This window comes from Alligator mississippiensis, chromosome 3, assembly GCF_030867095.1.
Source record: "Alligator mississippiensis isolate rAllMis1 chromosome 3, rAllMis1, whole genome shotgun sequence".
In the NCBI taxonomy this organism is placed as follows: Eukaryota; Metazoa; Chordata; order Crocodylia; family Alligatoridae; genus Alligator; species Alligator mississippiensis.
Genome location: NC_081826.1, coordinates 130863159 through 132016591, shown reverse-complemented (window position 1 = coordinate 132016591; position 1153433 = coordinate 130863159). Strand labels below are relative to the sequence as shown.

Genomic DNA, 1153433 nt, shown 5'->3' with positions numbered 1-1153433 from the left:
CCAAGTGAGCAGAGGGCATGCCCAAGACCCCAAGCCGTGTCTAGTGACTTGAGGCAGCTGCACCCAGCACTGGGCCTGGCTGCAGGTTACCAAGCCAGCTGCCTGTACCCAAAAGTTTGTGGCATCGTAGATGGGCAGTGGAGCCCAGTGCTGGCTGAGGGGGTGGGAGCCTCCAGTTGTTCTGAACTCAATCGACCCGGCCCCAGCTCTAACCCCCTCCCCATATTCCTGCCTCCCCAGCATCGGTCAAGAGTGGGCCGGAGCTGAGCCCACAGGGTCCTGTGCTGCCACTGAGTGCCACCGAGAAGAAGCAGCGGTGGGTGCAGTTCTCCAAGGCGCAGACATGAGCTGGAGTGGCGATTCCAGCAGCAGCAGTACCTGTCTGTGTACTGACCAACTTGGGACTAAGTCACCTTGTCAGCACCCGGTGGCAGTGTAGGGCCCTGCGGGCTCAGCTCCGGCCCACTAAGTCAACATATAAAGCATTAAGGCTCTTTAAGGTGTCTGCATGTCCCTTAAGGTGCCTTAACTATTCATGCCTAAATTTGATGCCTGCTTTATACAGGTATCAAATTTAGGCATGATTAGCCTAAAATTGCCATTTTTAAGGTGTATTAAGTGCATGCACATGTAGACCTGCACCATTAATGCATCTTTAAAATGGCTAAAGCTCCTTAAAAAATGAGCACATGTAGACGGACTCTTTGTGTTCCAGCTGCAGGTAGTTCACAGTCCAAAGCTGTCCAGGAGACCACCCCTTAGAAATGCTTTCCAATTGCTACAGCTGCTTCCTATTTGGAGAAAGATATTTGGTCTCAGTGTCTTGGGAAGGATCCTCTGGGACCAGTGAGATGAGTTAGAATGAAGGAGAGCTCTTCTTTTGCTTTAGGAATGAGTGGTTTATAGTATAGGCTGTCATCAGTGTAACCTTGTGAGCAGTTCATTATTGCATACATTAGTTAGAGATGTCTTGAAGGCTGTCTTAATAAGCTAAAAGGACATTTTTAAAATGTCTTATTAAAGCCTTATTAAAATGTACACAGAAACCATGTCTGGTTTGCATCTCTGAAGAAGATATTGGCATCTGTATGTCTAATTGCTACATGCATAGGTGATGGATTACTCATTCCAGTGTTGTTTTAGGATAGAAGCAAACTAATTTTTCCTCCTTTTAACATATTTTGGATTACTGGATAATCTGACAATAGAATGTATGTAGGTGGGCCAAGGTCATAGAAAGGAGCATTTAATTGTGTGTTTTAAAATTCCATATTGTTCCCAAAATGTTTAATAATTAAAAACACCAAACACAAAAAGCACACATTCATACACTCTACAGGTATTATAACTCCCCCCATCCTCCCCTCAGCTACTCAAAATATTATCCTAACCTGAAAATGTTACCAATCAGGTCAGAGAAAACCCTGTTAAACTGAAAGATGACAAGGCTTTGCATGCCTAAGGTTCAGTCATGGAAAGAAAAGCCTTTCTTAAGATCAGTCAATTAGCTAGGCATGCTTAGTTTTCTTTGATAATAGCAGGTTTGTTTTGCCCAATAAGGTCAAATGTTAAGGTCTGTTTGATTTTTGTGGCTGTGCTCTTTAGTATGTTTTAAATCCATGACATTGCAGTGCCTTTGACCAGTGAGGCATTTCATGTTGGAAATGGGTAGAGCGGAAGATAGTTTGTAATCTTCGTATTTCCACTTTTTGTCAAATTGCCTGGTTAAAACGTACTCATTTTTCACTAGACTTCCTGCAAAAGTGACTTTATTTTCACATGCACACTTAGGCACGACCACCTTGTAGTAATTTTATGTAATCCATATTTTTCCAATTTGCTTATGAGCTAAGTGAACAACTAAATCACTTTACATTTTTTTTTTTAGTTTCCTGAAAGACAGACACTGGAAAAAATGTGTAAAGTGATCTGGTTGTACACTTAGCTAATTTTAGTAAGGCTTTTGATAAAGTCCCTCCCACGTGACCTTCTCATAAGCAAACTGGAAAAATGTGGACTACATAAAATTACTACAAGGTGGATAGGTAATTGGCTCAAACAACTACAAACAAAGGATAATTCTAAAAATGGATTGATGTCAGGATGGGAAGAGGGTTTGTGCGAGGTTCCACAGGGGTCTGTCCTGATTCCAGTGCTATTTTAATACATTAATGATTTGAACCCCTGAACTGAAAGTTTCCTCAGCACATTTGCAGATGATGCACAGCTGGGAAAAATTAAAGACATAGTGGAGGACAGCAGGGTAGAAATCAGAAAGATCTTGATAAATTGGAAAGCTGGGCTAGAGACAGCAGGATGAAGTTTAACACAGAGAAATGGGAGGTGCAATGCCAGGAAGAATAAACAAAAACACAAATAGAGAATGGAAGATAACTGGCTAGGTGACAGCATTACTGAGAAGGAGCCAGCATCATGATGCAGTTGGGGTGGGAGGGAATTGAATGCAATTATGGGCTGCATCAACAGGAGTATTAAATGTAAGACATGGGAGGTGATAGTGCCTCTCTGTTTGGCACTGCTTAAGTCTCATCTAGAGCACTAAATGCAGTTCTGGGCTTTGCATTTTAAGAAGGATGTAGAGAAATTAGAGGCGTTCAGAAGCAGGCAACAACACACAAAAGGCATTGGAAGGCAAATTATACAAGGAAGGGTTGAAAGAGCTAGACGTTCAGCTTGCAGAAAAAGTGATTGGGGAGAACATGATACAGCATTCTTCAAATATCTGAAAGGCTACTGTGAAGATGGGGGGCGGCAGGGGGAAAAACTTTTGCCTTGTGCAGAAGAGGGCAGGACTCCAAGCAATGGCTTCACATTGCAAAAAATAGATTAGATATCAGAGGAAAAAACTCTTACTGTTGAGAGCAGTGAGACAGTAGAATAGAATGCCCAGGAGACCTGTAAAACGTCCTTTCCTGGAGATTTTCAAGAAGAGGTTGGATAAGTATTAGAGAGAGCTTAGGCAGACAAGGTTCTTTGAGTGAATCTGGTATCTTTTATTAGACCAACTTAAATAGTTGGAGGAAAAAAATTTAGCAAGCTTCCAGGTTTAAAAACCCTTCATCAGGCTGAGGAAGTCTCTGCCATTGGTGTGTGCTCTTCCTGGATGGAATGAATAGTAAAGAAGGGAGGATTTAGGAGTAGCATTCATGATGCAAGTTGGACAAGAGGTTGAGGACCTTGCTAACTAGTTTATTGTAGGGGAAGGAAAACCAGTGTCAGATCCCTGCCTACCTGCTAAGGGCTTGTCAACGTAGGGAAGGTGCAGCACACTAAGATAGGGTATGAACACTATGCACTCTACACTAGCTCCCTATGTGTATATACACTGTTCACATGCAGCACATTGAAGGAAGGTAGCTTATTTGCATGCCATGCTTTGAAATGGAGTAACTGCCTGCAGATAGTACCAAACAGTGAATGAGTGCAGAGGAGCTAGTTCTCTATACACCCCACCTGGGCTTTCTGTACAATCACTTCCTCCAGGCAACAAGTCTTTAGGCACAGCAGCTCCTCAGTAACATCTCTTCTCTATGTTGCTACCCATTATTTAGTAGCCAGCACACAGAAGTAATGAAAGCATCTTCTAGCTCCTGTTTCCCTGTGCAATTGTATTAACCAGGCTGCAGTCTGACTTTTCAAAACAAACGGTGCTAAGGTTGGGCTCCTGAAACCATTTGTTCCAGTCAGTGCCAGCATGCCCTGTCAATCAGTTGCCAGTTAAAAATTAATACACAGAAAATGTTCTCTTAACCAAGAAGTGCTCAGCAGTTTTTTGATGTGGCAAAACATACCCCTTGTCCAATACTTGAAAATATGCTGAAATCCACACAGAGTAGTTAAGATAGTCATATTGTCCCCCCGCTTTTTTTACACATTTAATACTTCAACTAATGCACTCTGATTTGGGTGTATGACTTGTACTAAAACTTGCATTCCCATGGGGCCCAGAGTCTCAAAGAAGGGTGCCTGTTCATCTGTAGTAAAAAGCAAGGCAACACATCAGTCCACTGAAGCTTCATCTGTCTCTCACCCACTGACTCCTCAATTTACATCTTCACTGACTCACTTTCCTGCATGCATACCAGCCTCTGGCAGCTTTACTATTCATTTCATCCAAAAAGAGCACACACACCAACTGCAGATGCTTCCTCAGCCTGTTGAAGGGTATTATACCGGAAAGCTTACTAAGAAGCATTTTTCCAGCTATTTAGTTGGTCTAATAAAAGATATCAGATGTACGCAAAGAACCTTGTCTGCCTATGTCCGTAGACCAACATGGCTATAACCTCTACCCCTTAAAACATATCAGGAAGTTCTCTGTGTCAGAATGGAATTTCTGGTCATCCTGGGAAAGATCAATCCATGTTAGGATAGCCTGGGGTTAGGTAGCCTGGGGTTAGGAGCTGCACCTAAAGAGGTAGAAGACCCAAATTCAAACCCCTGCACTAAATCATGAGTCAGGCAGATTAGGGATTTGAATTTAGGATTTGACTTCAGAATATTCATTAGACCAGAGAGAAGGGAGCACTGGCTGTATAGACCTAGTCACCAGGCTGTTGGATGTTTAGGGTGGGCCTTGCTTTTTCAGAAGAATCTGAAAAGTGTAATTTCTCTTTGGGACGCTCACTAGCAATATTCCAGTCTTACTTTCCCTGTGTCAGCATTGCTTCATTCTATATTACCTAGCCCAGATCAAAACTCTGGCTTGCCAAATAGGAAAGACATCAAGTGAAACAGCAGGTTAGAGAAGGCAAAAATGAAAATAAGTAACCAGGCAACCAACTTTTCATAACCTAACCTTTCATATCATGCTGAAAGTTATCGTTGTTGGCAAAATTCTAACAACTTTGGGGGAGGGGGGTGAAATCAGCAGAAAAAAATGACTCCTTGGAAATGCTCATTTTACCTGAAATCTTTGTTGGGTAATCTTTTCTAGAGTACATTTTTACACATTCTTATTTTAAATTTGGGATAAACTCAGTGGGTCAGCACCTCAGCAACTGAATTGTAGTAATTCCATAAACCTGGAGCTATGCCAATTTTCTGTCAGCTGAGAAGCAGGCACTATGCATCTAATTGTTAATTGTGCATAAACTCTTATGTTTTTGAAGAAAAGATATAAGCGTATAAGATGTAGCTACCTTACGAGATCTTACCGTATATGATGTAACATGCATTCCACGTTATTTTATGGGGGGGGGGTTTCTTACTAGAACGTATTGTTTTCACCCTTTCATTGAATTGTTAGCTGTTACATAAACACATTTTGGGGGAAAGTATTGTGACAGTCCTGAAATATAAGGATACAAGATCACAATAGGTTATCTAAATGGTCTGCTCTGCTTCTGAAATCCATAACTACAGGATGTCTTTAAAAAAAATCAATGAATAATTGAACAGTTTTCTTTAAAATTGTTTGATCTTCAAGATTGCACAGAAGAGCACTGTTCTGGGATTTTAAATTGTTTCTTTCTTTTAAAAATAGCATTCACCTTCGTGTGTCATCTGGGTTCCTTTTAATTCCAAGCAACTAAAAATAGGGGCAGTGTACAGGCTCTGTGGCTGGACAGTTCAATAAAGTAGTTGCATAAGAGTGAATAATAATACGTTCTTTTTTTTCTTAATTTTAAGAAGTTGTTCTTTCACTAACTAGAAAGAATGGCACAAGAGACTAGAGAACTGTCCTCATTAGTGTGTTCTTACAACATGTTCCTACCACATGAGTTTTAAATTTTAAAATCCACAGAAATGTAGGCCTAAACCTATCTTTATAGCTCACTGAAGTCTGTGGAGGGGGAACTACTCTTGCACCACTATGCACAACTCAGTTGGACACAAATGTTGATAGTGAAAAGTTAAGTACCTGCAGAAGTCTCTACTAGATTAAGACCATAACCTTGATGTTTTGGTTCGATTTCCCATCTACAATACAGTTTGATAAAGGAATTTAAGAAGCGTTTAGGAAGCAGTACTTTGGTTGTGCATTCTAAGGTGTTACACAGATGTGTCAAAAAGCTTAAGTTCAACCTCTAGCTTCTGCCAAAACAATAATTCAAAACTTGAAATAAAATATTAATCATGTTTATAAAAAAGTGTTTTGGATTGTTTGCCTCTGTTTAGTGCAAGGAAGCTTCTTTCTGTTTATAGTCCAATCCCAAGAGAAATGTAAGAACAAATGTCATTGTCATTTTAACAATCCCTACTATGACTGCTTTTTGAACACCCACAAAACACACGCTTTAATTAGAAAAAATAATATTAGCAATGCACTAGTGATCAAAAATCGGAATATTATGACAGCTGTTTCCATCATGATTTTCTCCTATGATAAGATGAAAGGCTCTGTGGATTGAGAGCCGTGGATAATGATATACTTTGATTTTTAGCAAGGCTTTTGACACTATTGTTGGGACCGAGGGTCGGTCTAAGGCTATGGCCAGTAGCCTGGACCGTCAGGTGTGGTTTTTCCACGACAGAGTAGAGTTAGGCACGGAAGCGTATTGGTTTTATAAAGAAAGCTTTACTTATACTGCCAGTGGTCACAGTGCAGGGAGGAAACTTGCTTGAGTTGCAGTTGCAGACAGACAAACACAAGTGAGATCTCTTCCAAACCGCACCGAACCAAGATGAGTCGTCGATATACGACTCCACGAGCGCTTCTTCACATGGGGGATACGTCAAATTACACTATGACGGGGAGTGGCTAAGAGCTGATCAGGCCTCTCTGTCCTCCTCCAAGACACACGCAGAGTTTGCTAGGCTCCACAGCGCGCTCAGAGTTCTCCACGAGGTGGTTGTGGAGTCCTCCAACTTGGGCGGAAGCTGCTCTAACCTTTTATACGGCTAGCGAGCCAATTGCTAGGCGCCACGTAGGAATAATTTAGAATCAGCCAATAATGGGGTACAAATTTGCATGTGTGTGGAGGGAACTCTTTGCACCGGGGATTTCTCTCTGCAGCTGAGAAATCCACCGTGCAAAGAAAGCTCCACGTGGCGGGAAAATTCCAATGTGCCGAGGCACCAAAAATCATTGGGTTATGACATGCCCCCTTGCCGATGGCACAGCTGGAATTTTAAACCACATGCGCATCGTGTGAGTCATTATGAGCTCTCTTGGCTGGTTCATAAACCAAACGGTTAAACACAAATTCAGACAACATAATGAGTTCATCCTCTAGGGACCGAATTAGATAATAGCCAGCACTAACACACAAACACATAATTATATTCATAACAAGAAATTCAACTATCAGGACTTCAGTGGGCGTCATGGCGAAGTCACGAGTCAAGTCCTTGCTTCTCTGTCTCTTTCTCGGGACTTCCCTCCACCACGCACTCTGAGTCCTGGACCTGTAAAAGAGAATCCTCAAAACGATAAATTAACCTATATTACAATATTTACATGGAACCGCGCGTGATAGGGCAGTCAGCAAGATTTATCACCGCTCCCCGCTTCTCACAGCACACAATACAGGTGCTCGGGCACGGCTCCGCTCTGGACGATTTTTCTCTTGCACGCTTGTGGATACAACCGACGCGGAAGTGGATGGCAAACACCGTGGGGTTTTATCCACGTTCAGCAAGACGAAAACGTCGACGACAACGTCGAGGAGTCGTCATCTGGCTTGTCTGGATACTGAAAACCCAGTTCGTAGGCCAGTTGCCATTGGCCTGCGTCCCCCAGGATTCGGAGCTGTCGTTTGGTGAGCCCGGAATGGTTTATGAGGAACCCAAACATGATTCGCTCCTCGGGCGTTCTCTGCGGCAACGGTTGATCAGATTCGCTAGGGCTTGTACCCTGATCCTCGATTGGGTATATAGTAGATCGATGCTCCCAGTCGCTAGGTGTTCTCGACTTCATGAGGAGGCGCAATCGCCAAAGCTGACGCAAAAGGTTGCTTGCAGGTTGACCAACCATGGGGTTGAGGAAAACTCAGAGGACGATGTTCTTTCCCCCATAGACCTCAACACAGACTCTTACGCTGTCCAGCTTTATTGGCACCGTTTTAGGATTTCGCAGATAACGGTGAGGCCATGGCCCTCTCTGTTGGGCTGGTGTTAGTCCCAGTACACACATTTTGGGGTTCTAGGAGTAGTACGAGACTCCGACCATGGCCAGCAAAAGCTGCTCTGCGCTGGCTTTTTCCGGCCAGCCGTCATGCCATGCGTGAGATTCCTGACTGACTTGTCCTGCTGCAAGCGCCGGAAGCAGAATGGGCCAATGAGTGTTGAACGTCACTGTATTGACGTCGATGGCATGCCCTCTACTCCACGAGCCCCGCTGGATTAGGAAGCTTGCTTCTTCTAGGTTCAACAAATTGGACCCAAATTCCACAACTAGGCGTCCCATCCACACGGCTAGGGTCTCCTCAGGTCTGATCTTTGACTCCTCGTACAGTTCTTGCAGCTCAGTTTGAGTACGAGCACGATAGGTGGTGGTACAAGCTGCACTCGATGGATCAGTTGCCTGGCAGGTCGGTGTCACAGGACGAACTGCTGCTAGAGCCATTATTGATTCTGGTAGGAGGGGCGGATGCTCTCCTCCGCTTGATGTTTCTTCCCCGTGGCAAGAAGGCGGGGCCGCCGGAGGCGACGTCACTTCAGTGGGCGGGACCGCTGGACAGATTCTCACTCGTTCTTTCGAAGCTCCGCCCATATTTTCTGGCTTCTCCACGTGGCTCCCTTCTTGCTCGGCGCCATCTTGGAATGGCGTCTCAAGATCCTCTTTCACAGCCGCATCTTTAGCTGCCTGAACAGTTGCGAGCAGCTGGGCTTTTAAACTTGTGTTTTCCCGCATGAGAGTTGTCATAGCATGAACCATTGTACTCAACATCCTTCCCCTGTCGCACCTCGGGGCTGCCCCTTCAGCGGCAGCACGTCCCTCTGTCTCAAAACTCTCACGGAGATCGGACGGGAGCTCGCGGCTCCTCAATCTAGACAACACTGCTTGGGGAGTAAACTAGTCTTTCGTCTCCTGCACATATCGTAGGCAGCGGGTATACTTTGGGTCAAGGGTCGGGTCCACGGCGCCCACCGGTTTTACTCGGGCTGAGGATACGGTGCCCCCGTCCTCTCGGGATCTAAACAGGACCCATTCTCCACCCATCGCACACCCGAAAGCTCCGGGGTGAAGATGTGCTTCCTTCTCTTCTCCCTTCAGTGAAAAGTAGCCGCTGATGGGCCTTTCACCCGTTCCGCCCACCTGATGGTAAGCGAAATGCGCCTCCAATTCTTCGGCATCTGTTACATGCCGTTTTCCACTGCGCCAATGGCAGTTTCTCACTAACTCTAACTCCATCGTGTCTTCCCTGCATCCTGTTCATGACACCATGTTGGGACTGAGGGTCGGTCTAAGGCTATAGCCAGTAGCCCGGACCGTCAGGTGAGGTTTTTCCACGACAGAGTAGAGTTAGGCATGGAAGCGTATTGGTTTTATAAAGAAAGCTTTACTTACACTGCCAGTGGTCACAATGCAGGGAGGAAACTTGCTTGAGTTGCAGTTGCAGACAGACAGACACAAGTGAGATCTCTTCCGAACCGCACCGAACCGAGATGAGTCATCGATATACGACTCCACGAGCGCTTCTTCACACGGGGGATACGTCAAATTACACTATGACGGGGAGTGGCTAAGAGCTGATCAGGCCTCTCTGTCCTCCTCCAAGACACACATGGAGTTTGCTAGGCTCCACAGCATGCTCAGAGTTCTCCACGAGATGGTTGTGGAGTCCTCCAACTTGGGCGGAAGCTGCTCTAACCTTTTATACGGCTAGCGAGCCAATTGCTAGCCGCCACGTAGGAATAATTTAGAATCAGCCAATAATGGGGTACGAATTTGCATATGTGTGGCGGGAACTCTTTGCACCGGGGATTTCTCTCTGCAGCTGAGAAATCCACCGTGCAAAGAAAGCTCCATGTGGCGGGAAAATTCCAATGTGCCGAGGCACTAAAAATCATTGGGTTATGACAACTATTACCCATGATATTCTCATTAGCAACCTACGGAGATGCAGAATAGGTGGAAGTACTGTAAGATGGATACATAACTGGTTCAATCACTGTACTCAGTGAGTAATCCTCATTGGCTCAATGTCTAGTATGGAGGAAGTATCAAGTGGGATCTCCCAGGGGTCTGTCTGGGGTCCAGTATTGTTTAATATCTTCCTTAATAATTTAGATGATGGGTTCAAGTCCACACTTAGCAAATTGGCAGGTGACATCAAGTTGGGTGGAATTACAGATGTTCTAGGATCAAGAATGACCTAGGTAGCCTGGAAAAATGGTCTGCAAATCAATCAAGAAGTCAAGGTCCAGCCTCTGAGACAGAATAACCCCATGCACAGACTGGGGAAGGACTGGCAAGGCTGCAGGGCTGCAGAGAAGGACTTGGGGGTTCCAGCATACCATAAGCTAAATATGAACCAAGTGTGCTTTTGTTGTGAAAAAGGCCAGCAGCATTCTGGGTTGTATTAAAAGATGTGTCACTTGCAAATCAAGGGGAATAATTTTTCTGTGATATTCAGCACTTTTGTGGTCTTACTTGTGTACTGTGTCCAGTTTTGGGCCCCATACTTCAAGAATGATGTGGATAGTTAGGAAGGAGTCCAGTGAAGAGCAACAAAAATGATTAGAGGCCTCGGTGGCAAGACTTATAAGGAAAGGCTGAAAGGGTTATTTAGTCTGGAGAAGAGAAGGCTGAGGGGGAATTTGCAGCAGTATAAAAACACAGCTGCTGCCCAATGCTGTTGCCCCTGTCACCCCAACCTAGTTGCACTACTGGGAATTTGATAACAGTTTTCAAATATCTGAAGGACAGTTAGAGGATGCAGATGGGCTTTTCTCTGTGGCCGTAGGGGACTAGAAGCAATGAACTCAAGCTGCAGCAATGGAAGTATAGGTGAGAGATTAGGAGGAACTTTCTGACTGAGGGTGGTCAAGCACTGGAACAGGCTACCTGGAGATGTTGTGGAATCTCTGTCCCTTGAAATTTTCAAGAGCAGTCTAGACAGATTCTTAGCTGGGTTGGTTTAGTTAGGGATGTTTCTGCCTCAAGCAGGGGCCTGGACTAGATGACCTTGTGTATTCCCTTCCAGCCCTACTTTCCTACAATCCTATTTTCAGGAGAAGGAAGCACTTTTTAAAAATTATCAAGTGTTAGAAACTGTCTTTGTTTGCCCAATAAACCTTCCACAAGAAAACCTTACATAAGAAAAACTACAATGAAACACAGGCTGTGCCTACATCAAGTTTTCCTGCACTTTATGTTCTGTATCATTGCTACCACTAGTGCAGTGGCAGACAAGGCTACAGGCTTTTGTCATCCAACCCTGCTCAGGGAACAAACTGTCTCGGATGGCCAAAGCCAACTCAAGGTGATTTAATAATTGCTCGTTTGTCAGGGCGGGCTGGTGAATAGCGAGGCCGAGAGAGCTTTATGGTTGTAAAACTTTACTTACATTGCTTGCGGTTGCAACAAAAACGGTCCGGTCGTCTGAACAACTACATTAGTTGTTCCAGCTGGCAGGGCTCAGGCCAGCACGTCCGTCTACAAACCAGGCCGGCAGGGAAAAGGATACGTCTGGGATTGCGCTCGGCGACAGGGAGAAGAATTGATAGGTGATCAGTCTATCGATCAGCTCAGCCATGAGTCAGATCTGTCCAGAGGCACTCTGCAGCATGCTCCAAGTTCTCCGACTTGGGCGGAAGTCGCGCTAATTTTTAAACGGCTAGCAAGCCAAGTACTAGTCGCCACGTAGGAATAATTTAGAACTGGCCAATAACGGGACACAAATTTGCATTCGAATGGCGGGAACTCTCTTGCACCGGGGGTTTTCTGCTGCAACAGAAAACCTTTACTTTGCAAGAGGTTCTCACGTGGCGGGAAAATTCCACCGTGCCGAGGCACCAAAATCACTGGGTTGTGACACAAACAGCAACAGCCCCCAGTGCTTTGTCTCTGCAAGGGATCTGGTTCATTAGCGTGTTACTGGAGTTTCGCCAGCATCCGCTGGAATGAATGGAGCGTTGAATTACTGGTACTCTAAAGCAGTTCTACCAGTTGTTGACAGCTTTCACCCCTAAAACCCAACTTGCACAAAGCTAGAAATTGTATCTGTTATCTGGCAAATTCATGGTCTGCATGTAGTAGAAAGTGCCCTTCTGGAAAGAGGTTGATTAGCTAGGAAAAATGGGGTGAAAATCCTCACTGCATTGAAGTCACTCTCCTAGACTTCAGTAGGACCAGAATTTCACCAGTGGCTATTAAAGGGCACACATTGAAACATTGTAGATATTTCTGGTACAATGGATGCTGCTGTTTATGAGCAGAAGGAAGTATGTATTTTTTAAGCTCGGCATTGCTCCTCCAAGCAAATTAATGTTGGACACATTTGCATTTTGTGTGTCATTAACCCAGATTCCTGCCCTGGGATATAAAGCTTGTTTCAGGTGGCTAGATTAAATCTTACTGATGTGCTCTTCCTAATACACCAAAGGAATCTGGAATTCTTCTGTGTGAAGTGACTTGCTATTTTGGCTAATGGGTTATAGCAACAGCTAATAGCATTTTGTAAAGACACTTCAGCTGCTGACAGCAGATTGATATGAGGAGGGGGGACAGTTCATGTTTCCAAAAGGAACATTGTGAAACCCATTACCAGCCTCATTAGTCTGTTAATAATAAAATTAAAATATAAACAAATTGTGACAAATTGGGTTCTGGTGTCAGTTTCCTGTTAACAGGAGACTCTGAATAAAGGTCAAAACAGACTCCATTTTCTGCTGTGTTTTAATAGCAGAATCAGAGGAGGGTTTTGTAAAAGTCTGTAATTAATCTGGTGAGACTGCAGTTGTGCCCAAATGATATAGAACGAGTTTGACAAATGACATTTTTCCATGTGAGCATTTAAAGGAATTGCAACTCAAAGTGTTGTCACACAACATTTAAATGCTAATCCACTTTCACAGAAAGCCTTCAGCAGAGTAGGTACTGAATATGTACATACTGTTCTTGTGGCTACTCAGTTTGCCAGGTTTACCTGGTTTCTCTTCAAATGGCATCAGATGAAGTAAATTGTTGCCTACAAAAGGTGATGCTTCTGAACCAGTTAGCCTCTAAGGGCATTTGTAGATGTGCTGTGGCGGGGGAGGAAGTGAGCACTTTAATTAGAGCAGCTCCAAGGTCCATTGTAATTAAAGCACACAGAGCGCGGCATGTTTCACCCCCACACTGAAAAATGGCAGCAGGAGCGCTTTAGCTAAAGTGCATTCAACAAGCTTTAATTAAACTGCCCCACTGCCATTTCTCAGTGCAGGGATGCTGATACATGTGACATTGGAGTCTTCTGGTGCGTGGTAATTACCATGCTTCAGCAGACTCGGTTAATCGAGTCTGCTCCAATGCACTGTAATTACTGCATTAGAGCAGCCTCACTGCATCTGTATAGGCACCCTTAAGCAATCACCCTACTCTACCTTCTGCCTGGTTTCAGACTAACACAGATTACCACCCCTGTCTCCAGAAATGTAGCAAGAGGTAGGAAGGGGAAAGATTGTCAAGACCCGTAGTGCAGGCTCCATTGTACCAGGGAATATAGCAGCCACAGAAGTGAATTTAAGGCTGGAAATCAGCCTTGCCAGGCAAAGATCCCTGTTCTCATGCAGACTAGAACCATCCCAACAGAAGTGTTTTTGAAGATGGAAGATTTATGTAAAAAGAATCCTCCTCCTGCTCCTCAAATGTTATAAGTGTCACGCATCCTTTATATTGCCCATCTTTTATATCCTGTCTCTGTCCTGGAGAAAAGAAAAACTCATTAACACTGCTGAGCCAGACTGAGATGGATTCTGTTCCCCCCAATATCAATTCAGCATTATGTTAATGAGACTTATCTACGTTCCAGTGGGTTATGGCTGTATAATTATAAAATGTAATTTGAAGACAAAGTTGCACAGAATGGAGGAGCTAATTTGATTTTTTGCTATGGGGAATGAACAATTATTAAAAAACACAACTGGGCAAAAAAAATCTATATACATTTACACAAAGTATTTGGAAAAAGTCACCCATAAAGCTGAATAAAATGATTTTATAGAGAAACAGTGAATACAAAAAAATTGCCTTATGTAGAGGAGAAACCCATTTCTCCCAGATTTATATAAGGAGACAGGCCAGTATGTAGAAGAGCTCTGTAGCTATCTTAGGGATGTTACCCTTATATCTCAGAAAACTTGTGTTTGAAAAAATAGTGAAACTCATTTGGCAAACCAGACTAAGCAGCCTTGTGGCAAATGTATCCCTCCATGTAAAACAAGGGAAGGCCTGATCTGCCTTCATATTAAGGCTCTTTTATCATACAGAGCAGTGTAAAGCAGCCTTGATGTAAATGAGAATAGTGTAAATTGGTTTAATTGGTTCCCATTAGCCAATAATGTGCCTGGGAAACAAAGGATCCAGTTTGAGAACAGAGACTATGAAGCAGAACAAAATGCAGTTGTAAATATTTCAGAATTGTGATCATACTACAATGGAAGATACAAAAATGAGTAAGCACAGTACATCAAGGAGATGCATGAAGCCACCAGGGAAGTACACACTTGCTCTAGGCTTACACTGAAATGCATGAATTAGAAAATAAATTGTCAAATAGCATAACCAGGTATGCTGATGAAGTGGAGTTGCTGCTGATTGCTGCATGCACTGCACATGTGACCTCCCAGAGCTCCACCACAACAGCTGCCTAAGACTTTGTAGTGGGTGTTACATAAGAAGAGGTAGCTTTTAACTGCAACTCAGGATTACATGGCCCCACTCAAGGCAAGTATGACAAAAGCACTAACTGCTGGAGTCTCACACTGGTACCAGTCGTTTAACCTTTTCTCTGGTTTACTTATGTGCTTTGCCTTTTCAGTGAATACTGCTTTTCTGCCCGCACATTTTTCCCTTGGTCTCATCTCTTGACGTCTCCCTGTGTTCGAGGGGTGAGAGCCTAGACAGCTACATTATGACTAATTAAGCATGAGAACTGAAACGTGAGAGAGAGAAGTATAATATTTCTTTATATTTGGGATCTCCTTGACAAACTCCTCCTTCAGGAGAGGAGTTAGCAGGCAAACCAGTGACCACAACAATGAGGAAATACTTCCACAATCTCAGTGTTTCACAGAAAATAGGAAATTCCCAAGAGCACAAGAACACTGATTGGTTGGAAATCAGATAAATGCTTGGCTTAAGGGGCAGGAAATGAGTAGGTTGGTAATAAGCTATTGGAGTAAATAGGCATGGTAAAAGGGAAGTGGGGGTGGATCACTCTGGTAGAGATGAGGAAGGAAAGTAACAGTGTCTTGCTAACTTCAGTGTTACTTTGGCAGGGGAACAAACAATAGAAGAAGCATGGTGATGGCACACAACAATAGCCAATACGGGTCCACTACTTACCTAGTTAGGCTGCAGCCAGTGTGCTGACTATGCCATTAGCTTGAGCTCATATTTCATTTTAGGTACTTGTGGTCCAGAGATGCTGCTGTGAATCCCCTATATCATGGGTTCAGGGAGAACTAAGTCTTCTGTAGTGCACAAGATGTTCTTAAACAGACTGACAGATGGCAGAGAGATCTCAGCTCTAGGGCTGCAGGTGTGGGCTGTTGCCAGGTTTTTAATTTGAGATCTCCTGTTGCCTGTTTTCGTCCTTAAACACATGTAGGGCTGTTTGTGCTGAATTTCTATTGCTTACCTGTTACCAGAATTTACTTGCTTTCCTCTAAGTTGTTCACATCTCGTGTTGTGCCTCTCTACAATAGAGATTTTTGTGTAGGAAACAGATGGGAATTGTTCATGCAGAACAATGGGAAATCTCAGTTTGTCACCACTGCCTCTCTTGGAATAGGTCTTATATCAATAGAAATGTATCCAATTGGAAAAGACCCAAATACATTTTGACTAGGAGATAGCCCTCTGCCTCTAAAAGGCAAGTCCCAAAGCTGACCCATTTAAATGCAAACTTGCAGAATGGCTACAAAGGGAAACTGTCTAAGTGTAGTTTGACTCTAAAGCAAGGAAAAGCATAAGGCACTATACACAGAGGGAGCAGAAGGAAGCCCTAAACATCATCTTGTCTAGCTTTTCCAGATGCAGGGGGAAAACACCCAAAAAGCACTGAAAAAACTCGTAAATGTCAAGACACAAGTATCTGAAGGTACATCCCAAAGCCCTTTGAGTCTGTAGCGGAAATAACTTCTGTAAGGGATCATTGCACCCAATGCAAAGGACTCCAGCCCATGCACTGGATTAAAAGAGGGAAACACAATATTCTGTGTGTGCAGAATTGGTTATAAAAAGGGGAGTGGTATCTGTTCCTTCAGCCTCTATATATTATCACAGAAGTTGCTCAACACTGGGAGAGATTTTCCCTATATATAGACAGATACCTGTCTGAAAGGAAATTTTGATTTTAAGGAGTCATCACTGGAATTCTAAATTAAGTATTCATCTTTACTAGTAGTTATAATATCATAAAATGAATGAAAGTGGGAGCTGAGGGTTTGTTCTACACCATGCAGCTGACAGTTCATGCTAAATTCCTGGTGCATTTTATTTCCCTTTCTCTAGCTAAGGCACTAGACAGAAACCATCAAGATTACATATTTGTAATTATGTAAACCCCAAATGCCTTGTGCTATCATGGCTGTTTTGTGTGTCCCCTCTTTGCTTTTCAATTGTAAGAATTAACATATCAAATTAAAGCCTCAACCCATTTTCATTGGCAATGGTTATAAAGCCATTGAGAGTAAAGATTTGTAGTTGTAGTGCTGTGACAGTTATTGAAAATACTGCTTGGGCTATGTGGTCCTTCTGTACCGTATTGGCCAATTATTTCTGTGAAAGTGCAGTTTCATAGTTGTTAGAGTCTGGAAGGAACCTTATGGATCTTGTCCTGAGTTCCTAAGGTAGATGTATTAGAGTGTAGGACAAGGCATGGGGGTGGGGGGTGTATGGTTAGAAGAAGGACATAATGGGGTGGGATTTTCCCGTTGCCTTCTCCTCTGATTTTCTTATCCTCTGAAACAGGAGAGCTTCAACATTTACTAACTGGCACAACAGCTAACTGCCGTTTGTATAGAAATGACCCAGGTATTTCAAGGATTTTTGTGAATGATATTTTTTATTGGATCGACTGCATAGTTGGGATAAAGTTAGACAAGTTTTGAATGCAAGACATTCTTCTCCAAGTCCTGGAAAGCTTGTCTAGCTCTATCCCAACTGTGCATCTGGACCAATAAAAGATATTACCCACAAAAATCCGTGCCTCTTGCATCATTCCTGGACCCATCATGGCTACAACATCACTCTAACAGTACCACCAGCTATTTCAGAATCTTTGTTGCCTGAATATAGGACCCTGCAGCAGTGAATTCCACAGTGGTAGAGGGGTGTGTGTGTGTGTGTGTTCATTATGAATTATTTTAAGTGTGTCACCTTTTCACTGCAGCAAGGGCACTCTTCTTGTACCATGGGATGGAAGCAAGAAGTAGAAACGCATGCATGCACTGGTTTTCTCTACTGCCAGTATTTTGCATACTCCTATCAGTGTCCTATTATATTCTTTCTATATAAAGGGCCTGATCCTGTTAAAACTAACTATCAGACATGCTCCTATTGAAATAATTTATTATTTTAAAAAATTGAGATGTTTTAAAGACAAGCCTGATTTAGTCCAGTCAGTACAATAATGTCGGTAATCAGTACTTTTTCTAAGAATCCTAGCTCTCCCATTCTCCGTTTTCATAGGCAGCCATTGTTGTAAAAACATTACCCTTGACTTTTGAAATGCTTTATTTCCCTCCCACTTCTCTTGAAATGAATTTGGCCAATTAGCTATGTATCCACCAAAGCATCCACTTTTCTGCTTCTATCATTGTCTTTTTCTTTCTCCTCAGCAAGTGCTGTCTCATCAGTATCTGCCTACTTCACCCTTCTCTGAAACACCCTTGTCCATGAAGTTAATGGAAGCTGCCAGCATACAATGATGGTTTGTGATGGCAGAAATGAAGACTTTACCTTTGCTATTCAAAGCTATTGTATCCCAGTAGCTAGGAACATTGAACCTCATTAGTTCCTGTCTCTTGATACAGTGAGTTTCAAAGCAGAAACTCCTTGTTGCACTGAGCCCAGTCTGTGCTACCAGATGAATAGAACAGAAACAGAATGTCATTTTATCCATTGTCAGAAAGTGGAAATCAGAGGCCTCGTACAGATGAGTGCCACCATGCAGTATGTGGCACTACAGACACGTCTGCGGCACCACCTACTGCATGTTCTCCTGTTCTGTGTGCTGCAAGGGAGCAGCGCAGATGGGTTTGGTTTTTTTGACCCCTGGATGTCCAGGGGTCAAAAAAACCCACAGAAAAAAAGGCGGAACTGTGCATGCAGCAGCAGCATGTGCCGCTCCAAGCCAAAGTTGTGCTCTGTTGCCAGCCAGCTCCATATAGCTGCAGCCCCATGCAGACCCCAGGTAAGGCTGCTGGGGCCAGCCCAGTACTGGCCCCAGCCTCATCTCCCCCACCCAGGGTAATTCGCCGTGCTCCAAAGCACACATGGCACAGGCGTTCCCCAGAGACAACTAGCAACGGCACAAGGTGTGCCGCCACTAATTGTCCCCAGGGAACTGAATGTCCACGCACGTCTGGACACGGCCAGAGTGTCTATTTACTGTGCTAATCAGCGTTAGCTGTTTAACCATGACAGTGTCCTCAGCCCAATACAGTACTAGAGGTTAGAGTTCTAATGATGTACAATGCAGTTAGAATTTCTCTCTCTCCTATATATACACACTTTGGAAAATTAATTGCCCGTTGTAGTATAAGACTGTCCCTCTTAGATGCTTCATTCACATAGGTCTATACAGAACTAAAATTTCCTGGGAAGGATGTTGTGTGCAAGTTGATAGATTTGTATAACTGTTAAGGCTCCTTAATTTTGCAAACAAAGGAATACCAAGACTAGGTGGCTTGAAGTGGTAGCTAAACAGTTCAGACTGGCTATAAAGTAACAAAAAATTAATACTAGGGGGAGATGGGTTGGACCATTGGAACAACATGTCAAGAGATGTGATGTCATTTCCATCCGTAAGTCAAGCCTTGAATATCTTTCTAAAAAAATACTATGGTTCCAACAGAAGTTACAGGCAAAAGGAGGCCTGTGTTGTATAGGTTATAAATAGGGACCTATCAAATTCACAGCCAAAGTAGGCTGCGCTGCAGTTCCTTTAATTTTGCAGGTCCCTCCCCCTCCATTGCTGATTGGCTAAGGAGCCTTGGTGGTTCTGCTGCTTGCAGCTGACTGGCCAGGAGGCAAAACGGTGCCATTCAATTTTCACCTCCCTGCCAATCAGGAGAGAGCAGGGGACCCCATTGCCAATCAGCAGGGGGAGGTGCACAGGTGAACCTGCAAGATTAAAGGAGCTGCCATGCAGCCTACTTCTGCTGTGAATTTAGTAGGTCCCTAGTTATAAGCAGGGATCCCGTGTTTTCCATTCACCATAGAAAAACACAGTAAAACCCAGATTTTCTCTTTTTAAGGAGAAAAACACAGGGAAGGTGGATTTCCCTGTGCAGGCTGGCAGAGTTCCAGCCTGCAAGGGGCTAGGGGGAGTGGGACAAAGGCAATCAGGCAGAAGGTGCCATGTGCATGTGTCATGCACATGACAGCCAAGCAGCATAGAGAGCAGCTCCTGCAGCTCTCCTCAGATAAGTCTAGGTGGGGGTAGGGGATTGAGGCCCCCATAGGGAGGCAGGGAGGGATGGAGTTGGGCAGCAGTGGAGCTGGGGCTGGGGCTGCTACCCAGCTGGGGCAGTGCCTGGGGCTCAGGGCTGGAATGTACAGCCTCAGGGCTCAGGTGGGAGCAGTCCAGCTGCAGCAGCTGCTGCCTCTCCCAGGCAGCACCCGGGGCTCAGGCGCTACTGGTGGGGGCAGAGGGCTGCAGACCTGGGGCAGGGGGAGCTCTAATTTTCCAGGATAAAAAAACCCCAAATCAAACACCAACATTTAAAGTTATTTAGAATTTATTTTATTATAGTCATTGAGGCATTGGTAGGCTCCCAAATAGCTTTAAAATTGTAAATATATCAATAAAACATTGCATTCAACAGATACCTATATAGTGTTGTTTTGTTTTAATTGCAGAACAACGTGAATTGGGGGGGGGGGGGGGGTTAATCAGCAAATTTGCAACTTTTAATCAAAGAATTTGTAATTTTTAAACAGAGAGCTAGAATCCTTGGCTATAAGGTTCTTTCTGGTGTTAAGGTCAATAAGTCTATGAATTTAAGGAGCAACAAGTAAAAATAGAGCCTCAACGTTCCTGGGGCAAATGGTTTCTTCAGCTGATTTCTGAGCAGAAGTGTTTGATACCAAGCAGTTACTGGTTGTAAATAATGGTGTTAGATAGGTTATTTCTATTTAGAATTGCACCTTGAGACCTCAACTTAGGTTAGAGCCCCAGTATGCTAGGTGGGGGTGCAGGCACGGCTGGTGAACTCAGACAGGTGGGGCAGCCCACAGGAGCAGCGGGGGAATGTTTGCAGCGGGTGGGGAGGGGGAGGGGTTTGCAGCTGGCCAAGAGCAGGGGGTTTTGCAGCCTCCCCACTCCTGGCCAGAGTGCCTGGCTGACTGCAACCTCCTCTTGCCCCCCACCCCGCTCCCAGCCAGCTGCAAACCCCACCCCACTCTCATGTGATGCTTCATCCACCCCACCAGTCTGAGTTCACCAGCCGCTCCTGTGGGGATGTTTTATACACAAAAGGAGACAGTGTCTATCCTGAAGAGTCCAGCTCTCAACCCTGCAATGCAATGAAAGTAATGAGTTTCATCTGCTAAGCATAATGTCTTTGAAAGACTTCCTATAAAGACCTTTGCTGGGAAGGAACTAAGTCTATTTAAAGTTATAACACAGGCTTGCTTGAAGTCAAGGGAAGAGGGATAGTCAAGGGCAAATCTTTGCAGGGTCGGGGCCTAAAAATATAAGATATATAGAGAGAGATTGAGAGCGAGAGATCAGCCACCAAGTCAAATCTAATCCAAGTAGGCCAAAGGGTTTCCTTGGCTGCAGATTCTCAGAGCTCAAGGATACCAGTCACAGGCTGAGTCTTGTTAGAGAAGAATGTGTGCATTCTTTGTAAATAAGCAAGTTTACACTAGATATATATATGACTCAGAGCTCTTAATTTTTTCTTAAAAGGGTAATAACCATGGACAGCGTAAATGCTTGGGCCAAAGAGGTAATAATATTCTGGGTTGCAACTGCCAGCTCTCCCTAAGGAGGCCATACCCAATGGGATTCTCATTTTCCCTCTCCTCACTCTGATGTTCATCTGTTTCTTGTATTCAGAAGGAATGGCTAAATTGTATTTGCTACAAGATTCTATTTTCACCTGCTATTTCCTTGTATCTTCCCTAAGTAAACCTGTGTTTATGATGTTAAATGCACTTGCTACATATCAGCATCAAGAGATGCTTTTAAAAGGTAATCTTACCCCATTCCATTATTACCTGTTTGTCTGCTTGCTTTCTTTATGATTTATCTGTGGGCAAATTACTGCTGTTTTATTCTTGAGGTTCCCATGAGGACTCTTGTCAACATGAACGATACTTTTTACGAAGTTTTTTCTATACAGATTAAAAAAATAAACCCTGTATGGAAGGAAGCCTGTGCATACTCAGGGAGCTGTGGGGGGACATAACAGTAGCACATATGCTGCTTAAGCAGTCTTTACAAACTCTGCTATTCTATTCCACATAGATGGTTACACTGCAGTCATCTCTTTAGTATAGGAGTGCCTTCCAATTGGGCAGTAAGTAAAATGATTAACATCGGCCATGGGGTGCTGGTTCTCTTTTCTCTTTCCAAAGAAAGAAGCATATGCAAGGGCATATCAGCAATTTTAGAAAATATCTAACTCCACTGAAGTCTTGGTGGCCCATCAGACTCGTATGGCAAAGGCACATTAGTTTCTGTAGCTTGATCTAAAGTTCTCCACCATTTCATTTCACTTCTTCTCCACACAACCAGCTCCACCCTCTCCCTTACCTTGAGATTCCTGATTTGGTACTGGGTTGTTTGGGTTTGCTATGAAATATTTTGGTTTTGGTTTTTGTGGTGGCATTTTTGAAAAAATGCATTTCTATTAGAGAAATAATGCAAATGAATGGTACGTGGAAAGTAAGTGCACTTTCCAACCTGCCTAGTGACTGCCAGCTGCTATTTGGAGAATTTTCCCAACCTAGAAATAAAGGGTTGTGTTTTGTACAAGTTACTCACATAGATCATGTGGTAGCCCAGTTAGTAACATCTTGACTGGATCTTAGCTTTCAACCCTCACTCCCCACCAGCATCAATGCAAAGTCAGGGAATGGAAAGTTTGAACTGTCTGCAACAGCAATCTGCCTTATTTTGCTTTTTCAATTTGTGAGGGAGAGGAGAAGAGGGCCCCCTCAGCTTTCCTATTGCTCCAAATGGCCTGAAGTTGCTTACTGCTGGGCTAGGCCCAGATTCAAAAAGCCTGAGCCTGAATTGATTCAACCTTTGCAGGTTGGTCTAACCTGGCTAGGCTGAACTGGTTTGTAACTGTACAGTCATCTGAGAAATGCTGGCACGTGGCTGCAGTGGCTCAGGCAAGAAGATGGGGGTTGCTACAGCAGCCCTCCCTTCCCTTGCACAACATTGAACTAAGGGGGAGAGTGTGGCCAGGCCACAGCAGGATGCTCTGATTAGCCCAGCAGGGAATTGATAATAGTGTTTGTCAACCCATTAAGAAAACAACACAGAGACATTACCAGCTACCTGTTGATTCCACCTGTTGATTCAGCAGGGGCCATAGCCAACATGTGGTCTGGTAGCTAATACACAGACACCTCCTCAGCAAGGCAGAGGGGAGGGGGGAATTCCTGCTTACCAGGGAGTGGTGAGGGGGTAGAGGGAAGCAGCCTGCAAGTCTCTGCCAGAGCTATAGCCAAGGAGTGGAAGGGAGGGGCCAGCCCTGCTGTGGAGCAGAGAGCCCTGCCCAACCCAGAGACTATGCCATGAAGCTGGAGGTGTCTGGTTTATCTTAAACCAAGAAGGGGTCTGGGACAGACATTGCATAAACTGGTTTGACCCAAATCAGTTAAGTCTGATACTACATTCAACCAGGTTTATCTCAAACCAGTTTCAGCCATTTTCAAACTAGTTAATATGCACTGAACATCTGTTCTATTACAGGATTAAACCAATTTCTGATCACTTAAACTGGTTTATGTGTAATGTCTGTCCCTACCCTTAGAGCACATCTATTGCCTCCAGTGCTTGGTATGGAAGGAGATTTATGTACTCTTTCCTACCAAGTACTGAACACTGTGGCTCCTATCCAACACAGCACTTATGGAAGTGCTTAAACCTTAATTATACATGTACGTTTTTTCTATTATGTCTCTTTGAGTCACTGGAGTTAATGGCACTATTCACAGGCTTAATTAAAACCTGTGGAGTTTAATATCAGAAAGGACCATTTGGATTACATGATCTGACCTTTTGTCTGACAGGTTACATAGATCACTGATTCATGCTGCCTCATAATATTGTGGTTCAACTAAAACACATTTAGGAAAGGAGCCTTAAGTGCATTGGGAGAACCAAACCCAGTTTGCTCAGTGTGCTGAGGGATCAGGTCTCATTAGATTGTTTATTACTGGAAAAATGTGTGTACATTTTTGGGGGAAAAAATCACCATTTTGCCTGATTTGCCTATGGTAGGTTATTGTCAGGTGGAACTGTTTGAGGAATAGTAAAAGTGAAGGGAAGTATCTTCCACTTTGCTTGATGTCCAAGGGATAATGCAGAGGTGCCGTTGCATGCTATTCTTTGATAAAAATCAACCTTGGGTATTGTGATTTGCAGACCTTACAAATATCTTTGACAGTCAAAATAGACCACCTTTTCCTGACGGGAGAAAAAAGCTCCATTGGTCCCAATTATTTTGGTCGCTAGAAAAAAAAAAAGGCATTATAATAACCTCAGTAGGGACTGAGAGCTTTCCTTTGTGCACTTGATTCACAACCCTGAGAAAACATCAGAACCTGTAATTCATATTTTTCCTATGCTATTTAAGTCTCATTGAAGGATCTCATAATAACTGAGCTCCATGACACCAAATAGAATCAGTTTTATAGGAAGGATGTAAACAGCCAATAGCATATTAACAAATTCAGCTGGAGGAATAATTGCAGCAGTGCAAAATAGTCTGACTTGATCATAAATTCATGAATGTGCACACAATAATGGGAAAATCTGTCTCAGATATTTGTTTTATATTGGCACAAGGCAGGAAAACTTCCTTAGCCTTCTTATTGTTAGGGAAATGCCTGTACAATTTACAGGGAACAAAGACCCAAGACAGTTGCACTCCACTCATTTAGAAAAATTCCATGTCTAAGTAGAGATGTTTGAATTAGTAGCAGTAACATAGATTGTGTTCACTTAATAAAATGTGAGAACTGTCTGTCTCAGCATTAATATTCATGTTTGGACACAAGCAGAGGAGACTGCACAAACAACTGATTCCGTATTAGGGAAGTTTGGAGGAGGATTCTTTCTTGCCTACCCCCTGCTATTGTTATTTCATTATTATTATAAAGCCAAATGACCAGGGCTACCTTATGTAATGGGCTGTGCAGGCATGTACTAAAAAACAGTTCCTGCTCCAACCCAAGTCACAGGCTTAATAAAGATGGAGAGAGTGTTTGGGTGAAAGAAAGTATTGTCAACCACTTCTGTCAGGTTGGGAACTTGACTTGCAAAGAAGTTTGGCCCTAATTTTGCCAAACACTTAAGCACATGATTAACTTTCAGCATGTGAGTAATCCTGTTCCCAGTGCAAATAAAACCTTGGGCAGGACTGTTCAGAAATACCCAGTCAGCACTGGGCAGTGGCAGTACATACCAGTCCTAATAAACTGCTGAAACAAGGCAGAGGTTGAAAGAGAAGAAAGATTTCAGAAGAAATAATGATTCAGAAAGGTCAGGTTGGAAAAGATTCAGGGGAGAAAGTGCGGGTTGCCTCCCTCTGTCCAAAGAGAGACAATCTACTTCCTAGGTTCTTTTAAGTATACATTAACCCAATTGTTTCTCTGCCATTGCAATGGCAGGCAATGTAAAAGTGATGAGGTAGCCATGGTGGTCCAGAAATTGTGAGAAGAAAGCATTTCTTAGGGTGATATCTTTTATTGGACCAACTGCCCAGTTAGGATAAAGTTAAACATCTTTCACATGTAAAACATTCTTCCTCCTCCTTAAATTCAAAAACTTTATCCCAGCTACACAGTTGGTCCAATAACAGATATCTCCCTAAGAAACCCTTGCCTCTCCCATTGCAATGGCAAGGCACTGGTGATCCCTTGTTTCCCCTGCCTTTCTTTATTTATGACACGTTGCAGCCAGAATGGTGGGAGAAGTGAAGCCTGGATCAGGAGTCAGGGCTGCAGGTTACCCCATAGGAGGGTCACATGTTGCCCATGAGCTGCTAGCTGGACAGCCCTAATATAGAAGACACTTCTCTGAGAAAAAGGGTGCTTTAAAATATGCAAAGAATGCTTAATGTGTTACAGTAAAAGCATACAGGTCCCCCTATGCATCTTAAATGGCAAGTGTTATATCTTTTTTGTATTATACCATCTTTACTAATGTAAGGTAAAATACTAAAGTGAAAGCTTCAGGATTGTTTTGATTCTCCTGAGCAGAATTATGAATTAATGTAATTTAAACAGACCTTTAGGTACTAGAAATGAATAGATCCTAAAAATGTTGTCAAATATGGGAGCTTCCTAGACACTACCTGGTTGGTACCAACAGTATCAAGAGTGTTGAAGATGCATGTTGTATATTAATAGCTGACCCACTAATAATATTTTTTAAAGAGATGATTCAATTTAAACTATATTTCTGTCATGTTAGGGCTCATAGTGCATAAAATAGCTTAAAATAAAGTCATGCTTATTCTTTCTTCACTAGGTGCCTTTGGCAACCACCACTCATCTTAAAACAATTCACCGGTAAATCTGATTTGGTTTTCAGTGATAGGGCTGCAGTTGAAATGTTCAACCACACTTGGGAGGCTGGCTTACTTGTGAACTTGTCAGATGATTACAAGTGTGGCATTACAAGTCTTCAATATAAATATACTTCTCTTCTTGATTAATATAATTAAGGGCTGGATCTGCTTTTGACTTCAGTGGGCGCGTCCACACATGCAAGCACATGCACTTGCAGCAACTCAAATAGAAGTAGTGCAAATTTGAACTGGGGCTTTTTGCCTCAGCACACGTGCCTGAACATACACTTTGGTGTGGGGCAAATTGTGCCACTTTGAGCAAAATAACCTTGTCTGCCTTCTCCTGGATCTGCAGCCAGGGGAAGCTAGATCCCAATGCCAGCACCTGTGCTGTCCCCAGCAGTATAAAAAGCTGCCCAGTCCTGGCCCCATCAGTACAAAAAGCTGCCCTGTCAAGTAGGTCAGAGCTACTCCCTCTCAGGAGCTTCTGGGGCCCATCCAGTTGGTACCTGGGGACACTGCCCCTTGTGCCAGCTGGACTGCTGAAGCATCCCTGAGAGTTCCCTGCACCTTCTACCCCAGGAGTGGGCAAAACGCAGCCTGTGGGTTGGATGTGGCCTGCCAGGCCATTCTATCTGGCCTGCGGGGCCCCTAAAAATTTTAGAAAATTAATATTTATCTGCCCTTGGCTGCCTGTCATGTGGCCCTCGATGGCTTGCCAAAACTTAGTAAGCGGCCCTCCACCTGAAATAATTGCCTGCCCCTGCTCTACCCACTGCAGCAGTCTGGTAGTGGGGGCTGCTGCCTGGCTGTGACCTGCTGTGCACCCGCCAGACCTAGACAGGGACTGCACAGCCAGTAGAGGCATCTGCCCCTCTGGGCCAGCTGCCAGCAGGCTGTGGCTGCACAGTTGACCTTTGTGCAGCACTACTGCTATATGTGCCCCTGCCCAGACATCTGGGCAGGTATCACCCGGAAGATGTTCTCAGTGTGGTGGCCTGCTTTGAACTGTCAAAGTATGACCTTCTGGCCCCAATTGGTCAGGAGGTCAGCCACCTCCAGCTGGGTCCAAGGTGCCAGCTCTGAGCAGGCTCCTCTTCCTGGGTCCTGCCACTTGCCTCCCTAGCAGGAATTCTGGTGTTCCCAATTTGAAAACTGAAAAATCCTTGATAAAAAAAATCCCAAAGGCACTCTGTAAAATAGCCTGAAATCCATGTCCCTCCACAATTAAAACAAAAGACCACTATATAGAGACAGAGAAAGTGAGAGACAGAGACAGCAATCAGTTGGACAATGTTTTATTGATATGTCTACAGTGTTAAAGCAATTTGGAAGCTTACCAGTGTCCCTATCATCATAATAAAATGAATTCTAAATACCTAGATGTTTTGCTGTTTGCCTTTGGTTTTCTTATCATAGAGCAGTTAGAGCTCCCTGTGACCCCTTCACTAACTAGGATGTGGGGACAGCTGCCCCTGCAGCCACAGCTCCTGCCAGTAGATCTCATCCTGTTTGGCAGCTGGACACACAGGGTATGTGCTGGGGGGATGTGAGGTTTGCAGGATGGGAGTGGGGGGCTGTGGGGCATGTGGGTAGGTGTGGGTGGATTGTGGGGGAACTGTGCAAGGGGACTGCTCAGGAGGGGTGGGTCCCCTGCCCCCTGCAGGGTGCAGCCCCCTTGCACAGTTCACAGACTGCCCCTGACAGGCCTACAGCCCCCTCACCAGGGGCAACATGGCCCCCGCAGGGGCTACCACCCCCCTGCAGGGCCCACATGCCCCACCCCCTCTTGCTCCCCCAGCACCCTAGATTGCTGCCTTGCCTGACCCCATCTCCCGCTGGCTCCTGCAGCCCCCCCGATAACTGCCCCCTCAGCCCCACCCCCCACTTGCACACCCAGCCCCCCCAATGGCTGTCCCACCTGGCCCCACCCTTCACCCACTCCCCCAGACTCCCCAGTGGCTGCCCCCCCCCCAGCCTCCCAGCACTTAAAAAAAAAACAAACAAACCCAAAAACCAAAAAAAAGCCCTGCACTCACCGGGCCTGCCATCGGGGTCACTGGGGCCTTGTGGTACAGTTCCCCATGCAGCACAGGGTAGTGGGGGGCAGTGGGGCCCGGCCCTGGCCACCTGGCACCTACATGGCCACTGCCCCATTGTGCGGGTGTGGCTGGAGTCAGCAGGGCACTGCTCAGCTCTGCGCGGTGTCGGACAGCTGGGGCCGGTATGGCTGTCACCCGGGGCCTGTGCTGTGGGAGGCCTCTGCCACAAGGCCCCAGTGACCCCCACAGCAACTGCTACTGCCAGTGAGTGCAGGCTTATTTTAATTGCCAGGATGCTGGGGCCAGGCAGGGCAGTGATTGGGAAGGGGGGCAGGCAGGGGATGGGGCTGGGCAGGGCAGCAATTGGGGGCTCGGGGAGCAGGCAGGGGATGGGGCAGTGGTCAGGAGGGCTCGGAAGGCAGGAGGGGATGGGCAGGGCAGCGATCAGAGGGTTTGGGAGGCAGGCTGGGGCTGGGTAGGGCAGCAATGGGGGGGCTGGGGGGATGGGGCCAGGTGGGGCTGGGGGAGCAGCTGGGGCTGGTGGGGGTCCCCCCACCTTCAGCCCCCCCTCTCCCTACTTATCGGTAGGAGCCCAGGTCCAGCTTCCCGTGGCTGGCATGCTACCTGCCCTGCACAGGCAGGTAGCGTGCTTCAGCACTGGGGCAAGTGCCAGCCATAGAGATGCTCTGGCTGGCCACCAGAGTGTCTCTGTAAAAGACCGAGCCTCCGGTTGCTTCAGGTTGCTTGAGATGCTGCAAGATGTACTCTGGTTGCTTGAGATACTGCAAGATGCACGTGCTCACTCATGTGGACACACCCAGTGGGACCAGGATTTGGCCTTAAATCAATTAGTTTCGAAGGGCAGTTTGTTAAACCAGAGTGTAGAGAAAGATTAGGCAGAAAATCTATGATGGGAGGTTTTCTTGGCCTATCAGGCCATAAAGTCCCAATATCTCCTATTCATGGAATTTAACATGTTGCTGGAGAAAAAGGAAGCTCTCCCCTCCCCTCCCCCCCTTTATTTGTGCTGCATCTGCCTGTTGTCCAAAGGAGTGGCTGGGATTCCATTTATCACCACTGCAGCTGTATGTGGTGCATGCCAACTGGGCCCTATGAAAAGTGACACATCATGTTCCCCTCTCAGTGGATACTCTAGCTTTGCCCAGGTCCAAGCAATCCCATGTTTGTTTCTAAATTTCCAGATCTCTGAGCTGTTCAGATGTGCTGATGTCATCCAACTGGTCTTGCATAACTTTAAAGGGGAAAAATGCTGCAGTAGCAGTTCTTATGGAAATTTATTATTTTAATAAGATCCTCTGCTGCACTCAAACCAAACTAACAGCTGCTCTGAGACCAGCCATTTCCTCTAAATTCATTGAGTTGCTGGGTGAACATGAACATTTGGGACATAAATTTGAATACTTCCAGCACATGATCTCAAAAGCATCCAAACCAGGAAAAAATATTTTGATTAAAATGGAAACTGAGTTTAAAATCCAGGTTGCAGTTTCTCCCTCTAAGGGAGTTTTCCCCTACTTCTCTAAATTATTAGTTTCTTTCTCTGTTACTGCTGGACAGAACTGCTGTATATGTAGTGCTAGAAAACCTAATGCATCATATTTAGCACAAAGCTGCAGTAGTGAACCATAGCCCATAGTAAGAAGAGCTCTGGAATTACCCTGCTGTTGTAGGAGCTACTGATCATCAGTGTATAGTTCCAGAGATGTATGGTTTATACCAATATAAATGAAAGGAGGACCAGGCCTACAGTGTGTGATGTCTTCTGAAGTGTAAAGAACAAGGCAATGTGTTAAAGACTCCATGGCACAGGGCCATAGGAGGATCACTACTTGAAGTGGACCCTCAAAGTAGCTTAAGGACTGCCACTGTTTTGGGAGAGTAAGCAAGGGGAGAAAAGCTCAATATTAAACTGGGGAGACATAAAAAGTGGAGTGTTTCATTAATGACTTGGAGAATGGAATTGAGCATACATGTGGCAAATTTGTGGATGATATAAAACTAGATAGAAATAGTACACACTTTAGAGAGCAAGATTAGGGTTCAAAATAATCTTGGTAAACTGAAGAAAATGTTCTGAAATATATTGGGTCAAATTCAGTGAGGAAAAACACAAAATAATACATTTAAAAAGGACTAATAAATCCAAAATAGAAAATGACTGGCAGGACTGTAGAGAAGGAGCTAAGGGACATGATTCATCAATGTAATATCGTTGCAAAAAAACCCCTGCTAATCTACTGGGATGTATTGACAAGAATGTTGTAGCTGGGTCATGGAAAACTATTCTTCCACTTTATTCAGCACTGGTGTGAGGCTTCACCTGGACTAGTATGCTCAGTTTTGGGTAATTCAAGAAAGACAGACACGGAGACAGATATGGAGTCCAGAGGAGACCAACAAAATTGATGAAAGGTTTAGAAAATATGACATATGAGGCCAGGTTGGGAGAATTAGGATTATTCTGTCTGAAGAAGAGAAGACAGCCATGAGCCCCTGAGCGATTCACCATGTGGACAGCCTCTCCCCCACTGCTGCACGTGCATGGCCCCAGACTCACCCTTAGCTCACCGCAGGGTGCTGTACTGCTCTGTACTCTGAAGCAGAGGCTTATTTACTCTTTTCCAGTCTTCTGGAACCAAACCTGATGTCCTGAATTTTCTAAGATAATATCCAACTGTTCTACAATTTCTTCAGCCAATTCCTTGAGTTGTTTAGGATGACTGTCATCAGGCCATGTTGATCTGAAAGCATATATTGTATATAAGTAACCTCTTTTTCTTTCCCTACTCTAGGCTATGAATCTACACTTCTTTCCTCCTCTTGCTAGATGCTAACTGTGCTACCAGCTGATAATCAAACTTTTTTGTATGAAGCCTGAAGTAGGAAAGATCTTATGCACTTCAGCCGTCTCCGCGGTTTACATATTAGCTGCCTCTTCACTAATGGACCTACACTTTCTTTGGCCATCATCTAATGCTTTTGGAATACCTTCTGTGGAATGGCTTGGAGTGCCTTCCATGCCCCTTGCTAGCTGCATCTCAGTTTCTGCCTTGGCCATTCTGATTTAGTCCCTATACTTTAGTCCCTATGGGCACATCCACACATGCGGGCATGTGCATTACAGCAGCTCAAATAGGAGCAGCACAAAATTGAGCCACGCATTTTTTCCTCAGCACATGTGCCCAGACATGCACTTGGGTGTGGGGCAAGTTGTGCCACGTGGGGCAAAATAACCCTGCCCAGCTCCTCCCAGATCTGCAGCCAGGGAGAGCTAGAGCCTGTCCTGTCCTGGCCCTAGGAGTATAAAAAGCTGCCCTGGCAAGCAGCTCAGCACTTTTGACTCGCAGGAGCTTCTGGGGCCCAGGCAATTGCAGTCTGGCCACTTGTGGCACTAGCCACTTGTGCCAGCTGGACTGCTGAAGCAGCCCTGAAAGTTCCCTGCACCCTCTACCTACTGCAGCAGTCTGGCAGTGGGGGGCTGCTCCCTGGCTGTGACCTGCTTCCACCTGTGACAGCATGTGGCCCCAAGGCTGTGCACCTGCCAGACCCAGATGGGGACTGCATGACCACAGTAGAAGCATCTGCACCTCTGGGCCAGCTGCCAGCAGGCTGTGGCTGCACAGTTGGCCTTTGTGTGGCACTATTGTCATGTGTGCTGCCACCCTCCCTTCTGGGCAGCTATCCCCAGAAAATGTTCTCAGTGTGGTGGCCTGCTTTGAACGGTCAAATCATGTCATCCTGGCCCCAAGTGGCCAGGAGCTCAGCCACCTCCAACTGGGTCCCAGGTGCCAGCCCTGAGCAGGCTCCTCTGCCTGGGTCCTGCCACTTGCCTCACTAGCAGGAATTCTAGTGTTCCCTATTTAAAAACTACAACATCTTTGATAAAAAATCCCAGATTCACTCTTTAAAATACCCCAAAATCCATGTTCTTCCACAATTAAAGCAAAAAACCACTAGAGAGAGGGGGAGAGAGAGAGAGAGACCAGTTGAGCAATGTTTTATTGATATGTTTACACATTTAAAGCAGTTTGAAATCCTACCAGTGTCTCTCTCATCATAATGCAATCAGTTGTAAATACCTATGTTTTTTGATGTTTGCTTTTGGTTTTCTTATCATACAACAGTTAGAGCTCCCCCTGACCCCTTAACTAACTAGGATGTAGGGGGACCACTGCTGCTGCAGCCACAACTCCTGCCAGCAGGTCTCATTCTGTCTGACAGTTGGGCATGATGGGTGTGTGATGGGGGGATGTGGGGTTTGCAGGGGGGTGGGAAGCATGATAAATTTTTTGTATCCTGATGCTAAATGTTCAGTAACTTTATGTTGGGCAATGCATTTTTTCCCCAGATCTTCTAACCATTCATTGGTGAGGCACATTATCATTTGCTAAATACAGTACAATGCAATCTTTTTCTCAGTTCAGATTGGCAGACTTTTGTATGGCTTCCCACTATAGCAAACTTTTGTAAAAAGAAAATTAAGATGAGCTTACAGCATCCAAAAAAAAAGTGTGAGAAAATATTCAGATTATTTTCCCCTAATAACAGCCAAACTCTATTCCTAGATTCCCAATATTGTATAAAGCATAATCTTAGGTAGATAAAGTAAAAAAGGCATCAGTTCAGGAAAGCAATTTGGTATATGTTTAGAAGTCACCCCCATTCAGAAAAGTACTTCTATATGTGCTTAGAATTAAGCACACACTTTTGTCCTATTGATTGCAATGAATCAAAGACAAGTGTAATGTTAAACATGTGCTTCTGTGGTTTTTGGAATAGTCCTGGTTTTTGCTCTTCAGAAACAGGGAGTGGTGGGGGAGAGGCAGCATATGGATCTGCCAGTATAAAAATGCTAAGCCCAGAATCACGAGGGCAGAATTAAATATCCTCTGCATGAATACACAAAAAAGTCAGTTGCAGAGGGTTATGGAGGAGACAAAAGGAAAACTTGGGCCTTGAAAAAGAGAGAGCACAAATCTCTCAGAAGGAAAAAAAGTCTTACACTAACTGAGACATAGATTCATAGATTGTAGAGTCAGAAGGGACCACAATGGATAATTGTGTCTGACCCCCTGCCCCTGGCAGGAAAGAGGACCCCAGCCAGGTGACTGTCTAGCCTCCTCTTGAAGACCTCCAAGCTAGGTGATAGCACCACCTCTCTTGGAAGCCCATTCCAGATCCTGGCCACCCTTACTGTGAAAAATTTCTTCCTAATATATAACCTAAATCCACTCTCAACTAGTTTATACCTGTTATTCCTAGTCAGTCCCTGAGGCGCCTTAGTAAACAGCGCTTCCCCTATTCCCCGTTGACCTCCCCTAATACATTTATAGGCGGCCACAAGGTCTCTCAGCTGTCTCTTGTGAAGGCTGAAGAGATTCAGCTCTCTCAACCTCCCCCCGTAGGGTCTATCACGAAGGCCACTAATCATGCGAGTGGCCCTCCTCTGGACCCTCTCGAGATTCCCTGCATCCTTCTTGAAGTGTGGCGCCCAAAACTGGACACAGTACTCCAACTCCAGCCTGACCAGTGCCGCATAGAGGGGAGCATCACCTCCTTTGATCTACTACTCATGCACCTGCTAATGCACGACAAGGTGTGACTGGCCTTGTTGATCGCCTCATTACACTGTCGGCTCATGTTCATCTTGGAGTCAATTATGACTCCAAGATCCCTCTCTGCCTCTGAGCTGCTGAGAAGGACACTCCCCAACCTATAGGTGTGCTGGGGGTTCCTCCTTCCCAGGTGGAGTACCTTACATTTATCTTTATTAAATTGCATCCTATTTCTCTCTACTCATTAATCCAACCTGTCCAGGTCAGCTTGAATCTGCTCCCTGCCCTCCAGTGTACTAACTTTGCCCCATAACTTGGTATCATCAGTGAGCTTGGAGAGGGTGCTCTCCACACCCTCCTCCAAATTGCTGATGAAGATATTAAATAATATCGGTCCAAGGACTGAACCCTGCGGGACCCCACTGCCCACCTCCCTCCAGGCTGAGAAGGAACCATCCACCACCACTCTCTGGGTGCAGTCCCTAAGCCAGTTGGCCACCCACCTGACCATGTAGGCATCCACTCCGCAATCTGCTAGCTTCCCAGTGAGGATAGGGTGTGAAACTGTGTTGAAGGCCTTCCTAAAGTCCAGGAAGATAACATCAACCTCGGCTCCCACGTCCAGGTAGCGTGTGACCTGGTCACTGAAGGCTACAAGGTTTGTCAGGCAGGATCCACCTGTGACAAACCCGTGCTAGTTTCCCCTCAGCATTGTTTCCCCTGCCGGGCCTGCACAAATGTGTTCTTTGATTATTTTCTCTAGCATTTTCCCAGGAATAGAGGTAAGACTGACTGGCCTGAAGTTACCCGTCTCATCCCTTCTTCCTTTCTTGAAAATGGGCACCCCATTGGCCCTTCTCCAGTCCTCGGGGACCTGGCCGGAGCACCACGAGTGCTCGAACAGCTGTGCCAGCGGCTCAGCTATGACACTGGCCAATTCTTTCAGCAGCTGTGGATGGAGGTCATCTGGGCCTGCTGACTTGTACCCATCCAGCTCCTCCAGGAGCTCCTTAACTATTTCAGAACTAACCGTAGGCGGACTGGTGCCATGTGGACATCCGTCAATGATTGAGGTGGGGGAATTGGCTTTGTCGGTACATAGAAATACTGAAGCAAAGAACTCATTGAAGAGCTCTGCTTTTTTCCCCGCGTCAATCACCAACTGTCCTGATCTGTCCTGTAGGGGCCCTATGTTGCTCTGAGCTTTCCTTTTGCCCGCTATATACCTGAAGAAGGACTTTTTATTGTCCTTGATTGTTGAAGCCAGCCTGAGCTCAAGCCCCACCTTGGCCTGTCTAACTGATTCGCTGCAATAGCATGCCAGGGAGATATATTCCTCCTTGGTGGCTGCTCCCTGCTTCCATTGCCTATACATCTTTCTTTGCCCCCAGACTTTCCTGGAGTTCCCTGTTCAGCCAAGGGGCCTTTTTTGCCCCCTTACCTCCCTTCCTACGAAATGGGATAGATTCCTTTTGAGCCCCAAGGATCACTCCCTTGAGATACCTCCAACCCTCCTGGACCCCCATATGCTCTATGTTCTTGAGTTGCATCCCCTCACTAACTAGCCTTCTAAGCTTGCTAAAGTTGGCCCTTCTGAAGTCCAACACTTTAGCCCCACTAGTTACTTTACCCACCCTTTGCTGGATATTTGCAGTGCTTCCAACTGAAAAGATTATTAAGGAGGATGTGGGGTTAGGGGGACCTGCCTCAGAAGATGTTCTTCTCTTCTCGTGCATCTTGCCTGCCGCTTGGATGATAAGAAAAAAGTGTCCCTTGTCTTCACTTATTCTAGTCTGTATTCATTGTACTACAACTGGGTGTATGGTTGGATATTTAGTCCTGAAAATAATCCTGTACCCGCTGAGGTAGCTTCCAGTCCTCAAGACCAGGTCATTAGTGGCAACAGCTGGTTTTACCCTGGTACTACTCTGTGCCAGCCTGATTCCACCCACCCATGTCCCACCCTGTGCCACCTAGACACATACCTTACCCATTCAGGCCACTGACTGCTCTTAGGGAGTGTATGACTGAACAAGAAACAACTGCAAGATGACGTACTTGAAATAAGAATTCAGTTTTCAGTGGCATCGAAAGATTCTCTACAGTGTGTGTGCTTTCGAACAAGTGCTTTGGAAGCATTTAAAATTTATATTCCAAATGTTTGTGTTCACTCAGCGACTGAATGATTGCAACATTAAGTTTTTAGTCATTTTTCACGCTCGGGCAATCAGCTGGAAACTCTGGTTCCACAGATCAGAAATTAAGTTAATGAAAACAATGGAATGGGAACACCCAATCACTTATTTTAAACCACAAATTAATAGGCCTACCTCTTTAAAACTGCCAAGGTCTCAGCCTACTACTCTTACCCAAAACTCATATGGCTTTACTCTGCGGCTACTCTCATTGGCTTCAGTAGGGATGAAGGCATAAGTCAGCGTAAGTAAGGATGACATGATCAAGCCCATAGCTTAACTACCCAAATGATTGGAAAGGCTGCTGTAGATTCTCAAAAAATGCAGAGAAAGAAGAATAAACAACAAGGAAATCTTGAGGGACTGGAGGGCAAAGAGAGGAAGAGGTCACCTCAGCAGGATTAAAGGGTCAAAGGACTTGGTGCAGAAAAGCCAACCCAAATCCACACAAAGCTGTTAGCATGGGATCATCTGAAAAACAAATTTGAGAACTAATCCTTTAGCCTTTTCAGAAGAGTGCACAGACATAGAGGATGCTCACAGCACACTGTAGGAGAATGAACTGGTGAGATTCTTCTCCTCACACATCCCTCAACTTGGCAAAAATTTTCCCCCTTTGTTTCCACCTTTGATGTGACCATATGAAAGCACTGAAAGGCAAGGGAGGAACCAAAGTGGATTCTTCCATGTCTGACCAACCATAGGACAATACAACGTGATTTCTCCTTGGGTGGGAGCTGGGTACTATAAAAGCAGTTTTGCTTGACTGGCAGGCAGAGTGCTATATGGTATTAGGAAATGTAACAGGAAGGTGTTAGAATTAAATTTTAAAAATGAGATGTGTCAACGCTGAAAAGACTTTGATAACAGCCTTTTGATTGAGGGCCCTTGAAATGAAATGCTTTGCAAATTCAGGGGTACACATAATAAAGTAGCTTGTTTCAAAGCTGATGCTAGGCCATGAGGGGAGGGTTGTTGTGTGAAAACGCCTGTACTGTTCACCTCTCTACCTCACGTTCCTACTGCAGTGATAGAAATCATATTGCTCATCTAATGCAATGCTTAGGCCCTGTTTTTTCAGTCCCGCTCTATAGATTGCTTCAGTTGCTACTCTGGTGACAACACTCACATCCCAAGTTCCAACTACACATCCCCTCTTCAAGGGGTAAAATGGAAAGGATGCACAGAACTATTTCAGCAGTTTCACACTGTAGATACTCCAAGCATTGCATATTTCCAGCACCAGACATTAGCGCTCTATCCACAACTTAGTGGAAAATGATCTGGGTTATATTTCATTCCTGACAAAAGTTTTTCTTCATCATCAAAAAAATGGGCTAGGCATTTGCCACCACCTCTTTGCTTTTCTGATGAAGGGCCTGATCCAAGGTCCCTTTAAGCAATACAGTCTCTCTACAGTTATTAAGTAGTGATTATCTGGCAATCTGCAGAGGCTCTTTAGCTTCAGCAGAGTTTTCCTTTGACCCAAAGGATATTTTTTTCTAGGAAGACCTTGCTGCAGCTGGTTCTTTCCCCTCATTTGCTATCACAGGAAGGGCACGTTTAGTGAGCATGCTGATGGAGTTGTTCCAAGCTAGCCCCGCTGGAACTCCCTAAGGAAATCCATTCCATGTTCACTCCAGTTCCCGGATCCCAATACGAAACTTTAGAGCAAAGCACCACCTAGTGGCCAGATACATATATTAAAACTATAAATACATACTCCCTTTCTTTTCCTCTAAGGCAGGTGATTTCTAACTGATGATATCAGTTTGGTGGCATATGCACTTTTCCTTATTCCACAAACGAGTACTTGTTCAGCATGGGCAATAAATGCAAATTAGCAGAACTGCAGGAAAAATGACCAGAATGGATATTTGTCATAGTTTCATAGTAGGTAGGGTCAGAAGGGACCAGAGCAGATCATCAAGTCCGACCCCCTGCCATGGGCAGGAAAGAATGCTGGGGTCAAATGACCCCAGATAGGTGATTATGTAGCCTCCTTTTGAAGACAGATATACTGGAGATGAGAAATATGGTACACTTATGTGGGGTTCTCATCTGCAACGTGCCTATAGAAAGGGCTCTGTGAAATCCTGCATTTGGGGTACTTTGCTGGCAGAAATGCATTCAGTTTACAAGTACCTTCTGTTAGGTTCTTAAAAATTCCAGCTTGAATGTTCATGCTGTTAGAAAAGGCTTCTGTTCCATTTGTTCATCATCAAAATATCTGGAATCTTGTATTGAATCTTAAATGTCCTTTTAGTCTCATAAAGGAAAAAAATAGTTGAACAGATATTTCAATATTGTACGACTAAGACTCCAGGATTGTTGGCAGTTTGGGGTTGTGGGGTTTGTTTGGTTTTGGTTTTTTGTTTTTTTTTGGGGGGGGGGTAATTTTCTCCTCTCTGACCATTATTTCATATGGAATGTTGGCTCTGAACCCATAAATCCATTCAGTGTTTTGCCAGTCCTGGGTGTTTATTGCTAGTGCATGGGTCCATTGTACAGGAATTAGTACATAAATTGAAAATGGACCTTCTTCATTGTATTTCTGTCTCTACCTTCTGACTGTCTCCTTCCTTAATTATCCTGCTCTCTTCTTTCCTTTCCTTCATTTCTTTCCCTCAGATCCGTTACTTATTTCCAAAAGTAAAATAGAATAATAAAATGTTAATATTACTACTTTAACACCATGGGGTGTGTCCAGATGAGTGCACACATGCGGTTTGCAGCACATCAGAGCAGTTGGAGGCACCACAAACTGTATGTGGTACACATGCAAGTGTTCACTGCACTGTTAGTTTGCAGCACTGCCGGGGGGGGGGGTTGACACCTGGAGATCCCAAGTATAAAAAAAATGCTGCTGAAAAATATGGCGAGTCACACATGGCAGCAGTATGTGCTGCCAGAAAGGGAACCTAGCTGACCACAGCTACATTCTGGCTGGTGGCCAGGCTCTAAGCAGCCAGCTTGGCACCAGTGCTGCCCTGTGAGGCCCCCAGGACCTCAGGTAAAGCTGCTGAGGTCAGGACAGGTGCTGGTCCCAGCCTCCCCTACCCCACCCAGGTTACTTTGCAGCATGCTGAAGCACACATGCAGGGGTGTGCCTGGGGACAAATAGCAACCAGTGGCACAAATATGTGCTGCTGCTATTTGTCCTGCAGGAAATGCACACACCTTGCATATGCACACTTGTCAGGACACACCCATAATGTTTATTCCATGCTTGATACCTTTGACTAACTCTCATAAAGAGTACTTGTATCTCAAGAGGAGAAAAGGCCCACTTGTTTCTCTGTGCTTCTGGAACATAGCTCCCAGCTTGGGATATGGTCATTTTCTTAGTCTTTGTTTCTAGAGCCAAACACTGGGAGCTGCTGCAGTTGTAGGCTACAGGTTTTGGTTTATGGGGTGCTTTTTTCTTTGGCCCGTAATATTACAAATATTTCCAGAGGTCTACAAACCTACCGGAATGCTTAGAGAAAGAGGACCTTTTCTTTACATCACCTGAGCCAAGGTAATACTTATGCATGTATCTTTCCTAGGATTAGCACTGTCTCCTTAAAGACTATGACCAAGACCTCAAAAAAATGGGATCCATCCTGAAATTCACCATGAGGTTTGCTATACCCACTGGCTTTACCTGGAAGAAACTCAGATGGTGGACAGCAGCGTGAAACCCTATAATCAGATTAATGCATGTCACTTTAAAGGTACCCAAGTGAGTTGCACCTGGTTTAATAGCCAGAATTTGTGCATACCAAGGGTTGACCCTAGGCATCTACAGACCAAGCTTTCATAGCTGCTGTTATTTCTTTTCCCTGCCATTGTACCCACAGTATGCTAAGTATTGTTCATAAGGTCCCTACCTATGTTTTAGGAAATTTCCAATGTTGGGCCAAAATCCTGAAAACAAAGTGTATTAAGTATGCATATACTTAATACTAAGCCTGTGAGTAGTAATTGACTTTAAATATGTGCTTAAGCATTTTGCAGGAGGAGGGCCTAAGTAAGTATGATTTTCACAGTCTTGTGGTAAGTGTCATATTAACATTGGGCAAGTCCCATAGATAATATCCTTTCTTTTCTATTAGCATTCCAATTCTTAAAAAGTAAAAGACATGAGATGTCTTCTTCGTGCCCATATTAGGTTGCTTCCCTGAGTTCCTCAAACTCAACTCATGTTGCTAGATGAATGGAACATGTTACTGTATTATGTGGCTAAGTTATGCTCTTATATTGGCCCTCTACATGGGACCTTTTGCGTGTATATTAACAACCTTTTACACAAGCAGAATGTTGGCTGCTATGATCCCACTACTTATCTGTGGCAGGTTAAGCTGTTATATCTTGTGTTGTGTCAAGGTTGACAGTAGTTTTACTATGAGGTTAGATTATGGATGGGGCTGATCCTCCCTCAGGCAGGGGGTTGGATGAGATGGCATATGGAGGTCCCTTTCATCCCTTCTTTTCTATGATTCTGTGACAGCTTTCCATCTGTTGCTTAGAGGACATTTCACATCCAAGTAAATTCATTGTTTAGCCATATTTTTACAACTTGAACTAACACTTCCAGTTCAAGAATCTTTTACTTTAGACGGTGGAATAGCCTGTGAGAGAATCATTCCAGTTGTGGATAAGCCAACAATGCCCTTTGATTCTAACAATAAAGCAGCTGATACTGCACATATCAACAACGCTGTCTTGCTACACCTGACTTTGCTACTAAGAAATACACTATAAGTCCACTACCTCACAACACAAGTTAGCTGTGAATATTCCTGGCAGCTGAATAACAGCTTGGAAATGTACCACATTTACCTGAATACAAGGTGGGTTTTTCCCCCTAATCAGTATGGGGGGAAAAGCCCCTTGTCTTACATTTGCATACAAGGAAAACTCACTAAATATGTTATCTATCTTTGAACTGATGCTAAAAGAGCATTTCCTCAGTAATGGAAACCCATTATAAAGTTAATTAAATGTAGCCTACACTTAGCAGAATGATATGGTCCACATTGGGCAAACATGCTGATGGGAACCTACCACAGGGGGATAGGTTAGTGCAACCTATCTGAATAAGATATAGGGCAGTGCTCGTTGAGCGCAGTCTCTCTCAGAACCTACTCTTTTTCCAGTCACAACGAGCCACTACATTGCATAAATTTTTACTTCCTCTTTATTTTCACAATTGAGCTGGACCTTTATTTCCCATTTCCAGTGGTTCTTGCTTCCTCACCAGCCTTAAATGTCTGGCAAACATCACCAAATGGGGCCCCAAACAGTTCACCCAGAATCCTTCTGTCACCACCTTTCTCAGTCTGTCACATATGATTAGTGTGACCCCATCCTCCATGAGGTAAAACCAGAGCAGGTTGTCCTATGCCTCATCTATATATAACTTTTTGGAGGATCCCAGGACACGTGACAAGAACCCTGGTTCCAGTCATAAGGGGCAGCTAATTAGTACCTAAATCCTTTTTGGGTGGTATCTGGAGTACACACATACTGAGCAGTGCTAAGCCGTGGGGTCACCATAGGTTGAAGTGATGTTGACTCTGCTGGAGCCCAACGCAATGAACTATATGGCAAATCATGAGCCTTTTGATTTTGAACTAATATCATGCGTAGGTGCCTATATGCTAGTTAAATGTGTTTATGGAGTACCTGTGCTACAACTTACAGCAGTTTCAAAAAGGTAAAATGCATCAATTCTGGTAATGGAAAATCCCTGAAACTAGATATTTGGTGTGTAGATGTAAATTACTGCAGCTATGTTTATTTCAAGGTCATTTTTTCAAATGTGTCCCTTCTTTCCATATGCTCAGGGAAACCAGGGTCTGACAGTAAGGAGGTAGGGAAAGAGCTACAGGGGAAAGAAGTTGAGCAGCACAGAGGGCAAAGGGGCTACCTCACCCCCCAGATGTATTTTCCCTGCTGTAGCACTGGGAAGGGGACAAATTCAAGACAAACCTCCAGTAATTGGATTCTGTACCTGGAAAATTGTATCAAATATATACATTTTTCATATATAGAATCTAATTTGGGGTTGGGGGTTGTCTTAAAGTCAGGGTCATCCTCTATTTGAGTAAATGTGGTATATAATTAATAATGATGACCTAACTATGCATGCAACTGTCTTCTGTTGGAAAGAATGGGAACAAGAGGCCCTAACAACTACAGGTTGTCATTTAACTGACTTGCATCTCAGTCTTTGGAGATGGACTGTCTATTGATTAAGTTGCTGTGAAGTTCCATTTTGCTGTGGAGCACAACATGCTGAGAAGTGCAAAGTTCTAGATGCTGATGCTTATTATACTCACTTATACACATCGCTGTATGCACTGATGAATTGTTTCCAGTAAAATGCATGTTTCTTTTCAGCCTGGGCAATACCACTTTCTCATTAGAACGACTGTCATAACTTGCATGATCTTAAAATCTGGAAATAAACAGGATATGACTTTCTGAAAGAGATCAAGTAGGGAAAATGTTTAAACAGAATGTGTCAGAAATTCTCCGATTGCGTGGCTCACGCTCTTTTCTATATCAAAGAAGCGTGAGCTTTTTTTAGGAAAAGAAACTATAATGATTGATTAAATATGCAAAGGCATTTATCTAGAAAGAGGAAACGGGTATTTCTGCTTTTGGTTACTATTTATATTTTTTTTCCTGTGTGATGAAACCAGTTTTACTTCTAGTTATGGAAGCAAGTTAGAAATAATGCATATGCCACAGAAATGGAAGGGAAAATCTCAATTAGTTACATATCTAACTGGCTGAATTTAGCCAACTTCCTTGACTAAACAGGGAAATCCAGGGGAGCCTAAGGGCAAAAAAGAAGGCATATAAGTGGTAGAAGCAGGGGGAAGCTACCAAAGAGGAGTATACCTACTTGGCCCACACTTGGGGAGAGGCAGTTAGAAAGGCCAAAGCAACTACAGATCTGAGGCTGGCAACACAAATTAAAGACAATAAAAAGTGGTTTTTTTAGGTATGTAGGGAGTAAAAGGAAGGTGCAGGATAGCATAGGACCCCTACTGAACAAGAAGGAGCAATTAGTGACAGACAGGGATCTGGGCTTTTCCAGCTGTTCTTGAGGAACCTGATTCAAAGCCCTTTGATATAATTTAAAAAGATCCTGTTGATGTCAGCAGACTTTGGGTCTAACACCTGTCTTTCTCTACAGTTACTTCAGGCTTTGTCTATGCTCAAAGTAGCATTAGTTGCACTAGTTTAATTAAGGTTGGATTTTAATGTGCTAAAATTAAACCAATGAAAACCTGTAGACACCCTCGGCACTTTTACACATGCTCTGGCAGGGGGAGGGGGGTGGTGCTTTAATTACAGCAACTTTGAGAGAGCAGCTCAACAAGCTTTAGTTCAAGCTCCCCCACCACCATGTTTAAGTGCATGGAAGCTGATACACAAGATGCAGGAGGCAAGTGCCACGCTCCAGCGAACGTGATTAATCAAGTCTGCTCTGATGCATTGGAATTCCAGTGAATCAGAGCAGGCTCCACACTCATGTATATACAGCTCCTTAGTCCAGTTTAAACCAGGTTTATATCAATTTACTTTTACCCAGTAAAGAACTGACCAAATATAAAAATAAATTATATACTGATTTATATCAAACTAAGGGAATCCATACTGTTTTGCACTTTGCATTGGTTTTTAAATTGATTTAAAGTAGTGCACCTTTGAGCATATGTAAAGCCTACATTCATCTTGGAATAAGTGTTTCTCTGAAAAAATAAATTTGCCTGGCATAAAATTTCTTGTGTGTGTGTAATAAAAAAGGAAATTTTCAGCTTTATAAACTGATGTATGAGATTCTATTTCATGCTTTCTCTTCACACGGATCTTCAAACATTTAGCATAAAACCTATCGCAACTAAGGTAATTCTGTTGAAGTCCACTTGAAACATCCTATTTTTATATCATGACACTGGCAAGAGGGTTGCAAAATGTTTGTCTCTAGAGAACAAGACTTATGTCATTAGGAAATGATGTCAACATAAAACAAATACTGTGAGAACTAAAAGTTTTGGTAACATGGCTATAAATTGAGGAAGAGATGATTGTTGTACCTCTTGGTGTCAATTGGACTTCTGGAATAAAAAGTGGTCCTAAAGATAAGACTGAGCCAAGCAAATCCAATGAAGTTCATGCACAGAGAACTGCAAATGTCCATCACTTCCACTAAGCATTTCATCTTTAAAGATGCTGCTTGCTGTTCAATCTATAGCATATTATATTATATTCTACCCACTTGTGCCTTTAAACAATAAAATCTTCAAGAGAGGAATTCACCATGTTTTATCTCCTTCTGCTCTGTTCATCTGAAGAGGCATTTTCCAAACTGTTGGTACTACTGGTTTACTGATTCCCGAACCCAAACCAAACTTGCTTTCCAGTGGGAGAACTTACATTTGAACTTTGCTGTCCAATTAGGACAGGGTCTACCTGGTGTGGCTTTTCCCACTCATGCTACCCTTAGTTCAGCTGAACTGATATTAGCATTGCTTGGATTCCTAATGTAAACCAGGCAAGTGTGGGTTCATGCCAGGCTGGCTACAGCTATTATGAAGTTGTTTCAGTTGAGCTGGTGGTAAAAATAAATAAATAAGGGGCCAGCTTCTGCAGTGATGTCAGCGGAGTGAAAACAGCTCCTCCCCTGCTACTGAAGTAGGGAAGGGGGTTAGGGAGGAATTGGTGGAGGACAGCTGTAATGTGATTCTATCCTGGTGCTAAACTAACAGGGATACTTGAACTTTGGAAACATGCTAGCACTTTGCTGGTCTTTACAGGTAACTAATCTCTTCTTTGTGTTGGCCATGAGTAATTGCCAGAACAGTTCTGGTATCCGTGTGGGGCCATATTTCACCTCATGATGGAAGCAGATATTTTCTTACAGAATACATATACCTTCAACTAAGGAGGACAGGGGAATTGGATTTATCTATATTGTTGTTTATTTTAATTTCTCTTTCTAATACAGTATTCTGTGTCAACCGCTTGATTTGGGGCTGCAAGAAACAGCTGGAGTATGTTTTAAGGTGACTTGTTTCTACAAAGCTGCATTTACCTGGAAGAATTTGAGATACAGAGGGAAATATAAATTACAGCTGTGCAGCTGCAATCTACCCTTTTATTGAAAGAAAGATCTAAAACAAACACCAAAAGGCAGTTGCCCAAATAGGCCATTTGGACCAGCCTCCCTTAAGACTTCCATGAGACAGTGTGAGGAGATGTAGTTTAATCTTTTATAGGTTGCAGGCAACTAGCTAAGTTGTATCTAATCTAAATTGAAATGGCTTCCAATAAAGGGAAAACAGAAATATTTTATCCATTATCGTAGGTCTCATAATTCATGTTAAAAAAACTCATATGTCCTTGAGTCTGGCTAAATACTGGGTGTTTTGTAATATGTATTTGTATCTGTAACAAAGAGACTAGTGGAACTGGAGAAGCTACTTCAAAGCTCATCTAATCCTAGAGTCAGACCAGAGGTGTTTAAACAATCTAAATAGGTGCTAAATGGTGCAGTGAAAGAGCTATCCATGTAAAAGTATTTCTAAGGAAAGCCTTTGCAAATTAATTTCAGTCAGTTGTTTAGGCCCTGAGGAAACGTGCACACATGCACACACACACACACATGCACCGTAGTGAGTCTTTTGAGTCAGAATCACAAGAAGTTGGAAGAGTTCTGTAACACAAACAGAAACTCAGAACTTCAAAAAAAATCAAGCCTATTAAGTAATGAATTCTAAGAAGTGTGTCCTTCTAGTCTAAAGAGAGAATGAAGGGCTTGACCTTTCTGAACAATATAACAGAAAATGCCAAGGCTGGGCATAACTCAAATGCTTAGGAACTCTATGTCAGTGCACAGAGCTCTGGCTGATGGAGTGGTAGGATTTGTCCTGTGGGTGAGGTCTAGCTAGGGATGTGAGAGTTCCCCCTTTTGAAAATGGGGATATTAGCTCTTCTTTGACCCACAGGGTTGCTGTGAGAATAAACATATTAAATATTATGATGTGTCCAAATCACATGATGATGGGAGCTATATAATTAGTTTAGCTAGGTAATCCTCTGTAACAGCATACACACCTCTTGGAGTTGCAAAGTGGAGCTGGAGACCATACGAAAACACACACAGCTCACTTTCCCAATGTTTGCCAGAATAAGAGTCCAAGCCCATAGAAGCTGAACATAAATATCCTCTAGAAATATTTTGATATGCATGAGAATTATATGCAGTAGTTTAAAAAGTGCAACCCTATGATCAATTTATAGTGCTAAAACAATGGGATCTTGCATCTCCTAGACTACCACCATTCAAAAAATGCTCACAGCTATATGAAGTATTTTATGAATTCTTAATCCTTCTGGCACTGTATCAGTGGGTGTATTATAAGAACCTAAATAGTCCACTCTTCAGGAGTAGGGTGCAGGAAATATCTGGTTGTTGCCCACTTGATGTCTGGGATAATGGGGGACTGTGATGGGCCTTGGTCTCTTGGTTACTGTTGTCTAAAATATCCTGACACCTGAATCCAAAGTTGTGCTCGTCTCATGTCAGTGTATCTATTCTAGACCACTTGGGGCAGCCACAGCTACTCCAGTAGTTGAAAGCTAGCTCATGTACAATGGGATACAGTCATTTCCACTGCCCTACAGCCATGCTAAATCCACATGGAGAGCTTCTGCTTAACCCTTTCTAGTGCTTTACCAATTGTGGGACGAGGATCTGAAGTATATGGGCTGAAAGAATTTGTAAAGATGAATGAGGCACCTTGTTACTGGTTACTCCCACCAAAAGGTCTGTGTATTCCTCGTCTTTTACCACAGTATTTACATTTCTTATTTCCATGTGATGTTCCTTTCTTTTTATCATAGCATTGGTTTCCAAGCTAATCGTTTCCCTGACATTCCTCCTCCTTCGTTGTGAAAAAAGAAGAGAGGGAGTCATGAAGATACCTGAAGTTCTGAAACCTGAAGTCTTGAAGTTCTGAAACCTGAATCTTTGCAAGTCATCCTCCTGTTTCAGGGGACAACATTCTTAACCCCAGAAGGAATGGCCAACTATGTTCAATAAAACAAGCTTTCTTTCGCATTTGAACTTTGTGCCACTTAATTTCAACAGCAGCAATTGTGTTGGCTTTTTTAAGCAAGCTTGAAAATAATTAGTGTTACTTTAATTACAGTGGCTACTCACTGCTATTCAGATCTTCCACCAGGTATGACCCAAAGAATAATTAACTGCCATTCATTTTTTTAAAAAGGTATGGATGGCCACAAAAGTAAACACTGTTTTTAGTCTTTAGTGTGGCCTGTGCACTGGTTCGCTACCAATTTCCCAACCAGTCTTACAACTCCAGATCTCTAAAGCAGTCACACCATGGCATGACAACACCATACAGTCAAAATGAGCAGCAAGCATTGGCCCATAGTGAAATAACTATAGCATAAATCCTTATTGGTATTATAGTACATAGTCTACAGCCCTATAGAGCTTGCACAATGGGGAGTGGGGGGCATGCAGGTAGGGGTTGTGCTGTATCTAATATCAATTTGGAACATCCCAGGGATGACAGGACTAAAATGGTGGTGCTCCTCAACTTGAACTTTGGAAAATGCAGGTAACTACTAGAGATGGGAACTGGAGATGCCTTCTAGTTACCATGGCTAGAGCCTAAAACATGAGCTTCTAAGTTCTAAACCTGAAGAGACATGCAGGTTTCTGCCTCCAACTTGGAAAATCACTAATGGGGATTTGAGATGAGAAGGAAAGATTGGTTGGTAATGGAAAATCCCTGCAACTAGATATTTGGTGTGTGGAGAAAGCAGGGGTAGAGGTGTTAGGGGTACCAGTCACCAGGGGGCAATAAAAAGCAAGCTAGACAAGCAGCAGGTGAGATGTGGTCACTCACAAGAGGCCTGATTTGAGGCTTAGAGTTGATGTCTGAGTAAGGATGAAGCTCTGTGAAAGTGTGGTTGAGGAGGCATGAAGGCAAGGAAGGAGCCTAGACTCGAGCAAGGAGTGAAAGAAGTGATGGGAATGATTTTGCAGCCTTCATGTAGCTTAAAATGACATCTCAAGTCCATGAAAAATAAGTAGCTCCCTTTGGTCTCTAAACACAAAGGCACAATTTTGCAATCTCCTCTCATTGTTTCTGGTGTTTTGTATTCCTGGCACAAAATGTACAAAATGCCCCGTCAAAGTCTAGCAATGCTATGACAATTTCCAACCCAAACATCAGAACCAGAGCCTTTCTGTCTAGCTTATTTTTCTCTTCATATCTTACTGTTCCACCTGTGAATAGTGGAGGTGCTCAAGCTGAAGTTCAGTCCATATAAAGGAAAATTATCTAGAGGAAATTTGAAAAAGACCTAAAGTATAATGCTGCAAGGCCCATCTATTTACTAAAGCCTTTGGAAAGATGAGTTTAATATGAACTGGATTGATCTATTGAGTAGGTGAGAAGCTACAGTGGGACATGTGTTTCAAAGCTGCAAGTATTAAATGACTGTTCCAAATGATTAGTTCTTATTCTGCCTGTTTTGCTCTAGTCTAGCAGCATAAAACTGGTAAAGCTACTGGATACACCCTACTGCCAAACTTCCAAAGGGAATCCTGGAATGGCATGGAGCTGCCATACACTACACAGCTTACAGACAGGACAGAAGAGTGTGCAGTCTTTCTTTGTCTGTCTTAAGCAATAGCTGATGAGCTGATCCTCTGGGAGCTAAATGTAGCACAGCAATCAAGACTATTCCAAATGATGCCATGACTGGCTTAATTCCAGCCGAGTGCATGGTGAGGACTGGTATGGTACAGATATTATAGTTTGCTCCATCAGAGATGGGTTACTGTCAGTGAATTTTCAAACTTGCCCATAAATCACTGCAGATGTTTTTGGTTGCTTCAGTTTTCTTTAACTGAAGGACACCTTAATAAACCTGCACCGGTCTGACGTTTTGTGCTTTTGTTAGTCAAAGGAAAAATGTTTACGAGTCTGCATGCCATTCACACCAGCTAACAAAATACATATTAGCAAGGCATTTTGACAAAGAAGAAGAAAATATCTCACACCGATGTGAGTCATTTTGGCTGTAAATGCATTTCATGTAGAAGAAATCTCAGCAAAATCTTTTAAAAATGCTGACATAATATATCCCTTTTGAAATGATAGATCTAGAAAGTTATATATGATTTGTATTATATTAAAAAACTGATGAAAGTAGGTGCCAATTGTTAAGGTTCCAATTTGTTAAAGCCATTCATTCCCTTCCCAACTTCTAAATAATAATGAAAATAACATACATTATTTCTGTGTGTTATTTATACATTTAACATGCCCAGCAGGTTATCTGGCAAGCAACCTAGAGCTAGTTAAGCAACCGCAAGGCAAAGCGTAATGCCTTCTGCTGGTGGAGTCCTGTTAAACATTAGTAGTAGTAATCTGTATGCAGATATAGAAATACTAGTATGCCAGGAGGTACTGTCCTCGTACTGCACTGAAAAACTGATTAATATATCTCAATGAGACTTAAAAACTTCTCACTCAATGAAATGAGAGAGAGAGCAAGCTAGCAGAATCAGTATTTGCAGTGCCCCAAAGTAATTTCTCTAGTATATAAACATTGAAGAAAGCTTGGTAAAATAGACATATTTTCCTCTACTACCACCATACATTTGTCAAGAGGCAAAATTTGTTCATCTAAGCCAGTAGTGCTCAACCTGTGGCTTGGGGGCCAGATCTGACCTGCAGAGCTGTGTCATCTGGTCTGCTTGGATCTTCTTGGGTCTGGAAATTTGGCTGCAGGGGAGAGGTGGCAGCATTAAATACCATGGCTGAGCCCAAATTTCCAGATGCAGGGGGAGCCCAACAGACTGGATATTATAACTTCATATGCCAGCTCACAGGGTTGCTCTGCAGCTGGATCCAGCATGCAGGGCTATGCTGCCATCTCTGATCATATCTGCAGACCTTTGGGATCCAGTCTGTGGACCAGCCCCCTGCCACACGTCAGGCTGACTGCTAGATAGGCTAAGCACCAATGACCTACTCGAAATTATATTCAGATGCATAACTCCTCACTTAGAAGTTCATCTGATGTTAGATCCTTGTACTGTGAGACAGTGACGATAATTTTATTTATTAAAAATATAGTGGATTTTCAGACAAAAATCTGAGTCAGGATCCCAATAAAAATGTGATTTCAGAAAACAGCATCTGGGGCTTAATCCTACCTCTGTAGAAGCTGATGGCAAGACCTTGCATTGACTTTCAAGAAGAGGAGGATCCAGGTATGCCTACAATATCATGTTATGGTGCAGTGATGCTTACAGGGAAGCAAACGAGATGGACCTGTTTGGATGTAACCAAAACCAGAACACAGAAAAATTGCTGCTGCCATATCTGGGCATTAGTGATAGGACTGCAGCCACACAAGGTCTTATTTGATAGTATGTCCTGGGTGTGCTTCATGGAAGACATGAAGACCTAGTTCTTGCCCCAGAAAGTTTGCCAGCTGTATTATTAACATGAATACAATGTGAAGTGGCCATGACACTTTGGAGTGGCTTGAATGGACCAGAGCGAGCTGTCTTTAAGCCTGTCCTATAGTTTATTCCTATCAGTATGGTTTAGTGGAAGAAAAAAAAAAGGGGTGGGGGTAGGGGAACAAGACATAAAGAAACTAGCTTTTCTCTTTCTCTTTCTTTTTCTTTCAGGCCAGCAGGTTCCCAGGAGCCCTTTCATCACTAGGGAAGCTCCTACTGCCCCACAGAGCCTTCTGTGAGGCAGGCAGGCTCTCCAACTTCCTGATGCGGTTTTATACCTGTCGACTTTTCAAAAAACCAAACCAAACCCCTGGAAGCATGATCAGATCAATAACATCCAGGGGGCTTGCCCTGGACAGAGGCCAGCCCTGCCCCACCCCCAACTCCCCTTCAACAGCCAAGAAACAGCTACATTTGCCACTGAATGACAGATGGGAAACAAAGACTCCTAGCCCTGCCCTGCCCCACAGGCTGCCTGGTGCCCATCACACAGGGGCATGGGCATGTGGTATGGGATTGACTGAAGGGCAGAGGTTTTGCAACGTTTTAGCTGAAGCCACAAAAGTACTGCCTCCCCCTGTTAGTTTGTGTGGCTATAGACACGTGGGTGTGCACACACACATGTGTATGTGTGTATGTATGAGAGGCAGGCAGATATACATACCTACTTGGCTTAGTCTGTAAGATGCAAAGCTCTCCTGACCTCTGCTTTTTTTAAACGAGCAGCCTTCAGGGTCAGGGTGTTGCCTCCGTGCTGGGCGGGTGGGAGGCCAAGAACCAGCAGAGAGAGAGAGAGAAAGAGTGTGTGTGTGGGTGGGTGGAAAGGAGCAGGGGGTGTGTGTGGGGGGGGAAGGGGGGAGATCAGCAGTGTATGTGTGTTTGTGTGCAGGGAGGGGGAGTCCAGCAGTGTGTCTGCGTTCGTGTGTGGAGAGGAGCAGGGTGCATGTGTGTGTGGGGGGGGGGAACCAGCAGTGTGTGAGGTGGACACTATCAGTTTGTGTGGAGAGAAGGGTGTGAAGGGGGAACCAGCAGAGAGGGAGTGTGTGTGTGTGTGTGTGTGTGTGTGGAGAGACACTACCAGCGTGGTGTGCTTGTGGAGAGAGGGTGCGCGCGGGAGCGGAGCCCGCAGTGCAGGGCAGGGCGGGGCGGGGCGGGGCGGGGGGAAGCAGGGTGCTCGCGTGCCGGTGCGGGTGCTGGAGCGCGCCCAGGTGCGAGGCGGGCGGCGCCCCCCGGTGGCCGCGGCGCTGCTCCGTCCCGGGGATTCCCCGGCGAGACGCCCCCCTCCCCCCCCCGGTGCAGCCGGCGCCCGGCGGTGAGTCAGGCGCAGGGCCGGCCCCGGAGGGGCTATAAAGCGGCGGCGGCCGGCGCTGCCCCGCCACACGCCGCACACCCGGCCCCCGCACTGCCTGCTCCTCCTGCCTGCGCCGCGGGGCCATGGGCTGTGCTCGCCTACTCCTGTTCCTGCCGCTGCTGCTCGGCTCAGGTAGGCAGGCGCGGGGCTTTATCGCTGCACCGGCTCCGCACCGGGGAAGCCTGTTTGAGCGCTGGGCTCTTCCCTCTTTTTTCCTGCAATTTCTTCTCCGCTTGGGATCGAGGTGCAAGACCCCCGCAGCGAGCGATGGGCGCGGGCAGAGATGGAGGAGCAGGTCCCTGGGGTGTGCCATGCCCGTGCAGGATGGGGTGGGGGACGCTTGGCAGCCTGGGGACTTGTCCCTCTGCTTCGTGGGGGGATGCTGCCTATGACACAGGGATGCCTTCACCCTTTTGTTCGTCCATGCCAGCGATAGTGATGCCCAGCGCTAGCCTGAGGGACAAAATGCAGCCCTGGCTTTGAAGACATAGTCCATGCTGCTGGCGGCAATGCCCAGGGCATGTACCTTAGCAATGCCTAGCGCTAGCCTGAGGGACAAAATGCAGCCTTGGCACTGAGGACGTAGTCCATGCCAGTAGTGGTGATGCCCAGAGCATGTGCCTTGGCAATACCCAGTGCTAGCTTGAGGGACGAAATGCAGCCCCGGCACTGCAGATGTTGATTTGGGGCTTGGGGGTGGCTCTGCGCTGCCGTGATTTGGGTCTGCTTGTGCCATGGTGTCCAGCAAGGAGGTAGGCAGGCAAGGTTCTTTGGGTAGATGTGATCTCTTTTAGTAGACCAACAAAATAGTTGGAAAAAAGTGTTTTGTTACAAGCTTTTGTGCACAAACACCCTTCTGCAGGCAGAGGGAGGGTTTGCAGTTGTTTTGTGCTCTCCTGGATGGGATAGGAGCCAGTATCTATCCCACTCCTTCCCGCTGGCTTTCTGAGCAGAGCCCACAGGGGAGGCTGGCCCCCCCGGGTGTGTGTAACTCGGTGCCCAGGATTATGCCCCTGCTAACCCTCTGCTCTGTCCCTCTCTCCCCTGCAGCTGTTGGTGCTCAGCTGGGAGCTGAGAATGGGCCCTCTAGCGCCCCCTTGCCACTGCGCAGGGCCAAGCGCTGCTCCTGCTCCTCTTTGATGGATGAGGAGTGCGTCTACTTCTGCCACCTTGACATCATCTGGATCAACACGCCACAGTAAGTAGGGGAGCTGAGGCAGCACTCCCTAACCTCTCCTTCACCCGGAGCCTAATGACCCTGGTGGGAAGCCAGTTACCATAGTTACCTTTTACCCATCCTGCTGGAAGGGGGCACGGGCAGTGTCTCACGGAGGCAGTGCTGCCATCGGCTAATGCTTCAGCACAGTGAGTGAGAGGACACGGCTCCCTGGGATACAGCTGGACTGTTAACTATACCATCCAGTTAAAAGGCTCTTCAGTCCAGAAGAAAAGCCATGCAATAAACCCTAGGCTTTTTCACCCTGTGCTTTACACTCTCTGGGGGGGGGGGGGGGAGAGGATGTAAAAAGCCATGCAGTACTTCAGAGGAAGATTGAGAGGGAGTTTTAAAGAGGGGTAAGAGACTCATGATTGGGACAGCACATTTACACAGATTTCCCTGTCCTTTGGGAATATATAGCCCAATTTGGTTTGTTTCCATCAGTCCTTTCACTAGGGGAGGCTCTGTGGGGAAAGCATGTGAGATTTTACTACAGAGATGAAGCAAGTTGCTTTTAAGAGTAGGCACAGCAGCTCTAAAGCTTCCACTGTTCCTAAAGTCCTAAAGTATAACCAAATATGTGCTGTGTTTTGGTTCAGAGTGTCAATGCTATAAAATATTTTTCATTGAGAGGGACAGGACACGGCGCAGTGGCTTGATTCAGCTAATCTTTACTTGCTATGAGTAGTAATTTACTCTGTGAATCACCCCAGTAGAGGGAATACTGTACCAAAAGGATTATAATTATGCTTGGGGATAACCTCATGAGTTCTTAGTAGCAACTATTATGCATTAACACATTTTGTAGATTAGCGAGGATGTGTGCAATGCATAAAATATTTCATTTTTCACACTTTACTCACCAAGGGGCAATATAGGGCCATATCCTCAGCAGGTATAATAAACATTGGCTTTGAGGCTATGCCCACTGACACTAGTGAAAGAGCTATTCCATCTTTTTTTTTTTTTTTATTGATTCTTTTTGTGTTTGCAATTTACCAAAGTCCTAATAGGTGAGGTTTTATTGCACTCAGTTGCACACTCAGAGTTTTAATATCCTCTAGAATTATGACCAAAAAGCAATTAATCATGCAAGTAGACACTTTAATCAGCATTACTGTAGGATTGTCAAAAACGTTTACATGGAAGTTGTAACCAATTATAACCAGCCAAGATTAGACAGAACATCCTCCATTTTTGAGGCCACAAATTAAATTCTTTGGTTCTTTGATCATAGGAAAACTGTGCCATATGGACTTGGAGGTCCTTCTCGAGCCCGGCGATCTCTGAAACACGCAGTCTCCGGAAAGCTTGCAGAATCAAACAACAGATGCCGATGTGCCAACCAAAAAGACAAGAAATGTCTGAACTTCTGCCAGACAGGAAAAGAACTCTGGTATGTTATTGTATTTGTTGTTTTAATCAGCTGTGAACTGCAGTAATAATAAAGGAGCCATTCACTCAGGTGAATAGTCTCTCTGAAATCTAATCCCATGAGTTCTCACCAGTGCTAATAAGGACAGTGCATTTTAACCCAGCAGTGTCCATCTGACATTTCCTAGAAGGGGGATCATATCAAAGTGTCACGAGATAAACTGAAGGCTTTGCACTTGTATACATGCTTGTGCTACAGCACTGGGCACTTCTAACACATTAACACATGCACATAAGAGGTCTTTTAGTTCAAAAGTGCACTGCCACCACTTTCTCAGCGCTGATGCACATTTCACCATTTAAATAAATGCATGCAACAGAGGACCAGGCACATCAGCTTACATGCAGAGCAGGTTCAGTTAATCAAGTCTGTTTCGACACAGTGGTAGCAAACAAAATGTATGTGTATAAGTGCTGTTTGTTTTTAACAGCTGGTTTGTTTGTTTGTTTTTCTTTGCTGTAAACAGGGCTCAGTCCACAATAGAGAAGGGTTGGGATCATCTCAACAAAGGTGAAGGTTGTAGAGGACTGAAGTGCCTGCACAGAGAACTACTTAACAGCAGGAAAATGAGAAGGTGAGCTTCCTTATGCAGTACTGAACTGGTTGATGCCACGATGGCTCAAGTATGCAGAGAATATACATTGACTTGAGGGGAACAGAATTGTAAATTTAGCTGTTGACTTCAGCTGAGGGCAGGTTGGAGTCCTGAATCAGAAGTGAGGCTGTTGCTCATCCATATCTTGCAGAGTCAAACTTACTGAACTCTGTATAGTTTCCCACACTTGCTCTGGACTTGTAACAACTCCAGCCTGAAACAAGCTTGAGAAATTTTTAAATATTGACAGCAACAGAACTTGATGTTTTAATGTGCTCATGAATTATTTCATCTGGTAAGATGAGAAAATGAAATGCATTCAGAGTCACATTTTATGCATAAAATGCAATTTCTTGAATTTTGTGACCGTTTTACCCCAAAATGTAAATAACTTTCTATGTTCTGGACAGCAGTGTTGGCTTCCTTGTTTATCCAATATGCTTATTTAAAGTAAGGGCAAAATGTAACCATTTTAAATGATGCATGAGGAATAGGGTAGGGAGAATAAAGCCATTGGAGTTAAAGCACTCATTTGAAGGGTGGGTAGCTCATCTTTAAGTCTCTGGTCTTAGTTACGTCAAGTCAGACTCAAATTTGGATTGCCCAGATCTCAAGTGGGTGTTTTTACTATCACACTGCTCAGAGAGTGAAGGGGTTTTATTTTGACCATAAATTCCAGCTGGGGGAAAGTTTTGGTTCTGACACACTGGTTCTTTCTAATGAGAAACCGCATTGTCAAAACGTTCTGGACCAGCTCAACTTCTCTTCAGAATAGGGACATGCTGGAGCCCAGAGCAGCTGTTTGCAGCATCCCAGCTACAGCTGGTCTACAGAGCCTGGTCTGCTTGCAGCCTCCCAGCCACCTGCTGGAAGCAGCCTGGGCTCCGTGGCTGGCAGCAGCTACTTAGAGCCTGGGCTGGAGGTGGTGTGCCGAGCAATGGCCTTCTGTGCTATGCTTGGCACACATGCCGGGGGTTGCTGACCCTTGTGCTAGTCTAAATTGAGTTTTATTTAACCAAAACTCTGTTTGCACCCACACATACATACACAGTTTGTTTTAATGGTTATGATAACATTTGGTATTTTTCCTGTTTTCACAGACTAGAGGCCATTGGTAACAATATCAAAACTTCTTTCCGGATTGCAAAGCTAAAGGCTACACTCCACGAAGTGAAACAGCTGACGCATAATAGAGCACATAAAAGGCAAAACAGCTGGGAAAGTCAGAAAACATCCTAGTGGAGAGATCACCTGCCCTTTTCCTCTATCACTACAAGTTATGGACAAAGCATTGCTGAAACTCTGTTCTGCCTTTTTTAACAATCTACTCTGGCAAAGGCCCAGGATATGTCACTCCAAATATTAAAGCAGCAAAATAAAAGCTGGAAGAGAATCTAAAGAAATCTTCTATTTGGATAATAAAGATGTAGCATCTCATCTTTCTGGAATCCAAACTGATGGGTTACATGGGAGATGGAGAAGTCCTCATTAACAAACTTTTTAATTTGAGGGCTGACTTTCCAAAGGAGGAGTGGAACATCTGAATGTTGCTTCTGAAGAGAAGACATAAAAGGGATTGTTATAAATGAATGTGGCAGATTTCAGGGAGGAAAAAAAAGTATGCCAAAAGATGTTGCAAGAAATACCCAATACAGAAGAAGATAAAAAGCACGGAAATCAAGATTTGAAAGGAGAGACATTAAATTTTTTTTTTTTTTTAATTAAAATGCAAAATGAAAGACACTGTTACTTTTAATCAGGACTTCTTGCATATATACAAGTCTACCTCTCATACTTTATGTTGCACTCTGCTAAAATACTTTTACACCTTATTATTGCCTTTGCTTATCAAATTGCAACCCTTTGCCTTTTTTCAGAATCTTTGTTTGCTAGTATAAGCACAGCTATCTAAATGTCCTATGTGAGTGAAACACTGTTATATGGATAATCAGGGTTTTGGATAGCAAAAGGAATTTTCAGCATAAAACACAATGGGAAACACTACTTTGTTTAACGTATCAGGATAACGAGGTCTAATAATAGAGACTGTACTGTCTTGTATGCTGTCAGTAATCTACTGAACCTCATCTATAACAGAAACGGTTGCAAGATGAGGATTTCTTCAGTGTCTCGCTTGATAAAGTGCATAGAGACAAAGGGTTGATTTTAAAATTATGTCAAAAGGCTAATATTGGGTGAATGTTTCTAGCAGCGAATTTATTCACATTGTTGAATTTGCTAACTGGTGTCTGATTTGAATTTTATTTGCTTATATTTATATTCATGCAAATTATTCATTATATTTACCATGTTGAATATGCATTTAAGCAGGCCATATTGGTCTATGCAGGTCTTACATATTTCTGTATGAAATTGGGAAATGCTTCCTGCCTGTCAAGGTAAATATCTCTTAGAAATAAATATTTTTAACTACTGAATTGATTTTGGTTTTTTAAGGTGTCCTGATTTTTATTCCCCCCTCCCCTCGGCTGACTTGCGTAGGCTAGAGGTGACAGGTGTGTGAATAAATAGTCTATCCAAAAAGATTCAGCTTGCTCTCTCAAATTTAAAGCAAAAACTCCCCTTTGATTTTTATAATGGGACCTTGAAACAACCCTGTAGGAGTTCACAGGCAAGATGGATTAATAGTCAATACTTAGCACTTCCCAACATCTTTTGCTAAATATGATTTTACATTTGAAAGGATGCTTAGTTCAGATACTCCAGAAAATTGGGCCAAATCAAAACATGAAAATTACTTTCCATTTCTATATGGAAAGAGAAATAAAACCCATCAAAACTTTTCAAACAGAACTTTGTCTTTAAAAATAGGCCTTTGCAATGAATACATTATCCAGAAAATCTATAGTTCAAAAAACCCCAAACTTTTTGCAACACTTGCATATTCTTCTTGGGAGTTATTTGCTTGAGGTATATCTGGAGGAGAGGATCTATGCTGGAATGATAATATACTGGTACATGTTGGGTGTGCCTACACATTCATTAATGTGCCTTAGATACTGCACATTTAGTTTGGTACATGCTTAATAAAGTGCCAACTAAATGCACAGCAAGTGGAGTTACTGTGCAGTAGCGCAGTGACACATTTTGTGACACAACTGCATATTAGCCTAATAATAATCCTGCTCAGTAGCCTATTAGCATGGTTTTTAACCACTACTGCGCAGTGTTAGGCTTATGCACAGTAAGCATCTCATCGATGCATCCTGTATGTGCTAGAAGCTGTTGCCTCCTTGTTAAAGGCACAGGGCCTATTTTGCCTCTTGGTCACACAGGGAAATGTTCACTGAAGCCAACAAGGAGTGCACTGAAACAAAAGGAGAATTTGGCCAACAAAATTACAAGCTAATTACAAACCAGACTTTTCAGAGAATGCTCTGAACTCTGATAAAGGCTGCACCTTTGATCTCCTGTTTTAAATAGAATAGCCTCTCTAACTGCTTTAACATAGCGGATTTGGTGACCTTTGTCAGATGTGAGGAGACCTCATTTAAGTTCCTTCTTTTCTATCAATTGACCAAAGTTGTCAAGGAAAATAAATAAATAAATAATAGCCTGGGTTACTCTGCTTCCCAAGCTTTATGGCTTAAGTGAAATGCAAATATACAACATGTTTAGCATGGCCTTCCACAAGACCAGCATTATGCCTGGTGATATTCTAGCCAATAACGCAAAGGTCTGAACTGAGGCATATAAAATAGACTAGGATCAGTGGAAGGTATAGCCTAGCCTTCATTGCAGGATGCAGAAAGGGTAACTTGGGAAAGGAGAGAGAACAGCTAAGTCAACATTTTGGAGTAAAACAAATTTATGTAGTTTACTTGGTCTGAATTTTTGGGGGACAGGGCACACCTCTCAAATGGCAGCTACTCTGGAAACATTAAAACAGAGCAGCAGCTCCCCTAAGGTAAAGGCTGAGAGTTGCTCATTCTTTAGTAAATGACTATCCTAAATGCTCTAAAATCCTATTGCTGACCAAGATTCCTCTTCTTTCCAAATTGACCTTAGCTCCTCATGATTTATTTCAGTAAATGCCCTGTGTATGCTGGACATTTGGCAAAAGGAAAATTTCCAGAGCCATTCAGAATAAAATTAAGAGCTCTGTGTTTAATTGAGGCTAATTTACATACTAAAGAGACTGAAATACACCTGTGCAGCTTTATGTAGCTGAACTTCATGTTCATTTTGGAAAAGCACAAGGCTACATGGCAACATCTTAACACAGTTTTAAGCTTGACAGGAAGCCTCTAGCACCTGTTACATTGAGTAGGCGTGAAGGCAGCATTAGGTGGCCGCAAGAATGCTAGAAGCTGAATGGGTGCCAACAAACAGGCACCCGAAGGGTGCTAATGAGAAACCCCTGGGTCCAATTAAAGTATTAGAGGGCATATGACTGAAAGGTGGTGGAGGCCAGGGCTCTCTATAAGCCTGACTTCTGAGTTAGAGTGGATATTTGGGCTCTGGATACAGGAGAAAAAGAAGCTTTTTAAAAGCTGCTATGATGCTGTCACTGTCTGCAATGGAGAAGGAGTAAGAAGGATCTTGTGCGAGTATCCTAGAAGGGACTGGTGCTTCTGGGCTGGTGCCAAGCAGGTGAGAAACCTTAAACTAGTTGGAGAAGCGGAAAGCGTCTTGGGGAAAGGCAAACCCTAGGCTATGTGCAAAAGAGGGAAGAGCCTTAGGAAAGGGTGACCCCCAAGGTCTTGTGACGTATTGATTGGCAGTCTTGAGGCATGGGGTGGTAAGGGGTGAGCAGAGGCTGCTAGGGGTGCTGGGGTGAGGGTGCTATGTATTGCCTCTTTCTGCAGAATGTAGTAGTGCTAGAGAACCACTTGAAGTATCCAGCAGAGGGTGCTCCATCACACAGAAATTAGGGTAATGGGGTGTCTGAGCCCAGGGGTGACACTGGAGACAAGGTACGTGGGGCCAGGGGCCTGGTGAGGTGAGAAAAGGCTGATAAGGAGTGGCCCAGAGGACTGTGCAAAAAGGGGAAGAAGTACTGGAGGGGGTGTCATTCCCTGGATGATTGTGTGCGCAGAAGCCCAGAGAACTGTGCTGGCGGGGAGGCACACCCTTGAAGACTATGTTGAGGGGTAGAGAAACCTAAAGAAACTACTCCAGTTTCTAAGGGCAGTCTCTAAAACTTATCCTGATATTGAAAACTGGTTGGTGGGGGGGGAAACGGAAGGTGACAGAGGCTGGAGCCCTGTAGGGCACAGCAGGTAGACCTAACTGCCAGAGGACAGCAGGCCCTGGGGTTGGGGCCCTGATCCTGCTACACAAGGCAGCCATTATCTAGCTGTTCCTAAGATTAGATGCGCTGAAAATGACTTTCAGGTTAAATCAGATATAAAAGGCTTTGCATCCACACTGCTATTATGAACTAAGTTGCTGGAATACGCTGTAGCATATGAAAGTTCATGCTTCTCTGAACAAGTTTATCTATAAGGTGCCGCACTGCCCTACCTGCTGTCTGACTTCACACAAACATGGTTAACTCCCTGCCTCTATGCTCATGATAGGGTGATACATTCATGAACTTGCCTGAACAGGATCCCATGTTTCAACTTATGAAGGCAGTGGAACACTTTCCATCATCTTGAAGGGTTTTGGGGTCAGGCTGTTTGCTGGGCAGGAAAGCAGGATATTGCAGAAAATCTATTCAACAAGAAATTCTGATGGTTGGATATTAACTTTTTGTTAATATCAAAAATACCAACTTAGTATTTTCCTTGCCATAACATGAGGGAGAGACCAGCCCAGAATAGCCAGTAATCCAGTGGTTGGAGAACTCACCTGGGTCATGTGATACCCAGATATAGGCCCATGTCCAAGATTGGGCTTGAGCGTGGAGCTCCACATCCCCTCCGTAGCTTGACGATTTGGACACTCACAAACTCAAAAATTGCTTTCTCTTCTTTCCCTTCCACTGCCACTCCTACTCTTTCCCACTGCAAAATGTCGTCTTGTATACAAGAAACCCCCATGACAGAAATTTTGTGTTTTCTACAAGAAGTTTTGATTCTGACAAGGCAACATTTTCTGCTTGGGAAATGTTTTGTTGAAATGTGGCGCCGGTCAGGAATTTATCTTGTGTCTAGATTGCCCATGTTTCAGTATAATCAAGCTAATACATGGAATTTTGAACTTGATACATTTATGTAAACATGGAAAGCACAAATCTTTTTTTTTTTTTTTTCAGTTTCTTAAATACAAGTATAGTGGTGTGCCCCACTCTTTTTTCTACTTTCTCTAGTACCTCACTAGATAGAGAAATTCTACAGATAGGTCAGAATCCCTTCTTGGGGGGCGGGGAAATAAAGAGGGTGGGGCAGAGGGCCTTAATGTTGGTACCCTCTCTTCTGGATTGTGGGCACTGAGGTCCCCACCTTTAGCAGTATATATTACTTAAAGTAAACCAACTTGAGCAAAATTCCTTTTGAAAACAATGGCTATGCATCTTGATTTAAGGACTACAAGACAATTCCACCTTTACTGTAATTGCACTCAGCTGAAGCAGGTCAGAATTCTTTCTCTGAGCTTCTTCCTCCCCCTTTGGGAAATTACTATTTATCAGAACTTTCACTTTATTTACAGTAATCTGTTTCCCTTTCCGGGCATGAGTTTGTGTGGCCCAGAAAGGCATTGCTTCTCAAGAAAGAGATTAAACCTTTATCTCAGGTAGCCAACAGGCCATTGGTCAACAGCATTCAGTTGGGTGTGGTAGACTTGCATTCAAGTCCAAACTCTACCTTGTTCAGAGCAGGAACTAGAACAGTGGTGGGCAATTATTTCGGGTGGAGGGCCACTTCCTGAGTTTTGGCAAGCCATCAAGGGCTGCATGACAGGCAACCAGGGGCAGATAAATATGAATTTTCTAAATTTTTTTAGGGGCCCCGTGAGCCAGATAGAATAGCCTGGTGAGCCGCATCCAGCCTGCAGGCTGCATTTTGCCCACCCCTAGGCTAGAACTCGATTCTCTTGCATTCCATAGGCATGCCATGACCACAAGTGTGGGGCACTTTCCCTCCTACCTTTGACTTCTCATGATAATTTCTAAGAGTCTTTGCTTCACCCCCATGTGAGATGGAAAAATAATTGAAATATTTAAATGCTTTGCTAGTCAGGAAAACCATTTCTGCCCAGCACTGACTTGAATTAAATAATTGCTGGGCATTTAATACGATTTTTTGTTCCTTTCTGGATGACCCAATTTTATTTTCTCTGGACAAAAGTTCCTTGGAATGAAATGCTAAAATGAGCATACCAAAAAATAAAATTTCCAAATGTGACTGAAGTTACAAGTTGGGAAAATAACACAATGCTAATGAAATTCCTTCTTTCTTATCTACACCATTCTGACCTAATTCTTCCACAAATGCCTATTATGAACTGTGACACGTTATCATGACTTGCTGCACAATGAAACATCCAGTATGTCCTAATGTTACGTATAGAATTTACTCAGCAACATGCCAGTTTCTTTGTTCATGTTTCCTCACACTAGGTTAAATTTAGACTCTAAAACATGTTTCTCTATTTACAAAATACAGTGATCTGGATAACCTCTGCTTAAAAAAATATCTATGTTTGCCTTTTTTGTGGCAGATTGTTTACCATTGTGTGTATCAAACCATATCAATTCCTAGTCTGACCTCATCAGCATCATGGTACTATTAATAGGACTCTCATGTGGCCAATCTAGTTTCCATTCTTGATTGATATCTTTATTTAATTTGGAAGCCTCTCTCAATATTCCTTTGGATACAAGAGACAGAAATTAGGTTCTTTGATTAAGTGGAGGGGGAAAAAAAACATAGTGAAAAGAAAAGATCCATAGAGAGACGGAATGCTAGAGATAACATACAAAGGCACTAGTAGTATCTGTTTTCCCTGCATAAGCATTGTGTGAATGAAGCTAGAAAACTCGGCCAAAACAACGTCTCTTGTTCTTCTTTCTCTTATACCTCAAGTGAGCCAAATGTTTGATTAAAATATTACAGTGAAGCCTCCTTCTCAATATCACTAAATAAGCCACCACTATATCCTTTGTGCTTGGGATAAGTTCCTGGATGGTGCACCAGCTGAAAGAAGAGCAGATTTTGGCCCAGAAAGTCCCAGGACTTTATTGTATGACTCTGACTAGGCAAATCAGAATTGTAATCGGCATAAGATGCTAAAGCTCTCTTTTTTTTTTTTTTTTTTTTAATTCTTTAGCAGATATTTGATAATAAATGAAGTCATTAAAAAAAATCATTTTTGAAAGCAATGGGACAACTTGCCTGTGCATGCTTTGGCTCCATGAAAGTTGGAATCGGGAATGGACAAATCCAGTGGAATTTGAGGTTTTATGAACCTCTCCAAGTTTTGGGGGTTTTTTCATCTGTAAAACTGGTTTGAGTTCACTAGCTATTTTCTCCTGTAATTTAAGCCTGGTTTGTGTTAATTTTTTTCCAAAGGAGATTCAGTTTAAAAAAAAAAAAAAAAAAAAAGAGCACTTTTTTTCCCCTTAGCTAGAAAAAAATTATATTGTAAACAAGTGATAAAAGAACAGCTTCCAACATAAAGGCTGACACAATATATGCCATAACTAGGCTAAATGTACTGTCTTTACATTTTCCCATCTTCAGTAGCATATCAGGGGGAGTGAGGCAGCTGTCCTTGAAGCCATTTTGGTGTTGGAATCACCCCTAGGAGCCTTTGCTATGCAGGTTCAGCCCTGTGGCACCCAACCATACGGGAGAGGAGCAAAACAGCGGCCACCCCACAGGATTTTGGCCATGGGAGGTGCAACTCTTCTCCCTGCCCCCCCTAGGTATGCCGCTTGGCAAAAACGGGGCACCAGGGCCAGCCCCAAAGGAGCCTATGCTGTGGGGCTGCTACAACTGACATAGCACAGATTTCCAGTGGAAAGGGGGGCATTCCAGTGCCCCTCCTGCAACCAGTGTGCAGCAAGTTTTCTCCTTGGCTGTAGTAGCCCGTGTCCCTGTTACTGCGGAGAAAGCTGGGGCAGGTAAGACTATCCTCCCCACTCTCCAATGGCCAGCACTGCCCAGAGCCCTGCAACAGTGCACTATGCACTATGCCTCTACCTGTTGATACTACCAACTTTCCTATTTTCTGTAACCTAGTTCAGCCACTTATTAAGGACCCCAACTACAGTGGAAAGAAATAGTCATATGCTGATAGCTAGGCATGTGTGCAAGTGTTTTAGTGAATCCGGGTCTTTCTATTTCTTTATCGTTCTGCCTATTCTCTTCACTTCTCATTTTACACTTTCATTGGATTTCCTCCCCACCCTCCTCATTTCTTATTCCTAATCGGGACAAATTGAGTAACATTCAGGACATGCCTTCAAATTCATGATACTTTACTGAGCTATGTATTTAGGTAAAATGTGTTGCAATTGACAGTTGCTCCAACTGAGAGAAAACAAATGTGTTTCTGGTTAATCTCGGGATGTTCAGGTCTAGAAGTGCCCATGCAAACAACCATAGACTAAATCCCATGAGGTACTTCTTAGCCATTGACTTGAAGAATACTCATATTTAACAATAAACACATGCTTAAGAGCTTTGCTGAATTAGGCTGAGAGTGTTCAGCAGGATTGGGTGGATTTCTCATTTTTTATAGCTTAGCCTGAACTTGTTCATCTCCTTCAGCAGGTATGGCTGGAATACCATTGCTCGGCGTGTAAAACAAGAACAACGACAATATCCATACATGACATACCTTGCAGGATACCCCCTGGGATCTTGTCTGTTGACTGTACATGTCATCTGACACAGAGAGAGAGAGATCTTTTTCCCGTACATGGGCTACTTAACTGATGTGTTAGAGAGCTGCCTTTATGTAGCAAGGGAAAAAGGGTTCAAAGATTCTTGATGCTGGGATGAAAATGGAGCCTGTACAGTTCAAATATACTTTACTCCCTGATTTCCAAATGCTTATAATGGGATACAGCAACTGAGGAAAATTCTAAGCAGCTAATATGTGCAAACAGACTTCTTGCACCACCCTGTGCAGTTTCCATTAATTAAGAATACTTTAAATCCACAGAACACCTCCAAATAGGAAATGTTAATACAGTACTTCAGATGATAATGTTTTGTATTGTTTTTCGTAGCACATCATAACATGTATGCAGAGCACATTATTCTTTTATATAAGAAAGGAGATTCGTGAAAATCTCTTCTCATTTACATGTCTACCATCAAGCTATAGAAGGTATTATAACTCATTTATTAACTCTTTACATAATTATGTTTCTTATTGATTCTCTGAAGTATGTAAGGCAATGGCACTTGCACCCTGCTCCTAACATACCACCCAGGTGCACACATGCACATCAGAGAGGGTTCAAACTTTACCTGCCTCTGCCTCCCTTCCCCCCCCCCCCCCCTTGCCCAAGGTCCCCACTTTGTTTCCTCTATCCTCAGTTTAACAACCAATGTAGCTGCTTACACTGGGTCTAGCCTGTTGTTTCCTACAGTATCTCAGTGTGACTGCTCTTAAGAATCTGCTTCCTAGAGTAAGGAGACCTAAAACATTTATAAACTTCTGTGCCATAACTGGGCTCCACCTGATGTGGCTCCCTGGGTGAGTCGGAAATTATAGCCCTACCGAACTGTATAATGCTACACAACTGACTCCCTGTGAGGGAGTTATTGCATGATTTCATGACAACTATTTATAATTCAAGATACTTCATCCATGTGATCAATAACTTTTTTTTTTCACGTACTATTGCACTAAATACACTTTGCACGCTTCATATGGTATCATCTGCTTTACATACGTTAGTCTACTCAACCTCTTTTGTAATGCAGAGTATTAGGGTACTTGTTGTTTATACTACTACCACTTTATTCCTTAATTTGTATACGTTTTGATCCAGGATTCACTAGGTACAGAATAAACTAAACAAATTTAAAAACACATAATACATAACCAGATATAACAACTGGGATAATCTGAGAGACATTTTGAACGTGATGCCAAAGCAGTTCTCCGTTAGGGTCTGGGCTATGTTATATTTGGTCCTCTATATTCCTATAGCTAGTATAGCAGCTGGCTGTCCTAGGTGACTCCATAGTTTCCAAGAAATATGATTTTAAGCTATTAACTTACAGCTACTAGTTTTAAAGCTACTTCACTCATACAGCAGCTTCCCACTTAAATAACAGATCATTTTTTACACTTTGTTTCCAAGCAAAACTGAACCTCTTGTTTTGTTTGTTTGTTTGTTTGTTTGTTTTTTATTTAGGTTCTGCTCCTGCAATCAAATGCAACTTTTGCAGAGCCCTCCACCTATGTGAATCTCCCTCTCTGTATTTTTGGTGTGGGATATGTTGAAAGAATGCAAGGATCACAAAGCCAGCCCCTGCAGGAGTTAGATGTCAGACACAAGACCATCCTAGTGAATAAGAGAAGAATCCTGTGTCATAAAGCATACACACAAGGTAAGCAAATTCAAAGTTGCCCAGGTCTCCTTTGATTAGACATTGGCTAACTATGTGTGTGAGATAAAAAGTGTGATTTACTGTATTTGTAACCTTGAATGACTCTTCTGAGTATGAAGTGTGCTTTGGGCCTATTTTCCTTTCCATTATCAGAACATTCTGAACTCAAAGCATGTTCTGTCCTGATTTAAAACCCTATTTAACTCCACAGACAATTGGTTAGATTGGTGCAGCTAAAGTCAGTGTGCAGCTTCCCCAAAAAATGTTTTCAGTGGTGTGTCCAAACCACCACCCAGTGTTAGGTAATGCCACAAGCAATGAGGCAGAACTGTTGTGTTTTTTTCCATGGAATTTACTTCTATTCTATTTCAGTGATGGTCACAAGCCTAAAGTTCAGGTTAAACATTTCTCTGAGCCCATGTGTTCATGCAGAGTTTGTGTGAGGGTGAGAATGGCCATGAGAGAGGCTATATACAGTCTCTCATCAGCTCGGCCTCAAAAGTCTGAGTGTTTTATAGGTTCAAAAGACAAAATGGGCCCATCTTGCCTCCTTGATGCATTCCAGTTTATTTAACAACTCTGTGGGGCTCTGACAGGGGCATTGTTGAAGAGACGGATAACTCATGGCTTGGGTGACTTGAGTAGGCTAAGAAATGCCTCCTTTTCACCTTATAGGCTTACACATCAGTTCAGGTATCGGAGAAGCTGAGAAAACATCTTCAGGAGTGAAGTATGCAGCAAATGACTGCCCTGTATGTCCTACCTGGCTTTCACTACAGTAACAACTTTGGACAGGAGCTGATGCAGAACTGCCCTTCTCTCTCCACCTCACAGTTGATGAATTACCAGAACTAATTGTTGCCTTGACAGGCCTTTGATCTCTGGAAGAGCCAGTTTATAAATGATGAGTTCCCTTACATACTACTATTGATAGAGCTGTTTGAAGGAGTTTTAAAATCAATAAGCTCTACACAACAGGGAGCCCTTAGTTTATTTCCATTTATTGCAGGCATTGTGAACTATCCTTGAAAGTGCTTATTGAAGGGTGTAAGTCAGGTAGTAATACAGAAATCAAGTTTGATAAGAGAAGAGAGAGCTGAAAGATTAATACAAAATAGGAAGCTTTGTGCTTTCATTGGCTCTCCTTCCCATCCCTCCAAACCAGGCCCTAAACTGAACAAAAGTTATGGATGCTGTCCCCAGAGAGAAAGTGTGTTTCAGTATTTAAAATGGAGAATGAGAAGAGAAAGTTGTCTAGGTTCTGTGGACAGCTCTGCTACTGACCTGCCAATGTGGCCTGGGGCAGCTCAGCCCCTTGATGCGTGCAGATGGTTTATCTGCCTATAGGAATAACAACAACCAAATTTGCAGTACATCCTTTATCTAAGTACGCAGAAGTGCTCCACAAACATGAATGGCCACTCTGTCTGAATGGGTGGAATTCCATTGGTGTGAATGGGGCTGAACAGTATGGAAAACTTGGTCCTAGCCCCTTCTTTCCAGAATGTGAAATCCTGGGGAAGCTTTCAAGGGGAAGGGAAAAAATTTTCCTTCTAGGCCAGAGGTGGCCACCCTGTAGCACAAGTGGCACAGGGAGCCTCTCTGCATGGTCCATGACTGATCATGGAGGGGACAGGTAGCACAGGGCAGGAAGCAGAAGGCAAAGCAGGAGATCAATAGAGGAGGGAGATTGGAGTGGCACTTGGAGCCAATGTAAGGCTAATTCGTGACTCACCTGGGGAAAAAGGTTGGCCCCAACTGCTCTAGGCCATAAAGCAGTGTCAGTGTCATTCTGCAGCCACAGTTGTACTTCTTAGACAGCTGTATTTATGATGGCCATAATACACTTTCTACTGGAAGGAGGACAAGAAGACCTCCTAGTGCTGTCTACACTAACTGTCCATAAGAATTGACAGTTGGGCAGTAGGTTGCTAATTCTGCTATAACATGCTCCTTTATGGATGTTTCCAGGTAATGATGATTAGGGTTAGGTGTCTGTCTTGGAGTGATAGATACCTATTGCCCCTGCTACCCCTTGTTTGAAAATATACCTATACCCTCTAACTAAAATGTGATACTTCAAAAATAAAGGATCAGTTGTTCAGGGTGGTAAAAACCAGCAACAGAAGCAGAAGTTTTAAATAGATTCTGGTAATGTGGAAGAGAAAGTCAGCATGTCTGAATGAGGAGGAAATTTAGCATGCCCAAGAAGAGGAAAAATCATTTGAATTCCACGGAAAACTCCTTGCTTAAATTCCTTGTACTCCTGAAACACCTCTCACTCCCTGGATAAAATTTCCCATTGATAAGACTCCTCCCCTTCCTCTCTCCCCCTGTTCCCAGTAACAGTTGGCAAATGAGCTGGTATAGAACTTTATTATGACCCAGAAAGCAAAAGACCAAGCCAGCTGAGACTCTTTGCCTTGGGCACTGAGAAGCAAAAGGGCATTTTAGCAAATTAGTGAAATGACACACATGGTGGGTTGACAAGTTCTAGACCTGATCCTGCCACAACTTGCTCACTGTTTTCTGCCTTATTCAAGGAAATGGCTCCCTTGAATTTCTAGGGATCACTTTGGAGTCATTTTCTTCTTTCTCTTTTTTCACTTGGGGAATCAAGTTTGAAAGATTAGACTCTGCGTTGTTAGCTCTTGTCTGTTTTTGAACGTTGATCTTGGATACAATATTGTAGAGGGGAAAACTCAAAGCTAATATTAACCACTGTCAACCTTGTTCACAGTTGGAGACTTTATCTTGGTGTGTATTTGCATGCAATCTTGGCTTTGAGTACAATCACTTTTCCTGTCTCTTATTAATCCACTGAGAGTGCTCATTTAAAAATGTAGCAATACAGTGAAAGTATATTCATAAGGGTGGAACAATAGGAGGTGCTAACTGCTTCATTTGCCATCATCTTTGGAGAGCTCATGGGCAAATTCAGGAAATTTGTAATGTTGTCAATACTGTTGAAGTGGTGCTGTTTAAAGAAAGCTAAACTCGCACAGGATCCCATTTCCACAGCCATTCAAAAAGCTACATTTTCTTTAAGAACTGTTGTGTATTTAATACAAACTAGTATGGGATAATCGAGGGATCACTTTGAATAAATTACTTGCCATGCTGTCGTCCATTAAATTACCCAGGTATACAAAACTTTGTTCAAGCACACCAATTTTGGCACGCTCAACAGATGCAAAATCTAACAGATGATGTAGATGCATCTATTGGACATTTTATGATTCAAGGGCTAATTTAACAATAACTGTCTAGATCTGTAATGTGTATTGTATTATGTACATTTCATAGAGAAACAGCAGCTTAATAGTGACAGAGCACTGCTGTTACTTAGACACACACACACCCACATACCCATTCCACATAATCAGTAGAGCTGTGTGAAGCTTTGGTCAGAGATTCAGCTCAATTCAGTGGCTGAATCCCCAAATCGAATCAGGAGACCCTTTAATTTCTCCGAACTGAATTGGAACCCTCCAAATTGATTTGGAGAGATTCGGCAATTCAAACATAGACATAGCTTTATATGTTTGGGGTTTTTTCTACATGCCTCAAGGTACCACACAACTTGTAAATGCTACTCTGCTGAGACAGATGGTGTGTCCCACAGGAGCATGGGGGGGCATGTGGCATGCTCAGCAGCACACCTGGAAGTGGACCAGAAGCATTTCTGGTCCTCTGCCAGGGAGTGTGCAGGCCCCCCACGCCCCCATGGCTTGGCAATTGGTGACTCCTGGGTCTGGGGGAGCACCTGGGGTCCTCCCCATAGCCAATTGCTGAGCTGGGGGGAAGGCTCAGCATGCTCCCTGGCAGACCTGGAAGTGGACTAGAAGTACTTCCGGTCCACATGCATATTCATTGCCAAACATGCAGGAGCCCCTTCCCTGAGCTCCTGTGGGACGCTCCATCCGTCCCAGCATCGCAGCAATCTCAAGCTGTGCCTAGTATCTTGAAGTATGTAGAAAAAACATTTAAAGCTGTATCTATTGCTATTGATTCGGAGAATCAGCAACGAATCTTCAAATTTGGATTTGGCTGAATCGAATCGGGGACAGTAATCCGAATCGAATCACTGTCCCAGATTTGGGCCAAATCTGAATTGAATAGGGCCCATTTTGCGCACCCCTAATAATCGGGTACATCTCTGGGAGACCAATTTTTCCACAGTCTTGCTATCTTTGGAGGGTCTTTATGGTAATTATTAACCTGGGTGAAATGCAAGTGACCAATAATGCAGTCTTTATTCAGTGCATCAGTCATTTTCACTAAAGACAAGCCCAGGTGGTATAAGTTACTGTATTTACTCAAACATAAGTTAACACCCCCCCCCCCCCCCAGTAATTGGAACCTATATGTAAAAAATTAATAACTTTGTTATAATTTTTGGAGGTTTGCCTTGAATTTGCCCCCCTCCCACTGCTACAGCAGGGGATTTAAATCTAGGGGTTTGGGTGGCCCCCTTGCCCTCTGCCCCCACCCCCTGAGCTTCTTTCCCTTCTTCTCTGCCCACTTTACTGTCATACTCCACTGTCCCTGAGCACATGGAAGTAAAGAACAAACTTGAAAATACTGACTTACAGGAATTTGTCAATATACGAACCACTATGAGTACCCATAGACTTAGTTCATCTGGAATCAAAGCATATTATCTTTTTTTTTAAGTTACTTCCAGTTTTAGCATGGGTACTCCATAAACACACTTTTAAACAACAGTTTTGAACCTACTTCTATATAGCAAGAACTTTTGCATTTCATTTTGTTCGTTAACATATATTACACACACACACCTTTACTGTCCTGGTTCATAACTGACACCACTCACTTGACAGTCCATAACATACAGCTACAATTAACAATCGTCATCCCCCACTACAGTAACTGCAACTACATACCCACATGCACATCTCCTTTAACCTTTACAATCATACAAAGCAACTTCCATGCTCTCTACACTCCCCTCCTCTTTCCATCCCCTTGTATTTCTTTCTCCAGTCCTTAGTCTGTGTTGCATTATGTTGTCTTTGTTGCTCACCCCCTCTTCATTGCTATCATCATCCTTTTCCCCCTCATCGCCGTTGTTGGTGTTTTCTCTTAGGGGTCCCATTCTTGAACGGTCCATGCCATTCTTTCCTCTTCCATGTGTCTTTTACAATCTTCTCTCCATTTCCTTCTGTTGTCTTGTAGTACAGCTACAGCTATATTGCAAGAGGACTCCCATTCTGATGAAGTCCTTAACTGAGAGATTCATGTGCCTGTACACAAGCAGGTTCCTAGTATTCCTCAGGGCATTTCTGAAGCAGGATGTGAACTGGTCAAAGCAGGCTGTTGGGGTCCCTTGCTCCTTGCTTAGGTGTCCAAGCAGCGCTGTTTCTCTGGTCAGGATCTTGACTCCTGTCACCATCTGGAGGAATTAATTTGCTCTCCCCCACACTTCCCTGTTGTACAGACAGCTCCAGAGGAGGTGATCAATTGTTTCTTCCTGCCCTGGTAGGTTTGCCTGGAGCAGCCTGGTGAGTCTGTCTGCCCCTCTATATCTCAGTGCCCACACAGGGAGTGGAAGATTACGTGCCAGTCCAAGTCCCTGTGCTCCTTTTGCAGGTCCTTTTTAGAAGATTCATTCCCACGTGGCATTCATTCCCTGGCATCTGTTGCTGGATAGTATGTTCATAGGTGACAGTCTATCTTTTGCCCTTACCACCTCCTGCATCTTACAGTCATTTGTTGTGGTCTTTTGGACCTTGTTGCATAATTTGTATCTGTCCCAGAGGTGGCCCAGGACTCTGTAGAACCATGGCGGGTCCATGGTCCACAGGCATGTGTTGAGTAGTGTGTACACCCAACAGTATCAAAGCAGGTGCCCCGCAAAGTACTTCACGAAGCAAACTATTTTGAAATCTGCCTTGGCTGCCAAGTCACAGATCTGGCTCATGTACTTGGCCCAGAGGAACAGCAGGACATATGGCATTCCTTGGCCATCGGTCTGTTTTGTTTTGTACAGTGTGGTCCTTGCAACCTTCTCCCATCTGCAGCCACACAAGATGCACATGGATCTTTGGCTTCTATAGGTGATTTGCTCTGAGTGGGGGGGGGGGATACTAGTGCAGTGTATAGTATAGACGCACCCAATAGTACTGGTTTATAGAAGCAACAATGCCCTCATGAGTGCCATGTACACCTCTCCTCCTCTACCGATAGGCAGTGCATGTTCCACAGCCCCAGTCTCTGTCTAACTTTGGCCTCAATCCTTTTCCATGCTTTTTGTCTGTTCAGCTTTGAGTCAAATTCCACCCCAAAGCTCTGCACCTTATCATGGGGGACACAGACCCCCCCCCCCCCAGGGCCAATGACTCCCTGATTTCCCTCAGTACTAGGCAGGTGCTCTTACCCATGTTGATTTTTGGCCCCTGCCACCACTCTATACCTGGGTATGTTGTAACACTTCTCACTGGTCACAGCACCCTTGTCTCTGCCTTGCTTCCCCTGGAGATCTGTACTCTGCTGATCCCGGGATCTCACCTGAGCTGCTGGGCCAGCGGTTCCAACACGCAGATGAACAGGACTGCAGAGAGTGGGCAGTCCTACTGGACACCTGACTCCATCGTGATTGGGGTGGTCAGGAACCAATTCATCAGCACTCTGCTGCTCAAACCAGGTACTGCATCCTTATCCAGGTGACAAAGGTTTGGGGGGGGGGGGGGGGGGACTGCTATCTTCTTCAGTGTTTCAAACAGGAACTGGTGAGACATTCACTTGCAAGTCTTCTCCAGGTCAGAGTTCAACATGGTGATTTTTCTGCCCTTTCTCTTGTTGGTACAGCAGGGCTCCATGGATCTGTCACCCTGGGCCTGTGAATGACTGGTCCTCATGGATCACCATACTTATAATAGACTTAAAGCCCTCGGTAGAGACTTTGGCCATTGGTTGAAGTTCAGGAGCACCTGAGTTTCCAGTTCAACTCCTTCCTTACCCCCTTCTTGAAAAGAAGGGCTACGAGGTCCTGATCCATCCTGGCCTCAAAGTGGCCATCCTGCAGTCATTTCTTGTATACATCCAGCAGGTCTGGACCCACGTGGCCCCAGAAAGTAATGCAGAACTCCTTCTGCTCCAGAAGTCATAATGTTCTTGAAGCTCTGGAGACTTGGTGATCTCCTCCAATGGCCATTTCAACTTTTGGCTCTCATTTCCCTTCCCTTTCTCCCCCGCCCCAAAGGGCCCCAGGTCCTCTGTCCATGCCATGCACAATTCTTGGTAGAAGGCCACTGTTGTTTCCAGCATAGAATCATAGAAAATTAGGGTTGGAAGGGGCCCTAGGAGGTCATTTACTCCAAACCCCAGCTCAAAGCAGGACCATTCCCAACTAGATCATCCAGCCAAGGCTTTGTTTAGCCAGATCTTAACAACCTCTCAGGATGGAAACTCCCTAACCTCTCTGGGTAGCCTGTTCCAGTGTTTTACTACCCTCCTGCATCCCTTTATTCAACCAGTGGCTCACTCCTGCTCCATCTATCAAGCTGGTCATGGCCTCCCTCTTCAATTCGTAGACATTAGGGGCTGGAAGGAACCTTATGAGATCACTGAGTCCAGCCCCCCCGCCATAAGCAGCAAGTCAGCTGAGATCAAGTGATCCCAGCAAGAAAAATATCCAGATGTTTTTTGAAAGAGTCCAGAGTAGGTGCTTGCATCTGGGGGGAGTCTGTTCCAGACCCTGGACACTCTCACCATAAAAAACATTTTCCTTATATCTAGTCTAAATCAGCCTTCCTGGAGTTTACAGCCGTTAGACCTTGTGATCCCTTGGGGAGCTCTGGTGAATGGTTGTTCTTCCAGGTCCTGATGAACCCCTTTTGTATAACTGTAGGCTGCCACCAAGTCCCCCCCCTGAGTCTTCTTTTCCAGACTGAAGACTCCCAAATTTCTCAGTCCCTCCTTGTACATCTTGCCTCCTTGGTTTTCTTTAACCTGCTAAAGTAGGCAGATCCCTTGCCCCCCTTCCCCCCCCCCCCCCCCCCAGCCAGGAAGATCTTCCTGGTCTGTTGACTGTACCAGGTCCTGATCTAGGTCTTGACCTCCCACAATGGCCTCCCTCACATCCCAACCCCAAGTCACCTGCTTGTGTAGGCTCTGCAACCCTAGGTGCTTCCTCTGAATCCAGGCTCATCTTTTGCCTGTCTGTTAGAAGAAATCTCTTGTTTTCCCTTTAACACTGGCCTACCATTCCATATGGTTCTGGTATCTGGATCTGAGGGTCCTCCACCTTGCATAGTGCTGTATGAACTCCCACTGAATTTTTTCATCACCCAGGACGCTTATGCTACATGCTCCTGCACTTCTTGGTTCTGCTTCAATCCATGATACTAGTTTAAAGCCAAAAGGCTCATGATTTAATATTTTGTTGGGCTAGGCCCCAGCACAGTCAATGGCATTTCTAGCCATGGTGACCCTACAGCTCAGCACTGCTCAGTATGTGTGTTCAAATACCTCCTCCCCCCACATGCACAGAACCCAGGTGCTAATCAGCCCTCCATGATGAACTGGGTGTTCTCATCATGAGTCCTAGAATCCTTCAAAAACTTATATGCAGATGAGTTACAGAGCAATCTGGTCTGGTTCCACCTCACGGAGGGTGGGGCCACACTAATCATATGTAACAGGCTGAGAGAAGGGGTAACAGGGATTCTGGGCAAACTGTTTTGAGGCCCCATTTGATGATGATGTTTAAGAGACACTTATGGCCTGTAAAGAAACAGGAATAATTGGAAATAGGAAAGAAGGGCACAGCTCAGCTGTGGAAATTTAAGTGCAAGTCAAAAATGTATGCAGTGTAGTGGCTCACCATGCTTTGAAAGACTCAGTGCTGCAGGGACTGCATGCACTACCATACATCTTATTCGGATAAACTGCAGGGACCCCCCCCCCCCCCCCCGCAAAAAAAAATTCTTATCTGCATATTTACCCAATGTGGGCCATCTGTTTTATAGTCATGCTTAGTATTGGCTGCATTTAATCAACTTAGTTGGTTTCTATTACTAAGCACGCGCTGCTTTTGGCAGGAGTTTAATGGTAAACAATGTATTTAATGAGGTTTCCTTTTATGTGAATGTAAAATGAGGGGCTATTTTCCTCATGCTGATTTTGGGGGGTGGAAAATCTCATCTTGTATTTGAGCAAATATAGTAACAGATCCACTGGAGAAGGGGAATCTATTACAACTTTTTAAAGACATTTCTGCACCAGAGGTCCAAATCTCATGAGACTGGAGAAAATTTTGAGTTAAGAAAAACTGTGCAAAATTGTGACTGCATATTTAATTTTCTGGTCAAAAGATTCTGGCAAAAATTAGAATGAGCAAATGTCTATCAGCTTGACAATAGAATAAAATAAAAATAAAATGCAGTGAGACTATCATGTTCTGTTAATAAGATTAATATTCTGAGTCAGAAATTGACTCGCTGATAGTTCAGTAGTGTACAATTTATTCTTACAAGCTGTCCTTCATACCAAAGTACACCTGTGCTTCACAGCTGATCAGAATGTTTATATGCAGATACATAATCACAATAGTTAGCATTTGTACAAGTGGTAAGCAGGATTTGAAGATAATGGCATGGGTTTAGGAAGAATGATCAAGTATGGAGCTATTAGGCCATCAAGAAGAAGCTTTCATTGTTTTATTGGGGAGAAAATTAGGAGTCACTACCATGGAGAAGAGCTCTGCAATGTGATTCAAAGCGTCTGGGGCAGGGAGGTAGGGAGAAGCCAGTAAGCCAGATGCGAAGGGCCACGTGGGAGCTACAGCCTTTTCCCACTACAAAGAGATAAGTAGCAGGATTGGAGCGAAGAAAGTATTCGGTGAGAATGACATTATGATATTCTATAGTAGAGGCCAGAAATATATCTGGCCTAGTCTGCCTTCATCATTCTTTGGCTGAAAATTATCAGTATTCAGTCCTGTTAAAATTGTCAACAACAGAAAATAATGCAAAATGATGTTTTTATTTTGAGGATAATGGAGAGGTGATTACAATTTCCAAAGTATGAAAGCTAGGTAATAAATTGAAGATGCAAAGCTGTAGGCAGCATCCCATGCTATGTCTTATGCCAGGGTACCCTACTGTCTTTGAAGGGGTAGATCTGCTAATTTACAAGTGGATTGCATATATTTGGTAAAATTCAGCTCTAAAAATGCCCTCCAAAAACACACAGGGCATTTGCCCACACTTGCTTTGAGCTCAGCCAAGTGTATGGGATGTGTATCAAATCTTTTTGCCTTTCTGTCTTCTGGCAGAATATTGCTTCACTGGGATGAATTCTAGCACACTTCTGGGAGAATTGTTTACTGAGAGATTTTATACTGAGGAGGAGGGAAGGAAATATAGATAAGAGAGAATTACTTTGCTGTAACTGCTGCTATCTCTTGAGATTGTTGCTATCTATTGGGTCTGCACACTTGGGCTTGGGAGCACATGCGGGAGAGGGAGAGAATAGTAGGAATTCCCTGGAACCAGAGTTCTGAGCTACTGGAATCGGCCACAAGACGAACAACAAGCAGCTCACACCACATTTCCTGAGGTGCCTGGCCTGCTTAGTTCCTGTCCTAGCATGAGGAAGGAGTTCTTTGGAAAAGAATGTCAGCTAAGAATAAGAGATGATCGGAAAACTATAGAACACTTCGCTTGGGAATCAGAGTGGGTGACTGCTGATTTCTTAAGATAATGGTTGCAAGGGAGTAACAGTTTTTCAATAAATATTCCTTTGTCCTGAGAGATTCCCACCTTGAGAATTTTGCATTCTTAGAAATGTGTGCTTCAAGGATGTCTCTCCAAAAGAATTCACTGTGCCCAAAAGAGAGAATGATCAACATTTTTAAATGCACAGTAAAAATAAATAAATCTGAGATCTTAATTTTAATGTATTTATAAGAATCAAATGCAATCAAAAGAAGGGGAACTGAAGGGACATCTATATGTCAATAAAATTACAGAAAAGTAGATAAAGCTTTATAATTGTTAACACTAGCAAGCAGAGAAGTCCCTTCTCCTTTAAAGAATGCACTAGGTAATAATGTTTGTAACTATTTGGAGAGACTGTGTGGGTACTTCAAAACATTGGGACAGATCCATATACATAGGCTTATCTTTCCCGGCATGGGTTTGGGCATGTCTTTCAAGTTCAAAGCCAACCTGTAACAATACAGGTACTCCTCACTTAACGACCTACCTGTTTAACGACCGCGCGGACTTACGACCAGCTCTCTGAGCAGTCGATATTGTACGCTGTATGAGAACTTTGGTCGTGGAAATGGCAGCGCGGCGTCTCAAGCCAAGGCACGCAGTATCGAGGGGCGGCTCCTCACTTATCGACCAATTCGCTTAACGACCTAGTCGCAGGAACGGAACTTGGTCATTAAGTGAGGAGTGCCTGTATTGAGTCAACCAAAAAGCCATTTAGACACTGTCCTTTTCAAGATAATAGAATACACTGGAATGTGCTGGCTTAGAAAAGGGGAGAGCGGACACTTACCTCTACTCTAGATATCAGAGGACTTTATGGGAAACGGCTTCATCAACACGAGCATGTCAGCATAGGATAGTTTTGGCTGGATTAGTAGTATTTAATGGAAGCAGAGAAAGAGAGGAACTATGCTCAGGGATCAGGATCCCATTGTGCCTGGCAGTGAACAAACACAGAAGGAGGAGACAGTCCCTTCCTCAAAGAGAGCACTAACTGCCTGAAATGAAATGGTTACCGCTATAGGAAGGAGTTCAGAAGGCATCCATGGCAGAAATGTATCCTTGAAGTTGATGATTTGGGCACAGGAATTTGCAACTTCATCATCCAAAGTCACGGTTACAATAAAATAATAAAATAAATCAAGGTAAAGAAACTTCAGTTTAATTAAGATTGTGTAACGAGGAAGCTTTATAATGGGCTTCATCATTTGATGACAAAAAAAAGCCATGGAAAAATTACTCTAGGCCTAAAATATTCATAAGATGGGAAACTTTCTTTATCCTAGATTCTATGAGATGATGGAGGCAGGTTTTGATAGGGGCACATTTATACATATATAATGTGTATGTTTTTGCAGCAGGGCACCAATGTTTGCCTGCTTGTATGTCCTACTTGAGGAGTGAACAGGACTTGAGACTTCTGCTTGGCATGCTACTCTTTCAGTAGTCATGTTGACGGAGAGAGGGAATATTTGCATTCACTCACATTTTGAAAACTTAATTCTATGTATTATTTTCTACAGCACATGTAACACGTGCATCTTATTTGCTTTACCTTTTCCCACATCCTGAGCAAGTACCAGCATTGGCATGCTATGTTTGCAGTAAATCCTCAGATAATTCTACAGCTTCACAACCCATCATTGCACAGGCATTCTGATTCATCTTGCATTATCTTGTAATTAACTTAATTCACTTCTGTTTGTATTGTGGGTGCCTAGTTATGTGGTGTGTTGGAAGACATCAGCCGTGATTTATTACATATATTTTGTACAAACTAAATCATTTAGCATCAGCAGTAAACTGCACCCGGTTAGGCTAATCTAAATTGGTGGAGCATCTGCTATATGCCATAGCAGAGATGCAACTACTAGGCTACAAAGACAACTGATCTGATATTGTATGGCAATGATGTTCCATCTGCACTTTGTTTGCATCGCTGGCTTCCTATTAGTTGCTGTGGGCACTGGTCATACAGGCTAAAGGAACACTCATACTTCAAAAATATTTGGGTGGGAAGGCCAGCTTTGAAGTGGATTCATCAGACCTTTGTCCACTACTGTCTAACCTTTCCTTCATGTTTGGTGATTCACTTATTTGTTTTTCCTGCTTTGTTCTGACCTTGGTTAAGCCTGACAGTGGCTGGTTCAGCTTTGAACAAACAATATGTAATTAGCACCAAAAATTGTGCTGATGATCAATAGAGCTAAACAGGTAGCAAGGATAAATTATAGTTCTAACTACACGTACTTTAAAAAAAATGAATGACCAGAAGTTTATCAAGTTTGAATACAACAGTCTTAATGAAATAAAGGCAGAAGCCAGGGTAGGGTAGCATTTTAGGGCCTTATTATATGGGACACTTAGTACTTATTAAATTTGCATGGTATTAAAGTTAGAACATGTTCAGAGAAGTTGTGCAGTAATGCTTACTATGCTCTCTGACTTGCACAGCTCACTGATTGTTAGTGGCAGCCCTCACACTGCACTGGTGTCTTGAATTGGGTCTGGCTTGGGACCAATAATCAGCTGACTGATAATCTCAGTCCTAGCCCCAGGAACCTCTGGGGCTCTGGGCGCACAGCTTTCAAATCAATCCTGGAGGAACCTGACAAGTGAAAGATCCAGGTTCTGTCCTCCTGACATGTGGCTTTCCTCATCCCATGTGAAGGCTTTGTACAGCAGAGGAGTCATGGTGGCATGAGGTCTTCAAATTGCCCGCATGATCTCCATGGAGCAGTCCAACAATAGATGAACAGGTGTTACTTGAATACAATCTGGAGATGCTCCTCGCATGAAAAGTTGTAACTTTGCTATGAATTGAGTGGACTTGACATGTGTTTTACTGCTTAAACACACAATCACTCATGTTTTAAGTGCATTTAACATGTGCTAAGTGTAATATGCAGCAAGGCTGAGACTAAGTGGTTCAGAGAGACATATGTTTGCCTTCTGCCTGATGCTCCTTACTGAAGTCAGTGAGAGTTGAGAGGGTTTAGCACCTCATAGAGTTGGACCTCTAAAGATTTAGCTATATCAAGCATAAGTATGGCTTCATTATGACAGGTATTAGTGTGGGTTCACTGGCAGCCTGGCTTGATGGCTTGAGTCGGATGGCTCAGGCTGATTGGTGGGGACATTTCCCTTCTCCACCAATCAGGAGAAGGCAGGAGGAAGGCTTGCCCTGTCCTGACCCAGGGGCAAGGTGAAGAAGAGGACCTGAGGGGGAACTAGCCCCTCAGGATTTCCCACTGGTCTGTTTCCAATCTGGGGGCGGAGACTCCAGAAGGAATAAAAGCCTGTGTGCTCAGCACATGGGCAACTTCGATGAGGGACGATGAAGACAGGGCTGCAGAAGAGCTGACCAGCAGGGCAGAGCAGTTGCCTCAGGGGCACCCTGAAGACATCTCCGTAGAGGAGGAAGCGGCAGGTGGCTGCTCCCAGCTCTGCCATGGAAAAAGCTGCGACATTAGTGCACACAGGGTCCGGAAAGTGTATGGGACTTTGGCTCCATGAGGCAGCGCTGGTCCCCAACCTTGCATGAGGCAGGAGACCTCAGTGCACAGAGCAGTGCACAGGGCTGGCAGAGCTGAAGGGACCAGCACGGTTGCACAAGGCAGCACGGGTCCCCATCCCTGCAGGCGTCCCTTCGGCGCACAGAGCGGTTCACGGGATTGAGAGAAGGCTGATTGGCCTGGTGGCTGCACAAGACAGCTTGGGCTTTCTGGCAGCAAACAGCAACAGGACAGGTCAACCACCCTAGCAAGGAAAGAAGCGCCTGCAGCCAACCCACAGATAAGAGATGAGCCTAGCCCACCAGAGCTGCTGGAAGTTGTGAGTCACCTGGGAAGTGCATTGCAGGAGGGGAAGGGACTGGGATTTCCACAGAGGAGGAGAGGCCCTCCCCATTGGGGTGATTAAAGTGAAGCCCCATGGGACAGCACCCTTTGTGTGGAGAGAGGAGTTAAGGGCCCCATTTGTTAAGGGTGGCTTCATAGTTACGGGGCCCCTCCTAGTTGTGTGACGTAGAGGAGGGCGATTGTTTCCTTAAGGTGGTATTTCTTTCCCCTGGTGGTATTTCTTGTCTGGGCACAGTTACTGTGACACTGTTGTGTTCTGGTCCCTTGTACTGTTGGGATTTTTGCTGTAAACCTGTATCCCTACTGTTGTATTATGAGAGGATTGTAGGCTGCTTTATTTAGCCTGCTAGCGCAACCCTGACTCAGTACCAGAATTCATTGTGTTGGTTATCTGTATGCATTGTATCTTCTTTGATGTAATCTCACTTGGGTATGTTCAGTTATTGTCCCATCACTGCCAGGTTTTCATTTATTGATTTACTGCTTCACCCGTGTTTTCTTCCTTTGCTTGCCACCTGGTGGGCCCTGCTGAGGGTAGGGGCTGTACACTAACCAGAAGGCCAAAGAGGGTCAAGGCCCTTGTTAATATAGTGCCTTCATCTGCCATATCTGGCCGAGATTGCCTGAGTTTAGGGTTAATAAGAGTTACTGTCTTTAAACCTGTACCTAGTTAAGTATCACTGGGTGTCCCTGGTCTCTGATCTGCTCTGTAGGGAAAGGAGGTGAGCTGGGCTGAAGCTAGGCAGTTATGCTCCTACAACATATACACCTCTGGTGACATCCTTTCAAGTGAAGAGGGGGTACCAGCTGCGTAGCACCTGGGCTACACTAGGAAATGATAGTTCATCCTAATGCTGAGCTTAGGTTATAACTAAGAAAGTTGCAAGAAATAAAGAGCTGATGGTGAAATGGTTGCCAATAGTTGCTGCTGTTTGCTTGGTACTCATTTTAAGAAACAGCAAAAAGCTAACTGAGCAGAATTCAAGTAAGGAAGGTTTATAAATTACTCTGATGGAAACTTTTCCTCACTAGTATTACAGCTGGTGCATTTGGGAGAAATTTCCAGTGTAGAAACTGTCTATGGTCTCTCTTGAGTTGTCTACCCTAGGGCTTACAAGCATTTTCAAACCAATGTCCAAAACCATTTTCAGATATGTTTGTATCTTAATTGATACACTTATTTTGAAGTGTCTATAGTTATCTTTCTTTTTCTCTAAGTTTTGCTGCTGCTACAAGCCATGGCAAAAGCTTCTGAGTCCGCTAAGAAACCAAGCTAGATACATCTTAGATCTTAACTAGAACTCTGGGTTCCAGCATTCCTCACTTTTTTCAGTGTCTCAAACCGAGATTCAAATTCTGCAACTTCAGCCCAGAATCAGTCTCTCAGAATCAAAGCATGGCTAGAAACCTGTTGAAATACATCAGAAAGTGCAGTGGACTTTGGAACAAGCCCATAAGCAGATTCATTTGTACAGTGCACTCATTTGCATTCTATCCTTTATTTGCTAATTGTGGTCCTTCTTTGATCAAATAACTGACTACAAGGTTTAGTTTTATTTTGGTTTTATTATGTGACAAATGTTTTCTTTTCACAGCCATTAAAAGAGGGAGAGAAGTGATTAGTACACTAGTAATTCTATTGTCATTAAATGGATAGAATTATAGTAAATAAAAAGTCAAAGAAGTGAGACAATTTAGTTGGAACAACTTCAAGCATTCTTTGAAATTCCTCCATTATCTTTCCCTCAGCAGATAGTAAAGATATTTTCTCTTTTTTTGGCAAAGTTTTTAATGTGAGAACAGATGCAACTGACTCATGTTCTTCCCTAGAAAAAGAGGCTTAATTATGACCTCAGAACCTTTGTAAGAAATCCCCTAACTGGATTCTTTGCCACAGCTATTAACCATAGTAGCAAAATCTAAGGAGACAGGTAGGTTCCTGTTCCTTATTGGACCTTAGACCTTACATGCTCAACATGCTTAAAAATAATAAGTAAGGTGCATGCTGTTGGAGAATTAAAAATACTACATGCAGGCCCTAATCCCAGAGTTGTGTATCTGCTTAACTTTACCCATGTAAGTAGCCTCAAGGATTTCACCAGGAATGCTATTGAATGTGAAGCTCATTAGATGTGTAGTTTTACTTCACAGAATCGGCAATTAAGGTCCTGATCCTGAAAGCTGTGGTACTCAGTTGACCTGCTTATGTTTACAAACAGAGATCTGCTGATGTCAGTGGGTATCTACACAGACCAGCTCTCTTATCATCCACCCCAGCACATGGCCCCACGAATCCATCTCACTTTGGGGGTACCATCTCTCCTCCCATAGGGCACGCAATGAATGGCATGCTCTGTAGTACAATTTTGACTGCAGAATTCAAGTTTTACTAGAAATACCTTGAGCAAATTTATACCAAAATACTCATCAATGGCACCAGAAACCCCCTTTCTGCTAGTAGAGCTGCACCTGAGTAGAAGAAGGCTTCTGTTGTCTGCTAGCAGAGGGACTTTGTAGGCATTGGAATCATAGTGAAGTAGGGCTGGAAGGGACCTCCAGAGGTCATTTAGTCTAACCCCCTGCCTGAGGCGGGATCATCCCTATCCAAACCGTCCTATGCATTCTGTAATCTAAACTCTTTGTAAGACTACCATAAACCCTGAGACAGCACAAGCCATAACACCCTTGCTTGCCACAGGTTAAGCAGGGGAACCACAACAGCCATGTCCTGCTTCTATAAAAGGTTGTTAACATATGTTTGAGAGATCAGAATGCAAAAACTGCCACAAGCAATATGAAAATCATAGCCAGGAGCACAGAGATAACTCAGAATTGAAGGGCTCGCTTAGGTCAGCAGTGCTTAGACTCTGGTCTGTAAACCTGTAGAGCCAGCCAAGTCATCTGGCTCCACACAGGTCTGGAAATTTGGAAGTGGGGCACAGTGGCAATTAACACTGCTAACCACTTCCTTGCCACCAAATTTCCAAGCCCTATGGCAAGATGACATGGCACTGCATGCTGGATTGGGCCAGCATGCAGGGCTGAGGTAGCAGACCCAACCTAGCATATATAGGGCTGGGGCCAGTGCTTCAGCCTGATCTGGAGTGTACAGGGTCAGGATTCAGATTAGGACTGAGACGGAAGACTTGATCTGGCCTGTCCTGGGCCAGGGCCAGGGGCAATGGGCCAATGTAGAATGCACAAGGCTGGGGTTGGGCCCTGGGCATGGGCCTGATCCAGTCCACAGGGCTGGGGCCACACACCAGATCATGCCTGTGTGCTGACTCTGTTCTCGGCTGAGACCAGGGACCAAGTTGGTACCAGGTAACAGCTGGTGAGCTCAGATTGGTGGGGCAGGTGCAGCATCCCACGGGAGCAGGGAGGGAAGGTTGCAGCTGGCTGGCAGCGAAGGTGGGGGGAATTGCAGCCTCCCTGTTAGTGGCTGGACAACCCCCCCCCCCCCCCCCCAAAAAAAAAATCCCATTCCCAGCTGGCTGAAAACCACACCACTCTCTTGGCTGGCTGGAAATCCCCCTCCCCACCCCCACTCCCGTGGGATGCTCCATCCACCCCATCAGTCTGAGTTTACCAGCTGTACCTGCCTGGTACACTGGATCTGGGCCATAGACCAATCCCACACTACTCATATAGCACACAGCGCAGAAAGGTTGGGCACCACTGACTTGGGTGAATGCCTGGATCTAACATGACTAAGAATATTTTTCAGAGTACTGTACTTGATTTTAAGCAACAATAGGTTAAATGAAAAATTAAATGGCCTTGTGTTAGTATAGTGAATTCAGGTGGAACAACACTTTGTTTATAATCGGGAATAAAAACATCAACCTGACAAGAAGCAAAATCATTAAGTCATTTCCTCACTGCCCATAAGAAGTTAGTCAATAAAGTCATAATGCAAGTTTTATAAAATTAATGTGTAACCAATGTAAATTGTATCCTAGTTACTCCTACTTCTGTTTCTGTCTTTACATACTTCCATGTGCTCACTGAGAGTAGGGTCTGACAATAAGGAGATGGAAAGGGGCTGCAGGGGGAAGAGGTGTGAGGGGGAGCAGAGGGCAAGGGGGCTACTTGACCCCTCATATTTATTTTTTCTTCTGTAACAGTGGGAAAGGGACCAATTCAAGGAAAACCTCCAATAGTTAGATTGTGTACCTGGAAATTTATAACAAATTTATACTTCTTCTGTATATAAAATCTTATTATTGGGGATCATCTTACATTCAGGGTCATATTATATTTGAGTAAATATGGTAAATCAACACACCAGACAGACCATGTCCAAGATATCTCCTGTCCAGATTTTGTGATAGGTGTGATTCGAAGCATTTTTTTGTTGTTGTTGTAATTTAAAAGCAATGCTTAATAATTATATTAGTAATGACCCTTTCACAGCACTGGAATAGTGAAAAGTGACTGTACAGAGGTTCAGGATCTGGCCTTTGGTAGTTGTTTAGTTGTAGGCTTTGGTATGTGGAGTGTTTTTCCCTCACCTTATTAAGAGATTGTATGCAAAGGAAGCCATTTTCCAATGTGTAACTAGTGGCTTCATTTGTCCTACAAATCATGGCATGTGCTCTAGAGTGCCACTTGTAGCACTTAAACTATTTGCTCATACAGGGGCACGGAGCACTCTTTTAATGACACTCTCAGGGTTGGTTTGTGCTTTTTCATAGATTCATAGATGTTAGGGTCGGAAGGGACCTCAATAGATCATCGAGTCCGACCCCCTGCATAAGCAGGAAAGAGTGCTGAGTCTAGATGACCCCAGCTAGATACTCATCTAACCTCCTCTTGAAGACCCCCAGGGTAGGGGAGAGCACCACCTCCCTTGGGAGCCCGTTCCAGACCTTGGCCACTCGAACTGTGAAGAAGTTCTTCCTAATGTCCAATCTAAATCTGCTCTCTGCTAGCTTATGGCCATTATTTCTTGTAACCCCCGGGGGTGCCTTGGTGAATAAATACTCACCAATTCCCTTCTGTGCCCCCATAATGAACTTATAGGCAGCCACAAGGTCGCCTCTCAACCTTCTCTTGCGGAGGCTGAAAAGGTCCAGTTTCTCTAGTCTCTCCTCGTAGGGCTTGGTCTATAAGCCCTTAACCATGTGAGTGGCCCTTCTCTGGACCCTCTCCAGGTTATCCGCATCCTTCTTGAAGTGTCGCGCCCAGAATTGCATGCAGTATTCCAACTGCGGTCTGACCAACGCCCGATAGAGGGGAAGTATCACCTCCTTGGACCTATTCGTCATGCATCTGCTGATGCATGATAAAGTGCCATTGGCTTTTTTGATGGCTTCGTCACACTGCCGACTCATGCTCATCTTGGAGTCCACTAGGACTCCAAGATCCCTTTCCACTTCCGTGCCACCCAGCAGGTCATTTCCTGGGCTGTAGGTGTGCTGGACATTTTTCCTCCCTAGCTGCAGCACTTTGCATTTCTCCTTGTTGAACTGCATTCTGTTGTTTTCTGCCCACTTGTCCTATCTGTCCAGGTCTGCTTGCAGCTGTTCCCTGCCCTCCGGCGTGTCCACATCTCCCCATAGCTTTGTGTCATCTGCAAACTTGGACAGAGTACATTTCACTCCTTTGTCCAAGTCACTTATGAAGCATGTGTGAGTAAGGTACTGCTCTGTCAATGTGTGGGGATTGCTCTGCTGAGGTCAGGCCTTATATCAAGCAAGGGCCCCATCCCTTCCTCATGAACTGTATGTGGGCTACACGGGAAATTAAAGGCTTATACGATGTGTTCAGCAACATACTGGTTTAGTTTTGATAGGAGAGCTCAGGTTCCTGAAGCAGAGCTGTGAGGGTGCCTATAGCTGCCGTGCCCTTGGGGTGACAAAACCCCTTCATTCCCAGTGATCTCAGTGGTGGCAGATGACAGAGCAAGGAGTAATGGTCCCAAATTGTGGCAAGACAGGTTTAGGTTGGATATTAGGAAAAACTGTCTTGCTAGGAGGGTGGTGAAGCACTGAAATGGGTTACCTAGGAAGGTGGTGGAATCTCCATCCTTGGAGGTTTTTAAGGCCTGTCTTGACAAAGCCCTGGCTGGAATGATCTAGTTGAGGGTGGTCCTGCTTTGAGCAGAGGGTTGGACTAGATGACCTCCTGAGGTTCCTTCCATCCCAATTTTCTATGATTTCTACAATTCTGCCAGCAGAGCAATGTACAAAAACACATCGTGGCTGCGTAAACTTCCCCCCAAAAAACTTTACTGTAGGCTTATTGTGTTCTCAAGTATCCATGATGTGCATGCTAGGGAATAGAAAGACTTCTTGATAAGAGCTCTGAAAACGATTGTGGCTAGGTAATTTGTCATTCTTTCACTAGACCTTATTCTGCTGAATAGGGTCAACATTTTCACAAAGCTGCAAATGATTTTAGCAGTGTCTCCCAGCAGTTCTAATGAGAATTAAATAGCTAAAACCCCTTGGGATGCTTGTCAATAATAGTCTACCAATTAAAATGCTAATAATGATGCTGACTTTAATTTAAAAAAAGAAAGATGTTTTGCTCCAAACCCACAGTTTCTGTCTTCATGCTCTTACTCACAGCAGTTGCATGGGTAATCCAGATGCAACAGGGCTGACTCACAGGCAGAAATACACACTCCTGCTTTGGTCATGAATTCATACATATGCTCATGTATTTATACCACATATGATTACATTACAAAAGCCATCTAATTCAGCCAGTTCACTGAAAGAAGTCCAGTTTCAGCCAGCTTTCTCAGTCGCAGTTTAACTGCTGAGGAATCTGGAGTTGACAGAGGTAGTTACTACATTGTGTTTATTGAAGTGATCTCAGGTCCTTGGAGCGAGTTAGTCATGGTCTGTGGCTGGAATTACTCCATAATGGGTGAAACGTGAAGACAATAGGAGCTGGGTGAGCTTTCAGTAGGAACTGTTTGGGTGTGCTTTTGGTGCAAATGCAGAAGGAAGAGGTTGCAGGGGAACAAATGAGGAAAGGGTCTGAGATGGGCCCATTTTATTGTAACTGCTTTCTCATTAATGCTTGAGGAAAATGTAGCACCACCCAATTGCCACAGCAGAGGCTTTTTTGTAGGGAAAAGTATTTTCCCCTCAGCATCTTAATCTTCAGGCACAACTATATCTGAAATTATTGTTTACCATTATTGATGGTACATCAAAATGCCATTATTCTTGTCAACTGGATAAGAAACTTGAGAGAGAGAGATAATTGCTCTTGACCCTTCACTGTCCAAGAGAGAAAGGAAAATGATAATTGCATATTTATTGTGGGTTTTGCATACAAAGGCGAGAAACCTTTGCTGGGTTTTTTGGTTTGTTTTAATCCCAAGAGCTATTTACACACCTCTGTGTAAAATATGCAAATATGTGACTCCCAGGTGAGCCAAGTTTACCATGCCTTCTTCTTTAATGAGTGGCTTATCAGATTAAGATAGTGTCCTTAGGTCAATAAATGTCCAAGTTCGAGTTTCATCATCATGAGGGCACAAACAGACCAGCTATGCAATGTGAGATTCTGTTAATATAGTCTGCTCTATCTCTGCTTGCTCTTACAAAGACACAAACAGCCAAAGACAATAACAGCAACAGATGTGAGTGCACGTGTGGGTGTGCATATAGAACTCGACAGTTATACAACTGTGTTCCAGTGAAGTGCTCCAGTGATAATGACCCAGCCTGAGACCCTGGGAATTTGATGTCCAGTGAACATCAAAAGGAACAGGCCTGAACCAACTAGACATCTTGTATGTGTGTGAATGAAGCTAGAATTATTGTATTCTGTAAAGGGACAGTGGAAGTGGGGAGGCAGAGAAAGGAAGCCCTGGGGTTGCTATGAACTGTGATATCAGAGAGGTGACAAGGACTTGAAGGTGCCTGAGGTATGTTCAGTGGCGACTGAACATGTATGTTCAGCCCCCTGAGAGTGCTGGTGGTCCCCTCTTAGGTGATGGGCAGGGGGGCAGGTAGGAGCACCCGTGCCCCCCCCTATGAGTACCGGCTGGGGAGTGGGAGTGCCGGATGAAGCTCCACAGCCACTTCCGGGTGCACTGCAGCCACTTCCCTGTCAGTGCGATTGGCCACGAGAGGACCCCCCCCCCCCCCCCCCGGTTCAGCAAGATTGAATGAAGGGGGGAGAGGGGTAACGGGGGGGGGGCACATACCCCCCCCTAAGGTGGTACCAGTCGCCCATGAGTATGCTAATGGTTGTGGCCTATGGAAGTAAAGTAGCATACAGAGCAAAATAAAAATCAGGCTGAATTCTCAAAGGAAATAAAATTTCTCATGAGATTGTAAGTACTTCCTGGTTTTAAGAGCAATAGAATAGCTTTAGCTTTAGCATGTGATCAAAAACAAGAGAGGTATGGGCTTGAGTGCATACTTATGTGATTTATAGAATTGGAACCTCTATAGTGCTATATAGACTTTGCTGGGTATACCAAACTCTCTTCTGAAATCTCAAGCAACTGCACAATCACCAGTTGCACTCCTTATAATCTCTATATAGGCCGTGTCATCATTTACTTGAGTAAAACTACCATTTCTGCAATTGAAATATTTCTGCCCCTCCTCTGAATTTCTCATTCAATTTTTCTTTTGTGAGGTTAACCTCAGGACTTCAAATCGAATGTCTCCAGGGCTTCAAATCTAAGCAAAGTACAAAACTAGCTTGCAGCTTGTGGGAGTCTCCCTATTAAGACAAGAAAATGTTCTTTACCCTACTTACCATATTTCCTTCTAAACCCCAAACTCTGAACACTTTGGTTGAAAGCTTTAATTTTGGTTTCTTATTGTACTTACGTGAGTTCTTTAGTTTTATATGGCTGTATTACAACATCAGGAGGAAGCTGATGATTTTGATTAAGTTTCATTATTCATCATTTTGGATTTAGAGGGTGCAAAAATGCGGATTAAAATGAATGAATTAAATACCTTGTGTTTAGGCCTGTGAGGTGAAACTGCTGCTCTGTTTCAGGCACTTCTAATACCATCATAATAATCAGAAGTTATTATGTACATCACAGAAGTAGAAAGAAAAGAAAAAAACCTCATAAAAGGCCTTAAACTACAAAAAAGCAGAAGCTGAGGTTAACAAGGTTAAAAATACTCTCTCATGAAATAATATGGTTAAAAATATTTTCCGTTTTCAATGAGTACCGAGGTCACTTCTGGGAAGATCTGGATTCTTTTTCTCTTTATATTTTAAAATACCCATCTGTTTCCACATGGCTTGCAAAATTTACCCTTATCAGGAATGGACGTAAAAATAGATGTATTTTATTTCGTGTGTCAGCATCCACATCTTTTATAGCTCTGCATTATTCTGACTGCATTCTCTGACTTGTTAACTAAGTTTCCAGTACAAATGAGTTACAACTAAAGAACTTGATATTCAAGGTCCCTAAAATTTTGCAAGTCTGCGATAACTGAATGCACCTTCTGTTCTTCCTCAGAAGTAGCTATTTTTAAATGATATTATATATGTTTCTTTCACTGTTCTTTGAATAAGAGCCTAGATATCTATGTTTATGTCAGTGCTCCCATCCTTGTTACCAATATTAACAGTAAAACAACTCTAAGAAAATTGTTAGTGTAGCAAAGGATACTCCGCCAAATAGTTGCACTCAATATCCTATTCTATTTCTGGTTTTGGTGGGTTTGGTAAGATCTTGATTAAGCAGATCAGAGAACATTAAAGGTCCAAGTTAGTATAGCTATGCAAAACTTTATACTTTCCTCCCTACCGCAGCGATCTGTCAGGTTTGTGTGAACCTGAAGAAAATGCTCGTTTCTACCTAAGTCCTTCCTCCATCCCCAGTTACTCCCTTTCATTCAAAAAGCTGCATTTTTGCCATGTTGGAAGGAGCATAGAATCATGCCACCACTGTCTTTTGTGTTTTCAGTTTCCTCTCCTTCTAAGGAACTAGTGAAGTAAGCTTATTGTTGAATTTGGGAAATTCTTGGAGGAACAAAGGCATCTTCAACATTTTCATCACACTTACTTTCCTCTTTAATTTGCACTCATGCCTTCTCTTGCTGTTCACAGTTTAATATGAAGAACAGTTAGCTTTCCTGTCCCTGCTTATCATATACTTGGTCCTCTCTTTATTCCCTTGCCTGCTTCACCTGGCTTCTCTTGTTGCAGGAAGGGAGGGAAAGCTGGACCAGTATGCGTGTTTAGTGTTGTTGCCCCTCCTTCAGCTTTTTGTTTAATCTGTCATGACAGCCACCACTACTAATACCAGGGACAACCTGATCGCCTCCCATGTGACGGGTATAGGCAAGTCCACTGCCTCTGCTGGTACCACCATCCCCTGTGCTTTCTCAAGTGGCAAAAAGGGTTAGGGGAGGAAAAAGGACAAGGTCATTTCCCAGAAAACCTCTTCCACAGCCCCAGCCATTCATTCCTCCAATTCTGAAGAGACTGCTCCTTCAGCCCCCAGTGAAGGAGCCCAGCAAACCCTACATGATCAGTCATAGTTCCTCTGCCTACTGTTGCCACTTCAGTCTCCTGCTCCTGCCCCATCTGCAGCAGCGACAGTAGCAGCAACGAGACCTGAATGAGTTTTTGCTACTTTTCTTTTCCTGATGGTGCTGGTGGTGAAGGAAGGCAGCAAAAATGTGATAAAGCATGTAAAAAATGAATCCAGTGAATTGAAAGAACTAGAACAGTAGTCAAGGGATTTTATGCACAGCACATCCCTATATAGCTGCATCGCTTGCAGGAATGGGAGAGGAGACCCAGTTAAAATATGTGGCCTCTAGCTCTTTTTCCAGCTTCTTTGGAATATGCCATTTCCTACTCTGCTCTTTAGTTTTTCAGTTCTGACATTTTTGAATCATGTTCTTTCTGAAAGACAATACTTCTATCCCTTGATGAAGACTAAGCACTGCCCAGACCTGAATGGCCTCCTCTGACTAATCTGTCTCTCTTCCAGCTGTCTATCTCTTGGTTTTAATGAAGTGAGGCAATAACAACGTACAAACAAGGCCTGGACAGCTCAGTCATGAATTCCTTTCAGCAGCACTAATTCCTTTTGCCTTTAGGGGGTCACTGAACCAGAAACATACCTCAAATAGGTAAAATGTAAAAAACAACTCAAACAAATAAACACGGGAAACAAACTGGGAATTAAATGACCCACCTCAGTTCTTAGGAGTTGAGAAGGTTTTGTTACAGAGCCATTCACTTGATAGTGAAGTGGCCAACGCTATTCACTCTGGATGGTTTCCCTGAAAAAGCTAATATTCTCCTGTTTGATAAAATGACACATTTAAAATTTTCTGTTCTCAAACTTTTAGGATCAGATCTTTCGCTGGTATAAATCAGCATGGCTCCATTGGCTTTGGTGAACTTATGGTGAATTATAACAGCTGAGAATTTGTTCGGTGGGTGGGTGGGTGGGGATACGTGTATGGATGCATGTTTCTGTGTGTGTATGTGCCTGTGGGTGTGCGCCTGAGAGAGACAGAAAAAGAGAGAGAGGGGTTTTATTGACTTTTAAAAAACTTTAGTGTACAAATATTAAGAACAAATGGTGAAAGTGCAACAGTATGTGACCCTCCCAGGGGCCAAACATGAAATACTTGTTAGCAACAAAAAATACTGTCACTGGAGACTGAAACCACTTCCCCCATGCCAGAGAGAAAGAGGGATATACCAGAGAATCTTCTTCTGTTTTTTCCTTACTATAGAAGCTACATTACAAGGTTGTTGCATACACTAGGCTTTTTCTGCTACCATATGAATTCTGGTAGCTCCACTAAAGCAGCTCTTCTATAGGGGACAAAGTTCACAATGGGGAGACATCAGCTGCTAAAGGAACCACAGCAGCTATCAGAAGGCATGGGCATGTCTATATATGCTTTCCCTCAGCTGCCCAGAAGGCAGCAGAAGTCATCTTTCAGTTGCAGAGGTGGCATTACTCTGCCAACAAAAAGAAGGGTTCTACTGCCATAGGGTGAGGGTGGATGTACTCATAATTTGGAAGCAGTGGAGACCAGATCAAGGTTTCCTTTTTTTCAAGGAAGAGCAAACTGGTGTGTGAACCAAAAAATAAAACACAAATGGTATCTGATTTTTGCCACAAGGAATGTCAGGTCATATCAATGATATTCCTTATATGTGACTTTTATCATGAAAACTGCTAGAAGACAAAATAGAGTGGAGGATGTAGGCAGATTTCTCAAGGCAAATATACATCACATTAATTAGTAATATTAAAGAGAGAACCCTTCAGTTTCAAAGGTCAGATTTTGCGCACTAACAAGCACCCTGATAACCCAACTATTATACGTTTCATTGGAAATTTCACAGAAACAACTGCCTATGTCTTTCATGTTCAAAATCTTTAGAGAATAGCATACTTATTTTAGTTTGGGTCAAAAGATACTCAACTGTTGTAAAATATTCTCATGTGCATAACATTAAAATCTTCCCACTGCATGAATGTGTGAAGAAATAGCTGCATCTTAGGCAGAACCCAGTGTATAAAGTACTTTGGGATCACTTGGAGGAGCTGGGGGAAGGGGAAGAAAGGAGGAGTGATACTGTATGTAAATAAATTGCTGTTGTTCTCATAATTGATGGCATTTTGTCAGAGAGAGCCTGTAGCATCATGAACATACTGTAGGTTTTTTTGTTTGTTTGTTTGTTTGTTTGTTTTTTACTGTAATCAGCTGCCCTGTCCCTTATACCACATCAGCTATTCTTTGACTGGAAGCAAGGAGCAGTGCTTACTTCAACCTTCTGTTATGCATACAAAGACATCTGTAAGGAAGTGCTGCAACTAAGCTACATGTCAGATCTATGCCATAGCTACCGGGCCTTTCTAGCACCTAAATTAGACCTCTTGGGAAGAAATTGCTATGCTATCAAGAGAAAAATCCGAAGTGGTGCTCAACCTCTCAGCCCTGTGGCCTGGATCAGTGGTGTACAGCCAATTTGTGGGCCAGATCAGGTCTGTGGGCCTGATCCACTGTGCAGGACTGGGGCCCGATTAGGCAAGTGGACTGGCCCAACCGGAATCTGATTGGGTGCATGGGGCTAGATAGAGCAGTGTAATCTGACCCGCAGGGCTTGTAAGTTTGGCAGCGGGAAAGCAGTGGCAGCATTAATTGCCACTTTTCCTCCACTGTCAAGTTTCTGGACCCACGGGGAGACTCGTGAGCTGGATGGTGTGGCTCCATGGCCTGGACGTGGCCTGCTGGCTAGAGGTTGAGTACCCTGGTATGGAAATAAACAGTGAATTACTATGTGGGCCTGAGACCATCAACCCAACCAGTTGCTAGTTTAATTTTCTTCCAATCTATTTCGGCTCTGACTTAACAACCTATAAGGAAAACACTCTGGAGTCCTTTGCCCATTTTATATTCCATTCACACCGACAAGTGCCTCTTTGAAGTTATAGGACCAGATTATCTAATACACATACATGAACTCTATTCTGCAGATTTTTGGAGAATAGTGGGATGCTTTGCTGGAATTAAATTACAGTATATGATATCACATACTGTTTGTGCTGGATGATACCAAGGCAGCTGACTAATGCATACAACTGCCTAGGAATAGCTCAACTGGTGTTGTTACACTTTATGTTCGTTCCATGCTAGTGTGTGCATCACCAGAGTAAACCACGGACCACATTTAACAAAAGCATCTCATAATTTAGTGCATGCTGATCAAAATGGTGCAAGGAGGTCATGAAAGAGAATAGATGTTCTCATTCCAGAATAAAGGTGATGTTTTAGGTTTAGCTTGGGTTCACAGGAAGAAAACTGAACAAGGATACTTCTCTTGGAGTATGCATATCTGTGCAGATTTGATCTGAAATAAGAAAAGACAAATGAAAATGGATTTAGCTATTTCAGTGCCAAATTGACAAAGCCTTAAAATATAAAATTATGCATATGCTAAGATTACTTACCCTGACCTCGTGTCATACAGGGATGTATGTCTATACTGAGTGGGTGAAAAATGGCACTTTTATAACATTTTTGCAGATGTTTGGCTCAGCACATACAATTACACAATACGTGTAAGAGGCAAGGTAGTGGACAACCACACTTTTTTCTCTTCCCTGTGTCTTCAAGACACACCCAATTTATATGTTTCAAATGAATTTGGACTGGAATGTGAGACTTGGTTGAAAGCCAAAGCAGTCGCACAACCTCTGTTGTCTTCAGCAAAGTTTACAGGATTAATTGGTCATGCCAATCAATCACTTTAGGAACCTGATACCCTTCTGATAGCGAAACAAGAGACTAGAGTTCTCTGGAAGACATCTCCTTAAGGCTTACGAGGCTCAGATTGGCAAACCATCCCAGGGACGGGGGAGAGAAAGTTCTTTACTCTTCCTTCTCTGAACAGTGGCTAATCTCCCACTGTTAAATACTTGTGTTGCTAGCAGTTCACTAGAATCTAACTGCAAGTTAACAATGAAAACAAAGTGATTAATTAGCCACTTGAATGGGGCATGGGCATCAGTTTTATTTTTAAAATTTATTGCTATTTCTTATTTATATTCTTGACCAGGCACCATAACAACAAATTACAAAAGGCTAATCTAAATAGACTGGACAAACACAAGGCAGGAGCAAGGGAGTATTATTGCTATTAGTATTATTATCCCTGTTGTAGAAGATAAATGTAAAGCATATTTATTAGGAACACTTTTTTTCTCCCTCTGTCTGTCAGTGCACTTACAAAAACAGGGCTGGTCAAAGACTTCCCATTTGTTTGGTTTCTGTGGTCTAATATTTGCCAAGAGATCAACCACAATTACTTGGATTGTGCCTACAGAACTGAGATGTCCCAGGTAATTTCCCACCCAAGCACTCGCCAAGCATGAAATTGTTTAACATTCAAAATCAGATGAGATGTGATGTGTTCAATCTATCCCTGAATTTGGCCTACATTAAGACCACTGAAATATATTAACTTTCCATTTTCTAAAGATAGTCTGGATTTATTCATTTAGCGGCACAAGTGCTCTTGAAATCATCCAGAGTTCTGCCAGAATAAATGATTAAGGTCTCATTAAATAGCAAACAAGAGACTTATATTTTATTATCCTGTTACGTTCAGGAGATTTTTAAAAACCTGATTTCCCTACAGTGTAAATTAAACAAGTGTCTAAATCACAAAGTCATTTGCCTCCTATAATGAAAATATATGAAAACATTCACTACTGTTGCATGTTCCATCTTGGATTTAAACTGAAGAAAAGTAAATGGGATAGAGAGAAGGAGAGAGGGAAACTAGAGGTTCTCAAAGTGAACATAGTTTATACCCTCCCTGAGACCACTGAACAGTTTTAGTCTTGCTGCTCTTTTTCCCCTGACTTTTTGTTGCAATTTCAGCATAAAAGATCAGCCTGTGCCCTATTAATGACATTGTACAATTCTGGCTCTAGTTAAATTTCAGATTCTTCATAAGATGAATTTTGCTCACTTGCAGAAATGACAAAGTGTCATCACTAATCAAGTGTACTAACATTTGTTGAAACTTGTAATAATATCATGGCTTATCATGTGTGAAGGGCAAATCTGGAGAGCACTTGTGCACCGCTCTAATGCCTTTTTGTTATCCTTTACTGTCTTTCTCAGTAATAATTTAGTATTCAATATTGTGCTCAGATGCATGAGCACGTCTCACATGGGTTTTTGAATCTGCTTCTATTTGTTTACATACATAAAAAAGCAACAAAATCATCAAATTTTTACTCTTGTTAGAATCAAGATTTTTCAAATGTTCATTTACTCGTACAAATGATGAGACAGTTTCTTGATGTCTTCTGCTTGTAATATGAGGGCAGCGAAGGCTCCGAGATTCTTACTTGGCCCCAGGAATAGCCTACACCAATGATTCTCAAACTTTTTAGATTTGAGGGAGCCTTTGATAGACTCAAGACAACCTTGGAAAATACCAGCCCTTAGTTTTAATTGATTTTTGACCACAAAAAATAATACAGTAATTCCTGTGTTGCAAGACCACAATAGGTCATCATAAATTCTTGTTTGAAATCTGTGGATTTATCTTGTGAATCATGTTTCCACACTTGACAGTGCTCACCATGGCACCCTGGTGAAAAATCACTGGTCCCCTGTGTCCTCAGGGCTGTACCAACCTATGCCAGCTAGCAACATTCCCAAACTGACCAAAGAGTACATCCTGTTCTGGTCTTTCTCGCTTCTAGTATGTCCGTCTCCCAACATGACTCTCCTGGTCCTGACATGTCTCTATCAGATGAGCTGAAGTGGAAAGGTCTAGATGATGGCTTCATCTCCTTTCCCAATCCCAATGGATCTCCCAAGAAGTTGAGTTTCCTTTTTTATGCAGCTTGAGTGGTGGAGAGGGACAGGAGCAAGAATATCTTTTCCCACATCTGTACCTCTGGTTTCTTTCACAATGATGCGTCATGGTCACCTGATACAAGTATTATTCCATCTAGTTATTCCTGGTTTCCTATCAGATTTCTTTAGTATTACCATTTTTTGTCTAGCACAGATCAAACTTCCATTAGGTTTGCTAACCTGGGAAATACTTGTGGCTATAGCATATGACCTCAGTGAAGAGCCTTGGGGGACAGCTACAGAAGCCGTTATGCTGAAGCTCATTCAGGTGAAGAACCAGACCTCCCTTTGTGTGAGGTCTGAGGTTTAATGACTTCAAGAAGATGATAACATTGCCTTGAGAAAAAATAGAATAGCATGCTGTTTCTCTCAGGAACAACACTTTCTGTTTCCATCCAGAGTCCTTAAATCAGGTTTTACTTTTATTTTTTAATTAAAAAAATTATCTTCAATGTAATAGGAAAAGGTGACCTGATTAGTCCCATTTGATTAAGGCATGTTCAATTTCTGCCGTGTGCCAATCTTGCTGAGGTTCCAGTCCGCTGACTTTTCCTACGTTATTGCTACATCACATATACTGATAATAACTATACAGGGATTTTGCCTGCCTTTGAAATGCAGGCCTTGCTCTGGGTGCAAAGTGGAAGCTAGTTCTGCAAAGGAATAGTGAAGAGCACTTATCCAATTAGTTACCCAGAGAACTTCAATATATTGGCAAAATGCAAGTGCCCAAGTTGCAAATAGGCCAGAACGCTAAGTATAACAAGCTGGATCCTGATAAATCAGCATAGTTCCTATAGTCTTCACCCTGACTTACACCATCTGGAGATCAGGCTCAACATCACTGTCAGAAGAGTACAGGCGACTCTACTACTGAGAAGCAATGAACAGCTGTGCTGGCTTTTATTCATCTGAAATACAATTGAAAAGTGATGTGCAAGCTGTTATATGTAAGCTCATCCAGGATTCCTAGGTAGACTCTTTTAAAAAAAAAAAAAAAAAAGACCGGCCGTTTTGTGAGCTTTACTCATTTACCACCATTTATATATTAGAATTATACCCAGATAAGGCTGTTTAACATGCCTCTCAATAAGGCAGGGGTGCTCAGCCCCCAGTCCCTGGAGCAGTGTCATCCAGCCTGTGAGGCTTCTCACGGGTTCAAAAAACTAGATCATGAGGGAGCAGTTGCTGCCTCCCTGCTGTGGGATATTTCCAAACCTGTGGGGATTCTCATGGGCCTGCTCCTGGTGTGTGGGGCTGGGCAGGGGGTGATGCAGGACCTAATCCCCATATGCAGGGCCAGGTTGGGGTGATGGGGCCCAATCCTGGTGCATGGGGTCTGATCCCAGTGCACAGGGCCAGGTGGGGCCAATGAGTGGTGCCAGGATCCAGTCTCAGAATGCAGGGCTGGGTGGGGGTGGTGCAGGGATGCGAGGGTCTAATTACATCACATGGGACTTGATCATGGTGTTTGTGGCCTGTGCAGGCCTGATCTGGGCTTATGGGGGCCAGCTGAGGCTTCATGGGTCCTGATCCTGGTGTGCAGGGTCCAATTGGCCTACAGCACAGCTTTGCACTTCTCCTCGGACCTACAGGGCCCAAAGGTATTGCTATAAGGCAGCATTTCAAAATGGTCACCACTGCCAGCCACCCTTCCTCACCTCCAAGCACCTCCCAAGAATTACTATTGATAATTCTAGCTTAGTTTTAATACACTGAGGTAAAACACATATCTGGGGATAGACGCAAAGACAGCAAAGATCACCTCCCTTCTTAAGTTTCCCGGTTCTTCTCTGTCTCCATTTTTATTAGAAAGGCCAAGGAAATGAAAACATCACTTTTAATTATTAATCAGTATGTGACATCATACCTAACTCTCTGGTTATTTCTGTTTCATCTTCTGTTTGCAAGAGACTATGCTTCCTCCATCTCAACAAAGTTTCTATTTAAAACTAAAATAGTTTTCCTGATTTATCTTGACAAATGCACACAAACCACTTTACTGCCCATGAAATATATTAGTGTTTAGTGATATGCCAAGATCTCCGATTTAAAATACTATGCATAGGCATCTCTTTCTTGCCAAGTAGTTGTAGTTATAAGAAGAAAAGAAGTTGTGTTCATCATCAATCATCAAGAACCTGATTCCACTTCCTTCAATCATGCTGCTGTATTCTCTATTGAGCACCCAAGAAGCAGCAAAAAGCTGAATAATGTATAGCAGATTGAGAGTCACCTATACCTCCACAATTCCCTTCCTGATATTATGTTTTGTGGACAGTAATAGAGAAATCTAGTCTGTTAATAACATAAGCTCTGTGAGAGGGAGATTAAGCAATTCACCTAATGAGAAGAATCTTTCTTCTTTGTAAACTCTACTCCCATCCTCTACTTCCAAACTTGTTGATAAAGAGTTGGCAAATACAAAATCAAATTCATGAACTCTGTTCAGAGATGCCCAACACTATATTTATCTGGACCTACCGCTCCATCTCCAGTAATTGTTTCATGTCAATGGCTTTGGATAGACCAGGTGGGAATACATTTAAAGTCTAGAGTAGCATAAAATATCCACAGACAGGCCAGGAGACGCATTCAAGACAATGATGTCAGTAACAGAAGTGCAGTGATGGGCACGGACTCACATACTGCCCGTACTTTCTTTACTAATTTCAAAGGCTTCACACGGCCAGTTTTGGTACGGTGGCGGTAATAGCTGATTTATGGTTTATTATCCTGTCTAGTATTAGTCTAACTGCCTAGACGTGTGTCTTCATTATTGTTCTGTTGTACAGTGTCTGTCTCAGATGAGAGTGAAAGAATGCCTGCCTTTGTTAACTTGCTGTCTCTGGGTGGGGGGAGAGGTGTGGAGGATGAGGCGTGTGCTCAGTAGTTTGCTTGCTGATGTTATCGGGATTTCCTATGGTGCAGTCTGTTGAAGAGCTTCCTGTTAGATCACAACACAACAGCAAGATACTGTTTCAAGACTGTTTCAGGCCAGACAATAACTTGTGCTTGTTAGAAATGAGAAGGAACATGGTAATGATTCTCAATTAGCATACATTGGAGCTATGACAATTTATACCTGGTGAGAATCTGGTCCAGGGTATCTTTAAGTTTTCATTTTCTTCTAAAGGCTGTTCTCATTGTCGAGAATCAGAGCAGCCACCGGCAGCTGCTTTCTGACTCCCACCAGAGCAGTAAAACTTTCACCTTAACAGGCGGGTGATTACTGGATGGAGTGAAATTAACCAGGCACAGACGCGTGTTGGTTACAGGAGATTGTTCACTTACGTTGCCCAGATAGTGACGTGCGACACAGGCTGAGCCTTTGTTCCGTTACAGTTGCTTCGATTATATTCAAGCGTACGGGTTCGGGTTACAGTTCAGCAATGACGAACATGGCACCGGAACAAGCTATCAGGCCTGCAGGGCTTTACTACGTCAAGATTTACGATGACGGGGAGTCATTGACGGGTGATCAAACTGCCAAGTCACTCTGGTGATGGGCTCAGGTTTCTCCTCAGAGATTTCCCCAGAGTTCTCCGACTTGGGTGGAAGTTGCTAAACTATTTATAGACAGAGGTAACTAATGGAGGTATCCAATGATGGGCTGCTAAGTGGAATCTTTAATTTTTTGGCAAGTAGCAGTGCTTTGTGCTATCAGGTTGCAAGGTAGTGGGTCAGGTTTCTTGTCTGTTACGTATGAGAGGGGCCTAAGCTTATTTCTTGACCAATTATATACAGTTTTTGCTCAGATTTTATTTCAGCTGACCAATTACTTACAGTTCTCCACCAGGATTTTGTTTCAGGAGTTTCTGGCAAGGATTTCTTTTAACCCTTAGTTGACTACTGTGTGCAAAATGAGGATGGTCTGAATGGTATCTCTTGCTAGTGGCATGGGCACTGAATAACTGGGTTGTGACACTCATCACTTCCCTACCATACTTATTTCATCAGGTTCCTACAGACCTGAGATGTTTTTGACACATACATCATAGACAGACCATTAAACCAGATGTAGTTGGTGATCCTCTGACAAACATGCTAGTAGAAGTTGTGCTGTACATGGCTTCAAAGTGTTAGGGTAGCTTAAGAAAAATGGTAGCAAGTCCTCTCTGTTAACATGTGCAAGGTACTTCTTGACCTAATTATCTTAATGTAGATGATATTGGACGTGCTTACACATGTATTTATGTGCACCTAAACTTATGTGCCTTTACTTAAAGCACATTAAGGCGATTTAATATCATAGTTTCATAGTAGCTAGGGTCAGGAGGGACCTGAACAGATCATCTAGCCTGACCCCCTGCCACAGGCAGGAATGAATGCTGGGTTCACAAGACCCCAGACAGGTGATCATCCAACCTCCTCTTGAATTTGCCCAAGGTAGGGACAAGGACCACTTCCCTGGGAAGTTGGTTCCAGATTTTGGCCACCGTTACTGTAAAATATTGCCTTCTGATCTCCAACCTAAACCTATTCTCCATCAGCTTATTACCATTGTTCCTCGTCACCCCAGGTGGTGCTGGGGAGAAAAGGGCTCTGTCTATTTGTCGTTGATTTCCCCTGATGAGTTTGTAGGCAGCCACCAAGTCCCCCCTCAGCCTCCTCTTGCTGAGGCTGAACAGGTTCAGGTCCCTCAGTCTCTCCTCATAGGGCCTGTCCTGCTGCCCTCTCACCAAGTGGGTGGCCCTCCTCTGAACCCTTTCCAGGCTGGCCACGTCCCTCTTGAAGTGCGGTGCCCAGAACTGGACGCAGTACTCCAACTGCAGCCTGACCAAAGTCGCATAGAGGGGGAGTATCACCTCTCTGGACCGGCTTGAGACGCACCTTTGGATGCATGACAAGGTATGGCTGGCCTTGCTGGCTGCAGTCTGGCATTGACGGCTCATGTTCATCTTGGAGTCAATAATGACTCCAAGATCCCTTTCCGCCTCCGTGCTTTCAAGAAGGAAACTCCCCAGCCTGTATGTATGCTGTGGATTCCTTCTTCCAAGGTGCAGCACCCTGCATTTGTCTACATTGAATCCCATCCTATTCTTGTCTGTCCACTTTTGTAGTCTGTCTAAATCTAGTTGCAGCCTCTATCTCCCTTCAAGTGTGTCCACCTCGCCCCCCATCTTAGTGTCATCAGCAAACTTGGACAGCGTGCTTTCCACCCCCTTGTCCAAGTCGCTGATGAAGATGTTAAACAGTGTCGGCCTGAGGACCGAGCCCTGGGGTACCCCACTGCTCACATCTCGCCAGGTTGAGTACAACCCATCCACCACTAGTCTCTGGGTGTGCCCCATCAGCCAATTTTTTTACCCATCCAACTGTGGTGCACTTCTACACGTGAATGCGCTAATGTGCATTAAGGAGCATTAAATTTAGGCATGAATAGCTAAGTCGCATTAGTGCACGTGCAGATATGCTAATGCACATTAACACAGTGTGTATCCTTTGACACACACCACATTAATGCACATTAGCACGTCTACACGTGCACTAATGGAATGTAGCTATTCAAAACTAAATTTGATACCTGCTTTATGCAGGTAGCAAATTTAGGCTCAAATAACTGTAGCTCACCATTTTTAAGGCACATTAAGGGCATGCACATGTAGACACGTGCCCTTAATGTGCCTTAAAAATGGCGATTTTTTGGCTAAGTCCACTTAAGAGAGGCACATGTAGACACGTCCATTTAGTATAATTTTTAAAATTACTCTAGTTTTCTCATCAAGTCTTTATAAACTGTTATACTTAATAGCAATAATTGGAGATGATCTGCATGACTGTATTGATCCTAGATATGTGCAGATAAAACCTTATGTCACAGTGCACCAACATGCCTCCCTCATGTATAATACTTTCTGTATGCCAAGACGATAGTCATGCAGCACAGGACTTTTGACATTCTCATTAGTAAGCTAAGGAAATACAGTCTGGATGCAAGTGCTGTTAGCTGCATACGTAAGTGGTTGGATCATCATGCTCAAAGAACAGTCATCAATGGCTCAATGTCACACTGGGAAGAGATATCAACTGAGGTTCTCTAGGAATCTGCTCTGGGTCTGCTACTGTTTATTATCCTTGTAAATGACTTGAAGGATTTGATTGAGTACAGATTTAGTCAATTTGCAGATGACTTCAGATGAATAGAATTGCAGACACCTTGGAGGACAGATTAGGTCCTTCTAAACTGGAAAAATGTTTTGAAATGAATCAAATGAAATTCAATAAGGACAAGTTTAAAGGACAAGTCCTGCACTCAGGACATGCAAATCACAGGCACAAATACAAGTTGGAGAATGACCAGTTAGCTTGCAGCAGTGAAGAAAAGGACGTGTGTGTTGGGGGGGGAGGAGGGGTGTATAATTAAACTGTAAACTTAATATGAGCCAACAGATTGCTCTTGCAATCGAAAGGTCAAAAGTATACTAGGTTGTATTAACAGAAAAGTTACCTGTAAGTCAAAGGAAGTGATTCTTCCAGTCTAGTCAGCCCTGGTGAAGTCTTACCTGGAGTAATATGTGAAGTTTTGGGCTCTGCACCTCAAGAAGGATGGAAACAAATTGAAAGGAGTATAGTGGAAAGCAACAAAAAGGAATAGAAGTCTAGAAACATGTCTTTGAAGGAAAGGTTAGAAAAACGGGGATTACTTAGTCTGGAGAAGAGAAGTGAGGGCAGACTGAATAACAGTCTTCAAAAAATGAAGGGTGGTTATACAAAGGATGGCGACAGATTATTTTCTGTAGCCACAGAAGCCAGGAAAAGTAAATGTTTTAAGCTGCAACAAAGGAAATTTAGGTTAGATATTAGGTAAAACGTTTGACTATAAGGATGGGTAAGCACTGAAGTGGAGCACCTATGGAGGTTGTGGAATCTCTATTCTTCAAAGTTTTTAAGAGCAAGTTAGATAGATGCTTGGTTGGGATGGATTAGATGAGGATGATCTTGTCTTCAGCAAAGGGGCCAAGAAGTGCAGAACATGCAACAGCTCTGTTAATCCCTGTGGCTTTCTGAGTGAACAAAGTGCTGTTCACCCCACCATTACAAGCTCCTTACAGTCCAAATCTGGACTGGGGGACCAAGCAAATTTGCAAGTTTTGCTGGTACACCAATGTAAAAACTAGTGTGATTGGAAAGCCATGCAGACTGGTTCCAGCAGGCCTATATGATGCATTTTTATTGCTGGTGGGTGACTGGCTTTGCTGCAGTTGAATTTAAATCTGGTTGAAAGGAGTTATTAGTATTGTAAATGGATTGATTTGTTTATTTCATTTCTTTACATTTTAAGAAAGATTTTGTTTGAGTTTCATGCCTACGTCCACATTAAGATCTCCCATCCTTCTTAACAAACATAATCAATGCTTTGGAATTGGATTTTCAGAGAGTCTGGATGTGTTTCGTAATGAGAACGAAAATAACAAACTGGAATATGAGCAACATTTGGGGAATGCATATTTATTATAAATACAATCCTCAGAAGCTGCACTTGATGAATATGCTCAGAGAATTTCTGCCAAAAGAATTTCTCTCTCCTGATAGCAATAAAATGAATGATCTGTATCCTTCCCTTTCTGGCATTTTGTGTATTTATTTACATGAGAGGAAAGTCAACTAAATCTCAATTGCAATGTGCTCCTGGTGTATTGGACTAGGTAATACCCCAGTGCATGGAACCTCCCAGCTCTGTGTCAGAATGTTAGGCTGGCCCCACTCCTAACCAAAGAACTGGAGTTGTCTTTCTGGAAAAAAAAAAGGGTTGTCCAATGTGCAATGTACAATTGCTGTCTCCTGGTTTTTATGACCAACAGGGAATCATGGGAAGCACAGGGATAAGTTAGAGGAGGCTAATTTAACTTCCATCAGGGGAATGCCTGCCTCCTGCCCAGGGAATCACAGTGGTTGCTTAAGACCAGCGTTAATCTCTCCTTTTCTGCTTTGGACTCAGTGGAGGATTGAAGTAATGTACAATGAAGGCCAGTGAGTGTAAAATGGAATTAAAACACTGTTATTAGAGTCCTCCATTCATTTATACTGCTGTGATAGGGATTACCCTGACATTTATTTGGCACAACTGTAAATGACCATAAAAGGAGCCATCAGCAGTAGAGAATTAGACCTAGATTCAGTGAATGAAATTTTCTAACAAATAGCTGCAAAATCACTCTCAATACACATTGAACAAGCTAAAAGTGCTTGATGTGTTTTCCTTTCTCTGCATAGGAGGAAACCATCATTTGTTTTGTAATGGGATATGCTAATTGATACTTAAAACAAAGTACTGTCTTACACTTTTTACATATTGAGGGCAGCTATGTTTCCACATGGAAGGCTTCATATTTATCTTCTGAATAGCTGAGAGACAACCACACTGTTGAGTAGCACACATTTCTGAATGAGACAGGTAACGTACAGGCTTTTCATCCCACTGAAGAAAGGCATCTTCAAAGAGTCTTCATCTTTGTAACTCTGTAGGAAACTTCCTCGGCAATTGGGCTGTTAAGTCTTTAGCTTTTAGATTGTCTGCTTGAGACAAGGTCAGTGCCATACTGTTGTTAGTAGTACTCATTTGCCTTACCCTAGTCTGAAAAGGCATCTGGTGAAACAGAGCTCCATTGTGTAGAAAACTGTAGAAAAACAATGAGTAAAAGACAGTACCCATTTTCAGTCTAAATAGACAGGTAAGACAAAGGGTAGGAGAAAGGAAGTATGACTGTCCCCAGTTTACACATGGGGAGCTAAGTCACAGCAAGGTAAAGTGACCTGTTGACCTGCCAAAAGTCACATGGTCCATGTGTGGACTAATTAAGAATCTAAGCCACATCTTCTAGGGCACTGTTCAGCACTTGAATTACACTGCCACACTTTGCTGTATAGACTCAAACAGTGGACCAATAACTTACATCTTCATCCTCTTGAAATTCATATTTTTGGAAACCTGCTACTATCTATCAAGCAAAAATGACCAGAGGTCTTCACAGGTCTCAGATGCTGCCTGTTGTACCATCAGTTTCACTGCTCAGAAAGCCAGTGATGGTGAGTAAGTTGAATGGTGAGTAAAGAATGGTATGTACAGTATGTCTAACCACAGGCCCCTTTTATATCAGCCCTTCTAACTGCTACAATAGCTACAAGAAAGAAACTTGCTAATAAAAGTGATACATCTCTTTAAAGTTTTTATAGCATTTGCTAACAGACCATGTGCTTGGTTGAAAATCATGACTAGTACATTTCTTCATGGTAGAGGGAAAATTTAGGTATCCATTTTTAGTGATGTGTTCTAGGCTTGTGTGGAGCAGCAAGAATTCAATTTGGATTCAGATTCGGCTGATCTGGGGGACAGTGATTCGATTTGGCGATTCAAATCACTGTCCCAATTAGATTCGGCCAATTCGGATTTGGAGATTCGGCTGCCAAATCAGCTACTTAAGCTTCGGGCAGCCCCAACAGATAAGGATACATTCCCAGGAGTGAGTGAGGCTGGGACTAGGGAAGCGGTGGGGGGAGGGGTGCCATTCCCAGGGCTGCACTGTGCTCCACCTGTCCCCACTCACTCCAGCTCCTGGGGTGTGCTGTGGTGCAAGCAGCTGGTGTCTGCTGCTCCTGGGGCCACTGCAGCAGGGGTTGGGGGAGTGGCAGCAAGCGAAGCCCCGGGTAGCGTGGGACATGGCGCAGCTTGTCCGCACTCACCCTAGCTCCCACTGCAGCTCACTGGAGCTTACCGGAGCAACTGGTGCTAGCTGCAACGAGAGCTTTCAGTGGGTGTGGGGGGGCAAGGCATGCCTCTCGCTGCTATGCACCCCTCGGGAGGGCTGTGGGCTGGGGTGCTGTGTTGGGTTCTTCCCAGGGGTTGCGTGCCCCTGGATCTGCATGCGGGATGATAGCAGGCTGCTGCTGCAGGCTAGGGCTGGCAGCAGCATTAGGCTGACTCTTCCCAGTGCTTGGTGCACTTGCCCCGAACAGTGGGAACAGCCCAGTGCTGCCTGCAGTGGCAGCCTGCTGTTCAGATCCTGTGTCCAGATCTGGGGTCACTGGGCTGTTCCCAGCACTCAGCATGCCCGCCTGAGGCATGGGGGGATAGGCAGAGCACAGTGCAGCCCAGGGAACAGCACCCCTGCCCCCGCCCCTTCCCTAGTCCCAGCCTCACTCCCTCCTTCAACGCTCTGGGAACCTATCCCTATTTGTTACATTATAAAGTGGGTTTGCTTTATGCAAGGGAAACCTGTATAGCCTATGGCCAAATCTCCAAATTTGTCCCCAAATCTTTCCAAATCTATTTGGAGGCTTCTGATTTGATTCAGACTTCTTAGTGGGTCTCCCAATTCAATTCAGATTCAGAGATTTGGCCTTGGAATCAGGCCAAATCTCCTCCAAATTAAATTGACTACCAAAGCTTCGCACAGCCTTAATGTGTTCACAGTCTGTCCTTTTCCTTAGAATGTTTCACTGTTAGCTTTAGCCTAGATATTGATACACACAAACCACAGTTAAAAGCACAGTTTAAATACCAAAACGGGTGCTAGGCAGAAATTAATTCCATGCCTCCTTCTGTAATCCCACTGCCTCCTCTCTATCTGCTTTCTTCAGTCTGTCATTGTCACTTTCTGGCTCTGTCACTATTTTACATACTAAACTATTTCAACAAAAACATCAGTAATACTTGGTATATCCAGAGAGCTTTCTATCTGGGGAACTTAAAATGCTGTACTATTTTAGTCGCACATTATCCCTATGAAAGGGGCATCATCATTATTATTCCATTCCCATTGGCTAACCGAGACTTTATTTAAAGTCTCATGGTGCTTAGCAGAGCCCAGAATAACCTCAATCTCCTGAATCCCAGACATCTCTATTAATGATAGAACCACCCTTCCTTTTACTTTCTTCTCAGTCTCTGACCTTTGCCCAGATGACTAACTGACCTAAAATTTCTGCTTTTTCCAATGTCTCCCTTCTACTGTCAAACTGTTTCCCTATCACAGGCTATAGAACCATGCCATAATTTGTCCTTTCCTTGACCCTGACCCTAGTAAAATTCTTACTTACACTGTTCAGTCTCCATTTTTTGAATACTGTTATTTCCTTTGTTACATTTTTTTCTCAGTTTCTATTCTGAAGAAGCCCAGAATGTTGTGCCCAGACTATTGTCTTTCTTCAGGAAAAGGGAGCCTATATAACCACTACTGACTCCATCCTTCTACTTTCCTACAGCCATTTTCTTGGACTTGTTTGTTGGTGAAGCTACTTCATAAAGAAAATAATACCCTCCTATTTCCTAAAATTCTCCACTGAATCATCCTAATCTACCTCTGTGAACGCATGTCCAGTTAATTCCCCACCCACCTTCTTCCCCTTCTTACCCATGTCTCTCACTCTTCATCCATTTGGGGGATTCTTTTTTTGCATTGATTCATTCCTCTCTACAATAATGATTCACTTCCTCCCTATAAATCTCCCCATAAAACATTTGTTAACTTCTGCTTGACTCACACATGACTTAAAACTTGAAAAAGGAGCCCACAGTACCTGCATGCTTTCCTTAAGCTGTGTTTACGAAGGTAGGAATGGTGATTTTACATAGGAAAGGAATATATTGTTCAAAATATGGCCAGTCATGGGGTCCATCTCTCATGAAATGTGAGGCTAATTCTTTTTCAAACTATGGTCCAAGTCCTCAAAAGGACATTTTAAAGAGTTTTTGCTAAAATATGTCGTGAATCCTGTGATATATTAAATGCTTATATAGGGTCTGGATTTAAAAAATGTTCTGTCAGCAAATAACTCTCATTAAAAATCTGGACATCTCTTTTAGTTACCAAAATGCAAGCTAAGCTCCCTTTAAATTGCAGCTACCTTTTCTGATGTTTTCAGTGGGAGTAGACAGGTTCTGACATGCTATGAAATTCTGGGCCAAAATAATAATATGGTGAAGAATTCCAATCCTCCACCCACTGCCTCCCCCCCCAGCCCTGTTAGAATTTAACACCAGAACAAGATAATGTGTGTACTGCTTAGATTATGTAGACAGGTACTCTATCCCATCACAAATAAACTGACCAAAATTAGAAACCTCTTTCCTGAAAGGGCCCAATTACATTGGTTTTTTAACCTTGGTTTCCTGTTCTTTTCATATTTTTTACAACTAGCTCAATTTAAAAAAATCACTCAACTTGACATTTCAGTATGAAAGAATGCCTTCCCAAAATCATGCCTCCTGCCTGGCCACATGTGCATGCCACATGTCAGGTGGTATGATTTTTGTTCTGGAAATCAAATCCTATAGTACCCAGGCTTCCTCTGAACCAGCAAGTAGAAAGCTGCATGCCCACAGGTCCAGGACTGGGTCCAACAATCAGCAGACAGCTCAGGCTGGGAAACCTCACTGGGGCCTGGAAGCAGCCCCAGTGCTGTCCTCATCCGAAGCCAACAATCAGCTGATTGTTGGCCCAGCAGGGACTGCACAGGGGCTAGTTTCAGACCCTGGTGTGGTCTTCAGCTGGAGCTGACAGTTAACTGATTGTAGGCCTGGCCCAGATTGTGCTTGGGCAGTTTCAGACTCCATTGCTGTTAGGTGATTGTCAGCCCAGTCAATGTTCAATTTAAGGTACTATACAAAGCAGTCATAACATTATTTTACATTATATGTGGAACGTTTTATGGCTGGTTTGCCATTTTATGGTGCCTTAAATTGGGTACTCCTTGTTGTTTTTGCCATAATTAACAGGTTGTGACATGAATGTAATATGTCAAGGAGGCCTCAGTTTCACAGACTCTGGTATGAGCTCTAAGTAATAAGGATCAAGGGCCAGATCCAAAAGGGTATTTATACACAAATGAAGCAATTGATCCAAATCACTTTGGAAAGGCCAATTTTATTCAAATGAATAATCAGATGAACCAGAGAAATATATTATTCCAGCGCATACTAAATGTCTGTGCTACTCCATTTAAACCCTCAATAGCTGAAAATTATTGGGTAAAGCCAAGAGTAAATTAAAGAAAACAAAGGGCCAGATTTTTCATTTCTCTACAGTGGTATGTAACTTCACACTGGAGTCCTGACCTCACTGAAATCAGTGGCGGAAGTTTCATTGACTTGAATGGGACTACAGTTTCACCCCAGGTAATTTCATTGTGTTATTACTGCTTTAATAGAACAAAGAATTGGGCCCAGAATGGATTAATACTAATATAAAGCTACTGCTCTGTGTGTGTTTGAAGACACTATATTTGAATAAATGTTTTTCCTGCCAAATTCCATAAGGATCCCAAATACTTTATAGATACAGGTATCAGGACAGATAGAGAACTAAATGGGTAGGCAGTGGTTTAAGAAGTTATGTTTCAGCCTTGTTATAAGCACACCTTCCAAGGGTTGGAGACACTTCTATAAAGCATCATTTTCCAGCACACCAAATATTGTGAAGAATTTTCTCACCCTTGCATGTTCCTTCTGTTCAGTCTTAAAAATCTTTCCTGCAAGTTCCAATACATCCATGGCTACTTGTCAGGATTATGATTCTACCTCCCTACTAATATGAAAATGATTTTCAAGACCATCTCATTTGTTCCACTGTCATCTCTTCCACTGCCGATTCCATCACAGAGCCCAGCAGATCTCCAGTCTGTCTACCAGCACCAACCATAGAACTCACTCTTTTTTTTACTGTCAGAGATATCTAGGACCATATTTTGCTCCTGGCCTTTGTCTTCTTTTCTTTAACGTGCCCTAAGCACCTTCATATCATAGTAATATGTGTATAGAGATGAATGACTGGCTACTAGCTAAGCAGTACTTTTCTCAGCATCCTTATAAACATGTCAACTTCATGTCAACTCAGTCAACTTCTTTGTCACTATATCTGTCTAGTTTGAAATCACTACAGCACTACAGTTGATACAGGAGATTTTTCTGCCCTGTGGTCTTAGTTAACATATATAAAACTTATTTGTCCAGGGGTCCAGCTATGAAAGGCTATATCCTAATGGCAACAAATAGAAAATGAGGGCAAGTAGTCAAGCCAAGTGTGTAGGAAGACACATTCTGAGGAATTCAGGTCAACTCATGACTGAATTTTATTCTATCTCAGTCATAATGTAGAGTTAATTATGCCCATTTAAATAAATCTTCATTGGTCTTGCTGTAAAGGCACAAATACCCTGACCAAACACACTCTCCCACCCTGGGCTTTTTCTTTCCAAAAGATCAGGAATAAGACAGCTTAATTAAATGCTGAATTCAACAGTATGGTATCTCTACATTTTTGCCTTGTGTAGAGAGAATTCACTGTAATCCTGGTGCTGAAAGCTGCCAGGTGACTTCCTTGTTCAGTAACGCATACATTCCCATGTTCTTAAGGCCCAGCAATTGTTGGGGCCCCAAAGCCCCCGATTGCTGCAGGCTGCTGCTTCTGCCAGAGCTGCCATTTTTTTCTTTAAAGGGAAACTGTTGACAGAGTAGATGATAAGTAAAAGCATGGATGATGATGTTGGGGATGACAGATAAGATTGACTGTCCTTTTGTTCCTCACTAGGCCCTGTTTGTTCAATACAACGCTCAGTCAATTTCACTGGTGGTCATTTTATACTAATGCAGTTTCATAAAGAAAGACACGGGCTATTATAGCTCTTTCAAAATGTTGGTATTTCTCCTCTTGGGATAAGAGTAAGCTGAACTGCCAGTCACCAATACTGAAAGCCCATTGCTTTAATTTGATTTGCTTTGGGATGGAACTACAGACCCAAGCCTTTCTTCAAGCACAGTACTGAAGTGATGTGGATTTGCAGTAACATCAACTGAAGGCATTCTTCACGCATAGCAGTCTCCTTGTTTGTACAAGGAGGTAATTCCCTGCATTATTATGATATTTGACCATATATCATTCCCTAGGCACCAGGGAATTCATGAGATCATGAACTCGCATAACGTGAGACTAAAGTCTACTCTCAGTTACAGCAGGATAAATCCATGACAACTCTTTGAGTGAGGAAGTCACTGTAGACTTACATCTCTAAAACGGCTCATTAAATCTGGCCTATTTTCTTCTAGCTAATGACAAAAACAATAATTTTGGGAACAACAAACCAGCTAAATATATGACAGAATTATTACCTAGAAAGAAGACCATTGAAAGCACCAATTCATGTTTCTCATGTGAGTCACTTCATTGGTTTTGTTCACAGCTGACAAAATGAGGGGCAGCAGAAAGTCCAGAGAGGACTCAAGAGAAGTAACAGAATTTTTTTTTCATCCACCAGAATAGATTGGTGAACTTCAGCATCGTTGGTGGAATTCTTCATCATTTTACTCTTAATCCCACAAAATATACCCTTTTCTCTAATCCTCCAGGAATTATATTTTGAAATCCCCATGAAACCACTTCCTCTAATGTCTTCTTCCTACCTTTGGATTCATTGGGTTGCCCTCTGGTGGGTGTTCCTTGTCATAGGCCCTTCAGGCCACTCATTGGTTAATTTTAGCCTTAAAAGGTGTTTAAAGTGAGTTGCAATTGCACTGGAAATGACAGTGATTTAGCTGTGCCCACATTAAAGAGGCAGATATTTAGAAGTGCATTTAATAAGGATAGCGAGTCATGTTTAGAGGCAAGTGAATAATGAGAAGAACCTTCTTGGAATACACATTTGCATTTTTAATAGGATTTGCACTGACTATGCTGAGGTCCTTTTTGTGTTTTGTTTTTCACAAACATTTGATTGTTGGTTTTACTAGCTCAGGATTCACCTCGATGACCCAGATCCTGAGTTACTCTTTTTGGCAACGGGTCTAAAGTGCAACCAAGAAAATCCTGATTTCCAATATATAGCAGTGGCCATTTACACACCCACAGAGCTTCTGATGCAAGAGACAGACTTGCTAAGGGCCTTTTATGGTAGCCAGAGGCATGGGTAGATCTAGGATTTTGAAAAGGGAGATGTGGATGGAGTGGTGTATCATCACATATAAATCAACATATTTTTATCCAATGAAAAAGAAAACTAGAAGATTTACTAATATGCTAGGACCCTAGAACTATATTATTCAGTTTAAGATTGAAGCAAAAACAAATACGGCTTTATTGGAATGTGCATTAATTTGCTACATTATATATTATGTATAAAACACAACAAATTAGGCAAAAAATAATTAAAATGTGGTTTCATTCATCTTATAGTTATTAGAATGAAGTGTATATCTCTCTTTCAGCTTCAGAAAACAAAATCTAGCCTTCTTGAGTATCTTGGCAGTGCATCCAATGCTTTGCTGAAAGTTATTTCCGCAACTGAGTTAATGTTTTAATTTAATTTTATAGCAGGGCTATAAAATGCCAGTTATATTACCAGAAACTCCCCCAGACAGCAGAGTTGCAGAAGAAAGCCTATCTTGATTAGTGGAACATCAAGAGCATTACAAAGGAGCAAGGGTTGTTAACACCTGTGGAATGAAGAGTTTAAAAGGGATTAGATAAATTATAACGAGGCAGGAAGACAATTGACTCCCTCAGAGCTGCTTGACTAGAAAGGTTGCTCCTAGAGAGTTGATTTTAAACTTTGGGATGGACCAGGAATCAAAGGCATGTGGGGGGGGGGGGGGGCGCGGGGAGAGGGTGTAACTCCACCACTGCAACATCCCCAGATCTGCCCCTGGGAGAATAGTTAGGGTCTGTGACCTGGGAAACTGCAGAAGTGGAGGCTGGTGTCCTGTCACTTGTCATGATACTGATAGCAGAAAGGGTGTAGGAGGACTCATGGTCCTGGATTCCTTTCAATATAGAAGATGCCTTGTGCCCCCTCACTGCCAAAATTATGGAGTTTGAAACCACTTGCAGGGAATTGAGGGGGAACAGGCAGCAAGGGCAGATTGTTCCATCAGCATGGTGTGTAAGGTGCTATTCTATTCCACCCTGTTCAAATCCCAGATCCATTAATGCAGCAGCCTCAGCTGTACTCAACCTTTGTAGATTTGAGGCACTCCTCCATAATTGTTGTGAATTGAGCAGTGCCCCATTTCAAAATCTAATTTATTTATTACAGTGCTTACCTCCTGGCAGAGGGGCTGCACAGCAGGGACAGGGAGTGGCCAGGCAGGGAGGAGCCTGAGCCTGCGCTTATCTCCTTACATGTCATAGCACTCTTCAAAGGCGCTCACGCCACCCCAGGTTTCCTTGGGGAGATATACACCATGATCTGACTCTTGAGACAACCATTGTCGTGTTAACCTTGTGGTTTTTGTATTCGCTGATTTTTCAGGGACTTGAGCTAGGAGGAATAGAACTGCACCTAAACCCACTTACACGCCTAATTGGTGGGACATCATCTGACCTGTGTTGTCCTGGGCTCCATTAATTAGCAGCAATGTGGCTATGGCAGTGAGGGTGGGGATAAGATCTGGCAGTCCTCAGGGCTTTTCTGGGTTGTAGAGGAAGGTGCAGATTTGATCCTCAACAAAAAGGAGACACAAACCTTCTTTCCTTGGCTTCTGCACCAACTCTTGTGAATCCCTACAGAAGTGTGCCTTCTACTTACTACCAGTAGTGCAAGTCAGGTGGGATGACTGAGCAGCAGTGGTGGAGGTGGGAGGGGTAGAAAAATAACAGCCAGCACCACAGCTTCTTATGCACCACCAGATGTTACTGCTGCCCCATTGTGTCGCCATTGCCCTGGGCAGCCATCTGCCTTGTTACCCATCTGCTACCTTGTATGAATGGTCTTTTGCTGTCATATCCTCACCTTTCTCAGAGTCTTGTGAGGCATCATCATAAGCATTTGTAAAATACTGGGAACCGAGAATGAGAACTGAAATGAATATTTGATCGTGAATATGTATCATCTATAAAATCAATTATGTATAATAATGATACATGCATATACATATGCACAGTTTATGTAGGTATATTTATATATCATTTACATAAATAATTATATATGATGTTATACAAATGATTATATATGTGTAACTAACACGCATAAGTAACTTGTTCTAGTGCCTGGAAAAATATTTTGTCTTTATGAACACTCAAAATCTTTTCTTTTTGTTCTAAACATTATAGCCTTTAACTGCACTATTTACTGTTAGCAGGTATTGATAATGGGAAGCTTAAACTTACTAGGCTCAGTCAGACCTTGAAAGCAAAACCCAGCTTTCAAGACAAGGCTCCCTGAGGTAAAAACCTTTAATGTTTTACCTGCAAGCCTGGTGACCAAAACTGTCTACTTTATTTGACAAGACTGGCAGGTGTTCTAATGAGCCGCTTTCAGCTGTACTTTCAAGCCATCCTTTAGAAACATGCTTCATGGCACCCCATGAAACAGCTGGAGGACATAATTGACCCCAGGATCAAATGTCTTGGTGTGTATATGGCCATGCATATATGCATGTGTATGTATAAAATATTAATTGTGTTACCCAGAGACCTCTCACCTGCCATATGAATTTTGTTTCCATTTCTTGCTTGGGTCAGATCTTCCCAATATTAGGCATCTTCCAGTACTACATCCTTCCATATCTGGGAAGGAAGGGGTGATAAACTCCTCTGCTTCTTTCATGTGATCCATGGTGATGGGGGAGAAGGATTGCACCAACCTTTTCTGAGAGAACAACTGGTGTTGAAAAGTACAGGTTCTCTTTCCTCTGGCTTCTGTTGCTGGCTGCATTTGGGACTGTTTTTGCCTGTATGTCAGTGAGCTAAACTCTTATCTCACCTGTTATGTGGCCCCAGAGGAGAAGCAGTAGGGAATGCATAAGTTGCTGCTGTACACAGGATGGATCAGGGGACTAGAACTGCCCCCATTTTCCTCCTCTTGTGCCCCTTCCAGTGCAGGCTCAAGGGTAGGAGTGGAAGGAAGGGGATAGGATGTGTTTCTCTGTCTAAAAATTATGGGAAACTTCTATCAGTCTCAATGGGATAGCCACATAAAGAGGAACATTTGATGCTTGGAAATTATTACAAACAGGATTGGATCCAGGGAGAGCTCAATGGCACACTTGCAGCCCCCATCCACAATGACAGTCATAGCCTAGTAGCTCCATTTCCCCATGCCTGATTATCTCCTCAATGCACTCTTTAAAATCTTAAACGATCTGGGGGCATCCCAGGGTATCACAGCACTGTAGTGGAAGGTGGTGGTGCTGTGTACTTTTGCTAAAGTGCAAAGGGCTCTGGGAGCCTTGTCTTCAGTTTCAGATTCAGAAGCCAGAATTCAATGAGCAAAGAGTGCTGGAGCATCTCTCTTGGCCTCCTAATGGTTCCAGCAAGGCATGCTCTCTCTCCCTCTGACGAGCAGATGAGCAGGACAAGACTGGGACATGTAGATTCTTCTCATGTCCGTCAGAGATAGTGACAGAGTTCTGTAAAGTCCACACTGATTATTGGTTATTTCAAAGGAGTTGTGCCATTTGTAATTCTTCGGGTAATCTATCATCGTATATCCAAATCTATCTATCAAAATATAGTTATTGTTGCTTGAAAGTCCAATCACTTCTTTACTCAGTTATTGTGGAATATTCTTTATGGCTTCAAAATCTGTAAAATACAGTCTATCATAATAATTTAAGATGTACTCTGTCTTCCGAATACACGTGTGCTTAACTTTAGTACCCTGAGAAATAAACTGAATGTAGCCCTAATGAAAACTGTCAGTACTGTTGCACTACAATGCTTCTTACAAAACCAGTTCAGTACATTACTATATGAAAACCAAGTTGCTGCAAAGAAAATGACAGTATAATTATAATTATTTAAATTAGAAAGTAGGCTTAAGCTTCCCTACAGTGTATTGCCTCTGTTAGCTAAAGGCAATAATGCTTGTCTGCCTGTACTTCTTCCTCACGTGCAAAAAAGTGATGTTAAAGTAATGAAAGAGTTGTAGTGGAATTCTGTCATGATTGGAGGAAAGAAAATGAATGTTGAGCTCTCATCAAAGAAAGAAGTCAGTTGCTGGGTGCTAGGATTCAAGAATCTAGAGCTGGATCAGCATTTTTTAATATGTTTGTCAGAGTTCTGGAAAAGGGAGTGTACGGTGAGGTGGTTACTCATACAGATGGCATTGAATTCGTTAGCATTAGTCTTGCGGGATGTCTCAGCAGATAGCCAGCATTATCGGATGTGGTCTGGGCCACTGCCCAAACAATGCTTTCGGGAGTACCTGCTAATGGAAAAGTCCCTGGACGTGTAGCTTCTATGGAAGTCATGCCAGCTTTGAGTGTAGTCAGGCCTGTGGGAGCTCCAAACTGTTCCACTCGGAGACCAATCCAATCGCTCTCACAGGACAATGGAGGATAACACTTTATGTGAGAAACTGTGGCATAGCTGCCCCTCTCTGGGACTGCTGTTCTTCATAAGGGACAATTTCAGCTCACTTTTGTTAAAATTACTTTTAGGAAACTATTAGAGATTAGGGCAGTTGTGTATCTGTGCGAGTGATTAAAGAAGTAAGTTTGTCTTGGGCCCCTGGTACCTGTTACACTTAAGATGTGATTAGCCAGGGAATTCTGTCTTAAGTAGTTACCTGGCCACATGTTAACACAATTAAAGGCATGAAAAAACAAGGAATAAGCCACAAGGTTATTACACAAAATATGTGTAATAATTTTATGGCTGGTCCTATCATGTCATTAATTGAATGGCAGGTTGGGGCTATAGCCATGGGAGGGGAGCTGGGAGCTCTATCAACTGATCTGGACTCCTAGCCATGGGATGCACCATGCGCTGCTGCAGCTGGGAGCCAAGATCAGCTGATGGGGCTTCCAAACACAGAAGCTTGCTACTTAGTGCTGCAGGGGGAACCCAGGATCCTCATCCCAGGGTCCTCCTGTACCAGCAAGTAGCAAGCTCCAGCAAGTGACAAACGCCCAGGTTCCCCCTGCACTGGTTATAAGGCATGATGGACTATGATGAGCAATCTTACTGTCACAGCTACTGCCATGCATGTGTGGTATGGCAGGAAGCATGACTGAGGGGACTGTACATCAGATCCCATCATGTCTTTAATTGCATGTCTATCAGGGGTCTCAGGAAAAAGAGCAAAAGGCAACATACAAATGAAGATATCAGAACATGGGACTGGAGGCCAGAATTCCTTTTTCAACTGTATTGCTGACCTCCTGTGTAACATTTGAGATCTCTGGTGCTAGTACCCATAGAGCAAAATATGTATTTTACAGTCTTGATGCTTTCTATCTGAGGTGAAGAAAAACAACCCATACAGACCATATACTGTAGAAAGTATTTTTGATGGAAAAAGGACAATAATTTACTTTGCATTCTGCATCTGAACCCAACCACAGCCACTTCTCACAGTAGAGGAGAGGATTTGGTTCAGTGAATTAATCCCTGCAGTTCTTATTAAGTGAAGCTGCTGCTGCATAATGAGTCTGCAGAATGTAACCCCATCATTCTATGGATTTTGCTTCATCAAACATGTAAAGCTGTTGTTGGAATAAGCAGCTTAACCTGAAGCTAAGTAATACTATTTTAAAGGTGAAAGGGCTATAAAAACTGAAAAGAAAATCTCCTGTGCAAAGCTGGTTATCATTTGTTTTTTTTTATTACTGCTTGATTAATAAGTAATGCATAAACAATACATAAATAATGAATGGATATTAATTTGCATGAGTTGCCAAATATTATATTGCTAATGTAATAAAATTCTTTTTTATCTACTGTCGGGGTCAACCTTTCCTTTTTTATGTCCTTGTGAAAGGTATTTAGCAGAATTTGCAAATTCATTGTAATTGACAGAGTGCTTCTGCTATGGCCTTGAACTTGCAACAGCTGGCTATCAAGTGCACACCTTAGTGTCTGTGCTACCTCAGCCACTGCCAGGTTTGACAATGTGATTTATTAGCCACCTTTAGTAAATGGAAAAAAAGAGAGAGAGAGGGTGATCAAATGAAAAGAATCGGGGTTTGATGGAATTGCAAAAGGCAAAATATAACCCACCCAAGATCTGCTGCTGTTTTGCATGGCAAATGAGTCAAGGACCTTATTTCATGATAATCTTTTATAGATTTTTTTTTCACTTAAATGCAAAAACTAAACAAATAAAAAGAATATAAGTTCATTTAACTTCTGTTACATTTGCAATAAAAATACTGCAAGAAAAGGGCAGGGATAATGTTATCATGCATCTTTCTATGTATTCCTGTTGTTCTTCTTGTAGCTTCAAATGTATCCTGTATTCTTCAGTATTATTTAATCTTGCGCTCTTCAATATACCAGATAAAAACTCATATCTCTTCCTCTTACAGTCATGTCCCCTATTTTTGAATGCCAAGGCAAAACAAAAGGCTTTAAGGTACCCTGAAAGTTATCCTAATTAAATCAATATCCACTTTCTTATTGGTCAGTGGAAATGTTCCAGAACTTGATTCGGAAATGTTAACTAGTAGGACTGGATCATGGATTAACTACAAGTATTTCAGGAAGCAAATTGTTATCATTTCTGCTTTGCATTACAAAAGCATCAATCCATCCCATTGTATTAGACACTGTGTGTACATGTAAGAGAAAAAGTCTTCCTACAAAAAACTAAATATATATATATCAGTTTAATCTTGCTTGGTTTGGTTGTGCCTGTTTTTAAAATACAAAATTTATTTTTAATAGTAAAATGCCACATATTTTTCTCCATTAAACAGGTGTAAATTTGCTGATGTTAGTGGAGTTTTCTGGATTAAAATGTTAGTGGAGTTTTCTGGATTAAAATGAGAATATGAACAAAAATATAACAAAATTCTAGAACAGTCTCTGAAATAACAGGGATTTGGTGGGATAGCTCACATGACTGGAATACTGTCATGGATATCAAGTATTCAGGAAGGACAGGCAGAAGAAAAGAGGAAGAGGGCTTGCTCTTTATGTAAAAGAGCTCTATGATTGCTCAGACCTCCAGTATGAAACTGGAGACAGGACTGTTGAAAGTTTCTGGTTTAGGGTCAGAGGGGAGAGCAACAAGGGTGATGTTATGGTGGATATCTGCTAGAATACCAGACCAGGAGGATGGGGTGGATGAGACTTTCTTCAAACACCAGTAAAAGTTTCCAGAACACAGGCCCTAGATTTCATCAGGGTGTCTGGGTGACTTCAATCATCCCAACATCTGCTGCGGGGGGTGCACAATACCATAGTGCACAGGCAATTCACAATGTTTTTTGGGGATGTTGGGGACAATATGCTGGCTCAGGTGTTGGAAAGGCCAACTAGGGGCCATGCTCTTCTTGACTTGCTATGCACAACCAGGGAAGAATTGGTGGGGAATATAGAAGTGGATGTCAACTGGGGAAGCAGTGATCATGAGATGATTGAGTTCAGGATCCTGAGGAAAGGAAGGAAGGAGAGCAGCAGCATAAGGACCCTGGACTTCAGATAAGCAGATTTTGACTCTCTCGGGGAACTGGTGGGCAGGATCCCCTCAGAGGCCAGTCTGGAGAAAGGAATCCAGGAGAAATAGCTGTACTTTAAAGAAACCTTACTAAGGGTGCAGGAATGAACCATCTCAAAGTGCAGGAAAACAAGCAAGAATGGCAGAAGACCAGCTTGGCTTAGCAGGGAACTATTCAGTGAGCTAAAACACAAAAAGGAAGCTTACAAGAAGTAGAAACTTGGACAAATGACTAGGGAGGAATATAAGAAGCCTACAAGAAAAACAGCTGTTCAGCACACACAAACCAGTTTCAAAATGGCTAAAAGTGGTTTGAGATAAACCTGGTTGAATGTAGTATCAGAATTAACTGATTTGGGTCAAACCTTTTATGCAATGTCAGTCCCAGACCCCTTCCTGGTTTAAGCCAAACCAGAGTCCCCCAGCATCCCAGATGCTTTGCAGCCCTGGGTGGGGCTCTCTGCTCCAGCCCACTGGGCTGGCCCTGCCCCTTTGCTACCTCATGTTGAGAGGTGTCTGTGTAAGGCAGACAGGACAAAGGCAGACAGGACAGTGTCTGCTTTGGGCTTTTTGGAGCTAATCAACAGGTAGCTAGTAATGTCCCTCCATTCCTTCCTTGGAAAAAGCTGTTTACGAAGAGCTTGAACTAATGAGAGAGGCTTTTGCTTTGTTTTGATGGGGTGCTAAATGCTATCAACTCCCTGTGTAATTCCCTGCTTTGTAACTCAGTCCTGTGTAACTTCCTGCTGGCTCCCTCGCTGACATGACAGACTGTATTTAAAAAAAACAGCCTTGTAGTTTAGGATGTGCCCCTTCATAAACTCTCTGAATCATGTCCTGAAACCCACTACATTATTTTACAAAGGCCATGTTATTAATTTAAACTGATCTTTCATCTAAAGGCTGAAATGCATAAAATCCCATATGAGGTAGGTAGATGAGAAGCTAATGCTTGTCCACATAATGTGTAAACTATGATGTTGGAGAAATAGGCTGAAAAATACAGAAGCATCTAAGGAAGCAAGAAAACATTGTGCTGAATGAATTAAATCCCACATGCCAAACTCCCTCTCAAAGCAAATAAACTTGAATCTGTTCAGGAAGTTGCAAAAATAATGTAATGATGATTAAAGGTTAAAGGTCAGAGGTTTTGTTTTTGTTTTTTAAGGTGCTCATTAAATGATATCGTGTCAAATAAATTGGTAAATTTGGGAGTGACAGTATTTCTGTGTGTCATGGGTGACCAGGACTGATGGTATTTACATGTTTTGTATTTCATAACATACAGGAGAGGAATGGTGAACTCTGTTTACTTTGAGGTATCCTAGAGACCAGAAAAAGAGACTAACATGAAAGATGAATGTCTGAATTTTTCCATTCTTGTGTAACTTGCTTCTATAAGATTTAAATTGCCTACAGTCAAATTCTGGGTACAGTTATTTAGGTACAACCCTTACAGAAGCATCAGGACAACTGATATGTGCCGTAGATCTTGAAAAAATAAGATGATATAAAATGCTATGAAAATGAGGCAAAAACTGCACAGGAGTCATGTCTTTGGCAATGTAATCACAAGCTCCATAATTTTATTTTGTCCCCACAGAAGGCTGCATTATCTGTGGTCATTGATCATTGTTGTTACTATTTAAATTGGGGGGGAGGGAAAGGGGGGAGTTTATTTCTGTGTGCATAGCAAAAGACATGCCTCCTTGAGTTTAGCCTTCAAAGCTTCTTTCATGACAAAAATCAAAATAAAAGTATGCAACTGTGCAAATAATGTACTTAGAAAATGGCTCTCTCTAGATAGACAGATATCTAGATCTAGAGCTATAAATAAATAAAATGTCTTCCTTGTACAATGGAATGGATGGCTCACTTGCTCCTGCAGTCTAAAGATGTATATTTATCTGCATAGGAGGTCTCAACTTTGCATTCAGGTATAAAATTGTCCTTTACAGTGGCTATTTATAGTGTTGAGTATTAATTTCAAGTTTCAAAAGCAGTGCTTATTTATTTAACCCACATATTTGACAACTAGAAATAATAAGAGAACTCTCACAACTAGGGTTCATACAGAAGGCAATATTTTGCAGTTCGGGTGGCCAAAATCTGGAACCAACTTCCCAGGGAAGTGGTCCTCACCCCTCTACCTTGGGCAAATTCAAGAGGAGGTTGGACGATCACCTGTCTGGGGTCTTGTGAACCCAGCATTCATTCCTGCCTGTGGCAGGGGGTCAGGCTAGATGATCTGTTCAGGTCCCTCCTGACCCTAGCTACTATGAAACTATGAAGTAGTTATGGGAGGTAGTCAACATTTAAGTGGGAATGTTGTATGATGCAAGCTGTTCACATACGGCCTAATTCACTTGATTGGGTACTATTGCTAGTTAGTACTTCTCAAAATTATTTAATGTGCCCTTTAGGGTTCACTATCATAATACTAGTTTAGGAAATGCCTGGTGGACTATTCTATCTAAGGTCCTTCTTAAGAAGTTAGGTGGACATGTCTTTAGGAAAATGAATATAAAGCCAAGTGGATGGTGAGCAATACATTTACAAAGTTGGTCAGCGGACAGAATTTGTTCACTGGGGTTGGGACTCTCTCATGCTCAGTAATTTGTCTGTATGCTTATCCTGACTTTTTAAAATTGATTTATACAATATTTGTAATATTTCTTAAAAGCAACCCAGGAATGTATTTGGGCTTATAGAGATGTACATGAATATTCCAAATGTCTCCTAACATGGAAACAGTTGTTTCCTGTGTTTGAATGAGTCCAGTCATGGTATTTACATATTATATATTTGTCTTGGAGCATTTCTTGTTGGATACTGTATAGCTTCATACTAAAGCTCATGCCAGCAAATTTGCATTTTTGAGAAATGTTTTCTGTATAAATCCCTTGTTTCCAGATTGTACCTGTGTTCAATAACAAAATTCTGCCTCATCTAATTTTTGAAGGGACCTGCATTCAGCAGTTCTAACTGAACGTGATTCTTCTAACAGCTTAAAACATTACAAAGGTGCAGCTGCCAAATTATCTCCATAGTAGCTAATAAAGCTAAGCAAGTACCAAATGACTGCACAGTTACTGTGCAGTCTGGCGCACATGTAGATGCACCCACAGTTGCTATTAAATATAACTGCTGTTATAAAAGGCTAGAAAAGATCACCCTGTAAAGTAAGACCTCACCCATTTTGAGAAAGATCTGTAAACTATATACCTTGATTTGTATTATCTGTCATTTGCTTCAAGGCCCATTTCAATGCTAATCAGCAGCTAGCAAGAGGGTAGGTTAGTGGACCTGTCCAATATGTTAGCATCATTACCAGCTGGAAAATACTAAATCTTTGAGGAAAAAATAGCAAGATCAAAGTGAAATTTTAAATGATGTTTGTTTTGGGGGGAGGGGTGTGTGGAGGGGGTGTTTATTTTTCCCAAACTATTTAGTATGCCTGTTATTGGAGGTGGTGCTTCATAATTCCTCTTCAGGAACGGAGGGAATTGAAATGCCAAGTGACAGAAATGTGGTGTGTAAGAAAGGTGGGCAAGAAGAAATAGGATCCAATCTGAAGGGAATTTTTTCTGCTTTAGTAGACATCAGATCTCTGCAAATTCTGTTTCACACTTGGCAAGTCCATATGTGAGGTGAATGCAGAATATGCAGCAGAAATCAGCACTGCAGATAAGATAAATGCAGTGTGGATTGGCAAGAATTTGTTAAGCATTCAACTTTTTCTTCCAAATTCCATGTGGCGACACGAATGACGCAGTTTAAAGGGCAATTCCTTTTCAGCTGTTGTGCATGAACACTGGTGTAATTTAGTCACATTTTGTGTAGAATCACCTTGGCCAAAACTACAGATGTGTGATCTGTCTGCTTTCATCCCAGAATAGCCATTTGCTCAAGTCAAACAGGCTATTACTTATGCTGTCCCCTCCTGGAGGCAAGGCATCACTATCCCTGGATAGCTACACATCTGTCTGGTTATGATTCCAGTGTAATTTACACTGATATACTTATGGGAGTTACTTTGGTGTAAATGGGTTCTCTGTTCCAGTCCCTAATTAAAAAATAGTTAAGGGATAACTGCTAGTTCATCTTCAGATTTTTTTTTAAATTTCTCTTTCAGATGTTTTTTATTTCATAATTCCTTGAAATGCAGTTGAAGTTACTCGGCAGCCATTAATGATGTTGCCTTACAATGGCATGACGGCTCCACCTAACACTAAGGTGTGAAAGACAGGAAATGTACTCTGATTTTAGGGCAATGGATTCTTCTGATTATGGCAGAACTATTGTTTTGCAAGCATCTGCAAAAGATGAACAACAAGAGGAGGAAAGCCACATGAGCTTTAAAAGTAAAGCTCGCTGCTATTTTCAGAAAAGAAACCCACAGCGGACAGGTCTTTTTTCAGAGACCTGGAAAGAAAAGGGCATTCTATTTCACAGCAGGATCTGTTTCTTGATTTGTCTTTGAATTGTATCCAGGACAGGGAGGTACCTAGATTCTAATTATAATCTTTGGGTAGTATGGTAATATAAATTACTAATAATACTGAAAAACTATTCAACTATATGTTGTAGTCCATGGTACAGCTGAATGGAGGATGCCAACTCTACCACTGGTTGCATCTGGCTTCATTTTAAATCAGAATGTCTCTTGAAAATGTTGAGCTTCTCTGTGAAGGAGCATTTCGGAAAAATTAAACAGCACTAGTGGTGGTTAAACACCTGACATGGATTATGTAAAGAGGTTGTGGAGCTTCTGTTACTGAAATGTTTTACATGCAGATAAGACAAACAGTTGCCCTTCCGGCCCTATTCTTCTACAATTTTAAATGTTGATGTTTTATTTGAAATTTTAATGTGTAATACATAATTTAAAAAATCATTAAAACTTGTTTCAAAATTAGATGTTGATTTTTTTTTTCTTGCAAATCATAGCATAGAGCATTTCAACGTGATTGGGACTTTTGTTCTTCAAAATGAAATTTCAGCAACATCTCAATGATTTTTAATAAATTCAGTTGATTTCAATAGACTTGCATTTTTCTTTGGAAAAAAAACTTATACCTAAGTTTTTCCATTCTACTCATCAGTCCTTCTCTGTGACTATTTTGCCTTGGTTAGGCCTAAGCAGGAAAGTGTTGGGCAACAGCACAGTGCTGTAAACCATCTTGAAGTCATAGTACTTGTCAACTATGGGGTTGTGTCTGTAAACAGTAACCCTAGGGTGCAAACAAGTGTTCATGGGACCCAGCTTAGGTTTAGATAATTTAGCTTAAGCCATGCAGGCATTCATCATTTGCCAGGAGATGTGTGGGAAGCTGAAGGTAAGTTGGGGAGGTGGGGTGGAGAGGGGGAGGAGCTGGCAGGTTCACGGTCAGGGTTGCCTGGCCCAGATGGGAGGATGTGAGAGAAGGAGGGAAATGGCTTGGTCATGGTTGGGAGGGGGTAAGAACAGAACAGCCATGGGGCTGTAGTGAGAGTCTCATGGAATCAAGACTTTAGAAGCAGGGACTTCAAAAGTATTTCTGTGCAGCACAACACAGTGCAGGGAAGAGCTCTTCAAGTGAGTTCTAGATGGACTTCACCTGATGTAGACTTTGACTCAGGTAACCAAAGATGCTCAGTTAGACCTAGCTCAGGTGATAGATCTCTATGTGATACTGCATTGTGCTGTGGGAGATGCATGTTAAGAACACTGCTCTCTCTTGTCATACTTGGTAGCTTGGATTATTTGCCAGAGTCACAGTATGCCCAGGTGTGCTTGTCTCTTAATTTAGCCTGTGGGTGGTCCTAATCTTTTTTTCCACCATACAGTTGAGGGTAAGAAGAGAGTTTACACAATACTGCTACCTCCCGCAGTAGAACTATCCATCACCTATCAGAGCTTGTGCAGTAGAAAATCTAGCCATCATATATGAAAGAGGGGAGGAAGTTAACCAATAGACTTCTAATTGACAGGCCTTGTGCTTCTCTCTAGTTTTAGATTCAACTCTAGATTAACACAGCTAACTAGCTAGCTCTCTTTCTTATGTTAGGGGAAATCTACTGAAGTCAGTCTTTCTGAACTGATGTCAGGCCCCTATATCTTCATGCTTCTGCTGATTCTTATGTGAGAATATTGCACCAATTGATTCTAATTTGTCGTGAATTTTCTTTGAAAGACCAGCTTTTTCCCCTGGCCACCTTTGTTCTCTGTATTTTCATTGACTTCAGTGGAATAGTGTATTGACTGAAAAGACAATTTGGTCCACTGCATGATTGCCAAAAAGAGAAGGTGGACAGTAAACAATGCAAAGCTGTATTTGAGTTGTTACATTTTCAGTTAAGTTGCAGTTGCCAGTAAAAGCCACTCAGTTGTTCCTAAATTAAACATAACAGTTTGCTGCAGGCAGCAACTTGGCCCACAAGGCTTGGCAAGTGAGTAGTTAATAATATGACTTAAACTGTTTCAGTCATTTAAAGATTGCCAGCAGTTGCAAGTATGCCTTCTGGAAACTAACTTGTCTAATGATGCTTAGCTCCTTTGTAAAGTACTTTGAGATTTACTAATGAGAAGCACTATGTAAAACATGGGAAATCTCAAAACAATGGAAAAATGTTGTAAAATGATCCTGGGATTGACTCTGAATATTCATTTGTACTTGAAATTTCAACAGATTGCTCTGGCTACATTTGCATTGTCTTTGAGGTTGTATTTGTAACTTTTTTTATGCTCCAATTTTGTTAGTAGGAAAGTTCAAAAGATGTAAGTTTTAAACTGATTTCTATGAACATTTTCCCTGGGACCTTGACAGTAAGATCAGCCATGGGGGGACCCCAGGAGCCCCACCCCAGACCCAGGAGGCACCAGTCACTGAACTGGGGGGAGGAGGGGCACAGGGGAGCTCCCCACGTGCTCCCCGGCAGACCCAGAAGTGGACCGGAAGTGCTTCTGATCCACTTCCAGGTCTGCTGCTGAGCATGCTGTGGATTCCCCCATGCTCCTATGGGATGCTCCATCTGCCCCAGCATCACAGCATTTACGCACTGCCTGCTACCTTGAGGTATGTAGAAAAAACATTTACAGCTGTATCTATGTCCGAATTTCCAAATCTTTCCAAATCAATTTGGAGGGTTCCGATTCAATTTGGAGAGATTAAAGGGTCTCCTGATTTGATTCAGATTTGGAGATTTGGTCACCGTATTGGGCCGAATCTCTGCCAAATCGAATCAGGGACCGAAGCTTCACGCAGCCCTACTGAAAAGCCCCAGACTGAACTCCCTCTGCTCCCTTTTCCCCCACTCCCATTCTGAAAACAGCTTGAGGCTGGCAGGCAGTAGAGAAGCAAGTTACAGAAGAGGCTTTCTTTGCTTTTAAATGTCTTCATCTGAGTCAGACTTTCACCAGATCGGCCATTTTTAAAGCTGTCTGCAGCTATGCGTTTGTGGTTGGTCACTACTATAAATTGCTTTTTGTGGCCAGATCAGGCAAAAATTATCACTTCTGTCTGCACCCATTGTCTCCCAACCCACAGAACAGTACCAATGCCACACAAATTGTGATCAAGTGTTTTTAATCAGGAAGTGCTGGAAATTTGTACTTGTGTGGTTGACCTCTGTCAATCCTAGACTAGACCTCGTTGGCCCTTTTTCCTAGTTAGACAAAGCGTAAAATTGAGCTGCTAGCAGTATGTGTTCTGTGAAGTTTTTCAAGCTCTGCAAATGTAAAACTGTGATTCAAGGGCAAAGTGTTATAATTAGACTCGTATTGCAGATGCAGCAACTGTTCTGTCTGTCACTCTTTATGCAATAAAAACAGTATAAAGAAACCACAAGGGCGGGTCAGATCCTCCAAATAACTGGGTTTACTAAATCCAAACAAACATTCAACACCTAGATACATACTTCTGTTCTGACAGGTTTCTGGCAGCTTCACCAGTGGAATACTCTATATCACCCACAAATGATTTAAAGGGGAGCTACTCTAGGAATACAATGCAGAACAGTAACTAACAACTGGATTTTTAAATGCATGTTGGCATCTAACTGATATAGGCTTTAGCATGTACATTAATATAGTTTATCTCCACTTAAAACCTGCCTTTTCCCTGGCAGTGTGATGTACATGAAACTGGCTTTAGAACCAAGAAATCTGGAGCCTTATTTCAGCCCTGTCTCTACCCCTTTTCCAGCTCATCTTGCGCTATACCATGGACAGAGGGAGAAAAAATGGTCCCATCAGTTTTTAGATTGGATTAAGTAGGCTATTCAGTGTTATTACATATCTAAATACATCATTATATCATACATGTGATTCCATATTGCATCATGCCATTGCAAATATGTAATGGGTGTTCACAATCTAAAATAAATGAATAACTGCCAGCATCTTTTGCATCAAGCAACTCTCAATAGAAGTGAAAAAAAGCTATTAAAAGATGAGCAGGCCTGACCTCCACTTTTGTTTCCATCCTTATATATGTATCACACAGTGGGTGTGTCTACATGTGAAATTAATGTGACACAATAAGCTCTGGCACATATCTGACCCCAGGGGTCAGACTGCCAGCTCAGGTCTGCTTTGACCTGGCTCAGTGTGTTTTGCAGGGGCTGTCTGGGGCACGAGTTTTGCTCCAGTGCAGGGCTAGGCAGTAGGCAGCCCATGTACTGAAGCACTCTCATGCTGCAGCCAACCCCATCAGCATCACTGCACACTAAATAATGCTGTTGTAGGATAGTACTTGTGTTTACAAGTACTAACCTATGGTGGAGTTAATTAGTTTCCTGCAGCCTAAAAGGGTTGCATGTGTAGATACTGAGAATTTACTTCAGAGCTAATTAGGCAGTAACTGTCTTGTGTAGATGCATCCAGTATGTCAGGCAGCAGCATTTTTTTTTCCAGCAATCCCAGTAGAGTTCAATAAGGACCAATGTACTAGGAAAGGATTTTTTTTTTTTTAAATGAGGAGAAACTTCTTTTTAAAGAGGTATTAACACTTACTCAGTAGTTTCTGCTTCCTTGATAATCTCCAGGTGCTTTGCAGTAGTGTGATCTGCCCCTACCCCTGTTATTTCATTAGCACAGAGCCTTCTGCTTCCTCCATCAAGCTGTCTCATGTTGTAAATCTCCCCTGAAAAAAACTGGAGTAGATAATATTTGATGTGTTGTCATGGAACTAGAAACTCATTTGGGTGGATATCATCATTGCCTGTTTGAACAGATACAGAGGCATGAATGTTTCCTGGCAGCTCTTCTTTTAAGGACCTTGGCTCTTAATTTCTTTTCTGAGGCTAGTTTAGAGGTTATTCTTGCATCCTGCATCAGCCTTCATCTCATGAGTGACTGAGCTGTGTCAGGACTTAAGTAAACCAATCTTGCTCTGTGTTTTTTAGATATATAGGGAGTAAAAGGAAGGCCCAGAGAGGAATAGGACCCCTGCTAAATGGGCAGAAACAATTGGTGATGGACAGGGGGGACAAGACTGAACTCCTCAATGAGTTCTTTGCCTCAGTGTTCCTAAGTGAGGGGCAGGACAAGTCTCTCACTGGGATTGTAGAGAGGCAGCAGCAAGGCGCCAGACTACCATGCGTAGACCCTGAGATGGTGCAGAGTCACTTGGAGGAACTGGATACCTTTAAGTCGGCAGGCCCGGATGAGCTCCATCCGAGGGTGCTGAAGGCACTGGCCGACGTCATTGCACAGCCACTGGCAGGAATATTTGAACGCTCGTGGGGCACGGGCCAAGTCCTGGAGGACTGGAAAAGGACCAATGTGGTCCCCATTTTCAAGAAGGGGAGGAAGGAGGACCAGGGCAACTATAGGCCAGTCAGTCTCACCTCCATCCTTGGCAAAATCTTTGAAAAAATTATCAAGGCTCACATTTGCGAGAGCCTGGCAGGACAAATTATGCTGAGGGGAAATCAGCACAGGTTCGTAGCAGGCAGATCATGCCTGACTAATCTAGTCTCTTTTTATGACCAGGTTATGAAACCCCTGGACACAGGAGGAGGGGTGGATGTCGTATAATTGGACTTCAGGAAGGCCTTCGATACGGTATCTCACCCCATACTGGTGAACAAGTTAAGAGGCTGTGACTTGGATGACTACACAGTCCGGTGGGTGGTGAATTGGCTAGAAGGTCGCACCCAGAGAGTCGTGGTGAATGGGTCGGTTTCGACCTGGAAGGGTGTGGGCAGCGGGGTCCCGCAGGGCTCGGTTCTTGGACTGATACTCTTTAATGTCTTCATCAGTGACTTGGACGAGGGAGTGAAGTGTACTCTGTCCAAGTTTGCGGATGACACAAAACTGTGGGGAGAAGTGGACACGCCGGAGGGCAGGGAACAGCTGCAGGCAGACCTGCATAGGTTGGACAAGTGGGCAGAAAACAACAGAATGCAATTCAACAAGGAGAAGTGCAAAGTGGTGCACCTAGGGAGGAAAAATGTCCAGCATACCTACTGCCTAGGAAATGACCTGCTTGGAGGCATGGAAGCGGAACGGGATCTTGGAGTCCTAGTGGACTCCAAGATGAACATGAGTCAGCAGTGTGACGAAGCCATCAGAAAAACTAATGGCACTTTATCGTGCATCAGCAGATGCATGACGAATAGATCCAAGGAGGTGATACTTCCCCTCTATCGGGCACTGGTCAGACCGCAGTTGGAGTACTGCGTGCAATTCTGGGCGCTGCACTTCAAGCGGGACGTGGATAACCTGGAGAGGGTCCAGAGAAGGGCCACTCATATGGTTAAGGGCTTGCAGGCCAAGCCCTACGAGGAGAGACTAGAGAACCTGGACCTTTTTAGTCTCCGCAAGAGAAGGTTGAGAGGTGACCTTGTGGCTGCCTATAAGTTCATCATGGGGGCACAGAAGGGAATTGGTGAGGTTTTATTCACTAAGGCGCCCCCGGGGGTTACAAGAAATAATGGTCACAAGCTAGCAGAGAGCAGATTTAGATTGGACATTAGGAAGAACTTCTTCACAGTTAGAGTGGCCAAGGTCTGGAATGGGCTCCCAAGGGAGGTGGTGCTCTCCCCTACCCTGGGGATCTTCAAGAGGAGGTTAGATAAGCATCTATCTGGGGTCATCTAAACCCATCACTCTTTCCTGCCTATGCAGGGGGTCGGACTCAATGATCTATTGAGGTCCCTTCCGACCCTAACATCTATGAATCTATGAAACTGTGTCCCTCAGTCCATGAGACAGATTCAGAGTCTAGGGCCTATGAGTGATCAGCAAACTTTATACAGAATTCTCTTCTTCATCACAAGGGATTGCATATTCCTTTCAAGAACAGAATGAGCATGACTGCCTTGTGGACAGTAGACAATGGAATTTGGACTTTTGTTCCATTGACTTTTTTTTTAACTAGCATGGCTAGTAATAACTGTGTCATAAATTGCAGTTTATTAGGCCCCATCTACATATTACATGTAAATTGTGATTAACCAGTTAATCACATCTTAAGTGGTCACCCAGTCATATAGTCAATCAATTCATGGCATGATAAAGAAGAATAAGCTACAAAGTTAGCTCACAAAATATGTGTAATAGCATTTTAGCTGCTTCCTATCATGCCATTAATAGAAAGTGTGGCCAGGGGCCCTGTGGCTGAGAGCCCTGTCAGCTGATTGGAGCTCCCAGCTGGGGTGAGTAGGGCATGTGCACCCTTGATCTGGCTCCAAGCCCACACAGCTGGGAGCCCCATCAGCTGACAGGGTTCCCAACTATGTGGGCATGCCATGCACACTTGAGGCTGGGAGACTGCTGCTGAGATCAACTTCTACCTGCAGGGATGTTTCATGCATCCCTGTGGCTGGGAGACTGCAGCTGATGCAGGCTTCCAGGGATGGGGGTGCTTCATGATACTGTTATTTCTGATCCACGTCTGATACTCCAAGAGTCTTAAATGCATGGAGGTGGAAGGGACCTTCTTCATCATCTAGTCCAGCCTCCTGGAGTACTTGTTATCGCCAGTAAGGCAGAGAGATGAAAAAAACCTGCTAGATATAGGTGCTACTTGTTTCAGACTCTTAACAAAAGGCAGCATGCCATAATGATAGGAACCTGGGACTAGAAACCTAAGTTACTGAACTGTTGTATGGGAAGACGAGAAGGCAGGGAGGATTGGAGACAAATAGGCTAGCAAGCCACATAGGTAAATCTAGTCACACATGAACATGCATAGTTTTAATGTATGAATTCACTGATGACTGAACTAATGAATTAAATATCCAGTAGTTTGTCCAGCACATTTATTGCAGATATACTTACATGGTCCATTGATATGGCATTTCCAATGAGTTAAGGTCCAATCTAATGAGATTTGTTTGTAGAAAGGTTAAAGTCATGTTCTCTCTTTCAGAGCTTGTCTGGAGTGTCTGTAATCTTCCTTTTATCAAATTTAGCTAAAGTTCATTTATTTATAGCCATGACAAATAGCTTTCATACACATTCTTGCTGTGATTTATTGTGCAATTGTTTTGCATTCCTGAAATGTAAAATAAACCCACAAAGTAAGGCAAGATATGAAATATTTATTTTTATGAAAATACAAGCAGGATACAGAATGATTCCTTGAAACGGACAATGTCAAATGTAAATAAATAAATCAGCTGTTGGGATGGTTCAGGAAAGGTTTAAAATAGAGGAGTCACAATTCTGATGAGTTTTACATGAGCCACATAAGCCTTTTTTTATTGCTAAACAGATAAAGCTTATGCCCTTTAATCAACATGTTACTCCCCTTTCCAATAATTCCCTGGCCAATCCCAAAGCATGGGCAGCAATGAGACAGGGCAGGACATAAGATTTTCTTCCTCATTTGTCTTTGGACTTAAAATGGCCTCTCTTGAGGGTTGATCCATTTTCCACTGAAGTCCAATGGAACTGGACCAGACTCTTTTTGCTTATAATCAATTAACATGTTTGGGTATACTCTGTTTCTTCATCTTCCAGTTTCTTAACAGCAAACGCACAAGGAACATACACTTCCACCAAAGTACTATATAAAACAAAGGAATTTCAAACTCAGCTGTTTCTGTGGATTGACACCCTTGCATGTGGGGTTAATGCAAAGAAAAGCGCTCTGGGCAGGGTAAGGGAGGCTCTGGCCAGCACCTGGGCTGGCCCCAGCAGCTTTACCTGGGGTTCTGGGGGCCTCCATGGACTCCAGTTGCAACGATCTGGGCATGCAGAGCCTAGCTGGTGTGCGGGCCGGGGGCGAGCCGGGCCCGTCTTTGCGCACGCGGGCTGTGGCCAGCAGCCCGGGCATGCGGGGTCGGAGGAGACCGTGGCAGTGGCAAGGCACGCACGGGCTAGAATTAGTCACAGAGGCGTAATGGTTGATTGAAAGATTATTTACTTACACCCAAGATGGTCGAGGTGTAGGCTGGACAGTTTCCAGGTGCAGCTCCGCTTAAATCCTCGTTGGAGGACTACGACAAATTCGGTTCTTTGGCCCCGGAGTTGTTAAGGCTTCGCAGGTTTGGCAATTCTTTCCCACGGAGTTGTCGAAGCTCCATGGGCTCTGTCTGGTTCTCAGGCCCCGGAGTTATTAAGGCTCCGTGGGTTCAAAAATTGAGTATATAGGAAAGGGATACATCTAGGATTGCGCTCGGCGACGGGGAGAGGCCAGCGGCTCTTTAGACCTCTGTTGCCTGCTTAAGAAATGCGTTGGGTCCGTGAGGATCTGCAGCGCTTAGAGATCTTCATGCTCTTTAAGTGATTTCTCTCCAAGTGATTTCTCTCCAACTTGGGCGGAAGCCACCCAAGCCCTTTATATGGCTAGCAAGCCAATCGCTAGCCGTTACGTGTGCATATATTAGAGTTGGCCAATAATGTGGCACGAACTCTTATACAAATGGCGGGAAATCCTTTGCACCGTGCATCTCTGAGATGCAAAAGAAATGCACCATGCAAAGAAGCTACAAATTTGGCGGGAAATTCCCCGTTGCACCGGAGTTCTCTTCCGCAGCAGAGAACTCCACCGTGCAAGGAAGCTGCAATTTAGCGGGAGCATAATTTAGCGTTGCTGAAGCACACACAAACAAAAACTCACAACTTTGGGTTGTGACAGCTGGCAGCCAGAGTGTGGCTCTGGCTGGCCAGGCTCTGGTTTCAGGTCGTGCACGCTGCCACCACATGTGCCACCCTGCCTTTTTCTGGTGTGGGTTTTTTGACACCGGGATCTCCCGGTGTAAAAAAAAAAAAACGAAAAACCCACTGCACTGCAAATTAGCAGCATTATGAATACCTGCATGTGTGGTTTGTGGTTTTGCAGATGGGTCTGTGGAGCCACAAACCACATGTGTGTGCTTGTCTATATGCAGCCTGGAAGGGCAATCCTGTCTACTGTTACTAGTCAACACTTATTTTAAATAAAGATATGATTGATATATATAAAAATACACACACATATATATGCTTATGCACCTTGCAAATGGAGGTCGTTTCCTTGTGATAAATTGCAAAGCTGTGTTGTAATGGATTTATGATCAACATTTCACTATTTCACCTATGAATGCATACCTGATATTTGCCTACTAATCCATCTTCCCACAGTGCTGTCCTATTTCTCCAACCCCTCCACCAGCTCTCAATGGCCAGTTAGTCAGAAAGACTTTGATGGTCCTTTTATGTTGTTTTTTCTTCCCTCTGCTAAATTATTTTCTCCCACACTTCATTGAGATATCAGAGGTTGATCTTAGGAGTTATTTGGATTTGCCCAGAGTAGTGGCTTGGTGAATAGGCTTGTGGTAGGGATACTCAGTGCAAGGGATAGCATAGAAAAGTTAATTGAATGCTAGTGAGATGAAGGAGAGTGTTTAGGGTAGGATCTCTGTCAGAGCAGGAAGACATGAAGAGATATTAGGTTAGAAATGTGGACTAGCTGTGCCAATACCGGGCCATGAAAGAAAGGACAACTCAGGAATGTATTACTGTTTTGACTGGTGTGTGCTCCTTTCCAATCTGCTCTTTCAAAAGGCAAATTCCCCTCCTGTTTACTGAGAGATCTTTACCACTAAGAAGGGCTTTGCAGCTGTTCATTTCTAACCTTTCATAATATGCTACCATGTGTAGTTGCACGCTTGGTTTCCTAGAACAAAAATCAGCCTGCCTCTCAGAATACTATGGGAGTTCTAGGTCAGAGGCTGGCACAAGGTTGTACCTCATATACTATATATAAAATAAATGGTAGAAATTGATTCAAATCCCTCTCTATTTCAAATAAGAATGACCATAATAAATTGAATACATTTTTTTTTTTACCAAAACCAGGCATGTGAAAAGTTTCAAACTTTTACAATCGTACATCTGAATTTGGCCATTTAGAATTACTATAATGAACCGCACCAAAAGTCTAGACCAAACTTTGGAGGGAAGATGCCAGTTAAAATCCTTGTATCATCTCTAAGCTTAGCATTCGAATATTGGGGATAGTTTTTTTTTCCTCTTATTTATTTCTCTTTCTCTTTTTTTCTCTTTCCCTTCATGTTGATGAGTGTTATCAGAAAGTCTTTATGTACAGGTAGCTAGGAAGCAGATTTCGCATCCCCTCCTTCAGATTTTTGAGATGGCAAATTTTTACCCTCCCAATCACAATAAAAGGTCAAAATCTCAAATCGAAAATTGAAAACGGTCTACTATGAATTAGCACCACTTACAAACCATGTGCTGGCACTGATGTGCAGTAGCACCTATTACAGAGCATTAAGTTAGTACTTGTGGTTACAGGTACTCAATTTAATACACCATAATTATGATGCATTAATGAACATGTGGACATGCCCAAAGTATCTTTGAACTGGAAAAATGGAAAAATTTGCCTAAAAAATCTCCAAGCAGGTTGTTTCAACAATTTTAAAATAATACATTTATCAGAACTGATCCTTATTCACCAATAGTTTTGGTTTGGACAAATCGGTGCTTTTCAACATAGATTCGATCAAAACAACAACAACAACAAAACCCCTCCTAATCATTTTGTTTACATGAGAAACCAAATCAGTTTGCCATTCTTTGTTTTTCCTCTCCCCGTGTACAAATAAACTTAATTTGTCATGTTTATCACAGGATAAAAGGAAAAAAAATGTCAAAACCCTTTGTCAAAACATTAATAGGACTTCACTGCAACTAAGAACATAAAATGGTCCACAAGGTTCAAGACAGTCTGTGGTGTAAGCATCTAAAAAAGGAATAAGTGAAGGGAATAGCTAACATGACCGTAATCAAAGCCTTCACTTCAGTGAGAACAGAAACAATACACAGAGCTCCAACGTTACTGGAAATTTATGAAATAACCATGAGGTTTCTTGGTTGTTTTGCTCTGTTTAATACCAATTGTTTAAGGAAAAAAAACTGTCTTGAAAAAGGAAATCAAGAGCATTTCACCATCCCTACTGTTGCTGCAATAACAGGAAACAAAACTCACAAGTACAGCTCACCCGATAAGAGCTGACTTGTAGCTGCCTATGAAGAAGCCCCCTACCAAAAGCTACAAAAGAAAATTAAATTGTGAATTCAAAAGGCAAACTGTATGGTCTGTTCTAAGCTATATGAAGCTAATACTCTGCACATGTGAAGGGGAAAGGGCTTTAGACCATCTTTTTACTCCGTCAAAACTTAGATGAGCCTTAGATTTATTTCAAGAATAACACCATCACTAATACTGACATGTCCCTTGTAAAGATGGGAAAGGATGGGTGACTTGGAGCTTGCTATGCCAGGGATTTATCTATGTCAGTCAGAACGTCTGGGGTTCCTCTGTAGAGCAGCTTGGTTGAACAATGGGAGGAGATTTTAATGAACAAAGCATGAATAAGAGTAACCAGTGCAGTTTTTGTGGTGTTTATATTGGTTGTAAATTCAATTTGCATTAGGCTTTCTGGACACTTTTCAGGTTTTTGGGGTTTTTTAATGCTGTAGAATTTTGCATTGGCAACATAACTGTTTTGTAACCGTTGTCATGGGTATGATGCACATTTTTGTGGCCAGCTGAGAGGATTTGGTACCTGGAAGGCAGTATAAAGTTGAGAGAAACATGCCAGCTGGAAGAGTCAGCTAAAATTATCAGCACTTAAACTGACAAATGGTATTTAAATGGACATTTTTAGGTTTCAGGCTCAGCAGTGCAGTTATGAAAATTTCTTAGAGTTACTGTTTCAGGTTGCCTGCAGACTCAGAAAGACAGTTTATACTTGTTTCACTCACCTTTTCAAGATTGTCTTCACAGCTATCAGCACTTGGCAAAAACCTAAGTATGTTTTTTATGGCTAGATGAGGATTTCACAAACAGTTAAACAATGATGGAATACAAGAGGTCTTCATTCTACCAGAGAGTTTCCTGTTAGAGCTTTGGATCTGTCATTGCTTTTCTTTTTTATTTTCATTTTTGGTTATTATGTAAAATTTCCCTTCTGGCTTATGAGCACAGACTGCAGTTATACCCAGGGGTTTCGTCTAATCCTTTATTTTTTTGTGAAAGTGTGTGTGTGTGTGTGTGTGTGTGTGTGTGAAATTACTTTCTACAACCTCACCTATTCTGGGCAACCATCCAGCTATCATGATTAAATGTTATTCCTGGCTAGTACTGAACGATGTCCTACTTGCATGCATTATTTTAAAATATAACCTCTCGAGTCAGGTACTTGTTACCTGTTTGGTATTATACACTTATTCAACAACACTATGCATGGTTTGGAAGCTAAGAAAATAATAATGTACCAAATTTTTAAAAGGTTCTAGTGTTCAGAGTTCTAGACAGTTACACTTAAGCTAGGTACAGACATTATACTTCTACTGCTATAAGGCAGGAATCCGGGTTTTCTGTTTCCCATGGAAAAATGGAGAAAAATGCAGATTTCTCATTTTAATGGAGAAACATGCATATTTTGCATGTTTGCAAAGAGTTCTCTGCAAGCTGGCAGAGTTCCAGCTTGCAAGGGGCTGTGGCGGGGAGCGGAAGGAGGGTGATCAGGCTGGGGGTGCCATGTGCATGTATATGCACATGGCTGCGAGGCAGCCTGGAGAGCAGTTCCTGCAGGTAAGTCTGGGCAGGGAGGTGGGTAGGGATGGGCGGAGAGGGCATTGAGGCCCTCATAGGGAGTGAGTTGGGCGGGGCTGGGGCTACTGCCCAGCTGAGTGTTGCCTGGGGCCAGAATACATGGCTGCAGGGCCCTGGTGGGGACTGGGATGGAGTGGTGGGCATCTAGAGGGGTGGGGGGATTAGGGCTGGCTACCCACCACTGCATGCACTCCTGTGGGGGAGGGGGCATCCATGCCCCCCAGATTTCTGTATGGGGTGGGCACAGGGGTATGCACATGCTGCCCACTGTAGGCTCGGGCTCCCCACCCTGATGCCCTCCCCCAAGGCCTGCACAGCACAGTGGGTGGGATCTAGCCTGGCAGGGCATAACAGGGCTGGATGGGGAAGATCCTTTCTGCTGTGTACCCCACATTTCCCTGTTGACATGCCCCCTGCCTGCCCAGCAGCAGCGGGGACAGCAGCACAGGGTTGTGCCCCTCACTGGTGTGGGGCAGGCAGGGGGTGCATTGCCAGGGTAATGCAGGGCTTGCAGCAGCAAGGAGCTTCTCTGTTTGGCCCCACTCTGCCCTGCCATGCCCAGTCCCACCCACAGGGTTGTGGAAGCCCTGGGGGGACGGCATCAGGGCAGGGAGCCCAAGTCCTCAGTGTGCAGCCTGCATCTCCTCCACCCCCACAGGCTTCACCCCAGCCATGCTGCCTGTGTGGGGAGGGAATTGGGTTCCATGCTCCCCTACACTGCAGCAGCCACTGCTGCCTCCTGTGGCTAGCAGCCAGGGATTGGGTGCTACTGTGGGGGCAGGGAGCTGCAGACCCATGTCCCTAGCCCTGTAGCCCTGGCAGCTGGGGCTGGGGAAGACAGGAAGCTGTAGGTGGGGAGTCAGGGGCACCAGCAGGACCAGGGGGCTGTGGGGGGAGAATGCATTGGCAGGGCTGGGGAGCTGAAGGGAGGGTAATGAGGGGCACCAGCAGGGTTGTGGCTTGGGAGTGAGGGGCCTGGACTTACTTTCTGTGAGCTAAAGGGGTAGGGGGAGCTCTGATTTTCCATGATAAAAAACCCAAAATCAAATACCAAAATTTCTAGGTATTTAGAATTTATTTTATTATAGTGAGTAAGGTACTGGTAGGCTTCCAAACTGCTTTAAAATTTTAAATATATCAAGAAAATATTGTGTTCAATTGATACTATATATATATATATATATAATATCTTTGTATATATATAGTGGCATTTCATTTTATTGCAGATTTCAGAGGTTTTATTGGAGAATTTGCTATTTTTACCAGAGAAAACCAGGATCCCTGGTAACCAGAAACTGATCTATATCCATAACAGAACAAAATTTCAGCTCACATAGATCTTATTTCAAAATAGCAGTACCTGGTCTAAGATTTGCTTCCCCCCACCTCCCCACGCCAGGGTGAATGTGTGTTCTGTTTGCTGTGGATCTAAACTACTCCACTTATAGAAAACCATGCAGCTTAGATCGATTCTGCCTCAGGCTTTTTGAATGTCTGTACCTAGCCTCTATTCACCTCTCATGTCTTCTAACAAACGTATATCACAAAGCAAGAATTTATTTGTCATTTTGTGTACTACTGTAATACCAAGAGGACCTCAAATGGACTTTGTGCTAAGAGCTATACAGTTAGATATGAATATATGTTCCCTTCCCCAAAGTGATTACAACATTTACAGCTCACCAAGAGGCTCAGTCATGCCAGACTGGGGCATAAGGGTGTGCTGAGGATACTAATTGGGCACAGTTAAACTAATTTGAATTGTTCACATATGGCATTACAAAGCCTTTAATTTCCTTCAGGCTGGGTTGCAGTTTCTTGTGTGTGGTTCCTGATGTATCCATGTTGAGTCAGTTTTCCCATCCTTCCACAAGAACATAGGTCAACTGTGCTAAGTACAGGCAGTCAAAAAGCCCAAGGCTGAATCAATTCAGTCTTTGCAGGTTAGTCTAGGCTGTGGAGATTGAACCAATAAGTAAGTAAATAGATATTCACTTTTGATTGCAGAAATGCAGCTACATGCCTACAGTGGCTCAGGCCAGAAGCTGCGGGAAGCTAGAGCATGCCTCCCTACTCAGCTGGAGCAGACAGCTTTGGCCAAGGCTGGCCCCACCACACTGAGAGGGGGTGTTTGCAGGGGAGGTGCAAAGCATCCTGGGATGCTGGGGACTGTGAGTTAACTTGAATGTGGAGGGGATCTGGGCCAGAGGTTCAATAAACTGATTTAACCTAAATCAGTTCAGTCTGATACTACATCTATTCAGGTTTTTCTTAAACCAGTTTCAGCCATTTTGAAAGTGGTTTATGTGCACTGAACTTCTGTTGTGTTACAAATTTGAACTTGTTTCCGATCACTTATACCAATTTATGTGTAATTTCTGTCCCTAGCCCTGGAGTTGTCTGTGGGAGTCAGGGTTTCACCCTTCTATATATTGTGCTGCTGGTTAAACAACATATACACAGAAAATTTTTCTGGCTATTCTTTCTCTCTCCTCATTGCCAGTTCCTGAGACACTCTCTTTGTTTTTATTGTCCAGTTTCTTTGATGAGTACATTCCCAGTATCCTCTGTGGTTTTCCTTTCTGCTTTGGGAACACATACATACCTGTTATCTTAACAGGCTCTGATTCATACCTTTTTACCTCGTAAGGTGTGGAAGTGTACATCCCTTACGTATATCAAGATGATATTGTAATGAAGGAAATAGCAGCCCATTCATTATTGATATTATTAGTGTAATAAATCTGTGATCATTTGAAATTGACAGGTGATGCTGTACTTAATGTCTCTGGAAGTTCAGTGACAATGAAGTTAGCTCTCAGGATGGTCTCCTGCAGCATTGCAGATCCTTACATTCCCAAGTAGTATCCTCCAAAGCGGTTAGCAACAGTGGAGCTATGACCCATGGCTCAGCAGCTTTGACTCCATCATACAGAAGGGGATATGCATAACCCTAGCCATCTTATTGTGTTCTTCTTTTAAGTCACTGCAAAATGTCTTGTTCCAGGCATAACTTGCCTAGCCATAGTATTTATTTTTGTAAGTGGAAGAAATGCTTGAAACTATTTGGCATTGAGGGTGGTCATATTTGTTGTGGGAGAATGGGAGGTGAGTTCGGTAGCAATTCAGAATGCAACAACCTGCATATTGCAGGGTTATTGAAACGCATTAATAAAAAGCAGCCAATGGGAATGTAAGTACATACAAATTTTCCAGTTTCTAAATACTCAGAGCACCCAGCACAATAAAGCCAGTGGGAGCTTTTGTATGCTTCCATAATATAAATATTTTCTGTTTATGAAAACAACAACAACCCCATAATCTCTGCTCTTTTGCCACCGAACACTGTTTTTGAATGATGCCCTTTCTAATGCCATGCAATCCCCTTGCTTCTACTGGATTTGCATAGATAGAAGTGACTGCAACTTAGCAAACAATTCTGCTAATGCACAGATGAGACAGAACCACCACCAGCCACCACTGTGGTAAGAAATGTTAGCCAAAAATCCAGGTGTAGATTAAACCATAGAATGCTCACTCCCAGTAACAAGCAGCCCACTCAAAACAATTCTTTATTAACACATCATCAAAAGCTTTCATAATATACTGCATTGGGTTGACAGAGGAGTGAGGATTAAGTGAATAACAGGAAGCATACTGAAAGAATTTCCCCTAAAGCATTGAGGGCAAGCAAATAAGAAACCTGCAGACAGAATCAGCCTGCATTTTACATTTGTGGAATGCATGTATTTTGGGAGTGGTGCACACTCCTGGTTCTTGCAGGCTTCAGCGACTGTGCACAGGGGGCAGAAAAACTCAGTGCACAGGGGACAGGTGAATCATGACTTCAGTATCAATTCACAAATCATCACAGATGCACATTTCATCTTTGGTGTAAAGCCCACTGTTTTTCTATAAATATAGGGCTGATTCACTGTTGGCCAGTACCTTGGAGTCATTTTCATTAGTGTAAGTCAAATGCAAAACAGTACCAATTTAGAATGGTAGTATTGTACTCTGATTTTTGTAATAGTTTGCAGGGTAATGTTGAGTGATGGTCATACTTTCTGCAAGTGGAGGGCAAGGGGAGGCAAAGAGGTGTTTTTAATAATAAGCCCTTAGGGAGAGGGACTGTCTCTGTTATATTTGTATAGCACCTAGCATGGTGAAGCACCAAACTCTTGATGTTACCACAAAATTAACAGTAAGTAGTAAGTGAAAGGATTCCAGTTTCTACACAAGCCCACATGGTGTTGTTGAAAGTGGTAAAACATTTTTGACATATGCCTGTGTTTTCACATAGTATTAGCTTTCTAGAATGCCCTTCTCTTTCTAGGTTTACCTATGGGTTATTTTTTTTTACCTAGGGTGTACAAATGTGTGTAGAAGACAGTAGGATAATAGGGGTGGGGGACCAGGACACCACCCCACCAACTGCTGCAACTGGCCCAGTCCCTGCAGCCATCCCTGCCACTGCTGCTGATCAAGGTGCAGACCCTGGCTGTTACACCTCTAGAGGAAGGCTCAGTCTATCAAACTAGATTCTATCTGGCCCTCATCATCATTGGTGCTGGTTTTCCTTCGTTGGAGACAGACATTCAAAAATCCTGAGCCTGAATTGATTCAATCTTTGCAGGTTAGTCTAACCTGCCTAGATTGAACTGGTTTGCAAGTGTACAGACATTCCCTCTGGACTGAGGAAATGCAGGCACATGCCTGTAGTGGCTCAGGGTAGAAGCCAGGGCAGGGGGTGCTAGAGCAGCCCTCCCTTCCCTTCCAAAATGCTGAGCTGAGGGGGGCCGTGGCCATGCCCCAGCAGGAAGCTCTGATTAGGGAGGGGTTTAAACCCTCACCCTGCCTGCACAGTCCCAGGCTTTCCCCCTCTCATTGCTCAAGGGGCAAGAGTGTTGCCAGCCCCCAGCCCCTTGCTACCACTCTGAGGCAAAGAGGGGAGGGGAGGGAGGACTGCTTGTGTTCAGTGCATGCATTGATTGATGATACTGAGCTTTTCAATCTTCCTCTCCCTGCTTCTTCATGCTGTCTGCAGCAAACCTGACAAGTGAGGGAGCCAGAATTGAGCTGATAACACAGAGTTTAGCAGCCCATCAAGAAAACAAAAGCCTCTTTCATTAGTTCCAGCTTTTCTTAAACAGCTTTTTCCAAGGAAGGAAAAGAACATTACTAGCTGACCTGTTGATTAGCTCCAAAAAGCCCTAAGCAGACACTGTCCTACTAGGGAGCAGAGGGGTGGGGCCAACTCTGCTCTCTGGAGCAGACAGCCCAGCCCAATCCAGCCAAGTGCTGCAAAGCATCTAGGATGCTGGGGGACTCTGGTTTAACTTAAATCAGGAAGGGGGCTGGGACAGACATTGCATAAACTGGTTTGACCCAAATCAGTTAAACCTGGTTGAAAGTATTAGACTTATCTCAAACCAGTTTCAACTATTTTCAGACTGGTTTATGTGCACTGAACTTTATGTTCTGTTACAGGTTTAAACCAGTTTCTGATCACTTAAACCAGTTTATGTGTAAGACTGTCCCTAGCCCTTGAACCTTTTCCTTTTACCTATCTCCAGTAACCAGGCCTACCTCACACATTGCAGAGCAGCACTTGAATATGACACAAGAGTTAGTCATCGGCATTAAAAATATATAGCCTTCCTCCTACTTCTTGGAACCAGTTTACTGTTAGGCTTGTTGGCAATGGAAGGGCATCATCTCATTTTATGCAAAGCATAAAACAACAATGATAAAGAACAGATGAAGACCTGCAGGGGAGGCATATTCACCAATTGGTGACAGTTTTCTTAAAAAAACAACCTCTGAGTGACTGTGGCTCAGCAATTCAACAAATAGCAAAAATAAACTTACCAAGAAACACAGTGATCCATTAATATTACGTGTCCTTGTTTTCCACAAAGCAAGGGAACGAATGGTACCTTTAGGCCACCAAATACTGCAGAATAGATTAAAACACTTCCTCTAGATTGCTTCCCCATACATGCACATAGTTCTGTCACTGGTAAGAAGACAACCACATGTGTAAAAGGAAAAAAGCCCTCTGTGAAACTATGAATAGCGCTTTGTCTCAGGATATCAACTTGAAATTACTGTATCAAAGAAGTGTTCCACTAACTTCTTTTAATTAAAGACCATTAATCTTGTTGCCATGCAGATAATGCCAAAACAAACAAATAAGTGCATTTTTTCATTCCTGAAGAAAGAGTATTTTTCTAAGAATGAGGTAGTAGCCATGCAGAAAATCCCTATGGTACAGAAATGATCAGAATTACTCTGTTAACTTCAGGCTATAACTGACAAGTCAGTGTGGGGGGAAAAAAAAAGTTGAACACTATAGTTGTTCTTAGAGGTGGGAGTGGGGGAAAAGTGTTCTCTTCCTAGCCTCTGAGCTGCTGTGAAACCATTTAAGTCCTTTGTCCAATGTGACATAAGTATAGAAATGGTCATGCTAAGAACTGTGAAATAAACACAGGGCCCAGTTTTTGTTAAAGTACTGCTCCCTCTTTGTCAAGCAGGGGCAGGAAACACAGGGCTCTGTCTGTCTAAGGTACTTTGTCCCTGTTAATGGAGTAGCTGAGCTTGAAGTATTTATTTCCACAGTTTCCCATGAAGGAAGAGCTTTGTTATCTACATTGTATGGAGGTGGTACAATAGGACTAAGAGGGTTATCCCAAGTTAAATACTGATGAGGGAAATGAGGTAATTCTTCATCTATATTTTCACAAAATCTGCTCCTCCTGCATTTTTCACCAGCTTGGGACTGTTTTTTTGAAAAAACCAAAACCAGAGCTGCAGTGGCTGAAAAACTAAAATATGTCACTGCTAAAATACCAGTGAGGTTTCTTATGGGATTGGGTATTTGATGCGACTCATGTCATAGACCCAGTCTATAGACTGAGTTCCCTGGTTGGACTTCATGTCCCACAAGGCATCACAACCTGGCTTTCTGTAGAGGTCACACGGAGAAATGAACTCCGTCTGTGGAATCCAACCCACAGAGAGAAACGGGGAGCATTTCAGAATAGAAGTATTTTAGCTTTGAAAGAGAGAGGTTGGGTTTTGACTATAGCCAGGTTTTTCTTTTTCAGTTTTTGGTGGTTCAGTTTTTTAACAAAATACAAAATTCACCACACAGATTATTTTTAAATTAGAAATATTATTTTGTTGACCCCAGTTTCCATAGAAAATCACTTCCAACAGAAACATGTTCACTATGACAAATCAAAAAGAAAATTCCTATTTGCTGTAGTTCCAGCTCAAAAGTAAATTGGTATTAATTGAAATTTGTTCATAGGTAGCAGATAGCAAGGGGTTGCCTATCAGTTGAACATGTGCAGCTTATGGGATATTCAGCCTTAGGAGTTTGGTTTACTGGGATAAGGTTTCAGATAATCATCAAAAAGTTTAGATCTTTATCTAAACCAGATCTTTGAACTTTAAAGGATTACCCCTCACCTATGATAATCCTGTTGTGATCTCAACACCTGTACTGAAGCTCAGGGGGTTCATACCCTCAGCCCACTAGACACAGCGTTCTCTCACCCTATAATTTGTCTCTGATGGTTAAAACCAATCTGTGTCAGATCCAAGCATGGCTTTCTGGGCATGCTTATTTTAAATGACATGGTGGCAAGATAATCCCAAATTATCAGTAGGAGCACTTACTACTAGAAAAAACCATGACATTTCATTCCTATAAACCACAAAGAAGATGTGCACAATTTTATGAACATTTGCATGCATCTTTTCTTTTGTTTTGGATAGGATTTCTCTTTAGATGCATTCTTTGCTGCCTTCTTTTGCAATTACCTTGGAAATATTTTTACTTTCACAGAAAGAAAACAGTGCACTATAGAATGAAGTGATTGATCCTAAAAATAATCACCTGCAAACACTCAACACTATTTCCAGTGTATATCCCAAAAGACCAAAACTTAACTGATTTGCCTAAGTGATACAGGTAGCTGTGTCACATATTCCACAGTGACTTCAGCATGTAGGATCTAAATCTAATTGATTGCTAAGTGAATCAGGAGTTTTTGAACATTTTACCTATTATCAGTTTTGCTTAAACTTTTCCATCGTAGGTAACAGGATTTTTTGTTTGTTTTTTTCGTGTTACAGTTTATTACACTGCAAGGTAAGGAAAAAGGAGGATAAATGGTTTGGAATAGGTGGAGAGGAATACATTTAAACTTTATGCATATATTAGATGCCATTTTAACAAGGATTTCAAAATGTTTTGTCAGTATTAAGAATTTAGCCTTACCATATCCCTTCATCAGAGAAATACATTAAGTATTATTCTGGCAACAGAACTGTGTACATAATGAAATCTTTCCTATAGCATTTTGGAAAACAATTCAGTGTTCTACACTGGAAACGTCAGTCACAATTAATTAATTATAGAGAAGCACAGACTTTTCAATAGAAAGTTATTGGTTCCTAGTGGGTTCTACAAGACTTTTTCATATGAGCAAGAAAAAGATAGTAATTTGATATTTTGGTCTAACTTGTAGGAGACCATGAAAATCTCTGGAACTTGCTGTTAGCTTTCATTAATCTCTTGATGTATCTCTTGACTGGGAAAATATGATGTTTTTATCACTGGTGTACCATGCTTGGAATTAGAAGGAAGGTTTCACTCAAGAGCACCGAGTAAGATGTGTAGGAAATATATTATTAAATGCTGATCTTAAGCTAAGGCACCTTATTTCCAGAAAACAAAAGGGATGCTGTTCCTGAAAAGTTTTTGGTTAGGTATTCAAAAGGTCAGGTTAATGAATGGCTGTCTGCATAATAAGTGAATTGCTTTTATGGTGAAATCCTAACCTCATTAAAGTCTATGGGAATTTAGCAATTGACTTCAGTAGGGTCAGGATTCCACTCCTTGAGAGTTCCTGCTCAGTAAAGGACACCTTTGGTTTGTTTGTCCTGTCCTAAATTGTACAGCACATTAAACTGCTGCTCAAATACACCAGTATTTTGAGAGAGATGCACAACTGCAGTCTCTTTAACCTGACCCAACCTTCTTGTGAAAGGGGTGGACCCATTCACAGAGAGAAGGGTCAAGTGACATCCTCATTCTCTTCTCTCACAAAATCACTTTCTTCTAACCTTATTGATTCACTACCTGAAAAAAAAGATCTCTGTTAGGAATGTTTAGATGTTGTTCTTGAAAAATGATAGTCCAACATAAGGTTCACATTTTGTAAGACTTTGGACTTGCGATTGTTTTATTCAAGAATGTAATGTGGAAAATACCAATTTTACTTCTTGGGGGCATTTTCCTGATCCACAAAGATAAGTCTTTTCTGGTAAGGACCAGAAGAGCAATGACTGCATGGGGGCATCTACACAAGATGCTAAAGGTGCAGTAGACTAATTCTGCTGTGCATTAGTGTGGCTGAAAAAACCATGCTAATTGGTCTACTGCACATTAGTCGCGAAAAAAACATGCACCGGCACTACTGCGCATTAAATTACTACCTGTAATTACAGGGCACTTCTACATGTGCTCCAGGAGTGGAGGGAATGGCGCTTTAATTAGAGTGGCTCTGGCAGCCTTTGCGCTCATGTATAGGCACCCACAAGTACTAAACTTAATGCAATGTAGTTACGGAGCATTAATGAATGTGTAGATGCACATAAAAATTAAAATCAGCGTTGTGATTAGGTGATAGGACTTGAAAAAGGGGCTACCAGAAATCCTCAACAAGCTTTTTCAGCACATCTTTGCAGCTACTACTGCTGTGTTTCATCCCAGAATAACTGAATGTTAATGCCAGAGGAAGTGAGTCCAAGACTATTATTTTTAGAGTGCCTGAAGGCTTGATATAACCATACATAAAACCAATTTCAATCACATAGTCTGCGGTGGCACTAAAAAACAACTCTTCTGTGTACTAATAAGTAACCTTCTTCAGTCCTAGTACTTGGCCAGCCTTTGGAACAATGGTAAAAAATAGACCTCAGTCCAGGGCAGAAAGGACTTAAACATCCAAAGCAGAGAAAGAGGACAGAAATGCAAAGTTCACGCTTGTTCTAGGCTTCTTTAAGTTTGTGGATGTTCAGGCCTGGGGCATTAGCATAGGTCCATTTTTATTAAAATAAATTTAGGTGTGAGGTGTCACTTTTCCATGCTACAAAATTATGCTTTGGTTGACAGCAGGTCAACCTGCTGTTCCTTGAGTTGGTTGGCTATTTGTTGTAGTGGTAAGAAAGGCCTGAAAGGCCTGTGTGCTACTGGGCATGTCAATGCTGTCATGTCAGCATGCCCCAGCCAAGACCTTCCATGTCCATCTGGTCCCACTCGCATATGCTAGAACTGAAGATACCCCTGCGAAGTCACTGTAGGACACACCTTTGCAGAGGTCCCAGGCTCCACATACTTGAGAGTGACCTGTATGTTTAGCCCCAGAGTGTACTCACTGGTGTGTTGCTGAGTTTGGGGCAGGAATGGACACACGTGCATTTGGTGGGTGCTCAGAAATATCCCAGCCAGGACACACTGTGTTGCTGTGACATAGCAGATCACAGTAGGTCTGTCTATGTACAGAAATGCTGTTGAGGAGATGAAGGCCAAGGAGCATCTTAATCCCAGAGCAACCTTGCAGGAGACATCTGCAATGCTATAGCCGGCATTCACTATGCATAAGGCAGGTGAAGTGGGGGCTGATATTGCTGGTGAAACCCAAAGAAAATGTAAACATACCAATCTTGCTTTACAAGTAACTGTTAGTACTCAGAGGGTGGCACTACAAGGGGACATGTATTATCTCTTTCAAAAGGCAGGCATGGTAACCCCAGGCACTAGTCCTTGCTCCTCCACATCACCATCCCTCTCCCCCTCTTCCCCCCTACCCCTGCAGTGAACTTCTGGGTGCGAAAGCCACAACTGAGCCATAAGAGCATGCTGCCATTGGCCTAGTCTCATACCAGTGTGACCCCATTGATATCAGTGTGGTTATATTTATGCCAGTGGAAAGGAGATTGAGAACCAGACCCCAAGTCCTCCAGGTAGCAGAAAGGTGGTTTATCTAAAAATGCCATGCAAACAGTGGCTAGAGAACACATCTCTTTCCTTCTTTTAATCTTGTAAACCAAATGTTAGTGTGCATGGTAACTGTTTTTAGATTCATGGAGTGACAATAAAAGGAACATGTAATTGCTGTGGGGTTACCTGCTGTTTATTACTAGGTGAAAATTGCATAGCTGTTAATGACTCTATCAGCTAAGACTACTTGTGCAATATCTGTTGCTTTGTGTGAATTGAGTTCATTAATCTTCCTTTCAAAACTAACATTGCTTTAATTTGTTCTTTACTTGGCTTTTCCATTTTTCCCCATGAAGTGTAAGGATTGTAGATGAACCACTTTGCACTGCTGTTTCCATTGCAATGCAGTTTGCGCTGTCAATAAATCTTGACAATACTTGCAGCTTGATGGAAGTACTGTCCATTATCCATCAGAGCGCCTGAAGTTGTCATATGTGACACAGCACTCTAGACGCTTGTTCTTAACGTGTGTTCGAATATATCAGGGTTTGCAGTCCAGTCAGAAAAGTCTTAGCTCTGTTTCATTCAAGGATAAACTGTCCCATTCTAGCTTGTCTCTACCGTAAGGCAGGAGAGAGCACATGGATGGTTATCATGATACAGCTATATCCAATAAGTCTCAGCACATTGTTAGCTTGCTGTCATTTGTTGTCCTTTCTCCGTACCCAACATTTCCAAATAAGTAAGATGAAGTGAATTCCTTCAGTATCCACAAGTTTCTGGAATCTTCTATTTAGGAATCTCAAAACAGCTTGATGAAAGGAGGGTCAGGTTTTATAGATGACTGAATTGGGTCAAAGAGAGGTGCCAAAGGTTGGACTGGATGACTGCAGCAAAGCCAATAGTTAAAACCAAGGAAATGGCTCTGCATTGCCAAGCCCCTTGTGTAGTTGTTCGCAGTAGTGCAAAACACTGCCTTTCTGACTGTCTCAGCTTGCAAAGCCTGGCATGCTTGGTGGCATTTCCCCATTTGGATATAACACAACGATATTTAGCAGCTACAGCTGGTCGATTCCCAAATTTCAGGGGATGTTGTTGCCATCAGTAGAAAAGGCCACACTCTTTTTGATGAAAATCATAGAACTAGAATACAGAAGGTGGAGCCCATGGAGTCCCTGGCATGTGACAGCCACAGCCACCTCTGTAATTGTCTGTGGATCAAAATTGGTGGAGGAAGAATAGAGACTCATGGCATAGGGGGGGAAGGGAAAATGGGGTGCATTCATACTATCATAGAGAAGTTGGGCTAGAAGGGACCTCCAGAGATCATCTAGTCCAATTCCCTGCCTGCGGCAGGATTATCCCTGTCCAACCAATTGTATACAAAACCATAGTCCTAAACTCTTTGTAAAACTAACATCAACCCTAACACAACAAAAGACATAATGCCCTAACCTGCCACAGATGAAGCAGGAGAACCATGGTAGCCAATGCCTTGCTTCTATAAAAAGTTGTTAATATATGGCCAAGTGACCCCAGGGAGAAGGCCACATCCATAGCTATAGAGGAAGGCAAAAACCACCATAGTCTGACCCTGAGTAGAGGGGCAAAGCCATTTAGCCAGAACCTCTGGCATTAAGTCCCAGCAGGCTCATTGGCACACGCCAGTCAAAATCCCCAGTTTTGGCTTTAGCCATCACCCAGTGCCTCCGAGGAAGACTTAAAAACATCTTGACACATGTAGCAGAAAGGAGTGGGGGAGGGGGCAAGCAGAAAAGCCCAGAAGCATGGGAAATACCCATAGTAGAGCATAAGCATAGCTACACTCCCAACGAGTGGCTGCCCAACCTCTTACTGAATACCTCCAGTGATGGAGTCCACAGCTTCCCTAGGCAGCCTGTTCTACTGCCTCACTGTTTTAATAGTGAAGAAGTTTTTTCTGATATCCAATCTAAGTCTACTTGGCTGCAACTTCAAGCCATTGGTCTGTGTCATACTCTGTACAGAAGAGAGAAAAGGTGCTTTCCTTCTTTATGGCAGCCCTTCAAGTATTTGAAGGCAGCTTTCATTTTCCTTTGTAAGTGCCTCTTCTGCAAGCTGAACATGACTAGCTCCTTCAACCTTTCCTCATATGACTTGCCTTGCAAGCCCTTTATCATCTTTGTCATCCACCTCTTGACCCTCTCTAACTTCTCCATGTCCTTTTAAAAATGTGTAGGCCAAAACTGCACACAGTGCTCTAGATGAGGCCTGACCAGTGCTGAGTAGAGAGGCACTTTCACCTCCTGCACCTTGCACCTAATGCTTCTATTGATGAATCCCAAAAGTGCATTAGTCTTTTGTGTGGCTCCGTCACACTGCAGACTCATAGTGAGATCTACCAAGATTCCCAGATCCTTCTCTGTAGCAGTGCCATCCAGCCAGGTATTATGCATTTATTTATTTGTGTTTTTGATTATTCTTCCCAAGGTGTAGCACCTTGCATTTGTCCACACTGATCTTCATCCTATTAGCTCTAGCCCAGCCCAGTCAGTTGAGATCCTTCTGAATTGTGCTTACATCCTCCAGCACATTCACAATTCTTCCCAGTTTTGTGTCACCTGCAACCTTGCTCAAGAAGCTTTCTATGCCATTATCCAAATCATTAATAAACACATTGAACAGCACCAGGCCCAGGACAGAACCCTGTGGGCCTCTACTTAAAACCTCCTACTATTCTGACAGAGTTCTGTTAATAATTACCCTTTGCTTGCAGCTATTGATCCAGTTGTCTATCCACCTTATAGCAGTTTTGCCCAGCCCACATTTCTTCAATATGTTTATAAGAAGATGATGTGGGACCCTATCAAAAACTTTGCTGAAGTCCAGATACACTATATCTACAGTAGGTCTGTGCAAATAGGGAAGTATTTGATTTGACTTTGATTCAGATTTGGCTGATTCAGAGGATAGTGATTCAAATCGGAGATTCAGATAACTGTCCTGAATTGATTCAGCCAAATAAGCTTTGGAAAATTCAAGACTGATTCGGAGAGATTCGGTGATTCAGATTGGCCAGGGAGAGGCAGGCATAGGTGGGGGGCTGCAAGTTCTCCCATGGCTCCTTTGGCTGTGCCTGCCTGTCCCTGGGCGGGGAGAGCTGCGGGAGAAGCCCCCATGGCTGCCCTGCCTGACCCCATCCTCTGCGCAGCCCCAGCCTAGTCCTGGCACTTTAAAAAGAAAAAAAAAGCCCCGTACTCACCAGCTGAGGGAACAGTGATTGGGGCCTCTGTGCTCTCATGGCAGAACCCCCTGCACAGCATGGGGCAGTGGGGGGCAATGGGGATCACCTCCCCCACTTGGCACTCATGCAGCAGCTGCCCCATTGTGCAGGTGCAGCATGGCTCAGCAGGGCACCATGCAATGCCTGGGAGCTGGGGCCACTAGGGCTGAGCACTGCTGGGATCCAGCCACCCCAGCTCCCAGACAGAGCGTGGTGCCCAGTGACAGCTGCTGCACGTGGTGCCAAGGGGGGGGGGGAATCCCCGCTGCCCCTCACTGCTCTGCACTGCATGGGAGGGTCTCTGCCACGAGCGTCCAGAGGCCCCAGTCACCACTCCTCCATCTGAGCATTTTTTTTTTCATAAAGTGTCGGGACTAGGCTGTGGCTGGACGCAGGATGGGGCCAGGCAGGGCAGCCATGGGGGCTTCTCCCGTGGCTCTTCCAGCTGTGCCTGCCTCTGCCCTGGTGGGGGCAGCCATGGGGGCTATACCCTGCTGCTGCTTGCCCAGCCAGCACAGGGAATGGGGGCATGATGCAGGCACAGCTTGCTCCAGGCAGCAGCAGCAGCTCATAGCCCCTGCTCCCAGTGCTGCTGCACCTGCATCAGTGGTGGGAGTGGGGGCTCTGCCCTGCTGTTGCTTGCCAGCTGGCATGGGGGGGCATGGGATGTGGGTGCGGCAGCACTGCAAGCAGGGGCTATGCCCTGCTGCCACTTGCCCCCTTCTGCCTGGAGCGAGCCACACCCGCATCCCACCCACCCCCCGCCCCAGCTGAGCAAGCGGCAGCAGGGCAGATCCCCCATGCCCAGCACTGCCACACACTCATCCCATGCCCCCATGCCCCTTTCCCCAAGTAACGTGCCCTCCACCTTGGCTGGACAGCTTGTCCCAGCCCCACCCCCAATCCCTCTCTCTCCAACACCCTTTCCTTCCCTCCTCCTCTAACCCCAACAGACTTACCAGCTGGAGGCATCTGTCAGCTGCCTGTTTAGTCAATGGCTGAATCTCCAAATTGGCCGAATCTTTTCTGAATCATTTTCTGAATCGATTCGGATGCTTTGAATCAATTTGGAGCTTTTACTTGGTCTCCCGATTTGATTCAGATTTGGAGATTCCGTCCCCAAATTGGGCTAAATCTCCTCCAAGTTGAATCGGCTACTGTAGCTTTGCGCAGCCCTAATCTATACCATTCCCTTCATCCAACCATGTAGTTACTTTGTCAAGTTTGTTTGATACAATTTCTTCTTAGTTAATCCATTCTGGCTGTTCATGATCAGCCTTTCCTCCTCCATATGCTTGCAAATGGCCTTCCTTAGGATATGCTCCAGTAATTTCCTGAGTATTGAAGTGAGGCTAACTAGTCTATAGTCCCCTCGGTTGTCCTTTTTGCCTCTTTTGAAGGGGGACACTATGTTGGCCCTTTTCCAGTCCCCTCATACATAGCCCATCTGCCACAGTTTAATGAAGATTAATTTTCATCAAGGGCTCCAAGATCTCCTCTTCCAGTTCCTTCAGTGCCCTGAGATGAAGTTCATCCAGCCCTGTTGATTTGCATTCATTCAGACCAGTCAAAAGCTCTCTGACTGTCTATTTAGTTACCTTATTCTGCAGCTTGCCCTTTCCTTATCCAAATAATCCTAATTAGGTGTCTGGCAGAAGCTTAATTTTTTTTGTGAAGACTGAGGCAAAGTAGCTGTTGAGTAGCTCTGCCTTCTTTGATTCTTCTGTTAGGAGTTCCCCATGGCTTGTTAACAGCAAACCCACAGCTTTCTTGATCCTTCTTTTTTAGCCAGTGTACTTGCAGAACCTCTTTTGGTTGTCTTTAACCTCCCTCACCAGGTGCAGCTCATTCTTTCTTTGCCTTCCTGATTTTGTCCTTGCAGGTCCTTGCTATTTCCTGGTATGTTTCCTTGGTGACCTGCCCATTCTTCCATTGCTTGTATGCTTTCCTTCTGTATTGGAGGCAGCCTAGAAGCTCCTTGTGCAGCCACATTAGTCTCTTGCCATTCTTTTTGTGCTTTCATCATGTTGGAACAGTTTCTTGTTGGGCTTCCAATACTGTGCCCCTTAGAAGCTCCTGGATGCCTTTATCATTCAGTCTATCTTCCCATGGCACTTTGCCCATCCTTGAGTTGAATGAAATCTGCCTTTTTGAAATCCAACATCCTAACTTTATTGACCTTGTTCATTCCCTGTCTCAGGAACTGGAATTCTATCATATTGTGATTGCTACTTCCTAAGTTGCCCATCATCTTCACATCCTGCACCAGTTCTACCCTGTTGCTCAGGACAAGATCCAGGATAGATAATCCCCTAGTTGTATTTTCCACCTCCTGGAACAGAAAGTTGTCCTCCACACAAATTAGGGATTAGCTCAACATGTAATCTCCAATACCAGGCTTCCCCATTTTACCCTAGTTCCGGGGCTTGTGCACAATACAGCCAAACATAAAATGTCAAGCCAGTTCCTAACTTGTGTGGATCTGGTTAGTCCCTCTTTTGAGAAATATACTTCTGGCAAAAGGGAAGTTTAAGCACTAGATGGAACACCTAGGAGTCTGAGTTTCTGAGATGTACGGGATCATTGCATCTCTCCATTTTCCCAATAAGCTCCTTGGACCTTCTTGGAGGCTATGCTCATATCCCTGTGTTATTGCCTCACATTTACATATCCCTGACACTGAGAGGGCACCATTTCCCCCTGCCTACCAGAGACACAGAGCCCCTTTTCCTCTTGCTCACCCCCATGCCTGGGATTATGCGATAAGTCTATTTCTCAAAAGAGGGAGTAACCATCTCAGAGACAGACTTAGCACTTCAACAATATTTTAGTTTGGACACATCTCACCAGGATTTACCAGCAGCACAATCTTTAACAACAGTTCCCTGTGCATTGAAATAGATTGAAAACATTGGCTTGGCTTCATCTTAATTTTCAACCGTAAAGTATTGATCTGCCTGAAAGTTAGCAGCAACAGCAGCCTCTAGGAGTTGTCAATAAGTGAAGAATTGTGTTTTTATGGCTGCTACCTTGATGCTAAAGCCATGTGCTTTAAAACTCCAGGGATTACCTTTGTGTTTCACTTGCTGTTGTGAAAACAGGGGGTTTCATTGCAGGAGGAACATTTTTTTTCCAAGCAGTTACCAGAATCCTATTGTTTTTGTTGACTTTTTTGTAAAATATTCCCGGTCTTGCCACCTTCAACTCAAGTGATTTATGTTATGCCTGGATTTGAGGAGGGACTGAAATGATGCATCACAATATGAAGTTCTATTACAATGGAGTTGCTGAGAGGTAAAAATTCAAAGGGCCTCATGATCAGGACAGCCACATTTTCTCTCCTTGGATTGAAAAAAATCTCTTTAACAAAATGACAAGCTTTCACACTGGCATCATAACCTTGGTTTTAGCTGAATCACACCAACTATTAAACTGTCCTTTTTATATAGAAATGGCTATAGATATGGATATAAATAGATAGCAATATCTGTATCTCTGTCCCTAGTGTTTTGAATATGATGCCTTCAATGTCATCTTCTTATCCAGACAAGAAGGTAGAACAAGAGCAACAACTTGGGCTGCCCCCACCTTTGGCTAATGTCTTTTAACCCTGTCTGAAGGAGGAGTGTAATTCTTTCACCATTTGTTTTTAATCCACAGCTGAATCAGAATTTTTATTAGGTATAATATTTTATGATGAGTTTTGAGATGACAGTTGGTTAACATGGATTCACAGACCTACTGAGTCATAAAGGGGTTGAACTTGCTTGGTATGTAATATGCAAATAATGACCTGACAGCAGAAGTAAACTATTAACCCAGACACAGGTGTGGACAAGTATGAACTGATACTTTAAAAGCTAAATATAGTAACTAGAGAGTATGAAGTTTCTCATACTTCCCGACATCAAAGCTAGTTGTTGTTGATAGCTGACTCAAACTGAGGTAGCATTCACATGTAAAAGTATGCACCATTGTGATAAGATAACATTGTCTTTATGATGCTGTTTGCTGATTCAGTTCCTATGCATTACTTTAATTTGTCACTAATGGCTGTAAAAACTTTGTGGAATGTATATATGAAACTATGTTATCTACACCCAGCAAAGCTTACACTTTAATTTACATTGCTTATCTTCAAGGATAAACTGGTCTGAATTAAAGACTGTGCGCCACAGACTACTTATAAAAATGCCCTTGCCCCTTCAAGCCTCATTTCCATAGACTCCCATGTGCCCCAACAGATGTCTTGTCACCTATTACCAATGCAAAGCACTAGTCCATCAACAAACCCTGGGCTGGATCCAGCGTGCCAAGGGATTGTATCTGGCCCATGGTAGGTTCCTTAGGGCAGCCTGGGCCATGGTGCATGCAACTGGCACCATTGCCCCGAAGCGCAGAGTGGAACTAGGGGAGTGTTGGCTGCACTCAGCTTCCTGGAAGTCCTGGTGGTGGCAACTCTTTCTGACTGCCACTGCCAGTGTCACTGCTACTGGCCCTGCCCACTGTCCAGCTCCCACATGCCACTCTCCACCCTCCTGTGGCCCCATTCCTCTGGCCAAGCACACCCTGCTTGTAGGGGGTCCCAGGCTGGTCTCCATGGAGACCTCTCCTACTTGCCTGCTCTCTCTGTCCGGCACCCCCCAGCTGCAAGTGTGGGGCAGATGGGCCCAGGGCCAGATAGGATAAATTGGTATCTCCCCACCATCCTCCTCCCTCTCCCCCTGCCCCTGCACTGAGACCAGGTCAGCATCCCCCTCCTCTCAGCCTACAACAGCTTACCACAACTCTTAAGTGGCCCTCCAGCCAAAATAATTGCCCACTGTCCTAAGGTGATGGGAAAAGCTCTTCTGGCCCCAGGACTCTATACTATTGGCTCTAACAATGATGAAGCTGAACTTGTCTACATCATTGGGTTGACTTGCTTTTCCATGTGATTAACACAGCATAAATTACTTATTCTAATTCAAGAAGAGAGTACAGGTTTCACACAAATGATTCCCTAGGATTGTTCAACATCAAATTTGTCACTTTCCTCCATTTTCCACAGCAACATCAATACTTCTCCTCTTAGTGCAACTGGAAATGACTCACTGGCTCTCCACCTCGAGAGCATCATAAACTAGACAGAGCTGAAATATTGCTGAAACAGAACAGTGGTTTTGAACATAAAATCCAGAAGCGTAAAAATGAACCTTATTCAGAAATCCAGTTATTGTCCCGTTGCCCTTGGCTTTGCTTAACCCCACAAAGATCGTGAATGTTGCCTTACTCCAAGCTCTTGGAATGTAAGATATTCTACCGGAAAGACTTAATGTCATGCATGGAGCTATGGGTCATTCTCATGTACTGGGACATATAAATTAAATCTGTACTTGCACATGGTGCATTTCTCTGGGTCTGTTGTCCTTCTAAATCCATCCCAGTACCTGCTGACTCAGGTGATTAAAAAGGATGATCCTTCAAGTGCCTGAGCATTTCTAACCTGATCCAGTGAAATATAAGCAGAGGAGTAATCCTACTGTTTTGCTATTATCTTCAGTGGGTGGCAAGAAAGGGACTAAAACTAACGCCACATCAAACTGCAGAAGGACCCTTTGAAGGTTTCTGGACAGTGTGTCTGATCATGCAAGGGAATTTCAGTTCTTCTATTTCTGTCACTTGAGAGCTTTTTTTCATTTTGTAGGCTTTTTGTAGGCTATAGGAAAGGGGGTGACATGCAGAGACTGAGTTACTTTCAAACTACATCCCCTTAGGCATGCATAATAGCGTTAACAAGCGCTGCCTCTGCTGAGGAGAATGTTGAGTAGTCTGGCTTCAACTTGGTATTAATCATATGCCTACCTCCTCACAGTTAAACCCCTACTAAAGTATGATCTATGTCCCAACGTAGTTTTTGTGAACATAATACGTTATATAAGTACATCAAGCAAAATAAAGTTATTTTTCCATGGTCACACAAGGAGTGAGAAAAGGGAAGAAAACTAGATTTCATTTTGTTCTCTCTTCAACCTTAGACACATTAAAACTTGTGTAATGGTAAAACTTACCACTACATTGGTTTCAAAAAGAAGCTAGGAAAAAAATCAGGGATGCAACTAATGTCAGTGTATGTCAGGGGTGGGTATTTATTTTGGCTGCTGGGCCATTTAACAAGTTTTGGTGAGCTGTTGAGGGCGACACACATCAAAACTTTCAGAAGATATCATTTTAACAACTTATAGATAAAAACAAATATTATACTAAAAATCGAACATCTACTATAATATATTTTCATTTTATTTCAAAAAATAATTTTGACCTGATGTATGTGTTTTCTGAGTAGTGCATATAGAGATGATTGCATAATAGCTCAAATATAGTCTTACTCTTGTATATCGTGTGTGTATGTGTGGGCAGGTGTGGCAGGTATTTGAGAGATGGTGTGTGGGGTGTATGTGTGTGTGGGGTGGGCTGTCCACACGTCTAGGGAGCGAGTTGGGGTAGGGAGGAGGCAGGGATGCATATAGCAGAGGTATCTGCATTAGTTGCTATTACAGTGCCTGACCACTAGGTACCAGAGAAGTCAACAATAGTCTGTTTGCATTGACCAAATGCCTACCCCAGAAGAGAAGTGGGCACATGATACCTACACCAGTATAACTTATACCGGGGTGGGCAAAATAAGGCCTTCAGCCAAGATCTGGTCTGCCAACTGATTGAATCTGGCTTGCAGGTGGGTACCTACCAATTGACTAACTGGCCTGTGGCTGCCCCCACACTGCTCTGCATGGGGCTGAGCCCCACCTGCTCCCACCTGGGGCAGATGTGTTTCTGCCCACATCTGCACCTGTCCCCAGCCCTGGCTCTGGCCAACATGCACAGCTTCCTGGCGGGGCTACTCGCAATGTGGCTGCATCCGCCCAGGTACTATTTGGCTCCCCCCACCTCCAGCAGTTCCTCCTCCTCCTCCTGCTTCTACTATGCTGTTCTGGGCAGCAGGTAGCAAGGGGAAGGGCTGTGGCCATGGGGATACATACCAGGTACCACATGCCCAGCCAGGTGGAGGGGAAGCTGCAGTTGGGTGGCTCCTGCCCCAGCATGTGAGGCTCCAGCTCCAGATCCTGGCTGCCTTCCACCCCCTCCACCTGCATACAGGTGGCTGCTCATCACACTGGGTGGGTGGAAGGCAGCTGGGAGCTGGACCTGGAGCCCTGTGCAGTGGGGCAGGAGCTGCATGGTTGAAGCTTCCTTCCTGCTTGGCTGGGAGGAAGAGGAGTTGCTGCTGGAGGTAGGGTGAGCTGAGCAGTACCTGGTAGGCCTGTGTGAGTTGGCTGTGATCCAATCTGGCTTCGGATCCAGCCGCTTCGGATGGCAGCAATCCTGTCTGGAGCTCCAGACCAGTTTTCCGCCTAGATCCATCCGAGGTGACTCTGAAGCTTTGGAGCTGCCTTGGAGATCTGGCCATAGGGTATAATGGGGGAATCAATGAAATATCTATAACTTTGTTGTTTTTTGTCCAATATGGATGAAACTTCTGCTGAGAGCATGAAACTTGCCAAGTGTCAAGAAGATCAGTGCAGGGGTTTGGGAGGAACTGTACCCCAAATTCTTGTCTGTCTTGGGGTAGTTGATTGTCTGTATTGATTCTTTCCTCTCCTTAGTCTGGTTTTGTAGGTACTATTGATGGCAATTAACTAGCTACATTAGCTAGGTCCTGTGTATTGAGCTGGTCCCTGAGTGAATCATGATTGACTGGTAACTAGTAACACAGTAGCTTAGCAGCCAGGCCTGCAGTAGTGTCTCCCAGGCCCCAAGACAGACAGTCAGTCCCACAAGCACCCATGTCACAAGTTTTGCCTGTCAGCAGCTAGGGGTGCAGGGCCCCAGAACTCCCCTGCACCAAATCTCCTTGACAGCTGGCAGGCTTTGTGGCTACAGCAGGGGCCACCATCCCTGCAGCTGTCACCCCACTGCGCCTTAACACACGCAGTGTCACCCATGATATGAGTTTTGCTTGCCCACAGCTTGAGGGGCAGTTCCCCCCAAGCCCCTGCAATGATCTTCTTGAAACTTGGCAGGCTTTGTGGCCTCAGCATAGGCTACCACCCCTGCAGTTTTACCACCCCCTCCCCCCCCGTTGTAACACCTGGACGTGACATGAGTTTTGCTTTCAAGAATTTGGGGTGCAGTTCCCCCCAAAGCCCTGCACTGATCTTCATGAAACTTGGCAGGCTTCATGCTCTCTGCAGATTCTACCACCCCTGAAAATGTCATGCAAATTGGACACAAAACAACAAAGTTATAGATATTTTATTGTTTCCCCACTATACCCTATGGCCAGAGCTCTGAGGCAGCTCTGAAGGGCTTTGGAAGCTTCGAACCGCTTCAGGAAGCCTAATGTGGCCAGCGCTTCGACCCGGATGTGCTGCTTCGGACCCTGAAGCATCCAAGGCTTCTCCAGATCTGAAGCTCTGTCTGAAGCCTCGCCCAGCCCTAGCACCTGGGAGGCTACCGCTGCATTGGGAGCAGCCCCACCGGGAAGCTGTGCACACTGGCCAAGGCATGTGTGGGTAGGAGTGGTCAGGGTTCAGCCCATTGTGGAGTGCTGCAGGGGCAGCCACAGGCTAGATACAATCAATTGGCAGGTGCCTGCCCATGGGCTGGATCCAATCAGTTGGTGGGCTGGATGTGGCCCGCAGGCCATATTTTGCCCACCCCTGGTATAAGCTATATTGCTGTAGGTATCATGTGTCCACTTCTTTCCTGAGGTAGCCATTTGCTCAATGCAAACAGACTATTGTTGGCTTCCCTGGTACTTCGTGGTCAAGCACTGTAATATGGGCAACCTCTGCTGAATGCTGTTTTGCTTAGCACTGTTTTACTATCGTGCTCATTTTAAATTGATACCTGATTCCACTTAGCGCTCAGTGAGTTTCATTATAATGCTTGTGGTCACCATCCTGGGTCATTAAAGACACTTGCAGTCACCATATCAAAAACTTTTGGGTTCATTTAATGCTCATTTCACTTAACACTCAGTTTTTCAGGAACCAATTAAGGGCTCTAAGCAGGGGTTGTCTGTAGCACCTTCTGCAGCTACCCCAGGATAACTAGTCATCTGTCTACTCCTGACATTGGTGTCTGGTAACTAGTGAGAGTATATCAGCATTGGGCTGTTATGTATCTAGGCCCTTAGATTGGTTTTAAGCAAGCTCAGTACTTAGTTGTTTTGGTTAGATCTTTGAGGGAAGGACTGTTTTGTTTGGGTTTTTTTAAATTCTTATTTTGTACAATGCCTAATGCAATGAAATATTGGTCCATAACTAAGGCTCAGGGGCACTTTTACAGTATAAATAGTAAACAATGTAAAGATAAAGAAAATATTTATTGAACTGGAGATATGTCTATGATAGGCGTGTACACACCCACACACACACCCATATAAAAAATGTTGGCCTACCATAGACATATAGTACCAGCCCAGACTCCTGGGTTTAAAAACTTGAGAGCAACATTCTTCTCCAGTAAAATAAACACTGTTTATTTTCTCTCAACCTAGATAAAGTGTCGGGTGTTTTTGATAAATCCATATGGTTTGCTTACTTGCATAAGAAAGAATGAAAGACAACAATTCCCTAGATCTCCTTCCTCAGAAGTTGCATTATCAATAAATGCTTGTGGTATCAGCCGGGTTCTTAAGCCCACACATCCGGCTTGTATCTTAATTGCAATAACTTCATTTCCCAAAAAGCCAGTGCAGTGATATGTGACGGACCTGATTCCAACCCCTAACCTCCCAGAGTCCGGAAAGTCTTTCTGCATTCCTGCAAAGTTACATAAGAGACTAGATGCAGATAACATTGTATATTTGGAGTTAAAAGTGCAGAATGCTCGTGTCCCCTTGCAGAAAGGAGTGAAACAATGTCCTTTGAGAAAGCATATTGGAAGTAGATGGGTTCCTCACAAGTGAACTTTTCACAACACAAAAACATCTCAAGGGGTTTCAGGCCTGTCCAAACTTTTCCTCCCCTCCAATCAGCTTTCACAGCACTCAACAATGTGACAACTCCAAACCTATACAACAAACAGACAGATCCCCTATGATGTGTAGCATGGAGTTGTTCTACACAAAGCTGTGCCCACTCCACCTACCTCTTGGCAAACAATAAAAACATAAGGCCAAATTCCATGCTGACCTGTAGCCAGCTAAGTTTTGCTAATCTCCCTGCAGTTTTATGAGTATAAAATAACTCAATGTTCGACCCATCAGGTCTTAACGAAAAAGGCAGTGGGAAATATCATTGGCTGACAAGAAATGACAGTTTTTTAATGTAAAGCATAGGCTTGTGTTAAAGACTTTCTCTCCCAGAAATAGGAGTGTTGTTTCACTCTATTAAATTTAATTATGGCTAACTTTATGTTTTATGAGTGTTGCATATGTTAATGATATAAACTTTACAGGTAGATAAAAGTGCAAGAGTGAGATGAATGTACTCTAATTCAGTTTATAGGGAAAGTAGTTAAAAATACCATTGTGGATTTATAGAGCTAGTCCCCTCATTCCATGGGAAAACATTTGGAAGGAAACTGGAGGGGCTGGGAAATTAAAGTGATGGTGATGTTAGTTTATTGTACATTATTCCCTCAAGAGTATGAGGATCCTTAGATTTGATAGAGGAAGAAGGCGTCGTGGTCCTACTGATCCGGAAGCAATGCTGGGCTTTTACAATGTGGGAAAAATGTTGCTATTGTCTGTCATCCTGTGGATTCTTAGAGCCAACACTGAGGGGATTCAGAAAGTTATGCATGCTTCAGGGGCCTTTAGTTCTTGTAGAATATCCCCTGAGATGTCTGCAGGGTGCAGTGATACAGAAGACACTGCCTCAAAGGGCACAGAGCTGCAGGTAGGAGGATCCACAGTAGGAGTGGGAATGCCATCCTCCCCTCTCTTCCCTGCAGATGAAGGAAAATATGCCTGTCTGCTCCCTGCCACATAAGAAGAGAGGTTGCTCATGCTCATTGTTATTCCCATAAAATTTAAGGGATTTTTTTTGCTCAAGATTCAGTGAGTGTATCACTCATTTTTAAAGGTTAATTGCACTGGAAAATAAAGTTTGTGGTCAAATTCTTGCACCCCCTCCCATCTGCATTCTGAAGTCAGAAATTATTAACTAGTTTCCATCCAGATATATTTCTAGCCAGAAGAAATTCTACTCTTTGGTATTTAACCAACTGTTTTATGTTGAAATGATGAATTAATATTATAGCAAGAGACAGTCTGACACAAACTGCTGGATTCAACTACACTATGGTTTTTGAATAGGTTTGTACTGACTCCAGTTTAGTCTCTAAAGCCCATTGTTAATTATAGTAAGTTGGAGACATATTAACACTCTCCTGTTTGGGCCATTACTATTGCTGTTTTATTATAGTAAAAACCTACAGGCCTTTCCATCCCTGGGGCAGGGGAACCATTGCATGGAGGTCTGTACACACACATCCCAAAACTATTCCCTGCACAAAAGAGTTCAGAGTCATAGTGATGAACTATAGGTACAGGGGGAAAATGGGGCAAAAAAGGTGTAAGTTGCACTATGTTTATCAGAATAAGCAGCAGACTGAGCCCACCAGCTGCCAACAGTTTTCATGGTTTTTTTTAAGATTCATAGCAGAAGTAGGTTTGTGGATTGCATTAAGCAGTTTGTTTTCTACACATTTGAAAATCTAAGCCAGACATTGAGCTTTCTAGATGGAATTTGTCCTGGCACCTAGTATATAGTACATCAGGTGTGTGTGGTCTTGCCCTTGTATGAAGCTGCCCTTTTGCTCTGATTTCCCTAACTGAAAAGAACGATGCAGCTGGACATCTTTAGTTTGTTAAATGGCCCAGATTATTTCCATGGCCACTCTCCTCACTGACCTTTAACACTTTGCTTGTTATGGACTTTAAGAGGCTCTGTCTTAATCTTCTATCATCAAAGGAATAAGAGCTGCTGGAGAATGTGGCTATTTTTTTTTTGCTTTCCCTGAATTTCAAAAACCCACATTTGCAAGTCTGCCTGTAGTTGGACATTTGCTTGGTTTTATTGAACACTAGCAATAAATAGTACAAACACTTAAATTATGCACAGTTTTTTGTGTCAAGACTGATATGTTGCCTTATTTTTCCTAAGGCTGATTAAAGCAAGTATTGCCAGACAAGGTACATACACTGAGATTCCTTGAAAATTGAACTTAGGGGAAAATGGGCTGAGTGGATCTTTGTTGTTCAGGTGTTTGCTTTTCTATTCTTGTTCTGGACCAGGGAAGACTTGGGTCCTTCTGAAAGTGCTTTTTTCTGCTGGCGACATTGTTCTATTTGGGTCTAGACTGAAGCAGTGTCCTAGCATATTGTTAGTGGGTGCTGTGTCACTGACAAACCCACGTTCTGGTTGCAGTTATAGTCAAGATCCCGATACAGGCTGGTTATTAAATTTCCCGCAGCCCTTTTTTGTAAGGGCAAAAGGGCATACCCCAGTGTTCTTCTAGATTCAGTTTAAATAACTGTATTCTTCTCACCATCAAAACCATCTTTACGTTTTGCTCAGTTAAGCATTCTTTTCAAATCTTGTCCTAAATGGCTCTCTAAAGTTGTTCTCCTGGGTTAGCAGCAGAGAGGCTAACCATGGCTATTGTCATGATCCTGAGCTGATCAGAGAACTCCAGCCAGAATGGGACTTAAGCATCTTAAGGTTTAAGGCCACTTCATCCTTCTGTCATCCATCAGCCTTCTCAGTAGAGCTCTGTCAGAGCTCTTCCTGCTACTCAGCAGAGATCAGAAATCACATTTGCTTTCCACAAGGGAGGGATGGGTGGGAAAGGAGTCGGCACTCAGCAGCAGCTGCTATTCTTTTACTAAAGTTAGTACCGAGAATGACATCCCTTGGGCCACAGCCCACAGAAGGTGGCTGAGATGAAGGTCCTACTGATGTGGAGGAAGGTGATCTAGAGACTCTTAATAGTAGTAAAGGGATTTAAGAGAAGAAATTAAGTTGGACATGAAAATGAGGCCTAGTTGTAAGAAGGAAACGGGAGGATGGAGAAAAGAATGCATTGGCAGAGGGGGAAAAAAAGGAGAAATGTATGAGTGAGACCTTTCAGTTAGGAGGAGAATATTTTGACTAGAAATGGTTATAATTATTTACTGCTTTAGTGTGCACAAAAGCAGTGTGACTACATAAGCATGGTGCTAATCCACCATAAAGAAATGTCTTTTAAATGTTGGAGGCCTTTGGATGGAATGCTGCTGTTATGTTTTCTATCATGGCCAGTACTGAGGTCCTCCAGAGCTAATGGCAAAAATCTCTACAACTTGAGCTAAGGAGCCGAAATCTCAGCCTGTGTGAACTGCAACTAACTCCTAAGTTTTCCAAGTCCAGTCCAGATTTGGGATATTGAACATACAATGTGTTGCCGCAGTAGTTATCAACCTTTTTAGATTCAAGGCATCCTTTTTAGTCTCAAGGCACCCTTCAGAAAATGCCAGCTCTTATGCTCTTCTTATTTTTTGATTATGGAACAAAGAGTAATTATTCTGTTGCAAAGAACTCAGGAAGACTACAGCAGGTCAAAATGTTTTTGACATTATAGATTCTTATTTCAAATCTCTAGATTTATCCGGTGAGTCACATGGAGGTGTTTACACACTTAAGAGTGTTAATATTGCACAGCATGCTTAAAAGGCTCTCACCACACACCAGGGATACTATATATTTACCAAAGGCAGGAGGTGGAATTGGGGGGGGGGGGGGGGGGGGGGGACAACACAGCAAATTCTGAATATGATTTGCTGATTATTTTTGTATTTATATGAAGAAAACAATTGGGATTCACCACTAGCTACACTAGATAGCGTACCTTCAAGACAGACCTCTTAACTGTACACTAATTGTACTGCTTTGGTACCATGGAAACAATTTCTAGTACTGAAATATTCAGATCCCCACTTAAGTGGGGTACCTCTTGCGCATGTAGTCCTAATGGGCTTCAATGGGATTTTTTCCGTAAGTAAACACCACTTGCATCAGTGAGGGCTTGCAGATTCAAGCCTCAAGTGCCTTGTGCGTAGTATCTCTAAATTGGCAAGCCTTGACTTGGTTGTGCGACATTCCTTCATATCCTGTCCTCTATTGTTGACATTTCTTTCTTTTTTTCTGGTTGACCGACAAGCCTTTAAAACAGAAAACAACAGGATAGCATTGGATGGTGGGAGGAAACCTTGTCATCACCTTGGGATATCATTATTGAAACAGCTACAAATTATCAACAGCTTCAGAGGGGGAAAATGCTGATACTTGTTTCTGCCTCGGATACTATTCCCCATTCATTAATCGACTTCTTGACTCTGTGACCCACTTTCCTGCAATAATAATTCTATGGAAAATCCAATATTTTCTCCATCAGTTCTTATACCTCTGCCTGCATCCATGGCCTGAAGATTTTACTACAGCATGCTAGTGAATACTTCCAGCCAAGTGACATTACTGATTGTAATTAGTAAAGACCTTTCCCTCTTATCATTTTAGAAATCTTGTTCTAATCCTTTCTTTTGCTGGCTTTTGTTAGTTTCTCCCCCAGGGGCATAAGAAGGTCTAGAATGAAGTTACTGAGAATGATCTGATTTTGCTGAATTCCTAAGGGCTGTAGGGGGCAAGAGGGGACCAGATCTTTTTACCTTCAGGGATATTAAACTAATGCACATATCACCTGAGAATAGTTTGGTTGTTTCTAATCATAACTACACTCAAATTACAGAGCACCTTTTGTCTGAGAATATCAGAACTTTATAAACATGAATTAATTAATCAAACACTCCTGCCTACCAGCCGGTCTTTCACATTTCTGTTTTCACTGTTGTATTTTCATACCACAAAAGCTGTGACTGGAGTCTGATGGTACAGAGTGATTACACTAAGTGACTGCCAGACTAGGTAAAGAGTGAGTGGCAGGATTGGGAATAAGTCATGCACCTGCTATAACCAGGAGACTTACCGTCTTTTTGATTGAACCTGAGCAGTCAGTGTGCAATTAACTTAAGTCAGCTTATTTCTTCTGTTTTCATTGGGGAATGACTTCTTTCTGGAACGGTGCTAAGAGTTAAGCTAAACAAGATTCTGCCAAAACCCTGGGAAATAGCGGGAGTACAAACTATGCTTATTCTGATGAGTACTCTTGAGTTATGGGGTAAGAAGCAATGGAGGTTATACTATTATTTTTTGAAATATCAATGAGATTCTTTAATTTTTATTAAAAAGAATGGATAGAAAATAAATATCAGTAAAAATATCAGACGGATTCCACAGGAGTAGCACAAGTTCACAGGGTACTTCACGTATTCATAGACTGTATGGCCAAGAGGGACTACCATTTCATTTCGTCTATGCTGTTGTACAGGTTTCCCTTGATTTATGTGGGTTCTGTATATGTGAATTTGCTCTTATGTAATGACTCTTTTTATAGCCCAAATTTGTTATATAAGAGGTAAATTCACTCTTATGCGATCAGCTCTGAGGCTCTGTTTGTCCCCACTCACCCCAGCCCTTGGGCTGCACCATGCCATGGTACAAGCAGGTGGTGTTGGCTGCTTCTGGGGCCACTGCAGCAGGGGCTGGGGTGAGTGGGGAGAAGCGGAGGCCCGGGGCACAGCGAGGTAAGTCTGTAGGGGAAAGGGCACGAGGAGAGGTGCGGTGCAGCCCTTTGGCCGCTCCCGGGGCTGCAGCAGGGAGCAAAGCAGAGGAAAATGAGTGGGTGTGAGGCACGGGATGGAGGGAGGTGGGTGGGAAGCATGGCTCTTGTTGCTACACACACCCCAGGAGGGCTGCAGGCTAGGGGGCTGCACCAGACTCTTCCCAGGGGGCATGTGCCCCCGATCTGCATGCGGGAGGACAGCAGGCTGTTACTCTGGACTGGGGCCAGTGGCAGCACCGCACTCTTCCTGGAGCTTGGGGCAGGTCACAGTGATGGGAGGAGAGCTGCTGCTACCCCAAAATTTGCCATGTCCCCCACAACCTGCCCTCCCAGCACCACCGCTGAGCGCCGGGAAGAGCCCGGTGCCACTGCCAGCCCCAGCCTGCTGTCCTGCATGCAGATCCTGGGAAGCGCCTGGCACAGCACCCCAGCCCACAGCCCTCCTGGGATGTGCATAGCAGCAAGAGCCGCACCCCTTCCCCCCCCCCCCTCGTCCTATGATCACACCCACTCGGTTTCTTCTGCTTTGCTCCCTGCTGCAGCCCTGGAAGCAGCTTACGGGCTGCATCGCGTGCCTCCCCCCATCCTTTCCCTAGTCCCAGCCTTATTTCCTCCCTCCCTCACTGCTGAGAATGTATCCCTGTTTGTTACACTATAAACTGGGTTCCCTTTATGCAAAGTTGATTTATGCAGACTTTTCCTGGAACGCATGTACCGCATAAATCGAGGGAAACCTGTATAATTGGGACAAACAACTTTGCAGTTAGCCCTGCCTTAGCCAACAATCTAAGTTTAACTAAAGCATCTTTTCCAGAAAGGCAGCCTCTTTTGATATGAAGAATTTACTTCCTCCCTTATAGTTTCATCCAGTGTTCAATCATTACTTTCACTAAGTTAACAGTGCATCTAACAGTGTCAAAATCTAACAGTTCAGTTCTTGGGTAGTAAATGAGGATCTCTTTACTGCAATGCTGCTGCAAACAAACTCCTAAAGTTTGCTCGGGAGGGAGTATACTACACCCTCTCTCATTGTTTATTCTGCACCTTTGCCACTTTGGGCTTCTCCCACCCACAGCTTCATTCTTCTGTCCAGCTGTCCTATTAGGTTGAAACAACCTTCCACTTCTTACACTCTCGGTCATCTCTAACTCTCTGCTTGAGGCACCTTCACTTCTGCTCAACTGCGTTACCGCTATTGTTCTTCCTGTTGAAACTGGCTGTATTCCCTGACTTAAGATTTTTTGAGCCAGAACTTCCAGGCAAGGAATTACCATCGTCTTCTGTGGGAGTCCAGCAGGATGAGAGTTTTCAGAATGGGGCCTTTGAACTGAAAACTAAAAAGGGCAAAAGCATACTTCTTATGGGCTCCCTTGCAACTATATCAGAGGCACACTGACTTAGGGATGTGCTCCAAACAGCTCTGTACTTGAGCACCTCCTGCTTTCTGTACCTGAGCACCTCCAGTCTGTGGGTACATGTGTGACTAAACTCCTTCATGCAGAAGTAATACTGTCCCACTGAATAGCTTTTATGTCCAAACAGGACCTCTCATACCTTCTTTCCCATGATATGCAGATGTGAGAGACAATTTTGGAGACCATTAGTAATATTTATATTTCTGGATACATAGTAATATGTAAAATGTATGAGGATAGATCAAGGATGAAAGTCAAAAAGAAAGTGTTACTGATCTCAAGTGTATTGAGAACACTTCTTTTAGGGAAGAACTGTGGGTGGTATTAGAAATGTTTCCTTTCTGAACCCTTCAAAATTTAAAATCAATGCAAGTAGTTAAAAGAAAACTAGAAGAAATTCAAAGAGCTACTATTATGCTAAAATAATGCATAGGGATCCTGGAGGAAGAGTACTTCACCCATAGCTTTTGGAAAAAATTAGACTGAGTGGTAGTGATATAACAATAACTATATAAATAAGTTAAAGGAAATCACATCAAAGAAAGGAAGAAGATTATCTGGATTATCTAGAAAGTGGTCAAATAAGAAATAGCAGCCTAAATTAAAAATGGAAAAATATTAGGCTAGACACTGGAAAAAAAATATTAACCTCGAGTGATTAGACCTTGGAAGAGCCGATCAAAGGAGGCAGTGGAGGCAATGACTTGGCTGTACAAGAACAGATAGGATAAGACAATAGCAATAATAATGCAGGGAAATAACCTCTCTAGTGCAGGTGACTGGATTGAATGACCCAACTTTTTGTTTTTCCAGGCCCTACCCTCCCTGCACAATTGTATGAAAACACTCAACAAAGCATTGGCAAATAGATCAGTGGCTTCTAATTCAGATTGCTCTAAATGCTGGTAAGTATCTGTGCCCCACCCCACCTAGTTTACAAACTGTTTGTACAGATAGGTCTGTCTGAAGCGCAATCCAATTTGCTGTAAATCTAAATATGTAGAAGAAGGATAAAGTACCAATCCCATTCTTCTCTTCATTTTGGTCTCTGGGGTTTAAAAACCTTTAAGATGCAGAGCATCTGGGTTGGGGATATTTTGTGCTGAAATTGTTTTTATTTCCTTTTTCACTTGGTCAGTTGTTGCTCTCAATTTTTTGTATTCTTTCTCTGAGTGACATTTCTATTTCTGGCAAGGTCCTCTTAGTCTCTGCAGAGCACAGGTTGAAAGTATGATATGGGATTGAATAATATGAGACATGAATTTTGACCTCACTTTTCAATTTGACCATGAGGTTATGATTTGGTGATGGTAGGGTTGGGTGGAGAGAGAGTGGAGAATTTGTCCAAAGTGCCTACTTAGTGAAGTCTCACAGTGGGCTTCAAAAGTGGAACAGATAAAGAAAATGATGTAAAATAGAAAACTTTAGGGTCATGTTGTTTTTTTGTTGGGGATTTTTGCACTTTGAAGTATGTGTCCTAAACTAAGCTAAAATAGGAAGTCAAGTAAAAGGCAGGGTAGAGATGTACCTTAACTGAATCAGAGATGCCTACATTTTTGTGAGCAAGAGTGCATTTTACCCTGAAAGCTTAGACATCTCTGATTCAATTAAGGTTCATCTCTATACTACCCTCTGCCTTGTTTCTAGGAGTGTGCAAAGCTTTGGGTGCTGATTTGGTTCAGAGGAGTTTCAGCCCAATTTTGTGGCTGAATCTCCAAATCCTAACTGAATAAGGGGACCAATAAAAAGATCCAAATCAATTTGAAGCTTTCCAAATTTTCGGAAAAGATTCAGAGAGCTTTGTTGATTCGGCCAGTCCCTGCCCATTGCAGCAGGGAGCTGCAGCCCTACTCAGAGCTGGTAAGTATGGGATGCGGGAGGGGGGAGGGGACCATGGGGGGATCCCTGCCAGGCCCCATCCCCTGCCTGCTCCCCCAACCCCCATGGCTGCCCCGCTCGGCCCAGCTCCCAGTGCTTTAAAAAAAAGCCCCTACACCCGGGGTGCTGCCGGGCGGGGGGGAGATCCCTGCTGCCCCCCACTGCCCCTTGCTGCATGGGGGGCTGTGCATGAGCCACCTGTCCCCTGTTCCCCAGGCCCCCACCCCATGGCTGCCTCACCCACCCCAGCTCTGGCCCTTTAAGAAAAAAAAAAAAGAATAAAACTTCGGGACTCACCAGCTTCTGCAGTGGCCTCGGAGCTTCACTGGGTTCGTGGAAGAGCCGGGGGGCTCATTGTGGTGCGGGGCAGTGGGGGACAGCAGAGATCATCCCCCACAAGGGATGAACTGGTGAGTCTGGGGGTTTGAGGGAGGGGTTCTTAAAGGGCCAGAGCCATGACAGGTGGGGCAGCCACAGGGGGACTGGGGCAGTTGTTGGGGGGTCAGGGGGCTCATGCAGAGCCCCCCATGCAGCATGGGGCAGTGGGGGGAAGCAGGGATTGCCCCCTCCCAGCAGCACCTGGTGAGTAGGGGCTTTTTTCCCCCCGAGTGCCAGGAGCTGAGGCAGTCAGGGCAGCCATTGCCAAGGCTGGGAGAGCAGGCGGGGGATGGACCTGTGTGATCTGGAGATTCAGCAGCAGCCAAATCTCTGAATCAGATTCAACTGAATCGATTCGGGACAGTGATTCAAATAATCAAATCAAATCACTGTCCCCTGAATCGGCCAAATGCGAAGTGAATGCTAGCTGCTTCGCACAGGCCTACTGGTTTCATTCTGTCGTAGTGGGCTGGGGTGAGGAATAGAGGAAGGGCAGGGTGGTTGGAAATTCTCTTTCCTGAAGAGAAAAGAAGTCTAAAATGTATAACCCAATCATCCATTTTTCCCATACTTATTCAGTGAAGTACAATTCAGATTCCAGAGACATACCAAAAGGGAAGCAGCAAGTGTTTGAAGTACTACCAAATACTGTAGACTGCTCCATGCCACAAATGCCCATATAATTATTATTTTTAATATTATAACGTTTTAGTTAGGCTGTGTTATAAATTTGCAAACAGCAAGAGGCCAATCATGTTCCCACTGAAGTCAGTGGAAGTTTCAGTCCTGGTTTCTGGACATTGTCTCTCCAAAAGAGTGCTGTAGAACTAGAAATGTTTCAGAGAAGGACAAAACGGTTTGGCTTTTACAAGTTCACCTTTTCCAGTTTGTGTCATTAACAAAAATTTTCAACAGCTCTAGGCATGATCAATGGAAATCAAAAGTGGCACATTCCAACTGAATGTAAGGATGTACTTCTTTCTTTAAGGTGTAAAATTAGTGTGTGGAACTCATTGCCACATGATATCCCTGAAGCCAAGAATTTAGCGAAACTCCAGAAGAAACTGGGAGTTTGTACTGAGAACGGGAATGTCCCCAATTTATAATGAATTCCATAAAGATAAGTTTTAGAAGGGATCAATGTTCCCTCTAAGGAGCAGCGGTCCATGAGCATGCCATGAGCTGTCCGTGAGCACTCTGCCTCAGTCCATGAGCACATCGCCTCAGTCCGACATGGGACACTTACTGAAGGGGGCCTGGGGCTGGAGCCAGGAGACAGGGGCTAGGGCCAGAGGACCGGTGGCTGGAGCCGGAGGCTGGGGGCTGGAGCTGGAGCCTGGCGCCTGCTCCCTGGTTCCGGAGAAGTGCTCTACTCCCCTGCATCAGGGCTGGGGAGTGGAGCACTTCCCCGGAGCTGGAGGAGCCCGTGCCAGCTGTTTGCACCAGGCTCCATCTCTGCCTTGCCTCACCTTGCCTCACTTGGCATCCCAACAGATGCCAAGTGGGACATAGCTTTGCTTTAGCAAGAAATGCTTAATCTTTTAACGTATCTCCACTGCCACTACAATCAACACTCCCCGTAACAAAACCATCACAATCTGTGGCTCCTCCACATGCTTTTCCCAAAATGAGAAGTATCTGATCCAATGTACCAAATGCCCTTATGGCAACTATGTGGCTGAAACTAAGCAACAACTATGCACCAGAATTAACTCTCACAGGAAAAATATAAAGGCCAGACACACACAACACGCACCATTAGGAGAACATTTCTCACTGAACAACCACTCCCTCTCTGAGCTCACTGTCCTCATGCTCCAGGGAAATCTACTTAACATGTATAAAAGGTGAACTTGGGAACAAAAAATCGTAAACTGGCTGGACACTAAGAACCAAGGACTTAACACTGATATTGGTTCTATGGCACATTATAACATTTACCTAACTCCTGAATTCTTTCCACACATGAAAGGTAAGACTGACCTCCTTCCTTTTGGTGGGCTTTGAATCTCCCAGTAATCATCTTCATTTCTGCTGCTAATTGTCTCTCTGCTACCCCCGACAATTTCTCTCACAACAGTTTTTTTATTATGCTGTGCTTCACTTGTCCTGGCCAGACGGGATGAAGAATGTCTTGCATTTGGAAGCTTGTCTAACTCTATCCCAACTATACTGTTGGTCTTACACTACCATAATTTTCAGGGTTCTGAGTATGCATACCCTTTCTTGGAGAAGAGTGCACCAAAATAAAATAAAAGAAACAAATCACTGTTCCATTCACACATGGCCCCAGAGGTAATTTGTTCATCTGTCCTAGCTCTTATTGGAAGTTAGGGGAAATTAAGACTCTCAGCACCTAAACAAGACTAGGGCCTGGATTAATCAAGATGGAGGGGAAAAAAATACCCCATGCTGACCTGAAATGCCAACTCAAGAGAGGGAAGCCATGAGCATGATAAATAGTAGGAAAGGAGGGGAGATGGCTGAAGAAAGTGGGATTTAGTCAGAGGGCAACTGATAGAAAGGCTTGCAAACACCTCTTTACTTGAATAAATACACACTGAAAGTTTGGCTGAGCCAGGTCTCTATTAGTAACTTTTGCCAATCGGGTAATGTTGAGTAACAGGTAATTCAAAGATGCTTCAAAAAAAGGTGCAAAAAATCTCACATTAAGTCAGATGTGAGATAACCTACCTCCCAGTAAATGTCTCATCCTAACCCTTCCTAAATAGAGAGTGACTTTGGCACCAAGGAAGAAGTTTTCACGTCCCTTCCAAGGTTCCCTCTAAGGTGCATGCATGCACAGCCATGCATAACTAAAAGTGTGGCCATGCACAGCCTTTTCAAGGCCATGCACCAGGAGAGGCTAAAGCCAGAGCCTGGCGTGGGCTCCGCCGGCTCCAGGGAAGTGCTCTGCTCCCCCGCATCAGGGCCGGGGAATGGAGCACTTCCCCGGAGCCAGTGGAGGCCACGTCAGCCCCCAGCCCCAGCCTCCATCCATGCCTTGCCTCATCTCGGGGAGGAGCCACTGCCTTCCCCAGTGAGGCTCCACCAGCTCCAGGACACTGCTCCGCTCCCCAGCCCTGATGCCACATGCCTCCTCGCTCCCTGAGGCCATGCGGGGGAGTAGAGCAGTGTCCTGGAGCCGGCAGATCCTCACTGGGGCAGGCAGTGGCTCCTCCCCGAGATGAGGCAAGGCATGGATGGAGGCTGGGGCTGGGGGCTGGCGTGGCCTCCACTGGCTCCGGGGAAGTGCTCCATTCCCCGGCCCTGATGCGGGGGAGCAGAGCACTTCCCTGGAGCCGGCGGAGCCCACGCCAGGCTCTGGCTTTAGCCTCTCCTGGTGCATGGCCTTGAAAAGGCTGTGCATGGCCACACTTTTAGTTATGCATGGCTGTGCATGCATGCACCTTAGAGGGAACCTTGGAAGGGATGTGAAAACTTCTTCCTTGGTGCCAAAGTCACTCTCTATTTAGGAAGGGTTAGGATGAGACATTTACTGGGAGGTAGGTTATCTCACATCTGACTTAATGTGAGATTTTTTGCACCTTTTTTTGAAGCATCTTTGAATTACCTGTTACTCAACATTACCCGATTGGCAAAAGTTACTAATAGAGACCTGGCTCAGCCAAACTTTCAGTGTGTATTTATTCAAGTAAAGAGGTGTTTGCAAGCCTTTCTATCAGTTGCCCTCTGACTAAATCCCACTTTCTTCAGCCATCTCCCCTCCTTTCCTACTATTTATCATGCTCATGGCTTCCCTCTCTTGAGTTGGCATTTCAGGTCAGCATGGGGTATTTTTTTCCCCTCCATCTTGATTAATCCAGGCCCTAGTCTTGTTTAGGTGCTGAGAGTCTTAATTTCCCCTAACTTCCAATAAGAGCTAGGACAGATAAACAAATTACCTCTGGGGCCATGTGTGAATGGAACAGTGATTTGTTTCTTTTATTTTATTTTGGTGCACTCTTCTCCAAGAAAGGGTATGCATACTCAGAACCCTGAAAATTATGGTAGTGTAAGACCAACAGTATAGTTGGGATAGAGTTAGACAAGCTTCCAAATGCAAGACATTCTTCATCCCGTCTGGCCAGGACAAGTGAAGCACAGCATAATAAAAAAACTGTTGTGAGAGAAATTGTCGGGGGTAGCAGAGAGACAATTAGCAGCAGAAATGAAGATGATTACTGGGAGATTCAAAGCCCACCAAAAGGAAGGAGGTCAGTCTTACCTTTCATGTGTGGAAAGAATTCAGGAGTTAGGTAAATGTTATAATGTGCCATAGAACCAATATCAGTGTTAAGTCCTTGGTTCTTAGTGTCCAGCCAGTTTACGATTTTTTGTTCCCAAGTTCACCTTTTATACATGTTAAGTAGATTTCCCTGGAGCATGAGGACAGTGAGCTCAGAGAGGGAGTGGTTGTTCAGTGAGAAATGTTCTCCTAATGGTGCGTGTTGTGTGCGTCTGGCCTTTATATTTTTCCTGTGAGAGTTAATTCTGGTGCATAGTTGTTGCTTAGTTTCAGCCACATAGTTGCCATAAGGGCATTTGGTACATTGGATCAGATACTTCTCATTTTGGGAAAAGCATGTGGAGGAGCCACAGATTGTGATGGTTTTGTTACGGGGAGTGTTGATTGTAGTGGCAGTGGAGATACGTTAAAAGATTAAGCATTTCTTGCTAAAGCAAAGCTATGTCCCACTTGGCATCTGTTGGGTAGTGGGTTGTTTTCCTCTGATAATAAATTGGGCAAGGTTAGGGGGTTGTCTGAAAGCCAGGAGCAGAGAGGTTGGGAATATTTTACTCAAGGTCTGATCTTGTTGTATATAAGCTGCAGTTATTTGATTCTTCTGATCAGTTCCATGGTGGGTGATAGATGACCACTAGAGATGTGTGGTTATATTGGGGGTTATGCCATCTTCTACATTACTGGAAACAACTTGTGGGACAAGTATGTAGGGAATTTCTGGATTTTCCTGAATCCCTTGTTTGAGTGCATAGCGAACACAGTGCTCATGGACTGATAGGCATCTCTTGCAGCCATGCTTAAGTAGATGATTATTGTCCTTCTCTGGAAACAATACAGTTCATTACATAAATAAATGCGAGTAAGGAGACTTCTGTCTTCCAACAAAGAATGTGGGTGTGGACTAGACTCTGAATTCCAGTATAGCCCCACTGGTATAATAAAATTAACAGCACCAAGAACAATGGAAACTAGAACACATTAAAACACTCTTTGAAAAAGTCTTTTAAATGGATTTTGATATGCTGATGTGTCACCTTGCTGATATGCTGATGTGTCACCTGCTCCCTAATTTTCTTTTCTGGGTATGAATTAACATGCATGTATTTTATAAACTGCTACCTGTTATAACTCACCTGCTACAGAGTCTCCCAGACCAACCCCCCTGACTGTGGAGCTTGGGCTGAGAGTTAAGCATCTCCCAGCAGTGGCCACACAGTTGCGGAGCTGGTGTTGGGAGCTCCATGGTGGCAGAAACTGGAGAGCTTGTTCCCTGGAGCCCAGGTCTGTGAGGCTGAGGAGTTCACTGGCGAGCTCGCGGAGCTGGGTGTGGAACAAGCTTCCTAGCCCCACCCCCTGCATGGCAAGTTGGAGACAATGCCCCCCTGCCCCAGCAGCAGGGAGCTTCCAGCCCCTGCTTCCTGATCGCAATAGTGGAGCAGGAGCTGGGAGCTTGTTCCTAGTTCCTGCTCTGCAATTGTGGAACAATAAACTCCCCAGCCCCCCACTCTGCAATCACAATTGCAATTGCAAAGCAGGGGCTGGGAGGTCTTTTCTTGGGGCAAGTTCTCCACCCAGCCTGGAGCTGGCTGGGACTTGCCCCTGACTAGGACAGTTCCCAGCCAGTCCCAGCAAGCCCCAGGCTGCACATGCAGCCTGGGGATGGCTGGGGATTATCCTGTTTCAGGCAGCCCCCAACCAGATCTGAAATGCACATACAAACTTCCCTGCACAGCCCAGGGATGGCCAGGAACTGTCCCAGTTAGGGGCAGGTCCCAGTCCCATGCCTTGATTAGGTGATCAAGGCACAGAGCTTGGAAACAGCTGCAGGGGCAGGCTAGGTTCCATCCCCCTGCCCTGATCCGCCAACGGGGCACCTAGCAGCAAATTAGCTGTTATTTCTCCACCAGCAGATCCAGACAGGGGGCTGGTAACTGCTTCTCCCCTGCAGCTCTTTCCAAGCCCCATGCCTCTGATTGGGAAGCCAGGGCCAGGAACTCCCTGCTGCCAGAGCAAGGGGACATTGTCCCCACCCCAGCAGCAGGCATTCCCCTGGGGCCAAGAAACAGCTGTCTTCTGGCCCGTGCTCCCTGCCAGCCCCCGGGCTAGCTCCCCCTAGTGGCAGCAGGGGCCCACGGCAGGGTTGCAGGGAACTGGGTACAAATCTGCTCCCTAATTCTCACATGTGCAGTTGCCTGCCCCAATGCCCTTACTCCAGAGTAATTTATACCAGAGTAAATTTGGGCAGGAGTAAATGCATGTGTAGACATGCCCAGTTTGTCCACTGTTAACTAATGAGAAGATTAATTTAGGTTTGCTACATGATTAACATATGTTGTATTTAACAGAAAAAATAATGATATCTTCCCATTGAATGAGTTATAACCACAATTGTCTGCTATTAAGTGTCTGCTAAGAACAGTGCTGTAGCAACTAAGTTTGGCACCCAGGGCATCACCCCCATGCTTGCCTGGGAGTGCACACAGCAGCGGGAGCTGTCCTTCCCCTGTCCCTGCATCTCACCAAATGAGCCAATCATAGCTCCATCCCGCACCCCACCCCAGCTGGGAAGCACCTGTTGGCACCTCTTTACTTTGGTGTCTATGGCAGTTGCCCCACTCACCCCCCCCCCCACTTGCTATGGTACTGGCTGAGAATGTTGATTGGTTGGTTCTGTTTTGTGACAATTAGTTATGGCCAGGTTTGGTCTAATCCAGTGTTTCTCAAACCGAAGTGAGAGCTCAAAATGAGTTTCTAGAGGGTGTGGAAGAGAAAGAAATAGAAAAGCTGAAAAAAGAAGAGAGTAAATTTAAATGGAGAAAAAGCAAGAACTAGTCTACCTTATGTCTTGGGTTATTAGTCAAGTTGCAACGTGGTTAATAGTAACTTAAAGTGTAGTGGCATAAAGTGATGCTTTTTCATTATCCATAAGAAACAATTGTAGGAGCATCCAACAATGTGCTATATTTAAAAAGGGTACACAACCCCCACATTTGGAGAATGACTGGACTTTTTGGATGGGTATTCATTTCTCCCAAAGGTGTGCCATGCTCACTGCACAGGATTGACTTCAGTATTCTGGGGCAGCATGCAAGATGACCGTGTGAGATACAGCCCAAATGTAAATGACCAGTTTTACATAAAACTTCCTGCAGAAGTGGAGCCCAGCTGCTTTTCCTTTGTAAGATCAGCAACTGGCTTGTATTTTCAAGGCCATCTTTGTAAGAAACATAAAGGGGGAAGGAGGGAATAAAAGATGGAACATGACCTCTGAAAATAGCTGGTCAACACCAGGGGGAAAATACTCTGTTTGAGAATGTTTTTGGTATATGATCTTGATTCAGTTCGTTGTACAGTTCAAGAAATCTCATTCCAGATCAGGAAACTAACCCATTTCTCATATTTATATATAAAAAGAACTGTGCCCAGGGCAGCTGTGACTCACAGAGCAGCACTGGCTGCTGTGGTGCCAGTCAGTACTGCTGTAGCAGCTATTTTTGTGCTTCCCTGTAAATCCTGGACACAGAGGTGAGGGATAACCATTCAAAAAGCTGGAGCCTGAATTCATTCAGTCTTTTCAGGTTAGTCTAACCTGCCTAGATTGAACCAATTTGCAAGTGAATAGACATTCCCTCTGGACTGAGGAAATGCAGGCACATGCCTGTAGTGGCAGAGGCCAGGAGCTGGGGGGAGAGGGGTGCTAGAATGTGCCCCTGGTTGCAGGGCAACTCTGCTGTGGGGGTAGGGGGGGGGGCATGGTCAGCCCTGGCAGTAGCCTGAAGTGAACTGTCTAGGGAGGGGGTTTAATTCCCCCTCCCTGTCCCACCAGCACGGACCCAAGCTGCGGTTCGCCTGGTGTTCCCCACTTGCTGCCAAAGTGACAGGGGACACTAGCTGGCATGGCCCCCTGAGGCTGAGGGGGTGGCGGGGTTTATTTCTCCCTCTGCCCCCAGGGGGCCACAGCAGGGTCTGCCAGCCCCAACCACCACTGCTGCTGCTCACTCCCTGCATGGGGTGAGTGGTGGAATAAGCCCCCTCTGCCATGCCAGCTGGTGTCTGGTCATGCCCGCACCCCTGCTGCTGTGGCAATGAGGGGGGAGTGCCAAGTGAACCTTGTCTTGGGTTCATGCCAGTGGGACAGAGTGGGGAATTAAACCTCCTCCCTGGCTGGCTCACTTCAGGCTGGCCACACCCCTGCTGCTGGAGCAGTGAGCAGAGAAATGCCTGCCAGGTCTGTGCTGGTGGGACAGGTGAGGGAGAGGGGAATAAACCTCTTCCCTACCCGCTTCGCCTTAGGGGGGCCGGTGTCTGGCAATGCCCTAACCCCTGCCTGCTGGTGCTCCAGCTAGGCAGCCGAGGGGTGAGGCCAGCCCTGCTCCACCAGAGCAGAGTGCGCAGCCCAGTGCAGGACTGCAGAGCATGCCAGGATGCTGGGGGACTCTGGTTTAACTTAAACCAGGAAGGGGTCTGGGACATATGTTCCATAAACTGGTTTGCACTCAATCAGTTAAGTTTTATACTACATTTAGCCAGGTTTTCATAGATTTCATAGATGTTTAGGGTCGGAAGGGACCTTAGTAGACCATCGAGTCCCACCCCCTGCCTAGGGCAGGAAAGAGCGCTGGGATCAGGTGATACCAGCCAGGTGCTCATCCACTCTCCTTCTAAAGATCTCCAAGGTAGGGGAGAGCACCACCTCTCTTAGAAGCCCATTCCAGATTCTGGTAGCCCTTACCATAAAGAAGTTCTTTCTTATGTCTAATTTAAATTTACTCTCTGTCAGTTTGTGGCTGTTATTTCTAGTAACTCCAAAGAGTGCCCTGGCAAACTGAGCATCTCCTATTCCTTGCTCTTCTCCCTGCCCCCCCCCACCCCCAGTGAATTTGTAGACAGCTACTAGATCCCTCTCAGCCTTCTCTTGCAGAGGCTGAAGAGATCCAGGTCCCTCAATCTGTCTTCATAGGGCCTTACCTGCAGGCAGCTAACCATCCGAGTCGCCCTCCTCTGGACCCTCTCAAGGTTTTTCACATCCCTCTTGAAGCGTGGCACTCAAAACAGAACTCAGTACTTCAGCTGTAGCCTTACCAATGCCACATAGAGGAGAAATATCACCTCCCTAGACCTGTTCATGATGCACTTGCTAATGTACGATAGAGTTCAGTTAGCTTTACTGATCACTTCATCACACTGACGATTCATGTTCATCTTGGAGTCAGCTATGATTCCAAGATCACTTTCTGTTGCTGTGCTGCTTAGGAAGTTATCTTCCAGTCTGTATGTGTGTTGGTGATTATTTCTCCCTAAGTGCAGTACTTTATACTTATCTTTGTTAAACTGCATCCTATTCTGTACTGTCCACTTTTCCAAACTGTCCAAATCCACCTGAATCAATTCCCTGCCCACTAGTGTGTTTACTTTGCCCCATGCCACGAATTTAGACAGAGTGCTCTCCATACCCTCATCCAGGTCACTGATGAAGATATTGAACAGGACTGAACCTTGGGGGACCCCACTGCCTACATCTTTCCAGGTTGATACCAACCCTTAATTTTTTCAAAGGTTTTCCCAAGGATAGAGATGAGACTAACTGACCTGTAGCTACCCATATCCTTCTTCCTTTCCTTCTTGAAAATAGGGACCGCATTGGCCCTTTTCCAGTCCTCTGGGACCTGTCCTGAGTGCCACAAGTGCTCCAACAGTCATGCCAGTGGTTCTGCTATGACACCGGCCAATTGCCTCAGCACCCTTAGATGAAGATCATCTGGGCCAGCTGACTTAAACACATCTAGCCCCTCCAAGTATCCCTTCACAAGGTCAGCGCTAACTGTTGGTGGGTTGGTGTCCCTCCTGTGCCTGCCTATGGTTCAGTTGGGAGATTTGTCTCGATCCATGTTCAGGAACACATAAGCAAAAAACTCATTGAAGAGCTCAGATTTGTCCCTTTTATCTGTCACCAATGCCTCAGTCTGTCCTGTGGGGGTCCTATGTTACCGTGAGCCTTCTTTTTGCTCCCTATATACCTGAAGAAGGACTTTTTGTTGTATTCAATTTTTGTTGCCAGCTTGAGTCCCATTTCTGCTTTGGCCTTTCTAACTGACTCCCTGCAAGTATGAGCCAAGCAGGTATACTCCTCCTTGGTGGGTACCCGCTTCTTCCACTATCTATATGTCTCTTTTTTCACCCCTAGGTTTTCCTGGATTTTCCTGTTCAGCCAGGTTTTCTTGGCCCGTTTGCCCCCTTTTATATGCAATGGGATTGTCCCCTCCTGTGCCCAATGATTGTTCCCTTGAGGAACGACCACCCTTCCTAGACTCCCATCTCAGCAGTGCTCTTGTCTTTCACTGCCTTGCTAACTAATCTCCTGAGGTCATTGAAGTTAGCCTTTCTGAAGTCTAGCACTTCTGCCCTTCTGGTTATCTTTCCCACCTTTCTCCAGATAGTGAATTCTAATAATTGGTGGTCACTATCCCTGAGATATCCCTTAGGTTCCCCTGTATCTGCAGATCTCCTACCAGGTAGCAAACACCAAGTCCAGTAAGGCATTTCCCCTAGTGGGACCATATACCTCCTGCATTAGGTGAAGATCCTGTATGTAGGTTAAGAACCTATGTGAATGGTCAGATCTAGCTGACTGCTCCTCCCAGCAGATGTCAGGGTAGTTTAGGTCACCCATGACAACCATGTCCCTTGACCGTATGGCCTCTGAGAGCTGCCTTGAGAATTCCAGGACTAGCTCATCCTCCTGGTCTGGTGGTCTGTAAAAGACCCTCACTATCAAGTCCCTTTCTCCCCTGACCTCCTTGTATTCTGGCCCACAGTACTTCAATTTGTCCCTCTTCTGATCCCATCTTGATTACAGAGGACATGTATTGTTCCTTAACATAGAGAGCAATACCCCCCCTTTTCCCCACTCTGTTGCATCTGTGTAGCTTATAGCCTTCAGTGCCTACTGCCCAGTCGTGGGCAGGGTCTAACCAGGTTTCAGTTAATCCAAGCAAGTCAAAGTCTTTGTTTGCATCTCAACTCAGTTTCAGTCATTTTGAAACTAGTTTATGTGCACTGAACTTATGTTCTGTTACAGCTTTAAACCAATTTCTGATCACTTAGACCAGTTTATGTGTAACTTTGGTCCCTAGCCAGAGTGTCCAGGAACTGGTTGCTCCCAGGGGACAGTGGTGAAGCCAGCAGGCATTTCTGGGAGCAGGAGCAGGCCAGCCATTGTTACTTCTTACTGCAAATAGTTGTATATAAGTTTCTGTAATAAAGAGTTGTTCCATGTCACAAGCCTTCAGATCATCCAGCAAAGGCAGCTCCTACAGCTGCCCCAGTTTCTCTCCCTCCCCACTCCTTCCAGTTACAGTACTGTAAAGAAGGTCTTTTCAGGGGCAAAATATGCACGTCAGTTTATTAGCTGCAAAATGGTGCTAAGTTTCATTAGTAGTTGTAATAGAAAATTTAGGGCTTGAGAGGTAATCAGTCTGATAGTAACTACTTTTTCTCAGTCTGACGACTGTTTTCATTTCTAATGCTTTTACTGTTTCCTGATCATCCTCATTTCTGATCTTCAAAACTCCCTAAACCAGCAGTATGACAAATGCAGCAAAAAGGGCCTTTTTTTCTTTCCCCTTTTTCTCATAGCCTGAGGACCTGCATATTTATTTAATGCTTACATTTTAAGGCATGCAACTGGCTGACATCCTTCAAAGTTTGCGAGCATGTTTTTCTGGCACTGCAGTCCTGGAATGAAATCCACATCTTGCTTCAGGGGACACCTCTGCCTCTGAGTGACAGGCCTCAGCAGAGTAATTAATCTGCCAAACTTCTTTAGTGACTCGAAGGAATTTGGGAGAAATGCATCAACACTTGTTCTCATCAGAGAGAAGTCTTTAAACAGCAGATTCCCTTTTCTCTACTGTGTTATTCAGGTTGAAAAGGGGATTGGATTTTAAACAACGGAAAGATTCAGCCTGGTTTAGTTAGGGAAATTGTAAGGACTTGTTAGGAGCAGCTACAAATAGGTACAAGCATCTTTCCTCATAAAATACTCAAAATCCATAGGATCCTCCCTGACCTCCACACCTAGTTGCTTGACAGTTATGACATAGGCCTGAAATAATATGGAACACATTAAAGAATACATCAGATAGATTTACACTGCCATTGTTGTTTGACTTAACCAATAAAATCCTGTATAAGTTATCGATTTAATCTTTTCAAAAAAGAAGGGAAATAGTTGTTGCTTTGTTCTTCTAAAGCTGGCAATTGACTTATCACAAAGTCTTGGGTAGAAATTCCCATTAGACATTTTTGGAACAGAACTATGAGCCCACCAGTTTACATCCTGGTAGCCGTTCCATAGTAGATAATAGAGAAGATTTGAAGATTTCTATGTTTTTTCATAGATCAACAGAAACCTTATAGTCAGTTTGAAGCATTTTTCTTTTATATTAAGAGAGCAACTGAACAAGGAAGAATAGTGAAAGTCTCCTGGAGAGAGCAAAGTAGGTATGTGTTTGTGTCCAGGAGGCTGCACCTGAATGCACAAAATAACTGTGGTAGGAACAAGAAGAAAGGCTTCCCCCTAGTTAAACTAGCAAAGCACAGGAAATAAAGTAGTAGATACCAATTACTTGTTATCAATATTTATAAAGCCATCTAAGACCCCTCCCTATTCCTCCTCAAGATGCACCTTTACTTTAAGGCAGATTACTGGATTCTAAAGGGTGGGTGGGTTGGATTAGCATGATTAATGCTATACTCATTGCAATGTGCACAGTTCATAGCACCTTCTTATTACAACAAAGTACCCTATTATTTTTGTTACACTATATTCTCTCTCTCCACACCTAGTTGCTTGGCAAATTCTCCCTGTTACATCTTCTCTTATAAAGTGCATGCTCTTTGAGATAGGCACTGTCATTTAGTGTTTATCATTTGCCTAATACAACAGGAACTAACCTGGATGAGACCTCTACATCACCAACTCCCAAATGTATTGATTCCCATTTCACCTTCTTTAACAGCTCTCCTTTTTGTTAAGCCTTTGTAGGTTTAATGCTACCATTTCCAGGTTCTAGTAAACCCAAGATTGAAGGAAGCCTAAATACTTTATTTTAACTAGGGCTGGCTGTGAAACAAGAATTCCATTTTGCAAAAGCATGCCAAGATGTCAACACTTATGTAGATGTGGAACAAAACCAAAATCTTTGAAAAATGTGTTTTGTTTTGCAAAAACCCAAAATAGGATGTTGTTTCTCATCTGAGTGTCCTAACCACTGGACCATTGACCATTATGGAGTATGCTGAGACTTTTCTTTTTGAGCCTAAGAAACCTCCTCATCAAAAACTTTAATTAAAACAGATGTATTTCCACACAAAAAAAATCAGTTTTGGCTTATCAGCACTTCCCAGTGAGGAATGTTTCCACCCAAATGTTCCGAACCTAAGTATAAGGCCCTTTAAAAACATTTCAAGTTTTAGAAAGAGCATCAGAAAGAAACTTAACATACCAGTTATCATCATTTTTTAATGTTTATTGAATTGATCAAATTACAAGGGCCAGTTGCATGTCATATGTGGCCTCTTGATATATTTTTGGAATTGTGCTTTGGGACCCCTCAGTGGCTTGGCTTTTTAACTATAAATTTGAAATTCCTGATAAATCTTATCTGAGTTACTGTTGAACACTAGCCAGAACTCATCCTGCCTACCTTCTGGCAAATTGAAAGTTCAGCAAAAACACAAAACATTTGGAGCAGAAAATGAAGACAGTGCCCTTACTGAGAAGGGTACTTATGCATGTGAAAGAGAACTCAGAAGGGAGTCTTGGCTAGATTTGGGGCCTTCCTCTGGGTATCAGGCAGCTTCAGTTCAAGAATGCATCTTGCTTCTCAGCAGCTGTGTGTTCCCTCCCACGAAAGGTTTTTGGGTTCCTGCAATGATGGGCAAATTTCATCACAGATCTCCCTGAACGGGGGATGTGTGGGGGGAGGCTTCAAATTGCAGCCAAGAAGGTGCTCTGATGCTGAGGGGCCAGGTAGCTTTTCATAAGACCATGTTGCACGTTACGCTTGGGGCGAGTTAATTGCACTTAAAACGCTAGTGGCCATGCATTCAAGCAGTAAAACACATGCTAAGTTTGCTCATATTGTATCAAAATTACTGCTTTTGTGGGGGGAGTATCACCAGATCTTATTAAGTAATGTGTTCAGCTATGGTCTGAGTGCTCCCCGGAGATGATACAAGTTCACAACTCTGGTGCACTATGGAGACTGGGACTGACAATCAGCTGTTTGTCCATCCCAGCCCTACCACTGCACTGCAGCTGGTTCAAGACTCCCAGTGGCAGAGATCCTGCTTTTCCCATGGATCTAGCAACAGGAGTGGCACCCTCTTCTGCGTTCAGCTTCCTATGCCTCCCTCCACACACTGCCAGCAGCAGAGACCCAGATCACCCTGGCATGACATCCCTGGCTGGGCAGTGCTGGGCACACAGTGGGGAGGGCACAGCTTTGGGCATGGGGCAGATATGCGAGCTGCGGTGCCTGGGGCCAGGGTCTGTGTTGTGGTCAAGGAAGGGGGACAACATCTGGCTCCAGGCCTCTCCAGAGTACACTGAGATCATAGTAAGCATCATCGTGAGACTGCTTCTAATGTGGCATGGTAATGCTTGACTATGATCTAAATAAAACATGCTAAGTGTCCCATGCAACAAGACTCTTCATTAGTTTTTTTTCACCTGGCACTCCCTTGGCCTACTCACATCTCTGCAGAGAAGAAGGGAAATCCCTAACTATCCCTGCTTTCTAGGCCAGCTGCAGCTTCTGCATAGCGCTGAGTGCAAAGCAGGGGCTTCTTACATGAGGAGACTTGGGTATGATTTATCCCCTGTTGCACAGTTTGCAACTGCTTTGAACTGGCAAGTGACTTTGTAGACAAGTTGAGCTCTGACCGTATCATCTGGAACAAGGCGTGTTCTCTGCAACAGCTTGATATGTGTGACTTAGCATAAGCTGAAGTCCTAAACCAAGGAGAAAAACAGCCAGCTGAGCACTAGACACACAACACACCACTCAATAGTCATCTGTTGATATGGTTGGTGACTGTAAATCACCATTATTGAAGAGCGCAGCCAGGAAGAGATCATTCTTTTCTGAGGCACTTTCTGGCATTCTGCCATGCATGCTGTGGCAGTTCATTGGAAAATGACAGTGGATTTTTTTTGTGGGGGGGAGGGTCTTTCTAGAAAGGATTTTAAAGAGGTTTTTGAGTAACAAACTCATAGTTCACAGCTTGGCAACTGCTGCTTTAGATATTTTCACAATATAAATAATAATAGTGGTTATAAACAAAATAATACCCATACACACCAGAGGTTTAATCAGAAATGAATAGCTTTTCCACCAGTGAAATAATCAGGGGGGACAGAAGATTACAAAACGACAAAATAAACACTTCAAGGGAATGGTATGTCTCTGAAGCCCCTGACAGACATTACACTTAAGAAGTGATTAACTGGTTAATCATGCCTTAAGTAGTGACCTTGGCACACGTTCAATCAGTTAACAGTGTGCTAGAACAAGAAATAAGCCACAAAGTTAATACACAAAATATGTGTAATACTTTTGTGGCTGGTTCCTATTACACATTTAATTGAATGTATGGTCAGTGCCCAAACTTTAGAGCAGGGGTAGGCAACCCCTGACACGTGCCAGAGTGTGGAACGTGAAGGCATTTTGCTTGGCACATGCACCATGGGGCAGATGGTGAGGAAGGGGCCAGGGCTGCACCGGCCACAACAAGGATCAGGCCCCTCATGGCTCCCCTGCTGTCTGCCTCTGGTACATCAACATCTTACAAGTCAAGGTTGCCAGTGCTTTTAGCAAAAAAACATTGCCAACCCCTGCCCTAGAACACATAGGAGCCTATCAAGACTTCCCTGTGCTCCAGAGACTAAGAGCATCCCTCAGATGACTGGGGCTCCCAACTACAGGAGTTTATGGTATACTCCTCTGGCTGGGAGACAAGCTTGCTCTTGCCAGTACAGGGGGAGCCTGGGATCGGACTCTCTCTGTACAAGTATACGGTGCAAAGGAATCTCATGTGGGATCTCAAAACTATCTCATCTAGGAATTGCATCTTCTTGCCATACACATATGGCAGGAAGCATGATTGTTGGGATCCCTTATCAGATCCCATCGTGCCTTTTTGTAACTTCTGTCAGGGGCCTGAGAAGAAAACTGTCAGGAAAATACTTTTCTGCAGGGCAATAAGAAGCTTAAGAAAACCAAAGCATCTTTAAAAATAAACACGTTGCTGGAATGCTTATTAATAATAAATATAATGCTTTAGAGATTTAATCCGATGTTAGCAAAAGCTTCACCACAGAATAATGGAGGAACTGTGTCTTATAAACTGAAACCACTTCAGGAAACTGTGTGCATCTGGGAAAGGAAACTGCTAGGAAATTATTTGCATCCAAATATGAGCAGGAAGGCAGGAGAACCTAAGCATCTTTTGCTGGAAGTAAAGCAGCAACATATATATATATGTTTCAGTTAATCACAATTTTCTAACCAAAGATGATTTTGTCATGATATTCCCAATCTGCTCTGGTTTTGCATAGATCTGCCTCTTGTGGAAAGCTTATTTGCCATATTTTCTAAACTTGACCAGAAAATCATTGGTTTTTGTTTGAATGCATTATAGAGGTTACACACACACACACACACACACACACACACACACACACACACACACACAGTGTTCTCTAGAGGTTGAGAACTGTCTATATGTTTAATTTAAGATGTAATAGGAAACAGCCACAGAATTATTACACATATTTTGTGGATTAACTTTATGGCTTATTTCTTGTTTTATCATGCCATTAATTGAACAAGTATGTGTGGTCAAATTTAGAAAATCTGGCAAACAAGCTTTCCGGAAGAGGCAGATATATGCAAAGCTAGAACTGCCTGGGAATATTGTGACAACATCATCTTTGGTTTCAAAATTTTGATGAACTGAAACTTCCTACATGCAATGGGCAGTTTCAACAAAATTATTTGGGGAAGGTTTCTTATGGCTACGATGGAATTTCTGGTGAGCAAGAGTGAGCCCAGAATAGCTAACAGTGTAGTGGTTTGAGCACTCACTGGGATGAGAGAGGCCACGGGTTAAGACCCTTCTCTGCATTATATGGAGCATAGAATTTAATTCTCCCACATCCCAGATAAATAGCTGAACCAATAAATGACTCTGCAGTGTATATTTCTCGGGCTCTGTGTGTGTGTCTATATTAGACTGTGTACTGCAGAACTGCCTAACTAATTCCACAGTAAAGTCTCTGCATCTACTGCACAGCAACACACATGTAGATGGTGATGGGGCTGGCGGCGGCTGCCTGCCTGCTAACCCCACACTGAAGCACCCTCGTGCCTCAGCCAGCCCCTCTGCAGTACATTGAGCTGGACCAGAGCAGCCCTGGGCTGGTAGGCTGACCCCCAAGGCCCCCTGCTAGTCAAGGTTGCTCTGATCCAGCTCAACATGCTACAGTCCTCGGTGCATGTTCAAATTGCATGCCCAAGAGCAATAAAAGTTAGCGCAGTATGCACTGGAGTTTATTGCATCAGATTAATAGCATGTTTAAACGTGCTCTCTCAAAAATAAATAAATAAATAAATAAATAAAAAGAAGGCCTTGGTTTCATCCAAGTGTGGAGCAAGAGGTATTTTTGACATTTTTAACATTTACTAAGAACTTAAATTGAAGTTTAGGAGGATTTGAGGCTTTAACTGAGCCAGCCAGCTTACTTAAAAGTTTATATTGTTTTGTCTACTACTCTAGTATTATAGAATATTAGATAATGCCCAACACCCCTTTATGGTTTTTGTCTACCTTTATATTAAGACTGATTTTTTTTTTTCCCAAGCCAGGAATTCTATCTGCTTTTTCCTTAATTCTATGCTTTCTACTGTAAAGTGAAACAAACAAGATCTTTGGTTTTTTACCCGTTTGTACGACTGCTTCCCACCATGCTCTGCACAGAACGTGGAAGGATTTAAAACCCAGTCCTGGAGTAGCTTTATCTTTTGGATTCTAGTGTAACTTCTTATATGGAGTAGCTGTACTTGTTCTTTCTTGTTTTTGTTGCATCCACCAATGGTCATATTATGTTTGGTTGCAAGGTCTTGGATGATGGGTATATACTTTTTTGTACAGTGCCTAGAATAGAGGGAAAGGCACTAAGTTAAAATGGAGACTCCTAGACAGATGAGTAATAGTGATAATAAAAGCAATATTATAAGTTGTAGGGCCTTTCTCTGTACAGTTTAAGTGTGCATCCTCAGTTTGAAATAACCAGTCATGGGTGAATGAGGATCCTGTCATGTATCTGGGAAAAAGCAGTTATAAAATGTTTACTTCAACTGCAGTCAGTTCAGGTTCCTCAAAACTGTCTCCCTGTACAAGTGTGTTAGGAAAATTAATTTAAATGTGTGTGAATTGTTCAGGCAGAGTTGTAGCATGGAAAATATACACTTGCAGTAGTCTTCTCTCACCTTCTCCCTCCTTCCCCATCATACGTTTTGGTTTGTGGGATGCAGAAACTGTAGCAAGCAGCAGCTGGACAGTGTCATGGAGTGCATGGTATTCTGGGAATCAGTCCCAGAGGAGTTTGTTGCTGCTGCTAGTGTGCCTGGGGCAATGTTCATCTGATTGCTTTGCAACCAAAGCCAATATTCAGAGGGCAAAAAAATGGTGATGTTGGTGGCAAAAATTGGATCAATCATAGGTGATGGGTAAGTGCTGCCAGGGAGGGGGAAGAGCTTTGTGGCACTGCCGCAGTACAGGGGCACAACTCAATGCTGCTGCTGCTCCACTGCTGCTGGGCATTGGGTCCAGTTAGGCTGCAGCCCCACGCCCTGGCTTTGGCCAGGCTGCAGCCCATTGCCTCATGCCCCACTGTCTGTGCAGAAATTGGGGGGGCGGGGGGCACATGCCCCCTCATGCCCCTTCCCCCGTGTGTCACAAATAGGGTCAATCCACTTCCCAGCACCAGTGCTGCTGTGCAAAAATCTGATTCCCAGACTGCCTTGCACTTTCTGACACACATTGCCTGTGCCGAGTGCTACCTGCAGTCGGAAAGTGCAGGCAGAGCCAGGCAGGCAGGGTGAGGTGTTGCCCCCATCCTTCTGGCACCCCTCCTCTTAGGCAGTACCCAGGTCACATGCCCTGCTCACCTATCCCATATTATGCTACTGTGTTCAGGTACTGGGAAGATGGGGACAGAGAAAGAAAGAGGCTGTTGCAGAGACCAGATGCAAAGAGGTTAAACAAGTACTATAAAAAGAACTGAGGTAGCTGAATAACACTCTTTCCATTGTAAGACTTTATAACTATTCCACTCATAGGTGGAATTCATGGCCTAAGGGAGCGTATTCTTTTGTTGCTGACACCAAACTAATAGCATGAATTTCATTATTTCCAAGCTAGTTTATTTTTATTATACCTACAGTTTGCAATGATATATCCCTCCTGGAATAGCTTGATTTTGTAAGATTTTTTTTTTTTTTTTTTAAGACAGAGAAGTGCAGGTAATAAGGAGATTTTGATAGGAATGCAACAGTTTGTAAACAACGGATATTTTTCTGTCTGTTTGTGGGTGGTCAGATGATGGCTAGCAACAGTTGTGATAACAAAGTAACATCTACCAGAAATATCTAATGCCTCAGATCAGCAAAACACTTAAGTATGTATTTAATTTTGAGCACATTTGTTCCATCCGTTTTGCAGAATACTTAAGTACATAAAACTAAGAAGAGACTTAATTACCTTGTAAAAATCATAAAACTCATAAACATGAAGATTGGAAAGAACCTCCACAAAATAGTCCATGCCCCTGCTCTGAAGCTGTTCATTTATTTCTAAACTATCCCTGGCACGTGATTGTCTAACCTGTTCTTAAAAATCTTCAAGAAAGAGATTCTAAAATTTCCCTAGGAAGTCTGTTCCATTGCTTAAATACCCTTGAGCTAGAAATTTTTTCCCACTATCTCAAAGGTGAGAAAACTCATCTATTACAAATTGGGTGGATTACTTCAGTAAATGGAGTGAGCAATTGATCATGGTCATCTTCACAGTGATTTTGCTTTGCATATTAAGAGTGATGTTACACATTACACTTAGACTATACTAAACCTGTGGAATGTTAAGCAATGTTAAAATTAGAACATGTTGTGAGTAATCACACAGGGTTAATCCCATTTCTTACCTGCACAGCTCTGACTTGCTATTAGAAAGGTTGGTAAACATCTGAGTTATCCCTGCTCTGGTTCCTGGAAACAGTGCATCCTGAGGTGCTGGAGGATTTCAAATAGCTCATTTTACCTCCATGAAGCAGACTGTAGTTACCCTAACGTGAACTAGGTAGCATGGCCCAAAGTTAACCCTTGCCTGAATGGTGTAACTTTGAGATGCTCAGAGGGCATTTAGCAAGTGTTAATGAGTATTAACATGTTGAAAGTGTCCTTAGTATGGTCTAAGTGTAAAATGTAACTTCACCCTTAGAAGACTTTCAACCTTTCCTTACAGGCCAAGTTTTCTAAATTGCTTATCAAAGTTATTGCTCTCCTCTGGATTCTCTGCAATGTCTACATCTTTCTCAAGGTGTGTTGCCCAAATCTGGACATGAATCCTTGCTAGCATTGAACAGAGCAGTTATCACTCTTTCCTTACACGTGTCCCTCTGGCCAATACATCACATAGTAAGAGTTGTCTTTTTTATAACAATGTCACATTTATTTGTTTTCATTTTCAATTTTCAATTTATTATCAACCCCTTTCCCCCAACATCTTTCTGCTAAATGGCTGCCTAGCCAGTTTCCCCCTATTTTTCTTTGTGTATTTGATTTCCTCATCCTAAGGGTAATACTTCGTATTTAAATTATCTTGTTTTGATAATTTTGAATTATCATTTCAAATTTTAATCTTGGTCTCCAAAGTGTTTATAGCCCCAACCAGGTGGGAATCATTTGGACTTCTCTTAAGTGTGTACACTAGTTTATCACCCAAGGTATTAATGGAAATATAGAAGCCTGAGACAGGCTCCTGCAGGACTCTACTTGCAATGTCCTCCCAGCATTTTATAGTGAACCACTGATACCTAATTTTTCATGTGAGTTTTTAATCAGTCATTTATGGTGATTTCATCTAAACCAGAGGTTCTCAACCTTTTTTGTACCAGGACCCATTTTTAAAAATCGATGACCAGTCCTAGCCCATTGCCTGTCACCCCCTACCCACTGCCCCCCACCCTCGGGCCCCAGCCCCTCAGTGTTTGGGACATGGGGTGGATGGATGGGGCAGAGGGTTGTGGGACATGGAGGTGGAGCCCAAGCAGCCCCTTGCAATCTGGAACTTTGCCAGCCTCCAAAGGAAAAACCATGGTTTTCCATGTGTTTCTCCTTTAAAGGAGAATCCATTTTTAAAGTTTGTTTGCAACCCTTTCATATGTTGTTGTGTCCCACTTTTGGATTGCAATGCACAGGTTGAGAAACGCTGATCTAAAAAACCATCTCTACTGTTTCACCCATATTCACTAGGCCACTCGCTCTTTCAAAGAAGGAACTCAGATTGGTTTGGCATGCTCTATTCCTGACAAAATATATGCTGGCTGTTGTGGATTTTATCACCCTATCACCCCAGTAGGTACGAATTATTTAATAAATTGTTTCAATATCTTTCTAAAAATCAATGTTAAACTTATTAGTTTACGACTCTCTAGGTCCCCTTTTGTTATCTTTTTAATGAAAGGTGCTATCTTGGCCCTTCTCCAGTCTTCTAGAATCTCCTTCATCCTTCACAAGTTCTTAAAAATAATTGCTAATTTTTAAGAGATTAAAAAGTTCCTTCACCTTGTTCCTGAAGCACTGTACAAGTACAGTGAATTATATCAGGTCCAGCCAACTTGAACATATCTATCTTACCCACATATTCTTTGACCAGTTCTTTCCCTATTTTTGGCCTGTGCTCCTATCCCTTAACATTCATTCTGTTAAGTGTATGGTCACACTTAACCTTTTTTGTGAAGACTGAAACAAAAGGGCTATTGAATTCTTCAGACTTCTTTGTGTCATCTGTTATTTGCCCTCTTTCCCTCATAAGTAATGGACTGTGCTTTTTTTTTTTTCTGTTTTCCTCCTATTTTTTAACATATTTATAGAGCCTTTTCTTGATGACTTTATGTCCCTCATTTTGCTCATTTTGTGCCTTGGCCTTTCTGAGTTTATTCCCAAGTGCTTGTGCCATTTCTTTATCCCTGTGCTTGTTCATACATCCTTGCTTCAATGTTTTGTATAATTTTTAAGTCATTAAAGAGCTCCTGATGCAAATATAGTGGTCTCCAGCTATTCCTCTAACTTTCCCTCTGCATTGAGGACAGTTTTCTGTTGTGCTTTAATGTAACTGCCATTTTTTTCTTCATTCCATTTTCCCCTTCAGAAAATCTTCAAAAAGATCCTACCTACCACTTCCCAGAATTTGAGGCTCTGCAGTATTTGGAATCTGTTTTCCTCATTTGGTTGTTCTCATGTTTCCTTAGAGTCATGAATTCTGTTGTTTCAGGTTCATTCTTACCCAAACAACCTTCCACTTTCAGATTCCCAAAAGCTCCTTTTTATTAGCTGAAATTAATTTGAAAAGAGCTGCTTCTCCATTCACACTTTTCCCTCTCTGAGCCTGTCTTGCACAGCACATCCCAATAAAGTGGTGGACTTCCTATCTCCTGCCATATCACTTACCAACAGCTACTGGACAGTCAGAGTTCCACATTGCCAGTAGGATCTGTCCTTTAGTTATCTGTCATATTTGTTCAGGAAAAATATTATCCACCTCATTTTGAGCAGATGGCCTATGTCTCTCCCCTTCCTTGACATTGCTCTGGCTCTTTTCCCTTTTTAATTTCATTTGGAGAGTCAAAAATTCTTCCTCTCATATCTAAGGCCTTGCTCCTGCAAATGCTTTTTCTATGTGCATGCATTAAGAATGTCTGCAGAACAAGAGTTTTCTTGTGGACCACTAAGTTTGTGTACACACACACACACACACACACACACACACACACACGAAACAAAGAAAGAAAAGAAAATTATCCATTCACAAACATCCTGTTTCAGGGTAAATTTGTTTGGTTCAAGTTGAATGACTTGAATTAATTCATTTGTGACTTAATGCTAAGTAATTAGGAACTTGAAATAAAGCAATCACTTTGACTGCAGGTTTGAATTAATGTGCAATACATACAATAATTTTCCCTGTTTTTGGAAATCTTGCTTTATAAAAGTCAAATGTTTACATTTTAGCCACTGTAGACTAACCATTTGAATGTACATGTTACTCTGTTACTGAAAACTGTATAAAATGGTGCTGGTCTCTTCATGTCCTAAAACCTCAATCAAAACATTGTGAAAATGCAATTTTTTTCAGTCATTCAAAAATACAGAAATTTTGGGAAAATGGCAGTTGCAAAGCAAAGGCAGGTTTTTAGTGCTAGTATACCCTGAGGTAATTTCATCACTGGTGATCCTCTGTTGTTAGCAGAGTGATACCATAGGTGGATTTGATCTACTGAGTTTAAAACTAATTCTTTATTAAAAAAATGAAATATCTTCTCAGTCACTTTTGCCAAGTACTGGGGCCTTTTAGGAAAAAATAATACATGATCATGTGCAACAGGCATAATTAAAGTCTGTTGCACAGGCAGCCTTATTTCATGACCTGCCTAATTTTTGAGTGCTTGACTTAGCAACTTAATAGTTTTCCTAGCATGTGTCTTCTGTGTGTAATTTCCAAGGATTTTTTTTTTTGGGGGGGGGGGAGTTAATTCCATCATGTGGTATTACCTGTACACCCAGATTAGAATCTCTTGAGATGCTGCAAAGACCTCTGCTAGCAAGTGGAATAACCAGTGGCTATTGTAGGTTATTTACATGGGGGGATCCAGGATTTGCTACAGGGAGATGCAGCATACCTCCCCTCAGACCATATGGGGGTTGGGGCAAGACATGACTCGAACACTCGAGTTGGCAAGGGACACCAGGTCCATGAAGGGCAAAGGAACCCAGCCACCACTGCCAGTACAGCCCAGTTGACTCCAGAGCTGCTCCTGCCCTGCTTCAGCTGGTGACTGTGGGGGACAGCTGTGCAGGGAACCAGAATCTGCCAAGGAGAGTGGCAGCAGTGCACAGGGTCCTCCTTCCAGCTCCTGCTTCCTGCCTACCCTTATTTCCATGCCCATCACTGGCTGGGAGTAGGTGCTGGAAGGAAGAATGTGCACACTGCTGGTGCTGTGATCAGATGAACCTGGTTTCCTGTACACACAGATGCTCCCTGCAACTGGAGCTCTGGGGCTCCCCCTGTACTCATGTCCCCTGGGGCAGTGGCAGGGAGTGGGTTTCTCTTTCCAGTGCCTGCTTCCAGCCAGAGGGACCTAGGGATGGGGGAATGAGGTAAGGAGCAGGTGCAGGAAGAGGCAGCCTATCTCCTACTGTGGCTGTCCCCTTCCAAGCCTGGCAGCACGTGCAGCCACAACCTTTGACTGGAGTGGAGCAGGAGCAGCTCTGGGGCTCCTGCACTCAGGTCAGTCAGGAGCAGCAGTAATGGTGGCAGATGGTGGGTGCACCTGCACTGTTACACCACAGCCCCTGCATCCACCCTGGTCACCTATTATTAGTGTTGTGCCTCATTAGAGGGAGGTGGGACACTTTACCAGTGGCTTTCACAGAAATTTGCTGACAGTAGCGGGATCGGGAGACTCAAGAATCTGGTGCTTCATTTCAGATTTTGAAGGAGGGATGTGCTGTAATTGGCAAACACTCTTTTGCTTGTTGTCCCCCCACTACCACCCTCTAAGCTTAACTAGTTCTTCCATCTCCCCCTCAGTGTCTTCACAACTCTGACTCCTTGTTCCAGTCCCATTCTCCTTTAGTCTCCTCATCCCAGTTCCACTCTCCTTGCCTAGACAGTCCTAGCCTCTCCCTACCCTGCTGACTCATTGTCCAAAATCAGTTGGAATTAGAACACTCTAGCATTGCCTCACCATCATGTGTATTAAGCCCCGCATGTTTTAAAATGGCCCTGGGACTGCTTTAACTAAAGCTCATTGAATTAGCTTTAGTTAAAGCATCTCCATGGCCATTTGAAAATGCGAGGGGCCTAATACACATGACAGTGAGCTATTTTAATTAGAGTAGCTGTAGAGGAACCACTCTAATTAAAATGGCCCTTCCCATCCCTGAGCACATGTATAGGCACCAATCCACAAAAAAGGATTTAAGCACATGAAGTGGACCTTAGGCAGACTTCGGGAGCCTGACCCCTGGGCTAGGGACAGACATTCAAAAAATCTGAGCCTGAATTGATTCAGTCTTTGCAGGTTAGTCTAATGTGTCTAGGCTGAATCAGTTTGTAACTGCACAGACATCCCCCTGGACTGAAAAAATGCAGGCACATGCCTGTAGTGGCTTAGGCTAGAAGCCAGGGGAGTGGGGGTGGGTTAGAGCAGCCCTCCTTTCCCTTCCACAATGCTGAGCTGAGCGGGATATGGCCAGGCCTGGCAGGATGCTCTGACTAGGAAGCCCCACCCCCCATTCATAACAGAGCATCCTTCAGCTCTGTTATCAGCATTTATCACTCCATCAGAAAACAAAACATTTCCCATTAGTTCAGGCTCTTCTTAAACAACTGTTTCCATGAAAGGAATAGAGTGACATTACCAGCTACCTGTTGATTAGTTCCAAAAAGCTGTAAGTGTACCCTGTGCTGTGTGCCTTTGTCCCATCTGCCACAGCATGGACCATAGTCAGCATGTGGTCTGCTAGCTAATGCTGAGAGGTGTCTGTGTAAGGCAGAGGGGAGGGGTGAATCCCTGCTTAGCTGAGGGGAGTGGGGGAGCAGGGGGAAGCTAGAGAGACACCTGCAGTCTCTGCCAGAGCTCCAGCCAGGAAGCAGAGGGTAAGGGCCAGCTCTGCTGTGGAGCAGAGAGCCCAGAGAGCATGCTGGAATGCTGCGGGTTTCTGGTTTAACTTAAACAAAGAAAGGGTCTGAGACATTGCATAAATCAGTTTGACCCAAATCAGTTAAGGCTGATACTACATTCAACCAGGTTTATCTCAAACCAGTTTCAGCCATTTTCAAACTGGTTTATGTGTACTGAACATCTGTTCTGTTATATGTTTAAACCAGTTTCTGATCACTTAAACCAATTTATGTGTAATGTATGTCCCCAGCCCAATAGTGCAATTCTCAGAATGCCCATTGTGCTTTTGCTTAATCCTATAAGCACTTAAAGTCCATTGGTGCCTAGGTATTTTATATTACAGTTCCCCAGCACCTGAGTTCTGCTTCTAAACATGCCCAGAAGCATCGCTGTCTTGCTAGCACTGAATTGCTCACTGCCTACCTCATACCTAAGCCACGTCTGAAACTGCAAACTATGCATTACTCCACCCATGTCTCAGAAGAGTGCCTTAACAACAAAGCCACAGCTATTCCAGGTGTGTTGTTGTGTGGAGAAGATATTAGGAGGCACTGGACTAAAGGGAAAGAGAGTGAACATGATTTTGGATCCCAGTTATTAGAGCACTAACCTAGTTCATGTTGCTGTTCCTTGTTCTAAGGATTTCCCTTGAATAAAATAAAACTTGGGGCTGTAGATCCACTCTAGGAGCCCAGTGGTTAAGAAGTAAATCCTTTATGGGTTTTTCTTTTGTTGTCTCTGTGCCTCAGGTTCCCATGTTGTAAATGAAGTTGGTTAAGATAGCTACCTCAGACATGTAGATACATTACAGTGCTGGGGTCTATGTAAGTAACTGAGATTGACTGATGAAGGTTGTATGTATAGAGAAGCACCAGAAGGATTTGTTTAGTTAATATTTAGAAGGTTCAACTTTCATACATTGGTTTGTCCTTTATTCATATGATGACATGACCCGTACCCATTTTTAGTGTCCATTATACCACAGGAAAAAAAAACGTAGTAAATCCGAGATTGGGAACCCCATGGGAAAGGTGCTGTCATTGTGGGGTTTGCATGGTGCCCTGAACAGTGAGACCCTGATCCCTGCTTAGTCCCACAGGTATTACCCAGAAGGTATTATAGAATCACTTGAATTGAAATACAGTCTGCCCTCAGCTGTTCTGGTGTCCTAGGAGGAGAGGATGTAAGATGCCTCTTCTCTGTCTACCCACAAAGAAGGATGGAAGCCTGATATGTTTCAGATAATGATAGGAAGGGGCAGGATCCCATTGACCCATGCACCTTAGTTCTCAAATTGAGACAGTCTCCCAAATGGGTCTACCCTAATCCAGGTCACTCTTGCATTGCTGCCAGTGGCCAGCAGGGCATGTGCCTGATGCCTCTGTACTCTGTCTTTGTGTAGACCATGCTTGTAAATCCATGTGGTCTAAAGCAAGGACATCACTTTGCACATAACCTAAACATTCACCAAACAACTGGCCAAGAATTCTGTCATTTGTAGTAGCCCGTACCGCTTTCTTTCAGACTTCTTACCAGTAACTATTTAAAAATTTTTTTAAAGAATGGCTGGCACCCCAGTACTGGCAGCTCAATGTTGTTGTCCTTGTGGAACTCCTTGGAGCCCTAGCAGTGGATAGCTTTATCAGAAGTCTCCCCTCTACTGTTTAACCAGTGCCAGTGTTACAAGCCTCACTAGACTGATGATATTCACATGCAGGAAACAATGCAAGGAAAACAGGATTTGCATGGCTCCGGCTGCTCTGCCCCAAGAATTCTAGGAAGTGATTGTACTTTATGAAACCGTCTGTGTGCTGCTAGATTGTCTATAGCTTTTAAGGTCAAGTCATATCACACTGCGTTTGAAAAGCCCTTTGTAATAATGAAGACTGTTTATGAACCAGAGTACAAGCTGTATTGTTTACCCTGAGGTTTGGTTAAAAGGTGCTATATTTCAGCCTGTTTTTCAGGATGGCACAAGGAATCTATCACAGGCTTTTTTGGCATCAGCTTGGGATCAGTTCAAAGGGGGAATGTCCATCATGTCATTTGAAATATCTTGGTGCATGGAAAAAGTCACGCAGCAAGCACAGCCCCCCAGCTATGTAGCACAGATGAAAGTGAAAAGCAAAATGTTTAATACGTGTCAGGTTTGTATGATTAGTTTCCAGAAGTCACTGTAGTAGCTGAGGCGTCTCCTCTGAGAAGGATGCCCCAGTAACTGCTGCTTTCAAACCTAAGGAAAGGAGTGGTGTAAGTGTTTTACAACCCATGCTGGACAACAATGGCATCTGCCTATTAGTAAGAAAGTTCTGGGAAGCAGCCATAAATTCAAGGTCCCTTTTTTGCTAACTCCCTGATTCTTTAATAATAGCAAGAACTGCCTGGTGCCAACATGGGTCTGTGCAACTGAGCTCTAAACAATGGATTTCTAAACCTGTCGTACTCCACAAAGGTACTCAGACTTTCTAGTGCCTGGCTCAATTTAATAATACATGGGTTAATGAGCTTGGTATACAGGCTTCAGCAAGCAAGTTAGAGAGCTCGGACCTGAAAGTTGACAGAAAGAAATTTTCTTCAAGTCTCTTACATTATGTTCTACTGAAGTCCACTTATGCTTCTTAACTCAACTAAATGCTAACCCCATTTTTGCTCACATCCCTAATGACAAATGATGCTGTCTGTAAGTAGGTTGCCTATGCAACCTGTGGCTTATTCACAAAACCACAGAAAAAATGCCCCAGCATCTGTTCTGTCAAGGCAATGAAAAGGAACTCTCTCTGTAACCTATTAACTCCCATTCTGAGCAAACCTAATGGTTACAAGAAGCACATTCATGCCTAGAAAGTCTTTTGATGTAGCTGCTGGTAGGGTTGAGATGTCAAATAGATGATAGTTGATTAGCCACTGGAAGGCAAACAGTGAGATTCAAAGCAGAGGAGGTGAGAAATGGTCAGCTTGAGGAACAGAGGTTTCGATTAATGATCAGGACAAAATCAAAACTGTCAGAGCTGCTAAAAGTATGACAGAGATACAGGAAGAGCACTGCAGTCAGTAAAGATCAACAGGAATGGAGCTTACTTAGAAGGGTGACCCATAAGCGAGCATGTGTTCAATCAACCTTGAGAGAACAGTCGCAGATGACCCCAAGAATGTCACGTCAGACAAACAGTGTGAGGCTGAAGTCAGGAACTGAATTTGCATTCCAGAAGGGTTGCTTTCCATTTGAATTGGTGTTCTGCCAGGTCTGGCTGCTGTTTGTTAGTGAAGACACAAACCTGAGCAGTGAATGCACAGGCTCCTGACTCAAAGGCTAGGGACAGACATTACACGCAAACCAGTTTAAGTGATCAGAAACTGGTTTAAACCTGTAACAGAACAGACATTCAGTGCACATAAACCAGTGTGAAAATGGCTTGTCAAATGGGTTATGTCCCAGACCCCTCCCTGGTTAAGTTAAACCAGAGTCCCCCAGCATCCCAGATGCTTTGGAGCCCTGGGTGGGGATCTCTGCTCCACATCAGAGCTGGCCCCACCCCTCTGCTCTGTGGCTGGAGCCCCGGCAGAAATGGCAGGCACAGCAGGGTCTGCCTGGCTTCTCCCTGCCCCATTGCCCCCCACCCTACTTGCTGCTCAGTCAGGGATCCCTCCCTCCTCTCTCCCACAGCATGGACCATAGCCAGCATGTGGTATGCTAGCTAATGCTGAGAGGTGTCTGTGTAAGGCAGACAAGACAAAGGCAACAGGACAGTGTATGCTTAGGGCTTTGGGGGATAATGAATAGGTAGCTGGTAATGTCCCTCCATTCCTTCTTTGGCTGGTCACTGACTGGTCGCTGGGGGAGCACATGCCCCCCTGACTAAAGTGGCACCAGTCGCCCATGACTGCAGTAATACAATTAACAACATCAGCCCCCTAGAAAATCATATACTGGAAAAGGCATCTTTTTTTCTTGGCTGCTTTCCTTCATGATGGGAGTACACAACTCCAAGCATATCTTATAGGTATTCTCCTCTACACACATCTCTGACTCTATCTAACCTAGAATCAGCTTCATCCTGATTTACGCTCATCTAGGCCTCTCCCTTTATCATGTGTTGGGACAGCATCAAGAATGTGGATGCTGGTAGTTATCTTAGAGTACTACGATCTAAAGTGCCTCATAAATATCCTTACCAGCCTCCCATATGTTTTGAACTGAAATGGTGGCAGAAGTGAACCCTTGAGCTATAGAGGAGAGAATCCTTTGGAGTATACTACGTAATAGATACATTACTCCTTACCATCTTTTAGGAACACTCAAAGAACAGATAACAGAACTAATTAAAAGCTATTGCATCTGTCATTGCAAGGGCCCCTAGGCAAGTCAGCAACACCTTATGGGAAATAAGATTGTAATGGACTAGCCTAGGTTGCAGGCAGATGTAGTTGGGGAGAGAATCTGAGGGGACTGGAAAATGAAATCAAGTGTTCTTGCTGTGGTGAGACATCTGCATTAATAGAAGCAGGAGCATCTGTCTATGAAGGTTGTAGCTATGTTAAAGTTTATTGAATTTTTTTTACAGTATTTCTGATACTACAACTTAGCTTTCTTTTGAGCTATCACTTATCTACCTAGCCAAATGTTTTTTGTTTTAGTTTTATTTCACTTTTTAAAATCCTTTTTTATATATAATTGTACATATTAAAATAATTACAGTCAATCTTACAGAAATGTGTTAATTTCAATTTATAATGTGTACCACAAGAATGGTGGCTCTTCTCTCATACTATATTTCATTGTTTCATAGTTGTTAGGGCCCGGAAGGGATCTTGCAGATCATTGGGTCCAGCCCCCCCACACTTGGGCAGGAAAGACTTCTGGGGTCTGATGACCCCAGCAAGATAGGCATCAAGACACTTTTTGAAGATTGCCAGGGTGGATGACTGTACCACCTCTGGGAGAAGCCTGTTCCAAACCCTTGGCACTCAACTTGTAAAGAAGTTTTTCCTTATGTCTAGCCTGAAGCAATCTTCAATCAGGTTGTACCCATTATTTCTTGTCCTCCCCTGGGGGGGCCTTGGTGAACAGATACCCCCCCAGGCCCTGATGTACACCCTTAATATACTTATAGACTGCCACCAAGTCCCCTCTGAACAGGCTGAATAGTCCCAAGTCTTTCAGCCTCTCCTCATATGACCTGGTCTCTAGGCCTCTAATCATGTGCGTGACCCTCCGTTGGACTCTCTCAAGCTTTTCCACATTCTTCCTGAAGTGTGGCACCCAGAACTAGACACAGAACTCCAGCTGCGGTCTTGCCAAAGCCGAGTAAACAGGGAGGATGACATCCTTAGTCTTACTCAAGATGCCACAGTAGATGCATGCCAGTGTTTGATTAGCTCTGCCAGCTACAGCATTGCATTGGTCACTTTATACTACTTCCATAAATTGTGAACAATGAACATTTTGTAAACTGACTAAAATCTTGAAGTATATTGATGTTCTTCTCAACAGTAGGCTTAGATTTTGTTAAGAGCACCTCTTCCCCAGAAATTACTTTGTAATAAACATTTCTAATTTTACATTTTTTAATGAGGAATTTCACATATAATCAAAATGTAATGAAAATTAGAATTCTGTATCAATAGAATCAGAATTGTTTTCACAGTGCTCTTTTGAGAATCTGTTCATGAGCATAACAGACAGATATATTAATGTTAACATTACAAATGCTCATCATTTTATTCCAGGTCTTTTTGCATATATAGTTGGTAGGCCGGTGTGAATAGGGAAGTGTTCGATTTGGATTCAGATTTGGCCAATTTGGAGGACAGTGATTTGATTCACAGATTCAGATCATTGTCCTGAATTGATTTGGCCAAATCAGCTTTGGAAGATTTGGCACTGATTTGGAGAGATTTGGCCATAGACTATAATGGGGAATCACTGAAATACCTATAACTTTGTCATTTGGTGGCAGATTTGGATGAAAATAGCAGGGATGGTAGCCCCTTCTGAAGGCACGAGGTTCACCAAATTTCAAGGAGATAGATGCAGGGGTTTCTGGGAAACTGTACCTTAAGGTGCTGAAAGTAAAACTTGTGATATGTCTGACTGTGTGTGTGTTAAGAGACAGCAGGATGAAAACTGCAGGCAGGGTAGCCCTTTCTGAGGCCATGAAACCTGCCAGGTTTCAAGGAGATAGGTGCATGGGTTTCTGGGAAACTGCACCTCAAGGTGCTGACAAACAAAACTCATGATGTGTGACTTCGTGTGTGTGTTAAGGTGCAGCAGGGTGAAAACTGAAGGCATGGTAGCCCCTGTTCTCACGCTCACAATTCCACTGCAACCAGTAAGCCTCAGGCCTCTCAAAGATCTTCCAGGTCTGGGCTTTCCCCAGCCAGGACTGTCTGGTGGCTGGAGGTTATCAGGTGCCTCCTGCTCCTACCTGCCTTTCACCAGGGACATTCACAGTCCTGGCACTTCCTGGGGCTGCTGCGCCACTGGCAGTCCCACCCAGGCCTCCCTATCCTGGAAGGGTGCAGTTTTAGGTCATTCCCAGGATGATGTGGGGCCACCTCCTCCCCATATAGCCCCAGCCTTTATACCTCCAAGTTCTTCCTGACATGAGAGCTAAGCAGGGAGATGTTATTCCTCTGCTGGCTGTGCTGGTGAGAAACTAAACTCCCACCTCCATCTCTGAAATTGGGGCATTAAATGGCCGCTCTGTTCTGCCACATATATTGGCCCTCATGCAGGCATGAGGGAGGCCTGCCAGGTTTCAGGCAGAGTGTTGCAGGAGTTTCTGTGAAACTGCACCTCAAACTGTTGAAAGCAAAACTCATGTCACTTGTGTGTGTTAAGGGGTGTAGGTTGTAGCTATGTTGGTCTAAGGACTTAGCCCAGATGAGGTTCTTAGGGTCAATCTGATATCTTTTATTAGACCAACTGAATAGTTGGAGAAATTCTTCTATGCAAGCTTCTAGGTTTAAAAATCGTTTGTCAGGCTGAGGAAGCATCTAGTTGGAGTGTGTGTACTCTTCTTGGATGGAAAGAATAGTAAAGAAGCCAGAGGCTGGCATGCAATGCAGGCAAGAAAGCCAATCATTGAAAATGGAAATGGAGGCATCAGGGGGTGAGATACAGGCTGGTGTTGGGGGGAAGGGGGATGTAGCAGGTAAAAGTGTAGAGGTACCTGTTTCCTGGGGAGTCAGATGTCCAGCAGGTTGTAGTGTGTCATAAATCCAATGTCTATATTGAGTCCATGAGTTTCTGTACCTAGAAGGCTGATGAAGTGAAGTTCATAGGCCTGTCTGTGAAAAGTGGTTTGGAAATTCAAACAAGCACTGAACCTTGCTAACCTCAACACCAAGAGCCAATTTCCTACAGCCCAAAACACACCAAATGGACAGGACATGCAAAACCTGTCAACATATCTCCAGTACCCCCACCAACTGCACACCAGAATCTATCAAAGACAAGAATACCCAAGTACCTGTGGGGGCACATTTTTCACAAGAAAACCACTTTGCTTCCAGTCTCTCAGTCCTGATCCTCAAAGGGAATTTACAAACCACTGTTCAGGTCGTCCACGGTATCCCTGACTATGAGATGCAGCTTGTGTGGATGCCAACAAAGTGGGCATCATGGACCGCCTTGACCATATTGGCCCCATTGTTGGTGACCATGAACCCATGGGTGAGCTCACCCTGCCCAATAAGCCACCCCTGCACCATGCAGTTCATGGCTACAGTGATCTCCCTTGCCGTGTGAGACTCATCCATCACCTCCGCTTGAAGGAGAGCCCACTGACAGCCTGACTGATTGCACCAGTGCCCTGTGAGGGAGAGGTAGGTATGATCTCCACCCCGGCTGCTCCAGATGTCAGAGGTGAAGTGCAAGGCTACCTGCAGCCCTATCTTGCACAGCTCCTCCCTCAAGTACTCCCTGTGTGCCTTATGCAGGGATGGCACCACTGTCCTGCTAAAGGTGGTACGTGTGGGCACTTGGTAGGATGGGGCCATAAGTGCCATGAGCCCCCTGAACCCTGGCCACTCAACTAAGGAGAAGGGCTGGCCATCCAGAGCAAACATCTCCCCAGTGCTCTGGGTGACTTGCTCGTCCTTGCAATCATCTCCAGCCTGCTTTGTCTGTGGCTTTCCCCCACTGCTCCAGGGTGGCCTGCCTCTGCTTCGTGGGGACGGGGACTTTGGAATGAGAGGGGGACTCCCTTTGGGCATGCTCCCATTGGTGCTAGGCTGAGGAGGAACAAGGGCAAGGGGCTGCTGCCTCCTGAGATGCAGAGGCATCCCTGTGGTGGTGAAGTGTTTCACCTCCTTTTCCCAGCTGATCTGTCTTTGGCAGTGCTGGCAGACAGCATACTTGGGATCATCTTCCACCTCAAAATGATCCCACGCTACACTACCCCCTGCTTCTGGGTTGAGGGTGGGGATCCTGCTTTATCCCCCTCCTCAGCAGGCTGAGGCACAACAACAGCTGAGCCACTTGCCTCCACAACTTCAACCTCCTCTGAGGTGCTTTCCAGAAAAGGAGACCTGGCTCTAGGGGAACTTTGAGGGGTGTGGAACACAAACTCAGATTCCCCCTTGGTCCCCAGAATTTCTTTTGCTAGGGCACTCAGGTCCCCTGCTTCCAGATCCAGCTCCTCCTCTGGCACTGGGAGGCTTATGCTGGGAGATGAAATTGGGGTGGAGGAGACTCTCATGCTGGTGCTGGTAGCTATTTCTGGTGCTAGTCGAGTTGGTGCAGGTGCAGGGACAGGTACTGCTCCCACCTCCTTGCTCCTACTGGCAGCAGAAGACTCATCACTGCCAGGAAAGAGGATACATCTATTTTGTGGGGGGGGACTTGCAGCTTTCCCCCTACCCCCTCCAGCCTCTCCCCCTCCCCTGCCAGAAGACCTGGCACCTGCATCTCCAGCATGCTTCATATTAATTTTCCTGTGCTGGAAAATGTGCCTGTGTGTGTGCAGCTGTAATATCTCTTCTTCTGTTGCTCAGGCAGAAAAAGCTCACAAAAAGGGCAGAAAGGCTGCAGACAGAGGCTTATACGCTGTTCCTACATCCCTCCTCCAGAGCACTGTGATTGGAAGGAGATTCAGGGAACGATCACAGTCACTGACCAGCTACAGATGTTAGTCTTTCCCCCCGGTCTCCCTCCCTCTTCTCAGTTTCTGTTCCCCTGAAAGACTGCCTTCCGAATCTCCAAATTATTTGTGGCTGGACTCTGATGAGGGTGGGTTGCCAGGAGCACATAACTCTAGTGTTTTGAAGTCTATACCTGCTCCCAGTAACTTTCCAGGTGCAGTTCAAGGTGTTGGTTTTGACCTATACAGCCCTAAATATATAGGTCAAAACCATACCTATCCTAAGTATCATGATAAAACCATACAATACCTAAGTATCATGATAAAAACAAGCTTCCTAGAACAATTGGTCAAGGTAAAATGAAAACATCTTGGAGATGGTCTAACTTGCCATGATAAATTGAAATCTAACACAAAAAAAATCATGCACGTGTATTTCGTTATGCAACTAGCCTAGAGAAATGGCGATTTTTTTATAACATTCTGTAACATATATGTAAACAACTTGTACAAGCACCCTAAGGGACTGCATTTTCCTTTATGCCTCAGCATGATCCCTAGGGTCAGCTGAGCGTAATCTTCTACAAATATCCACAGTAAAGTAAGCCCATTAGATGAAAAAATGGGGAAGATAATTCTCCAAAGTCTCTCCTTAACTCTGGAACTCCCTCCCTCTTGGTACCTGCCAAAGTCCAAATCTTTCAGAAAACATGTAAGACCTTCCAATTTGGGTGGGCATTTAGCAGACAAAGCTAGGCTGGGATATTATATGTTTATGTTCTAGTTTCCTTTTAAGTTGTTTTGTTCTTTTCTCATTCTCCTGTTTAATAAAGTATCTTTTTCTCTTACTGTAAACTCTGTTCTCTTATTGTAAGCTTCCCCAAGCATTTGTTGGGACCAGTGGTATATAAATTGAGTGAATGAATAAATAAATAAATTGGTCTCAGCGTCTCACAAACACTCAGGAGATTCAACTATGATTTCCAATTCTGATACAAAAGCCACAGGGGCTAGTACAGGTATGAATTTTCCAATCTCTTGCTACTATTTGTGTATGCTTAACAATACAAAACCTGGCACCTCACTAACACTGGGTGTATTATCTAATTAAACCTCTGTATTACACTTCTGGGACAGCAGATAAACTCAATCTTGTGAACAGTAAAAAATAAAAAATCATTAGCCCAACCCCTTAAAAAATTATCATATTGGCTTAAAAATCATGAGGTTTAGGAAGGAAGACCCATATTTGGGTAGGGCTCTGCAAGGCTTTGGACAGAGCTTCAGATCCGGAGAAGCTTTGGATGCTTTGGGGTCCAAAGCAGCACGTCCGGGTCCAAGTGCTGGCCTCGTTAGGCTTCTCAAAGTGGTTTGGAGCTCCTGAAGTGCTTCGGAGCTGCCTCAGAGATCCGGCCATACGGTATAATGGGGAAACAATAAAATATCTATAACTTTGTTGTTCTGTGTCCAATTTGGATGAAACATTCAGGGATGGTAGACTCTGCACTGCAGAGAGGATGAAGCCTGCCAAGTTTCAAGAAGATCGGTGCAGGGGTTTGGGGGGAACAGCACCCCAAATTCTTGAAAGCAAAACTCATGTCACGTCTAGGTGTTACAACATAGCAGGGTGAAAACTGCAGGGGTGGTAGCTCTTACTGAGGCCACAAAGCCTGCCAGGTTTCAAGAAGATCAGTGCAGGGGTTTGGGGGGAACTGCTCCTCAAGCTGTGGACAAGCAAAACTCGTGCCATGGGTGCTTGTGGGACTGTCTGTCTTGGGGCGGGGCAGGGAGACACTACTGCAGGCCTGGATGCTAGGCTACTGTGTTCCCAGTTACCAGTCAATCAATCATGATTCACTTAGGGACCAGCTCAATACACAGGACCTAGCTACTACATAATGACTTAATGAGCATCAATTAGCACCTACAAAACCAGGCTAAGGAGAGGAAAGAATCAATGCAGACAATTGACTGCCCCAAGACCGAGACAGTTTTGGCACGAGTTTTGTCTGTCAGCAGCTAGGGGTGCAGGGCCCCAGAACCCTCCTGCACCGACCTCCTCAACAGCTGGAAGGCATCACAGCAGGGGCCACCATCCCTGCAGCTGTCACCCCGCTGTGCCTTAACACTCAGTGTCACCTATGGCACAAGTTTTGCTTGTCCGCAGCTTGAGGAGAAGTTTCCCCCAAACCCCTGCACCGATCTCCTTGAAACTTGGCAGGCTTTGTGGCCTCAGTAGGAGCTACCAGCCCTGCAGTTTTCACCCACTTGTGGTGTAACACACAGCTATGACATGAGTTTGGCTTTCAAGAATTTGGGGTACAGTTCCTCCCATACCTCTGCACTGATCTTCTTGAAACATGGCATATTTCATGCTCTCAGCAGAGGCTACAATCTCTGCAACTTTCATCCAAATTGGACAAAAAACAACAAAGTTATAGATATTTCATTGATTCCCCATTATACCCTATGGCCGGATCTCCGAGGCGGCTCTGAAGCTTCGTAGCTGCTTCGACCAGATCAAGGCGGAAACCCAGTCTGGAGCTCTGGATTGGATCGCGGCCATCTGAAGCGGATGGATCCAAAGCCAGATCGGATTGCTGCCGACTCGCACAGGCCTATATTTGGGGTAGTTTTCATCTGTCTTCTGAAAATTTGAACATTTCAGGTGCATTTAGGTGAGATTTTTTTCAGCTGTTTCTTTGTCACTGCAAAGATTCATAGATTTTAAGGCTGGAAGGGACCTTGGAAGATCATCAGGTCCAGCCCCTTGCACCAAGCAGGAAAGATAACTGGGGGTCAGGTGACCCCAGCAAGGTGACTGTCCAGTCTGCTCGTGAAGATTTCCAGGGTAGGCGATTGAACCACCTCTAGGGGGAGTTTATTCTACAATCTGGACACCCTAGTTGTGAAGTAGTTTTTCCTAATGTTGAGCCTGAAATGGTCTACCAGCCGTTTGTGGCCATTACTCCTGGTTTTCCCCAAGGGTGCCCTGGTGAACAGCTGTTCACTGAGCCCTTGATATACTCCCTTGATGTAGTGGTAAGCTGCTAACCAGTCCCCTCTCAGCCTTCTCTTTTTCAGGCTGAAGAGTCCCAGGTTCCTCTGCCTTGCCTCATATGGCTTGCCATGCAAGTCTGATCATATGGGAGGCTCTTCTCTGGACTCTCTCAAGCTTTACCATGTCCTTGTTAAAGTGCAGTGCCCAGAACTGGATGCAGTACTCCAGCTGCGGTCTCCCCAATGCTGAGTAGAGTGGAAGAATTACTTCCTTGCTTTTGCTGGAGATGCATCGATTGATGCATTACAAAGTATTATTTGCCTTGTTGGTAACAGCATTGCACTCATGGCTCGTGTTCATACTGTGGTCTTTTATTACCCCAAGGTTCCTTTCATTCATGCTGCTGGTCAGTTTGGCACCACCAAGCCTGTAGGTATGTAGGGGATTGTTCATCCCCAGGTGGAGCACTTTACATTTCTTGATGTTGAACTTCATCTGGTTCCAGTCTGCCCAACTTCCCATCCTGTCTAGGTCCACCTGTATCTGTAGCCTGTTACCTCTCAGCTCCATGTTCTTGGGGAACCCTGGAACAGGACGCAGCCTATCCAACTCACAAAGAACTCTCCCCCTCCCCACCTCGGCCTGAACAAGAACTGATTGGAGGAAGGACTTACAGAAGCCAAAGAAGATGCAGTGGGAGATGCACCTAAAGCCCTCCAGACAAGGGTGATAAGAGTGAAGCAACTCCCCTGGTCTCATTTGCATCTGAGATGGAACAAGATGACAACTCATTTAAATGGGAGATGGGGCAGGCATGCACCTTCATTAGCATTCAGGATGCAGAACAGAGATTCCAAGGCAAGGACCGCACTGAATTCTGGGATCAGAAAAGCAGGGGAGCATTGCATGATGGAGAATCCTTGTTTCAGATGTTAATCAACCCACGTCTACACACACCCAGCTCAGCATTTATCAGACCAATTCTAGTAATGACTCCTCTATTGGTATCCAAAATGATGAACCTTCCTGTCTGTATTGTGAACTCCCTCAGAGTAATGCCACCAATAGCCAGCAGTGATCAGTTCCTATTATCCAGCATATGAACCATTGTTTACCCCTAAACAAACCTAGTGTTCTCCCTTGAGCCATTGTTAGTTCTCTACATAAAACCCCTACCCAAGCTCAAGTGTCTGTCCTGGTGCTTGGATCCAACGCTGCACCAGTTCCACTCCTTTTCTGCCTGGAATCCCTCCATTGTTCATGCTGAGCGCTTTGCCTGTCTGCCAGCTCCAACAACCCCTGGGAACCTCGACTGGTTCAAGCTTCACTGAGTGGTGAGACCCCAACTCTCCCTGTCTCTCTCTCTCTCTCTGTGCCTCCAGGAACCTGACTTCTATTTTCTTACTCCAGGCACAGCTTTCTAAACCTGACTTTTGCTAATCAAACTTGAGCTAGACGTCCCCAAAAACCTAATCAAAACTATGTAATACTGTAACTGTTTATTTGTCTCTCTCTTGTATGGCTATTATTACTGGTATCATCATAAGTTCATATACCTGGCAATAAATAATTTTTATGGTCAAGCTGGTTGCTATACTTTCTCTCTGAACCTCACCTACTCCTTCTTCCCCTTGACCTCCCCATTTGTTCTGCAGCAACGCTTTTTTTACCTAAGCTAAAGATCCCTGTAATGCCCCAAACCACAGTGGGGTCTGCTCATCAAGGGGTTTACTACTAGGACCATTGTGACAAGAGATTGTGAAGTGCTGAGTTTTGAGGTTTTGAGGTGCATGAGGGTATCAGCTGAAAGTGCTGATCGGACCCAGCCTGTTGAGACATACTCTGTTAGTATGTGTGTATGTGTGTCTAACTGCGTTTATTATTGTCCTAATGAACTGAGTTCAAGGCACATGAGGGTGTCAGCCTATCAATTCTGAATAGTCTGGCCTGACTCAGATGTGCTCTGTTAATGTGTGTGCTTGTGTCTGGTTGCATTTTATTGTTGCCCTGATGAACTGAGTTCAAGGCATATGAGGGTGTTAACCTGTCAATGCTAAATAACCTAGCCTGGCTCAGGCATATCCTGTTGATCTGTGTGTGTATGTGCGTACATGTGTTTGACTGATTTGGTGGTTGGAGGAACCCAGCCCCAGTGAAACGGAGTCCTGCAAGATAGCTCCATTGAGGGTGAGGACTTGCAGAAGGGAGAGATACAGCTCCATATAGAAGCACAAGTAACACAATCAGCACATTGATAGAATTACAGAGACCCCCAGAAATGTACCCCTAATACATGAGCACTCTTCAAAGTGATGGGCAAATCTGGTAACAAGCTTATCTTCAGGCATGACAACGCTTCCCCATAATTTGGTGTTGTCCGCAAACTTGGCCAGTGAGCTCTTCACCCCCACATCCAAATTATTGATAAAGATGTTGAAAAGCACTGGACCAAGCACTGACCCCTGGGGGACACCAATGGCCGCTTCTTGCCAGGAATCACAGATCCTTTCATTAGAACTCTCTGGGTCCTACCCTATAGCCAACTTCCTACCCACCTAACTGTCTTGCAGTTAAGCTCACAGTCAAAGGCTTTTTGGAAGTCGAGGTATACAATGTCAACCTCCTCTCTCTTATCCAGGTGGTATGTTACCTGAACATAAAAGGAAATGAGGTTGGTAAGACAGGACCTACCCGCAACAAAGCCATGATGGTTGTTATTCAGAATCCTACCTTTTGCAAGCCTATTACACATAGACTCCTTAATGATTTTTTCCAGGATTTTCCCTGGGATAGAAATTAGGCTAAATGGCTAATAGTTACCCAAGTCCTCCCTCCTGCCCTTCTTGAAGATGGGCACAATATTGGCCATCTTCCAGTCTTCAGGGACCTCTCCAGAATACGACAAGTTTTGGAAGAGCTTCGCCAGGGGTTCCACGATGACTTCGGCTAGCTCCTTCAGGACTCCGGATGAAGTTCATTCGGTCCTGCTGACTTATATATGTCTAATTTTTTTAATTAAACACACACCTGTTCTATGGCAATAGTAGGAAGGCGGTCATTCGTACTCTGCTTACTCTCTACCCTATCTGGCATGATTTTCCCCTTGACCTGGTGAAATACTGAAGCAAAGTAGCCATTCAGGAGTTCAGTTTTCTCCTGAGTTCCGGTAACTAGCTGTCCCGAGTTGCTGAGCAATGGCCCCACACTCCCATTTGTTTTCCTCCTGTTGCCTACATACCTAAAGAAGGACTTCTTGTTGTCCTTGATTCCTGTTGCTAATTTAAGTTCAGTCACCGCTTTAGCCTTTCTAATCTGTTCCCTATGAGTGTAAGGCATTATTGAGTAGTCCTCCTTGGGGCCTGTCCCAAGCTTCCATTGTTTGTACACCTCTTTCTTAAGAGGACCATGATTTCCTTGTTTAGCCCAGAGGGCTTCCCAGCCCTTCTGCTACCTTTCATCCACATGGGAATGGACTTCCTTTGTGCCTAAAGGATTGTGTCCTTAAAGAATGACCATTCTTCATGCACTCCTTTCACCTTCAGTCCTTGGTCCTGCAGCACTTCCCCTACTAGTGAGCTGAGCTTGTTGAAATTTGCTTTTTTTGAAGTCTAAAACTTCAACCCTGCTATCTGATTTGTATGAATGCTGCATGCCTCCAGAGGCTGGGAGGGGCACAGTGACCTCCTGTAGGTGGCAATGGTGGGAGCATGTTGGTAGTGAGCGGGGAGTTTCCACAGGCAGTCACAGCAATGTCAGCAGCGGGGGTGGCGGGGTGGGGGTGGCAAACGCTAACCAGCAGTCAGCGACCATCCACAGATGCCACAAGCAGTGGGGGCAGTGGGCAGTGGCCAGCGGTGATCGGGGACCACTCGCAGACGCTGCCAGTGGTGTCAGTGGGGGGAAGGTGGGTGGTGAGCAGTGACCGCCTGCAGGTGCCGCTGGCAGCATCGGTGGCGCTTTTTGCAGGGGGTGCACCACCATCTCAGGGGGGTGCATGTGCACTCACGTGCATGCCCTACCCGTTGCCACTGCTGATTTATCTGCCTTGCGACATGGTCACTGTTGCCCAGACTACCCTCTAAGTCAGTCACCAGGTCATCTCCTTTGGCCAGGACCAAGTCTAGAAGAGCGTTACATCTGGTTGGCCCATGCACCTCCTGATCTAGGAAAAGCTCTTCAGTGCAGGTCAAGAAGGAACGTGACTGATTCGACTTGACCGAGTGCCCTCCCCCTCTCTTTTGCCGTGCCCTCCTCCCTCCCCACAGCAGTTTGACCCAGAGGGTTTCAAGCCATTCTTCTCTGGAGCTGATGTTGGCCTCCAAGGAGGTGTACTGCTCCTTCACATAGAGAACTACACCTCCACCTTTCTTCCCTTCTTGGTCCCTTCTATGCCAGTTGTAGCCCTCTATGGCTACTCACCAATTGTGTGAGGAGTCCCACCAGGTTTCTGTAATCCCTACTAGATCATAATGCTCCTGCTGCTTGTTCCTCATGCTCCTGGCATTAGTGTACAGACAGCTGAGTCCTCCTACTGAGACCTTCAACTTCCTGTCAAAGCTTTACTTTTCAATGGCAGTTGAGTCTCACAGAATCATAAGACTCCAGGACCTGTGAGTTTTAGGTAAATTATGAACTATTGGGAGACATGCAAGAAAACCATGGTTTATACCATCACAAAAAGAAATTAAATACATAAATAAATAAGCCAAGTTATAATTGAAGAACAGAGTGTAGCATTAGAGCATATATTTATATTTAGGTGGCTTTGTAAAATAGATCCTAAGCACAGGAACAGTCTGTTTATAACCCAGCAGGAGTGAAAGTGCTTTTCTTTGTCTTTTATGTGAAAAGTTTGCACAGAAGTAAAAAAAACAAACAAAAAATTACCCCCCCCTCAGACCCCAACCAACAAGTGGTTGCTAAAACAGGCATTTAAGCATCACTCCTTCAACACGAAAGATGCCTGAGGTGTGTGTGTTTTTAATGCATTTTGCCCTCTTACTCAAAATATGTGGATTATGCTAAATAGAAATCTCAAAGCTTTAAATCCTATACCACCACCAAATATCCACCAGGCTTAACAAGAAAATCCCTAAAGTACATTTGTTGACAGACTGGTAACAATGGTTGATTTAATACTGCTATTTATCCCTCTCCTTTTTCCCCCCTTGCTCACACATGTATGCTCTACTTGCCCATTGATTCATCTAAACTCTGTTTTAATCAAGAAGAACAAAGGTAAATGTGACCTGGATTTCTCTTGCAGGTATTGTTTGTTTGAAGATTAGAGAAGTTTGGGAGAAAGGGACATTTCAGGCTTGTCTCCTAGGGTGTCTTAATAAAGGATGGCAGCTTCTTATCACATATCATCACACAGCTGGCCCCTTAATTCCTGTTATTTCTCAATATACATTCTCTAAAGTTTTGCTGGTTGACACTGATATAATTTGTGACATTCCTTCTACCAGCTCCCTTCCCTTTCTGTGTCTGCTTTATCTGATTCTTTTAGCTTTCTTATTCCATGGGGAAACCAGGGAAAGTATTTTTAGGTTTCACAACATTTTAAAATGTAAATGAAAATAAAAACTAAGTCTGGATGGAGGAATAATCTTCAAATTTCAGAGCGATATACAGATTAAAGCAGAGTAAATGGGGAATATGTTTTAACGGAGAAGATGGATGGGCTTTATTTAAAGCCCCATACTCTTTGCAGTCTGTTGTAAGAAAACCTCCCTGTCACCGTGTTTGGCAGAGCTGTAGAGAACTCTTTATGATGCTGGAAATTATGTGATGATTTTAATTAAATAAAAAAATATTCTGTGACGTGTAGCTTCTAACTCCAAGCTGTGGAGGGCAGGCAACAGTAAAAGGAACAGAAGTACTGTGTTGGTGAGAGTAAGACATTATTTTGAGAGATTGGTGAATGCATTTGATAGTTTCTGTGCCAGTTTGAGTATAAAGCCCCTTAAATGTAAGTTTTTATATTGACTCCCAGGAGCTTTGGAACACATCCTACAAGGCAGCTATGCTATTATAGTATAGGGTTTAGGAGCTCTTTGTGATAAACGGTCCGTTGGTTGAAGGTGATGAACTGAAAACCCACTTGAGTCCTTCTCTGCTCATTTAAATCCTGCTGTTCTACAGGGTATTTTTTTAGGAATGGTAAATCCTGTACAGGGGGTTGGACTAGACACTCAAAGTCCCTGGCAGCCCTACGGTTGCATGCTTGGATGAAAATGTTTTGCCTAACCTGTCTTTTCATTCCCAGTTCCCCACCTCCCACACTTTAAGAATGTGCCCTACTGTTTTCTCCATTCTTCTTGAGTATTTGGAGTTTATTTGTGCTGATATTAGAAAGAATTAGGGGATGATGTCACACCGTTACTCAGAGATTCGTTACCCAGTGATTTAGGCATTTAAAAATCCATCCCCTCTGAATATTACCTGATGTTCCCATCAGCCAGCTCATACACTTGAATACAAATGGAAAAGCTTTCAGTAATAAAACTATTTGTATTACTAAAGTAAGCAGCCCCCATAACCTTTTAGACATAACAAGGAACAATTTACAATAGCCAGGACATTACAGCATCATCTGAAATTCCCTAGTTTATCAGTCGTCAGAAGGTAGGCCTGAGGAAATGTAAAGCAAAGGAATTACAGCAGCAAAAATAGACATATTGTGTAAACAAATAGACTGGCACAGAGAGCAAGTGCCTTGAGCATTGTCCATCTACACCGTCCTCATTTTTCTTGGCTTCATTGCTGTTTTTCTTCCTCTTCAGACATTGCAACTCCAGCTTTCTTCCTATTTCTACCACTGGGTCTGGAAGTTTCTACTTTTGCACTAAAAGGTCTTTTCTTCAGCAGAGTTTGATCCTGGTGGGCAGTTTCAACTTCTAAGCTTTATTTTCCCCTACTGTTCATTCAGTTGTGTTTTTCTCTTGTTTTGTTTTTTTTGTGATGGGCACAGTATAAACAGGTACCAAAAAGCATAATTACAAATTCTGGGCAAACATAATTCATTCTGCAGATTAATACTGCAAAAACATAATTTAGGAGTGGAAAAGAAAGGCTAAAGATAAGAGTAACTTGAGCTACATTAAGAAGGCATTTAAGGTAATACATTCTTTCACATCCTTTGAAATCTTGGCTTGCAGCCTTTAGACCGTTTCAGCAAGGTAGTTAAGCAAGGGACTAACTTTTAGCATATAATGGCAATTGACTCATGTGCTAAAAGTTAGTCTCTGGCTTAAGCACTGTACTGCAGGGGTTCAACCGAGGGTACTTGGAAAAGTGCTAGGGGGTATGTGCGGGTGGGCAGGGATGGAGCACTGCTACCTACCACCCCATACTGCCGCCTCCCAGGAGCAGGGCTGGAGGGGAGGGGGGCGAGGGCAGCAGCGCCCCTCTGTGGGCCACACAGGCACTGCCCAGGTGGCCAGACATAAGGGGAAGGGGAGCTTGCATGTGGCTGCCGCTGCCACCCCCTCCCCCCCCCCCCCCACTCCATGTCTGGCCGCCACCACCAGAAGGTCCTTAAAAAAGGTTGAAAACCCCTGCCATACTGAATCAGGGATGGAATGTGGGCCATGGAAACACATGAGTGGTGAGACTTGAAGGGAACTGGTTATAGAGATGTGGCAAAATATCATATTTTGCACCTCTAAAAAGTTGATTCTTGGAAAAGGCTAAAAGGAATTTTTAAATTATTCACAGGGAAGCATTCAAAAAGTCAAAATGTCAGTTTTCATATGAAGTTTTGGTCCATGGATGTTCAAAAAGTCACCTGTTAAGATTTCAAGCCCCAAGGAAGGTACAACTGCATTTTGAAGCAAGAGACTTGACCTCTATATTTAGTTTCCTAATCCTTAAAAATTACTTAACAAGCCACAAGTAGTACCTTTGACTCTACAAAGCTTAGTGATTTTAGAGTTCATAGCATTATACAAATGTAGGACTGGAAGGGACTGCAAAATTTAGTCCATGCCCCTGCTCTGAGGCAGGATCAAGTACATCTCAGCCACCCTGATGATGTCTGTTTAACTTTCCCTTAACAAACTCCAATAAGGAAATTCCAGATTATGTCTGGGTACATAAGCAGGTTTCCCCTAATTCTAACAGAAAACTTTCCTGTTGTAAATTAAGCCATTTACTACTTGTCCTTCTCCTAGTGCAATGCATAGGGGAGACATGAAAGTTTCCTGGGGGATACATGTGAATCATGGCAGCAATCATCAGTATCTTCCATATTTCAGTTGCCACCAGCACTTCCATTGCTTCCAATTGCCACTGGTGACAGGAATTGATGGCACCCCATCTACTTCAATCATGCTTGTATCCATCAAATTCAGTTGCTTCTGTTGCAGTGGCTGAAGTAGGGGAGCATGAGAGTGTTGGACTTTACTGCAGTTGGGCATAACCCACAAATTTTGGGAAATGCTGTCTTAGGGAACAAGGAAAACAACCAATGTCCTTTTTATGCAACTTTATTTACATATGGGAGGGTTGCTCTGTTCCCCTTCAGTCTTTTTTTCTCTACTAAACAAATGCAGTTCTTTCAACTTTTCCTCATGTTTTCTAAACCTCTTTTGGAGCAGGGAACTCCCCATCACCAAGTAGAATGGAATGATTATTACCTCCTGTATCATATCAATACATCATCCCATTGTTGGCTCATATTTAGTCTGTGACCCTCTGGAACACCAGGATATTTTCTGCAATACCAGCTGGTTATTTTCCACTTATTGCCAATTGTAAATATAATTGGCCACATTTTTTTGACTAAACAAGCCAAATCTCAGTGTTGTCATAGCAAGTGCCTGGAAGACTTCGTGGACATGTAAAGGAGGCATAAACCTGGGAGATGGGAGACAATATGAGGTGCCCAGTCCTATTTGTGACATTGGCATTGTTGGTGGCTGTAGGTGAGCCATACAAGCCAGATTCCTGAGGGAGACTTAGATACCTACATGCCTCTTTATGGGTCTAAAACCAAAGTTTAGATCTATGGTATTTCAAATCTCCTGGCTAACCATGTAGGTAACTAAACCTTGGAGCCAAAGTTTCCACTGTTAATGCCCCTAACTGCTGGGTGCTTATTTCACACCATGGCACCAGCGGGATTCACAAATTAGGTGTTCATCTGCTAGTCTCATTTATAGGCCTTAATCCAAAAGTTTGTGGGGGTAGGGACCCAGGTGCAAGTACACAGTCTTCCTGAGGGGATTTGAAGTCCCATCTCCCAGTGAAGAGATTAGCCAACAGGCTATTAGTTAAAAAGAGTTTGCACCCCCACCACCATCTTCTCCTCCTCTTCCTTTCAGCTAGGTCATGAATCTAGGATCCAGGATTTTGGAAAGGGGGATATGGCGGCAGCAATTGGTGTTGCACCCCTACTCCCAGGTTCCCTTCCTCCTCCCAAACCCCAACACCAGGTCAGGTAAACAGTGCTCTGGGGGCAGCTGCCATGACTTTTTTAAAGTCCCCAAATCAGGTAAGAATTTTCCATTCCTGCTGATCTCTCTCAACACGCCTCTCCTCCCCTCCCCATCTCCCCTTCCCTGCTCACAGCTGCCACTGTCCCTTACTGTCCCAGAGCAGGGGGAGGTCCACAGCCATTCCTGCCCTGGCTGTTCCAGCCAGATTGCATAGAGAGCTGGGCCTAGTGGCAGTGGCAGTAGCAGCAGACAGGTTTCTCCTTCCTGAGCTCATTCCTGGGCTAGTGGGGAATGCCCAGGAAGATTGTGCAGTAAGGAAGAACTCACCCACTGCTACTGCTGTTGCTGCTGTCCCCAGGCAAGCCTGGCTTGCTGAACAGCCTACCACTCTGTGCAGTCTGCCTGGAGCAGGGCAGAAGCAGCAGTGGAGCTCCCCCTGCTTCTGGCTTCAGCTAGGGGCAGTGTTAGTGTCAGTGGTGGGTGGGGGAGGATGGGGCATGCTGCTGAGCACAGAGAGGAAGGGAAAGAAGGGGTTCTTATCTGATTATGGGACTTAAAAATAATAATCTGAAAGGGGGAGTGCAACCATGACACTTCACCCAGTCTGGATCCACCCCTAGATGTTTGCAAAATGTTCTCCAAGTGCAAGCCACGAAGGCTAGAATTTAGGCTTTCCTAGCACCCAGCCCTGTCTTCTGTCCTTTAGAACAGGATCTTTTCAGCACCTCCCCCTCCATTTGACAAGCCTTTTAAAATCCCTATTCATTGATTATTATTCATGTTTTTTAAATAAAAAAATGGCTTTTTAAAAATGTCAGCCAGAAAGCAGGGTAGAGATGCATCTTATAAACTAAATCAGAGATGCATAAGCATTTTATGAGCCTCAGCTCACTTCATCAGGTGCTGTTCAAGTTAAGCACAAGATGTTAGAAGCAGTTTTAAAAGAGCTCTGCTTCACGGATATTTTGCAAACTCAAAGCCAGACAAAGTTAATCCAAAAATTGCCTTGTCATGACTTTCTTTCAACTCTATAAATCACACTGCAGTCAGACAGGCAGTGAAGCACACACTGTTCCCCAAATTATACCCTGTTTGTACACCTCCAACAAGGCTCATTACTGAAAGCCCATGCCCACCATTGTTTTAGTTCTAGTGAATCCATGTTTCTCATATTTTAGGTAACTGCATTTATAAAAGTGTACCTGCTGCCCTGTGCAAGTGTTTCTTCTCCCCTTCCACCCAGCATGATGACATCACTGAGGCTGTCCTCTGACTCATGCGCATATACTGTGTTCAGACATCTAAACTGTAACTGGGTTTCCCTTACACCAGCTATGCACAAAATTATTTTCACCAGAAAGTGACTGAACTTCTATGTTGCTTAAGGTTGAAATGTTAGACATTAATATAGTCCTGTGTACTGCAAGGTCACAAGTGTATCAAGCTTCTATAGCAAGAAAAGAAAGCACCTAATAGGAAAGGAAAAATCAAGCTTAAGTTTCCTTACACCAGAAGCTTGTGGTTTCAGGCTTTGCCCCTGCATTCCTGTAGCCAACGCCCACTTGATCATCGATAGGTGAAATAGGACAGGATAGAACAGCTGTCATTTTGCCTGTACAATCACAAGTATAGTTTATAAAGGTTTAAGTCAGAAACACTGCTGCTGTCAGTGTAATTAATCAGCATGTAAAATGAATGGAGATGAGATCTGAATTAGGCCTACAGTGCTAAATCTTGCACACACAGGGCACATCTGCACAAGATGTTTACTGCAGAGTTGACTAATTATCGTGCAGTAAACATTGCGTGTACACATGTGGCCCTTTTAGGCTGGAATAAACTAATTAATTCCACAGCAAGGTAGTGCTCATAAATACAAGGACTACCTTGCTGTGGAGTTGTTTATTCTGCAGCACCGCATGTGTAAATGCTTCCCCGGCTGGCTGGGGCATGAGTGTGCTTCAGTGTGGGGGCTGGTTACCAGCTAGCCCCATGTTGAAGTATCCTCGTGCTTCAGCCAGCCCCTCCACAGCATGCTGAGCTGGGGGGAGCATCCCCAGGTTGGCAGGCTGACCCCCCAGACCTCCTGCCAGCTGGTACTGCTTTGACCCAGCTCAATATGCTGTGGTCCTGAGTGCATGTTCAAATGATGTGCCCGGGAGCAATAAACTCCAGAGCAATAAGCTCCAGAATTTATAACTTCACATTAATTGCACACGTAGATTGGCCCACAGACGAGTAAAGTGAAATCAACTGTGTCATGTGCATTCAGATACAGTAGCTGTCAGACACAGAGCATTCTGGGGGCTGCATCTGTGTAGGTACATTCAGAAAAATGTAGAAAAACTTCATGAGCCATTGTTCCATACTTCAGATTTTGCCAACAATCGTGAATTTATGTGCACATGAAGTCTAGATTATTTTCTCAGCTATATTAGCATAAATCTAATTATTTAACTAACTGCAAGGAGTCATTCCAAACCTAAATTAGGATAAATGAAATAAGAATCTGATCTGCCAAGCAACTGCATTTCACATACTAAAGCATGAAGTACCCTAGTGGCGGAAAATAAATTCCTGGCCGTAACAGTGGCTAAGGTATTGGTGGCGTGCTTGCCTCTCCTATTGTCTCCCTGTGACATATTCCAGTTTGTTTTACCAGATGTTTTGTGACTGGAGTGTGAGGGGCCAGACCTGTTGTTCTCATGGACCCTTGTGGACTAATGTTGCCTGTGAATCTAGGGTCTGAACTCAATAGCTCAGTACCTCCTTCCAGTTCTATGTCCCCATATAGACCCTGATACTTGCATATGCAGTATCTTGAACAAGAAACCCATGCAGTCATTTTCAGAAGCTAGAGTCCCCCCTTTATTTAAAATACCTGGCTTCAAATGTTATTTTAGTATATATATATTTTCAAGCTAATGTATAGGTATAAAAGATATGACCATTGCTTTGTCATTTTATTATTTTATATTCCTATAGCATATGTTCCCATCTTCTTCATTTTTTTCTTTTATGCATATACAATTTTTCAAATATTTCCTCAGCTGTTTGTATTTAATATAACTTTTCATAGGCTTCTCTATTTTTGTGTATGCACAGCAGTATTTATCTTCTCTATGTATCTTGTACTCTTTCCTCCAGTCCTTTATCTTTGGAGTCTTAGAACTCATTAGTCCTGATCCAATGCACAGTGGAGTCGATGATAAGTCTCAGGGCATGCTGGATCAGGCCATAAGCTTTTCAGTGGACTGTCCCTTGAGCTAGTGTATAACACAACAGGGTCCCAATGGTGACAGATGTGGGGGTGTTTTTTGTGGTTGGATGGAAAGAACTTACAGAGTGGCTTTTTTAAGTACTGCTGCAACTTCAGCCACTGTTCTCTTTTCCAGTGGTATCGTATCAACGTTGGATAGCTCTGGGATAGGATAGTTTTTTCTGGTCCTCTAAAGGTGTTCCTATAGGTTTGGTCTAAAAGTAAATCTCTGAACAAGTCTCAGTATCTTTCCATGTAGCTGGTTAATCATTACATAATTAATTTTTCCTAACGCATCAAGCTATTATTTATTTTTTTCAAAATGTGGAGGCTTATGGTATAATACATATTTTTATTGCTTGCTTTATTTTCATAAATACTTTTCACAATTTGACTTTTTCGTTGTAACTTACAATAAGCATTTACAGTTAAAATTGAAAAGCAAGTTTTCAAGTTATTTTCCTGTTTAGTATAAATAGGTAAGTTCAGCCCTTTGATCTAAGCTATTTTTTTTAAATTGCTAAAGCATCTCTGTTGTATTTCTTATTGATGTTCTTAGTATTACCAATTCATCTTTTCTCATTATGTTTGCTAGTTGCTGGTAATGAATGCTAGAGGTATTTTTTTTCTTCCAGAAGCTGCATTTGTGAAGTGCTTTGATCTAGTTCCCAAATTTTCTGTTAAGTGAACTGTTGGTGCCCTCTAGTGACCACATTTACATTTCAGTCATAAAAACCCTGTTGAATAGTGGCAGATGGCACTGTTTTGCAGTTTTGTGGTGCAGGCTGAGCAATATTTTTTCCTTTCTATTTAATATATTAAGAGACTATAATGGAAAGGGGGAGAGGAAGGAAAGGGAAGAACTGGCTTGACAACTCTGTAATCTGGAGTCCTCTAACTACCCAGTAGGTAATCTATACAATAGCAACTCCTGAGGTAGAAGGACCACAGCTAGTATAATAGAGCAAATCATGCAGAGTAAATAATTTCCTAAGCATACATGTGTAGGGTATTTTTGTACACTGGATGTATTAATGAGCAGCTCAGTCTTCTCACAATTATTCTTTGCATTAGCCAACAGCATTTTGTGGCTCCTTGGCATGCTCCTACTTCGTGTCTCCTCAAACACTCCTTTCCTTCCCTCATTCATGTATCTGTGCCTGGCAGGTTGCAATGCTCACAGTGTTTCTAACAGTAATAATGGCTCTCTCTCCTAACAGTTAGCTCTTGTCATATGCTAAGCTTGTAAATTCTTTGGGGCTTGGGGTATGTTTTTAATACACGCCTGTTAGTATTTTGTACAGTGATGCTCTCATTCATGACTGAGTTCTGGAGGTGCTTCAGCAATATGGATAATAATGAGTATTCTTTGGGAGGTTAGGTCATTCCAATGGTGCCCCCGGGGGGTTACAAGACATAATGGCCACAAGCTAGCAGAGAGCAGATTTAGACTGGACATTAGGAAGAACTTCTTCACAGTTCGAGTGGCCAAGGTCTGGAACGGGCTCCCAAGGGGGTGGTACTCTCCCCTACCCTAGGGGTCTTCAAGAGGAGGTTGGATATGCATCTAGCTTGGGTCATCTAGACCCAGCACCCTTTCCTGCCTATGCAGGGGGTCGGACTCGATGATCTATTGAGGTCCCTTCTGACCCTAACATCTATGAATCTATTAATATATTTTTTCCCTTCTTATATTTATACCAACTAACTGTATACAAAGAGTGGCCCTAACTGGGGAGGATGGAAGCAGATTTTTCTCTAGTCAGTTTAACTGCCTCTGTGTCCAGGTTCTGGCAGGCTTTTTATAAACACTGTCCCCTTATGGGCCTGGGCTAACTGCATGGATAAAATATGCTAACTGCATTTATTGGCCAGAAGTACACAATAAAGGACAGAGTTATAGCAGCAAGGGATACATTGTTCGACCAGCTCCAGGGCAGTCCTAATATTGCTGCCAGCTTGGCATTGTAAGAACCAGCAGCAATACTCTTTGCCAACCAGGAAGCTGCTACAGAGAAATGTGGGTTAATTTTTATTGGGATAAGCAGTCAGTCAACCATCTGGGTCAGAGCAATGCAGTGATCGGGCACAGGTTGCCCAGTCAGGAGAGAGTGGAGAGGATGTCAGCCTGCTATCATATAGAGAAGCAGGATCTTCTAGAGATGACATGTTTCCAGGTTATTTTGAGGTAGATAAAGCTAATGCTAACTTCTCTGAGAAACAGTGGTTCTGGAACAAGAAGGGTCATAGGTAGTAGATCTATCTATCTATCTATCTATCTATCTATCTATCTATCTATCTATCTATCTATCTATTAACATAGATGTTAGTAGTATGAGGACATCCTCTCTATTTCTGTATGTTGCATCGTACCTCCCAGCGACAATATAAAAGACCTGCAGCAAAAGATGCAAAAGGCAGAAATGAGGCCTGCTTTTGTGTGGCAATCTTATCATTTGAATCAACTGTTAATAGAAGTTTTCTAATGTTGTATTGACATGGTAATCGACTTTTCCTATAAAACCTTTTTTAATAAATAATTTATAGGCATGCGATAAAATGCTGAGCATAATATTAACTCTTGCCTGAAATAGGTGCATGATTCATACGGTAAGCATTCCTGTTATCTCACCAATAAAAAGGGGTCAATGTACAGTTAGCAACTATGGCCCCAGCCAGAAATACAGTATGAATGTAATATAATCTCTCTGTGCTGTATACATTGCAGAGTCAAGCTGGTGTTTTACAATGGCATTCAATGATCAGTTTGGGTACCTGCCAAAATTTTTTATGCTGGGTTTTTGGTACACACACAACTGTTCAGGCTTAGGAGAAATTTAAATCAACAGATGTTGCACTCAGACTCTAGTAAATATCCATAAAATGGCTGAATTAGTCAATGTGTTCAGTGCTCTTGGCCAACACACCTTTTAGAAGAACACTGGAAGACTTCTAATTTAGCTGCAAATGTAGGTTCTCTTTCTCTGTAAGTTATGAATAAAATACCATTTTTAGCTCTCCTTCCTTGTAAATGTGGCTGTGATTTCATAGATTTCATAGACATTAGGGCTGGAAGGGACCTTGGAAGATCATCGAGTCCAGCCCCCTGCCCAAGGGGCAGGAAGTCAGCTGGGGTCATAGGATCCCAGCAAGATAAGCATCCAAATTTCTCTTGAAGGTGTTCAATGTGGGTGCTTGAACCACCTCCAATGGCAGACTATTCCAGACCTTGGGGGCTCGGATAGTAAAGAAATTCTCTCTATGTCCAGCCTGAAATGGTCTTGCTGGAGTTTGTAACCGTTCGACCTTGTCATCACTTGGGGCGCTCTAGTGAACAATTGTTCCCCCAGGTCCTGCTGAACACCCCTGATAAACTTATAGGTGGCCATCAGATTGCCCCTGAGCTGGCGCTTTTCCAGGCTAAAGAGTCCCATAGCTCTCAGCCTGTCATCATAAGGTCTGTTTCCAGGACCTCTGATCATGGGTGTGACTCTTCTCTACACTCTCTCAAGCTTCTTCACATCCTTTTTGAATTGTAGAGCCCAAAACTGGATGCAATACTCCAGCTGCGGCCTCACCAAGGCCGAGTATAATGGGAGAATGACGTCCTGGGATTTACTTGAGAAGCATCTATGGATGCAAGCCAGTATTTTGCTCGCTCTACTACCCGCAGAATCACACTGAAGGCTCATGTTCATTTTGTGGTCAATCATGACCCCCAAGTCCTTTTCATCCGTCGTGCTAGTCAGCGTAGCACTGCTGAGTCTATAAGGATGCTGAAGGTATTTCCTCCCAAGGTAGAGAACCTTGCATTTTTCAGTGTTAAACACCATCAGATTCTCCTTCAAAGATAGGGAGAAACAGGTAGAGTTTGAAAAGGCAAGCTGAGAGATGAGAGTGACTAGAATAACAAAGAAGAAATTAGAATCAAATATAGGGATCATTCTAGAAACTCTGGGAAATCGGAAAACAGAGAAAGATGGATTGGCCTTCCATAAAGACACTGGGGAAGTGTTAAAAATAACAACCATGGACAACTCTTCGCACCCATGGGGAAATCTATAGACAACCATGGCAACCTTAGGGAAAACTAGGAGTAATGGCCACAAACTCCTGGAAGACAGGTTCAGGCTCAACATTAGGAAAAGCTACCTTACAACTAGGGTGTCCAGACTGTGGAATAAGCTCCCTCCAGACGTGGTGTGTGGCAGGGCACTGTTGGTGCCTGCCACTTTAAGAGTAGAACCAAGCAGCCAGCAAGTGCTTGATTACGGAGGCCATTTTAGACCTCTGGCCACCTATAAAAAGAGAGCAGTTTGCATCTGGCAGGCCAAGCAGTAACATCGCCTGGCTGCAAGGCTGAATGCAACATCCTGGAGGTAAAGGCAGGAGCTGTAGGGGATGGCTTGGAGGCTCCTGGTCCTGGGCATGACCTAAAACTGCATCCTGCCAGGCGTGGGTGGTCTGATGGGGCTCCCAGTGGCATAGGAGCCCCCAGGAAATGCCAGGCCAGTTACTACCCCAGTTAAAGGTCAGTAGGGGTGCCTTAACCCCAGCCCTCACATTCAGGTGGGTTATGTAACATTGGAGGTAGTTGGCACCAGGCACAGCTGTGGCTGCCTTCTTCCTGTGCTGTGCAAGACCCCTAGGAATGGGAGTTGGGGTCAGGCTCGGCTGTGGCCGCCTGACCCCTATGGGGTGCCGGACCCCAAGGAGCAAGAGTGGGGGGCCAGGCATGGCTGCGGCCACCTGAGCCCACTGGGGAGGGAAGCAGAGATGTGGAGCTCCAGTGAGGGGGCAGCTGCAGTGAGGGGGTGGTGTGGAGTTTCAGTGAGGGGGCATGAGGATCCCCAGTGAGAGGGCGGCCCCAGTGAGGGGGGCAGTGTGGAGTTCCAGTGAGGGGGCAGAGATGAGGAGGAACCATATGTGAGGGGAGTAGGCCAAGGAATGTCTTTGTATGCCTGAGGCTGCAGTTTGGGCCAGAGGCTGAGTAAGGGGGCTCAGTCTGAGAGATAAGGGTGAGTCCTGACCCCGGTAAGTCCTCCACCACGGGGAGGCTGAGTGTGGGTCAAAAGTAAGACCTATAGTTGAGCACAATGACCTGCTGCTCCTGGGCGGGGGGGGGGGGGGGGGAGTGAGATTCCCTGTGAGACTCCAGAGCACCAGTCATGGTATGGGATAAGAACGCCCCGGTGATGGGTAGCCCTAGAAAGGGGGCAGAGAGGAGGGACCCAGTGGAGGGGGTGGAGAACCAGAGGGCTGGGAGCCCAGTATGACTGAGTGTACAGAGTTGCCTCGGAAAGGGCCAGAGTGAGCTTAGGCCTAGTTGAGTAATTGGCTGGCCACTATCCCAGTGAGGGTCATGGGAGAGGCCCAAAAGATACGTTTTTGGTACGTCTGCCACCCAAGGTATGAGCTAGCTAAAGCCTATGGCTGAAGGGGCCCGCTCCAAGAGGGAGCAAGGCAGTACAAGTTGTCAACATGTGAAAGAGACCTTGTGAGAGTGGGTGGAGTGTGAGAGGCCCTAGTGAGAGGAGGGCGGTATGAATGTGAGTGTGTTTGAGGCCTAAGTTTGGTCTGGATATAGGTCGGGAGCATTGTCATCTGGATGCCATCTGTGAGGCTTGGGCTGCAGTGTAGGGGAGGAACAGAGCTGCAGATAGCACCCCCTGGCATCGGGGCAAGAATGGGCAGCCTCCCATCTTAATCAACAACTTAATTAATCACCAACAAGGCATGGCAGGCGAGTCAGGTGGGTGATGTGCCCAAAGGCAAATGGGGAAATTAGCACTGGCTAGTCGGGGAGTCCCACTTTACCACATGGTGCAATTGCCTACCCTGGAAATCTGCAAAAGGAGACTGTACGATCACCTTGCTGGGGTCACCTGCCCCAGTTGTCTTTCCTGCTTGGTGCAGGGGCCTGCACCTGGTAATCTTCTGAGGTCCCTTCCAGCCTTACAATCTATGAATCTATGAGCTCGAAAGAAAATGTTGGAAAATCATGAGTTCAGATCTGTACTCTTAGCACAGATGAGGCATAGTAGAGTTTCATCCAAATGGAATCACATTGTTACTTATTTTACAAATTTCTTTACTAAAAATAAAATTAGGAGAACATCTGAACTTTTTAGAACTGTGGCTCCAAAAGTAATGATGCATTTCCACTAAAGATGGGATGAAGTGAAATCCCTGGTTTGAACACTCCAGGCTTTTAGGAGTGCTTGCAATCTGGGTTTGAATTCTGCATTTTGAATTCCTCCTATGGAAGATTGCAAAGTATGTCATTTTCATTCTAGGTGTCTTTTTATTCAGATTTACCCCATGTGACAAAGTGCTTTAGAACATAATAGAAAGTTACTTTATGTGGTTTTTAAAACAATTTACTATATAGATGTGGTCCTGGGTATGACTGTAAACTGCATCTGCCTGGGGGCCTGATAGTAACATGGTGGGGCTACTTGTGGCAGAGTAGCTCCTATAAAATACCACAATGCTGCAACCTCCAGAGTAAGGTGAGTATAGAACACCTCAAAACCCTTTCACCAACTGCCTTGTAGATATTTCTTAGTTGAAATAAGGATAAGGAACATCATCCTGACAGAAATGTACCCTTGCTCGGGCATTAGGCAGTCAGCAGCAGCTCTAATCTGTTGCTCTCTGACAGAAGCTACAACTACCAAGGCACTGTCTGGAGTCAGTCTGGCCTTTGGACTCTGTCTCAATGGTCTAAGGTGGGAATGAAAGGTCTAAGGCAGCTTCCACTCCTCCATAATCTTGCCTAGCTGTAGCGTTGAAGGTCTGGGTGTGATGGTTGCAGGACTCAATAAGGAGCAAAAGGAACCTGAGGCAGCTACCCAAGCATCCAAGCAGTCCTATTCAGGGGTGACCTGCTTGCCTGTCTTGAGGAAGTCTCTAGAAAAGGTGGGCTAAAAAAGCTATGCCCCAACCCAATCTATCCTCACCAAAATGACATAAAGCAACTCATATGTTGCAATGTTTGGACTTAGACCCCTGGATTCGATTTGGACTCTGATTTACAGAAAACAGAACTACAAAACCATAAACTGGTTAGACTCAGAATTGACATTGCTATGTTATAAGAAACTTGGTTCCTAGTTATGGGTTCTATCCAAGAGAATGATTACAACATATTCTGGGATGAGAAAGCAGCAGGAGAAAGGAGAGAGCAGGAAGTAGGCTTTGATATTAGAAACAGCTTACTATCTTCCTGTGAAAGCCCCATTGCTGTATCTGTTTAACTTGTGACATTCAGTGTGCTGGATTTAGTTTTGAGAATTGGCCTGGTATTCTAAGCAAACTCAGAATTGATAATATGAATGAAAATGGCCAGGGAAGGTTAGAATGCTGTGCAAGTCAAAATCTGTATGTTACCACCACCTACTTTACTGGGAAAATTGCAAGAAAGACATAATTGAAACATCCAAGATCATTAGCACCGATTAAATCTATTACTGACCAGGTGCAACCACTTGAAAGAAATCCTGCACGTGAGGCTTTATCACAGTGCTGACTATGACACTGACCATGCCTTAGTCTGCTGCCAAATCAGAATCAGTCCCCCAAAAAAGATCCATCACAGCAAAGCTACCAGTCATCCTCAGATTGACATCAGCTAAACTGAAGATGTAGAAAGATGCAGAATATTCAATGAAGAAGTTGTGAAAGCGAGTTTACCTAACAATTCAGTCACCAAGGCTTGAGAAAGCTTAAAAACTAACATGTACAACGCTGCTCTAACAGCATTTGACAAAAAATGCAAGAAAAATGCAGACTGGTTTCAAGAGCACTCTGAAACCCTTCTACCACTGGTTGAGAGCAACAGGACGGTGCTAACCATCTAAAAGAAATCTCCCAATACCACAATCCTGAAAAATTTGAGAAAGGCTCGAAGACAAATGCAAAAGGAGGCTAGGATGTGTGACCAGGATTTTTGGTTGAAACTTTGTCATGCTATTCAGAAAGTAGCTGATGCAGGTGGTAGCTGCAGAATGTATGAAGCTATCAAACGAGCAATTGGTCCAGTCAAGAAGAAAACAGCTCTGCTGAAAGACTTAAATGGAAATATCATCACTGATCAACAAAAACCACTCAGTGGTTGGATTGAACACTCTGGAATACTATACACCAGTGAGACTGAAATCAAGCATGGAGGCCTTGAAGGATTACCACAATTTGAAGTTATGATGGATTTGGACAGTGAAGGCTTACAGAAAGCCATTACAATGATTCCTGGGAACAAGGCATCTGACAAGGACAGCTTGCTTGCTGAAATCTACAAATATGCCAATGACAAATTACTTCTAAAGCTCCATGAAGTTATACTGCTCTGTTGGTACTGCAAGATTCCAAAGATGCTCAGTTTGTACAATTAAAAAATATATAAAACAAGGGGGATAGAAGCAACTGTGACAACAACAGAGGTATCTCCTTGTTGAGCATCATTGCAAAAGTTGTCATTGCATTATGCTCCCTAGGCTGCAGTCTCTAGGTGAAAGACTCTATCCTTAAAGTCAACGTGGTTTTCACTTGGGACACTCCACCATTGGGATGATATTTTCAATCAAGCAACTGCAAGAGAAGTGTAGAGAAAAATAAATATTACCGTATATAGCTTTCATCAATCTGATGAAGGCCTTCAATATAGTAAAAAGAAAGGGCCTTTTTATTGTTCTGAAGAAAGTGGGATGTCCCCCACAAAGGGTTGCCCCCCCCCAAACTGTTGAACATCATTCACTCACTATATCAAGATATGAAAACAACTGTAGTGTATGAAAACAAAGAATCCTTGGATGCCTTTGACATCAACAACAGGATGCAACAGAGGTGTGTCTTAAGCCCCCTTGCTCTTTAACATCTACTTTTCATTCCTGCTTCTTCATGCATTGAAGGACAGCAATCATAGCCTTTATCTTTGAACCAGACTAAATGGAGTCTTGTTCAATATCACAAGGTTTAGAGTGAAAACCAAGGTGAAAGAGCTGGTTCTGAGAAATTTCATGTTTATAGATGACATGGCCTGCAATCTTGACCTGCAGACTGAACAGAAATCAGACTAACAGAATTAGAAATCAGCTAAGAATTTTGGGCTATTACAGAAATGTGCATGGAATAACAGCAAGCTATCAACTAAGGTGAAGATGTGAATCTATGAGACTTTTCTCCCTGCTTTATGGTTCAGAAACATGGACTACATATGCTAGGCACATGAACAACTAACATATAGATGCCTGCACAAGATTCTGAAAATAAAGTGGGAAGACAAAATGCTAAACATAGAAGTGCTGGAGCACGCAGGATTGACACACTTAGAAACCACTATCAAAAAGAGGAGGTTGTGACAGCTTGGCCATGACAGGAGAATGGGAGGAGTTTGTATCTCCAAGAGTACGTTGTGCAGCAAGACTACAGATGGCTCTAGAAAGCAGGGTTGCCCTCTATGGTGATACCATGACTTATGCAAGAATGATATGAAATCGTTCAGCATCAGTGTTGATAGCTAGGACAAGTGTACAGAATCCTATCCAATCTGGATGGAACGTCTGGTACTGGGTGCAGCTCAACATGAAGCAACTTTGATACAAAAGATGGAAGCAAAGCAAGAAAGAAGGAAGCAATTTGCTGTAAACTTGGACTCCAGATTGGACCATACATGGATCTGTCAAATGTGTCACTCTCAAATTGGGCTTGTCACAAGCAGATTCATCAGGCACCTGACAAGACCTGTTATGCATACACCATGATCTAGAGGATTGGCAGTTGCCTCTATAACATGTATAGATGTGGAATGCTGTCTCTGATATAGATTTCTGTAAAAGGTTATAATCCCATATTTAAATTCGTTCATTCCCTGTTTAAATGTTACTATTTCCAATGAAAATCTGCAAGTCCACCCTTTTAAATTAAGAACCCTATAAAATTTTTACTGTGTTCAATTGGTTTTCCAAAATTAACCTTTTACATATTCTTTTAACATGCCAGGTTACAACATTTAGTCATATCCTACAGTAATTCTACAGAGTTTCTTTCTATTGTGTTGTTTGTTTCTGGTTTTTGTCTTTCTTTCCTCCAAGTGGAAATCTGCTGTTGTCTCATGCATGCACAGCTCAAAAGAACAGCTAACAGGGCTTTCCTTGAAATTGAAATTTCAAAGCAATTAATCCTTGGACAGAGACCAAGCATTAAAAATGTCAGGGTAAAAAAAGAGTGATTGAAAAAAAGTGATTAGCTGAGGAAAGAAGTTTTATTTTATAACTGAAACTATTTTGCAAGCTTATTTGGTGCTGCAGTGTTAGTTTCACTAGATAATTCACTTCTAGTAAGTGTTCCAGTACTATAGCAATCATGCAGTATAAAAGTCTAGTAGAAGAGCCTTAAATTTGTTTCTATAATACAAGCTGAACCAATGGTCATAAATATATTTCAGGGCAGCCCTAAGTGATAGGTAAAATAGTAATTTACAGTTGCACTTTAAAGACTTTTGAAACACTGTAATTTTAAAATCTGTATTTTATAGCCCCAGTCCTCAAATTCTCCACCATTTGAAACTAAAGGATGTTCCATTCTTCCAGCATTTAGAAAATGAGGCTGCCAACAGGGTTGGCTTCTGTTACCAAGACGTATGTCTGTGATACTGGCTTCCTGTATCCTTGAAGATAAGTAGAAGCAGTTTTGCAACCACCCAATATAATCATTATTTTGCAGTTATACCTGGATCCCCCGCCTTTTTTTTGTTTTTTTGACATTTATCTTGCACGTGTTGTGTTTCATACACAAAATATGTTCTGGATTTTAAGGCCATAGACACTAAATAGGAAAACTGAAAAAGGTTAGCAATCTAAAGTTTCTAGTTAAGTGAGTCAGTTAAAAAAATCCTTTATAACATGACCCCTCCAGAGATTTCATAGCCTGGCACAGCCCTTGAATAAATCATTCCTTTGTGCATTTATAAACCCATTAATTTATGGCTTAATTAAATTGATGTAACTACAAAAGCATTTTTATTACCACTGACAAAATATTAAGAAGTAGTTTACACTGCCCTCTTCTACAGGACACTAAGTACAAAAGAATAGTTCAGATGCTTTATTCTACAGCCATTAGTTCTAAAAAATAAAATGAATCCCCTCTCATGAAGTAGTCCTCTGTTACAAAATTCTCCATCTAGGACACATATTTCCCTTAGTTATTATTTACAAAATAATGTCTACGGTAAGAATATCACATATTATGTACAATACCATTTTTTCATTTTAAGCCTTCTCTTCCTAATAGCTGTTCTGAAGAATAGGTCTCATTTCTGGAAATGCGGTATGGTTACATAAAGCCTGATTGATGTGAGCTTAAGTGGGCAGAAAAAGTTATCAAAATCTGACTGCTTTGAAAGAGAAGAATGCACTTTTGTTTGAAGTAGTGGGAGGGTATAATTACCTGCTCTGAAAAGAGAAGAAATGTAAGCTCACATTGCAGAGGCAAAGAGTCAAGTCTATAGGCATTTACACCAGTCTCCCCTTCTTTTGTGAAATTCAGCTATATGTGACAATGACCCATGAGTGTTCACCTTTTAAGATATGACATGAATGGCACTTGAAAAGCATGTATGAATAATAATCAAACAACACAATGTTGGGTACCCAAGTATCCTATCTATAAACCTATGTTAACCTAATAACTTCTTTGTCAATTGCAGTGACAGGACAGTGAAAACTTCCTTGTCTTTCCCTGCTTTCTACCTATGGCATGTTGAGGGTGGCCTTTGATTCTGTTTGAATAAGTCACTTCATGTTCATGGCATGTATAAGGTGCTGGAGTGTACAGTTTTTAGGACTCTGGGTAAAAGGAGCCTATGAATGCAGGGGTCTGGACTCAATGGCTGCAAGGTCCCTTTTAGTCCTGTTTTTCTATGTTAGTATGTCATCTGCATACAAGCTCTTAGTGCCTCCTGTATTTACTATTTTGGTATTGCAGAATAATTTAGCCTGTATTTTGCAAAAAGGTACCCTTGGTAGCTTATTGGATGGACACTATGTGTGTGGTCAAGTTGTGTGATGTTGCCTTGAAACCACTAGTCAACATGGTCCTGAGCATGCATGGCTGTGGAACACAAAACAGATACATACAAGTGGAGAGGTGAAAGAGTAAGGTGGCCACATGGATCTTGTAGAGCTGTACATCCAAATGAGCATCTGAGAGGAAGAAGCTTAAGCTGGCGTCAGCTCAATGAATTTGTTTCATTTTCAGGGCACTTGCTCATGATGTGCAGAAGGGAACGCTGAAAAGAGCGTACTAAAGAACGACAGGATGGTGCTTCAGAATCTGGCTCTCAGTTAGAAATGGAGCCTGGCTTGCCTCCATCCCTACACTTAGAATATCACTCTTAAATCTGTCTCTTTAAGCACTTGGACTTCAGTGAATATTATCAGCATTTGAGTCCTCTCAGTCTATGGGGATAATATTTTCTTCAGCATTTCTGTGAACTATATGTGCTCAAATATTTCAGCAAAGCTTTGTTTTGGCCAGTGAAGTCATTGCTTTATTCTGATGACTAGCACTCTCCACATCACTTCATTATGCACAGTCTATCAACAATCCAATCTAATGGCAAACTACTTAATCAAACAACTGACCATGGTAGAGCATATGAGACTTACCTGCACAAGACATATGGAGGCAGTGATAAAGATCAGAACTGGGATGCAGATAAAGGAATCCAATAAAAGGGACTCCTCGTTAAGCATATTTTGAGACCAATGGCAACTCCTTAATGACACTTCAATTACCAGTTGCCTGCCTAATAATGAGAAGAGCCAAAACAAATCAATTATGTGTAAAAGGGTGATTTGCCATATGTGTATTTTTTTTTAAGTCTGCAATTAATATTCTCACAGAGAAAGGCAATCCATGTCTGGTGTGTATTGAAAATGTCCTAGCAGCAGTGACAGTACAGTAATGCCTCTGTTGTTGGCATGAACTCACTGGCTTGTCAATGTGGCCCCTGTTGGAATTCATCATGCACACTGAGATCTCTGAGTTCATCAGCATGTCAGTGTGGGATCTGGCCAGAGGCATCACTTTTGCACAGCTCCTGAGACTAGTGGGTGAACACCATTATTGCAGGAGTTTTCAACCTTTTTTAATAAGTGTACCCTCAGGGCTGGACACAAAGCAGGGTGGGTGGTGGTGCATGGATGGATGTGGAGCAGGTGGGGGGGATACGGACAGATGCAGAGCGGCAGCAGTGTGGAGTGGTGGATGGCGGTGGGAGCCACCGCCATGTGCAAATTCCTCTCCACCCTGCCACCGCTACCCTAGCCCCACCCCAGCCCTGCTCCTGGGAGGCAGCGATACAGGGTGGTGACTTTCTGTCCCCTCCCCCTACACATACCCCCTAGGGCCTTCCTAAATACCCCCAGGGGTATGCGTACCCCCAGTTGACAACTCCTACACCATTGCTTGGGGAAAATGGGAGGAGACAATGCTTTTCAAGGTGGATCCAGAATTTTGAAAAAGATGTGCAGGTGATGTGGTGCATCATCATATATAATGGAATGCTTACTTTTATCAAGTTAAAAAGAAACTGGAAGCTTTACTAATAAGCTAATGGCCTAGGGCTGTATTGTTCATTTTAAAATCCATGCAAAAGCAAATATAGATTTGCTATATCATATATTATGTATAAAAACACACACACAACAAAGTAGGCAAAAATATATATCATCTGTAATCATTAGAATTAAACAAACGTCTCTTTTTAAGATTTATATAAATAAATAGCCTTCTTGAGCATCTTGACAGTGTATTCAATGCTTCACGGGAAGTTACTTTCACACCTGAGAGAGTGTTTTTAGCCAGAGGTAAAAAAAAAACAACAAACCCACTGGGCTGTGAAATAGGACCTACATTACCAGGGGCAGCTAAAAGAGAGTAGAATTGCAGGTGAAAGAATAGCTTAATTAGTTTAATATCAGGACCATTAAAAAGGAGGGTTATTAACACCTGTGGAATGAAGAATTTAGGTGGAATCCAGTGGAGTATAAGAAGCCATGAAGTCAATTGTCTCTGTCATTGCTGCCTGACTAGAAATGCTGCTGCCACTGCCAGGCTGTTGGTTTTAAATGTTGGGTGGACCAGTAATCAAAGGGGGTGCAACTGTACCAGTGCACCTTCCTTAGATGTGCCCCTGGTGTTTACCCCTGGGCTCCAGAGCTGTGTAAAAGCAGTAGCTCTGGCTACAGCCAGCAGTGACATGCCAGTTTGCCCAGAGAGCTCACGGTGTATGTACTGCACACGGGTTACTATATTTCCAGTTTCAAAAAAGAGGACACCTGTTGGGGGGGTATGATTGTGGAGGGGCAGTGATATGCCCGTGCCCTACCCCTGCCCCTCACTCCCAAGCCACAGCCCCCCCAGCCCTGACACTGACCCTCAGTCCCAACCCATAGTAACCTGCCCTATAGAGCATGCTGGTGCCCCTCACTCCCAACCCATAGACCCCCCATCCCTGCTGATACCCCTTACTCCTGATCCATAGTCCCCTGCCCCCACTGGTGCCTCTCAATCCCAAGCCACAGCCCCTCCCCCAGCCCTGCCAGTGCCCCTTATTCCTGACCCACAGCTCCCTCCCCCACCAACCCTACTGGTGTCCCTCACTCCCGACCCACAGACCCCTGCTCCCCTCAGCCCTGCAGTGTTTCCTGGTTGCCCCATCCCTGTGAGCACAGGCACTGGCCCCGGTGCCATGAGCCCAGCCACACAGCTCCCTGCTGCCCCTGAAGGGCTCCCACCACCTGCTTCCCCCACTGGAGGGGCAGGTGCCTCCCCCTGCTGGAGCCCTCAGTGCTGGCAGGCACCTGCCCCCCTCACACCCACATCCCCTCCCACCCACACACACACACCCACACAGATAGTCCCCAATTCCTGGCTCTCCAGCCCGCTGTGTTATCTCAGAAGACCAAGGAGTTAAACTTACAGAACAATAAAGCTTGTTTATTCAGAAAGCCTTCTTAGCCTATTGATCTGCTGTTTCTCCTGCGATCCCCGGGGCCAATGTAACATCCTATACCTAACAGTCTTAAGGGTATCCACACATCTTCCCCCTTTACATGTAACATAGACCCATATAATATTACCATTGTCAGTTTAGTTCAACCCATGGTTAAAAGCACACTTTAACAGGTCTCTATGAGTCTCTGTGTTGGCTTTTTAGCTCTAAGCAGTCTCCTCAGTTTCTCTTCATTCTCGGTCCTTATTGGTTCAGTTCTTGTTCAGTTTCCTTGTTTACATGTCTCTACTTCTGTGTCATTTTCAATTTTCTCCGTTGTTTCTTGTTGCTTTGATGTTAGCTCTGTTTCCTTTGATGAATCTCATGATGCTGCTTCTTTTCTCCCTTTTATGAGTTGCAGGTGTCATCTGTTCCTTCTTAATACCTGACCTTCCAGTGTGGCTACTTGATAGGATCTGGGAGCTGCTTGGTAGGAAATTAGTGCTTTTTGTTTCCACATTTGTCCATCTGAAATTAGCACCATATCTTTGTTGTGCAGTTGTGGTAACTCCCTGGAACGCCTGCATAGTACTATTTTTGTTTGAGTTTGTCAAATTTTTTAAATATTTTCATATTTTGCTTTTCATTCTGATAAGCACCAAGATTTGTCAGCCTGGTTTTGAGTTTCCTGTTAAATAGCATTTCTGTTGCAGACAATCCATGTTTCATGGGTGTTGCCCCTTTAATTTAAGAGTGACAGGTAAACATCAGTGTGTGAATCTGTAACGTTTTTCAACAATTTCTTCACTATTTATACTCCATTTTCTACCACACTATTTGGGTTGTGGGTTGTGGGTATTTAGGACTTGAATTGTTGTGACGGAATCCATATTCCTTTGCAAACTCTTTAAAATCAAGAAAGTTGAGGTCCGTTGCCTATTCTCACAATTTGTGGAATCCCATGTCTAGCAAAAATCGATTTGATGTGAGTTATGACATGGTTTGCTGTTGTGCTTTTGCGCATTGCTATTTCAGGATAGTGAGAATAATAATCCAGTACTAATACATAATTTTTTCCTGCATGCATAAATAAGTCAATGCCCACTTGATACCATGGAACTATAAGCTTCTCCATGACCATCATGGGCTCTTTTCTTTCTGTTAATCAGTAGTTTAGGCACATTGTAAACAATTTTATAGCATCTTCTATGTTATTATTTATGTTGGGCCAATATAGAGCACTCCTTTATCTCTTTGCATTTTCCAATGCCTAGATGCCCCTCATGTATTCCGTTTAACATGTCTTTCTTTAATACTGCTGGGACAAGTCATGAGCCTTTGAACAAAATGCTAGCCAGTACTGACAGGTCTTCTTTGATCTGAGAGTAGGGGCTAGGTATATGTTTTCCAGGCTAAACAGCACAAATAGCTGTTATCACTTTTTGCAATGTGGTGTCCTGAGGAGTAGCTTCTGCAATTAGTGCCCATATTTTATTTGTGACAGGGATCACTCTTTTAATGAGATTAACATGTACTATGTCTGTGTCTGGAATTCTGTCATTTTCCATTGTGTCATAGGCTCTGGACAACATATTTGCAATAAGTAGATGTTTTCTTGGCGTCTACTGTATGCGTAGATCATACATTTGCAATTGAAAGAAAAGTCTCTGTAATTTGGGTGGAATGTCTGATAACTCTTTCCTTGCTATAGTTACCAACGGTTTATGAGGTTTTAAATGTTGAGGTTTCCAGTGCCCTAAATGAGATTTCCAATGCCCTAATGGAAAATATGTAGGAGAAACCAAACAACGACTGCATACCAGAATGAACACACACCAAAAATCCATCAAAGGCAAAAATATCCGATTATCTGCAGGTGCACACTTCTCACAGACAATCGCTCCCTCTCTAACCTCTCAGTTCTACTCCTCAAAGGGAACTTACAAAACACCTTTCATAGATTAGCCTATGAACTTCACTTCATAAATCTCTTGGATACAAAAAATCAGGGACTCAATATAGACATTGGATTTATGACACATTACAACCTGCCTGACATCTAATTCACCAGGTATGTGCCTGAACTTACAATTTACATTTCCCCCCTCCCCATTGCTCCCCTCCCCTCCTTCTCTACCCTTTCTTTTCCTAATTTCCAACTATTTACTTTTTTACAGACTGCCTCTTTTCTACCTTAGAGAACTCATTACTACAGCAGAGTCTCCCTTGCTTACCTTTGGCATCCCTTCACCCATTTTTCCCCCTCGTTCCTCCCCTCCCTTCCCTCCTCTACCCATTGTTTTCCTAATTTCCATCTATTTACATTCTCACTGACCTCCTATCACACTTCTTTTTAGATTGTTTCATTCCCTGGAGATCTCAGAACAACAGCAGAGTCTCCCTATTCTTTTCTAGGGGAATTTGCCAAAACCCAGAAGAGGCATCCAAAGTGGAGAAATATTTAACTTCTGCCATGTTGCCAAAAACCTCTTCCGTGGTGGGAATAGGAAAATGCTCCCTTTTGATGTATATGTTCATTTGCTTAGGATCCATGCACAATCGCAAGCATGAACAACGTGTGCCCCCCAGAGGCTAGGCAGTGCACAGCAACCACCCACAGGTGGTGGTGGTGGTGGTGGTGGCGGCGGCAGCAGGGGCATGGTGGTGGCAAGTGGGGAGCTCCCACAGGAGGATGCAGCAGTGTTGGCGGTGGGGGTGAGTGCTGATGGACAGTCGGTGACCACCCCTAGACACCACAGGCAGCATCAGTGGTGGCCAGCAGTGATTGGCGACTGCCTGCAGATGCCTCCAGTAGTGTCAGCAGTGGGGGGGAGGAGGGGGGGAGGGCAGACGTGGCAAGTGGCGACTGCCCACAGGCATCAGCAGCACTTCTTTCAGTGGGTGCACTGCCAATCTCGGGGGTGCACATGCACTCGCTACATATTGCCAATGATCTCAAGGATCCATCTTGTTTTTTTCCCCAATTATGGCCAGTGAGTTGAACCCAAGCAGTTGATTGCTTGACTTTTTCTACTATGTCCATGTTAACTAATCTATCTATTTCTTTTTTCAGTTTCTCACTTAGTAAAAGGGAAGCATTTCTTGGAGAATATATGGTGGGAGTATTTGTTTCTTTTAATTCTATCTTGTACTCAGTTGACAGTTTCCCTATGCTTTGGAGCAAGCCATAACATTATTCTTCTAGGTTCTTGCTTTCTAGTCCCTCAGTGGCATCCATTCTCATAATCAAAACTAGAGTTTTACACATTCTCAACTCAGTGATTGGCACTAGCTTTCCTGGGACTGTTACAGGCTGAACTTTTACTATATTATCCTTGTGTCTAACATTCAGCACACAAACACACTTAGTTGTAATTATGTTCCCATTATATGCGCTAAGTTTCACTTTCTTATTATCATAATACACAGGTTTAGTTTTCATTTTTTGAATAATGTATTCTAGTATTACATTAACCTGTGCCCCTGTATCTAATTTAAAAGTCACCATTTGTTCATTGGTGTCCAGGGTGATTGTCCAGTCCTCAGAAGAATGAACTTCTTGCATTGTACCAATGAGGAATTCTTCCTCTTCCTTTTTGCATAGAGTGTGTACCTGCTTTTTCTTGTGTGGTGCATCCTGCTCCTTCCTGGAATCAAAACACTTGGCAGAGGTGATATCTTTTATTAGACCTTTTCCTTTTGAACCTAGAGCAATACATCAGCAACCTGGATACCTGCTCCTTTCTACAAACTCTTGCAAAGTGATTGAATCTTTTGCATTTGTTGCAGGGCTTACCAAATGCATGGGATTGCATGGGTTTGTGGTAACCCTCACAACATCTGCAGCTGTCCATTGTTTCTTCAAGCAATTCTCTTTGGCTTCCATTTCCGTGGTTTTTAGTGAGGTCCTCCTTTCTTTATTGTTTGTGTGTTGCCTAGGTTTTTCCAGTCTTGTAATCCTGTCTAATTCAGCTTGTTCTGCTTTTTCCTCCAGCTTCTGCAGCCTGGCATTTGTTATCTCAGCCACTTGACACATTCTAGCTTCCTTTTCCAAATTAAGCTGAAGATCCTCTAACAGTCTTTTCCTGAGGCTTGTATCCCTTATACCTAATACTATTTGGTCTCTGATCATGGACTCTTTTAGGTCTCCAAAGTTGCATGTCTGGCTCAGCAGTCTGGGGTCTTTGACAAACTCTTCTATTGTCTCACATTCTTTCTGCTGTCTCATGTGGAAGTTAGAGTTTAAAGGCTTCATATTCAAAGGTTTCATTTTGTTTTCATATACAGTATTCCTCAAACTTTTTTATTACTGTGCCATAGCTTCTCTGTTCGGCTTCTGACAGTTGCAGGCTATTATAAAGAGAAAGAGCTTCTGGGCCTGCTATAGTTCAAAAAATAAGTACCTTGAATGGATCTTCCTTCTCTGTAGTTCCACTGGCCATCATATATATGGTGAAGCTCTGCTTAAATTTCTTTCTGTTTTCTGCTGCATTGCTAGACAGCTTTAACTCCTCTGGAATTCTGGAATAATTGTTTCAGTATTTTCTTCCTGAGAGAAGAAAAATATATAGTACTATTCAGAATTATCATTCTTTCCTGAAGAAAGAAACTGAAACTCCTTTTTTTTCTTTCCTCTTTTCTTCTGGAGCTTTCCAAAATGTCCATAATCTTCCAGTGGTAAAAGAATGTTAGAGAAGGTTAGTTACCTAATTTTCTTAAAGCTATGGAATATGTATGGTTTTGGTCTGCCAACTTCTGATCTCCAAGTATTCCATTTCTTGCTCTTTATCCAAGCTGCAGCTCAATGAATCACTTGTGGTTCCTAAGCAGTTTAAATTTAGCTTCTAAAGAAAGAGAACTAGTTATGCAAAAAACTTTTCTTTTTATATCTCTTCATTTATTTATTTAAAATTTCTTCTCTTCTTGCTTATTACATAGTCTAAGAAGCTATTTAGCAATAGATTGCTATTTGCACTTTGGCATCTCCACTCTTCCCTCTCCTCTGCTGTGTCAGGATTTTGCTTCACAACTAGTAGGTTTAAGAAGTTTGACCACTCCTGTCTTTGCTCCTTCCTGGCTTTTACAGGAATTATTTATTCCTTTATTAACTGCTTATATCCCATCTTTATATTTCTCTACTAAAAGACTGATATTTTAAAAAAAGCATAGCATCTCCGCCATTTTTACCAGCCATTTGTTGTGTGATGTACTTTCTTTCTAGCACTATTTTTAAGACAATAAAGATTCAACTAGAGATTAAAGCAACTAGAGACAGGCTCAAGCAACACATTTCCAATCTAGGTGCAAACTTTTTCAAATTCAGGTGCAAACCAATGTTGGGAAGAAAGCCCAGTTCCATTGTTGATAATATATTGAGATGGTATTTATAGACAGGAGGTGTGAAGTGGTTGAAAAGCAGCTGGATTTGGTCTTCTGTTTCCCCTACTATAGAGGTGGGGCAGGTCTTCAGATGTGATGCTTACTGACTTCTTCTGCCTTCCTTCTCCCCACCTTGGAGTGGGAGGCATGCTGGGAATGAAGCCAAAATGCTGCCATGCATGTCAGTTAACAGCTGCTGTGTAATCCTTTGAGGATGGTTACCAGCTGGCACACTTTAGAGCAGCCTCCTGGCCCCTCTTAACCATGCCAGAGTTTGAGATGGACTAAAGCCAATTGGAGAATCATATCTAGCTCCCCATCCAGAGCTACAGTTCTGCTCAGTACAACTGAGACTGTAGGCTGGTCCAGTCTAGGAGGCTGCTGCCACCATGGCTTTGCTGGCAGCACCTCCCAGTGGAAAGATGGCATATGGCCACAAAAGGTGCGTCCAAACAAGCCCACATGTGCCTCTTGCAGCATCTCAGGGCTAAGGCTGGAGAAGAGCAGGGGAATGAGCAAGGGGATGGAGATCAGCGGGTGGACTGGGGCAGGAGGAGCTGTAGCCCCTGGGAACAGTCCCCCCACACCTTCACACAGTAACTCACATCTCCCCCCACATCCCTCCACACCCACCCACATCCCCCCAACCCCCTTCCCATCCCCTCCTGCAAACCCCACATCCCCCCATCACATACCCACCATGTGATAAGGAAACCAAAAGCAAACATTAAAACATATAGATATTTAGGATTTATTTTACTATGATGCTAGAGACACTGGTTGCTTGCACAAATTGCTTTAACATTGTAAATATAGCAATAAAACATTGCCCATCTGATCAATACCGCTTTCTTTTGTTCTGTAAGAATGTGGATTTGGGGGTATTTTAAAAAGTGAATTTGAGATGCTGCTTCGGCAATCTAGCTGACAAAAGGGGCTTGTGTCCCCAGATACCAATTGGGTGGGCCCCAGAAGCTCCTGTCTATTTGTAACATTCAAAATAGCATGGACCCCAAGGCCCACCCAGCTAACGAATAGCCCCTATTGTACGGGGGCTAGCGGGTGAATGTTACAACAAAATACTTGGGACAACTAATGAAAAAAAAAGGATAGGAGTGTCATGTGGGTCAAAAGGTCAAAACGTGAAAATAAGTGCACCTGAGGGGGACACCAAGCAGAGCCCCCCAAACCCACCAGTCCTCAAAGGCATCCAAGGAACCAGTGGATGATGCCCACTGGTTCTCTGCCCAGAAACATGCACGCACAAGTGAGAGGAACGTGGCCACACAGTCTCCGGGCACCTTCCCAACCAGAGCTTCCTTCCTGGTCAAGTACAGGGCTCACTTGGCCAGGGCCAGGAGAAGGTTGATTAGGAGGTCCCAGGACTTGGTGGGGCCATGGATGGGGTGACCAAAAACAGAAAGGTGGGGGTGAAATTCAACCAGAACCTCAAGAGAAGGCTCTGGAGGTGGAGGTGGAGGGACTGCAGCCTGGCACACTCGAGGGTCATGTACGCCAGGGTCTCCCTCTGCCCGCAGAAGGGGCAGGAGCCCAGGGTGACTGTGAAGCTCACCACATACATGTCCATGGTATTGGCTCTATGGAGGAGCCACCAGCTGAGGTCCCCAGTGGCTCATGGGATGAGGGTGGTCCCAGAAGCTCCTGAGGGCAAGTAACCCTGAGCTGCTGGCCAGGTCAGGTTTTTATACTGCTGGGGACAGCACAGGTGCTGGCCCTGTGCATTAGGTCCCCGTGGCTGCAGATCTGGGAGGAGCCAGGCAGGGTTATTTTGCCCCAAGTGGCACAATTTGCTCCACAACAAAGTGCACGTCCGAGCACATGCGCTGATGCAAAAAGCCCCAGCTCAAATTTGCACTGCTTCTATTTGAGCTGCTACAAGCGTACGTGTTTGTATGTGTGGACTTGCCCAAAAGGGTTTTTTCTGCTCATATGATAGAAACTTGCTGGTAGAAGTTATTTTCTGTTGGCATAGTGGCATCCAGAGGTACGTTGCCTAGGTAACATGATCTCTTCCAACCCCTAATTGACAAGAGCTATGTTGGCAAATGTTTGTAATGTAGACCAAGCCTCTTGACTTGGATAGCAGGCCAGAGAAGTAAACATACAAGTTGTTATTGCTGTTAATTAAAGCACTTCAGTTTTCAGCCACAGTGACTAAGGCTTGCTAAGAGTTCTACTGAGTTTATAATAAAAGTAGTGCTTTAACAATAGGAAGCCTCAATAGAAGCAGTTGCTATGTGGGAGGATATTGAAAACACCGATTGGCGTAAATCTTTCCTCTGTTTTCTGTGATGCAAGTAACTCGAGAATTGGAGAACAACTTTTTTATTGAGGATATTTCTGTCCATCTCCCCGGTGTTTTCTTTCAGTCTTTAATGTTTTAGAATAACTTAAAATAATCACAAAGTGAATGAGGGTTTCTATTTTCCAAAACAGTTATTTCTGTTATTAGTGTTTTAAGTAGTTTAGATTTAACTGTACCTTGTGGTTAAAAACAAATAAGCGTATTCTATCCACAAACCTAGATCAGGGAAGCAAAGAGTGAGGGTTTCAGAAAGAAGGCATGGCCTCAGCCAGGTGAAATGTAATGGCAAAGCTCTGAAAAAATAATTCTGCATGAGGCTAACTCCACATATTTTCTGGTATGCAAACGGATGGACTGTAGGCAGTCTGGGGGAGTAATTAAGGCTTGGAATCCACTCCCAAAGCACCATCCAGCATAGCTTTGCTGGCACAAAGGGGGAGGTTTTGGGGACTTGTGACATGATTAGCACAGATGTATTCACCCTCACTCCAAGGGGGAGCCATGCTGTGACATGGTCAGAACATGGTTCCAGGTCCGTTTGCTGAAACCAAATCCTTGTGAGAAAACCCCATTCTTGCCCTTAGGATCTTGCCAAGCTGGGACTTGCTCCTGTTTCTACTGGTACCATTGAAAAACTCCCGTTGACCTCAGTCAGAACAGGAACGGAACCCTTGATTGAAATCTATTTCAAACTGAGCATAGTTAACTTTAGTTTCAACTAGAGTCACTTGGATGCCTATCTTGCTGGGATCATTTGACCCCTGCTGACTCCCTGCCCTTGGGGATAGGAGGGGAGTGGGTTGAAAGTTCTCCAGAAAACCTCCAGTTCCAGGAAAAAAGATACCTGAAATGTCCAAATGATCAACTTCTAAATGCTAAGCAAAAAAAGAGGCAGCTAAAGTGAATCTAAGCAAAGCAGGGAAAGAAAGAAATGGTGAAGATTGTAAGGGTAGCAGTAAGCAAACTGCAGGGTAAACTCATAAGTAGGGTTTCAAGAAGGGTTTTAGAAGCAACAAGGAATGAAATAAGGTTGCATTTTAATGGGAAGAGAAAATTCCACTCCATGACTGAATACAGCAAAAGTCTGATTGTTTCATTTCACTTGCAGTACTAGGAATCTTTAACAGTGATTGCACAGATCTATCCCTACATGACTCAAAGAGGAGACTTCTGCTTGAAATGTGGCCTGTGATTTCATAATGACTTGAAAACCACAGTGTTGCCATTTTGAAACCAATCTCCTTTTCTCTATGCAGCAGGTATAAAGAGTTCAGAGTAATGTTGTGTCACAGAATAAGAGAAAATAGGGCTGGAAAGGACTTCAGTCGGTTATCTAGTTCAACTTCAAATAGTCAGGACCATCTCTTGTCTAAACCTAGTCATACTGTTGCACTTTGAACAAAAAGTAAGTGATGGAGAAGCCCCTGCTAAAATCTTGCTAAAATAGGATAGTTTGGGATCGCATTACTACTTCAGTGATAATGATTTAAGGATATAGTTACACAAGCTCATACTAACAAGGTTAATTTTAGTCTGAGCTGTAACTCTTATTCCCTCTGATATATTGAGGTGCTGACTATAGACACTGATGTGGCTTACATACTTGTTTTAATCTCCTGGATCTCACAAAGTTTGTCTAAGGTAGACCAGTACTTATTCTTGTCACAAAATCTTTGCTTAGCTCATAAATGGCACCCTGCGATGATATCTTCTTTTGTTCTAAAGAACATGACTTTGTTTTAAAAAATAAAATAAAATCACAACTGTGAAACTCCTTCCTTTACATAATGGGAAGGTTTGGTAAGTGAGAAAACGTATTAGAAGCAATAAAATCAGTTTAGTTATGAAAGGTTTGTACAATGAGTCATTTCTCCAGTTTATCCAGGTCATTCTGGATCCTTCCTACACGCTTCAGGATGTCTACAACTCTACCCAACTCATTATCATCCACCAATTTGCTAAATATGCACTCAATGCCATCCTCCAAATCATTGTTGAAAATGTTAAACAATACTGGACAAAGAACAGACCCCCCCCACTTGATACCACCAAAGAGAGGTATACCAGCTAGACATGGAACCATTGCTGAGTACTCACTGATTACACAAATCCAACCAGGTATATACAGCACTTTCAGCTAATCTGCATTTCCATAATTTATTAGGGCAAATGTTGTGGGAGAAAGTGTCACAAGTCTTGCTAAAATTAAGGTATATAACATCCACTGCTCATCCTCCATCCACAGACGCTGTTACCATATCGTAGAAGAAAATCAAGCTGGTCAGGCATGACTTGCTCTTGGTAAACCCATGCTGGCTGTTCCTGATCACTTGGTTCTTCTTCAGGTGCTTTAAAAAGACTCCTTGGTTTCCTGCTCCATAATCTTTCCAGGTATTGAGACCAGATTTACTGATCTGTAATTCCCTAGATCCTTCTTCCCTTTCTTAAAGGTGGACAATATATTTGCCTTTTCCAGTCATCTGGGACCCCACTCAACATCCATGAGTTCCCAAATATGATAACAAGCGGCTCTGAATTACCTCAGCCTCTATGGCGTATCCTGTCTGGCCTTCCAGCCTGAAAACACCTAGCTTCTCTGAGTAATCTCTAACCTTTTCTCCCACTAATCTAGGCTGCTTGTCTCTTTCCCTGTCTTTGCTGCCAGCTGAAGCTGGCACCTGGTTGGTAGCTGACTTTATTTGAGAAGTAAAAAAAAAGGCATTAAATATTTCAGCCTTCTCTGTCTCATCCCTAACTGGGTTGCTTTCTGCATTCCACAAAGGATGTACACCTTCCTTGATTTTCTTCGCACTACTGATTATATTCATTGAATACATTTTTATTGCCTTTTGCATCTTTTACCAGTTTCATCTCCAATCCTGCTTTGGCCTTTCTTGATTTTTTTTTCCCTCACATGCAATGCCATGCTTTTATACTTTTTCCTATTAACACGACCAGGTTTCCACTTTATATAGGTTTCATTTTTGAATTTCAATTCACTGATGAAATCACTGCTTAGCCAGGCTGGTTGAACTTCTTGTGGCATCCTTTTATCTACTTACCACATGCATTTTCTAGGTGTATAAAATGCTCAGAAGCTCTCCTGTTAGTATTCTAAATGCTTCTCCAGCACCTGCTGGAAACACAGCATTTGTAGTTTATCATCCTCTGCTAAAGCCAAACCATTTTTATTCATGTAAGGGTATGACTGCTCTCTTAATCCTAGTGTCCAAGGTGCCTTCCATATTTTCATTCTGTATGATTATAGGTTTGTTTCTGCAGTTTCTTTCTTAGGCCTGCATCTTTCCCAGGAGCATTTTTGTCTTGCTATATAAGCTTTATGCAATCTCTTCATCCCTTTTGAGTGTGGCTACATGTGTGCTTTACTGCTCCATAGACTAATTTACTGTTCAGTAAAGCATCACCATCTACACATGCCTGGTAATTGGGCTGGTGTAGACTAATTTAGAGCTCTGTCAGATAGTCCTGTCAGACACAGGTACTATCCAATGATGGAGTAAATTACTATGCTTAAACGCATGTGTAAATGGTGATATTGGGATTAGTTTACTCCAGCTCAAATTGCACCAGAGTTTATTCAGTCGCATTAATTGCACATGTAGACATAGCCTTTGTCTGTCTTTCCCAAAACTTGCCATGTCTGCCTTCACTTCTTGCCACTTCACATTCTGAAATGCATTGCTCATCTCTTCTTTGTTATATCAGGCCCAGGTGAGATTCACATGTTGGCAACTCTGCCCAAAAGAGATTTTCCCCATTTTAGCAGGCTCTCAAAAAATCAGTTCCACTTTTTCTTCACTTATTTTATGCAGATGTATCTCTAGCAATCTTCTCTGGTCACCATCTATAAATGGTATTAATGTACTCTAGCATCCTCCTTCCTTTTAATTTTCATTTTTTGCCAAGCTTTAGCCCATCCATCTGTGAGCAATTTGTAATTACATACAAATGATCTAGGACACTCTCTTTGGCCTTATTCATTGCCTTTTTAGAAGCTTGCTTCCTTCACTTCTTCATACTTGTCTTTATTTGCTCCTGATGAATTAATTCTATTCTCTTTTCCCAGGTAATTACTTGTACACAAACACTCCTCTTCCTTACTTGCTTTTAAGCAGGCGTCTGCTAAATTCATGTTCTTTTCAGATGCTTCTATTCTTCTGTGGTTAATGCATACCTATCAAATTTTGTTTTCACAAACATCTCTGGCAAGCTCCCCCTTAATTTTTCATACTCTAATCTTGTTTCTTTCGAACTTATTTCCCTCCATTTTTTCAATGCTTTGCTGCAGAATTCACCACAAATGTAATAAACTGAATAATTAATAATACCAGAACCAAGAAGGACACCCCTAGGGAAATAAGGTCCACACTTCATTCCTTCACACTAATTGAATGAAGTTCACACAACTAATTAAAGGAGGTTTAAGAGAGTAGGATGAGTGTACCCATAGCCAAAGACAGAATCTGACTGGAAATCTTTCCCAAAGTTGACAGAAGTCAGTTAACAATACCACAAGAAGGCACTGCAGTTCATTTTTCTAGTGTCTAATTTGCTGCATAAGCAAAGTGCAGTTATTACAGAAATCAGATAGAGCAAAGAAAAATAAGACATTTAATTAGTTTCCACTTTTTCATATAGACAGGTAATGTCAATGAGCCGGGAAGCCTTTTCACCAAATCCTACAGACTGGAATTATGTAAGTCGAGGTAGAAGGAAGAAAAGTGGAAGTTAATATATTAAGGTTCACTGCAAATTGTTACAAGGACACAAATGGTCTAAAGGTTATTTACAAGAAAAATAGAATAATTAAACATGATTTATGTCAATTTTCATATTAATACCGAGAAGGATAGTCTTGTGATTATGTCCTTGCCTATGACTCACCCCATTTCTGTCACAGAATTTCCGTGTGATCTTAGGTAAATCACTTGGTCCCTAGTGTAGTTTCTGCTGAGTGGAACAGATATAATGATATTTCTTTTCATCTTTCAGTTGTCAGCCTCATTTATCAGATTGTATGTGCTTTGTGTGCAGGGACTGTTTCTTTGTCTGTATATGTACAGCCTGCTCTAAATAATAATAAGATAAAAATAATGAAATGGTTAGTTGTCCAATTCATGTCTGAGAAAAATATAGGGTCCAAACAGAGAGCTTTATGAATACTCTGCCTGGTCCAGGTCATGGTTATGTTGTCATCTGCCAAACCTGCTTATGGTTAGCCCTGCTTTGTCCATGAAATAGGCAAGCTTCGTTGGTTCTGAGTATGTTTGCCAATCCTCCTTGACATCCTCAGTCAATACTTCTTTGATTGCAGAGCTCAGGGAAGATTCAGAATACTGTCTTCCTCTAACATGATAGAAAAACACTTGGAGATACTCTAGCATGCCCCACACAGGCAAATTACAGACAGAGGCTGACATCCAAACACTTACTTTCTCCATATGCAGTGCATCCGGCTAGTACACTTCAACACTAAGCCTTCACTTGTTTTAAAGTTCATTATGTGGGAGAAGAGGAAGCAGGGACAGCACAACCTTGTTCAGCTGCATACATGGGTTTCTCTGGCAACCAGCGTCAAATTGCTTTACTCGTTCGCACATGGCAACTAAGTGTAGAAGTGGCTATATTTAGGCTCCAGGTTTGCCATAACTTATTTTTTAGCTTTGTTGCAGTCGATTTGCATGTATCTGCTACATCTAGACAGCTGAGGTGTGGGGTACTTCTGTCAATCATTTTAGAACGCTTCTAGTACTGGTCTGCCTAACAGGCCAACATCATCCATCTTTTGCTTTTATCTATTTTTAAATGGTTTTCATCTCTTTTAGAAAGTTTATTAGTCAGTGATGCGGTGCCTGTTTTAGCTTTGAGCTCTGTTATGGCTAGTTAAGGTCTTGGCTGTTAATGGACCTGGATCTCTTGTTAGTCCCACTCATAGCAGTAAGGCCCTCAAATGAATTTAGGTTTCCATCTCCCAGTCATCTTAATTACCCTCAAGATTATGGGTCTGACTTCTTCAGTGAATACCTAATACAGCACTAGAACAAACCGTCTGAAGTGAGAGCCTCATTAATTGCATAGTGCCAATGCTGTGCTAGGTGTTTTACAGATCAGGATGGAGACAGGACCCCTGCTTACAGCTCAGTAGATACAGTTCCAGCCTATAAATGGAAAGAGAGATATTGGTGAAATGTTCATAACTGACTAGTGATTTCGGAGTCCTGGTTTCTGAAAGTGTTGAGCACTCACCTTCTAACCTTTAGGCTGCTTTAAAGTGTCTCAACCTAGACCCCACAAAATGGGGTCTCGAGCCACTCATTCTAAAGTCACTAGTTCCTTTAAAAAAAATCTGATCTCTCTTTTGGAGAATATAAATACATTATCTAAAGTAACAATTAAGGAAGATAAACATATTTCTGAAAGATCCTGGAAGAAGCTAATTACAAGGGTTTCTTCGGGGGGGGGTCATTTAAAAAAAATGTATAATGTTTATGGCTTGGTTTATGGCTCATGAAAGCTTATGCTCTCTGATTTAGGTAGTCTAAAGTGCAAATCTACCCTGCCTTCTGCCTGACATCAGATTAACACAGATGGCTACCTCTATTGCTTCTTACAGGTGTTAAAAAAAACCAAAACCAAAGCAGCACTTTAAGCTCAGCATGCCCCCACACCATGTTCAGCACATGCCCAGAAGAGGTATTGTATTAGTTTGACCCAGGTCGCTCAACATTTGTATAGATTGGGTGCTTCAGCAGGGCTTTTTAGCCCTTTTATCTAATAGCTGATTGAATCAGCTATTAGATAAAAATGCCAAAAAGCTCCGCTGAAGTGCCCAGTCTATACAGACACTGGGGAGCTGGGTTGAACTAACATGCTTCCTCTTCCAGTAAAGTGCTGTCCCCCGTTGTTGTCCCCCCCCCACACACACATCTGTCAGCAGCCTATCTGATTTACGGATAAATCTTACCTATGCTGGAGACTTGAAAACAGTCCCCAGATGCTGATGCTGCCATTGCCACTGCTACTTCCATTCCCATTGCTCCTACAGCAGCAGCATGGTGGTGCAAAAACAATTCTGGGACTGTTTCTGCTGCCAGGATGATGACTCTGCAGGGTTAGAGGCACAAGTCTGGTGCCTTACTACATTGATACCTGGGGTTGGTGCCTTGCTTGCCTACCCCAAGTTATGCTACTGCATCTCATCTCTCAAGTTCTCTAGAGGAGGCAATTAGAGCATCAGTTCTCAAAATTGCAACAATTAAATTGCTGGAAAGCAAATTAAAAGACAAATTTTTACATTTGAGGGCAGATGGAATAATGCATACCCACTATGGGACATTATCTGAGACCATGGACAATACAGATACATGCTGTAGACATACTGCGGTGGCATTTCAAATAAAAGTGGTAGTTTGATTTCTAGTAATCAGCACATGAATTCATTTATTCACATTTTTTTTGCATGAACATAATGCTGTTAAAAAATGAAGGGATTGGCAGGATTAGCTTTTAGTCAGGTATTGTAGACAGGAGTTATGCAAACTTTCTTCCAAGGCCCAGATGATGTTATGCAGCATTCATTTTGAAATAATGCTGCTATTCTAGTGAGAAACTTGCCCTGCATAACAGACTTTGCAGTAGGGTAGCATGAGATTCCGACACTAGTTTTATTCATACTTACTGTATTTACTGAAATCCAAGGTAAGGTTTTCTCTCAGTCAATATAGGGAAGGGGTGGGGGGGGAAGCTCCTCATCTTAGATTTCAGTACAAGCGGGGGTGGGCAAGTAGTAGCTCAGGCTGAGGCTATGGCTCCAGCTTTGGCTCCAATGTTGGAGTCAAAGCGACATCCACTATCCCCCTGCTCTGCCTCTGCTTCCCATCACCCTCCCCTGCCCCCTTCCTTTCCCTCTCCCTTCTCATTTATCTTTCTGTCACAGCTCCAGGTCTGGGTGGGCCCCAGTTCTGGCTCAAGGCAGGAACACATGTTATGTCCAGCTCTCACCCAACCACGCAGTGACAGTGGTGATGGAAGCTCTGGCTCCAGATCCAGCTTCAAGATTGGGCTTAGAGTTTCCACCACAGCTGCTACTGCATGGCTGGGTGGGGGCTGGAGGCAGCATGTGGTCTGTGCCCTGGGCCAAAACAGGACCCCAGCCAGAGCGAGAGCTGAGATGGGGAGGTAAATGGCAGGGTTGGGGGAAGGTGGAACACCACGAAGGCAGCAGGGAGGGCCAGATGACAGGGATGCAGGTGCTGCGAGGCTAAGTGGTGGAAGATATAGGTGCTGGGGGTGCATATGTCATGGGGAGGGGCAGACGTCAGGAGGCACAGGCATGGTGGGGCCGGGCAGGCCAGTGACAGAGGGGGCCAAGTGGGGACGGTAAGTGCCAGGTAAGGCAAGTGGTAGGGGGCAAGGTGCTCAGCAGAGTGTAGGTACCATGGAGGGAGGCAGAAGGCAAGAAGAACAAATGGCAGGTGCACAACTGCCATAGGGTACAGGTACTGCAGCGGGGGGTAGTTGCAGGGCATGCAGACACCAGGGGAACAGGGAGCAAGGGAGGCAAGTGATGTGGGACAGGTGCAAGGGGTAGGGGTCAGGCTTCTTGACTGCTCCAGCATCTTCCCCCTTGCCACTGCTTGCCACACTGCAGAGGTAGGGGAATGAATTGAAGATCACCCTCCATGAATTAGATTCTTTACATGGAAAATCATAACAAATGTATAAATTGTCCATGTCTAGAATCTACATATCAGGGGAGGGGGTGGAGGGTGTCATCTTAAATTCAAAGGTGTGTTGGGTTCACACACATATGGTATTAGAATAACTGATTGATTTTTTTTTTTAATCAGAATTACCCCCTCCCAACTGAAAATGTACAGTATGCAATATAACTAGAAATAAAGGACTGACTAAATCCTCATCATCTTGCCACAAAACACAATCTATCATTCATTCCTTCTGAGAGATTTCTTCTATTTTCAGTTCCCTCCCATTACCCTATTTTCTTTTTCTTTTCCTTTGCAGGAGTGTAGGGGGATGCTTTCAGAGCTAAAAGGAGAATAGGAAAGCATTAGTAAGTTTGAGTTGGAGGAATTCTTGTCTCTCGATTAGATAACAGAATGAGTTAAAATTCAGATGCAGTCAAGGAATGGAAGGCTACTGGAAGTGTCTGCTAGTCTAAAGAGTTACCAGATCCCATGATGTCTGCAGGAAGATTAATTGAATCTGTTTTGCTACAGTGCCTTAATACTGGCTTGATTAACATGGAGAGATGCTATCCGGTTCCTTTGGAAATGAATTCTGACAAAATCTAACATTGAGGTTCTTACTCTAAACTTAAAATCTAACATTGAGCTTCAACATCAAGCCTACTCACAAGGTCCTTTATGGAAGTGAGAAGAAGAAAGGAAATGTACTTTGGATGTGGAGAAATTATGCTGTTATGGTAAATAGGTGGGAAATGACCAGTATTTTAAAAAAAGAAGGCAGAAGGGCATCAAGCCTGTTACCCACATGTTATATCCAGCTGAACAGAAGAGTGCATATACCCAAACGAAACAACTACAGTATATTCCAGAACAGTATTTCTGATTGATATTTATGATGGTATCATTTAATTATGTAGAAAGAACCTACAGCTTTTTTCCCTAAGCCTGAATACAATCTCATTTTCAGTGAACTGTTGCTGTTGATGAATTCCAAGTCCTTGAAAATGAGGCAAGAATAAAACATTGTGAATATAATAGTCATGCCTTGTGACAGGCTACACTTATGACCCTCTTACTAGCTGCTTCATAAAGTAGAAGGCAATTCAGTGGTGCTACAACAATGGCACTTGGAGTGTAGCAAGGCTAACCCACAGAAAAGAAAAAGTGGAGCAGGTGTCAGAAATACAGCAGAACATGCCATTGTTCAAATCAAAGGCAGTAGAACCCAGTAGGAGAAAATAGGATTGTAAATGAAACTCTTCCTTGAGAGTAACCCTTTGCTGCTGTTATGGGATTTGTGGTGGATTCTTTTTCTAGCTGTGGCATCATACTCTTTAGAATATTCAATGCACCCTTCCTCTTGCCTGCCATTTTACAGCACCACCACTTTCCAAAGACCCTTGTCAAAGAAAACTGGAGTATGTTTGGGCCACTGGAGCTTATTGTTAGACTGTTTAGGCTCTGACCCCAGGCAGAGAAAACTGAAATGTGGTGCAGGCCTTGGACAGGTAGCGTCCTAGTGAAAAAAAGAGTGAGCACCTGTCTGTAACTCCTCTGTCACTCATCATATTATTGATTTCTTTAATTGCACTATGCTAGTATTTAGAAACCAGAGTCTCTTTATGATAGGTATTGTATTAGTTACTCCATAACTGAAAGACTGTTCTTACCCAAAAGATCTTCCCTTCTAATTTAAAATGAGAGACAAAGGGGCCACTTTATACATCTCTCTAATGGACCTTTTACTTTCTAAGTGGCTCTTCCTAGAGGTGGGAAAATATGCAGACTTGTTCCTTACTGAGGTTTTATAGGTACAGGATTAAACTCGCATCCTAATTGGTTATGGAAACACACCACATATTCCAGCCATAGCTGAATTCAGATCCATGTAGTTCCACAAGGAACTCAACTCATGGGCCATAAAGAAATCTTTTGCTGACCTCTTTATCCATGGGCTGTCAGCCACCCATATCCAACCATTTTTAAATCCTCAGAAAAGTTTTAACATGGACTCTAGTTAGAAGTGGATCCACAACTGTGGCGAGAGGGGTGTGACGCCACCCCCTCTGGCAGTGCAGCTCATGTGCAGTGAGCTCTCTGAACTTGTCAGTAGTGCTTCAGCCAGAATGCCATGTGTGCCATGAGCTCTCTGAGCTCACCAGCTGACAGTGTGGGCTCTGGCCAGAGCCCCTGCTTTTACCTGGTTCGGGAGCCCAGGGGGTAAGCTCCACCGCCATTTGTCCTCCTCCTCCCTCTTTTCTCCTCTCAGCCATCCATCAACTGATCTAGCCATTTGCCTTAACCAATTTGGATGTGATTTTAAATTACCAGTGATGATCCTCAGTACAGTATGTATAATCCTGTACTGCTAAAAGCTCAGTAAAGAACAGTTCTGCATATTTTTCCAGCTCGAGAAGGAGTGGAGAGAGGAAAGGAAGGAGAGGGAAGACTGCTCTTCAGAGAGTCGGGTCAGGCCCTGAAACTCATAATAAGCAAATATCATTTTACACAGAACAGGATTGCACATGAAATCTGGATCATTGGTGCCACAGGCTGAGTTGTCTTTGTACTTATCTAGTGTTAGTCACCAACCTATTAGAAGTACATAATAGCCTAAAACAAGCTACACCCCACTAGCCAGGGGACAGTATGATCTAGGGTTAGAGATGTGTTCTTAGTGTTTTAAAGCTTCTTGTGTATGACAAAAATGGTGTCCTGTGCACTTTGGCATTTTTGTCAATTTGGGATTTCTTGGCTGACAGAAACTTACCAGGGATCACTACATGGAAGTGGCTCTTGTCAATCCCCAGTGGGCTATAGGACATTAAAGAATAAAGCTGAAAGATTTGCCAGTTTACTGGAGTCCAGCATTAACATAGCAGTACACAATATCAGGAAACACTATACGCAACGACAGCATAACAAGTTTGTATTAAACAAAAGTGTGACTCAAAGCAACAGGCAAAACATGCAAACATCTTGGAGGCAGAGTTGCAGCACTATGTTCATATTGTAGAAACAAGCATTTTGAAAAGAACAAACATCTGACTCTACAATGCTACATGCCAAGTACCAGGAACACAACAGGAGACTGTCATGTTGTTGATAGTATTTGTCATAATTATGTGCAATTTACTTAAACACATTACTTAGCACTGGTAAAAATAATGATCAGACTAGAATCTCCATTTGGCTCCACACTGAGCAGTGAGTATTTCAGCGACTCATTTTAATCTTGTGTCTACACATGTGTGACAGGCTTGAGTTTTTGTAAAGTCCGCAGTAAGACATAGGGAACTGGATTCTATATTTTTCAGGTTGCCAACCTGATTTCATGCAAGGCTTGGAGGGCCTAGTCTCCAGGGAGTTGTTAGAATTGTCTTGATATTCTTGATTGATGATAATTGTTTTGCAGGCTCTGCATTGGCAAATTTATTTGCATATATATCGTTGATGATTATTTTCCATTTATTTTTATTACAGTAAGCACTCACAGACCTCTGTTGGCATGAGGTCCCACTGCACTATACAAATATATGGGAAAAGACAGTTCCTGTCCTGAAAGCTTATTGTGTGTAGAATCTTAAGCACCCAAGAGGTTAATAACTCTTCACATTTACAAAGGTTGTTAAGCAGCCATACAATAAAGGATTCTTTCTGTGGAATGTAGCATTCATTTGCATTAATCTAGAGATGGCAAAATCTATTGCTGGAGCACTGAACATAAAAATATTCCTTACCAATCCAAGCATGCTCTCCCCCACTGGCCATTGGGTCTAATGAAGATGTGTGTCATGCTGTCTCTATTAATCCCTGCTTGGCTCACGACAGGATCTGGAGACCCCATATTCCTGGACAACAGTTAGGCTGGTTCACTGAGTTTTGTCTGAGGTTTGGGTCAGACACACAGCAATGGCCATTTGAGCAACACTTTTCTCTTATTTTTCATTCCTTATTGATGTATCAGGGGAGAAAATGTCTGTGCATGTTCTACTTAGTTTCATAGTTTCATAGTAGCTAGGGTCAGGAGGGAACTGAACAGATCATCTAGCCTGACCCCCTGTCACAGGCAGGAATGAATGCTGGGTTCACAAGACCCCAGACAGGTGATCATCCAACCTCCTCTTGAATTTGCTCAAGGTAAGGGGCGAGGACCACTTCCCTGGGAAGCTGGTTCCAGATTCTGGCCACCCTAACTGTAAAATATTGCCTTCTGATCACCAACCTAAACCTATTCTCCATCAGTTTATTACCATTGTTCCTTGTCACCCCAGGTGGTGCTGGGGAGAAAAGGGCTCTACTTATTTGCTGTTGATCTCCCCTGATGAGTTTGTTGGCAGCCACCAGGTCCCCCCTCAGCCTCCTCTTGCTGAGGCTGAACAGGTTCAGGTCCTTCAGTCTCTCCTCATACGGCCTGTCCTGCTGCCCTCTCACCAAGCAGGTGGCCCTCCTCTGAACCCTCTCCAGGCTGGCCACGTCCCTTTTGAAGTGTGTTGCCCAGTACTGGATGCAGTACTGCAACTGCGGCCTGACCAAAGTCACATAGAGGGGGAGTATCACCTCTCTGGACCGGCTTGAGATGCACCTTTGGATGCATGACAAGGTATGGCTGGCCTTGCTGGCTGCAGTCTGGCATTGGCGACTCATGTTCATCTTGGAGTCAATAATGACTCCAAGATCCCTTTCTGCCTCTGTGCTTTCAAGAAGGGAACTCCCCACCCCGTGTGTATGCTGTGGATTCCTTCTCCCAAGGTGCAGCACCCGCATTTGTCTACGTTGAACCCCATCCTATTCTTGCCTGCCCACTTTTGTAGTCTGTCTAAATCTAGTTACAGCCTCTCTCTCCCTTCAAGTGTGTCCACCTCACCCCACATCTTAGTGTCATCAGCAAACTTGGACAGCGTGCTTTCCACCCCCTCGTCCAAGTCGCTGATGAAGATGTTAAACAGTGCAGGCCTGAGGACCAAGCCCTGGGGTACCCCACTGCTCACATCTCGCCAGGTTGAGTACAACCTGTCCACCACTACTCTCTGGGTGCGCCCCATCAGCCAATTTTTTACCCATCCAACTGTGCAGGCATCAATGCCACAGTCACTCAATTTATTGATGAGGATGAGGTGAGAGACAGTGTCAAAGGCTTTTTTCAAATCTAGAAAGACTATGTCCACAGCGACACCATCATCCAAGGATTTAGTTACTTGGTCGTAAAAGGCAATCAGATTGGTCTGGCAGGACCTGCCTTTGATGAACCCATGCTGATTGCCCCTGAGAATGATCTCCCCTGCTGGCCTCCCACCGATATGCTCCTTGATGATTCTCTCCAGGATCTTCCCAAGCACTGAGGTGAGGCTTACAGGCCTATAGTTACTTGGGTCCTCCTTCCTCTCTTTCTTGAAATTCGGGACCACATTAGCTAGTTTCCAATCCTCTGGCACCTGGCCAGATGACCACAAATGCTCATACAGCTGGGCCAAGAAGTAAACAGTACTTCCTCATGTTCATCATAAAGGCATAGAGTTCATGGAAACTGTGAATGTGAATAAACTGTGAAATGGATGAAAAAGACGTAATCTGACAGTTCCTTTCTTACCTATAAACAAACTCATTGTATGTTGCTGTCCACTCAAATCAATGGGTTTTTTGCTCCGTGTAGTATAGCGTATAGTTTTGCTGTTGTAAGCATGCATCTGTAGCAGTGTAGCTCATCCAGTAAGATTTGGAGGTGAGCAAGGAAGTGTGTAAGTGCTGCTCATTTTCACAATGAGGCGTGGCTGTAGCAGACAAGGGCAAAGTCAAAAAGTGAAATGCATCCTAGCGGATATTTTTGAAGTTGGTGGCTTTGATGCTTGGAATGCCATAGTCCTGTGGAATTTACAGCAAAAAGACAACTGTGGCAGATCATCAGAGAATGGTTTGCATAAACAGAAGGACCAAGCAATTGAATCTGCAGTTGAAAAGACAAGTGAAAAACCAAAACCAATGAAGTGAAGTATTTTCTGTGAAGATAGAAGAAGAAATGTATCATGGAAGAGAAGTTAACTGACTTAGCAGAGGTTTTTGGCACCTTTAGTGTTCTGCTTCATGCCCTGGCTACTTGAAAAATGTCGATATCATACCTAGTTCAGATTCATTACAAAAATCATGCCATATTTACTCAAATATAAGACAACCCTGAATAGAAGACACCCCCTCAATAATTAGATTCTTTATACGGAAACTTTAATTTTCCAGGTGTAGAAGCTCATTGTTGGAGGGATGTCTTGAATTCCCCTCCTGCTGCTATAGCAGGGAAAATAGTGGCCAGAAGGTCAGGTACCCCCCCTTGCTCTCTGCTCCTACCCTGACTTCTCTCCCCTGCAACATCCCTGCCCCCTCCCCCTCTCACTTACTGTCAGACCCTGCTCAGGCTCTGTTCACTCCCCAAGTACAACAGGGAAGGAGGTGAGCTGTAAATGTTAGTAAGGGGGAAGGGATGACAGAGGGGAAGTCAGAAGCTGAAGAGTGGGACAGGGGACTGCTGTGGGTCTGACTCTGGCACTGACCAACACTCAGGGCCTGAATCATAACTGCAGCAGTTACCTGCCTCCTGCTTCCTCCCTTCTTAATTTGAAATGCAAGAGACCAAAAAACCCACTGACTTTGCAACAAACATACCCATAGCAACTTGCATATATGCACATTACTAGGATGAATTCATCCAAAATTGATGTATTTTAACTTATTGAAAACTTTTGTACCTACTTATACATAGTACAAACTATATATGCTTTTAGTCCAGAACCCAAAGGATCATGACTTATCACATAGTTCATTGGGCTAGGTCCCTGCAGAGTCAACAGCATTTCAAGTCATGGTGTCTCCACAGCCCAGCACTGGTCAGTATGTGTGTGTACTCTAGCTACCTCAGGAAGGACCTACAATTCTACATGCTCTATTAGCTCCCTGCTCATGACTGGAACTGTGTGTTCAAGTCACAAGTCCTAAGACCCTCCAAAAACGTATATGTAGACGAGGTACAAGGCTACCTGTTCCATCTCTACTCCATAAAAGATGGGGCCACACTAATCACATGTGACAGGCTGAGATAGGGGGAGACAGTCACTCATCTACATAGAAGTTTGGTGATGTTTGCGAGACATTTAAGGCTGGTAAAGAAACAGAAATCATTGGAAATGGGAAAGACAAGCACTGCTCAGCTGTGGGAGTGAAGAGGAAATTGAAGCATGTTTGATATAGTGGTTCACCAGTGACTTGAAAGAGTTAGCACTGAGGAGGACTGAGTACTATGGGCACTATATCTTACTTAGGTGGGCTGCACTAACCTAGCTTTGTGGTAAGCTCCCACCAGCATCTTGCCCTTTAGGCTAAGCTTAAGTTATCAGCAGAGATCCTGATCAAGGCCTTAAGGGCAGAGGAAGAGATTGATGAAGCATCAGGATTGCAGGAGTGGAGGAGGGAAACCCAAAGCCCAAAACAATGTCAGGAATGGCAGATAACCAGGAAGTGGAAAGAGAAATTAAGAGCAGAAATGAAGGTCTGGAGACAGAGGGAGAGTGGGTAAAGGTGAAAAAACACAAAGAAAAGAAGACAGCCTAGGTAGGAGCAACAGCAGAGACAGTAACAGAGGCAATGACAAAGGTGGCAGTAGTGAGAGATATGAGGCCAGAGGGACAGCAGAAGCAGAGGAGAGCAGGAGCAGCTACACAAGGACTGTCAGGAGCATGATGAAAGCTAGACCCACCAGGGTCTAGTGGCACAACAGGAAGATACAGAAGAGACACTATGGGGTGCTGATCCAGAGTGGAGACTATGGATAAGGTCAACACTAACTGGCAATGTGGTGCAGAAGGGATCAATGATTAACAGATACAATTTTGTGGAGAAGGTATTGTTTGAGATGTCGGGGCACAGGTAGAACACCTCACCAGCACAATTGCTTTCTCCAACTGAAAGACATGGCAACCAACTCACTGGAACAAAGAAGAGTGTGACAAATTTTTGAAGAAATATGTAGAGGAAGGAAGGAGGGAGAAATTAAAAGGGTTAAAGTTTGTAGCAGCAGAACAGTCAAGGGGAAGAGTGATTATTGTCCAAACATATACAGATATATTAGAGGCAGAAGACATAGAAAGGTGTCTTAAAAAATATGTGCAAAATATTCTGTGGGTAGGCGAAGTGAGGGACAAATATAGTAATTGGATGGGGTCTTGGAGGGCTTGAGCAGTATTAAAACCAAATGAGTGGGGTGCAGCATCTTTCGTCAGTGGTTCGGATAGAGCTAGATCAGGGTTTTATAATATACTATGGGCAAAGAAATGTAGCACATGCACAAAGGAAGGGCACCTGGCTGCACACTGTCCCCTCATAGTGTGTTACAGGTGTGAAGAGATGGGGTACAGAGCACCAGAGTGCCAGGAGTTCATAAAATGCACTGTGTTTTGTGTGTGTGTTGGGGGGGGGGGGATTTGTACTGTAGGTGGAATCTAGAGGGAAGTGGAATCTCTGAAACAGAGGTTGCACAAGAGAGAACTGGAGATGAAATGGAAGGAACAGCAATCAAAGGATCAAAAGACATGGAGCTGGGGAAGGGGAAGAAGGAAGAAACCTAGCAGACAACACAAGTGAAGATAAAGCAAGGAAAAGATCCAGAGAGACTGGCAGAGAAAAAAGAGGAAAGCACAGGGACTGAAAGTCAGGAAAAAGAAACTCGATAAAGAGAGAAGTGAGTCAGAGTCAGAGCTGGGGAGCAGCTTTCTGCCAATAACTCCCCTGGACTCCAGCCCTGAGTGGAGAGCAGGGGGTAGGAAGTGGTGGGAAGGTATGAAAATGGAAGCCTTCCTAGCTGCAAAAGCAATCAGGAAGCTTACAAGAACAACAGGCATGCGAAGGGGAGGGCATAGTCAACCATGATGAGTAGTGCCGTAGACAATCCTTAAAGAATCAGGTGCAATCAGTTTACACGAGCTCAACTGCATCGATTATAGCTTCAATTAAAGTCAGGAGTGTCTTAACAAGGAAAAGATGGGAACAGATCAAAGTAATGTAAATTCAAGTAAAGGCAGACATAATCTGCATATGAGAATGTGATATACTAGGAGAGATGGATTATAAACATTTCGAAAAGAGGGGAAGATGGGAACAATCTTGGCTAGAAAATGGTATTTAGAGGTTTGCTTTTGAGAATTAGCTTGTAGGTAAAGTAGATATGTATTAGAACAATCGACCATGGCAACTAGTACCTTTAGGACAAGAATTAATTGATTTCTAAAAGCCTGTTTGTGAACGTTTCTTTAAGACCCACTGCATCTGACACAGGCAAACATCAAGCAGACACACAGCCTGGGGAATTGAAGACATGTACCACACTGTTCCATAACATGAGATAAGGGACTCTGCCATGTTGGCCAGGTCAGAGTGACTAAACTTCAGGGCCCTTAGGATTTCTGGCTTTGGTAGATGGACCAAATTAGGAGGACACCAGAAAGAACCAAGTTAGGATGTGTGCATGTGATGGGTTTGTGAAAAAAGAAATATGTTCACAGGACACAGTATGATGACCACAGGGAGACCAATCAATGGTGCCCAGAGATGAATAGTCATCAGGAGGGGAAAACAATAAAAAGATGGATTTCAGAGCAGCAAAGGGTCCCCAAAGAGGGGAACCTGAGGCCACCACAGACAGAGAGCATACCACCAACCTGTCTCATCCACCCCACTGCAGGCACTGAGCTTTGACCTCTGACCTCCGGGCTGCTGACATCTGACATTGAAGAGAGAACCTCAGAGTGAAGCTCACATACTGGCCAGATGTACCTTGATACTGTGAACCCTGGGACTGGTAGATATAGAACTGTTTGCATTATTCCTATCTGTTATCATTGTTTATCAATAACATTCACCTGTTATTGAATGGAGAGGATGTGGTCAGTCTGAGAGTTTGGGTCTACCTGGAACAAGGTATCTGGGTCACAAATCCAGTGCCAACAGTGATCAGGGACAAATGAGAACAAAACAGCTGGAGTGGCAATACTATTCAAGAATCCAGAGGTGAAAGCACAGCAGGTGGAAAACACCATTGGTGGCAGACTGCAATGAATGATAATATCAGTTGAGGGAGCATAATTAGAAGTTTTCAGTGTATATGCACCACCAGAGTGGGAGGGGAGGAAGGCTTTGCTTAGAAACCTAACATTTTATGTGGCTGGAGGGAGACTGTGGATAATAGTGGGGGACTGCATAACAGAACAGGAGAAGGAGGCGGCAGAACTTTAGACAATTTATCCAGATTGTAAACAACTATAATTAAAGAAGAGTAACTAAGAGATGTGTGGGCAGGAGAGAAAGTTTTCACTAGAACTAATCTTAGTTGAAAGAATTGACTTTGTTTGTATCAAAATAAATAGAGATAAGAAAGAAAGAAAATATATGTGTAGCATTTAGTTATTACCGGATGTTGAAGGCAGAACTGAGTCTTGGTAAGAGCCCTGTAAGTACAAGTGGAGTGTGGAAGTTAAAAATGTGTGACTGTTACAAGATGAGGAGATATGTCAAGCATACCTGAGACAGTATGAGAGGGGGAGAACACTGAAGAAATATTTTAAGAGTTCCTGAGAATGATGGATGATGGAAGAAGAGAATGGGAGAATTATTCAGGAAGGAAGGTTGAAGAACTGGGGAAAAGAATTAAAGAGCTGAGAGAGATTCAAAGAAAGATGTAGGAGCTGCTAAAGGAAGCCACAGAAGGAAGACAGGTATGAGACAAGCTAGAGAGACAAGGCAAGAGGGAGCCAAGCTAGTTTAAAACAAAGACAAGAGAAAATGTTTTTAGCACAAGTACCCTGGTTGGAAGAAAATGAAGAGTGGTCCTGATACTTTTTGGCTATAGTGAAGACAGCAAAAGGAAAATTAAAAGCAGCGTGGGAAGAAGGTGGTACCCAGATGGAAAACCAGGAGGAGGGGTTAGAGGCAATGAGATTTTATGAAGAGCTATGTCAGAAGAAGAAACTAGACAGGAAGAAGATGAAGGATTTGCAGGAAAAGGTTGAAGAGAAAGTAGAGGAGAAGGAAGCAAAGAAGATGGAAGAAAAGATAGGCTTAAAGGAAGTGGAGGAGTTTTAAAAACCGTTAAAAGAGAAAAATCACCAGGAGCAGATGGACTACCTCTGGAATTTTATGAGAAGTTCTGGGTATGGGTAGGGAGGGATATAGTGGACGTTTTCAAGGAAATAGTGAAATCAGGAGCAACAGGGAAAGATTTACAAGAGGTGTGATCTTACTCTTCAAGAAAGGGGAGAAGGAACTTAATAGCCAACATGCTGGCTTTGAGGATGAGGAAAAACCTCCAGAAGATACTTCATGAAGACCAAGTATGCACAGTGCTAGGTAGAAGGATCTCCGTGACCAGAGTAATCAGAGATACACTGTCCCACATCCAAGAGAGGAAAAAAAACCCAGTTATAACAAACCTAGATTTAGAAAAATCATATGACAGAATGTATCATACTTACATATTCGAAGTGCTTGGAAACATGAGGTTCCCAACAAAATTTATATGTTGGATAAGGCTGTTGTATACAGAAGCAGAGGGTCAAGTCCAAATAAATGGGCATCTAAGTGGAGCCTTTAAAATACACACAGTAATGAGGCAAGGGTGCCCCCTGTCACCATTACTATTTGTGTGTAGCATGGAATGGTTAGCACAAAGAATAAGAAAAGACAAGATCAAAAGTGGAGTAAAGATACTGGGAGAGGGAAAGGTAAAATGCGTACTATACATGAATGATATAAATTAGGAGTGTGCAAAGTGGGCCCTATTCAATTCGGATTTGGCCTGAGTCAGGGACAGTGATTCAATTTGTTGATTCAGTTCGGCCAAATCTGAATCTGAAGATTTGATGTTGATTCGGAGAATCAGTAATTCGGGCACAGACACAGCTTTAAATTTTTTTTCTACGTACCTCGAGGTACCAATGCAGTTTGTGCACTGTGATGGTGGGGCACATGGAGCATCCCACAGGAGTGCACGGGGGGACCTTCACATGCTCGGTGACAAACCTGGAAGTGCACCAGAAGTACTTTCAGTCCACTTCCGGGTCTGCTGGGGAGTGCTCTGCCCACCCCTGCACTCCCCCACACTCCCTTGGCTCAGCGATTGGCTGCAGGGGGACCCCGGGTGCCTCCCAGGCCCAGGAGGCACCAATCGCTCAGCTGGAGTGGCATGAGGTGGAATATACAGGAATTGTATTCACACTGACATAGTGTTAGATAGCAAAATTACAAGAGGGAAATATGTGTGTTCTTCTGCAATGCCAAAGAGAAAGGTTGGCTAGATATGAACTGTACAGACTTGGGATTTTTCATCTATTCCAGGGGTTTTCAACCTTTTTTAAGGAGTGTACCTCTTCTGGTGGCAGCGGTCAGACACAAAGCGGGGGGGGGAGGGGCTTGCACACAGCAGCGCAGGGTGGTGGATGGTGGCAGAGCTCCCCTTGCCCCCCATGTCCAGCCAGCCAGGCAGCACCTGTGTGGCTCACAGAGATGATTCTGCCCTCGTGCCCCCTGGCCCTACTCCTGGGAGGCAGTGGTGTGGGGGGGGGTGGCGGCGTTCTGTCCCCACCTGCCCACACATACCCCCTAATACCTTTCCAAGTACCCCAGGGGGTACACGGACCCCCAGTTGACAACCCCCCATCTATACAAAATATGTAAGCTCAGTATGTAAGGTGGTAAGGGAGGGAGAGGGGAAAATATCACATATCACCCAATTTCATTCAGCTTCAAGTCTGAGGAAATGGGGAGCATATCAAACCTCTCCAAAGAGTTCATGGGTATAGCAATTGCCCATTTATAACATCAGGGTGGGTAGATTCATGTAGAGGTATAAAATAGGAAAGGTAGGCCTGGAGGTCCTGAAGATCATAAAAAATTAATGAAAGTGGTAAGGAAGAGAGCCCAGATGGTGCCAGTGGGAAATTTCACAGAAGGACAAGTGAAGAAGGTATGGGGAGCAGTGGCAGTTAAGCAACTAAAAGGTGAACATGCTAACCTAAGCATAGATGGCTGTAAGAAATACCTTGCAGGTGAGAGAGATGCAACACAGTGCTTGCCAGGCTAATCTAGGTGCCCAAGGAAGAAGAAACGATGGGACATGTTTGTTAGAGTGTACGTATGTAAAGGGGGCGTGGGAAAGGATCTGCTGCTTTCAGTGTCACCAAAATAAACCTGTTATTAGTGCAGGAGATCGTACTATATGGACTCATACTACTATAGGAACTATAGGAAACATTATTAAGGACTTTATTGATCAGTTTTAAAACTAGTTTATGGAAAGTAAGAAACCACTGTTTTTTTAAGGGGTTGGTTTTTACTGAAAGAGAGTGCCTGAAGTTGTGGCTGCATGAATTGAAATTCTACATAGCTCAGGACAAGGAAGAAATTGGAGAAGCAGCAGCAGAGAAGAAGTGGCGGAAAAATGACTGGACAAGCTTGTTTCACTAAACTAGAAGAAATAGAGAAGACTGATGGGGTGGGAGGAGAATTTCACGTGATTACTAAGGTAATCGTTTTTCATAGGTTTCTGTATGAAGAAAAGGAGTTCTATAAGGGGTTCTTTTGTGGGAAGTTGATGTATGTTATTTATGGGTTTGATATATGTAATTGTACAGTTCTGGCTGTATACTTGTTTTTGTGATATTTTGATAAAGCAAAATTTTGATAAAGCAAGGATATTCAATATGTGAAATCTTGTAAGTATAGGGTGATAGGTGTGTTTTAATAACATTTGTAGATATAAAAAAAGCTCCCATCAGCATCTTGGTCTTTTGGCTAAGATCGAGCATTTTTGGCACCAGGGTGTCAGGGCTGGTTCTGGCCCTCTTGGTACTGGTCTGGTATTACAGTACCTCCAGGCACAGTGCCAGTTGCCTGTGGAGGGAACACCCACCTGTTTTTCTTAAGGTCCAAAGGAATAAAAAGCTTCTCATCAGACTTTTTGGCATAACAAAGGGTGTCAGAGTTTGCTACGTCCTCTCTGAATGCCAGCCTGACCTCCAGACCACAACTGCCATTTTTTAAGGCCCCCCCCCCCCCCACACACACACACACACTCCTATCAGTGCCTTTGCCTTATGTGGGCCAGGTGTTTTAGGGGCATGCGCAGCATGGGGATTCTGCATTCAATCAACTTCACAGTTGGTTTCCATGACTGAGCACATGCTGTTTGTAGCAGCAGTTTAATGTTAGACAGGGGGTGCCTCTACACATTCATTAATGTGCTTTTGCTACTGTGCATTAAGTTTAGTACCTATAATATGAGGTACTACATAAAGGTGCATTAGACTGCCCTACTGCACAGTAGCAAAAGGGCGTGCCTTTTTAGTGCTGCTTAATGTGTAGTAGACTAATTCTACTGTGCATTAGTGTATTAGCACAGGTTTTGCCATGCCTCTTTAATGCTCCATAGGATAAGCTACTGCACATTAAAGCGCACATGTAGATGCACCCACCTTGTATGTTAATTGGGAGGGGAAGGGGAGGGTTGCTGGTACGCAAATAAGTTGAGGGACTTTTTTTCCCCATGCTTATTTGCAGTGGGGTGCGATACAATACTTACCAAAGTCTTTGAGGTTCATGTAAATGACCTGAACGAACTGTTGAAAATTATCTTGGGCTTAATTTGGTCACAGACAAGATAGCAGATGCTTAAGGCTCCTATGTGGTAAAAATTGTACTAGTGCCCTATTATTCTTTTGCAGATGCTTCACCACTGAAGGAGGGGAGTTTAGAATGCAAATCTCTTCTAATAAGCTGAAGTTATTTAGAAACTGTGAATTTCAAAATAGTGAGACAGGCAACAGTGGGAACACTTCAGAAATGTGAGGTGCCTTTTGATAAAATTAGTGTTTTGGTTACTGACAGTGCTGCCTACATGACAGATGAGAGAATGAGGTCTCCGAGCTTTGTTTCTGAACAGTGCATGTGACTTGTACAGCACATTTGCTCAACTTAATTGGTGATAGATGGAAAACAGCAAGTAACAAGCTTATTAATGCAGTGAATGGGCCTTTACTGCCTGCCCTGTCTGCAAGGAATTGTTCTATCAGAATTTCAAGGCAAAGGGAAAAGATCCTGAAATACCACCTTGCCTGGTATTCACAAAAGGTGGGTCAATTGGCTGGTAACTGCCTGCATTCAGCCCAGCAACCTCAAAGAGTATGTAGAACTATTTGAGGAAAAGCATGAGCAAAGGCTGTACTTAAGGAGGAGGGGATGTGGCCTGCTTATGTGGGCGGTGAGAAAGAAACACAGATATTTCAGCAATGGAAGCATTTGCTTCAAGAAAAATGCCCTATGATTTGGGTGATCTTGCCAGCTGGACAAACTATTCCAGACAAAAAACTTCTCAGCAGCATTTTTGCTGAAGTCATCATTTAAGCAGTGCCAAAAATGGAAACCTGCAAGCATAGAGCTGGAAAACGTTGTCAAGCTGATGCACATTTGGTCAGAGCATGGTCAGCGTTTCATCCCAAATGAGTTTAACATTTTGACCTCACATCAATAAGTGCGTTTGGTGCAATTCTTATGTCTGAAGATAGTACATTGGCAAAAGTTGAGGTTGGTAGCTTCCAACACCTCATCAAATACAGAGTTGACTTTTGGTGCACGACTGAAACGATTGCTTTCCAACAGTCACTGTTATTGCTTTGACAAGTCTGTCTGTGTCTAGTAACGGTGAAGAGTCCAGCGGGGAGCAGACTTTTTGTCAGGTGTGTCACATGTTAAGCTCTGCACGCCCCCCTGAGTGGCACTGTGATCCTCTCCCTGGCCCAAACTTCTGCTCTGCTCTTTGCTCCCTACTTGATCTGCTGCTTTGCTTCCTGCACCCTGCCCTATCTGCCACTCTACTCCCTGCCCCCTCCCTGATATGTTGAATGCCATGTACAGAGGCTGCCCAGGCCATGTGTAGCACAGGTGTTGTAAGTTGGGCTCCCTGGTGCAGCCTGGGAGAGACCATTTTCTTCTTTCTATGATGTTTTACAAGGTCACAGACATTGCATCAGGGATGCTAAACCCACTCCATGTGACTGTTTTGGAATCAAGGAAAGCTCAAATTACTAGTACAAACCACCTTTTTTTTCTTGTTAAATACGATAACACTTAAGCTCTTTAGTAATAGGTGATTTTAATTGTACCTGTTAGCATTGAGGGTGTTGATAACAGGCACTTTATTAGCTCCTGTGTGTGGTGAAGTCATGAAAACAACATAAATTGCTAATCTTTCCATGAATATTGGGTGTCCTTTCTGCACCTCTGCTGTGCAGTTTACTAAAAAGTACAATGACTAGCTCATAGCCTTATTCATCGTTGCCCTGGGGCCAGTTGCAGTAGCTAGAATGACACAATGGCAAAACAACCTACCCCACCATTTATTTTTATCCAAAGAGCCTTGCACAGCATTCTCTGGAGTCCTATTAGCCTCCTATGATTTAATCACAACCACCTTTTAAAGTCTTAAGATTCAGCACTATCCTTGTTCTGTATTCTGTTGCATATAACTCTGACAAACCTTAACTAATCCACTTGGCATTTTTCCAGGCTTGCTCTCACCCTTACACTGAAATTTCTTTTTCTTTTCTTCTTCTCCTTCTCAAACTTTGAATACAACTGGTTGAGATGTTCTTGATTTTATAATTATTCAATCATTCTTCCGTCTTTCCTCTTCAAATTTAATAAGATTATTGAAATATAGGTACCTAGAATTTTCAAAGTAGTGGTGTATTGTTGTATGTCATGTTCCTATTAGTGATATGGCATAAGCAGGGATCCTGGTTTTCTCTGATTTAAAAAAATCCCTAATTTTCAGTTGAAAAAAAAGTAACCCCAAATCCACATTGTCCCATGGTTAAAATGAAATACCGTTATACATATATCTATATATTAGTGGTGTTTCATTTAAATCACAGAAAAATGTGGATTTGGGGTTACTTTTTTAACTGAAAATTGGGGATTTTTTTTTAATCAGGGAAAACCAGGATCCCTTGTCATAAGGCTTTAATTTTGGACTTAGTAGTCATGATGATCTTGTGTTTCTTATCCTGCTTTATTGTGGTAGAACATATGAAGCTGTTAATATTTATAAAAGCCCAATGTGAACATGAGTCTTTCTATAAAAAAAATTATATTTTCTAATCCCTTACTGCTTAGTCACATGGGATATGAACTTGCAAAACATACAAACATTTCATGCCTCCTGTCTATTTGAATTTTCAGGTTATTTTTCCTTACTAGCAGAACCCAGTTAAATGGCAGAAATGTGGCTTTCCACAATGTTATAATAAGCATACATGTATATGGTAGTGTGTGAAATGCTTGATTGAAGTAGCACAGCAGTGATTGAGTCCCCTGCAGGCTCTGTGGCTCAGGGACTCAACTCAGTAATATAACGTTGCAGTAATAAGTGATTTAATATCTTTGGCATTAGAGTATGAAATTCAATTTGCTTGAAATCTAACATTAGTGGGGTCCAGTTAATAATACTATCAGATTTTATAGTCTAACCATAAAGCACATTGCTATGTATGCATGCATAGAGTAACTTGAGATACCAGCTTTCTGCTGCCAGGCACATAATTGGTTACGCTATCCAAACCATTCTTAGAATGAATACGCTTCAGTGATGCACGATACGTTCTGCCTTCTTGCTGGCTGCCACAATGGAATTGGCTCTTGTTGGCTGCTAGAACTGTAATGTAATACTGTGTTTGCTAAGGGCATGTATATAGAAATTCCAGGTCCATATAATGTATCAGACATGAACTTTCTGCAGCATCAGATTCCTTCACAGGGCCAGCAGGCAGTGCTCATGCACAGATTAGATAACTTCCCAAATTGATTCTACTTCCCTTGCAAAACCCATTCTGTCTCAAACCATTTAAAATATCTTTATCTGAAACTTGAAGGATACACTGGGTCAAACTAATCCCCCCTATAACTCTGGAATTATAAATTATATCAGGGTTAAAGTTGAACTACTGAGTTCATGGAGTGCATTTGATTTTTAGATATTTCTTAGATGCTCTTCTATTAACTCTTCCGAAGATGAGCCACATCTGTAAGGAAAAGAACTTATTTAATTTGCTGTAGTACATAAACCAATATTTACTTATAACTGGACAGTTTCTCCCACTGTCTGGGGATCTATTACACATTTATCATATGTGATAGTATTCTGCTTAGATTCCAAGTAGATAGTACTGATTTAGTGCTTAATATAAACCTTTAACTGTTAATATCTTTATCTTTGTCTTCCAGATACTCAAGGATATCAGCATTGCACAAATATTGGTAAAATAGCTGACTACACCAACATAAATGAATCTCTCCCTCTGCATTAGGCTGAATATACAGCACAGCAGGACAAGATGGTTTTATCCTGGAATATAGTTTTTTACTTCAGTGCCCAAGGTTGGGTAAATGTTTCATAAACATTTCAAACTTTTGCTTTCATTCTAGTGACATGACAGCATTTCCAGTAGCTTCAGATGTAGTGGACACCTCTTGCTAAACCCCCAAAATGGCTGAGGTGGCATGTACCTGTATAGCTGCTACTTTTCCATCCTGAAAACATGGTGAGTGCCAGAAATGGAGTATGTATTATTGGTGTTAGTAATATTTTGCATCCTTGAATTATTAGTGTGATTAGTAATATTTTGTAGTGTCCTTTTAAGAAGAAAGTCAATTACTTTCTTTCAGGTAAGGGGGAAAAATCCTTTTCAAAAGCTTTAACCTTTAGAAACAGCTTTTGCCTTGGGCACTTTTTAAATCCCAAAGAAGTCAATATGTTGACAAGGTTCTTTGGGTAAACCTGATATCTTTTATTGGACCATCTGAAATAGTTGGAAGCATTATTCTTTGCAATCTTTCAGGTACAAACACCCTTCTTCAGGCAGTTGAGTCGTATCCATTTAAATTATCCAGGGGATCCAAATGAATGAGAGAAATGTATGGAGTCAGTCATATGAGTATTTGGGCCAGGCTCTGTGCATGTGTGCGAGAGAGACCATGCTCATTTGCAATAATATCATACATGCATATTTCTCACACATCGTATGGTAAGTGCTGTCAATACAATGAACAGTATTTATCTGACACTTTCAACACACACAGAGCATATTTTAAGCCAGTGTTCTGGCCACTAACTTAGCATCTGAAGAGTTATTCAGGCATTTCAAACCTTTAAGAAGCTTCAAACATCTGCTCTTTCTTTTTAAAAAGCCCAAAAGCTACCTCAGGTTCATCCAAAAATGAAATTCCTCCTCTTCTCCCCTGAACCCTTCAACCCCAAAAATTACCCCAGTGAGGCTATAGTTAGGCCTCCACCGGTAACCAATTTAAGATCAGATACCTCACATTGCCCACTGCGACACACACTACTGCCTTTTAGTCACGGAAAGAGCTGAAATGTCAGGCTTAAAATCATTGCATTCGTGGATGCATGAAATTTACAGGAGGCCATTTTCTGGGTGATTTTATTTTTTATTCTTTTATTTAGAATTTCCTAGTTATAATTTGCTCTCTCACTGAACCTTGTAGCCTTTAAGCAATATGATCCTGTAAGATGCTTAGCATCTTGATCCATAGCTAGAAACCACTTCAGTATGTAAATGGTCCCATGAAAGCTAATCTATTCATGGTAATGGAACTGGCAGGCCTGTGGGGAACAAACAAAACATCAGAGATGGAAGTCCATCATGGTGATCTGAAAACTGAGTGTTTTGCATGCTATTTCGCCAGTTTATCTCTGTGTTATTAAGCACTAAGCATGTTGTCCAAGAAGTAATATTTTAATGAGCAGGATATATAGAATAATTATACTCTTCACTTCTGCTGCAGTAGAAGAACAAACTTATAGTTAACATTCTCATTAGAAATTATCTGACCTAGCAAGCCAATGTGTTTAACTAGTCCTTTGCAAACTGTTCTAACAAAAAATGTTTATTAATGAGAGAAGGTATTTTTTTCTGCCTAGCTTTGACCTGACTTGTGTTTATGTACCTCAGCTTGCACTTAATATTGGTTTCTTTTCACCAAAAGTTGGAAGTCCCCAGGAATCTCACATTAGCTGTTTCATTATTACAGTTTCTAGTTAAATATCTGAAAGTAATTTTCTTGGTAGCTGTAAAAGCTGCATTAACTAAGACCTTATTAATATAACCATTTCACAAGGGAGTCTTTTTTTCACTTTTAAATGTTTCACCAGTCTATCAGTTTTGATATTCTCATTTCCAAAGTAACATAGTGATGCACTTACGTACTTAACAGTATGGGGCAGTTTGCCATGTGAAGCCCTAATTAAAAGGGTTTATATAGTAACTCTAACAAAAAGTGTCACTCCATTCTGAAACTTGGATACACAGAAAGAAAGCACTTAAAAATAATAGGATTTAGTGTACTGAACATGCACTGTGTCTGGTTTTTAAATGAACAGATGGAGCTGTTTTGGCCGATCTGGTCAATAATCCACAAGCTAAGAAGAATTTACATGATAGATTGTAATGGCTTAAATCAACTTTAAAAAGGAACCCATATTGATATTTGTAAAGCCACAAAACAATGCACAATAAATTCTGGGTGCAATGGCTTCTTGCGTAAATAAGAATTTACTCCTCTAAATGAGTAGAGGCATTTAAAAATTAAATGTATGTGTTTAATAACTGAGCTTTAAAATGCCTGAACTATATATAGTATTGCTCCAAATCAAGCTACATAAGCCTGAATATTAAGTGTTACAAAAGGGACTTGATTCCAAGCTGGGAAAAGGGCGTTTCCAGCGCTAGTAGAGCAGGACAACTCTGTTCTTAGCTTACAGGTCAAAGGTGGCAAGTGAGAATGATGGAAAACGTTAGTTAGGTGAGTCCCTTCCTGCATTAGGATTCCCAGGCCAAGTCCATCCCAAGTGTTCTTGACTTCACTGGGGAACCAGGCAGCTGTACAGCACTGTTACATATTATGCTTAGCATGTGTTTAGATGGTAGCAAGCCTGCCAAACAGCTTTGTCAAGCTCCCACCCCCACTCTACATCAGAATCCCCTGACTGCATTTTCTCTATGGAGCAGTCCAATGTTAGATCATACATGTTGATCTAACAGGTACCAGTTCCTCCAGTCCGACTGGAGAACAGGTACGAGGCCCTGGCGACCCTGCAGGACATGGAAGGAGAGGAGGAAACCCATGGGCAGGAAGCAACACCACATTCTCCACATTCCGAACAGGTCAAGAGATCCAAGCAGACCCAGAGAAGGCGGCGACAAGTGCTTGTCATAGGCGACTCCATCCTGAGAGGTACGGAAGGGCCCATCTGTTGCCAGGACCCCTCAACACGAGAGGTCTACTGCCTGCCCAGAGCAAAGATTGGGGATGTGACGAAAGTAATCCAGGCCAGGATCAAGCCCACCGATTACTACCCCATGGTCCTAGTCCATGTGGGTACTAATGATGCAGCCAGGAGAACCCCCATTCACCAGATGTTGAACTACAGTGCTCTGGGCGGTATGCTGAGGGAGTTCGGTGCACAGGTGGTATTCTCTTCCATCCTACCAGTGAACAGACACGGAAGACAGCATGAGAACTGCATCAGAGAGACCAACTGGCGGCTTCGGCAATGGTGTCTCGAGGCAGGCTTCGGCTTCCTGGACAACGACCCGCACATTACGATGAGGGACATCTCTCAGTTGGGATGGGCTTCACCTGTCCCCCAAAGGTAAGCGTGTGTTTTCTTCTAGGTTGGCGGATCTCCTCCGGCAGGCTTTAAACTAGGCTTGTTGGGGGGAGGGGAAGATAAGGGCAGGGGAAGCTGTGGACCACCAAACCATGTGGCACCCACAAGGACAGCCCAGCCTGAAGAAGGAGAACATTGGGAACCTGCAAGCCATGGGGCGGCCAGCAGCACAGCACAGGTAAGCAACAAGAAGGTAAGAAATAAGGGACCCCTTGGGATTCGGAGCGGGGGGGGAGGGGCAGCAAAGGCACCAGTCGCAGGGCTCAAGTGCCTATACACTAATGCTAGGAGCATGGAGAACAAGCAGGATGAACTAGCGTTCCTGCTTGCAGAAAACACCTATGACTTAGTAGGGCTAACGGAAACCTGGTGGGATTCGTCCCACGACTGGGCGGTACATACTGAGGGTTATAGGCTGTACAGAAAGGACAAGGTGGGGAAGAAAGGGGGAGGGGTTGCGCTCTATGTCAATGAGCAATATACTTCAACCCTCATCAAGACGGAATCGAAGGATGAGGAAGTAGAAGGATTGTGGGTTAGGTTACATGGGGGCAAGGAGAAAGGGATTTGGTGGTAGGGGTCTGTTACAGACCCCCACAGCAAGGGAAAGAACTAGATTCAGGGCTCCTGAGGCAGCTCTCAGAGACCATAAAAGCTAAAGAGGCGGTAGTCATGGGGGACCTAAACTACCCAGACATCTGCCGGGAGACGCAGACGGCAAAGTCCCAGCGTTCATGCAGGTTTCTAGCCTGTGTACAGGACCTCCACCTGACACAGGAGGTACACGGTCCCACTAGGGGGAATGCCATACTGGATCTGGTATTGGCAACGGGGGATGACATGGTAGGGGACCTACAGATCGGTGGCCATCTGGGGGACAGTGATCACCAAATAATAGAATTCTTCATAAGACGTCAAGTGGGTAAGGTAACTAGTAGGGTGAAAGTGCTAGACTTTAGGAAAGCTGATTTCAATGAACTCAGGCGATTAGTCAAGGACGCACTGCAGAGTAGGAGTTTTGAAATGATGGGAGCCCAGGAAGGGTGGCTGTGCCTTAAGGAAATGATTCTTCGGGCACAAAGCGAGACAATCCCAATGCGAGGAAAAAGAGGGAAAGGAGCCAGGAGGCTTCCTTGGCTGACCAGAGAAATCCAGGGCAGCCTAAGGGCCAAAAAGGGAGCACATAAAAAGTGGAAACAGGGAGAGATCACCAAAGACGAATATACCTCCTCTGCTCACGCTTGTAGGGAGGCAGTTAGACAGGCCAAAGCTACCATGGAGCTGAGGATGGCATCCCAAGTAAAGGACAACAAGAAATTGTTTTTTAGATATATAGGGAGTGTGCGGGCCGGGTCAGACCCCGGGCCCTTTTCGTCGCTCTGCACGCGGGCTGTGGCCAGCAGCCCGGGCAGGCTGGGTCGGAGAGGGAGGTCGCCAAGCTAGAATTAGGCACAGACACGTAACGGTTGATTTTAAGATTGTTTACTTACACCGAGATGGTCGTGGTGTAGGCTGAGAACTTGCTTGAGTTGCAGTTACAACAGAAAACACGAACACATGTGGAGGTTGCAAGGCTCCACGCAGACAGAACATGAAAAATCACGTGGAGCTTGCTAGGCTCCACGCAGACAAACTCCGGATGTCCAGGACAAGCGCGCATAAAACTCGTCGTTACATCTTATAGTAGGCTCCATTCGAAGACGGGAAGAGGTGGGTGGTGGATCAGGCCGCCAAACTCCTCTGAGCAACACACAGGGTTTCTATTACCCTGCCGCGCACACCCAGAGTCCCCACAAGATGAATGCGGAGTCCTCTTCAGCTTGGGCGGAAACTGCTCAAGCCTCTTATGCGGCTAGCAGGCCAATCACTAGCCGCCATGTGTGAATAATTTAGCACTAGCCAATTGCGGGGCACGAATTTGCATACGACGAGCGGGAAATCTTTGCACCATGCATTTCTGTGTTGCAAAGGAAATGCACCCTGCAAAGATCGCTGCAAAGTGGCGGGAACTCTCCTTTGCACGCGGGTTCTCTGCGCAGCAGAACTCCTCCGTTCAATGAAGCTGTAAACCCACAGGGATAATTCGAGTGCCGAAGCACACACAAAAAAAAAAATCAGACCTTTGGGTCATGACAGGGAGTAAAAGGAAGGCCCAGGGAGGAATAGGACCCCTACTAAATGGGCAGAAGCAATTGGTGACAGACAGGGGGGACAAGACTGAACTCCTCAATGAGTTCTTTGCCTCAGTGTTCCTAAGAGAGGGGCACAACAAGTCTCTCACTGGGGTTGTAGAGAGGCAGCAGCAAGGCACCAGACTTCCATGCGTAGACCCTGAGATGGTGCAGAGTCACTTGGAAGAACTGGATGCCTTTAAGTCGGCAGGCCCGGATGAGCTCCATCCGAGGGTACTGAAGGCACTGGCTGACGTCATTGCACAGCCACTGGCGGGAATATTTGAACACTCATGGCACACGGGCCAAGTCCCGGAGGACTGGAAAAGGGCCAATGTGGTCCCCATTTTCAAGAAGGGGAGGAAGGAGGACCCTGGAAACTATAGGCCAGTCAGTCTCACCTCCATCCTTGGCAGAATCTTTGAAAAAATTATCAAGGCTCACATTTGTGAGAGCCCGGCAGGACAAATTATGCTGAGGGGAAACCAGCACGGGTTCATGGCAGGCAGATCGTGCCTGACTAATCTAGTCTCTTTTTACGACCAGGTTATGAAATGCCTGGACGCAGGAGAAGGGGTGGATGTCGTATACTTAGACTTCAGGAAGGCCTTCGATACGGTATCCCACCCCATACTGGTGAGCAAGTTAAGAGGCTGTGACTTGGATGACTACACAGTCCAGTGGGTGGCGAATTGGCTAGAGGGTCGAACCCAGAGAGTTGTGGTGGATGGGTCGGTTTTGACCTGGAAGGGTGTGGGCAGTGGCTTCCCACAGGGCTCGGTCCTTGGACCGATACTCTTTAATGTCTTCATCAGCGACTTGGACGAGGGAGTGAAGTGTACTCTGTCCAAGTCTGCAGATGACACAAAACTATGGGGAGAAGTGGACACACCAGAGGGCAGGGAACAGCTGCAAGCAGACCTGGACAGGTTGGACAAGTGGGCAGAAAACAACAGAATGCAGTTCAACAAGGAGAAATGCAAAGTGCTACACCTAGGGAGGAAAAATGTCCAGCACACCTACAGCCTAGGGAATGACCTGCTGGGTGGCACGGAAGTGGAAAGGGATCTTGGAGTCCAAGATGAACATGAGTCAGCAGTCTGACGAAGCCATCAGAAAAGCCAATGGCACTTTATCATGCATCACCAGATGCATGACGAATAGATCCAAGGAGGTGATACTTCCCCTCTATTGGGCGCTGGTCAAACCGCAGTTGGAGTACTGAGTGCAATTCTGGGCACCGCACTTCAAGAGGGATGCGGATAACCTGGAGAGGGTCCAGAGAAGGGCTACTCTTATGGTTAAGGGCTTGCAGACCAAGCCCTATGAGGAGAGACTAGAGAAACTGGACCTTTTCAGCCTCCACAAGAGAAGGTTGAGAGGCAACCTTGTGGCTGCCTATAAGTTCATCACGGGGGCACAGAAGGGAATTGGTGAGGTTTTATTCACCAAGGCGCCCCCGGGGGTTACAAGAAATAATGGCCACAAGCTAGCAGAGAGCAGATTTAGATTGGACATTAGGAAGAACTTCTTCACAGTTCGAGTGGCCAAGGTCTGGAACGGGCTCCCAAGGGAGGTGGTGCTCTCCCCTACCCTGGGGGTCTTCAAGAGGAGGTTGGATATGCATCTAGCTGGGGTCATCTAGACCCAGCACTCTTTCCTGCCTATGCAGGGGGTCGGACTCGATGATCTATTGAGGTCCCTTCCGACCCTAACATTTATGAATCTATGAATCTATGTTCCAGAGATGCTTTTTGCTGGAAAAGGGCTAAGTTGTCTACGCTGTATGTACACTTAGAACATGCTTTACTGCTTAAATACTTGCACACTAACATTGCAAGTGCAGTTAGCACATGATAAATGTAATATGCAATGATACCCATACACGTGCAACCATACAAGATCAGGGCCATGGAGGTTGCTTGTTCTTGCCAGTGGGAATTTTTAAGAACCAAGTAAATATAACCTAGGTTAAATGAGGAAAGAATAAAAATTTTGTATTATTTGGTCTCCTGTGGCTGGAGTGAGAATGCTGTAACTCCTTGGATTTAGTAGAAAGTCAATTTAATTATGAAAGCAGATAAAAGTTAATTTTCCATTTGTCAAATATGAATTGGGCTTGCTTGTTGAGAACTATTAATAAAATTAATAAAAAAAGAACCTAGTGTAAGAATGAAATTATGACTATAAAAGGGTTGACTGTAGTTTCGCTAAGAGGTTAAACAATAAATTTGTATGGGATAATTTGGATTGAGTTGATCCTGCCTTGAGCAGAGGTTTGGACTAGCTCTCTCAAGGTCCCTCCTAGCACTATTTCTCTGTGAACGCAAGACTTAATAGGTCAGGGAACTCTTTCTGCTCTGGCACAGACTTCCTAATGATATTATCCAGACTACCTAGGATTTGTTCTTTTCAGCCTTATGATGAGTAACACCTTACTCTGCAAATACTCCCACTAAATTATTTGTCAACCATAATTCAGAACTAGCTTGAACTCTTGTGCTATTGTGTAACAGGGAGCTGAGACTGTTCAGACCTTTTAAATGGATCTGAGCCTTATGTTCAGCCCCTGCTTTTTGAATACTCTCCACCACAAGCAGAGGCAGGGCTGGACACACACATGGGCAAACTGGGAAATCACCCAGGGCTTGGACAGAAAGGGATCCTGAAAATGGTAATTTTTTAATTATTATTATGTCTCGTGAACAGAGGCCCAATGCTAAAAGTTCACCTGGAGCCAGCAGGAGTCTAGGTACTTTGCTGAGCAGAGGGATAAAAAAGGTGTGTAGTTTCTACTCCCACTTGCTGAGTTGAGAAGTTGGCCAAGTGCAAGAAGAGATGACAATTGCACCTTTCCAAGGGCTGCAGTATCTTGCTTTCTCCTGTACTGCCTGGAACAGAGGTAGGCATGGAAGTAAATCTAAGATGTTAGTGTCTCCAGTTACCCCTGTACCAAGACCCAAAATTTGAATTAGATTAAAATATATCATTCTGAAAGGCATCAAACGTGATTAGAAAACTGCAAGAACTGGAGATTTCACTGTGTCCTTGGTACTTTGTTCCAGACGTTAATCACTCTTACTGTTGAAAATACGTGCCTTTTTTCTAATTTGAATTCAATTGGTTTTACTCTCCAACTACTGGCTCTTATTATGGCTTTCTTTCCTTCATTTAATACCTGGCATTTTCTCTTGGTGAAAATCTAACTCTAACCAGTATCCAAGGGCAGGTTTTAGCCCTATATATTCATCTGAGTATTGTCTTCACTACATTTAAGAATGCCATTTCAAATCTACACCCACAAGGAGTAGAGATGTGTGGGAACTGAATATGGAAGGACTTTAGGGAATATCCCAAATTAACTATTTTTCAGTTGTTCTGTGTGTCTTTTCCCCTAAAGCCATCTGAAGCTCTTTTTTATTGGCCTGTGATATATTATAATATTTACTTACATATATTCATACATACATATATACACACATGAACACACACATGCACAAAGACTGGTCTGACCCAAAGCCCAGAAAAACAAATCTGCTTGATTTCTTGGAAAAAATGTACGCAACCACTTGCTCCCGCCTCTGTGGTAGGCTGGGGAAAAAAATTAACTTGGTTTACAATTAGAGTTGGTCTAGAATTTCCCACCAAAATGAGATCCCTTATCCACTTGTGATTCTTACTTTTTTATTGAGTCACTTTTTTCCCCTAGAAAATAATAACTACTTCTCAAAAGTTTTATGTCTTTGGTTAGGTAATATTTGCTCAGACACAGTAGTGGATCTAGGAACCAGGTAATGGGGGGGAATGTCCTCCTTCTCACCTCCCCCTTTGCAACACACACACACAAACTTCATCTGTGCCATGCATGCACAGTGAGCTCTGAGTTCACTGCCCAGCTGCAGCTGGGGCTCAGTATGAGCAGTGAGCTTTGAGCTACCAGTTCATCAGGGGAGGAGGGTCAGGCCAGAGCCTCACATTTTCACATGGCTCCAGAGCCCAACAAGTGAGAGCTGCTTCTGTTCAATGTTCCCCCCCTTCCCTCACAAGTTCATCCTCCATGGAAAGGAAAGAAAAAGTAGTGGCAGTAGCAGCACTCAACCTATGGGCTTCAGAGCCACATGAAAGCAGGTACTCTGGGCAGACCTCAACACTGAGAGCTCACATGCAGCACAGCCTGTGGCGGGGTCAGGGGGTGACCACATTGCTGTCACCTTGTTGAATCCACCACTTCTCAGATTGACTTCTGTTTAGCACTGGTGTGTAGGGAGAAAACAAGATATTTATGCATATATTTGCATGGGCATACAGTGTTTTTATGCATATATTTGCATGGGCATACAGTGTTCCTGAATTGCCAAGAAAGTTTGGTGACTTCTGTATAAGACAGAAGTTTGGTTGAATTAATCTTTTATCTCTGTCTGAACAGCAGGCCAGCAAAGAGCATGCTCATTTTGTGAAAAGGTTTTAAAGTGACAATAGGCATAATATCTTTCCCCAGAAAAATGGAGAAAACATTGAAAACCAAAAGATCATGGTCCTATGGCCCTAATAGCAATGCATTTCAGCAAAAGAGCATCACTGCATGCTCAGCTTAGACCATGTACTGAAATACCAAAGGTAAACATATGCTCAGATGCTGTTCTCCATTGGGGCTGGAAGTAAAGCTGTGCTTATCACTGTCAGATTGCTGAGTACTATTTTTTGTTAATGGGTTGAGCCCAAATTAACATTTTTTTGTATTTTACATTTCAGCTCATTTTTCAGTGAACTGGAACATAAAAAAAAATAATTTCAGGTGAACAACTTTCATTTTGATTTGGAGCTTTATTTATGGTTTTAAGATAAATTAAAAGACATTTATTTATGGTTTTAAGATAAATTAAAAGACATTTCAAAGTAGCAAATGAGTTGTTTTGAATTGGAAAAAGCAAAATGTTTAATTTAAAATGTCAAAACAAAAAAGCCTTTTTTCAAAAATTTTCCAGGTTATTTTTTAAGAATATAACATTTCATAGTTTCATAGAAGTTAGGGGCTAAAAGGGAACAGATCATTGGGTCCAGCCACCCTTGCACTTGGGCAGGAAAGAGTGCTGGGGTCTGATGACCCCAGCAAGATGGGTGATCACCAGGGTGGGTGACTGTACTAGTTCTGGGGGGAGCCTAATTTAGTAAAAGCCAAAATAAATGTGTAAAATATTTCTGAGGCAAGGATTTCTTAGTGGGCCAACTTTTACTGGATCAACTGCATAGTTGGGATAGAGTTAGGCAAGCTTTTGAAGGCCAGATATTCTTCATCAGGTCTGATCAGAACAAGTCAAGCACAGAATACATTTGTAGGCAGGGGTGAGAGAAATTGCCAGGGCTAGCAGACGGACAATTAGCAGCAGGAAAGAAGCTGATTACTTGGCGATTCAAGGCTGTAAACAGGAAGGAGAATCAGTCTCACCCTTCAGGTATGGAAAGAATTCAGGAGTCAGGTACATTATACTGTGTCATAAACTAGTATCAGTATTAAATCTTTGGTTCTTAGTGTACAGTCAGTTTATGATTTTTTATTCCCAAGCTCACCTTTTAAAGGTGTGTGGTAGATTTCCCTGGAGCACAAGGATAGTAAGGCCAGACAGGAACTGGTTGTTCAGTGAGAAATGTGCTTCTAATCTTGTATGTGTGTCTCTGTCCTTTATATTTTTCCTGAGAGTTCATTCTGGTGCATAGTTGCTGTTTTGTTTCACCCATATAAATTGCCATGAGGGCATTTGCTGCATTGGATTAGATATATCACATTTTTGAAAAGGTATATGTAGGAACCCATGGGTTTTGGGCAAGGTTAGGAGGTTGTTTGAAAGCCAGGAGCTTTTAGAGATCAGACTGAGAGAGAAATATTCCCAGCCGCCTTCAAACAACCCCCTAATCTTGCCCAATTCAGCATCAGAAGCAAACTCCCCACTGCCTGACAGACATCAAAGGCATTTATATGCATACTTTTTAATCCCACGATGCACTGAAGATCTGCCACTTCAGAGAAGACTCGATTTAATCAAGTCTGCACTGCATGCGAGCTGATGCACACCAAGCTGCGCCACGTGTTGTATAAGCGGCAAAATGCGCTTCAGCGCACAGAAAATGGTGGCGGTGGACTGTTGAAATAAAGCACCTCTGATGTGTTTTAGTTCAAAAGTGCACCACCACCATTTTCTCAGCGCCGATGCGCATTTTGCTGCTTATACAACTGCAAGCATCACAGCGCCGAATGCTTTGAAAAGCTTATACAACTGCAGTGCTTGCACGTGTAAAAATGCCCCAAGTGTGACACAAGCTTGTCTTAGCAAGAAATGTTTAACCTGTCAACACATCTCCACTGCTACTACAGTCAACACCCCCATAACACACTGAACAGAATCCATCAAAATTCCTGAGTCCTTTCCACGCCTGAAAGGTGAGAATGACTGTCCTCCCTTTTGATCTCCTAGTAATCAGCTTCTTTTCTTCTGCTAGTTGTGTGTCTGCTACCCCTGGGAATTTCTCTCACCCCTCTTACAACTGTTTTTTACTATGCTGTCCTAATTTTTACTGCTCAGACCTGCAGAAGAATGGCTTGCATTCAAAAATGTTTCTAAACCTTGCCTCTTGCATAATTCCTGGACTATCACACATACAACATCACTGTAACAGTACCACAGTGTTTCTGTCATCAAATCTGCATTTTCCACTTAAAAAAGCTTTCCATTTAAAAAAATGGTGCCACTTCTGTAGCCAAGATGCCACAAGAAACTATTTTACTATTTCAACTTTGTAACCTACATTCTTGCCTGATCCTTCAGGTATCAAAGTGTATGTTTCCTACAAACCATTGCCTCTAGCTAGTGGATAACTGGCGTGTGAGAAGAGCAGTCAGATACATGATGTCAGTATATCAGTGTGCAATGGCAGCATGAGAAAGCTATTTAAATAGAGCTATTCATCATCTGACTAAATCAGTAATGGAAACAGAAATCTGGATAAGGCTAAAGATTCATTTCTGACGTATGGTAGGTTCAGCATTTTTTGACCACTAGAGACTGAACAGTGTAACCACATATGAAAGGATCCTGTCTGATGAGGGCAGCTACCGGAAGCAATAGCAAGAATATTACAAACTTCCAGAGAAACCATTGAGAGGTTTGCCATTGTGAGTTTAATGGGACCAATATTTCACTCTGCTTTTCCAAAAGAGTAACAGGGTAATTAATTTAAGATGGAGACATGAGGGGAGAGAGAACCTTTGCAGCTTGATTTAGGTAGGGTCAGAATACCTAAGAAGCATTTCCAAATGTAAGGGTTTTTTATTATTATTAATGAAATGTTTCAGCTAATATATTGTCTGTCACAGGTTTATTTTCTAGTTTCTTTCAGTCCACCCCTTCCAATATAAGAGTTCCAATATAAGAGTTCTTTATCTCTCCTGTGTTGAGGTCATAAGACTTTGGTCCTTTCCTAGACTGAATCCAAGGCTTTAACAGCCTATGGATCCACTGTGGTTCCTTAGATAATCCAAATATAGTTCTTCCCCTCCAGGAACCATGCAACTCCTCCAAGCGCAGCAGCCTTTTCTTCCTCGTCCTGCAGCCCCTGCAGGAGCTTCAAGGCAGGGGTTTTTAGGAGTGTTGAGTCACAGGGAGCCCCAGAGCTTGTTGCAACCTGGCGCTTTAAAAGAACCTTGCCCTGAAGCTCCCACACCAGCCTTCTCTGACTGCATGCCAGTTCTCCATATAGTAGCTGGCTGCTTAGGTATGCACTTGTAAGGCATGTATAGTCAATCTGCTGCTGCTGTACCTTCTCTATCAGATTTTCAATGCTGTAACATAAGAGCCAGTTTATAGCAGTCTGAGCACTGAAGATTCAAACTGTCTGATCCTCTGGAGGAGTTATAAGCAATGTTAGTGGAAGCTGTCCAACCTTAATCTTTGCAGAAATTTAATTCCCACAGGTCCACCTGCTTAATTTTCCAAAGGCTGCATTTGTTTTCAGGATGCTGGAACCAGTTTCCTTAATGATACTGAATTGATCTATTGGTATGCTGTCCAAGTAACCAGACTTATGAGGCATGAGAAGTCACTTAAATACATTTCAAGTATACTGCTGCATACTGGCTGATGGTATGCACCTCTAATTGAGCTTTGCCATTTTTCAACATCTGTACAGAATCCAGGCTTCTTTTAAAGTAGTTTGTCATATAAGGATGTTGAGGCATCTTGCCTGTGGTATGTTGGGAAGTACATCATCAACAACATTAGATTTATTCAGTAAGTCCTCCATATGCTGCTGACATAGCAACCAAATGCCAACAGGGGCAATAATCAACAACCAACCGTTACACCCCTTCACTGGCATTGATATGTCCTAAGCATGACTATGTGCAGCATTAAGTTGCACAAAGAACAGCTTTGTCATGCATGTCAGCATGCTCTAGTAGTTCATGTGCTTTGTCGTTCTGCGAGATTTCCTGATTCAATGGAGTTGGACATGAATTTCTTAACAAATCTTTTTGTAATCCTGCTGATGGACAAGGAAATCAGGGTTGTCAAGAAGTTTTGAGTGGATCATTGTCTTTCTATCTAACAGTTTTGGGATTATATAACCATTTGTGTAAAACCAAACCTGCTGGTAGCAGGCCACAAATGTGATATTTGGCTCAGTGATATGTGACAGTACAGTGTCCTGGATGTTACCCCACACTGTTCCAGCAAGTACATCATTAAAAACTGCAACACCACCAAGCAAGCAGAGGTCAGCTTTCTTGCATAACCCTGAATGAACCTGTTCACCTGTCAGCTGATATGTATTCAGCCTTCATGGAAATTTCATTATAATGATATTAACATTTGAGCTGAATTTTTCAGTGTTAGCCTTGAATGCACCATTTGATCATCTGTCCAGCAGTGCACCCATTGCATGACCCTGGTATCATTAAGGCTTTCTGCCACACAGTGACAGCTAATTAGGGGCCACTGACAAGCTCACAGATGCATGCTTGACACCTGCCTCTTATCCACTTGCCAAAAAATGTGCTTGTAATGACCAGGTTCTTCCTGATGCACAATGGCAGAAGCACAGTGAGCTATGCAAATGTGCTAAATGTGCACATGAGAAGCTAGAATTGCTTTTAGTTGAATCAGTTAATGGCTACATATCAGGAGCGGGTCCAGAGAAGGTGCAGGGTCATGGCTGCATCTTCCTTTTGGACTGGATCACACTGTGGGAGCCTTCAGGGTTTTTTTAAGTCCCTAAAGCAGGTGAAAATCCTCTCTCCCTTCCCTTTCCTGTTCAAAGAAATGCTGCCTCCCTGTCTTTTCCCCACAAACGCTGCCTTGTCTCTTCCTCCCCTACCTGCCTTTCTCCACTGTCCCAAAGGTGGGGAAACACCAGACCCATTCCTTCCTGCTGTACATGAGCTGGGCTTAACTGGGGATGGGGACAATGGCAGAAGAGATGGATGAGGTTCTCCTTCCCCACACTGTGACTGGGCGGGGTTGAGGGTGGGGGGGGCAGAAACTCTCCAAGAACTCTCCAGTTACCCTGTTGCTGCTACCCTTTCCCAGCTGAGCCTACACCTGCTCAGCCCATCTGACTCTGGAACTTCCCTGGCCCCCAACTATAAAGAATGAAGCAGGGGCAAACAGGGAAGGGGGGAGGGAGGGGGCTGTGTTTGAGCTTGAGGGGAAGGGAGGAGGTATTTTTACCTGCTTTTGGACTTCAAAACTCCCCAGAGGCTTCTGCAGTGTGGTCTGCTGGCACCAGTGGGGCAGAGAAGGCTGGGAGCTGAGCATGAAGCCACCCCTGTAGTGTGGGTTGCTGCTCTTGCACCCCCTTTTGGTAAAACTGGAATCTGCCCCTGCTGTGCATGCATAGCTTTACTTTAAGTTCACAATATAGTCCATACTTGCTAATCTGGCAGCAGTCTTTCCCACAGTTGTGGCTGTAGCCATTTTATTTCAGAATGCCTTTGGACAAATATAATGGATCTGATCACTGGCACAAGCAGAACCAATTCTTTGCTTGCCCACTACTTGATGCCAGATACAAAAATCTTTCATGATGTGTGTGTAGTGTTTCCCAATCAACAATCAGCACGCTTGATTTGGGACTGGCAGGGATGATATGGTCCAAGTCTAGGTCTTTTCCTTCTTATTTACATTTAACAGTGTGAGTACATGCACATTAATCAATGTAGTCTATTACCACTGAATGGGAGAGACAGCATGAACATCATTCTACCACTGATGCCTTCTGACCTATCACACTCAGGCCAAATAGCAAACCCACCTCCACAAGGATATATTTTCTCAACTGATGGGCCTCACCCAATAAAAATGCACATACCTTTTCCAGTGCTCAACCAGATGTCCTTTGCCCACCAGCATAGTTTTAGTCAGAGCTGTAGTATCTGTATTGTAAAGACCCAATTCCTTAGTAACATCCTTCAAGCAGGCCATTGGTGTGGCTATCTGGTCAGGTCCATGTAAAGTACAGGCCTTTATGTAAGGGACAGTGCTAAAGGACTATCATCCTATTGCAGAGAAGTGTATGCCATTGTACAAGCTCTTCAGTTACCAGTTTGTCTGTGAACTTACACGCCACTGAGATGATAATACATTGTAACCATCAGGAAGACTGTTAGCTGTCCCCAGGTGGTCAATATCATTGGTAGTTATCCCATTGGACTTTGGCGATACATTGATTGTGATATATTTAAGTGATTTTTCAGACCTCATAAGTCTGATTATCTGGACAGTGTGTGCTGATAGATCAAGTCAATATCATCGAGGAAGATGGTTCCAGTGTCTTGAAAGCAAATGCAGCCTTAGAAAAACTGAGCTGGAGGATCTGGAGACAATTAAGAATTAAGGTCTCTACAAAGATTAAGGTCTGTATGATTGTGGTTTTTATTCTTTTGCTTTATGGGTGTGAATCCTTAAGACTGTACAGGTGTCCTCCTGGCAACTGGAAGAAGTTCCATTGGTAACCCAAGAAAAATTAATTATCCAATCTTCATCCCTTTTCTTACCAATGATTCGTAATTCTTTTGAGGAAATTCTATCAGATAGATCACTACCATCCAGAGATATTGCAATGATAAGGCCTTTAGGATGTCATTCAGCAACCTCTTCCAGAGGCGGGTTGAAATGGCCCAGCTTAGGTCCAAGATGGGCCAGCACTAGGACCTGGCCACCAATACTGTTGCTTCTCTCAGCCTCCACTTCTTTCCATTGCCTAGCTGCAGCTAGCACAAAAACACAGGAAAGCTCCCTGCAGTGCAGACAAAGCCCCCACCGCTGTCAAGGTCCCTCACCAGCTCTGTGGGATGGATCCAATGGCTTTGTGGACTATACATTGCCAGCCCCTGCCTTAGGGTATGAGTGATTCAAGAGTTCTCCAGAATTGCTCAGAATGGAAGGGCATGTGAATCAGTGAATCCTGCTGTGATAGTAAAAACATGTCCTTCCCACTTGTTCTTAGTTCACACATGTGAAATACCAAAACAAATGTAATATACCTGTTGTTTAGCATAGACTCCATTGCTTTAACTCTTGAGCATGATTAATAGAGCAGTACTGAATGTGGCCAGCAATGTTCTGACAATTACTAAATTAATTTTTTTCAGCATTTAGTGCACACATAAAGGGAGCAAATGGACAGATCATATTTTCATGTGGAATAGGCGTGCCTGAAGTGAAGGAATAATGTTAATGAAACAAAACAGGACTTAAAAATAGAACGAGATTTTTCTTCTGAACAAAAGGCATCTATACATGTGCTCCGGGGTAGAACAGGGGGGAGGCACTTTAATTAGAGCAGCTCTGAGAGCTGCTCTAATTAAAGCACCCACAGAGTCATGTGTATTCAGAGTCCCATGCTTCAAAATAGTGGTTGGGGCCATTAACTAAAGCTTGTTTGATGGAAGTGCCCCCACCACCAGTTAGAAGTGTTGGGATGTTGAATAGAAATGACATGGAGGCTGCTCGAGTGTGCTAATTAGCACGCTCCAGCAGACTCAATCATGTCTGCTCCAACGTGTGCTAATTAGCATAGCCAACTGGAAGAGGGGGGGGACAGGGGGCCATGTCCCACCCTTGACAGGGCCTTCCCTGCCACCAACGCCACTGGCAGCTTCTGTGGGTGCCCCACCAGCCTCAAGCAGCACCAGTTGCCCATGCTAATTAGCACACAGAGCAGATGTCCAGCATGTGTATAGGTGCCCAACAAGAGCATGTAAAACAAAAGTGTTGTGAGATCAATACATGGGGAGGGAGAGGCAAGTGAACTATACATAACTCTCCATGGACCAAATTGTGCCTTTGGGTACTCTGATATAAATCAATGGTGTTTACATTAATGTAACTGAAGGCAACATTTGATGCATAGTTGACCTATGTATTTTTCATTTTCAGTTATGACTTTAAATCCATCCATTGTATTTTAGTATGTTCTAAGAATTACGTATTCTTTCAGTGCAAAGAAACCTGATGCTGTGTAACTGAACTCTGTTTTCTGTTTCCAGAAGCTTAAATTATGAAAGCAGTTCAAGATATCTCTTACACAGAGGAAGCAACTTTTTGTGTCAACTTTATTTACTGCTACAATTCTTCATGCTTGTTTCCTTTGTCAGACTCTTGCTTTTGATGGGGCGCAGGGGGAAGTGGATCTTTACATCACCAACTCCAATCATTTCCACTTTCCTGAATTAATAATATGGGTCATTTAGAGTGACTTGTCTCTTTGCAAAGTCAGCTAGAACACAGCTTGTTAGCATGTACGTTGGAAAGGCAAGGGAAGATAAAAACACCTTTTCTGATTAATTTCTGAAACTATTAATTTCACTAATACATATGATTATCACTATGCATTAACATCGCCAGTACATCTGATCATCAGAAAACCTTGCAATTTTTGGAGACTCTGGAGTAGGTTGCTTCAGGGCTGCCTTTGTGTGAGACTGCAGAGGAGAAGTGGTGAAGTGTCAAAACAAACAAACAAAAAATGATCTGTTACTGCTGACTCTGTATTTGGCAAACAGGTCAGAAGAAACCTGAATTGATTTGAGGTGCACTCACATGAATTGATTCATGTATCAAGGTCAAACAAACTGCTATGTTAAGTCACAGGAAGAATGCTTCAAGTGGAACTTTGAAAGAAATGAGGAAAGCAAGGTGTGCTTTTCAACAGATTTCAAGACACTGTGCCAATGATTATTAGTTGTGACTGTCAGTCCATATTTGATACTGGAAAAATCAGAGGCATGTATGACAAGATTAAGAAGACAATAGGTTCCACTGCAATGAAGTCACTCCCATAGAAGACAGCATCAGGAGAAATCATAACAGACCAAAAGCAACAGATGGAAAGATGAGTAGAACTTTAGCTTGAACTCCATTCAGTGGAAAGTGATAGCACTGACACAGCTCTTAATTTCATTGAATGTATGTTGAGGAGTTGAGGAGATTGGTGGGAGAGGCACTGGGGTTCTCGAGGGCAGGGGAACTCAGTGCCCAAGATGAGTGGTCGTTCCTTAAGGAGACGATACTCAGGGCCCAAGGGGTGATGATCCCAACAAGAAGCTAGCGGGGCAAGAGTACCCAAAAGCCTCCCTGGCTCACCAAGGACGTCCGGGAATGCCTAGTTGCCAAAAAGGCGGTGTACACCCGGTGGAAGTGGGGGCTAGCTCCAAAGAAGAGTATACCTCCACTGGTCGGGCCTGTAGGGGGGCTGTTAGGAAAGCTAAGGCGGACATAGAGCTAGGACTAGAGTGCTTCTGGAGGGGCTAGACGTGTTCAAGTCAGCAGGTCCAGATGCTCTCCACCCCAGGGTGTTGAGGGAGCTAGCAGGGGTTATTGCTGGGCCCTTGGCACGGCTTTACGAGCACTCGTGGTGCTCGGGCCAGGTGCCAGATGATTGGAAGAGAGCCAATGTGGTCCTCATCTTTAAGAAAGGGAGGAGGGAGGACCCAGGCAACTATAGGCCTGTCAGTCTTACCTCAATCCTGGGGAAACTCTTTGAGAAGATCATCAAGGAGCACATCTGTGATGGGCCGGCATCGGGGATGATGCTCAAGGAATAGCATGGTTTCATTAGGGGCAGGTCATGTCAGACCAACCTGATTGCCTTTTATGATCAGGTCACAAAAGCATTGGATGCAGGTGTCGCCATGGATGTGATCTTTCTGGACTCAGTAAGGCCTTTAACACTGTCTCCCACCCCATCCTCATTAAAAACTAGGCGACTGTGGCATCGATGCCTACACAGTCAGATGGATTGCAAATTGGCTGAAGGGTCATACTCAGAGTGTGGTGGTGGACGGGTCATATTCGACCTGGGGGGAAGTGGGCAGCAGAGTCCCCCAGGGCTCGGTCCTTGGGCCCGTGCTGTTCAATTTCTTTATCAGCAATTGGGACGGGGTGAAAAGCAACCTGTTCAAATTTGCTGTTGATACCAAAATTTGGGGTGAGGTGGGCATGCTAGGAGGGAGGGAAAGACTGCAGAATGACCTGGATAGGTTGCAGGGGTGGGCTAACAAAAACAGGATGCGTTTCAATACTGACAAGTGCAGGGTGTGCTGCACTTGGGCAGTAGTAACCAGCAGCACACTTATAAGATGGGAAACTCCCTTCTTGAGAGCACGGAGGCAGAAAGGGATCTTGGAGTCATCATTGACTCCAAAATGAACATGGGCCAACAATGCGAGGTCACAGTTGGCAGGGCCAACCGGACCTTATCGTGCATCCACAGATGCATCTCAAGTAGGGCCAGGGAGGTGATCCTCCCCCTCTACACGACACTGGTCAGGCCACAGCTGGAGTACTGTGTCCAGTTCTGGGCACCCCACTTCAAGAGGGATGTGGATAACATTAAGAGGGTCCAGAGGAGGGCCACCCACATGATCAGGGGTCAGCAGGGCAGACCCTACAATGAGAGGCTACGGGACCTGAACCTGTTCAGCCTTCACAAGAGAAGGCTGAGGGAGGACCTTGTGACTGTCTATAAACTCAGTAGGGGGGACCAGAAGGGTTTGGGGGAGACCTTGTTTCCCCTAGCACCCCCCTCCCCAGGGTAACAAGGAATAACGGCCACAAGTTTTTGGAGAGTAGGTTTAGAGTAGACATCCGTAAGAACTACTTCACAGTCAGGGCGGCTAGGATCTGGAACCGACTTCCAAGGGAAGTGGTGCTGGCTCCTACCCTGGGGGTCTTTAAGAAGTGGCTCGATGCCTACCTGGCAGGGGTCATTTGAGCCCAGTTTTCCTTCTGCCCAGGCAGGGGGTCAGACTTGAAGATCTACAAGGTCCCTTCCAACCCTACTTCTATGATTCTATGATAGGTCTGCCCTTGAAGACCTTGACAGTTTTCCAATTGTTGAGGACCTAAGTAAGGCCATAGACAATCTGACCACTGGGGAGGCCCCAGAACAGGACGGCATTCCTGCAGGAAATCGAGGGTGAGAAACCTGGGCTTCTTCCTCGCCTATATGAGCTTTTGCTCACTGCTGGATAGTAGGGACAGTGTTACAAGATATGTGAGAAGTTAATATAGTTAGTCTGTACAAGAATAAAGGCAACCACAGTGACTGTAACAACTATTGCGGCATTTCACTACTAAGCATTGTTGGAAAGCTCATTGGTTGGGTGCTGCTCAGAAGACTTCAGATCCTTGTTCACCATATTTGCCTTGAGTCACAGTGTGACTCTTGAGCTAGTAGGTCCACCATAGATATGATCTTCTCACTTTGACAAATCCCAGAAAAATGTAGGGAACAAAAGAGACCCCTCTATATCATCTTCATTAACCTACAGCCTTTGGCCTTGTCAAGAGAAAGGGGATCTTCAAATTATTGGAAAAGATGGGCTTTCCACCAAAACGTCTCAGCAAAATCCACTCTTTCCATGATTAAATGTGAGTAACAGTCAGCTATGATGGATCAATTTCTGAGGTTTTTCGGGATTTGAAGCAGAGTCAAGCAGAAGAGAAAAGAAAATCTTGCTTGTGTTCTTGCCCGGACCCTGTTTGGGATTTTCTCCTTTCCTTTCCTTTCCTTTCCTTTCTGTTCAGGATTTTATTTTCTCTTCCTCTGACATATGCTTTTGGGACTACCACCAAAGGAATTTAGCTACATACATGCTCAGAGGGAAAATTATTCAACCTCACATGCCTTAAAGCAAAAACTGAAGTGCAGGAAGTTTTGATTCATGAGCTGCTGTTTGCTGTTAATGCTGCACTGATAGCCCGCGCAGAGTGACCTTCAAAGCCTCATCAGTCACTTGGCTCGTGCCTGCCAAGACTTTGGTATTCCAGTCTGCAACAAGATGACCAATGTTATGGGCCCGAACAATGACTCACCATGAACAATCTCAATAGGTGAAAACATATTGGATGTGGTTAGTAAATTTATGTACCTTGGCTCCATTGTTACTAACCACCTCACTTGAGGCTAAACTGAGTCCCTGTATTGGCAAAGCATCAGGTATCATAAGCATACTGAATAAACAACTGTGAAACAACTCTCAGAGTCACCGATCAAGCAGGTCAGCCTAGGCCAACTGCTACTAGGGACTCTGATCATCAGGCAGGCCAGCCTGGGACAATACATCAGCAGTCACACCAACAGTAAGCCTCAGCTAATAAACTCTGCCCTGGTTTAGGAGCAGCAAGCATCCTGATTGGCTGCTGGGAGTGCTGCCTATCAATTTAGCACCAGATGGGGCTCTGGGTTTGCAAGCCAGTCAACAGTTCTGCTGTGGCAAGCCTCCTGGTTCCTGCACTCTGATTCTCCTGGTTTCTGACCCTGGTTTTCAACTTATTTCTGGACTTTGTCTTTGGATCTCCCTGTGGAAATTTCCCCTTTTTAGATTTTGCTGTGTGGATTGCCCCTCAGATTCATACTTGGCATGTGACCCCTGGATCCTGAGCCTGGACTGCATTGTGGACTACTTCTGGAGTTTCCTCTGGTTTTGGTATATGGCTCCTGCCCTTTGATCTGGCCCCAGGCCCTGCTTTCCTTTGGTAGCCTAACCAGTAGGCCAGACTGCCTACCTGACAGTCCCTTACAACAACAGCAAACTGACTCTTAGAACCAAGACCAAAGCATATCATGCTCATGTCATAAATATGCTGTTGTATGGCAGCGAATCCTGGACCACATACTTTATGCAAGAAAAGCACCTCAGCAGCTTCCACTTACATTGCCTTCATCAAATTCTAGGAATTTCCTGGCAGGGCAGATTTGCCCACACTGAGAACTAGGAATGTGCTAATATTCCAAGCATCCATTCTCTTCTTAGTCAGTGCCAACTTCAATGGCTTGGTCATATACAGAGAACGGATGATGACTGTATACCCAAGGATCTCTTGTGCGGAGAACTGTTTACAGGAAGAATGCCATGCAGACGTCTTTATCTACAGTTTAAAGATGCTTGCAAGAGAGATATGAAGGCAATGAACATAGAGCCAAATGACTGGGAGGAGATTATTGATGATCAAAGCACTTGGAAACAGTCTATTAAGCATGGAATGAAGGCTTTTGAGGAAAGAAGAACCCAACATGCAAAGGAAAGAAGAAACCTTAGGAAGAACCTCACATCACATTCAGGATTGTTTAATATGAACTTCACATGTGGTAAGTGCCGAATGGACTGTCATTCAAGAATTGGCCTCTACTGACACACTCACAGATGTTCAGCAAGCTGATGCCTCATTTGGCTCAATTCTATTGTGTTGTTAGACAGACAGATAGATGCCTACTATTGCCTACTATTAATGTTCACTAAGGGTATAGGAAGACTTAACAGCTATATCTGTATGGAATGATACTCTTATAAACTCAAATGCTGCAAATGTTTCACTCAAGTTTAAAAGTACAACAATTTAGTCCACTTATATTGCTTTAGGAGAGTGTGGATATAATAGTTACATGACAACAGCTGATGTAGAATGGCAAGCAGCAAATTCACCCTCCCCTTTTAAAGTGATTGAAAATTATATCTATCCAGTGTCCAAGGCTTGTATTTTCCAATTGGCCTAAAGGTGTTGGGTATGAAATGTGCACTGGCCTTCTATCCCTGAAATACTAATGTGTATTCCAATCCTAAACAGTCTTATATCAGACTTCAATATTCTTACTCTGGTTCAGTAAAAAAGTAATTCCATTGAAGGCCAATGAGACTTCTGATGGAGTGACATACATTCTTGTATAACTGCTACATCCACACATTTAGTGAAGAAACATTAAGTGCTTACTTCAACAGTAGTTTTAGTGATACTACTAAAGTGGCAAAGGGATCATAATCTGACCCTTTAGTATGAGACGCTTTTATGATACACGCAAGTAATTTCTAAGTATTTTTAGAATTGTTAGGCTTTCTTCACTATACTTGCAGTCCCTTTTGAGAAGCTGCATAGTGGAAAGGGTTGTTCTTATTAGGGTCTTTGTTTCTGCTATTTACAAGATAAAGTAAGCGTATCATTTTTACTCTAGAAAATTACTACAGAAAAAAATGTCTTTAATTTGTCATCCAGTATTTTTCCTGGGCTGAATAATTTAATTTCAGTGACATTTGGCCTCTAATTTAGAAAGCTCTTTCAAGAGATGCAGCTTCATTTGACCTTGCTGTGAATATATAAATCATTTATATTACATTCTGAATAAGGCAATGCTTTTTTCTTTTGCTAGTGGATTTGTTGTCTTAGACATGAAAGCTGTAAACTGAGAAGGGTGCAGTCTTGTTACAGATATCAGTTCCTTTCCTTTCATAGGATAGTCCTCCCATGTGAAATGGTGGTTCGGACCACTGGAATTCTTTTTACCATTTGAAGTCTGTTTTGGACTGTTTAGGGGTTTCCTGGTGCAGCACAGGTATAAATTCTGTGTTTTCCTGTGAGTTGGCATGTTTCATATTCCAATCCGTATGCTGTCCTTCAAAGGTGAACTTTGGGGTGTTTATACCATATTCTCTATGTACTTCCACTTGATTCAGCAAGAGAGAGGCATAATCTAAATTTTCATAATAAAGATCAAACTGCTGAGAATCTCTATGCAGCTGCAGAGTGGTCTTACAAGCATGATGATTCCATTCAATAATGTATTACTGATTCTATCATGCTTGATACTGATTCTGTCTTCTTGTCAGGCTAACATCAGGCACAATGATGGAAAGGTATCTTCGGTCCATTACTAAAATGTCTTTCTGTTAACTGTGAAACATTTTCAGAACTGTACTCAGCAAAACATATTTGAAACAACTGATAAATGCTTTATATCCTCAAGTTAAGCAATGCCTATTTAAAGGCTTCTGTGTACATCACAGTAGAACTCAGCTTATTCAAAATGCAGCTTCATGTAATCCTATTAGCACTTAACTGAGTAAGCATATTATTCCTTTCAAATTATCCTTTCATTGTGTTCCTTTTAAATTGACATCTCATTTCTGAAGTTCTTTTAGTTACCTTCCAGCTCCTTACAATTAAAATTCAGGTTATTAGCTCTGTACATCCAAACAGGATCCGTTTCTCTGATTCACCCACAGAGCCAGACCAAGTGGGCTGCATTAACTCCAGCACAGGAAAATAAGTGGCTGAGTCTCCATGATGCAAGAAAGAGATGGAAAGAAAACAGGAAATTCTGTAAATAAAAACTGGCTCAAGAAAAAGCTAAAGGCACCAAGTGCAAATATATGCCTTTCTCAAAAATCTCTGAAGGGCCCCCTACCATGAGAAGGCTTCAGATAAGTTGTTATCCTCTGAGTCCAGTTTACTACTAAGGATATATCTATATAGGTTAAATTCTGATATGGAAAGTATTAACCACAAATGCTTTTTTTTTAAATTCACCAGAAAGATTAGAGCAATACAGCAGATCGTGAGGTGTATGATGTGTCTGATTAGACTGATTTTCTGAAGTAGCATTTAACTGATTCTAATAAAATAAAAGTATAGAAGTATTCATTATTTTAAAAATGATAAATAATAGATTCTGCAATGTCTAAAATACTTCATAAAGTCAATTCCAGTCTTTGGAGCTGCTTGACTGCAGACCCTTCTAATCCTTACCATAAAAATAAAATCATTATGTGCCAGTGGTCTGAACAATCAAATCCCCATTCATTCTGTTTCAAGTGGCTTGCCTTTATCCTGCTTTTCCCCAACCACATCTCAGTATAAAGTGATTACTCAGGCAACAGGTCCACAGGTACTGATTCTTTAACAAAAAGCCATTTAAAAAAGGTTGGATGTGGTGGTTATGAGGTTTTGGTTTTATTTTCTTTTTGTTTTTGGCATTGGCAGGTAGCCAACATTTGTTTCTACATTATTCAGAACTAAACATTCTCCTTCTAAATCTAGAAAAACATATCTCAGCTTCCAAATTCTGTTATAAATCAAATGGCTCTGTACATACACGTATGAGAATTTTCATACCTTTCCAGGTATTGGTTTTTGGGGTTTTTTGTTGGTTTTGTTTGTTTGTTTGTTTGTTTGTTTTGGGGGGGATATTCTTGATCTGCTGCGAAGTGCCAGTTATGGTGAGACTATATTATAAAAAGAGAAACTGGAGATTTAATTGGCTGTTTAACTGTATTGTTGTTAGTTATTTGTTTTAGCACAGAACTCAAGCTCCCCAGTCATAGGGCAACATGCCACTGTGCAGGGATCTGTACAAAGACAACAAAAAAACAGTCTCTGCCCTGAAGAACTTACAATATAAGCATAAGATGAGACAAAAGATGGATATGAAAGAAAGGAAGGAGTACAAGAAAACGCTATGGCTAGGGACAGAAGTTACATACAAACTGGTTTAAGTAATCAGAAATGGGTTTAAACCTGTAACAGAACAGAAGTTCAGCGCACATACACCAGTTTCAAAATGGCTGAAACTGATTTAAGATAAACCTGGTTGAATGTAGCATCAGACTTAACTGATTTGGGTCAAACCAGCCTATGAAACTTCTGTCCCAGACCCCTTCCTGGTTCAAATTAAATCAGAGTCCCCCAGCATCCCAGCATGCTTTCCAGCCCTGGGCTGGGCTGTGCTGTCTCCTCCATGAGAGAAGGGTTTGGGGGAAGGGAGGGAGGGAGGGAGGCAGGCAGACAGACAAGGACTGCCCCCCAGTAAACCCTGGCTGAGGTCTGGGGCCAGGGAGTGGAATTAAACCCACCTTCCCCTAAGTACAGAGCTGCCCTGCTGCTGAACTTATTGAAACTTAGTGCTGGCTGCAGCTGTGGACTACAAATCACAGAGGCACCTGGAAGCAGGAAGAGGAAGTGATGAGCAACCCTGCAGAGTCCTGCTGCTGTGATTCTGGACTGCAAATCCCAGAGATCTCGGAGGCAGGAGGAAGAGGAAGCAAACACACAGCCCTTGCTGGCTACATGCCAGAGAGCCATGCTCTAGCATCCCCCAGCTTCTGGCCTAAGCCACTGCAGGCATGCAACTACATTTCCTGAATCAAAAGTAAGTGTGTGTCCAATTGTTTCTCAGTTTAATTTCTGCAGTTTAAGCTAAACTGCAAAGACCAAATTGATTCAGCCTCAGGATTTTTGACTGTCTGTAGTTAGCCTATTAGTCAGCAAGGCAGTGATCTCACCAGATCAGAAGCCTAATTATTGTCAAGATCTTTGTAAGCATCACAGCAAAGGATCATTTCAAGGAGGGGTTTGGAGGAATATGTTGAGAGAGCTTCCAGAGGCTTACACGAAACTCTTCCAGGTGTGAGAGTGTCCACAAGAGGGAAAAGTATGAAGTTTTTATTTGAAAAGTAGCTGTGTACTAAAAAGTGGACTGTGGACAAAATCTGATCTCTTTTGAGAATATAATTTGGCCAGGCATCTAAGTAACTGCTTAAACCAGATTTAAGTTCATTTTTGTTCAGCAGAGCAATGACAGGAAATGCGACTTTAATATGTGCTTCAGTGGTGTGTGTGTGTGTGTGTGTGTGTGTGTGTGTGTGTGTGTGTGTGTGTGTGTGTGTGTGTGTGTGTAGCAATAGTTTTAAGCTTGAACTAAATTTCATAGATTTCATAGACATTCAGGCTGGAAGAGACCCTGGATGATCATCAAGTCCAGCCCCCTGCCCCAGGGGCAGGAAGTCAGCAGGGATCATAGGATCCCAGCAAGATAAACATCCAAATGTGTCTTGAAGGCATTCAAAGTGGGTGCTTGAACCACCTCCAGCAGCAGTCTATTCCAAACCTTGGGGGCTCGGACAGTAAAGAAATTCTTCCTTATGTCCAGCCAGAATCAGTTGCGGTGGAGTTTGTGATCATTCAATCTTTATCATCCCTTGGGGCGCTCTGGTGAACAGATGTTCCCCCAGATCCTCATGAGCACCCCTGATAAACTTATAGGTGGCCAGCAGGTCGCCCCTGTACCTATGCTTTTCTAGGCTGAAGAGTCCCATGGCTCTCAACCTCTCACCATAAGGTCTGTTTTCCTGACCTCTGATCATGCACATGGCTCTCCTCTGCACTCTCTCAAGCTTCTCCACATCCTTTTTGAATTGTGGAGCCCAAGATATATGACATCAATCTCTTCCCCCTTGTCCAGGTGATAGGTCACCTGGTTGTAAAAGGAAATTAGATTGGTCAAGCAAGACCTACCATGCTGGTTATCCCTCAGGATATTGCTGTCAGCTAGTCTGTTAAGGATGGCCTCTTTGATAATCTTTTCCAAGACCTTCCCCAGGATAGAGGTCAGGCTGATGTGTCTGTAGTTTGCCAGATCTACTTTCCTCCCTTTCTTGAAGATTAGCACAACGTTGTCCTTCTTTCAATTGTCGGGCACTTCACCAGAGTGCCAGGAGTTCTCAAAGATCCGTGCCAGGGGATAAGCTATGATGCTTGCCAGCTCCTTGAGTACCCTTGGGTGTAAACCGTTGGGGCTGGCTGACTTAAAGGTATCTAGCCTGTCAAGGTGTTCCTTCACGAGGTCAGCTTCGATGGAGAGCAAGTAATCTCCCTCACCTGGGCCTCCCTGACCCACAGTGGGCAAGGGAATCCCATGGGACTGGTGAAAAACTGACAAAGTACTCATTTAGCAAGTTTGCTTTTTCATGGGCATCGGTTGTCAGTTGTCCCATCTGGTTTAGCAGGGGTCCAATGTTGCCCTTGCTTTTCCTCTGGCTCCCCACATATCTAAAAAAGAACTTTTTATAGTCCTTGATATTTGTAGCTAGCTGGAGTTCCATCACAGCCTTGGCTTTCCTGGTTTGCTCTTTGCAGGTCTGGACCAGAGCAGAGTATTCCTCCTTGGTGGTGGTTCCAGCCATCCATCCTTTGTAGGTCTTCCTTTTCAGACACAGGAGGTCTGCCAGTTGCCTGTAGAGCCAAGGGGGCTGCTGTGCCCTTTTGCTGCCTTTCCTCCAAGATGGGATGGTCTTTGCCTACACATCCAGGATTGCTCCCCTGAGGAGCAACCACTCATCCTGAACTCCCCTCCCCTTTTGGTTGTCTCCCTCTAAGGCCTCACTGACAAGCTTCCTTAGCTTGTCAAAGTCAGCTTTCCTGAAGTCAAGGACTTCTGTATTACTCACTGACTTGCCAGCTTTATGGCAGATGGTGAAGGTGATCAGCTCATGGTCAGTGTCACCCAGCTTCCCTTCGATTGTTAGGCCGTTGATTAGGTCGTCCCCGGTTGTCAGTATGAGGTTGAGCAGCACTTTACCTCTCGTTGGCCCGTAGACTTCCTGCGTCAGATAGATGTCATCCATGCACAAGAGAAAGCTTTGCGCCCGCTCAGATTTGGCTGAGTGCTCCTCCCATGAGATGTCTGGGTAGTTAAAGTCTCCCATGACAGCCATGCACCGGGAACATGTGGCCCTTCCCTGGCAAACTCCTGGTCAAGGTCTTGACCCTGTAGTAGACTCCCACCATACTATCCCCTGTGCCATGTTCCCCATGGATTTTAACCCAGAGGGTCTCAAGTTATCCACTGTGGGTGCCAATTTCGGCTTGCAGGATTGCGTAGCTTTCCTTGACATAGAGAGCTAAACCTCCGCCCCTTTTGTCCACTCAATCCCTCCTGTACAGGGTATAGCTGTCTATACCTGTGTCCCAGTCATGCGTGGAGTCCCACCAGGTCTCTGTTATCCCTATGACATCATAGTTATTTGCATTTAGCAGGATGACAATTTCCTCCTTCTTCACAGTCAGGGTATCCAAACTAGAATAAGCTCCCTCCAGAGGTGGTGCAGTCACCTACCCTGGAAATCTTCAAGAGCAGACTAGACAGTCACCTCCTGAGGTCACCTGACCCTCAGTTATCTTTCCTGCTTGGTGCAGGGGGCTGGACCTGATCATCTTCCAAGGTCTCTTCTGGCCTTACAATCTATGAATCTATGAATCCTGGACGTGTGTGGTGTCCTCCAGGACATTCTGGGAGACACTGTCCTCTGTGTCTGCAACCCCCAGGTAGTCTTGGCAGGGTCCCTAGATGGGACCCACAGTATATTTGGGCCCTAGATGGGACCCAAATACCAGTGACCTTCCCATCCCATGGAGACTAGCCCTATTATTGCCACAGGAGGTTCCACTCTGTGGTCCTGCAGGTGGTCATGGGCCACTGGGACACATTCATGGACATCAGCACCAGCTTGGTGGGCAGCATTCATGATGCCCATGTGTTCAGGAACCAGGCCCACTTTAGTTGGTGCCTGGTCTAGACCCACATCCTTGTCAAGTGTGCCTTTGGCTACCTCCAAGGTCACTGGCACTCCCTCACTGCCCTCCTTGAAATGGCCAAGAACAATCTATGGGCCATCATCACAGCTTGTGTGCTGCACAGTATCTCTGAGGCCTGCAGAGAGTTGTTCCATGAGGCCTGGGCAGAGGAGGTGAACCAGATGGAGGTGGCCTGGCAGTGGGAGCATGAGCTGCAGTGGCAGTGGCACATGAGCTTGGAGCACAGGGGCTCCCAGGAAGCTCGGACAAGGAGCTGGCCAGGCCCCACCCTCCCCACAGGGCACCTCTCTGGGGAGACACCTCAGAGCCAGCTCCTCAGTACACCAGTGCTGCACCCCAAGTGTGCCCCTGCTGTGTGTGCCCTGCCTGGTGCATGATGAGCTGGTTGTACAGGCTGAGGGGTGCCCAAGCCACTATACCCTGCTGATGATGATCTTCCTGGTGCTCTGGGTGCACCTGTACTCCTGGTTTGGGACCCTGAGCTACATTGGCATGGGAGGCAAGTCTGGGTTGCCCCACAACTTTTGCTGCTGCCTGAAGGGTTACCTGTGGCAGCACTAAATGTCCGTGCCTCCCGCTGCCAAGAAGGACATTTTTGCCAGCATTGATACCTTCCTTGGAGTGTGAGAGGCCCATGTCTGCCCGGCTGTGGGGACACAGTCTGCTCAATAAAGTTTTGACCCATGTCCTGCCTCTCTGTGTGCTGTTGAGGGGAGGGATCGGGAAACCCAGGGCCAAGCGAGTGAAGGCAAGCCAGGCAGGTAGTTGCATCAGGGGTGAGGACTGGGGCTAGGAGGGCCCTCCCTCATTGTGGGGATTACCACATTTCTGGGGCTGGCAAAGCTGGTGGCTCAGTGCAGATCTCTCCATCGGCAACAGCATCTGGCTGCACCTGGTATCTGTGGCCTGTGGTATGTGGTAGGCAGGCACCCAGCCAGGAGCCCCCCTGGGGAGGAGCTGGCACCGCTTGCAGCCAGCAATGACAGGGCCAGCCACTCCTCATGGTGGGATATTGGTCTATGCAGCTGCCAAGGCAGCTGTTGGCCAGGGCTTCCCAAACTCCTAGTGGACTGAGCAGTTAGGGAGCTTGGTGGGGTGAGACATTGAGTACCCAAGGGTCCCTCCTCCAGTGATGTGTCATCAGACGGGTCAGGAAGAAGTGAGGCTTGGGCGGGCTGCCCCTGCTGGTAAGAACTGCAGGGTTGCAGCCTGGGTCCTGAGATGCCAAGATCTGGGTCAGCTGCCACATGAAAGGCATAGTCTTGTGGGCATGACTGACCGACAACTGTGGTCAGTCACGGCCACACCTTGTACCCTGGCTTTGATGCACCACTGCTGTGCTGACCTGGACTGCCTGTGCTCCCACATCACACCCGACAGCCTCATAAATGTAGGCATTCAAGTGCCCAGCCTCACTCCAACTACTTCTGCACCTCTGTGTCACCCCAGAGTGCCATGAGGTCACAAATCTTCTCCAGGCTCCAGCTGGGGCCCCAAGTGGAGGGCATGGGCATGCACACATGGGTGGGTCTGGGTCTGGATGGGAAGGATGGGGAAGACATGCTGCTGGGTCCCGCACCAGCTCTCTGGGCCCATGGACAGCTATCCCTGTGTTGCCAGCCTTGGGCAGGCAGCTGCCAGGACCAACCAGCACAGGAGCATGGAATGGGACTGGGAGCCACACAGCTGAGGGTATACCCCATAGCACCTGTGGTCACAGAACAGGCTGGTGGGGATGTGCAGCAGGGAGGTGGTGCTGACCCTGCTGCGCTCGGCTGCCTGCAGGTGGGCCTAGGGGCTGCCAGGCCTGCCCAGAGACTGCAGCAAGTTGCAGCCAGCAGCCACAGGATCAGCAGCCAGAAACCCCCCAGCCAGCAGCACTGGACAGTAGCACTGGGACAGGCACAGAAGGGCTGTGGCCCGCCTAGGGGGACGCACAGGGTCTGCAGTGCCCTTAGGCTCCTGTGGTATGTGCCTCAGGGTAGAAAATGACTGCTGGCTTTTATAGCCTGCAGACAGGGGCTGTCAGTGAGGCATCCCAACCCTGGAGCAGGGGAAGCTCCCAGCCAGGAGCTGTGGGAGCTCAGGCCAGCCCCCTAGTGGTTGGGCAGACCCAGCAGCAAACTTAGTGCCATGTTGTGTCCACACGTGTTACTGCACATTAACTAACATGCTTTAATTTGCTACTTGCACATTTGCATTTTTAAACACATTTAGGGGAATTTACTGCACAGTAAGGGCACACACGTGTGGATGCTCACCCATACTGTGCAGTAAATTAGGCTAATGCGCTGTAACGTGTCTCATGAAGATATGCCCTGTAAGTATCATTTTAGTTTACATAAATACTTCCTAGTTCCTAACTTGATATTTAAGACCATAATTCCCATTTCACATGCTTTAATTTAGGTATTAATCTTTGACTCATCCCTGACATTCTACTTACACCTACCAGCACTTTAGTACACAGTGTGTTTCGGAATTTAGTGAAATTAGATATACTGCATTTTGGCAGGGAATGATTTGAAATAGTAGTTTTTTACTAGGGTACATGGGGTTCATATGCAGTACAGGTGAATAGGAAGGTAGGCTTTTATCCAACATATAGAAATTTAATATGATTTTTTATACCTAGAAACTCTAAGCTTTTTAAAACATAACATAGATATGATACTGTCTTTCCATTGCTTGTTGTTTCACCCAATTCCTGTCTTCGTTGCTCTGGTGAACAAAAATAGACTTAACAAAGAAAAACATCTTCTCTAGTTCTCTTTGAGCCCCTTTCTGTATACCCTGGTGTCTCCTAAGCCATGAACTGGGTGTGGTCTATTTTGCTTTGTTTTGTTTTTGAGGATTGCACCTTTACATTTCAGTGGGGTTTTTCAGTTGTTCCACACAAAAATCACCATTTTCTGAAGCAAAGGCAAAGCAACCTGTTATAAAGAAAACATGCCTCTTGCCCCCTTGTTGGCAATATGGTTTTGTTTGTTCTGTGTTTTGTTGTTGCCTATAATTGAAAATGTTGTCAAATATGAAAGTATGCATAGTTCCTTCGATATCTGGGGAAAAGTTTAACAGGATGTTTGCTATCGGATAACGGTAAAGATAACGGTGTCCAGAGAAAGGGAAGGAGCAATGAAGAGGTGCCCTTTAATAAATATAATACATACACGCATGCATGCACATGCACGCATGCATGCACACATGCACATGCACACACAAACACATGTACACATGTCTGGAATGTGGCAACTAAAGGAACAATGACATGTGGCAACTTACGGAAAAATATGGGAAATGTCCAATTCATTGAAATCTAGGAAAACATTTGAAACGTCTGTTCTTCAGCTAGAACAATGATTTGGTAGGTTGTGTTGCTGCAAAGGCTGTATATAACACTCATCATCATCTTGCTTTCACCTTGTGCTCCCATTGTTTATCCATCATACACTTGGGCCCCAATCCTGGGAGCTTTTCCACTGAGTATCAAGGTCATACGTTTCTTGGGAAAGAGTATTTTTTTCATTAAATATGTTTATTGTGCTTAGAACAGTGGAGCCCTGCTCTCTGATTATGGCCATTAGATGCAACAACAAAACAAATGATAACGAATAATATTAGCAAAATAACACATATTATTAAAATAACACATGTAGAATTTGGATCTAGAACTATTTCAGTATGCTGGAAAGAGCCATTGGTTTTCTTAAAACTGGTGAGAAGAGTGACCTCCATAGCTTAAAAGCAAAGGCACGTTCAGAGAGGAAGGTTACTAACTAGAGTAGCTGCTGCACTTGCAATGACAAAGAGAATGGTGGAATAGGGCATTCCAAATGGTAGGTAGGCTTCACTGATAATTGAGCTAAGTATGGAGGAATATGTACAACTTTTAAGAGATTTTGATAATAGTATAAAACATGATTTTTACTCTTGGAAAAATGTTCTTCTTCTCAGAGTCAAGCTGTTTGTCTGGGACATAGCACAAAAAAATATGGAATACATCCACTAAGGGAGAAAACATGAGTCTTGTAGAACATGGCTGTAGCCGGCAATGTTTGACTAAGATTTTTTTTCCTAATGCTAATGTCCATAAAGATGAAGACGACTCATCAGTTACACCAAATTTATCAACTTTAGTCAGTCAAGTAGGGTGTGAGGCAAAGGGGTTAAAGCATCTCACTACAGCTCTAGCTTCACTCTGAATTTGTAACAAAGCCTGCTCTAGTTGACTCAGCTGTAAATGGGCACCTGGCGGTGCTGTGTGGGGAGTCAAAGGTGATGAGAGGGATACTGGTAACATCATTCCCTAGTGTGCCATTGGCTACAAAAGGTGGCATGCCTTCACCATGCTAGCCTGATGGGTCTTTCTAAACTCAGCATGCCGTGCTGACTGAGTTAATCAAACTTCTCTTTTCTCACCAAAGCATATGTAAGAGAGAGGTTAGGATTAAGAGACATGCTTCAGTAAAAATCAGTTATTCCAAACTAATGGTGCATTTAGGCATGGCCCTACTGTGGCAAGGCAGCTTTCCAGTGCAGAAGAGTGTTGTTTCTTCAAACACATGTAGAGACTGGAAACAGAGAGGCCACACCAATCAACTTTTTTTCCTAAAGACTGTTAAAAGCAGAGAGAGAGAGCACTGAGATGAGTGAAAAACTCAGTCAGACCTACTGCAATGAAGCTGAAAAGAATACTAGTAAGGTGGATTTGGCTCTCCAGATCACAGTGAAGGGAGCCTGGCTTGCCAAGCATTTCTGTTTTGTGGTTCCTTCACTTTAGCCTCTGGAGGGTGGCTTGCATGGTAACTATAAAGGCATGTCTCCAAAAGGGCTGTGCGTAATTTTGATGGGTGTTCCATTTCAAAGCTGTTTTGATTCGTTTCAAGCTCCAAACAGCAAAATTGAAATGAAACAAAAGGCTTTGAAACAGCTTCGAAGCAAGAGGAGGGCACTCAAAACATTTTGAAGCTTTCAAAACATTCTCAGTTTTGGAGCTGGGCTTGCTTGCAACGAAACAGAAACTAAGGAGAGGCGAAGGGGAAGAGGTGGGAAGGACTGCTTTGATAGTGACATGTAGCTCCTGGTTCAATTCCCCAGATCATTTCCCCAGCTCTTTCGGGTGGGGGGCGCTGATCCACACATGGGGTTTCAGCAGCCTGCAGCAGCAGCCTGCTAAAATGCAGTTCACAGATCCGGAGTCCTGCACCCCCGAGGAAGAGATGGGGGAATGGAATCGAGGGCTGGGGAATTGAACAGGGAGCTGGGGAACCAACCCGGGGCTTGGGAAATTGAACCGAGCTGGGGGAAGTGATCAGAGAGCTAGGAAATGAACTGGGAGCTCCGGCTGACAGATGAAGCTGCCCCATCTCTGGGACAGCACGCAGCACCCTGCCAAGCCGTGCTGCACCGGTGCGATGGTGCAGCTGCCACGTGGGTGCCAGGCAGGAGGCAATCCCTGCTGCCCCCTGCTGCATGGGGGGGGGGGATTTTATATGAGTCCTCAGAGGCCCCAGTCACCACTGCCAAAGTCGGTGAATGTAGGGCTTTTTTTTTTTTTTAAAGCTTGGCACACCGGCTGTGGAGCATGCAGATGACAGCAGGCTGCCACTGCTGGCAAGTGATATTAGTTTTGCTTTGAACAGTTTGAGGTACAATTTCACAAAAACCCCTGCACCTGTCTCCTTGGAACTTGGCAGGATTCATGCAGGGCTACCATCCCTGCAATTTTTCATCCAAATCATGAAAGAAATGACAAAGTTATAGGCATTTTCATTATTCCCCATTATAGCCTATGGGCAAAACGTCGAAATGCGTCGAAACAGCATTGAAACAGCAAAACAGAATAGTGCTTGAAAACAACAAAATGAAACACTGTCCCTTCCAAATGGTGAAATGGAAGTTGAAATGAAACTGTACTGTTTCGCACAGCCCTAGTCTTCACTTTGAAAGGACCACCTGAGGGAGCACTCCAGTGAACAAGGGTATGTCTGCACATACGCTGTACCCCAGAAGGATGTTGTACAGCAGAGGTGCTCTATAAACCACTTGGCTAATGAACTCCCTAGAAGTTCCCCAGAATTAATGGGGAGGCAAATGAGTAGTTCAATAACCTGAACTTATTTTTCTTCAAAGGGAAGGTACTTAAGGAAGGAGCTTACAAGGAGAAAGACTGTATTTGGGAAAAAAGAATGCTGAAAGGGCTAAAATAGTACATACTCCACCTTCACCTGCTGCTTAGTGGCCTCAAAAGTTATTTTTGTACCACATTTAGTACATATTCTAGTTCCTGTGAGTAAGTGGAACTCTGCTGATTTACAGCAACTGTGGGACTCATTGTGATGGTGAACATTGGGCTTCTTTATTTTATTATTTAAAAATGGCCTCCACAGCAGGTAGACATGGTCAGCCTTTCTACACTTCCAAGATTTTCCTCCTGCTTCTGAAATCTCAATCATTGTGGTTGTCTTATAGTCACATATTTATGGAGGGCAGTAATGCATTTCCCTTTTAGAAAAAAATGAGAGACTATATTATTTCTACATGAATAAATACCACTTGCATCATATCTTTTGATTTATTTGCTGTCATTGCATTGATATATTTCATTATGTTGTTTTTCACTGAAGCTTCCGCCCTACCTTGACTGGCTGCCTTTATATGATTTTTTTTTTTTCACAGTAATCCTTTTACTGGGGAGTTCACTAGCTCTCTTTTCTATTTGAAATGTCCTTTCAGTTTTGGTAAGTTCCAATCCTCATCTCCTCAAATTTGTTGCTTTTAGATCTGTTTCCATTAAAATTGTATTTTTTTAACAAAGTCTAATCATCAAAAAGAAGATTGTAGCCTGTTAACATAAGTTCATGCTAATATAAAGCGTTGAATTTCTGCAGTACATTTGATATAGGGTCAACTATATGTTTGATATGGAGTCATAGATTCATAGATGTATGAAACTACCGATCTTGCTGACCACAGTGGTGAAACTCATTTGGCTCACAAATGTTGCTGCATGTCCTATAAAGTCCTTTCCCAAAGTGATTAAGTACTGCCCACCTAGGTATTGTTCCAAATATTGTAATTACATAGAGTCACACACCATTTCCTGCTTTCAAGCCAAATGAGGTGTCGTATGATGCTGTCTGGTGTATCTACTAAATGAACAAAGAGTGGTAGTTACACTGTTCCAGGAGTAAACCAAAAATCAGTTTGTGACTGAGGCACAATCTGATCCCCCACTTATCCCCATGCTCAGGGGCTGGTGAGGAGGGATGTAATCTGTGTAGTCATATACTTGGCCCAGCTCCTTCCCCATTGTTTCAACTGCTATATCCTGTGGGCTGGGGAACTGGAGTCAAAATGCAACCCAGTCTATACCCCTGGGAGTAAGAGGATGATTTATAATCATTTCTTTATCTTTGCAGCTGCATAGCCAAAGGTGAAATTTATCCCTTTGCTCTTTGGGAATCATGCTGGGTTTTCTCTTTTAGTGTATTAGGTTACATTTGGTGACATTCACTCAGTTCTGTAAACATTTGAAGACTATCTTTCACATAAGTCAGTAGAAACCTTTTTTCCCTGCCTTAGCATTCAGTTATTTCTTACCATCACTCTTTATCCTTCAACTTCTGTTCACCGTAAGTGTTAATTGGGTAATGCTGCACATAGTCCTACATCAGTATGAACAAAGTATAAACCAAAACAAGAAGAGAGGTGGGAGGGCCACCCATTTTAAAGGAATACATTTCTACTACATGTAGAGATACACTCCCTTCTTGTTGAGGCCACTTCCCTCTTCCTTGCTGTTTGCCAACATTGGTGTGCTGTGGAGAGGCTGTTTCAAAGTCAGTCTTTGCTGTAAAGTCCTATCCTTGCAATACACACTCAATTACCATCAACCTGCCTAAGAAATCACAGTGTTGTACTTTGTGCTTTGTGAACACTAAGGCTAGTGACAGACATTTAAAAAGTGTAAGCCTGAATTGATTCAATCTTTGCAGGTTAGTCTAACATGGCTAGGGCAAATCAGTTTGTAACTGCACAGACATCCAGACATGTCTGCAGTGACTCAGACTAGAAGCTGTGGGACACTAAAGCAGCCTCCCTTCCCTTTCATGGTACTGAGCTGAGGGCAGGGGGCCTGGCCAGGCCCTGGCAGGATGCTCTGATTAGCCGAGCAAGGAATTGATTACACAGTGTTTATCACCCCTAACTCAGTGTTTATCACCCCATTACAAAAACAGCAGCAGACCATTACCATCTACCTGCTGATTCTGCCTTTGTCCCATCTGCCACAGCACAGACCATAGCCAGCATGTGGTCTGGTAGCTAATATACAGATACCTCTCAGCAAGGCAGTGGGGGAGGGGGGAATTCCTGCTTAGCAGGGAATGGTGAAGGGGAGTGGGGGAAGCAGCCTGCAGTCTCTGCCGAGCTGCAGTCAGGGAGCAGAGAGGAGGGGCCAGCTCTGCTGTGGAACAGAGAGCCCCACCCAGATGAGAGAGCATGCCAGGATGCTGGGGGTGTCTGATTTGACTTAAACCAGCAAGGGGGCTGGGACAGACATTGCATAAACCAGTTTGACCCAAATCAGTTAAGTCTGATACTACATTCAACCAGATTTATCTCAAACTGGTTTCAGCCATTTCCAAACTAGTTTATGTGCACTGGACATCTGTTCTGTTACAGGTTTAAACCAGTTCCTGATCACTTAAACTGGTTTATGTGTAATGTCTGTCCCTAGCCCAATTCTTCATGCTCTGCACACCACAATGGCAGTGCACAGTGATCTCCTTGCATAATGATCCATGTTTCATGACCTGCAACAGAAAACAGACTCAAGGAAGTTCTGGGAGAAATTCTTTATGAAAATCTAAATCTCTGGGATCAGTTTCTCAGTAGGGGTTGGGTGGATGGCCTAACCAGTGGACCTATGTCTCTTTATGCCAAAGACAGGAGCTGTTTGTCCCTTACATGGCAGAAATATTGGCAGAAAACTTCTAGTAAGTTAGTTAATGCCACCCTCTCTCTAGCCCATGCTGTGTGCCTCTAATTAAAAGAGGCACAAAATCTAGCGTAATTGGTAATGCTGTCTCAGAGTCTGCTATTAAACTAACCAGCATATAGTTTTTGTTTTGTAGTGCTTTGTGCAGTTGTAGCTGTCTTGCTGGTCCATGATTCTACAAGCCCCCTTGTTTACAGAGTACAGTGTTCCAGTAAAGAAGTTAAGCATCCAGGAAACAATGGCACATTTTAAAATGAATTGGACGATCCCCTCTGAAGCTTGGAAAGCTTCAATTAAGATACTACTTGTAAAGACTCAAAAAGCCCACTTGTTTTGAGGCAACCTATATAGTTCTCATCACTGTGATTATCACACCAAAGTGTCATTGCTATGGTAGTCATACACTCTCAACAATGCTATGAGAGCATTTTGTCCACTATTGCATCTTAATCTGTCCTAGCTAAAATTGAGATTCTGCTTTTTCTGTATATTGCACAATTTCAAATGAAGCAAAGGAGTTATTACTTCATTACTTACTTAAACTAATGAAACATTGTGCTGTATATTCCAGGAGAGATACTACCTGCCTGAGCTGGAAGTAGATACAGATAAAAGATATAGAAAGCTACAATGCAAATGATTTATACTTGGGATAATCAAGCATTAATTTGCAATACATTCTTGTAGCCAATAATTTAGTTGTGTTTAATTGTAAATAATGAATATTTTCATATCCCTCCTTATTGAAAGAGAATCTACTCAGAAATATTACCTTCTTGTGTTTCCATGGTTTTTTTCATATTTAAGCCTTGAGTATCAGTGACCTATAGTAACTTCTGATGCTATTTTGTAGTCGGCTGACAGGAAAGATTTCAAGAGAATGCAGAAAAAGTACCATATAGCTTTTAAATGAATGATAACTTTTAAAACTTTTTAGTTCCTTATGTGCCAGGACACAATGGATCTGATTGCTACTTCAACAGATTTTAAATACTGCTGTTTCTACTGACTTGATCTTTAGTATTTGATTGCCTTTTTTTCAGCAGCAACATTAGTTTTAATGTTGAGACTTCTAAAATTACAATTATGATGCATTATGCATTTGTGTTTTTGGTCTTTGTTAATTTCTTCCATTGTTTTTTCAGGATCAATATTTCATTTCTAATTGGTCATTTGATCTATCGTTTTGGTGACGTTGGACCTCTGATGCATATCACTTCAGGAGCATTTTCACAACATTGTAGGCGGCGTGGAGCAATTTTAGCATAAAAAGAAATGTATAACTAGGGATGGCGGGGGAGCAAATTACATTTTGTATATATAGTATTAAATGCTTCCATTAGTTGCCATAGGGATGGGCAAAAGTTGGTCTGAAATGACAGCTTTTTTGATGCTTGATGTGTTAAAAAGAAAACATTGTTCAGAGTTTTTATTATTGCTCTTGAAGACTTTTTAAATGAAAAAGGAGGAAAGAATTAAAGTGGTATTTCTCTAGATGTAGCAGGGTGGCGGGGGTGGTTAACAGAGCAGGTGTCATCCTCACCTTTCTTTAGAGACACTGACCACTACAAAACATTCAGCTTTGCAGCTTGAGGGCTTGTAATGCCACAGCTGATTTGGATTTCACATTTCCCTACCTTATCTACTATGTCAGCCGCTCATTTCCCTACCCCTCTTCAGCAATGTTAAAACCAGCAGTGTTAGTAACCAATGATAACCAATGATAAAGTTTTTTTCCTACCATGACCCTTGCACTCATTCTATATAGAACAGGACTGGATGGACCTGCTGTATCAGGGCAGTGTGAGTTATATACATAATTAGTGTAAATTTCAGATATTGATGTAAAGCAAGCCTCTGTTTTATGGCCATCCCCATGATCTTCTACATGATTGCTTCAGAAGCCCAGAGGTACAAGTGACATACCACAACATGCCTTTCAGGCCTAGGGCAATCAGATGTTAGAAGCATCATTCATGTCAACCATAACAATGGAAGCTAGCTGTACTGTTTGCCAGCATCCTGTCCCTTGGAGGATTTGTATGGTATGTGCCACATGTGGGGCCTCTTAGCAGTTTTGCTAATTAAAAAGCATAGTGCTTGTTAGTTACTACATTACAACTTGTGAATAGCACCAAATAAATGGGGCCTGCTTTGTAGAGGTCTAGAAAACACAGCAGATGAGCAAAGTTGGAAAAACTGTGAATATTTAGTCTGAGGGAAGATTTGAAACTACCTTGAAATACAAAAAAGATTATTATGAAGAGGATGGTAGTCAATTATTTTCTGTGTCCACAGGGACAGGACAAAAAGTGTTGGCATTAGTTGCAATAAGGGACATTTAGGTTGGATATAACCTCCATTTTTGGAAGTTTCTAAGGGCAGGTTAGACAAAAAATTGTCTCAAATGGAATGAGACAGGAATGTTTCTTCCTTGAGCAGTGATTGGACTAGATGACCTCATGAGGTCCCTTCCAGTGTATACTGATATATATTGGTGTAGACTGCACTGCAATCTGGAGTAGATAATGACCATCTATTTCAGAGTAACTGCTTGCCTTAAGTGCTATTGTAGTACTTCTATATGCGATGGAGACCAGGTTATAGCCTATTTGCCTAGTGGCCCAGAGGACACACAGAGAAGTGAAAATTTTCATCTGATCTGGCCACAGGAAGCCTTAACCAAACATAAATGCATGGCTGCAGACAGCATGAAAAATGGCTGATTGGGTGAAAATCTGATCCCTCAGTGCATAAGGAGTCAGATGAAGACATTTCAAAACAGAGTATTTTCTGTAACTTCTGTCTCTGCTACCTCGCAGCCTTTGAGCTGTTTTCAGAATAGGAAGGAGGAAAGGGAGTGGAGGTAATTCAGTCTGGGGATTTTTCAGCCCCTGCTGGAGGGTTGGTCGGGTATGTTGGAGCCCCCCCAAAGTGGGCAGGGGGAGAGCTCCAATTCACACACCCCACACTCCAGTGCCAACTGGGAAACCCCTAGAATAAGCTCCCTCTGCTCCCTTTCCCCCCTCTCATTCTGAAAGCAGGATCAGGTTGGGAGAGAGGAGGGGCTGTTGCTAGGGGAAACTGGCTGCAGGCTGCAGCCAGCAGTTAGATTTCCCTCCCCCCTGGAAACAGCAGTGAACTTCTGTTTGGTCTGGGAGATTGTTGTAACTCAGAATGCTTCCTGCAAAGCATTTTCTGTTACAGCAGGGATCTGCACTTCTGTCTGCACCCAAGATGGCTATGCACATGCAACAAATTGATGTAGTTTTACCCCTTATTTTTCCCAAAATAATTCCACACTGAATTCAAATAAGTTGCACTGGTGTAAGACCTCATTGTGTGTCCACTCCTTCAGTATACCAGTGTAAAAGCCTAGTATGTCCAAACCTGTACTGTTGGGGTCTAATCCAAACTCACTGAAACCAATAGGAATCTTTCTATTGCATGTGATAGGCTGTGAATCAAGTCCTAGGAAGCTAACCAAAAAATAGCAAAAAACAATTAAAACAAAACAAAACAAAAGAATAGTCTTAAGTTAACAACGTTTGTGAGGACAACTCTTTTCCCAAAATTAATCAGCACATGGGATTTAGGATTATTAGCTCTTGGTAACCTGAAGTCATGGCAAACATTGAAAATAATTTAGACAATGCTAACTATAGATTGTGAATATTTGTCCTGTCAAATACCATTTCAGAATCAACATGTACATTTTATTATTTCAGATTTTACAGGAATACACATCAATAATAGGGTTTTTTTATAGCTCTAACAACTTTGTTAACTTAAGGTGTAGAATGAATGTATTGTTCCTCTGACTTAAATGGAGAAGCTCTCTCTTAAAATATTGTACTTGACATACTGACAGCATTCTCTGAGAGCAACTTCCATTCAGGTATACTGTATCAAAGACCAAGCTATTATTAAGTTATGAAAACTGGGGAAGAGGATCAAAATTTGATTGTCCACAATGAAACTTCAATTATGCCTTGATCCTGGAAGTCCTTGCTCAGTTCACTGAGCAGTTTTGCTTCAGTGCAGCTAGAAATTTGTGAACGCATGAGCCAGACTGAACATTATGCCTGCTCCTCTGAGCCTCTGTAAGATCCAGAATGAGCAAGTGGCAGACAGAAAATGGGTCTTTCTCAGGTGATACATGAGCAACTGTATCTTCAACTTGCTAATGAAACACTAACCTATAATATGTGTTCCCCTCTCAGGCCACAATTCTACTATGAGGCAGAAGTAACTTGATACCTGTACAGTAGGGCTGTGCGAAATTTTGAAAGGTGTTTTGTTTTGAAGCTGATTTGACACGTTTTGAGCTTGAAACAGAGAAATTGAAATGAAACAAAAGGCTTTGAAATAGCTTCAAAACGAAACAAGGGCATTCAAAACATTTTGAAAGTTTCAAAACGTTTCAAGTTTTGAAGCCCTGATTGCTTGCAGCTAAACAGAAACTAAGGAGAGGGAGGGGGTCTAGGGGGGAAAGACTGCTGATATTGTCATCTAGCTCCCGGTTCTATTCCTCAGCTCTCTGATCACTTCCCCAGGTCTTCAAGGGGGGTGCAGGCCCCCAATCTGTATGCGGGGTTTCCACAGGCTGCCGCTGCCATCTGGGGCCTCAGGTGCTGACGCTAGCTGCAGCCAGCAGCAGCAGACTGCTGTCATCCCACATACAAATCCAAATTCGAAACAAAACGATGCTGTTTCGCATAGCCCTACTGTACATTATCACTGTCATTAATGAAGGAGTACATTCTCTTGGCTCTATATTTTGCTTATTGCTTTTTATAATGTGCTTATATGCACAATCCTTCACACATGAATTGCACATGATCCAATCCTTAATGAAGCACTCAAAGCTATACAGACATAAGGTCATGTTGTATAACTACTATTTTATAGAGACACAAATTAGAAGCATTGTTGAATTCCCATATGAACATTAAGTCGAGCTGTTGGAGAAGCAACAGAGAAGTTGGGCACATTTTATACATTTGAGAAATACTTCCAATTTATTTTAAAAAAAAGAGGAAACTTTAGCCCATTAATACGTTTATTCAAAATAACTTATAATTTTTGTATCCAAATTTGGGTATAAACCCATAAGTAAATTATGAGAATATGCACACGGGAATGTCTGAATGTTGGTCTTTCTATTCATTTTCATTAAATACATGCTCCTATTTATGTCCAAAACAACAAATACAAATGTCAAGGGTGATGATGAGTCTTAACTGACTCACAAGCAGCACAAAGTATAAAATGTGAGCCAAACCAGTAGAATTTTAAAAAGCTCTCAGTGTGCACATCTACATGAGATGCTTAACTCAAGATTAGAGGAAATTACTGCACAGTAAGCATCACTGTCTACATATGCAGACACTTACTGCACAGTAATTTGCTCTAATCTCAAGTCAAATTTGCTACCTGTAAATACAAGTAGTACATTGACTTGGGAGTAATTACTGTGCCGTATGGCACATCTAGACAGCCAACCGGGAGTAAATTTGCTCCTGGGCAGCAGAGGATGGGAGATTTCTCCCTTCCCCTGGAAACTGCCTGCTGCCAGGGCAGGCTCTGCCACCAGAGCCAAAGTGGAGACAACGTCCCCTACCCTGGCAGCAGAGAGCTCCCAGCCCGTGCTCCATGATTGAGAAGTGGGGGCTGGGAGCTGATTGTTCCCAGTCCCCGCTACTACTCTAGAGTAAATCCACCCCAGAACCTTTTCACGTGTAGATGCACCCAGTCTTGATTTAAAACTGTTTCTGCTGAAGTCAACCATAAAAGCCAGTGATGAACATATTTGAAAATCCTGTGGAAACTGATACGAATTTTTGAAGTGTGGCACAGTACAGATGGGATATAACATATAAAAGAAGATTGATTTGATGTAAATTCTGTAAGATGTTAGAATTCAAATGCAACATTTATTTCCTCTACACTGTAACAGGTAATTTTTTAGTGTAATCTGTAAATTTTGATGACAGTACTCTCTCTGTATCTTCACTAATACACTGTAGCTATGCCTTTTTTTTTTGCTTAAAGCCAGACTGTAATAAGTCCTTTATTTTGTTCTAACCAGATTGCAATTTCTATATTGTATCACATGTAATCAGTTATTTCATAATGGTCTAGCCTGCTTACAACACGGAACGGAGGCAAAGTTTAGGTATGATCTTACAGGGTAACCACTCAAATGACATTAGAAGACAGCATCCACCATTCATCAGGTACCCTGTGCTCCATTTATATATGAAGTAAAATATAAATTATAAATATAAAATATAAATACACTTATAACAATATTATCTATATGTATATATTTATTATTAATTGAGAACACCTTTATTTAATTATCATATAATATATTTCCATCTAGATAGTATATATTATATGCTACCTTATATATGGTGATATAAATTTCTATTTTGCTTATTTTTGGCTCCATTACAAAGAGCTATTGATATAATAATCAGTAATTGTCTTGGTAAACAGACCAGTGCTAACTTAAAGCCATGAATAGAGCATATTATTTCTTCTAACTTATTTATTCTTCCCATCATTCTGTCTGCCCTTGTAATTGGAAGAGAATGACCTCTGGAGATGGAGATCTGTGGATTTGTAATACTGTCTCAGGCTGCCCTTTCCTTTGGATCCCTCTGAATTTTTGTTCTAGTGCTTCATAGGAAATGAGCTGCAGAGGGTTTGTGCGAGGAAGAAGAAATGGATCAAGGGTTTCAGCTGCAGTCTGTAGCTCTCAGTGACAGTCACTTGATGCTAGACCACAGGAGGATGGCCCTGTAATGATGATGATGATGATGTTGACTATGGTGATGAGCCAGTTGATTTCAGGAGGAGTTCCACCTGCATAAGGCAACAAAGATTTTGTTTAACAGTGTGTGCACCATATGAACTCTCCAAGATTCCCTCCACCCTTGGCTTTATCACAAAAGACATCTATTACACCTCAACTTCTGAAAATAAGTCTATGAGGCTGCCATTCATCATAGCAGCCTCTTATTCTAAAGCATCCAGCCTCTGTGCCCTCCATGCTTCATTACTGTATGTTAAAACTGTCACTTTCCATGGGAGCCTTGGATTTTCTCCTTTTTTGTTCCTTTTCATTCTTCATTAGAAATCCTGAGCGCCTTCATTCCAGACTAAATTATAAGGCTGAAATCTTGTCCCTGCTGAGATCTCTGGCAAACATCCTAATGTCTTCAGTGAGACCAGGATTGAAACCCAGATCTTCTTCAGTTCAATGTCTATCGGGCATTGAGTTTTTAGGCAAGGTTTCAAAAGTGTCTACACAATTGGGGTGTTTTTGTTTTTAGATAGGCATTTCAAAACATGATTGTCTCAGTCTGGACCCTTGGAGTGACCAAAAATTTGGGGACATTTCTGCAAATTTGGACTCTAACACTTTATATCTTTGTAAAGTGCTGGAAGACACTACTGCTTGAATACATCTATATATTTTATTATGTCTTTTATTTATTGCTCCCTTGTGTGAGAGATTCAGAAACAGAGAATGTATTCCCATTGCTGTTTGTTAATTGTCCTTTCTTTTTAATCCATCTAAGCACAAGGTTAATAATTATGATAAAAAAGCTATTCTTCACAGCTTAGTGGCTTAAACTTTTATATTTTCCCTTTATTCTGAATGTATCCCTCAGGAAACAACTCTCTGTAATAATCACCTTGCCTACACTTTTTTCAGTCACACATTACATTCTCTCTCCCACTTTCTTTTAGGTTAATATTAGTGTTTGTCAGCAGCAGAATTTTTTCAGCCTCTGAGTCATTACAGTCACCGTTATGTTCTCAAGAGAGAGTTCAGAGTAGAGAAAAAACTGTTGCCTGCTAGAAAACCATAAGGCTACTCTTTCTTTGTAAATGCCAAGTGTTCAATTATTTTCATTTTGGTTTTTTTTCCAGGGGGCAGGGGGCTGGGAAATCAAACATGAAACAGTAGATTTTTTAAGATTAATAATAGTGCATTCAGGTGTGCTGGTTGAACTGCATGGAGAAGTTTGTATAATGGCTTCCTCCACTATTTCTGGGTTCTCTCATTCTGTCACTGAAATGCTCTCTGAAATCAGCCTACCACCTTTCAACATAAGTTATGAGTCTACTCTTTATAAGCACTACACCAACGTATAACTAGGCAGCTGAGGATTCCCCCAGAGTGAATAATCTAGATTCAGGATAGACAGGTACTATTACCTTCTTCATTGCTACCCACTTGGAAATCAAACAATTCTTTTTCTAAGTGTCAGAACTTGCTGCATTGCAATTTAAAGTTAGCTTCTAAGAGGAACTAAGCTATCAGGAGGGAGTTAGGTGCTCACATACTGGTCAGCATGAACAGTGATGAGGATCTGAGTGACCATACTTCTTTTGTCAATCAATGGGTGCATCTACACGTGCCCTTATGGTGCCATTGTTACTGCCCCATCATTTAGTACTTTAGGATGGGGCAATAACAGCCATTACTGTGCTGTGTCAGTGGCATACAGTTATTTTTAGCTGCTATGTCACCGTAGCAACACGCTATAGCGAGGAAGTGTGTCACTATGGTGACATAGCTGTGGCATCACGGTTTGTGCCCGCTGACACTACATCACCGTAGCAGGTTGTTACGGTGATGTAGCATCTCATGTAGGCGCACCCAGTGTGGATTATTACAATGCAGCTAGTGATAATGGTAACAAGGAGGGATAAAGGGTGATATAAAGAGCCACAAAATATCCTTCTTTAGAAGGAATAGAAATAATGTTTCCCCAAGATTTAGAATCATACTGCATATGTGAAATATAGAAATTTCCATACTGGTTCCAAACAACAATCTACATAGTTGAAGCACTTGTCTCTAGCACTGATTAGTAACAAATACTAATCAGAGAAAAATGCGAGAAACCATGGAGTAGAAATGCACAGAACAGCCTGCTCATCAGGAACATTAGTTTTTAACTCCCATCTGTAAAAATTAGCTTATGCCTTGTAGCCACACCCTGTAGAATGAGGGTTTATGCCCTATCTAGAAAGTTATGCTTTTTGATATAATTGAAATTTCTTTTTAGCCAAGTAAATGCCAAATCCATTTCTGACTTCCAAGGTCTAAGTATTGGTATTATCTTGTAGTGAGCTTCAGAGCTTAATTATACCTGCTGTCTCCAACATGTTATCTGTGAATATGGAGAGAGTTGACTTGACTCTCCAAAAAAGCAGGAAGGGAGAAGGATGAACATGTTATCTTTTTCTCTCTCCAAAATCAGAAGTAACAAAAGGTTCCCAAGACTTCCCTGCATTGGTTAAGTTTCCCACTCATGTTCTGGGATCATTATAGCCCCAAACTTTGATTATCTTGAGGGATATTAAACTTTGTAACCTGAAATTCTGCAAAAAAAAAAAAAAAAAAAAGAAGAAGGTGGTGTACAACATGTCTGTCAAATACACAAGTCTGTTTAAAAAAAATAGAAGAAACATGATGTTACTGGAAAGACCTAAGTAGAGAAATATTCTGTTTCCATTGTACATAGATCTGGATATTAAACTTAAGAGGACCATGAAACAGTGCTGCTAGATTTGTTGTTTTTATTGGAGCTTTGACCTGACAGTTTTGTTGCAGTGGATTGCTAAATGGAGGAAAATTCAGAAACTGCATCAGACAACCACTCAGTATTTCATTCTAGAAAATAACAAGCAATTATAATTACTCACCATGTTTTCTGGCTCAGAATAAAAGTGGCATTGCACAAAACCACACTGAACATTCGTCGTGATTAGAAAATGCTCCACACCTTGAAGAGCAGTGGAGACATAAGAATAATTTTAAATGCAAATTAAATTGAGGGGGTAGCACAGAGAACAGATAAAAGACAGTAAAACAAAGCCTTTCAATTTCCTCCAATTAGCAGGCTAATGTAATATAAAAAGCAGTTCTACTCAGATCTGTGCTAAGAGGTTGCATTTCATCATAATATAAAACAGCAGATCCATCACCTTTCTCTACTCAGTACTCTTGATTTTGAGGTTGAAGTGAAAATTAGAAGCTGTTCATTCTGGCTCACAGACTTGGTTGCATTGCTTATTTCACCCCTGTAGAATGGAAAGAGGTCAGTGATATTGGTAAGTACCTATCTCTTATATAAGCTTTTATTTTTTTAAAGATTCTTTTATGCAGTGCCTTTGCTCTTAACAAATGTACATCTGCTGAAAAAGCTGTATCATATATTTTGTACAATGTTGTATCCTTTTTAGAAACATTATGGCTCCTAGAGAGTGTTAGATTTTAGGACATGTTCAGCAGTGAATCAATTACAAAATGTACAAAAAGCTCCGGGATAATCTGTGTATGCTGTGGCATCACTGGAGTGAATTTTGCATTGCCTTTCTATACTGTATTAAAAACAACCTTGCCCAGCAAACAGCATCAGGTAGGCACAGGAGCAATCACTGAACCATCTCATGACATTATTATTGGTATTATGTGCACAGGGAAATACATACTAGTCTCATTGGTCTTCTGGTGACTAGTTCAAGTTAGTGAAAGTAAATTATTATATAAAACAAAATGCTTCTGTTAATCATTACAACCCACTTGAGGTTTTATGAGCTTATGAAAGGGAGAGTGAGCAAGTTTGAATGAAAAATAAACTAATAAAGGAACTTGAGGTAGATATTTTTTTTCTTTGGAAAGTTTTATCGTGTTAAAACCAATGGCTTAATCCTTCAGTGTGGAGGGTGAGGGGGAGTAGAGGAGATGATGATAGTGTCACCTTCTGTTGCTAAGTAACAACATCTCCTGGCCATTTTTATCAGATAAAGGAAGTCCAGTTGACGTTATGCATTATTCATCAGAGTTCCAATCAAACAATCAAAATTGTTTGCTTACACTGGGGACATTTAGTAAGATCAAAGAAGCCCTCCCTGAAACTACTGGAGCTTTTACCACTGGCAGGCAGCTCTTGATATTTTGCAGTAAGTATAATTTGTTATTCAGAGTGCTACGATGAAGGAATAGAGTAAGGAATTAAAAAAGTTCTGTTATTCATATAGGCTTGTACATTTAAATGATTTCCTGTGAATTGAGCCAAGCAAAGAGATGTTTTACTTTGGAACTCTGATTTTACTGCTTCTGCCTCCTTAACTGGTGGTATTGTTTGAAATGTGATTCATTCTTTCACACACATCAAAAAGAAATGTTCTGAAAGTGGAAGGACTACGGAGATTTATTTTTGTAACATAGCAAGCTTATTACTGATATTTATAGTTGTGTGTACATCTCTACATGCATGCTGTAACAGAGGGGGAAATGCCACTATCTGTGTTATCTGGAAATTCTGGACAGTAAATGTACAATAGAGTTATGTGAAGTAGAAGAAAATACAGAAAGGAACAGGAAAGTTGGCAAAGGTTCATGATAATTAACCTGTCAATATGTATCGTACAAGCAACTCTATGTCATGGTTACTCAGTCTACATGATGTGTGGATTCAAGAGAATGCTGTTACGAAAAGCTTGATGAAGAATTGGTGGTAAGAATATTCAGTGCTGTGTTAATGATATGCCTTATCAAATATTTTAAAAGCTGACGGTGTGATGTCCTGCTACTTCTTCCATTCTTAATATAGAGGCAATAGAATGTAAAAAAAAAGAGTATTTTTCTTCACATGGAATAGTATACTTGCTGAGTGAAATCTATTACTTCCTCATTTGAAGAAATATTTCAGTATTCTAACATAAATGCTATAACCAGCATTTTATTTACATTAGTTCCTTCCTAATGGCCCCAGCTAGGTCAGAACCAGTGTTGTTCTAGGCACTATACAGGTACATATTATAAGAAAGACCCTTTCCCAAAGTTTTTACAACTTGAGCTTAAGATAAGATATAGCAAGTGGGTGAAATGAGTCCATTATGCAAATGATGAAGGCTGTGGATGGGATCACAGCCATGGTGGCAGGAATCTTGTGTATGCTTTGGTTCCATTTACTTTGTGTCTTTCAAGTGGGAAAATGGGTAGGAAAAATCCTATAATTTGAAATAAATAGCTGGCATTTAAAAATTTTAAGAATGACCGTTTGAAAATGTTTTGCCCCAAATCCACTATGATAAGCCAAAGTAAATAGTACATACAATTTTTTTTCACTCAAACAAATTGATGTTCAAATTGATCTGTTTGTCCCTTTTTCCTTGCAGGAATTTGACTGATTACATCACTTTGAGAGAAAAGAAGTATTGGCAACAAAACACTTCTCCAAGATGGACTACTTTCTGGATGTTGAGTCTGCTCATAGACTGTTTTACAGTCAAGGAGCTCAAGGTAATAATGGTTAAGATAGGAAATCAGAAAAAAAAAATACAAAATACCCACAGAACCAAATTCTGGTTCCTTTTGAAGGTGAGCTGTGGAAGTCAAGGTGGAAGGGTGAGAAAGCCCTTTCTCCAGAACAGCCACACAAGAGGAAAAAATTTAGGTGCTTTGCTGTTTCTGAGCATAAAGTAGAGTTACCGAGCTTGAGCAGTGGCAGCAAAGCAGACCTTAGGCTATCCAAAGACGCACTGCTTGGCACAACAGGTATTATAGAAGTGGGTACAACAGGACTGAAGTGAGTCTGTACGGGAGGTTTATCAAGTGCTACTGCTGAGTGTGGTTTCCTCAGCTTTCCTGGAATCATAAATGATATGACTCTTCACTCACTGATTATGCATGAGAGGTACCTACCTCTCCCCTTTTTCAGCTCTCCACTGGCTATCAGAGCCAGAATTTAGAGCACTGTGTTATATCTAGTGCTCTCACTAGTACAACTTTTAGAGCAAAGCTCTGAATCACTTCACTGTACAACTTCCTATTAGCATAAGACCAGTAGGTTGTAAGCCTCTCCGGCCTACACCTGTTTTATTTTTCTTTATCTCTTAAGTGCCAGAAACACTCAAGCATTGTTATAGAAATAACCCCAATAATAATAAATATTATACTGCCATTTTCAAAACAGGCATCCTTTTTTGATTCCAAAGAAAGAGAAACTGAAATTAAGAAATCTGCACCTTAATTTTGCCAGTTTCTAACCACTGGGTGCTAACTTTTGAAACTCTAACCTTCTTTTAATATCAGATTTTTAATGTAACTTCCTAAGGTTTAAAAAAAAATAAAAGTAAATTGAAAAAAAACCCCAGAAATTCCATCACAGAGAAATATTCTGATTGCCACTTGGATGATCAGTGGGGATTTGACCTTTCGATCTATTACACAGGCCTCTACCACTTGAGCTAATGGAGTACCTGCATATGAACCAGCCGCTAAAGGGGGTTGAGATGCAAGCTTTGCCCAGGAGTTCCACTAAATAAACTGATGTTTTGTAATCCTGAGTTCAATCCTAGATTCTTTCAGAAATGTGTTATAGTAGCAATAAACCATGTGCCCCATTTTATGTCAATTTATCTTTTACTCTTCCCCTCCCATCATACCATCATATTTTCTTTTCTGTTCTTGCCCTTATACTCCTTCCTGCTTCTACTTTACCTCTGCTTTTCACCATACTCCTCTCCTGCTCCTGTCCTCGCTACCTGCCATTCATGTGCTCATTAGACTTCATCCCCATGGTTCATGTGCCTCACTCCCTTCACTTCACCTCTTCTTATTTGTTAGGCTGCTTTCTTCTCTTTCTCAGTGAGTACCAGTAAAGAGGTCACTGAGAAGACAAGAGACACAGTTTATCTGCTCTCAGTTCTGGAGCCTACCAGCCTTTGGTCATAGGAGGGACAGTTGAAGGGAAAAATGGATGAATAGCCTTGACTGGCAATAGGAACTGTGAAATGATGGAGTATGCCCAGTGCAGACAGAATCTTCAGAGAATTTAGTGGCTTGCCTTTACCAAACCTATACTGAGCATGAGCCCACTGAGATTTTTTATTTGAAACTTTCTCAAAATATTCGGGCCAAATCAAACAGTCCACATGAACATTTTAGCTCAACAATTAAAGTCTGACACTTACAAGCAGCTGAGCACAGGGTCTTTGAGCAGAATATGTTAGACAGTGTTAACAATAGGCATCATAAGCATCTCTACCTAGAATAGTTGTGTGGAAGAACTTGATGTTAAAACTTTGTTTCAGATGGTACTATTGGGTTACATGTGAGAGTTAAAATCGACATTATACTGAGGTCAAGTCAAGAAAAATTAACAAATTCTATTAAATTTACTGATAGCACTGAATTAAATTACATGTCTGGTTTATTATTTGCCTTAATTATTACAGTTGTGACATTATTGTATGCCATGTTTACAGAGTCTGTCAAATCCAGAAGTGTAACAACACAGCTGGGAACCTCCAGCAGCTGTACACATGAGGTCAACAATGACTTCCAGCTGCCTTCATGTTGCTGGCATGATTCTAATATTTTTCTGCCACTTCCCTAAGTGACTGCCTGAGCTACACAACTAGTAGAATCTGGGCTTGTGAACCGTATAGTCTTCCTACAAGATCAGAAGGCTTCTTTTTATTACTTTGATCATCTAAATCAATCAAAAGTGCACTTTCTGACGTTTTCACACTCATGATCAGTTGAAATACATTCCAAACTATAGCTATAAAATTCAAGATGAGGGGAGGGAACCAGACAAGCCTCACTCCATATTCTTAGATGTACCCCAAATTTGTGAGGCTGATGGAGCGGCAAAGAAGCCCATTGTACCTCACTGATATACATACCAGTTCTGTTTTACCCCCAGGCTTGACATAATTTAGAGCAGCATAGAATTTGCTTTGACTTATGCCAATTGGCTGAGGCCCCCAAACGCGAGCCAAAAGTTGCCTTGTATACTCAGACTGGCTCTCTTCTTTGTCCATATGCTGGGAGCTGGAAGAGGGTCATGCAATTCCATCTAATTTGTGACTGGTTTGCAAAATGGTAGGAGTAAAGAAGGGGATGTAACCACCTGCATCCAATACCTTGAACTTTGAACCCATTTGAAATCTGAACATGGGTCTGGATTTTGAGTTTGCAAATGGCCACTGTCTTTACAATATGGTGCACTACATCCATTAAACAACTCTTGAACTTGGATATATTTTAAATATAGTTTTAAGTCCAATTGTTACAGATTCTGATTCATTCTGATCATCTCTGAAAATGTATAAAGAGCACCAAATTCCAAGATGCAAAGAGCTGGATTCAGGGACCTAAGTGGGACCTAAGCAAAAGTTAGATGCCTAGGTGTGACCGCATGTGCTGCACACTGAAAAATGTGGTGGCAGCTGCTGCTTCCTTTTATAAGGCTTTGGGGTTAAGAGAAGGTCATACATCATAAAACAATCTAATGGGTGGAGAACTTTTCCAAGATGTGGGAACCCCAGGTTCAGGTCCATCCTTGGTCTGAGGGAATTCAAACTCAGTGCCCACTTGCAAGAATAATACTCTAACCACCAGACTATCACATATCCAATATTTTTTTCAATGACTGTTTCATGTAAAATACATAGGCAATCCTGGGAGTAGGGATGGAAATGCAGGTCTCCTTTCTATTGGGTGAGAGCTCAACATACCAGGCAGTTCTTCCTCTTGTGCTATTTTTCTGTCTAATGAATCTTGAATTCTTTTCTGCTCACTGGCATGGCTACAAAGAGAGGGTTAGAGACTGCCCTCAGTCAGCCTAGTCTATAGTTTAGCCATTAAAGCACACTCCTGGACAGTGGAAGGTGTGACTTTGTATCCTGAGACAGAAGGTAGAATTAAACCTGCATCTCTCTTTTCTTGGGTAAATGCTGTAATCTCTAGGAACAGAAAAGAGCAACTCCTGCCCAGTTCTTGGAAAGGAAGGCTCCTAATTTCAGGGGAAGGCTGAGGGCTCTGAATTTTGAAGAAACAGAGGCATCTTCCTGCAGCCATGAATGAAGTCCCTGAGAGAGTCAGCTTTGATTCACCCTTATTCTTAGTATATCCCTATTGGCTAGCCCTAGACATCTGCATTATGTTTCCATTTTGGATTCTACTCTGAGGTGCCTAACTCTTCCCTCCACTGCATATCAAGCATAATTCAGGGGTTTGGATGCCAGTCTGCAGACCAGGCTCCTAAACATTAGGTATTACAATGCTTAACTTTCAGGTCCCTAAGTCCTTCACTGGAGCTGATCCCAAATCCTTTCTAATTTTATAGTGTGCTTTTTTTTATTCTTCTAATTTCATCTCCTCTGACACCAGCAGGTGGCATAGTGCATAAGATTAATTAACTTGATTAATATAGTACTTTCAGGATGTTAATATATGTTAAAAGTGTTTCCAAAGTGGTTGCCACTCCATTTGGCAGGATGCAGTGTGCATATTTAAATAATGATGCACATAACTCCCTCGAATCTCACTTTAATCTATGCTTCTGTATTATAAATAGATCCATTTTATATTAGCTATGCCCTAGCTTCTGTTTTGGGAAGAGGGAAATCAAATGGGTCTTCAATCTGTTTAGTTATTATCAAGAGTCATACATAAATGGAGATGAACAAGATTATCATGTGAGGACAAACAGAGAACTTTGAATAAAAGATTACAGAACAACATAAAGGATTCTAGCACAGAAGATTCTAGGAAGCTCTTTTTTCTAAATCGGTTTTCCAGGTTTGCTTAATGAGATACAGTACTTCCAGTTTCAGTGTTTATTTCCTAAATCCACCCTTCCCCATTTGCCTCCACTTCATCTCCACAATTTTTTAATCTGAAATTTGTTTCACTTTGCTCATTTATTTCACTGTATACAGTGCTAATCAAGTTCTAGAGACTTGCTTCTGTTCGCTGCTGCCATTTCCTCTCTGCTTTTCTCTCTCAGGTTATATTCACTGTTTTACCAAAACTCGCTTTTGCAGCTTTACCAAACCTCAATCAAGAATTATTCGGTTGCTGATTCCTTCTTTTTTTAAAGCATGCCCACCAAAATGTTGAATCGATCAATAAATCCTTCATCATGATTATATTATTGTTTACACTTTTTTATCTTCATTAACTTTATCAGGTTGGTGTTTCTCAGTAGGCAATGAATACCAAATGCTTATTCCTGATGTGTTCTATTTCCTCACCTTTAAATCCAAGAAATGAGCGATCTAACTTAATCATTACTTGGTCCTTTTTTACACTTTTCCCCTTCCATTTTGTCATCTCTTGTACAGTCTTCATTATTTAGGGCTTAGAGTCTTAAAAAAAAGTCTATTATATTTGGCAGCTTGCGTCCATACAGTTTTCAGAAGTACTGCTCAATAAATATATGCACTATTCTCACAAATGGAATAAAACTTGTTTATGATGAACAGCAGAGTTTACACTTCAACCCTCTTCTCCATTCATTTATTCTAATCCCTACTTACCTATGCTAAGGGTTAAAAAAGCTCAGCACCTCATGCATCCAATTAAGAGTATCTGGGCTTGTTTGCATGTGCATTTCATAGACATTCATTTCATAGACATTCGCGCTGGAAGGGAATCATCGAGTCCAGCCCCCTGCCCAGGGGCAGGAAGTCAGCAGGGATCACAGGATCCCAGCAAGATAAACATCCAAAAGTGTCTTAAAGGCATTCAAAGTGGATGCTTGAACCACCTCCAGCGGCAGTCTATTCCAAACCTTGGGGGCTTGGACAGTAAAGAAATTCTTCCTTATGTCTAGCCTGAAACGGTCGTGGAGGAGTTTGTGACCATTCAATCTTGTCATCCCTTGGGGTGCTCTGGTGATCAGATGTTCCCCCAGATCGAGGTGAACACCCCTAATAAACTTATAGGTGGCCACCAGATCACCCCTGAGCCTGCGCTTTTCCAGGCTGAAGAGTCCCATGGCTCTCAACCTCTCATCATAAGGTCTGTTTTCCTGATCTCTGTCCATGCACATGGCTCTCCTCTGCACTCTCCCAAGCTTCTCCACATCCTTTTTGAATTGTGGAGCCCAAAACTGGACACATTACTCCAGCTGCAGCCTCACCAAGCCTGAGTACAATGGGAGAATGACATCCCGGGATTTACTTGAGAAACATCTATGGATGCAAGCCAGCATTTTGGTCGCTTTACTACATCACATTGAAGGCTCGTGTTCATCTTGTGGTTAATCATGACCCTCAAGTCCCTTTCATTTCTAGTGCTAATCAGCGTAGCACTGCTGAGCCTATAAGCATGATGCAGGTTTTTCCTCCCAAGGTGGAGAACCTTGCATTTTTCAGTGTTAAACACCATCAGGTTCTCGTCCACCCATTTCATGAGCCTGTCAAGATCTGCCTGGATCATCCTTCTGTCCTCAGGTGTGGATGCTTTACCCCAGAGTTTGGTGTCGTCGGCGAACTTGGCCAGCTTGCTTCTGACACCAATGTCTACATCATTGATGAAGATGTTAAAAAGTAAAGGACCTAGGACAGAGCTTTGAGGGATCCCATTGATCACAGTACACCACAACGATTGACTTCCATCAACCACCACCCTCTGGGTCTGACCACGGAGCCAATTCCCCAGCCAGTGGATCGTGGTGAGGTCGAGGCCACAGTTACCCAGTTTTGCCAAGAGGTGATCATGGGATACCAGATCGAAGGCTTTTTTAAAGTCAAGATATATGACATCAATCTCTTCCCGCTTGTCCAAGTGATAGGTCACCTGGTTGCAAAAGGAGATGAGATTGGTCAAGCAAGACCTACCTGCAACAAACCTGTGCTGCCTATCCCTCAGGATATTGCTGTCAGCTAGCCTGTATAGTATGCCCCCTTTGGTAATCTTTTCCAAGACTTTCCCCAGGATAGAGGTCAGGCTGATGGGTCTGTAGTTTGCCAGATCCACTTTCCTCCCTTTTTTGAAGATAGGCACCACATTGGCCTTCTTCCAATCGTCGGACACTTCACCAGAGTGCCAGGAGTTCTCAAAGATTTGTGCCAGGGGCTGAGCTATGATGTCTGTCAGCTCTTTGAGTACCCTTGGGTGTAAACCGTCAGTGAACTGCGCAGTAACTTCTTTCACAGTACATTACTGTGCATTAAGCAGTTCTTAAGCTACTGTCTATACATGCAGCCATTAAAGTACTGTAACGCTGTGCGTGGACTGACTTGAGACTAAAGTTAGTAGTCCCAGTAAGGCATCTACACGTGCATTACTGTGCAGTAACTAATCAGGCATGAATTTGTTTCCTGCATAATGCAGGTATCAAATTTATGCCCGAGTCAACATAAGTCACCATAGTTACTGTGCAGTAACTCAAATTACTGTACAGTAAATGTGCATGTGTAGATGTACCCGCTAAACAAAAAGGCCAAGTTTTAAAAAGCTACTCTATGCTCAATATCTCTGATTGACAGGTGCCAGTTATAAATAGAAGCCATTTTTGAGCATTTTGACTACACCCATTGTATCTGTTGCGTGATTCCCACATTCCTTAAGAATTTCTGCATAATTCGCTGTCTCTCCAGAGTGATGACCCCTCTTCCTTTATTTCCTATGATTAAAGTAACCCACCCTTTATCTGCTACTCTCTTATTATCCAGAGTTCCTTTTTCCTTTGGCATAATCACTTCTCTAAGGGCCAGATTTTCATATGACAGAGGAACAAACATGCTCTCAACAGCTGTGTGCAAAGATGCTAGTAGGACAGCCCCTGTGCATGCCTTTTCCTTGAATTATGAGCACAGCTATAACAATTGTGTACACTACAGTGGACACACTTTTACATACAGGTCATATGCAGAGTTCAGGCCTCTATTTTGAAAATATACATTTTCATATTTTGCTTCAAAACATTGCACAATGTTTTAATATACTGGTGAAGCTTTCAGAAGTCTCATTCTTGGGGCATAAAGCAAGGCAGAAATCCATATGCATGCTTTTCTCTCCAGGTGTTTATTCAGGAATCGCCAATACGTAAACCATTGCTCACAAATGACAAATTATGCCCCTTTCCAATCCTCACATATGTGCTTTTGCTCTTTGTTCCTCTGTTAGCCTCACCTGATTTTACAGTCCTACTACTTCACATGCTATTCTCTGTGATCTGAATTTTAAAAGAAATTAAAGTGAAAAGGCAATAAATCAATCAGCCTGATTCCACTCTTCAGTCGCTGCCCAACTGAATCTATCCCTTGAATGTATTCATATAAGAATAATCAAAATGTACTTTATTTGCATAGCATAGATCCAACCTCATGTTCTAGGCACCTCAAAATGTTGCTGAACTTCTTTCTAGAAGTCCTTTGATTTACCCCAAATTTCTGGGGATGCTGCATATTACCCGTTTGAACTCCTTATATAGGATGGTGAGGTGATTGAAAGAGGAGAGAAAGCCAGTAAAATATAATCTATTAATTACCCCCTGTTCTTTCCTAATAAAAATAAGAAGCAGCAAAAAAAGAGTCTAACTCAGCACTAGCATTATCACATTAAAATAAATTTGATACATGTTCTCCAGAGAATAATTTGCTCAATATTTGCACCGAGTAGTGAGTTTTCTCAAAAAATTCTTTAAGACTTTATAAGACAAAACATTTTTCTATGGCCATTTCCATATTTTTGGAGTTTCTTTCAATAATATGTTAGGAATACATCCCTGTCACTTAAATACAGTTAAAACTATATGTCTCAAGTTAATATGTTAGTATATTTGTACTTTCAAAAAAGATTATAATAAAAAGAAAAAAGAAAAAACCCAAAACAAAAACCCAAGCAAAGCCTTTTTGGTAGAAGATGCATTGGTATGTGAGTTATAATTCCTCAGATGATTTCATCAAGCCAAAATTCAAAGTGGCAATATTTAAAAATAGATAATGTAATTTTAGCTGAACAAAAAATGGATAACTGATTTCATGAATATTCAAAGTTATTTGAATTTTGGGGGGCTTATATAGATTTTTTACATGTTTTTCATTAATTTTTAAAAAGATTTTTCTAAAATTTGTTGAAGTGAGTATTGAAATATTTGATCAAAAACTTAGTATGGAGTAAACAAAATAAATAATATTTCTAATAAAAAAATCTAAAATAAAAATAAAATGTACTGTGTATATTATAAAAAATGACAAATTACAATGTCAGCAACATTTTTTTAAAAAATTATAGTTATTTTAACACATTGTTTAATGGATTCAAATAGTTTTTGAGAGAAAAAAACAACCAGTTCCACCTCTAATTTAACATACTGAATGTAATCTTTCAAGTGCCTGTGAATGTGCAGTATTGTTTTTTATATGCTCCTCCCTACATCTTTATATGTAAAGTGGTTTGAGATTGTGGATGAAGGCTTCTATGTAATTTAATAAGTACACATATCCTGAACATAGAGACACACTTACTCAGACAAATGCAATTCTTTTTAAAAAAAAAAAATTTCCTATGGGCATTGCTTTTTCCTATTAGTAAGGGTGGTGTGAGCACTAAGGTACATGGCTGACAGCCCAGAGGTCACAAGTTTGAGACCATAACAGAAGTGCTCATGGCGTAGCCTGTGAGATTACAATGAATCTGTGAATTTTGCTATATACCTTGTCAAAAGGAAACAAAAAAATGAAGGAATGAATATTATTGTTATTTCCTTAGAAAAGACATGTATTTTGTGAAAACACTAAGGATGTGTCTACATGTTCATTAATGCGCTTTTGCTACTGCACATTAAATTTAGTATCTCTAATATGAAGTACTAACTAACTGCGCATTAGGCTGCCCTAATACACAGTAGCGAAAGTGCATATTTTTTTTAATGATGCATAATGTACAGTACCTTAATTTTACTGTGCATTAGTGTATTAGTACAGTTTTTACTGTGACACACTATTGCACAGTAAAATAGGCTACCGTGCATTAAATCTCATTGTGTTGTTGCACCCTGCGTGTTGCGGCGGCCTGTTAAAATGAGTGCATGGAGTTTAGACTTGGGGACAAATACAGCCCTGCCATAAAGAGGCACTTATAATAGAATATGTGCCTCTTTATGGCAAAGCTGTATATTTATGTCCAAACAAAGCTAGCCACTGATGTATGAATCTTCCAAAACCCCCACAAAAATCTCTATTCAGGAGACCTGTAGGGATGCATAGGGATGTCACTCCTTTATCCAAAGTCTGAACTTTTCCTACTGTTTTCTGATTTTCTTGACAAGCCATCTTTTTAAAATTGTCTTTGAATGCATGAACTTTTGGGAAATTTTGGAAGTTCATGTATCAGTTGGTTAGCTTTGTTTGGACACACTGATCACATTGGTCCTTTAATCTATAAGTAGTTCTATCAGTTTCAGTGGGTAATGGAGTAAGTGCAGGTACATTTATGAAATAAGTAAATATTCAATATTATTATGGGTAGCAGAAGGAAGTCCAATATATTTTTGTAATCCATTGACTGAATGAGAGCATGTCTTAAGCTTGTAGAGCAAAATTTCTTAACTGAAAATTTGTTCTCTATGAGTTGTCTCTAGTAATGACTTAAAACTGATTGTTTCCATGAAAATTCCTGTCAGGAAACTGAATTGCAAAAATGTAATCAAAGAAGCTGCAAACATGGTGGAAGCAAATCATTTAAATATTTGAATGATATTTTAGGGAACATTTTTGCAGTATTCACGCAGCAGAAGTCAAAATGAACACATGCCAGAGCCCGCTATTTAGACCAACAAGATAAAAATTGAATTCCAAACAACTCAGTAGAAAATAAACTATTCTTTGTTTACAATAAACACAAACTCAAATTTGGACATGAGTTTCTACTTCCCTCCAACTCTCAGTATGTTAGCTGAAGCAAACATTCATTTTCAGTTCCATAAGGATGGCACCATCAGGCAGTCAGTTAACAAAAAGCTAGATTCTACAACATGTTGAGTGTCCTCCATTTCCCCTGAAATCAAGGTTTCAGGCTCAGATCCCTGCAACGTCTAACCTGAGACTTTCTTTAATATTTTGTTTCCTGAGAGATAGCTCTAAGCCCTATTAAATACAATTTCTAAATGGTCTGTAAGAGTGGATTTACATGTTATACTTAGACCATAATAAATCTGTGGAATGATAAGGGGTGTTAAATAGAAATGGAACACTAGTAATTTAAGGAAAGAATCTTGGCTACAGGACTGCAAAAAAATGCCTAAAATTTCTCTCAGTCAGACTCTCCATCTTCCCATGGAATATATTTGGTGATGCATAAAGGCTCTAAGTTCAGGGTCTGATTGTGTTACATGCTATCCAAACACATGGCATGAGGTATCATAGTATTTAGAATCTAACTAAACAAGACAAGATGTGTGCTTCACTCTAGGTCCCCTAAGAAGTACAGACTTCTCAAGGTGGACATCCCGTCAGAAGAGCAATCTGCTGGTTGGGCATTCTGTGAGCAGAGCTCATTCCTTTGACAGTCTACCAGAGCCTTTTTAAATTTCTTAGCGTCTGCTCTGTTCCCTAAGCTGTTAGGGAAGGAGTGGGTGGAGGTGGACATACTTATGGGAATCCTCTATGAGTTTTAAGTGAGGGGATGGGTATCCAGAGCACTGGATAAACACCTATGATTATAATAATTCAGTAATTTAGAAATGTGAATGAAAATATATTCTACACACACAACAACAATGAAAAAGCCTGTGGCAACACAACATGATTAGGGTTGTACAGTCAAGCATTTAAAAGTTAAGCAATGCCAGAACTAAAGTTGCATGCACCATTCATTTGTTGCCTTTTACACATGCATCATAATACAGTCTAACTACATGACCATCTACTGTCTTTCTACAGGAACACTGCCTCATTCAGTTCTCAGGATGAATGGTGCTCATTTAACAAGTGCTATTCGATATTTTGTTTTTCCCTTGTTCAGCACATGGCCTCGGGCCTTGTATACTGAACATTGTTTAAACACAGGTCTGAAGAAAAAATGATTAATTTCCTCATGGGATTGTCTGTGACACTTCACTATAGCATATAAGTGCTTCACAAACATTAATGAATGTATTTGCAGAACAGCCCCACTGAATAAAAGGGTATTATTATGTCCATTTTACTGATGGGGAACTGAGACAGAGATATAAAAATACCAAATATCCCTTCATTTTGAATTTCTCAAACTGTGACAGAAATATAGGATCTTATTTTTGCAAGATTTTTTCAGCACATAGCATCTTATAAGATGAAAGCACAGCTACTATTAACTTTGCTTGCAAATGTGAATGCTTAGGATTTCTACAAATCAGAACTCGCCTACTGAGGTCAGGTACCACAGTTAGAGACCACTGTGAAAAATATGATTTAAACAACAGGAATAGAATTACATTGGACTTCTGTAGCAGAAGCAGGGGTAGACTCTGATTCTCCAGGCATTGTTCAACTGTCTTGAATCATAAGTCCATTTCTTCTCTTCATGTAACATGGACATACTTTTCAATTTTTGCTACATCTGAAGCAGGGGATCTACAGACAAAAGCCTCCTTCCTACACAACCCTGACCTGTCCTATACATTGAATGAAGTAGGGATCCTATAGTAAAAGAATATATGATCATATAATTAAAGACCAATTTACAATGCATGAATATGCACAAGGGGGTCCTGCATTGTCCACTACTAATGGGACAGTGATTCAGTAGACATTCAGCAGGGATAATAGTGCTACTTAATCACCAGCATTGCAAACTGTGTCAGCATGGTTTTCTTCTGAGGGCTCTGGTTCAAGTACTACCCAAGATTGCTCCTATTTAGCAAGCGATATTTGATGAGATCACAGCCTGATCTAATACATTTGTAAGCATTAAAGAAAGCTCTGACCTCAGCAGATTCATAACTTCACTTGGCATGAAATATAACCGACAAGAATGATTTGGGTTTGCACGAGTGAATAACGGAACCGTCCTAAAATAACGTACCCCTGCTGAAGTTGTTAGGGCTGCATACAGGTACTTCAACCCTGACACCTAATGTGGTTGACAACGAGAAAACCAACAAATCAGAAAAACTGAACAATTTGTTGCCTATAAGTGGATCAACAAATTTATCTGAAAAGAGAAATGAAATCAGTTGAACTTGAATAACTGGTATGCATTTTATAATAATAGTGTGCATACTTTCTTTAACTTTGTGGCATTCCCTTAACTTTATAATAATCACGTGTATACCTTCTTTAAATTTGTGGTATCCCCTTAACTTTATAATCATCACATGTATATCTTCTTTAACTCTGTGGCATCCTCTTAACATTATAATAATCACGTGTATACCTTCTTTAACTTTATGGCATTCCCTTAACTTTTGTGTCTCTCACTGTCTCTTCCAAGAATTATGCTAGAACATAATATGTACTATGTGAAATCAGGGTTTAGCATTGCTTGCATTACACCAGCAAAGAGATCCCATCCCACCTGAGGTTGGAGACTCAACATGCACTGGGCAGTGGACACTAGACAAGAGCCAAGCAGTGCCATGAGGAGTTTACTATTTCAGTAGTCAAGCCAAAGGGGAGAAGGGCGGAGGTATTATTCTCTTTTCATGCCTTAAGAGTCGAATCACAGATCTCGATTTAAGGTCACCCGGGGTACCTACAGTAAAGGTGACAATAACACCCACATGTCCTTGTCCTCAATTTGTGGTGTAACTGCCAGTCCCTTTTTCTTCTCTAAAATACACTTAGGGGCATTTGTTTTTTATAGAGACAGGCCAACAATGTTGAGGACCAGACTTCGGCACCTCAATCCCAGGCCTAACTTGCCTAAGGCAGCCCAGGTCCCTAAGTCGGGCTGGGGCTCGTTCTGCCCGACTCAGCCCCGTGCCCCCGACGGGGTGTTTCCAGCGGGGCTGAGGCAGTCCTGTCTCGGTGCAGCAACCTTTCCCCAGCAGCCTGGAGGCCGGTGCGGGCTCCGAGGTGCCCGCAGGTGCGAGCGGGGCCGGGGAGCGGCGGCGCTGAGCGGGGCAGCCGGCCCGCGGGTGCCCCTGGGCTTCCCGCCCTGGGCTCGGGGTGCGGGTGGCGGGGCCGGGCGGGGCGAGGGCGCTGGGCAGGTGACCTTGGCCGGGCGCGGGCGGGACCCGGTCCCTCGCGCCGGGCCGGCCGCGGCTGCAGGGGGGCGCGGGGCAGCGCTGCTCCGGTCCAGAGATCCTGATCGGGTTTTCTCTCCGTCTCCTCCTCTCCCTCTCCCTCCCTCCCTCTGTTTCTTTCTCCCTTTCCCTCTCTTTCCCCTTCCTCTGCTTCCCCCCCCCCTCCTCTGCGCCTCTTCCTCTCCCCTCCTCCTCCTCCTCTCTCCCACCCCTCTCCTCTGCCTCCTTTCTCCCTCCTCAGCTCGCCGGGCGACCCTGCTCACTGTCCCCACATTAATGGCGGCATCTTCCGAGGAGGAGATAGACCGGAGACCCATCAGGAGAGTCAGGTCCAAGAGTGACACCCCGTACCTAGCCGAGGCCAGGATCTCCTTCAACCTCGAGGCAGGTAAGAGCCCCCCCAGGGCTCCAGCCCTCTCCTCCGCCCAGGCTCCGGCCGCCGCTGCGGCTCTGGCTCCACGCACTCTGCCTCTTTGTGTCTGCTGGTGCGGGGTGCTGCTGCTGCTGCTGGAGGCGGGGGGCCAAGCCCTGCCTGGGGCTCCCAGCCCGGCTGCCCCCTCCTCCTCCCCTGCCAGGAGGGACTGGTGCCAGGCAAAAGGCAGTGGGTTGACGGGGGTGGGCGGGAGGGAAGCATTAGCCCTTGTGGTGGAGGATGGCAGCCTTTGGTTTCGAGGGGGAGCGGAAAGCAGTGGTGTCATTTCAAGAGGGGGCAGGAGACAACCCCCAGGAAGAAGTTCCTTCTGGTCTCTCCAGTAACGCCGTGAATCCCCAGCTCTCCCCCAAGACGGCTGCCTCCATCCTCTGCATGGATTTCCAGTGGTCCCTCTTCCCGCCCAGCCTCACACACTCCCACCAAACTCTTCATTCTGGTTTCCCTCCCTCCAGTTCCTCCTTTTTTCTAACTCTTCCATTTCCTTCCATGAGCCCTATACTACAGCCAGTGCTGTGCCCTGCCCCCCTCAAATCCTGTGTTCTCCCCACCCAGTACCCCAAATTATTCCCTGCCAAAAACTCCCATGTTTATCTTTCTTCTCGCCCCCACATCTCTTACTTTTATTTGCCTGCCTTTTCCGATAAATGCCTCCCTATATTCCCATGCTTCCACCATGCTCCTGTCTACTATCCAGTTCCTTTCTCTCAAGCCCCACCTCCCTTTTTCCTCTCCATAACACCTTTCCCTACTTCTTCCAAGTTTCCCATCTTGCCTTCCTGGGAGGGGGAGGGGGGACAACAAACCCTCATTATTCCTTTCATTCTCTCAAACTTTTATTCCCCCTTCTTTCCCTCTCCAGTAATCCTGTCTACCTTTCAAAACTTCATTCCACGCCCCCGCCCCGCATTTCCCACTTTTCATTATATCTTCTCCCTTCTGTCCCTAGTATCCATCTCTCATGGCCCTTCACTCTCCTCTCCTGTTCTCTTGACTTCCTGCTTTTCACCTGACTTGTCTTATGCCTCATTCTAACTTCTCTGGACACATTGCCTATGTTCATTGTCTCCAGCCTTTCCTGCTTTTTCCCCAGTTACATTTATCCCTAGAGTGGCCTGTGGTCTGAATCTTACATCTATATCATCCCCTCTTTCCCACAATCACTCTTACTTTCCTTCTCACCATATCACTTCCTGTGCCTCCCAGTGTTAGAGTGGTACAACAAATAGGCCTGCCTCTCCCAGAACCTCATCCAACTCCTATGGCTCTCCATCTGAGTCCCCAGTCTGGAATAAACTCCTACCAGAAGTGGTGCAAGCACCTACTCTGGGCACCTTTAAGACACACTTGCATGCCTATCTTGTTGGGATTATTTTATCCCAGCAGACTTCCTGCCCTTTGGGCAGGGGGCTGGACCCAGTGATCTTGCAAGTCCCTTCCAGTCCTAATGTCCATGAAATCTATCAATTCACCTCTCTGCTTCCAAAAACCAACCCCCAACTTTACCATAGGTTTCCCATCTGCCCTCCTGCATGTCTTGCACACAACCCTCCAGCTTCTTTTCTTCACCTTTCTGCCTCACAGCCATCAGGGTCTCCCCTACATTTTGACAGTCCTGTCCCAGATCCCCTTTCACATTATGCCTCTCCTCAAGGCCCTTACCCACCTGGCCTGCTCCCTTCCTCACTTCCCAGGGCCTGCTTCTAGGGCCACCACTGGCCCCAGAAGAATGGGAAAGAGGAGAAAGCTGCCCTTAGCAGATAACTTGGTTTCTTCTCTACCAGGCCAGCCAACAGAGATGGCTTTAGACAGGAGTCTCAGCTGCAGCCTCCTGCCTGCCCCAGCAGTGAATAAAATGACCCAACTGGAAGGATCCTGCAATGCAGTTCCCTTCCCCAGCTGAGCCCCTCAACTCACTGTCTCATTGCCAGCCCAAAAAAAGGAAGTGAGCATGCCCCAGAACTCCTGCTCACCATGCTGCAGTCTCCCCTCCTTTCCTTTCAGCAGACTGAAAATTGGATGTGACAAAGATATGTTTTCTCCTCAAGACTGAAAGTTGGTGGGGGAAGGAGATATATCCCCCTTATCCTCACTAGAATTATACCAGTGGTAACAGGTAATATTAGCTGATTCTATTTATCACTGACTGGTTGGTTGATTATGTTGTACTACGGATATTCTTTTCTGGTCATGACTATTTTAAAAAAATAATCCAATCAAGCTTTACACAGAATGGGCATGAGTTGCAATGGGATGCCTGGTGGTATAGATGGCAAAAAGAACTGAAAGTGAAAACAGAGAGGGGGAAGGGGAGGGACACAAGTCGGTGTAAATAAAACAGAGGCTATGTATGGTTACATGGTTGCTGAAAGAAAATGCATGTTGGCTTGCATTGTCACAGGTAACGTTATGTCATGGAGTTATAAATAGATTACCAGTTCAGAGGAAGGTATGTTCAGGTCGCCTACGGCCTCACATCTTTACACACTGAGCCAGACTTGTAGTCTTTACTACAGCAGATCCCAGAGGATTTACTGCTCTCTACATTTCTCCTCCCTGTGATCCATGAAAAAAAATGATAAATGCATTTAGCCTCTTCCTCTTTTTCCCTTTTTAATATATGTGTTGTAAAGCTTCCCTTCTAACCCAATCAGGAATGGGCTGCCTGTAAAGGGAATAATTAAAAAAAACAGTGCTGGTTTGTCAAGAAATATAAACAAAAAAGAGTGTGAGTGGATGGTTTTCATTAATCCATCTGGCACTGGATAGTTTGAGTTTTGAAAAAAAAATGAAATTGCTTAGCAACCAGTATTAACTTAGTGAGCCAGTGCCAGTGAAATGTGCTAGTGCATTTTTGGGCATTTGGTTTTTCCTTTCTATTTTCTGAGGAAATACAAACTGGGGCCCATGCATTTGGGGACTGGTATTACTGATAAATGTCGTTTGTTTGGGGGTTTTTTTGGGGGGGGGGGGTGGTTATTATTATTATTATTATTATTTTTGTAATTGGATAATGCTGGGTTTAGGGTTTGGCTGGAAAATGTTCATTATTTATTTGTGCAAAAGGTATTTCAAAGGTTATCTACTGATTTTTAGGCTGGAAAATGAACCTTCTGTGTAGCTCCTTATAAATTACTTAAACTGCTCCATTTTTTTAAAAGAAGCTTTGGGAGAGTAGCTATCTATTGCTGTGTTGCTGACATTTTAACTTTCATGGAACAGTTACAAGTACAGCATTAAAGCAAAACCAGAAATGCTTAACTTATACTGGCACCTTAAAGTTTGCACCTTTTGCTTATGGCAGCTAAAATGTATATGCTTGGGAATCCAGTGCTACTCACTGCAGATAGCTTACTTGATGTTGGGTGGAAGTATTTCATGTGGAAATAGATCCCAAATTCTTTGTTTCTCCTCTCTGTTCACAGCTATGTACAGTTTCTTTATTGCCACACTCTCAAGTACTACTTTTCTGTTATTCAAAGTTAAACAACTACTGCCCTGAATTTGTACCATTGAGTCTAGGGTCAGAGAATGTTCCAAAGCAAGGTTGAGCATGGGGCGCTGTTCAGCTTCAGGTGGTGCTGAATCAAGTGTCTGTATGCCAGTGAGAAAACCGGGCCTTTTGCAATAATTTGCTGTTTAGAGTAATGGTGGGTTTATATTGTATTTTTGTATTCTTTAAGTCCATGTGTGCGTGCAAGTGTGTAGGTAGAATGTGTCTATGTATGGGAGGTGGAAGTAAGAAAGGAATGTCATTTCCTTTACTCAGTGATGCAGTCAGGACTAAAGTAATGTTTGGGGAACAGGAAATATTCCCTTCCTTACACACCTACAACTTGCCTCCCATTTAATGCATTTTGTGTCTGCAACTCCTGCTGTTCAGCCACTGCTTACAATGCTGTTTTTCCTGCCAACTGCTACAAGCCTGGATGCATTCCTCTTTGATCCAGTCATTGTCTTGTTCCAGGATACTGGCTGGGATAGGTTGTGGCATGCTGCTGAGTTTTTGTTTGTTTGTTTGTTTGTTCTGATTTGATTTAGTTGAACTTTAAATCCATTTTCATTAAAGGATCCATATGCTGATGTTGGCAATGTTACATTTCTATACTTTTAAATTAATTTTAACCACTGGTTAGAAACTAACAGTTTTATTTATCTACTTCAGCTGTAAGTTATAATTATACTGTTACTGCTGTTATCTGTATTGTTGGACTGTTGAGAGATTTCACACACAGAGTCAAGTACAAAATATGGGTATTGTAAAGATTTGTTCTGATTTTGGAAAAAAATGTATAAACAATTAACTAAGGCAACCTTTATCTACTCTTTCATTCAAATTACATTCATAGTTTATTTTTAACTTGGATTTCTTGAATAAGTTTTCAATAAAATGTTTATAAGGATTATTTCCAAATAATGATCAATTATAGTATTATAATTGTTATGTAGTATGAATTACCCAATGCTGTTCAATTAAAAGACTCCAGTATATATTTTATGGAGGCCTTCCTGAATTGAATAAAAAAACTAAACTGTCTTCCAAATTAAAGGAGTTAGTTTCCTGACAGATATATACCTGCAAATCCTATTAGTCTGAGTTTTCAAGAGGATAATATTTTCCCAGAAGACTTAAATCTCCTCTTCTGCGAAAATGAATATAGCTGCAGACCATCCTAAAATTATAGACAGGTTTAAAATTATCTTTTGCATATCTAATATAGTATCAGACCATGTGCAAAGAAATGCTAAATTTGAAAACTATTGCACTGAAAGAATGTTTTGGATGTACAGCATAAGCGTGCTCTCTTTTGATGTACATTTTTTTGAAAAAAGGATTAATACCCTAAATTTTTAGGGAGAGTAGTTATTTTGAATGCATCTCTTCCTGGATGCTCAATTCTAAAGGGGAATAAGTTCTCAGTACTGACTCTTATAAAAGCAGGCCTGTTTAAGGACTCCATTTGGGCATCTGGAAATCAAGGTGTGTCAAATCACTAGGCACTTCTGAAAATTGAGGCCTCCATCTGTTAGGACTGTTCAGTCGCATAAAATATCTCTCCCCTTGTGTGCAATGACATCCCTGCAAGGCACATGTGTTCACCTTACACTCTCCCCTGTTCAGGTGTAGGCTTTTCACAGAGGACTAGAACCTAAAAATGGCAACAAATTATTGGAGTGTTTGGAAAATGGAGACCTTCCAGGCTGGAAAAATTATCATGTTATTATTAATAAAGTGTACAAATAATTTAGTAATTCATGTTTGATGGTCTGAATTTTAGATTATTCCCCTTTACCCCTGAAAGAAAATGTACATGTAGTACTGCAGATAAATGGGAAATCTTATTTGCAATCACAGTTAATTTGTTGAAATAATGGGCTATTGGGTTTAGATTATTCAGGCTCTGTATTGATATTCCTTACAATATCCAAGTAGACCTGTTTGCCTACTATTGACCTACACCAGTCTAATTTATAAGATACTAGATAAAGGTCAATAGTGTCATGCCTGGTGCTTCCCCGTATGGAGTCAATATTTCAGCTACAGAAAAAGAACTATGGTAAACTTTGTGTTACTGTTATCTTTAAAGTTATTTCTAGGAAAATTGACACATGTTGAGCTGAGGAAAAAGCCAGTGTTGTGCCATGCTGCTGTGGATTCTCCCTGAGGTAGCTTAAGGAGGTCACCTAGTGTCCTTCTCCACTTGAGTTTAATTGTTTGTGTACTTACCATTTCATCTGGAAGTGAAGTTTTGATGGAGGAACAGCACCCTACTTTGGAGAAGGTGATAGGGCAGCATGCTTAATTAGATGTGTGAAAGGTTGCTAAAGATGGAATGTTTCCTTCAAAGAGCCATAATTTGCCTCCATTGTGAAACACAGAAGATTTAGGGAACATATCATAGGAAACATATATTTGATCATCCGTGGCTGATCAAACATACATTACTGCTCAGATCTTAAGTGTATCCAAGTTACTTATTAATCTCACCTTAGTAGCCAGATCCTCAACTTGTATAAATCCATGCAGAGATGACGGCTTCAGTGAAGGTTCACAATTTACACCAGGTAAAGGATCTGAATAGGAATATGGAAATATAGAGGTTTTTCTCTCCTTCCATGATAAAAGACCAATTTATCTCCCTGTATGTGGCCACATGCCCTGGAATGTGATCTTTGGAGAAAAAAAATGAGAGAGAGAGCATGAGCACACAATTTACATTTAGAAATGCAATAAGGAAGGAAAGACTGAGTGGCATAATTAATAATGTCGCAAAAAGATACATCAAATACATCCATAATATTACCACATGCAGGGAAAAGTAGGCCTGGTCTCTGGACAGATAGGTGGAGTCAGCAACATCTGCTCTTCTTGAAACAATGACTAGTAACTTGCACAGAAAACAGCATTACAAGTTAATGTTGCTGTAAGCAGCATTAATTCACAGTATGCAAGGATGTATGGAGGGGGAAAGAACATGATGAAAACTGCTGAATGGCTAAAAGGAACATGAGTGAGCCAGAAAAAACTTAGAACAAGCTGTTTTTTGGATGAAGGAATGGGAATGAGACATGAAATAGAACAACAGTGACTGCCTAACAGTCTTATATGTAGTATATTCCCTGTTCTCGCCCAGTTGATGTCAAGGGATCTTTTGTTTTCACATGTACTAGTATCTTCCACGGCATATTCAGGCTACCTCCTTTTTTTTTTTGATAGCTTGTATTATACCAGTTATTATAAATTATTCATACAATTTTATTAATCCAATTACATAGCATTACAAATGTGCATGATTTTTTTAGGAGGCAAGATGATGCACAATTTCTCTTTTTTAACTATGATCATTATGTGTTTCTCTGCCCCCTGTATATTGATATATATAGAAAGGTATGATAACATTTTCTCCTCTGGTCAAGGAGCAAGATCCAGTGATTATACATTTCAGATACCATGTTTTGCCACTTCCTAAAATAAGCAATGATACTCAAGCTGTTTTTGAAAAAAAAAAAATTTAAAAGCTGGTTAAAAGTAGCTTGATTAAATAGTTGAATATTCTGTGAGAAATCTGCATTCCATTCATTTTTAATTGTTTCTAAAACTCATCATTGGTTTTAAAGCCCTTGTCTGAAGTCTCTAAATTTACCCTCTGGCCACCCTTAAATATAATATAAGCCCACTAACCCAATTAATCAAGCCCTTACTTATTTAAAATGTTATTAAATGTCCTCTTTTGGGTTGTAGTTTTTATTCCTGTTTATCTACTATATGTATGTTTATATCAATAGTCAAGTATTTAGCATAGTTTCATGCTTAAAATGTATAAGACCTTAAATGATATAGGACTTTAAAGTATCCTGCTTTTAGGGAGTTACCAATTAAAATTGAGACTTAAGGGGTAACCTGAAGGGTTACAGAGTGACGTGTGTGTGTGTGTGTGTGTGTGTGTGTGACATATATGTGTGTCTATGTGATATATAGATATATATAGATATCTATATCTATATAGATATAGATATCTATATCTATAGATATAGATATAAAACACACACACACATATATCACATATATATTTCACTGTAACTTTAAGGTTTAAGGCTAGAGAGTATAGGACAAAGATTAGACAACAGTTCTTATTTGGAAAAATGCTGCTTTGCACAACTTCCTCCCCCCTGATCTGATGATTCTAGATGTTATTGTCATGGAGTTACTCTTGTATTCCCAAATCATAGCTTTTGTAAAGCATTACTTTAAGGAAAACCTTTCTTAATAAGTATGAGTAAACAGTCTCTCTTTTGTAGTCATGAGTTACACTGACATTTTTACATCTGCATTTTTGTATTTTCAAGCAAATTGTGAGTTCTAGTCTTAGTACTTTTGCTTTTAACAGGTTATGTTGAAGTACAGTTAGAAGTGTGATCTTACAGTTCGTGCCTGAAATTTATTGTGTGGTTGCATTTTACACCCACAAGCAGAAAGACCCATCTATAGCACAGTGAAAATATGCATCTTGATTTAGCATGTATATTATGTGGAGAATTTAGGATTATAGGCCTTATCCAATGCTCAGTGCAATACATTATATTACTTTGTCTTTCTTCACCTGTGATTGCATCACATTCTGTTTTGTTTTGGGAGGGGGCGTTGTTTGCCTTCTGGTTGATGAGCCTTTAGAGTTAACACTTTTAAGTTAATCTCTGCAGCCGTGGATACTAGAAACTTTAAAAACAATAGAACCAGAGATATTTCTTTCAGGAACAGGGACTTTATGAAAATGCACAAATATTCTGCAAAATTCCTGATAGTCTTGTCAGAACTGGAAGTGCTCTTTGTGTATATCAGCTGTGAAAAAGTGTACAGTGAGAAGGTCTGACACTAACAGTAACACTGGGCATAATGTTTAATTGCCCTGAGTAAACTAATTGGTTTCACTGGGACTGCTCTTAGCAATATTTACTACCAGCCAAAGTATATTTGCAGAATTGGGCCTAAAGTTCATAAACCTTTGCATTATAACAGAGGTGGCTAACCTATGGCATGGGTAGCCTGTATGTGTGGCAGACAGCAGATTGGAACAGGGGCAGGCAACAGCAGTAGATAGGGCAGGAAGCAAAGCAGCAAACTGGGCAAGAAAAGGGATCAAAGTGGGAGTTTGGGAGGGTAGGGGCTAATATGTGGCAAGCCTGCCAAAAAGGTTGGCCCCGTCTCCATTATAACATAGTAACAGATTGCGTATACTTTCATTGCTAATAAGATGTTCAGGGATTGTGTGCATGATAATCAGTTCATTAACTTCAGAAGCTAGCATGTAAATAAAAAAAGGAATATTAAATTTTCTTTAACAGCAAAACATAAACAAACAATGTTACTCTTACACCTCCTTGGTAATGAATATTCATGACAGAACATCTCTTGTGTGTAAAATGCATTGAAACTCAAAAAAGTGTCGTTTATGACATTTTAATTATATTAATTTTAAATAGGTTTCACATTTATGTCAGAAACCTTAATCTTTAAAATTGTATAAATGTACTTACCAAGAATGGTTTCTATAACCAGAAAACCATTAGGGTAAAATTCTGTCCTTTAGTTGTAATCATGCAATTCTATTGAAATCACTGTAATTGCATTGGTAGGTATTGCAATGGCATTGTAAGGATATAATTTAGTCCGTAGCATATGTCTTCCTTCAGTTAAGTTTCATTTGGGTGCTTTTATTAGATACCTGAATAATAATAAACACATATAGGTACTGAAGATTTTGCATATGGATTCATAATCATTTCATTACTGGAAATGTATTTCATATGGATTAACTCGGATGAGAGGCAGATGATTTCTGCACCAGAATTCCAATGACTACCAAACTTTGCAGGAAAATGAGGAAACACTTGCAAATTAATTTAACTCTAAGTCCTGTATTCCTTCTGCATCCCAGCTCTTACTAATTCCATTTGGAGTACTGAGTACACAAGATATACCGGAGTAGGTGTCAATTGTTAGTTTGTTAATCTAGTGAATAGACACCTACACAGACACCTGACATTCTAACTATGATGGATGACTAAAACATACTGAAGCACATTTCAGTTAATCATTGAATTCTTGTTATGCATAATTTATAATGCAATAAGATTTTTATGGGTTTAACTTACAGCACTTGGACAGAAAGACATTTGGTAAATAGTTTATAAGCAAATTAAATACTTGATACATTATTAAAATGATTTTTTGTTATGGCTAAGTGTAGTTATTCCTAATGGTGGAATGTTTGAAGTAGTTTTGCCATTTATTTTGTAACAATAAACATTTATTTGTGGCTCAAATAAATGGTAGCAGTTAAAATGTAGGTAACATTTACATTGATAGAGTTGGAAGATTCCTCTCTCAGAAGTAAGCAATATTAATCCTGGTCCTCAATTCTGTGAGATGCTCAGTGCCTTTAAGTCACACTGACTTTCATGTGAATTGAGAAAATATTTCCAGTACTTATTGAATACTTATCCTAAATTTTAATCTGGGAATAGAAATTATGTTCTTAGTTGTATTACTTGAAATGCATCCCCTATTGTTTGGGTGGGGGGAGGTTTGCATTTTGGATTTTGCCTCTCTTTAAAACCTTCATTTGGCTCTGAATGCCAATATTTAAATACAAGAGAGTTAGTGCTTGTATTCAAATGCAAAATTACTATGTAGGGATCTTCTGCATTTTGACATCTTTTAAAATTATGTCTTTAATTCAGGGTCATTTTATTTGTATGAATCAATCAGGCATAAGCTTTTTAAAGTAACATTAGGAGCAAACTTAAGCTCTCAAAAGCAGCCTACATTTCAATGAATAAGTTGATCCCATTATACCAGATCTTTGCAGACCACATCGAAAAGATTATAGGGGTTATGTCAAGTCAGAAAAAGGTAAAATGTGCCAAATATTATGATGGAAAAAGGAACATATAACTGTGCCACAGTATTCCTTGAGAAAGAGTATACTTCCTTCATTCAATGCTATGTCATGATTTCCTTTCTAACAGCCAGAGTCCTGCAGTTTTCATACATAATTTTCAAACAGAAATTTGTTGTCACTGAGCGTAGTCTCTACAGAATCCTCTGATGGTCCTTACTTACATAGCTTCAGGTGCTGCAGCCCACAGACATACAGAATGCATTCTACAGACCTTCTGCAATAACACTTTCCAGCAGTGTTGCGCTAGCCTTTTCCTTTGATGATGCAGCCATCATAGAGAGATCCTGTTTTTTCACTTTTTCTCATCATCCACTGTATTCGCCTCTTGGTATCAGAGTTACATCTTCTGGAAGCAGTGTTATTTGTGCTGCTGTTTCTCTTGAGTTTTCCATAATATTCTCAGATGGGTCCTTGGACTCAAGATGTTAGGCTTGAGGCTCTACTTTGCTCCTGATCACTCCACCCTTTTGATAGGGTACAGTTAGGGTGGTGTTTTATGGTAGCATTTTTTCTGATGGGAGGACACTGCTTCTGAATTTGTAAACAATGTAGAGGGTGAGCTGTCTCTTTTTCTTGTAACTTACTTTGTAAGCATTCCCCTTGTGCTCAGCTGCTGGGAACATATGGCCCTAAATGATCACCCTGTGTTTATAAGCCCTCTGATAAAGAGTCGTATAATCTACAAGGTCCTTTCATGAACCCAATTAAGCGAATAATTCCAAAGAGTGATAGCTTCTACTCTCTGCTTGCTGACTCCTCTCTGATTCCATGTTATTTAAGATAGTTTCATGAAAATGCTGAAGTGGAAAGGTAAGAAGTGACTGAATGTAACTAGTGCTGAGCAGTGCCTCATTTATATTGAAGACAATATGATGTGTTCACCCAATCATGAACAATTTTCATTTTGTCTTATCACAACATTGCTTCATCGATGTCTTTGGTAAGACTGTGCTCTTGATACACTGCTGTGAATATTTCCCATACAATTTAAAGGCTTGTTTCAGAAATGCTGCACAATACGTAGCTATTTGTTGCATTGTGTTTATTTCAGTTATGCCTATTGCAGTCCATTGCTTTGACTTACTGTATACTGAATGTGGAAAGAGCTTGGAGTAGTTTAAAGTCATTAAAATCAAATAGACTAAAAAAACCTATAATTAAAAAGCAAAGGCAAACAGGTAAGTGTCCCTATTTGCCTTAATCTTAGCCAAAGGCTCAGAGTCATAAACATTTGTACCAATTGAACAATTGGTTATTTAGGACTGAGATAATTTAGTGAATACATTTCAAAATTGCTTTTAAAATTCATAGGAATGACTAAGGGGTTTAGGGACACAATCCTGGAAACATGGAAATAGTTCATGTGAATTCAGAGGACTTGTGAGTGGTCTTGTTAAATTCAGAGGCCCTATTTGCATAAAGGATATGTAAAACTACAGAACCAGGCCTCTTTTTGTTTAAAAACATCTTGAAACATTGACTCTTTATGAAGGCACTTCCCCATTCACCATTCATTCTTTTTTCTTTGGACAGTTTTCTTTAGATAGTGGAATATCTGAGTTTAATTTAAAGCTCACAGAAGTCAAAGAGAGTCTTGTTTATGGGCCTTGGATCTGGTCCTAAGTTCCTGTCAGTGGCCATGCCTACATGAGACCTTTACTGCACAGTAGACTAATTAGCTCTGCAGTAAACATTGCACATTTACACATGTGACCCTATTAGGCTGGAATAAACTAATTAACTCCACAGCAGGACAGTACTTGTAAATACAAGTTCTGTCCTGTGATGGAGGTTTTTAATCTGCAGCATGCACATGTAGACACTGCCCCAGCTGGCTGGGACATGAAGATGCTTCAGTGTGGGGGCTGCCTGCCTGCTAGCCCTACACTGGAGCACCCTCATGCCCCAGCCAGACTCTGCAGCATGTTGAGCTGGGGAGGAGCAGCCCTGGGCTTGTAGGCTGACCCCTGGACCCCCTGCCAGCCATGGCTGCTCTGACACAGCTCAACATGCTGTGGTCCTGGACACACATTCAAACAGTGCGATATGAAGCTCCAGAATGTATTGCTTCACATTAATTGCCTGTGTAGATGCGCCCAGTTAGTGGAGATTTGCTCCAAGAGTTATTCATGTAAATCCCTCATGCTTTGAAAACAAGGAAAATTGTCCCTATTAATTGCAAGGAGTGCCTGATAATTAAATATTAATATTTTGTTGCGTCCAGGTAGCAGTGCTATGCATGTTTAAAATATAAACTGGTTCTGTTTTGTTACTGTCTTTCTAGGCAACTGCTTTATTTTACAGCATAAAAAAATGCCAAGATGGTAGACTTACATTACAGCATGGTTTGAAGGTACTGGACTGTTTTGATATGTACTATGTACGACTGGCCAATCCCAAAAGATACGTGTTGAAAAAGTTAGTGGAGTATTCTCCATATAAGAAAGACTACAGGGGGATAGATGTATTTGCTCTGAAAATGGCAGAGTACCATTTTTTATTAAAATACTAAATAAAGTACATAGGACTGGTAAGAAGAGGAGGAGTGGAGCTTAAAGAAGTATAAGCTACATGATGCCATCAAAAAATAACAGGGCTTTTTAGGCTGCCATAGGTAAGAGTAAGTCAGCAAGTCACTCATCTAAGCGATGCTCTAATTCAGGGTAGGCCACCCCCGGCACGGGAGTCAGAGCATGGCACCAAAAGCATTTTGTTTGTCACGCATGCCTCAGAGCAGACAGTGGGGAAGGGGCTGGGGCTGCACTACCCCAACAAGGATTGGACCCCTTGTGGCTCCACCAGTGTCTGCCTCTGGGTTGCCAACATTTTACAAGTTGTGGTTGTGGGTGTTTTTGGCACTCTGCCCAAAAACGTTGCCAAGCCCTACTCTAATTGTATCTCTGTGTGCAGATATGTGTCAGCAGCTTTAGAGGTGCAGGGACTATTGGATTTAAATGGGTATAGCCATTTAAGGAGCTGATAGGTGCACACTTAATCTCTTGTTGTCTAAATCAATAACATGTACATATGCGGAGCACAGGTGCATAACATCATTTCCACAGATTATATTTTGGTATGTTGGTTTTCTTAATCATATTTACTGTCATTTGTGACCAGCTGCATTGCAGAATGGTGCCATGGCATGTTACAGAGGAAAATGTGACCCTTATTCAAGTGACCCTGCATATAGATTTTTGCTTTTCATAGTTTTTCTTCTCACCACCAGGAAAAAGGGTAACACATAGCCCAAGGGCTGCATGACCATACTGCAGGCCTCCCCCATACCCCATGGCACACTGCATGGGCACACCTGTACCATGGGATCCCTGGGCCCTACAGGTCATTCTGCCCCACCTCAATCTGCCCCCAAGGCAGGAAGCAGAAGCTGGAGGGAGGGCACCTGAAGACTTCAGTAGCGGCAGCAGGAGAATGATGTGGGGAGCAGCATCCAGACTGGGAGCCTGCGGATTGTGAGTTGGACAGCCCTGATATAGCCCATATCATGGTGAATAAGTGAAAGCAGTAAAGACAGTAATAGAGTCAGAAAGATTATCAAGAATCAAGGGAGGAAAAGAAAAAAACCCTGCTATGCATGTAGATTAACCAGTGGAACTAGTCACAGCTCATTTTAACAAAGACTTCAATGTAAAGTTTCTCAGATAGCAACAGCAAGTTACGTAGCAACATATATGTATTTTATTTTTTATTGTGCTTCATTTTTTTCCTGGTAACTTAGGTTTTATAAAGCAAAATCAGTTATGTTTATTAAATGTGCTATAACCCTTAGTATGCATATGTTCCCTCTTTCATTGAATGGTGTGTCTTCTGTGATTTACATCGATAACCAGATGCTTTTATCACCTTTGAGAATTTGTGTTGAATTTAAGGCATAGCCTTAAAGTGGATTGTGCATGCTGAGGCCTCAAACGAGGACTTTTCAGCAACATAAATCAAGGTTCATGTGTCAGCTTAGCTGCTGTCCAGGATAGAAGAAGAGAGGCATTATTTGATGTAATTACTTCATTTATTATTTATTTGAAAATAATAATTATTTTTTTTAAAATACCCCCCATCCCTTAACTAATGTGTCAGCCTGTAAACACAGGGCCAGATCCAGAGGCTTTTTACTTAGATCACTCTGGAGTAGAAGATGAATGTGTAGAAGGCGTCTTTTGTCTGCCTGGGTCCCCTTTTCCTGAGGAAAGGATTGAGGGAGGAAGTTGGGTTCTAGGAATGCATATAGGAGAAATGAGTAGGAGGGAATGGGTAGACTTGGGAAGGATTTGGCAACACAGAGGGGAAATATGCTATATGTGTTTCCCCAACAAGTCACAAGCAGCTCAGGACAGAAGCATCATAGAGCTGTGGTAGGTAACCTCACCCTACTTTCTTTAAGGCAAATCCTGGGAAAAATCATCATATGAGGAAACCCTGCTGTGGAGCACAGAAGAGACATAACCACAGGCTCCTGTACATTGCTTGCAGTTAGTGGCCTCTCTTCCAAGGCAGCAGGGTAGGGATGTACCCTTCAGATACAGGGACTGGACACTCCACGAGGACAACCTTTTTGGTCACCTTGTCTTTTTCTTTCCTGGAAGTAGTGATCAGTGTATAGCAGGCTTTCATGCAAAACTTTCAGTGAAATGAATGGTCTATTCCCTTAGGCAGGGACTTCCAGACTTGGCTCACAGGGCCCTATGTTGGGTTTTTTGCAGGGACCATTAGTAACCAAGTGCCAAACACTGTCATGTTGGAGCTTGCAGGGCACAGTTCAGAGCAGCTTTGATAATTAAGGTGTACTTTCTTTTTCTTCCTAGAAAGAATAGTAACACATTGAGGGAAGATGTTTGTTTGCACTAGAACAGAACATGATTTTATGTATTTTTTGCCTTGCTGGGTTTCAGGGGGCTTTTTTATGTCCTGTCTCTTAATATTTCTCAGAGAATATTAGCAAAATTGTTGTTATGAATCTACACATACACAGTGTTTTATCTGGGTCATAACCTTTTGCTAGATTGTTGGTATTTCCTTGGCAGAACTATACAGATATTTGTGTTTATCCATAAAAACATTTGTTGTGGGTAAACTAACACTTGTTCTTGGGTGTTAACTTCTGGGTTTTTTTCTTACATAAATCTAGTGAGTTCCATTCATATTCCTCTGGATCCCTCCTTTTTCATACTATTCCCTGTTCTAGCCCTCCCCCCCCCCCCACCTCTTTTTTTTTTTTAAATTCATGTCAGATCAACTGAGTGAGAAGGAGTGGATATTGCTTCCTGTGGAACCTGGCAATATGCTTCCTTGAGGTGGCCGGAGAAGTGGCTGTAAATCTGTAGAAGTCTCTTTCAACCCAGCAGGCTCCATATGCAGTACTGACTCAACAATACTTCCAAATCATTCAAGCCCAAGAGCAAGGAATTAAATATAAACCTCAAACATAGAAAGTTTACATGAAAGTACACTGTCCTGCCACTGGACTTGCACAATTTGTCTCATGAAAATCACAGTGTTCTTGTTGTCAGTAATAATACTGCTGCTCAAAATTATTATCAAATTTCAAAATGAAAATGAGAAAAATCTTGATCAGTAGAGCTCTGATACTAAGGTAGAAGCAACAAATTGTCATTTAATAAAACTTTGGCTGTGGTTCAGTGTATATTAAAATATAATAAGAATATTCAGAATTAGTCTGTCTGATTTTTTTGTCATTGTTTTTAAATTATGCATGTATCAAAAGACCACTCTATATTATGTAATTGTTTCATAATCACTAAAAAATCATCTGAAGACCTCCTTTTGTTAAAATTATATCAGAAATAATCTCCCATGTAACCTTTACAGAGTTGCAGGGTAATTAAGCTTCATTGATACAACTGAACTTAGTTGGCTATATAATTACTTAATCTCCATAGGAAAGTACTGCTGCATCATATCTTAAATCCCCTTTGAGGAAGATAATGAAATTATTTTATAGCAATGTTAATGATCAGCTTGGTTGTTGTTTAAATTTACTGGACAATAATCTCATATTTCAAAAATAATGCCATTATAATAAATCATCATTAGGATAGTGTGATTCAGTTAAATATATATTCTGATACCATAGTTAGTATAGGCAGACTTAGAAGAGAAAGAAATGTTGTACCATTGTGCTGCATTCACTGCACTAGAGAGCTTTGTACATTCCAGTTCTGGAAAACACTGTAAGCATTTACTTTAGTTCAGCCCTATTCATGACAGGACTCAAGCACAAGTTCTTGAAAGAGGTATTCCTTCTTGGGTGTGGGCTCTGGTTGTAGATGAAATTCCGCTTTATGGAGGACATCAGTCTTATTTGATCTTCTATAGTCATATTTGAGTTTCAGAAACATTTTCAAACCAGTAACTTTTGAAAACACTCATAGCTTTGGGTAAGATCCATTCTGGCAATAGCTCCTAATGAAGGTGTTTGTTTCTATTGCCATTAAAGGCATTGTATAAAAAGTAGTGCTCTCAGAAGGACACTGTCCAGATCCCAGTATGTTAGAACAGCCTCTTTAATGATATATAGTTCTTGTCACAAAACTTAAATAAAAGCACAATCATAATTAAAGGTTTATGTTTGCTCTCAAAAGAATCAGGGGCAAAATGGAGACTTTCCCCCATCCTCCTTTCTGTTTTCCCTTGCAACCATTCCTTCAAGCTTCCTGCTTGTCCCAGCTATTATTAAACCCAAATAAAAACAATTTTAACTAGACACACAGATAAAAACATCATTAAAACGAAGTTATGTTTGAAGGCCTGTATCAGTGGCATGATTAAAAAATTAAAGTTAGTCCCCTAAAAGTGGGGGAGCACACAATTTTTTGTTTGGAATAAACCTCATTTTGGGTAGGAGGGATGCCAGTTATTGCATATGAATTAATATTGGCGTATTTATTTATTATCAAAGATTTTAAAAAATATTTAAATAATGATAAAACAATTTGGTGACCAAAAATCAAGTTTAAATCACTTTTGAACCCATCTGATTCTTAGCTCTTCTCAAAGCAGTGGAGCTACCCATGTCTGCTTTAATGTACAGCATCCTCCCTTGGGCTGTCTATGGACAAGTGCACAATTCTAAGTCTTGTTGAATCTCCACACCTGTATATGCTATAGGAACTCTCCTCCTGCCCCACTGCAATCCACCCTGCCTTGGCTCTATCCCCTATGAAGGACAGTCTGTGGCAGAGTAGTACCAGAAGAGTTCTTTCCTGGCTAATAAGAAATTTTAATGCTCCCTGGGTTCCACTGTCTATCCCACCACCGTAGCAGGAGAGAGAATGTCACCTTCTCCTCCTATAGATGCTAAAAGATTAATACATGTGTAGAAATTACTGGGCTAAATTGCAGCAAGCCACTATGGAACTCCAGTATTACATAAGAAGTGCCATATTGAATTGCACCAAGTGTCCCTCTAGTCCAATATCCTGTCTCCATCAATAGCTAGAATAAGATGATACAGAAAATGCCAGAAGAACCCTGTAATGGGCATTATGTAAGTGAGATGCTTTTATTTTCAATTATGCATAACTCAGGATATTGACTATTTTTACTGACACTTCAGACACATAGAATGCCATAAATAGAATAACATATTTGTCACAAAAATCATACATACTTTTGTTTTGTGGGGTTTTTTGTTTCTTTTTTTAAAAATAATATTCATAGCTACTAAAATGTCAGGACTTTTTGCATGTAGGGTGAGGGGGTGGATGTGATAGTAACGAGTAAACCAGTTTCACTGAGGAACTTATGAGCTGCCAAGTTTAAAACTCACATTGCATGAAAATGTAAGAGAAATCTGGAACTCTTGTAAATCAGCATTTACTGGTTAATCATGTTAGGAATCCCATCATTTCTGTGGCTGAGATTTTCTCTGACTTATGTGGATGGGGGCCCTTTTCCAGCAAAAATAAATTACTCCATGACCCAAGACCCATATGATTGTTTGAAATAAATACAAAGCTGGTGAGTGCTTACTAGCTCTTTGAAAGGTTCTTGAGTCCTCGTTTAGGTTATGGGTCCTAGCTTAAGAACACCTGCTCAAATGTTCTTGTATATGGGACAGATGGTGATGGCAGGGCTTCTTCTGATGATTTAAGGCACCTATACACGTGTAGCGAGGCTGCTCCAACATTACAGCACATTGGAGCAGTCTTGATTAATCAAGCCTGCTGGAGAATGGTAAATGCTGCACTCCAGCAGACCCCAGCATCTTGAGTAGCAGTGGCCCCATGCTGAAAAATGGTGGTGGGGGCACTTAACTAAAGCTCAATCTATGAGCTCTAATTAAAGTGTCCCCGCTGCCATTTTTTGGTGCAGGGATGTTGATACATGAGATGCTCCAGGCACTTTAATTAGAGCAGCTCTGAGAGGGTCCCCCCCTCCCCCCCGCACATGTATAAATGCCCTTATTAGTGCCTAATTAAAAAGTCCTTTGAAGTTAATAGAAACATCCCACCCTTCCCTTGTTTTCACATGGAAATTCAGTAGGGGCCCAGTTTTAAATCTATGAGATCTTGATTTCAGTAAGATGACTCCCTTCTTTCAGAATGGGTACAGACTGGAGTGTTTTTTGTTTGCTAGGGGACCCCAATTACTTTACTGGACTTTGAATTAGGTTTTCAGGATGTGACTGCACAGTGCTGCTGTCCTGGCAGAGGCTAAGGTAGGACCCAGCAACCCCTGAGGTGCATGCCAGAGCATGGTACTTGAGGCCATTTTCTTCAGCACACCACAGCTGGCCCGGGCTCTAGACAGTTACCACTAGGCACAGAGCCCAGACTGCTTGCAGCAGGTGACTGGCAGCTGCTGCCCAGAGCACAGGCTAGCTGTGGCAGGTAGACAGAAGGCTGCACTGGGCTCCAGAGCCCTTGGCCGGGCTTGATGGTGGCTGTATGCATACCTCCGGGCAGACAGCGGGGGAGGGCCAGGGTTATGCTGCCCTAGGCCCCTCCCTTGCTGTTCACCCAGAGTTGCACACACAGCCACCACCATCAATGAGGATTGGGCCCCTCGTGGCTCCCCTGCTGTCTGCCCCTGGCATGCCAAGTTGAGGCATGGGTCAGAATTGGGGTGTTTTTGGCACTCTGGCCAAAAACATTGCCAACCCCTGGGCTAAGGCATACAAAAGCCCTGAAAGATGTGGCCATGCCTCTCTCTATCACATTCTCGATTGCTTGTTTTCCCAGCTCTGAACTGGCAGACCCCACAGCTGTGATTTTTAAATAGTTTTGAGCCAGATTGTTTTTTGTGGGCTATCTGTCCCCACTTCCCTCCTTTATAATTTGCCATGACAAAACTCTTAACCCTAGCCAGGAGAAATGGAATTTATTTTTTCTTAATCAACTTCACTGTTCATGTGGTACTTTAAAAAAATTATTCTGCAAACACTGGATAATTCCAAAGCTATGTTTGATTATAAAAATAGAGGTCAGGTTTCTAACAATCTTTTTTTTTTAAAGCAATAATGATTGACAGGGGATGCATTACTTAGGAGCTAACAGCCTGCTGTTGCAGCCAATGGCCCAATAAAAAAAAATTAACTGCCAAGAAATGCCAAACCAAAATGTCATTACTACTGCTGTGTTCTCTGAAAAATAAAAAAAATGAGATTAAATTGAGGGCCAGATTTTGCCATTTCCCTTATCCTCAGCAATGCCTTTCTCCACAGGCAGCCCTATTGATTTCAATAGGGCTGATCTCAGGGTGAAATAATAGTCAGTGTGAGTAAGGGTGACAGCTGAAACCTTGGTAATTACTATGCTTCTTCTACCATTCGCCTGTAGACCTGTATGTGCAGCCATTGCTGTACTGTTTATAGTTCTCGTAATCTAGCAGTTAAAGACCCAGGGCAGTATCTAGAAGAGAAGTCACTCATTCTCAGTGTTTTTGCCATCAGAGACATTTCTGTGGTATTTCTAATAGAGACCAGTTCTGAAGTGAATGTCACAATGACTCTTAAACCTTGTACCAAATGAAAAGCTCTTATAGTAAGTTTAGGAGCTAAATATGTTGGGTCTAAGAAATACTTCTCCATGTCACTATTCAGCACAAGGGCACAATCCTTTCTCTTCTCAGACTGAACTGGCTGCTGTCTTTGTGCATGCTTGGATGCATGAAGACACTATGCCTTGAGTAGCATGGAGGAAAAGAGGCCATTGTGCTGCTCATAAGTACTGGCTAACTGCTGTGGATGCTGTACATTAAATTAGACATGGGTAGCTCCACTGCCCTGAAAAGAGCTAAGAATCAGAAGGGTTCAAAAGTGATTTAAACCTGATTTTTGGTCACCAAATTGTTTGATCATTATTTAAATATTTTTCAAAATCTTTGACAATAAATAAATAAATATGCCAGTATGAATTCATATGGAATAACTGGGATCCCTCCTACCCAAAATGAGGTTTTTTCCAAACCCTATAAAATGGAAATGTTGAGGTTCTTCACAAAAAATTGTGTGTTCCCTCACTTTTAGGGGACTAACTTTAATTTTTCAATCGTGCCACTGATACAGGTCTTCAAACATAACTTCATTTTAATGATGTTTTTATCTGTGTGTCTAGTTAAAATTGTTTTTATTTGGGTTTAACTGCTGTGGCCACCCACACATGAGAGGTGCTGTGGTCTCTGAGGTGTCCTGACAGCTGGCTTACTTCTCTAATGTGCCCAGGAGAAATTTTGCCTCCCAGAGGTTCCTGGTACAATGCCATGCTTCATGGCTTGCAATAGGGAACTGTCTCTTGAAGCCACAATTCTTAACTTTTAAGTGATCTATGGAATGACGACACAATATATCCCCCTAAATATTAAGGGGTATTTGTCCATCAGTTGGTCAGTGTCTTGCTCTCAGTTGCACTGATAAAAATAAGAAGGCGCTCCATTGAATTCAACCAGTATAAAAGCAATGAAAGCAAGATAAGAATCCAGCCTACAGAATTTGCCCAGGCGCACACAGCTTCAGCTATGTGTGGTTCCATCCTTTCTCTCTCCTGTTGGCCAGTAGATGACATAGAGTAAACAGGGCATATGATGGTCATGGATCTTTTGATCAGATGGTCCAGTAAGGTGAAAAAAGTTGAAGGTCATGAACTCTGCAAGCTAGTGAGCTGGGGGAAAAGAAATTAATGTAAATTATGAAGCACTGAGCACTAGGCTCAGAAAGATGCTCTTTGCTTAGAATCTTTGCAAGAACCTCTGTGTTAGCAGGCTGCTGTTTCTCATCTTTTCTTCAGCGTGCAACCTTTAAACATACAACATACAAAGTGCAGCCCTTATCCTTTGCTTCCAGTAGGAATGGCTGAACATCCTATAAAGGGCTAGTCTGCATTCCTTTTATATTGACTGGATTATATTTGAATAGCCATAAATTTGCCATGTATCACCAGCACTCTTGCATGTCACATTCTTTTCTATTTGTTAATTTTCATGTGTGGTTTCATGGTGCTCTGTTAGAGGTAAATTCTTTTGCATAAGTACTGAGATGTGGATACTGAGTCAATGCTGTCAGTGGTCACTAGTATTCAGTTGCCACAATAAAAGAAGGGGCAGTATAGTTGCTGGATTAAAGACATTAATTTGTTTTTCTTTCAGTAGTAATTCCCACCTGCAAGATGGGGCCCCAAAGCACGCTTGCAGATCTGGAGTTTTAAGAAGTTGGTCTAGAACATCATAGTCCAAAACTGAAATTTTGAGTTTCAAATTCAACCATAATGTTATTGTATATTTTTATGTCTCTCAGTAGTACCACATTACTAGTCAGTGCCACTGCATGTGAAGATATAGCAGTCTACCCATTTTTCATTCTGAAACCCCCACATTTCAGAATCTTTATTGTGAACATTTGCTCCAGGGAATAACTTGACATTTAAAATAAACACTTTGATATTTAGGTTTGCCAAAGTAAGGTGTTTTTTTCCTCCAGTTGTCAGATAAAAAGCAACAACAACATTGTTTAGACTAAAATGGCACTGTTCCACTTCTCTGTATCTCTACCATAGTTATCTATGATGCCTGTGCTTGTGTGGGCAGTTGCTCTGGCTACCTGCCACAAAGTCCATCCCTGGGTTTGATTAGCTTTGTAAGTTTTATAAATTATTTTAATTTCCTTTTGGACAGTGCTTTCTCTGGTGACTGAAGAGTGAAGTACATTAAAAAAAGATGGTATGTACTGAATAGAGGAGAACAGAGAAAGGGAAAGTGCCACTAGGCTTGAGAGAAAGGAGAGCGTAACAGTCAGAGGGCAGTAGGGAACAAAATATTGATTTCTTCCACTTTTGCTTGTTTCATTAGAAGACAGGCAAGTAAAATCACTGATACGACCTGTAGAACAGTGATTGTCCACTAGGATGCTATACAGTCTTTGCACGTCTAGGTGTACAGACATGGGTCACACAATAAACCCAGAAATTTCAAATAGGGATCCATAATGTTAAAAACATTCTGACTTGTTGTGTTCTTTCCAAGTTATTGGCAACAGATTTTTTTATATTATTTTTCTATAGTCAGAAATTGAGTGAAAACTAAGAGAGGCCATTTTTTGAGGGGTATCTTGAGTCTACAGAAGGGTGCCTTGAGTCTAAAAAAGTTTTCTACTGCTATAGAAGCTATGAACATAGGGAAATTTGGAAGAAAATGTATTTGCATTTGTATATTGTGCATAGATGCTAAAACTGGGGTGGCCACAACTGGCATTGGCAGCCTTTATGTGGCATGTGACAGATCATGGAGTGGGGAGCATAGTTGCAAATATGGCAGGGAACAGACAGCAGAGCAGCAGGTTGGGCAGGGAACACATTACCTGGAGCAGAAAGCAGAGCAGCAGACTAGGTAGGGAGCAGAAAACAGCATCAGGTTGGGAAGGCAATCGGGGAGGTCACAGGGCTTAATTTCTGGCATGCCTGCCAAAAAGGTTGGCACTCACTGTGCTAAAACATGGAGATCATAACCCTCTTTTGTATTCCCTAAACTTTAAATGCTCCTTTGACTTAGTTGCTTCCTACCTTCTGGCCACAGCTTTCTCTGCCATGTATGTAGGTGCAATAACCACCCAGATTTTGCCTGCAGCCCATATGTTATTGGCAAAACATTGTAATTATGTGCCAGTACAGGTGCTGGGTTTACTGTTCTCAATATATATAAAGAATGAACATGTGTATTCTCTTCACTCCTTAATATGACTTTGTTCTCTTTCTTTGCTAGACCATCCAAGACATTCTTCATCAGGCCTGACCAATATAAGCCAGGCATAGCATAGTAAAAAACATTTTGTGTGATAGCAGTTCAAACCTCACCATCTGTTTTGTAATGTAGCAAATATATTCACTGTATAGTTGACAATTCAATTAAATAAATAATTAGGCACCTATATTCAATGGGATTTCATATTATTGCTATACTACCTAGCACTGATAACAAAAGCTGGCGCATCTACCTGTGTCACTATGGTGCCGTTGTTACTGCACCATCATTTAGTGGCACAGTAATAGCCCGTACTATGCTGTGCGTGCCATGCACAGTTATTTTTAGGCACTACATGGCTGTAGTGACATGCTATAATGAGGTAGTACATCGCTACGGTGACATAGCTGCAACATCACAATTCTTGCTGGCGGATGCTATGTCACTGTAGCACGTTGCTACAGTGACATAGCATGACATGTAGATGTGCCCACTGAGTGTAAACTTTTGAACAGCTCCTCTGGAATGTTTGCTTACAAGAGCTTTCAAATGACAGAATGCTGTCAAGTTCTGAGTAATCCAAAATTTGGTTTGATACTCTTCCCTCCCTGCCTCCCCCCCCCCCCCCCCCCGCTTCCCGATTAGTGTTGCCAGTGAAGAAATAAATACTGGAGCTTTTTAAAAAAATTAAATGTGAAACCACTCAAAATACAATATATTTCTTTGAAAGCACAATTGCTGCTAGTTAGAGGCCATGGATCAGTAGCATAACTAGGAACAGGTGAGAGGGGCACCCACCCAGCGTGACACATTAGGAGAGGGGCTACAATGGCCTCCCCATTGGAGTCTGCACCCTGGCAGCATGCCTAGTGCTTTAAGAGCAACAGCCAGGGCAGGCAGAGGAGTTCCCGGCTGCTCCTCACCCACACTCTTGGAACTGAGCTCTTGAAACCCATGTGCTCTCCCTTACCATCTGCAGGGTTTGCCCCAGGCACCAGCTCTACTTGTTACACCACTGCATGGGATTGTCATCTCAGGGAATTCGAATCCCATTTTTAATATGAAGAACATTAGTGCAGTTTGTGTAGTATGCATGTACCTTATCCCTGACCTGAAGGCCAATTTAAAAGGAGAAAGGAAATTTCTACCTTTCTTGTTCAGTCTTCAGCCAATCTTTTGAAAGTTTGTCATTTGCTGCATCTCTCGCTCAAAATGAATTGCGGATCTAGTATACTTTTTTAATGTGCTATAAGGTATGATACCAATATCGCTGCTTCATTGAGTTTTGAGAAGGGAAACCCAGAATTTACATTTGAGTAAATCCCCATCCTTCACTGCTTTTCACTTTGTTCCTAAAGTTGCAGATGTGCAAAAGCAGATGTGTCTTTCATACCTTTTCAATAAAACAAGCAGCAGCAGTACACTCACCAAAGTTTCAAGGGAATTCTATGTTCAGTTGCTGAAAGGCACAAAAAAACCTTAGCTTTTCATTCCATTTCATGTGCAGATTCAAATAAAAGAACCCAAACAGTTTCTGATTAGAGCTCATGATCTTTACAGCTGTGCTTTTGTGTCTTACTTGTTGTTTTAATTACTTCAAATCAGATGTGCTTCATTTATGATAAAGAATGTTCACGGTGAAATCTGTTCCTTACTTTTTTATGCAGAAGACAGGCCTGGGTAACATTGGAGACTAACTGATTCAGAGAAGTATAAGCTTTAGTAGGTGAGATCCTCCTTATTTTGATGATGTAAATGGACTTGCAAAAAACAGGGGTTCTAAATAAAAGGGAATTAGAATACAAAGGATCCTGGGAGAAGGCATTGCTGAGAGAGGTGAAAGTGAGTTGAATAGATCTGCAAGGATAAACAGGACAGAACCCACTAAGAAATATAGGGGTTATAAAAGTTAGCCCAGGTGATGGGATAAGAATCCATAATCTTTACTGAAACCATACTTAACACAGTTCAGTCTAATGATGATTTCTTGTTTCACAGTTTTTCATTCAAGTTGGCTTTTAAGTTTTATTGTTTAAGACCAACTACTCTGAGGTCAGTGATGGGATATCCAGGAAGGTTAAAGTGTCATGTCACAGGCTTTTGTGTATTTCTGGAACTGATGTTGTATCGGTGTCTATCAGGAAGGAGGGTAGATTTGTACATTATAGACTAAATAAATCAGAGATGTATAGCACAAGTTTTAGTCAGTAGAGGACTTTTTTAAATCAGAGGCTGTCTGATTTGTCTATTCATTCTTTCATCATGCCCCATTGGTATAATGTAGACAGAAGAGAAGCACTGCAGAGGAGCACCTGTAAGCAGGTGATGGTGTATATGACTGTAACAAGTGGGCATCCCGGGTCTGGTCAAATCATTGGCCTGCCCACTTGCTTCCGGGCAAGGCACCCACCAACTCACCTGCTACACCTTGATGATAATAACTCCAACGTTACTCAGGTGGGAGGCTGCCCATTTACTTGCCTGATGCTAAGGATGGTACCCATGACTCCTATCTTCCCTTATCGTGTCCCATGCCTCACAGATGTTTCTCCCTCCAGTGGCTCGCACTGGGACTCAAGCTCCAGAGTTTCACCAGGACTCTCACTCCCCACCAGAGTTCATGGTCGCAGTGCCCTCACCCTGGGTTCTCTCTTTACACACACTGGACCCCAGGCCCCACATTCTGGGCTCCAAGCCCACCTCATGGGATCAGGGCTCTGAGCCCCGTCCCCTTGACCTCCCTGGGCTCTCCCCTTATCCCTGGCCCTGGGAGCTTCTTTAATAGCTTCCCAAGGCTCAGTGCCCCACCCACCTTGGATCTTCACTCTAGCTCCTACAAGCAGCCTCATACTTCCATCACAGAGTCTGGGTGCTGCCACAGGTCCCTCCACCAACCTGGGCCCTGCCTTGGTACTGGGCATCCCCTGCTTGCTTGCGCCCACTAGGGATATGGAGCTAGGGTTAAGAGATGCCCCATACTTGCCTTTCACCCAGGAGGTAATTGCCCTAGCATTTCTGGGGGACTGTCCTGCCACAGACAGTCCCACCAGGCCACCCATCCCTGGCAGGGTGCAATTTTAAGTCATACCCAGGACCATGGGGCCTCCTCCTTCCCCATAACCCCAGCCCTTACCTCCTAGGGTGTTCCAAGGACAGCAGCTCAGCCAGGGCCCTGCTCTTGTAGGCAACAGCTGGGCCCTGTTCCCCAGTCAGGCATTGGTGCCTAATTGGGATTGCAGGCAGTTGCAGACCACCTTGCTGCTGCTGCTCAGGCCCCTGCAAGTAACAGAGTACCCTGTGCTCTGTTACAATTACATTAGTAGAGGAGTAGGGGAATTAATTCCAGATGTGGTAATCTGTGTTGTTTGATTCAGTGGTGATGTGATCTGTGTTGATGAGGGGGCACAGCTGGCATTCAGGTCTATGGCAAATCCTGGTGTCTTGGTGAGAATAGGAGATGTCATTTGAGGTTGGGGGGCTGCCTGTAAGCAGAGCCGGCCTTAGGGAAAATGGCACCCTGGGTGAACTTATATTTTGGTGCCCCCACTCCCTTCCTGCTCAGATCAGTGGTGGTGCTGCAGGCAGAGGCAGGTGGGCAGGGCCATGGGACGCAGTCTAGCAGGGAGGTGGAGTGGCATGATGCACCAGGCAGGTGGGTGGGCATGCACTGGTGCTGCTGTGTGGAAACAAGATGGGTGGACTGGAGCAGGTGCTATCCTGCCCACATGTGCTTGGCCCAGCTCCTGAGCAGTGGCTGGAGGTTGGCGGGGGGGGGGGGGGAAGGGGGGAGCATGCAGGCTGGGCTGGGCACCACTCCTCCTGTTTGGACCATGGCAGGGCAGAGCAGGGCAAGAGCACTACTTTGAGCACAGGCTGCTCACTTGTGTGTGCATGTGTGTGTTTGGTGCCCCCTGACCACAGCGTCCTGGGCAGTCACCCACATCCCCCACCCCTAAGGCTGGCACTGCTTATAAGCCAGGACAGGCTTGTCCCCCCAGGGCTACCTTGAGATGGTCATCATTTTCCAGGAGGGGTTGGAAGTCATTAATAATGGGCCTTCTTTATGGAAAGACTGGAGATTAATGTTGTGTATACCCTGTTGAAAGTTTTAGTTTAGTCAAGTAGTTTCTTTTTACTCTCACCCCATATCCTAGGCCAGGGGTGGACAGCTATTTTGGGTGGATGGCCGCTTAATGAGTTTTGGTGAGCTGTCAAGGGCTGTATGGGTAGCTCCATCCCTTGACAGTTGCCCCACCCCCTGTCACCATCTTGGGACTGGAAGTCCCACCCCACTAGTCCTTGACCTTTGCCACCAGAAGTCCCTTTCCTTGCCCCCTGGAAATACTCCTTTTCAGAGGGAGGGTCCTGGCCATCTTAGAACCAGAAGAAAACCAAATCATACATTAAAAGTCAAACACCTACTATAACATATTTTAATTTTATTACAAAAAATATTTTTGTCATGATTTGCGTTTGCATAGAGTATATAGAGGGGATTGCATAATAAATCAGAAATAAAGTCTTAGTCTTGTATATTGTGTGTGTATGGTGAGCTGTGTATGGTGGGGGTGTGTATGGTGAGGGGGTGTATGTGTATGGTAGGAGGTATGTGTGTATGGTGGGTCATGGAAGGAGGTTTGTGAAGGGGTGCGGCTGTATTGAGGTAGCAATAGGGTATGTTGGGGAGGTGTGTATATGGGGGATTGTGTGAGCAGGGTGTGTGTGTGTGGCATTTGTGGGGGGTGTGGGGACCTCCCCACACTCCTCCCATGACATGTAGCCCTCTCAAACGGTAGCAACAGCAGCAGTAGAAGCAGCAGGCTCTGGCACTTGTCAGCATGTGGCTCTGGCCAGAGCTGCACATAGCAGCAAGGAGTGCAGCCCATCCGGACCGCCTCCATCACTGGGGCTTCCTGCTGCACATATGCAGCCCCCACACTTGCACGCCACTGGAGGGAAGCCCCACACATTGGAGCTGGCTACCTTTGCTGCTTCTTATCACAGAGGTACCGGGACTCCATGGGGAAGTAAGAGTCAGGGCACCCCTCCACTTCCGGCAGAGTCCCGGGTCCTGTGCAGCAGAGAGTGGTGAAGGCAGCTGGCTTCAGCATGTGAAGCTTCCCTCCTGTGGTGTACAAGTGTGGAAGCTGTACGTGCACAATGGGGAGTCCCAGATAGAGGTGGCCCAGCCGGGCTGCGCTCCTCACCACAATGTGCATGCAGCACTGGCCAGAGCTGCTCACCGCTGGGCACCAGTGCCTGCACCAGGCACAAGCACCCCTGCCCACTGCTGCTGCCACTATTGGTGGGGGCTGCATGCCACAGGGGGAGTATGTGAGTGGGTCTCCACACCCCCACCCTCCCTCACACCCACACCCTGCACACCCACGCTCCATGCTGCCACTGCCACCTGGGCATCACTTTGGCACTGTTGCCAGCCCCATACTCCACACTTCTGCCCAGCTGTAGCTCCCGCCCCTGCCTCTGCTCCTGCTGCTTCCCAACCTAGTACCTGGAGCAAACGGGACACTAAGGACACCAAGCAGGTCTCCCAGCAGCAGTAGCAGTGGTAACAACAGCCCTTCCTGGAAGCTGCATGCTGACTGGGCTGGGTTGGGCTGGGAGCTCCCACCCATGAGGGTGGGAGCGAGGCACAACAGCGTATGTTGGCAGGGGGTGTATGTATATGTGGGCGCCTTGCTTCCACCCTCATGGGCAGAAGGGGTAGATGGGGTACAATTGGTCGGTGGACGCTGTGGGCTGGATGGAAGTGCCTGGTGGGCCAGATCCAGCCTGCAGGTCATATTTTGCCAACCCCTCTCCTAGGCAACCTAGGAAGTCTGTTTTGAATCTTGAAACCCCATCAGGTAGTTGATATTTCACAGTCACTTAATGTTTTCTTTCTGCTCTTTCATTCTGAAAGAGAATCTATTTGTAACCTGTGCTATTATTCATCACATAGGATATCATGCAGAGCATGTCAGGTGATGTCTCTATGGCATAACCATTTTCTGAAGAAAACTCTTTTCTAGATAACAAGATGAAGAATACCTCCTTGGACTTGATTATTGAGACTGTTCTCAGGCCAGGTGGCAAAAAATTTGAACTGACCCATGAACATTTTGAATGCATAACTGCACAAATTTAAATTCTCCACTATATAAAACTTCGATTTAGTGAATTTGTAACAAGGAAAATATTCATATAAAAATGTTTCTACAATTACTGTTTATTTGTGACTTCCATAAGAAGCCCATTTAGTTTAATAAATCAAAAGGTGATTTTTATAACTGCCAGGATCTGTGTGAAGGTCAGTATTTCCTAAAGAGTTTAGTGAAATTCTTCCTTTAGGATTCCAGCCTGAGTGTAGATGGGCTGTTTAATCTTCCTGATGAAGCTGCAGAATTTTTTGTTTGTTTGTTTTGGAAGAAGGTTTGTTCAAAAAAGCTACTCAGACAGGTCAAGTCATTAAATCTACACAATTGGCTTTTGTTTCACAGGCATTCAATAGCTTCTCTCTTCCTCAAGTCAACATGCTTTTGCAGTTTTATGTTACCTCCTTCATGCAATGTCTCCCTTCTCCCCTTGTAGATAAGTTGAATTGCAGGGGTTGTGAAAGCTCCAGCTTGATGGCATGGGACCAGACAGAAAGTGGGCCCAAAAATGGTAATTTTAAAATTATTATTGCTGTTATCTCTGGCGAATGGTGGCCCGACACTAAATGTTCATCTGGGGCCACCAGGAGTCTAGGTACGATGCTGCTTGATTGCAGTTGTAATTTTCGATTCAGTCTTTTTTTCTTCTTTTTGAAAAACAATAATCACATTTGGACCTATAAAACAGCTCCAGTGACAGGCACAAGATGTCTGCCAGTTTTAATTATATAATAAAGAATTAATAAAAAAAAAAATCCATGTACATTTGACTTACAGGAAGACCTTAAATGCATTAGATTAAAAACGGTTATTTTTTTTTCTCTTTCTGGAAAATAAATGTATCTTCAGCAGAAAATTAATTAACCCACAGTACTTTGAAATCAAGAAAATTATTATTCAATTCTTTTGCAGCTGGATTAAACCTTTTTGAAATACTGCAGCAGGGAGACCTCTTATTACTTTCTCTAGAGCTACAGGGAGACAAAAGCAAGCTTCCCAACAAGGACTAAGGCTTGAATTCATGCAATGAGTCATGAAATATAGAATTAAAATAAAAGGTGTTTCAGGATACACTTCAAACTGAAACCTACTGCCCATATTTAATACAGGCAAACTTTATTTTGGGGTCCTCTTTCCTATTGAAAAATAACAGTTCTGGAGTATGGATTTTAAAAAAAATCATTCAGGACCTTAAATCTATGAACAACTGTGCATTAGAATTATGTCATAAAACCAATGATAGCTTTTCCTACAGAGAAGTGGAACTGTAATCTTCTATGTAGTCTGGAAATATTATATAAAGTAGGCTGTAATTTCTTTCTGTCTCGTGGGAGAGGTAGTTAGCCATGTTAGTCTGAAGTCAGGCAGAAGGCAGGCAGGGTAGCATAAGCTTTCATAAGCAACAGGCCACTTCATAGCATCTAATAGGCCTGTGCGAAGTGGCTGTTATTCACTTTCGATTCGGATTCAGATTCAGCTAATTCAGGGGACAATGATTCGAAACACTGTCCTGATTCGATTTGGCCGAATCTGATTCAGAGATTCAGCTGCTGCCAAATCAGCCAAATCTCCAAATCACGTAGGCCCCATACCCCGCCTGCTCTCCCAGCCCCGGCAATGGCTGCCCCGCCTGCTCCAGTTCCTGGTTCTTTGGGGAAAAAAAGCCCCCACTCACCGGCTGCTGCCAGGTGGAGGAGGCAATCCCCGCTGCCCCCCACTGTCCCACCCTGCCATGACCCCCCAACCTCTCCCCCCACTTTCCTAGCCCCCCCATGGCTGCCCCACCCCACCCCACCCTGCCCAGCTCTGGCCCTTTAAGGAAAAAAACAACAACAAAGAACCCTGAACTCACCAGTTCCTGCCAGCGGTAGGGCGATCCCCGCTGCTCCCCGCTGCCCCGCACTGCGTGGGGGACTGTGCATAAGCCCCCAGAAGCAACTGCTGCTCTGATTGGGCCTGAAGCATATTCCAAGGCCTAGATGTAGCAAAACACTTAAACAGATACTTAAAGCTTATTGCTTTTACAGGATTTAAGCCTCCTCTCGCCACTTTGCAGCCTGCCATGAAGGACAGGAAGCACAGATTTGTAGTGCCCACAAAACAGAGCAGGGATCATTTGTTGTCTCGTGCCCTGCCCATAACATCTTGGGGGAAATAATTTACATCCCTTTTCTTCTGGCATAGCTTACCTCTCAGTGCCTTTCTTTAAGCTTGAGAGCAGTGCCACTGAACTCCATATGATTTGCTGTCACCTGCAGCATGAGTTTAGTTGCTCTATACCTTTCATGGAGTTTAGTTTTGTAGCAGGTGATAGCATGTATAATTACAGATAAGTTAGTAGGTCGTGACTGGTAGTGCTGAGATATTAGTCTGGCCAAGTACTATAGTTGCCTGAAAAGGTTACAAATGGCTGTATTAAAGAAAAAATCTGTGAACTCAATAAGCTTAGTGGGAAAGCAATGAGCACAGCAACATTCACCACAATGTTGAAGATTGTCAGACAGTTCAAATTGTAAATCCTTATCTTCATTTATGCAAAGTTTTCTGGAAAGGTCTTATTGGTGGTTTATTTTCTAAGGTTCCTTTTTTTTTAATCACATCACACATCTCAATGATTTTCTGTTTATGAGCAGAAGTAGAAATAAGGTAGAAATAAAGACCTTTATTCATTCTATTCTTTTTATATAACTTTCTAACTCAGAGGCCCCCTCCAAATATTACATTTGTTGCTGACTGCGACCATCCCACGGTGGGGTGTTTTTTAACATGCAAGACCTTTGGGCTAGTTATCCTGTGATAAAAATGGCAAACCAGTGACACAGATGTTCCATATCTGACACATTTTATTGTAGATCCCAAAAACTACATGTCCATGCCAGGTCCTTCTTCAGGAGCTATGGAATCCTGTCAGATGTAGTTTTTAAGTATGGTTTTGACACATATTTGTCTCACATTGTTTAGAAAGAGATACTCCTGTCTTGAGGAGGGGGATGGACTGAATGGCTCCTCAAGGTCTCTGCTACACCTGCTTTTCTGTGATTTCATTCTGTTCACCCAGCTTAGTTAATACAAGTAAAATAGAAAATGGTGAAGCTTCAGTAGTTCAGATGTACTGTGGGATTGCTGTAGCGTTCATTGCACTGTGTAATACCTTTGCTAGGTTCCAAAAATTGGTTTTTGACATGATAAAGTGATGGTTGTGTGGAGACTGAGCAGAGGAAAAACATCATGTTTCTTACAAGGTGAAGTCTACCCCAGTGGTGAGGGCTCCTCAGAACTCTATTTACCATTTCTTCTTCTCCCTGCTGAGGGCAGGAAAGGAAAGGATAAGAAATATCAGTTTCATTCTCTGTATGCTGTTTCTTGTATTCCCTTCCCTCCCCCCGCCCCCCCCCCCCCCGAGCATATCTCATTCTTCTTACACAGAGGCTCTGATGTAGTCTCACTTAGGCTTGCCAGTATTTGAAAGGCATGAAAAGAAACACTTGGGATAGAAAAATAGGTACACAGGACCAAATCAGTAATGTTAGTTTTGCAAATACCTGATTGCATGTAAAGTAGGTGTATCTTAATGTATGTGTCACAAACCCACAATATTTTGAGGTGTTCACAGAATGTCATGCATGTCTCCCTGAATTAGGTTTACTGAGACAGGGTGTTTGATGGTTATAACAGCTAATTTTGTTGTTTGTATATGTTTGATATGGATGTATTCCCCCACTCACATGATAGTCAAAGAGAGACAAAGGCTATTCACATCTAGAGGGATCAAACCTCTAAGTGTTTGGGAGAAGTCAACACTGAAAATTTACATTTTCATAGCTATTCATTTGGGTGCTGATGTCAGGTGCCAAGGCATGACCCAGGCAGGGGAATTACTTTTTAAGGGAAATAATCTTCTACCAAAATAGTATTTGATTAGAATTGGAAGACTGGACTAGTAATCCTTGTCTGAAAGGAGGAAAATATTACTCCAGTTATAAATTGGTTAGTAAAGAGACCTGACTAGTCAAATGGATACATTAGGACAGGAGATTATATGCATACTTGATCTCCAAGTATTCTATAGAAGAATGGAATTGTCCAGAAAAGAACAAGCACTTAAGCCTTGCAATGAGAGAAAGTGGTTGTCTCAAGTTTCTTGGGCCTAAGGTGCTTTGATCCTTTAGCCAGTTGGCTGTGTGTGATAGGCTGACAGGAGAATTTGTACAAAAGCCCTAATAGGGAGGTCAGAGGCAGCAGCTGTTTTCTTACCGGGTGACCTGAGAAATGAAAGTTGCATTCTTAAAAGTTAGGTAAAATCACTATTCTGATATTTTTCTTTGTTTATTCTTACATCTTTCATTATTGTAACATATGAAAACGGGCAGAATTTTTATATGGAAGGGGCGGATATAAAACATTTCTGAGCACATGACCAAACAGGGTTAAGGTTGTGATTTTTCTAGCTGGCAGAATCCCCTTTGCTAAGACCTAGCAAGACCTAGGTGAGGTGGGTAAAGCTGAGGTGCTATAGATCAGAGACGTGAACTTTGGAGCATTTCAGTGCATTAGTGGTGAAGCAGCAGATGGCAGAGAGGGTTTTGGGGCTAACAGCACTCCTGAAGGTGTAAGAACACCCTGGGATTATGTTTCAAAGGTGTATCTGACCGAATCTGGGGTCACAGTGGGCACATCTACACGTGAACAATTACTTCACAGTAACTGAGAATTACTGCATAGTAGAGGCATGTGTTTACACATGCACATGCATACCGGGCATTAATTATGGCAGCTTAAGCTGCCTTTAGTTCCAAGTCAGCCCACACACAGTGTTACTGCACTGTCATGCCTTCACGTGTAGACGCTGGCATAAAAAATGCTTACTGCACTTACTACACAGTAAATGCACTTGTATACATGCCCAGCGTGTCACAATATGTGTGCAGGTTTGCAAGCCTGAGTTATACCCATTTAACACTGTGGAAGTAGGTTAGACTCTGGGGCTACAGACAGACATTACACATAAACCTCTTTAAGTGACCAGAAACTGGTTTAAACCTGTAACAGAACAGATGTTCAGTAAACATGAACCAGTTTGAAAATACTGGTTGAAGACACTGGTTGAATGTAGTATTAGACTTAACTGATTTGGACCAAGCCTTCTGGTTTATGCAATGTTGGTCCCAGATCCCTTTCTGATTTAAGTTAAACCAGACTCCCCCAGCATCCCAGCATGCTCTCTGGGCTGGGAGGAGCTCTCTGCTCCACAGCAGAGCTGGTCGCTCCCCTCTGCTCCCTGGCTGGAGCTCAGCAGGGACTACAGGTGTCTGCCTGGCTTCTCCCTGCTCCCCACCTCCTCCCCTGCCCGCTCCCTGCTAAGCAGTGGCAGATTTAAGGTTAGTGGGGCCCTGTGATCCAAGCAGGGTGTGGGGCCCTGTGTCCTGTCACATGGCATTTCTGTGGGGGAATTAGCACGGGGCACACCAGCCACTGGGGAGGGGCGGTGGCCTAAATTTCCAGCTGGAACAGCTGAAAAAGCCCACAGCCTGCTGGGTGGGAGGGAGAGCCACAAACAAAATGTGGGAGGCTCTCCGGCCAGGGGCCAGCACCCCCCTCACTCTCAGGCAGCAGTGTCTGCGGCGGGGCCTCCTGTCGTTGCTTCATGGTAAATCCACCACTGTTGCTAATCAGGGATTATTCCCCGTCCCCTTTGCCTTACACAGACACCTCTCAGCATTAGCTAACAAGATGCATGCTGGCTATGGTCCGCTGTGGCAGACAGGACAAAGGCAGAATCAACAGGTAGCTGGTAATGTCCCTCTGTTATTTTCTTAATGGGGTGATAAACGCTGAGCGAGGAGATGATAAACAATGTGACATCAATTCAGTGCTGGGCTGGTAAGAAGTTGTGGGGAATCCCTCCCTAATCAGAGTGGAGCCTGGCCACACCCCCCTCAGCTCAGCACTATGGATTGGAAGGGAGGGCTGCTTTAGCACCCCTAGCTTCTAGCCTGAGCCACTGCAGGCATGTAGCTAGATTTCTGGGATGTCTGTGCAGACTGATCCAGCCTAGCCAGATTAGACTAACCTGCAAAGATCGAATCAAATCAGGCTCAGGATTTTTGAATGTCTGTCCCTAGCCCAGGAGACTTTGTTGATGCATCAAGAAGGGGAAATGAAAAAGAATTTTGCTCAAAAAATAGGAACATTTTCCTAATTAGGGATGATTGGCAGGTGTGTCTTATATGCCCCTCTTTAAGTGAGATTGAGAAGTGCATAAGAGGCTTTTATGGTCTGGACCAGATGCTTACAGAGGAAAGCCATATCCTGGTCATACCTCCAATGTACAATTTTAAAACTATGGGGAAATTACTGAAAAGGCTAAATTGCCCACTGAAATGAATGGTAATTAATTTTTACCCAAGAGGAAACTGAGAAGCAGTAATAATGTCAGTATATATAATGTCTTATCATGCCAACTTATCTCACAGAACATTGCAAAATATGTATAATAGCTTACAAATACAGTCTGCAGTACCAAGTTAATGAGTGAAAGCAAAGTGAAAACAATGAGGCTTTACTTTCCTAACAGATTGGAACCTGCTGAGGGGAGCATCCTGGAGGGACCATATATGTCCTAGGATGGAACCAGACGGTTTAGAACATTAGATCTTTTCTCCCCCTTAAGACATCCTGAGTGAGGAGCGGGTATGGCTGGCTGTAGGATGGAAATATTGTCTTTGGAGGTTCATGTTAGTTGAATTTGGCATTCCAAATTGTACACAAAAGGGGTGGTTGCTGCTGGTTTTCTGGTACCTCTGAAAATTAAACCACAAAGCTTAGTTCATAAGCCACTCACAACAGCTCTGCTTAAATACTTCACAATAATAATATAAACCTTTAACATTCACATAGTGCTTTGAGGTCCTCCAATGAGCATCTTCCGAAGGTTTTTATAAGAGTTCAGAAGATTATAGTCTTTAGTATATTTTTATTAGAAATAAAATGTTTTGGGTGTTTTATATTACATTAGCCTGACAGCAAAACCTGGTGAGAATGGCACTCAGAAATATGGTGTGATAGTACAGGAGCTAAAAAATCATAGGGCTGCTGCTATACGCCACTTGGATGAATTTAGGATGATTTTAAAATTAAAGAGAATGTATATCAAGTGGCACTAGTGAGTCACTAGAAAGTGGATGACTCAAGTCATTGCTTTGAAATCCTGTGAGAAGTGTTAAATGACAGGCTCCCACAGCTTCAATGCTGCAAATCTCTACGTGACAAGAAGGGAGTTGAAATACAAGTATGATGAAGTGAAATTTAAATTTCATTAGCTCTGTCAGGAACAATAAGTGAAACCTTTATAGATTGTCCGATTTCACAGTTACCCTTGAAATATCATACTAGAATCTTTCATTATAGCTTGCTATAATGGTTTGCCTTTGAATGGGAGAATAGCATTTTACACAAAATACTCATTCTCTGAAATGTGTAGATGCTAGTAAAAGTGAGATTTTTTGGTGGGTTTGATATTTAGGAGGCCTTTAACTCTGCACATAAACATGGAACCAAACACTGAAAAGTACAAACATGCATGTAAGCTGTCTTTTGACTAATTTGTAACAAAATGAACTATACTCATTTAATTGGTATGTCTGTTGGGCTGTGTATTGTTGCCCTCTGCTGGATGGAATGAGATCTGTTCACTACTGTCATGTGCCCTACACTGTATATTCACATTTTGTTCAAAGGTTAGGCATTTCTGTTGTGGTGTATAACCTAAGTACGTCTATGAAATCTACAGGGCTCTAAGTTTGTTACAGTATGAGGGCTTTTTCCTCCAGAATAATTGGTTATTAAGAGAGGGAAAGAGAGGGAAAGGAAGCAGCATTTCTGATTCAGCTTTTTAAATGGAACATCAGAAGGCAATTTGGCTGAGATCACAAGTGCAAGGCTCCTGAAAGCTATAAACCAGTGGCTTAGGTAGAATGAATAGAAAGGGAAATAGCCACCCACTCAAGGCTTTTGTTGTTGGTGCCAATCTGAAATAATAATCTCAACCAAATCACCTTTCTTGTTGTCTACTTTGACTTGGGCCCACTCAGCATGATGTGAAGGATTCAAATTTAGGTCCTCTTGAATGTTCCTTTCTTCCTGAAGAGTGTGAGATTGGAGATTCTGCAGAGACAGGGCACTCTGTAACCCTCAGGTAGGGAATGGTGATAATGTTTTATGTAATTCCTCAAGTGACAGTGCCCTGCACAGGATTTCTAGCAGTAACCAAAGGCATTATAACATTGAATAGATGCTGATTCAAGCCACAGGAAACTATAAGAGCAGGGACTCTTCTTAGACTTAGACATTGCTCAGTTGGAACAGACAGCCTGGGCCAAGGCTAGCTTGCCCACCCTGTAAGGGTGGGGAGAGGGCTTGCGGGGGAGGTGCAAAGCATCCTGGGATGCTGGAGGTCTGTGAGTTAACTTGAATCTGGAAGGAATCTGGAACAAGAGTTCAATAAACTGATTTAACCTAAATCAGTTAAGCCTGATGCTACATCCATCTAGGTTTATCTTAAACCTTATGAGCTCTGAACTTCTGTTGTGTTACAGTTTTAGACTGGTTTCTGATCACTTATACTGGTGTATGTGTAATTTCTGTCTCTAGCCATAAGTTCATGGGTATGCAAATTAATTACCATGAGGCAAGCTACTGTATAAATGTATATGAATGAACTACTCCATGGTTACTGCTTGTTTGTGAATAAATTTACACCATAGTAAATGCAAGGGAGCTTACCAACTTTAATTAAGGGGCAAGCTATAATACATCTACTGGGGAGGGAAGAGGGTAAGATCGTGCACATGGGCAGTTACTGTAGGGGAGCTGATGTACCGTAAATTCACAGTAACGTATTTGTATGCCCATACCCTAAGGCTCCTTTCACCATGGAATCTCCGTGCCTGTTTATGTACCCAGACATGAGTTCAATAGGTCCACGTTCAATTTTTGGAACTGTTTAGGTAGCAGTTTTGACCCCCTCACCCATGATACAAAGGTCAGCACCTACATGACATTCAAATTCAGTCACATGCTTAACAAAACACTGAAAGCCTGGAGGTATCACAGTAATGACATCCTCACTGGTGGTTTATCTCAAAATGTAGGGCCCATTCCTGTAGCTGCTCATCAGCTATGAAAGAAAATCATAGTTAGAGAAGAACAGTACCTCTAAGATCTTTTTTTACAAAAACAGGATTAGGCAGGAAGGCAAAGGGATGCAAAATCAGTTGTGTCAAAGCAGATCTTTGAGCCATCTAGCTCAGACTTTGGTAGTAGGTAAAAAAGAAGACTGGATAATGCACACTTGTCTATGTCTTTGTACAGTGCTAATTGTGGAGACTGGAGTTAGAGCAATTCCTCTTGTGCTCCTGCAGTCTGCTGATCTCTTCCTTAACACATTGCTTGCTTCCAATTTATTGCTTTGCTACAGAGTTCTTTGCCATATAAATTAATATGAATATTGTTCCTATTAAAATCTTCTGTGTGCTCCTTCAGGCCATACATAAACTAGAAAGGTACCCCCCCAAAATTACAATGACCTCACTGGCTACCAACTAGTTGGTACTGGCTAGTTTCAATAAATTTTTCTCTAAAGAAGTCTGCAATCAAAGCATTTAAGAAACTTCCAGCCTAGACAACTCCTACTCATTTGCTATTCTTATCAAGCACTATCTTGCAGTCAAGGATCACACACGAAGCTTTTAGATTCTGTTCAGTTTGTCAGTATCTTAAGATATCTTTCTTGCTTGTTTTATATTTAGAGCTGTGTCTTCTGTTTATTAAGACATGCCACCCTCCTTTTGTGAGGTAAAACGTAATAGTTAAAAACTGAAAAATTGGTATTCAGCTGCCTTGTTATGATGTTGAAGTTAATGCATGTTTTTATGTTCAAGGGTCAACTTTTTCCCAGTTTTATTCTGGTGTTTCATAGTGGGCAGACATTGCTACTGCAGTACAGTCCTGGTACCTTCAGTCCCTTCATGGCCACAAACAGGCGTTCGCTTCTCCTGGTGGAAATTTCAGCCTGCACCCTCCCTGCCCACCTTCTCCAAGCCAGGCTCTGGAGAAGGATGGGGAGTAGCTTCCTCTGCTCCTCTCCCAGTCTCCAGGAGCAGAGTGAAGGGAGTGTTAGGGAAAAGCCCTTAGCTTCTTCCCCAAGCTGGGCAGTTACTGGCTTGGGGTAGAGGCAGGGGGCAACAGCAGCTGCTCCCTTCCCCTTTCAGACCAGTGTAGGAAGGGAGGGATACAGCAGGATAACCCTTCTCACCCATTCTCCAGGCCTAGGACCCCAGTTGGGGGAGCATGCAGGAAGTAAGAAGTGGCTGCTCCTCCCCTCTGCTCCCAGTGGCAGAGAGCCTGACTGAGAGCTGAGTGGAGGGAGCAACCCATCAAAACCCCTCAGGCTGGGGACTTCAGTCTGGGGATTTGCTTGTGAGCAGCAGGTGGCTTATGGGAGGGGTGGGAGCAGCTGCTTCCCATGGTTTCTCCACACTTGGGTGACCCTGATCTTGGGAAGTCATGGGAAGCCTTTCCTGCCACTCAACTCCTCCTGGAGTCAGAAAGAGGCAAGTAGCAACTGATCCCATGCTCTCCCCAGACTGGGAGACCCAGTCTCAGGAAAGCATGGAAGCATTTCCCTGCCACTCAACTACTCCTGGTACCTGAGAAGAATCAAGCAGTGGGAAAGTGCCTATTCATTTTCCCAGGAGTGACCTCTACTAGATTAGAGATGTTTTATTTTTCTTCTGGAACAGTCATTTTTGTTCTAGGAGACATTGTGTTGGACTCCAGTATGTTCATGGTTTCTACTGGGAGAGCTGTGATTCTACTGGCTGAAATGTAATGCGAGCATGTGGCCCGTGATTATGTTCACTTTTACAGTTACATACATGCATAAGTGCTATGCTGCACTGACCTTTCGTTTGCAGCAATAACTGGGAAATGTGTTGCAAACTTTTGAAATCTGCACCAGTGAATAAGTAAACAAACACACTTGGAGGAGCAAGCCTACTGCATTACAAAACAGACTTAATTCATTTATTTAACAAACTTGGTTTTGGTTTTCATAATTAATGCTATTCTATAAGGTACTACTGAGTACAGGATGGGAAAGAAGTGTTGTTCCACAAGGTCGAAAAGCAGCAAGGCATCAAGTCATTTGGGTGATAGGATAATAGCCAAATTGATGGTAAAAAGATATTGGTCTTTTGGAAGTATAAAAGTTTTGGGGCAGTTTTTTAACATCGGTTAACATGCTTTTGAAACCATTAAGAGGGACTGAGTGAACATTTAGTAGACACATGCAGAAAGTTTACTTCTTTTTGGAAGGATTGTGGGAGCGTGGCAGACTGAACTCTATGACACTTTTTAAAAATGTCAAGAGACAAACTATGAAACTATCCAAAGAGCTCAATGTAGCACTCTGAATATAGACCAGTATGTTTGAAGAAAATCTTAGACACTATATCAAGAGATAAATTGGGAGGTCATATGGAAAAAAGCCGTCTGATTTAAGGAAAGTCAGAATAAATTCAGGTAGAAGAGGTCATTCATGCCAAACCTCCTAGATTTTTTTGAAGATCTTGCTGCCACAATGCAGTGGGTACTAGTAGGCTTAGCATTGTCTCAGGCTACTCAGGAGTTCTTAAAATCAAAATACTCAGTAGCCACATCAACACAAGACACTGACTGAGTAGTTGTTACTGTGCAGTCATTTAGTACTTGTATAAGCAAGTACTAAATGACTGCACAGTAACCAGAGGTACTGTGTAGTATTGTTGACAAACAGCTTTAGGTGACGCTGAGTGCACAGTAGATCATTACTACTGCTCAGTAGCGTTGCATCACATTTCCTGCCATGCAATGCTACTGCGCATTAGTAACAAGCTACTAAGCAATCAACGTCTCATGCAGACGTGGCCACGAGTGACATGTATAATGCTGAATCAATGGTATAACTAGACTGGGGTGCCTTGAGCAGCTGCCTAGAGTGCCATCTTGGGGAATAAGTGTTGGGGGGAAGGAAACAAAATGGCCACCACTACAACCACATGATTACACCAGTGGTATAGTGGCAACTGGAAGTTGCCACTGCCCCTATGTGTGGCAGCTCCCCCAGGTACCTAGGCCCTAGGACACATTATTATGCCTCTGTGCTGAATTCTGTCGATCATGCCTACACTGTACAAGTATTCACATACTATTGACCAAACTTTGTAAATCTTGTTCCAGCCTGAATATAGCTCAGTTTAAAACCTGGGGACTATCTATCCTTTTGATCAGGGGTGCTCACCCTCCAATCTATGGACCAAATGTGGCCTGCAGAGCCATTGCACCTGGCTCTCCATGGATCAGGAAATTTGGTGCCAGGGGAGCAGTGGCCATTAATACAAACCCCAAGCTGTGAATTCCAAATTCCTGAACCCCAAGCCCTGTGTATGTGGTCATGGCTGGGCCAGGCCATGAAACCTTCCCCAGTGGGTCCAGGCCAGGCCCTGCCCCTCTGCATCACCACCAGGATGCATCCCCACCCCCCTGTGGGGCCAGGTTGGGGCTTGGCCATGCTCACTTCCCCCCATGGCCTCAGGGTGGGCTGGCCCACATCCTCTTCCCTCCCACAGGGCTGGGTTGGGGCCTGGCCATACCATCTTTCCTGCAGGCCTTGGCCATGCCCCCTTCCTTCTCAATGTGGCTGGGCCACGTCCCCTTCCTCTCATGGGAATGGGTTGGGGCCTGATCATGCCCCCTCCCCTGCAGAGCCGGGCCACATCCCCTTCCTTCTCCATGGGGGCCCCCTACTGTCTCCCGTGAAGCTCTTTTCCCCTGCAGGACTACAATGGGGCCAGTCTGCCCCTAGCTCCACTCCATGCAGGCACTGGATTTGGAACACCAGCCTGAATCTGGCCCACAGAGAGGAGTGGGCACTGCCAGTTGGGCCCACTGGGCCAAATGGTTGAGCACTCCTGCTTTTGTAATTCTCATTGGGCATCTGGAAGCAATGAGTTAAGCAAAAACTATTTTTGAGCGTATTCTTCATTAGTTATGTGACTAGGACAATGGAGATGCAATACATTTCTAGTGACTCATACTACCACAAAAGTGAATGTTCAGGCATTCAAGTGTTCTTTTTTCACAGAAAAAAACATGGCAGTTCCACAAAGGACTGTTAGTTCTTTGAACAGTAGCTTTTCAGCATCACAGTGATTTCTAGCACCAAATGTAATACCTGTCCACTTATGTGTAGCATCACAGGGCATGCCTTGGTCCTCCAGCATCCCAGGAGGCTCTGCTTCTCACTCCTACATTCCATAGCTTATTATGTGGAAACATTATGTGGTTATGACTTTTAGTTGTTATCACCAATCTGGGCTGGATCTGAACTGGAGTCCTAAAAGTGAAGGCTGTGGGCCTTCTCTCTACATGGCCTTACAGTTTCATGAAGTCAACAAAATAGTTTTAGTTTGATTGTTACTAGAAGAAGTCTCTTAAAATTTTGGAGTCCTACGTTTTTCCTAGCTATTGACTTTTTATGGGATATTACTACATTTAGTAGAAAGAAAAGCCTGTTTCATGCTGGTCACATGTTTAACAAGCTGATATCTGAACAGTAGCCTCCTTAAAAATTAAATCTACCAGAGTTGTCCAGTGTTATTAATGATGTAACAGCTACAGACATGCTGAATATAAATATCTGTATCCCACATTGTTTTATGACAACTAAAATAGTGTATGGAATAATTCATTTGCTCTAGGAAAACTTTTCAGGGCATGTTATGTCTTTGTTTCAGTGCTTGATAATGACTGTGTCCTGGGTGTTCTGAATGCACCAGCAACTACTGCTCTACCTGCACTTCAATTCCACATAAGCCTCAATAGTTATTTCATGCAAAATTACTTTCTAATTAAGTTGCACAGTGGTAGAGCTACAGCAAACTGTACTGAGAAGAGGATACCACTTTCAAATCAGCACCAGAAGCTCAGCAGGGTTTTGAGCAAATTGAATAAATAGCTGTTCACAGCCCAATGCTCTGCTATGTTTGACCCCTTGCTACCAACTATAGTATTTTCTGGCGAAGGTTACCCTATCTACCTTACAAATACAACTCTGTCATCAAAGCAATTACAGTATGCTTGTGCCCAAATCAGGTTGCAATGCAGGTTCCAATTTGAATGGTAAATAGGAACATAGTTGTGCTTTATAACCTGGAGCCATTCTTTTTTCAGCAGAACTATTGTGTATTGTATTGTACTCAGTACAACCTGGGGACCTGGAAACAGAATGAAGAGATCAAGTCAATGGACATGTGTGTTCAGTTACACAAGTGTTATAGATTAATTTCTGTGATGAAAACGTAGTTTTAAGTTGCTGTTCTTGAGAGTGCTCCTAAGATACAGAATATTTTTTGTAAATAGAAAGCTCCTTTTATAAGAAGTAATAGATAGGAAATTATTAAATCTTACATTAAATGGAGCAAAATTTGCACTGGGAAGAGAGATCATCCAGCTACGGACACTTACTTGGCTTGAGAAGGAATAGGAAAGAGAAAGCAGTCAGTCAGGTAGTACTAGCAGATCATGCACTTCATTTGAAGCTGGTTATAGATGAAAATGTGATTAGGCACACTGAGTGGCTAGATTTACTGTAGACCTCAAAAATTATGTGAAGCAGTGGCATTTGGAGGAGAGGAAGAATAGTTTATTAAGCCAATGATGGTTGGACCATAACCTCCATTTACCGGTCTGCATATTGTATGTTTTACCAGTAATTTGTACAAGGTCATTCCCTGCTGCTTTTTGCCCACCTGAGAGCCATTATCTGAAAGGTTGTTGAAAGGCAAAGGGAAATCTTTTAGGACCACCTTTTAGAATAGATATGTCTAAAGATACAAAGAAGGATGCACGGGACCCAGTTTAGCTTTAGGCAGTTTAAAGTCATCAAAACCTTAACTGGGAGTAGCATATGCAGACGTTCACCACTTGCCAGGTGGCCTGGGCAGCCTGAAGTAAGTACCCCAGGGAGGCGGGGGGTGGGTGGGATGTGCAGGAATCAGGGGGAGCTAGCAGGTAGAGGTAGCAGCTCTTGCGGGGGTGGTGATGGATCTGTAAGGGGTTGTCCAGCCAGAGGGGGATGCAAAGAGAACAGCCCCAGGGATGTGGCAAGTGGCTGGGCTTTCCTAGCCCTGCATCTGTGCTGTGAACATGTACAGGTGTTCAGTAGGCTGGGTTAACTGATGTTGGAATAGGCTAATCCAGGCCAATCTAAAGTTAGTTCACCTCTGAGATGAACAAATTTTACATCGGGTGTGCCATTTTTATGCTGATCTAGCCCTACAAATATCTGCACACCCAGCCACTTAGATCAACCCAACCTTGGTTAGGTCAATCTAAACATAATACTTGTACATACCCTATTTACTCACAACATAGATGCAGATGGGCCTGAAGAGATCGCCATGGCTAGGGACAGAAGTTACATATAAACCGGTTTAAGTTATCAGAAATGGGTTTAAACCTGTAACAGGAGTTCAGTGCATATAAACCAGTTTCAAAATGGCTGAAATTGGTTTAAGAGAAACCTGCTTGAATGTAGTATCAGACTTAACTAATTAGGGTCAAACTGGTTTATGAAACTTCTGTCCCAGACCTTTTCCTGGTTCAAGTTAAATCACAGTCCCCTGGCATCCCAGTGTGCTCTGCAGTCCTGGTCTGGGCTGTGCTGTCTGTTCCAGATAGCAGGGCTGGCCCTGCTCCTCTAGTCTTTAGCGGGAACAGTGAGGGCTGGCTGATGGGGGTGGGGGGGACAAGCCCTGGTGGGGATGCAGCCCAGTCTTTGGGGTTGGGGGGCTGCCTCCCCCCAGACAAACTTTGGCTGGGATTTGGGGCCAGGGAGGGGGGTTAAACACCCCTTCCCCCACTCAAACTTACTGCTGGCTGCAGCTGGACTACAAATCCCAGACGCACCTGGAAGGAAGAAAAAGAAGTGATGAGCAACCCTGCAGAGTCCTGCTGCTGTCATTCTGGATTGAAAATCCCAGAGACTTCAGGGGCAGCAGGAAGAAGAAGTGAACACACAGCCAGAGAACCCTGCTCTAGCTTCCCCTGGCTTCTGGCCTGAGCTACTGCAGGCATGCAGCTGCATTTCCTGATTCAAAGGTAACTGTCTGTTCACTTCTGTTTCAATTTAATCTGTGCAATTTAGACTAACCTGCAAAGACTGGATTGATTGACTGTCTGTACTTAGCCCATAAGCACAAAATACACAAGCCGGGGGCAGAGAAGTATCTTGAACTTTTGTTGTGAGTCTTATTGTCATGTTCATGAATACTCCTGTATTACCATCCTTGGAGAATGAGCTTGTCCTTATTCACTGAGTGCTGCACAGCACAGGCAACACCAGCAGCAGGCAAAACTTACCCACACTCCTTCTCCTTTGACCTGTGGTGAATAATTCTATGGATAAGAGTTTGGTATAGCTCATCATCATCACCGCTGTTGTTGTTTGTTTATTATTGGCACTTTTTTACTTGAGGCTAACATATTTGTAGCTACACATTTCTGTTTAGTGGGTTTACCACATATGGTTCTTGAAAATGTGTGCCATTGGTATTTTGTTCAATTGTGCTTCAAACAAAATACCAAGTGAGTGCCTGTTTCCTGTGTTTGTTTTAATTTTAAAAAATGTGATGGAGATGAAGTAACAACCAAGGTCTCGTTTATCTCTGTCCTGTAGATTTTTTTGCATACCTCTTCAAACAAACTAGTTTGTTAAGCAAACTAGTGAAAAGCACATGTGATTCGATGACAATGAAGTCACACTAGTGTTTGGTGGCAAGTCAGATTGTTGGGTTTCAATGTCCTGCATAAGAGGCAGCATATAACTGCACTGGCTCAGAAGTGGGCCAGAGGGGTGGAAAAAAATGATAGCCACTACAGCCACTTTTTCTCTTCTGCTCTTCATGGGCTCAGGGGTGGGACTGTATCCTTGTATGCACCCAGATAGCTATCAGAACCAGTCCAAAAAAAAACCAAAAAAAACTAATTTCCCCTCTCCACTGTCCCCATCTGCTTGCTTAGAGAGGGGAATATCAGGTGTGAACTGCCCCTCTCAGCTTTAAGCAACTGGCAGTCACAGTCTGAGTGGGGATGGAAAGAGGAAAGGTTTACTTACTCCTTCCTATTTAATTTAAGGCTTGTGATAATTTAGGCCTCAGGAACCATGTGGCAACCAACCTGCAATATGCTGGGTACTTTGTAAGGGGTAGCACATGCCCTCCACATTCACTTTCTCGAAAGGATATTAAGCCTCTCAGCAATATTGTGCTGGAATCCCCATCCTTGGAGGTTTACAAGGCCCAGCTTGACAAAGCCCTGGCTGGAATGAACTTGTTGGGGATGGTCCTGTTTTGAGCAGGGGGGTGGATTAGACTAAATGACCTCCTTAGGTCCCTTTAAACCCTAATTTTCTATGGGCACCTATACACAAGCAACAAGGCACTTTGGAGCAGGCTCAATTAATTCAATCTGCTGGAGTGTGGTAATTGGTGTGCTCCAGCAGACTCCTGTCTTGAGTATCAGTGTCCTGGAGCTTAAAAATGGTGGTGGGGAAGCTTTAACAAAAGCTCATTGAATGGGTTAAAGCACCCCTGCTGCCATTTTTAAGTACCAGGACACAGCTACATGACACAGTCCAGGCACTTTAATTAGAGAGGCTCAGAGCTCCACTCCCCTCCCAGAGTACTTGTATAAACGCCCCAAGATTCTATTCAGGAGAGGCTAAGCATTTTGTAGGATCAGATTCTTGCTCTCCGCCTAAGGAATTATTGAAGCTCTCTGAGATTAGATTCAATTCTGTGCTATTATACATTGTACCTTCTTTCAAAAGATAATTTTCTTTGGTGTCTGTCTGGTTTTGTTTAATGATTCTGATTCAGGATTTATTCCTCTCCAACCACAATTAATATGCTACAGGTCACAGTCAGAGAAGCACTTGCATCCCTTTGCATAAATACTAGGAGTGCTTTTGTTTTGCAGATCAAACTATTTTTTTAGGTTGTTAATGCATTAATGATAAAGGCTCAATGACAAATATGGACTTTGTCATATATCTGTTTTCTGACCAATAATGCTCCATTTCCCTATTTAATCTTGTATTATGAAAAAAATATGCACATAAGACCTTGTTAGAGTACTTCAGCTGTAAAACTCATCATAAGAAGGCATTAAAGCCTCAGGAATGAAACTTCCTAAAATACATAAAATTATTCTTACTGAGTAGAAGCCATATTCATTGCAAAAAGGTAAAATAACAAAGATGGATACAACATGGGTGGCTTTTGCAATACCTGATCAGATATCATTTTGGGTTAGAACTTATAAACTGTAGATAATCTTACTGAACAGACATTGCAGTTACCTGTAAATACTAGCAATGATTAGAACATGAAAAGGTTTAGTAGCGGTACCTTAGGAGGCCATGGGCCAACTTCTTAACAGAGTTACTCGACTTATGCAACCAAAATGTTTGCATTATTACATTCCTGCTTTTGCCAATAGGGTTGTCCTCTTTCTGAATAGGTTGCAGTTCATGGATGACTATCCATCATGAACATTCTCGCAGTTAAGCGAAGTGATTGATGAGCTGGGAGCTCTGGGAGATAGAAATCCCTAGAGCTCATTCAGGCTTGAGATTTGTTTTTCTTTTCTTCCCCCTCTCCTTGTAGACTTGCAGAAAGGGAATGTCTGGAAAGGGTGCTCATAAATTGGAGCTGGGAAATGTCTATTCTTGATGCTTACAATGCCAAATAAACTAATATTTAAAAGCTGCAACTTTTATTTTAATTCTAATGAAAATCAATAACCTTTGCATAACATATGGCACAGCACTCAACTTCTAATGCTGTAGGAGGAGTTTGCATCTGACAGCACATATGCTCATACAGTGTGTTTCAGAATTCCCAAATTTAGACATTGTATTATCAGTATGTTTTTTGATAGAGTATCCATATCCCCTTCCAAAAATATGGATGTGCTGTGTTCCCCTGAGATAACCATTAGATTATTTTTCTTGTTTTGTATCTTGAGGGATAGTTTCTGGTGTTTCCACTGTTCCTATACAAAATCCGTATTACATGGTAATTGCATTTTTGCTCAGGTGAACACAAGATCCCAGAGGACATCCAGCTAAGAACACATACGATGTTTTGTCTTTCTGCCACATTGTTATTTTCTAGTGCCAATAAAACTGCACTCTCACTGGCCCAACCTAGGCTGAAATTTAGAGGGAATTAATTGTTGCTCATAACTGAGAGAATGCTGAAGCTAAATTTCCTGCCTAATTGAGATGGAGAAACTTTTATGTTGGTTAAGTTCCTCTCTTAGGCTACGGACAGAAATTACACATCAACCAGTAAAAGTAATCAGAAACTGCTTCAAATCTGTAACATAACAGAAATTCAGTGCATATAAACCACTTTCAAAATGATCAAAACTAGTTTAAGATGAACCTGGATGGATATAGTATCAGACTTAACTGATTTAGGTTAAATCATTTTATTGAACTTCTGTCCCAGATCTCCTCCAGATTCAAGTTAACTCACAGTCCCCCAGCATCCCAGATTGCTTTGCACCTCCCTGTATCCTCCCCCACCCCCCTCACTGGGTCAGTGGGCTAGCCTTGGCCTAAGCTGTGTGATGCAGCTGAGCAGGGATGTGCTCTTGCATCCCCTGCTTTTGGCCTGGGCCACTGCAGGCATGTGGCTGCATTTCTGGAATCCAAAGTGAATGTCTGTTCACTTGCTTTTCAGTTCAATCCACAAAGCTTAGACTAACCTGTGAAGATTGAATCAATCAGCCTCAGGCTTTTTGAATGTCAGTAGTTAGACTTAGTAATAGATTGCTAAAAAGATCTTGGTTTCCAAAATCAATTTCAAGCCTCAAACATGCACCCACATAAAACCTTGCTAATATTTATTCAGCAAGGTGTCCTGTGAGAGACATCTTCAGGCAAGGCAGTAGAGCTTTATCAGAAAAAAAAGCCCTCTCGCATCAGGATCTTGTTTTGTCAAAGTCTGAGTTCTGGTCCCATTAGGGCAAAATGTGGGACATATTTATGTGGTTTGGCATTAGATTTTGTTTGTATTTCATTGTGGGTAGAACTGTATTAATTTTTCAGTTGTATTTTATATCACACTATTTCAATTCCAAAGCAATAGACGATGTGTACATTAATTAAAAATAAATATAAATCAATAAAAGCCTGGTTTAATGAACACAGAAGTAACACCTCCTTACTCTGAATCAGAAGTTGGGTGTAATACGCCTTTGCAAATTCATGAATATCATCCCACTCTCCTAAAGTATAACATCTGGTGATTAATTGAAGAAAAGATAAGTGTTCAGTGGTGACTCAAACATAAGGATGAGAACTCTAAGGCCCCAAGGTAGAACAGATATAAGGATTACTTGCAGGGATAGAGAATATTGAATAAGTACGCTCTCTAATTCATTCTCGTGGGGTATGTGAAAGGCTGGACTTCTATCTCAGCTATTATAGAAATTTCAGATTCCAAGTTTTGTGGCTTTTCTGTTTTGTTAACTGAAAGATAACAAAGAATTTTGACCTTGGGGATTTGAATGAGTAGGTGGGTAGAATGATAGATGCTTGAGTGGTGAACAAGGTTAATAGATAAAAGGTGCTCACTAACAATAATGTGATAACACAGAGGAATAGATTAGAGGTGGAATTGTACCAGTGTCTAAAATGAAATGTTGACTTTTAGGGATATTCCATGCTTAATCCAGTCTTGAACATCACAGCATGTGCCTAATTCTGACATGATCTACACCAAGTTCTTGGACCCTTCCCCCACTACAAAGCAATGATATAAATCCAGATCAAAACACTACAGCTTGTACCTGCCTTCAGCTGAAATACTCTTTGCTGAGAAGTGTATAAACTCAGCACTCTTCCACACATTTCCTTTCCTCCCAGTAAATATGTGTTTTGGTTTGTTTGGGTTTTTTGGTAGATACATTGAGATTCATGAAGTTAACTCTGTGCAAGTCTATCAGATAAGCCTTACAAATATGTTCCATATACACCTGGGAAAGAACAGAGTTAAAAGGAGGTTTTCGAATATTTGTTAAAATAAAAACACCACATTTATTATGATTGTTCATGATCCTCTTTCTTCATTTATTATGAACATTCATACACATGATAATGTTTTGCCTGCAAGAATATTTGAATGATTAAATCTAATTGGAGTTTCTTCAATAGTATTTAAACAAAATAACCATTTCTAATGCAAATAAATCTTCAGGTTTCCATCCTACATTTTTTAAAAGATCAAAAATAATGACCAATGAACACTGTGAACAGAGTTAAATAGTTCAGGGGCAATTCATATGCCCACAGGTGTTTACCTAACAATTCTATAATAGTAAATTCATAAGAAAAATTAGGTCTGTTTTTCCAAGAAAAGGGGGCTAATTTTTTTCATAACACTTACTATAAATATTTCATGCAGTTCTGTTTCTGTCTACAGTTTAAATGGCCATTGAGAAAATTGCATGGAAATTGTTAGGAGTATTAATGAGGACAGGAATTTACTTACGTTGTGAGGCTCTGATCCTCTTGTATTATCATTTCAGTGAGTGATATACATTCTACATAGTTTCTTATATAATATCTACCACCAAACAATGGCCAGGTACAGATGTTCAGGTTCTATTGGGAGAACTGATGTTCTCTTGGTAGAAACCAAAACTGTACACATCTTAAGGCCTTTTCTCCTGGACCAAAAATGGCTGCTCCAGGAAAAAAATAACCCAGCAACAATCAAGTTTAAATTGCTCCCAGGAAAGTTTCTCTCTGGAGACTCAACTTCAATACCAGTGGTTCTCAACCTTTTTAGATTTGAGGTACCCCTGGACAGATTAGAGGCAACCTTGGGAAAATGTGAGCTTAGTTTTCACTCTTTTTTGACTACAGAAAAATAATAGAGCATTTTCTTCTGTTGCAAAGATCTCAGAAAAACTATGTATTTCTATTTGAAATATCTGGGTTTATCTTTCAATGACACCCTGGTTAACAATCACTGGTTTATACAGTTTTCCATGGCTTAACTCCTGTGGACCAGAATGAGTGGAACTGGTTTCCTGCCTTGCCAAGACCGGACCTCCCAGTCTTGGAAAGCATGAGGGTAGCTGTTCCTTCCCTCCTGTACGTGAGCTATGGAGAGCTGACTCCACATCTCCATGCCTCTTCTCCATACTGGGCAGTCCCTAGTTTTGGAAAGAGGCAGGAGGCTTTGCTGGCTCCTGTTGGCTTCCACTTACTGTCCCTGTCACCTAGCTGAACATTGGGGTGTCACTTGAAAAGCTGGCCGCTGGGAGCAGAGTTCCAGGAAAGTCTTTCTGACCCAGCTCCCACCTGCTCCCCCTTGCTGCCTAGCTGAGTGGCAAGGTGGCAATTTAAAAGCTGATAGCTGGGAGCAGGCCTTAGGGACCCTTCTTCCAGGTGTCAGCTTTTAAATCACCAACATACTGCTCATCTGGGTGGCAGGACAACAAGGGGGAGCTGGGAGCTGGGCTGGACAAACTCCTGTGTATGCCCAACTCTCACCTTCTCCAGCTTTTACATTGTGATGCCCATTGCTTAGCTGAGTGGCAGGGGGGCAAGGGGAAGCCAAAGGGACTGGGAACTGTGCATGCAGAGACTTTCCCTATCCCTGCTCACAGCTTCCATCCTGCTGCCTGTGCCGCCCAGCTGATCCAGAGCAGTGTGGGGTAAAGCAGACTGCTGTGCAGTGGCAACAAGGCTCAGAAGCCTTGCCACCACCATAAAATGCTGCTGCTGTTCTCCTCTCCTCCTGCATTCCTCTAGATCAGCCCAGAGGTGTGCAAGAAGCAGGACTGTTATCCTGTGGGGAAAAACCAGAAGGGTCCCAACCACAGGAGAATGCCTGTCCTTGCCAGTCAGCGGATTGCCAGGATTGGAGGGAGGCACATTCTTTCAGAGATGGACTCCTTCCCAGCTGTCTGTTGCAGATGCTGCTTTTCAGCAGTTGCCAACTGCCTTCCAAGGCAGGGGAGAGGCCAGGCTGTCAATTAATAAGCTACCCTAACGATGGGGTAGGCTAAGGGAGCATCCCTCTAGTGCCCCATGGCTGGAGAGTTCACCTGTGAAGCTCTCCAGCCATGGAACTGAAGTAACATCTGTACAGTCCAGCTCCCAGGCATTTTTCTAGTAGATGAAATTTTTTATGGTAGAAATGAACATCTGTATGCAGCCTATTTCTGAGCTCATTCCAAGGATTTATTAAGCAATGTATCCCATTTATTGGAAATATTTAGGTAATAGTTTCATGTCAGGTCAGTATCTTGAAATAATACTCTTTCTAGCAGAAGCGATTATACACTGTACAAAGCTCAGCTGGTGCCTAATAAATTCTTTTCCACGTCCGAGGTGTTTTCTCACAGTCATGCTGGCTTTTAGGAATCTCTACGTGCTGTCTTCTATTCTGTAATACAGTTATTATATTTCTTTGCTTTGATCTCTAAGTGCACTGTAGAAATACCTCAGGCTGTTGGCCTCCAAATATATTTGAGAGAGAGAGCCCTTCTATTTGCATGTAAGTTTTAAGTATAGGTATTGCTCAGAGGCATTCCCCCTTCCCCTAGTGCTCTGAAAAAACTGTTACTTAACCCGTCCCTTTATTTGTTGTTTAGGTAAGTGATGATTAGTGCAGCACTGAGGTAGTAGGTGGTTAGTGGTAGTCTTTTTGAAAACTTCAGTTGGCTCATAATCCATGTATATTTGTGTTTCAGAAGCTGGATTCTTCTCTCTGGCTCCAACTTTCATTGATCTCTGGTTCCTATTCTGCAGGCAGCTTGCCAAGGTCCCTGAGAGTTGAGGGCACTCTTTGTTTTGCACCGGAGACAATGCAGTCTTGTTTTAACTACATTTCCCCAGTGCAACTTTCACTGAACATTGGGCCAGCGTCTTGCTTTCCCATTGTCTGTCTTCTGGATTGCTCTCCCCCAGTCTGCTTCAACTTCATGATGCAAAACATTCTTCATGACCATCTCTAGCCAGGCTTCTTTTTCAAAGGCAGTGTCCCTGGATCAGAATCAAGCCTTTTGGCATCTAGTCCTGTGGATGCATAATGCTATGGAACAAGTAAGTAATTGTTACTAACTCCTGATAATAAGATTCAACCTGGTAGTAAGTATCTGTGAGATCAGAGTCTTGATGGACAAACCATCTATAGAGTAGGCATACTGATTGCATCTCCTATATGACTACGACGGGTGCTTTGCATATAATTCAGAAACAATTTGCCATTTGCAATACTTTATTTCCTTACAGGAGGCATAGGGCAATATGTGACAGCTTTCAGTGCAACCTATTTGATATCTCAAACATTGCTAGTGGTTTGGGGGTTTGTTTCCCTCTAAAAGTGAGTGCTGCAATACCATGCCAAATTCCAAACTATTATTTTTCTATAAGAAAAATACTGTTTAAAAACCATCTAAACCTGATAAGGCACATTTTTGAAAATAGAACTTGGCTTTTGGAAAACCTAAGACTTTTGCCCTTTATAACTCAATGGGCATAAAAAGAAAAGAAAAGAAAAGAAACCCTCATAGAAAAGGACCCAAATGCCTAATTTTCCAGTTTTTAATAGATATTTCAGGGGAGTTGGGAGTTCCTGTTCAGCAAAGTTTTTAAAAAAATCAGACCAAGGATATTTTCTGCCTCAGATAAGTCAAACTTATTGAGTTGTTTTCATTTTTTAACAGGCCCCTTCATTCATGTTATTGTTTTTACTTGTACAGATGGTACTGATGTTGGTGCTAAAGAGATGAATATGTTCGTATTGTTCTGAAGAGATAAAGGCCAAATCATGGCTCTTTCAGCACAGGTTTGCTGGCATGTGTGGGAGGACACAGATAACCCTTCTCTCTGTAGTGCACCTGCTCTGGGAGAAGCCATAATTAAGCTTCAGGGTTTGGGAATATCGCCAACTTAACACAGCCAGTTCCAAGGAGGAGTGTTGGGTCTGAGAGGGCTGCCGTGTGCCAGCAGCGCTGCCCGACAGGGACCATTGACTACATCTGCTCCTGCTGCCGAGGGGTCTCTCCTTGATGCCTTTGGAGAGGCAAGACTTCAGGCTGTGCCCCCTCCTTCTTCCCTCCCCAGCATTTCTCAGCTTCTGCAGAGGCATAATTGTACACTAAGCCTTCAGAGAATACTGTAAAACTACTGTAAAGTATAATTGCAGTCTTTTGACAGGATCTTTTCAGTGCTGAAGGTTGCCTTCATTTGCTCCCATTATTGTGTCAGTTGCTCATGGTTTTTCTTGTTTAAAAGTACTTCATCTTTTTGTTTTTCCTTTCTGAAAAAGCTGACTCATGGGATGAAAGGGTAAGGTTGCTGTTTACATGGAAGGTGTGACCCTCAAGGTAAGGGGCCCTTATCTCCCAGTGATATCACTCAGCACATTGGAGGAGTGTTGAGCACCTCACACTATCATGCTCTCCTTCTCTTTTGAACTTTCTGATAACTGAAAGCATTAAAATACAGGAATCCGATAAACCAAGCTTTTGGGAGTAACCTTTGTTTATTTGAGTGATATTGTTTCTCCTTCTCCCCAAATCATCTATCGTTTATCAAGCCTTGCTACCATTTCATCCATATTCTATAAAAAAAAAAGCACTCCTTTTTAAAATTATAAGTTTGAAACTATATATTGAATAGAGACTTTTTAATACTGTCATCCTTATGTAAGGGCTTTTCATCAGTCTCTTCCACTCAAAAGACTTGATTCACAACGGGGTGTTTTGGCATTCTGATAACCAGTTGCAACCCCAGACCTGAGTTTGATGCCCATTTCCTTCTACAAGACATGGGGAAACTTTGACATTTAATAATGGAATTCACAGAAGACAGCAAAGCTGAACCTGGGAACATCTAGTAGAAAATGCGAAGGAAAGAGACAGGGTTAGGCAGTAGGGGTGTGCGAAACGGGCTGTATTTAATTTGGATTCAGATTCAGCCTGAATCGGGGACAGTGATTTGATTCATTGATTCAGATCACTGTCCCCGATTTGATTCGGCTGAGTCTGAATCTGAAAGATTCTGTGCTGATTCAGAGAATCAGTGATTCAGCCATAGACATAGCTTTATATGGTTAGTCTACATATCTCAAGGTACCAGGTGTGGCTCATGAATGCTGCAAAGTTGGGGAGGATGGAGCATCCCACAGGAGTGTGGGGAGCCCCCACGTGTGCTCGGCCATGAACCCAGAAGTGGACCTGAAGTGCTTTCAGTCCACTTCCGGGTCTGCTGTCAAGCGCACTGGGGGCCCCTGCACAGCCCTCCAGCTCAGCGATTGGCTGTGGGGGGACCCCGGGTGGTCCCCCAGATCCAGGAGGCACCAGTCACGGAGCTGGGGGGAATGCCCCCTCCCCCATGTGCACCTTTAAACTAGGGTGGACCCGGAAGTGGACCAGAAGTGCTTCTGTTCCATTTCCAGGTCTGCTGCTGAATGTGCTGGGGAGCGCTTCGCACTCCTGTGGGACACTCCATCTGCCCCATCATCTCAGCATTCATGAGCCGCCTGTACTTTGAGGTATGTAGAAAATACATTTAAAGCTATGTCTATGTCCAAATCACTGAATCTTTCCAAATCTCTCTGAATCAATTTGTAGGATTCCAATTTGAAGGGGGCTGAAGACACGCTTTCAGATTTCTACTCTGCCTGACTTGGGTTAAGGATTTAAGGACAGGTTTCCCACATCTTAGTTGACTCCTCTAAGTACTGTATCAAGTTATTAGGTATCCAGGAAGAAATATCTCTCTCCTTTTGCGGCTTTCAATTTTCTATAGTATTCTATTTTTTAATGAAAGTGAAGTTTGATAAAATTAATTTTTCATAAGGACTACTATTGACCACTGAATATTAAAACTAAAGTCATCAAAACAACATCTTGAAATCATAAAGTTCTGTTTCACTTAAGGCTTTTCCTCGCTGAGGTTTTTTGAACCTGGTTGTCAACCAAGTTATTTCTCAAATTATGAAGTTTAAAAATGTATATGAGTGCTGTATTATTTAGTTTGAGATTAAAATGTTTTAATCTCAGTCTAGAAAAAATACCAATAATCTTTTGCCAAACCTTTTTCCTGCACATGTATAAATGACATCACCCATAATACACAATGAACTGGTACCAAGTTTAATTCTAATTTATTTTGACTTTTCAACATGTGACTGCAGATAACTTGAATTGTAAGTCTATTTTAATATAAATTGCGCATTTATTTTAAGCAGTGTTTAGATCAGTGGTAAATATTCTTAACATAAAAACCCATTAATCCAACCGTTGTAGAAGCTGTCAGTTCCTTGATAGCAATAGTCTTGCTGTTACTATTGATCAAGAGATGTGTCTTTTGAGCAGGAATAGCATTGTTAGTATGTAGCTGTTCTTGCAACATGCATAGTGGGTTGGCTTCCTTGCTTAGATTAATTGCAGCTCAGAAAGGATTGGAATCAAACTTGGTGCTTTTGTCCACTTTTAAACTTAACCGTTATTTCTCTGCATTTAGGGTTAAGTGTATTAATAAAGCATAGGTACACATTAGACAGTTATTTCATATATGCCTTTAACTTATATGTGGGATTTCAGAGGAATAACATTTGGCTTTGCTGTAAGTCCTATGGGTAGAGCAAGATGAAGTCATGCTGCAACAAGAAGAGACAAGGAAGTAGACTGTCTCTCACAGGTCTGAGTCAGACATAGGGGGGGTCAGTATTTAGGAGTCAAGGGTCAACAGGGGCAAGTGGGAGGGCTTTTATAGCCCCTCCCATCAAGGCTTCAATTGGTTCCCCTGTGTCACATGGTCCCCCATTAGGAACCTTGTGGGAGATCCCAGGCTGGGCTAGGTCTAGTACCCAGCCAGTTGCTTGGTGGTGCTGCACCATGGAAGACCTGGGCTTGAGCCTCAGTGGTCCTGACCCTGTTTCAGTGGGGCATAAAATAGGGCATAGCCTGCATCAGCCCTCTCTCTGGAACTGGTCTGTCTTGTGCAAGCTGACATGCTGGGAGGAGTAGAGTCAAAGGTCTATCCATTACCTTCCCTTCCTTTGCTTTATGAAGATTGTGTCTCGTGGTACAGAAAGCATTTGTTTTACTTTCACAGTGACCCCATGCATCAGAATTCTTCCAGCCCTAGTTAACTGTTTACAGTTCTGCTTCTATGTGCCTGTGGTAGCTGGGTAGAAGGATAACAGGTCTTATCACTGATGAAACACTATAATTGTCTGTCTCCATTCTCCTTCTTAATGAAGTATTCAGGTTCTTTCAGAGGCTCCCCAGTTCTGGCCAGCAGTTGTACCTGTCTTCAGATTGACCCAAATGATCTTTTTTTCCCCCAACATTATATAAAAAAAATTGCAAGAAGTTTAACTCAACCTATGTGAAATGGACATTAGGAAAATGCCAATCTCTTCAGTTTTTCATGGCTACCATGCTTTGGGAACAGAACTGACCAAGTTTCACATGCAGATTATTTCCTCACTGATATGTGGTCCAACAAATTCTGCCTGCTTGGTGGTAGCACTATATACTCAAGAAAACATTTTCAGAAGTTAGTTTGAAAATTCAGCTCTTAAACTGGGTCGATCTGGGTTACTCTGAATGTTTTCATAAGTCAAGATTTGGAGATCAGTTTGCTAAGCATGGACCATAATTTGTGTTTGGTTCTATTATAGAAACGTGTTTCTTGGTTCCTGAATTTTTATACTTCTGTAAACTCATGTGTGCAATGACAATGGGATTTGATTGTGGATGTTGATTATTTAAATGTCTAATGATCCAATTTGTATGCATCATTTTAGATGGTCAAAACTATACAAAAATGTAAGCATACAAACCCAGAACTTGTTTTCCACATTCAGCCTTCAATTGTGATATCAGTAAATGAGTCCAATTCCATTTCAAATGTACAGTTTGTTGCTACATTTTCACAGTGAGTGTTGCCTGGGGCCAAATGTTTGGTAGATAGAAGCAGAGCGCTCATATTGTAGCTCAAAAATATTTGTATAGTTTTTAAAGCAATGGTTTACTATTTTTAGCAGAGAAACATAAAATACTATTCCAACCTCTGTTTTTAAAAAGTTGTCCATTGATAGTTGATATTCAGTAGATAAAAACGGAGATCAGGATTTTCACACCTAGATGTTTTTTAAAATTGCTTGCTAAATCTATGTCTGTAGGCGCTGACATTTGAACCCCATGACACAACTTTCATATAATTTTCAGTTAAATATTTGCATGATATTTCATGCTAGATGATCTAAAATATATCCAGTGCTGGATTTAGACTTAAGCTACTTAAGCTACAGTTTAGGGCCTCACAATATGAGAAATAAGAATAAAATAAGAAAAAAAAACTGGGCATTTTCATTCTAATGTGACAAAAATATACGTATATATGGCTCCACAGTTATTAGTCGTATTGAGTTCATAAATTTATGCAGAAATAACAATAGTTCATCTTAAAATGTCATGAAGATCCATTTTTGTGGATTTCATGGATTCTTTTTATCGTATGGGGCCTCCTAAAAGGGGAAGAGGAGTCTAGGAGAGCTGGCTGTACTTTAAGGAAGTCTTACTGAGAGTGCAGGAACAAAACATTCCGATGGCAGAAAACAAGCTTGACTTAGCAGGGAACTCTTCGGTAAACTAAATCACAAAACACAAAGAGGCACTGTATAAGAAGAGGGAACTTGAAGAAATAACTAGGGAAGAATATAAGAGCATTGCTCAGGCAAGCAGGGATGAAGTCAGGAAAGCCAAAGCACAATTGGAGTTATAGCTAGCAAAGGGATGTGAATGGTAACAAGAAGGGTTTCTATATATGTCAGAAGCAAGAGGAGGTTCAGCAAAAATGTGGGTCCCTTCATGGGTGACTGGTGCCTACTGGCTCTGGGGGGGGCACCAGTGGCCGATCGCTGACTGGGTGGGGGAAGGTTCCACTGGAAAAACCAAAAGTGCCAGCAGCACTTCTGGGGGAGGGGGAGGTGCACCAGCTAGTGCTTCCCACTCCCTGGCCAGTGGGGACCAATTTCAGTGGGGGCACATGCCCCCCATGCCCTCCCTGTATATCGCCTATGGGTCCCTTACTGAATGGGGACTTTGTGATGCAGGGTGCAGAAAACACTGTAGTGCTCAGTGTTTTTTTTGCTTCCATCTTCATAGGCAAGGGCAGCTCCCAGACTATTGCACTAGGCAGCACAGTTGAGAGGAGTGGAGTTGAGCAGCCTTCAGTGGTGAAAGAACAAGTTATGGATTGCTTAGAAAAGCTGGATGTGTACAAGTCCATGGGGCTTGATGGGATGCACCCAAGGGTGCTGAGGGAGTTGACTAATGTGGTTACAGAGCCACTGGCCATCATCTTTGATGGCTCATAGTGATCAAGAAAGGTGCTGGATGATTGGAAAAGGACAAGCATAATGCCCATATTTAAGAAAGGGAAAAAGAAGGATCCAGGAAACTACAATCTCACCTCAGTCCCTGGAAAAATCATGGAGCAGATCCTCAAGGAATACATTTCTAAGCACTTGAAGGAGAAAAAGGTGATTAGGAATAGTCAGCATGGATTCACCAGGGGCAAGTCATGCCTGACCAATCTGATTGCCTTCTATGATGAGGTGACTGGCTCTGTGGATGCAAGGAGACCAATGGATGTGGTGCACCTTGATTTTAGCAAGGCTTTTGATATGGTTTCCCACAACATGCTCACAGGCAAGCTAAGGAAGTATGGGCTGGATGAATGGACTGTAAGATGGATAGAAAACTGGCTGAAGCATCGGGCTCAGAGAGTAGTAATCAATGGCTCAGTGTCTAGTTGGCAGCCAATATCAAGTGGAGTGCCCCAGGGGTTGGTCCTGGGGCTGGTTTTGTTCAATGTCTTCATCAGTGACCTGGAAGATGGCATAGAGTGCACCCTCAGCAAGTTTGCAGATGATATTAAGCTGGGGGGAATAGTAGATATGCTGTAGGGTAGGGCTAGGATTCAGAGTGGCCTCAATAAATTGGAGGATTGGATCAAAAGAAATCTCAAGAGGTTCAACAAAGACAAGTGCAAAGTCCTGCACCTAGGGCAGAACAATCCCATGAACCGATACAGGCTGGAGACTAGTCAGCCTGGGCAATGGTTCTGCAGAAAAGGACCTGGGGGTTACATGGACAATAAGCTGAATATAAGTCAACAGTGTGCCCTAGTTACCAAGGAGGCTAACAGCATACGGGGCAGCATTGGTAGGGGTGTTGCTAGTTGGTCAAAGGAAGTGATTATTCCCCTCTATTTGGCGCTGGTGAGGCCACATCCAGAGTACTGTGTTCAGTTTTCGGCCCCCCACTGCAGAAAGGATGTGGACAAATTGGAGAGAGTCCAGCAGAGGATGACAAAAATGGTGAGGGGGCTGAGGGACATGGCTTACAAGGAAAGACTGAGGGAACTGGGCTTCTTTAGTCTAGAGAAGAGGAGACTTAATAGTAGTCTTCAACTACCTGAAGGGGCATTCAAAAGAAGATGGAGCTAGGCTTTTCTCAGTGGTGACAGATGACAGAACAAGGAGCAATAGTCTCAAGTTGCAGCAAGGGGAGTTATGGTTAGATATTAGGAAGAATGTTCTCGCTAGGAGGGTAGTAAAACACTGGAACAGGTTACCCAGAGAGGTGGTGGAAGCTGCATCCTTGGAGGTTTTCAAAATGCAGCTAGACAAAGCTTTGGCTGGGATGGTCTAGTTGGGGCTGGTCCTGCTTTGAGCAGGGTGTTGGACTAGATGTGACCTCCTGAGGTCCAACCCTAAATTTCTATGATTCTATCTCCCCTGTATTAAATACCTCACATGTACGTTAATACAGATGGGAATATCCCAAAGTACTACTAATTCTTACACATATAAACTGTATTAGTGGAAAAATAAAGCAAACTTAGTAAAGGAAAAACTTCTGTCTGGGGCTTAGATACCATTGTGAAAGGCACCATACAGACCAGGTATAAATACTGAATGTAATTTAATATTATGTTTTATAATCTAATAACAAAAGCATTGCTATTACTTTGGTTCATAGCAATATCCTACGGTGGATTTTAGGGGAGAAAACTATGAAGTATATATAGCACTTTTGTTTCCTTTAGACTGAAAGCCAAGAAACAGTTTACTGTTTCAGATTTGAGCTGTGCACAGTTATAGAACTTAAAATCTGAGAGGTGACATTGATTACTGGAGACATTCCAGCTGATCACCAATAGCAGCATGGCGCAAATATTGAAGGAACTAAGAGCATGAAAGGTTGCCAAAATACATGTTAGGCGCTTGGAGATGAGCAAAGGCTAGCAGGAGCACCTTTAAACTAGGGCAGATCTCTTTTAACATACAGGACAGGACAATCCACCTTTGCTCATATGTTTGTTAAACTGAACCCAGAATCTTTACCTCAGCTGAATATTGCAAAGGGGGATTTTAATTTTAGTGAGGAGACCAGTCCTGAAATTGTATACTGTGAACAGGCTTAGAATATGGAAGGGCATTTAGTCTCTGCTCTCTGAAGCATGTAGCTAATGCTATCTTTTTATTTAGCCTGATAGCTGATGACATCTACCCCATTTTTTAGCCCCAGATGAGTTGAATACTGTTTTCTGTTCTTAAATACAAGCCCTTTAGAAATGTGTAGTTAAGAACTATCCCTTCTTCGGGAACAATGTATGACAAGCCCTTATGTTCACTTTTGCTGGTCACTGAATTCTTGGTATGGCAATAGAGTACCTTAGTGACCTCTTAGTCAGAGATGTGGGTGGAAAGTGCATTGAGATTGCCAACAGCCACTGTTGCCTCAGTGAGTCATCTAGGTTTTGTCTACACTAAACAGTGAGAGCATGAGTAGGAGTGTTGACAAGGTGCCAGCAGCCATTGGCATTTTAACTGCTCTGCCATCTAGACTTCCTGCGGGCAGGATTAGATGAGATAGTGGTGACAATGTTAGCAGCTTGCCTGGCATCTTGTCTATACTAGTGCTCTCATAGATAGAAACAGATACAGATTTGTAGGTTTTCTCCAAATCCCATAAAGGTCAGCACAGTTATCACTGAAAATGATTTATCTTTATTTCATGCAGGAAATGGTGCAGAAAAGGCATATTAGGGGATATAGAATAAAAATTAAAAAACACACTTAGTACTTACAAACATAGCAAATGTTCAGGGATCCTCATTGCATGAGAAAATAGCTCCACAATTTCATGATAGTCTAAGTGTTAGTCAGGCAACTAATTTTTACTGAATGTTCCTTGGGATTTGAATGTTTTATGTAATAACACCTACATAACATGATGATTGGCATTTTATAAATAAATGTCTGACGTGTATAATAATTTGGCGGGTGAGAGCAAGAACAAGTATAATAGACTTGGGACACAGTGTACAAGAGATTTAATCACATTTTGTTAGTTTTTCTTAGGCTATTTTTCCCTCTGGAAAGGTTAGTGGGTAGTGTCTGAAATAAAGGCTAGTTTGAAAGTCTCCAATGGATGATGAGGGCTTAATACAATGGAAGACAAGAGTCACATTAAACTGTTACTAATATTTAGAAGATAATTTATGTTGGATACTACAAATATCTAATAGTTCTAATGAATACTTAATTCAGATTTTTTTATGAAAACATTGAAATGAGTACATATTTCACTAGAAAACTGCTTACTTTACACAAAGAAGTTACATCAGTTGAAGTAAAAGCAGTTTAAAAGTAATGTTAGAATAGGGACATACATAGTTTACCATGGGGTTAAAAATAGGCTTCATTGCACTTCAGCTGCTCCATGGTATCTGTGCATTTGCAAAGTACCCTATGATTAGTTGTAGCTGAGCTGTAGTAATTCAGTCCTCAATGAAACTGGCTCAATTTAAGTCCCACTTACAATGCAATAAGAGTGCAATGAGCAGTTACCATGAAGCAGCTGATGCATGCTAACACAGTTTCCACATACCCTGTAGTATATTGTTCATATGGTTATATCTTAAATTTATTGGCATGAGCCAAATTAATATAAACCAGGTATGAAATTAATGGAATTTCCCACACAGTTTTTCATCAGTTTAATTATACTAAGTTAAAATAACACCTTAGTTGAACCATATAACTTTATATATTTTGGACCTAACTTTAAAATGGAAAGCTTGAAAAGGCATGTGAAAAAAAGACAGTGAGGATGCATTGTACAAAGGCACAGGGAAAATATTCCCAGATTCTGAGGCTAACACAGAGAAAAGATTTTCTTGTGAGATGGCAAGAACCAAAAAACTACTGAGTTTTATGCTATGGCAACAGAGTCCAAGTCATAAGCAGAGGAGCGATAGGCCATCACATGAAATAATACATATTTCCTAGCTGCATTATTGTGCTAAATGAACCTTTATGTTTCCAAACAATAAACTAGAAAAACTCGTGTTACAAGTACCATTTTATCACCTTTTTTCCCATTGAGTTATGTTAGTAACCATGTTGACATGCCACTCTTTTTTTATTTGAAAAATTACTTTGCAATTGACTTCGAGAAACAGGGGATATTTAGATATGCAAATGGCTTCTTCAGCAAACAATACTTCAGGGGTAACAGCAGAAGTGAACACACATTTATTGGTGCTTTGGTTGACATTTCCCTTCAGGCTGCAAATGGTTGCTTAGCCTCTGTTCACTTTGATAAGTACATGCTGAAGCTATCCAGAACATATAGACTGTATACAATGTGACTGATTACAGACCATAACAGTAGAGCTTTGGAAGTGTGTGCTTAACAAAGACAGTTTCTACACATGTGAATATGCATATGGTTCTGTCATGTAAAATTCAGCCTACTGTAATTCAGTTTCTGCTCTGCTATCTTCAGAACTGCAGACTGACATGTTTCTGAAGATGGATTGTTGATACAAGGCATCATAGTGCTCTAGAGGGTGTTTGCCCTGGGTCTGAATAATACTTTCAATTTAAAAAAATATATATTTAATATTATCATTTAATAATAATTATATTATTATATATTTAAATGATATATTATTTAATAATAATATTAATAATAACATCTCTCTCACTGAAGTTAATTTTGTTTTAAGAATCCCAGAAAACCTCAGAGAACCTCAGAGTGCATATATATATTGCAAATATATATATATATATATATATATTCCCATTATATTTTTATCTTTGTTTAACACTTGCTCTTCAATAATAATTGCTATTGGAATATAGTCTACACTGTCTCTAGCATTCTTAGGAACAAAGAAATATAAAGGGACAAAACCAGCTTTGTATAAACCTACATAAAAATGCCGATTAACTTTGAAGGATCATGAAAATTTAAATAGTAAATTAAGTATAAATACAGTTTTGGGAGACCAGTGTTATTTGTGAATTTGGATTCAATTTGGCATATAGTGTGGATGAAAAAAATGGAGGAATGTTTCATTTTAACATTTCTAAATGGAACAATTTGGAACTATTGAAATGTTTCATTCTGAGGTGTTTTAAATAAAATGCTTATATTTTTCAAAATGTTTGTTTTTCATTTCCAAAAAAAATCTAGATTTTAAAAAAGGAAAAAGTGTGAAAAGGATTTAATCTCAGACTTCATTTTATTATTTGTTTTGGGCTGAGCAAAATATTTTCTGCTGTTCTGAAATGAAATATATCTAGTGGAATTGAATAGATTACTTTGGGCTGATCCAATGGAATTTGTTGGGTTCCTCTGCTCCATTTCCAATAATAAACCCAGTTCTGTACCTGAATGTTCAATAGAAGTTTTGCCAGTAGATGCGATCTGAACAGATCAGGCTGTATCTATTAGAACTCCAGTGAGGATATGAATATACAACCAAATTACTTCAGGGTAAAAGGGGACAGATCTATATTATGCATCAACTGCTCTGAAGTAACTGTCTTTGCCCATGTTCTTGTCTGCAGTAATTTTGCCAAGGGCTAAACTATATTGATTTAGTTTCCACCTGCTTCTGGGAATTGTATGGCTGGGCCATTAGTCTAGAACTGAGATTTGGGAAAGCACCACACTCTTTCACTGGGCACATCTGCACATCGCTGTATGGCGACATAGCAATCATGCAGGTCTACACGTGATCACCTGCTGTCACCATAGTGGCGCACTCCCCACTTATAGTGTGCCGCTGCAGCAACATAACAGGGAAATCAAAGCATGCGCTGTCCTCACAGTGCAGTACGGGCAGTTACTGCACTGTGCTTTAGTACTTCCATAATGGAAGTATGGTGCCGTAGTACTTCCATAAAGCACAGCGCCATAGCAACATCGCCATACGGTGATGTATAGGCACACCCACTATGGCTAGAGACAGACATTACACACCAGTTTAAGTGATCAGAAACAGGTTTAAACCTGTAACAGAACAGATGTTCAGTGCACATAAACCCATTTGAAAATGACTGAAACTGGTTTGAGATAAATTTGATTGAATGTAGTAGCAGACTTAACTGATTTGGTTCAAACCAGTTTATACAATGTCTGTCCCAGACCCCTTACTCATTTAAGATAAACCAGACACCCCCATGCTCTCTGGACTGGGCGGAGCTCTCTGCTCTACAGCAGAGTTGGCCGCCTCCCTTCTGCTCCCTGGCTGGAGCTCTGGCAGAGGCTTGCAGGCACAGCAAAGTCTGCCTGGCTTCCCCCTCCCCTACCTCCCCACCCTTGCTGCCTGCTGGACGAGCAGAGATCCCCCCTCCCTCCTATCTCCCACAGCATGGACCCCAGCCCCACAGCCCCTAGGCATGTGGTATGCTAGCTAATGCTGAGAGATGTCTGTGTGTGTGTGTCTCTCCACCTCCAATGAGGTGATAAACACTGTTAGCAGTCCCTTGCTGGCTTGCTTGCCTTTCAGTTTGCTGCAGACAGTATGAAGAAGCAGGGAGGGAGATTGAAAAGCTCCGTATCATCAACAGATGCATGCAGTACACACACACCCTTGCCTCAGAGTGCTAGCAGGGGCCTGGGGTCTAGCAACACTCCCGCCCCTTGAGCAGTGAGCGAGGAAAACCCTGGGATGCTGCAGGTAGACCTCCCTAATCAGAACATCCTGCCAGGGCCTGGCCACATCCCCCCCTTAGCTCAGCACTGTACAAGGAAGGGTGGGCTGCTCTAATGCTCTCAGGCTTCTAGCCTGAGCCACTGCAGGCATGTGCCTGCATGTCTGGCATGTCTGTGAAGTTACAAAGTGATTTAGCCTAGCCAAGTTAGACTAACCTGCAAAGATTGAATGAATTTAGGCTCAGGCTTTTTGAATGTCTGTCCCTAGCCTATGTGGTAAATTCTTTGCATGTCCATTCTCTGAGAGTTTCAACAGTGGACAGAGTTTTATACAGAACAGCTTATTCAGGTCCTATTAAAATTATTGGCAAAATTTTCATGGGCTTTATAGAGTCATCGAGTATTTTCAGAAATCAGCTCTAAAGATGTAACAAAGTCAGCCTTCTACAGACCTACAGGATGCATATGATTTTGCTATTCTCTAGGTAGAGACAGCAAACAATTCCTTACATAAGAGATGGTTAGCAAATATACTGTTTCAGGTACCCAAAATATTAAGGTATACATTTCTGATCTCCACTTTCTATTTCTTGTAGAAAAGAAACATCTTTAAATTAGCTTTCCTTTCAGTAGTCAGATCGAGTTGTACAGGGAATCCCAACTCAGCGCTCTTATCTCATGAGGTAATTACTGTACAAATACTTTAAATAAATCACTCACTATCTCAGACACAGTTGCATTGCTGTTTATTCTTAGGATGGCTAATTTACTTTTTATGTGTAAGATTTAACTAATGGCAATAATGAAAAAGCCCACATTCAAGATAATATCCCTACTGAAATTAAGGCACTTCATGTGTTTTAAGGCATGCAAAAGAATTTTTCATAAATCTCTGAATGTTCTCAGAAACTGAAAAAGAGGAGGAAGATTTTAGAGCTTAACAACATTAAATTATACTTTAATAATAATTTTAGCCTAGTCAAGCTATTGCGAATTTTCATGATGATGCAGGTGTCTTGTAATATTCTGGGCAAGAGTCTTATGATGTGTATAAAATGAGAATTTCACCTGTTTCCCAATGGTAACAAAATTTTTTTTCATTGGAAATCTTGGTCTGTTGAAACAAAGCCTTTTACTAGTAATGTGCCGGTTTTGGTGAAACATTTATTGGGAAAGTTCTCAGATCATGGAGAGGATTTTTCTTGTACCAGAGAGAGAGATCTCCCTTCAGAGTGCCTTCTAACCCAGTGGTCAGGGCAGTCACCTGGACTTTGGGAGATCAAATCTCTTATCTGAATCAGACAGTCTTTTCCTCCAGTCCAATGAATATTTAAGTATTTATATGAAGCAAAAGAACACAAACAGGAGAAGTTGAGAGAAAGGCACTGACCATATAGTGTTGTGCTGGAGCGCTCTCCTGGGTTGACAGAGAGAAATATTCAAGTCCCTGGTAAGACAACGAATGATTGAACCTTGGGATAACTGACATTTCTTCATTGCTTGGTGATCGGGTGTTGTAGGATGAGGGAGTTTCTTTGATTTTATTGAAAAATGGTGAAGTCTTGGGGTTGTCTCTATGTGGAATGGGAAAATGTCATAGGATGGGGGCACTGTTTCTCATCAGAGTCTACCATTGAGACAGTAGAAAGACTCCTCCTGACTTCAGGAGGCGTTCACTATGGTCATACGTGAATATGCATGCTAACCTGTCTCTCAAACCTGATTTGTTATATGACTTGAGTTTGAATGTCAGCTATATCCTCCATGACCTTGTCATTGACAAGACCCAAGTATGCTTTCTGCCTGACTTCAGACTGACAAGCTACCTCTCTCAAGTATCCTTTGCTTCAGAAAAAGTTCTGATCTTGGTGTTGAGTTTCCTACTGTAGTATCTAAATGCCTGATCAAGCAACATCTGATGCATCTAAACCTAGGAGCATCATTGACGACTCAGATAGCTCTCTCCATTCAACTTATTCTACTAAAATTATAAAGATCAGGACTGGGATATAAGCAGGGATACTGGTTTTCTGCTTGCCATGCAAAAATATGGATTTTCTCATTTTAAGGAATAAAACACAGATTTTCTCTTTTAAGGAGAAAAGCACAGGAAACGGCAGGTTTCCTTGAAGGCTGGCAGAGTTCCAGCCTGCAAGGAGCTGGGGGAGTGGGAGGAGGGCTATCAGGCAGGGAGTGCCATGTGCATGGCAGTGCGGGGCTCTTAGTGGTAGCACCGAGCCTCCCCCCCCACCACCCCACTCTGCGATGCCATACTATGTCCCACCCACTGGGCCACACAGGCCCCCAGGGGGAGGGCAGTAGGGCAGGAAGCCCCAAGCCCACAGCCACCAGCCCACATCTGCCCCTCCCCTATGGGCTCCGCTCCAGCTGTGTCCCCAGTGAGGAAGAGGGAGTTGGGCTCCACGCTCTGTACCATCTGCAGCAGCCAGTGCCTCCCACAGGTGCTCAGGTGCTTCTAGGGCTCAGGCACTGCTAGGTGGGGGCAGAGGGTTGTGAACCCAGGTCCATGGCCCTGTAGCCCTGGTAGCTGGGGGCCCTTCTGGTGGAGCTGGGGAGGACAGGGGCTGTGGGTGGGGAGTGAGGGGCACTAGCAGGGCCGGAGGACTGGCTTGGGAGTGAGGGGAAATGGCATGGGCAGGTCACTGGCATATCAGGGCTACTCTGCTCCACAAAGCAGAGGTGGGGGAGAGCGACAGCTGGCCCCTCATCCTGGTGAGCGAAGGGGGCAGGGGGAGTTCTGGTTTTCCATGATAACCCCAAATCAAATGCCAACATCTATAAGTATTTAGAATTTACTGTATTATAGTGATTGAGGCACTGATAGGCTTCCAAACTGCTTTAAAATTGTAGAAATATCAATAAAACATTGTGTTCAATTGATATCTATATGTATAGTGGCCTTGCATTTTAATCATGGAAAACCACAGATTTTGAGGGTTTAAATCAGAGAATTTGTGATTTTTAAACAGGGAAAAGTAGACCTGTTGTAGACCTGTGTCAAAATATTTTTTCATGATTTTTAAGGCTATTTCATAGTCTTTAAAGTCTGTTGTTATGCATTTCTTGATTAGATTCCTTCTAAAAAGTGAAATATAAAGAGAAATTGTATTTGCTTAAATGCAGAACTTGGTCGCATATGAAAGACTACCTTGAATTTCAAAATCTGTAAAAATTAGACTTTATTTAAAAATAGAGTCCATTTATTTCAAAACTACCTTAATTGAAGCAGGGGAGGGAGCGTGAGGAAACCCAGGCAGTTCTGTTGGTTCTTCATAAAATTGGATAAGTTTCACAATATTAAAATGAATAGCAAAACTTCAAATTTTCAAGGTTTGAATTTAACTGTTAATAGTTTGCCCAGTATTAACACACATTTTAAACTTGTTCTGCAGGACATTGTAAAATGTATTTATAGAAAAAAATTAAGATTAGAAACTACATGGGGGTTGCTTTTGGTATTTGTTTTATTGTTAAACAAAGCTAATTCAAACATTGGACAAAAAGCATGTCCTACCCAGATAAATATAGAATTTCTTAAGCAAATGAAAACTTCTTTCAAGCTTTTTTTGAAATAATGATGAATATTTTTGAGCGTTGTTGACAAACTGCAGCAGAGACAGATAATTAATTAATTGAATCTTTTTATGTCTCTACTATATTGTAAAGCTTTGTCATCTAAGTTGTAAAAAAAAGTCCTGATGGTGCTTATGCACTGAGAATGCAAAACAAGATGAAAGCAAAATCACAAAGGCCTGAATTACCTGAGTAGGTGATTTTAATGCTTATAAATGAATTGTTGCTAAAGCTTATTTTGGACATGCTAAAACCTAATTGCTGGTTTTATATTTTTAATTGAAGCTTAATTTAGTTTTAAGTGGAGGTTTGTTAAAGTCTTGATCAGAGCACTATCTCCTTTCAGCAGAAGACTATTTAATTGAAAAGGCTGTCACCACTAGAAGATGCATTTAACATTTTGTGCTATTGAATAAACTCTCCCATTTTGACATGTGCGATTGCCCAGCTCGTATATGCTTAAGCACAATAGAAATATCTATATTCATACGTGTGAAATAGTATTTATTCTTTGAATGAGGGGATAGAGAACTAAATATGTGCACTTCCAAGGAATTTTAGAAGGATAGGGTTAGGTGGAACATTGAAAGGTCATCCTCCAGCACGAAGAAAAGGACCAAATATGCTTATACTATCCCTGTTGGGTGTTTTGTCCATCTTGTTCTTAAAAACCTCTCTGAGCTTCCCTAGTCAACCTGCTGCAGTGATTCACTACCCCCCAGAATTAGACAGTTTTTATGAATATTTAGCATAAATCAGCTTTGCTGCAATTTAAGACGATTTCTTCTTGTTCTGACCCCAGTGGACATGGAGTATAATTGAAAAGCATCTTCCCTATAATAAACACTTTTATATTGAAAAATTTCTTTACTCTTCCTGTTTCTAAGTGGACCAAACCCAGTTGTTTCAGACTTTCCTCATAGATCATGCTTGCTAAAGGCTGTATCATTTGTGTTGTTTTCTTATGAGTTCTCCACCCTGCTTAAAGAGCTATGTCCACACCTAGATGCACTTCATCTGAGACCTCACCGGCAAACAAAAGAGTGGAATAATTGCTTCCTGTTACTTAGGACATAGACAAATGTTTACCACAGTGTATTTACCATCAGTTTTATACGCTGTTATAAATTATACTGGAATCTGAAACAGATACATTTGAATTTATCCCAGACTAGCAGCACACACTGGGGTGCTGTTACTGGACCTCATCATCAGGTGGTGGGGAGCATATAGCAAATGGTTACTTACATTGGATACAGAAAACCCCTAAGATGTGTAACTTGGGTTAGTAGGATTTTACTTGGATTCTTTTAGGGGTGTTTCTCTAATGGATTGAGTGGCATTATCCAGGTTTAGGGTTGGCATAATTTGCCTCTTAATTGTAACACTAATATAACATTAATTACACCAGTGTATTTGTGTTGCGTTGTTTATCCATCATTATCTTGTTAAGTTATATTACTTAACAATCCGCTGTAACCCTCAAACCTTTTTTTCATACTACTGTCTACTCAGATAGTCTCTATTTTGTATTTGTGCATTTGATTTCTGTTTCCTGGATATAGTACTATGTTCCTGTCTTTGTTGAATCAACTTGCTGAGTGGTGAATGGCTTCTCCAGTTTATCAAGATCACCTTGAATTCCGATCCTGTCCTCCAGAGTATTTGCAGCCTCATCTAACTTGGTATTATTGATAAATTTTGTAAGCATACTACCTATTCCATCATCTGAAGTCCATTTGCAGCATCTAGAGTAGAGGTTCCCAACTATCAGGCTGCAGCCTGGTACCAGGCTACGAAGGGTTGGCTGCTGGGTTGTGGCATGAGCTTAAACCACTGCTAGCAACAGTTCTATGCCCAGAAAAAGGCCCATGCCATGCTGATTGGTGCCGCCGATGCAAAGTACACTGCCAAGCATGTAAACAGCAACACCATTAAAGTGGAATACGCTGCCGAGCGTGTAAATAGCAATACCATTAAAATGGTGCAAAAGGGCATTTAAGCTGCTTTCAAGGCCAATTTTGTTGTATGTAGAAAGGCCCCAGGTAAGCTAGAATATTTGTCTTTGAGTCTCAGGCTTTAGGCAGTTCACTGGCACTAGTTACCAGGACTGGAAGAGTGGGCAGAAAGGCCAATCTCTAGAACTCTGGCAAGGACTCGCATGGATGGCTAGGGATATCCAGATGAAAGGGCAAGAATCTGTACTTGTTTAATTTCTGGATCCAAACGTATGGTCTGCTTTATTTGTATAACTCTTCCATCTTATGCAATAAATCCTTTTGCTGTTTGTCTCCTTACTGACTGCCAGTGGAAAGAGTGATTTCCAGGCAACTGGTTTTCAAGACTACTTCTTCCACAGAAAGGGGGACCTATATTTTCTTCCATAACTCTAAAGTGGGGGCCACTCAGGCCAACAGAGATCCCTCACTGCAGCTGCAAGTCCAGCTTAAGGACAGAGGAATTGAGATGCTGGGATAGAGAGCTATCTCAGGGTAACCTCGTTCTGTTTCTTGGGGCAAGTGGCAGTACTGTAGGGTGAAACTCAGAGCTCCGGGAGTCCCACAGAGATGGATTTGTGGCAAGACTTAAGATTATTATTACCAATAAGCCACATTTTTTATAAAAATGTTTTGATATAGGGCTTCACAGAGATTAAGACCTGATGAAGCCATGTTGGCTTCACAGATTTTAGGACTTTTTTCCACCCCCTGAAGTATAGCAATACCTATTATTAAGAAGCAGCAGGGTATCCCCAGAATAAATACTGACTCTCTCAGAGGAATGTAGGACTGGAAGCAACCTTTTATAAGTCACTGAGTCCAGTCTCCTGCTATCACAAAAAACACATTCTCAAAACCTTTTTTGTAAGCTTGTTCAGTTGTTTCAATAGTTGTGGGATCACATCTTCAGTAACCATTGCCTGGGATATTTCTAGTATCTGCAGCCATCCTCAGTCACCCTTGTAATACATAAAAGATGACATAAAAGTCACTTAGTCATTAGTCATACAGTCATGTGTGACAGATGTGATTATATTTTTAAGACAAATGAAAAAGACCAAAAATAAGGGTTTGTATGTGCAACACCATTCAAGGTTCTGTCTTCTCTCTCACGTGCCCAAAAGACCATTTTCAAACACAGGGTACAGTATCATCAGTGTGGTTAGGAGACCATTTCATGTTTCAGGAATCCCGAGAGATTTTTCCCTTCTTATTTGAATAATATTTGATGGAGGCATCCAAGCTTCCTCGGGCCAGAAAAATGAAGTTCTGTGAACTAACTAATAGCTAATAGTATGGGATCGATCTTCTCTTTTTCTTCCTATCTTTTTGAAGGGATTAATTTGGAATACTGAGTCATTTTTGCGTGGGGGGGAGAGAGGGTTAGAACCATAGAAAATTAGGGTTAGAAGGGACCTTAGGAGTTGGGAGTGAAGATCAGCAAAATGTCCTAAGTTTTTGTTTGTTTGTTTTTTTACATCAGTGACCTGACCTGTTTTCATTCCAGTTACTCTTACAGTGGTCAGAACATTTTCCTAGTATATCTAGATTTTTTTTGTGTATATGTGGAAAATGTGTGTGTATCTTTTTTGTGTGCACCTGGAAAATTTGTTTTTAGTTTAGCTGATTTGGTTTAACTGTGCTGTTTATGTAGTTTCACTCTTTTGGCAGCCCATACCAGCCTTGCAGAAGTAACATATATCCATGCATAATCACAAAATTAGTGTTTTGTGTAGTTGCCTCTAGCGGGGTTCCCAGTGGTGCATCTCCATCAATGGCAACTGGCTGAGAAAGAAGCAGTACATTTACTCCTTGTTTGGAACAGCTGTGATCATATTGCACCTACCTTGCATCCTTTGTTGCCCGTAAAGTGGCAGATTGACTTTACACTGACATTTATTTTTAAGGCCTTTAAACTGGAAGCCCTGACTGCGCTTGAGACCTTCTCCTTGAAAAATGTCCTGAAAGACATGACCACACACCATCCTCCTCCGAGCAGTCCTAGTGCAGGTAATATCTTAAGTCAGCAGGATCAGTTAATATCTAATCACTTTCAAAATAACTATTTTCCCCCCCGAGGGGCTTTGGTAAGACCCCTGTTGGTTCTAAATCTGTTAGTTTTATTCTCACACCCATATGCCTTTTTACTGTATCTAAACTCTCAGATTGTTTTGCTGGCAATATTAATAATAATCATTGAATGCAAAAGCCCTTCATCCATACAATGTTAAGGTTGGGGTTTTTTAATACACAAGTCACAAAATGTGAAAAGTTCTCTGTTGTAAGTTCAGTTTGACACTACAGTGCATAATACATGAATTAAGCAGTCTAATGCTCAGTCAGAAATGTTATGTGTGTACTGTGTGGGTGAATTCAGATCTTGATGTTTTGCTTGCTTTGGTCAAATCATGCAGTTCTTACTCTTAAAACATATCCATTTACATATGTGTACTAGAAATATGTAACAGCACATTTTTGTAAGGGTATGTAATTAATTTTTATATTTTATTTGGGGGGGTTAAAGAAAAAAGGCAAATGAGAAAGAAATAAAATCCCTGTATGTATTAAGCATTTTAAAGGTCTCAAAATAGGCTTGGTGGGTCTCACTTTACTGAGATAAAGACAGTGAAAAAACTGTTAATTTACTCTTCTGTGGTACCGTTACTGTTTCCCATGTTTTTTCTTGTTAAAAATGGAGTACCAACACTGAAAATGCAACGGATGAGGGCAAGAGAAAGGATTTTATCCTGAGAACAGTAATTTTACCAGCAGTGCTAGTATTTTCAATGTAGTCAGTGTTGATTGACTATGATTGCTGCACTATTACTTAAATGCACGCTTACTAGAAGTTATTTGTATATTTGGACCTACCTTTCTCCAGCATACTCCATGCAGTCCCCCCACAGATAGTCTGAGCAGTTCAGAATAGGTTAGGCTGGTCAGGGGCATTAAATATTAAGTCTTAAGGAGATAAGGCCTCATTAGGCCCTGATGGAACCTTAACAGATGTCAGGATTGCTAACTATCCATAAACTTATGGATAGTCAGTGAAAAAAATCAGGCTAAAAATACCTGTCTATAAAGCCTGTAAATAAAGTTCAGCCATTTGGGGCACATCTACACAAGACATTTACTGCTCAGTAGACTAATTAGCTGCGCAATAAGCATGCGCCTCTATTAGGCTGGAGTAAATTAATTTTCTCTGCAGAAGGAGAGTACTTGTAAATAAAAGTACTACCCTGCTGCAGAGTTTTTTCATGCGCAGCAGCACACGTAGATGCTGCCCCAGCCGGCAAGTATACGATGGTGCTACAGTACTGGGGCTGCCTGCTGGCTAGCCCCACACTGAAGCATCCTTGTGCCTTAGCCAGCCCCTCTGTAGCACACTGAACTGGGTCTGAGCAGCCTTGGGATGGCACACTAACCCCCAGGGCCTCCTGCCAGCTGTGGCTGCTCCAACCTGGATCAATGTGCTGCAGTCCTGGGCACACATGCAGACACCTCACCCCGGAGCAATAAACTCTAAAGCAATAAGCTTCGGAGTTTATTCATGTGCATTAATGGCATGTGTAGACATATCTCAGTAAAAATACAAAATACCTTGATTGAAACTTCCTCTCAGAGTTTGATTGAAAGACCAACAGCACAGAGCAGGGCCACCTGGTATCTGGACAGGAGCATAGCAGAAGCTTTCTCTCAGAGTTTTGCATACCTTCCCCCTGATGATGTGTTCATTTCTGTAATATTGCTGGGTTGCTGATCAGCTTCTTCAGCAGTGTGTGCTGGGACAGGAGAATAGGACTGTTGTGGGTAAGGTTACAAAGTGGACGGGGGTGGGTGGGCAGTATGGTGCAGTTGGAGGCAAGGGCAGCCTGACATTAAACTGTTGCTGCAGTCAAACAGTGCTGCCAACACAAGATTTTTTTTTTAACTGAAAACTTTTTACTGGCAAGCAAATTTTTTTACTATGCTTGGTGTTAAACCCTAAATTTGAATTCAACCCTTTTAATTGTGTCCTGGCAAAACAGTTACATTTACATTATATAAAACATATATAATTAAAAACATAGGCCAATAAAAGGGCTTGTTTGCCAATAAAAAACAATTCTAGGGTTGGCAACTCTGGCAGATGTTCACTGATCATTTTCAGGATTTTTTGATACTTCAAGCATTTCCATTCTCTCAAAAGAGCCTTTTCTCTTGCAAATACCATTAACAGCAGAGTGTAAACCACGCGGCTTGAAGCCAGTGGCAAACGTATAAATCTGTATAAGGTCTAGCCACCATAATAGAGCAGGAAACCACATAGCATTAGTGTCAGTTAAATTAGATTGGAATTTTCTCTAGCTATGTTTAAACAATTATTGATGAGTAAATGAGTCCAAATCAAAATGCCTCCCACTCCTCTCACCTAAGAATTTACTTTTACTTTTTCTTTCTTGAACAACTTTCAAACAATTAATGGGGATTTTCTTCAAACGCTTCCCCTTTGAGCTGAAATCATGTCATCCCTTGAGTACACTTTTTTAGTACTTATAAACTGTTGTTAATAATAATTACCTTAACTGGAGTGGTTGTTGCAAAGCAATCCTTATCAAAAGATTTTGCAAATCTGTCATTTCTTCTAGTAGGGCAGAGGTGCCCAAAAAGTGTCATGGGCAACCTGTCATGCTGGGTTGTGGGGTCACCTCAGGGTCAGGATAAGCCAGGAGGTCAGAAGCCAGGAGATCTGTCCAGGAAACTGAGTCAGAGATCCAGAGGATCAGGTAGAGCATGAGGTCAGGGAGGCTAGCTGGGCCAGGTATCCAGGAGGTCAAGCCAGAGTCAAGTTCAAGTATCCAAACGGTCAGACAGAACCAGTACCAGGTTTGGCACTGGGGGCAAGCCCACAGCATCAGCCCACCCTCACCCCACACACAGATCTGGGGGGCACATGCCTCCCCATGCTTCCCCAGGGGAGCATGCAACGGCAGGAACTGCCATCCCCATGCCCCGCCAAACGAGCCACTTGCAGCTCCATCCCAGACCCTACCCCTTCGCTTCGGCACCTGCGGCAGTTGCTCCACTTGACCTCTTCCCCCCCCCCCCCCCCCTTTGCTACAGCACTGGGCAGAACACAAGGTCAGGAAGCCAGACAGATCAGGTATCCAAAGAATGCATCAGAGTCAGTAGCAACACAATCCAAGGGTGCAGCAGCCTAGGCACAAGGTTGCACCATGTTGCCCAGACACTTCCCCTTCTAGGTCAGGGGCTTATATGGGTAGGGGTAAGAGGTCGGCTGACCTTGGCAGGCTGCTCCAATGGCAGGGAGTGGGCATGTGACTAGACCCAGATGGACTGTTCTGGCCACCCGTGACGGTCACAGTTGTGCTGGGGAGGCGGCAGACTGGAGCGAGCTGCTGTGTCAGGCAGGCCAAAGCCCTGGTTTTAAGGCCACAGCCTAACACAACCTCTGTATGAGGCATACAGCAGATCAGGGTGGGGGCAGGCAGTACAGCAGCCAATAGGGCAGAAAGCAGAGCAGCAGACTAAGCAGAGGAAGGGGATCAGAGTGGCACTTGGGGAGTGCACAGGGCTATTTTGTGGTACACCTGCCAGAAAGGTTGGCCCCACTGTACTAGAGGATATCTAATCTTTAGCAAACAATTCATAGACTGTCCTCATGTGGTAGTTATGTAGTATTATCTCCATTTTAAAAGTGGTGAACCCGAAACAAAACTGATATGAAAATCTGCCTATCATAAGAGAGCAAAGCTTTGGTTGAAGCCACTAGTTTTGTTCATATTAATAATTTAAAATTTAACTTTAATGTATCACTTTTTATCTCCATGTGAAGACAATAAAATTGCTGTCCTTTTTTCAGAAATGGGGAAACTGGGGCACGGATGGGACAAAATTACTTATGCAACTTACCATTGCAGGTTAGTGGCAGAGCAAGGAATAGGACCCATATGTCCTGAGTAGCACATTTGTTTTATTCATTGAATTACTTTGCTTTAGGTAACTCATTACAGGCCATAAAAACAGTCTTTTTCAGAGCCAGAAATAGCCCTTGTGGGCACATCCCTATAAGTGCACACATGCAGGGGCATGCATTTCCCACAGAACAAATAGCAGCAGCACATATTTGTGCCACTGCTATTTTTCTCTGGTCACAACCCTGCACACATGCTCTGGCACACAGCAAATTGACCCAGGTTGGGTAGAGGAGGCTGGGGCCAGCACCTGTGGACCTCCCAGGGCAGCAGCAGTGCTGAGCTGACTAGGCTCCATTTCTGGCAACACATGCTGCTGCTGTGTGCCATGCCAATTTTTAGCACTGTTTGTGGGTTTTTTTGATACAGGGATCTCTCTTTGTAAAAACCCCCTCCATGCTGCAAATTAGCAGCATGGTGAATGGGTGCATGTGTTCTGTGTGCAGTTTGCAGCACCTTAAACGGATTTGAGGCATGACAAATCACATGTGAGCACTCATAGGGATGCACCCCATATCTGCTTGTTCTCCAGATGACCCTTATTCTTTGCTTAAGAGTGTTTTATTACAATATTTTATGCTGTGTTTTAGAACTTTTTTGCTCTACCCAGAGAGAACTTTACATGCCGTTCTTGGTACCAGTTCAGGAAAATGCTTGCATGCCTGGTTAAATCTCTTCTTATTGAAAGCAGAATTTAAGGATTAATTTGCCTTGCCTTTAATGGAACTTAAGTTTGATTCAAGGTAACTGTGTGTGCAAGTGCTGCCCTGCAAAAGAAGTTCTTTGAATTATTAGTATTGAGCAATAACAATGGGCTAATTCATGTGAGTGGTATTTTCCTTATTTTGTATACTTATTTTATTAGTGTGGCAGGAATGCAAGCTGCTTTGCTAGGTGTGTAACCTACTAATAGTTCTTCTTAATGGCACCTAAATAATGGCAGAGGACTTTTTCAGGATTTTCATCAAAAGACGTGTAGATACTGCTTCTCGCACACGCACCAGATTACACTGTAATTTACCATATCGCTATAGTTGAACCTGTTGTCTATATTCTGTTTATTTTCAGGGAAGGTTTACATTTTAGCTGTGAAGAGTCTCTAAAGCCTTTAATCTTGGTGTAGACTACAGTATGTGTTCTTTTAACCCACAAGGAAATGTATATATTTCTGCAGTGATGTTATAATATTATACATACAAAAAGAGGCATCTGATTTCTGAGCCCTTGTTATACTTCTGTAACAAAAAAAATTCTTAGTATTTCTTCAACCAGAAAAACCCACTGGTGGAGTTTCCTGAAAATAATAATACCTTGTAGTTTTGCTTTGCTGTCAGGCAAGACTTGAGTTCCCATTTGTAAGATGAAGATGATTAGACTTACCCACCTTTATACCATGCTTTAAGGCCTACAGTATGAATGAGCAGTCCTTTTTAGTGTGAAGTAGTATTTAGTATTGTGTCTATTATTATGAAAAGAATGTGAAAAGATTTGCTATACAGATATTTGTAAAGGTTAGGTAAGCTTATGTTAAATATATTTATTTACAGTTTTCATATACATCATGGCATAGTACCGTGCAGTAAAATCCTTTCTTTCTGCCAGATTATATTTACCTGAGAGACTAAAATCAATCGAAGACATTCATGGGTTCTTGGTAAATATACACTTTATATACAGCTATAAAAATGTATCCAGTCATTATCCTAGTTCTTGAAGCTTCTAATAATTTGATTGTGAAGTTTAAATTAAATATCTCTCTAAGAGTGATTGCAGAATAAAGTAGAAGTAATGAAATACCCCAAGAAAAGCTGTTCTCTTAAGTGTTTGGCAGGTTCCATACAAATGAAGGGGGATCAAGGCTCTATCTTGCATAAAATTCTTCTGAAATTGCTGCTCCATCAATGGTAGCCTGGTGGTGAACACTAAGGTAGGAAAAGCATTTTTTGAACACCATGTTGTGTAGCCCTGCTTTGAGCAAAGTTAGCCATTCTCTTTAAAATGTGGATGGCCCTGTCCACACTGGTTTTTTTTAGAAAAAAAAAAATTTGTATTCCCCCAGCAAAGACATTCAATGAAGTTTTAGAACTGAATGTTTGCTCAACAGTGGTAGGTAATTTAAACCAATACATTGACTGATATGAAAAAGAATGTTCCTTCCAGCACACACACACGCATGCATGCACACGCACACATATGCATGCATGCGTGCGCGCATACACACATGCACACCCCCCCCCCCCTCCTTCTCAAAGCCTTAGGGAGGGAAATTCAACAGCCACAGGGAAAAAATGTAATTAAAATGATCTGCCAGCTGTTACATTTTTCCTGGTTAAAAATAGCTTTATTTAAAACATAACAAGATACAAGTTTTCAGTGTGAGCAAATGCAGTCCAGCTAATTATTGGCCATCAGTTTTTATTATCTCATATTACCATGGGTGGGCACTGTTTAATAGTTCTTTAATGGGCCAATATCTTGTTCTAATTTATTTTTAAGGCACTGATATTTTGCCAATATTTTAACAAGAGGCCCTTACAGAAATGTTACTTTAGGCTGTAATAAAATAAAATATTTTATCTGGGTTACATATCCTTAGCCTGAGCAAGAAGAATGAAGAATAGAAGAATCTGTTTTCCCCTTACATTAAAAGTCCTTTCCCAGATGTGACCCTGTTGGAAGGAAGCACAATTGTGTAAACAACACAGAATACATGAACTAGGAATGCATATTGCATAGTTCTGAAAACTATAGGAAGGGAATAGGATAATATTCAACTTACGCCATTAGAAATGCAAGGCTGTTGGTGCAAGTGGAAATATATCTCTTCTGCCTATTTAATAATATCTGCTTGAGTTTAGATATTTGCACATCCATAATTCTTTATACTCAAAACTAATTTTTACAAATACATATACAGGGTTTTGGTTTTTTTAATTCAGAAGTATTTTTTAATCCAGAAGTGATTATTTAGTCAACTCCACAAGGAATGAATTCCATCAGAGGCAGGGAAGTCATATAAATCCACCCTTCAGTAAAATTCTAAAGAGCAGCTCCCCAGAGCTGTCTCAGCCTGCCAGTGTGCTAAAAGCCATTCAACACACACAGATTGCATAGTACGCACATACAAAACCTTCTGACTCTGGTCAAGTTGTTAATCAAAACTTGCTATGTTAATGATTTCACTCAAAAGTTCCTGTACCTATATTCATGCTCCCTCTTCTTCCCTTCCTTCAAGACATGTTCTCCTGGTGCCTCTATATGACATGATGTTATAGCCTTGGAAAGAGCCGGGATCTGTTTCAGCTAGTTGCACCCCACCTACACCCCACCTATGATCAGTTTTTCAGCTATCTGGGAAGACGGCCTTTGTCTACCGCCAAGAGTGTTTTACAGCTTAGTCAAACTCTGCAGGGATGCAATAGATTACATTATGGAGAACACCAACCCAGTGTTTGCTTGATTTGGAGAGAGATGTGGCTGATTCTTTTGGAGAGCCTCTGCCCTGTCAGGCAAGAGTGATCATGCCAGGAGTATGATGGAGAACCCTTGTACAACAAGCCCACCAGAATCCTAGTAGCTTTCTGTTCACAGAAAACTTGGAGTTACTTATGTAATCCAGCTCTTACAGGCTTTAGTATAATCTCCCTAGGCCCATGGTTAATGATAGGGAAAATTTATTCTACACTAATGGATGCACTGAAGTCAGTGGCAGTGCTGTTTTTGCCTTTTCCTTCCATATATTTGTATTACATCAAGGCCTATCCCCAGCTGACGAGTTTGTTGCAGTAGTTTGCATTACCACTATTTATGCTGGATTTAGTTGTCATAGTTCAACTACTGTATTTTTCTGATCATAAATTGATCCTATGTATAAGTCAACCTCACTTTTTCACATTCAATTTTAGGAAAAATAGCTTTCTCTCTGAATATAGTTACAGATAAAAACCATGGATTGCCATTACCCTTACAAAGATCCATAGGAGAATCAAATAATGCAGGAAAGGACCTAATGAGTTAAACTGCACACAACTGTTAAAATAAAAACTGAAAAATATTCTGGCTTTGGTATTCTAATTGCATCCACAAAAATACAAAAGCCATGACTGTCAGGGACTTGATTATACATTGATCCCAAGTATAAGTTGAGTACAACTTTTATGGTTTGCTTAGGGGGAAAAAGGTGGTCTTATAATCAGTACAGTAAAGTTGTTACTTCATGATTTTTTCTTTTCTAATCTGTGTGATAGCAGTTTGTTTTTCTTATATAACCTTTACCTCAGAGTCATTCTTGGTCTTCCTCTCTGTAGGGAACCCGTATTTAAGTGATACAGGATGCATCTACACATGAAATTAGTGTTCTTGAATAAATTCTGGTGCAGTTCACTTTGGAATTTATTGCTCACAGGCACAGTATCTTCACATGTGCCTGGGACTACAGCACATTGAGCTGGGGGGGGGAGCAGCCCTGGCTGGCAGAGGGTCCGGGGGTTGAGCCTGCCAGCCCAGGGTTGCTCCGCCTCAGCTCAGCATGCTGTGGAGGGCTGACTGGGGCATGAGGGTGCTACAGTGCAGAGATAGGCAGCAGGCAGCCCCCACACTGTAGCATTCTTATATCCCAGCCAGGCCCTGCCACCTGTCTACACATGTATTGCATCAGTGTAAATTATTCTGCTGTAGGATAGTACTTGTCCTGGATGGTACTGTCCTACAGTGAAGTTAGTTTACTGCACACTAATAGTGGCACACGTATAGACAGTGACGCTTTAGTGTGGAGCTAACAAGTCAACTCAGCAGTAAAGCACACATGTAGATGCACCCATAGAGTACAATGGTCTTTTAGGAAGGTGGTTTCATTTTCTCATTAAATATTTTATGCCTGTTTTTACTAGATTCTTTACTAATAGTTTATTTATATTTTGTATGGTAATGATTTATAAAAACAGCACATTCCTTCTGTTGAGCTCAAAATGCTTTACCATCATTAATTCTCTCACCCCCATGCCTCTCCCCCTGAAAAAATGGTAAATTGGCTAATCTCCATTTAATAGATGGAAGTATCAATATAGAAAAAAATTAAGTGCCCTGCTCATGTAAGTCAGTGACAGAGCTGAGATCAGAAACAGGTACGAGTCTGCACAGCAAAATTGCAGTACCATGTAGAGTTAACCAAGTTAGCTCTAAGCAAGCAAACTCAGAAAATTATAATCCAGTACAAACCAGTCCTCACAGGATTGGTTTGATTTGAATAGCTTACAAACAGAATCTCTCTTGTGTGTATTTTGTTGATAAAGTAGAAACAACTGAGTTTGTGGAAAACAGCACCGTACTTCCTGTTACATTATTTCACTTCTGCCATGTAGAGGGTATTTTTATTTCCAGAGTTAGTACAAATGTTCTTGTCTTCTATAGATGTCCCTTGTAGATAAATTAATGAATAACTGCTCATGTGATTGAGTAACCTCAAGCAAAGAATAACTATAACTCAATGTCATATCTATAGTCAGATCTTTGTCAGAATGGCAGTAGTTTTGAAGGGAAGTTGGTCTGGTCTAGGTCAGGTAGTGTTTAATCTTTTATTAATTATTTGGATGGAAGAATAGAGAGCTTCCCAACCAAGTTTCCAGATGACACACAGGAGGGCTTGCAGACCCTTGGAAGATGGAATTAGAATTTAAAGGGCTTTTAATAAATTGGAGCACTGGCCACTAGACCCCAAAATGAAATTCAACAAAAACAAATGTAAGACTCTACATCTAGGGAAGAAAAAAACAAAGGCACAATTATAGAATGGGAGATAACTGGCTGGGCAGTAGCATTGCTAAGAAGCCATGTGCTCATCTGTTAGTGATAGTACCACTCTCCTCGACACTAGTTGGGTCTACAGCTGCAATACTGTGTGTAATTCTGTGCTCAGAATTTTAAAAAGGGTGTACAGGAACTGGAGAGGATCCAGAATTGAATGATAAAGGCATTGGAATGCGAGACATATAAGGAAATTTTGAGACAACTGCGTATGTTTAGTTTGGAGAAGAGAGGGGGCAGGAAAGCAGTTTTCAAATATTTGAAAGGCTGCTGTTAAGAAGAGAAAGATCAACAGTACTCCCTTGCCAGGGAGGGCATGACACAAAGCAATGAGTTTAAACTGGAGCAGAGCAAATTTTAATTAAAGCTCAGAAAAAATTCTTAACTGTAGGAAGAGTAGAACAATGGAACACGCTTCCCAGAGAAGCTGTGGAATCTCTTTTACAAGGGTTTTTCAAGGTGACACTGGAATGCCTTTGTCTAGCATGGGTTAGGGAATCCATATCCTGCATCTGAACAGGGCACTTGATTAGATCAGGGGTATCAAACTCATCTGGCCCAGTGATGTGATGCAGATCCATGGCCTGGATCAGGCCCATAACCTTCCCCACTGCCTCTCCCCCTCCCCAATGCCCAATCCAGTGCCTGCACTGTAATCTGTCTTGCATATGTCCCTCTCCCCACCATGTGGCATGGATCCTGGATCAACTGAAATGAGCACTGCATGTGGCATATGGTCTGGTGCACCTCACATGCAACATATGGGTCAACTCAAACCCAAGGGCAGCATCGGGGGGGCCAGATTATGGGGGTCGTCAGGCCAGATCCATGACAATCCTGCATTAGATGATGCTTGAAGTCTCTTCAAATCCTGTGATTTCCTTTCTTGTGCTTTTTACTCTGGACCTCCATGACAGCTGCTAAGCACTTCTGAAATGTTTTCTCTGAGTTAAGACTCTACAAAGTTATTGCAGTCAGATCTCTTGAACTCAGTAGGATTGAACTGAAAAGAATGAGAACAGAATTTGATTTACTATCCCTGTGCTATGTAGAATTGAAAGGCATACCAATGGTTTTCAAATTAGTATTATTTGATATATTTATTGATAATCTGGAAAAGAGGGTATAGATTAAGAGAGAAAATTGCAGATATTTTCAAATTACATTTTACTTTAATGAAGACAAGCAAAAAGTGTGATAAACTTCAGAGGTGATAAACAACAAAGCTAGATAACTTGCCAACAAAATGGTAGATGAAGAGTAAATTTTTTGCACTACTCCTGCCTTACCACAATCACACTTAGTCATATCCTTTCAAAGACATGGGCAAAACCACGAAGAGTTCAGTGAAACCATGTGCTCATTATGTAGTTATGTTCAGAAAGATAACCAAGATGTTACCAAGTACAAAGAAAGTGATAGAAAATAGTACTGAAAATATTATAATGTTGTTACATCAATTGGTGGCACCCCCTAACCTGGAACAGAGTTACCTACCAATTAACACAGTATCTCAGAAAGGTAATGCTGCTATTCAAGTTTTGCCAGATATGAGTAGAGAAAATAGATGGTGAGACATCTGTATATAAAGTCACCAAAAAAATTAAGGTTAGGGTCCCTTAGTTTAAAGGAGAATCAAGTAAGAGGGGAACACGAGAAAGTTGTATAAAATAATGAATGGTAAAAATTTAATGGATCTTATCTGCCTATGTACAAGTACAAAGAGGCCTCAAATGAAAGCAGATGGCAACAAGATTAAATCTGACAATAGGAAATATTTTGTAGAGTGCACAACTAAACTATGGGGCTCATTTCCACAAGATATTGAGTCCAAGAGTGTTTTGTAAGCTTTGAAAAGAAGTAAACATTGATTTGGTGTTTAAGATACCTCTGACTCATTTAAAAAGAGCTACTTTTTTCAGTGGCTATAAACCCTTTTGCTTCACAACATAAATTGACCAATAAATAACAAGAATTGGAAATTTCTCCAGTGGCAGAGTCATCACTGATCATCCATTTTCTCTGCCTTATACTTAAGCATCTGGTGGTGGCTGTAGTGGAAAATGAAGTACCATTGTGTAAAAGGTGGTAAGGTGCAGCATTTGTACAATGCCACTCTAATTTTTTTCACTTAATAAGAGTCCAGAATATTAATCGACAATGGATTAAGGAACTGTCATTATTAAGTCAGAGCCCGCTGAATGAATTGCCTCCATGGTCAACATCCTTCTTGTTACTTAAAATTAAGGTAGAGTATTAATTTAGCTTATGGATCAGGGATACCTTGGCTTGACCTTTGGCAATTCTCATTGCATCCTTATGCTCCCTGATCGTGATCACTCCTTTTATGTATTTATTTTTATTCCATGTAGGCTCTTTTCTAATTCTCAGTATTCTTCTTGAGGTGGTCATTCTTCCTGCTTCTTTTTCCAAGGATTTTTCACTCCTTAGAATAAAGATTCCTGATGATTTAGGTATTTTCACTTGAAAAAACTTCCAGACCTCCTTCATATTCAAGTCTCTGAGCTCCTCAGTCTAGCTGACTTTACTAGTTTTATCAAGATTTTCCCTTCTGTAATCAAAAAAGTTAATTGAAGGCTATGCTATGGTTCTGAGTTATTCCATACTAATTTGAAAATAGTATATAGGAGTGAATGAAAAGTTTGATCTTATTTAACATCATTAGTGTCCTAGAAGAAGGAGAGGCTTAAATATTTTAAATCATGAATCTAAACTGGAATGAACTGCAAAAACAAGGGAGCATGGAGAACTAATACAGGGAAACTGAAGAGACCAGAAATATAGGCAGAAAATAATAAAATAAATTTGTTCTAGTCTATGGAGGAATTAGTTGATAAACTGGATATTCGTTCCTCCATGCAAAAAGATTTGGACCATTTTAAGGTTCCCTTTGGACAGACTGAATTCAAGGTCAGCAATATTTTTGCTAAATTGGATGTCAGTTTGTACAACAGACCTTTTGTAATAGAAATGTGTTTCTAAATCATACTTCAAAGTATCCACAAATGAAATTGATATAATCTCTCCAAGTGCCATGTAATTTGAAGTTTAATATAAAAGGCAATATATTTTATAACTAAATCTATAAATCTAAACATCAACAGTACTCCTGCTTTCTAATACAAAAGTCAAGCAATAAATACATTATTTACGTTCCACACATATTTATACCATATTTTTATGTCTGCTTGTGTGTATAGATTACCAGATGCTTTTACAGGACAGTTAACAAAACTACTAGCTTCTCTATATTATTCTTTTGGTGATGTCTATTTCTAGCCTAAGTAGTGTTAAAATAAATGTTCTTTCAAGATTATTTAAATGTATTATAGCCATTTAGGAATGTAAAAAGAGATACTGAGAGATGAGAGGATGTCCAGATCAAGTAATATGTCAGTAGTAATACAGCTATAAAGGTACTAAGACAGGATACCTAGTCAGCAAAATGGAGGCCACACATGGAAATCCAACTCTAGACTGAAAGGTATTATATTAAGGATTAATATCAGTAAAGAAAGACCATAAGGTGATCTTCCATTCTTGTGAAATAAATCCTCTATTCAGTGGCTGATCTAGCTGGATGTGCTTAGTGGAATGTCTGCTGACTGAACATACTTACTGCTGAGATTTCCAAAGCTGGTTAATTTTATCACTGGGTCTGTGAAATTAAGGGCCAAAAGAAAATTGACAGCTTTTTCTTGAAAAGATATTCACTCAAGCAATGGGCAGCAAATCCTAGCACTATAGGGTATGCATGCTTTCTATCCATAACAAACAAAATAAAAAAATAACCAATAGTCATTTTTTTAGTGCTTTAAGAAAAGAGATTTATATAAGGTCAAGTATTTGGAGGATATCACTCGCAGGTTTTTAGGTCATCACAGGTAATGGTAATATAAATACATGGTGCAAATGTAATACTTCTTATCTGCAAAATGCTCTGTAAGCATTAGTTAATGTTATGATCTTGTTTTAGTTTAAATCAGGAATCATTTGTGTGCCCCTCTAAGCAAAGAGAAGAAATTTTCTAATGTGATTGTCAGTTTATAATAGAGCTAGAATTATCTGTATAAAGAAGTAGCAGTCGGTTTTGGTTAGTTAATGGAAAGAGTCCAATCTTGGTGGGCTGAGTGGGTAGGCAATACAGTTGCAGATCCATATTACACTACACAATCTATAAGATGGTGCTGCAGCAAAAGACTTTTTTTAGAAAATTAAGACGTCATACTGTAAGTATCTGTAGATTATAGATTCTTTCTGTCTTTTGAAGTTCCAAATATGACTTGTCACTGAACTTTTCAATTAACCAATACAATTTTATTTAGAAAAGCTAATATAGGAATGTTATATAAAGGATGTATGTTCTTATATGCATTACATAGTACCCTCCACGCCTTTTAGAATTAAAGTGAGCAGACAGCATTTGACCCTTTTTTGAAGTCACTTGCTACATTGAATAATTAGGGCCCTAGTGAATTAAGAGCAAGTAGAAATACCTGGATGTGCATATGTATTGAGACAGAAAAAGATGTACATGTTAATATGCAGTTCTTGGATGATTCCCTTCTGAAAAGGCCTCTAGAATTAAATAGAGAAAGAAACCTATCCATAGTAGTTTTTAAAAGCATTTTCTAAAACTGAAGAATGAATTGTACTTCTGCTATAGAATCCAGGCAAAAGAGAGAGATCCTCCTCCATTAAATCTTTCTGACTTCCATTGGATCAGCTCCAAAGAGACTGGAAAAGGGCCAGTGTGGTCCCTATTTTCAAGAAGGGGAGGAAGGAGGATCCAAGTAATTATAAGCCAGTCAGTCTCACCTCCATCCTTGGAAAGGTCTTTGAAAAGATTATGAAGGATCATATTTGTGGGAGTCCAGTGGGAAAAATAATGTAGCACGGTAACCAGCATGGATTCGTAGCAGGTAGATCATGCCTGACCAATCTGGTTTCGTTTTATTAGACACAGGAGTAGATGTACATGTTGTTTTCTTGGATTTTAGCAAGGCCTTCCATATGGTATCTCATCCCATTCTCATAAATAAATTAAGAGTTTGTGTGTCCCGGAATGGGGTCCTCAAGGATGGCCGGGATGCCCCTAGGGCTCTGACTGTGCCAATCTTGCCCAACGGGCACCCTTTTCCTCACCTGTCACATCTTGTTGGTAATTATAATAAATAGGGAGACTGCCCTTGAGTTTGCCTGGGCTGCTGCCAGAGAACTAACTCCTGCTGGTCTCAGCCCTGGGGCTTATATGTGCCCAGGGCCCTGCCTTCTTCCTGTCAGCTGACCGGGTGCAGGTGCAGGCTAATTCCCCTGTTAGCCTGCTACCATAGTAAGCTGCACTTGTGGGGTTTCTGTCTGGCTCTTAGGGCCCTCTCCCTAGGCAGTTTTCTGCTCTTAAAGGAGCAGGCACTTTAGTGCCCTGCAATGCTGTGACATAGATGTTTATACAGTCCCATGGGTGCCAGATTGACTTAGTGGTCACACCCAGAAAGTGGTAGTAGACACGTTGGTATCGACCTGGAAGGATGTGGGTAGTGTGGTCCCATAAGGTTCTGTCCTTGGACCTGTACTTTTCAATATCTTCATCAGTGACTTGGATGTGGCTGTGAAGTGTACTCTGTCCAAGTTTGCAGATGATACTAAATTGTTAGGTGAAGTGCACACTCCTGAGGGTAGGGAATGATTGCAGGCAGACCTGGACAGGTTAGAAAGTGGGCAGTACACAATAGGATGCAGTACAACAAGGACAAGTGCAGAGTGCTGCACCTAGGGTGCACGTTGGCTGGGAAGTGACCCTGTCAGCAGCACAGAAGCGGAAAGGGATCTCAGAGTCATAGCAGACTCCAAGATGAACATGAGTCGTCAGTGTGACGAAATCATCAGCAAAGCTAACCACACTTTATCATGCATCAGTAGATGCATGACAGAGAGAACCAAGGAGGTGATCCTTCCCCTCTATGTGGCACTGGTCAGACCACAGTTGGAGTACTGTATCCAGTTTTGGGCATCGTACTTCAAGAAGGATATTGGTAGACTCTAGAGGTTCCAGAGGAGGGCCACTCGTATGGTTAGGGGCTTACAGGGCAAGCCCTATGAGGAGAGACTGAGGGACTTGGACGTCTTCAGCCTCCGCAAGAGAAGGCTGAGAGGTGATCTTGTGGCCACGTACAAATTCTTCAGGGGGGTGCAGCAAGGGATCGGAGACGCTCTGTTCACCAGGGTGCCTATTGTGGTAACAAGAAACAATGGTCACAAACTGACAGAGGGCAGATTTAGGCTAGGTATCAAGAAAAACTTCTTCACAGTAAGGGTGGCCGAAATTTGGAATGGGCTTCCAAGGGAGGTGGTGCTCTCGCCTACCTTGGGGGTCTTCAAGAATAAGCTGGATAGGCATCTGTGAGCACCTCACCTGACCCCAGCACTCTTTCCTGGCATTGGACTCAATGATCTGTTGAGGTCCCTTCCAACCCTAACATCTGTGAATCTGTGAGACTGAGCTACACCAGTTTACAAAAGATCAGAATGTGGCCACACAGGCTTTTAAAGTGATTTTTGTCAATATCTAGAGGTTTTGCAGATCCTTTCCATAAGGGTGTACAGGGAAAACAGTGTGACTGAAGAGTCAGCATTTCCTAATACCAAGCATATTCTCAAGGAGTAATGCTTTTCCACCATATCTTGAAAACTCAGATTGACAATTGATTGATTAAATCCTCTAAAGAGCTCGAATTGTGCTGGCACAACACGAAGAAAAGATTGTACAACAGCATGTGTATTTCTGCATGTCCTAAACTCCTGACATAGAAATAAATTGAATTGATTGAATTGACATAGTTCTTTGCTCTAGTGGATGTCTCCCTGCCTGGAGCTCTGGGCTGGTTTGGTGCAAAGATGAGCCTTGACTCTTATGGAGCTGATCATTACTGGGGAGGAGAGAGAGAGGTGCTCACAGTATAAGGAAACATGCAAAACAGTTATGTAGTTGTACAGAATTGATTGTGCCATGAATGTGTAATTTATAATAGGAGAGGATCACTGTTATATATAGAGAGAATCTGGTTCTGTAAGGCTGAATTTATCCCAATAGGATAGATCCAGAGATATGGATTATTGGCAAAAAAAAATGTAATACATCTCCAGTAATATTTATAATCAATAATATTTTATGCTTCAGTGTAATCCTCCATCCTTGAGGATCTGGAAATGTTTGCAAACATCTAACTAATGAAGCTGTCCAGCACCTATGTGAAGTAGGAAAGGAAACCAAGGTATAAGAATGTTAAACAACTATCCATAAAGGTAACAGTAATTTTATTTGAGCTAAAAAAATTACAGTGAATTCTTTTCCACCTTTTCCTCTCTCCATGCATTTCTCCCTTAGTTATATGTGTTTATTTTAGGCTTTTCTTCAAAATAAATAAAATTTATCTCTTTTAAAATTCCCCTACTTTCTGCTCCTTATCACTGTTTTCCAGTCAATATAGAAAATTCTAACCACGCTGTTTTTCTTCTGTCACTAGCAGCATGTTGCATTCAAGTCAGCTTTATTCTTCATTTCTGAGCAACTCGGAGTAATGTTGCAAATAAGTAGTGAAGCTCAGCCTTTGTGGTGTGTGTTAATTTGGGACCCTTCACTGGCAGTAAACTCTCCTGAAATTCAAAAGAGCATTTTTCATTCTTCTGGTTTATTTTCTGCTGTCTCAGGAAGTTTTCACTCTACCAAATAAAGGTTTCACAATGTCCACAGACTTCTGAACTCTGAAGTGGATTCTGTCCAGTCATGATGCCTTGTGACTCCTCAGTCAGAACATGTACAGACTTCCCTTGCTTTATGTGGGTTCTGTATATGTGAATTTGCTCTTATGTGATGGCCCTTTTTAAACCCAAAATTCATTATATGCAAGGTAAATTTGTTATACACGAGGTACATCTGTAGGGGAAGGGGCAGGGGGAGGGGCGCGGTGCACCCAGCTGCTGCAGACAGGTGGTGTTGGCCACTCTCGGGACTGTACCAGGAAGGAAAGTGGAGGGAATTGTCAGTGGGTGCAGGATATGTGGGGCATGGCTTTTGCTGCTACAGACACCCCGGGAGGGCTGCAGGCTGGGGAGGCTATGCTGGGCTCTTCACGGGTGGCATGCACCCCTGGATCTGCGTGCGGGATTAGGGCAGGCCGCTGCTGCGGGCTGGGGCCAGCGGCAGCTCTGGGTTCTTCTCAGCTGGGGTTTGGGCCGTGCTGTTCTGAGGGTGGGAAGCAGCGGCGCTGGGAGGGGAGGTTGGGGGGGGCTACGGCAAATTTTGGGATGGCTGCAGCCCCATCCCAAGCGCAGTGTGGTCCAGCTCCCTGTCAGCAAAAGCCTGGTGCCACCACCAGCCCCAGCCCACAGTGGCAGCCTGCCTTCATCCCACATACAGATCCAGGGGCACCCCCCCCCCACAGCCCGCTGCCCTCCCAGGGTGCACGTAGCAGCGAGAGTCGCACCCCCCTGTCCCACACCTTGCACCAATGACAGTTCCCTTCACTTTGCTCCCAGCTGCAGCCCTGGGAGCAGCCAATGCCACCTGCCTGCAGCTGCCAGACTGTGTCATGCCTCTCCATCCACCACTTCCCTAGTCCCAGTCCCAGTCTCACTGTTTCCCTCACCACAATGGGACTCTATCCCTATTTGCTACCTTATAAACTGGGTTCCCTTTATGTGAATTTGAGTTATGTGCAGTTTTTTGGGAACACATGTACTGCATAAAGTGAGGGAAACCTGTATTGACTTAGCATTCACTTATTCTGGCTAGTTTCCAATTTCCTTCAACAGCATCCCTTCTCCTGGGAACCATAAGCCTGATTATAGCATTAGTCCCTTTCTCCTTTGTGAAACAGTATGGCAAATAGGTCATCTGTATGAATGTGGTTGGAGTATTTTTTAAAGCAGGGTCTGCTGCTTCTGCCAATAAAGCAACCTTGTTTAATCTTAAAGGCTTTTCAGTTTTAGGGTCTTAAGATTCCTGCATCCTAAAAGAATCATAGAATCTTAGAAACTTAGGGTTAGAAGGTACCTCAGAAGGTCATCTAGTCCAATCCACTGCTCAGAGCAGGACTACCCCCAGCTATCTCATCCAAGGCTTTGTCTACCAGTTTTGAAAACCTCTATGGATGGAGATTCCACAAACTCTCTGGGTAGCCTGTGCTTCACTACTTTCCTAATGAGAAACTTTTTCCTAATATCTAATCTAAGATTCCCTTGCTGCAATTTGAGACCATTGCTCCTTGTTCTGCCATCTATCATCACTGAGAAGTTTTCTCAGTGGTGGGCAAAATATGATCTTTGGGCTGGATCCAGCCTGCAGATTGACTCTGTCTGGCCTGCGGTGATTCCCTCAGTCCCAGTTGACCCAGGTGCCATCTGGCCTGTGGCAACTCCTGCCACCCCTTGGGCTCACAGTGGGGCACACTATCTTTCTAGGCAGCCCAGGTAGTGGCAGCTCCTTCTGGCTGCCACCGCTGCTGGACCCAGCCCCATGGTACTGGCAAGGATGTGCCATCACAGCCCCAACCCGCCCCATGCCCATTCCTGACTCGATCCGGCAGAGTGGACCAGACCAGCCAGAGCCCACACACACAGCCCTGACCCTGGCCCACCTTGTGATTGCTCCAAACTCGCCCACCCATTCTGAGCAGTGGCAGCAGCCGGACAGAAGCTGCTTGATACAGGGAGGTGGGGAAGGAAGGCAGACCCTCCCTTTCACCACTGTCAAGCCCTTCTTGCTGCAGCCACCCAGAGCCCATGCCCAGGTTGCCCTGCAGCTCCTCTGCACTGCCACCGCTGCCCTACTGGGCAGTCCCGAAGCAGCAGTGATGGCGGCGGAGAGGAGCCACAAGACAGCCTGGGCATTGGCTCTGAGCGGATGCAGCAAGAAGGGCCTGGCAGCAGTGAAGAGGGCGGGCCACTTTTCCCCCATGCCACGCAGCACCTTCTGTCTGGCCGCTGAGGCTGTTCAGTATGGGCAGGCAGTCTGAAGCAGGTGCAGGTCAGGTTGGGTTTGGGGCTATACGTGTAGGTTCTGGCTGGTCCGCTCTGGCCAGGGCAAGTCCGGAGTGGGTTGGGGGTGGGACTGGGGCTGTGCGCTGTTGGCAGGGAGGAGCCACAGGGTGCACAGACTTCAAGCTGTTGTGGTAGGGGCTTTTTGCTGTCCAGCCCATGACAGCTTCCCAGAGCTGCTATGTGGCTTGTGGGCCCAAATAATTGCCCACCCCTGGTTTAGCTCCATCCTCTTTGGAACTACCTTCAGATACTTGAAGCCTGTTATTAAATCCCCCTCAGTCTTTTCTTCTCTAGACTAAATAAGCGCAGTTCCCTCAGCCTCTCCTCATAAATAATATTCCCCAGTCCACTAACCATTTTCTTTGGTGTCCACTACACCCTCTCTTATTTGCCCACAGCTTTTCTGTAATGAGAGGCTGAAAACTGGACACAGTTCTCCAGATGTGGCCCCGCCAATGCCAAATACAGGGGAATAATCACTTCCCTTGATCTGCTGGCAATACTCCTACTAATGCAGCCCAGTGTGCTGTCAGTCTTCCTTCGCAACAAGGGCACACCATTGGGCTCATATTCAGCTTATTGTTCACTGTAACTGCTGGGCCCTTTTCTGCAGAGCTGCTGTTTAGCCAGTCAGTCCCCAGTCTGTACTGTGGTCAGGAAACTTGAGAGCCTCATCCACCACATCCTCCTGGTCTGGCGGTCTATAGCAAACATCCACCACAACATCACCCTTGTTGCTCTCCCCTCTGATCCTAACTCAGAGCCTTTCACTAGTCCTGTTTCTGGTTTCATACTGTACCTCTGAGTAATAGTACAGCTCTTTTACATAAAAAGCAATTCCCCTTCCTTATGTCCCCTGCCTGTCCTTCCTGAACAATTTATAACCATCCATGACAGTATTGCAGTCATGTGTGCTATCCTGCCATGTCTCTGTTATTCCAATCAATCATAATTCCATGAATATGTGGGGACTTCCAGTGAAAGGGAATGTAGTTTTCAAAGGACCCTGTGTTATTCAAGGTAATGATTCCCCTTACCTTGTACATGTGTATCTGATTGAAGTCCTTCTGGAAATTTGGTTGGAATTGTAGTATGTGTTTCCAAAGAAAAAAGTAGCACTGTTAGTAAATATTAGAACAACTATTTAGTGTTGCTGAAAAATCAGTGTAATGATTTCTGTCATGGCACTTGGGCTGGTACTCAGAGAGAGTTTACATGGCTCCAGATCAGTGTACAATTAAATAGCTCTGTTCTTAGACTAGGTGTGACTACATCAAGGACCTATGGGAACTACGGAGCCAAGGTCACACAGAGAGGACTGAACAATCAAAGGCTTATGTTATAAAAGATTTACTGTACTTGTAATACTACCTTAATTTGAATGTCATTCCAGCCTGCTTTTCCTATATATAACATTTAGGCATTAAAGTGCTGGAGTGCAGTGTCAGGGGATCAGATTCCTTGTTTCGTGATGACTTCCTATGCATCCAATTAGAGATAGATCCAATAAAGGATATAGATGCCTGGAGGCTGAGCACTGCAGCAGCTAACTTTTTGAAGTGTCTGAAAGGAATTAGGAACTTCAGAACAAGATCCAAACCAGTTAGCAGAGATATAGCAGTATAGCAGAACAGTTCCATGGCTTGGGAAACAACTTACCACTGTCAGTAGCATTGTGACCAGCTGCTAGCTGCAACAGCAACTATTTTTGTTTCCCTTTCCACCCTTCTGCAAATGTGGCACTCAGGGTCCCAGTCTGTCTCCCTGAGTTAATCTACTGCCAGCTAGCCCCCGGCACAGAAAGCCACCTGGGCTAGGGACAGAAGTTACACGTTAACCAGTTTAAGTGATCAGAAACTGGTTTAAATCTGTAACAGAACAGAAACTCAGTGCACTTAAAGCAGTTTCAAAATGACTGAAATTGGTTTAAGATAAACCTGGTTGAATGTAGTATCAGACTTAACTGATTTGGGTCAAACTGGTTTATGAAACTTCTGTCCCAGACCCCTTCCTGGTTCAAGATAAATCACAGTCCCCCAGCGTTCCAGCATGCTTTCCAGCCCTGGACTGGGCTGGGCTGTCTGCTCCTGAGAGCAGGTCTGGCCCCAACCCTCTGCTCCATAGCTGGAGCAGTGAAGGCTGGCTGACAAGGAGTGGGGGGAGGTGGGAAAAGCCTAGCTAGGGATGTAGCCCAGTCTGCACAGAGGGGAATTTCCCCACCCCCAGCAAACCCTGTCTGGGGTCTGGGGCTGGGGAAGGGGAGGTTAAACACCCCTTCCCCTTCTCAAACTTATTGCTGGTTGCAATTGTGGACTACAAATCCCAGAGGCACCTGGAAGCAAGAAGAGAAAGTGATGAGCAACCCTGCAGCATCCTGCTGCTGTAATTCTGGACTGCAAATCCCAGAGACCTTGGAGACAGCAGGAAGAGGAAGTGAACACACAGCCAGAGAGTTGTGGCTCAGCTTCTGGCCTGAGCCACTGCAGGCGTGTAGCTGCATTTCCTGAATCAAAGGTAAATATCTGTTCACTTCTGTTTCAGTTAATCTGTGCAGCATAGACTAACTTGCAAAGACTGAATCAATTCAGCCTCAGGTTTTTTGACTGTACCAAGCCGTAGAGCTTGCCAATGAGAAATACTAAGGGACAGGGTATGTAGGAATTTTCACCCCTCTCTCGGTTTAAATTCCTCTGTAGGGCTGCTAGAAGATATTTACCTCAGTGACTCATGATCTCCTGAGATTGAGCCCCTACAGATATCATTTCAAGGAGCTGTCTTGGGGTCAGTTTTCTTTCAAAACATGGGCAAAGGAGGAGGAGGTGATGATTTTACAAGAATTGGAACCTAGGACTCCCAGGTTAGTCCTAGCTCCCAGGGTTTAGAATCATGCTCCCTCTTGTTCTCTTTGTCAGGTCTAATCAATGTTGGATTATTTGCCTCAAAGTGATACATCTTCTTGAGGAAGGAGAGAAGGTGCCCCTATCTAGTTTAGCTGTTAGCCTGACTCTCCAGAGAGGTGGCATATGTGGACTGGAACCCTCTCATCCTCTTCAGATATTTCTCTTCCTGTGTGATTGATCTACCCAGTAGGCTGCTACATGAAAAATGGGCAGATTTTTTGAGGAGTTTGCCTCTGTCTATCTGTGCTAGGCATGTTCTGAGATTTGCCTACTGAATTGTGGGCTTAGGTAAAAGAATGCCTAGCTTCTGTATCATAACTGGGTTTCAGTATGAGTTTAGTGCTAAGCAGCTCACAGTGGGTCAGTTCTAGCCATGCCCAGAAGTGTCCTGGTAACCTGATGATCAAAGTGTTAGATACCTATTGAGTTTAGGCAGTCACTAGTGGAAAGAGGAAAAGGAGTGCGTCTCAGAATCACAAGTTTGAATTTATGTACCTAAATTCCACCTAGGTCCTGTTTTGGGCTCTTAATCCTTTATTGTGCCTCCTTTCTATCCTTTGGAACATGCTGTAGAAATGTTATGATAATGCTGTGGTTTATTGTTGTTTGTAAATGACTTTGAGATCTTCAGGTGGAACCCATAGTATTTTTCTATTACACTTGAGATGTAAATATTATCTTCTTCAGTTTTATTTTTTATATGTTGAAATCTTATTTTAGAGTATGAACTACTGCTAAATGCTGCAAATCTAAGAGCTGAATATGAGTAGAGGACAGAGAAAACAAAGCAAAGAAAATTTTGTCTTAGGAAGTAATTTTGAATGGTGATCCTTAAAAATACTTTCCAAGACTATTTCCACTTAAAATCAATCTTGAAGGAGGAAGATAATGTTAGCACATAGCTTTTCATTTTACAGTGGTCTTTGTGACAAATTAGAAAAATCATTGGAGTTTTCTCACATTATTATTTTATTGCCAGTTATTGCTCTGTTCATTAATATCTGCAAATTCCTGCCAGGAAGAAATACTTTAATTTTAGAAAGTGTCACAGAAGTAAAATTTCAAGCAATTCTTTTATAGTAATCAGTTTTCTACATGGCAGTTGAGAAATGGCACTCTGGAATAATTTTTCAGAGATGGAAGTTAAATCTGTTCAATTTCATTTCTGGAGATGTTTCTCATTTGGGAAATTTAATTTCCATAGTCAAATACTTTGCACTCCTTTAAAATGATAACATCTAATCCTAAACCCTAATCCTCTTTGGCTTTAAATAGGATACATATGTAAACTCTACATAACTCCATTTCTTTGTGTTTTGATATTGGACAGCCAATGTATAGAACCAGAATACTGACATCTATCACATTCTTATTGTTGTACATACAAGCATCCCACACAGAATGGAATCAAAGATGAAATCCCAACTTGGAAACTGCAATTAAAGTTGGCACTTATTATTGGGTGGCTATACATGTGCCCCGACGTGCTCTAATGAGAATGCTCCAGCATGCCTCACTGTCATATGTATTAAGCACCTCACATTTCATGTCCGAAGGGTTGCTTTAACTAAAACTTATTGAATAAGCTTTAGTTAAAGTGCTCCCACAGCCATTTTTTAATACAGGATGCTTGATACACATGACGCTGCAGCGTTTAAATTAGAATGGCGGTCTGGGAACCACCCTAATTAAAATGTGTCCACTCCAACCCTGGAGCATATGTATAAACACACATTATGTATTATTTGTGTTCCAGTGTTTCTTAGCTGCCCAAACCAAGATCAGAGCTCCGTTATGTTTCATTTTGGATCAAAAAATAAAGAAAGCATCAGCAATAGTGCAGGCAGCCATGACATAGGTCCTTGCTTGCAGGCAGGGGTGCTGTTTCAGGGCCATGCAACTTCCATTTCTCTCTGCCCCACTCCTCCCAGCTTCTGCATAGGTGCAGCTTCCATCCTGTGGGGAGCTGCACCAGGGCTAAGCAACTTCCAGATGTGCCCATGCTACAGCTGGGAGGTAGGGGCAGGAGAAAGCAGAGAGAAGCATCGGCATCACAGAGGGAGTTTGCAGCTCCCTATCCCTAGCAGCCCCCTAACAGCTGGAAGCTAAGCCCCCACACCGCTAAGGAACAGAATAGGGGCTGGGAGAAGCAGCAACAGCGCAAGTGCAGGCAAACCTCTTCCCTTCAGCTCAGCACGCTGGATTTAGTAGCTCCATGGGCCAGATCCAGCCTGCAGGCCATATTTTGCTGACCCTTGCTCCAAATAGATAAGGTAGACAAACGGCGAGAGAAAAAAAAAACACTCTGTTATTCCCCTTTACTATGAAAAGCTGAGGCCCAGAGAGTTGAAGTGACTTGTAGAGGTTACACTGGAAGCATGTGGCTGAATCATGAAGTGAAGCTTTTGTGGATTTTGGAGCTTTGGATTCAGTATGAATTGCTTTTTGAAACCTACACAGTGAAGGAATGCCCAGTTGTAGTTCTACAAAAAACTAGAACTTTTCTTGGTTCCAAAATGATACTTTTTATTAAACCAACTGGGAAATTGCAAGAAAATTGTGGAGCCCCACTGTCCACTTCAAGGTGTGTGTGCAGTTACCACCAGCATGGAGCTGACGCCAGAGTTGTGGAGCCTGTTGTAGCTGTTTGCACCCTGCCCGCTGCTTGTTGCAGCTGCCCAGAGTCCAGGCTGACTACAAACAGCTGCGCTGGGCTCTGGAGCCCAGTCATCAGCTCTGTGCTGGGAGTGGAGGAGTAGCTGGGGCTGTGCTGCATCAGGCCCCACCCCCCCCGCTCCGAGGCACACATGCATGCACCGGTACAGAGCTGACACTGGAGCCCAGTGCAGCTGTTTGCAGCCTCTTGGCTGCAGACAGCCCTGGCTCTGGGTAGCTGCTGCCAATCATGGAGCCCAGGCTGCTTGCAGCAGGGCTTGCAGCCTCCCAGCCACCTGCTGGGAGCAGCCCAGGCTCCATGGCTGGCAGCAGCTACCCTGAACCGGGGCTGGCAGTGGCGTGCTGAGCAAAATGACCTCACGTGCCATGCTCAGCATGTGTGACGAGGGTTGCCGACCTCTGGTATAGATGGTACAAGATGGTAAAAAGTCCCCATAGGTAGGAAATAAACTTCATTTTTGCACAGAGGGAGCTGAAGATGGATGGCTGTCCCTCTGGGTCCATGAGAGTGTCCAATTGTAGTTCAGCCTTAATAGAACCTGAAAGGATATTGATGGTGGACTGGACTTTAAAAAGTCTATTTTATGGTAGTGAAAGATCCACATTTGACAGCTATGACAACTGAAGTTCTTTACTGTTTCACAGAATAGCAGAGCTGTTGTGTCAGCAAATACCTGTGCAAGGTACCAAACCACTGTGTTTCAGTCATAGAATCATAAGCAAGTAGGGCTGGAAGGGACCTCACAAGGTCATCTTGTCCAGCCCCTGCTTGGGGCAGGATCATTCCTGACTAAGCCATCTCAGCCAAGTGTCTGTCGAACCTACTCTTGAAAATGTCCAAGGTTAGAGATTCCACAGTTTCTCTGTGGACTATGAGATCACCCTCATAGTCAGAAAGTTCGTCCTGATCTCCCACCTAAATTTTCCCTACTGAAGCTTGAGGCCATTGCTCCTAGTCTCATCCTCTACAGTATCATACTGAGTTGTGTGCAGCCAGGTCTGAGGCCACTTGGAAATTAAGGTGCTGGCTAGCTTCAGGAGGAGAAAAAGAGAGTCTAGTGTCCATTGACAGGCCAGGTTAGGAAGCCAGGAGGTCAGTCCAAGTGTGGTGTCTAGGAACAAACTACATCAGGAAGCCAGGAGGTCAGGCATGGAGCAGTCAGAGCAACAAACCAGAGGTGATAGCAAAGCAATCTGGGATCAGGTTGAGCCCTGTTGCCCCAACTCTTCGTGTTCTGGGCCTGGGGTTTATAGGGAGAACTGAAAGGCCATCTGACCCCACCTGGCCACTCTGGTGCCAGTGAGTGGACAGAGGGCTAGGCCCTGTTGCATGCTTCAGGCCAATCTTGACCAGCCTGGGTGACCAGCTGTAAGGCAGCAGGCTAAGGTGAACAGATGTGCTGGTGATGGTCAGGCTGAGGCCACAAAAAAAGTGCATCTCCCTCCTCTCTACAATTGCCCTTCAGGTATTTGAAGGCTGTTATCAAATCCTATCTCAGTCTTCTCTTCTCAAAATTAAATAACCCTAGTTCTTTCAGCCTTTTCTTGTAAGTCTTGCTACCCAGACCCCTAATCATTTTTGTTGCTCTGTGCTTAACTCTTACCAAACTGTCCTGACCTGTAAGTGTCATTTGTTCAGATGAGAGTGTAGCCCAGAAACTGTATACAAAAGATTCCTGTCTTTATTTATGTTTGCAAAAGATTTTTCATTTTTACTACTACCTGTTCATCTCCTCTAGTGTTTTCATGCACCAGGTGGCATGCAAAGTGGAATGATGATAGCAACAATAGACATTTTACCTGCTTAGGTTTTGCAACATTGGCTGATGTAGACAAGTCCTCAGTAGTTAGCAAATTGACAGTCTGAGTAAGGCCACCAAAAAGCATTCATTAATGTGAATTAGGGTTGTAGATTTTGAAATATGGTGTTCTTAAAGTAATTAGATCCTTTTGTACTGCCTCCATCCAACCTTTCTCTTTTCTACACTATATGATTGAAGTGCAGCAGAAGAGAGGGTAAAAATCTGAACCTGAACACCCTTTTTTTCCCAATTAAAATACATCCATTTATAAAAAGTAACACTACAAGTTAGGTCAAAGCTGTCAAACATATGGCTCTAGCCTGGATCCAGCCAGTGCAGCCCCATAATCCAGCCCCTGTTGCTTCTGTTTGCAGTCCTAAACTGTCCCCACATGCAGTGCCCAAGATGTGCACTGCCCAAGGCACTCAATTGGGCTGCGTCCCAGGGTGTGCTGCCCATGGTGCCTGCTTGGGCCAGCATTCTGGACCTTCCTTGGTAGGTGCAGCCAGTGCTGGATCAGGCATGCTGGCAGGGAGGGAGGGTATCCACAGGCCTGATGTAGCCCATGGAATGGTCTTGTGCCACTCAGCTGGCTGAGAGGGTCTAGGTAGAAAGCACTAAACTCCTTAGTTTGTAATAGAACCAGTTTCAGAAAAGCTTATTTCCAGTACTGATTATCTATTTTTATTGCATCTTGACAGTGGATAGCCAGAATCCTAAAAAGAAAAACTGTATTTACCTTAATCCAAGATAACTTGAAACTTAAGATAACCCCCCAATAATTAGATTCTATATATGGAAAATTAATATTTTTTTAAATAATTTTCCAGGTACAAAATCTAATTATGCAAGCGTCATCTTTAATATGTCATCCCCGCCCCCCTCCCTGCTACAGTGGAGAAAGCCACAGCAGCAGGGGTTCAGGCAGGCCTCTTGCCCTCTGTCCCTCCACTTCTTCCTCCTGCCACCTGTGCCCCTCAGCAACTGCTCTCCTCATCTTCTGCCTCCCCTACAGCCTCTGCCTCCTTCCCACTCCTACTGTCAGAGGCAGCTCTAGCTGTATTCCCTTCAGGGGCACAGAGCACATGGAAGCATGGCCCCTACCCAGCACCCCGTGCTGGAGCTGCTCTGCTGCATATTGGCCAGGCAGGGCACAGATATTTTATGTGCACTGTGCCCCGACAAGCAATGGAGCCAGAGCTGGAGCCATGCCTGACAACAGGTGGGGAGAAAAGGAGTAGAGACTGCAAGGAGCAGGCAGTGGGGGCAGAGGCTGTGGGGGCAGGCAGCTGCTGTGGCTCTGACTCTGGCTCCTACCTGGGCTCAGGCCTACAGTCAAAGCTGCAGCAGACATCTGTCCCTTACCCTCCCACCCCCATTCCTTCTTGTGCTTGGAGCCAAGTTGAGAGACTTTTTTCTCTACGCTGAATGGGGGAAAAACTTCATCTTGGATATGAGTAAAATTGCTAGTTCAAGTTGCATTGAAGGCAGAGGTTCAAAAGAGTAAGTATATCTGGATAGTAATGCATATAGGTATTAGGGCTGTGAGAAACAGCACCGTTCCATTTCAATTTCCATTTTGATGTTTTGATGGGATACTGTTTCTTTTTGAGTTTCATTTTTTTTAAACCACTGTTCCATTTCATTTCGTCAAAACTGTTTTGCTGTTTCGACACTGTTTTGACGTTTCGCCCATAGGCTATAATAGGGAAGCATGAAAATGCCTATAACTTTGTCATTTCTTGTCTAATTCAAATGAAACATGCAGGAATGGTATCCATTTCTGAGGCCATGAAGCCTGCCAAGTTTCAAAGAGATAGGTATAGGGGTTTCTGGGAAACTGTACCTCAGGCTGCTGACAAAAAAAACTTGTGGCATGGGTGACACTGTGTGTGTGTTAAGGCGCTGGGGCCTCTACAGGACATGGTAGTGTGCCCCAATGAGGACTCCTCCCCCCCTACAGCCTCAGACCAGTCCACCACTTTAAATGACACCAGGTAATCACCTAGTAAGCAGCACAGTAGCACCAGCAGCATCTCAGGCGGCCAAACTGTCACAGACTAGAGCCTTTCTTCCCTTTCCTGCAGAAGCTTCTTCTCCAGCAGCTGCCAGAGAAGTCTCCCTGCCAGCTCCAGCCCTGGGGCTTAGATATGCCCAAGGACCTGTGTTTTTCTGGTTAGCTGACCAGGGACAGGTGCTAGGGGTGTTGGACTATAGACATGGCACTGGAAGACAAGGTCCTTTGGGTCAATCTGGTATCTTTTAGTAGACCAACTGAATAGTTAGAGAAACATATCTTAACAAGTTTTCAGGTTGAAAAACCCTTTGTCCGGCTGATGAAGCACCTGCAGTTGGTGTGTGTGTCTGCTGGTCCTGGATGGAAGGAATAGTAAAGAAGCCAGAAGCTGGCATGCAATGCAAGCAAGAAAGCCAGTCAGTGAAAATGGAAATGGAGGTGTCAGGGGATGAGGGACAGGCTGGAGTTGGGGGGAGGGAGGGACGGGAAGGGAAGGGACATGTAGCAGCACAGGTATAAGGGAGAGGTACCTGGGGAGTCAGATGTCTGGCACATTGTAGTGTGTCATAAATCCAATGTCTATATTGAGTCCATGAGTTTCTGTACCTAGGAGGCTGACGAAGTGAAGTTCATAGGCCCAGCTGTGAAAAGTGGTTTGTAAATTCAAACAGGCACTGAACCTTGCTAACCTAACATCATCACCAGAAGCCAACTTCCTACAGCTCAAAACACAAAACCTGGCAACAATCTCCAGTACCCCCACAAACTGCACACTGGAATCTATCAAAGACAAGAAAACCCAACTACCTGTGGGGGCCCATTTCTCACAGAAAAACACTCTGTCTCCAGTCTCTCAGGCCTGTTCCTGAAAGGAAATTTACAAACCACTTTTCACAGCCAGGCCCATCAACTTCACTTCATCAGCCTCCTAGGTAGTAGGTACAGAAACTTGTGGACTCAATATAGACAGCAGAATTCTGACATACTACAACCTGGGTTTTTCAACCCAAGAGCTGGCATCCCAGGCAGTTAAGCTGAGCTCGCCTGGAGCCTCACAACTCCACTGCAACCAGCAAGCCTCAAAGATATAACAGGTCTGGGGTTTCCCCAGCCAGGACTGTGTGCATGCATGTGGTAGCTGGAAATTATGGTACCTCCTACTCGCCTTTCACCAGGGGGATCCTTGGTCCTGGCATTTCCTGGGGCTGCCACACCGCCACCAGTCCCACCAGGCCTCCCCGACCCTGGCAGAGTGCAGTTTTAGTGGTCATACCCAGGACCTGGGGACTCCTCCTTTCCCATAGCCCCAGTCCATACCTGTGCAAGTTCGTCCTGGCACAGAAACTCAGCAGGGACGTGTTTTTCCCTTCCTGGCTGGTGATGCAATGAGTGCCCCCTCCAGCTCTGACAGCGGGGCATGAAATGGCTTTTAAAAAATGAAAAAGGAAATAGATGCGGACAGAGTGAGGAGGGTGGCATTCACTCTGTCTGCACCTGGAGCTTGGGAAACCCCAGCAGCAGGAGGTTCACCTTGAGGAACACCAGCTGCTCCACCAAAACAGGAGCCAAGCAGGTGTGGTGTAGTGTCGCTAAATCTCCAGCAATGCTGAACACCCACTCACTTGGAACACTGGTTGGTGGACAGGACAGGTGTTTGTGGGCAACTGTGGCCAGATGCAGCTGCGGCTTGCCCAGTAGGCCAAGAGGTTGCACAGCAGCGGCTCCACATCCTTGGCAAGATAGGCAGCCACCAAGGCCTGAGTGCTACCTGCCTGATGGTGGGGTCTGGTGCCTCTGGGGAAGCCATGCCTTTGGCCCACATTGGTAGTGCCTGTGGTGCAGGAGGAGACTGGCCAGTGGATGGTATAGTAGCATGGGACAGTGGATCCCCCTCTTCCACGTCCCCCCACTCCACCGTTCTGCCTCCCCGACTCTCTTCATCAGCACCTCCATCCACTGATTCAGGCTTTGGCTGCTGCATACGCTGCCCTCCACCCTTGGGTCACACATGGTGGCCAGCACATGGACCGTATTGGACTGCAAGGGATCAAGGCATTTCCTGATGCCCTCCTTCATCCGCTTCACCAGTGCTTAGACATCTGCTGATAGCAGCTTGCCACAGCCAGAAACATTGATCCCCTGGAAGCTCTCCATTTGGCTCTGAAGTTCCCTCACTACAGGGACCACCTGACTAAAGAGGGCATTGGCACTGTTGAGGGTCTCAGTGGCCTCAAGGAAAGGCTTGAAGACCACCAAAATCTGGGAGATTGTATCCCATTCAACTCTGTTAAGGGGGCCTGTGGGCTGCTGATCCCAATCTCCCTGAGCAAGGCCATCTCATGAATGGCCTTCCGTTTCCCCACCCGCCTCTCAAGCATCAGGTATGTGGAGTTCCACCGAGTTTCCACATCCTGCATGATTCTGTGTTGCGGGATGTTCAGCTCTGCTTGTTTTTCCCGCAGCATCTTATCCCTTGCTCCGGTGGAAGTAGCCTGCCACCTACCTGCATTATGAAATGAGCTTGCTGGCGGTGCTGGTGCCATTACCAGCAGCCCTGTCCCCCTCCAAGGCATCCCTGACAATGGGGTGGAACTTGTGTGCCATATAGCAAATGCCAACAAAGTTGGCATCACGGATCACCTTGACCATATTGGTCCCATTGTTGGTGACCATGAACCCGTGGGTGAGCTCGCCTTGCCCAATGAGCCACCCCTGGTGGTGGTTCATGGCCCCCATGATCTCTGTTGCTGTGTGGGACTCATTCATCACCTTGGCTTGAAGGAGAGCCCACCGACAGCTTGGCTGGTCACACCAGTGCCCTGTGAGGGAGAGGTAGGCGTGATCTCTACCCCGGCTGCTCCCAATGTCCAAGATGAAGTGTAAGGCCACCTGCAGACCTGCCTTGTGCAACTTCTCCCTCAAGTACTCCCTACATGCCTCATACAGGGAGGGCACCACCATCCTGCTGAAGGTGGTGCATGTGGGCACTTGGTAGGATGGAACTACAAGCGCCATCAGCTGCCTGAACCTGGGCCGCTCAACTAAGGAGAAGGGCTGGCCATCGACAGCAAGCATCTCCCCAGTGCTCTGGGTGATCTCACTCGCTCTTCCAATGTGCCCCCCCTTTCTGTCTGCCTTTCCCCCACTGTTCCAGGGTGGCCTGCCTCTGCTTTCAGAGGATGGGAGCTTTGGAGCAAGAGGGGGACTTCCCTTTGGGCACGCTTTGTCTGGTGCCAGACTGAGGAGGAGCAAGGGCCTGGTGGTGCCTGCAGAGATGCATCAGCATCCCTGTGGTGCTCATGTGTTTTGTCCCCTTGCCCCGATTGGTTTTGGCTTGGCAGTGCAGGCGGATAGCATATGTGGGATCATCTTTCAGCTCAAAATGATCCCAGACCACACTACCCCCTCACTTCTGGGATACAGGTGCATGTGTGGATGCTGCAATTTCCCCCTCCTCAGCAGGCAGAGGCACAGCAATAGGAGGAGCAGACTCAGCTGAGCTGCTTGCCTCTGCAACCTCTACCTCAGCCTCCTCTGAAGTGCCTTCTGGGGAAGAAGACCTGGTTCTAGGGGAAACTCGATGGGTGTAGAGCACAAACTCATATGATTTCCCCTCCTTCTCCAGAATTTCCCTTGCTATGGTGCTCAGATCCAGCTCCAGCTCTTCCTCTGGCACTGAATGGCTCAGGCTGGGAAGTGAAATGGAGGTGGAGGAGACTGTCATGCTGGTGCTGCTGCTTGTTGTCGTGGTGGTGGTGGTGGGTTATGGCTGGTGCTCTCGGAGGGGATGCAGTCTCAGGCACAGTCAGTAGCACTGGCACTGCTCTCCTCTCCTTGCTGCTTCTAGAAGCCTCATCCCTTTTAGTTGTAGGAAAGAGGTTTCGTCTCAGTTTGGGAGGGGAGGAACTTACACCTTTCCCTCTACCCCCTCTTCTGCTCCTCCCTGAAGGCTTGCCAGCTGCCTTTCCACCATACTATATGGTGTGTTTCAGAGTGTCTTGCTTTTATACAAATACATAAATGTATCTGCAATCCTATATAAATTCTATAAGGTGTGTAGTATATGCCGCAAGGTATAAATGTATAGAAATAAAATAAATGTAGATCCCTTCCTATATAAATTCTATAGTGTAATATCCAATATAGTTATAAAATTGAAAAGAATACATCAATTAATATAATAATAAAATAAAAGGGTCTAGAAGGAGGCAAAAGGTATTGTGGAACCCCACTTGCTAGGTTAGGCTAGGCTAGCAAGTAGGAAATCGTTCAAATCAATGCTAGTAGTAGCCTTCGTTGTCTAATGCTCCTGAGCTGCTGGAAGACACAACTCAGTAACTGTCAGACCCCAAGGCAGAAAGCAGGCCAGTTCAAACAATGCTACCTTTTATGTTGTTTTTCCATCCCTCCCCCAGAGCACTGGGATTGGAAGGGACTTCAGGGAAGGATCACAGTCACGGGCCAGCTACACCGTCAATAAGAAAGCAGTCCTTCCCCTTCCTCTCCTTACTTTGTTTCCGTGAGGCAAGCCCAGCTTGAGCTTCAAAACTTGAAAGATTTTGAAACTTCCAAAATGTTTTGACTGCCCTCATTTCATTTTGAGGCTGTTTCAAAGCCCTTTGTTTCATTTTGATTTCACTGTTTCAACCTCAAAACTAATTGAAATAGCATCGAAATGAAACAGCCAGTGAAATTTTGTGCAGCCCTAATAGATATTCTGTTCCTCATCATTGCAGATGCTTCAAAGCATGCTAAAGGCAAATTAATGGATAACCCCCAAAATGCAGAGGACCAGGCTGGATGGTCAAGTGGTTGTTTTTGGTTTCACTGTTCTGGATGAAAAACTTCTCCCAGGGTTCATCTATGACATAGAGTAAAATTAATCTGTACATACTGGTACAAGATGCATGGCCCAATGAGATTCAATAGTTTCAGAACCCCAGTTAAATGTTGAAGAAGTTACCTGTCTTTTAAGAGGTGGAGTCTAGTCAACCTGGATATTGGGAAATGCTATTGAGGATCCATTATGTATGTTTACTGTTTACTCATCTCTGTACTAAAACAGGTTTTCCTCTCTGTCGTGTTGCTCAACATGGGTAAGGGTATGAGAATATCAATTTGAAAAGCCTTGGTGGGCAGAGTAACAGACAGGCAACATATAAGCAAATCATTAGAATGTCATCTTAGTTCTTGTTTTTGCAAGTTACGGGAGAGACATCAAAGTTGTGATGGAAAGTTTTCTTGAGATATGTACATTTGGAGATAGCAGGATTTTTTAGAAAATATGAAAGCGATTGTTTTAAGTATATATTAAATTAATTCTTGCTTTCTAAATTCTTATTTCTAGATCTAGTAGCTTAATGGCCTTTAAATATGAATATTTTTATGACTGTATTTTCTTGCATACAACAACTTTTTTTCCAAAATAAATAGGAGTGCACATTATACATGAGAAGTATGTTTCTGTCACTTACTGGGCAAAAGTGAAAGTCAAAGTCTGCTGGAGATCCATGGGGAGAAGAACAAGGAACAGACTTGGCTCTCTAGCTTCTGCTACTCAGTTATTTACTGCAAGGAATGACCTTTCTTTCTTCACTGTGCCCTTCAAACACAAGGTGTGTATCTTATTCCAGGGTGCATTGTATGTGAGAAAATGTGGTAATAATATAAGCATAGTGATGGTATTAATTCAGTACTGAATGGCTGCATCTAAACGAGATGCTGATTGCACAGTTGTTACTGCATAGTCATTTTGTACTTGAATACACAAGTACTAAATGACTATGCAGTAACCTGAGTTACTGTGTAATAGTGTCTCCGAATGGCTTTTTTGGTGATGCTGACTGCAATAGCTCGTTACTACTATACAGTAGCATTGTGTCACACTTTGGGCAGCGTGCCACTACTGCACAGTAGAAACTGTTCTCTAGTGGGTTACAGAATAGAGAAAGATCCCACACAAATTACTGATTCGTTTGATGCACTGGCTGGGGGAATTGCATGATTTCACAATGATTACACACTTATTCCGTACAACACAATTTTATTTTAAACTTCCTTACTAAGCATATAACATTGCTTTACTTTAAGAAATACCATAAACATCAAAAACATGATAATGATGTATGTAAGGAACAATACTCTAAATGTGCTTGCCTTCCAAACAGTGTTATAGGAATTGATATTTACAAGAACAATCACAACCACAACCAGCTATACAACTTGAACCAGAAAAGATATCACTACCATCATTCATATTATACTCACACCCCCAGGACTCTGAGAAGCCAAACACCCAGACACGCTTTCACGCCTCAGTAGTACAGCCCAATGGGCTGGCCTCAGTAGTATGGTTCAATGGGCTGGCCTCAATAGTGATAGGAACAAGTCTCCTTCCTTCGGTCCCACTCGGGCGCTTCATGGCTTCAGCGTGAACTGAGAGATTCATGTTCACAGAGTGGGTGGTTCAGGTGATCAGTCTGATCCGGCCTACACTTGCGATTCTTCCTTAGGTGTTCTGCAAGTAAAGTCACCTCCAAATTGGGACAGTAGGTTACGGTTTATATAGCGGGTGAGTTGCCATCATGGGCCCCTCCTTCCCAAACTCGTCACTACTCCCATATTTGGGCTCGGATATTATGTCATGGAAAATTTTTTGGTGGGAAGATTTTAGCCACCAAGTGGAATTTTCCTCTGCAGTGAATTCTTAGTGCCCTCAGTTTCTAGGACTTTCCATACCACTGGTGAACCTTTAGTGCCCTCAGTTTCTGATTAGTTGTCTAAAATCCTTTAGGGTTCAATTTCTTCTAGTCAGTTGTTAATTCTGGCCTAAACTGACTAGTGGGCATATATTACATACCTTATAAACTACATAAACTTATCATTAAGGTGACAGAAACAAGCTACCGCACAGTCAGCATCTCATAGATGCGACCAGTTTACCATAACTACATCCTAATAAAAAACTGTTATCAGTAGTTTCTTTTAGCCCAAACAGTTCCTATGCAAGGATCAAACTAATGGATGTAAGTGGATATTTTGTTTGCTTTTTAAATCTGAATAGGGAAAGAAATACTTGCATAAACTTTCATGAACTGTGGTGCTGGGAAATTAAATGAACAAGCACTGTATTGACCACAAATGGAACAATAATAGGAGACTTGTGAATAGTTTCTAGAAAACTTTTAAAAAGCTACAATTTTCCACTTACTCCAATAGTTAAAAATAGCCATATGTACACAGGGGGACCTCAGACCCTGATGGTTCCAAATATATTTCCTCCTTAACAGATTGCAGGCAAGCTGTCAAGTAGAGTGGCATAAGAGTACTTCAGTACCTCCAAATTCTACTATGAAACATTTCTAAGTCTTTCTTTTTGTGTCACATTTTCTTTGCTAAACGTATTGCTTAGATAGGGGGAAACAAACTCCGTGGTTAGGGAAAGCAAATCCCTCACTACTTGTGTCTACATGTGCAAATACTCTGGGGTGGGTTTACTCTAGAGTATTTTACTTTAGAGTAAACCCACGCTGGGCAGGCATCTACACATGCAGGGAAGTGGGAGCAGATTTGCTGCTCATGGCAGCAGTCTGCTCTCACCCCTGTCAGCCCTGCACCAGCTCCCTGCAACTGCCAGGGGGAGCTCTAGGCTCCACCTGGGTGCTAACCCAGGGGCTTGCAGGGAGCATGAGGCCAAGAGATAGCTGTCTTCTGCAGGGAGCTGAGAGATTGCTCCCTGCCCTGGGGAACTGCCTGCTGCTGGGGGCGCTCTGCCACCAAGCCTAGGCTGGGACAATGTCCTCCTACCCCGGCAACAGGGAGCTCCTAGCCTCCACTCTACCTGGGAAGTTCCCATCTCCCAGGCCACACTCCATGATCATGATCACAAAGTGCAGAGCTGGGAATTCCCTGCAGCTGAGGCAGAGGGAGATTGTTGCCACCTGGGCGCCAGTGGCAGAGCGGCAGAGCCTGCCCTGGCAGTAGGCAGCTCCTGGAGGCAGGGAACAATCTCCCACCCCTGCTGCCTGGCTGAACAGGAGCAAATTTGCTCCTGGTCAGCCATCGACATGCACCAGAATGTGCAGTAAGTATTCAAGAGGAATTTTGCTACTTGTATTAACAGGTAGCAGATTTACTCATGATTAGAGCAAATAACTGCACATTAAGTATCTGTACATGTAGACAGTGATCCTTACTGTGCAGTTATTTGCTCTAACCTTGAGTAAAGCATCATGTGTAGATGCACCCACTGAGGAGAAATTTTATTTTTAGCAGCATTTATTAAATTACAGGAAAAAAAAACAGTCACTGGTACTGCTGTCTACCCTTCCTTTCCTCTGCAAACCATAACATGCTAAGTGACACAAGAACATCATAAAGTCTGAATTATGAAGTAACGCAAGAAGAACAAAGCACCATCCCTACTTTTATAAGTAGCCTCAAGAAGAACAAAGGCTACCTGTAGAAATAATTCCGTGATAAATACCTAGGGAAGTGGTCCTCGCTCCTACCTTGGGTAAATTCAAAAAGAAGTTGGACGAACACCTGTCTGGGGTCATGTGATCCCAGCGTGTGCTCCTGTCAGTGGTGGGGGGGTCAGACTAGATGATCTGTTCAGGTTCCTTCTGACCCCAAACTACTATGAAACTATGAAACCTAGGCAAAAATTCAAATTTGCTTAAAGCTATTTAGTTAAACCCATGTTTACAGAGCTGTTTTCTAGGGATGCTGAACATTTGTAGCTCCCACTGGAATTAAGCAAAGCTACAATGAGTAATGCTACCATGCCAAACTTTTCTAACACAACCTTTATCCCACACAACACCATCTTGCAATTGGTGTATGCCACTTATGTAACAGAAACTAATATTTTAAAAATGAATTCAAGAATATTTATTGGTACAGTTGCTCTACCTTACTTACGAGTCCAGCTCCTGAGAAGGATAAGAAAATTAAAACTAGCATGCCCAAAAACAGTAATTCTACACTTCTACAAACAAAAATCAAACTCAAGAATTAAGAAGCAATGAACTAACCATTTAAGACAATGCTATTTTCCACAATGATAGCAATCCAGAGGCCTTACACACCCAAGCATTACTGTACTTACACCCAATGCCATGAGCTTCTCATTTCTAAACCCCTTTTACTTCCAGCATAAAACCTCCCTTCAGAATCTCAGTTAAATGTATATATGCATATTCAATTATAAAGTGCCTCAGTGAAAGGCATAGACAGGCAAGGTTCTTTGAATAGATGTGATATCTTTTATTAGACCAACTGAGTAGTTGGAAAAAGATTCTTGGCAAGCTTTCGGGCCCAGTCACCCTTCTTCAGGCATGCATACGTTTAGTTTAAAATGGCATATTTTGTTATTTCCAACAAGGAATTTATGAGGCCAGAGTTAAGGTTGTTGTGTAATAAGGACACATGTGAGAGAAATGTATTATATAATGTTTGGGTGATTACAAATGGTCACAGATGATGATGTTGCCTTTGTGAACGATATCTTGAATTTCTAATGATTGCACAAAAAGGAAATGCACAAGAATAGAAGTGTATTGTGCATTTCCAAAGAGGAACACATTAATTGGCAGCAGTCTCAGCTGGAGCTTATAGCAACTACACACAAAACTAAAGTGACTCGGGATGTTATCCATCAATAATAACACTACCACTGGGCTAACCTCATTAATTCTGTATTTCTCTTGATTGTTTTTTTCTGAGCTGGGTAAAGTAACTACAGTTTAATTTAAAAGTTGAATTTAATTCGTTCCATGAGTCAGAATTGCAAAATGTCCTTTGGTCTTATATATTTGTGGGGTTCCCTCTAAGGGATGATGGAAGCTTTTGAGTTCTTGTCTCAGGAATGGTTCCTGAAAGCTGGAAACACAAGACAATGGAAGATTTGTCTCCTTCCTTCTCAATCTAGGTCTATGTGAGAAAGTTATATCAATTAAACTAAATAAAATTATTGTTGTTGTTGTTTTGTAATGTAGGAGTATCTAGGAGCCTCAGTCATGGAGCAGGACCCAGCTGTGCTAAGTACTGTAATGAACAAAAGATAGACTGAGCTCTGAAGAGCTTCTAATAAGAAGTGGAATTAGTTAAACCAATGCAAGTGCTTTGTGTGGCTGTTCTTTTCTGAACTTAAGGAATCCTGATAGCTGATGTAGCTTAAATTGATTTCTTATGGACTTAAACTATATAGAGGTTTAAGTGCTCCTAAAACCAAAATAAGTATGTTCAGGCCAGGAAGTTGTCATGCTATAACTAATTCAGTTTCAGTTAAATTAGTATGATTTCCTCACATTGATAGATATGGTTTTGGTCTCTTTTTTTTAAGTAACATTATTGTGCAAAATGTTATTTGGGCACATCAGCTTTTGTTGGATGGGAGGATTGTATATCAAAAGTCTGGCATATTAGAAACACAGAGTTGTCAGAACACCACAGCAGAAAAACCCAAACCTGTCTGAAGTGTCTACAAATGTAAAATGAAACATCTGATTTAGTTAGCCTCTACAGTGCATCTCTTCCCTGCTTTCTGCCTGATTTCAGACTAACACAGCTAACTACCTCTCTTATTTTGCCATTTTGCTGTCTGTAGGAAATCATTATCTTGTGCCAAAGTGCTATTCTGCTGACATTAGAGATTAACAAATTTATTTAAAATGGCTGTAGGGTTTTTTAATATCTTCATTCCATAAATGAAGAAACTTAAAACCAATGATTTACTATGGAGACCTGCTACAGGCATTGACCACATGAAGCAGATTGAGGTTTAAACTGCTTTTGCAGACCTTAAAACCAAGTTGTTCCTTTTGTTTTCCAGTTTGAACCATAGATACCTTTCCTGCACATGCATAGGAGGAGAAAAAGCCTATTTAATGATCAGATACAAAAAGAGCACAAATGCTTCAGTGATGGTGTAAAAAGAATACACATCGAATAAAAAACGTACTGCTCAGACGAGAGTTATGTACACATTTATAAGATTCCAAGATCATCCCCTTGTACAGAATCTGGTACAAAACAGAACCCTTGGGCCCGAATCTACAAACCAAAGATCTCCTCCCTCACTTGAGGAAGAGGTTCCGTAGTGGATACCAACGGACAGATGACTGCACGAGAGATTGGAAAGGGGTGGGTTAGAGTGAGTTTCATTTCTAGATCATGAATTTAAGTCTAGTTCAGGTTGGAAGTGACTGAAGGGCCCATATTGCTACTGATAACCGCACTGTGTATTACATAGCAGCTGGCAGCCTCAGCAGTGGTTCACCCAACTCAGTACTGATAGATATTACTCGGGAGTTTGAACTGCTGCTAGAGTGCTGTAGCTGAACATACAGAAGATTCAATCTCTGTTTTAATTAATCTGGAACCTCTTTGAAGCAATACATCTCTCTGTGTGTGCTAATATACACAAATCTAACCATAACAATAGATTTTCTTGATGTTTGATGCAGGCTTCTCTTTAGACGGTATCGTTCTTAAGATAGTCTAAGTCTAACCTGAAGCAGAATAGTTCAAGCAGTTGTGCTAAAACCTGGCATCACCCACTGTGCAGGGATAGAGAAACAAGCTATGGGAATGTTCTCTTTTTTGCATGGGTTTCCTTATTTTGTAGGCACTGAAAATGTAGTGAGATTACCTGCCAATTAATGTAGTGTTGATGTATGATAATTTTTATTACCACTATAAGTTTAACTACTGTGTAGAGCACGTTACCCATAATTGCAGCCGCAAGTCATCAGACCTTTAATACGTACTTTCTCAACTCCTTGTTTACATCTCAGCTTGATGTTGCTGACTGAAGCTTGTATGCTTGGACAAGAAAAATTCAGGAAAAACATTTTTACTGGGAAAAAAAACACTTAGGACATGCATAAAGGTAAGGATGTGCTTTAGTCTTGTCTTGAATAAAGATAGATATTTTAGTGGTCCCCTGAATAGGGTCCTTTACAAGGAAGGATTTTTAAGCAAAAGAGAATGGTACAGATCATTCCCAAATGGAGCACTGGTGGGTGTTGAACAATTTAAAATGTTGTTATGAGGTACAAAGTATTGGTTTTTGTTCAGGTAGAACATATGCTGCAATACAACACTGAATAAAAGATTAGCTGTTAGTATTTGGTGAGTACACTGAACACAAGTTATTTCCCTAAATTATTGAAGGGATTTAGGGATTGAATATCGGGGGGGGACGGACTCTTCAGTTTCTTTCATGTTTTGTGGTATGTTCATTGTTTTCAATCTAAACCAATTAATGAGTTAATCAATTTTAAATGTGTGGATTAAAGAGTTTCCTAAATCCACATTTTTAATTGTAAGTGACTTAACAGAAGAAAAATTAAAAAGTGGTGGGGAGCCTGATTTCTCACCTCTCCTCCCCCCCCCTCCCCTTCCCCTTGGAGCCTGCCTGCCTGAGCTGTGCGGGGGCCTGGTGCTCCCTCCATGGCTGCAGTGACCCCTGGGACTGCCCGGGCTGGGACTGCCCAGTGGGCAGGTGCTGCCGGGGGGGGCACTGCTGCTGCCACGGAGGGATGCGCCAGCTCCCCCACAGCTGCAGAGTGAAGCACCGGGCCCCTGCACAGCTCAGGGACTACTCAGCCCATTGGCAGCTTGCTTCCCACCTCCCCTGTTGTCAGAGAGGCTGGTAAGGATCGGACCCCAAACCTTGTGTACACACCACGGATGTTCAGTTTGGTTTAATTCTTCCTAAATTGAAATGGTAGAAACAGTGGGTTTTTAAAAACCCACCATTTCAATTTAGGAAGAGCTAAACCAAATTAAACCCCATGGCATGTACATGCACCCATTAACACAAGGGTTCTACTAGGACCTGAAAAAAAATAACCTCATAGCAAAGCCACATAAATGCTTAAAAATGATATATACATAATACATGCACCTCTGAAAGAAATTACACTTTTCACTTAACTGTATCTGCCATATTAAGATCCCAAAAGTGTAGTAAAGGACCAGAAGAGGGAGTTGTTTTTAGGAGAGCATATTTGTGGAGGGCAGGGGGAGATTAGGAAGAAAAAAAATTAAGAGGAATCCAAAGATATTACAACAGTTGTTAGACTTTCCACACAGGTTAATAGGAATGGATTTTATTTAGGCCTACATGTAGAAGGGGAGTGATACCCTACCTTCTATCTCTTTTGCAAGGTAAGTTATGTTGGCAATAGAGACTAGCCAGTTCAGAAACTCATGAAACAACCTTCTTCATCAGATGCTATGAATGGATTGTTGGAAAGAAAAGATTTTACATGGAAGAGAAGGGGCAGAGGAATGGGATGCTGCTAAGAGGTAATAAGTGGTCTCATTAGATTAGTTGGTCAACAGGGTAGTTAAAATCTGGAGAGATACCAGGGTAAACAGCTAGTTCAGGTAATGGGATAAGAAGCCACTGAGACCATAGCTAGTACAATTTGGTCTGTGCATGATTTCTTGTTCTGCAATTCCACATTCCAGTGAAATAACTGTTTAAAGTACTCATGGTTAAGCAGAGCTACTTTGAGGTCAGTGATGGGGTGTCCAGGAGGTTAAAGCTTTTTCTAATGGGCTTTTATGTGTTTCTGGAATAGATGTTGAACCAGTGTCCATTTATTCTGTTGCATCGAGATTGAACTCTCTGGCCAACATCAACATCAGTGGGACACTATAAGCAGGAGATAACATATATGATGTTAATGGAGGAGACAAGTGAATGAACCCCAGATGTTATACTTTGTATTTCTTGGTCCAGTGATGACATGGCCGAATTGGCATCTGGCTCTGTATCAAGACCTGATGTGTTGGTAAGAATTAGAATTGGGTAGTCTGCTGCTGGCAAGACAGCATGTGAGGTTGTGGGAGTGGGGTGCCTTTTAGCTAGAATAGGCTTGACCACTAAAGCTAATAACAATGATGATGGGAGAAATTCTGTTGTTATGGGATTAGTAGGTAACAGGTCAGAGTGGAGTCTGAGTCTGGCCCTGTTGATCTGAGTGGTGATGGTTTGGGGATTGTAAGTGTAGGAGATATTCCTTTGTAATAACCTCTGTAATATCTTTGTAAGTGTAGGAGACCCTGTTGTAGATCCCTGAGGTATGCAGGCTGGTCAGTGGGATGAGAGCAGATATGTTTGTAACATAGGGTTTGGTTGTAAATAGTTGTGTCCTTAGGATAAAAGCTGGTGGTATGGAGGTAGCTACAGCAGTTAGTGGCCATACAAAGTTTCATAGCACTGTCTAAGAAATTACTTTTCTGGGTGCAGTGTTCAAGGGTTCTTTTGGAGGGGTGGAGATTGTTAAAGTCCTAATAGAATTTCTCCAGAAACTCCCTCCCATGTGTTCACATGATGAAGAATATTATTAATGTACCTCAGGTGTACTTGGGGGATCAGAGAGTAGCTGCAGAGGAAGGGGACTTAGATAGCCATCATAAATATATTGGAATATTTGCATGGGTAGGAAGGCAGAAGGGTTGGGGGCAGCATTGCCAGATATACAATAATTATTGCATTTGTATAATAATTTCAACCCCTGTACAACGCATGATAGCTAATACTAAAAGTGTTCAAAATGTACAATAATTTTAAGGCAGTTAATTGATGCAGCTTATGTAAAACCCGAGTCACTCTCAGGGAGTCTTAACCAACTTGGGTTTTGCTGTCAGTACTTTCTTATGACTGCTTGCCTCAAAATAAAGAAATGCTTCAACTTTGAACCACTTCTCACTCACTCACTGGGTTTACAATGAGCAATATAAAGTAAATAAGAAGGCTTATTTGCATAGTTATTTGCATACTTTTTTCAGTATATGATAGTTTTTCAGAAAATATGATAATTTGAGCTTCCAATACGATAATTTATATTTAAGACCTGGTAACACTGGTTGGGAGAAAAAGAAGTCCATGTGTCAGGCCATAGCCTCAAACATGGGTCCTCAGCCTAGCCAGTGCAGCTGCTTATTTGGCCTGCCACTCTACAGCTGGTCACCGAGCCTGGTTAAGGCTAGCCTGATTCCAACAGCCAGGGTCACCTGACCCTCCACTTTTCCTATATAAACCCCTGACCCAGAACAGGAAATCTGGACAATAGTGCTCAACCTGACTGCTTTGCTGGTCCCTCCAGCTTTCTCATTAACTCTGTCCTGGTCTCCTGGCTTTTTGACTTGGTTTGTTCTAGGACCCTCCTCTCCAACTGATGTCTTGGCCTCCTGGCCTGGCCTGTTCTTAGATTCTTCTCACTCATCCTGAATCTAGTCAGTACCGCAATCCCTGAGTGGCCCCCCAGATTTGGCTGCCCATGATTCAGCATGACACCATGTGTATGTCCATGGCAGTAGTGTTTGTTTGTAAGTATGAGGAGTCTCTAAATCTGAAATAGTTGCATGTGAGAACAAAGTGGGAAAGCGTGATGGAAACAGAGGTGGTGCCATTATTGGAAGTAATGGTTTATATGGCTTGTAATCAATCCTCATGGGGGATGTTGGTGTATGTAGATGTAATGTCTGTAGTGGCTAATGTGGTATTTACTCGAATTTTGTCAAAGAAGTTTAGTTTTCTAAGGAAATCTGCGGTGTCCTTCAGGTAGCTGGCAGCTCCAGTGGCATATGGAAATAGGGTAGAGTTATTGCAGCCAAATGCTCCCTCTGTGATGGTGCCAATGCCAGAGACAATGAGGTATCCTTTGTTGCCAGGGTTATGGAGCTTGGATAACAAGTAAAAAATGTCCGCCCTAGATTCCCAGAGAAGTTTGATTCCTTGCAGGAAGAGGATTTTTGCAGAGAGAGCAAGATGGGCTCATGTGAGAGAAAAAAAATTGTATATGCACCCCTGAAAATACTGGAAATTTACTAAAAGTCTTTGTTTCAGTGATAGACTACACGTTATGTTGCTTGTTGCTGTAGAGGATGCCTTTGATTCATTTTCCTGAATAATATTACCCTGACAGAACTGGACTTAGAATGTCTAGAAGCAATTTAAATAACTTAATGTCCTACCTCTCCAACAACTCTGTGATAATGAGGAATGGGTTAGTCTTCCCTGTTGTTCTTCAGAAAGTATATGCTAAGTACAGATGCTGTGGTATAGCTGCTTAAACAAAAACAGATGTACAGGAACCAAACAGTGTAGACTCAGCATGTATCTAAGTGCAAAACAAAGAGGGCTGACAACTACTAGAAAGGAAACCAGCCAAGTAGAAATATAATTATTATTTTACATGAGAGGTTACAGGAGAATTCAATAAAGCCCTTGAGAACAGGCACTGTTATTCAATCCATCCTTTCATAATGCTTTTGAGTAAGAAGACCTTGTTTCCAAATGTACTTTGTGAAATGCCCCAGCAAAATATACTTCCCAAATACATGTACCCATGATGCATAGTAAAGCAGTAGACTTTCAACTGGGAATTGCCCTACTTGGGTTTGCTACTCAATATAACAATCCTTGAATTTGGTTTGCTAAATTGTAAACCTCCTGGCATGGTAGAAATATTAAAAGTAAAGTTAATTAACCAATCCATCCAGGAGTTAAGTACATAGTGGGTGTGTCTGTATGAGATGCTTTACTGTGCAGTGGACTAATCCACTGCACAGTAAAGTCTCACTGTCTACACATATGCACCATTTACTGTGCAGTAGATTACTGTGCAGTTAACTACTGCACAGTAAATATAGGTAGTAAACTAATTGCGCAGTAGGTACTGCACAGTAGCACTTGTGTAGATGCTGACTGGGAGCAAATTTGTTCCTGGCCAGCCCCAACACTATGTAGCCACAGGGGATGGTGTACTCCCCCGGTCCTGGTTTTGCTCAGCTCCCAACTCCCCCCAGGAGTCAGGACCTGAGCAGTGCTAGGATAGGGTAGCTCACTGGCTCCTTGCTTCTTCTCCACCCCATCCCAAAGCTGCTCAGCTCCCCACTCCCCACAGGAGCTGGAAACTGAGCAGCTCAGGGGCTGGCCAGGAGCTTTCCCATTTCCGTGTCAGCTCCTAGCCAGCCCCCAGCTGGGAGGGGAAAGCCCCACTGTGCACAGGGCTTGTCCCCATATGCACAGGGCCAGGAAATCTCCCAGCCCAGTGCACAATGCACATCAGGATCTCTCCTAATATGTAGGGAGCCAGGAGACAGCTGCTGTTGCAGTCAGCATAGTTCTCCTGGCCCCATGTGCATTGGGGGCCAGCCTGGAGCTCCCCCTGGCTGCTGCAGGGGGCCAGAGCAGGGGAGGAGTAGCCCTGTACTGGGCTGCTCCCATTAGGAGCAGATTGGCTCCCAACAGGGAGCACATGTAGACGTGCTCCCAGGGAAGGCTTATTGCATAGTATTTTATTTTGTAGTAAGCCTTTATAACATTAATATGAAGACATGCCCAGTGAAAAGCAGAGAAAGCTTCTTTATCCAGACTTCTTAGAGTTGAAGACTGTAAGCATGACTTTGCCACGCTCGTTGAAAACTATTGACCTCAGTCAAGGTCTACGGTTGTCTATTGACAACCGTATTGACCTCAATCAAGGTCTCTGTTTCCTACTCCTCATGATTTTTAGCATGAGTCTTGTGGGACTTGGGGTTTTCCTAAAAAGCCAGCTCCTGACAGCTTTCCACATCTAATGATTGTTGATAAATACTTGAGAATATGCCACATAATGGCTCAAAGTCCAAAAGAGAAATAAAAAGAGCCCAAATTATATTAAAAATCTTATGAGAGGCCTGGCTCATTATTTTTTAATAGCTTGCCTTTTCAGTACTGGAGATTACTTTCAGGTACATGAGTATTAACCAAGAGTAGAATTAAACATAGGCAACGTGCAGTGGTGGGGTACAGGGGGACACCCCCCTGGTCAGCAATCAGCCGCTGGTGCCTCCCTCCCCCCCAGTATCAGGAGGCACCAGTTGCCCATGGAATTAAGTCTTCAGGGTCAAAGAGAGAGGCTGGTGTAATTCCTAAGTTTGTATTACAGGAGGCATGTACATAAGTGCTTTACCGCTGAGCTGACTAACTAGCTCCACAGTAAAGCATCACTGTCTACACATGCTGTGCTTTAGGCCAAAGTAAACTAATGAACTTTGCCATAGGATAATACTGCCCAACACAAATACTATTCTATGGCAGAGTTATTTAGTGCACCACAATGCATGTGTACCTGATGGCTAGGGCTGGCTGGGGCATGAGGGTGCTACAGTGTGGGGACTGCTTGCTGGCTAGCCCTTCACTGCAGCACCCTTGTGCCCCAGGCATTCCCTCCACAGCATGATGAGCTGGGGAAGAGCAGCTTTTGGCTTGCAGGCTGACCGCCCAGGCTCCCTGACAGCTGGGGCTGTGTTGCCCTGACTCAATGTGCTGTGGTCCTAGTCACATGTGTAAACACTGCACCCAGGAGCAATGAACTCTGGCACGAATTGCACCAGAGTTTAGTCAGCCATACTAATTTCACATGTAGATGCACCCACAGTAGCACCTAGGGACTCAGTCACGAACAAGACCCATGGAGGTAGATGCATAACAAAAAGAAAGGCCATAGCTATCTCAAAGATTTTACTCCATGAATGCCATGGATACCATTGAGCCATTCTTGTTTTACAGTGTAACAACTGTGTTTACCCCCTGGGCTCCAGAGACACAAGTAAGCAGTGGCTCAAGCAGGAGCCCTCATTGACAAGCTGGTGAGCTCAGAGAGCTCTTTGCACACGTCACACAACTGAAGGAGGGTGTGGCAGCATTCCTCTCTAGCCCCACCTCCATAATTCTCCCTCCTGGATCTGTCCATGGATGTGGCCAAGGCATCTCAGACATTCAAGTAGTACGAAATATAAAGATAATGAAGCAAATAAGCTTACACGGAATATCACTAACAAAACCCTTTTAAAACAGAACAGAAAATTAGATGCAACAAATACCTGCACTCATATAAAGTATCTTATTTTTCAAGCTGTTTTTCTTGAGCCAATAAAAATAATAATTCATTTATCTTTCAAAAAATTTTTGAGGACCAGAATACAAGCTGATAGGATAGTTGTTCCTTTTCTTCAAGTTAAAACTACCTCTCTCTCTTTAATTCTGAATTAAATCATAACTTTATGGAGGAAAATTATCCCTGAGGTTGTAAGGCTAGATGATGCATTTATACAGGAGCTTGAGGGTGTGCATAAAGCTGGAGTACAATACTTGATTCCTTCTCAAGTCTGATGCCTGTATAGCTGCCTCTGACACCACTGAAACCAAAAGTAGCAGTATTGGCTCTAAACCAGATTCTGCAGGGCACTTCTTTGAACTCTGGACTTTTTAAAACCAGCAGACTCTAAAACATCGAGGAAAAGGCTCTTTTTCCCTTTGGCTTCTGACAGCTAGTGGAATTACTTATTGTTTAGCTTTTACTGCTAAGCCAATATTGTCTATAGTGCATTATTTTAAAAAATTAAAAACCTTTGAATAATATAACCTCAAACTCTCCTAAACTACTTGTTGCTTTTGACACTTACCTGGATCAGCACCTCATGTGTCCCAGAGTGAGCACCTATGAAATGTCATTGTAAGTTTTTTCAGTCAACCCTTTGTGTTTTCATACCTAAGTAAACCACTTTAAATATCTCTCATATTTGCTGCTCGGATGGCAGAAAATACCAGCTTGTCCCAACTGGGTAAACATATTACTATAGCAAGATGTTTTGTTCTAGCAGTCTGAGGATGACATGGTTCATAACCCACATCAACAAGAAGGTAAACATCATTTTTTTTGTGCATCTCTGAACACCCGAAGGCACTATTTTCATTTGAGTATTGCACTAAAAATTTGATCAAATACACTGAGCCAGCACATAGTAAAGCACAGACCTACAGGCTATTGGATATATTAAGTGGTAGCTTTCTGGGACTAACACAGGCAATAACAGTTAACTGTATGCAAGTGCGTGTGTGAGAGATGTATCTCGTAATTCAGTTTCATTTGTAAGAAACTGGAATGCCTATTTTCCAATAGCAGTTTATTTGACCTGTTTATATTTATAGGGCATGAATGGATAGGAATTGACTGAGCACAATTTACAAATTGGGCTTGGTGTTGTGCTAGAGAGGAAAGAAAATTATGATGATGCTTAAAAGTGAATTAACATTGTTGCAGGTTATCATATTTATGGTATGCAGCAAACACTAAACAGACTTTTGCAGTCAATTATTTAATCTGTGACCTATACAAGGACTTGTTTGGTGAACCTGAGCCTTGGTAATCACTCAGTAAAGTTGATTATATTTAAATTATCTCAGATATTAAAAACCAAAAATTTTTAAAATAGTTATAATAACATTAATCTCAACGAAATCTTCTCCATTATGCTATAGTTTCTTGTCCATTGTTTTGCTCTTTTTTATATAGTTCTTTTGACACTTATCCAAAATGATGAATGTTTGGCTGGCTATAGCATAATACTGAATTTCAAGAGCTTGGAGCACACTGTAAGTTGTAACAATGCCCCTTATAAGTCTCTGCCTGCTTCCTCTCCTCCTTTGTCAAGACATTTCTCATGTCATTAATGATAGCTTAAATAACAGCTCCTTTTAATAGCTCTGCCTGTTCAGCATGCCCTAGAAGAATACCCTGTTTACAAAAATCTGGTGAGACCACCCCTTGCATTTACATCTGAGAGAAGTGCCCAATCCACCTAAACAGTAACTGAACTTCCAACATACTCTCTTCTCCTTGCTTGACCTACAGTAACTTTCTCTGTATAATGAAGCCCCAATAGATAACCCCCTTTTTTAAGCGACAGCTTCAAATGAAACAAAGCAGTTCTCTTTGTCTTAACGAAAAAGATAGTCTTTACACATCAGCTGACTTTCTTGGTGGGGAGGGACAGCAGGGGGGAATAAAGGTCCCTTAATAGGTCATAAATGTCAAGAGAACTGGTTGAACTATTCAGACCAAACTCTCATTTTGCACGAACCATCCATATCTGACTGGGTCAAACCTACCTGGAGAATCTGAATGAAATCCTGGCCTCATTCAGGTCAATGGGGAAGTTTCCATTGCCTTCATTACAACCAGACTGTCGTCCTTTGAGTTTTTGACAGGAACATTTTTAGAGGTTTTGAGCTTGTATTAGGTGAGCTTCCACCTGTAGACTAATGGTGGGAGAAGAGGGTTGATCACCCTGAAAAGTGGACAGCCAAACAGCTGTGGTACTAAAGCTTTTCTGCATAGGGAAGAACTCAGTCTTTGCTTCCAGGTCATTGAGTTCTGTGGTGCATCTAAACCCTGTTTTCTATTGCTTCACCTTACTTTTAGTAGGATAAGCACCCTGTATTATAGCAGCTAAAATGTATGGTTTCCAGCATGCTAATTACATAAGTAAAGCTGCTATACTGTATAGTATTTATCTTACCCTCTTACTCCTGCTCACCAATGGTACCCCTCAGTTTTCTGTTGCAGTACTCTACAGTCCTGATTCTGATGATCCTTATATCAGGACACCATAAGTAACTGCATAGAAATCAATAGCAAAACAAAGTGAAAAGGGAATAGGATCTGGTATTCTGGTTTCTATAGATTTCTTTTTTTTAATTTTGGGTGTGGAATTAGTGTCCCTGAAGCATGCCAGCTTAACAGCCCTGGAGACAGAAGGCTTTTTACTTATCCATAAAATGTGGATAAGACATTGAGCAGCAGTGCAGATGTCTGTACTGTGTGCCAGTGTGCCTTTACCCTGACCCCCGGGGACCACATTTAGTGACGGAAAGATCATTCAATCCTTACTTTCTTGGCTAATTCTGACACAATAATGTTGGTCAGTGCCAAAGGGGTGATGATTTTCATGTTTTAGGTACCCGCCTAGAGAAAATCCAAATAAGAACATAGAACTCTGTAAATACTTATGGGTGCTGACAGACATGCAGCTCCCCGCATGGTGCTTCACAGGGAGTAATGGAACTTACTTGTGGTGCTTAACTCACGGTGCTTCACATGGAGTAACAACATTCCCTCCAACCCAACAGGCTTTGGCTGTTGGTTCCGGGGGAGTTAGGGGATTGAGTTCCAGTTTGGGGAAGCTGGATGCAGCCTCTCTATCCTAGCCTTACCCCTACGCCTGTGCAAGTCGGCAGTGATCCAATCCAGCTTCAGATCCAGTCGCTTTGGATAGCTGCGATCTGATCCAGAGCTCCGGAGTGCGTTTCCACCTCGATCCAGCTGAAGCGGCTCTGAAGCTTCGGAGCCACCTTGGAGATCCGGCCATAGGGTATAATGGGGAATCAATGAAATATCTATAACTTGGTTGTTTTTTGTCCAATTTGGATGAAACTTGAGGGGCAGCTCCCCCGAAACCCCTACACTGATCTTCTTGAAACTTGGCAGGCTTTGTGGCCTCAGTAAGAGCTAGCACCCCTGCAGTTTTCACCCCGCTACATTGTAATGCCTGGACGTGATATGAGTTTTGCTTTCAAGAATTTGGGGTGCTGTTTCCCCAAAACCCCTGAACCGATCTTCTTGAATCTTGGCAGACTTCATCCTCTCTGCAGAGCCTACCACTTCTGCAAGTTTCATCCCAATTGAACAAAAACTGACAAAATTATAGGTATTTTATTGTTTCCCCATTATACCCTATGGCCGGATCTCCGTGGCGGCTCCAAAGCTCTTTGGGAGCTCTGAACCGCTTCGGGAAGCCTAACGAGGCCAGCACTTCGACCCAGATGTGCTACTTTGGACCCCAAAGCATCTGAAGCTTCTCCGGATCTGAAGCTCTGTCCAAAGCCTCGCACAGTCGTACTTACCCCTCCCCCTTCCCAGCTCCAGTGCTATCTTCAGAATGGGGGGTGGGAAGCAAAGGAAGCTCAGCCTGGGGTTTACTTAACCTGCACTGGAGAGGGGAGCAGGCGGAGTGAAGCCTCCCCTCACCTTGAGGGGGTGGGCTCCAATCCACCCATCCCAACCTCCACGGCAAGCTGGGAAAACCCCAGACAGAACTCCCTTCTCTCCCACTCTTAAGACAGCACTGGGCGTGGTGCTGGGCTACTTCAGCCCAGCCCTGCTCCTAGCACGTGCTGATAGACATTAATGAAAATACAGTATTCCACTTTGGAGCACCTTCATCTGAACCCTCATGCAATGAGGGTTCAGATTGTCATGCAATCAGACATTTGTAAAGCACTACTGTTAGTGCATGGCTGTAGAGCACTTCAGGGGCCTGATCATATGACAAACCATCATTTCTCTCAGCATCATCAATTTTTTTTTATTTGGAAAAGGCAAAACCCATGACATTCACTAAATGGTGCACCTGTCTTTTCTATGCCATTTGTTTTGTAAGATGCAGCAGTATCTCAGGCCAGATTAGAGACTGTAAACAATTTAAGTTAGGGTTTTTACTAATATATATATTAGAGAAAGAGATACAAGTTTGAAAATCAAAGAGCTCCTCCCCACTAATCTAATAGCTTAGTTTTCAGATGCTCTAATAACAGTTTCTGTTAATAAAACATAAAAAGCAAAAATCAAACCCAAGCAGAATTTTTGTTTCCTCCCTGCAAAAAGAGCCAGAATTTACATGAAGTTCATTAAGTACTTTGCTGTTGCTATTGATTATTTTTATATAGAAGGTGCTCAGATAGCACAATGACAAGCAGAAATATAAAACCCTAGAATAGATTAAGTATGTTAATAGCTAAGAAAAAAATAGCTATATATAATATTCATTATCAAATCCTGGTTGCACCCTTAATTATGAAGCTAATGCTATATAACTCCATAGTGAAGGGGTCACTCAAAAACAACTTGATTAATTATTTTCTTACTTCCAGAGAGAGGTAGAAAGCTGTGTTAGTCTATAATGTGCAACTCTGCCCTGCTTTCTTCTTACTTCCTTGTGAGTGGTACGAAGCCACAGCTCCTACTTTCTAGGTCAGGTGTTTCCAAATGGATTTCCTGTTGGCTTACCCTGTTAGAATACTACCTGAAGATGCCATATTTCTGCTGCTTCAGTGTGGCGGATGCAACTTACTAACCTGAAGATAAAGATACAAGAAAGTTGGGAGTGGCTTTGTAGAGGCAAGAATTGGGAATCCAACCTACAGGAGGATCTGTGAGGCAGCTACAGGGACAGCCAAGGTTGCAGAAGAATGGACTGCATGTGGTCTGTTTATTGTTTTGTCTCGTCAAGTCGCTCCCGAGGCCACTGCAGCCCTTGGGGCACCTTAGATGCTGTAACAATCCTCCCAGGTTAGTTGCTTTGTATCCTGGGTGATTGGCACCCATCTCCTCTCCAGGCATGGATGGCCATTGGCTCACAGGGAGCAAATCTACCCTTTGACAGGTCTAGTTTTAAATTCTGCTGCCCACACACCCTCCTCACCCAGGTGAGCCCAGGTGGGGGTGCTGGTTTAGTCACCGACAACCTGACCATGGAATGGGCTATCCTGTTTTGTTTTATACATAATCATAAAGCCAAGCCTCAGAGACGAGATGAAATGGGACCATACACTGTAGAAGGTGCCATGGGGACTGAGATACTTGAAACTGAAGGGACACAAAACTGAACCAAAATGAGACTTTTAAATGACCCATTTATTTCAGGTCTTATTCTGTTCTCCTACTATTGGGTTTTTATTCTCCCTTTTGGTCTGGGGGAGAGGGTGGGGAGCCACACTGCAATTTTTAGCAAATTATGATGTTTTAATTTTTACCGTAACAAAATATAACATCCTGTATTTCCCACATGACAAATAACTAAAATTAATTCAAGTTAATAAACAAATTGAAATGCTACTGCATATTACTTAAGAAAAAATTTACAAAAGTTTGTAAATCAGGACATTTTCTTGACTGAAAGCTGCGCTATCAAAACCAAGTGTTAAAATGACCACCTTTTCTTGTTATAGCATTTAAGCTGCTGCCTCACACAGAATAATAGAAAAAATCAGTCAGAAGATTTTCAATAATGAAGTAGCTCATCTTGTTGACTTGGAAATGATTAACATACGCAGTAAAGGATTGTCAAAATGGGATAAGAATGTAATATCTACAGCCTGGTTTATTCATGGTAACAGACATGTTGGAAAACTAACATTTTTGGGAGATGGGTGTATGGCAAGATGAAGAGCAAAGTTCTCTGCTGGTGTGAACCCAAGTACATTTCCTTTGACGTCAATCAGGCTGCACCAGTGTACACAAAGAAAGGACCTGCCAAAAATATTCCACCATAAAGCCATACAGAATCATTTGGAGTACAACTACAAAATTACTTTCCCCTGTATGTTTAGAATACACTAGCTGCATCTGCACGTACAATTAATGCAACTGAATAAACTCCGGCACAAGTTGAGCCAGAGTAAACTAATCTAGATGTCACCATCTACAAGTGTTTAAGACACTAATTTACTCTGCTGTTGAATAATACTTGTGGGCATGTCTACACATGTGCTTTACTGCGCACAAAACTAATTTGCTGTGCAGCAAAGCATCACCGACTACACGTGCATGGCAATTAGGCCAGTATAGACTAATTTACTGTGCCATCAGATAGTCCTGTCAGACATAAGTACTATCCAACAGTGGAGTAAATTATTGTGCTTAAATGCATGTATAGATGGTGACATCCGCATTAATTTAGTCTGGCTCACATTGTGCCGGAGTTTATTCAGTCTTATTAATTGCTCATGTAGACATGCCCTGTGTCTGACAGGACTATCCAATCGTGTAGTAAATCAGTCCACACTGGCCTAATAGCTGCATATGTGTATATCATGATGCTTTACTGCTCAGCCAATTAGTCTACTGCGCAGTAAAGTGTACATGTTGATACGCCCACTGGTATTTGTTTCTCCCCTATCCTAGAAAGTCTCCTTCTAAAATAAATTACAGTTGTACTTCTCAGTGGACGCTTCTATACATGAAATTAGGCCAACTGAATAAACTTTGGCGCAGTTGCTCCTGGGCTCAGCATCTTCATGTGCGCCGGGGACTGAAACATGTTGAGCCGGGGCAAAGCAGCCGACCTGGCTCAACATGTTGTGGAGGGGCTGGCTGGGGTATAAGTGCTACAGTGTGGGGCTAGCTGGAAAGCAGCCCTGCACTGTAGCACCCTCATGCCCTAGCCAGCCCCAGTCAGTGTCTACATGTGCGTTGCAGCAGAGTAAATAACTCCACTGTAGGACAGTACTTGTATCAAGCAGTACTAACCTATGGTAGGGTTAATGGGTTTTCTCCATCCTAATAGCTCCACATGTGTAAACTGAGGTGCTTTACTGTGGAACTAATTAGGCAACTCTACAGTGGCTCATGTAGATGCACCCAGTGAGTAAAAAAGAAGTCTCCTTGGGCAAAGTTAATTTCTTCCGTGCCATTTTTGACCAAGTTTCTCAGGGCCATGAAAAAGCAGACAATCATCTACATTGGCTGCCCCATCTGCAGGCTGGAGATGCTCCATATGAAGCATGTAGTTATCTTCTTTTCTTTTTTTCTTGCATGCTTTTTTCTCATGTAAGGATAATTGAGACTGGTTTATAATAATCATTTGCCCCTTTCTCCTTTTACAGTAGTTCCCATTGTCATCTAACCCCAAATCAATAATAGATTGAACACTTTTTCTCACTTTTTATCTCCATAAACAGGGAAAACTGCAATCACAGAAACAATTGATTTTTTTCAGTTCAAAATATATAAGTTTTGCTGAAGAGGAGCAATATCTAATACTTAACTGGTTAATATTTAACCAGTTTCATTGCTTTAAATACATTTATTCTGAGCCTTAATGATGATCTTTTGAGGTCCCTTCCAGTCCTTAATTTCTATGATTACATTTTTTATTATGTTACAAGATAGTAAATGATGGATTTCTTATATACTAGTTTTCTTTTTATTTGGGATTCATGTCAGGTTGTTTCTGGATGGAAAATAGAGTTCAGTTTTAAAATGCACGAAATCAGCATTTAAAAATTGTTTTAAATTAGATAAATAAATATCATAAATATGCTGGATACATAAGGGTGGAGGGACTAAGTTGATCAAAACATGTTTTGCATTCAAAACCAGCAGGTTTTTTCAAACGAAGAAAGGACTCACCATAGTTAGTGATTTGAACTGATTGTTGCTGGTCACTGTGTCCTTCAGGTTTTTAGAACAGAAAGATATCATCTTACCCTATTTCAGTTTTTATTTGTAGATTTGAAGAGGAAAACAGTTAAAAGCCTCTTCTTTTTCAATTTCCTATTGTTCCTTCTCCTCTCCTTCCCCCTCAAAAATACTGAATAAGCCTCGTCTGACTACACTGGAGAAGTATACATTCCTATTACCTATGGGGTATCAAAATGAAATACTTTATTATTGAAAGTTCTGTGAAGCAAGTGATGCTGGCTACTGCTGGAGATAAGCAGTGCTAGTGGACTAGATGGATTAGCAGTATGGCCCAATATGGCAATTCCCTCATTCCTGCTCTTGGAAACAGTTATCATTCTCTCCTATGTGCAGCTGAACAACAAAAACAACCCATGCATCTTTTCAATTTACAGGCTAATAATTTTAGATTTTTTTTCACCTGAGGCCTAAAGTATTATTCTTGTTTTTAGACAATATTAAATACATCTTTATTAGGTTCTCTGTTAACTCTTCAGCCTTTATGTCTGTTTTGTCTTAAATCATTAGGATTTAGTGCATATAAATGTCACGGTACATAAAATATGTAACACATTAGTTTTGGCCACTGTTTCAGTTGTATCCACACTTAGACTTTTGTTTTATTCTATGAAAATAGAAATTGGGAGTCTTTTACTGAGACCTGTAAAAATAAGTGGCTTCCTCAAGGGCCAGTTGCAAACAAAGCTACACCTAACTGTGATGTCATTTACAAGAGATTTTGCAAGCCATCATAATAGGATCATCTCTCCCCTTTCTTGAAAGATTTCATTCTCATTGAAATAAGGTTCTTTAAAGGTAAGAACTATAGACACTCTTGGTTTCTCAAGGACTCTTGATTATGATAGCTGTAGTCTCCAAATGGACTGTCATTCATTTAACTCAGGGGCAGACAATTATTTCAGATGAAGGGCCGCTTACTGAGTTTTGGCAAGCCTTCGAGGGCCGCATGACAGGCAGCCAGGGGCAGATAAATATTAATTTTCTAAATTTTTTAGGGGCCCTGCGGGCTCGATAGAATGGCCTGGCAGGCCGTATGTCGCCCGCCAGCTGCGTTTTACCCACTCCTGACTTAACTGTACCCAGTTAAGTTATGTGGACCTGGAGGACCACTGCTTGTAATTTTGCCCTCACCATCCCATTTCAGGGCACCTATGGTTGCAATGCTTCAAATAATGATGCTGTGACTGGCACTGAAGTTAGTAAAGGGAAGCTGCCAACTGTACTTAAAAAATGATCATGAAGTTTAACCAGGTAAAACAGTAGCAAACACCAGATTTCGCTCCTTTCTCCCATTACTGTGCAGTGGGAGCATTTCACACAAACATCTAGTGATAGTTGGGCTCATACAGCAAACCCTCAGCTAATGATTGGAATTGACTACAGGGGAGCTGCACCACCATTTGATCTAGCTTATTTTTGCCTTGCACAGGTACTGCTTGTATAATTTTACAGCAAACAGCCTAACACTTGAAACCACAGGACTCTGCTACAGTTAGACTGTAAAGTGTGTAAAATCAATGTGAGTAAATGTCATGTTTGCAAATAATTTTTAATGGCCTCCCTGCATTTTCTTTCTCATAAAAGCTGAGAGTTCTAGGAATTATGTCCTAAAGGCTTCCTTACAAAATGAATTACTAAGGAACTCTTCAAAATAAAAAGACGCTTGACTTGTATTCTCCTGAAGAGAATCCTAGAAAGGTGAGTATTGCTTAAGGAGAAAACTCAATCTTCACTTCAACTAACTAAGCTTGCTTCCATAATGCTTGACCTTATTGCTGTGCTGTGAACTTGAGCCTCAGCTGGGGATTTAAGCTTTCATTGTGATTGTGGAGAGATCCTGGATCTACATTTCATGAGTTTTGGTGTCACCCTATGTAATGAGGGCATTTAGCTAGGGGGTGAATAGACAGGAAACAATGGAATGGGATGTTGGTAACCTATTGAATCAGGCCTACAAATAAATGTCAAATGTGTTGTAATTGTTTTCTTAAGAAGTATGATTACAAGAACATACAATGTTTTATATCCCAATGAAAAGGTTTTTCAAAGCTTTCAAGGGCAGACACTGCTGCTTTACAGATGAACTACTTCATTTTTTGTTTCATGCCTTTTCTGCTGCAGTTCTCTGTAATTAGATCTGTGTTTGCTTCAGGGAGAGCTAAGAATAATCCAGTTGTCTGTTTCCAAAACAAAAATAATTTTTTTAATGTAATGCTTTTGTTTTATGTATAGTAGGGAAACTCAACAGGGGTGGAACCGGGATTTCCAAAGGGAGGTACAGGAGCAGCAACCCACAGTGCAAACATGACTGCACCTCCTGCTCCCAGCCTCCTCCACCCACACCAGTGTGGGCAGACCAAGCCATGAGAACCTCTGGGGACTTTTTAAAGTTCCTAAAGCAGGTACAAATCCCCTCTCCCTTCCCCTTCCTGCTCAGAGGCAGGTCATCTCTCATCCTCTTCCCTTCCCCCATTCCTACCCCACTTTCCTACCTGCTATTGTAGTTTTCTCAACTGTTCAGGGGTAAGGAAGCTCCAGAGTCAGCTAAACTAAGTGGGGGCTGGGTTTAGCACGGGAGGGGCAACTAGAGATTAGATGCTCCCTACCCTGGAGTAGATCCTCCCTACCATACCCCAGTCCTGGATCAGGTGCAGTGCCACTGTCCCCATCCCCAGCTGAGCCCTGCCCACCCTCTCCTCTCCCCCACAGGAGGCAAGAACAGTTTTGGTACTTCCCCACCCCTGGAACAGAGGAAAAGGCAGGGGGGAAGCAGGGTATGCTTGTAAGCAGGAAAGAAAAAAATATTTTCACCTGCTTTGGGAACTTTAAGAAGTCCCTGGAAGCTCCTGTGATGCACTGCAATTCAAAAAGTGGATGCAGCTGCACCACCGCACCCCTTCTGGTTCTGCCCCTGAAACTCAGTATTATGTGAGACAGATTATTGTTGTTGGGTGGACTGAAAAAAACCAGCAAACTAACTTGGTGTGCATGCAGTGATTTGCTGCACTTGGTCTACATTCATGTAGTTTAAGCCACCTAAATCCATGTAAAGAGGGGCATAGAGAGCCAAATGTAAGTAATGTAGGTGGGGGGTGGGTGTTGGTGGGTCTGGGGAAAGTTGATGGGATGGAGAAGTGGTGGGTCTGAGTAGTTGCTCAGTTGAGGGGATTGGGTTTGTAAGGCTAAAAATAGCCCACTAAGAGTCTGTGTGGTGGGATTAGCACATCCCCAGGGCTGGGATGAGTGGCTGGGATTTCCCAGCCCTAGGGCTGTGCTGTGAATGCATGCAAGGGGTATGGGAGATCAGGTCAACCTTTTCCTAGGTTGGGTTAATCCAATCTCAATTTAAGTTAGTGTGCCTTCTGATGTGAATTTAAATCAGGTATGCCATTTTGGGGGCATATTAAATCCTCTGAACACCTGCACAATTGGACATTTAGATTGATCTAATACTAGTTAGGTCTATCTAAATGTACATAGCCTTGCTCAGGAAATCCACACAGACATTTGCAGTGGGATGAAATACTGGTCTCTTCTAAAAATCCTACTATGCAAAACATGTTGCGTGCATGCTGTCTGGAAAGGTGCAGAAACACAGAGAAAATAAACCACATATCAATAAACATCTGTTGTTAAGTCAATGGTCAAACGACTAGGGAACGTAACATAATTAATTTAGATCACTAGGACTTTCATTTCAGTAGTGTTCAGATCCTTTACCTGAAATATAAATATCCTTTATACTTACCCTTTTCTTAAACTTTTACTATTCTTAATGCATTGGAGACCTAAACCTGAAGCATAGAAAAGAAGTTGTTGGAAGTTACCTTAAAAAGAGTTATTCTTTCACCCCTGTCAAGATTAAAGGTCCGGGTTTTGCTTTTCAGATTTCATTTCTGGCTTCACAGCCAGGACATAAACTAAGAGAACTACAGATATGACTTGTCAGTCAAATTTATTCCTGAAGTAACTGTACTTCATGGAGCTCCACCAGGGATTAATTTTGCTCACGGCTTCCATAGAAAAGGCTGGGCTGTTGGACAATGGCTGATTAAGGCTCTATTCCCAATTTATTCCAGCAGGATTTCCACCAACTTCAGTTAAAGCAACACTGGCAAATGCTGAAGAAGCAGCCTTCTGCTTAATCCTGTTGTCTATATAAAAATGTAGGTAATTGGTTAGTTATATGTTGGAAGGCAAATGAAGAGACAAATAAGAGGGAAGGAGCACATTAGCTGCCTGAGTGATCATCATTATTAGGCAAAATTATAGCTCTTCAGGATCCAGGCTAACATCTTCAAGGAGTTCAAAACAGATGATGATAATAGAGTAAGTTAACTGCCATGAGGGAGCCAGGGGAAAGGGGAGGGTATTAAATGTAGGTGGAATAACAATTTTGTGTCTAAAGTGAATAAAAATTAGACTGCAACCCTATAATGGATCTCAATATGTGTGCTGGTTTCTCCCATATGGACATCTCCAAGCGTCAGAGTTTTAGGATTATGTGCACAGAAGGGACTAGAATCAGAATTGCAGCACCTAATATTTAAGTCATTCACAGATACCCAGAATCTGCAACTCTGAATTAGGTACCTAGCCTCCCTAAGGCATTGGGATTTATAGTGGAAAGGATCTAGCACTATTCATTGGAGCAGACTGGAACCCAGGCAAACCACTTGGATACAGGGTCACCTTCCTGTAAATATTCCTTCATTTCTTTGAAGGTTGACCAGCACCAACAGCAGGAATTGAGAAAGTCCCATATCAGAATCCCTCATGGATGGACAATGAAATATTCATGTAGGTCAAGTGAGTTCACATCTCTTCAGTCAGAATTGGGTACTCATTTGATCTATGTGGCCAAAAGGTTGAGCACCACTGAGCTATTCTATAGATCAGGGGTGGGCAATTATTTTGGGCAGAGGGCAGCTTACTGAGTTTTGGCAAGCCATCGAGGGCCGCATGACAGGCAGCCCAGGGCAGATTAATATTAATTTTCTAGATTTTTTTAGGGGCCCCGCGGGGCAGATAGAATGACCTGGTGGGCCACGCCTGGCCCCTGGGCCACATTTTTGCCCACCCCTGCTATAGACCTTGATGGGGCTTACATGTGAAAGAGGCAACAAACAGGATAGCACTGTTAAGAAATGGGCACCTCTGGGTGTGAACAGAAAGAGAATTTTAGATGCCTCAAACTTTAATATGAAAAACTTAGACATCCATGGAGTTTAGGTTGCTCTAGGGTCAGGCGGCACGCTTTTGAAAATGCACGTTTTGGACTTGGTTCTCTGAAGTGTCAGTTAGTCACCTAAATCTCTTTGTAGATGCAGTCCTAAGTAACAGCAGTAAGTCTCAACTGAAGTGCAAATTAACTAGTATCACAAGTGTATTAATTATAAAAATGTCCTTTTTTCTTACACATTTTTATTTGGCAATTTAGCAATCTCTTAATTATAATAAGCTACAATACCAATTTATTGATTACTTTGTGCAATTATGTTATTGCATAATATGTTGTCACTTTACTAGAAACAAGAGTGTAAACAAATAATATATTTTAAAACATATATATATGCTTTCTTTGTGATCAGCCTGTGAACCAAATATGCATTGATCAAGCCTACACCACAAAGTTTTGGCAGTAGAGCTGTTGTTGAGGAGTAAAACAGGAGTAAAAAAATACTTATAATCAACATAGCTATATTGACTCCCCTTGTACTAAGAAAAGAACATGCTTCCATTGTAAAAGCCACATCTTTTTGTTGGTATCACTTTGTATTAGCAAACTGTTTTAGAATGAATTACTGGGTTCAGAAGATTTTTTGCATTTGAACAAAGGACGTACTCACAATTGTTCTTACTCTTGCAAAGCTTTATTTAAGGATACTCACAGAAACAAGTAACAAGACAGAGCAGAGATGATCACTTTACATCGGCTCTAAGCAGCAGCTGCTACCCCACATAGTTCTCCTGGTCCCAGAGCGTCTTGATCCCGGAGATGCGATAGTCTGCGCCAGGCTCTGCACAAGTCAGAATTCTCGCCAGAGTTTGAAGAACTGCCGTAACTTAAGAATGTACAGTTTATATAATCTAGAGTAAATAACTAAATCTTTAGTTAGAGATAATGTTATCTCAAGCTAAGAATTTGGGGATGAGTAGTGATCCAACACACCTGGTGTTTACCACATTCCACTTTATTACAACATTCTCCTATCTAAGTTCATAGTTCAGTCACTCTCACAAAGCAAGAAGCTATGTGCTATAATACCGGCCTACTATAAAGTCATCATACAAAACTCTTGCTATGAGCATTAAGCAAAGCCCTTACTATTACAGAAACCCTTTGCAATGTAGACCAGCCCTTTGCCCATCAAGTTGCTGGTAGTGATTTGCTCAGTAATGAATGGTGCTGTGTGAGGAGAGCTGTATAGAAAGGAACTTTCACTTCTCCAGTTTCCCCAGGGGATACCTTTTAATATCAGTTGAGTCAGTTGTGTTTGTTTGTTTGTTTGTTTGTTTGTTTGTTTGTTTGGGGGGGGCTTGCTGCCATATCTTGCATCTAAATTGCTGTCCTCTGGATTTGTAGTCCCTTTTTGGATTACTGCTTTCCAAATCTGATCTTTGGATAACTTTTCTTCAGATGTGCTCTATTAGCTTGCATTTTTCCAGAATGGATTACGTGTCACTGTTTTCTGCCCCTACATCTTGCTGTCATAAGTTCTTTTAAAGGATTTCTCTAATGTCATGGATATTTGCAATTGTTTCCAGTTTGGTATCATTCACTAATTCAGTTAATGCATTGGCTTTACCTCCCAAGCTATTAACAAAGATGTTAAATGTTCCATGTTTTCAAATAGAACATATGAAGCATAGATGGAGAGGGAAAAGAGCTTGAAAATCATCTGTTCCAGTCCCCTCTCAATGCAGGCATGTTCCATTCAGCAAATTAATTTTATTTCTTGCAGCATGAGACCTCATTTAAGTCCATGTCTGTTACTGTGTGACATGTCCAATTTTTTGTCGTGGCATGCTATAACTTATAGTAGGCCTCAAGTTCACTGGCAAGGGAAAGATACTTCCATTACATTGATTAAACAGAAAAGTTCATAGCTGTGAAAAATTTGGCTCGTTTTTAAAAAAAATGGAGTTTACTTATACTTCCCTTCTATGCAGCACTAGTCAAGCTGCAGCTGGAGTACCGTGTTCAGTTTTGGGTGCCGTACTTCAAGAGGGATGTAGATAACTTTTGAGAGGATCCAGAGGAGGGTCACTCATATGGTTAGGTCGTCTGACCCCAGCACTCTTTCCTGCCCAGGGCAGGGTGTCAGACTCAATAATCTGCTAAGGTACCTTCCAACCCTAGCATCTATGAATCTATGAGAAAATGCAGTCTCTCTGTTCTCACTAATTATGAAAAGAACTTGTTGAATTGTTCTCTGTTTCCAGCTCCAAATCAATCAATATATTCAGTATTATAAAAGCCTATGTCTATCTGTTTGTCTGTCTGTCCATAACACTTTATTTGCCCTCTGATTGGCTGATGGAAACAGTCAATCAGAGTGCTCCAAATGTGGGGGAGCACCACCATGATTCTGAAGGCATGCTGACAGCTCCCTGCAAAAGGCAGAACAGTGGCAGCATGAGGCATTCGGTGGCATGACTCCATCCCTACCCCCCCCCCCACAACTCCCTGTCATTCTTGACGAGCAATTGGTTAGTACATTAATAAATTCAGGGATGTGCATAGAGTCAGCCTGTCAAGTTCTTTTTTCATAATTGTGGTATGAAGTGATAACAGTCTGTGAGTGGCGCTGCTGACGTCAGCTTTAATTAGTGCTTGGCAGCCCCTGTGTGTCAGGGAGAACCCATTAAATCTGGTGCTGACTGTCTTCACCTTTAAGAAGGTGATTTAAGGGGCTTTGTGTGACACTGTATACGCTCTATATATCACCTGTCTATGAGCAGGACGTACACATCTACATTAGTTCTGTTGTGTCCAGACAAATTAATTAATGAAATATACACCCTGTTCTTTTTTTGTCAGACTTCATCCACTTCTGTTGTATTAAGCAATTTAATTCCATTACGTAATGTGACAATAGTTTTCTCTCTTCTCTGCCCTGTGAAAGCAGAATTATGGAGACGTGGTGGCATGATCTGAGGGATAGGGTTCCCAGGCTAAGGGTCGAGAGATTTGATTTACGTTATCTCTGCCACTAACTCTGTGTAATCTTAAGCCAGACATTATACTTTAGTTTTTCCCTCTGCAAATCACTTTTCAAAAATCCTCTTTCTTTTTATCTAGTCAGAACTAAAAAAAGGATGAATCTACAATGTTCCAAATCATATTAATATTTTCAAGAAAAACTTGTATATTGGGTTATTAATGTGAACACTGACTTACATATCTTAAAAATTATTCAGTCAAATTATTTAGTGTTGAGATGGTTAGTGTTGAGATGGCTCTGAACTGCTCCACACCAAAAGCAAAAGAACAGGTTAGGGGCTATTTAGAAAAGCTGGACATGTACAAATCCATGGGTCAAGATGCACGTGAGGGTGATGTGGGGGGTTGGCTGATATGATTGCAGAGCCATTGGCCATTATCTTTGAAAACTCATGGCAATTGGAAGAGGTCCTGGATGACTGGAAAAGGGCAAATATAGTGCCCATCTTTAAAAAAGGGAAAGAAGGAACAATCAGGGAACTAAAGACAAGTCAGCCTCACGCCAGTCCCTGGAAATCATGAAGCAAGTCCTCAAGGAATCCATTACTAAACACGTGTAGGTGATTAGGAACAATCAGCATGGATTCACCAGGGGCAAGTCATGTTTGGCCAAACTGCTTGCCTTCTATGATGAGATGACTGGCTATGTGGATGTATGGAGAGCATAGAACATGATATACCTTGACTCTAGTAAGGCTTTTAATACCTTCTCCCACAACATTCTTGCAAGCAAGCTAAGAAAGTATGGGTTGGATGAATGAACTGTAAGGTGGATATAAAACTGGCAGGATCATAAGGCTCAAAGGGAGTAATCAATGGCTCAATATCTAGTTGGCAGCCAGTATCAAATGGAGTGCCCCAGAGGTCGGTCCTGGAGCTGGTTTTGTTCAATGTCTTCATCAATGATCTGGAAGATGGCTTGAAGTGCACCCTCAGCAAGTTTGCAAATGACAACAGGCAGGATGGATAGATATGCTGGAGGGTAGGATGAGGATTCAGAGAGACCTAGACAGATTGGAGAACTGGATCAAATAAAATCTCATTAAGTTCAATAAGGAAAAGTTCAAAGTTCTGCACTTAGGACAGCCTTTATCATCCATTTCGCTGGTACAAACTAGTTGCTTCTAATATCCCATTAACTACACTGGATTCTTCATAGAAACTTACAAGTCTTATGAGTGAGATTTCTGAAATACAGGCCTTCTGAAGGCAACAAGCAAAATCTAGTCACCAAACTTGGAGGTATATGAGCAAGATTTTCCCCACACTTTTAATAAACTATAGATGATCCAAGACACTTAGGAAGGAAGAATTCATCATTGAAAATAAATTACCCATTAAAACAATGCATTACAACATTATCTGGCACCGCTACCAAATTCTAAAAGCCAAATATATGTATAATTCAGTTATGATTCCATCATCAGATTTGCCTTTGTTCTTGTACCCCTCCCAGCCCTTCAACCACCTTGCTGTATCTAGCATTGATAAAAATGGATCACCAAACATTTATAGAGACAGTAGCCAAGCTGGCAGAAGAACCATTGATCTGCTTGCTGCTAATTGATCAGACTCTGACCTCCCACTAAGAGTTAAAATCAAAGTTATGATCACAGATAGCAGCTAAACAGCATTCTAAAATTAACATAATCAAAGGGCTGGAAAGGGGCCAAATAAGCAATGCTCATTTGGCCTCAACTTGAAAACTTCCAGTGAAAGAGGTTCCACAGCTTCCCTGGGTATCCTCTGTCTTAGCATAGAGGTTAAAGTTAATAAACACAGGGAAAAAAAACAAAAAAACTATCTTCACAACATAGCACCATCTCATAGCAGGAGGAAATCTGCACTACTATTTTATGGAACAAATTTTAATCTCCCGAGTTGGCAAACCAGTACTACATTCAAGACTTCTAATAAAAATGTTATCTTTTATTAGTTAACTAGAAAGTTCCACTACCTTTATTCATCCTAACGAGCCTTTAATTTTTTACAGAAACATTTTCGAGATGCTGAGGAGGTGTGGGGGAAATCATTTATTTTGCTTGTCAGAGCTCAGTGTGGGCTGCATTTGCTACTTCTATTCAATCAGATATCCTTAAATTTGACACCATATTTGGTAAAGAGTTACTGCACAGAATAATTCTAGCCACATGAATGATGGAGAGTGGGTGTAATATGGAAGATAAAGTGCACTGTGAGAGTTCTACAGGTACTGTACCAATTAGACTCTGCTGAAAAACCGGAATAAGTATGTGGATCAAAGAGAAATGTCTTTGGAGTGTATTTTATAACTAAGGTTCCCATAAGCCACACAATTACTGGAAACAGTGTTTGCTTTGAAAATACTGTATTTCAAGTTTATGTTGAGATTGTTCATTCATATTTTTCATTCATTCAGTATAAAAAAACACTAGTACTCAAACATATGTTACATCAATTTGACCTTCTAGTGGCTGGGACCCCATATATAAGTTCTGCATTACTTTAGTGATACATTTCCAAACCAAAGTTGGCCAGGGTAGGTATCAACTTGCTACTAGGGAACTGACTGTACTAATGATAGGTTGCATTTGCAGTATGGGAGTAACCAGGGGCAGATCTGAGGGGATGCAGTAATGTAGTTGCACTCACCCCTCCCCCTTTTGATTCCCACTCCATCCTAAATTTAAAATAACCTGTCTGGCAGCATTTTTATTCAGGTAGCAGTGACAAGATGGATTGACTTCATGGCTCATTATAATCTGCCTTCTTCCTTCTAAACTCTTCATGCCACAGGTGTTAATGACCCTCCGTCTTTTTTTAATGGTCTTTAGTGGAACTACTAATCAGGCCCTTCTTAGCTGAGGGCTTAATTATTGTAACCTTCAGTATGACCTGGACAAGTGCTGTCTTTGCACCCCCTTCTCTATTTTCTGCCCCAGTATATTCAAAAGATGGGTCCAAAGACAATTTTCCTGGCTTGTTGCTTCACCATACCAACTCTCTTTACATACATCCACCACATCTTCCTTCTCAATAAACAGTTTGTCTTCACTTTTAGGACTTTTCCTGGTTTAGAAACTATGTTTTATGTGATATTGAGCTGAGGCCTGCCTCAGCCCTGCAAATATGTATTATTAATCATGTTCATTACAATTGTAGCTAAGACCCAGGGAAGAATAGGGTCTGGTTGTGTTAAACACTGTATAAGCACAGAGAAGCAGAGAATCCAAAGTGCTTACAGTCTACATAATCCAGACAGACACAGGGTGGCAAAGGGATAGAACACACCCAAGCAGGGGGAACAGACAAAATGTTGTAAAAGGCATTGAGTATGATAGTGTTGGAAGTGGGGGTGTTGGAAGGAGATTAACTAAATAAAGAAAAGTGGAGGCAAGGGGAAAGAATATACAAGGAGCAGATAGGAAGTGAAGCTGAGGAGGAGACTAGAAGGATGAGACAGAGGTCTGACGCTATTAGCCAGTCATCATAAGACAAAGAAAATCTAGTCAAATCCATGAGATGTCCCTGGCTGCTTCTCTCAAATTTTCTGTGGCCTATCTCCAAGGACCCATGATGTGAGAATGATGGGGACAAAATACTACATGGGTCCTTATTGTCCATTCCTTTGCCCTGCACAGTTCTGAATTGATCAGGATGCTGGGGAAAGGATGGCTCTAGATGGATGCCATACTACCCTTCCTCTAATACAGAGGTTCTTGCTCTGGCTCCTTCTCCACTTGTCCTACTACCTAGAATTTATAGCTGACCTGTATTACACATCCATCAAATTTAACATTAAAATCCTTCATGCTTTCTCCTGTGCTGCCCTTTATGCCTAGTTGGGGGCACTTCGCAAAGATTCACCAGACTTCTGATCCCATCTTATAACTCACTTGTGCCATGAGGCCCACAAAACACTTGATAATTATTCAGGCAGCTGGTGTGTCTGGCTACTGCTCAGCAGGCTGTTCATACAGGTCTCACAGTTACCTATTTTTCTCTACCATCTTTTGTACCCAGGTGTTCTGCCTCCTCATACACGTTCTGCCTTGCATCATAAACACTTTGGGGCAGGGATAATCTTCATTACATACGTGCATTTCCCACTAGAAGGAGGTCCTTTGGGAGCAGACAAAACATAATGGTAAATGCACAGTTCCTTGTACCTTCCTCTTAAGTCACTAATAATAACCCATCCTACAATACCGGACTAGATAGATCACTGATCTGACCCAAATATGGAAATAGCTCTATGGTGTGGGTTGAGCTACCATTTCTCTTGTATTCAGTGTATGGAAAGAGACTCTCTTTGTTTATAACTCCTTGTTTCCCTTTAACCCCCCTTCTACTCATTCCTTTCTCTCTCTCTCCTTCCCATTCTCTCATCCTCTTTTTCCCTTACAGTATTCCTCTGGGGATAGGAGAATTAGCTCTTATTTTTTGAGGTTTGCAGAGCCTGCATGAGGTAATATATTTCTCTGCAATTTAGGTCTTTCCTACGCATCCATGGGCTAACCCCCCTGTCAATGGGCTATTGACCCATTTGCCCACACTGGAGGAGTATTTTTGGTTATCAGTTGTTAACCAGTCCTATCTAATACAAATACGGCAATGTCAAGAAAACCATGAACATGTTGGGTACCTATACACATAACTGTCCTCTGCTCCCAGGCATGCTAATTAGCACACGTTGAAGCAGTCTTGATTAATCAAGTCCACTGTAAGTCTTCTGGAGCATGCTAATTCGTACACGTATTCAGCATCCTCACGTTCAAAATGGCAGTGGGGGTGCTTTAACTAAAGCTTGTTGAGCGAGCTTTAGTTAAAGCGTCTCACCGCCATTTTGAAGCATGGGACACTGAATACACATGATGCTGTGGGCACTTTAATTAGAGTGGCTCTCACAGTACCCTTCCCCCTCCATCCAGAGCACGTGTATAGATGCCCATTGTTTCTCATCAAAATTGGTGTCTATATATCACACCCAGCCAGGCCTGTGATGGAGGATAATTCTTTCATCCTGCCCTACCATGACCCTTAAGCTTTGTGTGGTACAATGTAAAAGTTTTATGTGAGAATTACCCTTGATCAGCCATGCTAAAATCCTTCAGGCTCCCAAGCTGATGATGAATGCATTTGCTTTTGTAGTTCTTACTTAAAATGAAAATTGCACATAACTCAAGGATTCTTTCAAATTGAGTCTCTCTGCCTTCTTTGATCAAAACTGTATTATCTGAAATCTTGTTTTTTTAATAGACTATTAATACAGGTTTTGTTCCTGTAGAATTTTTTTAATGTATCCTTTTCCAGAAATGCGGAAGTTTTCACTATAGTGCAAGATGCTTATCCTGTTCTAGAAATGTTAAGATTCCTTTTCTCTTTGCCTTCCTCTTCCCATAACACATCCTATAAAGACTGGTTTTGGGGAAAAGTTGGCTTAGGAAACTCACTATACATTCACCAACTCCTTTGACATTAGTTGTCACCTAACTTCAGCAAAAACAAAATGGTGCCCTGATCACAACCTGACTTTGTGTCAGGATCCTGTTAATCATGCATAGGACTTAACTTGGCCTTACTGAATGTGGCTTCATGTAGGGTTTGCAAGTTTAAGATCAGGACCTCAGCTTCAGAAAATCATCATTTGCAATCCTAGTGCCTGCAGTCCTCTGGTTTTTATTCAAGAGAAACTCTTTTTGATATTTTCCATGGGAATTTTGCTTGAGAAATAATGACAGCCTTAAGCACTAGATGTCAGTGTTGCTAGCAAAATTGGTTGATATGCAAATTTTAAGTCTTGATGTCTGGTTCCTTAAGGCAGGGGTGATTTTGCTGAGCAAACTAGAGAGGCAAAATTTATGCAGTTATTTGGATTACAGTGCCTTTCCTTCTAAAAGATCCCAGAGCACTTAAACTGTAGCCACTTTTGAAGAGGCAGGGAAGTAAGCAAACATCAAAGAGATATACTGCTCAAAAATGGGAGAAGGAATATACTAGTTAAGACAGTGGTTCTCAACCTTTTTTGTACCAGGAGCTATTTGTAAACACTGATGGCCATTCCTGACCCAGTAAATAGTTTAAGTAGAAAACACATAAGTATTTTGGCCTCCAAATACTTATTACACACTATAAATTTAAAATTAACAAGAAAACATTAACAGCAATATTAATATGTGGCCCTCCATTACTCCCAAGTGACATTCATCATTGCACAATCTGCACAGTGCAAATAGCTGGTGCCCCTCACTCCTGACTCGCAGCCCCCCAGCCCTGCCAGTGCCCTTTAGTCCCAACCCACAGCCCCCCAATCCTGCTGGTGCCCCTCACTCCTGACTCACTGCCCCCTGCACCGAGACCATAGCCCCCAGTGTGTGGGGTAGGGGGTGAGAGTGTGGGGTAGAGGGGCAGGTGCACCCACAGAGGGCATGGGGTTGCAGCCTGGCCAGACTGTCATGGGCAGGAGCTGCCTCTGTGGCCCAGCAGATGAGACCCAGAGTGGGGCATTGAGACTTGTTGCTGCTGCCACAGTTGCCACTAGGACCTTTGTGCCAGCCACACCACCAGCAGCATGAGAAATAACAGATGGGAGGGGCACACTACTCTCAACTCCTCCTGCTGCAAGCCTCTTGCATGCTGGGCTGCACCTCTAGCCCAATGCCATGGCCTGGCTGCCACTGCTCCCCTCTGGCCACCCACTGCCCACCACCTTCCCTCCCCTCCCTTCCCCTCCAGGGTAGAGCCTGAGGGGAGTGATGGCAGTGATAGGAGGTTAGGGCAGTGCAGATCCCCACATCTGTTACTCCTTGCACTGTTGGTGGCATGGCTGGTGCAGGGGTGCTGGCAGTGGCAGCAGCAACAAGTCTCGATGCCCCACTCTGTATCCTGTCCTCTGGGCTACAGAGGCTGTGCCGGTCCAGCAAGGCTGCACCCCATGCCCACTGTGAGCATACAAATCTTGGAGAGGGGGGGTGCCTTCCTGATCTGTGCCCCTGCCGCCCCATAGACTTACCTGCAGGGAACTTTGGGAGCTGCTCTCCATGTTGCCTGGCTGCCATGTGCAGGTGTGATATCACCTTCCTCCCTCTTCCTCCAGCCCCAGCCAGCCCCTTGCAGCCTGGAACTCTGCCAGTTTGCAAGGGGTAACTCATGATATCCCATGTCATTCTCCTTTAAAGGAGAAAATCCATGATTTTCCATGTCTTCCTGTGATTGTTCATGATCCTTTCATATATTCTTGTGACCCACTTTTGGGTCGCGACCCATGGGTTGAGAAACAGTGGGCTAAGGGTGACTATTACTGTTCTTATGATATGAAAGGCCAAGGGTTTCCTACTGTTCATCCAGAATAGATAGGCTTTTGGTTTTCTTGATCTTTTCCATAAGCAACCTATCAACAAATAAACTTGATACTCTGCATTTAAATATTATATGTGGCATTGTATTTAATAAGGTGTCATTGTTTGTTTTGTATTGGGAGGAAAGGAATGGGAAATATTTCAGCTTCACTAACATACTCATGTTTTATGTGCATTGTGTATAAATTCATTGACAGAGGCTGGTGGCTCCCATAAAGTCATAGTGCTCATCGTATCATTGGGTTAAAAGAAATACTTCTGAGAGACTTCTACTGAAAATAAGATTTAATTCATATACAAGATGGACCTTTTAATATACATAGGTTGGTGGAGAGGGAGGAAAAAGGTGCAAGTAGCAGTCCATTTTTAGCAGTTTTAGTTATTTTTTGTTGTTTTTGCTGGTTTTTCAAATGGGTTTGGACTGTTAATAATCATAGTCCAGTAACACAAGAGGATTTATAAAGTCCCACTGAATTTATGTTCAGTCTAAAAGAGAAATCAGATTTGAAGCCTCATGACACTTGCAGCTTGATGGGACCTCTTTTGCATAGGTTTGTTACCCATTCAATTAGAGCTCATGATTAATTTTGAAAATACACTTATTTTTTATATTAAGACCATTTGCTGGACATAACAGCTTCCACTGTCATAGGCTGACCTCCTGCCATGAGATGTACTGGGAATACCATGGGGTAGCCTCAACCTAATTCCCAGCACTGCTCATGTAGAAGTTTTTATTCTTCCACAAACTGCTGACGCTTGGAATCAACGAAAAGTCCTGAAGTTATAACAGCTTTGTACGTTATAGAACTCTGCCTCGCTCACTGTAATGCTGATGTATTTTCCCCTGCTCTGCTACTTCAAACTCTTGGAATGGGGAACCAGTGGCTTGCTGAGAGAGAGAATGTTTAAGAGACAGAACGCACACACTTTTAAACTAAGAAATGCACTAGTAACCTTGCAAGTGAGTCTCGCTTCCTAACATGGTGTTTAGACAGCTCAGGGTGTCACTAGGACAGGAGTGTAGTAGGGCTGCGTGAAGCTTTAGGTGCTGATTCGATTCAGAGGAAATTTGGCCCAATTCGGTGGCTGTATCTCCAAATCCAAATCGAATTGGGAGACCAATAAAAAGGTCCGAATCGATTTGAAGCTCTCCGAATCAATTCAGAAAAGGTTCGGAGAGCTTTGGAGATTTGGGCAGTCTCCACTCACCACTGCAGGGAGCTGGACCTGGACTCTGTGCCAATAAGTAAGGGATGGGGGTGCTGGAGGGGGGGGAGCCAGGGGGAGACCTCCACCAGCCCCATCCCTTGCCTGCTCCCCCAGCCTCCCTGAGTGCTCCCCAACCCCCACCCACTCTCCCAACCCCGTCAATGGCTGCCTAGCCTGGCCCCAGTGTCCCTGCTCTAAATTAAAAAATAAAAATAAAAAAGCCCTGCACTCACCAGCTGTTGCCAGGCAGGGGGAATCCCCACTGCCCCCCACTGCCTCACGCTGCATGGGGGTACTCTGCCATGAGCCCCCAGAAGCCCCAACAGCTGCTGCAGCAGCCAAGTGAGTGTGGGGCTTTTTATTTTTTTAAGAATCAGGAGCTGGGACTGGGCCAGGGAAGCTATTAACGGGGCTGGGAGAGCAGGTAGGGAACGGGGGCTCGTGGCAGAGCCCCCCCAAGCTCTGCGGGGCAGTGGGGGGGGCAGGAGCTGGTGAGGGCGGAGCTTTTTTTTTAATTATTATTATAAAGAGCCAGGACACTGAGGCCAGGTGGGGCAGATACTGATGGGGCTGGGAGAGTGGGTGGGGGTTGGGGAGTGCTCAGAGGGACTGGGGGAGTAGGCAGGGGAAGAGGCTTGGTGGGGGTCCCCCCATGGTGCCTGCCTCCCTCTTGCAGCCCCGCCCCGCTGCCTCCTACTTACTGGCATGGAGTCCAGGTTCAGCTCCCTGTGGCAGCGAGCAGGGACTGCCCGAATCTCTGAAGCTCTCTGAATCTTTTCTGAATCGGGGAAAAAAAGAAGCTCCACCCTAACCGGCTGCTGCAGCAGCCACTGGGGCTTCTGGGGGCTCATAGCAGAGCCCCCCCCCATGCAGCGTGGGGTAGTGGGGGACAGTGGAGATGGCCCTTCCACCTGGCAGGAGCCAGTGAGTGTGGGGCTTTTCCTTTTTTTTTTAAGAGCCGGAACACTGGGGCAGGCAGGGCAGCCATTGGAAGGGCTGGGAGGGCAGGTGGGGGATGAGGCCTATTTGATTTGGAGATTCGGCCGATTCGGTGGTGGCTAAATCTCTGAATCAGATTAGGCTGAATCAATTGGGGACAGTGATTCGAATCACCGAATCGAATCACTTTCCCCCGAGTCCGCCAAATCTGAAGTGAATACTAGCAGCTACGCACAGGTCTACAGCGTAGTTCAGTAGTCCAAAGATTCTTTGTTCCCATAGTGTTTTTATATCTTTTGTTTCATGTATATTCATTATTTTTACTACTACTACTAGCTACTTGCAGACTACTTCTGTAATTGATTTCTTACCATTGGGCATTTTCCTAAACCCTTATGTGCTTAAATACCCCCATACCCGCAGAACTTTTTTATCACTTCCTCTTTTTTTGCACTTTTTCTCCGCACTGTCATTGATAAAGTTAATGCTTTGACAAATTTGTAGCTGCTTGTTCAGCTTGTCAGGCTGGGCCTCTCTTGGTCTGTTATCTGGTGCCATATAAACCAGTAGAGCCTGTTTCATGATTGGGTTGTCAGTGACTAAATCAGCACCCCCACCTGTGCTAGCTTGGGTGAGAAGGGTATGTGGACACCCAGCAGGATCTAAAACAAGACCTGTCAAATGAGCTCCTTGCAAGCCAATGGCTATCCATACCTGGAGAGGGTATGTGTATTGCCAGGTCACTCTGCCTGAAGAATCACCAATAATGCAAAGCAACTCAACTAACCTAGAAGGTTTGTTATAGCATCTCTGATGCCCCAGTATTGCAGCAGCCTCAGAACTGACTTGACTTGCTCAACTTTAACCCAATAGTGACTTCCTCACCTGCTCAGTTGCTATGCAACACTTCACAGGAGTGGACACTGGTATCTTAATGGTTATACTACCTGGTCTTTAAGTTCATTAAGGGCCCAGTCCAGTTCCTTTGTAATGAGTAGAAAAATTCCACTGATTTCAATAGAAGTAGGAGCCTTAACTTCCTGGACCTAAAGGAGCAGGGAAATTAATCCCTGCAAGCAGACTCTGATCATTTAGATTAATTACATGCAAGCCAAACTCATTGCTTTTTTTCATCAATATGTCCCTCCATTTTCACTGAATATAGTTTAAGTTTAGCAAAGTTGTGAGCAGCTGAAGTTCATTCAACCAGCTTTCATGGTTGAATGAAATGATTCTTCCATTCCAGTTTCCATCCATCCCATTTTTATTTGCTTCCCACCTGACTATAAAATGCAGTGCTTTGAAAGAGAAAGATGATAGAATAGAAGTTCTGAAGCGAGTATAAAAATCACTGAGTCTGAACTCCTTCATAACCCAGCAAAATACATGGATAAATTGATTCAGAGAAAAGAAAATTGACATAGAGCTTTGCTCAAGATTTGAACAGAATTTTTTAGCATTATTTTATTTTCATAATTGTTTGCTTTATCTCAGTATTTTGGGCAGAGGAAATAGAGTATTGGGAATCTCATGAGAGAGGGGTTTTTGCATTACAAAGGTTCTGATAATTGGGAAACAGTGCCCAAATGTGTGGATGTTCAATCCACCTAGGCATTTTGGAGTTTACCTGTCTCCTGCTTGAAAGCATTGAGCCTGGAAGATTTAAATCAGTGTGTGTTTACATTTTTCCCTTGCCTGAGAGACAGAAATGCAGTAACTATACATACTTTTCTATGAGTGATGGCTGATTAGAGCATGTTAATCAAAGTAGTTATTCTTAAATGTGGGTTGATGTCCCTTAACCTGTGTCATTACCCATATTTCAGATGCAAATACTTAATAGGTTTCTTTAGCTATAAATAACCAACTAGGACCAGTATTTTCACAATGGACATGACTGTTGCTAGGAGCAGAAGCTTCCTGAGTTTCTAAGATTCTTTTGTGCCCAGATAGCAAGCAGGTTTTACATTCTACTTGGTGACATCTTAAATCTTAATGGTTTGGATTATTGGATTGCCAATAATTTTCCATATTGAGGTCACCTGATAATATATTTTAAAGCTTCTACCACCTGCTATTTATGAATTAACAAATAAATAGTTTTAATTAGGACAATGTATAGTTTGAATCCAAACCAGATTAAATGCACAGATTAACCACAGTTATTCCACAGAAGTTATCATCCTTTTTTTGCTGGTCACCATGCAGCTAAATCATCTAATGGAGAGAGGGAAACAAAGAAATAAATATTTATTTATTGTCGTAGAGATTGTTCCCTTTTTAGGCCTTTCCAGCTATTTATTTTTTAGATTTATATACTGTAGAAGTACAGTGACATAGGCTAGGGACAGACATTACACATAAAATGGTTTAAGTGATCAAAAACTGGTTTAAACCTGTAACAGCACAGATGTTCAGTGTACTTAACCAGTTTGAAAATGGCTGAAACTGGTTTGAGATAAACCTGGTTGAATGTATTATCAGACTTAACTGATTTGGGTCAAACCGCCTTATGCAATGTCTGTACCAGACCCGTTGCTGTTTTAAGATAAAACAGAGTTCCCCAGCATCCCAGCATGCTCTTGGGCTGGGCAGGGCTCTCTGCTCCACAGCAGAGCTGGCCCCTCCCCTCTGCTCTCTAGCCAGAGCAGGGGCAGGGTATGGTCAGATGCTGGCCTGCCGTGGCCCCTAAAGTAAATTTCTCCCTCTGTCCCCGCCCCACCCCCCCTTCCACCATTGGCAAACCCTGGGGACTACTGCTGCTGTTTGCCAGCCCTAGCTGTACCTCCATGGCTTGCTTGCAAACAGGCAGGGACAGAGTTAATCACTCCCTCTGTCCCCTCTCTCCCCTGGAACCACCAGGGTTTTGGCTGCAGTCTCTGTGGCTTGGCTTGTCTGCATGTCCTGGAGTGGGGGAGAGAGGTGTGCAGATCCAAGCCTTACATCTGTGAGACCAGAGCTGACTTGCAGGACCAGACTGAGAGGTGGGAAGTTTTAGCAGAGACCAGACAATCATCAGTGATCACACATGCTGGAGATGTAAAGGGAAGCTGCAGGCAGCTTCACCAAAGAATGCACAGAGCTACGTTACATTATAAAGCAGAACGTGTAAACAAAGCCTTTCTGAATGCCTGGCTGTAAGGAGACACTGCCCTCAGGATTAGTAAAACTAACCCTTGTCTTTCTGGTTTACATTTTAAATTAGGCTAAGCTGTGTATGTTGTGTTTTACTGAGCTGTATCTTCACTTAGGCAAAGATTTTTGGTAGTTCCCTGTTGTATTGTTTGCAAATTGCTGTGTTCAGTTCCTTGCTTCAGAGAAAGGACTTCCCCCATGCGGGTATCCCCTGTGTTTGCTAGCCCCCTCTGGTGCCTGACCATGCCCCCTCTGCTCCAGCAGGGAGAGTGAGAGCCTTGGAGGGTGTCTCTCTTCCCACCCCTTTGGCAGTGGTTGGCAGGCATGCTCTAGCACCCCCCAACTTCTGGCTTGAGCCACTGCAGGCATGTGCCTGCATTTCCTGTTTTAATAGAGCATGTCTGCCCAGTTATTAGTCAGTTTAAACTGCATAACTTGGACTAACCTGCAAAGAGTGAATCAATTCAGGCTCAGGCTTTTTGAATGTCTGTCCCTAGCCATAGAGAATTGGGTTCCCAGTTTCTGACATTAATCAAATATGTTATCATCTCTATCATCCATCATCAAGAAAGAAATCTACTTGCCCATAAACTTTCAGGTTGGGCCTTCGTGATGACAGGAAATAGTAATAATAAAAAAGAAACCTTCTCTGATTACTATTCCGTTTGACCTCATCCAAGATGAGGAAGAAATTCAAAAAACCCAAGGTACATTATAATTTTTATAATGTTTAATATATTAATAAATGTTACTGGGTTACCATTAATTAGAACTAAGAATTGTACCAATCCACATACCTAATATATGGTAACCTAGACAGGAGTGTCAGACTCACCCTCAAGCCAGCAGCAACTGCAGTGGGTCCAGGATCAGTGACATGGGTCCATGTTAAAGTGGCAGGGCAAGTCAGGGATTGGGTGGCAGTGTGGGGCCAGGAACAAGCATCAGTGTGGGTTAGGGACTGGGTGGCTGTAGGCTAAGAAGGGCTGTATCATTTGTTCCTTGCCACCGAGGGCCATATCTGTCATGCTCCAGAGATCCCAAATTCTGCAGCAGGCTATGCCTCACTGGCCACACACCCCCAAATTCCAGCAGCTTTCCAGACTACCAGCAGTCTAGCTAGAATGGTTCCACAGGCTGGATCCAGGCCCTGGGCCATATGTTTGGCACTCTAGTCTAGTGGTATTGCTGCAACTCTATCTGTTCCCAGTATCTGTGGGTTAGACCTTCTAAGTTTAGCTAAAGCAAGTACTAAATGACTGCACAGTACCAACTGCTCAGTGGGGTGCACATGTAGACGTGCCTAGTGTGTCCTGGGCAAATCACTTAATCTGTACTTTACTTTCCCATCTGTTAAATGAGTGTCAGAATCTCTGGGAGATATTAGGAGACTTCATCATTTAATGTTTGTAAAGGTTTTTAAAATGTCTATTAAAGGGTAAGGGTACTTGAACAAGTTACCACTGATTTAGCTAGGTTTTGCATTTACAGCAAGTAAATTGTTTTTGCAAGCTCTTACCCCATGGTAAGTGTGAGGTAGCTTGCCCTTCAATGAAAATGGGTAAGCTATATAGCAAGGCAAAGCTATGAACATGGGCAATTACTGAAGAGTAGGCAACATGTTATAATTTCACTCTTTAGCTATCTTGTAATAACTTTGTTGTGTAGGTATTGCAAATTTGATCAATTTTCAAAACTCTCTAGGGTTATACACAGGAATATTGTTGTTTGCTGTATGAAACATTGTTTCCATGCCTAGTAACTTAACTAATTACTTTATTCTTAGACTAGCATAATATTTAAAGTGCATATATTTCAATATATTTCAATATTTTTGGAATGAAACTTAGATTTTTCCTTTTCTCATCTACCAACCAGTTGACTGTTTCAAAAGTAATTGTCCCCCAGACCTAAATGGGAGAAACTTTACTAATCACAACTTGTTATCCTGGGTTAGCCCTGAACTCAAAGCTACAATCAAAGCCTCCTTTTGATATGGCATTGCAGTTCTTTATTCTACCAAATCAGAAATCCAACTGTGACGAGCCAGTATGGTATTTACTTTGTGATGATTGCATCCCAGACTGCTGAGCGAAGACCAAGAAACTACTAAATTCCATGTGCTGGTGATAACATCTAAAATCAGTTAGATCACATTAACAGTAACTGAGCATTAATACATCTCACCACTCAGACCTGTTTAATTTTAATTTTTAAACTTTAACTCCATCTTGTGGTCATCCTAAATATCACATTGTATGCAAATTTGAACATCTTCCTGTCTTGAGCATTTCTAATGCCTCTTTTACTGAAGGACTAATTAACAAAGGTTTTTGTATCAGTGTAAGTATACCAGTTCAGAATGTGATTTTTTTTTAATTATTCAAATAATTATATAGGGATGGACGCATTTGTTTTGGTGTAAAGGTACATTGAACTGGTATAATGAATTTCCTTTGGTACAGTCATTTCTGAGAGGAATGTGAAACAACTATGTCCATATTAAACAGTGTTATACTGATTTATCTGAGCTGGTATATTTAAAGAAGGTGGAAGGGATCTGAGTAGAACAGATGGTAGAGCTGTTATATTTGGAGATCCTGCTTAAATAAAAAATGCTATTCAGAAGGACTAGTTACTTTCTACCTCAGTTTTTCATCTTATGTAAAATATATTGTCTTATATCACTTCCTGGTATACCTTTCCAGTTCCATCCCTTGGAATTCTAAGATCCATACAAACTACTGAATTTCATCCAGAAATTTCTCTGGGAGTTGCATCATGTGCTTGCAGTTATCTGATTGGATATAAACTATTTTCTCTTTCTCCCCTTCCCGCCTCCCCCCCCCCGAAAAAGGAAAGATAGTAATTTTACATTTCTGCTTTTCATTTATTAATTTTCTTTTCTATTTTACTTCCATGTCAGAAATAGACTTCATACAAAATAAAGTATTGTAGGAAAATAGTTGTCCAGTCTGAATGAGTGGAGCAGGTCAAGCAGTATATAGTATGACAAGCAACCATGTAATATGTAATACTTGTAAAAGAAAGTATAATGAGTACTAACGTATTTTAATTGAACTTTGAAAATACAGGAAATGACTTTGGCAATACATCAGAAAATAAACTACCGTGCAGCTACAACCTGTGTCCTCAGCCCTTCAAGCAGACTTTGTATTTACTTAGATCTCATATGGAATCAAAAGGGTCGCAGGAATCTTCCTACACCATTGAGCTGCAGGATGGAGAACTGTAATGATATCATAGATATCTCTAAGGGCCACATTTTCCACAAAAAAAAACAAACCCAAGCACCTCCCCCTTCCCCCCCCCCAAAAAAAAACACCTTAACCTGGTTAAGGGTTGTGCCCAGATGTATTGAGTATGTGCCATTATTTGTACATGAAGAATTAGCAGTTGGGCATCTACTACCTAACTCATGGCAATACAATGAATGGGAGTGATAGGAGTATCTGAAGAAAAGGAACTGTTTTCTTTTTAGTGCACAAAAATGTACAGCCTGTTTCTCAAAAAGGAGGGTCCAGACTTGTTTCTGTTAAAGTTACTGCCAAAGCTCCCATGGACCTCAGTGGTGTCATTTCAATCCTATATTGTAGGCAGGACTACTCCCCTCCCCATTACCTTGTAGTAAGACTGACACTTCCACTTTTAAGACTTGCTTGCAGCTGCTTACAACTTTGCCAAACTTAAACCATTTTCAGTGAAAATGCACAGGTTGTGTGTCAGCCTCTGGCTAATTTTTATTTCTTTTCAAAACTAATAAGCCATGTGTAAGAAGGAGGCTAGGGGAAAAGTATTTTGTTTTGTCCATTGTAAAAAATAGGGAGTGTGGGAAGGTACATTGAAAGAAAGTGTTCATGTGGGGATGGGAGGAAGAGATTGTACAAGATGCAATGTGAGGTTGTGGGAAACTGGGATTGTCTGGGTAAGGAGACTGGGGCTTGATATAAGGACAGTCTGGGAGTGGGGATGTAGATCAGAGCTCAGATAGCAAGCTAGTATGGAAGGCAAAGGTAGGCTGGGCTACGAGGCAGGGATTAAAGCTGTACAGGACAATAGCTATCCTGTTTCATGGAGGATTCTGTTGTTTTGACATTTGTTTTTGTTTGGAATTGAAACAAAACCCCAACATTTCAAAATTCACCATGAAAAGGAATGGAGGCCCAGATCTGAGATGGTCTGCCTGGAGAGCTGCCTCAGACTTGCAGTCTGAGCCTAGGGAAGCCTTTGGGATCCCTGGCTTGGAAATGATACAACTTATCAGCTGTTCAGCACCAGGGGAGAAAAAAGACTAAGTGGGTTTAACTGACCATGAATACAATTAGACTGGAAATGGGGAGGATCCTAACCATCCAAGGAGAGGTTCTAGAACAGGGGCGGGCAATTCTTTTGAGCAGAGGGCTGCTTACTGAGTTTTGGCAAGCTGTCAAGGGCTGTATGGGTAACCCCGCCCCTTGACAGGTGCCCTGCCCCCTAGTTGCCATCTTGTGACTAGAAGTCCCACCCCCTAGCCCCTGACCTTGCTACCAGAAGCCCCTCCCCTTGCTCCCAGAAGTACTCCTTTCAGCAAGGGGTTTTGCCATCTCAGAACCAGAAAAATACCAAATTATATTCTAAAGTGATCATCTACAACATTCATTAATTTGATTTCAAAAAATATTTTTGTTCTGATTTACATGCGTTTGTGTAGTGTACGCAAAGGTGACTGCACAAGAGCTTAAAATGAAGTCTTACTCTTTTATATTGTGGGGGTGGGTATAGATTTGTGGGGTGTTGGTGGGTATGGGGTTTGTGTATGGCAGTGCGAGGGGAGGCATAGGTGTATGTGTATGGAGGGGTGTGCAAGTGGGACCCATCCTATGAACACACACTCTGCCCCGTGCCTGCAGACATGCACATACTCTGCTCGTGTGCCTGCCGGCATGTGGACACACACATACACACCCTTACCAGCGCAGTCCCATGCTCTGCGGTCTGGGGATGCAGCCAGGATCTACAGCCACCTGGTGCTGGAGCAGGGCGAGGGCAGGAAAGAAGGGAACTGGTTGGGGGTGGGCTGGGCAGGGCTGGGCTGCTCAAGCCTGCAAGTCTGCTGAGGGCTCCCTCTGGGTCCTATTGCCCCTGGCTCCAGCCAGCTTTGATAGGGAGCAGGGGAAAAAATATTAATTTAATAAATTTTTTAGGGGCTCTGTGGGCCAGACAGAATGGCCGGGCGGGCCAGATGCAGCCCGCAGGCCGTATTTTGCCTCCCTCTGTTCTAGAGTAGTGTTCCAATAGGAGTAGTGGGGATAAGCAACTTTACTACTGTAACCCTGGGCACCACACTACCCACACCCTCACCTGAATAGTGGGATCCTAGGGTACTCAGTAGCCAGTGGCCCTGCCCAGTTCCCTGGGCAGCTGCTGCAGGGTCCCAGAGTGGAGAGCCTTCCCTTACAATCAAACAACCTTGCAGACTGTTATAAAACTATTTATAGGATATAATTATTTACAAGGTAACATATAACCAATCCAATAGAACAAATATTACACCACAGGACCTGGTGATGATGGCTTAAGGGTTAATGCTTCTTGGATACACATTACACTAGGGGAAGGTATAAAAAATACCCATGATAAATAAGGAACCAATAAATAATAAATAAATACATTGATACTCCAACTAATAAACCATCAAGAACTTATTTACACAGTCTATAACTTGTACACCGTGTACTGAGGACCCTGTGTGCATAGTCCCTGGCTGGGTGTTGCAGGGAGCAGGACTATGCCTGTGCCCCTGCACGGGATCTGTGGGTGGTCCTTGCTGCTGGCATCCTTCTCCAAACTCCAGGGGTCTCAGTACAGCAAGCGGTGGCTCCTCTACTGCAGTCCCTGTAAAAGAACTGATCACTGCCAAAACCCCTTCCCTGGGCTGCAGGTTGTAACAGTTTCCCCTGCCCAGCACAGCCTTACAGCACCCAGCAAATGCAGGCCCTGTCTGACCTGGGGCTTCTGGTGGCTGGAGCAGTCCCTGCCCCTCTAGCCCAGGGCTCCCTCCAGCACCCTGAGCCTGCCCCTCCCTGGTGCCTTCTCACTTGCAGGGGAAAAACCATGGCAGTCTCAAGCAGTCTCCCCCTGGCCCTGTGTCCCCGTCCCCTCCTGTGCTCACCCAGCCCCACAGGGACTTGCAGGAGGGTCTTCCCAGGTACCTCCTCTCTTGTCCTGCTCCAGCAGGGCTCAGAGGGGAAGGGAGAGAGAATGGACACACTATAGCACTCTGATGTAGCCTCTCACTGCTGCTTCTACAGGGCTCTGCCAGGGGCTTTCAGGGGAGAGATGGCCATGTGGAGATCCTTTCCCTGGTCTTCAGCCTGTCTCTCACCCCCTCTCTCTCTCTCCTTTGTTCTCCCCACTGGGAAAACTGCTCCCCTCTTTTAACCAAGCCTCTCAGCCAATCCCAGGCCAGGACTCTTCCCGGGCTTTTGCTAAGGTATCTCATTCAAACCCTGCTGGGGTTACATCACTCCTCCCACTTCCAAGAGGGCTACCTCCAAAACAGCTTCACTCACCCTTAGGGCAAACGGTGTCCCTACTGGGACAAACTCTGTCTCTTAGTACCTGTCCCTCTGCAGGGCATCCCTTCCTATTCCTTGAGATGGGTCTATTTTTAATGTCGCTACACTGAGTTTTAGGTGGCAGCTTAGTTTGCCTTTGATAGGAAGGAGGTCACTTCCAGTCCTGTGTTCCCTTGATAATGGATGCTCTGACCCTGGCTCCTTGGCCTTTATCATCCCACCAGTGGCTTGATTCTATAAGACCCCAAGAAGCTGATATCCCTGACTTGCATCCTGGATTTCTGTCACACTCTGCAAGCTTATTTATGACTTGGGTAATGGTAGACCTGACAGCCCTACTGCACAGCAGCAAAATGATTGAGTCTGGGAATTTAGGAGCGTAGCAGTTAGAGCTACTAAGATTTCCAAGCTCTAAGCTACTTATCAGCCTGCCAGATGATCTGCTTCAGGATAAGGAGCCTGGAAGTCTGGGATGAGAAGCACAGGGAGCTGGGACTGGGAGTGGATACACCAAGAGAATGGGACTAGGGCAGGGAGTCAACAGGAGGAGACTGGACTGGAACATGTACAGAAGTGAAGGGCAGGACAGAAGGAATCAGCTTGAAGGGAATGAGTAGAAAAGGCTGTGCCTGATACATTACAGCTCCGTCTACTCCATTCTATTGCTTGGAATGGAATCTGAGATTCCTCAGAGAACTGTAAAACCCACAGGCAAAGTGTGTGTCTCATTCTTCCCTGGGGCTGGTCCCTCTAGAAGATGACAACCTATTACTGCTATCAGATATTCTATTAATTCAGATGGCAGAGGGTTTTGTATCTGGACCTACTTTATTTGTGGTCTCATGGATATCCTGGAAACTGTGAAATCTGGGATTATCCATGAAATCTGTAAAATCAACAAAAAAAACCCTAAATAAAAATAAAATGAAGTGGGAGCCAGCAGTCCTTGCTGCCAGGCGAGGAGGGTGCCGGCTGGCGGTGCAGCACAAAGGGCAGCAGACAAGATGGCAGCTGCCCCCTCATCTCTCCTCCCCTCTGGGGCCTCTCTGCCAATCAGCATTGAGGGGCAGGGCCTCTCTACCAATCATTACCAAGAGGCAGAGCCACCATGAAGTGACTAGGGAAATAGAACTTTATACCATGATCAACCTGTGATTTAGGTAGACCCCTATCTATGTAGTGAACCTGAATGTCCTAACGTGTTAAAGACTCCGATGATGTTAATATGATGTATATGATGCACTTTCTGGTTTTACAGTTTATCAAGCACAAGAAATGGTATTAAAAGAACCTTAGAAAAAGTTGCGCAGTCAAGCATGCCAAAATTCTGGGACTGACTAATTAAAATTGCAGTCCTTGCTATTTCAGTTCAGGCACCTAAAATAAATGGATTTGTTTTCATAGTTTCATAGTGTCATGGTAGGGTTGGAAGGAACCTAAGCAGATCATCAAGTCTGACCCCCTGCCATGGCAGGAAAGAGTACTGGGGTCAAACGACCCCGGCAAGGTGTCCATCCAGCCTTCTCTTAAAGACCCCCAGGGTAGGAGCCAGCACCACTTCACTTGGAAGTTGGTTCCAGATCCTAGCCGCCCTGACAGTGAAGTAGCGCATCCTGATATCTAGCCTGAATCTACCCTCTGCCAGCTTGTGACCGTTATTTCTTGTCACTCCTGGTAGTGCTCAGGGGAACAGGGACTCCCCCAATGCCTGCTGGTCCCCCCTGACTAGTTTGTAAATGGCCACTAGATCCCCCCTCAGCCTTCTCTTGTGGAGGCTGAACAGGTTCAGGTCCCTTAGCCTCCCCTCGTAGGGCCTGCCCTGCTGTCCCCTGATCATGAAAGTGGCCCTCCTCTGGACCCTCTCCATGTTGTCCACATCCCTCCTGAAGTGCGGTGCCCAGTACTGCAACTGCGCCTGACCAGTGTCACATAGAGGGGGACGATCACCTCCTTGGACCTGCTTGAGATGCATCTATGGATGCATGACAAGGTACGGTTGGCCTTCCTGACCACGTCCCCACACTGTCGGCCCATGTTCATTTTGGCATCAATAATGACTCCAAGATCCTTTTCTGCCTCTGCACTAACAAGAAAGGAGTTCCCCAGCCTGTAGGTATGCTGCTGGTTCTTCCTCCCCAGGTGCAGTACCTTGCACTTGTCAGTGTTGAAACCCATCCTGTTCTCATCTGCCCACCCCTGTAACCTGTCTAGGTCTGATTGCAGCCTATTCCTCCCTTCTAGCGTGCCCACTTCTCCCCACACCTTAGTATCGTCTGCGAATTTGAACAGGGTGCTTTTTATACCCCCGTCCAAATTGCTGATAAAGATGTTGACCAGCGCAGGCCTGAGGACCGAGCCCTGTGGAACCCCACTGCCCACATCCCTCCAGGTTGCATAAGACCCATCCACCACCACTCTCTGGGTGCAGCCCTCCAGCCAACTAGTGACCCATTCGACTGTGTAGGTGTCAACGCCACAGTCACCTAGTTTTTTAATGAGAATGGGGTGAGAGACAGTGTCAAAGGCCTTCCTAAAGTCCAGAAAGACTACGTCCACTGCTACCCCTGTGTCTAAGGATTTTGTGACCTGGTCATAGAAGGCCACCAGGTTGGTCTGACAGGACCTGCCTCTAATGAACCATGTTGGTTGCCCCTAAGCATAATCTTCCCTGCTGGCCCCTCGCGGACATGCGCCAGGATAATTCTCTCAAAAAGCTTACCCAGGATCGAGGTAAGACTGACTGGCCTATAGTTTCCTGGGTCCTCCTTCCTCCCTCTTTTGAAAATGAGAAGCACATTGGCCTTGGGTGTGCCTCCCCTGGGTCTTACGGGGGTCCTGGTGGGGGGCGTGAACTGATCCCTGCTCAGAAAAATGGAGGCAAAGAAATTGTTAAATAGGTTAGCTTTGCTGTCTGTTGCGATGACCAGACTTCCTAGTATGTCCTGCAGAGGCCCCACATTACCTGGTACCTTCTTTTTACCCCCTATGTATTTAAAAATGGACATCTTGTCCTTGATCCGGGTAGCTAGTCCCAGTTCCATCTCCGCCTTGGTCTTCCTGCCCGCCCCGCTAGAGCCCCAAGCAACCGAGGTATAGTCCTCCCTGGTGATGGCCCCTCCCTTCCATTGGGTGTACGCCCCTTTTTTAGCTGGGAGATGTTCCCGTATGCTTTTGGTGAGCCATGGGGGCTTTTGTGCCCTCTTGCCCTCTTTGATCCATGTTGGGATTACTTCCCTTTGGGCTTGGAGGATCGTCTCCTTAAGGAACGATTACTCTTCTTGGATACCCGACTCCTCTCCCCTCTGGGACCTCAGTGCCTCCCTGACTATTCTCCTTACCTCATTGAAATCCACCCTCCTGAAGTCCAGGGCTGCTGCCTTGCTGTGGGCCTTTGCCACCTTCCCCTGGATGGTGAATTCCAGCAGGCGATGATCACTGTCGCCCAGCTGGTCGAGCACCTGCAGAACCCTCATCAGGTCATCGCCTGTGGCCAGGACCAGATCAAACAAGGCATCTCGCCTGTTGGGGCTGTGCACTTCCTGGGTCTTTTACCTTTGAGTCTCAGCTCCTCCTCTACAAAATAGGAATAATACAGTCCCCTTATTAAACAGAGGTGTTGTGAAAGCAAATTAAAGAAATTGTGGTGGTCAATGCTATAAAATCACATGAAGAATCAATAATTCCATATTTAGAATGGAGTTTGGATAACACATAGACATAAGACCTTGAATCACACATTGAACAATTAGGAGAAAATTATTGAACAGCCGCATTGCACTATCCACTGGATAAGAAAGGGGAACTGTGGGAAAAAATAGCGTGCTAAACCATTTCCTGTATACCTACCAGGAAATAGAGTTAGGTCAAATGTCTAACTCCATGTTTTATTGCATGCCTCATGAAGGTTTTACATTTTTCTTTAGAAATACTTTTATGGTTCTTTAATCTTTTTCACTTTTGTATGTTTGTCTGTTTGAACATTTTCAGCCTGAAATCTTGGTACTGTCATATGAATACCATAATGCTTTGCCAGTACAAAGCTCAGTGGGATCCGATGACAGGATAATTGATGTCTGCATTAATCACTCTCTAAAATGGACTAAGACTAATGAAACTGAAGCCTCCATTAGTTGTGAAGTCCTTCCTCAGGCAGAGCAGATTTGATCTGTGTAGAGTGTTAAGAGGGGGGTCCTATATTAATTGTTCTTGGAAGAGTAGGCTTACAACTCCAAAAATCAGATTGCCCAACTTTTCGTGATCACTTAATGACATTTTCAAAGGATCTCACGCTCCTGAAGAGAACTCTAAAAATCCAACCATCTTGTTATGTAAAAAAGTGCATTAATAGCTGGTGAATAGAACAGCTGGCACATCTAGACCAATAATAGTGGATGCCAGAGAAGGTAATGAATAGGGGTAGATCACTCTAGATGCATCCAGTTCAATACACCCTCCCTCTAAAGCATCTATTTCTGCCACTATCAGACACTGAGATAGGTGGACCGTTGGTCTGACCCAGTATGACATGTCTTATGTTCTTTTTTTTTATGTATCTAGAATGCTGCTGACTCTAGCTATGATCCTTAAGGTGCTGGGCTGTCTCCTAAGGAACTGAACTTGAAGTTCAGACTCCCGTTGTGCACAGTTCCTGCTTTCTCCACCTCTGCCACACACAGCTAAACAGCTTTGAAACCACTGAGCACTGTAAGCACATATGACAGCAGAAGCAGGTTCTTATTGTTCCAGGAGTTTCCAAAACCATCTCAAAGTATTTGTGAATCATTGGTGGATTATGAAATTGCCCTTAAAATACTTTAAAAAAATGTAGAAAATATTACCTAAAACTTAAATATATCCTGCAGACCTAGAACCTAAGTTCCTGGAATTATCTAATTTGCATCTTTAAAATGAATTTGCCAATAGCCATATTGTTCTGATAGAAGAAGTTTTAGAGCAAATATGAATCAAGTTTCTATAGGGATAATGGAAATTATACCTCTTCTTGTAGTAGGACACATTAATAAGTAATTCTGGGAGTATGCACAGAAATTAAAAGCAATTCTGTTCCATCAGAAAACTTGATGATGTAGAAAGAGAGAGGCTCAATTAGCTTTTTAGCTTTAACTGTCCAGAAAATCAGTTGTAATTAAATCAATTTATCCTTTCCATGGGCCCTGATCCTGTACAACTCAAGTCAGTGGAAACACTAGCATTAACTTAAGTAGGTGCAGAAATAACTGCTGGGGAAAAAAAGTTTTAATATTGAAAGAACTTACTATATTGGAATCGAGCCAATCTCAACAATCTAGACAAGCTTGATAAACCTTTCTATTCTGAATACTTTCCTAGATGTTTCCCCAGCTATTAAAAATTCAGTTTGACATTTGACTTGCAAGTCACAGTAATTCACTTTAAATATTTTTCTTTCCCAAAATTATTAGTATAAATCTTTCTATAATTGCAAGACATAATTTTTACACTGAAATCCTAGTATTACAAACAGTTCTTAACACATTGTATTGTGCTTGGATTTATCCACTTATACTACTCCGTTTGTTTTTCCATCTAGCTGCCTTTCATTGGTACCTAGTACTGAAGCACCTGAATACCTGTTCTGTATGTATAATTATACGCAGTTCTTGATTCCCTACCGTGAATTTTAGATAATTCTGGCTCCCTTAAAAGAGTCCGTTGAATTTCTTTACAATACAATATTCAGTTTAGGTTTTTTCCTTACAAGATCAGCCATGGTATTAGGACTCATAGAATCATAGAAAATGAATGTGGAAGGGACTTCAGGAGGTCATTTAGTCCATCAAAGGAGGGCCATCCCCAGCTATGTCATCCCAGCCAAGACTTTGTCTAGCCATATCTTAAAAATTTCTAACTATGGACATTCCACAACCTTTCTGGGTAGCCAGTTCCAGTGCTTTACTGCCCTCCAAGTGAGAGACTTTGTCCTAATATCTAACCTAAACTTCCCTTGCTGCAACTTGAGATGCTTGCTCCTTGTTCTGTCATCTGCCACCACTGAGACCATCCTCTTTGTAACCACCCTTCAGGTAACTGAAAGCTGTTATTAAGTCACCCCTCCTCCCTGTCTTCTCTTTTCCAGACTAAATAAGACCAGTTCCCTCAGCCTCTCCTCCTAAGTCATGTGTCCCAGCCCCCTCACCATTTTCATTGCCCTCTGCTGGACTCTTTCCAATTTGTTCACATCATTTCTGTAGTGGAGGGCCCAAAACTGGACACAGTACTCTAGATGCAGCCTCACCAGTGCAGAATAGAGTGGAATAATTACTTTTCTCAATCTGCTAGCAGCACTCTTACTAATGTAGAAGGGACCTGTCCCCTAGTTTGGTAAATCACATGAATGAGAGGGAGAAAATACTGATCTAAGTGCTTATGTGGGGGCATAATCTGTAAGTAGCCATGTTATTGAATTTTTTAGCTTTTCTGCACTTGCAATAAAATCATAAACCTGGTTTCAGAATGAAAAAAGACCTTGTGTAATTTAGCCTACATCTCTCTCAGTATTCCTAAATCACTTGCCCCATAATTTACATAAAGATTATTCTAAAATGAGCTTCTATGCCCACATGGTGGTTAATTATCCTGAAATAACAGTTTTGTTATTAATTGTAGAATAGTACCAGCTACCCTTAACTGCAATTAAGCTTGCAGATCCTGATTATTAGAAAATGTGTTGTCATAAGTATGGCTTCCTTTATTTGCTTATGCTGAGTTGCAGAATCTATAATTATATGCAAGGATCATCAAGTTTTGGCTTGTTTGTATAATTATATTAATTGAACATGGACCTGACTTAGAAATATCAGAATATAAAACATTGCATCTAGTATAGAGTTGGAATAATTAGTAGATTAAAGGGTAGGTTATTAGTTAAGAAAGGATTTCATTATTTTTATAGCAATAAAGCCCATATATATCTCTTTGAGCATTCAATAATAGCTCAACTTGTTTACAGATTTTCACAGGCAGATTTTCAAAGTATATAGACTCCTAAAAATACAGATCATAAAGTACTTAATCAAGTTAGGTACCTAACTCTCATTGAAATCAATTAGTATAGTAGTTTTTCCCAGTGGTTTAAATTAGCCTTTATATATCATGTTTTCCCATTTTTTTTTAGAAATTAGCATGATTGTTATATAAATGAATGAGAGAAATATTAAGTATTACACACATTGATATAGAAAATTAAAGTATCAGAAATTATAGAGTGGTGCCTCTACAAAAAACAAAAACCTCCTCTTCCTTTCCTTTTTTTTTTTTTTTTTTTTTTTTTTTTTTGTGGGGGGTTGTTGGTTTTTTTTTAAGAAATATCTCAGAAATTTGATGCAGTAGGTACAGGAGGACACTGAGGATTTTTTCAATTCACTGAAAATTTACAACTGCAGTTAAATTTTAAGTGGATAAAAGAGCATGCAAGTAATAGGCCCAAATGCATACTATAATCACAATTTTGCACTTGAACATATTTCTTCAAAGAATTGGTTCTTTTCATTTTGTCTCAGATTTGGATCCTGTTTTTGAACTCATCAGATCAATAGGGTTTGGTTAGATCTATCTATCTAACATCTATCCACGGCATTATCACTCATATTGGTGTTCATCAGGAATAACTACAGTGGAGCCAGTGGAGCACGATTCAAATTACAGGGAGGCTTGGGGGAGAGGGCTGAGATGAGAGCTCATTAGAGGTGACAGCCCCTCGGCAGCTGGGCAGAAACTGCTGTTTAGCACAGGGAAAAAGTGGCCCCTGCCCTTGGTCACTGCCAGGTACTTTTTGCAGCAGCCACCCAGAGCCCCCACCAGGTCTGCCCTGCAGTTTCTCTCCACCACTGCTGCCAACACCTCCAACCACCGAAGGATCAAAGTGTAATTTGAACCCTGCAGTGGAGTAAACTAAGTAGACATGCTGGCTCTAGTGGTTGACAAAAATGGTACGGGGAAATGATACCCTATATTCCAACCACTGAATTTGGAGTAAGGGAGGAGTCTTGGGTTCAACTCTTGACTCTGCCATTAACATCTAGTGAGTCTGTGGGCAAGTTGCCTACAATCTCTGGTTGGAAACAGACATAGTTTTTATAGTGCCATAAAAATGTTTGTGGTGGCACAAAGGCCAAGCAAACAGACATCCATACCCCTTGTCCTACCACCAGTGCCCAAAATTTGTGGTCACAACAAAGATAGTAATAATTTCTTCCTCTTTATTGCAGCAGACATCTATTAGGTTTATGGCAGTAGACCACTCCCAGGGCTTGAGAGGCACCATCCTGTGTGCCCTGGGAATTCTTACATAGGATTGGACCCATCAAGCCACAGGAGTGCCTTCCCAACTTTCCCCTCTTACAGAAACATGCCATGGGCTATCTCCAGGACATGTCTCTGTAAGCAGAAAACCCTTGTTTTCTGCATTGAGAATGTCTGAGGCACATGTTGCCCATTGTCCTGCAGGATCAAACTCCTGCCCAATGAGGATCTGCTTTGGCAGGACAAATCCCACCATAACTGATCCACTTCATTTGGTGACATTTGTTTAGATATTCTTTTTATTTATATGTGTAATAGATATAAATACAACAACACTTCCTTTGTGGGCCTGTTGGGTGGCATAGTAATTAAAAAGAGCCAGATTTCTGAGTAGAATGTATAATATACCTTTCCTTTCTGGAGTCTTTCCCACTGCTGCCATCCTATGTTTTGCCCTTTTTTAGAAGAAGTGGTAAACAAGCCATCCACAGCATCATGAACAACTATGGCAGTGGTTCTCAGCTTTTTTACACTTGAGACAACCCTCAAAAATGCCAGCTCTTAATTTTTACTCTTTTTTTGGACTACAGAAAAATAATAGAGCAGGTTTTTTGTTGCAAAGAACTCAGAAAAACCACAACTATATATTTATATTTCAAATCTCTGGGTTTGACAATACAAGAAAATACAAGTAGTGATACAAGAAATGGGTTTAATCTGGTGGATTATGTTTCTAAATTTAACAGTGCTAACATTGTGTGGCTGCCTATGGCCCCCTTGAAAGAATTTCAAGGAACTCCAGGGTGTGTGGCACCCTGGTTGTGAATCACTGAACTAGAGCATGAGGCCTAGGAGCACAAATTTTCAAAGCATTTCCATGTGGAGAAGCTAATGCCTTCAGTAAACTGGCAGCTATCTCTCCACTCACGGGTGGGAAGGCATGCTTTCTGCTTTCACAATATGCTGTTTTGTAGGAGTGTGCAAAATAGGCCCTATTTGATTCAGATTCAGCCCAAATCAGGGACAGTGATCGAGTCGTTGATTCAGATCACTGGCCCCAATTCGATTCAGCCGAATCCAAATCTGAAGATTCAATGCTGATTTGGATAATCAGCCATTTTGACGTAGGCACAGCTTTAAATGTTTTTTCTACATACTTCGAGGTACCAGGCACAGCTCATGAACACTGCAATGCTGGGGCAGATGGAGCATCGTACAGGAGCATAGGGGGCCCCCCCACATGTTCGGTGGTACTTCCGGTCCACTTTTGGGTCTGCTGGAGAGTGCATGGGGGGCCCCCTAGCCCCCCCCCAGCTAGGCAATCACCCATAGGGTACCCTGGGTGCCCCCCCCAGACCCAGGAGGCTCCAATCGCCAAGCCATGGGGGCACAGGGGGACCACCCAGCATGCTCTCCGGCAGACCCATAAGTGGACCAGAGGTGCTTCTGATCCACTTCCGGGTCTGCTGCCAAGCACACTGGGGAGCCCCCCACACTTCTATGGGACACCCCATTTGCCCCAGCACCGCAGCATTCATGAGCCACCTACTACCTAGAGGTATATAGAAAAAACATTTAAAGCTGTGTCTATGTCCAAATCTCTAAATCTTTCTGAATTGATTTGTAGGGTTCCAATTCGATTTGGAGAGATTAAAGGGTCCTCTGATTCAATTCAGATTTGGAGATTCGGCCACCAAATTGGGCCGAATCTCCGCCAAATCAAATCAGTGTCCAAAGCTTCACACAGCCCTATTTTGTGGCTTTTGCAGTGGTCCTCATGTCACTCTGAGGGGAAAAAGTTCTACTATTAAAGTTACCTAATTTATCAGTGTGGAAAAGACCTACCCAAGATGGAGGAGAGGCAGCGGGACGCTGTGCAGGGAGAATTAAGTGGCAAAAGTGAAACTGGTGGGTGGAGCCACCACAGGAAAATTAAAAAAGGAAGAAAAATGACCAAGCCCAAGAGAGCTGGGATCGGCAGCCCCATCGATGTGGGCACGCTTTATAACAGCAGGCTGGGACTGATTAGGCAGCCAGACCTCCGGATTCAGAATAAAAAGCCCGACGGAAGACAAGCAGGAGGGACCAGAAGTGGCATCCCCAGCCGGCCTGGAGGGGCCAGAGAACGTAAACAGTCCCAGCGAGGGGACCTGGTGGATACCCCAAGAAGGGGTCTCCACAACTACACAGAGCCAGAAGGGGCCTGAGAAGTGGTCCACACAGCTGACACAGACTGAGGAAGCCGGCAGCAGAGACTGGAGCCCAGCAGAACTCTGTGGAGTTGGGACACAGGCAAGTCAGATGGATGGCAAGTACTGAACCCGGGGCAGAAACGACGCAACGGGGGACGGACCAGTACTAAAGCCAGACAACATATCATTGGGAAGGAGGAAGGCCAGGGGAAGTGCTCGGGATAACAACATCTTTTCACACCTGGCAGCTATCATATTCCAGGAACCCAAGCATTAAAGATGGCACAGGACATCAGTCTCAACAACACAGGTGACAACATCAAGGTCGGCGTTAGGTGCGGTGTAGGGGAGGTTGGAGCCCCACAAAGGCAAAGCAGCAGGAACAACCAAGGGGGAACGCTAAAGGGAGGTGGGACCGAAACATCATCCTCCCAATCTGGAAGCAATCATCATCAAATACATGGCAGGCGAGGCTCCTTGGTGAACCAACCTGAAGTTGTTCCCATAATCAAGCTGTTCATCCCTAAGAATAAGGGCGAGGCTAGAGAGGAATCCCCATACAAGACAAACCTGAGAAAGACACGGAAGATTACAATCAGCTGTCATAACGGCCACAGAAACAGAAAATGAAGGGCACATGAAGGGAAGGAGGGAGGAAGAGAATATGTAAAATGTTTTCTTTAGAATAGTTATTTGTTTTTATTCAGCTTGACTTACAAAGAGAACAAGTGGAACCTGAAGCACCTCACTATGAAGTGCTACAGCACTCTCCCTTTTTCATCCAGGGTCATGTTTTATACAATTCAGGCCAGCTTGTAGTGCTATAGTACTGTGCATCATTGGTCTGTTCACTTTTTGTAGTGCCTTTATGCTTCTTAAGGAACTGTAAATGCTGTCCAGATCCTCAGTTGTTTCTTTCATTGACCCTAGAAATGGCTTAGTGATCACTTGAGACAAGCTATTTGGAGCAGAGGTATAACAAGCAGGGTGTGTACCCTACACAAACCTTGCATGAGAACAGAGTGGGGAAGGGGGCACAGTTCTGAGAGGGGGAGATGGGGAGTGCAGGAGTCTTAGCGATGCTGGGAACTCCAAAACAGTGCCCAGCTGCAGTGCTGCTGCCGCCACCACAGCCACAGGAAAAACATAGAATAGCAGCAATGGCAGAGAGACTGGAAAAAACTTTTAAAAATACCTGTAGTGTGTCTGTGGGGGTGAGGAACAATTCTGGAGTCCCCTCTCGCCCACCCCGAGTTATGCTGATAGTTTGGAAATAAAGAAATTACACAAGGTGGCAGCAAGTGTTTTTAGTTTCTACTTCTAGACAGAAGGAGTGAGAGAATATTTTTCCTTCTGGTCTAGGGCAGCAAAAAGGATGACTGAGCAGAGCTGAGTGAAACTTGGTAATCGATTTGTAAGTGGTATGAGGCTCAGCAATTTCTAACTTGTATGAACCTTACCTAGTTTTGTTCCTCTCGTGCCAAATTCAGATGTAATTTGGATATAAATGGGGAGAAGGCATGTAGATTTTGGTAGACATGTATGTGCTCACACCAGGTTTGAATTTGTCCCTTTGAGTTTTGGAATCAAATGCAACTGAAAATCAACTAAAACTTCTAAATGTTGATGCTATCTGGGATGAATCAACAGAGTTTCATTTCCAGCCTACTCCTGGCCTGGATTTTGCATATGTGAGAGATGAAACATTAAATCTAGATAGGTATTAGCTGATTCTAAGTGTTTTAAGACAGACTCTTATAACTCTGCTAGCTTCCAGTAGTTTATGTAGTGCTGACACCTGGTGGCAAAAGACATTACAAAACCCAAAGTTATATCCCAGTAAATATAGCTCTGACAATGTATACTATCATTCCATTTCTATAGTTTTAAATGATATTTTCAGAGTAATACAAAAAAACAAAAACAAATAAGGAGAGATAGAGGATCCTTAATGCTACCATAACATAAATATTAAATAATAAAAAGGTAACACCTAGCTAGGTAACAGTAGGATTTACAAAAAAAAAAAGAGTACACAATGATATGGTTAATGTGAACCTCCCAGTTATATTAGATTGGTTATATTTTTAGAAGGGATGTAAACCCTCCTACTTCAGAGTCTAAGACATCAACTAATAGATGGAAAATAAGCAGAAGCTTTCCCAAAGGACAGTTCATGATAGGCTCATGTACCTTTCCTTTCAACAGTTGCTTCTTCCCCCGCACCCCCTAATCACAGCTAAAAAAGATTTTTAATGTAAAGAGGCAAAAATCAAAGGTGAAGAAGAAGAGCAAGGGCACTGCATTCCCTCTACCAAAGCCACTCACAAAAGCTGTGTGTGCGCAAATAGTCTATTAAAAATTCATTAACGACTTCCTTTCAAATTACATCTATTTTTAGAACTGCTCCAGGGGCTACTCCCATCTCCTAACCCGCTCCTCTAAGTTAGAATTCAGTGGTTCATCTTCATTCTCTGCTACCTCTGCTTTATTCTTGTTCTTGCCACTGCATTAGGTCCAGCAAGGAGGTCTGGGACCTGCTGCTGGGTCTTATTAAAAGACTGCAACTGCATTTTCCATCCCAAGACAGCAAAAATAAAAAAACAAACAATTAGACTGGCTTAAAAACATGCATATTTTTCTACAGGTGAAAAAGAAAATTGAAGCTTTACTAATAATGCTAGGAGCCTCGGGCTATATTGTTCAGTTTAAGATTGAAGCAAAAACAGAGGTAACTTTATTGAACATGCAGTCATTTGCTATATCATACATTTGTATTCAAAAACACTACAAACTAGGCAAAATATTCAAAAGATGTTTTTTCTTTAGTCTTGCAGTCATTAGAATGAAATGTACATCTCTTGAAAATGTACATCTGGAGATGGTTCAAGCACCTACTTTGAATGCCTTCAAGAGAAAGTTGGATGTTTATCTTGCTGGGATCCTATGACCCCTGCTGACTTCCTGCCCCTGCGGCAGGGGGCTGGACTCGATGATCTTCCAAGGTCCCTTCCAGCCCTAATGTCTATGAAATCTTGCAGTTCATAAAACAAAATCTAGCCTTCCTGAGCATCCTGGCTAAGTCCCGACAGTCAAAAAGCCTGAGGCTGAATTGATTCAGTCTTCACAGTTTAGTCTAAGCTTCATAGATTGAACCAATAAGCAAGCAAACAGACATTCACTTTTGATTCCAGAAATGCAGCCACATGCCTACAGTGGTGCAGGGCAGAAGCCAGAGGGGGAGAGAGAGCAGCGTGATAGAGCACAGCTCCCTGCTCAGCTGGAGCAGACAATTTGGGCCAAGGCTAGCTCACCTACCCTATGATGGGGCGGGGGGCTTATAGGGGAGGTACAAAGCATCCTGGGATGCTGGAGGACTGAGAGTTAACTTGAATCTGGAGTGGATCTGGGACAGAAGTTTAATAAACCGATTTATCCTAAATCAGTTAAATCTGATACTACATCCATCTAGGTTTATCTTAAACCGGTTTCGGCCATTTTGAAAGCAGCTTATGTGTACTGAACTTCTCTTGTGTTACAGATTTGAACTGGTTTCCGATCACTTATACTGGTTTATGTATCATTTGTGTCCCTAGCCCCTGAGAATGAATCCAATGTTTCACAGAAAGTTATGTTCACACTTGAGTTAATGTTTTTAGTTAGAATTAAAAAAACAAACACCACAATTGCAAAAGAAACAATAGCTTGATTAAGACTATTAAGAAGAGGAGAGCAAGTCATTAACACCTGTCAATAAAGAGTTTAGAAGGAATCAGGTAGAATATAATGAGTCATGAATTCAAGTGACTCCACCACTGCTGCCTTAATAGAAATGCTGCTGCCACTGCCAGGCAGTTTGTTTTTTAAATGTTGGGTGAAGCAGGGATCAAAAGCAGGGGGAGGAAAGGGGAGCAATTCTACTACTGCACTCCTCACTGGATCCACCCATGCCACTTGCCCACCTTTAGTTATGCTACTGCATAGTTCTGACTCTTGAAGTGGTGGAGATTCTCAGGGAAAATAGTTCTCAATGTAATGTCTTTTATAATTGGCTTCAGTAGACAACCATTTATAACTTTTCTGTGAATCTGCCAGAGTTTTACAAAGCAAACCCTTTTTGTTGTTGTTGTTTTTTATAGCAGAGCTCATAGTACTATGCCATCTGCTAGAGGGAAACATCTGTTAAGAAACATTCTTCTCTGAGAATAAAATCTCAGATCTCTGATAGACTTATTACTGAGTGTGACATGTAATAACATACATAGATCATCTACCCACAGTTTTATGTTTGTAGAAGTGATTTAAACAAAAAAAGAGAGAGCTGTCCAGATCATAACAAAAGAAAGAAGTTAACCAAAAATCCTAAACTAGACTACTTAAGACCTTAAGTTATTACTTACAGAAAATATTTCTAGCCTCAGAAGTATATGCCTCAATTTCATAACTACATAATGCAAGTGCTTAACAAGTAGTTATATTGACTCCAAAAGAAGTAGGAATAAAGTTACATAGGCATGCAAGTATTTGGCATGGGACTTAGGGTACAGGTATAGTGATTGTTGTCACCTTCATTTAGCTACCTCATTGCCTAAAATATAGAACCCAACAGCCAATTTCCAGCTGAAAACTAGCATTGGCACTCTTATACTAATACTACAAATATTTATTGGATCATTAAACAAAATTAGAGAGAACCAAAATACCTGTAATGAAGTATGTGCTGTCTTGTTCTTATATCCCACCCATCAGATGGAAAACACTTTGAGGCTTCATTAATATTTGCACAACACCACAACAAAGTAAGTGCTATTATTCCTATTTTACAGATGGGTAAAAACAAGGCACAGCATTTCTCAACTGGTGGGTTGTGACTCAAAATTGGGTCTCAAGAATATATGAAAGGGTCATGAACAAACTTTAAAAATGGATCAACAAACTTTAAAATTGATTCTCCTTTAAAGGAGAAAAACATGGGAAACAGTGGCTTTTCCCTTGCAGGCTGGCAGAGTTCCAGCCTGTGAGGGGCTGCTTGGAGTGCCTTGACCCCCCCCCCGCCCCCCATGCCCCACACTCCCACCCTCTGCTGCACACACTGGGGATATGGGGGGGCTGAGGCCTGGAGGCAGGAGGCAGCGGGTCAGGAGTGAGGGGTACTGCGTCGGAGCTGGCCATTGATGTTTACAAATGGGTCCCGAGTATAGAAAAGGTTGAGAACCACTGCATGAGATCATGCTTCTGTCTTCCCTTTTAATTTAGACCCCCCCCCCCCAGTGAAGTTTAACATGAGATGTTTTGCTGGCTGCAGTGAATCAGGCCTTTAATTGGGAAACCAGATATAAACTGTATCAAAAATACCTTATATGAAATTACATAGAAATATGTCTTTCTGTATGCAAAAGGAGATAGCAATTCTCATCCTTCTATGGGGAAATGCCATAGTGGTTGGATTGGTTGGAATATTCTGCTAAGGTGGGGGTGAGATCTGTTCTGAGCATTTTTTTTTAATTACTCAAACTGAATCTGGCTTAAATGTACTAATGACCAAACTCTTTCTATGAATAATGGAGTGCAATTTTTGGAGCTTGTGTTTGCAATAGGAAATCTTTCGACAGTCTTTCTCAAACATATTTGACTAAATAAGCTAACTGACAAATATCAGGGGCTGCTGGTGCCCCAAAGAATTGGTGGGGCTGGTGGTAACAAGCTGCCTCTGTTGTAGGTCAGCAATATTTTTCCAAACAGTTAAACTGGGACGTTGTGTTTTGGGATGTCACTGGGAAAAATGTGTTTGGTGATCAGGGATATTAGTGAGAAGAGAAAGAGGTGCCCTCTTCTTGTACCCTTTTCTCTCCTATCCAAATGAAAAGATGTGAGTGAACACTATTGCACAGTCAAGGGCAGGATAAGAGAAGAAAATATTTAACCATCTGTCACTCCTTAGCTGTTCTTAGTTGTTCCTGATGTCCTTCCTTTCAATTTAGCTCTGACCTTCCCACATCTTTTTTTTCCTCTCCTTCCTACCATATATACACACAAAACCAATTCCGTGTCTCTTGTGATGATTTAGAGAAATTGTTTTTGTAAAACTTATGAATTCTGGTCAAGGTCATGAATTTACTGTCACTTCCACTTTCTCAATATTTGAGGGGTCCACCAAAAGCTGCCAGGGTTGCCTCACATATCTCCCAGACCAGGGTAATTAATCTGATGGCTCCCATTCTAACAGGAACAGATTAAGACAATGGATAACCAAAGTCTGGGGAACCCAGTTTAGCTAAGTTTGTCTATAGCGATGATGTGTGGAGCAGTGGAGTGTCTCCAGGAGCAGAACAAAGAGATCAGGTTCTTATATCAGTTCTCAAAGCTGGTTCTTAAATTCCATAGAACAGGAAAGATGAAGGGGGATTTACAGAAACATGGAAAAGTTGAACAAGGAAGGTGCCAATTTAATTGAGGGTCCAGATGAGGAAACTGAAGATTCCATGGAAGACTGAGCTAAGCCCAACAAATTCACAAGAACAGTAAGAAAATTGAGGTAGAGAAATGCAGGTGGGAATTCATTATTTTGTCTAGATGCCTACATTTTTTGTGTTAGATAAAGCAAAGAATGATTTCTGTTCAGAACCGTTCCAAGGCCAGGGTCCCTGTCTGTTTCAGCTATTGTTTGTCCCTGGAGAAGTGCCCAGAAGGTTGAAGATGTTAGAAAGGCTGTGTTTAATGAGCAGAGAGCTCAGAAATTAGGGAAGTATATGGGCCCAGTCTGGTGAGAGCCAAACAACAATATTATGACTATAGCAGATGGAGATTACCAGGGTAGCATGAAACCTTCATTCACTACTAACTCTACTGCTTCTCTGACTCAGCCTCTCTAAGCCCCTTATTGTCCTCAGATCCTGCCTTCTCAAACCTCTACCCCATCCCTCACACAGAGAGTCCCTTCTCTTCCTACCTAACTTTTCCTCCAATTGAGTCACAACTTCAGTTCTGAAACTTTCCGACCTGGTGCCTCTGCTCACTCCCACTCAGACCACTAATCAAAGCAACCTTCAGGCTCAAAAAAGCATCAAGAACACAATCCCCTTCCTTTCCTTCCAGATGCATATCCACAAAGCAGGTATAGCAAGGAAGCATTTGGATGCATATGAAAAAAGTCCTAGATAAACTGCATGCTTTGTTCAAATGCCAAAAAGCACTGATCTTGAATACATTCCAAAAAAATGAAATAAGAAGGCCAGATCTTTTGCTGTGGCAAAATGATATGGCTGATGCCAATGGAGCAGCATCAATTTACACTAGTTGAGAATCTGAGAGATTTTATGTACCGGTCGGTACCTGAAAAATCAGGAACTCACACTGCTTGCAAGGGGAATGATACCAGTAAATCAATTAGAAAGGTCCAGATTCTGCTGCCCTCACTCAATGAAGCTAATCATTCAATAGAAGGAAGGGTAGCAAAATCTAGTTACCATGACTTGCCATAGAAAAGTGGTCAATATTGTCATCTAACTCAAGAAATGTGCTAGTGGTCAATAAGAGGAGTGGGTGTTTCAATGTCTCACAGAAGGGGTGTCAAAGATATGGCCTAGACTGGCCTCACTGGGCTATTCTAGGGCTTTTACTACACACAGCATAGTACGCAGGGTCAGTCTGGAGCACAGGCTACATTTGCAGCATGCTGGCTCTGGCACATGTCCTACCTGAGGGTCTGAGGCTGGCATGCTGCATGCAGTATGCACTTGTTCCAGGCCCACATGCTTCATGTGGCCCCCAAAGCCCATCTGTTGTGGGCTGCACACGGTAGCAGGGCTGGAGCCAGCACACATTGTATGCAACATGTGGGGCCATTTTGGGACATGTGCTGCATTGGGCCTATAGACCAGCCCCACATGCCAGATGCAGTGCGCAGGGCCAGGGTGGCATGGATACCACATGCAGCATGCACTGCAGATCAACCTCCTGAACTGCATGCAATGCTGAGCTGGGGCTGGTCCAATTGAATGTTGCACTCTGCATGTGGGTGCTGGAGCCAGTGGGTGCTGCATGCAGAGTATGAGCGAGGCTGGGACTGGTCTGAATTGAACCCATAGACCTGCCTACATGTACCGGGGCCAGTCTAGTGTGGGTGCCACATGAAGCACACCCTCCAGACTGGCCCTGCACACTGTGTATAAAGCAAGCCCTGGAATGGCTTTGCATGCCATGTGCCATGGCCACATGCCACATGCCAAATATGGGGCTGAGACCAGCATGGTGCATGTAGTGCCCACACCAGAACAGGCCTGTGAAAAGCAGGTGAAGAAATGACCAGGTTTGGTTTCAAGTTGCATTCTGCCTGGATTGCTAGGCCAGGCACAAAGCAGAGCTGAGGGGAAGTTATTCATAGTTTTGTTTCCTTACTCCACCCTTCTTGCCATGTTTTCATTGCTCAGCAGGTGCCGAACTATAGATAAGCAGACCTACTTGCACTTTATGACAATACAAGGATTCACTCCTCTCTACTGCCAACACCAATTCAGACTTACGGGTGCATACAGAAGTTGATTTATTTTGCCATTTAAAGCACTTTATTGCCATGACTTAACAGAAGTGCTCAGCTTGACAGCACTTTAAAAATAGGTACAGGGCATTTACATTAAACCTTGTTAAATGTGGCATTAAAATCGAAGCACTGTATTTTACAGCACTTTAGCAACCTACTACACTTTAAATAACTTCTATACACTGGTCAAATTTCTGACCAGTGGAGAAGCCCCAGGAGGCTGTACAGTACCCCCTGCCTCCTAGCCTGGAAACTGCAGGGAGATTCAGAGGCCCCACAACCAAACACTGCACTTCTATCATGTTTAAGAGCACTGTAATTTTATAGTGCTATAAAAAATGCTTTAAATTAGAATGCTGCAAAATGTGCTTGGAGCATTTCTGTACATCTAGATTCACATGAAGGCAGGCAACACCCCTCCTCCCCCCCCGCCTCATAAATCACCTTTTACTGATAAAATCCAGAGATAGAATAGGCACAGGCACCACAGTTGTTTTCAATAACTATGACATAATGTACAATAAAGTTAACATAACAAAGTATTATTTGGAATTTTAATGCATACATAAGGTCAGCACATGTTATTTCTATCTTTGAATAAAACAGGCATAATATGAGAAACAGAAATCAAATTATATGTAAAGTCAAAAAGAATACAGAAAACATTACAACAAGTAAAGGTGACATAATATACCTCTAAAAGACACAGTGCAAATCTTGTGGTCAAGGAAGAAGGGCGCTTTATGATACCTTGGCACACTGGCAACCCTTTGGGGGCTGGGTTGGCCCACAGCATACATCAGACAATGCCCAAGTCTTAGTTGATGTCAAATTCCCTGGAATCTCCCCAGCACCATCTGCTATAGCCTTGACTTACACATGCCCCTCCTGAGAGGTTCCATCCCTTGCCCCATCCCTGGTGCCAAGTCTTGTGAAGAGGTCCTAATTAGGGAACCTTATGGCTCTTTTCCACACTATCTGTATTTGGGGGAATTCTCCTCCAATCAGATAACTTTCCCCTCAAAAGGTTTAGTATTTTTTTTGTAGGAAGCTGTGTTGTTATCTATATTTGAAGGTAGTCCCCAAAACAAGACCTTGCAATCATAGAGTTCTACTCATCTTGAAGTCTTGCATCTGCAAATCCCTGTTCTCAAGGACCAGACACTGCTTGATATGAATGAAGATTACTGGAACTGGTCACCTCTCCCGCTCTGAATACATTTTGGAGGGTTATCAAGACAACCATGTGGAGACAGGTAATACACATTTTTATGGAGGATTTCAGTACTTCAGGCTTCCCTGGGGAACTCAGCCTAGGTAAGCTGGTGGAATCTTCTTCACTGGATGTTTTCTAGATGAGGCTGAATTAGGCATCTGTTTGAGATGGTTGAATGGCAAATCAGGCATTCATGCAGGAGGTTGACCCATCAGGTACCTTCCAACCCTGGGGCTAGAAATAGACATGGTCAAATGAAGCATATCAGCTATGCCAGAATGTATCTTGGCACAGCTGATCTACCTCACTGAGTGAAACATTTTGCCCATTGTTCTGCCTGTTGATGCTGCAGCACAATGAATGGATGATTTGTTCTCTTGAGGCTTGAGGGGCCAGTTCTTGAGGGCCTCAACAATTTCCGCACAGGACCCGGCCCCTCATGCTTTGGGAGTGTCACCCACCTTCGGCTTTCCCCTCTTACAGAGATGCACCCCCAAGATTTCCCAAAGCATCCATCTGTAAGAAGGGAAACATGGGCAGGTGCTTCTGGAGCTTAAGGGGCCCAGTCACTCATGGGAATTCCTGTGGTGTGCAGGATCAAAACCCTCAAGCACCTGGAGTGCCTGTCCAGGTAGCTGGAGAGTGTAGGCAGCTCCAGATAGCGCAGGCTCTAGCGCCTTAAAGCAAACACATGTCCACAGCTCAACAGTGGCACAAATCTGTATCACCTATGTCGTAGACACAAATGTTGGGCATTTGTTTGCTTGAGCTTTGTACCACTGTAAAAAAAGTTATGGTGGCACAAAGGTGACAAAAGATGATGTCTGTTTCCCCTCTATGAATCTTTGGTTTTGTTTTGACTTGGAATGAAAGCCAGAAAACTTCATGATTCTCTGAAAAAGAGAAAGCCCCAAGGTCTTTCACTCTGCAGCAGTTTACGTGCCAGGCCTGCTGGGGAGCAAAAGACCATGGGAGGCCTGGCGGTCTAGGCTATCAAGGGTCTATAAGCCTGGGAGTTTGGAAACCATCACTCCTAGGGCTCCAAGCTGTCAAATCTCCATCATTTCATGAGACAGGCTGCCAAGTAGCCAAGCAAGCATGCTGGCAGGTAACAAGATAGTTTTCTAGCAGAAATCCGATTCCTTTTTTGTCAAAGAATGTTGTGATCTCAATGAATCAGCATGCTCAGGTGGGAATAATTACAGGGGAAAATTTCCTATTAGTTCTATTATAAAGGCTTTATGGTTGTGAATTTAGGGTGGTTGCAGAACTCAAAAAGCATCATGTAATATAAGCAAGTGATCCTAAAAAAAATGGTGGTAAAACATTTCTATCATGGCACATCATCAGTATTGCACAAATATTTTATAGAAAACCTGTGTTAAAAATGTTTTAGATAGCCTTTTAAAAACAATTAGCTATCCCATTTTATGTTTTTCCTCTACCAACAGAGGCAGGGAAAGATGATAACTAATAACATTTTAGAAGCATCTAAAATGATCCATAATAGCTTTTCCATACATCAAACTGCAGTAGTTTTCATATCTGATGGCCCAGAGCCTCCCAGGGCTAGATGCAAATGCTATATACAATTTGAGAGCTGTGTATCCTGATTCCAGACCAAGAAGGGCTTTTAAATGTCAGACCTTTATATGTGTTACTTTTTAGGGCACCATGGTCTAGCTGAAAGGGCACTGGATGCAAGTCAGGAAGTGTGTTTTTCTTCCCTATAATACTTTTGATTCACTCCTTGCATATGACATGATGTTAAAAGTTGCAGTAAAAGAGTGTTTTTCTCTCTTGGTATTGACAGCTCAGGCCTTGTTCATGTTTATAGTCCTTATTTTTGTGAGGTTTAAGAAATCATTTTTGTAGCTGTATTTTAACTGGATGGTTTACTGTGTGTACATGATCTTTTATTTTTGCCCATTTTAATATATTATCTTTTTAAGCGCTGCAATTCAAAAGGGAAAACATTTTAATTGGGGGCAGTCTCCACTTTGTATTTATAAGCAGAAGTGAAAGAGTACTGATTTCTGGAGTTTTGTGAAAAGAAAGGGCATGGTCTATATCTAGGCAGAATTCTGGGCATAGTGCATCTGATAAACTAGCAGGTTTCAACATTTTTCAAAGCGCTATGCAATTGATGAGATGATCGTTAATGTGAGGATCAGAGGCCCACTGGAATTGGAGCAATAAAAGCTTTCACCAGAGTACTTCAAAAGTGTCACAGAGTTGGACTGTGGATTGTATTCTGTACAAGTGCACAAAGTAGATAAGGTAGATTGGATTGCTTTAGACAATGTCGCACAATGGTTCACATAGCTTAAAAGACGGCAGATGCTGTCTCAAAGGGCTACAGAGCAAAAAGTTTGATTCTGAATGAAAATAGGACAGAGCACAATAAAAGACACCTCAGCTTCTATTAGTTCAATGGGGTTCCCAAGAATTGCACTGCCTCCAGAGAAGTGCCCTTGAAAAGGTTCACAAATAGAAGGGAGGTGTTGAGAGAATAGCTTCCTTTGTGAAGGATGTTGTTATCCCAGTGCCAATTGCTTCACCTATCTTGCATTATGCTTGATTGAACTCTTTAGTATGAGTCAGGGCTCTGTACTTGCTGGGGAGAGACTTCCATGAGTTCTCCTGAATGTTAGTTTCTAAGGTGTACAAATGGGTTTTCTCTTAAACTGTTGTGGAGATGCTTGGGGGCTGCACTAGAACAGGGAGTAAAGGCATTTCTTTGAAAAGGTATAAGAGAAGTCCTAAAACTCCAATATTCAGAACCAGATTTGGAGCTCAGTTACGAATACACAAAAATTTGGTTTTCATTTCAGAACTTGGTGAACTCTGGTTCATTGTCTTTCTGATGTTGTCTATGGGCTTACAATTATCAGGTTGTGTAATTGCTTCTATTTGTCATTCTCTCTTATGTTCTATGCCCATACTGTGCAGAGGACTTCTTTTCTTATGATAATGCTTTGCCCTGTATGTAATGGTCACAGGCTATTAATGGGAGAGTTGTTTATCTGGGGTCCCTTTTGATGGGTATAATATGAAGAATTAAGTGTCTATCAGCATCTATAAGAGTCTTTGGTGAAAATGTTTTAAGAGGTTGATTTTCTTGCACAAAAGTCAACCCATCTGAGTAGGATGGAATAGGAACATATTGGTTTATTCCACAACTTCACCCACATATCTTTCCTTGGCAGGATATTGATGTATAACTAGGAATGGACCCAGGCCCTGGAATTAGATCTTCATTCAAATCCAAACTTCTGTAAATTTAGTCTGGAGCCAGACCTCCAGTTCAGGGCTGTTGCTTGTGACAGCAAATTCAGCTAATGACATGCCAATTGAAAACACTGCAACATTTGGGCAAGTTTTCATTGGCTGAACATACTCCAAAGGTAGGATGCTTCCGAGACTTGGTATTCCAAATTAACCCTTTTATGGGTATCAGTTGCTTACCCTCCCATGAATGACTATCGTATTTTGGGATTGGAGGGAAGAATCAGTTTTCAAGGCTTTACACCCAAGGAATATGAAGATGCTTGCAGAAATATTTCTGACTAGAAATCTGCATGTCCCTGGAAAGTTTACCATTCTAGATGAGATGAGCTGTTTGGAGGAGGCCACTTCTTAGTGGAATGCTTGTTAATGTGTAGTCTGCCACCTCACTGTCTTATACAGAAGGTCAGACTGGATGATCACAATGACCCCTTCTGCTTGATAATCTGTTACCTTTCTTTGAATGCTTATTTTTGCTAAAGCAGAGCTCCCTTTCTCTAGCATCCTGACTTGAAAAGCTGACTTCACTGATGTTCACAAGTTTGCAACATCTTTCCAAGACCGTGATTCACTAAACCACCTCTGATTAAGACAGCATATAAGAACATGCTTTGCATCTAGTACACATTTCACTCTCATTGAAGTCATGAGCTAAGTACAGACAGACAAAAAGCCTGAGGCTAAATTGATTCAATCTTTGCAGGTTAGTTTAAGCTGCGTAGATAGAACCAATAAGCAAGTGAACAGGCACTCGCCTTTAATTCTAGAAATGCAGTGGCTCAGGCCAGGGGGCACTAGAGCACACTTCCCTGCTCAGATGGACCACGCAGGTTAGCCAAAGCTAGCCCACCCACCCTGTGAGGAAGGGTTTGCAGGGAAGGTGCAAAGCATGCTGGGATGCTAGGGGACTGTGAATTAACTTGAATTTGGAGGGGATCTGGAACAGAAGTTCAGTAAACCAATTTAACCTAAATCAGTTAAGTCTGATACTACATCCATCCAGGGTTATCTTAAACTGGTTTTGGCCATTTTGAAAGCAGTTTATGTGCACTGAACATCTCTTGTGTTACAGATTTGAACTGGTTTCCAATCACTTATACCAGTTTGTGTAATTTCTGTCCCTAGTCATGATGTTTACAATTTAATCACATGCTTAAGTTCTGTCCTGCATAAAGCTGGATTTGAAAGCACATTTCAGTGCTTTCCTGAGCTGAAACACAAGTCAACTCTGCAGTTTTCTAAGCCCTTGTAGATGGGCTTGTTTCCTAAGATAATGAGATATACACTGCCATGTTACATATATCATGTGCAGTTCCTTTGTCTTTTTATGTTTTGCCTGGCACATCATTGCCTGGCACGTCATTGCCTGGCATATGAACTTTCATGGAGTTATATCAGAAATTATTTTGGCCCATTGTGGTACATTATATTTTTTCCTAATTTCAGCAGCTATTCCCTCTTCCTGTTCCAGGTTACTGTTTCCTGACCTTCTAATTCTGAGCTGCATTATTAAAAACTCTAGCTATCATTATTACCAGTGTCTCTCTGAGCTGCTTCGTCCCACCATCAATTCCACTTTTAACTTCACTGCCTTCAAATACAGGACATTTTTAAAACATGCATACACTTTTAATTCTGGTTTATCTTCTCCTCTGAGTTTCTCCCTTCTCCCAATCTGTCCATCTCCTCATCTGCTCATCTCCCGTCTTGCAGAAAGGATTAAGGGTTTGGTACCAAACTCTGTTTTATTGAATGGAAGAGCACATTTTTCTGCTGTCCCCACAGGCCACATTCAGATGAGTGTGGACATTCGGGTCTCTGGAGATGGATAGCAGTGGTACACCTTGCATCAAATCCATACTAGAAGCCCTGGGGAATGCCCATTGGTGCGTGGCAAGTTACCACGGGGATAGTAGGGGAGGCTGGGGCCAGCACTGTGCTGACCCCAGCAGCCTTACCTGGGGTTTTGGGGGCCTCCGGGACTGCAGCAGTGGTGATCCTGCCAGGCAGAGCCTGGCTGGCAGCTGTAGTGTGGCTCTAGGCTACCCGGCTCTGGTTTTCAGTGGTGTGCGCTGCCTTGGTGTGTGCTGCTTCACTTTTTTTTCCACAGAAAAACCTGCGGAAAATAAAAGCAGAGCAGTACATGCACAGGCAGCACACCCTGGCAGCACAGAGAACACCTGACTGTGCAGTATGTGGTGTTGCAGACGTGTTTGCAGCATCAGATACTGTATAGCCATGCTCGTCTGGATGCAACCACAGGAAGCGGGGAATTACCCTGTGCTTCCTTACAGAAAATCCCTTTTCTGTTGCTTATAAAACAAAAGCTGAGACAGTGAGGAATTACTTAAAAAGGATTTGAGATGTTTCTCTTTTTCAGCCAGTTTGCAGAAACCATTGATGCTAAACCACTATGCTTCAAGTGACCTCTGGATCCAAAATCAATTTCAAGTCAGATATTGGTTTCGCCTTGGTAGACAGACCACAGATTGTTTGATTTTTACTGTTTTTAACTGTTCGCCTTGACCTCACAAGAGGTCAAGCCCTGAACAATTCATGCCTTTGCCTGTTTCCAGACTTCAGTTAGACTATTCACAGGAATACAGCAAAAAAGGATCTGACCACATATGTTTCATGTATGCTATCACAGGCCTTACAGGAAATAAGGAAACAGGCTACTTTAGATTTTCTTTTAGTGCTAGGCAGATTTCCTGTAACTTTTTAATGAGACACAGAGCTTTAGTTAAGCGTCCCAGAGATTTTTTACACAGATAAAGTAACTTATTCATTGAAATTACTAGGCTATGATAATGATCCCACCAAGAATCGAATCAAGTCCCCAGCAGTTAACCAGATTAAATAGTCTGGACCTGGGCAATCTCACTGGAAAAAAGGAATAGGATCTTTCTGTACCCCTACCATGGCTTTCACCCATCCATGCTGACTGCAGAAGTTAATGGATCCTTCACAGTAAGTCGAGCAGCTCTTTCTCCCAACAAGCCTGTGTGCCTACAAACCCCAAGGGCAGCCCTACATCATGCGTAAGCTGTTCACTACCTACCTTCCTTCCTCAAGTCCTCCCCCTTTCCCCTCACACCATACAAAAGAACTACACTAACTGCAGTGCATATGGAGGCTCACGATGCAGGCAGATCCCTAACGTTTGATGTGATGAAATGTGCGTGTTGGAGTTCACTGTTCCTACACCCATGTCAGTGGTTTTCAAACTGTGTTCTGTGGAACCCTGGGGTTCCACGACAGGTCCTCAGGGGTTCCACAAAGAGACTGGGGGTAATGGCCAAGCAGGCCAGAAGGCAGCGCACCACCATTGCTGGGTGAAGTCACCTGGTTCTACGTCAGCTCACATGGCCCATGAAAACAGAGGCAGGGGGGTTCTGCAGCAGCAGAACTGATATGAAAAGGTTCCATGACTTTAAGAAATTTGAAAACCATTAATCTATGTTCACAAATTGTGAGCCATATTCATTCCAGGCCTGAGCAAATTCACATTCATTGACTTCATGTCATATCATATTGAGTCTCATCCTTGACTGATTGACTGGTTAACATGGGAGAATACTGCAAGACAAATAACCAGTGCAAGGCTCCTTGAGCCAGTGCTGTGCAAACAAAGAATGAGAGAGGGGCTTGCCCTGAAGAAGTAACAGGTACTAACCTTATAATATAGTTAATAATGATCCCAGATGTAGACTGAAGTGCATGTGAGCTCTAATCACTATTCTAATAGTAACTCTTGTCTTTCCCTAGGGTTTTGGCTAAGAAACTTCCACCTCAGCTTGCTTACCTGGCTAGTGGGAATAATAATGCCTCCCTACTTCAGAGGAGGGTTGTGAAAATGAATGAATTACTGTTTATTGTAAGTTTTGGAAGCTAGAAAAGGCTTTACAAGTCTGAGGTGATGTTTTCATCATGCTGTTTCCAGGATCTAAAAGAGTACAGTGGCCCATTTGTGTGATGTGAAGTATGTCGGGGGTACAAGGACATCTTGGGAATCTATTTGCTCAGGGGCAATTTTTTTAAATATGTGTATCCAAAACAGATTATTATCTGGGCTCAGGGAATAAATTATGTATGGAGTTCCAGAAGCAGCACTGGAAGATTGCAAACTGCATGCTCCATTGCCATTTTGTGCATTCATCTTAGGCCCACAATTCTGAAATCTTAGCCCCTACCATTAAGCCACCTCCTGAACTGCTTCTTTATTGTGTGGTGCTAGAACAAATTCAATCTTTCAATAATTCTGTTTGTGTCATTATATTCCCCCCAGGAATAAATTTGACTTACTATTTCTAGTGTTTTTAGAAGCAGGCTTTGTGTTGGATTTTGTAAAGGAAAGGAAGACAGAGCGACATTTTAATTGGGTTATTTCACTGAGAGGTCAAATATAAAAAAATACTTATTGTCAGTGAAATTAAGGAAAAATATTTTTCTCTACATTTCTCATAGTTTACAAATTATAACTGATCATCAGGGGTTTTACCCACTTTCTGCATTGCTCAGACTTTTATCTTCCATGTTTATGATAGGATGGAGGGAGTCTTACTTTTTCCTATTTGCCCCCATCCTAAAGAAAGAACAGGCACTGAGTAGAAACCCAGTGTGCTAAATTCAATGAATCCATTGGAGTTAGAGGGTGAAAGCTGCCCATATGTTCAATTCCTCTATATGTGATAAAGGCAGAAGTTAGGGCAGTAGGGCAGGGTGGCTGACTAACAATAACATGGCTAACTACTTCTATGTGACACAGGATTTGACCAGCCTTGTGATTTAATCTTGAGTTACACAATATTTTGTAGTAGGATCAGAGTGCTGTTGTAGCCATGATGGTCCAGGAAATGTGAGCGAAAAATGGGAGTGTTTTGGCGATATTCAATTTGTTCTTTTAATTTTTTAGGTCTATGTCTGCTAATGCACAGGCAGTTTTAATCTGTGTTAGAATCCAGTCCTAGTTGCAGCCAGTCACAGGGCCTGAGTAGATTTGAAGATGTCTAGTACTGTACCATTGGGCAGTTCAGTGCAGGAAGACCGAATATGCTTAACAGTAAGTTAAGCATCTTGTTTGACAGATCTTACAATCCAGAACTCTGCTCAGTGATGGTGTTTAATGGTCAAACATCCTGTTTTGTTTTGTTTTTTAAATTTTAGTCATGTTGATGCTGATTTATTTTCATTTCCATAGTGTCAGCAGTGTGCTGAGCACTGTACAGACTTGTCTGAAAACACATTGCCTAATTCCTTGCTGCTCTGCCCTTTTGATAGTTATTTACATTTTTGGAAAGTGGGTGCAAAATCCATCCATCCACCCACACTGAGAATGCCCTATTGCATACATAATCTGTAATATCCGACCGAAGGAAAATCCATACTAGAAGCCAGGGTTCTAATGGACTTTATCTAATCTCTAAAACAACTTCTTTTCCTGGATAGCATTTTTGGGTTTCATGCTGATGTTGATTTCTTATGTTTTTGCCATTGGGTAGGCAGGGGGTTATTGGGTAGAAGACTTTCAATATTATTAATGTGAATGGGAAGGCTTTTTACAAAAGAAAAGTTTGTAGCATTTCTCTGGATTCCTCAAAAAGTCTGTTCAACAGTCAGATCTTTGACCAAAAACCCTACTAGAGCAGAATGAATAGTAATAACCTAGCACAAATGGTAGAGCTGAGCATTATGCCAAAAAATTCTATTTTTGGTTGTTCCTTCCTTTACAGTGGGCAGATCTACACAGCAAATATACTATGCCCAGCAGTGGTATCCTTGAGGAAGCTACATGAGTTGCATCTTAAATCAGAAGTGGTGTACCAGTGACAGTGCTAATTCGCAATGCTGAGTGACAGTGCCACTTAGCCCGGCCTCATTCTAGTTAGCCTACCCACAGGGCTGTGCAAATGCACCTATTCTGCTTTTTGTTTAAAAGATGGCCTATGCAGAGCAACTCAGTATGCTGCTTGGCACAGTTAATTTATCATGTAGATATTTGCTGTACCTTGTGATTATGGTTTCCACTTGTTCATTAGTTAACTTCTCAGTGGAGAACTGAAGGGCACTCTAGTTTATGGACCTCTTGGAATAAGTAAAGTTTAAAGCAAGATTTGGATGAGAGACTACACCTGAATATATTAGATGGAGAATATTCCAAGTAGAAAGACATAAAAGAACTGGATTTTTTTTCAATATGCCTGTAGAGTACTTCCTATAATGGAGAACCTTGACTGAGGCCTGTAGGTATTATTGCAGTACAAGTAATATCAATTATAATAAAAAGATTAATAAATAAAGGCTACTTTGTGCAGGGCCTTGGTGCAAGGACAGGGACATCATTGTTATTGTATTGTATGATTTATTTCACTGGCATAACTTTGATATTGGGGCCACATGAAAGGAGTGAGTGCATGTATGCAAGAGCGAGCAATTAAATTATTGTATCTACTCAAATCTAAGACAGGCTGCCTGCCTACAGTCATCATGGGGAGAAAAGCCCCTCATCTTTGGTTTGCATACAAAGAAGGGGGTGAGGGGACAAGTGGCTGCTGCAACACTGACTTTGGCCCTAAGCCGAGGTCAGGGCCAGACACAAACCCACATCAGCCTCCTGCCCCCCACCTCCACTTGCCTCTCTGCAGTTTCTGCCCCACCTCTGCCTCTCCCTCCTTACTGCCAGGTGGATCTGGGCTCTGGATTGGATTGGATTCCATCCTGGACACAGAGCACATGGCAGTTGTCCCCTGACCAACTAATCAGCAGTGCTGACACTATTGCATGGTTAGCAGGGGCTGCGCTTCCATGTCTGGTGCTCTGGGAAGGAACAGAACCTAGCAGCATCTGACACTAAGGGGAGTGAGGAGAGGCAGAGGCAGAGACTGGGGAATGGAGGAAGGGGCAGAGATTGTGGGGAGCTGAGAGTGGGGGTGGTGGGGGGCTAGGAAGACTGCAAGGGAAAGAAGTTGGGGAGGAGGGGGCCACCTGACCCCCCAGCCACTGGTTTCCTTGCAGTCACGGGGGGAGGGGGTGAATTTAAGACTACCTTCTAATAATTATATTATATATCTGGAAAATTATAACAATTTCATACATTTTCCATATATAGAATCTAATTGAGGGGGTCATCTTAAATTCAGGGTCACCTTTAGATTCAGGTAAGTGGGACAGTCCATGAATTAGTAAAATGAAATAAGACAATCCATTAAAGAGCTCAAATGGATCAAAGGCAATCAATTAATAAGTAAGTCCAAGGGAAAATTAAAATATAATCAATTAGTTAAAAGCATTTGACAACAAATATACAGTAATCAGTTAGTTTAAATAAACAGGACATCAAACAGTGAAATGCGGAAACAAAAGGAGTAGCCAAACCATATTGATATCATCAATGAAATAGAGGAGGTGATAGCATTCACCTGGATCCCAGGCCTGTAGTTGGGACAGCATGAATTGCATCTAAACCTCAGCTTGCTCAGATCTAACACTCCTACCCTGCCCTGTGGAAGTTCAAATCTGTATATTGGTAGCAGAGCTCCACTACTATAAAAAGGTAAATCAAAACAATGAATTCAAGTACTCCTGAATTTGGGGGTGATTCTAATTTGAAGCTGAAACTAGACACAAAATCCAGTTTGGGACCATCTCTAGAAAAGTCAAAAGATATTCTCATATTTGTGCCTATACACTGCTCCATGTTACAGAATATCACCATGCTGTATGTATGACAGTTTTTGTCTGAATGTCCTGACACAAGTTTTCCATGAAAACATTTTTATTGTGCATTTAATTTATGTATGAAGATGGATTCTCAGATATTCATATGTTGAATTTAAATATTAAAAGCACTTTAAAAGCACTTTCTTTGGGGTGTGAATCCAAGTCTGCCACTCTCAAGGAGCCCATCTCTCAAAATCCATTTCCCACCAAACCATCGATATAAACAGTGGGAAACTGGAGAGGGACTGAACTGGATCTGAATCTGGACTTTGCTACTGGGGTTTCTTTCCATACTGTAGGTACAAGAAAGAATTCCCCCCCCCTCCCCCAGGAAATTGATTCAGTCTACTGTCCTGTACTGTTGAGGCCTTTCCTCTAAAAGAACTGTCAGTGCTCTTTTAGGACTCCATGTACTACTTGATGCCTTTCTAACTTAGGTGGGGTATTAAAATAATGTGGCATCCTCCTAGAGTTGGTTTGGAACAGCACTCATTAAAAGATGCAGGCTGCAGATATAAACTTCTGGTCAGAGAGAGAGAGTATGCACTTCCTCTGGGGGGTTGTTTGTGTGTTTGTTTCCCTCCTTAACTGTGTGATTTCAAGATCAAAAACCCTGAATAACCTTAGCACAGTTTGAATTATATAATTGTGCTGCCGAGAGTCATGTGACTGGCTGTCTGAGTAATTCCCTGCAGAAGGAAATAAACTGCATGTTAAAAAGCTCAACAAATAGTGTTTAAAATAAAAATTATAGACATATAGGACATAGGATTTTATCACTTCATTTGAAATCAGTTACTGCTGTAACAGCCGCATGGAGATTTGATTTATGGTTCACAGCTTAGTGATTTGATGGGACAGAGAACAGGTGGGACTAGCTGGACCTATGGCTTTGTTTCTCTTTCCTTCAACAATATACTCTGTCTCCGAAACTGTTTGCATCTAATGCTGAACAAAATGACTGGTTCCTTGGAAACCTCAGCCAGAAGCTAGGAACCATTGCCTCGTGGAGGTAAGCAGCAACCACATTCCTTATAGCCTGTGAGCTTAAATCCATTATTACTTTTTTCTATGACTGTAAAACAGAAGGAGGGAGAGAGAGAGAGCATCTGGCACATCTGTAAACTGTGCCAGGGTCCACTAAAGACGTATTTATAGGTAATTTATGAGGGGGAGGAGATGAGGGGTAGAAACTGAATGTAATTTTTTATTTTATAAATGCCTTGATGCTGTTCCCAGAGCTGTTAATTGGATTGATTGTTCTGACCTCTTGATCTTCCTTTTCTATGCCAGTTGAATCAGTGAATTGTAACTTGTTTTCAACTGGCTGAATCAGAAGGAGAAGGGGCTGTCTGGCACTGTGAGGCTGGGTGGGTGTGTGTAGTGCTGTGTGTGTATATTTTCAGACCCCAACACTTAAGGAGACTGTTGCTCAGATTCAGAAAGCACAGCTGTTGCAGACAGAGTGTGAAAGCCGCTTTGTGATTTCTATCAGGTAGGCAAGCTCATAAAGCATATGTTTTTTCCTGCATATGTTCCTTTTTCAAAGCATTGATAATTTATATAAACACAGCATGGTCTTCAAAGTCCTTCTGTCTGTGTTGGTCAGTCTTAGTTAATGACTGCAGCTGCCTGTGCCCAAAAGCCATCGTGTGTGAATGAGAGGAGATTGTTAGCTGTTCAGAAAATAAGTAAGGCATCTGGGATTCGCAATGTAGAGGATTAACTTGCAAATCCGACTGCAACAGAGGTAGTATCATTGCAGCACTCATGATTGTTTGAGGAACCCTAGAAAGTTATAGAGGAGACTGCAGTGGTTAAGTGCAGACTGACTTGAGCAGTCTCTCTGGAAAATGAGGGAGAGGGCTAGAAAAAGTTGAGGGAAGAGGGATATGATCTTCTACTACCCTGCATTTGCATCCAGTTGCTGACATGTGAAAGAAACATACTCCAGGAGAAGGAATTCTCTAATTGCTTGTAGGGACTGTATTATAACACCTATACTGAAGCCCAGAATCAGAGGCTGGGGAAAAGGCTTGCCCTAAATAATTCATATTGAATGGGAGTTTAAACGTTGATTTCATCTTTATTCAGTACTGTGGTTTTGTGGAATAGAGCAATTTCAGGCTAAAAGAGGAAGGAAAGGGAGAAGAAGATTCAAAATTAAAAAGAAAAAGTGTAAAAACAAACATTGGTTAGGGCATAAAGTAACAAGTCTATAAATGCTATTTTTAGAAACTGTAGCCTCCTGAATCATAGCACTGAGTGCATTAATTTGTCCTCCTAATACCCCTGTAAGGCAAGCATTCATATGCCTACTATTGATGTGGGAAAACCAAGGCACGTAGGTGTGAGTTTATCTATGGTCCAAGTCAGACTGTGCCAGAACACATGGCTAGTGGAGGTTTGTTGACAAGTTGCACAGGACATCAGAACTATTGATCTGTATGACAACCTTGGCCATGATGAAGGACTATGAATAATTTAGGATGTAGTACAGTTCTATTGTGATATTACCACATTCATGCTATAGACAAAAATAATAGTAAGGGTTGGACTACAAACTTCCCTCACCATGCCAGGCCATTGTGCAGTGAATAGTAAATGTATAGCATAACTTGCCTTAAATCAAACACAAAGTTTTTAACAGATTGCGGAATAGACAATAAATTCACTGTGGAAGCTTCTCCCTCCTCTCCCATCACCCCCTCCTTTGGTATAATACAATTATACCTTAGCTTGGGTGTTTACTTTCTCCTTGCATACAGTTCCTACTGCAGTTTCAACCAGCTAGGCTAGAAACAGACATTCAAAAAGCCTGAGCCTGAATTGATTCAATCTTTGCAAGTTAGTCTAACCTACAAAGCTTGAACTGATTTGGAGGTGAATAGACATTCCCTTTTCATTTCAGATATGCAGACACATGCCTGCAGTGGTTCAGGCTAGAAGCCAAGGGGCACTATAACAGCCCTCCCTCCTGTTCTATAGTGCTGAACTGAGAGGGGGCAAGGCCAGAACCCAGCAGGATGCTCTGATTAAGGACGGCACCCAGCAGGGAGTTGATAACACAGTGTTTATCACCCCTAACTCAGTGTTTATCAGCGAATTAAGAAAACAAAAGCTTCTCTCACTTGTTCAAGCTCTTCTTTAACAATGTTTGCCAAGGAAGGAATGGAGAGACGTTACCAGCTGCCTGTTGATTAGCTCCAAAAAGCCCTAAGCCAACACTGTGCCATCTGCCTTTGTTCTATCTGTCTCCCACAGCACAGACCGTAGCTAGCACATGGTCTGCTAGCTAATGCTGAGAGATGTCTGTGTAAGGCAGAGGGAAGGGGGGAATCCCTGCTTCAGCAGGGAGTGGGAGGTGGGGGGGGGCGAAGAGCAGAAGGAAACCAGGCAGACCCTGCTGTACCTGTAGTCTCTGCCAGAGCTGCAGCCAGGGAGCAGAGAGGAGAGGCCAGCCCAGCTCTCTAAAGCAGAGAGCCCCACCCAGCCCAGAGAGTATGCCAGGGTGCTGGGCAACTCTGATTTAAGTTAAATCAGGAAGGGGTCTGGGACATGCATTAAATAAACTGGTTTGACCCGAATCAGTTAAGTCTGATACTACATTCAATGAGGTTTAACTCAAACTGATTTCAGCCATTTTGAAACTGGTTTATGTGCACTGAACATCTGTTCTGTTACAGATTTAAACCAGTTTCTGATCACTTAAACCAGTTTATGTGTAATGTCTGTCCCTAGCCTTAGTGTTATTCTCTAGTGCTGTTGTGTGGAAATCTTTCATGTTAGCTAAGGCAGCTTTTCATCTGTATCAGCTATATCACTAGGTGATATAATCCATGAACTATATATACAGTAGTGTGTAAATCTGTAAATTAACATTTCAAGATCGCAGAATAAAAGGTGCCATGAATGAACGTTGGCCTTCTTTAAAAGTCATGTTACATATCCTACTGTACATTTGGAAGTTTGTATGTGTTTGCATTGTTTACTGACTTGCTTGTTCTTTCAGTCTGTAGTTATTGGAGACACTTGCAATAAAAAAGTTGTAGCTGAATATTTGAAACATATGCATGCTCTGTCAGATCTGTTGTTTGAAACATGTACATGTGTCTCCTGTGCAACAGAAACAACAGATGCAGTTAGAATAGGTCAGGTTCTGCCACCCTTAAATCATATCTAGTGGGGCCTCCTTACCTCACAACAACTCCTGGAGGGGCAGAGCAGGATTATACACACACACACACACACACACGCTAGCCAATTGTCCATCAAGAATGATGGGGGGGGGCAGGTGGGGACAGAGTGCTGCCACCCACCAACCCGTGCTGCCGCAGCTCCCCAGGGGGAAGTTTGTGCCACTGTGCCCCTCTGCCAGCCACCGCCTCCAGCGCCGCTGGCCTCGCCCCCTCCCCCACGTCTCAGCCCTGCTCCTTGAAAGCAGGAGTGCACCACCATGAAGGCAGGGACAGAGCAGGGGGAGAGAGGGCAAGGCTTTTGTATTTTTAATGCGCTGTTAAATGCTGAGTTAGGGGTGATAAACGCCATGTTATCAACTCCCTGCTGGGTGCCCTCCTTAATCAGAGTATCCTGGCAGGTCCTGGCCATGCCCCCTCTCAGCACTGTGGAAGAGAAGCGAGGGCTGTTCTAGTGCCCCCTGGCTTCTAGCCTGAGCCACTGCTAGCCTCGCCCCCTTGCTCTGTCCCCTCTGTCCCTGCCATCATGGCAGTGCTCCGCACTCTGATTGGTTGTTTTACTAACCAAAGTGCTCCAAGAGTGTTACAGACAGACAAAGCCCTTTATGATATAAAAATATAGATAGATCTATATCTATATGTATACATCTATATCTATATCTCTCATGAATTGGGTACTAGGACTACAAACCCCCAATTCCTTCAGCTTCTAAAGTGCAAACCTCAACTGCTCAAGATAAAGAAGGAATTCTGTAGTAGTTGGTACTGGTAGTTCCCTTAACCACCCAGTGGGCTATAGCCAATAGAAAGCATAATTGCTCACCACCTTCTTTGTGCAAAGCCAGTGAATTAAATCTCCCTGCAGCACAATGTCCCAAGGTAGGCACATTTTGTCTAATTCATACTTGTCATCATCTGTTGACTTCAATAGAGAATCTGGTCAAATAGGAGCAGATAGTACAGATCCATTGATTTTCATAAGTGGTAGTCAGCCAAACCATAGATTAGATCAGAGATATCAAAAATATGGCCCATGGGTTGGATTTGGCCCACCGAGCCCTATCATCTGGCCCACAGTGCTGCATGTGAGATACAGACTGGTGTGCACCATGCACTGGACCCAGCCACATGCATTAGATGTGGCATGCAGAGCCCATCTCGCACAAGCTACACACAGCATGGGGGGCTGGCACATGCTACACACAGCATACAGAGCCAGTCTGGGGCATGCACTACATGCAGCATCCATACCAGACTGGCCCTGCATTCTGGATCTGGAGCTGGTCTGGATCAGGCCCACAGACTGGCCGCATGTGCCAGATCCAATGGGGAGAGCCAGTCTGCATTGGCTCCACATGCAGCATGTGCCCCAAACTAGCCCCGCACACTGTGTAGTATATGCCCTGGACCAGCCCCAATCAACATGCTCTGTGTTTAGCTGCAGCCAGCATGTACAGCATATGGTGCACAGGGCTGGAGCAAGTGCATGCACTACAAGCAGAGCTGGTCCAGGCCATGCAACACCCACACCAGATCAGCCCTGAATGCTGGATCTGGCACATGGGGCTGGTCTGTGGGCCCAATCCAGCCCATAAACCTATTCTGCCCCTCAATCAGCCCATGGAGTGAGATTATTTTGACACCCCTGGATTAGATCACCAGTATTTCTGAGGCTAAGTACAGACAGTCAAAAAGCCTGAGGCTGAATTAATTTAGTCTTTGTAGGTTAGTTAAGCTGCAGAGATTAAACTGAGAAACAACTGGACAGACATTCACTTTGAGTCAGGAAGTGCAGCCACATACCTGCAGCGGGGGGTGCTAGAGCACAGCTGTCTGAAACGTAGCCACCATGGACTGTGTGTGCGGTTCCTCTTCCTGCTGCCCCCAAGGTCTCTGGCATTTGCAATCCAAAATTACAGCAGCAGGACTATGCAGGGTTGCTCATCACTTCGTCTTCCTTCTTCCAGGTGCCTCTGGAATTTATAGTCCACAGTCACAGCCAACAGTAAGTTTTTAGCAGGGCAGGGCAGTTCTGTACTCAGGAAAAGCGGGGTTTAACCCACATCCCTGGCCCTAGACCCCAGTTTGGGTTTTCCTGGGGGGGCAGTCCCTGCCTCCCTGCACCTACCCTTCCCTGCTGTACCAGACAGCACAGCCCAGCCCAGGGCTTCAAAGCATGCTGGGGTGCTGGGGGACTGTGATTAAACTTGAACTAGGAAGGGGTCTGGGATAGAAGTTCCATAAACCAGTTTGACCCAAATCAGTTAAATCTGGTACTACATTCAGCCAGGTTTATTTTAAGCCAGTTTCAGCCATTTTGAAACTGGTTTATATACTGAACTTCTGTTTACATACTGGTACTGAAACTGGTTTATATACTGGTTTATGTACACTGAACTTCTGTTCTGTTACAGGTTTAAACCAGTTTCTGATTATTTAAACTGGTTTATGTGTAACCTCCGTCCCTAGCCTGAACGAACCATCATGCTTCATTGGATACACAATCTGTGAGTTCTAATCTCAAATTAGAATTTATCTGAGGAGACTGGATTGATAAACTATGATGGTGATGAATAATTTAAAACAGTCTTTTATACATTGATAGAATAAATAATAATGGTTCCAAAGGAGATATTATGATCTAAATAAGTTGACTGATCGGTAGCTTAAAACTTTGGCCTGACCTGCAGTAGGAGACCATAATGGGTCTTCAAAGAGTCCAGATTCCACTCTCGATGAACCTCCTAATTATGGTACTTAGGGCTGTGCCCATAAAACCTTGAAGATGCCATTCTACTTTACCACTGAGGTCATTAGAATGATTTAAAAGCTTATTTGAAAACTTGTGTTTTAATATTAACCTAAACAAATTACAAAGGACTAAATTTAAGTAACATTAATCAGTTGATGAATCCAGAAGCAGTGAATTAAAGTCATAAAGGAATGAAAATTGAGGCTAATACTTTAGTCATGAATTTGGCTGGCTTAGTAGCATGCCTGCCTCCTGAGAAATCTTGCTGTACACTCTATCCAGTGTTGCTACAGCAGCGCTATGCAAAATGTTCACAGTTAATCCTGAAGCTGTGTGAAACACATTGGCTTTCTTATTTCCTTACAATTCATAACTCAGCTCAGGCTTGTTAAACCATTCATGAAATAGGGAAATCCAACACTGTTTTCTCTGCTTTAAGAAATGTAGAGCTTTTTTTACTTCCATTATACTTTTTTTTCTCCATGTTTAAGCTACTGTTTCTAAAAGAGAAAAAATGCTTGCAACAGCACTTAGGACCTTTACTATCTTTCTGTCCTGCATAAAAAGGGTAACTTTTTAAATGTGGTTTTTCAATAGATTTCTTCTTACAGAGTTAAAAAAAAATTCTTTAAGGACCGGCTGGAATTTTAAAGAACAGGAGCTGTAAGCAAAGGTCTAGGCTAGGTAAAAAAAGCATTATTTTTAAAGTAGATTTTGTCCTGCTTCTAGGTTTAGCAGAATAATAGACTATAAATACAAAAACGCATATAGCTGGCCTGAATTCATAGCATGCCAGAACACAATGGAACTTAACTCTCAAAAGGCTCAAGTTCTTTTCTAAATCTAGAATCCATGTTCTTCAACAAAGCTCTAATATAGGCAAAAGAGTTTTTCCCATCATTTTTCCTAGCATATTGAGCTCACTTTTAAGAAAATCTGGACCACTTCATAGTAGAAGATCAAAATCTTGAAAATTCTGCAGTTTCAGTTTGAAAGTGAGTGAAATTCAACAATGGTTGCAAAACTTTGAGAAGTGTACTTGTTCAAGCTATGACATTTTGAGCATGTTTGCATAAAATACCTGGATAGGAACTGAATAAAATCTTTGCATAATCTTCAGAGAAATTTACTGCTGAGTTTTGCTGAACTCCCAACTGCCTGGCATTCCTTTGATGGTACTGTACTTTCAGAAGCACTCTTCGTTTCATGGCGTGTAATGGTTTGAGGTTTTGGGGTTTGCTTGGGTTTTTTTAACTGTCTTATATGTTGTCTGCAACAACAGGAGTTGAAGTCTAGGTGAACCTTTATTCCAAAATTACTTAAGCATACAGCTTTTGTTTTCCAGTTCAATAATTTATATACAACTCTAATGCAAAGCACTTTAAAAAATAATCATCCACAGTTTCCCACTGGGAGTTGGAAGTGATACCCAGAGGGGGAGAACATGCACTTGATATCAACATAGCAGTAGGTCTAGGGCCAAATTCATTCCTGGTTTAGCTCTATCATTGGAATCAGTGGAATTACAGCAGGGATGACTTTGTGCCCTCCTTCTGCCTTTTCCACCTTTTGCTTCATGCAGTGAAGTGAACTAAAACTTTACGGACTTGTAGAACACAGTTCCTGTTAACAGAAAATTTCTGCAGATTAGTCGGACTGCAGTGTTTTTAATTCCTGCTTTATTATAAATGACTGTTATGTCATGACAATGAGATTTCTTTCCAGTTTAACTGGTTGAATATTGCTGATAGAAGCTGCTGGGCTTTTTGCTAGTATGGTATGTTCAGCCCTTCTTTACTAACTTTTGTTAAATCATTATGGAAAAATTGTCATTTCTTGCTGACCTTTCGACCTCTGTTAAGCGCCTGCTGGACAAGCGAATGAGACAAGGAAAGATGTTTTAATTAGTCTTGCTGATCATTCTTTGCCAGGATATATAGGGGTGGATCCATGGTGGTGAGGTTGTACCCCCACCCCCTTTTGATTCCTGCAGCAGGGGTAGGGGAGAGTGGCCCAGGTCCTAATCAAGGCTGTGGGGGCAGGGAAGAGAGGAAAGAGTTGGCTTTGTACTCTTACCAGCTCTGCTGTGGCTGGAGTAGTAGCGGCAGTGGGTGGGGTTAGGGCAGAGGCTTAGCAGGCCCTGGGTAGAGTGGGGTGGCAATGAGGAGAAATATTATGCCAGCCATAGGTGATGTGTAGGGAAGGGCAAGGGGGGGGCACATCCATGCCCCGCCCCCTGAGATTGGCCCTCACAAGCCGGGGAGTGGGGGCGCTGAGCAAAGCATCAATGGCACTTTTGGTTTTGCCTCTGGTGCTTCCGGGGTCGGCAGTTGGCCGCTGGGGGACCCTCCTCATACCCCTCGGTCAGCGATCAGCTGCTGGGAGACCCCTCCCCTGGTTGGCGATTGGCCACTGGTGCCCCCCCAGACTCAGGAGACACCAGTCGCCCATCATGCCAACTGTTGGAAAACAGAAGTGGTAGTGGCAGTGTTACGTACAACACTTTGGGCTCCTTGCCCTCCAGCTCCTGTGGAGGGGCCATGGGTGCAGACAGAGGCTCTGGCTGCAGTAGCTGGGAGATGGGCTCCCCCATAGCTGCAGCAGCCCCCATAGTGTGAGCTTGCGAGAGGGCCATTAGGCTGTTGTCCAGGGCTCATGCCCTGCTTGCCTCCTCCCCTGACTTACTAGTCTTCCCCTAGCTACAGCAGCTGGAGCCCAGTTCTGCGCCACAGCAGCAACAACAGGAGTGGGACCCCAACCAGGCCTGGTAATGCCACCACCCCACCTGCCATTCTCTGGTGGTCAGCATGATATTCTCCCCCACCCCTCTCTGCCCAGGATGTGAAAGCCCACAAGAACAGGATGAGGGTAAAGGCAGCAGCAGGGCCACATGGGGCCAGGGACATGCAGAGCCTCCCCAACTTCCCACCATGGGGCAGGAAAGGGCCTGCTTCCTCACCCATTGACTCCTCTCCTGTGGAGCACCCTGGATTGGCTGAGCCTAGGGCTCTGCTTGGCGAGATGCTCAGTCTCCCCCTTTGGTGGGCTGTTCTCCCTCCCTGTCAGCAAAAGAGGCATGGGGTTGCACCTCCCTTTTCAAAATCTTATCTCCACCCATACCAAGATATGTAGTCAGGGAAAATTGATGATTGAGAGAATCCTAATAATATATTTAAATATTTCATTGAGTGTCCAAAGCATGAAGTAGAAGATTATGAAGATAGACAAAAGACAAACAACTATTTTCATTAGCATAAAAGTTAAAGAAACAGGAGCCTTCCCTCCTAAGGGTCTGGTTTAACTGGAGTTAACCATACAATATAGTTGCCTCACTATTTTTTGTCTCTTGTCTAAAGGCTCAGCACAGACCCAGTGCAGATGAGTAATACATATCTCTTAGTGAAAACATCCCAGCCTTAAAATGAGAGCTGAAGGCATTAAATGAGAACATCAATATTGCTATCAATATAGGGCTGACCTAAATGGGGAATACAGGTTTAAAATCCCAACCTTGGCCTCTCTTTGTTTTTCACACAGAAATAAAATTATCTGTAGAATTGTGTGGCTTTTTGTCTTATAACTTATCTACAGAAATAACCATTGTTATCTTTTACTTATTAAAAGATACAGGAATAGCTTTTAGAAGTATCATATCAAGGCATGGCACCATTGTGAGATACATTGAACCAATGACTAAAACCAAAACAAACTACATCTGAGAGCCCACAGGCTAGAATTATAAGAGGAGTCTCAACTTTTGGCTAAACATGCAAATTAGTAATGCTCACAGATGCCTGCTAAGAATTGGACTGAGATGAGAATTTCATATGCTACAGGGGAGCAAACACTGATTCAAAGGTAACAACTTTGGGTTGCTCCACTTGGCACTACTGTATTTTAATCACCAATTGAGAAATGAAAGGCATCATAATCTATTTACCAATTCCATAAGCTAGCAAGTAAACTTTTATAAGACTGTAAACTCCAAAACACAGGCAAAGAAACACAATAAATATTGACCTCTAGTACTATATGTATGTTATATCTGGGAGTCAAAAGAATAGCTTTTGGATTTTATTTTATTTTTTTACATTCAGTGAATCCAGGCCCAGACTTCAGCTGAAAGAGGTCTTATTTATGTAGTAATGACATCAAGCAAAATATTTCGTTTTATTTTTCAAGCCAAGATCCTTTTTTGTGCCTGGAAACCAAAATCTTTAATTTCTATTTGGGAAATTATGTAACTGAGTTTGTAGATCAGACTTGGCTACTTTACAAATAAGATAAATTTCTGAACAGCTTTCTTTTGGGAGAGAAGCATAGCATTATATTGAGCTGAAGGTAGTCAGATAGGGATGGAGGCATTTTTATAGGCAGGAATATCATTCAGATGCTTTTGAATGTTTCTTAAACTCTGTTGCTGTTTTCAAGCCAGGGAGAACTCTGTTACACTGGTTACAGTCTTCTCTGTAACTAAGCTTTCCTGCTTAGAAGTTGCTGTTATTAGAAAAGAGACTGAGTGTTGATACAGCCACTCTATGCCACGTTACTTCTGCTTCTTGTTGTTTCATGTGTCCAGAATCATGCTTAGTTGAATGAAAGGCATCATTCTGATGTTACTAATATGATTCGAAGTTGCACAATTCAACTGAAAAATATTTTTAATGACTAGATTGGAATGTTTGGTTCTGTTTTATGCCTAACATTGCAGTGATTTTGGGGTGCTTAGCTTGAGGCACCTTAAAGGACATCATTTTCAGGAAGTTCTAAGGAACGGACCTTACATATTTAAGGTATCCAAAACTGCGCATAGAATTGCTGGTCACATGGGAATTTAAGCCTTAACATTTGCTTCATTTCCTTGTTATTTTAAATAGCCATTCTTTCAGACCTCAAGGGACAGGGAGATGAATCACAACCTGGTGACATTCCATTAGAAAAGAGACATTCTTTTGAAGTGTCTATCCAATTATGTGCTTTAATAAAGAGTAACTTTCAGCATGTCAAAACCTCAGAGATTAAATGTGATAGGGGAATAAGAAACCTTGTCCAGTTCAAACTAAAAGTTTGCATGTGACTCATTTTCCTCTCCTTAAAAAAAAAAGAAAAAAAATGTATGTATAGGCAAGTTGTGGCATCAGCAAACAAAAAGCATGTGTCTGCTTCTCACACTATCTTTCTATGTTGTGTGGGTGTTCCAGTTTACATGAGAACACAGGGGCTGTGCCTTTGCTGTGCTCACAGCATCTGTATATAATAACTGCCAACTCACTGGAGATGATACCTAACTACAGCTCATGTTGCAAAGTGGAACAGTAGCAGCCCTTGAAAATGGGAGTTTCAATTCTGCACTGAGCTTGATACTGATGGGTAGCAGAGATCTAATGAGAATGGCTGCAACTATAGGGTATAAGTTGAAGAGGGGCATAGGTGAGTTGATCTAGGTGTCCTTTCACAATATTGAGCCAGGCATTGAGCAGTAAAACTGAGATCCCCTTCCAGAAGGTTGTAGCATATCATTGGTCAGTCAGGTTAGGATTATGGGAGAGAAAGGAAATAATCCTTTGATTTTGACTCTGTTTCCTAACCTGTTGCCATTCCATTTCAGAAGCCACCATAGGATATTTGTAATTTTTCTGAGACTGAAAAATAGCTGCATCTTCTTCTGATACTGTAGTATCACTTTACAGCTACCCATTTTAGATTACTCAAAAGACATGCATTTTCCAATGCTTAGGGAGTCAACATATTCTCCCTGTGACTCTCCTAACCCCGTCAGTCTCAAAAAGGGAATCCAGAGTTCACCCCAAATACATAGGGAATTCATTTGCATTGATGCTTGCGTCATATTAAAAAGAAATACAGTTTTTTTTCTAGCTGTAATGCTGATGGAACTGAAGGAGATCCAGTTAGACCAGGGATGGGCAAAATACAGCCTGCAGGCTGGATTCAACCCATCAGGCCATAAAAATTTTAGAAAATATTTATCTGCTCCTGGCTGCCTGTCAAAGATGACAGGAGCCAGGTGCAGTAGGACCCTGGGGGAGCTGTTAGCAGGATGCAGCCGCCCAGTCGCGCTCCACCCCCAGCCATTTCCCTGCCTTCCTGCCCCCACACTGCTTCAACACCATGTGGCTCCTGGCTGCATCACCAGCCCACAAGAGCCTCTGTGTGCATATGTGTGTGTGTGTGTGTGTGTGTGTGTGTGTGTGTGTTCATAGGGTGAGTCCCATATGCAAACCCCACCATACACATGCACCCACACCCCCCTCGCACTGCCATACATGGAGACCCCCACACCCACACCCCCTCACACATCCTAGTCATGCTCCCACCACACACAGCCCCCACAAAGCCCATACCCACCCACACCCCACATATCTACACACACACCCACATGCTCCCTTACCCCACACCCACAACCCCACACCCATCCACACCCACAGACATACCCACACACTCCCCCATGCCCCACATACCCACACATCCACAACCCCCCACAAACCTATACCTGGTCCCACACAATATACAAGAGTAAGTCTTCATTTTCAGCTATTGTGCAATTGCCTCTATGTACACTACACAAATGCATGTAATCCAGGACAAAAATAGTTTTTGAAATCAAGTTAATGAATGTTTTAGATGTTCACTTTTTAGAATATAATTTGGTATTTTTCTGGTTCCAAAATGGCAAAACCCCTTGCTGAAAGGAGTATTTCTGGGGTCAAGGGGAGGGATTTCTGGTGGCAAAGGTCAGGGGCTAGGGGGAAGAACTTCCAGTCACAAGATGATGGCCAGGGTGCAGGGCACCTACCAAGGGGTGGGGCTACCCATGCAGCCCTCGACAGCCTGCCAAAACTCAGCAAGCGGTCCTCTGCCCAAAATAATTGCCTGCTCCTGAGTTAAACAAACTTCTGAATATTGTAGCAAAACCTCTAGCTGCCAAGAGAAATAGGATTAAGGGTCTCATTCAGTGGCTCTTGAAACTAGTAGGTACATTTTCGTTGGCTTAAGCAAGTATTTGATCAAGCTCTAAAAGTCTGCTCCCATTACTTGAATAAGAATATACATTCTGGGTGTGTATAAATATAGACTTAAGAATGCTGGAAAAAAATCATAATGAACAACCAGAATTTGTGGTTGGCTCTGACATCAGTTTTCATTCTCTATACAGAGTGGGGGACTAAAGTCAAGGGAATGATCTTTTACTGTATTCAGCACTGGTGAGGCCTGTTAGAAAGAGTCCAATACAGAGCAACAAAAATGTTGAGAAGTCTAGAAAACATGATGTATAAGGAAAAGTTGGTAGAACTGTGATTATTTAGTCTGGAGTAGAAAAGACTGAGGGGTTGATAATAGTCTTCAGAAAGGCGGAGGATGGTGATAGATTATTCTCTGTGGCTGTAGAGGACAAAACATGGACCCATGGTCTTAAATTGCAGCCAGGGAAATTTAGGTTAGATATTAGGAAGAACTTTTACTATGAGGATGGTTAAGCATTTGAACATGTAGAGCGATTGTAGAATCTTCTTCCTCAGAAGATTTTTAAGAGCAGGTTAAGATGTGGACAGACTGAGTCTGTGGAACTGTTTTGCCTGGTCTGCAGGACTCCCCACAGGCCTGGAAATTTGGCTACATGGCAAACAATGGCAGCTGTAATTGCTGCATTAATTAATGCTGCCACCACTCATCCTGCCACACAATTGTCAGACCTTTGGGGAGCACCAGGGTACAAAACAGGAGCACAGACCTGTATCATCTGGCCTGTGGGGCTGTACATTTAGCAATGGGAGGATACCACAGCTCCATGACCCCCACCAGTTAATTCTGTCACCACCAAATTCCCACCACATGGCTAGATGATGCAGCCTCTCACTCTGGATCTGGCCTGTGAAATGGCGCTGTACTCTGGATCCAGTCCACATACCAACCCTGTGCCACTCATCCAGCCATTGAGGCTAGGTGAGTTGTGCACCACTGAGTTGGACAATTTTTTGCCTAGAATGGTTTAGACAGGGATGACCCTGCCTTGAACAGGGGATTGGTTTAGATGACTCCTGAAGTCCCTTCCAGCCTCACTGTTTTATGATTCTTTGAATAGACTGTACTGTATATACTTGGGGTTCATTTTGTTTATGGGCAAGTATCACAGGTATCGGGGCTAGACAAAACTTCTTATTACATGTGTATAAAAACAATGCTTATCTGCATCTCTTCATGCTTCCTTATCTTATAGTTTTGTTTGTTGCCAAATATTTGTTAATGCCATGAAGATGTAGTAACAAGTCTTCAAAAAAACTAGTAGTAGTATTAAGAGGCAAATAAACTGAACTAAGATGGAAAGGAAGGCTTTAGCTTTAAGCTTTTTGTATGCCCTTTGAGGAATCAAATAGGGTGTATCTTTACTCAAAAGTTAACTTAATTATGCTTCAGTTACTCCTATTGATTTAGCCACTTAAGTTGTGTCAGCACTAGCTCTGCTCTCATTCGTGTACAGTGCTAAGACTCGTAGGAAACAGATCCCGGGGTTTTTAGTATTGCAGCAAGCAGAGCTACTCTACAGGTTATTTTTTCCATGAATTGGAAGACAGCTTGTCTGCCTTTTTGAGCTAATATACTATGGCATTTGTGTGATTCCAGCTTCCATCCACACCACAGAATTGCTGTGTTAGGAGCTGAAGAGTTGTTGTAACTCAATTTTTAGACAGGATTGCCTCTTGAGCCAAGCAACTCAAGTTAAAACATTCTCCATCACATAGGGCACATCTGCACAAGACGTTTATTGAGAAGCAGCCAAATTAGCTCTGCAGTAAAGTCTCAGCATCTACACATACAGCCCTTTTGGCTGCAGAAAACTAATTAACTCTGCCATAGCTTAGTACTTGTAAACACAAGTACTGTCCTACAGCAGAATTTTTTAGTGCACAGCAATACACGTGTAAATGCTTATGGAGTTTCTGGGGCATGAGGGTGCTTCAATGTGGGGGCTGCCTGCTGGTTAGCCTGGCAGTGGAGCACACTCATGTCCCAGCCATCCCCTCCACAGCACATTGAGCCAGGTAAGAGCAGCCCCTAGGCTGGCAGGCTGACCCCCTGAGCCCTCTGCCAGCTGGGGCTGCTCTGACCTGGCACAATGTGCTGTGGTCCCAGGTGTGCGTGTAAATGCGCTGGCCAGGAGCTATTAACTCTGGTGCAATATGAGCTTTGTCACATTAATTTCACATGTAGATGCACCCAAAAAGTTTTTTTTTCTGTATGAAGGGGTGTTGGTTAGCGACAAATACCCAAGTTGACTTTTGACTGAAGACAAACCTTGAGTCTAGCTGCATCTCAGTTTCCTGTCTGTAAAAATGGGTATTTTCTTACCTTAGAGGTTCGTATGTTGTAAGGATGAACATGTTAAAAATTGTGAGGTACTCAATTAATTTCATATTAGAGGCCTTTCTAAAATGCTAGATACCTAGGGAGAAGACAACATTTTTTTATTTAAAAAAATGGGGTCTAAATCTATAGTCACCCCACTGGTTCTGGCTTTATACCTGAATAGGAGAGAGCAGAGTGAAACCCAAATTTCTAATATCCCAACATTTAAGAGAGATTTTAAACATTTTAAGTTTTAAAAAATGCAAACTAAAATATTTGCGATATGAAACCAGGAGGTAAAAGCAGCTATACATAGGAGCACCAAGGCTGGTTAAGGCCACCTTGCTCTGTGCCATTTATAGCAGAAGCACTGTTGGTTAAAGTCATCCTTCCTTGTTATGTCAACATAAGTTGGAAATATGTTTGTTGGAAATAAGTTAATATGTAAGTTGGAAATAGTACCTGACTATTAACTTGGGGGCAAGGCTTATATCCTACTTCAGGGAAGAAAGATATTGTCATCCTAGTTTAGCTCTGTTTTTGCCCCCAGAAGGTAGGGCAGAAACATTGCATAATATGCACCATTAAGAATATTGGGTTCCTAAAACACTTAAAATAGTTGTGAAAGTAATACACAAATCCAGGAACACTGCACTGAGGGACATTCACCTTATGTGTCACAGAAGATACTGCTCTGTAGTTTGGGATTGTTCAAGTCTTCCACTGTTAAATCTAGCAGAAAGTTCCTTTAACTCATTGATTATTTACATAAATTGCTAAATACACCTTACTTGAAAGCTCTGAGGATCTGGCTGCCACTCATGCATTTGAAAATTAATAGATGTCTTTCGTTTAATGTTAAGAAATACATATTTCTTTTTCTTTGAGCTTTCATTTCTGGGTTGCTATCTTTCAGTTTCCCAGAATGGCAGAGGCCACTGAAAGTCAGCCCTGGGGGGAAGAAATGAGAGTAAAACATTTCATACCTCAGTAACTCTGCTTCCTAGGGATATGCTAGGCAAACATTGTATTCATTTTCAAATGGACTACATTAAGGCTGTGAAAAACATAGGTCTGTGCTAGAGAATAGAAGCTTATGTCAGTGGAATCATCATCTACAGAACTGTCTTAGGTGCTAAGAACAGTTTTGCCATGTATGCTTCTTCACGTGTGTAGCCCAGGTACACCCAGGGGTGTGCCCTTTCCACAAGTGGAAGGGATGGGGTGGTCAGGCAAGAGTGCTGTGAGAGGGGCCTACTACCTAGGAGCAGTTCCCTCTCTTCCCTATAGAGCCAGGCCGAGACAAAGCGCTTAACTATATACAAATGTATTGCTACACAGAAATAAATACGAATAAGAGACATTAAATATTTACAGTAAAATTAGTATGTGACACCATATACAATAACCTGTACTCAACACATTGCACCACTTTGAGGGACTGCAAAACATAAACCGGGTGATTCACAGCATAGGCAATAATTAACACCACCTCCTCCCCCCTCCCCCCCCCCCCCCCGAATGAACATTAACACTCTGGAACAGGTAAGTCAAGGCATCAACACAATAAACACATATAAGCATCAACTTAGATAAACCCAGGTAAGTTGAGGTAGCAATGCAATATTCCGATAATAGGCAGTAAACATATATAGGTAATAAAAACAGGTAAACCCATATAAACCCCCTTAATATCTACGGTACAAAGCAATCATCAATCACAAAATAGGGGGGTGCACTCAACACCCCACAGGGTGTTCCCTGGAGCCCCTCCCCTTTAAGGCCCTGGGATATGGGCATGCCCCCTCCCACAATGGAGGAGGGTGGAGGCTGCAGACCCTCCTCTCCCAAGCCCACCTCCCCTGTGGGACCCGCTTCCCCAGCAACTCCTGCTCCCACTCTGAAGCAGCCAAGACTCGTTCCCTGATGGCCAGTCGTGCAAGGGCCTCTCTCCAGTGGTGCCTCCAGCTCCTCTCAATGGCCTGGTGCCCCTGGTGCATACCAGAGCCGAGCCCTTACGGGCTCTGATTCTCTGGCCTCATGCTAGGGGTTCTTCCCCTTCATAAGCCCTGCTCTGGGTACTGGGGCTCTTTTAGTTTAATGCTGGGCCACACTGTGGGGCTCTGGTTATTCAGCCTAGAGCCTGGGCTAACTTGAACGGCCTTGAGCTGCTCTCAGGATCGACTCTCCCTGTGCCATCCTGCACACCATGTGGGGCCAAAGCAGCCTCGAGCTGCTCCCTGGACCAGCTCTCCGTGTGCTGACTTGCACAACACGTGGGGCCCGAGCAGCCTTGAGCTGCTCCCAGGGCTGACTCTCCATGTGGCAATCCACACACCACCCACCCAGCCACTTGCTGCGTTCACAGGCTCAAGCCACCTTGAGTGGCTCGTAAAGCCTGAGTGCCATGCACCAATCCACACACCATCGAGGCTCAGGTGGGGTCCTGAAGATGGTCTTCTCCGGAGCTCCTCTCACCTTGCCGTCCCTCTCTGCATCTCTCCCAGAGTAAACTGGGAGCATACTGAGACGCGGTGTTCCCCACCTTTCACACCTTATCTAAGCAGAGCTGGCTGGATTCATTGGAGGGAAGCAATCACTATCTCTTACCATGTGTTTTTACTATGCCTAGAGACTAAGACCTCCTGGGGTTAATGAAATTCAATTATTACAAATAATAGATTTCCAGTGGCCTTGCATTTATCTCTGCAGTTTAATCTGTAATTATAAATGCTTTGCACGCTTGCTTTTTGCGTGTTTTACTTATTAGAGCATCATTGAAGAAGTGCAAGTCTATATCTTCTAAGAGAACCTTAAGAACCAGATTCTGGCATCCTTACTTCCACTGAAGATGTGCCCTTCCTCACAAATAGTTCCACTGAATTCACAGGGTACGGACATGTAATAATGCACTGTATAACGTAAGAATGACATGACACAGCCATCAATGAAAATCATTAGCATGTGAAAACCTTAACTTGCTGGGTGCCCCTTCTGCTATCCTTTCTGTAAGTCCCATTAAAATACAAAAAATAACACCATGTACTTCCTAGTGAGGTACTATCTAGTGTTAGTAAGCACAGCAAGCACCATTTTGGTGTATGTGAGATAAATTTATGGACAAAGTCCCTCAAAGTTTTACAAGGATGCAACTCTGCTTACTTCTGGGATGATCAGATTATGGCTGCATACATATGCTCAAATGATCTGGAAGAATTCTTCTGTATTTGTTTTCCTGGTAGAAAAACTTACCTGGAGATACCATAACAGAGATTCAGATGCTAAATCCCTGAAGAGCAGACAGCTTGCAGTGGTGACACTGCACAGCCAGGGGGCTTTGAGCATACATCTGTGTGCTCTACAGGCTCTCTTAGTCCATCTGGAGACAGATGCAGTAGTACCCAGGGCACCCCTGATTGGTTGATCCAGACTGCTCAGGATAAGCTTACATCTCCCTGCAACACAATGTGGGGATCGTGAAAAGACTGTGTTCTGCTCCCTGCTTGGATGGAGTAGTAGAGTCCAGCAAGTGACACACTGTTTTCCTGGGGGTGGGCAGGAGCAAAGCACCCTGGGATCCTGGAGGACTATGTTGTGGCTTCTCTCAAAAGAGAATGTGTACAGACATTCTCCCAAGAGCTATTTAACCTGTTGTTCCCAAGTTATTTTTCTCCCTGATCTGCCACTTTTGCTCTGGAGAAAAATCCTGAGCATTTGTATACTAGTGGTTTCTCCTGGAAGAACAGCAACTTTTCTAGAAGACAATAAGGGTGTTTATACATGTGCTCTGGGGGGGAGGGGTGTTGTGTGCTTTAATTAGAGTGGTTCCAAGAGCCACTCTAAGTAAAGTGCACTGATCTCGTGTATCAGCATCCCTGCACTTCAAAATAGTAGTGGGGGCGCTTTAACTAAAGCTCATTGAACAAGCTTTAGTTAAAGCACACTGCCACTGTTTTGAAGTGCAGGAATGCTTATACACAAGACACTGGAGGCTGCTGGAGACCAGTAGTTACATGTTCCAGCAGGCTCGATTAATTGATTCTGCTCTGGTGCACTGTTATTACAGCACACCAGAGCAGCCTCAGTGCTCATGTATAGGCTCCCTGAATGCCTGTACATGGGCTAAATAGGAACATAAATAGTGGGGATGCACTTGCTTACTCCAATAATGAATTTGGCCCTCTGGCTCTATCTCTGAAAAAATTACTAGCCTTTATGTATTTAAAAAAAATAGCTGCAATACATTTGTTCTTTCCATTTAAGGGGAAAATGTGCATCTTATCTCATGTACTGTCAAATACCTTCAGAATAATTCCTTTTATTTTAGAAGTTTGATAATGCTTATACACATATCTTGTTTTCATGTGTAAAGAATGAAATGATTTTCAAATTCTCATAGAAATCATTACTTACAGATTGAGATAGCAACCTACAAAACCTACGTTCATCTGCCAAGCTCCTGTAACTGCTAATATATTGCCTTGTTTTATTAAAATCCAGCCTGGTTTATTCCTAGAGTTGGATATCCAAATGAAAGAAAATACCAGGCTATATCTGGAAATGAACACACAATCTGACAGGTGTAGCTGGACAGCTCCATGCTCCCAGTAGCCTTGCAGTGCCTGGGGCAGTGCCAGCTGCTGTAGTGCCAATCTCAGTGGCATGATTAGCTGCCCCTGTGTTCTTGTCTATTTTTTAACCCCCTCCCCCTCTCCACAGGTGATGACCAGGATAGCTACTCCCATCCTAGCCTCTCCACCCATGTAATTACACTACCGCAATCTGAATTAAACACACTCCTGTGCACTCAGGAGAGGGCTATCTCATGGGCAGAGTTTTCAGGACAGAAGTCTCATCAGCAGTCTATGAGGTGATACTCTTCCAAAGATCCCTGCCAGCTAATGACAGGCAGTGGCAATTGTCAGAAGTACCTAATAGCAGGTTCAATGTTTAGAGAAGGAAAAAAGTGCTCCACGAGCCCCACTCCATCCTCATCAGCCCAGCCCCCTCTTATCACAGGATTGTTAAAAGACAGGAGCATAAAGTGAGAGGAGACGGACATGTGCATGGGAGGTACTTAGGAGGCCATGTGAGTGTGTACGCTCTTTGTGGTAAGCATCTGGGACTCTGAAGTGTTTTGTTCAGTTGTTTTTGTTAATTGTTCCAGGGTTACAGCAGCAGGCTGATGCTGATATAAATGTCATCCATCTCCCCTAACTGATAGTTCTGCTTATCCCCCTTAGAAGTCATTGGAAGTCCCATCAGTGGTCCATTTCTTCTCCCTCTGCAGAGCTTAGTCTTGGACCTGCACTGTGTTTTTACCCAATGGATACGTGCTGCTACACTCATTCCAACCTGCATGTTCAGATGGAGAAAGCTCTGTATGAAGGCATATAAGTGGTATGTAGCGCATGGGAGGTGTAGGTGTGCAGGACACCTCCAAACAGAAGCATGGCATTTCTGTTGCATTCTGACTTTACTCTGGTCCTACAAAGGCACTTGATATTTGCCTATCCAGAACTCCTGTTCTGTTTAAATAACATCATGTTTCAACTAATTTTTATTATTACCAGTAACTTTTTGATCCTCTGCATTAAGTTCTCAACTTTAAACAAATCCAATTAATACAGTAATTTATTTTTATACTTCCCTTTGTTCCTTTTCAAGGTCTAAATATTACAGAATTTCCATTGCATTATAGATCAGTGTCTGTTGCATTCATCTCAACGTATCAGCCTGTTGTATGGTATACTGGTCCTTGATCCTCCAATCTTAAAATATTTGTAACACTGAAAATGTTTCATAGTTTCATAGTTGGTAGGGTCAGAAGGGACCTGAGCAAATCATCAAGTCCGACCCCCTGCCATGGGCAGGAACGAATGTTGAATGAAAGGCATTCCTAAGGTAACTTATTCTTTTGAAGTCTAGCTTTCCCTTCATGCAGATTAAACTGAACTTGGCTGATTGGATTGTAACTTGGTTTATTTGAAAATTGCAGTTATGCCACTGCATTCATAGCTACACCCCCTCACACACACACACCTTTTTTTTTAGCAATGCAAAGCAATTGTACAGTAATGCTTGTATGCATTTGCATCTAGTTGAACATGTCATGAGTGTTTAATTCGATTCACAGAAAACTGAGCATTGACTTGCATAAGCAGTTATTGTTTATCTTAGGACAAGGCAGAACTCAGGTAACAGGAGAACCAGCTTGTAATAGGGTCCTTTTCCTTTAAAAGAAGAGCATGCTGGTAACATATTAAGAAAATTACTAAGAGAAATAAGTCTGGCTGGGATCTTGTGTAAGAAGGATCTGGAGACATTACAGTAATTTTTGAGATATGGAATATATCTGGTTTTCTTTTTGTGAATGATTTGGCTTTGTATTCTTCTAAACTCTTGGATCTAGATGACTCTAAAATGCTTATACTTTGCCATGACCAAAAGTGGAAAATGTTGAAATTCTGTAAGAAAGGGCTAAGATTATCCCAGTCAGATCACTCTGTGAACTACTCTGACTAATTCAAACGTGTTTACTTGAATTGTTATTCATTCATTACTTAGTTTTAGTTCAAAGCTCCATTCCTCCTCTAGTGTCAATGAGTCTATTTAGAAAGGCAAAGGGCCACATTTTAAATGAAGTTGCATCTTCTTATGACGGCTCTGAATATGACCTTTTATTTTTGTATATTAAATGCTTAATGTGCAATATTAAATCACCTAAAGTTGTATCTATCAGAAGAAAAATCAGGGTAGGCTATACATTAATTTCAAAACTTATTAACTGAGACCACAGTCCTGTAGCATAAATTCAGACAAAAGTCCCATGAAAGCAGGGGGAGAGTGACCTGGGTTAGGATTTCAGTGTTGAGTCCTGAGAAGCTAAATCACGTGGATGGGGAAAAAAGGAAGAAGCTGAGAACAAATAGCTTGGTTAGTCCAGAAACAAATACAAGAGCTAGTTTTGTAAAATGTAATTAGTTTAGCAATTGTAATTAAAAGGGATCGTAAAGAAGCATGGTAAAAACTAAAGCACAGGTTTAAAAAAATATTAGATTTACAATGCTCCAGATGTTTTGCTCAGAATAAGCTCCATTGACCTGGAATATTAAAGTGCGCCAGCAAGCTCACTGGAGCATAGTTAATGCTTCTGGTAGGGTTTGTTTCAGGATGTTTGGTTTGAATTTCAATGTATTTCACGTTGTGAACACAATGATGTGCAGCAAACATTTTGAAGATTAAACTCGTAAAGGTATTTTAAGTGTCCATATACCAAGTCCTAGATAATGATTTTTCCCCCTTTTCTAGCAAATCATTCAAAATCCATTGTTCCCTGAAGTCATGTCTTTGTAACACTTGTATTATCAAAAATTGTCATTAGGAGTAATCTGTTTAAAGGACCTTCTTTTAAAAAAAGGATAGCTAAATCATCTCCCTTATGATTAGAATACATCAGATTGATTCCTTAAAAATGTAACGCAGAAGTAGCCTGCAAACAAAATGGATCAAACCTGGAGCAGAAGCATTTAAATGTGGAATAGAAGTCTGTACTCTAAGGGCGTGTGTAGACGAGATGGAGGGCCCTAAATTGAAATGGTGGGTTATTAAAAACACCGCTTCAATATAGGTTCCTTTAAAACCCCATGTCATGAATGCACCCAACTTACCTGCCTCTCTGGCAGCAGGGAGGGGAGGGGGAGCTGCCAGCAGGCAGAGCAGTTCCTGGGCTGTAGAGGTGCTTCCCTCCACAGCAGCAGTGGCCTTGCCCCCCCCCCCCCCCCCCCCCTCCAGGCGGCACCTGCCTGCAGGCACCTGGCTCGGGCAGTCCTGGGGGGCACCACAGCAGTGGAGGGAAGCATCAGGCCCATGCAGCTCAGGCAGGCAGACTGGGGGTGGAAAGAAAAGATCAGGCTCCCCACTTTTTTTTCCTCTCTTGGACGGAGCCTGCCTTCCTGGGCTGCTGCCAGGTTGCCTGTAGGGCTTTTTGAAGAGCCCTTGAGCTGCATGGAGCCCGGTGCTTTGCTCTGCAGCTGGTAGGGCAGCAAATGCCCCAAGTCATTTAAGGTGCATTATGCTGCCGAATCCGCTGCAGCGCCTGTAATTAATGTGCAATACGCCACCGAGGCATGCAAACACCAACACCATTAAAACGATGCAACAGCATTTAACCAGCTTTAAGTGTCACGCACACATGCTCATTGTTTTGTCTACACACGGCCTAAAGTATCATGTGTACTTGAAATGGGAAAGAGACTGAATTCTAAACTCACTTCATAATTTAAAATCACTAAACAAAATGAAGGTCCTGACTGCATTAGAAAAACTTGCATTGGTGTAACTGAATTGACATGGTCATATACTTGCAAACCCCTAATATACTACTGCATAAACCCAAAACCAAGGTTTACACTGGTGTGTGTTAACTCTGGAAATGGATTAACCAGATTAACCACCACCATAATCTGTATTTTGTATCAAAGCAAAATGTCTAAATTAGGTGATTGCAACGGTGGAAGAGCATTCCTTACATTAATACAATTTCTCTTATTTAAACACAGCCCAAGTGTGCTGCACAGCCCAAGTTTTCCTTATTCTCTTCCATGTGTCTCTTCCAGTCTTTGCTCCTGCCTTTCTCCTGTCTTCCCTCTTTCTCATCTATTCAGTTCCTCCAAATAATCTTCCATGGTAATCCTACCTTCTCTCCCCACAATGGGAGAACTCTGTCCTTGTACTCCTCTTAGTATTCCAAGAAATAACAAGGGAGTTAAGATTCTTTCTTTGTTTGCTTACTTATAGGGTTCCCATGTAATTATCTGGTAACCCATTACAGAAGGAAGAGCAAAGAAACAGGTGTGACCTGGACATGGTGATACATTGAAAATATTGTCTTAACCACAGCTACAGGTCTGTAGTTGGGGCACAGACCTCCATCTAGGGATTTACCACATTTTCTTTTGCATCAAGATATGTTTGGTACAGGACAGATGAGCTGGCTACAGACCTGTTCTCAAGACCTGTTGTAGTTAAGAGCAGACTATTTCCTGCTGGCTGCCTTAAGGTTCTAGTTTACTTGCTCCTACCATGGTTGACTGTATCAAACCTCAACTGTTAACACCCATTCTCCTCCTCACCAGGGGACTTGGCAAGAGTTGGAGAGGAGCACTGCTGTTATTAGTAAGGAGTCAAATAAGCCCAGCTTGTATTTATTGTGTTTTATATAGACTGTTAGAAGTGCCCAAAAAGTGCCAGGCACTTTCCAAACATGCAAACAGGAGAAGTGGTCTTGTTGTTCAGGCACTGGACAAGAACTTGAGAGATGATTCAAATTGTAGGTCAGCTACAACCATCCTGAGTAAGCTTGGACAGATCATTCCTCTTTCATATGAAAAGGAATGTGCTACAGTGGATGGCTGAGGACATTGCTTCAATGCAAATAAGTATTTATGAGGAGTCCTTTCCCTACCCTTCTCACACAAAACCAGGCTGAGACCACCAAACTAGTTTCACATAAATTTTTGCAAGTCATCAGGTAGCATCACCTTTTAGTCAGAACTAACTCAAACTGAATTCACTGTGCTGGTATAGAAGTCAAAATCTCCCTGGATTTTTACAAAGCCTCATCAACCATTCATCTTATATCCCTTTATTGTTAACTTCCTGTCTAAGCATCAGGCCAACCATTCATAACAGCTTGATGATAACTGTTTCTTGCCCTTCCACCTGTTTTATCTTTCTTCTCTTTTTTTCTGGCTCTCCTTGGGTGCAGAGGAGCCATCATTCCCCCAACTCTGTTCTCTACCTCCATTTTGAAGCCTAATTGGCTGAGCTGCCCTACGCTGCATCTGGCCGGGCCCTCCAAGACCCAGACCCCTAGATCCAGCATTCTAGACTGTGGCAGTTGAACCACGTACCCACGGCCCTGCATACACCCTCCAAAGACACCCGCCTGTCCTGCCTCGTCAAGGCAGGATGTCTCCTACTCCCATCAGAAGCCCCTCCAAGAGCTGCCGCTGCCTTATGTTCCTATGCTGCTGCCAAATAGGGAAAGCATCTGCTCGGCTTCCTTCCTGTAACCGTGTCAGCCCCATTTCGTGCAAGAGTCAGTCTGCTCCCCGGCCCTTCCTGCATCATGACACAACGCAGCCTCGTGGGGCGATCTCTTTAGAGGTAACAGGCTCAGCATTGCAGTCCTGGAGAAACTGGAACAATGACAGAGTGGAGAACAATATAGGAATTCAGGATATCTTAAAGGCTCCAGGACAGCGGAGAGGTACAGTCAGTGCTTCAGTCACTGTGGGGAGTCAACTATATGTCTTGGAGCATGGGACTTGGTGTGGGGGAAAGGGCAAAATGTACCTCCCATGCAAAGAGATGTAGACATGGGGCTTATGCTCTGCCCATCCTTTGTCTCTCCTAGAGAGATGAATGCTAGCATGCGTTGCCCCTTTACCCAAAAAGATCACAGCAAACTCCACATTTTGACTTCACTTCTTCAGACACTGCCTCCTGCCTTTTCTTTGCCTGGTAGTACACTATGCTAGGGAAGCTGTAACTTGGTCCTTAACTGAGTGTAAATGTTGGGATGCACCACTCTATGAGTTGAATCTAGATGAGGTTGATAGACTGCTATCTTTAGTGATGAGTAACGAGATAGCAGATGAACTCTTACCCTGTGAAAAAAGAAAAATAAACAAAAAAACCCCAAACCATTTACTTTGAATACTGAAGACCACATTCACCCCTTGATCATTGCACAAAAATCCAATTGCATCCAGCTCTTAAGTAATATAAGTTATTATTTACATTGATGTAAGGAAATGGCTGGGGTTTTGCCTGGTACTGTAAATTTCATAGCCAATCAAAATGTCATCGCTATCTTACACAGTAACTGACTCTAACTGCTGTTGAAATTGGGGTGCACATAGGACCCTGCAAGAACAGGTTCTTTGATCCTAAAGTCTGCACATTTTAATCTCAAAGGAGATTGGAAAGAGAACATTGGAAAGACAAGATCATTAAGTTTAAAAACCTGTCATTGTTGCACACTGCAGTTCTAGCCTCTGTTGGGGAATGTTGTCTTTACTGTAATACAAATAACAGACAGCCATAATAAAAAAGCAACACGCGTTACTAGACATTTTCTGCTCTCTCGCTAGTCGGGTTGAAAATATATAGTTTACTGAAGACTTTCTGCTTAGACTTTGTCTTAGTTTCATCTTCTGTTTGAACTTTCAGTGAAATCATAAATATTTTTCTTAAGTCTAACTTCCTTTAGCATTGGACTATAGTGGTATCTGAGTCAGATTGGATGTGTCTACATGAGATGTTTACTGCAGAGTTGATTAATTAGCTCCTCAGTAAACATCTCATGTCTGCACATGCAATGCTATTCAGCAGGAGTAAACTAATTATTTACAAGTACTATCCTGCTGTGGAGTTTTTTACTCCACAGCAATGCTCCTGTAGACTCTGGACAGGCTGGCTGGGGCATGAGGATGCTTCAGTGAGGGGGCTGCCTGCTGGCTAGCCACACACTGGAGCACCCTCACGCCCCAGCCAGTGCCTTCACAGCACACTGAGCCAGGTTGGAGCAGCCCTGGGCTGGCAGGGTGAACCCTGGGATGCCTTGCCAGCTGGGGTTGCGCCAAACCTGTCTTAATGTGCTGTGCTCCAAGGCACAAGTCTAACTGTGATGCCTGGGAAGCAATAAACTCCGGGGCAATAAGTGCCAGAGTTTATTGCTTCAACTTAATTGCATATGTAGTTGTTGTTGCCCATTAAGGTGTTGTTGATAAGCTGCTCTCCCAAGTGATGAGCACTATCCTTGAACTCTCACCTGTGTAAAAAAAAAAAAGAACCAAAACAGCATCTTCTACACAAAAAAAGCCTTTACTTGAAATGCAAAAAGCCACACTCTCCCTTTGATCATTGCACAAAACTGTTAATGGTTTAAGCTGACCATATAACTGTGATCTCACAAGCAGGTATTGTGACTTCACTGTTGTATCAGGCAAGAGAAGCACTTGATTTTTCCCATGAAGAAATTCCTCATTAAAACCTCCAGAGATAAACAATAAATTGTTGTTACTCAAACAGCAAATGTTATGAGTAACTGTAATTCTCTCCTACATTAATAATTTTGCACATATTAAAGCTAAAGATTTTAAAGAATGTTTCAAATATAGGGTAGTGAATTATGCAAACTTAAACATTAAGCCTGGCACGTGTTAGCATTTTCTTCCTGGGTGCAAGATCCTTTTCAGAAACATTTAATTTGCTAAATGCTAAGTGTAGGTCTTCAGACGTTTTATAAATGTCCAAAAGACAGATGTTAAAATGCTCGGCAAATTTCCCTTAAAAAAATGTGCCAGGATTTCAGCAGAAACTGATTATGCAGCTATTTCTTCAGATCCATTAGCTTACTCCAGCTTCTTTTGTTGATTGCTCTTCAGAGCTTGAAAAATTCAAACAATATTTAGTATTCCTAACATCAGTGAGATCTACTGATGGCACATGTATTGTCTGTTGGTGTTATTGAGACTTGCCGGGTTTTGTCAAACTCTGGGACAGTAAGGGAATGATGACATCGGACTGACGCAAAACAAGACTTCCCCTGCATGCTTTGTGCTCTGTACCAATCCTCAACAGAAACGTGAGCAGCCACTAAGACGGTGGGAGTCTGACACTGAAAAATGACTGAGCTACAATAAAAGGGGGATTGTAAGAAGAAAGCGAGAATTCCTTGGGGGGGGCTCCTCAGGTAATTTCTGTACTGTTCACAGGAGCTACTGTTTGTGTTGCAGGAGAACAGCCCCAGAAAGACATTAATTATATTGTCAAAAGCTTCTTGCTTCATTTCAGTGCTTTGCACTATTAGCTAAGCAGGTGCTATGTATAGAATCTGCATGCTATTCCTAGGGATGTTTGTGCTTAAAAGAAAAATTATTGGGGAGAATTTTCAGGCTCATTAAAGTGAGAGATTGGCAGTGTGTGCTACAGGCAGACACAAGGTGGGCAGATGCTGTGAAAGCTTCCACCTACAGCTTCACTGATGTACCTTAATCTTTCTGCAGTAGCCCTGCTATTCTGGATTTTCATACTGTTCATGCATAATTGCAAGGCACTTTTCAGTGGTGGGGAAACTTCAGAAGGTTGGGGAAGGTCAACCAGTTCAGATAAGCCCTGACCATTTGAATGTGTGGTCACAGCTTTTCAGATGCTTTAGATTTTCTTTCTCCTTCTCTCTATCTTTATTAAATGTTTCCTTTCTCTTCAGATTCCCTTCTTTCTTCCCTCTTTTCTCCTCAAATCAAAATATATTAGCTCACTTTACCTTCATCTTGCCCATTTCTAGTAGAATTCCCAAACTTTCCCTCCTCCCTGCCTCAGCACCTTTGGGGCTTTTCTATCTTTGTTCATTCTAGACTTTTTGGGCACATTTATGCATACACTTTACTGCGCAGTCACCATCTACACGTGTGGTAATTAGGTCATTGTAGACTAATTTACTGCGTTGTCAGATAGTCCCATCAGACAAAAGTGCTATCCAACGGTATAGTAAATTACTGCATTTAAATGCAAATGTAGACAGTGACGAGGTTGGCTGGGGCACAAGGGTCTTTCAGTGCAAGGCAGGCAGCCTCCATGCAGAAGTACCCTCCTGCCCCACCCAGCAACTCTGCAGCATGTTGAGCCCTCTTGGAGCAGCCCTGGACTTGCTGCTCCAGCCAAGCTCCATGTGTTGTGGAGTGGCTGGCATGAACAGCTCCTGTGCTGAAGCACCCTCATGCCTCGGCCAGCTGCACATGGTTATAGCAGCTCTGGGCTGGCTGGCAGGCTGGCCCAGGGCTGCTCTGACTAGGCTCCACTTGCTGTGAAGCACCTGGCTGGTGCATGAGGGTTCTTCATTGCCGGGGCTGCCTGCTGTCTAGCCCCACACTGAAGCACCCTTGTGCCCCAGCCAGCCCCTCCACAGCACATGGAGTCTGGTAGGAGCAGCCCTGGGCTGTCAGGCTGACCCCCCGCATCCCCTGCCAGCCCGATCTGCTCCCACCAGGTTCCATGTGCTGTGCACAAATAAACTCCAGAGCTAATTGCTTCAGAGTTATTTGCTCCCAGGTGTACATTCAAACAGCACACCCAGGAGCAAAAAAGCTCTGGAGTGTATTCATGCACATCAACTGCACGTGCACACATGCTTGCTGACTGGATATTTTTCCCCAAATCCTTTGTATTTTATGATTTTATCAGTCCTCAAGTTGCCTCAGAAATGTATTGTTTTTTGCAGGAAAGATTGTCAGCAACCTTTTAGGAGCATCAGGCCAAAGTAGGCTGCTCAGTCTGAAGGTAGGCTGAGCTAGCTCAAACTCATTGGAACTGGTTTAACTCCAGATTACATATTTTTCTAAACTTTCTACTGCTTGTTTTAAGAGAGAACCTCTTTAATGTGTGTGCCTAATGCAATTAAGTATTCCTAATCTTCTAGTAAACTATTTTAAACTACTAGCAATTGAGGTATGAGCCACTAAACAGCCCCTCCCAAATTCTGGTCCATCCTATTACACTACTTCTGTAACATGTTCAGTATAGGCTGATGATCTCACTAGTCATTAGAGAGCTTTTCAGATAATAGCTATTCATTTAATTGCTCTGCATTCATTCTTTTAGTTTATTCAGCAAGCACAAATCTTATTCTTGTTTACGTTAGATATATGATTTAATCAAAGATATCTGCAGGCTGATGCTTCTATGCTATTTTGATTGGTAAAGTAGCAATAAACCTAAAGATTAGCAGCAGGGGGTGTTAGAATTGTGTATATTTTTCAACAAGTCATTAGTCGATATTTCTGGAACTGAATTTCTTTTAGGTCAGATTTTCTCCAAGGTGTGCTGATGCAAGCTGCCTTTAGCACTGCACTAATGTGACTGAGAGCTGATTGTTGCCTATTTTCTTAAATCTTTTTCCACACATGGTAAAGGAAGCCAAAAGACTAGGTCCTTCCTAAAAGCAGGTCAGTCAAACTGCTTTGCAGTATACAGTACAAACTTGAATTGCCAGAGAGAAAGAGTAGATGAGACCTTTTCTGTCTCTGACTTCCATGGCTGCAGTTTTCAAAAGGGACCAATGTTGGTTGCCTCCATTTTTAAGAGCACAGCTTGCTACAACTTAAAGGTGGTTGATTTTCAGAAGTACATGCCCACTCTGTGAACACCAAGCTTGTTTAAGGTGGTTGAGTATTGTGGTGAGCATGTTTGTTATTACCCTGAAATGTTTTCTGATAGCATACTGTTAAGTTAACAATAATTTGGATTATTAAAAAGTATTAGCTTTACAGCTGAATACAAGGCATGACCTGTGGCCTAACAATGCTGCTGACCACAAGGCAGAATGATAGCTAAGCCTTTGCTTGTGTCAAGTAATCATTTTAACTGTATTAAGCATTTTCTGAGTTAAAAAGTGGATCTGTGTCTGTGTGCTGAAAAATCAGCTACAGCAAGAAGTAAAATAAGACAGGGAAGCCATTGTTCTGGGTGCAGTGGTTGTGTCCTTGAGAAGTATCTACTACTGTGTAAGGTTTTGCTAACATATTATAATGTTACTGTTACTTAACTTTTAGCTTTTAAAGAAGTGCTAGTTCAGCTTAATAGAAATATGCTGTTACAAAAATGTATAAAGCACCGCCCAAATATTGCTTTTTTGTTAACCCTATAAGTCTTGCCTTATTATAATAAGTATAAAAGATCACCTCACCCTTTAGGGGGGGCCATTTTGCCTTTTGCTTACATTATGGTCTTTGCCCGAGCAAATAAACAGCTGTCTGTCTTTACCCGCGTTGTCTGTCTATCAAATTACAGCTAGACAACGAACTTTAGGGAGGTTTCTCCCACCACAGTATCTTAAACATTGAGACACTAAGAATTGGTAGTCTTTTTTAGACATTGACCATATTTGCACAAATGCTGCCCACCACAGCTGAGGTGAAAGGATAATGAGATCATAGGATCTAAGGAAAGTAGGGCTGGAAGAGACCTCACAATGTCATCTAGTTCAGCCCCCTTCTCAATGCAGGATCATCCCTGACTAAACCATCACAGCCAAGTGTTTGGCTAACTGAGGGGTGGGCAAAATATGGCCTGCGGGCCAGATCTGGTCTGCAAGGTGATTTAATCCGGCCTGCACCAATTAATTGTAGCTGGCCCAGCCTGTGGCTGCCCTGCCGCACTCTGCAAGGGCTGAGCCCCACCTGTTCCCACTGGGGCAGCGCACTGTGCTCCCATCCTTATATGTGGGAGGGCGCTGGCCCAGGCAGCGTGCACAGATTCCAGGTGGGGCTGCTGCTGCCGCTCTTGCAAGTGCCCAGGGAACTGTTCAGCTGCCCTGGCCTCCAGAGGCTCCTCCTCGTGTCCCGGCTGTAGCACTCCGAGTAGCAGGTAGGGAATCAAGGGTGGGTGGAGGGAAGCCGCAGCTGGGAGGGGCATTGTGTATGGGGCTGAGGCTGGTGGGAGCACAGAGCCCATGCCCAGCAGGGCAGTAGGAACGCAGAGCCTGGGTCAGCCCAGTTCCATCTCACGGGGCTCCCTATGGCTGACGTGCAGCTCTTGGGACTCACACACCCCTGAAGGGAAGCTCCACACAGTGAACCAGTGGACTTCCCCACTCCCTGCCTCTATGTGCAGCTCCTAGGACTCTACCAGAAGTGGTGGGGTGCCCCACACAATGGAGCCAATCCGACTCAGCCCCACTCTCTGCTTCCCAGTGGAGTCCCAGGAGCTGCATGTGGTGGCAGGGAGGGGGGAAGGCCACTGGCTCCATCACACAGGGCTCTGGCTGGATCCTGGGAGCTACACACAAGCTGTGGGGTGCCCTACGCTATAAAGCTGGGCTGGCCTGGCCCTGCTCCCTGACACCATGTGGAGGTGCCAGGACTGCCCAGAGCCACACACTGGCACATGCCACGAGCACCCCAAGAACCAGCCTCCTGCTGCCACTGCCACTGCTGATGGCAGGGGCTGTGCACCATGGAAGTAAATGTGGAGGGGTCCCAACACACATGTCCTGCTATACACCCCCACACTTCCACCCGCACACACATCCTACCCCCACATACCCCACTTGCCTACCCATGCCCCCCTGCATACCCTGCTTGCCCCCTTGATCCCTCAACCACCACCCCCCCGCTAAGCCCCATTCGAAATTTCCTTAGAGCGGGTGGCAATTTTTACCTTGATCCAGCCTTCCCTAACCTCCCCAAATGTCTGTACGTGCCCATAGGTTTTGCCGGCTCTAATCAATGTTACAAGCCCTGGACACTGCCTGTGGGCCAGCAGGGGGAGGCACCTGAACAGAGGTAGGGGATGCTCTCCCATCTGCCATATCTCCCCATATCCTGCACTTTCCCAGCAGCAGAGAACAGAATAGGAGCTGGCTGGAGATTTGACTGCTACTGGGGGAGATGTCATCTCTTTTTCTTTTTGCCACCAAAGATAGCCACTTGACACACGTGTAGGCAGCAAAGAAAAGGAGATGGTATCTCCCTTCACAATCTCAGGCCTGCTGTTGTTGCACTATGTGCTACTACCACCCAGGGTGAAGAGCTGGGCAGTTAGACCTCTGTCATTAATATTTATTTCCTAGCAGGAAACTGAGGTGTGTGTGTAGGGGAAGTGCAGGGAGGGGGGTGGACTGCTGATCTATGAAGTGGGTCCTTCATGCATCTTCTACAGAGTTAGCAAAGTACTTGTCCTTATCTCTCCCATTTTTCAAGCTACACGTCTGGACTCTGCCTTCCAGTTTCACAGCTAGGAGCATTTGAAACAAGAATAAGTTAGTCTTTTCCCCGAGGCTTTTCTGCACACACTTACAGAAACACTGCCTTCTACCCTCACAGGGTGCTTTTTAGTATTCTGTGGAGGCGGGTAACCTTGTAAAGAATTATAAATGCAGACGGATACCTCACTGCGTTCTTACATTTTCTGCTCTCATAACTGTAGACCCTGTTTCTGGTGCGAGGGATGCAGGAGGTACAGAGCTAATTATGCTTATGAGCAAGAAGAGTTTCTGAAAAGTCTGTGACATGTATCACAGGTTCTGTTCTTTCAGGTTCAAGCAGGACATAATTAGCTAGGAAGCTGCCACATGTTTGCAAGTCTAGAAGTCACCATTGCGTTTGTATTTTTTCAGCTTTGCTTCAAAACATTTGTACATTGCGAAGCAAATAAGAACATGGAGGACTCAAACCTGTTTTCTCCCTGGTTTTAGACTCGTATAATTCCCTAAACTTCTTTGGATTTATTTCTGGGGAACTTCAAAAAACTAAATCAGGCTTTGTGGTAGGCATGCTGGCCCTAGTTAAGCCAGTGAGATTTTTGCTACTGACTTCAGTAGGGCCTGAGTGTGACACTTAGTACCAACTATATAATTCTTTCCTATTATTCAGAACATTGTCTGGCTCCACTATTAGTCCCCCTGCACTGTTTTGTATCCCCCATCTGTGCTGGCTCGTTTCATGAGCTCACCTTTGGGCATGTCAAACTTGCATTGCCCTGTTTCAGCCATTGGTCACCCTCTTCCTGCCCCCAGCCACTGTTGCCACATGTCCCCCAAAATGGTTCTGTAACCAGGAATTTGGCAATGGACCCCATCTGAGCCCCTCTAGGAGCTCCATATACCATTTGGTTTTGTATATGGCATTAAGGCTTGAGATGGCAAATCGGCAGCCTTCCCACTGTTCTTTGGAATGATGAATAGGATGTCACACACTTTCTCCCCCCCCTCCCCCCCCAAAGTGCTTTTTACCACCTGAATTTAATCCCAGAATAGCAAACAGGTGTTTCCAAGCCTGTGCTTTTCATGAGTAACCTTTTCAGTTAGGTTTTGTGACACCATGTGGTTTCTCGTAAAAAATATAGCATGGCTTCTCCTAAGTGAAGGACCTGTTGTATAGCAATAGAGCATGTGTCAGAGGCATTGAGATTCCAGCAAGAGGCACAAGAGGATCTGCAGGGTCTTTCAACAAAATGTAAAAAATGTGGGGAGGCCAAGACGAGCAATTCCATTCTGCTTCCTTCTCTTTGTGTATTACTGCAGCAGCTACAGTCATCTGACCCTCACAAGCTCATAGCTCTGTGGAGCAGCTCTGATTCTTGTACAAGGATGAAACTGTAGCTACAGGAATCAAAGATGATCTTCCAATGTGGAAAGTGGAGTCCTGCCCAACATGGAGTCACTGACTGCACTCTCCCCCCTCACTTTATCACTCTTGGGTTAGAGCTTTATGTAAAAAACAAAAATGTTTTAAACATAGAAAGAATGATTGTTATTACTTTTTGAATCGTGGCAATGGCTCCAAGCCCCAATCATGGACAAAGATTTGTAGTGCTTAGTGCTGTGAAATGCAGAACACAACAGCCTTGTAGTTTTACCAGAGAATGGCTTCTGACAAGTGGAAGGACAGTCCACTCTGCAACTTACTCCTTTGACCACCTTCGGCTGCCAAATATACCTTGTGGCCATCTTGGCTTTGTCAAATGTGGGGAGTATAGGGTGTTATTGAAAGGGATGGGCTACAAGTGGCTCATCAATTCATTATCACAAATGTTTTTGCATGTTTTTCCCCTTATTTAGAAAGTGTTGATCAGGGGATTTTAGCCTACCCCCTACTAGCTTGTAGCACATGTACCAAGATAAAACCATCACACACAGCTTGCATTTGATTTTACATATGCATGGTTCACAGTACTAAGGCAAGAAACAGCCAAAAGGAAAATAGAAATCTTGCCAAACACCAAGGGAGTCCAAAAATAGACATTAAACAAAGAGGTCACATGTTTAATGTACAATTTAAGGCCATAAAGCTATGAATAATAAGGTTATAATGTTTTAGGATCACTAACATTTTAACTTATAGTCACTGAGATGGGCTCAGTCTTGTTGCACAAACTGCTAGTTTCATGCCCCTGGAGGCTAATCCAATTTATCTCAAGGAGAGAGTCATACACTTAGGCTGGGTCCAACTCCGTTTTATTGTTTGTGCAAACAGATCGACAGTGGAGCTCAATGCTCAAAGCAAAGTCGACCCCGAGCTGTGCCCGAGGTTTCATTTTTATAGCTAACATGAATAGATTCCAACATTGTAATGTGTGATTGGTTCTATTTTTCTGCAAAGTTTAGTACATGCGTAGTTCTAAAACGGAACTGCGGCAAAAGGCCTGCCGCATGCGCAGTTCTGAACTGTGGGCCCCTTAGTAACCTTGTCTCTTGGTGTAACTCTAGGGCAATGAGCAAGTATGATGGTTACAAAATTTATGTGCAGAGTAAGCATTAATCTATGTGTTCTAACAAGAAGCCTTGAGTCTTATCACAAAGCAAGCGTTGCCTGGACTGTTTCTTATTATGACACTGCTTATCTACTGCAGGAAGAAAAAAAGAAACAGCTCACAGTTCAGCTGTGAGGCCCTGTATAGTGAGAATAAGGGATCATGAGACATTTTTGCCACAGTCTGTTAACTAGAACTGTTGGAGGGATCAAGACTTTAATGCTACAAGACATTCTCTGTATTCCTCTGTTGCTGCAGTGGTGATGTAGGTGAGAAGTCTTCTTGCTATTCCTGGTACCTGTTTATCTGCATGAGTTGTAGGAAAAATATTGTGTTCCAGCAACGTTTAATGACCTCAAGCTGGGGCAGCCTAGAGCAGTATGTAGAAGACAGGTAGCAAAGAAAGACCTTGTACTCACCATCCAGTTGTGAGGATGAACAAATACTTGGGGTAGGTCAAATACTATGGGTCAAGGCTGGGTGCAACAGGGTATACCCAAAACTTACCAGAGCCAGCGAGGGTCTACATCCCTGAATCCCCAGTGAGTGCGGAGCCTTCCCAGGTGGCTTAGGGACAACACAGTGTAACTTTACTTGGATGCGAGAGCACAACCAGTCAAAAGGGAGAAGTAATGCAATGTGAATTGAATGTGTGTAACAGTAAAACAGGGACAGGCAATTATCTTGGGTGAATGGTCGCTTAATGAGTTTTGGTGAAGTATTGAGGACTGCATGGGTAGTCCCGCCCCTTGTGAGTTGCCTCACCCCCTTGTTGCCATCTTGGGGTGAAGTCCCACCCCTAAGCCCTGACGGGTGCCACTGGAAGGCCAGCCCCTTGCCCCCTGGAAATATTCCTGGGTGGGGTTGCCATCTTAGAACCAGAAAAAAAAACCAAATCATAAAGTCAAACACCTACTATAACATATTTGAATTTTATTACAAAAAATATTTTTGTCATGATTGGTGTTTGTGTATGGTATATAGAGGTGACTGCATAATAACTCAAAATTAAATTCTTAGTGTTGTATATTGTGGGGGGGTGTATGTGATGTGTGTGTGTAGTGGGTGTTTGTGTGTAGTGGGTGGGTGTGGCAGGGTAGGATGTGGGGCATGGTTTGTGAGGGATGTGGCTGTGTGTGGAGGGGCATAGGGTATGTTGTGGGGTTGTGTATATATGGGGACAGGGTGTGGGTGTGAGGGAGGGCGCGGGGGGTGTGGGGTCCCGATGGTGCAGCAGCAGGCGGGGTGCTCAGGGCGCAGGCACCTGGTGGGGCACATCTCTGGCCAGTGCTGCACATCACAATGAGGGACACAGCCTCCCCTGCAGTCTGTATCGCTGGCACTCCCCACTACTCACACACAGCCCTTGCACTCGCATAGCAGGGAGGGAAGCCCCACGTGCTGGAGCCAGCTGCCTTCCCTGTCAGGGCTACGCAACACAGGAGAGAAGCCTCGGGCTCTAGAGCCAGTTGCCTTCCCCCCTGGGGCTACACTGTAAGGGAGGAAGCCCCAGGCACCTACCATGTGGGGGTATCCAGCTCCAGTGCAGCCAGTTCCAGTGCATGGGGCTTCTGTCCTGTGCTGCACAGGCTCAGCAGGGAAGGCATTTGGTTCCAGCACATTGGGCTTCCCTCCAGTGCTGTGTGAGCACAGGGGCTGCGTGCGAGTGGCAAGGAGCACCAGCCCAGCATAGGTGGCTCTCCTTGCTGCAATGTGCAGTGCTGGCAGGACCCAGGCCCTGCCAGGCACCTGCACTCTGAGCTCCCTGGCTGCTGCTGCTTCTGCCACCACCACCTAGTGGAGCTGCACACCATGGGCAGGGGCGGGGAGTATGGGGTGCCTCCCCACACCCCTCACCCTCCCTCACACCCACAAGCCCTGCACCTGCCGCTTCCCTACCTGCTACCGGAACCAGCAGGAGACCAGGGAAGTGGAGCAGGTCCCCGGGGGCGGCAGCAGTGTCAGCAGCAGTCCTGCACAAAAGCTGCATGATGGTGGGCCTGGACCCTTGTGTGCTTGGCAGGCCGTATCTGGCTCGCGGGCTATATTTTGCCTGCCCCTGTAGTAGAAGGGACCAGGGGGCAGTCTGCAGAGCTGTGCTGACAGTTAATTTGGACTACAATGCCCAGAAACCTCCAGGGGTTGTGGGGGCAAACAACAAAGAGGAAAGCTGGGCTGGAGTAAAGGGAAGAGAGAGCAGCATGCACACGGTGCCTGGTCAGCCCTACATAGAGGAGTGCACAGTAGAGCTGGAGATTTCACTGGCTTGGTCAGCCAGGACCATGGACTAAGGGAGCTGGACTCAGATTTGGAGACAGCTGCAGGCTGCTGCTGGAGCGTGCTAGGGACTAAAGGCTTGTTTGCGGACACCTTCAGAGGTGTGTGCAGGGGGGAAATAAAGGTGCTGAGTTTGTTACAACAGTGTTCATGTGTCTTTAGCTTTTACCTGTTCCCTGTCTTTGGCCTGTTGGCTTGTGACCCTAACCCCTATCATTTTCTATATAAAAGTAGGAACTTCCCCTTGCTTCCTGTGCCAGTTTCTGGGGCTGCAGGGTTGGCACACTAGGATTTGTAGCCACATATTGAAACAGTGAACAGAAAGGTTTATTACGATGCTTTTGACCTATCATTAAAAATAAGACAAAGCAAGTTATTTCCTGTAGGAATAGTGCAGTTTGTTCATCTTACATTATTTGTGCTGGAACTGATTAACAGCGTCAGCTTTCACCATAATTACACAGATCATAATTAAACATATTTTTGTCTTACGAGCTGTGGCAAATTCAGACTCTCTATAAGACGGCTCTTGGGAATGAAGGCAATTTGCCTGTTATAGTGAAGTGCATGTTACAAGAGACACGTTGGCAGATGGCTGCCAGATATGTTTGCATCCAAAGTACATAGCACCTGCAAGTGAAAATGCACCAAATTTTCTCAGCGGTAATTTGGGTTTGCATATAAATGGAATTCCTATTACCCATTGGGCCATCTAGTTAGCTCCCAAGTTTCCCCAAATACAGCAGAACAGCTGTGATTCTGTAGTCCAGTGGAGCAGACCTCTTCATTTCCTACATGCTGTGAAGCAGTGTTCTGGCATGGCTCTTTCTACAGTACTGCAAAGAGTTCAAGGGATAGGGAAAGCCACTGGAGAGGTCTAAACATGGTGGTTAGGGACAGAAATTACACATAAACCAGTATAAGTGATCAGAAACTGGTTCAAATATGTAACACAACAGAAGTTCATTGCACATAAACTGCTTTCAGATTAATCTGGATGGATGTAGTATCAGACTTCGCTGATTTCGGTTAAATCAGTTTATTGAACTTCTGTCCCAGATCTCCTCCAAATTCAAGTCAACTCATAGTCCCCTAGCATCCCAGGATGCTTTGCACTTCCCCCGCAAACTGCCCCTTGCAGGGGATCAGGCTAGCCTTTGCCCAAGCTGTCTGCTCCATGGGCTAGTGCCCCCCCCCCCCCCCGGCCTCTCCACCCCCGACTTCTGGCCTGGACCACGGCAGGGATGTGGCTGCATTACCGGAATCTGAAGTGAATGTCTGTTTACTTGCTTATCAGTTCAATCTACGCAGCTTAAACTAACTTGTAAAGATTGAATGGATTCAGCCTCAAGCTTTTTGGCTGTCTACACTTAGCTCATGTGTGGGAATACCTAAATGGACGCAGTATTCAGAATCTTGGTGCAATGGGGTTAGAGACCAGGTTCAGTCTCTACTACCTGTCATAGAAAAGTTAGCAAAAATTTCTCAGTTAAGAATACATTCATTGAAAAATGCAGTTCTGGGAAGCCTCAAATGACCAATTTGGGTCAAATTTAGCAAATAGTTTCTAGCTAAAAAAAGAATTGGAGAGGGGGAATGTTTCACTTCTGGTTGGTTGAAACATTTTGGGCCTTCCCAAATCCAAAATGGGGAGTCTTTCCCTGCACCCCCACCCCCAAACCTGGTTCAGCCATTGAATCAAAAATCCATTAGTTGTACATCCCTACATGTCTACTCTTTTGGCCTCCATCCCTGTACTTGAAGAGCATTTCCTGGACTTCAGTGAATTTATTCTTGTAGCACTCATGCTACAAGAACAAGAAAATAGTATCATCCTCACTGCATAGACAGGGATCTGAGGCACCAAGAAATTTCTAGTGATTTGCCAAAGATCATACAGGAAGTCTGTCATAGAACAAGGAATTGACCCAGGTTCCACTGAGTCCCAGAGCAGTTCTTTCACCAATAAGCCCATTTGTCCCAACCCACAGGCTTTAGTATTTTGCATCTTTGGAAGGTGGGTTCTGTCTCCTCTGTGAGGCGGGCCTTATACAGCATAAGAACATAAGTGACATAACTGATCAAACCAATGGTCCATCTAATCCAGTATTCTGTATATGATAGTGGCAAGTATTAGATGCTTTAGAGGAAGAGTATAGAAACAGGGTATGTCCAGAATGATCTACCACACCTCTGAGATCTGCAGGCATTGGTTTAGGAATGTCAAAGGATACATCTTTGACTATTTTATTTAATAGCTCCCAATAAACCATAAATTTGTCTGTTCCCAACACTCCACAGCTGGGGCCTTGGGACCAGGTATTTTGAATAAGGAGTTAAAACCAAACTGGAATACTAGGTCTGAAACCCTTCTAGTCTCCAAACCTTGAGTAAGGTCACATCTGGAGTCAGTTTTCATCCCATTTATTTCTATGATATAGCAATGCGAAACTCCAATTATATGCAACACTGAACTGTAGAAAAGTTCACAAAGTAGCTTATGGCCACTTTTTCTTTTCATATAATTACTTTTTGAATTATTCCCATGTTTTATTCCTTTGGGAGTTAGTAAAGTTAGGAGTCAGTGAGGTTTAGTTAAGACAAAGGATATAAAAGAGAAAATCTAGAATCATGTGCACTCTGGTTTTGACTGTCATGGAAAGGAACAACCAATTTTCAGCTTTTCCTTTTCAAATTTGTAATTTAACACCTGTTCTCTTTGAATGATCTCAAATGTCAAAGCATAGTTTTTTTAATACATTCACCCTTCAATATGTGACGCAGACATATTACCACATCTGCTTGTGCTTGAGATTCTGATCTTGCATTTCTTGCACATTCTAAACTTTTGGGAGTTTTGGAGGAGCAATAGGTTCAGGATCAAACTCTTTGATGCTAGTAATGCCATTTGACCTGATGTGACTGTTTCCTGTTCAAGGCAAACATGCACACGGGCGATGTATACGTATGACTGAGCAAATGGCACAATTCTACTGGAAGCTCTTTCAGCCCTTATTCCAGTGTGATCTAACAGTAACTAATCCGGTTGTTGGTAATGCCAAGAAAACTGAAGCATTGCATTTACTGCTGTAAGTGATAGGTTTCTGCTCCTAGAAGTGAAGGTGAGAAGTCAAGCCTGCATTAGAAAGATGCACTACATGTAGGTCAGCTCTTTTGCCATATTCCATTTTTTGGAAAAGATGCCAAATACTATAAATCCTAGGATTGGACCCTGAAGTTTGTGCTCTATCCTTGCTTGGGCAGAACTTTCAATGAATGCTCTGTATAAAGGTGGATTAAATAAGTAAATAAATAATGAGATGGCATCAGGACAGTCTCTTTTGGCCCATGATTGAATTAGAATGTGTCTTCTGTCACGTGACAAACGTGTCACTTTCTACTAAAGCTGAACCAGGAATTTGATTAAAAATATGTCCTTACTCGGCATCTCAGCTGCACTGTAGCGCAGCCGCCTAGAATGTATGTAGCTTTTATCTTGCTGAAGATTTAAAGAAACAGTGCCCATATTGTCATAACATCTGTGATTTTTCTCACCTCTCCTGCTGTTTTTCTATACTTCTTACCCAAACCCTATGGGGTACAAGTCCCTTTCACTTCCCCACCATTCCAGTACATCTTTGTACTGGTAGAAGTCTTCAGGATTTGTTTGCATCCAAAGTACATAGTACCTGCAAGTGAAAATGTACCAAGTTTTCTCAGGGGTACTATGGGTTTGCAACAGAATGGAATTGCTGTTACCCATTGGTTCAGCTAACTTCCCTAAACACTGCAGAACAGCTGTGGTTCTGCCGTTCAGTGAGGCGGGCCTCTCCATGCCCTGCATGCTACGGAGCTATGGCACTTCTTCAAAGTGCTGTTTCAGCAGGTCTGGGAGTTTTAATCTGCTTGGTGTGTTTGCTAAGATGAGGAGGGGCAGTGTAGACTCTCCAAAAGGGATAGACAGTGAGCATGGGGTAAATAAAATACAGGACATTACATAAAATTCACCTGCAAGCCATGGGCTTCATGATAGCCTTTGAAAACAACTGACCTGACCATAAATGTCCAGAGATGGCACTGTATTGTTCTTCAGAGCAGCTGTCCTTTCAGCTAGGGAGAAAGAAGAAAATGAGAGGGTATTTGTCCTGAGATTAGAAGTCTGAACAGACTCAAAGTTTCTGCTGTCCTCCTAGATGAGCCGTGATCAGCATTAATTTAGGAAGAAGGATTCCATTCTGGAGAAGCCTGCATTGTTGTCACTAGTCACTGCCAGCCACTTTCAATGGCTATCATTGTGAGTCACAGGACAGATACCTCCTCTGTCTTTTAAAAGAGCCAAACAGAGGGTGGAAAAGCAAAAATGAAAGGAGTGTTTAAAAAGAAAAAAGAAAAAAAGGACAGAGCAAAATTTGGCTGCAATGTGTGCACAAAGTGCAGAGACCTCCAGTTGTCAGATAGCTTGGAGTTCTCAGAGGAATGGTAGAGGGAGAGCCAGCCCAATCTCAACATGCTGGATGATTCTCTTTTGGTGTGTAAAATATTAATTTCAATGAAAGAGGTTGCTGTGCTGCCTGAGCACAGAGGCAACAGTGTTGTTCAGTGGACTAGAGAACTGCAGCTCGTCCTGCAGCAGGAACACAACATTGGCTGTCCGTGTATGTGCCACACCAAAGGCTTCCAACATCGCTGATGCTCTGTGTGATAATTCTCACATTTGTTTGTCAGAGCAGGAGGTGAGGGGAAGGGGAGGGGGGTGAGAGAGAGAGGGGGAGATGGGGATGGAGGGAGGCTGTGCACTCATGGGATGCATGTAGTAAGCAAGGTAGCTGAAAATAATTAACTGCTGTTTTGCTGATGAACATGTTGAGAATCTGTGGTTGAGAAGTGAGAAGCATCACAGGTATGGACAGAGGAGTGACAAGCTGGGAGCACACTCCAGCCAAGACCATTTGGATTGGCTAAGGCAGCCAGGTTGCAGAGGTCACCAAGGCTCAGGCAGTGCTTCCCTGCTCTCGCTCTCTCCCCCAGCCCTCCCTCCTAATCCTTGTTGTGTGTGTGTGTGGCAGACAAATGCCAAAGCGAGAGGGAACGGATGGCGGATTGCACACACATTAGGCAGCCTGGGATGCTTTCTTTTTCTTCTTCGGGCTGCAGGGAGGGCTCTGTTCCAGACATGAGTGGGGAGAAACCTAAAAAGAAAGCCTTCTATCTAGTGAGGATGAAGCCACTGAAGGAGCCCGCTACTAACAGCAATGTATCTTTTGTGATACACTGTCACATAGGCAAGGAGATCAAACACATATGCAGCAACTGCAGTCGTGGGGAGGAAGCCCGTGACGGTGAGTGATGCGATCTTGTGGGTGAGAGAGAGAGACAGGAGTATGTTTGCTTGTATTTAATGTGTGTACATGTGTGCACTACTGTCAGATGCTTGATGCTTCGCTCTCTACTTAACGGATGGCAGGGAAACAAGGACAGAATGAATGGACTGTGTGTACATTCAGCATGTTGACCAGAGACAAGCCAAGAGGACGGTTGCCTTCATTTGTCATAGAAACCTCGTGTTAACGGTTAAGGAGACAACTCTCTTTAGTTGCTATAGAAATTGCTGTGTGTATTGATTGGTTTCATTAGCATTCCTGTGAATTTAAGATCAGTGTTTCTGCCTGGGTACATCAACTTTTTTTTCCTCGGCTGTGCTGCAGTAGTTTGCCTGACTTAATTATCAGTATTTGGAAGACTGGTTTACGTGGAATCAATCTAGTGTGATATTTCGCCATGCTGTCAGCTCCAAAAGCACTGGGGGGCTTGTGTTTTTATTGGAATTAATACAGTGTCCTTCATCAGACAACTGCTATCCCTACCTCTCCCTGTGATTGGGATTGAGCAAAACCTCCAAAAGGGTATTCAGAGAGAGTGATTCTATAATCACAGGTGTTTCTACAGGTAAGTATATGCTTTTTATGTTTTGTAAAATCAATGTTTAAACAAAGCAATGACAAACTGTTTGGATTTTGCCAGAGTCAGCAATTAGGATATGCTAAGAACCAGAAGAGGCATAAAACCATCCAAGCAGAAACATCCTCACAGATGTTACCCCACATCTCTACTCAGTGTTATTAGTTAGTTTTTTGTTTTGGTGTTTTTACATTAGATCTGAAGTCTCTTGAGTTTGCTCTAGCTGAAACTGATACAGTAGGCAGGGCTCATTTCTTGAAGGTCAGGGAAAGGTTTTGGGTTGTAAATGTGAATATGAAAATGCTATAATTCTCTAAGCCGTTAGCTTTGTGGATGGTTCCGCTTTATTTCCTAGCATTTAACATTGAGGTAGATTCTGGAATGAACAGAAGCTCATTTAGTTTGTTCTTTGCAGAGGAGCTAAATAGTATTTGGGGTCTGGCAGTCCTTTGTCAGCCATAGGTTTGCAATTTAATGAAGAAACTATGGCTTTGCTAATGTCTCTTCAAAATTAGAGTCCTGCTAGTGTAATTATAGTTTTCTTTGATTTAACTCCAAGAGAAGCTGAATGTAATTGTTTTTGGTGTAGGATATGCAAATAGCCTTGGAAATCACTGTGGGTAAATCTCTCCTTTGGATTATTCCAATACAATAGAGAAGAATTTGGCCCATGCTCTAATTTTTTTAGTGTTTCTGTTTTTCGTGTTCTGGATGGGTGGTGACAACAAGCCCCTTAGAAATTTAATCCAAGAGGTTTGCAAGGCAGCAGCAAGTACTTGACAATATTAGCATGATTCATTTATCCATAAGAAAAGACTAAGCCACTTTTTAAAAAATACGCTTTGCCAGTTTAATTGAATTGATCTGCAAATGGATTGCATCAGCATCCTTCACTAATTTTCTCAGCCTTGTATTTCTAAATACAAGCACAGTAAGAGGAAAACAGAGCTGCACTTCCTTTTAGTGCGAGTGTGTAATCTCAGTTGTATGTACCCTTTAGTAGACTCACAGACGCATATTACAGTAATCTGCTTCCTTTTTATGTTAGATTGTTTAGTCCCTAATTGTCAGTGGGATGCAGACCGGTAATGCTATCCTATTTGATATGAGATAACCTAGTAACCCCCAAAATGCAAAAGCACTAGATATGCGGGCTTCCTGCTGATGAACCTTTGGGACATCTCATAATTCTGATTTCACTTTGTGATACAGTGGAATGGTATTTCATTCCATCTCATTTAAATCCTTTTTGATTATAATGATTTTAAAAGGATAGAGTTTAGTTATAATGTTTAACCCTTTCTCTGCTACCAAGATAAGCATGAAGTGCTATGAGTTTCTTATACTTGAAAGTAATGGGGCTTTGTTTAATAGAATCATAGAAAGTTAGGTTTGACAGGGACCTCAGGAGGTCATCTAGTCCAACCCCCTGCTCAAAGCAGGATCAGCCCCAACTAGATCATCCTAGCCAACACTTTGTCCAGCCGGGTTTTGAAAACCCCCGAGGATGGAGCTTCTACCACTTCTCTTGAGTAACCTGTTCCAATGTTTTACTACCCTCCTAGTGATAAAATTATTCCTGATATCTAACCTAAACTTCCCTTGCTGCAACTTGAGACCATTGCTCCTTATTCTGTCATCTGCCATCACTGAGAACAGTCCAGCTCTATCCTCTTTCGAACCCCCCTTCAGATACTTGAAGGCTGCTATTAAGTCTCTTCTCAGTCTCCTCTTCTCTAAACTAAACAAGTCCATTTCCCTGAGCCTGGACAGACTCTGATAGATTATTCATCACTAATGAATGCCTTTATTTCCCTGATTAGCATCAGTTCTACCATTTGGGTATAGGGAATAGGTTTCATAATAAACTGAACTTATCAAAATATCTCATGGTATTGGAATGCCATGTGAGACCCTCAAAAGTGCAAAATCAGCACAATTTCATTGCATGGTGAGCACATGAAGGGGTCTATGTAGTACTTGCTTACTGTGAAGGATAGCTGTGCATCGACTTCCAGAGTGGGCTGTGAAAGAATGATTTGCTGAAAGATTCAGATATGGGGCTAGTGACTATGCAGGCCCACTAGTCAAAACCTATGCAGAGGTTATAGGTGTCACTGCAGGTTGGTTCAGTGCCCCAAAAAGGACTGAATGGGTGCCCTGTACCCTGTCTTGAGATGGGTGGGGAATTCAGTCCTTTCTAATACCATAGGTAATTCACCTGCATGAAGTCTATTTATCTGGACTGTATACCGAGACAAGGATTTAGCCCTTATGAAATAGTCAGTGGAGTTGCATGGTTATAATCCTTTCCTACACCATATTAATGAATGTTAGGCTCCTGTCATTAGGAACCTATTATAGTCACTCTTGTTATGATACTAAATTGATAGAAATAGATTAGGGAGCTTAATATTCAAAACAAAGTATAATCTATAACATGAAGAAGACCTGAATAGGGTGGTACAGGAGGAGGGAGGCTTGAGTCATGAGAAGGCAGCTGTTGGGAACGTGAGTAGAAGTGGTAAACAGGAACCAAGTTGTACAGGGTCTTGGAGGTCAGGGTGTATAGTTTGCACTTAGTGCAGGAAGTAAGAAATTTGTGAAGGAACTTGTAGAGGAAGTTGGGTCTGGTAAAGACCAGGAAAAAGGAAGATGATTTTTGCTGCAGCATTTTTGGTGGGCTGATGAGGTGGAAAGTGGGAAGAAAGAAGCCCAAAGAGAAGAATGATTCACTAATGAAGGTGCAAGTTGAGAGATGTTTAGGACTGAGAAGAGCATGGCTCTAAATTAAAAAATTTACTTAGAGGATTAAAATGTTAAAAGAGGAGTATGAAGCACCAAGACTGCTAGCCTGGCTGGCAAAAAGAAGAATGGAAATAGTGATGGAGATGGAGACCAGGACTGATTGAGTGTGGAAAGGTATGAGTCACCCATATAGGGATCATAACTGAAGCCATGACAGCAGGTAAGGTCACCCTGGAACTGAGTCAAGAGACTAGAGAAAGGAGATTAGAACGCTGAATGGGGCGCTAAAGAAGAGAAGACAAGGAGACTATGAAAGTGCTGTTGAAAATCCAGGAAAATTAGGAGAGAAGTGAGCTGTAGAAATCCTGTGAAGAGAAAGAACAGAGAAAGAATGGAAGTGTTAGAAACATCAAAGACAATAAGGACATGTCCAAATTTCACCAGAAGAAAGGTAGCCCTAGTCAGTCCTAAATAAGTGGAGTGGAAACAGGATTATAGCAGACCCAGAGGCTCTAGGTACTCAGAGGTGTTGAACATCTCCTGGGACATGCTGATGCTGAGGGCTTGTTAGACTGATTTCAGTGGTGGCTGATGGTGGTCCTGGCAATATGGGCCTTGTTAGACTGAGTTCTTGATGTGCTCAGAGGCAACTGAATGGTAGCTGGGGAGGCAGACATCTACGATCAAAGGAAACAGTTTGGGCTTTTTTTGTGGTGTGGTTGATGGTGGTGGTGCTTTTATTTATGGGCGCATATGTCCTTAACACTGAATTCAAATTCCCTCATACTTGTGGGAAAGTTTGGGCCTAATTCTGAAGTACATGGCCCAGGGCCACCTCTAGCTCTTTTTTAAGAGGTTGGAAACTACCACAAGTTTTGGATGCTGCCAGAAATGAGCCAGGTAGAAAAAAAAAACGGGGGGGGGGAGGGGGGAGGGATTTTAGAATGAATGAGACATAGTAGCTGAATTCTACTCCAAAAATTTCACCAGTGTGGGGGGGGGGTTCTGTTGGTTTTGAAGGAAAAGCTTGGGTACATGGAGTTGTCTGAACTTGTACTATGGGAGGGAGGATGAAGAAGCTAGCTATGTGGTTAAAGCACCAAACTAGAACTCAGGAGATCTGGTTTTAATTCCCTACCTTGCTAAATGTGTGCGACTGTGAGGTCCCTTGATCACTCTGTACCTCAGTTTTCCATCTGTAAATTGGGTAGAGTAATAGTTCCATTCTTCCATCATTTGTCTGCCTCATTTATTTAGGCAGTCATCAGCATCAGTCCTGCAATACAAGGATGACAGTAAACTCCTTATACCAGTGGTTCTTAAGCTTTTTAGACTCAAGACACCCCTCAGAAAATGCAAGCTCTGAGCTTTCCCATGTTTTTTGAGTGTGGAAAAGTAATAGAGCAAGTATTCTGTTGCTGAAGACTCAGACTGCAGCATGTCAGCATGTTTTTAACCCTTTGGATTCCTCTTTGAAATCTGTGGATTTAGCTTGTGAATCATGTGTGCACACCTAACAATGCTTACAATGTGTGGTACCCTGCAGCACCCCTGTAGGAGGAACTCAAGGCACTTCAGGGTCCCACGGCATCCTGGTTAAGAATCACTGCCCTAGACAATAAACGCCTTTAAAAAAAGAGCTGTCTCTTACCATGAGTATATATGGTATCTAGAACAACAGAACCCAAGTTTTACTGAGTCTCTGGAGACTAGTGAAGTAGAAATAAAATAATGCTATCAGTAAATAGCACCTTTAAAAATGTCAAGCATAGTTTGTATCTAGCTTTTTTGCTACTTGTCTACATAGTTCAATATCTAGCGTATAATGATGTTTGGTCATCTTATAAATGCATGAAGGACTACAGTATATACAGCTGCAATTTGTCAGTAAGGAATACAGCACCTGTTTTTATTTTTATAATCTTCTTTACACAGCTTAAAGATATGAGTCTCACAATTAGAAACGAATTATTTCAGTCCCTCCTAGAAATGAACGCTGGTTCTTTTTTTCAAATGGGAACTTTTAAAGAATGTTCTTTGTTATTACTTAGGAGATTGCTTCCAAGGTGATGATTTTTGTTACCCACAAAAGTAATTATTAAATCACATAGTTATCTTCTAGACAAGTCATGAACCCAGCAGTGGCCATTTACAAATATGTTCTTCATCACTAATTCTCCTGTTGCTTTGAGCTCTAAAAATTTTTCCTTCCCATCATTAAACTGAGTGCGATAGGCAACTAGAAGACATTGCAGCCATTTTCAAAAAAAGTTCTAAAATATGATTTGGAGAAAAACATTGACCTTTACTGAATAGAAAAATAGAAGATTGCATTCACAGTCCTTCTGTGTGGTTAGAGAAACATTAAACCGTATCTGGTGTTTTAACAGACAACAAAATTATACAATGTGTGGCTTTAGTCTCTGTGGAGTAGTTACCCAAAAAATTAGCACTGAGGTTACTGGCATGAATTGTGGAATGAAATCTGTCTTATTGACAGCATGGGTTATAAACTAAAATTAGGTTATTTTTGTAGGTTTAAGTCTCTAGCATTTGTAGTTTTTTTGTGAATATGGCTGCTGGCCAGAGAAAGTTGCAGCTGTCTAGTAACCAAGGACAGTTCATATAAAAGATTAGATGCTGTGAGGTACACAGTACCCTCAACTTGTTTACTGAAGGAGGAGGTGAAGACCCTTAGTACTTCACAGAATTAGGCTGATGCTTAGCCTTGGCTAAGGAAAAGGTGCGTTTTTACTAAATGGTAAATTACACATGTAAAATCTTAGTGAAAACAAGTCGCTTTGTTGTTTATCTTGACTTGCTAGGATTTATGAAAATGACTGTCTACCTGCTGTGTCTTCACTTGGATGCTATTATGTGTTAGTTATATGTTAGAAATGGCCGTGGGCCAGATTATGCGCTTTACATACAGCCCTGTGCTACTGGTGGGGAGGTGGGGTATTCGCATGGGGTGGCAATGCCTTGAAGGGAGCTCTTGGAACACCCTTAGCATAGAGCACTCTCGTGTGATATGGCCATCACCTCTGGTTGAAGCTCAAGGACAGCCCAGGGTCTTATCCCTCCTTTTCCCTCCATACCCCTTCAAAATGTCTCGTGCTTCAGCGAGTAACAGCCAAATAGTCCTTGTGGGGATGGAGTGCAGGGGACTGCAACTGTGTCTGGCCCTTTCATGTTGCTACAGAGGGAAAGTTCAAGCAAAATTGTGCAACAGAAGTATCTCTGTGTCACATATTTAAATACTGTGGTAGTAAACTGGTGATTCATGTGACTCTTTCCTTAAACGCCAGAATGTTTCAGTTGGCAAGTCAATAATAAAAGAAGAGAGGAAGGAAAAAAAACATATGTCTTCAACCTTTAGGTCTCAAAATAAGGCAAAAGGAACTTTTTTACCCCAGCATTAATAGCTCTGCCTGGGGCAAGTGGTTAACTACATTTATACAGCACTGTAATGAATAATTCATAGTTTGTTAAACTGCCTGTGGCAGAAATCTCTAACCCCAAATAAAATGGTTGTATACAATTGCAAATATTTCCAAGTCAAGGCTGACAATGAGAAGTTTTCTGGCAAGGTTGTACTGAACATCACCCTGGAGAGTACTGGGTTTATTAAAGAGCCCTAGAAAATGATTTGGACATCATTTGGATGCTGCTGTGTGTTAGTTAAATGTAGAATTCATATTATTGACTGAGGCCTTGGAGACAAATGCAGATGGTAAGTGGGGAGCTCCTCCTGGGGAAATTAGATAACATAGCAAGCAATCCAGGCTTCCTCAGGCTAAGTCCAAAGGTCAACTTTCCAGTTCTCCCCGCACACTGGACTGCATAATGCCTGTATTCTCCAGGGAATGGTACCAGTACCCTTCAAGAAAAAGGGCAACAGGCCTTATGAGCCATACAGAGCAGTCCACAGTTAGTGTAATTGTTTTCAGTTTTAAAATCATAAGCTTTGGAGCTACTATCCACATTCAGCAAAATGGCAAAACAAGTGGAGAAAGGCAGAGGAGAGATTTATTAGAGAGGGCTTTGTTAGGGAAAAGACCTAACAGCATGGTATTGGCTTCCCATTTCAGAGCATCCTTATGAGGAGTAGCCAGATGAAATTATTCCACTTCGGCTTCTCCCCATGGACTCTGCTGCCTTCTAAGAAGACACCATCTTTTGAGAGAACCTGCCACCCTTCTCCCCCATTTTGTGGATCTAGTTTAAAATATTGTGCTAGGTAAGCCAGTTAAAGAAAAGATATGGGCAGTGCTCTGAGCATTCTCATTTAAAATGTCAGTGCTTGGAGCTGGCCATTGGAAAGGCAAAAAAAAAGTTATGAAAGAAATAGATATTGTTCTATAACTCGCTGGTTCTTGTCATCTCCAGCAGTGTGTTTATCATCTCCAGTGGTGGTCATCCTGTCACAACACAGCTATAACAGAAATAGAAGGAATCCAGGGGTGACTGATCAAAATCAGGGGTATCAGGGTCATTTAACCGATGGGCTGGATCTGGCCTGCAGGGCTCCTCATAGGCTGGATCCAGACCCAGCAGCAGGGTAAGTAGCTTTGGCAGTGGTAGGGAGCACAAATCCTTAAAATGTGCTAGTGCTGGGATGATATTGTAGCCATGATGGTCCCAGAAATATATGGTAGGCAAGGATTTTTGTGGTGTATTTATTTTTTGAACCAGCTAAAAGGGATATAGACAAGCTTCTGGGTACCAGGTACCCTTCCTCAGGTCTCATTAAAGACAAAACTTTAAATGCACTAGTGTTAGGATGATGTTGTAACCATAGGAAGGGTACCTGGTACCCAAAAACATATCTGCATCCTTCCTAACTATACCACTCGTCCATTAAAAGATGACACCCATGAACATTCTTACCAAAAACTTTAAAGGGATTTGATGTTTGCTTCAATAATGTACTTGTCTACAGCTAGAATTAACAGATTTCTATAAAGACTGTCTGGTGAATTCTCGTGTGTTAGAGCAATACTGAAACACAAACTTGATAGAGTTTAGGAAGAATTTTTCCACATGGATAAGCAATTCCATAATTATTCACATCACGTATTACTACACCTTCCTCCTTCCAAGGTTGGCCACTCTGAGGCAGGTGTATCAGACTCAATAGTCATTATTCTGAACAATAGCTTCCTTTCTTCTTGGATATTCTCTTTACTTCTGGCCTGAGGGCCTGCTCTTATTTTTTTCAATCTGATCCAAGTTTTGCTTCTATTTATCATGTGTGGTCGGTTTCTGTCTCTCTCTTTTTTGTCTTTTCTAGGTATTGTCCTTAGCCTATTTGGGCTTTTTTGATCCAACCTTCCCAAAGGAATGTTTTGCTTGGCTGATGGTTTTGTATTTAAAGTAAAACTTGAGATACCTTAATGGAAAGCATGAGCAGGATGTTTAAAATAAATAAATAAAAGAGGAATACTTATTAATAATAATGTGTTGGTGCAAACATGAGCTAAGGAATTAGAGATGAGATAGATAGGGAAAGTAGGAAAGGCATCTATTCGTATCCTCAAATAATTTGTTTCCTTTCCTTCCTTATCCACTTTCATTTACAGTTTATTTCTTTTAACCTTGTGCATTATTTTTACATCATTTTTTTCCTCATTTGGGCAGAATGACACAATACTTTTTGCCTGTGCTCAGAAGCTGTTCGTGCAGATACTCAGTATCCTGAAAGAAAAAATGCTTCAGGGTACAAGTATGAGCACCTACTTGACTGGCATTGCAAACCTGATCATTATGTTGGACATTTAGTGCTTTGGCATGCTTCTGCTTCCTCAGAGAAAGAGGCAAACTTCTCTTTTAATGTTTACATTGATACCATTTTATTTTTTACTCCATTGCAGTGATTCATAATAGACAGGTGCCTATTTTTTATGTTGTAAGAGTGCCTTGTTTGCATCATACAACATAAAATACCTTGGCCTTACATTGTGGTCATTTTATCCAACCAAGTAATTAGTCAAAACATAATTTCAGGAACACAGTATGCATGTATAGAGTGATATTTTGCTAATAGTCTGCAGGGTTTTCAGGGGTAACTGGATGAAGTTAAGCAAAATAAAAGTTAGTTTCTTATTGATAAAAGCTACTGGACTAACCCTTTTAAACCATCTGCTAACTGGAGGATTAACCCACAAGCCAGAGACCGATCTAAAATAATGGGGACTGACTGTGTCATGGACAAGATTTAAGGCAATGTTTCTCTACCTTTTTAGAGTTGAGGCATCCCTTGATAGACTCAAGGTACCCCTTCAAAAATGCCAGCTCTTAGTTTTTTCCTTTTTTTTTTTTGACTACTGAAAAATAATAGAACATTTCTTCTGTTACAGATAACTCAGACCACAACAGGTCAGAATATTTTAACACTATAAATTTTCCATTTAAAAGCATGAAGTGTATCTTGTGAATCACATCTGCATACCTAACAAGCTAAAAATGTGCAGCATCCCATAGCACCCTTGACAGAACCTCAAGTCACCCCAGGGTGCTCCAGCACTGATTAAAGTCACCCCAGGGTGCTGAGAGTCACTGATTTTAGGGTAATGCCATAGGAAATTCAATAGTAAAGAAGCCTAGTTTTCAAGCCACCTCCATTTGCTTGGTAGATGAAAACATTTTGATTTTTACCAGAACGCTAGTGGGCTGGGGGTGAAGAGTAGGATGAGAATGGAGTATGTCTAAGGCTCCATCTTTTGTAATTTTTTTGTTTGTTGGTAACTGATAAATTTGAAGTTCTGCTTATCTAGCTGATGGATTCAACCTATCTGTCTTCTCCCCACAACACGCTTTAAGTGATAGTCGAGGACTCATAAGTGTGCAGTGTGCTGTGCAAGCTCTGTTACTCTAGCACCAAGCATACTGTAGGTACTAACACAGTACTACCAATAATAACCACAGGGCAACAGGTGTGTTTCATGGAAATTTTCAAGATGACATTGTTTACATTCCACATTGGAACAAAAATGAAAGCTTTCCAGTGTTTTCACAAAAACAGAACTGGATACAAAGTGTCCAGGAGTGGACATGTGTGTTTGTATCCACCTTCATTTTATATCCTAAGAACTAGGGCACTGATCTGGGGTGCAAAAGACCCTGCCTGACATCTCTCTTCTGTCTGCTACAGACCAGTTATTCATCCCAAATCACTCTGATTCAGTCAGGTCAGGAATTTGAGCCAAACCACTGATGCCTTGCATTGACCCAGGACATCATGCCTACCAGCCCGGTGCCCTGTCTGGCTGTATCTTCCAGAGATCACGGGCCTTAAGGCCCAGCTAGTTACTTAATAGCCCCCACTACTGTGTGGGTCCAAAGTCTGAAAGATACAACTATTTTTTTTTTGTGGAACAACTAAGGAATAAAAGGGTAGGAGTGATGTGTAGGGGTTATAGGTTCAAAGTGTGAAAAGAAGTTCACCGGAGGGGGACACTGAACAGAGCCCCCCTGGGCTGCACCCACCAGTCCTCAAAGGCATCCAAGGAACTGGTAGATACTGCCCACTGGTACTGTGCCTGGAAACATGCATGGACAAGGGAGAGGAAAGCAGCCCTGCACTCTCCAGGCACCTTCCCAGCCAGAGTGTTCCTCCTGGTCAAGTACAGGGCCCACTTAGCCAGGGCCAGGAGGAGGTTGACCAGGAGGTCCCGGGACTTGTTGGGGCCATGGATGGGGTGACCAAAAACAAAAAGGTGGGGGGTGAAATTCAACCAGAACCTCAAGAGGAGGTTCTGGAGGTGGAGGGGCTGCAGCCTGGTGCACTTGAGGGTCATGTGTGCCAGGGTCTCCCTCTGCCCGCAGAAGGGGCAGGAGACTGGGGTGTCTGTGAAGCTCGCCACATACATACCTGTGGCAATGGCTCCATGGAGTAGCCACCAGTTGAGGTCCCCAATGGCTCAAGAGATGAGGGTGGAGTACAGACTCAGCCGCTGGGGTGCCCCAGCCATGCCCTCACTGAGCAGGTTCCACCATTTGATGTCTTGGAGGGATGTGAGGGCGGCATGACAGATAGTGCAGCGCACAAGCATGTAGAGGTGGCAGCAATGGACGGTAGAAAAGCGGACCAGCCTTGTGTCCTCCAGCCAGCTCAGGTGGTAGAGCAGGAAGCATCATGAAGCTGGGTGAGGCGCTGGCCCCACGACAAACTCTGGTGGGCTGGAGGATGGGGGGGAGCAGAGGCCACCACTGCGCTAAACCTGGTCAACAAAGGCAAGGGCGTCAGGAGACAGTGCAGATTTCACCTCCTGGACCAGGCAGCAGGTTGCATGTGTTGTAGGTAGATCCATGTGCCGGGCCAGCACAGAGGGGTCCACCCACTCCTACCTATCATAGTCCAGGAGGTCTCCAATATGGGTGACACCAGCCAGGATCAACCCCTGTCGCAACCAGGGTGCCTCTGCCATTGGCTCCTCCAGCTGGGGGTTCCAGAGGAGGGGCTCGACAAGCAGGTCAGTGCCCTGGGCAACTGCTGCAGGGGAGAGACCAGCCTCCAGGCCTGGAAAAGGTCCTGGTAGAAATCTGGCAGCCCTTCGCAGATCCTGCAGGGAGAATCCCCTCAGGCTGAGGAGCTACCAGTCATATTGGAGCCCCCAGAAGTGGCAGAGGAAACTGCACCCCAAGTGGCCCCATGCTTCATAGCTAAAAATAATGTATAGCAGTAGCTGCAGGGCCTGAAGGCAGAATGCTAGGACCTGGCTGTACGGTCAAACCAGGCCCTGGCCACCCTCCCATAAGGGGAGGCTCAGTCCCTGTGCAGTGGCCCAGTGCCATCCCAGCCAGAAAAACTCCAGAGCCCATCTCTGGAGTCCCGCCAGGACCTCAGGGCACAGGCAGGGTGTGTAAGCAATGCCAGAGCATGGACAGGACAATGCTGGTTCATCACCAGCCACCCAGTGCCCTGACCACCAGGCTAGGTTCTCTCTTGTTTTCATTCATCTACTCGTGTTCACACCAAGCCCAAAACTTTAAAACGTTGTGGGGGGAGGTTGTATATTTTGGCAAGGATGTGAATGAAACTCTCCCCACAAAATGTTTCAGCTTCAACAAAGTATCATATTTTAATGAAATTTTATTTAGTTGAAAATATTCCCACCAGTTCTAATAGTAATGCCCCTTACTGGGGCTGCATATACTTATATATGGCGATCCCTGCTGAATTAAGACCAGTTATTTTCTCGGTAAATTGCGTGCAGTGTTCTGTTACCTAGGTTTGTGGTAGGTTGCTGGAATGTAAGGCCTGATAGCTGTTTTCTGACAAATCTAAAAGGAATGTTGTCTTTTCTGCCTGTCACTGGGTTTGCAGAAACATTGAGGTGACATTTAACATATGAAAGAACTTCTCAAAAACAAGTTATTTTGCAAATTAAAGTGATATTTAAATGATCCCTTATGCAGTAAACTGTCATTTGAGTTCCCTTTTTAGCACCCCTGTGATATAAAAGGAGTGTAAATCCAAATTGGCTGCATGTACACGAGATGCTGACTACGCAGTCATTACCGCGCAGTCATTTAGTACGTGTATAAACAAGTACTAAATAACTGCGCAGTAACATAAGTTACTGTGCAGTTATGGTACTGCACAGTACCATAACTGTCGCCATGGTTGTTGCCATGCGACGCTGCTGCACAGTAGTATTGGGCTACCACACAGTGAGCATCTCGTGTAGCAGCCATTCAGTCCCCTCTTATGTGAGTATAGCAGGGTACAGAGGGTGCCAGGCACCATCCAGTGCACTCGTATAGCATCAAAGCACCATTCTAATACACCACTCAGATTATTACAACAGGGACCACCTACTGTGTCTATTGGCTAACTACAGGCTGAGGAGTTGTGATCAACAGCTAATGGGATATGCCAACCTCCGACTCCCTCAGCACATGTGACACACATGTGCACATGTTACCAAGGACATTTTGGAGATGCTACTCTATATGGTCTCCTCTTCTTCCCAGCCTGCCCCAAACTATCATGCCTTTTACTGGCGTGATGGTACTAGTGCCATCAGTCAGGAGATGCTACTGCATTTTTCTCTCTTACACTCAAGCACACCACTTATGAGAAGGATTCTGCTCTTAGTCATCTTTTGCTTGACATTTTTCAGGCCATTAATCTAATGGATTTGTGCACTTCATATATGGAAAATAAAAATGTTTAATGCATCCAATTATTTATTTTGTCATAGGAGATTTTGGCAGTTGGGAATTATTTCTATTTCACTTTGCATAATGGGGGAAGTTGATTGTTTGAAGGACCACAGGAAAGATATTTTAAAACTATTTTATTTTTTAAAAGGATTTGTAGCACAAATGGTCAGTTATTGCAACACGGTTTAAATCAAGCCTTTGGAAAACATGCTTGCTTCAGTCCAGTCAATTATTGAACTTGGTATTATTTTACAATAAGCATTTGCAGAAAGGGGGTGTGTAGATTGTGATGTGAAAATACTACAGTCTTTCTACTGAAGAATTAAGAATCAACAGATTAAAAGGTCACTAAGCTGACCTCAGTGCTTTGGAGCCTTCATGGTCAATAACCTCCATATTATGGAGCCCCTAAGTATGTATCAACAAGATAAAACAGCTCTGGAAATGCTGTTACAGTCTATGGTGTCCACAGTCCATGCATTATAAAGCTTCTCTGGAGCATTTATGATCCATAATGTCAGTGATCCGTGTCATAAGACATCCCTAAGAGCTCATTGACAAAGTCGCCTACACTTTCATTGAGGTACAGCTGCTCTGAAATGTGTTGTATTGAAGTAAGTGTCTGATATAGCACAAGTGAAGGATGTAATTTAATATCCAGCATGGAGACTTTGTCACCTTTGCTTCATTTTTTTTATGAGGAAGAAATTCATAAGAAAGAAGGTTCATTATAAACCCTGTTTCTTCTGAAACAGCTGAAATTTAAATCAATAGAAAGAGGATTTTTGTTGTGCTACCAAGTTTATAGCTTGTTATTTTTCTAACATTGCACTGTAAACTGTTTAAAACTGCAAAGGTTCTGTGCAGAATCACGAGGCTGAGTGTTGTACGTGTGCTATGCTGTGTTGTGCAAATGCACACATGCAGCTGGTGGGCAGTATATGTCCCAAAAGTCAGAAGAATCCTTTCTTCTTTCTCCCTTCAAGTGCAGCCATTGCAGCAGCTGGACAGATATTCTCCTTGCTGGGTGTATCTACACATGCAATTAATGCACAGAAAGCTTACTGTATAGAAAAATATGGTGCAATAAGCTTTTAATGAGAGCTTGTCTACATGTACAATGGTTGGGAGTAAATTTGCTCTGAACAGGAGCAGTTCAGGGCAAGGATACTCCTGCCTGGCTCTCCTGCCATATGGCAGCCAGGGGGAGCTCTAGTTTCCTCTGGGTGCCAATCCCAAGATGGCAAGGGACACGGGGTCAGGCCTGGGCTCCAAGGGGCAGGGGGAAGCAGCTGTTTCCCAGCCCCATACCCCAGGGCTGGGACAGTGTCCCCTCCCCCATAGCTGTTTCCCAGACCCCTACCCTGATTGGCCTGTGCAGCAGCTGGCAGTGAAGGTTCCCCACTCAGCCAGGGGCTGACCAGGGGCTGAGGAGGAGTTATCCTGCTGGGGAATCCCCACCCAGCCTGCCCCACCAGCAAGACAGTTCCCGCCCAGCCCCTGGCTGAATGTGGGGACTTCCCAACTGAGCTGGGGACCCTCTGGCAGCTGCCCCATCTAGCTGAGCAGGGAAGCAAGAGCTCCCCAATCCTGGAGCCTGTGGGGAGCCAGGAGCCCTACAGCACTGGGGACAGAGGCACAGAGGGACCTGGCATTAATGATGCATGGCCCCAGAGGCTGGGGAGGGTATGGCGGTTGCAACTGGGGAGCTCTCATAGGCAGCCATGGTGGCGGCAGCGGAAGTGGGGGCTGGCAAGCACTGACCAGCGGTCAGCGACCACCCACAGATGCCACCAGCAGTATTGACAGCGGCAATCGGCGACCAGTCGCACATGCCGCCTGCAGTCTTGGTGGCAGGAGGGGGTAGTGAGTGGTGACCATCCACTGGTGCCACCAGCAGCATTACTGGCACTTCTCTCAAGGAGTGCACCACCAATCTCAGGGGGTGCACCTGCACCTACGTGCACCCCCTATGCATCGCCAATGAAACCTGGCCCCCACACTGATCAGCTCCTGGGGAGAGCCAGGAGAAGAGCAGCCCCAGACTGGGCTCCCTGCTGCTGTGGCTGACCGAGAGCAAATTTGCTTCTGGTCAGCATCTACATGAGCCCTACTGCGCCATTAGTTTAGTGCCTTGATTTACAGTACTAGCTAACTGTGCAGTAGACTAATTTACTGCACAGTAGCTGCTATGCACAGCTACATGGTGATGCTTTACTGTGTGGTAGATTAGTCTACAGCACAGGAAAGCATCTCACGTAGACACACCAAGAATAGTGCACTTACTCTGTTCAGCAATAGAAAAAAGTGCTAACCACAGGTCACATCAATATTCACTGGCCCCAGGGTAATGTAGTCTGCTGTCTTATAGCCACGAGTGCTAACTGTCACTGTAGTTGGACTGCACTAGAGGGAGTGCAGTGGTGCAGTTACGCCCCTTTGGCTGTGTTGCATATGAGCTCTAGGCACAGGATCTGGGCAGAACTCCTCTTCTTGTGCAGCACCGGAGCTCAAGGGCTGAATGCTGCTACCACCACTCTTCCCCCCCCCCCCACCCTTTCCCCTGCTGCTGAATTGATTAAGGGGGGAGGGAGAGGGGAAGAGCAAACAGCAGTGGCTTTCACCCCCTATGCTTCAAAAACATGCAAAAATAGAGGCTCTGGCCAGATCTCCATCAGCTAATGAGTTCAGAGCTCACTGTTCATATTGAGCTTCAACAATGCCCATACTGACAACCAGCCATGAGCTCAGAGCTGACTGTGCATGCATGACACAGCCAAAGTATAGGGGCTGCACCTACCTTGCCTCATTCCCAGACATGCTGCTGGTACCAGGTGCTCACTGGGGGGCTCTTTTATGCAGTCTAACTTCAGTGCACTCCAGGACACTCACTCTCTTTCCCTTCATCCTGAATCAGCCTCTCTAAGCAGTGCTGCCCTGTGCCAGCAAGAGGACTCCGGCATCATTTGCTTCTCCCATCTTTTTAAAAATTGCATCTAGATAAGGACAGTTTTGTCTTTGTAGTGTGATTCCAAATATGTTTCAGTGGGTGCATCTACATGAGACGTTATGTCACTGTCGCAATGAGCTGCATCGCCGTTCCTCGTTGCTACTGTGCAACAGCATGGGAAAAGTCCCATATAGTGTCTGGACAGCACAGTAATGTCAGCTACTGTGCAGTCATTTAGTACTTGCTTAAGCAAGTACTAAATGACTGTGCAGTAACAACTGCATAGTCTGGCACATGTGTAGATGTGCCCCGTGATACTAACATGTAATAGGCTTTTTACAGGGCCAGTCCAACCATTAGGCAAACTAGACGATCACCTAGGGCATCAAAATTATATGCAGGAAATAGGAACATCACTCTAAATAACAGCCCTGGCTGGCTATGGCTCCACCTTGGTCTAAGACCTTTGGTTTGGTAAGGGGAGAAAGACCTCTGAAAAGATCTCAGAAGAAAGAGCACTAGAATCACGACTCTTACCTTTTGGGTGCCAAGGTACACAGTGGTGTGGGCGCTGAGGTACACAGTTCACCTAAGGTACCAATTACCATTGGACCGGCCCTGGCTTTTTATGCCTCCTGGCCCTGATGTGTACACCTTCCATGCAAATCCTTAAACATTAAAGAAAGCATGGAAAACCTGCCATTTCCAATTGATGCTTCATATACTTTGCCATAGGTTTCCAGAGTGGAAAGTTCAGTTCACAGTAAGGCCCATTTTTTTAGCAGAGATAGATACAGCCATTCATTTAACACTCCACTCTGCCACTAAAAAAAAAATCCCCTCCCCACCCTTTCCTCACAGTCTTTCATGGGCATTTGGTCCATATGTGACAGAAATAATAAGAAATGCAGGCCCATATTGTGGGTGGGTGGGTGGTAATTATATTAGACATCAGCTGACTTGAGGTAGGAGAGCTATTCTTCAAAATTCAGTTGACTAGCTAGGCATGCAGTTCTTTACATACTATCGCTATTCATTAATTTTAGCATTTTTGTGCTATGGGTGTATTTATGTTGTGTATTTATGTCTGTTTGTAATTGGAATGGACTTGCTATGGCCATAGTGCACACAGAATCATGGAAAGGTAGGATTGGAAGGGACCCCAGGAGGTCCCTAATCCAGTCAGGGGATCAAAGCAGGATCATCCTCACCTAAACCATTCTAGAAAACTCAGGAATAGCCCTCATACACAACTACCAGGCATAATACTCAAAACACCAAAAATAGCCTTTCAATTGCCACAAGTAGAGGGGGTGAATACTATCATCTGAAACGCAATCTAGGTTCACAGATTTTTACTGGGCCAACATGAAACCACTGGTTTAAAGCACCTTTGCACATATTGGAAAGTTTGAAATCTTGATCCAAATGCTGTATTTCAGATTGGTCTCCAACTTAAAAATACGAAGTAGATCATCCTTGTGCCTTCTGAGTAAGCAGAATTTTTTAAAACTAAAATTATTTCATACAGATTCTAATTTAGTTAGGAGACCTTTTTGTAAGCTACCAGTTGCCACAGTTCCCTGGCCCTGATGAAAAATGTCCATGAAATTTGTAGAATATTGCAAAAATGTTGTGAATTCAGCATAAAACTGAGTGCAGTTCTCTTCCATGTGATACCAAGGAATTTTTTTGCTGATAGCAACAGCATCCCTCTATCTCTGTGCAAAAGGAGAACTTTGGGAAGCACATTGTGTGTGGCTATTGGAAAGCCAGGTTTCACCAGCTCTCGTGTATATAGAGATTCTTTGTACAGGCATGCTGTTGGGTACCAAGTGCCCAACAGTTTTCAGGTAAAGGAGGATAACTTTGTTTCTTTTTTGTTTGGGTTTTTATCTTCTCACTGTACTGAAATAAAATCTACTGCAAACACCTATTGCTGTTAGCCCCTTGATATTGCAAAATGAAATGGTCAATTTCACGGACAAGTGGCTCTGTATAGGTATACCCCAATGTGGGTGTACTGCCAGAACGCTCTGTTTGTATTAATGCTTTAGAGAAGGTCGTTGGTTTCTTTCTCAAACAGCCGTTGAGAGCCATTTCACCATAAGTACAAAAGAAAGCATTAGCTTAAGAAGACCTATCTATAGTGCTTCCTCTCCTGATGTATTTTTATGTATGTGAGGTTTAAGTGCTGAGGAAAAGTGTCAATGACAGTACTGGGCATGGAAGTCCTCTCGTGACAGGACAGACAGTAGGGGCAGATATCCTATCATGCTCTGTCAGCATGCTGCAACTCTGAGCTGGAAGAAATCAACCCTAGGCTAAGTACAGACAGTCAAAAAGCCTTAGGCTGAATTTCTTCAGTCTTTGCAAGTTAGTCTAAGCTGCAGAGATTGAACTGATAAGCAAATGAACACACATTCACTTTTGATTCAGGAGATGCAGCCACATGCCTGAAGTGGCTCAAGCCAGAAGCCAGGAAGCGCTAGAGCATGCCTGCCATCCACTACCAAAGGGGAAGGAAGACAGAAGCCTCCAAGACTTTCCCTCCCTTTCTGCTGGAGCAGAGGGGCATGGTCAGGCCCCAGCCCATGCTCTGTCTGGGCAGGGGAAGGTAGTGGCATTGAATTCATAAAAGTTTGAACAAAAATAATTCTTTCTCTGAAAAACTATAAATTGAAGAACTATAAACATAGCATGGGCTATGTGTTCACTTACTCTTCCTATTGCCCCCAAGAGTTCTGGGATTTGTAGTCCAGAATCAGAGCAACAGGACTCTGCAGGGTTGCTTGTTACTTCCTCTTTATGCTTTCAGGCACCTCTGGGATTTGTAGTCCACAGTGACAGCCAGCACTAAGCCAGCAGGGCAGGGCAGGGCAGCTCTGTATTTGGGGAAAGGTGAGTCTATACCCTGTTTCCTGGCCCCAGCCCCAGCTCGGGTTTTCCTGGGAGGGCCAGTGAGCCAGCCCTCACTGCTCCAGCCAGGGAATAGAGGAGCAGGGCCAGCCCTGCTATCTGGAGCAGACACCATAGCCCAGCCCAAAGCTGTAAAACATGCTGGGATAATGGGGGACTCTGATTTAAATTGAACCAGGAAGGGGTCTGGAACAGAAGTTTCATAAACCAGTTTGAACTAAATCAGGTGAATCTGATCCTACATCCAACCAGGTTTATATTAAATCAGTTTCAGCCATTTTGAAACTGGTTTATGTGCACTGAACTTCTTTTCTGTTACAGGTTTAAACCAGTTTCTGATCATTAAGGGTGTGTGTAGACGAAACAAGGGGCATGTGTACACGATACTTTAAAGTGGGGTAAATGCTTTTGCACTGCTGTAATGATGTTGGTGTTTGCACGTGTTGGTGACATATTGTGCATTAATTCCAGCCACTGTAGCACATTTGGTAGTGTAATGTGCCTTAAATGACTTTGGGGTGCAGCAAACTAAAACACCTCTGAGGAGTTTTAGTTTCCTGTCCTACAGCTGCGGAGCAAAGCACCGGGGTCCATGCAGCTCAGGGGCTGTGCAGGCAGCCTGGCAGCAGCCTGGGAAAGCAGACTCCACTAAAGGGAAAAAAAAAGCAGTGAGCCTGATCTCCCCCTCCCCCCCACCCCATGCGAAGCCTGCCTGCCTGCATGAGCTGCGTGGGGACCCAGTTCTTCCCTCCACGGCTGAAGTGCCCCCCAGAACCGCCTGAGCCAGTGCCTACAGGTGGGTGCTGCCTTGGGGGGGGGGGGGGTCCGCCACTGCCACGAAGGGAAGCACCAGCCCCCTCCCCCTCGCAGCCCAGGGACTGCTCCTCCTGCCAGCAGCTTGCCCTCCCCTCCCCACCGCCAGAGAGGCAGGTAAGAGATAGGTGTGCATGACACAGGAGTTTACTTTGCCTTAAATTGAAGCAGTGTTTTTAAAAACCCACCACTTCAATTTAGGGCCCCCGTTTCATCTACACACACCCTAACTGGTTTGTGTGTGACTTCTGTCCCTAGCCCTAGGGGTGAGAGTGCTATTCTCTTATTCAGTGGTTTCTACACAAATCTGTCAGGGTCTCTCTGGCAGATGCCAGAAGAATATAGGAGCCATATCTTGCCATTGTGTACAAGTAGGTGAAACTGAAGAAAAAATGTACTCAAAAGTCCCTGGCTCCTAGGCTCACTAATCCAGTCTCTAGCTACTCAAGGTAAAATTGCTTCTCCATTGAAATTAATGAGAATTTGGCACTCAGTCAGTAGAGCCAGAATAACACCCACCTCTGTTGTATTATAGCCATTGAGCCTGTCCACATAAGAATGATATGTGTACAGTATTTTGTTAACTTTCATCTGTGGTGTTTTTTAGGTTTTCTGTAGTATTTTTTTTCTAAGTCTGACCTGAATGGTCTTGTTTATTAGGCTATTTTACATTGCTGGACTTGGAATTATTCATGAACTTGAGGCTATGAGTATAGATCTTTTCTTTGACTTTTATGTTTCCTAAATGGATACGGCAATTTGTTTGACTGATTGGCTCCATCTATTCTTGAAGGCAGGAAGAGGATATTTCTCTGTTGCCCACACAGGAGCCAGCATGAATTAAAAAGATAGACTCTCCTCTAAATCTTAAGAGCAAAACACCAGAGTGCAATAACCATGAGGTAACCTGGAAGTTAATAGCAAAAAAATGAAAACATGACAGTGGAAATCATGTGAGAATATATGGGAGCACTTGACTGAAAATTCTCCATGGTTTAAAAGAGTTGTGGATGTTCTGCATATGTCTGGGTTATCATCGTCCCTCAAATTCAAGCCACTTAGGTGAATCAAGGATCTGATCCAACTTTATATTTAATCAATAGAAACATTCACTTTTGACTTTAATGAGAGTTAAATCATGTAAGTGCCTAACTTTTCCCTAAATGCAAATACTTAGCCTTTCCCTTTAACCTTGTGGATGTGGATTGATAGCTACAAACTGGCTTCTTCAGAGTCACTGAGACAGATTTACAAATTTTTGGTTATATTTTTACTTGCATTCAAGCTCATTAAAAATGTACCATTTGGTCTAATTACTCTTTTCCTCTTGGCCAGCTTCCTATCAGTTTCTTTAAAGAACAGAAATAGTAGTTCATAGTTCTTAAAAGAAACAAAGTACAGATTAAAATGGAATGACTTGAATTTTTTAACTCTTGAAATAGTTAGTTGTCCTTTTCTGCTGACCAGTATGGTGATAGAAATCCTAGTGGCAAAGCTGTACTCTTCTACATAGATAGGGAAAGGGCTACTTATAAGGTCCTTTCCTGTTCCCAAAAGGTTTCAAAAGTTGTATCAGTGTCAAGTACCACTTTTGGTAGACATTGCAATCTCATCTGGCTTGTGATTTTTTTAAAGGTCATTTTTTAAATTAAAATATTATTAAATAATTCTACTTATTGGAACTTCAGAGGGAGGAAAGGGATCACCTATAGCTTGTAATTGACCAAAAGTTTCTAGCAAGTGACATATATTTAAATTGTGCTTCAGAACCATCTCAAATTAGAAAGGCAAGATTTGGACCTAATTCTCTACTACATATGATGGCTTTTGTGGAACTCATTTTGAGGTACCTACCTGTTTCCACGCCTAGATTGTAGATGTCTAGATTCTAGATGCCTGCCACTAGGGTTTGGATTCCAGTAAAAATTAGGGTTTTGGTATACAGTATACCATTGTCAGGTACTTTGATCTCTTATTGGATCTGTCCTATGGAGAGACATTTGGCTGGGATAATTTAGTCAGAGATGATCCTGCCTTGAGTAGGGGGCTAGACAAGAAGATCTCACATGATCCCTCCCAGCCCTACTTCCCTATGATCTTTTCTATGAGCCTGCACACTTGAAAGGAAGAGCATATCTCATATTAGCCAATCATCCGTCTTTTCTCTAGAGCTGAGAAACAGGCAGAGCTGGCTTTAGGGAAAATGGTGCCCTGGGCAAACTTGCATTTTGGTGCTCCTTCTCCCACCAGTGGCACTGCTGCAGGCAGAGGCAGGTGGGCAAGGGCGCAGGGTGCAGTCCGTTGGGGAGGTAGAGCCGCCCATGCCGCCTGACCTGGGTCCTTCTGAGCAGCAGCTGGAAGCAGGGAGCAAGCTGGGCAGTGTGGGTGGCTCCCCCTCTGCACCCCTGCCCACCTGCCTCTGCCTGCAACAGCACCACTGACTTGGTAGGGCTGTGCACTGCTGTGTGTATGTGTGTGGCACCCCCTTGACCACGTTGCTCACCCCTAAGCCTTGGAAACAGGTACTATAACCATGACTGATATGCTACACAAGTAAAGGTTTTTAGTTCTTCATAAACACACAGACACACACCCCATAGTGTTTAAAAGGATTTTACATGAATAAAAACACTACAGTATAGTTTGTAGATCTTAAAAAAAACTGGCTGACAGATTGCAATCAGCAATTAATTATTAACAATTTGCCTCAAAAACTGAGCGAGATATAAAGTGCGGTCCTTCAGGGGTCAGATTTAAACCTGTATTTTTCAATTACGTTCATCCAGGACAAATGCTTTTGTCCTTCACGTTGATTAAACTTGCAGATGACATCAAACTAAGATGAAGGCATACCACCTAGGAGAAATCAGAATTGCAGAGTGGTCTGACAGGTGTATTGAGATGGGAAAATGTAAATGAGATTCTGGATAAAGATACAATGTAAAGCGCTGCCTAGAATACAGAAAAGTTATGCTGACGACCTTCAAATGACTCACAAACTTTATACATGCAGTCAATTCAGTGGCATGTGTGCACTGGGATTTCCTACTCATTGAGACAATAATCCCACCTTGGAAAAACTGCATTTGGAATTTTGCAGAGAATGTTGGCCCTTCCATTTTAAAACAGACACTGAAAAGTCAAGGAAAGTTCAAATGGTCAATTAAAATAAAAGAGTGAGCATTGATGGAGTTTAATTCCTGAAACAAAAGTAATCATAGGAGATAACACTATAAACTTATTAGGTATTAATAAAATCATAGACAAGTTTAGATGAAAAAAAGGTCCCAACACTAAGAACTTCTAAAATGTATTGTAATGCTAGGAGATGTAAAAATGGGTGCAATTGAACCAGAACTCCAGTTCTGGTGATGTATGGAGATGTATGGAGCTGTTAGTTTTCAGGAGTTTGTATCTACTTTAACATTTGGAACCTAGCAGCTGGACAGCTCAAGAGAAGTCTTGTCAGAAGGAGCTGCAGCAGGGCATGGCTGAAAGCTAAACTAAAGAATGAAGTGGAGTTAGATGTAGTCTGTAAACATGGTGCCAACTCAGTTTATTTGGTTAATATTTTCCATGTAAGACCACTGCAGGTAAATAAAGAGGTGTAATTGGTCAAATGGATTTTAAAAACTTCAGTACAATTACCTGAGATTTACACAGATATGTAACAGAAAGCAGAATTTGGTCTGCGGTCACTTCCCTGGATAATTTAAAGTCTAACTTTCCCACTAGGCAATGAAAATAAGCCACCTAATAAGATAACAGAGTCTCTATCAGTAACAGGGTTTATCAATGCAGTTAGAAAAAACTCAGGCGGGATTCCTGAAGAGTAATATGCTATTTGATTTATTAGGGTTGGGGCAGATGACCTGATAGAGGACTTAAATCCAATAGTACTCAAGCTTTTGGCCCCATAGGCCAGATAAGTTACACAGGGATGGTCTGTGGGCCAGATGAAACCCAGTGCACCAGGATTGGGCCCTAGGCATAGCACCATTTCCCCCTCTCACCTGACCCTGCACACTAGAATTGGGTCCTGGCATGCCCCAATTCTGGCATGTTCTCAGCCAGCCGTGCACACTGGGATCAGGCACCCAATCCAGCACACAGGGCCCAGGACCCCCCAGAGGTCCAGAAATTTGGCAGGAGGGGAGCAGTGCCATTACTCCCCTACCACCTGTGTGGAGCCAAGTGGGCTGGTTCATGTGGCACTGTGGGCCAGATCTGGTCTGTGGGACCCAGGGGTTGAGCACCTCTGCTTCAATCCATTCGCCTATGATATAATTCTTCATACTTGTCATACAAGTCGCTACATCACCTCAATTTTTCAGAGAGGTGGGGCCAATGAGGTTTTGCACTGAAAGAGGCAGGAAACTCAGAACAAGTACAAGGTTGTTGCCCTTGTTTCCCCCTGGTCTGCACATTTAACAGTGTTATAAGGAGCTGCTTTGAAAATGGCTCTGCCCTGACTCTGCTGCTGAGTCCAACAGTGTACCACATGTGGTACATCTGCATTGTACTGCCAACCCCAAATATTAAAAGATTGTGACTCATAGCCAAAAAAAAAAAAAAAGTAAAGCAAGCAAAGCTAAAGAGATCATAATAAACCTGTGGTTCTTTTTATTGCCTACTAGTTTTTAATCCTTAAGGTATACTGTGACATTTTGTTTTCCCCAAGCTTTTCTGAGTAACCATGAGCCAAGAAACTTAATATTTTTTAATGAAAACTGAGTCTCACCTAATCTTTTGATGTGAATCTGTATGAAAACCTACAAATATCTTGATACTCATGATAAAACTTTGCATGTTGTTTGTTATCACCCGACTGCCTGTGAAATGCTGTTGTATTTAGCATCACTGCTACTATTCCAAGGCATCAGTAATGAGGAAGGTGGTGAAGGGATATGGATTACCCACCTGCCACAGTTGCATGTCTTCTTAGGAACCCTGAAGAACAGCTTTTCTACCAGATGTTGTCAAGCTCAGGCGTTCAGTCTAATCAGTGTCTCCGTTCTCACGGCAGCATTCCAAGAAGAAAAGGGGCACAGAGCATGCAAGTGCCATATATTTATTAGTAAAAGCATCTTCGATTTGTGATGTCAATGAATGAACAATATTTTAATCCTGTGTCTAAAAGGCCCCACCACACATGCACACATAGCAGTTTGCCAGTATCGAGGTAGCAAACTGGTAAACACTGACCTGTTTTTCTCTTCTAAAGCAATAAATATGCAGGTCTCAGTTAGTTTATAGTCAGCAAAGCACCACCTTCTTTGGGAACAGCAAGGGTGTGAAAGCAGCCTACAGAGCCTGCTGTCAGCAGTGGGTGTCTCAGCCCACACCCAGTCAATAATCATTAGGAACTGAAAAGGCAAAGGGAATGGGGCCAGCTGAGGCAAAAGAGATTACAGTAATGCAGGAGTACAGAAATATGGCTTTTATTCCTTCAGAGCTATCAATTCTTGTTGTTTTATTAGGACTAAGCACACTACTGCAATTCATTCCTACCTTGTGATTTTTATGTTTATGGTTTGACTTAGTAGTTCATTTGGAAGTGTTTCTCATGAAATAGGAGGGTAGTCCTTTAAAGAGAGGTGCCAGGGGGTGGGGAAAGAAAGAGAGAAAGAGAAAGTGGGTTGATTTATATTATCTCCAAACTATGTTTCTTTGGAAAGGATGAAGGAAAAAAGCACCTTTGTCTCCTTCCAGCTGTTAGAATACATAGCGGGACTCCAGGAACACAGTCCTGCATGGCCGTTTATAGCTGTTATGTTTTTCTAGGTTTAATCTGGACTACAGCCATCACTGTATACACATGGATGTCTGTAGTCTGAATTAACATTAGGTCTACTTCAAATTCACTAATCCTGATTGAATGAGGATTAAAATTAATGCAGACTAAAGCGGCCCAAACTAGGCCAACTAATTAAACTGTATTAATTAACAGGTATATATAGAAGGTATCTAGTGCTTCCTGTTGCTCATGCCCACCACCAGGCGTAGCAAGTGAGTGCAGTTTTGTGGCCCTGGCTGTGAGTGGTGGACAGAGGTACCCAAATGCATGAAAACCTCCATGACTATCAATGACAGGTTTACTAACTCTTAATTCAAACTGAAATTTGATTTGAACTGTATGATGTGAATCAGTTGACATGCTTTAGAAAACAGTGAGCATGTCTACAAACGGCCCATGAGACAAGATACTGAAATTCAGTGGAAGCCAGTCAAAATAAGGAAAGGGTTTTGACACTATTTCTTGCCCTTGGTGAACCCCATCTTTACTTTAGGTAAATTCCCTTTGACTTCAGTGATAGACCTGCCTTCGTAATACAGATCCTTATGGTATGGCAGTGAAAGAAGAAGTATTCTTGTAGCGGGAAAAACATCCCCTCTGTAAGAAGGGATGTATATCAGGGTGCGAGGGGTTAATAAGGAAGATTGCTTCAGCTGGGTCCAGATTTAGCAGTAGCCACAGCAAAAGCAGCCTTAGAAAGAGAGACTACCATGTACTTTTTTAGCAATAATAGCAGCTCACTGAGGAAGATGGGAGGGCAGAAGGACGTATGGAAGTGATGTGTTTTTGTTTCCAACTTTGTTTATCAGACAGATATGTATTTTCTGTGAGCTTTCCTACTTGGCCTGACTTCCATAAGGTTGGTTCAGTGAACTGCTTTTATACGCTACACAAGGAGTAGACAAACTTTTCCAGCTCCAGGCCAGAATGACCCACACCAGCCAGAGGAAGGCAAGCGCTAGGATCTGGCCACCACCTTTCTTGGGGGCACGGGAAGAATGCCCGTGGTTGGTACTTGTCCCTACAGCTAAAGCAGCTGAATGTTTTCAAAGTCCCACATCTCTGAGCCAGATCTAATAAATACGTGGGCCTGATTCAGCCCATGGGCCATAGGTTGACAATCCCTGCTCTACACAGTATCCAGTCAAGAGAGCAATGACTAAAAATGAGCCTAACTTTTCAAGTTGGGGGGGAAGGGAAGTGTCTTTTGCTTCACTGTTTCCTGAATGGAGAGTGATGTGGTCTAAAAATCATGTTCTTCAGAGCTTGTGATCCTTGAATAAAGTCATAGGGAATACAAAGTCTTCTGGTTTCTTCTATTTTTAACTCTCACCAACGTGTTTAGCACAAGCAGACAATATCTAGCCTTGATTCAGCAATCCATACATCACAGTGGCCTCTCTGTATGAGTATTTCTCTCGGCACCCAGTCCTGTGTACCTTCTTATGAATGAGAGCTTTGACCTGGTTACCTTTCTTTCCCTCCATTTACCGCAAAGCAAGCGTTCTCATAAATGTCTTTCCCTCTCCCTAAGGACTGAGGTAGATTACTTTGCTCTTCTGTTTTTCTGCTTCTTCAGCAAAGTGCAGTGAAACGTACTTCCAAGTACAATTTTTGCCCACTTAAGCTTTTGTTATAATCACACAGTGGTGTAATGAGGAGCAGATTTAAACAGATAGACCATTTTTATGCTTGCTGAGATTTTAAAAAAATTAACAACTGGTTGTAAACTAAACTGATTAAACATCCATGATTTGGTGGCCCAAATAAAGCTTTTAGAAATGCAGAGCAGAGTTACAAATGGATTAGAAATGGGAGAACATTACCAAGTTCAAAGTCATGTGAACCTTTCAAACTATTTTGGGGACTTGGAAAGCTAGTTCAAGTCTGTGAGTTATTTTTCCTGTAGTTTAAAATGCCTCTGGGTGTGTGTTTTTCAAGATTGTTTCAATTAATCAAGGGAGAAAAACAGAAAAGCCTGTGTTTGCAGCTAAAAGAAAAGTTGTTCTGCATGTTTAGAATAGAAAAACATCCACCCACCCATCCACTTCTTCAAAATATCTATGCTGGCACAAGTGGGTAGTCTCTGCCCATATAATATAGTTATGGTAGCATTACCTATTCTTAAAGTTGCCTGATGTTTTTCATTTATAAGATTTTTTTTTCAGTTTTTTATAACTTTTGGCAAATTTTAACTGTTTGAGTTGAAACTTTCCATGCTGGCTGTCTGTCTCTAGCTAAATTGTTTCTTCTTTGGAAAGCTGTAAGCAAAAACAAAGTCAGCAGTTTCTGAGAATGTGATCTTACAAGAAAATGTGTTATGTTGCCTTCCTACAATTAAAAACCTTCTTATGATTATTTCAATGAGAAGCTCTAGTACCTGTATGCTTTGGAGCAAGGTTTGAAAAATTGGCAGGGCAGTTGTTCTGGTGTCAGGGATACATGCCTTTTGCTATTCCCATTAGAAACCGATCCAATTTGGCAAGTTAAAAACCTCTGAAAATTCTCCTTTTGCAAGTGCTCAGTTTAGACTTGTTAGAATTGCGGATTTCTGAATCTTCTATCAACTCTGATCGTGCTTCATTCCCTCACAGCAGGGACATGCTGACTGGTTTATGTTTGTACTGTTCCTATCAAGGAACTGAGTACGGTCTAGCCCAGAGCTGCACATAAGAGCAGAACTTTCCCTTCAGATGGTGCCCAGAGCTTTTTGGGACCATTGTACAGTACTACCAGATACAGGAAAAGAGTGGAGGGACTGTCTCTCCTGTGCTGTTAGTGACCTACCCATTCTGACATGCTGGAAAAGCATGTAGGTTTTCCAAGTTGGAAAAGGAAACAGCTTGACATATGCAGAGAGACAAGGGCTAGACTAGGGAGAAGAGTGGAAGGCAGGAAAGGAGACATAGGAGAAAGCTGGGACAAGTTGCTGGGAAGGCAGCTTTGGGATTAACTAGGGAAGGCGCCCAGAGACTATGACCTGAAGGTGTCAGGGAGACAGAGTGGATTTGGCATTGGGATTGATGGAAGACCTGCACTCGTTTGGCAAGAAGACTAGGAGTGGGAGCTAGTGGATGGAGAGGGAGAAGGCAGGTTGAGCCACCCTTAAATTGCAGTTGAGGCAGAGTTGGTCTCTGGCTGATTCTGGAATGATGGGGGTATCATGGAGATGCAAAGACAGGTTCTTTCCTACCCACCATAGGCTGAACAAACTCTGCCAGACTGGGGAACCTGGACTGTACTTTGGTACTTAATAAACCTGCTGTTTCTTGTGTCTTTATACCACTACTGACCAACTAGGAGATAACAACCTAGGATTTTACCTGGTGCATTATATGCAGCAGATCCTACAACCATAAAGGAAAGGCCTAGCTCTGGTCTTTTCACAGAGGTACCATATAACCTTGGAGAGATGTAGCAGGAAGCACCCACACAGAAAAAATAGCAAGGAGGTTGAGAAACAGTGATCCCCCCCCCCCCCGGTTGTTGGGGGTTTTTTTTGGGGGGGGGAGGTTGTTTTGGGGCTTTTTTTGCAGATAGTCTGCTTGATTACAATTTACCCTGCAATGGTATCTTTTATTTACAACAAGCCTGATTCTACCCCCACTTGTACTTTGGCAAAGTTTACATCTGATCTTTGTGGTTCAGATCCATCTCTCATTTTAGCAAAATACTGATAATTTGTCCCAAGTTATTACTGATCAAAAATGCCAGTGCAAGCTTTGCCAATTAACAGGACATCATACCAACAGCTAGTAGTGTATGAAAATATCCCCAGATTTTGCAAGTCCTATTAATCTTTTTATATAAGCAACAGAACAACATTGCATGAGCAGCGGGCAATATTCTACTTGCATGTGTATGAAGCAGGTGAGATTTAGATGCTTATTTTTTGGATATTGACTGAATAGTAGCTACCAAAACAGAGACTACAAGTCTATTCTAAAACTTCTCTGACTTTGAATTTCCAAGTAGGGTTACAATTGTCACCAACTTTGTTTTGATACTTAGATGTTGGATAGGTGTCACAGTCTTAATACTGAAAAATTCAAATATTGTGGAGCTCTGCTGAATTCCAGTGTTCCAGGGCTGCAAGAAAGTCTTGGCAGGAAAAGGGAATAAGTGGGAAGGAAGATAAGCTTGGAGGGAGCTCTGTGATTACAGAAACCAGTCCCCTACCAACACAAGTAGTCACATCTGTATGCTTTTCATATATTGATTGTGGTTAACTGAAACAATAATAGTAGCTAAGGGTTTTTCAATTCTTACTACTCACAAAATAGTCACCTAAATAATCTGTCTTTACTGGTGTAGAACTGCAATATTTCTCTTACGGTATTTTTCCATCACTTTCTTCCCCTCCTCAATGAGCATCAAACTCTGAATGAAAGCACCACTACAAAATACCTAGTACTTTTATAATCCCCCTCAGTAAAATCTCTTTCAGGATTCTTCATCAACAGCAGCTGTTTAATGGACTACCCAATGCACATAGAACTACTCAGGAGTGATGTGCTAAGCTTTATCATTTTGCTAATATACAGAGACAGAAAACTGAAACCTCTGTCATATTTTCTCTTCTGTTTGACTGTCTGTGTAGTTCTACAAGAAGTTATTATTAAAACATTCAATTTTTCCTCCTCTTTTTTTTTCTGGGTGAAAAATAGCTGAGGAAGTGGAAAGACTGGCTGCAATGCGTTCAGACTCTCTAGTACCAGGAACCCACACACCTCCAATCAGGAGAAGAAGCAAATTTGCCACTCTAGGAAGGATTTTCAAACCCTGGAAATGGAGGAAGAAGAAGAGTGAAAAATTCAAACATACGTCAGCAGGTAACAAGCACCCTTTGGCTGTTCTTTAACTGTGGGCTCAATGGGTTAAGAAGGAAATAGATATTCATAAGCAAATAATATAATCCCAATTTATGGTTGAATTTACTGTTATAATAGACTTGTTGGAAATGTCACCCAGCTTCTGAAATATGCTTAATTTTTTGTTGCCGGTTTGTTTGTTTGTTTATTTTTGTGATGTTTTAAAGGCTGATAGAACATTTCGTGAAGTCTCCCTGTTGCTTGCCATTAAGCAAAACTTGCCATAGCTAAGTACACAACCTGCTCTATTAGCAAAGTTCATTACAGTGAAGTAACCCAAATAAAGTCTTGTTTCTCACAGGACAGAAACCAACATGCAGGGTATACATGCAGCCGGTTCAATAAAAGGACAAACTCAGTGAAGAATGCAATTATTTTCAAACTTCTAAAAAAGTTTTTATGAACAAGGAAGAATAAAAGTGAAAGTGGAAAAAACAGATGACATTTGGCTTTAATGCAAATTAAATACTTATAAATTCCTTATTCCAGTGGGCTGGAATGACCAGCAGCCCCTCTGTAATGTATGAGGATCTCTTTTCTGCATACCCTTTCAGATTCTGAGTCTTAGAGTATTTTTTAAAATTGTATTGAAAAGCAGGAAACAAAACCATATGTTTATCCTGGAAATAAGGTTGAGCCAAAACCCCAGAGGTAAACACTTGTCAGCCTAGGGAGTTTGTATCTGTATTTGCTCTTGATCCCTTCTCTGTTATATATTCAGAGACCTCTTCCCTGCAGCCCACACAGAGATTGATAATATGTGAATGGACATGTTTCTGCAAATCTTGATCTTGGATTGGCAAAACAAGAATTTTCACTGCCGACCTCTTTATGATGGTAGAATCAGACACACAACACTGTGAAGCTTGCAACTTCTAAGTGCCAGCAGGGATTTGGAATAGAACCAAGGTTGCCAACCTTCTGTAAATTTACAGCTAATCTGTAAAAGAAGTGGTTAAAAGCGCTGATCCAGAAAGCCTATAAAAATATTTTGATATCCATAAAATTTATGGACACATGGAAACCCTGCTGCTGCCCAGCGGGGCCTTTACAAAGCAGAAATGCTTGGAAATTGCACGCATGGAGTCAAGCTTCTTTCTTCCTTGCTCTTAGTGGGAGGAGGCAGGCCAGGGAAAGTCTGCCTTGTAGAGAGCATGTCTGAACACATGGGGCATGGCATAGAGCAGGGGTAGGCAAAATGCAGCCCGGGGGCTGGATGCAGCCCACCAGACGATTCTATCCATCCCGCAGGGCCCCTAAAAAATTTAGAAAATTACTATTTATCTGCCCCTGGCTGCCTTTCATGTGGCCCTTGATGGCTTGCCAAAACTCAGTAAGCAGCCCTCTGCCCAAAATAATTGCCTGCCCCTGGCATAGAGTGTCCCCATCCTGCACTCAAGTTCCCTCTTCCCTTTTGTCCAGACTTTGGAGCACATGTCCCCTCTGAGTCCCCTGGGTTTGGTGCAAGTAGCACAGATCTGGCTGGGGGGAGGAGTGAAGTACCCTGGGGACTGGACACAAAAAGCCCACCAGCATGGCCCAGGAGACAGACATGCTCCAGGGATAGAGAACAGACCCTGGAATCCACACTGTGGTGGGGAGATCAGGGTGCTGCAGGGTCAGGGTTGCCCTCAAAGTAGTGCGTCTTGGCCCTTCCTCAAACCTAGCCCCATTACACGAGCCTCCTGCAGGGCACCCCAAGCCTCAGCTACCCCCATCAGAGCTCTGTCTGGAGCTGGACTCAGGCACTAGCTTGCCTTGTGACAAGCAAGAGCTGCCTGCACCCCAGAGAGATATGGCTTCTTCCCCTGGTCCATACACATCACAGAGGCTCCAGGGAAGTCCAAGCTGCAGGGGCTGTGTAGACTACAACTGCTGGAAAGGCACAGAGCCAGCCAGCAGGACTGCTGGGTTTTTTTCACACCAGCCTCCTTGGGGGCCCCTCCAGTACGTGCCCTCTGGGGAAGGGAGATTCACTGTGTGTGTATATGAGAGAGCAAGCAGTAATTTGCACTACATTTATGCAATATTATGTCAGTAAACATTTTTCATTGTCTATAAGAAGTTTGCAGATTGTCAGTAAAAAAGTTCTTGGGTTGGCAAGTTCTCTGGGCTGTTTACAACACAAAACTTGTAGTGTAGACAAAAATGTGTCCCTTGATCTCCCTGGTCCATACTTGTACAACAAAAGTCTCTTACTTAAGTGGGAATTCTTTTAGGAATATGAGTACATTTTTGCATGGTTAAAGGCTAAATCTGCTCTTCAACTCTGGTTTTATAACTGATGTCTTGTCAGATAGGCAAAGACAAGTGAACTGGAATAAGTGACTGTGTTACCTTGAGTGACTGTCTTATTTTTTGGCTTGACAGCTGAGAAGCTATTCATACCAAGATGACATGATTTTTGCAGAAAAAAATGGCCTGTCCTTCATGTTGTGTATCGGTTATTATTGTAGTGCGGTACCTGTAGTTGCACAGTTTCTGTGAGAATCACATAGCTCTTCATGCAGGCTAGCTTCCAACTAACTCCTGCAGCTAGGGCTAGCTGGGCAGACATGCTCACACATTGGTCAGCACAGGCTAAAGAAAACATTGGAGTGTTTACCCAATGTGTCCCATTTCTTGACTGAATTTTGCAACCTGTTCTCAGTTCTGTGTTGCCACAGGCAGCTTTTAAAGGTAACTTTGCTATGTTGACACAAACTAGGGTTCTTTCTTACAGATGACCTATCTAGTGGACATCATAGACTGTGAGTGTAGAAGGGCACACATTTTAAGATTATCTTGTTTGTAAGCATAAATATCAACTTGTTCCAAACTTTGGATCCAGATCTATGGTTTCAATCTGGAATTTGGCCTAGCAGCATCTCTAGATATACGAGTAGTGTAAGGGGATTTTCAAAACAATGTATGGAAAGGATTAGCCAAAAATGCAGTTTTTCTTGGAGTATTTTTTCCCAATGGCAGGGTTATAAATCCCTTAGCAGTAGTGAATTTTAATAGAAACTCCATGGCAGGCTCTTAACTCAACAAAACAACCAGACTACGCCATAAACATCTATTAGTCAAAGCATTCTAGACAGTTATTAAATTTAATTAAACTCAGTCACATTTTCATTTATGATACAATTAATGTTTTAAAAGACAGTTTCTTATCTAGAGCTCCATTTTTTTCCTTAATTACCATAAGGGATTGAGGACCCTTGGAAGCAATGAGCAGCCTAATAATATTGACAGAAATAGCTATGGAAGCATAATAAAACTTCTAAATGGCAAGATTGTATCTCTTGATGGGGCTGTTCCTTTTATCTCAGTGATTCGCAACCTCATTAGACTCAAGATACCCCTTGTTAGACTCAAGGAACCCTTTGAAAAATGCCCTCTTAGGGCACCTATATATGTGCCAGGTGTCTGGGGGTGTCTGATGCCATAGCCCTGGCATCTGGGGGCACCCTCTGGCAGGGCGGGGGGGGGGGGGGACAGGCAGGTGTGGGTGAGGAGTGAGGGGCACTGGCAGGGCCAGGGGGCTCTGGGTGAGGAGTGAGGGGCACCTGGAGGGAGTGGGGGGCTGCAGGTTGGGAGTGAGAGGCCATGCTGAAGCAATGGAGTCATAAAAGGGGTCATGCTGAGGAAAAGGTTGGAAAGCACTGGTCTAGAAATAAAGGGCATTTTTACACGTTCTCTGGGATGTGGCACGAGGTGTTTTAATTAGTGAGCTGTGCTAATTAAAGGCACCCATGCATCATGTGTATCAGTGTCCCCACATGTCCCCATACTGAAAAAATGGCAGCAGGGCACTTTGAACTAAAGCTCAGCGAATATGTTTTATTTCAAAGTGTTCCACCACCATTTTTTCACTGTAGCGATGTACAGGGACGCTGATACATGTGACATGGAAGGCTGCAAGAGCACATCAATTTCTGTGCTCCAGCACACTGAATTAATCGAATCTGCTCTGACATACTGGATTTCCAAAGTTTTCTAAAGCTTTTAAAGAGTCTATATAAAACTCCTAACCTGTTTGACACTGGGTGATAATTGGACAATATAAGCCATGATTCTGCAGCTGGATCTCTCTGGAGTGCCAGAGTCAAATGTGTAGAATTAAAATATAGACAAATTGGACACATCTACTTGTGTACTCTAAAGTGTCACAAAAACATGCTTTTTAGCTAATGCACATTAAAATAGGCTAACGCGCCTTTTTCTGTGCCTAATGTGCATTACCTAAAGCACATTAATGAACATGTAGACATGCCCACTCAGGCTGTCTTTCAGATAATCCAAGACTAAGGCTTTAAAAACTGTCTGAAAATCTTAGCCCAGTTTTCCCAAAGGGGCCTCTGCTTGTAGATGCCCAGCAATAGAACTGATTTTCAAAGATACTGCATAGAGGTAGCCTTTCTTTCTTTGTTTTTTCTTTTTTTTCCCAAAAAGCAAATTTAGAAACAAAAGGACAGTTTTGGTTGGACCAAAATTATTTGTGAGTTTAGATTTAATTTGGCACTTAACTCTAAAGGCTGTTTCTGAAAACTTGATCCGTTGTCTTTCAGTGGAGTGAACAAGGAGAGGCTGGAGAGCTCTCATTCCTTTAACTGGGTTGGACCATAGGTTTCACAAAGGTCACTTTCAGCCATGCAAACAGAGTAGCATCCAAAAATGTACTGAAAAATTGCTTGGCAAGACTGAGCAGAAGTTGGATCTTTTCAATCTCTAGTGTCTGTGTTGCTGGAATTACAAATTATGCATTATTTTTAGATTTGGCATTTTAAATGGACTAAAATCTCAGAAGTACTAAATTATATTCAGAAGATGCAGCTATGCTTCTTACACAGAAGGCAATTGTAGCATTTGTCTATTTTTACACATGCATTGCTAAATGGGAGCTTCTGAAGAAAAAGGATGTTTATTCCACTGTATAGCAGAATCTTTGTGTTTTCTTGAAATCTGGTACATGACATATTTCTAGTCTTTAAGTTTAGCTAGACTGAAAAGGCTTTTTGAGACTATATTCATCCCTTTGCCAGCGCTACACATGCTTTAATGGAACATTTGTGAAAAGGGCCCTTAAATGTGTCCCATCTTACAGGAAAGGAATGTTTAATAAGGCCGTTTGGTTTTTATGCTAATTACACTTCCAGCTGCTGTGAAGATTATATGAAACCACCCCAAACTATAGTACCACAGCATAATTCTGCATTAATGTATTCTTGCAAAAATAATGTCATAATACAATTAATCTATTAGAGAATTTACAGTGTGTTCCAATGCTTAAAAAATAAGTGCAGTGAAATGTACTGTTAATACCATAATCCTTTACCTTTTATGAGGGCTGCAATACCACAAGTTAGAGATATTTGGAGAAACATTTTACCAACAAAATTTGAAATAATAAAATCTTTAGTTTTGGGGACGTTAACTTCTGAAAGGGCTTATCCTGTTTCATCTGAAAAAGTGGTCTGCAGCCTCAGCTGCCATTATAGTAACATATGTATAGACAACCCCCATGACAACAGACAGGTACTTAAAGGCTGGCTTCTATACAGTTTAATTTTATTTTTAGATTCCCCTTGAAGTGTGGAAGCTAATAACCCTGTTTCCTAAACTAGTGGCTTTCCTTCATGTGCTCACTGTTTTTCTACCTTTTTATAGAAGTAGATAAAGATATCATTATAGATGGGACCAACCAGTCTGTTATAAGGCCAGGAGACAGAAGAACAAGGTACAGGGCATCCAAATGTAGCCCAAGAGCCAGATGTAGTCAGGAGACTCCTGCGAGAGGGTGACCACGGGCAACTCTTCCTTTTCTTACACACTGGGCACATCTATACAAGATGCTTTACTGCACAACAGAGTAATTTGCTGTGAATTAAAGTGTCACTGTCTCCACATCCATGACAATTAGGGCGCAGTAGACTAATTTACTGTGCTGCCAGATAGTCCTGTCAGATACAAGTGGTATCAGGCAGTGCAGTAAATTACTGCTCTTAAGCGCATGTGTAGACAGTGATGTTAGGATTAGTTTACTCCAGCTTAGATTGAGCCAGAGTATATTCAGTTGCATTGACTGCATGTGTAGATGTGCCCAGAGGGCAACACTGACTGGTTACAGGTCTTCATTCCTGGCAAAAATCACACAGTTTGATTTCTACTATTCTAGCAAAGAAAAAATAATAGAAACAAGTATAATAGAAACAGGTATTAAAATTGTATGGATTTGTGTATCAATATATATGCATTTGTGTGTCTCAGATTTTGGCAAACTTCAGTCCTTTGTTGTACAGAATTTGAGTACTTCTACTGCAAGAGACATAAATCCCCAGTGTACTGCCATTGGATTTATTGCAGTTATACCAGAGATGAACTTGACCCTTTGAATTCTAGAGCAATAAAGTATAAAACCTACTACACCTTTCAAATGGTACTGTAGTTTGACCTTCATACAGGAAAATTGTTGGATGTGTTCACTGAAAATTGATGTTGAGGGGGTTTTATTCCTATTTCAGTATCATACTCTCAATCTGTATTTCCTACAGCAGGATAAATGAAGCAGGGATCCCTCAGGCGAGCATGGAAGTACACTGAATGAGTGCTGTTCTAGCAGTGACCTGCTTCATGTCTGACCTATATTTTGATTGGGCTACTGATTATTGCACTAATGTAAGCACATAGTTCAATTACTCTAGTTTTATGGGTTGTTGTAATGATTTTAGAGATTGCCCTATATTTGGTTATCTCTGAATCATGCTAAAAAGACATATATCAAATGAATAGCATACTGTCAGTGTGAATCAGGATCCCATTGATAATGACCTGTAAATATAAGTACTAATAACAACTAGCTTCATTGGTTGATTTGAGGACTGTTGGATGGAGAATTGCAAACTTATCTGAATAGATGGTTGTTTTGAGGCATAAATTGTGACCAGAAAGTGACTAGGAATTACCCTGTTAACTAAGGTATAAAACTGACCTTGACTTAAAATCAAGCATTGCCTGATGTACAGCAATGTTTCTCTTTCTAAGAAGCTTAGTCTACAGAGGAACACTCAGAGAAGTTCACCTAAATGAACTAAAGCTGTGACATTAAAGTGAGTTAGTTAAAACATATGGGCTAGGGACAGATATTACACATAACCCAGTTTAAATGATCAGAAACTGGTTTAAACCTGTAACAGAACAGATGTTCAGTGCACATAAACCAGTCTGAAAATGGCTGAAACTGGTTTGAGATAAATCTGGTTGAACGTAGTATCAGATTTAACTGATTTGGGTCGAACCAGTGTATGTAATGTCTGTCCCAGATCCCTGGCTGGTTTAAGATAAACCAGACTCCCCCAGCATCCCGGAATGCAATCTGGACTGGGCGGGGCTCTCTGTTCCACAGCAGGGCTGGCTCCTCCCCTCTGCTCCCTGGCTGGAGCTCTGGCAGAGACTGCAGTCTGCTCCCCTACCTCCCCCTCATCACTCCCTGCTAAGCAAGAATTCCCCTCTCCCCTCTGCCTTGGTGAGAGGTGTCTGTGTATTAGGTACCAGATGACATGCTGGCTATGGTCCGTGCTGTGGCAGACAGGACAAAGGCAGAATCAACAGGTAGCTGGTAATGTCCCTCTGTTGTTTTTTTAATGGGGTGATAAACACTGTTCTCTATTTCCTGCTGGGCCACTCGGAGCATCCTGCCCACAGGCCCTTTATTTTACCACTGTAGAAGGGAAGGAAGGGCTGCTCGAGCACCCCGTAGCTTCTAGCCTGCGTCATTGCAGGCATGTACCTGCATTTTTTCAGTCCATAGGGGATGTCTGTGTGGTTACAAACAAGTTTAGCCTAGCCAGGTTAGACTAACCTGTAAAGATTGAATCAATTCAGGCTCAGGCTTTTTGAATGTCCGTCCCTAGCCATGAAGAGTGTATACACTCTTATTCACTTCATAAACTCAGTTGTTGTATCTTAATTCCTTAAATTACTGCCACTTTAATTCTGAATGCAATTGAACTGATCTCCATTAAATATATAGCTTTTAACTGAAAATTAGAGGTATATTTTAAGGGCTAACTTTGATGAGAACTGCACATTGTTATTCCAAGACTGCATTTGGGGGATAGAAAGAATGAGTTTAACATAGTTATTAAAGCAGGAGATGGAGACAGAAGTATTGAATTCTATTCCAGAATCTGATTCTACTAATTTGAGTCCCAGTCCTGCTCCCACAGAAGTCAGTAGATGATAATACAGCTGCTATTACAGCTATTGTGGAGCTAAATTACAGTTTTGTCGACTTTTGTGATTTTATTGACTCTGTTAATATTTGGTAGGTTTTTTTTAAGAGCACCAGCCTTTGTGATTACAGAGAAAAGCTTGAAAATGTAAAGCAAGTTCACCTTAAAGGTTTAGGAGCCAGGAAAAAGGGGAAGGGGAATTTTTTTTCTTTGAAAAAAATTACTATCTTAGAAAAAATACAAACATAAACCAGCCAAACATAATAATCTTAAGTTAGTTTTTCCAGGGCCTGAACTACAATTTTTGCTCCTTTGGGACTTGCAGTACTGAAACCAATTAAAGTTTGTAGAGGAATGTATTGGGTCCTTAACATGGTGTGTGTATATGTATATACAGAGCAGTGAGCATAATCAAAGAGAAGATTGGTAATGGTTTACATTGATTTGAAAACTACCTGTTGTTAAATGCATTTCAGTTGTCTACTATGAGATGTTCTTTTCATTACAGTAAGTTCACTCAATCTTTGTCTCTACATTTTTAGAAAAAAAGTAATTGCAAAACAGATCAATGACAGCTAACCCTTATTGACTACTTCTGGAGCTGAGTGGCAAATATATCTTACTGGGTTAGAAGATGGCAGTGCAGTGAGGCTGGTTTTACCATTGTATCTGCACGCCTTTCAGAACTGGGACTTCAGTTTGTCTTTTGATTTCCGGTTTTAATATGGCACATTATGCTGTGCCACTTTGTCTTTTAGTACTCTGTGGCTGTATCTACATGTGCACTTTATTGCAGAGCTAATAACTCAACTCTGCAGTAGAGTATCACTGTCTGCACGTGCACCGGTATTAGGGCACGGTAAATTAATTAACTCCACAGGAGGATAGTACTGTCAGGGTTAGTACTATTATGACGGGTGCTTGGTGCACGCCTGTCACTCTCAGAGGAAAGAGTGAGAAGCAGCCTGCACATGTGGTGAGAGGGGCTGATTCAGGAGTCAATAGACCAGGAGGGGCCCAGGCGTGAGGCATGTAACCCCAGGGCCTGAGCTGGGCAGGTAGTCTAGCCCTGGGAGCATTGGGAGAGGAGCTCCAGGCAGCAGGGTTGCAGCAACACTTCTAAGGTAACTACTGAGCTGGGGAAAGCAGCACTGAGGCAAGGAACAAGCCAAGCCTAGGAACAGATAGGTCTGGGAACAGGAGCAGGTGATCCTCTAGCCTGGAGAGGCATGGCAGAGAGAGGAGGGCTAGGCTGCCCAAAGGCCAGCTAGTGAATAGAGCAGCACCTGCATGGCAAGGCAGGTCTTGGAATAGATCGGCCTGGGGACAGAGGCAGTGGCCTGAGAGGGCTGGTGATGAAAAACTTGGTGGTTGTGGAAGGGACTGGAGGGGAGGTATGAAAGTCCCACCTGGCCCAGAGAGAGGGAGAGGGACCAGAAGAAGAGATAGACCTGAGGCCCACAGACAGAGAGTTTGAGCCCAAGAAGGACTAGGTACTTGATAAAAGAAGCAGTGCCTGGAAGGGACCAGGAGGGTCTGGTACCCAGGGGGGACCAAGCTCCAGTGCCTGGGACCTGCCAGAGGGCAGAGAGTAGGGCCAAAGGACCCAAGCCCATAGAAGGGATAGCCCCCCTTCAGCCACCCCAGCAAGGCTAGAGAGCCCAGAAGTCTGGAGCCCAGGAGGCGTGAGAACTGGGCCTAGGAGCTCATAGCCCATGAAGGGCATATGTTAGCAAATCACCTGCGAGGAGTGGGAGTGCATATTGGGAAAGATAGAGTCCATGAAAATAGCCCTTAAGGCAACCTGTGGTCCTAAGATAAAACCAGGCTTGGAAAGCCCTGGGCCAGCCTCCCTTTCATCAGAAATTAATAACATCAAGGCATGGCGGGCAAGTGACAGGGAGACGGTCCCAAGGGGAGCCAGGTTGGTAAGGGCTAAGCAGGGGTCATTGTGACCACCCCAGGACAAGCACTTGCTACAACTGTCCTACTGCAGAGTAACTACATGTGCTGAAATGTATGTGTTGATGGTGACAGGGGCTGGCTGGGGCATGAGGGTGCAAAAGCTCAGGGGCTGCCTGCCACCCAGCCCCACACTACAGCATCCTCATGCCCCAGCCAACCCCTCCACTGCCTGATGCCACCACCTGGAGCCCAGAGCTGACCTCCCAGCCCCCTGCCAGCCCAGGGCTGCTCCGCTCCAGCTCTAGCTGCTGTAGTCCCAGGAGCACATGCAGACACTGCACCCAAGAGCAGCTGTCTCTGGAGCACTGGAGTGTCACCTTAATTGCATATGTAGATTCACCCACTGTCTCTGAAAATCATAAAATACCTAATGGTGAAGAAACTTTTCACATGCTGTAAGTTCAGCTTTTCATTCAGATGAAGTGGACTCAATCTTTTAGTTTAACCACTGGCAATATTTGCCAATTAAAAAAAATGTTCCTTAAGATTTCACGTTTCCCAGTAGCCACTGTTTGAGTCTGCAAACACAAATCTGCTACATTCTTCCTACATTTTGCAGGACTCCCTTGGTCTCATTAATTCCTCATTTAATAGTGCATGGCTGACAGCTGCAAGTGGAAAGATAAGAATCATTGTAAGGCAGAAATACTTCTGCCTGAACATATCGTGTGTATGCTGGAAATACCTTACAGTAGGCCTGATTCTGATCCTGCTGAAACTGATTTAATCCTACCTTTCTCATGGGTTCAGGATTTTAGCAATGCAGTGCTGCATATCAGAAACTGACACTTAGAGTGAGCTCCTGAAGATCCTGTGAACTCTCTTGCCAACTATGATACCAATCCAGTGACATAGTAAGTACCCCTAACTCCAGCTGAAATCAGTGAGACTTGAGGTAAGCTCAGTAACTTGCAGAATCAAGTCCTGTGCTTTGATTCAGGACCAAAAATCTTGTCAGGATGCAAATGTGTCCTTAGACATTTTAAAATATTGATATTACCTTTTATTTTTGCTGGGATGGGGGGCTATGATGATGGACATGTGCCCTCTGCCCCCAGCCTCCCCAGTGTGTGGGGAGAACAGGTGTGGGCACAGGTGATGTGTGGGGTGGCAGGAGAGGGCACAGGTGGTGCAGTGAGGGGGTGAAAAGGGACATGCTCCCCAAGATTTCTGCTCCCCACATAGTGGGATGTGGGGTGCAGCCAGACTGGACAAACTCTGGGCAGGAGCCACCTCCTCAGTCATGGCCGCCAAGGTGAGGCAACCCCTTCCCACCCAGCAGCAGTGGGGACACAACTCCACGCTGCTGCCACACCTTGCCTTGGTGGCCATGGAGATGCAGCACTCCCTCCCACACCGAGTACCGCCAGCTGGGCTCTGGATGCAGCTCCTGCCCAAAGTTGGTCCAGCTCAGTTGAAGCCCTGTGGGCAAAGAAATCTTGAGGGGTATGTGCCTCCCTCCCTGCCACATCATCTGGGCCCCCCTGGCCCTCTCTGCCACATTGCCTGTGCTTCCCCACACTCCCAACACATCAGCTGCCCCCCTTGCCCTCTCAGTGCATTCCTTGTGCCCCCCTCAGCCACCTCAATGCATTGCCTGTGCTGAAACTCTGCCAGCCTGCAAGGGGAAACCCACAGTTCTTCATGCATGGCTTTTCCACACTGAACAGAAAACCCAGATCTCTGGTAATAGCTCAGGGCTTTAGTTGTCATTCCTAAGCATGTCGCCTTACATCCAGCACACTCAAAATAATTGAATCCATCTTTTACAACATAAAACAATATAGAAATATTACATAATTTTCCTTAGGCTTTGGCCAACAGCCCTCTTTGTGAGCTGGCCCAGGGCCCTTGAGCCCCCACGTACTTGGCGCCTATGGCATATAGAGATTTTATTTTTAAAAAGAAAAGTTCTACCCAACATGATCGCTGTTCTTTATGGGCCTAATCCAAACCCTGGGAAGACAAGTTGTTAGACTGCCAAGGGGCTTGGACCAGGCTTTCTATGAAGTGTGATTGAAACATGGCACTTCTTCCAAAGTCCCATGCCAAATGAGAAGTTGTGCTACTAGCAGGTTAATAATCAGTGAGGAAGATGTACTTGTTTCCTAAAAGTAATTCATGCTAATAGAATTTTCTCTAAAATTTATATATTTTAATTTTTTTTACATTTTAATGGTTTTTGCAAAGTTAAGCTGTGCATGAAGATATCACTTTATATATTTTAAAAAATCTTCATGATTTATTCCCAGCAGCCTATTTTTGCAGGCTCTTTTCCTCAGTGGATGGAAATTACTTCCCTGCATCTCAAACTAGGCACTATTTAATATTAACATGCCTGTTGCCTGGGAGACAGTGCTGACCAAAAGAGAAGAGTAGTGCAATAGCTTACTAATGCAGTAGCAATAAAAGGTCAGGAAACAAATGTAATCTTTCCAGAAGTAATCTTATATCATTCTCTTCGTACTAATGTATCCAACAAGGCAACAATTTCCAAATGGTTTGTCAATGCTAGAGTTTCTATGGTACTTGAGGCATTGCCTTCATTCATTAGCTTCTGTGCTGAACTACTGTGTTATCATAGACCAGCTTGCATTCTTGTTTGCCTTGGAGTTCAGGGCACTCCAAATCCCAGTGTCATTCTAGCAAGATAGAATTTTAATGCATACATTGCAACACTCAAAATGCACACCTGAGTAGGAAACAAACAGGCCTTTCCTGGCCAGGTTAGCTAAGGGTTAGAGCCAAATACACCCATCTGATTTTAGACTGGGATGTGAATAACTGAATGTAGATAATGGGTAGAAATGGTTAGCAATTACACTATAGGTAGGCTTCCATTTAATTGGCATCATTTTACAACTCCCATCCTTGTGCCCAGATGCATGGAACCCTGGTACTCAAACATGCAACAAATCAGGGTATATATGGTTGCCATGTCTGTCATAATTCCCCAGCTCACTTTTGGAGATGCTTACTGGGAATGAGCTGTGATTCTCTAATGATCATAAAAGCCCATTCTCTCCTTCTACCCTTCTTGAAAGCAAGCTTGGGAGGAAATCAGGTGTGGGAGGGAAGGCGTTAACAAGAGGATAATTCCTAAGGAAGCCATGTTGCCCCAAAGTGAGAGGTGAAGACAGTGGAAAGGGACAGGAGGAAAGCCAAAGATTTCCTAGGTTGGCACCAACGTTTTTCAAGATTAGATATAAGGAAACCTGTCTAAAGCTTCCTGTTTAAGCTTTCCTCTAATTCAAGAGCAGAGGATCACCCAGTAAAATGTAAAAGCAGCACATTTAAAAGTGATAGTAGGAAATGAACAATACACCCAAGAGACTTGCAGCCACACGACATTACTGAAACAAGGAAAAAGATCGCTAGTACTTAACAAATGTTTGTCCCTTCCATAGCTAAATGGAAGTTACAGCTGAGATAAATATTTAGGGACTCAACTGACCATCCACAGCCATGACCCTTCTTAGGTCCCCTAAGTGCTGCATCCCAATGGGATCATCATGGGTGAAAGCTCATGGAAGTTTCTCTTAACATTGGCCTTGCTGGTACCCAGAGGCTTAACACCACAGTGGGACAGCCAGGACAACTGCCACACACAGCAGTAGTAACTTCTAGTTGCCATGTCTGCTGTTGGTACAATTGCATGACTGAACCAGCAGCCATTTGTTTCACCCTTTCCCCCTCCCCCAACTCCATCCTGGTCAGCACTTGTGGCAGCTGCTCCAGTCAGCCTGCCTTAGGCTGCTGACAGAAGTGATGTTTTGTCATGTGACTGGCCCCCTGAAAGTGCTATAGAACGATGCCCTGCAGAAGAGCACAGCTGCACAGTGCTTTAAAAGAGCCCAATCATGCAACAAATGAACTCTTGTTACATGACGGTTCAGATGAAGGTGCTCCAAAGCAGAGCGCCTTCATTAGCTTCTGTCAGTGCATGCTAGGAGCCCCTAGTGCTGTTTTCAGGATCAGTGGGGAAGGAGGTGAGGGAGTTCCATCTGGGGTTTGCCCAGCCTGTGCTGGGGGTGAGGTGGATAGATTGGAGCCCTCCCCCCTGAAGTGGGGGTCTCCAATCCACCCACCCTGCCATCCAGCATGGGCTGGGAAAACCCTAGACCAGAGGTAGGCAACGTTTTTTGACCAGAGTGCTGAAAAATACCACAATGCCTACCTTGGAAGGTGCCAGAGTGCCGGCATGCCAGAAAAACAAAATAAGGGCAAGGGGTACATGGCAGGATGCCCTGCTTGTGCCCCTTGCCCCCCATCCAAAGCCCCTGCCTCCCAGCCCGGGTTCTGTGGCTGCCAGCAGGTACCCCAGCTCTGGGTAGCTGCTGGAGCCTGGGTCGCTCCCAGCAGGGCTTGCAGCATCCCAGCTGCCTGCTGGGAGCAGCCTGGACTCCTGGCTGGCAGCAGCTCACCAGAGCCAGGGCCGGCTGCAGCTGGGAGGCTCCAAACAGCTGCACTGGGCTCCGGGCTCCGGCATCAGCTCCATACCAGTATATGCACCTGCTCATCAGAGCGAGTAGGGGGAGGGGCCTGAGACAGCGCAGCTCTGGTCTCTCCCCTGCTCCCGGCACAAAGGTGATGGCAGGGTTGATGCCTCCCGGCACAGCTGTTTGTAGCCAGCCTGGGCTCTGGGCAGCGGCAGCAAGCAGTGGGCAGGCTGCAAACAGCTGCACCGAGCTCCACAGCTCCAGCATCAGCTCCATGCTGGTGGACTGCACGAGCACCTTGGGACGGGCTGCATGTGCCAGGGGTTGCCGACCCCTGCCCTAGACCAACCGACTGACCTCTCATCCTGGAGGCAGCACAGGAGCTGGGGTGGGAGGGCTAAGGGAGAGAGGCTGCAGGCATGTAGCTGGCTCCAAACTGGAGCTTAGTCCCACAACCCTCCCCCTTCCCCCCCCAGACCCAACAGAGAATGTCTGTTGGGTCAGGGGGATTGCGTAACTCATGGCACTTCCTATGAAGCACCATGAGTTGCAGTGGGGAGCTGCACATCTGTCAACACCCTTAGTTACACCACTGCTGGTACCTCTTAGGAACAGACCATTATTTAATCCTTAACATGATAACCTGGGACATTTTTCTCAAAGTTTTAAGTATCAGTTCTCCAATCCCATAAATTGAAAAATACAAAGTTAATTTAGTTCTTATGTTCTAGATTTGTCTAAAATTCTTTCTTGATCATGTTTCAGGGCTGTATTTGGCAGCCATGTTGGTATGAGACAAAAAGAAATGAAAAACTGTAGAACACTTGGTTCAGAGATGATACCTTTTATTAAACCAACTAAGAAATTGCAAAAAAATTAAAGATTTTTTTTTGTGATTTCTTAGTCGGTCTAATAAAAGGTATCATCTGTGAACCAAGAGTTCTACAGTTTTGTATTTCTTATTCATCATGTAGTATTTGATCTCAGAACACCAAAGGCTTCAGTAACAAGTCATTTACTTATGGAACCTTATCTCAGTTATCCTGAAAATTAACAGTTTTGTATATTTCATGTGGATGGCTTATTTTGGGATGAACAGTGCCAAAAATGCTAAGATCATTATGGAAATTGTTTATAAAGCATGATTCAGAGCTGTGCAGAAATACCTGAGCTAGCTAATTAAAAGAGCCAATTAGCTTGGGCACTGTGCCATGCTAACAGAACTATACTATGCCCAATACCTGAGCTAGCTCTTTCAGAGAAAGTTTGGTTATATCTGCATAAATAGTATGTTTGATGTTCATGAGTCAGTTGAACTCCCTCCACTGTTTATTAAAAAAAATCTCTTTCTGATATGCAGATGTTTTTTTTTTTCTGATGATGATCTGATAATTGAAAGATTTGGTAAATGAGAGGATTACTTTTACAGAGGAATAAACCTAATGCTGTCCCTGCTTAATCCCTCAAAGCTTTTGCTATATTTTCTTTTCTGGTGACTGAAAGTAATTAGTATAAGAAGGAGCTCTTAAACCCTCTAAGCCAGGAATGGCATATTTAGTACAGTCCTTGTCCCTTCTGGAGATTTTGCTAGATTAAATGTTCACACATGGGATAGTGCATTGCAGCATCCCTAATCTTAACTAGAATCATGTGCTTTTTTCTCTAGACACTGTACAAATAGAATCTTTACCCAACAAAACCATAACAAAACCATAACTATATACATGATGGGCAGATCCATCAGATTCAATGCCATGATGGGCATTAAAAAAATGCATTGAATGTCTTGGATATACTCACAAAAAGTCATTGCAGTTTTCCATCCAGAGAAAAAGTGAAAATGATTGCAGAAAACTCTCAAGTCTTTATCTTAGTAGTTGCCTATATCCTTTTATAAAGGGGATACTTTCAGTCCCTGAGAGACTAGATGTTTATCTTTATTATTGTAAACTTACATATGGTGTTTCCAACTCAGAATGTCTTTACTACCTATTTCCTTTAGGAATGAGTAGTTGTCTCTGAATATTTGTGAGGTTTTGGTGGTTCTAGGATCCAGATACAAATGCAGTACCCATAGCCTGAAAATGTCACTTCATCTACCAGTCAGAATTCCCCTTAGTGGTCCATATTCCAGTTTCACACATAACTGAAGTCTATCCAGGGTCACATCCACTTGGAAGGATGTGACCCTGGATAGACTTCAGTTATGTTGTTGGAGTCACTGTGGAGTTATATCTATGCAACTGACATTTAGAAAGCGAATCTCTTATTACTATGGCTGAGACTTGAATAAGCATGCTTGTGGCTCCCATGCAGAAATGCTGTTACCAGAGCCCACACCAGGTTCCTTTGCTCAACAAGTGGAAGTTGTGCCACACGGACTGGGGGAAAGTGGGAGGGAATTGAGTCCCCACATTACTTAGTAAAAGTCACTCACAATTTTTTGTCACCGTATTTGGGTTCATTAGTTCATTGATAATTCATTCATAGTTCGTTGTATTCACTGAAATGAGGTCAGCAGAATTCCTCTGAGGGAGAAGTATAAAGACATTTTGCACTTCAGGTAAACTTAACACTACCGCCACTAGTCAGGCTTTCTCGTCATCTTCCTAAGGGCTGTCCAACAACACTTAGAACTAAATCCAGATGCTTGAGAAAATTGGGCTGTGGCTGGGAATGGTCTATAACTTCTTCGTCATCTTCTGGTGCTGTACAATTTACTACACCCTCTCACTGGTCCTAAAAATTTAGAGCGCAGCCATGATCTCCATACTCGGTCCCAAATCCATCAAAACAATCATTCAGGAAATGGGAGTCTTATCTTAGCAAGATCTGCAGAACATTTCTTTTTTTAAATCATGTGCTTTGTAGGATGCGTAATTTTGTGAGTGTATATTTATTACCTTGCTAGCATGTGTTCCAGGAAATACAGTATGGCTTGAGACTATTCTTGGAAGTAAGTGTTCACTAATGTGAATGACGTTTATACACTGATCCCTTTCTGGAGGAAGGAAGTTTATATTATATCATGAGGGACTGTATGATTTACATTGTCCTAGTTTCCCTGCATTTGTGGACATGGTGAGCATAAGAATCTGCACTGAGAATAGAAAAAACACACTCTGGTTATTGTATAAAAGTTCGAAATAAAATTGAATTTGACGTGTTCTTTTCCTGTCCTAATTGAATATTTGCTTCTAATACCATGCCATAGTTCAGTGGAAAAGCAGAGGGGGAGTTCAGAGGTTTGCATTGTTGAGTAATATTCAGTAAGAGCTCTAGAAGAGCAGATCTCTCTCTCAACCCTTGTTAGCAAGGTGGTACAGAAATGTGTCTTGTGAATTATTTGATGTGTGTACTTAATCTCGATCTCTCCACAGAAGGAGTTAAACAAGAAGCTAGTTGCCAACCACACATGGACATTAAGGCTAAGTACAGACAGTTAAAATGCCCAGGGTAGAATCAATTCAATCTGCACAGATTTCTCTAAACTGCATAGATTGGACTGGTATCAAACAGAATATATATTTACTCATGAGTTGACCAAGGCAGGAAGATGTCTGCACTGCCAAAGCAGGGTGCTTGGGCACACCTCCTAGCTCTGCCAGGCTGCAAATGCCCCAGCTCCAGCCCCTTGCCAGGCTGCCCTGTGTCATCTGGGGTGTGGGAGCATGGGGGTGGAGGAATGAACCCCTGCTCCGGCTCCCCCAGCTGGAGTCTGCACAGTGGGTGGGGAGAAAACCACCAAGGAAGGGGCTTTCTCCCCCAGAGAAGGCTCCACTGGGCTGTAAACACCTTAACCCTGCCCCGTCACCAACCCCCTGCCTGTCAGCTGCATGGGGGTGGTGTCGGGGAATAGACTTGTTTTGCATGCAGAGACTCTATGAGTCCCCTGAGATACCAGGACCAAACAACTTGACACAGGTGAAAAATGTGACTTTGTACTGTCTGGTTTCAATTGCAAAGGTTAAGTACTTCAAGACAACCAGTTACTGAAGTGTAGTGTGCAACTTCCTAATGGGTATTTTGTTTTAATCCAACCATTAAGATTCATTGGGCATGTCTACACACCCAATGCCAATGTAGTGACCTGCTACATCACCATATGGTGCACTATAGTGACATAGCGATCACCTGGGTCTACACATGATTGCCAGCTACATCACCGTAGCAGCACACTCACCTGGTATAGCATGCTGCTACAGCAACATAGTGGCAAAATCTAACTATGCGCCACACACATGGCACAGTAACTGCCCATACTGCACTGTGCTGTAGTACTTCCAAAAGGAAGTACTACAGCACAGTGCCATAGCAGTGTCACCATACAGCAATGTGTATATGCGCCCTTCGTGTCCATTCTCTTCTTAAAACAGTAGATTCAAGTACCACATTAAGTGAACTTGCTCTGTTGCAGCTCTAAACTGTGAATTATTTGGTTTGCTTTTCAACTGGCACGTACCAGAGTGTCTACAGATTCCGTCAGCTTCTTGCTTAAAGAATAGAGAGAAAAGCGTGCAAAGAGACAAGTGAGAATTTCTCTTTGATATACTATACAAATATATTCTCTTCTTCTTAAGTCTCCTGTTTAGGGTGTGAAATCTTCTCTGATTGTCAGATGAGTTCATATAATCCTGAATATACAGTAATCTCATATAGTGAAGGGTTTTGCTTGTCAGTAAGATGTAGTCATTGAGGTCACAGGACTGCAGTTAAGCACCTGCTTTCTGCTATTCTTCCTTGGAAGAGCAGTTTAGCATATGCTTAAGTGCTGTTGACTTCCCTGGGATTTATGCAGGTGCTTCAGTGCTGTCTTGAACAGGGGTTGCATCTTTGAATTGGGACCTTGGGAAAAAAATCCTCTCTCTTTGGCAAATCTCCAGAGTCAAAATCTTGTTGGCTTCAGTAGAGCCAGATTTGTTCCTGCACAAAAAGTACAAAAGGGCTGATGCTCTTAGTTTTAAAATATCAGGAAAGCCATACTGTTAATAATAATAATCTATTAAAGGGATACTTCCAGGTTAAAACTCACATTTTAAAAAGAGCACATAGAGCTCTGAGAGAACTTTAGAATACTAAAATGAAGGATTTTTTCCAAGTTTTTTTTTTTATTTCACCACTTGTTTGTTTAAGATTTGTTTTCTTTTCCTTGGATTATGAAAATATACTAGTCACTTAATCCTCTGGGCAATTCCATTAGCTTCTGGCTTCCATGACTAGCACAATAATTCTTTAAACTCTTTTAGAGTGACTAATACCCTTTAGTGAAAAAGATTGTCTCAGAGGACATTTCTCTCCCATTCATGATCATATAACATTTCTGAGGCAACTACAGCAACTGCATATAAAGGGGAGTAACATGAGGAAGTGTTCTGGCAGTTTTAGTTGTCTCTTAATGAAACTTAACAGCTGGAAACATGGAACAGCGTTAGCATCCTGGGACCAGTCAGCCCTCTGAGGACAAGCAGTCAGTACTCTGTGAACCGTGATGAGTAAGCCTATGTATTAGCACCAAGTTACAGTGATTGGGTTATTGTTCAGGAAAGTTAAAAGCCAAACAAAACCTTTATTGAATTAGGTTGGAAAAACATTTTTTCAGCATCTGAGTACAGTTTCAAAAATTGGACCAATTCAGGCTTATTGTGGGTACACTGACTTTCATCTGTTTACAGGGTGTCAACAGGCTGAATCAGTCTGCTATAATGGCACATCAGTTATCCTGGTTTTTCCGAACCTTTCAGGGGGCCATCATGTGTATCGAAACTCAAGCTGCTGCATATATTTCTCTATTACTTGCCCCATCATTGTTGACTATATGCATGGCATATCTATCACAAACTTTGCATTTAATTTTCTTTGTTCTCTATATTATATGAAAATAACATTTCAGCGCAGAGAAGTCAGTTTGATGTTAATGACATCAGTGACAATCTATTCTTGATGAAACTGTGACATCACATTCACATAGAAGATTTTTCCTAATCACTGGATGTGTCTACACACATGGGCGACTGGTGCCATTTGAGTCGGGGGGGGCACATGCACCCCCAGTGACCAGTCTGCGACCGAGGGTAGGGGGAGGTCCCCCACAGCCAATCTCACTCACCTGAAAGCAGCCGCAGCGCTCCTGGAAGTGGCCACAGCCACTTCCAGAAACACCACAGCCATTTCATCCAGGGCTTCATGCCAGCCAGCGCTCACAGGGGGGCACCGGCACTCCTGACTGCCCCCCCACCCCCCCCCATCACCTATGTGGGAAGCACAACCTGACAGGGGGTGCACCAGCGCTCTCAGGTGGTGCATGTGCACCCCCCCGCACCCCATACGCGTTGCCACTGTCTACACGAGATGCTTTACTGCACATTAGACTAATCTAATGTGCAGTAAAGCATCACTGTTTATGCGTGTGCAGCAATTACTACATAGTAGATCAATTTAAAGCACTGTTTGTTAGTAGCCATAGATCTAGGTACTAGAAAATGACACTTTAAACTACTGCACCAAAGCACATGTGTAGATGCTGACTGGGAGCAAATTGTTCCTGGTCAGCCCAGGCAGCAGGGGGCCACAACAGCTGCCTGGCTAAGCCCCAAGCTCCAGAGGGTTGGGGGGAGCTGTCCCCAGCTCTGGGGGCAGCTTCCAGCCCCACAAAGCTTGGAATTGCATCACGGCTGGAGGAGGGGGAGCCTGGAGTTTCCCCCTGGCTGCAGCAGCCGGTGGCACTGGGTTGGGGTGATGCTTCATGCCCAAGTGGCAGCAACAACCTCATCTCTCCCCTCACTTTGCTTGCAGGTGGTGGAGGAGCCTGAGATTAACTTGCTGTATCAGTCCATCATCAAGAAAGGTAAGGAGGCATCCAACCGCTCAGCAGCCTTGGACCCTGCTCCAGTTTCTGGAGTCGGATCTTGGCGAGCTCCATCCTCTATGTCTCAGGGTTGCTCTGCCTCTCAAGGCACTCAGCAGCGATGAGCTAGGAACTCTCAGCCCAGGGCCCAGCTCCTGCCCAGGACTGAGAGGAGGCAAAAGCTGAACCACCAGGAGATGTGCCTCCCCCAGTCCTAGGTCTGGTCAGCTCCTGCCTTCCCCCAGCACTGGGCAGGAGCCAGTTCATTGCTGCTCCCTCTCCAACTGAGTGCCTTGGGAGGCAGAGTGATTCTGAGGTTCAGAGGATAGAGCTCACCAAGAGCCAGCCCCAGAAACTGAAGCTGGGTCTGAGGCCACCAAGTGAGTGGATGCCTCCTTATCTTTCTTAATGATGGACCGATCCAGCAAGTTTATCCTGGGCTCCTCCACTGCCTGCACACAAAGTGAGGGGAGGGATCAGGGAGCTGTGGCTGCTCAGGCATGGAGCATCACCCTCAGCCAGCGCCACCGAGCCAGGATGTGATCCTGAACTCCACGTGGCTGGCAGCTGGCCCTGGAGCTGTGGACAGCTCTCCCTAGTGCCCCCGCAAAGCTTAGGACTGAACCCCCACACCCTTTGCAAGTCTGTCTTGAGCCTGGAGGAGGGGGAGCCTGGAGTTACGCCTGGCTGCAGCAGGAAGGAAGAGTAGGGTAGGAGCAGTCACAGACTATAGTCTGCTCCTGTCAAGCTCAGTTTACTCCTGATCCAGGCACACATGTAAATGTGCACCCAGGACCAATTTAATGAACTTCACAGTAAATTCAGGTGCATTAATTGCACATGTAGATGCACCCATTATGAGAACAAGAGCACTAAAATATATCTCAGAGGTTAGGAGTGAGATTCCCCACTCTTTTTTCAGACCTTTTTGAAGTAAAGGGTTTCTAAAATGACATTGCCAAGCAGGATTCCCACAGTATAGGAACAGCCATAAGGCTATCTTCTGAGAATTTGCTTATAAGCCCTGACATAGGCATGTTGGGAGCACACTGGGTCAGAGAGGAAAGGGGCACAGAATGTAGCACTGGAGAGATTATGAATTAGCACCACAGTCCATATGGCAGCCCAGAACACTTCCATAACTTGGAAAAGTCTCCTGGGGTCAGGAGGACACAAAGTTAGTTTAAACCCATATTAGCTCCCTTCTGTGCCTGAGCTATTAGTTTTATATGCTGCCTCAAGGAAATACAGCACAGAACCTCACCTAGAGAGATGAGGTGGGAGGAAGCAAAACCCTCAGTTTTTTTAACATTAGAGAGTTACCAGAACTGTCAAGAAAAATTATAAAAACCACATGAAAGGTAGTGGATTTATATTTAGGGTATGATTAACAGGAAAGTTTTCAGTTATGTGCATGTTCTTTTTTTAAATTAATACTGTAATGCCATCTGGGTAACTTGAAACAGCAAAAAAGAAAAAAGAAAAAAGCCCAACATTTTTGTGCTTCACCGAGAGATTTGCCTACATAAGGCCAACTCCTTCTTTGATCTACACTCCCATTTCAAATGGCTCAGACCAAATTAGGTTTGCAGTACTGCATAGAATCATAGAAAATTGGGGTTGGCAGGGACCTCAGGAGGTCATCTAGTCCAGCCCCCTACTCAAATCAGGACTGTCCTCAAAGATATCATCCTAGCCAAGGATTTGTCTACCCAGATCTTAAAAACCACTAAGGATGGAGATTCCACAACCTTTCTGGGTAACCTGTTCAAGTGCTGTACTGCCTTCCTAGTGAGGAATTTTTTTCCTAATATCTAACCTAAACTTCCCTAACTGCAACTTGAGACCATTGCTCCTTGTTCTGTCATCTGCTGACACTAAGAGCAGTCTAGCTCCATCCTCTTTGGAACCCTCAGGTAGTTGAAAATTGCTATTAAATCCCCTCTCAGTCTTTTCCTTTCCAAACTAAATAAGCCCAGTTCCCTCAGTCTCTCCTCATTAGTCATGTTCCTGAGGCCCTCAACCATTTTCATTGCTCTCCGCTGGACTCTCTCCAATTTTTCCTTTTCTATAGTGTGGGGCCCAAAAGTGGACATGATATTCCAGATGGGGCTTCACCATGCCAAACAGTAGGGAAGAATCATTTTCTTCGATTTGCTGATAACGCTCCTACTAAGGCAGCCCAGTGTGCCGTTAGCCTTTTTTGCAACAGGGGCACAATTATTGGTTCATATTCAGCTTATTGTTCGCTGTGACCACTAGGTCCTTTTCTGCAAAGCTGCTACTTAGTCAGTCAGTGCTCAGCCTATTCCGGTGCATGGGACTGTTCTATCTTAAGTGCAAGACTTTGCACTTGTTCTTACTGAACTTCATGAGATTTCTTTTGGTCCAATCTTCTAATTTGTCTAAGTTGCTCTGAATCCTTTCCCTACCCTCCAGCATATCTAGTACTCCCCCCAGCTGGTGTCATTTGCAAAATTGCAGAGGGTGCACTCTGTGCCATCTTCCAGGTTGTCGATGAAAATATTGACTAAGACAGGCCCCAGGACTAACCCCTGGAGCACTCTGCCTGATACCAGCTGCCAACTAGACATCAAGCCATTGATTACTACCCTTTGACCTCAACGATCCAGGCAGCTTTCTGTCTGCCTTACAGACCCTTCATCCAACCTGTACTTCCTTGGCTTGCTTGCAAAAATGTTGTGAGAAATGATATCAAAAGCCTTGCTAAAGTCAAGGTATATCATGTCCGCTGCTCTCCCTGTATCCACAAAGCCAGTCATCTCATCACAGAAGGCAGTCAGGTTGGTTAGGCATATCTTGCCTGTGGTGAATCCATGCTGACTGTTCCTAATCATCTTCTTTCCTCCAAGTGCTTAGAAATGAATTCCTTAAGGACCTGCTCCATAATTTTTCCAGGGACTAAGGTATGGTGGACTGGTCTGTAGATCCCTGGATCCTCCTTTTTCCCTTTCTTAAAGATGGGCACTATATTTGCCGTTTTCCAATTGTCTAAGCCTGCTCCTGATTACCACAAGTTTTCAAAAATAATGGCCAGCGGCTCTGCAATCACATCAGCCAACTGCCTCAGCAGCCTCAGGTGCATTGCATCCAGCCCCATGGACTTGAACATGTCCAGCTTTTCTAAATAGTTCGTAACCTGTTCTTTCACCTCTCATCTGCTCACCTCCTCCCTAATCTGTGCTGCGAGGTGCAGTAGTCTGCCAGCTGACTGTGCCTGTGAAAACTTGAGGTTGCTTACAGCAGTTATATTTTTTATGTGATGAGGCCCCTGAGAAAGCTCTACAGCCATAATGTAAAAAACATTCATGGTTACAGAGAGCTTTTAAAATGGCCAATTGCATGAAAATTGAATCATCATCTGATGAAGTATCAGAAAGGGGCTTTCTAAAGCCAAGCACCTTAGGGAGCTTGTGTACAGGTTCCCTCCGAGGATTAATTTTGGGCAATTTTGCCTGCATCCTGTGCAGCTTTCTGCCTTGTCTCCTGGGCTGCCACAGAGAGGAGTCAGAGTCGCCTCCCTGTGCAGCAGGGAAATGAGGGTGATGGGGGAAGGGAGCCCTGCCTGCCATGTGTACCCCCTCCCAGCTACCCCTGCTGGGGTCTTGTGGGGAGCTGGACCAGATCCACAAGGCAGGGGGTGCTCCCATCCCCCCTGCCTCCTGTGCAAGCATCTTGGCAGTGTTTTTTTGCAAAGTACCATGAGTACTCCTGACAGGCTGGCTACCTTTGTGTACATGCCCCGAGGTAAAAAAGCATTGAGTACTTTAGCCTTTTCCTCCTCATGTGTCACTAGGTTGCCTCTCCCATTCAGTAAGGGACCCACATTTTCCCTGACCTTCCTCTTGTTGCTAACATACTTGTAGAAGCCCTTCTTGTTATCCTTCATGTCCCTGGCTAGCTGCAACTTCGGTTGCTCTTTGGCCTTCCTGATTTCATCTATGTATGACTGAGCAATACTCTTGTACTCCTCCCTAGTCATTTGTCCAAGTTTCCACTTCTTGTAATCTTCCTTTTTGTGTTTTAGCTGAGTGAAGAGTTCCCTGCTAAGCCAAGCCGGACTCCTCTCCCCCTCAGACTGGCCTCCCACGGGATCCTGCCCATCAGTTCCCTGAGTGAGGAAAGTCTGGGAATGTCAAGTCTGCTTTTCCAAAGTCCAGGGTCCAGACTCTGTTGCTCTCCCTCCTTCCTTTCCTCAGGATCCTGAACTCATTCATCTCATCATCTCTGCTGCCCAAGTTTCCATCCACTTCTACATTCCTCACCAATTCTTTCCTGTTTGTGAGCAGCAGCTTGAGAAGAGCATGACCCCTATTTGGCCTCTCCAACACTTACACCAGGAAGTTGTCCCCAGCAATCTCCAAAAACTTCCCGGATTGCCCGTGCACTGCTCTTTTGCCCTCCCAGCAGATGTCAGGGTGATTTGATGTCCCACGTGAGCATGAGAACTAGGACTTGTGATCAGGAAGCTTCCATTAACTGTTTGAAGAAAGCCTCATCCACCTCATCCTCCTTGTTTAGTAGTCCATAGCAGACCCCCACCATGACATCAGTTGTTGCTGTCCCCTCTGACCCTAACCCAGAAACTTTTGACAGGCCTGTCTCCAGTTTCATTCTGAATCTCTGAGTAATCATACAGTCTTTCACATAAAGCGTAACTTCACCTCCTCTTCGCCTCTGCCTGTCCTTCCTGATAGTCCTTTCTATCTATCCATGACAGTGCTCCAGTCATGCAAGCTCCCACCAAGTCTCTGTTATTCCAGTCACTTCATAGTGCCATAACTGTACAAGGACTTTCAGTTCTTCCTGCTTGTTTCCCAGGCTCTGAGCATTCGTGTACAGGCACTTGAGGTAATTAGCTGATTTCTTAAGAAGAATGATAAGGCCTCCTCTATTGTCTCCTCCAGCTTGTTTCCTCCAGGTCACCCACTTCCCAACTTACCTCAAGGCTCTGGTCTCCATCCCCTGGTGAACCTAGTTTAAAGCCCTCCTCACTAGGTTAGCGAGTCTGTCTGTGAAAATGTTCTTCCCTCTCTTTGTCAGGTAGATCCCGTCTCTTCCTAGCAGTTCTTGGAACAAGTCAGTTGGACCAACAAGTCAGTTGCATTGTTTTAAGGAAGAGCATAATTTAGACCATGACCCAGAGCTGTACATAACTTCCATAGTTTTTTCATCTCCTTCAGTCAAATCATGCATTATCTTCAGTCTCTTTCCCCCTAGGTAGATGTTTCTTTGGACATAAGTTCTGGTAAATACAACATATGAAGCTAACCCTGTGCTTCCTCATGAAAGCTAACCCTGTGCTCAGGGAAGATGAGGAGAGTATGAAGAGAAGCAGAGTTAGAACCAATCTAAAAATATATTTATATAAATATCATGAAAATATATATAGCATTTTTTATTTTAAAAATCTAATGAAAATGTTTAAATTGAGGGGCATTAAGTTAAAATTGGGTGACATGGTATGGATGGATTAATATGAATGACTGATTACTCTAAAAAGTTAAACTTCCTCAAGAAACATTTAATTGCTCAGTGTAGGGAGAGAGCCATCAAGAGCAGCATGCTCAAGGGCAAAAAAAATGTATATATTGATATTGCATGGCCCAGTAATCTGGAATGAGTTGAACGGCATGAGGTGGTGTGGGTTTTAATTATTAGTATCGATATTTTTAGTTTTACTTGTTTCACTCTGTCATTTAAATGTCATTCCAGTTCCTATTTATAAAACAAATTTAGCTTTAATCGGTCACATAAACATAAATGTTTTATATTAATTTTACAGTGAATCTCATGCATTTGAATTGGTTTCCTATGCATAGTAAATAGGGGTAGTGCAGCATATCCATAATTATTTCTGTTTCAGTTTCACCAGCCTTGGAAAATAGATGTCAGAAATTATTGACTTCTTAATTGATCATTGATCAATAACAAGGATAGTGAAAAGACCATAATGGGTAAGATGTGATGGTGTTAGGGCTTCTAGGTATGATGGTAACACAAATAATAATAAAAAATAGATATGCAGTAACTAACAGTATAGCATACAGGTCGTGAAAAGAAACTACATAAAGCCATCTGGCTCTTCTTATTTCACGTGTCAACCACAAGTAGATATTTCACTCTCTCCAGCTCTGACTGGGTGTATATATCCAGAGATTCTCAAAGCTTCCTAAGTATAACAGATATGTAATTCCTCTTATAATTAATGTGAACTGGGTTTCCCGGTGTCCAAGGAGCTAGGCCACCTTGAAAAATATTTGCTGTAATTTGCAATGCTCTGTCTCTCCATCTAGAATTAAAACCTGCCCAGTCCTTTCTCTATTTCATAGTGAAGCATTTGCAGATGCTCACTATTTCCACTTTCAGTTTTAAGTGAAACTGAATGGGACCCATAAACAATACTGGCAGCTTAATTAAACTTGCCAGATTCATGTCGAGTTTTGAATGAGCCCAAAGCATTATTCTAAATTCAAGGGATGTAAAGCCACACAAACTAGGTCTGGAAAAATAGCTTGAAACTTTTGAAGTGAAATTAGCACATTTCACACAGATTTCACTGGAAGCAGCTTTGTAACATTAAGTTGTTTGAGGGCACATCTTTTTCTATAAAAGAGACATGGTAAAAATTCAGTGTAAAGAACGAGGCAATAATATATTTACAGTACTGTTAAAATCAACCACTTACAAATGCAGAAAAAAAATTCATACTGAATTATGATTTTCTGAGGAGTATCCACTGACAAACCTGCTTCAGTGCAGCTCAGAATATTTTAAACCTCAGTGTTTACAGCTCTCATTTTAGCTACTGAATAGTAACATAGTTTTTAGTAACATGCCAACTTAAAGCCGTGCTGTTATATTGATTTTTCACTATCCAGAATATTTGCTGATGATATCGAGGAGAGAAATGGGTTAGATTTATCAAACCACCCAATGTCTTTTGAGCAGAGAACAAAGGCAGCCATATGTTCAGAAGTGGCTCCTAATTCTGGCATTTTTGAAAATGTCGGCCTTGATGTTTGAAAATGTCAAATTCTAAAAGGTAGAACTTTTTAGTTTTTATGGTGCATTTATACTATTTGTTTATACTTGACTTTAAATACAAAAATGATTAGACCTCTTGTTTTTTCCAGAGGCTTCTAGAGTTCTTGGATATCTTCCCCTATGAAATTACCTGAAAATGCTGTGATTATCATTGTGGTGGTATTAGAGCATTTTATAAGCTTATAAACATTTGTTTGACAAGGATTTTATATTTCTCACCTTCTCACTTTACTCCATACTATTTAATACTATTATTGTAGAAAAATTTGCCTCCAGGTATATCTCTGCTTCTCTTTTGAAGTCAGTGGTGGTGCTTGGGCACAGATGAGCACAGAATTTAATCCTGAATGAAAGAAATACCACCACCTAAAAATTGCAAAAATCATGTTTTATTCATGTGAAATGAACAAAACAGAATTTGACCTGGGGGGAAGTGGGCAGCGGAGTCCCCCAGGGCTCGGTCCTTGGGCCTGCACTGTTCGATTTCTTTATCAGCGATTTGGACGACAGGGTGAAAAGCAACCTGTTCAAATTTGCTGATGATACCAAAATTTGGGGTGAGGTGGGCACGCTAGTAGGGAGGGAAAGACTGCAGAATGACCTGATTAGGTTGCAGGGGTGGGCTAACAAAAACAGGATGCGTTTCAATACTGACAAGTGCAGGGTGCTGCACTTGGGCAGTAGTAACCAGCAGCACACTTATAAGATGGGAAACTCCCTTCTTGAGAGCACGGAGGCAGAAAGGGATCTTGGAGTCATCATTGATTCCAAGATGAACGTGGGCTGACAATGCGAGGTCACGGTCAGCAGGGCTAACCAGACCTTATTGTGCATCCACAGATGCATCTCAAGTAGGTCCAAGGGGGTGATCCTCCCCCTCTACGTGACACTGGTCAGGCCACAGCTGGAGTACTGTGTCCAGTTCTGGGCACCCCACTTCAAGAGGGGTGTGGACAACATTGAGAGGGTCCAGAGGAGGGCCACCCGCATGATCCGGGGGCAGCAGGGCAGACCCTACAATGAGTGGCTATGGGACCTGAACCTGTTCAGCCTTCACAAGAGTAGGCTGAGGGGGGACCTTGTGACCATCTATAAACTCACTAGGGAGGACCAGAAGGGTTTGGGGGAGACCTTGTTTCCCCTAGCACCCCCTGGGATAACAAGGAATAACGGCCACAAGTTGTTGGAGAGTAGGTTTAGATTAGACATCCATAAAAACTACTTCATAGTAAGGGCGGCTAGGATCTGGAACCAATCTCCAAGGGAATTGGTGCTGGCTCCTACCCTGGCTTGATGCCTACCTGGCTGGGGTCATTTGACCCCAGTTTTCCTCCTGCCCAGGCAGGGGGTTGGACTTGAAGATCTACAAGGTCCCTTCCGACCCTACTTCTATGATTCTATGAATGTCCATACCTCAAGACCAGTATGTTGCATGAAATCTTCTTTGACAACCAGCAATTAAAATAGGATTTATATCTTCCAGATGTAATGGCCCACTTCTGAAAAGCACTATATAAAAATATGTCACCCTTCTCATGGAAGATCTACTGTATAAGTATACACATTTAAGCCTGAATTCCCCAGTACCAGTTGCTCTGACATGCAGGTATCCAGGGGAAAAAGTCCTCCCCCATACCTATATCAGCATACATTTTTATTACTAAAAGATATCTGTTGTAGCCTTGGATAAGTTGTAAAACAGTAGTCGTCATTAAAAATCTCATCTTATTCTTAACACAGGCTAGTCCGAAACCTGGCTAATTTCCATCGTGGATAGTTAAATCCTGCTTATCTAACGTTTACTTGGGAGTTGCAGTGGGAGAAGTTTTTTCAGTTTCTATTCTAAACAATAGGTCAGGTGTAAAATTCAAATTTAAAATTCGCCTCTGATTTTTCTTTTAATCAAAATTTGCCAGTGTTGAGATTGAAAGTCAGTGCAAGCTCGTCTCTACGGATTTTTACTATTTGCTATTATAATAGCTTTTTTCTGTCATTTTAAAAGTGTATCCAGCATATCCTAGCTATCAGCAGACTTACTAGCATTCTTCCTGAAATCCCACTTCTCAGTGCTGAGCTTTTACTTATACACATTCAATATGGAAAGAGATTTGTCCTTCTACCTAAACCACATGGAACCTTAATCTGAAAGTCTCTGTAGCCACTTGTTTCCTTAGCCAAGAGATCCAAGATTATATTGGTATCACCAGGCATTATAGTATGTTATGTTACGTTTTAACACTGTCCACCTAGAAGGGCCCCTTTCCAGGTATGTGGACACTGGTTTGGAGTCCTGCACAATGAGAATGTGTCCACAGAGGAGGCCAAAGGAAAAAGAGAAGTTATTAGTAACAGGAGTTCTTCCAGATATCATCTATATGTGTATCCCCATTCTGTCCTCTTTTCTCTCTTCCTCAGTATTTCATGCAAATTAAGACTGGTTGAGAGAAACTGAGGAGTGGGAAGTATGTACTTTTGTTTATCCCCCTCAGCACAGAGCATGGCATACTTTGTGGATACATAAATTCAGCTAGGGCAAAAATCTCCCACGCTTAAATGCATGCATGCCATAGGAAGCAGAAGGCCGGGGCGGACAGGGCTTTGGCCCCCCAAACTCAGCCAGCAACAGTGGCTCCAGTGCCAATGGGAGGGAGGAACGGGGTCAGGCGGGCACGCTCCACATAATAATATTTTCTAATGCCGCATATGACAAACGCCCCACACTGACACTGTACTTACGGATAACACATCTTAGAAAAACTCCAGTTACTGGTAAGTAATTTATTTTTTCAGTAAAATCTTCTGTGTGCTCAGTACATCTGAAAATTAAGCCACAGACTTCTAAGAGTGAAATTTGAGAGCTTGCTTTTAGTCATGGACTTTTAAAGAACTTGGCCAGAATAGATCCTATTGTTATATTCTGTCATTTGAAAGAAACATCTTGGTGGGAAAAGCAAACAGAATCAAATATTTCCTAGTGTCTTTGGTGATACCTGCTTTGCTTGTTCTTGGAGAGAACCAATTCAGCCTGTGTTACAAACTTCTTCACTCATTTTCCTTGACAGTATAATCAGGTTAATATTGATTTTTGTATAGGAAAATGTAATCCATATTGCTCTTTTCAAGCATGTAGCTCATAGCATACCAGGTGGATCATTCCAAACAGAAACAAATGCTTGTAAATTTCAGAAAATGAGCATTATCCAGTGAACAATATTTTTTAGATAAAGGCTGATCTGCAGACACAGAAGCTAGTAGTCCTGGACCATAATTTGTAACACCTGTTCCTTCAGTCATACTTTTGGAAGTCACTGTAAGTGTATATAATAAAAATGATACAAGTATTATGTAAAGAGAGCTTATTTTGGATACTGATGGAACTGAAAGCCAAATGCATCAGCCTTACAGAATTTTCCATACACTAGGAGTAAAGTTAAATGTAATTACAACTACTGGAGGTCCTGGAGGCTGATCCCATACTGCTGTTAGTTTTCATGTGAAACTCCCTGTTGGAACTAAGATTTTTTTGCATTTAAAGAGCAGTGCATCCAGATATTGTTTCTCCCTGTAGAACATTAGTCTGGATCTTAGGCGATTTGGCTCCATCCTGTACTCTCCCAGTGATGTCTGGTGGGACTTTGTGCAGATCAATCACATTGAAATCACATGATTTGATATGAAGTACAGAGAAACTACAACATGGAGTATATGGACAGATATTAATCTGTTCTCTGTTTAACATTTTTATGTAATAAATACTAGCATATTTTTGGGTATTAGTAAATGTTGCAAAGTAACAGATATGGCTTAAACAAGAGTTAAAATGTAAAATAAAAAAGGACCGTTTGAAGAACTTGAGATATACACAGAACTAAGTTGGAGGAATGTCTCTGTGTAAAGGAATGACATTTAATCCTGTGTAATCAAAGGATTGTAAAACTATTTTGGTGCTATACATGGCACAGAAACTTCCTTGACATTGAATTATACATTATTAATACAAAAACCAGAGCCTGAATACTTGAAAAAGATGGATGGATAAGACTGCACAGAATTCTTTATTAGCTGCCTGCCACTCACTGGCAAGACAGCTCATTAATGAGAGAAGAAAGTCCGGAACCATTTGCATTATAGTACTATTGCAAGCTGGAGAAGAAAAAGCCTACAATGTTATTGACATTACATATGTAAGTTATATTCTGCACTAAAGGTATGGTTAGTATCAGAATTTCGATGAAAAGACCATACAGATTGCAATGTAAGGCATCTCTCCCTTGTCATCCTTTCCTGTCAAGATCTGTCACAATTATCCTTTTCTCAGATGTGCTTCACTTTACTCCACAAACAACACTGGCCTCAGTCTCATAAAGCAAGAGTTAGCTTCTAATATTTTGTTATATTTTTGATAAGCATATCCGTAGTCAACAAAATGACGTTTCATAGTTTCATAGTAGCTAGGGTCAGGAAAGACCTGAACAGATCATCTAGCCTAACCCCTGTCACAGGCAGGAATGAATGCTGGGTTCACAAGACCCCAGACAGGTGATCGTCCAACCTCCTCTTGAATTTGCCCAAGGTAGGGGTGAGGACCACTTCCCTGGGAAGTTGGTTCCAGATTTTGGCCACCCTAACTGTAAAATATTGCCTTCTGATCTCTAACTTAAACCTATTCTCTATCAGTTTATTATCATTGTTCCATCAGCTTATTACCATTGTTGATGTTACTGGTGGTATCAAAATATGTTGTAATCTATGTAGCCATGGAGTGTCAACAGTAATCGTTTTGTTGAACCATTGTAAATCTAGTTGAAGTAAAGTAAAATTAAAGAAAACAAGTTCTTCAGAGTATATATATATATTTCTGTTAAGCTACGTCCCCAAAAGCTGCTCCCTCCACTTTATTGGTTTCTCAGCACAGATGGCTAGAGTCTGGGGGGGATCCATTAGAAACATTGCTGAACGTGCCCATCTGTGACATTATATACTTGTGGCATAAAAGAAATCAAGAAATCATGACACTCGGCTATCATCAGTGCGATTTCTCTTAGGAGGCTGGAGCAGCGAACTGGTTGCTGCAGTTACCATTTCTGTCTCTCTTGTACTACTCGTTTGTGTCTTTAAGATGAAGAATAAAATATGAAGAAAGAATGAAAGGGGGGCTATGTCCTAGGTCACCCATTCTTTAATCGTATTAGTTATTTTCCTCATGGAAAAGTCCTAATACAAGAGTTTTCCACTAAAATTCAGGTTACCCAACTCTAATACATACTAATCTTGGAAAGCACCACAAAAATTAAAAATTAATTTGCTTCAGTTGTGCAAATTTGCTTCAGTTCTATTTCTTAGAAGTTTCTTTCCATTAATATTTGTACAATCAAATTTCATTTACATGATTGCTCAAGCATAAAATGTGCTTTTTGTGCTGGCTGAAGGAGTTGTGATCAGAAGTAGCAAAGTATATAGGGAGAAAAATGCTTAACATGGCATGAAGGGGCAGAACTACCAAAGCTTTCACCCGAGCCTTAGCACAGAGGCAGTTAGATAAGTCAAACAAAGATCTGACCCTCACCCTTCATAATTAAGATCATGAAGGAGAAAATTAAATCTAAACTCTGCTCTCAAATAATTCTTGTCTTAGCTTAATTTTTATAGTATGATCCCTTGGCTATAGCTTGTGCTTCAGAAGAGAGAAACAATTCCAGCCATATTAAATTTGTTGATCCTGCATGTTTACTGCTTCTCCTAGACAGACGGAAAACCCCAGTGGCTTTTACAGACTCTGCATCCAATCAAGGAACAGACACAACACCATGTGACTAGCAGAACCAATTATAGCTCACCAAAGCCACTCAAAATATCAAGTGTTCACAGTTCAGTCGCAGGGATCTGATTCTGATTTGCCTGCAGACTGGGAAGAGGGCCCTTCAAAATGTGTTAAGTTCAAATAACAAACTCAAGGGAATCACAGTCTGCTCATGGATGTTCAGTGAGCAAAGGGAGAGATTAATTTATTGAATAAAATATTAACTGCACATTTTTATTTGGCTTTAATTAATACATCAACGTACATGAGCTCAAAAGACAAAATAAGAGTTAGAAACAAGTTTTCTTCTGAGACCATGACAATGTATGTGGGAACAAGCCTTCTACAGAACGTTTATCTCAATTAGCTAAAATGTTGGAAACCCTAAACAGGCAAAAGTGTCTACAAAACTTAAGTCCCTCATCCAGCAAGCAATTACAAACAAGTTTAAATTTAAATGTATAATACACCATGATTACATGCATAAAGTCAAAGTAGTGCATATTTGTTTTCCCAATATCTTTTAAGAAACTATGGTTCAAATTGAAAGCTTTTATATTCTTATTTTCAGATAAAATGGGCTTTATTTTAGTATTATGTGACATCACAGGTCTACAGCTTGCTGTACGAAAGAAGTAATTAGCATATAATAGGGTTCTTAGCTCACATCTCCACAAGACGCTTACTGCGGAGTTGCCTAATTAGCCCTAGTACTAACCTACAGTGGCATTCTTTAGTGTGCACTAACACACATGTAGATGCTGACATGGCTTGCTGGGGCACGAGGGTGCTTCAGTGCAGGTGCTGCCTGCAAAGGGGCTGGCTGGGGCACCCTCGTGCCCCAACCAGCCCCTCCACAGCACATTGAGCTGGGTCAGAGCAGCCCCAGGCTGGCAGGCTCACCCCCCAAGAGCCCTGCTAGCCAGGGCTGCTTCAACCCAGCTCAACATGCTGCAGTCCCAGGCACATGTGTAAACACGGTGCACAGGACCAATAAACTCTGGCACAAATGTGCCAGTGTTTCTTGCTCCATGTTAATAGCATGTGTAAATGTGCCCTTAGAATCACAGAATAGTATGGCTGAAACGGACCTCAGAAGATCATGCAGTCAAACCACCTGCTTAAGGCAGGGCCATCCCTGACTAAACCATCTCAGTCATTGACTGTTTAAACTCCTGTGAAAACTTTCCAGAGATGAAGATTCTCAGAGTAGCCCATTCACATGCTTAACCATCCTTATAGGAAGAAGGTTCTTCCTAATATCCAACCTAAAATTTCCTTTGCTGCAGTCTGAAGCCATTGATTTTAGTTCTATCTCCTGTGACCACAGAGAATAATCTTGAACATAGTCTTCCCATTTAAGTTCTATTCTTTACAGATTTCCCTGTTGCAGATTTCATTTCATAAACAAATGTGTCTCCACATTCTAAGTCAGTTATTAATTACTTCATATGAGTTTACAGGGAAGGAATGGAGTTGATTAGTTAGAGAGATAAACCATTCTCTTTCTTACCATAAAGAGGTTGCAACGTAAACCAGAGTAGATTGTGGCCAAACTCATGGTATTTTTAATTAAGAGTCCAAAGTAGATTAGTTAGAAAAATGTAGACCTGGTAACTAGAAAAAACTCAAGGTTGTGCTTATTTTCAAATTAGAATAGATATAAAGTCTGATAGAAAAGTTGTTTTGTTGTCATTTGTTCTTTGTATTATTGTAGTATCTTGAGGCCTGAGTCAGACATCTACTGTACTTGCCAAACATTTTACAATCTCTATTAAAGCTGTTTGCTCCCTGTTCAAAAGGTATTTCTCACAGTCATGCAGCTGTTAAATTATGGTAAGAGTTTAGCTTTTAGTTGGAACTCATGAGAATTTCATATTCCTACATTTTCCACAGCCTCAAAGCTAATGCTTTAATGAATAGGGGTTAGGAATAAACGGAGAGCTTATTCTCTGTTCATGGTACTGTTATGTGACAGGCAATTCATTTCCACTTCATGCCTTTCTTTCCCTTCTGTATATCAGACTGGCAGAGAAGAGAAAGTTTAATACAGTGCCTAGCACTATGAAGCTGCAGTCTTGGTACTTCAAGTACTGCTACAATATAGACGAACAACAGCAAAAGTAATATGGGGTACACTATGAAGGTATTCTGTCATTGTTCAGTGTGACTACTTACACTGGATTGCTAAGGTCATTGGGGGCCTGTATCTGTATTCTGGATCCAGTACCTATAGCGCTTGCTTCAGTTGGTCTTGGACTGTGTCACAGTGGCACCCATGCTGGTTGATCCAGGATGCCAGCCACACACAGCACCCACTTCAGCTAGTATGGGGCAGACACCATATGTAGAATATATCCTAGACCAGCTGGAGAAGGTGCCAGATCTCACATTTCGGGGACCCACAAAACCCCTACCCCCTACGTGCTGAATCTGGAGCCTACTCTAGCTCGTTTGGACTGCGCTGTACATAATGTCTGCTCCAGCACCTGCACTACAATCAGTGTCTGCCCTGTACCAGCCAAAACAGGCACCAGGTACAGTTCGTGTACTGGCTGGCCAGAGCAGGCATGTTGTGCAACACAGTACCAAACCATCCAGAGTGGGTACCACCAGCACTGGAGCCAGCTTGTGGGAGGATCCTGGACTGGTCCCATGTGGGGCCAGCACTGGAGGCCAAATGATGTCACTCCATGGGTCAAATATGGCCCACAGGCTTTATCTTTGACACCCCTGCCATCCATAAAATTGGGCATATGATTTCCCTGAATTAATACTGCTTCAAGTTTAATAGCTATATTTGAACTAGAGCACATTTATTAGAAAAACCTCCACACTTAATTTAAAGATTTCTAGCATTGGAGAATCAACTTCAGCTCTTAGCTTCTTGGTGCAGTAGTTAAATGTTATTGCTGTTCAAAATTTGCACTGTATTTCTGGTCTGAATTTGTCTAACATCTTTTGCCAGTTAGAATGGACACATTCTGTGTAGAAGTGAGAGAGGCAGCTGCGAGAGCCCAGCTGCCACTTGGGCTGCTGACAGACATGCAGGCCCTTGCTCTAACTCATGACATTTTACATAAATCTCCATGAGTTAGAGCGCCCCTGCCCCCTGCCCCCCCGACCTGACAGATGTTTACCTGTTGGGTTGAGGGTTGTGGGGAGAGGGAAGCAGCCAGCCAAGGAGCCGCCCCTCTCCTCAGCCCCACCTGCCCCCCCTTCCAGCTCTGGGGCTCTAAGGGGGAAGCAAGCAGAAGCAAGCTGCTGTCTGAGATTTTCCTGACTTGAACTGAAGGGGGAGACTGGGGGGCTGTGAGGCAGGGGGTCTCTGATCCACCCAACTCCCCTCCAGCTCAAGCTGGGCAGACCCCAAATGGCAGCCCACTGCTGATCACTTCCCCCTCTCTTCCTGCTGACAGCCTCAATCAAGTGACAAGCTAACCTTAGGTAACAAGTTTCCTAAGGTGCTCTAAAGTAGAGTGCCTTTATCTGATACCTCATTTGATGAGAATTATTTTTTTCTGCAATCAGCCATTTTAAAACCACTCTGCAGCCATGCACGTGTGTCACAGCATGGCTGTAGATCACTTTCATTGGAGCCAATCACACAACAAACGTAACTTCTGTCTATGCCCATGGTAACCACACATGGGCCACATGTTTTTAAGCTATATATCCATGCAATATCAGCAGTAGTTATTTTGTTGAACCACTGCAACTGGTTCTTCCACTCATTCTTGTGTTGGAAGAAATGTAAAGCTTTTGTTTTCCTGAGACAGATAGAAAGATCAAAGAACTATTTATAAGGGAAACATTTCATCATCTAAATGCCAGTTACTTCCCTCCAGAAGCAGCATTGAAAAGAGCCTGAAGCCTATGTGTACACTGTTCTGTAAGCAATATGACTGCTTCATGAATTAGCAATCACTCAAATGTGTTTAGTGTAAGTACATGCTTAAATCCTGCTGAAATCAATTAAAGGTAAGCATGATATTGTATGTTTTACTGAATTTGATCATATAATAGAACTCAGCATCTCTTCCTTACCTGCTGCTGAAGAAACACTCATGCTATAATTGGGAATTTAAAAACATGCATTCTAGGTTTGATTTTGGTTTTTTTTTTTGGGATATCTATTGCAGTAGATTATAAATTTTAAAAGACTAACCATGCAGTAATTTTTCCTACCCCTTTGTTAGTGTCTTACAAGGAGATTAAGAAGATGAATGCAGAGAGTAAAAATATACTAATTGTTTCAAGTTTCCTTTTTTTCCACTAAGACAAAAGGTATTTTTTCTGGCAAAAATACCTTATGAACCTGCAAAATAACTAGTTAGGAGTAGATTCAGGGGGGCTGCAGTGGTGGTCTTGCACCCCCACCCACTTTGATGCCTGCTCCACTCAAAGTTTAAAACTAAGTGCCTGAGAGGGGTAGCAGCATTTCTGTTTGGGCAGGGCTGATGCAGTCGATTGACTTCATGGCTCATTATCATCTACCTGATTCTTTCTAATCTCTTTCCACTCCACAGGTGTTAACAACCCACTCTTATTTTTAATAGTATTAATGTTCCACTGTTCAAACACTTCATTCTTCTGCTATTTTGCTGTCTGTTAGCCATTCTTGGTAATGTTTATCTTCTATTTCACAGCCCTGAAGACTGTTTTTGGCTTTAGCTAAACACCTGAACTAAGGCATGGTAAAATGAAGTCAGGTGTAAAAATGACTGACAGTGAAGTATAGGAGGCACTGTCAAGACACTCAAAGAAAACTAGATTCTCTTTTACAGATCTGAATAAGAGACATACATTTAATTATAATGACTACAGGACTAACGACACAATATCTTTTGACTATTCTGACTTTTTTGCCTAGTTGGTGGTGGTTTTTTTAAACATAATATGTGTTCTAGCAAACTAATGAACATTCCAAAAGTCATTGGCTTTTTCTTTGATCTTAAAATGAATCGTATAGTGCTGGCCACTAGCCTTTTAGTAAAGCTTCTAGTTTCACTTTAACTGGAGAAAAATATGTAGTGTTATATGTGAAGATGCAACACACGACCTGCACCTTCCTTTTCAAAATGCTAGATCCACTCACGTAACTAGCCTAGATTGAAAGATACTGTAGAACATCCTCTTCCTGTTATTAACCCACCAAAGAATTTGGAAACTTCAAATCAATACACTGATTTTTGAAGCTGAACAGCATTCAAACAAGAGACAGTGGAACATTTTCATCCCGTAGAACGTACCTTTGTTTTCATGAGTGTAAAGTATTTCATTTATTATGATACCAGTGAGTATGCTATTTGCTTTGGAAATTTGAAGTGCAGCAATAAGGTTATTTACAAAGCTGGAAGCAATTTGGTTTTGGATTTGCTTCCATTTTTCCTCTGTATTAGTTGTCCTTCATACTAAGGGCAACCATCTTGGTAACATTCTGGATAGAACTTCTGTTTGCAATCAGAAAACTTAGCGGTCTTGCATCCATTTGTCTAGGGACGTGCAGAAAGATAAGCCAGTATTCTTCTGGTGGTTATTATATTCAAGCGTGGCCAACATACTGCAGGCATACCACACGTGGCATGGAGGGGGCAGGGGGTATTTCAGTGGAAACTTAATGCTATATTGATGTCCAAACAGCAAATTCACACCACATAGCCCTATATTTTGCGGACAGAACCAGAGTTCAGGTGCTGTGAGCCATGAAAATGTGTAGCAATTCAAAAAGCAAAGATTTTAGTGGGTGATGTCACTGATTGAATCACCTGCAAGGTAGAGATACACTTAGACAGGCTTTTGAATGGAGTGCATTCTTGAGTTTCTGAAAGGAAGAACTTCATATTATCCAAAAGAGTGTATTAGAGCACTTTTTGGGCAGTGCTTTCCCAGATGTTCACTGCCACTGTGAAAAAAGGAAATGACTTTGTTATTGTACGCTAGAGAGACAGGTCCCCAGGTGTGAGATGCTGCAGAACAGAACACATGCACCTGCCTCCCCTAACAAAAGAATCATTGCAGAGAGAAATCTCATTTGTTGCATCTAGCTAAGCCTCTATAAAAGGCTATAATCAAATGACTGACAAATCTGATCATCCAGCAACTCTGGTTAAGGCCTCTGGGTTCTCCTTACTGGAATTATTCATTCTAATAAGGAAACTGTCCATAGTCAACCAGAATTAAATAACATGAAAAATACATCCATTGAACAAATAGTTATTCCTGTTTATTCCCATATGGAAACTAATTAAAATACAGATCTACTGAGGGGAAAAAATTATGTCAAAACATTTGGGCTGTCAATTAATCATTGTTAACTTGTACAATTAACGCAAGAGCAAATTAACACGTTAATTTTTTTAACAAGTTAATTTTGCATGTGGTTTTGGAGCCTATGCCCAGGCTCCTTTCTGCTGCCGTCACTCTTGCCAGTGAGCCACCCAGTGGAGCAGCGCTGGCTGTGAAGAGGAGCCTCAGGGCAGCCTGGGTGCAGGCTCCGGGCTGCTGCAGCAGGAATGTGGGGGGGAGGCAGGCACACACGCATGGGCTCACACACACACACATACACACACACTCACTCTAGAGTTGCACCGATATGAAAAAAAAAGCTCTGGTCCTAGTTCTTTAGTATGGCCATATTCTGTACTTTATCTCATGAAGAATGAACAGAAAAGAAAGGGAAAATAGACAGATTGGGTGGTTAGTAGCCTAAAGTCTCTCTTAAAAATAGAACATAATAAAAGCTAGACAGTTTTTGTAAGTCAGCTAAACCTTATCATCAGGAGTCCAGATTTTCCATGATTCTCAGGCAGTGGAACAAGTGGGACAAGATATTCTGCCAGAAATAGCAGCCTTCCAATAGTCACGAAAGATTATTGTAATGTGAAACCCCCCCACTGGCTACACTGCACAAAACAGACCTGGCATTTTAAATTCAGACATTCTCTTGTAGACTAGCCCCTGATTACAGTATTCCTTAAGACTTAGATGTTAGCCAGTCACTCACCATTTGGCCTCCATTATGAGTAGGGCAACAAGTGATTGTCAAAGATTGTTTAAAGAAAGACTAAATGCTATGGAAGTGGGGGGAAATTGTTGCTTTTTAAAGAATGTTCACACGAAGGAACTGCAGTTAATATTATCTGAAGCTCCCTTTGAAGAAGTAAAGCCACTTTTATAAACTGCTGGTATGAGAGTACAGTGATGTCAGGTAGAAAGTCTCTGGAGGAAAGCCTTTGGAAAAGTATATGATCAATTTAAAAATGAAAATATTGAAATGCTTTAGTTTATGCATCTGTTTTGTATGTGTTTTTACACTATTAGCATTACACTTACCGTTTTGCATGTGTTCTAGACTAGCAGACAAAGTGATTATATGGATTAAATCCCTGCACAGTTTTCTTCAGGAACTTGCCACACTAATGTCAGGCTTTACTTACCCAGGCCACTACTTAGAATTTGTCACCTTCACAAGTGGCATCCCACCATTGTTTCTTTTCTCATTTCTTTGGGAAGCCCACCACTCAGCAAGTTTGTGCACTTTGTTTAATATAAAATATAAAAGTATTGTACAACTAAGAATAGCAGAAATTGGTGTTATTACTTGTGAAAGTAGAATTCTGATTCCATCCATCTAATAAGGTTTAAAATAAACTATGAAGCCTCCACAGAAACTTGGCCTTCTCATCAAATGACAGAGTAGAAGAGCATGTTCAGTGTAGGTATACCAGTAAAGGAGATAAGTGCATGTTCTCGCACTACTACAGACCAGAATTTCCCTTTTGGCTCTTACTCCTGGTTTCCTTCTCTTTACACTTCCTCCTACAGTTTTTCATTAGTCCTTAGACCTTTCACAACTTCCTAGTTCTTTTTCTTTTTCTTCAGCTGTGCTGCTAGACAACTTTTTTTTTCTTGAGTGGTTGTTGTTCTTTAGGCTTTTTTATTTTTTCACTAAGTCACCCTCTGCCTCCAGTTCTGATGAAAGCATTAAACCAACAACGAAATCAGGCATTTAACTAGGCATGAGACTGGGTTAGGCCTCTGTATGCCTGAGGCATGTTCCAGACTGGTGAGTCTCACAGCTGAATCATGAATGCCCAGAAGTGTGGGTTTGTAAGAATATGATAAAACTCCAAATGAATTAAATTTAGAGATTAGGAAATGTGACTAAACTGGTTGTACTCCTGTTATGCAGTACTTTTCTGGCTTCCAGCTGTGGAAGAGTATTGTGAATATAAGATAATTTTGTGGACATACAACCCTCCATTTTATCAGTGAGTAACTCTTAGTTTTTTACCCTAGGTTATGCACAAAATAATATTAACAATCAGTTGAGTGAATTAACTATACCTTTTTCATTATAGATTTATTTCCCTTGGCGATTTAAAAACCTGTATGCAGAAAGGGAAAGAGCAGACCTGTTGCTTCCCCAGTTTGACTTGCAAAATGCTTATAAAGGTGGTGGAATTAGTTTTGATCTTCACCAGGGCTACCCAATTTCTGAGTGGCTGCAGACCAGACACATACACACCATCATGCTACACCATGCAGGGCACCAGACCCCACCAAGACCACTGGCCATCGGCCCTACAGGCCAATCTCCCTGCCCCATGCACAAGGACAGGGGCCAGAAGCAGAAACAGGAGGAGGGAGGGGGAGCACCAAGACTCAGGCAGCACCAGGAGAGTAATGAGGAGAGTGGTGTCCAGACCAGAAGCCCAGGGGCTGCAGGTGCCTTTGGGAACTGGATGAGGCCCATGGGCTGCCAGTTGGAGAACCCTGCTTCACACCATTGTGGTCAGAAAGCAGGACAGGGTGGCATCATTGTAGGAAAGGGTCAGGTCTTTGTATGTACTCTAAATGTAATCTTGCGGGCATTGGCACCTCTTGTTGCTGTCACAATAATTTTTTATATATTCTCCCAAAATGTGGTATGTACTGTCAGTGAGTAGGGACCTGAAACAGCCTATACAAGGCTTTAAAACACTAGTGGCAATCTGAATCACCAGGATGGTAGTCTTTCTTTTATGCACCCCTTGCTCTCCCCAAAATTAAAGCTAAAGCAACCTCATCTGAAGATCTGACGAGTGATTTGGACACCTCTGGTTTTGGTACCTAATGTAAGCCTATCTTAAAAGAACCTGGTTATCACTGAAGAGATATTTAGCTTTCTCTGGACATTTAAGGTGTTTCATGTCTGAGCAGCAAAACCAAGGGACCCAGAATTACTGATGACTTCTGAAAACAACATAGTTTGTGTTTTTGGTAGAGCAAGTAGGAATGAAATAGCCCAAATTTAGATGATGGCCTTGGATCTAAAAAAGCAAATAGTGACTATATTACAGTTGCAAATATTAAAATGAAATAAAATGAGCTGAAAACTTCTCTCACAGAAAGAATACCTGCATACAGTTTGTAAACTGAAAACTATTAGCTGAATAAAAAGTTTTAAAAATCCTTTTCAATAGATACAAAAGGATGTTGTATATATTTTTCGCTTATTAAAATTGGATCTTTTCCATTGTCTAAAATTATCTTTAATTAGGATTTCATAACCTCACAAGACAACTGCTGATGATTAGAACCAGCAGTCACATTCAGCTCATGGCTTTAATTAGATTAAGCCCTTCATTGCTAGAAGTAAGAGATGGTGCATTAGGTCTCTTTAACATTTAATCTGGAGGATGCTTTATAATTGTATTTAATATTGCAAAACAAACTAAAAAAAAAAAAAGCAATCTGCCTCTGTATTTTTATGTATCTTTTACATCACTGTCACATGCAGTTCTGGGAATCCAAGCTAGCAAAGGAAGGGTCACAAAAAGGAAGCTTAAAATAACCATAACAGAGATTTTTCACCCCATCCAACTAAACTTTTTCTTCTCTTTTCCCTGTCCTTTAAACTATATCTAGCCACTTCTCCTTAAACTTAATAGAAAAGCCTTGAAAAGAAGTGAGCCTAGACTGGTGTCCAATAGATCATCAGTCTATAATCCATCAATCCAAAGCGCTAAAATCACCAATCACAAACCCAGCGTATGTCAAACTGAAATAGAGCGGTGGCTCAGGTATTAAGTTAACTCAGTAATAAATTAGTTTATATAGCAGAATCTCCTGCAAAGGAGGCAGAGGCTGCAGTTTTTCATGGGGGCTTAATGTTACCTGCTTTTCTGAATTGGGCTCCAAGCACACACCACATAGTAACACGGGACTAGTGAATTTAATTGACATCTTTATAATTCATTTCACACTATTTTCCATATTTTCTCTGATTCTCAAGAACATGGTGACCAAAAAATTTCCATTTCTTTCTGTGGTGGATTCTTGAAGTAGAGGAGAGAGAATACAACTTTCTTGCATTAACATCAGAGAAAAAAAGTGTGAGCAATGTGGTATTGGCCAATGTACTTTTCCACAAATTGCAATATGTTATTTACTGAATAAGCAAAATACCTTGGAATGGTGTGTAGCTGAATAAGGGGTTCAGTAACTGGTGTTGTCCTTTGTAAGGATGTAACTGAGAACATGGCAGCAAGTTGGAAGGAGACACGAGCTTTCTGTGTCAGCCACTCCACAGTAACTGCCCATGTGTGTGCTTCTACCCTTACCTCTATGGTAAATGAATGCTAAAGCATGGTAACTTACCCCTCTTGCATTGAATGGTAGTCTAGCATAGTTTAGATTTCATTTACCATGAAGTAAGAACTTGTACATGTATAGTTACTGCCAAGTCCATGACTCTACTCTGCTTTGTACTGTTCTTGCCCATAAAAATCAAGCATGGCCTTGAGCTGCCCTGGTGACTCCTGTTGAACTCCTTTCGTGCCCCTAGTATATAGTATAGAGGGATGTGACTGGATAGTCCTGTGTCTCAGTGAACCCTGGCTGTGAGGCCAGTGGACACCTTGGCAAAAGTCAGAACAACCTTTAGGCTTTATCAGTTAAATCAGGTACCTGGCTGGCCCCCACCAACCATAAGATCATAGAAGCATAAGGAAAATTCTAAGATTCCATTCCTCTTCATCATCCTTCCCATATGGCTTTGATCCTGAGCTGACCTCAGCTGGACTGGAAGGGAAACCCTAAAGTATAAAGTACTGAAGGATCTGTGTTTCTGAACTGATCACTCAACCAATAAATATCCCAAAGATATTTTAGGAGGATGTTGGGAAGTGTTCTAGCTGAAATTCTAAGTAACTTCTGCTTGCCCGTATTCCTGTATTTCAGTTGGATACAGTAAGTTTCTTGACTCTCTGATTTGAATGGTTATATTGGTAGAAAAATTTTAACTGCCTTGTTTGACTCTAGAGGTGGCATCAGGTCAGTAAAGTAATTTAAGATCCTTTGTGGTTTAGAGGTAGTAATGTAAAAGTATGATTTTTATTATAGGGCACTGAAACAACAAAATTGCAAGTTAAGTAACTGAGAACTGAACTCACTTTTTCTGCATGGGTTGTGCTCTGGTTCTGAGCTGGCCCATCCAAATAATTTTTGGCACTACTCAGCTTTCCTAATGATGAGAAAAATACAGTTAAGGTAACACTTTCCCCATGTATATTTGAAGCTATTGGGAGTTTTGCTCTGTTGAAGGACCACTGAATTTGGCCCTGTAACATTGACCTCAGTTTTAAAATGTCCCTGGAAAATATGTCATACACAAATATACTTATTTTAATGTAGAAACGATGACATATTAACATATTTTATTAAAATATTAAAATATTAATAGAAATAATAATAATAATAAAATAAGGAACTGTGTCTACTTGTTGAATTTGTGCCAGTGATTCCCAGCCAGGTTGCCTTGAGATCCTTCCAGTGGCACCATGGGATGCCACGCAATGTTAGCAATGTTAGTTGTGCAAGCATGATTCACAAAATAAACCATGCAATGTCACATAAGAATCCCCCATGTTAAAACCATTCTTATCTGTTGTCTCTTTCTGAGATCTTTGAAATAGAAAAACTGATGTATTGTTTTTTCCATAGTCAAAAAATGAGTGAAAACTAAGAACTGGAATTTTCTGGGGGTTCCTTGAAGCTAATGACGGGTTTCTTGAGTCTAAAAAGGCTGAGAACTACCGACTCATGCTATAGGAAAGTTTAGTATGAAGCAGTTTTGCATATAGACATGTGCAACATCTTATAAACTGAACTATGTAATGTGCTCTTTAAAATTCAAGCATTAAACAAAGGTGAATAGCTCTCCAGGAAAAGCAATCAGCTTATGTACTCACAACAGTCTATCTCAAGCCTTATATAAGTGAGATTCATTCTAACTGAATCTCTTATTACAAACATACTTGACAGTAATCGTGGCTGTACTTATTTCCATGAGAAAGGTTAATATTTCTAATTACAAGGATACTTATTACAGTATTCTAAAATCAGTTTTCTTTCACTTTAGCAGATAGTTTCATCAACCCTTTGAAGTATTTTCTTTTTAAAAGTTTGATTCTGACATTGTAGACCAATAAAATGTTTTATTTTCTACAATTTTTTTATGTGGGAACCTGGCTATTTTATATAACTTCTGTGCACTTTATTTCTATATTTTAAAATGGAATTTGGAATATTTTAAAATTTATTTTGGCAGCTTGGGTCACTGAAAACAAATTCTGCACCAAATAAAAATGGATTCTATGAAATGAAGATCTTGATACCTCCTAATTTTGCATGGAACTAGGATTTTTTTTTTTTTTAAACTTCTGGACCCGCTGCCACGCCATTTAAAATAAAGTAAATATAAAAGACAATGTGTTGTACGACTAAATTAACAGAGATACTAGTGCTAAAGCAATATAATCAGTTTTTCACATGGAGAACATTAAATATTTAGAAAAAGCTACCAATGGAGGTCTACTAGTATTACAAAAGGGAGGCCGGGGGGAAAGTGGAAAGGAAGAAAAAGAGGGAATCAGCTAGGCACATCAGAAAAGATGTGAATCTAATTCTCAGACTTAACCTTTCACTTCCTAGATCATGGCAGTCCATAACTTTGGGAAAAGGTCAGAAAACAGTGTTGCAAAGTTTTGATAGCATCCCTGCTAGATTTGAAAATGAATTTACCCATTCACATCCTATAAAGAGGAAACATTTTCTAGTGGTTCAGTCACAAAGCAGGTGCACTGAAGAGCTAATTTGTGTTCCAGCTTTTGTTGTACTTTGTCATGTTAGTAACTCCAGGTCTCTCTTCAGTTTTCTAGTGAAGATAATACACACTTGGTAGGACATTGGGAAGTTAATTTCACTAATGTATAAGCCGTCAGCCTGACGAAGGGTTTTTGAACCCAAAAGCTTGCTTAAATATTGTTCTCCAACTATTTAGTTGGTCTCATAAAAGATATCAGATTCACCCAAAGAACCTTGTCTGCCTAAGCCCTCTGAGGTTCTTAGAGGAAAGAATCTGTAGAAGTGTACAAATTATATCACCCACAAAGCAGGAAAAAAGAGTAGCATTGTATTTTATTTTTTGTCCACCAACACTACTTAAAAATATAGGGGAAAACTGGAATGGGCCTCATGACTCAAGCCCAGATTGAGGAAAGTATTTTATGACATGCTTAACGTTAAGTGGACGTAAAACCAAATGTGAAGAATGGAGTAGAAAAAAGTGATAGAGAAGTAGAAAAGTGAGACTTTGTATCCATTTCTGAATTTCAAAAATGCAAGATCTTGGACACAAGTAAAAGGGTATTCTTAACAAAAAAAACATTTAAAAGCATAGATTGAGTTTAGCTAAGCCATAGTATATCCTGCCAGAATAATACCCTTGCTTCTAATGCAGCTATTTCCTTTATTTCTAGTAGGAATGAGGAGCACATGAAAGTCTAAAGAAATAGTAGAGCCCAAAATGAGTTGCGGGGGTGGGAAAAATGAGAAAAAAAACATGAATCATAAGTTTTCTGAAAATGCTAAAGTACAGCAGTCTTAAAGTAGTAAGAATATCCAGTCTGGTCATCATTCTTGATAAAATGATATCAGCAACAGTTACATGAATGCTGCTGCACTTTATTTTAGATGAGAATTAGAGTTTGACCCAGGGTAACTCCACAGCACCAGCATGTTAGAAGTTCCCAAAGGTGTATGTATTTTAATGGATGTATTTGAATTATAAAATGTAGATGGGAAAATTTATTGTAGCAACACTGAATGAGTTACTCCTCATGGTTTCAGATACACTTGTAGAAAAATATAGGGCTTCTGCATTCTGAGAAACTTGTTTGTAAGCTGCCATCACTAAAGATTCATAGCACTTGTGCATGTGCATAATACCCATCAAGAGAGGCATTATGATTTTGGGAAGAGGTCATGGAAGCATAAATAAGGATACCTGGGCTGCATTCCTGCATTTGTGGCTAATTTTGTATGACCTTGGACAAGTTCTTCACATTTCTTTTTGCCTTACTTTCCACTTTCAAAAAATAGAGAAATTAATATGTATTCATCCAAATGAAATGCTTTGAGAGTTGCTGATGAAAAGCACTACAGAAGTGTTAGGTAGTAACATTTGTTAATTGTAATTAATAATACTAATGGGTTATGCTTCCAACTACATACAAGTGTTAGGGTGTACAGAAGTGCTGTAGCAATAAAAACAAAAATCTTACTGCCAGCTAAACTGTCTTGAAGAAAATGTGGGGTGAAGGGAGGGGTTGAGTTTTTGAAAAGTTAAATTATTTCTCATTCTCCCTTCATACTTACTGTTAAAAGAAAAGGCAGACTTCTACATCACCAAGCAGTTCCAACTGCAAGCGTGGTATAATTAGCATATTCCACAAAGGGCAAATGCACAGATATTAATGATTTCTCCTAAAAAACTAAATTCCTCCATTTCCCATGAAAATCTTTGTTTAGCTCCATATATTGGAGGGCTCATAAAATATTAAAGCCATCACTAGAATTTTTCCCCTTATCATCTGTCTGCTCTGTTTAGTATCTTCTCGAGCTCTTAGACTCCATTAGAAAGATTGCCTAGCACCTGCAAGAGCCAACATACAAGCAGGCTCTCATGAGTATGTTTATTGAGGGCCAACTTCTCAGCCTTTCGTAAGCGTGAGTCAAAACACCTGGCTCAAAGGACGAGGAACCCGCCTCTTCAAGCCTGGCAGTGAAGTCTACTGGGCAACCACTAGTGTTCAGGCTTGGAGCCTTCACTGCTGTTGAATGCTGTATTAGAGAGAGGGATTTGGCAGATGGATCAATATAGTCCAGGAAGCTCTGCCTGACTTCTCCCATGGTCTGTCTCACCTTCATTGCCCCACATGCTGGGGGGATAGAAGAATCACTCAGAGAGCTCAGGTGCTCAGTTCTCTCTACCTGAGACAGCCTGTCTGGAATGTCCTCATCTTGGGACTGAACTGCTTTGTTTTTACTGAAGGACTTTTGTCACTACCAAGTGTCAGGAAATTGTGCCCTAGGAAATAGGAGCACGTGCATCTATTTCAGGGGTGGGCAAAATGTGACCTGCAGGCTGGATGTGGCCCACCAGCCCATTCTACCCAACCTGCAGGGCACCTATAAAATTTAGAAAATTAATATTTATCTGCCCCTGGCTGCCTGTCATGCGGTCCTCGATGGCTTGCCAAAAGTCAGTAAGCAGCCCTCTGCCCGAAATAATTGCCCGCCTCAATCTAATTGCATATATCTGTGAGGAACATGTTTCCACAGTTCACTGTAAGAGTTTCTGTTTTTTCTATCACTGTACAGTGAAGGTTGTATTCTTCCCCTTCTTTGTTGAAAAAAAGAGAAAAAACTCCATGATTTGTTCTTCCAGGGAAAACCAGGGAACTGTAGGATTAGGGTATGGTGTTGATAATAGAATAGTACACATGCTTCTCTAAGTACTCATACAATGCCCCAGTCCAGTCATAGAGGGAGTCAAGCTGCCAAAGACTATGTTTTGGGTGAAGCCAACTCCCTCCCCCACCCTCCAAAGACCTTCTAAAACCCTTATCATAAGCAGCCTTGCCATCACTGAAGACATGTTGGCATTTTCACAAGAGCCTAGGGTATTAACTCTTGAGTCTCAACCAAATTCCAGCTCCCTTCTTTGTGCCATTTCAAATTAAGTTCAGTTTTTCATTCTCTATGTACAGTTGCTAGCACAACATAATTACTGTATGCCACCCCAGCAGTGGATGCATTCCAGTAGTGGGCAGGCAATCTGTTTGTGTAGGTTCATAATGCATTATAATCCGTCTGATTAAAAGATTTAACGCCAAAAGCAATGGTAATGTGGCAGTTGATTTTGTTTCTTTGTTTGTATACCCTTTGATCATCAAAGGATCTATCTACTGTTTATGTTATTGTGACTGCCCTTCTTATTATATGGTAGCATTAAGGTGAGGTTGCTGTGAAGCCCCAAGAAATATGTGAGGCCAGAATTCTTGTGGGTAATACCTTTTATTGGACCAGCTACATAGTTGGGCTAGAAATAGGGAAGCTTTTGGGTATCAGTACCTCAGCCTCTCAATGAGCCCTGCGAGACCTGAGAAAGAGCACTGTGATATCAGAAAGTTTTCCTATGTCTATCCCAACCATGTAGTTAGTCCAATGAAAGATATCATCCACACGAATTCTTGGCTTCCTATAATATGCCATGCTAGTGTAGAAGGCAGTACATGCAGCACATTTAAAACTGTCACCAGATAAAGAATGTTTGATAAAGAAAGTACCATAGATTTTCGTTTTGGCTGTGAGACATGCTCTGTGTTAAAAAATAACCTGTGGGGTAGGTTTTAGGAAAGGGAGTAAAAAAGGATTTTAATTTTTTTACCCTTTGATTTGCACCAAAGACTTCAAAGTTGGAGAGTGTTTTGTTTATATATGTATTCATACATTTGTGCTATGTGCATGTTTTCCTATATAAGAAATTTAGATCTTATCTGTGCTGGAATATTTTTATTTGTATCATGACAAAAAATAGTGAAACATGAGGAACAGAAAAGGGAAGCAGTTTTTAATTAGACTGTTGAAAAAACTTTGTACTTCTTCGCACTTGTTGAACTTAGACAACTAATTGACACTTTGGAGTAAGGTCAATTTCTGTTTAAAAATTTAATCTCATTCACTTCAGTGAAGTTCTTGCAGGTCACAGTACCAGTCATCTGATTCTCTTAAGAACTATACCAAGAACACTGTAGAAGAGTACACTTGACTTTTCTGATATTTGGGATAAAAGAAATCACCTCCATTAACTGCCAGGCACTTTTTATTTAGCATAAAAAGGACATATCAATGTAATTTAGTAGCCTTTAATTATTTATAAATTAGACTAATATGTTAAAAATTGTCAAATTCTTCTCTCTGCATCAGTGTGAATGCACAATATTTCAGTTGATTTCAGTGAAATTTTTCTTTAGCTGTAAATCATTGTAACTAAGAGCAGAATTTGGCTTTGTAATTGCAGTAATTAAATCTCTAAATTGGATATTGTTTTTGTTGATTTATTTTTACTCTTGAAGATTCAGAACATTCTATAACATTTTGGGATGGAAGGAGGCCATCTGGCTCATTTATATCCACCCATTGAATAAATACATACATAATAAAATAATTATGATTTTATGTTTGTGCAGAATCATTTAATGAGGCTATTTCCCATGCTTGCTGAGCCTTGAATCCTGTTGTACATACGCCTCATTGCACTTCCCTACATTATGGTGGGTGAATATTTTCCTCTAAAGCATAGCACTCACACCTGTCTAACTCCTCCTCAGTGTATAAAAGTGAAAATAGAAGGCCCATTGCTCTCCAAAATATTCAACATTGTGCTAGGGAAACTTGAAATCCTTTGGGGTTGCACTTCTTAAGCCTTACACAACATTCACATGTCCTCTGGGCATGTCTACATGCACATGTAGGCGCATTTAAATTTTATGCACATTAGTTTAATGTGCATAAAGGCGATTTAGGCTCATGTCTACACATACACACGTTAAAGCACCATGTGCATGGACTGACATGGAACTAAAGTTACTCCCAAGTCAGTCCATATACATTGTTAATGTGCCTTAATGCGTCTATATGTGCATTAATGCGCTTGAGCTATTCGTGCCTAAATTTGATACCTGCTTTTGCAGGTATCAAATTTAGGCACGCATAACCTAAAATCACCATTTTTAAGATGCATTAAGGGCACACACATGTAGATGTGCACCTGTAATGCACCTTAAATCGAGCTAAAGCACCTTAAATAGGCACGTGTAGACACACCCCCTATATAATATTTGGGAAACATTGACCTCTGGCCCTCAAAATGCCTAACTTGTCATTTACATCCCAGGTAAAACCATATGTTCTAAATTTGCTAGTTATTTTCCCCCTTTGACTTTTGTTTTTAGTCTTTAATTGATTTTCATTTTGTTCTATTCTTTTTCATGACTTCGTGGATAATCATGTTTTCCTATCATTTGTGTCAATTTACATAGCTTTGTAAATGCTGTTGGATGCCACAAAGCACTCTGGAAATGCTCTCCAAATTCATTAGCTTCTCAGAGCTGTTTGGCTAAGCTCATATATTTGAGGCCTAAAAATACCTAAAAACCTATTGTTTTTACATCTGTAACTGTTGTCCTCAGCCATTCATCTGCTATTAAACTGTAGCAAAACAGGAAAATACCTGATAATTGCATACAGTCTTTTCTACTCTTTGGGTGCATCTACATGCGCCTATTAATGTGCAGCAATTAACTCTGGAGCTTATAATATATGGTAGCATTAAGGTGATGTTGCTGTGATGCCCCAGGAAATATGAGGCAAGAATTCTTGCTTATTGCCCTGGAGTTTATTGCTGCCAAACACATGTCTGCATGTGTTCCCAGGATCACAGCACATTATGCTGGGGCAGAGCAGTCCTGGCTGGCAGGAGGCCCTGGGGGTCAGTCTGCCAGCCCAGGGCTGCTCCCACCAGTTCAGTGTGCTACAGAGAGTCTGGCTTGGGTATAAGTGCTTCAGTTAGTACTTGTAAATACCTGATCAATACTTGTAAATAAGTCCTTGTAAATTTACTCCTGCTGTGGAGTAAATTAGTTTACTCTAGCTTAATAGGGGTGCACGTGTAGACACCAAGATGTTTACTATGCAGCTAATTAGTCAACTACACAGTAAATGTCTCATGTAGATGTGCCCTTTTGGTACAATCTGAATGATAAATCCCTTTCCAAAGAGTATGAGAGATTTTCAAAGGGTCTGATCCTGTAATAGCCTAATCACCTTTAACACACTTCAGAGGGAGCTTACTGGCACAGAAGACTTTTAAGATCAGATTCTGAAAGCATACCTGGAAGATTGTAGTTGTATTATAGGGACTTTTAAAACTTGAATTAATTTTATTTGTTCAGTCCAGGAAATTTTGATCACCAGTTTGAAAACTCCAAATGAAGTCAATGGGAGAGTTGTCCGACTAAGGAGTCCAGGACTGAGAGACAGTCTTATCATATGTATTTGTCCATCAGTAACAGGAGCAGTAGCCAGTACACATGCCATTTAGAGTAAAATGGAAACCCACCAGAAACTTCCTTCAAAACTCAAACCAAACTCTTTTTTTTTTCTTTTTCCTTGTGAGTGCTGGATTAGTTGAGATAACATTTAATTCTGTTTTCTGTTTTGAATTTCTCTGTACTTTCTGATCCCACCTTAGGCTGGAGGTGAAAAGCACCAGAATTGGATGAGTTTATGTGATTCTTTCGAGACTTCTGCCTCCATTTTTTAGGCCTAACCAGTTCAGACATAAATCATCAATTCTGGGGTTGATTACCTGAACTTCCAGACTAAGAATTCAGTTCTGGAAAGACTTAGTCTGGGATTACTTTTATTGGAATGAGTGGTAATGTTCAAGTCAAGGAAACCACTTCTTTAAATGAAGTTACACATATGAATAAGTGTTTGTGGGACCAAGTCCCTTGAAAAGTTCCCATCTCTGATACAGCTCAGTGAAGTAGGTCCATCTGCTGCAGGAGAAAGAAATTTAAGAAACTTCAGTTTGACTCAGTGAGAATTGTGCATACCTACCCCTTGCACACACAGTTTGGAAGAACAGATCTTGGAGTCATAATAATATTTCATTTCAGTAGTGGCTTAGTTGATAGGATTGTGAAGAACTCTCCAGTGCATCTATGGTAATCTTATACTACTTGGCACAGCTAAGACTAAACACTATACTGATCACACTATACATCTGTCAAAGATGATCTGGAGGACCTTTTACATGGAGTCATGATTTCCTTGTTACAAGGCTTAATTCACTGCATGATTTCCCTATTGCTGAATTCTTAACTTATCTTACATGTAGCCATGGTTTTAGTAAGTTTTTTTGTTAAGATTTGTGAAAATTAATGTGGAAGATGTACTTCATTGTTGAGCAGTGTGAAAAGTCTGATGACAAATTACTGAATTTGGGCTGTGTCCAAAAATGGGTCCCACTAGGTTCTGCCTTACCACTCAGAGCATAGGCTATCACTATCTCCCTTCCTTCTTCTCCTCTTCAGCTGAATATGTGCTGTCAGCATGGTCTGTCCTCCTCACTTTTAGGAGCTGGGGGATTTGAAAGAGTTTATACACCACCCAGATCACAGCAGAGCTTAGACAGGACTAAGGTAATTAGGTGAGTGGCCTGGATTGCTTCAGAGCATATGCAGCAATTTGGCATCTCAGGATATTTCCAGCCAAAAGGTAGGTACCTAATGGATTCAGTAAATGACACATTTTTTGGTACTGAGCAGGAAAATTAAGGTTGCTCTTCATGATTTAGGTGGCCAAACTCTGGCTAAATCCCATTTAGGTGCCTTAGAGATTTGGGCCTTTAGCTCAGTGTTCCTCTGAAAATCATTATTAAGGGGTTCAGTTTTTATGTGAAGACTTACTTGCTTTATATTAGTGATATAAGGAAAATAATAATTTTATAATACTGTCACCTTGAAAATACCATTCAAGCAGTGTTAATGTAGAATCGTTACATGCTATCTCTTAAGCAGTTCTTGTTACACTCTGAGGCAAGGTACAGGCCAGGGGCACTGTGTAGGAGGTGTACACGGGTGCACGTACGCCCCCTGCACATGGTGGTGCACCCCTGCAAAAAGGTGCCACTGACCCCAGCCACCACTGACACTGCCAGCAGCACCTGCAGGTGGTCGCCAACGCGTGGTTGGTGCTCGTTTACCACCCCCCCACCCCCTCCCCCCACCAGCGGTGTCTGCGGGAGCTCCCTGCTCACCACTGCTGGGCTCCCACCGCCGCATTCCCACCACCACCAGTGCAGCCGTGCCCTGCCTAGCTGCCAGGGGCATGCGCCATTCGTGGTACAGGCATTACACTTTTACTGATATAAGTGGTCAGAAACTGGTCTATACCCATAACTGAACAAAAGTTCAGCACACCAAACCAGTCTATACCTGTAACAGAGCAGAAATATGGTGCACGCAAACTGGTTTAAAAATGGTGGAACCCAGTCTAAGATTCCCCACACACCCTCCACCAAAGGGCGAATGTATGTTCTGTTTACTACCAAACTAAACTATGCCACTTACAGAAAACTGAGTAACTTGGATAGATTCTGCTAGGGCTTTTTGAATGTCTGTATCTAGCCAGAGATGCATTAAACTGAGTGCCAATGAGCCCTAAAGCAAAATGCTACATAATGCTAAAGAGTTCTGTTACAATCTCTCCACTAGAAGTTTTATTTTGTCTACTTTATCCTTCCTTCATCAGATGAGAGTCATTAGTCTCTCGTGAAAGACACAGTTTGAGACTTGCCTTTCAAAGAACTATGTCAGCAAGATAATTCTAGTCACTCTTTATGCAGTTACTTGAACATTCGTTTCTCTTTCATTTAGCTGCCAGAGGGCACATGGTCAGGGTCATGAACACGTCATTCCTCCTGAGGCTGGGGGGCATGGCGACTGCCCGCAGGTGGCAGCAACAGTGTCAGCAGCAGGGGTGTGGCAGTGATGAGAGGGAATGCCTGTAGGCGGTCGTGGTGCACCAAGTGGTGATCAGAGACCACCTGCAAATGTTGCCGGCAGCATCATCAGCAGGGAGGGAGGGGAGGAAGAGTGGTGAGCAGCAACCGCCCACAGACACCACCAGCAGCAGTGGTGATGGCCAATCTCAGGGGGTGCACATGCACCTCCTACGTGTTGTCAATGTTCAGGGTTCTCCTGTCGAGAAAGATAGATAGATAGATAGATAGATAGATAGATAGATAGATAGATAGATAGATAGCCATATCTATCTGTTTGTCTCTCTGTCTAGATATAGATCTATCTATCTATCTATTGATACAGAGGGTGCATCTACACATGCATTTGATCTGGGATCAGTTTACTTGCGAGTAAACTACTCATGAACTCTTCGGGGCAGGTGTCTACATATGTGGGGATGCGACAGCAGATTTGCTGCTCCTAGCAGCAAACTGCTCCCACTTCCTGTGGCCCTGCAATGGGCCCCTGCCACCACCAGGGGGAGCTCTAGGCTCCCTCTGGGTACTAGTCCAAAGCTGGCGGGGAGCACTAGGCCAGAGCTGGGACATTACTCCCTGCCCTGGCATCAAGGAACTCCCAGCTCTGGCTCCCTGATGTGGGCAGGGGACTTGGAAAGGTAGCTAGCAGCAAGTCCCTGGCGCAGCCCAGCCACTATTTGCTGCCCCACTGGGACATCGGGGCAGGGGGCTGGGTCCTGCCCCACCCATGCAGCTCTTTCCAAGCCCTGCACCTTGTTCACCCAGTCGAGGCACAACGCTAGGATTCGCCTTCGACCAGGACAGTTCCCAGCCCCTGCTCTGCAATTGCAGGGCAGAGGCTGGAGAGCCTGTTCCTTGCTCAGTTCCATGAGCATGGAGCTGGATGGGGAATGGGCTTGGGAGCTTGTTCTCTGCCCAGCTTCATGATAAGGATCTCCCAGCCCTGGGTCCATGATGGCAGAGCTGGCACTAGGAGATAAGGATCTCCCTGCACCAGCCCCACTGTCACAAAGATGATGCTGGAAATAAGGATCTCCCAGACTCTGCTCCCCAGTCCCAATGGCAAAGAGGGAGCTGGGAGATAAGGATATCTCGCTCCCCACTCCCCAATCACAATCTCGGAGCAGGGGGCTTGGCACTCTCTGCTGCCAGGGCAGGAGTCCATAGTCCCTGCCCAGGCTTCAGTGGCAGAGCCCACCCAGGCAGTAGGCAGCTCCCCAGGTTAGGGAGCAATCTCCTGCCCCCTAGTGGCCAGCTGACTGGGAGCAGATTTGCTCCCAGACAGGCATCTACACGTGCATTACTGGGCAGTGACTACCTGTGAGTAAATTTGCTATTTGCAAATTTTGGAGTACATTGCCCAAAGAAATGTAAGATCTTTTTAAAAGTTAATAGCATAGCTGGATTTTTTAAAGGTCTGGATAATTTTAATCTAAAATATTAGATCCATCATAATGATAACAATCATAGATTCACTGCTAATCTGCTAATCTGGCCATAATAATAAGGAAGAATAAGAGCAGAAGGAAGGTAATACTCCCATCACATCCTCCTAAATGTCTTATTTCTTCAAACTGTGGGTTTTTCTGGTATCTAAAATGCAGCAGTATTCTGTCAACCTGTTCTGCACTATAGTAAATTCAAAAATCTCAGTTACTGGATTCTTATATTAGTCCCAGATCATAAACTTCATCTTTTCCTGCTGCTTATTTCTCTTTTGAAACTGTAATCATCTACAATATTGGAACCATCTTTACAGCAATTAATTGTAATGTCACAAATAGATTGGCATTAGATAGGTGACATTCAGTGTAAACAGTTGAACTTTTAAAGGTTTCTTCATTCAAATCTTGTGATTAAAATAAAGCAAATGTTGGAATAGGGAATAAAATAGTCTCAATGCATTTTCCCATTTAAAGTTTCTTTGTTACTTCACTAGATCTTTCTTCTTCTCCTCATTTGAACCGAAGACAGTTATTGAAGAATATATAAAATACCTCAATATTCTTGTTTTTACTGCTGTTTAGGTTGCAATTGAATGTCCTTTGATGTTTGGTGACCTACTGCAAAATAAAAATGGATTTATTTTGTTCAGATGCTTTATTGGTATTTGCATGCAAATGTTAATAAATATAGTGGCATGAAAACACAAGTGGGAAAGGAAACATTTGCCGTATTAAAAAAAATCTGTTTAGTGAGAGAAAGGTGAGATAGAAAATCAGGAGTTACCAGAGGTTCTTGAAGTATTGGGTATTAAAACTGAAATGTCTGAAAGAGAGATATGTGATTCATTTTATGACCTTAGGAGGAAAAAAGTAGACTGTATTTTCAGAACTGACCAATCATTGGGTGGAGGAGTGGGGAAGGGGAGACTTTGGGGTATCTCATTAAAGATGCTTGAAAGTGTTGAGCTCCCCTATTAAGTTTGGATTAAAGAGAAAAAGGCTCTGGGACATGATTCATGCAAATATAGACACCATGGAGACAGTTGTAGGTCTGACTCTCAGCTCACATTTAAAAAGGCAATTTATTTGGGATATTACAGAATATGGAAACTTGAGAATCAGGATTCTATTGGTGTTGTCCCTTAAATATATATATATTTTTTTTTTTTACCATGTGTATATGTATATTTGAAGCCACCAAGACACAATTGTGGATATATCAGTTAATAGTGAGCGAGGAACACCATTTTTAAAACACTGTCTAGAAAAACAGTTTCAAATACTTGCCCATTTTCAGTGAACTAATAATTCTACATGAGTGAATGCTTCAGAACCTCTTTAGTTTTTTACTGTGAAACATCAGTCAGTATCTAGATAATGGCTGGTGTTCCTTCTCTGTAATAGGAAACAGGTAGCAGTGTCCTGAACTGGCCAAACTTTCAGATTCCAATTTTTCATTTCTTTGGTGCATTCAGTATTGCTCTCCTTTCATAAAACATCAATAAAACCAATCATAATTAGGAGATGTTTAACATGAAACATGGTATGTCGTTATATCTCCTACATCTAGAGGAAGTTGAACTTCCTCTAAATCAATGAATGAAAAACCCTCAAGTTTACAGAGCTCATGATGAAAAGGCTTCTAAGTGAGGATGACACAATAGCTGGCAATGTGATGTGCTATTTGACAACTAATGCAAGCCAGGGTACAGAAGTTGCAACCGTTTTGTAATTTTGGATACAAATATATAACATTTTGTATTACTTAGCATAAATCATCTGATCATGGAAATAAAGCCCTAGTAAATCATGTATGCCAGGAGATAAAGTCCCTTTGTTTGTTAAAATGTCACAAATTAAATTGTACAATTTAAATGATGAGCCTACATCTCATTTCCTAAATTGTGGGTAGCCAGGCCAACCTGTGGCACATTTGCCACTAGTGGCACAAGCAGCCTCTGCTTGTGGCACACAGATTGGGGAGGGGGCGGACAACGTAACCGCAGACAGGGTAGGAAGCAGGTCAGCAGATCAAGCAGGGAGCCCAGTACAGGAAACAGAAAGCATAGCAGAAGATTGGGCAGGGGAAAGGGATCAGAGTGACACGAAGAGGGTACAGAGCTACTTTTTGGCATGCCTGCCAAAAAGGTTAGCTACCAGTACCCAAAACCACAAAGCCCAAATTTAAACAGTATACTGTTAAGACTTGAAACAGTAGGGATGTCATTACATTTGGGACTCTCAGGCAGTAATTATGCTAGAATTATTCTGTATAATATTATCTACAGTTAAATTATGCAATGTGTAAGTTATGCGATTTGTAATGTAACATATAATGTAAATCGTGACTATAGTTAGTATTATTAGTATTACTTGTTAGTGTTTGCAAATATTTCCATGTTGTTATCACCCCCTTTCCCTTCAATGTCCTCTGTCTGTCAGTCATCTTTACAGTTCTTATTTTTCTTCATAGGTCAGTATCTCTAGCTTCTGTTCAGATAGATTAGTCTCTAATTTCCCTCCAGTATCTTCCAATTTATCTTGTCATAATTAATAAGCTCAGTATCTGAAATAGCAAGTAATACTAACTTTAAAGGACCCAATTGTTACATGAGTTATACCTGCATGAGAGGAAAATCAAATCTCAAATTATCTTCTTTAGCTTTTAAAAATAAGCATCCCACTGCAAGGAATGGAATGGTCCTTAGGGCTACATGGCCAAATTCTAGTTGAGTTACTCTGGGTTTATCCTGGTGCAACCCAAATTACAATCTGACCCAATGTAGAGTCTTGTAAACTCCAAAAAGCAGCACCACTTTGGAAGCTGGGAAAATTTACCTTTGCTACCAAGAAAGCAAAAATACGGAAAAAGATCCTAAATCTATTAAATACACTGACATTCTGCAGGGATTTGCTTTTATCCTCAACTTTACTTCATCCTTTCTTTATCAGCTACTGGTTCAAACAAAGCATTATCCATTACAACATTTGGTGACAGAAGGTAACAATGTGACATTTACCCCTTAATGTGGTGTTCATCTATGCCAAGCAGTTTTTGCCATGTTACAAGCTAGAGTTGACATATACTGTCTGAGCTAACTGCTAGATGGTGTGACAGTAGTGAATCAGAATACTCCTGTATTTTGGAACATACTTTTTTTCTCTCTCTCTCTCTGGTCTGGTATTGAATCATTCAATCAAGCATTAAATGAACAACTCCCCACTTGGCTCCTTCTAATGTCTACATTTGAAGGATGATGCCAGTTCATTTTCATAAGTGGTTTTGAGTTTATTCATGCTTAGCAATGAATCTTTTGATGTTTCTATGTGGAAATATAGGAATCATGCTGTAGGTAAAATTTCCCAGGGTTTGTCACGAAACACTCGAAAGCAGGATTATATGCATCTGTCACAAGCTGTTAAATCAATTCTGTGGGATTTTTGGAAGACCCATCCTTTGGGCATTCCTGAGTGCTAAGTTTGTTGAACTGTTTATTTTAACTGATGCGTGTGTGGACAAACATCTATGACCATCCATCTGCTTGTCTCTGTACCTGAGAAGGCTTTTGTCGCATTAGCTATTCTAGCCAAGGACTGGAACAGCTTTTTTCCCAAACCAGTTATCATTTCAGCAAGTGTCGGGAGAGTAGGCACAAGTATAACAGAACCTTGGGCTTAACAATGTCCTTTTGGGTATGTTTTTTCCCTATGATGCAGAGGTTTGGCAGCCAGTGCAAGTCCTTCTCTGGTACATTAGAACAGGCCTATCCAACTGGTGTCCTGCTGGCAGCCTACAAGGGGTTACCATGAGGCCTCTGAGTTCCCACCTGACTGCCTCTCCTCCCACCATTCTGGCTGCAGTAGCAGCTCAGAGCTCTGGGCTCTTCCTCCTTCCTTCACCTTCCTCTTTTTGCCTCCATCTAAGAGGGGACGTGCAAGATGGCAAGGTACAGCATAGGTGCACTGTGAGTTTGGTTCAAGATGCCCACAAGGAATGGTACAGTGGGAGTGGGGGAGGCCATGCAATGCAGTGGGGTAGGGGGGAGCACCCATGCAATGTAGTGTGTGATGGGGAGGAGCACCCATGTAGTGCAGTATATAGCTGATGGCCCATGTGATCAGCAGTATATAACTGGTGGCCTCAGCTAGTGCAACCTGCCCAGTGTGCGGCCCCTGACTGCTCAGAGGTTGGACAGTTCTGAATGAGAAGAATCCACCAAATTAACCTTTCACACTGTAGTCAAGATAAGCTTTCATTAGAGGAATATAGCTTGCCTCTGTTACCCTAGCTTTTGGTAAAGTTCAAGAACATAGCAGTCTACTTTGCAGGTCATGGGTGGGGTGCAAATGTTTGTACTTTTCAATCATTGCAAATTCACCTTTTCCAGTAACACAGCTATCTTCCTCACTGGCAGCATGAGAGGCCAAACTATCCCAATTGGCTGATGGGTTCTTGTCTATGCTCCAGCAATAGTGTATCCCGCTCAAGCCAAACCTGATCACAACCTCATCTACCTGCACCTGTTGGCATGCATGGCCATATGCCAGTGAGGCTGCCCTGAGCCTTTGCCCCGTGGCTGCTTTCAGGGAAAACTAAGCTCAAGAAGTGGCCACAAAGACACACACCAAAGCAGATTTTAAATACACCTGTGAGCATGGCTGGACAATGGATGAGGTAGGCTTGGACCTGTCCTGGTTGGGATAAATCATAGATTGCATGTCTTTCCCTGACCTTTATCTGCCCAAGCTATCCATCTCTCTCTCTTTTATTCACCGTTTTGCCTCTCCCCCACCACCCTGTTCTGTTATCTTCTTATCTGACAAGAAAACTAACAGGTCAATCCCATTAACTGCAAGGCAGGGCTAGATTAATACTCTTTGCTGCTTTATGGTGTAGGAGTTTATGCTGGTGGATCCAGTCTACTGAAATCTGTTAGACATGTATCTGTAAATTGTGGTGCATATTTTGCCATCTGGCTGTGTTGTCTGATGGTGAGCACATCCAAAAGTGGCAGCTTGGCTGGCTGTTCACATCTTATGTGTAAATTCTATTTTGGAGTGGATTCTGTTGAGCTGCCAGAAATCATGGACTTTTTTTTCTTTCTGGTGATGTCATTGACATGAGATGACTTGATTTTGGTTTGATTGAGATTAGTTGCACTATTATGTATCAAAATGTTGCATATGTATTTCTGTAATTACATATACTGCTGATCCCCGTTTGTGAGCCATCTGTTTGCATATTGTACTCTTGCTGTAAGAATAGTACATTGTAGTGAAAGAGGCTCTGGCTTATAGTACAGTGAAGTATATAAGGATTAATGTCTCCTCAGGCTATTCACTATGTTCTTTCTTCTAGCAGTAGCTGTATTTCTTTTAAAGCCTCCTTTCCTGGCACTGCAAGGTGTTTAAAGGAAGTTGAGTAGATAAAAAGATACACCATTATCTGCACTGAACAACTGATCTCTAGATGATGATTCCCTGGATCACATTCTTTTTTCTTTTACATAGTCTTCAGACAACTTCAGTGGTGCTGCATGGCTGGAGAGGTTTGAGAAGTGGAAACTACAATTTCAATATTTTTCCTGTATTTCTTTGAGATTGGCATTTTGCTATACTATGGGACCACATTTTATGCGGAACCATTATTTTATCTTTTGCTATGTTCTACCTGAAAAATTGTGGGAGTCTTCTAATATGTACATGGAGTAAAGGCTACATAGCTCTTGATGTGTATACACAGCAATCAGAGATGTGATGGCAGCACATTTAGGTGGATCCAAGCTACCTTTATCTAACTGCCTTGGGTTCTGACAGCAGTTAAGTCTTGGCAACATGGCAACTCACACTGAAATCCATGCTATTAGTATCAAAATGAAATATAATTAAAGTGACTATGGATGTGATATAATCAAGCCTCCTGTTGCAGTGCAGACAAACCCTAAGATTGAGTATACCAACTTATTTTGTTTCTTGATTTGAACCACAGACACAGTTTTTAAGTACTGATCAGTTTTATATATCATATCTGTCTTGCATGGGTATTATAAAATACCACTAACTAAATTCCCTGTTTCTTCACCCAACATGACTTAGGTTTACTATAAATCCTGGGATGGATTATTCTGGAAGCCATGTTCTTTTAGGTCCAAAGTCTCAGTCAGATTTCTGAAGTTATTCCTCAGATCCTGTACATTATTTCTGAAAATGCTAAAAATAAATTGTGCAGAACAGTTGAAAAATAATGGTTTTATGTATGGGGTGGGGTGGCATCTAATCTTAGTGACATGTTGCTGTTAATGTCTGAGTCACTCCAGCTGGTAGAGAAGGAGACAAACCCTACCCCCATCCCAGTACCAGTGGGGCAGCTGAACCATATCAAAGGCACTATTTATACCATCCTCTTTCTGGGGGCTCAGCCAGGAGAAGCAATATTCTTTTGTACCCATGGCTTCATAGTAGTCTGTTCAGAGATAGATTTGCTAGGTCAGAACATCTTCCAGGAGCCCTGGCCCCACTTCTTAATAGCATCATACCTGTTGGGATTTTTTTAGCTGCCTCCTGGACCCTAACAGAACAAATCGGATAGGCACCTGGTATATCTGCAGATTTCTTCAAATGAACTTGATTCTGTCCTGTATGCCCTGCTGTGTATTTGCACAAGTGGTGACTAAAGCCAGACCTTAATCTTGGGTTAACAGGACAACTCATATCCTTCTGGAAAAATCTATTCATGGGTTTTACTTGGCCAGTCAGCCTAAATTGATGTGTAGGCCAGATTTAGAAGTATACTTTTACCTATTTAGTGGAGGTTTATACCTTCCTATCTATCAATTGTGAAAAAATGAGGATAATGATGTTTTTCTTTAGGATGGTGAGGGTCTTGCATTCATTTAGAGTTACAGTATCTTTGATTTTGTTCTTAGTCTTTCTGTTTTTTGCCTGAGATTTCCTGTTTTATTTCTTGTCTTCATTTATTTATCTTTTGTCAGACTTCCTCTATTATTCAGTCTGTGAAATCCATTATGTTGGGTTTTACCAGTGTGTCTCAAAATTTCTCTCCTTCTGTATACGAAATTGACACTCCACTCTGGTTTTGGATGGGATTTCTGATTTCTTCAGTTCAGTTCCTTCTGTTAATTATGTTCGATAGAGTTGTTCAAATTTTATTTTATCTGGTTGTCTTTATGGAATTCTTGGTTGCAAGCAATACTTTTCAAATCCTATTACTTTGTCATGATTTCCTCTGCTTAAAGTAGTCTGCAACATTTTGATCAGCTCCTGTAATTCTGTGTTAAGGGATTTGATTTTGCATTTTTTTGCTGATCCTTTCCTCTGAGGGGTTAATTTATGCTTGATGTTACTGTGTGTAGATCTGCATTTTTTATATTAGTGTTAATTACTTGTGCCAAAATCCAAGTAAAGAATAGATATGGTTCATCCTACCGACCAGGGAAATGGATATTTTACCCTCTAGTTAATCAAAATAGGATATATCAAGGTTGCCAACTGTCCAGAAATTTACAGATGGTCTGTAAAAAAAATAAATAAATAAATAAAAAAGTGAGTTTGTAAAATCTGGGGGGCAGGGAGGAATTAAGCTGTCCTTAAAAAAACCTAAGAAATGGTGAGCTTGATTGAAAATCTGTCATTTGAATGCTAGTGTTGATGGACAGACAGAGCACAGCCATGCCACCCTGCAGCTTGGCGCACTGCAGAGAGCTCTCTGTCAGGGCTTTGTGGCCTATGGGAACTTCCATAGTCACCACCCCCAGCCACATGCTTACCCTGCATGTCTGGGCCATCACTAGTCTGTAATGGCTGGTCAGCTTCTTATCTTGAAGGTAGAAAGGGTCACGTGGCTTTGGGCAGGACAGAGAAGGGAAGCGGTGATGCTGGAAGAGGGAGAGGCAGTGGAAAGAAGGTCCATGCCACAATGGGCTGAGCAGGGCTGGAGTATGCATTACAGTACAATGTTCAGTTGGGGACATTGGGGTTTGGCAGTAAGTAGGGGACCCCAAGGATGGGACAGCATGGAGGGGCACTAGAAGGCTGGGCAGGGAGTAGGAGCACCTGGAAGGGAGGACCTATGCACAGCCATTGTCCCCAGCTAAGCCCGACATCCCATGCTGTCACTCACAGAAGCTCCCAGCTAGAGCACAGCAGGAGCAGCCCAGGGACTTCCCCCAGCTCCAGATCAGCAGGGGACAGCTGCAGAAGTGGGCATCACTCCCATCCTGTGCCCAGAGGCAAACCCTAAACAAACCCTCCTGGACAAAGGGAAGGGGGAATGGGAAGGGAGGGGAAGTCAGGGACAGTACCTGTGCAGGAGGGGAGGAGGTCCTGAAAGTTGGAGGGAAAGGTTTCTCTTTTTGGGTTTCACTTAATATTTAATGGTTATGTTTTTTTCTAAAGTTGTATACTTATCCCTTTCCCCCTGTAATAAACTCTGTTTTAGTTTAGCATTTGCTTGTGAATGGGGGAGTTTGTTCACAGTAGAATACCCAGTTAAAATTGATTTTTCCAGGTTTTTGGGTGGAGGCTCAAGCCAGATTTAGGAAGCAGTGTTCAACTTCTAAATTTGAACCTGGCCTTTGTTACTGCTATCCAAGTCTTGGCAAAAGGTTTACATTTACATTATGTAAAATATAAGTCAGTCAAAAAGTTATGTTAGTAAAATATTGTAGGCTGCAGTAAAAAAAAATATATTTTCTTGGGTTTGCAACCTTGGCTATAAGGCTTAACCCTATGCTCTCAAAGGTATGTATACAAGTTATGTTAAGATATATCTTATAAGTTTGTCTCTGTTGTATAATACAGAACACAGAATTTCACTTATTCATTTCTGTGGTGCAGGTAATTAATGTTTTCTTCTATCAGTTAAATGACCCCTGATTTGGCACAATTTTGCCATTTCTATAGGTCCAACAAATTAAAAACAAACTTTATATGTTCCCATACACATTTCTCACTGATTTATTCATATTTTACGATATTGCATTGTGGGAACACAACCTTTGATTAGGATTTGTAAGAATTTTATCCTTTATGGGCCCCACATAAAAATAATGATATCACATTTCATAGTTAATGTGTGTGACACACATAGATGATATTTTTAAACAGTGATGTGTGTGACTAATATCTTGTAGAAAGTGTTATAGCCCTAAATCCAGGAATGAGACTAATCAGCCAAAAAACTTTTGTATGAAATTTTAAACTTGGTGCAGTTTTGCCCAAATATTCATAAGTCTTTGAAACACTCTTCCCTTCCCCTAGGTTTGGAGAGAGAATCATAGGTTTAATTTGTAACCAGGCAAAACTCAGTGTATATTTTCAGATCTAAACAAGGCAATATTCACTTATTTTGGCTGTACTGCACTTTGACTTTCAAGTAGATTCAAACCCCAGACTCAAAGAAAAAAACTCATAGATGTCACTGAAACAAGCCAAAATTTAGTTGAGCCCTTTGTAAAAGAGAAACCTTTGAGTTTCTCCCAGCTCTGAGACTTTTTTTCCCAGAATAGTTTTCTCTTCTAATTACTTCCATGAAACTGGAACCCCTTCAAGGCTTGGAAAAATAGGCAACTGCCTCATCAAGCACAAAGTTAGAAAAGGCAAAAAAAGAACCAAACCCCCCCCAACAACCCCCAAACCCCCCACATTTGCAAAGGTGGAACATCTTTCATTCACCAGCAGAGTGGTTTTTGTTTTCTTTTTAATTGGATAATTGGCAGTGCTGTGGATTTTCTGTTAAACAACAGCAGGTGACAGGTGATACTTTCTACCTAAATCAATCCATTTATACTTTATTGTTAGAAGCTCCTAGATTAGCTTGTATTTATGTACAAGTGTAGTCAGCTCAAATGGTTTCCACCAATGACAGTATAAATCAGGGGTCAACAATTTATTAAGATTGGATTATAGCAAAGAGATTAGATCTAGGCCATGATCCAATCTGATGCTCATTCTTTGTTCCACATTTTACTCATGGCTCACCAACCTCTTCCAGCTGCTCTAGCTCTGTCCAAAGGACTGTTCTCACCATTGTTGCAACTTATGTAGTGGCTGTATTAGCCACTTCAAATTCTCATTCCCCATGGTTGTCAGCAGGCAAGAGAGCAGCCCTCTGCACAGAGCCAGAACAACTGAAGTAGCCAGAGGGAAGGATGGCCTGTGGCACTGGATGTGTTGGAAGCTGCAGCCTGCCATTAATTAAAGGTTGTCAACCCATGGTGTAAAACATTGTGGTTGAAACCAAAAGTAAAAGTGACAATCTTTTGTGAAAATGGTAACATCAGTCTGAAGCTGATTGTCAAGCTAAAAAAGAAAAGCCAAAGGAGAAATCATCAATGGAAAACTATGTCAAGCACTTTTAAGATTTCTGGGATCAACTGTTTTCCCATTTAATGGCTACACTGGAATTTTCTTGTGAAGGTTTTTCCAACTAAAATGCCTGCATTCCTGCTTCTGAAAATAGCCATCTTAGGAACAAAGATTTAATTTCTTCTGATAGTTCCAGTATGTCTGAAAGAAGAGAATGAGAACCAAAAATAGAACACTTAATTAAAGCCAGAGATGAACTGTTAACGAATCCAGAAAAGAACAATAAAATCAGTTGGTTTCTCTTATGCTTTGGATCCTTCCACGGAGTCTCTTGAAAACATGGTTTTACAACTTGCGGAGCACCACAAGTATTTTGTGTGACATCCCTGCAGCTGGGTGCAAGGCTTAGGGGCAAGAGCGCAGCTGCGGGCGGTTAGAAGTGATAGTCTGCCTGCTCAGCCATGGGCAAGCTGCCAGCAATCGGTGCCTGGAGGAAGTTAAAAGCTCCCAGGGAATGGAGCTGAGGGAGGAGAGTGGTGCAGAAAAGGCAGCATCCTCTCTCTGGGTCTGAAGAAGGACCATTGCTATGAGTTAACCCTTTGTTGACTGTATGTTTGCTTGTTCAATATTGAAGATGTGTCCTATGGAGCAAGGCTGCCCAGGCACAATAAAAGTTTAGTGAGAACCCGCTATAATCCCCCAAACACTAAAGAAGCTCTTCAAAAAATTGCAATAGCAGTGCACTTTTTAAAGAAAGTATTGAAAAATAAGCAGCCTGATGAAGAAATAGGCATGCCCTGGATCTCTGCATTGAACATTGAGCTCTTAGTAGGGTGCTGAAATTTGGAATGCACCCAAAGCAACATTAGAGTTTTTATGCAAAAATTAACTTTTTTGCTTTTTCCCAAACTCAGGATTCTGTTAACTTTGTATACCTGCCTCAGGTGAAGAATGCAGGTTTTCAAAACTCACTTAAGACTTCTTGTGATTGACAATCGTTCAGTTGCAGTTGGGGAGGGTGGCTCTAAATTTCATTTCTAATGAAAACCAAATTGTGGAGAGCATTGATCTGGAAGGTGCTGTTCTCAAGTTCACATGTATTAAAGAAAGAGAAGTGAAATTCTCTAAAGATGCTAACTGCTAGTCCCAAATCTTTGTGAAGAAAGATTTTAACAGATTGTTTGTATGGTTGTTTTTTATGTTTTTCACTTGTTTCATACCTGTATTATCATCAGTCAGTGACAGCAATCAGTTTAACTTGCCTTTACTGGATAGTTAGAAAGTTAATAAGAAAGAACAGCAAAAAAGTATTCCTGCCTGTCCTTAAAATATAGAGATGGTAGCTCTGAAATCAGATGAGTTACCAGTTAACTTCTTAGAATCTCTGTCTGGTTGAAAATTAGAATTAGAATGATAAAGGAGGATCTATGTAAATTTCACACGATACTCCCGTGAAAGGAATCAGTAAGCTGTATATCTTTACACCATGGAGACAGGTTCTCTGGAATTTACTTTGTGAAATGACTCCAGCTCTGGAATAATTGAAAAGCAAAATGAATATTAATTCCAGACATAGATTACAAAATGGAAATTTTTTTGCCAGGAGCTCTGTTGTTGTAACGATTTTAATTGACCATAATGCCAATGAAAATTAGTGGCCTTTAAAAGGACATGTTCATGCTATAAGGACTCCGGTGTTTTTTGAGAGAGAGACCAGAGGTACAATCTAACAGCAAGGTTAGGACACATCTAAGTAGGTCAAATAGCTTATTAGATGTGAATGTCAGGTGGGGAGGAAAGAGTTGAACTGGTTTGTTTGGTCTTCTGAGTGGTATAAGAAGCAGCAGCAGTACATCATATTCTGTAAAGGGTGGGATCTTCTTTTGGACATGTTGGGGAAGCCCTCACTTCCTGCAAAGGTGACAAGCTTGGTGTCTGAAGGATGGGTAGGAGAGATAATGATAAGCTGATGTGTCCTCATTGCATAAATGTCTCTGGCTGTTTAACAGAGCAGCATAAGCACTTGCACACATAGGCCTCATGCTTCACCTTCTCAACTGAAGGGACAGTCACAGAGGTCAGATATAAACATTACACTTTTACCAGTATACGTGATTAGAAACTGGTCTATACCCATAACAGAATGGAAGTTTGGCACACAAAACCAGTCTATACCCATAAAAGAACAGAAGTTTGACGTACATAGACTGCTTTAAAAATGGCAGAACCGGGTCTAATATTTGCCGCCCCACCAAAGTGTGAACATGTGTTCTGTTTGCTACTGATCTAAACTACGCCACTGCTTACAGAAAACCATGTAACTTAGATCGATTCCACTTCAGGCTTTTTGAATGTTTGTACCTAGCCTGACTTTACAGAGCACAAGAGTTTTATTCAGGGAACAAAGGCATAACAGTAGTATGCTTCTAGGACAACGGTTCTCAACCCTTTGACCTCATAGGCCAGATGAGTGGACAGGGTCAGTTCACAGGCCAAGCCCCACAGATCAAGTGCCGTAGGCCATGACTGGGCTCTAGGGCTGGGAACCACACCTTCCCTGCCCTGTGCTCTGGGACCAGACCATGGGGACCCAACACTGCCCCCTCCCACTGAGATTAGTCCTTGAGAGCCTAGCACTGCCCCTCCTGTCCCAGCACATAGGGATTGGGTCTTGGGGCCTGCTTCCATTGCCTCTTGAGCCCTGTGAACATTGGGATTGTCACTGGACCCAGCACCACCCCTGCAGCTCTGCACACTGGAATCAGGTGCCCTGATCTAGCACACAGGGCCCCATAAGTCTGACAATTTGGCTGTGCAGGAGTACTGTCACCACTCTCCCACTGTCAAATTTCCGATCCCATAGAGAACCCCATGGGCCAGATGACACAGGGCCATGGGCTGCATCTGACCCACAGGCCAGGGGTAGATCACCCCTGTTCTAGGACAAAGGAACAAGAAATTCTTATGAGCTTGTCTGAACTGTACTGCTGGCCTAACCGGAGCATTCACAGGGTAAACTCCACCAACCAAAATGGTTTATTTTAAAAATATTCATTTGTTAAATTAGCAGTTTTTAAACTTAACTAGTTCCCATAGATAGATGTTGACATAAATTTCTCTCCTCCTGGAAAAAGAACAAAAGGACAAAACAGTCTAATTCAACATATCACTAATGAAAATCTCAAGGGAAAGACTACATTTTTGGTTAAATGCAATTATATTTATTTTCTTCACCCATTAATCTACAAGTTTTCCTGAATTGAAGGTTAATTCAAAGAATTTTTTTGTTCCTTTTGTTGGATGAGTCCTTTCTAAGTGCTTAGTGAAAGGAGTTTGTGGTGCCAACTTCTTTGGAAAAAAATCCTTGGCAAAAGAAGTTGCAATCCTTGTCACGGTAGAACAGAGCTGTGTATTCAGTTCATGTTTCATGCTGTTAATACTTTGTGAGTTTTACATGCAGACTTTAAGATAGGCCACTGTGATTATTTAACCTCAGTTCAACAGCTGAATCACAACATGTGCACATAAATATACTAGCTATGTTTGGAGAGAAGAGTCCTAAGAAAGAAAAACATAAGTTTTAATACTATCAGCTACTGCTGTTATTCAGTGCTGTCCTTAAATGAACAGCCTGGCTAGTCCTTCCTTTACCGCTGTTTCACCAAGGGAGATGCTTCCCTTCTAGCAATCAAATCATCTATAAGCAGACACAGGAGGAATTTTTTAAAGAGAAAAGTTCTCATTTTAGCTCAAGCTTTGAACAGAATTTTTTTTTAATCTTCTGGTAAGGTAGCTGTCACAGGTAGAGCTGTGTTAGAGCTTTCTGTACAGATGATCATCCAAAGTGACCCTGGAAAGTTCTACATAATTTAGACCCTAAAAATAGTTATTAGATGAGTCTGTGGTTTTTCAGTACTCCCTGTCTTGCTAGTGAGCAAGATATAACTAAACCATAATGAGTACCATATCCACCTTTCAGAAATATTGACTTCAATTCATGAAATTAACACAGTCTTTACTAGAGCATTTTTTCCTCAAAAATCAGTAAATGTTGAAAAATGTAGATTTGGAGAAACTGAAGCTATTTGTGATTCCAGGCCTAATTTGGTGGATTTTTTTTCAACCAAAATGCTGGGAGGACAGAATAAAATATTCAAAATTGTCTCATTTTGATATGTTACTAAATTGAGTGTTTAATTTCAGTAATGCCAAAAAGGTTCTATTTCAACATATAGACACAAAATTTGGGCCTTTTTTTTAAAAAAAAACAGGTTAAATAACTCAAGGATGAAATAAAATGTGTAATTTTCAATTGAAAGAAAGAAAATGGCATTTTTTTTGTCATTTTCAAAACTGTTTAGACTTTTTATGAAAAACTTTGAAAAAAATCAGTTTAGGTGCAATTGGAATTTTTTTTCTGTTTTTGGCTTGCTATTAAGAACTAATGACACTGAAGATCAGCTGAGTATGTTCAAGATGATATGGTCGTTAGGGCTGTGCGAAACAGCACCATTTCGTTTCGACTTCCGTTTCACCATTTCATAAGGACAGTGTTTCATTTTGATGTTTTGTTTTGTTTCAAAGCACTGTTCCATTTTGTTTCATCAAAACTGTTTTGCTGTTTCACCCATAGGCTATAATAGGGAATCACAAAACTGCCTATAACTGCCTGATTCAAACGCAAATTGCAGGGATTGTAGCCCCTGCTGAGGCCACAAAGTCTGTTGAGTTTCAAGGAGATAGATGCAGGGGTTTCTGGGAAACTGCACCTCAAGCTGCTGACAACCCAAACTTGTGACATGTATGACTTTGTGTGTGTTAAGGCATGCCTGCACTGGTGCTGGGGCGTTTACACAACACAATAGTGTGCCCCAATGAGGCATCCTTCTCCCCTACAGCCTCAGTCCAGTCCACCACTTTAAATAACAACACATACACACTGCATCACAGTAGCACTAGCATCTCAGGCAGCCAAACTGACAGACTAGAGCCTCTTTCCTTTCCTGCAGGAGCTTCTTCTCCAGCAGCTGCCAGAGAACTCTCCCTGCCAGCCCCAGCCCTGGGGCTTAGATGTGCCCAGGGCCCTGACTCCTTCCCATCAGCTGACCGGGGACAGGTGCTAGGGATGTTGATCTAAGGACATGGCACTGGCAGATAAGGTTCTTTGAGTCAATCTGGTATCTTTTAGTAGACCAACCGAATAGTTGGAGAAATATATCTTAGCAAGCTTTTGGGTTGAAAAACCCTTTGTCAGGCTCAAGAAGCACCTGTAGTTGGTGTGGGTGCTGTTCCTGGATGGAAGGAATAGTAAAGAAGCCAGAAGCTGGCATGCAATGCAGGCAAGAAAGCCAGTCAGTGAAAATGGAAATGGAGGCATCAGGGGATGAGAGACAGGCTGGGGTTGGGGGGAAGGTAGAAGTGCAGGTAAAAGTGGAGAGGTGCCTGGGGAGTCAGATGCCTGGCACGTTGTAGTGTGTCAGAATTCCACTGTCTATACTGAGTCCATGAGTTTCTGTACCTAGGAGGTTGATGAAGTGCAGTTCATAGGCTGGGCTGTGAAAAGTGTTTTGTAAATTCAAACAAGCACTGAACCTTGCTAACCTCATCACCAGAAGCCAACTTCCTACAGCCAGTATGGAGATACTGTCACATACATATCTCCATCAGGGCAAACAAAAAGAAGATTTTTGGGGCAAATAAAAAGAGGATTTTGGGGGAGGAATAAATTGAAAGGAATGAATGAATATAATAATTAAATAAAAGGGTATAGAAAGCAAAAAGTATTGATGTATCCCACTTGCTAGAAACATGCTAGGAAGTAGGAAATGATAGCCTTTGTTGTCTGACGCTGCTGAGCTGCTCACAGCTCAGTAACTGACCCCAAGGCAGAAAGCGGCTCACTTCAAACAATGCTGCTTTTTCATCCGTCCCCCAGAGCACTAGGATTGGAAGGGACCTCAGGGAAGGATCACAGTCACTGGCCAGCTACACAGTCAATATGAGAGCAGTCCTTCCCCCCTCTTCCCCCTCCCTCTCCTTATTTTCTGTTTCCCTGCAAGCAAGCCCAGCTTTGAAACTTTTGAAATGTTTCAACTGCCCTCATTTTGTTTTGAGGCTGTTTCAAAGTGTTTCATGTCATTTCATTTCAATTTCGCTGTTTTGAGCTCGAAACAAGTCAAAACAGTGTTGAAACGAAACAGCCTGTGAAATTTTGCACAGACCTAATGATCATGCTGGTATTTGATCATTTAAGGATATTTAAGCGTGTTTTTATATTTTTAATGGTTGTATAGCTTTTGGACCAGCATTGACTACGCAGGAGGGCTGATTTCTTTAGCTTTATTTTTAAGCTAATATTTATTTTAAAAGAATAGAACAGCATTACTTTCCTAAGGGACATATTACCTTTTCTATAAGCAGGATTCTTATAGGCCCTAGAGCCCAGCACTTCAGTACCTCAAAACAAAACACCAAACCACCCATATGTAATAGCAAATAAATTCAACAAGATGCATGTCAATATAAACCTTGCTAGTCCTCCAAGTACACAGTGAACTTAGAATCATAGAAAAGTAGGGTTAGAGGGACTTCAAGAGGTCATCTAGTCCAGCCCCCTGCTCAAGGCAGGATACTCCATGATTAAACCATCCTAGACCATTTTATCTATCCTATTCTTCAGAAACAACCCTCACATACAACTACCAGGTAGTATGACAATATCACAAAGGGCTATGTAGTCATGTTTACAGAGGAAATCTCAGGGTGGGGAGTGGGGGAGCATTTTAGAGCCTCGTTCACTTTAAATCTGCTTTGGGCATCTTGAAGTTCATTCTTCCTTGCTCATTTGCTGTGTGCTGCATCTGACAGAGGAGCGTATGGCATAAGTAATTTGCCCTTGACAGTCCCTCTTTTTTGGCAAGCTGAGCCTTGCTTTTTGTAGAGCATACATAGTCTCAGTATCCCCTGCATATCACTTTCTGTGCCCCTTGCTCATTCTCTTTCCAGTGCATACCTGAATATATTTATTTTGTGATGTTTTGGTTAATTGAACAATGTCTTAATTAGTGCTGAACTAATCAACCACTAGAATTCTATTTGTCTTTCCTGTGCCTGTGGTCTCCAGGCACCAAATACAATAATTATTTAGTTTTGGGCAAGCTCCTTGACTGGTGTTAATCAGTGAATCTTCCTTGACTTTAATGGACTGTCACAGATTTATTTCCGTTTGAGGCTATGGCTACTTTCCTGGACACAACATTGATGTCCTCTTATGAATGGTGGTCCACATGTCAACTTTTCTGGAGAAGTCATCCTTAGGAAGAAGCCATTATACCAGGCTAAATATCACTTCCTCTATTGAAGAAATGCCTCTACAAACAAATGTGCCCTATTCTGCGCTGTAAGAGTCTGCTCTTTTCTCATTGAAGTTAGTGACAACTCCCATTGACTTCAAAAGTACAGGTCCAGGCCCTGAAGGAGCCAAGGACCAAGCTTATCATGCTGTCTGGTGTTGTCTGGTATAGGAAGGATCCACAGTTTAATGCTATTCAATTGCTATTCAGAAGCTATTTAATGCTATTTGTCTTTAGTAAAGCAGGAGTATAGGAGTGAATATAGAGGTCTTTCTGGATCAACACATATCAACAGCCATGTCATGACAGCCAGTAGAAATCTATGGAGTTACAATAGTCCTTCCTTTCAGATACAAACGAGAGTTTTGCCATTGACTTCAGTGGGCCAAACAGTAAAAAGTAAATAAAAGCTATAAAGGGCACACAGTCTTTTAAAATTACCTTTATTTTTGTAATGATATCTACCTCTGTCCTTTTCTTGTAGCGTTGGAAAGAAAGATATCAATGAGGCAAAGCAGGGAAGAGCTTATAAAACGAGGAGTTCTGAAGGAAATCTTTGATAAAGGTAAGAAATGATTGTGTGCATGACACCAAGTTGACAATATGCAAAGTCTTATGGCTTGTTCCTGCATTGCTTGAACACCAGTAACTTCAAGGGAGTTAATTCCTGAATAATAGGGATATAAGTGAATTCAGAAGCAGACCTTCAGATTTCTGTTTATATTTTACTTAAGTTTGCCATATTGTCTAAGTAACTGTTTACAATTATCTAGTAGGTAAAATTAAACAAAAGCATACAGTAGTTGAAGCAGGAGCCTAATAGTTATTTAGAGAATAGGACTTCCTGACTGAAGCCCCATTTCTGTTCGTCATACCATTATTCTGATGGAGGGAGTGAGGGATTAACTATTAAGGAAAAGGAAATCAGTTAAATTGCTTCGGATTCCTTGGTTTCTGAAGGGCCCTGCAGGTCCCCATGTAAGAGTTGAAGATCTATAACATTTATCGTTTTCTGTCTTGGATACCATGTTTTTTTTACCATGACTGTATTATTTGCACTCAATAATAACACTTCATTCTTTTATGTCATTCCAGTTTAATAGGGTAACAAATATATGCCATCTACTGCATTCTAAATTCAGCTTCAATTTATTCCATCATGTCCCCTGTGAATGCACAAAGGTTATGATTCACCATGTACTTTACTTTGACTTCAATGAGACTTCAGTATTTGCTTAAATGTTTTGCTAAATTTAGGTTTAATGACATGTCTCTGTGGAGCAAGGCATCGCTGTGTAGAGATATGCAGGATAGCTCTGCATGTTCTAGCTCTAAAACCAGAAGCAGTAGCCACATTACACAGCACTGTACCAGGGCTAAGTTAGTTCTGTAGAAGTTGAGCTTACTAGCCCAGGCATAGGACCATGCTAGCACACTGTACTGATTCTATGGCTACAAACAGGCATTAAATTTTTCCTGGGACAAACCATTTTATCCAGGGACCAAGGTTCAAATGATAGGGGAGCTCGAGGGGGCACAGGACCCAAACAAAGGCCTGAGTCTGGGTGGTGGCGGCACTACCCTAGGCTTGCAGGTGTGCTCCAGGAAGGGGGTTGGCCAGAAGTTGGCACCCTTGAGGCAGCATCCGAGGCTTGGTTTTTGGCTGGGTGCAGTGAGGCAGGGGACTTGGCTCAGGGGCACCCCCTTCTGGCCCACCACATGCTTTATTGAATCAAAGGCAGAAAGATGACAGTGCATTCAGCCTCTCACTAAACCTTGATTGGAAGGGCAAGGTGTGTACACACCAACACTGGGACATTTTCGGGCATACTGTGTCCAGAGACAAATACAACATCAGTTCTTAGCCTGGATCTGGAGCTAGCATGAGCAGAGCTAGGTGAACTGACTAGTTTGGGAACAGATTAGCCCAGGGGCGGGCAAAATATAACCCACAGGCCGGATCCAGCCCACGGAGGGATTTTGTCTGGCCCATAGCAGGTCCTTCGGTCCTGCCCAGCCCAGGCGGAAGAGGCAGCTTGAGCCACGGAGCATGTGACCAGTCCCACCATTCCCAGACATGCAGTGGGGTTAGAGTGGCTCACTGGCCAGACTCACTTCCTGGCAGCCCCGATGACAGCAGCTCCTTCCAGCTGCTACAACCGCTGAATCCAGCCCCGCTACCCAATCACTCTGGCCCATCTGTCCTGCACCCACTGCTGGGGGCAGGATGTGTGGGCAGCACATCTGACTGGGCAGATGGAATGGGGCCATGGGTGAGCGGGAAGCAGTGTTCAGGAGCTGGACAGGTGGGTGAGGCTGGGATTATGGCATGGGATCATGGGGCAGTGACAGCATGGGACTGGGGCAGACTGCGATCTGCTCCCTGCACACCCCTGCAACAGGTGCGGGTTCCACGGGCAGGTTTGTGCAGGGAGTGGATTGCAGCTTTGCCCCAGCCCTGGTCCCACACTGTAACCACCCCAAGATCCTGGCCAGCTCCTGCCCCAGCTGCAGCTCCCCATCCATCCACAGCCCCAGCCCATCCCCCTGGCCATGCACCTTGCCTGCATGGGTCCCAGCCAGTCCCCATGCAGACCCTGAGATTGGGGCAGTGACAGCACGGGGCTGGGGCCTGAGGTAGAACTGCAGTCTGCTGCCTGTATGCTGCTGCCTGCAGAATCAGTGCCTGTTGCAAGGATGTGTGGGCAGCAAATCACAGCACTGGTACACACCCTGGGGCCAGGGCTAAAATCTGGAGTACAGCATCCGGGAGCAGGATGGGCAGGCAGGCGGGGCTGGGGGCTAGGATCGCAGAGCGGTGACAGTGCAGAGCTGGGGCCCCACAATCCTGGTCCCACCTGCCCACCCATCCCACTCCCAGATTCTGCTCCCCAGGTTCCAGCCCCAGCCCCATCCCAGCTGAGCACAGTGCAGAGCTGTGATCCGCTGCCCGCATGCCCCTGTGATAGGCACTGGTTCTGCAGTCAGGGGCATACAGGGGATGGATCGCAGCTCTGCCCTGGGCTCTGGTCCTGTGCTGTCACTGCCCCATGATCCCAGGTTGCCCATGGAGACTGGCCAGGACCTGTGCAAGCAGCAAGTGCGGCCAGGTGGATGACAGGGGGCTGCTTAGGGAGTTTTAGTGAGTTGTTGCATGGTGGGAGACCTGGGGATGGGGGCTGTTGCTTCCCCTGATGCTATAATGGGTCTTATACCGAGCAAGGAAACTAAGAAACGGTTGTCCTAAACTAAAAGCAAGTTTATTGAACCCTAACAGATACAGCTCTAATAAGAATTGAAGCAATAATAAGCAGTTAAAATTTAGAACTGTAGCTAGTCAAAGCAAATGCTCACCACCCCATAATATCACAAACACGACTTCACTGGTTGATCAGACTAAGTTCTTGTCTGGGGGCTCCTGGCTCCCATGTCTGATGTTGATGCAGGATCTTGGAACAATGACAGGATCTCTTCAGGCTTCCTGCAGGAGTGTTGGGAAGGGTACACTCTCTCACCTCTCTTTATATACCATATAGCTTTCATTTTCTAATACATAAACTTAGCTTAAGCCTTCCTCTTAATTTTTTGCTGTTTGCCAGATATAGTTACCTTTAACTGCAATTTTCTATTCTGAAGTGATTTTTTCATTCTTAGGTACGGGAAGGTCTTGCTCTGACTGTTCCTCTTTTCCCCAGGCTATATTTATTCAATTTAGCTAGCCAAGTTCCTGAGTTGTTTTAAGTCAGGGACAGTATTTTTCCATCTGCTCCTTTCACTGGGTGCATGTCTGAACCACAATTCAAGCCTTGAGTTAAGCATAAAGGTCAAACCCATGTCTGAAGGCCCCTTGGGTCCCAACAAGACTGACCCAGCCCTTGACAGCTCACCAGAACTCCATATGTGGCTCACAGGCCCAAATAATTGCCCACCACTGGATTAGTTTGATCTATCGAATATCTTACACATTTGGAACGCAGCCCTGGGTGCTCACCCCAGCCTTGGAGTTGCACTCTTCCTACCCTTCTATACCCTGACCGGGTTATTTTTAGCTCCCTGGCCCACCCACCCCTGGACAGGCAACTCTCCTGGACCCACCAACCTCCCTTTTCCCGCACAGACCTACTAGCCCCCACTCCGATCCCACCTGCCCATCTCCCACCCCAAGTTACTTACACCAGGTCCCTGGCTCAGCTCATAGCACTAGCAACCATCTGTATATGTCCATCCCGAACTATGATCAAGTGGCTTAAAGTAAGCTACATGATCGTAGACAGAGGACACATCTACATGAGATGCTATGTCACCATAGCATCAGTGGGCACTAACTGTGACACTGCTACTACGTCACCGTAGCTTGTTGCTATGGCAACATAGGGTCAGAAACAACCTGTGCACCGCTGGGACTGCGTAGTACCAGTGGATACTGTGCAAACTAAAGCAAATACTAAATGACTGTGCATTACCAGCTGTGCACAGATAGACACACCCTGGGTGTAGGAAATATCTGCCCATACTTCGCCTTAGTTACAGCTTTAGAATGGCTTACTGCAAAACATTGTGTTAAGAGTTTTGACACAACTGCAAAAAGAAGCCATAACCAACACATCTTAGATTTGTAAAGAAGATATGGTTGGAGAAACAGAAGCCAGAATGTTCAGATGATGTGTGATTAGCTTTCTTCAGTTTCCACTGAAATCAGTGAAGACTTCATACCTGCCTCAGTAGAAACTAGCCTGGGATTTAGACACTTCAATGAAAGTAGTCTGATTTCTGCTTCAGAAGTGGCAAGCACCCATTGTTACCAGATTTGCCCATTACTTTGGGGTGTGCTCATTTATTAGGGATATGTTTCTAGGGTCTTGGTAATTCTGTCAATGTGCTGCTCGTGTTACCTGTGTTTCTATACGGAGCTGTATATCTCCCTTCTGCAAGTCCTCACCCACAATGGAGCTATCTTGCAGGACTCAGTTTCAATGGGGCTGGGTTCCTCCAGTCACCAAATCAGTCATACACACAAACACACACAAATTAATGTGACACCCCTGACCTGGCCGGGTTGATCAGCATGGACAAGCTGATACCCTCATATGCCGAGAATCAGTTCATCAGAGCAACAATAAACTGCAGTCAGACACAAGCACACAGGTGAACAGAATCCCTCTGAATCCAGCTGGGTGTCCAGCTGACACCCTCATGGGCCAGCATTCAGTTCATAGTTAACGTCTGAGTTAAACTGGGTCAATCAGCCTGTACAAGCTGATCCCCTTATGTGTTTCAAACTCAGCACGTCCCAATCTTTGGCCTCTTGATGAGCAGACCCCACAGTATTTTTGGGCTTCACAGGGATCTTTAGCTTAGGTAAAAGAAGCATTGCTGCAAAGCACGGGAGGAAAGAGAAGCAGAGAAGGAAAAATATCCCCAGTTACTACCAGTTTGACTATAAAAGTTATTTATTGCTAAGCGTATGAACTATATAATGGTACTAGTAGTAATAGACATGCAAAAGGAAAAAAAAACCAAACACAAACAATTACAATACTACCCTGGTTTCACTAAGTATTTGGGGAAACTTAGCTCAAGCTTAACTAATACAGTTCAGGTTCAGAAATTTACACCTAGAGAGAAAAGAGAGAGAGAGCGCTGGGATCTCACCAGTCCAAGGTACTTGGACTGCAAAGCTGACAGGCACAGTCTGTAGCACAATCCTTGAAGAGAGAGACGATCTGTTCTTCCAGCATCCCAAGAACAGCAGGGGATGATGTCAGCACAGGAGTTTTCTTCTTGAAGCACCCACACTGCTGCTTTTACAGATTTTTATACCCTCAGTTTAGCTGCTTTGAAGCATTCTCAATAGTGTAAATCATTGTATTTTCTATTGACAAGGGGCTATCTGGTTTGGAACATCTCAAGAAACTGATTGATAATCAGGAAATACATAAGGTTAGGGAGTAACCAGACACTTGAGAGCCAGCTTGAAATTCCTATGGATAGCAGATATACTGATGGGATATCTCATGGTTTCTTCAGAAACAATAGATAGCTTGCAGCATCAGGATTTTGGATTTTTACTTGTTGTGAACAAGCCTCATCTTAGCATGACTTTTCCAGATCTTACTATAGTCTTTTAACAGACTTAAGACAATTATTGGGGTGCTCATAACCTTTTATGGAGAGGACTTCCACCAGTCGTCTCGGGAAAAGTATGGCAACACTTGTGATTAGGGCTCCAACGGGCTGGACGCTGTGATGAACCCCTTTACCATGGTTCAAATGTTGCCCATACCTCCTCTGACTCAGTCTCTTTGCCTCAGCATTCCCTAACCCGGCAACTGAGTTTTAGTCAATCAAGTTTAAATAGACCTCCCATAGTGGGACCAGGGAATGTACGGCCCGAGAGGCCTAGTAAACTTAGAGGTATGTGTGTGTCTGGGGGGGGAAGTCCTTTGTAAATCCAGATTATAACTGGTCTGATAAATGCTGAGCTGGGTGTGTGTGAACATGGGTTGATTAGCATTTGGAGCACAGATTCCCCATCATGCAGTGCTCCCCTGCTTCTCTGGTCCCAGAATTCACTGCAGTCTCTGCTTCAGGCTTTCTGTTCTCCATCTCTCATGTAAATGAATGGTCATCTGGTTCCGTCTCGGATGCAAATGAGACCTAGGGCAGTTGTTTCATTCTTGTCACCCGTATCTGGAGGGTCTTAGGTATGTTTCTCACTGCATCTTAATCAGTTTCGTTTATGTAGAGGAGGGGAGGGAGGGGAAATTCTTTGCGAGTCAGACAGACTGCATCCTGTGCCAGGGTTCCCAAGAACACACAGCTGAGACGTAACACCATACCTCATAGTGAAGCCTTCATTTTGCCTGGGGAGAGGCATTTGGAGTAGGGGAGAAGGGAAAAATGTTCTATGTGGGAGAATTTTGCAACAGATTGTTTCACCTACAAGTTACCCAAATTTCCAAATTTAAAACATTCAGTGCCAATACTGGACTTGGAAGCTTGTGTCCCAGTGTTGTAAAGTTTCATCTTGTGTCACCATGATGATGTAGTGGACCAATTTCTTCAAAAATGTAAACTGATTTTGGCAGACTTGTATCAGTTTCCACCAGCATTTGTGACAACTGATAAGGTTTTTAAAAAAATATATCCTTTTAAAAACCATACCTTATGTGAGTAAGTTCTCTTTAGGTGTATGTGTTGATATGTTTTTTTCTGTGTGCCATTAGAAGGTCAGGGAATTAAAAATCAGCATTTTTAAATGTACAAAAAAGCTAATTTTATCCATTTCTAGTAATGACTTTAAATAAAAAACAACTTTCTGCTCAACCTGCCAATAATAACAAATTTTTTTAGACAAAAAGCCTCCATCATTCCTGATAACTTTGGGAAAAAATGGGAATGGAAGACTTTTTGTTAATTTCTACTTAAAGAAACAGGAATTAAACAGGACCTTTGTGATCCACCACAGTTTTTTAATAAAACAAGTATTTAGCAAAATGAAAAAGACTGACAAAAATGTCCTTCAGGTAACCAAGAACTTGCCCAAAAGTTTGACACAGATTTCAAGGTCATTCTCTGCTGTCAGTTTTGTTAGTGAAGATGAGAAGAAATCAGTAAAGTGTCTAGTTGTGTGAAAAATGAACTTGGCCTTTCATGATGCTGTGTCAAAATAGTCCCACAGGTCAAAGTTTTAAAAGCAGGCCTCCTGGAAACACAAGGCAAAAAACAAAAAGCTTTAATACTCAAAGATCAGAAGGGCAACAAGCTAGGTCTGCTCGTACTATGCTGAATAATTGCTCCCATTGTGTAATAATGCTTTGGTTTGTAGTTTGGTGTATCTCTACATGAAGGAGATTAAAAGATACTCACAGGTCCTCACCCCAAAACAAAATGTGAAATGGTTATTCTTCCTCTGTACTCGTTTTTTGCTTTTCATGTCATAAACAGCAAAGATGGCATTTATAACCAGGTTGCACAGCCCTCTTCTTCCATCCTACAAGATAGACAGTTACATTTGGTGTTGCAAGACTCTGCCTGCCAGGAAGCAAGGACATGAAAATTAGAATTCCTCATCCAGCCTCCCTTCCTATCTCTGGCTAAAAAAACAAACAAACAAAGCCTGGCTATTAGGATTAGCATCCTTCCTTGAAACAAGGATGGGCTGTAGGGTGGGAGAAAAGGAAATGACAATGTACAGAATTACTGGTGTTTATTTTTCCCTGTTGTACATCCTTTTTCCCAGTCCTACATGAAAGGCAGTCAAAAAAGAAGGTGGATACTGTGAGCAATACTTGTAGAAGATCATTTAATTGTACTGATTGTAGCAACTTCCTCCCAAAAGAGGTATCTTGTGGAGACAGTAAATTGGAACCTAAAACCAACTGTCCATAACTCCCCTTCATAAGACAAGTTGAAAGCAGAACAACAGCCTGCAGTCAATAGAACTGATGAGTTAGGAAGTAATTTTCCTTTAAAAATCCATACTTAGCAAAGCAATCCAGTGTAGATACACAGAGCTGAGTGTCTGAACTGCTGGGAACACAGCATGCTTTGGTCTCTGCTTTAATATTGTTCTGGATGAATTAAAAACAGGATTAGAGTGCTGACTGTCATTGGCCTTTGCTACACAGCACTCTCAGGTGACATGCCCTATCCTGCTTTCTTCAGCCCTCATTAATTTACTGCAGTAGTGCTGAACCTTTTGGCCCCAAGGACCAGATAAGTGGGATGGAGCTGGTCCACAGGCCAGATTGATCCCCATGTGCCAGGAGCAGGCCTTTCCCCCGCCACATCCTTCCATCCCCAGTGCACCAGGATTGGGTCCTGGAAATCTGGTGCTGCCCCCTCCCAACCCCATGCGCCAGGGGCCCAGTGCTGCCCTCTCCCATTGGGATTGGTCCCCAGAGTCCAGGCACCACTTCTGCCTGCCCCAGTGCTCTGGGATTGGTCCCTAGGGCCTAGACATCCCCTATGCACTGGGATCAGGTGCCTAATCCAGTGTGCAAGGCCTGGGGCTGCTCATGAGTCCAGAAATCTGGTGCTGGGAAAGCAGTGTCATTGCTGTCCTGCCACCAATTCTGTGGATCCATGGTTAGTCCCATGGGCTGGATGGCACCCCTTGAGAATCCCTGATTTAGTGCCATCTAGCCCAGGTGTTTTCAACCATTTTTGATTGGTGTACCCCAGGCAGCCAGTTCAGAAGCAGGGAGTCCCCTGGTCGGTCAACAAGCTGGGCGGGGGCATACCTTGATGGCCAATCAAGAAGCAGGGAGGGGTCCCCCAGCAACTGATTGACAAGTGCAGGGGAGTGGGGGAACTGCAGCAAAACCAGAAGCGCCAGCAGCAAACCCGGAAGTGCTGCTGGTGAAACCGAAAGTGTTCCAGCTTCTCCGCTCCACTTCCGCGTACCCCCCTGGGGGCTTCCCAAGTACCCCGAGGGGTACATGTACCCCCAGTTGATAACCCCTGATCTAGCCAACAATGTGGTTTAACAAAACTTAGCATTTTTCTTCACAACAATGAACCCCATTGCTTAAACTATTCAGCGAAGGCTAAACTGCAGGGAATGACCATGTATTGGCAAGGAAGAGACTAATGACTTAATAGATCTTTGTCATCTTCAGTTTCTAAGGTCTTGTGATTTCAGTCTATGAAAGTACAAGACATGGCTTCCAAATACAGTATCATTTTTAAAAAGAGCACATTAAAAAATTATTTGATTAGGTGCCTGGTGCTCTAAATGGTCTGTGGCACATGATGGTATGAGTTTTAAAGCATAGGTTTTATCCATAATTTAGAAAGTACCACCACATTTAGAATAGCCCACCCTTTTTTTTTCATTGCCCATCTTCAAATGATTGTCATGTCTACAACTACACAGAGATACAGCTATTTCTCAGCCCTGTTTCTACACTGCCTTACAACTTGTAGTGTGTTGTAAAACACTACTAAATAGAATTCCCCCAAGATACAATTTCATACCCACTTTTCACTTTTTTACATAAAGTATGTAAAAAGGAAGTAGAGAGCAGTTTCTGAGAGTCCCAAGATCAAACTGTCTTACAGAGAAGTAGTTGTATTGTCTGTGGAGTAGTCAGCTCAGGGCAGGACAGGAGTTGATCCAGAAGGGAGTGCAGTGGTGCATTTGCACTCCCCTTTGAGTCCTGCTCCACCTAAACTTGAAAACCAACTGCATGGGAGGGGCAGTGACATTTCTATTCAGGCAGTGCTTAGAGAGTCAATTGACTTCATGACTCATTGTCAATTTCCTGATTCCAGCTAATCTCTCTCCACTCCACAGGTGTTAATAACTCTCTATCCTTTTTAATGATCCTGATGTTGCACTATTCAAACTATTCCCTTTTCTGCAGTTTTTGCTGCCTGTTAGCCAATCCTGGTAATGTCTCTCTTCTACTTCACAGCCCTGCAGACTGTTTTAAGCTCTAGCTAAAAACCTTAATTCAGGCGTGTTAATATTAACTCAAATGTAGAAATTACTGACACTGAACTATTGAAGGCACTGTCAAAACATTCAAGAAGACCAGAGGTTGTTTTATGAATCTGAATAAGAGGTATACATTTAACTATAATGACGACAGAACTAACGATGCAGTATCTTTTGACTATTTTGACTATTTTTTGTCTAGTTTGTAGTGTTTTTTTAAAAATTCATATATAATCTAGCAAATTAGTAGTTATATTTCTTTTTGCTTTGATCTTAAAGTGAATAAGTTAGTGCTTGCCCCCTAGCATATTAGCAAACATCTAGTTTCTCTTTAACTGGAGAAAAATATGTGCTGTTTTATATGTGATGATCTGCCACACCTTCTATAGCCCACTTTTCTAAATCCTAGATCCACCAATGGAGCAAGATGTCTCCTCAGGAGCTTGATAGATCTCTTTCATAATATTTAGTTAAAATTAAACCTAATACACTTGCCATTCCTTAAGTAAATTGTTTCAGGGTCAAAAGCTGTTTAGAGAAGCAGAAATTTTCCAACTTAATTTATGTTAACAAGTATGAATCTGACCCATTGTCTCCAGTGATGACCACATTTCCAAAGTTTGTTTGCTAATGTTAACATAGAATATCTGGCTTGGAAATACAAATAAAATGGTCACGGTCCTGAAAACAATCTTTCCTGAGAAAGCCAGTGTTCCTGGATACTCTTCCACACAGGATCATACCAATCACTACATTTGGGGTCAGGAAGGCATTTTTCCCCTAAGTCAAATTAGCAAAAACTCGGGGGAGTTTGGCCATCTTGTGTAGTAACTAGGGCATGGTTCTCTTTCTAAGATCCTTTTAACATTTTTTAACAAATTACTTCTCTGTCACTGCACTGGCAGAGCATGAACAGTGCTCTTGTATCCCCTTTTGTTTACCTATGGCACCCTGTCATTCTCAGCAGTGTTTTGAAGCTGGACATCACTGCTTCTTTTCCCTGATGCTGCTTCTTCCTGCATCTTGGCTGTGGCATGGCTGCAGCTTCTTGCTGCCAGGCCCTGGTGCATGTGTAGACAAAGCCCCTTACCACCAGAACCATTCCAAAGCCCCCTGCCACCAATACACCACTGAAGCCCCCGAGCTCTGTAAGCCAAGTTCAGCCAGCAGCTTGTATATTGATGACCCCTGTTGTATGGTGTTTTCTCTGTTTTTAGTCTTGTGCCTAAAGGTCTTTCCCGGCTTCCACCCAGTTCCTGGTCATAGTTTTTCTTCAACTGCATGCTCCCAGGAAATTCTAATCTATCTCAAAGCCTATATGACCAAAATGCAGTCTTCTGAGTATGAGGAAATCCAGGGCAAACACAACTACAGGAGTGGAAAAACAAGCTAAAATTGTGAGAGTGCCAAAAAATTGTACATAAGCAGTTACACAAGTGCCACTTAGGTTCCTTAAGGGTGAAACAGGATTTGGCCTTCCCACTGATTGTAACCATAAAATAGACATAGGACCAAATTCCAGGTCACAGCCCCCAAATTGCCTGAGGTTTGACTCACAAATGCTACAGTGAATGAAATCTGCTGGAAGTCTAGGAGAAAAGTATTAGGTTTTGATGACTTGTTTTGTGGGGAGGGTGTAAAAGTGAAGAGTCTCACTGGTGCATCAAGGAGAGAGGAAATGGGATCAGTTAGAGAGTTTGGCCAACACAGTAGTGTCAACTGCTTTGTGCCCTGTGTATCCCCAACGCCCTTTGGAATAGGAAGAGATATGAGGACATCTTACTTATATCCTGTCTCCAATTCTGCCCCCAGTTCCAGATGCTGTGAACTGAGTTTTTATAGGATTCCCAAAATTCCAGATTGCCACAAGTGGAGTTGTGGTGGTAGGGGAAGTCTTTAGTACTGCTTATTTCAGGAATTAAATACATATACCAGTCACAGCGCCAAAGTCACTCCCAGGGCTGGAGATCACTCCCATGGAAGAACAAGCCCTCAAATGTTCCCTTCTGTTAACTCCTTCTCTAACCCACAAGAGCCATGACTGATGCACATATGAGTGTTCCCTACTTTTAGCTCTCCTCCCCTCCCAGAGACAATAAAATACTTGTCCTGACAGTTTACCTTAGAGGAGGGGATGATTTAATTATTTATCTGCTGTAATAGCAACATGGTGTGCACTTTCCAACCATTAAAAATGGGCCCTGCTGAGAGGTGCTTAGATTCTAGAGAGACTGGCAGAGTGAGCTCTACAAGAAGGAACAACAAAAGAAATTTCTATACAAATCAAGAAGACACAAAATGGGCAACTCAGCAGAAGCTGTTATTTTTTAAAGTGCTCAATGTGGAGATGATGGGCTTTGTCGCCCAGTTAAGGAAGACAAGCCATATAGAGGAAGAGCTACATTTTCCAATATCACTCCTGAATAGTTTGGCTTTTACCCTCATGCTATAAATTTTGCACTATAAGATGAATCAAAGTGTCAGTGTAGCACTTTCCACATTATGTAGTTTCATCTACTCTTCAATTACTTTAATGGCTATTAGGTGTGCTTTGCCTCCTGATTAACCAGCCGGGGCCTCCATGTTCTCTGGTAGCAGAAATGCAAGTTCTTTCTATTCCCATTCATCTGGTATGGATTTATCTTCCATGTGCTTTTCCAAAAGCTCAGGAAATGTTGGAAAATATCATTCTCTAGTTGGAAAATATCATTCTCTAGCATGCTCCACACAAAACACTTCAAAAGATTTCACAAATGTGAGGAAAAAAGTGTATGTATTAGCATTACGCCAAAACTAACAGCTCCAACTTGATATTTTTATTCTTCAGAGCTAACCATTTGTAGTTTGTAATTGAAGCAACAATTTTTGCCTGATCTGGCCACAGAAAGCAGTCTATAGCCACAACCAAACACAAGTACACAACTGCAGACAGCTTCAAAAATGGCCAGTTGGGTGAAAATCTGAACCCTCATTGCTTGACAGGTCAGGCAAAGACTTTTCAAACCAAAGCATCTTCTTTAACTTGTGTCTGTGCTACTTGCCAGCCTTGAGCTGTTTTCAGAATGGGAGGGAGGAAAGGGAGCAAAAGGAGCCTCTCATGGAGGCTCCAGGTCACCCACCCCACTCTCCAACAGTGACTGGAGAACCCCTAGAATGAACTCCCTTTGCTCCCTTTCCCCCCTCCCATTCTGAAACTTTGCAGCCTCATAGGGAGGAGGGGCCATTGCTAGGGGAAATAAGCTGCAGCCAGCAGTTGGATTCCCCTCCCCACTGGAGCCAACAGTGAACTTCTGTTTGGTCCCAGGGATCGTTGTAACTCAGAATGCTTCCTGCAAAACATTCTCAGTTACAGCAGGCAGCTGCACTTCTGTCTGCATCCAGTATTACTAAGGTCTAACTTAGATTGGTTTCACTTGTATTTTATTTAAGCAGAACAGCTTTTAAAATAATTTTTAAAAAAACAAAAACTTTTATGTCTTACTGTCAAGCATGTCTCTTAGCCAGGATTAATTAATTCTGGGAAATTCTTCACTACAAATGACCATTGTGTTTAAACCTTTGCTTGCTTTCCCTGCTGTTAACTAGCAACTAGTTACGTTACTCTGCTTTCTGAATAAGACCAAGCTCTGGGGAAGATATTGTTCAACCTTTAAATGTCTGAAGATTTTAGGATAGTCCAAGTAACAGTGAGCTAATATTAGATGTTAAAGTGTAAATAAAGATTACAGTTGTGCTGAAAACAAAAATCTTGCCACCAACAAAGAGAATTATTATGTGTCCTACCATGCCACAAAAAATAATGTAATCCAGATAATGTGTCCTTTGTACAGAATGCTGTATACCTGCTGAGAAGTGAGTAATGAAGTGGTGGCTGAAAGAAGAAGCATGAGCAAAGAAATTAGCCCTTGATGTTTAATTCCAGCTGTTTTTAGGGAAACAGGACTTTGTATATTCTCAGCAAATAAACAGGATCACATCAAATAAATACCTGATTCCATCATCCACTTTTCATCCTAAAAAGAACAACCCACAATACCCTGAATTTACAGGAAATGAATGAATAGCAAGGATTCATGGACTCACAATTCGCAGATTCAAATATTCACTGTGCACCACGCTCTCTCCCCACATGGTGCGTTGATACTTTGTTGCTGTGCTCTTTACATTCAGTACCTTGCAGTATTTCAGTATTGATCCATACCTTTAATCATGGCACCTAAAAGAAAAGCGAATGATAGTGCAGCAAGTGGGCAAGAGGCTAAAAAGGAAAAAAAGTGATGACTTTAAGCAAGAAAGTTGAATTATTGGATAAGCTTGCGAGTGGACTTAGTACAGCCTCGGTAGGTAGAATGTATGGCATTAACGAGTCCACTGTGAAATACATTAAGAAAAAAGAGAAAAACATAAGGGATAGTGTTGCTGCAAGTGCTCCATCTAGTGCAAAAGTGTCATGTGTGAGTCGTGATCCCATAATGGAGAAAATGGAAAAAGCATTAAGCATTTGGCTTGAAGGTATGGCACAGAAACGAGCACCCATGGATGGCCCTGTGATTTGCAAAAAGGCTTTGAGCTTATGGAAATATTTTGCACAAGCATCAAGTGGTGATGGGGGTAGTGATGACAGTGAAATTTCATTCACTGCAAGTAAGGGATGGTTTGAGAAATTTTAAAAAGAGTCACAGCCTACATAATGTGAAGTTGATGGGGGGATCAGCATCAGCAGATGATGAGGCGGCACGGAATTGTCCCCCACAGCTTCTTAAAATCATTGAGGAAAAGGGTTACAAGCCCGAATTAAGTTTTCAGTGCAGACAAAACTGCCTTGTTTTGGAAAAGGATGCTGACAAGACATACCTTTCCAAGGAGGAGAAGAAGGCTTCAGGCTTCAAGGTAGCCAAGGACAAGCTAACCCTTCTCTGTGCTAATGCCACGAGTGACTGCATGGTGAAACCTATGTTGCTGTACCGCGCATTGAACCCTAGGGCATTAAAAGGCAAGAATAAGCACAGCTTGCCGGTTTTTTGGCGGTCTGACAAGAGGGCCTGGGTCACAACTGATTTATATTTGGACTGGTTCCACAACTGTTTCGTCTGAGAGGTAGAAAAATACCTAGACTTCAAAAGGCTGCCCTTCAACGTGCTACTCATTTTGGACAATGTGCCAAGTCACCCACAAAGTCTGCAATTTGCCCACACTGATGTGGAAATGGTTTTCCTACTGCCGAACACAACTTCCCTCAACCAGCCTCTTGACCAGGGTGTGATTGCTACTTTAAAAGCTTATTACACCAGGCACACCTTTGGTCAAATTCATAATGCATTGAAAGGTGATCAAACACTTAATGTTAGGAAGTGCTGGAAGGACTGCAACATCGCTAATTGTATCAGTAACATAAAGGAGTTGATTGATGAAATAAAGCCATCAACCATCAACGCCTGTTGGAGGGAGTTGTGGAAGGAAGCAATCAACAATTTCACTGGTCTCCCATCTGTCGGTGAGGAGATCAAAAGGATTGTGAGAATGGCCCGTAAAGTTGGAGGGCAGGGTTTTGAGGATATGGAGGAATCGGAGGTTGAAGAACTGATGGAGTCGCATGCGAAGGAACTGACTGATGAGGACCTAACAAAACTCATGACAAATAGTGAAGATGAAGATGATCCAAATGAAAATGAAGAGACAAAAAGACCTAATTTCAATTTAGGAACACTGGCCAAGCTCTTCAGATACAGCAAACAACTCACTGACAAAATGTTTGAATATGATCCCTCTATGAAACAGAGCCTGAAGGTTAAGAGGGAAATTGAAGCTGCAACGATGCCTTACCAATAAATTTATAAGGACCTACAGAAAAAGGCTGAACAGCTTCCCATCCTGTTGTTCCTTTGCAAACCATCCCCTGTCAACCCCCTAAGTCCTTTGGCCACCACCTCTGCTGATTATGAGACAGAGAGCAAGGAGTGAGGGAGCGAGTTCAAGAAATTAGAGGGAGATTAGTGATCAGCGGATTAGCAATCAGTTAGCACAATTACTATTGCTAGTTAGAACAATTACTGTCTCCAAGCCTGTTATTGGTATTCGCAGATTTCGCCATTTGCGGGGATCTCGAAAATGTATCCGCTGCGAATGGCGAGGGTCTCCTGTACTAACTCCCTAGTTTGAAAAGAGATAGTAGTAGTCATCGAAATACTGTTTTTCAATTTTATTTATGTATGTATTTATTTATTTAATAAATTTATATACTGCCCTGCATGAAAAAGGCTTGCAGCAGAGTATGACAAAAGATGAGAATTATAGAAACAGAATAAAATCTTAAAATATGAGAGAGCCCAAAACATACCCCCCAATTCAAAAACAAGCCACCTTTACCACATCCCTTCCTACTCCTCTGCCTCTGACCAATGAGAACTTCCCCCCTTTCCCACCCATCTACTCTTGCTTCCCAACCCCATGTTCCCTATCTCTATAAAAGAAAATAATATTCCTTTCCCTCCCCCCAAATTCCCTCCCATCCCTACCCACCTCTTCAACCTGCCTCAGACTAAGTATTCTCTCCACCTTTTATTACTGTCCCTCCCAAGCCCATACTTTCCTTTCTCACAGGCAGGCCAATTCTGCCCCCAAAACACACTAAAAGGAAAAGCTGTGAGTTTTGCCAGCTTCTCGGCTAGGGACAGACATTATACATAAACTGGTTTACATGATCATGTGGGCACCAGTGACACGGATCAGAGTGCTCCCAGCTGGGTCATGAGGTGCTACAGGGATTTGGGAGTGGGGCTAAAGGGTCTCGGGGCACAGGTGGTGTTCTGTTCAATCCTCCCAGTCTCAGGGTATGGGCCGAGGAGGGAGAGGAGGATCCAGGTAGTTAACCAAAGACTGGCACTGGTGTCATCGGGAAGGCTTTGGCTTCCATGACCACAGCCCGCTGTTTGGCAAGAGAGGCAGCAAGCTGCTGGGAAGAGATGGCCTCTCCCCTGGGGAGGAGGCTCTTCTCAGCCAGACTGACTGACCTGCTCCACCGGGCTTTAAACTAAGCCCGCTGGGGGACAGAGGGAGTACCGCCACTGCTGGCCCACTGAGCAACCCTTGCAAAGCCAGCAGGCCAAGGCACTTAAGGAAGCCCACCCCTGCCCCAGCCCTGGTACGATCTGTGGGCAAGGCAAGAGCCCCCAAGGGGACACTTGTCTGCCTGTACACAAATGCCAGGAGCTTGGGGAATAAGCAGGAGGAACTCATTCTCCTGCTTAACACAAATAATTATGACATCATAGGGATAATGGAGACCTGGTGAGACTCCACCCATGACTGGACCATGGATATAGATGGCTATACCTTGTACAGGAGAGATCGAGTAGATAAAAGGGCATGGGTGTAGCTCTCTAAGTTAAAGAAAGCTACGCATTCCTGCAGGCTGATGTTGGTGACCAGGGTGGATGACTGGAGACCCTCTGGGTTAAAATCCATGGGGACCACGTCACAGGGGACACAATGGTGGGAGTCTACTGCAGACCTCCCACCCGAAGTCAAGAGCTTGACCAGGAGTTTGCCTGGGAACTGGCTGAGGCCGCATGCTCCAGGACTATGGTTGTCACCATGACTTCAATTACCCTGACATCTCGTGGGAGGAGCACTCAGCTAAATCCGAGCGGTCGCCAAGATTCCTATCATGCATGGATGACCTCTACCTGACTCAAGAAGTCTGCGGGCCAACGAGAGGTAAAGCTCTGCTGACCTGGTACTAGCTACTGGGGATGACCTAATTGGCAACCTAGTGATCGATGGGAAGTTGGGTGACAGCAACCACGAGCTGATTACCTTCACTATCCACTGTAAAGCTGGCAATTCAGTCAGCAACACTGAAGTCCTTGACTTCAGAAAAGCCAACTTTGACAAGCTCAGGAGGCTTGTCAGTGAGGCCCTACGGGACCACAACCCCAGGGGGAGGGGAGTTCAGGAAGAGTGGTTGCTCCTCAAGGGAGCAATCCTCAATGCACAAGCTAATTCTATTCCATCTCAGAGGAAAGGCAGCAAGAGGGCACAGCAGCCCCGCTGGCTCTCCAGGGAACTAGCAGACCTCCTTAGGCTAAAAAGAAAGGCCTACAAAGGATGGAGGATGGGATTCACCTCCAAGGAGGAATAGTCTGCACTGGTCCGGTCCTGCAGGGAGCAAACCAGGAAAGCCAAGGCTGCAACTGAACTCCAACTAGCTTCGAGCATCAAGGACAATAAAAAGTCCTTTTTCAGATACGTGGGGAACCAGAGGAAAAGCAAGGGCAACATTGGACCCCTGCTGAACCAGATGGGACAACTGACAACTGACACCCAGGAAAAAGCCAACCTATTAAATGGGTACTTTGTGTCGGTCTTTCATCAATCCCATGGGACACACATGCCCACTACAGGACAGGGAGGTCTGGGTGAGGGAGATCCCCTGCTCTCCATCAGTGCTGACCTCATGAAGGAACACCTTGAGAGGCTGGATACCTTCAAGTCAGCCGGCCCTGACAATCTACAGCCCAGGATACTCAAGGAGCTGACTAGCATCATAGCCCAGCCTCTGGCACGGATCTTTGAGAACTCCTGGCACTCTGGTGTAGTGCCCGAAGACTGAAAGAAGGCCAATGTGGTGCCTGTCTTCAAGAAAGGGAGGAAAGTGGATCCGGCAAACTATAGGCCCATCAGCCTGACTTCTATCCCAGGGAAGATTTTAGAAAAGTTTATTAAAGAGGCCATCCTTAATGGACTGGCTGACGTCAACATCCTGAGGATAGCCAGCACAGGTTTGTTGCAGGTAGGTCTTGCTTGACCAATCTCATTTCCTTCTACAGCCAAGTGACCTCTCACCTGGACAAGGGAGAAGAGATTGATGTCATATATCTTGACTTCAGAAAAGCCTTCAATCTGGTATCCCATGATCACCTCTTGGCAAAACGGGGCAACTGCAGCCTCAGGTCCACCACGATCCTCTGGCTGGGGGATTGGCTCTGTGGTCAGACCCAGAGGGTGGTGATTGATGGAAGTCAATTGTCATGATGCCCTGTGACCAGTGGGGTTCCCCAAGGCTCTGTCCTTGGACATATATTGTTCAACGTCTTCATTAATGATGTGGACATTTAGTCGGAAGCGGACTGGCCAAGTTCGCCGATGACACCAAACTTTGGGGCAAAGCATCCACACCAAAAGACAGGCGGGTGATCCAGGCTGACCTGGACAGGCTCAGCAAGTGGGCGGACGAGAATCTGATGGTGTTCAACGCCGATAAATGCAAGGTTCTCCACCTTGGAAGGAAAAACCCGCAGCATTCTTATAGGCTCAGCAGTGCTACACTGGCTAGCACTACGGAAGAAAGAGACTTGGGGGTCATCATTGACCACAAGATGAACATGAGCCTGCAGTGTGATGCTGCGGCTAGTAAAGCGACCAAAACTTGGCTTGCATCCATAGATGCTTCTCAAGCAAATCCTGGGACATCATTCTTCCCTTGTACTGGGCCTTGGTGAGGCCGCAGCTGGAGTACTGCGTCCAGTTTTCGGCTCCACAATTCAAAAAGGATGTGGAGAAGCTTGAGAGAGTCCAGAGAAGAGCCACGTGCATGATCAGAGGTCAGGAAAACAGACCTTACAATGATAGGCTGAGAGCTATGGGGCTCTTTAGCCTGGAAAAGCGCAGGCTCAGGGGTGATCTGATGGCCACCTATAAGTTTATCGGGGTGACCACCAGTATCTGGGGGAACGTTTGTTCACCAGAGCGCCCCAAGGGATGATGAGGTCGAACGGTTACAAACTACTGCAAGACCGATTCAGGCTGGACATAAGGAAGTATTTCTTTACTGTCTGAGCCCCCAAGGTCTGGAACAGCCTGCCATCAGAGGTGGTTCAAGCACCTACATTGAAAACCTTCAAGAGTAAATTGGATGCTTATCTTGCTGGGATCCTACGACCCCATCTGACTTCCTGCCCTTCGGGCAGGGGACTGGACTCGATGATCTTCCGAGGTCCCTTCCAGCCCTAATGTCTATGAAATCAGAAACTGGTTTAAACCTGTAACAGAACAGAGGTTCAGTACACACAAACCAGTTTGAAAATGGCAGAAACCAGTTTAAGATAAACCTGGTTGAATGTAGTATCAGACTTAACTGATTTGGCTCAACCTGGTTTATGCAACGTCTGTCCCAGACCCCTTGCTGGTTTATGATAAACCAGACACCTCCAGCATCCCAGCATGCTCTCTGGGCCTGGCAGGGCTCTCTGCTCCACAGCAGGACTGCCTCTTTCCTTCTGCTCCCTGGCTGGAGCTCCAAAGACTGCGGGCTGCTTCCCTCCTCCCCTCACCACTCCCTGTTAAGCAGGAATTCCCTCCCCACCTCTGCCTTGCTGAGTATTAGCTAGCAGACCACCTGCTGGCTACGGTCCGTGCTGAATCAACGGGTAGAATCAACAGGGAGAATCAATAAGTAGCTGGTAATGTCCCTCTGTTTTTTTCATAATTGGGTGATAAACACTGTTATCAATTCCCTGCTGGGCTAATCACAACATCCTGCCAGAGCCTGGCCATGCCCGCCCCTTCCCCCCCCCCCCCCCCAGCTCCATGCTGTAGAAGAAAGGGAGGGCTGTTCTAGCAGCCCCCCGTTTTTAGCCTGAGTCACTGCAGGCATGTGCCTGCATTTCTGGGGTGTCTGTCCAGTTACAAAATGGATTTAGCCTAGCCAGGTTAAAGTATCCTGCAAACATTAAATCAATTCAGGCTCAGGGTTTTTGAATGTCTGTTCCTAGCCCTCTAGTTATAGCAGTTATAGTTATATTTTCTAGCTGTCGAACCCTGACTGTGATCTCATACTCTTTGAGAGTAAGATTAACCGTGCTGAAGGCAATAGAATTACAGCCTTTTAATATCAGGGCAAGTAAGATCAAAATAGGGCCATAAAATTAGCAGTCAGCTAAAACCAGTAGCTTTCATTACTATTACCTCAATTTTCCAACTCAGCTGAGCACAGTTTAGGTTTCAGCCTCTTATGATATCTGTATATCATTTCTCAGGCCCTCCAAAATTCCTGCTGCAAAACAAAGTCAAGACCTTGATGAGCCTAATAATCCAAGATACCTGAAAACCATCTTCAAGTACTGAACCTTAAACTTGCAAACATACTTTTAGCTGCACAGCAATTAGGCATATTATCAATGTCTTATGGTTGAACTGATTGTCTTATATTTTCCGTCTCTCAATAATTGTTTTACAAACGAAGCACATTGTGAGCTTGGAATGCATTTTTGTGATAGGTGAGTCTTCTCCTTTAGTAATATACATTTCTGTTTGGTGCACTGAAATGTTGTGTTGTCAACCCCCAATGTTAAAAAAAATTACAAGATTTAAATACATAATAAATAGTAGATTGTTCTTCTCTGCCTTCTTTTTTCTGAACTTATAAGTCACTTGCTGGTTATATTGTCAAGCATTTTACCCACATTTGCAAAAGGTATAAGTTTGCTTTACTTAAAATACAGTAACTATTTTTATGTAATCACTTCCAGCACCTGGGCTGTTTAAGAAAATGCTAATGTATATATCATGAGACTTGCAATAAAACCACAAATGTAGACAAAAGTGGGCATGCTGTCTACACAAGACACTTAATGTGCAGTAACCTAATAACACTGTGCAGTAGCGTGTCACAGCACAGACAGTGCTAATATACTACTGCACAGTATTATTAGGCTTCTGTGCAATAACATCACTAAAAGTATTTCATTAAACAAGTACTAAATTAAATGTGCAGTAAGTACTGTGTATTAATGAACGCGTAAATGTGGTCAGTGAGAATGAGATCAACTTTCTCCTGTTCCTAATCATTTTGAGCCCCTACAGTATTTGATGGGAAGAGATCAGTTGCTGATATAGAAACTGGTTCAGATAAATGAGAGGTTTTAAGAATTTCACGGATGGACATTCTAACGGGAATTTGTTACATTCCAATAGTAAGTCCTTATAGCAGCTGCCTATGAGAGTTGGCCCCTCACTTTATTTAAACTCTCAGTCATGCTGGGAGCTTTAATGGCTTTAGTGGTGTGTGAAATAGGGGCAAACCTGTGATGCTATTTATGTCTCCTGTGGCATAAAAAACTAATTCAAAGGAACAAAATGATGTAAAAGCTCCATAGAATTAGTTAAAGCATATTCTCCACATCTACTTTGTAAGTTTGGCAGGACTGCAATGCAAAGTTTTTTGGCAATATAAAGGGGTGGTAGGACTCAGTCAAATTTGGTCCAAGGATCATCAAAATTTTCCAAAATTTTCCAGGGGGTTCTTTTGTGACCTATATTTTTTTTGTGGGGTGCTCTCAAGTCTACTCTTGAAGCAAGTGAAAGACCACCAGATTGTAACACAGCATGTCATCTTCTTGTGACAAGATATTGCAACCTTGCATTACCCAGCTCCTTTGGCCCAGTATGAGCAGTACAGGGTTTCCTCTTCAAAGACTCCCAGTGGTAGGGATTCTGGCAGGTCTCCTCTCCCTTCCTCCCCATCCCCTCAATCTGTTACAGTGAGGGAGAAGCCCTGTGCTGCCACTATTCAGACATAGGAGCCAGACAGCACAGCTCTGCACCATGTAGTGTATCTGGGGGCAGGAGACTTAGTGGAGCAAACAAAATAATTCCCCTGTGCTCAATTTGCTTGCTATGCCTCTGTCTTGTTTTATCACCAATGTTTTCAAGTTGTAATACTGTGATATAAATAATATGATTATGTGGAAAGGGAAAATCAAGAAAAAAATGTGAGGCACAGCAGGCAGACTTCTAGAAATCTGTTTGGTCACACCTAAATGAATGCTTTCACTGTGTTTTCTGTCCAAATCTGTGGTCTCAGTTCAGGTTCATGGGCCAAGAATAACCCAAAGAGTACTACAATACCAGAGAACTAGAGACACTATTCTATTTAAATTCTTGCAATATTTTACTTATCCATGTTCTGATATCATTGTGCTTTCTTCCAAACAAAACCAGATGGAGAACTTTCCATACCAAATGAAGAAGGAGCTTTAGAGAATGGGCAGGCTCTGGGCTCTGGACAAGCTATGGGCTCCAGCCAAGCTTCACTGTCATCCCTAGCAGAATTGGAATCAGGCTCAGCATCTGGGGAACCCTGTACATATGAGGTGCTCCCAACCACAGAGATCATGGATGGGACAGGTAACACTTCAGTTTTCATTCAAAGATATGGAGATACTTCTTTGTTAGGGGCTTTTAGCTGTTTAAAAATGAATTATGTTGCTTTTCAGTTTTTTACTTTTGATGTCTAATACACAGGGGTGTTGTTTGCATACAGGAGTAGATATAAGCCAGAACCAGAATCCAGGACCCAAATACTTCAGAACCTGGAAAAAGTTTGGATCCAAGCTTCATAATTTGGTCTTGTCTGTACTCAGGATGGGGAGTGGGGTTCCCATCTTTCTTAAATATACTATGAGTGAGTAAATTGCAGAAATTAGTATGCAAGCTAAAATTATAGCTTATGCAGTGCAAATGTGGAAACTGTATAGAATTAATGTGTTTCTGATGCTATTGTATTGCATTTGCTCTTTGCAAAGAAGATTGTGTAATAAGAGCAAAAGTAAGGCAAGTTTGCATACTTTTGTGTGTCAGACATGAATTTTATGCTTCATTAACTAATTTAACTGATCGAAAAATGATGGCTAATACCAAATGGTCAACAGATCTGTGGAACCCTCACACCAATCACTGAGGTAGAAAAAGGGTATTTATCTTGTGGCCAAAATGTTAAAAACTCTTACATCTTAGAATGGCCTCATCTGCCTTCCAGGATTGCAGATTAGTTCCTCAAGTGCCAGTTTTTCAATGAGGAGAGTTCAGCAAAGGGGTTTTCCATACAGAAAATAAAGTGAAATGATGAATCTAAAAGTTACTTGGATGCACTGGATCACTTACCAAAAAGTCCTCTTCACATGAAAACTAAAGTCTAATTATGAATGGTTGAGTGATAGCAGTCACATTAGCATTAGATTTCCTTTAAAAGGGTTTGAGTTTCAATTTGTGTAGGAAGTAACATTGAGAAGCCTGGGTGACCATGCAAACCTCCAAGCCCACTAAATATGTCACAAGGGACCACAAGTTTTCTCAAGTGATTTTGATTGCTTCTTGTTTCTGTTCAGAGCAGACCTATCCTTTTAATTTTCTACAATATTCTATTTTTCTGGTCCTGGAGATGCAAAGGAATGTAAAAACGGGGGGTAGAGCAACCATATTATTATTAGTTATTATTAATCTGAACATTGAAATGATAGGTTTAAATTTTGGACCAAGATAATTTCAGCTTTTATATATTAGATCCAATCCATCCATCCTTGGTTCGCATGCTGAAGACTGTACATTCTCCCAATCAAAGCAAGAAATGTTATGCAAGGAAGTTCTAACTTTGTGGATTTAAAAGTAAGACAACTCTAAGGAGGCCTTTGCTAGAGATCTTTTTATAACTTCAGCCTTGGAAGCCAAATGAAACAGGAACTGCCTTAGTGTTCTGGTTTGGTTTTCTGCCTCTGTTGACCTTGTGGTAGTTAAAATGGAATATATTAAGGTGCAAAAAAAGTCTTCTAATGTTGCTTGGTTGAATCTAGAGCAAATCTACTGCCTTTTTTCAGAATTTTTCCTGATTCGCACCAGTGTAAATGAATCCATAATTTGGCTAGATGTGATTAGAGACATGATATTCCAGTTGCTAATGGTTACCAGTGACATGAAGAAGTTAAAAGCTACAGTTTTGCCTTGCACCTGCCAAAGAAAAGCTATTCGATTAAACTGTACAACAGCAACAGCATAATAACTATCTCTGTATCTGCTATTTTGAGAGGCAGAGTGCTAGAAAAAGAAGCAAGTAGAATCACAACACCATTCAAATAATAGTAGGCTAAAAGCATCCCCAGTGCTGGAAGGGCTCTGGTTCAGCAAAGAAGCTACAATAAGGCAGCAGGGCTTAGACAGAAGTTCAGGACCTGCTCTAACTCATGGTGCTTTACATAAAGCACCATAAGTTAGAGCACTCTCCCTGCTTCCCCCTACTACCCCCGACCCAACAGACATTCGCCTGTTGGGTAAGGAGGGATTGAGCCTGCCTGCACCAGCCTTCCTGGCAAACAGACAGGGGTGCTGCAGCAGCCTCCAAGGACACTACCAAACTGCCCTGGTCCCCAGCCCTGTCTCCTCCTCCCCTTCTCACCCCCCCCCCCCAGCTCCCGGGCTGTCAGCAGGGAAGGAAGCATCAGCGGGGTGGGAGAAGTGAGCAGCACTGAACTGCCAACTGGGCTTATCCTGGCCTGAGCTGGAGGGGTAGGGAGTGGATTGTGGCCTCGCAGCCCAACTCTTGCTTTTCAGCTCTATCACTTTTGCAAAGTAATTTCAAGACACAAGATATACAGTGATCATAAATATTGCTCCAAAGATTAAAAATGAGAAGGAGCAAATGGCTGGTATAATTGTACATCTATGATCCTGTACTGCTGTGCGCTCTGTTGAAAATATGATGGACATGATGGCATAGGTGTGGGAGGATAATCTTATAGACCAATTACTTATATTAATCTGAACAACTGCAGTTTTACCTCTCTGGAGAGGCTAGAATTTGAGACTTCAAAGTTCTTGATGGTGCTAAAGATGTAGGACTAAATTCAACCCTCGTGTGAGCACAAGGAGCTCTTCTGGCGTTAATGGATGGTTTGGCCTGTTGTGTACATCTCTCTCTCTCTCTCTCTCTCTCTCTTTCTCTCTCTCCTTATTTCTCTTCTTCTTTCTCTCCATCTCTTTTTCTGTGTTTTATGATGTTTGAGTGAAACCTACTGGTCATGTTTTTTAATCTGCATCACTGTGTTGCTTTTCTTGTTTTACTATTGCTGTTTTCTGCTTCCGCTTTGCTTGTAATATTGTTGCGTCTATGATGTGGTTGTGTCCTCCAGTGTCTGAAGAGAGCCCCACTTCCAGTGAGTCTGGAGTCCTCCTGTCCCAAGATCCTTCAGCTAAACCAGTCCTGCTACTTCCCCCCAAAAAATCTGCTGCTTTCCTTGGAGACCATGAGGACACCCCAATGAAACAGTTGTCCCTCCTCAAACAGCCCCCTGCCCTGCCTCCTAAACCCATTGCCAGGATTGCCAATCACTTAACTGGTAAGTAGGTGTTGTGAACACTCTGTGCCACTTCCTCTATTAAAGAAAGCAACTGCCCAATAACAAGATTCTTAGTGTCTTTTTTTTTTGTGCAGATGTTGTGAAGATGTTTGTGAAGAAGCTTCTCTATAGATGTTTGTATGTGCATTAGTATTTCCTGTGTGTCATCCTTGAACAAATTTATCAGGGTGGGGATTCTCAGGCTTCTTCAAAGTGTGGGCAAAGAATGTCTTGCATTCAAAATCTTGTTTAACTCTATGGTTGGTCCAGTAAAAGATATCACCCTAACAAATCCTTGCCTCTTACATAGAGATTATTTCAAAGACACCTCTCCTCCTGTCTGAAGTCTTGTAGGCCACCGTTTCTCCCAATCAAATGGCTACAGTCCTACTCATCCATAAGCAAAATACCTGCAGCAACTATTTAGAAAAATAATGTGAAGAGAAGGTACTTCTATGTGTTTAATTGCATTTAACAGGATAAGCAGTCTTTGTTCTTCTGAAATAAATGAGTTCTCCTCTCTCCCCTTGCTCTTCATTATATCTCCCTCTTCCATGTGCCTATTCTTCCTGGTTGACCCTGCACATGTTCCCCTGCACATGCTGTCCTTTTCTAGGTCCCCTTCTTTTCTGGATCCCTCTACAAAGTATTCTGCTCCATCTTCCTCTGCCCCTCATCTTTCTTCCTCATGATACCCACGTCTCCACTGCTTAGACATTTCCCTCCTCTTGGTCCTGTTGGGTACTAGCAGCTCCAATTCCTGTGACTGTCTGCTCTACTCCCTAAAGATACTGTGGCATTCTCTCTTGCTGTATTGCAGCTTGTCAAGGAGGCAGGCTATTCAGGATCCTTTCCCTTGTTTTCATTTATTCTACAGGTGTTTGGGCTCTCTCTTGGAATTAAAAGCACCTGTAGGAACTTATGGAAAAAAGGGGCGCATCTACATGAGATGCTAACTGTGCAGTAGCCTAATAATACTGCACAGTAGCACTTCACAGCATGGGCAGTACTAATACGCTGCTGCACCATATTATTAGGCTACTGTGCAGTAGCGCCACTAAAAAGGTGTTCATCAGTGCTATTACACAGTAACTCCAGCTAGTGCAGATTTATTTAGTACTTGATTATACAAGTACTAAATTAAATGCGCAGTAACCACTTCTTTAACGAATGTGTAGACATGCCCAAGGAGAACAGTTAGTACTGTAAGACCAATCAGTTTTGCCCATCTACCACCAGACCACTGCAGTAAAGAAATATTAAAGTTATACATATAAGGATAAGAAAAAGTATAGGTATTCCTAGATGTATGGCTATACCTTTTGAGATGTACATGTAGAATTATGACTGTTTTCACAGAGGCACAGGATAGATTACTGGGAACATCTGGGTTCTAAACTATCCAGATAGAACTCCCTACCTGTTATTAGTCTGGTCAGAGTCTTCACCATCCCATGACAAGTCCTTGCCTCCCATAGGTGGTTTTTATGAATGCTAAGTAGTACTCTTTTTCTTATTAGTTCATTATGTTTTGTTTTGACTACTGAGAAGAAAAATCACCCACTGGTTTTGTAACATGTCTTTGTGTGTTCATTTAGGTGGCAAATGTGTTTTGTTTTGTTTCATCTAGTTTACTCTTGCATGAGATTTCTCTACCCTTATTGCCTGCCACAATCCATACATACTGATAAATTATGCGTAAAACTGAAAACTAAAGGAATGGTCTCCCAAGCTACAAAAAGGAGGCACCATTCTCATTTATTTTCTTTAAGCCTCATAACAGAAGGCTTAAATTTGCTTCCTGTTAACTCCTGGAATTTTGTCTACCCCTATTTAAGTGGTGAACTATTGCTCTCAAATGAAGTCATAAGAAAGGAACATAAACGAAAATACCTTATACACTGGGTGTCAAAGATATGGCCTGCATAGCCCCATCATTCAGCCTCCAGTGCTGCCCTAGGGTCCAGAGCTAACCCACATACCTCAGGCATCGTGCAGCAGACTGGCCCTATATGCCAGGCCCAGTACATGCATTATACATAGCACCCACCCTGGCCAGTCTAGGACACATGCCACCTTCCTCAGCCAATCTGTGCTGTATATCACTCTCCAGCTAGCCCCCTGGCTGCTCCAGGGCAGGCATCGCATGTAGCATGGATCTTGTACCAGCTGGAGTGGACACTGCATGCGGTGTGCATTCTGGACTGGCCCTGCACGGGGCATAGTCCCTTAACAGCTGGAGCAAGCACCATATGGCTGGATCTGGCATGTGGGGGCAGGGAGAGAAGCAGGTCTGGAGGTCCAACTCATCTGGCTCATGAACTGGCCCTGCACCACTCATGCAGCCCACAGGGTCAGGTGAGTTTTATATCCCTGTCTTATACTAACTATACATTGTACAAAAGTATGGAAAAAGAGAGAGAGAGAGCTCATGCACCTTGCTTTTTAAGTTAGCAGAAAAATCAAAGGATGAATATGTCTGCCAGTATGTATTTTACAACTGAAACTTTATGTACAGAATGCAGCCTACCTTAAGTACTTCAGGAACTTAGCAGTTAGTTAAAGAGGTGGTTTTCCAGCAAAGGTGGGGAAGCTCGATGCTCTCAATATTCTTATCTACTTTGGGGTAGCCTTTAAAGACAGGATGACTGAACAAGACAATCTTTTCCACACACACTTCGCTGTGGAAAGGAGATACAATTTCAGAGTTATTTACAGGATCCTCATTTAACTGATAGTTGTCCCACGGTGGAACTGAAAGCTTCACTCATACCTGCCCTTATAAATAAAAACATTTCAGGCCTGTAAGTCTGTCCTGTTCTTCAGAGCTCCTCTTACTGTGAAATCTGGGAACATCAATTTCTTTGGACCTTAATGGTCTTCTTTAGGGATTATATTGGACTTGTATAGTCTTTGAAGATGAGCAATTAATGCTAATGAATTACATTCACCATGAGGAAGCTAAATTAACACTATTCTTTTACTAATCACTCTGGAGACATCCTTGCTTTGTCTGTGAGAGAATTAGTAATGTTAGGATGAAGACCAAATGAAGACTTTCAGGTTTGCATTGCATTTTCAATGTTTGTTTTTCTACTGATGATTTTGTGAGGGAAGTAAAGGACAAATTCAGACACTGCAAGCATGATTAATACAAAATGACAGTGGTTAATGGTCTTTTAAATCTGTGTAGGAAGCTATGAGATGAAATGTCATCTTGAGATGAGTTTCATTTCAGATATATCATTGACACTGAGGTGGCAGAAATGCCTCTGAGCTTTTACTTTTTTAAGAAATGTAATTTTTAGACACAAGAGTACCTGAGAACAAAATCACCACAGGCAGGGGCAACAGAGGAAAGAATGCATAAATGTTTCAAATGATGCAGATACAATGGTTCCTGTAAATTTGATCTCTTGTAAAACTTCATGTAATTTAGAACTCTTCACTGAGGACTTTTTGGTCTAGCACACATCATCTGAATGAAGACAGACCAAAGACATTTGCCTGGGGGGATCTAGTGTGAATTACACAGAGGTAGGGGGCAAGAAACATCCCTTCCAACATGATTTGAGAGCACCCTTCAGCATTATCACTGTCTGTTTCACATACAAGTCATTCCTCTTGCTGACAGTTAACACAGCGCCTACCCCTATACACAGAAAAATCAAAAATACCTTTTACCCCCTAATCATCTAGGCCCATAGCTACACAGTACAAAGCAGACAACCCAAGGAGTGGTATGTGGCTCTTAACTGTTCACTATGCTTCCCATTGGCCTATTATCTTACATTAATCCTTTCGCCAACTGTCAAGCATAAAAATTAATAATAAACCAAATTTCATGTATATATTTTTATCTACTCATAAACTTTCTCTGGAACAGAAGGAGGGTGCCCAGCTGAATCACTTAGGACAGGGTGTGCAGAATCCAATATTTGGTTTAAATTATAGATTTTAAATAACTATCTGACACTGTATTTGCTAGGATACCGAGGTTAATATCCCAAATTGCCATGAGCTGTTTAATGACACAAATTGTCAAGGCACCAGCTTTGTCTTATATGAAGGCTAACACTCCCAGGAGCACAGAATACCGCAGTTAAGTAATTGATTACTTCTCAGTAGCAAGCTTGAAATTCTCTGCAAAATCCAGGAGACCTCCTTTGGGGCCAGATTATGATTTCAGCAACATCTGAGTAAATTCAGTGTCAATGAAATTACTCCTTTTGTTTTACCTTTGATCAGAATCTGGCCCTGGAATTCAACAAGCATTTTGGAGCTTTTAAAATGTGTTCAAAGTCATTCCATTGTCTTGCTTCCTCGGTCAGCTGTTGGGAGGAGGACATGTGTCACGTTTTTCATTCTAAGAACATGCAATCTAGTTATGTCTATATACAGTATGATTCAGACTACCAGCCAGCTGAACAACAGTGATAATTCAAATATAGCACAACTGGTCCTGATTAGAGGTGAACATTTAATGGGGAAGGAGGTGTTGTAAGTCCATAAAAATAACTACTGATAATGTAGACCTGCCAGGATTGCATTCCAGAACAATGAATATAAGGCATTTTGCTGTATTATCAAAACATGATTGATTGTTAGTTACAACTTTACAAAGGTATTTACAACTACAAATTTACCTAACAGATAATCTCTGAATAATTTTCCTAACCCAGCATTTACACATGTGATATAGCTCCTTAGTTGATTAGTCCATTGCGCTGCCTGTAGGCATTTTGATCTGTCACACAAGGTGCTTCTTTCTCCTCCAGTACTCCAAACTAGTTATTTGGTTTTGGAGTAAATTCTCATATTGTATAGTATGAATACCTGGGTTCTGAGTTTGGGAAGGTGCAGTGGAACAAGGACAAAATGGAAAAGTCTTTTCCCCCAGTGTGTAGAGTGTCCATGGGAATGTAGTTGCTTTTATGACTTCTGAATGTAGTTGCTTCCTACAACACCTGCTATGTGAAGAGCAAGAGTTTCAATGGTTAAGGAAGCAGCAGAACCCTTTGGCCCTAACTTTAAATCCTTCTCTGAGATTACTTAGGGACACCACAGAGTAGGACTTCATGGCATTCCCACTGTCTACAAAGGCTGTCCAAGTCCTACTCCATACTGTGTGCAGGGCTTAGAGTTCAATTTTCACCTGAGAGAAACATGTGCAGCTCCCATTACAATCAACAGAAGATGCTTGTACACAGATGCGAGTATGATTTGACCCTTTAGTGTGGACCTGATCCAAATTCTATTGAAGTCAGTGGAATGATGCCAATTGACTTGAGTCAGGGCCTCTTAGAGGATCTGGGAGGGAAGTCAAAGAGCAATAAAACAACTTGCTGATCTAGGAGGGAAGTCAGAGAGTGATAAAACAACTTGCCTGAATCAACACAATGAATGTCAAGAAGAAAACTCTGGTTTTCTGCCTCTCATATAAGGGCCTTGGCAACAGGCAAAGCGCACAGGCAGCAGACTTCCTGCATACAGGCAAAGCATAGAATTCATCTCTGCAAAACCTCACAAGGGTCAATACTGGAACCAGAGCTATAGAGGAACTGTCTACAAGAAAGGAAATAAAATATAATTCTTGGTCACAGTATGTGTCATGAGGGGAGCTTTCTCCCATTCACTTCATAGTACACTTGGCAAAGGGCATTATGAGGAAGTAAGAGGAGTTGCCCTCCTTTGACATGTTAGTCAATGTCGTTCATCTGATGAGGCATGTCTCATCATCTTCTGTGTTTTTGGATAGCTATCATCCAGCAGTGTCACTAGGATGGGGCAAGAGGGGCACCAGCCCCGGCTGCCAACTTAGAGGGGCACCAGCTTGGCCCACTCCCCCCAGGAGTCTTTCCTGCAGCAGGCACAAAGCTGAGCAGGCACAGCCAGGCAGATGCAACATCTGGAGTGGGCATGGGGTTGAATGACACCCCTATCCGCCAAGCTTTGCCATGGGAGGTGCAACCCTCACCCTGTGGGGGCAGCAGGAAGGAAATGGGGCACAAGGAGCAGCACTTTGCACCCTGGCCCAAGCACTGAAAGAGCTTCTTATCCCTCTGGCTATTGCCATAAGCAGTGGCAAGCTTTAATTTTCTAATATCTTTTGCATTAATTTTAGCATGGGCAGGGCAAATTGCTGGGTGGTCTGGATTTCCAATAGATTCAGAGAGATTTGAGGGACTCAGCCTCTTGCATAATTGGGTCTATGATATATAACACTTACTATAAGGAACTTCAGCTAGAAAAGGTAAATCAGACTTACAAACCTGTTCTGTGCTGCTCTCCTGTCATGTCAGTACTTTGTGCAAAGATTTAAGATTGTGGTAATGTTCCATTGGGAGGACTTGTAGCACTGATTTCCTGTTTGTTCTTTCACCTGCTTTTGAAGATGTTCATCATATACAATATGAGAATTTACTCCAAAATGTTATTAGTTTAATGTATGTTTTATGCACTCCATTTACATTTTTGTGTTTCCCTTTGTAGTTCCCATGGACTTCCCCATAACTACAGTGTTTTGTCTGCAAATCTAAAAGCAGACCATTTACATTCAGAGAGGAAACAAACCTTTCCTTTTTAATTTAAAGAAAAGATGGAAGTATTTCTATTTATTCTGTGCCCAAAATGCTTTGACAGATTACTCCCAATTTACAACCAGCTCTTTTAATACTTAATAATAGGAGGTAGCAAACTCAGTTGGTGCTTCCAATTTTAATTGAGTCAGAAGATGGAATGTGCAGTTCCTGTGGGATGGGATCACTTTGAACCTCACAGTGAGGATGATTCCCTGGCATCACGATCAGAGCATGGTCCAGGATTGTCCCCCAAAATTTTGGTGCATGTGTGAAGCAGGGAAGCTAGCTGTTTTCTTCACTGGAAAAGACTAGGCCTGGAGCCACTAAGCATCCCACATAGCTACCAAGATGGCAGAGTCCTATGTTAACCTTCTTACAGCCATAGCTATTGGCTGAGCACTGTAGATTGTGCCTGAAACAGCAAGTGAACCTCTGGTAGTTTCTTGATGAGGCTTGTGATGTGGAAACAACACTTTAGTCACAGGAACTTATATCAAGAACTACTTAAAGTAAAGAACTAACAGCCTTGCTACTGCCCTTGCAAGGATCTGGGACCTAACTTTGTGTGACATAGAGTCCTCCTGGAGACATCTGCCTAGGAAGTGTGGCATCCCAGGAGACAATCTGCGTGGGGCAGATGAGCTTCCTGGATACTCTGTACTCCCAGGAGGACTTAGGTTGTGTTACATAGTCAGCCATGACTCTGGAAAAATCTTTTTTTCACCTACGTTCTACTTTCCAAAATCAAGGCACATGTCTTATTTTTGGGTGTGTTGTACATGAGAAAATATGGAATTAAAAGTGTTTTGGGGAGGGTACTGTCTCTGCTGTGTGTGCACAGAGCCCAACACAGTGAGACCTGGAGGTGCTAGTCAAATGTAAGCAGTAATGGTGAAAAAAAACCCTGAATTTTGTCTCTGTTCACTATACTCTTCCAGCTGAGTGTCTCTGTTCAGTTTGCTATTACAGGAGAAGGGCCCCAGCATCAATCCCCCTGTCCTCTCTCTAGTCAGTACACAGTGGTTCAGATAAATAAAATATCCAGCCAAGCAGTTATAGATACAGAAAGCAAAGAGCTCCTGTGAATAGCTAGTAATAACATGTGTTATTTGGAAAAGGGCTTTTAAAAAATGTGCTGCAGGTCATGAACGTGCAATGGCCTTTGAAACCTGGGCTGCATCATCTTGCCCGCTGAGCTTTGTCAAGTCAAAGCAAGTGGCTGGCACTTTAATCTCTTTCCCGAGTTGTAGCAAGGTGCAGGAATTTCAGGAATAGAGGCCAAACTGCACAAATGTCATGCTATCAGAACTCCTTTGCAGGACTTGGATGTCTGTGATTTATTCGGGCCTGTCTTCTACTAAAGAAGTTTTCACCCCTATCCTTTCCTACAACCACAAATAGCCCTATGGCATGACCTCAATACTTAGTGTATACTCTGTCTTCCTCTGTCCTCATAACCTTTGGTGACAAATTCTCCTTGACCTTCCTGTTTTGACACCCCTGTCTCTCTGCTACCTTTTAAAACTATTTCATAAAACAGCCCAACAAGTCTCCTTCTTACAGCTGAGTGCAAACAGCCATTGCATTGAAATTTTGTTTGCTTATAGACATCTCTATTATATGCACCTCTAAAATATTATTCAGTCCCCCCAGAACTCAGCAGAAATCTTTCCCTGAAAGATTCCTGAAAATAGCATGAGTTTTCAGGAATCCTAAAAAAACAAATATGTTTGCCAGATGTTTTATGAACGAATCAATCGTTTCTGCTGCTTTCCTAGATTATCTCCCTTTATCATTTATGCCATTTTTCTTTTGTTGAAATTTTTCCTTAACCAAATGCTCTGCAAAAATTTGAAAGGTTCTGTCTGCAGTCATCAGGCAGGAGGAGTAGGAATCAGGTAGTTTTAATCCAAGCTGTGATGGCAGTGATTCATGTTGTGAGTCTGTGCACCCAATCACTCTGCTTTAGTTTTATGCATCTGTTACATGGGGAATGCTCAGCTTGCAGGGCTTTTTTGGGACCAGATTTTGGTAGAAAGTGTTTTGAAAATGAACGGCAGCACATAAATCTTGTTATTAAATTAAGTGCAACGTAACGTATCAATCGAGGGCAAGCACCGCACTGAACTGTTTTTAGGGGGCTCAGAAATGTGGCAAAGTGAGAACATTCCTTCTGAAAGCAGTTGTATTATGTGATAAAATATCTTCTGTCAGTGACAGGAAAGGGATACATCCAATGAAACTTGTCTATTGTCATTACTGGTAACCTGACTACCAAAGAAATAATGTGGTCTTCTTTCTAATGCCACAGAAATTTACTGCTGTGCCTCTCTCATCCTTATGTCCTAGATCCTGGCGCGCCTGTGAAACTGCCTTGTATGCCAGTTAAACTGTCGCCTCCGCTACCTCCAAAGAAAGTCATGATATGCATGCCTTTAGGGGGGCCAGACCTCTCTCTCGCATCTTATTCCACACAGAAGAGCTCCCAGCAGCCCTTGGCTCAGCACCATCACACTGTACTGCCATCCCAGTTAGCAGCCCACCAGCACCAGCTTCAGTATGGCAGCCACAGCCAGCACCTGCCTTCTGGATCCAGCTCATTACCCATTCACCCTTCTGGATGCCGGATGATAGAGGAATTGAACAAGACACTGGCCATGACCATGCAGAGGCTAGAAAGGTAATGGGGGATTTTTAAAAACAGTGATTTACATAGTTTCTTTGCAGCATCCGAACATGATGCCCTGTCATGCCCTTTGGGACGGCTTTACATTCAAGGATCCCAAACCTTCTACAAATCATTTGTGGCTAGGGAAACTGAGGCCCTGATTAATTAAGTGACTTGCCCAAGATTATGCAGTGAGTTAGTGGCAGAGTCAGGATTAAAACCTCAGTCTCTTGAACTATAGGCAGGAGTGGATCCATGAGGGGAGTGCACTTGTGCACTTGCACCCCCCCCCCCCTTTGATTCCTGGTCCACCCAAAATTTAAAACCATGGCAATGGCAGCAGTATTTCTAGTCAGGCAGTGCTGAGGGAGTCACTTGACTTCATGTCTCATTATAATCTCTCTGATCCCTTCTAGACCTCTTCATTCCACAGGTGTTACCAACCCGTTCCTCTTTCTAATGGCCTTGAGGTTCCTTGAATCAAGCTATCTTTTGTTCTGCAATTCCACTGTCTGTTAGCTGCTCAGCAAAGCTCCTATTTCACAGCCCTGCAGACTGTTTTTGACTTATTCCAATCAAGTTATATTTATTTTTCCTGCAGTCTTAAAACTGAACAATACAGCCCTTGGCCGCACAGCATATTAGTAAAGCTTCTAGTATATTTTTAACTGGAGAAAAATATGGGCTGTTTTATGTGTGATGATGCACCTTACCATCTGCACCCCACTTTTCAAAATTGTAGATCCACTTATGACTATAGCTCCCTCCTCTAATCACTAGGTCATGGTGCCAGGACATTAAAATCTCTTTGGATTTTCCTGTTTTACAGTAATATAACACACAAGGTCTTACAAATAAAACTCTGGTTACAGGAAAGAAAGGAAAAAAAGGACAGAACTATAAAATTGAGAAAAGAATAAAGACCAAATATGTTGTACCATCAAAGTATCTGCATAGCACTGATAAGCTAGAAGGAACTTATAAAGGCTCAAGTTAGCCACATACTTTTTGAAGTAATATTTTTGTTATTTTTAGAGTACAGAGTGACTAAAATACATCTAAAAATAAAATTAAATGCCTTGGGTACATAGGAAGCTTCTGTGCATGTCTCTTTACCTACACGTACATACACATATTTGCCACTGCTTTTTAATAGCAGTTGCAATTTACATTCTACAAAGAAAATACAATTTTCCATAGTACCTTCTTGTTATATATTCACATTTGGAAGTTGATTATATATTTAATTGCAAGCGTTTAATCCAATTTGAGGCTTTTTTTTATAATCATCCTTTGTGGATATAGTTGGATGCCAGTCCAGATAGTCAAGGTAAGTGAAACAGATTGTATCAAATTTAAGGTGTCCTCCCAGACTGCAAGATCAGCAAGTTTAAGAAAATTTATTTTCATTTGCAGGCTGAAATTGAATGAGTCTCAGAATAAATGAGGTAGCCAAAAGATGACATTTTATATTTAAGAGCAAGGAGCAAGGTTGTAACCAGGTTGCTCTAGCAGGATCAGATCATTCTTTTTATAGACAAGAGGCAAAAAAAATCCATCTAACAGAAGAAATCCTAACTTGCTTAATGATTTGCCCCTTAAATATTACTGCCCCAAAAATATTAAGTGTTACTTTTTCCATATCACACATCATAATGTTGCAGTTAAAAACATTTTCAAGTTAGGAAATCCATCTTCCTGTATGCATAGTTGTAACTTAGTTTCACTGGGTAGACTATGGGCATTTGTACATATACTAGGGCTGTGCGAAGCTTTGGGTGGTGATTCAATTTGAAGGAGATTTGGCCCGATTCGGTGGCTGAGTCTCCAAATCCGAATCGAATCAGGGGACCAATTTAAAGGTCCAAATCGATTCAAAGCTCTCCGAATCTTTGGAAAAGATTCAGAAATTTGATGATTCAGGCAGTCCCCGGTGGCTGCAGCCACTCTGAGCTTGTAAGTACTAGGGGCAGGGGAGGGGGTGCTGGGAGAGGACCATGGGGGGACCCCTGCCAGCTCTCTCGACCCTCCCGCTCCCCAGCCCCCCCTGCCCCCCCTGCCCACTCCCCCAGCACCCCCATGGCTGCCCCCACCTCCCCCCCACCCCACCCCAGCTCAGTACTTTAAAGAAAAGCCCCGGTGCTCACTGGGTGCTGCTGGGCAGAGGGGGCAATCCCTGCTGCCTCCCACTCTCCCATGCTGCATGGGGGGCTCTGCACAAGTCCCCCAACTCCCCCAACCCCCCAGCCCCCCCACGGATGCCCCACCCAGGCCAGCTCCAGCCCTTAAAAATAAAAAAAAAACCAAGAAAAGCCCCAGGACTCACTGCTCCTGAAGTGGCCTCGGGGCTTCAGGGGCTCGTGCAGAGCTCTCCACATGACACGGGGCAGCGGGGGGCAGTGGGGATCACCCCTCACCAGCAGGAGCGGTGAGCACCAGGGCTTTTTCGGGGGGGGGGGGTTTCTTAAAGGGCCAGAGCTGACCCATGCAGGGCACCCATGGGGGGGGATGGGGCAGCCAAGGGTGGATCGGGGGGCTCGTGCAGAGCCCTCCATGCAGCATGGCGCAGTGGAGAGCAGCAAGGATCGCCCCCTGCCCAGCAGCATCCAGTGAGCACCAGGACTTTTTTTTTTTTTTACAAGAGCCGGGAGCTGGGGTAGGCGGGGCAGCCATTGCCAGGCCGGGAGAGCAGGCAGGGGATTCGGCCAAATCGAATCGGAACAGTGATTTGAATCATCGAATCGAATCACTGTCCCCCCAAATTGGCCAAATCCGAAGCAAATACTAGCCATTTCACACAGGCCTAACACATACCTTTTCGTCTTGCAACACAGTGGAGATCCAGCAGGTCAGAGCAGACTCAATCGCTGCTTTGCATGCAGTTGTATAAGTGGCAAAATGTGCATCAGTGCACAGAAAATGGTGGCAGTGCACTTTTGAACTAAAACAAGTCCACTGTGTTTTATTTAAAATATGAAATATGTGCTGGTGCCATTTTCTCAGTGCTGACAAGCATTTTGCCGCTTATACAACTGCATGTGCTGCAGCGCCAAGCGCTTTTAAAAGCGCCTGGCACTGTGACACAAGCATTATACAAATACCTATCGCTAATCTTATTTGAGCCATGAGAATAATCTGATTTAACTAACTAAATAAGTGCAGCTTTGTGTGTAGACACTGCCATTGCTTTTAAACCTTGCTTATGTGGAGGCGCAAGCTAAAGTAATGTAACCAGGTTTCAACTGATATCCAAGACCATGTTAATGACAGCTCCTTGTTAACTGGATATTTAGGCCCTATATGGAAATTCTCAGTTTTCATTTAAGAAATATAATAGTCTAATCCAGCAGTTCCCAAACCAAGGGTCACAGAATTTATGAGTGGAGTCATGACCCCTACAGATCCCCAGAGTCTCCTAAATGGGGCAATTATACCATGTACCCACAATTAACCTTCTTACCATGCTCCAGCTGCTTATTGGTAACTGGCCCTGTGCCACTATTTACCCTGAGGTAAATGAAAGGTAAACTGGGCAAATTATCCCCATTGCATTCATGGATAAATTAATTCAGAGTTAAGTTTTTACTGCAGGGTTAGAATGGGAATAGTTACCCCAGAGCAGCTAAGGCATGGTAAATCCCCAATTGTACCTTTTAATTGCAGGCACATAAACAGTTACCACTTCATGGGCTCCATGAAATTATTGGTGTCTAAGTAAGACCACAACCAAAAAAAAGTTGGGAACAGCTGGTGTAGACCTTTTCTTTGAAAATATTAATTAGTATAAACTAGCTAGCACTGGAAGGAACAAGCAGTTGGGTTGCACCAAAGCATCAATATATCTTCTAGGTAGCAGGACCTTTGGATTTCCTAGAGCTTTGTGGGACCTTTCCAAGAAGGTAGATACAGTTGTAGATATTACAACAGGCAGAATTTCCTTTTGTGAGGGAGTCTACATACAACTGCAAAAAATCTTTGGGAAATGCTCCCAGTCCAAAGGAAGCAATCAACCCAAAAGTCTAGATGAATACTCAGAGCAATTCAAGAGGGACTGCAGAGGGGTAGCTTAAGGCTGCATCCTGTGACCTCTGCTAGTACCAGATGAGTTCCTGGCATAAATTATAGAGTACATGAATGCTGCTATAACTAATTTGGGAATATGAAAAAAGGAAATTTTCCAGAAGACCAAACCTGTACAATTTTAAATAGGTATTGGGACCTTTATAGCTGCTTTAAATGGACAGCCAGACATTTCTCCAGAGTAAGGGAATCAACCCTCAGCTGGTATAAAATTGTCTGACTTATACAGAGGAGTTCCTATTGCCACAGGTAAGAGGTTTTAGTAGTGGGATAGGAGGCAGTATTCGAATCACACTTTGACTTTTGGGGAAGTCTGCAAAAAAAATTAAACCAGTTCATTGATTAGCAAGTCCACCTAAGTGAAGGGGCAATCCAATCAGAGATCCCCCCAGGTTATGATTTTCAAATCTTACAGGGGGGCTCTTGTCTCTTATGGAGGGCTCAGCCCCTCTCCCCCCTCCCCCCCATCCCTGAGCTCCCCCTTAATTTGCACCCTGATAGTAGATAACACACTTTAGACATGAGCCATAGAAAGGTTACAAAAATGCTGAGGGCACAGTCCTGTTGCCTTCACATTGTTAGCCTAGCCGGCCAGGGCCACATGGTAGAATCAGCTGCATCATCCTCAGATATGATCTAATGTACATACTCCTGGCCACAGGGGATTGCCAGTAAAGGACTCTGTGTCTCCTGGAGTTACCTCTGGGGAAAAGCAGCTCAGCACAACTCAAGGTGCTAATTAAATAGTCTGGCTAGCAAGTCATGCAAATTGTATTTCATTCTTCAGAGCTAATGAAATTTCTCACTGATGACTTCATTTTGGTATCTGTTACCCCACTGTAATGGACACCCAGGTCTCTAAACTACCATCATTCCTGTGTCTATAGGTCAGTTTACCTACTAGGAAGAAAATTAATTAGTTTTTGTTTGTTTTAACTTCATCAGCAGCTGGAACTGGGCAACTTTGTTAAAAATGAGTAAGCATAACAAAAAAAAGTAAGAAAATGGTGGCATCAATATGTTTTCACATTTTAAATGGAAATGAATGCCAGTTCTTAATACGATACATAATACAGCTTTGCTTGTTTTTAATTGATTAACTATTTTCCTTGAACTTCACTGATGATTTCAGTCCTGTCAAAACAAATCAGTAATATTTGCAGTACTTAGGAGATAAAAGAACTGATGCCTTATTACTCTGGAAAAGCAGTCACTGTTTTCGTAAAGTATGTGGACCACACATTTACAAATATGACACGTTCTGTTACATTCTTAAGTTAATTTTCTGAGAGTCACTGTTTTCATTAAATTTGCTAATGTCTTCAAGGAGATTACCATAGCTTTCCAGAATAGATGTATTTGATTAGAGAGGGGATTAGTTTCACCAAGTGATATATTTTCTTGATATTTTTGACACTAATACTTATCTAATTGTATAAAAGCATGTTTAAACCCAATGGAAATCATGTCAAGGTATTTGTTATAGGAGATTTCAGTTTGAATATCTTGAAAGTTTTGTAAATGCATGTGTTTTAGATATTTCTTCTATATATGATTTAACCATCATGTTCATTACACATGCAGGATCTCAAATTAGGTCCTAAGCTTTTCTATAGCTTTCGAGATAGTACACTGTCGGGTCACTGCACCCACATCACCATCTGAGGAGGAAATGGAATTCCTGGCATTCTGCTGCAACACTAACTAAGAAATGTTAACATCACTAGGTAGCAATCACTTTTGCTGATTCTGGTCCTGATCTAAACAAAAAAAAAGTGAGAGAGAGAGAAAAAAAAGAGAATCTTAGAGTATTTGAGATCAGAGGTGCTCAACCTTTGGCCCATGGGCCAAATGCAGCCCATAGAGCCATGGTATCTGGCCCCCAGGTCAGAAAATTTGGCAGTGGGAGAGCTGTGGCAATTAATACCTCCACCTCCCATGCTGCCAAATTCTCAGACTTCAAGCCCTGAGCAGGTTGGGGTCAGGCCACATCTCCTTCCCTCTACACGGCCAGGTTGGGGTCGAGCCACACCCCCTCTGCCCCCCACATCTGTATCAGGGCTGGGCCATATCCCTTCCCCACTTCCATGGGGCCAGATTGGGGCTGGGTCAAGCCCCTCTCTCCACAGGACTTGTAAGGGTCCAGCCAGGATGTCGGCAGTCAGGCCTGCAGATAGGCCCCTAAAGGAGGTCAGCTGAGTGGGGATGCAGGCTAGTGGGGCATCAGTCAGGGTCCAGATCATCAGTGTAGAGATCCAAGAGACATAGGCTAGGGTGCAAGCCAAGGTCAGAAGCCAGGAAAATCAGAGAGCAAGGCACAGAGTTCCAGGGAAGATCCAAGAGCAGGGTCAAGGAAAGCTGAAGCTGAGTCAGGAGCCAAGAGGACCAGAGAACCGGTGCCAAGTTCCAGGGAAGATCCAAGAACAGAGTCAGGGAAAGCCGAGTCAGGAGCCAGGAGAACCAGAGAAAGCAGTGAACTTGAGGCTTGTCAGAGCAAACTGAGGCTGTTGTCAAGGTGTGCCTATACCCTGAAGCTGCAGATATGCTTCAAAGGGCTGAGTGGTGCTCTCAGCAGCCAATGCACACAGGGAAATGAGGCAGTCACATTAGCCAGGGATCAAGGTCAGGTGTAGAAGTTCAAGAGCTTATCCTGGCTGGGCCTGACTGGCCAAAGACCCTGACAGGACTGGGCTGCTCTCCTTCCCACATGGCTGGATGAGGTCCTGCCGTGACAGCCCTGGGCGCCATATTGGGACCCTTTGCTGAATCCAGCCCATGGATGGACTGGGCACTGCCCATCCAGCCTGCTAACTAAAATTGTTGAGCACCACTTGTCTAGACTAACTGCCCCAAATACTGGAATAGTTGTGTTGTCAGATGGAGTCAGCTATGGGGGAAAAATACTGTGAAATTTTTACAAGCAAGGATGATGTTGGTGGCCTCAAAGTGAACCACAACCATCCATATTCAATCAATTTATTGTTAAGGCGGGTAAATCTTTCTTTTCTATCTTCTTGGGTCCTGAGTAGAATGGGATTTCCTCTGCTCTGGTATCTCCTGTTGAATTGGCTTTATCCTATCACCCACCTGTACTTTTCTCTCCAAATTGTCCAGTATTCTTTTCTTTTCAACTCCCATAACTGCTCCTGTCACCACCACCCATGTTTTGGACAAGAACAAGGAAAACATAAAGAATCTTCTCCATTTAGTAACACAGGTTTTTTGCTTTAAATGACCATATCTTTAGAGTCTTAATACATGTAAAGACCAATATGTGAAATTAAGTTGGAAGTGACTTGCCAAAGGGTTAGAAGCTTGTCAGAGAAACTTAAACTTTATGCGAGTATGGGAATGGGAGCCAGACACTATGTTACACTATGTTGTGTAACAATGATCAGGTTAACTAACATATCTGCCTCCATTTCCCCTTTATAAAAGAAGGGTGATTGCACTAACTTGCACCACAAAGATTTTGTGAGCATTGCTAGGTTAGTATTCTTAAAACACTGGAAACCAAAACCTTTATATAAGTGCTAAGTGTTGTATAAAATTACATTTAATCCTGAGTCTTGTTAAGGATCTGCACTCACTTCTGGTCTAGTAAAAGTTATAGAATCTGAGGTAGGCAGCAGTTTTCCTACCAAGGGATAGCAATGTGTCACAATTTAAACTGAGGGCTAATTCGGAATAACAGAATTATAGAAAATAATATATAATAGAATAAAAGAATTATAGAAAAGGTTGGAAGGGACCGCATGAGGTCATCTAGTCCTGTCTAAACAATTCTAGGCAACTGTGTGTCTGACCCAGTGGTGCTCAAAAACTTTTGCCCTGCAGGCTGAATGGGTGGTGCCTGGTCCATCTGTGGCTGTATCTGGCTGGTGGGCCTGATTCAGGGAACACAGGGGCCTGATTCCACAACACAGAGGGAGATGGGAGGCAGCCTGGCCCTGATCTGACTGTGCAGAGAGAAGAAGGAATGGCCTGGCCCTGATTTAACTGGGGGTGGGGGGCAGTCCCATCCAGCTGTATGGGGAAAAGGAGGCCTGACCTAGCCCCATCTGGCTGCGCAGGGCTTGGCAGTTTGGCAACTGGGGAGGGGTGGCTGTATTAATTGCCATTGCTCCACCACCACCAAATTTCCCAACCCATGAGGAGCCCCACAAGCCACAGGTCATAGTTTCGTGGGCTGGTTTTGGCCAGCAGGCCAGAGGTTGAGCATACATGGTCTAACCTGTTCTTTAAAACATCCAAGGCTGCAGATTCTACATCCTATCTAGGTAATTTGTTCCAATGTTTAACCAGCCTTATTGTGAGAAAGTTCTTCCTAATATTCAACTTAAATGTCCCTTTCTGCCATTTCAAACTACTATTTCTTGTCCTGATTCCTGCAGCCAAAGAGCATAGTCTGTTATCATCTTTTTTATAACTACCCTTCAGGTATTTGAAGATTATTACCCAATCCCACCTCAGTCTCACCTCTCTTCTCCAAACTAAATAATCCCATTCCTTCTAACCTTTTCTTCTGAGTCATGTCACTAACTTTTTAAAACTGAGATCCCAAGGTTTTCTTGCCATATATATTAGCTATCAGAATACTTCACACAAGAACTCTCTCACCTTTACTGAAAAATAACTCTTAATGACTTACTATATGATTTACTACTGCTGCTTTTCTGGCTTCACATTATCTTTTATAAACTGTTAGCCTTTAAAACATTAGGGGTAGAACCTGAAGAAATGACTGCTATAAAAACTTTTTCTTTCAACTATTTATCCTTGTTGAAGATTTGTATCCAACTAGTATAAATTGCACCTCTGGTTTTCAGTGAAAGACTTGGAAGTTGAGAACACATCTTTGAATCCCATATACCACAAGGTATCTATCAAGAAAAATCCTGACTTTGAATTCTGTTTGCCCTTCTTGGAGTGCACTTTTGTAGAAAAGTGTTAGTTTGGTGGTCTAGGATACCAGAGTCTACAGGGGGCTTGGTCCTGCTGACTTCAATAGGAATTTTATGGAAATAAAGTCTACAGAATCAAACCCAAAGGAGATGCTGCAAAAGCAGTAAAGACAAGCCTTACAAAACAGTTTCTGCTCTCCTCCAGTGTTTCTTAACCCTGACTTGAAGGCAATTCCTTTGGGGGTGAGGATACTCTAATTTCCAGCCAGGTTGTCTGATGCAGCTGCCAATTAGTGTCAATCACCTGTGTACTCTTGTAAACTAGCAATTGGATTCAGGCTGCAGCTTCTTTGATAACAGACTACTGAACAGTTATCAGCTTGCAGTGACCATTGCCATTGACTATATTTGAACCAGAGTTTCTGTGATGAGTTCCTTTGGGATATCCAGTTGCTTTAGACTATAATTTTATAAACTAAAATGTATTAGAGATTGCTACCAATAGTCCCGTAAACATTATCAAGTGTATCTGAGACAGAAAACATTTGTTTTATGTGACACTTGTTATTGCTTTTTTTGGTCTAAACTTTACCAGGACCCAAGAATAGAAACTTTTAATATTTATAGCTATTTTTTCTCTCCCATGCCAACACATACTCCAGTACTACATAAAGAAATCCACAGTAATGTGAATTGTTTCTGAATTTTAGTTCAAACAACCAATTTTGATTTGTCTGATATTTTGGTAGAAGTTCTTGTGGTAATCATGCGCCTTTGAGTAATAGCTCAGATGCATGCCTTCCAGTATGCCCAGAGGAGAAAAAAGATGATGCTTTCTTCCCGTTCTCTAGTTCTTTTAATTGCTTCAGTTCAAGAGGAAGCACTTATTGGCTTGTGCTCTTTACAACCTAGTAGTTTCTTTAAAGCCCTCCTTTCAGGGCGCTTGTGCCTTTCAACATATTTGTGCATGTGTTTGCTTCCTTGTGCCTTTAATAAAAAGGAAATTCTTAAATTTTTCTTTCTGCCTTTTTCTTAGGGTTGTGGCCCAGGTTTGGCCTCAGGTGTCACCCTTCCCCTTAACTGTATTTGTCCACAAAACTCCCTAATCTGGAGATTGTCATATCCTCTGCCACTTTTTTTTCTTTTCCTTCTTTTTCTACTTCTGTCTCCTTTCTTCCTTAATTTGAGAGAATGTACATCTTAAACTATGTGGCATCTCCCCAGTCACTGGGATTTAAACTGTACCTATCTTGTGACACTCTAATGCCTGCCTCCAGTGTGTACTCTAAATACTTATAGTACCTCAGAGAAACCCACGTTCCTACAAAATCCTCCTTATACTGGTCATGTATCCTGATCTGAGAAGGAGTGCAAAACTAGAGTTCAGCTCTTCCTCATGAATAGGTTCATGGAATCCACCTCCATTAGGAATCAGTCAGGTACTAGTCACCTTCTAGGACCAATTTTTCAGCAAGGCTTTCCATCTCTACAGCTCCAGGGAGATCTTCACTGGGTTGTATTTCCAAGACTGGATCCTGGGTGAGATCCCTATCCCAGGGCTACACAAGGAAGACAGTAATTCTAATTACCTTACTCCGCATAATCCAAGACTTCATGGTATCACAAAGAGCAACTCTGCTGTTCCAGTGCATACCTCCACTCTCACTGAGAGAGCTCCATGTAACTTTTTGGCCACCTACCAGTGACTTCCTCCTCCCACAGAATCTATACTGCTGTTCCTTGCTGATTTGTCCAGAATTCTTTCCATGGACACACCATTGAATTGAGCCTAAGCTGTGGTTCTCAGGCCAACTTCAATGGCACCACCTAAAAGGATTGGCTAGCTGGAGTTTTCATCTGATTCTGATTTGGAGCATGGTTCAGCTGTTTGCACAGCCATCCTCGAGGTCCAGAGATTCATGTAAAGAGCAGTTTTGGCTTCAGATATACGTCCTCAGGCATCTTGGTTCCTGCCTAATAGCTGCAGAGCTTCTATCCAGCCTTCCTAATGTGGCCAAATGGAATCTAGGGTCCTCAGCCTATCCCAGATATCAGAAGTAGGTTCTGTTACCCAATTTACACTTTTCTACTTCAGTAGTCCAAATTCTTCTGGGCCATTTGCCAAAGTTCTCCCCAGACCAAAAGGATTCTCCAAATACAAATCCAGGACTGGGTGAGTTGCACAACGAATCCCTTTTCCCCTTCACCAAACCAGGCTGTTCCACCAGTGGCATTTCAGAAGTATGATTAGAGGGGCATTTGTGTAGCCCAACCTGTGTAAATTTCCCTGGAGCAAGTTAAAGAGCTGTTTTACAGACTAGCAGACTAGCATTTAAGGCTTAACGGCGTGGCTTTACCAATCAGTGGGCGCGTCTACATGAGATGCTTTATGGATAGTAGCTTAATAACACTGTGCAGTGGCTACTTCACAGTAGTATCACTAAAAAGGCATTCGCCGGAGCTACTGTACAGTAACTAGTTTCTGCACATTTAGTTAGAACTTCATTAAGCAGTACTAAATTAAATGTGCAGTAACTATTGTGCATTAATGAATGTGTAGACACACCCAGTGTGAGGTATCAGTGAACCTAGCCAAAATGGTTTGGCAAACTCCAGTTCCTTGTTTGTCTACTGCAAGAAGGGACAAGAATAAATATCAAGTTCTCCAAATATCTCTGTAGCCATCTTTTACTCTCTTCAAGAAACACACTATCCACTTCTTGTAGGTCTCATCTCACTAGATTTTAAAGGAATGATTTCACCTTTCCTCCTTGGATTACATCCTTGAGTAAATTATTATCAGCATGACAATAATCTAAATTCAGACTTCTCACATAAATGTCTTCTCAATAGCACCATAGTTAGTCACAGCAGTACAACTTCTTTGCACTTCTGATTGTATTAAGAGGGTACTACAGAGTAACCAAAGGTGCTTATAATGATAGTTAGCTCAGAATTCTTCACATGTATGTGTTGAGTTAAATTCATTTCTAAAACAAGAGCCTGCTTATCTGTGGCTTTGATGTCTAACAATCAACACAGCAAGATCCTCAAATTGCTTTAAAATGGGTTATTTGAAACATTTAATAATTTGTTTAATACATACTACTGTCAGTCCCACAACCTTTGAAAACTGTTGTGTAATAAGCCATATGTCAATGCATATATTCTGAAAGCAAAGTGGAAATCTACACACTTTGGAGTTGTTTTATGACCTTGACTGTCTTTCATATACTTATCTGCAATACTGCAGATACTGCACAGTTTCACAACACCCAGTCAGCTGACTTTAAGAATCAGACTAGTGTGGAGAAGAACAGTTTTAATCAAGCAGCGCACAGAATATCAGGAGAAAGTCAAGCTTAAAATAGAAAGTGCTGTTGTTGGGAAGCTGGGTGACTGAGGGATACCATAATGGGAAAAGGAGCCTTCCATTGAACTAGGTCACTAGTTCAAATCAAGCCCCAGTAAGATAGTGCTGGAGAACTATTACTGCCTGATTGCTAATTGGCAGCCTAAATTGTTGGTCTCTCTGTTTTCACAGGAATGAATAACCCATCTCCCCAAAATACTCTGTCACAATTAGCACCATGGTTGGCAGTCCTGTCTGAAATGTGAATGATTAAAAGGGGCGGGACCCTGATCTGCCCTTCTGCCCTTTCATTGGTCCTTCCAAAACAGATTTCGTGACCTTGTAGTACCTATGTGCATGCTCTTTTTAAACTCAGCTGAATGATTTTGCTGCCTAGTGGTCACTGTCTTTTCTTGTTTATATCTAACAGCATTATGCTAGGCATTATTATCTCTGAGATTAAATCTACATCTTCTGGATTTCCTGTAGCTCCCATTGAAAAGTTATGCAGAAAAATAGATAAGGGGGAAACAGGCATTTTTAAAAGGGAAAAGGTAATTGAATTTAATTTTTTAAAACATATTGATCAATTAAAAATTAATTGAAAGTTTTTAATTCTTCATTAGAAGAACTCAGCTGATGTATCCCAAAATAACTTCTGAGATAAAAATAGGTTTATGTAAAAATCATTGAAATCTAATACAGAAATTTACAACCTAATTTTTCATAAATATTTAATACTGTAGTGTGCAAAACATAGATATCTCTAGGCAACCTGAGTTCTTCTCTCTAAGAGGTTCAGCCCATGAAAACATACCTTGGTTTGTTAAGCTATAATACTAAACCAGTTAACAACAAGATCTCTCATGAAGCTAAACATAATAGTAGAAATGTGGTAGCATTCACTATGAGCCCTTAAATGCCCTAAAATCTCTAAGCACTTTATAGAATAACAATGTATCTGCAAAAGTCACTTCACCACCTTTACCAACTATTCTGAAATGCAGTCATTTCTGGGGTGAAATATGGTAACTGCTTAACACAGTCCATATCAACAATACAATGAAGGTTAGGACAGGAAGTGAAGAATAACCATTGACATCACAGTCATCATCATCATCACTGGCAATCCCTTTCAGTTGAGGATGAATGTCTTCCATAATTGTGTTATCTGTGAGTCTGCAAATGGCTGAGAAGGCCAATTTGGGATCAACAGGTTCTACTGCAACTCAGGCACATGTTTCCATGTGAGATGGATGGCTCTGTATTCCTGATTTGATCCACAACGCACTGTTTTTAACTTTTCCATCTCCTGTTGTCATTGTGGGTTTCAAAGTACTGAGATCCTTGTAACAAACTCTTCCTCTATTTGGCAGGGTCATTAGAGATAGCCTCCTGTGAGTTGATTTCAGTGTTTAATTTTTTCAAGATGGCTTTGAGGACATCCTTGAAGTGCTTTCTTTGCCTTCCTCTTGAGTGTACACCTTGACAGAGCTGGGAGAATAAAACTTGCTTTGGGAGTCTGGAGGCAGAGATCCAGATGACATGGCTGGCCTAAAAAAGTTGGTATTGAATGCTCATTGACTTGGTGCTTGTGGTGTTTGCTTGCAAGAAGACGCTAATGTTGGTGCATTTGTCATCCCACTGGATTCAAAGGATCTCCTGTAGGCAGCATGGATGGTACTTCTCCAGCAACTTTCCAAGTCTTAGCTTCATGGGCAACTGGTGCCTCCTGGGTCAAGGGGGGCACTTGCTCCCCCAGCAGCCAGTCAGCGACTGGTGAAGTCCCCTCACAGCCAATCGTACTGACCCAGAAGTGCCAGCGGCATGCCCAGAAGTGCCAGTGGTGCTTCTCCTGGCACCCCCATTCTCTAGACAGCACTCTCGGGGGGGCACCAGCACTCCTGCCTGCCCCCCTACCCATCGCCTAAGCTGGGAATGCTGGCTGTCAGGGGGTGCACCAGCATTCTCAGGGGGTACACGTGCACCCCTGTTCACCCCTTACATGTTGCTACTACTCAGCTCTATACAGTAAGGCAGGGATAATGACTACTTGATAAACTGTGAGCTTGATTTCAAATCTGATGTCACACTCTTTCCCATGCTGGACAGCAAGGTGATCTCTGTAATTTCCACAGATGGACCCTTCTCCTTTCGTGAAGATTGTCATGATCGTGGCATCCCTACAGTCCTTAAGATGAGCGAACGAAGCTGTGATGTAAGCTTCTCTCCACCCTGCTTGAACAGTTTGGCAAGAATTCCATCTGATTCAGATGTTTTGTCATTCTTTGTCTGTTTATTGCTTTCTGTACCTTGTCAAGTGTTGGAGGGATTCCAAGATCATCTCTGGTAGCACTAAGAAAACCATGTATATCATAGATGTCAATGAGATGTTGAATCTCCTTGATGTTGCATCTCCCTCACCTAGCCTCCCCCCGTGTGTTCTTCATATCATGGGTCCTTTTTGGATCTCTGCGTTGACTTGTTGGTGATTCAGTTTCTTTTCCTTGGATTTGATGTCATTTCACTGAGCACAAGACCTTGTGCTTACAGTCAATCAACTCTTGGATCTCCTAGCCATTCTCATCAAACCAGTCTTGATGTTTCCAGGCTGTGAATCCAAGTGACTCTTTGCAGACAAAGGTGACTGTGGACTTCAAGGCACCCCAAGCACTGCTGGCATTCTCCCATTGTTGTAGATAGGAATTCTTCAGTTTTTTGTTGAGGCCTTCATGGAAGAGGTCTCACTTGATTGGGTTTTTGAGTCCTTTGATGTTGACCTTCCCTTGACATTGCTTCTGCCACAGCCAACATTTGGGAGCCAGTTTGAGTGACATGACTAAGCAGATAAGTCCATGATCAGTCCAGCAAACATCAGCTCCTGTAGACTCAATAGCCTGAGTGATGTGAATATCATAGCAATCCCGGGCACAAACGATGATGCAGTCAATCAAGTGCCAATGCTTAAATTGTGGGTGTTGCCATGATGTCTTGTACCTGTTTTTCTGGAGGAGCAGGGTGTTGGTGACAGTGAGTCTATGTTCCATGCATTTGGTCAAGAGGAGGATGCCTTTGGAGCTGATCTTTCCTACTTCTTCCTTGCTGATGATTCTGTTCCAGAATCATCTGTTTGAGTCCCTTCTAATTCTAGCATTGAAATCACAGAGCAGAATAAGTCTGTCTTCCTCTGGATCATCAGAGAGGACTTAGTCAAGATTGGCATGGAATTTCTCCTTGGTTTCATCGACAGCATCAAGAGTTGGGTCATATGCAATGATAGCAGTGGCATGTTGTCTCCCTGCCAGTTTAAGATGGAGAGTCATGAGGTGCTCATTAAGTCCAGTAGAAAATTCATTGAGTTGGTTTATGAGTTAATTCTTAATGGCAAAGCCAACTCCCTGAAATCATAGTTCTCATTCCTGTTTATCCTTCCAGAAGAGGGTATAGCCACCTCCTTGTTCTTTGAGCTGCCCATCTCCTGCTCACTGGGTCCCACTTAGTGCAGTGATGTCAACATTGTGTCACCTGAGTTGTCAAGCCATGATTACAGTGTGGCACTCACTATTAGGATTGCCCGGGAGGGTCCTGATGTTCCAAGTCCCAAAAATGATTGTATGCCCTTGTTGATTTTGACCACAGTAAAGGTGATCCCACTGGATGCAGTTATCTAGTCAGGAAAAGAGTGGGTAGGCAGACTGTGTTTAAGCCACTTTTTCTAGCCCCCTCCCCATGTAGAGTGAGCGGAGAAGATCCTAAAAAGGGTTGCTCACTCACAACTACAGAATCACACTCCTGCCAATCCAAGTGCTAAATGACCTTCTTGTAACTGCCACCTACATGCCAGTTCATGACTGGGAGTTTCCAGGCCTCACAAACCTGCTCCTGTCATCACTAGTTGGTTGCCAAAGGGCTTGAAAACTACTAAAGCCATTTTCATGGAAGGCACCTGTGTTTGATTTCTTTTATCATAGAGAAGCTACTGCTTATCAGCTTCCACATGGTTCTTGACAGAACAAGGCCCTGATCCAATGACAAGAAGGCCAAAGCCATTGGAGATCTCCCTCTGCTGCAGTCTTCATCTACTTTCACAGCTGTTGGGATTCTAACATCCTCTTCCAGCTGCTCCCCCATTGAGGACTTGTAGATCCATGACTGGGGGCTAGCCAGGCTTATTATAGTGGTAACCTGTACTGACCATGTCACAGCACCGTTAGAGGATATATGTGACTTTTCAGGAGAAAGAGTATTGCCATCTGCTGTCCCCACCACATCCTGGTAGTGCTGCTGCTGCTTGGTCCACAGCTGCTTATTCACCAGAGTAAATTCTGCTAATTTCACAGCTAACCTTCCCCAAAGGTCATTCCACTATCTGCCACCTGTGGACATGCCGGGTAGCACTATAGTTCTGCTGCCAAACATCACAGTGGGTGCGTCTACATGTGAAAATGCTGCTGGATGGGTTTAACCAGAGTAATTTACTCGGAAGTAAACCCACCCTGGGCAGGCGCCTGCACATGTGCCCATTTGGGGCTGGCAGGGAGCATGGGGCTAGGAGACGGCTGTCTCCCGGCAGGGGCTGTGAGATTGTTCCCTGCTTCTGGGAGCTGCCTGCTGCTGGAGTGGGCTCCAGTGGTGTCTGAATTTCCCCATCTATAAAAAAAAGTCTGTGTTGACACTTAGCTTTCTTTATAGAGTGCATTAAGATTTATGCATGAAAAAGCTAAATACCAGTAATACACACATCTGTACCTTTTATAGTGTAGGAAGTAATGAAATCACAGCCTAAGATATGATTTTGCAGCAGAAATATGACTAAATGGTTAGAGGGTAATGCAAATAAATAAATAAATTTCTCCCCAGTGCCTGGCTTTTGGGGATGTCACAAGTGATTCATTATTTCTGTAAATCTAACTTAGAATCTCTCCCAAAACAGAAAATGACCCATGAGGCTCCCACACAACTGTATAGACTGACAGTACCGGTACGCATTTGCACCTCTTTTTTTCATTCCTGTAGACCTCCTTACTGACACTCGCCAACTAAACATGATCGTCATTGTATGTATCTGAAAGCCAGCAGTTTCAGATGCATGGGGTTGAATGGGGATGAATGCAGTTATTCCCATTCATCTTTTGTTCCATTGTATCCCAGATAAAGTGAAGAAGAAAACCCCTCAAAATGTACATTCTGTTTCAGCTTACCTGTTTCCAAAACAGAAGATGCAAAATGCAAAAAAATTAAAAATAAAAATAAAAGGGAGGGGACAGGGATGGGAGGAGTTTAGAACCATCTGTTAGTTCAAGTTATTTGGCATGCTTGGAATGACTTTCTTAATCTTGCCTTGCTTGATAGAGAATTCTAGATATTTCCCAGGGCTTTAATGTCTGTCTGTCTCTATCTTTTTTATAAGTATTGTATGCACACAAAAACTGCATTTAAAAGATCTTTATTGAAGTTGCAAAGTCAAGAGCTCAAAGTCAAGAAATGTCAGATATGAGGCCACCTGTGCAACCATAATTCAGCCCTACTGCACATATGCATTATGAGGCAGTCTGAAGTTCCATAATTGTATACTATTTTTACAGGACCCCTGCTTCAGTGCACAGAAGAAAAAGTGGTCACTGTATGCACAACTATTCTATATTTTGTTTTATCTTCATTGTTCAATATCAGGCTTTTCTTCTTATTTTACTGCACTGATCTGAAGACAGTATTATTAATTTCCTCATGGTTTCATCACCATAGTATTCATGTGTATCACCCTAGTATGTGTTTCACTGCTATTAATTAATTTCTCTATGGTGAAGGGGAAAGAAGGTAGATGAAGAGGTCACCTCTTCATTTTGCAGATAAAGAAGTAGCACGCACATATTATGTTTAAAGTATGTATGAATTTTGGGTGCCCAATTTGAGACACCTAGAACTTGACTTTTTTTCCAGAGTACTTAGCTTTCTGTAGCACTTCATGCATTCAGTACACAGCTCCCACTGACTACTCTTTCAGCCATTCATGCTGGGGGTTTCTTCAAGTCAGACTCCAGAGTATTAAGTTGGAAACCCACAAAATTAGGCATGCAAAGTTAAGTAAAACATCTGTGAAAAGTTTAATTTAAGTGACTTGATTAGCGTTACAGAGGAATTCTGTGATGGAGACAGGAGCAAAATCAGTTCTCCAGAGCAGCATTCAACTTTCTTAACTTTTGAGGACTTCACTTTGCAACCTTAAAAATATTATTTTAATTGTGTGGAGGGGTGTGGCGTGCATGTAGATTTGTGTAATTTCCCAGGTATTTTAAGTAACCTGAGGGGGGGCTCCAAATTTCTTCATGCGGCATGTTACTGATACCCTCTGTGGTTCATCAGCCAGGTTGGAACCTTCTGATCTACCACACAGACCTCTGCACTTGAGCTAATGGAAGAAATGACAGCAGCTTTAGTGTGGGCCAGGCCACAGTGTGGGCCACGCCACAGAGAAGGATTATCACACCATTTGCCAATGGGCTTGACCATTATTTCCCTATATCAGAGAAATGGTGAGACTTAAGAAACTTGGGTTTCCCCATGCACTGGTTCTTAATCCCAGTATGTTTCTCCAGCCAGTCCCAGTTTCCTTATTACCCCAGCTCCTTGTCTGAGCTCAGTGTGTGTACCTCCAAACAAATTTCTTCCACAGCCTCCATTTTTCTCACTGGTTCTCAGTCCTGGCATCCCACCTCCCTGGCTTCCCAGCCTCAGATTCCTGGTCCCGTTAGTTCCAGCCTCTCCACCCACCCAGTCCTTCTTTAATCACTCTCACCCCAGCTCCAGTTCAGGCTCTCCTTGATTTGTCACCTCTATTTCCTGCCCCAGCCAGTCCAGATAATTTTTTCTCTGCCCTCCAGTCCCCCATGTATTTTGTCCAAAACTACTCTTTCCCTCTCCTCTGCCTGACTTTTATCTTTTCTGTATCTAAATCAGCTACCTTCCTCCTCCACACTGTCAGTGCCAGCAGGAGGCTGAAAGACACACTGGAGGCTTAATCATCACAAGGAGCTGGTGGGAAGATTTCCATTATATCTTCAAATTGTGTTTAAATATAGGTCCTTTGCCTCTCAGTCCTGGTCATCTAAGGTTTTAAATCTGAATCATCCTTTAATTCCCCAACTTAATTTCTTCTGTTTATCATATTTTAGTCCATTGGATTTCTTGTTGATAACTAAACTGTTTCTCTCCTTCCTTCTTTTCTCAAAAAATGCCTGCAGTTATACAAAAGCCCTTACACTCCTGACTTCAGAGAAAAACAGCCCTAACTATGCAGTTAATTCTAGTTCCCTCAATTTGTTTTTTCTTGTTCTTTTCCATTAGCTCTGGTTTACACTCTGGTGACAGTGTCATGAAAACAGGACCTGGCGGCCTTTCAGACATGAGACAAGTGCCAACTGTTGTGATCGAATGTGATGACAATAAAGAAAATGTGCCTCATGAATCTGACTATGAAGATTCTTCCTGCCTTTATACAAGAGAGGAAGAAGAAGAGGAGGAGGATGAAGATGATGACAGTTCATTATTTACAAGTAATGATCATTTTTCTTTCTTTTATTTTTTAAAATTTATTTTCAAACCACAAAAAAACCCAGGTGCTATGGATTTATTGTTGTGGGCCTGGTGTTTAACTCCACTGATCTTTTTTAAAGTAATAGCAGTATAAATTTGACACTTTTGGAAGAACCTGCCTTTCTATATTTATTAAGTAATGTCAGAATATTTACCTATATTTTTAATGGGGGTGTTGTCAAGTAAAGAAATCCCCAAATATGAATTCTTTCAAAGAGCTGGTTTTTTTCAGAAACACTCAGATTTGTTCTCCCTTTGAAACCAAAAGGCTTTTTTCTGGTGAGTTTAGCAGGATCAGATGTAAACCAACACTGAGCAGTTTTACAAACACAGCCTATAGGATTAGAAGTCGATCAGCGTTGAGCAGTTTCACAAATCGACCTAAAGGCATCGGGACCAAATCCCAGCTCTTACTTAGGTTTAACTTAGCTGTCAGCACGTCTACACAAGATATTGACTGCGCAGTTGTTACTACTACTTGATTAAGCAAGTACTAAATGTGCAGTAACCTGCATTACTGCATGGTAGTGCTGACAAACCACTTTTTTGTCACACTGACTAAGCAGTAGCTTGAAACTACTGTGCAGTAGCATCATGTCTGGTTTCTGCCATGTTACACTACTGCGCAGTAGTCTCAGGCTACTGCTCAGTCAGCGTCTCATATAGACACGGCCAGTGGGTGCATCTACACATGCAATCAATTCTAAGCAATAAACTCTGGAGCAGTTTGAGCCAAAGTAAACTATTCCCAGACACAGTTTCTACTGTGCATCTGGGAGAGCAGTGATTTGAGCTGGGGCAGAAGGTCATCCCCAGGCCCTGGATGGTGATGGCAGGACTCCCTGGGGCATAAGGATGCTGAAAATGCAGAGCCATGTGGCTAGGCAGCAGGCAGGAGTCAGGGCCCCTGCTTGCTGGGCTGACTGGGTACAGTTTATGCCCATAGTCAGCATCTACACATACATTTAATTGCAGTTAATTACTCTGCCAGTACTATCTTATGGCTACGTAAATTAGTTTACTGTTACCTAATAAGAGTGTTGCACATGTAGACAATGACGCTTTACTTCGCAGTCAGAGTATATCTGATAAGTGTCATGCACATTGCCTTTCTATACAAGTGGAATCAGCCACCTTCATATTTCTTGCATGGAAAGAGAATTTATATGGGCAATTACTACAGTGTCTGTAACGCACTGTAAGTTCACAGCCTAGCTTACCCTGCAGTAAAGTGTTCAGACAGCCGTACCCTTAGGTAAACTCTTATTCAAGTCAGCGTGTATTTGCCTAAGAAAAGGCTTCAGGATTTAGCTCTGGGATTTTCATTGAAGTAAGAATTGAATAAAAATGAGGAAGGACTTAGATTTTGGCTCTGAAATTATAGCTAATTATATACGGGGCTGAGTAGCATGGCTATGTTGTCTGGCATGAATCATACATGTAGGAGAAGCATGTGCACTGAGATCACAATAATACAGGTACACAGTTCTGTTTGTGACCATGGGGCCAGTTCTATTTACTTGACTTCCTGCACTCGTTAAGAATACAGATTTGACAAGGTGGGCTGCATTTAGCCTTTGTGTGCTGTGTTCATATTTGTTTTTAATGATTTAGTCCTGGAGGCACTGACTTCAAAAGCAGAAGCCTGATTTGTGGTTCTTTTCCAGTGTTATACCCAATGTGATCCCAGTGACACCTGTGGAGTTATTCCTGACTTACACCAACGTACTAAAGTTCAGAAAGAGATTACAAAAGCCTAAGCTATCACACAGAGGGCGTGTCTACACGAGATGCTTAGCCTAATAGCACTGCACAGTGGCGTGCCAGTCAAAAACCATGCTAATAGCCACTGCACACTGTGGTTTAGCTATTGTGTAGTAAGCGTCACAAAATAACCATGCACTGGCGCTACTGAGCAATAACTCTAGTTACTGTGCATTTAGTACCTCATTAGGCAAGTGCAGTAACTAAGGTGCATTAATGAATGTGTAGATGCTCCCAGAGTGAAATTCCTGCTTACAGTAGGGACCTGATTCGCCACTGCTCTGCACTTGGTGAAAATATTAATATCAGCACGGTGTACATAAAACACTGTTCCTTTATTGGGTATCATTTTGCTCCTGCACCTGTCCCAGGTAGTGCAAGGTCATGGAGAATCAGACCCACTAATGATAACATGAGTTAAATTTGAGACTTGCTAGTGCAGTTAGAAACCAGCAACACTTCTGCACTTTTCTGAATTTGCTACATGCTCCTCCCCAACACCCCCTGGTTCAGCGATTGGTGCCTCCTGGGTTGGGGGGGGCACTCAGGGTCTCCCCATGCCTGATCACTGAGCTGGGGGGGCATGGGGGGCCCCCAGCACGCTCCCTGGTGGACCCAGAAGTGGACCAGAAGTACTGACAAGATTCCTTCATGTTTAATAAATGTCATGTACCACTTCTCACCCTACAAGTTCATCCAGGGTTTCAGCTGCCCTGTGTTTCATAGATTTCGTAGATTTCATAGACATTAGGGCTGGAAGGGACCTCGGAAGATCATCGAGTCCAGCCCCCCGCCCAAAGGGCAGGACGTCAGCTGGGGTCATAGGATCCCAGCAAGATAAGCATCCAGTTTGCTCTTGAAGGTGTTCAATGAAGGCGCTTGAACAACCTCCGGTGGCAGGCTGTTCCAGACCTTGGGGGCTCGGACAGTAAAGAAATTCTTCCTTATGTCCAGCCTGAAACGATCTTGTAGTAGTTTGTGACCATTCGTCCTCATCATCCCTTGGGGCACTCTGGTGAACAAACATTCCCCTAGATACTGGTGGTCACCCCGATAAACTTGTAGGTGGCCATCAGATCACCCCTGAGCCTGCGCTTTTCCAGGCTAAAGAGCCCCATGGCTCTCAGCCGGTCATCGTAGGGTCTGCTTCCCTGACCTCTGATCATGCGCGTGGCTCTTCTCTGGACTCTCTCAAGCTTCTCCACATCCTTTTTGAATTGTGGAGCCCAAAACTGGACGCAGTACTCCAGCTGCGGCCTCACTAAGGCCGAGTACAGGGGGAGAATGACGTCCCGGGATTTGCTTGAGAAGCATCTATGGATGCAAGCCAGCGTTTTGGTCGCTTTACTAGCCGCAGCATCGCATTGCAGGCTCATGTTCATCTTGTGGTCAATGATGACCCCCAAGTCTCTTTCTTCCATAGTGCTAACCAACATAGCACTGCCGAGCCTATAAGGGTGCTGCGGGTTTTTTTTTCCCAAGGTGGAGAACCTTGCATTTATCGGCGTTGAACACCATCAGATTCTCATCCGCCCACTTGCTGAGCCTGTCCAGGTCAGCCTGGATCATCCGCCTGTCTTCTGGTGTGGATGTTTTGCCCCAAAGTTTGGTGTCATCAGCAAACTTGGCCAGTCCGCTTCTGACTCCAGTGTCCACATCATTAATGAAGATGTTGAACAGTATGGGTCCAAGGACAGAGCCTTGGGGGACCCCACTGGTCACAGGACACCATGATGAGTGACTTCCATCAATTACTACCCTCTGGGTCCGACCCCGGAGCCAATTTTCCAGCCAGTGGATCGTGGGGGACCCAAGGCGACAATTGGCCAGTTTCTCCAAGAGACGATCATGGGACACCAGATCGAAGGCTTTTTTGAAGTCAAGATATATGACATCAATCTCATCTCCCTTGTCCAGGTGATAGGGCACCTGGTCGTAGAAGGAAATGAGATTGGTCAAGCAAGACCTACCCGCAACAAACCCGTGCTGGCTATCCCTTAAGATGTTGGCGTCGGCCAGTCCATTAAGGATGGCCTCCTTAATAAACTTTTCTAAGATCTTCCCCGGGATAGAAGTCAGGCTGATGGGCCTATAGTTAGCCGGATCCACTTTCCTCCCTTTCTTGAAGATAGGCACCACGTTGGCCTTCTTCCAGTCTTCGGGCACTACACCAGAGCGCCAAGAGTTTTCAAAGATCCGCGCTAGAGGCTGGGCTACGATGCTCGCCAGCTCCTTGAGTACCCTGGGGTGAAGATTGTCAGGGCCGGCTGACTTGAAGGTATCCAGCTTCTCAAGATGTTCCTTCACAAAGTCAGCATTAATGGAGGGCAGGGGATCACCCTCACCCGGACTTCCCGGCCCTGTAGCGGGCATGGGCGTCCCATGGGGCTGATGAAAGACCGACGCAAAGTACCTATTTAATAGGTTGGCTTTTTCCTGGGCGTCAGTTGTCAGTTGCCCCATCTGGTTCAGCAGGGGTCCAACGTTGCCCCTGCTTTTCCTCCGGCTCCCCACATATCTGAAAAAGGACTTTTTATTGTCCTTGATGCTCAAAGCTAGCTGGAGTTCAGTTGCAGCCTTGGCTTTCCTGGTCTGCTCCCTACAGGACCGGACCAGTGCAGAATAATCCTCCTTGGAGGTGACTCCCATCCTCCATCCTTTGTAGGCCTTTCTTTTTAGCCTCAGGAGGTCTGCTAGGTCCCTGGAGAGCCAGGGGGGCTGCTGTGCCCTCTTGCTGCCTTTCCTCCGAGATGGAATAGACTTAGTTTGTGCATTGAGGATCGCTCCCTTGAAGAGCAGCCACTCTTCTTGAACTCCCCTCTCCCTGTGGTCACAGTCCCTTAGGGCCTCACTGACAAGCCTCCTGAGCTTGTCAAAGTCGGCTTTCCTGAAGTCAAGGACTTGCGTGTTGCTCACTGACTTGCCAGCTTTTCGGCGGATGGTGAAGGTGATCAGCTCGTGGTCGCTGTCACCCAGCTTCCCATCGATCACTAGGTCGCCGACTAGGTCCTCCCCAGTAGCCAGCACCAGGTCGAGCAGCGCTTTTCCTCTCGTTGGCCCGTAGACTTCTTGAGTCAGGTAGAGGTCATCCATGCACGAGAGGAAGCTCTGCGACGCTTTCTTCTGTCCTAGACCCTGCAGGCAGTGATATTGACTATAATAGCCTTTTGCAAATGAATCATTTTTATTTTCAGTAGTTCAAAGTCTTTCAGAAAAAGATGATTTTAAAACAACTAATAACTGGCATGCATATTTACTTTACAGGTACAAAACAGAATCACCCTCTTTTCACCTAGCAGAATCCAGCCCATGTTGTGCGTGAGACTTTCAAACTAAGAACATATATTGCATTTGTCCCAGGGCCAATTGTGTCTGTGTTTGTCCTGAAACAGAGAAGTTTCAGGGTTGACATGTACTCACATCACTCTTCAAATCAGGGTTTAGCAGGCAGCTGAATGCATGGTGGCTTTGTGCCATAACGCAATCCCAGGAAATAATCTGATAACGTTATCCCAGGAAAACCATTTAGACATACTTTGTGATGTCTTGGGACAAACTGTCAACACTTCTTATCCCACAGACCTTTGTAGGGTTTATCCTGGAGACAATGGATGTGGACATCTGAATGACTGCACTTTTTTCTGGGACAAAATTATTTCTTCTGGGACAAATGTGATGTCTCTTCATTGCCTCAATCTCAGGTACTCTTAGTTTGGCACAACCTATTCAAGATGACTTGGGAGGAGTTAAAGAGGCCAGACTTGAGTCTTATCTGTATCTTAACCTCTGTAGCCCATTGACCCAAACAGTGACACCACTAAAACAGATGCACACTTATGTACCTGAAGGCCTAATTTATGTTTTTGTGCTCTTGTTTTCCTGATTATTTATCTTTATGCTAGTGTATAAGACAGTGACATCTCCTTTGTTAAAGTCTGTCTTTCCCTCCATAGGTTCTCTGGCAATGAAAGTCTGCAGGAAGGATTCCTTAGCAATCAAACTTAGTAACAGGCCCTCCAAAAGAGAACTGGAGGAGAAGAACATCCTCCCAATGCAGACTGATGAGGAAAGACTTGAACTGAGGCAGCAGATTGGAACAAAGCTAACAAGGTAAGAGGCAAACATTTTTCTAATATTTTCTGAGGAAAAAGAGGTGGAAGACAGTACAAGATACAGCTTCCATCTTTGCTCTATGAAGATTTGGGGTCAGTCTGTTTACAGTGTTGTATACCTGAAAAGTCAGCCCATAGTCTGAGGAAAGACTAAAGGCTCTAGATTTCACCTGTGCTTCTGTATAATTCCCCATACTTTGCTCTATTTCATTCTTATGGATTACCCACTACTGAAAAGAACAGTCTCAAGGCATTTTGCGGAGAGAGGGAGGGGCTGTACTGTCTTACGAAATCATTGATACTGCCGAAGGACTGACATATAACCCTTCTTCCTGAGTTACCTTTAAGCAGTTAAGTGTTTTCCTGATCAGGAACGTTTATTATATCTTTCACAACATGGCTTTGGGAATTAGGTTGGGATGGAGTGTCTCACTTTGCAGACTCTTCCATGTCTGTGGCCTTTTTAATTCTCACTAGCTGGTCCACCTCTTACTGTGTTAGATTTGGGCTGCTGGTAAGAGGCAGTCACTGACAAGAATCCTTCAGGTTTAATGAATCCAGTCTGCTTAATTCAGAATACTAGCACACCTGGCAAAAAGTGTAAGAAGCTCAAGTGCTCTCTCAGGCTGCTGTTATCTGTGCATTCTGTATTAAATCTAATGCTTTTATCTTATCAGCAATTGGGAAGGCTGATAAACATGTTAGCAGCACTCCAAGATAATAGTAAGACAGAATCCGAAATGGTGATGAGGAAGTAGGCTCTGATCAGTAAAATCTTTTATCGTCTTAGAATTTGCTACCACGTGTTTTATACAACGCACCTATTTATTAGGTTAGATTCTAGTATTATGAATCACAGAGAGTAGAAACTCCCAAACTACCTTCCCTACATCATTCATTATTTTATATACATGTCTTCTCTTATTCATCTCCTTTCTGCAGAAAACAGGGTCTTCTCCATCTCTCTCTATGAGAGTTTTTTCAGGTCCCTAATCATTTTTATCCTTCTCTGAACCTTGTCTAATTCTCAATATCCTTTTGGAGATTAAGTGAACAATTCTGCATGTAGTACTCTAAATGAAGCGGCACCATTGATTTATCTAATGATGGTATCATTATGATTCCCCCACCCACTCCATATTCATTGTAAAATGTGTTTTGACTGCAGTAGTCCATTAACTCAAGACTATCAATAAACTAGCTATATAGTTTGAAAATAATGTCAACCCACTGTTTATTCCCCTATCCAGATGGTTAATGTCTCAACCAGCACCTTTCCAGTTCGTTGTCCATAGGGAAGCAATATATTTCTGTGGTTTGACTTGTATAACTCAAAAAACCAATGTTGGCAACAGCTGGAGCTTTCATAAAATCATAGTATAGCAGGGCTGGAAGGGGCACTCCCTTTTTCTCCAGTACACTCCCTTTGTTTTCTGTGCTCCTTCACAGTCTCAGATTTGATGCTTGAATCTTGTCTTCAGTAGCCAGGTTCCTAATACAAAACACCACAAATGTTTCAAAACAATGTAGAAAGTCAAAGGTCTTACCAGTAACAGCTTAGAAATGTGACTTGTACTAAAATATGCCATATCAGAGTATGAGTCCAGCTAGGGAGATGGGTAGTTTATTGACATGGAAGGGAATTTCTTAAGTTTGATGTACAAAAAGGTACCACTTCCATGGCTTCAAAAATAATTCTCAAAATATTACATTGATTTCCTGATTGGAATGATGGTTACATTTCATTTCTGCAGCCATCTTTTTCCATCACTCTGAAATTGGAACATAATACTGCAACTCTCAAGCAAAAGTAAAGGAATACAACATTTATACTCCTTAGGGAAGAGCAGAGATACAGAATATAAATTGCAGCTGGCAACTTTAATAACATTTCTGAAAAATGTGTACCACTCTGGCAGTGGTCCCTAAAGATTTAAAAATAACCAGCCAATTAAATCATATAAATTATTTGCAGAAGAAACATAAAATACAGAATAAAATGTTAAGCAAATAGTTACCCTTGACAGCAATGGACTGGATCTCTTAATTTTCTCTAAAAGTCTTGTTTGGATACCGCAGCATTTACACACACTCTGCACAATATTTTAGTTAAGAAGAGCTCATTAGCTGCAGCATTTGGCAGGTCCAAATTTAAGTCCAAAAAGAGTAGTTACTTTAAAAAGGAGCTTATGGTTAGACGTATTGAGAGACTGACCTCTGACATATTGAATGGGACCAAAATCATCCCTACTGTAATTCTACTGGCTTTATTGGAATTGAACTAGGAATGAATTTGGCTTTGAACCATTTGCTCATATCCTATTTAAGTATTGCTGGGAACCTTTAAATCTCAAATCATTCTCAGAAAATGGTTATGACTCTATTATTGCATTTGCCAACTGGTACCCAGGCACCAGAGCAAACTTAACCAATTAGCAGTTTCCCACTGGACTTGTGGAACCAATTCTGGTCTGGCTTATACCTCAGTAGCCTTAGAGCAGTAAGTGGGGATGCACAGAAAACAACCTACAGCAGAATTTGTCCCATTAGGCATACTCCTTGAATATTACCTTAGTCCAGTATAAAACTAGGACTTGTGTGGTCTATAATAATAATAATACTTAGTATATTTATAGTGAGTAAATACCACTATCACCATATTAAAAATTAGGAAACTAAGCCTCTGAACAGTAAAACCGCTTGCTAAAGATTGAAAAAAGGAACGTGGCAAAGGTAAGAAGAGAATGTAGACATTTCAGTTACTGGATGGACCACATACTACTTCCCAGCTGTTCAGGTGCAGTAGTGTCAATACATGATTGTCGCGGGGCACCTCGCTGCCCCGCTCCTAGAGAGGGGAAAACTGCTGGGGGAAAAGCCGTAGTAGGGATAATGAGCGCAGCTGTGAGTTGCCAGGGCAACCCCAGATAGATTAACTCACACCTGACGGCGGTCAGCTGGTAATGTAGGGCAGGGCCTGGCTCCTATAAAGCCTAGAACCAAGGCTAGGCTGGGAGTTCCCCGCCAGCAGCTAGAGGGGCAGGAGCTAGGATGCGAGTACCGCTCGAGCAGACTGAAGGGTGGTGGCTCTGGGACGCGGAAGCTATGTTGTTACAGCCAGACAGCCTTAAGTTAAGTTATAGCCAGGAAGCTTGTGGTTTGTTTTGTTAGTGTTGGTGTTTATTACGCCGGTGGCAAGGGTGAGGCTAGAAGGGGTTGGAGGAGGCCTCATAGGGACCCCAGAGGGGTGGGGCCCCTAGCGCCAGCGAGAGCGCGGCATTGTTAGGGAGCCCCAGCGGGGGCACAGCAGGCCCCAGAGAGGGGGCAGCATTATTAAGGAGCCCAGCGGGGGCACAGCAAGCCCCAGAGAAGGGGCGATAGTATCAGGAAGCCCGGCACGGGCATGTAAGGTCCCAGAGAAGGGGGACTATTGAGAAGCCTGAGACGGGCGTAGCGAGCCCGGCTGTAGGCTAGTACGGCAATAGCCCTCAGATAGGGGCAGGGTGCTGCGGTGGACCCCGACGGAAGGGGTTAGCAGTACAACACCCCAGGAGAAAGGCAAGGTGCTGCGGTGGTCCCCGTCAAAAGGGGATAGCGGCGCGGTGAGCCTGGATAAGAGAGGGTAGCCGTGCGGTGGGCCTAAAGGACCGGAGACTCGGTAGGAAGTCCCGTAGCGGGCTAGATTATTTTAGAGAAGGCCCAGAGGGGGCTCGATGAGAGTCCCCGTGAGGGGCCTTATATTAGAGAAGGCCCAGGAGTGGGCTAGACCACAGAGGTGGCCCAGGGGAGCGGGCATGTATTTCGACAGACCAACGTCCAGTACATCTGTGAGGCTTGGGGCGTGGTATTAGGGGTTGGTAGGAGCCACGCGTAGCCCATAAGGCTAGGGTGCCTGGGAAGCACCCATCATACAGGGAGACCCCCGGTGGGTCCAGGAAAACACGGGGACAGAGGTCCCAGCTAACCGTGCCCAAGGAGACGTGAGGCAGCCTCCCAACTTTACCTAAACATCAAAGACGTGGCAAGCGAGAATCTGAGGGTGCCCTTGGGCTGACTTGGCACGGAGAGGAGGCCTTAAGGAGATCACGGCCCTCTTATAGGACCCCGCCGTGACAATGATTAAAGGGAATCCTCCCTCTAGCCAACCCAGAATGAACTGTTTTGGGATGTGATACCTAGCAGTAAAACTTCATTAACAGTGAAATAAAATACAGTCCTTTAGTATGTAATCAAATTTGAGATTGGGGTAGGAGACATATGCCAAATCTTCAATTGCCAAAAACATTATAGTCTATAATGGTGGACTATAGATAATGGTGGAACTACACTGGTTTACAACAGCTGAAGATCTGACATAGACAACATTTCTTTAATATGCACCTGGTTTTCAACACGTATGTTTGGAATCATCTTTATTTCTCATGCTCAGCTGTTCACAGACTTCTCGTCATTTGTATTTTGTGTCTACTGACATCCATAGCTATGCAGGAAGGACCTTACAGCCTTCATTTACCAAGTAATCTGCACCACTGACCAGTCCTGATTTCTCAGAGTGCATCTTGCTGTAGATCTCAGGTTACTGCCATCACCCGGCTCAAGGTGGAATCAAGAGTCTCCTGTGCTCAGTCTGGGTGTCAGAGGGCAGCCTCCCTGGTAGTAATCATGATTATCTCATTAGGTCTGATTTAAGCTCAAATTCAGTAGTGCCATTTCCTCAGGGAGCAATGATGGTAGTAGAGACCAAACGGCCCTCAGAAAGCCAAGTATTTTTTTTTTTTTATTTAGAACAAAAGAATCCAGAAAAAAAACTTGCTTTAAAAATAAGAAACCATACCATTCTCACTTTCTTCCCCAGAGGCTGGCTGTTCTTTGAAACCAGGAAGGCTCTCAATGTCTTTAGATTCCCTCAGCAAAGATGCTCCCAACCTGAGCCTGCCTGTCTCCCTAGACAATTGCTGACCTAACACATAACCCTTGAGTTGGGCTTTTAGACTCTCTAGTGGTCTTTTGAGCTCTGCGCTTTCAAAAAAAGGGTTGATACTTTATTAGAGACCAGACAGTGTTCTTGAAGCTAATGGATGTATCAGTTGTTGTTTTTTTTAAGTATGTAATGTGCTAGTGTCCTCACCCAGATCTTGTGTGTTGCTTTCCTGTTTGCTCTTCCTAGTACCCCCTCTTCACTGTTAAATCAATATATCCATACAGGAAAATCTAATAACCTAACACACAGTAATTTCCCTTCACTTACTAGGTCACATACAGCGTTCATAATATTCAGTGTTCTCAGTAGTCATAACTTTATTATAAAGCAGCACTGCAGCTGTCACAATATCCTCCTCCCCATATCAGAACAAAGTCACATCATAACCATGGGCTACAAGTACATTGTGTGGAGTAAGCAAATGCTGCCCTCAGGAGCATGTTCCAGAGGAATGTCCCATTGTCTCCCTATAGGCAAGCCTGTTGGAACAGCCACTTCTGGAGCATGGGATGTGCCCCTGCCACCCACATGCCATTGTCAGAGTTATGTCTGAGCATCACTGCGCTCAGTTCGTCCTTTGAAGCCTACCAAAGATGGAACTGGGGAGCCATGATTCCCTCCTAGCTCCAGCCACAGACTTAGGAATTAAAAATCAGCAGCTAATCAGATGGCCAACAAGAGAGTTTCTTTCTAATATGCACACATAAGCTTGTCATATACCTGCTGTCCTCTTCTATTTGAGGAAGAGGCAACTAGATAATCTGTTGAGTTATAAATAAGCCGTTGTATATGCTTTGCCCCATGGTCAAAAACATACAGGCCACATATAGCAGAATGTTCTGCATTAAATTTTGTTCTCTAGCTCTAGATGTATTCCCTCTATAACACATTACAGAACACTGGAAAATCTGATCTGAGACAATACAGACCATCTATTGTCCATATCAAAAGACAAATGACATGATTTCTGAAAACAGGTTGAGGCAAAAATGTGTATATATACACACACATGTGTACGTGTGTATTATGCTACATATGTGTATGTAGCATAATAAAATCTCAGATGATTTAAAAAATCACTGGCTTATTTCTGATTTAGCTATGTGATGCTAAAAGACAAATCTCTATTGAATGGCAGACTTGACAGATGGTCATTGTCGCATATTGTTTTGGAGAGGAAGTTAATCGTCTGTGCCCACTCATCCTGTATAAGCTGTGTCTACCGCAACTGGACTGAGAGCATTGTCTAGAAACCAATGAATTGGGAGATCAATAGATTTTGGTGAATATCTATGAAATAAAAGCTCACCACATAATCTTGAAACATCATATATCCACAGTGGGAGTTTCTGAGCTGTTCAAATCAAGTCCTGTTTCCTGTGTATTTCTATGTACATGTGTATGAAAAGGAGGGAGAGTGCTCACACCTAGGACAAAGGGTGAGCTGGGGGGAAAAAGGAAGATAGAATAAAATGGAGAGAGTAGGAGGGGGAACTTGACAAATTGGGGAAAGACAAAGAGAAGTTATGGCATCAGTTCAGGTATGATTTGACCAGAAATCTCACAGAAATGTCATCAATATTAAAGCCCAGTAAATCTGCAACATTTGTATAACAGCCAGGGCCCTGGATGTTTGGATAGTCAAATAACTTTCAGATAAGTTTGACATATCTGCAAAACAGGATTTTGCTTCTCTCTGAAATATAAGGCAATAAAAGGCAACTAGGTTATTATGCAAGTCAGATGCATTTTTCAGCTTGACAGACCTGATAGAGAGAGATGTGATTGGAGGAGATTAGTATCATCACATTGACAGAGGTAGATCCTTGGTTGTGTTAGCAAGAGTTCTGTCAAAAAAATTATTTTTTTATATAAAATGTTAACAAATATATGAGTATGGTTACACCATGGCATCATTTATGCTTGCAAAATAGACTAGCCATTGTTGAAGTCACCATGCAGTGAATAGAGTGCTGGCACTTTCAGCACCACTGTGCCCCCTGTACTCCATACCGTGCTGCTGACAGATGGAACAGGGCCTGTATCTGCCACTTCCCTTTGCAGGACAGCACAACAGATCTACGACCAGGTCACAAAATCCTTGGATGCAGGTGTCGCAGTGGATGTAGTCTTTCTGGACTTTGGGAAGGCCTTCGACACTGTCTCTCACCCCATCCTCATTAAAAAATTAAGCAACTGTGGTGTCAACGCCTACATAGTCAGATGGGTCACAAATTGGCTGAAGGGCCACATCCAGAGAGTGGTGGTGGACAGGTCATTTTCGACCTGGACGGATGTGGGCAGCGGGGTTCCCCAGGGCTCAGTCCTCGGGCCCTCACTATTCAACATCTTCATCAGCAACTTGGACGAAGAGGTGAAAAGTACCTTGTTCAAGTTCACGGATGACACTAAAATACGGGAAGAAGTGAGCACACTAGAAGAGAGGGACAGGCTACAACTAGATCTGGGCAGGTTACAGAGGTGGGCAGATGAGAACAGGATGGGTTTCAATACAGACAAGTGCAGGGTAATGCACCTGGGGAGGAAGAGCCAGCAGCATACCTACAGGCTGGGGAACTCCCTACTCGTCAGCACAGAGGCAGAAAAGGATTTTGGAGTCACTATGATTCCAAGATGAACATGGGCGGCCAATGTGGGGACGCGATCAGGAAGGCCAGCTGCACCTTGTCATGCATCCACAGATGCATCACAAGCAGGTCCAGGGAGGTGGTCCTCCCCTTCTATGCAACATTGGTCAGACCACCGTTGGAGTACTGCATCCAGTTCTGGGCACCGCACTCCAGGAGGGATGTGGATAGCATCGAAAGGGTCCAGAGGAGGGCCACCCACATGATCAAGGGGCAGCAGGGTAGGCCCTACGAGGAGAGGCTGCAGGACCTGAACCTGTTCAGCCTCCACAAAAGAAGGCTGAGAGGGGATCTGGTGGCCACCTATAAACTTGCCAAGGGAGACCAACAGCCAATGGGAGAGTCTCTGTTCCCCCAAACACTACCGGGAGTAACAAGGAATAAGGGCCATAAGTTGACTGAGAGTAGGTTCAGGCTAGACATCAGGAGGCACTACTTCACAGTCAGGGTGGCTAGGATCTGGAACCAACTTCCAAGAGAAGTGGTGCTCGCTTCTACCCTGGGGGTCTTCAAAAGGAGGCTGGATAATCACCTAGCTGGAGTTGTTTGACCCCAGCATCCTTTCCTGCCCGTGGCAGGGGGTCAAACTTGATGACCTGCTTAGATCCCTTCCGACCCTACCAACTATGAAACTACCCGTGCCCACACTGCTCTCTGTTGCCTCCCAATTGCTGTTTCTCACATCAGCAGCTCTAAATCTGAACTTGGGCACTAAGTCACATGTGGCCATGTTGAAGAAATGCTAAATCTCACTCTGAGTCACCACTGTGACAGCACACACATTATTCAGTGACACAGTAATTGTAGTTACACTGCACTGCCTGCCTTTACCAACAAGCCAGGGATTGTTCAATGTTTTGAAATGCACAAAGGTTCTTTAAAAGGCCTGAGGGAAGCAAAGAGTGTAAAGGCATCATTTTTATTTATAAAAAAATGTTGCTGTGAGAAGAGGTAGCTTTTTTAAAGTGATTTATTATTTAAATGGCATTACAGTCCCCCTGAGACTGAGGCTTTGTTCAAGCACAGACTGGCTGCAAGATGGCCCCTGACTGTCATAACTGAGTGACTATTCTGTACCTATTTCTCATGAGTATTTTTATTCTCTCTCCATCCTAGAATCATTTAGGACAGGGCTGTCCAGTATATGAGCAACTAGGGGCCAGTGGTGTAACAAACAGAGTTGGTAGCCAGAACAATCCTTGGGGGGGTGGGGGGGGAGGAGGGGAATAGGCTTCAAGAGCAGGGATGGCACCCAGTTCCAAGAGCAGGGTCTGGGGGGGAAGGGAGAGGGATAGGCACGGCTGACTAACCCATGCCAAGTCCCCCACTGACCAGTCCCCCACTGAGCTACTGCTGCTGCCACCGCCTGCTCTGCCTTCCTCGGCTGTTGCTGTTAAAGCAGAAGTAGCCAGGGACTGTCAGCATGGGTATACTGCCACCATGAGAATTTTGCGAGAGTTGGGGCATTATTCCAGTACCCCTCCTAACTCACCCATCCCTAGTTATGCTACTGTTAAGGGCTTCAGGCCTCTGGCCACCTGCTTCTTAGCCATATGCTGCTTGGGCAGCATGCCACACCATACTATGCGCCCATGCCCTGGTGCTCTGCACTGTGCCACATGCCCTCTCCCCTTCCCACCCCTCCCCACTGCACCATGCTGTGCTGCTCTGCACTGCATGGTCTTCCCCCAACCCCAACCCAGTTAGCTGCCCCACCCTGCCTTACCCCCAGGCACAGAGACACAAAGTGGAAGCTGGAAGAAGGATGGAAAGCCAGAGGAGACTCCAAAGGCAATAGCAGGAAAGCAATGGGGGCAGGGGTGACTGGTGCCTCCTGAGTCTGGGGGGGCACAATTTGTGGGCGGGCCAAAAGCCTCATATCCACTCCTATACTTCTGTGCCGTGGCTTAGTGCCCCCCCAGAAAAAAAACCCCTGCCCCATCCTGAGTGATGCTGAATCGGGGGTTGATCTCCAGGGGCAGGGGAGAAATGCCCCCTGTGCCCCCACTACTAGTTGCCTGTGAATGAGGGAGAGGCATCCAGGCCTGGGGATTTCAGATTAACCCCTCAGGAGCTGGACATGGCCTGTAAGCCACCAATTGGATAGTCCTGGTTCAGGAACAAATGGACAGACAGTAAAATTAGGCTTTACTCAAAGTTATCTTCTAATTCTTTGGTCTGCAGTTGTAACTTTTATCATTAGCTCTTATTAACAGAAGGAAAGAGAGCCCAAAGCAACAGCTCCTTCACAGCCGCAACAGTGTTGGAGACTGTCTCTTCGCATGTTGAGCTGTGTAGATATGTCACACAGAAAATAAGATTGTGGCAACAAGCTGATGCAAATCCTGGCTTAGAAGGGGAGAAGGCAGGGGTCCAGCAGAAGGAGATATTTGAATGTTGTGTGGCAAAAATAAACTGGGCCGTGTTTTAATGATGATAGTGTCTAAGTTGAACGGCATTCTTTTTTCCTAGTTCAATTGAATGAAGAAAGCCCTGTGTTTCAGAGGACCCCCAGGGCTATTTATGTAAATTGCCCCTGTCCTTCCAGAGGGGGTGGTAAGAGAGAGCCCTGAAGATTGCAAATTGCAGTTGAGCAATCAGTCTTGTCCCACTGAAAGAGACAGTCCTGTAGTTAAAATGCTGAGCTACGGAGAAATCTGCATTAAGTTCCTGCATCTTCCACAGACTGTGTGAGACCTTGAGCAATGCACTCAGGACCAGACTTTTTAAAAAAGAATAAAGAAGACAGTATGCAGCAAATGGGGTTTCTTAAGTACCTACCTCCACAGGAAGTACTAGAATTGTGAAAACAGGGGCAGATGATGTGGTTCATCACAAGTGAAACAACACATATTTTTCTCCAGTTAAAAATAAACTACTGTGGTAGCTTTACTAATCTTCCAGAGGCTTAGGGCTGTATTGCAGCAAAAACAACTATAACTTTATTGGAATGAGTTAAAAAAAGTCTGCAGGGCTTGTTTTAACTCATTCCAATAAAGTTATATTTGTTTCTGTAATGAAGCACGTATTTCACAAATTAGGTGCTTCATTACCATAGTAGAATTGCAGAACAAAGAATAGCTTGATTGGTGGAATTTCAAGACCATTAAAAAAAGAGAGGGTCATTAACACCTGTGGCATGAAGAGTTTAGAAAGGATCAAGTAGATTATCATGAGCCATCTAGTCAATTGACTCCCTCAGCACTGCCTGACTAGAACGCTGCTGCCACTGCCAAGCAGTTGGTTTTAAACTTTGGGTGAAAGGTAAGGTGAAACTGTACCAGTACCTCCCCCCTGGATCTGCCCCTGCCTACTCCAGTCCAATGGATGTTGTGCCCTGTATGTGAGAGAAGAATTGTGCCTCCATGTAGTAGATACATACAAATTGACTGCGTTCTGCCCAAAAGCAAATAGCTACCATTGGATCTCCAGCTTCTAAATTTGCCAAAATTATTTATTTTTGTTATTTTGAATGAAGAGAGGTATCTGCTGATGCTCTTACCTGAATTATAGACAGATGCAAATTGAAAGTAGACAGAAATCTCCCAGGAAGTATCCATGTGGTCACTCGGTAAATGGAAAGTGATTCACTTTATATTACTTTAAAGATCTGTATTTCAGATAGAGGTGCTATTAATCAGTGAACATCTCTATTATTCCTTTAACCACCCAGACCCCTGCTATCTGCTGTCACTCTACATATCCATTCTGGTGTGTGTTTCTCCAGTTCTTTCCCCATGGAATCCAAATCAATTTATGTAACTGGACTGCAAATTCCACGATCCCCTCATCCCCACCCTATGATCCTCCATATTTGCCCAAATTAATCTCTAGATCAGATTGTTAACACAAGAAAGAATAATGAGTTTTGGCTTTACTTCCTTCTTTAATTTCAGTGGAATGTAGTAGCTTTCATTTCCTAGCTTAAATTGTTACATGGCTTTGGTGTATTTGCTGAACAGCTACATTTTGGTGTTGGGTTAAATAATTCTTATATATAAAAAAATCATGTGTGTATAAATTAATAATTCTTATAATATATATAATTATATATATAATTCTTATATATATAAGACTCTATATAGTCTTATATAGTAGACTAGATATAAGAAATAATTAATATATATACCTCTTTATATTTTATACCTCTATATATACACACACATTTTTATTATAATATCTATATAATGTATGATTGAAGTAGAAATTATAAAACAACATATGTCAATAATAATAATAGAATGTATATAACTCCAAAAATAGGATAACCACATAGAATCCAGACAGTTTTCTATTTTGGCTAAAAAAAGGACATATTTTAATTTTTAAAATTGTGAAATAGTTGGGAGCTAAAACAAGGAAAGCTGTTTAAAACGTTAATGTACAAACTCTAAAAGAAGAAAATAGCTTGTTTTTTCTTTTGCTACTTAATGCTCCACTTGGAACCAGCTCATACATTTCCACCTTGATAAATCTGATCATCAATCTTAACAGTTTGAGCCTGCTGATTGTAGGGAGTTAATCACAAGAATAACAGTTGTTCAGGTTGGATGACCTTATAAATTCTGTAAAGGAAACAAATCAGATAGCAGCCCAAATAGTTAAAGGAAGCAGACTGACAGGAATACATTTCATTTTATCAGTTGTTGATTGTAAAATGGAGAAATTGCTTCTTGGGCGAGGCATTTAACCTCCCTTTGTCACCACAGATTCCCTTTTTGTTCACTGTAGTCTGGCCTATTTGACAATTGATGAACAGTAAATTAAGATAGAAGACTCCCATAAAGCAGTTAGACATGAGGCTGATTTACATTTTACCTCAAGCCACCTTTTGAATGTACCTGGGCATATTTATAGGCATAGCCATGAACAATGCTTGCTTCTGGTGGCTGGGGGGGCATGGCAGTGGTGGGAGCATGGTGGCGGTAAGTGGGAGCTCCTGCAGATGCTGCCGGCACTGTTGGCGGTGGGGATAAGGGGTGGCGAGCGCCGACCAGGGGATGGCGACCACCTGCAGCCGGCAGTGGCCAGCAGGGATCACTGACCACCTGCAGACGCCGCCAGCAGTGTCAGCACCCGGGTGGTGAGTGGCTACTGCCCACAGGCACTGCCAACAGTGTTGGCGGTGCCTTTTTGTAGGGGGTGCATGTGCACCCACATGCACCCCCTATGCATCACCCTTAGGCATAGCTGCTACATTGGTAAAAGCAAGTTGCTTTGCTACACACATAACAATCTGGTTTTTGTGCACTACTGTCAGTGTTTGCAGATCAGCCTGATAATTTCACATGTGGATTGCTATATGTAAATATTTAAAGATCACTTGGGCCTTTACATTACATATTTAACAGAATTAAATGTCTTTGGGAGAACTGCATCGGTTTCAAGAAAACTGCTGTCTATGTTAAAAAGTTATAAAAGGTTTGGAATATTGCATATTCTTTCTGAAAGACACAAGCTGGCATGGGAGTCACTCTGAGGTAAATAAAAATGTGTTTCAATTGCATACACACAGAATAATCAAAACTATTCATTTTCTAGGAATACATAGCTAAGGGGCATGCTAGCATCTCAGTATACTGGAACATGTGTGAACAGCTCAAAACATATGTAGAGATTAAAATATGCCCCTTAAGCTAAAGATCTTGATTTGGGAAATGATAAATCATATTAATAAAGTTAATTAATAGAAACATGCTATAGCATGTGGTGAAAAGAATAAGCATTAGACCACATCTAAAGATATGGAAAAACAATCAAATTAAAGTGAGCTAACAAGGTACAGGTGCTTAGCAAGCTGGCACATGGGTTGCATACAGACATTAATTTCAACTGACAGAAATTTCTTCCAGTAGAAAAATAAGCTGGGAGCTGGACTACACAGATGCTCCTCCAGCCCCATGGCTAGAGAGCTTCACAGACAAGCTTTTGACAGCGGGGCAGGTATTCTGGCATATACTTGACAGGGGGGAGGGCATTCTCCCATGGTGGGAACCCTCTTGGTTCTCTCACCCTGTCTCCTGCTGAGGAGAGTAGCCCCTCTCCTTGTACTGCTCTGGAGGGTGTGGGGAATGGGGTGCTCAGCCACTGCAGCAAGAGTCCAGGAGCCACTGTAGCAGGACCATGGCAACCTGACTCCTTGGTGCTGCTGCTGGCTGACCCAGAGCAGTGTGGGGCAAGGTGTGGGTCTTTTGCTGCATTGGCAAGGCTCCCAAGCCTGGCTGGCCTTGACCAGCAGTCTGCCTCACTCCACACATCTCCAAATCAGCTGGGCAGCATGGGAAAGCTGGCAAGAGCAGGGAGCTGGGTTGGGGGAGGCCTCCACATGCCCAGTTCTCAGCCCCTCCGGCTTCCCCGTGTCCCCCATCAATCAACTGAGTGGCAGAGGTGGTAATTTAAAAACTGCAGGGGTTGGGATATATGGGCTTATGATGGCTTTCATCAACTCAGCTCCCTGAACCTGCCATCTTCCCTTTGCCACCCCACCACCCAGCTGAGCAGTAGTTCAACAATTTAAAAGCTGGGAGCAGAGCTCTGAAGAAGTCTCCCCAAGCCAGCTCCCAGCTTTCCTTTGCAATGAGGTGGCAATTTAAAAGCCAGCAAGTGGGAGCAAGACTTGGATCCCTGAACCCCAATCTCAGCCACTGTCTTGTAAATCACTTCCCTGTCCACATGACTGGGCAGCGAGACAGGAGACAAAAGCCAGGTCAAAAAGACTTTCCCAGAGCCTCACTCCCAGCCATTGGCTTTTAAATTCCTTGTGGAATTTCTGAGTTCTTTCCAACAGAAGAATTGTTCCATTATTTACCTCTAGTTAAAAAATGAGTGAAAACTAAAAGCTGGCATTTTCCAAAGGGTGCCCTGGATCTGAAAAATGTTGAAAATCTCTGGTCTGTATATTGGTTTCTTCCAAAAGAACAACAGTTCTCCCAGTTGAAACTGGATGTCTGTACCTAGCCACAGGAACTGCTCATGAATCCATGATTACCCTGGAAATTAGACTCCGTAAACTTGAGTTTGTCCTTATGTTAAGTGCACTTTAATACCTGCTGCAACAATTGGCTTTATAATGGAGACTTTTAATATACTACATTAGTAGGAAATGATGTGATGAATTATAAACCTTAGGAGTAAGCATTCAGGATGTTATGTTTCCTCCAAGAGCAGGTACTTTTGTATTAGGATCGGCTCAATGATCCAAAAAAGACCCATATTCTTTAATCTGCCAGCCAGATCTTCAACATTTCCTTTTCTCTCTCTAATGCAGCTAGATACTTTCTGCTTGTGTCTCCCTGTTTATGGCTATCTTGATTAAATATCAGCTCCACAAGGAGGAGATCCTAGTCTGATATGGCATGGTTAGAGATTGGAGGGTGGTTGTGCACTGTTGTTTTAAGTAATTATCCTGTATACTTTCTTAATTAAGGTGTTGGTGATCATAATATGTGGAGAGATTCTGGATTTTCTTGCCCATTGGGCCTGCAAAGGGCAGGGTGTTAGCAGAGTTAGGTATTGTTCATCAATGATTTCTCCATCTTTTGAAGGTGTCGCATTAACTGGCTCCAGGGGTAGTCCTATTCAGCTTCCCGGGCCGACGAAATTAGGTGGCTGTCAGAGCCTTGGGATAAATAGGCCGTGTATTAGAGGTATAATAGTCAAAGGGTTAACTCAAAAGCAGAAAGGGATTCTCTATTAGAAAAGGTTTTTTTTAAATCTAATAATTCAAATTGTATCAGCATTTTTACACTGTTTAGTTTGTTTAAATGAGGGCTGTATTACATCATTTAATGTCACATGCAGACACCATTTTCTCTGCACCAATGAAAGGTTCTGGCCAGGTCGCAATAAGCCATGGGAGCCACTACAGAATTCTTTTCCCTTTCTCCTGTCTCTTCCTTCCCACTTATTTGTAATTTTGAATGTGCCTATGAGACTCAGTCATGGACCTGATCCAGTATGCCATTATGTTAGGTGGTGTACAAACACAGAGCAATAAGCTGGTCCCATCTTATAGAATTTCCAGTCTAAGTATAAGAGATGGCAGATGGATACAGAAAGTCAGGGAAAGAGAGCAAAAGAAACCAGTGAGGCTGTATTGATCAGGCGACATTATCTCGTGTTGTGTCAGCCCTGGATCTTCCACTTTGCTTTCCTTGTGCATTGTCCTTTCTTCCCATCTTTGCCCATTGTTATTGGCATTAAATATTAAAACATCCAATGATAATGCTAAAATATACTGTGGGAAAACCTGGTGGTGGTGTTACTAATACATGGAAATAATTATTTCATGAATGATTTTTTTTTGGCCCAGCAGTATATAGGTCTTAGTACTGTACTTTTTATTAAGAAAAAAATATTTTAAGAAACTAATCATATCATTATAACAGGCCCTGAAAATAACTTGAGTATTAGCCACCAGCCAAAAATGCCATCCCTGTGTTTAGTGTGATTCGTTGTTTGCTGGGCTTTTGTGGACATGCTGTCTCACTCTCTCTTTCTTCCCACTTCGCCCCTTCTCTCTCTCTCTCTCTCTGTCACAACCCTTAGCACTCAAATAGCTAAATAATGTTCCAGTTAAATACTCCAGACTTTGTTACCAAACAAATCCAGAAGGTCTAAGAAGAGAAGTTTGAGTGTGTCACACGTTCTGCTTGCTTATATTCTGATATAAATAAAACTAACTCCTGCCTTGTATTGCAGCAAAGTCAATCTATGCCTATGCCCGGGGGCAGATCCAGGGAAGGTGCAGTGGTACATATGCCCTCCCCTTGGATTCTTGCTCCACCCAAACTTTAAAAGCAACTGCCTGAGAGGGACAGCAACATTTCTATTTAGGCACTGCTGACAGAGTCAACTGACTTTATGGCTCATTGTTATCTCCCTGATTCCTGCTAATCTCTGTCTAATCCATAGGTGTTAATGGCCTTTAATGAACCTTTATAATGTTCTTGGTGTTCCACTAGTCAAATTATCCTTTCTTCTGCAATTTAGCTCTGTTAGCCATTTGTTAGCCATTTAGCCCTCTGTTAGCCAAAACCTTAACTCAGGTGTTATAATATTAACTTGGGTGTAAAAATGGCTGACAGTGAAATATTGGGGGCATTGTCAAGATGTACAAAAAGGATAGCTTTTGTGTTATAAATCCAAATAAGAGACATATGCTTAATTATAATGACTATGGGACTAATGACACACTATCTTTTGACTATTTTGACTATTTTTTGCCAGTTTGTTGGGCTTTTTTAATTTATATATAATCTAGCAAATTGAGGCACATTCCAATAGTTATATTTGTTTTTGCTTTGATCTTAATTTAAATAATATAGTGCTAGTCCCCTAGCATACTAGTATAGTTTCTAGTTTCTCCTTAACTGAAGAAAAATGTGTGGTGTATGATATGTGATAATGTGCCACATCATCTGCACCCCCTTTTTCAAAATCCTAGATCCACCCATGCCTGTGATCTTTGTGTGCTGAGATGAGGAAGGGGCAGGGGTTTTTTTATTTTTTATTCCTTTGGTGAATGGTGGTGCTTGTAAAGTTTCAAACCTTGCAATAATGGATAATGTCAAGCATAAAAGTAGTACTAGCATCCATCTCTGCCAGCTCTCTTTAACACCAACCTCCTGCTAGGTCTGCCATGGGCTTCAACTGTCAGTTGTATGGTGTACTTTTGGTGCTGTGGTCATTTTGTTTGCTACCTCCCCCAGGCCACTGTGCAGCCAGGTCCCTGGAACTGAGCAACTAGTGGAACCCCTCTGTGCCACACAGAGCTATCCACACAGCAGACATTAGAGCACTGCCTTGTGGCAGGAGAATCAAATTGCAGGGATTGATATTTCATTTCTGGCAAGTCTGTGCATGACGGTCAGATTACCATGCCAGAAGAATCATAGTAGAAAATGTAGAACTCCCCTAAGTAACATGAAATGGTTGGCAACAGCAAACACATGCACTAGCTCTTGCATACAGAACAATTTGTAGTAACAACTCAATTCAAACTCTGAGTATCAGCCAAATAAGCTGTTTACTCTAATGAAAAGCTCAAAAGATAGTTATTTACTCAGTGCATCATTCTTTTAGAGAGCAAACAAAAAACAATTTGCAATTTTTACTAGCATTGCCATTTCAAATGTCCTACTTGGGAGTATAATTTGCTAGCAGAGTCCCAGTGAGCTGCAAGGGGTGAAATGTCCTGCAGTATCAAGAGATAATGACTGTTTTTACTAGTTCGGCCAGAAGCTGGGCTTGTTCTCTTTGTTCCTTCTCCCCTTCTTGCTTAACATCAATTCTTATTAGGAAGTATTCCTTATGAAAAGATTAGCAATCCCCCAGCAGTGATTGCACTTGGATTGAGATAATAAAGCAGGCTTTTATTTTGGTAGTTTTTCATGTCTTTACCACATAGCCTGAATGCAGTTGGCAAAGATGGGGGGGGAGAGGGTGCCAGGAGGTTGTACATGTATGAGGTGTAGGCTACTGAAGTACCATTGATAGAAAAAATGTCAATGGACATTAGACTGAGCTCAAGAAAATTCAAGGAAAATATAGAGAGCTAATGGAAGGGAAAATTCTGTTTAAAACACTGCCTATTCAATGTGTGATGTTTTATATCTCCCTCTGCAAAGTGCTTTTTGTGTGCTTGTTTTGTTTTTAATAAATTAACGGGGGTTTTCTGGATATAGGACCTTTTTTATTTGGAGATTATCAATTCCTGCTGCTAATTCCTCATTCAAAGTAGTAATCCTCTTTGCAACATTACATTTGTTTGCTGTGGATATGGTTATGATGCAACAAAGAGAGGATTATGACTTCATGGGCCAAATTCAGCTCATATGTAATTAAATGCAGCTACACAACCTGTAGGTAAGGCAGAACTTGCCCTGAGGAAAAAGAATCCTGTTGCCATACAGATGTCCTTAATGTAAAAATGCAAGTAGGAAAAAAGACTATGGGCCAAATTCAGTTCTATGTGACTTGGTATAAATTCAGAATAACTCCATTAGGTGCATCCACACATACATGCACATGCACTTGCAGCAGCTCAAATAGGACGGCACAAATTTGTGCTGGTGATTTTTGCCACAGCGCACATATCTGAACATGCATTTTGTTGTGGGGCAAGTTGTGCCACTTGGGGCAAACTGACCCTGCCCAGCTCCTTCTGGATCTGCAGCCAGGAGGATCTAAAGGCTGGAGCCAGGACCTGTGCTGGCCCCAGCAATATAAAAACCTGCCCTGGCGAGCAGCTCAGAGCTACTTGCCCAGCCAGTTGGTATCTGGGGACACTACCCCCTGTGCCAGCTGGACTGCTGACACAGCCCTAACCTGGAGTGGTCCCTGCACCTTCTACCCACTGCAGCAGCCTGGCAGTGGGGGCTGCTGCCTAGCTGTGACTTGCTGCCACCTGTGACAGTATCCATCCCCTTGGACCTGCGACCCCATGGCTGAATGCCTGCCAGACCTGGATGGGGTGCCCCCGCTCTGCCATCTAGGCAGCTATCTCCCAGGAAATATGCTCCTTGCAGTGGCCCACTTTAAACTGTCAAAGCATGTCCTCTTGGCCCCAAAATGCCAAAAGGTCAGCCACCTCATTTGCCCTCCAGCTGGGTCCCCAGTGCTGGCCCTGGACAGCTCCTCTGCCCAGGTCTCACCACTTTGTCTCACCAGCAGAGGTCCTGGTGTTCCCTGTTTAAAAATTGCACATTTCTGATAAGAAACCCAAATTCTCTCATTAAAATACCCAAAATAGTGTTCTTCCGCTGTTAAAATGAAACACCACTATCTATAGAGAGATCAGTTGGACAATGTTTTATTGCTATATTTACAAGTTTAAAGCAATTTGGAAGTCTACCAGTACCTCTATCATCATAATAAAATGGATTCTAAATATCTATATATTTTAGCACTTACTTTTGTGGGTTTTGTCATAGAAAAATCAGAGCTGCCCCTATCCCCTTCACTCACCAGGATGTGCGGCACTGAGCAGCACTGATATGCCAGTGCCCTGCCCCTGCCCTTACTCCTCTCTCCTGACCCACAGCCCCTGCCTGCCCCCACTAGCTCCCTCCCAGCTGCAGCACCAGGACATGAGTCCTGTCCCAGCACCAGGACATGAGTCCAGCTGCAGCTATCCCACCCACTGCTTTGTGGCACTGAGAAGTGCCAGCCCTTGTGGTTCTGCTCCTTGTCCCATCCTGGAAAGTCCTCAACTGGGAATCAGAGACTGAGCTGGGCATTTTCCTCCCAGGCCATTCTCCCCCTGCACAGGCTGCTCTGGGTGGGCAGGGGTGCTCTAAGCCTGGCTCTGGTGGCCTCTCCTACCTGCAGTGCTCCCCCACCCCCAATCCCCCCCTCTCTCTCTCATACACCCCTGCTGCCACCTCCACCCCTTTCCCCAGCCCATCCCACCCCCCATGTGGCTCCTGGGACCAGGAGCCATGTCCCACCACTGGTATGGACACGGGACAGGGCTGCAGTGTGGCAGTTACCCCTGCAGCCACAGCTGCCACCAGCAGGTCCCCTCCCATCCTGTGTAGCCTGCTGGTGAGATTTGTGGGGGGGGATGTTGGGTTTGGGAGGGAAGGGATATGGGGAGGTGCGGGGGTTGTGGGTGGGTGTAGGGTTTGTAGGAGTAAGGTTTGGGGGGTAATGGGGCTGGGTATGTGGCTGAGGGATTTGTGGGGGTGGCTTGGGGGTGTGAGGTTTGTAGGTAGATTGTGGGGGGCTGTGTGGGATCACTGCTCAGGAGGGGTGAGTCCCCTGCCCTCCGCCCTGCATGGCACAGCCCCCCAACACAACTCATGGACTGTCCCCCCTGCAGGGCCCACAGCTCCTCCCACAGAGCCCACAGCCCCCCTCTCCGCAGCAGCAGTGGGCATTGGGCGCACAGGGCCCGCTGCTGCCAGAGCCCCCCATGGCGCAGCATGGCCCCAGCCACTTCAGACCTGGCACCCCCTGTGCCACTTGTCGGAGGCCCGGCCCAGCCTGGCACAGAGCCATGCACCTTCAGGCAGCACCAGGCCACTTGAACTGTCACCCGGGGCCCAGCACTTCTTGCAGGGGCCATGCATCATGCCGGGCCAGGCCGGGTCCTGCTTCCATGTGCCCCAAGCCAGCTCTGTGGAGGCAGGACCCAGCCCGGTGCCCCTGCAAGCAGGAGAGGTGCAAGGCTGCGGCGTAACCCAGGTGCTGTCCTTGGTAAGTAGGGTCTGGGGGTGGGGGGATTGTGGGTGTGGAGTGCAAGTGCAAAGTCTTGCACTTTTGCAAATAATTGTTTGCACAAAGATAAACTAGTGAATGAGTGGCCAGGTTGCAATAGTAACCTGGGGGTTACAATGGACCATACGCTGAATATGAGCCAACAATTTGCTCTTGTTGCAATAAAAAGGCCAACAGTATACTAAATTGTATATAGAAGTATATTGTAAGTGTAATGAATGTCACTTGCAAATCAAAGGAAGTAGTTTTTCCTCTCTATTTAGCACTGGTGAGGCCTCACCTGGTGTACTGTATCCGGTTTTGGTCCCCACACTTTAAGAAGGATTTGGAGACACTGGAAAGAGTCCAGAAGAAAGCAGCAAATTTTTAGAGGTCTGGGAATTATGTCTTATGAGGAAGGGCTGAAACGGCCAGGGATATTTATCTGGAGAAGAGAAAACTGAGGCAGGATTTAATAACAGCCTTCAAATACCTGAAGAGTGATTGTAGAGAGGATTGAGATGGGTTTTTCTCTGTGGCTACAAGGAACAAAACAAGAAGCCATGGCCTCAAGCTGCAACAGAGGAAACTTAGGTTAGAGATGAGGAGGAACTTTCTCATCATGAGGGTGATCAAGCATTGGAACAGGAAACCTAGAGAAGTTGTGGAAAAACAGGCTGGAAATTTGCAAGAGCAGGTTGGACAGATACTTGGCTGGGATGGTGTTGTCAGGGATGATCCTGCTTTGCACAGGGGGCTGGACTAGATGACCTTGTGAGGTTCCTTCCAGCCCTACTTTCCTATGATGCTATGTTGTCATTTTAAAAATTACTCCTCTACTTTGGAGGGGGTTGTTTTACCTGGGATGGTCCAGGAACTGTATGAGATGGTCAAAAATGTCCTGAGAAAGGGCACTTGTTACCCAAAATTTTGCCCAGCAGTTCTCCCAGCTATACAGTTGGTCTGATGAAAGATACCACAAAAAAATCCTCAATCCTCTGCTATATTAATGTATAGAGACAGAAGTACAGTACAGCAATAATTACATACCAGCCAGAGAAATCTTAGAAGGAAATGATTTGTTAGTGTGTGTTTGCCAACTGGTGAGACTGGTACTTGGAGAGAAAGACTCCAATTAGAAAGGATAAAAGTTTTAGTATTTTCTTGGGGTTTTTTGTTGTTTTTTGCCATCCCGGGGGCAGAAGATCTATATGTTGTTAATTTAAATCAATAAAAATAAAAATAAATACTTAAAATAAACATTGATATTATCAAAAAACAAATATCGAATTCTACCAAGCCTAATTATAATGATATAGTATAGTATAGTATAGTATAGTATAGTATAGTATAGTATAGTATCTTTTTTGTCACAGCCTCCTCAAGTCATTTACTTTTTTACTACACTACACTTTGTACAGAAATAGAATCTGAACTGCTGGAGTAGTTTATCACTCTTAAAATTGTATAATATAGGGAGTTGTCTATTTTAGTAATAATTCAAAACAAAAAAAAAGTAACAAAAAGACTGTGCAGGGATCATGCTATTTCCCATACATCCCTTCACCCATAACCTATGTGCTATGTTTTAAGAATACTTAATTATTATTATATGTTTCTTTGGAATTCCCATGTAATTAATATCAAAAACCTATTCATATTTTATTTGGGGGTTCATTTGGTTCAGTTTTTCTGTGATATTGCTGGAATAGAAAATTGATCATTTGGAGTTAATTCTTACTTGGGGGGGGGGGGCTTGTGTGTGCATGGGTTTTTCTTCTTAGGGGAGAGATTACCTTCTTCCTTCTTTGCTTTTGACATGGATCAACTCCATTTGTCTGTTTTGATTGAATGACCTGTATTTGCCATTACAACAGCACAAACTTTTGCAACATTATTTATCAAAATTCCTGTAATTGGGGAACTCCCTTTTTCTGCTATCTCATAGGTACATTATAAATGCAATGGAACAAAAATCTCTAGGATTTTAGAGAATATTTTATTATTATGGTCCCTACAGTTCATCCAGTACTTTCTAAGTCCCCACAAGCTTTGACACTTTTTCCATGAGGTTATACAGAGAGCTAGGATACCTGAACAAATATACTTTTGAATTAATACATATAGCTTTTGTTGTCTTTAAAATATATTAAGCAAATTGTTACAGGGAAGAGATCACTCTCTCTTGGCAGTTATTTGCAACTCTTCCACATTTAGCTGTCCTGAGTGAGTTAGGAATCTCTCCAAAGGAAATATGTTATTGCTGTAGAGTGTATATGATGCAAGTAATTTATTCTGTCATTCTTTTTTTTAATTATTTATAGATGTGTGATTTGTATATTTATAGAGAAAGCCAGTACTTTGGTTAAAAGATAGAGGCTTTGATGTTAATGAAACAGTAAGGTATCAAAAAGATGCTCCATTTTGGGGCTCAGGAGGTATACATAAATCAATGGTGTCTTTATTTTGCTAACTTGAGTGAAAGAGGATCAGCGCCTTTTTGTATGATTCTACTGCTATTGATATAGCCTTATCTTTTGAAAACCATGAGACATGTAGTAATTTGCATGAAAACTTTGAATACCTGAGTTGCATTATTGCTATTGTGAAAGGGAATTTTTATTGGGTTAATGATTATCTGACTTGTGGTTTTTAATGAAGGTTATTGGCCTGGGTATACTTCTTCAAACAGCTATAAAATTCCCCTTGGGCGCATCCAGACGAATGCGGCTGTGCAGTATGTGGCGCCACAATCATGTCTGCAGTGCCACATACCGCACAGTCAGGTGTTCTCCACACTGCAAGGCCACACAGCCCGTTTGTATACTGCTCCGTTTTTTTTCCCCACGGTTTTTTTTTTACCCCTGGATATCCAAAAAACCCATGGGAAAAAAAAAAACCAAGCAGCACACACTCAGGCAGCATGTGTTACTGAAAAGCGGAACCGGGCCACCCGGAGCTGTACTGCAGCTGCTGGCCAGGCTCCGGCTGGCAGGAGCACCACTGCTGCAGCCCTGGGAGGACCCCAGGACCCCAGGTAAGACTGCTGGGGCCAGCACAGTGCTGGTCCCAGCCTCCCCTACTGCCCTCAGGGTAACTTACCACGTGCCAAAGCGCACATGGCACCAGCGTTCCCCAGGGACAAGTAGCTGCGGCACAAGCTATTGTTTCCCTCATTTTTGGACTACATTTAGAAGTTATAGGTTTCTTGCCAAGATTACCTTCTATTAGGACATTGTATAATGTGAGGGGTTTTTTCGTTAAGAAACGGATACTATCTATCACAAGCAATCTCAGTCAAGTATTTGATTTTATTTAGGAATAGTGAATTTAAGCAATCTACCCATTTGATCTGGCTGGTGATTTGTTTGTTTTGGAATATTTCATTTTAATGAAATAAAAAAGTAGGTCTTCTTTCTTTCTTGGAAAATCTTAAAGACTTTTCTTTTAATAATCTAAACAGTAAAAGGTAATCATAATTCATCAATCCTTACTGAGTTGAAACAGGAAATAAGAAACCTTTGTAGATGTGTCTCAAACAGAAGCTTTATTCACTTGGGTCTAAGAACTAGAGCACGGCAACCCAGGCTTTTAGTTTTGGACAAAAGGCCATTGAATACACTGTTAGTTTTACTGTCCGCTGTTGTTTGAACTAGGTACAAAAGCAGGCAACTTCTGAATGGATTCCCTAATATCTCTAGTAGCCTAAATAAGGGGCAACAGAAAAATTTCTATTTGAATGGCTTCTCAGCAGAAAATTGGAATTTTGGCTAAACATTTTTTTAGGAAAATACCTGTTTTTCACCAAAAGTTTTTTGTTTTTCTCCCCCCTTGAAGCACTGAAAATGTTCAGCCCAAAACCTAAATGTTTAAGCTTGTTCATTTTTCCTCAGTGCCTTAAGGGAGTCATAGTATGGTCCTCATTCTCCTTGATGTGCCAGGCTCCCTAGCTGGACACTGATACTCTCATGATGCATGCCCCCACCATGAAGGGAAACAGCTGCATCATGGGAGCTTTTGTCCTGCAGAAAACCCAGCCGATAGGAGAGCATGGGATAATGAAACACCTCAACTACAGCCTCGCTGAGACATCAGAGCAGTGTTTTCTAATCAAAATATTTAGGCTTAGGTTGAAATTGTAGACTTTTCCAATGTTTACTGAAAATAAAAATTCCCCAGTTTTTGCTCTAAACTCATTTATTGGTGCTGAATTTGTTTGGTTGGTTTCTTCCAGCCACTGGCTGTGATTGGCCTTTCCAGTGATATGACCAAGCTCAGGGGGAGTTCAGGAGGTATGGCTTGGCCCCAGTCTGGCCCCCACAGGGGAAAGGGGGCTTAACCCAGCCCCACAAGAGGGAAAGGGGGCATGATCCAGCCCCATCCTGGCCTTGCAAGGGAAAAGGGGGTGTTTCCCTGCCTCATCGGTGGAAAGGAGCATGGTCTGGCCTAGGGAAGCTAAAGGTTAAACAATTAAATGGTTAAACCATTTAATGCCATTTGCCTCCCACCTCAGTGCTGCGCGCTGTTGGGGAAGCAGGTCCAGCAGGCAGCACAGAGCCAGGCCACAGCATTCCGTGGCTGCTGTGGCAGGGAGGTAACTAGCAGTTATCTGGGGGAGCGGAGCCAGGCAAAGTTGCATGGCAAACCCAGCAGGGCTCAAATAGGAGCGAGTGCAGCAGCAGGGCTGCCATTGGGTGCCACAGGAGCAAGCTGCATGGAGCAGCCCATAGCATCCACAGGGGTTCCTGCCTGCCAGGACAGCCTCACCATGCCATGCCCAGGTGGTGCCTCCAGCCCACAGGTGCCTGCGGACAGCACCTCTCTCTTCTCCCCCCAGGCTCCGGCAGCAATCACCCCCAGTCCTGGCTCCCTGCGCTGCTCTGCCCCTCTGCCATGGGACTGTTAAACTGATATAATTAGAGGAGGTTAAACAGGTACATTTTTAAACAATATTTACATTCCTTGTCCGGTCCCAACCTGGCCCTGCAGAGGAAAGGGGGCACAGCCTGGTTCTGACCAGGCATGTGGGACTTGGGGTTTGGGAATTTGACAGCAGGAGAGGGTAGCTGTATTATTTTGGCCGCTACTCCCTCACTGCCAGATTTCCAGACTCGTGGGGAGCTTTGCAAGCCAGATGCCATGGCTCAACAGGCTGGAGGTTGAGCACCCCTGGTTTAGTATATCATTGTGAGAAAGGGTATGCCCATTGTATATAAAAACAGCAGGGCAGGGGAAGATTAACACCTGGGAGGGAAAAGAACTACTAACTAGAGGACAACTTTGGCACAAGAACAGTGGGTGTACACTGGATATGAATAAATTTAATCTGGAAATTAGATTAAAGTTTCTAACCACATAATTGGTGAGATTCTTGGATAACCTTCCCAGTAGGAGTAGTGAGGACAAAACCTGGCAGCTTTTGAGGTGGAGTTTGATCATTTTATGGCAGGGACTGTACCACAGGGCACCTGCAACAGCAGGACATTAGACACTGCAAGCCAGGAAGTTCCTTCCAATGAAGTGTTTTTACAGTTCGTGAGACCTTCATTCATTGACAAGAGTAGTGTCTTCTCCCATCTTATAAATCCTGATTGTAAATGACTGATTCTCAGTAGGAAAAGTCAGACCCTCAAGTCTGGTGTGCCACTTGGTCAATAACTGAACTGCCAAGCCACACAAATGCACTTAGCTAGATGCAGTGTCATGAGAAGAGAAGGTAATTCTTTCTTGACTTCTGCTTGTGCACGGGAACATTACCAACTTTATTTTAGTTACCATTTTTTCCATCTATTCATCCAAAGAGATCTCCATAAGAGGTTAGACGCGCTTGGAAGACAATGCTTTACCAACTTTATTTTAGTTACCATTTTAGGGTAAAGTCAGCTAAACTACAGAACAGCTCACATAGTACTTTGGGCTCATTTTAGCTTTTTTTCAGTGTCCTGTCAGGAAATAAAGCTGGTGTAAATTAAGATAGCTCTTCTGGCTTTAATGCCAGCTGACTGAGAGGGAACATTTTTATTAAGAACAACTGCTGAAGTGCTTAAATCAGTGTTTCCTGTTTCCCTAGATCTTGTGTTACTCAGGCAGTTTACACCATTGTCAAACCAAAATAACCCCGTTTCCTTTATAGGTCATCTTCCACATATGAAAACTAATTGCATCAATATAACAGATGTATTGCTAAGGAGATTTTACTCCTGATGAACTGGGAGTCATTTTATACTGATACAAGTTACATCATAATCATATGCACTAGTGCATCTCTGCTCCAATTTATTCAGTGGTCCTCCAGGCATTTCCCCATGCAGCTTTGCACCCTACTCCACATGGTCTTTTTTTTTTTTTTAACAAAGTTTCAACTTCTCAGGAATCACAGGGCATTTTTACAGTGCTCTGGGAGTGGAGGGGGAGGGAGCGGCACTTTTACAGGAGCAGCTCCAAGAGCTCTTGGAGCTGCTCTAATTAAAGTGCCCGGAGCATCTCATTTAAACTGCAGTGGAGACATTTTATCGAAAGCTTGTCCAAAAAGCTTTAGTTAAAGCACCCCCACTGCCATTTTGAAGCATGGGGACACAGATAAACGAGATGTGGAGGCTGGCTGGAGTGTAGTAATTACCACACTCCAGCAGATTTGTTTAATTAAGCCTGTTCTGGTGCGTTGGTATTACAGCATGTCAGAGCAGCCTCCCGGCTCATGTATAGGCACCCATGGGTAACCAGATGTCAGCTTTCTGTTTAAATGCTGGCACACGGGCAGGTTCTCTCTCTTTCTTCTCATGCACTCTAAGTCAGTGTCCATAGCAAGCACACTTAATACATTTTTCCACAAAGTACTGTTCCAAGTCTAGTTGTCATACTTCAACATGGACCTGTCCTGAGGTTCTGGGCTTTCTTGTTTTCTGGGAGGCATCAAAGATGCGCAAAGTCCTTGAGTCCTGGTGAAGAACCTACATTTTGAGGCACTGCCAAGCCAACTGCCTCATGGGGCTATGATGAGGACACTATGCAGTGCCACATAAAGCTCCAGAATTGAATGGTGACTTTTGAGAGTCTTAAAGACAAAAACACCCTCCAACAGCACTTCACCCACCTACCTCTGTTCTGAAAAGCTAGGCAGTATTTTAGTATAAGACACCAGCAGCAACCTGCATTTTCCTGGATAAAGAGTAGGATTGATTACTTCTTCCCAAGAGGATACACCAGATAGACAGGAGCCTTTCATTTCATGGAAGGCCAGTCGAGACCCCACACAAATCAACCTGAAGTCCCCATCCCAATTTCCAGCCAACCTTCCATTCCTGGGAACACTCTGCCAGCCAGCAGCACTGCAAAGGAGAGTGGTAAGCATCATTGCATTTGCCTTTATTATAATTGGCATGTCTTGTGTGCTGAGATATCCGACTGGCAGTTTTTTATATTCCTGATGCTGGACACCACCATATTAAGTGATGTCAGCAAGTACCTTTTTTAGCTGGGCTTGCTATGCCTCTGGGTTACAACCCCATGCCATAGTAAAAAGATGATGACGGTAGTCAGCAAAAATGCCCCCCTCTGTTTCCTAGTACTTTCTCCCACCATCTTGTGCATGCCAATTTATGATTCCCACCCCCCCATATTGCATACTTAATATTATGACCCAGTAGCTGCTGGCTTCTTATCTGGCTTACCTCCTATCCCAACACTGGTCCCCAGAGCCTTCATTCACCCAGCATGCCACATACTCATCTCCCAAAGGAAGCATATTCAAAAAAGAATACCCTGATGTAGAAATGTGTTAACAGCCCCCAGCTCTTGGTATAATTCAGTAACAAAATGCATGCTTTGTTTTGATCATGCAGGAAACTAATTCAGAAAATCAATTTGTTTGCAAGTTTGTCATTAATACAAATCCTACGAGTCATTTTCTTTTAAGTAAAAACCTCATTAAGGTGTTTTTCAGAAAAATTGTAACAAGGCATTTTTTATACAAATGTAAATCCTAAGCTTTTTTAATCGGTAAATCCTTTTTATCAGCGCTGTTTTCACACTGTAGGAACATAAAAAGCAGGAGCAGACAACACAATGGAAAGCATAAATTAAGGTACAACCATTTCTAGCCCCCCTTAAATGTCTGAAACTCACTGCAGAACAGCATTAATGGCACAGCAAACTTAGAATATGTCTGCAAGGGAGATGAAACAGAGTTTTAGTTATAGAGAGTGCTTTAGGAAGGCTCTAACATTGCAAAGTGGGACTGCTGCTTTCCTAGTTTAAATAGGTAGCTACCTGTTTGCTCTACCTTTCCAGCCAGGAAAAATGTTAGCAGGTTGCATTCTGGTAAATGACAGCAATGTGCACCTTATTGGATTCCCCTTGGCCTTCACAAATAAGCCTTTTGTTTGCCTTTCATCACTTGCATCAGGGGCATATGCTCTAACATTAGGACAATCTGCAGAAATGCAACTCATCATTATCCTGGCTTTGCCACAACTCCCTGCCCTGTCCCTGCTCTGCCCTTATTATTCTGTTTAATAAGATACCTGGCCCCATGGCTACTAGCCCCTTGAAGGCCCTATTTAGCCTCCCTAACATTGAAGTATATATAGCAGCGGTCTGGTACACAACCCATGAGAAGCAGCCTCTATGAAGCGAGTTTCAGCCCACAAAAGCTTGTGAGATATATATAGATATATCTATATATCTATATATATGTGCACCCGACCACCTTCCAGGCTCCGCATGCCTCCCTTGGGGCGCCTCACGTCTGGCCGACCCCCCTTCCTGGAGCACACCTGCTAGCCTGGAGGTAACACTGCCACCATCCAGGGCTGGGCTTGATTCTGGCTCTGTGCACCCTGGGAAACACAGGCCTAGCAGCCCTCGAGGGTACTTGATTCACTTCAAGAACTTGGGATGCTTCCCTCAGTCAGAAGCACAAGTAATGGTCTCCCTTAGTCAGCCGAACCAAGGGGACCCCAAGGCATAATTTAGACCCACTCCCAATAAGTCTCCCACACTAGGTACAAAGGAGAACTGTATTGGTTACAAGGGGTAGGGTTGGAATAGGGTACAGGGTAGAGCAATGTCAGAGAAATCCCATAGAGCAAACTGGCATGGCTGGGTAGCCTTTGACCACACATCTGAGTTACTGCAAGCTATATATCTAGTTAGATCTCAGGTAGCTTACTCACAAGTATCATCCAGAGGCAGGTGGAGATTCCCTCTGGAGGCAGGCAGTTCCTTGATCATGAGTTCTGTGAGAGACAGCAAGTTTCAGATGGTTCAGCTCTTCTCTCTCTCTGAGTCTTCCTCACGGCTGCTGCCCCATCCTCCTGGGCAGTCCTTAACTTATATAGCCCTTGTGACCTCATTTTCCTGGTCCAATGGAGGCCTGCACCTGTTGGCTGTCAGCCAACCAATTTGAAATGCATCACTAGTTGCTGGGCAGACTGGCAGTTCCTAGCTCCCCAGGGAGCCCAAGCCCCTCACCCAGATATGTGATGCCAGTCACCTAGGCAGAGGGAGCAGGTTTCCCCCCTCCCTCAAGAATGTATCCTGCTCAGGTTACCTAAAGAGATAGGGTAAGGTGTGTGTCCTCTGCAGGGCCCATGCTAACCAAATTGTCACAGAGCAGAGTTTTTGGGGACAAACAGAGGTGGCCTTCTGCCACATGCACACACTTTGCTTAGTCTGTAAGATACAAATCTACACTGCCTTCTCCTTCCATACATTGTGATCCCAAAGAACAAGAGAATTTCCCAAGAATGGGAAGAATCTTTTGAAAGGGTGAAGAAAAACATTGTTTTTGTTACCGTGGAAACAGAGCAATGAACAAAAGCTGCTTTTTATTTTTCTTGTCTCACATGTTCCACACCTGCAGCATTCTCAAAAAAATTGGCTTTAACCGCCACCCAGCACCTGATGAACATGAGAGTTAAAAAAAGACAACCGAAGGAGAGATGTTCAGAAAGCACTGAAAAACCTCTGAGAAGCACAAAAGGATAGGTCAGACACGGAGGGCATCTTTGAAGCAAGAAAAGAAAAAAAGATAGGAAAAAGAAGAGGAACACATGACAAAGGAACAAGGCACTGTGGGTCGAACAAACTGGTGGAAAAGTGGTTAGATTGGGCCTGAGAGCTGGCAGAAAACAGCTGGAGAGCCTCACTGTGACGGAGTAGACAGGTGGACCTGGAGATACAGCAGCAACAGCAGCTCTTGGAGACAATGTACAGATAAGCATTGTTGGGGAACATACTCCATCAAAGCCACCATTTACCTCTTATGTCCTCTCCCAAAATCTTCCTGTAGTGTGTGCAGCAGCCAGAAGGTTCACCAGCCCTACTTCCAGAGCAACTGGAGTAGTCAACCTATTTGGAGTCGGCATTTGCCTAAAAAACCCCCTGCCTCAACCTCTTCCAGCCTAAGAAAGGAAATGGCTCCTTCAGCCTCTCTGACACAAGCACCGCACTGCTGCCATATTAATGAAGCCCCCAAGCTTCCCAAGTAGCCCCAAAGTGGAAAGGCTGGTTAGAAAAGCTGTGAGCCTTTCCTCTCTCCAGCTTTCAAGAGAAATCTCTCCGTTTGCACTGTTCCCTATGTTCCAAATTTTCTCCGTGTTTGCTCTCACTCTGGTTGTATGAGTTATACCTTTAGGTCTACAAAGTCATATTTTTGTTAAATTATATCAAATTTAACTCCAGGCTGCTGGAGATCAAAAATGGTTCCTGTTACCTGAAAAAAGGCAGAGAGAGAGGAATCATGGGATCTGTAAAGTTTGACAGCGAGAAGTGGAACATGGTGATATCTGACTTGCTTCCAACAGATAAACCACCATGCTCTATGGATACAATCCTATAAGATACTGTGCCTGTGCCAAAGAAGTGTCAGATATTTGCTTACAATGCTCAGTGCATACTTCACAGGTAATCCCCACCTTGTGTGGCAGCACTCACTTGTAGTGAAGTACATGTTGGCTGTTTGTTTTCACAAGGCTACTTCCTGGGCACGTCTACACAAGACATTTACTGCAAAGTTGACTGATTAGCCCAACAGTATATGTCTCGGTGTCTACATGTGCACAGCTATTAGGCTGGAGTAAAGTAAGATACTCTGCAGCAGGCAGCATCACACATGTAGATGCTGATGTGGCTGGCTGGGCCATGAGGGTACATCAGTGCAGGGGCTGCCTGCCCTCTAACCTAGCACGGGAGCACCCTTGTGCCCCAGCCAGCTCCACAGCACATTGAGCCAGGAGGGGGCAGCCCCAGGCTGGCAGATTGGTCCCCAGGGCCCCCTGCCAGCCGGGGCTGCTTCAGCCTAACTCAGCGTGCTGCAGTTCCAGGTGCACCTGCAAAAAGCGCACCTGGGAGCAATAAACTCCGGGGTGATAAGTACTGGAGTTTATTGCTTTGCATTAATTGCACATTTAGATGTACCCCCTGATAATTAATATGAAGTAGCTACATCAAAGAACCTTTCTTCAATGTAAATCCCCTCATATGGACAAGTCTTTACTAGGCAAAACCTGAGTATCCACTAGGAAATTCAGTCTTCAGCACTATATTTGAAAAATGTCCTCTGTTAACTTATTTTAATGTCTGAAAACTATGGGTGTGCCAGTTGGTCTCTTTAAATCATTTTCTTTTGGTACGAAACGGAAGGATCTTTACAGGAACATCTTTTCCATAATGTCAGATGGCTTTCTGTTTTTACTTTATAGTGTGATGCTTCTTCCTGTAAGGATGGTCACATGCTGAATAGCTGGACTCTGCTTTTACCAGTCCTCTGATGCATCCGCTTGAAAATAATCACAATATGATAGATGAAAAGCATTATATAACTCAATCACTAGAGTTACACAGGGCAGAGGTGAACTGTATGATGGTTTTCGCTCAGATTCCTACACACCACTAGAAATGAAAGTTTTTAAATTACTTCATAATATTAAGGTGATCTATCTAAGTATCCCATTTGTGACCAGTAATATAAGAACATGGTAGGATGCCCAGGGTAGCTGCTGCACCCAGGGGTAGCAACAACTTCAGCTGTGGCAAAGGTGATATTTTCACCCTCTCATCTGCATCAGCACCCAGGGCAGTTGCCCCTGTCGCCCCACCCTAGTTACACTACTGTTTGTGACAGCTATCCTGTCTCAGGAACATTAAAAAATAGTGGGACTTGAATAAGTACTTTCCATTCGTCAATTATTTTACAAACCTTAAGTCATTCTGAATTAAGATTGTGTTTCTCTCTTTTTCATCACCTCTTCCAATGTAGTAATTGTCCAATCTCTTGTGGCAAATAGACAAAACAAATGGTCCTACGTATCTGCTGTCTGAGGGTTAGTTTTTGTTGCCCCAGTGTTACTCTGGCTTTATGGGCACTGCATCTGACCATGGGATTTTCACCCCAGCAAATGGCACCCTTCAGTTTGTGTAGATACAATGTGGCACCCTTGACATTTCTCTCTCCATACTTCTGGCACAGCAGGGGTGGCTAGTGGAGGTTCCTTCTATCTCAGCTTCTGTGATGACTTCTTAAGCCCACAGGCAGCCAAAACAAATTGGAACGGTCCTCGAGCTGCTCTAATGTACTCCTGGGCCTGAGTAGTTAAGGTGTCCTGCTATGTTTCCAGATTGCCTCACTCTGGGCTTATGCCAAAGGTTATTTATGTCCAGGCACTGCAGCTGTAAATGGGTATCTGGTCATTTGACCTGGGGTGTCAATAGGAGCTGGATATCATACTTGTCTGCCGCTGGCTACAGAAGCTGTGCATTGCGCACAAAACCCCAATGGACCATTAGGCTTAGGTAGGCCTTTGACTTGACTTTGATTGGACTGGCACAGGATCACAGATTTGTATGAAGACTACTTAAAGAACTCTTTGCACTTCCCCCCTGGGTAAGCCTCAAATAATTTCTTAAACTTTTTTAGGCAATAGACCTGATACTGAAATGTCCCAGGCAGCCTCAATTCCCAATTATTTTGATAGGAATCATCAATTTCCTTTTTGTAAATGAATGTATTGTGAGTGGATGGTACACAGCATAGAATCAAGCCCAATATTCAGAACAATTCTGAGTGACCATTTTTGAATGATGATGATGAAATGATAATGATGATGATGATGATGAAAGGTCTGTCACTGATCCAAATGAAATTAATGACAAAACTCCCATTGACTTTGATGAGAGAAGGAGCCAGCTAAACAGTATTCAGTTTTTGTGTCATCTTGTTTTCTTTGTTTTTCTAATGCCCTTTGTGCTGTCTCTCGCTTTATATGCCAGGTATTCTGATTTATTCTGATCTCAGTCCATCCCCTTGTAATTGGATTTTGTTTCTTGCAACTGTATTATGTCCAGGTTGACCAGCAAGGGTTTCAATTTATGTTAATTTGTCATTATAAAATGCAATAATGCTATTAAGGGGGGAAATTAGGGTGGAGGAAAAGAAGAAGAGCTGCTGTTGTTCTGCAATCTTCACAGTCTAACCAGTCCTCATTGTTTCTATAGGCTGCCTTTGTGTCCAGATTCTGGACAAGTTGGATTCAGTGAGGTTTGCATAGCAAGCGGGAGGGCAGTGAGGAGGTACTTGTCTGTACATCTGTACTTGTCATACTTGTGAAAGTCAGGAAACTGGCATAGGAGGAAGGAAATGAAGTGAAGGCATCTGCATAGCCTGACTTTCAGCAGATTTAACTTGGGTGGCCGTGAGAGGATCATGCTTAACATGACACAATGAATTCTGGTTTTCCTGAGTTGTAAATAGAGGAAACTGCAAAAGCAAAGTACTCTGCATTATCACACACAGTGCAGACATACTGCATACATAATGGTACAGTGTCAATACCTTGCTCTCAACCTGCTTTGCTACAAAGTGACTCATGAATTCATTGAACAAGGAATGATGTGATATGGTCCAAAAACTGATCCTGGACTTTTTTCGCAGACGACTGAGCCAGAGACCAACTGCTGAAGAATTGGAGCAGAGGAACATTTTGAAACGTGAGTAATTATACTATTAAGGTTTCATCTGGAGCAAGGTTATTGTATGTTTTTCCATTGTTATGCTGTAAGCTATAAAATATGCTGTAGGTGTATTGCAAATAAGCAATAATATCTATTTTTAGAACTGGTCTGAGTGGGAATGTCTGTGAAAATCATATTCAGCAAGGTCACACATACAAATAATCCATGAAGAAAATCCAATTTGGGCTTATCATCCAAAATTCTTATTTTGTACTCTCACAGACAAGTCTCCCTTTGAAATCTTAAGGGCTTCAGGATTTAGCTGAATTTTTTCTAAATTCTAATCTGTATTGTTCCTTTAAGCATACAAAGCCCACTGGTAGATTAATCATCTTTTAAGTATTTAATGTTGTTTGAAAGCTACAAAATAGTACCCAGAGAGCCTTTTCTCATTCCAGACAACATAAATTTGGCCATTGATTTTTTTTTAAATTATTATTATTATTATTTTTTAGGGGGAGCAGTATCAAGTCCAGAATGAACAATTAATCTCACAAATGAATTGGACCCTGAAAACTATATTTTTTAATTGAATCAAATTGGTTCTGAACATAAGGGCTAAGCACAGACAGTCAAAAAGCCCAAGGCTGAATCAATTAAATTTTTGCAGGTTAGTCTAAGTTGCATAGATTGAACTGATAAGCAAGTGAACAGACATTGATTGTTGATTCTGGAAATGCAGCCATATGCCTGCCATGGCCCAGGCTGAAAGGCAAAGGGCGGGGGGAATGACACTAGCCCATGCCTCGCTGCTTAGCTGGAGCAGACAGCTTGGGCTACATCCACTTACAAGTGTGTGTGGGGGGGGGGGGGGGTTCGCAGAGCAGGTGCAAAGCAGCCTGGGATTCTGGGGGACTGTAAGTTAACTTGAATCTGGAGGACAGAAGTTCAATAAACCAATTCAACCTAAATCAGTTAAGTCTGATACTACATCTGTCCAAGTTTATCTTAAACTAGTTTCAGCCATTTTGAAAGCAGTTTATGTGCACTGAACTTCTGTTGTGTTACAGATTTGAACTAGTTTCTGATCACTTATACCTGTGTATGTGTAATTTCTATTCCTAGGCAAGAAGGTTAACACTTTTTAGCTAAATGCTTTATCTAAATGTGACTAGTGTAAGTGTAGAGAACAGAGGGAAATTTTATGAAACTCTAGTGATGCATCCTGTTTAAGAATACATATTTTTAAAAGTGTTCTAAAATAATGTGCAGAAATTACTTGGGGTTTTTTTTAGGCAGGATCACAAGAGTAAGCATAAAGTACATGTGTTTTGCATGTTAAATTCCTTTGTTGCAGAGAGTACTAGGAGCATGCAGTGCGTGGTAAGGTCTCAAGAAATGAGTAAAATAAATTGACTGAGTACTTAACAATCAAATATCTAAGATGTGTCAGCAGAATAGCTGGGGAATAAACTACTGGGTAGTTTACAGTGATTGTTTGCAAGTATGGCACATAAAGAGACCAATAGTTATGTGGATATGAATATATAAATAAAATTAGATTAGATAGCAGTGCCAGATCAAGCAAATCTGGGGCTGCTAGCAAAACCACTCAACTGGAGTCAACTTCTGAACATGTCATCTCTTTACCGTTTACTCCGGATTCCTGTATTAGTCAGGCAGAGGAATTTAGCCTTTGAGTGCCTGGGAAAGTAGGCAAGGTATCCAGAACAGGTGTGATTCTGTTTTTAGAGTTAGGTGAACAGAGTAAGACAGAGGAAGGAAGCAAAACGAAAGCTCATTCTCCAGGAAACTCATATTTTTATCCCAGAATTCTCATTCAGCATAAACCAACATGTATCATGCACCACCTGGCACTGGAGCATGACCAATAAATACCATGCTAGCACTGGCAGTGGTACTGGGAGCTCAATGCAGCTTTGGCAGCAATGTCTGAGCCACTCTAAGTGCCCTAAAAATGCAGTGCTGGATACTTTAATGGACTTGTAAGAGTAAAATGTTCTAAAGTGCCTATTGAATTAAATTGTGACTTAGTTTCTTAAGTCACTTAGATATTGTTGAATATACAATTTAGGATCCTAAGCTATCTGGATCCATTTGAAATTTTTGCCCAATATCTAGAATTATGTTTTGGCACCTAAATACAAATCTCATACTAGTTAGGGTTTTGAATACAGATCTGCCCTAGAGTGGCCTGTCTTGCTAAATGAAAAAAATTCCTAATTACAGGAGAAAATATCATTTAATGTAATATGTAAGATTATATGACATAATAATGGTGTTTATAAAGCATTGCATAAGCATCAAAGTGATAAGCATATAAGTAAAATATTATGTAACAAAAAATCACAAAAGGAATAACATATGAACAAAAACAAAATAAGCAGTATAATGTGATTTTCATATGCTTTTCCTTAAAAGTTTAGTGACAGAATTTAAATGAGTCTATAACAGCCTGGAAGGACAGATTCATATAGAACAATGAAGTACATTAAGTCTAGAGGTCTGTTTCCAAGTAGATCACACTGTTTTAAAAGGCCAGTTGACAGCACAAGTAAACATAAGGGGTTTTCCCCAAGCTGAGTAAGTACATTTTCTTCTGTGGTTAGAGCTGAAATTTCCCTGATGCATATGACATGTTTGGTACCGTGACAATCTTATGACAAATGTACTGACAAATAGAATCAGCCCTGTTAGGAGCACGGGGACACCAAATGAAGTAAGCTGCATTTGCACATGCCTTCTTTAATTACATACTTATAACCTGCTCATTTCCTAGCCCCACTATGCTGGAATAATTGAGAGAGTGCCAGTGGATTGGCTTCCCAGGGCTTGTGTATCCATAACACAAGACCCCACTGCCACAAATGACACTAGTAAATGACAATTTCCTTACCAGAGAAGCTGAGGACTGAGGGACTGACCCTGAAAGATGCTGACTATCTCCTCTGTGACACACCATAACCTTCACTTCTGCTGATTTAAATAGGAGTCAAAGTCATGCAACATCTCAGATGAGGAACTCAGCATGTTGCAGTTTCATGCCCTGGAAAAGCACAAAGCCTGATCTGTTCCTTACCCAAACAGATGGTCCTTCCATACTAGCCACGCTAGTTTTCAGTCAAAGTGACTGAGTGCTGTATCTGTGATGAGGTACTTCTGCTTCTAGGGTTACCAGCATGGCACTTTCCAAGAGCATAAGTTTCCTGTAAAAAGGCAGTTAGATTGGGTCTGTTCAGTCTGGCATAATTCCAGCTGAAATTTCACATCGGCACATAAGTCAGGCCACAAAATTCCAGCCCTCATGAATACGGTATAGAGCAGTGCTTTTCAGCCTTTTTAAACTAAAGATGCCCCTCATTCGACTCAAGGCACCCCTTGGGAAGTTCCAGCTCTTAGTTTTTACTCTTTTTTGACTACATAAAAATAATAGAGTAATTCTTCTATTGCAAAAGAACTCAGGAAGGCCACAACAGGTTAGAATGTTTTTGACACTATGACTTCCTATTTGAAATTTTTGGGTTTATGTTGTGAATCATGTTTGCACACCTACCAGTGCTAACATTGAGTGGCACCCCATGGCACCCTTGAAAGGATAATGCACCCCAGGAGGCCACATTATGAGAATCATTTGTCTAGACAGGAAGAAAAAATCTCCTAAGCATTTACAAAAGAACAAACAGTTCTGTAGCCACTGAAGATCTAGAATGACTTAGTTTTAGCCATGAGGACACATTGCCAAATCCTAACTTTCACTGTTGTAACTTTCACTTGGTGAAAGTTTTATCCTGCCCTGCTGTTTCTAAAGCTTGGTAAAAACAAGGAGCAGGGGAAATTGAGACACTTATTAAGATGAAGTCACCGAATGGTAATTATCTGCCATTGTCAATGGCTATTTCACCTCTAGTAGTCTGGAAAATGCATCAGGGGACTGACTTAGCCTTTCTGTGCTGCAAATCTTGTTGGTGCACAATTTAAGTACCATTTAAACTGTGCTGGTTTGAATCAGTGTGATCATTGAATGTGGACATCCTTCAGTCAATTTGAGTGTCTTAAGCTGAAATAGTAACTGAAAGCTAGGTAGCCTAAACTGATTTAAGAATGCCTAGGGTAGAACGCTGCATGGATTTTTAACTACTTTGGTTCCTGCACCAATTCTGTCAAAACAGTACCAGAACCCTGTAGAGGACAGATCTTAGCTTCCCTATTTGTAAAAGGAGGAAGGTTGTGGGGTGATATTTCCCCACCTTTGCAAAGTGTTGAGGTCTTTGGATGAAAGCCATTGTATACACTTCTACTGTATGTGTGAAGCGCTGTTGTTATGTCACAAGTTATTGAAGCTGCTCAGCCTCAGAGTGTACCAGCAGCAGCCCAGGAACAAGCATCTCTTTGTGATGTGTATTTATTAATAGCAGTTATTAACTAATTACCTACCTTCATATTTCAGTTGTCTAGAAAGGGTGCATCTTCACTGCAGAGTTATAGGTACTCACTAGCCCAGTACAAATAAGAACAGCCACCATTTAACACATCACTTGACTATACAGAGCAAGCATGCTGATTCTGCTATTCTGTACCCACCTTGAGTGAGGCAATTTGAGTTAAAGGCAACAGGACATTCTACATAGGAGTTTTACATACAGATGGGACTGAAGTTACAGGCGAGTCTTAAAGTATTCTCAAATGGGCTCTGAAATGAAGATAATCCCTAAACGGCTCAGCTGTAGCCTACAACTCCAAAGTCTGGCCATTGGAAATCCAGTTTTGCCAGCAGAACATTGAGGGTATCCACATTGGAAGCTACTGTGACAACAGAAGCCTTCTTTCCATTGGCAGAGTTATTCCACATAAAGTTAGGCTTGTGCCTAGCCCAGCAGCCAGCTGAAGAGGTGCAGATGGTCCCATGCCTTTAGCTGGCTGCCATAGTCTATTCAGCTGCTGGTGCCTTCCCAGAGCATACTTTGTGCCCAGCAGCACAGCTGTTGAGCAGAGTCATAGAGAGCCAGCAGAAGTATATAGGAAGGCATGATGTCTGCAGAGTCAACAGAATGTAAGTGAGGCCTCACAAATACAGTTCCCATTTTCAGAAGTGATATAAGCACTAAGGACCCTAAGTCCTATTAGGTTAAATTCCTAAGGGACTTTAGAAAATGGGACAGATGTGCTGTTGCAAATTTTACCACACGCCTACTTTAAGATGAGGGATCTATGATGCTGAGGGATCTATGATGCTGGTGAAGCTTTAACAGAGGAGGTGGTGTTAGATGGTTAACTCTTTAAGGTCTAGGCTTGTCTTGGTCAGAACCTGCCCTGTGTGGCCTCTTTTTTATTTTAAGTTTTGAAACACAGTGCCATTTATTGTGGGTTGTGGTGCTTCTTTGCTATGCTACAAAGACTCATTTCAAAAGGAACCTCTAACTGCTCTGCTAGTCAGTAATTCAGACCACAGCAAGCTCATCTGTGTGCCATGCTTGGGATGTTACCCACTGGCTTCCTTTCCATTCTTTCTAGTGAAGGGTTGTCAGCAAATTCTGTGTCCAAGGAAAAATATATTTGCCTTTTTCTTGTGCCGGTACCCTCTCAGCCTATACAGAGGTAGGACAGTGCTGGTTGCCACAGTGCCAGTCACAGCAATGCAAACAGCCACCACTGCCATCACAGCTATTTTGTGCCCCTTCACACAGATGGTGCCCAGAACTGCTGCCCCAGTTACACCCCCTCAATTATGCTACTGAGCCTGCACCCCTCAGAGACTAGCAGTATCATCTCTGCTCACTCCAAGGCCCCTGGACTTTTGGGCATTGGGACAATGTTTTCTAAACATTCCCCTTCTGGTGGTGCTAGAAAGTGAGACACTAGGAAATGAAATTATTGCGAGCAAGGGGCTAGGGAAGTTCAGTTACTGGATGGACTTGGCCTGTACTGCTGGAGAGGTGTATTGGTTGCACACTGTGGATGCTTGATCACTCCAACTGAGAACCTCGTAAATCTTTTCTAGCTCGGAACGAGCAAGAGGAGCAGGAGGAGAAACGGGAGATAAAGAGAAGATTAACACGTAAGGTGAGAAACAACTTTTGTACAGCTCTGGCATTACCTGTAACTTTCTACCTACCAAATTAGCCTTTGCCTTTTCATTTTCCAGAGCATCCCTTATCAATAAGAACTTTAAAGCAATTGTCCCTGTTGTAATGTGTAAATCAAAAGAGAAGGCAAGGAATAGCTTTGGGGTCCATTGGAAATACTTGAAAACAAGCAAAAGATAATTTAGAGACTGTCTGAGAAGTAAAGGACAGATGGGCTTAGCATTAGTTTAACTCAGTTCCCAGGGAAGCTAATAGTTCCCATTGATTTCAGTGGGAGCAGAGTTAAGACAATGCTGATTGCTTTTGAAAATCCCAGTCAACATTTGTTAGACTGAGGAACAGACTTTTAATGGAAGAAAACCTGTTGTTTGAAATGTTTAAAACCAAACAGAAATAAAGCACTGGAAAATAGCTTTATAGTACAGAGATCACGCCTGTCATGGCAGGACATATTCTTCTACTCTTTTACTCAATCATTTTAGAAATTTAGGGTTAGGTGCTCAACTGGGGTAGATGCCCACAGATCTACTGACTTCATGTCATTATATGAATGGAGGATTTGTTCTGTTATTTTTACATAGTCCATTTTGGCAATTCTGTCATAAAATCATATTGGTAACTGAGCACCACACCATACTAGATTTTTAGGTGGTTTCATCTTTTTGATCTGTATGTGGATTGCAAGCTTGTACCTCCTATAGTGGGCATGTTAGTTATTTTTTTCCTTTTTCCCTATAAATATTTGTTGTCATTTTACAATTATATAAAAATAATTCTCCTATCCAAGCAATTTTCAAAAATCAAAAATTCTAATGCATAGCTATAAGAAGTGTAAGTAGGAAAACTTTGAGAGGCTTAGTTCTAGCCTGGTTTCTCTCGTCCTTGAAAATAATAGGCCACACCAACTGAGCTACACCATTTTAGTTTACCCTAGTTTAGGATCTCATCCACTGAGCTATAATTTCTGTTTTTGAAAGGACAGAAATTCCTGACAACAAGGCTCAGCCCATCCCCTATAACAATCCCGATTCCAATGTTTGAAAAAAGAACCAGTTCATACGACACACTGTGACTGCATCCACCCATTCGCTTTACTGCAGTCAACTAATTAGCTGTGGAGTAAAGTGTCACCATCTGCACGTGCAATGGCGTGAGGCCACAGTCAACTAATTTACACCAGCGTAAGAGAATACTGTCAGGAACAGTACTATCTTACACCGGGATAATTTACTATGATTAAACACACATGTAGATGCTGACTGTGGGCTTAAATTGTTCCCCATCAGCCAGGGTCAGACTTCTGCCCACTACTTATCCACATGGCTCTGCATTTTCAGCACCCTCAAGCCCTGGCCAGTCCCTCCACCACCCAGCACTGCCACCCAGAGCTCAGGGCTGATCCTCCACATACCCTCTGCCAGTGAGGGCCTGCTCCTCCCGGATCAAATTGCTGCTACCCTGGGCACGTGTGTCAGCATTATGCTATACTACTGGAGTAGCTTACTCCAGCTCAAACTGCTTTGGAGTTTATTGCTTCACATTAATTGCACGTGTAGATGCACCCTTTAAGAAGGAGCTGGGTGTAGACGTCAGTAAAATTGGCAATACCATGTTGCAGTCCTTTCATTTTTGTTGCAAATGTGCAGAAACCCAACCCAAATGTGTTATTTGCTAAATAAAAGCAACGTTGTGCAGACACAAGTTATTAATAAAGGAAACCTGGATTTCCTAAACCAACTTTTACTGTTACTATAGTTTTTATCTCCTACCTTCCTTTGCAAACTTAAGCAAGCAGTGCAGCTGTTTGCACTGAAGGTGAAAATCTCAGCCACAAGGACTAAAATCTACTATATAATTTCAGCAGTATTGATGATCCTGAAGATTTCAGTTATTTGATGAGAAAACATCACACGCATGCACACACACACATGCTCACTCATAAATTTTTTCTGTTCACTTTCTTCCCTTTCTTGTTTGTGTTTGTGAGGAGGAGAATAGTTATGTCTGAACCTGATAGCATTACATTAGTTTCTCTTCATGTCCATATCACAACTGATGTTTCATTCCTCTTGGCTTTCAGACAAATCACAATGTGCTCTGGTGAGCCCAGCATAGAAGTTTCTCTGAAATTCTTTGGGAGATTTTTGCATATGAACTCATGGATTTGGGCCCTAAATAGAGAGGTGACTTATCTATTCTCATGTCTTTAAATAATAGTTCTAGTAACAGCTTGTAACTGTGGATAATTACACAGTGCTTCACTAATAATGAATTTTATCATCTGCAAACAGACTGTGTCCCTGTAAATAACAAAAGCTCAGCAATCATGAGAGGAAGGGAATAAATTCTGAGAGTAGATAACTAATGATTAGAAATGCCAGGTACCTGGTGAATTTCACAAAGATTGCAGCTGGTCCCTAGCTATCACCTTTCTGAGCATGGCCCAAATATGTCTCAGCATCTTGAACAGAGTGGCAGGTTTCTTCTGCCCATCCTTACTGAAGTCTTATTAGCAAAGGGAGCTAAACCTGAATTTAGGAAGAGTCTAACTGATCTTTTCAAATAATCATCCCGCTAGACCTGCCTGGTTATCGTGGATTTTGATGCATGCACCTGCACATGCATACAGAGGGTAAATTCAAGGTGAAGAAATGCGTGCAGCATTATATTCAAATAACTCTGTATGTCCACCAGCAGCGAGGAAAGGCAGATCTGTAGAGCCCATTCTGAAGTCTCTTCGCTGTAAAAGCATCAAACTACGCAAATTATAACGTGCATCCTGGTTTTTGCAGGACCACCCTGAAGTCAGTGGAACAGTCCCACTTCATATGTTGAAGTACCCTTAATAATCTCTGTGCTGACATTTTGTCACTGCAGGTGACATCGTGGTACAATGTCATACTATAATGGGTAAGATTACCTTACCAATTCTAGATGGCTTACTAGAGATGACAATAAATACCTAGGCAGACAGTCTTTAAAAAATGAGACAACCTGTATTAGCTGCCTCCTTTTCATCCTTATAAAGCCCTCCAGCTCCAGTCTCACTAGTGGTGGCAGCTGCTTTTTAAAGATCTAAGGGGAGGCAAGTCCACAGTGTCGTAGTGCCCTGTTTAACCAGGACTCTTCTTTCAGCACTCTGTATGAATGAATACTGCCTGACAGATTGCCTAAAGTGTGAATGTGCAGAAACTACTCAAAAAAGTAATAAAGTTTTATCACATATAACCAGATTTCTTCAGAGTCACACTCTACTACCACCATACCTGTATGCACATCCACCCCTTCCCCTCTTCCTTAGGTTTCTGATTTCAGCTTTGGACCAGAGGAGGTGTTAGAAGGAACTCAAGTAGTTTGCATGCCAAGCCTCCCTTCTCAGCCCCAGCTTCTGATCATTAAGACCTTTGAAGGGAGCAATAAGCGAACATAGGTCTGCCCCAGTAAGCAATGCAACTATTAAGTTCACTGGTTCAAGCTGTGCCATTGGCACATCCCAAGAGTGTGACTGTGCAAATGTCATTTCAAAGAATTCCCATTCAAGGAAAGCAACCTTCATGTAGAAGGAGATACCTCAGGCAAATGATCAGTTCTTTATCAGGCATGAATTTTACTGAACCAGCCTGGGTAGTGTGAGAGAAAGTACTCCAAAAGAGCTTTCAATACAGGGATAGAATCGTACTCCAGGTAATGGGCCAAGCTACAACGTATAAGACCATTCTTGGGAGAGGGCAAGGTATAAGACCATTCTTTCCCATTCATTTCTTCCCACAATAGCTCAGCACTCCAAGTTCCTGTGCTTCCTGTCTATTACTGTGGAGCTAAACATCTTTTCAGGTCCAGAACTAAAAGCTTACATCAGCACTAACAACAACAAAAGTGATGATCTGTGGCTGTGTCCGAAAGGCCACCCATGAGCTCCATGAAATCTTAGCTACCATTTACCATTAAATGCCTGCCCCCATAGAGCTGAACTGTGTGCTCACTAAAGAGTATGCTGGCGCCTGTCTGGGAAGTATCTTGCTGTTCAATCATTTCCTTCACTGACCTCTCCCATCTTGGGTCAGCCCAGGGTGTTTGAAATAACGATCCCTTGAGAAAAGTGTTAGCAGCTGGTGGGGGTGGGGGAGGTAAAACAGCTTAGGCAAGAAAACAGAATGGTTGCTAATTTAGATAAATTGCATTGTTAGTCTCAGCGAGAAAGAAGGACTTGGAGCGATTTGCATTATACCCTGTCCTTGTGCTAGGTCTACACAGTCCTGGGTTTTATCACAAAAAGAGCAAGCATTTTGTGTGTGTGCTACTAATTGAATTTTGATTTTGGACCTTGAATCCTTTAATAAATAACAGCCATTAAATTTGAATGTGCTAACGTGACAAAGATGCCAATAGAGTGAAAAGGATGCAGTGACATATTGGTTGCTGTCAAGTTAGGAATCCAGCAGGGCACATGAAACATTTAAGATCTGGTTACTTCCCATGAGTGGATTGGCAGAGACTTTGTCAGCTCTCAGGATGGCAGAGTTTTGGTTTAGTTCATTTTGCAAGTTGAAGAGACAGGAATTTGTTTTATCTTAATTTGCAAGTATCAGATAAAAGATAAATGGCTTAGTATCAGAGTTTAAAGTGAGCCACTTTCATAGCCCCGCAGTTCTGAGCACACAGAGAAACCCAACTAATACATACAGAAAGCTGATCCTGCTTGCTGCTGCAACTCCATTCATTTCAGTGAAGTTACTCCTGCTTTCTTCTGGATCTATTGTGAGATCAGTATCCAACCCAAAGAAGTACCCTCTCCAGTGTTCATGTTCATATGTGTGCATGCTGAAATAAACATCCCTATGTCTATATGTAGAAGAAGGAAAAAAATATACATATGTCCCTGGATCATTAATGGGGGCAGCTAAGTTTCCTTCCATCTGCAGTTTGTGTTGGATGTTATGACTCATTCCAGATATTTAGATCATAACTAGTTCTAGAAGCCACCAGCTTTCTCCAGGTACTTCCTTTCCTAAAACACTATCCCAAAGTTTCCCTAGGTGAGAGCAAGTTTCAGTCAAGTTGATGTTAAAACTCTTGCAAAGCCAAGATTTCATTCAGTAAGTATATGCCTTCTCTGCCGTTAAGGAGCCAGTTTTGACAGATCCTTGAGCATAGGCAACTGGTAAGGGATACCTGTTGCCCCCCCCGACAGCTGACAATGATGCTGTCGGTAGGGCTGGTACCCCCTCTGACAGGGCCGCTGCCGTTGGTGGCTTCTCGGTGCCCTCCCCAGATTCAAGAGGCACCAGTCACTCGTGTCCTTGAGCATAAGTTTCAGACAGATTTCATTGCATTTATCATGATGCCTATCCATTATGAGATGTAGAAGTCATCTTCACTAGTTATCCACTAAGTTGTTCTTTTTGATCTAAGTTTCTGGAGCTCACAAGGTACAAAATTAAGCTTCAAGAAAGGTCTCAGATGACCTGAATATTCTTACCATGAACAAATACTGAAGTGATACATACCCTGGTGCTGCTTAAAAATCTTATCCTGCAAAGTGCTGAGTATCCTAAATCCTGCTGAAGTGAATTGGATTTGAAGGTTTGCTGCACCTTGAAAATCCAACCCTGTGGAAGATGAGAGTGCTAAGCCTGCTACAGGACGGAGCCCTAAGAAGATGTAATGGGGGGATAATAATTGGGCTTCATTATAGAATCAAAACCAATTATTAACATGTCTTTGTTAACAGTGTAAATAACATACCCTGGAGGTATTGCTGTAAATCTAAATCATAAGCTTTCTTTATGGTCATTTTTATTATCATTAGATTTATTGTTAGCACATTTAACGTCTGTAGTGGTTATGTAAATATATTTTTTATGATAAAATTAGTTTCATGGCATATACTTGCAGCCCACCAGGCTGTCTTTTAGTGGGCAGAGCATCCAAACTGGGACTGAGGATGCCTGACATCTACTCCTGGCTTTCGTGCTGGCATGCTGGGCAATCTTGAGAAACTAATTGCATACGTCTATGCCTCAGTTTCCCCATTTTCAAAATAAGGATAAGGGTATTGATCTCCTTTGTCAAGAGCCTTGAGGTCTCCACATGATATATAATATTATAAGAATAAGGTATTTATCTATAATGTATGTGCAATATAGGTCCCTGATTTCAGCATGTATCGTTGTTTGTGCTCTTATGACCTTGCATGTACAGTCTCCGTGCACTGTCACCCAATACATGTATTAAAGAATCCATCTTCACAAAACATACTTGCATGGGCAAAATGACTACTACTGAGTTTCAGACATGTAAATGCTAATATTTATGTGCACAGACTATGCACAAAATTCAGTGTGTGGGTTGGCATACAGACAAATTCTATCTGAAAAGAGCCTTCTTGGATAATGCAGCTGTTACTATTTTAAACTTGCCATTAGACTTCAATACACTTTCACTCTGTAACCATTTTATATATCCTGTAGGGGGCAGAGAAGTTGAATTCTCTGTTGCAATTTTGAGCTATCTACCTTCAGCTAAATTAACTCTCAATGCAAATTAAATGGTCCAAGGCATTGTGTCTCTTGATATGGCATGTGGAAGACACCACCCACCCACCAACTTGGCACGGCATGGCACGAGGCATCAAAAGGCACTGTCAAGTGTGACACCCTCTCTGGCAAAATAAGCACATTGCTTACTTTGGCAATACCACACCAATGCTAAACCAGGTTAGATGTCAAAATTAGGCACAAACTATGAAAGAAAATAATGTATTGTTAAAAAACTTCCTCCCTGAAAAAGAGTGCAGTAATTTATCAGTTAAAATCTGTGAGAATTGTCTTCACTGTTCCCTGTGTATTCCCTTTAAAAACAACTGTGGTTTATAGTCTTTCATGTAGTGATTATGTGTCATCAGATATAAGGAGGGCATTAGGTAGAAAAATCCTCCATTCTAGTTTTAAATGACAGCTAGGTTCTGGCGCACACTGACAAAAGCTGAGATAATGCTGTTGCTTCCTCTGCAGTTCCGGCTGTTGGGAGGAAAAAAAGGCAGCTTGGCCCAAGTTAAGGATGAAGTACCGACCTTATCTTTGAATTTCCAGGCTTTTGGGTCCAGTCTTGATATTATTTAAATGTAGGGGTTGCTTGGGAGTTTTTTTTCCTCTTCATGTGTTCTGTCCTTAGATAAACATTTAGAAGAGAGATACTCATATTAAACTGCTGCAGAAGTGCTCAAGTAGCAATGCACTGATGTTAACAAACCTATTGGCCTTTGTTTATCTTTTGTTTTACCTGGTACAATAAATGTAATGCTTAATTCAGGATTGCATTTGAGGTAAGCTGTAAAACAGAGAGAGGCCTCATCTACAATGTAAAAATAGCTATGATTGTAGAGCAAACATGCTATAATTTGTTATTATCCTGTTCTATTCTTATCTACTTTTGTAATGTGCTTGCATCTCAGCCCTAAGATTAAATCATACAAAATAGTAAAGAGAGGTAATTAGTAGGGGTGCACCAATAAAGATTTTTTTGGGCCGATACCAATGGCTGATTATTAACGAACCATATTGGCTGGTACTGATCCGATTGCCAATATGCAGCCTGGCAATGTGGAGAATGACATCCACCTGGTAACTCCGTTGGGAGGGGAAGGGGTTGGGGGAGAGAAGGGGAATAGGGGGGCAGATCAAGGCCCCCACAGTAAAGGAGGGAGTGGGGCTGGGGCAGAGGCTGCCCAGCCAGGGTGGGGCACAGCACGGAGCCATGAATGGCTCATCTGCGGGGCACAGGGAGGGTGGAGAGCTTCTGCCATTGTGCGCACCCCCAAGGGAAGGCCTGTGTGCAGGGTGAAGATGGGTTGCCGCTATTGGGTGGGACTGGGGGCAGTGCCAGGCGCTTTCCAGCAGGCGGGCTGGGCCAGGGCTGTGCTTGGGGCATATGGGGGGGTGTGGCAGGAGGTGGCAGTGCTGAGAGGAGGGCTATGGGGTGGGCTAGAGCTCCACGCAGCCCCTCCCCTCCAAGTGCAGCCACCACCTGCCCTGAGCACAGTCCTAGCCCAACCCCATCACCAGGAAGAGCATGGTGCTGCTCCCAGCCCCAGCCCACCCTCACCTTGCACACAGATCCAGGGGCACATGCCCCCTATGGCTCCCCCAGGGTGCACACAGTGGTGGGAGCCTCTCCCCCCCACACCCCCGGACAAGTCGCTTGTAGCTCTGTCCTGCATCCTACCCTGGCTGTGCAGCCCTTGCCCCTGCCTCAGCCCCACTCTCTCCCTCACCATGGGGGCCTTCATCTGCCCGTCCTGCCCCTTCCACCCCCAGCAGACTTACCAGCTGGATGCTGCTCCTCCAAGCTGCTAGGCTGGCCGCACATGCTTGCAGCATTTATCAGTGACATTATTAGCCACATCAGCCAAAAAAAGCCTATTGCCAATTATGTCAATTTTCCTTTTATTGGTGCTGATACAATATGGACTGTAGTAGTTAGTTCTGCTAATCTGAAGTCAGGCAACAGGCAGAACAAGTTGGCACCTTTAGAGACTAATTGTGCTGGCTGTGCACTGGGCCAGTTTCTTGGGATGTGTGAAATGGACCATATTCAATTTGGATTCGGATTTGGCCTGAATCAGGGACAGTGATTCAATTAGTTGATTCAAAACACTGTCCCCAATTCAATTCAGCCTAATACGAATCTAAAGATTTGATGCTGATTTGAAGAATCAGCGATTTGGCCATAGACACAGCTTTAAAAGTTTTTTCTACATATCTCAAGGTACCAGGCATGGCTCATGAATGCTGCAGTGCTGGGGTGGATGGAGCATCCCGCAGGGGGCCCCACCCCACCCCACCCCACCCCCACACATGCTTGGTGGTGAACCTGGAAGTGGACCGGAAGTGTTTCCAGTCCACTTCCAGGTCCATCACCAAGTGCGCTGGGGTCCCCCCTGCACCCCCATGGCTCGGTGATCAGTCGTGGGGGGACCCCAGGTGCCCCCCTGCCAGACCCAGGAGGCACCAGTCGCTGAGCCGGGGGGGTCAGGGGTCCCCAGCGTGCTCCCCTGTGGACCCAGAAGTGGACCGGAAATGCTTCTGGTCCACTTCTGGGTCTGCTGCCAAGTGTGCTGGGGACCCCCCCCGCCGCGTGCTCCTGTGGGATGCTCCATCCATCACACCGTTGCAGCATTCATGATCCACCTGGTATCTTGACATACGTAGAAAAAACATTTAAAGCTGTGTCGAGACCTGAATCGCTGAATCTTTCCGAATTTCTCTGAATCAATTTGGAGGGTTCCGATTTGATTCAGAGAGATTAGCGGGTCTTCTGATTCAGTTCGGATTCAGAGATTCAGCCACCGAATCGGGCCAAATCTCCATCTAATCAAATTAGGGACTGAAGCTTTGCACAGCCCTACCAGTTTCTGGTGCCAGCTCAAAACTTCTACTGGGTGCCATCAGCATCCAGATATCAACAGAGCCACATCCCTTACCTCAGCAGCAAGGGGAAATGACATATCAGCTTTAGGCCACTACAGGATTGCCTTGCCACCTACTATTTTACAATGATGCAGCGTAACATAGCTGTAGTGTAGCCCACAAGGGGGACGCTCCTGTCTATTGGAAGGAAGACAAAACAGTGGCTTGTCATCTCCTTCATGAATGTGCAGAGGCTAACAAAAGCCAATGATGCTGGGAACATTTCTTTTAGGACCTGATATCATTATAACATTTCTGCCTGTAAGATAAGGCAACAAATAATGTTGAGTTGAAAAAAAATGACTTCTGGTGCCATTCCTCCCCTGATACCTGCAGCTGAGTCAAAGGCCTACAGTTGAAGAATTGCGTGAAAGGAAAATCCTCATCCGCTTTAGTGACTACGTGGAAGTGGCAGATGCTCAGGACTATGACAGAAGGGCAGACAAACCCTGGACGCGGCTCACAGCTGCTGACAAAGTAAGTAAAGTGAGCTACAAGTGGAGGGAAGTAGAAGACCCCTGAATGGGTTACTAGGTTCCACAGTGCTGGTGTGATATGGTGTGGAACCACAGCACTCATGGGACTGACTCAACTCCATTGCCTTCCAAAGGCATCCACTTTTTTTCTTTTCCGCTTATGTTAATTTATTATGTTTTCTAGTTATGAACATTGGATGTCATTCTCCAGTCACCAGGAACAGCTCCACTGGAATCAGTTGCATTACACTAATTTAAAATCTTAGAAGAAGAGACCATGTTAGCTACCCTTGTATTTGTTTATTTTTTTGCCCTGTTCTGCCAGTTTACAAATGAGTAGTTCCTATCCACAATTTTCCATGTAATATTGGGGGACAGCATTAATGAACCAGTGCTACTGAAGTACTCACCCAAATTGCAGTCACATAATTTATCCTACAGTACAAAATTTTAATGGGTACATGAAAATTCAGTGTGTTCAGTGAAAGTCAATGGAAGGACGTGTCATAAAACAAATCAGTTCATGACACTGATAGGTCACTTTTCTGTGTTGAAGATATCATCCAGTATTGTTGTTGGAAGACAGAATGGATAGACATATCATGCTTCAAACAGGATATCTCTCCCACTCTCCACATAATTTTTTAACCACTGAATGGCTGCTGTATGTCCCCGGTACATAGCGAAAAGCTGTTCTTTCCATCAAGGGCACTCTCTTGTGAATATCACTGTACCATAGAGTCTAATAGAGGCTAGCAGCAAAGGGGTTAATGTTCTGGCACAAGTAATTTATAGATTGAAGATTAATAGTGCAAGGGGAAAGAGGTGAGCTTTTTTCATGCTTTGTGCTGATTCCATCTTTTTTATTTTTGTCTTGCATGTATAGTACCATGTCTGTTACTATTTTGTAAACGTGCTCTGCCCTTTCTTAGGCAGACATGATGACAGTCTCCACAAAAGGGACAGAAAAAATTTAAGCTTTTCTCATAGTTCTGAGGACAATGAGACTACGCATCTCATAAGTATTTTGTGCACTTTCAAGCCCTTTAAGTTTATAAGGCATCAATGAATGTGGAAATCAGGACCTGATTTATTTTTTTTACTATGGGGCTGGGTCAATGATGGACTATTACAAACAGGCAGTGGCTAGGGAACAGGAGGGGGAGTTGTGGCTTCTAACTCCAGCACTGCCTCTGACTTACTGTGATCTTGATTTTACTGGGTACATCTACACATGTTTTACTGAAGTTGACTAATTAGCTCTACAGTAAATCATTACTGTCTGTAAGTGCGCTGGTATTGGGGCGCAGTAAATTAATTAACTCCACCATAGGATAGTACTGTTGGCGATAGTACTATCCTACAGCAGAGTAATTACATACACTGAACTGCACATGTAGACAGTAACAGGGGCTGGCTGGGGCATGACAGTGCTAATGTGCGGCGGCTGCCTGCCACATAGCCCTGCACTTTAGCACCCTCATGCTCCAGTCAGCCTCTCCGGGGCTGCCCTACCCCAGCTCAAACTGCTGCGGTCCTGAACTGTGCTGCAGTTTATCACATCGCCTTAATGGCACGTGTAGGATGCATGCACTATGTCTCTGAGGGAAAGTTTTGCCAGTGGTACCAATAGAGTTAGGCCATAGGTCACTTTTATTCCAAAAGCCTTTCTTGGCACAGAGAGCTGTACAGATGTTGAAGAAGATTCCTGAGGAAGAGAACTGGCTTTTTCCCACCCTCTAATCCCCCTGACTGGAGAGCTTACCTATGAAACTCTCCAGTCATGGGGCTGGAACATATGTACATATTCCTGATGCAAAGCTATTTTGCTACCAGTAAAAATGTGTTACTAGTAGACATGAACATCTGTACACAGCATATATCTGTATATCTGTTACAATTTACACTCCAGCTTTTTGCCATTGAGTGTCCTGTGAAAAGTACCCCTTAGGAACCAATTTGTACTTTACAGTATTTTTTTTTCTATTTTATATATGGCAGAAATGAATGACTGTTCAGCTTTGTGAAGCATTTATGTATCTATGACTGGAATTAAAGGGTTTGATTATATGAGCTGGATACTTGTGATGCCAAGAGACAGTATTCAGTAACCTAAGAATCTCTCTTACTCTTTCTTTTACTGGAAAGTAGTATCACAGTGCTAAGTACCAGTGTTTAGGATGGCATGGAAGGGCAGCAAATAGTGGGAAAAAGTAACTTGCACCCTAGTTCAACTTTGATTTATGTAAATATCAGTCCATATCACTGAGCTCTTGGGTTCTCTGAGTGAGACCTCTAACAAAGACATGACATTTCCAGTTCTTAGTCCATCTGTGCTAAGTCCATCCATAAGGAAGCAAAGAAAGAGCACAAGCCTATTTTTCCTTATGAGAGTCAGGTCTTGTGGTCAGTGCCATAATTCCTGACATTCACAGTTCCTGCTTTTCTCCATCCCATTTCCGCTCCTAAAACAGACAGCAAAGCAAATTCAGACCAGCTCTGAAAATACCTGACAGGGCTGCAAGTCCCCTGTAAAAGATGATTCCCCTTCAAAACTGTGATCCAATACCTCCATCTTCACTAGCTAATGCAAAGGAGATTTATTGCAAAAATACATTTTTGTAATGGATTTTCTATTTGTCACTTTATCTTGCTCTGTTCTGGGTATAGGAATTGTGTTCAGTCTCACTTCAACTCTACCAACTTTAACTGCTTGAAGAATAAAAAGGGCATCCTAAATCTTAACAATAGATCAAGACGTGTGGGATAATAGATCTCAGACCTTGTGGGAGTCAGCTGCCTGTGTGGCCCCTTCACAGTCACTTAAGCAGCAAATTGGTTGGCTGAAGGTAGGCTCTTGGGTTGCTGCATAGACATCACCCTCTGCAGTGATAGATGTGGCAAGGCCTGTCAGTTATTTTCAAAGTAAATAAAACAACAAAGCTATATATAAAAAGCACAGAGGGCCCAGACCTGCGGCTCATGTTCACAAAGCATATCACTTAGGGCTTGTCTAAATGAAAGCAATTTGCACTTGGATAAATCATTCTGGCACAGGGTCTCTCTTGTACTGGTCTCTGTACTGTTAGAGAGGGAAACCCATTGAGATATCCCTAAATAAGTGACAGTGGGGCTGCCATGACTAAAAGTTTTTATAACCATGTACAAAAGGAGCAGCATCAACTGATAACCAATAACCTAACAAGGCAGAGGTTCAAAGATAATAGCTTCTAGAATAGATCCTGGGCTCTGACATCAGCAGATTTGCTGCTTGGAGACTCAACATACTCTTCAGTCAGGGCTGATCTTTGACCCACTCAAGTGATCTGAAGGAAATTCTTTCCAGCAGGTCCAGCTGCTGGGATTTGATGCTGGTTTTGGCTGTAGGCCCCTGACAGATATTTAAGTAAAGGCGCAATGGGATCTGATGCAGAATCCCAACAATCACACATCCTGCTATTCCATGCATGTGCCCTGCACTGGCAAGTAGCAAGCTTGGCTTCCTGCACTCCCCCACCTGGGAACACCAGTCAGCTGATTGGGGCTCCCAGGTGGGGAAGTGCAAGGTGCGCTCCCGCGGCTGGAAGATCTGAGCATCTGACTGGGGCTCCCAGCCATGGGAGTCATGATGTGCTCACGGCTGAGAGCCCCGATCAGTTGAGGGACACTCCCAGCCGACGGAGTGCACAGGAGTCTTGAATGGCTCCCATGTGCTCCACGGCTGGGCATTGGCTACACATTCAATTAAATGCAGGATAGGAACCAGCTGAAAAATTATTACACATATTTTGTGTAATCACTTTGTGGCTTTTTGCTCATTTTATCACACCATTAATTTACTGAACGTGTGGCCAGGTCACTTTTTAAGACATGATTAACCAGTTAATCACATCTGAAGTGTAACGTGTATCAGGGGCCTTAATTAGCACCACTTCTTGCTAAGAGTTCTGATTATGCATAAAACTATTATTTCAACCAAATAATGGGGCCATTCAAGCTGGGAGTCTCATTATTACCTCAGTGACATTTAGGCTCTAAATTTCCCAAAGGCATTGAGTTAAGTATCTAAATACCTTAACGCTATGGATCCCAGACACTTCTGAAAAAATGTTTTCCTGTATCGTGGTTACACATGCCTTTTGCTCTTTTTCACTGGACAGCTGGATATGCTTCATTTAGGACTGTCATTGCAGACCTCTCCAAATTTTCTGCCAGGACAGAACGTGGCCATCGGCCTTTCACAGGCCTACGAGAGCCTTTAGCATTCACACTTGGTACCCTACACTGGCTTCCTGTCTGCTTTGAGTGTATTTGGTTATCATTGATAAAGTTCTGATTTATCTAGGACCTGCCACTACTTTGACTTTATAGCTGTTGTTGTATGTCCTGCTGCAGCATCAGCTCTGTAGGACTAAATGATCTTGCTCTCTGTCTTAGAGGTTGAATTAATGGGAGCAGGTAGCAGGGCACTCTCAATAAAGGCACTTCAATACTTTCTCCCTTTGGCTTCAGTAGAGTCAAAGCTTGGAAGTCACTCAGCTGTAGCATAAGATTAGTTGGTCCCAGCTTGCTTTCTGTTGCTGTTCCAACATATATGCTTGCACCTGTTTGAGGGTATTTGCATGAGAAACCAGAACAAGACCCTGTGTCTCACGATTCAGACAGGTGTCTTCAGCCAAGATATTGCTTGCCTCCATGGGGTTTAGATCATATTCATCTCTTTTCTTTTTTAATATTTTAAACAGCCTTTTCCTCCTCTCTCTCTGAAAACAGTATTTACGGTCTCTTCACTCATTAAGAAATAAGTTCACTCTGTCGACAAAGCAGTTTATCTTGATCTTCCATTTGTGTATTTATGGCTTTCTTCATCATTTGCAGGCAGCCATTCGGAAAGAGCTCAATGAATTTAAAAGCACTGAAATGGAAGTTCATGAATTAAGTCGGCATCTAACAAGGTAAGCATCTAACAAGGTAGGCTTGAGAGATTTTTTTTAAGTAAATGAAGGAATACTGTTGATTTGCAAAACATACCAGCTCATTTCCTAAGCACATACTGAACTCATAACCACATGCAAACAACAGCCAGAATCAAACCATGAGCACACACACACACACTTCAGTATTGCATGTTTGTATTCAGTTTTGTGCCAGTTCTTAACCTCATTTAATCTATTTTCTTTTCTTCTTTCCTTATTTTTGCTCATTCAGCATCCCTTTCCCTTGCATTTCACTTGTTCTGGTATCTAAAATAAACAGTGTTTGTGTCTGAAAGGAAAAGAAACGCCAGGGAATTATAGCAATCTTCCTTTTGCAGAGCTAATGCATAGCAAGATGCTGTTACTCTGCAATGGAAACACAAATCATGTACTGTTGACTACTCAGATTATTCCATTTATTAATCCCTGAGTTCCAGGTCTTTTCATAGGCAATTCAGTGGTGGAGTATCAAGCTCAGTATCATAACGGCCTACAAGGATATCAATTAATGCTGATCTAGGCAGAAAAGCTGATGACTGGATGAGTTAGGAGCCTGAGCTAACATCTCATTTCTAGAAACCCATACTCTAGGCACTTTGATGGATCAAGAAGTTTCCCAGCCCCTCTCCTTGCTGTTTCTATTCTGGGAATTATTTTAAGAGCTGCTAACCCCCTGCAATTCCAGGTGAAGCTAGTGGGAGCTGCAGGTGCTCAGCACCTCTGAAAATGGGGCTCCCTGCGGTTAGTAAAGTCCTACACCTAATTCACTTTTATTCTTTTATAGATTGAAACAACAACTGTAGGTATTCATGTTAAAAGGGAGGTCTTGACAAAACCAGAGCAGCTCTAGTATTTGTACACTTAGGGAAGACTGCTAGAGGTACTCATACAAAATTTAGTTAATGACTTTAAGAGTGATGCTGAAAATATTACAGCTGAATTAATTCACCACTTGTAGATCTGTATTTATGGAAATTAAAAATTGCAGTAATTTTTTTAATACATTGGGCATCTGCTCATTTTCAGGAATGATCCACTAGCTTAGTGGGAGGCAAGACTTTTTGGCAGATATGCCACAAATTAGTCCCACACCCTCCCTGAGTGCCACTCTGATCCCCTTCTCCACTTGGCTGCTCTGCTTTTTGCTCCCTACCCTATCTGCTCCTGTGCTGCCCATCCCCTCCCTAGTCTGCTGCATACCACACACAGAGGCTGCCCATGCCATAGGTGATGCATAGGGGGGGCACAGGAGGGCATGTGATTGGCTGCTGCCGAAGCCGCTGGCAGCTTCTGCGGGTGGTGACCCCTCCCTACCCCCGTGCTGCCAATACGCCTGGCAGCAGCTGCAGACAGTCCCTGCTCACCACTCACTGCTGCCAACAATGTGGACAGTGGCTACAGCCGGTCCTCGGTCCCTGCTCACCACCAGGGTGGCCCCCCAGTTGCGGAAGGCACCAATCATTCATGGCCCATGCTACTCGTGGCACGCATGCCGCAACTGGCCACCCCTGCCCTAGCTAATTCAAATGACTTCTTCATAGATCGCTGTATTTAAAGCTATGCAATAGTCTGACTACTTACTTGAAATGATAGAATGCATCTGGTCTAGGAGGCTAAGCCCTGTGCCTGGCTATTAGTTCAATAAAAAGTGCTCTTGGAATCCCACATGCTGCTAATGCAAACCAAAGAATTGTGATTGAATACTAGACCATAGAAACTGAAAGAGTGGAAAGATTTCATTCAGCCCTGCTGAACTGATTAATGGGAATAAAAAATTGTGGGGGCAAGGGTGGAGCCATGTAGCAGCAACCTAGTATTAGAATATGTTTGCAAGAGGTGAGCAGTTACTTTTGAACCATGAGGTCCCAGGTGAGCGCCAGTTCTGACAGCAGAACTGCCAAGAATATGTATGCAATATTCATCACCAAACTAATTGATGGCCTCAGTGGATTGATGCGAAAGCTGATATGGGTCTATCAAATTTAGCCACCACCCAACCTCTAACTTACTAAGGACCTAATCATGAAAAGTACTTGCAGCTCAGTCTAGATTTACATGAAACAGCCATTCTGGTTTGCAGGGATACCAGCTAACCCACAGCTATCCTTGGCTTACGCAGCATACTTGAAGCTAAAAGAAGGTTCATCATCTATAGAGGTATTCTGGTTAGACCAACAGCCCCAGAAAACATTTACTTACAGGGTACACACTTAGGAGAATCAGTAATTCTCCTAAATAAACTCAGCTAAGTAACCATTATAAAATAATTAGCAGGGTAATGAGCTATTCTAAGGCATTGACATATGTGCTGGATCAAACATGTGAATAGTACAGATAAATTAGTTCATGACTGTAAAAAATCAGCAACTAAACACTTCCCCCTGCCCCCTCCCCTCCCTCCACACCCCCCCCCCCCCCCCCCCCCCGCCAGCCTGCCTGCATGACTTGGAGACAAAACCCTTTTGGTTATAATTCAGTGCATGCAGGAGAGCTGTGAATTTAACACCAAATGTCTCTTTAAACTGAAAAATTTATACAAATTCTTTTTACCTGAAAATCTAAGGGTTTGTCCAAACAAATAACGTACTCTGGAATCAGACAGGGTGAAAATTTAAAGTGCAATGTTAATCTAAAATAACTTCCACGGAGACGTATCCTAAAGGTTTGATCCAGACTTTGTCATTGACTTCCACAGGCTTTGTATTAGGTCCTTAAAAACTTGTAACAACACTGAGTTTGCTGTTACTGTTGTTTAGGCCCATTTTTAAATGGGTAGACTGAGGACCAACTTTACACAGAAAACAGAGATCTTGGTTTCTAGTGCCTTGCTCTAAGTGTTAGATAATGGTGCCTTTACATAAACATGCATGTAAGAATATTTCTGTTGCAGAATATTGCATTTTTTTTCATTCACCCTTTTTCTTTTAGGTTTCATAGACCGTAGCAGTTCAATTCTTCCTGACTACTATGCCGTCTTAAAAACATAATTAAAAGGAACCATAAGTGCTGGTATTATTCACTTCCCTGTTACGTACAATGTAAATCTTCCAAACTGCCTTTTTAAAAAAAAAATAAAAATAGGAAAAAAAGATGAAAATTGTATTTACATGTGATGGTTACTGCTCCTTCATCAGACCTGCTGGCACATCCCTTGATAAGAGAAAATACCCCTGGTGGGAGTCATGCCAAGATCTGGCACCTATGTTTAAAGACTTCCTGGCATGTGGATTCACCATATTTGTCCAAGCCCAGCTGATAGTGCATCCATTCTGTCTTCAGTCACCCCTCATCCTTGCAAGCATTTGTCATCCAACTACAAAGACCCCTGAAGCACTTGGTGTTGTTCTGGGAATGACTCTTCTGGGTGAAGTCTCCAACAGGCCTGCACCCCAAGCATTAAAGCACTTAAACCAAACATTACTTTCTATTTGTGAGCACCTTAGAAGAAGGATAAGGGAGAACTACTATAAGGATCAGCCCATCTTGAACATTTTCTGAGTACAAAGAAATTCACATTCCCTGGAAAAGTGTGTGGCTGCCTGACCATCACTGTTTTGCTTCCCAAGAAAAGAGCGTGCTTCAACCAGAGCAGGATTCTTCATGGAAGGCTGGTTTCACTCCATCTTTTTGTATTTCAAAATGTACTTTTCTAAATATAACACTGAATCCATGCATTAAAAAAGAAGACGTTGTCAGCAAACATAAGGGGCTTCATTCCCCCCTGCCTTGTATCTTGTGTAGTAGCCTATGCCTGTGCCTCGTGATTGTAAAGAGGATGTAGAACACAACCCAATCAGGCTGTGTTTTATGTCCACTTTGTACAAGTGTCGAAGACAGCAGGTGCAGGTCCGTGAAGAATTGGGTCCAAGATTGAATTCCAAGAAGGTCCTTGTGGGATATACGCTGTCTCTCTGCATGTGGGAGATATTTCAAAGACAATGTGGGTATTAAGGGTGTGAACTTAAATCTGACTGAAAATAACCTCTCAGGTTGATTCCATTGTATTGTTGTGGGTGGTCAGAACTGGCTGCCGTATCTAGATCCAAGCTGTTCAGCAAAAAAAAAAAAAATGTATCTATCATCTCTTTCCCCCATTGGCATGTTTTTAACTGGTAAAGGGTCCGACCAGGGTTCAGTTGTGCGAGGAGCCGAGCACTATGGCTCTACTCAAGCAATGTACTTAAACACATACTTAGCTTTCGCTAAGAGCATCATTAGTTACTTTGCAAATGACAGTACTCACATGCTTCCTTAAAGATAAGCACAGGCCTCAGTGCTTTGTCCGATGGGGACCAGAGTGTTCAGCGCCCTGCAGAATCAAGCCGTTACAGAGTATAACCATAGCAAGCTACATACAACGCTGTATGTGATCCCATATAAGAAAACATTATGCTGTGCTGTGTAGGTGGTCCAAAGCACTGTGGTAATATCCACATAAGCAACAGGGTTCTGGATAGTATCATTTTTATTTTATAATTTGTCTTTTGCATTTAAAAATTTGTGAAGAGACGCCAAAGTTTTCTATGACCACAGTGTCTTTGTAAGAGGGTCTTCTCTCTCTATGTGTTATACGATCCCTCATTTTCTCACTTCTCTGGGTTGCTCTGTAACTGCAGCTCCCTCCTTCCACCTCAGTTTGATTTCTATTAGAATCAGGTGGAGATTTCTCTCCCAGAAAGGAGCTGTCACCAATCCTGTGTAGTCACCCTGGCTCTGGTCTCATCTCTGCTTAGACTTATTGCTGGTCTAAATCAGGAGTAACTCACTGGCTCAGTGGATCTAGATTAATCTTAAAGCTGAAGTAAGTGAAATAGACTGAGGGCTCTTGATTTCAGAAGGACTTGAGGACAATATCCCAGGGTTGGGTTCTATATGGGAAATGTGAAAGCATTTTGTTCTTGTATGTAAGCACCATAATTATTTGGAGAATAATACAGGGTGAACACAAATAATTATTTGGAGAATAATATATGCTAGAGTATGGTGGAGGCCTACAACTTTTTAATTTTTACTACAGAAGCTAAAGAACGAAGTTGTCCTTTTGATTTGTGGTAGTAGGTCTTTGGAGTTAAATCCTGCACAGATTACCATGTTCTGCCTAGTGTTTTCCTGATAGTATATAAATACCTACAATGATCCCTATGCCCTGATCATGTGCATAGGATATGTTTGTGTATCAAAAGAAAATAACCCCAAAGTAGAGACGGTTTCTCTCTGTTTGAGGCAGTGTTACTCTCCTTGGAACTATGGTCTGCCATTGACTACTGATCACAGCCTCAAATACAGGACCATGCCAATTAAAGTTCCTGGACCTACAATGCATTTCCTCAGACATGGGTTCATTAGTAGCTGGAACACAATGTGAAATGTTATCAGCATCGTGCAGAAAAGTTCTCACCCTGGCATATATTGCTACATGCTGTTTTAGTTAAGGCATGGGGAGGCATATCTTAATTTGCACACACAGCAAGGAGGTGTTATGGCTTCAAAAAGAAGGAAAGCCAAGGTCTTGGCATTTGAGCATACATAATGCATTATCATCAAATAGCTGCAGGGCCAAAGATCCCTGCTCTGGCTTCTCTGCTTTGTTATTGAAGAGGGTCAGTCCTGCAGGATGGGTTGAGGAGCAACAAAAATCACAGTAGCCAGAACTGGTATGACTGTGGGAGGAACTAGAGAAAGGGCAGATTATCTGTTAAAGAGGAAAGGGCACCAAAAAAAAAAGAAAAAGCATTGAGCAGTGTTTGCTGTGAAGATCTATCTACACTAAGCAACTCACACTGCACAACTAGATGGAGGAAATGCTGCTCTAGCACTGCACCTTGCCCTTGGTGTACCAAGGTACCAACCCCAGTGGGAACCTATCCTGACTGGGCTGGCCCTGCTCCACAGCTGTGTAGGGTGCATTAGACCCAGCTCTGGGTAACAGTGGAAAGAGTTTGTTTATGGTAGTATTGACTTCCAAGCAGATGAGCGTGATAATCTGAAATAGTAGTCAGTGGACCTGCTAATGTTTCAATACAGCAGTGCTGTTCAACCTGTTTCCTTGGTGGGCCAGATGGGGAGTGCCTGGTCCATCTGCAGGCTGGATCCAGCTCATGGTCCTCCTGAGCCAGTATCCAAGGCAAGTGCAGCAGTGCCCCATCCGGGGGGGGGGGGGGGGGGGGGGGGGCCTGACCCAGTCATGCAGTGAAAGGGGGCTTCGCCTGGCCCCAACCTGGCCCAATGGGGGTGAAGGGGCACCACAGCCTGGTCTCAGGGGGAAAGGGGCATGGCCCAGCCCTGATCCAGCCATGTACTTGAAATAGGATGTGGCCCAACCCCAACTGGGTTGTGCAGTGGTGGCAGGGTGGAGGGTGCCCCAGCTCTGATCTGCCAAGGGCTGGGGAATCTGGCAGTGGGGAGGGGTGGCAGTATTCATTGCCACTGCCCCACCCCCCAATTTATGGGGAGCCCAATGGCCAGAAGTTGAGCACCCCTGCTCTAGAGGTACAAATACCAGCATAATGGGCAACAAAATAGTGCTGAGGAATCCACCCTAAGTAAGTGCCCAACACTTTATCATGGAGTAATCTATGCTACTGAGCTGGTATTTTACTGTTAATAATGCTCTGGGTATTTCACAGGCATTACCCTCTAAAAAGACACCTTGCTGAAAGGTCACTGATGACAAAAGACTAGATTGCACCCTTAGTTTGCATGTATAGCAACCCAATGACATTAATGGGCACTACAGAGCAAAATGACAGGGGGTTTTTCACCACTTTTTCACAGAACTGTGAACATGTTCCCCATTAGACACTATGCTGCAGTCAAGTCATGCAGTACTTGGTATTCTTTTTTTGGAAAAGAGAGGCGTGTACACTTTTCCTAACATAGTCCAGGTGGAGGTAAGGATAGAGCAGATGCCTTCCCTTTGGAATAGTCAGTTATCAGCAGTGAGCTTCATTTGCAACAGAAGGCTATCTAAAAATAAGAGCAATGTATCTTGCTTGAAAAAGAAATAAATGTAAGGTGGTAAGGACAAAACTTGCTTCACTGCATTATTGATCACTAAGTATGCAGAAGAGAAAAAAACGCTAATGTTGAAAAAGACAAATTGTCAGTAATAACCTAGTGAATCCTAACCCACTCTTCTTAACATTTCTAAGTTGTAATGTAACTTCTGCTCCAGAAAGAAGCAAGAGCATGGAGTGATAGTAAAAATAACTGTAACACTTCTTGCTAAATGGTTTGAGAACACAACACAAACATCTGAGGTAAAGCAAAGGTGACATCTCTTCCTCCCCGCCCTTGCTAAAATACTTGAGGCTAGACCTGGGTGGAGGATTCATAAATAACAATGTATTTCACAACTATAGCCCTTCTCTCTGTGTACGTGTTTTCTATTTGAGCAAGCTTTAGAGTGTACACTCTGGAGTGGAGCCCATGGCCTCTCTTGCACCCGTAGTGCCAACACACACTGGGGGCATTTCCCAGGGGAGAGGCAAAATAGTGACTAATAATGATAGACTTCAATTTGTACTAATTTATATTTAAAACCTTTCAAACAAACCCCTTATACAAATAAGATTTGGCTTAACTTTACTCGTATGCACTTTACTGTCTCATCAGCTGTTCTCCCTTCACTGACCGCATGGATCACACATTGTGTGTGCAGACTGAATGGTTGAAATGGTATAAACAGCATCAATTTCCAATGTGATCAGAAAATACTTTCATTTGGATAAAAAATACTCATATTCACGTATAAATGAGAGGCTTCTTAATATTCCTGCCAGTAAACCACTTTGTACAAACATTCACTGAAGGAAACGGTGAAAATTGGGGCCACAGAAATCAAAAAAACTGGGTGCAAATGACCATTTTTCCTCAGGTGCTTACCCAGCTCCACTTTAGGATGACTGATAATACAAAAATTAAGTGAAGGGCACATTAACTGCTTTTCCATGCGTCTCAATTACTTCAGAGCCAGTTGCATTTTCCAGTTGATATCCAAGTGTATGTACATAGTTCGTCTTTGTATAGGAGTGAATGTGGTGACTGTCAATCATGTGCTCTTCCAGTATTGTAATTTAACAGATTATGGCTGTATGAAAACATGTAAATAACTAGAAAAAAAATTAAACTGGATCTCTATGTCCTAGGTTTTGTACATACTGAAACTGCATGCTATTTAAATTATTGTTTGTCTCTGTATGCAGTTTCTTAAAAAAAAAATTTAAAAAAAAAACATGCCTGCTCTCATGTATTGTGTTACTCTCTGTCATGCTTTTTGCTCAATATTTCAAAAAAAAGGTATGTATTTGAGGAGAGCAGGGAAGGGAGGGCTGTTGGGTGCACCTCACAGACTTACCAGAATGGAGAATAAGCTCAGTTACTGGGGTCAGATCATCAGCTGATGTGTAGTGGTATGGCAGTGTTGATTTTAATGGAACAATGTCAATTATACCAGCTGTGAGGCTAGTCGAGGATCTATGAAAAAGTTCAACAAGTGAACAGGACCCCTGTCTAAAATGTCAATAAGTTCTGTAGAAGAATCCAGTCAACAAGTGAATGTCATGTTTGCCACTTCATTTTAAGTCAGGTCTGCTATAGACTCCGTTCATGGAAATCTGAAAACCACAGCAATTTGACGGATAGCAGCAGAACAATTTGTAGAGAAAGTGCAATCAGAAGAGCCATCAACAGCACTGGCTCACCGCAATTGAGCAAGAATGATGCCATGTCAGGCTCCTCCAAGCCCCATGGCTTCTGTTTCTCTTTCTTCATTTTTCCCCAATTGCTATAGCGATTGCAAAAGTTGCCAGCATATTGCAACTTTCTATAAGCCATAAAGCGAAACAAGATGAAGTGCACAAGAACAATTCTCCAGGACATACTACCTAGCCTTGCCTTACCAGTCTGTACAGAGATGTAACAGTTGTATTACTGGCATGTCCATTCAGGCCAAGGTAATCTGTGCTTTGAACACCTGTCTGTCAGAAAGTGGGCTGAAATCACTGACTCATTTCACACCAGGTTCCTAGTAAGTGCAGGTGACCACTCAGCCCTAGTTGCTGAAAGCAGTTATGTTCAGGTACTCATGTTGGACTGAAATATCCATGTATTTCAACCAGTTCCATATACTACCCAACTCCAAATTTGCTCTTCCTCACTTCTATTCCTGAAGAAGACCATACGTGGTAATAATTATGTCACTGTTTTTATTTATTTTTAAGATCAAACAAAGAGAAAGAGATGTTCCAGTTAGGTTGCCCCAGCAACAACAGCTACTCTGTGTTTAATGACCTAAAAGTTACCATTTCCAGTAACCACTTGACACTCCTGCTTGCCTCACAAGCTTGGTATACACACACCGTCTTATTCATCAAGCATTGGCCCAGGTTTGTTAGTTTTAAATAAGTATCTGCTCCCTTTCTTTATCTTCTCCTCTTTCCCAATGGCTCATAAGGATGTGCAGGACCAGAACCTGTAGGCAGATCTAGGATTTTGAAAGGCGGAGCGAGGGTGCAGATGGTCAGGTGCATCATCACATATAAAACAACATACATTTTTCTCCTGTTAAAAATAAACTAGATGCTTTACTAATATGCTAGCAGCCTAGGGTTGTGTTAGTTAAGATCAAAGCAAGAAACAAATATAACTCCATTGGAATGAGTCAAAAACAATCTGCAGCACTGTGAAATAGGAGCTTCATGACCAGGAGCAGCTAACAGACAATGGAATTGTAGGAGGAAGCATAGCTTAATTAGTGGAACATCAAGACCACTAAGAAGGAGAGAGTGTTGCTAACACTTGTGGCATGAAGCATCTAAAAGACATCAGGTAGATTGCAATGACGCATGAAGTCAATTGACCCACTCAGCGCTACCTGGCTAGAAATGCTGCTACCATTGCCAGGCAGTTGTTTTTAAATTTGGGTGACCTAGAAATCAAAGGGGGAGGGGGGGGGTGCAAGTGCACAATCTCTCCGCCTGCCCCCCCACAACTGATCCATTCCTGCAAAAATCCACAACTCCCCTGCCTTGGGAGGCACAAGCTCACTGAGGTGACTTACAAAGTCAAGCTTCAGTTTATTGCATCTCTGGTGTCTATGCATTTAACAGTCAGCTTTTTCAAGTTTAAAAGACAGCGTTAAACCTGGGAGAAGGAAGCAGAACCCCCTCCCGGCACACATGCACGCACACACAAAATCCTGAATCTTATTACAGCCTTGTACATCATATTAAGAAACAAGAACCGAGATCCAGGGTACAGCACAAAGGGGGAACTTCTACCTGCTTGGAAAGACTATAGGTCTTGTCTACACCTTGATCCAGGCCCAGGTGGTGCCACCTACCTATGTGGTGGTGATGGGGCACCACTGAGTTAAAAAAAAAATCCCTATGAGGAGCCCCATTAGTCTTAACTGTTGCCAGTGTCAATTTGGACATGAGCCAGGGTGCTGTACGCTACAGCGAGGAAAAAGGGCAGGGGAGGGCAATCTTCCTTTTGATGTATTATCAAAGAATGAGAAACCAGTGTTAACACCAGAGAGCTAAGATGGCAAAGTGCCAGGACTGGATCCAAGAGCTCTAAATGCAAGCTCACGGCCCCAGTTTATCAGACAGGAACGGGTAGGGAGGAGAGGCTCATAAACTCTGCCCCACTGTGCCCTTCCCAGGGGAGGAATGATAGCTAGTATATCATGTTTGTATGATCATTGGGATTGCTTTGCTGACTGTGTGAAATAATAGCAGGTGCTCTGTCTCAGCAGGGCATGTAATTACTGCCGGGAGCTCCTTGAGAAGCAGGCCAGTGCCATCTGCCTGGCAGAATGGAAGGTAGCATCTGTCTGTGTTCAGCTTATGGATTCTGACTGATGCCGGAAACTCTTTAGTATTTTCTCACCTTCACAGGAGGTAACAAAGGGCTAACATTAGGCAAAGCCAGTCGAAAGTAATCCAAAGCTTTCCAGCCTGTTGGGCTGATGTGCTTCAGGTGCACGGGTTTCTTAGCCAACGGCAAAGGGAATAATGTAACCAGCATTACTTCAAGCTACTTTTGAGTCCCCATGCTAAATGGCCAGGCACTTATTTCCAGCTGGGTTGACTGGAAGGAAGTCTTTGGCTTGAGTCCCAAGTAGGGCAAGAACTTGTGTTTCTGGAGCCACAGCAAGAATCCCTTAACCACTCTGCCACCACAGCCTGGCTAATCCTGGGGTAGTTAACTTTGAGATCCTCCATTCAAAGGGAGTCCCTACAAACAAAGAGCTGGCAGTGGCCCAAGGTGACATTTTACAATAAACAGTCATTGGCATAAATATTGAAAGGGTTTATGAAACATGGATTAGAGGCAAAGCTACCCGATTTCACATAAATGTCTCCAGATCCAAACTCATATGTCATGTGTGCATACTGTCTCTTTGTCTCTCACATGCAAAGTACAATGGCATCAACAGGAGGGTGCGCATGCATGACCCTCTCCTCCCCCAGAACTGTCTAGTGATTAAAGAACATTTCTAGGAGGTAAGAAGTGCAGGTGTCCCATCAACCAGAAAGAAATCTTCTCCATCCTGGGTAACTGCTCCAACCACTGAACTCTAACAGGATGGTAGAATCTAATAGGATCACCTGTGCTTTAAAGGAAAACAGGGGGTATGATAACGTTTTTCACCAAACCCAAGCTGATCTGGTCCCCCAGAATCCAGCTACCAGATGGAGTTAGTTGGCTCACTGGCTAGCTCACTTGCCAGAAACATGGGAGAACTGAGACAAATTGCTTCTCACTAAATACATTCACCAGTAGGAAAAAGTGTAGAAGATGAGGGCTCCTCCTTCATCTCTTTAGCCCAATGACTCATTAATTAGTCCAGGCAAAGTGAAGGCCAATCAGAAGAAATGTGATATGAACATCAATACCTGGAAGACTCGAGCACTGAATCTTCCCCAATGGCACCGTGAAGTATGACAAAGCATCAACCATTTTGAGCAAACTCACCTCACCATGGAGGCAAATAGGCCAGAACGATAAGAGGAAAGCTCTGTGACCCAACATCACCAGGATCCACTCCTTCCTTCTGCAACTGTATGCCATGTCTGACGTGAAACATGCAGATCTTGGATTGGCCTCTTCAGTTGTCTCCAAACGCACTGATGACTTCCATATCATCTGGAAAAATGTCATCCTGGTACCAAGGGACTGTTGGCACCAATGAAGATGTTAATTAGTCGAGGCAAAGTGCAACACAAGCTGAGAGAGCACCCAAGCACAGAGCACTGCAGCACCTAAGTCTTTTTGTGGATCCTGTTATTAGCAACTATCCCTCTCCACTACACATAACTCCAAGACAGGTCACACATTTTACCAAAATCACCTCCCGGTCATAAAAAATCTGTAGTTCTATCAGTTAAACGCACTGAGTTCAGACTTACTGAAACTTGTCCATTGGCTTTATTTGTCATTTCAGTTCCACCTTCAAGAACTGAGTTACTTCCCAACCCCATCTCTTGCTATCTCAACCCGTTAAGCTTTCCCCTGTGCTTAACATTATCTTTATCATCTGGGGTCTTTGTCACACATTGCAAATGCTGGTCATAAACTGGGAGCTGACAGAGTGAGAATTAGAGAATGGTACTTATTTTCAGCTCTGGACATGGCTGCTTTTCAGGAAAACCAGGCCAAATTGTGACTATTTTATTTGCTTGTCATTTGTTTTATGTATTTTCCTCTAAAATGGAATGTGTTGATGCTGCCTTTATTGTCCTAGTAAAAAGAAAAGGAATTCTAGCTGCACTCCGCTCAGAAACATGCCTGGAGCAATCATACACAGGCAATGGCAGAGAAATAAATCCCTTCCCAATCATACTCAGTGGCCTGCCAGGGCCTGACCACACTCTCCCCCCACCCTGGTCTACAGAGACCCCAGCAAGGGTCTGCCTGGAGGGGGAGGGGGGAAGCAGCCCTTGCCAGGTTTGTCCTCATGTGGCAAGGGGCATGGCCAGATGGTGACCCAGGCAGCACCTCAGGCAAGTGGAGTGGGGAGGGAGGGGGATTAACCCCCCTGCCTCCCCTCTCCCACCAACATGAGACCTCAGCTAGGGTTTGCTGGCTCCCCCGCCCACCAGCCACTCAAGCAGCAGAGGGATGGCCAGCCAGTGGCCCAGGAAGCACTTCAGGCAAAAGGGGAAGGTGGGGGGAGGCAGCAGAGGGAAGCTGCTTGGGCTGCTGGCTGCCCATGCCCCCACCACTCGGGAACAAACCTGGCAAGGGCTGCTTCCCCCTTCCCCCTCCAGGCACACCCTGGCTGGGGTCCATGCAGGCCAGGGTGGAGGGTTTAAACCAGACGGCCTGGCTGTGCCCCCTGCCACTGGAGTGGCAAACAGGCAGGAAAAGCCAGCAGCTCCTGGCTGGGGCCCCATGGTGGTGGGAGAGGGGAGGCAGGGCGGTTTAATCCCCCTTCCTCCCCTTGGCCTGAGCCTGCTGTCCTGCACCCCTGCCCTGTCCACTCCACCTGGGAAGTCTGGCAGGGGCTGCTCTGCCCATGCCAGGCAAACCGGGCTGCGTCCCCAGCCAGGTTTCCCACCCCCACCCCTTGTCAGCCAGCCCTCACTGCTCTGGCTCGAGAACAGAGGGGTGGGGCCAGCCCTGCTTTGCTCAAGCAGACTGCACAGCCAAGCCCAGAGCTGCAAAGCATCCTGGGATGCTGGGGGACTGTGATTTAACTTGAACCAGGACAGGGTCTGGGACAGAAGTTCCACAAACCCGTTTGACCTAAATCAGTTACATCTCATACAACATTCAACCAGGTTTATCTTAAGGTAGTTTTGACCATTTTGAAACTGCTGTATGTGCACTGAACTTCTGTTCTGTTACAGGTTTAAACCAGTTTCTGATCACTTAAACTGGTTGATGTGTAACTTCTGTCCCTAGCCAAAACTAAATTTTAAAAAGAAAACACTTTTCCAAGCTACTTCTGAGCTTCAGAAAGCCAGCATGATGAAATGCACCCATTCAGGTGTGAAAAGCAGGGCTCTTAGTCCTGAAATGAAAACTTTAACCTAACAGTTGACTTATGACTTGTCTAATACCTCCAAAGCATGTTCCATTTAAAAAAAAACAAACCAAAACTGCCATGCCAGGTCGTAGGCAACCAGGTCTGGGGCTTACCTCAGAGTCAGAAGAAGCAACTGAGGTCCAAGGGGAGTGTGCCGAGGGAAGCCACAAGCCAGCAGATCCGTCCAAGGAACCAAGCCAGAGATCCAGAAGGTCAGGCAGAACATGGGGTCAAGAAACTAGCTGGGTCAGACATCCACAAAATCAAACCAGATTTGGGTCGGGTATCCAAAGGGTCAGGCTAAACTCGGGGTGTATGGGCAAACCAGGTCAGGTATCCCGAGAGTCTGTCAGGAAGCCAGTAGCAGCACAAGCCAAGGGTGTAGCAGCCTAGGAATAGGGTTGAACCTTGTTCCCCAGACACTTCCTTTTCTGGGTCAGGGGTTTATATTGGAAGGGATGAGCCCACTCCAGTGGCAGGGAGTGGGCATGTGGCTGGGACCAGCTGGAGGCTGCTGGCCACCTGCGTCTGCTGAGGATGAGCGGCTGTGCCGCAAGCTAAGACCACAGGTTTAAGGCCATGGTCTGACGCGCACAAACCATAAATTCCTTGTTATTTTAAACTAGATTATTTGTGCTGCTTTTTCAAAAAAATATTCCATCTACATGGGGCCTGGCAAGTACACCAGACATAATTCCACTGCCTTCATCAAAATCATTCCATTACCTCTGTATAACAGTAATAAAACAGGTCCTTTGAACCAATTCTTCCCCCAGAGTCATACTCATCTAGCAGCTTCAGTCAGAGTTTTACATATGCAGATTTTAAAATGAAGGTTTTTATGGAGCCACTGGGCCACAGTTGATGCCGACCTGATCCATGCTTCCCAGTTTTGTGGAAAAGTTTTCATCTGTCCACAAACTTTATAATCGGCTGAGTACAATCCCCAAGGCCAGATTTTGGAAATGGCTCCAGCTCTAAAATAAATGCAGTAAAACATATATTAAAGTCACTAACCAGATAATGGTGGAAGGACCCTAGAGCTAATCAACTATTAATTTTCCAACAGAAATTGCTCCTGCTTCACATGGAGGCAGATTAACTAACTAATGAACTTGCCCCTGAATAAATAATGCATATAATTAAACAAAACAGTTCTGCTGCTGCTTTGTACACGCAACTGAAACACTGCAGATGAACTTTCAGCTGACATTTAAACGGTGGCACTTGAATGCATTCTGGACAGCCTATGAGGAGTCATCTAGGGCTTATTAAAATGTTTATATAAATTACCATTGTTCATGTGAAAAGTTCAGAGCCACATGCATCTCTTGTCACAGCAGTCACTAGGACCTGGCTGTTGTTAGACATTGCTAGAAAAAGGCTTTGTTTTGTGCCTTCAGTTAAGTAGCGATTTAAAGAACATTCACCTTCAAGTCTGAAAGCAATATGGCCTAATTGGCATTTCTGATGAAACAAGATTAGATAAGCCTCTCTTCCCAGCATACAAGTTATTGATTCCCTCTCAGGACCAAATACACTGAACACATTTTCAGTGTTTTTTTAATCATAAAGTAAACTGCAGTCCAAATCCTGAATAATGAATACACAATACACTTCTAGATGAATGAGCTGAACAAATTAGGGGAAAATAGTTTAATTGGATAATCTCTCACAATGTACTAGGGGCTTTTTCTTATTTAACATTTTTTTTCATTTAAATACAGGGGGATTTATTGCTAGTTACCCACAGAACACATGCATCCTTTCCCATTAGTGTGCTCCAATTCATGTCTAGACTAGAAAAACAGGCCACACGCCAACAATGTTTTATAACTACTGTATTTACATAAATCCAAGATGACTTGGAATTTAAGATGCCCTCCCCCTGACAATTACAGTATATACATGGAAAATTATATATTTGTTTTAATTTTTCATGTATAGAACTTAATTCATAGCTTCCTAGATCGTTAGGGGCTGGAAGGGACCTCGCAGATCATCAGGTCCAGCCCTGCCACTCTAGGCAGGAAGACAACTAGGGTTAGGTGATCCCAGCAAGGTGACTGTCCAGTCTCCTCTTGAACACCTCCAGGGTTAGTGACTGCACCACCTCTGGAGGGAGTTTATTCCACAGTCTAGACACCCTGACTGTGAAGGAGTTTTTCCTGGTATTAAGCCTGAAGTGGCCTTCCAGGAGTTTGTATCCGTTGGTCCTGGTCTTCCCCGGGGGTGCACTAGTGAACAGCTGTTCACCGACCTCCTGATGCACTCCTCTGATATAGCGGTAAGCCGCTACCAAGTCCCCTTTCAACCTTCTCTTCTTTAAGCTAAAGAGGCCCAGGTCCCTCAGCCTCTCCTTGTATGGCTTGCCTTGCAAGTCCCTGATCATACAGGTGGCTCGTTTCAGGACCCTCTCAAGTTTTTTCACGCCCTTGTTGAAGTGCGGCAGCCAGAACTGGACACACTCCTCCAACTGCGGGCTCACCAGTGCTGAGTACAGCGGAAGTATCACTTCCCTAGTTTTACACAAGATGCATCAGTTGATGCATGTCAGTGTGGTGTTTGCCCTACTGGCCACCGCATTGCACTGCCAGCTCATGTTCATGCGGTGGTCAACCATTACCCCTCAGTCCCTTTCAGCTGTTGTGCAGGTCAGGCTGTGGTATCCTTGGGAATGAGAGCCAACGTCGTCTAGCCGACCCACTGGGATTCAAATTCGGGGACAAGCCAAAAAACGAATAACGGCCATCGGCTCTGCCGGCGGCCTCCTTCAACTCGAGCCTGACCCCACTGATCCCCGTCCCTACGCCGAACTTACTGTCTACGATCCCATCGATCCAAGTAATCAACAACAAGTGTTCTTCCTCCTCGACACCGGAGCTCAAGTCAATGTAATCACTTCATCGATACCCCACCAGAAAACCACAAAAACAATTAGGGTACAGGGACTTAACGCTGTTGCAGTTACACCAAAAGTTAGATTTACTGTCCAAGGCCATCAACGTGCTTTAGGGGCAGTGTTAGGGGGCATCAATATTCTGGGAATTCCGGGAATCAAAGCGCTTAACCTCAAAGAACAAGTGTTACAAGCGCTACCTATCATTATCCCGAAGACGGATTAGCATCAACCGATGCTTTACAACACCTCCACCTGGCGATACCAACCAATTCCAACCAAGGGTCCCCTCAAAGAATCCCTCATTAATCTCTTGCAACAACTGGAACAACAAGGTTGCATCAAACCAGTAACTGCCAGTACTTACCTGTCACCGGGGTGGGGAGTTGCAAAGCCTGGGAAACCTAACGAAGCTCGGCTAGTTGTCGATTACAGGAAGGCCAACAAAAGGTGTCAAGTGCTTCAGCAACCCAACCCTTCTACTCTACCACAATGTATGCACGAAATGGCTCAATTCCAGTGAAACGAATGGGTCGGGGTCACACTGGACCTAAAGAACATGTTCTTCTCAATCCTGATTGTTGACCCTGAAGGAGTATTGAATATGCGCATCGAGGGCACCATGTACAGATGGACGGTCTGCCCGCTGGGATACTGCAATGCCCCGTCACTAGCCACCGGTGCCATGAACGATACCCTGAAGAACTTTCACACCTCACATACCCTTCCACCAGAAGAGGAATTGAGAATCTGGAGTTATATTGATGACATCGCCATCATGGGTCATCACAGTTCCATCGTTACCAGTATAGTCAACCAACTGGTCGCCCACCTTCAGAGTAAGGGATGGACGATTAACGAGGAAAAGTCATGCCTACATCCAGTAGATGATATCACATTCCTTGGCACCCGATTCATTGGCTCCATCCGCCACAGAATCTCACATGATGGTCCTGACATCGACCCATTAAAGAAATCCCTGCCTGTGACTAAAAGACATTTTCAGCAGCTCTTAGGTCACCTAAATTGGTATCGGCATTATGTTAACCCTAGTCGTCTAGCACTCCTTACTAAATTACAGCGACAAATCCGTAACAAGTCCCGAAAATCCACACCTTGGACGGAAGGGGACCAGCAGAATCTGCTTCGCCTGTTAGCCGCTGTCAAGAGTACGCAGCTCCATGCAATCAATCTTGGTGAACCATTGATCATAACCCTTGGATTCACCACGAACCACGTGTGGGCTGTTGCGCACAACCCTTGTGATGAATTGGTATACACTGCCCATAAGACTCTTCAAGCAGCACAACATCGGTATGGAGCTAAAGGAAAAATCCTCCTAGCTGGACAGCTAGCGGAGCCATTAGCAAGGGGGCACGGGACACTTCGTGCTCCCGTTGCCACATTGCTGCCCTTACTAGATGCAGAGAAAGTCGACCCGCATTTTCAGGAGGAACCTAAGACATGGAACACATTGGTGCTTACCCACCACTACAACTGGTGCTGCTGGAAATTAGAGGACACAAAACCTAGTCCTAGCCCGGAGGATGAGGAAAAGCTCCCAACGTTATATGGAACCTCCGCCTTGGCCTGGATGGCTTCAGATGGGACCTCCCAATACGGTGGAGGCTATGGATATTATTGTAAGGCTTGCCACGATGTGAAAATATCCTGGGTCCACCCAAATGACACCTCTGCCCAAAAATGTGAAATGTTGGGATTCTTTGAAGTATTACAACACTGTTTAGCACACCATGATGATACACTCCCAGTTCCAATTACTGCAATTGACTCACAGTACATTTATAAGATTCTTACCGGTACAGCCCTTCCCAGCGAAAATTTAGGTGAGTGGGAAGACATCTGGAAAACTCTAACTAAATTTACACGACTACCATTGATTAAACATACCAAGTCACACCGTCCGGATACTGAACCAGTGCATGAGGTCATCAATAAGCTCTTAGAAGACCCACTCCGGACCAACATAGTTTTGCCTATCACCTCTCCCTTCGGTCCTGAAGTAAACCCATTCCTCACATGGCTCCATGAAAACTGGGGTCACCCGGGACCGCAGGCCAGCCATCGACGCTGGCGCCAAGCCACCACCGAGACGACCTCGTATAGAGTTCGACACGATTGGGAAAAGGTAGCACAAGCCTGTGAGGTATGTGCCAAGGAGAAATGCCATCGAACCAAACATCAACTTGGGGCTTTCGACACTTCGCAGTTCCAAGCGGGAAAGGTCTGGCAAGTAGATGTGCTTGGGCCCCTTCCGGGGTCTAAACCGCCAAATAAGGGGTTAGTCATTGTTGATCTGGGGACACGTCAGTTACAGGTCATCCCCTTACGAAAGAGCAACGTCACTGCTGTTGTCTCTGCCTTAACCGCTGCATTTGCCGCCTGGCAACCTCCTCATGAAATTCAGTCTGATGGAGGACCCCCTTTCAACTCTAGCGCTCTAGACAAATTCGCTCGTCTTCATAACGTCACATGGCATCTTCATCTGCCATACCACCTGCAATCTAATGGCGTCGTGGAGAGACACATCGGCTTATATAAGGAACAACTTCGTCTCAAGGGAGGAGGGACGTACAAAAATTGGACTAAGTGTAATCATGACGTCCTCATTTCATTAAACATCTCAAAGCCACTATGGGACAAGACTAATACCAAAAAACCTCTACCTTGGAAACCTAAATTCAAACCAAATGAGTTAGTATGGGTTTCAATACCGCACCCTCGTCAATCTCATCCACAGGTCTACAAGGGAGTAGTTCAACAGTCGGAACAGTATCCTAACATCTATTCTGTCTTATTAGAAGAAAAGCCCGATAGTCCCTCTATTATCGCTCACCACAACTGGATGACTCGCCGTTCTGACATTCACCCAGTTTCCTTATAGTGAACCCGATTACGGTTTTCTCCTGTTTTTGTTGTTTCCCTACAGGTCCGGTCGTAATAAAGCGGCAATCTGCAGGTGCTCGATCGCTAGATCTACCAAGCACCAAATAGCAGCACCTTCAAGTTGACGCAGCAATGGCCGCCGCGGGGACACCAAGACGGCAAATGTTCGCTGGGTTAGAACTCGTTCTTACACTGCTTCTTTCCCGTCTCTCCTGTGGTGCTTTAGTCAAACTAGTTGTTGATCCACACGTAACGGCAGTTTGGGGAAAGAATATCACATTAAAGTGCATAATTAATATAAATGACACCATAATACAAATTTCATGGGAAAAATTGCATGGTAAAAGTGCACAAACTATTGTTGTACATCATCCTGAATATGGGTTTTCTGTTCAAAGAAAATACCATGAAAGAGTGTCATTTAAACACTCTTCATCCAGTGATATAACAATCAACCTAAACAATGTGAGCTTCTTTGATGCAGGAAAATATGTATGCAAAGCAGTTACATTCCCATTAGGAAATGCAGAGTCAATAACAACTATAACTGTAATTGTTGAACCCACTGTGAGCTTTACAAAGGGACCAACTCCCTTAATAGATGGTAAAAATTGGACAGTAGCAGCCATGTGTATAGCAGCCACAGGAAAACCTGCTGCAGATATTAATTGGGAGGGAGACCTTGGTAAAATAGAATTTAGTTCAGCTTCCTTTCCAAATGAAACAGTGACAGTTGTAAGTCAATATAAAATCATTCCTACTAGATTTGCAAACGGAAGATGCATAACTTGTGTTGTAAGTCACCCAGCTTTGGACAAGAAGATAAGGTATTCTTATGTACTAGACATTCAATATGCTCCTGAAGTATCAATAACTGGCTATGACAAAAATTGGTTTATTAGACAAAAAAATGCTCAACTTAAGTGCAATGCTAATTCTAATCCACCACCTACAAAATTTACCTGGGCCAGATTAGATGGACAATGGCCTAAAGGCTTACTGTCTATAAACAATACTCTGCATTTCAATAGCCCACTAACCCGTAATCATGCTGGGACTTACATTTGTAGGGTGACAAATTCCCTTGGTCAAAGAAGCGATCAAAAGACTATTTACATATTAGATCGTTCTACCACACGACCACCTACGGTTTCATGGTATCCTTCAACTAATAGCATTACAAGTCTAGTGTCAACATTAACCTTAACAGTAATGCAGGAAGGCAATTGGGGTACCATCATCGGTAGTGCAGTGGGTGGAACTCTCTTTCTAATGCTTGTAAGTATTTCAGTTGGCACTGTCTGCTATGGAAACAGACGGACGCTCCGTGGCGACTACTTCGTTATGAACCACATTTCACTAACTAATAAGAAAAGGGAGTCCCAAATAGACGTTCTCCAGTCAGACGATGACCAATAATTGTTGTTATATGTTTAAGTTATTGTATTTTATAGTTTGTTGAAGACCGGTCTATAGAATTGTTTGTTTATATGTATTTGTTAATTACTTAAGCTTTGTAAAGCCGATGAGTCCTCAGACGAAAATTACTTATAACACGTACATGTGTTTATAATTCCAGCTGTGCCATTGGCAAGGGGGCATGTCACAAACCAATGATTTTTAGTGCCTTGGCACAGTGGAATTTTCCCGCCACACTAGAGCTTCTTTGCATGGTGGAGTTTTCTGCTGCAAAGAGTAAACTCCGGTGCAAAAAGGTTCCCGCCATTTGTATGTAAATTCGCACCCCATTATTGGCTGATTCTAAATTATTCCTACTTGACGGCTAGTAATTGGCTCGCTAGCCGTATAAAAATCCGCGCGACTTCCGCCCAAGTTGGAGAACTTTGAGCACGCTGCAGAGTGACTTAAAAGAATTCCTGACTTGTGGCAGAGCGAATCGATAGCCTGATCAACTATCAATTTTTCTCCCCGTCGCCGAACGCTTATCCCCGACATACCCTTTCCCTGCATGCCCGGTTCGTTTGTGGACTCACTGGCTCGGGTTTTTGCCAGTTGGAGCAACTCATTGCAACTACACAAGCAGCCTTTACAGCCTGCGTCACGGCCACCAGCGGCGTAAGTAAAAGCTATTTTTCCAACCAATATGCTGTCTCGCCTCTCCATCCACCAGCCCGCCTGACGTTCACTTAATTAACCAGCGTTTCCCTCGGTCGGCTCTACCCAGCCGAGACATGTTTAACCCTAGGCCTCATCTTGAGTTAAGCACAACCAGGTAATCCAAATTTAAATATGATTTTCCTGTCTACACTAGGTGCAAAGCACAGGGGAGATCCCTGAGGTTTGAAGAGGGCCAACATTGTGCCCATCTTTAAGAAAGGGAAGAGGGAGGACCCAGGTAACTATAGGCCAATCAACCTAACCTTTATCCCAGGGAAAATCCTGGAAAAGCTCATTAAAGAATCTATGTGCGCTACGCTCGCAGAAGGTAAGATTCTGAATGACAGCCAGCATGGCTTTGTTGCGGGTAGGTCTTGTTTTACTAATAAGCATGTCAGGCAAAATAGTTCAAAATAACCTATTTTCCAATTGTAAATGTGTCTCCTCGTGGTTTCATCTGTAAGCAGCCAAGAGAAGCTCAGACTATCTTAGGCAGGGGTGTCAAACATATGGCCTATCTTGGCCAATGGAGCCATTTGATCCAGCCTGTAGATGGCTGGACCAACCCCATGCTGCATCAGCATGCTACATGCAGTGTACAGGCTGGACCCAGTACTGCATGCAGCACAGGGGGTCAGTCCTGGGCACCACATGTAGCCCCCACCCCAGACCCCATTCTGTATGCAGCACCAGGTGCAGCCCACACACTACCAGTACCGTATGCCCCATGCCAGCACCAGGAGGCTATATACACAGCAAGCCCTGGGGCTGGCATATGCTGCCCAGTGTGCAGGGCTGGGCCAGTTGCATGTCCAGCACATGGTACAGAGCTCCAGCATGGGACACACTCTACATGCAGTGTGCTGCCCAACCCACAGCACACTGGCTGGCCAGCAGGGTAGTGCATGGAGTACGTACCCCTACCAGCCCTCTGTGCCACATGCTAGACCAGTGGGTCCCAGGGCTTGCTGTGGACATAGCTCTCTGGGGCCAAAGCAGGGACCGTGGCTACTCCACAGGGGGTCAGGCCTGGTTTGCCCAATAGACCAGCTCAGGGATGCTCATACAGCCCACAGGGCTGAATGCATTTGGCACTCCTGGTCCAAGGCAGTTCATTGCTAGACTCTTTATTCATTAATTGATTTTATATAGGGTCATTTTCCCCATGAAAACTGGAATGAGACCAAATATACTTCACACAAACCAAATAAGCATTACAGACGACACTTATAGTAGCAGCATGCTGGTACTTTGGAGCTATGTTGCTATTAAGTGGTTGTTGCTATTACAGGGCATGTCATCTGAATACATGGTGTGTAAAATGTTGCCAGGGAAATGTTGCTGGTAAAAAGGTTTCTGGCTCTTAGTGACTGTGACTGCAAAGAAGCATCAACTGTAAAGGTAATGGTTTTCAATTGCTACAAACCTGCACCGGTTATGAATCGGCAATATACAGCAGAGATGAAAAGCTTCCCACACAGTCCATTTGTTACTACACTGGACTGTGTTTTTTCTTTTCACTGAAGAAGAATTTCTCAAACATGCCTAACATTACATTTTTCTTTTAAATGAATGAATAAGGTACACTTACACTAGGACTTCCACAAGCTTTCCGCAAGTTGTTTTGCCTTTGAGAAATGTGCAAGTGTCATTGGAGTCAAATTTTGATATAAAGGTTTAGTGTTAGGTAAACCACAGGAGGGAAGAAAATGTTAGAGCTAGATTTTTTAAACAAAGGTGTGACGCGTGCATGGGATTGTGACCAGTGTCATGTTTTCCATGACCTCAGATGAAATGTCTGAAGCCTCCTATTGGGTTTTTCATAAGATCTACACACAAAAGATTGCAAAATAGGAAGAGAAGGCCTTTTCTCACAGAGGCTAAAAGGGGACTTCACTCTCTTTGGGAGCCAGAAGCATTTCACTACATTTACTCACATTTTCACAAAAATCAGCCCTCCAAAATTGGAGGGCATGTCTTAAGTGGGGAAGCTGATTTTTCTTCACTGGAATAGAAGCAGAGAGATACTGCTCTAAGATGGCTGCCATGCTTCCCCCTCTGCCAGCCTTAAGGAGGGAAGGGATGGCATTCATCCTTCAGGGTCAGAGCTACAGTGTTAAACTTCAGTCAGGATCCCATGCAGCCAGAATTCAGCCACGACTAGAGTCGGAAGGAACCTGGTAGATCATCAGGTCCGACCCCCTGCTCCAGGCAGGAAAGAGCTGTGGGGTTAGGTAACCCCAGCCAGATGCCTGCCTAATCTCCTCTTGAACATCTCCAGAGTAGGGGAAAGCACCACCTCCTTTGGGAGCCCATTCCGTATTTTGGTGACCCTTACTATAAAGAATTTTTTCCTTATGTCCAATCTAACTCTGTTCTCCTTCAGTTTGTGGCCATTATTTCTGGTAACCCCAAGATGGTCCCCAGCAAACAGTGTCCCCTATTCTCTGCTCCCCTCCCCCCCCCCCCCCCCCCCCCCACTGAGTCTGTAGGCAGCCACAAAATCCCCTTTCAGCCTTCTCGTGGAGGCTGAAAAGATTCAGGTCCCTCAGTCTGTCTGCATAGGGGCCTCAACCATATAAGCAGCCCTTCTCTGAACCCTCTCAAGGTTATCCACATCCCTCTTGAAGTGCGGTACCCAAAACTGGACGCAGTAACTCCAACTGCGGCCTCACGAACACCGCATAACGGGGAATTATCACTTCCCTAGACCTGCTTGTGATGCTCCACTTCCCCACCGCCCTTCTCTTTTTCAGTTAGAGTAATCTTAAGGGTTACTTATAAAAGCTAGAAAGTAAAACATGTCAGGAAAAAAAAGTGATTTTAAGTGTTTCCAAATTAGGAATTTTCAAGAGGTGTAGATTAGCTGTCTACCGCTTTACAAGTGTTATTTTTAATTTAAATAAGACAGAGTTTTTTTGTAGGCGACTGAAGCCACTTTTCACGTACTAAAGACAAACATCCATAATCCAGTACAGTTTTGTTCTTAAACTTCACATTTATATATTCAACCCCAGAGTTTCTTCATCCAGTAAGATTTATTGTTGTTAGCATGACTACTGTTAGAAGCGGAAAAGATCTGTTCATCATTTGCACACACAGGTATACAACTTGAGCAGGCAAAATGCCTCCTCTTGGGAAATGCATACCATTTTCAATTTCCACTGAGTAAAGGGGCTAGGAGGTGCTTCCCACTATTCAGGATCAAATCCAAAAAGATAAAAGATAGCTTTGATGGCTAGGAAGAAAGTAGGAAAAAAATGCATCTAATTGTGATGAAGCATTTCAATCAGGATCACCTCAATATCCTCCAGTGCCCTCAAGCTTTTGTCACAAAGGCTCCCTGCAGACATGGAAAAAAAACCAAGCAAACAAATGGCACTTTATTTTAAACTCGGCGAGTTCCTGCACCGAGACCAGTGCATGCCCAGAAGTGGCAGTGTGTTAACTGGACTCAGCACTCCAAATATCTGTATAGGTCAAGCACTTTAGTGGGGATTTTTTGGCACTTTTATCTCTGCATTTCAGAATTTCTATCCAATAACTCAGAGAAACCACTTTTGGCAAGTAGCACAGTGCTGCTACTGCTAGTAAAGTCATGTTCAAGGTTATATAGCCATTAACCACAGCCTTTGAAAGCCACTTGCATTTCTCTGTATGTTCAACTGTTCCAAAGCACTTCCATAGCTTTTAATTACATACCAGTAGACAGTCTCAAGCCAGTAAATATTAGTGTGTCAGGCTAGTCTTCCATGAGCTTTTCCTTGAAATGTAAATGGAAATTTTGTTCAATAAATGTTTCACTTTAAGAAACTGGCATTAGGAAGCCTAATAATTTCCTTAGACTGCTAAAAGTCTCAAAAGACAACTTTCCTTTTCATAACCTGCCCTAAAGATTAAAGCATTGAGTACCATCAAAGGAAAATTGCTCTGTCACATATATACAGTCAAGTACTAACTCCTTTGTCCTCAAATATAAGAAAGTATTCAAAAGTGTTTTTGCTTCATGTTTTAGTATACCTGCTCATGCTAACCCATTCAAGGCTGTGCCACAAATTACTTCCTGAGAATGACGTTGTGACACTATCCGATACGAACACTGCAGTCGGTTCACCAAGAAACACTCTGGACATTATCAGGGCCCACCAGAACATTTCATTAAATCTATTTTTATTGAAAAATATTTACACATCAAGCACCACACTGTGAACAAATTTTTCAAGTTATTTTATTGGAATATTTATAGCAAATGATAAATGAAAATAGAAAATTGGTATCCACACATACTATATACTTTGAAAGAAAATACCTTCAAAAGGCACCTTTTCCCAATCTGCAGATACTTCAGCAAGTTCTCATACCAAATGCGCTGGGTTTCCACAATGTTTGTGCCACAAATCAATAGCTTTGCTCACAATCGCATCCGTGTTGTCTTGTGGAATCTAAGAGAGATCAGGGCAGGGGAAGGGGGATTAACTGAGTGACTAATTTAAATTTGACTAAGTAAAATCTTGAAAGTCCCAGTTGAAGTTAAAAATGCTAAAAACAAAAACCCGTCTCTCCAATTACTCAAGACTTCTGTTTCATTCTGTTCACTCCAGATTCTCACCTGGTTGTCAATCTTCCACAAAAACAAAACATGTATAACAAATGAGAATCAGAAAAGCACAAATTCCCCTCAGACAGCCTACCAGCTTGCTTGTATAATCAACTAGCCTTCCTGGGAATTTGCAAAAGATCCTAAATCCATGTTGAGGGTGCACTTGTATATCCACAGAGATCCCTTTGGCCCCTCAAATAGAACAGGATTCAGTAGTGAGAAATAACAAATCTTAGCTTGATAGGTATGTCATAAACTAATATAAAGGTACCCAGGTAGCCTAGCAATTTCCAGCACATATCTAGACACCCGTGGAAACCTTGGCTCAGATGGGAATGCCACCAGTGGGACAATAAGGGGAACTACTGTAGAGTAGATCTCCTCACCACAATAACTTCTGTGGATTCTTCTGTATGTGACTTCAATCTGCCCCACTGAAGTAAACCCTTGCATATTCATTTCCAAAACCCAAGGACTGGATAGTTTCCCCCAGATTCATGGATTCCTTTCTGAAAAACTTCTAAAAGAAGGCGCTAACATTTGGGTGACTTCTAAAGCTATTAGGATGGCCACTTTTTTGTTTTGTTTTATCATTTCAAATGTAAGTGTATACATATTTATTTAGTGGTAATATACAAAAACATTTGAATTTGCTGGGTCTAACTTAGGAAAAAAAGTCAATCTCAACTCAACATATCTTGACAGCATGGCTAGTCCTCAGAGCAGTGGGAGATACTATAATTCCAGATTTCACAATGAAACAGGGGGTAAATGATAAGTTTTCACTTGCAAACAATATTTTACAGTGCTGATAAAATCCAAGGTGTACTTACATTTTCCAGAAACTGGGTGATTTTTTCTGCATTGTTTAGGGCCATGATTTTCATTTTGAAGGTTAATAATATCTCCACAGCAACAAAAACAAGAATCTTGCAGGATCCACTAATAACTTTATCCCAAACCCTGGAGAAATAAAGTAACAAGGAGTCACCAAACAACGCTATTCTGATTTTACCCTATTTTCTCACATACCACGCACATTTTGTTTTGAGGAAAGCAGAGTGAAGAACAAAGATTTCCAGTTATGACCACGCAGAGCAGAGACAGAGCCTAATCTTCAATTCAGGTACCCTCACTTTCCTGCTCAGGCAAAAGCTTCAGTTTCAACCCTTTCACAGCTGAGTTGGCTGCTTTTGCCTGAGCAGGAAAGGAAGAGTGAGTGAGTTGAAGCTTAAACTCTGTCCATGCTCCAATTCATCTGTGAAAGAATTAAAATGTTAGCATCTACTGAAAATTGGACCCTGCCCCTCCCTTCCTGTACGGTAAGGAAGCAAGAAAAGCAGCAGCAGAAGCCATCTTACAGTGTCTCCATGCTTCTGTTCTGGATAGAAAGTCAGCTTCCCCGCTTACAACACACACTTCAACAGTAATTCCTTTTATTCAGTAAAGACATCTACACTTATTAATCTCTTTTTTCCATTTCAAGAATACAGAAGTGTGCTGAATTATACATGCAGTGCCTCTCTGATGATTTATACTAACTATAAATTTAAAAGGTAAGAAATTTCTGACTTTTGAATATCTACACAGAATGGAATAAGGGCAAGCAGCACAGGATGGGTGCTGCAGAACTTACATGAAGATAAGGACAGGTAACAGCTTCCAGCACTCCCATCTCTCTCTCCCCTTCACATCAACTATGAACAGGCATTCATTTGAAATGGTAAGAATTTCAGGGGGATTTGCAGCACCACAAAGCTAGCATGAAATGCACATCCAGACACTCAAGTCCTGGTTGTATGGAGCAGTGCAGAGCATGACAAGAGTATGCACCACAGGCACTCTGCAGCCAGGGGGCTGACATGCAGCAATCCCACGATGCTTTGCAGAGGCCTCCATCTGTGCAGGACAGCTGAATGCAGAGGAAAATGCCTATTGGCTGGCTGTCCAGGGAACCACTCCCCCATCCCCTCCCCTCCCACACTTGGGAGTACAGAGCTACAGGACACGTGTTCAGTTTCCACTACATGCCCGGTGGCTCCCATTTCAGCTGTGCTGGCAGGTTCAGTGCATGCTGTACTCCTGCCGGCACAGAGTCAAGGCCTACCCCTGGGAGGTCAGCAACAAGAGGGAGGTTCTGACACTGGCTCCACTTCAGGAAGGGGGCCCTGGGGACTGTCCCTTACCCCAACCATGGCCTTTCCAAATTACAGCAGCTGATCACCGTGCCAAGCACACTTGCACTTCCTGGCTGTGCCACCTTTGGCACCACCTCAGGTGGGGCTCTGCTTCAGAGAAGAAGCTGAAGAGTGTCTCCTTCACCCCAACCATGATTTATCACTTGTAAAAACAAAAAAGCTAACTTCCTGAAGTACCCAGACACAAGTTCCACCACCTACAATTTCCTGTTCTGCACCCTTCCTCTTGACTTGTAGATAATGCCAAAGATGCTGACACAACAGGGACAGAGGTTTTTGGCATGGCTGAAGAATTTGGCAGTTGGATTCTTATTGGGGTTTTTGGACAGGAAGGATTTTATCCTGTTCACAGAGAAAGACAGACGTGGAAAACAAATCTGCATGGTGACTTGTGAACCTGACTCCTCCTGCCCGAGACAGTCGAGTTTTGCATGACAGACAAACTCCCTGGAGCTGTATGTGTGTGTGCGCACAGGAGGAGCAGGGGGGGGAAGGGGGAGGGTAGCTGGAAGTACATGGGGGAGATAGGAGCAAAGCCTTCTGGGATACTGGAGGACCGCACCATGCCCTGTGGTGCACCTGTAAGTGAAAAGGCATTACTAGGTGGTGCTAGAAATTGAAGCAGTGCTGAAAAGTTACTGTTGGAAAGAGCTACTATTTCATCATGCACCCACCATGTATTTTTCCATGAAAAACTACCTGAATTGCTGTATGTTTACTTTTTGCCATGCTAAATGAATGTATTTCTTGATACAAATGTAATACCTGTCCACGGTCATTAGCACACCCTAACAGACTGCAGGGACTAATGATGACTTTAAACTGGAACCTGAAGGGTAAGTTCCCAAGGGTTGCAAGTAATCTTGCTACATGACTCCTGTGAACATAAAACACCATACAACACTTTGAAAAATTACCTTCAAATGCTAATGAACTTCATTCAGCCAGCAGCTCTCTCTCAAACCTGAAGCAAAAGATTCTGGATTTGAGACTTGCCCTAAAGCTTGGATCACACATTATCCAATGCCAGAGAGAAACCAGCCTTCTGATGACAGTCCTGTTCGTCTGCATTTTTAAATCTCTTGCCTTACGACTTGTCAGAAAGACCCTGAGAGGTGGCCTGTGTTACTGTTGCATCTGTGGTGCTTAATTTAAAAGAATCTCTCTTTTACAACAAAAAAGAGGAGGAAATTGACCTCCTCTGAAGGTCACAGGATCACATACTGATTATCCTTCATTATCTCTGTGACTATCAGAGACAAAAGCAATTAAAATGCAACCTAAAGAGGATTTTTTCCTTCCTCACAATGTATAAGGGTACTCTAAAAAAAGGGTTAGGAGACACAGCTTTGTTTTCTGCCTTAGAAGAATTAGGAATATTAAATCCATTCTCCCTTTAAGTACAATTAGAGAGGGTCTTACAGCTACTGTTGTAGATCAAGGGCTGGCATTATCTTTCTAACAAAGTTTCCCAGGAGAAACTACAAGTATACAAAGGTTTAGAATTTTTCTCCAAGATCAAAAATGGTCACGCCAGGAGAAAAGCATCCCGGGAACAACCAGGGTTAAATCACTCCCAAGAGCTTCTCCTAGGAGAACGAATTCTGTATACATTCTCTTCCAGAAGAAGCCACAGCACAGTCCTTCAGCATCCCAGAGTGCACAGGGTCCCCCTGGCTGTGCAGCATCAGCACTGCAAGCTCTCTGTTGTTCAGGGGTTCAGCATTCAAATATCTGTTCAGGCATCTCTGGGTAAATTTTTCTACCAGGAAAATAAACCCAGGAGAATTCTCCTAGATCATTTGAATGTATGTACACAGTCAAAGGCCTCTCTTTTTTCCAAACGTGGATTACCTATTGCAACTAAACACGTATTATCATTTTTAAATGATCAACTACCAAAACCAATCCCTTCTTCTGCACCATTGATGAAACCTATACTTTCATAGCTTCTCTGGTATCATCATTTGCATTAGTTTTTCAGTCATCAAAAACAAACTAGAACTACATTTTTTATTAAAGAGCAAGTAAAACCCTCAGGCCTACTTTAGAAATCATAAATCAGGAAGACACAAGCCCAGTGCTTTCCCCTTTGCAGATAAACTGTAAGTTTACTGTTACTATATTATATAACATCAACATAATCCAAACAAGAGCAACAAAATTAATAACCCAAACAAAAACCTTTACTGCCTTTATTGGTGTTTAAATATCCCATGACAAGTCACTCCTCTAAAATCTTATGTTGTTGCTGGAGTCTATCAGTTTATGCAAGAACTAAAATGAAAGAGCAATTATTTCCTATTCTACAAAAATAGGTCTTCAATGTAGCTATCCCCAATTCCCTAATATATATTTTTTAAAACCAAATAATGGCTTCCCCACAGATTTAGACAATTTTGTACAGAGTCTACATTCATTACAGAAAGTAATAGTAGAAGTTTTTTTCCATAGGGTATTTAACCTAATTCCTAAACAATTTTTTTAGCTATGTAAATGCTTATGTTAGAATAAAGACAACCAGTTACCTTGTCTCCTGTTCAAGACACCAAAGAAAAGGTTTATTAAGTGGAGACATAGCTAGCACTAACTGGCTACATCTTCTGAGGTCATACTTTAAAAATGTCAGTGATTATTATTATAGCAGCAGCTGCAGCAAGCAGTAACACAGTAGGAAAGCTAGTGTATGACACTGTGATAAATAGTGTAGCAGTTGTCAAAACCACATAAAATACCGCAAAAGGAGCTGCATTATTACTGGCAGTGACAGAAAGTTTTAAACAGATATAGTCACAATGCCTTTTCTTTAAATTACCCAACTACATGGTTATATATTTTATATCATAGTGGCTTTTATACATGATTTAATCATCGGTTTCATTTTTGGCTTTTCAAAAACAAGTTACCCATGATCACATTTGCTTTCATGAATTTTAGCTTTAGAAAACTGTTAAAAAATATTTGTAACCAAACTAATGGAAAAATGATCATAGAAATTTAAATGAACTATAGTAATAACCCCACTCAATTCACTGAAATAAAAAACATATTTTTCTTAAGATATCATCTTTGGGTGAGGGAAGGCTGTTAATGCATTTGAAAATCTACAAGTGTAACTTTTAGCCACAGGAGGCCTCCCTTAGTGGTCCTTCATTTCAACAGGAATGCTGACAATTACCGGGGGGGAAATGTAAAATTAAATGAGGGTACGCAGCCAAAACAAAGCAAAGAACTACCCACATGCAAAATCCTAAGCAGCTCATCTTATTTATTGTGCAAGTTCTTTCTGTCAAAGAATGCAAAGAACTAACCTACATTTACACTTACCTATAAAGAAGGCACGTAATGCGGTTACTGTGTGCACAACATTAACAAACATATCCAAAAAAAAGAGTAAGATGACAAAAGATTTGGGATTCTCATTAGGCAACACCTTTGATCCTAATCAAATGCAGTCCATCTGACCAAAGCTAACAGTGTTCTTATCCTACCTTGTCTCAATTACCTACACAATTCTCAGTGACCTTCCGAAAACATTCGTATGATGTATTCTAAAACTGTCAATAGCTTGTTTGTTGTTATAGCCTGGGCAAAGCATGTACCTGTGATCTGCTCCAGGTCCAGCATAATGTACATTCAGTCATAAAAGATGTAAACCTTTCCAGAGTGAAATGAGCAACAAGTGATCGTGTTAAACAGATTTAGCTTTTTCATGTTTTTACGTCTGATTTATTTCTCAAACCTCAAGAAAACATGAGCATCATCTATGGAGGGTGGCTTTCTGTTTATTATTTCAAAAGCAAATATTTAAAGATAAACATGTCAGCAGAGATCTACAGAGATTTAATCATCTACAACCTAATGATTTTAATGGGAGGCAAAAATCCAAATGCCTTTGAAGAACTGGGCCTTAGCAATCACTGGGATAGGAAAACTCTGAAATCTCACACAAAATGGATTTGTACAATGAGCACTACACCTGGCATGTGCTGATGTACACTCTAAGGGTAGAAACAAATGTTGTATTTATACTACCATAAAAAAATTTATGGTGGCATAAATGGCAAGCAAAAGGACATCCCTACCCTTTGTTGTACCATATCAGTGGCCGTGACAAAAGTTAGTGTAAAAGTGTGCTGCGTTATTGATGCAGACATCTGTTTTCACTGCATCAGGAGAGTGTGAGTGGCCCAGAGCTGCCCACAGTCTCCAGATGACTTGGGACAGTGCTTTGGGAGTTCAAGTGGCCTGAACAGGTACACCACAGGAAATCCCATGCAGGATTGGGCCCCTCCAACCCTGGGAGCATCTGCCTGGCTTTCCCTGCTTATACAGACACAACGCAGGTAATCTTGGGGCACCTAAGCAGGAAAAGTTAGGGTTCCCCACTTACAGAGACCTGCCCCAGGACCTCCAGGGGCATTTCTGTAAGTGGGGAAAGTCTACACGAGTCCCAGAAGGGAGGCATAGGACCTGGGTAATCCCCAGTGACCTGTGCTTCCATGCTGCAACTTGGGCTGGGTACCACACCAACCCATACTTTATACAGAGGTACAAGTCACAGGAAGGAGGCACGAAACAGTGCGGGACATAAAGACATTCCAGGGCCCCACACCTCCATGCCAGGATCCACACTTCCATGTGAAGCATGGATCAGCATGGCACCTGGTGCAGGTCTCAGCGTGGATGCATGGGATGCCTGGAATTCCCCAGGTGCCATGCTGCCCCACACTACTGCACCAGCATGCACCTCCCCATGCCTCCTTGTGAGGCATGGGTCCCAGCAAGGAGGTATGAGGTAGCAACGGACATGGGGAATCCCTAGGCAAGGAGAATACATGAATACCATGTGCCTCCAGAGGTTGGGTGGGCACAGCAAGCTCCCACAGGTAGCAGCGGCAGTGTTGGTGGCAGGAGCATGGCAGTAGCAAGTGGTGAGCTACCACAGGTGGCCACAGTGGTGCTGGTGGCAGGTGGGGGACCGAGGGGGCGGGGGAAGAAGGAGGGGGTTTGGCGAGCACCTACCAGTGTTTGGCAACCACCCGCAGATGCTGCCGGCAGCATCGGTGGCGGCCAGTGGCAATCAGGGACTGTCCACAGACACTGCCAGCGGTGGTGTCGACAGCAACAGAGGGGAGGGGCGGTGGTGAGTGGAGACCACCTGCAGGCACTGGCAGTAGCATTGGAGGCGCTTTTTGCAGGGGGTGCACCACCAAGCTCAGGGGGTGCACATGCACCCCCCTCCTTGTCACTAATGAGAGAATACATTGCCCTGCTTGATGCAAGACAATAGGCAACATGTATTTCACCCAATGAGGTGGAAGAGCTGTGGTGGGACAAGTCTGGCAACATCTGTTTTTACCCTTTCATCCCAATTAAAATGGCTGTCCTGATTAAGGCTCTTGGCCCAGAAAAGCACTTAATTAAACACATGCTGAAATCTTCTGCTGCAAATTAAGTGCACATTTAAGAGATTTGCTGAATCAGTGCCTAGACCCTTATCTTGACAGAATTTTTGGGGAGTTAGCATAATTCAAGTGTTCCCTCATTACCCTCCAAACTTCAGCTGAATCATTAGAATGGTACTTGTAGCCTACGTCTAGGCTACAGACTCCTGCTGGCACTAATTATATCAGGAAAGTGATGAAGTGTGTAGAGATCAGTGGTCCTGCACACTACACCAGGGTTTTATAACAGCAAAACTGCACAACTATGCTGCATAGCTATACTGGCAGGTTAGTCCTAATGGAGATTTGGCACAAATCCTAAGAAAGATTTTCCACACAAGTTGTGAACAAATTTAAATAAATCAGGTATCCATAACAATTTATTTGAACTGGCACACAAAATGTACGTATGCCAGGAGTAAGAGAAGAGGGTGCTGGAAAATGAAGTCTTTAAATAACTTACTGAAAACAAAACACTCAACTGAATGGAGAGAAAATAAATCATAATCTGCATGCTTTACCTCATTCTCTCTCTATTTTCTCCATCTAATTGTTACTGACAGCTTCTGGATAAAATTCTGCACAACAATCAGAGAACCTGTATTGAATAGCATTGAATACAATTGTAAGCATTTGTTGTATGGTGGTATCTTTTCCAAACAAGGTCTCTTAAGTAAGGCAAGACTGTCCAGCTTTTGGGCTGCTGGAAGGTATGCTGGGTGGGCTCCTCAGCATACTGCAGTGGCAGCAGGCTCCTCAGGGACCTGAGAGCTATGCCACCCTGTAGCCAAGATGGGAGCAGGAGGTGGACCAGGGAATGGAAACCGGGTCTACTGCACAAAAGAGATGAGCTACTAACAGAGGAAGTGGGAGCAGGAGCCTTGAGATCCTGGCCACAGCAATAGTGGGAGCAACTGGGGGAGCAGTGACCAGGGGTTAACCACTTGCAGGTCAAATGCCTGTATGCAGACAGCTCTGCAAGAAAGCAAGGCGCAGGATGGGCTGTTTTGGGTTTTTTTTATGTTCTCCCATAAGATGGTTGACTAGATCAGGTCCAAAGTGTCCTGGGAAAAAACTGTGTTCACATCACTTCCCACTTGAACACTGTGAATAAGAAAGCCTGCATGGAGAATCCTGTCCTTGTGAGAGTCCCAACTCCCTTTTGCAGATCTCAGAGGCTGAAACACTGTCATATGGATACATGACAGACACAGCATTTGGGCTTCTAAATTCTAATCCAAAACGAACCTCCCAAACATTCAAGTGCAACCATTACAAGTCACCTATAATTAGCTAGTTCTTTGGCTGATATGATTCCAACTGAATGACTAAACACACCCGATCTGATAACTGGACCTTTCGGTACAGCAAGCTGGAAAATGGAATTTCTATTCTATAAGACACTCCAACACGTTAAAATCTGTTTGCATTCCCAACTGGAATGAAAAGCCACTCTACTGTGAAATTTTCTATGGAAAGAAAATTAAAAAACACACAGACATGCACACATATACATTTGTTTTCAAAACATGAAACTGTTTGGTTCTGATATGTAAAGAAAATTACTATTTACTTAGCATTACAGTGACTTGGTGGAATAAATCCCAAAACTGAAATACTAACTATACTAATACTATACTAAATACTACTATAGCTTGTTGACAGGTACAGGGGGAAGGGCATCCTTGCACCATATGTCAAGATTGTGTGCACTTGCTGAAGGTCCAAGAGAATGAGAGCAGCAGATCTGTTAAGTATATCTGTGTCACGATAAAGGGGGGAAGGAGGGAGTTCAATGATGCTGTGGTAGGAGTATATTCAGGGGTGGATCAAGGGGGGGGGAGAAAGGGGGGAACTTGCACCCCTCTTTGATCCCTGGTCCAGCCAAAGTTTAAAGCTAACTGCCTGGCTGTGCCAGCAGCATTTCTAGTCAGACAGTGTTGAGTGAGTCACTTGACTTCCTGGCTCCTTACCATCTCCCTGATCCCTTATAAACTCCTCAATCCACGGGTATGAATGCCCCTCTTCTTTTTAATGGTCTTGAGGTTCCACAAGTCAGCCTATCCCTTGTCCTGTAATTCCACTGTGTGTTAGGAGTTTCATGACCAGGAGCAGCTATTTCACAGCCCTGCAGACTGTTTTTGACTCATTCCAATGACGTTATATTTATTTTTCCTTCAGTCTTAAACTGAATAATACAGCCCTAGGTCCCTAGCATATTAGTAAAGCTTCTAGTTTATTTTTAACTGGAGAAAAACGTGCATTGTTTTATATGTGATGATGCAACTCACCATCTTCTGCCGCCTACCCTTTTGAAAATTCTAAATTTGTGCATGAGCATATTACAGTCCACCCAAATTAGGAAACAGAGAAACAGGTAACAAGAATATTTAAAATGAAATAAGCTAATAATTATGAGGGATTTCAACTTCCCTGATAACTGCTGGAAGAAAAATATGACAAAGCATAACATCCCCAGTAAGTTCTTTAGCTAAAAACAGACGTCGCATTTGTCCTAGAAGAAACCACATCTATTGTCCCAGGACAGTTCAAGGGATAAGACGTACTAACATTGTGTCATGGCACATCACGAAGTGCATCTGAATGGTTATCCCGGGATTGCATTATTGAATCAATCGCAGAAAAGCGGCTGCTCACCAAACTAACTGGAAGGGCAACGTGCATACAAACTGATTCCACGACTTTTTTGTTCTGTGAAAAATCCAGGCACAGCTGGATCAATGCAATGTCTGTTGCTAGTCTTACTGTGCATAGAAATATAATGTTCTGTTTCAGAAAGAGGGAATAAATAGACATTCTGACCAACAGAGACAGACTGATAGGAGAATGTGAAGATGGTCAGAACTCAGGGAGACTGCGACAATATGTCAGAATTCATTATTTTAATGCAAGGAAGGCAAAGGAATAGGAAAGCAGGGCCACTACACATTCAGTAAGAGAAAGGGCATGTGATTATTGAAGAATAAAACACAGTAACATGAACATATTAGGACGAAAATCAGGAAAAGAAAGATGAAAAATGAGTTACAACCAGCAAGAAATGTTGAAGGTGTCAGTCAGAAATGATAAGCAGGGAAGCCACGGGTCTACTGCTGAAAAGAGATGAGCTACTAACACAAGACAAAAAGAAAAGTTGCTCAATGCTTGCTTTTCCTCGGTGTTCCTAAAAATCAAAAATTAATTGTGACCAGACAACTAACAATAATATAGACACAGAAACAGAAGGGCTGCAAACTATGCAGGCACATGGGGGCAAGTGGCAGGCACCACAGTAAGGGCAAGTGGTGGACAGAAAGCAGAGGACAAAGGGTGGGGGTCAGACCACTTGACACCCTCACTGCCTGCCACCCCCCCCTCCTGCTTGCCCCACTGCAGCAGCGTGGGGGGTGAATTTAAGATGACCCTCCAATAATTACATTCTATACATGGAAAATTACACAGCGTTATAACATTTTCATGTATTGACTCTAATTATTGGAGCACTGTATTAAATTCAAAGATGTCTTGAATTCAGGTATATATGGCAGGTTTCCTGTAAACTTCTTTGGCTTTACAAGAAGCCCTTCCTGTTTTCATTCGAAGATTCTCCCTAACCAGTACAGAAATGTATACAGCCTAAACTAACTGATTTTGACATGACAGGACTTGAGCAGCCTTGCACTTTAAAGCTTCAGGTATTTTTCTCTAAAGAGCTACCCTTTCTTTACAACAAACAACATTTAAAAATGTAGCCCTATTCCCTTTCCTAAAATGGACTAATGAGTTCCAGGTAAACAAGTAAGACTACCAAACTCACCATTAACATTAAAATCTTACTGTAGTGAAGAAAAATATTTTTTTCTCAAAAACACCTTCTTTAAGGTACACCGTTGGCCTCACTTCTACACAAATTGAAATCTCCAACAGTTGTAAACACAGAGAAAATTCTTGCCTCTGTAAACTGGATTCTGGTAAACAGCCTGCAAAACACTTCTTAAACCAAAGATTATAGGGAAGCTTGCTCATTGTGGAGCACATCTTCAGATGCATCAGGAGTCTGCTGTCTTCAAGGTTCAAATACTGTTCAAGAACTTTTGGCTGTAGAAGGAAGAGAGAAAGTAGTTTTAAATATATGAAGCATAAGCCAGAGTTGAACCTACATACAGGAAGTAAATGCTAACAATCAGTGCTGTTAGATAATAAAATTGCAATGTTAATTTTACAGACTTTAAGCATGGTTGAACTTTGTGACTTACTTAAGGGAATATTTTGCTAAATAACTCCCTCCCACCTTGCAGAAGCAACCACCTCTACAGGGATACCTAACTAATGTAGCATTCCCTTCCACAGTAATGAGTAAGAAAGCTTCAGGTGATGCAGAGGATTAAAACTGCCCTAATTGCTGCCATCATCATAGGTAAAAATAAATTTAGTTAATCTCAAACCTAGTTCCCTTTTTGTACATCAAGAAAACAAAACATAACAGGAAAAAGAGAAAAAAAAAATCAATTCTCGAAGTAAATCCCTTTGCAATTTATTAAAAGTAGGTACCATTTTATTGTTAAAAAAACCCTCTAGAGTATTTTAAAATGGCTACAGAACAGCACGAAAAAAGACAACAATTTAAACAATTATGTATTTATATTCCAATTTATCCCAATACATACTTTCACAAATTCAAAATCTGCACTATACATTACAACACAGCTGAAAAAATTGCTAATTTCTTCATTTACTAAAAGGAGTGGGAAGGGGAAGGATTGCTTTTGTCTGTATTCTTCAGTCCAGGTATCTGGTGGAATGATACAGCATTACAGAAAACCTGGAACAGAAGAATGCAACTTCTTTTACTAATGGGAACAATGCCAAGGCACCATTTCTTTGGGGGGCATAGACACCATTTTAAAGAGTTATAGCAAGTGATACAGTTGACTTCATTAACTCTGGTGACAGAGAAATATCTTTGTAAACCTGCTTTCTAAGTTTTATAAGATAACAGCAATATGTATCTGTATTTAGAATCTGCATCAATACTCGCCAACTTCAGAACTGCAGATCAGGCCCTCCACTATGTGTTAATATCAGTGGACATGGGTTAAGAACAGGTTTTTTATCCTGTCGTGACATTTGAAAAATTAGGGGGAAAATACAGATAAGCAGTTTTTTCTTACGAAAGCTGGCAAACTTAAAACCAAAGCCAATTTTATCAAGAGGCTTTTTTAAACACAGAAATCTTTTCAGAACTTTATATGGTTACAAGAACTTATAAGTGTTCACCGACAACAAAATTCATGATCTACTTGTCTTTTTATTAGAGTAAGATTTAAAAGTTATTATTTTCCTAAAGAATAAAACACTCAACTCCTCTTATATGGAGGCTCAGAACGTGTTACCTGATTATCAGCTCAAGAGGATATAGGCAGCAGAGAGACAGCCATTTAAGCAGGTCTACAAGTGGTCTAAAAAGTATCAGAAAATTGTCAAAATGGTGTTAGGATGGTTATAGCTTTTTAAAATTGGAATAGAGGACTGGAAGGGGCCTCCTGAGGCACTGAATCTAATCACCTGGCTCTTGCAGGCAACCATTAGTCCAATAATGTGTCCAAAGCAGCATCTACATCCTCTCATACACCACAGCCATCAGGCACCCTACAAACAACCTACAATGTATCACAGTAAAAAACCAGCATCTACTGCTTAAAATCAAAAATGTTTTCAGGGTAACCACTGGTGTAAGGATTTGCAATTAAGTTTGGGTACAAACATTAAAGCATCACTGTTCATGATACACTGTGATCAATCATCTTGGTCTGTGCTTGAACCTATGCATTTCTATGTTTCAAATTTAAATGTCTAAACACTAAAAAAAACATAAGCAAATCATCTGTTTCAGGGAACAAGAGCAGTTTCAAATGTCATGTAATTTGGTTCTTAGAAGGAAATTTACACAGCACAACTAGAGAGCTCTAATACCAAAGTAGCTAGTACAAGAACAAAATCCAGGTCTATTAACTCATAGACCCTTGTGCTAGTGTCTGGATACTACTGCTACATCTCCATTCGCTTTGCGTAATCCCTCTTTTCGCAAACCACTTGTCTTACCAATTGTTGCAATGAATCTTTGTACTTGTTATGTAACTGATTCACAAAACAATTGACCAGCCAATAGCAGTCAATAGGATCCTCCACCATTTCCTCCATGGCTTTCGCAATAGCAAGAAACACTTCATCTTCTGCTTCCTAGAAAAAAAGAGCAGAAAAATTATTATGTACAAAATTGTCAGGCTGTCCAGTTTGAATTACTGTTATAGTCTTTTACCCAGTTATTTGAATAAATGAACCAGGAGACACATATGTAAATGGAACGTGGGTTATGGATGTGCTGACATCCATAATTACAGCACTTGGCAAAAACCACATCATTGTATTACCCGTAAAAACCAAATGCATGAAAGTGGATTGTTTGTACTTTCGGTCAAAAGCATTAATCAAAGTTTGGATTAGAAAATCTGAATTCTATTGTAATAGTTATTGTGAAATAGAACTAGAGCTCTCTAATTTTGCTGTGTAAGAGAAGTGCAGTGATCTCAGTAGTCTCAAGTGAGTCAGTATTAATGAACTGCAACCTCCCATTAAAAGCAGAGGCCATTTTTTTTCCATTCACACACAACACTCCTTGACAGGTTATAGAACACCAGATGCTCATGTGTAAAGAATGATTCAGTTTTAGATAAAAGGCCATTTTTCTCTTTTTTTAATTGCCTGAGTGCAAGCAAACTTACCTTCCAGGAGTCAAGGCACTTTCTTCCTGAAGTATAACTTGTACAGAAAATTCATGTACCATTCCTTTCCCTAAATGGTACACTACCCTGCCACCATCACTCCAGATACGCCTATATGACAGTCACTGATTTGACTGAAGGATAGCACATGCAAACCTACTCATTTAAACTAGTTAATTCAGGTGCCAGCAGCAATGTAGCTGTAATACAGCTTCCAGCCCAGGACACAAAACCTTCCTGCAAACTAAGGTAAATACCTTAGCTGTTAACTTAAAATAAGTGTTGTATTTCTACATTATACTGTGGACATAGCAAAGACTACAGTATAGACCTACTCTATACATCATACCCTCTGCTTTTAGACACAAAAAGGCAAATATCACAGAAACTCACTAAAATGGCCCAGTCTGTTAGAAAAAAAGGTTAACCATTCCAACATCATGTTTTTCCTCCCACTAACTCCACAGGGGCTCTTCTGCACAAGCATTAAATTCCCAGCTACACAGGTTTGGAAGAATTGACTGGATTGAGAAAAGGTACAACAGGGGAAGCGATGTTCTATGAAGCATAACTCCCTGGCAAACCTCAAATCTTGACCTGGTCAGCATTAACTACACCAATATGCATTTTCCACTGTGAACTTCATCAGGAGAACGAGCGTTGCTTGGGTTGAGAGAGGCAATGACAGCACAACTCCTCTGGAAGCCATATTTGCACGGGATGAAGAAACAAGGTGTTGGTTACCACATTAACATCACTAAATTTATAGAGTTTTCCTATAGGGAATATGCTGGGTTCAATGACCACACCCAAACCGTAGAAGTACAAATGTTTCTCCTCCCTTCTACAACATGCCACTCTACCAGTGGGGCAGAACAACAACTGAATTTTCCATAATAACATTAACCTCCAACATATTTCTCTTAGGAAACAGTAAGGCTCTTGGGAACCGGAAGGCAAAAGAAACAGAAGATGAACTGGGAAATGAACCAGTTTACATGGAAAATGATATTATTATTATTATTTAGGTTTACATCCCACGTATGCAAGTTCCTACAACAAATAAATGTAATATATTTGAAGACTGCCATCTCACAAACTAGAGTTAATTTTAATATCAATATAATTAACCTCAACAGAGTTATTGAGACCAGTTACGCAGACACCCATCACTCTTTCCAACCCAAAATTCTGTTTAGAGACAGCAGGACTTCCATCATTAATGGTCAAGCACTCCCCTGTAGGCACATGGACGTGAAACATGTACTCTTCTCTTTTCAATTAAATAGTACACTTTCATGTCACCGAACTGTGGATAAGTCTAGATTACCATCACTGCTGTGACTGCAATGCAGTTAATGCACCACACTTGTGCGCTTGAATAAAATCCAACAAACAGCTCAAATTAACAAAAATGCCAGATTGGTAACCTTCATTCTGGATTAAAAAAACGAATTATTTAGGACACTGCTTTTATTACCTCTGACCTATGACAGAGGACATCTGATCTTACTGCAGCAAATAGGTCCTTATGTCATTATTGTTACTAAATGCCAGGAGGGGGAAGAAGGAAGAGCAAATATAAACGGCTATTAGACCAGAGGAAAAAAAAAAAAAGCATACAGAAAAGATTTTAAGGCATAAAAGCTTCACTTTTCATAAAATATACAAATATTTGATGAAGAAAAACTAATGCACAGTTTCATTAACCCCTGGTACATAACTTCCATATTCTTCTGTTCTATATTCATTTTAATTTATTTATCAGAGCGTGTCTTCCATGCTATGATCTGTTTTCATGGCTTCAGTTCAAGGGTTCCTTTTACTGTAAAAGAACATTGTTGAAGCCAAAGGAAGCAACTGACCAGAGGAAATGCTGGATTTCGAGGCAACTTTCCTGCTTCTAGTTGATGCATGCGAAGGAAAACTTCCACCTGTGGGGTAGAATCACTGATGAAGCGAATTACTTGGAGGGCATGATACACGTCCATATATTGCTCCTTTCGGTAGATCATCACCAGGACGTGAGATTCATGATGAGGAGGAATAATCCCTAAAAGAGATAAAAAGAGGAAGAAATCAGAACAGAGAATCCCCTTCTCAAAAGACTAAACTTAGCTCCATTCATACTAATGTTTAGCCTACAAAGAATTTAGATCCTGTTGGACAGTGCCAACCCCTTGGGACTAATCCCAGCATGCTGGGGGGCAGAAAGGGGTAGTGCCAGCCACCTAGGACCTAATCCCAGCACATGGGGGAAGGGGCAGGGGGCAAGAGAGAGCAGTGCCACACTCCCAGGACCCAAACTTGGTGCACAGGGGCTAGGAGGGGATGGTGCCAGGACCCAGCCCTGATCTGGCCTGCAGACATCCCCATCTCGCCCCAAGATGGGCCCCACTCATCTGGTCCACAGAGCCAAAAGATTGAGCACCACTGTCCTAGTGGTCTGTCCGTTCAGGCCTTTCTTTCCCCTTAACGACTGCACCTTACTTAACACCATTTAATAAGTGTACAGCAAACCTGCCTCTGACTTCAAGAGAAGAAAGATTCTCAAGATGCCAAAAGTGACATGGCACTTTTGTATCACTAGGAAAGCAGATATAGTCCTTTTATAGTCAAATCAGAAAGAGACATTCTTTAATATCAGCTTTAAGTCAGGTTACCTGCTGCTTTCATCACTCCTTTAAAGGAGTACATTGTTCCCAAGTGTTAACCCAGGAAATTGCTGGGGTTGAGTTTCAAAAGCAAGAGAAAGAGATTTCCCTTCAAATAGCTAGAACAAACCTAACTGTATTCTAAGAGCTGGAACCTGACTTTCAATTTGAAGCAAAAATAGTGTTAACATCATAATTAAGCAAGTATATGCTGCTAAGACCAATATGCTAAATCCAGAAAATTAGCACACTGATCCTAGCCAGGACAGAGTCAAATAATGCAAGGAAGTCTATAAATCATTTTATCACAACCTGCACTCCACTTCGCTATGGTGAGTCCTACTTGACTCAAGAAGGGCATATTCAGCATACCATATAACCAGGGAAGGCATCAGGCTTGTTACGTTTCAAATCTAATTTTAGATTAAATCCACTGAAAGCCATATTAAAACTATTTACAGGAGACATAATGTTTCCCTCCAGCAATAGACAGAGCTGTTGTTCAAATCACCAAACCAGAGATGTCTTGTAAACACCCATTTTTCTCATGAATATTGACAATAAGATAAAAGTAAAATTCTCAAGGATATATTATAAGCAATTTTCTTTGTATGCAACTATGTCTTACGTCTCAGCATACTCAAAGTAAACACTGAATGACAGACTGGTGCCTTCCCCTATTCTGGGTTGTTCATTCAAAATAAGTTTACATTTTTTAAGCTTCCAGACTAAGATCCTAAAATGCAATTGGTAAACAAGTTTCTCACATTCTCTATGCATTCAGAATCAGACTTTATGACACAGCATGCAAAGGAACATGGAAAGAGCCAACCTAACAAATATTTAATTGTGTCAAAGTTCACAAATCACCGTGTCTAAGGCAGTCAATAAATGCTGTTGATTCAAAACTGAATTACAACTTTGTACAGAAACTTCTCCACAAAGTTCTCTTTTTGGGTCAGAGATCTACCAAATTGGTTGTTAACATTATATTAGTTAAGGATTAATCTCCACTACATTAAGAAACTGGGTTTCAGAATTCTTTATTTTCCAAAGCTTAGCCCTGGTGTTATTTGGGCTTTCATTATATATAATCAGTTTACTAAAGAGAAAATTAAGGAAGTTCAGAAACAACTGTTAGGATCTTGCACCAAAATGTGTTTACTAAACCTAAGTTAAATGTTTACACACATTCATGAATGTTTTAAATCATTTTTTTAAATCTATTCAAAATAAAAGTGGTTTGACTTTTACATGGACTTTAAACATTCTTGTTACATTATTTGCAACCCACACCAAGTGTCAATGCATATAAATCAGGAAGTGAAACTGAATAGATGGAGCACTGATATTTACAACTCTACTTTTGCTGTTCAAGAAACAAAAGAGCATACTATCATCTCCTTCAAATCATAATTTTTTTTAAACTATAATTTTTAATTATCTAGAGCATTATTAGAGACTTAGGTAAGAATTATTTTTTATGTTTGAACTGGCAGTATTCCTTTAAAGGCAATGAATATTTTAAAAGCATTCCAGGGATGCCATTCATGTACTAAAAATTATCATGATTCTTGGGTCCTGCATCCCCCATTAAATTAGCTCATGCTTTTATAAATCTGGTAAACTCAAGAAGTGGTTCCAAAAGGCCATTATTACTTTTTCAATTAGTCATTTGACTCTAACTACAGGGAAAGTAGAATTCAGAGGATTTATGGTTTCTGGACATACCTTATTTTATTCTTCCCTTCAGTGACAAATGTTACCCATCACAAGAAGCATAATCAGAGCTAAATCTCATCATGAAACTTTAAAAGGGAGTCTCTCACTGGCCAGATTCTATTAAATAGCCAGTTCAACACTAACCACCATCTTCTTAAATCAGTTTTGATTATACAGCTTCACTTTTTTACAGCTTCTTTACACTTTTGATTATACAACTACAGCATCTATTTTTAAAAGAATAAAACTGAAAACTTTCCCAGATGGCAGCTATTTCTGTTCCACATTCAAATATATACACACTAATTATATTCATGTCCATTACAATAATAGAGGAGTTCATTTCATTTTTACAAATCTGTATGTATGAAATTTTCCAAAATGCATGCATAAAATACTTAAGTCAAGTAATCAACAACTCACTCAAGCACATTAAGTATTGGATATGTGGAACTTAACTATATACAAAAGTAGACCAAAAATTGGTAGCAGTGGTTATTAAAGACAGTATACCAATATACTGCTATGCCCCTAACAATCAACAAATACACCCCGGGCATATTCCAATTAGTATACATATGACTGTAGTCTTTATAAGCCATACCTAAAAGTACCTTCCACACCAGGATCCGATACATGGACGGAAGAGGAAATCTTTGACTAAAGGTGCAGAGCTTCTCAATATCTGTAAAGAAAAAAAAGCTAACATATTTCAAAACTCTTTCTAAATCTTAAAATTTACACCAGAGGCAATCAGGACTCGTAGTAATTTACACCAAGAATTCTAGGGCATCGATTCACAGGAAAAGGACAATTCTTTAGGTGCTGATAGCTGTCCGCAAATTGCACTTACAAAGGACAACACAATATTGATACAAATTACTGACTTGCAGTTAAGAATAGTTGGAAGTGCTATAAAAATTGCTATTACAGTTCCTTGAAAACTTCTTAGTTTGATTTATAATGAAACTACAAACCTACTAGATCTCAACAAGAAAAGATTGTGACATTTTAGGCCTGAAGTAAAATCTCTCTTTGCCTTAAAATTAATTACAAAGAAGCTTTTTGGTGTAAAAAAAACACAGTAATCTTTCTGTTCTGTTACAGGCTTAGCACACATATAGGATGAACAGAAATAATCATCATTATCGTATCACAACGCATTGTGATTTTGAGAAGAGAAAGAATTAAGAGAAGGAAACAATCAATTCTTAAGGAAAAATTACCTTCATAAAAAAAAAACTCACTCTCAGCTTCTTGGGCACAAAGAATGAGAGAAGAAAAAAGAAATAAACAAGAGGTTCTAAAGTAAAATAGCAACTGTTTTTTAAAGCCTCTCAGATGCACCTTTATTAACCAACCAGTACTATCCAATTTAAAATATTCTCCAGTGCAATGGTTCCAAAATGTTTTGGTTTTTTTAAGTCAAACTCTCAAAATTTCTCATAGACCCAACATGTATTACTGTCACCAGCTTACAACTGAAAATGTTATCAGGGTACACAGGGCCTGATACAATCCAGAACCAGCTACAAACTACTTACTATGATGTCACAGCCAAGCAGTGGTCCATGAACGATATACTGTTTTTTTCTGGCGCACACACCCCTGAATAAAATACATTGTTTTTGAAAGGCAAAATTAATAAAAACAGATCCTTCTTTGATAGCCTCTAGGGGAGGAAAGTATCCATAACCAGCTGCAGCACGTGCACTTTTGGGCTGAAAACAGAAGTTGCAACAAATTTATGGTAGCATAAAGCGTAAGCAAACAGACCTCCATGCCCATTACGGACATCTATTTGGCTTTATGGTAGGAGAGGTGCCTGTACTCTCCTTCCATCCCAGGTAGGAGCTCCCAGGGCTTCAGTGGTCCAATCCTGCACACCCCAGGAATTCCTTTAGAGGGGTATTCCCAGGACATATAGTATCCTGCCCAGGTTCCCTGCTTGCAGAGGCACATCCTGGGAATCCCCCATCAAGAGATTTCCCAGACACAGGTCTTGCACTACCATGCCCCAGAGTACCTCCATTTGCAACTGTCCTGCATGATTAGGCCCTCGAAACTCTGGAAGCGGCAAGATCCAGACCCTTCAGAATGACAGGCAACGTCTTTGTCGCCCAACAAAATGGACCAGCTGCGATGCCGCAACAGCTGATACCGCAACAAAAAATGATGTCTGTTTTTAGCCAGACTTTCACGTTCACCTGGCAGACTCTTAATCCACAAAAACTGCCATAAAAGTATTGATTGTCCTTGATTATAAGTCCTTGATTATAATGCACACCCCAATTCCCAGCAGCTGAATTTTAGGAAAAGGTGTGTATTGTACATGGTAGTTTGAGAACCACTATCTTGGTAATGTCTAGATGCAACTCTAGATTCTGCAAGCTCCATGGTAAATGATATGGAGATTGATGGAAAAATTGCCTGGAAAAATCAGAGATGTTGAGCACAACATCTACCATTGACTTCAGTGAAAGTGCTCATTTTTTACAAAACTTATACCCAGAAAGTACAAGAGTCAGATCACTTTACCCAGGCGGTCATCTTTCAGCAAGATTTCTAATGATTTTTTCTCTTCAACGCCACGAAACCCCACTTTTTCATAATAGACCGAACGGAAATTTCTCTGAGAGTCTTCAGCCATGATTCATTCTGGAGGGGAAAAAAAATGGAAAATGTTTAACAGTTTACATCTAACAATGTGTTCTTATTGCTTTAGAGTGAACTTCCTTTGAAAATCAATGGAAATTAAATGCCTTTGTCTGTAATGGAAATAAATGCCTTTGCCACAAAAAAACCTACTTGAATTTATAAGACATCCAGGATGTTATTCGGCCAAGCCAATCTCAGCCACAGTTGCACTAAGCTCTGAAGGAGCAACAGGTGGATGAATGGAGGTTGTTCAAATCTAGTGCATATTTTAGTAAGATACTCATGTTGTTCTGATGTACTGCATCAACCAAAACCTTGCCCCTGTCATTCCAGACTGAAAAAATAGGTTAAACCTGCTTTTAGATGAATGAATAAACAAACAAACAGCCTGTACAGCACACAGCAGACACACTGACAATTTGTACCACAACTAAACTCAATTTTTTACTCGGCTAATTAGTTTGCAAAATACTAAATCTGGAGCAGGAAAGACAATGCTCCTCATTAGCCCGCAAACATAAGAAAAACGTTAAGAGATGGCATGTTGCTGAATAGGACACAAATGAATAGCACACATACTGAGCCGGTCCAATTACATCAAGCTGCTCCATGTGGTACTTAAGCAGGATGAGAAACAAAGCATTCACAAATATACAGAAGGGCCCCTACCTTGCAAAGGTTAAAAATATGTTAATCTTCTCCATGCTAGGAGGGCATAGAGAGGCATACTCCATCTAACACGGTCAGCAGCAGCTATCAGAGTAGAATTCCAGCTGCAGCTATGCTCCTTCATTTCTTTGACACATTTAACTTTACTTGAAACACAAACAAATCCACTGCTGACTTAAGGTGCATGTGTAGGTCTTTGCAGAATCAGAGCCAGCTGAGTACCCAAAAGCAGGACTAGATCAGTAGAGGACTTGTTCAGTGCTTACTGTGTTTGACCAAAGCATACATTTAAAATCAGATCGAAACTGTTTGTACTACTGCTTAGATATCTCTCTTAATGCCCAATACGAAACTGTTCACACAAATATTTGGGACTCTTCACAGCTCAGACATTTCAGGATCAGGCCTTCAGTATATTTATTATTAACTTGTGCCCCAGAGTCCAATCAGGAACGAAAGATGCTGTAAAACAAAGCAGGTCCCAAGCGGTTTGGATTTACCATTATTTAGCTAACAAACAAGTGCCAAATCATCGTGACTGGCAGTGACACTTTAATTGATGCAACATTCAAAGACAAAACTAAACCTAGAGTGACAGAATGCTAAAAAATGGGAAACCTGGAAAAAAAAAGGCATGACAATTCATAAGAGAAGAATGCTATTCAAATCTAGCTATTCAGGCTAGATATCAGGAGGCACTACTTCACAGTCAGGGCAGCTAGGATCTGGAACCAACTTCCAAGGGAAGTGGTGCTGGCTCCTACCCTGGGGGTCTTCAAAAGGAGACTAGATAATCACCTAGCTGGGGTCGTTTGACCCCAGTTCTCTTTCCTACCCATGGCAGGGGTTCGGACTTGATTATCTGCTCAGGTCCCTTCCAACCCTACCACTATGAAACTATAAATTAATCACAATAGCCTGGCTTCACTTTACATAAGAATCATGACACCCTCCACCCCCAAAATGATCAAACATGGGACTACTTCATTTTCTTATCAAGCAACCAGCAAATTTTATATGCTGTCATTGATTAGTGAAAAGTAACTTTATCCATTAGACAGGTTCCTGCATTAAATCCTATCTTAACTCAAGCTGTCTTTATAGAAGATAAATGCATTTTTGTTCTTAAAAGGAAGGTTTTTTTAACCATATCATTAAATCTCCTGAAAGGAAATTCAGTAGTAGCAGTAAATTTGTATTATTAAATAATCCAATTGTCCAACTCACAGAAAACATTTTCCAGCTGCTGATTTCATGAACTGCATTTGTGATCCTTATCCTATGCATAGCCTAAGCATAATTCATTACATTTTTTTAGCATAGTGTAAGCTTTGCATAGGGTAAGGATCACAAATTCAACTCATGAAATCACTCAGCAAATGTTTCCGTTTCAACTGGAAAATGTTTTGGACAAGTTGGACAATTGAATTGAACACTGTTTTGCGAAAGATGGCGGTTATGTTGATGTCTAGACATTTGAGCCGTGTTGCGTTAAAACTGAACGCGTTAGGCTTTCACTTGCCGTTTACAGTTTGCTTCTCTCATGCGTACATCCCAAGTTATTAAAGTCGCACAAGGGCTTGATAAAAACCCTGTACTTGTAGCAGGACTTGGACGGGGACAAGAGGGAGGATTCTGCCTTGAACAGGAGGTTCAACGCTATCAGTGGGAGCCAAAATTTGGGCTGGCATAAAATGAGCCCCACACCCTCCCCTGTAGGAAGTGCTACTCCCGTCCACTTCCTCTGCCCAAGCTGCTTCTCAGGTATCCAGGTGGTAGCCCTACTGGTCCAGAGGCAAAAGGATCCAGAACTCGTGGCAGAAGTGATCTCTTTTAGGAGACCAACCAGGCGCTTGCAAAAAAAAATTATTTTTTTTTAATTATTTTGCAACTACCTAATTGGTCTCATAACAGATATCACCTCTGCCACGGGTTGATGCCTTCAATCTGCTGCTCTGCTTTCGGCCGAAACTACCGCTCTGCCTGCTGGTTCTTGCCCTCTGCCGCCTGTCCCGACCCTGCCAGTGCACCCAAACAGGCTGCGCCCCCTCCCAAGGAGAACGACTTACCCCGAGCGGTCGGCGCGGAAGGCCTGCGTCGCGCCCCAGTGACGTCACGGCGGTACTCCCTCAGCATTGGAGGAGGGGGGCCGGCAGCACTGGAGGACCGGAAGTGGTAGTACTTCCGGGTTCCGTCGGCACCGGAAGCGCTAGGTTCCAGGAGGGCAGAGAGGAGCGGCTGAAGCGGGGGGGAGTTGGCACAGTATTGGTTCCGGTATCAGGGATCAGCTGGTGGCAGAGGCAATCATATTTATTAGGCTAACTAGATGTTTGTGTGCGCGCGTGGGCGCGCACACACACACAAAAAGATATTGGGGGAAAAAAATGCCTTTCTTTGCATTTTTGGCACTGGCACCTTTCCTCGGGCCTGGGGGCGTGCAAAGGTTGTCAAGGTTCTCCCAGGGGGAAGTAAATTCATATTGCACAGGAGAACTGGCATGTGCGGTAACATCTGTTTGGAAGAGGAATCAAAGCTTGTGGCAGGGGTGACATCTATTAGACCATGTAATGTTTGCCACAAAAAATTGCTTTACCTGGATACCTGACTTTGCAACAATTCATTTGGTGCAGATCAAGCTCCGGAAAAAGTTGGAACAGTCTCTTTTTTTTACCTCAAAGTTGTTTGGTGGTGGGTGCGAAGTAGAAGCCTATTTCCCTCTGGTCCTCATGTTTCATATTTCACAGAAGAACGGGAAGATGGAAGATGGTATGATCTACTGGGTGGGAATTGCTGTTGTGGAGAGGTCTCTCCCTGCTCTGGGAAAATGCAAATTATCTCAAACAAAGGCAGGAGCAGGGTGTCAGGTTTCAGGTGGTAAACTTTGTTTCCTTGTAAAATTATGGAAGTTTTCATTTCAGAAAGCAGCTAAAATTCGATATCTTCCATGTTTGTTTATTTGTTGTTTTTCTTTTCCTCGCACCCTCCAGAAGGTTTCCCCAGACAGAGAAGACGCACAGGCCACAGGAGCAAGGCCTGGTGTAGGGAAGACCAGGGCCCAATTGGGGCCAGGTGGCCTCCAGGGGTTGGTTGGTTGGTTGGTTTGTTTTCTGCTATACGTTCCTCTCCCGTACTAGTGAGAGAGGCGTGAGGACTCACGTCGCAGTCTTAAAGGTGGCCCCAACCCACAGGCCCATTAAAAGGGGAGCCAAAGGACTCCAAAGTGTTAGTTCCTGCCTGTCTCCTGCCAGGGATGTTAGGGGGCGTTTTGTTGTTGTTACAGGCAGTCTTCGGACTTACGACACAATTGGTTCCTGAAAACTGTGTCTTTAAGTCAAAACATTGCAACTCGAAACCGATTTTTTTCCCTTAGGAAGCAATATTATAAATGGGAGATTGGTGAAAATAGGGTATTGGGCTTTGGTTCAGGAACCAAAAATAACCAAGAATTTTATACTCAATCAATTCTGGATTCATAATATAGCTACATTAATGTATTTATACTGTAAATAGCAACCATATTGATTTGGAAGGACTTCTTTGAGGTGACTTTGGACTTTTTTGAAGGGTTTTTGGCTGGAGTCTTCTCAGGAGTCTTGGCTGCAGGTTTTTCTGGAGCCTTGAACTTGTTCACTGGCGTGGCATCGCATCAGATCAAGCGTTGTAAAGTTGAAACTGATGTCAGAAAGTTGAAACGGTGTCAATTTAGACAACATTTCGCACTTGCAACTTTTAAGTTGAGGACTGTCTGTATTTCTTCCCCATAATTGTTTCAGTGAGCCGGGGACTGCGGCTACCAGTCACCAGCTATCTACGGTTGACTGGAAAGACACGGAGTCAGGGCAGGTCCTGGACATTCAGACTCTACTAGGCTGAGCTGGGACATGCAGAACAGAGCTGGACTGGACAATCCTGACCTATTTGAACATGGACAATTTGGCTCAATCATCAGCCTGGAGCCCAGACCATTGATACAGTCCACCACCAGTGCATTGTTTTGGTGTAGTACGGGCAGGGGTGTGAGGGGAAGGAGGAGCCCTGAGAAGACCCTAGGAGCAAGACACCGGGACAAAGTCTGCCTGTGCATTCCAGCTCCTGTACAATTAAGCATTCCATCAAGTCGTGGCAGACGAGAGAGTGCAATCCACTGGAAATCGCAGACAAACATGTCCGTGGGCTGCCTTCCCAACAGCTCGTTTAGATTGGACTCCACAAAGGTATGGGCTCTGGCCTTACTAGATGGCCCCTCCCCCAACACTAAGTACTAAATAACAAAACAAAACCCCAAAGATGCTAGACTCTGAGACGTCCATTTGCTGAATGGACACCTCCAACACTTTCTAGTGAGCCAGCAAACATTCTTGGACCAGTGGTGCAAAATTTGCTTGCTTGTACTCGCTCTGACATCCCTTCCCAACCAACCAAGGAATAAGACTGCCCCTTTTGGATTAGCCATCTCCAACTGCTACTTCTTTTGTATGACTGATATAGATACAGAGCAGCAACTATAATTTTACATTTAGGTGGCTGAGCCAGACAATTGCGTCAGGAGTGGCAGAGTATATCGCTGTGATGCCCCCTTCATATCTGTGGATTGGGCATTGAGGCATTATATGTTCCATGGTCTGTTCTGGGTGACCACAGTTGCACACTGGAGAGTTTTTAGTTTTCCATTTGTGCATTAAGCCTGCTACTGACCCAGCTGCTGACATTTTTACTGCCTCAGCCCATAAGCTTAGGTCACATTTCCTAGCATCATAGAAAATTCAGGTTGGAAGGGAACTCAGGATGCCAACTAATCCAACCCCCTGCTCAAAGCAGGAGCAGCCCCAATTAGATCATCCCAGCCAAGGCTTTGTCTAACCAGGTCTTTAAAACCTCCAAGGATGGAGATTCCACAACTGCTCTGGGTAACCTGTTCCCGTGCTTTACCACGCTTGTAAATACGAGTTAATTTCACCAGAGCTCCCACTGACTGAGGAAAAGCCACTAGAGGGAGGGACCTGGTGGAACTGACACAAACACACCAGCTTCCCCCTCCTTGTCCAACAGATGCCACACCAACATCCTCAGTCCACCTCACCCCACTCACACCCCATGCGGGGAGGAAAGGGGGCTCTGGGCCCCGGCAGAGACACCCGATGCAGGAAGGGGATGAAGCTCCAGGGTGGGTGGCTCTGCCAGATGGGGGAGGTCACTGGCAAAAGGGGTGGTAGAGGCCAGAAGGCTGCAGAGCTAGGGCCAGGGGTGCTGAAGAGGTTGGAGGTGGGATCTAGAGGATCCTATAGGGGCTGAAAGGGAGCAGCAAGGGTGGGGGAGAGCAGAGAGAGACACACAGACACACACATGGGCAGAGCAGGACTCCCCCTCTCCCCCAGCATCCCAACACTGCTGTAGGGAAACCTGAGCTGGGTGGTGGCAGTCCCTGGGCAGCGGTGGCCGGACGGGGTGGGGTGGGGCAGAGAGCAGCAGTGGGTGCAGGCGTTGTGCTGTGCTGCCCTGTCGGTAGGAGAAGCCCACTTGGCCATGGCACCAGGGCAACCTCCCTGTAGCCACACACACAACCAGACTCACAGGCTGCCCCCCGGAGGTAGGAGCAGGTAGATGCCCTTCTGCCTGCAGGGTCACAGCGGTGCTCACAAGCATGCACACATCCTGACACCTGCTGTGGCTCACACACTGGTTTAAACATGCTGGTTTACGCATGCATGCTGTAGCTCATGAGCACTGTGACAGACGCACACACATTGACATGGCTTACGTTCACATACTGTGGCTCACACACACTGTGATTTATACATGCACACGCCCACTGGCTTGCACACACATCCTATGGCTCACATGCACACTGGCTTGCTCTCTCTCACATACATGCACCCACACACATGTGGCTCACACTGTGGCTTATACACTGTGGCTCACACTTTGACATGACTTTCATGCACATTGGCTCACACACTAATTTATACACAGAAACTGTCTCATGCACACCCACTGGGGCTTACACACACTCATCCTGTGGCTCACATGCGCACACCGGCTTTCTCACACACATATACAAACATGTACATGTGTGGCTACCACACACTGTGGCTCACATATTGACATGGCTTACACACACACACACACACACACTGGCTTACACGCTGCCTCCCACACTGATTGATACACACAGCCTCATGCACACCCACTGTGGCTTACATACACATATTCTGTGGCTCACATGCACACAATGTGGCTCACACTAATTTATACACACACACTGGCTCATACACTCCTGCTGTGGCTGACATGCACACTATGGCTCACTCACATGTGTGGCTCACACAGTAGCTCACACATTGACATGGCTTACACTCACACACTGGGGCTCACACGCACAATGGCTCACACATTGACATGGCTTATATGCACATGCTGGCTCATACACACTGTCTCACACACTGATTTATACACACACACACTGGCTCTCACACACCCACTGTGGCTTACACACACATCCTGTGGCTTACATGCACACGCTGGCTTGCTCACATACATACATACAGATTATGGCTCTCACTGGCTCACATACCATGGCATGCATGAGCGCACACACACACACACACACACACTCTGTGACTCTCACACACATGCTGGTGCACACACACAGTGACATGCATATACACACCTGAGTCCCACCACCTCTGAGGTGGGGACAGAGAGCAACACATAAACACCCAAATCCACCCCAGCCACAACATCCAGTGAAAAACAGCCCCTCACTCTCCCCACAGCTTTCCTCAGGTTTGTTTCCCACCTGCTCCCAATTCTTCAACCAGCTCTACTGGGATAGCTGGGAGCAGGCAGGGGAGTTTTGTGTCACTGCCTCCCTCCCCAACCCAAGAACCCAGCATAACCTCTCCAGCACTGTCCTCCTTCTTGACCCCAGAAACAAGGCTGCATTGGCTGTATTGATTGACCCCTGGGCTTTAGTCTCAGAAGCAGTTCCCTGCCTGGGGAACTTCTAAGAGAAAACAGAATTGAGCAAGATATTCAATGAACTTCCCTACTTTCCCACAGATGCCCAGAGGATCAAACATGGTCCTGGAAGTCAGACCCCGGCGGAGAGACTGGCTGCATTTAGAGCAGTGGTTCTCCAGCTTTTTAGGCTTAAGGCACCCCTCGGAAAATGCCAGCTCTTCACTTTCCACTCTTTTTTGACTACAGGAAAGTAATAGAGCCATTTTTCCGCTCAGACCACAGCTATGGATTTCTATTGGGTTTATTTGTTGAATCATGTTTGCAAACCTATAACAGTGGGTATATCTACACAGGCACTTTACTGCAGAGTTGACTAATTAGCTCTACAGTAAAGTATTGTCTACATGTATACTGGTATTAGGGCACGGTAGATTAATTAACTCTGCTAAAAGGCTCGTGTAGATGGTGACCAGGGCTGGCTGGGGCACAGGGTGCTAAAGTGCGGGGGCTACCCACTACCCAGCCCTGCACTTTAGCAACCTTGTGCCCCAGCCAGCCCCTCCAATACCACCACCCAGAGCCCAGGACTAACCCCCCAAACTCCCTGCCAGTCTGGGGCTGATCTGCCCCAGTTCTAACTGCTGCGATCCCAGACACATGTGAAGACACTGTGCCTGGGAGCAGCTGACTCCTGCACAGAACTGCACCAAAGTTTATTCTGTCCCACTAACTGTATGCGTAGATACACCCAGTGTGTTGCAACCCGCAGTGTTCTTGAAAGGATCTCAAGGTACCGGGGTGCCATGGCACCCTGGTTCAGAATCACTGATTTAGAGAAATCTCTATGAAAGCAAGTAGGTTTTCCCCACATTGGAGGGAAACCTAGACTTAAGTTTTTGTCCCTTAATATAGATGTAATGGTTACCACTTCAATATTGTGCATATTGTGAAACAAACATTCAAAAATTAAGAGTCAGTCTTAAAATCATGAGACACTGAAACAAAACACTTCCGAGCCTTTTTATTTGCCTTTTTGGTGTTGAGTCCTTACAGAGTTTACGTGGTCAAGTTTATCTACACAACCACAATATCTACACAACTACAAATTTAACCTCACTTAATGGAAACAGAAATTCTCACCTGGTACCTTAGCAATTAAGTCTTCAGAAAGAACATCAAGTATCAAAAAGCTCCTGACCTGGCCATGCCAAGACTTTTTTTAGGCTCTGAAAACCTGGCCTACTTTTAGAAAAAACGGAACATCCCTTTTTTGCAGGGGTATAGGTTGTAACCGTGTTAGTCTAAGGACATAGGCAGACGAGGTTCTTTGTGTGAATCTGATATCTTTTATTAGAACAAATTAAATAGTTGGAAAACAATTTTCTTTACTTTTCATTCCATCCAGGAAGAGCACACACCAACTGCAGAAACTTCCTTAGCCTGACGAAGGGTTTTTGAACCTGAAAGCTTGCTTAATAATTGTTTTCCAACTATTTAAGTTGGTCTAATAAAAGATATCAGATTCACCCAAAGAACCTTGACATCCCTTTTTTAACACTTGACCAATATTGTTTTACGTGTATGTACTGACAAGAAGAAATCATATTACAACACAGTTCGGCAACAATTCAGTTTAAAAAACAACTTTAGTTTTGTGTGGTGCAGGGGCCTACCTTCCATTAAGAAAGTTTACTGCAGTTATTCTGTACAGCAGCAGGTGGCAGACTGATACCATTTTTGTGCTCTTTCTATTCATCACGAATTCGCGCAACTCGAGGTGAATTTTCCCATAGGAAATAATAGAAAAGCGAGGGGTTGTGTTCCTCGGACTTCACATTTATGACACCAAAGGCACCAAATACAACCTTTTTCAACCAATTCAACCAGGGAGTGTCCTGGAGCATTATCAAGAAGCAATAGAATTTTGAAAGGCAGATTTTGCCTGTCCAATAAGCCCTCAATTCCAAATGCAGCAGACTGGAAAAATAATCTTCAAACTGACCCAGTAACCCATCCTTTCTGGCTGGCTCTCCAGTAAACAGGCAGGTGCCCCTTTGCATAACCCTTAAGCTCCCAAGGGTTTTCGGCATGGCAAGCCATCAACAGTTTGAGCTTGAAGTCACCAGCTGCATTCACTCTGAGCAGCAGTATGCACCGAACCTTCACAGCCTTGAACCCTGGGGCAGTTCTCTCCTCCACTGAGATGAACGTGCTACTCGGCATCCGTTTCCAGAAGAGTCTGGTTTTGTCCAAGTTGAAAACTTGCCTCGGATCGTAGCTCCCTTCCTCAATGGCAGCCTGTAGGATTGAAGGAAATTTATCTGCAGCACTCTTATCAGCAGCTGCTGCTTCACCTGTCAGTTTGAGATTATGAAATCCGTGGTGTGCTTTAAATCTATCAAACCATCTGGCACCTCCCTTAAATGGCTTGGCTTCAGGATCATCACACTTTAACACTTCATAAATGCCATGTGCCTTTGTTTGAATCACCTGGGTCAAAAGCGGCAAATGTTCTTGATTCTTGTGCAAAATCCATGTTGTCAACATGCATTCCATTTTCTCCGTGATGGCTCACCTTGTTAATGAAATGCAGGCAGTAGATAAACGTGTAGCAGTCTTACAGGACTCCTTAATTTTCTCCGCATTGTCCCTAATTGTATGGAGAGTTGACTCACTGAGCCCTGTAGCACACCTAACTTCGTCTTCTCACCTTTCTTGTATCTCTTCACAACTTCAAGTTTTTCTTCCAAAGTTATAGCTTTTCTTTTCCTTGTGGAGGTGGAAGCACTTGTAGAATCAGTATTAGAAGCACTCATCTTGAACACAGTGGTGACACTGAGGCTGAATCCAGAATCCTGCTTGGGAACCCAAGTTGTGCATAACTCCATTTGACTCAGTCTGCGCATCTCGCATGTATATGCGAATGACGTGCATCTCGGGGTGTATTTTTCTGGTAAGGTGCTAATATTAATTCGTGTAAACGCAAGACTCGGGCAAGTCGAATACGCATAAAACGGGGTTCTACTGTACTTAGCATAGACTTCTGGTTCTGATGTTTCATATTTCACAGAAGAGTAAAAGGATGGAATGCTCTTCTGGGCAGGAATTCCTTATGTGGTGAGGTATCTCTGGGCTCTGTGATGATGCAAATTACTTCAAACAGAGGCAGGAGCAGGGTCTCAGGTTTCAGGTAGTAAAACTAGCTTCCTCCTTGTAAAATTATGAAGATTTCATTTTTAAAATCAGCTAAAATTCTATATCTTCCATGTGTCAGGTATCCAGTTAGTAGCCTTATTGGTCTAGGGGCAAAAGGAATCAGAACTCACGGTAGAGGTGATATCTTTCATTAGACCAACTAGATTAGTGTAAAAAAATAAATGTATCATGGTGTGGCAATACATGTCACTGGCACAGTAATTACTAGAATATGAAACATTGTCATCTCTAATAGAAAAACTTGTAATATATAAGATCACATAAAAAATTCTACTTTTAGCCAACATGCATATTTCTTCGTATACCATGGAATATCAAAGTGGTCTAGAAGACCCTTTAAAAATCACCTCTTGCGACCATGAATTCAGCACACATTGGAATGAGACTGAGAATTTTGTCCATCACTTCTCAGGTTTTTGTAGGCTAAGATCAAGTGTAATCTTGTTTCAAAACCTTGATCCTAACTCACTTTAGTAGGAGGCACACTGCCAGCTCAGATTTTAATCAAACCCCCATTTAAGTCAAAGAAGGAATCCTATGGACTTCAATAGGAGTTGGTTCGGGTCTTTAGTAGTTCATGGAGCTCCCAAACAGAAATTAAGTCATGGTGGCACCTGAGGCCACGTTTAGATGAGTGCAGACCCGCAGCATGTGCTGCCACAGACCCGTCTGCGGTGCCACACATCACACATGCAAGCATTTCCTGCACTGCTGCCTTGCAGCATGGGGGTGTTTTTTGACCCCAGGAGATCCCAAGGTAAAAAAAAAAAAACCACGCGAAAAAAAGTGGGAGGGCACATGTGGTGTCAGCACACATTGTCCAAAATCAGAGCCTGACCGATGGGAGCCACACTCCAACTGCTGGCCAGGCTCCCAGCTGCAGAAGTGCCATGACTGCAGCTCCCTGAGGACCCTAGGTAAGGCTGCTGGGGCCAACACAGTTGCTGGCCCCAGCCTTCCCTAAACCACTGGGGGGTAACTTGCCACATGCCAGACCACACATGGCATGGGTATTCCCTGGGTACAAGCAGCAGCAGCGGCAAGGTGTGCTGCTGCTACTTGTCCCCAGGGAAACAAACATCCATACTCATCTGGACATGGCCTTAGAGACTATCTGGTTCAGAGAAGCATGACCTTTCATAGGCAACAATCTACTTTGACGGATGCTCAGTAGCTACAAAAACTCATGACTCTGAACCAGCCTCTAAGGTGCCACCCTGCCCTACCTTTTGCCTGACTTCAGACTAACATGGCTAATCCTCTGTGTTCTCAAGGAAGTCCCAGTGACATAAGACCCTAACTGTCCCTCCTTAACTCTGCAAATGTGCTTTCAGTTTTAAGTTTCAGTTCATTCTTTACATGAACTTCTGGTGACTTTCTGGTTCACCCACCTAAGCAAAGACGTCTCTATAAGACAATGAAAAAGTATATTACGCTATAGTATTAGGAAGATACTGTTATTAATAATATATTGTTAGACATCTGTTAAACAATCATAGTTTAACGTGCAGCGAAGACAACAGAAAAGGGGACATAAAAGAAATAAGGGAGTTGCTATCTGTGTCTCAGCATTACCAAAGCAATTAGTTGCTTGTTGGTTCTTAACTGTTACTTTGCATACAAATGTGTTTGTTTTTTATTATGCCATGTTTATGTTGCTCCAGTGAATTGCCCATTGATATTCAAAGCAAGATGAGAATGAAATCAGATTAGTGTTATTAAATATTTTATTGAAAAATATGAACCACATTGTGTCCCTTGTTCCTTATGAAAAGCAGTGTCTTTGCTATTAAAGCAAAACAATTTAATGGCAGCTGCATTATGTCCTCTCAAGAGTTATGCCTCTTTGAAAGCGTTTTGTCTTCCTGCCCCTCTTGTATCATTACTGTATCAATGGGATTACAAAAGATTATTTGAAGCAACAAAAATGCATTGTAGCGTGGTTAAATTATCTAAAGAAGATTGAGCAGTGGAAAGCTGTGTGAAAAGGTGATACAATGGAGTAATCTTCATTGTACACAGAATAGGTGCTTATATCTACATAGCATTATAACACCTATGACATTGTAACATATTAAAGATGTCAGACCCAAACCCAATGTGATTTGTATCTGGACTCATTTTAATCTGAACCAACTATAGGTGTATTTGTGGCCAGTTTGCAGACACTTGACCTACAACCACATAATACATAGGAAGCAATATGCAAAAATAGCCTAGTACTAAACCCTCTCTTTCACCTTATTGTGATCATATGATTATGACAATAAATGGGTAATACACTATAAATAAAATGGGGGAAATGGATGAATAGTTACCAGTGACAGCTCAGGCTTTCCACATCACCTGTTTTCTTTAGAAGAGTGAAGATTTTTAAGACTGACAGGTGGGAGGAGGGGGCTGCATATTCATGTAGCTTTTTATTGTATGCCTAAACAGAGCTGGGAAAACTTGGCCCCATTTCCTGGCAACATCCTTGGCCACAACAGACTCAATCTACTGTTTACATTATACCTGCAAAAAGAATGCAAATGTTGTAGTTATAAATATTCAGACTAAATTCTTTGTTCAAGTGAGAGATGGATAAAAACAACAGGTTAAGGCATTACAAACACAATAAAACTGTTTTGCAAGAAAAAAGAGTTTAGCCTTTCGTTTTAGCCCAGCAGCGGAGTAAGCAAGCTTGTTTCTAAGTGGATGTAGCTTTAATCAGGGAAGCAGGTGTGTATAAACAAGCAATAGAAAGCTCCATGAAATGACAATAGAGAGCCAGCTTGACAACCCTGGACACAATGTGCCCTTGCCCCTGAGAACCTGGATTCATAAACGTCCTCAGCATTCTCCTTTCTAAGGCCAATATACAGTGGGAACATTGTAGATGCAAGGTTCACAGTCCTGGATGGGAAGGGTGGAAATTTAAAATATGAAGCCTAAACAATGTCCGCCAATATGGACAGTGCACCCATGCAGAGTCTGATTGATCTCAGAGGGGCTCTGAGGTCTTTGCAAGCAGATATACTTCCAGGACTGAGACCTAATGAATTAATTGGTCTAACATATCAGTTATGCTTTTGGAGCTTGACCAAGGAACAAAGCAGTTAACTGGAAGAGCAGATTATTGGTCATTGTGAGATATAATTTCTTCTTTTCTGTTCCATATTTTCTAGGATGAACTTTTGTTTTAGATCTGCATTTCTCTTGGTCATTAACGGTGCTGCTGATTCTTACCTTCTGGTTGTTGCTTTTCAACATAATCCTGAGCTATGAAAGTCACAACCTGACATGCCCAGGAGATATATAAAATTACCCTGGCTTTTTGGATAATTCCTGGCTGCCATTGCCACTGACACAGTGGCAGTGGGAAATCAGTAGAAGATTCTGTGAAGATTTTTAAGCAGAAATATTAACCAAACTGAGCAGAATACTCTTTAGGATGCAGGGAGAAATATTTTTCTTATGCATATTATTAAAATTCTGTGTTTTGGTAACTGAGCTGGAGCTCTTCCAACTTAATTATTCCTTTAAATGATCACAGATCAACAACAAACTTTTGTACCAATTTAACAAGATTAGTTTAGAAACCCAGTATTGTTAAATAAATGCAATCCCCTCCCATGGACAAAGTTATATAAAGGATTGTATTGTATTGTACTGTATTGATAGCTATCACCTTTAAGCACTGTTAGCACTTTTCTAAACTGATGCAGTTCAATTGGTAAATACAGACTGTGCAGACAGCAGTAATTTGTTAGTGTTCACCTACCACAGCATATTAGAAATGGATTAGTTATGACTAATTGCATTATATTAATGATAATGAATTAGAATTAGATTAGATTTAAGAGATAGAGCAGGGGAAGTAGACAGTAGGAGACTAGAATTATTGTTTTTATGTTGCTACTGGATGCTATCAAGTAGATTTCAGATCTAAATCACACATCTGTGAAATGCATCAAGGGTACCAAGGATTATCTTCCAGGCTCAGCAGAAAAGAGCAATCAGGCTCTTTTAAGTAATAAACCCAGCTGCAGACAACGGTGGTAATGACAGGAGACAAAGTCACACCAGATTTAACTCAGAAAGATTAACAGGGATTTCCCCGGTTGCAAACACAAGGTCAAAGGTCCACCCCAACCTAGTGGCCCTTCAAACTAGTAAGCATGGTTAAGGCACCTCAGTTTCTATAGCCGATTGCACATAATGAACTGATGTGACTAGCATCCTCTCCAGCTAACTTTGACACTCCACCCTGAATAACCAGGTGCTCATTGAGTGCTGAGTCACCTGGGAGCAGCCTTTGATACAAGGTATACCTCTGGAGAGGTAGCAAGACACCACTCTGCCACCAGACCCTGTTGTAAACACAAAGGGCTAGGGCAGGGGTTGGCAAACTTTTCAGAGGCAGACCACCACTCAGGGCTGGCCTGTCCTATCCTGTAGAACCTGCGGCTGCAGGAGGCCCCACAGCCAAGGGGCCATGCCCTACTGGCCTCCCGCTGCCTGCACCATGTTTAAAGGGCTTAATGCAGGCAAGAAGCCTGTTCCCAGCTCTGCTCCCGCCCTAGCCCCAGCCCCAGCCCTGGGGAGGGAACCTAGGCATTCCCAGCACATGCTGCCCCCACCCTGCACCCCCCGCAGCACAGCCCACATGCGTGCAGCCCAGCCCCAACTATTTTATTTCAGTGAGTTTATACCTCAATTAACTGCAATTTTGATTTTTCAATAGATCAGGGGGCCCCAAAACTGTATCTTGCAGGGGGCCCCAAAACATTGTGGGCCGGCCCTGCCACTGCCATCACCATTATTTCTTGCCACTTGATCCCTTCTAAACTCTTCTTCATTCCACAGATGTTAACAACCCTCCCTTATTTTTAATAGTTTTAATGTTCCACCAATCCAGCTACCCTTTGTTTTGCAATTCAATTGTCTGTTAGCTGCTTCTAGAAATGAAGCTCCTATTTCACAGCAGATTGTTTTTAACTCATTCCAATGAAGTTATATTTGCTTTTGCTTCAATCCTAAATTGGCTAATACAGCCCTAGGTATCTAGCATATTAGTAAGACTTCTGGCTTATTTTTAACTGGAGAAAAATGTGTTGTTTTATATGTGATGACACATCTCACCATCTGCATCCACCTTTACAAAATTCTAGATCCACCTATGGGCAGGTTTGATGATTTCTGAACAAGGAAACTGCCAGCTGTTGTGTTTCTACTGTATGCAGAAGAGCAGGATGTTGTAATGCACAGGTTATACTTCAAAAATATATTTGAAACACATGACTGAGTCCTCATCCTAATGAAAATAAATGTACAATACCTGCAATAGGAGCTAAAAGGCAAATTATCTTCCCTTTCTGGCTTAGTTAGGAGGGTATTTGAGCTCACTTCAAAGACAACTAAAAGTTAGCTGAGTACTTACTAAAAGTAAGGTACACGGACAGTAAAACTGTGTGAGGCTTTGGTTGCCAGTTTGATTCAACCCAATTCAGCGGCCAAATCTCTGAAACCAAATTGAATCAGGAGACCCCTTAATGTCTTCAAATTGAATCAGAAGCCTCCAATTTGATTCGGAGAGATTCAGAAAGATTCGATGATTCAGACATAGACAGCTTTATATTTTTTCTACGTACCTCAAGGTACCAGGTAGCTTGTGAATGCTGAGATGCTGGGGCAGATGGAGCATGCCACAGGAGCACGGGCAGGGAGGCGGGGGGGCAGTCACCAGCGTGCTCAGCAGCAAACCCAGAAGTGGACCAGAAGCCCTGGTGCATCCTGGGTCTGGAGGGGCATCCAGGGTCCCCCTGTGGACAATTGCCAAGCCAAGGGGTGCGGGGGTTGGGGGGCGGGGGGGGAGATCCTCCATGCGCTCAGCAGCAGACCCAGAAGTGGACCAGAAGCCCTGGTGCATCCTGGGTCTGGAGGGGCATCCAGGGTCCCCCTGTGGACAATTGCCAAGCCAAGGGGTGCGGGGGTTGGGGGGCAGGGGGGGAGATCCTCCATGCGCTCAGTAGCAGACCCGGAAGTGGACCAGAAGTACTTCCAATCCAATACCAGGTCTGCTGCTGAGCACGCAGCCCACCTCCCACACTTCTGTGGGACACTCCATCCACCCCACCATCTCAGCATTCACGAGCAGTGCCTGGTACCTCGAGGTATGTAGAAAAAACATATAAAGCTGTGTCTATGGACAAATCGCTGATTCTCAAAATCAGAATCAAATCTTCAGATTTGGATTCAGCCTAATTGAATCCGAATCAGCGAATCGAATCACTGTCCCCCATATCAAGCTAAATCCAAATCCAAATTGAACATGGCCCACTTTGCACACCCCTAATGGACAGTACAGGTAGCAGGTAGGTTCACATTTCTTTCTGAGGATATACAAAGTAGTTCAAGGCCACTCCATCTCTTTGCAAATTAATCAAAAACTGAGCATGGTATAGGACTGGGGTTTAAGGGGAAAGCTGGGAAATGGGGGGCAGATATACTCAGTAAAAGAAGAGCAGCTTAATAAGAGAAAACTGACAGTGTTGTAAAGTAGATTAGCCATGAATATATAAACAACGGTGGATCAAAAAGAAGTATAAGAATTAATGTGTGAATGCAACAGTTTGGCCCCATTTAACACCTATACTTTCATGTACTGAAGATACATTCTGGACATAAATCCTCCTAAACTCCTGTGGGGAATAAGGGAAAGGGAGGTATATGTTTTCCTTTATTTTTGTTAGGATGAATCATTTAGAAGGAATAAATATCCTCATTATTCTCCTTAAATTATACTGCCTAGCACAGTGCAGGTGATGTATTGCTTCAACCATGTGTAATAATGTGGTCCAATATAAAAAAAATTAAATCACACAAGAACGTTCATCATTGTCTCTTGTGAAATGTGTTTTCTTTTCCCGATTTGCTTCTATGCGCACAGATCTTTTCAGGTGTAATTCAGTTTGGGGAATGAAAGTGTAAATAGAAAAGAAGCATTAAAATAATACAACTTGTAATTAAGAGATAATGATGGAAGAAAAGCAAGCCAAATAAGATTTATTGAACTAAAACTAGATCCATAGCAAAAATCTCATTTCCAAATAGCTCACTGTTCTCTTTGAAATTGGGATCTGAATTTTTAGCTCAAGTCCATCTGGAGTGAAAAGCATGAATTATGAAGTCAGATACATTCAAAGGGTCCCATCATTGCCCAGATATTAAATTATAATTTTTGCAGTCTGCAAGATGTGTTTAACTGCAAAGCCAGGGTTATTAAAACTGACTGCAGTGGACCTTGAAAGGTTTTTTGAAAGAGTCCCCATGCACAGCATTTCTATAGCATAGATTATGGTGCACCATCATCGGAAGAACTATGCTTTCAATATCTTAGGCAGTGTTCACTAATGCTCATACTCTTTCATATGTAAATTAAGAGGTTACCATTCAAATTTTGTTCATTCACTCCACTTTCCTTAAGAGCTGCTTACTGTTTTCTTTCAGTGTATTTCTACAATTACTATATAGGCTTCTCCAGTTTAATGAATAAAATATGAGTGGCAGTCAGAAGATCTAGTTTTTATTTCTAATTCTAGTAGAATTATCCTGTGATCTTCAACAAACTGCTCTAGCTATTCTTCTCAATGTGTTCATTTATGAAATGTGGATATTTGGCACTATTATTTAACTGTCTCAGAAAGATTTGCAAAGCTAAATTCATTACAAATTAAGCAAACTCATTAGAAATTAAGTATATAGACCTCCTTGAATGGAAGACATTATACAAATGTTAGGTAGCCATGGGGTCTGCATTAGTTAGTATATGGGGCAAGGCAGGGCTGTCCTGTGTACCAGATATGTCTCCATTGAAATTTGTATATATTGATGGTATAGCAACATTACAGCGAACTTCAGTACCAAACACAAAGGGCAGCAGGAATCATTAGTGAAGAGCATAAGTGCATCCTCTCTTTGGTACAGCAACACTTTGTTGTAAGATAACAAAAATTCTTAGTTACGAAGAAGGAAGATGAAGTTTATTTATCATAGTATTTAAATGTAGTAATTATAGCTTCCAACTATACAGCCATTTTATTACATGGACGTTAATTAACATGGACACAGGAAAACGTATAGAAAATATTAATGAAAACTTTAGATTCACCTGATTTTAAAAACGTATGGAAAAGTATCAGAGAATTCCTCACGGCCCATATTTCTGATAAGCAAATCATTTGAATACCCAAATCAATAGTTAGGTATCTAACTCTACCAACTCATGTTTTAAAATGTTCGATTCAGCATTTAAGAAGCTTCATCAGTATGAAATATTTAGGTTGACTGTTCTATTTATTCTCACCTGTATAAATTATATATTTTCTACTGTAACTATGTGCTATTAATACCATTCTATCTCTGGCACCTGGTTTTCATACTAATGGACCCAAGGGTGCTGTTGTACAAGAGTTGATGTTTTACCCTGGAAATAGAAGTAGGTATGGAATTAAAATGAAGTTGATGGAGAAGTAAATTTCACCCCGATGATACTGCAGTGGTTAAATAGTTAGAGATAGAATTGTGGACGGCTGGCTGAATACAATAATTAATTATATGTTCACTTATATGGGGAGACAAAACTTGGAAGCATATAATTTCCAAAAGATATGGGGACTAATTCCATACATCCTGGCATTTTGACCCAGTCTAGGCTAGAAGAAGAGGTCTTTAAAAATATATATTAGCCAATATGCTGAGCTATAAACAAGTCAGCACTCTGCCAGCAGATGTTAACACCTTCAAAACATGAAATTATATTGTGTCCCACTCTAGCCTCCCTTAATGGACTGCATTATTGTGATGAGGGAAGTGAGTACTAAATACAGAAACATGGAGTTTATATTTTGTATGCAGTTCATAGCCCTTCAGGATAGAATGAAAGGCACCGCATGTGCGTGTGTGGTGATAGTTTTATATGTGACTAGTTTCCATACTTTGATGGATTTAAAGTATATTGGAATCAATGTGTTTTATTAGTGGCTGGGAAATGTGACTGACTCGTTAAACATCTTTTTGGTATGCCTTTCTGTAAAATAGGAAAGACAATATCATATACATAGAATGAATGAATGAATGAATGAATGAATGAATGAATGAAAACACAAAAGGCAAAAAGTAAGCCCTGCTGCCTTGCAAATTCCCAGTGCTCAATATAGGCAATGTGCTTTTTCTCTCCTTAGACAGAAGAAAGTTTCTCCTGTTACAGAAATCTCTCCAGGTTGAATCATTCCTGCAGACCTCAGCTCAAAACTTGCCAGAGTTAAACCTACTAACAGTTTAATATTAAGCCTCTCTCCCCTACATTCCCTGCCCAATCACCCATGCAAACACAAACCTTATGTATTCTACTCAGAGAGATGTCAAAATTCACAGTCAGACCAGAAGGCAGAAAGAGCTGATAGCTATTACACTGCACAAAACACAAACAGGAAAAGATGGCCGACAGCTGGAATCACATCCTTTTATGCCTTTATTTGCAATTTAAGTTCCTTTTATTTCATCAATGCAAATATGGAGAACAGCAGGAAACCATGTTTTAAGCAGCACATACCAGTTGGCTGAACATAACTAACTACATCCCCCGAGCAGTATAAAAGTAACAATGCACATCATCTTCCCAGAGAAGAGACAGACAGAGATTGTTGCAGCTGAGAGGCACAGCAGGCAGCTTTCTTAAGAAATACTGTGGCTGTGAAAATGACAGAACCAGCCCTTGTCTATTTCTTCAACATCCATAACATTCCCCCAAATTGTCCTACTATATAATTTAAAAGGTATTTTTTGCTATCTACATTAGATATAAAATATAGACTCTGTTTACAACACTTACTTTTTCTTGATAAATAACTCTTTAAAATATCTACTGTACATATGTCCATGCATTGACATTTTTATACATATTGCATTGATATATATCTGTATTTGAAAAACACAATAAATATACAGTTAACATTTATACAGCAACAAACTGAACATACACTTGCTTTCATGATTTAAACCCCCCCCCCCCCAAAAAAAAACCAAAAACCCAACAGTACAGAGAGAAGCAGTGGGCATCATTCCTGCACCAATTCCCATTCCCATTCCTGGCTGGGAATTGGGTATGTAATCTACTAGAACAGCTGGGTAGGTATTATTCTTTAATTTATTTGCTTTGAGATTAGCTTCAAATCAGCTACTAGGCTCCTCAGCTACTATACATAACATGGAGAGGGAACAAACCTGATGCAAAAGCAAAAGGATGCCTTTTTTCACAAACCCTGCCTTAATTGCCTGATACAGAAAGAGACAAGTCCACACAAGTGAGTTTGACTGATAGGTAAGAAGAAAGGACATGGCAGAGAGGACAAGAGATGAGAAGCAGAAAAGTAACTATTTTTTTTGCACCTGAGGCAGAGATCTGTGGAGCACAGAAGGAGAGGAAAGGGTGCCATGTGTCCTGGCAGCTGCTGTTGTGGTACAGGCTCCCCAAGGGCCATAATACTGGTGCCCTATCTAAGTCAGCACCCAGAGCATGTGCTCTGCTCCCCCTTCCTAGTTACATGACTGCTGAGAAGTAATAGCTAGCCAAATGGTAGACTTGGTAAGCATCTGTAAGGGCCCTTAAGGATGGCAGCTGGCACCACATCAACAAGGAGAGAACCTCGTTTCTCTACACCAAGTCCACGCAAGAAACCAGAGTTCCCTAGTCAGATCAATGGCAAGATACAACTGAAACAGGCAAATTGAAACCCTAAGAATGAACGTAATAGCATTTCACCCCTTACAGCTGCAGAGTCTGGCCCAGTTAAATTCACATGTTAGTCAAGCAATGACATCACTTTGGATGTAAAGGTGACATCCTTTTTAAAGAACAAGGATTGTTCAGTCACATTGGCAGAGTTGTCCTGGTTTTATGTTTCAAATAAAACTGCACAAACAGCAAATTTGCCAAAAAGGAGAGTTGGAAAGAGGACACTGAAACTAGCCACACATTTGGGCTGAATCTGGTGAATAGTTTTGAACAATAATAGGACATAGATTTCTGCAATGTTGAAACATTTAATTTTGACACTTTTGAAGTAATTGCTTCCTTTAAAAATGCCTTATTATTTCAATTTTGATTTTTAATTTTGAGGCTAATTTTGAGAGACTAAAAATTGACGTATATTTAAAATAATATTTTAAAAATCCAAACGTAAAAACAAAGCATTTTATTTCAGGTAAATAAAATATTTTGGACTGATCCAATATTTATTTATTTTTTACAGTCTAAACAAAAAGCCCCTAAATGTTTCTATTTGTGGATCTGAACCAGTTTTTCTCCTTTATTTTTCAGTCTAGAAATGGATATAATAATCTATTTCTATGTCTGATGTTTCAAATGCTTGGCATCATAGCAGCAGTAATGATGTTACAATATAGGTTCATAAATACAATCCTATCTATAGTCCTAGTTACTTAAAATTCCTTCTCATGAAGGATGGAAGTCAGAGAGGAAAATGTTTTTACAAGAAGTTATTGTTATCCAAAGGAATATACCCTACAGGTCAAGGCATTCCCAGAAAGAAGATAAATTTTTAAACGGACAGGATGGTAGATGATTACTTGGTCATACTTCAACTGCAACATTTACAAATTTTGCTTCCAATGTTAAAAACAGAAGAACACCTGTTTCTGGATAAGCCTACCATTTCACAGCTTGTCACAAACAGCTAGAAAGCATTTTTAGAGATCAAACTGTTCAGTGTTCAGCTTTTCAGGTATTTGAAGACATATTTGCTCATCAAGAAGTTAAGAGCATTAAGCCAATGTGTCAAATAGCATGACAAAGCCTAAAACTGCTGGATGCTTTTAAACCCTTGTCAATATGGAAATGAACAGTGAACAGGCTCCACTTGTTTTATTTACCTTAGGGTAAAAGGTAGAAGACCAGGGTTTAAAAACTTTCAGTAACAAAATATGCTGTCAGCAGTCATTTATGGACCCCTCTCGGCCCCTAAAAAGACTCTGTGGAGATACTAAGTTTGCCTTGCTCTGTGAAACAAAATCAGCTTAGCAACACCAATTTTTTGTTCAATTGAGTCTTTTAGTTTTAAAAATGTCTGCCACATTTATGGGGGCGTAAAAACAAACAGGGCAATGCCAGGATTGAATTGTTTATATGTTAGAACAATGTACAACGGAGCTGTCTCCCTCCCTCCCTCCTGCATTTCTGTGATGCCCCTTCTCTTCTCCAGTCTCTGTAATTCAAGAGCTTTACAAAAGAAGGAAACATTTGGGACAAAGTGGAAAGTACTTCTGGTTGCCCATGTGAGTTGAATGGGGATTTCTCCGGCTTTCAGACAAAGCTGTGAGTGAGTTCTAGAGAAACACATCCTGCATCTGAGCTAGTATATACATGCACTGACCCTCTGCCATATAAGTAGGAATGTACTGTCTTTATGTTGGTATTTTCTAACTACCTAGCTTGAACACTACTAATCCAGCCCTGTGCACGATATGATGAGATAAGGAAAATGCCAGAACTCAAGGACTTAAGTAGGCATCTTCAGGAATTGAAACATACTCCCCCTGCCTGGCCAGCTAACACTGCCGGCTAGTGCATATAGGTACAAGGCAAGGACGTACCTTATCTTCATCTCCTTTACAGCATCTTTTACCTCCTAGAGTGAAAAGAAGGGCTGTAGTTGTGTCCTGCTACTCTTCAGGGACATGGTGAAAGCTTGCCCTCAATCTACCTCCCTTTTCACCTATAACCCTAACCAATGCCTGGTGAAAATCAGTGGCAGTCTTTCTATTCTACGGCTGTTAGATAAGTAGAGCAGTAGGGTATAATCTGCCTCTGAACAAGCACTCCTTTGGCTGTCTGCATCTTTGGCATCAGAGCACAAATTTTAATATTATATGTACACAAGGAATGAATGGCAAAGGAAAGAGTCTCATCAACAGCAGCTCTAGGAAACAGAAATATCTTTGATTCAGCAAATGCACAAGGTTACTTCTGGGGCTGCTGCAAATTCAGCAATAGCCTGCATCTGGCTACTACGCCTTTGTCTATTCTAGCAGCATTAGTCTCAAGTCTTGTGGCAATGGAGAAAGAAAAGTGCAATTCCAAGTGCATACTCCCTGGTCATGTACCACTTTTGAATTCAACAAAGCATATGTTTTTTTAATGAACTGTTAGCCCAATCCTTTAACCTGTCATGAACTTTAGCAGCCAGATACAGCATCCAGCTCAGTGCTGCTCAGAGATGAGGGCTTGATGCTGCACAGAAGGGATCCAAACATCCCTTGTACTATAAAGTAAATCCCAATTTTACTGAAATATTATAGCTCATTCTATAATAAAACTATTCCTAGCTCTTTAAAGATGTGAAGTAGACAACAGCTTAGTATCTTTATGCCTAACACTATCAAAACCTTGAGCGAAAGGCAATGTGTCATCCGACCTTACACTCAGGAAAGTGCAAATGCGGTCCTCCAATCCTTATAATAAGCCATTACTACCTGCCATCTGAGTTAAGATTTAAGCTCTGCCAAACTACAGTATCTGAATCCATAAGTGTATAGAACGGAGGATAACGCTTCAGCTCTGGGACAGAAAAGCTGTTTTAGCATCTTCCACACAACTATGAACAGCCACAGGATTCTACCCACACCACTGGGGCCCAGGATTCCAGCATTTCTGCTTCTGACCAGAACCACAATAGTGCAGAGCTGAACAAACAATAAAATAAAGGTGTCAAAAACATTATTGGTTTTAAAACATTTTCTGTGGAGCCTACTGCAATTAGGGCCAACGCCAGGAGTGAGGCTTTTAAAGTGCAGCCCTATTGCAAATAGTAAATCATAAGAAACTCAGAAACATATGGACTCAGATCCACTATACAATTTGGGATCAGGTTTACTTATATCAGGCATGGTTTCTCTCATACCCAATCCCCTGCCTTCAATAATTTTATCACTTGCTTAGCCTACATTCAGCACTCCTACTGGCCACTGTCAATAGCAAGGAGATTGCACCTTGCTGTATTGAAAAAAACAACAGATTTCCTTCTCTTGATTGGCTCTGGTAAATATTCTTCTGCTAAGAGAGAAGCAGTTTTAATCATTCTATTTCAGCATTATTTTTCTATGTATGCCTTCTGGCAAGGACTTAAAAAATAGTTACATATGCAATGATGATTGTCTTGGTTATTTCCTGTTTGCATTATTGCTGGGGGTTTTTTCAACTGTTTTTAAAGGGATTGTTTTAAACAATAGGGGGAAAACTCCAAACTTTCCTGGAACCCCCAGCAAGAGAAGCCCTGTAAATTTGCCCAGGGGCCAGCCAGAAGCAGTCAATATCAGGTTTCATTCCTAGAAATGGTCAAACAATCTTTATCAAACAGTTCATTTGACTCATTTTCAATATTATTTAAACAAATGACATGACAATATCTCTCCATCATTCACACAGTTTATAGATTTCAGAAAATAATTCAGGAATGCTCACACGTGCACATACATACACATGTATATATACAGGGTTTTATTTTTTCCAAATTAAATGCGCACCAAACCTTTTCATTTATCTTCCAGTTCAGTGAATTCAGCACTACATCTGGACCCTGACAGCCAGCAGTGGAATGCAATCGGATAGGGGACAGCTGTAGACTACCTATACAAGTGCCCCTAAAATGAACAGAACTGTAAACCTTAAACATCTAAATTGTCATGAATTTTATAACTCTAGCATTGATCAATATGTTGACCTGGGTCAGATTTCTCTCTCAGTCCTTATTACTGCAAATATAGCTAGCATGTGGGACACACACAAATGACACTGCTTCCTATTCTTTCTGGCATTATATTTTGCCATAAGATTGTTATTATCTCTGGACCTGTGCTGTAAGCTTAAGCATGCAAATAGTTTTATGCATAAAAGTATTCCTATTCAATTCCCTAGAGCAAGTCACATTCACTTGGGCAAATTCTTTGCCAAATCAGACCTTAAAACATTAAAAAAGAAGGGAATATGTATACTGTGCCTGACCATGCTAGGGAGGGTTGCTGTGAAAAAATGTCTTGCCCACTAACTCCCACTCTGTGCATAGTAATGGCAAAAGAAAATATAGTACAGCTGCCACTGTAAAAATATGTCTATAAAAGGAAAGCCTGGGAGTTGCGCTGGCTCATGCCCAACAGGGATTACTTTTTTGTTTTGTTTTGTTTTGTTTTTTGGGGGGCAGTTGACATTTCACCTTCCAGGCATCGTCAGAGACAACATGGATATATCCAGAGGACAAATAGACTGAAAGTTATTTGTCCATCCCTTCAATGATGATAAGAAGGGAACAATCAGTACTGTATCTGTAGCTAGCTACTGATTAGCAGGTAAAGAAGATTTTCTGATTTTGTTTTTTTTTCTCTAAAAATCAGTGGGTATCTACATGAGATGTTTATTGTGGAGCTGCCTAAATAGTTCTGCAGTAAAGTCTCAGCATCTACACGTGCATCCCTATTAGGCTGTAGTAAACTAATGAACTCTGCTGTAAGTACTATCCTGCAGCAATGCACATGTAGATGCTGACAGGGCTGGCTGGGGCACAAGGGTGCTTCAGTCCAGGGGCTGCCTGCCAGCTAGCCCTTCACTGAAGCACCCTCATGCTCAAGCCAGCCCCTCCACAGCATATTGAGCCACGTCAGAGCAGCCCCAGGGTGGCAGGCTGATCCCCTGGTCTTCCTGCCAGCCAGGGCTGCTTCAATCCACTCAGTGTACTGTGGGCCCAATCACATGTATAAACGCAGCACCCAGGAGCAATAAACTCCAGTACTATATGCACCAGAATTTATTGTGCCGCATTAATTGCACATGTAGATGCTCCCAATATTTTTCTCATTCCTAGTGATTTTTAGTTCACACTGTTTCTGTCTGGACCTGGAAGTCTGCAGGTTGGTGCAGGCATTTTCTTTGTCGAGTCTGGATTCACTTAGGCTTAAAAGAATACAAAAGTTAAAACCACCTTCTGTCATACCTCACCTGGCTTTGGGTGGCAACCCACCTCGTTTCATACATTTACAACCTCAAGCCATAATGCAAGACAAATTAACTCACAATTCAATGCCAGGCATGCTGAAAATTGTGTAAACCTTGATAAAACTGGCCTGAGCTTTGACTGTGCAACAAAACCCACTATCAGTAGACTAGCATGCAGTCTGGAGTTTTGTTTACAAAGGTTTTGCTCAGTCCTTCTTTATAAGCAAATTTGTATAGCTAATATTGAAGCATAGCAGAAGCTTGTAGGATGCCCTCCTACACACACACAGGAGTTGTTTAAGATTGATTTGTTTATAAAAGCCACAATTTTTCCTATTTAATTATGCTAAAAAATACCCCACAGGCGCTTAGAATAAGCTATGAAACAGGAGCTTCCAAATTTGTCTGGGACACGTGACACTGTCACACAAAGCCTTATTATTCTATGCATTGGTTAGTAAGGTAATAGTACAGGGTGTTGTTGTCAGTTGGCATAGTATGAACTGTTCACGTCAGATACCATCAGAAACCTTCTGACATGAGAGCACCTACACAGGGCCTAGCAGGAGAGGAAAAAATCAAGAAGGACCTTCCTGATCTTTCACAGTAAACACAATTGGGTTTAAGCACAGCACCTCCAAGAAGGAGACTGAGTCCATGATATCATTCTATCCAGCCAGTTAATACTGTTACTAAATAGTCACCACAAGTTATTTAGATTAGCTCTTACGCAACTCATTTTTATCTATTTTAGGCATTTTCACTGCTTCCATCACTGTAGCATCTAGGCACCAACTAGTTTAGTTGATCTAAACATGTTTCCTTCTCCCAAAACGTCGACCCTTTCCATGCCCAAACACTTGCCCCGTCTGACTTTTCTTTAAGAGCTGTGCAATTTCCATTCCGTGCCAAGAGCTGAAGCCCAGCTAGCAGTACAGAGACATTCTGCTCCTACGCATGGCTTCACTGATGAGGTACGCAGGGCTCAGCTCCGGCTCCTCTGTCATGATTGAAATGTTCTGCCATTCCCCGAGCTGGTTTGACTTTTTGATGGTGTCCACTACACACAAGGCATACAGACAGTCATCAAAGGTGGCAGCCATGGTAAGGGGCCTTCCATCCCAGGTTCTTCTGTCATCTTGGTCCTCAAATGCCTGCCGGACAGCCTGCACCATCTTAATAGTACCTCGAAGGTATGGAGATGGGATGTCACTGAAGGCCTTCTCAGGCAACAAGGAGTTGCTGACGGGTGTGGAGTCCTTTAGAAGGAGCTCCCTTTGAGGAGAACTGTTGCTCTGCCCATACAGATCAGTGCCTATTACAATCAGTCGTCCAGCTGAACCTACCACAATAATATCCTGTTTGAACTCCCCAGGGACATTGAAGTTCAGAGTCACAGTGCAGCATACCCCACCTTCCAAAACCATTTGAAACGTACAAAAGTCATCACTGGTGATCTGACGTATGCCTTTGATGTGGTCCGTCTGTTTCACAAAGGTCTTGAGCAACCCATGGACTTTCACAGCCTTCTGGCTAGTTAGGAAGGTCAAGAGGTCAATGATGTAGGTGCCAACTGAGTGCAAGCCCCCGCCCCCCATCAGGTCATCGCAGCTCCAATTATACTTTTTGCCCAGCAGGCTCCCACTGTGAACCTGAACCTCACACACCAGGAGCTCCCCCACATAGCCCTCCTGAATCAGCTGCTTCATCTTCACAAAAGCAGGCAGGAAGCGCAGGACATTCCCCATGATGCTCATAAGCTTGGGGTAATAATGGGCAGCAGACATCATCCTGAAGGCATCTAGGGGGGTTGCTGTTCGGTCACAGATGACATTTTTTCCAATACCTGAAAAATAGTTAAAAAAGAAAAAAATAATAAAGAGTGAGCAAACTTAGGGCAGTTCAGGGCTGCATATACTGGGCACAGCTGATGAAAAATACCCAAGAAGGAAGAAAAATGTTTTTGGAAGCATCACAACAGTGGTTCCAAATGTGCAACCCCTTCCCCTCCTCACTTCACTATGTTCCCAAGATGGATGCATCCCCTTCCTGAGCACTGCCATGGAAATATGCCCCTTTTCCTTTTCAGAATTCATTCCCACTTGAAAAGAGGTATAAAAGTGAGAGATGAAGCCTTTACCCACACATGCTTTCAGCAGCTGTTGTTGGAGACAATCGCACGTCTAGAGTAGGACACTGAAAATCCTATGGTTTTCCTTTTGTGTGCAGGATTATGAGGGAGGAGGGAAAGCATTGGGTAGGTGGATTATTTGGATGATGGAGAAAATATTTTATCCACAGAATGTTACATGTTATTCTGGTTGGAGTGGGAAATGTTTGAGGAACCCCCTTATCAAAATGTTAGCAGCACATCTGCAATGTCAAGGGAACCCCATGATTTTTCTAAAAGAGGTAAAATTTCCAGTCTTGACAATCCACCCCCTATGGAATTTCCTGTATGTGCACCTTGTTTATTGAAATTTCATGACGGTCCTGCGTTAACAGGCTAGCTAGGCATACTGAATGCAATGTCAGCTAATAACGGTTTTATTATTGATGCCTCCTTGATGAATGCTTTAATTCTGTACATAAATAAATGCAGTGACAGTAAAGCAAAGTTACATGAAAGTACCTACAATAACTGCTAACGTGCAGAAGCAGTTCAAAGTGACAGCAGTGTAAATCACTTGGTAACATTGCCATTTAAGCATTAGTTACAAGAGGCATCTGTCACCAGATAAAAAAGACCTGCAGCAGTGTATACATGGCTGTATCTGGGCTTTTCACATGGACTGAAAGGAACTGGCAGTTCTTTAGGTCTTAATTCCATTTATAATAGCCTGACTTTTATCCCTGATGAGCAGCAGCAAGTGTGCAATGCTCCTTTCACCTATTTGGCCCTGCACATGACAGCATACAATATTTCCTTACTTCCTCCAAACAAAAGGCTGTGAAGAAGGAGGCTGGCCTTTTGGCTGAGATACAGGTTTCAGACTGAAGGGATCTAAGGTCACTTCCCTAGCTCTATTACTAATCAGTAAAAAGTTAAATGAACTTGGGTAAATGACATCATCTGTGTGTGACTCAGCTCCTTGTCCCTTAAGGTAGGTGTGATACTTCTTTCCCTTACTAGGCATGCTGTGAAGATGAAATCTGAAATGTTTATGATGCGGTCAGAGGAGGGCATATATATACAGAAAGACACTCGGGATCACATTGGGAACAGATTTATGAGAAACTAACTGCTTCCATGGGAGAAAGGAGTCATTATCTGGCCCCTTTATAAGCAATATTTATCTGCTTCCTTTTCAGTGTCCATCTGTCACACACTGAAACAACTGGAATTGGCAGTAGGGGTGTCACCACAGAAGCACGGTCACAGTTGGGAAGCTATCCCAGCAAGACTAAGGGCATGCCCACCCTCCATCCCCGGAGTCCCTGAAAAGCAACACACCACACTTGCATCCTTGCTTGCACACACCAAACTCAGAAATGCAACTGTGAAGTGCTCAGGGAATGGATGCCCCCATGGCTGCCCTCAGGTATGCTGGAGAGCTCAAGAGCAGTTGCAGAGGTTGCCCCTGAAGCCATTGTACAGCTGCAGTTCTAGGCTTGCTTGTGTGAACAGGAGTGGGTAGGATCCAGAAAGTCTCTCCTTAAAAGCACCAGGGACAAAGCAGACAAAACCTAAGGGTCAGGAAGGGCAAAAAAACCCAAACACATGCGGGCACTCCTGCTCTCATTCGCCTTTTATATGGCCCCTAACAAACTAGCACGTTTACTCTCCCCATCATTATTACTCTTGTTGTTATACTGGATCCTTTTTCTATAGTCACAGGCTTCTCTTTACTTCTGTTCCTGTTCTTACAGATTGCCTAGCTACTAAACTGAAGCCTCCACTTTTCTAAGCACTTTCCTTTGTAATCCCTTCTGCCGCATCACAGTGCAGGATTTGTTTGACATAATGTATTCATTTACTTGACCTATATTCTTCCAACAGGTAACCTTCCTGCTGTATCATTTGCTGCAGACCTACTGCTACAGATCAGGGATTCATTTACCAAGCCATTTTCCATTAGATGGATGCTTTGCATCAGGCTCTAGTTTGGACAATTAGCTGGGAAAACAGAGTAAGTATCTCTTTATTGGTCACCCCAGAGAAGAACAAAATAAGAAACCCTGACAATTATTCCTAAACAGAAAGGATGTCTCTGTTTGTAGGTATTTCATGAAGCTTATTTCTCTTTTGCCCCAGTTTTCTTTGAGACTTTGCTGGCAGATAACAGCTGTATCAAATCATCCTTGATGCAGTCAAATCCCAGTGTGAGGAATCCATAATATGCTCAATCATGAGCTGACCTACATGCTAGGGCAGGGAAGCAAAGAACTCCGCTGGGATAAGTGCCTGTTCTGGTTCAGTTCTCAGCCTTCTCCCAGACACAGAAGTCATTTTTTCTAGGTCCTACACAGCTGCTTGCTTATATCAGATATGTGATGCGGCGGGAGTGTGAGTGTGAAACTACACTTTGATTGTAAACTCTTTGGAACCTTGGAAAATATTGACATTATATACAAGTGCACAATGGTTCAATCTTTACTGGAGGGTCTTGTTGCTATCACAGTATAAATAATAACTGACGATAATGAATACCAATAAGATTGAGAAGCCCATATGATTTACTTTCCTCTTGCTATACAGGTATAGCTGTCTTTTTTGTGATTTAGGCACGCATGTTGCAGGATGAGCAGAATCCTAACTGTGTATGCGACTGTGGGGAACGGAGAGTCTACCATTACCTCTTGCAAAACTGATCTGTTTGCAAAATTAGAACCTTTCTAATAAAAAAAAAATCTGCAACACAAGCGCTTGACAGGCACCCTAAATCCCCTGATACTTGCGCTATGCTGTCTTCTGTTGGGGATTTAAACAGAATTCTGCCTTGTGCCCAGAAAGCATTTACATGATCATCATCAACACAGGTTCTTTCAAGATGACACTGTTTAGCACTTGACTCTCTACATGCTACAAATCTCTGTTTTCTCCACAACTGTAAAGCTACAAGAAGCCACATTCGCCTTCTTGAAGCAGGGAGAGAACATGAAATGTCTGCATGAAATTACCCAGCTGATTTAGAAGACTGCTCTGGCATGTCCATGCAGGCAGAATAAAAAACAGAGATCAAAATCTCTCCATGCTCCCTTCCCTGCCTGTCTCCCCAGAAGAAATGAATGCTTCATCTTTGAACTCTGGGAATAAATCAGTTGCATGTAGACCATAGGGAAGTATAAAAGGAGAAACACCTCTTCAAATATTGACAATCCCAAGCAAACATGTACGTGGCAAACTCTGAAACTGGATTCTTTAACCTAGTTACATTATTTACTTCCTGCTCCCCAGGCCTAGTCAAGGTCTAATCATGTCCCCTTTTGGACAAGATACTATACAAAAACAGATTTCCTGGGGAACTAAGATTTCTACTAGATGGTTCATTACTGCACTGAGTGAACTGATATCTGCTTGCCTTACAAATGCCTTTCAAAAAAGTAGCTCACCCTGTGGGAAAGGCAGAGTCATGTTACTTAAATGGAAACTTAGAAAAACATAAAGCTGATTTCAGCCAAAAATGGTAAGGTATTTACTCACAATGATAAGCAACAGATTCAGATACAGCTAATTTATACAAAATGATACACATGCATTTCCTAATGAGCAAGGAATCCAATTGAAGACTGTATAAATCTCAAATGGGCTAGTTCTTATTTGGGTTCTTATTTATTAAATAAAACTCATTAGGAAGTTTAAACACATACTGACCCTTTTAGCTGCTCAGCCCACCCCTCATCTCGGGTTTGTGTTACAGTATTAGCTTCTAACTTCAACAGAGAAAAGAACTAAACTTACCAATGAAACAGTTTATTTTCCAAAGGATTCCTCAGGGCTTTCATCCCCATTTCTATCCTCTTTCCTTCAGACATCCACCCCAGAGATTCTTCCTTTGATTGATGCTGCTCACCCTCTCAGAGGAAATAGCAGAGCTTAAAAGAGTTGCTCCAGAGAAAGCCCCAGTTTCTGCTAGGAGTTACACCAGCGATGGGCAAAATACAGCCCGCAGGCCAGATCCAGCCCACCAAGCACTTTCATCTGGCCCATGGTGCACCCCCAACAAATTGTGCCCCAGTCCCACCCAGCCCTTCTGCCCACATGTACACGCAGCCCCCAAAATGTACCCTATTGCCTGGCTCCCATCCTCATGGGCAGAAGGGCCTGGCCCGCCAGAGTGCAGCTTCCGTGTGGGGCTGCTGCAGCCCCCAGGGACCTGCCCCACTTCCCTGGTCTCCCACTTGCTCTGGGCAGCAGGGGTGGGGTGCAGCTGGGAGGGAGCGCAGACTGTGGGGCTGGAGCTGGCGGAAGTGCGGAGCCCACACCCAGGGCGACGAGGGGCAGCACCAGCGTGGAGCTGGAGTGAGCAGCGGGTGGGTGTGAGGGAGAATGGGTGGGGGTGTAGGGAGACACTCCCCCCATGGCACACAGCCCCGGTGGGTGGTGGCAGCAGCAGAAGCAAGTGGGGCACTAAAGGCACAGGCAGCCAGCAGGGCACGGTTCTGGCCAGTGCTGCACATCACAGCGAGGGGCACAGCCCTTGAGCAGGCCCCTGCGTTGCCGGCGCTCCCTGCCACTCACACACAGCCCCTGCACTCTTACAGCAGGGAGGGGAACCCCACGCGCTGGAGCTGGCTGCCTTCCCTGCCCTGCAGAGGAAGGCTCCTGGGGCTTGCCTCCTGTGCAGCGCAGCCCTGGCAGGGAAGGCAGCTGGCTCCAGCACGTAGGGCTCCCCTCCCTGCTGTGCGAGTGCAGGGGCTGTGTGCGAGTGGCAGGGAGCACCGGCAATACAGACTGCCCAGCAGAGGTTGTGCCCCTTGCTGCAATGTGCAGTGCCTGCACTCTGAGCACCCTTGCCTGCTACTGTGCCATAGAGGGAATGTGGGGGGGTCCCCACAGCCCCCCAACCTCCCTCATATCCACACCCTGCCCCCACAACTGCTCCACATATACACAACCCCCCAACATACCACATGCCCCTCACACACAGCCACATCCCCTCACATGCCCTGCCCCCCATACACACCCACATCCTACCACCCACCCCACACACAAAACTAATAATTCATTTTTAACTTATTATGCAATCACCTCTATATACCATACGCAAACACAAATCATGACAAAAATATTTTTGTGATAAAATTAAAATATGTTATAGTAGGTGTTTGACTTCTGTGTATGATTTGGTTTTTTTCTCATTCTAAAGTGGCAACCCCCCCCTCCCAAAATGAGTATTTCCGGGATGCAAGGGGAAGGGCTCCCAGTTGCAAAGGTCAGGAGTTAGAGGTAGGACTTCTGGTCCCAAGATTGCAGTCAGGGGGCAAGGCAACTGTCAAGGGGCGGGACTACCCATGCGGCCCTCCACAGCTTGCCAAAACTCATTAAGCAGCCTTCTGCCCAAAATAATTGCCTGCCCCCGAGTTACACAGATATGCCACTGGTGTCACTCTGGAGATACAGCCTTGTAGGCAAGACTGGAAACTGGCCCAGAAATCAATGGAGCACTGGAGGGCAGAATGGGGTTGTTTCAGCTGTGAATTGTTTGACTTTTCAAGGACAGTGGCTTCTGCAGGGCTCCCGTGCCTTGTCAACTGAAGAGCAAGGGAACCATGCTAGGACATCACATGCAGCAAGTGCTGTCAAGTGCTCTGCTGGCCCTTATGCCAAACCTTCATTTGCAAGAGGCAAGGATTTCTTAAGGTGATATCTTTTACTGGACCTACTGTGCAGCTGGGATAAAGTTAGACAAGATTTTGAGCGTAAGACAGTCTTCCCCAGGTCTCTGATTATATGAAATTAGGCACAGCAAGTGATTTGAGGAAGAATGTCTTGCATTCAAAAGCCTGTTTAATTTGTCCCAACTATACAGATGGTCCAATAAAAGATATCACTCTAAGAAATCCTTGCCTCTCACATAGTTTCTGGATCATCATGGCTACAACATCTCTCTCACAAGACCTTTATTTGAGATTCATAACATGCTCTCCCAGTTTTATTATTACAAGGCTCCTAATATTTGGTGTTTTTCTTATACCTCCAGCTCCTGGATCCACGTGATTATGTACAAATTTCAGCTTTCATTTTAGAGAAAAGGAAGTTTCTAACTCTCATAGCTGCTCTGAGCAACATTAACCTAAGACAGTAGTTTTCAACCTTTTTATACTCAAGGCACCTCTCAAAAATGCCAGCTCTTAGCTTTCACTTCTTTTTCCATAGTAAAAAAAAAATAAATAAAAAAATAGAGCACTTCTCTTGCAAAGAACTCAGAGTGACCACAACAGGTCAAAATGTTCTTGACACCATGGTTTCCTATATGAAATCTCTGGATCTAGCTTGTGAATCATGTGCAGGTATTTGTACACCTAACAGTGCTAATAGCTCATGGCACCCTTAAAAAAGTCTTACAGTACCCCATGGTGTCACAGGACCCTGGTTAAGAATAACTGACCTAGAGGCTCCAAAATTAGTCCATACTGTAGCCAAAAAAACCCCAAACTATCACAAAAAATGTATAATTATTTAACATTTCATTTTCTTTTACACTGTCTCATGATTTTGAAGACCTTAGTAATGTTTTATGACAGCCTGGTAATGCTATAGAAAACGTTTACCTCCTTGGTTACCTGCTACCTACCAAGTCCCTTTGTCCCTACACCATCTTGCAAAATGTCTTAATTAACAGAAAATTCCCAGTTTTATGACTCAACCAATGTGCCACGATCCTAAAGTACTTACAGACTTTCTGATTTAATCAATTCTGAAAAATCTGCAATGCCAGCTTTATTTCACCATCTGCTCTGATTACTTTGGATATGTTGACAGCCCCATTTTCCCTAAAAACAAAATGAACGTCCAAAGTCCAGCTGGAGTACAGCTCAACTTGTATCCATTCAGCCCAGGATATGAAGCTATAATAAAATATTGTCTCCTCCAGTTCATGAGGAAATCAAAAAGGGCTTTATTTGCAATCTAGGCATATAATAAATCTTAATTTATATCACAAAGTTTTATTAGTCAGGACAGTGCACTTATCACCATTGGTCAGGGGAGGTTTCATGCCAAGATGTGGGGCAATGAGCTAAATTAGTGGGGAAAATATTTTTGGAGAGGTAAGGCAGATTTAGATGTTTAAGGGTTAATCTGAACATTTCAGCAGAAAGTGGGATTCCAGACAAAGGCCACATATGCAGGCCAGGGTGAACAGAAGACCATGATTTTTTATCAGATACTTTTATTATAAATATGTTTCCTTTTAAAAAGGAATTAATGTAAGATTAGATTTGAAATTATGACAATCTTCATCAAAACAAGATAGGTTGCAACAATACGCCTTCCTCACATTTTTATGAATTAAGGAACATTGGTTTTTTTAATGACAAGAATCAAGAAGAAACAGCTTTTGATCCATTTAAGCTTTATAAGTATGTCACATATAATGTAGAACACTGTCTGACTGGGAACTGAAAGAGCAGAAAAGCCTGATTTCTTTTTCCCCATCTACGTGGAAAAATCAGAACAGGATGAGATTTTCTATTACAAAACCTTGTAGGACATGGGGCCAAATTTCAAAGGTATGTAAGGCACCTAAAGATGAAGAGATGTACCTGCTGGGATTTCTAAAGTACCTAAACAGCATAGGCAGGCTCCTAACTCCCACTGATTTCACCAGAAGTTAGGCACCTAACCTGTTTTGTAATGGCTGCAAATTCCACTAGGCATATGTATACCCTTGAAATTCTGGCCATGGGCACCAGAAACATTCCTTCCATTCGCTAACTACAGTTTTATTTAGTAAATCGGTTTCCAGTATTGAGCTTTCTTGTATCCAGTGTTTTCGAGGTTGTTTTATATCACTCATTAAAAAATGTTTTTTTTCATTTTTAATTAAATTCCAATTTCCATCCAAATGCACTTTAACTCAAATCATAAGTTAAAGCATATTAAGAATATGCTTATATACAATATAAGAAGTACTTCATTTACCATATCCTATGATAATCAATATGTAAAAATTAAGAATCTAAATAAATGTATACTGAGATTCATAATTACTTCTGGAAATCTGCATAGATATTCTGCAGCCTCCTGATTACTGCAAAGATGTACCAAATTTAGTAGAAAGGCTATCTTTATTTGTGAATCAGCATGTTCAAGTGGTTACACCAACCAAAATGAACCTTCCTTCAGGAAAATAACTAGAAAGTACAAAATGCAAGACTAGATTAAAATCAGTTATTTAATCAAGGTTCCTACTTATCTAAATCACGCTTAAAATCAGTTGTCAAAACACTGATTTTAAATCAACCTACCCGTGTGTGTGTGCATGTGCATGCGCATATATGTGAATATGTGAGTGTACACGCATGCACACAATAATAGAAAGATAGCAATAGAGGTGAAAACCTCAAAGCCGTTCAATCCATACCCTTCTACTCCAGTTGACTATGGGTCATTTTTGGTTATGAACAGTCCGTCTCAAAAATCCTCTCAACTATTCAGATGTATTCATTAGAATCTTGGGAAGACTGCAAACAAAACAGGAAACGTAAAGTTCCCCTTTCTTTTTGATGTAGTTGCTTAGAAGAAAGTCAAGGGGAAGTGCAGGCGATTAGAGCTGTATTTGGATTGAACTGATAACTGTAGTTCAGATTTATGGAAACAAAACTATGAATGCATCATACTCAGCCCTAGAATTGCTTTTTCTTTGAAGTTTACAGTCACAATCTGATTTATACAAAGCCAGATGAACCATTTTAGGCTTACCACATATATCTAGCACAGGTGTGCCAGAAAGAAAGGCAGGCACACATAAATTCAGAACTGACAACTCCACAATCATATGCAAATACAGGGCTTGAAGGCAGTAGCTCATGCTGCCACTTCTAATTTATTTAAAATGTTGATTTAGGATGGCTTTGGGATATAGTCTCATCAGTCTCTTACGGGCACAGTCATCATCATCCTACAGACATAACCCAGAATATCTCAGGCATCACAAAATGTAAATGATTCTCTGGTGTAATTTCTTAAACCGATCAGACATAAGACACTGGGTATGCTGCTCTTCTGTTGCACTGGTGCAAAATCACTGACTTCAGTGCCTTTTCTTCAGTGGTTGCACTGGTGACACTGAAGATACTTTGGCCCACAAACCTTTATCATCAAATAATCTTACTGCTCAGTGCCAAGGTCTCCAAGCATTGCTATCAAGCAAGAAAATCCTTTTGCTATTTGGCTGACTCTCCAGTATGCTGCCATGAGGATTTGAGGAACACTGTACTCATTAGAAAGGAGCTCTAGGGACCAAAAATGTAACAGGGACTAGTAGCGCTGTGATGGGGTTTGTCTGTCTGGGCCTCAGGAGGCCTTTAGGCAGCGTAGGCAGGGCTGTTTTGCATGTCTGGTCTTCAGGAGAATGACACTAAACCATACAGAGCTAAGTACCAGTAGCTGGGGAGTAAAATAGTTTCTGCGTTCATTCAGAAACTCTGACTGTTGGAGCAGAGACAAGCAAGCACAATACATATAGTATTAGCATGAGGGCAGTACCTTACCTAGACTCCTGGCGGCCCTGGGCAAACTTAGTATCGGATCCCCCTTCACCAGAAATAATGATAATAATAATTGGACAACAGAAAAAAAATACCATTTTTGGGCCCCCCATCTGTCCGGCCCCCAGGCAGTCACCCAATTCACCCATGCCTGTTGTCTGGGTCTGCATTAGGGGAGGGGGAAGCTGTGATCCTGAAGAGCCAAAGGGACTGCCTGCTCTGAAAGCATTAGGGCTCTTTGATACCACTGCCACCCTTCCTGCTCCCCAGATTTCTGTCCATATATTATGGTACTGCCTGGAGATCCTAACCAACATGAAGACCCCATTGTTGCTTGGCACTGTACAAACAGTCCCTGAATGCAAGACCAGAGATGACAGACTAGTGTTGGATGGGGGGGGAGGGGGGAAGAGAATGTCTGAGCAGCATGCAAATGATGTTAGTGCCATGATCTTTTGTTGACCTGATTATTTTGTTAATGTTTGGAGCAAACTGAGGTGCAAAAAGGGGAAAGGGAAAATGATGGGAGAATGACAGGTAAAGGAGTAAAAGAAAGGCAACATGGATGGGGAGGCTAAAGACACCGAGGAGGGGAAAGAAGGCAACTGGAAAAATATAGCCCAGGGGAAGACATGCCGACAACAGGAGCTGCACAAACTCATTGTGCACTAATCACATCACCAGTACCTATGGTTTCCAGGGGACTTTCCTAGAAGCATGTCTTCTTCAAGCTCAACACCGCAGTGTGTAGAGCTAACATTACAATTAAAATCAGACACTTTCTTCAATGTAAAAACAGCAATAGAAAAGGAAGAAAAGACTTTTCAGAGATGGATTTTTCCACTTAAAAGCCTGGCAAGCAAAAATAAAGAGAGCAAATCAAATGAAAAAATGGTGGTGGTGGCAGTGTATGTCTGCCTGTATAAAAAACCACTACTCAACATATTTTTTTCATGCTAAAAAACTATTCAGCCAGATTAGACAGCAGGGCTAGTATTTATTTCTGAATGTATTAAATTTGGAGATGCATAAATCACTTATTGAATACTGATGTGAAGAGTCTGCATTGCTCTGAGATTGGTCTAAATTAATATGAAAATGGATGTCTCTAGCAGCACTCCAGAGGAATAAATAGAAGACAAGCCTGGGCATGGAAATGTCAGATGCCTTATGAAAAGAAGTACAGCTGAAAAACAAGCATTTCAAAAAAACACTTGCTTATATCACATGAACTCCATGTAATATATACAGTATGTGATAAGAATTATGATAATAATGGTGCTTATCTATGGGATTCTACCTCTTGAAGAATCAGTTCATTTCAGCTGCAATGGGAAAATTCAGGGCAACACTGCATTTATTTGAGGATATTTTGCTTAACACAACTCCTCACAAGAGGTTGAATCTGGCAGAAGAACATACAGCAAAGGCAGAACTGATCATGACGGTACCCTTGGCTAAATACAAAATCTATTAGGGCCGAGAAAACATACCATGGCAACCCCCAGTCTCTTTCTCTCAATTAGAATAACAAAACAAATTAATGTAAATATTTTTATTTATTTGGAAGTCAATTGAGAGAAGTTACAACTCACAAGTGCTGAAGGAGACATTCCTAAATATCCATATGTCAGAACAGGATGTTTTGCCGTAAGTACAAGGTTTCCATTCATTCACTCATACTTGGGGCTGATCTATCCTGGCGTGATTCCAGTTTTACTTGGGTGCAGCTCCTCTGATATCTCCTGGAGTGAGGCAGGCACAAGGCTGGAGTATCATAGTGGCAAATCAGGCCCTGTAGGAACACTCTCTGAGGTTCAAGAGTGTAAAGCGATTTTTAGGAGTTGTGGCTCTGTCACTGCCTAACAACAGTTTTATTGGAGTGTAACAAAAAAGAACAGCTTGTTTAAACACATCTACAATGTTTCTGACCAACAAACAGCTTGACCCACACCTACTTTAAACACAAATACCCCCAAACAAAAGGAAAAAAGAGAGTCTAAGACTGCCCCACAGCCTTCACTGCTATGCACCTTTGAGTTAAACCAGTGCTCATTCAGAAGCATCATGCATGGTGGAACCAAGCACCCTTTAGAAAGGAACATTTACAGCGGCTGGGAATTCAGAAGGCACCTATACAAGAGTGCAATGCTTGCCTCAACACATTCTAATTAAAATGCCTCAGAGCATGGGTGACTGGTGCCTCAAATCAGGGGCAGCACATGCCCCCCCTGACACCAGTCAGTGACCAGGGTGGGGGTCCCCAGGCGGGTGATGCCACTGACCAGGAGGGGGGGTCACCGTGGCTGATCTCACTCACCAAAAAGTGTCCACAACACTTCCCGAAGTCCCGCAGCCAGCGCTTGCAGGAGGGCACTGCTGCTCCTGCCTGCTGCCCGCTGGCTAAATAGGGAGGGCAGCCTGACAGGGGATGCACCGGCACTCTCCCCCATGCACCTCCTATGCATTGCCACTTGGAGCAGACTCAATTAATCTTGGGATTAGACTCAATTAGACTCTCAGGAGCTGCTCTAATTAGAATGCTTCAGCAGCCTTGGCATTGTGTGTATTCAGCATCCCCATATTTCAATATGACAGCACAAGCACTTTAACTAAAGCTTGTCGAACAAGCTTTAGTTAAAGTGCCCCCACACCAGTTTGAAGCACAGGATGCTGAATACACAGGACACTATGTATGTTTTAATTACAGCAGCTTCTGAGAGTTGCTCTAATTAAGATGCCCTCCTCCCTTCCCCCCCACCCTGGAGAATGTGTAAAGATGCCCTCATGGCTCACAGGACACGACTCAAATCTCACTTATCAGCTTAAGTGTCACCCAGCTCTTAACTCAACAATACCATCAAATCATTTCCACCAAGATTACAAGAAAAACTACAGACCTTGATCCCCCCACTAGCTAACCCAGGGACTTTTTACATGCTCCCTAAAATCCACAAACAAGGGAACCCTGGCAGACCTATCATATCCAACCATGGGACCCTAACTGAAGAAATATCAGGTTTTGTTGAATCCATCCTAAAACCGCTTGTCACCCACAGAGCAAGTTTTGTCCAAGACACCAGAGACTTGCTACAGAAACTTAAAAACATAGACCACCTTCCCAGCAACACACTCCTAGCCACCATGGACGTTACCAGCCTATACACCAAGATCCCACACCAGGATGGCATCCATGCCTGCCTTACATATCTACAGGAACAAGATTACAACCCAGAATACAGACCCAAAGATATCACTGAGCTTATACACTTCACCCTCACACACAACAATTTCACTTTTAATAATCAACACTTCCTCCAGATGATGGGAACAGCTATGGGCACTAAAATGGCCCCACAGTATGCCAACCTTTTTATGAGCCACCTGGAAGAAGACTTCCTCAAGAACTGCACCATCAAACCCTTGCTCTACTTACAATATATCGATGACATCTTCATCATTTGGAGTGAGAACCAGGAATCTCTAATTGAGTTCCACCAGAAATTCAACAGTCACCATCCCTCCAACCGACTTTCTTTAGAATACTCCAGCACCAACATCCCCTTTTTAGACACAATGATCAGTATCCAGAAGGGTAAAATACAGACCACAGTATACAAGAAGCCCACAGACCAACACACATATCTGCACAGAACCAGCAATCACCCTAAACACACCAAAAAAGCTGTGATATACAGCCAAGCCCTCAGATACCACCGCATCTGTACTGAAGAGAACACCCGGGATTGCCACCTCACCAATCTTAAAAAGGCTTTCACCCAGCAAGGACACTCCTCCAGAGAGGTAGATCGCACGTTTGAAAGAGCCACCTGGATACCACGTGAAGAACTGCTGCAGTACAGAAGAAAAACACCCACGAATCGCACACCGCTGGTTATGACCTATCACCCATCCCTTGAACCTGTACGGAAAATCCTCAAAAAATTGCAACCCATATTAGAAAAAGACCCTATTCTTAAAAAAAATCTTCCCAGAGCCACCCATCCTAGCCTTCAGACAAGCACCGAACCTCGCCAACCTCATCACCAGAAGCAAACTTCCTCAAGCCCAGAACACATCAAAAGGATCCAGACCATGCCATGACAAGAAATGCAAAACCTGCCCCCACATCTCCACCACCCCCCCTATTACTACACCCCACAACAGAGCCATCAGCATCCCAGGATCTTACAGCTGCACCTCCAGCAATGTAGTATACCTCATCCAATGCACCAAATGCCCTGATGGAAGATATGTAGGAGAGACCAGACAACAACTGCGCACCAGAATGAACACACACCGGAAATCCATCAAAGACAGAAACACCCAATTACCGGTGGGGGCACATTTCTCACAGGAGGGCCACTCTCTCTCCAATCTCTCGGTCCTGATCCTCAAGGGAAATTTACACAACACATCCCAGAGACGAGCCTATGAACTCCATTTCATCAACCTGCTAGATACTAGAGATCAGGGACTAAACATAGATATTGGATTTTTGATACATTACAATCTGCCTGGCAACTGACTCCCAGCCCAGCCCAGGCCCTGGCTTCTTTACTTTTCATTCCATCCAGGAAGACCATGCAGCAACTGCTGCAGTGTCCTTAGCCTGACGAAGGGTTTTTGAACCCGAAAGCTTGCTTAATAACTATTCTCCAACCATTTGGGTTGGTCTAATAAAAGATATCAAATTCACCCAAGGAACCTTGTTTACCCAGCTCTTAAGACTCACACAACTCACACATGTAGTGTTAGAGCTGCAAGAAGCTATCCAATTTTATCCTTTAATAGAAACACACATCAGAGTCAAGAAAACAGATGAATTAGAGATACGACAGACTGATTTCAAAGGATAGTATTCAACTGGCATAGGTTTGCAGAGCTCAAATCAAGAAAAGAGAAACAAAGAGAGAGCACTGGGTGTTCCTGTAAAGAAAAGATGTTAGACCCCATAGGGGGAGGCTCTTCTGGCAAGAAGTGATACCTCATCAACCAACTCCACAGACATGGTGCTTAAGTGTCCTCATTAGGGTTCAGGACCTCGTTGTGATAGGCACAGCATATATACAATCTATATTGTTCTGGTGGTGGCTATGGTTGTTTCCCTAATACTTAGGAACCCCCATCATAGACAGGATATCACCTGTGCTTAGTACTCTAAAAAAGCAGAACAACTAGTCTGTACAAATACAGATTATCCCTCCTTCATAATGCCTTTTTACCCGTGTCATTTTGAAAATCTGTTGCCTTTAGGACCACTTTCCTAATAACTCCCACGTGTGTTTTTATGAAGTCATTTCAAGGTGTTCACTTGTGTTGTTTGCTTTTTTACTTGTGGAATGTCAAATTATTTTACATTTCAGGCTTTGATTTGTATGTGTAAAGTGTAGGCATGGACCTGAAGTCTGACTCCACACCAGGGAAATCAAGGAACATTTCCTCACTGGTTTCAGTAAGCTCAGGATCAGATCAGACAATTGAATGTTACTGTTTCCTTATTACCCATGTACAATGCCAAAAGCACAATCTTCAGAACATGGACCATAGCTTAATCCAGGCACCGATTCATGGTCACCTCCCTTCTCATTCACAATCACTAACATCTCTTTAACAACTCAACCAAATGTTTACGTAAGAAAGCACAATTAATGAAGTGTTCAATATATTCTAACTGGTCTTATTATAGCTTAAATTGGAATCCCCGTTGTGTATCAAGCTGAGGACTTGTTTTTCTGAAAGGAATATATAGATGTTTATAGGTTAACTCTGTGGTTCTCAAGCAAGGTGCCACAAGAACCTGCCAGGGGTGCCGCAACACCGGCACCACCGCTGGTGCTGCAAATATGGTCCCACACACCTCAGGTTTTGGGAGGTACGTCAGACCCAAACAAACAAGTATCTGCACCAGAAATACACACCAGCCCACATTACATTATGCAAGTAGTCACACCATTTCTGCTGCAGCCCTTTCTGGTTTGGCTCCAAGATGCCTCCTGACGACCAAGATGCGCAGACCAGTTTCACCCCAGGGCAATGGCAGCCTGGAGATAGATTCCACTGCCACCAGGTAGAACTACAGTGCACTCCGTTTTCAGGAGGACCACTGGAGCCAAACTAGGCAGAACTGCAGCAGACACAGCAGGTTTGTCTTTCTGCTGGAGCTGCTTGTCAACAGCTGCATGCCAAAAAACGAGGCATGTGGGGCAATTCCACCTGCACCACACACACCTGTTTCCAGGAGACACCATGGAGGATCAAACCAAGAGCTGTGGCAAGAGTTCATGATCCTGCCACAGTCACTTCCCAATCTGGCCCTGCTGGAAATGTACAGTGCAGTTCCACTGGGTGGAGGCAGCAGCAACAATGTGATAAATATCATTCTTATATAATAAAGGGTTTAGTCCAGGGTGACGCGTAGGGGGTGCATGTGCACCCCCTGAGAGCACTGGTGCACCCCCTGACAGGCAGTGCTCCCCACTTAGATGACGGGCAGGTGGGGCAGGTGGGAGCACCAGTGCCCCCCCTGCAAGTGCCAAGTGAAGCACGCTGGCACTTTTGGAAGTGCCACTCATGCTTCATGGTTGGCAAGATTGGCTGCAGGGGGACTCCCTCTGGTCGCTGACAGCCCACTGGGGAGGGAAAGAGCCCCCCTGACTCAGGTGGCACCAGTTGCCTATGGCTTAGTCTGTCTGTCCGTAACACAGCGGACCCCCCACCCACCCCAGTCATCCTTGACAGGCAATTGCTATATAATTATAATGACCTAATCAATTGCTAACATATTAATTCATAGCAGAATTGTGTATATTATAATATGCATAATGTAATTAAATTATTTTTTTAATGGGGTGCTCCTACATTTTGAAAATTTTTGCAGGGGTGCCTAGGTCAAAAATAACTTAACTGCTGGAAATGTGGAGAAGAAGCCAACGTTGTCTAAAGGCAGGTCATTAGCCTGTGCTCCAGGGATCACAGTTGGAGAGTCTTTATGCTCAGACATCTGACAAATGCTCACATTTAAACTTCCTGTGCACTTGCTAGGTGGTTTTGCTTGTGTTTCCCTGAGGAGGTAAACTACGTTCAATCAGGAATGGGTTAGCCCAATCTACTGAACATCTGCATGTTTGTAGCACAGCCCCAGGATTGGAAAAACCCAGCTGCTTGCCTCAGTCCTGGGACTGCACTTTTCCTAAACCTGCCTGAGCTATTTATAGGCTTCTGGTCCCCTTCACCCACAGGCAAACACCCTGCCCTGCAGACCCCTCCTACCCCAATCCCACTTAAAAGTAAGCTGTGTGATAGTAGATGAGATGCAGTGAATGTCTGCATGTACCCAAAGACTTCAACCCTCCCCATCATCTGTTCCCATTCCTGGCAACTGCTCTGCCCTGTACAATGCAGCCCATCATCTAAGTCCACATACCATCGACTTAAGCATAGTTATCATGCTTTACCCCACTCATGAAATCATGTGGAAGTCTGTGGTCAGTCTCCAATCTACTTAGGTACAATTAACTTCCTTTAAATATGTTTTTGTTAGCTGGCAACAACTAAATGCCCAGCTGTTGCAAAGGATTTGGAAGGATTAGGAAATGATGCAGTTGAATTTTCTTAGGCTTCCCTTTCGTACTCAGAACTATTCATGCAAATGTGAGTGAGCTAAATTCAGGGCTATTCAGTTAATTCCCTTTGTGTTACTCTCTCCTAGCTGTTCCATCCTCCCCCAAAACAAGCACATTGTAATCTAGCACTAAATGAGAATCTTGCCCCTTACAAAAAAAGAAATATCAGATGGCTGCTTCAGAGTAATTAATGCAGCTATTTCTTTGATAGATTTGTGAGGGATTTATGCAGCCTGTAAACTGCAGGAAATTATATCTTGTTGGAAGAGTGACAGAGAAAGTGACAGGAGATCCAGGTACCCATTTAAAAGGAGTTGCAAGCTGCACCATCTGGATCATACACATGAGCACTCAACACAGCAAATCCTACATTCAACACACAATTTTTTGTTAGACTGTGAGGTTAAAATACACCTTCCATGCTATAGTCTGAGTGAGTTGCACTGCAGCTTTATCATTATCCTTGTTATATGTTGATGATGATATACAAAGTCTGCTTATTTTGTTAGGAACAAATTACAGTGGCTGTGGCACTTTGGGCACTTTTACATGTCCTCCAGGGGTGGGATCACAGTGCTTTAATTAGAGCGGTTCTGAGAGTTAAAGTGACCCCATCACCATATTTGAAGTATGGGGACACTGATAAATGAGACGCGGGAGGGCTACTGGAGTGCAGAAATTACCACACTCCGGCAGACTCGATTGAGTCTGCTCCAACACGCTGGAATTACAGTGCATTGGAGCAATCTCCACACTTGTGTAAAGGAACCCTTTGGTTTTGTAAATCCTTGATCTGGTTTAATTTGAGAACACCTTTCTTTACAAGGCAAAAAGGATGGGATAGCCCTTTTTTTTTTCTTTTTTTTTTTTACTAAATTGGAAAAGGAAACTGGGGTTGAGGATCTGAAGCCTCTCAAAAAATGACAAAGCACAGATCCTCTGGCATTTTTTTTAACTGGTGGGGCCTGTTACCTCTAATATTCAGGCCCCATCCCAAACATTTTACCTCACCTTAATTTCCTCTGTCATTTCAAGCAGATGAATTACATTTCCTTTCCTGCCCTTTGCAGCTTAGAGTATGTACTCTGTTAAATGTATATTTGTCCCACGTGCCCAAAATGGATGTATTTGAAGGGGATACATGTGTGACATAATTTCCTGATCTGAGTGCCAAACACAAGCTCACAGATCCACACTTAGGTTCCAAAATACTTGTTTGAAGCACTTAAGTATCCATCAAAATATCTACCTATACCTACCTACCTGGATATCCTAATTTAACTACTCCTGTTTGAAAATTGGAATCCTCATTGTGTATCAAGCTGAGGACTTGTTTTACTGAAAAGGATATACATACAGAGATGTACCTGCCCACCCATGTCGCACATAAAGGTGGTGCCATCTATACACAACTATTAAATTAGAAATTAATTATTTTTTAAAATTAGGCTGATGTTAAAGAACCCAGACTCAGTCAGCCCCTGTGTTTAGTAGCAGAACCCAATTTTCAGGAACGATCTTGAATTATGGAGGCACTAGATACAAGCCAGACAGCAAAATAAGTCTTAGGGAGGAGAATATTCTCTCATTCATTTCATGCTTATTGTTTTAGAAGTCCTCCTCTGTTAACCAAATCAATGAGTGGCATTTGTTTCAGTGCCATTAGAAGCTTGCAAGATTTGGGGCTTTTTGTTTTAGGAAGATTATAGGAGAGAGAGAACTGAAAATCAGGAGTCCAAAAAAGGGATGAAAATGAAACAGGCTGTTTAGATCAGCCTTCCAATTCTACCCAGCAAGCACTAGATTCCACATCAGGCCCTATAATCTGCCTGCCTGTTTTTAATGTACTATTACCACAGAGTCTGAGATCAACAAGATTATGTGAACAAAAGTCAGTCTGCTGAACTGTATTCCCCTCCATTCAAGCCCACGTAAGTTTTTTGTTTGCTTCAATGGTTTAGACCAGGAGTGGGCAATTATTTGGGCCTGCAGGCAGTTTTGGGGAGCTGTTGCAGGCCCCCCACATGCTCCCCTGCAACAGCTCACCAAACCTCCCTATATGGGATGTGGCTGTAGGCAGGCTGGGGAGGGAAGCTGGCACAAGCAGCAGCCTCAGATGGAGCTCAAGCGAGGCCCCCGCCACCATCAGCACCACCTCCAGCCCAACCTTCTACCCCAAGGAGGGGCTCGGACAGACACCCAGGTCCCCAGAGGGAACCTGCTGACTGCATCTTATATTAACTGCACAAGCTACAAGGCAGGAAAGAATGAAGCACACAGGATTTGGAGATAAAAATAACTAGTTAGGCCTGGCCTGAAAAAGAAAAGCATACCAAATTAACTAAATCAGTTATCTGATTTAATTAAATTGGTATAATCCCTTCACTGGAATGCTCTTAAGTGCAAATAAGTGTCCATACAAAATCTTTGTTTTGCTTTAAGTAAATGAGGTTCTAAATCAATTTAATCAAACCAGTATAGTTTTCTTGTAGAAACAAGTCTTTTGCTTATCTAGTCCACCTCAGTGTCAAAGAAAGACTGTTTGCTATAGAAAGTCATGGAGTTGCTCGACACCTCTCCAGATCTTGTTCTTTAAGCCCAGTTACCAATATTTACTTGCATCCTGTTCAACCCACATATACAATGGGAGCAGTGGTGGAAGATGCTGGAGAATTTGGTCTTTAATGTTCTATCTCAACAACAGCCATTGAATTTCCACGTTGGCAAGTGCTAACATAACACAAAGTGGTCAGTGGAGCAACTTAAAGCAACTCATCTAATTCTTGTTGAGTTTGGATTGTATGATGTAGAGTATGACTCCTCTAGTCCAGAAAGTCCCAGTTATCAGGGACAATGTCCCTGATTATTTCACTATTTGTTTAGCTATATTCCTTGTCCCCCAGGCCATGGAGAGAGTTCTTCTTTTCCCATGATTGGGTCTGGTTCCATGCTACCATAGTTCCAGTCCTACTATGAAGTCAAAAGTAGACCTGAAGAAGGGTGTGTGCCTGAGAGCTCATCAAATGCCTCTCCCAGCTATACAGCTGGTCCAGTAAAAGATATCACAAAAAAACCAAAAACCCCTTGCCTCTTATAGTAATGTCATTGTCAGGCCATGGGCTTGAACCTAGGGCTGGACAGAACAGCTACTCATCCTGGCTTGTCACCCTGCAGCTGACCACCCAGACTGAGCAAAGTTGGCCTAGAGCCTCCATTAAGGCCTAGCCCTGGGCCATTCCCTGTCCCAAACCACTAAGGGTCAGCCTACTCTCCACTTGCCCAATATAAGCTCCTGACTAGGAAAAAGAAGTATCTGGGCAACAGGGCTCCGCCTGACCTGAGATTTCTCTGCCCTATCTCCTGGCTTCTTGACCTGGCTTTTTCTCCAGCTCTATGCTCTGCCTGACCTCCTGGCTTCTCAACTTGGTTCACTCTTAGCCCCTTCTATTGAACTGACCTCCTGGCTTCCTGACCCAACATGTCCCTGGATTCTGCTTGCTCTTCCTCACCCTGGCTGGCACCTTGGTTCCCAAGTGGCCCCAAACCTGGCATGATAGTAACTGAGGGAGAAGAGGGGAGCAACTGAGGCAGCAGCCCTAGGTGCCATCTTTGGGGGGCAGGCTCAAAAATAGCCTCTGCCACAACTGGTGACTGGACACACTACCAGCAGCATGGCAGCCACTGCTGCCCTGTGTGCTGCTGCTGTCCAGGGCATGGAGCTGCCATGTTATGCCTCTAGCCTCTTGTACAAGTAATCCATGGTTTAAAGAAATTGTTCCATAAATAACTTGATTAGCTTTTTCGTTCAAATTAATGTCCTTATGATATTATTGTTCTCTTTTGGGTAATTTTTTTAATCCCCTTTCTAGGTAAAAAAATAAAAAAAGTTAAGGCATTCTTTGTGTTATTGTTTTATTTCTATCAGGGAGAGCTGAGTGCTGTTAAAGAACCGCCAGAAACCCATTCTGAAAACTAGCAACAATGGACACAATGAATCAGCAGCTCTAAACACGAGACACTTGCATCACATTGCCTTGCTCCAACTCTGGATCCATAAGAAAGATTGATGCTTGATTCATTACTCCCCAGGCAGCACAACTTATACGAGCGCCAAGGTCTCCGCTTCAGCTCAAGCAGCTGACTCAGACAGAAAGAGCGCCTGAGGTTCAATCTGTGGATCTTAGCCCTCACTATTTGCACTCAGTCTGTGGTTCTTTCTGAAAGGCTTTCTTGAATGTCATTCATGCTCAGACTGCTTGGTTGCGTGTGCTACAAGGCATAATTAAACCAGACTGTGGGCACATCTACATGTGCAATTAATGTACCTGAATCTTCTGTGCAAAAAATTCAGGCACACTAAGGTGTGCATCTGCAAGTGTGCCCCCACTGGAAGCAAACTGAGCCCAACAGGAGCAGTCTAATCCAGGGCTGCTCCTGCCTTGCTCTGTCCCCCTGCAACAGCCAGGGGAAGCTCCAGCATCCCCTGCGTGCCAGCCCTGGGCTGGCAGGGAGCATGAGGGTCAGGCCTGGGCTCCAGAAGGCAGGGGGAGATGTCCTGCCTGCCTCCCCAGGGCGCAAGGGAGCCACCCCCACAGCTTAGGGCTTAGCCAGGTAGCTGTTGTGGCCTCCTTCTGCCTGGGCTGACTGGAAGCAATTTGCTCCCACTCAGCATCTACAGGTGCGCTTAGTGCATTAGGTTAAAGCACCGTTTTCCAGTACCTGTATCTGCCACTACTAGCAAGCGGCACTTTAAATGAACCTACTGCACAGTGATGCTTTACTGTGCATTAGATTAGTCAAATGTGCAGTAAAGCAGCTCGCGTAGATGCACCCAGTAAGGAGCAATAGTGTCTTAGTCTGTGCTCACTGATTTTTTTTCCATTTGTTTGTGTTCAGTGGGAGTGCAGGTGCCTAAGTAAGAATGAGGTTCTTAAATGCTTTTTTAGATCTGTCTCTATGTACCTTTAGTTCCAAGATGAAACTCAGCATTGATTTCTCCCGTATCAGTACTGTCTAACTGGCAGCCCACAAGAAGTTAACATTCGGCTCGTGGGCTCCCTTTCAGCCACCATTTCCCAGCATTGCTCTTGCTGCTGTGGCAGACAGGATCTCCTGGGGCAAGGCAGCACCACAGGAGAAGGCAGGGGGATTGGGTCCTGAGGGGCCTGCACAAGTTTGGAGCCCTTGTGGCATGCAGTCTGTGTGGGTGTGCATCCTGGGAACCCTCATGGCACTGAGCCCCAGCTGCTCAGAGGTTGGACAATGCTGCTCTCTGTATGTTCAAAACACAACAGGCTGGGATCAATACATTTCCCAAACAACCTGTTCCTACTACTTCTAGATGATCTAGCTCATGTAATAGGAATAACAACAACTACCACTTCATAATAACAATGAGTTATTATCATCATTGTTATCTAAACTAAAGTAATAATATAATACTATTGCACCCATTGGTGTTGCAGCATCACCTAGAAGCCGTGATCACGGGCTGGGCCCTATTGTGTTACGTACAAAGAACAAAATGACAATTCCTGCTCCAAAAAAGCCTCCTTTTGTGAACACTGCCAGTCTGCCCTGCCTCCCTCACCAGAGCAACCAATGTAGACGTCTTGCTGTATCATGTACAAGAAAACGGTAGTCTCCTCCTTGTGGTGTTCTCCTAGGTCACCCCAAGGTGGAGGGATCATTCTTCACATACCGCAGGTAGAATCCTGAGGGAAAGGCAGTAGGAAGCTCAGTGAGACTCAGCTCTGTTACAAGTGGCCCTGTGGGGTAGGCCATGCACTCTGTAAAGCCTGTGGCATGCAAAAGTGAATCTAATCCATTAACCAACCAATGCCCCTGTGAAGTTCGTAATTATTATTATCCCCATTTAAAATGTATCACAATCCTAAGGTTTGCCCTAGCACTTCCTACCACCTTGAGGGAAGGAGGGAGGAAGACAGATGCTTCATTTCAAAGCAATTTACTATATTTCACAGTGTGTAAGTCAAGGCTGGGAGCCAAAATATTTACCTTTAAATTTCCACTTCAACTTATACATCATCCCCTGTGAGCGATGTTGCCTGGACACCGTACGGTGCCCTGCCACATAGGGAGGGGGCATGCTGGCAGGCTCTGGGGAAGTTAGATCAGGCCCCTGGGAGCTCGGGCAGCACCCAGCCCACTGGCAGCCCACCCACCAGCTGCAGGGAGGGCGGGCAGGCTCCACCAAAAGCAAGATCAGGCCCCTTACCGCTTCTGCCTTCAGCAGGCTCCTGTGGCTGGCAGGACACTTGGTGCTACCTGGGAAAGGGCTGGCTTGCCCTATAGGCAGCGCGGGGTGTCAGGCAGGTGTCAGCATGCCACCTCTCCCAGGAGCCCACCCAGGTGTCTAGCACCTCGCACACCATCCCTGCCACCTTCTCCTGCCACCAGTGCACCCAGCTACAGTCCTGCTGTTCTCTCCATGAGGCAGGGTCAACTTATACACTGGATCTACAAAAATCCTAACTTTTTTGTATGGAAATATGGGCTCAATTTATACATTGTCAACTTATCCACCATAAAATACAGTCTTCCAAAGTGAACAAAGGTCACTATTTCTGAATGTCAGCCTCCACAGAGGAGCTGAATGCATTTTTAACTAGTGCTCTTTGAAGTCACACTTTTAGTTACTTTGGTTTAACTTCCTATGTAGACCAGGCCTAGAAAGGTTTTCCAATCCAATCATAGCCCATGCATCTAAATCAGTGGTATTTGTTCACCAAACACATTCTACATCCCACCTGCAATCCCTATGGAGTAAAAATGATTCAGAGCAATTCAGAAACACAATTTTCACTGTCAGCAAAGATAGCTTTCACAGTTGGATCTACTGGCATGTTAACTTACATTGATCTTTTCATTGGACACCTACCTATCCACCCAACATTTTAACCCACTGTCCTGAGGAATCCCACGGTTTGGATGTTAAAAAGAAACTTAGAAAAGTAAATACAATTGATTAGGCTAACTGCAATATTTATCTGAACTGCTGGACTTTGAGACACAAAACCAGCTTCCATGATTAGCGCTCCATGACAACTAAAAGCAAAAAGATGTTGGCTTCAGAAAATTAGATTTAAGCTAGAATTGACTTATTTTATGCAAGTAATAATAACAAAGACTGTTAAAAGAAGATTATGAAATAACTATACCTGCCATATACAATAAGTTTGCAACCAATGCATTTGATACTGATAGTGCATATGTCAAATGGCAGTGACTCCAATGTAAACTGCAACTTCAGATTGTAGTTCTGTAGTCTCCTTGTACAGTATATGAAATTACTTCATAACAATATGACATTCACTTTAAAATGGCTTAATGTATTCCAAAGTTGTAGTAATGAAAAAGATGCCTTAACAAACAAACTTAAACCAGCCAAGGATACTTCATTTCTTAAGCCTTGTCCACAGGCAAATTATACCTATTTATCTATACTGATGCAGTTAAAGTAATATAACCCCCTCAGTTTTGCTGGTGTAAAGGTGAACTAAAATAGTATATATTATTTGTGTACAGGAAAGGGAGTAAGTCCTGGTGTTATAACTTATAAGGCACTCATGTCAGCATAGCTGCATACACTAAAGATTATACTACTATACATTCATTAGAAAAATATCAGTTGTGTATAGACAAGGCCTAATATTCATTAGATTTATGGAATAATCAATCCACCCAAATTCAGCCTGGATGATGTTTTCTGGTACAAAACCAAGCGTAAACATATAGAAGTGGATTCAGAGAGGAGCCTAGTTCATGACTCGAGCACTAGAATTCAAGCTCTGGTGTCTCTGCAGATAGAGGAACATGCTAACCACTCCAACTGGAAGCTTTAGCTATGTTAATAAGAGAGCCACACTGTCATTTTACAAAGGGCTAATTTACCACTCTTCCAAGAGACTTCCTAGGATGCGTCATGGCAGGCTCTCTAGGATGTTTTTTGAGCGTGATATGACCTACTCAAGGTCCACACCAACACAGAGCTCGGATTTGCACCTATCATGGGAATTCAGGAGTAATCTTTCTCTAACTCTTCTCAAATTGGTGCTGTTACATAAACAAAATTAAGTGACAAGTCACCTGAATAAACATTTGATAATATCATAGGCAGACAAGATTATTTAAACCAACTCAAATATTTGGAAAAATAAAAGATATCAGATTTACCCAAAGAAAGTTGTCCGCGTATGTCCCTAGATCAACATGGCTACAAACTATACCCCGACAATATTATAAGCATTCAAGAGGCACTCACTGTTCATTCATAGATTTCAAAGTACTTCACAAAGTACTCATTGGAAGGACAATGAAGGTAAGGGTATGCATACACAGCACAATGCAGCTAGTTTGGGTACCAGAAACAGCATATCCGAATTACCATAGTCTAGAGGAGTCTGCCTTGCTTTTCAATAAAGCTAACAAAGCTTGGGCACAGAGATACATTGACATAGCCACACTGATTCCAGTACCTTAGCTAACTCATTTAGAGCTAAATTGGGTATTTCTGCACCCATAAAGGTACCAAGAGGTTAAATGTCTTGCCCAAGTTCACATAGTCTGTTAGCAAAAAAGGCAGCAAGTAAATCTAATCTATTCCAGTCCAATGACCTTACCATTTCAGGAGGTATCAGATGCAGTATTACAAAATCTCACGATTTTATCATAACTGAGTTGCATGATATTTGGATTTCCTAAAGCCCAGTCTGCCACAGTCGGTTCAGTGGAGTGAAAATCTCAATTTCCAATCTAAAAAAGTTTCCAAACTCCCCTCTCAGTTCAAAATGTGAAGCACAGAAAGCACATTAAAACCCCCCCCAAACATCTGTTTAAAAAAAATGCACTTCATGATTTTTCAGAGAGTTTCATAATCTGTCAATGCCTCGGATTTGGAAGGCTGCAAAACAGTCCTTGCAGATTACAGTATATCCATGATGTCTTAACAGAGCCCCCCCTTGTTAAAATATGTAATGCTAGGAAAATATAGTATTACTACTTATAAATGAGTACTGGGAAATGTTCCATTGCATACTTCCCCATGAAAAGAGTGCATTTTATATTACACCATTCTATGTCATGCTAGTTGCCTGCTTCTATTAATGCTATACAGAAGCAAAATAACAGGTTCACAGCACCAGGAGCCAACATAATGGACTTCAGAAAGGAGGCCATGCTGGTTCCAGGTAATTATAGCAGCAGCAATAATTCCAAAGCACTGGCTCTCATCTTCCCAATACCAGCAGCATCAGCTATTGAAGTGACTGCAATGGTCATGCTACTAAAAGCAGGTTACTACATCCCAATAAAGGGCATGTTTTTACCCTTGAAATAAGGGCAAAGATTTTCTTTGACATTTTTTAAAGATAAGGAGCTGCCATTTTTATATCCTTCTGTAATCAAGTGAAGAGGTGTCACCCCTTCACAGGTAGCGCTGAAGTGGCACTTTTGGCAAGACTGCAGCTAGATTCAACCCTAGCTATGCTCCCTCCTATCAAAACCTTATCAAAACTCACCAGGGAGCCAGACAATCACAGCAGAAAGTTTAGTGGTACAAAAGTTGGATTGTGGAAAGCTGATGCTATCTTCCTCCTTCTCAGGGCCAGGCCAGTGCTGGTAGGGAAAGGCTGTGGCCACAAGAATGAGGTGATGATTCAGAGCAACTATTTTGTAGCCTTTACCAGCAGAGCTTATATGTAACTTCAGAAGAAACTTCTAATTAGCCCCAGTGCCAAAGCAAGTGTGGGCAGCGGGGCACGAGTGGGATGACCACCCTGGGCACCAAAGCAAAGGGGTATCAACAGGCACTACCTAGCTGGGGCAGGACGTGGGACAGAGCTGCGAGTGGCTCATTTGGCGGGGGGGAATGGGGACAGGGGAAGGGTGGCTCCTGCCACTGCATGCACTCCCAGCCAAGCATGGGGGGCGTGTGCCCCCTGGATCTGCGTGCAGGGCGAGGGTGGGCTGCTGCTGCGAGCTTTGCCCCAGGCACCAAACTTTGTTGCTACAGCACTGATTTGCCCTCTCTGCTGTAAAGTTCATCCTACAATAAACTGATAGGAACACCTCTGATACACAGTGGGTGCATCTACACATTGCCCTTTGGCAACGTAGCGACGTGCTATGTCATCGTATGGCACACTACGATGATGTAACAATCATGCAGGTCTACACGTGATTGCCAGCTACACAGCCGTTGTAGTGCATCCCCTGGTTATAGCGTGGCACGTAGCGGCAAAATCTAACTGCACTGCACACACGGCACGCAATAACCACCCATATTGCACCATGCTTTAGTACTTCCAAAAGGAAATACTATGCACTTCAAGAAGAGATGAGGCTTTAAAACCTCCTATCATGTTGAGCTTAAGGTCAGCATGATGCATCTCTTTTTTGCTTTAAGCTCTGGCATGTAAGCCCTGTGTTGGGCTTTGCAGGTAGGTCTGGCATAGGCAAATTTCATAAGTTTTCAAAGCCCAAGCAACAGTGCAAAAACATTTTTGCAAAACTACTGCCATGTCCAAGTAGAGTTAATATTTGCATCAACTAATGGGAAACCAAAGCAGTAGCAAAGGCAAGAGAGACCAGTTGCTAACTGAGAAGCTTGTAGTGGGCAAAAGTTCACCCCTGTGACTCACTGTATTAAGAAAGAGATGCCAAAAGGAACCACTTATTCTTTCTAATTAGTTAAGCTTAGATCAGCAAGAGGCATGACAGGGAATTGGATAGCTCTAGGGAATTGACATGAAGATACTTTTCACCTCTACAGCATGGACCACAAAGACTCTGGGGCAGGCCAGTAGGGACTGACTGACTTGTTACATTTGATAGCCATCTAGTGACTTTTTGAAAAGTAATGCTGGCCTCACTCCAGTCCCTGGAGGAGGGGTGTCCCCCTCACAAGATTGGCCGCTACTGTCGGCACTAATTAGCCCTCTTAGGGCAGTTTCAGCAGAGGTTAAGGAATGAATGTAATATGGAAAGTGAACTATCTTGCCTCAGAGCTGAGGCACAGAGCAGTGCATTGGAAGCTTGCCTTGCCACAGCCCTCCCATGCAGGAGCAATTTCATCTTCCATGCATGCTTTCCATAAACTGTCATATACATTAAAGTTTTCAATTATATGTCACCAGGAGCAATCACTACCTCCCACTAATCTACCACATGCTACCAAAGCCTCTGCAACATATACATTTCTGCTCTTTTGCCAGGACTGCTATATGAGCAGATGCTGCCACCTGCACTAAAAAAAAAAAAAAAATAGGCAGGATAATCCCTGGTACTAACAGGTTCTCTTATGAGGCGTGCGCTAAATTCCTTTCCTGAAAGCACCCCCAACTTCCGTGCTTATGACAATACACCTGGGCAAAAATGAATTTTATTTTGAACAAGAAAATACTACGATTTATGTCACAGGCAAAAAGGGAAAGGCAGGTGGGAGCACAGAGAGAGGAAGTCAAGGTAGGGGCTAAGGAATGCAAGACCATGGATGAATTTGAATCCAATTCACAGCTCGGAGGAAGCCAGTGGAATGACTCAAATGAAGGGAGGAGGAACATGAACAAAGAAACAAGTGCCTTCTACCTTTTTCATTATTATTTCTTAGGAAAAGCATTTGTATTTAGGCCCTTGCTCCCATCCAAACTAATTTTAGAAAGGACCAACAGTCCAATCCTATACAGCAGTTATCGCTTGTCACAAGAAAACAATTTGTATAGTATGGCCAGTACAGCCCGAGTACTTGCTCCAACCTCTGCCAAGATATTTACACCCTGAATGTTATCTGACATTACTAGGTTTGTACATGTGCTCTGGATGAAGCTTGACCTAGTAATCTGAAGAGCAGCTACCAAGTTGTCGTGAGACTTAGGGGAGAAGAGATTTCAGCAAGCAGCTCATGTCTCAAAAGCTCAAAGCCAAAGGAGCTGCCAGACTATTGGATCCTGGGGGATTTCAGACATGGACTGTTCCTGCCTACCAAACTCCATGCTGAATGGATTTTTGGGTAATCCAATGTAATACCTTGGTCTCTTAAATACATCTTCTGTGGTAGCTCCAGCTGGCATTTGTCTCTGGGGCCCTGTCCTTGCTGGGGGAATGCAAGGGTGCAATATAGCTATACCAATTCAACCCCTTCATGCAGATACACTTCTCTGGTCAGCATAAGACTATGGGTGATGGATGGGGAGGAGGAGCATTTCGGGGAATGTAGTGGAGGACTTTTGTTGCAGTCTAGCATAGCGAGTCATGTGCACAGTCATCACGCTGCTACTTCTTCAGCGGACACCTCCCTAAGCTACAGTGGTTATATTTGTGGCGGGCCAGTAGGGGGCACTCCTGCATTGAGCCACCCACCTCCCTGTGCCTGACCACTTTCCAGGCTCCGAGTGCCTCCCTGGGGTGCCTCATGTCTGGCCGACCCCTTCCCTGGAGCACACCTGCTAGCCTGGAATTCCCACTGCCACCATCCAAGGCTCTGGGCTCAATTCTGGCTCTGTGCACCTTGGAAAACACAGGCCTGATCGTCCAATGGGTACTAGACCCAGTACAGTCACTTGGGGCACTTCCCCAAGTCAGGGGCTTAATAGGAAAATCTCCCTTAGTCCACAGACCTAAGGGGCCTCCTCGGCATAATTTAGACCCACCCCTCAATAAGTCTCCACACCGGTCACAAGGAGAACTTTATTGATTACAGGGGGCAGGGTGAAAACAGGGTAACAGGCAGAGCAGTATCAGAGGAATATCAGAGGAATGCCATAGAGCAAACCAGTGTGGCTGAGGTAGCCCTTTTGATCTCGCATCTGAGTTACTGTAAGCTAAATATCTAGTCGGATCTCGAGTAGCTTACTCACACGCATGGTCCAGAGGTGGCTGGAGTTTTCCTCTGGAGGCAGGTCACTCTTGGAGCATGCGGTTATGAGGAGAGCGCCTGTTTCAGATGGTGAAGCTCCTCTCCCAGTTTCAGATTCACCTGGGTAACTGCATAGCTAAAAGCTCCCTTATTCCTGGCCCAGGCCTTTAAATAACCTTCCTGACCTCAGCAGCCCGGTCCAATTGAAGCTGCCAGTGCTGACCACTCACCAACCAATCTAAAAAAGCATCACTAGCTACCTGGGCCGGTGAGCGGGGCTTTTCCCTCCCCCTCCCCAGGTGACGAGAGCATCCGCCTCCGAGGCACCAGGCTTTTGTCATGTAGGCAGGGAGGCCGATCTCCCACCCTGAGGAATTCAACACCAGCCTCTCACGCTGGCAGAGACAGATTTCTAGAGAGGGACACAGACGGTGGCATTTCTGCCACAATATTAATTAGCCTTAGATGCCTCAGCTCAGTCATCATCCCTGAATCTGGAAGACTGATAAGGATGACCCTGTGAGATGACTGGAAACTCCCCCTGCAGCTGATTCATAGGGAAGTATTAATTACAGCTAGGCAGACATAAATGAAATGCCTCTATTCAGGGCACACTAATACCTGTGACAAGCACACTGAAGGCTGCCAGCCCTGGGAAACTTAATTCCTCTATCAAACTTGCCTGCATGATTTAGGGATTTAGGGAAAGCTTCCAAGACACTGCTTACTTGGTGAATTCCCACCGGGAGGGCCTGGTGTCTGCATTGGGGCTTTACACTGCTACATCTTAACTGGATCTAGTTACACCAGTTCCAATGTCCTGAGTCCAACCAAACAAACCCTAACATTGAGTAACATTACGTTTGTGTGTGTAATTTTCTTGGAGCGGGAATATTTTTTTTTTTTATTAAGATAAGTTGGTTAAAAATAAAACAAACCAGCAAAGAAGTAAACATAAAATGACTAATCTAATTCCTGCAGTGATGCCAATGTACCTACATTAGGAATTAATTTGACCCTGTGAAGTTAAAATTAAGCTGGCTTTCCAAAAAGCTGGAGAGTTCAGTTCCCTCTGAATTGCATCCAGTTGGGCTACCCTTTGGAAAAAAGTGTGGTGTTTGTTCTCAACAAAACTGACCTCCAGCTGCAAGTGTTTCCATATTATTTTGACTTTCTAATGGTTTTGATTTGGGGCTTTGCTGTTGTTTTGGATAATCCATCTACATCCCTCCCAAAGTGAGAGTCAGTAAAACAGAGACATCAGGTCATCTGGTCATGATATTCTGCTGACTCAAGGGCATGCCAGCCCCAGCTAATTGCCTTCTCTTCTGCTTCTACTTCAGAAAAGAATAAAGTACCTCCCTTCACTAATGGAAAGCAAATATTCTCCTTGTGTATTCATTACTGAAAAGTTTTGCTTGCCATGCAAATAATCCTAAAAGGACAACAAGTACTGAACACAGCCAGTCCTAAATATCAACCACAGCATGTGTTCATTCATTCCACATCTGCTTCCTTGCTTAATTGGATCAGTCGCTTGATAAAATTTAAGGGTATGGCAGGGAATGTCTATTTCTGGGAAGACAGGAAAGATGGAAGCTGTCTGCTTAACACCAGACCAGCTGGACTTGTGAAATAACTGCATCAGTCCTGTAAATAGGTGAAGGCATTCCACAGGAGAAAGAGGGGAAGAGCAGACTGCTGCTGAAAGGAAAGAAGTGTTTTAGTTAATCAAATCCATAACAGATGCTTCTCACAAAGAACAGAACAAAGTGAGCACCCCTAACAACAGGAAACACAGACAAGTGAGACCTATACCCATAGCGAAAAGAATGTCCCATAGTATTTGAACGCATCCCCACTCAAAACTGAGCACAGATTGGGACACACCCAACCAGCATATAGGTGAAATTGTCAGGGTGAAATCAGTCCACCCCCAAAAAGGGAACAAGTGGTCTATATGCAGATTCTGATTAATGATTGCCCTCACGTGCCACATAATGAATAAGCTTTTAGTTGCCACCCTAGAATGATTGTAAGTTATTGATCTTTATTCACTTAGTTTGTGTTTCTTTGGCAGGCATTAAACAATGAAAGGCCTCCTTTTTGGAAGGGCATGTGAAGTTGACCGAAATGTGCTAGACATAAGAAACTTGTATACATGGCTTTCAGTCCACCTCCCTCATGCTCCCATGAAGGCCATGCCCACATACATCACAAAAGCAGCACATCCCAACCAGGACTGCCTCGAGGAGATACCCCACTCTTCCATGTCTGCACCAAACCCCAAAACACGTCAGTGAAGATACTCTAGTCATCCTCAGCCACTGTTCTAGGGTGGCCATCACAGAGGACATTTCAGTTTTCTGCTACTCTGTCCTCTATTGATACAAAACTGGACACTTTTATGTCCTCTATTTTTCTCTTGAAGAGAAAAAAACAAAGGACATAAAGGCATCCAGTTTTGTATCAACAGAGGACAACCAGACTGTCCTTTTTGATGGCCACCCTAAACTGCTCTCAAGCACACCGGAGACCAAAGTCTTGAGAGTAGCTACAGAAAAAAAAACTGGAGCATCTTTACCAGTGTGTCTGAGTTTGCATCATGCATACTGCCAGCTAGTGAAGCTGCAGAGGACAAATTCTGATCTGCACTCCCAAGTCTTCTCCTCAGGCCCAGGAGCAAGAGCAGATGTGGGTGCTGAGCAACTCAGGGGTGGGGAGTATTCAACACCTCACAAAATCCTCTTACAGGCCCAGTCCTTACAGGTGTTGAGTATCCACAACTCCCTTTGAAGCCCCAAATAAGAGTTCAAAGGCTCTTTGCCTCTCAGGAAACATCTAAACATTGGACCCCTGCTGAACCAGATGGGGCAACTGACAACTGACGCCCAGGAAAAAGCCAACCTATTAAATAGGTACTTTGCGTCGGTCTTTCATCAGCCCCATGGGACGCCCATGCCCGCTACAGGGCCGGGAAGTCCGGGTGAGGGTGATCCCCTGCCCTCCATTAATGCTGACTTCATGAAGGAACATCTTGAGAAGCTGGATACCTTCAAGTCAGCCGGCCCTGACAATCTTCACCCCAGGGTACTCAAGGAGCTGGCGAGCATCATAGCCCAGCCTCTAGCGCGGATCTTTGAAAACTCTTGGCGCTCTGGTGTAGTGCCCGAAGACTGGAAGAAGGCCAATGTGGTGCCTATCTTCAAGAAAGGGAGGAAAGTGGATCCGGCTAACTATAGGCCCATCAGCCTGACTTCTATCCCAGGGAAGATCTTAGAAAAGTTTATTAAAGAGGCCATCCTTAATGGACTGGCCGACGCCAACATCTTAAGGGACAGCCAGCACGGGATTGTTGCGGGTAGGTCTTGCTTGACCAATCTCATTTCCTTCTACGACCAGGTGACCTATCACCTGGACAAGGGAGATGAGATTGATGTCATATATCTTGACTTCAAAAAAGCCTTCGTTCTGGTGTCCCATGATCGTCTCTTGGAGAAACTGGCCAATTGTCGCCTTGGGTCCTCCACGATCCACTGGCTGGAAAATTGGCTCCGGGGTCGGACCCAGAGGGTAGTAATTGATAGAAGTCACTCATCGTGGTGTCCTGTGACCAGTGGGGTCCCCCAGGGCTCTGTCCTTGGACCCATACTGTTCAACATCTTCATTAATGATGTGGACACTGGAGTCAGAAGCAGACTGGCCAAGTTCGCAGATGACACCAAACTTTGGGGCAAAGCATCCGCACCAGAAGACAGGCGGATGATCCAGGCTGACCTGGACAGGCTCAGCAAGTGGGCAGACAAGAATCTGATGGTGTTCAACGCCGATAAATGCAAGGTTCTCCACCTTGGGAAAAAAAACCTGCAGCATCCTTATAGGCTCGGCAGTGCTATGTTGGCTAGCACTATGGAAGAAAGAGACTTGGGGGTCATCATTGACCACAAGATGAACATGAGCCTGCAATGCGATGCTGTGGCTAGTAAAGCGACCAAAACGCTGGCTTGCATCCATAGATGCTTCTCAAGCAAATCCCGGGACGTCATTCTTCCCCTGTACTCGGCCTTAGTGAGGCTGCAGCTGGAGTACTGCGTCCAGTTTTGGGCTCCACAATTCAAAAAGGATGTGGAGAAGCTTGAGAGAGTCCAGAGAAGAGCCACGCGCATGATCAGAGGTCAGGGAAGCAGACCCTACGATGACAGGCTGAGAGCCCTGGGGCTCTTTAGCCTGGAAAAGCGCAGGCTCAGGGGTGATCTGATGGCCACCTACAAGTTTATCAGGGGTGACCACCAGTGTCTGGGGGAACGTTTGTTCACCAGAGCACCCCAAGGGATGACGAGGTCGAATGGTCACAAACTACTACAAGATCGTTTCAGGCTGGACATAAGGAAGAATTTCTTTACTGTCCGAGCCCCCAAGGTCTGGAACAGCCTGCCACCGGAGGTTGTTCAAGCGCCTTCATTGAACACCTTCAAGATGAAACTGGATGCTTATCTTGCTGGGATCCTATGACCCCAGCTGACTTCCTGCCCTTTGGGCGGGGGGCTGGACTCGATGATCTTCCGAGGTCCCTTCCAGCCCTAATGTCTATGAAGTCTATGAAGTCTATACGGCTGGTCTTAGCTTTAGCTTTTGCCTAGGAAATGACCTGCTGGGTGGCACGAAAGCAGAAAGGGATCTTGGAGTCCTAGCGGACTCCAAGATGAACGTGAGTTGGCAATGTGACGAAGCCATCAGAAAAGCTAATGGCACTTTATCATGCATCAGCAGATGCATGACGAATAGATCCAAAGAGGTGATACTTCCCCTCTGTCGGGTGCTGGTCAGACCGCAGTTGGAATACTGTGCGCAATTCTGGGCACCGCACTTCAAGAGGGATGCAGATAACCGGGAGAGGGTCCAGAGAAGGGCCACTTGTATGGTTAAGGGCTTGCAGGCCAAGCCCTACGAGGAGAGACTAGAGAACCTGGACCTCTTCAGCCTCCGCCAGAGAAGGTTGAGAGGTGACCTTGTGGCTGCCTATAAGTTCATCACGGGGGCACAGAAGGGAATTGTTGAGGTTTTATTCACCAAGGCACCCCCAGGGGTTACAAGAAATAATGGCCACAAGCTAGCAGAGAGCAGATTTAGACTGGACATTAGGAAGAACTTCTTCACAGTTCAAGTGGCCAAGGTCTGGAACGGGCTCCCAAGGGAGGTGGTGCTCTCCCCTACCCTGGGGGTCTTCAAGAGGAGGTTGGATATGCATCTAGCTGGGGTCATCTGAACCCAGCACTCTTTCCTGCCTATGCAGGGGGTTGGACTCGATGATCTATTGAGGTCCCTTCCGACCCTAACATCTATGAATCTATGAACTTTAACTCAAGTTTCAAGGTGTTTTAAGCCCAGGATTGTTTACCTGGCTCGGGCACTGGTTAGTGCCCCTGCTCTGCTTTAGCTTGAGCTGAAATCCACCCATTTTACATAGGGAAAAAAATCACTTAGTGTCTTCCCACAGTTCCCCCTGAACAGCAGACAAGTTCTCTTGCCATTGATATAATTAGCAAGACAGAATCCTAGAGTATCTCAGCACTAAAAACTACATGACATTCAGCTTTCACAGACAACTGAGCACAGGAACAATGAAGACAGTAATGACTGCAAAGCTTTGCTGTGGAAACATTCACAGCCATGCTAACCTGAGTGCTCAGACCCAGGTGCCAGTCACCTTGGTTCACTGTAAAGTATTGATAGAGCCTTAGAATCGGGCACTGCAAATACATTAGGGTTACCATATATCCAGGTTTTCTATATACGTCTTCTTTTTGGGTCGTCCAATCTCCATCCAGGTGTTTTTTTGAAATGTAAACAAATGTCAGGGATTTTGCTGGTAGAACTACATTTCCCAGCTTGCCCTAGCACATACATGTTTACCAAGGATCCAGGTTTTCCATTTGCTGCAGAAAAACATACATTTTCCTCTTCAAAGGAGGAAACCACAGGTTTCCCCTTGCAGGCTGGCAGTCTTCCAGGCAGGGGGCACCATGTGCATCTGCACATGCCTGTGGCCAGCATACAGCTAGGCAGGGTGGTGGGAACAGCCCTGGCAGCTGGATGCAGGTACATCTATGGGGTGCAGGGGTTGGAAGGCTAGGGCTTGAGGACTGTCCAGGGGGAAGGGGGGCGTGTAGGGGACGAGTGAGTGTGTGGGTGGGTGGGGTGGGGGCACGTGCCTGACTGGGGGATAGTTGCCAGGCTCTGGGGCTGCGGCAGGGTATGGGGGGCAGGAGGGAGGTGCCTGTTCCTCAAGCAGGCAAAGGGGGCAGGGGAAGGGAATGGAGAGGTCTTCAGGGGCAGTGGGGAGCTGCATGGCCAGTGCGCATGCTTGCAGGGGCAGGGTGCCCAGGAGACAGTGCCCAAGGGAAAGCTGTAGCCAGGCCACCTGGCACGACACAGGAGCCCCAGACCAGGGGGCGGGGAGCCACAGACCTCCCATCCTTCTCCCTCCAGACCGTGCCAGAGCCAGACTCATTCTGCCACCGCCCACACAAGCCAGAGCTGCCACAGCTGCCACACTCTGGCCCTGGGGGGCCCCTTTGGCAGAGCTGGGGGGAGCAGGGGGCTGCAGGTTGGGAGTGATGGGCTGGGGGGGCTGTGGCTTTGGAGTCAGAAGCACCAATGGGGATGGGGGCTGTGGGTCAGAAGTGCCGGGCAAACCCCCCCACCCCCACCCCTGACAGGTGTCCTCATTTTTGGAACTAGAAATATGGTAACCCTATAATACATGAACCTCTGCATTGCTTTTAATACAAAGCAGGGAACAGAAGCACCATATCCAGCCAAACTTGATGGAATTCCTGCTTCTTTGACTTGCCCCCTGAATGACCATAGATTATTTCTTACTGAGTTAGTTCCACCAAGTCTTCTCAACCATGAATCTATTGCCCCTCAGGGACCTGTATGATGTATACTGTCACTTTATCCAAAGAAATAAGAAAAATTAAGGCCTGTCTATAGTGAAATGCTTTCGCTCTCTGTTAAACATTTTAATAGGAGCATACATGAAAGGGGGAAGGGTGGGGAAGTCTTTAACTAATTCATAGCTACTTGTCACAAATAGCCACAGTAACTTATCTGACACTTTCACTAATGCTCAGAAGCAAGCCACTTCACTGTAACACGATCAGAATGACCTCTGGGCAGCTGAGTCAGGGAAAGGTTAACCACCTCTTTCCTAGAGCAAGACCCCGCTCCAATCGTCTCGTTGTGCTTAATTTAATTTTCTGCACAACATCACCCACAGCTAATTCTCTAGGCAGTACTTGTCCCATTTGTCTCATACAGTACCCAGAAGTTTGACCTATGAGTAGAAAATCTGCCCACAAAAGGGTGCCTTATGGTCACATCTGATTTTGATCCATTTGTGGGAAGGCTGGCTAAATCCTCTACAGACCAGTTTATCTGGCTACAAATATATGGGTGTAGAAAGATGTCTGCCTGGGAAATGCAGTGAAATTCTTCCCAGACAATGCCTTGGACAGTGGAAGTGAAGCCTGCAGCTGTTTCTCCTCATATGGCACCAAAGCTGGGAGAGTACCAGGGCAGAGGCCTCAGCACACACATCAGCACTGAAGAAAGTTATGATGATAATTCAGCATATACCACTTTGTCCCACGGGTCATTTCTCACCCAACGTTTCAGCGTGGTGTAAGCCTGCAAAACGGTTTCTCACCGGAAAGCTCCTTATCAGATGAAATGTAAAACCATATCAAAAGGCTGTAAAGTGTTAGCCCTGGGGTAGCAATCCAATTCCAACTGAAGTAACTAGCCTCACAGATTCATGGATTGTAAGGCTGGAAGAAACCTTGGAAGATCATCGGTTCCAGCCCCCTTCCACCAAGCAGGAAAGAGCCTGCTTACTAAATTCGCCCTGTAGTTTCAAATAGATACTCTTCATTGTAACTTGCCTTATTTTCTACTACAGCTGTTGTACTTGACAGTAGAGTGAAGCGATCCTTAAGGTACCTGTGCGGTTGTTTGGGGAGTAGTTTATTACACATTTATCAACTATTTGGGAAACCTCTGAATAAAGGATGCTACATATGTTACTGTTATTCTGAGTTCTAGTCAGTCTTTACTCTTTAAGGATTTCATGATTTAGCCTGTTAAAGCCTCAACTGAAGAAATGGAGAGCAGGTGCTATCAGAACAATGACTGGGTAAAAGAAAAAGGCTCTCTTTCTCCACTGCCTATAAGTAACTGTTCAAAAGAACACTTTTATTTTTAAAAGCCCATAGTTTGCAAACCTGCTTGACCATCCAGGAAATTTAAAGGTTTGACCTTCCATATTTCTCTTAGGACCCAGAAGACACATCTACGTGTGTGCTTTAATGCTCATTAGCCATTTTAATGCATATTAAAGTGCCACAAAAAACCCGTGCGCTTTCACTAACGAGCATTAAAATAAGCTAATGTGCCTTTTTCTAGTACCTCACAGCAGAGATACTAAATTTAATGCACATTAGCAAAAGTGAATTAATGAATGTGTAGACACTCCCAGAGAGTATCACTGAAATAGGCACCCTCAAGGGTACCTCAGAGCAGCTCATGGTTACAAGGCTGCAGTTTTTATATAATGTGCCTTTACCACTAGATGTATAACATACTTCAAGGTAAAGAGAACCAGCAGGGTGCCCGGGATGCAATAATGTACAGCCTAGCAAAAAAGGTCTGATTCCCCACACCAGGGGTAAGCACTGGCACCTGAGAGGAGCAAGTGTAAAATGCAGCCATAATGCTTGTATAGAGTTTTACACCCACATGGCACAGATGATGATAACACAAGGTGCAGCAAGGCACAGGGGAACCAGGGCAATATACTGCGAGCAGGAAATAAGAACCTGGACCAACCTGGAGACCTACAAGATCCACTGGCACAATACAAGAGTGACTCATAATTCCCCAAGCCATGCAAGGAGAATGTTGGAAAAAAAATTAGTGAACAATTTCCAACTGCAAGAGTCTGGGCCACAAAGCTGCGCAGGAAAATCCGGACACAGCTTTGACAAATTGTGGGACTGTGTCTGGGGAGATGGAAACAGACAAATGGCACTCTTCACAGCCTGGTACGAGAATGTACATTGATGGCCAATGCAAGGTACTGCCCTCCATTCAAAGAGGAAAAAGCGCCACTAAATATTTAAAGAAGGATTTTTAAAGAGTCCAAATTATGTAAAACAAAATCAATGACATTTAATAATAATCCCCTAGGTCCCTTTGCAAAAACACTTGTCTCCTCATATGCTACTGTGTAGGAAACAAAATAATAAATGCAACCAAATGTAGCAATAGAGGCTGAATTCTAGGTCTAGTTACTGTAATTCAACCATAGGTAGCATGCTGGTCCCCAGCAGCCTCAAAAATTAGTTGTGCAACAGAACATTTGATCTTATATGATGGAATGGAAGGAGACAATAGGGCAGGGAATTAGTGTTAATAAGCCCCCCTCTCCTAGTCAATGACCTTTGAGTGACACACAGTATTACTACATAATAAAATATTCCACTGTATGTCTGTGTGTATCATAGTATATCATACATTTAATAATATTAATGTAGTATATTCATATATTTAATATTAACAGCTTATGAATGTGTGTTCCTAGGCTTGCCTTCTGCCAGTGTTTTGTAACTTTCTCCTGAGCATGAGGATAATGAGATCAGAAAGTTATTCAAAAAACAGATGGTCAGAACAGTGAGTAAGTCCTAAACCCTGAGACCTATCAGAACAAGGGCCCAGACTGCCTGCTTATCTAGAAGACAATGGTGGGATCCTTCAGAAGTTCATGGTGTCAGGGAAACAAACTTTGCCATATCAGACCCCCAGAGACTTCAAACTGTCAGAAAAACAATGGTGTCAGCATAAAAGCTGCCTTACATGTTATAGGCAGCTGATGTAAGGCAAGCATAATAAGACCCTGTAAGGGAGCATATGCCTCCATCCGGAATATGCTATCTGTGGTAGAGATGCACTGCTGCAAACTCATCAGAATGAATGAGAGTAGTCAAGTCTTATGGTCACAACAGTACAAGTGTGGCTATTTCAAGCTTGTCATTGGATAAATAATAGGCAGTTTGCACTCACTGCACCATTTGGAAATAACATTTTTACAACCTAATAGGTGATTTTCTATGGAACAGCAAAATTGAAAGAAGGAGGAAATTTATTTCTTTATTTATTTTTAAAAACACAGGGAGTCTCCTCCATACACAGCGATACAAAGTGAGGGCACCCTCTTTATGATTACTATGATTCTATGCATCACAGTACTGCTCAGATAAACTAATTAGGATCTGGGCTCTGCAGTGCAAGGCACTGTATGATACAAGCAGACCTGAAGATTTCAGCATCCACCCCAGTTGTTGCATTTTTTTTAATGGAAAAATGTTTACTCAAAAAACAATGTCAAATTTTTCCAAATTTTTCAGTCTTTTCCAAAATATTTTTTAAACAAATGACTTAAAAGAAAAATTTTGAAATAGTCAATACTTTCCAACAATTCCAGCTTTTTCAAAATTACAAGTTCTGGTTTTCTAGTTCAAAGCAGCTTTTCCTTTAAAAATATATGGAAAAAAATATCCATTTAAAAACAGCCAAAATCTAAACTAACCAATCAAAATAACTGAAACAGAACTATTCAGTTCATTCAAACCAAGGCATATTTTCACACTTTGACATTTTTCCCCCTTTGTAGCAGAAAGATGAGCGCTGCTCTAATTAGAGTGCCTGGAGTGTTATGTGTATCAGCATCCCAACACTGAAAAATGCTGGTGGGGTACTTTAACTAACGCTCATTTGCAGAGCTTTAGTTAAAGTACCCCCGCCACCATTTTTCAGCATGGGGACGCTGATATATGTGATACTGGAGTCTGCTGGAGCGCAGTAATTACTATGGTCCAGCAGATTCAATTAATTGAGTCTGCTTTAACACACTGTAATTATAGTGCATTGAAGCAGCTTCTCTGCACATGTATAGGTACCCCTAGTTTTGAAAAGTCTGGCCTGAAATGGATGCTGAGCAAGCCAAAGGCCCAGGCAAAAACAGAACCCAGGAACCCTGCCCCCCCTTTCCTTTCTCCAAGCCTCTGACTGCCTTGCCTTACACTACTGTCACACAGTTACGTTGCCTAGTTATATAACAATTTTTTAAAAACAGACCTATTCCTCAAAATTGTAAGCTATTTACCTTAAGTTTTCTAGATCATTTACTCACTCAAGCAGGTGGTAAGGTAAGCTGACTCCCTCTTTAGACAATCACATCTCACTGAGGCTCAAACACTGGTGTTTCACCTGTGGCCCCAGGGAAAGCAGTGTATGACAAAACCAAAGCAGGATTCAGCAAAAACCCATGCACATTGCTACTAAAACAAAAGCTAAATGAGAGCATCTACCCAGACAAACCGACAAAACCATTGAAATATAGGAGATTTGTATTAGAGCTCCAAACATGCTTGAAATAGGGAGCTTGAATAAGAGTTGCAGACATGCTCTGGAAGAGTGAATAGTTCTAGTACCTGGCTCTGGTGACCTTACTCCAGGAAGCCAAGAAGAAGGTGGTTTAGAAAGAACAATTAGCTATTACTGGCTAAAAAAGTCAGGCTTATCTGTCATCGAAAAGCAGGTTGCAGTGCAATTCCTTGGTGGTTTTCTTAGGCTGTCAGGCAGCGGGCACTCTAAGCCCTACAGTCACCTCCGTAGTGCCTGAATATTCCTTCCAGGTCTGCCCATATTGCTAAACCAGTCTGGCAGCATACCTTCACCTTTGTATCTTCAGGCCTGAGCAGCTCCAAGGCTCTAAGTACTCATGCAGGAGGACAGTATTTACAGCAGCATTCAGGACCAGAAACAAACTGGTGCTTATCAGTCTGTCTATACAACCCATTCACCCACTTACCCATGGATGCATCCAGACAATCTCTGATGTCTGGGCACAACAACTTTGACTACACTTCCCCACAAGAAAAAAGATTTCCCACAGCCTCCCAGAAGGACTATTTAGATTCTAACAGGGCACATCTACATGAGATGTTATTGTGGGGTAGACCAATTAGCTCCACAGAAAACACTGTACGTCTATACATGCACCCCCATTAGACTGGAGTAGCTAATTAACTCCACAGCAGGATAGTACTCGTAAATACAAGTACTATTTTGCTTTAGAGTTTTTTACTATGCAGCAGCACCCTGACTGGCTGTGGCATGAGGAGCAGCTGCCTGCCAGCTAGCCCTGCACTGGAGTACCCTCGTACTGCAGCCAGCTCCCCCACCCTCGCAACACAATGAGCTGGGCAGGAGCAGCCCTGGCCTGGCAGGCTGACCCCTAGGGCCCCTGCAATCCCAGGTGTTCAAAAGGCACACCTGGGAACAATAAACTCCAGAGAAATAAGCCCCGGAGTTTATTGCTTTGCATTAATTGCAAGTGTAGGTGCACCCACAGCCTGGCAGCAGAATAGTGACATATGTTGCTTCTGTCTGTAGGGTTCTTTATACAAACAACTTAATACCAAGGCTAGCCTTAAATATAAAACACAAGATTATTCTATTCCAGGGAGACAGAAACAAAGCCAGAAAACGAATCCCAGACAAGTAGTTTAAGAGGAGATCTCCTTAGGGATTCCCATGAAACCTACTGAAAAACAAAGAGGATCAACCTCCTAACTCATCCAGATAGGTCAAACAATTGTCCAGCAGGACGCTCAAGTACATCAGGAGCTTAAATCAGCTGCTAAGGGATCAGGTGGCAAATGCATGCTATCATTTAGCGTTGATCCACAAAGACAGTATTCAAATAAGTTGAGGGAAAGAATAGTAAGTAAATATATAAAAGGAATGCATTAAACTCAATTCCTGGAATATTTTTTAAACTGAATGCAGAAAAATTGATCTAGGAGCGATATTATGATAATATAGTGTATATACATAGATGATCAAATCAAATAATTTTAAAAAACTCCCTGCATCTCTCCAGGGCCACAGAGACCCTTATATAGTCTCCGGTGGCCCCTATTTTAGAATTAAGAGGCCAAGAAGGAAACTATCACTTCAATTTAGTTTCCACGTGGCCAAACGAGAAGGTTGCAGTGATTTATGACATGCAGAGGCTTCTAAGTCTCTGGCAAGGCTGTAGTCCTGTCAGGCTGCAGTGCAAGTGTTTTGTTTATACCACCCAACTGCAACCTAAATGACTTTGCCAATCCTATTAAAATCCAGTCTGACCCAGTCACATGGTAGTATCACAGGACTCAGATGGCTCTCTCTGTAGTGCTACTTGCAGATGCCTGAAAAGCTCCTGTGTCGTGTTTCCTGTGAACACAACTGCACTGAAGCTGAAAATAAAGCAAACATTGCTGCAAAATCTGTTTATGCTTCCAGGAGGCAGGTTTCATAAGCCTGCATTCATGGGAAAAAGGAAGGACAAAGGTTCTTTTTTCTCTTCCCCATCCCTGCCCCAAGAAAGGCAAGAGCTAAGTAAAGACAGACAAAAAGCCTGAGGCTGAATTGATTCAGTCTTTGCAGGTTAGTCTAAGCTGCACAGATTGAACCAATAAGCAAATGAACAGACACTGACTTCTGATTCAGGAAATACAGCCACATGCCTGCAGTGGCTCAGTCCAGAAGCTGAGGGGTGCTAGAGCACAGCTCTCTGGCACATAGCCAGCATGAGCTGTGTGTTCACTTCCTCTTCCTGCTGCCCCCAAGGTCCCTGGGATTTGTAGTCCACAATCACACTACTAGAACTCTGCAGGGTTGCTCATCACTTCCTCTTCCTGCTTCCAGATGCCTCTGGGATTTGTAGTCCACAGTTGCAGCCAGCACTAAGTAAGCAGGGCAGGCCAGCTCCATACTCAGAGGAAGAGAAGTTTAACCCCCATCCCTAACCCCAAACCCTAGCTGGCGTTTGCCTGGGGGTAGAGGGAGGGCAGTGAGCCAGCCAGTAAGCCAGCCCTCACTGCTCTAGATAGGGAGCAGAGGGACAGGGCCAGCCCTGCTATCTGGAGCAGACAAAGCCCAACCCAGGGCTGCAAAACGTTGGGATGCTAGGGAACTCTAATTTAACTTGAACCAGGAAGGAGTCTAGGACAGAAGTTTCATATACCAGCTTGACCTAAATCAGTTAAGTCTGATACTACATTCAACCAGGTTTCTCTTAAACCAGTGTCAGCCATTTTGAAGTTGGGTTATGTGCACTGAAATTCTGTTGTTACAAGTTGAAATCAGTTTCTGATCACTTAAGCCTGTTTATGTGTAACTTCTGCCCCTAGCCAAGGTGTTCAAAGCCACAGTCATTGGTGCCATCTTCATTTGCTCTGGGCAATGTTACATTCCTACCTAACTATTCAAGGTACTTAATGGGCCCTGTTACTGCATTAACTGAGTACTTCAGAATCTTCATGAGACCCTGCAAGGTGAGAGGTACCATCAACTCCTTTTACAAATGGAAAAACAATGCAGACTGTGGGCCTCGAGCATGCTCACACAGGAAGTTTACAGCAGAGAAGGGAACTGAACCTAGGTTTGAACCTACATCTCCTACCCAGGCTAATGAGCTGGCTACCAAACCACCTTCTCTTTTCCAGATATGCTAAAACATGGACCAATGCAGTGTATGTGTGCAGGACATGTGCAAAGAGAAACTCAACCGCAGATATGTATATCTATGCTACAAAACAGATTTGTCCTTGAAGTTAGAATAGCAGTGAAGACAAGGAAATATGGGTGACAGCTTGGGCTGACAGCTCAAAGTCAAGCCTATAAGAGGACCTTGGGGTTGAAATCAATCTACTAACCCAATTTACCATGCCTTTCCTGCTATTTCAACTACAGTTAGCTGCCTCAAGTTTAGCCAACCCTAAATAGTGACACATCTTTTACTTTGCACTGTGGAGATAGCAAACAGCCTGCTGAGGCACAGGAAGAGGTGTTTAGTTTACCAAGTGGCTGTGGGAGGCTGCTAAAAGAGTCCAAGCATGCAAAGCAAGTAATGGTGTGACTTGCCATTCCTGATCAGCAGTGTGCAAGCTGGAAACCATAGGGTGGGTCAGATGCTGAAGCAGTGGGGTTTTCAGTACCTCGCTTATGAAAATGAAGCACAAGCAGAGCTTTCTGAAGCCAAAAACAATGCAGCAGGAAGGTATTGCTTCCATGACCCCATCCTTGCCTACCACCCCCTTCCTGATCTACAACCCCATTCTGGTGCTTTAAGCTGACAATTTACACGATCTGAGGAGCTGGTCCCTAGCACAGGAAAAAATGTAACTCAGTTAAAAGGGCAGATGGCACCATGGACAAATGTCTCACAAAGTACGAGATTGATATCACTCAACGATTTCTTTTCAATTCAAATGAGATATGAGCCCACATCCCAAGAGGTGAAATTCTAAAGCATTAATCCGTTGCTCCTATTACCTCACATCACTTGAGATTAAAAAAAAAAAAAAAAAAAAAGGCTGTTGGAACATTCTGTCAATAAAGGTAGAACACTTGGTAGCAGATTTTATGATGGTCGTGGATGAAATGTTGTTATTGCTGGAAGGCAGCCAGGCCACTATGGTTTGGGTACCCAAACATTAAAGCCACTGTATTCTTTTGGGTGGATTATGATGTCTAATGAAATGAAGGACAAATAGAATTAAATGAAGAAGGGTGTGGAAGTGGTCAGTGTTTACCCAGGAAAATGTATTTCAGCATCTTTTTAAAAGGGCTGGGAATCTTAAATGAAAGACAAAGCTTAATTGACAAATAACTGCTAAAATAAGTTTTAATGTTGCCTTGATGGAAAATTTGAAATTCAAACTAAATATTGATGTATTTGCAAATAAAGGGTCAGGAATGCTTATAAGGAATGTCATGCCTTTCACACTTTATGCTACCCCAGGTTGTCATTATGACACTGAGCAGATCTTGCTTACTGTACTCAATTATTTATAATTTACAATTAAGCAGGGATGATTCTTGGAGGAGAGGTCAAAAAGGTAGAACTTCACAGCTGATCTTGGCAGGAGGTCTGGTTTCAAATGCTTTCAGAAAAATCACCTACCAAATCCAATACTCCAGGGGACAGTCAAACTGGTGCTGTGTGTGCAAACAACACCCAGAGAACAAATAAACTATATGTGCACAGATAAGGCACTTTGATCCAGGAACATATTCCTTTCTTAGCCCAAACAGGTAACTCCAAAAGAGGCAGCATTGTGCATAGCTACTCCTTCTGCCATCTCCATTAACACATGGCATGAATAGATGAAGTGTTGAAGGGTTAGCGCAGAAGAGTAGGGGGAGTGGGAGGAGAAAAATCTATGCTTGCTCCCTTCCCTTTAGCATCTGGAAGTCAGGCAACCCCAACAGTAAAGAGGCAGGACACAGAAGTGGTTGGAACAGGGCAACTGCAGAGCCTACTCAGAGGCAGCAAATAGAAGAAGCCCCTAGACAAGTCTGGACACATGAAGAGAACTAAACCCTTACCTACAGAGCACTCTCAAGTGGAGGGGAGAAGTATCCCAGCAGGGAAAGCCTGTGTTGTAGAAAACCCCAGAAGAACAGAGAGATGGTTTAGCCCCCTTAAGATTCCCACTGGAAAACAACCCTTGGAAAAAGAAAGCCCTGTTTGGAAATGCTAAGGTAGAGGTGGAAAAGCACAGGGTGTTTATAACCTCAGGGGAGGAGTTAACTCAACCCAGGTGTCTCTCCTCAATACAGGACAGACAAGCTACAGCTGGGGACCAGAAACCAGTGCTGATAGGCTGGGAGTGCAGGGCAGAGAGCTCAAAAGGACACAAGCAGTGGCACTGGTAGTGAGAGGGGGAGATCCTGCACTGTAAAGCAACAGAGGCTAGGGGTGAGGAATGCCCAGCCCATATTTTTGTTTTTAATGGACTGCAGGGTCTTCCTAGGCATAATCCAGGAAAGTACTGAGAGCTATTCCTAGCTGTGACATGTTAATGGCAGGAGTCTATACTTAGTTCTGGAGGACTGTGGTGGGGGTACTGGGGTTGGAGGAGCACCCTATAAGGCCTGTTTGTCTCTGTTACAGGCCATAACTGACTATTTTGGATTTTTGGATACAACCTTGGTAGTAAAGCTGGTTTTTCCTTCTTGGGGGGGAGAATTCTCCAATTACTACCATCAAGTTGTGGCAGGAAAATGTCACAAGGAGGTAGTGTACCCCTTTAGCGGGTGCAGCACTGGTTGAACCATATACAAAGGGGCTTGTCCACAGTTAGCAACGATGGATATAAACTGTACAAAACAGATGCAGACTTAACAAAACTTAAGTATACAAGCAAATGTCAAGGTCTTTACTTCCTATTACTTTTTGGCTCAGGCTCATCTCCAACCTTTAGCTTTGTGAAATTTTAGCAATTATTTTCTCAGTTTATCAGTTCTGTACAAGATGGGACAAATCTCACAGTCCTTGTATATTAAAATCAACATCTCAATTCAGCTGCATGTTACCATACCAAGCTAACAAAGCTTAAATTAACAAAAAAGCACACATACTAAAGAATTAACAGTAAAGTACTATATAACCTTTTTTGGTCTAAGCCTCCTTCCCAACCTGTTGTGTCGCTTGCAGTTTTGCATACTAAATCTAAATCCAATGTGAAAAAACCACATTGACCTGGTGGAGTCCAAATGCCATGGCTTGCCATATAGGAAGTAGGAAGGGCCTAGATGCATACAAATGCTGCCACTTTGGTTGAGCTGTGATGGCTTCTAAAACAGAAAACAAGATGAGTGCCACCAGAGGACTCAGGCATCCAATACTATTGAGGAAGAAGCAGCAATATCTTTTATTAGACCAACTAGATGGTTGCATTTTTTATTTTTTTTTCTGGCAAGCTTTTGGGCTCAAACCCCCTTCTTCAGGCAAAGGAGAAGTCAAGGATTATAAAATTTCTCCCAGATAGAAACAAAACTTCATATTGCACAGGACAGCACAAGGATGTTATGGGTTGGCTACAACCTTTATACTAGAGGACTCATAAACTAGTGAAGGAAAGAGGTGGCTAGCCCTGGTAGTCTGAAGGTAGGCAGAAGATAGGGCTGGGTGGCACTTAAGAGACCAATTGGTTCAGAGAGGCCTGAGCTTTCATAGACAACAACCTACTTCATCAGATGCTATGACAAAATAAGTTGTTGCCTATGGAAGTTCAGGCCTCTCTGAACCAGTTACTTAAGAGGATCTCTTTCTGTTCTTATATATAGCATTTTCTTACCTAACATCCTGTCATTGCATCATGGCATTCCATGAGTGACCATGGGCCCAAACTGCAAACAGAATTGCTTACTGCCATGAATAGTCCTATTAACATTAATGCAATTAACTCACAGTAGTAAGCACTATGCCTGGTAATGTTTATTAAGATTGGGTCCCAATATTCAGGAACCTAATTATTTTCTGGTCTCACCTGAGTGACAGAGAAAACTCTGTAAATTGTCATTCACAGCTATGCTAACTTACATCAAATATATTATTTATTTTTATTTTACTGTGAGTAGTTTCCTTTTCCATCTACATGTCTAAGAAATATTCAGCCTGGGAATTCCACCAGTTCTTTAGCACTACAAATTCTACAGAGTGTTTTGTACTGTTTCAATGGTGCCTCCATTCTGAATGCTCAATCTGAGACTGATTTCTAAAGCATGTTAACTTTGGGTGGAGCTGCGTGTGCTCATTTGAAGTGTCTTGGGTTGAGAAGCCAGAATATGAGAGCTGACATTTATGAAGCCTTATGAAAAACATGTACAATGTTTTCCTACACCCAGTGGCAATGGAATAAACTCCCCAACAGAGGAGCATTCTTTCCAAATGCCTTCTATTTTAGTTCTTCCATGTGGCTTCTCTCAAGGATTTTTCACCAGTCCATTCAAGAGCTTCAGGTAGTTAGTGAGTGGTGAATTTCCAGCATGGCACAACTGAGACAATTCTTCACCTGAAGAATCCCAGGTGCTTTATTCTCCTTTAAAGCTTTCTGTTATCATCCTGTCTGAAGAGATGCTTACAATGGCATCATTTTATAAAGCTCAGTGCCACCTCTGAGCAGTTTATCCTGTAGCCTGGATTCAACATATATTCCCCATGGCACAGCAAAGAGCACAAAATCATGATCTCGCTGGTTATAGGTATTATAAACCTGACTAGCCACAAAGAAGGTTTTCTGAGAGACAGCAACAAAATTCTCATTGAAAAGGAATTTTACTCAATAGACATAGAATGAGGAGGAGGAGGAGCAGTTCTGCTATGGACTCCATCAAGTTCTCTTCAGCGTTTATAATATCCTAACACATAAGGCCTTCCCATGTCCAAAGAGGCCCAGAGAGTGTAATGGGCCTCATCTATGTCTCAGGCACTTCACTTACTAGTATAGACATTACTGAGACATTGAGTCAGGTCTTATTTCTCTGAGGGACAGTGAACAAATCCCATGTTTCCTCCCTCTTTATATTATTAGAGGAGTCATTTGTATTCATTTGCCATCAAACAACACTACCATCAGTGACCAGAAGAGCACAAGAACAGGTTGCCAACTAATTTAATTTAGGCTAACCCCACTTTGATGGCAGAATATCCTTCATCTGCTTCCAGCTTTTTGACAAGGAAGCCACACCATCAAGTAACCCCTTATGCTCCTACTCTGGTCAGTCAAAGGATGTTTAATTTAGAGCAAGAAAACCTGCATGTAGCAATGTCTGAATGAAACCTCCATATAATCATGTGGTAATTGGACCCTTTGCATTTTATCTTTATGTTTAATGAATGTACACAGTGACACACTGGCTGCTTCTAATCCACTTTGTGTGAAATGTGGTTCATGTGAACAGCATGTGAAGCCAATTTGGTAATGCTGAACATCATTTACTGTTGGAATACACCAACTTAATAAATGAAGGGACCAATCCCCAATTCATCCATGGATGGAGTGTGACCTACATAAACTTGAAAACACTGATTTATTCTATGCCAGATCCTCTTAAATCTCAGTGATTTCCTGCCCTGCATTTGCTTTCACATCTCCAAGTTAGAAGAGTAAATAAAAGGAGTGTAGTGGGGCACTGTGAGATTAAAAAAAACCCCCAAAATGAAACCTTTCTGTAACTGGAGTCAGCCCACAGTACTGGCAGATGTAAAGAAAAAACCGGGACCTATGCTGCAATGAGAGACATTGGCAGGTGGCCAGAGGATGTGATGAAGAAGCTCCAGTCTCCTATGAAAGATTTGTAAAATAGACCTGATCCTGCATGGATGGTCACAGCAACCAATAAGGCCAATCTTCTCTCACTCCTGACTCTCTCCATTGACATTCCTCTGGCAAAGAGCAAAAGAAGCAGGCCTGTTGACTCCACCAGCAGTGCTAAGTGCACAGTTCCTTTCAGAATCAGTCCCACAGAGCCCTAAACTTGTTTTGCCCCAGTGGAAAGCCACTGCCATCCATGGGATTACTCCTGATTGACACTGGTATAACTGATACCTCGCTGGTATCTACAGATCGTAGGTGAGAAATGTCATTCTGCTCCTAACCCACCATTCTGCGAGAATGAAATAGAATAACAGTATATGGAAAGAGTGGGCCTGCTTTGCATTTCCATGAAGGTAACTTTATTCTTTCCTGGCCAGACCACTATAAAGGGGCCTTCAGATATGGCCTTACTGAAGCAAGAGATATCCCTGCAGCACATGCAATTGTACCTGAACCATCTTTGGTTTATTTAACAACAGTGGTGAAGCTATAATGACACAAACCTATGTGCCCCTGGCTGTTTTAGGCTAGTCCTCATGACCTACCAGCGCTACCATCACACCTTCATTTTGTGTGTAGACACATCTCATTTAGGGTGCGTGAATTCTGCAAAGTCATGATTGGGACCTGCACAGAAACCCCTGAGTCAACTTTAAACAAGCTAGCTCTGGTACTGCTAGCAGTGTAGCTAAAGCAGCCCAGAATTTGATACAGGCTAACCAGCTGCTCAGGTGACTGCTACCATACCCCCAAAGCCAGAGCACGCATGCCTGTAACATGAATGAGGATCAAAGACCATCCTTGTACACATGCGGGACGCCTGCTCAGAAGAGTTCTAATTAGAGCACTCCAGCAGCCTCACCGTCATGTGTATTCAGCAACACCACGTTTCAAACAAGCTTTATTTAAAACACCCCCGCCGACATTTTGAAGTGTGGGACACTAAATACATGAGACGTTGTGGCATTTTAATTAGAGCGGCTCACAAGAGCCTCTCTAATTAAAACATGCTCTCCCCTCACCCCAGAGCACATGTATAGAAGCCCATAGAGACTAGAGGGATCAGGAATTTTTAAAGGAGTGATGAGTGTCATACTAGAGAATTAGATATCCAGTAATGTAATATGATGGAAGTCCTGAGGTAATGGAGCTCATTATCATGAGTTCTACCATATTTTTCCTACTCCTGAAAAATACAACCATAGACAACAACAGATGTCAGATTCAGAACAGAGTCAAAGGAACCATAAAGAAAAAGGGGTGTTTTAAATCCAAAATGCTTAAAATAGCTGTTTGGGACAGGGATGAGCTTTTTGGTTTCCAGCTTGTTCACTGCCTAGCACTAAAAGGTTTTGATCTAAGTGGGACTCCTAGAGGCCACCACAGTAAAATAAAGTCACATTAATATTACCAATAAATACCGCATTGCCAGGCAGGGCTCAGAACCACCAATATGTTGTATTTCCACTGCAGAGGGCTCCCCCACTTCCTGTCCTAACCCAGAGCCTCCTGCAAACCAACTGTTTCTTCTTCCCTCTCACCTCCTGCAAAGTCTTACAACTGACAGGCCTATGGCAGACAGTTACTCCTCAGCTTTGCTTTGCTCCACCTGGTTGTGTGCGTGGCAATTGTTGTTCATGGCAAAGGTGCTGCTGCAGCTGCCCCTAAATGCAAAGCAGGCCCACCTATCCCTTATGTCAAATGCCTCCTTGAATTCCACTCTCTAATGCCAGGCTGTCCAGCTGGTGCCTCACAGGCCACGTGTGGCCCCTGAGGAGTTAACCTGCAGCCCTCAAGCTCCCAGTCCAGGCACCACACCCCACATCACTCTCTTGCTGCTGTCACCAGGGTCTCCAGACTCCCCCTCCTTTCTCCACCTTCTGCTGTCTGCCTCTACCCCTGGGGACAGGGTGGGATGGCACAGCCCATGAGGCCGAGACAGCCCATGGCCAAGGGGCTCAGAGGACGTGGGGGCACCAGCAGCATGTGACGTACATATGTGACCCCCAGCCACTCAAGTTGGGCAGCCCTGCTCTAACATCACATTCTGGGGCACCCCGGCTAGTATTGTGTTATCCAGAGCAGAGCAAGACACTAAATTCAAATAAAAGTTTGCTAGCAGGCCAGGGAGCTGAAGTGGCCTGGAATCCTCTGTACAACAATTCTGAGTATAGTCTCACCTCCTTCCTGCTGCCTCCTGGAGCCATCTTAGGTCCCACCATCCCAGATACATCATCAAGGATCAAGAGAGTCACAGATTTATAGATCTCTGTCCTCACTCTTGTCACAACCCAAAGTTGTGATTTTTGTTTTGTGTGTGCTTTGGCACCACTGAATTATTTACCGCCAAATTGCAGCTTCTTTGCACAGTGGAGTTTTCTGCTGCAGAGGAGAACCCTGGTGCAAAGGAGAATTCCCGCCAAATTTGTAGCTTTCTTTGCAGGGTGCATTTCTCTGCTGCAGAGGAGAAATGCTCGTTGCAAAGAGTTCCCGCCATTCGTATTATAATTCGAGCCCCATTATTGGCTTGTGCTAAATTATTCACACGCGGCGGCTAGTGATTGGCTTGCTAGCCGTATAAAAAGCTTGAGTGGTTTCCGCCCAAGTTGGAGGACTCCACGAACACCAGAAGGAGGAGACTTCACACTGTGTGAAGATCTCTAAGCGCTGCAGATCCTTACGGACCCAACGCGTTTCAAGCAGGCAACAGAGGTCTGATCAGCCTCTAGCCTCTCCCCGTCACCGAGCGCAATCCCAACGTATCCTTCTTCCCTGCGTGCAAAAAGGATCCACGGAGCCTAGCAAACTTCGTGTGAGTGTATTCAGAGCTCTTTACCGTACGTACTTTCTCCGGTTGGTCCGACGAGCTCGCGGTTTAGAGCCTCCAACCGGATGGGCTAGAAGACTGTTCACGGGAAGGAACTCTAGTCCGCCTCTCTTCTTTTCTATCTGCAACTGTAACTCAAGCAAGTTTTTCTGCCTGCACTGCGACCATCTTCGGTGGAAGTAAATGATCTTTAAATCAACCATTATGCCTCTGTAACTAATTCTAGCCCGTGCGTGCCTTGCCGCCGCACGGTCTCCTCCGAACCCGCGTGCCCGGGCTGCTGGCCACAGCCCGCATGCGCAAAGACAGGCCCAGCTCGCCCCCGGCCCGCACAACTCTCAGGGCAGGGCCAGAATCTACACCTCCACTGGACAATCTTTAATCTATTTACATAAACACTGTCTGTGATCCATATTAGCAAATGCTTATTTGTGATCCTTGATACTAAACAGACTCAATCCACATCAACATCAGTTTAACCCAATCCTGTCTCAATGTTTGGTGCTATAGTATACACATGGAAAACTACCTAATAGAACTCCCAGAGTCTAGGACAGCTCAGGCTTAAGCCCTGATCCTATACAGAAGGCAAATCTTTGCCATCACACAAAATCCCAGTGGGACTCTCAGGCACACATGGCAGTACAGCATCAGAGACTTGGTTCATTCAGGTGCGAGGAATTTGTTTCTAATAATAAAACAAATACACACTTTATGATTCTCCCTCTGATACACATGATGGTGACCAGAGGAGCAGAAATATAGTCTAGAACAACGGTGCTTAATTTTTCCCTATCTGCAACACCATCTTGCCATCCACTCTTGTGTACCCAATACACAAGAGAAGGAGGATCCAGACGCCTCTAGGTAAGGACTCATATTCTAGGAAACAGATCCTATGATTCTGCTGCCAGATTCCCAGTTAGCTGTCATGTATACCAGTATCAACAACCATTAACCACTGACAGGTTAATATCTATGGGGTATATCTAGGTGACACAATGTGGCACAATTTAAGTGGCACAATGAAGGTGTGATGGGAGTGCATGTAGGCACATCTATGGCAGTTTTAACACAGCTTTGCAATAGTGGTGAAGATATGGCAACCTGGCCTTCTGCATGTGGTAATACCATGAGCATACAAACCCACCAGGAACTGTGGGATGTACTCCAATCACTAGTGCACAGCGATGCCCACACCACTTTGTCCTCATTGTTATTGTTGCATGTGTCAACTAGATGGCATCTAGCCTGTTTGTGCTACAGTTGTACCTTCATTTTGCTGTGTTGATGCATGCTTATTCAAAGAAGCAGTAAAACATGTCCTAGTCCTGTCTATCAAATCCTACCTGACCTGGGAGCTTCTTCTAGTAGGGTTAGATTTGGTGCTAAAAACCAAAAGAGCTGAGACATGAATTTAAAAGGGGTGCCACCAATTTTCAGCTCACACTTTTGCCAGTATGATCTTCACCGTTTCAGTGTCCACTAGTAATAAATCATCTACTGCTGAAAGAGATTAGAGAGGAAAGAAACAATGGATGTCACTGTTTCTCTTTTTTCCTCTAATTTGTCCCCCTGGCATCCATTCTGGGTAGTCAGTCAGTCAGCATCCCCAGTTACCTATGCTGGGTTTCACTCAGGTACAGTGGAAAGAAAGATGTATTATTATAAAAGTAGACAAATGTAACTATTCAGGCTGCAAGCTTTCTGAGGAAGGGCCATGCTTTTTCTTCTTTGTTCATACAGCCCCAAAGACAAGAGGATTTTGGTGTCCAATTGAGGCTCTGAGGTGCTGCAACAATCTACCATTTTTTCTTGCACACCACCCACCCACAAATAAGACATGAACCTTATTTTTGGGAAGGCAGCATGAAGAAGAAAAGGGTTTTCCAGAATGATGGCTATAGAGAGCAGGGACAGAGCCTAATCTTCAGCTCACTCACACTCCCTTTCCTGTACAAGCAGAACTGTAACCCTAGCTGGAGCTGTAGACTGGTCTCTGTGGGAGGATCTACAGTTGTAAAAGAGCTAAAAATAGCAGGAGTTCTCAACTTCTGGCCAGTGGGCCAAAGCCAACCCACAAAGTCATAATATCTGGCCTGCAGGGCTCCCCATTGGTCAGGAGATTTGGTGGTGGGGGAGCAGTGGCAATTAATATTGCCACCCACCTCCTGCTGTCAAATTCCCAAGCCCCAGGCAGCTGGGTCAGGGCTAGGCCATGCCTCTCCACCTATGCTGCTGGGTCAGAGCTGGGTTGAGCCCCCTCCCAAGCACCACCACCAGGCCATGGCCCCTCCCCCCCCAAGTACAGCCAGATCAGGTCCTGATGATGGCTGCCCTATGTGCCAAAGCATGACCACTGGCCACAGCTGGCCCACAGGGCAAAAAAGGTTGAACACCATTAATTTATAGAGTTGTGGAATAGGAGAAGAGAGACCATGAGCAGCTAGTAGACAGCAAAATTGCCAAAAGAAAGGTTAGCTTGATTTGTGGAAAATCAAGACCATTAAAAGGAAGTGACAGTCATTAATACCTGTGGAGTGAAGAACAATGAGCCATGAAGTCAACTGACTCCCTCAGCCACCTGAATAGAAATATCACTGCTGCCACCTGTTGGAGCAGGAATCAATGCAAGATACTTCTTATTCCAGGTAGAAAGTCAGCTTCCCACTTAAAACACACGTCCCAGTTTTGGAAGGAAGCTAATTTTGGGGGAAAGGTGTGAGTAACTACAGTAATTCATAAAATATAACTATTGTAAAACTGTAAATAAAATGAGGGGGTCTGAAAAGAAAGTACATAAAATTGTTTTTCACTTCTTGTTTCTTTGTTGACTAGTGTCCAAGTATACTACGTCCCTTTAATAACACAAGGCATTATAGATCTTTCTCCTTCAATTCATTGTATCCTTTTAGTGCAAGGAGAGTTGCTGCCTGCTCGCCAGACACACTGCCACAATTCCCATTTTACATCTCCTCAAGTCACCCGGTTTCTGTTCCCAGAATACATCGCCCAGACACAATCAAAAGTGATTTACATCTCAGCAGGAAGCCTCTGTCTGTTCAGACACTTCTGGCTTGGTTCCTTTTGTTTACACAAAAGACTTTACCCAAAAGCCGCATGGAGGAAGGGACTCAGGAGCTGTTTTGTTCTGTCGCTTGTTTGTAGAATTCCCTCTGGCTGGATGTGTGCCGTGCTCTACTGAGCCTGCTCAGAAAGCTGTTCTGAATCTCTCTCTTGCATGTAACAGTTAAATTGATTTTTGTTGAGGCATTATTTAGAACTCCCCTGGTTTATAGCTTATTTCTAATATGTAGCCTATTGGGGCAGCCTAACGATAGAATACAGTACTGGAACAGCTGGAAGGCTAGAAAGCATTTCCTCGGTTTTTTTCCTAGCATTGTCCAATGTTCCTCCCACCCAATATAGAGTGCATGTTTTGCCCCTACATTTTATCAGCTTCACTAATGACTTTCTCCTGGTCCTTCTTCATACCCAGCTAGTTGCAAGATCTCTGGGATAAAAAGTGTGTTTTATAATATGTTTGTACAGCACATCAGGGCCTTGATCTTGAACAGAACCTGTAGGTATTACATAAATGCAAACAATAAATAGCAAACATGTTTAGATCACTGCTGTTTTGAATCTGGTTTGGTCTGTAGTAAAGACAAGCAATGTCCCTGCTCCTTAGCACACTAAGAAAGTAAAAGAATATATCCTACCTAAGTACAAAGTGCTTTATAAAAGCTAGCCTAATCCAAGGCTAAATATATCATATGCTTCGACTTTCCACCAGTCCATGTGCTGGTAAACATAAAAAAATAGGTAAACATCAAATGGAACAGGGAGAAAAAAATGAGTCAGATCTTTATGTTCCCTGACTTCCCACCAGATTCGGCTTCCTTCCACGAGTGAAGTCTTAGTAACAGAGAAACTACATACCAAAGAGGAATGCTGTATACCAAAATGAGAACACACCGCCTGATTTAGCTTAACAAGATAGAAGAAAAGAGTGCCAAGAAACCACAGAAACAGCTTTGGACACAGATCAGAAGTACTAACATCGATGGAAGCCTCAAGTTTCTCCCAACCATTCACTTATTGTGTTACCTGGGTCAGAGGCAGGTCACAAGAAATGAAATGAAATAAAAAGTCCCTAATGATGAGAGATAGTCGGAATAACTAACCATAGATGTGAGCGTTCAATTGAAGTAACATTAACTTCTCCCATTAACCATAGTAGAAAAGCAGTGCCTGGCAACTCACAAGAGGCTCAGAATTGTTTCCAACTCCTGGAAGCTCTTGTGCTTGTTTTCCATTCCCTGTAAAGTTAAGGAGACACTCAACTCATTTTGGGGTATGAAATACTCACTTTGGCCACTGTTGGTTCTGGGATTCAGAGCCTCACTCTGACAAAGAATAGAATATTTTCCTTTCTTCTGCCAGGGGCATCTTAGGTAACCACAAATACCAGCAAGCCTTCAGGAAGTGAAAACACAGAACAGAGAACCTCAAGAGAAATCACTCCTGAGAGCATTTCCAAAGTTGTTTCCTTTTAAACAGCTTTGGGAAAAGATGTGAAAGTATAGTCCTGAGCTCTGTGGTTAAGACAGAGTATGTAGCCTTTTCATTGCAGCTGAAGGTACCACTGCAAATAACTTGGAAGTATAAGAGCATCTGCACTTGACCTGTGTCGGCTGCCAAATTTGTGGCAACCCTGCCATCAGAAAGGAGAGTTCTGACACTGCAGCGGGGCTGTGGATGTGGACACACTCACAGGGGAACAAAACTCAGTGGTGGAGACGAGGCCTTAGACCACTCACATGGCTAAGAGCTGCAGTATGGCACCTGCAGCCACTTCAGTTCCTACCATCTCTGAATCAATATGATGCATTTCTAAAACCCACTGAGGACACAGGATTGTGTGAAAGCAGCTGAGCCAATGGCAATATACACAGACATTGTAACACATCCTGTTAATGTCCCATGAAATTAAGGGGAAGCTGACTTGCAGGACATACCTTGAAGTCATTGTTAAGGATACTGCTGCTTTCAACAGTTAACCTTTTGCAGACTCCACATTAGTTGTTCATTTCCCTTCCCCTTGTTGCAGCAGGCACAAGTTGCTTTTGAATTCACTTCATCTCAAAAATATGATGTGCAGATGGAGCAAGGACATATTATGCTGGAAAGCTTATCCAGGGTCAGATAGTTAGAGGTATTCTCACTATTATCAGTGTCATATTGGTTGTTCAACTCTTCTGATTTTAATTAATTATACTTCTAATTTACACCAGGAGAATTTATGGGAAAAATCAGGCCCCTAATCTGTGCATAAATCACCACCTGGTACCCAAGTGCATTGTCCCTCTCTTCACAAAATGTGATTGAAGCATTATATTTGCATTTTGCCAGGAGAAATGTAAATTGTTTCCCCAATATAAACAGTGGCTTGTTGAGTATTGCGACAATTCTTAGCTCTAATATTTTGTCTGCAATGCTCTTTTTCCTGCCAAAATTGCTTCATGGTACAAAATCTGAGAGACTGAAAATTCTTTGAGAAACTGACCTATTGTAACATAAAAAAATGTGACTGGACCTTGGTGTTCACAGTGATATAAGCAATCCACATAAAAGTCCTACTGAAATATGGTACACTGAGCAAAGACCTAATGAATCTGTGGATGACGCCAAGATGAGTAGGGTAGCAGATACTCTGGAGGATAGGACTAGGATTCAAAATGACTTTGTAATATTGGGAAAATCATCTGAAATAAATTGGATGAAATTCAGTAAGGATGAGCACATTAGTGCTGCATTTAGGGTGGAACAATCTAATACACAAAAACAAAATGGGAAGTGGCTGGCTAGACTGCAGGCCTGCAGAAAAGAACCTGGGAGGAGATTTTGGACCAAAAGCTGAATATGATTCAATAGCGTAATACTGTTGCAAAATAAACTAACAACATACTATGTAGGATGAATTAACAGGAGTGTCATGTGCAAGATTCTTCCACTTTATTCAATGTTGGTGATGCCTGTTTCAGACAAGTTTCGGGCATTGCACTTCAAGAAAGATGTGGACAAATTGGAAAGAGTTCAGAAAAGAGAAACAAAACGGGTGAGAGGCTTGGAAAACATGACATATGAAGAAAGTATAAAAGAACTAAAAATATTCAGATGGGAGAACATTTGTCTAGCCCGGTAGTACTCAACCTTTCCCTCTCCAGGGCCAGATGGCCAGATCTGGATGATGGTCCCAATACCACATGGGGCAGTCATGGCAGGGCCCCATCTGGCCATGTGGAGGGGTCAGGGGGCATCCCAGATCCAGTCTGGCCTGGCAATGGGGAAGGATGGGGTGTGGCCCAGCCCCACAGGGGCAGGGGCATAGTCAGCCCCATGGGGGAAAGGGGGCATGGCCTAGATCCAACCCAGCTCCACAGGGGGGGAAAGGGGCTTGACCCAGCCCTGCAGAGAGGCATGAAGGTGACTTGACTTGGCCCCTTGGGGGAAAGAGGGCATGGCCCAGCCTTAACACAGCCTCATGGGGAGGGGGAGCAGGGGCCTAGCCCAGCCCCATCCAGCCTGGGGGGAAGGCCATGGCCTGGCCTCATCCAGCCATGGGGCTTTGGGGAGTGGGTGTGACCTGGCCCCAACATGCTGTGCAGGGCTTGGGGTTTGGGAACTTGGCAGTGGGGGAGGGTGGTTGTATTTATTGCCACTGTTCCCCTTCTGTCAAATTTCCTGATCCATGGGGAGCCCCGTGGACTGGATACCTATGGCTCCATGGGCTGCATTTGGCCCATGGGCCAGAGTTTCAGCACCCCTGGTCTAGCATGATCTAGACAGGGCAGCTACTTGGACTACATTAACTCCTGAAGTCCTTTCCAGCCCTATTCTTCCAGACCTATGATTCTATGATCTTCACTGTCAGTGGCTGATCAGAGCTGAGACCCTGCTTTAGTAGGTTTTTTTATTTCTAGCAAATGGAGACCAAATCCTACTACCCTTGCTCACACTGAGTTGCACTTTACTCTATGAACAGTCCTACCAATTTCCATAAGTCAGTCTATGGATTCATTAGTCTGACTAAGAAACAGTTGCTTGCTCAAGTATCCCATTGACTTCAACAGCCAGCTTGTGAGCCCCTTCAGGTAACAAGAATACTGATGACTGGTAACTCATCACCAAAGTGAGTAAGGAGTGCTTGATTTGGCACACCAGGGCCAGTGAAAGACTAAAGTGCTATTTGAAGTGATTGGGGTTGGCAGAATTTGGTGCTATGGCTACTCTTCTTACTGTTCAAAGAACCCCATTAAAGAAAGTGGAATATTATGCACAGTGAGGTACCATTCTTCTTGAGTACCAATACCAGAATCTGGCCCTTAATGGTTACGTGAGAAGCTGTGACATGAAAGAGAGAATTCAAGAGATGCAGAGCCAAATCCTCAGATGATATAAATTACCATAGCAGGATTGCATACTGATAAATAGTTGATTGTGATGATTCATCACAATTATAAAAAGCACTACAGTCACATATGACAATGCTGAGATCACACTAACCTTCACCATTCAAAGTATTAAGAAGGAACTGTTATTTGTTTAAGTGATGCAAAGAAAAAAATAAATGTTATGGAGGAACATAGAAGCTACTTATTACAATTCAGCTCAAATCTTCTGAATTCTGCTTTATTCTTTTATTGTATCCTAGGCAAAAACAAAATGTACAGTGTAAATTTCCACCAGTAAGAAGAAGGGATGGACAACAAATCTGAAGGAGAGAGAAAAAGATGGACAGCAGAGAAAGATTCTGCTGACCTGAGTCAGAGCTTTTATTCCAACAGAGGCTTGATGTCTTAAATCAGGGGTATCAAACTCATCTGGCCCCCTGGGCCCGAGCAGTGGTACAGGGCAGGTACTCTGGTTGGTTTGGTCCCAACGATTGGCCCCACACACCACTTGCGGTATGTGCTGGCCCCAGCCCTGAGCTGCATACAGTGCTGCTAATGTCATGTAGGGCTGGTCTGGGGTACACACTTCATGTAGTGCACAGGACTGGATCCAGCGCATGCACATCCCATGCTGGACTGGCCTTGAGCACCTCCAGTCTGCCAGGCCGATCTGCAGGCCCAATCCAGGCCAGCCCCAGACCCAGCATGCAGAACCAGTCCAGGGCCAGCACTGGATGTAAGGTGCACCCCAAACTGGCCCCACACACTGCATACAGCACACACTTCCAGTCCAGCCTCACCTGCTGCATGCACAGACCATAGAAATGAGCATGCTCACCACCAACTCACAACCTATCCCACCCTTCCATGTTTTCACATTTGTGAGCACCAGTATTTTTGTGAAACAGCAATGAGGTGGAATAGCATTCTGGGTATTGGCATGCAAATGAGCACACTAATTAGTATAATCTGGTAATGATTTTCTGTTCAAAACAGAGACTCTTTATTACAATTTCATTGTCCTTTCATTGCTTTAAAACATGCTTCTCTGGCTTTCTCTGTTGCTTGGTGGATGGAGGTGGGTTAGATCAGAAGAGCTGAATGACCTATGGTGCTCTTGGTATGTGTGGTGCCAGTTAGGCTGAGAAGTTCTTCTGTTTTCACTTGACTAGTGAGTCTCAAGCTTTTAGGGCCAATGGACAAGTGCCAACTCCGAAGACCTCATAGCACCCTTATCAGCATTTGACTTAAAAAACCTACAGAAGTGCACCAGGCACAGGGAGATGCAAATGCCAACTACGGAAAACTTACCTGGACAACATGGACCACCTGCAGACTACACACAGCATGTGCTGCTTTGGTTTTGGAACTACTACTCTATTGGCTATTGGCTCACTTGGCTCTTTGGCAAACAGCCATAATAGTGTTTCTTCTGGAAACTAATGGAATGTTACTCCAGTGTCTTACATATTTGAAAATGCTCAGAATAGATACCAGAGCCATAAGAGAACCTTTTCTTTTAAAATATACTATTTCACCTTAGCTGATTGGCTTCTAAGATGGACCTTAGTTTCAAAATAAGAGAACTAGAATAGTTTCAAAATATGAGGTTGTACCAGTTAGCCAAAGTGGGATATTTTAAGGAAAAAATGTCTAGTTTGTGCAGTTAAAGCAGATGGAAGGATTAGTAGTTCAGGCCAGCTATTAGCCAGCTTTTTCATGTGACCAGTGATCTAAGGCTTTTAACCTCATAAACGATACAGACTTTAATTTCTGCACAGTGCCCAAGGCAGCGGATGTGCATATTGTAGTATCAATTAACCATGCTGTATTTATGCAGTGCCTTCCACCTGACACTCCCAAATGTTCTGTGATTATTAATGAATTGGGCTTCCCAACACTTTGCAACATAGGGAAGTTTTCTCACTCCCCCCCCCCCTTTTTTTTTTTTGGTAAGACTGGAAAAACTGAGATATTAAAATCAATGTTTTCAAAAAATAATCACTAATCTCAGGTTCCTTCCCTGCTGGCAGCCAACATAACATACTCTGAGTTTGTATTTCTTCATGGGTGTTGAAGGAGCCACTGAAGCTCTAATAATGATCAGTGGGAGCTGCACATACTAAGCACTTGTTCAAACACAAACCAAAATGCCTCAGCCTCAACCTGAACATCCAAAACCTGAGATGAGATTGAATTCCCACTTTAATTTCCAGCCACCCACCCCAAAAAACCTGTCTCAAAGGCAGAGTTCTGACCCCCTAAGAAGAAGCTGCCGTGAAGCTTCTCATGGCAGCTCATGAGAAGGCTCTCATGAAAAGACTCCAAAAAGTTCACTGTGGATTTTGCTAATGCTATGAAGTGCTTTAACACTTTAGTGATGGGCAGCAATATAAAACACTGCAAGTGTGAGGCCAAAACATAATTCACCAAATTGATCAACTTCCTTTCCTGTGCTTTAACCACAAGACTTATTGTTGAGTATTTATATCAAACTTAAATCATCATTTTCATATTTTAAACTATTTCCATTTCTGCACTAGAAAAAACATTTTTACTGATTTGGCAGATCTGAAAGGGCTCAACTGTTCTATTCACATACACAGTGATATTTTCTTTAACTATATTGCGTTTTAAGGAGAGAGGTCTGGAAAAGTGATAGCATAACTGGAATGAGGAAGCATTTATCCCTGGGCTGGAAACACATGCTGATGAAGTAAAGCTGCTATTTGGAGAATTCTATTTATATTGCTAAACCTAATGTGACTCTGAGTATCTTGGAATAAAATGTGATGTCACTGCTGTATTCTGCAGAAAATGTGACCAGAGGTCTGACTAAGAGCAAATTGCAATTGCATCATGGAGCCAAGCTAGGGAACATAAGCTGAGACTTAAGAGCCAGATTCAGAATGGTAAATTAGGCATTTTAAACATACCTCAGGCAGAATTTAGGCACCTGAGTCAAAACTCAACCCAGGATTCACCCATGCAAGCAGCCACACTACATATTGGACATCAAATACCCCTAGACATCTACTCCTTTTTTGAAGCTGGACAGTAGATAGTCAAGAGAGCAGCTGCCTAATTTTTCAGCATGCCAAAACCTATGCTGAAAGGTGCCTATGAGAAAATCTGGATTTTACCCTATATGGATAAATCATTGCATCAGACATAATGCTGTGATATACTTGTTTTCCTGTGACTCAGACTCTCCTATTACACAAACCTAAAATCTTTCCTATTAAGAAATGGACACAAAACATACATAAATAAACATGAAAGATGAGTCCTTTGCGACATTCATTGTTACGCTTACTTCTTCTAGGGTGACTTGACAAGTCTGACTTATTTGCAAGAAGCACCTTTCTGTCAAAATCCCTTCTGCTACCAATGCATCAGTGATAAAAATACACAGGAAATAGATAAGGATGACTGTACCATTAGTGAGCAAAGACATTCAGTACAAAGTGGAATTTGATTTTAGTGATTATTGCCTTTTGTGATCACTCTGTTCTATGGATCAATAAACAGTCTCTCAAAAAGCTATTTCCTGTTGCTACTGAAACGATCAAAATTTGGTTGTGTTGATCATGTGTTCAGAAGTCATTTCTTTAACATTTAGAAAGTGAGAGAAGATCTAGCCATGGAAGACATTTCCAGGACATCAGATGAATTCAGAACACCTTTCAGAAGCACTGCAAAACTTTCCTCTTTAATAATATTTTCCTACCATAACCAGAAAGACATTCATAAAAATCAACCACCTCCTTTACTCTCTGCTGTTAAAAATATAATCCACCCCATGTAGAGCTTTCCATTCTCTCAAAAAGCAGAAAAGCCACTCTGTGAAGCCCACTAGGGATCTCACTGTGACTGATCTATTTGATGTGGAGGGTGTTCAGCTACTACAGTAAGGGATGGCAGTACAAAGTTATTAGACAGAGAGAAGGAGAGAGAATGAGAATTTTATGCCTCTAAGTGCCAATTATTTGAAACTGAGTAATGCTGTAGCTCATAAGCATGTCACTTAGAGCCAATACTAAGGTAAATTGGCATTAAAATACTTTAGTATTAACATGTCCAACAGAACTTATTCCATCCTTGCAAAATTAAGATAAATTCAGAGGTGAATTCAGGAGCACTGAAGAGTCTTGAAGAAAATACAAGTTACAGAAGTCTGGTCGAGTCCTGTGGACTGCCCTCTGAATTTGGTTCTTTGTTGCTATATATGTGTCTTTAATAAATGGGTTCCACTAAATACAACAACTGCCTGTACAGCAGTATATGGATCAAAAAAAAAGGTGTAAAATGTTACTGAGTCAGAATGGTAGGATTTTATGTCTTTGTTGCACAGGATTAAATGCTTGTACATGGGACAAGGCAGATCATTTCATATTTGACTGAGAGAGACATAATACGTAATAAAAACCTTCATATAATTCTAAAGATTTTATGGATGACTCAGTTGTATATTTCTTAATGGCTCCCTTTATGTGTGGGCTTGCCTGACCAAATACTGATAAAAAACCTATGAGAGGATGTAGTGGGCAGATCTCTGCACCATTTGCCTCACTAATGTTTCTACCCCATCAAAGAGGTAGCATTTGCCTTCAGCACAGGAAACAGCCTGAGGCCAACTCACAAGTACCATGGGCCTATGGGACCTGTGTAACCTGTGGGAGATTAATAGGAACCCATGGCCATCCACATGGAAGTTCTGTAAATCTATACAAGCTTGGTAAGGGAAAAGGGGGGAGAGGGGAAGGGGACTGTGCCATCCCCTGTGACTGCATGACTACTAGGGCTGGGCTGGGTAGAGCAGATGGAGATAGGGATGGGGACAAGGAGAAGCAGTAGTAGCACTGACACAGCTTCCAGCTGCAGGGTCCCAGCGGTACCAGCACAGCTCCCAGCTGCATGGATTTGGTGGGGGTGCAGAGAAAGCCCCCATCACTGACATGCCACCGAAGCCACCCAGCCGGCATCAGACCTAAGCCAAGTTGTTCCGACCCATGGCTTAAAAAAGGTTGCTGGCCCATTATATAAGTTATTTGTCTTCACTTGTAAGGTCCTTCATGGCCTAGTCCCATCCAGCCTCTCATATCACATGCATTACAGAGGGGCTGATTCCTGCCTCTGACCAAGCCACAAAGTCAACTTCCATCACCTCTTAAATTTTGACATGGGCTTTCTCCCATGCTGTCTCTCACATATGTAAGGAGCTTACTTTAAGCTTTCCTTCCCTACCTGTTTATCCTGATACATATCCATCTTTCAGAAGCCTCCTTTCTTCTGGCATGCTTAAGAAATTGACAGTGATTGGGCTCCTGTTATACTGAGGGCATTTCTTATCATATGGATCAATATTGTCTCATTATTTCTCCTGTATTCCCTTTTCTCTCTATATCCATCAGCAGTATCTTGTTTTATACTAAGGAAATATCGTTTTGTTCTGGATTTGCATAGGGCTCAGAAAAATAGAGCCCCAGTCCATGACCAGCACTGCTGGGTGTTATGGGAATACAAATAACGCATGATAATACAGGAGATATTAAATTATTTAAATTACCTCAAATCCTTGAACAGCATCTACTCAAAATACACTGCCTACAGGTCCACTAAGCTGACACCTTTTTCTTTACTTGCCATGGACCCAAGTGTAACTATACAGCATTCACATCAAATACACATATCCCCCATCACCGTGTATGCTTTACAAACCACCTACACACCATTTTGAACTGACATTCATCTCTTGGAAGGGAGCTCACCAACTTATAGGAAAATTTCACGCAAGTAATCATCTTTTTATTGTTGCTTACAGTGTCATGTATATGGTAGTACACATGCTGAAAATGTTGCATCTATTTAAATCTAATTCTATGGAAAGTCCATTCTACCCTATGGAAAAATCATTCCTGATATTTATCCTTGAGCTAGAGACCAATCTGAGAAATGGTCACTACACAAACTTACACCAACATAAATAAACAGTTATTTTGATGTAAGCCAGAGAGTGAACACTCTTATTTTGAAATAAAATAGTCCTCTATTAATTTAATTAGGTATCTTTACATGACACAGACAATAGGAAACCATGACAGTCTAGTTTTAGGAGTCAATATCAAGGTCATGTCTATACAGAAATATTTTACTGCTTTAACTGCATCAATTCATCTACTGTAAATGTAGTTATACTGGTGTCAGTACTAGAGGTGCTTTATACCAATGTAGCTTCTTCCCCCGCCTGCACAGGGAGGCTGTCTATTGTTAAAAATCATTTTTATACCAGTATAACTGCATTTACATTATGGCTTTTGCCAGTATAACTTTTTCAGTTAAAAAATAAAAACAGTTGTGTGGACAGCTCATGTGAACAGACCCCAACATAGCTTTAATCTTCTACCAGCAGCAGTGAAATCACAGCAGCATCAGCTTCAGCCCGAGTAAATACCCAGGGTCTCAAGTGACCTTTACAGCCTGTGCCAAAATTACTTTATTGCTAGCGATACTAGAGCATGCTACCTAGAGTCATGCTACATTCATGCCTCCTCAGTGCAGTGTAGACTAGGAGGAGGGCACTTATACACATACATTTGTCTGCTCTGATGCACCGGATCTCCAGCACATCAGAGCAGACTCAATTAATCAAGTCTGCTCCGCATGTTAACTGATGAGCCCGGCGCTGCATCACATGCATTTGTATAAACAGAGAAATGCGTGTCAGTGCTGAGAAAGTGGCAGCAGTACACTTTTGAACTAAAACACCTTCAGTGTGTTTTAGTCCAAAAGTGTGCCACCACCATTTTCTCAGCACCGATGCGCACCGTTTATACAAATGTATACACCGTGGCACTGCAGTGTAACCATATGTACAGATGCCCAGAGTCACTGGTTTTAAACTTTCACTGCTAGGGGATAGCAAGGTCCCAGTTCAGTTGAATCTGCATGGCAGACAGACCTCAAGAACAAGGCGGCTGTAGATATGACACAAGCCTAGCCAGCCACCAAGGCCATCCTTTGCTTTTCCAGACCTACTGCAGTAAACCACACACAGATTCACTGTTTCTGACTGCATGAAATGTTTTTAATCCAGGCTCCTAGGTGACTCAGTAGAATTGGCAGAAGCCTGAATGACAGAAAGGGTCAGAAGGGAATTTTACTGCAGCGTCTGCTCAAAACCAGTCTGTCCGTAAGCTCTCAGTAACCTTATTTCCTGTGTAATACCAGCTACACGGAAAGGACTTTATCACGGTTCGTTGACCAGAATGTAAAACAAAACTGCAGAAGAGAAAGCCTGTTGGAGTGCATCCTATCAAGGTTCATATCAAACAAAGCACTTGGATTTAAACCCACTTTCATGCCAAGCTTTTTTGGACATTTCTACACATGCTCAGGGTGGGGGTGGGCGGGACGACTTTAATTAGCACAACTCCAAGAGCCACTCTAATTACAGCACCCGGAGCATCTCATGTATCAGCATCCCCACACTTCCAAAAGGCAGTGGGGGTGCTTTATTTAAAGTTTGTCAAATGAGCTTTAGTTAGAGATCCCCCACTGCCATTTTGAAGCACACAAGTGCAGTGATACATGAGCTGTGGAGGCTGGCTGGAGCAGACTCAATTAATCGAGTCTGCTCTGATGCGCTGTAATTACAGCACATCCAAGCAGCCTCCTGGCTTGTGTACAGGCACCCTTTGTTCCCCAGTCCAGAAGTGGAAAGTGTTTGGTGTGGGATGCATATGAATTTGTGTGTGGTTCTATGTATTTTCCACTGCTTCCATTAAATAGTTCTGAATCTGTGCGTAAAAAGAAATTATAAATGTACATACTTTTAGGACATCATAAAACACATCATAGCAACAGAAAAGGCTATTTAATATTAGCCTGAACTGTTGTCTTCGGTGAGGTGTAACACTCTTCCACCACCCACAACCCCATCACATAAACACCCTCTCAAACCTTCCCTCCCACCACAAGATCTCTCAGACATCTGTATAAAGTACACCCTGCCTACATTTACATTAATCATCTAATCCCTGTGTTTAATCAAGAAGTGAGGAGCACTTCTCTGCTGCAATTCATTAGCATGTGAGAAAGGTCACAGCTTCAAATTCACAGTTGTGCTAATTTTTCTTTGTTTATGTGTTTCATTTGAGTTAAGAAGAGGGAGAAAAGAGCAACAAAGGTAGAGTTGCTCTAAAAAAAAAGAGGCCTCCATCTGTCTGGATCTTTCATAACTGTCCTAGAGGACAGGAGGTAAGCAGTTGCAAAACTCCACCCAAAGGGTTTCACTTTCACAAGCTGCAAACCCACAGAGTTTAACTCACAACTCTACCAAATGCTAACTGCTTCACAGGTATGGTGTCCTATAAACACGGATCTAAGCTTTCTACATGCCCCCAAATCTGTGCACCAGACAGGGGTGGATGCAGGCTACCTGCTGCAGACTCAGAGCCCCCTGCCTTGCTGCCCTTCCCCCAGGGATCTCTATGGCAGAGCAGGTAGGACCTGGCACAGCAAGGCAGAGCGGGACAGAGAGACTCACTGCCACTGCCAGGAGCCCAGCACTGCCATGGTGAGGCACCCCTTGCATGCCCGGCACTCACCTGCTGGGCCACGGAGGCCCCCAGGGGAGGACACTGGCAGGACCAGGGGTTGTAAGTTGAAAGCAAGGGGCACCTGGGGGTGGGGAGGCTGCAGGTTGGGAGTGAGGGGCACCAGTAAGGCTGGGAGGATGAGGGGCTATGAGTGGAAAGTGAGGGGTGCCAGCAGGGCCAGGGGACTGTGGGTCAAGAATGAGGACACTGGCAAGGTTGGTGGAGGGACTGTGGGGGCTGGGGGTCAGGAGTGAAGGGCATTGGCAGGGCAGCAGAGGTGGGGCTGTTGGTGGGGAGTAAGGGGTACCAGCAGGGCCCAGGGGCCTGTGGGTCAGGAGTGAGGAGCATCAGCAGAGCCAAGGGGATATGAGTTGGGAGACGGGACCTAGCAGGGATGGGGGAGCTGTGGCTTGGGTGTGAGCAGCAATGGCAGGGGCAGGGCACCAGCATATCAGGGCTGCTCAGCATCACAAAGTGGGGGGGTAGTGGGGAAGGGAACAGCTGTAAGTGGACCTGCATCCTGCTGAGTAAAAGGGACAGGGGGAGCTCTGATTTTCTAACACCAACTGCCAAAATATGCAGGTATTTAGAAATTATTTTATTATGATTGAGCTGCTGGTAGACTTCCAAATTGCTTTAAAACTAAATATATCAACAGAACATTGTGTTCAACTGATACCTAAATATATAGTAGGGTTTCATTTTAATCGCAGAAAAATGTGGATTTTGGGGTTTTTTAATGGGAGAATTTGGAATTTTTTTAAACTAGAGAATTTACTCTTTTTAAATAGAGAAAACCAGGATCCCTGCTTATACGTAAGAATGTACTGGGCACATCTACATGTGAATTAATCTGCTGTTACTACTGCACATTAAGTTTAGTACGTGTAGTAACAAATACTAAATGTGCAGTAACTGGCATGGTCTTTTAGTGATACTAATGAGCAGTAGACTAATTTTACTGTGCATTAGCACAGTAACACAACTTTTGCTGTGATGTGCTAATGCACAGTGGAATTAGTCTATGGTGCATTTAGTGTCTCATGTAGATGCACCCACTGTGTCAGATATAAGTACACCTGCCCTCCACAGCTGATAACCTGATTCTCTTTACACCAAGATCCCTTTACTTTGCTCTGAGAATACAAAACAGGTTCAAAGGGGGTTATGCGCACCACAATTTGATGACACTTTGACAGTGCCACAGCACAGCAGCAACAGAAATTATATGAGATCCTACGTTTGTTTCATTTACAGAATTTTTATTATAGGCAATGAGAATCTTGTGCAAAAGCTGAAGACAGGCTACAACCACAAAGAACAAAATGCACTAGTAGGAGTACACAACTAGACCTCCCTACTGGTAGCAACAGAGACTTCCACCTAAACAGGGGTTATGGCACTGGCTCAGATTTACAAAGTAGTATTTTATGACTGCAGCGTGTGAACTGCAATGAGCCTGTATGAAAGGAAACAGTAACACAGCTGTCTGTCCATGAGAGGAAATAGGTGTGGAACTTGCCTCAAGAGGAGAAAGTATGTGCAAATGTAGAACATGGCCATTGACAAGGCAGCTGGTTTTGCAAAATACTGTTAACAGGCTCATGGCTGCGTTTATGTGTGTTCAGAGATGGTGTGGGGGGAGGGACGTTTTAATTACAGTGTTTCCTGGGAATCTGCTCTAATTAAAACACCGCAGTGGCATGTGTATTAAGTTCTTGCACATTTCAAAATGGTCACAGGATGCTTTAAACTTCAATCAATGAAGTGATCAAAGCACCCTGTGGCCATTTTAAAACATGCGGGGGCTTAACACATGTGACACTGCAGCGATGTCCTCTCTTCCTGTCCTGCCCCCACAGCCAGATCCAGTGGGCACTGCCCATCCAACCTGCGTGGCCAAAAGTTTGGGCACCACTGGGCTAAACAATGCAGACTTCCAGTAATTGCAGAGAAGGGGGGAGATCTAGACTTTCATTCAACTGATTAATCATGGGTTAAAGCATACACATCTTTTTCTACACTTGACTTTTAGAACATGTTAATTATCACAATAGATTACACATGTTAACACCATGCTTTTTGTTGAAGGCTAGACAAGGCCTAACACATTTTATTTTTAACTAACAGGAAATAAAACTAGATTTTACCCTTAGTGGCTATGGTTACACTGGGGATTAAAGGTGTACTCTAACACATTAGACAGATCATGTTTAAACCTAGTGTAGACAAGGCAAAAGTTCTAGTTTTAACACATGCAAGCAATACAAAGTAAACCCTAGGAGACAGTATTGAACAGAAACTAATTAGCAAATTCGTAAACATGTTTCCTTGTCTACAGCAGGTTTTATGTCTTAACATCACATTAGTTAAATAAAAATTGTTACTTGGCATGCTTTCTAATATGATGCATTTCCCCAGTGGAGAGATATCCCAAGTGAGGGGCAGAGGTTTTATATCAGAACAAAAGGTCAACGTCTACCATCTCATGCAAATAATGTACTTTTCCCATTCCGAACCAAGACCAAATGCTCTGAGGCAAATATATTTCTGAAAATTAGGTCATGTTTTGTGGTCTGTCAAGCCCATTGTTTCCAAAAGTAAATACCCCTTATCCTTAACCTACAATCATTCTCTTTCCTTAAACCAACAGCTTTGAAGACATGAGGGGGAAAGCTTGTCTGTCCAGATAACCTTAGCTGGAAAGGCCACCAACTTTTGTGCTCCTTTTATTTCCAGGAAAACTTGCTCGTTAACTATTTATTTTACTGAATTCTTTTTCTCCTCACAGGAAAAACGGCAGAAGCTCAGAACAGAATGTAGCATTTTTACCTCTTCTGAGCTGTGCTTTTATAGGAGCCACAAGGTTAGAACTGAGATGGTTGTAAAAATGTTGAACCCTTCGGCTCCTGTACCCTTAGGCCAAATTCTATTCCATGTCATAGGTGTGTAAAAGGATTTAGGCACCTGAATGTGGTCCTATTTCACTCTGCTCGAGTCCCTGAAAAACAGCTAATGCAAAAGTAGATGGGTCCTCCTCCTCCTCACTGCTTTTTTTGTGAGTCACCTTGAAGGGTTAGATGATGGTGTGTTACAGAAGCAAATGCATTTGTGCATTTCCAGGGACTTGACCATGGTAGAATAGACTCACATTTAGGTGCCTAAGTGAATCTGGCTCCTTTCTCTATACAAGAGCTCCCACTACGATTACCTTTCATGTAGCTAAACACAAAACTCACTCTTATTATTCCTTTGTAGCAGCATTATAGTGTTGCCTTGCCTCTTTGATGGCTGCTTTTGGCATCAAATTAAGGCATACTTCGATGGACTATAATTATGTTTTTTTTCTGAGGGACTGCCAGCTCAAACTGAAAAAGCTTTGGTCAGTGATGTGTGGTTGGACTTGCCTTTATTTCTTGTAATTTCCCACAGGTTTAGAAAGAACTTATATCAGTCATACAGAAAGGGTTTTAACACTGAGATTCTCAGGCTGACTTGAAAAGGTTGAAAGAAAACTGTAGATTCTGAAGGGGCTAAGACCTGCATCTTAGTACAAATTTCCCTGACTTGGGAATTTTAGATTGTTTTTCCCTTTTAATGCTAATTACTGCTTGGAAGCTATCAGGTTCCAGAGACTGTCATGAAAGCTTAGCACTAGTTTATCCCTACTCGAACTGAGGTTACTGTCAATAGCGGAGTTAAGCCAACGTTGAGTCCTTTTGAAAATCTCACCCGTATCTAACAAGAAGCCTAGCGCAAAACTCTGAGGTCAATGGAAAACTCCCATTAACTTCAATGGGCTTTGGCTTCATCCCACACTAAATTACTGTCCTGTGAGCCATTGTGTTTAGTAATTTACAGCCCAACAGCTCTTCCAGTTTTCACCCTGTCACAGCCTAAGCCTAGTGTGTTTGTTTATTAATCTTCAGATAATACTCACAGCATATTCGGGGCTGGGGAAAGAGGAGATTTCCTCCTCAAAACAGAAGTGACTGAACCAGATGACTACTTTCTCTGGGCTGTTTAAAGGTAAAATCCTGCCACTGAAGAAAAAGGAGCTCATTATAAACTCCAAGCACAGGGAGTGTTACAAGGCTGTATCTCTGTTAAAGCTGTAGACATCTTCGGTAATAAAAGCAAAGCTGAGAGGAAAAGTCAGAGGATAAGTCAGACAAACACTGTTGGAGTTGTGACACCAAGGCAAACTGAGCAGGCACAAAGAAAAAGTAAGTGGGGATGTCCCCTGTTTTGTTTTTATCTTAGAGTCAAGCCCTAGGAACTAGGGTGAAAGATGGGATTTAACTGAGATGCAGCAGTTTTGCTCCACTTGAATGATCCAGCCACAAACCTCTCCGCTACAAAGTTGAAGATAACGTATAAAAGATGGAGCATGATGTGCCAGTACACAAGTTATCAGAAAAAAGCAACAGACAAGGATAGAGAGACACCAAAGGTACAGACAGAAGTGCAACTCCCTGCTGCAACTCACAGCACTTTGCAGGAAGTGCTATGAGTTACAGCAATCACTCAGACCCAACAAAAGTTCACTGCTGGGTCCTAGGGGATGGGGCATTCAGCTGCAATTTGGAGTGGCTGTGAGTCCATAGAGCTCTTCTTAGGGGCCAGATCAAGCAAAAATTGTCACTTCTGTCTGCACATCAAAAGAACAAGGAACCAGGAAACCACTTTCTGATTTGAACATCTGAGCCTAGGCTCTGGGAACTTTGGGAAATGTATTATGAATGTATTTTTCCTGTGTCAGGGTATATTGTGTCATTTTTGTTTGCATTTCTTGAATATATGCAAGCCAGCTTCTCCCCACCCCCAAAGCAAGAGGATACAGACAAAATTAAGGAATCTGTTTTGTTGCACACCTGGTACTGATACAATAATTTCTGCTACTGTGATGGCTGCCCTCTTGGTTGACCCACGAAATACTGAATCCTAGCTTTCCACTTTTAAAAACACAATCTACAAGAATTTCAGTGAGACACAAAGCACTCTGGCACAAAGCTGTAAGAGCTGTGTGCTAGGCCCAGAGAGGACCCTTTAACACACATGCTTCAGCGGGCTGCAGTACCTTTCTACGATCCAACATTAATTTTCTCTTACTGAATACACTCATCTGGGACTTTGCTCATGTACATCCTGTACCTATTTGCTGTATTCACTGCAAAAATTGTGTATCTGTGACCTGGAAATTGTCACAACCCAAGGGTGTGATTTTTGTTTTGTGTGCGCTTTGGCACCACTGAATTATTTTCCCGCCAAATTGTAGCTTTCTTTGCAGTGTGCATTTCTTCTTTGCAGCTAAGAAATGCTCGTTGCAAAGAGTTCCCGCCATTTGTATGATAATTCGAGCCCCATTATTGGCTTGCGTGAAATTATTCACACGTGGTGGCTAGTGATTGGCTTGCTAGCCGTATAAAAAGCTTGAGTGGTTTCCGCCCAAGTTGGAGGACTCCACGAACACCAGGAGGAGGAGACTTCATGCTGTGTGAAGATCTCTAAGTGCTGCGGAGCCTATCGGACCCAGCGCATTTCAAGCAGGCAACAGAGGTCTGATCAGCCTCTAGCCTCTCCCCGTCGCCGTTCGCAATCCTCAACGTATCCCTTTCCCTGCGCGCAAAGGATCCACGGAGCCTCAACAACTCCGTGGGAGAGACCCGAGCTTGTCGTAGTCCTCAAACGAGGATTTAATCGGAGCTGTGCCTGGGAAACTGTCCAGCCTACACCGCGACCATCTTCGGTGTAAGTAAACAATCTTGAATCAACCACTACGCGTCCGTGACTAATTCTAGCGTGCCGCCCGTTTTCTCCGACCCAGCGTGCCCGGGCTGCTGGCCACAGCCCACGCGGCGCGAAAAAGGGCCCAGATCGCTCCCGGCTCGCACAGAAACAAGAATAATAAATAACAAATAATGAATCATAGAGGCCAACATATACTTTGTAGCACCCTTCATGTAACAAGATAAAAAAACCTTGAATGCTAAAAAGGGCTAAATCTTACTGTCATCACTTTTATACCACTGTAATTCCAACAGAAATCCCTCGGCATGAGGATATGATATGAGATATGAGAATGTGACTCAAGTATCGCAAGGCCCAGGTGATTCATAGCTTCCAAAACGGCCCCTTTGGGCTAATGGAGCCAGTGTAAGAGAGCACCTACAGAAAGCCCTCAGATTGAGGTATCATGCCCCCTGCCACCAAGTGCAGCCCAGCCAAGCCAAGCTTTCTAGGCCACAAACAGGAGTGGCACAAGAATGTCTGCTGCCTTAGGCCTTATTTTGCCACCCTCCCTTGTAACGTACCTGGGACCTGGGGAGGGCAGGAACAAGACAGAGTCACGGAGCAGTGTCTCAGCAACGCTGAAGCTGCCCTACTTGTTTTTGCACATCCCTAGAGTCCCGACATGGCCCCCCAATGAGCATATGTGAGTTGTGTGCATGTTGTTTTTGCCACTACCTTCACTTTGCCTGGCTGGTTATACCAGCCCTGGTTGCCCAGCTGGTTATGCCAGCCATGGTTATAAACTTGTAGATCGGGGGTAGGAAACATACTAGCTACTGAAAGCCTTGCTCTTGAATGCTATGTTGCAAATTTCTATTCCTTACATAATTAAACATGTTAACAATTAACACACACTAAGAAGCACATATGTATGGTACAATCTAAGGACAACTATCTGGTGCAGGGGTTTTCAAACTTTTTGGGTCAGTGTACCCCCAATGACTGAATGAGGAGCGGTGTACTCCTGGCAGCTGGACGCAGAGTTGGGCGGGGGGGGGGGGAGGGGGTGTTGGCAAGCAGCTGGACCTTGAGGGGGCAGTGGGGGGGAGGGTGGTGTATGGCTGTATGCCAAATGGAGGGTGGGGAGGGGAGAGGAGGAGGTGGCATGCGGCTGAATGCAGAGCAGCGGCAGCTCGCGCATGTGACTTTCCTCCACCCCCTGCATCTGGCCAGGCAGGCAGCATCTGCATGGGATGGTGCATGGCTCCATCCTCACCTCCCCATGCATAGCCCCTAGGGCCTTCTCAAGTACCCCTGGGGGTACACATACCCCCAGTTGACACCCCCTGATCTACTGTATGGCAATTAAACCACAAATTAAAGCCTAGAAACAATACCTAAGCAACTTCAATCTGCAAAAGCCAAGAAATCCCTGGATTGAAAATGCTTCATGGGAGGAAACAGGGAAATTATTCTAATTGCCAATGACCAAGGCTTGAAGCTGATCTGAAGCTGGAATCAGTTCTGCTCAGCTAAGAATATTAATGATTTCTGGCTAATAAGCAGGCCCCAGACTTAAAGTTGGGTTAAAGAAGAAGTCGTTATGGTTTCAATTAGAAGGAATACTTTTCTGAAATGAACACTATTTTTTTTCATAAAACTCCTCTGATTTTACCACCATCTGCCACACAACTCAATGTCTGATTTCAGAAGCTGTCAGACTAACCCAGGGAAGTAGAATCTGGGTGGTGGATAGAAGAGTGCAGCAACAGTGACATATTTATGAAAGTTATGAATTATAGATGAGTTCCTGTGTAAACCAGATGGGCTTAACTATGCTATCTATTCTTCATGTATTACATATGGATCTCATAACATAACAATTGCATTTTATTCTTCAGTGAATTGGGAGTTGGTGAAAGAGCAAAAGAGACAGCCCTGGAGACTAAAGTCTTCTATTGTCAACAGATTAGGTATGGCACACTACAGTAGTACAGCTTCTCTTCTCTTGGCATTGCTCTAATCCTAAAGGGACCAACCCTCTTGGGGTGAGAGAGCTTCGGCCTCCATGTTCATGTAATCCTCAACCTTCCTGCTGAGCTAACAGGATTGCTCATTAGTGCCAAGTGTGACACTGGAGTTAAGAAGCGTGGACGCCTTTCTCCTAGGAAATTAACCGAGACAACTAACTTACTTCACACAGGCTACTTAGACACTGTGATGCTCAGTAACTCTTCAAGAATTTCAGTAGTTAGTAGCACCATAACAAATCAATATAGAACATCACGGCAAAGTACAGACAGTCAAAAAGCCCAAAGATGAATTGATTTAGTCTTCACAAGTTAGTCTAAGCTACATAGATTGAACCAATAAGCAAGTGAAGATATTCACTTTTGATTCCAGAAATGCAGCCACACACCTGCAGTGGCTCAGGCCAAAAGCCTGGGGACACTAAAGCATGCCTCCCTGATTAGCTGGAGCAGACAGCTCGGGCCAAGGCTAGCCTGCCCACCCTGCAAAGGGAGCTTGCAGAAGAGGTGCAAAGCAACCTGGGATTCTGGGGGACTGTGAGTTAACTTGAATCTGGAGGAGATCTGGGACAGAAGTTCAATAAGCTGATTTAACCTAAATCAGTTAAGTCTGATACTACATCCATCCAGGTTTATCTTAAATTAATTTTGGCCATTTTGAAAGCAGTTCATGTGCACTGAACTTCTGTTGTGTTGCAGAATTGAACCAGTTTCTGATCATCACTTATACCTGTTTATCTGTAATTTTGTCCCTAGCCCATGTGAGCATTACCAACTATATAATCTATGATGCAGTGCTTTTTCACTGACCATATCCATATTTAAATCATAATGGTATATGAATGTTTCACATGCACTTAATGCATTTCCTCATAGCACAGCTCCATTTTCATAACATTATATCAGTGTTCATGAATAAGACTTTTATATGTAAACATCATGTCCGTCCCTAATGGCCCATGAGATGATTGAATATATATGTCTCTCAAAACACAGCCTACAGGCCCTGTGTGTGTGCCTCATATTTGAATGAGTTTTACAAAAAGCCTACTATTCGCCTGTGAGTCTCTTGTCTTCACACTGCAGATTTTCAGCTCCCATCCTGGAGACAGAACAAACGTTTCTTTAAAATGCATGCTAATTTTTAACTGGCTTCATCTGATCAGCAGCTTCTTCCCTCAGTTTTCAGATGCTGATACAGCATCACCCACTTGAGTGATAACAGTTATTGCCAGACTTGGAAAAACAACAGAACATGCCATTTATTAAAGGGCCTAAAATCATGGTTACTGTCCACCTAGCAAACAGGACCATGATCAGTGGTCATAATAGACTCCCTTTGCATCCTGCAGACTTGCTTAATGCAGTATAGTATATAAACATAATCCTGAGTAATTTAATCATTCCAATGATGCACATCTTGAGGTAACATATTGTGATGTTTTCATGTTCTAAAGAGTAACTGCCTATATTTTACTAACAGTGATGGCAAGAACTTCACAACTCAGATACCACATTGGAGACAAAGTCCTTGAGTATTACACTGGAAAGGGTAGAGCAAATGGATTATGACTATATCCCCAGGAAGCATGGAAAGCTTTAACACGCCATTCTTTACTCCAGTGGCTGGCACCTTTTTCAAGGCCTGGGCAGGAACAACTCGACACTGGTCTGATGTGGACCCAGTGGATTCCACAGAGCATCAGCAGTGAGAGAGGGGCTTTCCCTAAGCCCTGCTGGAGCCACACATCTGGGAGCTGCGCCTGCACCCATGTCCCTGCTGCTTATCCCAAGCCCCCACACTCTAGTACAGCTTCTAGCCAGTGGGCCGCTGTGCTAGGGCCAGGCTGGGGGGGCATAAATGGGGAAGAGCAGTAGTAGCATGGAAGCAGCTTCCAGCTCTCCACACCCAAGCAGAGCTCCCTTCTAGCTGGGAGCAGAATCTGCACTGTCACTGCTTCTCCAAGCCCCCCAGGTCCCCGGCTGCAGTACAAGTACAGCTTTCACCTGGAAGAGATATGCGCCAGGTCTGAGGAGCTGGTCCCCATCCCTGCCCTCTACCTCCCATCCAGCCTAGCCCAATGCAGCTCCCCAGCAGCTGGAAGCTGCACTCGCACAGCAGCTTTGGGGAGGAAGACAGGGAGGGAGGGAACAATGAGGTGGGAGAAGTAGCAGCAACAAAGGTACAGCTTCCAGCTCTCCAGCCTCAGAAAAGCTCCTCACTATTCAGCCCCAGCATGGATATAGGCATGGGCACAGCTCTGCAGCTCTACAGGCTGGATCCAGTGGCTCCTCAGGCCAGCTTTGGCCCACAGGCCAGATATTGCTGGCCCTTGCTGTACTCCACACTAAGGGCTGTGAATTTGATGCAATTTCCAGCTGAAGATTGTGTGACTTTAGACTATCTGTCCCACTGGCCACAGTCGTACTGTCATCTGAGTAAAGTCCAGACAGGTTCTGAGAGGTGTGGCATGTGATAGGACTCCAAGAATGAGACTGAAATAATGGCAGACTGCGCTGATGCACTGAATGGAGAACAGCAGACAAATAAAGATGGAAAATAGCTACCTGTAAATGGCTAGAAATGGCAAGGATGGAAATAAATTAATTGGGATCTTTGGAGTATAACAAGCAGAGGTGGGGATGAAATCAGGAAACAAAAATATAGTCTGATCTAGGAACACAGGTTTGCTTCACTGAGTCCAGGCCCCTGCTACTGCAGACAACCTGGTCATTATAATCTCCTCCATAGCCTCAACCTAATGAATTTAGCTTTGTTTGTTTGGTTCTGCCCCACTACTCCTCCTATTAGGCTGTTCAAGAGTCTCACTGCTTTACCAGTTATGAACTTCCTCTTCATTTCCAGCCTCAGTTTATTCATGGCCAGGTCATAACCCTTGGTTCCTGTGCCAGGTTTATCTTTTAGCTAAAATAGTTCCTCTCCCTCCCTAGTAGATACTTCTGGGAATATTTGTTTGTTTGTTTAATTTGTTTGCCACTGTTCTCAACAAAGGGTCAGGGAGGCTTACAATAAGAAAACAGAATAAATTAGAAACAGAAGAGTGACAGGAACACCAAACAACTTAAAAAGAAACTAGAACATCAAGATAAAACAGAGATCCCCCATCATCACTTATACAATATCTCATTCTAATTTTGTTCAGTAAATGCCTGCCCAACTAGGCAGTTCTTGAAGTGTTTTTGAAAGATGCCCAGGCCTGGGCTCTGCTGAGCCTCAAGAGGGAGGGAGTTCAAGAGCTGAGGAGCAGCAGTCAAGAATAGCCTCCCACGCATTTTCACTAAGTGGACTCGGCATACCAATGATACTTATAGGACGTTGCTCCTGGATAACCTTAGAGATTGCGATAGGGCATAAGGGAGAAGACAGTCCCTCACGTACGTAGCGCCCAGACCATTTAGGACCTTATAGGTCAAAACCGGCACCCTGAATTTTGTCCAGAAACCTAGTGTGGCCAGTGCAGACTGGAGCACTGGAGCTTTGTCCTCCTGGCAACCCACCGTCATCAGAAGGCAAGCCGTCAGTAGCCATGTCCCCTTCTCAGCTTTTGTTCAAGGTCATACAAGCCAAGCTTTTATAATTTCCTCTCACATGAAAGGCTCTCCATTCCCCTGATCAACCTAGTAAGCCTTTTCTAAACCTGTTCTAGCTTGAGTTCATCTTTCTTGAATGCGGGTGACCAGAACTGTACATGGTATTCCAGCATACAATTCACAATGGTACTAATACTTCCCCACCTCTGTTGAAAAAAGCTCGTTGTCATTCTTTGATCAACTGGTACTAGCGAAAGGAGCCCCATCATTTAGGATCTTTAAAACTAGCTTGGTTTAGAAAATGCATTGTGGGAGGACAAGCCTGCACTGGCAAGGGACAGCCAGGATGACCTAATATGTTTTTGTCATCATGGAGTGCTACAGAGTACTTAAAGCTTAACAGAATCCATGAAAAGGACGATATTTATAATTTTGTGTGTGAAAACAAGCCCAAATATGAATAGCTATAGCCATGCTAAGTCAGTGGTATCTTGTGCCTATGAAGTAACATGACCAAGTCAATACAGTCATAATGCAAACACAAAGGTATTTCCAGTTCACTCTGTTTATGTCAACTTTGTAAATGGTCTTATTTTTTACAGTGATCTACAACTCGTACACGAGCAGAACCACTCCAGGATAGGAGTTACCACATCACATATATGCCTGCAAAAGTTCTGCTACTAAATAAGTAACACTAAACAAGCTGAGACAGAATACATTAAAATGGCAAAGTTAATCTGATCCATGTGCTGGTCAATGTGTTAGAGGTCATTTAGTTGGATTATGCTGTAGGATATTAGTGAATAGACCTCTGTTATCCTCTTAGCCCACTATGTACAATGCTTAGGTGATAAGGAAATAGAGACAGAAAAAAAGGGAAGTATCTATTTCTTTATTGTCAAAGCATTATCAACAGGTACAAAACACTGAGAGGGGGCTGGTGGGACAGTCAGCATATTTGAGGAGTTTGTGGGAAGAGAACACTGGCACAGTTAACAGTTCTTCTCCCATACAGTCACCTAAAATCCCTTCTGTAGATCCATGATGCTATGTCTGCTCAGTTTTCTTGTGAGCGAGCACTTCCAGAAGAAGAAGCACACTATGCTGAGCTCACCACAGACACTCTTCCCCGTTTACGGCATCACTGTCAGGTTGAACAAGAACAGTCTCTCACTCACCTGCTCCAGTAACCATGCCGGGCTATAGCTAGCTGAACTGAAACATCTCATCCTCTGACTCCCTAAGACTGTTAATTGGATTCCTTGAGCTCCTGCCATGACAGGGATGTTTTTTACAGGGTTATGATTCAGAAGAACACAGCAGGTGGCTGAGATGGACAGCTTCTAATGAATATTAACATTATTTCATTTTCCATATGGCAAAAGACGGAGGCTGCAAGGATAGAGCATTGCAAGAGCATGGGTAGTGGCTAGGTGACTGGGGATATCATTGTGGACAGACCTCCAGGCATTCTCTTTTTCAAAAAACCTTTGGTTTCCATCAGTCATTGTGTTGCAAAAATAATAAGTCATTACTGAATTTGAATGACTTTCTGTACCAACTCCTGAGCCACAGCAGCTACAGGGAGAAATCAATTGTATCAACTCCCATGTTTACCCTCCACTCTCCTCAGACCTACAGATACTTCCCAAAGCAACAAGGTGGAGAAAGTGTGTAAGGAAGAGACAGAATGTGTGTGTGTGAGAGACAGAGAAAATGCATGTGTGTGTGCACGTACCCAGGGGTATAAAAATCAATCTTTTCATAAATGATAGATTCATAGACTGTAGAGTTGGAAGGGACCACAATGGATCATCATGCCCAACCCCCTGCCCCTGGCAGGAAAGAGGACCAAGGTCAGATGACCCCAGCCAGGTGACTATCTAGCCTCCTCTTGAAGACCTCCAAGCTAGGTGATAGCACCACCTCTCTTGGAAGCCCATTCCAGATCCTGGCCACCCTTACTGTGAAAAATTTCTTCCTAATATCTAACCTAAATCCACTCTCAACTAGTTTACACCTGTTATTCCTAGTCACTCCCTGGGGCACCTTAGTAAACAGCATTTTGTGTTTCCCCTATTCCCCGTTGACCTCCCCTAATAAATTTATAGGTGGCCACAAGATCTCCCCTCAGCCGACTCTTGCGAAGGCTGAAAAGATTCAGCTCTCTCAACCTCCCCCCGTAGGGGCTATCACGAAGGCCACTAATCATGCAAGTGGCCCTCCTCTGGACCCTCTTGAGATTCCCCTCATCCCTCTTGAAGTGCGGCGCCCAAAACTGGACACTGTACTCCAACTGCAGCCTGACCAGTGCTGCATAGAGGGGGAGCATCACCTCCTTTGTTCTATTAGTCATTCACCTGCTAATGCACAACAAGGTGTGATTGGCCTTGTTGATGGACTCGTTATACTGCCGGCTCATGTTCATCTTGGAGTCAGTTATGACTCCAAGATCTCTCTCTGCCTCCGAGCTGCTGAGAAGGACACTCCCCAACCTATAGGTGTGCTGGGGGTTCCTCCTTCCCAGGTGGAGTACCTTACATTTATCTTTATTAAATTGCATCCTATTTCTCTCTGCCCATTGATCCAACCTGTCCAGGCCAGTCTGAATCTGCTCCCTGCCCTCCAGCGTACTAACTTTTGCCGCATAACTTGGTAACATCAGCAAACTTGGAGAGGGTACTCTCCACGCCCTCGTCCAAATCGCTGATGAAGATATTGAATAATAACAGTCCAAGGACCGAACCTTGCGCAACCCCACTGCCCACCTCCCTCCAGGCCGAGAAGGAAACATCCACCACCACTCTTTGGGTGCGGTCCCTAAGCCAGTTGGCCACCCACCTGACCGTGTAGGCGTCCACTCCACAATCTGCTAGGTTCCCAATGAGGATAGGGGGCGAAACTGTGTCGAAGGCCTTCCTAAAGTCCAGGAAGATGACATCAGCCTCGGCTCCCGCATCCAGGCAGTGCGTGACCTGGTCATAGAAAGCTACAAGGTTCTATGATGCCCTGGCTCTTTATGCAGCTCTTAGGTCCAGGTGCAGTCCAGCTTGTGGTTTCCAAATACAAATGATTTTCCTGCTGGCCCCTTTGGTATACAGCAGTCTATATCACAAACCCATCTTGGTAACTCTCTGCGCATTCCTAAGCTTCGACACTTCCAGACCAAGGCATGAATCATGCCTCCCAAGAGCAGACAGGATTCTCCACTCACACTAGTTTTACAAAGATATTACTCTGTTGCTTTAAGTAGAGTTATTTCTGATACCACTGCTGTACCTGCATCAGGTTTAAATAACCTACAAGAAATGAATCAGGAAGAGTTGAAGTTGCATGTGATACTCACCATTGCCCTATAGGAGATAAATATTGGGTATTAGAGGAAGCTTAACCAGCCTGTGCTGTTCAGAATGAGAAACACGAAATGAGTAAGCACATAAGAGAAAAAAATACTGAGACAGGATTGTGAGAGGTGAGGTGATGAAATATTACCAAGAAAAAAATTGCTGGCATTAAGCCCAGGAGGTTTAACCTCAGGGGATATAATATTAGGAAGCCAGTGCAGTAGCTGTACAGACCTTGAAATGTCATGTTAGCTCCTCCTTGTACATCTTATCTAATCCAAAGTGTTTCTCATGAGAAAAAACACAGAAAGAAGCCAAAGTAATATATGCACAGTTTGGCCATATGAGGTTATGCTAGCTACAGAAATAATCAAACTAGGAAGGGATTAGCTGTTCATTTAGTCAAGTTAAACAAGTCCCAGTGAGGGTTCACTTGGTCTTCTGTTCCAGCCCTGGATTCATAAACTTGTATGCAAGGGCTTTGTTAGAAGGAAGCAGCAACAAATTGCCCTTAACATATCTTCACCAATTGGCAGGTGAGTGTGTTTTTCAACTGACCTGTTCGGAGCTCATCCATAAATTATTTCCTAACATGCCTTTATTTACTTATTCATTCACTCACTCAGTTGTTCATTTGACATGTTTAATGGTAAATATTTGTCATATCTGCATGGCTAGCTTTCCTTCCTTCCGTCTTCCCTCCTGCTCCCCCTCCCTATGGTTCAACATGAAAAACCTGCCCCTCACAGTTGGGTAGGGTCATCCTATACCCCTATCATGAAGTGGCTGTACAATAGTAGTTCTATTGCTATCCATTAAAGTTCAACCTTACTGCTACTGACCAATCATATCCCCTTTGTGCTGACATACACAAGCCTCTTTCACAACCTTAGCCTGGAGCTAAGCTTTGTCTGCACTTGGAAGTTTCCTACCCAGTTCTAAACAATGGGCCAGACTGCACTGCTACGTAACAGTGTTTTTACTTCTGCCATCTAACCAGGTTCTGAGATAATAGGGTCGTAGGAAAATAGGGATGAAGGGGACCTCAAAAGGTCATTTAATCCAGGCCCCTACTCAAGGCATGATCTTCCTTAACTAAACCATTGCAGTCAAGTGTCTGTCCAACCTGCTCTTGAACACTTCCAGGGATAGAGAGTCCACAACTTTACTAGGTAGCCTGTCCCAATGCTTAACCACCTTCATAGTCACAAAGTTCTTCTTAATCTTCAACCTAAATTTCCTCTGCTGTGGTTTGAGACCATTGCTCCTAATCCTGTCCCCTATAGCACAAAAGTCTATTTCCAACCTCTTTAAAATTGCCTGTCAGATAATTGAAAACTGTTATCAAATCTCCCCCTCTCAATCTTCTCTTCTGCAGACTAAATAAGTTTTGTTCAAATATTCCTAGTTGTAATGGTAAAAGAAACTCATGTGTACCTACCACAGAGCCTACAGCACTGGCAATACAACTGTCGGTGCATCACTGCTAGAAAACAGGCAAGATATTTTCTAGATGTAATCACACACTGTGCTTTTTAATACAGGATCACTGGGTATTTGTGGTTGAGCTCTCACAGCCAGGAGCCTGGTCACAGCAGTGAAACAGCGCAGCAGGAAATGGTGTAACACATAGCTGACTGTAGTGAGGAACATCAAGGGCTTCGGTGGGAAGACAACAAGGTTCCATCCTCAGAGTCTGGAAGGAAGTTCTTATCCTAGACAGCCTCAAAATCATGGTGATTCTTCATCTACCCCTAACCACATCCTGCATCCTTACTAGATGATGCCTCCCAGACCAGTCTCCTTAGCACATCAACCACCAAGTCTGAGGAAAGATGTCACATGTATTTATAAGAACATGCACAGAAACTTAATTGAAACATTGCATTTCCAGCCTCACAGAAACAACTGTGCAGAACAAATGCTTATCAAACATATCTGCAGAGATGCCATAAGCCTTTTACTGAACACCTCATAATTTATTGCTGCAGCAGCAGATATTTACTGCCTTATTTAAATAGATTGTAGTTCTGATTAACTTCAGATGGAAGTTGTTATCTTTTCTGCTGCTCCAGTCTTTTTCTCCCTACCTGCCCTGTCTTCCACATGAGAATCTCAGCACCATCTTACTTTAACAACTTCTTCAATGGGAATTTTGGAGTCAACATGACCTTTTTTTTTAGCAGAACCACTGATTGTTATGCCCTGTAATCAGTAATTGAGTGTGTAGCCAGTGGTGCCAGAAGGATTACTCTATTTTTTCCCAAAAATTCTTCCATATGCGACTCAAACTATGATGCTTGTTTTCATTAAAAACCAAATGAAGTTAGTGTTAGTGAACAAAATCCTGCTCTACTGCAAGTCCCCTTAAGGCATTCTCCACCTACTCTGGATGAGAGTGGGGGCTGGGATAAATACACTGAGGCCTGTTTGTCAGCCATAGAAATGGCACCAATCAGTGACTCTCTCAATGGAGGCCTCCAACAGATGTTTTGTTTTCTAGGCTAACAGAGGAAATTTCCAAAGGGAGTGAAACTAAATCCTTACTCTGATCGCGTTTGAGATCCTTATTAGTACTGAGCTATTAGAGAACAAACAGCTAACCCTAGAGCATGTGCCAAGCTCAGAGTCCCAGCAAGCCCTGTACATTTTGCAGGTAACTGTGTCTCAATGGAAGAAATATGTAAGTAGTTCCTAATATCCCCAGCTAGTTCTTGATGCTATGGAACTTCAGGTTAGTCCAGATGCAAAGAATGCCCATGCCTTCCCCTGGAACATGCTGTTATTCGTTTGGGTGTGTAACAGAGCACAAGTTGTGCTCTGTTACTCACAGGGGCATGAGCAAGGAGAGAAGCAGCTTGCAGGTGGCTACACTCCCAATCAGACACAATTGCCTGATTGGGAACGGGGCCCAGCTGTCTATTATAAGAACAGGACTCTGAGCAGTGGAGCCAGCAGTCTGCTGCAGACAGCTGGAGAGGGAACATTGCCCAGCTGAAGCTGCTGCTCAGAACAATTTGAGAGGTACCGGACAGGAACCGTGGGGATGGCTGGAGGTTCCTGGTCCTGGGGCATGACCTAAAACTACATTCTGCTGGGGCTGGATAGTGTGGTGGGACTGCCAGTGGCAGGACAGTCTCCAGGAAATGCCACACCTGTGCTTCCCCAGTGAAGGGTGAGTATGGGGCATCAGAAAGCCTCATCCCCTGCTGCCTTGCGGGCTACCCCATAGAGGGGAAAGACTAGGGGAGCACACTCCAAAGACAAAGCAAGTGCAAATCCCAGTGTGAGGTCACTGGATTACAGGCTAAATGTTAGGCCATGTAAATTAAGGCCGGGTATTAGGCCATGGATGCCATCTGCGAGGCATGGGTCATGGTATAAGGAAAGGTTAGGAGCTGTGTATAGTCCCTTAGCATCAGGGCATGTAAATGGGCAGCCTTCTACCTTGTTATCAACTTTATATTAGTTTCATCAAAGGCGTGGCAGGAGAGACAGGTGGGTGGTTTACCCTGAGACAAGTGGGCAGGCCAACATTCAGACTGGCCCTGGGATGCCTACTTGTTACAGGGTGCCAAGCATGGTGGGTCCAACAAGGGCTGCATGGGGGAGTAAGATCCTGTCATATGTATATAGTCACCCTGCACTCCAACTTCAGGCAGGCACATGAGGGAGATCAGGCTCTGTAAGAGCCCTATCACATGTTACACTTAAGACATGTTAACGGCATTTAAAATGTTAGCATCTGAGCATTCAAGCAGTAAAAGACATGCTAAAGTGCCATCACAATGTACCAAAGTATGGGCTTTTGCCAGCAAGGAGTATCTCCCAATCACATTACCTAACACATGTTGAGCTAAAATCTGACTGCTTCACACAAATAATATGTAGGGGTCTCCCTAAATTGCAGGGGGATTTACCAGTTTTTGTGGGTTGATCATGCTGTAAACTTCTAATGCCACAGTCATTTCACAGCAGTTCTGCCCCTCAGTGCTGATTGGTGGAGAGGCCTTGGGTGGGGACGAGGGGGCGGCCATCATCTTGACTGCTGGCTGTCCTTTGTGTGGCCCTGCCCCATGGTGCTGATTGGTGGAGAGGCTCCAGCAGGGGGAGGAAGGATGAGGGGGCAGTTGCCATCTTGTCTGCTGCCCTTCATGCCACCCCACCAGCCAGTGCCTTCCCCTCCCAGCAGCAAGCACCACTGGCTCCCACTGGGGAGCTGGCATTAAGTTTTTTTTGTTGATTTTGCAGATTTTATGGACAACCCACAATGCATTGCAGCACAGTTGTCTTCAACAGCTCCAGCACTTAGGATGTGCTTTATTTAAATCAGTGATTTTCAAACTCCCTAAAGTCACAGAACTCTTTAATATGACTTTTTTTTTTCTGCCACAGAACCCCTACCCCTATCCTAAAGACCAATGCAGAGCCAGGCACCCCAGCCTGGGAATGTGTTCCCAGTCTCTTTGGGGAACCCTGATGACCTTTTACAGAACCACAGGGTTCTGGAGAACTTCATTTGAAAGCCACTGATTTAGCTGAGGGGAAGCATTACCATGTGCCAGCTCAAATGTTCCAACTTATAGTGATGCTTACTAAGGTCTAAATAAAATACACCCTAAGTGTAATGTGCAACAATGTCCTAAGGCTACTGTTCCCCATGCACAAAGAGGTGGGGGGGATGGAGAGAGGCAGAAGGCGAGAGTTAACCTTGAACCAACTCTCCCATGCTCAGCCAGCAGAGCTGAGTCCCACTGAAGCAAGAGGCTGAGTATTTATCCTACCATCCATGTAAAACAGGGTACAAGAGGGTGCTCTCCCCTCTTCTGCTGCTTTTAGCAGGAAAAGAGGAAGGAAGCCCCATTCTGCTCATCTCTGACTCACCCCACACTGAGCCAATAGGAAGTGGGCAGTATGCAACACTTCATAGGTGGCTATGGCAGATTAATCCCTCTGGAGAAAGCAAGAAGCTGTAACTCTTTCTGGGCTACCATAACAGCATGCCACCCCATTACACAAAGGGACAGTCTAACTCAGTGATCCCAAACTCTTTTGGACCAACAATACACTATCCACCCTTAACATTTCTTACGCAACTTCTAATCAAAAACTGGAGATGGAAAAGTGAGTACAGGCTGCACAGCCCTCACCAAGGCCTCAAAGAACATCAGGGGTCTGTGGACCACAGTTTAGGAACCACTGGTCCAGTCAATGACTTCATAGGAACAGCAATCCAATTGGTCCCTCCTCCCCTCCATTTGCAGCAAATCTAGCTACAACACAAAGTATTGCTTAAAACTGGCCTCGCCCACACTTTTACAGTCTCCCTTCCCTGCTAATCTTCATTCAGCTGGTTTCCTGTCAGCCAAACGTGTCATTATCAGCGGTTCCCTTTCAAACTTTCTTTGCTAATTTATTTTTCCGTTCTAACAACCAAGGTGTGTCCTACTTAAGCACTGAGAACAGCCCCTCCTCTCTTATCATTTCACCCAAATGCATCCTCCTTTCCAAATCAGTCAGCATCTAATGTTTTCAACCTTTGTGTAAATTTGTGTTTTCTAAGATAAGTGGCAAAGACTGTCACACTTCTGTAATATTACGCCATACTCCTTATACTTGTCTTTCTCCACCTCCCTTCCAACTAAATGTAACAAGCGAAATTCATTCTAATGAAAGTATGAAAAAATCAGACACGAACACACAAAGATCTATACTTTCAATTCTTTTTTATCTAAGGACTGCTGCAGTACAAATTGTGTGGGTACCAATAGCACAGCTATGTTTCAACATGTTTCCATTACAAACTCTACTTGATTATCCCATTTTCATACAGTGCATATAGTTCAACTATACAAATCTGCTCTGCAGAAGAACTTGGCAACAGGGCCTCATCCAGGAAGCAAGCTCTGCATTAAGAAAAACAAAAGCACTTGCTTAAAAACAAAGAAATAAAAAAATCTAGACAGACATTTGTAAGTTACAGAAGTGCCAAAAATATAAGCGCATGGGTCCAGCATTCTGTATTGTGCTACAACAATGAAGAACAGTCTCCTCAGATATTTTGGATAAAATGATAACTGCTTTGGAAGAAAATAACTTCAGACAGACAGTATTTTTCCAACAAAAAATTAGAAGTTTCCTTTAGTCTTTAGATATAGAGCCTTCCTATCGCAGACCAAATCCAATAGCCAATTAAATTCCAAATTCAAATGAGCAAAGCTCAATAACCATGTCTATAAGTATCCATGGGCTATATTTTCTACCAGACCAGTATCTTATGTGTGAGTCCTAGGCCCATAGGCCTGGGAGTTCAGATGTCCCCCATTATGCTTGATCTGAGCCAAAAGGCCAAGAAGGGACCTTCTGTCTTTAAACTTAGTCTTTATTTCTCCTAGGATGAAAGGCTAAGGTTATTAGATACTTCTACTCACATAAAAACCCCACTTGGCCAAATTCTGAAACATGTAGAACACCCAATTTTTTCAGTAAAGTCAGTGGCATTTGCAGGTGCTTACCACCTTTCAGGACTGGCCCTTAAAGCAGACATGCTGCAGTTTTTTTTAAATGATTTCAGTGGGTAAAATTCACCTTTAGTTCCCTTTAAACTCCTTTTTAACTTTCTAAGCTTTTCACAGGCCTTACACTCTCCCTGGGAACACTTACACATTCATTAATGTGCAGCAATTACTGAGCATTTACTTTACTACTTGCTTAATGAAGTACTAGCTAAATGCACAGCAGCTACAGTTACTGCACAGAGCACCAGCACACTTTTTTTTGTGATGCTTACTATGCAGTAGCCTAACAACACTGGGCAATAGCAAATTAGCATGGTTTTTGACTGGCACGCTACTGTACAGTGTTATTAGGCTACTGCACAGTAAGCGTCTTGTGTAGACGCACCCCCTGTTCATAATGCCTAAGGAATCCCAGATCAGGGCATGAGGGTGCATGCTGTAATGGGTTAAAATTAAGCTAACAGGAATAGCTGAGAAGAGAAAGTAACTTGGCCTGTGTGGAGGGGACCCTCAGAGCTCCTCACTGAAAATAATGCTATATATGAAAGAGAAGAGAAGATTAAACAGCAATCCAGGAAAGCTTCCTCATATCCATGTAGCCTTTTTTCCTTATTCCACGGAACATCCACAGAGACAAAACCATAAACCAAGTCCAGGTAAAGAAAAGCTAATGCCCCCACTGCAAGCTGTATCGGACCTACTGCAGTAGTCACAGGAAAATTATGCTGCCTTGGACATCATTCATTCCTACTGGATGCCCTGTGAGTCACATTCACAGAATCACAGCAAGCAGCAAAAGCTACTTTTCCTGCCTTTGTCCTGAGGCTCGCAGGATCTATGAAGAAGAATGGAAAGGGGAAAAAACTTCATGGAGCTAACAAAGTGCTATGGGATTAAGGAACCAGCTCCCTGCGGATTCCTGACCGCTGCTTCACCTACTCCATGTCTCTGGCAATCAACATGCATAGGATGAGAAAAGAACACCAGCAAGAAACACAGTTTATTGGAGTGGCAGAGTTTGGTCATTAATCCTTTCTCCTCTGGGACATTTTAGCACAAGCCTAGAAGTATTAATCTCCTCTAGGAAAGCTACAGCTACATCACAAATTGCTCCACACTGCTCTGGTTCCTGGTTTATTCACCCATGACACAATGGGCTAGACACCCAGGAAGTGTAAATAAGCAAAACCCTTTTGAAGTGAGGATCTGTAAGAACCTAACTATGGGCACATACAGACATGGTGGGACAGTGCAGTTGCACCCCTCCCTTTGGCTGTGTGAGCTATCTACACAGGTTCTAGCCAGAGCTCCTGCTTTTCCATTGCTCTGGATCCTGGGGGTCAGTGCTGCCCCCCGCTGCTCATCCCCCTTTTTCCCCTTGAGGCTAGATTCAGTAGGGAGAGAAAGCATGGAGAAAGGTGAACAGCAGCAGCCATGTTCACACCTTGGGCTTTAGAGCCACATGAACACAGGGGTTCTGGCCAGCCCCTGCCATGATCAGCTGGTGAGTTCAGAGGTCACTGCTCAGAGCTCCAGCTGGAGCTGGTGGTGACCAGGCAGTGAGCTCAGGGCTGACTGCATATGCATTGCACAGCCAAAGTAGGGGGGGCTGCACCCCCTTGCCCTGTTCCTGGATCTGCTGCTGTTGGCCCTGAACCTCCACTGTTTTGCACCTTCAGGAGTCATTTACAAACTGCCTATCCCAGTAGTGTCAACTGTTTCAGCAGAAATAAAAAATATTTTCATTTAAGTTCAACAGCTCAAAACAATCAGGTATATTTTACTTCAAATTTCTTGAGCAGCATTTAATAAAACGAAAGGCATGTTATTCTGTGAAGAACCTGCAGTATTTTCATTAACACCATAAACTATTGTGCATGTTAATCAAGTCCCTCATAATCTTTATTCACAAGTTTTGGAATATTTTGGGATGTTTTTGTTTAATCTCTGAACCCAAGTTTGTTTAATGTACTATGTTTTCCAAACAGGAGTATGAAGCTGTTTCTCTGCCACTCCTTTTATACTTTTTCACTGTATGTGTTTTCACATTATTTGAGAAGCTATAGGAATTGTTAAGTCCCAATTTGTGGCAAGCAAATGAAGATAACAACATTATCTTCAACTTTAAATTCCCCTAATACTAACTTCAGGCCCCAAGATATTTTACTACAGCAGCTAACCCTAACAATACTAGACAATATGTGAGAGGAGAACAGAGGCTGGACAATGTTTACCTATATCTCTGAACACCATTAGAGCTCAGTCACATGCTCTTTGAATGTCATCTTGTTCTGTTGTAAAAGGGCATGTAAATCCAGAATTGTACTCTGAATACTTTTGGCCCATGGTGGGCAAGCCTCAGCATCACAGATAAAATCTTTGAGGCACAGACTGCCTTTTTGTCCTGTGTTTCTACATCATCTATTACAATGGACTCTTGGTAAATGACTGGGAGTTACTGGTATTATCTCACTACACATAACAGAGTTATTTATACTACTCTGCTAAGTTTTCATGCCCCAAGTAGGACTTCTTAGGATTACTGCTATGTAGGTGGAATGGGGAGAGGACCAGGGATGTCTGCTGGGAGAAAAGACAAACCAGGGTATTAGTTTTGATGGGAAAAGCTAGTGTAGTCTGATAGCTATACCATGTTCTTAGAGTGAATTTAAGTGACAAAGAGGCAATGGTTTTGTTCCTTTATTGCAGATGGGAAGAATGGGAGATCTGACCATGGAAAGACTTGTATATATGGGGAAAATTAAGATAAATGAACTAAATGCACTTTGAAAACTCAGACAGCTTAAAGTGTATTAACTCCCCATGTGAATGCTCCCATTTATAGAAATAAAGTAGACTTAATTCCTTCAGCTCTAAGAGGCACGAGATCCACTTGTATATGCATACAATAACCAATCACAATACAGACATAATATATATGATATGCTCAGAACTCCCAGCCTGAGATCATCTCCTTGACCCACAAGTAATTTAGCTTATACTATGGAGAACAAATAGAGAGAGAGTTTTTTCAGTGCGTGTGTGTGTGTCTGTCTGTCTGTCTGTCACTCTTTCACTGGCGCCATAACTGTAATGTGAATGTCTGCTACTTCCAAGTAGGATATCTAGGTTGCCTATTTAAATTAGGAGGACTCTGAAAATACAAAGACCTTCTAAATGTATGCAAAAGCAGTCTGCTTTTACCACCCTTGTAAAGTACATTCAGCTATTTCTAAAGCATTTTCTAACTTTTTTCCAATGTACTGTACAACCTAAACCCCTGTACAACTTCAGAAATTCTTGCTTTCCAATAGGATATTGTGTATAGCCTGTACATTATATCAGCAGATTACCATAATGGAACCTCCTATTTGGTTAATTAAAGCCAGATTTGAATCCTTTATATGCCATAGTTTTCAAGTGAATGACATGTGTGAGTAACCACACCGACATGAGTAAAGGGATTCATAGATTCATAGATGTTAGGGGCTAGAAGAGACCTCACAAGATCATCACCAACAAAAGAGGTATATTAATAAGTGAGGCTAATCAAAGATCCATCAGATTATATTTAAGATACTTTAAAAGACCATTGAAATGATACCTCCATTGCAATCTGATTCAGCATTGAAAGTATCTTTCAGTATCATACTTCAATATTCCTTTAAATCTAATTTGAACAGAATGGTTTAGATCTAGAAACCCTTCTGCCTGGTTACCAAACTGGCTAAATGCACAGAACACATATTCACAAAAGAAACCTGAGTGTGTGTGGTAATTTATAAGGGGTGAGGGGTTTCTCACAGTTTCATTTTGTGTCAGTTACTACGAAGTACAACGGTGTGACTGTAAATGGCCATTAGCTCCGTAGATATCAGCCTTCTGACTTCTTTGGTCCCTCTTCACCATACTGTATGGTTCTACTGCCCACCGTCAGCAAAGAACTAAGCAACACGTATGAGATGCCTGAAAATTGACCTGAGGTGATTCTAAGCATCTTGTAATGTCTGAGCAGTTCTTATAGCAGCTGCAGATCTGAACTGGCTTGTCTTGGCTGAAGCTTTCCCTCAAGGTTGTATCTACAACCAACATTATACACATGTTTTGCATTGTTTGTCTTCCAACATACCAGGTGCTCAAGTCAGCCCAGACACACATCACCTCTTTTGCAAATGAAAGACAAAAAAAAAAAGCTTTCCCAGCATGCAAAGGCCCAAATCATACTCTGAAAAGCACAGAAACTTCATACTTCATTAAAAATAAACACACAAATCTTCCAGCTGCTCAGCCATCCTTCCTGGTAGCAAACTGACTTCATGCTGTTTTTGCAATATCTATTAAAAAGGCTCAAATACCAGATAGATGATTACATGCAATAATCATCTACAGAATATTGAATGGCAGATGTAATCCTGCAGTATAACCATAGCTCACAGCCACAACTCTAAATTTTACTATTTTTCTTCCCTCCTGAGCTCAAGGACACAACACTTTAAAAAGCCCTCAAGGGGTTCTTCCACTTTTTATTTTTTACCTTTTCAATATCCTTCCTCCTTAGAAGGCTTTTAAAAAACTGTGTATTAGACCTTCAGCAAGTATAACGTGGCCTATCTTCCTTCACTTATTATTTTTAAGGGGACAATGCTGATTTACACTAGTTAGGCATCAGTGATCAGCATCTTCAATACTGAGAGATACCAGTATACACCACCACAGACATTAATTCAGTTCTGGGAAAAAAGGTAACAGCCAATAGGCACAATATGTAACACTGAGGAGAGAGCATTTGGGCCAAGGTTGGAAAGACAGGCCCTCTTCTCTCACTTATAAAGTGACATTCTTAATAACCATAATGTGTGATCAGGAATGTTTTTTTAGGATCCCATCCCAAAAACCCTCTCAGTGTGCCCTGACTGATTTCCACCAAAACAGAGGTCAAAACAACTGTGCCCAGCACCTCTGCGAGAGACTGCTTGCCAGGTGTAAACAAATCTGTAACTTCAATCATGAAATACAGTGCTGCTCACCAGCCACAATTAATTTTGGGCCCAAAAGTTTTGAAAGAGATAGCCCTATAATGACAGGCCTAAATAAATCTCTGCGTATAGCCTACAAGTTAAATAATACTACACCTCTATGCAAACCTCCATTCGGTGGGTCCATATACATGCACTGTAAACAAGTCTGGATAGGCAAAGGTTTTTTTCATTTCTGAGGTGCACGATAAGCCAGGTTTTCCCCTTCCTAACCCCACAGAGGCACCAGGATCCTTACAAAGTAGTCTTATATTTCAGATCCCTAGACTTAAGAAAAGGTTTGCTATAGATGAGCTAAGCCTGAGTGCACTCTGGCAAGGTACCACTCATACAGAAACGTGTTGGATCTCCATCCAGTTTTCTGCTGCCAATTAAATCAACAGTAGTTCACAGTAGGACGGAGTCCTTTGTCGCAACAATGATAAAATGCATAGGAATATGTTTGTTTAGTGAGGTTTTGGTAATTATATATATGACACTTCAAAAAAGGGAGGAAGGAGGACCCAGGAAACTATAAGCCAGTCAGTCTTACCTCGATCCTGGGTAAGATTTTTGAGAGAATTATCCTGGCGCATGTCTGCGAGGGGCCAGCAGGGGAGATTATGCTTAGGGGCAACCAACATGGTTCATTAGAGGCAGGTCCTGTCAGACCAACCTGGTGGCCTTCTACAACCAGGTCACAACCTCCTTAGATGCAGGTGTAGCAGTGGATGTAGTTTTTCTGGACTTTAGAAAGGCCTTCGACACTGTCTCTCACCCCATTTTCATTAAAAAACTAGGAGACTGTGGCATCAACACCTACACAGTCAAATGGGTCACTAGTTGCCTGAAGGGCCGCACCCAGAAGGTGGTGGTGGACAGGTCTTATTCCACCTGGAGGGATGTGGGCAGTGGGGTTCCACAGGGCTCGGTCCTTGGGCCCGCACTGTTCAACATCTTCATCAGTGACTTGGACGAGGGGGTAAAAAGCACCCTGTTCAAATTTGCAGACGACACTAAGATGCGGGGAGAAGTGGGAGCGCTAGAAGGGAGGAATAAGCTGCAATTGGACCTAGACAGGTTACAGGGGTGGGCGGATGAGAACAGGATGGGTTTCAACACTGACAAGTGCAAGGTGCTGCACCTGGGGAGGAAGAACCAGCAGCAAACCTACAGGCTGGGGAACTACCTTCTCATCAGTGCAGAGGCAGAAAAGGATCTTGCAGTCATTATTGATGCCAAAATGAACATAGGCCGACAGCGTGGGGACACAGTCAAGAAGGCCAACTGTACCTTGTCATGCATCCACAGATGCATCTCGAGCAGATCCAAGGAGGTGATCCTCCCCCTCTATGCGACACTGGTCAATTGGAGTACTGCATCCAGTTCTGGGTGCTGCACTTCAGGAGGGATGTGGACAATGTGGAGAGGGTCCAGAGGAGGGCCACCCACATGATCAGGAGGCAGCAGGGCAGGCCCTACGAGGAGAGGCTAAGGGACCTGAACCTGTTCAGCCTCCACAAGAAAAGGAGGAGGGGGGATCTAGTGGCCATTTACAAACTAGTCAGGGGGGACCAGCAGGCATTGGGGGAGTCCCTGTTCCTCTGAGCACTACCAGGAGTAACAAGAAATAACGATCACAAGCTGGCAGAGGGTAGTTTCAGGCTAGATATCAAGAGGCGCTACTTCACTGTCATGGTGGCTGGAACCAACTTCCAAGAGAAGTGGTGCTGGCTCCTACCCTGGGGGTCTTTAAGAGGAGGCTAGATGAACACCTTGCCAGGGTCGTTTGACCCCAGTACTTTTTCCTGCCATGGCAGGGGGTCAGACTAGATGATCTGCTCAGGTCCCTTCTGGCCCTACCTACTATGAAACTATGATTTTTAAACAGAATTCCCCACTAGGTGTGTCTACACATGTCGCTATGGCAATGTTATTACTACATCATCATTTAGTACTTTCTTTTGGAAGTACTAAAAGACAGTGCAGTAACAGCCCATACTGTGCCATGCTAGCTGTGCACAATTATTTTTGGCTGCTACATTGCTGCAGCAATACACTACAATGAGGGAGCACATTACTATGACGATATAGTGGCAGTGTCACAGTTTTTGCCAACAGACGCTACAGTGCCGTAGAATGTTGCTATGGTGCTATAGCGTCTTGTATAGACGTGCCCACTGAGTTTAGTGATGAGTTCTACTCATTAATCAACAACACAATATTCATGTCAACTTCTCATGCATTTGGATCAAATTGTAACTTTTCTTTACCTGCTAATCCTATTCAACAGGCAATACTTTATTATAATGCCCAGGAGCTTTTATTCCCCTATTATGACATCTCAAACTCATTGCAAAATGCCTGTCCCAATATGAAGTAACACAGCTTCACACAAAGTAACTACTGTAGTTATAAAGGATTTTTGCACATTCTGTCATGTTAACTATCTGAACAGCTTTCATATGTTTTTGTATCAAAAGTTGCTAGTACTCCAAAACACCTCTGCTCCAAATATCTCCCATCTCATTTTATTTTTACCCTGACATAACATGTTATACTGGCATAACTGCATCCAAATTACTGGGTTGTGAAGATTAGACAGAACTGATTTTAGTTAAATTGGTTTAAAGGCTATGTGCTAGTAAGCTGTCACTTAAACTGACAATCAAGTATAACAACCATTTTGCACATTACAGTGGACAAATCAGGTAACTCAACTTTGATGAGACTAGTGAAGAAAAGATTTGCAGACTCAAGCTCAGAGACCCCAGCCATCATTTTCTAAAGGGATATGTTTCTTCATTCCAGTGATTTTGCTCTGCTGTGAAATCCTGCTGCCTGCACCGTGCTGTTTATAGGCCAAGCCATAGTCTGATCTCAGTCATGGTGTAAATCTGAAGCATCTCCATTAATTCAGTAGAACTATTCTATTTTTACAGCGTGGTATATGAGATCAGAATCTGCCCTTAAAATTCATCTTTCACAGCCACACATTGTGGGTATCTATTTTAACATGCATTAACTCAGCCATTCTGCCTCATCAAATTAGAGCTTTCCAGATGTTCTTTAACATATTTGCCTTGCCATTGTATAAAACTATAAAATATTTTTTTTGTTTTTTTATATAGTGAAGAAGTGAAAAAAGATAGCTGGTAGGGGAGGAAAGGATCTTCCAGGGTTTTTAAAATAGATATAAACACTTTTCACCTTAATTTTCATACATGTGCATGCACACATACATATTCATAGGCCAAGTACTCCTCACTTAACGACCTACCTCTTTAACGACCGCGCGGACTTACGACCAGCTCTACGAGCAGTCGGTATTGTACAAAACGTATTGTAGAAACGGCAACGCGGCGTCTCAAGCCAAGGCATGCAGTATCAAAGGGCGGCTCCTCGCTTATCGACCAATTCACTTAATGACCTAGTCGCAGGAACAGAACTCGGTTGTTAAGTGAGGAGTGCTTGTATACATATATTGGTACACACATATGCTACACATACACACACACACACTTTAGAGGAGATGTAGTCTTTTAATTAGTTCTACATTTTAAATCATTGAAGCACAGTCAGGATAACTTATATTTGTATCTGCTTTTATCTGAAGCTGTTACAAGCATGTGGGTTTAAAAGTCTCTTTATACAAAGGCATCTTATTATGTATGTGGTGCCTAATATTCCAGAGACTTTATTTAATACAATAATGACCACTCTTTCAGGCATTTCCTGGCAACTAATGAGCATATAGTGGAGCTGAGGGCTGCCAAGCATTCATTGTAAGGACATGCCAAAACAGGGGTGCTTGTTGCTGATATAAGGCATGAAAACAAAAGTTGTAAAGCAAAATAACTGCCCTATTTTCAGAAGTGCTCCATTAAAGCTGTATGTGTTGCTGCTGAGCTAAAGCATCAAGTTTTACTCAGCAGTTATATGCTGGTGCAATAGCAAATGAGAGAATTTTATTCCCAGTGTTAAGCCATTATTATGTTTACTCTTATATCATTAGCAGTCATTAGTCGCATTCATTTACTTAGTTTGCAGATTCCTCAGGGAAGGGGCTATAGGGCCATATATATTCTCTGGTTAGCACTTTCTTCTTACCTATGTGGTTTATGAGACTGGGCCTAAGTAAAGGATTGCATAAGAAAAGATGACATGAGGGGAAAGAATATGGTTCATATGATATTAAGTCATTTTTTCTTTTCATTTTACTAAAATATAGCTCACACAGAGAAAAGGGTCACTGAAGTCAGTTGAACTGCATCCATGGAACTGAACTCAAGAGAGGAAGGACTCTCCAGTGGTTGTGCATTCACCTTAGGACTTGGGAGCCCTGTTCCACCACAGAGTTCAATTCTCTGTTCCACAACAGACTTGTACCATGACTGTGGACAAGGTATTTTGTCTTTCTGTGCTCCAATTCCTCATCTGTAAAACTGAGATAACAGAACCTCCTTATAATAAGGGGTATTCGATGACAGATTGCATTAGAGGTCGCAAGGCATTCAAATACTTCTGTCAAACTTCTGTCCAAGCCAATAGGCTCATCAGGCCAGCATGGTTCAGACATGTATTTTCAAAAGACAAGGTATTTATTTCCAGCAAGGTCAGCTGGGGGTAGCCTTCAGCACCAAGCCAGAAAGAGAGACTTGGACTCATATCCCTAGAGCCACAACAAGAAACTTCCATTGCTCTACAACCACACACAGACTAGATCCTTCAGTCATGGAGGGCCATATAAGCAGGCATGATTATATTGATTCAAGGTTCAGTATTAGTCAGCCAGAACTATGCATATGCAGGTGGAAAGAAAAAGCCAGCTGTACTTGGATGATACCTCATTTTGGAGTATGATCCTATTTTGGGTAAAGTGTGGCATAGAAGGCATAGAATAACTTTCTTGGTTTAAAGGCTCTGCACTGATCTCAGTTAGTAACATGGCTGCGCCTTAAGATTCATTATTTATTTAAGTCATCTAAGTGATTTTACTACTAGTGAAAGATGCAAGAATAATAACCCTGGAGTTTAGCTTAATTTCCTCATTTAGTACATGAAACTCTCAGTCAATATGCAGCCGACCCCACTTAATATCTACTTGGTATCTGCTTGCATACCACGGCACTGATTTAACTACTACAACTTCTGTGTTTAAACAAGCCCTTAGTCTGGGAGATCTTTGGAGTAAGGGCTGACTGTTACATGTGCCTACAGTGTTTATCACAATGCAACACTCTTTGTTCTTGCTGACCTGTAAGAGCTACTATTCACTATTATAAATAATACAGGAGAAGTGGGAAAAATGTTTCTGTTTTAGTGATCTCTTCAGCTTGAAGAAAGACAGAGCACTTTTTATGCATATCCTGGATAGTACTGTGGCAAACACTGATACTAAACGGTCTTAGCTGTATAGAGAAGCTAGATCTAGCTAAAGTGTTCTAGGAAAAGAAAAGCCAGTCTTATTGATACTGGGGATTTACCCTGATTCCATGCATCAGCCCTCAGCTGCCACTGTAGCTAAATGGATGTAAATCTCTGGTGTATATGGGGTATTACCATATACTAAACCAGAGATGTGGGTTTTCTGGAAAATTTTGAATTGGAAAATGTTCCAATGCCTTAAATAGATCATGATCTGATTTAGCATGTTTATTTGACTTATATTTAGTAAACAAAACTTAAAACATACCCCCATGTTAATGTTATGTCCCAATAGCCACAAGTATTTGAACTGAAGCTAACTGCACTTTATCATGCATCAGCAGATGGATGACAAACAGAACCAAGGAGGTGATACTTCCCCTCTATCGGGCACTGGTCAGACCGCAGTTGGAGTACTGCGTCCAGTTTTGGGTGCCACACTTTAAGAGGGATGTGGATAACCTGGAGAGGGTCCAGAGAAGGGCCACTCGCATGGTTAAGGGCTTGCAGGCCAAGCCCTACGAGGAGAGACTGGGGCACCTGGACCTCTTCAGCCTCCGTAAGAGAAGGTTGAGAGGCGACCTTGTGGCTGCCTATAAATTCATCATGGGGGCGCAGAAGGGAATTGGTGAGGCTCTACTCACCAAGGTGCCCCTGGGGGTTACAAGAAATAATGGCCATAAGCTAGCAGAGAGCAGATTTAGCCTGGACATTAGGAAGAACTTCTTCACAGTTAGGGTAGCCAAAATCTGGAATGGGCTCCCAAGGGAGGTGGTGCTCTCCCCTACCCTGGGGGTCTTCAAGAGGAGGTTAGATAGGCATCTGGCTGGGGTCATCTGAACCCAGCACTCTTTCTTGCCTATGCAGGGGGTCAGACTCAATGATCTATTGAGGTCTCTTCCAACCCTAACATCTATGAATCTATTAAATATTTGATTAGGAAAAAAATTAAATACAGCACACTTAATGTGGTTTAAATGTTATATTCAAACAAATTCAAAGCTTTATGTGGAAAGAAAGTATTTTTATTGGAATACTGTAAAAATGTAAAGACAATACACAATAGCATGTACTTCCCTTACATTGTTTATTTAAATTTAAGGGGAAAAAATGAAGGCACTGAAAACTGTTGACACACTAATTTTAGCACACCCAAAAGAACTGTGTTTGATATGCCATGCTTTGGTTTAGATTTTACCTGCACAGCCAATTAGGTGAATTCATAACTTGTTTTTTGGTTTGGATTATTGTGAGTGTATTTACCCTCCTGTTTACAAATCAATAAAACATGTATGTACTCTCTAACACACTTCCTAGGGATAATCACCTGAAAAACATTAACTACAACTTTGAAACTGCCAAGCTTGCCTAATATTGTATTGGCATCCACTCATTGCTACTATTGAATTTTATGAAACAATGAATTTTTAGAAATGGAAAATTTCCCACAGAAAAATAAAGCAGTGGAAAATTTTCTACCTCACATCTCTGCGGTAAACTGAAACCATCAATACCATCGTGTTCACTGTCCATCGCAAGGCAGGCAAATCAGCTAGCAGGGTTGAACTTTTGGACTTCAAAAAAGCAAATTTTAACAGGCTCAGGGCAATAGTAGGGAAAGCACTGCAGGACCAGGGATAAAGGTGAAAGGAGTGCATGAAGAGTGGTCGTTCCTCAAGGACACAATCCTTGAAGCACAAGAGAAGTCCATTCCCATGTGGAGGAAAGGTAGCAAAAGGGCTGGAAAGCCCTCGTGGCTTAATAGGGATATCATGGTCCTCTTGAAAAAGAAGAAAGGCATACAAACAATGGAAGCTTGGGACAGTCCCCAAGGAGAGCTATATAACAACAGCCCGCACTTGTAGGGAGCAGATTAGAAAGGCTAAGGTGGCAACTGAGTTTAAACTAGCAACAGAAATCAAGGACAATAAGAAGTCCTTCTTTAGGTATGTAGGGAAGAGGAGGAAAATAAATGGAAGCGTGTGGTCATTGCTTAACAACTCAGGACAACTGGTTACCAACACTCAGGCAAAAAGTGAATTCCTGAATAACTATTTTGCTTTGGTCTTTCACCAGACTAAGAGGAAACTCATACTAGATAAGGTTCAGAAAGGGCATGGTGGGAATGACCACCTTCCTACTGTTGACATTAAGCTGGTGCATGATCAGTTAGAAAAGTTAGACATTTATAAGTCAGCAGGATTGGATGAACTTCACCCAAGAGTGCTGAAGGAGCTGGCCAAAGTCATTGTGGGACCTCTGGAAAAACTCTTCCAAAACTCATGGTGCTCAGGGGAGGTCCCTGAAGACTGGAAGAGGGCCAATGTTGTGCCCATCTTCAAGAAGGGGAGGAGAAAGGACCTGGGCAACTATAGGCCAATTAGCCTATCTTCTATCCCAGGGAAAATCCTGGAAAAATTCATCAAGGAGTCTATGTGCAATACGTTTGCAGAAGGTAGGGTTCTGAACGACAGCCAGCATGGCTTCATCGCAGGCAGGTTTTGTCTTACCAATGTCACCTCCTTCTACAACCAGGTAACTCACCACCTGGATAAGAGAGACATGGTATTACTAGACTTCCCAAAGACCTTTGATCTGATATCCCATGATGTTCTCACAGGAAAATTGGAGGATTGCAGGCTTAACTGCTTGACAGGTGGGTGAGAAGCTGGCTGCGGGGCAGGACCTGTGTCTGTGTCATCTGAACTCTGTGTCATCCTGGTGAGAAGTGGCCAGTGGGGTTCCTCAGGGGTCTGTACCTGGTCCAGTGCTTTTCAACATCTTTATCAATAATTTGGATGTGGGGGTGAAAAGCTCCCTGGCCAAGTTCGTGGATGACACCAAGTTATGGGGGAGCACGGTCATGCTTAAAAATAGGCTGCAGATATAGGAGGACCTAGACAGGCTGGCAAGTTGGGTGCATCGGAACCAGATGAAGTTCAACATTAAGAAATGTAAAGTGCTCCACCTGGGGACAAACAATCCCCAACATACTTATAGGCTTGGTGGCACCAAACTGACTAGGACCAAAACTGAAAGGGACCTAGGGGCAATAATAGACCATAGTATGAACATGAGCCATCAGTGCAATGCAATAGCCAGCAGGGCAAACAATACTCTGGCATGCATCAACCAATACATCTCAAGCAAAACCAAGAAAGTGAGTCTTCCACTTTACTCAGCATTGGTGAGACTGCAGCTGGAGTACTGCATCCAGTTTTGAGTGCTGCACTTCAACAAGGGCATGGAAAAACTTGAGAGAGTCCAGAGAAGAGCCACCTGTATGATCAGAGACTAGGAAGGCAAGCCATATGAGGAAAAGCTGAGGGACTTGGGTCTCTTCAGCCTAAAAAAGAGAAGGCTGAGAGGGGACTTGGTAGCAGCTTACCACTATATCAGGGGAATACATCAAGAGCTTGGTGAACAACTGTTCACCAGGACACCCTTGGGGAAAACCAAGAGTAATGGCCACCCTTGGGGAAAACCAAGAGTAATGGCCACAAACTCCTGGAAGACCATTTCATGCTTAACACTAGGAAAAACTTCACAGCTAGGGTGTCCAGATTGTGGAATAAGCTCCCTCCAGAGGTGGTACCCTGGAAATCTTGAAAAGGAGACTGGACAGTCACTTGACCCCAGTTGTCTTTTCTGCCTCGTGTGGGGGGGCTGGATGCAATGATCTTGCAAGGTCCCTTCCAACCCCTTACAATCTATGAATTTATGAAACACTCACCAGTGCAGTTAACCTATTTTTAAGTGCATTCTCTCTCCACTAGGGGCTTATACTTGGGCCACAACATCAGTGAATGGCCACCAACAATGCCTGAAATCTATGCCCTTTAAGACCTCCCAGTCATGGGAGTGCAAGCAGTATCAGCACAGACAACTAAAAGTGGGAACAGCAGACATTACAAATCTTGGAAAACATTGTTCTTTTGTTCCACTCATCTACATGTTTCTCCTTAGACACACTGCAACAGAGGGCTCTTCCAAAACTTCACAATTACAGAAGCAGAGCACAAGTACTTTATTTACAGAGTTCTTATGCCAGTAAAACCTATTGTCCTTTATCTGTATCACTTGAGCACCCTGAAGCAACAGCTCAGAAACATGAAAGCAAATCCTTAAAGAGCTTTAGAAATGAGACAAAGTGGTATTACAATGGGCGTGTGAAGGTGGCCACTACAGTTCAGAATAAGGTTATTGTTGTTCTTAACTCATGATTGTAGATACTGGTTGGTATTGTATATGAGTCACATGGTATTTCCCTAAGCAAAGCTGCACCTTCAACAGCATCACAGGCCCATGCTACAATAGGCAATTTCTATGGATAATGATGGAACTGAAAAGAGCTGCAGGATTGGACTGAGTTAGTTATGTTATTCTGTAATACATCTTCTTTGTTCAACTGGTATTGGGAGTTTACTGCTGATTGCCAGTGTATTGTTTGCGCTGGTTTCCTAATGGATGGCCCCGGCTAAACGGGTACCACAATCATTCCTGACAATGCTCATTACAAACAGACTATTCTGTGTCTAACTGTTTCACTTGTAATAGGATTGTCATAACTCAGGCTTAATATTCTGCAAGGTCATCTGCTTTCCACGCACAAGGGCTTTACATGTCCTTGCTGCTGGGCCAAATTTAGACTTGATATAGCAGGACAGATATTACATTGTTATTAATAATAAATAATCATGATAATATTATACCTTAATAGAACCTCTCATCCCAAAGGAACCCAAACCACTTTACATACTATAGACCAAATTCTACCCACTTCCATCAATGCACCCTCTTTAATGGGGTGGCATAGGTGCAATGGAAGGCAGACACCAATTATAGATTACATTAGATGCTTGAATCACTTCATAGCATTGCTGTTGTTCCTTCTTATGGGGTGGATCTGGTGATGTGCTGCCAATATTTATCAAGGGGTTCTCAGAAAATGTTCTTTCCTATGCCATAAGCTAGGTCCTATACCTCAAGGGTACCTATGCTCACAGAGAAGAAGGAAGAACTGTGGAACCAAATCTTTCATTTTCCTGTCTAAATAAAAATGCTCTCTCATAACTGCTGCCAAACACAAAAGAAGTCCCAGTTGCAAAGAGACTTAAGTGCGACTTGAGGGAAATAAGCTCTCTAAATTGTCATTTCCTATATGTTTGTACAGTATCTAACAGAATAGGCTCCTGATATGTTGACCTTTAGATGCTACTGAAACATAAATGTCAAATAAATAATAATGTTAATAATGTTTAGTCTTTATACCCAAAAAAAAAGGTGAATATTTAGAGCATAGCAGTGTGTTTAATCTCCATAATCTGAAAGGAGGAAAGAGGCAAAGGCCTTGAGAGGGCAGCAGAAGGTAACATCCCCAGAGATGTATTTTGAAAATATTTGACACATGATGCATGCAGAAGTATTTATATGAGCCCCAGGGATAAGTCATCTCTGGCAGGGATCATTAAATGGCAACCACACAGGAGGTGAACTTCAACACAGACAGAGAAATGACCCCAACTCTCTTCTCAACTTGGTGACTCAATTTGATAGAAAGATATTGTATTTAATGAAACAGGGGAATTTGCATTGTCAAAATTCATGTTTTGACAATTCTGAGAGTCAGAAGAAGGATGTCAATACAGCAGCTCTCCCAGAACTGAGTGCTAACTGGAACTGCAGTGACACTTTACCTTTGCACTTAGACATGCCTCATGCTTCTTGCCCTGGCATGATCCCCAGTGTTAAGCCCAGCCTGCATTCTTAGTGCTATCATAAGTGAGTGGTAGAAGAGCAGACTGCTTCCAACTCATGGAAAAAAGAATGCAAAAACCAGTTGGGACAAGTTCCTCACACTCTCCAGTCCACTGAAAAAGAACACAATTGTATAAATTCCTTTCATATTTATCATACCATTGTAATGCTGGCATCCACGGTGTTAGAGGAAATGCTGATTACAAGCAGTCTGGTGGAACCTGGGATGAGCACACTTCATCCATGTGTCCCACAGAGGGAGACTAAGCAGCTTACTCAAGGTCATCCAGGATGCCACTAGAAGGGCAGGGACTTGAAACTGAGCCTCCCACCAGTTTCCAGACTAGCACCTTTACTGTTGGGCCATCTTCCTTCCAGAGTCAAATTAAACACCAGAACAAGGCCCCCAGGCCCATCCTGCCATTCAATCTTCAATCTCCTCAGGCCACCCAGGAGGAAGCTGACTGTGATATTATTTTTGTTATATACATTATGCTAGTGTCTAGTGATCAAACACAGTGAAAGATGAGAAGAAAGCTTACCATCTAAATCAGGAGCCAGCAACCTTTTACAAGCCATGAGCCAGAACAAACAGACTACACTCCAACACAAGCCAGATAGCTTTGGCAGCAAGTCAGCAGCAGGGTTTCCAGTGCTGAGGCCAGGCATCTCAGAGGTGTGCGGGCACTGCCACTGCTTCTCACAGCCCCTGCTCCTTTACTGCAGCACTTCCAGCCAGTAGGGAGCATCACCAGGAACAGGTATCAGCAAACAGATCCAAGCTGCCACTGCTTCTCCCCACTTTCCCTCCCCCAACCAGCTGCAGTACAGGCAAAGATGGAAGCTGCCCAGCCCCACTGCAGCTCCCCACTGGATGGAAGCTGCATCCATGCCACAGCTGAAGAGCAGGCACTGGGAGAAGCAGCAGCGGAGCCCCTCACTGCTGATGCACCACTGAAACCACCCATGTCAGACCAGAGTTCCAGCGCAACTCCATGCTGCCCAGGTCTGGTTCAGGTACAGGCATGGCCACCGGCAAAGTCCTCCAGCTCCCCAAACTGCATCCAGTGGCTCCACAGGACATGCCAGATCCAGCCCACAGGTTGTGTGTGTCATAACCCAATGATTTTTGGTGCCTCGGCACATTGGAATTTTCCCGCCACATGGAGCTTTCTTTGCACGGTGGATTTCTCAGCTGCAGAGAGAAATCCCCAGTGCAAAAGAGTTCCTGCCACACGTATGCAAATTAGTGTCCCACTATTGGTCAATTCTAAATTATTCCTACGTGGCGGCTAGCAATTGGCTTGCTAGCCGTATAAAAGGTTAGAGCAGTTTCCGCCCAAGTTGGAGGACTCCACAACCATCTCATGGGGAACTCTGAGCGCGCTGTGGAGCCTAGCAAACTCCGCGTGTGTCTTGGGGGAGGACATAGAGGCCTGATCAGCTCTTAGCCACTCCCCGTCATAGTGGAAAATTTGACGTACCCCCGTGTAAAGTGCTTGTGGAGTCGTACATCGACGACTCATCTCGGTTCGGTTCGGTTCGGAAGAGATCTCACTTGTGTTTGTTTGTGTGCAACTGCAACTCAAGCAAGTTTCCTTCCTGCACCGTGACCATCAGCAGTGTAAGTAAAGCTTTCTTTGTAAAACCAATACGCTTCCGTGCCTAACTCTACTCCGTCGTGGAAAAACCCCACCTGATGGTCCAGGCTACTGGCCATAGCCTTAGACCGCCCTCGGTCCCGACAGTATGTTGCCAACCCCTGATCTAAATAGTCAGAATAGACAAAGGATGAGAGACTTCATTAACCCCTTTTCAAACACAGCAACCAAGCTCAGGGGTTTGAATATTCCCACAGGAAAATCAGACTAGTATCATCAGCTAATTTTACAAAGGTGTCAGAACAGCCCTGGATTTGCAATAACTTTTGGTCACTGCCAGACAGGAATGGCTTGAAACCCCCAGGCCTGGGGTTGTCCTTTTTTTGTCTAGCATAAGTCTAGGTCCAGGAGCAGTTCCATCTGCCAGTCGGAACAGTAGAAGCACTTGTGAAGACAGAGAATTGGCTAATCCAGGTTAGACAACACCACTGTAAGAACATCTGTGCATTTTCCACATGCCTGGGATATGAATCAGAAATAGATCAACAATGGGCAAACTGTTGCAAATTCACATTGTGGATATATTTAAAAAATGACAGTGAATTATTCCCAACCAACTGGCTCCACAAGCTTTAAATTTTTAATAGCAAAACATTTCATAATGAAAACAAAACAAAACAATCTACTCTTGCAGGTGAAAGGTCCAAATTTTATGACAAAATCTTTCTAAACATACAATGGGGAAAAGAAAGGCAGACTGCTGGTAAAGAAGTCTTGTCACAAACCTGTTCCACCAGAAGACTAGACCAGAATGGAGTTCTATATGGAAAAACACTGAAGAACTAAAGTGTTCCCCTCCACCCTTTCTGCCATAACCAGGACAACCTAATTCTAACAAGTTAAATCCCTGGGTAACACTGGCTGTCACTAACTAACTTGTCATAAAAATGTTTCTTGATGCTAAAGGTGAAGATTAAGAGAGAAACAAGCAAAGGGAAAAGTAAAGAAGAGGTTGGATACACTCACTCTCTCTCTTTTTTTTTTTTTTTTGCCCTGCTCTGCCTTCTTTTTTAAAGCCACTGAAGGCTTTTCAGGTCTGTGAATCTGTGTGATACTTTCATCAAGCTACACCATGCTACACCACAAACTGCACTCCCCTGCTCAAAGAAGGATGTTTGAATCCATCCCATCATTCTGGGTCCAGCCTCCCCTCCAAAACAGATAATTCAATGCTTCAAACAAAATCATTCCTCTCTAGCCTATTGTGTTGTTCTGCATGTAATTCACTAGTATTTTCATTTTTGCATTGCAGGACTAGACTGATGTCTGAGTTCAAAACCAAACCACATTCAAAGACATCTCTTTAAAATGAATGGGTGTTGATAGATGAGCAGATACTCTTATAAATAATGTTCTTAATATGTACATCACATTTTGCACATGGTACATTATATGTTGGGTTGAACTTTATTACTATATAGAAGGCAGGGCAAGGGGACACCTTATAGACTAACTCATTCAAAGAGGCATCAGCTTTTGTAGGCTACAGCCTATTTCATCTGACGTTACGAAGTAGGCTATAGCCTACGAAAGATCATACCTTTCTCAATGAGTTAGTCGATAAGATGCCGCCCTGCCATGCCTTCTCCCTGACTTGAGACTAACATGGCTAACTACCTCTATTATGGTATGTTAGCTCTCCTTTCTAATTTTTTCTTTTTGATATATTTCACTGGAGCTGCAATGCTAAAATAATGTACAAAATGGTCAATAGGAAAGGACAAAATTACCATAAACACAAGGGAACAGGAAGAGGGCCTGTCAAGGAGAAAATATCATTTCCTTTTATGATTTTTAGCCTCAATTTATTTTGCCAAACCCGTTTTGCTGGTCTGCCATCATCATCAGTAGCTTCAGTACAAGACTGGCAACTGCTTGCTAGCTAATGACTGCTGTACACACAGGTGAAGAACAAAACATGGTGCTTTTCTAAGACCTTCAGAAACAGTACTTGATGTTTTCCTTTTTGGTTGCTTAGGGTCAGAATCTCTGAAACAGCCCTGGAGTCCCGTTTTGCCCAACGGCATTCTGCAAGGTGTAGGCCAGAGGCAAGTATAAGAGCCGTGACACAACAGAGAGAAACAGCAAAATGTTTAAGAATCTCCAGGAATCCCGTGGTCCAATTACAGCAATTTTTTATGAGGTCAAATTTGAGGCCTACGAAACTTAACACTGTCTTTTGAACCCCTTGGTAATTTTCATTCTACAGGACACTGCTATCTACAATAGAGACCATTAACACATGATTTGGCAGGCAATACAGTCTTCTAGCACAAACATGCTATCTTGAGAAAAAGCCAAAGGCTTACTACAACAAATGACCAAGCTCTCTTATCCAACCACTTCTACGTAAAGATGATGACACTGTTCAAAGCACTATAAATGCCTGTTCTATGCCAGAGGGAGACTCATATATGTACTTCTTTAAAGAATGAAAATGCTGGGACCTTGCTAGTGACAATTTAGTATTGTAAAGCATATCCTATATACTTAAAACATTGAACATAGTGGTAGCAATCAGCCCACGTAACTGCAGTCTGATACCAAGTAGCCACTATTTGGTTTGTTAACCTAAACATACCTTTGTCAGTTACAAAGATGACTCACCGCATTTTCCCCAATTTACATTTCTCCTATTACATTTCTTGGGCTAAATTCAAAACTCTGTTACACTGGTGCAAGTCTGAGAGTTATTCCACCAAAGTCAGTCCCAACAGAAGAAAGTGGTATACAAGGGAGGTCATGAAGTGAATGGTGGAAGTCCAAACATTAGCTAATGTGAATGAAAGCAAAATGTGGCCTATGGTTTTTACATATCAAAGTATATTTAAATCCAAAGAATTTCTTTTAGAAATATGTGCCTCCCATTTTAATTTGTAATTTTTTTTCAGAAGCATGTGCTTTGTCTTTTCTTTCCATATGATCTTTCCCTGCACCTCCTGTGTAAACTATTTCCTTTATGGCCACAGTTTCCTGCTTGCTTTCCTGGTTTGCATCTGGTGACACTTGTGCCCTAATTAAGGGAGAGGAAGGGGGGAGAGGGAGAGAGAGAGAGGGAGAGAGAGAGAGAAAGTATGTGTGGGGGGAGCTGCATGTGTCTGTGTGTGGGTGGGTGGGTATGTGAGCACATGCATGTGTGTGTATGCATGTGTGGGTTCATGTTTATATGTGGGGGGTGTGGGTTCATGCTTGTGTATGTACATGTGTGGGTGCATGTGTGTGTGGGTTCATGCGTGTACGCACATGATGTTGAACAAGAAGCCATGAGGAGGCCCCTTCCACCTGTATGCACCTATGGTCTTACTGGGCAAGATCCTGCGCATACATACTCCATACAAAAAGTGAATCATTGAATGATGAACAGTTCCCCTAACCCAGCTTCGGGCACCCAGGAAAATTCCCCATCCAGAAAAGAAACCCCCACATAAGATGCTCGTCTTTCTCCCTGCTCACATGAAACAGGGTAGATTTTCTTTTTCCCTTTTCTGCTCCTCAGGGCCAGGCCTTCAGAGCCCAGGGATGAAATCCTGAAGCCCAGGGAGGGGAGCCAGCAGCACTGGGAGCCAGCTCCCACCCTGCTGCAGACGAAGGCAAGCCAGAAGCCAGCAGCTCCCGGTGAGTCTTTCCTGCCCAAGGGCTGGAGGCTAAGGTCCCTTCCATCCCCTACGAGCTATGAATCCATGACCTCTTTCCAAAACCAGAGGAGGGTGGGGGCCAACCACCTCCTACAACCTCTCCCTCTTGGATACCACAGCCCGGAGAAGGGGGGAGCCCTCCCGCCTGCACCCAGTGGGACTGCAGGAAAATGCCCCCCCTCCACGTGTCAGCAACCCCCCCATCCCTGCAGAGGGATGTAGCCCCCCCAGCCCGGGCCAGGCTATTGTCTGCCCCCCGCGCAAGGCGCCCGCCCTCACTCACCCAGCGTCTTGACGGCGACCTGGCGGGTGAGCGGCGGGGGCAGGTTGATGCACACCAGGTCCACGTCCTGGTGCAGCAGCACCTCGTCTATGCGGCTGGTGTAGAAAGGCACGCTCATCTCCTTGGCCAGCTCCTCCGCCTCCTCGGGGCTGCGGCCCCACAGCGCCTTCACCGCGAAGCCCTCGTCCTTCAGCAGCGGGATGATGACCCGCGCCGTCAGGCTGGTGCCGAACACCCCCACGCCCGGCAGCATGGCTCTCGCCGCCGGGCACCCGCCGCCGCAGCCGCCGCCGCCGGCTGCCCTTCCCCCGCCCGGCGCGCTCAGTCCCGGCCCCGCGCCGCCGCCGCCGCCGCCGCCCGGGAGCGGGGAAGCCGGGCAGCCACCGCCCCCCGGCCCCGCAGCCCAGCGGCTGCCCCCCCCCGCCTCCCCTCCATGCACGAGCCTCTTCTGTGCCTCCCCACCCGAGACGAGCCCCCCAACAGGTTGCGGGGGGAGGAGGAGGAGGCCGCTACAGCCCCTGGACCTTACTCTGCCTCGGCCATGGGAGAAAGGAGGAGTGGTTGCTTGAGGGGAGGGCGGGGGGGTGGTTATTATTATTTTTTTCTTCCCCCTTTTCACGCTGTCACCTAGTGGGTTTTCCTGCAACGCCCTCTTTAGAGCTCAGTGTGTCATTATTATTAGCCGCCAGGGGGAGGGGGAGGGGGAGGGAGGTGGCTGCCGGCTTTCTTGCCATGCCAAGTGCCGGGCGGCTCCGCAAAAGTGTCCCCACTATTCAAGGGGGAATGGAAGGCAGGCCTGGTCTTGTACCTGCAATGAATGCAAGGCACTAGGCTACCTCTGCCCCCCCTCCCTCCCTCTTCCACTATTGCCTGTCCTCCCCCTCCCTTGGGGCAGGTCAGGAGCCCTCCCTCCGACTTTAACTCTTCCCCAGCCTCAGCGGGCAGGCAGCAGCTTGCCCTACGCAGAGGAGCAGGCTTGCCAAGTCTGGACAGTCCACACTCCTTTCTCTGGCCTGCCTTAAAAGGCAGAATTTTTTAAACAGCTTCCTTTGCAAGGAGAAGGATTTGGCAGACTGGTGTTCAGGGACACATCTCCAATGTTCCGCGCCTGTCATGACACCTCGCTCGCTCTGCTTTGCCCGGATCGAACGCAGTAAAGATGAGGGCGCTTGGCCAATGTTAATGGCTCCCACTTTAAACTCCCCCTGAGACGATGACGCTTGGTGTCCTATCAAATCTTTGGTATAATGACACTCTGAGAGGCAGAGTGGTCAGCGATAATGAAGGCGACAGCAACACAACTGGACCTCAAAACAGCGATGACAACAGCAGTGTCGGCAGCAGCGGAAGCAACAGTGAGAGCGACAATGACAACAACAGAGATGGGAAATAAGTGGACAATGTAAACCCCAACAGTGGGATGAAAACTAAGAGATTGAGTTATGGACGGGAGTGCGGGTGCACGGATGTACACGGGTGACCATTGTAACATGTGCGGGTTTTAAATGCATTTTAAGGTTTGTGTAGAAATGCTTATCCAGAATGCTGTGTGTGTGTGTGTGTGTGTGTGTGTGTGTGTGTATTTCCCCCCCAAAAATTAAATCTTTGGTAAAATGCAAAGTAAGTAGTGAACTGCCATTTTCACCTCTAAGAGAATGAAACTGCATCAACTTAGTATATCTAAAAAGTCCTTTGGTATTTCAGCGTGGGCTTTTTCACATCTTTCTGCAATTGCCACGGTCCCTTCTGTCTCTATAGGAGCAGGACAGTAGAGCCCAGCAGAGCTGTGCGGCTGTAGACAGATGAATGGTCTCTCCTTATTCCTGACGCCACGAGGTGTAGGTGCTCTGTAAAGATGGGAATCTGCACTGAAACACAGCTGAAATGAAGGGAGTAACTGCTGTCTGTCAAGAAACCCCTATTGACTCCACAAGGCCTTTGGGAAGTAAGTCAGTGATGGATCCCACCATGCTCTGAAGGCCACCTGATAAGTGGCTCTACCAAAATAAGTAGCACTAGATCCCCTGGCAGTGGACCTTTGACAGGCCCCTTCTTTTCATCCCAGAATACATGTGCCCTATACACATTTGACGCTGCCTCGCTTTTATTGTTGAAAATGATCTACATGAGAAGAATCATGGAAGCTGAGGTGAAAGGAATAGTTATGTACAAGCATATCAGAGGCAGGAATCCTTTGGCTCCATAAATTCCTTTATTAAAATTCCCTGTAACTTCCCCACACCCATTTTGAGTTGCTCACACATTGCATGTTATGGAAGGCAACCTGGGAGAGCTAAGATCCATTTTAAAGAGAGGTACAAAATGGCCTTGGCTTCTGTTGATACCCCAAGATCAACACAGATCTTACAAATCTACCATTTTTGTGGGACAAACCTCTTTCTGCTGCCACAGAGGAAGAAAATATGAGGAAAAAAAATCCAAGCCACATTCTGTGCTGACTTACACGGGTGCAAATCCATAGCAACTCCAATGAGGGCAGGGTAGTTACAATGGTGTCACATCATTTCTGAGGGAAAACATTCAGGACCATGAAGCTTTCTGATCCTACGTAAAGGGTGAGGGCAAAGATTTGGGACATTGTAATCCTGTTTTTCTATCTGTTCTCTTCTCTGCCAACCCACATATAATGAAACCCAGATAAATTATAATAATAAATCATTTTTATTAGTTATATTATTAATTTTTGAATGGTATCATTCTTGTGGCTTCATTCATTTCCTCCTGCATAGATGTACTGCACTGCAATATAGCTGGGGAGAAAAAAAGCCTTTTCCTACACTAGAACCTTGGCGACATGGCGCAAACATTTCTGCAAACATAACTCACCAATATGTGACAATTAAGTTCAGAATAAGAGGCATTTCTCACATGGTGCAAGGAAATTTTATTTTTCTTGCCACCATCTTGGGGCAAAGACTTATTTCCTGCAAGAGTAATACAATCGTGGAGGATTAGCATAAGTTTTGCTTGCTGTGCACTCTGTACCGCTGAAGTAACTGAGATGGATACTCTTGGGCTCCTGACAACTGAAACATGATCCAGGTCCATTTGTCAAATAACCACAGCAGCATTACCCTACCTGAAAATGTCAAGGTTGTATCGGGGCATCAGTCGGACTCTCAAAATTATTTATAGACTATATGTTCCCAGGATGATTCATTTGGAAATTGCTTTCTTTGTCAAACTCTCCTTGGCCATATATAACAATAAAACCCAAGAATGTAGCTAAATCATAGGAATAAACAGCTGAAGACTAAATGGGAACAAAGGCTGAACTTCTATGTATTTATTATACTTTTTATTTCTTTGGTCCAAAAGTTCACTAGGCCCTTTACAAACAAAGATGCATACAAGGCCAGTGGTTTGAAGTTTTTACAATAAGCAGTAGGGAATAGGTCCCGAATGACTAAGAGGTGAAGCTGGCACATATCCTGTTCATTCCATGAGTTTATGGTTTCTTTGCTTGATTTTTTTACATCTATAATTTTGCTAACATTAGCTAAACATTTGCTAAAATTAGATAATTTTGCTAACATTATCAACAAATTCACCTTTCAGGTATGTACTCACTGCAGAATTAACTCAGGTGAAGGGTATCTGGGACTGGACACCTGAGTTATCCTGTCTTCAGTCTGAGCCACCACATCACAAAGCCAAACCTGAGTTACTGCATCCTCAGTGGTGCTGCACTCTTGCACGTATGTTGGTAGGACTTCTGGGAGCACTCCCCATGTTGCTCTGTGCTACAGGAAGGTAAGCCACCTTATGACAGTTCTTCAGTGAATTATGGGAGATGTCATGTCAGGCCAAGGTTCCATCCCAACCTTATCTGTCCTGTGGACAGAGGGGATATTGTGGGAAAGCACTGAAGGACTGTCAGCCCTCAAGTGATTTAACTTGAATGCACTCTGCAAAGTGCGTGGGTTACTAGCGAAAGTAAGCAGAATCCACTTAACCCAAACACCTAGCTCTGTCAGCTAGCCCTTGGCTTAATTCAAGGTATTTATGTGTGGAAGCAGGGATGGTGGGTACATTAGCAGTGGAGGGTGGGTACATTAGCCATTGCTTGGGAACGACGATGTCCTTGTATTCTGTGTATTGCATCTTTATGTTTCTAAGAAATCTGAAGAGGGCAGCCATTTTGTACTGTGTGTGAAAGGGAGCTAGAGGCAGTGCTGTAGCAATGAGGTTTGGCACCCAGGGCAAAGCCCTCAGTGGCAGCCCACCCTCGCCTCATGCACAGATTGCATATGCCCCCCTCCATGCTTGCCTAGGAGTGCACACTGCCGCCAGAGCTGCCCTCCCCCAGTCTCTTCCCCCCTCCAAACAAGCCACTTGCAGCTCAGTCCCATGTCCCACACCAGCAGGGTAGCACCTCTTGGCGCCTGGGTCAGTCCCCCCAGTCCCCCTCTGCCCCGCCCTTGCTACAGAACTGGCTAGAGTCTCCTGTCATTTAAGAGTCTCAGAGCCTGCTGTGTGGGGCTGCAGCAAAGGAGCACAAGCTGGCTATTAAGAAAGGGAAACCTCTGTGTATGGCTTGAGAGCCACATGACTGGAAGGGATGGGACTTAGAGACATATAAGCCCTGGACTGGAGGCAAAGCAGGCAGTCTGGCCTTGCATGCTGCAGAGGAAGGAGCTCTTGGGAAAGAGGGGCTTCAAGGAACAGGCTCATGAACACCTCAGCTACCCAGGGGAGCTAGACAGAGCAGCTAAAGGGGAAGCATGGTTTGTGGTGGGGTATTGACCCAGAGTGGGAGTGAAGTTTAGTTTGTGAAGCAGTTTGCTTATATTTGTGTTATGTTTTAAGTTTTACACCAGAGGACTGGGTTGCATCTACAGAGGCGACTGAGGGGTACCCAGTTTGAAGCCTGGCCTGGGTCAGATATCCCCAGGGCAGCTGGGCAGACTGAGAACAGCCTGGCTGGGTATCACAGGGCCTGAAAGGGCAAGACCAGAAGGCTGGAGCGGGGGACCCCAAAGCCCAAGAGGGTGAAATCAGAGACTGGAACTCGAGAGGGTGATACCAGAGGCTGAGGTTCAGGGTAACAGACCTTGGCTGAGGGGCACAGCCAGAGTAAGAGGGCCAAGGCCTGAAGGTCGAAGCCTAGACAAATGTTTGAGGCTTGGGGGGCCAAGTGTTGCATTGGGAGCCAGAGGGCTCTGAATCAATATTGAGTGACACCTGCAAGGCATGGGTATGGCTATGGGGAAGGCTGGAGGCCACGATTATTGCCCCTAAGGTGATTTATTGCCTGAGGGCAATAAGACAGATAGAGCACAAGATAGGCACTGTGGGACCCTGGAGCAACCTCCAACAATATTATAAATTCCAACAAGGCATGGCAGGAAGGTTAGAAAAGGAAAGGTACTCTTGATAACTGGGGTGGGGCAGGAGTCACTTGACCACAGCCAGACTTGCTACAGCATTACTCTCATCTGCAACTGATCCACACTGAAATTAAACATTTTATTAACCACCATAGGTATCATAGAAAAATTGGAAGGGACCTTGGGTCTGGACCACTTACTCTGAACCTATGCTCAGAGCAGGATCACCCCTGTCTGAACTATCTCAGCCAAGTGTTTATCTAACCTGCTCTTAACTTCCAAGGATAGAGATTCTACAACATCTCCAGATAATCTAAGGGCCCTGCTACACACTCAAGTTTAAGCTATAGAGCTGTTGCACATTTTCAGGGACTAACTTTATAGCTGGCTAGGTGCATCTACATGTTACTGTACTGTGCTGTTGCTATGGCACCATGCTTTCGTACTTCCTTTTGGAAGTACTTTTGGAAGTACTAAAGTATGGTGCAGCACGGGCAGTTACTGAGCCGTGTGCACAGCTCATGGTTAGATTTTGCAGCTACATCACCATAGTGACACACTATAAACGGGGAGCGTGCCGCTACAGAAACATAGCTGGCAATCACGTGTAGACCTGCATGATTGCTGCGCTGCCATAGGGCAACATGTAGATATGCCCGTTGGCTCATTTTGATTGTGTGATTATTACTTTGCATGTGAGGCTGGTTTAAATTTCTTGTGTGATTAACCAGCTAATTTTATAATTACTTTGCTCTTGTGGCCCATCTTACTTTGCATATGTGACCAGTCTCAATTTGTTGAGTAATTAACTAGTTAATTGCATAATATATGTAATATGTAGCAGGGGCCTAAGAAAACACATACAGAGAACATGTGTTCTCTAAAACAGACTTTCTTCTTGCTCCTTGCTGCTTTGACTAGTTTAAAATAAAAGTTAATAGCCTGAAAATATAAGGTTGCACTTAGTCTACGGAAAAGCCCACCTATGAGTGTGGGGCTGAATTTGTACAATTCTGAATTTTTACTTTTATTCAAGGCAATTTACAGGTAGCTGATAAAATATTATGCTGTAGCCTATATACCTTTTATAGATTATTATTGCAAGGTCATTATATTGTAGAATGTGAAGTACAATTGGTTAAATTGCAAACTTTATGGAAAATGTCCTGTAGAATTTGATCACTGTTACAAAATTCTGTAACATGGTTTGGAAAAATAGTTAAAAGGAGCAGGTTTGCTGTTCAAGTCTGTATATGTTGCAGTGATTTCTACAGACCCCACTCTGGTTTAATCCCTATTAAAGTGTATAGGACTTTCTATAAGGAGATATAAAATATTAAATCCTTCTCAAGGTTTTTTTAAACTCCTGTTTTCAGAGATTCTACTGAATGCATTAGATTCAGTCAGCATTTTGTATACAAGGCTCTCAAGTGACACTTGCATATAAGAACAGTACTTGTTACCTAAATAATCAGCTATTGCCTGTAAAAGGCAAAAACCCAAGGGCCTTCTTGAACTCAGTTGCCACTTGGCAGGTAGGAGTCTTCCATTCACCTTTCAGATGTGTTTACTTGTAAATTATGGTCCCTTTATAAATATTCTGTGAGGCTTCTAGCTAAACCCCACTGAAGTCCATGGAAAGATTTGGGTTAGAGCCTTAATGATTTTGGATTGTAAGTAATTTCTCCTGCTTCACTCTGTTATCAAAAAAAAAAAGAGAGAGAGAAAGAAATATCAGTTCATCTTCAGTCTATTGTTTGAAGATGATACTATCAGAGCCTATAACTCCAACACTCCACCTTTTTAATAAACCAGTCAGAACAATAGTGAACAAAGTCAAACAATATATAACTTCTGTGAAATCATGAAACAGGAGTTGCAGTTGTTTTACATGAAGATAAGAGTGATTCAAAGATAAGGCAAGTGGTGATTCAAACCTGTCTAGTTCTCCCACTCAGATGTTACTGAGTCATGCATGGCTATAAAATGTCTTAGAGTTTAAGGAAAATTTTCCCAGTACTATAGTCTCCTTTGAGCTTGTTCTTCTTCCTTGAGCTTGTTCAATACATGTTTGGAGCATACCTAAAGGTGTCCCAAAATTTATGCTGTTCATGCGTTCATGAACGACACGTGACCCCGGCAGCTGGTGGGGCATGGCAGCGCTGGCAGCGGCAGGAGCACAGTGGTGGTAAGCAGGGAGCTCCCGCAGATGCCACTGGCACTGGTGGTGGCAGGGAGTGGGGGGTGGCAAGTGCTGACCAGGGGTCAGTGACCACCCGTACCAGCTGCCCTGAGCGGCGGTGGCTGCAGGTGCTGCTGCTGGGCGGCTTCATGGCTCACAGCTCCTGGGGCACTGTGCTAACAAGGTCAGACTAGGCCAGGCTGCAGGGGCCGGCACTGTGGTGTGGGGCTGTCCTTGGGCCAGGAGCTTCACAATTGTGCTGTTATCATGCTACCCCTCATGTGTGGTGATGGCACAGGGATGGGGGGAAGGACCCCTGTGCCCCTGGGCAAGCCTCCTGGACTCCAATTGTCCCACCACCCAGCCCAGCCGGGGCACCACACTCTGCAGCCACTCCCCCTGCCTGTGCCCTGCTCTCTCCCTCCCCGCGGGGGCCTCGATTCCCCCCCAAGCCCCTTCCCCCTCACCCACAGACTTACCTGCTAAGGAGAGGGGTGTGCGCACACCCACAATGTAACACACAAAGCAGCTGACTGCAGGCTTCCACCACGCCAATCGGATAAGAGTTAATTTATCTCACATATAACAAATTTTTGGTATAAAAATGTTCATCTCATAAGAGCGAATTTGCACATACAGAACCCGCATAAAGTAGGGGAAACCTGTATTTCCATTGGCTGAAGCCATTTTTGAGAAGATATATATTTAACCTTAAGCATATATGAGTTATTGCAAGACAGTTGTGAATTTGACATCCCAAGTCACTAGCAAAATATTTGTGTAGACATTTACATGTTCATTAAAGGCCTGAGGACTGACAAGAAGTTGCAGACAGTGACAATTTTTGCCTGATTTGGCCCCTGAAAGCACTCTACAGCATGACCAAACACAAGTGCATCGCTGCAGAATGCTTTAAAAGGGTCTGATCCTGCAAAAATCTGAACCCTCATGCAAATGATTCAGTAACTTGTCTCTGTGCCACCTCCCAGTCCCGGTACTGTTTTCAGAATGGGAGGAGGGAAAGCGAGAGGAGGGAGTTTGGTCTGGGTTTTTTTCAGCCAGTACTGGAGGGCGAGGTGGGTAGATTGGAGCCCCTCCAAGGTGGGGGATGGGGGGGGACCAATCCACCTGCTCCACCTTCAGCACTGACTGGGGAATGCCCAAAATGAGCTCCCTCCACCCCCTTTCCCCGCTCTCATTCTGAAAATAGCACCTGGACTGTAAAGGGGGAGGGGCATTGTTAGGAGGGAGCAGCTGCAGGCTCCCAGCAGCTCTAAACAGCAGCTAGATTCTCCAACCCCCCCAGGACCTAACAGGCAACTTCTTTTGGGTCTGGGGATCATTGTAACTCATGGCACTTTCTGTGTAGCTCCATGAGTTACAAGAGGGAGCTGCTCTTCTGTCTGCATAGAGAGTGATGTTTCATCCATGGATCTCACAACACTTTACAAAGGTGAAATTAAGTGCAACTTTGTCAACTGGGGCTTCAGTTTTTAAGTGTTTGTCTTTAGCTGGGCACCAAAAAACTGAGGTACTCAAAATTACTGGATACTTCAAAATGTTGGGCCTAGAGATTTGCATAAGCTTATATAGGGGCCAGTTCAGGGGACACTTAAACAGCTGCTCAAAATGAAGAGTCCCACTGAGTTGAAAACTACTCACAACTTACTCACCTGGAACAATAGTGAATCAATATTACAGAAGCCCTGAATATTTAAAACTACCTTTGGCCCTACTCCCTAGTCTAGACTGTTATGCCACAAGTTTATGAAGTTTCATGCACATGTAAACTGCTCTAACCATGTTTATTTGTATTAATAGGTCATACTACACTGCTTGCACTGTGGCTAAGAAGGTTCTTTAGGAAGAACATGGTGTGGAATTATAAGATTATTAGTCGCTTTGAAGAATGCAAACAAATAATATTGATTTAAGAGTTCTGAAGCATTCCCTAATAAATAGGATATTAAATATAATTAAATTGGGTGGAAATCTATTTTTGGGATACAGGGAAAGTTACCTACCAGGTCAGATTAGGAGTCCCTCTAGTAAAGAATCCTAGTGTCCAGGAGAAGATACATTAAGGGAAGGTGCAGGAACCCTTACAACAGTTATGGGGCACATGCATAATAATAAAGCAAAGATGCAAGATATGTTACATACAGGACGCGTCTACACATCACCGTACAGCAATATTGCTAAGGCAGCATGCCGTAGTACTTTTGGAAGTACTAAAGCATGGTGCAGTGTGGGCTGTTACTGCACCGTGTGCATGGTGCATAAGTAAATTTCACTGTAACGACGCACCATACCCAGGGAGTATACTGCTATGGTGATTTAGCGCATTGCTTCATTGCCATAGGGTGCTGTGTAGATGTACCCACAGCTACCTTGAGTAAGCCAGGCTTCTCAAGTAGCAAGAACAAGTAACGTTTCACAATGGGAGGAGCTGCTGCTGTTTATGTGACTTAGTGATTCAAAAAGATGAGGCACAAATTTCATTTTTTACCCATTGCAGCATATATGCAGGTTGCATAGGCTAGCTAAGTGGATGCTGAATCCCAGGAGTGTCTGATTTCCTGGAACAGATGAACCTAGAACATGATTCTCTCATTTCAGCTGTCTTCATCTGTGAAGCTGCCTGACAGTGTTCTGATGCTGAAATTTTGATGTGGTTGTTTTTTAACATACTAGTATTTATGCTGCTTACTTTCTAGGTTTAGGAATTTACTCTCTGCCTTGGTTTATGAGCTTTGTTAACTTGCCAAGCACACTGAAAAGCCTCTGTCTTCTCCAAGTTTTGAGAAGGGAGTGAACTGAGGTAAATGCACTTACAGGAATTCATTTGACTGTTTCTATGATGTTTTTAATATTATCATTTCACATTTTTTATTTATTGCGTAGGCACCCAGAGCACTCGATGGACACCTAATGTATTTTAGAGGCCTGAAAACAAACCAAGAAAAGAATCTTTCTTCTTATCTTTTATGCAAAAAAATAAGGGAATGGAAAAATATTTCTTGTTACACCATCCAGTTAGTCAGGTTTACAGCAATTACCAGTATGTTACTTTATTAGTAGTATCCCAAAGCAAACACACATTTGAGTGTTTTCCTTTCAGATCTTTGTACACCTCTGCACAGCTGTGAGTCCCAGGGGTTTTCAAACAGTGGTGTGTATTTGCTAAGCTGTCCAACTCTGCAACTGTATTATCGAACTCTGTCAAGTGATTTCCAACATAGTTTGTATGAAGGAGACTAATAAAAATATAATTGCTGGGGCTGATATAGATTCTGGACAAGTGGGTGCAACTCTTCTGAAATCTGAAGTCATCAAGTCTAAATTTTGTCTGTATCATTTGCTATGTATTGTTTCCTTGTTATATTTACAACTGTACATTATTTATTTATTACATTTCCTACTGGGAGATGCCCTTGAAGTAAATGTATTTTCATCAGGGATGAATTCTGCCCAATATAATACATCTGTTGCTGTTCCAAGCAACTGCTCAGTTGAGATTCTCCTTTATCTCAAGTGGTTGAACTATTGCTTTTAGAATGGAGTAAAAGCATCCTTTTGTTAAAGTCCAGGCAGGAACTAATTTCTTATTATTCAGATAACAACACATTAAGGTAGTGGCTTCTTTATTGGAAGGGGAGTACCATCTCATGGGTAGAGCAGTGGACTGGGCTGTGTTTTCAAATCAAATGATAACATACAGGAAACACTTAGGGCTCAGTCTTGCAAGATGGAGAGCATCTCTTGAAAAGTGTTGAGAAGCTCAATGGCTTGCAGAACTGGCCTCTAGTTCCCAATTTTATATTGAAATGGATATTTCACTCTTTACTTAACTCACAGGGGTTAATATTTGCAAACCACTTTCAGGTCCTTCATATAAATGTTATTGTAGCAGCGGGGGGATGCCCTCAGGGGCAGGAAGCCCCGGGGACAGACCCCAATGCTCCCAGAGGAAGGCCCAGGGACCCTGGCACTGCAGGAAACTTACCCTGGTGGCAGACCAGGACAGGGAGGGAGCCTCAGAAGCAGGTGCTACACTAGCATTTCAAGTGGCTATCAATCAAGCTGGGCAGTGGCCGGCTGATGATGTCAGCTGTGACCACCACCATGGAAAATTTAAAAACCCTGGCAGAAGCAGGGTGCAGGTAGGAGGTGAGATGCAGAGCTTGCTGGGGTGCTACCTAGCAGAGCAGACCCCCTCCCCACCATGATGCTGCCCCACTGGGAACGAGTAAGGGCAGTGGTAGGGAGCCAGAAAAGGCTTCCCAATTCCAAGCTCCACGGGAAGGGGCTTGGAGTCGGTCACCAACCCTAGAGCCCGGGCTGGGCATAGCCAATCCTGAGTTTGCGGTGGGCACCGCAGACACAGGCCTGGCGCAGGGACAGAGCGGGGCCAAAGTTTAGGAGTGAAGGGCAGGCTGCAACCACAAGTCTGCACTTCAAACGGAGGCCGATGAGGCTGAGACTCAGCAGCAGGATATAAGAGGCCGGAGCCAGGAGTTGGCGCAGCAGCACAATGGCCCTTATGTTTGGTGAGTGGACAGTGTGTAGGGGAGGCAGAGCCCCAGGATCAACCGTGACAAGCCAGTGAGTATTACCATGTCTGCGGCAGGGGTGAGAACACCACTGAACCCCTCCTTCCAGTTACAGTTCCATCAAGTCATGGCAGACGAGTCAGAGCCTGGCCCAGGGAGTGGGAAGATGCTCACAGCACCAATTGAGGACACCACAGCTATATATGCGTAACATTAATTATTGTTATTATGTAAATGCTACCAAACCCATTTGGTTTGTCCCAACATGCTTCCAAGTTAAATGTGCATATATTTAGAATATCTTGCATAATATTTCTATGAACAGGCAGTACAGACATATAAAAATATCTTATTAAAAGCACCATATGAGCAAATTTCAAAACAGTTCAACATGTTGGATTAGTAGAAAATCACAGCATCATTTAGGAACTAAATTTAGGCATTGTAAAAAATGTTTGGAGGGTTTGCCAAATTTAGCCTAAAGAAAATCTATGGTTGTTGTGTTTAACCTAGAGATTTTTTGTGCAAGAACATTTTCTTAGTTCTTGCACAAGAACCAGAAAGTAGAATTAATTATCAACAAAAGTTTAGACCCACTTTAGTTTAGATAAATTAGGGAAATTAAGGGTTGGTTTGTTTGTTTTTTAAAGGGAGTGGATATAATGAAAAGTTGATTAGATTTTTTTTTAAGTCTTTCAATTTTAATTGTCAAAGGTAAAGTTTTCCAGACTTCTCAAAGTTGACCTCTTCTGTTTGGGAAGACTACTAACCACTACATATTCTGCACTAAAGTGTTACAGACCTGACAAAATGAGCTATCATTCAGAGTATATTATAACTACATTTCATGCTAAAACTTCCTTCCCTTATTCTGTTTTGATGAAAGCTGAAAATAGTTAAGACTGCTGATATTTCAAGTGCACTGTCACGGCGGGCCGTGATCTCCTTGAGGCCCTCTCACCGCGCTACTTCGGCCCGAGGGCACCCTCCATTCTCGCCTGCCACGTCTTGCTGGAATATGTAATACGGAGGCTGCCTTGTGTTTCCTCGGGCACGTAAGCTCCTGGACCCCTTGTGGGTCGCCCCGTACGATGGGTGCTACTCAAGCACCTCAGCCTTATGGGCTGTGCGTGGCTCCTACCAGCCCCTAATACCACGCCCCAAGCCTCGCAGATGTAATAGACGTTGTTAGGTCTGTACGCCCGCTTCCCGGGCCTCCTCTAAAGTGTAGCCCACTCTGGGCTCTCTCTCTCACACCCAGCCTCTCACTGGGACTCTCGTCCACTCTGGGACTCCCTAGCGGGCCTCGGCCCTACCCTGGCCAACCGCACGGATACCCTCTCTGACCCCGGCTCACCGCGCTGCTACTCCCTGTCTTCTCGGGGGCAACCGCAGCACCCTGCCTCGGTTTGAGGGGTGTTGCCGCACTAGCCTGCGGCCGGGCTCGCTATGCCCGTCTCGGGCTCCTCAGTAATTGCCCCGCCCTGGGGCTGGGGTCTATGTACCCTGCACGCAATCCGGGGTCTCGGTCCCCCGTCTGCAACCTACCGGTTGCGCCCGCGACCCACTGGCCGCGCTCCTCGCCGCCAGTTGCTCACGCACTGGCGTGCGAGCTGCGCCTTCCCTGGCGCTATGCAAATAATGCACCCTCTTGGCGCTAGGGCACCCCACACTCTCTGGGGTCCCTATAATTGAGGCCTCCTCCAACCCCTACAGCCTCACTCAAGCCTCCAGGTGTAATAACAAAGTCAAACAAACTCACAAGCCCCTAGGCTGTAACACAAATGCAAGCTCAAGCCGTCTGGCTATAACTCAAACCCAAAGCCCTGTGGCCATAACAACATTGCTCCACATGACCATGGTACTTGCTGCTAGGCTCCTTTCCACATCCTCACTCCCAGAGCTCCTGCCTCCCAGGCTGCTAGTAGAGAACTGCTAGCCTGGTTTCAGCCCTGGGCTTTACAAAGGCCAGGCCCTGCCCCCTTCTGGCCAGCTGCTCCTGATTAGTTGCCCCGGCAACTTGCAGCTGTGCTCATTAGGCACTGCCAGGGCTCTCTCCCTGGCAGTTTCTCCTCTCCAGGAGCAGAGCACCGAGGTGCCCTGCGACACACTGGAATCTGAGTTTGCACTATCTGAAATGTGACTTGCACATTTCAGCAAGCTTAGGGAGACATCCAGGCATCAGTTGCACTTAAGTCCTATTGGAAAGATTGGGCGGGGGAGGGATATAGGCACAAGTAACTTCAGGGTAAACTAGGATCTGAACATATGGCAATCAGTTACCATGGAGTAACTATCTGTGTTCAAGTTTAACTTATAGTAAATATAAAGTAAGTTACCTCTCCATGAAAGTAAGGCAAGAGCATGTGTATGAGCTGTTACAGTGGTGTAGCTGAAACACTGTAAATTTACATTGCATTTCATCTTATCTATCACACCCTAAATCTCCCCTTCAAAATGAGGAGACTTTAAATAACCATTTTATTTAAGAGGAAAATCTTCCTGGTTAGCTGATTCAATTGACCATACTGTCCATCTATAGATAGGTAGTTACAGTAATAGGGATCCATTATTACTTGAGGAACTGATCATACAATCATGACACTCAAAAGTAATCCATTTAGAAGTCTGACACTGACATCAGGACAGCTCAAAGAGTAAGATTTGCAACAGGGCCTTCGATCACCATAAATTTAATTGAGCATTCTAATGTTCCAGTTGCATTCAAGCTTTTCAGGAGAATAAAGACACACAGACTCTTTTAATCTAGGGCAAGTGACCAATATTGGATAAGCAAGAAGTACTTAGTAATATAGGATTTTTTTCTGAATATTAATAAGGCTTCTGTAGCTGTACCCAGCACTCATGTTAGTAAATCATAACAACAAAAAAGTAGGGCAGCTTTATTAAGGACAGTGTGGATTCATGAATATAATAATACTGTACACATTGGGCTGTATCCTACATACTGTATATGGGACACTGAAAAACATATAACATTGTTCTAATATGAAGCAGAAGCAGGAGGAAAGAGGGAACTGTGAGAAAGTAATGCAAGCAGTGGGAACATGCAGGTAAATATTTATGTGAAATAGAAATACTGTACTGTTTCTGTTCTTTAAAACCCTGGTCATACCAATGGAAAGCTACACTCCTTTTAATCATATTAGTGATTAGTCAAACTACTTAAAAAAATCAGATTAAAACATCCATGCTCAGCTTCAAGTTTTGACATGTTATGATGCCACAAGAAAATAGTATACAGTAATGTGTTAGTCAGGACTTGAATTGTGGTGGAAACAAAACCCCATGCCAGAACCAAACCTGGATTAGAAAGATGTGTGAAATATTCACAATGAAATTACATAAATCTTGAAATGTGAGGTGTCCAGTATATTTATTTGGTCTAATTTCTTATAGAAAAAAAAAAGATATATCAAAGTAGACTTGGTTAATCAAATCTCTGTGTTTTACATGTCGCAATGTGACATGTGGTTCAAGAAAGACCCATTTTTGCACAGTTTTTTTATTGTTTCACATCTAAGTGTAAAAACAGCCTGACCCTTCATTTGGGGAATGAAATGGCCTGGAATTAGCTTGTCACTATCCTTTTTGAGAATTAATGAAAAAAATTAGCTCTTTTCCCACAGTTGTGCTTTTAGCATAGTTTCAAAACAGTCTAATGGAGACTTAAGTCCAGCATGCTCTGTTGTATAGCTATATAAAACTCATTGAATCACTGTGGACACAGCACTTACAGTTCTGAAACTATTCTTAAGGCAAACAAAATTGCCTGGAGGTAGTTCTGCCACATGTCAGAGCATGTCACTGCAGTTAGCTGATGGATAATGAGCTTTTGCAATGATTGTTGTCTTGTATTTCCCTTTGTACCCCAAGCAGTACATCATGCAGTAGTATTTGATCTGGATGCTGAGGGCTGTTAGCCTGCTTTACCTTTTTACAAAGGTACAGAATCAATTATAAGCAGTCTTGGAATAAATCAGAAGTAACAGCTGGGATTACAGAGTTCAATAACCTTGCACAGCAGCCTCACAGTGGAAAGTGGTGGTCTGCACCTTGGAAGCACTCAGGAGTCTGATTCCTTCCTCTTTCTGAGAGATCTAATTACTAACTTGGCAGCAGATTCTGATGTCAGGTATATGGCATCATTCTGTAATCACTCCACTGACTTCAGTGAATTTACAGTGGGTTTATACTGTTCGGTTTAATGCAGAATTTGACACAACACAACTAATGCTTTGATTTCAAAGCCTAGAAGGAAGGAAATGATTGAGCAAACTGGTTCAGAAAAGTAAGGACCAAGCTGAACCTTAAGCAAGGTCCTTCCCTGAACTAAACCCAAATCCACTTCATTATGGATGTTCCCTCTTTAGCCGCTGACACCCAGATCTTTATTATAGTCTCTGGCAGGTCCACCTTTCTCCTCATAAACAACAATAGAACCCGGCTTCCTCCATTTTTGTAACCAAAGCCCTGCAACGGAACTGGGATATTGTTGGGATCTGCCAACAAGGCAGTAGAAGTGAGAAAAATAAATTGTGAGCAGGACTGGGCAGAAAAAAAATTCCATTTGCAGGAACTGGCAGGGTCAGATTTTATTTGCATATGTCTAATGATCAGACCAGAGAATAAGTGAGACTCAAACTGATAGAGGTAGAAGCAGAAAGGGTTGTGGTAGGGAAGGATAGGATCAGGATTAAATATAACGTCCCATGGAGGGCTCCATGCACAACCTCCAACTGTGCAGGATCTGAGAAGCCATAATACAGTGGCTAGGCCTTGGGCTGTTGCTCCACTGAGCTCTAAGGCCAGGTCTATACTACTAAACCCAGTGTGGTCACTAAGAAACAGCCCTGCCCAGCCACTTATTCCTGTCTTGTACATGACCAAACCCAGCAGTTAAGCAATGAGGACAGCCAGAAGGGGTCCTGAGTGTACACTCAGCAGTACTCTGGGGCCACCCAGTAGACATACGAGGACAGACAGGAAAGTCTGAGAGCAATGCCCCTCTAACATATCTACAGGCAGGCTTTGGATTTACGACATTGATTCCTGAAAACCCGTGTCCTAAGTCGAAACATTGCAACTCAGAACCAATTTTCTCATAAGAAACAATGTTATAAATGGGGGATTGGTTCCTGAACCAAGGCCCAATACCCTATTTACACTAAAAATACCCCAGAATTTTGTACTCAATCAATTATATATGAGTAATATACCTACATTAATGTATTTATATTGTAAATAGCAATCATATTGATTTGGAAGGACTGCTTTGTGGTGACTTTGCTGGACTTTTTGAAAGGCTCTTGGTTGGACTTTTTGAAGGGTTCTTGGCTGGAGTCTTCTTAGGAGTCTTGGCTGCAGGTTTTTCTAGAGTCTTGTCTGCTTTCTTAAAGAAAGTGTCCAAGGAAGTTTGGACAGATGTTCTTTAGGAGATGAGTGATGCAGTGAACTTGTTCGCTAGCATGGCATTGCATCGGATCAAGCATTGTAAGTCGAAACTGGCACTGTAAAGTTGAAACGGTGTCAATTTATAAATGTTGTAAGTGCAAAACATAACTCAAAATGTTGTAAGTCAAGGACTGCCTGTATGCTGCTCGGGTGCACAGGGCATGGGAGTAAGTCGTGGGGCTTGCTTCTTAACCACGGTCCTGGGCTTTGTAAGGTGGCATCAACATGGCTTAAGGAAGTTTGTGGCTCCCTAGTCAGTGGGAGATAAGCAGAGGAACACCTGTTTTGTGAATACTGCTGGTATCTAGGTTTGAGAGAAATATTGAGCAGCTTGACACTCTCAGGATTTTCATGGTTATTGTCATGGAGAGCAGCAGAAACATAGGTACCTCCAGGACTTTACCAGGGAAAATTTAAGTGCCAAGGAAGTTTATGCTGGCATAAGGTAAGCAGGGTTTTATCAGTGGGCTGGAGGTAAGCACCCAGCTCTCTCTTGTGAATGTAGCTCAGTGACCATCCAATCGCACTCAGTAGAGCAATACAAGAGCCAGACACAGAACCCAGGTCTTCTGAGCCCCAGTCCAGTGTCTGAGGCATCATCTAAATCAATTCCATAGCCTCATTTCACCTGGCAAAGGGCAGTTTTCCTGTCTATGCAAATAAGAAACACTAAGAAACATGTCTGAAGAAATGTTTCCAAAGTATTCCCTATCACCACTGAGGAAAAGCTCATGCCTCCTCCTCAAGGGTCTTTGATACATAGCTAGTTTATACCAGTCCAGTCCTTCACAATGTTTTCTTGAGTGAAATTTCACTTTTATAAATTATTGACTGTAAATGTTCTAATTCTACTGGGGTTAGTAAATGATTCATAATGCCTCATCATCCACATCCCAAAGGTGTTAACCTGGACACGCCATTACCCTCTACTGGAGGGAATGAATTATTAGTTCGATCCTGACTTAGCCACTGTGTAATCAAAGGGGTTTCCTGGAGTTCAAATCAGGCACTGTCGGACAGGGCTGCCAACCTAACTATGGCAAGAGATAGGACATGCAATTGAGAGACTGCTCGCGAAATGTGTAAACTGAGATACTTAAATGTCTGCACTCCTATCCCATGGAGAGTGAGCCGGCTGTTTCAGGAGAATGCTTTCAGTCTTTATGCTGTGTTTATTGACCTGACACAACGCAGAAATAATCTGAGTGTCCACAGAATCTCAGAGAAAGGAGGATGACTGGGTTTTGAACAACTTGAAAGGAGTTTGCCAACTCTGAGATTGCTTCACTTCATTGCAATTCGCTTCATTGTAAGACTACATGCATGGGCCAGCAGCTTTCCTCTGACTCCCCTCAATTCCACGCAGCAGCATCAGTACTTTCTGAAGTTTATATTCTTCATTAGATTGATGCAGGGGTCTCCAGCATAAAACAAAAATGTAATGTGTGCAGCAAGTTGTAACCAGACTCTTCAATACTAATCTTTTCATCATCTGTGCCTATAAATGTTTAATGCTGTCATCGCTGCATTGTGAATGGCTGGTTTAAGCTGAGAGTTTTTGAAACACAGTCCCTCTAGATAGGAGATTTGGAAAACTCTGGCATGTACTGGAGTTAGTAATATCTTAATGTAGAAATGCCTTCTCAGTGGGGGAGGAAGGCCTCAAGAAGCTGTACAGTATGCATAGTCATTAGGTTTTAATCATTTAAGCCTACTGGATTGTTCAGGACATTAACCAGTCAGGATGAATTCTAATGACTGATCATTGATCAATGTGTAGGAGGGTGCTGTACAGCTTATTTACAGATGATGAGTAAACCCACAAGAGAACACCTATTGCAGGTGTGTGCCTCTGTGTACTCGTGACTGTAAACTGGGGCAGAAGGGACAGTCATAGAATCATAGAAAATTAGGGTTGGAAGGGACCTCAGGAGGTCACCTAGTCCAACCCCCTGCTTAAAGCAGGACCATCCCCAACTAGATCAGCCCCTGCAATTTATGGTACAGGGCAAAACCCACATATTTAAAGAATACTTAGTCTTCCTCATTCCCTTCTTCCCTCCTACAGCCATCTTCCAGTTTAGGATGAATGTAAATTCAAGGGACTTTAAAGGCATTTTATTTCTTTACTCAGCAAACATAGCATTAACCAGCCACGGGTTTGTCTTAAAGGCAATTAATCCTGGGTCAGGCCCCATGTGTACAGTAAACATGATGTGAGGAACAATACTTCTTCCCACTAGTTTTTTGACTGGATCTGAAAACATTTTCAGGAACTTCCATTTAAAGTCTCAGGGTGTCATTATCACCAAATCTTCACAGTGTTGTGCTTAACAGGACACCTACCTCATGGGAGTTTATAGAACAATATTTATTAGACCTTTCCTCAGGATGCATCTTGGTCTCCTCTAGGAGCACTAAGAAGGTAGTGTACAGTGAGAACAAAGAGTGAATCATTTTTTCTACTATTGTGATCTGAAGAGCTTTAGGAATGGAGCTGGGAGTGGGGAGGGAGTATCAGTGTCAGAGATGGCTGGCTGAGGTGGCAGTAATCTGGAAGCAGAGAGAAGGCACCACAACCATGATAAGTTTGGCTTGTGGATGCTCTCCTTTGAATTAGATCAGCCTCAGGAAGATATAAAAGCAGGAGAAGGAAAGTGAAAGGGCTAAGCTTGTATTTGTGACCCAGGGAAAGAGACAAAGAAGGCTTTCTCTAGAATTATCAAATAAGACATGGGTAGTTTTAATAAAATCTGAACCAACCCTACACAATCAGACATTCGCAGAAGATCCCTATAGTGAGTAGAAACACCACAAAGAAAAAAGAGTTACTTGATTGAACAGTTTAGATTTTGTTTGCTTTGGGATATTTTGGAGACAAAAAGCTCTTGCCTGATTTCCAAAATTCACTTTTGGAGCTTTCCCAGTTACGTCATTAAAAAAAAAAAAGCCTTAAAAATTACTGATTTCTTTTCACATAAAATCACTGAAGGTTTTTCCACACAATTCACCATAGTACTGAAGTCAAATCCTCCTTCCAAGCATATTTTGCAGCACCTCACAAAAACAAAGGTTTCAAATTTTATTTTCACTGGGTTACTCAATACAGTATATATCCAGGTATAGATGCCTTGCTGTTCCAAAGCCATTTTCCTCCTTTTGTCTCTGGGGCAACCACTCCTATGGAACTTCCTTTGAACACCTGCACAATGAGAATTGGAAAATGAGCTGGAGATACTACAGAAGGCCTCTGTAAAAAGTTAGCTTAATTTTAAAGTAAAATAAGTTGTTTTCTGCTTCTTTACAACAGCTGAGGCTCCTTCTAAGCTAACAGATCCCCCCCCCCCCAAGGGATGGCTTGCAAGCCATGCTGGTTTTCTCGAACATGAAAAACTAGTTGTGGCAACATAATTGTCCTAATGAATGTCATGTGTAAAAATTGGGTATAATTTTTAAATAATCTGCAAGCCTTTTAGTGGGTCTTTCTGGGTATGAGACAGGTAGCAGGGTTTTCAACCCATTTTTTTTCCACATACAATCTGCAAACTTTTACTGACAACCAGCTTTTTACTAATGAAGTTTTTTACTGATATACTAGCCAACTGCCTGTCAAGAATGGCTGGGGGGGGGGGGCACTGCTGGCCCCATCTCCCCCACCCCCTGTCCAGTCCTTGGCACTACTTGCAGGGAGCAGGGTGGCCTTGACTCCTCCACCCCGTCCAGTCCTCCATGCTGTTTGCAGGGAGCAGGGTGGAGGCTCCTCCACCCTCCATCCAGTCCTCAGCATGGCTCTGGAATCATGGCGGCGCTCCCCCACACTTGGAACACTCTGACTGGCTGATGGAAACAGCCAATTAAAGTCTGAATAAAGTGTTATGGACAGACAGACTTAGGCTTTTATAATAGTAGAATCTTTTAAATAATGTAAATGTAACTCTTCTGCCAGGCCGTCTTGTCCCAGTTAGAAAGGCTGAATTCAAGTTTAGGGGTTTAATGCCAAGCATAGTTAAAAAAAAGTTTGGTTGTCAGTAAAAATGTTCCAGTAAAAAAGTATTTCTTGGGTTGGCAACACTACTTGACTGTAACAATGGTTTTACACTATGTTTCTCCCACCTCAGGGGTCCTCTACTCGTACCCACACCCTGATGCCGCTCATGACACCAACTCCCCATCCCACCCCTCAGCCTTAACCTCACTGGCCCTGCTCCCCTATTCTACAATAGACTCCCAAAGATGCCTACCTGAATCCCAGTAGTATTACAGGACCAAATGCAGTAACACATGGCTCAAGGGAGGAGAGGTCTACAAAGCCCTGAGAGAAGGCTTCCTGCAGGGTACTATGCTCCTGCTTGGACACCAGGCAATGCTACTGGGCTCTGTGTGTCCTTCAATCAAGCTCTAGCTATCCAGCTTATTTCTGAGAAGGAGCTTCAATCAAGCAGATCAGCAGTTTTGTGGTTTTTTTACAAATGGTTCAAATTTATTCATGGACTTTACAGACAGCCATTTTTAGCCTGTTTTTTTACTAACTGTTTGTAAATGTATAGACAGCTGGCAATCCTGTCGGGTAGCTAGCCATGTTAGTCAGAAGGCAGGATAGATTTGCACCTTTAGTTATAGGCTAACTCAGGGGTGGGCAAAGTGCGGCCCACCAGGCCATTCTATCCTGCTTGTGGGGCCTCTAAAAATTTAGAAAATGAAAATTTATCTGCCCCTGGTTGCCTGTCATGCAGTCTTTGATGGCTTGCCAAAACCCAGTAAAGGGCCCTCTGCCCAAAATAATTGCCTGCCTCTGGGCTAACTAAATCATAAGCTTCCATAAACAGCATCTCATGAAGCTGTTGCTTATAAAAGCTTATGTTGTGCCTCCCTGGTTTAGTTAGTCTATAAGGTGAGGTGCCTTCTGCCTTTCTAGGTAGGAACAAAAATTATACAGAGTTAAAAGGTGAGGGGAACTTACTGTGTGTCAAACTGAGCTGCTGTAACCGTTTCCTGCGTCTACTCTATCCTACAGCAAGTGAAAAACTAAACCTCAGTGATATGGCAGTTTTCATTCATGCATAAACTGCCCCAGTTCAGCACTTACTTAGTGCCGGATAGGAGTAGACATATGAAACAGGCGCTGTGGATCAGATGATATATAGTGGTTGTATTTACACGTGCTATTAATTCAAAGTAGGCTTACTGCTTGGTAAAAGCTGAAAGCATGTCTATACATGCTCCCTCTTGGGAGTAGATTTGCTCCCACCCTGCTCTGCCCCTCTGCAACAGCCAGGAGGAGCTTCAGGCTCCCCCTGGGTGCTAGTCCAGGGGCTGGCAGGGAGCACAGGGCTGGTCTCCATGTGCACAGGACTAGGACAGCTCTGCCAACTGCAGTGGTAGCTGTTTCCTGGCCCCATACATATTGGGAGGGGTCCTGATGTGCACAGGGCTGGGAGACAGCTGCTGCTACAGAGTCCTGTCCCATGCACATGGGGATAAGCCTTGTGCCCAGCGGGGCTTCCCCACAGCTTGGGGCTGGTTGGGACTTGTCCTATTCTGGGGCAGGTCCCAGCCAGCTCCGAGCTGGGTGGAGATTCCCCCATGTAGGCCAGGGCTGGCTGGGAACTGTCTCGCTTCTGGGACAGGTCCCAGCCAGCTTTGGGCTGCACAATGATTTTCCCACACAGCCCGGGGCTAGTTGGGAATTGTTCCATTCTGGGGCAGGTCCCAGCCAACTCTAGGCTGCACAAGGATTTCTCCATGTAGCCTGGAGCTAGCTGGGAATTGCCCCGTTTCTGGGGCAGGTCCCAGCCAGCTCCAGGCTGCATGAGGATTTCCCTGTGCAGCTTTGGGGAAATAACCCTGTGCTGCATGGGGAAATATCCACTCAGCCTACAGTCATCTGGGACCTGCCCCAGAAGCGGGACAATTCCTGGCCAGCTCTGGGCTGGGTGGGGAAGCAGGGAGCTCCTGAGTCCCAGCGCTGCTTGCCTCCCAGCTCCTATGGGCAGGGGCGGATTAATGCATGGGCCCATAAGAGCTGGGCCCAGGGGCCTCTGCTAATCAGGGGTCCCTTGAGGGCAGAGGCAGGGGCTGGGGCAGGGGCTGGGGCAGGGGCCTGCCACACTCCCCAGCCTGCAGGGTAAAGTCTTACAAAGCACTGAAGCTCCATCATGTGTTAAACACAAGAGCCGTAGGGAGGCAGTGGCTGGGACCTCGTCTGACCACTCTATGGGGACAGGCAGAATGAGGCAGCAGTGAGGATCCCTACCACCCCTGCTGCTCGCTACCCAGCCAGTCTGTCTCTCTCCTGTCCCTTTGCCTGAAAGGCATAGGCAGCGGGAGGCTGGGGCTAACAGGGCTTAGCCCCTGCAAACTAATTGTATGGCAGCCGGGCAACAGCAGCAGCACCACTGTACCACTGTCCCACTCTGCCCAGTGCCACTTAGTGCCAATGCCATGCGCTGCTGCTGCAGTGCTGCACCCAGAGCCCCTGCTGCACAGTCCTCTGCCATTGGCGCACACAAGTCGCACAACAGCTCTCAGCCCCCCCCAAATAATATTTTCTCCTGCTGCTACTGCTGAAAGGAGCCTGATCCTGCCCGCCCTCCCTCCTTCCCCAGGGTCAGGTCACAGGGCAGAAAGGTAGCTCGGGACGGGCTGCCATGCCGCTTGCAACAAATGCAAAATGTGTGTTGTGGGCTGCGACCCCAAGCCATGCCAAATCCTGCCATAGGGCAACGCACAGTGCTTTAGTCCCTCTGCCAAGGGCTGCTTTGGGGCATACAGAAGAGGAATCCCACTGCCTCTAGGAAGCTTCTTGCAGTTCTTGACCCCAAGTAAGGCTGCCATTAGAGAGGGGTCTGCAGCTCTCCCAAGCAAGGACAGCTCATGTGGGGAAGTATGAGGTCTTGCAGGGGGTGATTAGATACAGATCTGTCTATATATGTATGTATATATGAGAGAAAGATTGTGTGCATGTGTGTACATCTATATAGATATCTAGAGAGAGAGAGAGAGAGAGAGAGAGAGAGAGAGAGAGACAGGTAGAGAGACATAGTGAGTGAGTGAGTATATATATCAATATATCTGTACATTTTGGTTACATAATTATGTGATGGTAGTATTAAAAAAAAAAAAAACCACATGTAATGGGTACAGGAAAGAGAGAGCATTACAGTATATGAAGTTAAGCACATGTTTAATGTTTCAGAAAAAAGAAAAAAAACATTGAGATGTATTGTGTTGGCCTACTGCTTTATTTTAATTGCAATAATTGGTATTCTTAGATTCACACTCAAGGCTATAAGTATGGCCTGTTTTTTAAAAAACACACATTTTACAAGGTACCTACACTACAGTAAACTACTACAAGAAAAATAGAGTCAAACAAGAATCTATATGACCACTAAACTAAAACCTTTCATGTTATTATACATTTATGGAGATCCCATGCATCTGAGTCATTTTCTTAAGGCAGTTGTTTTATTCAGTTTTGTGTGTGGCAAAATTGAGTAGCTAATTTTGACATGGCATGTTATGCTTTATTTATTAATGCACTGTGAAAATATGTAATGGGTCTTTTTATTAATGCTTTTTGATACATTCATGTTTATAATGGGGTATAGGGGGGGCCACCAATTTTCTGTTTACCCAGGGCTCCAATAAATCTTAATTCAGCACTGCTTGTGAAGAGCTGGGAGCTGAGCAGCGCTGGGACAAGAGAAGGGCATTCAGTTATTGTCTCCTGATGCTGCTCAGCTCCCACCTTCTGGGAGGATCTAGCAGCCAAGTAGTGCCAAGATCAGGGGAGTTCCCCATCCCTGTGGCCCCCTAGTGTAGGGGCTGACTGGGATCAAATTTGCTCCCAGCCAGCAGCTAAACATGTGCAACTGTCCAGTAGCTACTGCACAGTTAGTTACTATCTGTAAATACAGGTAGTAAATTAACTGCACAATAAGTGTTCATCTGTGTAGACGGTGATGCTTTACTGCACTGTAAGTTAGTCTACCACACAGTAAAGCATCTGACTTAGACACATCCAGTAAGTTTCCTCCCACTCATACATACCTTTTAACTCCTCATTGCTTTGTCTACCCATGGCCCCTCTCTTTTATTGCATAAGCCAGAGGGACTTGTCCAAAGCAGCAGCACACACAAGCAGCTGGGCCTTTATATTTATATGTATTTAATGGACACAGCTATGTCCATGTGGTTTCCTCACATTTTTGTGCAGTTGTGTAAAAAGCAAAGCTAACAGCAACAATAAGGGCTTTACCAGGAGCTAAGCTACATTCTTGGGCACCAAATAACAATGGTTTCCAGCAGAGGTGAGCATCTACCATCAGCACACAGCAAAACCACCTTCCAGGTACCCCAGTGCCATGAAGTATAAGAGATCAAAATTACCATGACAATGCTGGCACCAGTGTTTCTACTTTAGGAAGCTGGAAAACAGTTCTTCCCTTGGAATTAATGAATGAATGCTTGAATGGCACTCAGGCTGCACATTACCATACCCAAAACTTTAGATGTAGCAGCTCCACCAAAGCCTCTCTCCCCCATCAAGCTAGTGGGAACTGTGCTGTGCTTTATTAATGTCTATATTTACCAGTACTCTAGCAACATGCTAACTGGCAAATCAGACTCATTCTGCTAAGAACTTTCTTAAAAGAAATTTAAAAAAAGAAGAAAAAAAAAAAAAAAAAGGACAGTGCATGGCATCAAATAATACCTAGCTCTTTTTGTCCATAGGTGTCTAAAAAAAGGTGTTTACAAAAAACACAAGTGTCATTATCATCTTTTTACATCGAGGGAAACTGAGGCACAAGAGGGCAAGTGATTTGTCCAAAGTCATTCAGCACCAGCACTGGGAGTAAAAGTCACATTCTCCGATTCTCAGTCCAATTTTTATATCTATCCATCTATCTAGTACAAAAGTGGTCAAGTGTTTACTCATGAGGTAATGGGTCCACAACCTAACATTTATGGGATCAGAGGCTAATTTTGGGATTCATTTAGTGTGTACACACACATGCACTTCACCCTAGGCCACTTTGAATCCTTAAGCATCTCTTACAACCCCCTGCTAAATCTTCTTATTCCCTCTCCCTGCTATTTATGATCTTGCCCAGAGGCCCCATGCCGCAAGCATCATCCTTCTATCTATGCCAACGTGGAGTAGATGATCTCTAGGATAAGGGTCAGCCAACAATAATCGGCTTTCTCTTTCCAAAACATAGGTGATTTGTACACTGATCAAAAGCTGATGGCTCTGTTACTTTCTACTTGAAGAGGAAAGGAAAAGTAGTAACATTACTAGCTTTTATTTTTCTGTGAAAAAGGTAAGTGAATAAGATTAAACAGCTGTTGCAAGCAACCTAGTATTTATTTGACATTTCCTGAAATGTTAGTCCCCTGGGTAAATGGGGGAATCCCTGCATTGTTGAGGCTGTGAAGCAAGGAAAGCTCTGAGAAATTAAAACATTTCAGGAAGAAATGGGAGGGAAAAGATATTTCCAAAGAAAGGCATAAAAAACCTGAAGGGTTCAACCCAGCGATGCTAATGCAAGTAAAGCTTTTTTAACTGAAGAAATCAAAACATGCTCCATCAGAAATCAATATCCAAAGTTTTCAGTGGCATCCTTCACTTGCCCTCTAAAATGTCTTTTGTCTGTTCCTGGTCTAAGTTTTTCCACACATTTAAACACAGGTATTTCTGATATGCCCTCTAAGTAGTAGTGGGTCACTAGTATGAGGAGCCACACAACATATTTTGTGTATTAATGTACAATATTCAGTTGGAGACCAGAATAATTACTCAGAGGTTTGCAAAAATTACATTACTTTTTTGGGGGGCGTAGTTGAGAGATTTGCTTGAGAAACTGACCTAATCTCTTGCGTAAATATCTTTTTGTTATTCTCCTTAGATATTTGTTTGCTTAAAACATATGGTAGATCCTTGTGTGTAGAGGTATTATTAACACCTTAGGGAAAATACAAGCAGGATAAAGTGGCAGCATAAACCAACACATGCCTAGATCTGTGCTTGCCTCTGTAACTTGAGCAGCTTCAACTCCAATTTCTCTCAATTTTCCCTGAGCATTCCCCCTATGCCCCAGGCAGGTAGAAGTCTTAGCCTAGGCTTCAAAGTTCATGTTTTTGCCAGGATGTTACACCTTTTATGTTAGTCAGGCATTTTCTGTTTTCAGTGCCTGTCTTAGGAAATCACTGCCCAGGCCTGAGCAGTGGGCTAAACCCAGCCCATGTGTGAGCAGCCCCACTGAAAGTCACATGTGTTAGAGTATCTTCACTGGTGTGTGTTGTGGACTTTCAGGAGGCATACCCCATAGATTGGCGATTCTCTACCTTGTTAGACTCAAGGCACCCCCTCATTAGACTCAAGGTACCTTTCAAAAAAAATGCTAGCCCTGGGCTTTTTATTTTTCCCCCACAGTAAAAAAAAAAAATTCTTCATTTGCAAAGAACTCAGGAAAGCCACACCAAGTCAAAAAGTTTTTGTCACTATGGATTCCTGTTTGAAATCTCTGGGTTTATCTTGTGAGTCATGTAGATGTTTGCACACCTAACAGTGCTAATATTGCATGGCACCCTGCACCATCCTTAAACAATCTCACAGCCATCCAGGGAGCTGTGGCATCCTAGTTGTTGAGAATCACTGCTGCATCTTTGCCAACCCAACATCTCAATGATTTTTTTCCTCTACAAATTGTGTGCCCCTCTTTCTGGGTATAAGGGGGAGGAGGATAATAGGACGATATTAGAGGACTAACTGCATGAAGTTATTTTGCCTTGTGCATGAGGTAGGTAGCTGGCCTAAATGAAAGCAGAATCTGGGTTCTAATTCACAGCTATAGGCAGGTGAAGTTGAAAGCACCTTTGAACTTGGATAACATCATTTTGTGTGTGGATGGTAAGTGGTTAGGTATACCACCTCAGTGAAAGTGAGAGTCAATGCAGAAGTGAAGACATAACCTTCAGGGCCAGATATAGAGAGACAATAAGGCTGCAAACAGATATTGCATGCGTCTCAGGGAAGCCATTTTCTCTCAGGACAAAGTGCCGATTGATCATTCAGACATCCATGTCTTGTCCCAGGACAAACCTCAAGTGCACAGGATAGAAAATGCTAACAGTTTGTCCCAAGACATTATGAAGTGCATCTGAATAGGTTATCCCAGTATTGCATAATTAAATCAATGGCAGAAAAGTGGCAGTACATTCAGTGCTCGGTAAACTTCAGTTGGCAGGGCAATGTGTACAAGTCAATCCCAGGGTTTTTCTGTTCTGGGTCAAACACAGACAACTGGTCCTGGGATGAATGCAACATTTGTCCCCAGCCTAAGTGTTTGTCTCAGTCATTCCTGCCCATTGATTATATCCCACATTCTTTTCCCCTCCCTCCTTTACTCTCCCACCCTCTACTACCCACTTCCCTTTCAAAATTTTGTATACAAGTCCCTTGCTGGGAGAAAATAAAAATATTAGGAAACTCTTTAAAGCAAGAAAGCTTTTAAAGGGTTCAGTTTGCCCTCATGGACACATGAAGGAAACACTTTCAGGCTGCATAGGAAGTATGCCGGCACCCTATGCAGGAGCTGTGCGCTTGTGGTTGCTGAGGTCCATCTGCCATTTCCTCACAACATGAATTTAGCTGAAACACCACAGACCAACCTAGAGAATGCAACACATACACAGAGACAGTCTACCAGGCAAGTCACTAGCCTCTCCCCATCTCTGCAAAACAGTTCCCTGTATCACAGGGCTGCTGACACAGCTAATTCAGTACTGCTGGTAAAGCACCTTGAAGTTGTCCTGCTGCTTGTAAACCATGCCAGGGAGCACTAAAGAAGAGCAAAGTGTAAGTGTTTAAATAGTAATGACTAATACTAATTAGCTTCCTATTCATTTCCAGTTGCAATTCAACATGCTTGTGTGGCTGCAGGGAGCTTTTGTTGGCTGTTGTCCTAGTTATCGCCATAATGCCTCTCTCTTCGATAGCAATTCCAGCCTGCTCCTCCACTGCAGTGATCCCATCCTGATACAGAGCAACACACCTCATGCACTTCCCAGCCCTCATATGAGTTCTTCATGCTGCTCTATAAAGGGTGTAGACCAGGAGAAGTTTGAAGCAAGACCAGAAGATTTCCCCCCCACAGCAGAGATACTGCTAGTTTTTGTTCCAGTTAAGAAAGGTAGAAGGAATTAAACAACCTCAGCAACAGAGAGAAACAATGCTCCTCTTCCTGCCCATGTGTCCAGCTGCTTGGGTTAGGCATTGGGCCAAGGATGTTGGCTATCCTACATTAGGAACCCCAACCACTGAGATCCATAGGCATCCTCAGGCTTACAGATCCACATAGTTTATGCTATAGGCATGAGCTGCCTCCACCATTTAAACAGAACCAGCCTTCTGATCTCTGAGGCACACTAGGAGGTTCATCTAGGCAGGTGCATTTAGAAGAGAGATGATAACTTGGCTGGACTTTTTTTTTAAAAAAAGATAGGCCATGTTGTGTGTCCTGTATCCCAATGTGGGTTTGAATAGTCTGCGTGTGTGCTTTAAGCATGCATCATGCCTAGAGGTTAGTTAATAGGTACAGAGTGTACAAATTGAAAGGATATATAAAAAGATGGATAATTAGTGGCAGGTGGAAAACACAGGAATTAGTGCTATAGCAAGTCACATGTTGACTTTGAAACTGGGTTTCACATTAACTGTTGGATTAGTTACACAGTGGTTGGTTTTGATACCACAGAGCAGTTTGGCTTACGGAAAGTTGATTCTCAAGTAGGCTATTCTGGAGCATGTGCTTCAGCTTCCTGATTGAAAGCAGCTAGTTACCAGTATTCAACAGGACTCCTGTCCTACAACCCTTATGCACGCAAGTCATCTTATTCATGTGAGAAGTCCCACTGAAGCCAGTGAACTAATTATTTAAGTAATCTTACATACATACAAAAAAGTGTTTGAAAACTAGAAATCTGGGGGGGGGGGGGGTTGTTTGTTTGTTTGTTTTATGAGCAGGTATGTTCCTGCTTCTTTACGGCTGGGAAGGCCTATCCAGCAAATAAGGAGTTGGAGATAGGGGCAAGGAAAAGTACAATAACTTTTTATAAATTCACTCTCTCTGTTCCCTGAGCTAAATTCTACCCTCTGTTACATGTGGGTAATTCCAGTAGGTCAGCAGTGGCATAGTAGCTGATGAATTGTTATAAATAGATCCCTATAAAAAGAGAAAAAAAAATCATAGTGCTAAAAATCTAATAGAAACAAGCTTATTGGCATGTATTATTCATTCCCCATGCGACTCAACCACAACCTTTTCCCTCCCACAGCTTTATGTTTGTTTCTCAATTGCCTGTTACCTCCATTCCACAATACTGAGCCCATCATATCATTTTCTGATTCCGAGAAAAAAAATTGGATTTAGGTTTGTCACCTAAAACTCATTCATCTAGGCAGACAGCATATCGATGTTTATGCACCGTGTTTTCAGTTTATAAAAAAAAACAGCTTTGAAAATGAGAAACTATGTAGGGCTGGCATTCCCATTATAAACCTTCTTCAGAATAGTCTCTTTTGGTTGCAAAAAACAACTGTGGCCCAAAAGGTTATTTTTACATATCAAAACAATTCAGTTAATACAAATGAATTACAAAAGCATAAAGGGAAAAAATCCGCAGTCAGGTGGATGCACACGTACAGCAAAGAAATGGATGAGGGGCCAGGCTTACAAAGGTACGTGGGTGCCTATAAATGCAGATGGGCACTGCTTAGATGCTTTTTGCAAATACTACTGGATGCCTAACTCCTATAGGTTTTCCCAAGAGGTTCCAAAATTAATGTTGCAGGTAACTGGTCCACATGAAAGACCACCCAATTGTCAGAGAAGCAATAATTCTGTGACACAAGTAAAATGATACCACTGTGTAAGATGTCCGCCCTTTGGCACATCAGCGACATCATATAGCTTGGGTATATTACTACCTATATTATGTTGTGTGCCATGCAACCAAACGTGTGCCAGGAAAAGCTACAGGGAGAACTAGTTGTAAGCAGGGGATGGGGTGGAATATATGACCTCCCTTTCCAGGGCATCTTTTCACAGAGGGGGAAAGGATTAGAGCCTCGGAAGTAGGGTCCCTGGGCTGCAAAAGGCAACTGAAGTGCAGAGGCCAGCAGTGAAACCTGTCAGTTTACACACAGACTGCACTCTGTCTGCAAAATGAGGGTCATGTATGTTTTCATCTGTTGCTTACAAAGCACTTTAGGAGAGATGGTCTGCAAAACTGTGGCAGACAGACTATGATGAGTAGGATGGACAGATATGAAAGGATAAGGCAGGCCAAGAAGGGAGTGGACAGGCACACAATGGGAACGTCTACACGTGCGTTTTACTGTGCAGTAGACTAGTTTGCTGCGCATTAAAGCATCACTGTCTACACATACATGGCATTTGGGCCTGCGTAGACTAATTTACAGCACCATCGGATAGTACCTGTGTCTAATGGGACTATCCAACAGTGGAATAAGTTACTTAAACGCATGGTAACAAGAACATGTCACCCCTATCCGAGCTGGAAGCAGCCAGCACAGAGCTCTAGGCTGCTGAATGGCCAGAGCTGGGGGAAGGGAAGGGGGGGTGGGAAATGGAGCCCCTTCATCTCAGGGACCCAACCTGGCTCCCCCAAGTGCCACAGCTGGGGTAGCTGGGGCAGGGGCACAAGACAAGAGAGCCCTGTTCCCCCCACCCCTCCAGCTCTGGCCATTCGGCAGCCAGTAGCTCCCCCCCCCCCCCCCCAAGTGACAGCCCCAGAGCTGGGGGGGGCCCACAGGGCAGGGGAGAGAGGCAGTTCCACAGCCTCCTGAGAGATTGCTTGAGCATCCCTGCCTGCTGGCTTAGGCTGGCTCCAGGAAAAATTAAGACTCCTTTCTCCCACTCTCTTTGCCTTGCTTGTTTAGACAGAAACCTCTTTGAGGCAGTGACTTTCTCTGTTTGTAGAGCACCTAGCACAATGTACAGCCCCTGTTTCTCTTCAGGCCACTGGGTATTAATGCAGAACAATAAACACACTAAAAGGATAAGATCTAGCTGACATTACAATGCAAGTTTCCTAGATATGCAGACTCTGCTTATTTATATTAGATGCTAAAATTAGTGTATTGTTTTCTCCACATTTTAATTCAAGAGAATTTTTTTTTCCAGTTGTGAAAAAGATCAGGAGGATGTGAAGCACAGAGGTTGCATTATCCTCTTTGTTCCAAACCCTTTGCAACATTGGCTATGCACAGGGCAGGAAAGCTAGCAGGTCTCCCCAGCTGGGAATAACCCTGACAAGGGGAAGTCTACACAGCTGGCAGACCACAAGTATAATTATCTCCTGTCACACATCCTGTGGCCCTTACATCAGGGAGTTGGAGAAGTTATTAAATGAAGTGCCACACCACTCTGGTGTCACAACCAAATTAAAGTAGTGCCCATGTCACAAACGAGTAAAACCATTTAAGACAGTTTTTTCTGCACTAGGTTAACTAAGGGTTAACAATAATGATAGTAACCGCTTTTTTGCTGTGCATGTCAAAAAGAAATTTATAACTGCGACACTAACAGAATTAAAACTTAGCCTTCTGTGCTGTACATAAATCATTATAACTGGTCAGAGAAAACAGGGAGTAACCCTGTGAGATAACACCCTAGTGAAGACCGCTAGATAATTGGCAATTCTAATTAAATTTACGACGTGGCAAAAAGCAATTGGCTATTACACAAATAAAACCCGTCTTCACTTCCATGAAGAACGGGAGACCTCTGTGCACACACCTGAAAAAACCTCTGAACATATGCGTGAGAATAACTGACAAATTGATCGCTTGTCAGTCTCCCCCGTCTCAACCTTATCAGACGTAAATCAATGACCTGCCGGCCTGATTTTTTCTCCATTTATCTGCCCAACCAACGAACTCTTATGCAGACTGACCTATGACCTACAAACCTTAAGCTGTAACTAACCAAGTATCTCTGACCTCCGCTATTCACCACCTTGACGGCGTGAGTAAATAATCTTGCTTTGCAACCAATAAGTGTCCGCCTAATTAATTCCACTCCAAGCGTCACAAGTACCCACCTGACGGCCTTCTAAGGCAACGGACCCTTAACTGCCCGGGTGGGAGTCAGGGACAGCTGCTGGCCGGCTGCCCTGGGTCCCAACATCTGGCTAGTCTCCAGCTCAGCTGTCATGCTGGTTGCCAGAGGATGCACACAAGCAACGTACTTCAAAGCTACTCCTGAAGCTGTTCAACCCTACATTAGGACCAAGACTGGTGTAGACCTGTCTCCAGGATATTCACTCTTTTTTGAGGCCTCGCTCTCCCTCACAGAGAATGAGCTGCAGCTAGGAATGTGTTTCTGTAACTGAAATAACTCTGATTCATTGTCTTATAAGATATATATTGACCAAACCACTAATAAAACAAGAATCTTACTGAGCTCTATTCTCCAGGCTGAGCTCAAACAAATGGGAAATAACAGGAAGTTAGACTGCACTACTCCATGGAAATATCCAGACAGGATTAAGGCTCACCTGGTAAGTAAAAAAAAAAAATAATGCTTCAGGCTCTTCTCCACTTCCTCATTTTCAACAGATTTCATAGTAACCTCAGGAGAAAGTAACAAAAATTCATTCACCCAAGTTCATCCCTGGTGAGGAAATACCCAGTACCCAGATCCTGGAACTGTTCTTTAAAGCCTCAGATAGCATAGTTTAGATTTACAGAAAGCCACTCTCTCTGATGCTCTCTCTTGCTTGTATCTCTTTCCATTTAAAGGAAACAGGTACAAATCACTAAGTGAGGAGGATGATAAACATCTAGACACTAGTCCGTGTAAATCAGCAGAGTTCACTAACATTGGTAGTGCCACACCTGTTTACAACTGCTGAGAAGCTGTTCTGAAGCCCTTTTTAATGACAACCCTATGAAAGCTCACCATAAACACTGATTGGATTTTTCACATATGGATGCCTCTTCTACCCAAAAGCTTGAAAAGATGACATTTTTCCAGCTATTTGAGTTGGTCTAATAAAATATATCAGATTTACCCAAAGAAACTTGTCTACCTATATCCTTAGACCAGGGGTGGGCAATTATTTTGGGCAGAGAGCCACTTACTGAGTTTTGGCAAGCTGTTGAGGGCTGTATTGGTAGGCCTGCCCCTAGGCAGGTGTCCTGTCCCCTGGTTGCCATCTTGTGACCGGAAGTCCCATCCCCTAGTCCCCAATCTTTGCCACCAGAAGTCCCTCCCCTTGCTCCTGGAAATACTCCTTTGAGCAAGGGGGTTTGCCATCTCAGAACCAGAAAAATACCAAATTATATTCTAAAAAAAAGAATCAAACATCTACAACATTCATTAATTTGATTTCAAAAAATATTTTTGTCCTGGTTTACATGCATTTGTGTAGTGTATGCAGAGGTGATTGCACAATAGCTTAAAATGAAGTCTTACTTCTTGTATATTGTGGGGGAGGGGCATGGGGATAGGTTTGTGGGGGGCAGTTAGTGTGTGGGTATGTGGGGTGTGGAGGAGGGTGTGGGGGTGTGAGTATGGGGTGAAGGAGCATGTGGGTGTGTGTGGGGATATATGGGGGTCTGTGAGGGGGTGTGGGGGTCTGCATGTGTATGGTAGAGTGTGTGTGTGTGTGGGACTCACCCTGTGAACACACACACACACACACACACACACACACCCCCCCCCCATCCCTCCCTCACTGCACATACACGCACACAGCCTCTCCCTTCCTCCCCCTCCCCAAACACTCCCTTCCACTCCTGGCTCCAGGGTACTGGCATGGCCCCATGCTCCCACAGTCCAGCTATGCAGCCACGTGGTGCTGGAGCAGCCCAAAAGCTGCAGCAGGCAGTGTCTTCAGGTTGGGAATGGGGCTGGACTGGCCTGGCCTTGTTGCTGGCTCCTGCCAGCTCCCCCTAGGTCCTACTGCCCCTGGCTCCTGTCATCTTTGACAGACAGCTAGGAACAGATAAATAAAAATTTAGAAAATGTATAGGGGCCCTGTTGGCCAGATAGAATGGCTTGGTGGGCCACATTCAGCCCATGGCCCATATTTTGCCCACCCCTGCCTTAGACCAACACAGTTACAACCAACATCCCTTTTCTCTATCACTTAGTTCATCTGAACTCTTAATTTCCCCTCTCACCCTGGAGGGCCCGATTCCCATTGAAATCTATGTTAGCTGCAGGTGCTCAACCCTTCTTAAAAATTAGCTTGAACTAACACGCTACTCATCTATGAAGGAGCCTAACTTTAGGCACCCAGATTTGAAAGTTTTGGCTACTGATTTAGGAAGCTATATACTTAGTACATTTGAAAGCCACTTTATGATAACAATTCACTTTTCAAACAGGCATCCCCTTTTTAAAATTCTGATAATCCTCAAGTTCCCAATTCTCACTTTATTCTCTATAGGATTAACTATTGTGCATTAATAGACGTAAAATAGAAAGTTGTCGTCATCCCCCCCTCCCCGCTCAAGACCTGGGAAGTTTGATACCACTGTGTTGATCAGGGTCAAAGTCTACTTTAGAGGTTAATGCTTTATTCTCATGGGAACATAGGGCACAGACCTAGAAGGGACCTCCCGAGTCTAGTCCCCTGCTATAAGCAACTACCTCATAGAATCCTGTCACAGAATAAGATTTAGTTTCTTACCCTTGTTTCTCCTACTAGGAAAGTGTTCTACAGTCTCACTCCTTTGACAGTTGGAGTCTAAATGTCCAGTCTAAATTAATTTATGGTTTGTTTCTATCCATTTGTTCATATGGCAATCTTGTCTTTTAACTTGAATAATCAGGCTTACTCTCTCTTTAATATCACCTATCTTTTCTTCATTTTGTTGGAATAGGGAAGCAAACTTTGAGTCTCCTTTCATGCAAAAGGGTCTCTAGTCCCCCGATCACCCTAATTTAGTATCCCTTCCTGATCCTCTTTCAGCATAGGTGACCAGAATTACAGTTACAGATGAGGTCTTGGCAGTGCCTTATACAGTAGGATTAAAACCTCTCTTTGAATATAGTAGCAGTTTATAACCTATATAATGAATAATTCCCCATAGCTCCACTCCTTTCAAAATCCTCCCCCCCCAAATCTTTTTTATATTAATTGTTGGAAATGAATCTTATACCACCCACATATTAAAATCATAGTATTACTGTGCTTGTATAGTTGTTTGCATTTGAAGGAGAAATTAAAATTAGAAGAATCAGGCATTTCTTAGGATAATCCCATTTCATTCTTTGTACATAAACAAAGTTCCACATCCCTGAACATTGTAGAAGTGACTAGTAGTTTCATTGCTCAGAAATTTGCACGTCCGTCACACCAAGAAGTTCCATGCCCTACAAGAAGCACCATTTTTCAGCTTTTGCTCAGGGTTGTGCTCACTACTATTTTTAATTTGCTATTGGCTTTTTTCCTTGGTTGGTCTTCCCCTTACATGACAGCTGGAGGACCCAAACGCATGCTTCTTGCCTTTACAACCAGGGAACCCCTTTTACTCAACTTCTTTAGGCAGCATATCTAACCAAGGTAATCTAGGGCAAGGCCTGAGCAATTTCACATGTTTCCAGTTATCCAGCTATTAGCTCCACCCATTAAGCCTGAAGAATGTGTTTCTTTATAGCACGTGCGTACTGTGATGGTCTTCAGGCAATTACAGGCTCAATTGCCAGCGGCCATAAGCCATTTTCATTTTAATAGTATGTGAACTTTATCAATGGAGCTTCTAAATCTGTTAGTGCCTCATCTATGGTAGAAAATATTTATCGTTGTTGTTATACCAGAAAGCCATCCTACTGAAGGCACAGCTCATACGAAGAGTGTTTATGTCAGGGTAGCTTTTATACCAGTTTGGGGAATACAACAGACTATACCAGCAAAAACATTTTTCCCCCCCAGAATAACTGCATCTCTGCTCCAGCTTTGGCTACTATAGAAGTGTCAGGAGGAAACCATAATCTTAAGTGACATTAGCAGCCAAATAAACTTTTCTAAAAGAAGACCTGCCAGTCTTCATTCCAAAGATTCTGAGAGAAACTCAGTGGAAAGACAGACCAAAAAACCCACCAGAATAAAAAACAAAACAAACAAAGACACTCCTATATTTTTTTATATAAGCAAACTAAAACAGAGACAAGACAAGACATAAAATGAAAGTGGATTAAAAATAAAAAATGGTGTCCAAGTTACTGAACTCTTATGCTGTAAGAAGACATCAGATCTGTTCTGGAAGAATGCGTTTTGCCCCAACAACCCATAAAACATAAGACCACCATCTCTTCAAGTCCCAGTGAAGCATGAAGTGTGCTATTATTTTTTCTTGGGATGTGGGGTACTTGTAAGGGTATCTTAATCTATCACAAGGCATTTTCTAAAGAGCTGGCCAGCTGGAGCAAACTTCCTAGCCATCTACTGGTGAAGCAGCAGTAGCACCACCACCACCTGGAGGAGCTATCTATACAAAATGACTGCGCCACTCTTGTTTTGAGCTGGTTAAAGTCTGGGACAATCAAAACCTGGTTAAAATTCAGCACTTATCTACAGCCTTACACAAGACAAAGACAACATATAGTCTTGCTACTTGGCTTCAACAGGACTACTCCAGAGAGTAAGTGCTCAGCAACTGAATAAGCAAGGCCTTCACTGTAAATACATGTTCCATCAGTCAAACCGTAATAGAGACAAGGCCCAGGAAGGTTTTACCCTGATGTAGCCAGTCAGATAGTTATACTCTCTACCTAGGATTGAACTCAACTTCAAGTATGTAAAAAAACAAAAACAAAAAAACCCCACACACACACCCCACAAAAACAGACACTTTTTTGCAGTAAGTTAAGGAGCAGACTTTTAGCATGGTCTAAAGCAGCCAACATAGGAAAGGAAGGATAGAGAGAGGAACCACAACAAGTCAAGGAGTTACATCTGTAAAGAAGAATCACCCTGAAACAAGGATATCACTCACAAGAATTTCTCTCTAAAACAAGGAATAAATTCCTGTGAAAAAGAATAACTTTGGAACAGGCCTAAAGATACCTTTATTCAGAGGATGATCAATTCTCAGAACACAGTCTAGGTCCCCAGAAACCCAGAAGAGAAAATATTTCTAGGACTGTTTTCTTCCAGGTTTTTTTACCTTGATTTCTATTTACCCTCTGTAGCCTTCTGTCCTGTCTCCCCACTAGCACCATTTTAGTAGAAATGGAGAGACTGTACCTGACCAGCTGCACAGATAACAACACTCAGTCTCTCTGCAGCTGAATTTCAATTTCTGACTACTTAAGAGACACGTTTGATAAAGAGCAAGAAACTACTAAGCACTCCAGCAACAAAGTGAATCAAAGACCAAAGTGCAGGACTTCATAGTGTTACCATCTTGGGCTTTAAACCAAGATGGCAATTAAAGCTTTGAATGAGGTCAATTGAAATGGCACTACTAAACAAGACACAATTAATGCTAGGCTGACCTCTCTTACCCTTCTTCCTCCAAACTCCCTCTCTCCCCTGTGCCTATAGTCTTGGGGCAGGGAAAAGAAAGGGAGAGATTAGCATTAATTAGATCTCATTTAACCAGCTTGTTTAAATGGTTAACTCTTTCACTCCCCACCTTCTTTCTCAATAGAAATATGATATATATCAGTAGATGCCTTTCACCACCCTCTCCCCCCTTTTTTGGTATCCTTCCCATCCTGGTGGGGATGGGTCAGCACATTTTAAGTATTTTCACCCCCTTAGAACTTTACCTTCAACCTTTCAATTATGCTGACTAGAGACTGCTGGCTCTGTAGAGGAGACAATGCAGTATCTGTCCTGAGCTTCTCATCTAATGCAGATATATGATTAATGCTCTTGCCCTGTAGGAAGCCCAGTGGGATGCATTCTATAAATAAAAAACATTTGACAAAATCCATGGCTCCTGTCTGTCTTTCTTTAACACATCTCTCTTTTTCTGTGTTAAGAATTTATCAACCTGACGGTTAACATCTTGGCAACATAGGAATAACTGCACATCACTGTCAGCTCTGTCACAGACTCACACCAGGTCTGTGGGCTTTTAAAATGAGGTGTTTTACAGCACATGCTTTATTGGAGGCTTTTGAGTGTAGCGGAAAAACAGTAGTGAGTGGCAGCAGCCACTGAGAAAGAAGAAAAGAATAACATAGGAGAGAGTGCAGTGCATGTCTGTGCATGCATGTACCTGCATGTACATGTGTCCATGTGGCTGCAAATGCATGGGGGTATCATGACTCAAGCTGGGCAGGAAATTTCAGTGATACAGTTTTCCACTGGAAAAATGCTGATCCATTGAAAGTGAAGCTTTTAATGGAAGCATAAACATTTTTGGGGAAAAAAAGTTCTGAATTTAATTAAAAAATATTTTTCTGATCCACAAAGGCATTTCTGTTCCACATGAGAGAGATCCCAATCCCCCTTACTGGCCAGGACATTCAGACAGGATGTGGGAGACCTACATAAAATCCTGATTCTGCCTGATTTGTAGTTAGGGACTTCACCCTAGGTCTTCCAATTTGCAGCTGTAGGGTATTGAGACTGAGAAGGACCCTACTCATCATGCCTTATTGAGCACTCACCTGCAATGTGGGAAAATAACAGGGCAAGTCTGTAAAGGCGGGTTTTTTATAACCAAACCGAGTGTCCTGATCACCAGGATCTTAGCTATTTTGGCATCATCTTCATTTTCTTTCATGAAAATCCCTGAGTATCCTTTTTGCACCAGTATTTGGCATGAAAGAATGGGGAAGGAAACTGTCAGGTTGCCATTTTCTGTTCCCTGATTCTCTACCCTGGTTGTAGAGCAGTTCAGAGCAGCCTGATATAAAACATGCCACTTGGCAATGGCCAGGTAGGGAACACTACCTAAGATGGGGATCTGCACAGCACTGTATACTCTGCTACTTCTTCCACCTTGTCCTTCCAAACACTTAACACCCCCAGCTCATCCTGGGTCCACTGGCTTGGACAGTTGTTGAAGATGGATCTGTACTTGTCAAGACTCCCCAGAAGCAGGCTCAAGGGCAATTTGTGCTCCTTGTGCACCTCTAAAAACCTACTAGTATTTATTTTGCCACCATGAAGCATGGCAGGTGCTGGCAGAAAACAGAGCCCTGAAGAATTTTGAGTTTAAGGTCCCATTCATGAAAGGTGATCCACATAGGCTTAAAGACTAAGCCCGAAGGCCTACGTTTTTAAAGGCCCAGAGACTTTGGTGAGGTTTGCTGGGGCCTGCATTTCAGTGATACGGCATGTGAGAGTTACAAGGAGGACTGGACTGGGCCAAGGCAAGATGGAGAGTAACAGAAATACCTTGGCATGACACTTAGGATAGGCCTGTCGGAAAGGTCCATGCAAGCATTTCTATATAGAAGTAGGGATGGATGTAAGTGACGATTCTCAACTTATTTACCATGATTATCAAAGAAGAAATGAGCATTCAGGAGGGAGATGACCAAAAAAAGGGTAGAGGTGGGACAAGTCAAAAGAGGCTAGACAGCAGGAAAAAGGCAAAGAGGCATTTGTGGAAGAAACAGAGGAACAAGGTAATGTGGCTATATTACTGGCTGAGCTGAGGGGTAGAAGTTGATGCAGTAGAAGACATGGGGCAGATCCTCAGCTCAAGTGAATCGTCATAGCTTCATTGACAATTTACACCAGCTAAGGATCTTCTTTAGGATGGACAAGAGGGAAGAGAGCAGTGACATAGTGCCCAGAGAGCAAGGATATTAAGCTTCAGCATGATGGACAATAGGGACCCAATGGCAATCAGACTGACAGGCCAGGAAGATAATTTTAGTAGCAGTTCTGTGAAGGAAGTGAGGTGACAGCAAAATGCCTTCAGGGAAGGTTTAAGTATTTTGCTTCCTCACCACTGTTTCTGATCTCTTACTTGCAGTCAGAAAAATCTTCCCCTTGCATTTCTGTGCTGTGAGAAGTAAGCAAAGGTATTTATATAGATCATTATCTCTCTTTGCTTAGCCAGTTTGGGGGATTTCCCTCCCTGTATAAACTAATTTGTAAATCTGGGTATTATTATCCGTATTTTTGTGTGCAATTTACTAGCATCCACAGGACTTGATCAAGGACTGGGACTCCATTGGATTGACTATTCAATAGCAAATGTTACATCTCTGAACCAGACTTGTGTGATTATTTTGGAGCCACTTTTAATCCTTTAGCAGTGCATGATCTGTGGCAGTTTCTCTGTAGAAAGTGAGGGTGGAGGAGGGAGAGCCTCTGGAGATATTTTACTTTAGAGTTTAGAAGCATTTACTTTCTTCCCCTGCTCTTCATCTTCCTCTTCTCTTTGTGTGTGTTTTTCATCCCTCTTGGATGTGGTTGTGAATACTAATGGAATAATACTTGGCCCAACCCCCAGAGGAAGTTATATTCAGACTGAATTGGGGGCTTGAGAGGGGGACTGGTTATTTCAGCAGGTCTGATAACCCTAACACACGAGATGCTTTTGTTTTGTGTGGGAAGCAGGTAGTTGAATCTAGCTATTTCCTACTGTTAGCTGATCATTTCCCTGATTAAAAAACATCACTTTGGAAGAAATATATCCAACATCTCCTTCTTTAGACACTGAAATAATTGACTACATTGTTCAGATGGTTTAAAAATTAAAATAACCAATAACCTTACTTCAGAGTAGCCATTATTTATAATTCCTTTCCACTTCTGGTACAAGCCAATCCAACCTGACAGGCACTTGCACATCAATATTATCTCCAGGTATAAGCCAGGTTGCGAGCATAGTGTCAAACCGATTATGGTGTCTCACTACAGCTCGGTAGGTGTGAGTTCAAGTTTTGTTCTGGACTATATGCAAATATTGTCCCCATCTGTAAATGGGCACCTAGTCATTTATGCTGGGGAGGTAAAGGCAGCCAGATGTGATACTGGCCACATCACTCCCTTGTGGGCCAGTACCTGCAGAAACTAGGGAGCCTTAACCATCCTAGCCTGATGAGTTGTTAAACTCAGGAGGCCCCTTGAATTGCTAAATCAGATTAGATACTTACTGTTATTACCGTGCTTCCTGTGCATATCAACAGGGAATAAACTGATCTCCAATTACAGAGCCAGAAAGGAGTTTTGTGCAGGGCAGATAGGAAAGAAAGGCTGGGCTTCTGTTTAATTTTTCATTCTGAATATGATTCTTGTTAGCTTGCTAGCAGCAGTAAGCATGAATGGTGAATGAGGATTGAAGGGTGTAGGCACCAGCCTCCTAAGTCAATGTCGTACCACGGCAATGGGGAGTATTGACAGAATTCTCTTTGTTGCCATCTAGCATTTCTTTAACAAATACTTTGCTTTATCCTAGTGTAACATTCCTGAAGTTCTAGCACCCTCTGTTGTTTAAGCTGATCCAAAATAATGGGCATAATTGCTGAATGGAAAGTGCACAAGGGTATAGAGAAGACTTCTGTAAAAACCCAGATGCATAAAGTATTGGAACTAATCAAAGCTGTCAAGAGACCCTCACACTTCAGAAAATTGCAAAAAGAAAAATATATAGTCCAGAGCTTAATGTAATACCTGTACTATTGGGAAGATGATGCAGAATATGCATATGGAACCATTACTGTTTAGTTTAGTTAGTACAAGCCCTTCTTGTAACATGTCCCACCCTACTCACAGTTCTACCACCCTAAGGACTTGTCATCATGGCCCAGGGCAGGGAAGAATGGTGCCATAGGTCTAGCTGACAATACCCTTTTCCAACCTAAGAGCAAACAGTGAGGTCCATTTCTAGAAATGACCATCTGCAATCCAATCCCAGAGGAAGACCTTCCACAGTCCAATCCCAGGGGGATGATCAGACCCAGGTTCTTATGCCTTTTCCTCATGTTAAAAACTAAGATGCTGGTAACAATTTACATTTATACAGCATCTAGAAAGGATCTATAAGTGCTTTAAAAATGTGAAGGAAATAAGTCTCCTGGCACCTCCATGTGGTCAGTATAGTAAAGTTACCTTATTTTTATACCTGGAAGACCTGAGGTATGGCACCCTTACCTATGTTACTCCAGCTCTGGGCAAAGGGCTGGAGAAGTCATCCTTTCACTTGGTGTCAGTTCTTATAGTGGCATTTTACAACATCTCTAGGGAGTTCAGTGGCACAAGGACTCTCTATTTAGGGAATATTATTTATTCTGTAAATTATTAAGTAATAGATTATTTATGAAATAACTACCTTAAGCTTCTCCTGCTCATTTTTCCAGGTGATGAAATTATTCCATCTGAGGGAATGAATAATGCCAGCCAGCTAGGAAATTACAGCACAGCAAAATGGTATCTGCTTATTACCTCAGGCCATATTTATTCAGCATGGATTGACCCTCAGCTGTAGATGACAGCTCATGGCCCAATGAATGACAGAACTGGGCCATGGCAAATTGAACTTTCAGAGCCTCTAGCAGACTGATAGCTTGGAGGAAGCTCTGCATTAAAAACAAAGAATCATGCTATATTCTTGGAGCAAGAAATAAAGTAGGGCAGCCCCTAGGCATTATCTTTTAACCATTTCCCATTTCATTTTAGGCAAGTTTTTTTTTTTTCATTGATGAGGTTTTTCTTCTCCTTCTCAGCAGTCTTCTTTCAAAGCCCAGATGACAGCTGGATTTATTTCTGCTAAGAGTTAAAGAAGGTTTAATTTATTGCAATTCTAGGAAAATGTAGGGGTTATTCATAAATTGGTGGATCAGTATGTAGCCTTGTAGCCAGATCAGTGTTGCATCTGTGCTTTAGCATGGCCAGAGTGAGTACCATACTGCTGGAGGTACTGAACCAAATCTAATAAAGGATTTGTGTGTGTAATGAAGTATTTAATTTGAAGCCTTGCAAAAACTGAATGCAATAGAAAAGAAAAGTAAGCAGCTTTTAGAGACCTGATACTAACGGAACTTGCACAGCTACGCAATTTGGCCTGAGAGCTATAGATTTATCTTTCAACAGACTATTTCCTTCTCCTAAGAGGAAGTTTTTAATGGGCTGCTCAAAGGCTCTTGCAGCAACCAGTAAACTGAAAACGTCACTCTGGCTTGCACTGTTAGAACCTGCATTCAACACAGAACAGTGTAACGTGAAAGCTTCAATGCAGTGATTATGAAGTCTGCACTTTATACAGTCCTTGCAAGGAATACAGTTGTTACTGTCTGCTTCAAGTATTATTAAAAAAAAAAGGAAAGTATTATGTGTAAATTTTATTAGTGTGCATAAAATATGAGTTACTGTTCTGGATCTCAATTTACCAAAATTAGGTGGTTGTGTAATTAGGGCTTGTTTCAATCAGGCCCTTGGGCAGATGTTAACCAATTAGTCATGTCTTAAGTCAGAGATGGGCAATTATTTTGGGTGGGAGGCCACTTAATAACTTTTGGTGTCTTCACAAGAGCTACCTCTTGCGCTTTCTCTCCTTCCTCACCCTCTTGGGAACCTGCCTGCAGCTGTAGCATGCCCCATTCCCCACCCTAACCCAGAACCTGCTGGTTACGTCCACAGCTGATGCTAGGGCATCTGCCAAGGTCACCTAATGCTGCCATGTCAGCTCTGGGCAGAAGCAGTCCCGCCCACCCACCCAATGCAGCAGAAAAAGCCCCATGTGCCCACCTGGCACCATGCAGCCACTGTAGCCCATGAGTTGACAGCTGCCTGCCTACAGGCCAGATACAATCTAGTGGGCCAGATCCAGCCCGCAGGCCATATTTTGCCCACCCCTGCCGTAAGTAGTACCCCACCCACACATGCATGCAATTAATGGCATGATAAAACAGGGAGTAAGCCACAAAAAAAGGCTGCTGACAGACATGAAAAAAAAAGTGCTTTACCAGAAGAGGCAGACATCGTAGCATCTGTATAAACTGCATGCTTCAGCAGGGCTTTTTTTTGGCACTTGTATCTAATAGCCAATTCAATCAGCTATTTCAGGGGTGGGCAAAATGTGGCCCAGGGGCTGGATGCGGCCCACCAGGCCATACTATCTGGCCTGTGGGGCCCCTAGAAAATTTAGAAAATTAATATTTATCTGCCCCTGGTTACCTACAATGCAGCCCTCAATGGCTTGCCAAGACTCAGTAAGCAGCCAAAATAATTGCCCACCCTTGTATTAGATAAAAGTGCCAAAAACGCCCTGCTGAAGCACCCAATCTATACAGACGTTGGGCAAGCCGGGTCCAACTAATGCAATGCTTCTTCTGGACATGCGCTGGGCTTGGTGCAGGGATGTGCCAAGTTTAAACTAAAGCATGAGGGTTTTTTTTTTACATCTGTAAGCAGCCATCCTTATTACATAATATATATGTAGTAACTGTGGGTAGTTCCCACCATGACTTAAACTTAATGTGCAGCCAGGCTCATCAACTGATCTGCCAATCGAGGTTTTCAGCGTGAGGAGCACGTTGGAGCCTTTGACTCCAATGGCTCTCAAGGCTAGGAGCACTGATTAGCTGAGTGCTGCTCCCAGCCTAGGGGGCCTACCAGAGCCTTGGCTTTGATGCACCTCTGAGGTTGGGAGCAGCAGTCAGCTGATTGAGGCTCCCAGCCCTGGGGACACATTGGGGCTCCAGAGGCTGGGAGCCTTGATCAGCTGACTGGCTTGATACTTGACCAGGATCATGATCCCAGGATCCTACTGCACTGGCAATATGGTGCAATTAGAATCCGATCCCCAATCCCAGTTACAGTTCCTGTAACATTGTAGAAGGCGCAATTGTTGGGATAGCAGATCAGAACCCATTGCGCCCATAACTGAATGTCTGCCAGGGGCCTAAGAGGCACACAACTGCCTCCCCAAAAGTGTTTTGATATACAAAAACAGAATAGTAGTTAAATATCACTGTAGAGTATGAGCAAAGGTCATACTAGTCTACACAGTTCTAGCATATTACTAAAAAAAATGTTATAGAACATTCTAATTAATCTTCAATTTATGATTGTTTTTCCTTATATACCCCTTTCCTTTTTCCACTGGAATCCTCAAATGACAGTGCTAGAAGGAACCTCTAGAGATCAGCTTGTCCCTCCCCCCCACATGCAGACAGGTTCATTATATCTAAAGCATGCCTGAGAGAAGTTTGTCCAGCCTGTTGCTTGTAAAAATTTCCAGTGATGGAGGCAACTGAGCCACCCTAGGTAATCTGTTCCGGAGCATAAAAACATAAGTACCATACTGGGTCAGACCAATGGTCCATCTATCCCTGTATCTTGGTCTCAAACAGTATCAGAAGTGGACACAGATACAAAACAGACACAATATTACCTAATCAGAAAGAGTTTTGCAATACTAATCCTCAGTTTTACCTAGTACAAAAATAATAATAATAAAATCAGTCTCCTTAAATGTCACTTTGCTTAACATAATTTTGCAATAAAAGTTGAAGAAAAATATTTATCTGTGTTATACAGACACATCCTTATCCATGGTTTGGGTACTCATTATGACAGAAGACATATATATGGACTGTGTTGTATTTGGGCAAGTACTCCTTCTGGCCTAATGTGGGTATTTTCTTTATGACTGCATTGGCTCTAAGTTTTCCTTCCTTCTAAAATGTTGCAATACATTTTCTGAGTGACAAACAAAGTGGGAGGGTTACATTGCAAAATGTATCAGCAAAATTAAATTAACACTAACTCAATTTCTTAGCATGCAATAGAGATTATTGACTGACTAGATATAAATGACATTTTGTATATAAAAAATCCCTCCAATCAATTTTCTTAGTACAAAAAAAAGTAATTCAAAAATCACATTATTTGATATCAGAAATGGTTGCATATTCTCTGTTCATTTTGTGTCACATCTTCAGGCAGCTGCGCTTTCACACACTCTGTACACATATCAGGTCACATCATATGCACAGTTATTCATCATGCGGCTTTTCCATCATCTTCAGACCGAGTCTCCCAACCATTAACAGACTGTTTAAAGAAAAATAGAGTAAATTCACTGAATTAAAGAAATAAAATAAAAACACAAAACAAATGTATGTACTTTCCTCCAGAAAGTAGCAAACAGAAATAATTTGTTTAAACCAAGATTAAACTTTCCTATTTTCTTGTTCATTTAGACTCTTAGAAAATGTAGCCTCAGTTTAATTAAAGGAGATTGAGTCAAGCAGATGGGGTGGGATCAGAAACAGCATCATGTGTAGTACCTGGCACCAGCAATTAATCCTGCAGGCATGAATTTTCCAGAGTTGAAAAATCTTATTCCCATAACTGCAGTCAATGTTCCAGATGCAACTAAGTAAAAGATAAAAAGAACCCAGGTTAGCAGGTGAGGGGACATGTGAGGGACATTAATTCAGAGCTATAAGAAAAGGAGCTATAATTAATAGCACTGATTATAATATGAAACCTGTTTCTATCACATAAAAGTCAAGAAAACTGTCCTTTTTTTAACTAAAAGATCTGAAGCTCCTGCTAAAACTGAACTTGGTAATGTAATCTGACTGTGGTGCAGCTATTGCTGCACCATATAATAGATGTTTTAAATCTAATAAACCATTAGTCTATGTTTTGCAGATATATTTAAATGGAGACTTACCCAGGGAAAGCCACACATTCTTTGGATCCTGAGACAGCTGGTAAGCGCCTAGTCCAGCTAAACTGCCAAAGAGAAGACCAGCAGCTAGTGATGGGACGCTACCTTGAATAAAACAAAGGGCATTATTAGAAGAGGAGACATGAATATGGTTCATAAAGCAGTCAAACAAAAAAATCATTATTCACTCTTCTGAGTCAGACTACAGTTTAGATCAGGGATTTCAACACTCACCTGGGCCCCTGGGCTAAATCTGGACCTGCCAGCTTCAGCACCAGGCTTAATGAAGCCGAGCCTCAGCCACAGTTCACCACCTCATCCCCTGGCCCCATTAGGAACCCTGTGGTCCAGGTGCAATGGTTCCATAGGCCATATCTGGCCTGCAAGCCGCATCTTTGACACCCTGGTTAAATCAAAGGATCTTAATACTTAGAGAGCCTGAATTTTACAAACATAGCCATCATTCATACCTAACAAAGCACCATGCTTAAATGATCCTGCAGACAATATTACTGTCTTTTGTCTTTTAATGTGCAAATAAAGCATTGGTTGCCTTACAACGATACGATGTATAACTAGAAAAGTAAAGGGATCAAAGTTGAGACCCATGATAAATAAAGGAGATTTGGGGTTTTTTTTCAGTTCAATGTTACCACACTTCCCAGAGAGGCAGTACCATAAAAGATGGGGATTAATCAAACAGTAGTGGCTTGAGACTCAAAAAAATGAAATTTAAACTAAACTAGACAGCAAGAGCAGTTAGACAATGGAATGGCTTAATAGAGAAGGGCTCTGAGGCATTGATGATAAAAATAAATTATAAAAGGTTAAACGCATGCAAGACCTGATTCAGAGCCCACTGGAGATGTTGGAAAGTGATTATTGGGACTTTGGATCAAGTCTTTAGTGAAAAGCACAGCTCCTGATTGTCAAAGGAGGTGGGGGCAGGCTGCTGTTTCCAGTCTTGTCCTCAGGGATTCACAAATGACTGCCATGTACATGGGATTGACAAAATGCCTCCACCTATGTTAAGTGCATGATGTCTCCAGGAGCCAGGCAAAGGCTGCATTCAGCACCTGTTGCTGCTGGGGGCAGTACTTTGTCTTTTCTATTTGCAGGTCACCTTTAGACTGGAAATTGCCAGAGCAGTTGGCAAACATCAGCACTCCAAGTTTACCAGGATGATAAGCACTTAGTGCTACAGGAAACCAAATCAGTGTCAATTCTGCTTGTGCCCTGCACCAGCCACATGCTCTGGCCTGGTCTGTAACTCTGACTAGGTATTTTATTATCAGTGCCAGCTCAGTGGGGGCCCTTTTATGTGCCACTAACTCACTTGACTTGGCATATATTTGGTTGTAGAGGTAGTTGCTTAGCAGGATTCACAGACTCTGAAAGCTCCATTGGGAAAAGTATCAATAGCTCAGCTACAAACTGGTTCCGATCTGGCAGGAGGGATAAACAAGGGAAATAATGGGGAGGGATGATGCTGGATATGTGTATTGAGGGGGTGAGGTGCGGTGACTGAGATATAGAATCATAGATAAATCAGGCTGGAACGGCACTCAGGATCATCCGATCCAACTCCCAGCTCAGGACAGGACCATCCCTGTCTAAGCCTTTCTAGACAAGTGTTTGTCTATATGGCTCTTAAGACTTTCCAAGAATGCAAATTCCACAGCTTCTCTAGGTAATTTGTTTTAATGCTTCACCACTCTCACAAATTAAAAAGTTTCTCCTAATATCCAACCTAAATTTCCCTTGTTCCAGTTTAAGACAATTATTTCTTGCCCTGTCTCCTGCAGCCACAGAGAATAATCTATCACTATCTTTGGCCTTCAGGTACTTTAAGACTAATCAAATTCCTCTCCAGCCTTCTTTTCTCCAGACTAAATAATCACCATTCTTTTAACCTTTCTTTATAAATCATGCTTCCTAGGACTCTAATCATTTTTGTCACTTTCTATTAGACTCTTTCCAATCTGGCCACATCTTTTTTGAAGTGTGGGGCCAAAACAGCACTTCAGGTGAGGCCTTACTATTGCCAGATTGAGTGAATAATAGGCATCTCCTTTTTTGCCGGGATATTGGAACGGTCTGCAAATACTATGACCTGACTGGTTCAATATCTGCAGCTGTATATTTAAAATACAGATGATGATACAGAAGAGTCAAGTAAATTATACCCAAAGACAGAGCCATGCACTTAGCTATCATTCTTCCATTTTTAGCATGCTTATCTAATATTCTTACTGTCACAGGCTAGTCTTAGTTATTAGCAGGGACACAACACCCTCCTTTTTTTCTCTCTGAGTTACCTTATTCACTTTTACTATTCCTTTCAAAAAGCTTAGGACTGGGAGTCAGAACATGTGGGTTCTATTCCTGACTCTGCTACTGACCTGACACATGACCTTGGTCAACTCTGTCTCAGTTGTGCCAGCAGTGACGAGAGGATAACAATGCTTATTATTTTGTAATGCCCTCCTCACCACATATCCCCACTCACAGTGCAAAGGACGAAGTAAGTCAGCAGAAAACATACTAGTAAGCTCTCCTAAATTCCAATTTAATCACATTTATGGGCACAACTCCTGCCGATTCCAACTGTGTGGGAAGAGGTCCTCAGGGAACAGCATATAGCTCAAGACCTCATTAGACACCAACCTGTCCTAAAGAACTCATGAGGATTCCAAGAGAAAGCAAGGGCCTCCCTACAAGCACTTTCAAACTGAAGATTTACGTATCTGCATGAAGGAGACAAACTAAGAAAGAAAACAGGAAATGGAACAACAAATGAGAGAATACGGTTCCAAGCCTCACCATGTTCAGTCGAGTCTAGCAAAGCAACATGGCAGAGTAATTCAGAGCTAGCGCAAACATAATGCAGGTCGGACTTCCTACAGAAAAGTTAACCTTGAAAAATCAGCTCTCTGAGCAGCAGCGGTTACCAGCTTAAATGTACCATTTTCTGACGTGATAAGAGAATTAAGTGTGGTGTGTAAGATGGAGCTAGTATGATTTATGAAAAATAAAAATAATTACTGTCTTAAGGAAAAAAGCATTGAAAATTTTGTCTTATATATTATTTGGTAATATACAATTGTATAGGTCATTGATGTTCAAGACAGCAGCACTAAAGCCTCTCTGAAGCACGCTTACATGGAGTCACTCGAAGAATAAAAAAGCATAAAGCCAAATATTGGTAAGGAGTAGGTGCCTGATAGGGAATTTATCATTCAAAAACAGGAACTCAAATAAAACAGCGCCCCCCACACCCAAAACTACAGAGAGTTATCAGCACACAGCACTAACTGTCAAACTTAACAACAGCACAAAGTTAGAGATAATTGCTGTACAGAAAACTCACTCCTTTACTTTTACATAGGAGATATCATATAACATTTTAAACAATTATGTATCAGAAAATGTAAGAGTTTACCAATACCGTACCTGCTTTAATATAACCAGTTATTCCTCCTGATGCAACCAGTGCTGCATAGCCAAAGCCAATCCAGTCCCAAGCCATTCTGAAGTATAAAGAGGACATCAACACTTATTTACTGTTTTAATTTCCTCTCCTCCTCCACCCAGCCAGTTTTCTTTTAAAATGGACTTTATTGTTTATGAAGGAACCAATGAATTAAACTTGTAGATGAAATCCCTGACACTTCTTTTTTTATAGTTTCATAGTTTTGTAGTAGCTAGGGTCAGGAGGGACCTGAACAGATCATCTAGCCTGACCCCCTGCCATAGGCAGGAATGAATGCTGGGTTCACAAGACCCCAGACAGGTGATCATCCAACCTCCTCTTGAATTTGCCCAAGGTAGGGGTGAGGACCACTTCCCTGGGAAGCTGGTTCCAGATTTTGGCCACCCTAACTGTAAAATATTGCCTTCTGATCTCTAATTTAAACCTATTCTCTATCAGCTTATTACCATTGTTCCTTGTCACCCCAGGCGGTGCTGGGGAGAAAAGGGCTCTACCTATTTGCTGTTGATCCCCCCTGACGAGTTTGTAGGCAGCCACCAGGTCCCCCCTCAGCCTCCTCTTGCTGAGGCTGAACAGGTTCAGGTCCCCCAGTCTCTCCTCATAGGGCCTGTCCTGCTGCCCTCTCACCAAGTGGGTGGCCCTCTCCAGGCTGGCCACATCCCTTTTGAAGTGCGGCGTCCAGTACTTGACGCAGTACTCCAACTGTGGCCTGACCAAAGTTGCATAGAGGAGGAGTATCACCTCTCTGGACTGGCCTGAGATGCACCTTTGGATGCATGACAAGGTATGGCTGGCCTGGCTGGCTGCGGTCAATAATGACTCCAAGATCCCTTTCCGCCTCTGTGCTTTCAAGAGGGGAACTCCCCAGAATGGGAAATTGCAATATGAGCTTCCTTATACTTCTCTTCCAATCCACCCACGATCAAACATTGGCAAAACAGGAAAAAATTAACCTCACAAACATAAAATCCCAAGAAATCCCATAATCCCATAAAAGCCGATCCATGATCTCACCAAAGCTGAAACAGCCCTGGGCTGTATCCAACATGGTAAAGCCTAAAACATTAGGAAGGATTTTTAAAACATTGGAGGAAAATTAGGTCTAAAGCTCTAGAAAGCACGGACGTGCTGAGGGAGGGGCAGTGTCTAAGGCAGTGGTTCTCAACCCTTTTAGAGGTTAATTCAAGCTCCCACCACCACCTCAAAGTACACTCTTAGTTCTCACTGAATTTTTTCAGTGCACGAAAAGAACAGAGTAATTCATCTGCTGCAAAGAACTCAGAAAGGCCGCAGCACAGCAGAATGGCTTTGACACCATGGATCTCCTCCAGGTTTATCCTGCTCATCCTGGCAGCACACCTCCCAGGGCTAACCTTGCCTGAAAGGATCCCGAGGCAGCCCTGGAGGAGAATCTCTGCTCTAAGGCAGCCAGACTCAACAGAAGCCCCTGGGGCTGGTTCCCCACTAAACACCAGCCCTGATGACAGTGTGAAATGCAGCCACCTCTGATGGCTCTGCGGCCGCTCCAGCCCCTGGCTTCACAGTCAAGGCAGAGGTTGGGCTGGATGTAGTCAGCCCCAGCCCCAGAACTAGATCCAGATCTAGGTTCAGACCCCACCTCCCAAATCTGAACCCAGACTCAGATGAAGGTCCAGACCCAGACCAGATCCAATCCAATTCAGATCTAGACCCCACCTCCCTCTCACCCCCATGACCCCATTCCAGTCTCAGACCCAGATCTAGACCTCATTTCCCTTGCTCCCCTCTGGGTCCAGACCCAGACCTAGATCCAGGCCCCACCTTCCTCTCCTCTCCAGATCCAGACCCAGACCCAGTTCTAGACCCCACCTCCCTTACTCCTCCCTCCCGACCCAGTCCAGACCCAGACCCAGACCCTATCCGATCCAGATGTAAACCCCACTTCCCTTACTCTCCTCCCACGCTCCTGACCTGACCTGACCCGACCCGACCCGACCCGACCCGACCCAATCCAGATGTATACCCCACCTCCCGGTCTCTTCCCGCTCCGCGCTCTGCCCCAGCCCCCGCATCGCTACGCAGGGACAGCGGAGCAGCCCGGCCCCCGCCCGCACTGACCTGCACTCGCGGCGCCTGCTGCAGGCCCGAGCCCGCCCCCCGGGCGGGGCCAGGGGGCTGGAGCAGATGGGAGGGGCAGGGGCTGAGCACCGGCAAGGCTGGCGGGTGGGCATTCCCTTTCTCCTTCCCCCCCACCCGTCCTCTTTTTTTAAACTATCCCCCGTTGTTTCTGCAGCTGATCCCACCCACAGCCACTGCTTGGGAGTTTTAGACGCACACCCCTGTGGATTCAGACCCTTGAACATAACGCCAGTGTTGGGTTAAGTAGTGCAAGCCAAGAGGGTGTGGGCAAAAGGGTGGGTGCCTGTGCAGAGAAGAGGGGAGAGCCTCCCTTTCAAGGTCAGCAGGGTGATTCCTTCAAGTTCAGCTGTTTCTAGCTGAAATGGACTTCCCGGCTCTTGTTGCAAATGACACATTCCCAGAAATGGAAGCTGAGGGCAAACAAACTCTTTCTTGTTCATTTCAAACTACTGTGTATATAGTTTGATGCACTTTTCCCCCTTCTAGGCAGGGTTCTTTCTTTTATCTGCTCTGAGCTCCCCTCCTTAACAAGTCTCATCTTGAAGGCTGTGTCCTACCATAGCTCACTCCTAGGAGGGCAGGTCTATGATGGCTGTGCCATGGTAGTAGAACTGTCTCAGAGGACAGCTAGAGCACAAACCCAGAGCAAAGGACACAAAGGACCTTATCTAGCATCCACACAGCCCAGGGCCCCACCTAAGGTGAAAACCTGCTGACAGTGGAGAAATTGATCTTCATCCTCTTTATAAGGATGAATTCTTCACAAGTCTCCCCCTTTCCCTGTGCCTGCAAGAAAGAGCAACCTGGTTCCACATCAAAGAAAGTGGAGCAGAATGTCTTTTTGGTTGGGTGAACATTTTCCTTTAAGGAAGACTGCAGTAGCTAAGCTACAAACCAATCCCAGCAGCCATGACTGCAATTTTCCTTTAAGACCATTTTGTCAAGAGTTTTTGATCTTTCAGAGAGTGTCTGTGTTATCAGTAGCCAGCCTGCTGGATTTGCCAAGCATGATATCAACAAATATTTTACTATGGAGCTAACCTAGACCTTATCAAATAAATACAGATGTCCACAGAAACGTTCTATTAGTTTACCCTGCAAGGCAAATGTGTCAGCTAAAATGTTTACCATCTAAAAAACACACTTTTTTATCTGTTCCTCAGGGCCCAAGTTTGTCATTACCATGTCACACATGTTAAAAATACCCAAAAGGAACCTGGTGCATACACAACTCAATAATATTGGGCTTCAACCTAAAGCAAATATGAAAAATATTTCTGAGACAGTTATAACTTAATAATAGGAGATGCATTTCAGACTGACCTAGGATAGCTGCCAGTATGGCTGAAGGCCAATCTTATGCATATTGCATCAGTAACATTCACAATTTTGAGGCTGCTGTTAGCAGAAAATAATGTATATACCCCTCTAGTTAGAGGTGAAAACTAAAAGTGGGCTTAAGCAGAAATGCCAGTTTCAAACCCCACTGACAAACTCACAGGAAAATGCAGATGCTGATGATAAATTGATTCCTGGGCTCATGTCTAGTAAACAGTACTATATCACTCTAACTCAGTTTGTATCAGACCTCTACATTTAAGATAGTCTTGATTAGCACTGTTTGCAATTGTTATGTCTACCGTTTACCAGAAAGCCTGTATATAAAGGAGTTTTCAACCCTTAATAATGTTCATAACAGCATGAATTAGAACAGAGCCCCCTCCCAACACCAATTATGGCACACTAGCAGAAGGAATGTGTTTTAAGAAGAAAGTGTTTTGCACTGATATTTTGTTGTCAGAGCCTTGTGCACCAAGATAAATTATATCCCCAGAGTGGTGCTAAAAATATCAAAGAATTAAACTTTTATCCACACAGCTGCTTAAAACTAGCTTGCCACTGCTTTTTCAATTAAATGGTGGTGTGCAGTTCAACGTGAGCAGCTCAGTGCTCATCTCCCTCCTAAGCCTGACTGGGACACAAAAAACAGGCCTTCTTCTACCTGAGTCCCAAGAGTGACCAATATAGTAGTTACTCACAGAGAACAACTGGTACAGACTCACTACTAAACATAGGTGTACTATCTCAAGTTTCTTTCCACTCATGTAGGAAGAAGGGCTTTTATGGCAGTCAGTTTTCAAACATAAAGGATAGCATAGTAGGATTGCCTTAAACTAATTGGCAATGAAGGCAGAAAATATATGGAGTAAGAAAAATCTATTGTTTTCTTATGGGTGTGAAAACAGTCAACTGCAGGTATTTTTAATGTATATTTAATTTAAACTGGGTTTTGGTGTTTTGGTTTCACAGTTAAAGACAAAAAACATACCAATCCAGAGCTACAGAAATCCCTGTAGTTTTCAACTGAATTTTAAGACCCATTCAAAGAGATAATTTATGTTATATTTGGTATATATGAAAATATAAATGAAATATTTTATATTATGTATTCATTTCACCATGATAGGGTTCAAGAGAAGCTGGTACCATCTGTTCCGCCATCTTCCAAAACAGTTCAGTATTTATCAGTTTAGAAGAAAAAAAAATCACCACTTCTGAAAACAAAGAGTTTTATACCTTGGGAAGGAAAAATATCATTAGCAGAAGTAAGAGGTATAAAAAGAAAAAGAGTGGTAGCAAATTTACTAATATCTGCTTATTATGTGAGTGGGAAATATACACTCATGTTCAGCTCTGCAGATTTTTTTTCTTCTTTTGCTGTGCACCTCCCAATTTTTGTTTCTTGGGCATCACATGCTTTTCTACTTTTGTTGATTTATCAGAAGTATCAGTCCAACAAACTTTCCTTTTCCTGGTAATCAATGGCTGCTCATCTTCATTTGCTAAAACAAACAGAAAAGTATTCATATAGGATTATTTGTACAGTCAACATATTGAATCTCCATTGTGTCTGTTAGCACAATGTGCATATTTACATCACCCCATTTTGACATAAACTGAAACTGCATGAGCTGCATACTATACTTACTTGCATACCACACATGGACCCCAATTTTGGACAGGTAGTTTTTAGAAAAAGGTGAGTTTTAGGCAAGGAAGCTGATTTCATACTAGGAAGGATGCATGGGAATCCTGGAATGGCTGCTGGAGTTGTGCTCCCTTCCCAGTCATATGCAGGAAGAATAGAGTTCATTCCTCAGGAATCACTCACCCCTTCCTTGCAGCTCCACAGCTAAAGGTTTAACCCTGTTACAGCCACTGCCTTAGTGCCAGCAATTTTTGGCCATGCCAATTCAGCAGTGCCCATGTCAGGGTTAAATAAACTTTTAGTTGTGAAGCTGCAAGAAGAAGGTAAGTGACAAGCTCCTTCTGCATGTGGCTAGTAACCAGTCATGGTAAGCCCATGCTGTGGCAGGTAAGATTCTAGAAACATCTTTTTCTCTTAATTCTGCCTTTCTAAAACAAGATGCATGTCTTACCTGGGGGCATATGGTATGCAAGGAAATACAGTCTTCAATTTTGGGGGGAGATGAGGAGTGGACCAAATGCTCATTTTTCATGTAGTGTTCACACTTTTGAAGAGCAAACTAACATACTTAAACAGATGATCACACATGAGAATAGAATGAAAATACACTGGGCCATATTTTCTAAGCTAGGCCAATCCTTAGCTATAAAGGTCTGTCTGCACGTAAGATATGCACACAACTGACAAGCTTGTGATCTGTTAGACAGCCATCCTTAACATCCCTCCAGTTAAGAGCAGTATTCTCAGAGCCTGAGCATTTTACTTTACATAAATGTCACTCCAATGAGTCTTAGTTTAAAATGATTACAGTAGGATATAGAGAACTAAGATGTTGCTCAGCTTGGAATATTTCAGTAATTAAGTCTGTAAGGATGTTATTGTACCCTTAAAAAGGTGTTATATTGTAAGATGGAAATACTTTAAAGAAATACATTTAAATGTCTACTTCTATTTTGAAAGGTGATTTCTGCAAATGCCATCATAGGAGTTATTTAATGGTCTCTGTCAACTCTACCCAGTTTACAAGCAACGCTTTGTCTCTAGCTGCCAACCTAGGATCCGACAAGCACGCAAACCTCTTTTGTGCCCACTGCATCATCATAGTGATAAACACACTGCAGGCCAATGTTTGCTCCTTTCAATTGCTTTAAACAGTCACAACTAATTGGAATTTGGTAAACAAATTCTGTTAACTGTTGCAAAAGAAAGAGAAGAATCTAATTTACCCTCTCTGGTATGCTCTACTTCCTCACCAGTGAAAACTAAATAAGGTTATGAATAGTATAATTTCGGTTACCACAGGATGAGGTTTCAGCTTTGTCAGAGTTTTCTTTAGTTTCTGAAGCTGTGTCCAACCATACTGCCAGACATGTAAGCCTTGCTTTAGTATTGACTTCACACAGTAAAGATGGAGCATCCTGGATCTGAGAAAAAACAAACAGATTAATTCAAACTTATTTCAATATAGCTTAACATAGGCTTAGATTACTTTTTAAAAAGGTATTTTATATGCCTAATTCCCACTGATATCACAGGAAGCTAAAGGCCTACACACATGTAAGAAGTAAGCCCATAACTTGTACAACATCCTGCTCACAACTCAACTTTTATCTTTGGTTTTGTAAACTGTCAGGGAGAGAGTTCCTTTAGGGACAAGCCTCAACAAGAAAAATGTGCTTTTCATTAATATTAACTCAACTCAGGTAGTTTAACGTGACTGAAGCACTGTTAGCTGAGCCAGTTGTTGTAGTGTAAAAACTTCAAAGTCAGCTAACAGAGCTTCAAATGGTTAACCATTTTAACAGGGCTTCTTCAAGTGAACTAATTTTTCTTCTTTTAACAGGGCTAATTCAAGTGAACTAATGCAGTAATTAACTGGTTAAATGTATCCTGGTTTCTTGGTGTTCCCTCTACAGCTTTCTACCATTAAAACTGCATTGCTGGATACACATCTTTCATATTTCCTAAATGCAAGTTATTCTGCATCCGAGGAAAGCCTAGGCAAATATTCTAGCATACATCACTACAGCATAATGGATGTATCTACACATGCAATTAATTTGAAACAAACTCCAGAGCAGTTTGAGCTAGAATAAACTACTCCCAGGTATAGCAGTTACATGTGTGCCCAGGACAGCAGCAACTTGAGCTGAGGCAGAGCAGTTTATGCCAGGTCTGCTCAGACCCAGGCTCTGGGTGGCATTGGGGCTGGCTGGGGAACAAGGGTGCTGAAATGTGAAGCTGTGTAACTAGGCAGCAGGCAAGAATCTAGCCCCCACCTAGTTGGGCTGACTGGGTGCAATTTATGCTGTTGGTCAGTGCCTATATGTGCATTTAATCATAGTAAATTACCCCAGCATAAGATAGTACTGTCCTAGAGAGTACTATTTTATTGTGGCATAAATTAGCTTACTGCAGCCTACTACAATCTCATGTGTAGATGGTGATGCTTTACTCCACAGCTAAATAATTTACTTGGCAGTAAAGCACATATGTATACATGGCCAATATGTCCTGAGGATGAACAGGGAACAGTAACAACTCAAGCCACATTTAGAATTAACTATGTGAATCACTGGCTACAATTCTTCATCTTTATTGAAAAGTCATTAGCTTTGACAAACTAACACTGCTAAAACTGTTCACCTTATACATCATGGAAAAATGCAAGACATTCGCAAGCAGAGAGAATTTGCTTGCTATGTCAATAATAAAAATTTGAAAATACTAGAAAAGTGTTCAGGATGATATGGAAAGGCTCAGTGCTTCACCATGTTTGAATTTTTCAAATCAAACCAATATTTTTCCTTGCACAAAGTAAAAAAATATATATATTGTTTATGTTTTGGGTGATGTTTAGTCACCAGCATTGCTGACATTGATAGCAATCACTAATGCATATAAAGCCTTGTCTATATTGTGCTATTTTTCATCACTAGAAATTCTATGATGGCTGCTGTCTGCCATCCGAGCATTCATGTCTGCTTGGTGTTTGCTGGTTCCTCTCAGTGGCAGTGCCAGCCAGGGCAAAGTATATCCTCAGAAGGCATCAGCTGCTGAAGGGACCACAGCAATAAGCTGGTGCGGGCTTGCCTGTGCATACCTTCTGATGTTTTCCAAATGGCAGCAGAAGCCCCTAGTGCCTGGAGATGCACCATTATACTGCCAGCAGAGAGAATGGGTCCGTCACCAGATAAATAATATTTACCTTTGCTAAAATGTATATAGAAGAATGTTAGGACCCTTATTTTTGAGTGTAAATACACTCATACTTTTATTGGCAAAAAGGAAAGTGTTGTGCAGGCAGACATAAAACTGACAAGAAAGCTGTGAGCTTTGTCAGTTAATAATCAGACAGCAAAACCCAGAAGATGGGGAGTGAGATCTAAATCCATGGTTTTCAACCTTTTCCCATTTGCAGACCCCTAAAAATGTAAAATGGAGTTGTGGAGCCCTTTGTAAGTGTGGGTATTCACATACTTTTGATTGATCATAGTAATCTTTCGCAGGCTCCTTAGATGTAGCCTGCAGACCCAGTTGAAAACCACTGATCTAGATAATTTTACCAGATGTTTTGTCATTACCAAAAATTTAAGAAGTTACAATAAGCAGTAATTCTCAACCTGTCTAGACTCAAGGCAACCCTGGATGGACTCACAGCACCCTCAGAAAATGACGGCTCTTCGTTTTCACTTTTTTTTTGACTACAGAAAATAATACAGATATTTTCTGTTGCAAAGAACTCAGAAAGACCACAACTATGAATTTCTATTTGAAATCTATGGGCTTATCTTGTGAATCATGCTTGCAAACATAACGGGTATGTAGCATTGTGTGGCACCCTTGAAAGGATCTCAAGGCGTCCCAGAGTACCATGGCATTTTAGTTGAGGATCACTGCAACAAAGAAACAATTAGCTGAAAGATCCATATGTATAAAAGAGTGCTGCTGGACACAGTACAAAAATTATCCGTGTCAAGATTACAAATAAATTTCTGATGTTCTTTAGCATTAACCTATATAAGCACTCTAAAATCTAAAATTCTGGAATTTAATTATCCAGAGTTTTTCCACAAGTTGTTAATATGCTTACCTTATTGAGATTGAGACTCCACATTTTAATGTATCCATCACTGGATGCAGTAACCATAACCTGTTGCCCTTCTCTTTCAAAGCTGTATATATCTTTAATTCTAGGATAAAATGAAATGCTTATTTGCTTATTACAATGACAGCTAATCAGGACAAACATTAAGAAGTGACAGAAACTAAAAAAAAAAAAGGTAAAACTGAAAAAATGAATTATGTACAATGGATGTTGTATGTGGATACCTTTGATTTAGGTGTGTAAGGTGCAGCTATACACGTAGGGGGTAAATTGTTTCATCTCTTGTGTTTCAAAAAGTAGTATTTACCTTTGTTAAAATGTATATCAAAGAATGTTAGGACCCTTATTCAGAAAAGCACTTTAATGCTTAAGTTCATATTAAAGATCCATTGATATCAAAAGAACTTCAGCATATGCCTTTGTGAATTGGCACCTATTAGGACAGAATACCAGATCTGTATTTTAAGGGTAATGCATAATATACATGACTCCCCTGGTTTTGTCTGGTATTGAGGTCAACTGTGTTATTTTATATGACTGTATTTAGTCATAAGGGTAAGCTATAAATGGGTAACGACATTTAATGAATGACCCTTTAGATTTAGTAAAAGGCTGTATAAACTGTCAAATTAAAAAAATACAATCTCAAAATCTTAAAATGACTTCAAAAAATGGTGCATCATGACATGTTACACAGACTTTTTTTGTTTTTCTGGCTCCACTCAGCAATGGGATTTAATATGGGAATTAAAATGTCCTGTTGTGTTCCCCATGAATGGAACCTATAATCAAAACTAAGTTATAGCTGATGTCACTTTCACATCTAATCCATAAAATCCATTCTGTTGTTGCAACCATGTTTTTTTTTTCATTTTTATTATTTAACATCTGATATAAAACAAGAGTCATACTACTTTGCAGGGAAGACCAGGGAAAAAGTGCTAATGCTACCAAGGCAACTAGATTTTGATGCTTTTTTGTTTTGGTACATAAAAATCCTATCTAGTTCTCACTTGAAGTTAATGGGAGCTTTGTCCCTGATGCAAACAGCAGCAAGACTGAAGCCAAGTGATGTTTTAAGAAAGTAACATGCTCTTCCACTGTAATATTTTCCATCCCTGCCTCCACCCTATTTGGCAATCTCTGTTTCAAACACAAGTCATTCCACGTTTTTATATACTCTAATCATCAAAGAAATATTTAGTAAGGTAAATATTTAAATCATAACAACTGGGCATTTGAATTAATACTATTTGGAAAAACAAGGCAGTTCATACCTATCAGAGCTATGGTTTCCATTTTTTGTAGATGCATGCAGGTATTCCTATATTGTTTCACTTGTTACAGATTCTATTACTTTCACTTTATAAAGGTTTTCTCCTCAACCAGAAGAGCCACAGGCTTTTATTTAACGAACAAGTGAGATGAAGCCTTGTCTATGTTACAGAGTCTTTTTCTGGCAGAGCTACCACATTTAGGCCCCTGGTACACATTACACTCAAGACATGATTAACCTGTTAAACAAGTCTTAAGTTGTTACCTGGCCACACATTAATATAGGGGTGGGCAAAATACAGCCTGCAGGCCAGATCCAGCCCACAGAAGGGCTTTGTCCAGCCTGTGGTGGGTCCTTGGTCCTGCCTGGTTCAGGTGTCACCCAGCCATGGCGTATCCTGCTGCCTCCTGGGCACACATTAGTGCTAGGGTGGCTCCGCAGATTGACTGCCTTTCTAGGCAGCAACTCCTTCTGGCTGCTGCCGCTGCTCGCCCCAGCCCAGTGGTACTGGTGGGGACCCATGTGCACAGCCCCAACCCAGTGTGCTCAACACCTACTCTGGACTCACCCATCCAGGCTCAACAGCGGCAGCAGAAGCAGCTACTGGACAGAAACTGTTGCTCAGCACGGGGGAAAAGCAGCTTCTCCCCCTTGCTGCTGCCGGGCAGTTCTTGGTGCAGCCACCTGGAGCCTGTGCCACACCAGGCTGCCCTGCAGCTATGCTGCACTGTTACCACTGCCACGCTGGGCAGCCCAGAGGTGGTGGTGATGGCGGCGGAGCTGTAAGGCAGCTCAGCACAGCACCGACTCTGGGCAGCTGCACCAAGAACTATCTGGCAACAGTGAGGGTGAGGGGCCACTTTTCCCCTGCGCCAAGCAAGTTTCTGCCCGGTAGCTGCCTCTGCTGTCGCTGCTGAGCCTGCATGGATGAGTCCAGAGCAGATGTGGACCATGCTGGGTCATGGCCATATATGCAGGTCCCTATCAGTACTGGAGGGCTGCGGCTAGTGGCAGCAGCAGCAGTCTGAAGGAGCTGCTCCAGCCCCAGTGGCCCAGGGGGTGGCAGGACATGTCATGCCCAATCAGTATGAAGTAGGCACAGGACAGGCTGGGGCTGCATGCTGTTGGTGGTGCTGGGGAGGCACTGCAGGGAACGCAGGTTCCAGGATGTTGGGGCAGGGTGGGTGCTGACCTGCTCAGGGGGTGTGCATGGGAGGCTCCCATGCACACCCCACCATGCCCTCAAACCTTCCCCCACAAACCCAACCACACCCTCTCCCACACACAAACATACCTCACAAACACTGCACCAACCCACACCCTCCCTCAACGCCCCCCCACCCCCCTCCCAGACACACACACTTCCACGCTTCTGCGGGGAGCCCCGCTCGCTACTACATGCACACACCCCACCCCACACACACACACAAATAACCCCAGCCACCCTCCCCCTTCACACATCCACACCCTCCCACAAACCCCCCATACCCACATCCACACATACTCCCACACCCTCCCCTACATCCCACATATACCCCCCCGCAACAGTCCCTCAGAAACCCCATACATATTCATCCATACCCCAAACACCCCCCACAATATACAAGAGTAAGACTTCATTTTGAGTTATTATGCAATCACCTCTATATACACAACACAAATGCACACAAATCAGGACAAAATGTTTTTTTAAATAAAATTAAAATATGTTATTGTCAATTTTGAGTTTTAGTATATAATTTTTTTTTTCCAGTTCCAAGATAGCAAACCCCCTTCTCAAAAAGAATACTTCTGGGGGCAAGGGGAGGAACTTCTGGTGGCAAAGGTCAGGGGTTAGGGGGCGGGACTTTCAGTCCTAAAATGGTGACCAGGGGCTGGGGCACTTGTCAAGGGGCGGGGCCACCCTTGCAGCCTTCAACAGCTCTCCAAAACTTGTTAAGTGGCCCTCCAGCCTAAATAATTCCCCACCCCTGCATTAATACAATTAATGGTGTGATAAAACATGGCATAAACCACAAAATTATTATACAAAAAAATGTGATAATTTTGTGGCTGGTTACTATGATGCTATTAATTGAACGTATAGTCCGGCTGGGGCTCCTGGCCACAAGGTGTGCCCCTGTGAATGGGAGCTCCATCAGATGATCAGGTCTCCTAGGTGATGGGGCTCCCAGCCATGGGGACACCTAATGCAGTCCTGCGACTAGGAGCCCCATCAGCTGACAAGGTTCTCAGCTGTGGGAGCTTGCTATTTGCTGGTGCCGGGAGCCCAGGATACACCAGCAGTAAGGTGTGTTGGGATCTAATGCTAGGTCACACAATCACACCTGCCCATGCACATGTGATATGACAGGAAGAATGACTGTGGGGATTCTGCATCGCATCCCATTGTGTCTTCACTTGCACGCCTACCAGGGGCCTTGCTGACACACTACATGTACCATTCCCCCAAAAAATCAGCCTGCCAAAAATGAGGGCGTGTGTCCTTACATGGAAAACTGATTTTCTACACAGAAGAGAAGAATAAAGATATTGTAAGATAGCTGCTGCTTCTTTTCCTTCTCTTCCCTCAAGAGGCTACATGGAGGGAGAGGCAAAGTCCAGCAGAGGCAAATTAGGGGGGGCAATGGAGGTTCAATTGTTCTTTTTTATTCCTGCTCCATCCAAAGTTGAAAAACAATTGCCTGGCACCTGGAGGGAGATTTCTATTCAGATAGCACTGAAGGAGTCGTTAGAATTTACCCAATTTCTGCTAATCTCTCTTCACTCCCCAGGTGTTAAGGACCCTCTCTTCCTCTAACAGTCTTGATGTTCTACTAATCAAGGTATCCTTTCTTCTGTAGTTTTGCTTGTTAACTACTTCTGGTCTTTCTTCTCCTATTTCATGGCCTTGTACAACACCGGTTTTTTTCAAAATCCTAGATCTGCCCACGGACTCGAGTCTTCAGCAAGCATTTAAAGCTTCAGCTTCTGGCTAAGCAATCAACAGCTCTAAGCGACTCAGTCATTATAACACAGCGACCATAGTTAAAGCAGCAGCAGATCCACAGCCTAGACTAAGACTAATACGCCAGATGAAAGAATTAAAAAATGCAGTCCTTAACTAGACCCAATCTGAGGCCCAGTGCCAGGGGTTCACTGACCACAGAACCTCCATTTTTTATCACTAGTAAAAACTATTTGACATGTACTCCAAAGGAAAAATTAAAGAAGATGTAATCTGTTGTAACTCTGGATAAAAATCCTGAGAAATGTAGCACTGTTTAGAAAACAGGTGCAAGCTGACGCTTCTGTGCATAAACACTGGCATGTAATTGTATGGGTAAAAATACTGTATAGGAATAAAAAAAATTAAATGATTCCCTAGCACTTTTTCTCTTTGCTTCCCTCCCTCTATAAGGCTTTATCAGGAAAGGGTTGAGCTTCCTTCATTACAAGAGGTAGATGAATAGATTAATTCAAATTCTCAAGAGCACAAGAAATGCCATAATAGGTCAGGCCACAGTTTCAGCTAGTCCACTAACCTCCTGTATTTCACAGTTGCATGGCATAGATGCTAAGAGTAAGAGTACAGGATACATACGGGATCTAGCCAGGCTGATCTGTCCCCTGAAGAGGCGTAACCAGTATTTTCTGCACTGTGGGCAGCAGAGGCATGTCTGGCAATGTGGTTCCAGGATCTGCCTGGTTAACAGTGAGTGATAGGAAGTGGCCCAGCATCCCTGGGGTGCAGACAGGAGGGATCCAGAGCATTACTGGCAACCATTCCAAACAACAATACAAAACACCTAGTTCAGCAGCAGGGTTAATCCCCATGGCTGCAGGCATGTGTACATATGTACACACACACACTTCCCTGCTTCTGTTCCAGCACCCCTGCTTAGACAGCATCCTGGACTCATGTCCCCTCACCCACTGCTAAAGTTAGGTACTAGTCCCTTGTACCTCCTCCATTGTAGCTTCAGCTTCCAGCATTCAGAGGCCTAGCTGCACTCTTTATTATCATGTTTAGCACTTACTAATGAACCTGTCCTCCATGAACTTGCCCAAATCCTTTTTTGAACTTGGTTAAGAATATCAGCCTCTATAACATCTTGTGGCAATAAGTTCCACAAGTTAATTACAGGCTGTGGGGAAAAGAATTTCTTCCAAGTTTATCATATATCAAATACTGAGCTATTAAAATGAATTGCACATAACTATGTCTCTGCAATTCATATGAAAGTGTGTGTGTATCCATATTCATAGTCAGAATACAGAAGTATGCACATTGAATTTGCAACTCGGTACATTGAAACCATACAAAACTCTTTTCTTTCTATTTTAAAAATAAACTTCTACAGCTGATGTGCAGAACATTGCTATTAAACAGGCTAGCATAAATAGTGCCATGACTTTTAAAGCAATATAAGAGGACAAATACCTGTTTTCATGAGCTTTAAATTCACAAAGGCACTTTTGGGATTCACAGTTGTACAACCTTACAACTTCATCATCTCCAGCAATAGCGAGAACAGAATCCTTAAAAAGGGTAGGAAGAAATACATTCACTTAAAAACACTGAAGAAATGTTTAAACAAGTTAGCTTCCCAACACCTCCCTTTTTGTACTTACTGTTATAAATCTAACTGAGGAAATTCGCTTTTCAGTTGAGATGGTGCCAATGATAGATGCAGTGTCGAGTTTGTAGACATCCATTTTATTAGATATCACTACCACATACTTCTCTCCACTGGGGGACCATTTGATTATGTGTGCATCTAAATATTTACAAGTAAAAAAAAAAATACTTCAATAGTATTAATAACCAGTCTCGACACAATCTCATGTTAAACATCCTCACCATACTCTTTAACACATTCTACATATGACTCGGTCCTGCAAACACCTATGCAAGTGCTTGATTTTACTATCAGTAGAAGTCCTTTGGATTTCAATGGTATATTTGGTAGTAAGTATAAGCATATTTTTAAGCCTTTATAGGACTGAAACCTATATGCCTAGCTGGAAGAAGAAAGCATATCAGACTCTGATATCAAATTGGATTTATTCCAGTAGTAATCAAATAGATTTTTAAAAGGGAGACTGCCAGGTCTATGTATTTAGGTTCTGTTAAAAAAAATTACAAAATTAACAACATTTCTAGTAAATTATATTTGTAAATAAGCAAATATACTTCTACAATGTTTGCAATGCATGTGGTTCGCAATACCTGAAATGAAAATCCTTTGAAAATAAGCTAACAAGTTCTTGTATATACAAACTGAAAGAAAAGCTCAAAACAAGTAATAAAATATAAAATAGAATGAATGGTAAAAATCAAATTGCTTTCCTAAAAAAAAAATTCTGTTTGGGTAATCTGAAGTGTTACAATAGTTAAATTATTAAATTAAAATTGCCTGGCAAGGAACCTTTCTAGCAGTAGATGAGATTTCTATTTTAGCATCATTACAGCCTGCTAACAGCAGAATTTCAATATTGCAGATACAGTTACAAATCTTTATTAAAAATGGAACAGGGTGAATTAGTCGAGTCAGAGTGAATAATTTAAAGATCAGTCATTCCTAAGTCACAGGTTACCCAATATATATCATTTGCTAATACTCTAATCCTACTAGAATGTAAATCCATATTGATACTTACTTTGCTTCAGGTTTTTAATGAAGGCAGATCGTCCTTCTACAAGATTCCATGTTCTGTGAAACAACACAAACAATTTGAACAATGAAACTTAAAAATAGCTAAGATAAATTAAAGACTTCCTCAAGAACTGCACCATCAAACCCTTGCTATACTTAAGATACATAGATGACATCTTCATCATTTGGACTGAATACCTGCAATCTCTGATTGAGTTCCATCAGAAATTCAACAATCACCATCCCTCCATCCAACTTTCTCTAGAATACTCCAGCACCATCATCCCCTTTTTAGACACAATGATCAGTATCCAGAAGGGTAAAATACAGACCACAGTATACAAGAAACCCACAGACCAACACACATATCTGCACAGAACCAGCAATCACCCTAAACACACCAAAAAAGCTGTGATATACAGCCAAGCCCTCAGATACCACCGCATTTGTACTGAAGAGAACACCCGGGATTGCCACCTCACCAATCTTAAAAAGGCCTTCACCCAACAAGGACACTCGTCCAGAGAGACAGATCGCACGTTTGAAAGAGCCACCCAGATACCATGTGAAAAACTGCTGCAGTACAGAAGAAACCCCCCCACAAATCGCACACCGCTGGTGATGACATATCACCCCTCCCTTGAACCTGTACAGAAAATCCTCAAAAAATTGCAACCCATACTAGAAAGAGACCCTATTCTTAAAAAGATCTTCCCAGAGCCACCCATCCTAGCCTTCAAACAAGCACCGAACCTCGCCAACCTCATCACTAGAAGCAAACTTCCTCAAGCCCAGAACACACCGAAAGGATCCAGACCGTGCCATGACAAGAAACACAAAACCTGCCAACACAACCACCCCCACAATTACTACACCCCACAACAGAGCCATCAGCATCCCAGGATCTTACAGTTGCACCTCCAGAAATGTTATATATCTCATCCAATGCACCAAATGCCCTGATGGAAAATACATAGGAGAGACCAGACAACAACTGTGCACCAGAATGAACGCACACCGGAAATCTATCAGACAGAAACACCCAATTACCAGTAGGGGAACATTTCTCACAGGAGGGCCACTCTCTCTCTAATCTCTCAGTTCTGATCCTCAAGGGAAACTTACACAACACTTCCCAGAGATGAGCCTATGAGCTCCATTTCATCAGCCTTCTGGATACTAGAGATCTTGGACTAAACACAGACATTGGATTTTTGATACATTACAATCTGCCTGGCAACTGACTCCCAGCCCAGCCCAGCCCCTGGCTTCTTTACTTTTCATTCCATCCAGGAAGAGCACACACCAACTGCTGAAACTTCCTTAGCCTGACGAAAGGTTTTTGAACTCGAAAGCTTGCTTAATAACTATTCTCCAACTATTAGGGTTGGTCTAATAAAAGATATCAAATTCACCCAAGGAACCTTGTTTACCAACTCTTGGCACTGAAGAGGAGCTTTTGAGTGGACTGCATTATACTGTATCATATGATCAAGAAGATTTAATCACTAGACATTATTGTTTCTATAGTTAAATTTGCATCACTTATTTTATAAGCTACTCTTTGCCAGTGATTTCCTCTTCAAGTAGATGCCTATGCACTTGCTTAGACTAAGAATGTGACTTATGTAAATGTACTTATTTAAAACACAGTATACAGTTTTTGCTTATAGCACAAGACATAAACCAGGGGTGTTAAGGATATGGCCTGACAGTCAGATCTGACCCACAAACCCATATCATCCAGCCCACAGCGATGCCTGCCGCAATGCCGCATGTGCTAGAACCAGCCCTGTGTGTAGCATACAGCACACAGAATCTGTCTGTTAGAGCTGTACATGACACAATGCTGGACCAGCCCTGCATGCTGGATCCATGGCCTGACTGGATCAGGGCCACAGACTGGTCCTGTGTCAGATCCAGTGTGCCACTGGATCAGAGGTGTGGGTTACATCTGGCACATGGGGCTGGTCTGAAGGCTTGATCCAGCCCAGAGACTGGCCCTGTGCCTTTTGTCCAGCCCACAAATCTGGATAATTCATAGATTCATAGATTCATAGATGTTAGGGTCGGAAGGGACCTCAATAGATCATCGAGTCCGACCCCCTGCATAAGCAGGAAAGAGTGCTGGGTCTAGATGACCCCAGCTAGATACTCGTCTAACCTCCTCTGGAAGACCCCCAGGGTAGGGGAGAGCACCACCTCCCTTGGGAGCCCGTTCCAGACCTTGGCCACTCGAACTGTGAAGAAGTTCTTCCTTATGTCCAGTCTAAATCTGCTCTCTACTAGCTTGTGGCCATTGTTTCTTGTAACCCCCGGGGGCGCCTTGGTGAATAAATCCTCACCAATTCCCTTCTGTGCCCCCGTGATGAACTTATAGGCAGCCACAAGGTCGCCTCTCAACCTTCTCTTGCGGAGGCTGAAAAGGTCCAGTTTCTCTAGTCTCTCCTCGTAGGGCTTGGTCTGCAGGCCCTTGACCATACGAGTTGCCCTTCGCTCTACCCTCTCCAGGTTATCCGCATCCTTCTTGAAGTGTGGCGCCCAGAATTGCACGCAGTACTCCAACTGCGGTCTGACCAACGCCCTATAGAGGGGAAGTATCACCTCCCTGGACCTATTTGTCATGCATCTGCTGATGCACGATAAAGTGCCATTGGCTTTTCTGATGGCTTCGTCACACTGCCGGCTCATGTTCATCTTGGAGTCCACTAGGACTCCAAGATCCCTTTCCACCTCTGTGCCACCCAGCAGGTCATTCCCTAGGCTGTAGGTGTGCTGGACATTTTTCCTCCCTAGGTGCAGCACTTTGCATTTCTCCTTGTTGAACTGCATCCTGTTGTTTTCTGCCCACTTGTCCAACCTATCCAGGTCTGCCTGCAGCTGTTCCCTGCCCTCCGGCGTGTCCACTTCTCCCCATAGCTTTGTGTCATCTGCAAACTTGGACAGAGTACATTTCACTCCCTCGTCCAAGTCGCTGATGAAGACATTAAAGGGTATCGGTCCAAGGACCGAACCCTGCGTCCTTCCAGGTCGAGACCGACCCATCTACCACGACTCTTTGGGTGCGACCCTCTAGCCAATTCGCCACCCACCGGACTGTGCAGTCATCCAAGTCACAGCCTCTTAACTTGTTCACCAGTATGGGGTGGGATACCGTATCGAAGGCCTTCCTGAAGTCTAAAAGGCCTTCCTGAAGTCTAAAAGGCCTTCCTGAAGTCTAAAGTTTTACACCTTTGATGTAAACTGAACTAACATGGTCAAATAGTTCTGACTTACCTTAATGTTTTGTCTGTTCCTACTGACAAAGCTAATTTTCCAGAAGGATGAATAGACAGGGATGTCACATGCCCCCTAATGAAAGTCAATACAACAACAAGAAATTAGCCATGTTTTCTGTGTATATGTATAAAATTAATGCAAATAAGCAAATTCAAAACACTCACTTATGTGCTTTAATGGATTTAAGACATTCCCATTTCTTTGTGTTCCAAATATAAATTAGTCCATCTTCAGCTCCACTCAGTAAGTGAGCATTACCATAGAACTCCAGACAAGTCACTGTGCCTGCAGATCAAGATTAGCACTGTTAACAACTGTACACTTTGAACAGCCAGGTACAGACTGAAAATGTTAGCTTTATAACCCTCAGTATTTCAATTATAAACTTCAAAACTTCTAAGAGCACCACATACATATTATATTTTGAAGTGCAAGAAGAGAACGACTTGAGGTTGACTTAATTTTTGGATGACACCAGTAATGTATATATCTTCATACAATTTTTGTTGGTTGTACTTAGCAGATATAAGATTGCAAGTACACAGCACTCAGTGTTGGCAAGAATAATGAAGGACATAAAGCATACAATAATACATAAATAGCTGTGAAGAACAGCCTACTCCTAGCATCCAAACAGGCCAGCCAGCCATTTGTTCTACTCATTAGAATAATGCCAGTTGATTTATTACATTTTTCTTTCTGTAAGTTAGTTTTATCACAATATTAAATTAACTGTTGTCTTTCTATCGTTTTCCTCCAAAGCAAAGGAGTAGCATTTCCTTCTGAATTCCATCTGAACCCTCATTCTCTCAGGTAAGTCTCATTTACTTATCTACGCACACTTTGGTTTCATTTGCATTTTTCTCTAGTAAAAACCTATTAAAATCGACAGTGCTTTGGTACATGCCTTACTGGTGATGAGGACTTTCTGTCATTAATACCTGTAAGATAAATTTCCTTACCATTATGTTGTAGCAATGCCCCATACTCTATCTTCTTTTTCATGTCATAGATTTGGATTGTCTCATCCCTACTACCAGTAACTACATATCTGTTATTCACAGCAACCGCTGATAATGAAGCAGTGTGGGCATGATGGGTAAAGTCAGGAACAGCTGTCCAGTTCTGAAAATTAAATACAAAATAAACAAGCTTGTTTTCTGGAGCACACACAAAGTGATGTATTCTAGCTGTCTGCGGTTAACCCATTGGTAACAGCACCATATCTGAAGACTCACATTTACAGTAGAACAAAATAATTATGAATGTTTTGCCAATTATACAAAATAGTTATGTGACTAAAGTGACACACTAGGTTTCCTACTACTTACAGTGTCACAGGTTGCAAAAAGTGTAATGCTAATAGTTAGACCAGTGACTCTCAACTAGAGCGCCATGACACTGTGAGGTGCTGCAAGAACCTTTTAAGGGTGCCGCATATTAGCATTGTTAGGTGTGCAAACACCTACATGTGATTCACAACATAAACTCAGAGATTTCTAAACAGAATCCATAGTGTGAAAACCATCTAGACCTGTTGTGCTCTGAGCTCTTTACAACAGAAGAATGGCTCTACTATCTTTCTGCGGTCAGGAAGTGAGTGAAAGCTAAGAGTGGGCATTTTTTTGAGGGGTGAGTTGAGTCTAACAAGGTTGTTAGTTCCCAGAATTTCCCATGCATGATGACAGAGATAGGTTGGTATTATCCTGAAAAGTGCATGTAGGGCCTTTGGAAAAGACAGTCAAATACGTACTGTTATGGAAACCCAAACTTTGTCCCATCTTTCCCACCCAGCCTTTTGGATAAGGCGCAATATAAATCTACAATAATAAATCCGGTCATGTATGGCCCACACTTGCTGCAGAATCCAGACAATTCTCTGGGGACCTGGTATGACTCATGTTAGCAGCTTGGGTCTCTCTGCCCCTCCACTGGTGGGTGGGAAAGAGAGATGTAGGGCTAACACATTTCTCTTACTTGGTTACAACCCCATTGCCCCACTTTTTGTACTTGTGGAGTATGAGAGAGATCTGAGTTGGTCTAATAAAAGATATTGGATTTACCCAAAGAACCCTGTCTGCCTATGGCCTTAGATCAACACAGCTACAACCTATACCCCTGAACACATTGGCATGCATTCCAAGAACAAGCTATAGTGTAAAGGGCTGTGTGGCTCTTGGCTAGAAACAGATGATCGGTTTATCCCAGGACAAAGTCTTCTACCCTGGAACCCTACAAGCTCCTTGTCCCACTTCAAGTACATGTGAAATACCTGAATGGAAGGTAGAAGAGGGTAGAATTAAAGCTAATTCAGGGTAATTTTCATTAAAGCTGCCTGTGTGGTGTTCAACTTTTTGGCCCGAGGCCAGATGAGTGGCATGGGGCTAGTCTGTGGGACAGATTGGACACAAGTGCCCTGTACTGCCCCCTCCCACTAGGATTGTGTCCTTGGGCCCTGGAATTGTGTAATCCCACCTCCAAGTGCTGGGATTGGGTCCTGGGAACCCGGTGCTGCCCCTGCCTGGCCTTGTGCTCTGGGACTGGGATACAGTACACAGGGCCTGGGACTTCCCTTGGGTCTGAAGATTTGGCAGTAGGGGAGTGGTGATGCCACCAAATTTCCAGACTGGTGGAGAGCCCCATGGGTGGAATGACACAGTGCTGCAAACTAGATCTGGCCTGCAGGATGGAGGTTGAGCACCCCTGGTATAAGCAGTTATCCTGGCTTGTTTAATCAAAACCTGGGACAAACGGCCCTGGATTAAACTGGTGGTGTGGGCTCAGATCAAGCATAGTCCTATGCTTGCTTGGCAAGGGAAACACGGTGACTACTAAGGTGGTCTTCCTAGTCACACCCAGGGAAGACTGCTCTCCTGGCCATGGGATAGTACTGTGTCTGCCAAGGTAATGTATAGTAAACCTCCCACTTAGCTGTTGGAGTGGGAAGCTCTTGGCCTTACATCAACTTTATGGAAAGGGGAGACTCCTCCCTAGCTTCTTCCTGGGGCCTTATGGCTGAGGGCAAGCGAAACTCAGGGGCATCCGAACCCCAAGCCTCTGGGCTTGGGCCTGCAAGTAGGATGCCCGCCAAAAGTTTTGGAAACATTTGAAGCTCTAGATGCGGGTGGAGGATATTTGCCGGTAGCAGGGTTACTTGTGGTTCTGGACTGACTGACGGATTTGGATTTTGTTTTGGCCAATTTGGCTTGGAATACAGAAAATTTAAATAAAAGAACAAAACAACAATCCAGTTGTCTGGTTTTAGACCTTTTGTCCCAGATTTTAACCTGGATCAATCAGAACTGCCTGAGATGCCACATCTGCATCTTGGTGAGGAGTGGGGGGCTGTAGGGAACACAGGCGGGTCACTGAGCTCAGACAGCAGACCCTGGATCTGTACCCCTGTAGCTCTATGGGCCCTGCTACACATCCAAATGACAGCTGCACAGAGTCCAGCTCTAGCGCACCTACACCTTTCCAAGCCTTAACTGTAGCTACTTGCCCATTTTATAGCCGGGCAGGCCTTTTTGTGGCGCGCTAATTCCTTTGCACACGTGGCCACTCCAAACGTGCTGCGCAGTCCCCCAGAACCGCGTGAGAACCCCCTCGCACGTGTGGCCGCCCGACTCCCCAGTCACCCAGTTGCACGAGCCGCCGCCCTAAACGCACGGCGCGATTCCTCATTGACAATGGCTTTGCACGTGGGCCGCCCCCTGCGCAAGACACCAGTCAGCTGCGCAACGTACATAACGCGGAACAGAAGCCTACACAGACACCTCCTGCGGTAAAATCACTGATCGGGCCCAGAAAACGCGGGGGTGGGAGGGGCCAGCGCTGCCTGGGCTTTAAATGGCTGCTCGAGCGAGCGCAGCGCCAGGCGCCTTCTCGCCAGGTAAGTGAGCGGACAGGCGCTAGCGCTGCCGCGGGGGCGGGGCGAGAGGAACGCGGGAGGGTTACGTCATAGCCAATGGCCGTTGCTCACCCTCGAAATGGAACGTCCGCTCCCCTTCCACCCCACTTCCATTACGGAATCGCCCCCCGCGTTACCTCCGCCGGTCGCACCGCGAAGCCGAACAAAACCTGCTCGTAGCAGCCGCTCACTAGCTCCATCGGCCTCGTGCGCCCCTTGGGGTCCTTCCGCCCTCTCTGTCTCAGGGGCTGACTGCCGCGCTGCCTGCGCGTGGGAGGCTACCCCCTTCCCCCATCGCGGAGTACGACGAGCTGCCCCGCCCTTTCCCCGACTGCGGAGAGAAAGCAGAGGAGGGAGGGAAGGCGCTTTTTTCGCCCGATTTGGGTGGGGCGACAGGCGCGAGCGGGACAGCCCAGGCGCGAGGTCCTGGGCGGGGGCGGAAGCGGGATCTGCGCTGCTCTTCGACGGCGACGCGGCGGACGCAGGACGTTAGTGCTGGGAGCGGGCCGGGGGCGCGGGCCTGGGAGGGCAGCGGCGCGCGCTACTGCCCCGTTACCGCCCCTCGCGCGGGGGGAGGCGGTTGCCCCCCCCCCCCGGGCCCGTGAGGAGGGGTGGGGAGGGGAATCCGTCTCCCACAAGGCCGATCGCTGCCCGGGGCGGGGGGGGGGGTGGAATGGGGCCTCCTTTTCCCCCTCCCCCACCCCCAGGCAACCGCCACCCTTCGGATTCCAGCCGGCCTCGAGCGGGCGGGGAGGGCCCGGCCCCGCCCTGGCCTTGGGGCCGCCGCGTGGGCCCAGCTGTAGGGGCGCTCGCGGCACTGACGTGCGGGCGTCTCCAGGCCTGAGCCGGTGATTCGGTCCGCGGGGTCCGCCCGCCCGCATGGCGCCGCTAGCCTGGGCCGCGTGCGAGGCCCGGCAGGGGCCTGAGGCGCAGTCGGCCGGTTTTCTGCGTGCGTCCGGGCCGCCTCTACTGCGCGGTTTGCACCTGAAATGTGTGCGTCATGCACGGGCCTGCACGCACACCATCCTCATCCTCCCTCCCTCCAACGGCTGCTGCTGCCCCTACAAAATGTGCAAAACACACACACACACACACACACACACACACACACACACACACAGAGTGTGTGCCCGCACATGTGCGTAGCGGAAACCCAGTTCCTGTCGCTAACTAAATTTGGCTGGTCTCCATTTATTGCATAGTTCACCGGTGAATTGTGCCACAATGGCTTTGTGCGTATGACTGGCCCACGTGTGCTGCACAGTTCACCAGTGAATTCAAAACGTGTAGCAGGGGTCTGAGCTGTGCTCGGCTTCACTGTGGCTGCACAGAGGCTTGAAGTTGATGTCCTGGATCTTTCTTGAGGATTGAGGTTTTAACCACCAAGTGGTAAATGGTTCGTGCAACGATGAGGGGGGCTTTTATTGGGCAACATTCTAACTTTTGAAAATGCGTTTGAATTGTAGTGAACAGATCGAGTGACAAGAGTCAAGCTCAGAGGATAGAAGTACCTGAACTGCTGTAGTCTAGAAGCCTGTGATCACTTCAGACAAGACCTCACTGCACCCCTTTGTTCTGATACTTGCAATTTTTCTGCAGCCAAACTCATTTTTATTGTGCAGCATCTTGCATTGAATGCGCACATAGTGGTAAGTCCAAAAATGGATAGTAGCTTGTAAATGAGAGGCCTTAAAGCAATGATTCTCAACTAGGGTGCTTTGATCCTTTCAGGGTGCTGTGTGTTGCTACACAGTTCACAAGATAAACCAAGAGACTTCACACAGGAATCCATAATGTTAAAAACATTCTAACCTGCTGTGTCTTCCTGAATTCTTTGTAACAGAATTGCTGTATTCTTCGATAGTTGAAGAAAAGGAGTGAAAAACTAAGAGCTGGCATTTTGAGTGGGAGGCCTGAATCTAACAAGGGGTAACTTGATTCTGAAGATTGAGAACCTTTGCCTTAAAGTCTCAGAAATAGAATTTTATAATAATAAATAAATAAGTGGAAATCTTGGCAGCTTCCCACTAAATGGCAAAATTGGTACCAGAATTAGCCTTATAAAGCATAGATTTTTTTTTTTAATCTATGTATTAGTAACTTGTCTCAAATGATAATTCCCTTTAACTCTGAGTAATCGTTCAAAAAAATAAAAACTAAACCTAATTTTCAGATTTAAAAAAAAGTAATTCCAAATCCACATTTTTCTACGATTAAAATTAAACACCACTAATACATATATATTCTGGTTTTCTTCATCCCAAATCCACTATATATGTATATAAGTGCGGATTTGGGGTTAAGAAAACCAGGATCTCTGGTAATCAGCAGAGTACTCTCATGGATTTTCTCACTGTTTAAAAATTATTGCTTTTATGGGACAGTATATGCACTGATGTATTGCCCTGATTTCAAACTTGTAAGGATTTTTTCAGGATCAACATCTGCATATGTGAATTGATTTATTTGAGGAACCCCAATGGATTGCTAACCTTCATAAACTTACCATTGTTTAAAGACTTGCCTGTTGTTAAAGTAATTTGAATGAAGGGAGGAGTATGGATTTAAAATGAAGTAGATACTCCTGGAAAACTCTGAATGATCATATTCTGATGTAAAGATACTTTCGTCCTGTTTAACTTAACCCACTTTTAGAGAAATATTAACGATTAATTCCATGTATAGTGCTATATAGGATTTTTTTTTTTAGTGATTAATAGTTCCTTCCAAGACTGAGGGCATTGTTGTACTATGTATTTTGCTTTCTGAATCCACTTCAGAATAACATATTAAAATCTTTCTTATGTGGAACTAGGCTAGGATTTAAATTTTAATCAACTGGGTATTTATTACAGGGGGGAGAACATTGAACAGAAAAACCATTTGCAGTGGAGCAACAGGGAGCACTGTAGGGGGAAAGTGGTATATGCGATGACTTGCTTTTATCCTCCCAGTGTTTTACTAGTTGGATGACCGAAAATACATTACAAAATGAAAAACTTATTTCTAATCTTTGTTTAGAAACTGAAATGAACAGATGAGAGTTGAGATAAGTGAGGAAGGGTGCAACTAGCTATACAAAGCCAAGTACTTTTGTTTGCTGATGTAGTGCACAATAGAGAGACCAAAATTTCAGAAATTCTACATGGTGGTTTAAGTTGCATGTCACAAGGAGTGTGAAACTTGCATGCTTCAGTGACAGGAGGAGGAACATAAGAATATTCATACTGACATATTGGGTAATGCCAGAGGTCTACCTAGCACAGTATCTTGGCTCTGGCAGTGGTAAGTAGTGGTTGTTTCAGAGGGAATATCAGAAATCAGGCATGTGTAAAAAAAAAAAAAAAAAAAAAAAAAAAAAAAATTCTACCCTCCCAGTTAACATCAGAGAGAGAGAGGGATGTCCAGAACCTGAGGTTACATGCCTGACTGCTAGTGTTTCATAGTCCCTGATGGACAAAGCCTTTTGAAATTTCTCTCATCCATCTTCTAACTGTTTATGCTATTGGCTTCTAGAATGTTTTATGGCAAATAGTTCCAGTTGCTTAATTATGTGCTGTGCAAAAAAATGTTTGTTTCTTTTAAATGTGCCTCCTGAAAATTTCATTGGGTGGCCTAGGTCTTGTATTCTGAGACACGGTAAATAATAGTTCCCTGTTCACTTTTATCCATATCGCTCGAAATGAGCAAGATCTATAAAATCCTAAGTTTCTCTTCCAGCCTGAAGAATTGTACCCATTTTAGGTTCTTCTCCGATAAAATCCATTTCATACCTCTTATCTTTGCTCTTTGTAATATTTTTAGCTTTACTATCTCGTTTTTGAGCAGATCTGCACACAGTATTCAGGATATGGGCACACTAGCTTTATATAAAGGCATGATCAGAGTTTCTTTTTTTTTTTTTTTAGTATTGGTACAATATACAGAATTCAAACAGACAACTATCCTATTTTAAATAATTAGGAAAGGGATTAACCCCCCCCCCAAAAAAAATAAAAAATAAAAAAGGATTCACAGTGACTCCAAGATGTTTCCTGAATGGTAATGGCTAATTTGTGTGGTAATGGCACTCCCCCATGTGCTTATTCAGCTTGATCTACCACTTTGCCTACTCAGTTTTATGATAACTTTCTAACTCCTCACACTCAACTTCTGTATTTGACTAGCTGTAACTCTTTTACCATCTGGATACTTTGCCATCTCAGGACTTACTCCTTTTTCAAGCTCATTTGTGAATGCTGAGCAGTACAGATCCTGTGGTTTCCCACAAGGAAGAAGTAGTTAGAGGCATAGGAGGGCATGAACTTCTTTCTCTGCTTTAGTTTCTGCTGCCCTATTGGACATTTCTGCTCAATTTACCCCTTAACAAATTATTTTGTGCTATTCTTTTTTTTTTTTTAATTTTTTTTTATTGATGGGTAATGTATACCAGCAGCTAAAACAACTTTTAATTTTACCCCCAAAAAGAACTATAGAAATATCCGAAACACATCTAGTTCTGTACTGGCTTCACTGCAGGGAAAAATAATAAATGTTAGATGATGGTTCTTGTTCTTCTGTCCTCAAGAAGGGAAACTGCAATTGGATGCAAGATGAGGTGCTGTGTAAAACCATAAGGCAGAGACTATAGACAAATTTCCCAACACCCCAAATAGAATGGAGAAAGAAACATATATAACTAGTGTTCTTAGTAAATAAAAAGTGTGGCTATTTTACATCATCATGTCGGTTCCATATGATTTGCAAGGGTTCAGTAACTGCACAACCATAAGCATATTGTGGTGAGACTTCTGCAAAGATGAATGTGAATATGGAATATTTCAAAAGTTTCCCTGAGTTAAATCTCTTGAATCAGATCCAAGGCAATGGAACAAGTTCTCAGCCTTGTAGCTACAGGTATTTTAGTTCAAGATGAGTTTATTTTCATAGAAACTTCTTCCCCTTTTTTTTTTTTTTCTTATTTTAAATAGAGGATCAGAACCAGTTGTGAGGCAGCACAGCAGCTTACCTTTTGTCAAGACAACTTCACCTTTTGTGAAGACAACTTTTGAACCCTGGCGAACCAGGTAAGATCATTTGGTGAGAACAAGTCCAGGTTCACAGGTTCTCGGTGCTGAAGAGGGATACAGAGCCATCCCAGAATCCCTGGCAAATGTAAAACTAAAATAGTTTGTCTGAGTGGGTTTCTCTGAGTGCTTCAGGTAATCTGCTAACTGATTGCTCACCTCTGCTCTGGAAACCTAATCTTAATAACTGAAACAGGTTGAGGGACGTGGCACAAAGCTTTTTCATCCCTATTACTTGTGAGTGAGTTCTTCTGGAAGGGCTTGATTGTAATGCTCCACAAATAAGATGCACTGGAGGCAGATTATTAATGCCTACTTAAGTGGAATTTATTGAGAAATACCAACTGTATTTGAGCCCCAAAGACAAGAACCCTCATTCTTATTGAGGTGAGGGATGTGACCTTCTTTAATTTGGCTGTTGTCTCCTTCCTCTTCCTAGTTGTCATCCCACCTCCTCCTCCTCCTTCTCTCTTTTTTTTTTTTTGTTTTTGAGTGAGGCAGCCCTTCTTCCTATTTCTTCCTGACCTGTGCATCTGGGTCTGAGTTCCCTTTGGTTCCAAGCTAGTGTCTGTTCCTGGTCTGCTTTCCCCTTGCATTCTATCTATTACTTCCTCACACACACACGCACACACTCTTGGTTCCTGGCTTGGGAGAGTGCCTGACAACTAATAGCGAGGAGAGACACCTTACAGAGGAGGAGAAGACTTCCAAGGTGAGGGAAGGCAGGGCCAATTGAGGCTCACTCTAGGTGAAAGTGATGATTTGGATCAATCTCCTTCACCAGAAAATTCTTCTACAGAGTCTCCTAGCAAGTCCCAAAGATTACTTAGTTGCAATCCAGTCCTTAAAGTGATCAACAGGACTGGCTAGCACCTAAGGGCTAACTGCAATTTTTTTTTAATTCCAAGAAGAAGCTGTCAGTCCTTTAGCCAGCTTGACAAGTCAGGGGAATATGGCTGTTCATACAATCCTTTGGCTCTGTTATTTTTGCCAGGCGTTTTCAGAGGCTGCTTTCCCTCATGGGAGGCGGAGGGAGAAATGGGACCCCAGGCTTCTTTCAAGGGCAAGGTGAATATGGGGAAATCACCTGTGGTGATGGGGAGTGGGAGGGAGGAATTTAAATGAGACTAACTACTATGAAGCTGCTTTTTTTTTTTTTTTTCCCCCCCCCCCCCCCCAACAGGACCTTATGGGAAAACACAAGAGCGAGTGTCTACCGGCCTATAGTTGGTGGAGAGGACCCCAGAAGAAGCGGAAGAAAAAGAAATCTAAGTCTGCTAGAGTTGAATATGTCAGTAGTCCTGGCAGGTAAAACATTGTGAAATAGGCAGAATTGGCTTTTGTCCATAACAACCAATCTAAATTAAAACTAGTGATTGGAGTACTTTGTGATCCTTAATAGAGGATGTGAGTGCCAAATATTACTCTTACAAAATATCCAGAATAAATGAGTCTTTGCAACAAGACTTCATTACAATTTTCTATTAAATATTTTTGCTGAGAAGTAGGTAACAACACCGTTATGTGTTCTGTGGAAACTAAGTGGGTTAGCTATTTATATGGCACTTTAAAGTACAAACAGTTTATGGATCTATTTGTTACTGGGGTTTTTAGGACTTGCCTTATTTCTTGGTACTGACATGGAAAAACTTGAAATTAAAAAGTTTAAGAGATTAGATGCATTGTTTTTACGATTATTTTGGTGCACTACACTGACTATCATGTAATCTGTGTCATGCTACAGAAGACTGTTATTGTCTAATGTTACTTGGATTTCTGTTGCTAATGAAGTCTGCAAAAATTTAATTGTTTTTCTTTTTAGACCAGATTATTCAATATTTGTAGGAGAGCTAACTCCTGAAGTGGATGATTTCCAGCTGTATGACTATTTTCTGAAGAGGTACCCTTCATGCATTGACTGCAAAATAGCCACAGATCTTTTGGGATACTCCAGGTAATATCTATACAGAATCAGAATGCTGATTAGAAGTGATGTTGATTGTTTTAATAGCTCTAAAACTTAAATATGTCATTTCTGCATTTATTTTCTTCAATAGTTGGTAGAAGGCAGACAGAATCTAATATAAAGATCTTTCTTCTAGCATTACTTTTTATTGCTGTTTCAATTTTATCTGGATTTGACACTTATTTGGGTAGTTTCTGACTCTACTATAGGCATATTTTTTTAAAAAGAGGATGGCTCTGCATTGAAGTTGGCACTCTTCTGCTCATGCATGGCAGCTTCCCTATATATAGTAAGTTGTAGTGCTGATGACCAAGTATTACCCACATTTTTTGCAAACAGGGTAGATGAACATGAGACCTCAGAAATGAGGAGATTGAGCTCTACAAACTTCAACTTCAACTGCAGATATGATCCAATGGAAGTTTCTGACTTGACTTGTCACCCAGTGACTTTAGTGTTATAGTCTTAACTGGGCCCATTTCCCTGTTCAGCCTACACACTTCCTTTGACAAGGAATACAAGATACTGAGAGAGTGAGCTTGTCTCTTCCCTCTTTAAATACTGTAAATTGAAGTCCTGGTTCATGCTAGTTAAGAACACAGCAAATCTTTTGCCATGCATATACATGGAATTTGACTAGATACAAAATGAATCGGAGCAATTCATTCTTTAGTTGAGAGCTAGCATAAACTTTTGTTTAATCCATCTGTAATCATCAAGTCACTTCTGATAGAAGTCTATTCTGACAAAGTATGTACAGGCAGTATGTATAATGTATGTCAAAACAAAAAGGTGGTGGACAAATATGTAACCTAAAACTAGAATAACTACAGTCTTAAGTAAGAGTACAGGTCAGTCGCATCATACGCGCATTCAACTTGTGCAAATTCGACTATACGTGGCGGGGGGGCTTGAGTTCACGTGCGTAGCTGTGTGGCCGGCCACCAAGTGGCAGCATGGTGGTGGCTGGGCAGCACACAGCCATCCCCGCCACCACCCCGCGCTGCATCGCTGCCGCTGGCTGCACAGCTCCGTGGCAGTGGCAGGAAGTTTTGGAGGCAGAGGCAGTCACCGCTGGCACGGTAATACACTATTTCACTATATGTGATTTTTGCCTTACACGCTGACTTCAGAACGTAACCCCTGCATAAGATGCAACTGACCTGTATTTGTCCTGCAAGGAAAATGCTCAACTCGTTAGCTGTAGTATATTGTGGCTGATGAATTACTAAAATCTTTGTTTTGGAATTTGCAGAGGGTATGCCTTTGTCAGATTTGGTGAACAAGGTGATCAGATGAGAGCTCTGCAAGACTGCCAAAATGCAGCAGGTCTAGGGGGAAAACGAATCCGACTGAGTATAGGAATTTCTAAAAGGTAATGAGTTGGTCTTGTATTGATACAGGAATTAAAGATGTCCATTAGATATTCATAGCTCTACTTTATCAGTGCCTGTCTTAAATTTACTGCAAAGATTGTCTTTTCACCTTTCATGACACTGACACTGGGTCTAGTTTTGGTTTTTGGTTTCTTGTTTTTGTGTGGTGTATGATACCACTCATTCTTAATCTGCACTCTGGTAATTCTGAGCCTTAGTGAGGGTCCAGAGTCAAATTTTCACAAGTACCTAGGTAAGAGTATACCTGATGTACTAATCTGAACAATCTTACTGACTTTTTCATTAGGGTTGCTCATAGTAGCAAAAAGAGAACAAGTGTTTTCTGATTAAATTAGCACATTATTTTTTGTAGCAGTCTGAAATGGAGGAAAAATCAGAAGAACATTATGGTGTTAAAGGTAAAAACAAACCAATATACCAAGTACAAAAAAAAATAAATAAATTCTAGCTTCTGGCACAGTCCCTTTTGATCTGGAGTTTCAGTGGCAGAAACAGGAACCTCCCAAGAGTAGTTCAGTATTCACTCTTATGTTAAAGGTTTGAATTGAAGGAACAACTATAAAACACTTCTGAAGCAGTCGTGTTCTCTGAGCAGGTGGATGTAGGATTCTTTGACTATCAAGTTACTATGCCGTGAAGTCAACTACAGGGGTGGGAGGGAGACATGATCTTTGTTTCTTTTGTTTATCCTAAGATCATACAGTTGTGTGTTTTGGGGTTTTTTTGTGGTTTTTTGTTTTTGTTTTTTGGTTTGTTTTTTTTTTTTGTTCTTGGTTTTTTGGGGTTTTTTTGCTTTCCATTCCTGTTTTAATATTAGTATGGAATACACTAAACAATCCCTTTCATCAAACCTTGGAAATGCTACTGCTTCCCCTTTCTGCAGGGAAAGGGTGCGGGGTGGAAAGATCTTCTAAACTAGTCTGGCAAGAATTGGGGGTTTTTTGTTTTTGTTTCTTAACTTGGCTTATGAACACAAACGTTCATGCATGTTTTAAAGCTTTTGTATATTCTCTCTTACACCCCAAACAGGATCATTCAGAGTGGTGGTCATTATTTCCACTCTGCCCCAGGGCCATGTCTGTGCCCATTCTGCCCCCACTTTTTTTAACTTGGTAAAATTGACTCTGTCTTGTATAAAATATGAGCAATAATAACTTGGCTTCTGTTCCTTTTCACTTTACTGTAAAAGTCTTAAAGCAATGATGTGATTTTGTATCTGTGTTGATCCTTAGAAATATGAATTGATATCTTGTCTCAATGGTATTGTTGACTTCAGGGTCTTAATACTTAAATTTTGGAGGATCTCACTCACAGATGCATCTGTTTTATGAACAATTTCAAAGGTGGCTTGACCTAGAAACTTCTGCTTTTATTTTGGGAAACATTTGTGCTTGCTAGATTTAGGCCCTGATTTTGGCAATAAGCTTGCCTGTACCTGTGCAGAGACCCATAAAGGCAAACTGGATCCTGCAGGCGTGAATGGGATAGGTAGCCTTGCACAGTTGGCTGTGGAATTGAGGCCTAAATATAGTTACATGTTTATCTTCTCTCCACCCCCAGCAATTACGCACTTGAGTCTGCTGGCTTTTAGAGCAGTGGTTCTCAACCAGGGTGCTGGGGCACCCTTGGGTACATTTTGAGATCCTTTTTGAAGGGTGTTGCAGGAAATATGAGGAGATAAACAGATAAGGGCAGGCTCGTGACCCCACACCCCTCTCTCCAGTCTGGCTTCTCTACAGTGTAATAAATTAGTTTGTGAAATGGTTATGGAGGGGTGTGTCAAATCTAAAAAGGTTGAGGAAAAATTGGTCTAGAGTATATTGATGCAGTGTCCAATTAACTAAAAAATTTATTGCCTAACATCTTACTTGAAAGATCATGCGCACTTTTTCTGCCACTTTTAAAGGGCTGAAGCTGCTTCAAAAGAAATCTCTCCGTTTTCATAATGGCTTGCTACGAGTTGAGTATAATGTCACAAGCAGCATTTGAGTTCAGCTGCTGGACTCTTAACCAGTATCTAGTCTACAAATTTTTTTTAAGTGGACGGGAACTTTGTTTTGTAGTTGTGTGGTACAGGGAAGTTGGAATTTCCCTCTTAAAAAGGAGCAGTTGACACTGCCCACACTTTTTTTTCACTATGGGATGTTGTATATTTACTACTGAAATAAGAATATTTAGCAATTAGCCAAGTGAAATAAAGGACTAACTGAGAGAATGGGTGAAGCAGCTGTGCTTATATATTCAGTAAGTACTAATCAGCCAGTCTTTAGCAGAGCACAAGGATTTGGCTGCAAAAGCTTTGCTTATTTTGACCCTGAAACTTGCTTTGTTGGAATTAAGTGCTGTGGGTTTGGATTTAATCCAGGAAAGTTATTGGTATTGGCAGAGATGAGAGCATTTGCTTATGTATAAATACAAAGTACTGTGCTGTCTTCTCTTGTGCTCATTTTTTCTAAGAAATGTTCATCTTCAAAACTTGATATGCAAAAACTCTTACTGAACTGCCTAAAATCAGTTTTGCAGCCAGTTTGTCTCAATTTTTCTCTTTAATTTTTTAGACTGAAAGCAGAATTCCAGCGGTACCAGTCTTACAACTACAATGATTATTACCAGGACTATCAGAACTACTACTCACAATGGGGTTATGATCCTTACCCTGACTACAACTATAGCTATTCTTCCTATGACAACATGCATCATGTTGCAGACACTGCTATGGGTGACCAAATTATGACTCCAGCTCAATTTGAGGTATTGATATTACTGAACTTGTATCTCTAAGAGAACTTACCAGAATTAGAGTTATTGTGTAATTTAAACCAAACAGACTTGGACCCAGTTTTCTCTCTGAAGTTTTAAAGTTGAAGTCACGCTTGAAGTTAGACCTAGATTTTAAGTCTGCTACTCTGTTTCTCAAGTACTGCAAGCCTCCTGGGTTTTTTTGGTTTTTTTTTTTAAATGTTTACCATGTGCTGTTGCATCTTGGTTCTGACAGCTATATATGCATATATTTTTACCTTCATCATTCTGTTCCATAATACCCCTATTTTAATTGCTTTTATTTTGTCTTATTAATCAAATTACTTCTGAAATGTCTGTTTTTAAGAAGGTAATAGATTTAGATGTTGAGACAAGAACTCTTAAAATACTGATGTCCTCCTTTCAGTCATGTTCATGAACACATTTGGAGTCCTTTTTGAAATGAAATATGTGAAATTTTTCTGAAGAGCATAGTTTCTTAGAAGTGGAAAAGCTTTGTTGGCTCTAACCTGAATATGCTTTTTTGTTTGTTTGTTTTAGGAGCCTGCAGCTGCAGCTGAAATCAATGATGATCTAATAACTGAAGGTAAAGCTAATGCTGTTCTACTTATCGACTGAATTTGGTTCTAATGTCCTTTGGCATCTTCAAGTTCTTAAGAAACCAGAGTAGTGCTAGTTCACTATGGAGAAAGTTTAAGACATTGGCACAATGTAAGAACTTTAAGTAGGAGACCTGTTTATGCAGGTTTTTGACACCTGCCTTAGAAGACATTGCCCGATTTGTATAAATCTAACAATTCATAAATGAATAGATCAAGAGACTACTTTCTCTACAAAATTAAGCCACCTTCCCCCCCCCCCCCCCCCCAAATAAATTCTCAAAGTGAAGATCACTTTGTCCAGTAGGGTTATACAAGTTTGTTTTTGAGTTTATGCACAGAGTACTCTGCCCTGAAGTGTTGTTTGGGAAGGGAGCAGCTGAGATGGTGGCTGCCCCTTCTGCTGATTTGGCCTACAGCTGCCTTTTGTGCAGCCCTACCTATTTCTGCCAGTCAGTGGGGTGGGGTGGGGTGGGGGAGCCCTCAGCCAATCAGCACTGAGGGGGTGGGGACAAGGGGCTCACCATGACAAAACTAACAAAAGGGCTGGGTGCCACAAATAGTCCACTATATTTTTTCTTCCCCTCCAGGTGCTTTAAATAGATTCCTAGTTATGGTTTAGAAATTTGGTGAACAGACTTGTTCACATGTTTCAATGTTTCATGACTATGACTAGATGTGTGATGCATCAAGTTGTTTTCTTCTTGTTTTTTTAAATTGGAGCCAACATGTATGACAACTTACCAGACTTACTTTTGCAGATCCACAGCTTTTCCTGGATGTTGATGAAATGAACAAACAATTTATGGAAAGAAGTGAAGAACTATACGATGCACTCATGAATTGTCACTGGCAACCTCTGGATGTCACCTGTGAAATCCCTTTTGCTTTCTAAGTGTCTTTTATATAGCATGATCGTTATGACTGAGGTGCTAAAACTACATTTCTTCTACATTTTACTTTAGATCATAAGTTTTTAAAGCACAATGATAGGTTGTTTTTTCTGTTTGTTTGTTTTTTTGCTATGCTTTGGACAGCCTTTGTAACTTTTGTTCACCACCATACTCTATGAAGCATCTTGAAATCATGTAAATATTCTAGAAATGTAAAGAGTTAATTAGGGTCTAAAGGATAGACTTGCTTGTGTAAATAAAATCTTGTTTCTGCAAACCTGCCAGTACAATTGCACTCATTCACTTGTGTGGAGTATCTGCTGTCTTCTGGCTTTACAAAATCAAGTGGTAGTTTTAATTCCATAATAATCTGCCTTCTGTTCTGGGGTAGGTTCTTGTATTGAATGACTAGAGCTTGTGGATGCTAGGCTTCATGTCAAGGAAATAAATGTGAATATATTGTGCAAACTCTGTTTCCATTGGTAGCAATTGCCTTTTGACATAAAGGTTGTACCTCTCTGTCTCTGGAGCTCTCAGTTGAACATAAATCACGGGAACAAGCGCTCCATCTTGCAAACTGCTGATGGTGACTTTCTAAAAGCAGTTGTGCAGAAGCTTGCTGCACTATATTTAAAGCAAAAAAAGTAGCTTTGCGCTTGGGGTACATAGAATGACTAATTGGAGCTTGGCAGTTGAAGTCTATTTAATGCATTATCCTTCAAAGTCCTTGAAACCTTATCTTTGTGGGGGAGGGCTGTTTTCCTCCCTCCCACCCACTTCTGTCATTTATCCTGGTTGCTGTTGTATTACAATGTTCATTGATTCAAATGTTAAGAAAAAGGAAAAAACAGTTCCTGCATCTGATTACTGAGTCAGTTCTTGAAAGGGTTTAAAGATCAGTGTGGCTTTTGATCTTATTCATGTCCAATCAAAGCTCTAAAACTTTATTTCTCTAATTGGGGACAGCTCTTATGGTAACTTAACAAAACAAAAAAAACCCCAAAGCCCACATTATTGCAAGGTCTGTCTAAACAGCAAGCAAACAAGCTAATTGCATAATTCTAGAAGGGGTTCAGATTTCCCTCCGACTATTTTAAGCAGCAGAAGTTTTGAGAGTGAAGGCTGCAAACTGCTTCAAAATAGATAAGATCTTACCTGCAGCTTGTACTGTTAATTGGATTTGCCACAAGAACCTAATACTTGTGTCCTAGACTTACCTTGTCTTCACCTTTTTCCCCTTCACCAGCCTGCGCCCCTACTGCTTATTGCTTTTCTGATTATTGACAAGAAATGTCCTTTATTTCTGTCTTTGCATTGTGCCTCCCTGCTTGAGGATGTTGTTCCAGCCCTATCACTGATGCAATGATAAGAAGTGGGATTGGAGAGCTGCTTTCACATGACCCTGGGGGCATGTCCATTGTTTCTGTGCAGTGTACCAGCTGTGATGACTATGCATAAATTTGCATCTGTTCCAATGCTGACCCCAAACTGTCTGTCTTGAGCTGTGGCTAGTGCCTTACGGACTCCACATCTCTTAAGTAGACCTTTTGTGTTTTAAAAAACAAAAAACCTGCACCAACTGTCTACTTGGTTTCACTTTTTACCCATTGGAAGTCTGTTTTGGCTTGTCAAGGGTATTTAATAGTAATATTATTCTAGTATAATTAACTTTTGTTTTGTACTACCAGGTGCTACCTGTACCCATCAACTGTTGACTCTTTCTCTCGTTACGCATTTCATTTTTCAATTTCAGATTTTCTTGCCCAAAGAAAACAGCCTTTTATACCAGGTTATATTATAGGAAATGTTTGTTTACAAAACTACAGTGGGAAAGGGAACTGGACGAAAAGAGTAAATGGGTACTTCAGATTTTTTTCTGTAAGGGTAGCTAAGATCTTAACCGGAAGAAAATTTGAACGTCTTCCTGCACTACTTGATATACATGGACAAAAATCCTGGGTCAGATCTTCAGCTGGTGTAAATCCACCTTGTTCCATTGTCTTCAGTCTTTGACCCTTGTTTGTCACTTAAGGAATAACTTCCTGTGCAGACATTCTGGAATAAAGTAGTGTGTAAAAGCAATAGCTATTGTAAAATAGCTCCCAGTATGGACACTTAGTCTGACATGGGAGTACTTTTTCCCAACTTACTCTAAATTTGGAAAAAGGCACTCACTTCAGCTTAATGCTGCACATACCAAAAGCCAGTCCACTTGATTTCTTTTTTTCCCTCACCACTACCTCCCTTGCTGCTGTTTATCCTTAACAGCCAGACAGAATCTCTCCCTGTGACTGACTTGTGGAGTTTATGCATCCAAGCTTGAAACATTACTTTTCTTTACTTGGGGAAATAGTGAAGCGCTACAGCTACTCTGTAATAGAGCTGTGCAACACTTCAGGTAGTGACTCAGTTTGGCATGATTTTTTTTTTTTCTTTGGTGGCCAAATCTCTGAATCCATATTGAATCGGGACCAATTGAGAGGTCTGAATTAATCCAAAGCTCTCTGAATCTTGGAAAAGATTCTGAGAGCTTTGATTCAGACAGTCCCAGGGAGCTGCAGCAGCCTCAGAGCTGGTAAGTAGCAGGGGGGGGAGAGGACCATAGGGTCCCCTGCCTGCCCCAGCTCCCAGTTTTTTTTAAAAACAAAAAACCCCGGTGCTTACCAGGTGCTGCTGGGCATAGGGTGCTGCCTGCTGCCCTATGCTGCATGGGGGGGGCTCTGTACAAGCCCCCGCCACATTGGTGCCCTGCCCAGGCTAGCTCTGGCCCTTTTTAAGAAAAAAACAAACCCTGGGATTCCCGGCTCCTGAACTGGCCTTAAGCTTTGGGGTGCTCACATAGAGATCCCTGCAGGGCAGTGAGGATCACCCCCCTGCCAGCAGGAGCCAGAATGCAAGGCTGTCTCTGACTTTTTTTTTTTTTGTTGTTTTTTCTTAAAGGGCTAGAGCTGGCCCAGGTGGGGGGGACTGGGGGAGCAAGGGGGGTTGGGGGGCTTGTGCAGAGCCCCCCCATTCAGTGGGGGGGCAGCAGCTATCACTTCTCTTCCCTGCCCTCCCCCCCCACTCACCCCCAGCAGCACCTGGTTGAGTACCAGGGCTTTTTTCTAAAGAGGAGTAGGGTGGGTGGTGCATCCATTGCTGGGCTGGGAGAGTGGGTGGGGGATGGGGTCTGGCCTGGATGATTCAGAGATTCGGCAGCAGCTGAATCAATTCGGGACAGTAATACAGATAGCCAAATCTAATCGCTGTCCCTAGAATCAGCTGAATCCAAAGTGAATACTAGCTGCTTCACACAGGCCTACTCAGTAAGGGCCAGAAGCAGACTAGTGCTGTGAACAAAATAGAATGGCTCACTACAGGAACTTATCTTTATGTATTGAAAATTAAATTTTCTTCTAATTTTCCCAATGTGTGATGGAAACATGACTGCTTCACTTAAGGCCAGTTCTGTGTCTTGTTGCCAGCTGCCACAAAATAAATGAACCTGAAACTGTTGTTACTTACTGATTATAACAACACGAGTTGTAACAGAATCCTAGTCTTGCGTAACAAGCATCACTGCTGGACTCGGTCATCTATCTTCCTACGTTCCTTTCCAAATCTTTCATCTTAATCCACCTCTTTCCCTCCAGACAACTGTCTCAAATCACTTGGTATTAGGGCTGGGTGAAGCTTTGGGTGCTGATTTGGTTCGGAGGAGATTTGGCCCAGTTTTTTTTTTTTGTTTTTTTTCTAGTGGTTGAATCTCTGACTCTGAATCAAATCAGGGGACTAGTTAAAAGGTCTGAATCTATTTGAAGCTCTCTGAATCACTTTGGAGAACTTCAGTGATTTCTGGCAGTCCCTGCTGGTTGCTTCAGGGAGCTGAACCCAGACTCCATGCTGGTAAGTACGGGGTGGGGGAGGGAAGGCTGGAGAAGAGGACTATAGAGGAACCCCTGCCAGCCCCTATTCCCTTCCCACCTCCCCATGGCTGCTCCGCCCACCCCAGCTCTCAGTTTCTAAAAAAAAAAGCTCCTACTCACTGGGTGCTGCCAGGTGGGCAACAATCCCTGCTGCCCCCCCACTGCCCTCTGCTGCATGGGGGGTGCTCTGCCACAAACCCCTGACCCCTGCCCACCCAAGCTCCCAGCCCTATAAACAAATAACCTACCCTGGACTCGCTGGCTCCTGCAGTGGCCTTGCTGCTTCTGGGGGCTTGTGGAAAAGCCCCACAAAGTGGGGGGGGGGGCAGTGGGGATTGCCCCCTGCCAGGCAGGACCTGGAGAGCAGGGTGGGTAGGTTGCTTGGTTGGTTGTCTTTTAAAGGGCCAGGAACTGCGGCAGGCAGGGCAGCCACGGAGGGACTGGGAGAGCAGCCAGGGGTGGGCTCATGACAGAGGGCTTCCCACCCCCCTCCCGCATGCAGCATGGGGCAGTGCCTGGCAGCAGCTGGTGAGTGCTAGGCTTTTTTTCTTTTCTTTTTTTTCTTTCCAAAGAGCCAGGAGCTGGGCGGGGCAGCCATTGAGAGCGGGCAGGGGATGGGGCCTGTGTGATTCGGAGATTCGGCTCATTTGGCGGGAGCCAAATCAATTAGGGACAGTGTTTCGAATCACCAAATCGAATCGCTGTCCCCCCCGAATCAGCTGAATCCAAAGCGAATACTAGCCGCTTTGCACAGACCGACTTGGTATGCTGAAGGGAGGTTTTTGGAAAAAGTTTGTTTTTTTGCAAGAAGAGGCTGGAGGGAAAACTTTAAGCTACACTTCCTGCTTGAACTCGGTCTTTCATTTAAAAAAACAAAAATAAAAAGACACCAGCTTCTCACCTGAGCAATCAAACCACCACTGTCCTTGGTCCTGCTTTCCTATGGAATTTTCCCTGAGGCCCCTCCCCACCCACAAGCAAGTTGAGGATTGGTTGGGGGGGGGGGGGGGAAACAAAAGGAGTGAGAGAGATCTGCTAAGGTCTGTGCATGTGTAACCTAAGGTTAGTGCATGCCAGCTGGGGATGAGGGCGGTGCACTGGTACACTCGTACCCTGCTTTGATTTCTAGTCCATCCAAAGTTAAAAGCCAGCATTTCTATTCAGGCAGCAGTGAGGGAGTCCATTGACTTAATGGCTCATTAGAATTTGCTCAATTCCTTCTAAACTTTCCATTAAAATAGTCTTTAATGGTTCCCTTCGTCCAGCTCTCACTTCTACCATGCTGCTACTAGCTGCTTTTAGTCTCACAGCTCCCATTTCAGAGTCCAGCAGTGGTTTTCAGGTGTAGGAACACAAACTCAAGTGAATGTTAGCTCAAGTGTAGAAATTAACTTTCAGTGGAGCACTTGGGGGAACTGTCTAGATTAGGAGTTGGTAACATTTTTGGGTAGAGTGCCAAAAACACCTACAACCTTGACTTGTAAGATGTGCCAGAGGCAGACAAAAGGGGCCTGATCCTTGTTGTGGTAGTACAGCCCTAGCCCCTTCTCTGCCATCTGCCCTGAGGCCCAAGTGCACTCGCTGCTAGCAACAAGCTGGGCCTAGGCTTTGTGGATCCCAGTGCAGCTGTTTACAGACTCCTGGCTGTCTGCCACAGCAGGCCCCAGCTCTGGGCAGGAGCCTGGGCTCTTTGCGGCAGGTTGCAAGGAGGCTGCAAAAAGCTGAACTAGGGTCATTGGAACCCTGGCCTGGCTCATTGCCAGTGGTGGGTGTATGTGCACTTCAGGGTGGGCAGCAGGGAAGGGGCCGGGGCTGTACTGCCACAACAAAGATTGGGCCCCTTGTGGCTCCCCCGCTGTCTGTCCCAATGCATGTGTGCCAAGCAAAATGCCTTCACATGTCATGCTCTGGCACATGTGCTGTGCCTAGATGCTCAAGATGGCTTGGTTTTGTTTTAGGGATCTGAAAGAGAGACATGCCTTTAACTAAAATGACTCCAAGACAAACAAAACAACATTGGGTTATTTTTTGCCTCGTTAGTTGATGTAATTGAGTAAATTCATGCACATTCCAATGCATGTTGTTCTTTTTCTTTTTTTGGCTTCAATCTTAACTTGAATACTAGAGCTCTAGGCTAATATCTATCAAGAGAGCTTCGAGCATCTTTTTCACTGGGCAAAACTGTGATGATGCACCGTACCATGTGCACCTCCCCTTTTCAGAATCCTAGATCCACCCATAGCTGTTGCCCAATGCAGAAATCAGGCCCGGGAAAGTTCTTTTGAGACTGTCTTTAAAATGGTGTGTGTGTGTAAGACTACCATCAACTGTGGTTTAAATTTTTATACGAACATATATATAATGACTACCCTCAACCCTGACACAACACAGACCTCACACCTGAACCTGCTGCAGGACAGTGGTGTTTCTCAGCATGAGGGAAACAAAAACTCTCTATATAAAGGCTGTAAACATATATAGAGCCTTTTGTTTCCCTGATGCTGAAGAACTCCACTGTCCTGCAGCAGGTTTCGGGTGTGAGGTCCTTGTTATGCCAGGGCTGAGGGTAAGTCTTTCGAAGGGTTTAAATTACAGGGAAGCTGGGGGTGAGGGGAGGTTGAGCCCCCCCCTTGCTTAAGAGATGAGAGCCCTCCTGTAAGATTTGAAAATCATAACCAGGAAGGGAGTGTCAGAATTGTACAGATTCACAGAAGTTTAGGGCTGAAAGGGATCGTATGAGATCATTGGGTCCAGCCCCCTGCTCTGGGCAGGAAAGACTGCTGGGGTCAAATAATCCCTGCAAGGTGAGCATCCAGTCTCCTTTTGAAGATCTCCAGGGTAGATTTTAGATTTTAGGGGATTTTATTAGGGCATCATGATGGGCAGCCCAACTTTTTTTGTAGACCGCTCCCCCAAGAGTCAAAGTGCAATTCAAACCCTGGTCTTTCATAGAGGTTAGAGGAGGGCTGTAGGGGTTGGTCTGTCGAGGGCTTATCCTGCCTCAGGCAGGGGGTTGACTAGACCTCTGGAGGCTGCTTCCAGCCCCACTTCTCTACAACTTTGTGAGGCTCCTCTGAGGCAGTGTTGCTAGGTCTTAAATACAATAATTTCCATAATTTCATATTTTCTGCAAAACTATTGGACACTGAAAAAAGTATGCAAATAAGTATGCGAATCAGCCTCATTTACTTTTTTATTGCTACCTGTAACCTCTAGTGAGGGAGAACTGGGGCATCCAAGTTGAAGCCTTTCTTCATTCCGAGGCAAGCTGTCAGGAGAAAGTGATGACAGCAAACCCGAAATTTGGTTAAGACCCTCCAGAGAGTGACCTGGGGTGTTTTTTTGCATATGCTGCACCAATGAGCTTCCCCGAGAATGAGCGCCCATTTTGACAACTTTTAGTATTATCTATTAGGGGTACAGCGTGCAAGGGTTGAAATTGCGCCACAAATACGATCATTACGGTAATTAAGCCCCAGTGAATCACCGAGCTACGGCTTGAGGGCGCGGCGATGGGGTTACGTCACAGCCTCGATCTGGCGCTCCCGCCTTCCCTCCCTCTCCTTTTCCGCTCTGCTCTGTCCTTCCGCACCCCCCACTCGCGCGAGAACTACCCTTCCCAGGAGGCCTCGGGGCGGAGCGCGAGGGCTGCCGGGTAAGGCGCCCAGTCGGATGACGCAAGGGACAGGGCGCGGGCTAGTGATGCTCCGCCGCCCGGGCGGGCGCTCGCGTGGTTGGCTGCTGGGCCGGACGGGGCGGGTGGGGGGGGGGGGACGGGTGTGCGGACTCGGACGCGGCGCGGGCGGGCGGGACTGAACCGGCGGCGCGTGAGGCCTGGGAGGCCGCGAGACGGGCCGCGCGCCGGCGGGGGCGCCGCTCCGCAGAGCCCGTGACGGCACAGAGGGGCGGGGCCGGGGAGCGGCCGGGCCGCGGGGGGAGGGACGGCGCGCGGGACCCGGGGAAGGGCCCGGGGCCCATCATGGCTTCGGGCAGCGGTGGCGGCAAGATCCGGACGCGGCGCTACCACCTGGGCGCCTCCACGCCCTACTCACGGGGCAAGCAGGTGAGGGGCCTGCGGGCGGGTGCGGCCCCGGGCCCACGTGGGAGCCACCGCGCCGGGCGGGGCCGCGTGGCGGGCGCGGCCGTTGGCGGGTGTTGCGCCCCGGGGGGGAAAATGGGGGGTTAACCCCTTCCTGCCCGCAGCCCCGTTTGAGGCGGGGGGTGTCCCATGGTGGGGGGCTCCCAGTTGTGGGAATAGCTGAAGGGATGGACATGGCTGGGTGGTTGGGCCAGAGGGGCTTTCCAGCCCTGCCTGTGGTAGGAGGATATGGGGGGATTGCATGTTGTGTGTGCTTGTGAGGGGTGCAGTATATTTTTTCCTGATGACTTTTTTCCTGACTTTTTTTTTTATCTTGTTCCATTGATGTTTCAGATTTTTGCTGCTTTGAACCCTTGTTTCTGCCCATCTCAGTCCAGTTTACAAAGCCCCCCACTCCTCCCCCCCCCCCCCAGGTGCTTCCACTGAGGGCTTCTGCATCACAGCCTCCTTCCCTGCCCCTTTCCTCTGAAGTTTTTCAAGAGTGGTCCCCTACACGTGGCTTTTGTCTGGAACATCCTGGGTGTGATATAATATGAAGGGGGAGCGGGAAATCTTGCTTCATAAACTGCTCTCCTGCCTTCCCCTTCTGTGCCTTGCCTCCCTGGGTGGAGAGAGAATGAGTTTTTGTTAGCAAATCACTGCTCTTCCCCCAGGGAGCTGTCTTGGGTGCATAGCCCAAGCTGCTGGAGGCAGGCAGGAGGGAAGGCGTCTGCCCTGTTAATGCCTCAGCTTGCCACCTGTTTGAGATGTGCCCGTGGCTTGCATAAGCCGTGCCCCTGTGTACTTTGCTAGTATCACTTTGGGAACACTTAAGGGAAGTGTTGAAGGCAACAGTCTAAGTTACTGCTTTTTTTAATTAGTAACTTCAGCTAGAAGACCATGTAAATGAGGATTTGCGTGTATGTGTGTAGATACAGGTTGGGGGGGTGTACCTTCACTGAGGGTGCCATGGTATCCTGGGGTGCCTTGAGATCCTTTCTAGGGTGCTGCAGGGTGCCATGCAGTGTTGGAAATGCTAGGTATGCAGCCATGATTCACAAAGTACACCTTCATATAATCCACAGAATCAAAACCATTCTGACCTGTTGTAGTCTTTCTGAGTTCCTTGCAACTGAAGAGTTGCTCTGTTAATTTTCCGTAGTCAAAAAATAAGTGAAAACTAAGAGATGACATTTTCCAAGGGGTGCCTTAGTTTATCATGGAGTGCCTTGAGTCTAAGAAGTTTAAAAACCCCTGATCTAGATAGATGTTGATATATGCTCAGAGGCAGACACGCACAGATATATATACAATGACATATTTCCTCTCAAAATCATTAACAGGGAGTTGTAATTTGTGTACAGCCTTAAGCACAATATTGTTTTATACAGCGTGATATGTGCATTTGTCTCGGAAATTCTGGTGCAGCCTAATGACACAGACATCTAACTGTTGAAAGCAAGTTGCTACTCTTTCAGATCAAGTATTGACATACTTTTGCAAAAGGTGAAGCAGAACTGAAAAATCAGGTAATGTGCATGATGATGAGACCTAGTTGAAGAATGATAAAGCTGTAAAGATAGATACTGAAACCAAAATATACCAATCAAATTTACGGTAAAATACGGTAAAATATCTGAGGAAAGTTTCTTTTCTGTATTGTAATAATTTTAAATTCCATTGTCTCATTGGTTTATTAAATTGTGCATGTTTTGTTGGATATTTCAAAAAGCACTTTTCCAGGTTGAGCTTGCAAACTTGCAGAACATTCTGCATATTTATTTCTGGGCAGCTAATTTTAAGTAGTAGGCTTAAATTTTGCCGATGTGTGCTAATAGTCTAGACTAGGGCCCAAGACATGCAACCTTCCAGTGTGATCCCTGTGGCCCTCCATAATCTATTAAATGAGAAGATTTGAAAAGCAAAACAGTTGAGTCCTGTGTCCTTGCTGTGTGGTAGTTTGCTAATCTGCACGTATGCCTACATGTGCAGTCTAGTTTTCTGCTTGTAGCCATGACTGAGAGCTGATGTCCAGTCAGAGTAGATCCCACTAGGGACAGCCTCCATTGGAAAATGTACCTTGCAAGGAGCCCTCAATAAAGTTTAAATTGTTGGCCTTTAGATTAAATTTTTTTAATGACCTTTGAAAGAATTTAGGCACCCGGGTCAAAAAAATTGCAATCCTAAAACCTTCTGAATCAGACCTGCCTCTTGAGGCATCTCTCTTCAATACATGCTGCAGTCTGTAACCTTAAAATTCCTTCTTTTTTTTTTTTTTTTTTTTTGCCTGAAATTTCTATTTCTGCATGTACCCAGAAGTACCTTGGTGCTAACCTACTCAGTCTTTTCAAAACCTAGTTCAGACTTATTCCCCAATCAGAAACTAAAAAGTAGGCATTGATCCAGCTAAGTCTTTAAAGGGATTTAGTCCAGTAGATATTCTACAAGCATACCTAGCAGTTACCAGTGGAATCAGACATCATATAGCAGGATGTGAGGCTTTGGCTGCCCACCTATCTCCCAGCCAGGGTTGGGTCATTCCAGCCTGTGGCTGGAAAAGATTGTCTACCCCTGACCTGTAGGATACATTGGCAGCTTTAGAGGTAGCTGGAGGAAGGGGGTTGAGCCAGTGGGATGTCTCAGGTCTGATCAAGGAGTTGTTTGCTCTGTTTTGTGAAAGCTTAATGATTTTGCACTTGCTCAGAATATGGGGCCTCAGTGAGTTTCCTCTTCTGCCTGAGAGGATTTAGACCCATATCTCCTGTCTTACAGAGCATGATATTCTAGAGCAGGGGTGGGCAAAATACGGCTCATGGGCCAGATCCAGCCTACGGCTGCCCCCATAGTGCTCCACATGGGGCCAAGTTCCACCCGCTCATGCCTGGGTCCCAACTTGTGCCTGGGCACGCAGCTTCCAATGGGGGTGTTCTCAGTGCTGCTCTGCTCTCCTCATCTCCAGCTGGAGCTGCCCAGCTGAAGCTTCCGCCTCCCTACCTGATTGCCCACCTGGAGTGGCACAGTAGGAGCAGGAGGACTAAGCTGCTGCTGAAGGCAAGGGGAGCAGAGAAGCACCCAGTTGGCTACCACTGCTCTGGAAATAGCCCCACCAGAAGCTATGGGTGCTGGCCAGGGCCCAGGCCAATAGGGCTGCTCTGCTTTTGCCTCCAGCTGTGGCTCCTCCTTTCACCCCTGCTGCAACACTCTGGGCAGGGGGTGCTTCTGCCTCAGTGCGCAGGGCTCTGCCTCCAGCTCCTGGCTGCCTTTCACCTGCTTTGGCCACCTGGTGTGATGAGCTGTCAACTGTGGGCAGGCAGAGTGTGTGGAAGTTGGCCAGGAGGTGGAGTTGGAGGCAACTTGCTGAAGCTCATTTGTGCCGGCCTGGGCCCAGCAGGGCTGTTCCCAGTATGGCTGCAGCCCTCAGGGTACTGCTCTGCTCCCCTTGCTTCCAGCAGCAGTTGTTCCTACTGCTCCGGGCAGGTGGGAGGAAGCTTCAGCCAGGCAGATCTGGCTGGGGGTGAGGGGAGCAGAGTAACACCTGGCCAGCTACAGCCACACTGGGAGCAGCCCTGCCAGAAGCTGCATGCTAGCTGGGGCCATGACCAAGGCTGGGCTGGTGGGTGTGTAGAGGAGCATGGTGTGGGCTGCCCTGGGTGGGGGGGGTGTTGAGCCCCATACAGAGCGCTGCAGGGGCAGTTGAAGCTGCATCCCCTAAGGGAGCTCTGCTGCCTCCCCTGGCCTTCCCCCCTCATGCTTATGCCCCTCCATACCTGCCCCCCCGCAGTTCAGGAAGCATCAGCCTTTCCTATGCATCTAGCTCCCAAACACTGCTCCCTGCCTGGCCAAAGCCTCATAAGGAGTTTTGATGAGTTGATGGTAGAGGAGGGGGTGCTGACCCAGCCCACAACAGCTCATCAAAACTCCCTGTGTGGTCCTTGGGGCCCAAATAATTGCCCTGTCTGTTCTAGAGGGCATGATTTCCACTCTTGTTGAAGCTGGGCTACTGTGCAGAGAGGAATGCAAAATTAGTTGAGCTAGAGAGAGAAGGATGACTTACCCAGTGGTTAAGGGTACTGACCTAATATATTAAGTAGAGCTTGGAGCAGGGACCAGAATCCACGTTTCACTCTCCATTGGGTTTCTTAATTGCTGGACTTTGTACTTGGTTCCCCTTTGCACACTTTCTGGCCATAAGGTACCTTGTGTTCTTTTTTACATAGTGGTATGGCTTTGAAAACAGCAGTGAAATGTGGATGTGAATACATGCAGGCAGAAGAGAATTGAGCTGTGGTTTCTTACCTGGGCAAGTGGTGTTAACCACTAGCCTTCCTTTAGGAAGGGGGTGGCATTACCATTAACTTTCTCGCTGACTTCATTAAAAAAAAAAAAGTAATCCTGGCATGATTCTATGATGAAGTAGTACTAGGCTAGTTCTAGGTAAGTCCATCATGAGGGTAAAGACCTTTAACATCTCCCTGCTGCCTGTGTTGGCTTCTTTGGATTCTATTCTGAGTTGTCTGACTGTCCCACTCCATTGTATAAAGAGCCTAAGCACCTACGTTTGTGTTCTGGATTCCTCTTTAGGAGCCAAAGGTAGTTGTCGCAGCAGCAGACATCAAATCCTGTTATTGGATCTACCTGTCATAATTTCTACTGCATTTGCTTCAGTGAAATTGCTTGAGTTATTAAAATAACATGTATTTGGTTGTGAAATTAGGTCTTGTTTTACATTAGTGGGCCCTCAGGCCGAATCTGGCCCATGGAACCATTGGTTCTGGCCTGCAGACATGGGGCTTCGACAGCATTCAGTGGTAGAGGGCTTGGATGGCTGGTGCTGTCCATGCTGCTCCAGGGACAAACCCAGCAGCGGACCTGGGCAGATGGATCTTAATGCTTGTCTGACCTGGGTGGGTTATTCCAGCCTTCAGCCAGACAAGGTTGCCTACTCTGTATTACTGTCTTTGCAGGTTTTCATATTCCTGGCATTAATGTGCCATTTGTCTTATGCTGGGTTAGCTTGGAAAATTGTTCTTGGTATGGAGGCCATAACATGCAGGCTTGTTCGAACAGTCATCCTAAGTCAAGAAGAGGTAGAGCAAAAATTCTTATATATAAAAAAGTGATTCTCTTTTTTCCCGTGTTTAAGCTTTCACACTGGCAAGTCTTTCTAAGCCTGGCACTGTAACCTGGTACATTTGTTTTAAGGTTCAAATTAGTGGTTGTAATCTTAAGGCCTGTGGCATTGATGGTCAAAGTTTCTTTTTTGCACTGTGTAGTTGTACCATTGCAAATTCCTAAGTGTGTGTATGTGTGTGTGTCTGCCTATATCAACCAATCATTATATAGATGAGCCAGCGTGCCAAAGTAATGTGATTCACACTTCTGCTTACAACCAGATAAGCTACATCCCTGCCACTTCTTTACTTTTGGGATTTGTGTTGGTATTACTGTGGTATTCCAGAAGGAGAATTACAGTAGAAAACAGTTATCTGGAAGTCTTCTGGTCCTGATGATTCAAGCATCTCTGAGTAGTTAGCTTCCTCTTGAAGTCATTGAGGCACAGTGGAGGAGTCTGCCCCAGCAGAGTAGTTGTAGGATTAGGCCTCAAAACACTATGTTGTAACTTCTAAATTAATCAATTTTTCACTTGACTTTTTAACACGTTTTTTAATTCTGATTTCCAGTTTGTTCTGCTTTTGAGTACAGTGGTTTTTTAATATTGCGATATGGGGGAGGCAGGCTTTATGATTTAGATCAGGGTAACTTTTATTCTTTTCTTTGAGAGGCATCTTCTCATTCATTGCTTTCTGTTTATATCCCATGAATAGGCACGACTTGCAGAATGTTATGGTCCTCAATGTAATGTTGACATGAAGTAGGTATCTCTTAGTTTAAATATAACATTCATTAGAGGAACACCTACGTACAAAGTTATGTCAGCATAACTATACTAATATAATTGTAACTATACTGATATAACTATCAAAGAATTACATTAGTTTGAATAGTCATGTGTGTCCAACTGTTTGCTTAAGTTTAATAGCTAGTTGGCCTCATTAACTACTAATTAGTTTTAAAAGCTCACAGAATATGTGCTAAAGGCTTATCTGCCCATCTTTTAAGTACAGAGCTATAGATCACTAAATCTTAGGTTTTATCTCTGGCAGCATCTGTATCTGTGTTTACTAGGATCTATTAGGACTTAAAATTATTCTCTTTTCTCCTGTAAGTAGGTTAGCAGTGGTGTCAGCATTGGTTGAAATGCCAGTACAGATTGGATCCAGGCACTTTCGCTAATGTTTCATATATTCCAGTTCAGCTTAGATGTAGCTTAGCATAGTTGTATGAAAAGTTTGTAGAAGGGCTCATCACTGTTAATAGCTAGGGAATGTGTATTAATACAAACTTCCAGAATACATGTTGAGAAGGTTGTAGAATCATAGTTGTCTGTATGGGTGAATATTCTAACCTACTCCTTATGAAAGAATAACTTATTTTATGGAGAGAGCTTTTTCTGAAGAAGTGAAGTAACATATCCTGATGCAGCACCTTATACTATTATAACAAATGTTTCAATTTAAATTGTGAGCTTCCCACAGAGAAGGAACACATTTAAGCTATTTTGGCGATATTACTATTTTCAAAACTCGTTTGTAGACCACGATGTTTTCAGATGCTACATCATGCAAAAGGACAACTACAATAAATTAGTGTTACTTTGTAAGCAGCTCATGTATTTGTTGCATGAAGATTGGGCAACTACAAATTATGGAATGGAAATTTTGCACGGTCATGATGGAGGAGGAAGTGGTTCCCACTATGAATTTTCTATTACTATGTGTTCTATGGAAAAGTTTGGACTTTCCTGGCCTGTACTAAAGTTTGTAAAACATTATAGACCTCTAGTGCTATACAGGTAAATTGCACTGAGTACTTTAAAGCAGTGCTTCTCAGAAACTTACTAACAAAGTTCTGAAATCTGACTCAGAACAGAACTCTGGCATAATTCCTTAGTTTGTCCCCTTATTTAGTCTCATTTGATTGTTCTTCAAAGCAGAGCCATGCACGATTGGACAACATATGTCTTTTACAGAAATAATCACTCACTGCTCTTAAACATCTCCTAGTCTTCTCTATCACCCGCTGTGATTTTTTTTCTTTCTATTCTAAAATCTGACTCTGTATTGCATTGTCTGAACCCTTATGGCTTATCTGCATGAGAAAGTTGCACTGATTTAACTGAAGCTGTTATTTAAACCGGCTTTATTAAACAGGTGCATCCTATGTTCTTATTTTGGTTTTAGAGCAGGTGTGCATATGTGTGGTTTTATCCAGTCTGACTTACGTTAATTGGGAACAGGGTTAAGATAAAACTCTTAACCCTGAATAAGATGGCAAGGTGTGGACAAACAGTTAAACTGCAGTTAGCTAAAAATGGACAGGGACTTATTGCAGAGTAAATGGCACATAACTGTCTGTAATTACTGTATAGTAAGTGAAAGCTAAACTGGGACAGCTCTAACCCCAGTTGAATTTAAGGGTAAGCTGCTGCAGGTCAGTTTTCACTTACTAGAGTGGGAGAGGTCAGAGTAGGTAACTGCCTGAATAGTTACTGTACCTCTGCTGTTGTATGGAGAGTCCCTGCCTCCCTTTTAACTTGCTGGAGATTGTATCTTTAGCGTGTTCAGTGTTATAAAGTAAGCTGTGAATATAGACAGTTAGGTTTAACAATATTGATGCAGCTCCCGCATGTGGGCAGGCTTATTCTGATGCAAGAGCTGTATCAATATTGCCTCTGGAACAGGGTTGGGTTTTTTTAATTCAGCTTTCTTCATTTTGGAAGAGGTTTAAGCTAAAATGAAAATCGGTGGTCTTACTGGAGTGCAAGGTGGTCAGAAGGGCTTAACTATACTGATATAATCATATCAGTATAACTGGGACAACTTTCTTGAGTTGTTAGGCTTTAAAAGATACAGCAGTATAACTATCCTGTGTAGATGAGGCATAATTCTTCTATATTCTCCCGCCTTTACTTCTCATTTAATTATTTCTGCTACTTAAAAATGCTGCTGCAAAAATCAAACAACTACAGTTAACTCCATTTGTTTGCTGTATTACTGTCCGTTGAACACCAGCATGTATATTTAGTCTATAAATTGTTCATAAAACATGCCACCATGATCCCCCAATACTGTCTTTCTTTAAAAACAAACAAACAACACAAAAAATATCAGGAAATTGCATTCAGTTAAGTGTGAGCATCATTAAACTTATTTTGCTGAAAGATTAAAAATGCTCAATAACCAGTGAGGGAAAGGGAAGGAAAGTAATGTGTTTGTAAGAGGTAAAATTTTTTCCGTCTCAGGATTGTTGTACTGTGAAAGTTCTTTTTAAACAGGGGAGGGAATACTAATATTTTCAAGAATGGGGTCATTGTTGGTTTTCTGTAGTTCAGCCTGTAGTTGCTCAGCTCATTTAGTTAAAATGAAGTGTTAGTGATATTATAGCCATGATGGTTCAGGAATTATGCAAGAGGCAGGGATTTCTTTGGATTATATTGAGGGGTGCACCGATTTAAAAAAAAAAAAAAAAAAAAAAAAAAAAATTTGCTGATAATTAACCAGCCATATCAGCCAATACTGATCCCATAGCCAGTATGCAGCCTAGCAGCTTGGAGAGCAGTGTCTGGCCAGTAGGTCTGTGGGAGGGGAGGGGTTTGGGGCTGGAGGGGAGGGGTTTGGGGCTGGGGGGGAGGGGGGGGCAGATTGAGACCCCCATGGTGAGGGAGGGAATGGCGCAGGGGCAGGTGCTGCCCAACTGGGGCAGGCAGGGCACGAGGGGGAGCTGTCTCCTCCCCACCCCATTACTGTGTGCACCCCTGGGGCGGGCATGGGCCCCCCTGGATTTGTGTGCTGGGTGGGGGCTGGTGCCTGCCTCTTCCTGGCAGGGGCTGGGCCAGAGCTGTGCTCGGGGTGAGGCAGGGCAGCAGCAGTGGCACTGGGAGGGGGAGCTACAGTGAATTTTGGGGTGGCTGTAGCCTACCCTGTAGTGCCCCCCCCCCCCGGGTGTTGCTGCTGCCCACCCCAGGCCCAGTCCTGGTGCAGCCCCTGCCGGGAAGAGGCCACTGGAGCCACTGGCCCCAAGCCTGCAGCAGGCAGCCTACCCTCACCCCACACGAATCCGGAGGTCACATGCCCCCCCAAGCATCCCCCTGGGGTGTGTGAAGTGGCGGGAGCTATGCTGCCCCCCCCCCCCCCCCCCGGGGCGCGCGCTCCCCAGACAAGCTGCCCATGGATCCATCCCATGCCCCACCCTTCCCTGGCTGGGCAGCACCTGCCCCATTCCTTTTCTTACTATGGGGACCTCAGTCTGCCTCCCCCATGCCCCTTTCCCCCGACCCCACGGACTTACCAACAGGATGCTGCTCTCCAAGCTGTCAGGCTACGTTCCTGGCTGCGTGTATGCTGCAGCTCTGCACATGTTCATGACATTTATCAGTTATGTTATCAGATATACTGGCCCAAAAAAGCCGACTGCCAATGATGTCAAGTTTTCTTTTGTCATGCTGAACTGATATGGTCCAATATATCGGTGTACCTCTAGTGATATCTTTTACTGGACCAACTGCATAGTTATGCTAGACTTAGACAAGTATTTGAATGTAAAGCATTCTTCTAGTTACCTGGAAAAGAGTTTTTGAGACCTGGAGAAGAATGGCAGGCATTCAGCAGCTTGTCTAACTGTCCAAGCTATTTCATTTGTCCAGACAGAAGTTACACACAAACTAATTTAAGTGATCAGAAGCTGGTTTAGACCTGTAACAGAACAGAAGTTTAGTGCACATCAACCAGTTTCAAAGTGGCTGAAACTGGTTTAAGATAAACCTGGTTGAATGTAGTATCAGACTTAGCTAATTTAGGTCAAACCGGTTTATGAAACTTCTGTGCCAGACTCCTTCCTGTTTTTATTTAAATTGCAGGCACCCAGCATCCCAGGATGCTTTGCAGCCCTTGACTGGGCTGTGCTATTTGCTGTAGAGAGCAGGGTTGACCTGCCCCCTCTGCTCCCTAGCCAGAGCAGTGAGGGCTGGCTGACAAGGGGGTGAGGTGGGAAACCTGGCTGGGGACAGCCCTTCCCAGGCTCCCCCCCCCCCCCCCCAGCAGTGGGGGGGTATGGCCAGATGCTGGTTGCAGGGGGGGAAGGGAGGGGGAAATTCCCCCTCCCAGGCTCTTCTCCCCCCCCCCCCCCCCCCCCCCAAGCTGCTTGAGTGATGGGGGCATGGCCAGATACTAGCTCTTTGCTGGTTGCCTGAGGCGAAGGTGGGAGAAGGGCTGAATCGGGCAGACCCCAGCTGGGGACCCCACAGGCTAGGGGTTTAAACCCCTCCCCACTCATACTCAGTGGCCTGCCGGAGCCTGCCCAGGCTCCCCCACCCTCCCTTAGCTCAGCTTCCCTCCAGCCTTCTGACCACTGCAGAAGGGAAGAGAGGGTTCACTTTAGTGCCCCTGGCTTTTAGCCTGAGTCATTGCAGGCATGTGGCTGCATTTCCAGAATCAAAAGTGAATGTCTGTTCACTGGTTTCTCAGTTCAATCTACACAGGTTAGACTAACCTGCAAAGATTGAATCAATTCATGCTTGGACTTTTTGAATGTCTGTACTTGGCCTAAAAGCTGCACCCAAGGTATTTACCTCTGATTATTTTCTAAGCTAAGTGCTGACTCACAAATGTATTGGCCTTGTTTTTGTTAGGAAAAATACTGTATTTTAAGCCCTGATAATTGATGCATGTTAAAAACTTAAAAGAAAAAGCATTTATAGTTTTAGTGTGTTCCCAGGATTAAGAGTTAAATCTAGGACTAGTTTCCTTCAGGCACTGAACCGCTTGCTGTCAGTCGGGGCTGGATTTGAACCAGTGACCTAGAAGAGAGAGCCTTCGTCTGCCATGATTAGTCCCCTGAATCATGCAGATTATGCCTGGAAGCTGATTAAGATTCGTGGTTGAAGCCTTCTGTTGAAATAAGAGGTGTTTAAAAGTGTTAGTTTCTTGCTCTGTCCTTAAAAACAGTCCCAGTTTTTCTAAGCAGGCTTTCTAAGTAAATAGCCCATTTTAATGTCTTGGTTCTTATGACTTTTTTCTATTTATTATAATTACTATTCTTAGCGCTTTAAAATACAGAAATTTAGTTTGATTTTTTTGGTTTATAAATATATTGGGATAGAACCAATATAATTGGCATACATTTTAAAATAGTTCGTTTAAATGTATTTTGAACTTCCTGCAGTTTTTCTGTTTCTTTGGGGGAAAAATATATTAACTGCTTTTTATAACTGATTGGAAGGCATTGTCTGTGTGGTGTTGTTTTAAATCAATCTCCTTCAAATTGATTTTATGCCAATTATTTAGTAGCTATTGTCATTAAATTGCTGTCCTTTATATAATGGAGTGTGTAGACAGGAGATATATTCTACTTGAACACTTTTATTGTGGCATCAACATGGCATTTGAGATTGGTCTACATTAAAAAGTTTTATTGGTTTAAATAGATCAGTTTAAAGTCAATCTTGTTAACTTGGTGTGAATTCCTAATGGAGATGTACATAATCTGATTTAACTCTTATTCAAATCATTTCATCTTAATTTGATAAGCAAGGGTCAAACAATTTTAAGTGTTTCTATTTTACCAAGTTTCACTAGTTGTTTTTTTTAATAGATGTAATTAAACAAATACAAGACTTTTTTCCAAAGTAGACAAATCCTGTGTGCTTCCAGTAGTGTCTTCAGTGAAATAATTGCAGTCTAGGCTGGACATTTAAGAAACAAACAGCCCATGTCCTGGAGTCCAGGGTCCTGAATCCATAGAGTATGCAATGTTTCAGGATACTCACCTGATGTAAAATAAAATTAAAACTGTTAATGCTGTCCTCAATTTACAAATATAAATACACAAGAAGTTTTATCTTCACTATTAATGATAATAACTTTCCTATTTTATAGCTTTTATATTTTGCATTTATAATCTTAACTCTGTTAGATATTGCTTTTTGTCTTGTTTTCTGAGGCCAGGACTGAGGTCATACTTACTGGTTTAATACACTAATGGAAATTACACTAAGAGCTGGAGCAGACTGGTTTAGCTCTCCTACACTAGCTGCTTGAATTAGGCATTATGATATTACCTTTATTATAGTACCATTATTACAGTATTAGTTTGTTTTGTCTCTGATGTTATACAGTTTTCAGAGGGATTTGGTGCATGTTAGCCTTCCTCAAGCAAATGGTTCATGCAGTTACTGCTTGCATGTATCAAGCTGAGCAGAGTGAATGTGCCGCAAGGTTAAATTAACTGCAGCTTCCAGTGTTGTGGGTTAATTGTGGTTTCTAATTTTTTTTTGACAAAGCTGCTTCAGTATACATGAGTGTTGGCTAGGCTTCCTTGAGCCCTGTTAAAATTTTAGATGGCCTTGCCATCTAATTAAGAGTTACTTTGTAAAAATTAATTTTATTTAGCTTTTCCTACTTTCCTTAGTTCTCAGTTAGGGCTGTGTGTATACCAGATCTCAAACATTGGTCTTTTTGGAACTTTGAAGTGCCTTGATTTTTCTAATGGTAATTTTTTTTTTTCCTATTTAAATCTAACTAAAAAATGATGCCACAGGAACTCTTATTGTGAATAAGATAACAGGATTAATATCCAATAGGATTGGTACATTACATTTTGGAATCCTAATAGCACATCCTATTATCAGCTCATTTTGTGATAAAAAGACATAACAGCACTGATTCTTGAGTAGTACGCGTCTTGAACAAATCCTGGTAAATCATATGGTTGATGACTAAACATCAACAAGCCAGTGTAAACACTGTTATATTTACCACCGCACAAAGGTATTTTAAGCATATGCATGTATGTAAGATGACTTGACTATCTTTTAAAATAAATTTAGCCTACTAAAATTACTAAGGCTAATTAGTGTGCTTTTTCTGACTTAATTAAAACTCTGACCATACAAAAAGATAAGTTTCTTTGAAATTGTTGTTTATATCTTTTTAATTATTGTGTTTGATATTTAAGAAGCTAGCTCCACCATGTTGATACAAGCAGGTGATTCTAAGTAATCCTGCAATCCTCCTCTAATCCTTTGTATTTAACACTAAATTGTGCTTAATGAGCTGCTATACTACTCCAGAGTGGCAAAAGTGAATATTTGTAGCAGGGAGGATTTCACTAGTAAAGCAGGATATATCATATAATGATACCAACAGTATGGGTGCTTCTAATAGTGGCAAATGATGCTGAGCAGTTCTTGGTCATTGTTTCAGAAATAATTCTGAATGTGGCTTGTCCTTGTGGACACTTACAAGCATGCTTAGCACTAGCTCAACTTCTGATAGCAATTAACAGTAGTTTTCCTAGTGTAGATAAAGCTAAAGTGTTGAAAGTGATTATAACATTCTGAGCAGAGTTGGATGATGTCGTTAGTAATCAAAATGTTGATTGGTTTAACTAGTGTTCCCACTGGTTTTGCTACAACAGTGACAAGTGAAGATGAGAAATTATGTAGGTTTAGTCCCCTAAATAAACTAATTTTCCTACAGGTTAGTGGGAAAGGGGTAGGAAGAGGTGGCATGTTTTTTTGGAGATCTCTATTTCAGATACTCTAGGTATGCTCAAATACTAATGTGAAAGGGACCACATAAGTAACGTTATTTTGAATTGGACACCTTATGCACCCAGAGTATTCTAAATGAAATGTGGGTATGTTAAAATAAGCAGATTTAGCAAAATGTTATGTGCCTGTTAACGAATGTCTTAAGGCATCAGGCAGTTGTGGAAAATGCTGTTAACTCCACCCCAATAGATTATGTACATATAGAATCTGATTAGTGGAAAGTCATCTTAAATTTGCTCCCTTCCCACTGTTGTGGTGGGGAAAACAGCCGCTGGAGGATGAGGGGCCAGAACCTTGACTCTTGTCCCCTGTGCCTGTTCCCCTAGTACAGGGGTGGGTAAAATATGGCCTGTGGGCCGGATGCGGCTCACCAAGCACTACCCTCCGGCCTGCGGAGCCCCTTCAAAACCCAAATTCTCTAAAAACCTCTGGGTTCACCAGCAGTCAGCTGCAGCACCTCAGGCTGTTTCCTTGGCTTCTGGTTATGAGGCAACCAACCCTGACCTCAGCCTGACCCAGCTGGCCTTTCCCTGCCCCTGGCTCAGGCCACATTTGCAGCTGGGGGGAGCGGGGGCCGGGCCAGAACCTATGGTGCTGGTGAGGGGAAACTGTATGGGCCGGGTTCTGCTTTGCTGCATGGGACTGGAAAGGGCCCTGCCCTGCAGGTAAGCAGGGGCTCAGCTGCATTTTTCCCCCTACCTGCGCTGGTCAGTCCTGAGTGGCACACGGCTCCACCGCTGTTTCTGCTGGCTGGTGCAGACCCCATCCCCAGCAGCACGTGGGAAGCCGACTTCAGCTGCATGCCACTTTTCCTGGCCGGGTCTGTCACATCTGGAGCAGCATGCAGCTGAAGCCAGCTTCCCAGGTGCTCCTGGGGACGGGGCAAGCCCGAATGGGTTGGCACTGGCCAGCAGAAGCGGCGGCGGAGCCGCCTCCTACCCATGCGGTCCTTGACAGCTCACCAAAACTCAACAAGCGGCCCTCCGCCCGAAATAATTGCCCATCCCTGCCCTAGTACCTGCCTCCCCCACTCCCTGCCCTTCCCCCACCCTTTGCCTTCTGCTGCAGGTCTGTTCCTCTGGGACAGTCAGCAGCAGTGGTGGCCCTGGTCCAGCACAACCCAGCCTGGCCAGGGAGAAGTGGTAGCAGCTCCAGGTCAGGGCTGAAGGGACTGGAGCTAGAGCAGAAGGTAAAGGGGGAGAAAGCAACTAGGGTGGGGGGGACCCACTGGTGGTGTGCCAGGCTGAAAGAGGGAGTGGGGGAGGCAAGCACAGGGGAGGCAGGCTGCAGGACCCCCCCCTCCTTCAACCTTGCAGCCTGTCCCGTGTGCTTCTGGCCATGGGGGCCATCCCTTGCCAAATGAGCCATTCCAGCTCGGGTGGGGGTGGGGAGGTGTCAACAACTGCTCTGGCTTCAGCCCATAGTTAGGGGTCAAACCCAGAGCTGAGCTGCCACCTATCCCCAGCCATACTTGAATCCAAGACAAAGCTTCTCTCCTCCCATGCTCTTTGGGTGGAAAGCCTCATCTTAGATTTGAGTAAATACTGTGTATACTTGGATAAAAGTACTTGTCCAGAGAGTTATGCCCTACTTTGCCATCCTAATATTATGCATTGTTTTGCCTGCTGTTGTGCTTTTGACCTGAAACAAGCTTTATTTATAGGAAGCAAACCATTTAGAGCTGGGTGTCCATCAATATAATACAGAAATTTAGAAGTATTTACAGAATGTACATCTAGTAATCTTACAAATAAACTATATATATAATTAACTCAATCCCCAGATTCTGTTCTCAGGCTGAACAAGAACTAACTTTTCCTTTCTGCTTTTAGTATAACATCTTCAGTGAAACTTGAGGAGGCACATCTGTACACAGGAGTATTTTCACACTACTTACGTTTTTCTTTCCCTTTTTGGAGTTGATTGATTGCTATCTCAACACAGCATGTGCCCTGATGCAACACCCACTGTTGATCAGTATTATTAAAACAGTGAACAGAATCATTCAGTATTAGAAGAGTGAGGTTGGAAACAGGATTTAATCTATTGGAGCTTGAATTCTTTGGGACCGGTTGGGGGTAGGCACAATGTCTCCAACAGAGAGTGTATGCCAGCTTCTTGCATTATGATGAAATAGGTAATTATAGGCTATCTGAACTTTGTAGATTTCCAGTCAATATTAAAATACATAATAGGGCTTTGCTGTCTTTGAGATGTTAGCTTCAAAGTAGCTAGATTTTTTAATATTATTATCAGATTTCATTTTAAAGAATGAAAGGAAAATGTGGGAATGTAGAAACACAATCCTTCCTTCACGATTCTACGAAACAAATTGTGGGAAGTGTTCCAGTTGCCCTAAATGAAGTACTTTCCAAAAGATTATGTAATTGGTGGCATGCCAGTAACACGCTGTTCAGAGCAAACTACTGATATTGAATCAGAAGTTTACTGGAACTTAATTTACAAAATAAAAGCAAATGTGCAGTTCTGCCCTACTCCCACATCACTTTGGTTACTTAGCTTCAGCAGTTTGTCAGTTTTCATTTTGATTATGCTGATGATTCATGCGTTTTAAGAAGGTAAACTGTGTGACAAGAAGAAAAACCCATGAGAACTGGGCTAGATGTGAAAACTTAAACACTGTTAAAAGATGCTTATTGATGGCTAATTTCCCATTGCTGTCTGCTTTAATGTGTGCTGCTGAACATTTGAAGTTGTTATATGAACCTCATGTGTGGTCTTTTAGCCATTTTATAAGGTAGACTGCTGTTGTGTAGCTGAAGTTTTTTAATCCTTTCAGCCTGAAATAAATCAATATTTTTAAATAGATATATTAAAAAGCAGAAAGTAGTTTCAGGTAGTACATTTGTTTTGAGTTTTCCTGCCTGTTCTTGTGGTTTCAAAATCACATTGTCTTAATTTTTATAAATGTTTCTTTCTGTTGCTTTGTGGAAGGCCTATATGAATTGGAGAGACTGTCATTTATAGGTTGTTTTCAGATGCAGGAAGTAAGCTTAGCAAGGTAGATTTTTTTTAACAGCTAGGAAATTGAAGCGAGATTATAATCAAACACACATGACTTTTATATTCATGCTTTTCTCTGTTTTTTTAATTCTTTTTGAAGTATGCATATTTTTAAAACAACTCATTGCAACAGTCACTTATATTGGTAATAGCCATTAACCAGGTCATTGTGTAAGTAGAAGCCTAACTGAACTTCAGATCTGCATCCTTCGATGTACAGAGCAACCCTTTCAAAACTTAAGGGTATGCCTGAAAGGTTTAACCAGCTAACACCTGTAGTTAGTACTGCTGTTTCTCTGCATGCAGGGCTAGATTTGGAGCTCTCTGATGGTTGCTGGACACAGTGTGATCAAAGAAGTGTATATATAGGTAGAAGAAGGCTCCTCTGTTTCATTTCAGTTCTAAATTCTGTAGCTTGTCAACAGCAATGAACAAGGATTGTCAGCAGGACTGCAGATTGACAACAGGGAGGTGGGATTTGTCAATGGTCTGTGGGTTTAATGATGGGTAAGTGAAAACAGAATCTAGATTAAATCCTGAGGGTGAGAGTTTTTAATGGATTTTTAAAAGGGGATTAAAGGGTTGTTTTCTGAGGAGTAGGCTCTGGTTGTGTGAAACAGGTGTAGGTAGCTTCTATTTAGTACAGATCAGCTAAGCCAGGGGTATTCAGCCTCCAGCCTGTGGGCCAGATCTAGCCTGTGCTGCCATGTCATTTGTCCTGTGGGGCTCCCCACAAGCCCAGAAATTTGGTGGTGGATAGCAGTACATCGATACATTGGTCCGATATCAGATCAGCACTGATACATTCAGTGTTCTTTATATTTGAAATCAGCCTGATCTGGCTGATACACTGGCATTTATCAGCCAAATTATGTGCGCAGCTTCAGCGCAGCACGTAGGTGGCAAGGAGCACAGCCGGCAGCATGGAGAGCTGCGTGTAGCTGGTAAGTCTATTGTGGTGGAAGGGGAGAGGGGGAAAGGCAGATCAAGGCACTCTTGGTCAGAGACAGGGGGAGTGGGGCTGGGGCAGGCGCTGCCCAGCTGGGGTGGGGTGTGTGGCGGAGCCATGACTCATCTGGGGGACACGGGGAGGGGAATCGGCTCCTGCTGCTGTGTGCGCCCAAGGAGGGGGGGTGTGGCCCCGGATCTGCATGGGTGGGGTGGGCTGCTGCTGAGGGCTGGGGCCAGGGCTAATGGGGGGGAGTGGGGGACAGGGCTGTGCTTGGGGCAGGTGGCGCAGGGGCTATGGCAAATTTTGGGGTGGCTGCAGCCCTTCCCCCTCCCCCCCATAGTTGCCTGGCCCAGCCCCTACTGGAAAGAGTCTGTTGCCATCCCAGCTCCAACCTGCAGTTGCAGCCCACCTTGCCCTAGCCTTACACACAGATCATGGAGCACGCACCCCACCCCCCATGCCCTCCCAGGGAGCATGCAACAGCGGGAGCCGACCCCTCTTCCCCACGCCCCCCAGCCAAGCTGGGGCCTTGATCTGCTCTCCTCTCCCCTCCCTTTCCACCACAACAGACTTACCAGCTGCACGCAGCTCTTCAAGCTGCCAGGCTGTGTATCGGAAATTGAATGGGTATCAGTCGATATGCCTCCTTAAAAATAGGTTATCCATATCAGCCCCCCAAAATTCTATCCATTCCCCTCTGGTGGTGGAGGACCAGTGGCACCGCTGTCCTGCTGCCAAATCTCTGAACCCACGGAGAGCCCCAGGCCCTGCACATTAGATCTGGTGCCTTATCTCGAAGGGCCACTTGTATGGTTAAGGGCCTACAGACCAAGCCGTACGAGGAGAGACTAGAGAAACTGGACCTTTTCAGCCTCTGCAAGAGAAGGTTGAGAGGTGACCTTGTGGCTGCCTATAAGTTCATCACGGGGGCGCAGAACGGAATTGGTGAGTATTTATTCACCAAGGTGCCCCCGGGGGTTACAAGAAATAATGGCCACAAGCTAGCAGAGAGCAGATTTAGATTGGACATTAGGAAGAACTTCTTCACAGTTCGAGTGGCCAAGGTCTGGAACGGGCTCCCAAGGGAGGTGGTGCTGTCCCCTACCCTGGGGGTCTTCAAGAGGAGGTTAGATGAGTGTCTAGCTGGGGTCATCGAGACCCAGCACTCTTTCCTGCTTATGCAGGGGGTCAGACTCGATGATCTATTGAGGTCTCTTCTGACCCTAACATCTATGAATCTCAGCACATAGGGCTGTGAGGGAGCAGTGCCAGGCCTCTGTGACCCAATTCTGATATACAAGGGCTGCACGGGGTTGGCTCCAGGCCTCTGGGACCTAATCCCCTGGCCTGCAGGGGACATGAGGGCATGGCTTCTGGCCCCTGGGATCCAGTTCCCTTTGGTGCAGGAGGCAAGAGGGGTTGGCCCTAGGTTCCCAGAACCCAAACGTGACATAGAGGGCAGCTTCAGGACCCAATTCAGACAGGCCCCAGGTTGCTCATCTGGCTTGCAAGGTCAAAGGATTGAACACTGCCGACCTAAACCTAAGTTTTACATTATCAACAAGACAGTGTTACATTTTGTTAGAATCAGTGTCTTGAATGTTGTGCACGCTGCTTTCAAGGAATTTTGCTCAAAGAAGGCCCGAGTTAAGGTTGCATTGGTATGTTATATAATTCTTTGTTTCTTGGTTTATGTGTCTGAGTGACAATGAACTCAATGGTCTGGAAGGGCAGGAGGAACCTTCAGGCAACCTTAACTAAGTGCTAAAAAAATTTTATCAGTTAATTTTCTGCTGTTTTCTTATATAAATAGAGACACGTTTTTCTATGGCTAAGTGCTGATGATAATGCCTTCCTTCTACATGATGCTCCTCATCAGTATTTTTCAAAGCATTTGACAGCCTTGTCTTTATTTTACAGATGGGGGTACCTGAGGCATAGGGATGAATGGATTTGCCTGAAGTCACTTGGCAGACTATTGATGGAGCTAGGGATAGAACTGGAGTTCAGGGTTTGCATCCCTAGGCTACATAGTTACTGTATGTTTCTTAAGTGCTGCTCTGGTGCCTCCTTACACTTTGCTATAGTGAAATGTTTGCTGTGTGTAGCAGTTGACAGACCTGGTGAGAGAAATCCCATACAGTGGTCTGTGTTGCTGAATCTTGACAGTTTGATTACAAGACAAGACTGGTGTCTTTCTCCATCCCACTCCCTTATTCTGAACATTAGAGCATTTTCAGCTCATCTCCTTCCTGTCCTGTGAAGCTATTAGCACTGTCAAAGAAACTGTCTTGTAAAAAGTGGATCCTTGCTGTCAGATGGCCTCTGTTTCTGTCTGCATATCACAGGGAGTACAGTGTCATATGTATAATAAAGGGTGATGTCCTGCTTACCATGTAAATAGCTTCCTTCTGTGCTGTTTCCAGCTTCTGAACTGATTTAAGATGTTATTCCATAATGGGTGCATTGCAGTAGTCAATGTCTTGAAGAGAGATGAATAATTGCAACAAGATCAGAATCTGAAAGCATAGGCAATACTGTTCTGTCTGGATGTAGAAGGTAAAATGTCATCTTGACTAATATCCAGTTTGTAGTTGTATGGGTCTAGAAGAAAAAGCAATCCGAGCTCGTGGTAGAGGTGATATTTTTTATTAGACCAGCGAGATTTTTGCAAAATAAAGAAATTTTTTTTTTTTTTTTTTTCAGAAATCTTGTTGGTCTAATAAAAGATATCGCCTCTACCATGAGCCCAGTTCTCGACTAATACTGATTTTTCTAAGTACAGCAATAACAGATGGAGTTCCTACTTACTAGCTAAGAAGGGCATGGCCTTCATAGTCTAGGGTGTGGCCTGATACTTTTCCAGTATGTGCAAAACCTCAGTAAATTACTCTGACTCTGTCTAAAACAATCATAAGAGATGTGATGGTTGTTCCTGCATGTCCTTTAGAAATGTAGATAGTTCTGCCCAAATATGAACAATTTTCTCTAAAATAAATAAATAAATAAATCAAAATCAAAATCCAACAGCATTTGGTAACGGAATGGATTTGAATTAGTTGTAAAATGGAAAGAATCTGCCTTACTTAGGCTACACACCAGAAACCAGATTTGAATGAGGTTTTGCAGATGCTCTAATGCAGGCAAAAGTATCTTCACTTTTATCAGATATATACCCGAAGCCTTCAAAAACAAATTGATACTATTGCTTAGTTTCAGTAGTGGACTTTCACTGCTACTGATTGAAAAATTTGTTATATGTCCTGACATATTTTTCTAACATGACTTTGTTTATACTGGGAAAATAAAGTTGTTAATTAAGTAAAGATGTAATAACTTAAATATAAAATTAATTGGCACAGCATTATACTTGTGTAACCAACTCGTTTGGAAGCTGTTGATTTTTGGGGCTCTGTCCTCACTGCATAGTTAACCACAATGATTGATATCTGCACTTGAGTGCTAGCCTTGTTTGGGAGTGAGGCTTCCCATATCAAAGCTGTAATAGTGTTACTGCTTCCTCAGTGTTTCTTTTTTCCTGTGGATTGTGTTAAGTCCTGTTGTTCTTTGTAAAGACTTTTTTTTAGTACCACTTTCCACTCTTTTCACTTGTGGAATAACTTGTCTGTCTGTCAGGGAGGACTTGTGACAAGAACTATAAACACTCTTTTTTGCCTGCATCCCCATTGCAGTGTGGGCATTGTCCACCCTAAGTGAAAACAAGGTCCAGGTTCTGACCCATGTTCCTGCTGAGTTAGCTAGCATGAACTTAAAGTATCACCAGGCCAGGTCAAAACTCTTCATTGTGGATGTGGGAGAAATATGCAGCCTTAGACCTAATAAGAATCCTATATTGTAAACCATCTAACAAAGACACACCTAGACAGCCAAACTTTGGCCGTGTCCCCATGAGGAATGATTACCGATTAGGAGTATTGATATAGTATTTCAGCAAAGAACTGGTGACTGCAGCTGTACCTGTAAAACTGCATTGTTTTTGAACAGTAAAACTCCGCCCTATGGATGAAATGAGTTAAAGCAGTAAGGTTTCTTGTCCACTTGGAGCTTCTGTAGTGTAGACGCAGGCTTTTTCAGCTGTTTCCATGTAAACTGGGAAGTCGTTAGTTCATATATGCAACCTGCTGTACCCAACTACCAATATTTACTAGATAATTGTGGAAAGACTCACTTTAGCCTGAACTACACGGAGACCAGCCATCTGTTGTAAATCTGGCTTTGTTTCCAGTTCTCAAAACTAAATAAATTCTAAAACTTCCCAGGTGATTTTTGTCAAGATACAATTTTTATGGAAAGGTTTCTTCCACTTTATTTGTTATTTTCTTCTCATTGTGGAACTGTCTATATGGCTGCTTGAACTACATGATCTCTGAAACCTACTGCTCTGGTTGACTCCCACTTCCACTTGGACCATGATAGTAGAGGATCCCTTGATAGGACCCTCAGTGCTGCTTTGTTTCATTAGGATAAAACAAAGATATTTGAAATGCCTCAGACCTCACAGGAGAACTTGAGCTTGAATTTTCAGCTGACTCATTTGACTGTTTCTAGCACAATATTAAACTCTTTCACAGTGCGTGTATGGTTGAGTTTTGTTTGCTTTAAAGTGTCGATGAATATTCTCCATAACATCTTGGTACAAGTCTGATTGGTATTTTGTTTTTTTTTTGTTTTTATGTCCCTAAAATTATTTATTTTATCCATACCAAAGGGAAGCTTGCTAGTTCTGGTTTTGTTTCTACTACATCAGCTGTGCATGAGTGAAATAGGCTGCCATGCCCCAAGTGTTTTAAAGTGTTTTCTGATTGCATAGCAGATTATATTTGTCTTTGATTAAAAAAGGAAATAAATGGTCAGCTGGGTTGTTTGTATTATGAATTATATTTTACTTTTCTGATGATTTAATCAGCTGCTCCTGTAGGGAGGCTGAAGTTTGTTGCTTGTCTGGGACAAGATGCAAAGTGCTATCTTAGTTTTGCATCCTGTTTATGTCATATCCAGTTTAGTGTGTCTGTGATGATCTTTTGCTTTTTATCTACATACAGCATCAAAGTAGAGTAATCTTAACTCCTTTTCCACCCCCTTCAGTTGGGGGTGGGGTGTCATTCCTGTCCAAATTAAGCTATGGCTGAGGCCATGAACAGGCATTATAGTGCTAAGTTGAGGGCACAAGCATACACATCCCCTGTAGAATTACAGCATGTTGGAAGCACTACAGAAAAGTTCCTGGATGAAAGTTCCTGTAGCACTGTTTTGTAGTGCTACATACAACATCTGTGCCGTACACCATAGGGGAGGAAGAGAACAGGGTGGACAGTCATTGAGTGTAGTCTTACGGGAGCAGAGCTCAGTTTCATGTGTATGTGTGCGTAGCTGTCAAGGAGCGTGGGATCAGAACTGCGTGCCCACAGTGGGCAGGGTTGCAAGCTAGTCAGGATTGGGGGCTGCAGCTGTCTGCTACAGGCGAGCCTGGTCCAGGATGTACCTGGGGCAAGCATAGTTGCAACCCAGCTGGGACTGAGGGCTGGAGCTGGGCTTACTATAGTCCTGGTCCTGTGTTTTACTGATAGCCTGAGAGGGAAGGTAGGAAGGCTGCAGCTTTGCTCATTATGCTCAAAATAAGGCACATACTTCAATTTCTTCTGGTGCCTGAAAGGAAGGGATGGAAGTTTGAGGCAAGAGCATGGCTAGTGGGCAGAATGGACTGGAGAGGAATACAGAAATTGAGATGGATGGAATTCTAAAGTTTTTATAGAGGGATCATGCAGCTCTCATACTATGGCTTTACATGCATCTGTTTAGTTGCTTTATTTTTCAGTTTTCAAACTACTGAATTCTCATTTTAACTGTAGTAAATGTGAAAGATATTGTTCAGTACTACAAATGATTTTCTGATTCAGTACTACAAATGATTTGGCATGTCTACTACATTTAGACATGCCAAAGTTTGAAGGAAAGGCAGGGAACAAATTTACAAAAACACAGGCATTCTAAAGTAAAATATAGACATTGCTAAGAATTGTTAATTGGCAGGATAGAATTTGTTAGAATGGGCTTGTATCCATTTTAAAAAGTATGGAAAACTAGGATTTGAAGATTCTTAAAGATCAAATGTGAGTGGATGAGCAGGATTTTGGTTATTTGACAGTCCCATGGTGAGGCATTTTTGTTGCTATACTTGCTACTGAAATTTTGAAAATGATGAAAGATTGTGATTACATCTGATGTCTGTGCAGTCTATCTTCAGCTTTCCAAGAAATATCTGACCAGTTGATTTTTTTTTTTCCCATTAACATTAGTAAGGCCCCTCTACAAGTTGCAGGTAGTAGTAGGCAACCATTGATCCTTCTGGATCATGGTATACATGTAAGAGGTCACCAGGACCTTTGATGTGTATGCCTAGGCAGGAGTATGGAGGAGTTAGATCATTAAAACAAAATCTAAAGAGAACAGAGTCTGTCTGTGTCATGCACTTAACTGGCTAATTGCTCAATTACCTGGAGATGAGCTACACATACAGAGCAGCTATCACACAATTAAAAAGCTCCAACCAGCTATAAAATCAGACCACAAAAATGTGTACTAGCTTTTATAGCTCATTGCTATCAAGCTTTAATTTGCATGTGTAGCAGGGTCTCCACCGCAGCTGGAAGCTTTCATCCAGTAAAAAAAAATCCTGAACCCTAGAGATCATGGCAGCCATGATCTCCAGGGTCTGGGAGTTTCAACCTCCCCTCCCCCAAGCCCTGGGGATCATGGTTGCCGTGGTCCCTAGGGCTTAGGGGTTTCCCTACACCTCTGGGGCGGGTCACCCCTATGGCGATCTTCTAGCCCTGGAGGTTTCCTGCATCCCTGGGGGCAGGGAGATCACTGCAGCAACAGTCCTTCAGCCCTCAGGGTATGTGTGGTGCCCTCATGGCTGGGAGCCTCCATCAACTGATGGGGGTTCCCACCTGCAGGAGCTTGCATATTGCTAGTGCAGGGGGAGCTAAGGATCAGGTTCCCCCTGCACCAGGAATAAGGCATGTAGAATCCCACAATTGCACCTCCTGTACATGTGTGGTATGATAGGCAGCATGATTGTGCAAATAGCACACTAGGTACCATCACAACTACCTGCACATGTAGAGGGGGCCTAAAGTAGTAATGAATCAGTGTTGGTATCTAGTGTCTTTTTACAGTTTGGTGCAGGGTAACTGTTCAGAACATACTAACAGTATTTGACAGATTGTGAGACAAAGAACGATGTTGAAAAATGCTCCAAGCATATGATTTTGATGTCTGCGATTATAGCAAGTAAGCTATCTCTGTAGTTAATTGTTGACTAAGTACTTGCAGTCCATTAAATTGTTTACCAGCAACACCATGGAAAGTCTCTCTTTCCATGGAATAAGTGCCTGTAATTGGAGTTGTACATGAACAGTTGTTCCTGAATAACAGCATATATAGACAATCCCTTTGTGAACTGTCACCTGAATATTAGAGTTTTGAGAATTAAGTGAGGGAAGAGTAGGTACTCTAATACAAAGTCATAAATCAGTGAGTCAGATGAATAGTTATCATATTTGTCCTTGTTGTAAGTAATATTTTTTCCAAAGTGGAATCAGATTCCTTTATCATTCCTTTTCTTTTTTCAATAGGTTTTCTGTGAGACATTTCATGAGTCAGGAATGTTGCACATCAAAATATACTTTGAGTTTATGCACGTAGTTAACCTCAAATATTTTCTCTTTCAAGCAGGGAATCATTAGTAGAGTGACAGAGTCGGTGAAGAACATTGTACCAGGGTGGTTACAAAAGTACTTCAATAAAAGTGAAGAGGAGCATGTAGATACAAGTGAACCTAGAAACCAGGTTGAGAATCCATTAAGCTACCATCATGATTATACAGAGGAAGACACCACTGTGATTGATGGAAGAGTCACTCCTGAGTCGACCAGAATTATTTTGGAAGGTATGTGAAGGACTACAGCTAGTTGAATAAGATTAATACATTTAGACTTCCAAGATCTTATGAATACTAAAATTCATAAATTTAACCTTCTGGATTATTACATTTTTAAAGGAAATTGGAAAGACAGGCTTGACAAAATATAATACAGTTTTTTAATCTTTTTTTTTTTTCCCCAACATTTGAAAAGGTTTTCCTTCTGGTGTTCTCTAGGTTGTCCTTTAGGGATAGAGACTGTTGATCAGTTTTCCCTAGTCCATTAAATAGCTGTAACATGGTTGTAATTTTTGCTAAAAAGTGAGCTGGGTGATTTTCCCCCCCTCCTCCCCCCCATTTAATGCAAGATCTGGAGATGAAAAGTTGCGCATTTTGTCCATGTCCCATAAACTTAGAAGGCTGCATCCTCTGTATGGCAAAATCCCAACAGCATTTCATAGCAGAGACAGAAATTTTTCACCAGTATGAGAAGCTGATACGAAAGAATTAGAAAAAAAAACCATGCTAACCCTACATTTAAATAGCAATTAAGATTTGTTCTTATTCTAGAAATTAAATTGTATATTGTTAAATCTCATTACTTTCAATGTCATTTTAGAAGCTCAGAAAAATACATTATGCTTTATAAATTTATGTAGGCTTTGTGTGATAACTATTCTATAATAGGGCCTTTGAGCTTGGGGCAGGTTAGCATTTAAACCTTTGATGCTGAATTTCCTGACTTCTTTGTAGTTTAACATTTCATATTTAATGTTGCACTAACTTAAGAACTTGCATGTTGTTGTTCTGCTAACAGACAGTTAAGTGAAACCCTATATGGGTGAGGAAGAAGTTAAAATTGGCTTATCTCTATTTTTGTACATGAAACTTGGCAGTAGAAAAAGAGTGTTGATAGAAAACAGCTTTTGACTTATGCTCCCACACACTCCTTACCTGCTAATTGTGTTATCTTATTCTAGAACCATCCACAAGTAGATCTGCATTAAACTTCTCGGATGTGTTGACAAGGCCTTCTCTTCATCGAAGTCATCTGAATTGCACCATGTTGGATTCCACAGCACCACACTGTCAACCCTCCACATCCTCTGCTCTTGGCATTGGCAGTTCTGGACTCTCCTTAGTTAAAGAAATAAAAGATTCTACCTCTCAGCATGATGATGATAACATCTCAACTACCAGTGGCTTCTCTTCTAGAGCATCTGATAAAGGTAGCATTTATTTTACTGGGATCATTAATTTGCCCAATTCTGTTTCATAACAGATGCATTGCATTTTTTACATGTTTGATCTGTCACCTTGGAAAACAGAAATATGTCAGTTACTTGGGTATAAGCTTCTGATATGCAAGAGTTAGATAACAAAATATAAAATTAAGTATCATGTTGTAATTTTTTATAGCTATAGTGAAAGATACTGTCATAAAACCAGGGTGTCTCTAGAGTTGGTGATGGAAAGCAAAGCTTATTGTTTAGATTATATTCAATTCAAAGGTTGGAGAGTAGCTACTAAGGGTGCAGACAGATGTAACATTTGAAATATTTTATTGGGCAACAGGGTTTGAAACATCTTAAAAAATGGAGTTTTTCAGCCACAGACAGATGTGCGGACTCCTGGCACATTCCACCACTGGAGCACTTCAGAATCGTTGGGCTGGCCCTCAGTGGCGGTGTTCTGCAGCTGGGTGGGGGCATGGATAGCAAGTCCATCCAGCCTGCAGCTCTGCTCCTACCTTGCCCCTGCAACAAAGTGCAGGGAGAGCATAGTGGACACTCAGTGAGTGCGTCTAGCTGCTTTAGCATTCCATCCTTTTTCTCTTCTGTGAAATATGAAACATCATAACCAGAAGGAAATATGACTACATCCTGCTTGCCACCAAACAACATTGAAGTAAACAGACTATGCCAATTTTTTTCTGAGTCTAACCTGCATAAAATGAGCTGTGCCAAACAGGAGATTTTACCACACCTTTAACTCTCCTATGAAATATGAACTTTCATTTCTACCTGGAAGAAATTTTTACAATCTTTTCTCTTATGCCTGAGGAAGAGGAAGAGTATTTGTACCCAAAAGCTTGCAATTAAAGCTTTTTTTTTTTTTTTTCTTGCAAAAATCTAGTTGCTCTAATAAAAGATATCACCTCTACCATAAGTTCAGATTCCTAGCTGCTTTGGGGAGATGAGGGAGGAATGCGGCATTGTGGGATGCCAGAGAACAGACACCATATACATTTGTTCCAGAGTGAAATAGCACAAAATTAGTGCCCGCTTCCTCTAGGCACATTTTCTGTCATGGTTTGGACCATTTTTATCAGGTGTTTTATTTCTGCACGTTCCCTTTTTGAAACGTTTGAAATGTTACATCTGTCCATAGCATGAAGGTCATTTGCTATGGACTTACGAATATTTGGCTTGCATGGGCTGGGTTACCACTCTTAGGGTATCTAGTAGGTAAGCGTCTACTGTTTATGCTTTATCTTTTGCGGACGGAGGATTTCAGTTCTCAGTTCTATCATGCCTGTCATATTTCTTGAATATAAAATTCACTAGGGGCAAATGTTATCTTGACGTTTTTATTTAACATCGTATTGACTAAGACTTTTGAAAACTTAAGTCCTTTCACTGCAGAATAATTGCCAGGTAGAACAGACAACAGTAGTGCAGGCTTGCACAGACTGTAGAAGCAGGTTTCCATTTACCATGCCTCAACCTTATTTTAAGGGGGAGGCTGTCCTTGGAATCCACAGCAGTTGTCTGTATACCTCTGCTTTTTATTAGCAGGCTAAGGACAAACAAGAAAGTGCTTGTGGCTTTCGATGGAGTGGACAGTTTGTTAGAAATTTAAATAAGAACATTAACTGCAGAAGAACCAGATTTAAGACCCACCAGTTCTGCCCTGGTTTGAACTCAAGTGATTAACTGACTTATGAGAATTTTGTATGCCATTAGTAATGCAAGTGTTAATATAATTTGTGTCCTTCTGAAAACGTTTCCTAGTAAAACCATCAGTCTGAGCTTTGTTTACTGCTTATAATTTCCATTACAAAGGCTGGTTCTCTATTGATTTACATGACTAGGATCTGGATTCATGAATTATGTGAGACTTACTGCTTTCTGGTGCAGATTGTTAACAGAATATTGTAAGATTAATCTGTTCAGAGAACTCTGAAACTAGGTGTTGAATGACGTAGGACCAAGTGTGGCATTTTATTATGTGTTTCTTTAATGCAAACTTATATTTGGTTTTCTGTCTACATCAACTTTTATGCTTTAAATTTAAAACTTTTAGAATGCAACTAAGGCCCTAACCCACTCAAGTTATTTATGCATACGATACATCTTTTTGTCAGATATAGCAGTTTCAAAAAATACTGTACCACCTCTCTGGTCTGCAGAAGCAGAACGGTCTCATTCCCTCTCACAACATACGCCTACCAGCTCTAAAAAACCTGCATTCAACTTAACAGCTTTTGGAGCTCTCTCCCCTGTAAGTACAGCACAATGTTGGGGGGTTTGGTGGGTTTTTGGGTTTTTTTGATTGTGTTCTTTTTATCCATTTTGCTAACTTTCTCAATGTGTCTTTCTGCAGTCACTTGGTAACACTTCTGTCCTTAAGACAAGCCAGCTTGGGGATTCTCCATTTTATCCTGGAAAAACCACTTACGGTGGGGCAGCTGCAGCAGCAAGGCAGTCTAAAGCACGAATTACTCCTTATCAGGTAAGAGAAACTGGGAGTGAGGTGGGCAGTAAAGAGCAACTGAAATGTAATACTTGTGCCACAAGTTAGCCTTCCCCATTCGGGTACGTGATGTGGTATGGGAGTGATCAGTGAATTATAGCAAAATGCATCTTCTTGTTTGTAAAGGAGCATTTAAGCTGTGGTACATAAATTAGGGCTGTCAATCTGCTATAGTTACACAGTTGCATAAAGTTTTACTTTCATAAACTTTGTGTTTGCACACGGCTATGCATATGCAAAAATAGCTAAGCATCCTTAACTGTAACAAAAACAGCTGTTCCTGCTTACTTTTTTATTTTTTATTTAGAGGTGTATTTAGTGGTATACTTACAAAAAATGCACCTGTGCTGATCCTTTTCTTTGCACTCCCCTCCAGCAGAGATTAAGGTACACTGTTGAATGCAATACAGGTTTCCCTTGCTTTATTTAGTTTTTGTATGTGCAAATTCACTCTTACGCAATGACCCTTTTTATACCAAAAATTCATTATATGCTAGGAGGTGTAGGTTGTACGTAGGTTATATGCTAGGTAAATTCACTCTTATGCGATTGGTGTGGTGGAAGCCCACAGTCAGCTGCTTTGTGCAGTGCATTGTGGGAGTGATGTGCACCAAAATATAGTCTCCTGTGGATCTGTGCTCCTCGCTCATTATCTGCGAAATGTGTTTCTGTAGTTGCCATCCCCACTGTGATAGTGCCCTGTGCTTGTGGGTATTGTCTGCTGTTGGTGAATACCAAAATTGTCTTGTAAAAGTGCTAGAAATGGGCTTGGGGGTCAGTACATTCGAGGTCTTGGAACTTATCCCTATTTGTTACATTGTAAAGTGGGTTCCCTTTATGTGAATTTATGTGCCGTTTTCCAGGAACACATGTACAGCATAAAGCGAGAGAAACGTATATTAAGATAGACACCAAAACCCAAAATCTATTTCAACGTACCTAACTTGACTAGCTGTGCATGGCGCTATCAAAGCAAAATTATCCACCCCACGAAATAGATAACTGTCACGGCGGGGTCCTCGCGGAGGGCCGTGATCTCATTGAGGCCCTCTTGCCGCGCTACTCCGGCCCGAGGGCACCCTCCATTCTCGCCCGCCACGTCTTGATGTAATATGTAATAGGGAGGCTGCCTTGTGTTTCCTCGGGCCTGTCAGCTCCTGGACCCCTCGTGGGTCTCCCCGTACAATGGCGCTACCTAAGCGCCCCAGCCTTATGGGCTATGCGTGGCTCCTACCTCCCTGATAGCACACCCCAAGCCTCGCAGATGTAAAGGATGTTGTCCGGTCTGTCTCTCTACTGTGGCCCACCCTGGGCTCCCTCTCTCATGCCCAGCCTCTTGCTGGGACTCTCGTCTGGCCCACTCTGGGCCTCCCCTGCCAGTGTGGTTCCGCTCCGGGACTCTCTAGCGGGCCTCCGGTCCTATGGGCCAACCGCACGGATATCCTCCCTGACTCTGGCTCCCCGCGCTGCTACTCCCTGTCTTCTCAGGGGCAACCGCCTGAGCCCTGCCTTGGTCTGAGGGGGGATTGCTGCATTAGCCTGCGGCCGGGCTCGCTATGCCCGTGCGCACACACTAGGCTACTCAATAATACACAAGGGCGTTCCCCCTCTCTGGGGGCTCGCCGCGCCCACACTGGGCTACTCAATAACGTACAAGGGCGTTCCCTCTCTGGGGGCTCGCCGTGTCCACACTGGGCTACTCAATAACGTACAAGGGCGTTCCCTCTCTGGGGGCTCGCCGTGTCCACACTGGGCTACTCAATAAAACACAATGGCATTCCCCCTCTCTGGGGCTCGCCGCGCCCACACTGGGCTACTCAATAACGTACAAGGGCGTTCCCCCTCTCTGGGGGCTCGCTGTGCCCACACTGGGCTACTCAGTAAGACCGCCCCTTTCCGGGGGCCGGGGGGCTATGTTCCCCCACACGCAATCCGGGGTCTAGGTCCCCGTCTGCAACCTACGGGTTGCGCCCGCGACCTACTGGCCGCGCTCCTCGCCTCCAGTTGCTCACGCACTGGCGTGCGAGTAATTGAGGCCTCCTCCAACCCCTACAGCCTCGCCCAAGCCTCCGGGTGTAATAACACGAACACAAAGCAAAACCACAAGCCCCTAGGCTGTAACACAAATGCAAGCCGCATGGCCATAACTCATCATCATAGCTCAAGCTTCCAGGGCTATCATGAGCTGTACTTCCGACTCAGGCTCCTTCCCATATCTCGGCCGAGGGAGCTCCTGCCTCTCCGGCTGCTGGCAGAGAACTGCCAGCCTGGCTTCGGCCCTGGGCTTTATAAGGGCCAGGCCCTGCCCCCTACCGGCAGCTGGCTCCCCTTAGTTGCTCCGGCAACCCACAGCTGTGCTCACTTGGTTCTGCCAGGGCTCTCTCCCTGGCAGTTTCTCCTCCCTTAGGAGCAGGCACTAAGGTGCCCTGCGACAATAACAAAATCTAACCTAATTAATTTTGAAAACAGCCGATAGGGATTGATTGGTAGGGCTGGTTGGAAAAAAATGCCCATTCATAGAACTCTTATTGTTTTGTTCAGAACATCTTGGGCTTGACATACTTTTACCAGGTCCTGGAAGTGCAGGATCTGTGGTCCCTAAGCAGGGTCTACCTGTCAAGTCTGTCCCAGAGCAGGGGAACACTATGGGGTCCCTGCAGCTACCTAGTGAAATTGATATTCTTTAGCTATTGGTTGTGAAATAAATGGAGGAGGAGGTAAGTTTCATTAAACAAATGCAGGTTCCTAGCAGCTCCTTATTCTCTGAACCATTTGAAACTTGTTGGTGCTGTTTGGTCTGAAACCTCATTTTAAAACAAAGCAAAACAAAACCAAAAAACCCCAAACCCTAATACTTCTTGTGAACAAGAAACACTGTTTTTTCCCTACCTCTATTGTGTGCGGGCCAGGGGTGAGCCGGGCCTGTCTTTGCGCACGCGGGCTGTGGCCAGCAGCCCGGGCACACAGGGCCGGAGGAGACCGTACGGCGGCAAGGCACGCACGGGCTAGAATTAGTCACAGAGTTGTAATGGTTGATTTAAAGATTATTTACTTACACCCAAGATGGTCGCAGTGTAGGCTGGACAGTTTCCAGGTGCAGCTCTGCTTAAATCCTCGTTGGAGGACTATGACAAATTCGGTTCTTTGGCCCCGGAGTTGTTAAGGCTCCGCGGGTTCGGCAATTTCTTTCCCACGGAGTTGTCGAAGCTCCGTGGGTTTGGTTCGGCTCTCTGGCCCCGGAGTTATTAAAGCTCCGTGGGTTCGAATCTTGAGTATATAGGAAAGGGATACGTCTAGGATTGCACTCGGCGACGGGGAGAGGCCAGAGGCTGTTTAGACCTCTGTTGCCTGCTTAAGAAATGCGTTGGGTCCGTGAGGATCCGCAGCGCTTAAAGATCTTCACGCTCTCTAAGTGATTTCTCTCCAATTTGGGCAGAAGCCACCCAAGCTCTTTATACGGCTAGCAAGCCAATCGCTAGCCGTTATGTGTGCATATATTAGAATCGGCCAATAACGTGGCACGAATCTTCATACAAATGGCGGGAACTCCTTTGCACCGTGCATTTCTGAGATGCAAAAGAAATGCACCATGCAAAGAAAGCTACAAATTGGCGGGAAATTCTCCGTTGCACCGGGGTTCTCTTCTGCAGCAGAAAACTCCACCATGCAAGGAAGCTGCAATTTAGCGGGAACATAACTTAGCAATGCCGAAGCGCGCACAAACAAAAACTCACAACTTTGGGTTGTGACATTGATTATATTTTTTAAAAACTTAAGTCAAAACTAAAATTCAGTGGTTCTAGGAAAAGAAAAAAGTCCTGCTTACTTTAAAGTAAATCTTACTTCTTGTAGTGCTAATAAAATATAATGAGGATTACAGCCGGTATCATTTACTCATTCTGCTTTGCTTCCTCCCTGGGCATACCAGCAATGTGGTAAAATTTAGTTTGTGGTTACATAGTGGCGACGTAAAACAAATAATAAATGAATATTTAAGTAAGTTTATGGAATGTTATTTCAGGCTTCCTATTGCTCATTTAGCATAACTGATTACTGTTTGCTAATTTTACTTTTATATTTACCCTTTTACAATTTCGTATCTCTCCTTGTAAACAAGTTGTATGGCACTGTCATTTCCAAAGTATAGGCTCTGAGAATAAATTAATGAAAAAGTGAAAACTGGAATTCCTGAGGATGGTGTAATCTGATTAAGATGTTTCATTTACATACTACCATGTAAATCTGATGTTGCTTACCCACTTACGTTTATAACCTCTGTGTAATATCAGTTTCAACTTTACATTCTTTTTTCTACCCTACTTTAAAAAAGATACATTATTGTCTTCATGACTTTCTTAAATATTGACTAAAATTTTATGAATTTTAGATTCTTCATATTTGTCCTGCACCTGTCTTTCAGGCGTGCAGAGATGTGAGCCAATTCTTACTGGAAAGTAAATAGGTTCCCATTTACTTCAGTAGGTCTCTAGGTTTTAGTTGTCAGTAGTAATTCCCCCTCCCTCCTCCCCCTGTCTGTCCTAGAATAATGGGATCTAACACAAGACATGAGTGTTAAATCCAGTGCAGTTAAGTGTGCAATGCTAACTTTTTCAGATGCCAGTAAGAAGACAAATGAAAGCAAAGCAAGCAAATGTGCAGTCCTATGGAGTGACAAGTTCCACAGCACGGCGCATCTTGCAGTCTTTGGAGAAGATGTCAAGTCCTTTAGCGGTAAATGGCTTTTATTATTCCATTCTGTGTTGTTTCATGAGCACATGGAACCCTCTAAGCACATTTGTATCAGATAAGCTTTAAACAAGGTTTTCATACTTTTCATAGTTTAACTTTATTGTAATGTTTATTCAACAGGATGCTAAAAGGATTCCATCCTCTGTTTCTTCTCCACACTGTTCTGTAAGTTGATCTCTAAATGGTTTTCTCTGTTTTGTTGCATAGAAACCTTTAGACCAGTTTTCATTTTAATGTTTCTGGTTTCTTTTTTTTTTTTTCTCAGCCTGTGGACAGGAGTGTGCTGGATATTACTGGCTTCCATTCAAAAAGAAAACGGGTAAGAATTACTGTCATCCCATAACAGCAGATAGCTAATTTAAATCAGGGGTTTTCAATTTTTCCTGGTTGGTGTACCGACGGGGGCGGTTCCCCCATGTGCACCAGTGAAACCAGAAGTGCTTGTGGCAAAGCCAGACATTTCCCCTGCTTCTCCATGCCACTGCCACGTTACCCCCTGGGGGCTTCCCAAGTACCCCCAGGGATATGCATACCCCCGATTTAAATTAAAATGTTTTTGTTACTTTGGAGATCTAGGTGGATATTGGTAGTCAGGTACAAATTGGTAATGCTGTGTGAATTGTGACTTATTTAGGTATGTGTTCAGTTTTCAAATATGTCTGTGTACTAGTTGGGAGGGTTGTAGAGACTGTCCACTCCACTTCAGGGGCATTAGCCAGGTAGGTTAGCTCTGTGTGCCTTGTTTTTTGTAAATGTTTACCCAGGGAAGCATATGTGGAACTTGGACTTAAACTCTACCCCTTTCTGCCACTTGGAGGTAAGCAAGCTGTGGCTATGCTAGGCAGTTGTGTTTAGAGAGACCTTGTACAGCCAAATTGAGGAAATGCCATTTACAAATGGTGAAAGTGGCTCTGCCAGACTTGCATATTTAAAAGAATGATAAAATGTGTTGCCTAAACAAGCCAGTCTAAACTACTAATAATGCTGTAGTTAATTCGAACTTGTCAAGAAATGAAAGATGTTGATAGAGATTTTTTTTCAAGATTTTTAGATATTTTTTAACATTGGACTCGTATGGAGCAAATGAATCCAAATATCCCTCAAGTTTAGTCCAACAGCGCTTTACCGAGAAGCTAGCCTAAGAATGAAAAGATTGCCTTCGTTCCATGGTGTTCCATTGCATGAGGTTTACGTGGGGAATAGTGTTTTTTTGTATTGCTCCCTTTGTTGGAACTATGACTGCATTTTCAGATTTACCTGAAAAATCTCAATCTTTAGTATATACTGAAAAGAAGGCATAACAACGCTACAAAGTGTAGGATGTCCTTTTGTAAATGTAAAGTGTCATGTAAACAGACTGCAAACAAAACAGCAAGTGCTCAGCTTAAATTGTAGAGCTGCACCTGTGATGAGGCATTAGAAAAGATTTGCCAGTTATGTAATGGAGATCCTGGGGATGTGAAGCTAAACAAATGTAGTACACAGCTGTTTCTATGTGGAAGGGGAAGAACTGTCTATTCATAAAGTTAAAATGTTTGGCAAGAAATGGAAAGTCCTTGACAGTAGTAATAGTTGCCCAAGAAAAGAGGTTTTTTGTGTTGTTGGAGTAGACTGCTTACAGAACACTTGTGCACTTAAGTAAAACTGTTATAGTGAGATCAATAGGGTGATACATTTTTAATTCCAGTATCCTTCAGTATAGGCCAGTGACATTAGTGCTCTACAACCATAAACTAGTTTTAATTTTAGTGTTTCGGTAATGCATATTTAAAAATACATTGAAAAGTTATTTCATTCACAACAGGCTAGTAAAACTATACAAAGTTTTACATAAACATGCAGTATTTAAAAGAATTCAGAAACCTTGCTTTTCTCTTAAGTAGTTAGTCTTGGAAATGGCTGGCACTAAATGGAAAAAAAATCAGCAGGATTGATTTTTAAATCATTCTAGACCACTTCTTTACTCCATATTAATAATAAAACTTTAGGTGAGATTAGTGCAAGGTGTAAGCATTTCTATCAAGTTCAGCTTACTTTCACTATTTTTGTTTTATCCATCATTTTTTGTCAGTTTAAACGAATTGGGGAAGTCTTTAGCGCCGCAGTATATAAACTGCAAATATTGTGCAGCAGATACTGATGATTTTTTTTTTTAAACAAATACTTCTCATTAAAATATTTTAAAATGGAAAATAAATGAGAATCTATCCTTAGCTGTTTCTGTTCTGTAAAAGAGTGCTCTGTATAAAATAGACATTTTGGGCTATATTTGAATTGAGAGTGTTCTTTTTTTTGGAATGCTTCTTGAGAATTAAATTGGGCAAAATTTTCAAATGTATTCAAGGAGTTTGGGGGCTTGCTTAACTAATGTTGTTGTAGCTTTCTGGTGTTAAACTTGTTGGAATAATCAACATTAGAAGTTTGACTACCTAGCTGTTAGCATTTTGATGTAGAAATCTGTTTCTGGTTTATACTGAGTATAAATTTCACCATATGTGTGTAGTACAAGAAAATACTATGATGAGTTAAGTGAATAATGGTGCCCCTAACAATAAAATTAGTTGACGAATCTGGGTGTGTTAGGTTTACGCAAGTCTGGACTACCCTTCTTGACTTTCTTAACTTTCCCACGCAAGTTGAATACCTGTCTAGCACATCAAGCATTTTCACTGACTGCTAATTTAATTCATGCTTTTTAAATAAAAGCACTTCCTACCTTCAAAACCAAATTAACTGTATTGATTAATCCTTGTCCTAAAGGTGGAATCCCAACTCCCACCGGTTCAGAAACTTGTAACACCAAAGACCGTTTCTTTGTCAATGAGCCGGTCCCAGTATTTTAAACCATCTCTGACTCCTACTGCTGAGTCAGGCAAAGCTCGACAGAGAGTAGACATAAAGCACAAAGTAAGTATGCTTTCTAGTTCATATTTGCACAGCGTACTGTTGGAATGTCTGTAAATATTATCATAGTATGTTATACCTACACTGTATAGAGAATGCAAGGTAATACCTAGGACAGTAGCAATCTTTGTGCAAAGACCACTTCAATTTGTTTGTATTGCACTGTATTTATGAAACAGTATGTGGCTGGTAGGTTGTATACACAGTGTAATGATATACTGCTGGCTTGGACTGTATTTGAGCTGAAATAATAAATTGTGTAGTGATGTTCAGGCTGTTTATGAGCACTTCTCTTGACAGCCTGGCTGGAAATTTCTGCTGATTAAAATTATCCAGCACAGTTTGGATTATTTGTGTATTAAATCTGCATTTAAGCTATCCCCATTTAAGTAGTACATAACAGGTGATTTCATTTGTGAGTTTCTACAAGGTAATTTGGTGTTGGTGTGCTTCATCATGGACTCATGATTAAGCTTTTGCAGTGTCCCCTCATTTGCCAGAGTTCTTGCATGAGATATGTACTTCTATTTTGGATAATCCCATACATGATTTAAGTCTCCAGGATTTGTTTACAATGAGATCTTTGAATATCACTTCCACTTTGGGTTAGGGTAGATTCAGTTTTCATGTTCCCGTTTCTGTTGACCATCCTGTCTTTGTTGCCATGTTCACCATGGTTCTTACTAAAAACTAAGGCAGAATGTTTTTGTTTTTTTTTAAGTTTGGGACCATAATTAGCTTATCTTTACTCTCTACCTCTTCCTCCTGTAGGAATATAAAATGTGGTATTACTAATATTTTTCTAGGGGATTGGTGAATTGATGTCTGTTTTCAAAATTAGAAAACTTGGGGTCAAAAGAAGGATTTGAAGTTTGGAAAACTGTTACAGTGGGCAATTTTAAGAAGCTCAATCTATCTAGATTATCTAGGAGAAGGCTAAGAGGTGACTTGTTTAGTCCATAAGTACATGCATAGTGGGAATATTTTTGATAAAGAGTTTATAATCTGGCAGACAAAGGCATTCAAGGTCCAGTGCCTAGAAGGTGAAGCTAGACCATTCAGATTGGAAATAAGGAGATAAATGTTGAAAAAGCTTATTTAAGGATGTGAGAGATGTTCCATCACTCCATCTTGAATCAAGATGGATATTCTTCTTTGAGAGAGAGATACTATAATTCAAAAAGTTTAACTATAACTCAAAAAGTATAGTTGATACTATAAATCAAAACTCCTGCTTGATTTAAAATTTAGTGAAATTCTACAAGATATTTTTTGTAGGAGGTTAGACTAGGTCGGGGTGGCCAACCCACACAATACGTACCACAGATGGCATAGGAAGCCTCTTTGTGTGGCACACTGTAGATTGCAGTACTTGCCTGCCCCCTCCCAATAAACAGGACAGAAAGCAGAGGAGCAGATTAGGCAGGGGGAGGGCATTGGAGTAGCATTTAGGGAGGATACAAGGCTTAATTGGTGGTATGCCTGCCAGAAGGGTTGGCCCCCACTGGACAAGATAATCGCATTGTGGTGCTAACATCTATGAATCTGTTAGTTTAGTTTGCACAATCTGTCTTTTGCACTAAAAGAAAATTCAGTTAAAAGTGATAGCAGTTGTGTTTTTTTTTCTTTGGTAAGTGGAATGCTTAAAATGGCATGGTTCTTAATTAAAAAAAAAAAAAGTTTGTGGGTCTGGCATAGATGAATGTCAGTAAGTACTAGCTCTTGAATTGCCTGTGTGGTAAGTCATCACAGTTATAGGTCAGTATAGTTTATTATATACTTTGCAGTCAAGTGTTTGTCATAATTAGTGGTTTGGGGTACAGGCTAAGGCAGTAAAATTTGTTCAATATGAAGAATTTACGCTGTCCTAAGTTACTCAAGAGGAATAGATGGCTGTTAATTTATTCTATTTTAATTAACGTTAATATACTAGTGAATTAACTCCTGCATCTAAATGGATACAGTGACATGGAATTCTATTATTATAGTGACTACTACAAATAAAAGAAGCAGGATTAACATAAGATTTCCAACAATGCAATTTAGCTTTGTTTTTAAAATAATTGCAAATATGGAGAAATTAACTAAAACCCCATGTTATTACCTTTTATTTGCAGGGAATGAGGGAGAAAAATCTAGCTATAGAACTGCGAACAGAACCACCCGAAAGGTATGTCAAATCTAGAGTTAATCTAAACCATGTATTAGGATGGAGTGGTGATGGATACTTTTGTGATTCTTAAATGTAATCTACATGTTCAGGCTTTTGAACAGGGTATAACAAATAGTTCTTGTTCCTACAACAGGACGGACGATGGGGTTTGTTTGGTTTTTTTTTCAAGATTTGTAACCTGGGAATGAGGTGGGAAATATCTAATGTTGTGATGCAAGCTATGCATATAAATAGAAAATAAAAGAAACAATAGTTAAACTAACAGTGACAAGAGTATGAAATGGAAGAAGAATATAAAAATAAAACTATCAACAAACCTTTTGGCCTATATATGTGTTCTTACCAGCAAATAAAACAGGGAAGAAAATGAATGCACTATCACTCCTGCAGAGGGGGCTCTGTGGCTTCTGAAGCTCAGTTCTTTTCCCTTGTGCAGTTTTCTAGCTGGCTAAACAAGATTTCAGGAATTACCAGAACTGTTTTAGCAATTCTTTCCATACCTATTTTTTAACAGGATTAGATGATGCAGAAATAAACCATTTCACAATTGAATTATTTTTCCTCATTCATCTAAATGTTCTGTAGATTACAGCCCCTTTTTCCTAATTGGCTGAGGCCTAAAACCTTGGTCTAACATAACCCAAGGTAACACTCTACTTCCCAGAACTTGGCAGAATTAAAACCCCAGTGCAATAGACTGTCATTTCACTTGTCCTGCAGTGCCTCACCTTCTCCTCTTTCATGATACTGAAGAACGTATAAACCCAACAGCCAGATGCTGTATCAGTTGCTTGTAGGCATGATGCTTATGGTATAAGATAGTACATCTTTGCAAGACATTTTTCTTCATGTGAGTCAGTATCTTTTTTTTTTTAGCTGTGTTTTTTGTGGAAGGAGGACATAACTTCTCAGACAAACACAAACGACCTCTTTAGGTGATACTTTTCTGCCTGTCTGCATACTGGACAAATTGCAGCTTTGTTTCTGTAGACTGTAGGCTCTTGTACAGTCTGATGTGACCATGAGCATCATTTGGCCGGTTCATCTTGAGAAGCAAAAGCTTCATGTTTACAACATTTTCTTGTAGAGTTATTGGGTCCACAACAGCCTCTCCTGAAAAAGGGTTTTGAGATGTTTCTAAGGTTTTACCACAGCATGTTAGTGTAGCCATCATTAACTTTTAAATGCAGGCCAGCCTCAAATTACAACGTTTCGAGCTACAACATTTTGCACTTACAACGTTTATAAACTGTGACACACTACTTCAACTTTATGATATCAGTTTCAACTCTACAATGCTTGATCCGATGCAACACTATGCCAGCGAACAAGTTTGTTGTGTCGCTCATCTCCTGAAGAACATCTGTCCAAATTTCCTTGGACACTTTCTTAAAGAAAGCAGACTAGACTCCAGAAAAACCTGCAGCCAAGGCTCCTGAGAAGACTCCAGTCAACAACCCTTCAAAAAATCCAGCCAAGAGCCTTTCAAAAAGTCCAGCAAAGTCGCCACCAAAGAAGTTCTTCCAAATCAATAATATTGCTGTTTACAATATAAATACATTAATGTAGCTATATTACTCATCTGTAATTGATCGAGTACAAAATTCTGGGGTATTTTTAGTGAAAATAGGGTGTCGGGCTTTGGTTTTGGAACTAATCCCCCATTTATAACATTGTTTCTTATGAGAAAATTGGTTCCAAGTTGCAATGTTTCGACTTGAGATGCGGTTTTCAGGAACCAATTGTGTCGTAAGTCTGAGGACTGCCTGCACAACGTTACTTTGAGTTTGCCTTGGCTCTCTGCTTAGATTCCTTTCTTTTACAAAGGACCTGCTTAATGGAATTCCAGGAAATTAAGATGAAATTGAATTGGCAATACAGATGGTGCTGTCTAAAGCAGGGTGCACAAACTTGTAGTTTCTGGACTGTGGTTCTTGGATTTAATTCACTGCAACTGGTAAATCTCTTTTATTTGGTTGGCCCACCAGAAATTTCCTAGCTCTTAACTCTAGATAAGAACTTTTAGATTTCAGTCTTTCCCCCAGGGATAGAAGTGTGATTCTGCATAAACAGTTCATGGGTGTATATAAAAAAGGGGGCTACATATTTTGTATGTAGGTGCACACCTTCTTTCTTCAGAAATCTGGCTTGGGCTCTGCTGTACAGAATTAAGTTAAAACCTGAAATTCTTAAAATTCTTATGGTTTGTTTTTTTTTAGGCTGGGTTAGATGAAGTTTTGATCATATGCCTCTTTGAGGACTCAGTTGCCAGTTGAACAGCAAGAGGCAGCATAGAGTCCTCCTTTCGGTTTCATTAGGAGCTGGACAGATTATACTAGAGTATCTCAGAAGCATAAGCCTATGCTGTGCTGTCAGTCTCATGGGGAACTTGACCTAGGGCCTAGATTTAAGTATATATGAAAGCTTCTGTTTCAACAGTCATGTGTTTGGCCAGGAGAGGAGCTTCTATATAAAAGTCTATTCTTTGGGTATTTGGGTGTTGTACCCATTTCTTCTTTCTTTGATGAGGGTTGTGCTTAATCACATTCCCTACTTCATTCATTTTGTCTGCTGGCTTTTCTCTTTTACACTTGGGTTAGGAAGTCTTTCTTTTTGCTGTTCTGCCCAAGCTTTTGGCAGAAAAAGGAAAAGTGCTGATTATATAAGAGGTTTATCAGTCAGTGTAATGAAAAGAACCCTGGAATGCAGACTGGCAAATGCTGCCTTTGTTCAGCTGAAACCCCTGTGAAGGGAGTAACAGCTTCTAAGGCTTCTGTTAAGCTGCACAAGCTGGAGTTTCCGCCTTGAAGAGCTGTGGACAGCTATCTGGACCTCCTTGAATCTCTTTCTCTTTCACGAAGGCTTTATGTGGCAGTGTTGGCACATAGGACCTTCTCCCTTGTCCCTCACCAAAGGTTCACTGATGAAGTAAAGACCAACTTGAGTGGCTGTATTGAAGGTCCCATTAGAGATGTAGGAAAATAGTTACTTAATTCTCCTGTTTTCTGTCTTTTGGCTCAGACTTAAGTCTGTGTTGAGCATGGGGACAGTCTACTTAAATGAACTTGTTTTCAACTTTTCTTGTAGCTGTTTGTGTTTAGAAGAATTCTTATTCCTTGGGAAATCTAGTTGAACAGCATCAGACAACTTGCACAGAGCTTTGCTTTTCACTTTCTTCGTTAACATAGGACATTTTTCTCTTCAAGGGGAACAGATCCAGTAAATAGCAGAGCTTGATGCAAGTAGGCAATAAAAAGCTTGCTCTGATCATACATTTTTTGTCTCTGTGCCAGCAATTCTACGTACCCCAAATTCAGTAGTCCTGCCTCTAATGGACTGTCTTCAGGAGGGGGAGGCGGCGGTGGCAAAATGAGAAGAGAAAGAGGCCTACACTATATATCAAAACCTGGACAAGAACAGGTTGGTGAATTTATTCCAGTTGTGCTACTGCATCACAAATATATGTATACTGTATACTTGGCTCATTACAGGCTCCAGATAGAATTAATGGTTACAAAACAGTCAACTTTGTGAACTACATAGGCTGAAATGGTTAAAGCCCCCTCTGTGCACCTTCATTTTGGGAGCACAGTTTGATGGGGGTGGGGGGGGGGGCGATTTTCACAGGTGCTTAGTTACTCCACTGTCCCATTGAATTGAATTTAGTAGAAGTTGCAGGTGCTCCTTGCTTCTGAATAGGAAGCCTATATTTCTCAAGTTAGTGCATCAGTTCTCACACCCCAAAAATATAACTGCTTTTGGAAATTTTGGACATAACTGGGAATTTTGACTTGTAAAGCTACTTTATTAACAGTGGAATGAATAAGTCCTCATACAAGAAAGCTGGGAAAGTAGAGTTTTCAGGTTTGTATGTATAGTTGTTGCAAAGATTTGACATAGGCAATAACTAGCAAATTAAGTATTCTTTAAATTAATAATATTATCCTTCTATATGGTGTAACATTGTATGGAACAAACCAAGATTTGAAAATGGAATAAAACATGACAGTGTTGCCCTGGAGGGTCAGGCCAACTCTCAGGATCTCAATATTGCACTGTTAGACAGGAGGGTGTGACACAATTGCACATACACAAAACACACACACACATCAATTGGGTGCGCACGCACACAACCAGCTCAGGCACATACACATCCAGACCAGCCTAGGGACATGCATACTTATCACCAATTCAAGCACATACACTATACACCCCAAAAGTTAGACACAGATCACTAATTCATATATCATGCACACAATGCCCCACACATGTGCGTGCGTGCGTGCGCGCGCGCGCACACACACACACTCTCTTTCTCTCTCTCTCACACACACACACACACACACACACACACACACACACACACACACACACACACACAAAAGCAACTTAGATATGCACACGTTTAAAATAACCAGTCTAGGTTCATGCACACTTATCACCAGTTTAAGCCTATACACGCTACACACACCACATCTAGACAGAATCAGTTACCAACACCTGCACATCTGATACACATACGTGGATTACTAATTTATATACCACACACATACACAATGATATTTATATATGTGTATTCACTAATTCACACACATACCACCCTCCTACACATATACACAAGTGAGTTCCTAAGTTGGGTGTTGTGATGTGTATGTATGCATGTGCTTGGTGTACTTGGGGTACCTGGGGAAAGGTTAAGATAAGAAAGTAGAAGTGTAGGGAGTTAAAGTTACCGGAAATGAAAGTCACCGGGACCGAGATTAGAACCGGTAGACTAGAGGGGCCTGGACTGAAGAACTGAGGCTTGGGGGTAACTTTAGGTTAATTGATTAAAAGACAGCGCCCAAAGCCTGCAGAACAGTGAAGCATGCTGGCACAGAGGCTGGGTCTGGAGCCAGAGCTAGGGGGAAGCTGAAAAGGTAGATGGGGAGAGGGAAAAATGGGACTAAGGGAAAGTGTGGGTGTTAAAGAGGGGCTGTGGGGAGCCAGAGGATGGCTCCTGGGCACCTAGAGAAGTAGTAGGTGCTGGAAGGTGGAGCAAGGCTCCAGCTGCTGGAGCGAACTGCAAGACAGCTAAGTGGAGCTGGGAAGCTGCGGGGGGTGGGGCTTACAGAAGGTGTGGGGAAGCCTGAAAACAGAGAGGGACAGCAGAAAATCACAGGAAAAGCATCAGGCAGCAGGAAAGCAAGGAGAGGCTCAGAGGTGGCAGAAAAGGGGAGATGGAATTGGGAGGAGATCGGGAAAGTAGCAGAGATGGTGGGAACTGCAGATGAGAGAGAATGAGGCTGGAATTTAAGATGGGGAAGGGAATGGGATTCAGTAAAACATGACCCAACTCGGGGTTGCAAATGACAGTGGTTTTATTGAACAGAGGAGATGGTGACACAATGCCAAATTGGTGCCCTTGCACCCACACCTGCCCAACCCCACCCCCACATGCACACACATGCACTGGCAGCAGGGGTTAGAGAGGCTTGGTGCAGGGGCTGAAGTCCTCTGAAGTCCAGGAGGAGAGAGAGAGCCTGAATTGTAGGAGGTGTGCAGGTAATATCTACCTATCCAGGCTGGAAGGAGTCCTTGTCCAGTAGGTATTATCCAGAGGGGGGTCACCGGCAGGGCCTCTGGGTGGATAGGTGGTGTGGCTTGGTGCTGGTCCCGATGCAAATGGCATTCCCACTAGGTCTGTCTTCACTGCCCCTTTTTATAGGGGCAGACCTTGTGTGACCCTAGTGACAGGAGGCATGCCCAGGCAAGGGTCAGTCCCTGGTGTACTAAGCATGTGTGCTCCATGCAGGGATGTGCAGTTTCTAGTGTCTGTAATGGTGAGAGTTGCTGGTTTTGCAGGGTCTTTTGTCTTTCAAATGCTGGTCTTGTCTCTGTTCCTGGGTGAGGTCCATGGTTCCTGGGTGAATCAATGCGAGGTGATGGCCCAGTCATTACAGGCCATTCAGTAGAGGCCTGCTACCATTGTATTTCAATCATTTCCAATCACGCTCATTCATTGGGGAACCAATTTACATGGGAGGGGTATGTGACTCATACAGTTGCAACATGGGATGCCCAGGCAGAGGACAGAAGATGGAGGCTTGACATATAAAATGGAAACTTGACATGACTTTGGTTCACTTACAAACACAGGCCTAAGCCATACACTATCCATATGAAATGATAAAAATTAGTACAAAAATGATAATAATACAATATACAACAGTAAAAATCAATACAAACCTAATAATAATACAGTAAACAACAGTGGATAGCCAAAACCAAAAACTTGCTACCAAAATAAAAATGTTTAAAGCTTATCCTACATCTTAGCTTACTTATACTTATCTATAGGGAAAAGAGAGGGAGAGAAAAAGTCAAGTGATGACTGGGGAAGGGGAGGGGAATGCATTTTAAATAAATAAATAAAAAAAAGAGAAACGGGGGGTTTTGCTACAACAGCATTCTAGGTCAAAGTATTAAATGAGTTTGTCTCTAAGGGTATAAACATATTGTCAAATGTGTCCGTCCACAGGTGATCTGCTTCAGTGGGCAAAACACGTTGCCAGTTTTTCCACATTGTACAGAGGCCTGATCCTGTGGAACTATAGGCAGTGTTCTCTACTGACAGAGATGTTCCTGGGAGATTCTCTGGGGCATGTCCCTTTTAAGTGGGGCAAGTTAGAGAGGTGCTTGTGGGGGAAAGAGGCAAGCCCAGCCAGACAACAGAGCCCACCTGTGCTGAGGGAGGGAGCACCTGTGAACAAGCAGCTAATTGCTTAATTAATTAATCATTCAGCCACTGGCTCTTTCCCTCTTAGGCTATGAGTACTAGTCCCCCTTGCCCCTTCGCCTTCTCACTCCTCCCTCCTGCCTGCCTTGCTGCCTTCCAATTCCTGCTGGGGCACCATAAGGCTTCCTTCCCCCCCCCTTCCCTGCCAGACTGTGCCTGCCCCAAGCTAAAGGATAAATGGTAAGCTAACCAGTTATCACTGTGCTTATCAGTTAAACGATTAAGAGTTTAACCTTTCATAGCATTATTCAACCCCTGGGATCACCTACCCCAGGCAGGTAGGAAGAGCATGGACAGCTGTATCCTTCTGTAAACTTAATGTACATCTGCTGCAGTAAAGTGGCACAAATTGATACCATTTGTAGCATGAGAAGGGGAATGGATGTCTGTTTGCTTGGCCTTTGTGCTGCCATAATAATGTTTGTGGTGGCACAAAAGCTATAGCTGCTTCCACCCTGGGTATTATTCACAGATGTCCAGTGTAGTAGTTCTCAGCTTTTTTAGATTCAAAGCACCCCTTGGAAAATGCCGGGTCTTAGGTTTCACTGACTTTCTACAGTCAGAATTAAGTAAGTAATAGAGCAATTTTGTTGCAAAAAACTCAGAAGACCCAGGTCAAAGTGTTTGACACTGGGTTCCTATTTGAAATCTCAGGCAGGGTTCTTTGGGTAGATGATTAAACCAACTCAGTACTTGGAAAACAGTTCTTAGGAAGCTTTTGGGTACAGTCACCCTTCGTCAGGCATAGGGAATCTCTGCTGGTCTGAGATTCCAAGGAATGAGAGAAGCTAAAAGTGTGGAGGGATGTCAGTGAAAATCTAAATAGTTAGAGATAAGCAAGACTAAAGGAAAAGCAGGGAAGGGAGGGGGAAGAGAGTAGGGGGAAGAAAAAGTCATTTATCTTGTGAATCATACTACAGCACTCTGGTTGAGAATCGCTGCTTTAGTGCAGGGGTAGGCAAACCCTGGTAAAGTAACCAGTGTGGCACATAAAGGCATTTTGCTTGGCACACATGTCTTGGGGTGGACGGTGGGGAAGGGGCTAGGGCTGCACTGCCACAACAAGGATTGAGCCCTTTGCAGCTCCCTTGTCATCTGCCCCTGGCAAGTCAACATCTTACAGGTCAGGGTTGCGGGTGTTTTTGGCACTCTGCCCAAAGATATTGCTGACCCCTGCTGTAGTGTTTACCAAGTTCCCTTCTTAATTGAAAACATTAAAAAAAAAATTAAAATAAAAAAAAAACCCATAAGTGAAGACAGAGAAGATCATATTTGTGAGGGTTGATGACAGATATGTGCCTTCCAAAGTATGGGCTCCTTATTCAATTGTTTTCTTATGTATAGTGTTATGAGTTCTTAGACTATTCTGTTGATTCTACTTATTGAAAGAAAACTAACATAAATACAGGAGATCTTGCAGAATGTTGCTGTAGAATAAATAAAAGATCTAGCTGAATGTGAGGCCCATCAATCTTTCTTAATTTTGATTAGCATGTGAATAAAAGTAGACATTGGAAGAGGGCAAAAAAGTTATGCCTTAATTTACTTACATTTAATGGCTTCTACCCATATCAGAGGGCTCTACTATCAGTTGTCATCACAGTAAGTCTTTAGAATAGCCAGTGTAGTTTCAGTAAAGAATAATAAATATATTTTGCTTAGGCTTCTGTAGCCTCAGCATTTTTTACAGAATTGTTTGTAGGGTTTCTTGCAGTTTATCCTAAGGGATCTTTGCATGTCCCTAAATTGGGCTTGTTTCCTTTTTTGCTTCACCAGGCCTGATTGGCTGGTGTTTATTTAAAAAAAAAAAAAAAGTTGTATTCCCCCCCCCCCCTCTTTTTTCCCCACCATTAAAAATATCAGACTTCAGATTTTATAGTTTTGCAACAGAACTTAGCAAGTGTTGCAAGACCTCCTATTTTTTACGGAAGTAATAGGGAGATTAGCAGGGGTCCTGGTTTTCTCTGTTTAAAAATTGTAAAAGCTCTGATAACCCTTGCAAGTTCTCGGATTAAAAAAACCCCAAAATATGTATTTTTCTGTGGGCGGGACCCAGTGCATGAGGGAGTGCTGTGCTGCCATGATGAGGCACGGAAGCTGCAGTGGTGGTGGCACGGAGTTGTACCCCCTGCTGCTGCTTGGTGGGCAGGGGGCGCTTCACTTTGGCAGCAGTGTCTGCAGTGATGGCTCCTGTCCAGAACTGGTCCAGCCCAGTTGCAGTCTGGTGCCCTGCTGTGGGTGCAGAAATCTTGTGGGGGAGGGGGTACATGCACTTCCTGCCCCACTGCTGTGTGGCCTGTGTGCCTCTTTTTCCCCTTCTCCCCGCCCCCGATAGGTTTACCTGGAGGGAGCTGCAGGAGCTGCTCTCCTCTGTTGCCTGGCTTCTATGTGTATGTGCGTGTGCATATGCACATGGTGCTCCCTGCCTCCAATCACCCTCCTCTTGTCCCTACAGCCCCTTGCACGCTGGAACTTGGCCAACCTGCAAAGGGGAAACCCATGGTTGCCTGTGTTTTTCTCCTTTAAAGGTGAAAATCCACATTTTTATCTGTTAAAGGAGAAAATCCATGTTTTTCCATAGTGAACAGAAAACCAGGATCCCTGGAGATCGGTAAGCAGAGGCATCCTTTCTCCAACATTTTAATCAGTAACATTAATTACAAAAAAAAAATGAATGATCCAATTTTCTCTCCTTGTTTATTACTTTGTGTTACTTGTGTGTGTGTGTGTGTGTGTGTGTGTGTGTGTGTGTCCTTGAGAATTAATGAGGAAAGGTGGATTAGCAGGTTTGAGCAAATCTATACTCTGCAGATGATTGGTGTAGCTATGAGAAGGACCAGCAAAAAATAAATGCTCTAATAGACTTCGGTAGGGGATTGGATAATTTTTTTAATCACTCAAATGGCATTGTTTTACATTTGGTTTTGGTACTTTTAAGAAAGAGAGGACAGATGTATTGTAGAAATAAAAGAATAACCATATACATTTATAATTTCAGGAGGTAGAGGAGCCAGTACTTCCAAAAATATCTTTACCCATCAGTACTATGTCATTGCCTCAGTTCAGCTTTGGTTCCCTTGCTGCTACTACTACGGTCTCATCATCATCAATCACTCCAACACAACCAGTGATTAACAAGGTAACTTTTTGGACAGCATATCTCCGTAATACTGTACAGGATTAACATGTTTACCTTGCTACAAATCAAATATTTTTTGAGCATCTTTGCAACGAATTATATTAATTAATGCCTAAGTGAATTAATTAAGACCATCACATTCTGATTTAGAATGAAGTTATAGGATGATTTTTAATCTAGTTTTACAAAGTTTTAGATGGAGATAATTAATGGACAATGCAGCTGTAAAGTTCCTGGTAATTTTGTTATGGTAACAGTAAGCTGAGTTACTTCACAATTTGAAGTAGTATGAAGAGTGATAGAAGTATTAATAGTCAGGAATTGTCATCACAATACTTGGCTTATCACTACAATAAAGTAAACATGAAAAATGCATCAAGTCATTCTCATATTTGTCTACAGTTTAAAGAAACACAGATTTCCATTTCTAATGGAGGTGCCAGGAGCAGCTGCTTGGTTAAAATTTTGTTTAGGTATCTTTTATTATATTTGCATATCTTTAATTGTACTTAGACTTGACTTAACCATTATCTTAAATGAGAATTTCCTGGGTTTATAATACTTGGCTTTAGAGGTGATTACAACATCTGGAGAATATTCACCCAGCAATTACTTAAATTCTCTCAAATTTAATTCCGTGTACTTGTGTACATTTCAAAATCAGATTTTCCAAATTCACTGCAGAATTTTGTTTTCTAACTTTCAATAGTTACTTTTTGTTCCAGCATTTTTCTTTTAAATTCAGTCTTGATTCTTTTAAAAACTTAGGTGCTGCCAGCAAGTAATGATAGCAGCCCTGTGTTCAGATTTTCATCTCCAATTGTAAAATCTACTGAGGCAGAAGTGCTACCTCCGTTGTCTGTAAGTAACAATGCACAGAGAAGCTCGGTTCTTTTCAAAGCTCTTCCTGTCATTTTTGTAAAATATTTCGGAACAAGTGGCAGTAATGGCAAAGTGATCATAAGTTTTAGTATTCATGTTGTATGCCAGCAAATTGAAACTTGGATTTCAGGCTTGTCTTTGTATGTTAAATCAGATTAAAGTTTCTTCCATTGGGAATTTTAAAAATCTCTCTTCCTCCTCCTTTAGATTGGGTTTACATTTAGTGTTCCTGTTGTGAAATCAACAGAGCCTTCTGGATCCAGTGATAGTCCAATGCCACATCTGTTTAGCCCAGGTAACTAAAAATTTAGCACATCAGCTCCCAAAAAATGTCTTTGGCTTTAGATCTGTTTTGTTGGTGTATAAAAATGGATCTCCTTTCAACCAGATGTTGCTTCTGAATGAATTTCTAGAACATTCTGCTCCCCTTCCAGTCTTTCACCTTATCTTGCATTCAAGTACAAGTGGGGTTGGGGTGGGGGCATAGGTGGTGGCAGGGAGGGCAAGTGATGGGGGGGCAGGGACCAGGGTATGTAGGCAGAGGAGGAAGCCTTGATTCCTGTGCTACCTACTCCCTCCACCAATATTTGCCCTGCTGCAGTGTTGGGAAGGGACAGATTTAAAACAACGCTCCAATAATTGCGTTTTGTACATGCAAAATTGTAATATTTTTAAGTGTTTTGTGTATGGAATCTAGTGGGGGGCTCTTCATAAATTTGAAGTCAACTTGGATTCAGGTAAACATAGTAGTAATTCCCAACTAAAGTCTTCATTTTGATGTACAAATTTGTTTTTAACTACATAGCCAAAATTGTGTTACTGTAGTATGTTTCTTGAAAAATGTCACTGAATCATTATGCTTGCAAATACTGTGGAAGCTTCCGTATAGTAGAGCAAGCTTTGATTCATGTACTAATACTAAAAGGATAGGTTAAAGGGAAACTTAAATTTTGCAGTGTTTGGAGGTTTTACATATTGCTAGTATGAGAGTATCTAATTACTGTAATGAAATATTACGAAAACATTCCTTTAAGTTTTTACATTCTACCCTTGATACTATTTTCTTGTTTGTTCACTTTCCATCTTGTTTCACAAAGCAGCATGATTTTAAAAGGTAGGAAAATGTAGTTGTAAAACCAGAAAAAAGCAGAGAGATTTAGAGGCCTAAAACTACTTAACTTTGACTCTCACTAATTATATTTAAAAGTACAGTTGCTTGCTTAAGAGCATGTCTTTCAAATTCAGGTCTGTTTGCTTGCTTATTTGATTTCTGTACTACCCTTCCTAACCAAAGTTATGGCCAGCTTATAGGAAAAGGACAGAATAACTTAGAAAGCAGGAGTGACAAGAAAACAAAGCAACTTAAATAGGGAACTAGAATAACAAGGTATAAAGAGAGCCCCTCAACTTAGCTTTCTATGCTAAACACTTGCCCAAATAGGACTGTCTTGCAGCAGTTCCAAAAAATGTATAGGCCCAGACTCTACTAGGCCTTTGCAGGGGGAGTTCCAGGCCTGAAGAGCAACTGCTGAGAACAACCTTCCATGCGTTTTTGCCAAACAGACATGGTGTACTGATGGTACTAGTGTTTGTAGAAGGTTGCCGTTGGTTTCAGTGATGCATGAGGGGAAGGTACTCCGTTAGGTATATAGGGCCCATATTGTTTAGGGCCTTGCAGGTCAAAAACAGCACCCTGAATTGTGCCTGGAAAGGTAATGGGAGCTCATGCAAACTCTGGAGCACTTGAGTTATATACCACCCCATCAGAAGACAGGCCACTGTTTTGTATCAGCTGCAACTTCCTGATGGTTTTCAAGGGCAGCCCTGCATCGAGCACATTGCAGTACTCAAATCTTGGGGTTACAAAGGCAGGGATCATGGCAGCCAGATGTGAATTTGAAAGAAAGGGTCACAGCCTTCTCACTAGATGGAGTCTGTGAAAGGTGTTCCTAGCCACTGCTGCCACCTAGAGATCCAAGTGCAGCAGAGTGCATAGTACTTACACACTGTGGACTTACAAAACCTTTCCTGTGTAGTGATTTAGTACAGGGAAGTCTTACTGTTGACACATTTCCCTTCTGAATCTTAGTAGATGTTGCAGCAAGGGAAGTTTAGGTTAGATATTAGAAGGAACTTTCTCAGGAGGAGGGTAGTAAAGCACTGGAATAGGCTACTCAGGTTGTAGAATCTCCATCCTTGGAGGTTTTTAAGGCCTGGCTAGACAATGCTTTGGCTAGGATGATCTAGTTGGGGATGGCCCTGCTTTGAGCAGGGGTTTGGACTAGCTGTCCTGAGGACCTTCCCAACCCAAATTTTCTATGATTCTGTGAACTGCAGAACTTCAGCAGCACTTTGTCTTCAATTCCAATTGGGAAGAAAAATTAGGTGGAAATATCAAGAATTTAGTTAGACCAAAAAGTTGTGAAAATAGTTGATTCAGAAATGGCAAGAAGTTTTCTTGCAGTATTTTGAATCAAAATACAATATTGTGTAACCTCCCCAAATGGTTTATTTCAAGGTAGTTGAAAATATTTCAGTGCCATCCCCTTGTAATGGTGCCTACATTGGCTTGTAGCTTGGACATCCTATGTCCCGTCCCCATTCTCCTGTCAGTCCTTTGGCCAAAATAAATTTTTCATGTTTCATGCAGCCCAACGTAATGTGACTTTGATTCATGGAAGGAAGAGTCTGTTCCATATAGAAAACAGGTAATAGGAATATGAGGCAACAGGACAGCTGAGGATGATGTTGAACCAACTCAAAACAAAATGTTTGGGTTCATTTCATCAAATTGAAATACTCTGATTTATACTGAACCAATCTCAGTTCAAATTTTATTTTTTTTCTAATGGAAATTTTAAACTCTTCAACAAAATATTTTCCTATGGGAAGTTTTTTGATTTTGTTTGGGTTTTTTTTTTTAACTAAATTGTTTATGTCCAAAAAGCTGAAACATTTTTATGTATATTTTTAGATAGCTATATCTATATAGCTTTTCTGTATGTAACCAGGTGAAAAAAATCTGTTCTACAATAAATTGTATTTAATATAATGACTTAATATGGACAAGCACCTAGCTGGGGTTGTCTGACCCCAGCGCTCTTTCCTGCCCAGGGCAGGGGGTCGGACTCGATGACCTACTGATGTCCCTTCCAACCCTAACATCTATGAATCTATAGCTTTCTTCATAGCTGTCTCAGTATGAATTTTATTTTAACAGTTGAGTTTAAAATGGGGAATTTGCTTGAAGTTAAAAAGCAATTCTGAAACTAAATAAAATGTTGATTATACCTCTGTGATGCTTATGGTAACACACATTTCTATCTTTTTGTGAACATAACATTTTCGAATCAGATAGTAGAAAGACCACATCTGTACCTTTTGAGAGGTCTGGGAGGAGATCTTTGGTTTCAGCAAATATGACTTTTTGTCTTCAGTATATTCAACATGTTACTCCATGAAAGTTTGTTTGGGGTTTTTTTGTTTTTTTTTTAAGGTACCACCACTTTAAATAGCACCAGCAATAAGAAGAAAGGAAATGATGAATATGATGGCCCCTTCAAGCCTGCAAAAGTCTTGAAAGAGGGGAGTGTGCTGGATGTTTTGAAAGGCCCTGGTGAGACAATGTATTCAGTTTAAATAGACCATGTAAAAAACCATGTATTTGGATTCAGCCTGTTGTATATGGGAACTTAAATAACTCATAAGTTTTGCTAATTTAACTTGAAAATGTATACTCTTTTAAATATTGCCTGGGTTTCACTGCAGTCTAAGGGTTTGCATTAGCTGCACAGATAAATGTAGGGACAGACTGCAATATAAATCTGCTCTTTCTATTGTGTCTGCTTTTATGCCAAACTAGAGACTTTTCTTGTGTAGTGGGATGCTAGTAGAACTGAGGACCAAAACGGGTTTGTCAAAGTGAATAGTCAGTATTCCATTTCAGTTGAGTAGCAGTGTGTTAACAGTAGGTTTGTTAGGAAACTTTTTTCCTATCCTGGGAAAATGGTTTAGATTTCATATTAGTCTCCTTTCCTAAATAGAAACAAGTCAAAACATTAATAATTTTTAAGAACCAAAAAACCCCCCCCGGCTTGATAAACGCATGTCAGTTTCAGAGCATTTGGGCTTATTTAGCATTCCATGTTTTTCAAAACTATTTTTTTATTTCAGCAGTAGAAAAAATGGTTTAATTTTTCAAAACAGGAGATTTGTCAAAATTTACCCTTTCCCATGTAAAGTTTTGATGAACTGGTATTTATTGATGAACAAAACATTTGATCATAAAATTCCTAACCCTACTCTAGTCAAGAGGTTAGCATTTTTGTGTATAGGAATGAGCTGTGTGCTAGAGAATAAAATAATTTGCTTATTCAGCTAAAGGGACAGTCTTCAGCTAAAGGGACAGTCTCCAAAATGAATCGCATGAAATTATTCCTTTTTGTATGTATGTGAGTCTGAGGCAGGCAGGCATTTGAACAAGCCACATTGCTGGGAAATTTCAGTTTAAACAATATGTCCCTTAATTTCAAACTTTACCTGTATTTTTTATGGACTAAAGCAAACAGCTTCTTTCTGTATGTGAGCTGGCAATTTTTAAAATAAGGAGTTGGCTTATGGTAGTATATTTTTAGGGGCAATTATGGAATGCTAGAGGGTTAACTGTTCTGACCACTGTACTTCTATTGCTTAATGTTCAACTGCCCTGGTAAAAATAGCATGTGGATAGCTGTACGAAGTACAAACTGCTGTACAGCTGCTAAAATAAATATAAGTCAGCAGTGACAGTATAAACAGTGTGAGAAATGTGGTCTAATTGGATATAACTTCTTAAAATTAAAGTGTATGGTTTTCACATGGGAGGAAGTGCTGGTAAGAGAGAACTCCTGCACTTTGTTCACAACTGTTTCCTGGCAGCAAAAGTTTTTGTATGCAGTATTTCCTTTAACAAAGGTTCTGTCAGATTAAGCTGGGGTTAGTCATTTTGTTACAGTGAGACCTTGGAATTTTACCCCTTTACACAGTATACTATGGAGCTGACAGCCTTTTATAATATATATAACTGTAACCCCTGGTGTATTATAGGTTTAATTTAAGACTTTATTTCATGAACATTCAGGCCTTATTTCTGGTCTGTTCTTTTCTAGGATTTACTTCTCTGAAAGCCCACTCTCTTGCAGCTGAGCAGCCAGTTACAACAAGCACAGTGGTTTATACAAGGCCTGCAATAAGTAGTTTTTCTGCAGGTGCTTCAGGAGCTAAAGAGACCTCTAAGCCGACTTCATCGTATTGGCAGTCTGACGCGTGCAACTCGTGTCTTCTACAAAACAAGACTGCAGACAACAAATGTATAACTTGTCCAGCTCCAACAGTGTCAGCAGTAGATACTACTAAACAGACTGGAACTGCACCTCTAAGCAGCACTGTTAAGTCAGCTGCATCTGCAACAGGGACACTGGGCTTCGGAGACAAATTTAAACCAGCAGCAGGAACGTGGGATTGTGATACGTGTCTAGTCCATAATAAACCTGATGCTACCAAATGTGTGGCCTGTGAGACACCAAAGCCTGGAACAGGAGTCATGCCTGTTATGACGTTGCCAGTAGTCATAGAAAATGCAGTAGCAGTGACTTCCTCTTCTAGCTGCACTGAAACAACAGTCACTTTGGGGTTTGGAGACAAATTCAAAAAGCCGAAGGGTTCTTGGGACTGTACAGTGTGCCTTGTGTCAAATAAGGCAGAGGACAGCAAATGCGTAGCCTGTCAGTCTGAGAAGCCAGGTAAGTCATGGGGCTTTAATTTTCTCTGTCCTTTCAGGTTCTGTCAATTATGTCTTCATTGTTACTAGCTAATCTTTTTGTCTAGACAACTGCCAACTCATTGTCTGCTAAAACCGTGCCTCTATACTAGTGGTTTTCAACCTGTGGTCCGCAGACCCCTGGGAGTCCACAGACTATGTCTAAGGGGCCCACAAAAGATGACTATGATCAATCAGAAGTATGTGAATAACCACACTTACAATTCAAAGGGGTCTGCACTTCCATTCAAAACTTCCATAGCGGTCTCTACCGCCATTCTAAATGTAGGGGTTCACAAATGAAAAAAGTTGAAAACCACTGATCTGTACAGTCACTTTCTTATCCCCATGGAATACTGGGGGGAAGAGAGATAAGCATTTAGATGCATTTAACTGACTTTGGGGTTGTGTTAGATGAGGATGACTATTTGTGGCTGCTGACTGTAAATTCATGTGAGAATGCTCAGTACTTTACTGGCAAGTTCCTTCCTGAGGAAAGTTAGTACATTTGTGTGAGAAGTGTGTGTTTGTAGTGCTTCACTTGTTTGAGGCTTGGAAAAGGAATGTTTTTACTGTAGAAATGGAGCATCTGTTTGCAGGTGGTTCCCTTCGTAGATCTAGGAGTTTTGCTTTTCCTTCTTGCATGGAATTGGGTAGCTCTGTCCCAAAGGATGCTCTTCTGTACACTCATCTTTCAAGCCAGATGAGAACTTGGGTAAAACTGCTATTAATTTTATAAATTGATAGGAAAATGTACTTTAATTTCCCAGGAGGAGTTTTTACATTAGTGGTTCTCTTCCAGTCCCAAAATGGAGACTTTCACAAGCTGGGGCTTAGAGGTTTTTTCCAATTTTGAAGACCTGCTGATCTCTTACTGCTGCAATTGCTCTCTTGAACTCTAGTTCCAATTAATCTTCTTTAAAAAAAAAAAAAAAGAAATTAAAAGTGTCTATTTTCAGAAATGCCAGTGTTTGCTCATCAGTGAACTAAAGTATCATTACACCAGGAGTGTTGTGACACTGGCTGTGTTTAGTGCACAGCAGATCAGGGAGGGGGCAGGCAGCACAGTAACAGATAGGGAAGAAGCAGAAGGCATGGTGGGAGATCAGGCAGGGAACAGAGGGTGGGACAGAAACCAGAGCAGCGATCTGGCTGGGGAATGGGATCAGAGTGGCGCTCAGGCAGGGTACAGAGCTAATTTGTGGTATGCATACTCCATGGCAAATCCATGCTCTTTTTCTGTGTAAGTAATGCCCAGCCCTCATGAAAGGCTGCTTGACTCCCAAAGGGTAAGGGAGAATTTTTTTGGGGGGGGAATCCCTTTCAGTAAACACATAGCCAGAAACCACCTACAGATATGCCTGTTTTCACTTGCGGACCTCTGAAAATAACCACTCCTACTTGCAGAGCCTCGAGTTCAGTATACACATAGTGTTATGGCCCCAACTGGGTCCATCTGTGTGTGGTATGATCAGGGTGATCCAGTTATTTATATGTAGCATATGACATGTTATGCAGTTGACTGCCTCATGACTTCAATTCTACCCTTGCTTCACTTTCCTGTGGCAGCAGAGATAACTGGCCTCTTTTCCTCATTGAAAGTTATAGCATATGTTTGGGGCCTGTAAATCTAAGAGGTTCCCCCCCTAAGGTAGGACACCTTATGACTGTAAGCAGGCTTTTAACACCTTCCTTTGCCTCCTAGGGGGTTCAGTGCCTGTGACCAGTAGCAGTACTTCCTCGTTCTCTGTTCCTTCTGGAGGATTTATGGGATTAGATAAATTCAAGAAGCCGGAAGGAAGCTGGGACTGTGACATCTGCTTGGTACAAAACAAAGCAGAGGCCACAAAGTGTGTAGCTTGTGAGAGTGCAAAACCAGGTACCAAAGCTGAGCTCAAAGGTAATACTTGATGAAGTAAAGTAGTCACATTTTCTAGATTTTTTTTCCTGACAAATTTGCTTGAATCCTGTCTAGAAAAATTATTGAAACAAGGTAACTCTTGTAAACTTCTACAGGCTACCCCAGAATTAAGTGTGGGCATGTGTTTTATATAAAACAAAGGCACCTTGTGTTAGGGCTCAAAATGGTGCCTTTGTGTCTAAGTGAAGATCACTTATCTGGGGAGGAAGGAATATAATCCTGTTCTTACAGTATACAGTAACACAGAACTGGTCATTTGGAGCATATACAAAAATGGAGAACTGCTAAATGACTTCTCTGATCTTGCTGGGGGGGGGAGGGGTAGAGGATTGCCACCCCCAGAAAGGGCTTTGAATTCTAAATTGCTGACCATGGACAAACAAGGAGACAATTCTAGTAAGATAATTGGATACAGTTAACATAGTTGAAGGTTAGAACTGGTTGTAGATGAGGACTCGCATGTTCTTTGCATTATGAATACAAGATATTCTTCCTTTCTGCAGGTTTTGATACTGCAGCCGTGTCCTCAGCTGTTACTGACCCATCATTTACATTTGGTATTCAGACGTCGTCCTCAGAGTCTTTGCAGACGTTAGGAAGCACAGGAGGTTTTAAGCTCGGAGAGCAGGGGGGTTTCAAGTTTGGCATTGCATCAGAAGTGGGATCCTCAAGCATTGTAACAGGGGGGTTTAAGTTTCCTAAAACTTCAGGGGACTTCACATTTGGAGTTTCTTCTTCAGACTCTAAATCAGAGGAGAGTAAAAAAGACAGTAAGAGTAACAACAACAATTTTACCTTTGGACTTCCCTCGGGTACAAGCAATCCATCTACTTCAGCTTTTCAGTTTGGGACGTCAGCCCTGGGACAGCAGGAAAAGGACGAGCCGACCTTAGGAGGTTTCAGTTTCGGCACAAGTTCCACTGCCTCCTTAGCTCCAGCTGAGAATAAAACTGGAGCAAGTGGCTTCGGTTTTGGAACCAAGGAGGACAAAGACGTTGCAGCAACTCCCTTTGCATTTAAGAAATCGGATGAGAAAAAAGATGAGAGTCCTTCTACAAAGGGAGGCTTCTCTTTTGGCAATGTGGAGTCTGTACCTGCACCTGCCTCACAGTTTGTTTTGGGAAGGACAGAAGAGAAGCCAGACTCTGTCACCTCCACTGTTCCTTCATTAGTGTTTGGGAAGAAAGTGGAGAATGAGGAAACCAAGGCACAACCCATGTTTTCGTTTGGAAAGTCTGAGCAAACCAAAGAAGAGAGTACAGCGAAACCCACTTTCAGTTTTAGTTTGGCAAAGCCAGCAGAGAAGGAAACTGAACAAACAAAGCCAACATTTGCATTTGGGGCACAAGCCAGTACTGCAGGTAAGAAGACATTCTCTTTAGTTGTTTGCTCAAATCTGTGAGGTAACACATTTTATAAGTCTGTGCAGCCAAAATTAATATTTTTGACTAGTTTTGTGTGTCAGAGCTTTGAAAGCTGTGTTTGTTCCATTAGGGGGCATTTATTCTTCTGGGTCTTGGGAGGGTAAATGAATTATATTACCACTCCTCTCTAGATTTCAATGGAGTTGAACACTTGTTTTAAAACAGTGTGCAGTATTTCTTGGTCATAATAAACATTCTTTTAGGCCTTGTCAAAACACAAAAGTTGCATGACATCAATCCTGGTTTAATTAATTATTTGCATAAAGGGAAAGGGAAGAATAAACTATAAATTGCATTCAAGCTCTGCAGACTGTCTCGCTGTAATTGCACCCCTCAGTGCAGTAATCAAACGTGTAAGATTTATATGTTGACTAGGCTTTAGTGTTGTGCAGTAGTCTAGGTAGTGGGTAAGGTCTCCACCTACTGAGAGACTGAAGAAGAATATGGGAACTTTGTGACAGCACTAACAAAGGTTTCAGTGGTTAGCTTTCATTTGTCAGCATTTTTAAAGCCCACTTTTTTCTTGGATTCTAGCAAAGAATTCTGTCAGTAGCCCCAGACAGAAAAAAAAATGTTTTTTAATTAGGCTCTTGCACAGAATAGTGCTGTTTTGAATCTCTATGGCAGGGTCATTAGTGAACAAACAGTATGTGGATAGTCATGTTTTTTCAGAGTTCTGTCACTGGAATGCCATGGTAAGTATTTACAGAGCTGTGTTCATTTCCAGTGTGTTAGTATCTGTTAGGAGTCTTTCTTGGCCATTCTGTCAGGGTCAGGAGGTGTTGGTTGTAGCTATATTGGTCTAAGGACATAGGCAGACAAGGTTCTTTGGATAGATGTGCTAACTTCTATTAGACCAACTAAATAGTTGGAAAAATTCTTTGTAAGTTTTTGGGCACAAATATCTTTCTTCAGGCAGAAGGAGTCTGCTGGTGTTTTGTGTTCTCCTGGATGGGATAGAAGCCAAGATGCAAAATGTAGGTCTGATCCTCACTGCCGTGCATTTGGATTTTCACAGAGGCAATGGGAGACAATACCTACCTGTCTCGCACCTTTTGTCTCCCGTGGCCTCTAACCCTCACTGCCCCACATTTGCATTTTCATAGACCTGCATTTTGCATATTGGCTTCTGTCCCATTCAGGAGAACACACAACACCAGAAGACTCTCCCTGTGCCTCAAGAGAAGGTTGTTTGTGCCCACAAACTTGCAAAGTACAATTTGTCCATTCTGTACTATTCTAGTTGTAAAGATCTGAGGCAAGATAGCAAAAAGAAAACTTAGTTAAGTTTGTTAAATTTTAGTTAAGCTGGCTAAACTACAAATTCAACTAAAATTTAGTTACATTATAAGGGACCTCCTGAGGTCCCCTCCAACACTAATTTTCTGTGATTCTAAGTGATCTTCACAGTGGTACAGTCTCTGTTCCTTAAGCATGGGGTAGATGAAACAAAGGCCTAAATATTAGAAAAATGGAAATTAGAGGAATTGAGATTGAATGCACACAGCTTAAGGGACAGGTTTTAACCTGACCAGAAACTGCTTCTAAAAAGTGGGCTTGTATCCACACTGTAAATTCACAATTTAGTGCTCTTAAAGTAAGTAAAGAAAATTTAGGAGAATTTAGACTTGAGTTTGTTTGTTTTTAGAAGAGTCTGAATACACACATTTAATTAAATACACACATATGGGTACTTCTACCACATCATTTTGAATAGGGGTGCACCAATTTTGGGGGCCATCCCAATAGCTGATATTTAAGGAGGCATATCAGTAGATACCGATCCAATTTCTGATACAGCTGCCTCCAGCTGGTAAGTCTGGTGTGATGGAAGGGGAGTGGGGAGGGAAGGGGCATGGGGGGGGGCAGATCAACGCCTCCCACGGTGAGGAAGGGGGCAGGGGAAAGGCTCTGCCCAGGCAGGGGGGGTGGGGACGATTCCTGCAGCTTGCACCCGGGGAGGGTGCACCGGGCAGCTGGTGGTGGTGGTGCTGGCAGTATAGCAGCAGCAAAATTTGGGGTGGATACAGCATCTTCCCAGCATTGCCAGCGCCTGCTCCAAGCCCAGACCCTGTGAGAAGAGCCCTGTGCAGCACCGGCTGCAGCCTGCCCCTCCTCGTGCAGATCTGGGGGGCACATGTGCTCCTTGCAACAGTGGGAGCTGTGGCTCCGCTCCCCCGCCCCACTTAGGCAGCACCAGCCCCTGCCTCCTCCCTCACCACAGGGGTCCTTGATCTGCCTGCTCCCCCCCCCTCCCCCAAGTCCCTTCCCTCCCTCCTCTCCTTCCACCACACCAGACTTACCCAGTTCGGGGGCAGCTCTCCATGCTTCTGGCTCTGCTTCTCGCTGCCTGAGTGCTGTGCTGCAGCTGTGCGCAGCACGGGCATTTATTTGCCCCATCGGGCCAATATCCGATACAGCCAGTTTTCTTTATGTTGGTACCGATCCGATATCAGACCAATGTGTCTGTGCACCTCTAATTTTGAACTATTTTCCAAACATCTCAGATGCTAATTAATAAATTTCTTAAAATCTCAGTCTGAGGACAGGCAGGGCAGGGGGGTACCTTCAGTTCTGCGGAAGTAGACATTTTCAGTCTATCTGCAGGCTCCCAGTTTTGTGAGTTTTGTCTGACTTGTGGTTGAAAGAGCAAGACTTTCTCAGAGCAAGAAATGATATTTTTTGGAACGAATAATATATCTGAATCAGTTTCTCTCTTGCAAAGTAGGATCCATTTAGCTTAACTAGAAAGCTCTTGGGGTTTTTGCACCACTAATGCCTGAAGTGTGTTGGCCAGCTGTTCCAAGAGACAGCAAAGTACTTGTGCGTATGTTATACTAGTTCAGATCTTCATAGCTAATCCTTTTTATCTTTGAAAGCTACAACTAGACTCAGTCTGGAGTCTTTCCTCTCCTTCACAGCTCCCTTCCACCCCCGCATCAGTGTTCTTCCTGGGAAAGAAAGATCAGTAGGTGTGCCCCTTTTGGTTTACATAAGTGCTGCAGGAGCCTTGATAATCAGCGGTCATTCAGCATGGTGCTTGTTTTCAGATGGTGCAGTGTATGTAATGGTATCATGCTCTTGAAAATTGCCTACTGTAATTGAAGTAGTTTTAATTGCTTCCTCTCCCCAGATCAAGGAGCAGCAAAGCCAACTTTCAGTTTCTTAAGTTCTGGTTCCTCCAGTACAGCTGTACCAAGCACTTCAGCAAACAGCACCAGTGTGTTCGGAAGCTCCACCTCTGCCTCGAATCCACCACCAGTTCCCACTCCCTTTGTGTTTGGACAAGCCAGCAACACTGTGAGCAACTCTGCTTTTGGCAGTTCTGCAGAGTCTACTGCATCGCAGTCATTTGGGTTCTCTCAAGAAAACAAGCCAGCAACATCCTCCAGCACAGGGGCAGCTGTTGCTCCATTTGTCTTTGGTTCAGGAGCTAGCAGTAACAATACAGCAAACCCTGGTTTTGCCTTTGGAGCCACAACTACATCAAGCTCTACAGGTATATTTAAAATGGTGATCTTAGTTTTGCTACTGCTAGTACATATAGGACCAAGAAAACGTATACATCCATCAGTATTTTACTGTGGAGAACATGTGCAAACAAAATACCTGTACTGAGTGCATGCAATGTTATGCATTATTGCTGTTAACAAATGCATGAATATAAATATTACTTACTGGGGCTGTTTTGCTACAGGTGTCGGAGGGAAAAGTCACAAATAGAGTGGAAAAGGTGAACAGATATGGGTGCCTTGTATTAAACAACACAGTCCCCATTTGTAGCTTTTAGTTCCCATAGCTATACCTCTACTTACAGGATAAGACAGAAGCTAGATGCAAAGAAGAAATGCAAAACTCTAGAACTCGTGGTTCAGAGATGATACCTTTTATTAGACAACAAAGAATCCGCAAAAAAATTACCTTTTTTTGCAAAATTTCAGGCACACATGCCCTTCCTCAGGCTCAGGGAAAATTAAAGAGGGTAAAAAGCCCCCATAGGTAGAAAATAAACTTCATTTTTGCACAGAGGAAGCACAAAGGCAGAAGTCTGTTCCTCTGGGTACATGTGTCTCTGAGAGTTGTTGCTCTTAGATGTGCAGATAAGGCAGGAAGGTGTAGAAATCTTTCTTGTTGTTCAGCAATGATGTTTAAATCTAAAACAGTTTAAATGTAGCTAGATGCAGTTATTGATGAATACTGTTCTACCAGGGCCAGTTTTTGAAAACCAAACCTAACTTTTCAAAGCGTTTTAAACATGAAGGGGCAAACCAAAAAGTCCTGGAAGAAAGTAAGGCCCCTCTCACTACACAGACACAGGCCTGCTGCTTTGTTGCCACATCAATGTTGCAGAGCCCTTTCTCAGTTTGCTACCTCAGCTGTTTGGATCTGGTCTACAGCACTCCAGGTTCTCTAAGGAATGATTCCTTTGTTTGCCACCTTTTACCCTTTCCTACATAAACATGCCAAGGGTTGGGAAGATTTCCTTAAAAGTGTAGTAGTCTTCCTGACCACAGTGCGGCCTTTTTCATTGGCACGTAATTTGCACGCTAGCTCCAAACACAACACACCAGTGTTACTGCTGCCCTTCTTGTGGCCTCCTCTTAAGAAGAGATTTTTTTTCTCCTGAATTAATGAGTTATGGCTAGTGGCTCTATTTGTGTATTCCACTCATTCAGTGCAGGTTTAAGAGTGAAGTCCAATCCTGGTCTTATCCTAAATATGTCATCTTATTTGTGTGGGAATACAGCTTGAACTTGCTGAGAAGCTTTGCCTTGTACCTTCAGCATTTGCACTGTTAAAGTAGGGATCTGATTGAGCAAATGCAGAATTAAACTTACTCAGTGATTTAGTTTGCTACATTTCCTTGCTAAGAGAGAGGATTTAAATTTATCTGGTTGTCTTGCTCTGAGGAGCTGAATTGAAGAACCCTTTTCTACCTGAAGCAGTAGTTCAGAGAGTGGACCTGGAATTACCATCTGAAGACTTTCATGCTTTTAAAAAGAGCAATAAAAGTTTAAGTCCTAATTCTGAATTATATCTTTCTTCCCAGTTTGTTACTTCAGTCAGTCAGGCTTGAAAAATTTGATTGAGAGAGCAATGACATCAGGAATCTTTATAATATATTAAGCAACTTACCTTCCAAATTTAGAAATCCAAAATGCAGCAGAACACTCTTTTCTTCCTAAACTTAAGTGCTGGGACATTCTAGGTTACAAGACGGTAGTTCATAATATGTTGTGACTGCTGCCTGATGTTAAAATGAGGAAAGTGGTACCTTCTTACTCAGCAAATGCGCTCTCTTTCATTGTTGCATCTGCTTATGCTGGTCATGTGTTTCCATTACGTTTTACTTCTGTATGCCTGCAGAGCCAAGGTAAGGGGAACTAAAAAGGGGCAGAATTGTTTGACTGAACTGCACTCTTTAGGCAGTCGGTAGGGATCGCCCAGGTGCAACTAAGAGCCAGTCTGACTTGTAGAACTTCAGTTACTGGTGGGTAATAGCTGCAAATAGGAGGAATCTGGTTAGACTCCTTCGATTTCCAGGTTGATCGAGCATGCAGGACTGGCAGTCCATGGGGGGGACGACTCAACAAGCACACTTGGTGTGGAATCATTCAGGTGACAAACTTGAGCCCTGTTCCCATTTTAGAACTGCAAGGAGAACCACACATCAAGAAATCTGACAAAAATAGTGGCACAAAGAAGCTGTACTTCTTCTGTGGTAAAAGTAGGCTTGGCAGAATTCGATTTTTTTTTTTTTTTTAATAATTTCAACAGCTAAAATCTATGTTTATTTTTAAGCATTTATTTCAATTTTTATTTATTTAAAATTTTCAGGATTGCATGAAATCAGAGGTGTGAGGGCATGTGCGCAGACACCTGCTTTCTCCTCCGCTTTCTCCTGGGTTAGCCCATTTCCCTGCCCCCGTGCACAGCACCACTGAGCTCAGCACCCGCTTTCCTTCTGTCCCACAGTGGTCACACCCACCCTTTCCTGCTCCATACCTCCCCCTCAAGGAAACATCAGGCTGGGGTGGGGACATACACACAGATACAGTGGCCACCCCCACCCCCTCTCCTCCACCTGTAGCTGCTGTTCAGCAAGAGCCTGTCTGGATACTGCAGCAGCAGCCTATTCTTCCGTTCTCTTTCTATAAATTTCACCTGGTAACGATGGAAATATTTTTTGAGAGTTTGAGTGAGGTGAAATTTACTGATGAAAAATCGAATTGCGCCAAGCAGAAATGTAAGGAACTCTTATGTGCAAATCGGGTTCCCATTGATGGTATTTGCTTGTAGAATGTGAAAGTAAAACTAATTTGAAATTGAGATTAGATGGTGGTGGGAGTGACTGTGGTGTGAACATACAGGATGCATGTAGCATTCTGTAGGCCAGGCCTTTCTTGGTCTGCTATTCAGTGCCATGTAAACCAGCATAGCCTGTTCTATGATTGGGTTGCCAGCAGCTAAACCAGTGCCCACACCTGGGCTTGCCTTGACACCCAGCAGGATTAAAAACAAGACCTCGCAGATGAGCTCCCTTTGAGCCAACAGCCATCCATACATGGAGAGAAGATGGGTGCTATCAGGGCACTTCGCCTGAAGAATCACTAATGATGCAACAACATCTAAAGTGCCTCAGCGTTTGCAGTGGCCTTGGGACTGATTTGACCTGAGTGTTGTGCAGGTGTTCGGGTTATAAGTGAATGTTCTGAGAGGCAGTTGTTTCTAATGTGCCATGTGGCTTTCCTCATCACTTACATATATAATAGTATATACTTCACTTTTCTCCTGTGAGGGAGCTAACATTTTCTATTTATGCACTCTGCTGAAGGGTGTATCTAAGCCACCTCAGATTTCTTTTGAGAATAAATGTGCCATTCATTTAACAACTGTGATAATGTTAGGCTCCAGAAACAAAAGCCTCCTTGTTTCTCTCAAGCAGGTTTGTCCCTGTGAAGCTCACTATTGTACTCAAATTTCTGTTCTGCTTTGCTTTTTCTAGGTTCCACCTCTTCATTTGTATTTGGCTCCGGGTCTTCAGCACCTGCTGCTGGTCCAGCATTTGGTGTCAGCCAGACACCAGCATTTGGTCAGAGTCAAGGCTCCAGCCAGCCAAATGCTCCAACCTTTGGATCCTTATCATCAACCTCTTTATTTTCAGCTGGCTCTCAGCCTGCTGCTCCAGCCTTTGGGTCTGGATCAAGTAGTAGTCAAGCTCCTGCATTTGGACAGCAAGCAAATCAACAGCCTGGCTTTGGCTCTGGTACACCCAATTCTGGTGAGTACAGAATGTCTGCCCTTTGCTTGTCGAAATCATAGAGATGTTTCAAGGAACAAGCTCTCCTTTCAACATTCAGTAAAGAAGGCTGCATGGGGCTTGCGGCCAGCTTTCAGATAAACCCCTTTTTCCCTTAAATGTTTAGTTTCCTTTTGCAAAAAGTGCATGTAGCATCCATTAACAGATTTATTGAGTAATCATTAACAGATTTATTGAGTAATCTGTCTTTGTTTTTGGCAGAAACTGCATAAAAATTCATTAAGATGTAATAATGTGGCAGGCACATCATTAGGGACCTACTGAATTCTTGGTGGAAGTGGAATGCACTGTGGCCCCTTTAATCTTGCAGGTTCCCCTGCACTCCCACCCTGCTGACTGGTGGAGGGGCTCTGCTTCTGAGGTTCACATGGGGGAACATGCAAGATTAAAGGAGTTGCTGCGCACTCTGCTTCCACTGTGAATTTGGTAGGTCCCTACACATCATCAAGTAGCTTAATCTCTTTCAGGAATGTTAGTGTTGTAACCAAAGTTAAATTCAAACCACAAGCCAGCTATTTCTGAGTTTTGTGAACGCTTGCACATTGGATATTATGGTTTAAGACAGTGTTTCTCAACCCATGGCTCACAAGACTATATGAAACAATTGCGAACAAACTTTAAAAATGGATTCTCCTTTAAAGGAAAAAAATGTGGAAAACTGGTGGCTTTTCCCTTGCAGGCTGACAGTTTCAGCCTGCAAAGGGCTGCTTAGGGCCTCCCATACTCCACACACTGGGAGGGCTGGGGGGCAGGATACTGGTTCTGGACTGGCCATCAGTGTTTACAAATGGGTCCTGGTACAAAAAAGGTTGAAAACCACTGGTCTAAGAGACTGGATGGGCAAACAGTTGCACTGTTGTGAGCAGCTAGTGCATCCTTTAGTGGTAACAGTTTCATCTGCCTGCTCCTGTTCCATTGTAAAGCTAAACCATGGTAACAACCCTGTTTCTTTCCATGGTAAGCTGCCCTAGGTTAACTCCCACTTGAGGATAGGAATGCACAAGCGAAGGCACTTACTGTGGATTCAGTTAAACCAGTGGTTCTCAACCTTTTTAGACTGAAGGCACCCCTCCATAGCTGTCTTGAATTTGGCAGCACTTCAGTTGAGGACATCTGTTGTTCTGACTCAGTGTATTTCAGTGGTACACATGCTAGGTACTACTGTTACAGCCAGATGGCGCTCTCCCATGCACATTGTGCAGAGTCCAATTGAAAAGCAGCTGCAGCTGGAGCACATGCTCCTATTGCTGCCCTGCCCTACCCTACAGTTCCTCCCAGAAACAGAGACATGCCTGTCCCCTGTGCAGGGCTGGATGATGAAGGGCTGCAGTAAGGGCGCATGCTTCTGCCTGTTTTAGGCTTATCAGGTGACCATGATGCAGGCTGGAATCCATACTTATGCTGCAGCTGCCTCCTAAGGTAGCTCTGCAGGAGGTGCGTTGTGTGGTTGTGGTGACTACCTGGTTGTGGTGACACAACCCAGTGTGGCATCCCTGCAAGTCTTGTGGCACCCCATTTGAGAACCTCTGAGTTAAACTCTGACACATACTCACTTTATGTACCACACTGTAATTACTTTCTCAGTCTATGCCATCTAAATAAGGCTTGGTATGCATCAGGATCCTCTGCTGCCTTCATCATTTTTTTGTTTGATTATGGAAGCCTAAGTAATAATCAGAAAATTATGCACATTTGCCATTAAAGGTAAAATAAATAAATAAATAAAAAATAACTCTTCTTCCTTGTAATACAGAAAGCCTCATTTTAAATGAGGGGTGAACACAGGAAGTTTATATAGATAATAAATATCACCCAGAAAAATAAGTGACATCTCTCAGTAATAATCAGTTAAGTCTGGTTATACATGGAAAGATATTAAGTTAATAACTCATCCATTATACCGTCTTGGATCTGGAGGCATTTTGAAGACCAGAGTTTTCTGATTTTTCCTTGTCTGTGCAATTTAAAAAAAAAAAATAGTGTGCTTAAATGCCAACCAGGTGATGACTCCACTGTGTTGGGTGTAGTACAAACACAATGATCCTCAAAGCCTTCAGGACTATACATTTTACAGAACTGATGATACTGATGGTACACGAGTGCTTAAATACCACAGCTCTATCACTCAGTTTGTCATTTCAGATTTTATTTATAGCTAGGAAGTTTAACAGTGAACAGTTTTTTGAAGGGTATTTAAGGGAGAACTCCAATTTTCTTACCTTTTAATGCTGTAAATATATTAATTTGGACTCTAATTTTTTCATCTTCTTTGTATCATTGTTTGTTTTCTATTTATGTTGGATAAGAACAATACAAAAGTTTTGTTTAGCTCATTTCTCTTGTTCTTCTGCACTGACCCAGTGACTGCAAATTCTGCTAAGGGAGTGTTCAAATGCAAATCCAAACTTTCCAGAGAGGCGTATCCATGTGCTGCAGTGATACTTATGAGGGGGGAGGGTGAAGCCTAATTAATAATGAAAACATTTCTATTTAGAAGGACACTATGAGCTTGAAAACTACACAAATTTTAAAAAGAGCTGAGGGTAACATACAGGTAGCTTTAGACCACAATGCCCATTGCTGAATCTTTGTATTTTTTTATATAAAATCTAAAATGAAAAATGCACCAAAATATTAAGTCCTTTTGGTGCCTAAGGAGCCTAAAAGTGCTGTTAAATGGGTAAGAGCATGAATTTAAACACCAATAAAACTGTGGCTATTAACTTGAGGGGTTTAAATTAAGTGCAGTAAAAGGTTTAGAATGAGCACCAGCATTCTGGGCTTCAGTTGCATTGACTGAAGTCCCAGTGCTTGGTTAACAAAAGTCTGGCTGTGGTCCTTACTCAGGGAGGAACTTGGAGCAATTCAGTCTATGACAGCAAATGACCCTTGAACAGAATTCCTACTTCAGAAACCTCTGTGTGTGTAGATTAATGGTGCAGAACTAGATAAACAAACTATACCTGGTCTAAGTCGTTATGAACTTCAAGTGTAAGCCCTCAGTTTCCCTTTTGGGAAGGGCTGTCAGTTACTGAAAATGTGCAATGCTAAACCTGCTGACAAGGCCATTCCTTCTACACAACAGCAATGCTGCAGTAACTCTTAGTTTAGGAAGCCTTCTAGGAAACTGCCCCACTCGAGAGAGTGCACACGTACGTATTTATTTAAAGTAGGTCTTTTGGAATACCATTTTTACTGTCACTGCTCTGTAAACACATTGTCTGATTCTAAACTGGTATGTTACAATGGCAAAGTGGCATTTGTTTCATACTGGGGGAGCTAAATGGAGACTTTGACTGTTTTTAGGTTCGATATTCCAGTTTGGAAGTAATCCTAATTTCAACTTCGGAAATAGCAACCCGGGAGTATTTACCTTTGGTGCAAATCCCAGTGCACCAGCAGCACCAGCCCAACCCTCTGGCTCTTCAGGATTTTCATTTAACCAGCCTCCAACTTTTACAGTGGGGTAAGACTATTTTTAAAACAGACTAAAGGTAGGGAGGGGCTTGATTGTATGGATCCTAATCAAAATGTCATAGTTGCTAAAGAACCAGTGTTGGGCTTCAGCAGCTTTTAACTCACAAAACGGCTTTTATGTGAACATTAGGAATTCTGCTGAACATGCTGTACATACCTATGTACTTCAGCCTACATTTTAAAGTGATTTTTGGATGCCTGACCTCCCACTTCTCTCAAGTGGCTGTATTTTCAGAAAATGCTGAACAGGCAAGTTCAGAATAATGCAAGACTGATATGTGACTCAAAGGCTATATTCATGTTTGCACATAGCACATACTTTAGAGATTTGTTGCGTATCAACCATGTTCTATGTTATCTGCTTAATACAGTGAATGTGGTTATTCTTTTTTGTTTCTGGGAACCCTTCTCTGGCAATATATCTTATAGTTTGGTCCAGTATTCAGATAGCTATCTGAATACGTATTATTGCAGCAAATGACTGGACTGAACTGAACCTTGCAGCTACATCGTGCTAGAGTTTGATTACTTCTAACTTTTTTTAACAGGAGTAATGGGAAAAATGTTTTCTCTGCTTCGGGATCTTCAGTTTCTGGTCGGAAGATAAAGACTGCGGTTAGACGTAGAAAATAATTGTCAATGATTGTTACAGACAGCAACTTTCACAACAGCTGATGCCCTGCATTGTTCAATTGTTGGGATTGTACCTCATGCTGGGTTCAGCTGAAGTCAGATCTGCCTACAGAAATTTAAAACTCTGCTGTCTTTTCCCCCTATTTAGTTTTTTGGTAATAAGTAGAGTTGGCAACAGGGAGGTTCTCAAGCAAAACTATTTTAGAATCCAGCAGTTTCTTTATTCACTGACTTGGCATAGTCTGGCTATAGACATGAATATAGCCTGCACAGCGAATGGCTTTGTATAATACCTCTTCATCTGCACCACTATGTGCGCTCATCTGCGTTTACTGACGCCTCAAAATTGTAATTATATCAGTGAGGGATTCTGTATAGAGTAGAGAATGTTGATAATGAATGATTTCTATGCTGAGTTTGTGCTGGTGTATGTGTGAAGTGAGTGAGTTGGGTGTATTGTGCACTAAAATTTTCTGATAGAGGAAGACTGATTTAAAGGATGGTCCACGCTAAGGACTTGTTAGACCTGTAGTTCTCCATTTAATAATTATACGCTATTTCTATTCTTTCATTCTTACAGCCCTTTATCACCTGTCTCGCCTTTTTGTTATTTTATTATGGAACATGTGTAAATACAATTTTGTTTCTCTATGTACTTTTTTGGCATAACAAATCTGTGAACTTGAAATTTTAATTTTGTGTGTTATGGCAATTTTTGTTTAGTATTGTCTCAAATTTTATTATGTAAATTCCATTATTCAAAGTTGCCTAAATCCATTTAGAAAATCTTTAAAATTGGGAATTCTTAAAGTGAGTTTATTGGCTTTTCTGATCCATTTTTGTTTGGACCAAAAACCAGTATTGTACAAAGTATTAAGTATATATTTTTATATTTACTGAAATGGACTGTGGTGACTTTGGATAATAAGGAAAAGTTTAATATTAAAGCCATGTTTATTACAGTATAATTAACATGTTAAACCATGGGATAAATGCCATCAATAAAAATTATGAAATATTGGTTGTGGTAGTTTTAACTAACCTAAAGGCACACAGTGGAACCAGTGTATGCAAGCTGCACTGTTGCATGTTATCTGGAGGACATAACTCTTCTGCAGCATTTCTGCTTTTAACAGAAATGTTGAGTTAGTAAAAATAAATGTACGCCCTGGTACTTAATGATTTCCCCTAAACGTCTGTCCAGAGGGACTGTTAGCTGCTTGCCTACACACTTGCATAC

At 43.1% G+C, this 1153433-nt stretch overlaps 8 protein-coding genes and 2 long non-coding RNA genes across 25 annotated transcripts; 6 read left to right on the top strand and 4 right to left on the bottom strand.

The window, feature by feature from the left end:
• Positions 1-51828: 51828 nt before the first annotated feature.
• On the top strand, positions 51829-57523 carry EDN1 (endothelin 1). Its single transcript, XM_014611576.3, has 5 exons — positions 51829-51968; positions 52887-53034; positions 54293-54451; positions 54957-55064; positions 56186-57523. The coding sequence occupies exons 1-5, from the start codon at positions 51920-51922 to the stop codon at positions 56322-56324; spliced, it is 603 nt and encodes a 200-aa protein (XP_014467062.1). The 5' UTR covers positions 51829-51919; the 3' UTR covers positions 56325-57523.
• A 266129-nt stretch (positions 57524-323652) lies between these two features.
• Positions 323653-799868, top strand: PHACTR1 (phosphatase and actin regulator 1). 7 transcript variants are annotated; one of them, XM_019494850.2, is made up of 15 exons: positions 323653-323752; positions 324974-325097; positions 339008-339154; positions 603708-603872; positions 679809-679889; positions 702768-702953; positions 705728-705934; positions 714865-715195; positions 734864-735072; positions 740830-740986; positions 775748-775803; positions 781787-781848; positions 791675-791815; positions 796693-796769; positions 799719-799868. In XM_019494850.2, the coding sequence occupies exons 2-15, from the start codon at positions 325037-325039 to the stop codon at positions 799732-799734; spliced, it is 1896 nt and encodes a 631-aa protein (XP_019350395.1). In that variant the 5' UTR covers positions 323653-323752; positions 324974-325036; the 3' UTR covers positions 799735-799868. The 7 variants fall into 7 exon arrangements, with proteins under 7 accessions (XP_019350395.1, XP_019350400.1, XP_019350403.1 ...); XM_019494855.2 differs by lacking the exon at positions 705728-705934 and having other exon boundaries at positions 323654-323752; XM_019494858.2 differs by lacking the exons at positions 323653-323752; positions 324974-325097; positions 339008-339154 and adding an exon at positions 530181-530273.
• Positions 454780-457724, top strand: LOC132249097 (uncharacterized). The gene is made up of 2 exons (XR_009460497.1): positions 454780-454899; positions 456602-457724. It is a non-coding gene; the product is annotated as an uncharacterized LOC132249097 (long non-coding RNA).
• A 6108-nt stretch (positions 799869-805976) lies between the features above and the next one.
• On the bottom strand, positions 805977-847649 carry TBC1D7 (TBC1 domain family member 7). 5 transcript variants are annotated; one of them, XR_002092613.2, is made up of 11 exons: positions 847552-847649; positions 844694-844813; positions 842760-842840; positions 839645-839832; positions 837100-837237; positions 834950-835095; positions 824186-824315; positions 823062-823194; positions 810942-811805; positions 808773-808973; positions 805977-806274 (listed from the first exon to the last, which is right to left on the bottom strand). XR_002092613.2 is itself a non-coding variant. In XM_059724425.1 (9 exons), the coding sequence occupies exons 2-8, from the start codon at positions 844803-844805 to the stop codon at positions 823108-823110; spliced, it is 882 nt and encodes a 293-aa protein (XP_059580408.1). In that variant the 5' UTR covers positions 844806-844813; positions 847552-847649; the 3' UTR covers positions 805977-811805; positions 823062-823107. The 5 variants fall into 5 exon arrangements, 3 of the variants coding, with proteins under 3 accessions (XP_059580408.1, XP_014467079.1, XP_014467081.1); XR_002092611.2 differs by having other exon boundaries at positions 805977-808973; XM_059724425.1 differs by having other exon boundaries at positions 805977-811805.
• A 17505-nt stretch (positions 847650-865154) lies between these two features.
• GFOD1 (Gfo/Idh/MocA-like oxidoreductase domain containing 1) lies at positions 865155-986592 on the bottom strand. The gene is made up of 2 exons (XM_006261973.4): positions 985976-986592; positions 865155-873549 (listed from the first exon to the last, which is right to left on the bottom strand). The coding sequence occupies exons 1-2, from the start codon at positions 986226-986228 to the stop codon at positions 872630-872632; spliced, it is 1173 nt and encodes a 390-aa protein (XP_006262035.1). The 5' UTR covers positions 986229-986592; the 3' UTR covers positions 865155-872629.
• Positions 985304-997194, top strand: LOC109284967 (uncharacterized). The gene is made up of 4 exons (XR_002092620.2): positions 985304-985672; positions 987734-987920; positions 989555-989749; positions 996413-997194. It is a non-coding gene; the product is annotated as an uncharacterized LOC109284967 (long non-coding RNA).
• Positions 997195-1032882: 35688 nt separating this feature from the next.
• LOC102571162 (transmembrane protein 14C) lies at positions 1032883-1039891 on the bottom strand. 2 transcript variants are annotated; one of them, XM_006261975.3, is made up of 5 exons: positions 1039764-1039891; positions 1037627-1037703; positions 1034177-1034278; positions 1033785-1033872; positions 1032883-1033548 (listed from the first exon to the last, which is right to left on the bottom strand). In XM_006261975.3, exons 1-5 carry the CDS (start codon positions 1039874-1039876, stop codon positions 1033491-1033493), a joined length of 438 nt encoding a protein of 145 aa, XP_006262037.2. In that variant the 5' UTR covers positions 1039877-1039891; the 3' UTR covers positions 1032883-1033490. The 2 variants fall into 2 exon arrangements, with proteins under 2 accessions (XP_006262037.2, XP_014467064.1); XM_014611578.2 differs by lacking the exon at positions 1039764-1039891 and adding an exon at positions 1039674-1039757.
• Positions 1039892-1042041: 2150 nt separating this feature from the next.
• On the bottom strand, positions 1042042-1061287 carry PAK1IP1 (PAK1 interacting protein 1). Of its 2 annotated transcripts, none has more exons than XM_006261976.4 (10): positions 1061123-1061287; positions 1058038-1058200; positions 1057240-1057360; positions 1057073-1057147; positions 1053801-1053853; positions 1052772-1052917; positions 1052581-1052678; positions 1046867-1046966; positions 1044071-1044197; positions 1042042-1042627 (listed from the first exon to the last, which is right to left on the bottom strand). In XM_006261976.4, the coding sequence occupies exons 1-10, from the start codon at positions 1061183-1061185 to the stop codon at positions 1042473-1042475; spliced, it is 1101 nt and encodes a 366-aa protein (XP_006262038.1). In that variant the 5' UTR covers positions 1061186-1061287; the 3' UTR covers positions 1042042-1042472. The 2 variants fall into 2 exon arrangements, with proteins under 2 accessions (XP_006262038.1, XP_019350408.1); XM_019494863.1 differs by having other exon boundaries at positions 1061058-1061131.
• Positions 1061288-1061387: 100 nt separating this feature from the next.
• On the top strand, positions 1061388-1073943 carry LOC102571632 (tRNA selenocysteine 1-associated protein 1). 2 transcript variants are annotated; one of them, XM_006261977.4, is made up of 10 exons: positions 1061388-1061473; positions 1062452-1062634; positions 1065956-1066051; positions 1067046-1067119; positions 1067235-1067359; positions 1067874-1068005; positions 1069273-1069392; positions 1071973-1072165; positions 1072715-1072760; positions 1073535-1073943. In XM_006261977.4, exons 4-10 carry the CDS (start codon positions 1067090-1067092, stop codon positions 1073666-1073668), a joined length of 780 nt encoding a protein of 259 aa, XP_006262039.1. In that variant the 5' UTR covers positions 1061388-1061473; positions 1062452-1062634; positions 1065956-1066051; positions 1067046-1067089; the 3' UTR covers positions 1073669-1073943. The 2 variants fall into 2 exon arrangements, with proteins under 2 accessions (XP_006262039.1, XP_006262040.1); XM_006261978.4 differs by lacking the exon at positions 1067046-1067119.
• A 7439-nt stretch (positions 1073944-1081382) lies between these two features.
• On the top strand, positions 1081383-1153213 carry NUP153 (nucleoporin 153). 3 transcript variants are annotated; one of them, XM_006261980.4, is made up of 22 exons: positions 1081383-1081634; positions 1107053-1107266; positions 1108220-1108468; positions 1110607-1110743; positions 1110846-1110974; positions 1115610-1115726; positions 1115865-1115909; positions 1116010-1116063; positions 1118505-1118651; positions 1120766-1120818; positions 1124115-1124241; positions 1130598-1130738; positions 1131507-1131599; positions 1131828-1131915; positions 1135117-1135236; positions 1136768-1137400; positions 1139123-1139317; positions 1139842-1140699; positions 1143896-1144261; positions 1147769-1148044; positions 1151390-1151549; positions 1152109-1153213. In XM_006261980.4, exons 1-22 carry the CDS (start codon positions 1081551-1081553, stop codon positions 1152191-1152193), a joined length of 4371 nt encoding a protein of 1456 aa, XP_006262042.1. In that variant the 5' UTR covers positions 1081383-1081550; the 3' UTR covers positions 1152194-1153213. The 3 variants fall into 3 exon arrangements, with proteins under 3 accessions (XP_006262042.1, XP_019350417.1, XP_014467084.1); XM_019494872.2 differs by having other exon boundaries at positions 1107050-1107266; positions 1110652-1110743; XM_014611598.3 differs by having other exon boundaries at positions 1107050-1107266.
• Positions 1153214-1153433: the final 220 nt, after the last annotated feature.

Bases quoted from the DNA above. Each gene is read 5' to 3' on its own strand.
- LOC102571162 (XM_006261975.3), bottom strand. From the start codon at position 1,039,876: ATGCCCACCCGCCAGCCTTGCCGGTGCTCAGCCCCTGCCCCTCCCATC. The intron at 1,037,704-1,039,763 runs GTCAGTGCGGGC...TTTATACTTCAG, and splicing joins AGCAGGCGCCGCGAGTGCAG to AATGGCTTGGGACTGGATTG. The intron at 1,033,873-1,034,176 runs GTAAGTCTCCAT...TCTTTTACTTAG, and splicing joins GAATGTGTGGCTTTCCCTGG to TTGCATCTGGAACATTGACT.
- TBC1D7 (XM_059724425.1), bottom strand. From the start codon at position 844,805: ATGGCTGAAGACTCTCAGAGAAATTTCCGTTCGGTCTATTATGAAAAA. The intron at 835,096-837,099 runs GTAAGACAAGTG...TTCCTTCTACAG, and splicing joins AAGATTCATTGCAACAATTG to CCAAAAGTTCTTGAACAGTA. The intron at 823,195-824,185 runs GTAAGTACACCT...GATCTCTCTTAG, and splicing joins TCACCCAGTTTCTGGAAAAT to ATTCCACAAGACAACACGGA.
- GFOD1 (XM_006261973.4), bottom strand. From the start codon at position 986,228: ATGCTGCCGGGCGTGGGGGTGTTCGGCACCAGCCTGACGGCGCGGGTC. The intron at 873,550-985,975 runs GTGAGTGAGGGC...ACTATTTTTCAG, and splicing joins GGTCGCCGTCAAGACGCTGG to GTATTGGAAAAAATGTCATC.
- PAK1IP1 (XM_006261976.4), bottom strand. From the start codon at position 1,061,185: ATGGAGCTAGTGAGCGGCTGCTACGAGCAGGTTTTGTTCGGCTTCGCG. The intron at 1,057,361-1,058,037 runs GTAAGGAAATTT...CTTGATCTGCAG, and splicing joins GGCATTGCTACAACATAATG to GCACAGTGACTTGTCTGGAG. The intron at 1,044,198-1,046,866 runs GTAAGCATATTA...GTTTTTTCTCAG, and splicing joins GGAGTCTCAATCTCAATAAG to ATCCAGGATGCTCCATCTTT.
- NUP153 (XM_014611598.3), top strand. From the start codon at position 1,081,551: ATGGCTTCGGGCAGCGGTGGCGGCAAGATCCGGACGCGGCGCTACCAC. The intron at 1,135,237-1,136,767 runs GTGAGACAATGT...GTTCTTTTCTAG, and splicing joins GGATGTTTTGAAAGGCCCTG to GATTTACTTCTCTGAAAGCC. The intron at 1,140,700-1,143,895 runs GTAAGAAGACAT...TCCTCTCCCCAG, and splicing joins GGCACAAGCCAGTACTGCAG to ATCAAGGAGCAGCAAAGCCA.
- LOC102571632 (XM_006261977.4), top strand. From the start codon at position 1,067,090: ATGGGACCCCAGGCTTCTTTCAAGGGCAAG. The intron at 1,067,360-1,067,873 runs GTAAAACATTGT...TTTTCTTTTTAG, and splicing joins TATGTCAGTAGTCCTGGCAG to ACCAGATTATTCAATATTTG. The intron at 1,072,761-1,073,534 runs GTAAAGCTAATG...TTACTTTTGCAG, and splicing joins TGATGATCTAATAACTGAAG to ATCCACAGCTTTTCCTGGAT.
- EDN1 (XM_014611576.3), top strand. From the start codon at position 51,920: ATGGGCTGTGCTCGCCTACTCCTGTTCCTGCCGCTGCTGCTCGGCTCA. The intron at 53,035-54,292 runs GTAAGTAGGGGA...CTTTGATCATAG, and splicing joins ATCTGGATCAACACGCCACA to GAAAACTGTGCCATATGGAC. The intron at 54,452-54,956 runs GTATGTTATTGT...TGCTGTAAACAG, and splicing joins CAGACAGGAAAAGAACTCTG to GGCTCAGTCCACAATAGAGA.
- PHACTR1 (XM_019494849.2), top strand. From the start codon at position 572,778: ATGGCGGATTGCACACACATTAGGCAGCCTGGGATGCTTTCTTTTTCT. The intron at 715,196-734,863 runs GTAATGGGGGAT...CTTTTCCATTAG, and splicing joins ACCATGCAGAGGCTAGAAAG to CTCTGGTTTACACTCTGGTG. The intron at 791,816-796,692 runs GTAAGTAAAGTG...CATCATTTGCAG, and splicing joins GGCTCACAGCTGCTGACAAA to GCAGCCATTCGGAAAGAGCT.